The sequence below is a fragment of the Euleptes europaea genome, chromosome 8 (genome assembly GCF_029931775.1).
Source record: "Euleptes europaea isolate rEulEur1 chromosome 8, rEulEur1.hap1, whole genome shotgun sequence".
NCBI classification, from domain to species: Eukaryota; Metazoa; Chordata; class Lepidosauria; order Squamata; family Sphaerodactylidae; genus Euleptes; species Euleptes europaea.
Window position 1 is genome coordinate 55,765,398 of NC_079319.1, and position 1,153,433 is coordinate 56,918,830.

The window sequence follows — 1,153,433 nt, forward strand, 5'->3', positions numbered from 1 at the left end:
AATACTATGTGTTAGCTTAAAGCTGTTTACAGTCTCTTTGACTGTGCCAATCTGTGTATGTGCATTGTGCATATCTCACAGAGTACAGAGAGTCTCCTTTCCCTTCTCTGGTCTCTTGCTCTGATGAGGTTCAGAAGTCCCTCTGTTAAGTAGAGGACGTTCTGACACAATCTCAGAGGTCTAGCTATTAGCCCTGTGTTCAGGATGCTTCTTAGCATTGGTAAGCCAAATAGGCTTAGTTTGTAAGAATCCATAAATATAATGGACTCTCAGTGTTCCAATACATGAAAAAATCACTGCACTTAGATTCCCATTCAAAGAATAGGAATTCTAAGGGTCTCTATCCTCTTCTAGGAATAGAGCAGTCTCACAAGAAGACTGTAAGTAAGATATGTTGAAATATCCAGATCTTGATACTTCAAGATATCTGAGAACTACTGTCCACGCAAGGACAGAGTTTCAATGTTTTACATCTCAAGCCTTTTGAGATGGAGAAGTGTTACTTCAGACAGCTGCAGTCTGCCAGCTATAACACTCTAAAGTGCCAGCTGTTCTGCAGCTGTATTTATGCTGTTTCTAGACCCATTAAGAGTGTTCTTTTATCCCCTCTTCCTTATCCTTCAAAAGGGTACCTTTATTCTCTCTTATCAGATACCAGGAGCTTAGTGGCATCTGCTCCTGTCCTCTGATATCTTATTGTCCAAATATGGACATCCTTCCCTTTCACTCCTCTGTGCTTAAAGTATAAACCCTCCTTTCTGAGGTACATGATCACGTTACATATTTAATTTCTATACCATCCTCTTCGTTAGGACAATACGCATTAAATGAGACTACTTAGAAATCTGTAGCACAACGTTTAACTATATAACTCATGAAACACAATTATTGTTTACATTTGTCATTTTGTAACATCTTTTAGTAACTGACAGCCTTGGGCAGATTACAGAAGAGCAAGTAAGCCTGTTACTCTTATCTTTAAGAGAACTTAAATGCCTCAATAGCACAGTTTCAGCTATTGAGACCTTGAAAAGGCCAAGTATTCTGCCTTTGGTATTCTTTGAGATTCTGACATCTGGCAGCTGAGTCAGAAAGGTGACTTTTGCACACTTTATGGACAAAGTGCTTTACGCTGCCCCTTCAAGGGAAGGTGCTCAGCTCTGCCCCTTCAAGGACAAAGCCAGAGTAACTTTAGTAGTTAGCTTTGATAGAGCTAACCTTGAGCTAGCCTGTCAGCATGACACAGACATTCATTATACATTACACAATCCTCTATAGTGGCTCAGTTTGCATGATGTGTTTAAGCTCTATATGGAATTAATTCTGCACATGTTCACAAAATACCATGATCATGTCAGAGACTGCTACAGTAGGTGAAGAATGATTTATTTAGCCCAGGAGGATGTGATCGTAGCTGTTTATTAGGTTGATAAAGTCTACACTAAAATATTGTCGAAGGCTTTCACGGTCAGAGTTCATTGGTTCTTGTAGGTTATCCGGGCTGTGTAACCGTGGTCTTGGAATTTTCTTTCCTGACGTTTCGCCAGCAACTGTGGCAGGCATCTTCAGAGTAGTAACACTGAAGGACAGTGTCTCTCAGTGTCAAGTGTGTAGGAAGATATAGTCAGAAAGGGGTTGGGTTTGAGCTGAGTCATTGTCCTGCAAAGGTAATGTGCTAGTCATTGTCCTGTAAGTATCAAGATAATGTGCTAATGACGGTGTGGTATGTTAATATGGAACCATTGTATCCTGAAGTGATCTGTTAATGTGTGAAGTCCAAAGCTAATCTGCATGGCTATTGTTGACTATAGTCTTTGTTAGTCTGGAGGTTTTTTAGGACAGGAAGCCAAGCCTTATTCATTCATAAGCTCTCTTCTTTTCTGTTAAAGTTGTGCTGATGTTTATGAATTTCAATGGCTTCTCTGTGCAATCTGACAAAATAGTTGGTAGAATTGTCCAGTCTTTCAGTGTCTTGGAATAAGACCCTGTGTCCTGTTTGTGTCAGTCCATGTTCAGCCACTGCTGATTTCTCAGGTTGGCCAAGTCTGCAGTATCTTTCATGTTCTTTTATCCTTGTTTGTATGCTGCGTTTTGTGGTCCCGATGTAAACTTCTCCACAGCTGCAAGGTATACAGTATACTCCTGCAGAGGTGAGGAGGTCTCTTTTGTATTTTGCTGATCGTTTGTTGTATTTTCTTGGTGGGTTTAAACACTGTTTGTAGGTTATGTTTTTTCAAAAGTTTCTCCATCCTATCAGTGACTCCTTTAATAAATGGCAAGAATACCTTTCCTATGGGAGACTGTTTTTCTTGAGTTTTCTGATTTTTGTTTGGTTTAATGGCCCTTCTGATTTCATTCTTGGAATAGCCATTTGCTAGCAGTGCGTGATTTAGATGATTAGTTTCTTCCTTGAGAAACTGTGGTTCACAGATCCGTCTTGCACGGTCCATTAATGTTTTGATTATTCCTCTTTTCTGTCGGGGGTGGTGGTTGGAGTTTTTGTGTAAGTAGCGATCTGTGTGAGTTGGTTTCCAGTAGACCTTGTGACCTAACTGAGAGTTTGTTTTACGGATGACAAGGGTATCAAGAAATGGGAGTTTATCCTCAATTTCCTTTTCCATGGTAAACTGAATGTTTGGATGGATATTATTAAGATGGTTAAACTAAAATCACTGTGTGATTGACTTCCCAATGTGAAACTAGCTTTTGCAGAGATATTATAAATTATAAATATCTACTTGTATCTGTAGTGAGCATTACTAACCCTGGTTTTATTTAATTCCAAATGGAAACAATGACCTTTAAAGCCCATGTTTCTGTAAAGATAAAGGTAGTCTCATGTGCAAGCACAGGGTCATTATTGGGTGATGTCACATCATGACGTTTACTAGGCAGACTATGTTTACCGGGTGGTTTGCCATTGCCTTCCCCAGTCATCTACACTTTAGCAACCTGGGTACTCATTTTACCAACCTCGGAAGGATGGAAGGCTGAGTCAACCTTGAGCCAGCTACCTGAAACCGACTTCCGTCGCAATTGACGTCAGGTCATGAGCAGAGCTTTGACTGCAGTACTGCAGCTTACCGCTCTGCACCAAGCTCATTTTCCATTTTTGCACTGTTACTAGAACTGAAATCAAATGACTACCTTGAAATTAGTTTCATGCCTTACATATTTAGTAAACACTTGGAAAATGGCAGCTCAATAGTATATTAGGTGGAGTTCTCATCCATGCCAATCATGCAACCCATATTTATTGAATAAATCTGGCTTTAAATCAGACCCAGAAGTTTCATGTTGAGCTGATGTAGAACTGATTTTCTCTATAAACAAATTCATAGCAGTTTTAATTCATGGAAGATCAATGGCATACACCAAATATTTTGAACGTGTGGATTCATTATTGAATGAGACAGCAAGGGAATACACTTCTGTACACTTTTGTGCTGATTTTTTTGTCTTCTTGCTAATAAATTTTATGTCTTCTTGGTAATAAATGTCTGGACAGTTGCATTTTCTTAGTCAGTGATGGTGGTATCCAGGGTTAAAAATCCCATCAGTGGTCAATTAATGTATGATAATACACATTGGGCTGGTGTTCTGAAGCTGCTGAAACAATGAAGGGTGTGCTTATACCCATTCACTTTGCTTTGAGCTAGGGCTGCCAAGCAGCCATCCTTTGCCCTTGGCTCCTGTTTCCTATGGCTGTTACTGTGACCGGCAGGAGAAAAATATGGTAATCTAAAAAAAAACAAAAAACCGTCCAGCAACAGTGTGTCATCTTTTTCACGGAAAACCTGTAAGTGACATCAGTCCTATTATGGGTGGCTGGAAATTTTGGATTTACCATAAAGTTTTCAGTGATTCCTAAAGGGGTATGGCATCACTTCTGGGTTTTCCCTGGAAGTGATATTATGCCATTGCTGATGCCCCTGCTCCCCCCTTGTTGGCTGCCAAGCCATATCATGGCAACCTTACATTGAATAGGGATTCTTCCTCCCCTGCCTGGCTGCTTAGATATAATTTTGCAGACTGAAATTGTGAATTAGTGCAAGTACCACATAAAGACAAGAACATTTCCTTCTAGGAATATCAGTCGTTCTGCCAATATAACTCTTAAGATCTGAGTACATCTGTGTGTTCTGTGAACAAGGTCAGAACAACTGAAATAGCGTAGCAAAATACCTGGCTGATATTAATAAGGAGGACATGCTGAACTTCCCATCTGACCTTTATTTTGAACAAACAGATGTCTCAGATTTTATTTTGTATTTTAAATGCTGCTTTCAAATTGTGCTGTGAAACGTGAAGATGGGTAATTTTGACTACAACCTTGAATAGGTCCTGTCACATTAGATTTTGCAAGTATGACACAATGTTTGTCATTTGTTTGTAATGCAAAAAAAAAAAATCCTGCTGCTGAAATCACAACCCCTTTTCTCCCTAATATGGTGGTATAAGCTATCTCTTGAGGGTAGCTGAAGTGATGAAGGAACTATAATCAGGGTGTGAGGCTTGAGGAGAGCAAGGATCATGGTCAGAATTTCCCCCTCTGGGAGAGAGGAAATGTTTGAATTCCTTGACTATGACTAACATGATCTAATCCAAGCAAGCCATTTTTATCTGTTATATTCTCTTTAGTCTTCAGCTGCCTCTTCTACAAGAAACTGATTGCATGCATGACTGGTCAAAGGTAATGTGGTCTGGAGAGCTTCTGCAACATTCACATACGGTTTGCAGAAATTTAGCTTTCAGCTATGACAGATAATGAAGACATTGTGCTTAAATGTCTATGCCTGTACGTACACATATATATTTAAAGCTCTATGAAACAAAGAGTTGAAAGTCTGTAGATTTATCTGCATCATGTAAAACAAGAACAAAATAAAGTTCACTGTGCCTCTTGGCCATGCAGAAATTGCCTCACTCATCTCTGTAATGTTGATTAGTCAAGGGGAAAAGTCTGATATCTCTCCTTTCATCTAGTGCGGTAGTCTTCAGCTTTTCCAGACCAGGGCCCACTGAGCATTGGACTCCACTGAGCTACAAGCACATGATAGGAAAACAGATTACATAAGAGGCATGTGACAGGAAGGAAGAAGAGGAGTCAGAGTTATGATCTCCAAGGCCATGAGTAGCAGACCAAAGGAGCTTCGGGACAGGAAAGGCAAGCTAAAATTCCAGGAGGAACAAGCCACGGATCAAAGCAGTGGATACACTGGCATGTTACAGTGTCACACTGTCATGTTGCTAGGACCTTAGAAGTGGACTGATTCTCAGATGGGCACCTCTCTAACATTATCATTTCCTAACCCACTCACCCATTTACCCACAAATCAGAACAACGGAAGAAAAAGGACAATGCAATGCCCTCATCTGTAGAAGCCCTGTGACTACCATACTCATGGGAACACTGTAGTGGGGAGGGTGTTGAAACCCCTTCTGCAAACAGCAACCCTATTATAGGTAGAAACGCAGAGAAGGATGGGTGGTCCAAACATCTCACCATACCACTTTCATAGTTAATTGTGAGAGGAAATCCCCAGGGACAAATAACATGCCTTCATTCATACAAAAGATTAGGTCTTGGAGGGGGGGTGTCACCCTAGGAGGAGACAGAGCTTTTTGCAAGGTAAATGAAACTTAGGCCATTTGTGCATGGTTTCTTTGTCTCATGATTCTCCCATTATTGTTTTGGTTCTTCGTCAAGGTTATGCATGATGTTATCCTCTTTTGGGGCTCAGCTTGCTTCTGTCCTGCGACTTCCCTGGGTTTTCCAATCCCTGTTTTATCACGCTTTTAAGTTTTGTCCTGAGCCCATCTTGGGCACCGGAAGGTGCATAGTTCAGTCATGGGTCCATCTTCCCACGTCCTGACACAACCCCATTCTCCAACTCCTCCTCCTTCAGCCAGCCTCCAGCCATCCCCTCCATAATGCCCCAGAAAGCCATACCAGAGATGGAGGCAGCCATGGCCATCTCTGTCTCTGGGTGCCCTCCACCTTTTTTTTCGGCTGCTCTGATGGAATTTCGATATATCATCAAATCATCCAAAATACTAATAAAAATCACAGAGAGAGGCAGTGGGGGCTACGATCATGTGCACGCTCCCCCCTATTTGGGTGATGAGTTACCCATGGAGTGGGGAGCGAGTGCATGATCTGCTGTCTCTCTCTGTGATTTTTATTAGTATTTTGGATGATTTGATGATATATCGATATTCCACCATAGCAGCAAAAAAAAAAATGCAGAGGGCGCCCAGAGCAGGAGGCATCTTTTTTAGTCAGTTTCAGCAAGTGTTGTGGAGAATCTCCCCCCCCCCATTTCTTTTGTGCAATTCACAGACTCAGGGAGGAACAGAGAACTCCCCCTCCCAATATCATCTATTCTAGTCAGTTTCAGTAGTGTGTGTGTGTACTACAGAGAATCTCCCCCTCCTTTTACTTTGTGGATGCAATTCAGTACTCCATTTTGCAAGATGGGTTGTGAAATGGCCATTCACCAGGGGGGAGAGGAGCAGGGTGACATCTTTGTCAGAGTAAGCACTACTGCCTATGACAATGCAGTTTCAAAGGGCCGTTTGACTCAAGACGCTTCCTGATTTCTGCTTGTGATTATGCAGGTGCTCCTGAGATTCCCAGGACTTTCTTCACAGCAAGCATAAGGTTTTCCGATCTGAGGATATCAAAGTGTGAGACAAGAGAGGGACGAACAGGGGACATACTAACCATGCATAAAAGGCCATAGACACCAGGACAAGCAATAAGAAACAGGAATTAAGTGTTCCAGCCTCAAGAAAGGGAAAAGTGAAAATAAAGCAAAGCTCACTTCATTGGCCCCACCTCAATCCTATCAGCAGTAAAGGCAGGACTGAGACCCTCATCTTACACCTAAGACCCTCTTTATTCAGTTTATTTACTTCATTTATCATCTGCCTTTCTCACTGAGACCCAAAGTGCTCAAAACAAGTCAGATTAATGGACTGAGGGATGATGGGCTGTTCATTCAATATGCTGCATATTGCTGGAGGGGCATACATGGGAGATATTTGCAGCACTTACACTTTGGGGCACAGAAAGCCTCTCCTCTTCCTTCCTTCCTTGTGTAGGTTGAACTATACTTCCTTCCCAGTCAGAGGAATGGGATAGATGTTCCTGTTGCCCCTGGGAGATGCTGGGATATAGCCTGGGATCTAGTGAATGTGAGGAACTCCTTCCTTACCAATTGACGGATAGCCCATGGATGCATTCGGCAGAGGTTGTTTCGGTACTGTACACTGCCAAATTAAAAATTACATGGAACAATTATTTTACACTGATGTTTATAAGTACTCATATGTGCAGCTAGATTTGTTGTTCGGTTTAAGCCACTGGTTATTATTGAACCATTTCTTTATTTACCCTTGGTTGAGCCTTGTATATACTGTATCCTGAGGAGGCAGAGGCCAGATTTGTTTGAAAGACAAACAATGATAACACAATCCTAATGTAGCATAGCATTAACTTTCCCATTATCTATTCTATATTGTAACCGTTAAAGTCTTTGCAGTGTATTATATATTATTACTGGGGGAAATATGGGAAATTTATTTTTGAGTACTTTTTTCACTTGCCAGTTATTGTGTTATTTTCCTTGTCACAGACACACATTGCATAGTTTATATTAGGGGTTTTTTACAGCCTCATTGATTCAGCAAATGTTTCATATATTTTGTTGAAGGCAAAAATATAGACTCTAACCCAAGGACAGAGATGAAAATAGAGCGTGATTTGGTATAGGTGTACACTTACAAGAAGCAGCATAGTAATTAATGTTTTCTTACTGATGGTGACCATGAAATATGCTCTGGATTTAGACACATAACATCTGAGGCCTGGTCTACTTGTGCAATTGAATGAATTGGTAGATTTCTGACTGGGAAAATGTGCTGAGGAGTTGGGTTGGGCTTACATTAAAACTCCCTGGAAAATTAGTACAGCACAGAAAAAAGTTCGAATTTAGCCCTGTGCATGTCATTCAAGTTTTCCTCTGACAAGGAGTTAATGTTGGGGGACTTTGAAAAATGTAACCCCTTGCCTGCATTTTTGAAATGGTATAGTCGATTTTACCAGGGTGTTGGCTGGAATGCGTCATAGATAGAAACCATATCACTCCAGTCTTGGCCAATCTACACTGGCTCCAAGTCTGTTTCTGGGTTCAATTCAGGGTGCCATTGCTGACCTTTAAAGTCCAATGTGGGTTGGGACCAACATACCTGAAGGCCTGCCTACTCACTTATGAACCTACTTGAGCACTGCAATCATATTCGGAGGCCCTGCTTTGGGTGCCCCCACCTTCTGAAATTAGGTAGGCGGCAACTCGGGAGAGGGCTTTCTTGGTCATGGCACCTAAACTTTGGAATTCTCTCCCCAAGGACATTTATCTGTTGACTTCTGCAGCCACCTTTCCCCAGCAAGTGAAGACTTTTTTTTGTTTCATTTGGCATCCTCTCAGTGATCCCTCTTTCCTGCTTAATGTTTCAATTGTTTTAGATGCTTTTATTGTTGTTTTTATGTCTTTGTATTTTTAGTTCTGGTTTTAATGATGTGTTGTTGTTTTGGGTTGGCCTTAATGGTTTTAAAATGTGATTTTGCTATGTATGTTTTAATACGTTAGCCGCATTGGACACCTTTGTGAGGACAAAAAGGCGGGCTATAAATGTTGTAAAATAAAATAAAAACACATTACAACAGTCTGCTGCATATATAGACCGTGCCTGAGCCTCATCTTGTCATGTGCAAGGTTAGCATTGGAGCATTCCAGTCTTGGCTAACCTGGCTCAAAAATACTCACAACGTTTGCAAATAAAATGTTATAGAATTATTTTAATCTTTGTTTAATTCTTCTCTTGCTTTAGAAAATCCCTTCCCCGATGCCAAAGAATTAACAGGATGCTCTCCAATGAATCTTTACATCCTCCTCCTGTGTACAGCCGTTCTAATTCCCAAGCCTCCGTTGATAGCACTTCCATGGAAGATTTCTGGTGCGAGGTTGAAAACATCAAAGAAAGCACTGAAGACAGACAAGATGACCAAACTCTGCTAGAAGTCAAGCCTCCTGACGGTGAGCGTACATGCTTCCAATACAACCTCACACATGCTTTACTTTTAGGGTTGCCAACCTCCAGGTACTGTAGCAAACAAACGTTAGCGTGCTGTATAGTTACTTGAGCAAACCCAAACCAGCAACGTGTTGCAAAGACAATGAATAATTCAAAATTAAATACTTGTAATAGTGTTATTCAAACAATCATATACACTATATACAATGAACTTGGTTTACAAACTGAACTGTATATACCAAAGAACACAAAATTAAACTACAGAACATAGGTACAATGTCCATTTTTTGCAGTCCTTTTAGCTGTATAGAACGTCTTGTCATTCAAGAGGTAAGAAGGTCAGTTCTTCATTTAAACAGAAGCCCGGTTGTCTTTCTGTTTCGGCTTAACAAAAAAGCCTTCCTCAGCGGCCAACGCGAGCTGTTACTAACTGGCTTTCGCGTTGGCCAACTGTGTTCTTTTTAATTTTGTGTTCTTTTTTAATTTTGTGTTCTTTGGTATATACAGTTCAGTTTGTAAACCAAGTTCATTGTATATAGTGTATATGATTGTTTGAATAACACTATTACAAGTATTTAATTTTGAATTATTCATTGTCTTTGCAACACGTTGCTGGTTTGGGTTTGCTCAACCTCCAGGTACTAGCTGGAGATCTCTTGCTATTACAACTGATCTCCAGCCAATAGAGATCAGTTCACCTGGAGAAAATGGCCGCTTTGGCAATTGGACTCTATGGCATTGAAGTCCCTCCCCAAACCCCGCCCTCCTAAGGCTTTGCCCCAAAAACCTCCTGCTGGTGGCGAAGCAGTACCTGGCAACCCTCTTTATTTTAAACATTTAATTTTTTTTTTAGTTCTTTAACATCCTTCCTCATGGACATAACCCTGATCTTTGATATGGGGTCCAGTTATTTATTCATTTACTTTGTTTATACACTGCATTCTTCCACCAGCTAGGTTAGGCTGAGACACTGGCTGAAAGACTGGCCTAGCAAGCTTCCATAGCAGAGTGGAGATCAGAACCTGGGTCTTCCAGTCTGACATTCTGACCACTACACAACACTGGTTTTTTAATGTATTTGCTTGTAGTACTGAAATTAGGTAGTATTTACCAATGTTACCATGATGAGGTGTTTGATATGCACCATCTTAAACATTTCCTCACTGAAGCAGCAGGACTCATGAATAAGTTTAAAATTAATAACTTGTCTGAGTTAGTTCCTGCTTTCCAAATTCCTCCAGAAACTCATGGTCCAAAATTTCTAAACTATACAAACATACTGAGAGGAGCGTAGAAATGGTAAATGACAGTTACGTTTTTAAATGTGCTCAGTATATTTATATAAATTATTATATATAAAATCTAAGTTATATAAATTATTAATATATGAACATTAGTATATTTACTAATTTATATTCATTGGTATATTTATTCTATTTGTGTGTTTTTTTTTTTTTTTTTTTTTGCATTTATAGCCCACTCTCATTCCCAGCAAGCTGGGTTCAGAGCAGGATTATGTAGGCATTTGAAATGAATATAAATACTTCATGTGATTGTGTCTGTATAAAACATAATTATGCTGAAAAGTCACAGTCAGTCTGACAAAATGGGCAAGGCTAGAACCGCAAGGCAGACAAAATTGCACACTGTACTTATTACTTTTTTTCCATCACAGCTGAGGCTTGATAGAAGAAGAAACGTGAGAATGTGCATGTGCAGGGTGTTTTGATATGGTCTTGCTGTTTGGGAAATAAACACTATTTTGATTGTTCATTGGTGCTGTTGAAATTTGCAAACAAATTGCAGTCTGAAAGAGGGTGGGCAGGTAGGAAGAATGACTGAACATCACTGGCTTAAATAACTTTTCTTCTGATGCTAATTATTTCTCCTACTGATTGTTTGATCTTGAAATTGGTAATTGTCCTGGATGGGGCAATAAATTTGGACCAGGAGGAACTGTGCCTCACAGTGCATGACACATTGTCTTAAGTCCCCTGTCCTGGGGAGAGGTTGTGGCTCAGTGGTAGAACATCTGCTAGGCATGCAGAAGGTCCCAGGTTTAATCCCCGGCATCTCCAGTTAAAGGGATGTGAAAGACCTCTGCCTGAGATCCTGGAGAGCCACTGCCGGTCTGAGTTGACAATACTGACTGTGATAGATCAAGGGTCTGATTCAGTATAAGGCAGCTGCACGTGTTCATGTGTTCAAAGATGCCATAAACAAGAGTTTGTTCAGTTCCTCTCCATTTTCCTTGTTTTTCTTCACAAGCTGTTCAACTGCCCTCAAAATTATGTGCTTGCTGAAGGGCAATGAGTATACTTTGTCTTCATCATTTGTGAGGGAGGAAGAATGCTATTGTTGTTACCCACCTTGGGTCCTAGGATAAATAAATACAAATAAATGTGTGTGTGTTAAGTGCCGTCAAGTTGCTTCTGATTCATGGCGACCCTATGAATGAAAGTCCTCCAAATTGTCCTATCTTTGACAGCCTTGCTCAGATCTTGCAAATTGTGGGCTATGGCTTCCTTTATTGAGTCAGTTCATCTCTTGTTGGGACTTCCTCTTTTCCTGCTGCCCTCAACTTTTCCTAGCATGACTTTCTTTTCCAGTGACTTGTGGTCTCATGATGTGACCAAAATACGATAGCCTCAGTTTAGTCATTTTAGCTTCTAGGGTCAGTTCAGGCTTGATTTGATCTATAACCCACTGATTTGTTTTTTTGGCAGTCCACAGTATCCGTAACACTCTCCTCCAACACCACATTTCAAAGGAATCTATTTTCTTCCTATCAGCTTTCTTCACTGTCCAGCTTTCACACCCATACATAGTAATAGGAAATTCGATGGCATGAATAAACCCTTTTAAAGTTTATAAATTGATACTTTCCTGTGCCTATCATGTCTGTGGGTTATTTGGTTTCATTGCCATTCTGGAAGATGCAGGGACCACCAAGGTACAGTAAATTTAACCGCATCAATATAGCTACGTGTTTAGATGTTAGAAAGTTAAGTTTGTTTAATGTAATGTACTAAAGCACCAGTGTTTTCAAGATAAACCACCATTAATCCATCCATCTCTGTAGCAAAGAGGAATGGCCAAAAAAAGATAATTTTGAGGTAAAAAAAAGAGGAAAGTCATAATGGCAAAATGAAGATACTTTGGAAAATATTTGTTCCTACAAAACTTCAGCAATTTAAAGGAGAAAACAAATGCATTATCAAGGGTATTGAAGTGCACCCAGAGTTATTTTCTGTGTAGTCATGGACCATGGAAGCTTTTATAGAATTGTTCTGTGTGAATGAGCCCCATGGTGCAGAGTGGTAAGCTGCAGTCCAATCTCTGCTCACGACCGGAGTTCAATCCCAATGGGAGTCAGTTTCAGGTAGCCGGCTCAAGGTCGACTCAGCCTTCCATCTTCTGAGGTTGGTAAAATGAGTACCCAGCTTGCTGGGGGTAAAGGGAAGATGACTGGGGAAAGCACTGGCAAACCACCCCATAAACAAAGACTGCCTAGGAAACGTCAGGATGTGACATCACCCCATGGGCCAGGAATGACCCAGTGCTTGCACAGGGGACCTTTACTCTTTTTTTCTGCTATAGAACCACATTTTTGTGCCTGAGTGGGAAAGATTAAAGAAACGGATCAATGGCCCTGCTATTTTTAAAGAGTTACAGCAATAAGAGCTACTTATTAGTCCCATTTTTTTCAAGTGGAATAAATCCCCTCAGGATTCTAAACATGTTTGGTTAGGTATATGTCCCATTGGGTTCAGTTGCTAAAAAGGATGCTTAGAGTTGCAGTTTAATGTCCTTAATTTAGCTGGTTCATACCCTGACTCTCTAAATGTATCCCACAAAGAGATCCTTTATTTACTCCATACAGAGAAGTATGAAAGTGCCTTTGAGAGAGCTTAGCTGTGCTCTTGGAGGAAGAATAAATTATTAGTCCCAGTTGTGGTCTTACAAAAAAAAAAGTTTCAGAAGACTCATCATTCCATTGGCCTCAGGGACCAAATCAATGAAATCTGCAATGCACAGATGGTGTTGATAAAGATCATGAGGCATTGTGCCAGTGGTTGAGAGCAAGCAACAATTTAATTTTCTGCTTTTTTATCTGCAGAATTACCAAAATGTCTTCCAGGCTGGCCCAGAACTTGGTTGGAATACTATTTTCTAATTGTCATTTTTACTGCCTGTCATTTCTTTTCTTCATCTGTTTTACCACTTTGTGTGTGTTCCGAGACTTCAATGGAAATTGGAAGGCTCGACCATGTCTCTTGAAATGCACAGTACTACAGTACTCTGAACCTGCTTTTATATATCCCTTTTAGTAAGGCAGCGCCCATTGCCCCCACCAGTAACTAAATTAACAGCACAATGGCCAAAATATTATATCCCAAAATGACATAAATTTGTATTGTAAACTTTTGAATATATATTAATTTACGTGTCAATTTTTCATAATATTACAATTTTTGTAATAAATTTCCCATAAATAAGAATGCAGGTACGTATAATATTTCCAGGTGTTGTTCTGTAACTAAAGATACAAGCAAGAATAATAAACCATACAATAGTCTTGATATAATTAATACAACTTCCTCCTCCTCTGTGTATGAGTGAAACTGATAAGTATAAAGCACTGGTTCCCAACCAGGGGTCCGTGGACCCCCAGGGGTCCGCGAGAACCAAATTAAGGTCCGTGAAACAAAGTTATAAACCCATAATAAATTAATATTTTCAATTAAAAGTTTATTATAAAAATATATATTCAAATATTATTCTAAGTTTAATGTTTAACAGCCCTGACCTGGATGGCCCAGGCTAGCCTGATCTCGTCAGATCTCAGAAGCTTAAGCAGGGTCAGCCCTGGTTAGTATTTGGATGGGAGACCACCAAGGAAGGCCCGGGTTGCTGTGCAGAGGAAGGCACTGGCAAACCACCTGTTAGTCTCTTGCCATGAAAACCCCCCAAAAGGGGTCACCATAAGTCGGCTGCGACTTGACGGCACTTTGCACAATGTTTAACTAACAGTTATGATTAAAGTTTATTTTCAAATTCTCAGAATTTTTATTTTGAACCCTGGGGTCGCTGCACCGAACAAAAAAGTCCTAGCGGTCCCTGGCCAAAAAAAGGTTGGGAACCACTGGTATAAAGTAATGAAGTCAGATGATAACCAGCAAGGCTGAGAAGAGATGAGACGGGCATCTAGATAACTTCCGGTTTTGCCTTACAAGATGAGGCTTTCTCGATCCACGTATCTTTGTTTGTTAAACATCATAGACGTCATGAGAATTCTTTTGAAGCATTATAAATCAAGCAGCTTCCTCTCCAAAACTAAGGCAGTGCCCACTGCCCCCACCAATCAGGTGCCAAGGTGCTTCAGTGGTTCATTCAGCTTTGATTGCCTGACTGCATTAAGCGAAGTGTTACTACCAGTTTCAGATCAGCTAGGGCTCCACAGAATGCTTTCCTATGTTTGTAAAAATCCCAGATCTGTAGTACACTGTGGAAATAGACACTTCAGGATTCAGCTCTACAGCACAACCCTGCCCCCTTCATTGTTAGTTTGTTCTGGACAAAATTCTGCATCATCCCTAACAACCAACGCTTACCTACTTCCATAAGCTCCCATGGGTCATTAAGGAGGCCCAGTTCTTAATTTGAGAATGTGAGGAATTGGAATCATGTAATCATCCCTCCCTCTTTCTTATGCCAGCAGAACCTTTTGCACAAGATGAAGCTCTGCTGACAAGAGACGAAGGTGGAGGAAATCTGATGCTACGCAGCCATGCCCCATAGAATTTTGCCCACAAGCTTTCATGAATCCCCAGCACCAACTTTTAGGGGGTTAAAAGAGACTGCTTTGTGTGAGAGAGAAGAGAAAGATACCACAAGCACTTTCTATGAGCATCCTTGTGCTTTAGACTGTATAATGAACGAGGCATTTTGTTTTCAGGTTTTGATTTGCTTGATGTCTAAATGCATGATTCCCCACTGTTTAGTATCCTCCCCTCATTGATTCATTATTAATATGCTCTTTCCCTCCCACAGAAGGGGAACTGGAAGCTGAATGGCTGCATGATGTAGGTCTGTCTACGTTAATATCAGGGTCTGAAGAGGAGGATGGAGAAGCGTTGCTTTCCACTCTGACCCGAACACAAGCCGCTGCAGTACAAAAAAGATACAACACCTACACTCAAACAATGAGAAAGAAGAATAAGCATACAGTTAGAGATGTACGAGACATCTTTGGGGTCAGTGAAAATTCTGTAAGTAGATTGTTTAGTGCTTTGGAGATTGAGGGGGGGGGCTATAGTTACCCACCAAATTGATATTCAGGCACTTCAATTAAAAATATCTTGGTATTCTGCTGGGCTCTAAAATGTAAAAATCTCTGAAGTTTACTTCTGAAAAAAGAATTTTCCTACATAAATGCAGAATTGTTTTTTAAAAAATATGCAAATTCTACTAATGACAGAGACAAACTCATTGAAGTATCTCCTTTGATCACTGTAGAAGTAAGTTGCATATTTAGAGACAGCATAGGATAGTTAATTTTTCTGGCAAATTTACCCTCGATGGGCAAAATAGCTCGGTAGTTTAACCATTCATGCCCCATTGTAGAACACTCACTGACATTTTTTCAGCTTTTGCAGTTACTGACAGTGTGGAAAAAATGTGTATTGCAAAGTTAATGTGATTGGTTTTTGTAAACCTCAATAAGCAAATAGGAGTACTTGTCTATAGTAGGAAGCCTTACAATATTGGAAGCCTTCTGAATGTGGTGTTGCTAATGATGATGTTATCAACTATTTTGAAGGCATTCGAATGAGGTTGATTGATCTATCTGGCAGCTTCTCTTCATCGTAATTTGCCACAGACCCAGTCTCTATACTGAAATTATTTAAAAGGCTGACCTGGCATATGTCACTGAAATTTGGGAGGGGGAGAGGTTAACTTCTCTTAACTGTGCCCCCTGGGCTACTCTGTGATACATCAGAATAGGTCTGGCAGGCAGGAAGGTAGTGTCACTGTACTCAATAAAAAGTCTGTTTTCACAGTCACCCGACTAGGGCACTTCTGATTTTGAGGCTGTGTGTCTAATGCTGTCATTGAGGAGAAGGATTGGGTTCCTGTTGGTGTACTGTCCACCCCACTGCATAACAGTTTCCCTACCTGAGAAAACAGAGCTGGTCTCAGGGGTGGTGTTGAGGACCCTTAGGCTGGTTGTCCTGGGAGACTTCAACATTCATGCCGAGGCTGTCTTATCAGGAGCAGCTCAGGATTTCATAGGCTCCAAGACAAACATGGGCTTGTCTCAGGCAACAACTGGTCCTACACATTGTGCAGGCCACACTCTTCATCTGGTATTTTGTACTGGGTGGGATGAATATGAACTAAGGTTGGAGGATATGGTGGTGTTTCCTTTGTCATGGCTGTTCAAGTTAGGACTTATAGGAATACCAAGACTCTGCAGGAGTGGAGATCTATTAAAAGAATCCAGCAGTGGAGCTTGTTGATCTGACTGGCTTTCTGACAGTTCTAGGGGATTTTCCTGTTGATATGGCTGGTGCTTCTGTTGACGCCCTGCTTGGCCTGTGGAATGAAAAATATGAACCAAGCAGTTAACATGACCATTCTCAGGAATCCTCTTTCAAGACCCCTGGTAGCCCCTTGGGCAGTGGGAGATGAAAAGGCAAGGGAGACTTAGAGCAGCAGCGAAGGAGGATTTGGGATAAATCCTATAAGATATGGGTGAAAGCTCATTTTAAACTGTATTCTGTGGCAGTGATGATGGTAAAGAACACTTTTCAGCCGCCACTGCATCTGCACAGTGTAGGCCAGCATAGCTATTCTAAGTGGTCAAAGGACTGTTGGGATCTGGCCTGCAGGAAGAAGAGGACTTGGTGGCCTGCAAGTGTTTTGTTCAGAACTTTGAAGATAGAATCTCTTGCATCCATTCTGACTTGGACTTTCCATTAGCAGTGATAGGGTCCATTGGCGCCAGGATGCTTACTTCTCCAGTGGCGCCAGGATGCATTTCAGTTTATTCAGTGTTAGGATGTGGAATGAATCCTTGGACGTTTGAGGACTACCTCCTGCTTGTATGACCCTTGTCTTTCATAAAACACTTGCACTATAATATCAAGCATAATTTTAAGAAAAATAACAAGAATATTGTGGCATCTTAAAAGCTAACAAATTGATTGTAGAATAAGCTTTTATGTTTTCATGCTATAATACATTTGTTAGTCTTCTAGATACTACAAGTCTTTTGCTGCAGTTCAACATGGCTGTCCATTTCAAATTTGTAAGAAATTGCAAGGTTTATCCGAGTATTCTGTAGTACCCGGGGTTTTGTATTTGTGCATTGATAACTACTTGTTGTTGAGCCTATAAAATAGCTGTCTTTACAACTGTGAGCATAGTAATATTTTAGTCCTCAAGCTACTATGAAATGCCCAGGACTTAAAACAAAACCATTCAGGAAGACTATTATCAGCCATTCTCAGAATGACAAATGGTGGCTCTACTGTGAACCATGAATAAAAAGATGGAAAATAAGGCCATATGGAAGAAGAGAATAAAACCTTTTTATGGCTCTGAGCAGCTAGCTGATAATCACTGAGGACATTTTCTTAGTTTACACAGTAGTTCCTTTTGTCTCTCACTCTTTAAATGAGTCATAATTTTGTCTTTCATTTCTCAATGATACCATCTTTTGACAAAGTTGTTAATTAGAGGAAAGCCAAATGCTCACATACACAAACACTCACATACAAACTCATACATTCACACTCGGGCTGCCATATAAGGACACTTTGTAACGGCCTATGACTGTACAAATAAACTTATTCAGTTCAATTCACTAGGGTTGCCAGCCCCCATGGCTACTGGCCAGGTATTGGGGGGGGGGTAGGGTTGCCAGATCTAGGTTGGGAAACTCCTGGAGATTTGGAGGTGGACAGGGACCTCAGTGGGGTACAATGCCATAGAGTTTACCCTCCAAAGCATCCATTTTCTCTAGGGGAACTGATCTCTATAGTCTGGAAATGAGCTGTAATTCCAGGGGATCCCTAGGTTCCACCTGGAGGCTGCCATCCCTAGATACACCTAGAGTAAAGTGCTGCATCAAAATAACTTCCAGTTTTCCAGTCACTTTCACTGCTGTCACTCTATCTTGTATTTTGGCAAACCTGCTTGCCTAAATCAAAAAGAAAAGTGAACGCTTAAGATTCAAAATGGTAGAAGATGAAAATCCAGTATAAGTAAAGTGAACAAGTGTGATAGTTTCAGAAGATCATTGAAGATCATTGGAATTACTTTCTATATATGGTGGGACCTTATGAGGGCAGAAAGGCAGGGTATAAATTGTATAAAATAAATATGGCCTTATATCCCAACCTTCAGAACACAGTAAACTGTAAATATCAGTGTTATGAAACCTTGGCCTCTATGCCCTGTTTGTTGTCCCGCCAGGACAACTGGTAGGCCACAGTGTAAAATTATGCTGGACTAAATGGACCAGTGGTCTGAATCTAAATAGTTTCTGTTCTTGTAACATTTTAGTTTGAATAATTTATATTCTTTATGTTTTGTTAATTGTTTATGTTGGGTTAGATTCAAAGGGAGCCCAGTACAAACCGAATTTACCTTTGTTAGCACAAGGGGATGTTCCCAACTTTACCAACTCCCCTTGTAACTGCAGCTCCTTGTGTTGCATAGAATACCCTCCAGAGTGTCTCCTGACTAGGGGGAGGCATGTCAGTCATTTGTAGCTCCAAAAATGAAAGGAACCAACTTGGTTTATGATATTTCACTCCTGGTCAGCTGAAGTCAGTTCTTAATTATTGAAGGCAACTAGGTTAGTGGCTGCTAAGTAGCCTAGAAACAATGAATTGGTAATACCTAAAGATATTAAATTCAGTAGAATGTGCATTAATTGCAGTTAGGTTATTGCTGAAAATGCCACAGAAGTATTTATATGTGTGGACTTCTTTTCATTGTGATCCCATTATTTTGACTTAGATTCAACCAGAAGTTCTCCTAGTGAAAACGAAAGGAGGGGAGGGGCTGTGGCTCAGTTTGTAGAGCATCTGCTTGGCATGCAGAAGGTCCCAGGTTCAATCCCTGGCATCTCCAGTTAAAGGGACTAGCAAGTAGGTGATGTGAAAGACCTCTGTCTGAGACCCTGGAGAGCCGCTGCTGGTCTGAGTAGACAATACTGACTTTGATAGACCAAAGGTCTGATTCAGTATAAGGCAGCTTCATGTGTTCATGTGTGAGGGAGGTTATGCTCAGGATCATGGGATTATATTTAAAAAACCCACGAGGGATAGGGGCTTTAGTAAACAGGGGAACTTGGTGAGATTGAATGAAAAAGCTGGCAAGACTCACTGCACACCCTATTTGCTTTAAATCTGTTTCTATGTCTAACTCCAATATATTCCAATTAAAGAAAATAGAAAGTGACATAAGAATACATTGCAGTAAATCACGGGAACAAAAAGCATCCATAGAAACATAATATTGCAACACTGCATCAGAGATAAATGATGATGATGATGACCTTCTTGTCCTCCAGCCCACGTTTGAGGCCATACCAGGGTCACCGGTGACAACAAATGGTATCCAGCTTCCTGTGCACAAACCAGGTTGGTTATCTGTGAGTACATATGAATATGTAGCTTGAGTCTAATAACCAAAGCTGAAGGAAAGCTTTGTCATGTTGACAATGCTGTTTATTTTTTATTTTATGTGATCTAAATGAGTAAAAATGATTGTGTGTTAAATAGCCAGTATTACCTTGGTTTTGTCTACCACTACCAGGTACCTGTTTCCAGCTAATACCAAATTGTACTTTTGAAATAGTAAGGGCATAATTATTCAAATTGGAGTGCTTTAAGTTTGATTTATGTCAGTGGAAGGAATGGAAACAAATAATGATTTGACACAGAATCTGCTTCAGTGTTTTCATCTGCCTAGAATTACCCTAGGAGCCCCATGGCGCAGAGTTGTAAGCTGCAGTAATGCAGTCCAAAGCTCTGCTCATGACCTGAGTTTGATCCCGATGGAAGTTGGTTTCAGGTAGCCGGCTCAAGGTTGACTCAGCCTTCCATCCTTCCGAGGTCGGTAAAATGAGTGCCCAGGTTGCCGGGGGTAAAGGGAAGATGACTGGGGAAGGCACTGGCAAACCACCCCGTAAACAAAGTCTGCCTAGAAAATGTCGGGATGTGACATCACCCCATGGGTCAAGAATGACCTGGTGTTTGCACAGGGGACCTTTACCTTTACCTTTAGAATTACCCTATAAAACGTGTCTTGCATGGCAAGATAATGGAGCCAAAAGAGTGCAAGCCATTGCGCTACAATAAAACCTTAGGTGTTCCTTGTACTTTGTACTCCCCACAACTGGAAACTTGTGTTGGTGCATGCTGGTAACAGAGGTGACCAGGTAGAGGCCAGATATCAATTTTATTGAACAGCACTCCAAATAAAACCACGGAAGGCATATTTTCATCTCTCTGGTTTTATGTCCAGTGCTAAAAGGTAACCAAGTCATCAAAATTTTGTATGATTCCTTGTTATCAGATAAGCACATTGAAATGGGAAAGGGAGTTGTTAAAGAAGAAAAGGTAAAGCCAAAGGACGGGGAAAATGGAAAGGGTGTGGTTAGAGGAGAAAGGTAGTGTACCGAGGGAAAAGGGCCCCCGGTTATACTCTTGTCATCCAGGGCCCACAAAAAGCTGGAACTGGCCCTGAGTTAATCCTTTGGGAATGCAAGAGGAATCAAGGTAGGAGGTACTAAAGGCATTGTGATGGGAGAGATGTTTCCAGGCAATACCTCTCGAGTTGGCTAAAGAGGGGGTGCACGTAGAGTTGTATTTCCTTCCTTCAGACCTGGTTTTTTTTCCATCTGTCCTTGCAGGCCTGTGCTGAGATCTCCAGCATGGGCAATGCCATGTGGGAACACGGTGTAGCTCTTTTTATTCCACATGCATTGAAATGACCCAACAGTTCTTTGCTGTCAGGCACTTGGTGTCTAGACTTTTGCAGGATCTGACTTCCATAACAGTGTAAGCTGCGTTCTCCAAATATTTCTGGGCATTTCAAGGAAAGAGGGAGATGGAAGCCACTCAGTTCATTAATGGATAAGTAAAGAATTGAGATGGAATAAATCAGTAAAAAAAAAGAAGTAGTAAATCCCCTGTGAATCCTGCAGTGGCCACAATGTATATAGGCAGTGATGGTTTAACTGTGAACTGGGAGGAATGAATGGCTGTTGCCAATTTCTCAGTGACAGGCGGGCACCTCTGTCTCTTTTGAGTATTTATCTGCAGAGAATATAACGTTCATGTGTAATCTCCCTTGATTTCAGCTACTAGCTGTCTAGAATGTGAATTCGAGAAGGACAACCAATCAGTGACAGAAGAACTATCCTTTGAGGTCTCTTTCTCAGAATCCATCACAGTGATTCCAAAGCACAGAGAATGGCGCGGTAATCAGAGATTTAAAAAGGAGGAATCTGCTTTGCCAGTGAGTTGAAGTTCTTCATATTTATTTAGTCCTTTTCATTAGTGTCTGTCTTAATAGAATAGTATCCTAAAATATAGAGCAATACTTTTTTCACAAGAAAAGCAGTAGTTTGCTGCTCGCTCAGAGGCAGTTATAATTTGTTCCGGCCAATACTGTCCAGCCCAGGTGAGTATTGCATGGCTGACACATTTAGCAATAGATCACTTGTAAGATATCTAACCCAGTCTGTAAGTTGACTTGTACAGTAGCGCTCACTGTGGGATAGATCCTGTACTGTGAGCAGAGAGGAGCTTATGAAACTTTCCCACCCTCCCATTTCCACTGTAGCCTGCTATGGTACCAAAAAGCTGCTTTTGGGGTGTCGGTGGACTTTCAGAGTAGAGTCCAGCATAGGAGGTCTGCAGTGAGAGAGGGGGATTGGCAGAAATCTCATGTGGGCAGAAGTGCCACTTACATGTGTGGAATGAGGTTTAGAACCCAACACAGTATTTTCATATTGTCCCACCAAATTTTGTTAGTAAACCCTAAGAATGGTTTATGAGTCCACTTAAATGTCATCAGGATTTGGATCAAAATCCAAGCGCATGCCAAATATTTTACTTCATTCACAGATCCCCAAAGGGTGGATACGGTTCCTATAATATGTGACTAAATGTCAAATAGCAAAACTGTGAGCAAATCCCATAGGATCGTATAAGCTTCAGTAAATACCTTTTTTTTACATTGAAACAAGACATTAAAGTGTGAAGGAATCACTCTGATGTTGTGTTGCTTTATTCCAGTAGTTTTCCCCTTAATGAAAACTTAATTAAACAAAGTTTCTTGTGTGTGTAAATGATGCATGAATTCAGTTCTTTGGAGTTTTTATTTGGCTTTTTACATTGAAGTAATTTATTGCAATTGAGTAATGCAAGCAAGAACTGTGTCAAATAGCATCTGTTCAAAACAGTTTGCATCTCAGTGCTGTACTCAAGCCATTAGACTGTCTGTCCCCCAGAAGTTTCTGTGAATTCATCAAGTGGTATGCATATCATCTACTTGATTCGGAGGTACTTTGCAAGTGGTAATGCAGATTATGTATGGGGCATTTGCTTTTCATATAGGCCTATTATCTTTAGATCTTAGCTGGGTGGTCTATTTCTGTGTGATTCTAGTAATGTCTCTAGAGCTTCCAGATCTTAACACTATGTAAATGACTGTAGGATCAAAAAAAGGCTACGTGACACCGTCTACAATTTTTCTTGCTTGAACATTTAGCAATATGATGGAACATTATCTGGCTTTGTTTTGGGAGGTTTATGGGGAAACAGTTCCAGGTTCACATATAGAATCTCCACTGTTAGACTGTGTAACAACATTTTCATCTTATGCTGCATGTTAATGTATCCAATTCCAATTCCAATTTATTACGGTCATTTGACCAGCATTATAAAAATACAGAAATGCATATTGTTAATGTATCATTGGCTTAATATGAGAGAAGTACAGATAAGTCTTGCATTCGTTTACTTAGAAGTAAATCTCAATTAGGACCTCAACACAAATAACAGCGAGTGGGATTTGCTGCCTTTTTTACTCCATTGTTTCCATACAAAGCATATCATGACAACGTTTTGGGAGTGGGGAAAAAGTAATCCTTTCAAATATATTATAGAACTTTACGATTAGGAAAAGCCGATTTGGACTGACGGAAGTGGGAGATTTGTCTCCTGATGACATGAAGAAAATTCGCTATTTGTCTCTGATTGAGTTAACAGCCTTCTACGATGCTTTAGGAATTGAGTTGAAGAGGAATAGAACAGAAAGAGTCAAAGGACGAGGTAAGTGCATATGACAGTGGTGGTGATGTGTAATAATAGATATGCTGTGGTGTTTGGTATTCAGTAAGGCATTACTTATTGAGAGTCTCTTTTATTTCATTTTTTGAAGAAAATTGCCTTTTTGGAGTTCCACTTACAGTACTGCTGGAAAGTGATCAGAAAAAGATTCCTGGAATAAAAGTTCCTCTCATCTTTCAGAAAGTGAGTAGCACAAAATGAGCTATGAAAGTTCCGTTCAGTATCAACGCTAAGAAGTCGGCAGCACATAAGAAACAGTTAATGCACCTTTTGGTCTGAATGCAGATGGCATGCTATCATTTTAATTCTACCAGTACTTTGTAGATGGAAACATAGGAAGGCTCCTCATATGATTCAGGTCTGATTTAAACGTAATATGATCAGGCAGAAGAACTTTCTCATGGAACTTTGCAGATGCCCAGCATCTCATTTAAATGGGGCTCCTATTGATGTGTGCAAAATTAGGATATCATGGACTGCCTGCCTAAGCTATGGATCTCTGCCATGTTAACACTGTACATGTAGTGGCTGAGGACTGTCTCCCCTGGCTCACATTTTAACTAGGTCCCATAACTGCTTGATGTGCTACATCAGAGGCAGCCTTAGACATTCATTGTTACACAAAATAAAATTGATTTGCTGACTAGTCTGAAATTTTAAAATGGTGTGATTTCCTCATTGTATTACTGAAGAGGATTGTTTTAACTGAAATACATTGGTGTGAAACTATAGTAATCCACTTGCAATCTCAGTTAAAATCACATGCAATTAAAGAAAAGGTCCACATAACTCACTCAAAATTTCTTGGATACTTCATTGAACAGGAACCTGCAAATGAACAAACCAATTACTTCACTGAGCAGGAACCTGCAAGTGAACAAACCAATTACTTGCTTGGAAATTTTGCTTTCAATGCAATTCAGTGGAAATACTGGTTTTGCAGGCTCAAGGTATCCTCCCTGTCTTATGTAAGACAGGTGGACTTCACAGAATCTCAGGGTCAGAAGGGATGTATGATGCTACTTCCAAATCAGGCTTGTGTTGTGTAAACAGATATACAGGGACAGTGGACTATGTAAGGGTTTTTTGTGTGTTTTTTGTTTTGTTTTGCTGTATGGGGACCCCGTAGAGTTTTCAAGGCAAGAGATATTCAGAAGTGGTGGCCTGACTCTGCATAACAACCCTAGACTTCTGTGGTGGTCTCCCATCCAAATACTAACCAGGGCTGACCCTGCTTAGCTTCTGAGATCTGATGAGGCAATCCAGGTCAGGGAATATGTAAGTTACTGATATAAAAATGTGAGACACAGTTTAGCTGAAAGGATTAAGAATAGTTCTGTGCTAGATTGTGGGTTTAATGCTTTAAGTTTGTAGCAGCCAGGTTTTTAACAAATTACATTATGTTTTATTTTTGCTGACAAACTGCATAAAAATTCTTTTGATTATTGTGGTTTAGCTGTTGCTCAAGCTTGAGGAAACTGGTCTGGAAACAGAAGGAATTCTTCGAGTGCCTGGATCTGCGTCAAGAGTTAAGGTACACAGTTTTTCTTCATGTTACTCTGGTAACAGACCGTAAATGTATATTTGAACCTGCAGACACTGTAGTTAACCACCTATGTTTCCATTCTTAAGCTCAAACATTGACAGCTGAACTGGAATGTGTAATCATTCACTGGCCAAAATGGGGAAGAGAATGAATGTGCAACCCCCAGGAGATAAGGTTTGTGTGATCAGGAAATCACTGAAATGCAAGATGGCAGTCTCTATTAGGAGATGGCTATTGCATGTTTCCTTCACCCTAGAACCTTCCACAAGCCCAAAGTGTGAGCATAGCCCAAGTTCATGTGTCTCATAACTATGGGCTCAGAATGGACACAAGTTACTACATGTAGCTGGGTGTTAATGGAGTCATTTCTGCTAGGAACATACATTTATCTATGAGGAGCATTTTTTGTACAGAATGTTAAAATTTTCTTGTGGAAGCTTTTGCCTTCAGGACGGGAAGTAGATGAGCTTTCAGAACCATGACTTTATGGTAATTCGAGAACCTATCTTATTGGAGTAATATTTAATGCAAAATACTACATTTGAGAAAACATGCACAAGAACTATTTAGCTGTGGCCATGTCCATTATGTTAGGAGCTCAGAGCCTATAATATACAGCAAATAAGGTAGAAAGCATAGCTCTGATGGCCCTTACTCTTAAAACAAGTCATATACATCAGGGATATAAAAATTGTGCCAATATCCCAATATTCATACACCCAAACTTATACTTTTCCTGGATTTTTTTTTTGCTTTTTTATCTTGTAGGCAGCCAAATTTCCTTTCTATATAGCTGTACAGTAAAACAGGCAGGTGTTCTGCATCATTGGCACATTTTTTAAAATGCATCTAATTTCTGTGCTTCATGTGTTTCCCATTCACTGTGTTATAGTATCAATTTATGTGCAATTGTATTGATCATAGTACCTTTACAATGAATCCTGTGCCAAGTGATTTCAGTGGGCTTAGACTGTAGTAACTCTGAATAGGATTCTACTGCAAGGGTGGACAATCTTGCTAACATGGTTTCCTATGAACAGAATTTATTTGTGGTCCTCACCAACAATAAATCCACTTAATCTAAAGTGACTTTTATTTGGTTCAGTTTTGTCCCACACATGCAAGTTAATTATATATCATGATGCAATATTTTGAGCATTTTTGTACAAAACACATTTTAGGGGGTTTTAGTGTCAGCCTGCTGTAGATTAGGTTCCATATACATGCTACCCTATTTCTTTTTTAACCATTTCTATTTCTGAATTCTGTGAAATATTTCATGATATGCGTTACTGTGTTATTATTATTTTTTGTATTGGGGAGAAAGCTGAGTATCCACATGAAAGATGTGTTTTTTTAAAAAAATTATTCATTGGATCGTTTAAGTCTGACTCAATTGTAGCCTGTAAGGGGCAACGGGAAACATTTTTTTCCTAAGCAGATCCAGATTTTATCACTTTGAGTCATAATGTGTTATGTTGACATTAGCATTTGAAAGCATTCCAGTTTCTTAAAAGCAGACACATATGGTTGTAATTAAAGATAACCCTTTGAATGTAACAGTGTATGAAAAACAGTATGACTTCCCTTGTCCCTTAAGTTCTAATCATATATATTGTTCGTTTTCACTTCAGCATAACTAAGAGATGACACAGATGTGAAGGACAGAAGGTATAAAGATTGGTTGCAGAGGCAAATTGATACAGTTAGCTCAAATATTTGTATTTATGCATATATAGCTGTATAATAAAGTTCCTCCTTTATTACCCTTATTCAGGGCAATAATATGCACAGTTATAGAACCACAACTTCATAGGAACTTTATGCACTTCCAGTTTAGAATACTGATGCTGTGAGTGAGGAGGGTGTCAGGAAAAAAAAGAATGTGGTAAGCGGCGCAAAGCTTTACACACTCATTGTTGCGTTTAGCTAGGGCTGCCCAGTCCCTGCTTGTGATATTCTGTGCCATTCATTTCTGAATGACAGGAAATGATTTAAAAAGCCACAGGTACCCAGTCATCTTTCTCCAGAAAGGGCTTCTCTTTGTGGTGCAAAAACTGGCGCAGAATGGATGGGGGGCGCAGACGTTCCCAACAATACAACAACACCAGAATACGATGTGTGTCTGTACACAGGGTCATATTAGGCTGCAAAGAGATCTGGCTGTCTGTGTCAGAAGTGGGTTAGGGACATTTTGCCACCATTTCAAAATCATGACTGTAGAACTTAACTTTTTCCATATAGAAATGAATGCCTGCTAAATATATAAAATCCTGCTGATCAGGTGCTTGATACATGCATTTGCATGCATTCCTAAATAGGAAGTCAGTAGGAATTTGGCTGTTTTTAAAAAGGGACCCATATCTGCAGCCCAAGCTGCTGGATTGGGGAAGGAGACCTGTGCATCCAGGATTCGTTTGCATACGTGGCTGCTCGTTCAGCTAGAGATACACACAGGCGAAGCCTTTTTCTGTGTGTTTATAAGCCTAGTTGGATCAGGACGAAACCCTGAATTATTTAACTGAATAGTTTAGAATCATTTAGTTCAGAGTTATTTTCTCTACATCTGAGAGTTATAGCAATGTAGTATTTTAAACTCTTTCCTATAATCTGATTTTCCTATTCAGCAGTAAAGCACGTTTAACAAAATCTTTATATAAATCCCACATATTTAATGTGGAATTTAATCCTGTTTATGTAGTCTTACTGAAACTCTTAATGTGCAAAAGTCTTTTCTCCCTAAAATCTTGGGCTTCTATGTTTCAAGCTTGTGAATGGATTAGTGAATAAAGTTTTAAGTTGTCCTTTGGATTTTATGTTTTAAATTTTCCAGTAAGCTGTATGATAATATAACTAATTTTTATTATTTATGCTTGTGTAGTTTTGGAGTAGATCATGAGGGTCTGGCTTTGAACAAACTACTTTCCGGATATGTTTGTGGCCCAGACTCATGTTATAATTTTTTATGTTTTGATGTACTTGTAATCAGTTTGCTCTTTGTTTTTTCCTTCAAAGGTACAACAGAGCCCTTTCTGTTTTTGATAAATCTTTCCGGGTTCTGCTTAGAGAAATTAGCTGGAGAATGCCATTAGCTCAGGGAAGTTAATGCAATTTTTTAACTTTTCCATTCAGCTTTAATTTAGAGCCCTAATTAGAAATTTAATCTTCATCTTCTAGAAATACACAACTGGAACTTTAATCTTCGATTATTTTAAGGGCAGTGCAAGGCTGAATCTAACTGCTTTTGGTATCATGGATTAGAACAGACGTTCCCAAACTGTGCTCCAAGCAAACCCTTAGAAATCACCCTCTGGGAGTGTTGGCTTACTTCTCTCTGAACTGTGATTACACCTGAGCATAAAGAGCAAGGCAAATGTGTATTCTGAATCTGGGAATTACTAACTTCAACAACTCTAACCCTGTCCATTATGTGTGCCATTTCCCACCTTTGTCTCTAGACTTTTTTGTTGGTGCAGTTACTTTTGCTGAATTTAAACAAAACCATCATTTGGGAAACAACCATCGGGAGAGTCTGTGGTATAGATAGTGGATATGTTCTACTGTTTTAACAATGTCATTTGTACAATCAGCAGTATGTGGTTACTAGCCCAATGGGAAGGCTTCCTAAAGCAGCAAGTAAGGGTTTTAAATAGAGTGCATAATCTCCTGCACCAGCACAACAACCCATAAAATGATGACACATTAGCATTGAAACGCAAATTGGTTTGAACCTTATAAGGATTCTCATTTGATTATGGCTTGCGCATCAGGGCATGTGTTGAGGTCTTGAGTTTATTTTATTTTTTTGCCCCTCTCTCAACTGCAAGGTCTTTTGTCAACCAACAACAGCCAACTGGCTTGCATTACCAACTCAGGATTGTTTGATGAGAGTTATTTTTAAAGCTACCTTTAATGGGAAAGGTTTTTCCCCCGAAAGGTTCAGATTTATCATGCTGAAAACCCTGTTATTCGAGTAATTACTTTATTTTAAGTTTTGACTTCCTCCTTAGCCAGGATATGAAAGAGTAGTATTCTCATTATTGTCATTTTTATTTTGTCTGCAGAGTCTTCGTCAAGAAATTGAGGCAAAATTTGAAGACGATACATTTGACTGGGATCAAGTACGCAACAATGATGCAGCAGGACTCCTGAAGATGTTTATACGGGAACTTCCAAGCCCCCTCTTCACTGTGGAATACCTCCCTGCCTTCATCACATTAGTTGAAAGTAAGTAGTGAAAGCAACATTCTACTTAATCTCAGTTTCTTAATCCAATCACCACAATTCAAAACTGTTAGAGAGTAATTACCCATAAAATTGGGTGCAATTTCACCTGCATCCAGTATCTACTTTCAGAGCATAAAAGGCCCACCAGATAAAGTTTCAAGCAAAAGGGTGATTTAGTTCTTCACTCTCAACTAGGAATGCTGTTGCTGGTCCAGAAATTCCTAATCCATCTGTGAACACTCTACTGATTGCTGCATCCTGTCACTGCCTGCCTCTTCCTTATAACTTGCAAGACCAAGAATACTGCAGTCCCCTCATTGGCTTGGTTAAGAGGCAAGGACCAAAGCTGGGAATGAGAGGGTTTTTCAGCAAGTATGAGTTGTTTGTGACCCACAGGATAAACTATGCATAGAATAGTTTAGAAGACAAAGCCTTCTTCTAAGAGTCTTGCTCCTATGAAAGGCACAATACAAGTTTTCTGTTTTATTTTATATAAGATTATCTTTCTGGTATTTTAGTGAGTTTGCAGGTAAAGAAGAGAGAGGTCATTTGGTTTGTTTGATAGCACCATTGACTACCCAGGGATTTCAGCCTTGAATATTATTCTACACTGTACAATGCGACAGCTAGAAAAAATGATTTCCTCTGGTAACTTAGAGAAGTTCACAGACAGTTCTTGTTCAGTTTCAGATCTTATGCTTTAGCTAATGCTTCTATGGGTGAGCACTATTGTACTCAACAATATTTATTACTAATGTTTTTGCTATTACTTTTCTAATAATCCAACATCAGTATATAGTGAAAGACAGGAAATCTTATAGACCTACATTTGGACTTTACAAAAAAAAAGTTCCCCAAAGGCCGCTTACAGTACAATCCTAAACAGACTTACCAATATACCCATCTGTGGAAATATACCCAGTTTCCTATCTGTGGAAACTTAAATCTGGAGACCATGAACAGCCAAGACAGATCTTTCTGTAACCCTGACAAAGCCTCATGTTTGTAGAAAAATCTGAAACAAACAAACACTTTGGGGTTGAAAATTTTCAAATGAATAGAAGCAATGCCTGTAGCTTTAAGAAATGAATGCTCTCTCGGTGGCTGTTGTGGGAATTGCTAGGCAACCACAACAGTACTGGCACCTTCACATGAACACATGAAGCTGCGTTATACTGAACCAGACCCTTGGTCCATCAAAGTCAGTATTGTCTACTCAGACCGGCAGCGGCCCTCCAGGGTCTCAGGCTGAGGTCTTTCACATCACCTACTTGCCTTGTCCCTTTAACTGGAGATGCCGAGGATTGAACCAGGGACCTTCTGCATGCCAAGCAGATGCTCTACCACTGAGCCACCCCCCAAAACCTGGTTTGTCAGTAAAAAGCAGGGGGAGGGCAGGGGTCTTTCCAAGGCTATTTTGGCCTTTGAGGGAGACTCATGGAGCCGGGCACAGCAGCAACTACTGGGAGACTTACTGTCACACAATTTGCATAACTCACTCAGGCCTGGCTTCTTGCTTCTGTTCAACAGCAGACACTACATAAAAGCCAGTGTGATGTAGTGATTAGAGTTTCAGACTAGGATCTGTGAGACCCAGGTCTGAATCTTCACTCTGCCATCTGGGTGAGTCACCCACTTGCTGGGTGACCTTGGGATAGTTACACACTCTTGGCCTAACTGACCTCACAGGGTTGTTTTAATGATAAAATTGAGGAGAATTATGTAAGCTGCTTTTGAGTCCCCATTGCCAAGAAAGGTTGGACATAAATCAGGTAAGTAAATAATAAATATAGCAGAAGAAAGGGGGCAGATAAAAGTAGGTGGGTGGGTGGGAAGGAGAGAATGAAGAAGAGAAAGGGGAGACAATACAGAGATGCCAGGATGAGGGAAAGAAGAAAAAGTGTGAAGAGGAGGACATGAAATTTGTGATGCCGTCCACAAGTCCTTGAGGGTTCCCCACTTGTACACTTCTAAAGTAACAGAAGTCAATGAGATTAGAAGGGTGTAACTCAGTGTAGAACTGCACTGTAATTGAACTGAACAGTCATAGGGTAGGAGGAAGTTGATTGCCAGTAAGCTTGGGCCAGACAAACCCCCACCTTTCACACAATGGACAGTTAATAAGGAATTAATTTAAATGGTTTTTTTAAGGGATAGAAAACTTTTGTTGACTGGTGCTAGCTATGATTGGCTCTACTGCCAATATTCAGAGAAGGTCTGTCTCTGATTATCAGTGTCTGGGGCGCAAGCAACAGAAAAGAGCTACTGCCTTCATGCCTTGCTTTTGGAGTGGCCAGAAGTGTTTGGCTGATAACTGTTGGAAACAAGATATTGAACTGGTTGGCCTCTTGGTCTGAGCCAGCTTTTCTTATGCTATGTTCTTACCTGACAAGTTGCTTCAATACCAGAAAGAATTCAGTACCTCATGTCCTGCTATGGTGTATAATGCTATTGTTGTTGTTTTTTAATGATATCAAGCTAAACTGTTGACCTTTTTCCAGATGACTCAGTCTCAATTCTTTCCTAATCATTTTATTCTTAGAAATCCCCAAAGTCAAGTTGCAGCTGCAAGCTTTGCATTTGCTAATCATGTTATTGCCTGATGCCAGCAGGGATGCAGCCAAGGTAGGCATATTTTCCAGTGGGGTTGTCAATTTGTCAGTTTCTCATCCTTGGGCTGAAAAAGGCCTTTTCCCCCCTAGGGAAATTGCTTCTGTAAAGGTATTGGAATCATATGTGTGATTAGTGGATTGTTTAGCAAGCTTTATTTTACAGTTGTTTTAGAATATATGCGTAGCAGTGATCTATGCACACTAAGGTTCTAGAATATAACCCATATGGCAGGTGTTTTGATAGGTATAGATTATTTTGCATGCTCTGAGTCTAAGAAGTATTCTTTCTTGTAGGTCCTTCTGCAGTTCTTGAAAAAGGTGGTTAGTAATGAAGGGAAAAACAAAATGACTCTGTGGAATGTTTCCATGATTGTTGCCCCAAACCTCTTCGTCTACAAAGGCAAACGTGCAAACCAAGAAGAGATGCTAGCAGCAGCCACCACAGCACGTATTGTGAGACTTTTAATTAAATACCAGGATATCCTTTGGATGGTATGTGGAGACCATAGTTAATGTTTTGGTTAGGGGGCTTATCATCTTTTTATTGCAGGACAGGAGTTCCTTTAGCATCTGGTACCCAGAATAGGTGAATGTTGTGTAACTTGGAGATGCAGTGACAGAGATATGAGTTCAGTCCAGATCACAATGATTGTGGCTTCACCTAGTTCCTGTTGAGAATTTTATGCCTTGTATGAAGTGTACTATTTTGTCTCATTGGCATATCAATGCAGCTTGCACTGTAGGGGGAAAAATTCTACACTGGGATATTGTTGGCTTTGGTCAGCTTTCTCAATGAAATTGTTCCCTGGGTTCAAATCTCTGTTCTGCCATGAAGCTAAGTAGGATGGTCTTGGGTCAGCCCCATTCTCCCAGCCTAACCCTGATAAGAGGGCTGTTATCAGGTCAAAATGGGGGGAGGGGACTAAGTATGCTGCCTGACTTTCTTGAAGAAAGAATTGAATCAAATTCAAACAATAGTAGAAGTGATTAGGTTTAAAAATTTAATTACGCTTCTGTTGCAGGAATGAATGTTACTGTTTGTTGGGGTAGTGTAGAAAACACCACCAAAATTCTGCATTCCTTCTTTTCTGGGAGTTGAAAGAAGATCTCTGTTTCCAAGAGTGTAAATGAGGAATATCTACAGTAGGATTACATCAGGTATTCTGGATGAAAAGGCTTTTAGGAAGTTATTGTTCATGTGTACTCTTCTTTTTTCCTTCCATTTAGGTTCCAAATTTTCTGATTTCTCAGGTGAGAAAGATGAATGAGGCTGCAATGAACAATACCAGGAGGCAGCTGATGTTTGACAAGGGTGTGCGAAGGCTGTTGAGAAGAAAAACTATGGAAAGGGAGCGGCCAGAAAGGACAGAGGTATATCTAAAACAAAATATTATTATTAAACATTATTTTTTATTTTAAAACTTTATCTTTATCACAATAACAAAAATATACAAAATAGTGTTATGTGATATAGGGGGGTATGTATAAGGATTTGTAAGATCAAAACTAGCCCCTTGGATTTTGTTGAGAAAGGACATTCAAAAATGATATATAATGCTTTTCTGATCTCCACCCACCCACCCCGTCTTCAAGATACAAATGAAGCCTCACAATAGTTCTTGGGACCAGAGCAACACAGAACACATAGTTATGAAAGTATGAGTTGCAGTTATTCTTATAATGCTTTCTCACTAGATACAATTGCATTGGCAAACAGAGAGCTTGGCATTCTGAAAGCAACATGCTTCCCTCATTTCTGCTACTTAAGTGTAAAGTGCTGTCAAGTCGTAGCCAACTTATGGTGACCCCAGCAAGGGGCTTTCAAGGCAAGTGAGAAACAGAGGTGGTTTGCTGTTGCTTTCCTCTGCAGAGTCTTCCTTTGAGGTCACCCTTCCAAGTACCGACCCTGCTTAGCTTCCAAGATCTGATGCAGTCAGGCTATACCAAGCTGCCTTTCCTCCCTTCTACTCTTTACCCCTTTTAAAAATGTTCCCTACAAAATTCCTTTCCATCAACTCTAGCCCCCCTGCCTCTCAAATAGGATAGTCTCCTACCAACAGTCTCTTCTATTTGTGTCTTTCAAAAAGATCTCTATTGTTTTCCCCATTCCATAGCGTGCATGTAACATTTCTTCCAACAAAACCCTAAATTCACTTCCTACCAATATCCCCCCCCCCCAAAAAAAAACTAAGATGAAGACCAAGGGAATAAAATAATCCATATAGTCTGCTCAAGTGGGCCATTATACAAATGTTCCAGAAAGACTTCAGCAATACAAGTTACTTGAGTGTTTACAACAAATATCAGCAGAGCAAAATACCAGAAATGGAAATGAAATATGGAACTGGCAGGGAATGATGTTTGGATAAGTGAGCTAAATTTTAGAGGACTCAGCATACAAATTTGCTTTGGTATGTTCTGGATTATGCAACTACAAAATAGGAGATATGCTAGTAAATCTTCCATTGTTATCTCTGCTCTGAGTGGTATTAGCTTGCTGGAAGTGAGATTTTTAAAATTGAGTTATTCTCTGGCATTCAGTATAGTCCTAGGATCCCTGCATCCCTATAACTTATATTCACCTGTTTTTCTCTGCAATGCTCCTGCGCTTAAGCCTCCTGTATCCTCACTTCCATTCTACCTCTCATGCTTCCTTTCAGTCCTTTTCCTCAGTTCCCTCCTTCCACTTTTGTCTTCCAATCTTTCCTTTCCGTGACATCAACACCCAATTAACCAAAAGACAAGGAAGGCTTACAGAATAAAATTCATCTCAAGTGTGGATTTCTTGTGGAGGAGAGCATGGTAAATTGGAAAAGATAATCACAATCTTGCAGCAAAGAGCTTGTTCTGTGTTTTAATTTGGTAGTACCCAAAATGGTATAAAACAAATGCTATGACATAGATTTATACCTATGCTGACTTGAAAAAATAGTTGCTCCCCTGTTGTTGTTGTTTTTTTGCAGTCTGACATACCTGAAGGGGTCATAAGAGTCCATGCTCCACTGCATTCGAAAGTTTCTATGGCAATACAGCTGAACAATCAAACAAAAGTCAAAGATATTCTGGCACGATTTTATTGTGAAAACAGGTGAGTAAAAACATAAATAGGGTATGCTGCTCACAGGATTATAGTTCAGTGACAGAACAAATATTTGTGCATGCTATTTTTTTCATACATGAATGCCAGCTTTGTTTATTTGTTTGAACAACTAAGCGAGTTTCAGTTTATTCTTTCATTCCGGTCCAGCACAATGACTGATTAGCATGTTACAGTCTTGAAGATGGCTGTCATCTTTACCTGAATATCTGTCATCTGTTGCCTTTTTATATAAGGCACATTCTTCAGGGGTCCAGGCTCAGGCTTTTTAGCAGCTGTCCTCTGCAAAACAGAGTTATTCTGGAGAACTTTGGGGACAGCCTAAGAAAAGAGGGATTTCCTGCTACTGGGGCATAAGGTACTTTTAGACTGGTTTTTGTTATGTTTTTTTTATATATTTTACATCTGTCGGGTCCTGAGATGCTCAGGAGAAAGGCAAGTGTATAAATATTTTTAATGAAATAAATAAAGTGAAACTGGAAGCACTCATGTAATTACTTCCCTGTATCCCACTTTGAAGCTCAACTCGCTGTAGCTAGATTAGGAGTTCTCAACCTTTTTGAGCCTGCAGGCACATTTGGGATTCTGACACAGCATTGCGGGCACATCCACAAAATGGATGCCACCAAATGGTTGCTGCAAGAGGCGGTGTCAGCCACAGCTGCCACAGCTTACATTCCGTCACACATTGAAGATCCTTGTGGTGTGGTGGCAGCTGCTGCCAAAGCAACATTTTAAAAAATCTGCACAGCCAATCAGAAGCCTTGCTGGGCAAAAGCCCCCACCTGGCCCCACCCACTTTCTAAAAACACTTGGCAGGCACAGGAAAGGTGTCTGTGGGCACCATGTAGGGTTGCCAACCTCCAGGTAGTAGCTGGAGATCTGCTATTACAACTCATCTCCAGCCAATAGAGATCAATTCCCCTGGAGAAAATGGCTGCTTTGGCAATTGGACTCTACGGCATTGAAGTCCCTCCCCTCCACAAACCCCGCCCTCCTCAGGCTCTGCCCCAGAAACCTCCCGCCACTTGCAAAGAGGGACCTGACAACCCTAGCGCCATGGCACCCACGAGCACCATGTTCAGGACCCCTGTGCTAGATCATAGAATAACCTCCAATAGTTTGTTGACAGAAAGCATAGAATGACAAGCTGAAACTATGATGGGACTCAGGCCAAACTAGATATTATCATTTCGGCGCTTTAAAAAGTGTGGGGCAAGATTGCCTGGTCTCACTGTGAAGTGCCCTCATGGCATTTTTGAATGGTCAAGTTCAGCTCTAAAATGGCATCAGCATCCACGGGTTGGACTCGCAGATGTTGTAACATCCAGTTTGACCCTTACCTGTTCCTGTTTACATGGTGGCTCATAGTGACCAGCAGCCTTGATGGCAGGGTGCAACATGAAGTACTACCTCTGTACAGCTACACGTCTTTACTTTAGGATTAAATGGTATGCATCTTATTACCCTAACACAATACGAAGAGGAATTTCTACAGTATATGAGCTAATTTGTAAATGGCATCTTAATTTAATTTAGGGACTTCTAGTGAAGTAATTCCCTGATGTTTTATTCTCTTCATTTGTAGCCATGAACCATCAGAGAATATGAAAATGCAGATCCAAAGTTTACATGAGATTGGAGGAAATATAGGTATGTGTTTGTTCAAGTTTAATAATAACCAGTGTGGTGTAGTGGTTAAGAGCAGCGGACTCTAATCTGGAGAACCGGGTTTGATTCCCCACTCCTCCACATGAAGCCTGCTGGGTGACCTTGGGCTAGTCACAGTTCTCTCAAAACTCTTTCAGCCCCACCTACCTCACAAGGTGACTGTTGTGCACTCCACCCCTGGGAACACTGACTGGGACACTGGCGCGAGGACTTGCACTGGGAGATTGCTGGCGGGAGGCCCCACTGGCGCCCGAGCCCCACGCTGCTGCCGTGGTCCAGGGGGGCTGGCATAAGTGGCCACTTGCACAGGCATCCATGCCAGTTTGCACAGCGCAAGTGGCACTGCCTCCGGTGTAGGGGTCATGCCGGCTCCTTAAGAGCATTCGCCCTCCCTTCAGGAATGTACTGAGAGTGTCCATTTTCTTGGACTATCATTTAGCCCCCTGGAAACAGGCAAATAGTTTAAAAGTACATAAACATCCTCAAAGATCAATGAATATTCTAACACAAAATTCATATGAGTAATTATTTCTTCCCCCAAAAAAAACTAAATAACTAAACAGGCAAACGTTTAAGAGACACGTCTTGTAAGTTACAACGCCAACAATTAGACACTTAGTCCATTACTAAAAAGGCACTGTTTCACGTATATCCGAAGCATAATTTATTATCTGCATAAGTCCCAGCTTGAGATCCATGGAAGCTACAGGTATGAAATTTAGGATGGTGTGGCTCTTTATTCCATTCATTTCTGAGACTTTGGATATCCTATTTATTAATCAACTTCAGATATTTATAAAGAAATATTGTAGATTTTGTTTTCTACATGGATTCAATAAGTTTCCAAAATTAAGGGAAATTCTGAAATACTGAAGGGGCATATTTAGATACCAACAGATGTTGCTCTTGTGAATATTGCCATTCAACAGAGGTCGACAAGTCATATCTAGACCTCAGCTGAGAAAGTAACAAAAAACTAATCATCATAGCTAAATTAACTGGCTAAAATCCCCCTATCTGTCCAAGCCTTCTGTACAAGAAATTTCTTCCCAATTTTTAGATCTGGATTAGTCTATAATATTAATTTAGTAAGTGAGAATGGGTCAAATAGAAATATTTCTATGCCGATATCAAAGAAATCAGTATTTAAAAATTTTCTCCTATTTACCTTTCAGGACAGCACTGTTTGGACCCAGATGCTTACATGCTAGACGTTTACCGTGCAAATTCTCAAGCAGAGTGGGTGATTAAACCAAAAATAAGTTGAACATTTCAAAGATGACTTGGCAAAGCACTTTGGAAAATGCCAAAAGGATGGAAGGAAAAACCACCCTGATCAAGAACCACATTGCCAAGGAGAAAACCAAAGTAGTTGTGTATGGATCTACACAACATGATTTAAAGTCTCTGCCTTCCAAATGCATCATAGACCTTGAGAGCTGTTACTTCAGTTAATTGTCTGTTGTAATTTATTTTGCAACGAGTACACTTTAACACTAATTTTACTTGTGCCAGATTTCAACCAATGTGAAGGAACACAGAAGTTTTTTTCCCTGTCGTACCACTTTTTTAAAATAAAAACGAACTACAGTGGCATACTAAATGACTAAGGACATAGCCATCAGTAGCAAGATACTGCAGAGGAACCACTAGGTGCAAAGAGGGGGGCGGGGCAGCGTGTACCAGTATGAGCAATGGAGAGTGCCAAAACTCTATGACTACTCATTCCTGTTCAAAGGAAATCTTTTTATTGTCAAATGTTAATTATTCAATACTTGCATTTCATTGTATATTACTGGCTGCCAATGAGAGGGAAAAACTACTGTAAAAGGTATTTTTACTGTTAATGTATTGTGTATGTATATATACACAGCTGCATATGAGCATTTTAGTGATAATTTTTAATGCTATTACATTGCAACAACTAACACGAGTTAATTTGTAACACATGCATTTCAAACTGTCTACCACTGTAAGTTAATTGTTCCACATGCACCAGTTTGAGAGGACTGAAAGACAGATGTTAGGATTAGACAGATGAATGCCAAAATTTGTCATTAAATTGGCATTTTTTTTACTTAATAGCCATACATTTGGTGTTTGTAAAATATTGTTTTAGAGATGAGAACAATTCTTTTCATTCAAAGCATTATTTTCCTTATTATCTCTTTTATTTTTGATGTAACAGTGTTAAAAATGGCTTCATCTGGAAGGGGCGTTATAGATTATGGGCACAAACACTTTTAATCCCATTGGTTAAAATGAGGAAGTTAAGCATGTACTTCAATCACTCCAGTCAAAATAAGTAAGTCTCAAAATGCTTAATATTGGCTGGCTCATGGCCTGTATTACATGGCCTGAGATCTAAATGCTTCAGGGAAATGAGAACTGAAGGTGGTGTGTACTGGGAGTACTGGGAGACATTACCTGAATGCTGCGGTAGGCGAAGGCCAGTTTTACTGCATGAACTTGTATTTTTATACCTGTTAAACTTCTCATCTCTATAGACACTGCAATTTTTAAAAATCCTTATAAGTGCAAAGCATATTTAGAGATATTGGAAAAATGTAATGTGTGGTTCATTTGTTGTGGCTTGTTTTATGCTTCACCCCATGAAGCTATAAAAAGAAGGGAGAAAAAACCTTTGGGGTGCATGTGTTCAAATATGTGACTAACAGTTGTAACCAGCACCCCAACTTTGTCTGGATGTCACATATCACAGGGTGGGAATCCTGGCTGAATTCAATATGATGCATCAATGTGATATATTGAGACTGTCAGTGAAATGTTTAAAGCAGGGGTGTCAAACATACAGCCCTTGAAAGCTCTTATCTGGCCCACGAGCCAGCCAAGGCTGCTGCCTCCCACAGTCCTGATCTGGGTTGGCGAGCACTCTGTGGGGTTACCAGCCGAGGCAGCCACCCCGCAGCCTCAATCTGGGCTGAGGAGCCCTCTGTGGGCTCACCAGCTAAGGCACCCCCCCCACACACACACACTCTCAAGCTGGGCTGGTGAGCCCGCCCTCTCCCTGCTCCGGATCTAGGCTGGGGAGGTATGGCCGGGCCCGACCAAATGATAGTTATGTCATATCCGGCCCTCGTAACAAATTATTTTGACACCCCTGGTTTAAGCGCAAATTTGACACTCCAAAAGAGAAGAATTATCTTAATATAGATTTGTTGTCAGGATGTACCATCAAATATAAAGAAAAGTACTGGAACATTCTTTTTATATTTCTAATGTCTTAATACTGAAAACTACCTCACTGTATTTTGTTTTTTTTTTTAAAATGATCCAAGCCTTTGGCATTGATCCAGAGAGTTGTGTTTGGCTGGTCACTGGTCAAATAATCAGCCCAGACAGCAGCTTTTCATTGAAGAAATGTATTCAGTCTCCAAAGGGCTGCTTTTCTGTCGGCTGCTGCAGGTGCCAGCTCCAATCCGTGTCTGGAAGTGTGCATGCAGCCCTGAATACTGGAGGTGGGGTACAGTTCTAGGAATCTCACACTTAGCAGAAGTCTAGCAGGCATGGTTTCTGAGCTAATAGGATCAGTATCCAGAAACCATCTTCAGTGTTTTGACTTTACTTCCTGGATCAAAGCATTTTTCCTTTACAGATCTATACAATTATTACTGTATTTTACTTTCTTATTGGGACTAGAGACAAAACGTCACAAAGGAAGAAAGGCAAAGCAAAGCAAGGAAAATCTTTTGCCTCCACCCATGCATTCTACCCAACTTCAGGTTTTTCATTGTGGTTGTACCTGTTTTTGTTACCTCCAACCTCTTCTTTTCTTAGTCTTAAAAATAGCATCAGTAATTCTCTCACAAAAGGTACAGTGATTGTGAAAGGTTAGCTGTGGTTTTCAGATTTATTCACCTTTCACTGTTGCAATGCTTTATTGTCTAAAGCTCATTGTCATAATTTTTCCTTCGGTACATGACCAAATGTTTCCCCTCAGTGCTGCGGTTTCCTTAACCAGATGCAAAAATTCTAGAATGCAGCCAAGTTAATCCTTATATTTCATCCACTGGTGTAGGATTTGGGAACCATCACCTCCCACCCTGGAAACAATTCTTTCCCAGTAAAGGAGTTAAGTAAAAATTCTTCTTCAACTGGATAAGGAGATAACACAGCTGGGGGCAGGGGGATGTTACTAAATAGCTATGCTCCTGCAGCTGTTGTATTGGAGCATGCAAATATTGTTCACTGAATCATTGGGCTTGGGGGGGGGGTTGGTACATCTGGGGAGGGGAGATGACCAGGTGGCAATTCACAATTCACTCCTCTTAAGTTATTAGGGCTAATGGCCCTTCTATACTTGAAGGATCCAAGACAGGCTGAGGGATGGGCTGAGGAAACGCACACCATCAAGTCACACTTCTCTCTATAAGATCCACAAAGATGTATAGCTATGTTTGAAGAAGAAAAGTTGGTTTTTATACCCTGCTTTTCTCTATCTTTGAGTCTCAAAGTTGCTTACGATTGCATTCCCTCCCCCCTCCCCACAACAGATACCTTGTAAGGTAGGTAGGGCTGAGAGAGTTCTGAGAGAACTGTGGCTAGCCCAAGGTCTCCCAGCAGGCTTCATGTGGGAAAGTGGGAAATCAAACCCAGTTCTCCAGATTAGAGTCCGCTGCTCTTAACCACTACACCACGCTCTTAACCACTACATCTACTTAACAAAGTGCTTCACTGTGTACATCCATTTAGCCCAAATTTCTCTCTGCCTTTTAGCCCAAGCTAGTACTAGCTTTCCTCTAGTGTAACTTGCAGCTCATACAGCTGAGGATTTGCACCAGTGCGCTGTTTTCATGCTGCCAACATTTGCATGCAGAGCACCTCCTCAGTTAGTTTTGAAAGGTGAGAGGGGGCAACGTTGCCCTCTTCACCCAACATGGCCCTATAGAGACCACTCCTGTTTGGTTCCCTCCCTTCCCACTGAATTCCAGGGAGTGATAGTTGCACACTTCTTGGAGTTCTTAATATCTCTTTTTCATGAGCAGTTGTCCTTGAATTAATGCCTGCATATATATTTTTTGGGGGGGGGGATCTGCAGTGGTTGTTTTTCTGTGTATATTGAACACAGCTGGGAGTAAATCCCTTTAAAAAAAAACGTTTTTATCGAAGTCTTTCTCTATTGCATTAGTAGCACCAATACTTTGTTTATTTCCACTGACCATCTGCCATAAATGGTGTCATTACGGGAAGTAAATTGAGAGGATTTAGGAAGCAGATGGTATATGTAACTAATCCAGGACAAAAAAAATTAAAACCTTATCTACTACACCCTTCCATCTTTTGTTGTTATTTTAAAAGCACAAGAGTCCTGAAAAAGTGTGATATAAAAGTACAGTATGTAAATTTATTCAAATAGAATACTTCAGCACATGCTAATATACATCCGTAATACTGAGTACTTGGTTTAAACCTGTATTCCAAAACCTAAGAAAAAATTGGAGTGTAACGATTTTTGGAAGTGAGAAAAAAATGTGCCTAGTACTATGCTTGCTACATTCATTTCACCAAGTTTACTTGATGGACTGTACTATGGCCCAAAATAAGAACAATGTGCTTATAAAAATAAAGTAAAATATTATCTACATCCTTTGTTGTTAAAAAGCTATAATGTTTAAAACTGGTTGTGTAGCAGTAAAAATTCAGTTTGAGTTTGATTGGCCTGCTGAAATAAGTCTAATGTCAGCTACCAAACTGAATTTCTTGGTCTTATAAGTGCAATCTCAGCAGGCTGAATTAGTAGTCATATATCTTTCTTTGAGCTTTTTTCTGCGCTGTCTTGGCTCTGAGGTGTTTAAGTGGCTCACCTAGGGTTGCCAGCTCCAGGTTGGGGAATACCTGGAGATTTTGGAGGTGGAGCCTGAGGAGGGCAGGGTTTGGGAAGGGGAGGGACTTCAATTGCCAAAGCAGCCATTTTCTCCAGGTGAACTGATCTATATCGGCTGGAGATCAGTTGTAATAGGAGGAGATCTCCAGATAGTACCTGGAGGCTGGCAACCCTAGGCTCACCTCATGGATTTCTCGCCCTGTATGAACTCTGGTCCATGTCACACACAAATAATATGTCATAAGATCAGAGGTTTATGCCTGGATCATGGATCTATGCTTTCTGAATTTACCAATGGCCTCAGTTGCTGCAAAGTATTTCCTTATATCTGCCCGCAAAGCACTTCTAACAGAACACCATCACTGAACTTGATTAAAAACAGAGAGAAGGTTCTTCACTGGCCTTCTCTCCAACTTTCCAATATGCCCTGAATAGCTGCCAGAAATTTTGTGTGAAGGACTATTCTGGCACACATCTCTTATGTGAAATGGTACAGTATGGTACATAAGGTGCATCATGGATTTTACTGATCAAGTAAGCCAAACGCTGTTTTACTAGTCTGTAAGAACGGACATGGAAATGCACAGAGCCATGATTTTCAGGGACTAGTTTGTGTGGTCTAACTATCTGGCTAATTTACTAATTTCCAAACATAGAAAAGCTTTTACTTTGGCTTGATTTAATGTTCTGCCTTCTACACTTTTGGAAGGGAGATAATCATACCTATTCTCTCCAGGATAGAGGAGCATGCCTATTATCTTGGGTGCTGTGGAACACAGGCAGGATAGTGCTGCTGCAGTCATCTTGTTTGGGAGCTTCCTAGAGGCACCTGGTTGGCCACTGTGTGAACAGACTGCTGGACTTGGTGGGCCTTGGTCTGATCCAGCAGGGCCTTTCTTATGTTCTCATGTACCAGGAATATATATGCCCTTGTGTAAGTGGGGAAGCTGAAACTGCTGGCCACGTTTACTGCATTGCCTTTTTGAATGCAATCTTAGATATGATTCTGTTACTCCTATCTTCCAACCCCCTCCCCGACAGATTCCTTGACCTCAGACCATGAGCCATGCATTGTGAATAGAGTTGCCTAATTTTGTGCAGCTGCTGGAGTTTATCGTAGCTCTGTATTAATTTAATGAATTATATTTGCTATTTTTAATACCATCTATGTAACTTTTTATTAATGTAAACATTTTTGGTACTGTATCTATTTTTGTCCTGGTCTTTGACCACCATAAATCATTCATTCAGTCACAGCACCACTAGTAGTCCCAACATTATGACTACGTCTCCCATTACTGTAGGTATACCAAGAATGGTTATACCACCCATGCCCATATAGCACGTTTTTATATGTCCTGGCTTCAGCCTAGATCAAGCAGAGTGGATCTGCAAACTGACCTGGCCTGTCTCAGCTTTGAGCTCAGCTGCCTTTCTGTGCAGAATACAATACCAGCCACATTATTAATGGTTCACCCTGATCAGGTACGTTTTACTGCAACAGTGTAGGCTGAATATATTCACAATTTTATTACTAGCTCCCTCCTGAATTCCTCTGCATTGCATCCTGAATGGAACATTTGCTGACTCATTGTTTTACACACAAACATGCACACAAAACCATGAAAGCCTGCTTTTATTGTGTGTGGGGGGGCCAATTTTACAACTTTATTATAAAATAAACATATACACCAAATGAAATATTGTCAAGTATTCAACAGAAGATATACTGTAAACACTGATCTAATAGAAGATAACGTTCACCAACAATAAAAGACAGTACTAAGTTAATGCTGTTAATGTTTTAGCAGAGGTATGTGTTGTACAGAGAGGTTTTAATTAAAAATGGCATCATAGAAGTTCTGGATAAAATGACGTGTCCTGAGCTGGAAGATACATGGCGATCACTGAGACCAAGCTTTAAAAAAAACAAAACCTGTTTTCATTACAAACAGATGAAACATCTCTCCAGAGAGACCCTTTGCCCTGCCGTCTAGTGCTGAGCCCCTGGGCAGGAATGTGGAAAAACGCCATGGAAGTCAAAAGCTTCACTGAAGTCAAAGGATTCCACTTGTTGGCTCTTTATCAGCAGGAGGTTTCTCAAACAACCCCGGAATGAACTCTTACTGGTCAAGCAATTTTGTTTTACACCAGCTGGAAAACAAATGAAAAGACACGGTGAGCTTGTTTAGGATCTGAAGGGGATTAAAACGGCGCCTGAAACACTGAATTGAATTGACCAGATAAACATTACAAATAATTCTTCAAAAATAAACTGCAGAATAAAAATACAGAGGACGCTACTGGCCTTGTTTTTACAGTGTCAATACAATTCGAGGGTTGGTTGGTTTGTTTTTTGCACTGCAAAGCCTCTAAGGTTAGGAAACTATTAGGGTAACCCCAATCAAACTGAAAACACAAGAGGACATAATGGAGCCACAGCTCCAGTGAGTAGGAAACTTTTGGGGCCCACTCTGGGGCCCACTTGGAGGCCTTCATAATCTTCAGGGGTATTCAACATGGCTGTCTCTTTACTCAAAGCCCAAACTGGATTACTCTGGGTTCTACTGAGAGGGAAGAAAGATCACACTCTGCCACCAATGCCAAATGCTTTCACAGTCCTTTTCTTTTTTTGCATTCTGAAGGTAAGGAAAACAAAGTACATACCAGGATAGCCCCCGACATAGATGGGATTGTTTGTATCTGCAGAGGTTGACTGCATATGTGGATTATCTGTCTGAACGACGTTTCCATCAACTACCAAAGCAATTTGATGCTTGCTTTTGTTCGCTTGCAGTTTATGCCACTGCCCATCACACAAACTCGCCGTGCCTTTTGGTTCATAAGTGGCTGTTATTCTTCCAGCTCCGTTGTTGACACTGAATAAAATCTATGTAAAACAGCCAAATGAAAATAAAGATAAAGGCAAGCAAAACAAATGGTGCTTTTAACCTAACAAATGACTAAAGGATGCTGCGAGAAAGTGATTCAGTAAAAGCAAAATTAAAACGAGTAATGCTTCCTATTAACGTACCCTTTTGAGGTTGTCCAAGCTAACTTAATGTTGTCTGGTCCTGCCTAATTTTGTTAAGGTAAGCCATGTGGGGTGAAAGACAGAACTGTAATTGTCTTGCATTGGCTATCTTTTGTTTGTTGAGGGAAGGGCTCCTTTCCAAGGACAGTCGTCCCCTTTTCTGGCTGTTATTTCGAGCCAAAACAAAAACAGCTTAATCCTGTCTCCTGTCATCCCAGAAACTGTGACTTCCTAGTGGCAACAATGTACAATGTCTGTTCTACTAAACAGGTACTGACATCTAAAACTCTGTGGAATGGAATCACCGATTAGAAAGGTTTACTTAATATTTTTGTACATGAAAAGATGCCGCAATGGCTAGTGGGTGCTTGGTAGCATGAATATATAACTGCTCACTTAACCAGTCTAGTAGACCTGTGGGGGGCATTGCAAATTTGGGGAGTCCCCAAAGTTCTTACCCAGTAACCTGACTTACCAGTATGGGGAAAAGATTTTATTTTATTGTTATAATTATTTATTTACATTACTTATAGTCTGCCTTTCTTATCAAGACTGATGGCAGATTACAGAGTGTAATGTCTCCAACCAATATCCACACAGTCTGAGGGAAAAATCATGAAACAATTATTTTGTGGCCTATCTATGAATGAGTATCACAGATCTAGAGCATTCCCCCTTAAAAATGCCAAAAAGCATATTATCTCCCCTAGGATAATAATAAAAGAGGCAAGAGAGCTAGAGTGAAAGCTTCAATGGAAAATATTCCAAGTAACCAAAAATAGCACTTAGAAGATGCTTTGGTTGGAATAATATTTGGAGTTGTTTAGATTATTTTTAAATGGTTTATGTTTTCCTTCTTCAGCAATATATTATTAAGCAAACCAGCTGAAAGGTTCTAAATAAAGAAATTAACCTTTAGATTTCTCAAATTTTAATACTGCCTTCTGTTCATAATTTTTGATACCCAGAGTTCCTCTTTCCTTTTCTCAAAGGAACCATTCCTTTCATTATGATTGGTTTCTTGAACAATTGAAGAGAAGGTTGCAAAATCAGCTTTACACAATACAAGAATAAAATCAGGTTCATTAACAGGAAAACCCCTTACATAACTGTATGTATCCAGCAGCTTATTTAGTTATTTATGATATTTTCATCCTGCCTTTTTTCTAGCGAAGGATTCAAGGTGGCTAATGATAGCTAAAAAGAATACAAATTAACACCACCATTTAAAAACGAATTAAAATACCATTTGCTACCAGAAAATACAGAATGGCTCTGTTCTCCATTAATCTCTTAAACACTTCCACCTTACACTGCTTCCTAAAAAATTCAAGTGGGTGCCTTCCTGTCATTCAGGAAAGCCATTCCACAATGTGGGAAGCCCCTGATCAGAAGACTCGGGACTGAGCAGTAGCAGTTTTAACAAGTCTGTGAGATGGGATAGAAAGGAGACCCCATCAGAAGACTGAGCTGCCAATTCATTGGGAGAGATGGTCCTTGAAGCATGTAGATATGGCAATGGAGAGCTTTAGAGCTATGAATCAGCACCTTTCAACTCAGGAGAAAAACTAGTAACAAATACAATGTTCCTGAAATAAGCAGCATAGCAGTTTATGCTAGATAATTACTGAGTTGATTGATGCCTTTTGCATTGACTGAAAATTCTAGGTTAACTTAAAGCAACTTTAAGGGTAGACCCATGCAGAGCATATTACAGTAGTCTAGTCTTGAGGTTACTGTAGAATGGATCAGTGTGGCTAGGTTGGCTATGCCTAGATAAGAGACTAACCTCCATACCAGATGAATTTAAAAAACCAAACTGTTGTTCAAACAGAACATTTGGGTCCAAGGAATATAAACTAACTCCATCAAACATGGGCATCAAGATATCACTCAAGCCAGTGCCTTGCCTGCCCTACCGTTTCCATTTCATCTGGCCTCAGTTTCAGTGTGTTCTCCCACTGCTCCCTGACCCCAGCCAAAAGAGCAAGAGCAAGAGATGGCTGATTCTGGAGGCTTAGTTAAAGATATGTATAGTTGGGCATCATCATATTGATGGCACCCTACTCCAAAAATTCAGACAATTTATTTCATTGCATTACATAAATATTAAAAAGCATGGGCAGAACCATAGAACTATGCAGAATGTAGCAAGTTAAATTTTACATGATTCCCTGATCACAATCTTCTGGTTATGTTGTAAAACATTAATAATTACCATCGTTTCCTTCAAAAGTTGCATATTATATATGTTGACTTGTTAATAGCTATCTGCCAGATTTTCAAGATTTACCTTTAAATCTTTAAATGAGCCTTAGATGCTCACTTTTTAATGTTTACAAGCTCAAAATTTACCTTGCCATTTATAATCTCCAGCCCAATGGCATCTACTTTAGCACTACTGATTCCAAGGAGAACTCCATTTGCAGAAGTGGTACGGAAGTCAAATGTGATATTAACATCAGAACGAACTTTATAGCCCTCTTTAACTAAAAACAAAACAAAACATGGTTTGGTTTGCAAAAGAAAGAATAAATTAACTTCCATTCTTCTTTACATTACATTTCTCTAACTTTCCATTGCTCTTCTGTTAAAATGAGACTAATTTCTCCCTCTGAGCCATAGACGTACATGCAACTATCAAACAAGCAATTAATGCAGCAGTTATAGTTCTTGCCTAGACAACAGTTAGGTGACAAAAAGTGCCCCACTCATCCTGCCAGCAAGTACTTAGCAAAAGGACAGAACTGGAAATAAGGGGAGGAGAAAATAATATGGAATAATGAAGTGTTCATTTTATTATGTTTATTACACATTATGATTTAAAAAAACAACACATTTATTTAAACCATTTTATCCTACCTTTCCCCCTTGAAGGAATGATAGCTAAAAAGAATACAACTTCACACCCATTTAAAAACAAAGAAAACACCACCTGCTACCAGAAAATACACAACAGGCCTACTTGCCAACGTCCTCTAAAGCTGTTCTGCCTTACACTGATTCCTAAAGACAACCCTTTCCTTACCTAGAGCAGCAAAACCACTTCCATCAAAAAAAGTTCCTTCCTGAGCTGTTACATAGCATTTATCCACAGCAAAGCTGGAAACAGGACTTCCTCTGTCCAGCTGCTTGCTATTAATGGTTACTTCGCCAATGCATGCAGGGATACTGTGAGTAACCTGCAAAAGCAATTCAATACCATGGTTACCACATTATACACACAAAGCCATATTGCTTCTGAGCAATAATTCTCTGTAGACAGGGTGAGTGACTGAGCAATCCATACAGCTATTAGTTCTGAGAAAGAAAAGAATTAGTGTAACTGTATTCAAGATGTGCGCAAACAGTAAAACGGTAGATCATGATCTAGGCAGACCCTCTAGATACAGCTTCCAATCCACATCGAGTGTGGTAACAAACAGTAAAAAGAAACACCCTTGGCACGGAGCAATGTAACACTTATTTTGTTATGACTGCAAACAGGAGCCTGCTAATTATGGAGACCGGGGATGTTGTCCTTGAATCTTTCAGACAAAGCAGTGTCTAAATTTAGACAGAAATCCCTGGTCTTAACATTATTCTTTCAGCGATTGTTTCTGTCCCCACCTTACATTAGACAAATAACAGTTTAAAAAAGGGATAAAGGTCTTGGCGTGAAGAGATTTAAATTATAGTCTCAGAAGACTGATGTACATTTCAGCCCAATGAAGCAAAAGAGATCAGCAAAACTATGGAGGCGCTAACTTCTGATGCAAAAAAAGAAGAAGTAAGCTAAGACATGGAGGGTATTTTAAATCTCTCTTTGTGTTGGCCATTATCACAAGGTATGATGTTTGTGCCCCACGGTTCTCTACATGGATTGTGCATTTCAGCTCATCACTGTAAATCTTTCTTCTCTCACAGGGTGTTAAAATTCAGTCTGATCTACAAGGCACATAAGGACCCTTAAGTTGAAAAGATTGTTTACATTTCCAATATTCTTGGCTCTGTAATCTATGGGCAGACCCCCTAGATACAGCTTCCCATCCACATCCAGTGTGATACCATCTCCTGGAATGTTTACAGCTCCAGATTCCTGTCCATCAACTATGATGACACCTCTCCTTTTAGCATATTCTGTCTTCACCTGAAAGATTAAAAAAAACAGTATTTGTAAGTCACCATTGACAGAAAGACTGAGAAGCATCACATTAAGAACAGAATCCTTTATGCACAGTTAAATTTTGGAACTCCCTGCCCCAGGATGTGGTGATGGCTGCCAACTTGGAAGGCTTTAAGAGGGGAGTGGATACGTTCATGGAGGAGAGGGCCATTCATGGCTACTGGTAAAAATGGATACTAGTCATGATGCATACCTATTCTCTCTCCAGGATCAGAGGAGTATGCCTATTATATTAGGTGATTTGGAACACAGGCCGGATAATGCTGCTGCAGTTGTCTTGTTTGTGGGCTTCGTAGAGGCAACTGATTGGCCACTGTGTGAAGTGAACAGACTGCTGGACTTGATGGACCTTGGTCTGATCCAGCATGGCCTTTCTTATGTTCTTATGTATGCTGTCTTAGATTTGCATGACCACTGGGCAATTTTTCTGTGCTTCCCATGAATAAGCATGTGTGAGCTATTATTACATTTTTGCTGTTGTTGCAAATTCTGCCTTGGATATACCTGCAGTGTCATCCATCCTAAACAGTTACATCCTTTTAAGTCTGCTGAAGTCAATAGGCTTAGATGGATATGACTCTGCTAGACTGCATTGTTAATGCACAATAAATTGGGCTGGTGCAAAAGTACTTGGAGCTCTTACCGTATGCCACTTTCCATCACTGATGATTGTGCCATGAAAGGCTACTGCCCTTCCTTTTCCAAGATCAAACGAGAAATAAAGCTTCCCTCCAAGTAACTGAAGAGCGGCATAATCAACCTGTTTGGGGTGCGTCATGTAGTATATCAGGCCACTAGAAGCAAAGGTCCTCAGATTCATCTGCACAGAAAACCTAGAAATAAAAACCATGTCTAATCAGAGCCTGGGAAGGAGACACCTGAGAGCCTCACCTAAGCTCCTCTACATTTCCAAAAGGAAAAGTATAATGAACATAGAACAACAAATAAAAAAGAATATCATTTCACATACTAATTGTAACAATATGATACAATATGATAGCATTTATTGCACACAGCCAAAGGCCATTACAGTCTCAAAGAGAAAACATAACACATAAATAACATCCTTAAAATAATCTAAATAATAACATCGTTAACATAATTTAAAAGTCCTTGCCATATTAAACATCTCACATACTGATTGTAGGTTGAACTAGAGAAGCCAAATAGCTGCATCTCAGTTTTAGAAACCATAAAGCAGGTTTGAAAGCACAAATACAGGCTAAAAACTGGCAGTCATTTGTCTTCATGTCCCCTGCCCACCCTCCACCAGCTATTGGTTGCACTGCTATAATGTCAGAGAACACTACAAACATTGCAATTACTGAAAGCAACTGTTAGTCACATATGGAAGGGAAAACCTTAAGAACAAAATTAGACAGTAGAGAGATACAATCTAATTCAGGTTGGACTGAATTAACATAAAGCAAAAGGTGCAGGATATTTAAAGAGCAGCATAGGTGGGCAGGAGGCAGAGGCAGAACCTTCTTCCTGTACCCACTACTACGGCTTCTCCTCAGACACCTTTCTGATGGCAGGTGTTTACGACTGCTCCTGAAAATCCCAATGGGACCAAAACAGCAGTACCAAAACCAGTTCAGGTAGAGAGAGGGTTTGGCTTTCCTCTCCGGCTCCCCTTCTCTGTGATGTAAATAGCACCTCACCAACATTGAAGGAGTGAGCAATTACTCTCACACGCAGGGTTGCCACTATAACATATAGCATGTTATGGCCTGAAAGAGAGAGAGCTATTAGCTATAAAGGAATATAGAGACAAGGTGGAAAGGGCAGAGGATAGAGGGACATAGTATCCATATGAGGGCAGGGAGGTATAAGTATGTAGAGTAACTAAAAGAAAGGGAGGTATAAGTAGCAGAAGGAAAGTCTAAGGAAAGGAGGGTGAGGGAAAGAGATGCCGCACTCAGGGAATAATTGTACATTTGAATTTACAGACAGACATTTTCTAGCTTGAGGACAAGACAGGATTTTCCTTGAAGCAAGAAGGCTGGGAGTGGGTGAAGTGTATCTACATTTTTAGGCTGTTTGGAATTGCTTTTCAGCCTTGGAACCAGCTTTTCCCAGCCTAAGTAACTCTGTATAAAACAAAGATATGCTTAGGGCTCCTTTGCCATGACCTTTTGGGTTACATTCAGAAACTGCAGAAGGGTCCCTCAAAATATAAGTACCGTATTTTTCGCTCCATAAGACGCACCTGACCATAAGACGCCCCCCCCCCCAGCTGGCCGTCGGATCGGGGAACGCCGGCTCGTGCCGTCCCGACACGCCCAGCGGGCTCTGTGCGGCCCGCCCGCCTCCCAGCTGGCCGTCGGGGAGGGGAACGCCAGCTCGCGCCGTCCCCACGCGCCCAGCTCTGTGCGCCCTGCCCATTTCCCAGCGTGCTGTCCCGACACGCCCAGCTCTGTGCGCCCCGCCCGCCTCCCAGGTGGCCGTCGGAGCGGGGAACGCCGGCTCGCGCCATCCCAATGCGCCCAGCTCTGTGCGCCCCGCCTGCCTCACAGCACGCCCAGCTCTGTGCGCCCCGCCCAGCTGGCCATCGGGGTGGGGAACGCCGGCTCGCGTTGTTCCGGCGCGCCCAGCTGGCTGGTGGGAGGGGCGGGGGTCCCTCCGCCCGGCTCTGGGAGTCCTGGATGGACTGGGCTAGGGTCCATAAGACGCACATTCACTCCAAAAGACACACAGACATTTCCCCTCACTTTTGAGGAGGAAAAAAGTGTGTCTTATGGAGTGAAAAATACGGTATTCCTTGGGTGTTCATTTAAACCCAAGGAAACATCTCAGAGAACATCAGTGTGGATGAGTAATCAGCCATAGGTAGTGTTCAGGAACGTCGACCACACTGATGAAAAACCTAAGGGTTTTCCCCTCATTGAAACAACTCCACTTGAGTGGTTTAAGTTTAGCCCTAGAGAGACATAAATATGTGCTGAACTCTCCCACAAACCAATAACGCTTGAAAATGCTGAACTTGGATAGGATGGTGCCCTAGGTTAAACGTCCACCTCAAATGTAAAAATGAAATAAGAACATCTGTCATCTTGAAGGCAAACAACACTGTACCACATTTTGCTCCGTAATTTTATTATGATAACTAATGATGTTGAAATACCTACTTCTTTCTTATTGTGGTCTGATTGAAAAGGAGCACCAAATGGCTGCTTCTGACAAGGCCGAATTGATGAGCCCCAGATATATGTTTCAGTAAATCATCTTCTGCACACTGTTTCTGTTAATGAAAGAAACAACGTAATATTCTTCCAGGTGTACCAAAATATCCCGTAGCTTAGTTCTGACCACCTACTGATGACTCCCAGTACAAATCACAAATATATCAAAAACAAACTCTATCATAATTCAGACAGACATGATATAATGTAATTACGAACAACTATTGCATGTCTTTCTTCCAAATACTCCAGATAGTCAACATCAAGATGTAGAAGAATTGAGTTTCTGGCTACTGTTCCAGCACCAATAACACAAACAGGTTATGTTTGCTTATGCATCCAAATAAATAATTTATTCTATGATAAATAAATTCAGACACACAATTAGCACAATTCTCTGCCAAAAAAGGTGCATGAATGCAGGGCCGGATTTAGGTTTGATGAGGCCCTAAGCTATTGAAGATAATGGGGCCCTTTATATGTCCAGCTGTCCTTTGTCAACAACAAATTGTCACTGTTTTTTATGTTGAATATATGCGATATGGTAATTTATGGACCTAATAGGTATCTAAAGCCATTTGCACATAACAAAATATGTATTTTATCAAAGTAATTGTTGAACTGAAATACAATTAAGAAGAAGTATATTTTTATCTTATATTTTGGAAATGTACATCCAGCTGTTTTTTTTCCTTTAATTTTTTTTTTGGGGGGGGGGCCAAGAGAGTGGGGCCCTAAGCTATAGCTTGTTCAGCTTATACGTAAATCTGGCACTGCATGAATGTAGCAACTATTACCCCTTCTTCTTGAATGTATGCTCATAGTGGACTGAATGCAAATCTCATATGCTCCCTTCCATGGAAGTATCAGAATTACAAACGCTTCTGGGGCATTAACAGTACAATCCTAAATGCAGTCGGTAAATTGCTTAGTTCAACAAGTCCTATGATAGTATAACCAGGACATATACAAGATTGCCTGAAGGTAGAGTGATATAATGGTGCACTTGCGCCACACCAGTGTAAGCCTGTGCCAGTGAAGGATGCTAGCAAAGTGGTCCAGAAATGGGTGGTACTAGGGTTGTGCCAGGGAGGGATGGGGAACAGTCAATATACTAAACCCCATCCTTTGGTCCACAACCTGCCCCTGCAGAAAACACGGGCATAAGCATAAATTTCCCACAGAACTCAACTGAAGTGGAAAAAAACAATGGGAATCCCACTATATAAATCACAGCCAGGAAACAGCCAGGATACATAGCATGGGGGCTAAAACCTCTAAGGCATCATGTTAGACATACTAACCATACACACACACAATGTGTGGAGCAACTTTGGTGATGGGAACTCTAGAGAAAGAGAACTTTGGGACAAAAAGGAGACTCTGCACAAACACCCAAAGAGGAGAATGAGAATAAAATTGTAACCATATATTGCTACCAATGCTTTGCTGAGAACTCATACAGGTGCTCCACTTCAGGACAGAAACACCAACCTCGACCTTCCCTCTCCTGCAAGTGAAGATGTAAGGAAAATGTACCTCCTCCTAAGCATATGTCCTCTACTTTCCCACACCCCAGCAATCGGTACCTATTACGTATCAGTTGAAGAAGCTATTGTTTGTTTTTCAAGCATGCTGTATAAAAAAAGTACTGCAAAGGCTTGGAATAAATTTGCACAGATTAACTTTGTCGAGACATAAAAATAAGAATGCCAGACCATAGTTCTGGAAAGGAAGGGAAAGGGAGGGAGGGAAGGAGGGAGGAGGAGGAGGAGAGGTGGTTTTTATATGCTGACTTCCTCTACCACTTAAGGGGAGAATCAAACCATCTTACAATCACCTTCCCTTCCCGTCCCCACAAAAGACACCCTGTGAGGTAGGTGGGGCTGAGAGAGCTCTAAGAGAGCTGTGACTAGCCCAAGGTCACCCAGCTGGCTTCGTGTGTAGGAGTGGAATAAGGAGAGTCCCTAGTCCTTCCCCTATACATTATTAACAGGATTCATTTTGCCAACGGGGGATGGGGATTGGGCTAGAGTTGTACAACATACTTCCTTGACGTCGTTAAGAGACCTGAAAGAAATTGGTTGCATCTGCATTTCGGACAGAATCTCAACGTCTTCTGGCTGGGTTATGGATTTAGGTTTCTCCAAAAGGAAGCAGCTGTCCATATCAACACCTTCATACCTTACTGCAGTGGTGAAATCCAAAAGTCTGGGGTTTAAAGAGAGAAGAACTTAGTGAAATGAAATACTGTGGACAGGTGCCTTTTTGCATACTTTGAAATCTGGGGAAATTTTTCAAGTAGAACTTGTGCGTACCCACCAAAATCTTATGCACCAAAAATTCTGAACAATCCTCACATTCGTTTCTACCACTCAGGGCAGTATTGCATGTTATATAAAGCATGAAACGGCTAGCGACTTGCTTTAAAAAAAATGAAAACTGGACATTCAGAGAACCTAAAACATAGATTGTTGTAACAACATTCAATTGCTAATCTAAACAAAAAAAAATCTGAAAGAGCCCCGGTTGGGGTTGGGCAATGGGGGATGGCTGCTGCCAGGGGACTGGGACTGGGAAACTACAGGGAAACCTGCCATATGGAATCCCTGCTGCTGCACTGTATCAGCAGCTGCAGTGACAGGGCAATGACACAAAAACATAGGTTTGGGGTGGGGTTTTGGTACAGCGTCAGTAGACTTTGCCTGCAAAGCTGAGCCACACTTTGAAGAGTGTTCAGAGGCTGCAGCTAGTACAAAATGCTAAGGCTAGACTGCTGGTCAATGACTGGGTTCACATGACCACAATCTTACTGCAATTACACTGGCTTCCTGAGCCCAATTCAAGGTTCTGGTTATGACCTTTAAAATCCTACATTGCTTGAGTCCGAGGTATGAAAAAGAAGAGCTGATTTTTATATGCCGACTTTCTCTACCACTTAAGGGAGACTCAAACCGGCTTACAATCACCTCCCCTTCCCCTCCCCACAACAGACACCCTGTGAGGTAGGTGAGGCTAAGAGAGCTCTAACAGAGCTGTGACTTGCCCAAGGTCACCCAGCTGGCTTCATGTGTAAGAGTGGGGAAATAAATCCAGTTCACCAGATTAGTGTCCGCCGCTCATGTGGAGGAGTGGGGAATCAAACCCGGCTCTCCAGATCAGATTCCACCGCTCCAAACCACCACTCTTAACCACTACACCATGCTGGAGGCCTTGCAATGTATCTGTTCCTCTCATACGCTCCTGCCCAGGTACTAAGGTCACAGGGATCAGCTACTGTGTTCACTTCAAGGTACTGGCTATTGATACAAAGCCCTGCATGGCCTTGGATCCTCATAGCGGCAGGCCCACCTCTCCTCCTATGTTTCACCACAGCAGCTCTGCTTGTCTGTTCGTGGCATTCAAATGGGCAATACTTGTGCTTTCTCTGTTGTGGCCCCCACCTTGTGGAATGGTCTACCTGAGGTCAGGAAGGCTCCCACGATCATGTTATTCCACAAGCTATGTAAAATGGTTAGATCGCAATGGGTAGCCGTGTTAGTCTGTCTGTAGCAGTAGAAAAGAGCAAGAGTCCAGTAGCACTTTAAAGACTAACAAAATGTCTGGCAGGGTCTGAGCTTTTGTGAGTCACAGCTCACTTCTTCAGATACCTGAAGAATATGAGCTTTCGTGAGTCACAGCTCACTTCTTCAGATACCTTCTCACTTCTTCAGATACCTGAAGAAGTGAGAAGGAATCTGAAGAAGTAAGCTGTGACTCACGAAAGCTCATATCCTGTCTGAAATTTTGTTAGTCTTTAAGGTACTACTGGACTCTTGCTCTTTTAATGTAAAATTGAGTCATTCAGGTGAGCTTTTCTATAACAGAATAGTTTAGGAAGGCACTTTATAAAGGGAATGTGGATTAGGACGTAGTATCAGTGTGATGCACATATTACCCTGTTGTCGTCTCATTGTTTTCTACGGATGTAATACCATTTTTCTTCATTATATCCACACCCTGTATCATGCCTAATATGCCAATTGCATTCAGACTTTGGTAATCCTCACTCGATTTTCCCTCATATTGATTGTCTTGACCCACATTGTGATTATAAGACGTCTCTTTGTATGCACCGTTATTGACCTGTCCTGTATAATCTGCTCAGTGAGAAAGGCAGACTATAAATACAGTAAATAAATAAAATAAGTTAATTTTCCCATCAGTTAATAAAACTGAGCCAGTGTGGTATTGTGGTTAGAGTGTTGGACTAGGATTCAAATCCCTACTGTGCCAAGGAAGATTGCTGGGCGGCACACAAACTCAGACTAACACACCTCATTGGGTTGTTGTGAGTATAAAATGGAAGAAAGGAAAATGATGCAAGCCCACACTGGGTCCTACTGGGGAAAAGGGCAGATTATAAATGAAGTAAGTACATACATAAGTAAATAAATTGTTCCCTGATATTTGGTGAATATGGTTAAATAAGAGGATGTACTTTAATGTCCTTTTAGGGCTATTTGTATAAATGGAATTAACTTTATTGATTGATTTTATAACTCATCCATCATGCTCCAAGGATCTTAGGGCAGTGTACATGGTTACCAATGCCCATTTTAACCTCTCAGCTGTCCTGTAAGAAAGTTGGGCTAAGAGGCTGTGACTGGCTGACACAGTGAGCTTCATTGGAAAGCGGGGATTTGAAACTGGATCTCCAAAACTGTATTCCAACTTTCTATACAGCACTCCCTTTTAAACATAAGCATGCATTTGACTTACTCCATGTTAAATATCAGGTTGGTTATACAACCATGGAAAGAGCCAGTCATCTTGACCCCAAAAATGCTCTCTCCTGCAGGAATCCCACCGATGTAGAAGTTAGATATATTCATTGGACTACCCTCTGCCAGTGGTCCAAGTCTGATTTCTGCAGGGCTATTTTCATCCACTTGAACTACTATCATTCTAAGGGGAGGAAATGCAAAGTTACTGAAGAAGAACCTCTTTCAGTTGTAAGGACAATAACTGCTAGGAAAATATAAAGATCCAGTGATTTTATCATCTGCATTAAACCACTGAAAGATAACTGAGGTTTTCTGGAATATCTTTATAATTAATTTCTAGCTCTAATCTTATGAACAGATAACATACATGTGACGTATCTTTCTCAGCCTAATAAATATTAAAAACAGCTTGTGTTTACTTTTTCTATCAATGTTTGGTGTAATTCCCTCTGGTGGCCCAAAGTGTCTAGAGCTTTCAAGAGAGCTTTCATGCGCAACTTAATCAGTAACTGGTGTGCTGTATGCAATTACCATACAAATCAGAACTCCTACACAAACAGCAGAAAAACACAACTGTGATTATTGCACTGAAATGAGCTGAGTGAAGTCAGTTCTGCAGGGAATACGCTAAACTGACAGCAGCGCTCTGTAATTAAAACAAGAACTTCAACTTATACCTTTTATTCCGAGTCAGGATGACGGAATGTTCTTGCCCATCGCTGTAATTTCCATTAGTAGACGGGACCATGACCTTTCGTGTACTTCCTCTGTCCCCAGCATTAATGTGCACTGCCAGGTGACCATCAGCCAACATGATGGAGAAGAAGGGCTAACAACATGTTAAATGGTCATGTTAGTATTCACTCTTTCTTTACACGGCACTTGCATCACAACAGCATGTATACAGCTATGCAGCTGTATTTAGGGTACTTAAGTCTTTTCATTTCCATTTCCACGGATTCCTTCTTTCCTCTGCAGACACCCCCCCCTTTGCTCGCTACGCTATTTCTCATGATCCAATGATGATACTTCAGAAAATGCAGAGGTTTGAGCAGGAGGGGAAAGTGCTAAAGTCCCACGCACAAGATCCACTGGTCACTGGGTGCGCACCAACAACATAAAACGGAAGGCATGAAATAAAGTAAAATAGCTTAAAATATAACCACTTAAAGACAGAAGCTTTTAACTCAGAAAGCCTTTCATGCCATCAGGATTAAGTGGACCGAAATATATTGCCTTATGTCAGAAGCACAAATTTGACAGTGGGACGGAACATTCACTCTAGGATGCTTTCATGCTCAAGGTACATTATTTTTTTTAAAAAAAAATAAAAAAACCTCTTCCCAAACAGTGCAAGTATATGAGCTACGCCACAAATACAAAAGGGCAAATAGATCAGTCTGATCTAGAAGGAAAACTAAATTTTCCCACTCAAAATATGATAATCAGAAAAGTTGGTGGTTCAGATTTAATATATTGGTGCTATTCAGCTGAACTGGCCAAACCTGAGAATGTCTACCTAAGCCAATAACAGTTGCACCCCCCGCAAAAGGATTGATGTATAAAATTCTGAAAATGTTATAGCACTAATTTAAAGAGTGGGATTAAGACATTTGAAAATGCAAGCGCTTCAATACTAAAGGGTGACATTCAGACTATTTTTTCCACAAGTGCAAGGATTTATACCCTCAGAGAACACTTTCCCCCGCCTCCTCGCTCCTGCAGCCCGAAATGCACTCTGAAATCCTGTTCCTGGAAGTTCCCTCCCCTCCAAGAGCAGAATTTTAGGGAGCATGTCTAACTGCCGTGAGAGGGGAAAGGCAGAGGAATTGGTCTCCATAGATGGAAATCCTCGCATACACCAAAATGTCTAGTCTAGATCCAAGTCAAAGTCTAAGAATGGCCAAATACGTACCAGATGAGCTTGCCTGCGTCTTCGCTTTTCAGCACCTTTACCAAGCCCAACAAGGATAATGCCAGTGGCTTTCTTAGTAATAAAAGTGGCCATAAGTTGAGATTCTTGTAAAAGAGGCTTAGGTGGCAACTCAATGTAACCACTATTTAATATGCTAGCAGTACGTACAGGCTGTTTTGAAAAAGAAGAGAAATAATCAATGAATTAGATCATTGTGAATTAGAGAAAGGCGATGCAGGTATCATCAACAGGCTAACAATACATCACATAAAGTCATTATACACTGTTGATTAACTTCTCAGCAACAAGCAGCAATGATTTATCTAATCAAGTTGTTAGCATGTCCTACCTCCAGGATGCAGCCTTTCCTCACACCATATGAGTTTTTGAGTAAGTCAAAGGTAGAACGAGATATTTCTAAATTCTTAATACATCCCACGTATCTTCTATTGTTAATCCCTTTCCTAAAAGAGAATTTAGTAAGCAAAGATAAACTGGGAGAAACATAGGCAATGCCATCCTAAAGAGGGTTATATACTTCTAAGCCCCTTTACTTTAGCATTTCTTATTCTTTATTTAGAATAAATATGCTGTCTCTCCAGGGTAACTGTTGGAGGTGGCTTACAAAATAAAACATGATAAAAACACAGCAAATTAAAATTGTACTTTGGGACAGTCTGTATTTATTATCATGGCCAACAACCAGCATAATTAAAAAAAAACACAAAGAATTAATAATAATTCCAATATACAATCTTGGTTTACAGATACTAAAATTCCAAATAAAAATTACATTATTTAGAACAATAAAATAAAACTACTTCTCTATTGAAGCACGAATGTGCAAAATGTTGCTGACTTCTCTGTGATCTAACTACATTTATCTGCTAGAAGAATAATAAGGTAAGATTTTTCAGATCTTCCGGAGAATTTCCGTAAAATGGGGGAAGGCAGCTTGTCTCGCAATTCCTTATAAAAAGGACATCATAAAGGAACATGCCCAAAATCACAGAAAAACGCAAAATCACACAAGGTTGGAAGAGACCACAAGGGCCATCCAGTCCAACCCCCTGCCATGCAGGATCCCAAAATCAAAGCGCTCCCAACAGATGGCCCAATTGATTCCAGTTGTTGACTGCCACAACGGCAATTCTGTTCCGAATATGGAGTCCTTTTTATCCCGCTTTTAGCAGCTCAGAGGGTAATATGTTAAATCGCATCTGAGTGAAAGCCGTTCTTGTTTTGGGGATTACAAGATTTCCCAACTCTACATCTTGACTTCTTTGACTGATCTCAGATAGAGCTTTGGTATAACCAGTATTTATTAAATCCCCAGGCAGAAGCTTTGGGACAAAGTTGGACATTGGATTTAGAAGGGTGTTTCTTCTTTGGATGGCACTGAGGGTCACTTTATGTAAGTCAGAAAGAAACAGTGGTCTGATTACACAATTTAATACACCAGCTACACTGTGGCTGCACAATACACATTAAATCAGAATTACAGAATATAGTGAGAACTCTATGACAACAAGCAGACACAAATGTAGTGCCCACTCTTCACAACAAAGCTTTGTGTGCTATTCACAACTCACAAACCACACAGTAACCAAACTTTTCTTCCTGTTTGTCGCCAAAATGGTCACCAAACAGACCACATGGAGCTGCCTTATACTGAATCACACCATTGGTCCAGCAAGGTCAGTATTGTCTACTCAGACTGACAGTGGCTCTCCAGGGTCTCCGGTAGAGGTCTTTCATATTACCTTCTACCTGATCCTTTTAACTGGAAAAGCTGGGATTGAACCTGAGACCTTCTATATGCCAAGCGGATGCTCTACCACTGAGCCACAGGTTGCTAAAATGGTGGTCATATTAGTAGTGCAGTCCTAAACAGAGTTACACCCTGGTGTATGGGGGACACACCCATATTTGCTGCAAGTATCTAATATGCCTTGCAACATAGATGGGATACTTGGAAGCATTTCTGGCAGACTTTGCATGTGGACGGGGGCACTGAAATTGGCAGCAGATTTTTGTGAGGAAAAGGTTAACAGAAATCCAGGCAGCTTCCAAGAAGGCAGTTATGGATCTGTGTCTGAGTACCATTCTAAGATTGGCTGAAGAGTCTCAAGACAAGCTTCCCCACTCTCATGTTCCTCTGGCCAATAATATAGACGTTTGTGGGACAGCAAGGCTTTCCTTGTGTTGGGTGCTGCAAAGCAAACTAGGACAGCAGCTAGGTGCCTATTGGGGAGGTGGGGGAAAGAGAGACACTGATGAAGCCAAGAACTACCGAGACAAGCCAAGATTTAGTGATTTTCTGTAGGACCATTCCTGGTTTCATTAACTACCCATGGTCATTTCACATTGTGTCTGATCTTATGTTTGGAAGATCAAACTTCTAAGCAAGTAAGAAGGAATTTTTAAAAACTTACTTCACTGCCCTTGATCGTGGCAACCCGCCAATGTAAATTGGATCCTTATCAGAACGATTCAGGTCGGAGGCTGCACCAGGAGATTCTCCTTGTTTGGATTCTTTAGAACTGAGGTTATGAGCATCCATGACTGCCAAGATCCCTAAGGAGTAATGAAATCAAAAATTGGCAAATAAGAAAGAATATCTGATAGTTTGCTCTGTTGTGGTTGATGATAGTAAAACATACTGAAAAAGAAACTGGCATAAGATGTCTCTTGGTGATTTATTAAAACAAATTGCTAGAGAAATGCTAGATCTTTTTTATTAAGCTGTTCCAATTCTTCTACAAAGTCCCCTTTCCCTGAAGACATAATATGAAGCATATGGCCTACTTGCTACTTCAACAGGTAATGGATATGTCAACTTTTCACTGTCTTTTTAAAAGCCTCCCACATTCTTTAGCCTTCCTGGTTTGCAAACAAAAATCTTAAAAGCACTTAGGCAGCACTTTTCCTAATGGTTTGGAAACCATAAACTATTATCAAGAATTCCTGTTTTTATTTCCATGCTTCACAAACCAATTTAATTGTGAGTCCTGGATTTTAGGCACCACAGCTAGATAAAAGCCTTTGGGGGAGATCCAGCTGATATCCTCTGATTTCCTCCTGCCAGTCACCTAGCTTCAATTATGAGAATAACTTTAAACGAAACCCTTATCTTGCCTCAGTTGGTATAAGCCTGGCTTGCTTGGAACAAGGGCTGGCTATAAATATAAGGAATAAATACATAAATAAATGAGCTCCGCTAAAAGTCACTAAACTTATGTTGCTTTGCAAAAGTCCCATTGTTGGAAATTTACAGTCCAAGCCCTATATGATAAATCAAAGTACTTGGATTAAATCACAGTGGGTAGCCGTGTTAGTCTGTCTGCAGTAGTAGAAAAGGGCAAGAGTCCAGTAGCACCTTAAAGACTAACAAAAATATTTTCTGGTAGGATATGAGCTTTCATGAGCCACAGCTCACTTCTTCAGATACAGCTAGAATGTGAATCCATCTGTCTTTAAGTAGAGGAGAGTGAATTCAGACAAGCATTAGTATGTAAATGTTAACAGTATGTAAATGTGAATAGCAGGCGTGATGGGATTAGGTGTGGTATGCAGAAGAGTCTGTGATGTCCAGGGGAGAGATGGGTGTGGAGAAATCAGCATTGGTAATGAGCCATGAACGCAAGGTCTTTATTCAGCCCAGGTAAATGCATTGACTTTAGTTTGAATATCAACTGTAATTCAGCAGTTTCTCTTTCCAATCTCCCTTCGAAATTCCTTTGTAAGAGAACTGCTACTCTTAAATCTGCAACAGAATGTCCTGGAAGGTTGAAATGTTCTCCCACTGGTTTTTGAATATTGTGGTTTCTGATGTCAGACTTATGTCCATTTAATCTTTGTCTAAGAGACTGACCTGTTTGTCCAATGTAGATTGTGGAAAGGCATTGTTGGCATGTGATGGCATAAATCACATTAGAAGATGAGCAAGAGTATGAACCTGAGATAGTATGGCTGACATTGGTGGGTCCAGAGATGATGTTCCTAGAATCTATATGAGGGCAAAGTTGGCACCTTGGTTTGTTGCAGGCCTTGGTGCCAGAGTCCATGTTCCTGTTAAGTAGTTTATCATCATGGGTGAGAAGTTGTTTTAGGTTAGCCGGCTGTCTGTAAGCAAGAAAGGGACTCCTCCCACCCCCCAGTGCTTCAGCGAGGGAAGTCTGTGATGTCATCACAGACATATCTGTGATGTCTTTCCTTTTGACTTCTGAAGCTTACTAAATACAAGCGGCAAGTTTTTGAAAGCTCCAGTTCTACGGAATAAGGTTTCTTTGTGTACTAAACAATTTAACGATGCACTGAGTACAACTCCCCCACACATATAATTGCAACCTTTAATTCCAATTTTAAGCCCCTCAAATCCTATTGATTTCATTAAAATCAATTGAACTTAATAATGTTTAATTTTTTACTGGATTGTGCATACATCTGGACATCTGCTTGCAAAAGAGTAAAAATTGGTTCTTTTACCGCTTTTCTCTTAACACGCTTTACCTTCTTTTTTGTTTCGACTGAATGAAATTTTATACCATGTTCCATTATTGTAGCGACGTTCTGTTTTAAGGGCAAGAGGACCAGAACCAAGATCAACAGTTAGTTTAACTTTGCCGTCAACAAGCTCCAGAGACAAGAAATCCCTCTGCATAAAAAGAAACAATATTAGCAAATCAAAGAAGCAATTAATGTTTTAAACATCTGCCTTTTTAGGAAGAAAAACAAAATTTCTTGGCCTTGGTGATGCATGTAATTACTTATTTCTATGCTACCTCTTCAGAGTCCTCCTCAAGGCAATTTATTATTTTAATTGTAAGGTATCACTATGAAAAGCTCTGGTTCCCGCCTCAACGGGAGCCATGTTTGCTGCCTGAGGCTGGAGGGAAGCTGAAGCGCGGAGAGGGGGGAGACAAAATGGACGGATGGCCGACACGTGCATTTGCTCGTGAGGCTCATGCCGGTCCTTGTCTGCCCTACAACAGTCTTCCCATTGGCCAGGACCCAAAGGGCATTGAGCCAATGGGGGCCATGGGCGGGAGCTTGGGGTAGGCGGGGCAAGCCCTCCCACGGAAGTATAAAATGGGGAGGAGGGCCCGCCTCCAGCTCACTCCATCTTTCCTTTTGACCCACCCGCCCACCCTAAGGAGAAGGGTTTTTAGCTAGCTTCAAGTCACAACTTGGGCGGATAGGCATGGAGATGTGTCAGTTTGGGGGGAAAGCGGCCGGGGGGTTGCTTTCCTAACTCTGGGAATCCCAATATGGGGTTTTGGGAGAGGCTTCAAGGACATGCCCTGGCTGGAGGGTAAGCTGTCTGCCTCTTCCCAAGCGGGGGGGGGGGGAACACCCAGTGGTGATCGTCCTGGTGTCTTCCTGGCACCGCCGTCCCGGTTGCTCATGGTGGGACCGCTGTGGGCCGGTTGGCATACCTGGCTGCATTGGGGTCGGCCATGGTACCTGATACATCGTGCATGCTGCGCCACAGGGGTTGCAGCTGTTGCCAATTCCAAGTTGTGGCCTATTATATTCAATTATCATTCAAAATCTTTACAATTAATTATTATGAAAGTTGATGTTTAATAAGGTTATGTTGTAATAAAACTGTTAATTAAGAAAGTGTCTTATAACTTTGTTAGCGCGTCCGCATTCCCTCCCAATTAGCCCTTGGTCAGCAACAACAAACCATTACAAACAAGCCATTTTACAGTACTTAGCATTTATACTTACAGTACTTAGCATTTTATAGTATTCATACACATTATCTTGTTAAAATCTATACAGTAGCATTCTCCCATCACTGCAGATGGGGGATGTGACTGAGAGACAGTGACTCAAAGGAAGTTCATGAATTCATGGCAGATTCAAAGCTCAGTGTCTTAGCCACAGTGCTACAGATGCTCTGAAGCATGCAACAAAAAAAGGTAAAAGAGGCACCTACCAATTTAAGAAATGGCATTTGCCTACCCACCACTTAATATACAGAAGTGTGAAAATAATGTAGATATAAATAGTGCAAGCCTATTACTAGTGATTAAAAGCGGCAGACTCTAATCTGGAGAACCGAGTTCGATTCCCCACTCTTCCACACAAAGCCTGCCAGGTGACCTTGGGCGAGTCGCAGTTCTGTCAGAACTCTCACAGCCCACACAGAGGCAGGCAATGGCAAACCATTTCTGAACATCTCATTTCTGAACCCTACGAGGTTGCCATAAGTCAGCTGTGACTTGATGGCACGTCACACACACACACACTCAACTCTACATAGGATTGCACTGTTAATTAATCATCTAAAGGTAAAGGTAAAGGTCCCCTGTGCAAGCACCGGGTCATTCCTGACCCATGGGGCGATGTCACATCCCGATGTTTACTAGGCAGACTTTGTTTACAGGGTGGTTTGCCAGTGCCTTTCCCAGTCGTCTTCCCTTCACCCCCAGCAAGCCGGGTACTCATTTTATCGACCTCGGAAGGATGGAAGGCTGAGTCAACCTTGAGCCAGCTACCTGAAACCAACTTCTGTCGGGATCGAACTCAGGTTGTGAGCAAAGCTTGGACTGCAGTACTGCAGCTTACCACTCTGCGCCACGGCGCTCCTCCTTAATCATCTAGGCTATATATATATATATATATATATATATATATATATATATATATATATATATATATATATTTCAAGCCCTAACACTTGATATGTTATAGCCTGCAAGATTAATAATGAACATGGACAAGCTTAAACATAACAATATATTACAGCCTGCTGGATCAGACTAGTGGTCTATCTAGCCCAGCATTCAGTTTTACACAGCCACAAAGGCCTTTCCCTGATGCTATCTCCTAGCATCCGTATTTGGATATTTTCTGTCTCTGAACATGGACGTTCCCTTAACTCACCATGGCTTGTAGCCCTTGGCTGGATTTATCCTCCATGAATAGGTCTAATCCCCCTTTAAAGCTTCTATGCTTGTGGCCATCACTACCTCCACTGGCAGTGAAACTCAGTTTAATTACTCATTGAGTAGTTGTCAGGGCTGACTGTCTGTCCTGAACCTACTGCACACTAGCTTCATTGGGTGCCCCATGATCTAGTATTATGGGAAAGGGAGAAAAGGCTCTGCCTGGCTACTTTCATAATTTTATAAACCTCTATGTCCCCCCATTAGCCATCTTTTTTTCTGGACTGAACGTTCCAGACTTTCTAGCCCTTATTCATAAGAAAGGTGTTCTGTTATTTTTTTTTTATTTTTTTTACACCATTATTTTATTTTAGTTTTTTAGCCACATTGGACCTTAAATGTGTTGTAGTTTATAGGACTGACTAACTAGCTTGTAAATACCCTTAAAGCTAAACCAATTTTCTTACCGTGCCGTTAGAAGCCAGATAGACTAAGAGCCCATTGGGTGAGAAAGTGCTGAAAAATACGATTATCTGAGTCACAGTGGAGCGAAGTGCCTTCTCCACCACTGAATATCCACTGCCATCAAAATGAAATGCAGAGTCTTCATCCTGCAGGCTAAGGAAGCAAAGGAAACAGAAGAGTTTAACTTCACCTTTCTTCCCATCCAGGCAACACTTACCATCAACCCCTATGCTACTCATAGAAAAGCATGATCATGTGCTGGTATAATTCTGTAGGGGTCAGAATGATAAGCTTTCAACATAAAGAAGTTGAAACGCTATTGTTCCAAGTAGGCAACCGGCAACTTGTTTTCAAGATGACCTCTGAAATGTATTTGGGGATGTATTTGCAGCAAATTTAGCATAATTTGCCTGTCATTTTCATTGGCAAGATGAACCAAAATACAGATTAAGAACACACTGAAGAATATTATTATCCTAAAATCTTCAATACTTCCACAGTGTTTGTATGGATTTAAATGAAAATATTTCAAAGTGGCTTATGAAATCAGCCATAATTCTTCTTCTTCCCTGTGTTGGAGCTACTGAGATTTCTAAAATAATCCTGTATCTCCCTCTTGTGGCTACAAATTATACTAATCCAGGAATAATTTTTAAAACATAATTTATTCTCATACATGATGTTCGTTCTTCCTGTGCTGAATGGCACAGGGAATAACTTTCACAATGCTATTTGAAGCCATTCATTTACAAGAAAGAAAAACGTGTGAAAGAAATAACAAAACCATCTGAATTTCTAAACCCTAATCTGGATAGCCCAGGCTAGCCTGATCTCATCAGATCTTGGAAGCTAAGCAGGGCCAGCCCTCATCAGTATTTGGATGGGAGACCACCAAGGAATACCTGGGTCACTATGCAGAAGCAGGCAATGGCAAACCATCTCTGAATGTCTCTTGCCTTGAAAACCTTATGGGGTTGCCACAAGTCAGCTGTGACTTGACAGAAAATTTTTTTTTTTAAGAAGTCTGGTTCTGACAAATCACGGTTTAGCTAACAGTACTATGTGGAAGACACACATGTCTTCTACACCCACCCCTTGTGCACCAATTCCTTTACTTCCTCATTTGTGATAACTATTACTACTGTGGCAGTCAAAATGGGCTAACTATAATTACCATATACCAGGGCTTGAGTCCAAAACAGCATCAGAAGCATGTGCCTTAGTGAAACCATAATTATGCCACTATGTTAAACAGAAGCACAAGCACTCTCTTGTGGATTTATGTGGGGTTTTCAGTAAATTATATAAATAAGGCTGGATGTGTTTATGTACCCACTTTGAAACTTGTGTATGTTAAACAGTGGCAGGCAATTTCAAAGTCTTCATGTGCAATAGTATTACTTTTATACTATATATAGTGTGTGTTAAGTGCCATCAAGTTGCTTCCGACTCATGGCAACTCTATGAATCAATGTCCTCCAAAATATCCTATCTTTGACAGCCTTGCTCAGACTATATATAATACTCGGTTGATAATCCATAATAAAACAAAGCATGGTCCAGAGGCAGAGGCTGGCTTGCCAGTTCTCCATCCCTCTATTAAAGTTGTATGTATGAAATCCTAATTTCAGCTATACATTTCAACAAGTGTTTCCAGCTCTCACCTTCCGAAGCATCCATTGCATTTGCCTTCCCTTTCAATGTAGTTCCAAAGTCCAACAGATCTGCCATTTAACAATGCCTCACCCATGCATCCCTTAAAATGTGTTACTTTAATGGCAGGTGATTTCTGTTACAGAGCAAACATATTTGGTGAATAAAAAAAAAGTATCAGGAACTTTGGAGTTTATACAGGTTATTAGTGTTCAAGTTGAACAAGTTTAAACTTGATGCTATTGATAAATATACCTGGTGAATGACAAAGGATATTATCAAGTTATTTGCAGTAATATAAAAATCCTGTGCACATCGATTTACTAAAAAGGGGGTAATTAAATAACTGACATAGATCAGTTAAATGGATAATTAGGACAGCTTCTGAGAAATAAGAAATCTAAAGCAAGGCATAAATAATCATGATGTGCACCATTGCATATTCTTGATTATCACATGAAACTACACAACAGCTTTTATTGATAACATTCTGTATGTTAGCTTTCCACATTCAACATGCACAGCTTAGCTGTAGCAAATCACACTCTTTTATTAGCTTATTTATTTATATTCCAGTTATATCCTGTCTTCTGATGATAACAATATATTGTCGAAGGCTTTCACGGTCAGAGTTCATTGGTTCTTGTAGGTTATCCGGGCTGTGTGACCGTGGTCTTGGTATTTTCTTTCCTGACGTTTCGCCAGCAGCTGTGGCAGGCATCTTCAGAGGAGTAACACTGAAGGACAGTGTCTCTCAGTGTCAAGTGTGTAGGAAGAGTAATATATAGTCAGAAAGGGGTTGGGTTGAGCTGAATCATTGTCCTGCAAAAAGGCTTCCTGTCCTGAAAACCTCCAGACTAACAAAGACTACAGTCAACAATAGCCATGCAGATTAGCTTTGGATTTCACACATTAACAGATCACTTCAGGATACAATGGTTCCATATTAACATACCACACCCTCATTAGCACATTATCTTGATACTTACAGGACAATGATTAGCACATTACCTTTGATACTTTTTGCAGGACAATGATTCAGCTCAACCCAACCCCTTTCTGACTATATATTACTCTTCCTACACACTTGACACTGAGAGACACTGTCCTTCAGTGTTACTCCTCTGAAGATGCCTGCCACAGCTGCTGGCGAAACGTCAGGAAAGAAAACACCAAGCCCACGGTTACACAGCCCGGATAACCTACAAGAACCAATAATCACAATATGTTTTACAGATATGCACACAATATGTAAAATGTTGGTACACAGTAATATCAGAAAAAATACTACACAGAACAATTCAATTACAATAATCCACATTTGTCATACTTGGACTTTACATTTTTAACAGTGAGTATACTTAAACATCTTAGGTATACACTGAGAAAAAAATTACTTGGATTCTATGACTTCCTCCTAAGTGTAGAGATTTGCCCGCTTCTTACTTAGTAGAAGGGAGACACAGGATCCAGCCCAATTTCTTAGATGTCACTGAAGCACTTTTACTATCTTCTCTTAATGCATGTCTATTCTGGTTCAAATGTCACAGGGAAATTAATAACGTTATATATTAACCATAATAAAAATTAACTACAAGAAGTTACCGCATAGATATTCATTTTCTCACCTTAATTTGTCCTCCAAGTCCTCCAATGAACATTACAGTTGATTGGTTTACATCCAGCACTGTAGCTGTCCCAGGAGAGGTGGCAGATCTTACAATGGGGTTCTGAGAAGAGGTTGTCTCCTCTACACTTAGGGAACCTGTTTTTCCAAACCTGATTTATCACAAATAGTAAGAAACTGAACACTGTTGTGTACATTTGTTACTTTACTACAGAACTGTGTTATATATTCACAGCTAAAGAACAAGATGAAAAATATTCTGAGGCTCAAAGAAAGTGCGTGATACAGAGTTGGCAGCAGCATCTCTGTGTCCAATTATGCAATAAATGTCTCTCTCCTTTGGCTGACCAATTCTTTCAAATTTAGTAGTTGACTATGTGAATCTAAGATGTGTTCCCCTAAGATGTATAAAGGAGACTATCGGACTCCCACTGCATCTTACCTTGTGATATGTATTCTGTGCCATTTGTTGTTGTTTATAGTAACGTCAGGATATTCTAGTCTGGTTGATCCAGAGCCCAAATCCCACAAGAAGGCCACCTTGCCACGTCGCATCTCTACTGCCATGAAGTCAGTCTAAAAAAAAAGAAAGAAAAAAGGCCAGGTCACAAATACAATGTCAGCATGGCCAAAAGCATTATAACAGGAGTTATTCAACATAGTTTTTTAAAGAAAATTGTTCGATGATACCTCATGCACACATTAGTAGGCAGCATGGTAGCAGCTTAAAAATGGAACCATATGGGCATCCTTCCATGAAGGAAATTATGTTTTCCTATGAGACTTAGCAAAGTTTACACACTTGGAAAACCGAAGTTCCTCAGGCATGGACAAATTTGGCCAAAGCACACTGAAAGCGGTTTCAGGGAAACAACTTGTTAAGTGGAATGGAAACCTAATCATTCCATTTTCAATAGGCTATTTGTGTAAGGTATGAATTGTATCTGAAGAATACAGGATGAAAAATTGGCAATTTGAACCACTTTTAATGTAGTTTTAGGAGGGCATTTGAAAAGTTAGCCAAAGAATTAAACACATACAGAGAATGGTAACTACATCTACTAAAACTTCTAAAGAACTGGTGGGGCCATTAAATTTTCCATGTATAAAAGAAGCACTCAAGGCAAAAATAAAACTACCAGACCATTTGCAAGATCTGCAGACAATACAAAATTATCCAAGCTTAATTGTCCAAAGGATTATTTAACAGAAGATACAGCTGGTTCTCTTAGAATGCAGTTAATGGACAAATTATTCTTGGATAAATGCAACCTATTAAAAGAAACAACCAGATTATCTGTCTCCACTCATAAAGGTAATGCTGGTGTCTGCAAAAGCATCGCGCCAGTTTTCTGTGGTAGTAAAAAAAATATGCAAATGAAATTCAGGCCCAGCTCCAGAATGGCTACATTCCAAGAAGCAGACTATAGTCTATATCCCTTTTACCTACTGACTGGCTCCCACTGACCTTTCTCACGGATGTTCCCCATATTCCCCTTGAATGTGTGCGCACAGAACTGCCTTCCCCACAACACCTCACCTGTTCAATGGAGGAAGCTGACCCTTAAGTATATTCCTTTTTCATTCCTTATCTCCTCCTTCCTCCATCAAAACGACGAGCAGCTCTTGCACACAAGAGATCAGTACCCATAGATGAGCATGGATGTCTCAACCAGGTCATTCACTGGCCCACTAGCAAATTGTTCTCAGTCCTGATAAACACTCTTGCTTCACCTGACTGGCAAAGTCTCTTCCCTTCCCAGCCTGCCTCATTTCTGTAACCCAAATACCAACCATTTCTCCTACAGTAAATCCAAGAGTATGCAATCTACACATTTCCTTTTAACGGGTTCTTGAGTGCTCTCCTACCAGCTTAGCTACCCGTTGGCCTCTCTCATGAATTCAGAGTTTACTAACATCACAGAGGGTACACCAGGTCACAAGAACTCCATGTAGGTACAACCAAAAAGAATCGGTGTTATATTTAAGACCTTAAATAATGGATTAACAGTTGACAAATGAAAGGGCTAGTGCATTAGTGGTCCATAAGGTACTGGGATAGCGGTTTCTGTTCTTCTCAATCTATTGCAGGTATTTCAGAAGAGGCACATAATTTATGCTCAGTACTTTAGCCACTGGATGGAGCAATCAGTTCTTCCCATACATCTGAGAATTCTTCTTTGAATGAGGGACTGTGACAGATAGGAAGGTGTCCTGCCCCTGAAAAGAAGAACAGCTACTCGGCTGTTTCGTCCCTGAGTCGGCGGGTGCTTTCACTCATCCTGAATAATGCACTTTCAATGCACTTTAACAATTGCTTGCAAGTGGATTTTGCCATTTCATGCTGTAAAATCCAGGTGCAAAGTGGATTGAAAGTGCATTATTCAGGATGTGTGAAAGTGCCCTCTGTGAATGCTGCTCCAGCATCCAACTACCTTTCAGGAGGGAGGGGGGATGGAATGTTGGAGGGACATGAATAGATGCAAAAGGAAAGTCCGAAGCTGTTCGACGCATATAATAGGAACATGGAATGTGAGAAACATGAATCAGGGTAAGCTTGAAATTGTTAAACAAGATGTATGGACATTTCAGTCCTGGGAGTAAGTCTGCCTTAAGAAGAGTGCAGTCATAGTTCATATGTGCCTCTTGGAGACTACAGTGATAGTTTGGGTCTGCCTCAGTAAAAGAGAAGACAGTCTGAAGGGTACCTCTTGTTGGTTGCTAAGCCTGTCTCTAGTGATAAGGAGACCTTGTACCATTTAGTTTGACTCTTGGGAAAGGGCAGGCTGGTGTGGGTGGAATCCTGTGTGAAAGGATCCAACCGAGTGGCTAGTCAGTGAACACCTGTTTATAAGCATTAGAGAGAATCCAAACTACACTCTGAAGCCATAACTAGCTTAAACTTATGTGCCTCAGCCAGGCTTCTCTTTTAATTATCTGGAGATCTGTGCTGCTGATCTGTTCTTTAAAATGGACATGTAAATAAAACATTTTCTTTGTTATTTACATACAACTCCTGCCTGTGTTCTACCTGCTCACCACAAAACTTACCTCACAGCAGCAAACCCAAAGCCTTGCTACCCTAAGAGCATCTTGTAACTGAGGAGAATGTTTACAGTTTAAAACAATGTTCTCCGAAATTATAATAGGCTGTATAGGTCCCCTCAACTGGTAGAAATGACTTGTCACAGGGGCATTATATGAGGGGCTATGGCTCAGCAATAGAGAACATTCATCGCATCCAGTGGGTTCCTGGTTCAATTCAAGCTAGACAAACCAATGTTCTGATGTTGAATAGGGCAGATTTATATGTTCAGCCACTTGTTTTTTGCTGCTATTTGAATTATTCAGACTTCCTTTCCACTCTCACCTTTTTACACAGGATGATACCTTCGTACTACATACTAATTAAACCAGACTATCTTCTGTCATTTGGTTCTGTACTCACAAATCACTAATGTGGAACAAGATTTGTACTTCACCCATAAATGGGTATGAACAGAGTAGAAAAAATCTACTCCTTTATCACAGATTAACCAGCCTGTCTGCAAATGCAGCAGACTGGTTAAAAAACTTTTAAGGGATAGCTAATACATGTTCAAAATATTTGATACATGGTGAATAGTTTTCTCCCTTCAAAAATGAAGGCTAACTGGATAGAAAATGCGCTAAATTCCCCCACTTACTTTACCACTGCTACCTAGATAGAATAGAAGATTATCAGGTTCTGTTGTCTTAACATTTAATGTTAATGTGTTGTAGTTAGTAGATGATATCTGAGGTTGATAGGCACGGATACAATCTCTTTCCGCTGATACTGCAACCTTAATCTGGAAAAAGGAAAAAATGCAAAGGTAAGTTTTGAATATACACTTCAGAGATTTTCAGATTCAGGCATTTTTTAGTGAAACAGAACCTTGGGTACTTACTCTGAGGGTTCCTTTTGCTCTAAGGAGGGCATCTTGAATTATGGGTGATTCCCACCAGCTGATCAGGGAAGCAGGAACTGATTTGTCATTTCCTGTCTCCTATGTGGGAGTCTGGTAGCTCAGTCTGAGTACTTCGCGAGCTAAGATGAAGGACAGGGAGGAATATATATATCTAGAACAAACATATGATGGTAACAAGAACAGGTGAAAGAACGCTGTTATAGTGAACAAAGGGGTTAGTCAATGGCTAAGAAGGTAAATTGGATAGGGAAAGGTTAGATAGTAGCCTCCTTCCTTTGGTACTTGAATATGCAAGACGTCCGTAGATCTTTACATTCTACAGCGGACTGATTCCTGTTTTCATTTCTCCTTTCTTCTTCTTCTTTTGAGTGGGCAAGAAGCCCTCCTGACCTAAGAGCAGAAGGAACCCTCATGGTAAGTATCCAAGGTCCAGTTCTTGCTCTCAGGGGGAGGACATCTTGAATAATGAGCCTTCCAATAGCGGTGTCCCTCCATTCGGATGGGAACAAGGTATCGTCCAACATGTGCTGCAGCACTCTGCATCCAAAGGCAGCATCAGCTGATTAATATGAGTTAAGCTTGTAGTGCCTAACGAAGGTTGAAATGAATGACCACTTTACATATTTCTTCTACTGAGGCTTGACCATCTAGGGCTGCATTGGTAGCTGCGCTTCACATGGAGTACGCTGTAATTCCTGGTTGTAGTGGAATGTTGCTGGCCTTGTAGGCCTGTATGGTACATTTCTGATGTTATAACTGTTTGCTGCCCTTAACATCTTCCTTCCCTTATTCGAAGAAATGAATAGGAAGTCTGTTTTCCTAACAGGCTCGTACATCGAATGTATATCCTAAGGGCCCTCCATAGATCTATCGTGTGCCAGGCCTTCTCTTTGGCATGGCTGGGACTTGGGCAAAAGGATGGCAAGTAGATTTCTTGACTCCTGTGGAACACAGTTAACCTGGATCTGGTTGTAGCATCACCTTGTCCTTATGGAAGATGCATAGCCCTTTCCTGGGGCTCCAAGGACAGGGCTCCAAGATCCCAAGATCCCAAAACCCTTCTAGCTTAAGTCACTGCTGTCAAAAATAAGGTCTTCATACATAACCACTTAAGGGGAACCTCCCTTAAGGGCTCGAACGGGAGCTGATAGTACTATGTGTAATAACCACAAGAAGAACCCGTGTCACTCTTTTTAGGAACCTCATGATGTGAGGATGTCTTGTCAGGGGCGCACCGGCTATGCTTGGTACTATAGTTGCTACCTGATGCCTCAGGGTGCAAGCCTTTAGATGTTGTTGAACCCCATCCTGCAGGAATGCCAGGAGCTGTCCTAGTCCGGGGTCTAGTGGGTTCACATGCTTACGGTGACACCACCTTACAAAGGCTTTCCATGGGGAGTTGTACATGCACTTAGTAGATGACTTTCTGGAAGCCATGATGGTTTCTGCTACCTCAACCGAATAGCCTAATTCTAGGAGCCCATTCCTCTCAAGAGCCACATGGTCAGCCAAAGCCATTCTGGATACGGGTGCCACACTGGCCCCCGATGAAGCATGTCCTGGCTCACCAGAATGCACCAGGGCTCTTGATAGTTCCATTAGAGACGTGAACCGTGGACCACAAGGCCACTCTGGCACCATGAAGATCACACTCGCTTGCTCCTGACGTATCTTCTGCAAGGCTTTCAGTATGACTGGAAGCAGAGGGAAGGCGTATGGGAGCCCCTCGGGCTAGGGGGCTGTTAAGGCATCCATCTGTTCTGCTTGTGGATATATTCGTTTCCTTATGCAGGGTCAAAGATCTGGACACCCACCCCGTTTGTTGATGTGCGCCTTGGCAGAGATGCTGTCCATCCTGATGAGTACATGATGGCCCTTGATTTTGGTCTTGAAGGATAAGAATGCTTTCCTGGTGACCCTGAATTCCAGGGTATTGATATTCATTCTCTTTTCTACTTGTGTCCAGGCACCTTGGGCAGGAAGACTGTGTATGGAAGCTCCCCAGCTGGAGAGACTGGCATCTAAATATTTGTACGAAGTCTTCCTGAACATCAGGCTGTCCTCATCTCAGTTTGCTGGTGTTTGTCCACCAATTCATGCTTTGTCTCACAGGTAATAGTAAGTCTAATTTCTTTTCCCTCTTCTATAGGATCTCCAACTGATACATATCTGGATCTGATTTAACTCTTCCTTTACGGTCCTCTCGACTACCTCCATAAGCTCATCTGAGCAAGATGGCTGCCTCCCACAACCTCGCCGGGGTGGGGGCTTGCACGTTACCCCCGGATGTTCCATCTCTGCCATCTGTCATCTGATTTGAGGGGATGTCCTCCTGGGAACTTGGCCTACCATCATAGCTGCCCAGGGCCAAACTGGTAGCCATTAGGTCCAAATGGTTCTGCAGAGGCTTGTTTTGTGCCATTTTTACTTGGCACAGTTTGCCACTTCAATTTTGGCACAAAGGTCTCCAGTGCCCAATCTCCTTCTCCTCTGAAGCATCTGCTCCTGGTCATACCATCTCCTTGTGTTAAACAGGAAATTAGGCCCGGGTCTGGGCTCCTCCTGAGCTTCAAATTCTGCCATAGTGGAGTGGGGGGGAGAAAAGACAACAAGGAGAAGGAGGTGGAGATAGGCGTGACAGAAAAATGCAGCTTTAAAGCCGGCAGAAGTAATTCGTAAAAAGTTAGAAACGGGAAGCTGCTCTGGAGAGCTGCTCTCCCTATGTGAGGCAAGAAACAAACTGAACTAGCAGACTCCCACATGGGACACAGGAAATGACAAAATAAGTCCTGCCTCCCTGAGCACCTGGTGGGAATCACCCATAATTCAAGATGCCCTCCCTTCAGAGCAAGAATGTGAGCTAAACAAAAGGGCCATATGTGCTAAATATTTGTTAGGGTTTTTTTGTTATAAACTTTTCACATATACCAACAGAAGCTATAGAAAACTAAACTAAGCCTCTACATATATGCAATGAAGAAAATAATGTTGCTGTATTCTGATTTGAAGCACTTGCTAAAGTTCTCTATCTTGCCAGCATATTGGCAAAAAATATTCTCCACAGACTTACAGACAGATAAAATTTTGAGACCATATTTGACTGGCAGGATGCCAGGAGGCCATCCATCATATATAGCACAGGAAATAAAGATGAATGAATACTAATGTTTTCACATAAAAGACATTTCTTTGGCAAACCCAAAGAATTAGGAAAGCACAGACATGCTACTCCCACCAAAAGCTATTTACAGCTACAATACAGAGGGATTTACAAGCCCTAAGCCAGGGGTCCCCAATGTGATGTCTGTGAGCTCCACGGTACCTGCCGAGATCTTTCCTGGCAAGGGTTTTTAGAAAGTGGGCAGGGCCAGGTGCGGCTTTTCTCCAGCAAGGCTTCTGATTGGCTGTGCAGATTTTTTAAAAATTTTGCTTTGGCAGCAGTTGCCACCACACCACAAGGATCTTCACTGTGTGATTGAGGGTAAGCTGCAGCAGCCATTTTGTGGCTGTTTCCACTTCCTGTGGCAGCCATTTTCTGGCTGTGTCCACCATGCTACGTCAGAATTCCAAAGGTGCCCATAGGCTCAAAAAGGTTGCGGACCCCTGCCCTAACAAATTTTGATTTCCTCTTCCCAGCCATCAATGCTCACAACAAACTACGTTTGAAACCGGAGTTGGTACAAACGCACGGAGGATTGTTACTGAAAGAAAACACACACACCAAGTCCCACTGGTATGCACACAACCCTCTGAATGGTGGCTGTCCTCATTTTCTAATGCACACGCACATACCCAACTAATCAGCCTACACAATGGGTGCAATATTGGAGCTAAGGAGTGTTTTTTTCTCCCTAGGAAGTTCATAAGGGGAATCAAGACTAGTTTTAGACTAGAATAAGCTCCTTACAGAAGCTGCCTGTTTGCGGGCCTGACTGATGAGCTCTTTAATTTCAGAGATGTTTCTGCTCAGATTCTCTTCCAGTGCTTTCAGGGGTTTCAGCCTTCCAAGCAAGAGGCCAGCTTGGATTTCAATTTCACTGACTTTTCTTTCAGCTGACGCTACTGCCAAGAAAAGAAGTTAAAAGACGTTAAGGTGGAATTTTCCCAGAATGTAGTTGAATCAGTATTTAGGGAGAAGAGAACTTCTGAGCTTAGTTACACTGGACATCATAGTGAAAAAATATAAACTTCATATGCAATTCTGAGAACAGATTCCGACAATTACTGCCTTTTCATTTAAGCTTGCTATTCTTGTTGGAAATATGAATTCCACTTTAGGATAGGCAACATTTTCAAGACTGCCAGTATAAAAGGAAAGGTCTTTACCAAATCTCATTTGAACTCACTTTAGGGGCCCTGTACATGTACAAAGAGGAATAAACTGGCCTTTACCTACACAAAGATATGGGACACTTAGGTTTAAAAATTAACCCTAGTCTTCTAGTCTTGCACACAGACATTTCCAAAGAGCAATGAAGCAGCACACCTACCAGCTTTTGATGAGTCGATTATAAGTTTATTGGTTTTCTGCAACGTCTCATTAACCTTGGACAATGCAGATGAAGTGTTCAGCAACTTCTCACTAAAATCACCAGTGTGTTTTAAACTATTAACAGCGGTCACGTTAGCAGAAAAAGCCAGCTTTTTCACTGCAATGATATTTTCACTGGTATCTGAAATGAACAATCAACACATCAAGGTTACCTATCGTGCTTTTTTATTTGGTAGAAAACACAAAGGGTTTGCATTTTTTCTGCCTCAGCACCCTGAAGTCCTCAAATGTTTTTCACATTACTTTTGTCAAGAGTTCTGACAACACTGAAATAGTTCATCAATAACCACCATCTGGTTTTAACAGCACATAGGATGTGACCATGCTAAGCATGTGATGTCACATCCAAGATGGCCTCTGCTATCTTGTAAACCAAGAACAATGCGGCAGTAGAAAAGTCAGGGGATTCTGTGGTTGGACTCAAATAGGTCAAGACTTCCAATTCAATCTGCTGGGTAGTCGTGGTCAATCTCAGATTTTACAGGAATGTTGGCTCATGATGCCAATGCGTGCTAGCCAAAGGCTACCATCTGCTCCACCCAAGTGTAACATTTATAGAAGATATGTGCAAGAAAAGATATTGTATTTTTTCTGTCACCTTCAACCTTCTGACACATATCTTCTAACAGATGTGTTTACATAGGTAGCTTAACCTGAATGAAAGAAAGCACCTACATGACCATCTTTGAAAAAGGCCAGAGTCAAAACAGTATATAAATACAAGGAAAACTAGAGACTGCAGAACTACAGAGAATGAAACAAATTTGTTATTCTTTAAGCAATCTCTTAAAGATTCTCCCTTTGATGTGCTCTTGCTTCATTCACCCGTCAGCTTTATTAACTTGCAAGAGAATAATAGAACACACAGTAGAAGGGTTCATTAGCAGTCAGGCATGCAGTTAGTGACACAAATATAAGCAAAATAAATTCTGTTTAACACTTTAACCTGCTAAAAATAGATATAATAGTAAGTGAAGTAAAATGAACAAAAGAACCAAAAAATAACTTAGCTATATAAAAAAGCCCTTATATTACAAAACAAAGTACCGTATTTTTCCATCTATAAGACACCCCCATGTATAAGATGACCCCTATTTTTTAAAACTAAAATAAAAAAAATAGGGGTCGTCTTATACATGGGGGTGTCTTATAGGGCGAAAGAGTCCTGTGCCCTGGCCAGTCAGCATCCGTCGTTCAAACTGGTCGCCGCCCACCCAACCAGGTGGCCAGCGACTGGTTTGAACACTGGATGCTGGCTGGCTGGGGCAGAGGACTCTTTGGGCCCTCGCTCTCTTTCCCTGCCCAACAGCTGACGTGCGGGAAAAGAGAGCGAGCCGGGAAAGAGGCCATTGGCCCTGCTCACTCTCTTTTCCTGCCCATCAGCTATTGGACCGGGAAAGAGTCCTGTGGAGCAGCTAAAGAGTCCTGTGCCCTGGCCACCGATGTCCAAACCGGTCGCTGCCCACCCGACTGGCGCCCACCCACTGGCATCCAAACTGGTCGCCGCCGTCTTAACTGGGTGGGCGGCGACCGGTCTGAACGCTGGATGCCGGCTGGCCAGGGCACAGGACTCTTTGGCCGCTCACTCTCTTTCCCTGTTGGGCGAGGAAAGACAGTGAACGGAAGAGTCTTGTCCCCTGGCTGGCCAGCATCCAGTGTTCAAACCGATTGGCCCCCCCAGTTGGGTGGGCAACGACCAGTTTGGACGGTGGCAGCCAGGGCACAGGATTCTTTGGCCACTCGCTCTCTTTCCCCGCCCAACAGCTGACGGGAGGGAAAATAGAGCCAGCGGGGAAAGAGGTGGCTGTTGCCACCGGCCCCGCCTGTCATGGGCCACAGCCACCTTCCGTGTATAAGACGACCCCCCTAATTTTGGGGCTAAATTTTTAAGAAAAAAGGTCTTCTTATACACAGGAAAATACGGTATCTTGGACCAGATTTTTTTATCTTCCAGCATTTGCTGGAAGACCTTACTGTTAAAGTGCCATCAACAGCCTTTATTATTTACAGAGTATGGATGCCTAAGCACTGTCCAACTGTCCAGACACATAAAATGCAAGAGGTATTATACTGGGTCCCTTGTGGTTTGCATCAAGGAGGGCTCAATTGGCAAAGAAATAGGCAGGTCTACCATCCCTTCTTTCCTTCTTTCAAGCTCCCCTGACCAAAAGGTCTTGAGCAGTAAAAAGGGAGCCTTTATTTCTTTAAGGAAAATATGGTGGATAGATACTTGGCTACCACCTATGTTGTTCTTGGGTCTCTATCCTCCAGAAAAAAAGGAGACTGTTTTATCTTTCGTTATGGGGGCAAGTAATTTGATTAAGATAGGGGTAATCCATTGATTGCAATATGAATTATATTGGAAGCATTCCAACATCATATGGGATAATGAATCCACTCTCTGCAGATCACATGGGAAAAGCCTATCTGAATAAGGTAAACTGCCATATCTTCCATTTAACACCGCTGAAGGGGCGGCATTCAAGCGAGCAAGCATGAATGCTCTATGGTAAAGAGGGACTATAAATTGCTAAAATAAGATGGAGTTCGCAAAGATGGAAGGATACCTACAAATTGGGTACAGATTACTCTCCTACAGCTGGTGTATCTAATTTTTATATAGTTCTTGATGGTTAATATAGATTGACTTTTCCCCATACCTAATAAAGTATCCTTAGATGGACCTAGGATTAATAATTTCTTGTCTATTTCTTGCACCAATGGGAGCAAAACTGGTCTTTGTTTAGTTTGTAGATCAGGCCATCCTTCTCAGTTGAAAATATGACCTTTACTTGATGTTTGAAGGCTATCTACCATCCCTAGTCATGGTGGAGGCAGGATGGAAAGAGTAGATAATTACTTGTTATATTGCTGAAAATGACAGAAAGAGGATGACCACTATGAGAATGACAGCTACCTTTCTAGCAGAAGAGAAAGCTTCTACTGTATTATGGCCACATTGTAATGGTAATTACTATGGTTTAAGTAGGTGTTAAGTCTAGTATCTCCAGTACATTAGCATTCAAATGTACTTCTTCTTTACCCTCCTGATTCTACATTTCAGTGCACCATAACATCCTAAACGGTGAAAAGTATTGTTTGTAAAGTTAACAGAACAGTTGGCTCAATGAGCAGTCATGGGCCATTAAAAGCAGACTCAGCATTTTACTGAAGAAACATTAAAACCAGTATCTCTTTTTTCCATCTCCTCTTTCTGCCTCTACATTTTCTAGGCTATTATGCTGCATCCACACAGCAATTATTCTGTTATGAATTCTCTGCTGCTGCAAAAGCAGAACCACCGGCAGCAGGCAAGGAGCAACCTCATGGAGGGGTTTCCTTAGTCATCACCCAGCAACTGTCTCCCCACGTCCTGCTGTGCCGGCAGACACGTTACAATATAGTGAATATAACAACTATCCCAGCTTGCTGGGGTAAAACGAGCACTCAGCTTGCTGGGGGTAAAGTGTAGATGACTGGGGAAGGCAATGGCAAACCATCCCGTAAACACAGTCCGCCTAGTAAACGTTGGGATGTAACACCCCATGGGTCAGTATTGACCCAGTGCTTACACAGGGGACTACCTTTACCTTTACCCTAACAACTACCCATTGTTTTAAAAGCCAGCAAGAAGTCTTCTGGTGGTGTGGCAGGGAAAACGATGGGTGCCAGGGCATGACAGCAGTAAAATGGCACCAGTGTTGATGGGAGGTTTGAAAATGTGCACCTTCCCGTCCAGTTGGCATGCTAATCCATGTGAACTGCCATCTCTTAGGAGAGGTCATAGCAAACAGGTTTGGGAAAGATTGGAGCAAAGTAGGTCACAGTAGAGATTAATTAATGCCTACTTTTATTACTACTAGCATGTGGCCTTATTACATCAAATATCAAAGAAACCATCACAAGTTTCTGGCCTTGTGAACGATCGCAGTTTCACCTGTTTTTCGGCAAATTCAAGACCTGGATGCTATTGCTGGATTTACTTTTTTTTAATTTGCTTTGTTTACACACTGCCTTTCTCTCCAATGAGGACCCAACGCAATACATGAAGCTGCCTTATACTGAATCAGACCCTTGGTTCATCAAAGTCAGTATTGTCTACTCAGACCTGCAGCAGCTCTCCAGGGTCTCAGGCTGAGGTCTTTCAAATCACCTACCTGCCTAGTCCCTTTAACTGGAGATGTTGGGGTTGAACCTGGGGCCTTCTACATGCCAAGCAGATGCTCTATCACTGAGCCACAGCCCCTCACTGACCACTACATAGTTCTCCCCACTTCCATTTTAGTCCACAGAGGAACAAACAGTGATAATGTTAAATATGCATGCATTATATAATGAAGAAACATATGTCTGATGGCCTTCACTTACCATTCGGCAACGCTGTCAGCTGCAACAGTGAGTCATTGAGCTGTTTAGCAATTCCATCAGCTTTCTTTTTAAACTTTTCCAATTTTATGTTCATTTCATTTAATCCAGACACAAGCCCTATAGGAAGAAAAGACTAGTAATCCGTATTCCTTAGAGCCAGCTGGAAGGGACCCAGTGGCCATCAGATTGAATGCACAGATGCAATGTAGGACACCACTATCCTCAATCAGCCCCCACAATCTAGATGACAATATGCTGCACTGTAGAAAGTAAAAGGACTGGGGAGTAACAGAACAAATGACATATGGCAAACTTCACCCTTGCATAAGTATCAGACGTGCATTCGTTACATTTTTATCCTATCCTTCCACCAAGGAGCTTAAGAGCACATGTCAGGCTCATAACTATCCTGTTAGGACTGATCACATAGTATATTCCTGGCTTTGTTAGGATTTCAAGCTGGGTCTTGCTGATATCAAAAGGCCAATACCAAAATCCAAAACAGCATTAGATGAAACGTAATTCCCACTGAAGTCGGTATGGTTTCGACTGATACATAAACTGCAGTACAAATGTATACACCAGGAGATATTGCTGACCATTCAGAGCTTTCATGCATAGACGTCTGAGGGGAGGATAAGTTTTATTCAATATCCATTTATAGGAGCAGTTCCCAGCATGGTTTGTTTATGTGAAGTGAGATCACTTTCTAACCTACAAATCCTTTCCAGAAAATCTAAATGGATAAATGCTGAAAGTTGAAAAGCAGTTTGCCAATGTGCGCATATTGCTGCTGCAGACAAGTGCTTTAAAAATATATATACTTTTCTCTAGGAAAAGTGAGTTCCATACATGCCTCTTCTTTTAACCATCATCAGTACAACACACAAAATCCAAAAAACAACGTGTACATACCTTGATACTTCTTGTGCAAAGTTTTTCCTTCCGTTAAGAATTTGGAACTAAGCTGGAGGACTCTTTTCCCAGTAGAATTAAAGTCTTCTTTTGGCTTAAAAAAAGAATTGTGAGGAAATACAATTATATATGAAACAACATTTAATCAGTTATATTTTTCATCCATAATTTAAATTTGTTTTGGCATAACTGTTAAGCAGGAATGCTGAGAACATTGTGATCAACATTTGCACTTACCCTGCTTGAACAGCTTATTTTTTGTCTGTGATCCTATAAAGACTTATTTTGAAGTCCCATTGAATCCAGTAGGACATACTTCTTCTTTTTTTTTATAATAATTTTATTGGTTTTTATAATACAAATTTTCCATGATAGTAAACAACAATAAAGGCAATATGAAATTCAAAATTCTAACTCTATGTTGTTATAGTTTCATAAATTCATAGCAAAAAAAACAATTAAAGGAAAATTTATGACTTCCCCATCGCCTCTCTCCGCCTCTTAATAAAGTATTCATCCCATCGTAATTGGTCTGATCTTAACTATCATAAATTCATTTAACTTTCATAAAACATCTTCTATTAATATAAATGATTATAACTCTTAATATTAATTGTGTCCTCTAGATCAGATTAATAAGTATTCTTCCATTTCCCCCAGTTTTAATTCATGTTCACAATATTTCATCCAATCCTCCCATTCCCCTAAAAATCGAACATTGTCTTTTTCATTTAAATGGCTGTAAGTTTTGCCATTTCCACCAATTCAAACATTTTCCCAATCCAGTCTTTTTTCTCGGGAATTTCTGCCCCTTTCCATTTTGCTGCATAAAGCAGTCTCGCAGCTGTTGTAGCATAGATCAAAAAAGTTCTTTGTATTAGCAAATCGTCAGGTATCATACTTAATAGCATCATTTCTGGTGTTTTGGGTATATTTTTTTGTACTATTAATCTCAATTCATTGTAGATCATATCCCAAAAATCTTTAGCTTTATCACAAGTCCACCACATATGATAGAAGGAACCAATTTCCTTATTACATTTCCAACACTTAGGGGATGTCACTTTATATATCTTTGCAATCTTCTTAGGTGTTAAATGCCATCTATACATCATTTTATAGATGTTTTCTCGAATTGATTGCGCATTTATTCCTTTCAAATCTTTTGACCATAGTCTTTCCCATTTATTTAAAGCAATATCATGTCCCATGTTTTGAGCCCAGTCGATCATAGTTGGTTTAATCGTCTCCTGCTCACAATATATTGTTAAAAGTAGATTATACATTTTCGAGATCAGTTTCAAATTGTTATCTAATAACATCTTGTGAAAAGGGGACTTTTCTTTAGAAAATCCATTTTTCATATCTTGTACAAAAACTGATTTAATCTGACAGTATTGCAACCATTGTAGATCCTCTTTTAAAAATTGAAATTCCTTTAATGAACATTTTTTCCCCTCCCATTTAATTAATTCCTGGTAGATTATAAATTTGTCCGGTCTAAGTGGACGTAGCGTTAACATTTCTTGCGGTGAAATCCACATCGGTGTTGTTGGTTCCAAAATATGTTTATATTTCATCCAAATACGCAATAAAGAGGACCTGATTATATGATTCCTAAATGATGCTTGTATCTTGATTTTGTCATACCATAAATAGCCATGCCATCCACTAATATTATTAAAGCCTTCAAGCTCCAGTAAACGTGTATTTGATAAGGTTATCCAGTCTTTTAGCCATGTTAAGGCTACCGCTTCAGCGTAAAGTTGAAAATTTGGTAATGCTAAACCTCCTCTGACTTTAAGGTCCACCAAATATTTATAAGCAATCCTAGGTTTTTTCCCTTGCCAGATGAAGTTTAATATGTCCTTCCTCCAAATATCAAAGTATTTAACATGTGATATTATAGGCAAGTTTTGGAATAAGAAGAGCATCCTTGGTAGCACATTCATTTGAATTATTGAAATACGTCCCAGTAGTGACAACTTTTTATTTGACCAAATAATCATATCAGTTTTTATTTTACCCCATAGTTTAAAGTAGTTGTTAATTAACAATTCTTTGTTCTTCGCAGAGATCCAGATTCCCAAATATTTAACTTTGTTGGCCTTCTCCCAACCTGTAAACGAAATGAATTCCTGTTGCTCTATTTCTGGTAAATTCTTGAATATTGTCTTTGTTTTTTCTTGATTAACTTTAAATCCCGATAGCTCCCCAAAGTCGTCCAGAGTTTCTTGTAGTATCTTCATTGATTGTGTTGGGTTTTCTAGAATTAACAGGAGGTCATCCGCGAATGCTCTCAACTTAAATTCATGTTTTTTGATTTTTAAACCGCGAATGTCCTCCATGCTCCTTAGTTTACAACATAATGTTTCCAACACCAACAAAAATAATAACGGAGACAGAGGACAACCTTGTCTAGTTCCTTTCTTAATTTGACAATTTTCCGACATTGATTCATTCACCAAAATTTTCGCTTGTTGGGATGTGTAAATAGCCTATATACCTTTCAAAAAACGATCTCCAAAATTTAATTTTTCCAATGTTTTTTCCATAAAGTCCCATGAGACCATATCAAAGGCTTTTTCCGCATCCAAAAATACAAAGGCGGCTGATCGTTGAATATTCTGATCATAATATTCTAATGAGTCCAATAAGATTCTTATATTGTCTTTAATTTGCCTTCCTGGAACAAAGCCCGCCTGATCTTCATGTATAAGGTCTTTAATAAATTTTCTTATCCTATTCGATAAGACCGAGGCATAAATCTTATAGTCCACATTTAACAACGAAATAGGTCTGTAGTTTGATGTTTTTTCTGGATCTCTTCCTTCCTTCAGTAGGACTTACTTCTGAGTAAGCCTGCATAAACTGTAAGGTAGCACACCCAGGCTATTGGTTTACCTTGGGCAAGCAAACTAGCGAGGTCACATTTTCCTATCTGAAGGATAGCAATAAGACAGATGCCTCAGCTAGATGTCATAGCTACAGTAACATGTTTTAGTGACTAAAACATGCTATAGAGTGCAAATCAATAATTTCAAAAGGCATGTAGTTTAATTATAAAAGCAAGACTTACCAAAGTCACTTGTTCAGTTATAATTCTGTCAGCATCATCTGCCAGACTCTCTGCATTTTCAGTCAGGCTTTTAATGGTAGAGTATGCATGGACTGCATTTGTTGCGTTCAGAGAGATGTTTCTAACATCTGAAAGGCCACTGCAGCAGGAGAAAAACTGTATTGTTTCACATAAAATGTAAACCAACATTCGGATGCACACAGTGTTCTGAAGATTTTTTTTCACAATGCCTCACTGTTGCATTTTGATCCACCTTGATCAGTGGCAGCATATTGACGAAGTCAAAACATGTTGCTAAGTAACTGAAAAATACATTTCCAGTCTCCTATGTAGTCTACTAACTGACAGAACTTCCTTTTGCACTACATTTAATTAAATTAAATAAGTATATAGTCATAGAAACATAGCACTTCTGTCTTTTCCCTCCATTAGCAATAGCTATAGTTTAATTTGAAGGAAATAGCCAAACTTGGATGGGCTTGAACATTTGTGGGACACAATTAGAGTATATATAGAGGGAAAGTAGAACCACGACTGCTCATCATGCCCACCCACAGTGCTTTTCACACTCATCTCCTTGCCCAACGACCACAGATAAGCATTATATTCCCACATGGCCTATGCACTTCAAATCTAACACACACAGGTCCAAACTATGCGGCTTATTCTCAGATTGTATATGAAACAATTGTACAGTTTGTGCCTACAGAGTTTAGATTTTTCTAAAGTCCCCATGCATACCCAAGGATCAATATCTGGCAAGCCCAGAGGTGAGACAACAGCCAAATAAGTATCAGGCAAGTATAATTATTTTCCCCTAGCAGTCCTCTATTTAAATCAGGCATGAATTTGAGCAACTCCATGACTGAGTTAATGCTCTCACCTGTCTAATGCATAAGCAAGCTTCTGTAAGTCAGCAGCACAATCTTCTGCCTTGTAAACAAGATCAAGAGCTCCCCGCGTGGACATCTGCATGACCAGGTTATCCACATGTTGCCTTAGTTTGCCATTCCATAGGATCAGTTCATCCCGATGGATTTCTAGACTCTAAATATTCAAGGTTACTTAATACGGAATCATGGATAATTCACTGAATCAAATGAGTACCAAAATATTCAGTAACTTACAGATGTAGAGTTAATTATGTCTTTAGCAAGGGCAGCAGAAGCATCCACGTGAGCTTTTCCTTCCTTAGTCAGCATAACAGAGAGCTCCTTGTCTGCCTGAACATTCAACTTCTTATGCTATGATGGAAATGTAATTATGATGTATTTAATGCTCCATAAAAGCAGCTGTTATACAATGCACGTATCTAGCATTTTATACTGAAAAGATCACTTAACATTTATTATAATTTTTACTGGAGCAAATACAACTCATTTAAAAATGTATTTCCCATAAGCATAGCTGTTTTAAAACGACATGACATATACTGCCAATCTTCTTACACTGAACTGCATGACGTTGTTGTTAAGAATAAGTAGTAGATGCTTGGTCTCATTGGTATTAGTGCTAGCCTCATTCACAAGATCCTTAACTTCCTGCAGTCTGGTGTTGTGGCTTGATAAAGCACGTTTTGCAGCTTTTTGTAAGTCCAAAGGTTCTTGCTGGGGTCTCCTGTATTCTTTTTGGATCCGTGTCAATAGTCTTTCTGCAGCTCTAATGAACATGAATGATGAAGGACAAACACAAACAACAAATAAATGGGAGTCTTATTAAAAGTAGGAAAGTTTGAACATTCATGAAGTTGACTAGATACAATACAGACTTTCCACAGTGGGTAGCCGTGTTAGTCTGTTTGCAGTAGTCAAAAAGGGCAAGAGTCCAGTAGCACCTTAAAGACTAACAAAAATATTTTCTGGTAGGGTATGAGCTTTCGTGAGCCACAGCTCACTTCTTCAGATATCTGAAGATATCTGAAGAAGTGAGCTGTGGCTCACGAAAGCTCATGCCCTACCAGAAAATATTTTTGTTAGTCTTTAAGGTGCTACTGGACTCTTGCCCTTTTTGACTAATACAGACTTTGTTATAGCACCTATTTTTCCTTGGGGTTGGGTTTTGTTGTTGTCTTTAACACATACCTGTACAAATCACTTATTCATGAGTTAATGCACTCTCCTGTCTCTCCTGTATGAAAGCTGACCTCATATAGCTGAACTGAATCCACACAGTGAACCTGTAGTTGTTGTTCAAAAGGATGTGACTGATTTCCTTACTATACACCTGATTTAAAAACAGAAGAACATAGTGCTGTCCACTGCCTGGATGATCACATTTAATATAAATAATACTGAAAGGATTTCAACTAAAGCAGAGGTGTTAAACATAATGCCCGAGGGCTAGATCTGGCTCCTTGAGAAATTTTATCCGGCCTGCAAGCCAGCTGAGGCAGTCATCCCCCCCCCACTCTCGATCTGGGATAGCGAGGCATGGCCCAGCCTGACCAAGTGACATTTATGTCATATCCGGCCCTCGTAACAATTGAGTTTTACACCCCTGACTTAAAGTATAAGCCAGGAGATCCATTTTTCTAAACCACTTTGCTGCACTACATTAAATTTCTAATTCTACTGTAGCATACCATGGTAAATGTTTCTGAGAAATGCTGAAAAAACTTAGTAATATCTTAGTATTAAAGTAGATTTTTCAATAAAATTATGCAGTTGTTGCAAAAAAAACCACCATGTAGGAGAAAATGTTTAGAAAATGTTACGTTAGAAAAACTAGTATCCTTAGATCGTGTCACAGGGAGCCTGCATGAGCCAGCGAAGCAATGTTTGAGCCTCTTTGCAGCCTCGTCATAGTGCAGACAACAAAGTTTTTCCTACCATAGTTTCAAGAACAAGAAAGCCTAAGGAAAAATGTTGGAGCGTGCTTCTTACGAAGCGTTTTGAAAAGATTTCGAGGTTTCCTCAATAATCACCAGCATTATCAATAATACAGAACAGATCAACCTTCTGTATCTTCTTATTAAGGACTAACAGCTCATTCTGTGGCCACGGCAGCACCACAGCGCCTCCAATGAGGATTCCCGGCTGCTGCAAGGCTAAAAAAGGGCATTTAAAATAAAAATGTGAAAAAGGGGTGGGAAGCCCCATTGAAAACAGTGATGCTGCGCTATCAAAAAGCTGACGCAGCACCGCTGTTGCTAAAGGGGGCGTTCCCAGGCTGAAAGGGGTTAGGAAGCTGCCTGCTGGCAGATCTGCCCCCAGGATGCCCTGGGAATGCCTCCTGGGACGCCGGCGCAAAGACTTGTGCCAGCAGGATGCCGGTGGGAGACTGAGCCAGCATCCGAGGGCAGCTCTGCTGTGGCAGTCCAGGGGAGCTGGCGCAAGTGGCACTAGGCCGGCGTCTGTGCCAGCTTGCATGGCGCAAGTGACATGGACGCCAGCGTAGGGTCATGTTGTCTCCTAAGCCCATTCGGCCCCCAAACTCAGGAATGAGCTGTAATTCAGATGCGGTTATTTTCCAGCACTAAAAAATTCTCAGACCTTTTCAAACCTCTTGTTTATTTCTTCTAATAGCAACCAGCAAAATCTTAGTTCTGTCAATGGCACTGTTTCAACCTTGCATGTACACAGAACTTTGCCTTTGTTCTATTCATTATGTCCCATATAAGTAAATGCTTGCTCTAGGCCTCTCAACAACTCCGTTATGGACCCTCATAACAACCTTTAAACCTATTAACTACCATAATGGATGGGTTGCTGAAAAAAGCCTGTACAATCAGCAGAAAAGGTAACAGGGCCTGATGTCAACTGAAAATCAATAAATCTTTCTGCTCTCATAAAAAATGACCTGCAATACAAGACTAGGCCACAGCTCACCAACGCTGTATTAAAGTAAGTGCATTATGGAGTCGACAGTCTTCAGTTTGCAAGTTTCCTACATGTATTTTAAGGTGTGCACACCAAAACACCAGTGTACCAGCAGACGTACTTTAGCTCCAGAGTGGTATTTTGATATAGCTTCTTGAAATGTCTTCCATGCATTACATCCAACATTACAGGGATCTCGTCCTGCAGATCCTGAAGTGTCCGGTTTGCAAATGGCAAATCAGAACCTAAAGTTTCATTAAGTGATGCTGCCACTTCCAAAAGTACTAGATAGACAGAGGGAAGAAAAAACAAGCTTTTTGACATCTATACATAACACAGCAAAAATATTTTCATTTTATAAATAACTCTTACAGATTAATAAAATGTATTATTCCTAAAATACAGCCACCTATAACAAATAACATTACCTTTAACAGTTGCCTCTAATGTGTTGATAAATACAGCCAACTCTTGACTCTTGTTCAAGGTCCTTTTTGTAGCACTGCTGAGATGCCCTCCTTTTTGTAATATTCTAGTTAACTAGCATAAAATAAAATGGTGATTTTATTTAAGTTGAACTGCTTAAACAGTATTTTACAGACTGTGCAAAAAACAGTGCATTTAGAATCATACAAACTAGCACACATTGTCTTGTGAAATAAAACTACATTAATTAAAAAAATTAATTTCCATCAACCAGATCCCGCAGGAAGAATAACCTGTAAATCCCAGCCTTGCATGTCCATGAGAATTATAAGCATGTCATGACCACTGGGTGGTGTGACCTAATTACCATCAAATTATATGTATTTTTCAAGACTTTAAAGATGGCGCAACTGGTAATGACAGCATCTTCACTCCATGCTGGAAAACCTCTGGGGGAGAGGAAGCTGCTAAAAACCACATAAAAACCACATGAGGGGGATTCTTCAGTAACTTCTAAACGAAAACTATCACCACCACTCATAATCTACCAGACACAAGTCAGTATGTTGGATTTGATTTATAAAAGAACTTTAGTAAACTCTGCAGGATGTATCCTTACTAATGCTAATTTACTAATTCTATAGGTGATTTACCAATAAGACTTCTGAAATATTTCAAGGGTTAGGTAGGAAATAAAACAACACTGACCTCTTTATGCAATTGGTCTGTATCATCTGATAATCTTACAACCTGGTCATATATGGTTTCCATTGAGAAGTCTGACTCTTCTTTGGATAAAAAGGTTTCCTTGGAAATAAAAATTCATATTTTAGCCCAGTGTTCACAACTAGGAATGATAAACAAACAATATTTCTTATGGTCACTAATCTGAATGCAATTCACTCCAGTAATTGTTCATTTGCGCTGACAGTAAAGAGTGCAATACAGAAGTAAAACACGTTATTAATTTTAAAAATTAACAAATTTAATATTGGCTTGGATCCCTTCTAGAATTTTTGAGGGTGCAAGGAGGGGCAATTTCTGCTGATGTCCCCTTCCCACAGGATACCTCTGCCCCCCCAACCCAAGCTACTCCAGGGGTCTCCAAGGCTGTATTGTTACCTGCATGGCTAAATGTCAATGTAGTAATTAAACAGAATGACTACTGCCTTGATCCATAGTTCTCTCACAAAAGACTAAACAGATTTCAGTTATTTCTTCTTATTCATTCATACCTTAAAGTGTTTTGTGGCATTTTCCAAATCAGATAGTAGCCCATAAGGTGCTACAACAGCTCCAGTGAGGTTGACCAGAAGCATGGCTTTGTCAAGATTATCCAGATCATTTAACAATAAACCTGTGCAGGCATCATCACAAGCTGTAGAAATAAATTGAAAGTAATAGTATTAGAAGATGTGTTATTTTAAAGGTGTCATGGGCCCTGCCTTGGGAGCTGAGGACTCAGAGGACTCTGAAGCTGAAGTGGAGAAACAGGTTGCCTCTGGGCCTTCAGTACCTCCATTGCAGTCAGTAGAACAGGAGCCTGAAACAACTCAGCAGGAACCACAGCTAGGCAGAGAGATGGAACAAGGGCAGACAAACGCTACTCTTCCCCCAACTCCTGCAGCGGAAGTAGAGAATGGCAGCCCTCCAAGCTCACCTGAACCTGATAGGCATATCAGGACTCGGCAGCGTGTGATTTTGCAGGGTAAAAGGAGAAGTGCTCGCTTGGAGAGGCTAAGCAGACAGAGAACTGGTGCTGAGTCATTTCAGGATGAAGCCTAGCTTGGAAGTGCACTGACTGATAAAGGCAGTGCAGGCATGTTTTCACTTTGCAGAAGCAACCGTGCAGTTTCTCTGTGTTCCCGCTACCGCTCATGATTGATCTTTCCGGCCGTGGACTCCTGCCTGCTTTGACGACGCCTCTGACTTCTGACCTTGGTAGATAGCATAATCTTTGTTGCCTGCTCCGAAAGGGGCTAGATACCTCCCGCATGTCTAAGGACTGCGGGCACCGCCCAGCCCTTGGCCTACGCCAGCACAAAAAGATTGATATGCATATGTAAATGGCCTAAAGATAGCAGTAAAACAGAAAGAGGCCGGGCAGGAGAAGGACTGCATCAAGGGAAGAGGTTAGCTTCAGGCAGGTACCCCCTAAAAAAAGATTCATTCACAATGTAAAATGCCCAATGAGTTTCAAGTTCATATGCTACTATACCCTGAAACAACTATTCCTCTGGAAATAGGACAGCTCCTTTAAGTACCTCGTTCTGCAACATTTATTCTGAAGAATTATTCCCTGGAAAAAGGATACTGAGAAAATTTATCTCCTCTAGACCTACCACTATAGAGTCTCACCTAGTTAGAGCTACTAATGCACTACTAGTTTATTATTTATTTGATATATTTATATGCCACCCTCTCAAATGAATTTAGGAGGATGCCAGCATTAAAGTATATAGAACACTAGAAATGCATTATAAAATTAGATTGACTATATGAATAAGGTATGACAAAAAACTAGCAGCCGGTAACAGTATCCCTTTTCCCAACTTGTACAACGCTTAAAAAAACCCAAAAAAACAAAAAACTGTGCTTACAAATGCATTCATTTTCCACAAGAATGTGCCTTGCTTCGCACTCGTCACACAGCCGCCCTCTTACGCCTTGCTTACAGACACATTGGCCAGAGATATGATCACAATTGTTGTGGACAGAACCATTTAGGTTGCACTGACATGGCTGACAGTCACCATCAGGCCCCTCAGGATTTCCATAGTAACCTGGAGAACACCTGCAGAAAAACAAGAAGCCTTTCTTGAAGGCCCAACCTCGGAACCAGATATAATTGGATTCTAGGCTAAAGACCTTGATCCCAGCAACACCACCAATTTGTCCTTACCACCTTCTCCATTGCTCCATGCATCCTGCATTACAACTGGCTGACACCAACAACCCTATACTGTACTGCAGCCTATTCTGAACACGTTGGAAAAGAATTTGAGAAATCACAGGAAGACAAGCCTATTCAACAAGTTTCATGTTAGAACTGAAGAAAGTGACCGTATATTAACAATGAATCAAGAAGAAGAAAGAAGAAGAAAAAGAAGAAGTTGGTTTTTATACCCCGCTTATCTCTCCCCTGAAGGACTCTCAAAGCCTACAATCACCTTCCCTCCCTCTCCCCACAAAAGACACCTTGTGAGGTAGGTGGGGCTGAGAGAGTTGGGAGAGAACTGTGACTAGGCTAAGGTCACCCAGCAGGCTTCATATGTAAGAGTGGGAAAACCAACATGGTTCACCAGATTAGAGTCTGCTGCTCATGTGGAGGTGTGGGGAATCAAACTCGGTTCTCCACCGCTCTTAACCACTACACCACACTGGCTCTCTGGAGTTCTTCTGAGAAGCCAGCACATAGCCATTTCAAAAACTGGCTTTTCTTCACACAACACACAGAATTCAATGCGGTTTATTTCCAAGAAAGGGAGCATGGCCATTAAGTGACCTGAAACACTCCAATAAAAAAGCTAGGATCCTATCACATGACAAACTGACTATTTATTTCATTTCTTCTTTCAATGTAACACAGAAACTGGGGTGTGTGGAAACTATTCAGAGCGAAAATCACAGAGTCAGTGGTTATCAAACTCCTTAGATAGCTCACCTTTCACAGTATTGCCCTTCATAACCATTGATACAAGCATTGCAGAGGAAATTGCTGAAATCCTTCATGACACATGTCGGACTAAAACTTGAACAAACAAAAATGAAAAAGAATTAGCGTTCATTCCTGCAGTCCTATAGAAAAAAATTCCCTTCATATAGAAAATCAGCATTAAGGAAATAGGCCAAGCTGACCCCTAACCTCTGACACGCTAGTTTTTCAGGTGTAGGATATTTTAAGCATGAAGTAACCCCTCTTGAAGACTGTATAGTTGTATACAGGTACAATTCACAACAAACATTCTCTGGAATGATCTTAGTGTTTGGCCTCCAGATTAGCCATTTCACAATCTATCTTCATTACAATTTAAATTACCCCCATGACGGCTGATGACAGAATAATTCTTTAAACAGATAAAACTATGAAACCCCTAGAAATAGCGCTGTAGTGGAACAGTTCTCATCATTGCTGGGGCACTACCGGGCAACAACAAGTATAACAATAGTAATTATTAAAGACATCAAAGTTAATCATTTTTTAGATACCTCCCAGGGCTAACTCTTGGGCAAGCACACTGAGAACAATCATTGACAGAACCAGTCACTTTTCCGTAATAGCCTGTGGCACAAACACTGCAGCGATCACCAGCTGTATTATCTCTGCAACCCTAGGAGGAAGAAAGTCAGGCATGATTTCAAAGAAAAGCAAGCTCTCCAACCCATGTCTCAGGGAATCCCTACATACGATTTACATATTATTAGCCTATTCATCACTATATCTCATGGAACCCCTAGTGATTTCTCATGGAACCCTAGGGTTCCGGAGAACCCTGGTTCAGAAATGCTGCTCCAACCAATAAATATATAACACCCTTACTATTCAGGCACACCGTGGACAGTCAAGAGTTGTGTCTTGCCTACCTGCTGACACAACTCTTGACTGTTTCACAAAGCACTAATATTGCTGAGTCGTCTTTATTTGAGCTCTATATTCTTTTGTTCGAGCAAAGATCCTTTCTAAAAGCACAGAACAACTCTGTTTCATAATGCTTCTGGACTAGAGTTGTCATCAAAACTTAACACCCAACTTCTGCAGTTAGCAGAATGTTGAAAACACTGGATCTCTTCCAGATTCATCAGTGGAATGCCTTTGTCCCTATATGGAAAAAGAGAAAGTGACTGAAATCTGAAAACTCCTCTGGGTGCATGGGAGGGACACCCCACTCCAGATTCTGATGTTCCCCAGAACTAGGGTAGAAGCAGGAGCTCTGCCCTCTTGCCGAGGATATTCTAGATAGCAGCACTGGTTCTCTCTAGGTTCTGAAGAGACAGCACCAGCCGTGGATTTCTTCAGGGCAATTCAAGGCATCTCTGTTATTGAACATATACTCTTAAATCTCAAACGAAAGCTTTAGCGGATTAATCCTACCAATTAACTGATTGAAGTGTGTAGCAGCCTTAATGCAAATCTTTACTGTCCATGAGTAAAAAGTCAATATTCCAGATATCACTTCTTCATTTTACATGGGGAGGTAGTGTACTTGCATAACCTTTTATTCTTTAGGATCTCCCCACCCCCCGCCAAGCTCTTTGTTTGATACTGTGACAAAACCAAACTAGCAGTGTGGGGGCATACATACCAAACACTCTCCTGTTTGTGGGTCACAGGTCTCACTATGATTGTTGCACTGGCATGGCACACAGGGTGGGATCAGTGAGGGGGATATGTTTAATGTTTTGTCTTCATATTTTTCCCTGTAGTACCCTGATGCACAGTCCTAGATAAAGGTAAAGAAACAAGTGAAGAAATACCTGCATATCTGCGAGTTTTTAAAAAGCATTTTCAGCAATCAGAAGGCTTTTTGCAAGAATTAAACCCTTTATGGCAAGGGAAATAACATACCTGACATGAGAGTCCTGTATAACCTGCAGGGCACAGGCATTTCTCAACAAGGTGAGCTGTTTCCCTAGCCAAAGTTGTTCCATCAGCTTTCACAGCAATTTCCATGGAAACATTTGAGATTCTACAAGACAGTTGCATTAAACAAGGATGTTCATTAATAAAACAGAAGTTACCCAAGGCTATAGCACTGGGTAGTTTCAAATAGTTGTGTTACCTTATTCAAATATTTAGGCTAAGGCAACATAGGTTAGATCCAGACAATCATGAGCCCCTCACACACACACACCCAAGCTGGTCATACAAGATGGGAACAGCATGAGATGAGGTGCAGTAGACTGAAATTGCCCCCATCAACATGAGCTCATACTCTATTCATGCAAAAATAAAGCAGCAATTTCTGCTGATTTCACATTGCAGCTGCCTATGCTGCATTGCCCACTGTTCCCCAAAATACCTGCCCTTCAGGAGCACTTTTCTAGAGTATGAAAGCTCACAGAAAGAAAGGGGACAAAGATACAGAAAGGAGGCAAAGCTACCTTCTGCAGTCTCCATCCATTTGTGATCATCTCTATCCAATCCTGCACTAACCAAACTAAACTGTTTCAGTTGCAAAGTTAGGCTTTGTGTTTCTAAAACCATGAAATTTCGTGAAGGTCTTGATGACCCTGATAGCATTCGGGATTGGCTCCATAAACCAGCTAACTTTCCCACACATGTGAATTCTGTATATATAAATTTCCTTAATATCTGTATACACACAGTGATGCCCATATCTGGATCACTAATAAGCAACTGCCACCCTCTACTCCAGGGTCTTACAATTTTTCTAGTTTAGCTACCAATTTCCTAGCAAACTTCCACACAGACACAAGTAGTCCTTCACATGCACGGGAGCTTTACAAATTTTCATTTCCAAATGCAGGTCTTCTTGCTGCACTGAAGGCTGATTTGAAAGGTCCCCTGATTTTTAGGCATGGCTTTTCAGAGGTACATTCCTTTGGGCTGGATCCATGGAGGGGAGGACACAATTTTAGCTGATTCCCCTCTCCTACTGCAGACCTTTGACTCTCACCCATGCTGTTCCTGGGAGTGCAGCTATGCCACCTCCAGAGCCGCTTGCTGCCAGTGCAGTAAGCAAAAAAAATAATAAAATTGGATTTTCCTGGGAAAAACTCTGTGGAATTCCCCATAGAGTTCCACGGGGCTACACCATGACTTTGCAGGCATAAGTGGATGCCTGCAAAATGGCATGTTCCTGGCCCAAAAAGGCTTAGGAAGCTGCCTAAAGGCAGCTCCGCCCCCAGGAACACCCTGGGAATGCCACCCTGGGCGCCAGTGTGGGGAGATACGCCTGCAAAAACACTGCTGGGAGGCAACACCAGCGGGCAAGCCCTGCCCTGCTGCCAGTGTCCAGGGGGAGCCAGCGACATAAGTCGCCCTGCGCTAGCGTCCATGCCAGTTTGCACAGCACAAGTGGTACGGACGCCAGTGTAAGGATCACACTGGTTCTTATGTGGCCCTGCCCCCCACTTGTGAATTGCACGGAAAGTCCTTCTTTGCAGACAGAAGCCCTTCTGTCTGTAGAAATCAGTTGCAGAATCCAAGCCTTTCAGTCCCACCTATACTAAATTAACATTATTGTAACACGTTTAATAAAAAATTACAATCTCAAGCAAAATAAGCATAACTTTTTTACCTGCTTTGCTGTAATCCTTGGCCATATGATGCTTTGATAAGGATGTATTCTACATTGCTAAGCACTGACATAAAGTCAGAATGTGAAACTGATTCAGATGACACCGAATTAAAATATTTCCACACATGCTAAAGGAAGAAAAGCAATGTAAATAAGTTTATGAATGGAAAGCACATGCTGGTTTAATGCTACAGTCTTGGTTTAAGAATGTAAGAAAAGCCCTGCTGGATCAGACCAAGGCCCATCAAATGCAGCAGTCTGTTCATACAGTGGCCAACCAGATGCCTCTAGGAAGTCCACAAACAAGAGGACTGCAGCAGCATCCTGCCTGTGTTCCACAGCACCCAATATAATAGGCATGCTCCTCGGATACTAGAGAGAATAGGTATGCATCACGACTACTATTCATTTTGACTAGTAGCCATGGATAGCCCTGTCCTCCATGAACATGTCCCCTCCCTTCTTAAAGCCTTCCAAGTTGAAAGCCATCACAAGCTCTGCAATATTCTTTGTTAGGTGTGGTGATCAGAGCTGTGCTCTTCACGCTGAAACAAAAAACAGTTCCTTAAATGTGTGATGATCAATCTCCTAGACTGGATGCTCTGGACTGTTCCAGTTACTCAAGGGCTCAATCATCCCTTGCCATCATTACCAGAGCTGGAGTAGAGGAAAAGAGGATGTGAGACAGGACATGTTTTATGCTTTTTTCCCAACCACAAAGCCTCCTTGTCTTCCTTTCTCTGCTATAAGCCTAACACCACACATGTTCTTGGAACATAAAATCAAGGATGGAAAAAGACAAGAAGTTATGCATAACTATGGTTCAACTTGCATAACTTGGTTTAAGAACACAAGAAAACTATGCATAACTCTGATAGTAGCTCTTCAGCATTTTAGACAGAAGCTCCACTTTAATGGGATGCCTTATAAAATTAACATATTGTTTTACAATATTTTCTTGCATACACAAAAAGTATACATTTTGAGCTAGCTAAGAAACCCTCATTTGGGAGTATCTGTCTTCATTTCACAAGCACCCAACACGCAAAAAGAAAAGGAAAGAATGCTTCTCCTGGCTTCTCTGTTTTAGATGAGTTCTTCTCTCATGAGCCCTGAAATTTTCAACCCGCACTATTGATTGTAACAACAACAGTTGGTGCTGATGGGCTGGAGAGAGTTCATTGTACATGTGAGGTATACCGTAAGAGAGAGATTCTATCCAGACTTTGATAGAAACATAAATGATCTCTTGAAAAGTTACCAGCATTTGATGTAGTGATGTTATTATAAATATCCATTTTGCTATTTACACAGGCAAAGTGCTTTACTGAAAGCGACTGTCGGCCTTATATAATCAATATCAGAATTCAAAAAGGCCCACCAATAGTACCCACAACGACCACATTGGGGACCCCTACAGTAAATGTTCAGTGAGTTCCAAAGTTTTACAGAAACAAAGAAACTAATGTACAGAAGCATTTTCACACAGAGCTTGTTGCTGTACATCTTACAGATATGGTTTGTCTCACCTCCACCATTAGTATTTCTTCCTCTTGTTTTACACCATTTCCTGGCGAAGGAACATCCACATAGATGACCTGTTTATTGGTGAAGCCCCCCTTCATCAAGACTTGTGGTTCAAGGTTTGAAGTTCCAGTGCCATCCAAAGCATAAAAAGCCACTGCATACTTTAGTTTTCCACCATAGGCCGTGAGCTGTTTGGATGATTGTTACATTTATTTGCAAAAAATTATTCACTCACTATACACTGTCATTTCTTTAAAGAATTTCACTAAAACCTAGATCAGAAGGAGCTGGGGGCTTCTCTGAAATTCAGCAAGGCTGTATCTTCCTCCTTTCCTTTTGAAAACTGATTTCCAGACAATGCCTTTGTTCTGATCAATTTCTTGTTCATGTGATTTCCTAAACAAGGTTATTAGGGGTTCTTGAAATTGCAAAATGGAAGCAAAATTATTTGGAGCAGAGGTGTTCTGCAGGTAAAACCTGATTTTCCAGTATATACCTCCATGACTCTCTATTTCAATTTGCAAACTTGGCTACATAATCATAATTTGCATATTTAATTCTCAACAATGCCAGATTTGTAGATACTTAAATCCAGAGACTGGAGCCGTGAACAGAAAGAACAGATCTTTCTACAAACCTGAAAAATGCCTTAAGTTTGCAGGGGAAAATGTAATTTAAAATACACTGGGCCTACAACCCATAAAAGAATACAAGCAGCACCCATGGCTTTAAGAAATGAATGCCCTCGGGGGGGCTTCAGGCCTTGGTTTCTGTCAGTAAAAGGCTTCCAGGCTTCTTTTCACCTTTGACAGAGGTCTCATCTGGATCAGGCCAAGCACCAACCACTGGCAGGCCCAGCTGATTACTGCTATTCAACAGCAGCCACTGCATGAAAGACAGTGTGTTGTAGTGGTTAGAATTTCAGACTAGGATCTGGGAGATCCATATTCAAATCACTACTCTGCCATGGAAGCTCACTGGGCAACCTGGAGCTAGTCACACACTTCCAGCCTAACCTAACTCATACAGTTGATGTGAGGATGAAATGGAGGATAGGAAAACAATGTAAGCTACTTTGGTCCTGACTGGGGAGAAAGGTGGGGTATAAATGAAGTAAATACATAATAAATATAACTGAAGACTGGGGGTGGGCAGATAAAAGGTAGGTTAGCTGTTGGGTGGAAAGAAGGAAGCAAGGTAAGAGGAGAGGATATGGAGCTTCCAGGAGGACTGAAAGAGAAAGCATGAGAGAATACCGGGGGGAAGGGGCTCTAGTCCCATTTCATATGCTTACCTGGTCTCCCTGGAACTGATCAGGTAACCTCCAGTAAAATGGCTCTGTATTCAAATGTTGCCTGACTGTTGAGGCATCCATCAAAATATCAGGAAACTGGGAAAACACACCTTCACTGGTTCCTGTGAAGTTACTTTGAGAGACTACATACAAAACATCTTGTTCTGGAGTTAGTGTAACCTGCAATGCCAAAGTAAGCCATCCCACATTATAAAGTGTACATTTTTTAAATTCAGCAAGATTTCAAATAATCTTTTTTAAGGTAACATTTGGGAGCAATTTTAAAAAGTGTCTTTATATTCCTAGATGAGCATAATGTAGGTTCATGAAGGTGGATGGTTGTCCTTCTGCGCTCAGTGTTCTGTCCTCTTTTATGTTTGCCTGCAAGTCAGTGATTGAGCTGGAGAGAGCGGCAAGGGTGAAAGCGAGCTTTCATGCACAATCCTCACAAGAGGTATGATAGAATGGTGGGATCTGTGCTACGGCTCTACATTTCAATGCAACATGAACTGACAGGGGATCGCATATAAAAGGTTTTAACATTTGGGCCAATAAATGAGATAAAGCTGCTTGTAGACCAAACCGTAACAAAAATTAGAATGAAACAGAACAGAAAACAAGAACCGGAAGGTGAGATGGCTTTACTAACCGGTATTCTCACGTGATCTTCTACTTCTGAACAAAAGTCCGACATCCCAAAGCAGAAGCATGGAATGCATCCCAAAGGATTACTAGCATGGAGAGCAAAGGTTCCAGTTTTGCATTCACTGCAGTGCAATCCAAACACATTGTCCTGGTAATGAAATAAACCATCAAGAGCATTTGGACTCTGGTCTGAATATTTTATAGTGCTCTTTCCAGAACAGCTATCCTGTTAAGTGTCATGGAGCTCAATGGACCATCTATAAAAGCGCATAATTAGCTTAGGGTGGCTTGAGTAGAATATTACACACCTCTCAGGCAACATACCTGTGCACAAGAAATTGTCCCATCACTGCTTGCAACCTGTGTTTGCTGCTCCTGGTTATTGTAACTACCACAGGTTTGCAGCACTCTCATTTTGGTCCTAATCCAGCCTTTTGGGACCTAACTTCATACCTGTTGTCTTGCTTTTATTTTTTAACCCTGTCAAAATCTTCTGACTCTAGTATTATCCTGGCTTGATTGCTGCTTCACTTCCAGTAGACTAACACATTAATATGGAACACGGTTAATCTAAGGGTACAGTCAAACCTACTTTGTTAAACAGAAGTTTACTTCTCACCGTGTAGGGCACTGCAGACAGTACAGACCTGTCGAAAATACTGAAATTAATGCTGGGATAAACTACTACTGTCTGGAAGCCAGCGTGGAATAGTGTTGGATTAGTTCTGGATGAGATCTGGACAGACTCAGGTTCAACTACCTACTTAGACGGAAACTCACTGAGTGACTGCAACTGACTGCCTCTAGTTCCACCCTCCAGGCATCCCAGCAAATCCTTGCCTACTGGGGGAGTATGGAGATACTAAGCAGCATCAGCCAACGAGTCGCAGCAGAACCTCTGGGAGAGGTGAAGGGAGAGATTAATAAGAATAGTTGCAATCATTCCCTGCAGTACATTTTTCTTTTCTGCTGCATTATCTATGTTTTAAGGAAATGTCTATGCCCCCTCTCCAGAGAGCCTGCTTGAGGCAGCTAACAAAGTAAAGCATGATAAATAACAAAACAGCATACAAATCATTAACCAACTATTTAAAAAACAGCTTTAGCAACAAAAACCCAGACAGAACATAAAAACAGCATAAGCCATTTAGCAGCTTTAAACGAATCTCAAAAAAGACTTCTCAAACTAGAAGCAGTCTGTAAAAACAATGTCAAAAGATCAAGAATAATTAAAAGCCTGGGTAAAGAGAAATGCTTTGGCCTGGGCCTAGAAGAGAGTAGGGAAGGCACCACACAAGCCTTGATCAGAAAATCTGTATCCCACCATTGGACTTAGACGGTTCTTAAGGTAGGTCAATAAAATAGCAATAATAATAAAGCAACAAATATCACATACGGTTTATCCTACTTCTACATTAAGTTTAACCTTGTTTTGATCCTCGGATTATCTTAATTACATTCACATGTTAATTTTCATGATTTTTCATCTAAATGCACTAACTCTTTCAGGAAGCCTAACTGCATTTGCACATGTTGAAAATTCATTTATTTTGCAGGAGCTTTGATAACCAAAGTGCAACCACAGGTGAAAACTGTGTCATAAGAAATGTACAAATTTCAAATTTCAATACCTTTATTGGCATACCAAAGAAATGTACAAAGAAAAACAGGCAATCATTTCATATTGTATCTGAAAGCCCTACCTTGCAGGCACAAACCCCTGTGTCCTCTTGACAACTGCAGACTCCCTGACTTTGGTCACATGTGTCTGCTTTGGTTCCATGCACATCACAGTCACAAGGAACGCAATCAGGGTAGTCTCTGTATCCCAAGGCACACACAGAACAGTTGTCTCCTCCATAGCCATCCTTACACTGGCACTGAGCCGTCAACAGGTCACACTGGAGACTGACTGAGCCTACAGCACTGCAGTTGCATGCCTGAAAAGAGAAAAAAATGTCAAGAAATTTGTAAATTTTCCAAACTGTGCAGTAAATGAAAGTTTGTCGGTCATTTAAAAAGTCAACAGCTGCAAAAAAAACACCACCTTTAGAGAACTGTTCCAAAGTAGAGGCACCACAGGAAAAAAAAAAGGGGATCTGCCATTCTCAACTCTGAGCACCACGGCATAAAAAACAGGGTTTCAGTGAAAATCTGAACTGTTTGGCATGGTCATGTAGAAGCAAGTTTATATAGAAGTATCCTGACTGAAAGCTGTTTAAGGCTTTAAAGGTGAAACTAGCTCTTCGAACTGGGTCCAGAAATGAATAAGCAGCCAGTATATACTTCTCAAGACTGACTAGTAGGGTTGTCAGCTCTGGGTTGGGAAATACCTGGAGATTTTGGGGGTGGAGTCTGAGAAGGGCGGGGTTTGGAGAGGGGAGGGACTTCAATGCCACAGAGTCCAATTGCCAAAGCGATCATTTTCTCCAGGTGAACTGATCTCTATCGGCTGGAGATCAGTTGTAACAGCAGGAGATCTCCAGCTAGTACCTGGAGGTTGGCAACCCTAAGCATCAAGAGGACTGGTAAACACCTAGACTTTCCTTAGCCAGTGTGTTGTTCCATTCCTCATCCAGGCCTCACCAACTGTTGCCATCAATTTCTTTTGCAAAGTACACAAAGAGAGAGTTTTGTTCTAGCCTTAAGAGTCCAGGGAGCTGGGCTGTTGCATGAGGGGAGATACTGGTAAATGTTCAGGAGTAGAAATTCACCCTTTCCTTCTCCAGGTTTGCTATCCTCCCAGTGGCTGAACCACGCTTCACACCAGAGTACAGATAATACTAACCTTGACTGACCAATAGGACTCTGAATGAGGCAGCTTCATGTGCTTAACATGGTTGCCATGCAATTCTTTTCAAATTGAAGACGGGGGTATTGTGTTCGGCTCTGCCTCTTATGGCAGCCATTTTGGGGTGGCACTCACCAACCCTTCTCAAAATTCCAAAGGTGCCTGCAAACTTTAAAAGGTTTTTATCAGCAAGATACAGTAAGTCAAAATGGGCATGGCTTTGATAGTGATGTGATAGGCCTCCAAGCAGCTTGTCCACATCCTGAGGTCTCTGCAACCAAAGCTCATCCAAGGCTAGACTGAATTCTCACAAGATTCTCACACTAACCTGCTAAATATGTTGCTCTGGCAGATATGAGCACTTTTACCTAGGGAAGTCCTAGCAAACTTGGAGTTATCAGAGTTATTTGTAATACAGAACTTTAGTCTAGGCTTATATTCTAGGTTTGATCAGCTGTTAAATGACATTTTCAGCACTTAGAATTATGAAAGTGCAAAAAAGGAAATTGGTTGCTCTAGACACAAAGCAGAACCAACATATGCTGAAAACACAGCAAGTGTACCACAATCTTTTTTTAAAAAAATGTCCACAATTCTATGCATCCTTTTGTACTTGCTCAGGTCCATAACACATGCAGTATTACCTTACATCCTTTTTCTGGATCAAGACCCCAGAAATTTTCCTCACAGAGTTCACATTTTTCTCCATCAGTATGAGGAGGGCAAATGCATTGCCCAGAATCTCTATCACAGTTTTCCTGGGTATGAGCACAGTTACAAGCTGCAAAGGGGGAAAGGAAACATGTTCTGTCATTGATTTTTAGACTAAAGGCATGCCTGTCCTATAGGGTTCCCAACCTCCAGGTACTAGCTGGAGATCTCCTGCTATTACAACTGATCTCCAGCCGATAGAGATCAGTTCACCTGGAGAAAATGGCCACCTTGGCCACTGGACTCTATAGCATTGAAGTCCCTTCCCTTCCCAAACCTCGCCCTACTCAGGCTCTGCCCCCAAACCTCCTGCTGGTGGCGAAGAGAGACCTGGCAACCCTACTGTCCTAACAGTTTTGCTCCTTATCTCTGGTGGTGACCTTGATTACGGCTCCTCTTCCAGGCTTTTCTATCAGAAAATGAGTACTTTCCCCACAAATTCTTCACATTATCTACACAGACATCAGACGGGGTCCCCTAAGCTGTTATGCACATGGTGGTGCATACCCATAAGTAAGTTTTCTTGTAAGTAGGGGAACAAACTCAACATGCCATTTGACTTAACTCTTTCCCACTATTGGAACTCCCCCTTCCACTGATGCATATTTTCATGTTGGGCAATACTAGGCCAATTTTATGATTAACCACTATTCTGTTTTAACACACCAACAAAAGAATGTTAACAGATATCTTAATACCAGTGTTTTCCCTATAGTTTCTATCCAAAAAGGAATCTGGTACAGTTTGACAGCCCGAATTCTGATTTCATTGGTAGAAATAGTCACATTTGCAGTATCGACAAAACTGTTTCAGATATGCTTTGATAATACTCTTTTGACAAGGCTTTCCAAATGCATGTTAAACAGTCTCACAAGTGATCTTTCTTGTTGTGTAGTACAAAGCATCCTGCTAAAAGAAAGCTTGCTGAATTTAGAAAACCACAATCAGAGGATGGGCTACAACTTACGTGTGCAACCACCATCCCGGAATGCATAAAATCCATAAGCACAATGACTACACTTCTCCCCAGCCACTCCTGACACACAGCGACACTGTCCTTCATCAGTACAGTCCTCGGCAACTGAGCCAGATTTACTACAGTTACAAGGAAGACAGCCAAGTCCAGTATTTAAGCCATAATAGCCAACCTGTTGGAAAAAAAGGAAAGCATTTCAGCAAAAAAAAAAAAAAATTATTTCACCGAGACAAAAAGGTCTTCTCTTTCTTGTTTTCTTTTTCATCACTGTATGCTACCCACTCCAGCGGCAAGGCATGGCTAAACATGGCAAATCTGCTGGACAGTGAAGTGGAAATGAGTTTCATCTCACACTTTTTTCCCAATGTACCAAGCTACTGAATGGTGTCCACTGGAAATCTTCAGTGAGTGTTCAAGAAATTAAAATGTCTTTCTAGAAGACAACATTAGAAGACTAATGTTGGACAAAAACTGAAAGCATTAAAATATTCAGTTTGTTAGAGGAAAAATAATTAAACTTTGGGAAAAGGAGCACACTTTGGTCAGAGATAATACAGCCACTGCAATATGTGTTAGCATATAAATTGCTTCCATACAATGGTCTATTCAATGACAACAGGGCCAGAAACAACTGTGTGTGTGCCATCAAGTCACAGCTGACTTATGGCGACCCTGTAGGGTTTTCAAGGCAAGAGAAGTCTGGAGCTGGTTTGCCATTGCCTGCTTCTGAGTGGGCTCAGAGAGTTCTGAGAGAATGGTGACTGGCCCAAGGTCACCCAGCAGGCTTCATGCAGAGGAGTGGGGAATTGAACCCGGTTCTCCAATTAGAGTCCACCGCTCTTAATCACTACCCCACACTGGTTCTCTAGAAACAACTGTAGTTGTTTTTATTACAACCAACTAAAATTTCACAAAATTACACAAGCTTTCAAGTTCCCTAGAACTCTTTATGAGGCTAGATACAAAAAGAAAGGTGGGGGCAGATGCTTCAGGGCATGATGAAAAACCCCACAGTCTGTACTTTGTAGCCTTCTTGAAATGGGGACCGTGGTGTGTATGCTTCAGTACAATCCTATGCTGAGTTACTCAAATCGAAGGCCATCGACTTCAATGGATTTAGGAGGGTGTAACTTTGTTTAGGATTACACTGGTAATTAGACTACATAATGCTGGATGCAAAACTAATTTCAAGATGCCTCAAAGTTTACTGGGATGGAGAAGCAAAAATAGTCCTTACAAAAAAAATAACAGCCAGCAGTTAACTGATAGCTTTTAAAAATGGCCATTTATGCACCAGTTACCACATAATTTAATTAAGTATGTATCCAGTCTGATGAGGAGTTTTGGGTAACTCAAAAGCAGTGGTTCCCAACCTTTTTTTGACCAGGGACCACTAGGACTTTTTTGTTCGGTGCAGGGACCCCAAGGTTCAAAATAAAAATTCTGAGAATTTGAAAATAAACTTTAATCATAACTGTTAGTTAAACATAAAACTTAGAATAATATTTGAATATATATATTTTATAATAGATAACTTTTAATTGAAAATATTAATTTATTATGGGTTTATAACTTTGTTTCGCGGACCTTAATTTAGTTCTCGCGGACCCCTGGGGGTCCATGGACCCCTGGTTGGGAACCAGTGCTCAAAAGCCTATGCTCATTATTTTTCTGATATGCCAGTTGGCTCTAACACTACATTTCCATTGTATTTGGAATTTTTCTGTGGGCCAGTATGATTACCCTGCAATTGTTGTCTAACAGAGCTAGAAAATTGCAAACTTCAGCCATGTTACTCCCAGCCAGTGATATGCAGGGTGGAAAGTTTCCAGAAAATATGAAATTAAATGGGGCATTATGAGAACTGAGTTACACCTACACCTCCCGACAGCATTGTGTGTGTGTGTGTGTGTGTTTAAAGTGCCGTCAAGTTGCAGCCAAGTTATGGTGACCCCAGCAAGGGGCTTTTAAGGCAAGTGAGAAGCAGTTTCCCATCACCTTCCTCTGCAGTCATCCTTGGTGGTCTCCTTTCCAAGAACAGACCCTGCTTAGGTTCTGAGATCTGATGAGATTGGTTATATCCTGCAAGCAGGTCCACCAACACTTTGGAAATTGTATAAATAGAAATTACAGTCTTAATAAATGTTTATTATCTCTTACCAAGCACATATCACATCTTTGTCCTATCACATTTGATTTGCATTGGCACAAACCAGTCTCGTGATGGCAGATGCTGGAAACAGAGCTGTTTGGATGGCACTCACAAGCTTATGCACATAAAAAGCAAGATGAAGAAAAGTTACTGGAACAAAGTAATCATTAGTTGTACAGAATTTTCTTCTGCTTCAGGTCCACATCTGGATGGCCTTATTCTACATATTAAAATACATCTGGTTCTACAATGTAGACATGTAGGAAATTAAATGAGAAGAGCACCATTGATGAGAAAAGTCACAACACTATGAATCCCAAAAAGACACGACTCTTGGAAGTAAACTTATTTTATGCATTACAATTATACATAAGGCATTTAACCTACTTAAAATTATAGTACAAGAAATCAGTAGGGATGATTGCAAAATTATTGGATTCCACAAACAGAACAAGGTGCTCACTCTTTTGGATTAATCATCAAATCCCACTCCTAGAGAATTCCAAAAAAGTTCAAGGCCAAGACATGGGCCTGGCTTTAAGTGCCTAGATTGAGACTCTATCTAGTCCAAAATTATCTCATACAGCCCATTCCTGAGGGTGGGGGACTGAATGGGCTTAGGAAGCGGTGTGACCCCTACGCTGGCATCCATGTCACTTGCACCATCTAAACTGGCACGTATGCCAGCATTGGGGCACTTGCGCCGATCCCCCTGAACTGCAGCAGCAGCGTGGCTCTTGGATGCCGGCTAGGGCTCACGCTGGCGTCCTCCCAGTGCAAGTCCTCATGCAAGTCCAAGGAGGCATTCTTGGGGAGTTCTGGGGAGCAGAGCTGCCGTTAGGCAGCTTCCTAACCCCTTTCAGCCCTGGAACACCCCCTTAAGTAATGGTGGTGCTGCGCTACCTTTTTGTTAGAGCAGCATCACTGTTTTCAATGGGGCTTTCCCTCCTTTTCCTAATTTTTATTTTAAAATAGCCCTTTCCCCCCCTGCTGCAGCTCTCAGGAATGGGCTGTAAGTATCTGCCTTGCTTTTGCGATTTGATTAAGGCACACAGAAATGGTTCTTCAACTGCCTGGATAAGAGATTATATTCCTCAGAGGCCATATCTGTAAACGCTGGGTGGAAAAATAGATAAGGGGAGGAGGACCTTTCCATCTGTACCTCCTGGGGTTCTGCTTTGTCAAGTCTATAACTTCAGTGTTAGATCTTTGGATCAAATCCCCAAGTGGAGAAGGACTGAACCCTAAATTGGGATTGGAAGGCAGGAAGCTGTTCATTTATCATCATAAATCAACAAGAAAATTTTGATTGGGCCTTGGCAGAACTGTCTAGGTCCAAATACCCACTGAACATAATGATAGTAAAAAAAATTAGACCACTAGTATTAATTTAGACTATAGCAATGTTTCAGCATACCAACAACGATACTGGTTCAAAGTTACAAAATGTTGCAGTTTACAAAAATTGAAAAGTATTACATAAATTTTAAAAAATTAACATATTAACCCAAATTTTTAAAAATGAATTTATTTATTAAGATACTCCACATATATAAGATTACAAGATGCAGCATAAAACAGTGGTTTGGAGCTAAGTGAGTGGCAGGAGGGAGGGATCTGCATGCTTGTCCCACCTCCCCTCCTGCATCACAGATTAACGAGCTACTTCCTCTTCCTTGGCAAACAAAAGTTTGCCATTACAACCAAAATATCAAAAACTATAGTTTTCACTTATACTTCAAACTATGATTCCAAACTAGGAACAGGTCATGGCTGTGAACATATAATTCACTGATTCTAAACAAATAGCTGAAGTAACAGTCCTTTACCCAGGAAGCCCCTCATAGAAGTGAATTAACAAGCACATTAGAACAATGTGACCAAGAAGTTTACCGGAACAGCATCACAGAACATGAGGCTATACATTCCTTGCAGCAGATACAATGTTTAGTATCAGGCTATCAGTTCATTAGTTTTATTCACCAATCCATTCATATTCTTAAACCTGACATATTATTTTGGGACACTATATTAAGCAACTATCCTACAGATACACAAATTCTTGACAGGTTAATTTAACAGCAGCAACTCACCATGGCAGTCTTTATTGGTTACTGCATCCCCAAAGAACCCATCAGCACACTTTTCACAGTGATGTCCTGCCGTATTTCCAATACACTTTAAGCACTCTCCTGTGAGTGAATCACAGTAGCCATCTTCCATTGAGTCTACATTGCCATTGCAGTCACAAGGCGTACATGACTGTCCAGGCACCAAAGGGTTACCATAGTATCCAGCTGCACATCTGCACAATGAATTGAAAATGATGGCTGATTATAGAAAACTGCAGTCCAAAATTAGAAATACAACATTAGCCTAAAGTGTGTAGGGTAATCTCCCTTCCAAATGCTTTGCGAAAGGAGGGCAAAAATGTTTGCCTACATAGAATGAGGTCAACACTAATCCACTGCCCTCACTTTTATGAAGTTGCCACAAAACTAAATGTGGTTGGTTAAGCAGCGTGCCTTTTACCAGCTTCAACTGGTCAGCCAGCCACTGTCTTTCCTGGGCAGAAATGATCTGTCTGCTGAAGTGTGTGCCCTGGTTCCAGCTATATTAGATTACTATGATGCCCTCTATGTGGAGCTGACCTTGAAAAGTGTTTGGAAACTTCAATTTGTTCAGAATGCTGCAGCAAGGATGTTGACTAGAGTGGATCAAAGGGTCATATCACTCCAGTCTTGACCTACCTACACTGGCTCCCAATCTGTTTCTGGGCACAATTCAAGGTGCTGGTGTTGACCTTTAAAGATCTATATGGTTTGGGACCAACATACCTGAAACACCACGTAATCCCTTATGAATCTACCCAACCACTGTAGTCATCTTCTGAGGCCATTCTTTGGTTGCCCCGCCTTCTAAGATTAAATGGGTGGCAACCAGGGAGAGAGATGTGATGGTTGTGATAGCAACACTTTGAAACTCTCTCTCAGCTGTCCCCTTTTGTTGCCATCTTCTGCTACAGTTGAAGACTGATTTATTTTGTTTGCAATTCCCTCAGAGCACATTCCTGAGGTAGGGGGCCAAATCGCCTTAGGAAGCAACGTGACCCCAACGCCGGCATCCATGCCACTTGCGACATACAAACTGGCATGGACGCTGGAGTAGTGCCACTTGCACGAGCCCCCCTGGACAGCTGTAGCAGCGTGGCCCTTGGCCTCAGGCTTGGCCTCCCGCTGGCATCCTGCCAGCATAACTCCTCCTGGGAGGTGTTCCTGGGGCATTTGAGAACAAATCCTAAAACAGGAGACAAGAAAACCTGTATTGCATGCCCTCTCCCTACACACAAACATACATTTCTGAGGTTTGGCTGAGAACAACCTGCACATGTTCAATTTTCATACCTTTCACACTTGGCGCCTGCATAGCCCGCAGGGCATTTATCGCAGATAACTTCACCTTCATTATCCAAGTGACAGGTAGGACTGAAACTGAAATCAGTGTTTTGAGGATTATCTACAACATCACTAGTTTCACAGCTTCAAGCACAAATTCACATATATGCCATGCGTTTATTGCAGTAATTGTTGTCATTAATGATTATGGATCTGGTGGAGTAATTATAATAGTTGGTGATGGTGGCCACAGAGAACCAGTCAATTAGTGCTACATACTTAGCCAAATAATTTTTTATTCCTAACAAAAGCTCCTCTGCACTATGTTGTGAAATATGGCATACACAATATTTTAAGTGTGCGTTTGCTGGACTGCACTAGAAAGTTGCAGCTGGACAAGCACTAAACTTGAATTACTTTTATTTACATGAATGGCCTACACTAAGGGCACTTTCACACAGCCCAAATAATGCACTTTCAATCCACTTTCAATGCACTTTGAAGGTGGATTTTACTGTGTGAACTGGCAAAATCCACTTGCAAATGATCGTTAAGGTGCACTGAAAGTGGATTGAAAGTGCATTATTTGGGCTGTGTCAAAGTACCCTAACAGGCTTTCTAATAGTAGCACAAAACCACCTTCGTAAGAAAGGGGATGGTTTATATTCAGAAAACTGCTGGAAAACTTCCAGCTCCTATTCTAGGCCAAACAAGAACAATTATTTCTAAAGGAGTAAGCAAAATTTTCATCATGTGTCACCTGCTCTGCAGATTCTCCACACACACACACACCCCGGATTTCTTACTGACAGTGCTTACCTGATATTGCTGAAATATAATGTGATCCTTCCAGTTAGCAACTTACTTGTTTGTAGCAATTTTCAGTGGACAGGCACATGGCTGGCAGTCTTCTGGGGTTCCCCTGGAAGTTTCTCCATAGAATCCAGGCAAACACTGATCACAAGAAGGCCCCGTGGTGTTGTGTTTGCAGCCCTGTGAAACATGCAAGACACCTCTTGAGACTTAATTCTGGGTGGAATGTTATTCTCAGAGCAAGCTCAGCATGACCCAACATGCAGCATTTGGATTCAAAGAACAGACACAAAGAAATAAAGAAGGCCATTGACATATTTCTCCAAGCCAGGAGCAACAATTAATGGGTATCCCTTCATGCATTAGTTGCGTTACTTCAACCTCAGACTAAATCAATTGTGCTATTGTTAGACACTGCCAATTAATAGAATTCATTCAGAACATTATATCTTTGTCATTTAAAAATATTAGGAAAGGCTGTCTTCCTGTGGCGAAAGTCAACAGGACTTGCAGTGTTATACGCAAAAGAAATGCCAATGGTGAAATGTTTTCCCTGTTCAGTTCCATCGTAATTTTACCACTAGCTTGAATGAAAAAGGTTATAGGCTTCATTGGTTTTCATATAAAATTCTGGTTTTCCTTTATTCTTCAGTTACTCATGCCACACATCTAATTTCTTTAATATGTCTTATACAGCATCTGTATTCAAAAGTAACAGAAATGGGTAAGAAGACATGCCTGCTAGGCCTATTACCAATGCATTATAAAAATGCCCTACATTCAAAAATCCGTATGCCTGAGTTGTTTTCAAAACTTTGGGTTGGAGAGTGGCACTTTTCTCCAGCACAAAGAGCCTTCCTTCAGCAACTATGGAAGAGCCTCTGGCATCAGCAGGAAAACTCCTTGCAGCAGGGAAAATGGCACTGTTAGCCAAACAGATCCAAAGGATCCTATCTTATACAATATTATTAAAGAAGTGAAATGAAGAGTCCACAGGGTAACTTACCAAACAAACACCATGAATATCACATTCACTTGCATGATTGTTGCAGCCACAAGGCAGGCAAATCCCTCCAAAGAGTATTCCACTTACTCGATAGTATCCAGGAAGACAAGACTGGAATAAAGAGAAAAATAAAACATAATGCACAAGTTAATTGTCACAAATCATTTCTTAAAACAATTCAACCCGGTTGTTAGAATATTTTAATAACCTATGGACACTAATGGAGTTTTTTATCGACTCCTATATTGCAAAAACATACACTTTTCCCTGTTTCGGTCTATATAGTTGTTTGAGCAAACCCAAATCCTTAAGCAGAACTTGTGTCTGGCATAGGAAACTTTAGACTTGTCCCACTGGATAAGAGGAGTCATCCATATACTTCTTTGGATTGTTTCCTACATAAACAAATGTTTTATTATTTATGAGGAACTTTAATACAAGCATATGTATAAACAAACAGAAAAAAAGCAAAGTTATTTAGGGACAACTAGGAAGAAAACTATGACAACTAGGAAGAAAAAATACATTTCCTTTAGCTCACTACTCAGGCATAACTATGTTTACATATAAAAGAATACGAGTCTTTCCTTAAAAGTAGTACAATAGAAGCTTCATTCCTAAGTTGCTATTCTGTTGACGTAAAAGCAGTCTCACTGACGGAACACCTTTCCCAATGGCAGAAGAGGGAAGGGTCATTTCTGCCAATTCACCTCTCCCTGTGCAGATCCTCCACTTTTCCCCTCACACTGTTCCTGAGGGGAGGCCCACTAACCCAGGGGAATACAAGCTGCAGTCAGAGGATAAAGAGGGGGGAAATTGTCTTTCTCTAGCAGGAATCTGCCATTAAGAAGGCAAGCAATAGATATACAAGGCCAGTGTATTCTGACAATCCCCCTCTATTTCACCAGGGACGCTAGCTGAGATATTCCTGTCGCCTGTTATTTACAAAGGCACCTCAAGAATATTCCTAAACTTTAATGTACTCAAAATTATTCAAAAGTCTCACAACTGTCTCAAGGCACACCCAAATCTGTTCAATAAACTTAATTGATAAAGGCAATGGTACATAAAGAAACAGTACTTTGTCACTGCTGTTTTCTAAGGAAAACCATGGACAATGACTGTGATAGTCCAGCTATAAAAAATTAATCAGGACAATTTCCAAGGATTCCATGTTTCTTATTTGAAGTAAAAATGTGGGGAAAGCTATTCTGCAAAAACTGGAAAATATGCAACACTAAAAATTCACTGCAAAACTTGGTTCTGTTAAATATTTTTTGAAAGCAACATAAAAGACAACTTTGTAAGCTATATTAGTAAAGACTTACCCCTATATGTGAACATATGATAGATTACCTCACAAGAGATCCCAGAGTAACCTTGAGGACATTCACAATATTCCACATCCACAGCTGAAGTCAAATCTATCAGATTAGCATTTGCTGTATCCAAAGTGACAGCACCCAATCTGTAGCAAAATGGCATCATATGCTACTTTTTAAAATGTTTCGAAAATACATATAGCTAAGACCCAGAAACATACTTTGTTAACAATGTATACATACACTTGTAAATTAAATATATTTGATATATAATAAATATTCTGAAGTACTAAATGTAGCCCCGCTACAATCCCAAAAGTTTTGTAATATCTGCAGTACTTTACCACCCACTGTTCCCAACAAGAAGAATCCTTTGCCTATTTCTCAAGAATACGAAAACATGGGCAAAGAAAAACAGTAAACTCCAATGTATTGTCAGTCATAAAGGACAAGTGACTTTCCATGGCTTTAATAATCCTATTATCTCATTTTTCCCGTGCATTTATTTTTCCCACAACACAAATGTAGCTAGATACTGGAGTCTCTGGGATAGCCAAAGGCCTTGTGTATAGAAGCAATAGAATGAGGAAGTAGAATTCTGTGCCCCTTCAGACTACAGGTGGGGTGTGACACCCTTTCACTCACTCAGAGATCCTACCACCCTCCACAACCTCTATCATGCAGGTTTAGGATTGTAGTTAGGTAAGGCAGGCACAGCTCACCAACTCCATTTAAAGGTAGAGGCACCTGACCCTTTTACACACACAGGTTCTCCTTCTCTCCTCTTTCCCAGAGACTTCACCAGACAGGCAGCCCAGTTCCCTATGGGCGAAAACGCACGGTCGCTTTAGCCTCCTTTATTCCCTGTTTCAGCCAGGATTCAGCCACGATTGAACGCATGTTCGGCGAAAATGCATGCGTTCAATCCTGGCTGAATCCTGGCTGAAACAGGGAATAAAAGAGGCTAAAGAGACCATGCGTTTTTGCCCTATGTCAACCACCCCTCATCCAGACATTTCAGAATTGTTGGGGGTTGGGAACTAAACATTGTTTTTCTCTTTATGCTGCCACCACCCATTCACAGTTATGTGTATATATAGTGACCGAGGCTTTCCAGGTGTGTGTGTGTGTGTGTGTGTGTGTGTGTGTGCACATATGCATTTCTTTCCCTGAGACAATAGGCATCCAGTCAGCAGGGTTAACACAAACAAAAGGAGTTAACTTTTATTGAAGGTTTAACACAACAGGGGAGTGGTTCATAAATATATATATATGATGTTACTCAGTTCTTAAAACTTTTGAACTTTAACCAGTTCATGCTTCTGGGATTTTGTTACAAGATACCTTTTCCTCAGCCAGTGACAAGCTACTGTTCTGGCTCTCCTTAGTTCAGAACGGTCAGCTATAACTCTAATTCCTACTGACTAATCCTTCTCTCAGTGGCTCTAACTGTCTCTCTGCTCTCAACATGCCATTAGTTCCCACTGGCTGCTCTTAGGAACAGGTGGAACGGGAGCTGTCCGTCACATGGAGTTTCACTTTTTTTGGCTCCCTCGTGTACTTTTACTTAGAAGTAATTATTAACACAAGGTAACTTTGAAAAACACAATCCCTCACTTTTTAGCCTGAAGAAGTTCAGTCCATTCTGCCACTTCAGCACTACGACACCAATCATCACCTTTCTGCAGCATGTATATACCAGGCCACAGACAATCTCCATTTACTAAGCTTATGTTGGAAAATACATTTTCAATGCACTTTGGCGATCGTTTGATGACACTTGCAAACAACCGCTAAAGTGCATTGAAAGTACACTAAAAGTGCATTATCCGATATGCATGAAAGCAGCCCTTGACATGATAAACAGAATATAATCCTTATTAAAAACTTCTATCACAGGGAAAGAAACAAGCCTCCATGTATTAAATGCAGCTGCTTTTAGATGTCAAAACAAACTGGTGTTTCAATCTGTCTGTGACATCTACACTGAGTAGCGGTGATTGACTGGGGATCTTGCATATGAAAAGACCTTCAAAGAGCTAACAGAGTTCTTCGATCCACAACCTCTTCCTTGTTCATTTTCAACAGAAGGCATGCCTTTGTAATCTCACATCTACTGTTTCACAGTCCTCAGTAGATAAAGATGAGACATTTGAAATATCATCATGAGACCTAAAGTCTTGCTTTTACCAGAAATGAGAACTGAGACTTTAGAAAATTCTGTGCCAGATTTATAATGCGCAGGAAGCTCACAGATGTATGGAACTCCCTTTCGGTATTGCAAACTCTTAATAACACAATATTTCAGCAGTATTTGGAAATCACTGCTGAACAGATGTGCACCACAGTCGATCTCTCATGGAGAAAAAAAAATGCTTCAAGATTCTATCATAGAGAGCCCCATTATTCCACAAGGTCTAAAACAGAACAATGATTAAACAAAATTTCAGCTCATTAGAATTCAGAAGCACAGACTTTCTAACTTAAAGGCCTACTAGACTGCAAGAAAGAAAGGGTCATCCTTCTTGCTCAGCAAGTGGTCTTTTATAAATGAGCTGCTTTGTCAACTCTGCATGTGCCAGACCAAGCCAATTTTTTTTAATCCCCTGCACCACCCCTTTTGCTTATTTTTCCCCTTTCTTTTTTTCCAAAAGAAAGAACCAGTATTTGGACAAAGATGCATGTGAGAAGGCCATATGGAAAGGGCTTTAGGTGTGACAGAATACAATTTCAAGGTATATATTTGTGGAGAACACTAGTATCGACAGCTAATCAGTTGCCTGTCAAGCTGTAGAATTCTAGAACAAGGAACAATGCCCTGACTTATGGGATGCTACATAAATAAAGGAAACCTTGCAACCTAAGTTCTTAACAAAAAGAAGGCTGATGCTGTGCAAAACAGTTGAACGCATCTTTTTTCATATAAAAACAATTAGTGTTAAGATAGGTAAAATGAGAAAACCTTTGCTCATAGAAAATAGCAAGAATAAATAAGGCCCTAGAAATGTAGTCTTTTCCTAAGATTTTTATTTTCATTCATGATACTCAAATGGCATAACATAATCACAGAAATTAAGCTGGACCTTCTTGCATCGTCTTACCTGTAAACAGCCTTTTTTGCATTGTTGTAACTGGCCCTGAGCAGAAGATGTGTAACATTTGCTAAAACTGTCATGAGTATATCTCGATCTATTAACTTTTTTGTGTTAAAATCGATGAAGTTTTCAGATACAAGCCTCACAGTATTAGAATAATCCTCATAGGGCTGCAAAGACAACCCTTCAGATCTTGTACACAAAATATGACCATTACCCTGAAATGACAGAAATAATATATATTTTAACGTTAATTGAAAATTCAATATTCATCTCATACAATTTAAAATGGCTACGCAGAGCCCTGCCTTTTTCTTTCAGGAAGTTTTCAAAGTACCCTTAAAAGAACAACAACACAAGGCTTTTCAGTGCCTTCCCCTTACTAGTTTCAGCCCTCAGTGTTCACTCAAACAAATTCCCCTCCAGAGGTTATTCTACGAGATAGAACGGGCTGTTAGCGGAAAAGAAAACAACAAAAACAATACCGAAATACACAGAGAAGCACTTCAAACATCCATACTCTTATTCCAGCTACAAAGTCTATGACAGACATAAATTACCTGAATAATAACATCCACATTAGACACCAAGTCACTGTTTGTACTCTCCATAGGAATGTCATAAGACACAGTATACTTCAAGTAACCACCAAAGGCAGCGAGCTGGAATTACAAAAACAACAACAAAAAACTAACACTAAACATGAGGTTTTTGTAGCATCACGGTGAAGAATAAAACATGTATGTAGTAAATGGAACAGTAACTTGCATATTCTTACAATATCAGTAAGATTTCCACAGCATAAGCATTGCTTATTCGTGTACTGGCAAAAATAACTACGAAACAAAACAAAAAAACCTGTCAGTCCATACTATTCTAGTAGTGGGATTAAGATGCTCAGACCAATACCACCTAAGAATACCTGCCGAGAAGATTCACTTCAATAGTGAAGCACTTTGAATATAAGAACTTAAAATAAAAGAAATGTGGGTAACGCCCTTTTACATTATCAGTTAAAAAAAGCAAAGAAAGATAGGAGAGTACAGGAGCATAAACTAAAACATAAACTAATCAGAAATAGCGTATGAATTCAGGCATATATGATAAAGAAACAGACTGAAGAATAATAATGCTTAATGTCACTGACCAAACAGGAGTCCAAGGAAATGTTACAGTAGTCACTTTGATAAACTTGACAGATTTTCACAGTACTGTACATGTGAAACGTACAGGATTATAAAGCAATAAATTGTGGATAAAATTTTACAAACCCTTTTACACAACGATGCTTACTTTATTTCCAAGATATGGCTTAGGTGCAGACCAGTAATAAGGAGATTCCAGAAATTTTGCAGCTGCTATGTTGTTAATACTTATTTGGTGAGGTCCATCAAACTGCCCTTGTTGAGGCTGCACAGTTTTTGAGGTGAAGGGGGAAGTCACCATCCATCCACCCATAGAAGACACCTTAAGGAAAATACATTACTATTTAACTCATCAAGAAAGCTAATCTATATGCAAAATGCACAGATAAAAGAATATTTCCCTCTGCATAAATTATTATACTGAATTCTGAAATGGGCCATAGAGTATGTATCAAAAAAATCCACACAATGGAGCCAGGAACAGACAGACAGTTATTCTTCTACAAACCTGAAGGAAGCACAAGGTTTGCAGAAAAATATGAAATATATAAAAATAATACACTGAGGATAAAGCCCCGTAATAATAGAAGCAGCATCCGTAGCTTTAAGAAATGAACGCCCACAGAGATTTTACAAGACTATGTTCAACGACCCTGGTGGCCATTTTGGGGATTGCTTGACAACAGTAACAACATTACTGCTGAGCCTTCCAAGGCTTGGCTTCTCTGTCACAGGCAATAGAGATGGAAGTAGAATTGCACTGGGATACCAAAACAGCTGTGCAAAGGGATCGGCCCCCTCCCCTAATACATTCCCTGATTAGGGTTGCCAGATGTCTGTTAATGGCGGGCAATTCTCAACATCTTGGCAATGATTCTTAACATCATGGCAATGTACCTCCTCCAGGAAAAAAACCCCTGCTCCCTCCTGGTTAGGATTCCTCAGGTAACATATGCAAGCACAGCCAAGTGGATCACCTGAACTGCACGTACTATTTCTACACTCTGACTGTACAGAATGTTTTTAAGGCCTCAGCAGAATGGCAATATGGGGGGAAGTTCATGTATTGTAAGATTTGCACATAATACCTTAAAATGGGAATTAGGCCCCTGCAGAAGTAGAGGAAACATGCAGAAAGGACTGAATACCACACTATACCCTTGTGCCAGTAACTGCCACTTTTTCATTTCTTACATTCTTTGAATATTATTCCAATCGGATAACTAAGCTAGTCTGTTAAAGCATAATCAGACACAACTCCAGTTGCACTAAAAAAATTTACTCCACCAGAAACATTCTAGCAGCCCATTCCTGAGCCTAAAGGACGAAAGTCCTTAGGAGGCCAGGGAGGGGCTGCACTGGTGTTTGGGCCCCCTGCACCAGCGTCCGTGACACTTACGCCGCCCAGGGTGGCACGGATGCTGGCGGAGGGGGGCCTGGATCACAGGCGCTGCACAGGGAAGCAGGCACAGCCTCACGCCGGCGTCCAAATGGCGCACTTCCGTGCGCCATCCTCCCAGGGGTGTTCCCAGGGTATTCCCACTCAGGGCCAGGGGAGGAGCTGCCTTTAGGCTGTCTCCTAAGGCCTTTCAGCCTGGGAACGCCCCCTTTCCCTTTTCTTGAGATACACCACCTTTTTAGGTGGCATATCACCGTGCAACCCTATAGAGTGGTTGCATGGGTTTTTGAGGGAAGGAGAAGGTTTTGGCCTCAGTGGAGTGGGGGGGACTTCCTTTGGAGGTAGCAGGGCTGCGCTGCCTCCAGTCACCGGTACAGCCCTTCCCCTCAGGAATGGGCTGTGAATTTATCAGATGAATGATGAAGAGAGGTCTGACTCACAAAAGCTTATGCCAGAATAAATTTTATGAGCGTTTATATATAATTTATAACCAATCCAAATTTACCTTCTCTAAGTTTAACCATGAATGATAGTTTCATTATATTAATTGTACCGTAACTCTTTATCTGCTATGAATGTATCAGTGAAGGATTGCTTGAATTACAATATTCACTATTGAGACTTCCAGTGGTGCTGCTGGGGCGAGTGCCACGTTTCCCCAGGCTGTCCTGGGGGAAATCCAAGTTTGCGTGGATTTTGGGATGCTACAAGCACCCCAACCCGACCCTTGCAAGTGGGTCGGATAGCAGGAATTCCCTGCAGCACGCAACTTCGGCACAAGGCTCTCCCCTCCACCACCTTATAACCAACATAAGGACGATTTTAAGATAAGAACCTCACCTCTAGACGCCCAAGTGAGTACAAAAGATTCCTTCGTTTTTTACTGGCGTCATCGAATAACCGGGGGGTAGATGAGAAGATTTCCAGTATCCTTGTCCCTCCCTTAACTGAATTGGATAAGTCTGACTTAGAAAATCCATCAGGATTAGAGGCAGGAGCCCTATCAAGTTGATCAGCTTAAATCAAAACAAACAGCTAGAACGACGTGCATAAGATGGACTAAAATTTCTACCAATGAGAAGTACCCTTGAGGGAAGGGGAGGGTGAAATCTCCTCTTTCCGGTGGAAGAAAAAGAAAAGGAAAAAGGGAGTCCTCCTGCCACGTTTGCAGCAAGGGATTTCCTAAACCGGAAGACCCTCTATATCACCCTCTCTATCATCGGGCATACAACAACAGGAAGCAAGCCGCAGGACCAGATACACGTCGCACTCGAGCAACATAGAAATAGTTCCTGAAGGAAACAACCATTGAGAAGAGACGGTAGAAGGTCCACGGCGAAGCTAACTTCCGGAATACTTCCTGATTGACCCGACCTAGAGCGGCCGGCTAAACTTGTTGGTATTTTAAAACTTTAATACGCTGTTTTAAAGTGAAAAAGGGGTCTTTTCAAAGCGGAAAAATTACTAAGCTGATCATTCAAATACTCTCTATCTACAACCAACTAGAGGGCCCTGCCAGAAGATATGTATTTTACCAGCCTTATTCCAATGTAAATGTCAACATCTAGACCCCGTTCTGGTTCATTACATAGCCCTGCCTACACAAAATTGAAAGAAGCGGCACAAACTACAACCATGGAAAAGAAATTGCAAGAGATGTTAGCCAAACAAACTGAAGCAACAACTAAACAATTTGAACAGATGTCTACACAGATGACGCAGCTGACTGCTATGATGACAAACCTTGGCCAAGCATCTCAAACTATTAACCAAAAACTATATGTGGTTACAGAAGACCTTAAAGATGTTACGACTCAAATGAATACTATGAAGACAGACATGCAAGCAATGGACACATCAGTAAAGAAAGTGATGGAAGAACACAAGGACACAAAGAAAAAATTAGCAAGCCAAGAAAAACAAATTGAAACAATACAAACCAATCAGACAGCTGTCAAAGATCAGATAGCAATAATGGAGATGAGAGTAAGAGAAACCAACCTTCGTCTGCGCAACTTTCCAGATATGATGGGAGACAACAAAGAAGCTGTAGTCCCTAATCTGTCGTACTTATTTCAAATAGAGGAACAAGAACTGAACCAAGCCATCAATAGAGTTTATAGAATACCATTACCTGCTAGAATGAAAAGAACTAAATCAAGAGATCTCATGATTGTTTTCTATGACACCAGGATTAAGGACAGGATCATGAAGATCCATTATGACAACCCGGTTTCAGCAGGTGATATTCCTCTAATACTATTAAAAGACATCCCAAGACATCTACTTTCACAGAGAAATAACTACAAAGAATTTGTATCTGTTTTGAAAGCTAATGGTATCAAATATCGCTGGATAATGCCACAAGGCTTGGCTTTCACCTACAAAGAAATGAAAATGACAATCTTATCTCCATCAGATGTGGGAAAATTTTTGAGGAAATATAAAACAGAACTCAAAGGACTAACTTTGGAACAAAAGGAAGAGGAAGAAGAGGAGGAAGAAGAACCACAGGGAGCAGAAGGAGGCACTGCGTTATAGACCGAATATTTTGCTTCAATAATTACTACACCATGGCAAAAGTAATTTCTTGGAACGTGAATGGTTTAAATGAAAAAACTAAAAGGGCTAGAATTTTTAAATATTTGCAGAAATATAAATCCTCTCTAATTTGTTTACAAGAGACCCACATTGCAACAAAACATAAAAAATACCTAGATAGACAAATGCTTGGACAAGCATTTGTTGCATCGGCTAAAACAAAAACAAAGGGAGTAGTGATTTATGCTCATCCTAATCTAAGCCCTGAATTATTGTACAAAGACAATGAAGGGAGAATTGTAATTATCAAGACCAAAATATTGGGGCAAAAGACGATTGTAGTAGGAATATACGCACCTAATGAAGGAAAAGCCAAATTCTATGGACAATTACATGAACTGATTTCTCAGTATGCAAATGACCAGATCCTTTTGATGGGAGACTTTAATGGTGTTATCTGCCCAACTTTAGACAAAAAATCAAATGCAAAAGACGAAAATGAAGGATGTTTGCCTAAAATCTTCTTCACCATGGCTTCAGACTTGGAAATACAAGACATCTGGAGAACTATGAATACAACGGCTAAAGAATATACTTTTTATTCAGCGAGACATAATTCACACTCCAGAATAGATATGATATGGGCTAGTAAATCTATTTTTACGCAACTACGTAAAATCCAAATTGTACCAAGAACTTTTTCTGATCACAACCCGGTCACATTTGAATGGAACAATAAACAAGCATTTAGATGGAGATTAAATGATAAACTCTTAAAGGATAACAAGATTCAAAAAGAACTGCAGGAATTAATTAAAGATTTCTTTGAAATTAATCTTAATGGGGAAACTTCGTTGAATATAGTTTGGGATGCGTTTAAAGCTGTTCTAAGAGGATTTATGATACAGACGCATACGGCTTGGAGGAAAACTCAACTACAATTTACCAATAATATACTTTGGGACTTACAAAATTTGGAACAAAAACTTGTTATGGCACTACAGGAATCAGAGAAAAATGAAATACAAATGAAGATCTCTGTATCTAAACATCAATTGAATTTGGTAATAATGGAGGAAATGAACAAAAATTTAAAATTTGCCAAACAAAAATATTTTGAACATGCTAATAAACCTGGAAATTTTTTAGCAACACAATTGAAAGATTCATTTCAAAAGAAGATCATAACAAAAATCCAATCTGTTAAAGGACCAGTTTATTCGACTTTGGATATACAAAAGGAATTTGTTTCATTCTACACTAAACTATATCAAAAAGAAAATATTTCAAAACAGAAAATGGACAATTTTTTAAATTCAATACAGATGAATATTCTTTCAACAACCCAACGAGAATGGATAGATGCCCCAATTACAAGGGAAGAAATACAAGAAGCAATAATGAAACAGAAACCGGATAAGACACCTGGACCAGATGGAATTACTGCTTTATTTTATAGAACATTCAGTGATAATTTAGCAGATTTTTTTGTACTACTTTGTAATACAATTTTGGATAAGGGAGTATCTCCAGAGACTTGGTCACACGCATTTATATCATTGATACCCAAGGAAGGAAGAGATCCAGAAAAAACATCAAACTATAGATCTATTTCATTGTTAAATGTGGACTATAAGATTTATGCCTCGGTCCTATCGAATAGGATGAAACATTATATTAAGTATCTTGTACATGAGGACCAAGCAGGCTTTGTTCCAGGAAGACAAATTAAAGATAATATAAGAATTTTACTAGATTCAATGGAATACTATGACCAGAATATCCAACACACGGCGGCCTTTGTTTTCTTGGATGCGGAGAAAGCTTTTGATATGGTCTCTTGGGACTTTATGAAAAAGATACTGGAAAAACTAAATTTTGGAGACCGTTTCTTGAGAGGTATATCGGCCATATATACATCCCAACAGGCAAAAATTTTGGTTAATGAATCAATGTCTGATAATTGTTCAATTAAGAAAGGAACTAGACAAGGTTGTCCTTTATCTCCGTTACTATTTTTGTTGGTGCTGGAATCACTATGTTGTAAGTTAAGGAATATGGAGGCCATTCGCGGATTGAAAATCAAAAAACATGAATTCAAATTGAGAGCATTCGCGGATGACCTCTTGTTAATTTTAGAAAACCCAACACAATCAATGAAGATATTATTGGAGACCCTGGACGACTTTGGAAAAGTATCGGGATTTAAAATTAATCAAGATAAGACAAAGACAATATTCAAGCATTTACCAGAAACACAACAGCAGGAATTTACTTCATATACAGTTTGGGAGAAAGTTAACAAAGTCAAATATTTGGGAATCTGGATCTCTGCGAAGAATAAAGAATTGATAAACAACAACTATTTTAAATTATGGAGTAAAATAAAAACTGATATGATCATTTGGTCAAATAAAAATTTATCACTATTGGGACATATATCAACAGTCCAAATGAACATTTTACCAAGGATACTCTTCTTATTCCAAAATTTACCTATAATATCACATGTCAAATACTTTGATACCTGGAGAAAAGATATATTAAATTTCATCTGGCAAGGGAAAAAACCGAGGATTGCTTATAAATATTTGGTGGATCTTAAAACTAGAGGAGGTTTAGCGTTACCTAATTTTCAGCTCTACGCTGAAGCAGCAGCCTTAATATGGCTAAAAGACTGGATGAACTTATCTAATGTGCATCTCTTAGATCTTGAAGGTTTCAACAACATAAGTGGATGGCATGGCTATCTATGGTACGATAAAATTAAGATACATGCATCATTTCGTAACCATATAATCAGATCCGCTCTACTTCGTACTTGGATGAGTTATAAACATATTTTTGAACCAGCAACACCGACGTGGATATCACCCCAAGAAATGTTGACATTACGCCCACTTAGACCGGATAAATTTATTATCTACCAGGATTTAATCAACTGGGAAGGGAAAAAATGCTCACTAAAAGACTTTCAGCTACTTAAAGAAGATTTACAATGGCTTCAATATTGTCAAATTAAATCAGTTTTCACACAAGACTTGAAAAATGGATTTTCTAAAGAAAAATCGCCTTTTCATAAGTTGTTATTAGACAATGACACTAAACTGATATCTAAAATGTACAATCATCTTTTAACAATATATTGTGAGCAGGAGACAATTAAACCAACAATGATTGATTGGGCTCAAAATGTGGGACATGATATTGCTTTAAATAAATGGGAAAGACTATGATCAAAAGACCTGAAAGGAATAAATGCCCAGTCAGTTCGAGAAAACATCTACAAAATGATGTATAGATGGCATTTAACACCCAAGAAAATTGCAAGGATTTACAAAATGACATCCCCTAAATGTTGGAAATGTAATAAGGAAGTTGGTTCTTTTTACCATATGTGGTGGACCTGGACCTGTGACAAAGCTAAAGATTTTTGGGATATGATTTACAATGAACTAAGACTGATACTACAAAAAAATATACCCAAAATACCAGAAATGATGCTATTAAGTATGATACCTGATGACTTGTCAATGCAAAGAAATTTCTTGATTTATGCTACAACAGCTGCAAGACTGCTTTATGCAGCAAAATGGAAAGGGGCAGATATTCCTGGGAAAAAAGACTGGATTATGAAAATGTTTGAACTGGTGGAAATGGCAAAACTTACAGCTACTTTAAATCAAAAAGACAATGCTCAATTTATGGGGGAATGGGAGGCTTGGATGAAATATTGTGAACATGAATTAAAACTGGGAAAAATGCAAGCATATTTTTCAATCTGATCTAGATGACACTTTTAATATTAAGAGCTATAACCATTTATATTAATAGAGTATGTTATATGAAAATTAAATGAATTTTAAATGGGTTTAAGAACAGTTAAGATCAGAACATATCACGTTGGGATAAGAATACTTTATTAAGAGGCGGATAGAGGTGGTGGGGAAGTCTGAGAAATTTCCCTTGTTTTTTCTTTTTTGTGAAATGTTTATATGTTCTTGATTGTTATGGAAATTTTCTATTATAAAAACCAATAAAATTTATATTAAAAAAAAGAATTACAATATTCACTATTAATACTTGCTGCAGCTAAAGCAAAAGCAATTTCTTCAGTGCCCTGTGAGTAATTCTGAAGTTTTCACTCCAGAGAGACATAAGTCTTCCTGAAACTGTGAGCCTCTAGATTAAGCCTGACCCAGGGCTATGACATTATACGCCTACATTTATTGTTTTGAATGGATTACTTTATGCAAAGCAAAATGTATGTGGAATTATGTGAAAGAAAGGCCCAGAGGAATAAAGACGAGGAAGACATACAGTGAGTTTGTGGAGATGCCTGTAGAAAATTGATGGAACTGCTGGGTTATATATTTTTCTTTTTGCATTGCTTTTCTAACTTTTGTAATCCTAGTCCTATTGCATTGTTTATTAGATGTCTTATGCGGTTTGATGCAAGTGGAAGAAAAAAAGCAAGGGGTTGAATAAATCCTTTATTGTTACTTTCTGATCTCAGAAAGTAACAATAAAGGATTTATTCATCCCCTTGATTTTTTTCTTCTGCTTGGTGCTGGTGAGTCCCTGATTCTTCCTGATTCTGCTGTTTGATTACATTGTTCTATGTCATGCCTTGAGTCTCAGCAAGAAAGGCAGTTTATAAATGAAATGAATGAGATGCTGGCAGGATTTTACCTGGCTGATGGGCCATGGAAGACTTTCACAGACATCAGAAACCCCAAAGCAAAAACATTCAGTACAACCTTGGGGATTTCTTTCTTGAAGATTGTAAAATCCTGGCTTGCAGCGATCACAGTTTTCACCTTCTACATTTTCCTGTAAAAAGCATATAATGTTTGGTTTGCGGTCAGCACACTTAATAACCAATGCACATTGCAAGTTAGAAGGCATTCTGACATATCATGCTTGAGGAGCCACTAAAAGAAAAAAATGTAACGGGACACAAGCCATCACCTTCACCACCTTTTCAGCTATCAAGATAATAAATGTTCAGCATTCCCACTAACAATATAATAAAACTGCACTACCACCAATACCGAATATACTGATAATTAAAATACACAACAGGCCTCTTATAGACCTTCATGCATGCATTCACTAAATAAGAACAGAAGGGAGTAGGTGATTTCATTGGTCATGACCCTCATGTCAACATGCTCATGTCCCATTTACAGCAAACCCTTCTATGTGTACAGATATAACAGTTAGGGTCACTATCATGTGGAGCACCTGTGTATAAGGGCTTGCTGCAGAAGTTTAGCAGAATGTTGTGAACATTGGGGGTAGGGCCAACAGACACATTCCCACTCCACTCTATTCACATTCAGCCAATGTTCAGACAAAAGGAATGAAAAAGATTGTTTAATAACTACAACAAGACTTTCATCATCCTGCCTTTTCTCCAACCCATATATTAAAATCCATCAGTTCCTAACTAATACATTTTGAATACTTTCTAGAATCAAAGTATGCATTTTATTAGTCTAACCGGAACACAAAAATTGTGTTCAACTGCTTTAGTTGTTTCAACCTTCATCTAACCAATTTCTTACAGTTTTTTACTTGACAAATAAGAATGTAAAGGGTAAATGTTTTCATTCAGGATTATGTAAAAAAGGAAGATTTACAAGCTTTGCAGTTTAGTGGAATCCAAAGAATGCCAGTTTATTCATTTTCTATTTCTATTCAGAATATTTATCTGGCACCTCTCCAGAAACCTGATAAAGGAGTTTAACAAGCAAAAACAAAATGATAAAATCATAAAGAAAAATGTTGTTTTCAATGGGCTTAGAGCGGTGTTACTCTGCTTAAGATTGCACTGGCAAATTATCAATACTAAAAGTAAGCCATTAACAATAAGTCATTGTAAACAAGTTAGGTACATAAAAACAACATAAAATAACACTGAGGAGCCCCAAATAAAATTAATAAAACAGTACTCAGGCTAGAAGTAGACCATTACAACAGTTTTAAAAAAGAGTGAATCCATCAGCTAAAGATTTGGGTAAAAATGACTGTTCTGACCTGGTGCCCAAAAGGCAATAAGGTAAGCACCAGGTGAGCCTCAAGGGGGACAGAAGTTTTCATTCTTGGGGTGGGGGAAAACAAGTTTCTAGCTTTCAAGCTTGGAGAGTTAAGCATAAAAGGAAAAAGGAAAAATTTCCAGTGTTGTCATCAGTGCCGGCCATGTCGCTCTCCATGATTTATAGCACAGTCAGTTTCATTGATCTTAGACTGGAATAGCTCTACACACGACTGCCCTCTTAACTGTTTAATATTACTACTTAATCGCCTCTTTCCAGCCCCAATTGCATTCACAACGTTGCTCACATACTTTGCCATTAATGCCTCCGTGAAAACTGTGAGAGATACGCCATTAATCTTAATTTAAATCTCCGTCCACAGAGTCCACTTAAGCCCCAATTAATTGCAAGTTACAGGAAGGGATGTCTGCCATGAATGAAGTACTTTTCCTTATTAAATTAATTTACAAATCCCACTTCAAATTTCACAATAAATCAAACAGAGAATCTACTGTACACCTACTTTGCAAAAGCAAGGTTCTGTGCATGGGTCATCATTAATGCTGCCAACCAGGCTACAGTTACATTGCACGCAGTTGGGATAACCTTTGTAGCTGAAGGCACAACGATCACATTTTTCTCCTGCATAACCTTCCTTGCAATGGCACTGACCAGGCTGAACCCCTTGAAAAGTTAAAGAAGAGGAAAGAATGAACAGTTAGTGGGAGATCAGGAAAACATACCAGGTATATGTCAAGTCTGGGTCCCATAGCATTAATATCAGTCCTTCCAGGTCTAGAGAAGGAAGCCTTATCAAACATGTCAAAGTGAGTAGTTCAAAAAACCTGGCAAATCTAGGCTTGGACTATTTTTCCAAGCTAAGCTACAGGACTTCTCAGGCCCAGACAGAATGGGAAATGTGTAACCTTTTCTAAGGAAATACTGTGCTATCGTAGTTCAGTGTGATAATGCAAAAACAATAGCAAATTAATACCGCTTTTATCAGTGCCAGTCAAATTAGTAAGCAAAGCGTCTTGAGTTTCCTTGAACTCTTCATCAGGCTGATGAAGGAAGAGTTTCAGAGCACAATGGAAAAGCTCCAACTCTGTACAGTAGCAGTCTTAAAATGAAGTATAGGAGGTGCTGCAGACTTGATTACAGACAGCATGGATGGCGTAGTGGTTAGAGTGATCCAGGTTCACATCCTCACTCACCTTGTAATTTATACAGTGACCTTATGTGGCCAAGCCACTGAAAAAAACAGCACCATCAGAATCAGCAAACTGCTAACCCTTTTACCTGGCCAATACAAAACTCTCCCCACAATAATAAGAACATAGGAACATAAGAAAGGCCATGCCAGATTAGACCAAGGCTCATCAGTTCCAGCAGTCTGTTCACACAGTGGCCAACCAGGTGCCTCTAAGAAGCCCACAAGCAAGACGACTGCAGCAGCATTGTCCTGCCTGGGTTCCAAAGCACCTAATATAATAGGCATGATCCTCTGATCCTGGAGAGAATAGTTATGCATCATGACTAGTATCCATTTTGACTAGTAGCCATGAATAGCCCTCTCCTCCATGAACATGTCCACTCCCCTCTTAAAGCTATCCAAGTTGGCAGCCATCACCACATAATCCCCAAGATCTCTTACCAATTCACACCCCTTTGGTGTGTATCTGAACTATGGTTCCTCAGCGCCATGTGCATCACCTTACACTTACTTACAACTGACATCACTTGGTGTTTCATAGGTCTCATCCAGTTTAAAGCAATCATTCAGTTTGCTTAAGTTTTCAACAGTCTGAATAACATGGTGCCATGCGCAAATAACGGGCACTTCACTGCTTACTTCATGCTTACTCTGATAATTTACGAACAAGTTAAATAGCACCAAACTGTATACAGGAATCCCACTGCTTTCTTCCCTCATTACAAGAAATGTCTATTCCCTGTCATTTAGCCACCTTTCAAACCCAACGCTCTAGCCTCAGAAGCCATCAGTTGAGGGACTTTCTGGATGTGAAATGTTTTTGGAGGTCCAGATGCATAATATCTGCTAGGCACCATCTATCCACATGCTTTTTGATATTCCCAAAGAACTCTAGATTCTTAGTGAGGCAGAACCTCCCTTCACACAAACCATGCCAATATCTCTTCAGCAAGGCATGTTTTTCTATATATTTTAATAATTCTGGCTTTAATAATACTTTACACCATTTACTCTGCCCAGATATTAAACTAATTAGTCTGTAACTCTGCATCCTCTTTTTAAAAATTGGAATCATGTTGGCTCCTCAGTGTGCTATCATTTCAGGCGTATAACTACAGTGAACGTCTAATTGTGTCTGAATTGGCCTTAACTTTTAGTGTTTCACCATGTACATGGCTCCCTGAACTGATAGTTAGTCAACATGCGTTTTATGGTCACTCACCCTGCTGCAGCTCAGCATTATCATCATTCTTAACACAGACAAATCCAAAAGACCCAAATAAATCACATTCACAAGGAATGCAAGGGTTATTATCATAGGGAGACACCTGAAACAAAAGAAGCTTTTAGATCCTCCCGATAATTGTCAGATACTAGTGAAAATGCACACCTGTTTTTTACCTGAGGGTATAAAGGTAATGAAAGTAATAACAGCATTGCAATTGACGCACCTCAACAGGCAAGTGTGATTTGCATAGTTCATAGGAGACGTGTGGGGGGGGGGGAACAGGGGGACCATTCTAGTCAGACATTACAGTGTTGACAGCTATGGGCAGTTTTGGAACAGCAATTCCAGTTTCAGAGGAGTCTCATGAAAAGTACTAGAAGCAAAGCTACAACTCCAAAGTTGTAAAGTTTGCCCTGCTCCTACAGCCTGGATATAATTCAGTCTGGAGGGACGTTGTTGATAATGGTAAGGGAGGTGAGCATGAGGCACAGCTCTAACTGACAGAATTCACAGACAACCACAATAAGCCCAGATACCCCTCCCCAGGTAAAGGGGAAACCTTAGCAGGAGCCAATCTCTCATCAACTGGAGGTGACCCTTTGACAGATGTTAAGTTTATATAATCTGAATTGAACAGCTGCATAAACATGGAAAGAGCTTGGTTCCCACAAAACAGTTTCATATGTCTGTGAGCACAGGTTTTTTTTAAATCCAAAGCTACCAATTCAGTTCACTCTGGCATTTTTCTGCCAATAGCTTTTCTCGTAGTATGGATTTATGGTTTTGAAGGACACCGTATTTGCAAAAACAAAATTATGTTTTTAGCTAACTTCAAAGCAACAGAGTACCATTCCAAAAATGCTCTTACTTGATGTGGCCTATAATATCCATCAATACAGACATCACAGTTTATTCCAGTGGTATGTTGTGTGCAGTTTATACAAATTCCACCTCCTTTAAATTGGCCATGAATATTTTTACTTCTTTTTTGATCTGCCACACTTTGATCATAGTAACAGTCTTCTGTTTTGTTGTGACAGTTGCATTCTAAAAAAAATCAGTACAAACACAACGTCTATTGTATACAATACAGTGAAATATAAGTAGAGCAATAAAGCAAATTATGCCAAACGTATGCGGTACTAATATAGCAACACCATCTGCCTTCTCTCGCTGTGTTAATACATTAAAAAGTGCTTTTAACAACATTCTATAGTTTGCACTGACCCAGCTGTACCATCATTTGTTAAATGACATAATTGCTAATAATATATTTTTTTCATTTGCTTTCCACACTGCCTGAAGAGGCCAACCTCTCCAAGCTTACAAACTAGATTAGGAAAATTAGGCCAGTAAGGTTTGGTTACTATAGGTAAAGGTAGTCTCCTGTGCAAGCACCGGATCATTACTGACCCGTAGGGTGACATAACATCACGACGTTTACTAGGCAGACTAAGTTTACGGGGTGGTTTGCCATTGCCTTCCCCAGTCGTCTACACTTTACCCCCAGCAAGCTGGGTACTCATTTTACCCACCTCGGAAGGATGGAAGGCTGAGTCAACCTTGAGCTGGCTACCTGAAACCGACTTCCGTTGGGATCAAACTCAGGTTGTGAGCAGAGCTTTGACTACAGTACTGCAGCTTACCACTCTGCACCACAGGGCTTGCTTATGTTACTATACTATTCATTAGAATACAGAAGAGCTTGAAAAGTTCTTTTTTTAAAAAAAACCTGCTACTTGAATGAGAGCATACAACTTAGTATATCAGGTGACAGCTGAGAAAAAGGTTGAGGTGACAGGCCTCACCCTTAAATATGACCATGCAGGACCTGAGGCAAGCCTCCATGTTCAAGGTTCAATGTGGTTGGCCCTGTTTCTCTGCAGCCATGCCCAGGCAGCCCAGATACAGTAAGAAGAAGCAGACATCCTCTACTCTTCCACTTCTCCTCAACTCTTTCCCCCTTCATCGTCAGCAGGGTACCTGCTAAAGACCAAGAACTCTACTGTCTCTACACTATAGAATTCAGCGAGCTCTGTAGAGTTCTTTTAAAAAATGCTACTTGCTTTACAGCATCTAATATCATACAAGCAGCCGTATAACAAAGAACAGAGCTGTATTTACTTTAGGGCCTCAGCTTGTCATTGGGAGCCACTGACAATCAATTACAATTTAAATGTTTCTAAAAATTAGCACAGTATCAAGTTCCATCCACAAAACCCTGCAACTGATAAGATTAAAAACAGACAGGGACAGTCAGGTAGTTTTACCCTACCCCGAAAAGAGGCCACATCACCAAGTCTATAGACTTCATCTCCTTGCCTTAACATGCCCAGTCCAGAACTAGCATTCCAGTCAGTCATGTCAATACTACAAAAAGCTATACATTAAATATCACAGAATATCATGCAGTTGAACACTCCATTGGCTTTGGTAATGTCTGCACTACATATATAATCAACATACAAATCAAAAAAATATGGAACTGTCATTTTAGAGCTACATACTCTCACATCTGTTGCCAGCAGAAATGGTTCCTGGTCGCCATGGTGCCTGATGGTAGCCAGGGCAACACTCATTACAGCTCTCACCACAAGTATTGTGTTCACATTGGCACTGTAGTTTCTACAGGGGGAAAAACCCTGAAAATGTTATAACAGTGATCCTCAAGGGAATCAGTACACACGCACGTGCACACAGAATGATCTACAAATCTTTGGAAGCATTCAAAACTTGTGCGTGTTAAGTGCTGTTAGGGAAGGGCAAATTGGGGGGATTCAGGATTTTAGGCAGCCCTTTCTCCCCACTTGCAACGGCTTCTGACAGCCAAGTGAAAAGAGTTGCTTTAGACTTGCCTTGAACATATAATCCCAGATCTCAGGTTTCTCCTTCAGGGCATAAAAAGGTAACACACAATAAATAGAAATCAAATCAAATACCAAGGAGTTAATTAATGGCTATCAGGTACAAGGATTTCACTGAATGTAGGCCTGCGCTCTGTGTATCGTATGTATATACCTAAGTAAATGAAGTTGGCCTTGTCTGTAGCACTGCTTTTATATCCTAATTTTTTATTTGGGACTTGTGGAGTTATTGGCTGATAATGATGCATACTTGGTGGGTACTAGTGGATTAAATGTTAAGAACCTTTGCATTATATGGCATAGCTCTACTGCCTAAAACCTTGAAAGCCAGCTGCCTCTTTACCTGAGATTCGGTAACACCTGAAGTACATATTTCCAGCTAGATTCACCCTTACATAGATTAAAAGGTCACAAAAGGCCTTGCTATGGTAAAAAATGAATCCATCTGGATTCTGGCAAGAGCATCAAGAATCTGGTGAACCTGTAGTCAAAGGAGCCGCAGGACAAACAGCTCAATGATAGGAACAATGCGAGGAGCGAGGCAAGGGAAGAGAACGTGGATTTTTGCTTTTTTAAGGCAGAAGTACAATTTGTAGTGGAGGATTGATGGTCAATCACATAATCTAGTGTATTACCTCAACAGGTTCCAAGTATCAGCTCCTACAAGAATGCAGCCATAAGCTGCACTGTAAGTAATTTGGCATCTGTCTTTTCTCTATCTTTCCAAAAAGTTTATTGAAGAAAGTATATGGCAGGGCTCATTCACAGTGCACCTGAACCATTAGTTATACACAAGAACCACTACTGATGGTTGTACAAGGGGAACTATTTAAACCCCATGGTCTGTCACTAGGGGTTACCGCACTTGTATTCCCAGAGATGTATTAAGAGTTTGAAAATGTTATAAAAAATACTGTTCGCACTTTCTATGTATTCCCACCGATGTATTGAAAACATTATAAAAAATACTGTTCGCACTTTGTTTGGCCCCTTTAGCTGTGAAGACGTCTTCAAACCATTTATAAGCCTTGCTATCCAAAAACCCTTTTAAAGCGATGTTTTTTACAACATTTTCAAACTCTTAATACATCGCTGGGAATACAAAGTACGGTAACCCCCACTGAATAACAAGTTACTGATCTATCACTGTTTCTACTTCGCTCTCTTTGGGCAAAAAATCATATTCTTTCTGTACACAATGCACAGTACTGTGTAATTCATGTGGACAGAAGTCTTGCAAATATTTTTTCTTCTGTTTGCTCTCTTCTTCTAGTCATTGTATTTTCCATTACAAGTTTGTGTGGATTTGCACGATTGAACTTGTACACCTCGCAACCCATATACCAAATAATTGTGGCTTCTAGCAGGAGTTTGAAATCTCATAATCCATTCACAATGTATGTACAAAGCCAGTCACTTTGACAATTCCACTTCACCTCTTTTTCCATATACAACACAGAACATATTAGGGGGATACATGAGCGCATAATTACATTTGGGCACATACAGCATTTACCAGGGAAAACATTAAAATTCCAAAACCACAATTCTGGGTAAATGAAGTGTGTGGTATTGGAAATGTAGGATTATTTCTAATAATTAATGTATTGACGCACGCACAGCCACAATGGCAATTATGGTACAGTACAAGAGGTGGAAGAAACCTCTAAGAGATTTCATGTTCTGCACACGTTAAAAAGGTAGACAGGCCTGTCTGAGTATGTACATATATGCAGTCTTGCATATATGCACTTTAATGTCTTTGTGTATGGACTATCTGTCTACGTTAATGGGTATACAGACAGCTATGTGATCAAGCAAGGAGGCCTTGCAGAATAGCAAGCATAAAATGTTTATTTGAATAAGTTGCATCCTGCAACAGTGCACTTTCTTAATCTGCAAAGGTATAATTTCTTAATCCTTATTTATGCATCCTAAAAGTAGCCATGAAAAATATAGCCTTGAGTTTGTAATCTTTACTTGGGCCCCAAAGCATTTACGCCAACGAGGCTGCACTAGCGTGGAAGACTTTGTAATTATGCTATATTAATAACCATATTTCCATATGGTTTAGAGAGTTGCTGTGGAGAAGATACAGGCATTTCTCACTTCACTAGGTGGAAAACAATCAATAATTAACTAAGGAACTACTTTTATTTAGTAGCACAGTTGTGTTCTCTTGAGAGTTATGTGGGGGGGGGGGTTAAGTGACCTGAGTAAGGGGGAGGATATTAAAAAATAGAAACATACCTTTGTGACTTTATCCAAAGGACAACTTCGAGCATGACCATAACAAATGCACATACCACCGATGGATACATCCTTTATTGAATAGTAATACTAAATAAAGCAAAGTTTGATTTATAAAATATATTAGCATAGGAAAAAACGGAATACAAATATTACATTATTTCATATTTAACACATTAGCTACAAGCTCTGAGTTTGCATGAATGTTCTATAAACTGTTACTGATTTCAGTAGAATTTGTACATGGAAATTAGAAGAGGCCTTGTCATAAACATACACACAGATCCCAGAGAGGCACAGTGACATTTACTACCTGGAGGAGACACTGTCAGTGTTAGCGCAAAGGAACAATGTTATCTTCTCTTGCCAGCATTACTATTCTTATGTGAGGCCTTTTCAGCCACTGCCATTAGAGATCATGCCAGTACATCAACTAAAACTCAGGATTATGTGTGAGTTTCAAGACTGAAGTATTACACACACATGTTCAATTCAAAACTAATTTTGACCTCAGGTATGTAAATGTGATTCACACAGAAGGTTTGTGCAAATCCTACTAACATTTTTTTTGAGGACACTAATGAGCTTGATTTGGTCCAAAGGATTCTGTTTAGGATAAGATTAATTTTAGCTTTTGTCAGAAAAGCTGGGTCAATAAATAATCGGTGAACTCAGTAGTGACTTGCCTTCAGTTTCTCAGGAATGATGAAAGCCGTACTTTTAAATATAGATTTATACCATCTGTTAAGCTGTATTGAATTTGTACATCTGAATCACTGCACAATTCATCAACAAGTCCACATGGATCTAAGACTAAGCACAGTGTGAACTATCTCATCTCTGCTCATGGTAAGCTACTCAGGCGATCAATTCAAGGGCTGTAAGTTCAGCATGGTGTCAACAAGAAATAACGTTCAAGCTCAAACATCGTATGTAAAGTCACATTAGTCCTCAGTAAGATCTTATTAAAGTGGGTGTTTCACTTTAAAAACCATGGACACAATCCAGCCATTTTAGAAATCTACATTTTAAAAGTTGTAGACACGGTTCAGTCAAAGTATCAGTGCTTTCTGTGAGGAAAAAATAAGATTGACCAGTGAAATCTATCAATCATAATATAGTAAGAAACAGAGAACAAAAAGAAGAAAATAAACTCTATAAAGCGGTAGTTTGGATCAAAGGGACCTGGCAAATTAAATAGCTAAATTACTTTAGCAGCACAGTAGAAAAGGACGAATACTCAAGAATGTTACTATGCCCAATTTGTGCTTTACTTTTTGACACTGAGACATTATCACAGGTTTATTTTAGCATGTTGATTTTGTGCCGTGAACGTTTCTCTAGAAGGAATTTTTACAGTACGATAACCGATCTTCATCATACCACAGAGGCCACACATCCGATTGTCCTCCTTTGTCCTAACTGGACCAAAGGTTTCATCAAACTAGAAATAAATCATACCCCATGCCTTATCAAAATAGCAAACAGGAATTTTTAACTTACCCTTCGAGTAACAATAGGATCAACATCTTTAGGATCACGATGGCTAAGGGTCATGAGGTCAGCATTAAGAGTTCTTATACGCTGCAGCTGAAGACGAATATATCGTGCAGAAGTAAATTCCAGTAATGTTGGTGAAGGGTCATCAGCACTAGGTCTACCATTGATCAGTGATGTGTGGATCTAAAGAAAGAGACCACTTTCATTACATACTTGTTGTTAGCAGCCATGGAAAAACAGGTCCCAGGTTCAATCCCTGGTGTCTCCTGTTAAAACAATCAGGTAAAGGGAATGTGAAAGACCTCTGCCGGAGAGCCTGGAAGCTGCTGCCAGTCTGAGTAGACAGTATTGCCCTTGAGGCTCAATGGCCTGATTTAGTATAAGGCATGTGTGCATAATACATTTCCCCCACAACAAAAGAATTAGCAATGCAAGAATGGGACAATTTGCAAAATAATTATCAGATTCAAAATACTACTTTGCTCCCCCCATTGTTGTCCTCCTTGATGATTTCTTTTTGATTCATTACTTCCTGGATCAAGGCTCCCCCAAACCTCATTTCAGAAAAATGCTGAAATTGTAATTTAAGAAACTTCTGAAGTTCATGTATGGGGAGGACAGCAAAGACCACTGGGTTGGAAGCTAAGGCACTGGCATAGAAAGGATACAGCATGAAAGACAAGGGGGAAATTGTACTTTCCCTCCAAAGTTTATGAACTTTCATACCAGTCCTGCAGTGCCAGCTGGATTTTTGTGCCAGAAACATACATACATACACACACAAAAAACATCTGCAAAAGGATTGTCTGTTGTCTTCAACGCTAGGGAGCAATAAAGAGCATACATAACATTTAGATATTCAAAAACAGTTGGAGCATACCCATTTTAAAAAATAAAATGTTTCTTTTTTCATTTTTCTTACATTTTCCTATCATTCTGAGAGTTACTTTCTGCTGCTGCTAAGTTAAAGATTGTGGAATCTGATCTAACAATCCCTAATTAATTTTAGTTCATCCCTAAAACAAAATCTTATGATTAAAATGTTGTTTTAAAAACTATCAAATCACACAGGATTCAGGTTCTGATGCACATACAAAACCTAAAGTATTAAATAATTTAAATTATTTAAAATATAATGTTGGTAGCATCAGTCTCAAATATTCTTTGATGTACTTCCGTCTAAGGAATTAATTATGGCGTTCCTCTCTTTATAGCTATTTTTAAAGGTCAGATTTCTCTTTGCTGGAATATAAAGACAGACATTCATAGGCACAGATTTTAATGCACCATTTCCTTGTAACACTAGACTGTTTCTCTGATCCATACTATAGAACTACCATGAGCATATTAAAAGAAAGAACAATCAATAGTTGACCCGCAAAATGCACAGCTCTTTTAATTATGCTGTCTCTTTGAAACAATGCCAAGGCCTGTGTAGAAGTTCAAGCAGCACAGAGAAATTCAGATGCTTGCAGCATTAGCTGCATTAGGTGGTTCTTTTAAAAGAATAATTAAAACACCAAAATCCTAGTTTAACAGAACAATGCTTGGGGGGGGGGGGCTGAAGGGGCATAGGGGGCCATTTACAGTGCAGCAGTGCCAGCATAAAAGGGGGTGCTTCAGCAGGCAGAACCAGAATTAGTTGGTTCCCTGGTCCCTATGGGGCCGGGAAAGCCCCCTTTTTCCAGCACAAAATTGTGCCTTCACAAAGGGCTGCCCAGCTGTTCCACTATATGAGTTCTAATGCTCCTCTACCAGCACAGCCACGCTCAAATGGTTCAATATTGCTTAGGATGCCAACTAAAGGTGGGACCAATGGGAAAGCTCCTTGGCCCCGGCCAGGTCCCCTCTCCAGGTACCAATAGCAACCCCCACCCCGTCTCATTAAAAACCCCGGGCAGGATGGCCTACACCTCAGAAGTTAGGGGGTGCTGCACGGGACGCTGTCTGACAGCTACCTGCCATGTGGACTTAGAGCAAGCGGCACAGCACTTAGGTGGCAGGAAAAGCACAGAAAGCGCACTTTGCACAACAGGGCAAGCACTTTGCACCAACACCCAGCCAGGAGAGTTCACTCCGTGAAAGAGCGTCCCAGTTCAGAGCCCTTACAGGTGCTCCAGCTTTTCAGAGAGGACTCGACCGGGCAGTCTTGCGCTGACAGGTAAGCTGGGGACTGTATGCCCAATCTCCCCCCCTTTCCTTTTTGCATGGCTGGGAGCTGCTCCGGACACGGTGCCTCTCACACCCATGGCCAGCAACCAGCAGGGCCAGCAAGAGACTCAGAACTACCCCCACCGTAGCCCCTGCCCACCCGCCCCTGCAGACGGAGCTCTTCTTCCAAATGATAGTGGCCCTTCTGTGTGGGCAGACCTTGGGGCTCCAGGCTCTATGCCATAGAATTGAGGGACCTCAGCCTAAAGTCCAATCAGTGCCTGGAGCTCTTGCAAGGTACTGGATGTTCTCTGTGCAGACAAAGCAGGGGTATGGGCGCCTGGGCCACTGTGCAATGGGACAGGAACGCTCAGATCAAGGGTGGGCAGACATGTCCAGCAGATTGGGGGCACATTGGAAACACCCTCTATGGCTCCCGGGTGCTGGGTGGGAAAGTGGAGTCCCTGTGCAGAGAATGGGGGGGGGGTGTTTAAGAGGAAGGAACATACAGTGAGGAAAGGCTCCCAGTCACCTTAAGCATTGAAAGGAAGTCTTTCAGCCAGGGGAAGCTAAGCTGGTCAATTTCAGGGGGTCTAGCAATATGGGGGATGGAGCCTGGAGTCCTCGGTGAGGTGCCTTGCCATGGAGGCCACCCACCCAAAGCAGCAACAGTCTCCAGGAGAGTGCATCTCTGCTGTTTGGAGATCGGCTGTCAACCCAGGAGATCCCCAGGTTCCACCAGGAGGTTCCCATCCCTCCTTATGGTCCCTTTAAGGGGGTGGGAGAGCAAAACACTGACTGGTAGCTCATCTGCTAAGTCTCGCCCCTCGCTTCCCCTGGGTTGGTTTGGCCACCATGCTCTGCTCCCATGCCTCCAGCCCCCTGACTGGCTATGGGTGACCTGTCCATCAGGGCCCCGCCACTGCCCCGCCCCCACACACACATCACAGCAGACTGCCACCACGCCATTGCTGCTTGCCGGCGAAGCGTCATCAGTAAAAACTAAAGAAACCAAAGCAAAAGACCTCCTTTCCCCTCTGGCTGCCACGGATGTCTCCCCACTTGGAGTGGATGTCTTTACGCCGTGGCCGGCCAAAGCAGCCATCATGGGCCTCAGGACTGCACTGTAAGTAAACTATGTGAAGCTTTCAATAATTGGCCACTGTGAAATAATGTGAAAAGTCAGAATGATTATTATAAACTGAAATATCAAAAAAATCAGAGCTGGCTCTTAAGTGAACCAGATCAGATGCTACTTTACCCCTAGGATGAGTGGAATGGGTGTATTCTGCATTTATTCAGTTCAGATCTTCCCTGACTTTCTGAAATAAAACTTGCAGGACCTGTCTCCATTTTCACCCCTGTTGGGGATGGGAATAGCATCTAAAGAAGCTCTTTCTAAAAAAATAACATTGTCACAGCAACATCCCTACTCCAGCTAACTAACTCAGGAAGAAAAAGAAAGCTTACCTCTCCATGTTCAAGTGGAACTAGCCTGGAATAATAGGAAGTGCAGATCACTTCATCATCTCTTTTATACGTAGGAGGTCCAAGTCTTGGTGTCACATTATATCTGGTTAGGCACTCTGTATCACTAATTGCGTAATATTGCCAAGGACTGAATTCAATGCCATCTACAGAACGCTCCAAAATCCAATTTCCAGGCCGGGGAGCATTAGCAGCTTTGATAATGACATATGCCACTTGAAAGACCTAAGATATAAACAATAAAGCAAAACATGAAATATGTTTTAACTTTTGATTTTTCTAAGAAATCACAAAACAGCTTCCTTTTGGGTAGACTTTCTATATGCAATTGGAGGTCCTGCCTTTTGCAGAGACCCAAGTTGCACGCAGAAAGCCCATACATCTACAACTTTTATGTATGTACACTTCATTCACAGACACGGCTTCTATTATTTTGGAATTAAAAAAAAATGCACATTTAAAAAAATATTTCATTTTTCCACTAACCTGACATACTTTTTCTTCATCTGCTAGGGCTTACCTGTCTTAGATCCAAAGTAATGGTTACCCAATGGTATTCTCTTCCATTCTGAATACTGGGACTTTGCCACCAATTATTTGTTCCATCTATAGCATTTGAGATAGGGTGTTGTTCTGTTGGGAAAACACATGAACAACAAACACCTGATTTAAGATAAAATATTCCCATTTGTTTCTGTTAACTTGTTATGTTCAACTGTGTGCCATATGGCTCTCTTACGAACAAGGTACAGATATGAAGGACAAAATTACCCCATAGAAGATTCATTCAGAGAGGGTAAGTGGCACACGTACTATAGGTGCAACCCATACAAAATTATCCATAATTAAGTCTCATTGAGATCACTGGGATTGAAGAAAATTATTTTGTTAGACCCCAGTTATTACAATGAGACGAGTGTAATTTAACTTCCTCTAACTTTGTAGCCCTTACAGTTATATTATTTTGTGTATACTCAGTATCATTAAGCAGCCTGAAAAATGTATCATACACTCACCATGAAGCACCCTTAAATTTGAGAAAGGTAGGGTATAAATATTTTAATAAAATAAAATAAAACTTGCCTTTGGGATTTGCACTGTTATGGTCACAGATCCGACACTGTGCATTGCGTAGAGGCCGACCGGGAACATGTTCCACAAGTTTACAAAACATTTCGGGGCCCTTTTCACCACAGGTAGCATTGGTGCTGATATGAGCATTGCTAGCAAGATTCAGAATAGCAGGAAATAGACCTGTAAATATAAAAATGATCATAAAATAATTATAATTTAGACATACATGTGATTGTATAGCCAGTTTTTTTTTTTAAAAAAAAAAACATGTTAACGTCTTCCAAAAATTTTAAACGGTTTAAAGGTATAAGAGCCCAGTGGCGCAGAGTGGTAAGCTGCAGTACTGCAGTCCAAACTCTGCTCACGACCTGAGTTCGATCCCGCCGGAAGTTGGTTTCAGGTAGCCGGCTCAAGGTTGACTCAGCCTTCCATCCTTCTGAGGTCAGTAAAATGAGTATCCAGCTTGCTGGGGTGAAGGGAAGATGACTGGGGAAGGCGCTGACAAACCACCCCGTAAACAAAGTCTGCCCTGGAAATGTTGGGATGTGACGTCACCCGATGGGTCAGAAATGACCCGGTGCTTGCACAGGGGACTTTTATCTTTTTTTATGAAATTGTAGTCTAATTTCTTTGAACCTTGACTTTATTCATACCTGCAGAGGGCTGTTGATGCAACAGAGAAATTCCACTGGTAACTCCAACTCAAAGAAAGTGCTGCCAAATAATGTTCATAGTATGTAGTTCTTAATGGCCTGGTATCCAGTGTGCTTCTTGTTCACTGTATTTTCTCTATGCTCTTACTTTTGTGGTCCATAGAAGGAGAAGGCTAACGAACTGCTTAATTTACCACCAGCGTAGCCCATTTCTATGTGTTACTTATCCAATTAATATCAGTCACAAACAACAATTTTGATCATGTATACCATGAAAAAACTAAACACAATCAGGCTCAAATAGATGAATTGTTTTTCTTCAACAGAACTGATGCCAAACACTGATATAACATTTCTGCAACATTAATTGCAATGATTTATTCACACTTTGAGTGCAATCCTTAAGAGGGGAACCAGCATAGGAGCAGGAGTCACCCCGTGCTGACGTAAGTGCCAATTTATTCCGGATAAGGGGCACTCATGCTGGCATGAGGTCATTCACGCTGGCACCGGTAAGCCACACTGATGTGTGGGGCTCTGCCGCCAGCACAACCACGGCGGGAGCGAAACCCTGGAAGCGGGAGCCCGTGCCAGTGTGTGTAAGGGGGCATTCCAGGGGGCGGACCTACCCTTAGGCAGCATCCTAACCCTTTTTGCCCCAGGAATTCCCATTCGAGTTGCAGCATTGCTACACCACCTTTTTTGGTAGCGTAGCCTTGCTGTTTTCTATGACGACATTTTCCCCATTTTACAATTTAAATTGTTTTATTTTCTCTGTGGCCTAGCACAATATATATATATATATATTAGTTTCCCTCATTATGCAAAAGTTTTAAAAGTTAAAAAAAATTACTTGAAGTTTTATCAGATAGGCCAAATTTTCCATGGAAGCTTCTCCCTAATTTTAAGTACTCTATAATTTTCTTCATTTCCCTTTGGCTTTCAAATAAGATACCCTTGCTAAAGTTTTTCTGTGATCTGCATCCAGTATGGCAAGCACATTACCCAATTAAGCCAATTAGATCACTGACTAAATGTAAATACTCTAAGAATGCAATTTCCATGTTTGAACAAAAATCGCAAACAAATTGAGTTGCTTTATAATTCTGTCCCTGGCAATTTCCTTTGCCTTCATCTTTGCTTTAAATCTTTTGGTGGTGGTGATAAAAAGGATTAAGCAGATAAAATACAAATTATGACTCAGAGAAAACAAAAAGAAACTAAGTGTTAATTAAACAAGCTGCAGAGGTGTGATCTTTGTCTAACATGTTGCATAATGGCGAAATTTGTCTTTGATTTTATTCCTTTGGTTAGCCAGCTGTGCATCCAAAATCTAAAGTAAACTCCCATAGTGATGATAATACCTGAGACTAGGAGACAATAGGAAGTTCAAAACCATTTGACCTTGAATAAAAGTGACACTAGGAATAACAACCCACCCTGAATACGGAGCTGAGAATAAAGTGTGCATTATATTTGTATGCTAGTGAACAAATGGATCCAGCTGAATACAAATCACCCTCCACAATACTAAGCAATACTAGTACTTGACCCTAGACAATTAAATGTTTCATTCAAAACAGACAAAAATGTTGGAAATGTTTAATGAGCTATGCTGATTTTTCTCCACTTTGGCGCTGCTGCTGCAATAACCAGAATCAGTAGCCTCAGATATTAATAGTTACCTTGCTAATTACTACAATCCTATCTTATTCAAACAAGTGCCGGAAAATCTAACAGATTACATATTTTGAATTTGCCCACAGCACCAAAATTTCTTATATGTGACCATATAAAATGGCAGGGGTCCCCACCATTAAAAAAAACAATAAAACTGAAACTCACCAAAATGGATAAGGCCCAGTGGCGGACCTACATTTTTGGCCCCAAGTTTGAACTGTTAATGGGGGGCCCTTTGCAACCAACAACAATAGGGCAACATCCAACAAGGGCCCCGAGGCCCAAGCGTGTGTGTGTGTGTGTGTGTGTGTGTGTGTGTGTGTGTGTGTGTGTGTGAAGGCTTCCAACTCTTGACATACGACAGTGTGTGATCTAGATCCTAACAATCAGAATATTAAACACCGCTTTCTTAGGGACACTTTTCCGCCAGAAAAAAAAATTGGGACAATGTATGTAATGTTCTTTGCATTACCTCCCACGTTGCTTTTATCCTTTCCTTCTGTGAGAGTTCCTTTTGTGCATTTCATTCACAGTTCAGTTTGATTCCTGAGCTAGGCCACCCACCAGTGCAAAGAATAAGGAGACAGCCACAGATAACTAAATTTGATTGACTCCATCTGCACGACTATGCATTGCCCACGACTATGTATTGGAATGTTTTTTATAACAACATTCTGCGGAACCAGAACAATGCCGACTACACAAAAGTTTCTTTTCATTTAGATTCACTGCAGTCAGCTGGCAAAATAGCCTGTGCCTTCGTTTTTTTATTTGGATTAATCTTTTACCCACTGAGTTCACCATTGTTGCATAGGAGTACCCTAAAGTATACTTGGAAATCAGGAGCTTACCAGATTCTTCAGGAAGCTGGAAACTCCCCCAGCAATTCAGAACTTTTCATAGAAGATGAATATTGTTAAAAACTAAGATTTTTTAATACAACTGTCTTGTCTTATTCTGAACAAACAATTCTTGATAAAATAACTCACCCAGTAGATTCTGGTTCACATTAATTCACGCTTATTGGGAGACTAGGATTGCACCTCCCGTACCTGTGCACGTATTCATCTCTGGGCCCACTAGTCATCCTTATATGGACATAAGAACCAAATCACATAAAGTCCAATGAGCCTAAATTCAAGCCATGCAATTACTAATATACATAAAATCTGTGAATTGACTGTATGGTTTAGGTTTAAGCATAAGAGCCTTGCAACACAGAAGCAAATTTTCTTCCAGCTGTTATGTGGGAGGGCTTTCTCTTCGTTTTACTCGCTATATAATTTTGTAAAACAATACTGTGAGAAGGAAAAGAAACAAATTGCGATGCTGTAGCTATTACCTTCAAGCTACTTAATGTCAGTTCACACATGATAGCTGTCTGCCTGCAAAAAATAAGATCCCTCTGCAGATGAGACCAGTCTGGACAGGGGTGGGGCCAAGGCCATTAGTTGTAACACCTTGGGCAGAGGCTTCTGGTCCTTAGAGCTATGGGGGCTGGTAATAAATGAACTTGGAGCCACCATAGTTGCTGAGTCACAGTGTTTATTTGTTCTTAGGGTTGCCAGGTCCCTCTTCGTCACTGGAGGAAGGCTTTGGGGGCAGAGTCTGAGGAGGGCAGGGTTTGGAGAGGGGCTTCAATGTCATAGAGTCCAATTGCCAAAGCAGCCATTTTCTCCAGGTGAACTGATCTCTGTTGGCTGGAGATCAGTTGTAATAGCAGGAGATCTCCAGCTGGTACCTGGAGGATGGTACCCCTATTTGTTCTCCATGCTCTCCGCAGCAAGCAGTGTCCAGACACACCCTGGATGTTTGTTATTTCACACTTCTCTCCAAGTCCAGACCTATCTCACTATTTCCCTTTTAAGGTCCTGCCCAGGCAGCCCTGTCCTGTCTGAATGTATGTTCCCATATCTCAGGTAGGTTCCCCCAAGCCACTCATCCCTGCCTCAGTTAACCCATGCACAACCGTCTATGGCCACCAGCTTTCTGCTCCCTGACAGTAATTTAAGAAGAGTTGGTTTTTATATGCCGACTTTCTCTACCACTGAAGGAAGAATCAAACCAGTTTACAATCTCTTTCCCTTCCTTCCCCACAACAGACACCCTGTGAGATAGATGGGGCTAAGAGAGTGTGACTAGCCCAAGGTCACCCAGCTGGCTTCATGAGTAGGAGAAGGGAAACAAATCCAGTTCACCAGATTAGCCTCCACCACTCATGGGGAGGAGTGGGGAATCAAACCCGGTTCTCCAGATTAGAGTCCTCCGCTCCAAACCACCGCTCTTAACCACTACACCATGCTGGGGGTAGGGGTGCCACAGGCATGGAATCAGCTTCCCTGATTTCCTGTGTGCTGGGCTGGCCCCTGATTGGTTCCGCCTGCCTTGTCCATCATGGCACAGCTGCTGCAGCTCAACACCTGGTCCAGAAGCTATGGCACGGTTGCTGGAGACGCTGGCTTGGTAGCGGCCACGAAAACTCAGCTACGGTCACTTTCCCCTGCTTGCCGCTGCCTAACCAAACCATTTAGGGAGGAGACTAGCAGCACCACAGTTACATCGCAGGTGGCTGCCGCAGCACAGGCAACCCTCTGGATTTCTCTCTGCCCATATATTCGAGAGAACAAAAGCATTCCTTTTGGTGGTGACAGAGGGAAGGGTAATTTGCCAATGAATGAGGCGAAAACAAATTGAAAGAAAATTCTCATTATCTAGAGTAAGAATAGACTTTTTACACAATCGCTTTTCAAACCACAAAAGCTCTTGAAGAGTTCTAATCTAATATTTTCCTCAATTAGCATTCTAGACATGTACAGCAGTCAGCAATTTCTAATAAGCAGACCATTTTGAAAGTAGTCATCAATGGCAGATGTCCCTATAACAGAAAACATTAATAGAACTTCCAAGCATTACAGTAGCAAAAACAAACCAAGAACTAAGATGATAGAGCCTTTTCCTCACAAATACTTTTTTTCCATAATCCAGTCTGCCAATTTAGTTGTGGCTAATATTTGACACCTCCATCAAATCTAAGGAATCCAAATTAAATGGTTCTTCCATTGGATGAAGTTTCCTTAGGCTGGAAGAAGGCTTCTTGAGGGTAGTTTGATCCATCCAGTGGCTTGGATTCAGACATCTGTGTCTATGGTCACCAGGATTTCTGCCCACAGAGCATAACTTTTTTGTCTTCCCACTGCTGCTGCAGCCTTAGTGCCCTGGGAGACAGCAGGGATTATGTCCTCAGAAGCGCTGCTCTGGATCCAAGGCACTATATTTGCCTTAAATCCCAAACTTAAATTCTAAAATGTGGAATTCAAGCATGTGTGCAAGTCATATGTATAAACCTGGCTGTAATCACTCATTGATGATTAGGAGACACACTGCACATCTCTTCTTGTTGTTGTTTGCAGTCAAGTTGCAGCCGACTTATGGTGACACCATAGGGTTTTCAAGGCAAGAGAGGTTCAAAGGTGTTTGCCATTACCTGCCTCTGTGTAGCAACCTGGCATTCCTTGGTGGTCTCCCATCCAAATACTAACCAGGGCTGACCCTGCTCAGCTTCTGAGATCCGACGAGATCAGGTTGTCTAGGGCTATCCAGGTCAGGGCTTAAATCCATACCTTATTTACTACTGGTAATGAAGAAGGAGCCCCGTGGCGCAGAGTGGTAAGCTGCAGTACTGCAGTCCAAGTTCTGCTCATGATCTGAGTTTGATCCCTACGGGAGTCAGTTTCAGGTAGCCGGCTCAAGGTTGACTCAGCCTTTCATCCTTCCGAGGTCGGTAAAATGAGTACCCACCTTTCTGGGGGTAAAGGGAAGACAACTGGGGAAGGCACTGGCAAACCACCCCATAAACAAAGTCTGCCTAGTAAATGTCGGGATGTGATGTCACCCCATGGGTCAGGAATGACCCGGTGCTTGCACAAGGGACCTTTACCTTTTTATAATGAAGAAGGAACAAAATTTGACATTGAAAGAATATTGTAAACCCACTTACCCAGTTTGACAGATTCTCTTGAAATCCACAATCTACTTTGGTTTCATCATCCTGAACAATTTAGTGCCATCTGCAAACTCTTCGCTGTTCACCAATTCCAGATCAGTTATGAAATGGCACTGGTTCCTTTGAAGCCCTATATGGTTTGGGTCCAGAATACTGTAAGGACCACCTACTCCCATATAAACATATCCAACCATTATGGTCATCTGCTGAAGCCCTGCTTTGGGTGCCTTCACCTTCCAAGGTTAGAGGAATGGAAACCCAAGAAATGCCCTTCTTGGTCATGGCAACAAAGTTATGGAACTCCCTCCCCAGGGATATTGGTCTGTCCTCTTCTATCACTGCTTTCTGCCAGTGGGTGAAGAAATCATCTGATCTCCCCTCAATGACCCCTCCTTCCTACCCTACGTTTTAACTGATGTTTCTGTGTTCTTACATACATACTTTAATTTTGCTTTTAACTGATTTTAGAATTTGTTTTTATAATGCTTTGTTTTCATTTGTTAGCCATCTTGGCAGCCTTGATCAAGAAGAAAATTGAGATATGAATTTTGTAAATAAATTAACATAATAAATAAAATAGATCCCCAGGACACTCCATAGCCTTTCTCCATTGTTACAGCTGTCCAATTAAGCCTGTTCGACAGTTCCTGATGTTTAATTGGTTTCTAATCCATGAGAAGACGCATCGTCTTATTCCATGACTATTACGTTACTCAGGAGCCTTTGATAAGTGACTTGTGACTTCATCCCATATTACTCTGGTAATATTTAAACATTTGGCTCAATGTGAGCAGTGATATCATGCAGGCCTCTTCCATTCAACTTTGTAGAACTTTGAAATTTCATCACAATAGCAGAGGAAGAAGCCATGGGGAATAGGGTTGCCAACCTCCAGGTAGTAGCTGAAGATCTCTCACTATTACAACTGACCTCCAGCTTATAAAGATCAGTTCATCTAGAGAAAATGACCACTTTGGCAATTGGACTTTATGGCACTGAAGTCCCTCCTCTCCCCAAACCCTGCCCTTCTCAGGCTCCACCACAAAAATCTCCAGGTATTTTCTAACCCGGATCTGGCAACCCTAATGGGGAAGCAACTACTGTATCTATGAAGTAACCAAAGTAGGGACATTGAGGAAATTAATTTAGGTCCTCTGAGTAACAAGTTAACCACTTAAGAGCCAGGGGTTGGAAGCATGGATGGATGGGATATAAATATATAAATCTGCTTTATCATTGACTTTAACATTAAAATCGATATGTTTGAGAAATCCATGAACTCATTTAATCACATAAAGATCTCTGGGCTGAAGCAAATTGTATTTGAGAAAACCACAAAGCACCTTTGTTTTTCAGTTTCAAAAAGTAGAGGGGGATAAATAGATTTCAAAAAGAAGAAGCCTTAGCATTCATGTTGATAACATTATCAGGAACCTTATTGTCCAAATGCTAAATGACAGAGTTATGTGACCATTCTTACCTACTGCTTCTCTTGGGCCTCATAAGCACACAAAGTTTTCTGATCCCGAAGCACACATTCCAAAGTGCTCAGTAATGCTCAGCTGACTTCCAGAAGTCCCTATTCCTTTGTAGCTGCATCCCCCCACAGTATCTTCATAGTCTGATCAGCTGAATTTCAGGCTAATTGCTCTCCAGACTCCAGAATGCTAGGTCTGTATCATGCCTGCTGTTGTGATGACTAATCCCTTCCCTGTTATCTGCATTTTGGAATCCTCTATCCCTTTCTTCACATCCTGGAATTCCTCGCCAGCCTTTAAGTGACTTGATCTGTGATCTCTCTTTCTTCTTGTCTTGCCTACTTCCTGCATGTTCTATTAAGAATGTTTCCTTGAACACATGAACACATGAAGCTGCCTTATACAGAATACCCTTGGTCTACTCAGACTGGCAGTGGCTCTCCAAGGTTTCCAGCAAAGGTCTTTCACATCACCTACTTGCTTAGTCCCTTTAACTGGAGATGCCAGGGATTGAACCTGGGACCTTCTGCATACAAAGCAGAGGCTCTACCGCTGAGCCACAGCCCCTCCTTACATTATGTCTCTGCACACTAATTTGGCTACAAAGTCAGTTCTCTTCATATGATATTGGATCGGGGGGGGGGGGGGGACGGCAGGCAGCTGGCTCTGCCCAGAAGCTCCCACCAACGAGGACCTGCAGTGATGGGGGCTGCTTCAGAAGGCTGATGATGATCCCCTGAACAGTCTGAGGCTCAGGAACCAGTGGGTGAAGGCAATCAGTTGTGGAAAAGTTGTGGCCACAGCCACACAGAGAAGGCTCCCAGCTGGCCAAGCCCCCTCACGATGCAAACTGCATGGGGAGGAGTCACCTGGCTGGCCAAGCCCCTGGCCATGCTAGCCACATGGGGAGGACATGCCCCTCCAGCCAAGCCCATTTCCCCCCCTCTATCCAAGTCCCTCACTGCACAAGCCATGTGGGAAGGAGGTGCCCAGCTGGCCAAGCCCCTTGAACACATGAAGCTGCCTTATACTGAATTGGACCCTTGGTCTATCAAAGTCAGTATTGTCTACTCAGACCAGCAGCGGCTCTCCAGGGTCTCAGGCTGAGGCCTTTTGCATCACCTATTTGCCTGGTCCCTTCAATTGGTGATGCCGGGGATTGACCCTGGGACCTTCTGCATGCCAAGCAGATGCTCTACCAGTGGACCACAGCCCTTCTTTACTATGCAACCAGCACGGGGGATGTGGCAACCCCCCCAGCCACGCCCCAAGCCCCACAGTGAGAAACACTCTGGCTCACAGCTGGCTGGACAAGGCTGCAGGAGATGGCTTTTTCTCCCCCTCCTTTGGGAGGGTGGGGAACCTGCCTGCAGTGATTTTAGAGCCCCACCCTTGAATTTTCCCCTGAATTACAAAGACCATCCCTCATTTCATCAGATGTGTAGGGTGGACTCCCAAGTCAGTAGGTATATATACACTGAAAGATAGTTAGATGCATTTTTAAATGTGCAAGACTGTATTTAGCTTGTGTAAGTACAAGGCACATCATTGACTCTAGTGATTAACTAGAACACCTGATTTTATTGGAGAAAAACATAATTTATGTCTGTCTCCTTAAACAAAACGAGCAAGTCTTTTTTCTTCCTCAGTCTCCATTATAAAGATGTATTGTTAACAATGAAGTCTTTTGATTCTTTCCCTGGCATATCACTTATTTTGCACGCCAAATAAATACCACCTCTGAAACATTCCTCCTTAGGGTTGCCAGGTCCCTCTTCACCACCGGCAGGAGGTTTTTGGGGCGGAGCCTGAAGAGGGCGGGGTTTGGGGAGGGGAAGGACCTCAAAGCCATAGAGTCCAATTGTCAAAGTGGCCATTTTCTCCAGGTGAACTGATCTCTATCGGCTGGAGATCAGTTGTAATAGCTGGAGATCTCCAGCTAGTACCTGGAGGTTAGTAAATCCCTAAGGAAATAATCTCAGTACACAGCCACTAATTTTCTTTAACATATGCTCCTTTACTGATATACTACTGCAATATGCACGCTGTATATGCTTAACACTATATAACTAAGTTCTAAACTACAAAAAGCCTGAAATCAATGTCAAATAGGCTTCTATGCATTTACACAGTTTTCTTCTTTATATTGCAATCATTCCAGATCATGATACCCCCGGGGGAATATTTCTTACGACCAGCAGCAAGGTCCACAAAGTCCTTAAGATGTATTATACTTCGCCACGAATCAGGCAATACAAATCCAAAGTGTTCTCAATCGCGGTCAGCTGATCCCGCGTAGACCAATCCGATGATTCTATTCCCTTTACTGCTGGTTGAGCCGATTGTGAACGCTAGCTTATATGGCTATGCGTTATTTGTTGTTGTAATATATATGGCACATAAATGATGACAAGTTCCCGGTTATATCTCCTTGTTTCGCATAAAAGTGCAATGTGCTTCCTCAGACTGTGCGATAATATCTCTAAAATATTAACAACATTACAATTATACATCAATGGAATACAATTTTCTCTGAAACCCACCCTTGTGCATTTAATACAATAAATCAAAGTGATTTTATCCTACCTGACTGCAGACTTGCTGTTCATGAGAATGACCCATAGTCACTTTTTTTTCTTGTTACTGCCATTCACCTGACTTTAAATAATCTTTACCAGGTTTTTAATTAATTAATTTATACCCCCGCACTCCAGTATTTTACTGTCTACCAAAAATACACAATTTTCAGAGAAAATTGTATTCCATTGATGTATAATTGTAATTATAGTACCTGGAGGTTGGCAACTCTATTCCTACTGTGTGTGGCTTCATTTTTATTAGAATAAGTACTGGCATCATTCTGTTTAAAGACTGCAAAGAACATGGGCCTTCCACATGACTTTGTCCATGGGATTTGACAGTGACAGTGTTACTCCTCTGAAGATGCCTGCCACAGCTGCTGGCGAAACGTCAGGAAAGAAAATACCAAGACCACGGTTACACAGCCCGGATAACCCACAAGAACCAATGAACTCTGACCGTGAAAGCCTTTGACTGTATTGGCAGCTCACACAAAAAAAGTGACACAGGGAATAGTTTTTGAGAAGACTATGGAAAAAGATGCACACATAGGTATGGATTTCATGCATCCACAGTCGTTATAAATCAGGATCACTTCTGGAGATCTAATACAGAATAGTTAAATAATTAACATATATATAAAAAGTTTTTGCTTGTTCTTGTCAATGGAAAGCTATTAAATAGATGACAATCTCACAATCATATTTTCATTTAAGTTAAAAAAAACATTACCGAAGCTCTGAAATCATAACACAAAATACTAGTTTACAAAATCCCTATATAAAATGTAACTAACGTTACTGAGATCATGTATGGGAAGTTCTTTGATCTCCTAAAACGAGCTACATAAATGCTTAATTTTATTAGATGAAACTGCTGCAATGCACTTTTCGCATGTGGTTTTAATAAAACTGGGTGAGCCCTCCCCTCCAGACATTATTCTAAGAAATGACTGTGGCACACTCAGCAGGCTAAAAAGAATATGGTATAGGAAACAGATGATTTTGGATATATCAGGATCAAAAGGATAAAATTATGTGGATTGTTTTTCCCCAATCTGCAACATGAACATAAAGCATGCATCATCTGGTTTGCAAAATATTATGCAATACTTTGGTCAACATTCTGACAGTTAAATCCCAAGAGGAAGCAATTAAAAAAAATCTGCATGCAACTGAGATTAGGGTGATTTCTTTGAAGCTCACAGTCTAGGCCCTTTCAAGTTACTGACCACAAGATACCCCACAGAGTGTTCTTCTTGTCACTTGAACAATCACTGAAGATTGTGGACAAAACAGAGACCCCCCCCCCCAATATACACAGTGGCAGACAGTGATGTACACAGGCTGACTTTCAAAATAAATTCTAGGAGATGTATAATAAATTCAAATGCAGACAGACAGCATAACAATGATGAAACCTCCAAGTCAATTTCAGGGGGGAAATTAGTTAAGCAAACCCCTTTTTGTGCAAAACCAAGGAGTCGCAAAACAATAAGCTAGCTTGTCAAAAGAATATACCTTGTTTTGTAATTGTATCTTTAGACATAATACTTTTTCAGGAAACGTTTATTATTACACTGTTTATTGTTATTCGTCTATTTTGTAAATATGCTAAATAAAGCAGAAAAACTTTCCTCTCTGCAGGGGAAAGCTATAGAGTCAAATGTTGTAAAGGGGGGGAGAGAGAGAGAAAGAGAGAGAGAAAGAAAGAGAGAGAAAGAGAGAGAGAGAGAGATTTGCACGTTCCAAAACAAAGTCTTACAGTGCAATCCTATGCAGAGTTACTCCAGTTTAATCCCATTGAAATGAATGGGTTTAGACTGGAATAACACTCTTTAGGATTGCACTGTTAGTCTTGTACATGAAAGAATGCAAAAATGGTCTCATTTTGCAGCACTTTCCCCAAGCCTACATTCTATATGTCTTTGTTCTTCATTGAGTGTATCAGCATGGAGTGCCTTGAGGATAGCAGCTGCTGAGCACTTAAATAAAAACCAAAGAGAGAAGTGTCTTCTTCTTTTTTAAGTACCTTCTTTGTTATTTGAGTCCTGTCAATACCAACAACTAATCAACATATGCTGATAATTTTTTTCAGTACATTTGAGACACCATTTTGCTCGAGGACATGGACAAAAGAATTTATTGCTGACAAGGGGCTTTTTATGTTAATCTTCAGCCTCCTTAGAATGCATCCATAAGATTTTTCTGTATCACACATTCTTCTGCACTCTTGGACAGAACAAATACTTTGTTGCTATAACTCAAGTTGAAAATAGCTCATTTTCACTTTCTAAGTCTAAAAATAGAATTAAGAAAACTCTTACTTTCAGCATTCCCATTAAAGAAGAGGCACATGGGGTTCTTGGCAATGTATGAATAAGCTTCCACCTAGATGCACAATTTGCATGAGAGACATACATTCTATAAAGTATAACCTCTCCTCCTATGCTTCAAGTGAGCTTGCTGAGGTTTAATTTTTTGTAAATCCCACATAGCTTTTCTTTTAATTAACCTTCACCTGATTTAAAAAACAACAACACTATGAACATTTTAAAACCGTTGTAAAACTATTCTAGAGACTGGACAGAGCTGCCTTAGTGATATCATTGGCATCAGCCAATCAGTGTTGCCAAAATTTTGCTCCAAATGCAGGAAAAGTTGTGTGCACATTGAAAAGTGCAGCACTTCCTAATGAGCTGCATTGCTTTTACAGATCTATTTTCATCCTAACAGCAGCTCCATGTTTTGAACAGCTGGCACCACTGTTGCAGATACGCCAACGTAAATTATGCATCTGCACCATAAGTATACAGTGCACACGTTGCAGAGCCCCCGCCCAACCAGGTGCATGTTTGCAGGTTTATACGTTTGCCATGAGAAATAATAGTGTAACACTAGACCAGTGGTTCCCAAAGTGGGCAGTACCATCCCCTGGGGGGGGGTGGAATTACCTAGGGGGGCACTAAGAGGCAAGGGGGCAGCAGGGGGCGCTAGAGGTGGGCCCCTTCAACTGTGTTGTTCACTAATTTATAACAGATCAAGCTATGGCACCATGCTGGCAAATTTGGAGGAAACTATCAGACTTTTTTTTTCCAGACTTTGAAGAGCTGGTACCACTCAAGTTAATCAGTTTTGTTGAATACATTTCGACTAAAAAGTTTTAATTTGATTTTGAATAGATGTGCAATTAATTGTTACTTTTTTGAAATTTTATTGTTATTGTCTTCTTTAGTGAGTCATGCAAACCCTTATTTTGAATAATGCGTTTTATAGGATAGGGTTGGGGGCGCTGGGGTTGAGTTTGTGAGACCAAGGGAGTGGTAACCCGAAAAGTTTAGGAACCGCTGCACTAGACTATCTTCATTAACTGTCCAAGTTCATGGCTCAGCTGAGATTTCTACCCAGTTCATGCTCAATGCCTAGGAATATTGGGGCAAAAAGCTGGGAAGGATCTGCAATCTAGCAATAAAGCAAGCGTAATAACAACTGACTGCCAAAACTTTTTCGTTCCTTTACAAACATTTGTAAGTGCTATAAATAGACACTTGCAGGCTGGAATTAAAACAAAACATATGCTAAATACGACCACAGCTATTGTTATGGGTTGTGCATGATCAGCATTTTTAACAATGCACCAACATTAATTTTATAGATTCTTTATTTTCTGTCAGCAAATATACTTTAACATACTAAAAAGTAGGAAGTGCTAGGAAGACCATTTTATCAAAGCTTCTTTTGATACCATTCATATTATATATGTATGTTTTTTGTTATCACCACCTGTAAGTTTTACTGTATAATGAAAAAGCTTTACAGTCTAAACAGTTACAACCTTCTGAGACCATTAAAGTCAATGGAGTTTAGAAGGATTCTGCTTCAGACAGCACAGTTAGGAAGCACTCCTAAACAGGTCTACTCAGAAGTAAGTCCTATTTTATTCAATGGGGCTTACTCCTCGAAGAAAATGTTCTTAGGATAGCAGCCTAAGTATATTTTATAGCCAAACAAAACATTAGATATTGTTAATTTAAATACATTTTAAAATGCAGATATTCTTGTGTGTATGTCCAGCAAACCTAGTGTGAACATCTGGTTTTTCCCAAATTCTTGCGATTGTGTTTGCATTAGCATCTTTAAATAAAATAGGAACGCTGAGGTCCATAAACAGTTACCCCTAAAAGGATTTTGATCGTCATCAGTTCCACAAATACGCAGACACGTTAATGAGCAGATAATATATGAACTCTGCCCTAAATCTTTTCCAAAAATGGGGGTTTACAGAAACAAAAAGACAGTAGCCCCGCTCTTACAACCTTTTACAGACACTGAACCTCCAATATGCCCACAGAGCTAGCATTCTTTCACATATACATACAAGGCTTCCCCATTAACTTCTATGGAGAGAGCAGTTCTCCATACACATTATTCACTCGTGCTGTACTGTCTCTTCCACTGAAGTGCATGGGAAATAGCCACGTATATGTATCACAGCATATACTGGTGGTGGAAAGTGCTGTCAAGTCACAGCTAATTTATGGTGACCCACAGGGCTGTCAAAGCAAGAGATGTTCAGAGGTGGTTTGCCATTGCCTTCCTCCATGAGGGCTGAGAGAGTTCTGAGAGGACTGTGACAGGCCCAAGGTTATCCAGCAGGCTTCATGTGGCGGAGTGGGGAATCGAACCCGTTTCTCCAGATTACAGTCCGCCCACTCTTAACCACTACACCATGCTGGCTCCCAGAGCACATACTAGACTGAATAAGATTATCTGGCCTATATTTGGGGAAAGTGGAATCCATGTTACTTTGATACTCAGGGTCTTGTAGATTAGGTTTCCAGGCACACTTCAAGGTGCTAGTATTAAACTCTATGGCTTGGAATCAGCACATCTGAAGGACCTTCTATATACCTTATGAACTCACCCAACTGCTATGGTCATCTTCCAGGGTCCTGCTTCAGCGGCCCCCACCTTCTGAGATCAGATAGACGGCAACCCACTGCTGTCTTCCACCAGAAGGTAAACACTGTTTTGTCTAGTCTGGTGTTCCCTCAGTGATTCCTCTTTCCTGCCCTATATCTTAATTGTTTTTATATTTTGTATGCATATTTTAGCTTGGATTTAATTATCTGAATAATGTGTTTTTGTTTTGTTTGAATGTTTGTTAAGACATGTTTCTATTATGAACTTTTAAACCTGTTAGCCACCTTGATGGCCCTGATGAGGGCAGAAAGGTGGGGTATAAATTCTGCAAATAAATAAATGGTAAACAAAATAAAGTTTGTGCCTCTATATTTTTCCTTCCACCTCTGTTAGTCTCTTGCCTTGAAAACCCCATAAGGGGTCGCAATAAGTCGGCTGCGAATTGACGGCACTTTACACACACACACATTTTGCCTTCAGTTCATTGTGATATCCCAGGAAACATCAGCATATAGTGTGCCAACCGTAATTTTGCACCAGCACATCAATCTATAACTCCCATCCTAAGCACTCGTCCTGCTGAGATCTATATCTAACCTTGACTTTGGTTTTAATTAACTAGCCATTGAGAAGTATCTGTAACAGCACAGTCCTAAGCATGTTCGTTCAAAATCAATTCCCACTGTGTTTAACAGAACTTGTTCCAAGGTAGTGTGCTTAAGATCACAGTCTTAGAAACATTGTCATTGCTTCTGCCATTATATAATATAGAAGAAACCAATAAATAACTCCTTTCTGATATCTTAATGCATTCATGACAGTTAGTGTGGTTAGAGTGTCTGGGAGACCTAGGTTTAAATCTCTACTTTGCCATAGAAATTTCTGATGAGCTTGGGTTAGCCATATACTCTCAACCTTACCTGTCACTCAGAGCTGTTGTGAGGATAAAATGCAGGAGAGATCAGTGTAAGCTGTGTAGGGTCCCTACCAGGAAGAAACGTAGGATATAGATGAAGTAAAATAGTGAACTAAATACTTAATCACAGAGGAAATTGTACACATAACCAATCGGGGGGCTACAGTTTGGGCAGCTGACCACAAGGAAAGGAGAAAATGCAAACGTTCCCATTTGGGCATTACCAGGCAGCCCTGAAGAACTGTTGAGAGACTTGTACTTCCTAGCTTCTCACTGAAGAACTAGCTCACCCAGAGAGCAGACTCTCCATTCATAAAACTTTTTTGGCTTGTTTACATGTCAATAAAGCATGTATGCGTTCATTTAGGTCAATAAAGTATTTCTCCTAGTTTACTTGATGAAAGTAACACAGGATGGGGCCAGCAATTTCCAGATGATATAAGCTACCTGAAGCCATAGATCTTCTTTTTAAGGTATTGCTTTTCTCATTTCCTGTATAATATGAACACATAATACTGTGTCTAATAGCATTAACAAAAGTAGCAATTCGATTTAATATAGCACCTCAGATGCCAACAGCTACTTTAGCTGGGCCAATTTATTTCAGATTAATCCTTTGGTTTAAAAAATCCATTTACTGTTCACAAAATATCAACATCTACGTTCAACCATCTTTTAAAACTCTGCGTTAAGTCCAAGTAAATGAAACATGTCTCACACCTTCTGAGTACAGATTTTACAAGACTCTACTATGATTCACTTGTGTGTGCGTTAAGTTGCCGTTAAGTCACTTCGGTTAAGTTGCCGTTAAGTCACTTACAACTCATGGCAACCCTATGAATCAATGTCCTCCAAAACGTCCTATCTTTAACAGCCTTGCTCAGATCTTGCAAACTGAGGGCTGTGGCTTCCTTTATAGAGTCAATCCATCTCTTGTTGGGTCTTCCTCTTTTCCTGCTGCCCTCAACTTTTCCTAGCATGATTGTCTTTTTCCAGTGACTCTTGTCTTCTCAGCAGGTGACCAAAGTATGATAGCCTCAGTTTAGTCCTTTTAGCTTCTAGGGTCAGTTCAGGCTTGATTTGATCTATAACCCACTGATTTGTTTTTTTGGCAGTCCACAGTATCCATAACACTCTCCTCCAATCACATTTCAAAGGAATCTACTTTCTTCCTATCAGTTTTCTTCATTGTCCAGCTTTCACACCCATGCATAGTAATAGGGAATACCATGGCATGAATTACCTTGATCTTGCTTGCCAGGGACACATCCTTACACTTAATTCACTGAATGATTCACTTAGAAAATAAAAATGTATGACTTCTGAATGCTGACCTGCAGTGATGCCCATTATGTGAAGTAATGGTTTCATCCAGGAGAACAGAGATACTTCCTTTATCTGAGAGTCCCCCAGGATTCCACTTGGATACTCTCCCTACATAAGAATGTAGTATCTGTGTCTGTCTGGAACCCACACTGTTTAATATTGCTTAGGATGGTCCCAGTAGCTCTGGCTTTACAACGCCCCTGAGGAAATTCTCCTATATTCTTGTGGACCAATTTGTCACGGGCAAATGCAACAGGAGCCAGTTTTATGTTTTACCTCAGCCGGTTCTCTTGTCTATTTAATTGTTCACACAGTCTACTCACATGGGGCAGTGTAATGTTGAAGCACAGATCTCACAGCGTTGCAGGGTGAGTCTATTTATGGAAGCTGACTTCCCTTTTCAGTGGGATTCCCAGATGCACCATTACACTGTTCGTGCTAGCAGAAGCAGTTATCATGTGGTAGATATCAACTGCATCAAGATAACAGCCGGAATGCCCTCCTTCTGGCTAACTGTATAGCCAGGGGATAGAATCATAGAGTTGGAAGGGGCCATACAGGCCATCCAACCCCCTGCATAATGCAGAATCAGCCTAGACTCAGAGCATCCTTGACAACTGCTTGTCCAGCCTCTGCTTAAAGACTGCCAGTGAGGTAGCTGATTCCACTGTCAAACAACTCTTACTGTAAAAAACGTTTCCTAATATCCAGCCAGTACCTTTCCACCCGCAATTTAAACCCATTATTGCGAGTCCTATCCTCTGCTGCCAACAGGAACAGCTCCCTGCCCTCCTCTAATAAAACAATAGATTTTTTTTCCCATCAATTTGTAATGCGTACATTGAAAATCGTAAACATTAGTTCTGTCTTGTCATTTCCTTTCTAGCCAACATCCTAAATCTGGTACCAAAACCCTGCCAGATATTTGAAGTATGCCAGAACAGAGGGACAGAGGTGTTAGTCTGCTGCTGTAAAATTAAAACAGAAGCTCAGTGGCACCTTAGGAATTATCAAAATTCATTTCAGCATAAGTTTTCAGGACTCAGAACTGCCTTCCTCCAGCTGCATCTCTCCAACTCACAAAAACTTATGCTGGAATAAATCTTTTAAGTCTTTAAAGCGCCACTGGACTTCTCTTTTAACGTGTTAGTACAGTACAGTATACCTGCATTTAATCTATGCAATTTTAAAACGGTTTAGAATTCCTTCATAGGTGACACACTTTACCAAAAGATTGTATTACGTTTGTTTAAAAGTTTCTAGTCTTCATGGCTGCAGCTTATTTATTTTAATGAAAGCTGCTCTACCTCCAGTCCCCTTGCTCGCCAGCCCCAAAAGGTGAGTGCAAGAATTACATCTACTCTGCATGCTGGTTTGAATGCTTCAAATCCACACAAAAGCAGTCTGATTGAATAAATCCTCCCCTGGGAACACCACAGTTTACATGCATCACTAGTCTGGGATGCAGCTCTTTTGCAGCCTGCGTGTGAGCACTGGGAGCGATCTAATCTTCCAAGTGGGTGTAGACAAAAATGCAGTAACAAGGAATTTGGGCTAGGAGGAAAGCCAGCATCTTCAGCTCCCGAAAGAAGTCCTGGATGTCCGAGTGTTCAAATCCAGGAAGAAAAGAGTAAGACAGTGTGAGAAGGGAAGAGGGCAAGGCTTGTCAATCTGGCTGTGAGACAAGGAAGGAGCCTTTGTGAAAAGCTTTCCCTCCCCATTCATTCCCAAAGCAAAAGAAACATAACTCAACAGGGAGGAGTGGATGATAACAGCATTACAGCATCAAACTGATCTTAACGCCTTTTAACTTCAAGGGGGAAAGTTATGTATATGGCAAATTGTACCAAGAGGAGAAGAAATTCCTCACTAATCTGCAGAGGAGGCTTTAAACCGGCCAATTTCCCCTAACTTCAAAGCAACCCCCCCCCCCCAAGTTTCAGCTCCCACAAAGCCAGGGGGCGGCCCCTTCCCCATCCAGAGGAGGCCAGCGGAATCCCCTCGGCTGCCAGCAGACGAGATGAAAGAACAGGCACGGGGGAGAGAAAAGGGACTGTAAATTACAAGCAGGTTTTCCGGGAGGAAGCGGGCAAAGGAGAGAGCCCCCCTGGGAGAGGAAGCGGGAGAAGCAGGGCGATGCCAAGGGAAAACGAGGTCAAGGCAATAGTGTGGGGGTGGGAGGGGTGCAGGGCCGGTGCCAGCCTTTTTTGCGCCCTAGGCAAGGAGAACTAATTCTGCCCCCCCCACACACACACACACTGCTAACCAATTTTCAAAAACAGAAGTCTTGCAGAAAGAAAGAAAAACCTGATGCCTGCCTACAAAACTTTTTTTCTAAGACGTTATAATTAATTATATTCCACAGCCCTGTTGCGGTACTTACCTTAACATTTAAAAATGGAAATTGTCAGTTGCATCCCCCCCCCGCCTCCAAGAAACTAATCTGTTTAAAGCGGTGCCCCTCAGGGCCAGGTCTGCACCCCTCTGAGGTCTGCACCCTAGGCGCACCCCTAGTTCGCCTTAACGGTAGCGCCGGCCCTGGGGGTGGGGGGGGGGGTGGGGGTTCAAACTTCTGCTCACTTTCACCCCCAAAGACCTCAACCGAGCCAGGCTCGCCCTGAGCACGCACGCAGCCGGAGCCGGGTGGCAAGGACCTGCGCGCCTCCCCTTCGCAGCCCAGCCAACGCCGCACGTGGCTCGCCGGACAATACGGGTCCGCGTGGACTTGTCCTCCTCCCCCCCCCCACCCCGGCGTCCGCGCCCGACGGCATCGGGGGCATTCCTCCGCCCCCGGCAGCCCCCCGGCAGGCTCCCCTCCCCAACCCCCCGACACGCATCCCGGGCCGGACCCTGGGCGCTCGGCTGCAGCGCTGCACCCCGGGGCGGGGGACGGGGACCCCCGGGGGGGGGACGGGGACCCCCGGGGACGGGCAGGCTCACCTCGAAGCTGGCCCTCGGCCAGGGCGCACAGCAGCGCGGCCGCCAGCAGCCGCCGCCCCCCGCGGCAGCAGCCCATGTCCACGCCGGGTGCGCGGGTGGGATGGCGGGCGGGAAGGCTGGGGACTCCGTCGGCCAAGCCCCGCTCTCCGCCCCGCGACCCTCTCCCTTTCTCCTCCTCCTCCTCCCGGCTGCCCACCCCCTTCCCTGCCGCCCGCCCTGGTCTCCGCCGCCCTCTGCGCAAGGAAGCCGCTGCCATCCCTAGGGGCTGGAGAGGGTCCGGCGGGAACCATTCCTCCCGGGGGGGGGGTTCCCTGCAGGCCCCGGGGAGCGGGGCGGCGCGGGGCTCCTTCTGGCCCGGGACCCCCTAAGGGGGAGGGGGTTTGGAGGGGCTGCTGTCCAAGCCGCCGAGGGTCGTCTGTCGACGCTTCGGAACCAGGCCCAGTGACTAGGGGGCTTCTCAATCCCCCCCCCCATCTCCACTCCTAGCCGTGGTTTGTTCCGGCAGGAGCTGTGGTCGCTAGAGACGCTGAAACGGGGATAGTTGCATTTTTTAGTTTCTGAGTTTTTTTTGGGGGGGGGGTTTCATTCCAAAAGGAAAAAACAAACCCAAAGCAGTAAAAAATAATTACAGAGTTACTTGAGTGCACCCCATCCTAAACTTTTCATTCTACCTCAAATCCCTAGAGAGACGAGATGAAGACTGCGAAATCTTTGTCTGTATGAACGGGGGGGGGGGTGGACTAAAAAGAAATGACAAACTTACCCATTAAGAACAATGGGAGATGCCGACAGGCCCATTGGATATAATGGGAGCCAGGAATGCCAACTGATTTGCATTGCCCCCATTGAAATATATTGCAGCACACAAGAGTTGCAATACAAATGCGGGATGAATGAAGATCTCTGGTCTGAGACACACTGCTCTGGGACTGGAATGGCAGCCTCCCAAGTGGACTGATGGCCCCTGGGAGTAGCAGAAGTGTTATGCGGCTGGAATTGTTGCACCCCAATTATCCGTAGAGACCAATGACAGACAATTGAGAGGAGGTTGGGTGAAACTAACATCTCTTTTATTGATCAAGAATAGAACCGTGTGCACCTCTGCACCCAAATGGCAGGAGGGAGATGACACCCCCCACCCCCAAGAGGCAAGCAGTATGATTTATAACTTTCAGGCAAACTACATGTACAATAAAGAAAAATTGCGATCATGCGAGGCTTGCGCATTGTTCTCAGTTTGCAATAGATACACCAGTAATTCTCTAAGCGCAGGCGCATCTTAGCTTGTCAGTTTCACTAGCAGGGGAATATACCGTGTACTTTCACTTGCAATAAGAGAGTTCCACGCACCCCAGCAGGGAGGTAAGGAGGGATGAAGCTTTAGTCTTGGAGAGGGGGGGTAGACCAGGCTAAGTGTGTGTGTCAGGCACTTCGGTGCAGAAAAGGAAGGGGGTGGAAGGGGGCTTTGCTTGGTGCTTGCGTGTCTGCTTATACCCATGTCCGTGTGAAAGTCAGGTAATTCATAGACACTTCAGAATGATGGAAAGAATCAATGTCCTGGGACTGAAATGACGGCCTCTGGGAGTAGGATAAGTGGACTAGAATGAGCGACCCCAGAGTGGAATGACAGCCCTTGGGAGAAGGAGAAGTGTTTTGGGCCTGGAATGACACACACACACCCAGTGGAATGACGGCCCCTGGGAGTAGGAGAAGTCTTTTGAGCCTGGAATAACAAAAGTGTTTTGAAACAGAAAAAGTGTTCTGGGGCTGGAAGGAGAGGTCCAAAGAATGAAAGCCCCTGGGATTAGGAGAAGTGTTTTGGGCCTGGAAAGGAAGGTCCAAGAGTGAAATGAAATACCTTACACTGATTTCATTCACAGGGGCCATCATTCCACTGTGGGATCTGTCATTCCAGGACCAAAACACTCCTACTCCCAGGGGCTCTCATTCTACTCTGGGGGCCCTTGCTCCAGGCCCAAAATTCTTCTAGTAGTCTTAAGGGCTGTCATTCCCCTCCAGGGGCTTTCATTCTAGTTCCTGAACACTTCTGATCTCAGGGGGCTATCATTTCAGACCCAGAGTAGTGTATCTCAGACCAGAGACCTTCATTCAAAACCCATTCTGCATTTTCATTGAATTTTTGCCTGCTGTAATATATTTCAATGGACCAATGCAAGGCAGTTGGCATTCCTGGCTCCCATTATATCTAATGGGCCTGCCAGTATCTCCCATGGTTCTTAATGGGAAATTCTGTCATTTGTTTTAGTACATCTGGTGTGAAACCTGTGTTTTGGGATATCCTACCTTAGACAGCACAAGTTATCCTGGTTCCTCACTTCTCATTGGTTGTTACCGCACTAGGTATTCCCAGCAATGTATTAAGAGTTTGAAAATGTTATAAAAAACACTGTTCGCACTTTCTATGTATTCCCACCAATGTATTAAGAGTTTGAAACTGTTATAAAAAATGCAGTTCGCACTTTGTTTGGCCCCTTTAGCTGTGAAGACGTCTTCCAACCATTTTTTAGCCGTGGCATCCAAAAACCCTTTTAAAGCGATTGCTGTTACCGCATTAGGTATTCCCAGTGATGTATTAAGAGTTTGAAAATGTTATTAAAAACATCGCTTTAAAAGGGTTTTTGGATACCACGGTTTATAAATGGTTGGAAGACGTTTTCACAGCTAAAGGGGCCAAACAAAGTGTGAACAGTATTTTTATAATGTTTTCAAACTCGTAATACATCGGTGGGAATACATAGAAAGTGCGAACAGTATTTTTTATAACATTTTCAAACTCTTAATACATCGCTGGGAATACAAGTGCGGTAACCCCCGATGTTTTTTATAACATTTCCAAACTCTTGATACATTGCTGGGAATACCTAGTGCGGTAACAGCCTCTGTTTCTGAAATGTTCAGAATGGGGGAGGGTTGTAGGGTGATGCAGTTAGGGTTGCCAGGTCCCCCCCTGCCACTGGCGGGAGCTTCGGGGGGATGGGGGTTATCAGTGCAATAACAACACTTCCGGGGTAAACCTGGATGTGATGGGGATGCTCTAGCACATGGTTTCCATAACACTCATAACAACCCTGTGTTACAAATGGGCTTTCTTATACTGGCTCTTTGTTGATCTTTTGCTCTGCATTTTGATATCCTTGATGTACTTCAATGCTTTAATTACAAAAGGTTACCAACCCCTGTTCTATGTCCTCAGTGCTTTACCTGGTAGACTCAGTTTAGGAGCTTTCATTTGTTTGTTAGCTCTAAACCTGGCCAAAGGAATACACATGAACACATGAAGCTGCTTTATACTGAATCAGACCCTTGGTCCATCAAAGTCAGTATTATCTACTCAAACCGGCAGTGGCTCTCCAGGGTCTGAAGGAGATAGGGGAGCAAGCAAGCAAGTTGCAGAGAATTCAATATACCAAAGCAGATGGCATGGGAGTCAGAGAAGATATAGAGGAAGCAAGAGGAAGCAAGTAGCTTAGAAAAGGAAGTATGGAAGAAGCTGGGGCAGGTGGCAGTAATTTGGAAAGGAGGAAAAAAGAGGGACCCAGCGATGAGTATTGCATGAAGCTAGAGCTGAGGGAAATGCTGAACGTATACCTAGGGTTCAGAATTAATATTCATCCAAGTACATTTTTTCATTATCGAGTTTGTGCAAAATAGCCCAGTAGTATGCCCAATAGTGATTAAGGAATGCCCAAGTGGCAAAATCCTACTGTAAATTTAATAATATATAAGAACAGAAAATCCTTATATACGCAACACAATTATTTCAAGCAAAGTTAAGTATATTGCTCAGTTTCTGTGCTTGTCATAAGGCTGTTCCTTTGCTCACTTCAGAAGTGTCTTGAATTTCATTCCTGGCATGAAGGAGGAAAGCATAACATCCGTAACAGGAAAAGTCAACAGATCAATGTGTCAGCGGGGTAGACGAAAGAATCCTCTCTGCAGGGACGCGAAGCCCAGATGGGAACCAAGAACAAAAGACTGAAGTTGGCAAAGAAAACACGGGAACTCATATGTCTATGGAAGAGTGACATAGCCTTATCCTAGTAAGTGAAAATTACTTCTTCTCATCCATATTTATTTATAATAGAAAAGTGCCTCAGAATTTGATATGGTAACGATATAAGGCAAAAGTAAGCCTAAAACTGGACAACTGGACTCTATTTATTTGTTAGTTTGCCGCTACGCCCTCAAAATAGTTTATACATTTTAAATCATTCATAGAAATATTGTCGAAGGCTTTCACGGTCAGAGTTCATTGGTTCTTGTAGGTTATCCGGGCTGTGTAACCGTGGTCTTGGAATTTTCTTTCCTGACGTTTCGCCAGCAACTGTGGCAGGCATCTTCAGAGTAGTAACACTGAAGGACAGTGTCTCTCAGTGTCAAGGGTGTAGGAAGAGTAATATATAGTCAGAAAGGGGTTGGGTTTGAGCTGAATCATTGTCCTGCAAAAGTATTGTCCTGTAAGTATCAAGATAATGTGCTAATGAGGGTATGGTATGTTAATATGGAACCATTGTATCCTGAAGTGATCTGTTAATGTGTGTAATCCAAAACTAATCTGTATGGCTATTGTTGAATGTTGTCTTTGTCTGGAGGTTTTTCAGGGCAGGAAGCCAAGCCTTATTCATTCTTAAACTCTCCTCTTTTCTGTTAAAGTTGTGCTGATGTTTATGAATTTCAATGGCTTCTCTGTGCAAACTGACAAAATAGTTGGTAGAATTGTCCAGTCTTTCAGTGTCTTGGAATAAGACCCTGTGTCCTGTTTGTGTCAGTCCATGTTCAGCCACTGCTGATTTCTCAGGTTGGCCAAGTCTGCAGTATCTTTCATGTTCTTTTATCCTTGTTTGTATGCTGCGTTTTGTGGTCCCGATGTAAACTTCTCCACAGCTGCAAGGTATACGATATACTCCTGCAGAGGTGAGGGGGTCTCTTTTGTCTTTTGCTGATCGTAGCATTTGTTGTATTTTCTTGGTGGGTTTAAACACTGTTTGTAGGTTATGTTTTTTCAAAAGTTTCTCCATCCTAGGAGTCACTGATAGGATGGAGAAACTTTTGATAAAACATAACCTACAAACAGTGTTTAAACCCACCAAGAAAATACAACAAATGCTACGATCAGCAAAAGACAAAAGAGACCCCCTCACCTCTGCAGGAGTATATCGTATACCTTGCAGCTGTGGAGAAGTTTACATCGGGACCACAAAACGCAGCATACAAACAAGGATAAAAGAACATGAAAGATACTGCAGACTTGGCCAACCTGAGAAATCAGCAGTGGCTGAACATGGACTGACACAAACAGGACACAGGGTCTTATTCCAAGACACTGAAAGACTGGACAATTCTACCAACTATTTTGTCAGATTGCACAGAGAAGCCATTGAAATTCATAAACATCAGCACAACTTTAACAGAAAAGAGGAGAGTTTAAGAATGAATAAGGCTTGGCTTCCTGCCCTGAAAAACCTCCAGACAAAGACAACATTCAACAATAGCCATACAGATTAGTTTTGGATTACACACATTAACAGATCACTTCAGGATACAATGGTTCCATATTAACATACCATACCCTCATTAGCACATTATCTTGATACTTACAGGACAATACTTTTGCAGGACAATGATTCAGCTCAACCCCAACCCCTTTCTGACTATATATTACTCTTCCTACACCCTTGACACTGAGAGACACTGTCCTTCAGTGTTACTACTCTGAAGATGCCTGCCACAGTTGCTGGCGAAACGTCAGGAAAGAAAATTCCAAGACCACGGTTACACAGCCCGGATAACCTACAAGAACCATTCATAGAAAGTTTCAGGGGGTGGGACTTAAGGTCCACCAAAATTTCCCAGGGACATAATGTCTCCTCCGCTGGGCTAACAGCAAGATGTACCCAATGGCTTAGTTCTTCTCTGCTTCTTCTTGGCTTGGCAATTATGACCACATATTAGTGTTCCCCTCCGCTTTTCCCTCTTGCGACCTAGGGCTCTTGATTTTCTCCTTTGCTTACCCTAGACATGATAACCTCAGTGGGCAATAACTGTGTTTTATGACATTGGAATCTTCACCAAGAATATACTTAATGGTTTCTTATACTTCCTTTGCAACTTTCAAGTACGGTATACCTTTACTCAAGTATACAGCAACTATCAGTTGCCCTTTTTGCCTGGTAAATTTATCTTCTTCCTCAGGTTTGTAGAAATCAGGGTGGGTGAGGTAGTTTATTTATTTATCTGAATTCTTCCCTCCAACAATAATGAGAGTTAGTGATCCATTATCTACTAGTTAATTGAGGAAATAGCAAATATAGACATTTCATTTGGTCACAAATGTCAGTGGGGAAAGCAGCAAGGTCCCTCCCCAACCTTAGATAAAGAGGCCACTCTCAGATTCAGGACCGTGTGGTAGTAAGAGTAAACCACAGGGATCACTTCAGTCACCAGGTTCACTAAGGCCACTGGCACGTTCTACCAGGGGAACAACTGATCACTATAGAGCAACTCTCTCAGATGCCTTTCAAACATCAAGCCCTGCCACTGAATCATGTGTAGCATCAACCTTCCCCCAGCAGCAGCAAAGTTTGTCACAGGAGAAGGCAGGGACACCTGAAAAGTGAAAGGGGCCCTGGAACAAACCCAGATGAGCAGCCCCTTTGAAGCTACAACCCAGCACTTCATGAACCACTAGACACAGTGGCACCGACGGTGGATATTGCCTCAACCTTTGCCTCATCCCACAAAAATGGCAGCAGTGCCAGAGGAGAACATTGGTGAGCTAACACTCATTACCAGTGAAGAGTCTGAGCCAAGTGGACCCTGAAGTGCTAGCAGATCTGCTGGGGCCCTGGCCACTTATAGACATCCTGAGTAGTGTCCCACCAGGACATTTCTCTGTAAGTTAAATAAGCCAGGTCTGTCCCTGGGAAAGGGTGACAGGCTTTTATACAACTGACTTGGATACAACTTGGGTACAACTTCCTCCTGATATGCCGTTGAACATCACAAGTAAAAAGAAAGGATGTGGTTGATCATCTGAGAGGAAAACAAGGACGCCCATCTGTGACAGTTAACTACTGGAACTGACAAAGCTGATTAAAATAGGCCCATACTATACCTGTTGTATCATGTACTTCTGAAAGGTCATTCTTGTGCCTTTATAGAATAAAGAACTTTCTACAGTCTAAAATTAGGGCAAGTCAGACCTAGTCACATAGTTCTTGTACATCAACATAAACAGACTTCTTGGGAGTCGTCCCAATATTAAAGCAAATGAGTTCACCAAATGGCACCAATTAGAAGACCTATTTACTTATATTATTCATGTATTATGCGCCACCTTTTCCTCAAGAGGCTTAGAAATTAGATTTGCTGCAGGCCAGCTACTGAGTATCATAGCCAAGCAGGGTTTACACCTAGGGTTACCAGCTCTGGGTTGGGAAATACCTGCCAATTTGGGAGGTGGAGCCTGAGGAGGGTGGGGTTTGGAGGGGACGGATTTCAATGTCATAAAGTCCAATTGCCAAAGTGGCCATTTTCTCCAGGGGAACTGATTTCTATCGCCTGGAGATCAGTTGTAATAGCGGGAACTCTCCAGCCACCACCTGGCGGTTGGCAACCCTATTTACACTCGAGTTCTCCACATTAAAACCCTGCTCTTTAATGACTTTACCACAATGTCTTGATAAGATACACTCTGCTTGTTCATGTGAATTAGTCCCCAACCCAGGTTAATTTTCATGTTCATGTTTTTTAAAATGTGGACAAGTAAGTACAAATTGACCAAAAATGCACATCTTTGCAGTGCATTACCGGTCACTTTATCCCACATCTGCTAAATCCTGATCCTGGCTAGTGACTACTGGTTAAAATTTTACAGCTCTTCTGGAAATTACACAAGCTTGGGCAGTGAAGCTGTAAGTTTTATAACTTTTAGGCTCCTCTCATTGATCGTACCATGTTGCCCTGCCCTTTGAACTTGGCACTCTGATTTTCAAAACTAACTCAAGCAAGTCTGCTACCTAGGTGAAAATTTATTTTGCTCTCCATGGATTATCTTGCTGTAGTTAAGGAGGAAGGCACCTATTTCCTCTTTGCATGGACAACAGGTCCTGTAGCAGGAAAGAAATTGTATTAACCGTTAAAAGATTGCCAATTGCTAGGGTTGCCAGCCTCCAGGTGGTGGCTGGAGATCTCCTGCTATTACAACTGATCTTCAGCCAATAGAGATCAGTTTGCCTGGAGAAAATGGCCGCTTTGGCAATTGGACTCTATGGCTTTGAAGTCTCAACCCTCTCCAAATCCCGCCCTCCTCAGGCTCCACCCACGAAATCTTCAGGTATTTCCCAACCCGGGGCTGGCAACCGTACCAATTGCACCCCTTTCTTTTGTACTGGATACTTTCAAGCATAAATGGCTGCAGTCAGTAAAACCAACACGGGAGACACAATCCTCATGCCTCAGACCCCATTATTTCAGTGGTCTTGGGCTGTGGAGGGTCGAGAGACATTTATTCCCTCTTGAGCGATTCTTTGATTAGCTTGGAGGCAGTTTCTGGAATTTTGCCACCCCAGGCAAGCCAGTCCCCCCTTTTGTATTGGGGAGGCCTTTTTGATAGCACTGCCTGTCAGTGTTCTGACTTCATGGTTACGACAAAAGAATGTGGTTTCCAAGGTATGTAAGGCCCCAGGGCCTTACAGGTCAAAACTAGTACTTTGAATTGGGCCCAGGAGACAACAGGAAACCAGTGAAGATCTACATATTCCACAAATTCAACACACTTCATATAGTAACCATTTATCCAGTAGAACAAATGACACCATCAAGTTATGGTAAAGAAAAACAAAACGCACACATACTTTCCTTTGTTGTGCAGTTGATTTTTTGCTATGTATACATTTTTTTTAAATTAAAGCACTTCGTATGTATTATCTCAATAACATAAATCAACCAAAAAACCTAGCAGTTTAAGTGACTGGCATAAAATTTAAAGTTAGCAGCAAGTTGGTGCATAAACTGGACCAGTAGGACAACTCAGAAATGAGAAGTGTGTGGTTTTTTCCTCTGCTAGATGGGTCACACTCTGTCTGAAGCAGCAAGGTCACATAGGGTTGCCAGTCTCCAGGTACTAGCTGGAGATCTCCTGCTATTACAACTGATCTCCAGCTGACAGAGATCAGTTCACCTGGAGAAAATGGCCGCTTTGGAAATTGGACTCTATGGCATTGAAGTCCCTCACCTCCCCAAACTCCGCCCTCCTTAGGCTCCGCCCAGAAAAACCTCCGCTGGTGGTGAAGAAGGACCTGGCAACCCTAAGGTCGCATGAAGGGAGTCTTTCTTGAGTCCACACTGCTGCTTGATGCTTAAGAGGTTTTCTGGAAGTTAGAGAGTAAACTTTAGAATATAATTTGCCTGGTAGGGCTGCTCTTTCAAAGTATAATAAAAAGGAGAGAGAAAATGAATTTGGCTTACCATGAAATCTTGAAAATTTATATTTTGTCAGGCTATTTTGTTTTTCTTTTCTTTTGTTTTCTTTAAGAGGCTTGGCTCTCAACCCTTTGGCTCAACAAATACCCTCAGAAAAACGACATATGTTCGAAATTTTGTAGACCCAAGCCAGCCAGGAATTAGAATAACAGAGGTCATTTCTTTCAAACATACTTGGGTAACCCTCCCATTCTCTGTGAAAAGCAGTCTTTACCAATACTCTGCCATAACATACATAACTTTGGTTGTAACAAAGAAAATGTGTTTCAAGCCTCCTACTGGCACTGGCACTTTTTGTAGCAAAACCAGTAATGATCATAGAAATTTATTTTAAACACTTCACTAGCAGACAGATTCCTGCATCCACTTCAAACTTTTGTGCTGTATATAAAGCCAAAAAGAAAAGAGGGCTTTAAAGATGTACAAAGCAGAAGGACCAGTTTTTGCTCCTCCGATTTTTGTGAAGCAGATGATTGCTTTCAAGCTGTGGATTTTGACTTGAATTTTGTCTTCCAGTTCTTCTTTGCAGAAAAATATATGGCTAGATGTCTAAGGGAGGTCGCTTGGTAGGAATTCAAGGTATCAAAAGTAGTAAAAATGTTATTTTATACACTGTCCAGTACCAATTAAGTGCAAGATAGGGTGCAAAACTTGCTTGAGTAACAGACACGCCTGGGTTCAAGGCATTTCAAGTTAGAGTGGGACACATGTTGGTTCAGCTCCAGGCAAGAGATATGGAGAGAAGCAAAAATTATATCCAGTGTTTATTGAGCATAATTTGGACCAGAAAAGATAGCTGAATGTCTCAGACAACACAGTTAACACCTATTCAAGAGTTCCTGCAAGATGAAAGTTTGTCCAACAGGCGGCACGGGCGTTTAAAACTATGATACCGAGGACTGTAAAGGTTAACCAACTGCAATGAGTATGCAAATCAAGTTTTGAAATTGTGTGTGATCATCAGGCAACGATAATCACCAGTGTACAGAAACTCCTATACATATTTCACCGGTAAGACAGCTGATTAAGCATAAACACATACACCTCAGTAGGCAGGTTGTTGACAAGGAGGGATGGGAGATTTTTGCCTGTAGAAAAGGTGTAGCAGATCAAGTAAGTTGACCGGACTTTCAAAATCCAGCTAATATATGCCTGCTTTGTCAAAATGTTGTTGCCTTTTAAAGAAATCATCTTAGAAAACCTCTAAAGGTAGAACAGTATGTGATGCTGGACACTTGGCTGCTGCCCACAGTGGCATCTTTATGTCATGTTTGCACTGTTCCTCATTCTCGGGGGAAACAAATCAAGGCTGACTAAATTGTGCAGGCCAAGAGGTGAGCATGACACATGGCTACCATTGTCAGAATCAGCCTCATACCCAGTGCCATGAGAAGTTCTGGCCTAAGTGAACCTCAAGGAAGGGCCACCAAGATGGAGGACTGAGGGGACAAAATTCCTGAGAGGCCAGTGTGTTGTTGGTGTTTTAGCAACACATTAGTTGCCAGTAGGGTTGCCAACCTCCAGGTGGTGGCTGGAGATCTCCCCTTATTACAACTGATTTCCAGGCAGCAGAGATCAGTTCCCCTGGAGAAAATGACTGCTTTGGCGATTGGACTCTATGGCATTGAAGTCCCCCCTCTCCAAACCCTGCCCTCCTCAGGCTCCACCCCCAAAATCTCCAGGTACTTCCCAACCTGGAGCTTTCCAGCTAATATAAGCCTGTTTTGTCAAAATGTTGGTGCATTTTAAAGAAATCATCTTAGAAAACCACTTAGGGTACAACAGTATGTGATGCTGGACAGTACTTTCCAGAAGAGGAAGGATGGCATTCAGAAGCAATGCTGCAGCCCCCCCCCCGCCCCCCCCCCCCCACACACACCAGCAGCACAGTGTTGGGAGAACATCTTGCAAGTAAACCCACTTGTCTACATTAAAAAATCCCTTTCCAAATGTTACAAAACCTCATGCTGTGGTTGTGCATGTCAGGAAAGGACTCTACATGCAACCGCTTTAGTATTTGTGACCAATATTTTGTCTGAAAATTGTCCACAACACATGTATTTTGCAGTTTCATCCACACTACCTGAAAATCAGCTTTTGGGAGATGCATGTTCACAGGTTATGAAGCTGCAAAATACACACATTGCCCTCTTCAGACAAAGCAGCAATATCACGTACTGGTATTTAGCATCAGAAACCTAACAGTGGTGAAGAAGAAAAATAAAAATTGGTTTTTATATGCTGACTTTCTCTACCACTTAAGGAAGAATCAAACCAGCTTACAATCACCTTCCCTTCCCCTCTTCACAACAGACTCCTTGTAAGGTAGGTGGAGCTGAGAGAGCTCTAAGAGAGTTGTGACTAGCCCAAGGTCACCCAGCGTAGGAGTGGGGAAAACAACCTGGTTTACCAGATTAGCGTCTGCTGCTCATGTGCAAGAGTGGGGAATCCAACCTGGTTCTCCAGATTAGAGTCCACCGCTCCAAACCATAGCTCTTAACCATTACACCATGCTGGGCTGCAAGGGTGCTAGACAGCTGGTTTTGCTTTCCAAAAAAATGGCAATGGCCATATTAGGGCATTGCCTAGACCCAAGTAGTTGCTGCTGTATGTCAGAATCCTTCTTGATCCTCTATACAACTGAAATAAATAAGCAGCACTAATATGGTAGGGGTTTTGTTGTTGTTTTGCTGTCAAGTTACAGCCGATTTATGGAGACCCCATAAGGTTTTCAAGGCAAGAAACATTCAAAGATGGTTTGTCATTGCCTGCCTCTGTGACCCTGGTATTCCTACATGGTCTGTGCTCCAAATACTCACCAGGGCCTACCCTGTTTAGCTTCTGAGATCTGACAAAATCAGGCTGGCCTGAGCAATCCAGGTCAGCAAAATTTGATAGTAAGACCAACTAAAACAAAGCAAAATAATAATATTTGAAGTTTATTAGAACCTTTTGTCAGGCTGTCTGAGAAGAAGAAGAAGAAGAAGAAGAAGAAGAAGAAGAAGAAGAAGAAGAAGAAGAAGAAGAAGAAGAAGAAGAAGAAGAAGAAGAAGAAACAAAAATGGGGGAGTGGAGGTATGATTAAGTTTGTAGACTTACAATGGATCAAAGTGTTCCTCAGATTTAGTGCATTCATATGCATGTTTAACTAAGTAAGTTTCAATGTATTCAGTGGAGCTTACTCCTAGGTCAGTGTGCAGAGAATTGCAGGCTGGATTGGATTAGATTATATTTGCTGCAAAATGATGTAATGTTGTACGTGCCTGGACAAACCTGTATCTCGTCCTTTAATATGTCTCACCAGATAATCAATAAACCAGACAAACCTTTTCATGCTAACAGCAAGTCAAATTATTGTTTTCTTCTATTTGGTTTGGATTTGGGCAGCATTGGGGGCAGGCAGAGGGAACAATTGTCTGGGGGCTATGGTGGCACTATGGATGCAGAGTGGTAGGGTAGTCAAATCTTGTGTGTGAATGCTGCAAATGTTTGACAAAATGGACTTGCTGTCGCCTTACCTGATTAACAAGCAAACTTGCAAAAAATGTAGCATAAATTGTGGCTGAATAAGAGGATTCAGTAATTCAAGAAGACAGTGTTACTGTGTAAACAAGAGCTTTTGATTAGAGGTATATTTCTGAGAACAAGAAACATGTGGAATCAGAACCTTAGTGGTCTCCAAAGATAATCTTTCTGTAAGACTCTGTTTAGACAAGCGAAAAACTTCTCAGGTATGTTTGAGTTGCTATTGCTGACTCAACACTTGAGTTATTGGTTTACTAGGAAGATAATTCATTATCCTTGATCTTCTGCATAGTTTCTTTGAGTTATATTCTGATTTTTAATTAAAATATTCTTCAGTAGTAGTTGTAAAGGATGTATGCCTCCCAGAAAAAAACTCTTTTCATTAAAATAGACTCTTTATTGAAATTCTTGAGCACTCTTACTTTCTGTAAGTATTTGAACTTTCAAACACTTAATCAACTGCATAGTCTTTTCTTCTTAAAGCATGCCATTAGATTCAGCGTTATATTTCACTAAAAAGTTCATATTTAAGGGAACCAAAATCACTTCACTACAGGAACTCATAATGTTTTCTGTAGATACCCACTTATCTTTTAAGATCAGCCTCTATTAAAGGAACAAGAGTTTTTTTTCTCTCTCTCCAAGCAGTTGGCAATCCTAACTTTAATTTAGTTTCTGTCCATTTAGAAAGCAAGGTAGGTCCATCCTTTTCAGAAAAACCCCTGCAGGTTCATCATTATTTTTACATAATTTGATATTACATCCTGCTTCCGTCACCAGCAACAGCCACAAAAAAAGAAAAAAATATGATCCAATTTGGTGGATACTGCTAGCCAATGATCAGTGGTGCACACTATAAAAACTTGAAAGTGCTGTTCACTATTGATACTACACCTACATAACCTGATTTCTTTCACACTGCCAAGATGTCACCATACTGTCTCCATGATTCCTGGGAAATTCTTTAAATTCTTTAAAGGGTGGGTGGACCTTAAACTACAGATTGAGGAAATAAGTGGCTGGAAAGATGGCAAACAGCACACTGAGAAGGGAATTTCTGTGCTCTTTCTGAAGCTGCCCCTTTTATACAAATATTTGGCAGACCTATTATAAATTACATAGTATAGTGAAGTCCCAGTTATATATTGTGTAAACATTCTGTAGCTGCAATTGTAATCAGTCCAAGGATACATCAAGTATAGCATTGTTTCTGATAGAATATAAATTGAGCCTTTCCAGTATGTGGGCCATTGTTTTGCTTTCTGTATTTGTTGGCATATTCTTGTTAAGATTTTGATGGACTCCATTTTTGTGGCTTGGAATACCTCTATTGATATCCGATCTACTCCTAGTGATTTGTTTCTCTCAATTGTATTCAGTACTGCTTTCAATTCACTTTCTAAAACTGTAGGTTGTTCTTCAAGAGTTTTTCCTTTGAAAGATTCTGTCATCCTTTCATCTCTTCTGTATAGTTCCTCAGTGTATTGTTCCCATCTTTTCTTTATTTTGTCCTGTTCAGTTAATATATTTATGTGTTGATCTTTCTTTATTTTTGTAAAACCTATTAATATTACAACATGCAGATAACAAGGGAAACAGCCATGCATTAAAGGCCTCTGGGTGCCTTTCATTATGCAGTTCTGCTCAAAAACCCTACAAATTATAGCTAATGCACAGGGGGAAATGAAGCATGTTTGTGCCTTAGTTTGCCAGTTACCAATTTCACCACTAAGATTAGGCAGCATTTAGTAATAAATTATGTGACTGGAGGGGAAACAAACAGTATTTGGGAAAGATATTTTTATGTGTATGTTAAAAAAAATTGTCTCCATTTAGCTGCATTCTAGTTTACATTTCATTTTACTGCAGGCTGGGGGAATGCTTGCAAGCTTGCATTTCATGGTTTGTTGTACTGCAATGATTTTTTAAAATAAGATTTGCTCTCGGTTTCCTCTGCCTAATCTCTCAATTTTCTCTGAAGTTTAAGTATCTTCACATAAGAATGTAGGCAAACTTTTTTCACTTCAAGTAACTGCAGATGTCCACTAGATGGTGATCTTTGATTGCACTGCTAAAGCAAGAGTTTCAATTACAGTTTGTAATAAAAAGGTTGTACAGTAACACGATAAAAATAGTACATAAGAAGTGGTGCATACTTTTTAGTTTGCACTGTCTTCAATAAGGACTACAATGGTAAATTCATTCTAATTGCAAATAATGAATATATCTAAGTGATATACTGGACATGAATAGGTTTGCCAATTGAATCATAGAATCATAGAGTTGTAAGGGACCACCAGGGTCATCTGTCCAACCCCCTGCACAATGCAGGAAATTAACAACTAACTCCCCCCACATCCCCAGTGACCCCAACCCTCTCCCCGCCATGCAGGATCCCACACTCAAAGCACTCCTGACAGATGGCCATCTAGCCTCGGCTTAAAGACCTCCAAAGACGGGGACTCCACCACCCTCCGAGGCAGCACATTCCACCGTCGAACAGCCCTACCCATCAGAAAGTTCTTCTTAATGTTTAGGTGGAATCGCTTTTCTATTAGTTTAAATCCATTATTCCGTGTCCTAGTCTCTGGAGCAACAGAGAACAAGCTAGTTCCCTCATCAACATGACATCCCTTCAAATATTTAAACATGGCTATCATGTCTCCCCTCAACCTTCTCTTCTCCAAACTAAACAAACCCAACTCCCTAAGTCTCTCATCATAGGGCATGGATTCCAGACCTTTGACCATTCTGGTCGCCCTCCTCTGGACATGCTCCAACTTGTCAACATTCTTCTTAAATTGTGGAGCCCAAAACTGGACACAGTATTCCAAATGAGGTCTGACCAATGCGGAATACAGTGGTAGTATTACTTCCCTTGATTTAGACACAATACTCCTATTGATGCAGCCCAGAATTGCATTGGCCTTCTTAGCCGCCATATCACACTGTTGACTCATGTTCAGTTTGTGGTCCACTAAGACTCCCAGATCTCTTTCACATGTACTGTTGTCAAGCCAACTCTCTTCCATCCTGTACCTGTGCCTTATGTTGTTTCTGCCTAGGTGAAGTACTTTACACTTCTCCCTATTGAAATCCATTTTATTGCTTATGACCCAGCTCTCCAGTCTATCGAGGTCATTCTGAATTTCTGAACTCTGACCCTACCCTCCGGGGTATTAACTACCCCTCCTAACTTGGTGTCATCTGCAGATTTGATTAGCATGCTCTCTATGCCATCATCCAAGTCATTTATAAAAATATTAAATAGTACCGGTCCCAGGACAGACCCCTGTGGTACACTACTGGTCACTACTCTCCAGGATGAAGTTGTGCCATTAATGAGCACCCTTTGGGTTCGGTTGGTCAACCAATTCCCAATCCACCTAACAGTAGCAGTGTCCAGCCCACATTTTACTAGCTTTGTTTCAAGAAGATAATGGGGGACTTTATCAAAGGCTTTACTGAAATCAAGATACACTACATCTACAGCATTCCCTTCATCTACCATACTTGTCACTCTTTCAAAAAAAAGATATGAGATTAGTTTGGCATGACCTGTTTTTGGGAAACCCATGTTGACTGTCAGTGAGCACGGCATTTCTTTCTAAGTGCTTACAGACCGTCTGTTTAATTATCTGCTCTAGTATTTTACCTGGTATTGATGTCAGGCTGACTGGGCGATAATTGTTTGGGGTTTCTTTTTCGCCCTTTTTAAAGATGGGGACCACATTTGCCCTCCTCCAGTCTGCTGGAACTTCTCCTGTTCTCCAGGAATTCTCAAAGATTATTGCCAGTGGTTCTGAAATAACTTAAGCCAGTTCTTTTTAACACCTTTGGATGCAGTTTGTCCGGCCCCGGAGACTTGAATTCATTAAGAGTAACCAGGTATTCCTGTACTATCTCAATGTCTATACTATGCTGTAATTCCCCTATTGCATCCTCTGCTCCATTATTCCCAGGTTGAGCACTATTCCCCTTTTGGGAGAATGATGCAAAAAAGGAGTTAAGTAATTCTGCCTTTTCTGCCTCCCCTGTTAATAACTCACCATCCTCTCCACGCAATGACCCGATCGTTACCTTGATCTTCCTTTTGTTATGGACATAACCAAAAAAACCTTTTTTGTTGTTTTTAACTTCCCTGGCTAGCCGGAGCTCATTCTGCGCTTTAGCCTTCCTGACTTTCTCCCTACATGTGCCGGCTACTTGTTTGAATTCCTCTTTGTTGATTTCTCCCTTTTCCCATTTCTTGTACATGCCCTTCTTAAATCCTAGCTCAACCAAAAGTTCTTCAGTCACCCTGGTTTCTTCAAACATCTACCTTTTTTTCTCCTCGTGGGAATTGATTGAAATTGCGCCTTCAATATCTCCCTTTTAAGAATTTCCCAATTGCTAGCCTCTACAATATTTTAACCAGCTGTTCAGCTGAGTGGTCTAATACTCATAGATAGATGACAGACAGACAGACAGATAGAGAATATGTTGGATCTGCAGATCTGTTCAACTATTGGAGGTGTTTTCATCTGTCTGAAGCAGCCTAACACACGATACATCTCAGAATCTCTAATTCTAAACAATGACCTCACCTTGTGGATCAAAAAATCCACACAAGGGGTAAAGCTTCCGGTTTGCAGAAAAATATGAAATCCATTGTAGGGTTAAAAAATGCTTAAATCATAGAAACAATGTCTACTTCCTTAAGAAAAGAATGCCAAGATTTCAGAGACTAAATTTTATTTTGTATTTACTTTATAGTCCACCTTTCTTGCTGAGACTCAAGGTGGATTGCAGGATATAAAACAGTGCAATCATATATGTGTTAAGATTTTTGCTGCTGCAAGCCAGGAGTCTTGTGAGGCAGTTTGGCAGGGGAGTTGTCAGAGGAGTGCAAGAGAAACTGAACCACTTCTACAATGGATTGAAGCAGCATGGCTACTTCATGGAGTTGAGGCAGTGACATGCAAAGTCTGTGGCGTGTTCTTATTCTTACTTGAGGGCAACAGCAATGACTCTTGCAGCAAGTGTAAGTTGGTCGCCCCACTGGAGAAAATACAGGGACTTGAGGCACACTTCTCTACACTCCATTTTATAAGGGAAGGTGAAGAGTTCATGGACAGAATGCATGAAGCACTCGAGATGGCAACAGGGGGAGGAGGGAAAAGTACCTCAGGAAATGGAGGAGCACCCAACACAAGAGCATTTGGAAAGGATGGCTGTGATTATTAAGAGCCAGCATGGATTTCTCAAGAACAAGTAATGTCAGACTAAATTAATCCCCTTTTTTGAGAAAGTTACTACCTTGCTGGATCAGGGGAATGCTGCGGACATCGTTTACCTTGATTTCAGAAAGGCTTTTGATAAGGTTCTCATAATATTCTTGTTGACAAGTTGGAAAAATGTGGTTTAGATCCTATTACTGTTAGGTGGATCTGTAACTGGTTGACAGATCACACCCAAAGAGTGCTTTTTCCTAATCCTCTTGGAGAGGAGTGACAAGTGGCATGCCTCAGGGATCTGTCTTGGACCCTGTGTTGTTCAACATCTTTATAAGTGATTTGGATGAAGGAATAGAGGGGATGCTTATTAAATTTGCAGATGATACTAAATTGGAAGGGGTAGCAAATATGGTAGAAGACAGAATCAGGATACAGGATGATCTTGACAGGCTGGAGAACTGGGCTAAAACTAATAAAATTAAAGGTTCTAGGGGTCTTAGTAGACCATATACTGAACATGAGTCAGCAGTGTGATGTGGTCACTAAAAAGGCAAATGCAGTTTTGGGCTGTATCAACAGTAGTGTCCAGATCATGCGAAGTGGTGGTATCACTTTACTCTGCTCTGGTTAGACCTCACCTAGAGTATTGTGTTCAGTTTTGGGCACCACAATTTTAAAAGGATGTAGACAAGCTGGAACGTGTCCAGATGAGGGCAACAAGGTGAGGGGTCTGGAGACCAAGTCCTATGAGGAAAGGTTGAAGGAGCTTCGTATGTTTAGGCTGGTGAGGAGACTACTGAGAGGTAATACGACAACCATCTTCAAGTACTTGAAGGGCTGTTATAGAGAGGATGGTGCGGAGTTGTTTTCTGTTGCCCCAGAAGGAGAGAGAGATGGTCAGTGAAATCCCAAGCAGAGTTACAGAAAAAGGTGGGTGGGTGAGGCAGGACAGAGGCTGCCAGTGGGAGAAACAGAAAAGGGGGGAGAGAAGAAAAGGGGGTAGGCAAAGAGGAACAGCAAGAGGGAGAGTAGGAATAGAGAAATGAGGTTCCCCTTGGGAATCCTCATGGGTCCCATGTGTGTGTTCTGTGCTAACGGTAATGTAATATATTATGATACATTTTACAGGGGAAATTTGTTGTCAGAAAATAGAACAGGGCACGAAAATAGTGAACTATGAGTTCAGCTCATACAAAGAAGAAGCAGAATCGAAACATTGCTTTTTGGATCCTAACAGTAGAGAGAAACAATCCCAAGTCTTCCTGATTTGTGACTAACAGATGCATAGGGAACTATAGCTGAGTGTTAACCAATGCCAGAAGGCATAATGTGACTGTCAGCACTGGGGAAATTTAAAAAAACTGAGCTAAATGAAGAGACACAGAACACAGAGAACCGGTACCCCCACCGTATTTCAGTCTTCCTCCTTATGTTATGCTATTGGAGAACTGATGTATAAGAAAGTGGAATGAATACAGATAGGCGAAGGAAATGTGGGTAGATGTAACGAACGTACAAAGCCAGCTGAACTGCTCATTAAAATGTGATTTCACGTAACCTATTCCAGTTGGAGATGCAATAGTTGAAACCAAGTGCTTCCCACCCTGGTGGGCTTCACTTTTCAAAACCTTCTCGTTTCTTTTCATCTATAAATTGGATGAATCTCACTGAAAACAGTACAGAAAAGGGCAGCAGGGCATTCCATTCCTCTTAAATTTTTGTTCGCATTTCCTTTTATAATTACCAGCCTGCTTTCCATGTTACTCCTGAGCTAGCTCTTCAGTTGCCAATTTAGTTCCGATCTGTTCTCTCCGCAGCATTGCACTGCAGTTCCTCCCACGAGTGCCAGAGCCATCAAAAGGCAGGGGCAGCCAATTTAAAGAGTGCCCCATTTATCCTAGGCGAAGGCTATGTCTTGCTACCTGTCACAGAGCCAGCGAGTGACACTGAAGGCCAGTGTGTTGTAGGGATTAGAGTGTGGCCTTTGACCCGCAAGACCAAACCCTGCTCATCCATGAAGCGCACTGGATGATCTTGGGCCAGGAACTGCCTGTTAGTCTAACTTAACTAGGCTAAATTGAGGGGAGGAAATCCTTTGTGTGCCCAGAGCTTTTTGGAGGAAGGACAGGACAAATATGTGACAGACTCCTGTGCACAAAAAACACCCATGTAGAGATGGTTGCTTGAACCATTTTCTGTCCTCATCCACAATACAATATTTTGATTAGTCCATGCTTAAAGTGACAGGCCCTACTCTGAAGCAGGCGGGGGATGGGGGCAAAGCTATCCAGCTGTTCCAAAACGTTCATCAGGAAGCAGCAGATATCTTGGAAACCGCAAGGAAGGAAACACCACCCATTTTCTATTTCCCTTTGCCTCTTTCCAAGTCGCAGTTCATATTTATCCAGGGTTGCCAACGGTCTGGAGGAAAATGTCTTAGAAGTTTAATGGGATGCTATTTACTAGGTTATGCTATTTACCTCCATGCTATGAAAAGCTTAAACGGCTAATTTCCACACATTATGCCACCATTAAATAGGCACTGTTAAAGGGACACTTTTTTCTCTAGGCTGTCGACAATCCTAGATTCATTTGATTTTGGAGCAAGCAACATTAGAACTCTTTATCACTTGATTACTACTGCAAATGATACCTTACGTGTGCAACGTCTACAAATGTTTTTCAATAGAGTGAAAGAGCCTCAGTTATGCATGGTTTCACATATGAGTATACATCGTTAGATCCCTCCACATGATTATTATACACTTGATAACTCTCAGCTGAATTGTGAACTGACTTTACTGAAAAATATTGTGTTTTGAGATCACAGGAACGTATCTGTAATGGCCTATTACATTTGTAGCTCCTCAGGAGGTAAATAAGTTTGTGTAAACCAGTCCTAATCTCAGGATGAGGTCATATTGCTGTGAATGCAAGAAAAGGAAACTTGTGTCTTCACATGAAGCTGTATTTGGTTAATGTAAATGAAATGTGCCCCGTGTATCATTTTAGTAGTCTGTTAGTGGAGGACACCATGGTATATAGGCGGTAAATCCTGAAAAGTGGATCATTTGGAAAGCCAGCCAGTATATTTTACTATGGCTGGACAAGAGAGGCAAATACTATGCCCAGCAAAAGGCCATGGCATATAGTAATTTCTTGAAACCTAGGAATGTATGTATCCCCCATATCATCAATTAGTTGCTCCTGAAGTGGACAATAAGACAATATGCAGGTCCTGAGAAATGGGGCGTTTTGAAAGGCGCTGTCATGTTTCGCTTTGCTGTACCAGTCAGTCAGTCAATGGTACCAAATATGAGGTCCTGACAGGTAACAGCTTCTCACTGTCCCTAAGTATGATGCAGTCACCATAAGCAGAGAACGGGTTTGAGTATACTGAGGAGGAATTTTTTTTAATTAGATTTTGCTATGCCTTCAGGGATGCATTTAGAAAATTTATTTTCATTCCATTTCTCTGATGTCAATGTGCTGCCTTAAAATAACGCTTAACAGTTTAAGTAGGGAAGTATCAATTGCCTGTTCTCTTTCTTCAGTAGAAAGCTGATGTATGTTACCTTTCTAGTATGTTTGATTAATCTGTAATTGAGTGAAATGCATATGGCATTAGAGATTCTAACTGGATTTGGTTTTATCATTTGTTGGGTGTAGCAAAGTTTCCTTTGATATTAATAAAATTTGTACAGCAGTCATGCGTGTGGGGTTAAGCCTCTGAAGCTGCTTTGATTGAATTAGCTCTGCGACTGTTTTTTGCGTTCATTATTGTAATGGACCTGAGATGCATGTTGCGGAACTCTCCCCCTTCTCTCTTCCCTTCAGGTCAGATTGATTTGTAGCGCTGCTTTTCAGTTTTTGGCGAGCAATGAGCATCAAATCTTGGCGCTTTCAATTTACAAAACAAACTGATGGCTTTAAACTTAATAACAGCCACAATGAGATTTTATTTGCTCAATTAATTTTTAGGTTCTTTTTTCATTCCCCCCGCCCCCAAGTCATTGTGGTGGAAAGTAATGGAATAGAAACTGAACTGTAGGCCGGAAGTTGCCGCTGCACTGCAGTATGACCCTGAAAGATCAGAATGGCATTTTCTTATTACAAAATAGTTAAAATAACAATTTTCTTACTTATGTGCCTGTCAGAGGGTGTTTTTTTGGGGGGAGTGTTAAATGAAGATCTTTTTAATACAGCAAGATTAACATTTTGTTTCTCAATATTCTAGGTCCTTCGTTGCAACAGGGGTATGAATAGGGTTGCCAGCTCTGAGTTAGGAAATACCTGGAGATTTGGGGAGTGGAGCCTGAGGAGGGCGGAGGAACTTCAATGCCATAGAGTCCAATCGCCAAAGTGGCCATTTTCTCCAGGTGAACTGATCTCTGTCGGCTGGAAATCAGTTGTAATAGCAGGAGATCTTCAGCCCACCTGTAGGTTGGCAACCCCAGGCATGAAAATGCAACCTTGCCCTGGATACAACAGCAAGCAGTATGGGAGCTCTACTTCCCCTCCTTTTCCCCTTCCCCTTCCCAGCTGCGATGCACTTTAAAGGACTAAAAGGGGAAGTCAGGAAAGGTAGAGCTTAGTTCCACTATTTTAAAGGCAGCTCTACACGCCCCCCCCCCCTTTATTGGCTGTAGGTAGAGTGTCCACATGGACACACCACACACAGCTACACCACAGTTCCTCCTTTGAGATTTTCCTATGATCAGGATTGCCAAATTCAGGTTGGGAAACTCCTGGAGGTTTTGGGTGGAGGCTGGGGAGGGGAGAGGGCAGAGCTCAGCAAGGCATAATGCCCTAAAGCCCACCCTCCAAAGCAGCCATTTCCTCCAGGGAAACTGATCTCTGTAGTCTGGAGATCAGTTGTAATTCCAGGAGATCTCCAGGCCCTGCCTGGAGGTTGGCAACCCTACCTTTGATCCAGTTAAAAGGGGAAAGCTCCAGGAGGACCCCCGAGCCATGCTCAAAATGCGCATGAGATTGTGAAGAAGCTCCATTTAAATCAGGGGTTTCCTCCATTTCATTCCACCCAGAGGAGAGTCTCAGTGTGGAAGCAGCCTACGTGACATGACAAAAAAAAGCCTTGTTCCGACAGTGTTTGACATGAGCAGTGAAGGCACTTGAGTTTGTTTCATATATTTAAAACTTATTGTCATCATCCAGAATTGCACATGTGCCATGATTTTCACTGCCTCCCTATTATCAACCCTTGCTTTCCACAAACATATACATCAGCTCCTTTAAATTTAGGTAAACAAAGGATAAGGTGGGGGCTACATCATGGTTTGTTGTTGTGGAGATACATAGGCAACCACCTTTGTAAAACATTCCCATAACTTTTTAATGTGGTTCTTAAATAAAGTTGATGTGAATAAGTGCATCTCCTTGTAAATTAGGGCTGCACGCATTGCATATGAAAGTTGCTCCTCAGCTGAATAAACAGTGCTGGAAGTGGGAGGGGGCCACCCCCTCCATGTTTTTTTATAGTTACTCTTCCTAATTGTCCCGCTGCTACCTCATGCACCAGATATCCAAGAAAGCTGACATGGTAAAGTTATATACAGCATTGCAGTGACCTCTTCGCAATGAGGATGCGTATCTATCCAATAAAGCCCAGACAAAATGACAGGGGCAGCTGCTTTCTGGCATTCAGCTTGAATGGAACAGGTTTGCTCAGAAGTGCCAGTAGCAAGTGTGTCATTACAGCATGCAACACCAAGGAAAACATCTTGGAGCCCCATCCTAGATAAGTGAAACTTTCTCTCAGCAGCCGCAGCGGCTGTTTAGTGGAGGCGCAGGGGGGAAAGGTGCTCTTCAAAGCCTTCGCACATCTCTTTGAGCTGGTTTTGATCTATGAGTCTTCTGAAAGCTGAAACCTTTCATGAGGTAGTAGTTTTGGAAAGCAAGGAAACCAAACTTCCAGTCATCAGGAGCTGCAAAGCTGAAACTGTATGGGAGGAAACAACTCTAAGGGCCTGGGGAAGAAAAGTCCGATGCTGCTGAAAAGGAGTCAGAAGTTGCCTCCATGGGAAGAGGCTCTTCTCCCCGGAAAAGACCCGAGAGCTTTACTAAAGCGCGGACTACAGTATGTCAATCTGACCCTCATAATGAAGGGGATGACAAGAGTTCCTGACTTTTTATGGGGACTTCCAGAAGTCCAGAAATTAAACCTCTCGCACAACCAGTTGGTGGCCCTTCCCTCAGCTTTGGGAAAACTTGACAGGCTAGCAGTGCTCAATCTGTGTGGGAATCGTTTGAGGTCTCTGCCGAAGGAAATTGGGCTGCTCAGGAACCTGAAGGTTTTATTTGTCAACATGAACTGTTTGACTGAGATACCAGCAGAACTTGGACACTGCAGGAAGTTGGAAGTGTTGAGCCTCTCACACAACTGTCTGTCCCATCTCCCTTCAAGCATCACAGAACTAATAAGCCTAAGAAAGCTGAATCTTAGCAACAATCGGTTCATTTGCATTCCCCTAAGTGTTTTTGCATTGAGGAATTTAGATTTTTTGCACGTTGGCTGCAACAAACTTGAAAACATTGGAGAGAGTATCCAATTTTTAGTGAACTTGCAGATCTTGATTGCTGACTATAACAACCTTCGTGCTTTGCCAAGATCAATCTGCTCTATCATTTCTCTTGAACTTCTAAATGTTGATTACAATTCCATTCAGACTCTTCCCAATGAACTCTACCAGCTTCACCGACTGCCCAAAATTGCTTGGAATCCAGTGGATAAAGGCCTCCATATTTCACACAACCCTTTGTCCAAACCACTGCCAGAGATGGTAGAGAGAGGACTGAATGCACTCTTCAGCTATCTAAAAGATAGAAATCAGCATCTCTAAACTTCCAATATATCTGCAGAAGACCTTGCAGCTCTGCCTCCATCATACCATTGAATTTTTCTAATGAGTGGTTTTCTCTCTGCAAAAATCAGGATTTTGAAGATTAAAGACAGTTACAATAAGCTTTTCTGAAAGCAAGTACATTGACTTTGTATCAAGTGTGCAATGAATTATTTTCTCAAAAAATGTATGTCAGGAATGTTGAAGTATCCTTTTGGGGGGAAAGCACGGATTTAAATGTTTTTTTTTTTTTTAGTTGTAAGCAGATTACTGTAGGGCCAATAACCCTTTTCAGGGTATCTTTTTCTGTGTGTCAAACTGCAATAATATTCATAGAATTTACCGTGTGTGCTATGAATGTACTTTGTGATGTTTGTGACACCTTTTATTCCTGTTACCTATTTTGCACCGAGAGCAACTGCTACTAAAAATGTTAACAAGAAGCTGAAGTGGTTCTCTAGGAAGAAAGAATGCTCTAGTCACAAATGGATTTGTTATTATGCCATGTTTTGTATTGGATACCTGGTTTTACATTATTGCACTGGTTCAATACAATTCATTTTTTAATGTTTGTGATCTCAGAAATTCAAGCTATCTAAAAATTAAATCATAGCAGGAATTAATGAGTAAAGTTTACAACTGAGGGTAATCTTCCAGGATGTTTGTAATAAAGACCAGCAAACATTCTAAAGCATAAACATTTAGTATTGTAAAACCTTGAACAAAAATAGTATAAATTTGGCCACCGGTAGGTGAAATTCACACTCAGTTATTTGAGAAGTGAGGTCATGCTTCAATAACAATTGTATGATAATGATGCAGATAATGTTACCACAGGAACAACTGCACTCCTTCCACATAAGCCCTCCACACTCCTCTTCAATTTGAACTGCATGCGGTATTAACAGAGGATCAAGGGCACAAGCCCTACTTTGCTCTCTTACCAGTTCCCATTCGTTCTACCAGGGATGGTACATCACAGCTTTCTGAGTGTCCCTAGTGCAGAGAAGAGATAAGCCAGAGAAATATTGCGATCAGGAGAGGCCTCTTCTATCAATTAAGTTTGAGCCTCAACTCCAAAATCAAATACTAGTTTTCTGTACCTTTGGGCACCAACCGATATCATAAGAGCTCTGTTCATGTTGTGTCCTTGTGTAAATGTCCTTCATGAAAGTTTTCTGTTACAGTATAAATAGACAGTACATAAAAAGTGTTTGTCGGTGAAATTCTTCTTTGACTCATTTTTCTTGGCTATTACTCCAGTTTTTTTAGAAAGTGGTTGCCAACTTCCCAGAGGGGAAAAAAAGGTTCTTTTCCTTTAGCAGAGGCATAATTAGTTATTTACCAGGGGGTATTTACCTCTATGCCATGAAAAGCTTCACCCACCCACTTCCACACATTAATCCTCTATTAAAAGGACAATAACATTTTACTGCAGGCTTGTTGGCAACCTTAACCCCTCCCCCAACACTCACATGCACTCCTGTTTAATTGGCCAAGTACACATTGGGAATATGAAAAGCTGGCTATGAAGAAGAAGAACAGTTGGTTTTTATTTGCCGACTTTCTCTACCACTTAAGGGAGACTCAAACCAGTTTACAATTACCTTCCCTTCCCCTCTCCACAATAGACACCCTGTGAGGGGGGTGGGGCTGAGAGAGTGTGACTGGCCCAAGGTCACCCAGCTGGCTTCGTGTGCAGGAGTGGGGAAACAAATCCAGTTCACCAGATTAGCCTCTGCTGCTCATGTGGAGGAGTGGGGAATCAAACCTCTCCAGATCAGAATCCACCGCTCCAAACCACCACTCTTGACCACTACACCACACTGGCTCTCTATGGATGTTCTTTTTCTTTTTTACACTGAAATGAATCTTCTTGGGGAATGTGAATAAAAGTTTGGGATAGCTAAAACTGAATAATAAAGGACATGCAAAATTGTAAATTGAAAGGGGACATTGGACACATGTTATAAGATTACTGTAAACTAGGGGCATACAGTTGGCTAATGCCAGCCTTGGGACCAATCAAGCAAGCTGTCTTGGCCAAACACATAGTCTTTCTTGGAGGGGAGGGTAATTGTAAACAGTGGCCATTTTGTGCCACATGTGTGCTGCACTGCTGGACTTGATGGGCCTTGGTCTGATCCAGCAGGGCCTTTCTTATGTTCTTATGCACTAGTTGCTCATGTCTTGGGAGATAAACCATATTTGGATTACACTAGATACTAGCCAGACAAATCCTGCCTGGATGGTGCTTCTTGACAGACCAGTAGGGTTGCCAGGTCCCTCTTCACCACCGGCAGGAGGTTTTTGGGGTGGAGCCTGAGGAGGGCGGGATTTGCGGAGGGGAGGGGCTTCAATGCTATAGAGTCCAGTTGTCAAAGCAGCCATTTTCTCCAGGTGAACTTATTTCTATCGGCTGGAGATCAGTTGTAATAGCAGGAGATCTCCAGCTACTACCTGGAGGTTGGCAACCCTACAGACCAGTCTGGGTAATTTATTACTAGTAGCCAGCCTTTCCTCCATCCTTTGCCCACAGAGAAGGGTTAGTAAAGGGAGCAAATTTGGTCACTGGGGGGAGCATTCTGGAGAGGCACTATTTTCATTGTTTTAGATTCTGTGTGGTTTAATGTTTGCTTTGATTGGATCTTCTGTCTTTCCATTGTTGTGCTACTGAAGAGTTTGTTTCTGTCCATCATCATGGGCTTTTTTCTTGATTTGTTGGCTTTTCTGGTTTCTTTTAGTTAGTGAGTTACCTGTTTTTCCACCTTTTTGCAGATTAATTGGTGATTTGAGGTAATGTCACATTTCTCGTTATTCAGGTTTGGATAGGTAGGTTCTCTTTCCTCAGCAGGGCAGGTGGGCATTCCACTACACATACTCTGGAAGGACTACTTTTATTTGCTGTTACTAAGGGTTTTTTTAAGCCATTCCAGAAAACTGACAACCATTTTTGCACTTTTTGCACTATGCTGGGGGCACCTTATTCAAGGGACTGTAAAATTAGACCCATTTGTCCAATAACCTTGAGACTTGGTGAATCTGTGAACAAGAGGATGAAGTTGGTTCCCAGCTGTTTAGATTTGGTGGGGGGGAAATCTGCATTTGGTGAAAAAAAATCTGCTCAGGAAAACCTGCCATTTTTCACACATGGAAAACAATGGGCAGACTTGTGATCTGATCTTAATGAAAACCAAAATCAAACCTGATGAGTCTTCATAATACAACAACATTTCCAAACATTTATAAAATTGACAAAATTTCAATTTCTTAAATTATGAGACAGAATAAAAATAATAATTTTCAAATACATATCTCTGGTATAAAAAGCAATGCAGCAAACACCTCAGAGGGATTCTATTCCAATGCCAGTTCTTGAGAATGATTTTTTCTTGGTTTTGCTCTCTTTTATGTATAACGGGTAAGGAGCTGTGGAGTGATGCTAGAAGCACCAAAATTAATGTTAATATCTTGACAGCTATTAAAAATATCATCTTTACTTCAGAAACAGGAATTTGTGTATCTTTGAAACATGCCTTTAAAATTGTGCAGTCAGCAGTTCCCATATATCAGATGTAATGATGTGGAACGGGGAATATTTTGTAAGAATTTAGTTCTAATGCAATACCTCAAAAGTGAGCAGGCTGCCCAGATTTCAGAGGATGTAAACTTGATTTGTATCTCACTTGTAACTATTTAGGAGGAAAATTTAGAACTCTTAAATACACCTTTTCAGCAGTTTCAGGTTCATGGTGTGCAATTAACGAAAGATTGCTTCCTGAAAGGTATGAAGTTGAGGGAAAGTACCTACAAGGAGATAAATAATGAGTTGGATCCAGACTAGGTTTTCCAGTGGCAGAATGAAACTTTCCTGCCTCCCCTGCCCACTGCAGCCTGTGATCTCCATGAAATGCTGCTCTTGGGAGGTAACAAAGCCTGAGGAATGACATGGTGGGGGCCTGAGTGGGAAGAGGGAATCATGGAAATGGCCAGTTTAGGCTGGCGTTCCAACCCAGGGCCACATATCAGTCAACAAAAGCACAACTGTTGACATGTCAGCTGAATACCTGGTTAATGTAACACAATAAACGGGTATTATCTTGCTATATACTTGGGGCCCAGCCGAAGTTAAGCACTTGAAGTCCTATTGACGGATGACATTAAAGCACATGTTCACTTGTCTCATTGAACTGATTGGACTTAACTAACAGTGCATTCCTAAGGAGAGTTACTCCAGTCTAAGCCCATTCATTTCAATGGGCTTAGACTGGAGTAACTCTCCTTAGGAATGCACTGTAAGCCACCTCCTTACCCCTCCCATACAAAACATATAATGCATTCTGGTTTATATATATTCTGAAATAAGGATTCATGTTCATTGAATGTGTCATAAAGAAGAGTAATATTACAGATATTTTATAGGTCTATGTACAAACAGCTCCTAATTTTAAGGACTATAATTAAATGAATACCCATTCTAAATGCCTTAATTGTGGCCCTCGTATGCAGTCGTTGAATGTCGTCTGTTGGAGATCTTTCAGTACGTTTTATGCCTGTGATATGAATCATATGAAAAGTTTTTTTTCTCCATTGATCAGTAGTTAGCCTGTGATGTTATTCGACTGATAGCGCCATATGGTAATTAGTATGAAAGTTTAAGAGAAATTGGCACTGTAGTAATATTTAGGATTCTGCTTCACAAATTAAAACCAGCATATGGTACAAGGAAAAGATCCCCAGACAGAAGATGAAAATAAATTCAAACTAGTGAGATATGCATGTAGAGAAGAGAGTAGACTACAAAGTAGAACGCGGGCATTTGGAAAGTGGTGATGGTGCTGAATAACAATAGCAACTCCCTTGTTCTAGCAAAACAATTTAACTAGATGAAGAACTAAAATTTAAAGTCCCCCTTTTCTCCAAAACATAATTAAAGGGTAATCCAGATTATGACACTGTGAAGGTCCATAAGGAAGGGAAAAGCCCCCCTCTTCAAAGCACTAGGACCCTGCTTCAGACTCCCTCATCCTGGCTGCATGCCATGGCCCAGCTATATTGTACCATTTTCCTGTGCGCAGATCTTCCTCCACCTTGTGTACCGACCTCTGCCAGCAACCAGACAATAAAGTGAATTAAGAATTCTAAGAATTGGGGGAAAGAGCTAGGCCACCCGTGGGTTTGTGCTTCAGTTTAAGTGAAAGCATGGTGACGAAATGTAATTATTCAGGGTTTTTCCCCATACAAAGATTGCTTCTATCAGTGTAGTTCCTGAATTTTTAAATCTTCCTGTTTACTAAAACTAGAAATAGCAAGCATATTTCATTTACCAAAATACATATAGTTTAGAATCAATGGTGGGAAACGTATGATCAAAATAAAAGGTTTTCTCTCCAAACCAGAAGTTTTAGAGAAACGTTTCTGATTTTCCAAAATGATAGATATTCCATTTGCTCAGAAGTCTGCAAAATGCAGCCTAGCTTCTAATTAGATGTATTTTGCCTTATGGGCTACAGTTCTGCTCAGTGAAGTTTAAATCCCATTGATTTCATTGTTCCCATGGATTTCAGCCTAACTGTTTACAGGACTGGAGTCTTGAAGTTTAGAGCCCTTTGGCTTACAAACAAACAACATCACATTTCAGAAGTTTTGGTTTAACTAATGTCTAGGGTGTTGAAATCCCATTTCTTGACAAATCCTTCTTTACACGGGAAAGATAATCCCAATGTGCTGCATCAATATTTACACATTCTAATAAAAGAAGTGGAAGAATAAAAAGGCAGGGAACATGAATGACTGCTGGCATGAGGAAGGTTTGCAGGTACATGACTTTGAGGTAGCAACAGTGCATTAGAGAACTAAGCAAGTTTTTATAAACCATTCTAAATCTGGATTTCTAATACTTTGGCACATAAGTTGAAAAAGTGTTTACAGTGCTAAACCAGCTATGAAAATATGGATCTCCTTTAAAGCTATGATCTAACTGTGTAAAGGTGCAGTACAGCTCATATATAATAAAAAAAGATCAGAAATATCTTTTCCTATACATGAAATACCTTCCAAAAATAGAATAAACCTCAGTGTCACAGTAGAAAGTTAAAAGCCTTGTAATTGTAAAATTCCTATTTTTAGCTGTGATGTGGTATGAGAAGTTAAGATTAAATTATCTCAGTGCTGGTGCTGGTTGTTTATATATATTTACACACACACACACGGAAAAAAAGAAGATATATTTACCTGGAATCTCTCTTACTGACATGAATACATATTTAATGGTTGGTCGTCAGTAGCATAATCTTAAACAAATGTAAACCCTGCTAAGCCCATTGAAGGGTTTCACAATAGGAATGGTTCAAAACAGCTTGAGTATTTGAAAGACCCTTGAAATTCCTGATTGCAGGTAGATTAGCAAGAAGAGTCCCAGTAGGAATAAATTCACAAGGTATTGCATGGGTTAAATGTGCAACATGTTTACATAAGGTTCCATGGTTGATTTGTTTGTTTTTAGCCCATTGCTGATTCTGACCAAAACCCCCATGATGAAGCCAGGACATAGAGAATGGCTTAAAAGTAGAGTCTCAACTTTCTTTAGGGTATGCAATAATTCAATTTTTTTTTAAAAAAAGAAAACCTCATTAGAGGACTATGATCCCCCCCCCAAACCCCATAAACTTTTCCAGGTGGGCTTGCCATTCAGTTCATTGTGATGACTAATCCAAAATGGACTGAGAGCTAGAGAAAAGTCAACAGAGGCCTGTTACCTAGTTCCTAGTCTGTTCCTTAATGGGCATGATGGGGAAGCCAAGGAAGTAATAAGTTCCCCATTCCTGAACTGGAATGTTTCCCAATGCCTGGCTGGCAGGCATTCAAGGGCAATGATGCCAACATTAATGGGGATCAAATCCCCCATAGAGGTGGTTCGTGATCCAGTCACGATGATAAGCTGTACAATGAGGGCACTCACAGTAGATAACAATCCATTTAATTGTGGGGTATATTTTTGTGTTTTGAAGTAGTTCCAACAGACTAGCCAGACTGTTTTAGAAGGTCCTTAAATTGAAGTAAACACACTCCCCTGGTGAAAATAGGCTATTATATAGTCCTATAAATAGAGCAAGACCATCCCTGATCAAGCTGAAAACAAAGATAGAAGAATAATCTCCCCACAATTGCAAATTAATTCAGCTTTGATTGAAGTCTGCTTCCTCCCTATACACATAACCATGTTAGCCCATCTTGCAATGCACACTTAATCCCTTTTCCATATGGGAAATAAAAATATTAAGAATACATTTTAATGTGGTATTAATGTCTTACCCAAAAACAAATGAAGCTACAAAATGTTTCAAAAACCTTGGAGCCAATTCATTAAAGAATCTCTACGTATCTGTACATGTGCATGCACATTAATCTTAGAGTCTGTAGAGAGGACTGGACTGCGGTTTGTAATGCTTTATCTCACGAATGTAACTGAACAGACTAATATAATCTTTTACTGCTATTAAAGGAGGTTAATCGTTAGCTGTTGCAATGTTTATGAATTCTAAGGGTACTGACTGTTTTGCATAGATTTTTCTGGATCATTTTTCTGGACTGGGTTTGTGTGTCATCTGAGCACAGAGACTTTACAAAACCACAAAATCAGCTATCCCCAATTTAACACGGAGCTAATTTAAGCCAATTTCATGTTATCTAGAAGTCCCAGCCTGAATAATAGACACCGGCGTGCCCTCTGGTGCTTGCTTAGAATACATTTTCCTAAGCAGTACTTTATGTACCTTTTTCAGGAGATGGGTGCTTTCAGATGAGTTGGAAAAGTCAAAATCCATCTAAATTTAGCCTTGGGTTTCTGCCATATGCCAGTCTGTTGTTCTTCCAGATCCCCGTATGTTGATTTTAATGGTGCACAGTCATTAGGTCACAAATGAAGAATGCTGTATTGATAAAAGCCTAACAAAAGAGACAACAGAATTCAGAATGGGAATTTCCAGATGTCTCATATTTTAATTGATAAAATAGGCACGAGTGCTTTCAGACTTACCTCTGCCACAGCAAACCAATAAAACTCTAGAACTGACTAAAGGTTTTGCCTGGTGTTCTTCAAAAACGTCTTTTGGCACCCTGAGCTAGCTAAACAATATTGTGCTCACATCTGTCAATCACATATCCGCAAAAGAGATTCTGATGAGCATGTCAGCAGACTAATAAGCCAAGAACTGAAGCCAGATTCCAAGCTGGGTTGCGTGATTACAGTCATGGGAGTTTCTTAATATAGAAAGGTTTCATTTAGTCCATGGCAGATCCTGCATGGATGACCCTTTCAAAATCAACCCACATCATACAAAGTCTAGCATACTACAAATATAGAGTATATGCATACAGGTTTATGTACACAAAACGTGCATTGTTCAAGGAATCGTTTAGGACAGGGGTGGGGAACGTCAGGCCCGGGGGCCGTATAAGGCCCGCGGAATCATTTGGGCTGGCCCTTCATGGGTCCTGGCACATCTCTAGCTCAGAAGGATGTAAGACTGGTGATCTGCCCCCTCCCGCAGACAGGAATAGCCTCTATTCAAGGCAGATGTGAGGATGTTTTGCCAAGAAAAGGAACCTTTTTTCCCCCTTGCAGAAGAGTCATTAGCTATGGAGCTGCTAGGACCACCCAAGAAACTGTGTTAACCCTTTCCCACCCAGACCGTGGAGAAACGTATTCCCTCTGTACTACAAGAGGGTTGGGGGCAGAAGTGGTGACAGTGGAGGGGTTAAAGGGGTCAGGGCCAGAATGCTCGGGGGGGTGAGTTCTTAGCCAGTGTGTCCTTATTTCATCCCTGCAGGCGGAGGTAGCAGGAGCCAGCTGTAGAATTCAGCCCTGACCAGGCAGAGCAGGAGCAACTCCGGCGTGTGGCTGGACAGCTACGCCCGGCTGGTGCAACAGACCATCCTGTGCCACTAGTTGGATGCCTGCCTGCTTGCCCGCGCAGGGGGGTGGTCATCTGGAGCAGCTGCCTGCTTGGGGCTTGGTTGGCTAATTTTCAAGTTGATAACTTTGTATGGCCCGCGAATGATGTTATAAATATCCAAATGGCCCTTGGTGGAAAAAAGGTTCCCCACCCCTGGTTTAGGAAAAGGGTAATTAAGGTAAGCAACAATTAAGGTAAGCAACACAATATCCAAAATGTCAGGGAGCAAAAAATAAAATAAAAAGCCCTGACTGTAAAATAAAATCCATCCACCCAAGCCTCTCCAAGAGTTAATGTTCTTAGTCCTCCAGAACAAGCCTATTACAATCAACACCAGGCTCAGCCAGTAATGCCTCAAGGAAGGATCACAGGGAATACTGCAAAACAGTCAAGCCAAATTGATACCAAGCCCCTTCACCGCCAACAGCAACAAAACAATTCTCAACCACCTTCCATCTTCTATTGTCTCCCAGTGCTTTAAATATATAGCATTTCCTTTAAGCATTTAAAAGACCCTACCAGTTTACTTGTTTGTTAAAAAAATATTTAGGCCCTGCCTTTCCCTGGAAAAAGAGATTCAACAACAATCAGTGGTATAAATAGGGTTGCCAACCACCAGGTACTAGCTGGAGATCTTCTGCTATTACAACCGATCTCCAGCTGGTAGAGTTCGGTTCACCTGGATAAAATGGCCACTTTGGTAATTGGACTCTATGGCATTGAAGTCCCTCCGCTCCCAAACCTTCCCCTCCTCAGGCTCTGCCCCCAAAACCTCCCACCAGTGGTGAAGAGGGACCTGGCAACCCTAGGTATAAATCAAGATAGATTTTGAACTGATATTTTTCCAATTGTTTTATCTTGAAAATACTGGTTGTAGGATTTTGTTTCATGACTTAAGCTTTCATCAGATGGAAAAATCCCACCCAAGACCTTAGGGAAAAGGTGAGAAATCCATTCTGATTCAAAAACCCACACTTCCTGATCCCACATTGTTTTATATTTGTTGGAGCCTCAGCCATCATGCACCGGGCTGAATTTGGCTGGCAGGCCTTCCCTTGGCCTCAGACAGACAGGGGTGGGCTTTGGGTACCATCATAATCCACCTTCCCCCCCCCCCTAGTTCTGCAACCTTCTGAGCTGGGAACTAGAGCTGGTCTGACCCTCTAGGCTTCCTCAAGTTGGGTTACCAGACCCCTGCCCCGGTGGGGGATCCATTACTTTGCGCCCCCTCCCTCAGCACCATTCAGCCAGCTGGCGCAAAATGAGGCCTAGGTCTCAACGCCATCAGGGCATTGACATCATTCCAGAAGTGACATCTTCATGTCACCAACGATGTGGGAGATGCTCTGGTATTTGAACAAAACTCTATGGTAAAAACAGCTTTTACCATAGAGTTTTGCCCAAATACCAGGGGTCTTTCACGCTGTTGGCAACGTGATGATGTTAAAAATATTGTCGAAGGCTTTCACGGTCAGAGTTCATTGGTTCTTGTAGGTTATCCGGGCTGTGTAACCGTGGTCTTGGAATTTTCTTTCCTGACGTTTCGCCAGCAACTGTGGCAGGCATCTTCAGAGTAGTAACACTGAAGGACAGTGTCTCTCAGTGTCAAGGGTGTAGGAAGAGTAATATATAGTCAGAAAGGGGTTGGGTTTGAGCTGAGTATTGTCCTGCAAAAGTATTGTCCTGTAAGTATCAAGATAATGTGCTAATGAGGGTATGGTATGTTAATATGGAACCATTGTATCCTGAAGTGATCTGTTAATGTGTGTAATCCAAAGCTAATCTGTATGGCTATTGTTGAATGTTGTCTTTGTCTGGAGGTTTTTCAGGGCAGGAAGCCAAGCCTTATTCATTCTTAAACTCTCCTCTTTTCTGTTAAAGTTGTGCTGATGTTTATGAATTTCAATGGTTCCCCACCCCTGTCCTAAACATCAGCACAACTTTAACAGAAAAGAGGAGAGTTTAAGAATGAATAAGGCTTGGCTTCCTGCCCTGAAAAACCTCCAGACAAAGACAACATTCAACAATAGCCATACAGATTAGCTTTGGATTACACACATTAACAGATCACTTCAGGATACAATGGTTCCATATTAACATACCATACCCTCATTAGCACATTATCTTGATACTTACAGGACAATACTTTTGCAGGACAATACTCAGCTCAAACCCAACCCCTTTCTGACTATATATTACTCTTCCTACACCCTTGACACTGAGAGACACTGTCCTTCAGTGTTACTACTCTGAAGATGCCTGCCACAGTTGCTGGCGAAACGTCAGGAAAGAAAATTCCAAGACCACGGTTACACAGCCCGGATAACCTACAAGAACCAGTGATGATGTTACTTTCGGAAGTGCACAACACGCCAACGGCGTTGAGGCCTAGGCCTCAATTTGAGCCTGGTAAAACACATACCTCCGCTGCCGGTTGCCAGGAAGTACCTGGCAACCCTACTCTCAAGCCTTTGGAAAGGCCTAGCCAAGCCTAGGGCATGCCCAGTGGCCTTCCTCTACCAGAAGCCTTATGGGGTGTAGCCCAGCCTGTTAGAGACAAATAGCACCTCCTGAGAAATGTCTGCCTCCTTACTTTCCCTTCCCACCCCCAGGGTGGAGCTTCCCAACAGCTGATTGTCGGACTGAAGGCTGCCAAAGAGCCAACTGTCAGTGGATGCCTGAGTCTTTAAAGGGCTAACTGCCATTAATCAGCTGGCTGGTGTGCAGCTCTTTATAAGGTGCATCAGTCACCCCACTGGGCCTGATGGATGCTGGGCTTGACCCTGTGGGGGGCTGAGAAGGAGGGGGCGTGGTGTTGTCTTCACTGCCCCCTGACCATATTAAAAATAATATATTATTGAACTACTGAAGTTGTTTTTAAACCATTTCAAGGTGACTTACAGTGAATTTTACACCATAGGACATGGTGGAATATGAAATCTGAAGAAAAAAGAAAGGATCCTGAACTGGAACTTTGATTTACTTGTTACTTTTCAGGAATTAGGCACACACAAAAAATAGAACTCCTCTTCCTCCTCTGGCTTAAATTATATTAGCGATCAAGCTAGTGCTATCTGATTATTCTATCTGTAGTTTTCTATAACCTAAATCACATTAGCTGTTATATATATTTTTACAATACAATAACATATTATTTCCTCCTGCAAGATGAACAAAATGTGCAGTGTAGTGGCTCTTTTGAAGCTGATAATACCTGGCTATACCCTCCTAAATTCATGGCCCACAAAATGAAAGAAAAAATACAGAACAAAGTACAGTTTGACATAGAAAAAAAATGCTAGGCAAACTACATTTTCAAAAAAGCTGGAAAATAATGATCCAGAAGCATAGCTACAGGAATTACATTATAGCAGAAATCTTGTACTAGGATGTTGGAAAAAATCCAAGAACATGCAGAGATCCTTTCAGTAAAGTAGTATGAAAAATATTTCCGTCTATTAATCTGAAGATATTCCCAGTGAGATGTCTACATTAGTGATGTCACTGAAGTTTGTAATTCTTGGTTCATAATGGAAACCTCGGCAATTATTAAAGTTTGTCTTCAATCTAGAGCAAGCACTGTGGCCACACGAGTCTTTTCTCTAGGTTAGGTTTTAACCTGAAGTTTCTTCCAGTCACCTGGACACTTACCTGTGATCTCTTTGCTGTGAGCTACTGTGGTGCGAGTGCTGGCAGGGATAGAGAGAGGTCTTTCCACTTCCCCTCTTCATTCTTCTCCTCCTTACCCCTCACTGGCACCTGTAAAGCTATTAGGGCGGTGCCACAGATACTAGAAGCCATAGGACAGGCAGCTATTGCAGGGCACCTGTCAACATTACCCAATGCCCCTGGAGCCTGAGATGCTGCTATAGCACTGTTCATTCTAGTGAAGCAAAGAGAGGGAGGCTGCCTACCTTCTGCTGTTGCTGGAGCAGCTTGTAGAGGATATCCATTACAAGAGAACTTTGAACTTTCAGGGCAGGGGGAAATCTCTCCCATCCTTCATTCTTGCTTCCTTTCCTCATAAAATCCCACTAAATTGAAGATGTACCCCAGATAGAGATGCCAGCCTCCAGGTGGGATCCCCTGGAATTACAGCTGATCTCCATAGAGGGTGGGCTCTATGGCATTATACCCCACCAAAGTCCCTGTCTCTCACAGCTACAATAAACCTACCATTAAAATTATGGACTGGTCAATTCTTCGTCAGAGGTCAAACGGGCAAATTTAGTAGGGGATCAAATACTTTTTTCCCTCACTGTAGTCTGTATGTTTAACCTTATGGGGGAAATAGTAGACCCATTGAGGCCATTTGAAGTTAGGAAAACAAGGTTAAGAGAATTGATTAAAAAGAACTATTTTCCATGACATGTCCCCCATCTAGATTGGGCTGCTCTGTCGTTGGTGTTTCCCAAGAACAATGCTTAGGAGACCTTTGCTCAGGGTCTCATCTAGTTGGACCCTCAGTCATACTAATATTACACATAGGAAACCACGTGTATGGGAGACACTCACCTGCAGGATCCAGAAGAAAATGATTATCCTTTTGATTTATTTAGGACACTCTGTGGCTTCTTTGCCACATATATCCCTCCATAGGAGTCATTCCAAAGTACTCCCCTTGGAACAGAAATTATAGCATCAGAACTAATCCTCAGAAACTTCAGTAGGAGTCCCTCGGTTGTAGTTACATGACATTATTTTTTTTTATTTCCCCACCAGTCCCTGTTTCTCATCCACTTCAATGCTATCGCCACCTAATTTAACAAATAATATGTTTAGCGATTCCCGGAAAGTGTATAATTTCTGTTCTAATATGCCATTTGTTCAGCATATAACTAATGGCATTATAAGCATGCAGTGCTTCTGATGAAGCCCCTCACTGACTAAACATGGTATAGCCTGAATATCCATTTCATATTATCACAGTGCCGTTTCGTATCTTCATGGGAAATAAGGCAAAAAGCAATGAATATCATTTCCAAATCCCCCCAGCTTGCATGTGCTTTCAAAACTGTAGGATCACAGTGGACCATTTTGTTGCGATTTCTATGGATTGGGTCTAAAAGATTCACATGCACTGTCTTTGGAAAAAGCAAAGCTGTTATCTCAAGGTTATTTCATTTATTGTAATATCCAGGGCTATTCTGGCTTTCTTTCTTTTTGCAGAGCCGTAAGCTGCACAGGTCCCACTATGTGTCACTGCTAAGAATGGTGACACAAAGCTGAACAAAGGGAGAAGCTGCCGACAGAGGAACTCCTGTTGGGAAGTAACTGCTCATTATGCTTTCAGGCCTGTCATACTTTGAGTTGCTAGCAAAAGGTGCATGCAGTGGTGAAAACCAACTTGGTTTTTCACCAATGAGCCTTGTCCGTGAAAGGAGATGTTAACAAATTACTGATGACAGATGTCAACAGCTGGCGCATCTGAGCTACCTTTGATCTCAGATTAACTAGAAGCCAGAATGGAAATCTGCACTCATGTTCATGAATGGTCTTAGAATGCTGCAGTTACAGATCTCATATGGGTATACTTCTCTTGACAATCAATTTGTCAGCCTTATGTAGATATGTGTACTAGTTATCATCGCCTTTGATGGTTTAAGCCAGGGGTAGGGTTGCCAACCTCCAGGTGATGGCAGATCTCCTGCTATTACAACTGATCTCCAGCCAATAGAGATCACTTCCCCTAGAGAAAAGGGCTGCTTTGGCAATGGGACTCTATGGCATTGAAGTCCCTCCCCTCCCCAAACCCCGCCGTCCACAGGCTCCAGCAGGAAGCAAAGAGGGACCTGGCAACCAGGGCTCGGGGGGGGGTGGCCTCTTGAGAGCTCTGGCCCACGAGCCAACCAAGGCAGCCATCTCCCCCTTCTCGATTTCGGCTGCTGAGGCATGGCCTGGCCCGACCAAGTGACATTTATGTCATATCCAGCCCTCATAACAATTGAGTTCGACACCCCTGGGTTAAGCCAAGCATGCACAATTTATGATTCATCAACCCAAATTTTGCCCAACGCACATTTATTGTGACCTGACATACGCTTGATACGCACACATTTGTACAGTCCCAGGCAGCAATAAAAGCAGAATATGTGCTGAGCCATTGTTAGGTCCCTGTATATGAAAAACAGATTGTGTTCAGTTTAGGGCTGACAACCTCCAGGTGGTGGCTGGAGATCTACCATTATTACAACTGGTCTCCAGGCAACAGAGATCAGTTCACCTGGAGAAAATGACTGTTTTGGTCATTGGACTCTATGGCATTGAAGTCCCTCCCCTCTCCAAACCCCGCCCTCCCGAGGCTCCACCCCCAAAATTCCCTACCTAGAGCTGGCAACCCTAGTTCAGTCTGATGCAGTCATGTCGTGCTAGGTCTTGGTTAAGCTTTATATGTTTTATTGATGGGGAGGAGGTTGTGGGCCAATTTAATATGCTTTTCTGGCAAAGAAGAGATTAGACATGAAATGTGTTTTTCCCCTTAGTTTTTATTTTTATTTTTCACACTCTCATGCAGAAGTCATTGTTCTCTAATATGCAGGTAAGCCTCCAAACTCACTGAGGGATGGAAGAGAAAAGAAAAGAAGCATTAAAAAAAGGAAAGGGGAAAAGATGGGGGAGATGTTATCTTGTTGCATTTTAGGTAGCAATAGTGCAAATGTTCATAAGTTTCCATCAAAGGCTTCCAGATAAGTCTGCCATCTCCTATCAGATATTTGTCAAGAGTTCCCCTCCAGTGTAACATCACACGCTCTCTGCCTGCCAGTTCAAGCATGTTGTTGTGCCAGTCTTCCAATGCAGATGGTGTTTTGGATTTTCAGGCTTTGGGTATCAGTCTCTTTGCCACCAACAGAGCTTCATATTTATTCAAAACCCAAATAGCTGGAAGCGCTGCTGGTTGAACGACAGGAAGGGGAATTTCATTTGCTTTCCCCTTTTTCAGTGCAGCTGCTTATGCTGCACGGCTTTTCATCCACAAGGGTCACCCAACACTTAACACTGCGTATTTTGAGATTCATGGGCAGCTACTGGGGATAGAGGGAAGCATGTGGAAGCCACCACTGCCGGGGCCTCCTTCTGGCACTGCTTAGAATCCAGCCCTTTTGTGGCAAATACAGATATCATGTTCACAGGGCTTTGGTTCGTTGTTCCCATAGTCCAGCTATGTACTACAAGGCTGCATTTCTCAATGTTTCAAATTTCAATACCTTTATTGGCATACCATCAAGCAGTCGAATTTCTCAATGTTAATGTTTGCTCTGACTTGCTGTTAGTGGAAGAGGGATTTCGTTACCAGCATCTGAAGCCCCCTAAAACGACCTTGAATATAATTGGAATATAGATCGAAATTGATAGGAAATGTTCTTATTAGGAAATGGTGAGAAAGAATTAAAATGATTTTCTTGGATCCTGGCAAATGCCTCATTTTCCTTTCTAAGTGACAGTCTTAATAAAACCCATTAAAAAGAAAGGTTGCATACAACTGGAACACAGTCTTCTTAAAAAACAACAACACACACACACAGCATAGATTTGTTTGATTGTTTTTCACCAAAATCTCAAAGGTCCTAAGATAATTCATACGAACAAAAGCTTCCTGTTGCTGATTTGGGCAGCTTGAAGCATAATAATCTCCCTGGCATGTTAAATAATTAATGACACATCTAGATTTTACAGCTCTTTCAGTCTCAAGTCATCTTGCAAAGTACCAATGAGATAAAAAACACAAAGAGTTGTTATCTGAGCAAGAGAACAGAAGCCAAATGGAATTCTGCATTTACTTTATTGCATCTGTGATTTAAAGAACTACACATATCAAAGTTCTGGAGGCACTGTATATTTACCATATAGGGATCGGAGCAGACTTTAAGCCCTCACACCTACTTCTTCCTCCCACAGTGAAACATGACTTTATTTTAACCAAAGGCTAATTCCCGAAGGCTAGTCCATCTGTTGTCACAATTTAGCTACACCCAGAGAAATACATATACTTTATGGAAGACCTTTGGCAGCCCAAACTGCTTGAGATCCAGATTAACAGCAAACTTGATGGTCGTCATGTAGTGATAATAGTACAGTGCGAAGTAGGAAGTGCATTTAAGGAGCCATGTGGACATCATTAATGATGACACATAGCAATTGTTGTTTCCTGACATCAAAAAAATAATCCAGTTAACTTCCCTTAAAATCATATCAATCCAGCTACATTTGTTCCTGCCTAGAGAAGTCTCTGTACGAGCCAACAAAGTTGGGATGACCTGTTCCTTCCAGTCTTTCCTTTGACTTTTAACTTCAGAAATGATTGAGCCTTGCTAAAGGCATCCTGCAACCATTTGAAGTACACATTCCTTCATTTACTTCCATCCAGAAGAAATTATTACATTAAAATAAAATTTTTTTTTATTTCTAGATAAGATGCATGTAAGTTTTTTGCAGCTGATTTTAGGTTTTTTTTTTTTTTTTAAAGGAACCTACGCAAGTTATGTCCACATTAGAACATACATTGGGTAAAGCTGTAAGAAAGGATGCTATAACGACTTGAGACCCATGTGATTAGAGATTGGAGAACTGGTTGTCATAATTTAGGAATCCAGGCTTCAAACTTTCCCCATTTGGAAAAAGCCCTGGGTGGCAAGGAATTGTACCGCTGTCTTTGCAAACATAATCCTTGGATCCATGAGAAGTAGCCACAGGGAAGCAGATTCCATAGCTTTTGTTTCCATCTTTGGCCATTTTCATAGAGGTTATTTGGCTTGGGTTCACTGCTTTGGGGAAGTTGGGTGTTTTTTTTCTGTCCCCTGCTGCCCCACATCATCACTGGGCATTCACGGAGAAAGGCATATCTCTGCAATGTAAGGGACTAGAGACTTTTTCCTTTTCTTTTTAATGAAAGCTGTGGATTTAGGGAACCTGATACACAGGCACAGAGAATGGCTGTTGTCAAAGGAATGGGGCAGGAAAAATACGGGAAACCTGCATGAGGTAACCACATTGCTGCAGTGCTATATCAGCAGCTGCAGCAGCAATGGGAAAACCACGCAATCCCGTCCTCCCTCTTTCTTTCTTTCTTTCTTTCTTTCTTTCTTTCTTTCTTTCTTTCTTTCTTTCTTTCTTTCTTTCTTTCTTTCTTTCTTTCTTTCTTTCTTTCAAAATGTTTATATCTCACTTCCCTCTAAAAGTATATCAGGTGGCTAACAAAAATCCTTGAACACACTAATCAAATACATATCAAAATATGGATTGTCATTTAGTTTTCTGGTATACAACATACTGGCATATAAGTCCCTGATTCAAATCTCATTTTTGCCATCAAATCTCCCTCCCTCCCTCCCTCCCTGTGCCTCAGATCCCTACCTGCAGCATGGGAATAATACTGACCTACCCTGTAAGTATCAAGATTAGGACTATAAAAAGATCATGTATATAGAAATGTTAAGTATCTTTATTTTTTGATGTGCAGGGTATATAAGGGGACAGATGCAACCAGCTGGTAACCTGGGCAACCAAGTGAATTAACTGATGGACGGCTGATGGAGTACAGAGTTCTCAGTATTTATGGGGACAGCTGAGATAACAAGAGAGAAAGAGACGAGGTCACTTGCTTAAAATCAGCAGGTACGTGTGAGAGGCCACCAAAAAGGACACACTGTACAGTTGTGCAGAAAAGATCCAGATCCATAAAGTGGGAGAAGTAAAGAAAGTCTTAAGACTCGAGAAAAAAGGACCTCCCATCCTTCCTAGAGTGTTCAGCTGTCTACATCAGAGTTTAGAATAGTACCAAGCCTAATAAGCCAAGAAGGAACTTAGAACAGTGAGGTATACTTAAAATGTTCAAACTGTGGAGAAGCGTTCTTGGAACTGTACAGGGAGAGTAATGGGGGAGGGGGTTAAATTTATTATTTTGCATCCAATCTGTGACATTAGACGTTTGACCACAAAATATTTGCAAAGTTCCCCTTCCACCCTATGTTGCTTACATTCTGGTGCCAATTTGAGGGGAAGGAGATCAGCCCATGCTAGGGATGCCAACTTCCAGGTATTAGATGGAGATCTCCCGCTATTACAACTGATCTCCAGCCAATAGAGATCAGTTCACCTGGAGAAAATGGCTGCTTTGGCAATTTGACTCTATGGCATTGAAGTCCCTGCCCTCCCCAAACCCCATCCTCCTCAGGCCTCACCTCAAAAACCTCCCGTCGGTGGTGAAGAGGGACCTGGCAACCCTGGCCCATGCTTATTTCCAAACTAGGTTGGACCTTCATCCATTCATCAGCCCATGATTTATAAGAACTGGGTCTTCATTTTGTTGTGAAGGCAGCATTCTAAAACCAATACATTTCCATTTTTTGTAGGTTAATTTTGCAAGATGTCATGATTGAGCTCTTTTTTCAGCCCAATTTAATTCACACTGTAAAGTTTTTCCATTCTATGGTAAATCACAGCCCACACAAATGGGCAGCAGATGGTGCTATTGTTTAGGAGACAAACACTGGGTTGCCGCCGCCCCCCCCCCCTTCTAAGAAGCTTCCGTGATTTTGTTGTCATGTTTTCCATGCCAGAATTCCCCTTTTATTTACCAGGTTTATTTGCTTTTTACTGTTGTGCAATAATCTGGGATTGCAGGCCTGGTGGGTGGAGATATACTAGAGTGTTGACTGAAACCAGATGCTTTAGGGGAAAACACCGTATTTGCCTAATAATCCCGTTGGTTAATAAATATGCCCAGTTTATTGAGTTTGCAACATTTGGAAAACATTTTCTTTGGATATTAGTAACCTCCTGGAGAAGTTGGGAATGTTTTTGTGTCTACTTCACTCCATTAGACCTTTACAGTTGGGGAACCCATGAGGGGCTCATGGGGGGGGGGGAATCCCATCTTGCCCTACTAGTCCCTTCATCTCCTCTTGCTTAGCCCCTGCCTGACCATTCCCCAGCTTTCCCACAGCCGCTACCTCCTCCTCTCGCTTGTTCTAGTGCACCCACATCCTCCTTCTCCCTGTCGCCACCACCTTCTCATTCACTCCCCTCAATTCTCCGGCTGCTGCTTTCTCTCCATCCCCTCAGCCACCCCCTTTTTTTAAAGAATACCCATTTTTTTGAATCGCTAGGCACAAATCACAAGTTCTCAGTTGCAGTGTTAATCCCCTGGTTTTAACTTTTTTTTTTTTTTTTTTTTTTTACTGTTTGTACAGACTTCTCTCCTTTCTGTTCCATTGAGGTCCCATTGTTGTGATTTTTTCATCCACACTCTGGAGCCAAGTTCAGAATTAGATATATGGTCTCCTTTTTTAAATATTCCATCAATTTTTATTATCTTTGCCTTGCTATTCATTGACTCATCTTCCAAGGCTCTCAAATTAGTGTTCTTAGTTTCTTTTTCTTTTTAGCTTTTGTGATTTATATATTGTTCTTATTTAGTAATGGCCTTTTATCATGGTTTAATGCTGCTGCTAAAAGTTTGGTTGTTTACTGCTTTGTGTTTTGTTTTTGTTTTTTGAGTAACTCTTTCATATTTGGTATTTCATTGTTGTGTTTTAAATTTGTGAGCCATCCCAAGAATTTTTTCATTGACGGATGGTAAAATGATAGGATGTTTTAGAGGACATTCATTTATAGGGTCACCATGAGTCGGAAGCGATTTGACGGCACTTAACACACACATAAAGATATTTTAAATGAATTATAAATAAATGATAGTTTTCTCCTACACTGATTTTACTATTTACACTATGGAGCAACATGACAATGTGTTAATTTAGAGTAAACTGTCAAGATGTTAAATGACAATTATGTGCCAAATGTTCATAACCAAACTTTTTCAACATGAAAATGTGTTTTTGAGTGGAGGAGAGAGGAGAAATGGCCCCTGAAACCCACCCTTCAGTTTTCTTTTATGTTGTTTTGATGTCTGTCCACTCTTTGCAGCTGTTCTGCTACAACTTTTTTTATTTAAAAAGGCTCTCTTGCCAGCCAGAAACTATATAGCTAGGGTGATAATGTCACAGCACCCTATAACCAATCACATATGACTGAATGACTACATTGGTGGCTAGGGTTTCCAGCTCCAGGTTGGGAAATACCTGGAAATTTTTGGGGCGGGGCCTGAGGAGAGCGGGGTTTGGGAAGGGGAGGGACTTCAATGCCATAGAGTCCAATTGCCAAAGTGGCCATTTTCTTCAGGTGAACTGATCTCTATCAGCTGGAGATTAGTTATAGTAGCAGGAGAAATCCAGCTAGTACCCAGAGGTTGGCAACCCTATTGATGGCAGAAAACAAAGTGCTCTCATTGCCCTCAAACTAAACTGGAGGGGAAAAGTATTGTCTTGCTGAGGTAAGCAGGCTAGTGCTGATAGTTTTGCAACACTATGCATTGTACCTTTGCGTCTTGAGTTCCTTCTTTACAACACCCATCTCACCTTCTCACTGGGATATAAAGACTCAGAGATCTCCTTTCCTACTCGTATCTGATGAAAGGAGCTTTGACTCTTAAAAGCTTATACCCCTAAAATCTTGTTGGCTGTAAGGTGCTAATGGACTCGAATCGAACTCCTGTACAGATAGTTTTATTTGCTTGCCTGCTTGCCACTCCAAGAGAATGACTGTTGGCCTGTTCCCTATCCTCCTGCAGTTTGAGGGCAACAAGAAGGACTCATTTGCCGTTCAGTAATTTTGCTATGCAGACAAATATGGATGAGGACATGAATCGGCAAATGAAGCCTCCTCATTTCCCTCTCTCTGAATGAGGAGAAATAGATTCCCAAAGCCTATGTGGTCTTGCTTCCCAGACATCCACCACTCATATGCCCTGTGTCAATAGTGTGCAACAGTGACTTTGCACTACGAAGCATGCACCACCAATCATAGCTGGGGCCCCCATACTGCCTATTTTTTTGCTCCTGCTAGCTGGCAGATGGCCTTCCCAAATAAACAGAGTTGCCAACCTCCAGGTGGTGGCTGGAGATCTCCCACTATTACAACTGATTTCCAGCCGATAGAGATGAGTTCACCTAATGGCTGCTTTGGCAATTGGACTCTATGGCATTGGAGTCCCACCCTCCTTAGACTCCCCCCCCCAAATCTCCAGCTATTTCCCAACCTGGAGCTGGCAACTCTATAAATAAATCTGGAAACAAAGGAGCATATGTTATTCTAGTATATTAACCCTCTGTTCATTCCCACACTCTGCATTGAAACCCTGCCCAGAACATCAAATCCATTGTTTATTAGTGATAGAAAAGTGAGGAAATATGGGCATCAGCACCTCTTTCAAAAGAACATGTACTTCCCCCCCCTTTTTGAGCCATGTGTAGCAGAAAGTTTTCTGGTGCTGCACTACCTACTTAAGCTGTGCACCATGTGCCCATGCCACCGTTCTGCAATGTTTGAAAATTTTACACTTCTTTATAAAACACAAAAAAACACCAAAACAGAAGTGCTTTTTGAAGAGTGTAAAATCATTATGAAAGTTAACCCCGCCCCCTTTCAGTTCATCACTGGCTAAGGATTGATAATAGCTGCATCTGATAAGAGTGACACTTTAAGATCTCTGAGTCTCACAGAATGATCTGTTGATCAGTTGCTGATCTATGACTGCAACAAATATAGATAAGTAAATTAACAAAGTAAGAATTTAACCGTACGCATAGTTTTCTGTGCTTGGGTCTGATCAATAACATTATTTACTGGCACAAGGAGTAATTTGCACAAGCATTATGGTCTGAAGGCCACATTCTGACACTCGTAAACATCACTGCAAAGTCGGTGGGGGGATCAAAAGCCACCTGTCAGCTGACGGGGTATCAGGTGAAAGTTGGCTTCTGATCCTTGCCCACATTTGGAACATTCACTGTATGCCAGCTTTCCTAGAGATCAGAAATGGAGTCTTGTCTGATCCTGCTGATGATCAGCTAAGTGTGGGCTTCTCAGTCTCTCCCCACTATCCAAACTTCAATACACGCCATCCCACAAGGTTGGGACACAGCAATATTTCTTGGGCTGGAGATGAGTAGTCAATTCTCAGCTGATCAGGGGAATTGGCTGAAAGCCAGCTTCTGATTTCCCCACCCACCACAAACTTCACTGCATCAATGACAGCAGTTTCACTTTTGTTTTGCCACACTGCTAATTTTTGATTTTTCCTGACTGTTTCGAATTTGAGGGGGGAAAACGCTTCATCCCCGCGTCAAGTCAAACCTGTTATGGTCCGTTCTTTCCTTTTGCTATGCGGTTTTTGGTGCAGATCTCCATGAAAAACTCTCTGGGGTCGGATGTATTCTCCCCGCCCATGCAGGCAAATTTCTCCTCCCTCCCCGACACGCGAACGGTGATTGGACAAGGGGAGTTTTGTGCTCTGACAAGTATCGCAGGCTGCCATTCCACCTCTGGAAGTCTTCCGGCCGGAGATGTGTGCATTTCCTCTTCATAGCTGCTGCAGATCGCGCTCTTTGTTCTTCGGAGAGCGAATGCCACGGCTTTGCTTGTGGGGGGGTATGTTTAGGGGATTGCGCCCGGGGGACAGCCTCCCTCCAAGGCAGGACGGATCAGCATGCTGCGAAGCGAAGGGAGAGTTTTTGGCCATTTATGCATGGGAGGTTTTGTCTTGGGTTTGCTACTCTTTAGATGTACATTTCCCCATTCAAATTCTCAAAACTCTGCTTTGGGGGCTTATTGTTGAGTTTTGAGAATTCGGATGGGTAAAATGGGCACCCTGAGAGTGGCAAATCCAAGGCAAAACTCCCTCCCGTCACCCTTCTGAGGAGAGGCGGCCAGTCTGTTCTGGGTCTCCCTCCTCTCCCCCCCCCCATTCATCCTGTGCATCCCTAACCTGGTAAAAGAACAGAACAAAGGATCTATGGAAATCTTGGGAAAGTGTGCGGATCGGCATGCTGCAAAGGGAAAGGAAGGGAGAGTGTGCATGCAGAGAGCTGCATATCCAAGGCAAAACTCCCCATACATTTGATTGCATGAAAGTGGAGTCGAGCGGTTTGGTCTCCTGAGCGCTCGCCACCAAGGCTCGCCCCCAGGCTGCCAGCCCTTTTGGATGGAAGTTCCTGGCACTGGATGGGCAGAGCTGTACTGGAGGGGGGGCACAACGATGACCATCTGTCAAACTCTGGGAAAGGGGGGGAGCGTCGCCAAGTATGGGGGTGGGGGGAAACAGGGAGCATGGTAAACAGAAAAATTATATAAGGAAACCAGAGGGACTGGTGCTTTTTTTTCTGCGCTGGGGCTGTGTCCACAGAGGTGAACAGTACAAGGTAATCCACTGGGTGGAGTTGGGACGGAGTTGGGGGCGGGCGTAAACAATGAACTTATCAGAAGGGGAGGGCTCCAGCAAAGGGGCAGACCAAAACGTTGTAGAATACTACCTGCTTTGTTCCCTTGAAAAACCAAAACTACTTCGAGATTGACGGGGATGATCTGCAACCATGAAAAAAAAATTAAATCATTTTTTTTTGCTCCACGGCAAGAGAGCAGCAAAATCATCCATGAAAAGTTGGCCTTAGTGAAACTTCCCAGGGGCAGGATCAGAAGCCAACCTTCAGCCGATTCCCCTGAACAGCTAAGCCTTCTGATCTCCTACCTTGGCAAAAACAAGTAGGCAGCCCCAAACCTGTTCAGCAGCTGCTCAAGTTGTGCAGAGCTGTAGCTAAGAGAACTGGGGAGCCTTACCTCAGATCATGGCAGGTGAAAACAGTATGTTCAGAGCGCAGCCAAGTTGTAAGCATCCATGCCTCCAAGCTAACCCCTTATAACCAGGGGCAAGCTGGCATAGATTTCCATGGGGTTAGTCACTACTTGCTTTGCTGAATTCAGCTTAACCACAGTATTGAAGCAAACAATAAAATCTGAACATTTTTAATCAGGCATTCTTTTAGCATGTTCCCTGCATCAGTGCAGCTGGAAAACATATGCTAATAGAAAATATATATTGTCTGCTAATGTAATACTCTCAAAATTAACACATCAATCATGAAAATTAGACAATAAAGTCTTACTCCAAAAAAATCCTGCAAAAATATATTACAAAAATAATTAAGAGATAATGTCATTTGGATAGAGCTTCATCATAAGACAATGAGCTCCATTTGCAAGATTAAAAAATGACAAATCACAGGCATTTATCAAAAACTATCAAGTCACAGGCATGTTTCTTCAAAGCAAGAGACACATATTCGTTGACAACATTTTATTACAATGACACTATTTCTATTAAAGTGAATGATTGATGGATGCTTAGGGCAACTGAGTGACAATTTGTTCAGCATACGTTTTTTGAAACACTGGATTCTGATTAGCTTTAGAAACGAAGCTTCTCTCTGATCCAATAAAGGGTCAGTATGTGAATAAAAATTACATTAAAAATCAAATTGTTGATATTCATTAACAAAATGTCCATGGGCTTATATTAAGCAATTAGATGTGACACAACATGATCTGACCGCATCTCCTCCCATTCATATTTTTTACAATCATGACCACTGGAGGGAAGCCAATAACTGAGGTATTCCAACACTTTTTAAAAAGGAGACTGGCAGTTTTTGATTTTTGGGATGCATTCCAGTTTATTGTCAAAGGAACTATGACAGCCAGCGTGGTGTAGTGGTTAAGAGCGATGGTTTGGAGCAGTGGAGTCTGATCTGGAGAACAGGGTTTCATTCCCCACTCTTCCATGGCGAGGCTAAACTGGTGAACTGGATTTGTTTCCCCACTCCTACACATGAAGCCAGCTGGGTGACCTTGGGCTAGTCACACTCTCTCAGCCCCACCTACCTCACAGGGTGTCTATTGTGGGGAGGGGATGGGAAGGTGATTGTAAGCCTGTTTGATTCTTCCTTAAGTGGGAGAGAAAGTCGGCGTACAAAACCAATTCTTCTTCTTCCTCCTCCTCCTCTTCTTCCTCCTCCTCCAGGAAATATGACTGTTTCCACGGCTCTCAAGGGTTCCTCCTTGTGATAGATCTTTGGCTGAACTGAGTTGCCTCTTCTGTGGCAACTGGTAGCCAGTGCCCCGAATACGTGTATGAAATCAAAGGAGAATTTGCAGTGAGTTGGGATCTAGATAATGTGACTTCTCTTCCATGCACAACCCATATTAATAATGCCTTTGCTTCTGCAGAAAATAAATACCATCTTTTAGAAAATACTCCCCATTGACAATATCTTATAGCATTTATTTTCTTATATGGCAACAAATGCTGTAAAAATAACAGAGGCCATACAAGGGAGGAAGTAGATGGCCTTGGCCCATGTGACATTGCTAAACACAGTTGCCAAAAAACATTGCTAATATTTGCACCACAGTTGTTAAAACTCCTGAACTTTGACACATGCCATCCATTAGCTTTCTTTATGGGAAGGAGTATCTTAAATACCTTATGTCCATTTATCTCTCTACCTGTAGAACCAATATCAGGAGCTGCCTTGGATTCATTGATAGATAACCTTTAAACTTGCCATTGTTCTGGGGAAAGAGATTACTCTGACAAAAGAATGTCTGCAGAGAAGAATCTTTGTTTAATTTTCCAGTGGAGCCAGGATGACTTTTGAGAACATCTGGCTCTTTCCTTTTATTCTTTTATGTCATGTCTCTGCTTTGTACCTCATCATGCATTTTACGTGCAGGTAGAAATAATGGCTCAAACTGCAATCGGAGAGCCAACATGCTGCAAAAAAGCCATTTGCATCTGCTCCACTGTTCCCAGTGAAAGAAGGTTCTGAATTTAGATACAGCTGTTCTTTCAATATGTCACTATGATTAACAATTTGAAATGTTAGCGCCCTTATTTAGCACATAACATGATCCTAGAACTTGCATCAGTGGTGAATGATTGCTGGGGATAGGGCCTATTTCCATAGTAGCATCAGACCATCTTATGAGTCATGAAGTTATGTCAACAATGCAAAGAGGATTGAGAGGTTTACATTGGTGGCAGCTATCCAAAGCAAGTGTATAGGCTATAGGAACCTGCAGGAACACTGGGAATTTTGAGAAAGGATAGTCGGCATCACTTAGGTTGGCTGGCAACCCCCAGAAGGACTGAGAGGGGGCACTATGGAAATCAATGTCATGTGACACCACAACATCACTTCTGGCATCATGATGTTCGGCAATGGTTGAGGAATCTCCCAAATCTCTATGGCTTTTACCATAGAAATTTGGGAAATTCCCAGTGTCATGCAACACCACTTCCAGTTATGAAACCTGAAGAGGCGTCACAGGGTAGCACCACGCCAGTTTTCTCCCTTATTTTGATCCCGCTGCTCCATGAAGCAGCAGCGGAAGACTGGAGACCAGGGTAAGAGGATGCCCCCATAACAGGCAATGTGGCACCTCTATCACCACCACAAAATGGCTGCTCTAGGACCAATCACAAAATTCTACTGAATGAGTAAAAACAATCTCAAAATATTGGTGTCCTATGACATTGGAGCCATAGCCAGCTGTACAAAAAGGCAAGACTCTAACTGTAGGCTGCAGTGCTGTCTCTGCCACCATTTCACCCTGCCATTACCCTAACCCTCCCATCCAGGAGCTGCAGCTCCCAACACTCCTTTTTTTCTCATTCCCAGGGCATCTTTAAACTCAGAGGCATGGGTGGCTTACCCACTATGGCTTCCTGAGAGCTCAGGAGACACTACTGGGCATGCATGTTAAAAAATAAATAAATAAATAAATAAATGTGTGTAACTTGCTGGGCTGTTATTAAAGACGCCTGGGAAAAGAAGAAGGGTGGAGTGTTACGTTCTCCTGCTCTTAGACAGGGTGGCAGTAGGGAGGAGAAGGCAAGGGCCTTAGGTGGCACCCCTTGTTTAGGCACCATTGTAGATAGATACTTCCATATGAGGGCTCCCAGTAAACCCAAAGGCCTATGTAGGTCTTCAAAAGCTGCACCTAGCAGAAAACCTGGGATTGGCTCTTTGCTCTGGGGAAGTCATGCTGTTTGATTTTAGTTTCCAAAGAAACTGCTTCTCAACAATAATGAACCTGGAGCAAATAGCCCATGTGAAAAGAACCCGTATATGATGGTTCACAGTAAATCATGTGGCCCCATTCATTGAAAAGCATTGTGTTTGAGGTGAAGCAAAAGCTGTGTCCATAGTGTTTAATCTGTGCATGGCTGTATCAAATGTGCAAGACGGTGCTTGAGGTTGCAGTTATTGTGTGATTGCTATGCATGTATAAACTTGCCCTCTGGTTTGCTTAGCAGTTTATGCATCAGATATAGTCCCATCATGCCCAGCATGTATCATAGCCAACGACATAACATCTAAAGTAGAATTGTTTTTATAGAGGCTCTCAGTGGACATGCACTGGGAAGTCATGAGTGGCCCTAGTGTTCACAGTTTTCACAGCTGTTCCTTCAGAAGTTCACCTTTCACCAAAAAACATGTGGTGGGTGTATTAGCATCTGCCACATAAAGAGTGTGGTAAGCTCTCCTTCCCTGGAGGTTTTTAAGAAGAGGCTAAATGGCCATCTGTCAGCAATGCTGATTCTATAACCTCAGGCAGATCATGAGAAGGAAGGCACCTTGGCCATCTTCTGGGCATGAAGTATGGGTCACTGGGGGTGTGGGAGGCAGGTAGTTGTGAATTCCCTGCATTGTGCAGGGGATTGGACTAGATGACCCTGGTGGTCCCTTCCAACTCTATGATTCTATGAGTGAAGCAGCCCTCATTCTCCAACATTTTTGTTCATGTGTTTATCTAAAGTATCATGAAGTAGACTTCTCAAAGATGTGATTTTTCTTCTAGTGCCCAGTGCGTTTATCTTTGTATTTGTGTTATTTTTACATTGGATCCTGAATGATTAGGGCACGAATATAGCTGACAACTCATACTGGAGGCTAGCATAAGGGTTGCATGCAATCAAAATAATACTTTTTGTTGTTGTTTTTTAAGGAGAAGGGCATTTAGCTTGTCTGGTTCACCCACTGAGAAAATAAGTATTAAAACAGCCTATGATTAAAAATATCACAATACATCAATATCTGTGCAATCAGCCATACCTCTTGTGCCGGTTTCACAATCTGCAGGTTATTAAGAGAGTCTATAGCCACTTATAATAAGGAATTTTAAGAAATTTAATAAAAAGAAGGGGCTCCTGCCATGTTCACAATACCAATATTTTAGACCTTTAGAAGTCTAATTCATATTTTGCCCTTAAATGCTAAATGATATCAAGAATTTACTAATAATCACAATAAACAGCGTATAGCTGTTATAGCTCTTAGCTGTTGTAGATATTTCTATCCATAAAGAAGAAGCTTTTTGTTAGATGGATATATTTGTATTTACCATTTATAATTTGTATTTTACATTCTTTTAAAAGTCCTGTACCACAAAGGACAATATTTTACTTTCAGTGGGTCTTATGCATGGGATTGCAGCCCAAATTTCTTGCTTCTCAAATATGGCACACTGTTGGGTTGTTGTTTTTTTAAGTAAAAAAAGGTCCAATAAATTGCTAAGAAAAAATGTGAGTTTAATTTTTGATGTGCTTTGATTGGGACAACCAATAGTAACATTTGTAACATTTTGCCCCTTCCATTCATTATTAATTCATTTCTCATAGTGGATCATTTCTAAAAAATAGTTATAAAGGTCCTCCACATAAAAAAGCAAAAAGGCAAACAATCTATCCATACTAGGTCGACAGGGCTGCTTAACTTTGGCACTTTGACCAGTGTTGTCAACCCCAACATTTACAGAAGACATTCAGGCTTAGACTGATGAATTTCCAGGAGGTAGAATACCTGTAGTTCTGGGGCACCCTTCAAAACTGCCTCTGTATGTAAATTCAAGACTGCCTCTGTATGTGAATTCTCATGGACATTGCACAGATAATATGGATATGACAGCACCCTTGGCTGATGAAAAATATAGTCATACTTAGAAAACTTGTTTAGGAGTGTTTTACCCTCCACATCTAGGCTTAACTCATGCCTTTCGTAACTAATAATATCATGCCACAAGAGGCTGGGCAGGTGTGTCTAGGAAGCTTTAAACACCTCAATGAAGAAAGAAGTAGTCCCAGCCACTTTGAAGAAAGTTGTTGTCACCACCCCCCAGACATCCATGGATCCAATATGGCAAATAATGCCCATTCTTTGGCATGGTATTTGAGCACATGGTAGCTTCAAATTGTCCTGGATGAGATGGATTATCTAGACCCATTTCAGTCCAGATTGAAACCTTGTTTGGAAACCAAAGCAGCCTTGGACAATGTTTGCCAGGAAAGCAACCGGGGGAGGGGGTGCATCCATGTTGATTCTCCTGGACCTCTCATTTGTCAGACTTCTCATAACCAAATGCACTTGTTGTGCGTTCGTCAGCTCTTCATACCATGGTATCTTTCTGGCTAGGCTGGCTGAATTGGGGATTGGGGACACTACTCTCCAGTAGATTGGCTCCCACTTTGCCCAAAGATGGTGCTGGGGAATTGCTGCTTAAAACTGTGTCATTTAAGCTATGTGGTTCCGCGGGATTCTGTTCTATCCCCATGCTGTTTATCAACTATATGAAACCAATGGGAAAGATTGTGCAGAGCTATGGAATTAGGTAACCCCAGTATGCTGATGACACTCAGCATTACCTCTCCGTAACAGCTGAATCAGATGGTATGACGCACCCTCTTTACCCAATTGATAGTACCCACACTGTCAGCCTACTATGTATGCTGAGGGAAAGTGTTAGTCTGAGTGTATAGTGAGGAGATTATTTTTCTTCTCCTCTAGTCCCACACCTTGGTTGACCTCAGAGAGAAATTTGACACAAGAGGCTTCTTAACTTTAACAGAACAAAACAGGGAAATTTATTGAACAGTATTCACAAGATGGATTTTTGATGAAAAGGCAGAATTGGAGGGAAAACACAAGATCCCCTATATGTAGAAAGACTCTCTGAAAGAGTCTTTCAGAGAGATAGCTTAGTTTAGGTGTTACTCAGGTTGTCTTTAGCTCAGATGTTTCTCAAGTTAGGTTTCTCCAGTACTTAGGTTACGAGCTTAGTTCTGTTCCTCAGAACTCTCACAGATTCAGTTTCACAGTCTCTGTTCCCAGCCTAGCTAACAGGAATGAAGAGACTTTGAATCTCTCACTCCTCAGAGTATGTCCAGAAGTATGGGGAAATATCCAAAATCCCTCTTCCAGTTCTCACTGACTACCCCACTACCGTGGCAGTAATCCTCCACACCACTCTGCAACCAGAACAGCTCTGCCCCAGAGACTAATTCCCCTTTGTGACCAGAGAAAGGGCCCCTTTTCACCCAGTTCTCAATCCTGTCACTCCACAGGTTGTGTGTTCTACTAGCTTAGGCTATACAGAACCCTTAGGTTCACAGAGTAGTTCACTGTTGCCTTTCATACAAGTTCACCAGCTTAGAACCACGAAATTGATGAGTGATAACTTTTTTGAGCTCATTTATGTTGGTTTTTATATATTGTACAAAACCTGAACAGCTGAATCAGATGGATTTGTAGAAGTCCTAAGCAGGTACCTGGAGAAGATATTGAGATGGATGAGGGCCCCTAAACTGAAGCTCAGTACAGATAATTGAGGTTCTTTTGGTTAGTGATAACTTTTTTGAGCTCATTTATGTTGGTTTTTATATATTGTACAAAACCTGAATTTAGCAGAGTGCTCAAAGGCTCTCTGTGTGCTAAGAAGCCTTTTTTACTATTCAAACTAATATGCTTCATTTATTATAGGAACCCCATTTCTAGTTAGGATAGGGTAAATATAGATTCCTAATCTAATCTAACTAGGATGGAGGGAGATACAGGACCTACGTCCTTTCCTCATGGTGGCAAGATGGAGAAGAGTGCGTGTGTGTGGAGGAGGTGGGAAAGCAGGAAGGGTTTCCCTGAGATTAGCAATCTACACATTGAAGAGATGTATCAGAGCAGTAGAGAAAGGATGCCCAGTGCCTTGACCCCTCTATCTCTCTGACTCTAGTCTAGACCCCTCTGAGGTCTGAGGTTGAGTCAGCATGAAGTCCTTCACTTTCATCAATTTATCCTTTCCTGGCCAGCCTTTAGCTGTTTGTACTTGGCCATTGCAATATCTTACTAATTGTTCACTGAGATGGAGATATACCACCTTGTATAGTTTATTTATATCTTTCCATTGACTCCAATCATCTTTTTGATGGATTTTGCAGATGAGTTGCTATTTTTGGTTTTATACTTGGTTTTGGTCTGTGTTGGTTTTTAGGTGATTGTGGTTTAGTTATTTTAACTGCTTGTTGATTGTTTTATGGTTTTCATTTTGTTTCACTGTTACTGTGAGCTGCCCTGGGCAGCTTTGTTCTGAAGAGGTGGCAACAACAATCACACATATCAACCAAAAGCTTCCTGGGACAAAACTGCCTTAGAGTTCTTTCTGAAAACTGGAATTGAGGTTGCCTTGACCTCCGTTGACAAACAATTCCACAAAGCTGGAGCTGCAAATGATAAGGCTTAGGCCCAGGCTGAAGAAGAGCAAAAACTCCTAGGGAACAGCATAGTAAGCAGAGACTGCTGAGAGAGGCATGCATAACATGCACAGGCCTTCATATGGACAGTAATGTTCCTCAGGTAAACAGAGCCTAGGCTGTACAAGGTAAGAACTAGCACCTTATACTGAACAGGAAACTAATAATGCTTTCCCCAAAGTGGTGTAATATAGCTGAATCTGCTCACCCCAGTCAGTAAACAGGCAACCATATTTTGTACAAATTTAAGTTTCCAATTTGTCTTTAAGGACACCCCTGTGTTGAGCTCATTCCAGCAGTCCTGTATTGAGGTTATGGTAACATGTACCAGCGTGGCTAGATCGACCGACTCTAAGAAGTGTAATTGAAAAAAGGCACCCCCTAGTAACAGTCAGATTGTGTAAGAAGGCACACAGGGTTCCTCCTGGGGACTTGCATCCAGCGCTTTCAGTCAGGGACTTCTAACAAGGGAGTTGAGCTTGGAATTCATGAAAGAGGCAAAGAAGGGCATGTGAGTGTGTTTGCTTGAGTTTGTGTGGTTCTTGAGCTGTTTGCGGTGTGTCTGTCTGAAAATCTTCTAGTTCTTGGTGTATGCTGTAGTAGCACATGGTCCTGCTGGGAGGGGCTTCTCTGAGTAAAGTGAATCAGCTGACTGCTACTGTGTAACTCATGGGAGTAAGCCACAGCTGTCGGTCAGAGTTCATTACTGGTCAGACTCAGTCAAAAGGCAGACAAGTTTCCTGGGTGTTTGTACCCGGTGGTTTCGAACAGTGACTTCAGTGGGGGAGTTGAGCTTGGAAGTTCAGTCAGAAAGGTTGAGGGGGAGCAGGAAAGAACCTCTGTAGTTTGTGTTTCCTGGAAAAGGATATCTAAGCTTCAGATCAGCAAGGAGTAGGGTTGCCAGGTCCCTCTTTGCCACCGGCAGGAGGTTTTTGGGGAAGAGGCTGAGGAGGGTGAGGTTTGGGGAGGGACTTCAATGCCATAGAGTCCAATTACCAAAGTGGCCATTTTCTCCAGGTGAACTGATCTCTATTGGCTGGAAATCAATTGTAATAACAGGAGATCTCCAGCTAGTACCTGGAGGTTGGCAACCCTAGCAAGGAGGGTACTGTACTACAATATCCTTCCTGCTATGTAAATCTGAAAAGATTCAGGTAAGGCACCCATTTCAAGGCTAGAACATCGTTAAACAACCAAACCAATTATGAAGGTAGAAAGCCAGCAGGGATTGGGGCTATCTAGTGTTTTGCAGGGAGTGCAGCTTGTATGATTATCTGCACACTGTGCATAAATCATGGTTGTATGCTTGATGGATGGAACTCTTAGCTGTCGGAGAACAGGTTCCTTCCCTTGAAGCTAGGGATGCCAACCTGGAGAAGCTGAGGGGGAGAGAGAGAGGTATGTGGACAATACCTTCAAGGACCTATTAGAACAACCCCACTCCTGTGCTGTCAGTTCCTCTGCTGTTATGAAGATTGGGGGTCTTGCAGTTGGAGAGCATCAGGGTGAAGAGGAGGGACATGATCCCTTAGATGGGAACCCTTCCTTGTATGATGGACCAATATCCTCTGCTACCATGGATGCCCCTCTGGAGTTTGGGGGAGGTGGTCTTTTTGTAGTGAGTGTAGGAATATATAGAGCTGGGTCTGTGAGATGATATGACTGCATGGAGATCCGCCTGCCAGGTGCAATGGTTAGGACATCACATGCTGCCAGGAATGGCGTGGCTGCGGTACCACAGTGGCACCTCCAATGAGGTTTCGCGGCTACTGCAGTGAGAAAAAAGGAGGTTTTATTTTTTTAAAAACCCCAAATGGGGAGAAAGGCCCCATTGCAAACAGCGATGCTATGCCACCAAAAATAGTGTTGAAGCAACACTATTGCTTTAGGGGGCATTCCCAGCGTGAAAAGGGTTAGGAGCTGCCTAACAGCAGCTCGCCCCCCCCCCCAATGGCCTGGGAACGCCTCCCAGGACACCAGCATGGAGACTTGCACCAGGAGATCACTGATGCAAGTCTCCATGCTGCCATCCTGGGAGGGAGCATCTGAGGGCCACGTGGTCTAGGGAAGCCAGTTTCAGTGCCCCATTACCAGCATTCATGCCAAGTAGCACGGAACCCAGCATAGGGGTCATGTTGCCTCCAAAGGAGTTTCCCCCCCACCATCAGGAATGCACTGAAAGAGATTAAGTCTCCAGGTCCTGATGGAACACACCCAATGGTTTTTAGGGAACTCAAATGTGAGATTGTTGATGTGTGTATGTGTGTGTGTGTGTGTGAAGTGCCATCAAGTCACAGCCGATTTATGGTGACCCAGTAGGGTTTCAGGGCAAGTGACTAACAGAGGTGGTTTGCCATTGCCTTCCCTGGTAGTCTCCCATCCAAAGTATTAACCAGGGCTGACCCTGCTTAGCTTCTGAGATCTGACACGATCAAGCTAGCCTGGGCTAGCCAGATGAGAGTGATTGTTGATCTATTAACCAGTAAATGTAACTTGTCACTAAAATCAGCCCCTGTACCAGAAGACTGGAGAGTAGCAAACTCTACATCATTTTTAAAAAGGGGTCCAGAGGGGAACCAGGAAATTATATGCCAGTTAGTCTAATGTCTTTCCCAGGCAAATTAATAGAAACTGGAATCAAATATAGAATTATTAGGCACATAGAGGAACAAAGCCCACTGAGGGAAAATCATCATGGCTTCTGCAAGGGAAATCCTGCCTCACCAACCTTCTGGAGTCCTTTGAGAAAATGAACAAACGTGTAGATAATGGTGACCTGGTAAATATTGCATACTTGAACTTTTAAAAGGCATTTGTCAAAGTACCTCACCAAAGACTCCTGAGTAAGCTTAGCAGTCATGGGATAAGAAGATGGGTCCTTTGGGGGATTAAAATTGGTTAAACAACAGGAAGCAGAGAGTAGGAATAAATGAACAGTTCTCTGAATAGAGGGAAGTAAGCAGTGGGGTTCCACAAGTAGTGGTATTTGGGCTGGTACTATTTAATTTGTTCATAAATTATTTGGAATTGTAGGTGAGCAGTGTGGTGGCCAAGTTTGCAGATGACAAAACAATTATTCAGGATGGCAAAAACAAATGTTGGCTGTGAAGAACTCCAGGAGGATCTCCACAAATTGGGTGAGTGGGCAACAGTATAGCAAATGAACATCAATGTAGTTAAGTGTAAGGTGAGGAACATTGCAGCAAACAACAACAACAACACCCAACTGTAAGTATATGCTAAGGAGCAGACTTGCTGAGACCTAAAGGGAAAGAGTCCTTGGGGTCAAAGTGGATAGTTGAATGAAAACGTCAACCCAATGCGCTGCAGCAATGAAAAAGGCAATCTCTATGCTGGGGGTTATTAGGAAAAAGGACTGAACGTAACATAGCCAATATTATAATGCCCCTGTATAGATCTATAGTATGGCCTCATTTGGAATACTGTGTGCAATGGTGGTCACTGTATCTCTAAAAGACATTGCAGAGCTGGAAAAGGTACCAGGATGGTTAAGGAATTGGAACACCTTTCCTATGACAAACCTTGGGACTTTACAGTTTAGAAAAGAGACTAAGCTAAGAGGGGACATGTTAGAGGTTTATAAAATAATGCATGAGGTAAAGAGATGGACAAAAAATTTTGTTTCTCCCTCTCCCAAAATACTAAAACTTGAGGGCAGCCAAGGAAGTTGATAGGGATTAGACTAAGGATGGACAAAAGGAAATACTTCTATACTAGAGTAGTGTAGTGGTTAAGAGTGGTGGTTTGGAGCAGTGGCGTCTGATCTGGAGAACCGGGTTTGATTAGCCACTCCTCCACATGAGCGGTGGATGCTAATCTGGTGAACTGGATTTGTTTCCCCACTCCTACATATGAAACCAGCTGGGTGACCTTGGGCTAGTCACAACTCTTTTAGAGCTCTCACAGCTTCGCCTACCTCACAGGGTGTCCGTTGTGGGGAGGGGAAGGAAATGTGATTGTAAGCCAGTTTGATTCTTCCTTAAGTGGTAAAGAAAGTCAGCATATAGAAACCATCTCCTCCTACTCTTCCTCTTCCATTAAAATGTGCCAGAGGATGTCATGATGGCCACAGGCATAGGCAGCTTTAAAAGGGGATTAGACAGATTCACAGAAAATAGGTATATCAGTGGCTACGGGCCATGGTGACTAAAGGGAAGCTTCATATACACAGGCAATAAAGCTCTGAATACCAGCACCAGGATGAAACATCAGGAGAACACCTTGACTTCTATGCCCCATTGTTCGCTCTCTAGAGTAACTGGTTGGCCATTGTTTGAGACAGGATGCTGGACCAAACAGACTTGGCATCTTCACAAAGGATTTCTTCTTTTCACCAGGTAAACTCCTAATGGGGTCAAATGCAGCCCAAAGTGTAAAATGTACATATTTATGAAAGTATGCCCTTGCTTCTTGATTTCTGAAAGAACCACTTATACATTTCAATAATTAATGTGACAGGTACATCATTCCTCAGAGGTGAAGAGCTGATATTATTCAAAGAGGCTACATTTGCATTGTAAGAAACAAGGACACATGCTTAATGCTAATCCTACAAAGGGACAGCGGTAGAGGTTTTTCCTTCTTGTATTAAAAGATTAAGCTAATTTTAAAAATCGGCTTTTCTAGGTGTTTTGTGAATTATATAAAATTATATTCGTATTATAATGTATAAGACAATCCATATGAGTTAAGGTGAAACTAAAGAGTTTATTTTTCAGTTCTACTTTGGAAACCATTTCCTACAAAGCAAGACATATTGTTTAACCCTGATAGATCACATCAATTGTTCATTACACTAATTATGCCTCTTTTTCACATATCTATATACAAAGGACTGCTAAATTTAGTCCTTTGTCACACATACTGAATATGTTTCATGGCTAAGAATGAGTTACAAATGCATTTTTTATTTCATATTATCTTATTAGCCAAGATTTGTACTTCATTGTAAAACATTTATTAATTTAGACAAATATCCATATATTATTCACTCATACCAGAGAATCAATATCTAAGCTGAAATCATGATTCCGGGATAAGTCATTATGGTGGGCATTTGGGGGATATTATATTACGGTGTATTAAGAGCTTGAAGATTTTCACAAGTTTCAGTCTTTGGGGGATAATGTATATGTGTGTGCATTTGTCTATGAATAACTGTGTGTTTCTTTTATGAAAGGAATTGTTTCTAATCATGGCTATTTTATTTGGTTTATGCATTTACACGGAATATCTGATTGATTTGTTCGTTTTCCTGTTTGGGCAGTACTTTCTCTCTGGGGCAGGCCAAGGTGGTAATGACAGAGAGGCAGAATCTTAACTATATTTACTGTCACCATCAAGAGCCATTAGGATAGTAAAATTGAAAACAAACACACAGCCATATTGCATAAGCACAACCACTTGGAGCAAGACAAAAAGAGAGAAATTTATTAAAGTCAAGCTATATTTAAGTGTGGGATGTGAAATTGTATAGTATAGCCCGATCTTGTCGGATCTCGGAAGCTAAGCAGGGTCAGTACTTGGATGGGAGACCACCCAGGAAGAGTGCAGAGTTATGCACTGGCAAATCACCTCTGCTTAATCACTTGCCTTGAAAATCCTATGGGGTCGCCATAAGTCAGCTGCAACTTGACAGCACTTTATACACACATGGACTATTTAAGTCATTTTGGTTCCCTAAACTTTCCTGCTAAAAGGCTAAATGCAAACTACTGGTACTTATCTGTCTTAGATGGTCATCCTTTAAGCCCCTATGCCTGACAGAGCAACCCTGAGACCACTTTCCTTGGATTAAACTCTGTTGAATAGACATGGGCAATCTGAATAGACCTTCTTAGAAGTAGGCTCTAGGCTAAATTAGACATGCTGGTTTCCTTAGAACATAAGAAAAGCCATGCTGGATCAAAATAAGGCCCATCAAGTCCAGCAGTCTGGCCAACCAGGTGCCTCTAGGAAGCCCACAAACAAAATGACTGCAGCAGCATTATCCTGCCTGTGTTCCAAAGCACCTAATATAATAGGCATGCTCCTCTGATCCTGAAGAGAATAGGTATGCATCATGACTAGTATCCATTCCTTGGGTTTGGATTTCCTGTATCCACACAGCAACTGCCAGGAATGGCTGCTAAAAAATAAAGGAGAAGCTATTTGGTCTCAGAATGCCATGGCGGGGGCGGGGGGACTTCTACCTTCCGCAATACATTTTCTTGTGCTGTAATAGTGCTAGGAGGAATTATTTCCTCCTTTTTGCTACTGCACATAAGAGTATTCGGTGCACATGGAGAAGCAAAAATGGAGAAAAAAATCCCCTCCCCACACACACACACTATTTCAGTGTGGAGAAATGGATTGGGGAGAGGTGCAGGACCCCTTCCTCCAACCATGGTGGCTTTTTGAGCCCAAACAAGCTCTCTTTTATTTTTTAATAACCATTCCCTACAGATGCTATGCGGCTGTGGGGAACCTGAATTGGACCCAACTCTTTAAAAACATGAATGTCTACTTTGTAGGGTTGCGGTACCTCTGCCACCGGCAGGAAGTTTTTGGGGTGGAGCCTGAGGAGGGTGGGGTTTGGGGAGGGACTTCAATGCCATAGAGTCCAATTGCCAAAGCGGCCATTTTCTCCAGGTGAACAGATCTCTATTGGCTGGAGGCCAGTTGTACTAGCAGGAGACCCCCAGCTAGTACCTGGAGGTTGGCAACCCTACTACTTTGGCCCCCTGAAGCACATTAGCTGGGGACTGGACAGACTAGTACTGAGGACTGAATTCAGTCATTCCTAGCACTCTGGAGAGCCTGGATTTGTCCCCATTGAGAGTGACTTCCTTGTGTGTCAGGGCTTATGAAGAATCTTGCTATCACTGTTGGTAGGGGACTTCTGATGCTAAAATTTATAAGATCTGTATAAAATGAGTGTACACTCATAGGCTGAAATTTGCTTGTCTGAGTTTGGATTTGACTAAAAATTGTACTACGGGCATAGATAATGTCAGCTACTCCAGCAGGAGAGGTTAAGAATGTACATTCCCCTAATGTAAATGGCTCTTCTACCAGAGGACAACCCTTTGATAAGCAGTAGGGTTGCCAACCACCAAGTAGTAGCTGGAGATCTCCTGCTATTACAACTGAACTCCAGCCAATAGAGATCAGTTCACTTGGAGAAAATGGCCACTTTGGCAATAGGCATTGAAGTCTCCCTTCCCCAAATCCCACCCTCCTCAGACTCCGCCCCAAAAACCTCCAGTTGGTGGTAAAGAGGACCTGGCAACCCTAAAAACCAGAGTGGTTGTGGGTGTATTTTTAATTTGATATTGAATTAAGCCTCAGAAATCCACATTATCTTTCATAGCCTCCCATAGTTTTATTTCCTTTATGAAGTCCCTTCATTGAGATATCACAGCACAGCAGTGGTGGGGTAATACGGCTGCTGCGTTTTTGCTATTTGCACTTGCAGCCAGAAGCAAGAAAATGCAAAATGACAAGCTTTGAAGTTCTCTGATTTGGGCCATTTATGAAGATTCTTGTTAAGGCAGAGGGTAAACAAACCGAACCACTTATTTTCTCCTTATGCCTGATGATCACCAGTGGGACCAAGGATACGGAGGTTGCAATCCTACAAACACTTTCCTGGGAGTCAGACCCATTGAATAGTGGGGTTTGTTTCTGAGTATGCTGTGATAAAAGGCTTTGTGACAGACAGCCCCAATTCCATCTCTCTCTCAGAGCAGTCAATGGGAACTAATGGAATGTTTGAAAGTAGAGAGACAGAACCATTGAGGGAGTCAGTGGGAGTTGAGCAGCAGCTGGCTAACAGCTGACAGTTCTGTGCTAGGGAGAGCCAGAACAATAGCTTGTCACTGACTGAGGAAAAGTTATCTTTTAACAAAGTTCTAGAAGGATAAACTGAATTAGAGTTCAAAAGTTTAAGAACTGGGAAAAAAACGTATCTATCTATCTATCTATCTATCTATCTATCTATCTATCTATCTATCTATCTATCTATCTATCTATCTATCTATCTATAAATCACTCCCACTATTGTGTTAAACCTTCGATGAAAGTTAGCTCCTTTTGTTTGTGTTAATTCTGCTGACTGGATGCCTATTGTCTTGAGGAAAGAAACACACTTACACACTTGCACACACCTGGAAAGCCTCTGTCACTATACATGAGTTGCCAACCTCCAGGTACTAGCTGGAGATCTCCTGCTATGACAACTGATCTCCAGTCGATATAGATCAGTTCACCTGGAGAACATGGCCGCTTTGGCAATTGGACTCTTTGGCATTGAAGTCCCTCCCCTCCCCAAACTCCACCCTCCTCAGGCTTCGCCCCCAAACCCTAATACATGTACATATCTGTGAATGGATGGTGGCAGCATAAAGAGCAAAACAGTGTTTAATTCCCAACCCCAACAGTTCTGTGAAGCGTCTGAGAGAGGGGTGGTTGACATAGAGAACTGGGCTGCCCCATCTGGTAAAGTCTCTGTGAAAGAGAGAGAAGGACCCTGTAGATGTAAAAGGGTCAGGGGTCTCTACCTATTAAATAGAGATAAGATGGGTGGTGAGCTATGACTGCCTGAACTGTATGATATAAGTTGTGGTGGATGGCAGTGTCTCTGAGTGAGTTAAAAGAGCTTCACAGCCTCTGTATGCTACAGCATAGGAAGGAGAACTCACTAAAAACTTCCTTGTGTCAGCCACTTCACTCTGGCTGTGCAACCATGACACAGGGAAGGGCTGTTGAGATGGGAGTTACATGTACAACTGACAACCAGATTTGGGGGAAGCAGCCCAGTTTAATTCCCATTTCACTGGTCTCTTTTCCTGCAACCAGTCTCAGTTTGCTGTCTTCCTTGCATGCCACATTTCCAGGGCCATTAAAGCATGCAAATGGAAAGTGCCAAATGTTTGTCTACTGCTGAGATGGCCTTGTTGACCGTAACATTGCAATGAATAGTGTTTCTATTGGAACAGTACTTGATGATCTGTCCTCATAGTTACATCTGAACTATATTGTTCTTTTCAGTGACATATGAAAAGTACAGACTAAATTTTTGAAAAACTAGGACATTCTGGAATGTGAAATAATGGTAGTCCGAGTACTATGAAATGGCATTTTGAACTAAGAAACATATGACATTGGGGCCAAAAATCCTTTAAATTAAAGATCTGAAGCTAGGGTTGCCAACCTCCCGGTACTAGCTGGAGATCTCCTGCTATTGCAACTGATCTCCAGCCGATAGAGATCAGTTCCCCTGGAGAAAATGACCCCTTTAGCCAATAGACTCTATGGCATTGAAGTCCCTCCCCTCTCCAAACCCCGCCCTCCTCAGGCTCCACCCAAAAAACCTACCGCCGGTGGCGAAGAGGGACCTGGCAACCCTGTCTGAAGCATTCTTGGGTTCTGAAGATATCTCTCACTGAGGATACAAATTATCCTTGTAAAGCATTTCTAGCTTCAATGAGGTTCTGAAATCTTGTTTCTAACACTCCTTGCCCAGTGTACCAACAGTGATGACACTGACTGACTTCCAATGTTCTTTAAAAGTTTACATTAATCACAAAAGGAGTTCCTTAAAATAAGGGATAAGCATGGCCCACTCAACTGCAGTGAAAACAAAATATTACCTTTTTGTTGGGGGGGAAAATCTGAAGTTTGCCTTAAAAAAAAGTTTTGCGATGCTTTCAGACAGTCTACAAAGGCTGAGCTTAGGAAGCCTTCCCAAACTCGCCCACCTTCCAAAAAATTGGGCCATAACATAGGAGGCCCCACTACAGTTCTAGCTATTTTCACTTCTCAAGGGTTCAGCCAGGCCTCCTCCTCACCAAGTAATCTGAAGAGAAAGCTCCACTCATGCAGAGAGAGATGCTCCCTCATGTATGCAGAGGAGAAACAAATAAATAAGCAAAACAGCTGCAGTAGATCGGGTCCAATGCATATTCTCCACTCAATTCCAAAAGGCTCTGTTGAAGTATCCTACATAGGGTTGCCAACCGCCAGGTACTAACTGAAGATCTCCTTTTCTTACAACTGATCTCCAGCCGATAGAGATCAGTCCACCTGGAGAAAATGGCCGCTTTGTCAATTGGACTCTATGGCATCGAAGTCCCTCCCCTCCCCAAACCCTGCCCTCCTCAGGTTCCACCCCCAAAACCTCCTACTGGTTGTGAAGAGGGACCTGGCAACCCTAAGCCTACACTGACAAAAGCTTTTCAAGGTAGGTCTTTGTAGTGGAAGCAACAGCAACTTTGGTAGAGAAATGTTTTGCAAATTTACCACAGTGTGATTGTGTTAGATTATCTTCCAAGTGGGCAGCAAAAGAAGCTTTAAAAGCCTATTAACTATTTGGGAACAGTTTTGCAGACCAGAGCAACACTGCACGTCGTGATGGAACAGAACAAAAACCCTTCACTGCTAACACTACCTTAATGTAACCCTTCATTATGGATTTAAGATGTCCTTTTGTTTTCAGTGCAAGATACTAATGCCTGTCCTAAACCACTTTTGTACCTGCTTCAGTGAACCACATTTTTACCATGAGAAGACATCCACACCATGAAGGAATGGCATATGTATAGTAGGCACCATATCAACAGCCAGTGACAAGCAGTGGACAAATCCTTCAGAACATTCTGGAACCCTGCTGGCTGAATCTAAGGATGCCAGCACCAGGTTGGGAAATTCCTGGAGATCTGGGAGTGATGGTTAGGGAGGGCAGGGTTTGGGGAAGGGAAGGACCTCAGCAGAGCATAATGTCACCAAGACCACCCTCCAAAGCAGCTGTTTATCCAGGGGAACTGATCTCTGGAGTCTGGGGATCAGTTGTAATTTGGGGAGATTTCCAGGCCCCACCTGGAGGCTGGCAACCCTGAATGAATCTATAAAGCTTCTGAGAAAAAGCCACAGGCCTTCTCAAAAATATTACCATAAACTCCCACCAGTTTTACACTACTGGATCTCAGGTTTTAGAAACTGAATCAATACACTATTGCCCTTTACTACTACTGAGAGTAATCTCAGTGGACAATGCATGAAAAGGATGCTTCACGCACACACACCCTTTAAAGGGCACGAGTGTTATCAATAAAACCACAGGGTTTCCCTAGAAACAATCTTTACCATCTCAATAAGATAACTTTAGACCAAGATGTAAAAATGAAACAATGAACAAGGTAATTCGTGGAAAATGTTATCAGATACTCTTCTTCCGAGTCTGACTTTATAATATAATATAAATTTGAAGGAATTTAGGAATGAAATTCTCCCCCTCCCTGGAGAGTTTTGTTATTTGTTGTGTGAAAAACAAACATCCTGGAGTGAATGTGTTCCTTGTTCCTTATTCCCTGATTATATAGAACTGCCACCATCTATCAGACAGGCAAATCTTCAGGATCAATTGTAAATTGAATTTTCGTATATTTTTCTGAAACATTTCCCTCCTTTTTATCTAACTGCTGGTATTCCAGTATATACTTGCTATATTTTAACAGCCCATTCCTGAGAATGGGGCTGAAAGTGTATAGGAGGCGGCGTGACCTGGCCGCCGGCATAAATGCGTGTAATCATGCAGTTACATGCATTCACGCCAGCGGCAAGGCCAGTCCCACCGGCGACCGAGCACCGCGGGACTCTGCCTTCCCCCTCCACTGGCACGGCCTCTCCGTGGCACCGGCAATGGCGTAGAGAGGCCACTCCAGCACAGGGGGCATTCCAGGGGTGGGGGTAGGAGTCGCTGCTTGGGCGGCTTCCTCACCACTTTCGGGCACTTGCGCCGGCAGCTGGAACAGCGTTGCTGCGCCTGCTATTTAGCAGGCACAGCCTCGCTGTTTTCAATGGGGCGAAAAGCGAAACGGCTTTTTTTTTTTGTTTAACGGCGTCGGGGAAACGGCTTTGGAAGAGGCGCCGCTGCACCTCTTCCCCGCCGTCCCCGTACGCCTCAGCTCAGGAATGGGCTGCAAGCTTGTTAATTTCCTCCATTTATGCATTAAACCATTTTCAATTCAATTTGCTTCCACATTGTACCCCAAGCCTCGAAAATTATGGTTTGGGGAGAATTCATTTTTTTCTTTTCAGTGTTCTTGCATGTTATTTTTTACAGCTTTTGTGCATATAATCTTAAACAGAGGTGGACTTGCTTTTTTAATACAAAAAGGCTTTTTGATTTTGCATAATTTCCCCCTAACTGCCTTGAACGTTTGTCTTTTCCCTCACAAAAGATAATAATTTGAAAAGCAGACCATATTCTTGGCTGATGCCTCCTAGTTGCCGTTTTGTTTTCAATACCTTTCTTTCTTCTAAACATTTTGCATTCGCTGCTTGCAGCGTCTTTATCCCTTGCTCTTCACAGAGACTCTTCATGATATCTCTGGAGGGTTTTGCCCAAGTTTTCAGGGGGAGAATTGAAGGGTCTGTCATTAACAATACTATGCACATTTCTTCACTGAAAAGCTGTACAGGTTCTGAAGGGGTGGATGCTCTGAGCCAGACTTCTGATATGCCAGTAGAACTCCAGAAGTCTATTGAGCATGGGCGACATGGAAAAAAAACTCTTCTAAAACATAGTCTTTATTTTAAAGAAATGCAGCCAGAGCTGTTAAAAGTTTATTCCTTCCCAGAAGCCATATAGAAATGTAAGGAAGCTGTTTGAATGAAGGAAGCCGACCATATAGAATTATAGAGTTGGAAGGGACCACTAGGGTCATCTAGTCCAACCCCCTGCAAAATGCAGGAAATTCACAACTACCTCCCCCACACACACCCAGTGACCCCTACTCCATGCCCAGAAGATGGCCATGATGCCCTCCCTCTCATGAACTGCCTAAGGTCATAGAACCAGCACTGCTGACCGATGGCCATCTAGCCTCTGCTTAAAAACCTCCAGGTAAGGAGAGCTTACCACCTCCCGAGGAAGCACAGCTAATCACCTATTTGTGACACAATAAAATTTCATACAACAAAATCATCAAAACACATCAAGCATATGCATCTGTTTATAGGTTCACCTTCCACATGCCCTCTTCCTCAAGAACTTACAAATATAATAGAATAGCATTAAACCAAGCAAGATAGTCTTGTATCATTGACCACTAAATACCAGGACAATATCCAAAACATCAGAACCCTGCAGTATGTTAGCTCAGAGGTTTGTTAAAAATAGCTATGACATCTTCCAGTGAAAGTACAGCTTTTTATGATGACAAAAATGGGGAGGGAGCCCAATGCTTTGTGTAAAGCTACCTGAGATTCTACTTAGATCATTTTCACACTAAAGGACAGGGAGGAGTGTTAGAGCATGGCAGATGCCCAAGTGATGAAATTCTAGCTACAAATGGATACATTTGGTTGTTTATGCATGGGTTCTTTCACTCGCTTTTGCCCTTGTCTGTCTCGGTTGTTCCTTGGAGTTTGCTTGAGTTTTCCGTCCATTAGAGATGACCTCGTGTCCAGCCCTTTGTCCGTGTCTTCCCATTCCTCTGTTAACCCGACCTTTCCATCTTCCCTGAGCAAAGCCCGGGTGAAATCCCCATGCATAAGGCAAAGTGCGGGGCACACAAGTTTGGTTTCACTCACAGCCAATTACAAAGCAGCATGTAAAGAGGCGGCGATTGAAATACTTCCTGCTTCCTCTGAGCTCTTTCTGAGAAGAAGAAAGGTTTGTTAAAACCAAGGCTTGGATTTCTCCCCCCGCCCTTTCTTTCAGATTGCTCCTTTTTGTTGTTGTTGTTCTTAAAATGCTTTTTTATGTGGCAATTGGGTGGGGGGATTTTCTCTCACAGTAAGCACTACAAGTAAGCCAATTACAAAGCAGCATTTAAAGGGGCGGGGATTTGATTAGAACTTGGAGAATGCTGGTGCAGAGATTCCCAGCTGGAAAGTGTGGATCCAGCGAACAACAAACCTCAAGTAAAACTCCCATGCATAATTGATATTTATTTTGGGATTGTTAAAAATCCTGCCCTTTCTCCAAGAATTTGAGGGCAGTGTACATAGATTTCCCTTCCTCCATTCTACCTTCACAACAACTCTGTCAGGTAGGTTAGGCTGTGAAAGAGAATAATTAACCCAAGTTCACCTAGTAAGTTTCATGGCTAGTGGGGATTAGAACGTAGATCTCTTTGATCCTTCTAGTCCACTACACTAAGCACTATACCACACTGGTGATGGTGTTCATTTTTTGGATTCTTAGTTGTTAATTTTTTGAACCTTCTCCTTTTTTCCTCCTCTTTTATGTGTCTCTGTGTGTGTGTGTATACACACACAACTAGAAAAAATTTAAGCAGTCAGAGGTGAATGCAGAAAATCTTTCTGTGAACAATTTATAGGCTTTTTACCCTAAGAAGAATGGGCATCACCTCAATAAAATATATTTGTCTTGTAAGAAATAACAAATGAAGATGTCACATGTTTAAAGGCCAAACAAAATTAGCAAAAATGTCCAAAGAATGTGTTGTTGCAGCTGCATGCGGTAGGTACAGGTGTCACAGTTCTGTTTATCTTACACATGTGCAGCTGTGGTAAATTGAAAGGAAAATAAGATCAGGACATGCTAAGTCAAGCAAGAAATGTATTATGTCTCCTTAAATATGCCCGCTTTCTCTTTCTGTTTTGGGCCCCATTAACTGAATAACACAACAAGTGTATTGCTGGCTGAATCCATTTTAGAGCCATTAGACTCAAATCCTTTCTTTGAGATTTGCAAAGGACGGGCTTTTATCCATACACACACACACACACACACACAAAGTACCCAAGAAGATTGCATCCCTTGTAACTATGATACCTGCTCTGAGCAAACTACTCATTTATTAAGGTAACCAAAGAGCACAACAAAGGTTCTTAGGAAAAAGCAGGCAATTCTGTAAAACAGATGTTGTTTATATGAAGTCACATTAGTGATGTCCTGTGACATGCAGTGTGCACATTCCTCCAGTGCAGGGATGTTGTGAGTTCAACAGTTGTTTTCACCTTAAATGCTAAGGAAACAAAATCAGGAAAAGGGATTCAACATTTGTGAAGTTTTATTAGACTGAGGAATTATCGTGCTGAGGGAGCTATAAAACAGTTAGTGAAAGTAGTTGGTTCACTTCAGTACACTGACTCCAGGCTTCAAGAGACTTATGACAAGATTCTTTCTTTCCTTCTGTTTTAAAAAAATGCATATCTTGCGTTTCAGAAACTTCCAACAAATAAAATTTTATAATATCTTACATAAAATCAACAACTAACTAAATTTATTCAATAAACAGCAATTAAAACAAAAGTTGATTCCATGTGACAGCTTTGCTCCAGTTTGGACTCCAAACGGGAACAGGTTTTTCCCCTCAAGTATCCACACAATTTCATCCCCCAGTCATCCAGTGTCTAGGTTTTCCCCTGCTTTGCTGAAAACTTTTCTAAGCCTGATTTAATACTATATTTTTTGAAAGGTGCCTTTGCTCAGAAAAGTGCCTTTGCTCAGAAAAGTGAGCATTTTAAAGGCCCCACCCATGTTTGAGCCAATTTCAATGCACTATTGTTTAGCAAATGCTCTACCACTGAGCTATGGCCGCACCCTATTATTCTCCTCTCATACATTTTATCATTCTTGCAACCTTGTGAGGTTGGTTAGGCTAAGAGGGAATGACTGGCCCAAAGTCTAGGGTTGCCAACCTCCAGGTAGTAGCTGGAGATCTCCTGCTATTACAACTGATATCCAGCCAATAGGGATCCGTTCACCTGGAGAAAATGGCTGCTTTGGCTATTGGACTGTATGACTTTTAAGTCCCCTCACCTCCCCAAGCCCCACCCTCCTCAGGCTCCACCCCAAAAATCTCCAGGTATTTCCCAACCTGGAGCTGGCAACCCTATTAAGGTCACATAATAAGCTTCTTAGAAAGTCAAATGCGGGTTCCCCCAGTTACAGTCTAATACTGCAATAACCACTGCACTGCATTGGTTCTCAGTATGTGCTAAGAAAATGTGTGGAGTTGTTAGACCACAGTCTGGAGGCACCACCTGCTCTTTAAAAGTTCCAAAGCAGCAGGAGATTATGCAACTTCTATGTCAGGTGTGGGGAACATCAGGACCGGGGGCCATTTAAGGCCCACAAAATCATTTGGTCTGGCCCTTCGTGGATCCTGGCAGATCTCTAGCTCAGAAGGGTCTAAGACTGGAGATCCACCCCCTCCTGCGGTCAGGAATAGCCTCTATTCAAGGCGGATGTGAGTTTGTTTTGCTGAGAAAAGGAACCTTTTCCTCCCCTTGCAGAAGAGTCGTTAGCTATGGAGCTGCTAGGACCTCCCAAGAAACTGTGTTAACCCTTTCCCACCCGGGCCATAGAGAAACGTATTCCCTCTGTACTACAAGAGGGCTGGGGGCAGCAGTGGTGACAATGGAGGGGTTAAAGGGGGCAGGGCCAGAAGGGGAGGGGCGTTGTTAGCCAGTGTGTCCTCATTCATCTCTGCCGGTGGAGGTAGCAGGAGCCGGCGATTATATCCGTCCCCGACCATGCAGAGCAAGAGCAACTCCGGCTAGATGGCTACGCCCGGCTGGTGCAACAGACCATCCTGTGCCACCAGGTGGGCAAGTGCACCACCAGTTGGATGCCTGCCTGCTTGCCCGTGCCGGGGGGCGGTCATCTGGGGCAGCTGCCTGCTTGGGGCTTTGTCGGCTAATTTTAAGTTGATAATTTTGTATGGCTCGCGAATGATGTTATAAATATCCAAATGGCCCTTGGTGGAAAAAAGCCCCCCCCCCCGTTCTACGTTTTCTGTCCTGTTCCCTTTTCAGATAAATTTGCCCTTATTCACTGCCCCCTTCAGCTTCTGAAGTGCATTTTTGTTATGTTTAGGAAAGGGCTCTTTTTCTTGCTAGGTATAACCCTAGAGATCTACGCTCACTGTTGTGGACCTGCTTTGACCTTTGTAACATCTATACAACTAATTCTCAGATGTCCCCCCTGCCTGCAGATACTTATATCTGCAGGTAGGGGGCACACTTCCCCCAAAAGGTTTTTTTGCAGACTCAGAGGACTTTCTCAGTCTGCAGAAAAATCCAAAAAGTTTTTTTTTTTTTTTAAAGAGGGGTTTAAATTCCCCTCCGGCAGTCGGCAGCAGCACAGTCCAGGAGTCATGCTGGGGGCAGACGCAGCAGTCCCCACCAAAAGAGAGAGAGAAAGAGAAGCAGCTCCTGGGCTGTACTGCCACTACCAACAGCTTGAGAAAGAGGGGAAGGGAAGAGAAAGGTAAAGGTGGCTCCTGGCAGAGGCCTTGGTGCACCTGCCTGCTGAGCGGGGGAGGTGGCTCCACTGCAGAGCCCAGGAGCCGTTGGCAGGCCTGTCCAGCTGCAGCGGTAGGGTTACCAGCTCCAGGTTGGAGATTTTTCAGGCGGAGCCTGAGGAGGGCGGGGTTTGGGGAGGGGAGGGACTTCAATGCCATAGAGTCCAATGGCCAAAGCGGCCATTTTCTCCAGGTGAAGTGATCTCTTTCGGCTGGAGATCAGTTGTAATAGCAGGAGATCTCCAGCTACCACCTGGAGATTGGCAACCCTATGTAGCGGGGCTGGAAAGTAAGTGGGGGGGTCGATTGGATAGTTTTATATCCCCCCCGAGTTTCGCAGGGCCCATTGGTCCACATATAATAATCATGAGCAAAGGGGGGAGGGTTGGCTCTGCTGGTGTCTGATTGCTACAATTTCCGTTTTGTCGAGTATCTTCCTTTGTGTTGTTTTCTGAGTTTCTGGTTGGAAGAGGTTAGCTTGTAACCAAACAATTATGACTTTATAGCATCTTCAGTCTGCTTCCTTTGTGTCCTCTGGGCCTGCGCTGTAGTCATGAGAATCTTATAAAATCTTTCCTTAGCACCATTAACTTGTGAAAGAGCTACGCTGTGAAAGATAATTTGTTACTTTATGAACATTAAGCTATTCCAGAAACAGATGGAGCCTGGTTCTCTGGGAAAAAAACTGTGTTGTGATGCTCAGCGCAACGGTTCTCAAGGGGGGGGAGGAAAGTCTGTTTCAAAGTACTTGGTGTTGAAGGTCCTCTGGGGTCTTTCAAGATGCCCCACTGGCTGCACTAATCCTTTCTCCAGAAATACTGTTTCTCAGACTGCCTATTCCCCAAGTATGCATAGTCCTTGGAAAAGTTATGAAAAGAATCATTCTTCTGTGTCATGAAGCTGGCAACCTGTCCTTGGGAATGGTACAAAATCTTCCTCCACGCACACACACCTCAGCTACAACGGTTTCTCTTTACAAATGCAGAGGGCAAGTGGGTCTCTCAAGAACCCCATGGCACCAAACAAGAAATCTTGCTGTAGCAGCCGTTATTGGGACTACTACTTTAATGCACACTGTGATGTGTTTACATTTCTCATTTTCATTTCGCATTACTATTTAGCATTGGTAGGGTTGCCAACCTCCAGGTGCTAGCTGGAGATCTCCTGCTATTGCAACTGATCTCCAGCCAATAGAGATTGGTTCACCTGGAGAAAATGGCGGCTTTGGCAACTGGACTCTATGGCATCGATGTCCATCCCCTCCCCAAACCCCGCCCTCCTCAGGCTCCGCCCAAAAAATCTCCAGGTGTTTCCCAACCTGGAGCTGGCAACTCTAAGCACTGGTGACATAAACTCCCAGCAAAAGGTGGTAGAGCCGGGGATAGTTTGGCATATATTGATATCGGGAAAAGTACATTAATGTTAATATAACTTCCCAAACTGGCTCATATTTGTGCTTTAAATCAAAGACAGATAACTCAAGGCCAGTATTTTGACCTTATGTTAATGGAACCTTCGTGTTCAGAGACAGAATACCATACACAGAGGGAAAGGCCACAAGCCTTCATGCCCTGCTTGCGAACTGGCATAATGCTGGCCGCTGCTGGACACAGAGTGATGGACTGGATCAGGGGTCACCCACCTTTTCTTTAATGAGAGCTACTTCTGAGTAATGAAAACTATCCCAAACTATTCCCTCCCCCTTCTGTAAGTTACTGAGTTTTGTTCTCCTGAAAACAGAACACAAACTAGGAAGGACACCAGAAATGAAGCTTTCAGCTAAGAAGCACAGAGAAAAATCTTATGAAGAAGAAGAAGAATTGGTTTTTATATGCCGACTTTCTCTACCACTCAAGGGAGACTCAAACCGGCTTACAATCACCTTCCCTTCCCCTCCCCACAACAGACACCCTGGTAGGTGGGGCTGAGATAACTCTAACAGAGCTGTGACTAGCACAAGGTCACCCAGCTGGCTTTATGTGTAGGAGTGGAGAAACAAATCCAATTCACCAGATTAGCCTCCGCTGCTCATGTGGAGGAGTGGGGAATCAAACCCCGTTCTCCAGATCAGAGTCCACCACTCTTAACCACTACACCACGCTAGCTCTATAAAGAAAAGCCTAGAGCAGATCGATCCATGATCTCTTCTGAAGTATTCTAGGGCAGGGGTGTTGAACTCATTTGTTACAAGGGCCGGCTAAGACATAAATGTTGGGCTGGGCCATGCCTCGCTAGCCCAGATTGGGAGCGGAGGGCTGCCTCAGCTGGCTCACGGGCCAGATAAGAGCTCTCAAGGGGCCAGATCCAGCCTGAAGGCCATATGTTTGACATCCCTCTTCTAGGGGATGCATGAACTACCTGTTGGAGATGCCTGGACAAGATGGACTTTCGTCAGATCCAGCAAGACCCTCTCTCTCCACCCCCTCCCCTTCTACCTTGCTCACCTGTTTAGGACATCTAGGGCTGGTGGCCTCCTCTCCCATTTCATTCTCACAGCAACTCTATGGGATAGTTTGGGCTGAGAAATTATGACTGCCTCAATGATGGTGTGCTACATGGCAGATGGAGAATATTAACCATGATTTTATGTTGCCTCCATTTGGGTGCCGCTTATTTCCATGGTTTCCCTACAAGGCTCCAGTATAAGCCTGTGGCCAGCATTGAACAACAGGCAGAGAGCCATAAGAATAAGCAGAACCACACCCAGGAATGGTTTGGGGAGTGAAAAGCCCTGGAGCAAGCCTCCGGGGTGCTACAAGCCACTGCTGCAGGGCTCACTGAGCTCAGCAGTGCAGCCAAGGGTGGGTATTAGCTCACCCACTGGCAACAATAGTTGGTGTAAATTCATCAGTTGTCTTTTCCCACATTGCTGCCAGTTTTCAGGAGGAAGCCACAAATGGTGAACTGACACAGACTATCATTGCCAACTAGAATCTGACTATGTGGCCCTTCAGGTTCTGACAGAACTGCTAGAGCTTGGCTATGTTTTCTCCTGGCCACCATCAGCCTGTTAGGGCAGTGGCCCACCAGGAGATTTCCCTGTAAGTGAAATGGCCGTCCACACCTCACCACACCTAATTCGATCAGGCTAAATGGAGATTACAGGAAAGTCTTGCCTCACTCAGTGCCAAGCATTCCCAATTCAAGGGCCTCCAATGGTTAATCAGAGAACCTTTAGCTGCCAGTGTTTTTGCTGAACACGTGGTGGTGCTAGCTCAGTCATAAATTCCTTAATACTGCTGTATGGGTCACTTTGGTAGAAATTGTATTCATCTCCTACAAATGGACCTTGAGCATGTTTGGAGATTCTAGCAGGGGAGCGCAGCTATCACATACCCTTGACCAAAGAACGGTACACTCCTTCTATCTGAGATGGTCGTCCTCTTCCACCGAGCACGCAGCTTCGGGAGGGACGCACATGGAGCGGTGAGGGAGGTAGGGGACACCCGCCTAGCCAGCCAGACCAGCCGAATCAACCCTGGCCATCAATGGGGTGACAGACCAAGTGTTTTTAGGAAGTAGGTGGGACCAGATATCATTTTTGCCCAACATGGTTTCTGATTGACTATTAGAGATTTGATGGCTGTGTGGATTTTTTAAAATGTTGCTTTGGCAGCAGCTGCCTCTATAGCACAAGGACTGTGCTATAGAAGTTAAGCTGTGGCAATTATTTTGTGGCTGGCTCCACCTCCTGCAGCAGCCATTTTGTGACAGTCATTTTGTTATTGCATGCCATGTTAGAATTCGAAATGTGCCAGCAGGCTCAAAAAGCTTGGGGACCCTGGACATAGACATATGTCCACCAATAGTAATAAAGCACTACACCACACAGCGGTCTTGTTCTTTTCTTTACTGTTGACAATTAGCCATTGGAAGTTTTTATAATAACAGATAACATATTCTCACACTCCATTATGATGTCACTATCCTAGTTGTAGTGATGTTATTGCCCCCCCCCCCAAAAAAAACCTTACTGTTTTATCAACACAAGAGCAACAAAGATTAACTCAAGGTGGATACTTTGGGAGGAATTGTTTTGCCTTCCCTAGATGGAGTAGGGCTACACCTGACAACCTCTGTAAAGGATTGGGAATTCTATTAGAACCCACACTGTTTCTAGAAGATTAGGTTAATGCAGCTGCAAATAATGCATTCATTCAGTTGCATTTGGTGGTGGTGGGAATTATCTTTTCCTGAATCCCACAGATCTAGCCACACTGACCCGTGTTTCTGTATCCTCAACACTAGATTACTGTAATGTACTGTATGCGGGACTGCAACTTATACAGAATAGGGCAGTTCACTAATTGACTACGGCCTACCTGGAAGGAGAACATTAATCTTATCTTGGTACAGATATTACCTATATGCTTCTGGGTCCAATCCAAAGTGTTGACTTCAGTGCCATAGAGTCCAATTGCCAAAGCAGCCATTTTCTCCAGGGGAACTGATTTCTATTGCTTGTAATAGCAGGAGATCTCCAGCTACTACCTGGAGGTTGGCACCCTACATGTGATCGTGTGTGATGTTTCTGATCAAGCTAATGATCTTTTTTTACAAAACCATGAGAAATGATAATGCTTCAGTCTTATGCACACATAAGCAGCTAAACAAAACAACTTGCATGCAAACCAAACTGTGGCACCATTCCTTTCTCTCCCAGACAAGCTCTTAAAATGTGAGATGATGCAACTAACACAGCTGCGTCTGTATGGTCTGCATCACAGATAGCTCCAGCGGTGTTCGTACACTCTCGTGATAGACACATTAAAAATTCTTAGGAGGAAAGGTTTTTTTTTTTACTTGTTTGACAATATTATTTATTCAGCAAGCAGCAAGCACCAGGAAGCCCATTGGCAGTGCTGGGCATACACCGCTTTAAAAAAAAAAGAAGGCAATCTGCAATCAGAATAAATTATGCAAATTGGCATTTACGTGCTTATTATGCATGATTAATTCTGCTTCCAGGTTGAATTTTTAAAAAAGTGTTTGGGTTTATGCAAGGAACAGAAAGACTAAAGGTGTGCAGACTGTGGGGTGTTTGAAGTACTGAATATCGGGGCATCTTTGCCCACTTTCAAACTTTATGTTATTATTCCTCAAGCAATATAACAAATGCTCCTAGCATATACATCATTTGTTAAGTTCAGTCTTCAATATATCCAAAACTAGACCTTTGGATCTTGCTTTGTAGCAGTCTTCACTTACATACAATGGTAGATAGACCTAGCCCAAATTAGGTGATAATGGTTGATAATATAGCCAACTAAGGACTAAAGCATCAACCTGTCCTAAACAATTTTACACTTCTTCTAAAAGAGCAGGTTCACAGTTCAAGTTGGCCATTAGATAAGTGTTTGAAGATGGACATGAAAGTCTCATCTATGGTACCCACCACCTTTTAACTACCTTTTGTGGGTTTGCATATTAAGTTTCTTCCGAGAAAAGCAAGATCTGGCCCAATTAGCAATGCTTCAAGTACATCCAGGCCAGATTACTATCATGAATGTCACTTATTTCTGCCATTGAAGATTGTTCAGAAACTTCAGTTGAAATTGCTGACTAATATAGGCCATTGGAAACACATCTTGACTGCACTAAGAGAACTTGAGGGAGGCCATATTTGGGAGGCATAAAACTGCTATTAATAATATGCAACAGGTTTCCTAAAAAAACAGTGTTTCAAAAGGCAAATATTTGCATCCCTTTCTGGATATATGATTACACTCACTTGTCATTCATGCTGAGGAGTTCCCATTATAACTGTCCGCCAGTCAAGATTGGGACAGCATGAGAGAATACGGGACATAATGGACATGTAGCCATCTTTTGATGGCACGTAGCCTATAACATAGCACCACAACGTTTGTTATTTCTGCAATCAGTGGTAAATAGAACTGAGCTCTTTCCAAAAAAACAACTATTAGCACAAGCGCTAGCCTTTTTCATCCTACTTACATTCCATCTCTACCAAAGTGACTCATCTTCTTGAAAATGTGTGAATTCAATTTTTATTAATCAAGAAATATTTTTAGACATTTATAATAATAATCACAATTGCAAGCTTTTATTATCTGTTCTTATAAGTATTATATAGGGTATGTTATGATTTATGTTAAGATATATTGTGATAATAATCACAATTTAATGCAAATTGTTACATCACTATTGCTCAATTGTTGCTATAGTGATATATTGTTTATTGTTTATTATATCATTGTTTATCATATCATATGCATATCTTTTCTTTTTTTGGATGTAATTGTAATTGTTATTTGTGATATGGCTTTCCCCCATTTTTTTGTTCTGTTTATATTTATAAAATAAAATCTTCAAAAAAAGAAGAAAGAAAATGGCGACAAAAGGTGAATTATATGCAAATAGAGCTGTGGGGTTTTAAAAAATACTATTAGCCCTCAAGCGCCAGCCCTCTTTCCTCCTACCTACATTCTGTCTTCATCAAAGTGACATATCTTCCTAAAAATGATCATGAGAGGTGAATTTGAAGGTGCCATATTCACTACTGCTGTAGCATATGTTGCCTTTAAATTGGATTAGCAGAGTATAGGGACACGTTTTCCAAATGCTTCTTCAAGAATACTTGCACAGGAGGATAAATATATGCCGGAAAAACTAAATGGTCTTTGCTGTTGGAACCGTCTTTGGAAACGTGTTTGTTTTATGCAAATCATATGAACTCAACACAAAGTTAAGCATAGGCAATCACAAGCATTCTGCTAGTGTATCTTTAGGGAATACTTAAAGGTAAAGCCTTACAATTTTTATTAAAATCCTGATCTTAGAATGGCACTTCCAAACCTAATTATGTATCACCAAGCGGCAACATTGGTATGGATCAAAGACTGGATCATGCAGATTAATGAAAGAAATACTAAACTGGAACTTGCAGGACTGCAATGTGGAGTACACTATCTGCTTTGGGGAAAAAACTGGAAGAAAAACCTAGAAGAAATTAAGGGTCATCCAACTGTAGAAAACATGGTGACTACCTGGCAGAAACTTAAACTAAGATTGAGTTCTAACGGATCATTGTTGATAGCACCCCTTAACGTATTCGGTACGATAATGGACAGAAAACAATACGGGACAATACAATATCAAGACCTGGTGAAAACAGATGGTACAATTAAAACGTTGTTGGAGATACAAGAGGAATATTACCAGATGCCATGGCTAACCTATCACCAACTAATCTCAAGATTCAAGGAAAATTGCATAACCAGGGGAGCACTGAAGCCAAAAACAGAGTTTGAACAGATGATAAGTAAAACCTCTCAACATCTACTAGGTAAAATCTATAAGCTCTTGGTGACATACGATACAGAAGATGAACAAGTGAAGTCATGCCAGATTAAATGGATGGAAAATCTGAATGAAATTATAACAATCGATGAATGGGAACAACTATTTCGCAGAAATCTCAAGTTCACTCTATGCCAAGGGATTCATGAAAACTGGTTGAAAATGTTACATAGATGGTACCTGACACCGAGTGATATTCAAAACATGAATAGCTCGACATCTGGTCTATGTTGGAAATGTTGCAAAGCCAGGGGCACTTTTTATCATTGCTGGTAGACTTGTAAATCAGTCCAGAAATTCTGGAAGAATATACACAAGAACATAGAAGGCATTCTCGGTTACAAAATTATATATGACCCTAAACTATACCTACTGAATAAAACTCCAGACAGCATCGACAAGGACAAACAAGACATGTTAAAATACTTAGTTACAGCTGCAAGGATAGTTCTAGCATCGCTATGGAAAACTAATAGAATTCCACAAATCGAGACTTGGATTGATAAAGCATACGAATATATCACAATGGCACAATTAACTGAAACACTACAGAAAGAAACTCAAAAACAAAATAGAGATAAATGGAAATCCTTCTACGAATATATTAAAACCAAAAAATGATAACAAAACTTTATAAGACACAGCAGATTCATAATGGAGATCGAATATAACCTATCAGGGGGCGGTATTAGATATGCCAACGTTGTATAACATTAATACACGTATTTATCTCTCTTTCTATATATATATCTTTTCTTTTCTTTTAATTTTATTCCCCTGCCCCTTTTTCCTTCTGTATCCCATTTTCTATTAAAAACCAATAAAAATATTTATTAAAAAAAAAAAATCCTGATCTTAGAAAAAGAGTGCATGGGGATGGGGGGGGGGGGGAACGACAGAAAATGATTTATGATGGAAATTACAAATAACCCTGAAGCAGCTCAAATACAGAGTTCTGAGCCCTCAGAGTGGTACTGAACTCTGAATGATGAACACTGGCCAGACTCATTCAAGAAAGGCACCATTTATTTGAGAATGGTTAAGCATAATTGTGGAGGAACTGAAGCCTCACCGTACATATTTCTATGGTATTAAAGGATAGAAGTGAAGCTTATTCACTACAGACTTATGGCCATGATTTGCTTCTTATGTCGAACACCAGCATTACAGTCACTGGGCTATAATGAATACCATAAGTATACCACTCATCTTTGCAAGATAAAGCCCTTCACTGGAATATCACTGGTTGTGAATTACTTACCCATAGCAACATTTCTCTGCCGCTGGAATGCCTGAAAACATTAAACTGTCAAACCATTCAACATCATCCTTTAATAATTAACTGTAGTTAAAAGGAAAGATATTAAGCTAATTATATGGCTATATATAATCTCCAAATGTGGATGCAGTTTATTAGTGCTGGCCTTCAAGCCAAATAGATGGGATATTTATCCCAATTCAAGGCCCACCAGAGGTGCCAAGCCAGCAACTGGGATTTCTGCTGCTAGTGATGCTGATATTCTCAGAGGGGTTAGCTCCTTGGGCTGTGTTTCACTAGTCTGCCATTTGAGCATAGAGGCAAGCCTCTCTCATGGCCTAGAAAATGCACATGGGATTTCTTAACAGGCTTAACCTCAGGGCGTTAGTTTTAAGTAGGGTTGCCAGCACCTTAAGATTTTGGAGGTGGAGCGTGAGGAGGGCAGGGAAGGGGAGGGACTTCAATGCCATAGAGTCCAATTGCCAAAGTGGTCATTTTCTCCAGGGGAACTGATCTCTATCGGCTGGAGGTCAGTTGTAATAGCAGGAGATTGCCAGCTAGTACCTGGAGGTTGGCAACCCTAGTCTCAAGAATGGGTGGTAGAGGTGGTGGCCACCCATTCTTGAGACTAGGGACATGGATGCCGTCCCTTGCACAGGTGCGTCAAATGCATAGGTTTTCCAGCTCATATGTAAATCAGACTTTCCCTGCATCTGTACAATGGTGGCTAATACTGAACAAGACTGGAATAGAGATAATGCTCTGATTTGTTCCACTGCTTGTGTGTTGATTAACCTGATTTGATTCTGTGAACTTAGGCAGATCATGAGAGGAAGGGCAGGAAGGGTTGCATCAGTGTTTGGCTCTCATGGCCCTTTCTTACATGCCCAGAGTAATGTTGATCACCACTTTAGTGTCAGGAAGCAATTTTCCTCCAGGCCAGATTGGCCAGGGATCCTGGAGGGCCCCCCCCCCATCTTCTGGGCATGGAGTAGGGGTCACTGGGGTGTGGGGGGGGAAAGGCAGTTGTGAATTTCCTGCATTGTGCAGGGGGTTGGACTAAATGATCCTGGTGATCCCTTCCAACGCTATGATTCTATGACGTGACTTGCGGTGTATGCCATGATAATTGCATTCATTTCCAGGAAAATAGGAAGCTCAATGGGAGAGTGCATTCAGTGCATGGAATCCCAGTTCTGAGCCTTAGCATCTCATACAGCAGAGCTGGAGAAAGCCTCTGAGCTGAGGAAAAGTGGATCACACACATGGGTTTCAAATGCCTTGCTTCAGCTGGGATGCTGGCTTAGATGTATTCATCAGTTCAACACACAATGGATCTTTTTATGCTTTTCCTTATATCAGCTAGGATATAATCCACCTCATAGATTCATGCTTCAGTAAAGTATACATCAGTTTATTTGTACAGCAATACATACCTACCGATGTACTATATCAGCTGCTAATATTTTTTTCTTCTCATCGTTACTTAGCAGAGTAACTGTGTTTGTTGCAGTAGAAAGATGAAGAACCCTGAGAAGGACAACTTGTTTGATATTTTATAAATTTCTTATAAGCAAGGTCCTACTTTGACAGATGTGTAAAGTGCATTGGAAGATCACATGGATTTAGTGGCTGTTACCATATGGTGTGCTTGAGAAGACACATATCTATGTGAATGAGACCCATTTCCTCCTTGGGTCCAGATTACCCTGGAGAAACCAGTTATGAGATAGAAAACTCTCTTAAGCCACCTCTCACACCCATTCCAAACCAGCCACAAGTGTAGATTTTAACACGTGACTAAGACATACATAACTCTAAGGGATCTTTTAACACAAAGAGATGAAGCTCAGAAGCAGGCTTGGAAATGAAAATGGAGGCTGGTGTTCAAAAGAATAATTAGATAGTTTTAGTGACTGAAATATCAAAATGTATATAGGATATCAGACTATCAAGCACATATGTATCATTGAATACCACGGGGTATTCCTAGATAGTCCTGTGCTTTCACACACCTGTGCCACATGTAACTCAAGAGAGGTATTGGGGGGAGAAGGTAGCAGGGAAAGCATAGTATTATGATTCTGCATAGGGAAGGCATTTGGGGTAGTAGTTTCTAGGCATCTAGACAGCTGATAATGCTCAGACCAACACAAACAGGGAAGTTTGAGGTTCCAGGAGGAGTGCTGGCCAAGAGCAAACAAAACAAGGACCCAAATAAGCAAATCCAGGTAAAAATCCAAGCTGGAGGTCTGGAAAAGAGTCCAGAGGGAAAGCACATAGAAGCAGCCATGCCAGACGCTCATGTCATAATAAACCAGTTAATCTTCTAGGGGCCGCAAATCTCTTGGGCTATTCCCCGACTTTATTTGTCTCCCAAACACACACAGATTTTTCTGTACATTGTTTCAATACCAGCAGCACAGATAACAGACCACTTCTTCCCATAGGATAAATGGTGTGCACCCTTTAAGTAATGCCATCCAAGTACTCTCAGATTCTCAGTTGCTGTCCCAAAGCTGTAAAACTCCCTTCCCGTGGTAGCCCTTTCACAGTTTGATGTCATTCTTAGTTGGATGCTAAACATGAGTGTTTTAACCGCCCGGCATTTCTGGGATGAGTCAGGCTAAAAATAGAAATCAATTAATAAGTGTTGCCTTTCTGTCTAAAAACACAATTTCCTTCCTCTTCCTCCTCCTCCTCCTATATTTTATTCTTCTGGTTCTCGGCTATATAGCTTCCTCTTCTATTTGTTCATTTCTTTTCCTTATTCCACAAATCAATTTCCTCTTTTTTTTTCTTTCCTGTCGCTTTCCCCTTCTTTACGCACTGACCTTGGCAAAGGCCTCTCTTTGTTGCATTCGTTTCACCTCCATGCCCCTCTATTTTATCCTCTTCCTCCCCTCAGCAATTGCACTCTTCTTCTGAATTGCCTTTTCTGCTCAGGCACCTTTTCTTTTCTGTGGCTCCCTTTTTCCTTCCACTGTCTTGCCTCCCTCCCCCTTGGCTTACTGTGCCCAGATGTCAAGATGGCGAGAGAAGTGCTTTTGACTGATGAGGCTCTGTGGTGGCTTACAGAGTGAAGCTGTGGACCTTGACTCACAAGAAAGCTGTTCTGTTGTCTTGCTTATGTGTATTTGTGACACAGGTTGTTGCTGTCATCCATTTTCCTTTCCTTCACACAGTTCCGTTTGGGTGAAACAATTTATCATTTCTGTTTCCATGACATTTTCCCTACTGCCCTTGTAGCCAGTTCCCTGAGGATTGGAGTTATTTCTCCAAAAGGAGTTTCTCCTGTTTTTAACAGGCTCTCGTCTGTGGTTTGTTTCTGGGTTTCAGAGGCAGGGTACAACTGCCTGCATCTAGCATTAACAGAACCACCTCCCTGTGGATTCTGCAAGAAGAACTCTAAAGGTAAGTGGGAACTCCAGGCAGGTCATCATCCATCTTACAAGACAAATAAGGATCTCATATATTTTTAATACGTAAAAAAAACATGAACGCCGTAACAACAAAATTGACCTTTCCATTTCCTTGCCAAAATGATAAGAGCAATGGTGGTCATGAATAATTCATAGCTGTATCTTTATGAAGTTCCGAGACACCACATTTATGAGCAATAAATTAATATACAAGGGAGGAAAATTGATTTACCTCCATTTAAAACAAGCCACTTAAACCATCTGGAGCCCACAGTATGAGCCTGCTGTTTCTCCCTACAAATGGAAAAGTTTTCATTGCTTTGTTTTCACCCACAAATTTCAAAGTACTTTTCAAACTAACTCAGTATTGCAGCTCTAGGAAACATTTGGCAGCTTCTATGCGCTGCAACTACATAGTGAAAACAAATTCTGGTTTCCTTTGCTTCCAGCTGATTGTTTGTGCCACAAACTATTGCCTTCCTAAAAGATGCTATTTTAAAATGTAGTAAACTAATAACAAGCCCCCAATCAGTAAACATCTCTTGCACTAAACAGATTCAAATTCAATTGCCGTGTAGCTGTGGCCTTGCCTGAAGTGGTGTATAATTGACACTAGAGGGCAATGAACTGCCCCACAGGTTTGCAGCCATAAGTGCGTGTAGTTAAGAAACTTCTCCTGAAGCTGTTTTGCCACATATGAAAGATAACACAAAAAAGGGTAGGTAAAATCCAATTTTAATTACCTTAATCCTGAGTAGAGCTGGATAGTTAAAGAGTAGTGTGAAGTAACTGATTAGTGTTAAGTGCTCTTGAAAACGTAACCTTGATCTCATTCTTCAAGAGGACCAACTTGGATATCCAGACAGACAATTAAATAGAGATGGATAATAGGGAATGCAAGTGGGAACCCGCAAGGACTTACGGGAGGCATCTCATTCCCTCCCTCCCCCACTATTTCCTCTTTCCCTTTCCTGCAAGTCTCCACAATCTATCCCCTATTTCGTCTTTCTCTCCTTCTAGAGTTGCCAACCTCCAGGTGGCGCCTTGACCTCTACTAGAATCGTAACAGATCTCCCAACTACAGCGTTCGCCCTTGGGGTTGTCAGATCCAATTTGGTAAATTCCTAGCAATTTGGGGGTGGAGCCTTGAGAGGGCAAGGTTTCGGGTGGACTCCAGCCCCCCCCCCCCCGCCCCACCTAGAGGTTTTCAACTCCAGTTCCCCTGGAGGAAATGGCTGCTTTGGAGGATGACGTCTATGGCATCATTCCCCTCTGAGGTCCCTCCCTTCCTCAAACCCCACCCTCCCCAGGCTCCACCTCTCAAATCTTTACAATTTCCTAATCTGGAGTTGGCAACCTTATTTCTTTCCCACCCAACAGCCAACCTACCTTTATCTGCCCTTTCCTCCCCATCCCCTGGTAGTCTCTACCTAGGAAAACTGTGGCCCAGTTGTGTGGTACTGGCTACTTGACCAGGCCCACTTGCATGGTAGGGTTCTCTCAAAGACTTGTGGGGTGGCACCTCACTTTCCCCTCTATCATCTCTTCACATTATTTCGTCTTTCCGCCCTTCTGGCAAGCCCCTTATCCTCTCCCCTTTCCCTGGCTCATTCTCTCCTTGTCAGCCATTCATCAACTTATTTTTTATCTGCCTCTCATCTTCAGCTAAATTTATTATTTATTTTCTTCATTTATACCTCACCTTTCTCCACAGTGGGGACCAAAGCAGCTTACATTATTCTCCTCTCCTCCATTTTAGCCACAGAACAACCCTGTGAGGTAGGTTAGGCTGAAAGTATGTGACTGGTCCACAATCATGCAGTGAGCTTCCACAGGAAGATGGTATTCTGAAGTTCTGCTATACCACACTGGCTTTCATATGGTAGCTGCTGTTGAACAGTGGCAAGCAGCCAGGCTTAGTAGAGTCATGCAGGTTGGGTAGTATCACGTCAACCAAAGGTTGCCCAGGGTTGTCAAACTCCAGGTGGGGCCTGGAGATCTCCCAGAATAACAACTGAACTCTAGATGATAGAGATCTGTTCCCCTGGAGAAAATGACTGCTTTAGAGGGTGAACTTGATAGTATTATAGGCAGCTGAGACTTCTCCTCTCCTCAAATTCTGCCCTCCTCAGTCTCTAACACAAAATCTCCAGGAATATCCCAACCTAGAGCAGGCAATCCTAGTCACACCTGGCCCCAAGGTCAAAGGTCAAAATAGGCCTGGAAAGGGCCCTCCTCCTTGCTTGTACTGATAGAACCAAGCCTTGGAATGCTATGGTTGCCTAGCTACAACCACTGAGGGAATCCATTGGTTAAAGCTACAGGTGCTCTTTTTATAATTTTGGGTTTATAAACCCCCCTATGTTTCTTTTTAAGATTTCACATTTTTCTGCAAATCTGGGGCCCTTTTCAGTTTGTAGAAAGATCTGTGTTGCTCTCAAGCCTGTGAGGGTCCTGTGTCTTCAAACTTCCTGAATCCTTAGATCGAAGAAGAGTTGGTTTTTATATTCTGCTTTTCTCTATCTTTAAGGAGTCTCAAAGAGGCTTACAATCACCCTCCATTTCCCTCCCCACAACAGACACCTTGTGAGGTATATAGGGCTGAGAGAGTTCTGAGAGAACTGTGACTAGTCCAAGGTCACCCAGCTGCCTTCATGTGTACGAGTGGGGAAACCTACCCAGTTCACCAGTTTAGAGTCCGCCACTCATGTGGATGAGTTGGGAATCAAACCCGGTTTTTCAGATTAGAGTCCACCGCTCTTAACCACTACACCACACTGGCTCATAGGTAGCTATGAAACTACATCAGCTTGCTAGCTAGGAAACTGAACTATAACTAGAAGGGCAGGACGGTGGTAAGGTAGCAATTAACAGGTTAACATTTAGACTGCTCTCATGTTTGCAACCTTTTGTTTCAAGTGTATTTACAATGTGTATATGTCTGTGCCATCAAGTCACAGCTGATGTATGGTGACCCCGTACAGTTTTCAAGGCAAGAGACTTTGGTATGTGGTTTGCCCTTCAGGGTTGCCAGGTTTTGGGGCAGAGCCTGAGGAAGGTGGGGTTTGGGGAGGGGAGGGACTTCATGCCATAGAATCCAATTGCCAAAGCTGCCATTTTCTCCAGATGAACTGATCTCTATCGGCTGGAGATCAGTTGTAATAACAGCAGACTCTAGTACCTGGAGGTTGGTAACCCTACTGATCCAGCTTGCAGTTTGCAATTTGCTTTTCTGTTCACAGGTCCCCGGCTGTGAGCCCTGGCCTGGAGCCAAGGGCTAAGAGCTCTTTGACCCTTGCCCTATAGCTCATGCCCAAGGGCTCATACTTTTAGTCTCACCCAGATTAAATACCTCGGCTGCTGCTTGCCTGCTGCACAAAGCCTGCAGAATCTTCCTTGGTTACCAGTGTGGTGTAGTGGTTAGGATCTGGAAGATGCAGGTTCAAATCCCCACTCTGCCATGGAAACTTGCTGGGTGACCTTGGGCCAGTCACACTCAGCCTAATCTACCTCACAGGGCTGTTGTGACGAAAATGGAGGAGAGGAGAACAGTGTAAGCCACTTTGGGTTCCTGTTGTGGTAAAAGGCAAGAAAGAAGTAAGAATATCTACCAGATTACCTAAAGGATATCTGAACAACTTCTACCATTACCTGGATAAACTAAATCAAACTTTAATCTTATTTTACCAGAGAAAAATATGCTGCTTTAATGATGCTGCTTTAATTGGAAATAGGGTTGCCAACCTCCAGGTAATAGCTGGAGATCTCTTGCTATTACAACTGATCTCCAGCCGATAGAGATCAGTTCACCTGAAGAAAATGGCTGCTTTGGCGATTGGGCTCTATGGAATTGAAGTCCCTCCCCTCCCCAAATCCCGCCCTCCCCAGGCTCCGCCCCAAAAACCTCCCACCGATGGCAAAGAGGGACCTGGTAACCCTAATTGGAAACACCATCACTTTAACAGAGTTTTTATCTAAATTTTGACTGTTCAACCCGAGTTCAGTTCCCATTAAGAGTCTGTAAGCTTGCAGCCCAGTGTGCCAGGGCCAAGGGTAGGAGCTGAAGCAATGGCAGCTGGCAGTGAATTGATGTGACCAAGATAACACAGTGTAAGTCAAGGCCTAATGACCCAGCTGGGAAACAAGTCCTCCTGCCCACTCTCTGGCTTATTAGGCCACACTACTCTCCTTGGGAAAACTTCACTGCAAGCAATGAACATTTGACAGCCTTTAGGGGACAGACAGAATACCACTGACAAAACATAAACATTGTTTAACAACCCATTCCTGAGCCTAAAGGACAAAATCCTATAGAGCGGTTGCACGGGTTTTTTTCAGGAAGGGGACTGTTTCGGCCGGGGGGGGGGGAACCTCCCTTGCCACGCCACCTCCAGTCACCGGCACAGCCCTTCCTCTCAGGAATGGGCTGTAAAAATGTCAGAGGAATCCATTAAAACAAAAAGAACTTCAGGTCCTGCCGCCCAGGCTACCTAGAGGGAGATGGGAGTGTGCATAAATGGAGGCTGATGAAATTTAACTGAAAGATGACACTGGAGAGGCAGGGAGAGACTTTCTCTAGTACTTGAGTCCTCCCAAAGCGAAAATGGGAACATGACAGGAGAAATCATAACTGTTTTTTACAGGCCCTCTTCCTCCTCTTGTCAGGATTATTGACTCCATTATTGACAACCTGAAAATTTGTTTCATGCCTTTGGTCGGCAGCCTATTCCTGAAGACTACCATTCAGGAAGTGGTTCAGGAAAATCTAATGTATTTTCTGAAGGGAATGGTTTCTACTGTCAAGTACTTAGAAGGTCCCTTGATAGGCAGTGTATATAAACAATTTAAAATTTGTGACGGTGTTTTTCCGTAATGGGAAACAAGGCTTTAATTTAAAGTCTATCCAGGCACATTATTGCATCCACAGGATATCACAGTGCTTGTAAAAATATCAAGCTGCAGTAAAAGTTTCATTTCAGTGGCAATTTCAGTCCTCGCTGCTATATGTAATTGCAGGAGAGGCAAAGCCTTGCATTACAATAATGCCATGGTAATGATGGATGGGCTGCATTAATTGGCATCCCGGCGTATTTATGTTGGAGTGACTAAAGTTGAAAACTTTAATTGATTAGCAGCACTTGGGTGATGCTAACCATGAATCCTATCAGCAGTAACCTGACATAAAAGCTTATCTTTACCGTCAACAGCGAAGTCATATAAAAGGGGGGGGGGAGTTGCCATGGAACGCATTCAGGTAAAAGTGTGACCTTAGATTTATGACACCGAGAGCTGCAAACCAACTTGCTCGGCTAGCTTCATGGCCTGAATTACAGATTTTCCATTTAGCCGGACAACATGAATCTGCTTTTACAATTATGCCCACAATTACAGGATCCTGGAATGTGCATTGCATCATAATGCAGTTGTTTATGCTGTCATGTGCCCTTTAGTTACAGCAGTAGCATTTTAGCTAGACCACAAGCAAACTGCCACTGGATTGTAGCTCCTCATTATTTCTGAGGCAGCTGAACTGAGAATACACATCAGCAACGTTCCCAGGCATTTAGTTCTTCCTGAATTCTTGGAGACTTAGCTGTGTTAGGCTCTGGCAGCGAAAACAGACAAAAGGGCTGAGATGCTATGCTTTCAATCTTAGGTATAACAATATAATTTACTGCAGCCCTTGACCAGTATTACGAAGTTAAAACATCCTTAAAACAACAATAGTTCAATACAACAACAAAAATAGCTGCATGAACATTTGAGCTAGTCAAATAGGTTTAAAGCACCAGCTTTAATATTGTTTCCCCGTGTCTTACATATCCCTAGACAGAATTTAGCTACTTGTCTGGATACCCAGTGGTTTCTATCAGACAACAGATATTCCAGTTCAGCCGCATCAGACTCATCAAGAAGCCCAACTAACACTGGCTGGAGATATTTTGATCTGGCCTCCTTGTAATATAGACATCTCAGAAGCATGTGCTCTTTCGTTTCCACCTCCCCCATTTAGCATAAACATAATCTTTCTGAGTTAGGGATCTTTTTGAATCTTCCTACCAGCATGGCAGAAGGAAGTGCCATGCACCTTGCCAAGGTAAATGCTCTTCTGCTGTTGTTAAATTCTAGTTTAGTTAAATAGGCTGCCGGGGCAACCACATATTTAATGCTTGGCTGACATTTAAAATTTGGGCCTTAGAGAGGTTTGCTTGTTGCTCAGTGTCTTCTACCCTCTGTCAAATAATATCTTTCGCATGTTCATACCCACTTTTCATTTAATCTTAGGTAGACTTACTAGGGAATAAGTGTCAGTGAAATCAGTTGGGCTTACTTCTAAGTAAACAACCTATGCATTGTGCTAAGGTGCACCGATCTCTGATTCTTTGGAGAAGAATTCTGTATCTATAAAAGGATGTTCCCAATTATGTATGAATGGTGGTATGAAATGAATTTCATTTTTTGCCTAAGGTATACTTATATGGGAACAGCTGCTTGTACAGTGTAAGTGTGTGTGTGTGTGTAAATTCAGTTATTTCATTTCATTTCTTTATAATATTTATATGTTGCCTTTTTACCCAATTTGCACCCTCAAGGTGGCAAACATTTACAAACTGTTAACAAAAAAACAACTTCAAAAATGCATATAAAAGAACAATTAAAGTCATAAACAGGAGGGAGGGTCAATATGGAACAAAAAGGTCTTCATGCCCCGTTGAAAGATAATAACAGAGGGGGTAGGGTTGCCAACCTCCTGGTACTAGCTGGAGATCTGCTATTACAACTGATCTCCAGCCAATAGAGATCAGTTCACCTGGAGAAAATGGCCGCTTTGGCAATTGGACTCTATGGCATTGAAGTCCCTCCCCTTACCACCCCAAACCCTTCCCTCCTCAGGCTCCACCCCAAAAACCTCCCGCCAGTGGTGAAGAGGGACCTGGCAACCCTAAGAGGGGGCAGACAACTCTTCCTGGAGAAGGAATTCCACAACTTTGATCTAAAGGCCAAGGCTAGCACCTGGAAGCAGGTTTGAAGCCAGTGAAGGTGGAACAAGGCTAGAGTGATATAGCCCCTACAACTCACTCCAGTCAACATTCTTTCCTCAGTATTCTATACCAATTGTAGTTTCTACACACCCTTCAAGGGCCCATGTAGAGCACAATGCAGTAATGTATTCTAGTTGTTACTAGGGTGTGCATCACAGTGGCCAGATCTCTTCTGCCCAGGAAAGGCCTCAGATGGTTACCAGTAGGGTTGCCAATTGCCTGGTGGTGGCGGGTAAACTACTGCCCATCAACCGGGCTGCCTGCCAGCGAGCTGAGGGCCAGCGGACACTGCAGGCGCGCAAGTGGGGACGTGACGCGGATGCTCTAGCAATCCTGGCCAAAACTCTATTGAAACCATAGAGTTTTGGCCGGGATTGTTAGAGCTCCCCGTCACTTCCAGGTTAAACTGGAGGTGACGTAGGCACATCACGCGCATCGCGCGCTAAGGCCACAGCCCCGAGAAGCTCCCACCGGTGGAGCAGAGGGGCCTGGCAAGTCTACTTACCAGCCAAAGCTGGTGAAAGGCACCGCTGTCCACTGCTGCCAGTTGCTTATCTCACTGGAAGCCTGGGTCCAGCAGCACCCCCAGGTTGCAAACCAGCTCCATGTGAGGGAGTGAAACACTTCATTTTTCACTGTTCATACATTAGGGTTGCAGGTCCCCCCTTCCTCTGGCAGGAGATTTTGGGGGCAGAAATCTCACACGTGCGGCCGCAAGCAATGTGATCCCATCACTTCCGGTTTATTCCCAGAAGCACCGCAGCACAATGGGATGATTTACCACTCAGACTCCCATTTGCGTGGTAAATTTTCCCGCCACGCTGCAATAAACCGGAAGTGATGGGATCACATTGCTCGCGGCTGCGCACACACTCAATCCTTGCTGTCAGCCAGCAGATGGATTGGCGGGCAGTTGCCACCTGGCAACCCTATACATTATAGGAATGTATTTTTTTCCTGGAAGTGTCTTCTCACTTTATGATTTCTCTACATATGAGTTATAGCAACAAACCAACACTCCCAGGGCTTCCATATAATATGAGGTATGCACATTTTCCCACATTCAAGCATGCTCAAATGTTGAGAGGAAATATTGTCGAAGGCTTTCACGGTCAGAGTTCATTGGTTCTTGTAGGTTATCCGGGCTGTGTAACCGTGGTCTTGGAATTTTCTTTCCTGACGTTTCGCCAGCAACTGTGGCAGGCATCTTCAGAGGATTAACACTGAAGGAGAGACACTGAGAGACACTGTCCTTCAGTGTTACTCCTCTGAAGATGCCTGCCACAGTTGCTGGCGAAATGTCAGGAAAGAAAATTCCAAGACCACGGTTACACAGCCCGGATAACCTACAAGAACCGTTGAGAGGAAATGATGCATTGAGAACCTGACGGAGATATTAATCTCTCTTTCCACTATGTACACACTTTACTCTCCCCAGTGTTTAACCAAGCAATAAACATCTTTTTCTCATCATTTCACAAGGAACGTTGCAACTCAGCTTACAAAGTGAAAGGGTTCCATTCTGATCAAAAATTCCCATGATTCCATTAGAGAATGGATAGGGGAATGCATGGGAAGTATCCCATGGAAAGATGGTATCTTTTCCCTGGCTCTCTCTGCAGTGAGAATGCACAGCTGATCTTATCCCATGTCCCTAAAAGCCATGTAGACAAACTGCTGTAATAATGTCATGTAAACCTATATTAAATTAGACAGGCAGGGAAGACCAACATGGCTATCTGTTCAAGCCCTCTACTCGATATCAGTTTGTATCAGAAAGTCTATTAGGTGAAATTTCCTGGTATAGTCTTGCTTAAGGCTCAGTAGAAAGCTGCTTTAATGCAGCTGTAGGCATTCTGAACTGCAAGCTCATGTTTCATTAAGCCTCATCAAAAGTCATTGTAGATGTCTTTCCCCTAGACCATTTATATCTGAGTGTCAGCAGCTGGAATAAATCTTCCGTTCTTCCAGCAAGGCTTGGTATCTCTCTTTTTAGGGCTATTAATTTGCAGCAGTATATCTTAATGTACTATAACATTTAGATATGGCAGTTTGCTGTGCAATAATATTATTTTGCACAATTAATTCCTGCTTTCTCTCAGTGTGAACACGTTCAAAGAAGTTATCAGTTATGCTGAGTTATTTTCAAATTACTTTCCCTTTTTTGGTTTGTGCTGTGAAATACCTTCCTCTAAAATACCAGCTTCATCTACGAAATCAAAATACAACTTTTTAAAAAATATATCAAAAAAGCAGCATGTACAGGCATGCTTTTTTTATGCTAAGGCCTTAGAAATCAAGTCTATCACTAAGTCCAGGGCAAATGGTTTACAAATTGAAGGGCATAACCCAGCCCAAATTGCACACTGTTAAGTCTGATTAAGATAAACACCTGCTTAAATCTCTCTCACTGAAATCAGTTCTTAACTCAGAAATAAGGGATGGGCAAAACACAGCCTTTGAGATCACAAGAGTCCCTTGGATATTAGTTCCAAAGGGCTGAAAGTAGGGTTGTGCACACACACACACACAAAATCGGTAAATTTCAGTTTTGCGTTTTTCAGCCCAATTTTTTTCAGTAAACCCAAAATAAGACGAATACCCATACCAGCAAAGATGGCTTATTTTCAGGTTTCCTGAAAATGCAGGCCCATTATAGTCAATGGGGATTTTTTTGAAGCTCCTGGGAAATCATTTTGGGAGGTAGAGTCCCCAAATTTGCAGCATGGCTGCAAGGGACTCTCTTTGACAGTCACCAAAGTTTGGGCCTGCAAAGGGGTTGCCCCCATCCTCCAAGCATTTGCAAGCCCAACTGTCCATCAGGTTCAAACATTCATCATTGTCAAGGACTGGCAGAAAGAGGCGATTCCAGGCTGACGCCTCAAAGTCTGGGGTCTGCCTTCGTTTCTTGGTCGCTTTGCATGATGTCCATGCAAATGAACTTCCAAATGGAGTAAAAAGGCTTAAATGCAAGAGAAATAAGGCATGAAAAACATTTCTTTTGGTGGCAAATGACATCCTATGAGCAGTCCTTTATGGTGGTCATGAAAAACCTGATTCAAAGAGATGGTCACGGTGTGGGGAAATAAAGCCTCTACTCAAGGCAACCTTCTTTTGGAAAGCAGGTTTTCATGGGGGGGTGATATTGGACCCAACTGAAGTCATGACCATGGGGGTTTTCTGAAGGAGATTGCTCATCCATGTGGATGAAGAACTCTTCCTTCGGAAGCCTGGTGGTTTGCAGCTACCTGGCTCTTTTTAGTTGGGGCATTTATTCCTCCAGATGGGACTAGGTGAGCCCCATCTTTTAAATAACCCTATCTCAAAAGGGCCGCTATTATGGGGCCCTAACAAACCAGTTTTAAAAAAAAGGAATGAAAAGGGGAGAAAGCACAGAACCATGCCTCTGAGCAAAGGCGAATAGCCAAACTCGAAAAGCCGAATATCTATTCGCCTTTTTCAGGAAACAGCTCTTCGGCTTTGGTTTTATCCCCAGGTTTTGGAGTTCGGTAAACCCAAATCCCAAAATTTACCAAAACAGCTAATTTCAGGTTTATTTTTGGTTCGGGTGTATCAATATGCACAACCCTAGCTGAGAGACATTCTTTGTTTCAGAGCAACAAGAGGGTACCATCAACATGAGACAAAGAAAGAACCCTTGTGCCTGCCATTCTAATAAAACTTTCCTAGAAGTAAGCCCCATTGACTACCATGGGACTTACTTCTAAATAGGCCTGCTTAGGATTGCTCCCTGTGTTCACCTTGTAAGAATTATCTATTTCAAGAATACACAGCAAAACATATGCTTTATTTTTTTATCTGCTTGGGCATCAGACTCCACTTGAAATGCTGGGTGCAAATCACATGATAACGTGTCTGTACCATAGCAAACACAGAGAACAGATGAAATAGACCTTTTAATTAGAAAAAAATAAGCTACAGTGAATTTGAAATTATTTTCTAATGCAAAAACACATAGTAGCGTACAGAAGAAGTAAAGCCCACCATTTAAAAGCCTAACCAAACACATTGGTTGCAATTCAGACATATCAGTAGTTACACTCTTGCTGATTTTAACAGTTGTGATCTCAGTAAACTAAGGCATATTTTATTGTGCGTAGTAAGTAACTACAACATGAAGCCAATTAAGTAAAGGCACTTTAGCATTATGACTACATTAAATGTAGATAAGTGGGTTACTTGAATTTTTTGCTGTTTCAGTAGCAAAAGGGCATGGACACAATCCTAGCAATCAGTATGGCTGTTATTCATCCCCTGTTCACTCTGTAGGAGAAGCATTTGGGGTGAGTGCGTGGCTCAGTGCTAGGGCATCTGCTTTGCATAGGGCATCTGCTTTGCACCAGAGCCAAGAAGCACCAACTTTGGGTCTGTAAAATCAAACCCCTTTTTTCCATTCTGCTTGAAATTTAGTGGATCTTCAGATTAGAGGGAGCTATGTTGTGGTGTAGTGGTTAAGAGTGGTGGTTTGGAGTGGTGGACTCTAATCCGGAGAACAGGGTGTGATCCCCCACTCCTCCACATGAGCGGCAAACTCTAATCTGATGAACCAGGTTGGTTCAAACCAGCAATGTCATACCCGAAAATCAGAAACACAGTAAAGGTTTCCCCCCCCCCTTAAATCCTGTATCTGAAGTAATAACAAATTTTTCACACATGATATGGCAGCAAACTTATATTATCAATAGACATATACTCAAGAGGAATTTGCAGCCAGTCCTCTCCCCTTGCTTAGGCATGCCTGTACAGTAAGTGTATTCACATTATCAGTGGGTCACATTTACATTTCACATTTTTAAATATATGTGTACAATAACTGTTGCCTACACTTAAAAAGGGGTAATGTGAGCAGCAGCCCTAAGCTGACTTAGAGAAAAAGGAGAACACGGAATAACATAATTGACTCCGCCACAGAAAGTAGCAAATCAGTTCTGTGCCCAAACATTCCATTATGATCTGGTGCATTAGCTGAGCTGGCTTTTGTCATTCTCTCTCTTCTCCTGCTCCTTGACTGGCTTTTTCAGGATGTACAAGGCTGTGCCTTTTCTGTGTATGTAACTCAATAAATACTGTGTTCTACAAATGTGATGCATCATAAGAACATCACAAAAACAGTTTCATACAATGATGGGCAAAATGCGTCAGATGGATTATAGAGTGTCAAACCTTCTCCTTGGCTACAGTCACTCCCCACAGATCAGAAGCTATTTTCTTATAATATAAAATATGGATAGAACAGATTAATAAGAGAATTTGGTTCAGGGTGCTGAATTATAGAAATATATCAGTTCCATACATCTAGCTTTTAGCTTACTGGCAACCTGGCCACAGCTATTTCTACACTTTTTCTCAGGGGCTGTCAGGCTGCTATCTTGGTTTCGTTATTGCCTCTGTCTCTGCGTTGTATTGTCTGCCCCCCAAGGTCGCATACCTAGGCCTGGGAACCCAGCTCCTGGGAAACTGTATTCAGCCTGTACGTGTAATCACCCGCCTTTCCTGCCTTATAATATCTCCCAGCTAGTGAGCCTCTCATAGCTGTCATTTTATTCGTTTGCACTGTATGCCTAATTGACCAGTAAAAGCCATCTGTTTGGACTCTATATGACTTTGTGGTGATTTCTGGTTCTGTGGGCCAAGGGCTGACATTATGACAGCTAACACTTCACCATTCTACTAGCCAGGCTGGAGCCCAGGGGGGTTCGCCTGCCACTTGGATGGGAGCTATGCAGCTCTCCAGGTGATCTACACCCTGGAGCCCTTCTCTGAGGATCCTACTCTGTTACAAGACTTAATCGCTGAACTTTTCCGGACGACCCGAGAGGTTTGCCGCTTGAGGGGACTGGTACAGAAACAGTGGCAATCTCTTAAAGGACGTCTCTGGATGTTAACGTCGGAGGATACTGATGCTCGTCTAGATCTTCAGGACTTGGATCAATTACTGGACGATGCCCGATTGGCGACTGAGGATTTACAAATATTAACTGGACTTTTGGATAATCTTATTTCTCGAGAAACTCTTTCTACCATGGCGGGAGCCCCACCGGAGGGTTTTTCCCTGATCCCGGATGCAGCCAGCTGTCAGGCTGAGGCCAAGTGAGTCGCTATTAGCACCGCTCTTCTCCTTGTGGAATGTACAAAGGACACCCCGGTAGCCACCTTGGCTCAAGTTTTGACCTCGACCTTCGGAGCCGAGGCACCCGCACTGGCGGTTCGAGTACAACCTCTGCTGGGCGGGGAACCCGACCCCATACTCTCACTCCTGGAGACAGAACTTTTGCCGCGCATTACGGCAGAGACTGCCCTGAGACTTGAGAACGCCAAAGTTCTTGCGGATCAGCAAGCCGCCGAAGCGGCTAAGGTCGCAAGAGAGAGAGAGGCTGCGGAAGCAGCCAGGGCGGCTGCAGCAAGGATTAGGAATCAGGCGAACGTGGACACGCGCCCTAAGGGCAATGTACTAGGGCTATCAGGTCTGTCCTTTTCCCCGGCGTTTGTCCCGCCGCGCGCGACTCAACGCGCACGCCGTTTGGCTGACCGACGTCGAGACTCAGAAGAGTCTGAAGACGAGGATTTATATGGGGATAGCTCTCAATGGGCCACAAGCTTCCGGACCAGTAAGCCTCATCTTACTGGTGGCCCAAGTGAGGAGGCTCATTTCTTAAGAGCCCAGAATCGGGAGCTCTCCGACCGTGTTGATCAACTCCAAGAAGTAATGGAACGTATGCTTCAGGAGAACAGGCAATTACAACAAACCCTGATAGCTCTGAGACAGCCCGTTCCGATACCGGGTCAGGGGGTACCCGTACAGCCACCCGCTAATGTGCCTGCTCCACCCTTGCCTCCTGGAGCTCCTGTTGCTCCTCCGCCCGGACCACCCGTGCAACCACCCGCTAATGTGCCTGCTCCACCCTTGCCTCCTGGAGCTCCTGTTGTCCCTCCGCCCGGACCACCCGTGCAACCGGGTCAACCTGCGCCCGGCCCTTGGAAGCAACTCAAATTGAGGACTACGTATGACGGATCTCTCGAGACTTTGCCTTGTTTCTTGCATCAAGTGGACAGTTATATGCGAGAACAAGGACAACTTTTCCCCACGGAAGACAGCCGGGTGCGTTACGTAGCTTCCCTTCTGACAGGTAAAGCGGCTGACTGGATGGTCCTCCAGTTTGACACCCGCTCTCGTGCTATTCGTTCCCTCAACAACTTCATGACTGCCCTGAGAAGGAGGTTTGAGGACCCCTTCCTGGGGGAAAGAGCCAAAACGGAACTCTTACAATTAAAACAAGGCTCTGCTACAGTTCGAGAATTTGCCGATGAATTTCAACGACTGGCAAGTAAAATTGTAGGTTGGCCCGAGACCACCCTGATCCATCATTTCAGGGAAGCCTTGCATCCTGACATTCTGAACTGGTCTTACATGCGAGGCGATCCCGATACCCTCGAAGACTGGATCCTATTAGCCGAGGAAGTGGAAAGCCGCCGACGCTTCATTTCTCTCGTCCGTCAAAAGCACAAGGAAAAAGGCACCCAAAAGCCTCAACCCAAGGCACCACTGCTCGTCCCACAAAATCCCCCACGTCCGCCCCAGGAACGTGAAGCCCGATTTCAGAGGGGTGCCTGTCTTACTTGCGGAGAAATGGGCCACTTTGCAGCCGTTTGCCCACGCCGCCAGGAAATATTTCGTCCCAGCACGACAACCCGCGCCCGAGGTCGTCCACCACGCAGAGGCACCGCGGCCACCCGCAGCGCAGCTCCGGGAAGACCCACACCCTCTGCACTCCATGCCGGGGACCCAGCCTCCCTGCCTACTACCAACGACCCCGCCGGGTCTCGGATTACAAGTGCCCCATTGGGGGACGATTTTCCCTCTTCGGATGAGGAAAATCCTTGGATTTCTCCAGCCTTAAACCTGGAATCTCCCCTCGACTTGTCAAAAAACGGCTCCGGTCTGTGGTGAATGGAGCGTCTCCACAGACCTCTCAGGATCTTCCTATCAAACCGAATGCTCCTACCAAAATTAAAGACGTGGACTCCACCGTCTACGTGGATGCAGTTTTACAGCAACTTAACGGTGGCCCACAAATCCCCGTCAAAGCACTAATTGACTCCGGTTGCTGTCGCACTCTCATAAGCGAAACCACTTTTGCTGCACTCAGAGCCGACTCTGAGGCTTTACCCGCCCCCGTCCAATTTGCCCAAATGGACGGAAGCCATTTCCAGGGGGGTCCAGTTGATCACCGCACCATAGGGGTGGCAATGGGAATTGGTTCCCACTGGGAACAAATAGACTTCACTATAGCCCCTATCCGATTTGAAGTGGTCTTGGGAATTAACTGGATTAAAGGACATAGTCCCAGTATTGATTGGGAAACAAACACTATCTCCTTCGCTAGTCCCACCTGCGGCCAGCATCGGCAAAACTTTGCTCTGCTATATCCGCCCGTTCCAGCATTAACCTCTACTGCCCCAGCACCACCGGCTCTACCCGCTGTGTACCGGGACTTTGAAGATGTCTTCGACCTTAAGGAATGTGATGCCTTACCCCCCCACCGGGCCTCAGACTGTGCGATTGAAGTGGTAAAGGACTGCACATTAACCAAGAGTAAGATTTACCCTATGAGCGCTTCCGAGCGCACTGTCCTCCGGGACTTTTTGGACAAAAACCTCGCCAGAGGGTTCATTCGCCCTTCGAATGCCCCAAACTCGGCCCCCGCGTTTTTCGTCCGGAAAAAAGAGGGCGACCTTCGCCTGTGCATTGACTTCAGAAAGCTCAATGCGGTTACCCAGACCAATGCCTATCCTATCCCATTAATATCCGATATTTTGGGACAATTACAGGAAGGCCGTGTGTTCTCTAAATTAGACTTGGTGGAAGCTTACTACCGAGTCCGTATCCGCGAAGGGGATGAGCACCTCACTGCCTTCTCTAGCTGTTTCGGAATGTATGAATTCCTTGTGATGCCGTTCGGATTAAAAGGGGCCCCGGGGGTCTTCATGCAACTCATCAATGAAATCCTACATGACCTTCTATATCGTGGGGTGGTGGTCTACTTAGATGACATTCTCATTTATTCGAAAACTATGGACGAGCATGTGGCTCTGGTCAGGGAAGTTCTGCAACGCCTGCGCAACCATCAACTTTTCGCAAAACTTGCTAAGTGCGAATTTCACCAAAGCAAACTCACGTTTTTGGGATACATCATCTCCCACCAAGGTCTTCGCATGGACCCCGCCAAAGTCCAAGCCGTCCTCGATTGGACTCCCCCCACCAACCGGAAGCAAGTACAGCAATTTCTGGGATTTGCAAACTTCTATCGAGGATTCATCCCTAACTTCGCCCAGGTGGCTCTACCCATTACGGACCTACTGAAAACTAAGGGAAAAGTAAGCTCGGCTGCCTTGCCCTCCGCGAAAATCCTATGGACTGAGCAATGCCAAGCCGCCTTTCTGGCCCTCAAACGCCTCTTCACTTCGGAGCCGGTGCTACAGCACCCAGACCCAAATCAAATGTTCATTGTGCAAGTCGATGCTTCCGATGTAGCCATGGGAGGGGCTCTCCTCCAGCAAGGACCGGATGGTCTTCTTCACCCTTGCGCTTACTTTTCAAAAAAATTTGCGCACGCTCAATTAAACTGGCCCATCTGGGAGAAAGAGGCCTCCGCAGTTCATCATGCTCTGACTCTATGGCGACAATTCTTGGAAGGGTCTAAAGTCCCCTTTGAGGTTTGGACCGATCACAAAAATCTAGCTGCCCTCACGGGGTCCCATAAGCTATCAGCGAAACAACAACGGTGGGCGGAGTTCTTTGCGCAGTTCCGTTTCACCCTGAAGCACGTCCCTGGGAAACAGAACGTTCTTGCGGATGCCCTCTCCCGTTTACCACAATATCCGGTAAAACTCGAAAGACCCACCAACTCTCTGTTCACCCCTATGCAACGTGGGGCTCTACCTATGCTGGCTGTACAAACTCGATCCCAGCATCAGCACACCTTACCCAACGTACAACTTCCGCCAGCTCAACCGGCTGCCCAGCCGCCACCGCAACAAACCGGAGTTCCCGCCCTTCCTACCCCTCCGACCGCCCAGCCGCCTGCAGTCTGCGCGCCGCCGCACGTAAGCACTAGCCCCATAACTGTTTCTAAGATCTCCATGGCCGACGGGGGGGCCCCCTCTAAAATCCCCATCTCCGAGTCCTTTTTAACTGTCCTTCGGGACCAGTGCCTTTTAGAACGTTCCGCTCATACCCTACCCCCTGGTGTTTTGGAACAAGGAGGATCCTGGTACAAGGACTCGAAATTGTATGTCCCCAAGGCTCTCCGAAAGGACGTTTTACATTTAGCCCATGGAGCCAAAACAGCTGGGCACTTTGGGTTTCTGAAAACCCTTCACTTATTGCGCAGACAGTTCTGGTGGGGGGGAATGCGTTCCGACATTGACTCCTTCATCCGCAGCTGTCCCGTTTGTGCCGCTGCGAAACGATCGCAGGGCAAACCCCCGGGACTGCTACAACCTCTTGAAACGCCCAGCAAACCTTGGGAAGTGATTGCTATGGACTTCATGACTGATCTCCCTCTCAGTGGGGGTAAAACTGTGTTGTGGGTTGTTACTGATTTGTTTTCTAAGCAAATACATTTGATTCCATGCGCAGGGATTCCCTCTGCTCAGAAACTGGCCCGCCTCTTCGTGACGCATATCTTTCGTTTACATTCGTTTCCGCGTAAGATAATTTGTGACCGCGGCAGTGGTTTCGTTTCTAAGTTTTGGAAAGCTTTCCTCAAGTTGGTGGGAGTGGAACAAGGGTTGTCTAGTGCATACCATCCTCAAACTGATGGTCAAACTGAACGTGTCAATGCTGTACTTGAATGTTATTTACGCTGTTATGTTAACTACCACCAGGATAACTGGGTAGAACTGTTACCTTTAGCAGAATATGCCTACAATAATGCCATGCATCAATCCACAGGTTTTAGCCCATTTTTTGCTGTGTATGGACAAGATTTCAGTCCCATCGCTCCTACAGATGATATAGAGGGGGAGGGGAACCCCGACATTGCCTCCTGGGCACACGCCCTCCGTACCACTTGGCCCTGGCTCGTTAGCAACCTCGACCGAGCCAAACGTAAATACAAAGCACAAGCTGACAAACATCGCTCCCCCGGGGGTGATCTGCAAGTGGGTACTTTGGTTTACCTTTCCACCAAAAATCTCCGTTCCACCCAACCGTGCCATAAGCTCAGTGCTAAATACATTGGCCCTTTCCCCATCACCCGGGTCATAAACCCTGTCACGGTGGAACTGGCTCTCCCCAAATCCTTGAGGCGTGTGCATCCTGTTTTCCACATTAGCCTCCTCAAACCCCATGTTGCTTCTCCACGGTGGCATCCGGACCCACCTCCTGCGCAACCCATCATGGTGGGGGGGGAGGAACACTTCGAAGTCTCCAAGATCCTTGACTCCCGTGTTCACCATGGCAACCTGCAGTACTTGGTCCGTTGGAAACATTTCCCCCCTGCCTATGACGAATGGGCACGCGCACGGGATGTCTCCGCCCCCGACCTCGTCGACGCCTTTCACATTGCTTACCCAGATCGGCCAGCCCCCTTGCGAACTGGGAGGGGGCCTTGAGGGGAGCAGAATGTCAGGCTGCTATCTTGGTTTCGTTATTGCCTCTGTCTCTGCGTTGTATTGTCTGCCCCCCAAGGTCGCATACCTAGGCCTGGGAACCCAGCTCCTGGGAAACTGTATTCAGCCTGTACGTGTAATCACCCGCCTTTCCTGCCTTATAATATCTCCCAGCTAGTGAGCCTCTCATAGCTGTCATTTTATTCGTTTGCACTGTATGCCTAATTGACCAGTAAAAGCCATCTGTTTGGACTCTATATGACTTTGTGGTGATTTCTGGTTCTGTGGGCCAAGGGCTGACAGGGGCTAGGATTTTTTTTTTTCTCTTTCTCTTTTCCTCTCTCATTTTTATTTTCCTCTCTTTTCCCTTCCTCTTTCTTTTTCTCATTTCCCTCATTTCTCTTTCACCTCCTTACTTCCTTTCTTGCCACCCTCTATATTCAACTGAAGAGTGATCTGCACAGTCATGCGACTTGTTATGTTCAATTCATGCTAACTGTGGTTGTGAGACTGCATGTGCACATGGAAATATGGACAACTGATGCTCCAGCATTAATCCAGTCCCTTATTTGCGATATCCCTGCCAATTATGAAAATATTTGTCATGGCTCAGAAAATTGGGATATGGAAGCATGGTGAAATGATCAGATGGCACCATTCAACATCCAAATATTTGATTAGTACTAATCAAAAAACCATCACTGATTTAAACACAAACAAGATGGAGAACTCTTAAAATATTACACTGTATTAATTTTAATCCAATTACAATCGGAAGCCCTTATCTGCTGTCATAATGAGAATTTAAGGAAGATCCTCCAGGTTCCCCAAAGAACTGACCTCAGCTACTTTTGAAGGAAATCAACAGGTTTATTTACACATAATACAATTTAGGCCTAGAGATCCTGATTGCAACAACTCTAGCAGCCGTCTTGCTAACAACAACACAGTTTCTTCTTCTCAGAAACCACCAGGAACCAGAGAACCTCTCCTTCAAAGATTAAATTTTCTTACTTGTATCATCCTTTGTAACTCTTTATCACACCTACAAATGACAGGAGTGGCTATAGTAATGCATAAAGTATGAGTAGATTAACAAATCAAGTATTTTATAATATTTAGTCTTATTGTGTTATATTAAAAACATTGATTAAGTTTAAAACTATGCCTTAGTTCACATACTGGGGAGGATTCTACCTATAGTAGCCAACCTCCAGGTGGAACCTGGTGATCTTCTGGAATTATAGCTGATCTCCAGATTATAGAGACCAATCCCCCTAAAGAAAATTGCTGCTTTGGAGGCATTATGCCCTGCTTAAGTCTCCCACCTCCCAAACCATGCCCTCCCCAGTCTCCACCCCGAAGCCTTCAGGAATTTCCCAACCCATTGTTGGCAATCCTATTCATACCCCTATCTTACCCTTCCACTGAGCAAACTCTGGGGGTTTCCTCCAGTCTAAGGAGCCTTCCTCCAACTTAAGTAGCTCTTCCTGCAATGGACGAATCCTCCAAGGATACTTTCTTCAGCCTAGCCTTCTTCCAACATGTTGGAAGAGCTCTTCCTCCAATGGTAGGGCTGCCTGGTTGCCCATGGTAGGCAACTTCCTGTCCCATGCTTCCACTACCACTTGATGGATCAACAGAAGCAAAAAGGGGGGAGGGTGGCTTCACGGCGTCATGCACCACTCTAGGAACCCCCCAAAATCTCTATGTTAAAAACCATAAAATTTGGACAGTCCTAACGTGTTGCCGATTCTGTGACATCACTTCAGGGTCCGCAACCACAAGTGATGTCATAGCATCATATTATGCTGGTTTTCCACAGTCTCCAACCCCACAACGCTCCTGAGGGTTCCAGAGGAGGGCTGAGAACCCTAAGTTAGAGAAAGGCTCCTTAGGCTGAAGGAAGGCCACCTGGAATATGGTTGTATCCACCTCATTCCGTGGGAAAAGCAAGAAGGCTCCAATTGAACCAGGCCTCTGTGTGAATAGTCAGTGCACAAAGATCTGATTCACATGGTTCTTCCCTCTTCAAAAAAAAAAAAGAATGGGAAGATCTCATTAACTGGTTTTCTTTTCTTTCCTTTTTTGGCAGAAAAAAGCATTTATTAATACACTATGATATATACGATCAAGAGCCCCGTGGCGCAGAGTGTTAAGCTGCAGTACTGCAGTCAAAAGCTCTGCTCACGACCTGAGTTCGATCCCAATGGAAGTTGGTTTCAGATAGCCGGCTCAAGGTTGACTCAGCCTTCCATCCTTCCGAGGTCGGTGAAGTGAGTACCCAGCTTGATGGGGGTAAAGGGGAGATGACTGGGGAAGGCACTGGCAAACCACCCCGCAAACAAAGTCTGCCTTGGAAACGTCGGGATGTGACATCACCCCATGGGTCAGGAATGACCCGGTGCTTGCACAGGGGACCTTTACCTTTTTACCTATGGTATATACGTATGTACCCTGACCTGGATGGCCCAGGCTAGCCTGATCTCGTCAGATCTCAGAAGCTAAGCAGGGTCAGCCCTGGTTAGTATTTGGATGGAAGACCACCAAGGAATACCAGGGTTGCTGTGCAGAGGAAGGCACTGGCAAACCACCTCTGTTAGTCTCTTGCCATGAAAACCCCCCAAAAAGGGGTCGCCATAAGTCGGCTGCGACTTGACGGCACTTTACACACACACACACATATATGTATGCACAGACACTATATTTTTTACAGAAAATATTTCCCAAATTCTTTGCAATTGTGACACATCATATCCTTTCTTTAAAATTGTCAGTTTGATTAGGATAAAGATTTCCTTAGATTTCAGAATCCACTCCTGTAGGACTTAGATCTGATTTCCAATACCTTGCAAGTACTAGTCTAGCAGCTGTCAACAGATGTGAAATTAAAGCCCGTTTGTCTTTTGGAAAAATGACTATGTAGTTTAGTGGCATAACCTCAGCAGAAGAGGGGAAATCCTGCTATAGCCAAGACCAAGCAGTAGGATTGTCAGCTCTGGGCTGGGAAATACCTGGATATTTTTGGGGTGGAGCCTGAGGAGGGTGGGGTTTGGAGAGGAGAGGGACTTCAATTCCATAGAGTCTAATTACCAAAGCGGCCATTTTCTCCAGGTGAAATGATCTCTATCGGCTGGAGATCAGTTGTAGTAGCAGATCTCCAGGTAGTACCTGGAGGTTGGCAACCCTACCAAGCAAACTGCCTTTCTTTTTATACATACACCTACCTGCCTACTCCTTGTAGCACCACCTCCAAGCCCTGACCAGAACCAGTATGGCCTTTTGAGGAAGATTGAAACACATTACCATTGAAACACATTACCATTCCTTTTGTCAGCCAGAACACCGTGAGGATTCAAGCTTGCTACAGTATATTTAAGTGCATTCTCCTCTATATTCATGCACTAACATATGAGAGGAAAAACACATTAAAAGCACAAACCAATCCCTTTTTTCTAACCAGCCAACCAGATGATTCTTAAATGAAGCTGTTGATTAGTTATGTTAGAACATCTGCGGTAGGTAGGAACAATAGAAGGAAGCCGGGGGTTGGCTGCCCCCTTTATAATTAACAATTGTAACGCTCTTAGCAATGTCCTCCTGAAAGGGCATGAATATTCACGCTGAGGCATTGCATTATGTTTTGCTGATTTCTGTAACCATAGTTGCTTGCACAAGAGTCAAGTGCACGCTTATCAAGAAGTCAGAATAACTGTTCCAAGCAATTCTTGGTGATTATTGTGAGGAAAGCTGTTATTTGCAATGAGATAAGGGATGCATACCCATCCAAACTGTTCAGACAGGCAACAACAGATCCCTACTGCTAGTATCCTCCCTTCACAATGGAATGCATTTAAAGCTTTTGGAAAGAGAAAATTTCTGCTAAAGTATTGCCGCTGGTAATATGAGATACGTTGACATGTCACAAAATTGGCCTTTTCAGTGATCTCCTTAAACACTGAGCCACTCTGAGCAGATTTCTGAGCAGATCTGGAACATTTCCTCCTTGACAAACATAAAACAATCATTCCTGGGCAGTTATTCTGCTTTTTATCTGTGTTTACTAAGGAGCAATGTGCCCATATTATGCCAATTTGGTTCAAAATACTTTACAGTCTATATGAATGTTTTGTATAAATGCCAGATGCATGAGTGTAGAGTGAGTAATCCTGAATCATAACTGTTCCATCTGCATAGGCAGTTGGTGGTCTCCTCAGCCAAGTTTTATTGCTCATTTTCCTTTGCCACCTCCCAAGGATACATGATACTGGAAATGCTCACTGTACTCCTGGCAAATGCCATCAGTATCACACAGCTCACCTACAGAGCTGAAACCCTGCCTCAACAAGGAGGTTCACTGAGATGGCTACCAATGGTAGCCATGAGGCAATGGAGAGTGCTGATAAGGCCCTCTTCTCACCTTGGCCTAGGCTGTGTGCTCAGGCTGAAGGAACTAAAAACTGAACCAGAAGAGGAGGAGACTCCAGTATGAGATGCTAGAAAGGGGGTGTTTATGAAGTTTTGGCTGTTTGCTGTGGCTAAACTTACATGCAGGGCCGGATCTAGGATCTACATAACCTCTATGGGAACTTACATCAGATATTAGCTGCAAGTTCCCAGTGGGAACTCAGTTCTGAAGTGCACAGTGCCTTGACTGGGATTGGGACCACAGTTGGGGACTGTTGGGACCATAAATTGGGGACTAAGGGCTCCTGCTTTCCACCCCCATGCTTGTTTTCCCAAGCTGAAGTAGCCCCAGGGGTTCTGTTTGGCCTGCTGGCAGCTGCACATATTGCCCATCAGTACATGTACAGCCTCCAACAGGGCAAACATTGTCTCCCTGGGGGCATTTTGGGTTGAGACAATGGCAAGGGGGGGGGGAGGAAGAGAAGCAGGAGCCCCTTCTCCCCATGTCAGACATGCTGTGCTAGAATCAGATCTACTATATGTTCAAAATGTTTTCTCATTGGTTGGTGCAAGAATTCTCCCTTTATAGCAACCCGCTACTATGGTGGTTTATCCAGAATTAAGTCCTACTATATTCAGTAGGACCATATTTGTACAATAAGCATATACAGGAGTGGCATTGAAAGAAATATGAATGATTTTGTGGAAAGAGAACAAAGAAATGATTACCGGTACCTTCCACAATTCAACATTTTAGATTGTGTGTCTTCCATTGGCCAGCTCCTGCATCCATTCGACACATTTTAATTCCCTGTCTCAGTGTCCCTCTTGAAATTTGTGTGCATGATATCTCCATGTTTCTCTGTACTTCTGTAATAGGGGATTTTTTGCTTCCACTGAGCTGCATTCTGAAAGCCAATAGGTAGACCTTAAACTAGGCTCCTACTTTCATTATCATTATTTCTCTCTCTCTCATAATCCCTCTGTTTGGCTCAATGAATACTTCATCATGCCAAACAATAAAATGATAATGGATTTCCCCTGTCATTTGTACAGGGAAATCCATACGGAAGGATTGGATTAAACTTAAACATCAAACAATACTGATATAGACAAGCAAAATAAAGTAAAATAATTCATAATAATGCATTTGAAATTAACTAGGAACTGCAAAAAGATAAAACTCAGAATAGGTCAGGCTATTTTCCAAGAAGCATCACAAGCAGATATGAGAGTTACACATACTTCTGATTTTATAATGGCTGAAAGGAGGGCCTCATTCACATTCTCCACCAGATGCACAGGTGCACAGGTACCAAATGTGGGGTAAGGGTTGGCAGGTCCACTCTGGCAACTAGCACAAGACTGACCTTGCTGGGGGGGGGGCACCCTCATCAGTAACATAATGATGTTGCTGGCAACGCACTTACATCATCCCCTTGTGCTCCCGGAAGCGATGTCAACAAAACCATAGAGTTTTGCACAAATGCCAGAGCGTCCCCAGTGTCCCCCGGCCACATGCTAATGTCACTTCTTGGCCCACAGGGAATGACATCAGTGTGTCAGGATGCTGTTGATGTGATTTTTTCCTCTGCCTGCCAGCTGAGCTGCAGCAGGGAAAGGCCCCCTGGCAGCTGGGGATGTCGCGCCACTATAGGGTTGTCAGGTCCCACTTCGCCACTGAGGCGGCGCCTGAGGAGGGTGAGGTTTTTTTGGGGGGGGGGAGCCAGCATGGTGTCGTGGATAAGAGCGGTGGTTTGGAGCGGTGGAGTCTGATCTGGAGAACAGTGTTTGATTCCCCACTCCTCCGCATGAGCGACGGAGGCTAATCTGGTGAACTGGATTTGTTTCCCCCACTCCTACACACAAAGCCAGCTGGGTGACCTTGGGCAAGTCACGCTCTCTCAGCCTCCCCTACCTCACAGGGTGTCTGTTGTGGGGAGGGGAAGGGAAGGTGATTGTAAGCAGGTTTGATTCTCCCTTAAGTGGCAGAGAAAGTCGGCATATAAAAACCAACTCTTCTTCAATGCCATAGAGTCCAATTGGCAAAGCAGCCATTTTCTCCAGGGGAACTGATCTCTATCAGCTGGAGATCAGTTGTAATAGCAGGAGATCTCCAGCTAATACCTGGTTGGCAACCCTACACCACTAGCAGGGGCTTGGTAAGCCTATGTGGGGTAGATGGCCATGAGTATAGCTCAAGCAACCCTACATGAGGGGATTGTTAGCTCTCCCATTGGATGTTATTTTAGAAGCAAGGGAAACAGATGTGTGGCTCACTTGCACTTATGCCACATCTCCTTAACATTTGAAGCCTCCACAGTCCCCACAAGCCGGCTGTGCGTTGCTCATCAGGTGCCTCAGTTGTGAGACTCTCAAACAGGAAATTCTTCCTCAGGCAAGAGCTGCAGCAGAGGCCAGAGTGAAGGAACAGGAAAGGGAAAAGGAAGGGCATCCTGTCTGAATACGTTGCTGCGACAAGGTTCTGCTGGCAAAGGCAGGAAAGATGCCTTTCTAAGATAGGCTGAGAGTAAATTGTTTTGTACAACCGCTTCAGACCGGCTGCTATACATTCTCTTGTAGTCAGTCCTAATACATATCTCTTTGGCAACTTCTTAACGTGTGATGTTCAGAATTTCGTAGTGCAATTCTGAGCATGGTTATTGATTTTGATACACATTAAAAAGATTTAAAAAAAACAGATGTCAGAGACCCTAAATCTGATGCAGTATTATAAGCTGTATAAGATTCGTGTGTCTCCTTCTATTGGTGTCTTTTGCTAGCAGGTGAGGACTTTTCTGTTTCTTCTGGCAAATCCACAGTAACAGTTATTGGCCCTCCTTCTAGTGTTGTAAGTTTATGTGTTTTAATTGAAATTTTATAGTTCTGTATTTTTAAAGATTTAAATGTTCTAATATTTTTAAGTTCGCTGCACTGTAAACCCTGATTGGGTAGAAAGGTAGCACAAAATGTTTCAAATAAATAAATAAAATGTTTTAAAAGTACTTTCCCCTGAATATTAAAAAAATCAGGACTTTGATATAATCAGTATAAAAAGAAGTTTAGTGTATTCCCTGAGTCTTTGTGCATGTGTGGGCGCATGCACAATATATATGTAGTTGGTATGCATTTGTTTGTGGAGAATCTAGACACTTGCATACAAGGGAGATTTCATAGCCAGGAAATAACATTTCCTTATCTCAGTGCTCAACATATGACATATCAAAACCAACAAAAACTCCTCTTGCTGTGCCTTGTTTCAGTTCTAGTATTCTTTCTGGTAGCTTTGTTGCACTTGCCAAACTATAAGTCAGCATACACAGAAGGCTTTCCAGCTAGGCCTAGGGCTGCCAGGTCCCTCTTCACCACCGGCGGGAGGTTTTTGAGGCAGAGCCTGAGGAGGGCGGGGTTTGGGGAGGGGAGGGACTTCAGTGCTCACCACCATGTGTAGAATGCTTGAACCCACTGTTTGTTGCTGTTGTGGGACATTACTCATTACTCTTCATGTGTCTCTTTTGGCTCTTTCAAGGCAGCTCTCCAACAAAGAAAGAAGCAAGGATGGAATTGCTTGACCAGCAGAATTACACCTAGCATGAGAATGCACTGCAGAGATAAGGACAGCTCTACATATTTGTCAATGCACTTTTTAAGGACACAGAAGCCTTGCTAGATGTTGGAAATCCCATTCATTTGACTTATATTCCAAACTCTATTCCTGATGTTGTTCAATAAATGTTTGGACTGTTTCATAGTTGTATCCCTGTTTGAATGGAGTTTGGTAGTCTGTGCCCACCTCTGCTTATTAATCTCAACCGTCTTTAGTGCACTGGGAGGGGCTAGGGGGGTTGTCCACTGTCTGCACAGTTGTAATCTGGCAAGGAGGAGGGGCAGACTCCTCCAAGGTCACCGTTTCTGTGAGTATTGCTGATGTATGATAAATTATAGCATGTGATAGGGGAGGGAGATGGAGTACACAGGTTGTTGGGATAAATAGCAGACAGATCTAAATAACCTCCTGCTTCCAGCGGAGGGATGGTTACATGGGAAGATGTGAAGCAAAATGACTGGAATCTGGCGGTGGCCATCTTTTTACTTCCCAAGTGACTGAGTCTGATGGTGCAAAACCTCAGCTATTCCTACGGCTCCTTCCAGGACTGTCTAGTAATTAATCACATGCAATGTGATTGAAATGAGACCTGAGGCATGCTAAGCCTGTGCTGTTCCACAGTGCATTACCTATCTATGCAGTCTTTTTTCCTACTCTGGTATCATCTATATACTAATAGTGAAGTCAGCTATATATGAGGATACTTAAATCTGGTGATTGGAGCGGTGAACAGGCAAGACAGATCCTTCTACAAACCTGAAAAAGGACCTCAGTTTGCAGAAAAATGTGAAATCTTTTTTTAAAAACCACATTGGGAGGATTAAAAACCACAAAATGATAAAAGGAATGTCTGTAGCTTTAACCAACATGTTCTTTCAGTGGCTGTTACTAGGGACTTCAATGCCATAGAATCCAATTGCCAAAATGACCATTTTCTCCAGGTGAACTGATCTTTATCAGCTGGAGATTAGTTGTAATAGCAGGAGATCGCCAGCTAGTACCTGGGGGTTGGTAACCCTACCAGTTCATGAATGGCTAAGAGGAGAGAATGAGGGAGAAGATATTGGGGTTGTCAAAAGGAGGGAAAGGGGAAATAATGTGGGGAGGAGGATACACGAAAAAGTGATTTGCCCCCCACAAGTCCTTGAGGGTTCCCTACCATGCAAGTGGGCCTGGCCCACTGGCTGGCACCACACAACTGTGCCATGGTTTTTCTAGGTAGAGGGTGGGAGGAGATGAAGCCAGACGGGCAGATATCTTTGCTGTTTGGTGGGAAAAAGAGAAGGAAACAGGAAAAGGGGGAAAGAACTGGGTCTTTCAGGGAAGGGAAAAAGGAAATATGGGAGGGAATTAGATGCAGGTTCCCACTTACATGATTAATTTTAATACTACAGCCAGTGGAGGAGTCCAGTGTCCCATGCTGTATCTTTTTTCATGTGCCCAGTTGTGCGTGTGGTTAGAGAACTTCTCCATAGTGTGTGAGATATGAATTCCAGTCTGCCTTCTTCTATTTTGCTGCAGAAACCTCAAAGAAGGTGGAAGTTATACTCTCACTGGGGGTGCCTCGGTTCTCCATGCAGCAGAGCATGCTGCGTTCTCATTTTTTCCTCCCTAGCTCTGTTCTGTGGGTGGGTGGGGACAGGGTGACATCACAAAAGTGTGTTGGCATCAGTGAGCATGGGTTGCTTGCCTGCTCCCATATATGGCATTTGGCTGCATTATAGGAGGTGTTTCTATGGATTCCAGAGCAGCTTCTATTCTTCTGATTCCTTAGAATAGTCTTTTGAACCTATTGTGTACAACATTACACAATAACCCCCGCCCACCCTTTCGTTAACCTTTCTTTCTTCATGCATCTAGTATGAAAGACCTTGTGTCTTGAACTAGGGTTGCCAGCTCCAGGTTGGGAATTACCTGGAGATGTTGGGGGTCCAGCCTGAGGAAGGCGAGGTTTGGAGAAGCGAGGGACTTCAATGCCATAGAGTCCAATGACTAGGGTTGCCAGGTCCCTCTTTGCCACTGGCGGGAGGTTTTTGCGGCAGAGCCTGAGGAGGGTGGGGTTTGGGGAGGGGAGGGACTTCAATGCCATAGAGTCCAATGACTAGGGTTGCCAGGTCCCTCTTTGCCACTGGCAGGAGGTTTTTGCGGCAGAGCCTGAGGAGGGTGGGGTTTGGGGAGGGGAGGGACTTCAATGCCATAGAGTCCAATGGCCAAAGCAGCCATTTTCTCCAGGAGAACTGATCTCTATCACCTGGAGGTCAGTTGTAATGGTGGAAGATCTCCAGCCACCACCTGGAGGTTGGCAACCCTAGTCTTGGACTCTTCAAAGACAAAGTTTCAAAGTTATCTGAAAAAGTGAGCTGTGACTCACAAAAGCTCATACCCTGCCAGAAATTTTTGTTGGTCTTTAACGTGCTACTGGACACTTGCTCTTTTCCATTTCAAAACTAAGTTTCAGAACAAGAGACCTCCAACTGTTGTTTCATTCATATCAAGATACTGAGTCAGCTGTAAGATCCCAACGCCTCAAGTCATAATAAATGCCAGGAGATCTTGGCTTTTGACCTGAAACCTTATAGTTTGAGGCTTGGATCTAAATGATTTAACCAGCCAGGACTTGAGAACTGTAGCCTTCTACAGGCACAAAAGGCAATGCAGATGAGTAACATCAGCCTCTGTGATTAGTAAACAGCATGAAACATTTCTTCCTGTTTCTTTTATCCCAAATCAGAAAGGGGGACTGGAGGTGAAAAGTGACATCTAAATTAGGTTGTTGTAGATACAGCCATCAAGATCTGCCGAGTAGAGTAATTTTGTAAAAACATTCATCTGTATAGGGAGACAGCTGTGACCTCTGTGCAATGTAGGATGTAATGTCTGTTTACACATAATGTTTTCATAGACGCCCATTCAATGGTGGAAGCTGGTGAGTAGCGGAGCAGAAATATCATCAAAAAGCATCACCCTGAGAAATGAACTTGATTTAGGCGAATGAGCAAAACAGGAATAGCCATGCCCTCAAGCAAATTATTTCCCTGTATTGTGCCTCTTTGACCAGTGGCCTGTGGGGCTTTATAGCAGCACTTGCAAGAATAAGCAGGAGACCATGAATAGCTTTGATCCTTGACATGCTTTTTGCTCTTGTTGTTTCAATTGACACGATTTGCCAGGGAGAGTATGCAAAAAAAGAAAGATTGTGTTGCTACAGCCAGCTCCAACACTTCACTGAGCCAGGATCAATTGCTACAAGCTTTGTACTTTTCAGGAAAGTCATAGATTTCAGTTTTGTTCTGTATGTATACCCAGGGCAAAATGCCAGCATATGGAATCAATGCATAGAGAAGGCACAAAGCAGAATCTGGCAGCCTTATGTTTTTAAATATCTATAAAATAGCAGAGAGTGAGTCCTTTAGAAACCAGCTTTTGTACCTGTTGCTATTATTTCTTGCCTAACATGGAGAAAAACGAATAACGCTTGATTCTGGCAATATTATAGCAGAAATCTCTGGATTTACAAATTTGTAAAAGATTTACAAAAGCCCCGTGGTGCAGAGTGTTAAGCTGCAGTACTGCAGTCAAAAGCTCTGCTCACGACCTGAGTTCGATCCCGACGGAAGTCGGTTTCAGGTAGCTGGCTCAAGGTTGACTCAGCCTTCCATCCTTCCAAGGTCGGTGAAATGAGGACCCAGCTTGCTGGGGGTAAAGGGAAGATGACTAGGGAAGGCACTGGCAAACCATCCCGTAAACAAAGTCTGCCTAGAAAATGTCGAGATGTGACATCACCCCATGGTTCAAGAATGACCCGGTGCTTGCACAGGGGACCTTTACCTTTACAAATTTGGAATTGAGATTGATAGATTTTGAAGAAGCAAATATCAGTTGTAACCCTTCAACACAGATCTGTATGAATCAACAAATGTGATAAAGTTTATTGTCTGCGGCCAAAGGCCATCACAATCCACCATACAAAACATTAAAATAACATAAAAATGTCATAAAATAACATTAAAATAACTTTAAAACAGTCTGACCCACAAGAAACTAATATTTAAATATGTTAAGATCCCTGATTAAAAACAGCTTTAGCTCAGATTTTCTTAGCTGCTAAAGCAAAGAGTGACACTTTGTAGGAAACGTCAGGATTGGTGTCTGAAATCAACAAATGAATAAGCACATTTTAATCCTGTGCACAATTACTAGGAAGTAAATCCCACTTAAGTTAGTGAGTCCTATTTCTGGGTAGACATGGCTTGGCCTATAAAACTGCCCTTTCTATAGCCATTTTACCAGTGTAAACATGGTCAACCCATCCATGTGTCATCAACTTGAGGGATCAACCAGGTAGTTTGTAAAATCAAAGTTGGGTAGCAAGCAGCCAAGCATCTCTGTGTTATTGCTACTCTTGGTCAGTGATGAGCAGTTTTAGTATGGTCCCCGTTGAGGCTGGGGAGCGTAAGAAAAATCCCACCGGGAGGGACGTAAGTAATAAGAAGACCCATAAGAGCCTCCACTAGAAATACTGGAATTGGCGCGGTCAGAGGAAGCGTCTGAGTCGGAACCTTCTCTCGCCTCGACATAGTTTCTAAAGGGGCGTTGCCGATTGTTTTGCCCATGCCAGAAATAGACCTTATTGCGGGCATAATCCTCCTGGTCTCTTAAAAATTTCCTATTCTTATAAGCTTCGATGTCGGCCACATACTTAGCTAAATCACTGTCAAGTTGAGAAAGCTGAGTCTCAAAGCTTTCTTCAGACATCGCGGTTTTGATGTCAATTTTTAAATTTTCAGCTTCTTCCTTGGAGGTTTCAGATTCCTTAAGGGAACGTTCTATAACCAACATCATGAGGTCGACTGAGCACTTGTTTAATATCGACATCCATTTTTCATTAAATTATTTATCAGACCTATATAAGGCTGGAGACTTATTTTTTGTTCTGTGGAAATATGAACATAAACCTTATCATAAGGAAGACATTAGTCTCATTTTACATAGACAAGAAATGAAAATGATCTTCCTGTTCAAAACAATGGCTTAAACAATGAATTTGATTTGGGATGTTTCCTTTAAACTTGTTTCCTTCACAATCGTTCTCTCTTGACTCGGTGGCTAGGTTCCTCAATTAGGTACATCTGTTAGCAGCCAATTGTAAATCGCATATTAGTGTAGGTAATCTTGTCTTCTTACAACCTCCTTGGAGGGCAAAAGAACCATGCTGGTCCATTTTTATTATCAGAAGGGTAAGCTCTTTCTTCTATTATTGTCTTCTGATTCTATGCCCCTTTGTTCTTTCAAATGTTTCTACATTGATTATATTGATTGTATTCTAATATCTTTACAGAGACATTTTGCCCTATGAACTGTATGTTATTTTTGGAAAGAACCCTAGTGGTCTTTTGCATATGACAGCGGTAAGACCATTTTTTCTGGCCCCTTTTTAAGATGTATAAAAAATTCTTTCTATCAAATATATTCCTGTGTATCCCCACAGAGGCTTTCTGCCCACTCATATGAGAAGAATAACTGAAGAAGCTCTGTACTTGCGAAACAACTACCAAACTCGAGGAGTCGTCTTGTTGCTGTTGAAGAACTTTCTGCTCTTTGTTGGTTTGATACTTATTGGGTGAATTAACCTAGTTTCATTTATGTTGGACTTGATGCACAGGCTATTCCTTGGATAGAACTCTGTTCTTTTGTTTATATGCCTGGACTGTTCACTTGAACATAACTTCTCTTTGAAGTATTTCCATTTATTTATTGCCTTCTCGGATTTTGTGTTATTGTGGTGTTACATTGCGGAATTCTACTTCAGTAAATTGTATCATTTATGTGAGCCCTCGTGCTGTTATTATTGTTAAATTCACTATTGTCAGCACAGGTTTTTTGTTACTACCTGGCAGTTGGCAACCCTACACCACCTGGAGGTTGGCAACCCAAGCCTCTATGGCCAGTTTGTTGGCATTGTAGGGCAACTGTTTGGCCTCAGTGTGAAACAGTACACTGCCTTAGGTGGGCTACTGGTCTGATCCAGCAGTGCTCTTCTTATTACAGTTCTTATGAGCTTCCTTAGATCTCATAATCAGCATTTTAGCATACTTACATACTGCACCTTTGATTGAATACATTAGATACTCATCTTTTCCATGTAAACAAGCCTCATGGATTTCAAATTGGTATTCTACTAATATTCTAATATAATTGCATAAGAATTGGAAATTTTGGCTACCACTCCTGCGCATGAATTGTTGGTTAAAATATTCCTGGATGGAAAAACAAAAGGAATGCAAATCAAGTTCCAATTCACATGAATACTCTCAGAAAAAAAATATATTTCCCAGTGCCTGCTCAGTGGCATCAGTCCTGTTCTTTTATCCTGACAGAACGTTTGTCACGACCAGAATTTTAAGCGAGTGACAAAAAAAGGTCATCAGACATGTATAGCACTCAAACAGGTTAACCCCCACTATCATATTCTTTATCCAGTAATGCTTTATTATTCTTGTACAAATTCACAAGGAATCCTATTTAATTTAGTTTTAGCATCTCTCTGTTCCTTCTTAAACTCCAAAGTATCACAAGTGGATTTAGAGGTATTGAAACCCTGATAGCTTTGTTCTTGCACTTGAAATTTCCTTTTGTATCTGTATTTCATATGCTCTTACAACTTACACAGCAGGATTGGCATTTTCCCCCATATGCTGTATTCAGAGGCACATTGATTGACTGACTGACTGATTGACTGTTAAAATATTTATACCACATCTTTTCCTTATGGCCCAAGATGGTGTACAATTCCAATTACAAACCAAATATAATATAATAAATCCCTATTAACCTCCTTCCAGAAAATGGCAGTGCCTCAAACTCCCATAAATGCCCTAGCAAATAAAATAGTCTTACAGAATCTCCTAAAAATGATGCCCTCTCACTTCCTTGGAAAGCCCGTTCAGGCTTAATTTACAGGGAATTTTCCGGGTAGGCCACTGCCCTAGTAGGCCACGGGTGGCCGGGAGCAAGCAGAGCCAAACCCCAGGCATCACCTCACGGGCCACTTTGTTCAGCCCCTTTATCACCAATGATAATTGGGATCGTTGTGTTTTCCTGATGTCAGTTTTTAGGAGGAAACAATGGGTGATATGGCTGCCATCGTCCAGGTACTACCTGGAGATCTCCTGCTATTACAACTGACCTCCAGCCGATAGAGATCAGTTCCCCTGGAGAAAATGGCCACTTTGGCAATTGGACTCTATGGCTATGAAGTCCCTCCCCTCCCCAAACTATGCCCTCCTCAGGCTCCACCCCAAAAACTTCCCACCGGTGGTGAAGAGGGACCTGGCAACCCTAATGGGTGAGCTAATGCCCATTGTTAGCACCACTGAGCTGATTGACCCAGCTCCACAGGAGCCTTTTAGCTTGGCCTGCTCCAGGGCCATTTTAACTTCCCAGTCTGCTTCTGAGCTCATTCCTCAAGGCAGGGGACACTTATAAATGGGACCAGGCTCCAAAAGATGCCAAGCAACCAGGAGGCTACCAGAAGATGGGAACTACAGCATTATCATTGATGCATGTGGGGAGAGACAGGAATTCTGCATATTTTAAGACATCTGACCAATGGTGGTATCATATCCCTGCAGGACAAATCCTCAGCTTCTATGCAGCCACAGGATGTTGGCAGTCATGGGAATGTACATGTAAAGGTAGGGTTGCCAACCTCCAGGTGGCACCTGGAGATCTTCCCATATTACAATTGATTTCCAGATGACCAAGGTCAGTTCTCCTAGAAAAAATGGCTGCTTTGTAGGGTGGACTTATACCATGCTGAAGTCCCTCCCCTTCCCAAATCCTGCCCTTCCCAGGCTCCATCGCCAAATCCTGCCCTTCCCAGGCTCCATCGCCAAAATCTCCAGGTATTTCCCAACCCAGAGCTGGCTACCCTTCGTAAGGGTGATATTTGTACAATGAAGAGGAGGCCACACAGAAGTTGCATAACCAACAGGTAACTTTATTTTAATCCCAAGAGGCATGCTTTTCCCCATTTTGGGAAGAAACCTTGAACTGGCTGATAACAAGAGTCAAACTCAACTGGAACTTGAAAGCTCTTGCTAAGAGGTTGATTTCCAGCACTTCCTAGTATAGCCAACAACATTATCAAATGCATCTGCTGACAGAACTAGACAGAACCTTGATTCTTGCTCATGCTGCATAAGATCCAAGTTAATGTTTTAAGCCTCCATGCAAACAATGTTTTGTTACAGTTTTTTAATTGCATTATATTCCCTTTTAAAAAATTAGAGAAAGTGACAGTGGCAAAGAGGTCGCAGGGGTGGGGTGACAGCAGATGGAAGATTTAATGGTGCAAGAATTCCTTTTGACGCATCCGAACAGCTCACCAAATAGCCAATTCCTTGCTCATGACCTGCAAGCAGGACTTGAGTCAAACTGGCAGGAATTCAAGAATGCCTAAACAAGATCTAATAATCAATCGACTGCAATTTTTCTTAATTTCCCTACCAAAATGTTAACTCAGAATGAAGGCAGACCAAAAAAAATTCTAATATTTTAATTAAATTTCTCATTAAAAAAAAAAAACATTTTTTTCCATCACTTCCACTTCGTTGAAACTAGACCCCTTTTAATTAATGAAAACACAAAGACCTTTGCATTTTTCTACAGTTAACAGATGACTCTGTGGGAACGTCTGCTGTAAAAGGCAGGGAATATTCCCTGCCATGAGAGAGTTATTGTATATTATTTCCCCCCACAATCAGAAAATTGCACTTTATCCTTCTAGATCACTATCAGATAGTGATCTTTCACCTTAACCTTGAGGAAAGTATGGTGTAGAATTGTTTAGCTATGAGGGTGGGATGATTATCTTCCACCTCAGTGTGAAGGACACACTGCAAGCATCCTGATGTTTTCAGGCAAACTGGAAACGAAGACTAAAAAAAGAAATACCAAACAAGACTGTGGTGACATATTGATCCTTTAATAGTCGACATCTGCATTCTGTAACACAGTGGAGATGCACAACATATCCATATTCTTTGCATCCCCCTCTATTTTGGGCACCAGCCTGTGGCAAACAAATGTTATGTCCTCAACAGTCTCCAGACAAATGAGGGTGTACTATATATTCACAAAGCCTGGTTGCCCTCAATTAACTTTCACAGGCTGATGTTCTCCCCTTTTGTCTCCTCCAGCATATTTCTTTCTGACAGGCACCCCTTAAAACTCTGAAGAAAGATTCAGCTTCTTTTCCTGTGACACCATGTTGGTACCTTCAAGTAGTCGTGCCATTTTTTTCTGCTTAAAACCATTTTGTTATTTCCCCCCCCCCCAAAAAATTGCGCAGTTACCTTATTTACTACTTGCAAACTAACTATGGCCGTTAACCACAATAAAGGAAGCCTAAGCAGGCATTTAGTGGCTAATTTTTTGTAAAATATATTTCATGCACATATTTTTGCATTTTAAAACCCTGCTCAAATATCTAAAGGAATAGGGCATGGCATAAATAAAAATATTGTAGAGATATGGGCGTGTATTCACTGGTAATTTCCATGGAAGGGATGTCCACCTGCAGAGCATGACTTACCCCCCTCCCTGCTGCAGTCCCAAAATGCCCCACCAAATACTGTTCCTGGTGGACAGGGGAATCCCAGGAACAGTCTGAGGGGGGTAATTAGAGAGGAAAATAAGTGAAAATCACCCTTCTTCTGTCTACAGAAATCCTCTATTGCTTCAAATCCATGAGCATGACTACTCATTGGGGTTGCCTGGTTCCCCCTGGCCACCAGCAGGGGATGGGGGTAGATAGGCTTGGCAGCTCAGGGTTGGGAAATACCTGGAGACTTAAGGGTGGATCCTGAGGAGGGTGGGGTTTGGAGAGGGGAGGGACTTCAATGCCATTGAGTCCAATTGCCAAAGTGGCCATTTTCTCCAGGTGCTGATCTCTGTTGGCTGGAGATAGCTGGAGATCTCCAGCCCCCACCTGGAGGTTGTCAACCCTTGGGTTAGGGTTGCCAGATCCAGGTTGGGAAACTCCTGGAGATTTGGGGATGGATCCTACGGACGAGAGGGACCTCATGGGGTACAATGCCATAGAGTCCAAAGCATCCATTTTCTCTCGGTAGTCTGGAGATGAGCTGCAATTCTGGGGGATCTTCAGGTCCCCCCTGAAAGCTGACTTCCTTACTACTCATAGCAGTCTTGCCCAGGGCTAGCCTCAGTACCTTTGTATTTACTAAAGGTAAAGAGGAGTGGGCCAACCAAAGCTGGCTGCTTGGCAATGGCCTACATACAGCAGAATTCAGCCCCACCAATTGGTCAACACAGCAGACCAGTCTGCCCTCCATGTGCCTCAGGAAAGGGGACAACAGCTGCCATATGGGGTAGCTCTGAGCCTTAATGTACCAGCACTAGCTAGCTGGGGAGAGGTGGATCATCCACTTAAAGGAGATGGAGAGTGAGGCTGGAAGCTGACCTGGCCCAGTCATACCTTATTGGCAGTAGCTCCTGCCAGTCAACCCAGGAGGGTTGAGCAACCCTCAGGGAGGCAGGAAGAGGAAGGGGCAGGCATACCAGGGAGTCTCCTTCAAAAGGGCCAGGCATCCAGGCCTGGAATGACAGATAGCCTTCCTGCTAGCTGTCTTATTAATGCCACGGACTTCAGGTATTTGTATAACAAGGTGTTTATTGAACTTCTATAATAAAAAGGAAAATCAGCAGTTCCTCCCTAATGCCTGCTTGCTGTCCCTTTCTCAGTCTCCTTGTAACTTCCTGTTCCCTGTTAGTTGCTGCTCCCCTGTTCCAACTCCCCAATCAAGACTACATTTCACTACACTAGCTAACTAGCTATGGGGAGGGCAGTAGAAAGAAAGGAGGAAGACTAGGGTTGCCGGTTCTGGGTTGGTAAATACCTGGGGATTTTTTGGGGTGGAGCCTGAGGAGGGTGAGGTTTGGGGAGGGGAGGGACTTCAATGCCATAGAGTCCAATTTCCAAAGCAGCCATTTTCTCCAGGTAAACTGATCTCTATCTGCTTGAGATCAGATGTAATAGCAGGAGATCTCCAGCTACTACCTGGAGGTTAGTCAATTGTATGCAGTCACTATGGCTAAATAGTAACATAAATCAATAACACCAATTTGAAAATAAATTCAATTAATATATAATATAATCATTTGTTACTTCACAAAGATCATATAATTCATACTTTTTCTTAATTGCAGCTTCAAAATACAAAAATCAAAGGACTATAGAAAACAAGCAAGACAGGGATCCGGTAAAGTGTCCTGTTTCAAAGTCAATTTTCTTCAGTTGATATATATATATAATAGTCCCAAATCATAAGAAAATAATTCTTCTGCTCATCTGAGTATCTTTGTTTCCTTTTGCAGGTTTCTGTTGTCCACGCTGCACTTTTATTGAAGATTCTCAGCACTCTGTGCATTCCTTCATTGCAATAAATCTAATTTTCTATATAAATTATTAAAGAAATTTTTAAAGGCATTATTGTAAAGTAATTTTTCTGCTGCGGCTTCAATGCATTAAACAAATAATAATGACAATAAATACATTACTCACTGACTTCTTAGTCACGTCTTACATAGATCCTAGCATATGCTTTACAATCAATGTTTCAAAAACATTATGCTGGATAATTACAATGAGAAACTCTCAAGCTATATGGGAAAAGTTGGTTACAATAGTTAACACGAGGGCGGCGTTACAGCCCCGTGAAGGCCCTGCAGGAGGGCTCTTTAAAGACCCCCGCCCCCTTCCCGACTCTTTGAAGTGGTGGGCGCTGCCTGGGCAGGCGGCACCCAGCACTTCAAAGACCCAGCCAAATTTTTCCCCAAACTCCGGATCTCGCGCCGACTTTCACGGATCCGAAGCAGGGGAGTTCAGACTTCAGCACGTCCCGAATTTAAAAGGGCCGAATTTTGCCGAAGCCAAACTTTACCGATTTTTTTTTTCAACAGCGCTGTTTGCAACATCAGAGCCACATGATCCAGTGGTTAAGGTTTCACCTTGCTGGACCAAGCTTTTTGCTATCTCTATGCATATTAAACAAATCTCAAATCTGTTCAGTTTTTCTGACGCTCTCTCTAGATCACAACATTTTTAACACCCCTAGCAGGGATGCCAGGTCAACTCGGAGACATTATAATATAGAGATATGGGAATGGTTCTATAATAAAGGCATGCCCCATTTTCTCTTAGAACCATGAAAATGCTTCACTTTATATAACAGAAATATTTGACCCATCCCAAAACATTTTGGTGAGGGTGTTTTCTTTGAGTGGTTTTTACAAAATGTAAATTTCAGGGAAAAATGGATGAAAGACTGTTGACTTACATCTGTTTCAAAATAAAATAGGAGGTAGGTGGCTCTTGTATTTCATGTTTGTGATAAAGTGGTAGCTACCATTAAGTAGTAACGAGAGTGTCATCTTATTTAGCTTCCTCTGATTTTTTTTCCATATTGTGCAATCTCATCAGTAGGCTCTGAGAAAGACATGATCATTCCCAATCCAATTTTCTAAACTTGAAATACTGCTATCAGGGCTGAGAATTGGATGGAAGCAACAGCAGGTTATGGGGCTGCTACATTTTCTTCTTGGGCCATTTTGTAATCCAAATCACTCACTCACACACACACACACACCTAGGGTTGCCAGCTTTGGGTTGGGAAATACCTGGAGATTTTTGGAGCAGAGCCTGAGGAGGGTGGGGTTTGGGGAAGGGACGGACTTCAATGCCATAGAGTCCAATTGCCAAAGCTGCCATTTTCTCCAGGTGAACTGGTTTCTATCAGCTGGATATCGGTTGTAATAGCGGGAGAACTCCAACTAGTACCTGGAGGATGGCAACCCTATCCTAGGCTGCCCACTCAGTAACCTCAATCTGCTTCATTACCAAATGAGACAGCGTGTATCCCATGTCCCAGGTCTGTCACTAAAACAAGCCCTCTCATAGGCTGCCGTCTTTCGCAAGAATTTATTCTGATTGGGATTCATTGACTTGTATCCCACAGAAGATCTCTGCAGGCGGGGTGGGGGTGGGGAAGCAGCATATCTCGCCTGGGCAGTACAACTAATACAACTATTTAGATGCAGATGGACAACCTGTCAAATATTTCAGCTCCATGAGCAGAACAGCCAAGAGCCTGTTACTCTTTCAACCTAACTTACCTCACATGGTTGTTGTGAGGGCAAAATGGAGGGGAGGGAGCCACGCAACCACCCTGAAATCCTGAAATAAAAAAATCAGTAGGCAGATACCTGAAAACCATGAATTTTTGACCTACAAAAGAGTTTGTGTGCCACTCCCTCTGTGAACAACATACCTGCTTGGAATCAATGGGAGGGGAGGTCAAAGGCTGTAAGAGAGAGGCTTGCTTTGATGAAGGCCAGAACATAAATGCAGCATAGGATTGTCAGATCCCTTTTCGCCACCAGCAGGAGGTTTTGGGGGTGGAGCCTGAGGAGGGTGGGTTTGGGGAGGGGAGCTGCCATTTTCTCCAGGTGAACTGATTTCTATCAGCTGGAGATCAGTTGTAAGAGCAGGAGATCTCCAGCTAGTACCTGGAGGCTGGCAACCCTAATGCAGCACCAGCATCTATTTCCCTGCAAACAATGGTCCTGAAGCTAGCACGGACCATGACCTCACTAGAGGAATTCCTGCAGTCCCAGTAGTTCCAAAGAGTATTTAAATTGAGAGAACTGCTGAACTATATAGTTAAAACAATTTATACCTATGCCCAAATGTATTTTAATGACACATACAGTTCAACTCTGCATAGGACTGCACTGTTATCGTCCTTCCTTCTGAATTCACTTAGGATAATCAGGTAACTTTTACCATCTGGGTATAATTAAGTTGGCAGCTACTCTGAGTAAGGTACCAGCATAAAAACTGGCTAACCCATTTCTTTTCTGACATGTTATAGTTGTCATTACCCTTGAGCAGCACTGCAAGCCTATGATAGGAAGTGATAAATAAACTCAACTGAAGCAACATAGAATCATAGAGTTGGAAGGGACCACCAGGATCATCTAGTCCAACCCCCTGCACAATGCAGGAAATTAACAACAACCTCCCCCCACATCCCCAGTGACCCCAACCCTCCCCCTGCCAGGCAGGATCCCACAATCAAAGCACTCCCGACAGATGGCCATCTAGCCTTTGCTTAAAGACATGCTACTGAAAAGGTGGGGGAGGCTTCCATGAGTTATGCTGTTTCTTGGACCTTGAAGAAAGTGCCGCTTTTGGCTTCTCTCAGCCAGATTATTGTGGTTACTAAGCATTTAACAATCTCCTTGGCAAAGTCTTGTCTTTCAGAGAAGAACTGAATTGCTTATCTTCATCCCCACCCACACATACATCCTCCCTCTTCTAAGCCAGTGGCAGGTGGAAGGGTAAGAGGATCAGCGGAAAAAGGAACAATCTGCCTCTTCTACGCTTTATTCCAGTGATATATTTGGAGACAGTGGCTTGAGACAGTCACAACAACAGTCCCTTTGAAAGGATATGCCAGCTTCAGTGATTCTACTCCCCCAGGGGCTCCTTCTTCCCTAGGGTCACCAACTTCCAGGTGGTGGCTGGAGATCTCCCACTATTACAACTGATCTCCAGGTGGCAGAGATCAGTTCACCTGGAGAAAATGGCTGCTTTGAAGGTAGAATCCATGACATTATACTGCATAGAAGTCCCTCCCCATACCCCTCCCTCCTCAGGCTCCACCCCCAAATCTCCAGGTATTTCCCAACCTGGAGCTGGCAACCTTTTTCTCCACATAGGCTGAGACATTGGAAGGAAAATCTGTGCAAATAACTTGGCAGAATTTTTCTCCTGTCAGGAGTTGCTAGCCAAATTTGTTTTCTGGGGAAAAAAGAACTTTGAGAGGGGGGTGGAATACAAAAATTGCCTTTTCACCTAAACCTTATTTCAAGAAAATACAAAAGTAAACCAAGGACTGTCTCCTTCCAATCCTTATGTATTTTTAGGTTATGTATGCATAGGGTTGCCAACCTCTGGGTTCTAACTGGAGGTGCCCTACTATTACAGTTGATCTCCAGCCGATATAAATCAGTTCACCTAGAGAAAATGGCCGCTTTGACAATGGGACTCAATGGCATTGAAGTCCCTCTCCTCCCAAACCCCTCCTTAGCCCTCCTCAGGCTCCACCCCCAAAACCTCCCGCCGGTGGAGAAGTGGGACCTGGCAACCCTATGTATGCAATTTCTGTACATATTTAGCAATGCAATCATTATGTATAACAACTGAGTAACTTACCACATAGATCCCACCCATCAAGGCTGTTCCTCAGCTGATACCCTCTACCTGACCAGCAGCTATCCTTCCCACCCAAGTGAATCCAAGAGAAAGGACAAGTCTCCTTGCACAACCATGCTCATCAAAATCCCTGTTAAAGCGCAATCCCAGTCAGTGCTGTTATCTGAGCCTTCAGGAATAAAGAAGGATCCCAGAGCACTTCTATACTATGAACCTACTCTTTTAAGAGGGTGCATCCCATCCACGGCAAGGAGCTCTACTTCACATGAACACATGAAGCTGCCTTATACTGAATCAGACCTTGGTTCATCAAAGTCAGACCGGCAGTGGCTCTCCAGGGTCTCAGGCAGGGGTCTTTCGCATCACCGACTTGCCTAGTCCCATTAACTGGAGATGCCGAGGATTGAACCTGGGACCTTCTACATGCCAAGCAGATGCTCTACCACTGAGCCACAGCCCCTCCCCTAGCCACAGCCTCTCCTTCAAATCCCCAAAACCACCATTCATGAGTTTGTTAATACCAAGAAATAGATCTAATGAAGTCTAATGAAGTTCAGTATTGATGGTAGCTCATTTGTTAATAAAATCACATCTAGCACAGCACAGTTTTAATTTGCTCTTTTTATGCTCAATTCATATTTTTAACAAAAAATACAAGTGGCATCACTCAGGCAGTGGAACTTATATGCACATACAACATATATTACTTCTGATATTGCTAGATGATGCTGATACTGGCCATTGTAGATAAGGCCATGGCAGCAGCTCTGCAACAGGCCAATCAAGGTCTTATCTTGGGAGATTAATAATGGCCATGGGCTTAGAAGAGTACAAGTGGGGACTCGCAAGAAACTTGCAGGGAGGGTACATCACATCCCCCTTTGCTTCCTTCCCTCTTCCCCCTTCTCTAACAATCTCTTTCTCACCCCCTCCCCTTCTGTCAATCTTCCCCCTCTATTTCTTCCCCTCCCTTTCTCTATCTCCTGGTCTTTCTTCCCTCCTCTTATCTCTAAACCTACCCCCCTCTCTTTTGCTTCTCCCTTTCATGGTCAATCTTGCCCCTCTATTTTTTCTTCCCTCCTCTTCTTGTCAATATTCACCCTATTGCTCTTTCTCCCCTAAGGTTGCCAACCTCCAGGTATTAGCAGGAGATCTCCCACTTATTACAACTGATCTCCAACCAATAGAGATCTGTTCACCTGGAGAAAAAGACCGCTTTGGCAACTGGTTTGAAAGTGTTTATTATTGTAGTAATAACTTCGTACAATGCACTAGTATTTTGGAAGCAATGGTCTAAATATAAACAGTGCTATAGCAAATCCATAGCTCGTTCTGCATCATCTGGCAAACAAATCTGTCACTTGTTCATCATTTAATGCTTTTTCATGCCCACTTAGAAAAAAACTCTAGTTGCAAATTATTCTTTACTTCCATGGTTACTTTGTACTTTAGAGACGTAGGCAGATGTCCCTTTAATAAAATGTCAAATGGAAAGTGCAGTGTATTAGTCTAGATTTAAAACTATTAGAAGAAATATTGCCTCTGAAAGGGAAAAAAACAGTTGTTTACTTAAAAGCAATTAAACCAATTTCATAGCTTAGTGAATATTAATTACATTCAACCACATTAAAGTTTTGCCAGAAGGTAGCTCTGTTTATATTCAATTACTAATAGATTTTTGGGAGGTTAGCAATCTAGCTATCATTAGAGGTAAAAATGAAACAATTGAATATTAGTTTAGGTTGATTTCTTGTTAAAACATATCCTTGTCAGCTCATACCTACAAAAGAAGATATTTGCTATTTATTAACTTTTTATCCCCATCCTTTCTCCAAAGCCCTCAAAACACAGTCCTTCCAGCCTCCATTTTATCATCAGAACAACCTTGTGAGGCAGGTTAGACTGAGAACTGACCCAGTGCCTTTCTCAGATTCTCTGGCAAAAAGGAAGAAGGCAGTATTGGTAAATACATTTGCTCACATCGATCCCCGGTACACTCAACTCTTCTACTCCCCTCCCCCACATTTTTGTTAAACAGTTTTCTCCTTCCTCAAGCCTGAGCTGCCCCTTAAGCAAAGGGGGACCACCTACCTCAAGCTTCAGATTTGGGGGTCCTATTAAAGGACATTGTCAGTGATTTCTTTTATTATATCTTACCTCTGAGAGATTTCAGTTGACATTTCAGCAAGCATTTTACCAGAAATAAATCCTTCCTTTCCTCTACTATACAGAAGAGAATTGAGCTTCCCACACTACCTCTAGATAAAAGCTACAGGTTAGGGATAAGGCAGAAGCCCTGTTAGTAGCCTCTTCCTTGGCTACTGGAGGCATTGTCTGTGGATGCGGAATAAAGAGAGCTGACACCATAAGCTGGGATAATCAAAGGGCCAATTTTATTTTCATTGCTGAAGAGGGATCTTCAGCGCATGCAGGCCAAACCCCCAAAGTTAATTGCAGTGTGGGCAATTGGTGGCATGGAGAAAAGTCGGGCCTCCTCTGTTTTGTGCATCCCTGATCTTACAGGTGAAGTCACCCTGGCTCCGAGCCCTGAGCCATCACATAGGTATGGCTCACGCTCCTCCTTGCCAAGCCTTCTTTAGTGCTCAGAGGAGGTATGCCATGTCCAACCCCCCTAGCCATGAGGTCTATGGGTCAAAGAAAGTGGCACCCTTCAAGGGGTTCCTGTCCCAGGTCCATGAAGGCACCAAGGCACCAGGCTTCTGGTCTGAGGGTTACCCCTTCATCTTCCAAACTGATGCCTCAGAGTGCTCACCAGAATTGTACCATGTACCATTGAAGCAATGTTTTCCCATACTGCTCCCACCACAGGGAAGGGATCAGCTTGCTGCTTGGTCTGCCCCACCACCCCTCTTGCATCTTATGGCCACCAAGAGCTCCTGCTCAGATCCCTCAAGAAGATGTAATAGCCCTCATCTGAAAGATGGACTCCATTAGGCCTGTACAGGTGCAGAAGACAGTGCTGGATGTTTGAGTGTACAATATATAGGGTTGCCAGGTCCCTCTTCACCACCAGCAGGAGGTTTTGGGGGCAGAGCCTGAGGAGGGCGGGGTTTGGGGAAGGGAGGGACTTCAATGCCATAGAGTCCAATTGCAAAAGCGGCCATTTTCTCCAGAGAAACTGATCTCTATCGGCTGGAGATCAGTTGTAATAGCAGGAGATCTCCAGCTAGTACCTGGAGGTTGGCAAACCTAACAATATGTTAGGGGGAGCAGGCTGTGCATTTAAAGTAAGTTAAAATACGTTAAGATGAAACTAGAGAAAAGCAGAGCTCTGGAAGTCTGTTAGCAAAGTGTAGCAGGTTCTGTATCATAGTGTTCAATTAAAATTCCCCAGGAGCGCCAAAGATAAAACGAATTGTAAACAGGTAATAACATTCTCCTCATAAGGAACTGTCGAGTCTTCCGTTCTTCCCAGGAGGTAAAAGGTATCACACAAATTAAAACAAATTAGAAGGAGCAAGATCTCAGGACATCTGGACCAGACACAATCTTGACTGGAAGTCTCCTTAGATTTTACCATTATGAGGATACCATTTGGATTTACTGAATGACTTAGACTGTTTCTGAAATTTAAATGATAATCTCCTTGGACCAGACATCTGTTCTGAAGGGTTTTTGCTTGCTTTTGCTTATGAGACTCTGAAAAGTGCCGTGTACATTGATGGTACAATATTTGAACAATGTTCAACAGCAATAATAGTAATCGCCTTAGTAAAAGTTTAGGACTCTTCTTGTATAGATTGTTGTAAACCTGGAATCTGAAGTCTATACTTGTTTGTCCTTCACAGCAATGGAGAAATGCATTTTACTGGGCTACATCCCCCCCCCCCCCGCTTAATAAATATTCCTGTTGCTTGGTAACAGCTCCTGAGGTCTCCACCAATCCTGTCCCTGGCATTGCATTCACACTCTGTCCAAAGCCTTGCTCTGGCATCCTTGCAGCCGTATTTCCATTTTTCATTATCTGCCACTGTTCCTCCCTGTATGTTTCTGCTTATGGGATCTGGTGTTGCAAATGAACTGATACATTTCACATAGCTAAGCAGCTGTATGAAACGAATGCTTCATTATTTACATTCTTGGAGGAGTTTTCAAAAAGTGTTCCTGCAGAAGCTTTTTAAAAAAAATTAAAAGAGAAAGAAAAACGTGTTTTATTTCAGAGCAGATGCTATAGTGAGCCTGTGCGTGCTTTCAGTTGACAGACTTAGTATTATTATGAACACACCTTCGAGTGCAGTTAAATTAAGAAGGCATCCCTTTCTTTTGCTCAGCTGACAGCTCAGGCTTTCCTTTCATTCCAAGGGCATGGCTAATTGGATGTTGCTGGGTGCTATCTGATTCTCATTTTGACAATTTCCCTCCTCCTGGAATTATTAGGGAAAACAAGGGTCATGCGGGCTGCTGTTTAAAGAGATGAAAATTAAAGTGCACCTTGATCTGAAAAAGACACACTCGTTCCTAAATCATAGGCCTGGATATATCATTCTCGGAAATATATCTGCCTGAGTTTGTCACTTCCTCCTTAGAAGCAAAGTGGACGGCTAGAGAAAAGACGCTTAAGAGAAAGAACGTGCTGACGGGTCGCAATCAACACGTTCTCAAAAGAAGCAGAAAAGCAATAGTTCTCCCTGTCTCTAAAGGATAGATTCCAAAATCAATTGTGTTAACATCACAGAAGAGCTGCTTAGGTTAAACATTATATTAAAAACTAAACCTTCCCAGACATTCACTAGTGGCTAGGGTTGCCAGGTCCCTCTTCAACACCAGCGGGAGGTTTTTGGGGCGGAGCCTGAGGAGGGCAGGGTTTGGGGAAGGGAGGGACTTCAATGCCACAGAGTCCAATCGGCAAAGCGGCCATTTCCTCCAGGGGAACTGATCTCTATGAGCTGAAGATCAGTTGTAATAGCAGGAGATCTCCTGCTACTACCTGGAATGCTGCATGATGTGATGTACCTTCTGGACGTCTTATAGTAACCTGTCTTATACTTACCCTGTGTGGGATATGAAAATGATTGTGTATGACTATACACTCTTTAGAAGCAATTCTCTGAAGGACTGAAGAAGGATTCTACACTACTGTGAATTTGAAACGGACGTATCCTATTGAAGATTGTGGCTTCTCATTCATCTTGAAAATTGAACTTGAACTCATATTACTTACTTGGTACTCTGCTGAGACCTTTGAAAGATTTTTTGCCCTTTGATTGTATATTTTGTACATTCTGTATGTTGGTTATAGTGTGGTTACTTGTGTTTGTACATTGTATGTGTATAGGTATCTCAGTAGCTTATATAAATTGCACCTTGTTTGTAAATGGTTTTCGCTCCTATACTGTTTTCCTAACCTTCGGTATTAGTATAGAGGTGCCTGTTTCTCCCCCACTACTTGGAAACTGGCAAGCCTACCAGTGGCCCAGGGAAGTTGTGCAACATCCTTCATATATTACTCTTCCTACACCCTTGACACTGAGAGACACTGTCCTTCAGTGTTACTACTCTGAAGATGCCTGCCACAGTTGCTGGCGAAACGTCAGGAAAGAAAATTCCAAGACCACGGTTACACAGCCCGGATAACCTACAAGAACCAATCCTTCATATAGCTATTTCAGTGCTTTTCTGTCTTGGAAGAGTGTGTCAATCCACCAGGCCATCTGAGCAATTCGGATCCAAATCAAACAGCCATCTATATGTTCAGAAAAAGCTCATGGGCCCAGCGAGTGGTCCATGGTCCAGTGAATGACCCATCAACTGGTGTAGCATTACTGAAGTTATGTAGGTAACTAGATGTGATAACGCTGGCAGCCCCAAGTTTGAGCATGAATGTATGATACATACAGAATCCCAGCCTTTCTGGGATTCTGCCATCTCATAATACAGGAAGAGTTCACATGTTTGAAAAAAATCTTGAGCAGAAAACTGTCACATCATGCAGAAGGCGATGTGAAGTGGTAAAGTCTCTCACAAGCAGGTTACAGCACATGATTTTGCTGAATGTATAAACTATTCCTCACAAAAAAATGCAACCTTATGCATGTTTGTGCTGAATGAATCCAAACAGATTTCATTGACATCTTTTTTTCAAATAAGTGTGGTCAAGATCTCAGCCATAGAGATTTATTGCGCTCAATACATTTTGAATTTCTCATTTCGCACAGTCCTCCGAAATATTTTGCCTTTTATGCAAATGAAAGATTAAACAGAAGTTTCAAAAAGGGTCACTGGACTTACAGGGCATCATTGTTTCTCAATATGCCCCCAAGGGAATTGCTAAATAGCTGATTGCAATTTTGTGCCTACCTCAAACAAACCAGGCTCCTTCTTTGCCCTGCTTAACCTTTTACGTATTCCTGATTCATCACAATGTAAGGAAATATGTCGCATGGTTGCTATTTCCTGAGCATATCAGACTTCTGACCTTGCAGTTGTTGTAAATCAATCACAGTGTCACATCCTACTGTGCAGGAGCATGTTATAAATAAAGGTAACTTGCTCATCACCTGTCAATGAACTGCCAGCACCATCCTTCATCTTGTGGGGGGAAAGCTGCCGTGGAGCCTATAGTTTCTATTCAGATCACTGAAACCCTCAATTGATTTCACAGCCTCCACTACAACAAATGAAGCCTTCTTCACATGTACTTAACACAAACTCAGTGTGCGTAAAAAAAAAAAAAGTGAGCTACAACATTTTGGCTAGCCCAACTCCATTAATCTTAGTTCAATCCCGCCACAAGACAATTTGATTTCCAAGTGTTTAAAGTCAATGGCTTGGGTAGTTCGGTTTCTCTTGTACTATTCATTCCATTCGCATCTTATGGAATTGCTTGGACTCTGCAATGTAGCCCGCATGATTAAATATGTCACCGAGTGCTGCGGAAAGGGACCTTGATAGCACCCATTTGCATCCCAAATATCCTCTTTCCCTGGCCTCCAATGAGCTTGTTTCTCCCCCTTCCCAAATCCTCTACCCTTCCCCAAATACTAGTTTTGAGAGAGCACCCAAAAAAGCAGTTGCTAGGGGACCGTTCCCATTGTTTTAAAGCAGGGCTGCGTTCTTTCTATTCGTGATGATAAAACTCAGATTAATTATTATTCAGAGCTGGGATTCTTGATTTATATCACTAATAAGTATGTACTTTGTGTTGCAGCCAAAACAAGCTTCTTGAAATGCAGGATGGAGATGCTGTGAATTGATATACATGTACAACAGATCTTGGTAAGCTCAAAAGGGAGATACTGCAGTAAAACAATAGATATGTATAATATATCATGGATCAAATAGGCAAATCTTTCCACATGATACAATCACAAACTGCCCAGCAAGTGCCTCGCAGTGGGTACTTTTCCCATCCAAATATCTCGCTGCCTTGGAAAACGTGGGCATTTTGTTATGATTCCCGCATACAAATTAATGCACTCATGAAACGATTCTGTTTCCAGGAATCAAAATTGCTCCTTTGACATAGCTGTGGTTGGGTGAGGTTGCGAAAGCAGCAAGATATTTGGAAACCAAATTCAGATGGAGATCCAAGCAAACTCTATCCTCCAAAGGAATGCATGATCAAAACTTCATCAGTGGGGTTTATTTAAAGCAGCATGCTGTGAAACAGGCGCAAAACACACTGAAATAAGCCACGAAACACACGGCAGCTTTCTCTAACAACTCCTCCCTACGACTCTTGCTTCAGTCGGAGGACGTTCTGTTTACAAGAGGAGCAGCGGCCTGCTTTGCTTTTCCATTTGGTTAGCAAAATAAATTGAAAATGAAAGAGGATCCTGTCCTTGAGAAAAGTTTGTTTTCCTAACAGAGCACAGTGGGCAACATTTGAGATGCTGGCTGCTTTGTCCTTCCTTTAGAAAGCGATTCTGGACACGCTGTGATGATGCCAGGGGTATACGAATCTCCTTCTAACTGCAGTCTTCCGCCTTTTAACACCCCCCCCCCACACTCCCTTGCAATGACAAAAGCAACATTTAATACCTGACTATTCTGAGGACTCTGAGGTTCATGGTGTGAATGCAGGCCTGAGGCTGCTATTACCAACGGACTCTGCATTTCATTTCCCTGTTAATGAAAAGCAGGATCGAGCAGAGGAGGCAGCATATATATCTGGACGTTGAAGAGGGAGAGTTCCTGCTGCCCTCCAGTAGCAATTATAATGGCTTCTGTGAACCACCATGAGCCCCTGGACAAAAACTCCAACTGGACCCCACTTATGACCCTATCATAACCATATCATAACAAAACAACTCGCTTGGTTTTCGGTTACTGCTGAAATCCAACTAGCTCTAGCTCTTCTCTTCCATCCAGCAGAAGAGTGCTTCATTGGTTATAGAAGTTTTGAGATGAGTCAGTGCTAGGGTTGCCAGCTCCGGGTTGGGAAATACCTGGATATGAACACATGACACATGAAGCTGCCTTATACTGAATCAGACCCTTGGTCCATCAAAGTCAGTATTGTCTACTCAGACCAGCAGCGGCTCTCCAGGATCTCAGGTCTTTCACATCACCGACTTGCCTAGTCCCTTTAACTGGAGCTGCTGGGGATTGAACCTGGGACCTTCTGCATGCCAAGTGGATGCTCTACCACTTCAATGCCATAGAGTTCAATTGCCAAAGCAGCCATTTTCTCCAGGTGAACGGGTCTCTATTGGCTGGAAATCAGTTGTGGTAGCAGGAGATCTCCAGCTAGGGTTGCCAACTGCCAGGTACTACCTGGAGATCTCCCGCTATTACAACTGAATCTGTAGCCGATAGTTATCAGCTCACCTGGAGAAAATGGCCACTTTGGCAATTGGACTCTATGGCATTGAAGCACCTCCCCTCCCCAAACCCCTCCCTCCTCAGGCTCCACCCCAAAAACCTCCCGCCGGTGGCAAAGAGGGACGTGGCAACCCTACCTCCAGCCACCACCTGGAGGTTAATGAACAAAAAAGAAATCCTCATGCTGCAATCACAAAACAGTATCATAAAAATACAGCAACTATGACCAAGCATATTTTCCAGTGTGGCTGATCTACATTTGACTGAGATGGTTCACATAGGTCTCTTCACCCCCACTTTTGGTTTGAAGAGTGTATTGAGCTCCAGTGGTGCTTGCTGCTAATTGGACTCATATCAGCATTCATGTTAGATTTTGTGTTTATTATTGTTACATTTGTGTTACATGTTTAGTTCCTAGTAAATAACACTTTGCAACTTAACTTATGTAATTACTAGGTAAAGGCCCCCGTGCGAGCACCGGGTCATTCCTGACCCATGGGGTGACGTCACATCCCGACGTTTCCTAGGCAGACTTTGTTTGCAGGGTGGTTTTGCCAGTGCCTTCCCCAGTCATCTTCCCTTTACCCCCAGCAAGCTAGGTACTCATTTTACCGACCTTGGAAGGATGGAAGGCTGAGTCAACCTTGAGCCGGCTACCTGAAACCAACTTCACATTTGTTTATAACCAACATTGGAAAATATTCTTGGTCATAGTTGCTGTATTTTTATGATACCACCTGGAGGTTGGCAACCCTAATCAGAGCTCTGTATACAGGGCCCAAGAAACCGGAATCTAACAGCTCCAGTCCTTAAACAAGAGAGCATGCACAATGCTAGTGGAAATTAAACCTTTGTTGTTTCTTCATAAAGGAGGAAATTTTCATAATAAGGAAGGAATTGGTGCATGGCAGGTGCTTATATTCCTTCCATTGTATCAAACCAAGCAGGCATTCCTGACTAGAAAAAGAAAGTAGCCTTCCTTGTTCTCTAGTTTCAGGCAGTTGGCTAAGCACTAGCTTTCCTTCCTGCTCCTGAAAAAGCAATCCAAAAGAGGTAAGAAACACCCCCAGCCCTGCCATATTGACCCGGCTAGAAATGTGAAATAAAGACATTACAACTTCTGTAATCTTCCTGAATTGATTTTGCATGATGATGTTTTGCCTTTAAATTGTTCTTCGGAGAGACTTAAATGACATGGCACATTTGGCTTAACACTGTTTTTTTTAAAATATAATGAAATGAATCTGTACAGCTCACTTGATTAAAGGAACCTGATTTAACTCCATCTTCTCCGATCAACGTGCTTATTTCTTAATATCATCAGATTACACTATCCCTTACTCACATCTGCATTTCTTAACAGATTATGATGGTTAGCTGTGTTATTCTGTCTGTAGCAGTAGAAAAGAGCAAGAGTCCAGTAGCACCTTAAAAACTAATATTCTAGCTGTATCTGAAGAAATGAACTGTGACTCATGAATGCTCACACCCTACCAGAAATTGTGGCCAAAAACGCATGGTCCCTTAACCCACTTTATTCCCCGTTTCAGCCAGGATCAAATTTACCTGGGCTGGGGGGGAAACTGTACGCATTACCTTGAAAAGCAGGGACGAAACTGTGCCAATCGATCCATGTAAACAGAAAGTGTTGGAGACATGAAGTTCCTGTTTAGTTTGGCACACACCCCACGCCCCCCGGTGACTGGTCATTTCAAATTGACCAATGAGGGCCTTCCCTGCCCCGGGAAACGACCAATCACCGGGGGTGGGGGTGTTGCAAGCTAAACAGGAACTGTGCATGTCTCCCACACTTTAAAATAATAAAATAATGGAATAACGTTTCAAAAAGAGGAAACTCCAAGCAATATTAAAGTGCAACAGGAATTTATTGCAATGTGGGACAATAACCTGCAAAGAAAAAAGAAAGAACATTTAACATTGTTATTACTTATGAGTTATGGGACAATTTATATACACCAACTGAAGAAATAGACTGTGAAACAGGATACTTACCGGACTCCTGTCTTGGTTGTATATGGTCCTGACTTATTTTTGATTATGATTCTAATTTTTTGTTGTTGCCATAAAAGTGTGTGTGTGTGTGTGTGTGTATATAAAAGCCATAGTGACTGCATATGCTTGACTAACTTCCTATACTGTGGTCCAAGTGCAATATTATTGTAACCTCTAGGTTATAGCTGGAGATCTCCTGCTATTACAACTGATCTACAGCCAATAGAGATCAGTTCACCTGGAGAAAATGGCCACTTTGGCAACTGGACTCTATGCAGTGAAGTCCCTCCCCAAACCCCGCCCTCCTCAGGCTCCATCCCAAAAACCTCCCACCGGTGGCAAAGAGGGACCTGGCAACCCTATTAAACATCCAGCTTGTTTGTTTGCTTGAGATGTTCAATCCCACCTTTCCCCAAAAAGGCTCATGGTCTCTCATGAAAATAGTACTTGGAATATCTGCAACAGCAATAAAAATAAATAAAAAGTCCTGGTGATAACTCCAAAACAGAAACACCCATAATTCAGACTAAAAACTCAAACCCCATGAGTCCTGACAATAAATCTAATGAATATCATTGGGAAGTCCTACAAAACAAAATATCTCTGAACCCTCCTAAACGTAACAGTGAAAATAATCTCTAATCTTGTTTACAGAGGGACTTCTTTGAATTAGCATTCACCTTAGTATGCTGTACCAGTGAGTGCTCAGAACTTCTTTGGGTAGATTTAGAGGGAATGATGAGGAAAGGATCAAAATGTAGGACACAGCAGCTAGGCTGTAAACCAGAACCTAGCAAATGGGAGGAATGGTGTCAAAAACAGATTTGCTTGCTGGAGGCAGACTTACTTCTAGATATGGTGAGAGAGAAAAATGCCTAAAGGTGGCTCAAGTGATGAAATCTTGAAAACATACACTATTGATCTGTGGAGTTTATACTTGCCTGCCATGATCTGAATATGCAGCAAATTGAAGAATCTAAAATTTATATTTGACCGGTCCAGTCATTTATGTTATTATCTCAAAGAAATAAAAAATAAGGTACATAACCTTAACTTGTAGTGGGCTTTTTTAACCTTCCAGCATAAGAAAACAAAGCCCTGGATTTTTATCTTGGCATCCAAAGGATGGCGTTTAAGTAATCAGCCTTCAGGACAGACCATTTTATTTCATCTATCTTTTTTGGCTGTTTCCGTTATCAATTTGTCACTTTGCCCAAATATCAATGGGACTTTCACCTTCCAATCAAAGCTGATTACCTCTTTAGAGTGAGCACAAGCTTTGACTCTCAACCTGGCTTTCCTTGGAGGGCAACTGATTAGTTTCTTGGAGGCCTTCATCTGTGCAACTATTACTTCGCCCGTCTTAATGAACAGGAGCCATCTGGAGCCATGCTTGACCGTGTTTGCACCTGCGTCTGCATCTGCCCTGTCTGGCCACATCAGGTGGATGTTCACTTGTAAGATGGATCTCAGTATCGAAGGGATGAGGAAGGCAGGATATTGCTTTCCCTGCTTAGTTGCAACAGCAGTTCACACCAGATGGCTCCTGAAGTAATCAGGGTTGTAACAACAGTGTTGAGACTTCATGGGGTCTGGTTTGTAAGCTATCATTATACCGCACGCATCAAATATATAGTTCTCTCTCTTTCTCAGTTGGCAAGTCAATACACATTTAAACAGTGCTTCTAAACTCTATTGCCCAGGCTACAGAGTAGGGCTACAGGACAGCTAACACAGCAACCTAGTGTATTTCCCCTGGAGTACCTTCTGATTGCAGACATTATCTGGATTTATGCAATTTTAGAACATAATTACCATAGAACCATAAAGCCTGAAGGCATCCAGTGGGTCGTCCATTCAGCCAAATACCTGAAGAGGATCCTGCATAGCTAGATGCCAGAGGAGATTGTAGTACCATAGAGATGTGACTTATTGTGAGGTACATCGATGTAACCATATTTCTGCAACTCCCAGTAGGAAGGGAAATGTGGGGTGCGGAAGGGTGACCAGGAATAGGGCATAGGGTAAGACAGACGTTACCAGCTGTTTGAAATATTTCCTGTGATATTTCTTGACAGCTGGAGCAGACATAAAATATCTCTCTAGTACATTTCTATCCTGCCGTTACACCAAAGATCTCAGACTACTTGGTCCTCTCTTCTTCATTTATCCTCAAAATAACCCTGTGAGGCTGAGAGTGACTGACCGGGTAATAGTCACCTTGGGAGCTTAATGGCAGAGTAGGGATTTGAACTTGGGTCTCCCAGATCCTGGTCCAACACTCTAATTACTATGTCACATTGACTCCACATGAGTGACTGCTGGTGTAGTTTAATTTACTGGAAAAGTTGAATATCAGTTTAGTAAGAGCTAACAGATAATAAGACATTAAAACAGATGGGCAAACGCCAGATACTTATCTTTTATGCCTACATTACTGCCACTATCATTTACTTTCATTTCGTCTTAAAATCCTCCATTTCCTATCTATTAATACATCAAATTAACAGATTATATTAGTGTGAAGACAAGGAAAGATGATTTGATCCTTGTTTCTGGTATTCTTTGCTGAAAGCATCTGACGCTGCTGACTGTTCTCAGAGACAGAACAGTAGGTCACAAAGGGAAAATAAGTTTGAACTAATATCTCGGTTCTTCTGTTATAATTAACCCAACCACTTATCACAATGAACATGTCATAACCTATGCCTGTGGCAGTCTAACTCTAGCACTTCTATATGTGGCTTGGTGCACCTGGTTGTGCATTGGATTACAGCCACAACACGTCTAGTTTGCAGTGTACAAAATGAAGCCAATTTTAACTTTTAAAGCTCTCTTTGAAAACTTAAGAGGATTATAGCTTAGTGTTAACTGTTTGGATCCTATTGAAATCATCAGGCTTTGTCATTGCAAAGTGTTTATCAGCTGCAGCTGTCCTTCTCATTGCTATTTGCATATTTCTGCACCTATTTTTTAACCAGTTTAAACACCAAAAAGGAAGAAAGGTGTTTGCTGTTGGGTTGCCTTCGTTGACCAACCAGCGGTGACAGTTTTGGATTTCTAGGTGGGCTCTAGGAGCTCCATATCAGCCTTGAAATAGGATTTCATTCCCTTTTCATTCTCTTTCATTGTCCTTATTTGCATTTAGTAAAGTATGTTGCATATACATAGCACCGGCAAGGGGGGACATTTTATTGCATGTCGTCACTGAGGTGCACCCAGAATGCAGGTTCTTGTACTCCTGGTTCAATCTCTGCACCAAATGAGAAGTGCAGGAAGCCACTGAAACAGGTACCAGAAAAATGCACATATTCCCTCCAAGGCTATGATCAATGCAGCCAGTGGTACAAAGAGGATGTTTTGGACCCCTGCAATATAGAGACACTGAGCTGGATAGATAGCATATCACAAGTACTAGGGTTGCCAACTGCCAGGTAGTAGCAGGAGATCTCCTTCTAATTCAACTGATCTCCAGCCGATAGACAGATCAGATCACCTGGAGAAAAATGGCCACTTTGGCCATTGGACTCCATGGCATTGAAGTTCCTCCCCTCCCCAAACACCGCCCTCGTCAGGCTTTGCCCCCAAAATCTCCCATCGGAGGCGAAGAGGGACCTGGCAACCCTAACAAGTATCTGTATGGCAAGAATTAAGACAAAATCTGCTGGTTCACACAGCCAGCCAGCTCTTCAGAGGTGTGGACTTCTAATGGTAATTGAAAGGCATGGGATGGTTTTTTTTGTTTTGTTTTGTTTTTTTGATGGATAACAAAAGAACCAGTAAAAAAATTCCTTGAAGAAACAAAATACAGCATGAATTTGTAAGCATCTCAGATTGAAAAAGATGTTCTTGCACTCTGCTCCTGCTCTCATGTTTAAGTGAATGTGTGGTGGTGGGGAGGGGAGAGGTTACACATCTCTAAGAGTTTTATATGTAAATCTCAGTATACACGTGGCTCTGATTCAAGATTAACAGGTTAAGGATAGAAGTGTAAAGGGACATACTATATGAGGTGATGGGAGCTGCATAAAAGGACTTCTTTAGAATTTTAATGGGTAAATAGCCATGGGAGAAGGAAGGTGGCATGGTTTAGTATGATCTCATCATATCTTGGAAGCTAAGTGAAGTTAGCACCTGGAAGGGAGACCACCAAGGAAGATTCTGCGGAGGAAGGCAATGGCAAACCACCTCTGCTTCTCACCTTGCTGGGGTCACCATAAGTCAGCCATGACTTGATGGTACTTTACACACACACAAATAGCCATGGAGGTGGGATTAACCCTTTTTCTGCATTGTTTTCCCAAACTTAAACAAACACCCATATCTGCTATTTACCCTGCTGGGGAAAACCTGTAGTTTGCCTTATGTTTCCACCCAATGAAGTCATTTAAGTAGGGGAAAGTGTGGAAACTGGGGGGGGGGTGTTAAATCCTCCTCCCAACCACAGTGCATTGCTGATCTGAATTGACTCCCTTACTCTGAGCAGCTTCTTACTAACTAAAATTGACAGATCCTTTCACAGATTTCCCAGTTCACACATTACAAAGTCCATTTGTCTTTCGCATGACTCTTGGCAGACGGGAATCATTTCCACACCAAGTTTTTACAACATTCAATGAAATGTTTCATTTCTTTGTGACCACACTATTTTCTTTCCCTTTGGTAGTGGAAACGTTTTGCAATCGTTTAATGTCCATGATATCAACAAACACTTATAAGACGATGTTTCCCTTTTAGCCGGTTCTAGGACTACTTCCATAGAGGTGCGGTCACGTTTAAGATGCTATTCATTTAACTGCCCCCCCTCCGCTGAACACTCCCATTGCATTACCCATTTTCCTCCCTTTTCCCCACCCCCTCCGCTGCACTCTCCTCTTGCTTACCATTTTCTGTGCTTTTTATTTTATTTGTATTTTTTTGCTTTTTTACTAGCGAAGAAACATAGGAATGTTGGAGCACTGGACCCTTGATTTGTGTGCGGTCCCAATTCTCCTTTTCATTCCATACTGTATTTCCTGTAACTGAGCCATGAGGTTGTGCGGGGAGGGGAAACTGTGGCTGTAAAGAGCTGTGTTTCTTTCCATCCCCACCGCCCCCACCCCCATATTCTCAGATGCACCAATTTTTTGAAGGGGAGAGGCGATCAGGTTTCCTTTTCGTCCAAGCAGTTGCTGCTTCTGCAGCGAATGGTTTGTTCCTCTTTTCACACACACATACAGCTCCTGTTTCAGTTATAGCAAAAGAGAAAATAAGCTGCAGCCAAAACTCCAAAAAAAGTCAAAAGGGAGGGGAAGAGGGGGAGCATCTGAGATGTCACGAATGACACTGCATTCTCCCAGGGGGACATATTGTTTTTTAGGAAGGAGTGGACAGGGTGAAACGTTCTCGGGTGGAAGCCAGGAGACAACATGCGATCAGAAATTCAGAATGTGCTGCCAAACTTCTCAGATGGAGTATAATTTGTTGTAAGTGAATGGTGCGGAAACGGCTGTGGTTAGGGAGCTCTTTGCTAGGAACTTCACTCCTAAGTGTGAAAGGCCCCCAATTCAAATTGGAACCACTGCATGCAGAGAGAAGGGACTTAAGCCTTTCCCCTCCTCCTAGGGTTGCCAACCTCCAGGTTGTGGCTGGAGATCTCCTGCTATTACAACTGATCTCCAGCCGACATAGATCAGTTCACCTGGAGAAAATGGCCACCTTGGCACTTGGACTCTATGGCATTGAAGTCCCTCCCCTCTCCAAACCCCGTCTTCCTCAGGCTCCGCCCCCCAAAATTTCCAGTTATTTCCCAGCCCAGAGCTGGCAACCATATGTCCTCCCCTCCCTCAGTGTCATTTTCCCCATCTGAAATAGCCCTGCAGAGCCGCTATTTGCCCACTGGTGGATATATATACTTGTGGATATATACACATACGTTTCCTCAGTAGGGCAAATAGCAGGGTCTTGGAACTATTTCAGGTCAGAGAAACAGCACTGGGAGGGCTTAAGATCGTCCCATACATGTGCTGTGATCCTGATACAAATTGTACCCACACACACACATTTTCATGTCAAATGAAAGAATTGGCAGGGATATTAAAACAGTGAAATGGCTTTAATTTCATGTCAAATAAACTCTGTAAAGGAATAAAGTATATAGTTAAATAACAAATAAGAGACTTTTACAGAAGTGTGAATAAAATTAATGTGAAATGTAAGAATAAAAAATGAATAATTATCAGGTATTATCATACCAGTACAAATAGTGTTTTTCATGATTTGGAAATAATAAAATATGGTTCTTTCTGATCTATCTATTTTTAATTAAGTAATTGTTAATGTTAATAGTTGTGAAAGTTATGTTATGGGTTGTAAAAATTATGGCTGTAATTTTTTAAAAACAAAATAAATAAATAATATTAGGTATTCAAATGTGAGTATTTTTCTGTGTGGGCTTTTCCCCATGTGGGCTTCTTTCCGTGGGCTTCTTTCCGTGTGGGGCTTTTTCCTATGTGGGCTTTTTTCTATGTGGGCTTTTTTCTTGTGTGCATTTATGACCGTGGGGTTTTTTTTGTGAGCAATTTTCTTGTGGGCTTTTTTCATGTGGGTTTTTTTTCTGGTTACCGTCATGCAGAGTTTGTAATAATATATGAATCAGCTCCTAGTATCTTATCTAGTTTGGTCCTAACTTCTTTAGTGTGCCTGATATTCCCCCTCCTTCTACGTCCATCTCTAAAACCTCAGAGGAAGGGGACATCTGCAACCAGAGGGATTTTTCATACTTCAGTCATAGAAGCATTCAAGTAAATATGAAATTTTAATTATACTGGTGGACACACAGTCTTCATGCAGATGACCTTCCTCTGAAGCAGAGAAAGAGGACTGCGTTTTTTCCCCTTGTTAACATTATTGACACCTTCTTATTTAAAGGCTCAGAGATTCTAGCTCAGGAGTCTTTGTGCCTAATATTTCAGAGGTCTAGGTAAAAACTTTTCACTGAATGCATCAGAAGCTGGGAGCTAAACAGAGGTTAACAAAAACAACATCAACAAAGTTCCATCCATGTCGAAGAAGCAGATGTGTGACAGCAGCAATCTACTTGCAGAAAATCTAAGATATAAAATGTAATGAACTTGTTACATTTTTTTTCACATGGTATTTTAAAACCAATAATAGCTTACCATATTAATGTACCTATTTTGCCTCAGGATAAGATTTGCCAGCCCTATCAGGGTTATTTAAATTGGCTCTGTCATTTCAAATATTGCAGGAAATAATGAATTAACATTATTCTCATATTCCGGCTGAAGAACCAGAAATGAATTACCCCACTAAGATTTCTTAATTTGTCTAATGTTATCCCAAAAGACCAGGCCCAGTTTTCCCCTCATGTACACAGTAGGAGATTGAGGCATTTATAGGATTACTAAATAGGAGTCAGTTATCCCTTAATAGATATTTCATTAGTCCTTTGAGTCCTCAACCAGGTGAATTGCATTGAAAGACGGAAAATTAATCCTGCAGTCTTTAATCCAACATTGTGCACACATGAAGCTGCTTTGTACTGAGTTAGACTATGAGTCTTTTGGGACAGCATTGCCTACTCTGACTGGCAGTGGCTGTTCGGGATCTCAGGTATAGGTTATTCACATCACCTACTACATGGTCCTATTTTGAAAATGGGAGATGACAGGGATTGAGCCTGCGGCCTTCTGCATGAGCAACAGATGCTCTACCATGGATCCATAGCCCCACCCCCTTAGCCATTTACTCCATTAAGTATACCAAGTGCTGATTGTTCCCAGAAAATGAAGTAACTGCCCTTTTACAAAGGAGGCACCAATTCACAACCTTCTAACTTTGCACATTATTTGAACAGCTCCAGCCTTGAACCAGCATAAGGAGATAGCATATCAACTTTTTCCTTCAGATGCAAAGAATTTTCTCTCTGTGTTGTCAAGGGAGAGCTAGGGGAGCGACAACAGTGCTTTCCCTAAATGGAGACTCCAGCAGAGTTTAGTTACATCTCCAGTACATTTAGAGGTCACCCAGATTTACAAGATGCTGAGAGATTCATAAACAGATCTGCGCAGCATTTTGTAAATTGAAGCTGGAAAGGGGAAGCTTGCTTCAGATCAGGACTCTTCTCTCATATGATTTTGCTATTGAAACCAACATCACTGGGTTGTTACTAGCCCTGGAGGGGGTGGGGAAAGATAGACAAAGAGGTTGTGCCTGTTTCTTTCCCTTCTAGGGCTAATAACACTCCAGCTGGCCGGTTTTTAATCAGCAAAACCTCATTGAAAGGAAGACTTAGATCCTTTATGCATGGGTACTTTGACTCACGTTCACTCCCGAACTGACTCGGTTGTTCCTTGGAGCTATGCATGAGTTTTCCATCCCTCAGAGATGACCTCATGCCCAGCCTTCACAATGTCCTGGTCTTCTCGATGCTGTTAAAACCCGATTCTTCGATCTCACCTGAGATCAGCCCGGTCAAATTGTCCTCATCTCCATTCATAAGCCAAAGCATGAGAAAGGGGAGCTGGGGTATGTGTGACTTTTTCTCACAGTAAGCACTACAGCCAATTACAAAGCAGTGTTTCAAGGAGCGGGGACTCAAATGCTTCCTGATTTTTGTCTCCTATCCGGAGTTCTTTCTGAGCAGACGTTTGTCACATAAAAATGGTTTTTAGACCGAATAAAGATCCTACCTCCAGGGAATCATACCATCCAATACCATTAATGAATACAGATTATAAAATATTTGCTAAAATTCTAGCAAGCAGGCTGAAATCATGCATTGCTTCGGTAATTACACAAGATCAATATGGCTTTGTAGCAAAGCGATATAATGCTGATGCGGTTAGGAGAGTGATGGGACTATTATACTATGCTAAAAAAGAGGGAGCAGAACTGGCCTTATTATCACTAAATATGTACAAAACATTTGATTCAATAAACTGGAGATATTTAAAAAAGGTTACACAACAGTATGGGTTTGGCCAAAGATTTAATAATGCAATAGAAGCAATTTATACAAAATCCTGGGCAAGCATAACAATTAATAATATCTCTGGGAAAGTAATAATAAATTGTGGCACCAAACAAGGTTGCCCCCTCTCACCATTACTGTTTATTATGGCTATAGAACCATTAGCTATTAAGCTCAGAGAGAACTAGGAGATTTAAGGCGTGAAATGTGGTGGAGAGGAAAATTTGGTAACTATGTATGCAGATGATATGTTATTATCAATAATGGATTTAAAATTGGCAATTGACCCCTTAAAGAAGGAGTTTAGAACCTTTGCCCTTATCTCAGGTCTAAAAATAAACTTTGCCAAATCTAATCAAATATGTCTAAATATTATTCCAAAAGTCCAATTAGAGGCGTCTCATAGTTTAAAAATACAACTGGTGCAGAAAAGTTTTAAATATTTAGGGATTACTATCCCAAACAAATTGAATAAGGTATATAATTACAATTATAAGGTACTCTGGAGTCAAATAAATCAAGATTTGAAGGAATGGAAAAAGAAAAATAGTAGTATTTTCACACGCATTACATGGGTCAAAATGTTTATCATCCCAAAGATATCATATGTATTTTATGTGCTGCCATGTCATATAGATGAAAAAAAATTGAGAAATTGGAAAAAACAAATAGATCAGTATATTTTCAGGTTAAAAATCCAAGATCTGCCAAGTTTTTGAGATACAGAGCACCTGGTAGGGGGGGTTGGGGTATACCAAATAATACATTATATTATACAGCATATCAATTAAGACATATTATTTCATTGGTCTCTTTATTTAAAGAAAGAAATAAGTTAAATATGGACCTGTATTACTTAGAGAAAGTAGGTGGCCTTCAAACGCTGTTTCAAAATAAGAGAGGGAAGAATTTAAAAACAACTCCTTGGTCTACGTAATATAGCCCGATTATGTGTTGGAACAAATGGAAAAAGAATTTATATCCGGCTTATTCCGCATTAATACCTTTTGTCTATCATCCAAATTTTGAGGTGTTAAGAGGCTATGGAAGGGAATTTGAAAAGATTCTTGATAAAAGGGTGTTTTTAAAGAATGTTAAGAAAACGATAGAAGAGGAGGGGGAAATAATGGGCATTGAGGCTTTCCTTCCTAAACAAAGTAATTGGCTATGGAAATATCAAATAACTTCTTTTTTGAGTAAGAAGGAAATACAAGAACAAATGAAAAAGCCTTTGAATGACTTTGAGGAATTAGTTGATAAGATTGATGTAAAGGAAAGGAAATTGATTTCAAGAATATACAAGATATTAATTGATCAGGAATATAAAACGGCATAATCATTAAAGACGATATGGGAAGGGGAGTTAAAAACAAATTTGAGTGAGGCGAGTGGAAGGAAATTTTTAAGAGACCCCCATTCAAATTGATATCCATGAAAATTCAGGAACATGGTATAAAAATGTTGCAGAAATGGTACTTTACCCCACAAAAATTACATCTTATAAATAAGGAAGTAAATAGGCAGTGTTGGAGAGGATGTGAGGAAATTGGTACATTTATTCACATGTGGTGGGACTGTCCAATTATACAAAAATATTGGAAAGAAATTTTTAAGGAAATTGGCGATTACCAAAGAAAAAATAGAACCCTCAGTGCAGATAGTTCTGAATCTATTTTTGAACGAAAATGGGAATTGTACACAGAAAACATTAGTAAGTTTTTTGATTATAGCAGCGAGGTTGGTAATCTCCGCGAATTGGAAAATGGCAGAAAATATTACTTTGGACAGGTGGTGACAGAAAATAAAAATGTTCATGATTTTGGAAAAAATTACTTTTAATACCAGAGTAATTCAAGGATATAAGGTGGGGGAAGAATTTAATAAGGTTTGGGGTAATTTGTTACTTTATTTTGGGAAAACCTATGTCTGTAATATAAGTAATTTAATTAGGTAAACCAATATTTTTTTGTCTTAATGAGCAGAGAATTAGTGGAATGTATTAATGCTCACATTTGGGGTTTGCAAATGAAGTTCAAGAATGGTCTTTTTGTTGGTCTATGTAATTTTTGTTATCGTTCAAAATATTGTCGAAGGCTTTCACGGTCAGAGTTCATTGGTTCTTGTAGGTTATCCGGGCTGTGTGACCGTGGTCTGGGTATTTTCTTTCCTGACGTTTCGCTAGGAGCTGTGGCAGGGATCTTCGGAGGAGTAACACTGAAAGACTGTCCTTCAGTGTTACTCCTCTGAAGATGCCTGCCACAGCTGCTGGCGAAACGTCAGGAAAGAAAATACCCAGACCACGGTCACACAACCCGGATAACCTACAAGAATTTGTTGTCGTTGTTGTTGTTGTTGTTGTTGTTGTTGTTTTGATCTATGTAATCTATGTATTGGTTTTTTCATTCTTAATTTCTGATGTTCCTGGGGTTTTTTGCACTTTCTAACAATAAAACTCTTTTAAAAATGTCTGTGTACATCTTTTTGCTGGGTTGTCTACTGTGAACAGTTTCTTCCATGCTGTCGCTTGCATGGTTGCATGTGTGTTCGCAGCACATAAATGTTTCCTGGACTCAAGCCACTGACTTCAAGGCAACCATAGTGTGCTCAGTAGCATACACATGAATAAGTCATACAAAATAAGAATCTCAGCTGGCTGAGATCTTGGATTGCAATAATAATGCTGAAGCTTTTACTGAATATCCTTTCCCCCCGAACACTCTAAATGTGACAGAACAATAACGTTTTCACTCAATTTAAACTATGCTGCTCTGGGTTATCCCGTACTGCTGAATTATTACAAACTGACTTTAGTCAGAAAGGAAACACAGTTTCTGCTTTACACAGTAACTATTCACTGGCCTTGAAAAACATCCAAAACCTGGAGGCACACAATTTATTGTTCCTGCTGGAATCAAGAATAATTATGGCTTTGTGTCCTCGCTTTATAAACTTTGTCAATAAATAAAACTGTACCAATCATAAAACTATTACAAGCTCAGGGAGGCAGGCCTGCTCCTGGAAAACCAACTTAGAGGCTTTCGAGAGAGGGAAGGAGCTGGCATCAAACAGCTCAAAGGCTTGGCAGCTGAGCAAAAGGGGCTACAGCACAGTGATTAAAGGAGCAATCCTAAGCCACTCTACTTGAAAAGAGGCCCCAAGTTATTCAGTGGGGCTTATTCCCAGGAAACAGCCCTCAGGATTGCAGCCTTTGTGGGTTCCTCCTTTCCTACCTTGCCACACACAGCAGTCCCCTATCCCCCCCCCCCACCTCCTTAGCCTAGGTTGCTTCCACACCAGGGAGGTTTTCCATGGTGGCCAGGTTGCTGGTGCATTTGTGTGTGAAATTGCCCTTGCAGAAAAGATACCACACAACACAGGAGTATACCTTTTTTAGCACTATAAACCATGTTTTCTGTTTCACGAAGGGTTGCCATCCTCCAGTTACTAGCTGGAGATCTCCTGCTATTACAACTGATCTCCAGCCGATAGAGATCAGTTCACCTGGAGAAAATGGCTGCTTTGGCAATTAGACTTTATGGCATTGTTCCTCCTCTCTCCAAACCCCGCCCTCCTCAGGCTCCACCCCCAAATCCTCCTGCTGATGGCAAAGAGGGACCTGGCAACCCTACATGCATCATATTCTCTGCCTCCCTCTGCTTCTGTCATTATGCTGCCAACATAGGGTTGTCAGCTTCCAGAGGGGCTGGAGATCTCCTGGTATGACATCTGATCTCCAGCCAACAGAGATCAGTTCCCCTGGAGAAAATGGTTGTTTTGGAGGATGGACTCTAGACTATTGCACTATACCATGCTGACATCACTTCCCTTCCCAAACCCACCCTCTCAAGGCTCCACCACCAGATCTCCAGGGATTTCCCAACCTGGAGTTGGCAACCCTAAGGGGGAAGTGTAGTTGGGAGATCTGTTTTGATTCCAGGAGATCTCCAGGCCCCATATGGAGGTTGGCAATCCTAGAAGCAGAGTAAGATGCAGGAAAGGTGGGGAGACTATGGGGGCTTTCAGGAAAGGGAAAGAAGAAATAGTGGCGGAGGGGGAAATGATATGCCTCCCACAAGTCCTTGCAGGTTCCCACTTGTAATCATTATAATACTAGGGTTCGGTGGGTATTTAAAGCATGTCTCCTATCTCAAAAATTAGAGAAATTACTCTAAAATAGGAACTGTTTTAAAAAGATTCGCACATGGTGGTTATAGTCGCTGCAACTTTTACAAAATTATGGCCTAAAGCAGTGGTTCCCAACCTTTTTTTGACCAGGGACCACTAGGACTTTTTTGTTCGGTGCAGGGACCCCAAGGTTCAAAATAAAAATTCTGAGAATTTGAAAATAAACTTTAATCATAACTGTTAGATAAACATTAAACTTAGAATAATATTTGAATATATATTTTTATAATAGAGAACTTTTAATTGTAAATCAATGTGATTTTTGAGCTTGCATCCTTTTTACAAACTGGGCAATTCTGGGGCTAATACTGTTGCTCAGAGCTACACGAATATCATCACTTGCTTCCAATCGATTTCTTGTCGTGTTCTTAATTAAAAGCAAAGCAGAAAACCCTTGTTCGCATAAATAAGTTGTGGAGAAGAGCATAAGATATCCCAAGGCGAATCCCCGAACTGTAGGATATGAAATTGCTTTTTTACACCAGAACTCTTCAAACGCATCCTTACAGTGCCTATCATTTTGGAATTCAATGAGCTCTTCCTGGATTTCTTCTGCAACATCTTCAACAGCAATACCAAAATGATTGCGAATCAGCTTTTGGGTATCTTTTGATTCTGTCTGGTTATATTCCGGGAAGTAATGGTGGAATTCATCGACCAGCATTTGCAGATGACCTCTGATGTTGTCTTGTATATTTGCGGTGATCATATCATCTTTACTATCATCGACCAGTGCTTTTAATGTCACAAACGCAGAATAATTGTTTTCGCCTACCCATAATTGAAGTTTGCAAATAAAGGCATGCAGTTTATCTTCAAACATAAAAATGTTTCCCACACCTGCTAAATTTATGTTTCCAGAACCTTGCAACTGTAAGTTTAGTTTATTCAATGTGAGAACATATCCACAAGATAAGCCAAATGCATCTGACTTTTCAAATCAGAAAACAGCTCTAGTAAATCTTTAATTTTCTTCTCGGCTAGAAACAGCTCAACCTCTTTTCTTAGCTCAAATAACCTTCCCAGCATATTGCCTTTCGATAGCCAACGAACTTTGGTGTGGAAAAGAAGAGTCTCATGATCGGAGTCCATTTCAGTGCACAGTTTTTTAAAAAGGCGTGTATTTAAGGCGCTGCTTTTAATAACATTTTATTAATGTTTATGGCCATTTCCATGGTATTAACAAGGCTTTTAGGAAGAGTCTTGGAAGCTAACGCCTGACAATGTATGATACAATGAGTTGTTATTGCTGAAGGATTCTTCTGTTTTATTAATGTTGCTAGACCGGAGCGGGATCCTAGCATGGCTGGAGCGCCATCCGTACAGAAGCCGGCGAGCTTTTCCCACATAATGCTATGTTTCTCAAAATACTCCGCTATTATATTCATGACGTCGATACCTTTTGACGTCGTTTCCAGTTTCCGCGAAATCAATAATTCCTCTTTAATAGTGTTGTTGTCGTCTAAAAAGCGGACAAATATGAGCAACTGACTGCAATTAGAAACGTCTGTCGATTCATCACACTGCAAAGCGAAACATGGCGATTTTTTTTATTTTCGAAACAAGCTGCTCCTTGATGTCATTTGACATAATTTCAATTCAAGCTTTTACCGTGTTGTTCGATAGAGGTATTTCTTGTATTTTCTTTTTGGCTTCCATCCCTAAAACCTCTTTGACAGCTATTATCAAACAAGGTTTGACGATTGTTTCTCCTATTGTGTGTGGTTGTGTGAGGCTCGCTTGCACCCTCCCCTAGCCTCCCCACCCCCGCATGTTCCTTACTTGTCACGCGCTGCTCCCGCGAGTCACCATTGCAAGCCGCCGCGCTCTGCGCCCGCGAGCCACCACCATGCCGCCCACGTAAATATTAATTTATTATGGGTTTATAACTTTGTTTCGCGGACCCCTGGTTTAGTTCTCGTGGACCCCTGGGGGTCCACGGACCCCTGGTTGGGAACCAGTGGCCTAAAGTATGGAGCAAACCTAACAATGCAGAACTCTAACTGTAACAGCTGAACTTAAAATGGCTGCTGCCCTTGGTTTCAGTTCCTTGCTGGTGATCCCCGAACTGCTTCCCTGCATGCAGCCATTAATGGAACACTTTGGTCCCTATTATCATTTCTCTCTCTTTATGAAAGTTTTACTCTGTATAATGGATTTTCTTATCATTCTTCCTCTTGATGAAATCACACGAATCTCAGGGTCTAAAACCTTCTCTGATGATTTACTTAAACTTTGAGCTGGGACAGTCATTTGTTCAGTCCTGAGACTCTATAGCTTCTCAGCACCTGATATAGATACATCTGCATCCTCAGTTGATTCATTCATCGCTAGCTGCAGTGCTCTTCTGATCTCTCTTTTCCTTTTTAGATAGCTGCATCATCAGCCTGAACCAAATATCACATTGGGTTTTTTTGTTTTTGCTGTTTCTACACTCCTTCTCTGGTTAAGGACCGCAATAAATTATAGTACTACTCCTTGTTTGAGAGTCAGCAACTTGTTGTTTCTTATTTTAATTTCTTTTTTAAAATATTTCTTTATTTTACACATACACATGCCCATTCGTTTACAAATTGGGCTTCTTCCAGAGTAGTGTTCATTATTGTTTATTAAAGCTAAAGGTCCCTTGTGCAAGCACCGGGTCATTCCTGACCCATGGGGTGACGTAGCATACCAACATTTACTAGGCAGACTTTGTTTACGGGGTGGTTTGCCAGTGCCTTCCCCAGTCATCTTCCCTTTACCCCCAGCAAGCTGGGTACTCGTTTTACCAACCTTGGAAGGATGGAAGGCTGTTAACCTTGAGATGGCAACCTGAAACCGACTTCCATCGGGATCAAGCTCAGGTTGTGAGCAGAGCTTGGACTGCAGTACTGCAGCTTACCATTCTGCGCCACGGGGCTCCTGTGTTGTTTATTAGTGGTCCCTAAAAGGCCAAGACCACAGTTACAAAGGGAACTATTTTCACATAAGCACATGCACATTCTGTTTCTTCTCTCTCCAACATTTACTTTCAAGTAGCCATACAACTTTGTATATTCCTTCCTAAATAGTGATGGGATTGAGAAATTTGTTGATATGGAAGAAATGTGCTGCAGATTGAAAATGACATGTTCCCTCTGTCATGCATCCAGGTAGAACTTGTGAAATCAAAGGTGTTATGACCTTTCCACTTCCCTGAGCTATGAGAATTTCCAGGGGCCGTGCTTACCAAGATATCTTCTCTTTGGAGAAGACTCATGCTGTAGTCTTTGTTATATTTGCTTTATTTACAAATGCATGAGTAAAGCACTGGTGGAATCACTCAGAAGCATTACTACAGGCAGCAGATCCTTTATCCCACATCAAGTCTCGGGAAAGAGAGAGCGATCCCAAACTAGGGTTGCCAATTCTGGCTTGGGAAATTCCTGGAGATTTGGGGGAGGTGTTTGGAGAGGGAACACAGCAGGGATGTGATGCCATACGGGACACCAGTTTCTAGGGTTGCCAACTTCCTGGTACTAGCTGGAGATCTGCTATTACAACTGATTTCCAGCTGATAGTGATCAGTTCCCCTGGAGAAGAATGGCTGCTTTAGCAATTTGACTCAATGGCATTGAAGTTCTTCCCCTCCCCAAACCCCGCCCTACTCAGGCTCCACCCCAAAAACCTCCCACTGGTGGTGAAGAGGGACCTGGCAACCCTATCAGTTTCCTCTAGGGTAAAAGGCCTCTGTAGTCTGGAGATTTTGCAATTCCAGGAGAACACTACCTCCACCCCTTCAACCAACACACAGCAATGACTGTTTGCTTCTCCTTCTGTCTCTTCCAGCATCTCAACTGCTAGGTGGCCTTGCCCATGGCTGGGAGGGAGATCATCATCTGCAAGCCTTAATGGGTGCTTTACAGACCCATTTCCTAACACTTCAGGCCCACTGAAAAGATTTCTCCAGTCACAAAGCAACATCAGCATTCCTTCTGTCGCATTATCATTAACGCTTTATCATTAATGCTATAGAACATGTAAAACAGAAGAAAAGAAAAGCAACCTTTGTGTTTCTGGATGCTGAAAAAGCTTTTGATAATATTCAATGGGACTTTTTATTAAAGACATTTCAAAAATTAAACTGTGTTAACAAATATCTCAAATGGATTCAGAGCATTTATCAGCAAAAATCAGCAAGATTGGTTATCAGTGGGAAATTATCAAAAAAATCTGAAATCAAGAAAGGCACTAGACAAGGATACCCACTATCGCCGTTGTTATTTAATGTGGCTTTGGAAGTATTAGCAACCAGAATAAGACAATATGAGAAAATTGGTGGACTGAAAGTTGATGGAGAGGAATATAAACTAAAATGCTATGCCGATGACATGGTCTTAACATTGGAGAACCCTGCAGAGTCAGTAGAACATCTTATGGAGGAAATAGAGAAATACGGTCGAGTATCGGGATATAGAATAAACAAAAATAAAACCAAGATCATTTTAGAGAATCTGGACAACTTGGAAAAACAGAATATACAGATCCTAACAGGATGTAAGATTACAGAAGAACCGGTTAGATATCTAGGAATATACATTACTGGGAAAAATCATACCTTGCTAAGAGACAATTACCTAAAAATATGGTCAACAATACAGCAAGATTTAAAAAAATGGGCAAAACTGAACTTATCGTGGATGGGGAGAATCGCAGTTATAAAGATGAACTTACTACCAAGGCTGATATTTCTCTTTCAAATGCTCCCAATACAAATTGAGGATAAAATGTTGAGGGAGTGGCAGAGACAAATAGTTTGGGCGGGAAAGAAACCAAGAATTAACTTCAGAATTGTGCAAAACGAAAAGAAAAGAGGTGGACTTGCCCTACCAAATATCAAGCTTTATTACCAAGTGGCAGGATTATCATGGATTGAGGAGTGGATAAAGAACCCAGATCAAACAAACTTGAATATTGAAAAGGGCACATGGAATAAGGGATTTCACTATTACTTATGGAAAGCAAATAATTCATACATTTTTTGAGAGAAACATGCCGTTAAAGATGGATTGATGAAGACATGGCTTAGAAACAAAAACAGATTAAGCCTGGTACCTCCACGGATAATGCCCCCTACAGATACATATCTAACCAAGGGAGAGAAGAAAAATGTAGATATGGTAAGATATCAAGATATGTTAAATGAGCAAGAAGAAATAAAACAGTGGAATGAGATTAAGAAGAATAGAAATATTGGCTGGCTGACCTATAATCAAATGATTATGAAAATGCGACAAGATTGTTTCCAACAGGGAAAGATAAGAAAGAACACTGAGTTTGAAGATTTAATTAGTAAAGACATGGATCATATTTTGGGGAAAATGTATAAACTTTTACTTAAATTTGAAACAGAACAAGAACAAGTCAAGAAGAACAAGAACAAGCTCAAGAAGGTCGGACCAGAACCAACGGGTTGAAATTAAATCAAAAGAGTTTCCGTCTAGACATTAGGAAGAATTTTCTAACAGTTAGAGCGGTTCCTCAGTGGAACAGGCTTCCTCAGGAGGTGGTAAGCTCTCCTTCCCTGGAGGTTTTTAAGAAGAGGTTAGATGGCCATCTGTCAGCAATGCTGATTCTGTGACCTTAGGCAGATGATGAGAGGGAGGGCATCTTGGCCATCTTCTGGTCACTAGGGGTGTGGAGGGGGGAGGTAGTTGTGAATTTCCTGCATTGTGCTGGGGGTTGGACTTGATGGCCCTGGTGGTCCCTTCCAACTCTATGATTCTGTGATTCTATGATTAAGTCAAGACATGTATGATAAAATGGATGGAAAATTTTAAAAAGGAGATAACATTGCAGCAATGGGAAAGACTTTGGACTAAGTCAATTAAATTCACGGCCAGTAATAATCTATGTGAGAACTGGTACAAACATTTTTTTAGATGGTACATCACACCAATGGACATTAAAAAAATGAATGAATCATATGACTGCCGGTGCTGGAAATGTAAAGACAAAGATGGAACATATTTTCATTTGTGGTGGACATGCAAGAAAGTTAAGAAATTTTGGATAGAAATTCATCAAGAAATGCAGAAAGTTTTAAGAATCAAATTTCCTTTGAACCCAGAAACTATGTTGCTAGGAATTGAGCCAGATAACTTGGACAGAAACCATAGAGAAATATTTGGCTATCTGACAACAGCGGCTAGACTAGTACTGGCAGCATCTTGGAAACAGGAGGATATTCCAGATTTGGAAAAGTGGCAACAAAAGATGGACGAATTTGCGGTGATGGCCAGACTGACCAGCTTGATGAAAGAGAAGACATCTGAAGAATCCCAAAAGAAATGGGAATGTTATTTTGATTATGTTAAATGGAAAGGATTGAGTGTTAGATATAAGGATCAGCTTATGTAATTTACTATATAGTATAGCAGGAATTTATTATCTAAAATGTAGAATAAAAGAACAATGTATAAGATGTTTGAAATGTAAGATGAAATAGACTCCCTGAAGGAGTGCAAACTGTGTGAATGTATGTATATATAATTTGTTTGTTTTTTCTTGAAAATGTTAATAAAATATCTTTTTTTTAAAAATCAGCATTCCTTCTGTCATAGGCTGTGACTTCCACAAGGCATGCTACTTTAGGTCAAACCCCCAGGATAAAGGCCAAATAGGGTTGCCAAGTACCTGTTTAGAATTTGAAGTTCCGCCTCGTGAGGGCCTTATACCTCTTAGTTTGAGTGGTAAAGGGCCGCTTTACCTAAACCAGAAGTGCACACTAAACCGGAAGTGCATACGCGCACATTCACAATATCAGCACAATAGCCTCCCGCCGGAGGAGAGGGGGGACCTGGCAGCCCTAAGGCCAAACTACATATTTGGATGTTTAACTAGTTGGGACCATGTTTCCCCGGCTCAGGTCAGGTTCTCCACAGCCACACAGCAGCTGCAGGGAAGGTTGCCAACCTCCCGGTACTAGCTGGAGATCTCCTGCTTTTACAACTGATCTCCAGCTGATAAAGATCAGTTCACCTGAAGAAAATGGCCGCTTTGGCAATTGGACACCGTGGCAATGAAGTCCCTCCCTACCCCAAACCCCACCCTCCTCAGACTCCACCCCAAAACCTCTCGCCAGTGGCAAAGAGGGACCTGGCAACCGTAGCTGCAGGGAACAGGTATTTTAAAATAAAGGAGAGCCCAAATGGGCTCAGAAAACTGCTGCAGGGAGAGGAAGGGCTCCTGCCTTCCACCCGTTGTTTTCCCATGCAGAAACAGATAGGAAGGGTCCCCATTTTTGATGCTCCATGTGGAGTATTCTGTGCATGTAGAGCAGCAAAAATGGGGACATAACTCTTCCCCAGCACTGTTTCTGCCTGTGAAAATGGTGTGTGTGGGCAGGGAGCCCTCCTTTATATGGGCTCTCCTTATTTTTTAAAAAAAGCCATTCCCTATGGCTGCTGTGTGGCTGTTAGAGAACCCGGACCCACTGATAGTTGGGAATCACCTGGAGATTTTGGGGGTGGAGCCTGAGGAGGGCAGGGTTTTGGGAGGGGAGGGACTTCAAGGGGTTATAATCCCATAGAGTCCACCTTCTAAAGCAGCCATTTTCTCCAGGTGAACTGATCTCTGTCACCTGGAGATCAGTTGTAATAGCAGGAGATCTCTACCTGGAGGTTGGCAACCCTACCCACTGAACTTGTTTAAAAACCCAAACATGAAGTTTGGCCCTAAGAAATGCTTACAACAAGGGAAAGTTCGTCTGTTTTACAGAGTTTTCACTTGGAAATTGAACTAGATCTTTCTTGAGCAAACTTTGGTAAAAGGTGTAGCATAAAAAATACATCTCCTTCAGATGCAAAGGTATCGTAGCGCCGCAAGCTGTCTGTTTCGTTTTATATTCTCTTAAATGACAAAAGAAAGGCAGATCAGATTAGGTGTGGCACTAGCTGAAAGAGCCCCATTTGTAGTCACACAGCTGCAGGAAGAAGCCATGCGTGAGCTAATCAAAGATAATGGCAGGGTCTGATACAAAGCAAGTAGGCTACAGCTCTCATTTTATTCTGGCCTATTTGCCTATCATGTAATGCAGATAAACACCTAACCTTTAACTATTTAATCATGGCCTGGAATCTAAGAGACGCTGTTTGGCTAAAAAAAAAAAACCTACTGCTCTTGGAAGCAGTTTCTCTAGTTTACTGAGTAACAGGCACTTAGGAAAAACAATACAATTATATTTTCCCCTACTTCTTTTTTCCCTGTTTGAGATGATATTTTGCACACCACTGGTTTTTCTTTAGTCCTTGTACAGCCAGCATGTGTGGGCCTACCACCTAATAACACTGGGATTTAAAAACAGATGAACTATTAGATGACACCATATTACTGGCAGAAAATAGAGAAGACCTGATGAAGGTTAAAGCAGAAAGTACCAAAGTAGGATTACAGCTGAATATCAAGAAGACAAAAGAAATTACTACTGGGGAGTTTCACAACTTTAAGGCTGACAAAGAAGAAGTTGAGATTGTTAATGATTTTCTATTCCTTGGCTCAGTCATCAAGCAAAAGGGAGACCGCAAGCAGGAAATCAGAAAGAGATTGACTGTGCATTCTTGAAGGGAGGAGGGCGAGGCTGCTTAGGAGCTGACATGACCCCGCAGCGGCATAAGTGCTTGGTTATCCTAGCATAATGGGCACTTATGCCACCGCAGAGGGCATCCCTGCCAGCCCCGGAATGCCATGCCGCAATGCAGAGCTTGGGCACCAGTGTTCTCCCAATGCAAATCCCCGCAGTGGTGTCCTGGGAGGCATTCCCGGGGCATACCAAGGGGGCAGAGCTGCCTCTAGGAGGCTTCCAAACCCCTTTCACCCCGGGAATGCCTCCCAGGATGTCGGCGGTCCCGTGCCACCTTTTTTAGGTGGTGCAGGCCCACTTTCCCTTTGGGGGGAAAAGCCTTTTTTCCTGTTTTTATTTTGGAAAAAAAGGATTTTCCCCCTCCATGGCAGTCGGGAAGCCTCTGAGGAGGCTTCTCAGCTGTGCCGTCCCAGCCGCCACATTCCCCCCCTAGGAATAGGCTTTAAGACTAGGAAGGGCAGCCATGAAGGAACTAGAAAAGATCTTTTAAGTGTAAGGATCTGTCACTGGCAACCAAGATCAAGATAACTCATATTATGTTACTATATATGGGTGTGAAAGTTGGACAGTGAAAAAAGATGACAGAAAGAAAGTTGATTCCTTTGCAATGTGGTGTTGGAGGAGAGTATTACAAATACCATGGACTGCCAGAAAGACAAATAAGTGGGTTCTAGATTAAACCTGAACTCTCTCTAGAAGCTAAAATGACTAAACTGAGGCTAATGTACCTTGTTCACCTTACGAGAAAACAAGACTCACTGGAAAAGACAATAATGCTAGGAAAAGTCGATGACAGCAGGAAAAGAGGAAGACCCAACATTAGATGGATTGACTCAGTCAAGGAAGCCACGGCTCTCAGTTTGCAAGACCTGAGCAAGGCTGTTTAGGATATTTTGGAGGCAATTAATTCATAGGGTCATCATAAGTCGGAAGCGACTTGATGGCACTTAACACACACGCAAATTATTATTTCAGAATCACACACACACAAAAAAAAGTAGAAACTAACACAAATGGGAAAATATTTCAGTCAAGAATCTAAACAGCCTTTTAGTCAGTTTTAATTGAGCAAACTTCAAATTGATTATAACTTTTGAAAAGAAAAGAGTTGACAGACGTATTGTATTCTCTAATGACTGGAACCCTAAGCACAATTAGTCATAGGCAAGTGCATTTGAAATTACTTCAAAATATCTGTGCTTACAATTAGTGTGTGAAGCTTAAAATGTTTAACTAAGAACAGGAAAAAGGAAACATACTATGGGTTTTTGTGGTTTCTTAGATCTACTTCAAGATGGGCATTAGTTGTCCTGAGTTCCCTTCCTCTGTGAAATCAAAGCCAAGCAGAAGCCCGGAACCAAAATGTGTTATAGTTGACAGCACTGCATATGCCCAAGACCCAGATTTCTCTGGCAGCTAGGGGAGTCAGGTAAGGAACTGTTAGGCCATTATGCAGGGGTATTTACTTTGCAGTCCCTGCTGGACTGCTTCGAGGCTTCCTTTGCATTGTTCACAATTTTACTGACCTTCAGACTTGACTTCGCTCTGGCTTTGTTCTTTTCCCCCCTGCAGTTCTAGGATCCTGTTTAAGAACAAACTTAAATACTGCTTCGAGGCAAGAGCAACGCAAATTTCCCGTTTCCATGCATAGCTTTTAACTTCGGGTTTCTCTCCCCTCACCCATTTTCGCTTCTCCCTCCCACATGTCTGTCCCTCCCATCCAACCCCTTCCCTCAAAGCAAAGTACAAAAGAGGGAGTTACACCTTCATGAAATGTGCAGGAAGACACTGAAGAAGGCTGCAAAAATTGGAAGGCAGCTCCCAGCAGGAGCTGTTGAAGAAAGATGGGAAGGAATACCCAGCAAAAGCACACTCAGCCCCTTTAAGAGCTGACCCACCCCCTCCAAGTAAAGTGCATCAAGACTGTGTTTTCAGGGGGAGGGACTCAGAAGCTCTGTGATTTGCTGGGGATGCCTAATTAATCACAAGGTACTCCTGGAATGGGGGGGGGAATCCCTCATGCGTATGATGTTTGAGAATTCGGAGCAGAAAACTGTGCAGCAAACCAAACGCAAATTTCCCCTGCATAAATGACTGTGCTGGCCCACTAGGGCGGGGTGCACCTGTAGCAGCATGGTGCTCTGAAGAGGCCTGCAGCAGGCAGGGCAACAGGCTGAGGTTTCTGAAGCCGAGGCTTCTACAGCTGGCAGCTGTATTAATTGGGAATGGGAGTAATAACGCAGTCCAGTAACAGTCCAAGGTCAGTCAGGGTGAAAGGCAATCCGGCAGAGCGAAAGGCAGAGTCAAGGTCGGGCCAGTCCAAGGTCAGGCAGGGAGTCCAGAAGAATTCAGGGTCGAGAAAGCAGTCCGAGTCGATACAGCGTCAGCCAGAGTGGAGTGCCGCAGGTTCGCCACGCGTTGCTTCCACAGCTTCTGCTGACTCAGCCCTCCTAAATACTTGCAGCTGTCTGGGGGAGGCAGCTTCTGTAAAGACTCACTCACTATCTTCATGACTGTCCCGGTTCCTTCTTTGTTGGTCCAACCTGGCTGAACGCCGGCGTTGTTCTGCCAGGACCCGGCCCATTTTCCTTCGACGAGTCCCAGGAGACATCTGTTCCTCATGGTCTCCCGGCTCCCTGGGCAGCTTCCTTGATGTTTCTGGGTCGGCCGGCGTCTGGTCTTCTTTAGGCTGCTCTGTAGCCAGTGACTTTAAGGTATATCTTGGCAATACATCATCATCAGCTGTTTTCTCTGTCAGTGTGGGTGGGGAAGGAGGACTCTGTCCCTGGATCTGGTCTCCGTCAGAGTCTGAATCTGTTGTCAGGCAGCCTCTGACACTGACCTTAGTGAAATGACTCCTTCCTTCTGAAGACCAGTTCTGCGATGCCACTCCCCTGATCAGCGGAGGCTGGTCCATTAAGATAAATAGGGCAGTGCCCCTCAACGTACTTTGGTCACATTATGAGAAGACAAGAGTCACTGGACAAGACAATCGTGCTAGGAAAAGTTGAAAGCAGCAGGAAAAGAGAAAGACCCAACAAGAGATGAATTGATTGTATAAAGGAAGCCACAGCCCTCAGTTTGCATAACCTGAGCAAGGCTGTTAAAGATAGGACAATTTGGAGGACACTGGGCAAAAACGCATGGTCGCTTTAGCCTCCTTTATTCCCTGTTTCAGCCGGGATCGAATGCACATTTGGTGAAACGCATGCATTCAATCCTGGCTGAATCCTGGCTGAAACAGGGAATAAAGGAGGCTAAAGCGACCATGCATTTTTGCCTATTGATTCATAGGGCCACCATGAGTCGGAAGAGACTTGATGGCACTTAACACACACATGGAGACAGAAGGATTCTGCTGGAGAAATTTTGCCCCAACCATTGTACCCCTTTAAATTTAACGCAGGCAGTTTGTGGCAAAAAGGGGTGAGAATGCATATCAAAAGCCTTTGCCACATGAGGAACGTTACTCAAACATAGCCAGGAGAGTTCCAAACATTTATGTTTGGAACAGATGCATTGCTCACAAATTCGAGCTCATCCTTCTGTTCCAGTGTGGATTAAGCACGTCACTTCAGGAAGAAGTAAACATCAGTCCCCCCAAACCAGTGAGACCAATCACTATGGAGAATCAAGCACCATACTTGTGCATACAAACATGCAGTGGGGGAGAGGAACCCTCCATCTAAAATGGTCCACACTGATCTAGGGAGAATCAGGTTCATGTTTATGCCACTCAACATGACCAGTATCAACAATAAAAGTAGAACGGTACTTGACTTGGATCGCCCAGGCTAACCTGATCTTGTCAGATATCAGAAGCTAAGCAGGATTGACCCTGGCAAGTATTTGGATGGGAGACCTCCAAGGAATAGTAGGGTCGTGACGCAGAGGCAGGAAATGGCAAACCATCCCTGAACCTCTCTTGCCTTGAAAACCCCATCAGGGGTTGCCATAAGTCAGATGTGAATGGACAGCAAAAAACAAACAAAACTCAACTTGAATTTGATTCCCCCTCTGTTTCAATAGGTTATTGATGCAATGAAGTCTAACCATGCCATTCCATTTGTTCAGCACGCGGGCTATATGCACAGACTAGTTAACAAGGGCCATTGTGAAGCTGGTACCCTTTGGGTACCATAGATGTGTTTTGATTTTACTCGTATTATTTGAATTGAGTACATGAAATATGAATTAGATGCAAATTCTGTAACATAAATTGGTGTCCTGTCATCATATTATGATTGTTTGGGGTTGTTAGATAGGCAAGGTACTGCCTTCTAGTAACTTCTAGTAACTTCTCCAAGGTGGATAGAACAATTTGTGTTCCATGGGAAATGCCATAGGTACACTGGCACGTGTCTCTGGTTTGCTTGATTCAGACTTGGATTCACAGAACTTTTTTGGAATGAGCAATCATTCTAGTAGACCTTTTTCAAAGGAAATTGAGAACCCAGACAAAGTCTGACTAAAGTTAACCGGAAATGGCAGCCACAAGAGCATAATTCAAATGCTTCACAGATATAGATAGTCCTTTGGGTCTACAAAGTTTGTAGTACAAACATCTCCAGACTGCCTTAGTACTATAGGTTAATAATTAGTACTATGAGGTACTAAGACTTAACACCAAGTACATTTGTCAATATTTACTTATTATTCCCCTTAAAAATTGTCCCCCAGGTAGCATTAGCCAGCCTTACATTTGTTCTACATAAGTTGTTGGAGAGTTATTTCACCGGGCGATTGTTCCTGCGAATAAACATTTGCTTAGTTCTTCACAGACCCCCAAATATAAGCAGTAATGCAAAAGGTGTTATTTTCTTCGTATAGCTACCACTTAAAGATAAAATATCTCTAGAGATTCCTCAATTATGTTTTCTCCTGGTAAGGTATCCTTCTAATTAACAAGCTGTCCTTTAAACATGATGTGAAATGCTAGCGGGTTGCGCCGCTCCTCCGTAACTTGCCAATTTCAATTGAAAACATCTGTTATTTTAAAAAGGCAAAGAAGGGGAGGGGAAACCACTATCATGGTCACCAGAATGATAAGAGCTTGCTTACAGTTGATATCCCTAAAAATAACACAAGTGTAACAAGCACACAGTCGTGGAAACAAAATGAAACAATGCAGCAGGAGCTGCCTTACTTCATTTCCTTTCCAGATGCCCCCTTCAATACAGCTATAGAAAACAACTTCCTGTGGGTGATGCTCTAATCTAACAATGGCACACACGGGGAAAATGTTAAGGTGTTCTGTGAAAGGTTAGCGTATATATTAAACTGTAAACAACCATTCAGCTTGTCGCTGTATTTTCTTGGAATAACAGCCAAAGCAAAATAGCAAAACTACTGCAAATATTCCTTCAGCTGCCGGGGGGAAAAACAACCCCAAACCCAACATTTAGGGTACCACAAAGAAAATAATGGAAAAGCAAAACATTAAAAATACTTACTGCATTTTAAGCCAGGTACGTTTCCCCATTTTATGTTTCGTTTTAGTGGCCCTGTTCCTTTCACCACGGGCCTTCCATGAGCTGTTCCTGTATGCTAGGATAACATTTAAATGGCCTGACCACATGGGTAGAAGCTGTTCATATGGATGCCAACTGTGGAATTGGCATTCTTTGGGAGCAAATGCCGACTCTGTGAGAAAGAGCTACACAAGCAGCTCCTGCATTAAATATTGCCCAGCTGTGTGGGTGCCACTCATGGCTATGGTATTAGGGTGATGCCAAGCAGATGAAGCGTCTTGTGGAAACCAGTTGGAAAGAAACTATTGGTATTAGAAGGGCCATCAGAAAAACCAGATGTATTCTGTTCTGGCAGCAACAAAGAAATCTGTACAATGCAACTAATCTGACTATTTTAGGATTCTTGGAGCCTACACAGTAGCTTTCTGGCTTTACCAGTGACTGACACAATGGCAACAATTTTTATATTGTCAATCATTGAAAGGGGGCTGGGAAAGTACTTTCCATAATACAATGCTCTGCAGTATTTTCCAGAGCTGTTGAATAAGGAGCCATTTTGGCTATTATGATGGCAGTGTCTGAATAGAGTATGGATTTGTTGGCTGGTGTATGTTTAGCTGTTCATTATGATGTTTCTTCTTGTTGTCTAATGACAGGAATGTATAGGGTTTGGGGGAGGTGCTTGTCAGAACGATCCAAAAGAAAAACGACATCATCAAAAGCATTGTCCCTTAGAAAGTTCTCTTGAAAAGAAAGTTCTCTTGAAAGATCGGTCTAATCCTTCAATTAGGATTGTGCTCTGTTTGTGAACAAGTGGAAAGGTATGGGATGACAGCATACAAAATGACAGATTAAAAATCGACAGCGATGAGTAAAAGGCCTTTGATAAAAAGTTCATGTTGTTTTTTTTAAATTCAAGTCAAGTTTTATTTCGATACAATATCAGCTCTAGGTAAAAATCAAAGTTAGGTTAAAATATTAAAATAAAATAAAGCTGATGATTCTGGAAGGATGATTTGAAGAAGAGGAGGAAAGATCTTCTACTGGGAAATGTTTTCAGTCAGCCGTTTATGAATCCCACTAGACCGGAGGCAGAATTTGGCTTCTTGAATGGTTATCTCCCGAGAGGAGTTTAATTCAAGGAAATGGTAATGATGTTCACACCACAAAATGTGAATGAATTATGCTGTCATTGCATTGCTGAATTCTATTTAATTTGATATGTGCTACATTTGGTACCAGGCCCTGATGTGGATAGCCCAGGCTAGCCCAATCTCGTCAGATTTCAGACGCTAAGCAGGGTCGACCCTGGCAAGTATTTGGATTGGAGACCTCCAAGGAATACCAGGGTCATGACGGCGAGACTGGCAATGGCAACCCACCTCTGCATTTCTCTTGCCTTGAAAACCCTATGGGTTTTGCCATAAGTCAGCTGTGACTTGATGGCCAAAAAAAAGCATTTGGTACAGTGTGGTGTAGTGGTTAAGAGTGGTGGTTTGGAGCAGTGGACTCTGATCTGGAGAACCGGGTTTGATTCTCCAGTCCTCCACATGAGCGGCAGAGGCTAATCTGGTGAACTGGGTTTGTTTCCCTACTCCTAAACATGAAGCCAGCTGGGTGACCTTGGGCAAGTCACACTCTCTCAGCCTCACCTACCTCACAGGGTGTCTGTTGTGGGGAGGGGAAGGGAAGGTGATTGTAAGCTAGTTTGATTCTTCCTTAAGTGGTAGAGAAAGTCGGCAGCCAAAAAGATGGCTGGTTCGCATAAGGTCACTGGAAAACAGACTAGTGATTCTGATGTTGGCAAGAAAAAAAATAAAAATGCAACTGTACGGCATGTTTTTAATAACCTCCTTTTCAAAGAATGGTCTCTCGTAGTCTCTCGTGAAGGGGGATTGACTTTAAAAGCTTCTGATAGCACTATCAGGGTGATTAAAATAAGAATGGAGAGGTATTTGATATATCCTTGCAATATGCCTATGACTATTATTTATATTAGGCTATTGGTTTGCTACCTCAAATTAATGCACAGAGAACAGAACACCCTCCCAGTTTATACTTGTCTAGGCAATTGGGAGTGTCCTCAAAAAAAGGGAGGTTCTCTTCTTCTGGGATACTTCAAGTGCCATCCCAGGAACTCTTTCCCATTGGAGTCAGATCTAAGTAAGACTTGTTGATGATTGCACTGCTGTGCACTTATACAGCCGACATGGATGCCACCCCATCATGTGGATTGGCAAGGAACTAGCCAGCAGGTGTCCTACTGTGTCTCTGAAGGTCGGGATTGCAAGCCTGAATCATTCCAGTAGTGCCTCCACATTAACACCATCAGGATGGACCAGTAGAACTCCCATTATCCAAGTGCCCTGAATCACTTCCATGTAGGGATGCCAGCCTCCAGGCTTTGGAGGGTGGAGTCTGTGGCATTGTGCCATAGGGTTGCCAATCTCCAGGTGGTGGCTGAAGATCTCCTGGGATTACACCTGATCTCCAGGTGACTGAGATCAGTTCACCTGGAGAAAATGGCTGCTTTGGAAGGTGGGCTTTATGGCATTATATTCCACTGAAGTCCTGCGCCTCCCCAAACCCTACCCTCTTCAGGTTCCATCCCAAAAATCTCCAAATATTTCCCAACCCAGAGCTGGCAACCCTATCGTACCCCATTGAGGTCCCTGTCCTCCCCAGGCCCCGAATTTCCAGGAGTTTCCCAACCAGGATCTGACAACCCTACCCACCCATTCCCCGCTGGTGGCCAGGGGGGGACCTGGCAACCCTACCTCTGTGTAGCTTCTTAGGAAACCATGGGTGAAAACGCATGGTCGCTTTAGCCTCCTTTATCCCCTGTTTCAGCCAGGAATCAGCCAGGATCGAACGCATGCGTTTCGCCGAACGTGCGTTCGATCCTGGCTAGATCCTGGCTGAAACAGGGAATAAAGGAGGCTAAAGCGACCATGCGTTTTTGCCCCATGCACTCCCATTTATGCAACCCTCCTGCTGCAGTTTGGAAAGCTTCCTCTGGCTGTTTGGATAAATGAGGTCACCCTACTGAGATCCATGTTATCATATTTTTCCTAGCTGAGTGTAAAGCATTCCCCTGTTTCTGTCCAAGGTGCTCTTGCATATGCAGAATCAACACCGTAGTGTGGAGAACAACAAATAAAATGAGGCCCTTCAGGGGTATGCGTCCTTCTACTAAAAACTAAACAACATTCTCAAGGCCATTTTCTTCTATAAAGCGAGACAAGGCTGTTAACTGTGTTTTCGTTTCTGTCCCAATAGCAGTTTGGTGTTCTGTATGCAGCAGTTGCCCCCCCCTCCCGCCTCCAAAAATGTGTGCAGAAAGCTTAAACATTTCTCACCGTTTCTGACTATCAGGCTCCCCCCTCCTTCCAAATCTGGCCTCTGAGACTTTGAAGATGCACACTTTAATCACACTTTAATTAATAATTAGGGACTTTAATCAGTGATTAGCCTGTAAAAAGGGAGATACAAGACCCCAGCCTTCAAGTGCCTAGAAGCAGAGCGTGGAGGGGAAGGGTATTCTTCATATGCTCAGATGCACTCTCCCCTTCAGCATAGGGTTGCCAGGTCCCTCTTCATCACCGGCAGGAGGTTTTGGGGGCGGAGCCTGAGGAGGGCAGAGTTTGGGGAGAGGAGGGACTTCAGTGCCATACAGTCCAACTACCAAAGCAGCCATTTTCTCCAGGTGAACTGATCTCTAACGGCTGGAGATCAGTTGTAATAGCAGGAGATCTCCAGCTAGTGTCTGGCGGTTGGCAACCCTACTTCAGCAAAACAACAGTTGCAGTTGTTACTAGGGCCTGGATAAAATAGTGCTAGCATCTTCCTAGTGAAGAAAGACAATGGTCTGTGTATAAAGCATTAATAAATAATGATCATTGGGACATGTGAAAATAAAAACTACATAGAACAGGTTAATAGAATTGTAATGCATTGTAGTTTTGAAAGCAAACAATTCATAGTTTGGATATAGTAATTCAGAACTGAGAAACAGATGGTCACTGCCATAAGTGTATCGGTATCTAACTTTGCATTTTCACATGCTGAGCCCTGGCAAGTAAAACAGTTTATTTCTCAAATCACAGCTAGCAGAATGTATATGGTGTTTCTTTTAATATGGAAATGTCCCAGATTACACAACTGCCTGAAGGCCAAACTAGATGTGATAGAGTGATATCTGCATGCCGATCCCAGGCAAAGCAAATTGCACTCTGGAGAGGAGTAATTTAGACCAGGAAAACAGTGTTTGGGATGGGGGGTTAAAAATAGGGTGACCAATTCTGGGTTGGGAAATTCATGGGATTTGGGAGAAGTAGCTCAGCAGATTTGTGATGCCCTCCAAAGCTGCCATTTTCTCCAGGGGAACTAATCCCTGTAGTCTACAGATCAGTTATAATTCCATGAGATCTCCAGGCCCCACCTGCAGGTTGGTAACCATAGTTAAACCCTCCCCTCCCTGGTTCAACAACCCTGGTTCACATCAACTTCCCCCCCAAGCTGCTATTAACACTTCAAACAACTCTACTACCAAGGGATGACCCACCCACAAGTCGACCCTAAATAATTGCCTAGGGAGCCTGTGGTCAGGGGGGTGCCTGGGCCCCCCTCTGCATAGCCCTTGGCCCTAGCACTGCCATCCAGGTCACCTGGCTGACCAGTGGCTCAAGATGCATGTGCATCTGCCATCGGCGCCAGCCAGTGGCTCAGGCGTCTGCCTGGCTGACTGATGGTTCCGTGTACATGTGCACCAGCCGACTGGCTGGCCAGCAGTTCCAGCACGCATGTGCCAGGTGACCACCCCATTTTCACTGACTGGAAGTAACACACAAGTCTAACCAAAAAGTCTTCAGTCCAAAAAGTGTGAATGCAACAGCCAGGAGAAGGATGGGCTATAGATGCTCTGGCAATGCCTCTACAGCTCATCTTTCTCCTGGCCACCAGTGGTGGTGGTGGTGGTGGTGGTGGTGATGGTGGTGGTGGAGAAGAAGAAGAAGAAGAAGAAGAAGAGTTGGTTTTTATATGCCGACTTTCTTTGCCACTTAAGGGAGAATCAAACCAGCTTACAATCACCTTCCCTTAACCTCCCCACAACAGACACTCTGTGAAGTAGGTGGGGCTGAGAGAGCTCTAAGAGATCTGTAACTTGCCCAAGGTCACCCAGCTATAGTGGGGAAACAAGTCCAGTGGGGAAACAATAGTGGGGATTTGTAGTGGGGAAACAAATCCAGTTCACCAGATTAGCCTCCGCCGCTCTTGTGGAGGAGAGGGGAATCAAACCCGGTTCTCCAGATCAGACTCCACTGCTCCAAACCACCGCTCTTAACCACCACAGTAGGAAAGTTTTGTCATTGCCTCCCAGAGGTTCGCGGCCAGTAGCTCTGGAGACCCTCTTCTTCATACTGCCAGTTGTGTGGGAAGAAATCCCAAAAGCAGCCTTGGCCTGTCTTTGGCTCCCAGATCCATGCTGCCCTGTCAGGTCCGAGGTGAGACCCTGAAACTTTCAGTACTTCTGGGTTTCTGCTAGTGTTGCCAGGTCCCTCTTCGCCACCAGCAGGAGGCTTTTGGGGCGGAGCCTGAGGAGGGAGGGGTTTGGGGAGGGGAGGGACTTCAATGCCATAGAGTCCAATTACCAAAACAGCCATTTTCTACAGGTGAACTGATCTCTATCAGCTGGAGATCGGTGTAATAGCAGGAGATCTCCAGCTAGCACCTGGAGGTTGGCAACCCTAGTTCCCACTTAGATCTGTAAATGGTTGGGATATGATAATATTTATGGAAAGAGAAAATTTATTTCTTCAAGGATGCCTGTATGAACAAAAATCAACAAAGCAGCTAAGAGGTAAGACGATCCTGTAGGGGTTTGTTTGTGTGTGTGTTTGTGCTAAGAATTCAGTTCCTGAATTTCGAAGTGGAAGTTTCCCATCATTAAATAAATATATATAAAATCTGCTGAAAAATAAACGCCAGTCTTATTTTGCATTTTATGTGGCAGCTCTGCCTCATTCAGCCTTCTCATGTTTTGATTTTGTTCTGGGAACAGAGCACAATGGCAGCTGCATGTACTTCAATGAAAAGCACTCCATGCGGCATTCGCTTGTAAACATGTAATTCGCTTGCATCCTACAGGGGCATAAGGGGCTGCTCAGAGTTTTCACCCACCTGCATCAGGCTACAGTTTGACTACAAAGTTCTGCAGGCTCAGTGGAATGACTGCCTCTTGCAAATAGAACTGATGAAGTACTGGGGTTGCCAGCTCCATGATGGGAAATACCGGGATGTTTTGGGGGCAGAGCCTGAGAAGAGTGGGGTTTGGGGAGGGGAGGGACTTCAATGCCATAGAGTCCAGTTGCCAAAGCGGCGATTTCCTCCAGGTGAACTGATCTCTATCGGCTGGGGATCAGTTGTAATAGCAGGAGATCTCCAGCTAGTACCTGGAGGCTGGCAACCTGATGAAGTACTGATTTTGAACATCAAACATGGACCCCTCATTTTAGCAAAATATTCTGAGTTTAAAAACACAGTCTTAGTAGAGTCTACACCGTGAACATTTTGTGGAAAGCAAGGACCGTAGAGACTGGAAAACAATTGTCTGTACACTTTTGTTATCAATATAGATCATATTTAATATAAAGTATCTATGTTTTGAATGTACAGTGAAACCGATATCACTAAACTTTTAGAAGCGAGAAACTCAAGATAAGCAGAAAGGTGACAGTGTCTCTGCTTAATCTCTTTTGAAAAAATACTTCTCAACCATTTCATCAATGAATAAGGGACCATGTTATGACTTTTAACTTATTTGTACATTGAAACTTCCAAGACTGGTGTTAATTTAAAGAAGGTTGAGAGGCCTTGGTCATTTCATCACAGGTAAAGAAATCCCATCAACAGCAGAGATTCTCCGTCTCTGGTGGGTAGACAGCATAAAAAATTCTTATCATGTACAAAATGAGTACAGAAGGCTTTCTGTCTAATGTATCCGTTTTCTGTATACAGGTGTAAGGATTTTATTTGATGTTCATTTTATTCATAGTAAGTGCTGTGAACAGTCCAGAAATTAAGGTCTCTTTCCAGAGATGATCAAAGGGGTTTATTGCATTGAAGCATAAAAAGCATCTACCGCCTGTCATTACCATTCTCAGGGTGCAAAAGAGTGTCCCAAAGCTTTCTACTTTATGGAAGACTACGGAACTTTGACCTTGCCGTACCTTTTAATAAATGGAGGCTCACTTGCATAAAAAAGTAAAAACTGCTCATGGGAACATAAGAACATTAGAACATAAGAAAAGCCATGCTGGATCAGGCCGAGGCCCATCAAGTCCAGCAGTCTGTTCACACAGTGGCCAACCAGGTGCCTCTAGGAAGCCCACAAACAAGAAGACTGCAGCAGCACCATCCTGCCTGGGTTCCACAGCACCTAATACATTTGGCATACTCCTCTGATCCTGGAGAGAATAGATATGCATCATGACTAGTATCCGTTTTTACTAGTAGCCATGAATACTCCTCTCTTCCATGAACATGTCCACTCTCCTCTTAAAGCCTTCCGAGTTGGCAGCCATCACCACATCCTGGGGCGGGGAGTGCCACAGTTTAACTATGCGTCGTGAAAAGAAATATTTCTTTTTATCAGTTTTGAATCTCTCACCCTCCAGCTTCAGCAGATGACCCCGCGTTCTAGTATTATGAGAGAGGGAGAAAAGGTTCTCCCTGTCCACTCTCTCCAATAGTGCAAAAGTCCAGGACTTTGGAATAGCCATGGTTTGGAAGCATCATGCCCCCCCAAAGGCTCAAGCACGATTGTTAATATACATACTCCATACAGAGAGGTGGTGACTTATGGAAGCTTTGCAGTGAATTCCAGTAATATCATTCCCATATTGCAGGAGAGGGAAGACTGACATTGAAAGATAATAGTTTACAGCAGCTGGCAATGTAATCCTGTGTTATTAACCACTGTTGTTATTATACTTGAGAATATCGAATATATCTTGGCCACCTCTTTGTATACTATCAGGTAGTGTACAATGGTGCTTTAACATTCTTCAGTGAAATGTATACTTCCCACCTACTTGGTTACTTTTTGTTGGTTCCTATATTGGCTTCTTGCTCTGAGCTGGACTGCCCTGGCTAGCCTGATCTCTTCAGATCTCAAAAGCTAAGCAGGGTCAGTCCTGGCTAGTATTTGGATGGGAGACCACCAAAGAATACCAGGGTGGCTGTGCAGAGGAAGGAACTGGCAAACCATCTCTGTTAGGGCGAAAACGTATGGTTGCTTTAGCCTCCTTTATTCCCTGTTTCAGCCAGGATTCAACCAGGATCGAACACATGTTCAGCGAAACGAATGCTTTCGATCCTGGCTGAATCCTGGCTGAAACAGGGAATAAAGGAGGCTAAACTGACCATGCATTTTCACCCTTAGTCTCTTGCTTTAAAAACCCTACTGCCATGAGTTGGCTGTGACTTGATGGCACTTTACACCCACACATATTGGCTTCTCAGCCAAAAATAAAAATAAAAAAATTGCCCATGCAAAACACACCTCAGATTGCGTCAAAGGTAATTTCAGTTAAATTACCACCTTCCTTGCCACTTCAAACTTTTTCTAAGCCCAAAGAGAGTGCTCAGCTGATTGAAGATGTCTTACATGCTGTTCTCTTTCATGCATATGCTTGCTTTGGCCCTATGCCTTTCCCTTTCCAAATCAAATAGGAAAAGGGGAGAGAAACTAGTCTTTCTGTCTCTAGGGGTAGATGTGGGGAGGGACTGAAAGAGGAGGTGGTGACAGTGGGGGATGACAGAGCCCTCCAAAAGTGGGGGAAGTTGTGAAAGGTCTAAGAAGCCTCCTGACAAGCCAGTAGGGTAGGCTATGGATCAGGTGGGGGGGGGGGAGGGCTCCAAATATCATGCAGCTGCCCTGCTTCGGCTCCTGGTACATACTGAGTTGATGCAAGAGGCAGAGGGAGAGGGGGAATGCTGCTTGCCAGCCCGCTGAGTCAGCCAGCCCCAGGTAGGTGGCTGGTTGGCTGGTGGGCAGGCAACACACCTCTTCTCTCTCTGTGTTCCATTCCTGACATTGCCAGCAATGGGGCCCAGGCCTGCACAGCCAGTTGTCCTCGCTGGCGGGCCACCTGCTACATCAACCTGCAGTTGTTTAGGAAGAAGGCAGTACATGTGCACAAGTGAATCGCGCACTCCTTCTTGCTCATGTCCTGCAAAGCAGCTGTCCTCAGATGTGTACCACCTAGGGTTGCCAGCTCTGGGTTGGGAAATACCTGGAGATTTTGGGGCGGAGCCTGAGGAGGGTGGGGTTTGGGGAGGGGACTTCAATGCCATAGAGTCCAATTGCCAAAACAGCCTTTTTTCCCAGGGGAAATGATCTCTGTTGGCTGGAGATCAGTTGTAATAGCAGGAGATCTCCAGTCACCACCTGGAGGTTGGCAACTGTAGTACCATCCACTGCCACAGCATACAACTCATGGGTAACTGAGGTATACGATGGTGTGATGGTTGTGAAAGGTCCTATCCTTGACTCTTGTCCAGGGCCCCAGAATCAATAAGGCTGTCCTTGATACTAAGACTATAAGAACTCAGCAAGAGCCCTGTTGAAGTAGGCTAAAAGTCCATCGATACCAGGACCTTGTTGCTCATATTGGTCAGCTAGATGCTTCCAAGAAGCCTCCAGTAAGTAGGGTGTGAAAGCAACAGAACTCTGCTGTCATTGTTTCCTAGAGCAGTGGTCGGCAAACTGTGGCTCCCGAGCCTTATACGGGTCTTTGGGCCCTTGAGTGCGGCTCTGGAAAGCGCCCTCCTCCTCCCCCCTTTCCCTCCCCTCACAGCATGGCCGGGTTTTGCACGCAGCACTCGAGGGCCGGCGGCGCCAAGGCGGGTGGCGGCAGCCAATCAGCGGGCAGGATTTTTCGCACTGGTTTTGGCTGGCGGAGGAGGCCGAGGCCGAGGCGCTGAGGACGGGAGGATGGGCGGACGGCACGCAGGCCAGGGAGGGAAGGAAGGAAGGAGCCCAGGCGGCAAGAAGGAGGAGGAGGAGGTCGGGGCCCGGGGGGGAAGCCATGTTTGATTCATGCACATTTTCCCCATCCAGATTCTCAAAACTCTGCATGGGGAGTTATTGGCCATTTATGAATGGGAGGTTTTGCCTTGGATTTGCCACTCAGATGCACATTTTCCCCATCCAGATTCTCAAAACTCTGCATGGGGGGTTATTGGCCATTTATGAGTGGGAGGTTTTGCCTTGAATTAACCACTCAGATGCACATTTTCCCCATCCAGATTCTCAAAACTCAACAATAAGCCCCCCTGCAGAGTTTTGAGAATGCAGATGGGGAAAATGTACATCTAGAGAGCGGCAAATACAAGGCAAAACCTCCTGTGCATGAATGGTTGTTAAAAGGCGTTTTGGCTCTCAAAAGAAATCTCAATCGTTGTACTGTTGATATTTGGCTCTGTTGACTAATGAGTTTGCCGACCACTGTCCTAGAACAATGATACTCAGGGGAACACTGCCTCTGAAAAAGAATTTTTCCTTTAGACCTTCTTGATGAACAGTTGTAGGTCAATCTACCTTCATGAGTTTACTTGTTCCCTTTTTGAATCCTCTAGGTAGTTGCCTAGGTAGGTAGTCCCTGACCTGAGTGGCCCCAAGCTAGCCTGATCTTGTCAGATCTCAGAAGTAAGCAGGGTTGGCTCTGGCACATATTTGGATGGGAGACCTCCAAGGAACACCAGGGCTGCGACATGAAAACAGGCAATGGCAAACCACCTCTGAACATCTCTTGCCCTGAAAACCCCATGGGATCACCATGAGTCAGCTGTGACTTGACGGCAAAAAAAAGTAGTTGCCATCACCATATCTTGTGGCTATTCATTATTCTATACATTCATTATGGAACGAGATCCCCTCTTTTGTCTGGTTTGAATCTACTGCTCATCACTTGCATTAGGTGACCCCAAGTTCTAGTATGGGTAAGAGAAGGGGAAACATTTTTTTCTGATTGCTCCACACCATGTTTAATTTTACTAACCTCTAAAATATCTCCATCTCTAAACTGAAGATACCCAAACATTTTAGCTTTCCCTACAAAGAAGGAGCTCCAGCTCCTTGATGATTTTGATTGTCCCTTTTGCACCTTTTCCAGCTCAACAACAACCTTTTTAAGATGGAGGACTGGGACTATACATGGCTATATCACAGATCATTATCAAAGGCCTTATTATATTGGCTGTTTATTTTCCTTTCTTAATAATCAATAGCACTGAATTTGACTTTTCATCAATGCTCACACCGTTCACAGCAGGGAATTATATCAATTCAATTATAATCTCTGTTCGTATGGTATTTTCTTATATTTTCCCTCCAATACTGCAGAGGGTAAGGTGTTACTTCTGGCTAACATAAACTCCCTTTTGGCCCTATTAGATTCCAGAAAATGTAAATAGGCTGCCGGAGCAGCTATATATCTAACATTTTCAGGTGAGATAAAGCCTGGAACATCAGTGATGTCCAGTTGTCTCTCTGCATCAGTCACCCTCTGCTCAATTTCTGCTCTTGCATGCTCCAGTCCTAGGTCCAGAAGAGTTTGAGAGGAAAAGCCAAAATTTTGGAGGGAGTTTATGACGCCCCTAAGCCAACTGGATTGTAAATTATCTTGTAAAATTAGAGGGAATAAACTCTGGGGATTTAGACTGCCAGATAACCACTTACAGATCAATTCAATTATATAATTATGGGAGCCAGCATGGTGTAGTGGTTAAGAGTGGTGGTTTGGAGTGGTGGACTCTAATCTGGAGAACCAGGTTTGATTCCCCACTCCTCCACATGAGAGGCAGATGCTAATCTGGTGAACTAGGTTAGTTTCCCCACTCCTGCACATGAAGCTAGTTGGGAGACCTTGGGCTAGGCACAGCTCTCTTAGAGCTCCCTCAGCCTAACCAACCTCACAGGGTGTCTTTTGTGGTGAGGTGAAGGGAAGGTGATTGTAAACCGGGTTGAGTCTCCCTTAAGTGGTAGAGAAAGTCAGCATATAAAAACCAACTCTTCTTCTTCTTATCAGGGTGCTTACAACACAAGGAGGTCCCCACCTGCAGCCTAAATTGTCCAGAAGGTCCGGACACACCTATGTGATTAGTCCATAGTTCAATCCCCACTTTTCTATCTCCACTCAGCATGTTAGGCTGCTTGATTGTTTTTTAAAATGAAAAACAAAACAAAACGGATCTTTGGTATTGTAAGGGTCACTTCCCAAAGTGAATAGTAAAATGTATTTTTTCTGTGTCCACACTGAAAACATATTTGCTATGGGAAGTGTGAGCAGCCCCTGCAGCACTCATCTAAACTATAGTTATGTCAACAAAATGTTAGACAACATTTTCCCATCTTGTTGCATTTGGAGTGATTTATTTTAGTTGGACTGAGAAGAAATCAATGATGATAAAGGATTTGGAATTTGTTACATCACAGGATAGGCTGAAGGAATCAGGAATGATAAACACTGTTGTTATTTTCCCTATCTAAAAGGCTGACGAGAGAGAGAGAGAGAGAGAGAGAGAGAGAGAGAGAGAGAGAGAGAGAGAGAGAGATTTAAAAATTTAAATCTGTATTTAAAAATATTGTATGGGAAGAGTTGAATGTTTTACTACTGGGTAAGTGCTACCATGCAATTCCCAGATTCTTAACAATGCTTGTCTCTTCCCAAAGGTATACAGTGCTCCAAACATGACATTCTATACTTTGCCAATGCCATTCATCTAAGACCTGCCCAACTCAGTTTAGGATTGCTCTGCAAGTTGCCTTACTGAAGAACTTTTCATCCATAAAACATCAAGTGGGAACCATCCCAGGCAATAAGATGAAGAAATGTGCTTAAGTTGGAAGCTAGCAGATTTTGGGAAATACTTTAAAAAACAAAATCTGAATGATTAGGCAATAATGTTAGCTGTCAACTGAATCTGTAAATTTCCTATTTAGGTAAGTTGTTAAAAGAAGATTGGATAAGGATCTGTGGGATCCAAGGAATCTTGCCAGTGTACGATGGAATTGTTTATCCTTGGAGCCATTCAGCTCCATGTCTGCATTCAGACTCCAGAACTACCATTTTTCACCTTTCATATTCCCCTGTGGATTATGAATCTTATTGGTTCGTGTGCATACAAATAATTTATAATAATCTGCCAGTGCACGATACCCCTATTTCCTTATAGTTTATTCGTAGACAACAGAATACATTGACTGTGGTTTGTTGCGATGTCTGAATTCACAAATATAGAGAAGATATAGAGAAGATGTCCCTGCTGGGCCAGGTTTACAGACAAACTAGGCTCTGTTACCTGTGTCCGGTACACTAACCAGAGTTTATTGCATGACTCTATAGTTCAATTGTTTTTAAATATAAGGCTAAGCTACCTGTAATTTTAAGAGCCCTGTGGTGCAGAGTGGTAAGCTGCAGTACTGCAATCCAAGCTCTGCTCACAACCTGAGTTCGATCCTGACAGAAGTTGGTTTCAGGTAGCTGGCTCAAGGTTGACTCAGCCTTCCATCCTTCCAAGGTCAGTAAAATGAGTACCCAGCTTGCTGGGGGTAAAGGGAAGATGACTGGGGAAGGCACTGGCAAACCACCCCGTAAACAAAGTCTGCCTAGTAAACGTTGGGATGTGACGTCACCCCACGGGTCAGGAATGACCCGGTGCTTGCACAGGGGACCTTTACCTTTTATCTAGTTCCTGTTAATAGCTGTGCTGCAGCATTCTGAAACAGTTTCTGAGTTGATTTTGAGGGAGGACCACTGTACAATGCACTACAGTGGTCTAGTCTCAATGTTACTGTGGCATGGATTCAGGTTGCCAGGTCAGCCGTTTCAAGGTAAGGGGCCATCTTACGAGCTAGGCTGAGTTGGTAGAAACCCTTTTTTGCAGCTGCATTAACTTGCTTCTATAATAATAAAGCTGGATCCAGAGTGACTCCAAGGCTTTTAACTGAGTCAGCAAGGGTCAGTTGAACTCCATCAAAAATGTTAATACCAATGTCCTACAAGGTCTCCACCTGCCCAACCAGCATTACCTCTGTCTTTTCAGGGTTTAGTTTCAATTTGTTCACTTTTAGCCAGTTAACCACCTTGGCCAGGCAGCGATTCAGGACCTCTACCACATCACCAGGACATTTGGTTAAGGATATACAGAGCTAAGAATCATCAGCATATTGATGACAACCAACCCCATAGCTAGGAATGATTTGCCCTAGGGGCTTTACATGGAGATTGAAAAGCATGGGGGATAGAACTGCACCCTGTGGAACCCCACAAGATAGAATAAGATGCTAGAATATGCAAACATGGCTAGAATGACCTTCATGATTAGCTCCACAGATAACGAGTCTCTAGACCAGTTAAATGAGAAATGGCAACCATTCTATACCTATATATCAGCAAACATATGATGCAACTTTTCTGTATCCTTTTCCCCCCTTTCTATAGAAATTTAGTAAGTAATAGAGTAAGTTAAGCAAATGTTTTCAAATAATATAACCAGTAACATTAAGAAAAAATAGAATTGAAATGTTTTTGAATTATATAATTGTGACCATAAGAACTTGTACTAGACACAGATGGACTATCCTCCCTCCGTATCCTATATGTACAATACAAACTTTTTAAAAAAAAGATAGGTCCCACACCAATGACAACTGGTTTCCAATAGCAATAGACAGAAGTTACCAGTAGAAGTTGCCTAAATAAAAGTCCATGGTTTTTTTCAAATGGCTCGTTGAAAGAGAGACTAAAATGAATAGAGGAGAAGTGAGGGGCTGGTAAATAACAGTATTGAAGAGAAACGATATAACGGGAATACGATTAGAGGGGAGGAGAGAAATATGAAGAGTAAGTGGATAAAAAAAAGGAGGCAAAAGGAAAGCAAAAAAAAATCCTGAGGACAGACAGAAATCCAATTACATCAAAATAGAAAGGCACACTTCTCAGGCAATAAATATTTCTGGAGCACTGTGCATTGCCTTGCAGTGACCTCCTTGTAATTATAGGTAGACAAATTACTGTTGGATCCTCAGCCTCTCGTGCTAGCATGAGGACCATTCATGTGAAGAGAGTTTGCACTGGTGCCGCACTTTAAAGACAGGGAGATTGCAAGTACAATAAGTAAGGAGTCAAGTACAGGACAGACAACACATAACCAGGGACAGCAAGCTTGTGGCTGAGTCTTTGGTTCTGTTATTCCACGTTAGAAGTGCTTTTGCTTCAGACAGACAAAACACACACGGGTGAGATCTGAAAAAGTTGCCTATAAATAGGAGCAAGAAAGTGCAAAGAGGTTTTTTTAAAGACCTTCTTTATCCTGTGGCACAAAGGGCCGTGACTCACATAAAAGTCGCTTACCTGACTAGGTTAGTCACATAAAGATGATTTACCTCAATGCCAGCCCCTCTGAGCAGGCCCCTAGGGTAACTTCAGTGACAAATACCTGAAATCAGAAACCACTCTGGTTGTTAAGCCATGTTTATTCTGTCCTCTGTGAGATAAGGTATATGATGATTAGCAGCGCCCTGTCCGGAGTGAGAGGGATGGGATTATAAAACCTCCAGGCAGTAGTGGGGAGGAAGGAGGAATACACGTGGAAGAGGCATCTAGCATTTTCAGCTAGCCACAAACACTCCAAACACTGCACCTAGGGGTGCAGGTCACCAGTGTTGACCTGGTTTGCCTAAGTACTCCATAAAATGCCTGACAGTAGAAACTATGTTAAATATAAACTATGTTAAATAAGTAAGCCTACTACACTGACCAAAGGAGACTGTTAGCCCCAGTGACGGATCACAGACTAAAGTCTTAATCAATATGTGTACAGTTGTCCTAATTGCAAAGATTTTTAAGGAGCAATTTTTGAAGTGTAAGCTGGCAAGAATAATGGGCTTATCGAAGGCAGCATATCTCAGGCAAACCACACCAGCGTACTTTATTTACTACTTTATCAGTCAAGGTAAATGGAAGCCAAAAGACCTTACACCTAGCTTTGCAGAAAGCTTCAGGCAAATTTTCACATAAATGGATTATTATGTAATCACCTTTCAAAAATATGGGTCAACTAATAATGGGAAATGGATTTTTAATGTTAAGGAGACAAGAAGTTGCTTGGAGTTAAAGGTTCTGGAAATCTGCAAAGAAGGATGTGCCGAAGAGATCTGTATTTGGCACCTCTTTACAAATTTTAACAATGTATTCTGAGCTCCCTTTGCCGGTATCACTAATGATGAACTAGCCCATTAAGCAAACTGTTGTATACTCCTGCAATGCTATTAACTGACACACGCAAAATAGATCAACCAGGTAGAACAGATGACACACACAGGAGATGACCACCTTACAATAAGCAGAGGTTTTGCAGCTAATTTCTGCCTTATACAGTGCAGTCCTAACCAGAGTGATATCCATCTAAATCCAGGGCTTAGAAGGGTGTGACACTGTTTACAGTGGTGCTGATAGTTTCTCCTGTGTCAGAAATCCCATCATATGAAATCAATCAATAAATAAAACCAATAATTTCTAGTAAAATTAGCAAGTGGCGCTTATTTTGGAGCATAGGGCCACTGAAGATGGGAGGCAGATAAAAGGTAGGCTGGTGAATGGCAGGAAATGAGGCAGGGAAAGGGGAGAGGATATGGGGGTTGCCAAGAGCAGGGAAAGAGGAAATAGTGTGGGGAGGAGGATAGAGTGCTACCCTACAAGTCCAGTGGAATTAGGGTTGCCAACCTCCAGGTGGAGGCTGGAGATCATGCAGAATTCTGCCTGAATTACGCTTACTACTCGTCTGATCTTCCTTGGAATTTCAGCCGGCGGCAGACAGCTTCTCTGCTGGTCAAGGAGTGTGGCTGAGCACTCTGGACTATGATTAATGGAGTGATTCTGGACCTTTGTGGGGAATTTCTGGGGGCTTGTAATTTCTGTGTATTAATGGAGTGTAATAGTTATGTGAATTAGTCATAGGTAGATTCTTTAGACATAGGATAAGTATAGATTGTGTAGATATTTGTTTATGTTTAGCAGTTATAGAAATAATTAATACAAGTTTCATTCACATATGGGCCTGCGGGCTGCTTATTTTGTTCTCTACATGTAGGTTGCAACCTCCAGGTAGAGGCTGGAGATCATGCAGAATTACAACTGCTGACCAGATGACAGAATCAGGTCCCCTGGAACTGCTTTGGAAGGTGGACTCTATAGCATTATATCCTTCTGAGGTTGCTTTGCTCCCCAAACTTCGCCCCCCAATGCTCCACCCCCAAATCTCCAGGCATTTCCCAATCTGGAGCTGGCAACCCTAAGGGGGAACTGATCTCTGTAGTTGAGAGATCAGTTTTGATTCCATGAGATCTCCAGGCCCCTGCTGGAGATTGGCAACCCTAGAAGGAGAGACGGAAGCAGGAATAGGGGAGAGGCTATGGGGTCTTTCAGGAAAAGGAAAGAGGAAATAGTAGGGGTGGGTGAAATGAGATGCCTCTCGCAAGAACTTACTGGTTCCCACATTTCAATCTACACTTAGTGCTACTTTTTCTTTCTTTAATCCTTGTAGCACAGCTATAAATAAACCATTATGGAAAATATATTATTCTTATGTATTACAAATGCCATTTAGATAGATGAAACTGTAATATTACAAGACTCTGCTACTCGCACTATTTTAAAATTGCACAAACATTTATGATAGGATATTGGCCATGCATACAATTCCCCAGGATCTTTTCCTGCCCAGGCCCTACACAATGAATACCCATGATTGCTTCCATTCATTGCAATAAGACTGATTCAGGTGCCATTCCAGGTGGTCTGTCCCTAAAACTCTTTGTATACTTTGACTCTCAGGCTTGAGAAATAGGATTGTTTCAACAGCTGGAGCAAAACATAGATTTTATACTAGCATCTGGGTCCTTGCTCACCTATTTACCATAAGTAATTTTATATACAATCTTGTCATAGTTAAAATCTTATAAACGTGGTCCTAGATGCACAAGCGTCAATAGAGATCCACTGCCCCATTTAAAGTCAGTTCAGTCAGAACTGCAGTTAAAATTCACAGGTAGAATCCCAAAATTCACAGCCTTATTCGATTTTCAAATCCAGATCTGGAAATGCCACTAGATCTCTCAAACCAATAAGTAAGCAAAGCAAGGGTATGATTTTATGCAGTTGAAAGATTCACAGTGAAATTCAGAGGCCTGAGGTCTGTTACACTCAAGCCTAGCAAGCACAAAACAAACAAAAAGAGCAATGTATTTTAAAATAATAAAGTATCTATTGGGATATTTGTTTAATGTAACAGAGTTAGGGTTGCCAGGTCCCTCTTCTCCACCAGCGGGAGGTTTTTGGAGCGGAGCCTGTGGAGGGCGGGGTTTGGGGAGGGGAGAGACTTCCATAGAGTCCAATTGCCAAAGTGGCCTCGCATAAAAGGCCTCAGTTAGCTGAGAGTTCTAGACTGGCAAAATATTTAAAATTCCTGAAAAACAGAATTTTCATCAACACCTTGTAAAGATGTTTAATTTAAACAAAGGCTGTGTCTAGAATGCCTTCCTTTTACCATCACCTTGTTGAATAGCAGTGCTTCATAGTTCCATTTATATACAAATCTCAATGCCTTAATGCCTACTCAAAAATAATAATTGTCATCACTGAGTTGAAATGCCATAGCTACGAAAAGATGCAGCAGAGCTGCAAGCTTCCTCTGTGGGGCAAATGATAAAAGCCACCCCATGATGGTCTTACACAGCAAACTGCCATTCAAAGATAAAAAGCAGAGGGAACAGTCCTGGTGAGTTACGAGTGCTTTCTAACTGCTCAATAAACAGGCAATTCTGGCAACAGGACATGAGTTTAATTGGACTATCTTGGGCATCACTACTGACTCTGTTTCTGAGTTTGTCTAGTTTCAATTACAGGTGGAAGGAACTACCAATCACAAAGCCCATCTGATTTTCCAACTCTTTTCATATGGGGTGGGTGGGGGGTGGAGACGGGAGGGGGGGAGCTAGTACAACTCTTTTGAGATAGCGGCAATTAATTGCCAAAGCCCCAGTGATTGTGAAATAAAATGTAAGGGGTTAGGCTTTCACCAGTTAAATAAGATAAACAACAGAAATAGATGGAGCAATTACTCCGAGAAAATTAATCTAAAAATAGCAAAGCAATTGAAAAACCAAAATAAGCATTCTGCAAACTGTTCCAGTTGCTGCCTCTCACTTTCATGGAGAGTTTCTCTTCAATTTAGTATGAGTTCTCCAAACTAATAGATTTGCACAGCCCTTCAGGGGATGTGTTTAAAGCAAATAGCCACTGCCATATAATTTATCATATGTAACCAGTAGACTGAGTTCTTAATTACTCTCACTTTTATTTGTTGCTTGCATAGCAGAAGTTAAGTTTAATGCCTTCCCCTCCATATATTCCTTTTCATTAGGTTCTTTTCATCCAGCAATCAGCGTTTGTTCCTTGTTTGTGAAAATACAAGTGCTTCTACTTTAGAGCCTATTGGCACAAAAAGCTCCATCTAATTGTTGGCACAAAGACTATGAACCATCTTGCCCAATTTAGAATCAGTAAACAAGTGCTGCTACCAATTTCGACAATATTTTGGATGGGAAGATCTTGTTTTATTATCTATATGTAATAAAGCTTGGTCTTTAATGCTCTCTTTCCCTGCGTTCCTCTTCTTTTAGTCAATTACTGGCCTGTCTCCCTTACCACTTCTCAGTTTAGTCAAGTTATTTCCCTTTTGAAAACCCTCCCTAAAACACATTTCTTACACACAACCTTTCTTGGCAAACAATATATGCACCTGTTACTAGATAGCTCTTGGCTACCTTTTGTCATGTCCTGTCCTATCAGTTCCTTTTGTTGTTGTTGTTGTGTTGCTTCTGCATCACCAAATGTTCTTCTATTCTACAGAGCACTTAAGGCTGGACTGCCCTCACCAGTGCAAAGGGACACTTCATTCCCTTCCTCTGAAAACTGGCACTGAACTGTAGCTCCTGATTCAGCTGCTACAGTGTTCCAGGGAAGCCCGGTGTGATGCCTCGGTGCTCAACAGGAGGATGGAGAAAATATATTTCTGTTGGAGGTGCTGAATTTAATTAGCAATTTGGAGACTGGCCTGTGGAGCACCACAGGGTTCCAGGATTATCAACTATAAGCTTTAATATTTATGTAAGGGTGTTGAATGACATTGTTCCAAGCATTGGTTTTTGGTGTCATCAATATACTGATAACACCCCGCTCTTACTTATCCCTACCCACCCGCCAGGTTGCTATCTCTATCTTGAACCCTTGCTTTGGAAGCTAAAGTCAAGTGGCTGGGACAGCTGACAATTAATCCGACAGACAGGGTGTAGTTTTTTTTTTTTTTTTTTTTTTAGTAAGGCTTTATTTAGGGGAGCTCTTGAACCCAGCACTGTTGCTGGAGAAACAGCTTTTTCCATTACAAATTGCTCAAAAGTCTTCTTCCCTTCTGGATTCAACAGATCTATCTACACTAATCTATGTTACTATAACTATGTTACAAGGATAACTCAGCTCAGGCATAGACTTTCTGAGTTGTGGCTCCAACCTTTTTTGAACGAATTATCTTTTGATGCCATTATTGATGCCTGTTGACACAATTTTTAAGCTGCCTTGAGCCATCCAGGGGAAAGATGGGATATGAATATTTCATTGGGACCACTCCTGGCCCCTTGTACCATACTCTAAGAGTCTTTGGACCAGGCCCTTCCTCTAGCTCTGGTAGAGAATTATGCCATCCAAACAATAGGGTTGCCAGCTCCGGGTTGGAAAATACCTGGAGATTTGGGGGGGTGGAGCCTGAGGGTGGGGTTTGAAGATGGGAGGGACTTCAATGCCATAGAGTTCAATTATCACAGCAGCCATTTTCTCTGGGTGAACCGATCTCTATTGGCTGGAGATCATTTGTAATAGCAGGAGATCTCCAGCCACCACCTGGAGGTTGGCCACCCTACCAATCAATGCAGTTGAGGATTGTTGGAAGCAAGTGTAACAGTACTCTGGGGCTTTCCCAGGGTAGTGTGCTGCTTTAGTTGATGCCACACATCTCTACATATGCTGCAGCAGCTAAAGGGTAGCATGGGCTCGGACTGCCTGGTTGCACTCTCCCTAAAGAGAGAGCCTACAAGAGCATACTTCTGGTGTATTGGCAGCTCATTTGTTATATGCAGAATATTTAATAAACTTGGGCCATGCTCTGTTCTCTGTTTCACTGGCAAAACTCCACTGAAATAAATTGGGATGCCCTGGGCACACAGCTCATTATAGACCACTGTTTGCTAAAAAGTAGGCTTTAAATAGGACTGACAAGCCTTCGTGGTATTGCAGAGCAGATGCAACTAAATGCAAATGGATTCTGAACTACATCCAGATGCTGCTGCTTGCCACTTAAGCAATGTTCCTATCTGGGCCAGTACGGCAGAAGAGTGTCCAGCCTTCTCTTGATTTCGTTTTGTTTATGGTGATATGTCCAATAAAGTAATACTGTTTCTTCATGCTAATATTCTCACCTCTTGTTGATTAACAAATTTACGTATCAGAGTGGCAAACATCAACCTATTAATCGGAACAATGAAATTAGTAATCAGATGGCAGAAACAGAAAACCCCAAAATCTATTGACTGTTGAGTGAATGCAGAGTAGAGAAGCTGTCAATACTTAACATGATGATGATGCCAAGCAACAGGTGACCTTTCAGTGTTGCTTAGGGTGCATCTAATTATGCACCCTAAATATATATCTAAAATATAAGCAAACAAACAAATAAATAAAATCTGCAATTGTACATTGGCCTGTGAACGTTTTTAAACCCCCAGACAGGGCGAGGGAACCTGCCAGAGGACTAACTGGAGAAACATAAGGTAGAAAAATAGTTGAATGCTGCACGTCTGTCACCTCTCTGAATTCCACTCCCTTGAAGCAGGTTTCTATTTTGCAAACAATGTAGGGGCGTGTTTACCTATGTTTGCACTTAACATGTAGTTTGATCCTTATTCTGAATCAGACTGTTGGCTTGTTTAGATCCGTCCTTGCCTTGACGGCACAGAACCTCACTGAGGTTCAAGATTTTCATAGCCCAGCTACCAGAGACCCCTTTCTCCAGAGAAGCCAAAGACTGCAAGTAGCATGGGCTCTCCCATTAAGCTATGACCCCTTGAAAGGTTGCTGTTCTTTGAGTATACCCTATGGTATGTCACTGAATCTTTGCATTGGGTGTTTAACAGCAAAAAGGCCACAGTGCAGCACCATTCCAAAAAAAGATCTAGACTCAGTCCAGCCTTCTTTATTTAATATTTACTTCATTTTCAGCAAAGTAAATCTGACCCATTAGAGAATATAGGCATCATAAGAGATCACACAATGTACAAACTTATTACCATGATGAACAGAAAGTTATACTTTGTACTCAGACTGTACATAGCATGTTTGTTAATGGATTATTTTATGGGATGTAACAGCAACCTTCCTTTAGGGGAGGGGCTGTGGCTCAGTGGTACAGCATCTGCTTGGCATGCAGAAGGTCCCAGGTTCAATCCCTGGCATCTCCAGTTAAAAGGGACTAGGCAAGGAGGTGATGTGAAAGACCCCTGCCTGAGACCTTGGAGAGCTGCTGCCAGTCTGAGTAGACAATACTGACTTTGATGGACCAAGGGTCTGATTCAGTATAAGGCAGCTTCATGTGTTCATGTGTTCCTGGAACTGGGATTTCACATTAGAGGAAGGCTCGGATGGCACTCTGTTTTCTTATAAAAATTGCCAGCAAGATTTTTTTTAAAAATCGATATATAAAATACATCATTGTAAGAGTGCCAGGACTTGGGTTCAAATTCCCCCTCAGCTATGCAGCTTTACTGGGTAACCTTGGACGAGTGATTCTCTCTTAGCCCATCTTACTCACAGCATTGTTGGGCAGATGAAACAGAGTAAAGGAGAGTCATACATATCACCCTGAGCTCCTTGTAAGAAGATGGAAGATAAAATATAATAGGGAATGTACTGGGATAGTGAGAGCCAGGTATATTTATCACTGACAATATGAACCATATTTTAAATGATAAGTCTATGTCTAAACACAGTCTATGATAAGTCTATGTCTAACACAGAAAATAAAATACATATTTAAGAGTCTACCAGTGCAATCCCAAGTACTGTTATGCCCTTCTTAACCTAATGAAGTCAATAGGCTTATAAAGGTATAACTCTGTTTAGGATTATACTGTTAAATCCTCTTCCCTAGACAAGTTTAATTTATTTTTGTATTTGTTATTCATAAAATAGTAGGGAAAGTAGGATTAGGCTTGCTGGTGACTGGAAAATGAACACACATGAACACCAAAGCTCCCTTATATAAAGTTGGACCATTGGTCTATCAAGGTCATATTTGCTTCCCTAACTATATGTGCCATTAAAGGTTTTTGATTGATTGATTGTTGTCTTCCCTGACTGGCAGCAACTCTCCAGAAGTCAGTGCTCCAGAGCTGGAGTGAAGGAGTGAATAACTCCAAAGAATTATAAAACTAAAAATTCATTTATTAACATAATGGAGCAAGAATGGTGTGATGGAGGAAAATAGTCCACAGTACTAAATTATAGCCCCTGCCCCCCACAATTCCAGAGGGGCCAGAGATGTACCCATAATCGCATGCAATACCACAGCCATTGCACCAATAAATGCATACTTTGGAGGAAGTATTGCATTTTCCCACATGTGCACTGAATATCTGGAACAGAAGCATGACTTGAGGGAAGACGTGATTCCAGTACACAAGAAAATATGTCTTTTCTGGCCCAGGAAACTGATAAATAGTTTTTGTGTTTTCGTTTGATCGCCCAAAACCTGTTCTGTGCCAGTGTGGCACAGATCCTTCCCATCTACCTTGATCCTCTGACTGCCTTTTATGGGATTAATGTGACAGCTAGATTGTATTCACCATGGGGAACCAGCATTCCCCAAGGCAAATTTCCCACCCACTAGCCATATCATCTAGTTAGAACTCACCATGTACCGGTAAGTCACAGCCTTCACTTAGTGAATTTCCTCACTCCTGCCAGGGAGCATAATTGATGTGAAACATGATGGTACACTCCTATGAAATATGAGGGAGGGGAGAAACTCTCCACGGAGATGCTGTTCTCAGCAAGAGGGATGTATAAAACCAACTGGGAAAATCACATTTGTCTTATTTATAGTTGAAAAGGGCTAAACAAATTAGATCTTGACACCAGGAATCCCTGGTCTTAAACAGTTGCAGGATTTTATGACCCCATAGATGATTTTCTTGAGGACTGTGTCAGAAATGGAAAAAATGTTAATGAAGTCAACCCTTCTAGATCATCGGACATCATTATAACTGACTACTGATCTTCCATTATCTACAACATCATAACTCAGCAATCTGTCTGGCATCTGGACTGATGCCATCCTGAGCTTTATTTGATTTATTTTGACCCTGAGTTCATTAGAGTGGAGATTTTTTTAAAAAAATAAAAAACTTACCATGTAGGCCAGTCATGTCCAAAGTCCGGCCCGGGGGGCAATTGCGGCCCCCGGGATGGTTTAATACAGCCCCCCAGCCCGTTTTGCAGAGAGAGAAAAGGGGGCGCATGGGGGCTGCGCCTGTGCTTTGCATCCCCGACTGAGGGGGCAACGCTTGGGCGGAGGGTCGCCTCGATTGGCTGTCTCACCCCCGGAATGAAGGCCAGCGAGTCTGAAACCCTAGAGAGGCCACTTCCTTCTTACCCAGAGCCCGCGTGTTGTTCTGATGCGTGGAAAAGCAGCAGCAGCTCCTCCCGAGTGGGTCAAGGGGGATCCTGAGGATGGGTTGGGGGGGACTCAAGGGTGGGAAAGGTGGTGGTGGGGAAGGGAAATGCAAGGGAGGTCAGAGGCTGGCCCCAATCTGGGAGAGGAAAGACACCCCCCACACACAAACACTGAAAAGCCTGGGGGTGGGGGGGCTGCTCCGTCTGGCTCTCCTCTTTCCTCCTTCCTCTCTGCAGAAGGCTGGGGTGGGGTGGGGGAGATGCAGCCCCTTCCCTGCATTGCAGAGGTCTCACGAGGGATCCAGATTTGCAGGGTGGGAGGGAGGAGGGGAGAGACTGGATGGGTCTTGGGGATTGTGAGTCAAGGAAAAGCAGGGGGAGAGGGGGCTGCATTTGGGGGCAGGGAATGTTTGGAGTCAGACCCCCCAGCAGGTTCTCTCCAAGGAAAGTGGCTGCTTCGAAAGAAGGGATGGGGTGGGGGAAATAAATGACTCCTGGCATGTGTCGTGTTTAGAAACGAGGTGTGTTCAGACGGGGCCGAGTCTGCAGAGGACACCCGTGTTCATTCCGGAGGTCAAAGCCCCGAGCAGAGAGCAAAGAGGTCAGAAGGAAAAAAGAAGAGAAGAGTTGGTTTTTATATGCCCACTTTCTCTACCACTTAAGGGTGGCTTACAATCGCCCTCCCCTTCCCCTCCCCACAACAGATACCCTGTGAGGTAGGTAAGGCTGAGAGAGCTGTGACTAGCCCAAGGTCACCCAGCTGGCTTCGTGTGTAGGAGCGGGAGAAACAAATCCAGCTCACCAGATTAACCTCCACCGCTCGTGTGGAGGAGTGGGGGAATCAGACCCGGTTCTCCAGATCAGACTCCACCGCTCTTAACCACTACACCACGCTGGCTCTCATGGGGAGAAAAACTCCACATTCCTCCCTGCATGGGAGATGTCAGAGTGTTTGAATCTTGGGCTCCATGAGAATGAAAACCAGTTTATTTCCTGGCTCAGATGAGGGGAGGACAGAATACCCCCAGCATGGTTGAAGGGAGAGAGTCAACAGTCCCAGAGAGGCACATGAGTGGGGGGGTGGGAGGGGAGAGGAAGAGTTCCTGCTCCCTCCCTACAGAAAGAAGGTTGGAGATTTAGAAGCTGGGGGGTGCCCGGTGAGCTGAAAGGGGCTTTGGGGAAAGGAAGGAATGTAGCCATGGTTTTTGTGGTGCAGTCTGTGCTTATGGGCATAATAAGTATGCCATTTGCAATAAACTTTGCATAAAATAGTTAATTTGCATTTAATTAATTTAATTAAGATAGTCAGGCAAAATGGTCGGCCCTTACGCATGTTCACTTCATCAAATCTGGCTCTCTTTGAAAAAAGTTTGGACACCCCTGATGCAGGCTGTCTAAAATACAAACTAATTTTAAGCCCTTGTTCAATAAACACATCCAGGAGCGCACATAGGCATACTACTTTTTTGGTGCTGGGGAGGGGGAAGGGTATGTAAGAACCGTAGGGTTGCCAACCTCCAGGTACTAGCTGGAGATCTCCTGCTATTACAACTGATCTCCAGCCGACAGAGATCAGTTCACCTGGAGAAAATGGCCGCTTTTGCTATTGGACTCTATGGTCCAAGCTTTCCAGACAAAAGTGTGTTGTAGGACCCAGGAGGAACCCAGGTGGGACCAAAGTGTTCACTGTCCAGAACAAATTATACTTTTACTAAAACAAACTTGGACCAAAGTTGGGCACCCAAGTTACTGTTTTTAGGAATGGTGAAAAACATACATAAAGGGACAGATGCTTGCAGGACTTAGAGAGGACAGTGGTCACCAAACTCTTCTACTTTGAAGTGCCTTTCTAGCTGTATCTGAAGAAGTGAGCTGTGGCTCACGAAAGCTCATACCCTACCAGAAAATATTTTTGTTAGTCTTTAAGGTGCTACTGGACTCTTGCCCTTTTTGAAGTGCCTGTTTTTAAATTAAAGAGGAGGTATATTTTAAACATTTGCTGCATAACACTAAGAGCACTTTCCTGAGAGAAAGCCCCATAGAATAGACCTGAGGAGGAATCTAAGTAGACCTGCTTAGGATGGCAGAGTTAAAATACTTTCCAGAAGATCTGTTGAATATTAGTTTTGACAACTATGGATGAAGAGATACTACAAGCTGATGTCAGAGATGGTAACTTGTGGCTGTGACAAATGTAATGAGGCCACAACAACTATATATTGATAACAGAGGGTTGTGCATTTTCCTAACAATTTCAGTAAAATATACTTTTTCATATTATTACTAATAACCATATTTTGCACCAGCATCTTAAATTGTTTACAGGAAACATGTATGTAGTGATGGCCACAAAAATAAATAATAAAATAGCGTAATATATCTCATGTGAGGTACTCATTAAACCGACATTCATCTTTACTTTTTTTTATAGCACCATTGGGATGCTTTCTTGTCCAAAGAACAGAAAGAATTAATGAAAACAAATGCCACCTGCAAAGCTGGCAAACAATAAATCAATAGTGCCTACCACTGCTCAGTAGTTTCCAGCAAGAGCTTTCTGAGTATTAATTTTAAAATTGGATGGGACAAAAATGTGTGAGATGTTGTAGAGGAATATTTGGAAGATGCTCTCCATCACAGCAGCTGCCAAACTGCACTTCTCCCCGTTGCCCACATCTGTTCTTTTCTCTCCCCACCTTGTGTTTATTCTGTGTGTCCACCTCCAGTTCATTCATCCATGCACAATTGCTTCTTTCCACCGCCATTTCTATCACTTCTTCTCTCTGTCTCTCTCAGCTTTAATCTGCATACTGACTTTGTCTTCCATGTTGTTTGATCTCTTTTTCTAAGCTTTACTAAAATAAACTGTAATACAGAAAACATTTTAAAGGGGGAAAATATGGCATTTCCAAAAGCATAAATTGTTCAATAAGCTCACAAAATTAAGTAGAATCTTCACCTATCTTTTTCTTTTATGAGCTAGGTTTTCGAGGCAATGAAAGCTGAAATAGTACAAAAGCTGCCGTGTCCATTAGGCAAAAAAGACATCTTAAAGGTTAAAGGAAAATGTATACAGATGAGAGAGATTTGTTTTATGTGGACTTTTTTTTTACAAAATTTTGTTCAGCCTATTATTTTGCTTTCTGCAGCCCACTTCCCCCCTCATAATATATTAACCGTGGCTTCAGAGTTGTAAATTTTGACGGCCGCAAACATAAAAACATAGCCTTCAGATGTAGAGCTGCATACAACTACAGGCTCGAGGAAACTCATATATTCTTCTGAGTACTTGTGAATTTGTTTTGCTTTCCTCTGAGCAAGAAAAAACAGTGTCATCAGAAAGAATGCTTCATGCTTCTCCCATTCTGAATAATGAACTTCCATGGTTTCATCATTTAAATCAGGATCCCCCAATGTGCTACCTGTGGGTGCCATGGTACATTCCACTACTTCCTCTGGTACCTGCCAAACATTTCAGAACATGGGTTGGGCCATTGTTAGGCAGGGCTTCTTATTGGCCACCCTAATTCAAATGAAAGTGTTTTTCACGGCTGGCAGCCGCAGCTATCCAAGGATAGGGAGGACTGGTAAACACTTGGGCTTTCCTTAACCAGTATGTGGTTCCATTTGTCCATTAAGCCTTTACTTTTATTAACAGAGGTCCTTCGACCTGAGAACTTGAGCCGTACAGTAAGATTAAAATTAATTACACAGTATTGTTAAACCATATTAGAAAATGTATAAAACACAACCATAAAACATAAAAATAAAAGCTAGTATTATTTCTTAATTCTGAGCACGAGAGCACTTTAAAAATATTACAGCAGACAAAAATTTAGATACTGATCTCATAGTTTTCTGGCAGATATCGGCTAACAGAAAGGAGGCTGCCCTCTTCATCATGGTATAACTAAAATGCTTTCTGGTAATATTTATTGTATGTTGTGAGATTTACAGTGCATTCCTAAGGAGAGTTACTCCACTCTAAGCCCATTCATTTCAATGGGCTTAGACTGGAGTAACACTCCTTAGGAATGCACTGTTAATAAGCTAAAATATATATTTGATGTTAATTAATTAACATTATAGATTAGAAGATAAAGAAATATGTAATATGAGGCAAATGTTAACAGTTTAAAATAGCTGAGAAAAATCCTTTAAGAAGCTTAAATATGCATAATCAATATGTATTCTCACATAGATCTAAATAGTTTTTAGAGATGGTAGACACAATCTGTAAAGCACATCTGGTAATGGCCAAAATAATGTTTGTCACGTGTTATGTAAATGTTATGTTGCTTTGTTTTTGTTATTATTATTTGTGAGCATATAAAAATAAAATAAAAATATTTTTTAAAAAATAAAAAGGAGGCTGCCTTTGATCTAAGAGCAAGTTGATACTTTCTCAGAATAGGGGTAATCCACAATTCTCTGAGGCCCAGTGCATACAGAATAATAGCACATGGTCAATAGTCTAAATCTTACCAGTAGAACAGGCTACATAGGTGATCAGAGAATAGAATTCCCCTATAGCACCCATTCAATTTTACTATAGGTAGAGCATTCAATCTACTCAACATGAATGCATGGCAGCAGCTCGGGACAGTAGTGTTTTAGATATAATGGGAGATGAACATGAAGAGATATTCCAAGAGCCAAAGTAGAACAAACATGCCAAGGACTAAGTTCGGTACTAATTTTATCAAATTGAAATAGCATCCTCTTCACCTCTCTCTGTGCTTCATGATGACCCTTATCTTGAGCTGTGGTAAGAGAGAGACCCAGGTATTCCAGCTTACTGTCTACCAGCTTCATCCATGTACTTTTGTAGGTATCTATCCTCAGCCAATGCAAAACACTTCTTTGGCTGTCTGGTCCTGGAAAAAGACATTTAGTCTTAAATTAAAGGCACACAGCCAGGCTCTGGATTCTAATGAGTGCTGGGCGAATTCCATTCTCAGAATCATTCTTGCAACACAGGACAGTACACCAGCAATGCAACGGAGATATGTTAAAAGTAGGCGATCAATGGATTCTGAAGCCCCGCTTTATCCAAATTCCCGCACAAAATAAGATTTGTGGGAGTATCTTACCATTAAAGGCTTCGATGGCAGCAGGTACATACTGTCTGCCTTTAGAGTAAAAAAAAGTGTACTAAAGTGTTTATATCCACTTTAGCAATTTTCTGAGCCAAAGTGATGTGAGTTTTCCAAGTTAAATTATGGCTAAAGGTAATACCTAGGTATTCAAAGTGGGTTGCCTGCTCTATTTCCCTACACCAAGACCTATATTTCATTTTCCTGTTTTTTGAAAATACCAGGACTTTTCAACTTTCCATAATTAACATACAAACCACATTACAGTGGTTTGTAACCAATTTTAGCGCCTTCCTAAGGCCCACTTCAGTTCTTGACAGTAACAGAGTGTTGTCTACTTACAAAAGATCTGGTATATTGCAGTTGGCTGTCACTGGTGTCACTGTCCCCACAGCCCACCCCGGCCCACCCCCTGCGCCGGCGCGGTCTCTCTACGCCATGGCCAGCACCACGGAGAGGCCATGCCGGCGGAGGGGGGAGGCGCAGTCCCGCGGTGCTCGGCCACCGGTGGGACTGGCCTCGCCACCAGCGTAAGTGCCTGTAATCACATGCTTACACACACTTATGCTGGCGGCGGGGTCACGCCACCTCCTAAAGACTTTCAGCCCCATTCTCAGGAATGGGCTGTTAGACTGCAGAGAGCTGGGCTGTTACATGAGGGGAGATTAGTATTCAGTAGACATGTACATGGGAGTCTGTTTCATTTCTTTCATTAGTAGGGTTGCCAGTAGTGGGAGGCGAGCCCAGGGGGTGGTAATCAGCATCTACTTGTGATGATGTCACAATGGTTTCCATAGAGTTTTGGGGAAACAGCATCCCCCCAGTGCAGTGCTGCTGCTTCCGCATCGTGCCTGAAATGATGTCTTCATGCATGCACGCCGATTGCTGCCCCCATTTCGGCCAGCCAGCTTCCACCCTCTAAACACCTGAGTGTCCCAGGTCTGTAACTTCATCCAAATCGAATCTAACTCAGAGAGACTGTAGTACTTGCCTAGGGCACCCACAGTGGCAAAATTCAGACAGCTAGACTATAGCCCCCTCCATTTCGAGGCAATGAAAGGTACCCATGCTTAGCATTAAGGTCTACAGCACTTCAGCCACTGAGTATGAAGAACAGTAGCATAAAGAAGAGGCAGACTAACAAAGCAAGGACATTTGGTGGTTCAGTGGCTTGAGGAGTTGGCTGAGGAGAGGGTTTGAAGGGAGGGGCTATGGCTGAGTTTGTAGAGCCTCTGCTTGGCATGGCGAGGTTCAATCCCCAGCATCTCCAGTTAAAGGGACTAGGCAAGTAGATGATGGGAAAGACCTTTACCTGAGACCCTGGAGAGAGCCGCTGCTGGTCTGAGAGTAGACAATACTGACTTTGATGGACCAAGGGTCTGATTCAGTATAAGACAGCTTCATGTGTCAAAGACCTCTGGTTCAGCATCATGCTTTGGGGTGGAAATTTTAGGGGCCAAGTCCAAATCAGAAGGAAGATCTGTATTTTAGGGTGGGCAGGCTGACTCAGGGTCTTGGGGCTCCTCCTGTACATCAGAGGGGGCTCCTGGAGGTGCTTTAACTGCCTTCTTCTGCTATGGTGTTAGATGCCCCGTTGCCTCCATGTATGAGTCTTTGACCTGATGAGTAGGTCTGTATCCTGGTCCATGACACCCTCCTGTAACAGACATTTTGGGTATGGCTCCACCTCCTGTAGCGGCCTTTTCGGAATGGCACTCACCAGTGCCTCACAAAATTCCAAAGGTGCCCAAGGCCTCAATAAGGTTGGAGACCCCGATCTAGCTTCAACACAGAACACAGCAAGTAATGGGTACACTTTGACCTTTCCTTTGATTGAAGAAAATCTTAGATCCCACATGTAAGTGAAGAGAATTTTAGAATACATTTGATTAACAAAGCAGTAATAGTTCTGACAAACCCTAGAACTAGGTTGTGTGATTTTAAGAACTCTGTCACAATGCACAGAATTACTTACCTGTACCATATCATCATCTATTATACAGTCAACAGACCTTTCAGTAATACAGGAAATAAAACAAATTACAGTACTTGTACATGTTTGGTTAACAGAGTTTTCAGCATCCAATATCTAGTCTCAACAGCTACATTAAAAATACTCTTTCAGTAACACATATATTTTCTCCAGCAGGAAAAAGAGTAACCAGCTTTTCTGCTGAATGGCCTGGTACCTGGGCCAAGAGTGAAGTAATTACTTCATCTCTGACTCCTTTATTGTAACTACAGAACAAAAACACAAGGGCTAGAGTTTCTATTATCCCTGCCCCATAGGGACATAATCAAGCATTCGAAGGGATTTGCTTGTAACAACCCACAAGGATTCCTGATGACAAAAACATTACAGTGTGCTAAAGTAAACACTATCCATTGTTTTAATACACTTAAGATTCTTAAATAGCTTGCAAATGTGTTATGTAGTGGAAAGTTCAGGAGAGTGGCAGCCTGACTGAAGTTGGAACTTTCCTGTACTACTTATCTGTTCAGAGACATTCCTTGCATTCCCACACATAGAACTACCCTGGAATGGCTTTTTAGCCTCTATGAATTAGATTAAAAAATATTTTATCCTATATGCCTGCCACCGCCCTACAGCTTTCATGATATCATGGCATGCAGCAGTTCCTGAGGATTTAGGTGATCCAACTGACCAAATATTTTGTCAACGGCAATATGCTTCGAATATTGTGAGTACTTTATGATGTCATTGTGTAAGACTGCACTGAAACTGGTCCAAGGTCGTTCAGAAAGCTTAATGGCCAAATGGGGATTTGAACTTAAATCTCCCAGCTCCTCGTCCAACACTGGCTCAATTGAAATCCTATGCAATTGTTAAATGTTATGGTGGGTGAGCCATGCCATCTGTTCGATCCACACTTGGGCTCATCACTCATAGCCATATTCCAAACAGATCAGAAAATAACTTGGAAATGGTACAAGGCTTGGAACTCATCTCCCAAGTTCCCCTATGAACTACAAACATTTCCAAGCTATCAGTGGTGACACTGGGAACTGCTGATGCTCCTAAGACCCGCTGTGGAGATGCAGTTGCAGCAATTGGACAATTGTGCCAATTGAACTCTAAGGCATTGAAGTCCCTCCCCTCCCCAAACCCTGCCCTACTCAGGCTCCACCCCAAAACCTCCCGCTGGTGGCAAAGAGGGACCTGGCAACCCTATACAGACACTAATTTTCCCAGAATGCCTGAATCATCACACACCATGTAAAAATATATTTCTCAGTGACTCTCATGCTACTATAGCAGCAGGCCAAATCCCAAAGACACAGGGAAGGAGAGTGGGAAGAAATCCCTGCCACTGTGTTGCTTCTGTTTTGGGACATGTGCGACATTTTAATCCCAGCTAAACAGGCATTTCTTTCCCTCACAGAAGCTGGTCTAGAAACATTCTGGGAGCTTTGATCTCTGAGCAGCTGGAATGTTTTTGAGCAGCGTACCAGTTCAGCCAAGCTTTATAGCCACAAACATATTACCATCTATTCTGTAATAGTAAACACAGTTTCTTTTCACAGAATCGTTTAATAAGGCATACTTATTTGGCATCTGTCTTGAGACAGGGACTCAGTAGCAGTGTACATGCTTTCCATGCACAAGGTCCCAGGTTCAGTCCTTGGCATCTTCAAGTAAATATTCTCAGGTTGCAGGTATATGGAAAGACCTTTCAAAATCTGGGAGCTGCTGCCAGCAAGAATAGACAATCCTGAGAGAGTCCAAGTGTCTGACTTGGCACCAGTCTGCCTTATATATTCTTACGTTTGGCACGAGTGAAGAGATATTCAGCAGTGGGTGACTTTCAGCAGAGTGATTTGTAATTTTGTTTCTTTCGGTGGGAATCATTAAATGAAAACATTTGGAGCTTCAGCAACAGGTTCTGTCTGCTTGTGCTTTAGTGCCATTGAAAACACGGACGAGTTTCTTGGCCAAAACAAATGCCAGAACGTCCAGTCTACTGAGCATGTACACAGAAGTTCCGGTCACTGACTGAACAAAGTCATCCCTCTTCTTTTTCTCAACAGAACTTCCTGGCTTTGTAGAAAGGGGAGGGCAGCAAAGTCACCAATACAGGGCAGGCAGAGAGGTGGCCAGAGGTCACAGTTTCTGAGAGAGAGGGATCTGCTCTGCTTGGCTGCTGGTGGATGGAGAGGGGCAGCTACAGAGCACTTCCTTGTTTTTTAAGGAACAGCTACAGCAAGGACTCTGTTGTAGACTCCATCACGGGAAAATTATTTCACATTTCCAAAATAATACAGAAGAGCGAATCACATGTTTGAGTGAAACGTGCATCCTCGTTGAGCACGGTGACCTTTATTTTAAACTTTTTATTTCTCGTTTGCTTTTGGGGTGTTTTTTTTTTTAAACCTATAACATAATGTTATATACTGGAATCGATGGTGAACATTTCTTGCCTCTTGGATTTCATTTAGCTTATATCATTTTTTCCTGGAAATTACACTCCCTATTTGCAGCCTCAGACAAGAGCTAGGTACTCTTTCAATACACAAAGCAATAATTTTACACAATAATACTCAATTTCCCTCAATACACAATACAGGGGGAAAAACAAAGAATTGCCATTGTTGCCACAGAGAGTCATATAGCTGTAAACTAAGGGAAGACATTTATAGTTTTAATCTAGACTGTAAAGGCTGAATGTATTTCCCAATATGTATATTACTCTTTGATGGCTATAAAAGATTTGCTTATTTATCAGATGGGGGAAAACTAACTCATTATAATATTAACTGATTTCCTGTGTCTCCACAATGACGGCTCAGAGACCCTTGTCATTTTCTAGTGTGGAAAAGGCCATGCCCCGTGGATCAGAGTCCAGATACTGTGCTATTCTGTGCCAACAACAGCAACCAGCAATTTACAACCAACAGCGTCTAGTCGTAGGAAATGAATACCTTAATTTATACAAGGATTTAAATTAAATAACACTTTCCCAGTGACTATTCAAATTTAGAAATTGTTCCCCCTCCCCGGAACAAAAATAGTTTACCTTGACAAGTTTTCTAATGTTTGGTCAACTAACATGACCAACTCCATGTTTCTCTCTGCATGTAAAGTGCCATCAAGTCGCAGCCGCCTTATGGTGATCCCAGCAAGGGGCTTTCAAGGCAAGTGAGAAGCAGAGGTGGTTTGCCATTGCCTGCCTCTGCAGAGCCTTCCTTGGTGGTCTCCTTTTCAAGTACTGACCCTGATTACCTTTTGAGATCTGACAAGATTGGGCTATTTTATGCTGCCTTCCCTCCCCCTCATGTTCCTAACACCCCCCACACCCCATTTTAAAAGTTTAACATATGTTTATGCAGTTTCCTATCAGGCAGCCTGTCTCACATTAATAGCTAGAAGTACATTCTAGATCATGTAGCCATGTAGGGTCATATTTCAATATGTACCTTATCTGCCAGCTCTTCATAAAATGAATAGTTATAGTTCTTCATCTCATTGAATAAAAAGCCTTTTCTATTAGTTCCCGATTGAATCAATTTTCAGTCTTTTCCTTTCCTGGTTTCTTTTGTAGTCCTTTCTCCCATTACCTAAAACGCCCTATCAATGCCAAGGGAGTCCAAAGAGATACTAATAAAGTGAATTATCTTTTGTTTGGAAAAATTCCAGTCCAGACAGGCTGTTATATGGCATAATGTTCTGTTTAACTTTGGAGACATCTTAAGTCTTCCTATATAATACATTCAATTTTTAATTTCAGTTTGTGACTGGGTTCTTCTAGACCAGTGGTTCCCAAACTTTTTGGGCCACTGCCCCCTTGGTTCCACAAACTCAAACCCAGCGCCCCCTACCCTATCCAACCACACAGTTGAAGGGGCCCACCTCTAGCACTCCCTGCTTCCCCCTTGCCTCTTAGTGCCCCCCTAGGTAATCTCACTGCCCCCTAGGGGGTGGTACTGCTCACTCTGGGAACCACTGTTCTAGACTCTACACCCTTTAGTCCATTTGTACCTGGTTGTGTAAGCAAATAATGTTATGGTTATTATTAAAAGGAAATGTCAACACATTCTTCAGGTGCCTATTAAAGAACATTTGGAGAAGTGGACGTCTACTGGAGGTTTTTTTATAGGTTTTGAGCTCCTTGGAGTAGTGATTGGAGTACCTAGCCAGAAATAACTGAAAAACCTCTGCTCATCACAATTGCGCATTAGCAGCTTCATATGGTTTGCAAGTTAAAGAGGAATTTCTACCATCAGTAGTGAAATCTACCTTGGCACATTGTTAAAATGTCTAGGCTAAGACAATTCCATAAACTTTGAATTAGGCTGTAATTGTACGTATCCAGTATAGGGCTGTCGATTCGGTTTGTCCCGAACCGAAAAAAAGCCGAATTTCCCCCGATTCGGCGGTTTTCAGTTTGGATGGAACCGAATTTTTAAAAAAGGCGGGAAAACGACAAGCTGAATTCGGCAAGTTCAGGGCAATCGCCGAATAAATTCAGCAAATTCGGAGGTTCTGAATCAGCAGCATAACCATCAGTTAGTAAGCAACTAGCAGCATTCTCCCGCGGCCAGTCGGTGGCCAAGCTGGGTCTTCTTCTGGCCAATCAGTCGCAGTTGAGTGCATGAACCCAGCTGCTGTGCTGCCTGGGGAAAGAAAGAGAGAGTGTCTGTTGTGCAAGAGAGAGATCCCCGTGTGTGTGTGGGGGGGGTGCGTGTGCACATTCGCGCCTTTCCGCAGCTCTGGGGGGGCATATTTGGAGGTAGAGGTCCCAAACTTTCAGTGTAGCTTGAGGGGACCCTTCTTGCAAGAACTCTGAAGTTTTGTGAAGATTGGGTCAGGGGTCCCGAATTATGGGGCCTGGAAGTGGTCCCCCCACCCATCTGCCCATTGGAATACAGCCTTTAAAAACACATTTGTGTTGGGCCGTACCATTACCCCGGCCCGGGCGTCTGGTTGCCTCGGCAGTTGGGCCATACCATTATCCCAGCCCGGGGGTCTGACTAAAAGGCAATTAATCCCGAGTTATGGGGTCCCCCCCATCCACCCATTGAAATGAATGGGAGCAGGCAATCCTTAATGTGCATCTAGAGAGCGGCAAATCCAAGGCAAAACCTCCCGTGCATAAATGGCCAGAGAGTATGTGTGTGTGAGTCTGCTAGAATCGTATTGGATTACTCCTGAGTCCTGACTCCCAGTCCCTGCTCCTGATGGAAGAGAAGAAGACAGCCACAGTAAGACCCATTTGGGGGCTTTTCTCTATAATTCTCTATGATTTTTTTCCTGTGTGTATGTGGGGGGGGGGAAGATTCTGTGTGTGTGTGTGTGTTTGTGTGAGGGGGGAAGCCAAAGGGGGGTGGGTTTACCTGTTCTGCTGGGGGGTGGGCTTGATTGCTTCTTTGTGGGACTGTGCTTTCTACTGTTTTCACGGGTTGCCAACTTCGTGTGGAGTTAACTGTGGGTCAGTGAGTCTCTCTCTGGCTAGTTCCTATTGTTTCCAATGGGCTGTGCAGCCGCTCCTGTTGTTTCGAATGGGCTAGCCTGTCATTCGTTTTAGTACATCCCCTGTAATGTATTTCAGTGGAGTCAATGCAAGTCAACCGACATTCCCCTCTCCCATTATCTTCAATGGGCTGGGCAGCCTCTCCCATTGCTTCCAATGGGCTGACTTGTCATTCGTTTTAGTACATCCCTTTTAATGACTTTATTCCAATGGACAGATGGGGGGACCCCTTCCGGGCCCCATATCTCAGCCCCCCTGACCCAATCTTCACAAAACTTGGGGGTTCTTGTAAGAAGGGTCCCCTCAAGCTACACTGAAAGTGTGGGATCTCTACCTCCAAAAATGCCCCGCCAGAGCCGCGAAAAGCCGCAAATGTGTTTGTAATGGCTTTATTCCAAAGGGCTGATGGGGGGACCCCTTCCGGGCCCCATATCTTGGGGGCCCCTGACCCAATCGTCACAAAAAATTGGGGGTTCTTGCAAGAAGGGTCCCCTCAAGCTACACTGAAAGTTTGGGACCTTTACCTCCAAACATGCCCCCCCCCCGGAACCGTGAAAAGGCGCGAATGTGTTTTTAATGGCTTTAAATGGCCGAATTTTCCCCCAAACTCCAAACTTAGTGCCAAATTTCATGGATCTGAATCGGGGGAGTTCGGACTTCGGCATTTCCTGAATCAAAACGGGCCAAATTTTGCCGAATCCGAATTTTACCGATTTTTTTTCAACAGCCCTAATCCAGTATATGTCCGTACCAATGAGTTATCCCTAGGCAAGATTTCTAGCTTTATTTTCCCTAATATTCTTTCATAATTGTTCTTCTCTAACACAATAGCTTTCTTCCTAGGTTATGTCCTCTAATCTGTTCATTAGGCTGCAGATCCTCTGCAACTATTTGGACTTCTGGAAGCATTCTTTCTCTTTATATAAGAGATGGACACCAAGTAGGAACCTAGCAGGTACCTTTCCTCCCCAATGCAAAGTGGGTGAGACGCATACAGTGCAATCCTAATCAGAGCTACACACTTCTAAAATCACTTGAAGACAATGGGCTTAGAAAGGTGAAACTCTGCTAAGGATTGCACTGATTGTTACAGAACCCAGTGTGTGTGTGGGGGGGTGTTCTCACTCACATGTCCCATGCCGGTGGGCCCTATCTTGAGCCGCAGGCTTGGGACAGCTGTTCAATAGGATTATTGAACATACAATGCATAGGATTAATCAATGTCACATTAAGCTTTTAAGTCCCATTTAAAGTGGCAAACATGCATTGAGAGCCAGCGTGGTGTAGTGGTTAAGAGCGGTGGTTTGGAGCAGTGGACTCTGATCTGGAGAACTGGATTTGTTTCCCCACTCTTTCACATGAAGCCAGCTGGGTAACCTTGGGCTAGTCACACTCTCTCAGCCCCACCTACTTCACAGGGTGTCTTTTGTGGGGAGAGGAAGGGAAGGTGATTATAAGCTGGTTTGATTCTCCCCTAAGTGGTAGAGAAAGTCGGCATATAAAAACCAACTCCTCCTCCTCCTCCTCCTCCTCCTCCTCTTCTTCTTCTTCTTCTTCTTCTATTACTTGCCAGGGCTAAAAGTTGTCAAGACATCTTTCATATAATGAAAATGGGAAATTAGATGTATATCTCAGTTTTTATTGGCCCATATCTGCATCTGGCAAAACACAGTATTTTAAAACTGAGTACACATTTCATTTTTTACCCTCTTGTGCTTTTTGCCTGATTAAGGCTATACACCCTATTTAAATAAGCTCCCATTATTTTCAGTGGAGTGATTTGCTATAGGGAAATAGTTTTGCCCCTTCGATGGACATCTGCTGTTGGCAGAGAAAGCAATCGAGGGGAAAATGACTGTATGAAGCACATTTAACTTTCATGCCTCCCCCTTATCTTTCTCAGGCGAAGACCAGGCAGAACTTCAATCAGAAGTACTGTAGATGAATCTTTACCACCTCCAAGCTATAAAAAGCATTACATACGCAAAAGAAGACAGGCAAACTGACAAATATGAGTTGATGGCTCATTCAGTTCCAGAGAACACCCACTCACTACAACCATTTTACTTACCATAATAGAAGTATGAAATAATCATCTACTGTGCAAAACATTTTAGGAAACAAAAGAGATTGTCTAAAAATCCGCAGGGTTCAGATTCCTTTAACTTGTACATTGCAATCAATTTCCCATTTCTAAAGTCGTGTGTGGTTAAGATGCAATGTACAATCAATACAGTAGACAAGAGTCAGAAGCTAGAGTTAAACCCTTCTGCTAATTGTTGTGAAGGTTTTTTGGGAAAGCGCTCACAGATTTGCTGTTTCTGTAGACTGGATACAACTGAAGTGAAAAAGCAGACACAAACATTCCCTTCCTCTGCTGTTCAAATACAACAGCTAGTAAAACAAAGAATCACTTCAAATTCCTGAAGGGCCCAATGTTGTTGCATAGCATGCCAGCTGCTGAATCAGTTTGAAATGTATTGCTGGCAATATGAACACAACATCAGCATCAGGGACAGCATCAGTCATGAGACATAAAAGTAACACACATTCTTTTCTCCGCAAGTTTGCACTTCATGAAAAATAAGTAGAAAGGGGATGTGCACTGAGGAGGAAAGAGGTATAAAACAGGTAAGGAGGAATGTTGTATTCAACCAACTGTATAAAGTCTTTCAAGTGAGAACATGAAAAACTTGTGTATTTCATTAAGAGGTATTAATAATAATAGGTCATGAAGGGTAGCCATGTTAGTTTGTCTGCAGCAGTAGAAAAGAGCAAGAGTTCAGTAGAACCTTAAAGACTAACAAAACATCTGGCAGCATATGAGCTTCTGTGAATCACAGTTGTGACTCACAAAAGCTCATACCCTGCCAGAAAGTTTGTTAGTCTTTAAGGTGCTACTGGACTCTTGCTCTTTTCTACTATTAATAGGGGACATGTTTCTTTGCTCACAAAAGCTCATACCCTGCCAGAAATTTTGTTAGTCTTTAAGGTGCTACTAGACTCTTGCTCTTTTCTACTAATAGTAGGGGGCATGTTTCTTTGCCAATAACAGCCCTGTGAAGTCGGCCATAGTTGCTATTTTGCTCAGCATGACTACTGTCACCACGCCTGACCTCTGATCCTCCTGTTGGCTTGCCGAGATCAGCCTGTAACTTGAAGACCATTGGTCCATCTAGCTCACTATTGTCTGCTTGATGGGTAATGACGGTCAACAGAGAAAAGTCTCTCATAACGCTTTTTCCTTGAGATCCTTCAGCTGACCATGCCAGTTATTTACTTGGGCCTTCTGGCATGCAAAGCATAAACTTGACCACTAGGGTTGCCAGGTAGAGCCTGAGGAGGGTGGGTTTTGGCGAGGGGAGGAGCTTCAATGCCATAGAGTCCAATTGCCAAAGTGCCCATTTTCTCCAAGGGAACTGATCTCTATTGGCTGGAGATCAGTTGTAATAGCAGGAGATCGCCAGCTAGTACCTGGGGGTTGGCAACCCTATTGACCACCAAACCAAGGCCCTCCCCTTTAAAGGTACCGCACTGACTCGGGACTTCGTAGGATTTTGCTTGTAATCTGATTCTGTACTGGAAAGCTGATCATGATTATGCACACTTTTACCTTTTCTTTTCAGGCAGAGAAGGGAGTTTGTTACCTTCTGCAGTCACAACAGTCTAATAGCTGGATCCTACTGTGCAAAGCAAAAGCCGATTAAGTATTATTTATTATACTTGTATTCTGATTTTTTTCCTTAGAAAAGGTGGCCCCCTTGGCATCCAGGAGCTCGACAAGACCATACCTGTTATTGTTTCAGAATATGATTGGAACATATTGCCGCTGGCAAAAAAAATCATGCAGTTTTGTCTCGATCGAAGGAAGGGTGATTCTGCTTGTAATAATGCAGGTGATGAATTATTAGGGAGCTCCAGAAGAGCTTTAAGAAACTGGTTTTGTATTGTTTCTATAGGTTAAAATAATCCAAACGCCCTACCTCTGTATCATGCAGAACATGAGCACAAATCTTGCGAACAATAAATCTTGAATGTGGAGATCACTTAGTTTTCTTCCATGCCCTGAGAGAAATTCAGTACAGTCTGTACTAACAGTGAAGCAGCAAACGTTACTGCTAATTTGTGCCCTTTCCAGGATATATATTCATTTAAATGGATCTGTAAATATTTGAAACTGTTGACTGTAGTATTTGAAAACCATCCATAGCCCATTTATACGTTCTTGGCTACTTGCCAAAAACAACAACTTTAGTTTTATCATAATTTACTTTGAGATGTTCATGCTAGCAAAATACACCAAATCTTCATAGACATCTGAACTCTTCCTGAGTAAAGAAGATGAATGTTATGTTAAACATATAACAAGGACAGGAGCTTTTTGAAGTGCTGAATTAATTGAAAAGAAAAAAATTGATTGTACATGGAAAAAATTCAAAGAGAAACAGTGCCTTCAAATATTTCTATTTTATTCGTTTGGCTGTTCGATTTCTTTAGTGTTATATGTGTAGTTTATCCTTGAAACCAATAAGATTTTTTTTTAAATCTCATTATTAAATAAATTATTCTATATACTGGTTTGGCTTTTTAGCAAGCCATTGCATCTGTTTTTGTTTTCACTTGAAACATGGGTCCAGGTATGTGGCGGAAGTGGCTTCATGACTGTTAAGAAGGGCCAGCCAATGAGCACTCTGCACATCTGACTTCTGCTGGAAACAGGAAATCCCAGTTGATCCTAAACCTGACTCTTTGAGGGAGTTTTACATCTGGACAAAAAGAGTTGAACACAGATCCATAGCAGGTTCGTTACTCAAACTATCTATGACTAGATGCACCCTAAAGTTGTTTGTACTAACTTCTGACTTTGAGAAACTATGCCAAAACCATTTATTAAAGACACATAGCTTGTTGCATAAATAGGGTTGCCAGGTCCCTCTTTGCCACCAGTGGGAGATTTTGGGGGTGGAGCCTGAGGAGGGCGGGGTTTGGAGAGGGGAGGGACTTCAATGCCATAGAGTCCAATTTCCAAAGCCGCCATTTTCTCCAGGGGAACTGATTTCTATTGGCTGGAGATCAGTTGTAATAGCAGGAGATCTCCAGCTATTACCTGGAGGTTGGCAACCCTAGGCATATAGTCAGACAGACTGAGATCCACATTACTGAGAGAGATGGATTTTATCCTGAACCATGAAGTGCTATGAAGTTCAGAATAAATGGGTACAACCAATTGGGCAGCTGGAGACATTACAAAAGAGAGGCCTTGCAACGTTAAAGGACTTCTAAAAACTAAAAGACCACAAGCTTTAGAGTAAAGGAAATCCTAGCACTAACAAAAACCCAAACAGAAAGAAATGCCACAAGGTATGCAGACATGTCCTGACCCGGATGGCCCAGGCTAGCCTGATCTTGTCAGATCTCAGAAGCTAAGCAGGGTCAGCCCTGGTTAGTATTTGGATGGGAGACCACCAAGGAAGTCCAGGGGTGCTATACAGAGGAAGGCACAGGCAAACCACCTCTGTTAGTCTCTTGCCTTGAAAACCCCATAAGGGGTCGCCATAAGTCGGCTGCGACTTGACGGCACTTTACACACAGACACACAGACACACACACACACACACACACACACATGCAGACATACTAAATGCCTATCTGTGCAACTATTGCATTATTACTGTATCTCACCCTTCAATACAAGGATATGCTTCCACAGATGAAGTTCCATATGCTTGTCGCCCGTGCCATCATTTCACAGTTAATTAATTAGTTTTGTACCTACCAAGCCAGGAGAAGAATTTTCACCAATGCTGGCATTTGACATTTATGTACCTCAAATGAAAGGCTGAAATGATACTTCTCTTTGGAATCTGCTTCCTAAATTGTCAAATCGTGTCACTTCTCGATGCCATCGTTGTACACCTGTCTTGCCATGTATGACTTAGAGCCGCTGCTTGGCTCTTCTTTCAATCCCATTAGCCTTCTAATATATATGTACTAATAAATCTGTCCCCAGGTTTATCATACACTACAAGCTCTACTTGTCAACTCTTAGTCCACCTGCTATTGTTGAAAGACTCCCAATACCAGTCCAATTGCACCAGACATTATTTGAAAGCCCATGATGTCTAGGCAATATTTAAGGAGTTCTGTTTAATAAGGGTTGCTCAAGGAGCTTTGCATTTAAGCTCTGTGGCTTGCAAAGTACTCCTGTATAGCCTAGTCCAAGTTTGCCACAGTTTAATCCTGGTTTGGAATGTTGGTTAGCAGGGTCAAAAGGAACTCCCATTTGCAGAGGGACCTGCATTTAGATGTCGTGGCAAACTGGAGTTCAAGGCTTCCAAAACCAGGCTTTGGCATTCAGGGCAAGGGAACCAGCCATGTAAACATGGCAATAAGTTATGTTCTTGGCCATTGTGGTTGGTTTATGGCACCTGAATGCAGCCATAGTTATGAGATGCTTCGTATGGCTAAGCTCTAGGGTTGCCAGGTCCCTCTTCACCACCAGCAGGAGGTTTTTTTGGGGTTTGGGCTGGGAGGGCGGGGTTTGGGGAGGAGGGCAGGGTTTGGGGAGGGGAGGGACTTCAATGCCATAGAGTCCAGTTACCAAAGCGGCCGTTTTCTCCAGGGGAACTGATCTCTATCGGTGGAGATCAGTTGTAATAGCAGATCTCCAGCTAGTACCTGGACGTTGGCCACCCTACTAAGCCCCCTTTTGAGTGTTTGTTTATGACTCACCCAAACTTGATGCAGGCTAGTATTAGAAGCTTCATGTGAGTGTTGCCTCCATAGCCAAGCAAATCATGCTCCTAAAATAAGGACTCCATTTGGCACTGTACCAAATGTTTAATATCTTTCCTCTCTTCTGAGATTTCCTTTTAATTGTTGAGAAATGTAACCTCCCTGTATTCTTAGTACATGAAAGTCTGACTGACTGTGAAAAATAATTGCTGACCCAATAGCATGAAAACATGTTTTAGAATTGTTCCATTTGTTTGCAGTTAGCAGTAGGTTTAGAAACTGGAGGACACATAGAACAAAAATGAGTGGCCGAGAAGACCCGATCCCTCCTGTTGCCAGAAGCCAGGTTGTCACTGTGGCACTAGATTTTTCTGCCTGCTGCTGTTTTACATTTCTCCTCTTGCTTGTTTTGTGCCTCAGAATAGCACAGGGACAGTGTACAATGGGGAGGTACAGATAGGCTCAGCTGTCAGAGATGGGGGGAAGCGGAATGATTCTCCAAGCCACAGCGAGTGAGGGTGGATTTATGACTACACATGGAACCTGTGCATCGCTTTTAAGCTTGTTCGTTTTTATTCATGGTTGAACTGCATCATTCTTTTCCAGCAAGGATTTAGGCAAGAGAACAAGTCCTCCAACTTCTCATGTGGACGGTGCAGCTGAGGCTCTGGCGTGTTGAGCTAAATGAAAAAAGTTAATGAGACGCTTTTGTATCCCGTGTGAGGTTTGAGTTTCACAAACACACCCTTTCTCCTCTAGCCGAAAACAGCTTCCTGCCAGGAACACAAATCCTGGGCAGACTCCTCTGCAAACAAAGCAGCTGTGGGGAAGAGGAAATGCACTCACGCTTTCCTCTGGGGGCTACTAAAAAGAATGACAAAAATAGGAAAAGGCAGTAGCCTAAAATGAGAAAAGAGGAATGGGCAGGAGAAAATGAATGAGAGAGACCATCAACGCTTCCCTCTCTTGAAACAGACCTTGAGGGAAATGTCCTTTTCCGCATTTAAACAGGCATTACAACTCCTGCAGTGATGGAAGATGGATTGATGTTGCTCATCTGCAAATAGGCTGCTTCTAACTGTGTTGGCCTCTCCCAAAATGTGAAATAGAAAAGGTACAATCCTTTTATCAGACCAACATTCTATTTAAAACCATTACAGCATATGAAGCTGTCTGGGTTGTTTGGCTCTCTTCAGCCCCTGCAGTTTTGGAGAGTGGCTGAACAGGGTACAGTTCAGTGTTGGTATTAGTTTAGGGTTGCCAGGCATGGCAACCAGAGGGATGGGGAAGTGATGATGGGGAGGGGGGAAGCAGTCAGTATGACATCACTTCCAGAGAAAACCCAGAAGTGATATCATGCCTCTCTAGCAACTCCTAAAGGGGACTGATGTCACTTCTGGAGTTATTCCTCAGGAATAACATCACTCCATCAGCCTCCATTATCCTACGGTGGCGGGAAACAGGAGCCAGGATCCCTTGACCCCACCGGGTGTGTGTGTGTGACAACCTTGTGTTATTTGTTGTGACACAATAAACCTAGTTATGATTAAGGCCTATGGAACTTCATTTCTTACCACTACCAGATCCAGTACCTTATGGAGTCAAAGGTGGGACTGAAGTGCTGCGTAAATGTGACTCTCTTCTAGTAGCAGTAAAAGTGACTCTCTTCTAGTAGCAGTCTGAACAAGGTCAGTTCAGGAACTAAAACAGATCATGTTCTCAAAGTGGCTGCTCTAGGACATGCTGAGGGATTTGATGTTAGCAAATCTGCTTTTTGGGATTCATATGCATATTCTTGTCTTGACTCAAACAAGATAGATGACCCCGAACAGAAGCAAGCTGTTCTCCAGACTGTCAGTGGGGCTCAGACATTTGCCACAATAAGTTCACTCATTGCACCAGCTTCTCTCAAGACTAAATTGTTAGATGAACTTGTAGGATCACCGAAGGCCAATTTCTCAAGAACACCATCAATAATTGTGCAGATATTTAAATTACACAAAGGTGACCAGCAACCAGATGAGGGAATTGCTGCTTACACTGCTGAGCTGCACCATCTCTCTCCATGCTGCAACTTCAGGGATCTTGCAGATGATGTGTTGAGGAATTGTCCAGTGTGTGGAGTTTATGACAAAGAGCTCCAATGACACCTCCTTCAGAATCAGTCTATTCAAAGTCAAGGAGCAATAACAAAGAATCACATCATCTGGTATTGCATGATCTCTACTTCTTGAAATCCGATGGACTTCAGGAGCTATATCAGATTCAGAAGGTCAGCATCAAGAAACCTCTAGAAACTGCATTGTTACAATACTACATATCAGTGGTCATGAATGTACAATGGAGACTGACTCCAACTCAGGGTTATACGTAATCAATAAGGGGACATTTTATCACCTCCTCCTGCAGGAGCATTCCCCCAAGCTGTCAAGTCCATCATGCATTCTCCATGATTACAATGAGCAGATTGTAAACCTACTGGGGAACTGTGAGGTAGAGGTACAGTATGGCTCCTTCTAAGGAAAGCTTTCACTCATTACTGCAAAATAGCACCATAAAATCTCATGATGAATCTTGATCGTCTTAAGCCTCATGGATGGAGAAGAGGTCCCTGGCAGCCAACAGGGCACTTGACCATTGGAGCTGAGCCTCTACCCAAGTTCTCTGTCTCCTTCACTCCAGGGGCTCTGGGCACGTCCATGGGATCCCTGGTGAAGGGCAGGTTTTGCTGACAGGTTCTTCTGTGGCCTCCATGTCCAGCTCCTGTTCATGATCCCTTGGGTTTCTGGTGCCATGGTCTCACCAGGTGGCCTGTTTGAGGCCTGAGGGCCCAGGAACTGCGAGGTCTTCTGGGCTCCTGATCTCTGCCTCGATATCATCGTCTTCCGAAGAGGACTAGTCAGGCCCAACCCTTCCTTTGATGTAGGGTTGCCAACCTCCATGTACTAGCTGGAGATCTCCTGCTATTACAACTGATCTTCAGCCGATAGAGATCAATTCACCTGGAGAAAATGGCCACTTTGGCAATTGGACCCTATGGCATTGAAGTCCCTCCCCTCTCCAAACTCCGCCCTCCTCAGGCTCTGCTCCAAAAATCTCAAAGAGGGACCTAGCAACCCTACTTTGATGGGATGCCATCATTATGCCATCTAAATCCACCAGTCACACCAATTCACAGGAAATGTAAAAAAGAGGAAGCGCTCAACCATCTTATTAAAACCTAATGCTAACATTTGTGGAGATTACAAGTGGACTGTAAAAAAGGCACTGAATAGCATCCATATCCAATGCCTACAGGCCTTGCTCTCCTTCCTGTCAGTAAAGTCTTTGCAAACCTGGATCATCAGCTGATTGTCGATGTTGCTACAGCAGACACCAAAACAATCATCACGCATCCATGGGCACTGCAGGGGAAGCATCTCCAGTCTGAAGTTTCCATCACTCCTGGCATTTTCCAGCAATCCATGTAGATCCTACTATCTGGAATTCCAGGGTTATTCTGAACTTTGACGACGTCCTGATAATGGGCTCAACAGAGAACAAATGTGCTGAAAGGTTGTATGAAACCCTACTTCATTTTGACAAATCAGGACTCTGTATTAAAAGGGGGAAATGTGAAATTGGAACTTCTATCACATTCCTGGGCTGTTACATTGATGATTCTGGTATCTACAGGGCAGGATCTGGGGGGGGGGAGTGTCTGGCAGGGGCACTTCCCCTGGGCACAAGGACATGGGCATGGGGAGAAGGAACGCCGCCACACCGTGGCACAGACGCAGCTGCCTGCCTGCAGCCCGGCTGGTGCGTGTGGCACACCCCCTCTGCCCCTTCTGCACACTCAGGAATTGTTTACATGAAAACACTAGCTAGATGCTATGTCTATTGGCCTAGAATTGACTAGTTGTGATTAAGGCCTGTGGAATTTCTTACCACAATTTCTTACCACAAAGAGTTCCAGTAGAAGCTTAATGGTTCTTTCCTTCAGAAGGAGTGGTGTGTGTGAATCAAAATAAATGATGATTGTTATTTTGATTTTGCCCAGATAGCATGGCTAGTTACCAGGTTATGTCATTTGTAACTGGAGTAGTGCATTTTGTAGTTCTAGAGTTCATACGTTAATAAATAAGAGCCAATGTGGCAACAATGGTTAGAATGTCAGGCTAGGGTCTAGGAGACCCAAGTTTGAGTCCCCACTCTGCCATAGAACCTGGCATTTTTGGACCAGTAACATACTCTGCCTAACCTACCTCACAGGGTTGTTGTGAGGAGAAAATGGTAGAGGGGAGAATGGTGTAAGCCACTTTGGGCCCCCATTGGTGAGAAAGGTGGGGCATAGCTGAAGTAAATAAATAAGTTCTAGAGTGAGGAGGCACAAAGCTACCTACAGGGTGCCTTTTTACTTATTTCCTAAATTGGAGGGGGATACAAAAAAGCAGATAACAGCAACCACCCGAGAAAAATGGTGGTAAGAAAGGAAAAGGCGACACATATCTGAATACTGAATTCCCCACTGATTTTCTGCAAAGGCCAAGGAGCAACAGCAGCCTGACCACATAATAAGAGATTAAAGTGGTTGCAAAACGGAAGTGTAAGAGAAATGGAGAGCAATCTACTCACAAACTGATGACAATACCCTAGTCTGCAGGACTATTTTTTTTTAATGTTCACACTATTGCTTTATTGGGGGAGACTTGGAAGAAGGGAGGGCTTGGGTTAGGTACAAAATGCATTCCCTCGCTGTCACTTGTCCTCTCCTCCAGAGCTGGAAGCAGAAATCTAAGTTTATGAAGTCTGAGGGTGTGTAGATGCTGTTGTGGATAATTGCGCTGTCTGATAATTGTGGATAGGTTTTGCCAAAACTGCATCTGATTTGGGGGTCGGAGTGGAGTTGGGGCCTTTGACAAAAAAATGCTAATGTTGTTTAATGGCTGTAGCTCATTGATGTATGGAAGCAAACAGTTAAAGAGTCTGAAAGGGAGCTTTAGGAAGGTGACTCTTCCAGCCCTGGAGAAAGGGCGAGCTTTTTTAGTGGGTGTTGGAAAGGTTTTGGAAAGGACACCGGCAGACAGCTGTGAGTTGGCTGAAGGGGAAGTTCTTTGGGGGGGGGCAGGGTCTCCCTCTCTGAGCATCTGATGTGGAGCAGCTGATTTGCTATCTTGTAGGAATGTGTCTTTGCATGAATTTGTGCCATTTGCACATTTCTAAATAAAGAAACTGTTACAAAGACTCCCCAAGCCTCCAGTTCTCTCTCATCCAAAAGAAACTTCCAAGTTCATGTAGTGCTGGCCCAAGAATTTGTCATTTCTGGTGGATTTGGAGAGCACACACTGGTCTTTTATGCACGGCTGTTTCACTCGCTGTCACCCCTCCAACGACTTCGGGTCTTTGTGTTCATTATGAATGCCGTTTCCGACCATCAGAGGTCGCCTCGCTCTCCCCCTGCCTTTCCCCATGTTTTGTTTGGGTTTTGAAATTCGACGCAAAAACAGGTCTCTGAAAACACGGGCAAAACGCAGGGAAACGCAGGGGGAAGAGCAAGGCAACCTCTCATGGTCAGAAACAGCATGCAAAATGAACACAAAGACCCGAAGTCGTTGGAGAGATGACACTGAGTGAAGCAGCCATGCATAAAACCCCACTGTGAGCTACTCCAGACTACTGGAGTCAGTGGCCTGGGCTTCTCCTTAGGGATAGGCTCTATCTCTCTTTTCTTTTTAACAGAATGAACCAGTGGTCAACAAATTTCATAATGCCATTATTGCCTGCACCTCCACTGTATTTTTTGTTGTTGAGATATATATCTATATAGATATATATATTCTTTCAGCCATTCCAGTCCAAACTCATGCTATGAATGTGTCATTCCATTTCCATAACTTCACACCACCATATCCTTATCATACTGTTCTGTGGCCAACGCAGCCTGAGCCCTGACAGTGAGGGCTTCATAATTATTTTTAATGAAAAGTGCCCGACTGAACCATACCTTTCGCTTGACCCTGAAGCCCTTCTCAATGATCCCAGGTGGGTGGAGGCTGGCAGGGATTATTTCAAACTGAAGGCACTCTGCACATATCCCCAGGCATGTTTTCGTTATATTACCGATGTTCCCTGACGACATGTGGCACTGAAAAATACCGATACCATGGCTGACCTGTGTGGCTCATGTTGAGGCTCACCGATGGAGCATGGCCCCTTCACCCTTCTTGCTTTCTGCCCCCCACCTTTTCAAGGTTAAGCAGTGTCTCCGAGCGGCTTACAAGAAGAGTTGGTTTTTATATGCCGACTTTCTCTACCACTTAAGGAAGAATCAAACCGGCTTACAATCACCTGCCCTTCCCCTCCCTGCAACAGACAGCCTGTGAGGTAGGTGGGGCTGAGGGAGCTCTAAGAGAGCTGTGACTAGCCCAAGGTCACCCAGCTGGCTTCATGTGTATGAGTGGGGAAACCAATCCAGTCCACCAGGTGAGCCTCCGCCGCTGACGGGGAGCAGTGGGGAATCAAGCCCGGTTTTCCAGGTCAGAGCCCACCGCTCCGACCCACTGCACCACGCGGGCTCTCCAATGCAGAGCTTGTTGCAGCTGGAAAGGAAAAGAGAGCGGCGTCGCGCAAGGAAGACCCCAGACAGCTTCGGTGCGATTGCCTAGCAGGTCATCTGCGCGTGGAATTCCTCAACCCAAGTTGCTGTTGTCGTAGAAAAGGGCCAGGGTCCAGCGGCACCTGAAAGACTACCACAAATATTTTCTGGCAGGGTAGGAGCTTCCGTGAGCCGCAGCTCACTTCTTCAGATACAGCTAGAATGTGAATCCATCTGCCTTTAATTCACAGTGGGTAGCCGTGTTAGTCTGTCTGCAGTAGTAGAAAAGAGCAAGAGTCCAGGAGCGCCTTCAAGACTAACAAAGGGCAAGAGTCCAGGAGCACCTTAAAGACGAACAAGAATATCTTCTGTCTGCAGTAGTAGAAAAGAGCAAGAGCCCAGGAGCACCTGAAAGACTAACAAGAATATTTTCTGTCTGCAGTAGTAGAAAAGAGCAAGAGTCCAGTAGCACCTTAAAGACGAACAAGAATATTTTCTGTCTGCAGCAGTAGAAAAAGGGCAAGAGTCCAGGAGCACCTGAAAGACTAACAAAGGGCAAGAGTCCAGTGGCACCTTAAAGACTAACAAGAATATTTTCTGGTAGGGTGTGCGCTTTCGTGAGCCACAGCTCACTTCTTCTGATACAGATAGAATCGGAAGAAGCTGTATCTGAAGGAGGGAGCTGCGGCTCACGAAAGCGCACACACCCTACCAGAAAATATTTTTAAGTCTCCAAGTTGCTGTTGTGACTCTTTCCCGTTAGGGCCGCCCAATTATTTTGCTCCTGCTTCCCTTTCGTACTATTCCGGCGGCGTGCAATCCGTGTGTTTCCAAACACACACACACACACACTTTCGTTCTTCGCCACCCCGCCAAAGAGCGCGCGCGCGCGTGCGTCCCGCTGACTTGGCCACCGTCCCGAGGCCGAGCGCCGTCCGTCCGTCCGTCCGTCCAGGCGGGCGGGCGGCTTTGGCGGCGCGGCGCCTTTCCCGAGCGGCTCGCCCTCTAGCGGGAGAGAGGCGGCGGTGTCGGGCGGCTGGGCGTGACTTGGCGGCTGGCTTTCGGCTGCCTGCCTGCCTGCCTGGCTGCCGGGGGGAGCGCGAGGCAGTGCGGGGACTGGCGCGAGAGGCGCGGAGTTGTCCTTGGCCAAGACGGCGGCGCGCGCTCCTGGCGCTCGCCCGGCAGGAGGCGGCGGCGGCGGCGGCGGCGGCGGGCCGGGGCTGCGCAACAGGGCCGGCCGGAGTGGGCTGGCGGAGGGACCCCTCGAGGGGGCGAAGGGGGCCCGCGGGGCCCGCCCCAGCCTCCCCCCGGGGCGCTCGGGAGGGCCGGCGGGGGGCCGCTCCCCAGAGCGAGGCGCGATGGGGAAAGTTGGAAGTTGCCTGCTGACTTTGGCTGGACTTTGGCTGGCGGCGGGAGCGGAGACGTTCGCAGGTAAGGACGGGCTGGCGGGCAGGGGGGGAGCCCCCCTTTTGCTTCCCGGGCGGTGCTCCTTCCCCCCGCCTCGGGGAGAGCGTGGGGCGCGGATCGGCTCCCGGGAGGGGGGCATTGCGAGCCATTCTGCCCCCCCCCGCGGGTGTGACCCTGGGAGCTGCTGCGTGCCTGGGGGGGGCGAGAGGCGCGCCTGGCCCCCAGACGGGAAGTTGCAGGCGCCGGGGGAGGGATCCCGTTATTTTGGCTGCCTGGGGCCCAAAAGCGCCGAAGGGAGCGCCGGGTTTCCTGCGGAGCCTGGAGCCGGAGCAGAAGCGGAGCCCGCCTGGCTCGCCCCGGGAGGGGGGACGGGCTGCCCGCGATGCCCCAGCCCAGAAACTTTGCGCGAGTTGCGCGTTTGTCGGCCCAAGGGTGGAGGGCGGCGGCGGCGGGGCAAGCGGGCAGCTGGGGCCATTTCTGCCCGGGAGGCTTGGCCTGCCACTTGCGGCTCTCCGGATGCGCGTTTTCCCCACCCGAAGTCTCCAAACTCTGCAGGGAGGGTCATTGTTGAGTTGTGAGCATTTGGGTGGGGAAAACGCGCGTCCGGAGAGCGGCGGATCCCAGGCAAAACCTCCCGGGCAGAAATGGCCATTGTTGAGTTTTGAGATTTTGGAGGGGGAAAACGTGCATCTAAAGAGTGGCAAACCCCAGGCAAAACGTCCCATGCGTCAATGGCCTCTGTCAGTCCTTTCTAGGGACGCTCCGTCTAGGCACGCTGGCACGAGGAATCGGGGATGCTTTTTTTGGGGGGGGGGCAGTATTGCTGAGTGGTTAGAAAGCGCCCTGGAGTGTACGAGGCCTCTTCCTCTTCCCCGTTTGCACTGCCTCGAGGTCCGCCCCCCCCCGCTGTGCCTGAGGTCTTTGGTGGAAGTTGTGTTGTGGCGGGTGGGGTGAACTCAGGGCCGGTGCCACGCTTCTTTTGCGCCCTAGGCGAGGCTCACTACTTGCACACCCCCCCATTGCAAACCAATTTCCAGAAACAAATGTCTTGCAGAGAAAAATAAAAACACGAAACTTGAAAACTGCTAATTTTTTTAAAAAATTGCCCCTCGGGTCAGTTCTGCGCCCCATGGAGGTCTGCGCCCTGGGCAACCGCCCAGTTCGCCTAATGGTAGAACCGGCCCTGGGTAACCGGATGCCAAGGATGCCAAGTTGGACTGGGCTCTTGGCAACCCACTCGGAATAGGCAAGGAGGGGGGGGAGTCTGACCACCCCCTGGCAGTTGGTTAGCGAGCTTTAGACGGGGCAATCCCTCTGCCTCATTGTGTGACAACTCTGTCGGACAAAAGGGGGGGGGGAAGCCACGCATGCTGGGTTTCCTTCGCTTCTCACATGCCAGGTTTTAACATCTGCCAAGTAGTGACAGCAGCGATCATCAAGGCATAACTTTTTAATTATACCTGGCAGGCTGTTGCTCCAGTATCCTCGCTGCTGTGACTCTTTCCTCTGGACCACCCCCAGAGTATGTTAACAAAGCTGCATGCTTGAATTGGTGTATATATCTTTGAGACTCAAACCCCTAATTTTGGTCTACGTTGCGAAACAGTTAGCTGCATATAGTTGGAAGGAATGAGTAACTTCAGTTCCTTTTGTTTTTCACATGAAGTTTGAGCTGTAAAAAAAAACACGACGGCAGAAATTCAAGACATCTGGACTCCATGTTCAGTATGGAAGTAGGGCTGTAGTAGCCTTGGCTGCAGGATACTTGAGGTTCTGTGTGTTCACTAATGCAAAGAATGGGGCAACCAAGTTTTGGGCGTGAAGAAATCTGATTTCCCTGATAAACATTCTCTGATTTAATGTAAGTCCCAGGTTATGCTCTCTGTATACAAGCAGCCTGCCTTTTCTCAAACTTCTGTGCTATGTTTGCAGATCAGTCAGGAGGTTCCTTAGGAATGAGAAGTCCCAGAGGTTTGCCTTGGTATGAAATATAGCACAGAGGAAATGCTCTCTCCCCGCCTCCCCCTTCTCTAGTTTCAATGAGGCTGTGTGAATTATGAAACCTTATCCACGGAGTGTTATTGAACACCTTCAAGGCCAGACTTCAATAAGTTCTTGCCTTATTAGGATGAAGTCACACCTAAGCTGTATGATCTACATGGAGTGGTCAAAAATGTTGTGGGGGAGTAGCATTTTCAGTTGATAAGCATGCCCTCAGCTGGCAATATTTGTAGCAGAACCTGGGCTTTCAAACCACTGCTTGTCTGCTTAAAAACTATTGTCCCTCATTGTCCTATGTAGGTCTTGACTGTGGTGTTGGCGTATATAGTTGCCCATTGTAAAGTTTTCTAAAAGTGTCATTAAATGGGATGCTTACTCCTGTTCGCAACCTTTGAGCTGGCATTGATATGCAGAGAGTGGAAGGTTCTGTGCCAAAAAGAAATGTCGTTATTAGTACAATACTAAGCAGAGTTACACCCTTCTAAATCCATTGAAGTCAATGGGCGTAGAATGGTATAACTCTTCTTAGGATAGGACTGCAAGTGAGCCAGTTTCTGCGCAGACTGGTATGTCTTATATGATGCACTTATGATTTGGTTTCATGAAACACAAAGCATGAGTAACTGCGCATACTGTTGATATGTAAAGACAATACATGACCATTTTTGTTTTGTTTTATTATTAAAAATAATAATTGAGTTTTTCATGGTTAACTTCACCATTAAAATGTCTGGAGGTAATTTTTACACTTTATAGGGTACGTTCATAGTATAGTTGCCGGATCTATAAAATGTTTAACTGCTGTTGTGTCTCTAATCATATCCTGTCACGCAAATAACAGTTGGTTACAATCACAGCAAAAAAATTTGTAGATTGCTGGTTTTTAAAAGTTGGGAAAATGAATTTTCACATTTGTATCTTTTTTAATACACTACATACTGTACTTTTATTTGAAGTTTTTCAATATTTTTGTTGAGGCATTCTTCATTCGATTATACTTCCGTAGAAAGTAACCGTCAGGGAGAAGTATGAGCAAAGTCATGTAAAGTTCATTCTGCTGTTTTAAAGTTTATATAGTTGTAAATTTTAAGAAATGTTTAGTTTAAGTAAAGTGAGCTTTTCTATCATTATTCTTCACTGACAAATTGAAATTGTGAATTCATTCTCTAAAAATGTAAAATTCTCCTGAGACTGAAGATAGTGAAGCAAAATTGCCAATTTCATACTGGAAACCAACCAATGGCTTCTTTGAGTAGAATCCGAAACAGTTGTGATTTATGTCTAGGATAATGCCATTTATGTAAAATCCAGAACTTAAGGATTGTTTTGAGTTACTTGGCCTCATTATAAACTCTTTAAAAAGTAGACCCCTTTCATTATAGGTGCCTAGAATCTCATCTTTGGCCTATTTAATGAGCCTAATCTTTATATTGTTATATTTCAGAAATCTATATTTATGGTAGCAATTGAAGCATGATAGTAGAAAAAGTTAAATAAATACAAAAGTAGGATCTGATTTTTGGTTTCTGTGTTTCGGGATTTATTTCTTCGGCAGATTATTCTCACCAGAGAAAACAAACTACTTCTGAAAATGATTTTGTTTCAATAGAAATAGGCTACACGCTGAAAAGATGCCGCTGACAGCTTAATCTTAAATGTTAGGTTTTGTATAAAATGAAAGGTCTAGTCCTGATGGGTTCTGTCAAGTATCAGCTGAAACTGAAGACACAAGAGAGGTATAATGGAATTTGAAAACTACAAATTTTTATAAAAGCCTCATTTTTCTGATAGTTATATTTCCAAACAGCCTTCCAGAAATTGGTGCTTTCTGTTTATAACACAGGTTTGTCCTAGAATGGCCTACTTACTGTTAGGCTGTACGGTTACTTTGCGTTGTATTAAGCGACAGAAAAAAAACTTGTATGCCAACTATTGCCGCAGTCCCCCAACTGGTTGTTTACACCAGTTAGGATTTCAGCCTAATACTTTAGAATTATGCAGCTAAAATCCTCATGTGTTAATACTGGCACAGCTCCTGACTATTAGGTTTTGGATTTTTATGTCCATTGTTTGGGCTTCTTGTAGTTAGGAATCACCTGAGTGTGTGTGGGAAATAGCGAAAAAAATAAACTTGTTCTGTATTGTACAATACAATATTTTACACTTCTTTTCAGTACAGTGGGTTCACCTCTACTACCTTGTTTCTGTGTTCTCATTGTAACATTTGGGAGTAAAAGTAGAACCAGGTCTGGAAAGGAATCTCATCATTTTCATAAATAACATTTGCAAACCAATGGTTAGTCATCGTTTTGAAGATATTTATCTTCAAAATTCATAATTGTAGCTGCTGTAGGTAAGCTGAAATTGGAGAGTGGGGGGATGTGACCATCCTATATACCATGTTCTTTAATACAACTTGTTTTCATTAGAAAGATCTACTTTTTATGGTTAAACTAAGTGCAGCGCTGTGTACAATTCTGAACACAAACAGCAGCTCTGTATAAAATTACATTTGCTCTGTGGGGCTAAGAATGTGTTTCTTGACAGAAAGTTGCAGGTGAGAAAAAAAAACATGACTAAAAGTTGATTCACAGCCATACACTTCTACACTTAGGCAGTGACTGGAATGCTATTATCAGCCCCCTCCACCCCAATGCATCTGAACTCCACATACTGTATATTAAATTTGCATAGGGACCTATTCACATATTGTCCAATATATACATATAGGCATAAACTGCACCCCAGATTGCAGTATATAGATTACCGGTATATGGTTTGTGCTGCATTCATTGGACTGTCCACTTGTAGGCCTCTATGCACAATTTGGAGATTTAAAACACTGTGGGAGGCAGGGCCCGTTACACGGTGCCGTTATCGAGTGGGACAGATCAGAGTGTGCCTGTCCTCATATGCGTCTGTGTATCTAATGAAGCAGGTTGTTTATGAAATAATGTATAAATCAGCTAAGTGCCAGTACCAAGCCTCGTAAGAAGCATGCTGTTGCACATGACGGTCTGCACATATGCACTCTGCCAGTAGTTCGTTTGCGTTGTCAACTGTGGCAGAGTTAGCTGCCTAGTAGACAGCGGAGAGAAAAAAGGCCTGGGTACAGAACGTGGATTGTCAAGTGATAGGATTGCGTGTCTAGCACTTTGGGTTGGAAGTGCTCTGTATTTTGTCTATTTCTTGTCTGTTTCTGCTGTTACACGATGGTTTTAGAACTGAATCCATATCAGACTTGCCTTGTGTTACTTATTAAAAAATTAAAGTTTTCTGTTCAGTAACTGATTAAAATGGCACTGTTATTATGATAATATAGAAGAGAAAAGTATACCCTCCAGTGTATTACAAGGATGTAATTACGCTGAAGAACTCCTATAATGTATCTTTGGTCTCACAGTTTAGTTATCATTCTGCACACAAAAAAAAAAAATTACAGCGCCTTGAAATAACAAAACAAAATATGTAATTTTTTAAAAATAATGATAATGCTGACGTAATCTTCTGGATTGACAGTTGCAGAGAAAGAATTAGCGATCTAGCCACAGAACACAGAGAACAAAGTCGTTCACTCGATCGTCACACTAGAGTAATGTAACATTTAATGGCAAACAGTTAATGTCCCATCCCTCGTATTCTTCTGCTGAGAAAATGTTCCAGTCAGTTGTGATGCATGTCGCTGATTTTCCCACTGGGAACTGAATTGGCTCCAAACAACAACCACACCTTAGTTTCTTAGAAATTTTCTTCAGAGGACTAAACTATAGTTGCTGAGGTTAGCAGTTGGGCTACACTGGAACTACCCCCCACCCCAAGATAGCCCTGTATCCAGCATGACCAGTTCTACATGTCCGTGGAGCCTTTGGGCTTATGTTTCTGCTTCAGGGCCACAAGGCAAATGACTTTTAGGAGCAGAATGGAATTTTTAAGAGATGGGGATCTGCCATTCAGACAAAAATAAAACAGCCTCATAGTGCCATGTCCAGATTCTTAGTCCTTTGGATTCTGGCTTTATTTGTTTTAATTTAATTTAAAATTACAAATGGTTTTGTCTTGAATAATAATGTTGAGTAATGCAGTAAGATTTCAGCATAAGCATTATCTGGTTCCAAACAGATGACTTTTAGTTATTGGTTTCAGTTGAACAGATGGACATAAAAACAAACAAATGTAACATTTTTTTATAGGCACCGTTAAGCAGGTTTTCAATATGTCCCATTAGATTCATTGGTAGTTTTTGCATGTAGGTGCCTGATTTAGTAAAGATACATTTATTCGTCTTTAATATAGTCCCTGATAGTACTAACTATAAATTCTGTTGTTTTCAGTGTGGTCTCCCTTGTGCCTTCAGTGGTATTTAGATTTTCATTTCAAAGGTATGATGTATTTCAGTTGTAAAGTCTTGTTTGCTGTGATCTACTGCTGATCACTAGGTGTAGCTGCATCTCTAAATCCACATTCCTAAGCTAAGATTGTACATCGTAAGGTTCTGTGCTGAGTTTACTGAACTTGGCACATTGTGAGCTTGAGACATGAAAAAGTATTTAAAGCATTTGGAGTGATTTGAAAGCTTGTTGTAATGTAAGCCGTGTACCTTTTGGAGGAAAATAAACCACTAAAAGAACAGAAACCGTGCATGCCTGTGTAATAATTTATTTGCTTTCTATTTATAGTCCAATGCTTTGCTGTTGGCACTAATGGACTAAAATAATAATACAGCCAAAGAAGAGCTGTAACTTTTTAAAAAGTGTTCATTTCTCATGGTTCAAAAAAGTCAAAAAAATTATTTAATGCAACATTTCTCTACATGCATCATCTCTCTATATGTCTTCTGATCACCTGTGGGTTAAACATTATGACCACAATGAGAAAACTGAGTGAGTAGTTTCCTGGCGCACAGGGACTTTGGTCTTGCATTTCCCGCTCTGAAGGAAGGTCATCTTGGAACTTTGGGTGTTTCTCGTCCCATTACTTGGAGAGGCAGGACTGAAGAATGCAATTCTCTGCATATTTAAAGGCATCCATGTGGCAATAACAAAGAAACCCTCCTACAATGTTTGAGCCAAGTTTTTTTAAAAAATGTATTTTTTAAAAATGTCACGACCCTGTGACCCTCCATGTCACGACCCTGGTATTCCTTGGAGGTCTATTATCCAAATACTAGCCAGGGTCAGGGCTGTGACTGGCCCGAGGTCACCCAGCAAAGTTCTATGGTGCCGGTGGGGATTTGAACCTGGGTTTCCCAGGGCCTAGTCTGATGCTTTAACCGCTACACCGCTCTGGCTTGTGGAATACGTTTATGGAGGATTGTCCAGTTAAAGTCTACTTGTGAAGACGCTTAGAAATGCAGTCTGCATCTCTCTCCCTCCTAGATTCTAGGGACAAAACAAGGGGTGGATATTGCCATCTTCCATGGTGAAAGCTTCTTCAAGAGTATTTAGTTACCTGTTGTCTAGAATGCTCATCTAGCTAGCTGTGGCCTTCACACATCATGGTAGTTCCTTTATTCTGTATGCAGTGTGTTGCTTGAGTCGTAGTTCAAATGAAGTCTTGTCTTGCTACTGCTTTTTGAGTCATGTGTCGGTGGCTGTATTATTATTTATTCTGCTAACAAGCTGACTGCAATGTGATTCATAAAAAGAATGGCTAAAGGCATACTTTCCTTCTGGCTAGGAAACAAGATGCCCCACAGCAGGGAGATGGGAGAAGGCTGCTCAGCTTTGATTGGTTGATCAACTGGTCATAAGATAATTTAAAATGCATCCTAACCACTGTAGAGTTAGCCTTGGATTTAGCTGAAGGAAAAGACTGGAACTCTTGTGGTCTGCCATACGTAGGTAGCAAATTTATGTGTAACTATTGGCTTGACAGAACAATTGAATTCCTAACATTTCATTAGGTTTTATTATTATGACTTGGTAGAAATGTATAACATATTGGTGAATCTTGTACCAGTATTGAATGAGGTTTAAAATGCTGATCACAAGCTTCATGTTGCAGTAACCTGATTAGGATTAAATGTAATTTGCAATGGCAGTGTTTGGGCACTTTTAATAAAGTTGCTAAACACTGTTTTCAAGCTTGTTGTCAGTTTCTGTGTAGCTCCCCAGGAAGACTTTATTTTGTCAGTTGCTGTACTGAGTGTTGCTGTACTTCATTTCTAGGCAGTCTATATTGTCAGTGTATGTAAAATTTTGCCATTCACTATCTCAGGTCATGACAAATTTTGTTTGGCTGTAGAAGCCAGTGCCAAAAATGAGGAGCCAGACTCACCTTTCATCCTTCTGGGTTCTGAATTAATGACCATCTCTGCTAATGATTGCTCCCCAAATCCTAATCCTAGGCTCTTCACAGTTTTTCATGCCTTTGTTAAAGCTATGACAGAAGTATTGTAGTATATAAATAAATATAAGGGTAACCAAAATTGTCTGCCAAAACAAAAAGCTAACCTCTAACCCCCAAGTTTTCATAATTCCATTATTGCTTTCAAAAGCTCAATTTAATTGAATGTTGGAGACACTATAGAAGGCAGCTGGTTAAGAAATGAATTCATCCACCACTATTGAATGATATAAAGTAAAGTTTACACACAGACAAGGAAAGACAAGAACATCATGCCTATTTATATTTATATCGTACAACAGAACGTTCTGATGAAAATAATAAACTTTGGGTTGAATCCAGACAGCTTTTATGCTCAATTTTGGCCAATTCCTTTCCTTATTGCAACTCCCATTCCACACGGCTTTTGTCTGGGCAGGTCCCATGATCCCAAACATAACCCTTTTCGTGGTCAAAGGGGACCCTTCCCTCCTTTTTCATTGGTGGAAAAATAGGTCTGAGCCAACTGTGAGAACTGCTGTGAGGCCCCACATTGAAACAATTGCTGAAAAGACTAGGCAGCACAATGAAACATCTAAGCACCATGGTGACCTGGCACCTGGGATTTGTCAAGCTCTGCATTATCTTGTCAGTGAGTTATTAGGTAGTCACAGGTCCCCCCCCCCCCCTACAGTTTGGTTGCTTTACATAGGGAACCAATGAAGGACAAGAGAACCCTGGTTGCATTTGATGGCACATTTAATTTCTGAAGATACAATTAAGGGGGGAGGGGGAAGATGGCATTAGAGATGTAAGTGATCACTAGCACCCTGATTTCTCCTCTGCCCTCACTCCTAATTCTCCTTCTTTTGCCCCCTCCCTGTCACCAGTGTGGAAGTGAATCTAGATTAACTGGGTTTTATAGACTTAGCTTTTAAAGTAATTAATCCATGTGTAAGAATTGGTTTTGTAGTTATGATTTTTTTGTTATGCTTTCATGTTCTTCTATAATGTGTGAAGGAGAGGGTTGTGTGGGAATATGGAACTGAACGGTGAATTCAGGTTGAGCATAGAGGTCACGGGGAATCAGAGCAGCGGGGGAAGGAACTGAGTGGATGATCTTTCTGCGTATGTGTGTAGAGAGGAAAAGAATATATTAATCACAGTTAACTTCTGGTCTTTCTGGAATCTGAGCTATTTTAGAACAAGGGATATTACTTAAAGGGGAAATTGGATATTTTACCAAGAATGTAAGATTGCAGTGCTATAGGAATTTACTGGCAGCTACTAAATTTAAGTGAAAACTAAGCCAGAACCCAGCCCTCTCTTGAAGCCCAAAACTACTTCCAGCTGCAAACCAAGTTACTACAAGTCAGGAAACCCTTTATTCTGCTGCTGTGAGGTTCCTGGGTGCTTGGAGAAGCCATCTTCATGTGGCGGCTTTTGCTCTTTCTAGTCTTTATCCTTTGTAAGCCTGTACAGAGGAGGTCAAGTTCAGCAGACGACTTCTTGAGGACTGAGTATGAAATAGAAAATTCTGTAGCTGAAAAGTCTCCAACTGTATGGGGTATTTTTTTTGTGCACAAGATGCAGTCAGGTGAATGAGGGCAGCTGCTATTCCTAGCTTCTTGGTAACTAATAGTTTTTAATCCCAACTATCTGCGTGCTGCAAAGCCGACTATGGAGTAAGTAAACACGAGAATGTATTTTCCAGCATTTATTATTATGAACGACCTCAAATGAATGGAGTCACATTGTGAATTTGACAGCAATGGTACACAGCAATCATGGGAGGATAAGAATAGTTGCTGTTATGCAAGAGTCCATTGTGTTTTTTAAGTGCAAGGCCCATAATATTATCTGGGCGTTTTGCCTGTATGTGACATATATTTACTTAGATTGGTGGTGGTGGCAGTGGTATTTTATATTAAAATTAACCCAAGACTAATATGAAGACAATTTGAGACTGGATGATAGAACTTAAAATTAGCACTTTCTGAAATCTTAAGTTGGTACAGGAGAAGTGTGCACAAATATGTCTTTTAACTGCTACAGCGATATTTATGTTTCCATTGTGTCTTATGACATTGGCATTGTGAAGTTATGGATTGGTGAAACATTACAAAAGTAATATTGAAAGCACAGTAGATCTGGAATTCCCTGACTCGTTGATTTTCCTTAATTTGTTTATTAGAGAGGTGGGATGCAGTTGCGTATCTTGATTCCAGAAAAGCTTTTGATCTTTAGTTTCACATAACATCTTCCCAGCAAAGTTTGAAGCGAAAAAGAAACTGCCATAGAATAGGTACATAAGGGTTAAACACACTTGATGTTAAGTTAATGATGGTATATGGGTCAACGTGTCATTTGGGTATCATTCACTTGTTACTTGAATTATGCTGTGTCGGCTTCCTCGTCACTCAATACCTGTGTGCCCCTAGTAACATATGAAGGAGAGAAATCAAGTGAGAGGAAAGGTTCTTGTGGAGTATTACAAATGGTAGAAACACAGATTTAGGTTAAACGTTGGAAAAACCATTCCAACTGAAAGAAAAATTTAACAATAGAATTAGATTTCTAGAAGTCTTTTGTTTTGACTCTTTTGTTACATCGACAGTGCAATCCTGTGCCGATGTAGTCCAGTCCAAGCCCACTGAAATCCATAGGATTACGCTGTAAACTCAATTTGTAGTGAATACATTTGCAAGGCATGTTTTTGCTGTTTCCCTTTTTATAGGAATGGTCAAGCTACAACAAGAAAACAATAGGAATAGTTTTTTTTTAAGTTAGGTACGGTAAATTAAAACCAGTTTCAAAATGTTTAGCTGTGGATTTAAATATTTTCTATTTTAGAACGTAGGGAGTTTTGGATCCCTCTGGCTCCTAGAACAGGCAGCAGATAGTTGTTCTGGATGGGAAGTTGAAGCCCACTGATAATTTCTACAGATTTCGTTTTGGGTGTGTGTGATTTTTACCAATTCCTGCCCCCCACAGTAGACCTATAAGACTTTCATGCTGTACATGGAGGTACCCTGTTTCTCCAGGAGTAGCTCTACTGAAGGCATTTGGAGCAGCAGCAGGAGGCAGGGTGGAGAAGGCCAGGAGAGTTTAAACCAGGTGTCTCCCCTGTTGCCTGAGGCATCATGTCACTTGATGACACCTTTCCTGGCACCCACCAACTGTTTTTAGAAAGTGGGTGGTACGGCCAGATGGGGCTCAGAAGGGCTTCTGATTGACCGCTAGAGATCTGATCGGCTGTGCAGTTTTTTAAAAAGTTACTTTGGCAGCGGCTGCTACCACAGCACAGTGATCTGAGTATCTGAAGGTAAGCTGTGTGTATGAAGAAAAATATGTTAAACAATACGTTAATTGTAAAAGGTATCCTGTTAAACAGAGCTGTGGCCTGGAATGTTGAAGAGCTCCTGATAGAATTATGCATGGCCTCACTTCCTGACATTTTGTGGTTGGCTCCGCCTTCTGTGGAAGCCATTTTGTAGTTGCACCCACCACACTGTGCCTGAATTCCAAAGGAGCGCACAGGCTCAAAAAGGTTGGGGACCCCTGGTCTAAGCCATATTCCGAGCTCTTCAAAAGAATTAAAAGATTTTTGTTAAAGGTTCACATTCAGATGAAGATGAAAAATTCAAACCAGTGCTGGAGAATGAATGCCTGCCGTTCAGCTTTTCTGAAATAGGGATTTCCTTCAGTATTATAGTTTATCTTAGTTAAAAATGCCGCTCTGATTGAATTCAGTGTCATGAGAATTCCCTTTAGCTCTTTTAATAATGTATGCCATATTGTCATTTCATTTGGAAGTTACGTTTGCACAATATGTATTTTGGCTAGTTCAAGCCATTGCTTTATATGAGATGGCTATGGAAGTTGCCAATTTCCATGCAGTAAAATTCAAAGTACTAACATGTTTCCCATCACTGCATGGAAAATTGAGTCACACCAGAAGTGCGGCGCTTCAAGCTGTTCTTTATAACAAACTATATTCATATATGTTAGATGTGGCAATGTATGATAGCATACAAGCGTAGACTCCATACGGAGAGCAGAATATTCCTTCTTAATCCTTATGTTATCTGTAGTTTCCCTGGAATTGTTTCTTCGAAATGCTAATAGGTTGGTTAATTTGAGAGCGACATTACTAATTATATTAAGAGTCTAAACCTTATTAGGGCCTTGTGGAGAATTAGAGCTTTGGGAATCTGCATGGTGACTGGACAAAGGATGAGGGAAAAATGATGTAACTCTAACATAGTTAGCTCTAATGTAACTAAAAGAAGATATAAAGGGAGGATGCTACACTTCAGCAAGACTGCTTCTCAGTATTAGAAATGCAATGTTCTTTTCTTGAGTGTGTTCTGTACCTGATGTGAACTTGCTGCAGACCTTTTGTGTGAGAGGAAGGAGATAATCCTAAACTATATGGAATAGGAAAAAATAAGTGGAGAAAATAGTAAATCACTATAAGCCTAACATCTTAAAAGAACCAATCTGTAATGAAGAGTTGCTGTGGCACCTTTTTACTCAGCAGTTCTGATCCTCCTGTGTACTCAAGAGTAATTTGAAGCTGCTGCCTTCAAAGCAGAAATGGAATTTTTTTACTGTTGTCTTTTCCTACAGCATTGCCACAGCTTTGATATAACAAGCTCATCTTTTTTCTTAACTTTAACTGTTCACTTATTCATTTTTTAAAAATTACAGTGACTTTTTGCTTTTGTGATATAAATCCATTAGAGCCAAATATTGAGAATGACTTCAGTATGTAGCGGACTGTACTGGCCCAACAAGTAATTACTCTCCAAGTGGGTCTAAGCTGGGTATCTGTATCCAGGAGTCTATATTCATGGTGAATTAATTCACGGGACATAGAATTAAATAACCATAAAATGACCATATCTCTTGTGGTAGAGATACCGTATGTGTGAAAAATTGTCCCAGGTTGGACACTTAGCAAGATGATATTCAGAGATTTACTCAAACTAGAATGATGGAAGGAGAGATACATTCCCACTTGCTGTCTACCTAGGCTTGCCAGTTCCCTCTTCGCCTCCAGCAGGAGGTTTTTGGGGTGGAGCCTGAGGAGGGCGGGGTTTGGGGAGGAGAGGGACGTCAATGCCATAGATTCCAATTGCCAAAGCAGCCATTTTCTCCAGGTGAACTGATCTCTATCGGCTGGAGATCAGCAGTAATAGCAGGAGATCTCCAGCTACTACCTGGAAGTTGGCAACCCTATGTCTACCATATTATGGGCTGCAGCCTTGATTTCCCTTGGAGGTCATTTTCTATCAGGGCAGGAGAAGTAAGAATGCTGGCACGGTGGACTTTCCCTACTCCTACAGAGGATGGTCAACGTTGTCCCTTCTGCACACTGTACTACTGGCTCCTCGACACTTACATGGTTCCGTAGTATGCAGCCCCTAATGATAGTGTCCTTATAGATACCTTTCCCAAGGAGGGTACCCTTAAGAACATGGCATGCTTGGCTAAGAAAGGCTGTGAGGTAAGGCTAGAGGACAACAGGAAGGTAAGAAGCCCAAAATAGTTCCAAAGGCAGGGGGAGACCCAGCTGTTGAATGCTGGATTCTATCATTCATTCATTGCTGATGTCTAGCAAGGAAATGAGCTATTGGTAAAAACAACAACAACAACACCAGGATCATTCAGAGAGACCGTGGTATTTCCCAGGGAATAAGTTCAGCACACTTCCAGATAAAGCCAGAGTATTCTCTGTTGGGACCACTGTTTGGATTCCCATAGCCATCCTGGCAGGAGTTAAGGCAATGGATTTTTGTGGTGAGTACTAGGAAAACTCATAACTCAGTAAGGAATTAGGGATTTTTGCATTAGTAGATGCACAAGAAGGGAATAAGCAACACAGCTGGCTGATGTCCACTGCTGGTAGCAACTGTTCTTTTCATTCAATTAAACAGTCCATTAATTGATTTTAATTAACTCCAAAAATTTTGTTTGGTTAGTTATTGCACTGCTCTTCAACATTTTATTTATATAAAGCTTTTTGTTCTACCACGTAGCTCAGGATGGGTCCTCAGGGTGGCAGTTCTAACAGTGTAGTCCTAAACAGAGTTAGACTCTTCTAAACCCATTGAAGTCAATAAGCTTAGAAGGGTGCAACTCTGCTTAAAATTACTATGCCAGCAGAAAAAAAGGAGAAAAATGCCCTATCCCTTTAATAGAGGGATTAATGTGTGAAAATGGGCAGTTGAAGCTCTTAATGGCATGGAGGTAAATAACATCACCTGGTAAATAACATCTCCATTAACTAAACATTAAAGGGACAGACCTTTCCCCCCCTTCTAGGCAGTTGGCAGCCCTACTTAAAGCTGTACTGCAGGTGAATTAGTAGCCAACCAAATAAGCTGGGACGGAATACTCTACCCCATTTTCTTTCTGTCACATACCATTTGTACAGATGAAATCTCTTTAAAGTGCCGGTTCTAAAAACTTGGTATGAGTAAAATTCAGCCACTTCCTTTAAAAAATATAATTTAATCTTTTTCTCTTGGAAAACATGGCAGTACAAGTAGGAGGTCTGCGAGACTCGTGTGTGTGTGTGTGTGTGTGTGTGTAGAAATCCCATCTCTCCCCTCCATCACAGCTCCAGGCCCCATCACCCATCTTACGCTCTGCTCTGGTCCTGGCTGTGGTGGTGGCAGACGCCGGAATCTACTCTGGCCTCAGAGCTGTTCCCAGATACTGTCGCTGTTACCACTGGGCCTGGAGCGGCTCTTAGAGTGCTCCACTGCAGCAGCCTGGCCTGGAACATCCCCCGGGGTCTGCTGCCACCACAGATTTTTCTGCAAACCTGGGGAGTACCTCAAGTTTGCAGAAAAAAATGTTTACTGTTGGTGTGGTCCCGATCCACAGATTTAGGTAACCACAGATGGGAGGGGGTCACACATCGCTATTAGATACATAGATGTTTGTCATTCACAGCAGTCGTCTTGATGCAGGCTTAATAATCCTTCTTTCCTTGGATTAGTTAACATTTCTCAGTCACAAATACACAGAACACATAATGCAAACAAGGCAGGATTGCCACTAAAAAAATCCGTCTGTGCCTTGAAGAGCAGTTTGAGCGCATTCCTGAAGGAGTTCCATAGGAGCTGGTGTAACCCTTGCCATCATAGGTGCCACCTTATCACAGAATAAGGTGGTACCTATGCCGGTGCGAAGCAAATATGCAAGCATACGGGAGCTGCGGAGCTCTGTCGGCCACCACTTCCAGCGCAGCCACACTGGCAGGGATTTTCCAGAAAGGAAAGCCCACACCAGAGTTGGGGGGGGGGGGCGTTCAAAGCCTCTTTCACCCCGGGAATGCCCCCTTGAGCGGTGGTGGGGCTGCACTATCTGTTTTTGATGGCAAGGCCTCTCTGTTCACTATGGGGCATTTCCCCATTTTTAAATTTTAAAATAGCACTTATTTCCTCCGCGGCGGCTGGGAAGCCTCTGAAGAGACGGCGTGGCTGTGCCACTCCCAGCCACCGCTGATCCCCTCCCCCCCCCCAGGAATGGGCTGCACATCACACAGAAATTTAGCGAGTACAGCTTTTCCAGCTAGTTCTCTCCAATTTAGAAAATTTCCCCCTGTTGCATTTTGGTTTGTCAAGTTCCTCTTAAAGGCATAAAAGGAGAGCAAGTTTTTTTTTTTTAAAAAAAGAGCAACAGGTTAGCAATTTACACATCACAACTTAAATATATCATATTTTCATATAAGAGTAGTTATTTTATCCCACGCATCAGAGTTTAACATTAATAAGTAAAACAATGGTCCATCAAAGATGAGCTATGCTACCTTTTCAGTTTTGCACATAGAATACTGCAAACATATGTTAGAGGCAGGGGCGCCAACTAGAGATGTACAATTTCCTGAAATTTTGAAACCATGGAAACAACCTGTTTTTTCTGGGGGGAAACAGAGATTTTGGGGGAAATTAAATATATGCAATATTTTTTGTTCTATTAAACCTAAACTAATTTTACTGCTTTAACAACATAAAATCCATCATTTATATTATTTAGCATATAAAATTGCAATATTTGATGTATTTATGGAATTTACAAGTTATAAATGCCTTAGTTTTGAACAAGCAAAATTGCAAATATAGCCAATACTCGAGAGAAGTCTACAGGCTGTGCTATCTTAGCACATGTACCTTAATTTTTGCTATCTGGTTAGAAAGACGTAAGTTCTCATTGAAACTTTCAGAGTGCCCCTTTGAGGCTTTGGTGCAGTTTCTGCCCCACCTCCATCTGATCTATTTTTCCCTCCAGCATGTTAGGGCAATAAGTAGCTTGTTACCCAATCTGTAGGTATATGAGTCACTAGGGCTGTCAACAACAAAAAAAATTCGGTACAGTTCGGATTCGGCCGAATTTGGCCCTTGTGGGTTCGGTACGTGCCGAAGTCCGAACTCCCCCACTTCGGATCCGTTCAATTCGGCGGGAATTCAAAGTTCGGAAACAAGTTCGGCCGAATAAAGCCATTAAAAACACAACCGCGCCTTTCCGCGGCTCGGGGGGGGCATTTTTGGGCTTAGAGGTCCCAAACTTTTGGCAGAGCTTCAAAGGACGTTTATTGAAAGACTCCCCAAGTTTTGTAAAGATTGGGTCGGGGGGGCTGAGATATGGGCCCTGAAAGGGGTCCCCCCCACCCTTAATGTGCATCTCTCAGCAGAGCTTGCCGCCCACGCACAAAGCTCCCAGCCCCGACAACAGCGGAGAAAATAGCAAAACAACTGCAAACACAACCTTGTTAAACAACACCTTTGCAACACACAACTGAAACCTCCCCCCTCAAACCAGGGAGCGAGAGACTCGAGGGGGAACACACACCCCAGGCAGAACCGACGAAAGCCCCCTTTGGCTTCCCCCCCACCCACAGAAACTGCTCCCTCCCCACACACACACAGACTCTGCTTTCCCCCCCCACACACACACATACACAGGAGAAAAATTATAGATTAAAGCCCCCAAAGGGGTCTTACTGTGGCTGTCTTCTGTTCCATCAAGAGGGGCTGTAATCCAAGATGATTCCAATTAGGCACGGAACGTTTTGCTCTGGAGAGGAGATGCTCACAGGATCGGCTGCTCCATTCATCCCAATAGGGAAAAGGGGAAAGGGGAAAGCCCATATCTCGGGACCCCCTGACCCAATGTTCACAAAACTTGGGGGGTATCTTAAGAACACTGGTCTGAAACTCCGCTCAGAGTTTGGTATCTGCACCCCCAAAAATGCGCCCCCTGCAGCCATGGAAAGAGAAAAGGGGGGCAGGCGATATTTCTGCCCCCACTGAACCCATCTTTACAAAACTTGGGTAGTATCTTAAGAATAATTCACTGAAGCTATGCTAAAGGTTTGGGGGCTATATCCCCAAAAAAGCGCCCCCTGCAGCCACATAAATGGAAAAAGGGGGGAGGGAAAAGGGGGAGAGCCCATATCTCGAGACCCCCTGACCAATGTTCACAAAACTTGGGGGGTATCTTAAGAACACTGGTCTGAAACTCCGCTCAAAGTTTGGGATCTGTACCCCCAAAAATGCGCCCCCTGCAGCCATGGAAAGAAAAAGGGGGGAGCCCATATCTCGGGACCCCCTGACCCAATGTTTACAAAACTTGGGGGGTACCTTAAGAAGCTTCATCTGAAGCTCCAGTGAAAGTTTTGTGTCTGTACCCCAAAAAATACGCCCCCTGCAGCCACAGAAAGGAGCTAATGTGCACAAGCACCCCACACACACACACGAGGATTTCGCTCGCTTTCTCTCTCTCTCCCTGGCCGGGCCGCACATCAGCTGATTCCTCCAGTACTCAATCCTGACTGATTGGCCAGAAGAAGACCCAGCTTGCCCACCGATTGGCCGGGGGAGGAGAATGCTGCTTACTGACGGTTATGCTGCTTACTGACGGCCGAATTTGCCGAATTTATTCGCGAACTCCCGAACTCGCTGAATTTGCCCCCCCCGGTTGCCCGCCAGTTTTGAGTTCGGATCCATCCGAACAGAAAAGCACCGAATCAGGGGAAATTCGGTTGATTTTCAGTTCGGGCCAAACCGAATTGACAGCCCTATGAGTCACAGTGGTTTGAGGGAGAGATGAAAAGGTCAATCACAAGTCAGGTAAAAAGGACAACGGAAGGTATGCAACAGCTGAAGAGCAGTGAAAGCCCTGTATACTCCCCTCATGAAGATTAGATTCCTTCTAGGTGCCAAAATGCATCTTAAATTTAAGAGCAGCATATGTCTACAGCATGCCCACCTTGTCTTTAAAAGCATTTCACTCATTCTAAAAGAGAAAATATTTAACAGTTTTTTCAGTACTTCCCAAAAGTTCCAATTTTTTCCAGTGGAAAAAATGGGGTGGGGGAAGCCTTGAAAGAAAAATGACCCCCCCACACTTCCCCCCTTCACATTTTTCTGGTCCCCCCCCCAGGCTTTCATATCTCTAGTGACAACAGGCCCGGAGAAAAATTACTTGTCCCTTTATTAGAGATTTAATGTGTTGAAATGGGCATCTGAAGTTTTTCATGGTACAGAGGTAAATAACATACCATCAAGTCTCTGTTGAAGGGGCAGGACACATTAGCTCCAGGCAGTCTGCAATACTAGTTGAATGGTGCCCAGCAGAAATGTACCACACTCTATCAATAATGCTTTTTTAAGCATTGACTCAATACAGAAATGGTTTCATTAGTGCTTCAACTCAGAGGATCAATAATAAAATATTTAGCCACCTCATATTACGTGTCCTGTGTCCTGAAGAGGAAAAATAGATTTTCCCGGACATTTTCATGCTGCCCTTCAAATTTCTGTTTACCAAACTATGTGATATAAACATATTAGGCTTGGAATAGACTTGGCTTATCAAAGAGACGTGTCACTGTTTCTTATGGGACTGGTGAGTGAACCAGTGGTGAATAATTAGGGTTGCCAGGTCTCCTGGTATAGTAGTACACTTCTCGCACACTGTTGCCATTGCCACTTGGCTTGGCTGTAGAAGGAAATTATCTGGTGAAATGGGGTGGGTTATCAGTGTCCCTGGCACGATGATATCACTTCCAGGAGATCACATTGTGTGATGCTCTGGCATTCGCCCCAAACTCTATGATAAAAGCCTAGAGTGCTGGGCAAATGCCAGACCGTCACCCTCAGGGTGATGACTTCACTTCCAGGATGTGCCGGAAGTGACATTGCTCTGAGGATGCTGATCACCCCTCCAACCATAAGTCCCTGCCTCCCAACCGTTTGCAGGCCGAGCCTGGCGATCCTAGTAGTGATACTAGGTTTGCCAATAGAGGCTCAATGGGATGTTATTTATCACATGATATTACTTAACTTCATGCCATGAAAAGCTTCAACTGCCCATTTTCATACATTAAGCCTCAACTGGAGGGGCAGGACATTTTTTCTCCAGGCTTCAGGTGATAGCGAACTGTTAACAGACGCTGATTGTGTCTGTTACCTGTGTTCACCTGTGTTCAGATAATCCTTTAACATAATTTTGATGCTCTGTGATTACTTTGAAAATTGGGTCTTTTAAAAACGAGTTACCATAATAAACCCTCCCTTTTTGAGGGAGCAATGTAACAACGGTCCATTGAAGCTTCTTCACTTTATAAATGGTTATTTGCAAAAGCAAAACTATGCGTGACACACACAAATATGCTGGTGGCTGGCATTGCTGATCCTTTCCTTGATGCTTTCAATAGTCCGCGATCATTGCCATTTTTACTTGTCCGTTTCCTGTACATGAATTTAACAGAAACGTCTTAAGAGCATGGAAAGACTTTATCTGCTAAGCTTTTGTGTGTTGGATTGTACCTAAAGGTATGAGGCCACCAGCAGTAAAAAGGTAGCAATCCTGAGTTCTGCCCTGCAGAAGGAAATAATGAAACTCTGTGGCTGTGAATCTGCACAGCTGGCTGCCTGATTGCAGAACGGAGAGGACAAAAGTGTTTTGCTTCTTATTGGGAGGTTCTTTGATGCCTTCACTGTAGTCTTATACCTGCTGTGCAGATCTGCCCTAAAATAACCTTTAACTATATATATTATTATTACTTAGTAAAGCATCTAAAAACCCAAGGCGCTCTAAAAAATTAAAAATAGAGCCCCTACCCTTGGGCTTATAACATAAAGCTAAAGTCAGCACACATTAAAGATTATAAGAACTGCAAAAGCAAAGAGGTTAGTGGGATTTTTTTCCATCCGATATTGCCAGGTGGGGTAAAGATTGAACAGAGAGATACTGACAGTGAGATGAACCTGTTTAGAAGGTATTTTGTTAAGAAGATGTAAATCTTTGTATTTTGTTATTGAATATTTCAACCTTTAAAATAAGATGGGGGAAAAAAGTAAGGTAGGTAGAAGAGAGCCAGGAAAAAAAATTAAGTCTGTTTTGTCTCTTTAGAAAGAAGTTATATCCATACACAACCAATAAGCGCATGATCGTTTTACAGAAAATAAACTAAAATTGTTATTCTTTAACGGGTTTCCTTAACAAAATATACATTTCTGGATTCTTTGGGCTTCCTCCTGTTCTTTGTGCCGTCTAGCTGAGCTAGTACTGTAAAAATATTTTTCATTTTTTATTAGTGTTTGGAGTGAAACATTTGCAAATAATGTTGACTGGAACTGGAGAAAATGGCCCACCAAATGGATAGAGGGCCTTTTCTGTGTGCATGCAAGCCCTAGAAGAACAACAATCTCCGTGGAATAAATTCCGTGGCTTTACTTCCCCATTCTTCAAAGTCTAAAAGTAGCCAAGAAAGTTGTCTCTACAAAGAGAGAGCATCTCTAAAAGTTAAACACGGCTTAGTTGCAAGCCTATCACTTTAAGCACTCATGTGCCGATTATGCATGCTCACTTTACCCTTCTTTATTCCCCGTTTCAGCCAGGATCAAAGCAACCTGGGTTGGGGAAAACTGTACGCACTGGCTTGAATGATCAGGGAATAAACTGTGTGCAAATCGGAGGCATGCATACAGAAAAGCAGTCTCCCAAGTTCAAATCAAGTCCCACCCCTTTAATAGCTGGTCTGTGATTGGCTCAACTCATGAGAGAACATTTCCTTCCCCCCCCCAGACCCAACTGCTGCATAAAAAAGCATTTTAAGAACAAAAAACGGAGCCATTTGAAAGAAGGGGGGGGCAAATCCAAGCCTTGTTTTAAAAAAGCCTTTCTTTCTCTCAGAAAGAGCTCGCAGGAAGCAATTGAGTCCCTGCCTCTTCGTGATTGGCTGTAAGAGATGCCAGTCTTTGCTGCTTCCCCTGTATGGCTATCAGTAAACAGAACAGAAGAGGGGTTTGGAAAGGGGGCGGGGAAAGCTCAATGCGAGGCAAGTGTATGCACGCTCTTTGGATCTGGTTTCAGCTAGGAAAGACCGTTTGACTCCAGCAAGAAGAGGAATGGGAAAAGCCGAATTCGTTTAAGGTTGAGCCGAAAAGGAATGAGGTAATGTGCATTTTCGAAAACTTGATCCTGGCTGAAACAGGGAATGAAGTAGGCTAAACCGACCATGCATAACCGACCATGGTTTCTAAAGGAAGGCACTTAGTAATATGAATATATGGATGGATATAAAAAGCTTTATGCATCTGCCTCTATATTAGGCTTCACTAAATTGTAGGAAAAGCAACACACAACCCAAAAGCTCTGTTTATGTTTTTCACTCCATAAAACATGGATGCTTTAAAATTATTCTGTAGTTAATATGCTCTTCCAGTAAATTATGTATCTCTCCAATATTTATAAAATCTGGCTATCTTCCTAATTGCCCTTATTGCTCCCCCCCACCAGGCTAGCATGAGTTTTGTATTTTAATTAGGCTGATTCCAAAGATGTTGGGGATTGGGTAAGAGAAAAAAGGACTTGTGGTACGGCTGATAAGTACACAAAATTGACTACTTAGTGACTAATTACCAGTACAGTGATTTTGTTGCTCTCCTTTTCCACCCTAATTGGATGAGTATTAATAAATTCTATTCATTTCTGGGGCACAGCGAAGTTTAATCATTTTATAGACATGTATAATAAAAACATCTAAAGAATTAACATAATAAACAATTATTGCTTCCAGGGGTTTGTTCTTAAGATAATAAAATGTTAAAAAGCAACCCACTTGAGTAGAAAGTAATTGCACTGACAACCACCACACAGCCAGCATTCACAATAAAGCAAACCTTCCTTCAATGTCAACCTGATTTGTTGCGCACATAAATGCTTCCTCACATTATGGAAATGGGCCTTTTCTTTCAACAGAAAAGAACAAAACTCCAGGCATCTAATTAATCTTGTCTGACATTTGATTTCATACCCAGGTTAAAGGCAAGAGGCAGGTGGGTCTATTTTTTTCCTTCAATGCATATGACCACAGGCAAATCTCTCCATTAATGTCAAACTGCATCTATGTGTCCTGGTGTTTCTGCCACATGTCAGTCATTAATGCATTAGTGTTACTTGTATTCAATTCATAGGCATCACTTTTTTTCAGTTTGGAGGGCTTGGTAAAGAGGGAAATGCACGCTGCAGTTATACATCACAAGTGTTTCACCTTGACCTTTCCTGTAAAAGAAGAGCCTGTTTTCCTGGATAAAAGTAGGATTAGTAGTGATAATTTACAACAAGCTTCTGTAGTAAGTGAGTCTTAACACTGTGTTCATAAATTATATTTTCAAGAGTTCTGGATTGCAGGGATCTTGCACCAGCCAAAGTCTGAATTCTTTTGTACCTGGCCCTTTTGACCCCACCTTTTCTTGAAGTGTTCCATGAGTTTGTGTTTGTGTGTACTTGTGCTGGAGCTGCTTTTTAGCATATTAGCTAGGCATACGTTGTGTCTTTTTAAGGTTAGCTCAAGCGAAGCCCTTTATCTACCATTTTGGTGTCACCTTACACGACACACCTACGTCACTTCTGGGTTTACCCAGAAGTGACGCAGATGCTCTAGCGACCTCGGCCAAAACTCTATGGTTTCCATAGAGTTTTATCCGAGATTACCAGAGTGTCCGCTGAAGCGGGTCGTGCTGTTCAGATGACAGGCTCTTAGAATGTGAAGTTATCCTATTCAGCCAGTCATAGAGTAAGCAGGACTCAACAACTTTACCTACTTTTAAAAAGCAAGTCTTTTTATTGATATACTTCTAGTAAAATATGTGTAAATGTAGATTATCAAGTCTTTAACACTTCTATAAAAACACTTGTCAAAGTACAATGTATGTATTTACAATGTATGAAATAAAAGCAAGCAAGTCTTACATACTATTCAGTTTCAAAATCCAACTTCTAAAATATAACAGTCAAATTATTCTGATTCAGTTCAAAGTATCTAATTCTAGGGCTGTTGATTCGGTTCATCCCGAACCGAAAAACAGCCGAATTTCCCCTGATTCGGCGGTTTTTAGTTCGGATGGAACCAAACTCAAAAAAGGCGGGAAAACGGGGAGCCGGATTCAGCGAATTCGGGGTGTTCAGCGAATAAATTCGGCAAATTTGGGGTTCGGCGCAGCAGCATAACCTTCAGTTAGTAAGCAGCATTCTCCTGCAGCCAATCAGTGGCCAAGCTGGGTCTTCTTCTGGCCAATCAGTTTGAGCGATTGAGTGCATGAGCCCAGCTGCTGCGCGGCCCGGGAAAAGAAAGAGAGAGTATCTGTTTGTGTGTGAGAGAGTGTGGGGGGGGGTGCATGTGCACATTCGCTCCTTTCTGTGGCTGCAGGGGGCGCATTTTTGGGGGTAGAGACCCCAAACTTTCAGCGGAGCTTCAAAGAACCCTTCTTGCGAGACCCCCCAAGTTTTGGAAACATTGGGTCAGGGGGTCCTGAGATATGGGGCCCGAAAGGGGTCCTCCCCTTAATGTGCATTTTTATTCCATTTAAAGCACACATTTGCTCCTTTCCATGGCTGCAGGGGGCGCATTTTTGGTGGTAGAGACCCCAAACTTTCAGCGGAGCTTCAAAGGACTCTTCTTGCGAGACCCCCCAAGTTTTGGAAACATTGGGTCAGGGGGTCCTGAGATATGGGGCCCGAAAGGGGTCCTCCCCTTAATGTGCATTTTTATTCCATTTAAAGCACACATTTGCTCCTTTCCATGGCTGCAGGGGGCGCATTTTTGGTGGTAGAGACCCCAAACTTTCAGCGGAGCTTCAAAGGACTCTTCTTGCGAGACCCCCCAAGTTTTGGAAACATTGGGTCAGGGGGTCCCGAGATATGGGGTCCCCCCTTTTCCCTATTGGGATGAATGGGATCAGCCAATCCTGTGTGCATCTCGAGAGCGGCAAATCCAAGGCAAAACCTCCCATGCTTAAATGGAATCGTATTGGATTATCCAGTCCTCCCAGTCCCTCCTGATGGAACAGAAGACATCCACAGTAAGACCCCTTTTGGGGCTTTAATCTATAATTTTTCTCCTGTGTGTGTGTGTGGGGGGGGGGAAGCAGAGTCTGCGTGTGTGTGGGGAGGGAGCAGTTTCTGTGGGTGGGGGGGAAGCCAAAGGGAGTTTTCGCCTGTTCTGTCTGGGGGGTGTTCCCCCTCGAGACTCTCTCTCCCTGGTTTGAGGGGGGGGGGCTTCAGTTGTGTGTCCTCAGGTTTTCCCTCATTCATAAGATCGGTTAGGTCTATTTTGATGCTTGCTCAAAAATTGTTTTCAAATTGTGACTTAAAGAATGCATTTGCCTGGTCCCGAGTCCGATGCAAAAGGGGAAATTCCACCCCCTCCTGCTCCTGATGCTTAGCTAGCATGCCTCTGTCCCTTTCCATGGTTTGCAAACTCCCAGGCGTCAGGTGTTGCTTTGCATGGTTGCAAACGTGATGGTTGTGTTGCTTTTCATGGTTTGCAAACTTCTTCGCACCTGCCCTGCCCTTGCTCCCCGCAGCTCAGCTGTTTGTCGGGGCTGGGAGCTTTGAGTGGGTGGCAAGCTCTGCTAATTGCAAATGCACATTAAGGAGGGGGGACCTCTTTCGGGGCCCATATCTCAGCCCCCGCTGATCCAATCTTTACAAAACTTGGGGGTTATTGCAAGAAGGGTCCTTTGAAGCTACGCTGAAGGTTTGGGACCTCTACACCCAAAAATGCCCCCTCGGAGCCGCGGAAATGTGCGGTTGTGATTTTAATGGCTTTATTCGGCCGAGTTTTTCCCTGAACTCCGGACCTCATGCTGAATTGCACGGACCCGAAGCGGGGGAGTTCGGACTTCGGCATTTCCCGAATAAAAATGGGCCAAATTTTTCCGAATCCGAATTTTGCCGAATTTTTTTTCAACAGCCCTATCTAATTCATAACATTTTGAGTAATGTATTTAAGCCGTACATACCAGTCAGCCTTTTCTTGAGAGCCTTTGGAAGGTTCTGATTCTCTGGGCTTACTGTGGCTGTATTTATACTGTTTCAGACTCATTAAGAGTGTTGATTTTACCATCAGGAGGGATATCTTCCTCCCTACTTTCAGATAACATGAGCAGTGCAATAATGTCTTAGTTGCAGCTGTTCAGGTTATTAGCTTCTCCCCATGACCAAAAATGGGCTTCCTTTCCTTTCAATCTATTTTGCTTAATGTATAAACAATCATTTCTGAGCTCCATGATTACTCCATGTACTCAATTTTCATACCATTCTCATCTTCAGTGCAATACGCATTAAATGAGACTATTTAGAAATCTACAGTACAATATATAACTATATAAATGATAAAACATAATTATTGTTCACATGTAACCATCTGGTCAGTAGGAAACATAGCCTTCAGCAAGGTTATAGAAAGCAAGAAGCTTACTGTACTTATAGCCTTGAGGTCTTTGAGTAGACCTCAAGGTTTGAGGATAGCAGGACTTTTCTGCTCTTGAGATATGAGCAGCTGACAGCTGGCAGCTGAATCAGGAAGGGTAATTTCAGATACACCTTTCTGGCAGATAGTGAAGAATGACTTTGTTCTTCTCCCTTCAAGGACAAGACCAGGGTAAGTTAGTTAGCTCTTGAAAGAATTCAGACCTTGAGAGAATTCAGTCAGCCTGTTCTAAGGACATTTGCATTTTGCAAACTATTGCCAGGCTTTTCATTACACAAACCTCTGCAGTTTGTGGTTCAGTTTGTATGTTGTGTTCAAGCTCTACATGGAATTAATTCTGCACATATACACAAAATACCATAATTATGTCAGAGACAGTGACACTGCGTCACATTTGGGTTTACCCGAAAGTGATGTGTATGTGCGCGTGCACGCAGTGCCTGCCGGTCATCTGCTGGCTGGCTGGCAGCCTGGTGGATCGGCGGGATTTTACCTGCCACCACCGGGCACTTGGCAACCCTATTAATTACCATTTGTTGGCGTAATTGCAATTCTACTGATGGAGTGGTGTTTCTCTTGGCAGAAGAGGGGAGTTATTTCTGCTGATTCCCTCCCTCCCTCTTTAGACCTTTGTCCCTCACACTATTCCTGGAGGTCCAGTGACCTGCAAGAGCACAATTTGGGGAGAACACAGACAGCTGCTGTGGCAGGCAGTAGGTGGGGAAGTTGCCTTCTTCTGGTATTACACTTGTACTTCTTGGGAGCCAAGTGTAATGGATAATGGAGTCTTAAATTCACACAAACACATTGTATTTTTATGTTGGAAGAAAAGTCCTTAGTGACGTCATGAGCATATGTAGAACTTTTATTTGGACTGTGGACCACACTTGTAGGATAAGTATTGTTTCTTGCTCCAGTCTTCTGAGTGTCTCCTTTCTTTTTTCTTTCTTTTTTATCTCCTGGAGATAGGGCAGGACTGCCAAGACGCAAGTTCCTTAGATGTGTGGTGAGAAATGGCCACACAAACAGAATGTCAGGAAACATGACTTCATGGTGGTATGCCAGTGAGATTAGAACAGTATCACCACAGTTTGAAACACAAATGAAGGTGTTCAAGATTAGATGTAAATCTCATTTTAGCTACATAATGCTGTCACCTACATATTATGAAGTGAAATCAGAAGGTTTCTCGCATTCAGTGCTATATGTGTAGATTTTTTTGAATAAGAAATATACACAGCGAAGAAAAATAAGCATAAAGCCCAAAGGAAGAAAAAGTGCATAATGCTAGAGGCAACTGGTGGCCGGGGCATGGAAGCACTGCACTCGTTTCTGATTTATTTTTCATCAGATAGCAGCAGAAGGCAAAGTATAGTTATTCATTGTTTCAAGGAGTTTGCTCTGTGGGGGAGATAATAAAAGACCATGTGGGCCTAAAGAGATTTATGGAAGAAAAACATTTTTCCTCTTTCACAGCTCTTGCCATATATTGAATGCCATTTGAGTTACACCATTCTCAAACTTCTGTTGTCATAATTTCATTAACTGCTTTTTTATATATCAGTTGGATTTTTCTCACTTGGAATGCTGGAATAGTCTAGACTTGTCTTTCTCTCTCTTTGCGACATTCACTGGAATCCCACTGGGATGGGCCTGAACGGACATGATGAGAATACAGGGACACTGATCTCTTCTTTTAAATGCTTACATCACCTGAGTTTCTTCTTTTCAGTTCCCCACACATTATTAGTTCTCCCAGTAGGTCCTCTAGTTCAACAAAGTTTTTCTCACTGAAATCTTGAAAGCGGGTTATATAGATGATACATTCATATTTGTTAAGTGTTTTGTGGGCTACCACAATAGCCCTTGCATGAGCAGAAGGCACGGGGGGGTGTCCATCATTTCTACAGATTTTTGCCTTGAGTTGCATCTCATGCTGCCTTACATGCTGTTGTTTGGGGGGCTGCTGTCAGGTGGTATGGGGGGCAGGAGTCTGGAAAGCTCAACCCTATGGCCTTCAAAATGCAAAAACAAAGACCTATGACTGGGGGGGGGAATATTAACATACATTAAAATGCACTGAATTTATGAAATTAAGGTTTAGAATCTTGATGTTGTTTTGATGATATCACCAAAGAATTCACCCTTCATTGTAACTGTTGTTGTTAATGATTGAATCTGCAAGTTTTTCCTTACTTTTTAAATTAAAAAATTAGATTTAAAAAGGTGCATCCTTTGGTGTTGTGCTAAGAGAGGACTAGTTTGGCTATGTTATTTGTGTGGCGCTAGCAACTGTGAGCCTCCCAACTCCCACATCTGCTGTGCTGCTGCTCCAGCCAAAGGAGCCACCGCTGCCTCTGATATTGGTGAGGGATGAGGGTTTGTTTGAACTTGTTTGTTCAAACTTCTTTGCAAGTCTCCTCAAATGTCTAAATGGTAGAAGAAATGGACTATACATTTTGTAAATAATAGTATATTTTGATAGTATGATGTATTTCAAGGCCGGCAGTGTGACATCCATTGTTATAACAAGCATAAACATTCTTTCCCATGGGGCCATCTGTACTTCTGCTCTTGTATCATAGAGCAACCTATGACATAGGACTTGTTAACAATATCTGAGGTGATGTTGGATATGAACTTCATGAGAGTCACCCACAAGATGGGAAATATGAGGTTTAGATGTGGTAACTGAATAATCGCTCATTCTAGCTAAGGTTTTTGTTTGTTTTTTTGGGTGGGGCACGGAACGTTCTGAAGTCCAGAGAATGCAATTAAGTAGACGATAATTGTAACTGACTTCTACTGACCTCATGCTTTTAGGTTTTAACTGTGTCATAGATAACATCCGACAATTTAAAGGGCTAGTGCCGAACTACCATTCCTTTAAAGCTTATTTAACTGCGCTGATTCTGTCATTTTATTCCATAGCCCATTCTCCTGAAACTTTTGCAACTTACAGCATGGTGCGTGTAGACCTCTTGCTAACACAACAGTGTTGTTAGTGATGTTACACTAGGAGCTGCTACCCTTGCCAGCTAGGTTTAAAGATAATGTTTGTAGAATTGTGACATTTGCAAGCTTGCCTGTACCAAAATTCTGGGTGAATCCGTCAAATTCTAGATAAGTGATGGACTGGAAACCTCTGAGCAAAGTCTGTGAAAGATACTGTTTCTGTAGACTTACCCAATGATCAGTTGGTGTGTGCATGCCCCAACCATATTTTCCCAATAACACAATACTTAATATAAATCCTCTCTTGTACGATATATACATGAGAAGTACTAAGACTGTTCAGAGTGGATGACTGGTTGTTTCATTGTTGACCTGCCTTAACCATTATAATACTGTGAATTCTTGTGCACAAACTGTTTTCTCCTCATTGCCAGAATATGGAGCATCATCTGCTAGGTTCAGACAGGCTTTTCCAATCATTTTCCCTTCAGCTCTCTTTTATTATTATTTTATTTAAAACATTTTTATGCCCCCTTTCCACCCAGTCAGGGTCCCCAAAGCTGCACATTAAAACAATTAAAAACAAAATTAAAATTATAAAATAATTCAATAAAACACATAAACAGATAACACCAGAACCAGGGAAGAGTCCATAGCCGTTATTGGGGATATGCCAAATGAAACCAAAAAGTCCTCACCCACCGGTGGAAGCCACCTATAGAGAGAGACAGACAAATCAACTGGTAATGGAGTTTCAAAGTTTTGATGCCACTGGGGAGAAAGATCTTTCATGGGTTGCCACCCGTCTAGCCTCAGATGACAGAGGCAACTGAAGCAGGGCCTCCAAAGATGACTGGAATGAGCAGGTAGGTTCATATGGGAGAAGGCTGTTTTTAGCGTATGTTGATCCCAGTCTGTTCAGGGCTTTAAAGGTCAATACTAGCACCTTGAATTGAGCCCAGAAGCAAATTGGAAGCCAGTGTAGGTGGAACAAGGCTGGAGTGATGTGGACTGGACGATGCACTCCAGTCAACCCTCTGGCCGCAGCATTCGATACCAACTGTATCGATACCAACCCTCTGGCCGCAGCATTCTCTACCCCCCATACAGTGCACTGTAGTAATCTAATTAGACGTTATCAGAGCATGCACCACAGTGGCAAGATCTTTTCTGCAAGGAAGGCCCTCAGCTGGCAACTGCTGCCACCTCTTTATTCAACAGGAGGCCTGGGTCTAGGAACACCCCCAAGGTATGAGCCTTCTCCTTTAGGGGGAGTGCAACCCCATCCTGGGTCAAACCTTACCCCCACCAGTAGTACCTCTGTTTTGTTGGGATTAAGTTTCAGCTTGTTAGCCCTCATCCATTTCAAATACTCTCCGTAACTCCCAGGTTCATATGGACTGGCCATTACCCTTCCAGAAGCATTCTAACCATTTTGCAGTCTTGCCTCTTTCTACGGTGTCATAGCAGAAGGAGAAGTCATCTTTTCCATGTCTTGTATTGTCATTGCTTCAATGTATACCTGTAAGGGAAAAGACCCCATCCTTCCAGTTGATTTGGCACTACTATTTAAGTAGGTTTTTTGGAGCATTATGGAGAAGACATTACTTGTACACATGGCTTCCAAAAACTAAATGGACAATGAAACTAGCTACAATGTTGTAATCCTTCGAATGTAAGAGGTGGCAAAAATAACAGCATAATACAACAGATCTGCTGGACTTGCTTTATATGTGACAATAACATTGTTCTCTTACTGTATGTCATTTTTGCTCTGTCAAAGCTGTACATATTTCCTGGATCAGAATGTTGTAATGCATAAAGCTGAAATACTTTGTGCTTGTTTCTGTTGCATTCAGCATTGTGCAATGCCATGTGGATGTTTTAACCTTTGCCTTATAATTTAAAAAATGCTTCCAAATTGGGCAAATATAGATTTTCTCTCCTCTTTTCAACACTTCTGCTGAGGTTCTAATTGAGCATGAAATTAACATGGATTTGTTTATTAGCCTAAAATGTTTTATTCACGTTATCAGTAAAGACAACACAGCTCTGGGGATATTGTTAGTTTGAGCTGAGTTGGTTTTGTTTTTCTAGGTCGTCTGTAAACAATTATTTTTGAAGAACTTTGTGGCATGAGGGATTTGAGGCTTTATTTCAGGAAAGAGAGCTCCGTGACATTCCGTTGTAATATTGGTGTGTTTAGTTCTGTATACAATCGAAATGGTTGATCTAGTTTTGGCACAAAATTTGCTCAGATTAGAAAGTTGCTTTTCAGGTGTTTCAGACTGGATTGTGCAAAATATATTTGTTATATATTGAGATTATTTTTAAAATTTTGCTGTTGCCTAAACTTTAAGAAATGCTCATTGAAGGTTTCCTAGCTCTGTGTCTCCCTCTTTTGGTTTGCAGAAAAAAATCTATATTGAAATCTCTAAATTCATCTTGTTTCCTTTTAACTATGTGGTTATTTTATAGGAGCATACCTGTACTATAGACATTTGTGATGGACAGAGCCAAGTCCGTTCCCTTTTCCAGAATCTGGCAATCCCCTTTGTAGCCTGGTGATCTGGAGAGAAAGCCAGACGCGACCAGTCAGGGTCCTTAGAACACTTGGAGCGGGGGAGAAGCAAGGGAGGGATTTGAGGATGTAGATGAGACAGGTGTCCCAGAGCTTGCCCTGGGGATGTACCACCATTTTAGAGAGTTCCTATCTGGGAACTCCTCTAAACTGCATAATCTGGGCCTGGTTTTGGTCAGGACCAGCACAGCGAAGGGTCCTTCCTTTCCCCCACCTCATGTTTCTGACCTGCAATGGTTCTGGGGGAGCTATTTGTCCGTATGCCCCTGGAGAAAGATGCCATCTGGGCCACCCCCATATGACTCTGATCCAAACCAAATAGCATAAAAAAAAAAACTTGGCTTGTTGTTACCATGAATCTATATCAGTAAAATAATCAGCCTGTCTGTCCATCTGTCCATTTATGGCAGGCATAACTAATCAGAGCACCGGATCAGATTCAAGGCTTTAAAGGTCAAAATCAGCACCAAGCTGGAGAGAAATGAATGAAAACAGTTTGGAAAAGAGGGAGTGAAATTAAGGAAAAGAGGGGAAAGTTTATCTTGTTGCAGCACATTAACTACCACTTTGCAAGATCTGCATGAACTGGGTGCAAGGAAAGGAAGAGAAAAAGATTTGACTGTTGGAGAAAACGACCTTGTGAGCAAGCTGCAGGTCAGCAATTACTGTAGCAGCCATCAGTGGCCTGTCTTGTCTTGCTCCTGTGTTTGATTGGTTGATGGGGTTAGCATGATCTGTTAGGCAAGTTTGCCTCTTGCAGAAAGGCGGATCCAACCGATAACGTGCCTTTTACTGTGTTCAGACTTCCCTGTGTCCCTAGTGGCTGCAGCCAGAACTACATTATGAGTAAAATAAATGGAAAGGCTGTATGCGGGGGCCCTCCATCTGAACTGGCCCACCAAATTTTGTCCCCCCTCTCAGCAGCCCTGGTTATGTATATACACATTTCAGTGGTACAAACATGGTCCTGAACATCCCCATTTTACTTCCCCCCCTTAACAATGTAAACAGATCTTTTTCTTGTTATGTTCAATCTCTGTTCTCTTACTTGGAATTAAGGGCGGAAAGGTTATATTCGTGTTTACCCAAACTGGGGACCACCTTTACAGTTTACTTCCACAGTGGCTACCTGCAAATAGTGCAAGGCACTGGTGGTCCAGTAAATAAACATTGCTTTGGCCTATTTCATAGGTGAGCATGGAGTTGTGATGGGGAAGTGTGTTGTGGGCAGATAGTCCTCAATTAATCCCCAAATCAATACGACTACCATAATGAGGACAGTGGCACTGGTCTGTATGGTGGTTTTCCTGCCAAAAACATTTTAGCGCCCAAACCATCACAATATTATTTATACCAGCATTCGTATCAGAAATGTTTCACAAGGCAGAGTCTTGCAGAAAACCCATCCATTTCAGTTGCACGTGATTAAAATAATATACCTTCGTATATGAGGCAAATACTGCCAAATGGGGTATCCAGAAATTTCCCATAAAATACTCAGGCCTTGTATAATCTTTACATACAGATATCGAAATTATGAGATTAAAGGCACCTTTGCACATTATGATCACTGCAGCAAACAAAATGTATTAACATCGTATGTACAAATGGGTGTGTGTGTGTAAAGTCCTATAGAGTTGCAGCTGATTTACGTCAACCATAGCAAGGGGCTTTCAAGGCAAATGAGAAGCAGAGGTGGTTTGCCATTGCCTTCCTCTGCAGAGTGTTCCTTGGAGGTCTCCCTTCCAAGTACTGACCCTGCTTAGTTTTCGAGGTCTGACAGGATCAGGTTATACCATGCTGCCTTCCCTCCAGTATCTATAAATACAGATGTCATATGTTGACTCATTTAGGGTTTCTGGAAATGTCTACATGGATGTTCAAAATCCAGTCCAATCTAAATCTCTGTAGGTCAGGGGTAACAACCTTTAATGAGAGGTACTTCTCAGTAATAAAATATTCCAATAAATAAATACTGTTATTAAAAACACTAGTGCCATTGTATAAGTAGTAGGTATTTGGGGCCTTGAACACACACCTAGACAAACACTGAGACAATCCTGGAACAATGTTATGTCACTGTGGGGTTGTAGCAGACCATGTGCCATAATATATTTCTGATATTTAGAGGGGGAAGTGTGATAGCAAAGGAGAACAATGTAAGTGAAAATGAAATAGCCAGGTTTGCAGAAATTGCCATTACTAAGTAATATTCTGATTAGTTCCTAATGCAAACTATGTAGAGAATACTGTCTGTGCTCTTTACCCTTGTAACAAATGGAACAACCCACCTATAGGTTGTATTATTCATGGATGTGGGCAGAGAGATGTACAGTTGGACACTGTGTCAAAGCCAGCTTGATTACTTGTGGGCAGCCACTCACGAAGCAGAAGTCTGAAATGGCAATAAAGAATATGTGTGTGGGGGGTGTAGATAAAACAGATTAGTGGTGAGCAGAAATGTGAAAAAATATAGCCACACAGCTCACTTGTCAGCAGTCTCTTCTTTCTGTAGCTTAAGGGAAAGAATCTCATTATAAGAGATGAAGGGGGCATAAAAGCACAATGTAAGCCCTCAAACATTTGGGGGTGAAACAGCAAAAGGAAGGGCTTCCATTGAGCCACAATTGGCAGGAGAATCATGAATATAAAACTGTGTAATAATGGCTGTATTATATATAAACTCCAGAATTCTAGCTATGTTACAGATCAACTCTTTTCTGTGCAGCCATAATGGTGTAAACAGGAACTGTCCAGAGGAGCGTAAATCTCTTGTGAGCACTTACAGAAGAGAGCATAGGGTAAAGGTTGTTGTGCATTCACCATGATCAACTCTGGACTGTCGTATTGGATGCTGTCTCTCACCTATTGAGTGCTAAGACACAACTTCTTGAAAAATAGCCATCTATGAATGTGCTGTTCCATTCCCTTGCGCTTTTCCCCATTTGACTTCACATTGTTTAGCTTGTGTCCCTCCATCTTGACAACAGACGAACCCCAGACCTTCCTTTCTATTGAGTCATTTCAAAGCCAGTCCTTAACCTGAAAGGCCATTTTTAAGGACTACATTGAATGATCAAAAAAGAAGAAGAAAAGCTTTAATAGGTTTGAAAGCTTTTTCTAAGTGGAATGAGGACATAACAAAGTTTATTCATTCAAGGCTCCATTTTGAGGTCTGCAGACATTCAGGTTCTTAAGGTATTAGTGATCTCAACAAGCTTTAAAAATAACTCCCATTTTTAAATTATGCAGTATTGTAAAAACCACCAACACAAATGTGAGAGTGCAGCCATTGGAAAAGATTTAGTACTTCTGCATTTTGATCCTTCAACATTGGAGGGCACACTGTATTAGATGAACCTCTAGCTTTTCTAAAACAAAGGTTGCAATCCTATCCACACTTGGAAATAAGTCTCACAGAATTTAACATTTAAAAAAATTAAGATGTGCAAGTAGCTGACCCCCAGTGACTTGCAGGGGGCATATAATTTCCCCTTGTATCTCCTTTCCCCACTGTTTTCTCTTTCCTTTCCGTGACAGCGTCCATAGCCTCTCCGCTTTGACTGCTTCCTTCTCTCCTTCCACCCACTAGCAACCTACCTTTATCTTCCCCCTGTCTTCAACTTTCCCTCCTTCCCTCCCCCTGGCAGCATCTCCCCATAAAAAGCCTGACCAAGTTATATGGTGGTGGGCAGTGCTAGCAGACCAGGCTGAGTTGTATGGTAACAGGTGTTACTGCCGAGCTGGGCCCAGTTGTTGCCTCTGGGCCTATTATTAAGGATCTTCTTCCATCGGGGCATGATGGGAGGACCTTTTTCATGGCTCTTTTGGCCTTCAAATTACAGAAACCAAGGCTTGGAAGGCTCAACAGTATGACCACTGAGAGCTCACTGGGTGTTCTTTTCTTAAAGTTACAGGCATTGTTACCATTATTTTGCGGAGTATTAATCCCCCAGGAAGACTCAACATGAGATGGATTGACTCAATAAAAGAAACCACAGCCCTCATTTTGCAAGACCTGAGCAAGGCTGGTTAACAATGGGACGTTTGGGAAGTCATTAATTCACAGGGTCGCCATAAGTCGGAAGTGACTTGATGGCATATAACACACACACACACACACATTTCAGATTCATAGAGAAATCTATCCTACATGTTCCTAGCGCCATTTCGCTGATCTATTAATCATATACTTTATGGTGCAGTTAGGAATTAGATATATGATTGGATCAGGCAGTTGATCTTTTTTTAGCTAGGTAGTTTGTTCTAAACCATGGTTAGGCTTTCTGCTAATCTCCCTCCTTCATCCCCTTCCTCTGTTGTTATGCTCCAGAACAGTGGATAGCAGTGCTGAATAGAATCAAGGATGCGCTGTCATCCAGAAGCCTGTTTAGAAAAGGATAACAGCATAGTGTCATTGAGTGCACCAGGAGACATTTTATCTCCTAGCCGATTATTTGAACCAGTGGATCTGTGCTTACGCTGTGGCTGTACAACAGAGAGAGTTCCTGTAGGCTTTCATTTGCTGAGTAGTACTTGATTTATTTATCTTCTTACAGCCTCCAGTGGCCAAGTAGCTTGAAATGTGGCTTGAGGAGCTGATCTCCATGCAAAATTAAGTAAAGGCCAAAAGTCCTAATGGGCATGCAGGGTTGGAGGTGTGGTTTTCTGAGCTGTAGCCTGGACTGGGTTGAGTCTGTGCTGCTGTTTTGTGGGGCATGCTTGGGGGGCGGGGGGGAAGGCATGATACCTTAGGCCTCTTATGCATGGCTGTTTCCCTCGCGGTCACCCCTCTGATGACTTTGGGTCTTTCTTTTGATTATGCATGCCATTTCCAACCGTCAGAGGTCACCTCTCTCTCCCCCTGCATTTTCAAATTCGAGATAAAACAGGTCTCGGAAAATGCAGGGAAAATGCAGGGAAACGCAGGATGAGAGTGAGGCGACCTCTGTTGGTCAGAAACGGCATGCTTAATCAAAACAAAGACCCGAAGTCGTCGAAAGGGTGACAGCAAGGGAAACAGTCATGCATAAAAGGCCTTAGATTACAGTGCACCTTATGTCAGTGTGAAGAGGCTAGAGGTAATTCTCTCTCATGTTTGCTTCCATGCCTGTGTTTTTGTTTTTGTTTTTTGTTATCCTCATTCTTAATAATCAGATATATCCAAGAGTCAGGAAAAATATATAGATGGTTCTTGTACGTTATCCGGGCTGTGTAACCGTGGTCTTGGAATTTTCTTTCCTGATGTTTCGCCAGCAACTGTGGCAGGCATCTTCAGAGTAGTAACACTGAAGGACAGTGTCAAGGGTGTAGGAAGAGTAATATATAGTCAGAAAGGGGTTGGGTTTGAGCTGAGTATTGTCCTGCAAAAGTAATGTGCTAATCATTGTCCTGTAAGTATCAAGATAATGTGCTAATGATGGTATGTTAATATGGAACCATTGTATCCTGAAGTGATCTGTTAATGTGTGTAATCCAAAGCTAATCTGCATGGCTATTGTTGAATGTTGTCTTTGTTAGTCTGGAGGTTTTTTAGAACAGGAAGCCAAGCCTTATTCATTCTTAAACTCTCCTCTTTTCTGTTAAAGTTGTGCTGATGTTTATGAATTTCAATGGCTTCTCTGTGCAATCTGACAAAATAGTTGGTAGAATTGTCCAGTCTTTCAGTGTCTTGGAATAAGACCCTGTGTCCTGTTTGTGTCAGTCCATGTTCAGCCACTGCTGATATCTCAGGTTGGCCAAGTCTGCAGTATCTTTCATGTTCTTTTATCCTTGTTTGTATGCTGCGTTTTGTGGTCCCGATGTAAACTTCTCCACAGCTGCAAGGTATACGATATACTCCTGTTTTACGGATGACAAGGGTATCAAGAAATGGGAGTTTACCCTCAATTTCCTTTTCCATGGTAAACTGAATGTTTGGATGGATATTATTAAGATGGTTTAGAAAGTCCATTAATTTTTCTTCACCATGGCTCCAAATAGTAAATGTATCATCTACGAACCTGAACCAGACTGTAGGTTTGTAAGGTGCTGATTCTAATGCTGTCTTGTCAAAGAGACCCCCTCACCTCTGCAGGAGTATATCGTATACCTTGCAGCTGACTATTTATTACTCTTATTACTCTTCCTACACCCTTGACACTGAGAGACACTGTCCTTCAGTGTTACTACTCTGAAGATGCCTGCCACAGTTGCTGGCGAAACGTCATGAAAGAAAATTCCAAGACCACGGTTACACAGCCCGGATAACGTACAAGAACCAATGAACTCTGACCGTGAAAGCCTTCGACAATAATATATAGATGCATTGAAGACATGGTTTGCTAACTGCTGTTGAATTTGAAAGGTTAGGTACTCGGTAATGTTGCAGTGGCATTTTTCAGTGTTAGGTTACTCCTGTTGTTGATTGTTTATCGCCACAGAAGTGAATGATAACTTGACTGCTTCAGATTCTTCTATTACAATAATAATAATGATAAAAATATCAAATCAACATGGTTTTAACATTCTCTCATTTTTAACATCTTATATGATTATATAAAACATGGTAGCTTTGCCATCCAACTTTGTAGTCCCTTTTAAACACATTCCATCTGCAAAGGCAGTTGCTCTAAAATCCGGGAGTGGTTGCATTAAATCCTTTGCTGGCAATTTAGACTGGGATTGAGTGTTGAAATGCAGCAAAGCAAATAATGAAGGCATATGTTTACCTATAATTCTTTTTACCTTGGGAGAAGAATTAAATAGGAGCAGTGTGGTCGTTGTCAAATCCTTAACGGTTGCTTTCAACCATGAAACAGTCCCCTGACTCTCAGAGGATTTACTTAGCAGTTTGAATGGAGAGGTCTTTACTGCTAATGGAACGGAGATGGCAGGCTTAAGCAATGGGGTGCTTTATAGCCTCTTTAGCCACTTGAGAAGATGTAACATCAAATAGCTGAAATTGTCCCGATCTCCAATGGTGTGTGGGAAGTTGCATAAAAATTGGTGAATGAATAATTTAGAGCTGCAAGAATGTCTGCATGCCAGACTGTTAGATGTTATCTAAAAGCTTGATTTCACAGAAGATTTAATATCAACAGACTTTCTCTTGGTTCCCCCCCCCCCCGTTCCCCAGGGAACGATTACTAGTGATTTGGGGGTGCTGATGGAACTCTGAAAAAAGATATCAGTAATTCCTGCCAGAGATACGTATTAAGTTCTTAAATTAAAAATTGGCACTGTAAGTATGTCAAGATTATGTTTTTGATGCCAAGGATAAAGTTGTAAACATTTTAAAGTTTGCTGTTCCTACAAAATATTTTTCTGTGCACTTACAGTGCTTGTTCGCGTATTATTTATTTTATCCCTGGAAAGATTATTTCCTGAGGCAATTAACCCTTGGCATTCTTTTTGTTTTAAGTGTGGGCCAGATTTTACATCCTTAAATTTGGATATCACTGCTAGTTTTACTTACCATAGTTTCTCTTGAAGTTGGGTCAGTTTAGAGCAATTCTGTGTATTTAATGTATCTTGGATATATAATAGTAGAAGCATCGAAGAATTGCCAGACCAAATCATGTAGGGCATAGAGTTAAATATCTAAGCCGTTTAGTATATAGAATGCAAAGTATAGTAGGGCCTCTGACAAATTAGACTATTTAATATAGTATAATTAAGAAGAAGAAGAATTGGTTTTGATATGTTGACTTTCTCTACCACTTAAGGAAGAATCAAACCGGCTTACAATCACCTTCCCTTCCCACTCCCCACAACAGACACCCTGTGAGGTAGGTGAGGCTGAGAGAGTGTGACTAACCCAAGGCCAACCAGCTGGCTTCATGTATAAGGGTGGGGAAACCAACATGGTTCACCAGATTAGCGTCCGCTGGTCGTGTGGAGGAGTGGGGAATCAAACCCGGTTCTCCAGATTAGAGTCCACTGCTCCAAACCACCGCTCTTAACCACTACACCACGCTGGAGCTTCCTAAGTGTGATGGTCTCATTTAAAAATCCATGCAATTTGGAAGTGGTAGGTCTTTTATCTGATGGTGGAATATGATATTTTGAAATAAACATGTCTCCTATGTTTCCCTCTTGATGTTAATGTAGGTGGAAGGGAACTTATTTTTGGGTACATGGTTTATACCCTACCATTCTCTCTAGTGGTGACTCTAAGTAGTTTACGTTGGGCGAAAACGCATGGTCACTAGCCTCCTGTATTCCCTGTTTCAGCCAGGATTCAGCCAGGATCGAACGCATGCGTTTTCGCTGAATGTGCGTTTGATCCTGGCTGAATCCCGGCTGAAACAGGGAATAAACGAGGCTAAAGCGACCGTGCGTTTTCGCCTGTTGTTATCCTTTTCTCCATTATATCCTCAGAATTACCTTGTGAAGTAGCTAAGGGTGAGACTGTATTATTGGCCCAAGGTCACCCAGCAGGCTTCCGTGGCAGTTGGGGATGCAAGCCTGCGTCTCCCAGATCCTAATCCAACACTCTAACCATTACACAACACTGGTTATCACTTGCAGATAGAGGTGTTTACCCTTTCTCTACTCACCATTTCTTCCCTATAAATAACCACTCACCCCACTTTCTCGGGAAGTCCCCAACAATGGAGCATGAGAGGAAGACAGGAGTTCTTAACATAGCCATTGCATTTTCTTTTTTATGCAACTTCTGTTCTTGTTTTTTATTCTGGCTTGTCTTCTGAAGTCACAAATCATAATGACAGTATTGAGTTAGATGTATCATGGATGGTGCAAATAAAAAGGTTAAAGCATTGCCTTCAAATTAAATTTGCCATGCTTTGATTTTGAGACATCCTTGGCTATAGTATCTAAGATCTAAGGAAATAAATCCTCTCTACCTCAACTCTCAACAGTATTTAAACTAAAATATTACTGCCAGCTGTTTTTTTTGGGGGGGGGTTGCCTTTCTTAAAAATAAGCTTTGTGTTGATTCTATGGTGGAGGATTCCTAAAGGACACGATTTGTGAAGAAACCAATCTTGCATGGTGTGGAGGGACTTTGCTTTCACAAATGATAAGATTTGCCTTATGAAGTCAAAGAACAAACAACATCGGCAGTTCTTGTGTGCCTCAGAGTTTTCTATTTTGGAAATGCTGTTTGGCATTCTTTTACCAGTCAGTGCACCTATACTATGTTTTTTACCTCAAAAATGAAAGGAAAGACAAAATTTGCACTAGAGCTCTTGCACAAATGGAAATGCAAAGAAAGACCACAGCTGCTTCCACTTAGTCAAATTTATTGCATCGCCACTAGTATCTATCAGCTTGCTGGATACTGTGCAACCATTCCTGGAGTTTCAGGAAGTGAACCTAATAGCCTCTTCATTCTCAAAATGGCTTCCTGGGGTGCAGTATGGGAGAGGTGATTCATAGAGTCATAGAGTTGGAAGGGACCTCCAGGGTCATCTAGTCCAACCCCCTCCCCATTGCAGGAAATTAACCTACCTCCCCCATATACCCCCAGTGGCCCCTACTCCATGCCCAGAAGATGTTCAAAATGCCCTCCCTCTCATGATCTGCCTAAGGTCATAGAATCGGCAATGCTGACACATGGCCATCTAGCCTCTGCTTAAAAACCTCCAGGGAAAGAGCACTTACCACCTCCCAAGGAAGTCTGTTCCACTGAAGAACCACTCTAACTGTTCCACTGAAGAACCACTCTGACAATCTGATGTCTAGACAGATTGTTGCACAGGGTCTTACATGTGTGTGCCATTGTGCACTTGAGCAAATTTGGATGGGAGTGGAAGATGTTACATAAGAGATTACACAACCCCTTCCACAAGTGGAACTCTAAGTAGATTTCTTTTCCCATTTGTTTAATCCAGCCCACTGCCGTGAATCAAATCTGGATGGTTCTGCTTTTGAAATCCTATATGGTAACAAGCAGAGAACTTGGAATCATCCACTGAATGATTTACAGCGTAAAAACTCTTACAGTGTATTCCTAAAGAGAGTTACTCCAGTCTAAGCCCATTGAAATGAATCGGTTTAGACTGGAGTAACTCTCCTTAGGAATGCACTGTTAGTCTCATTTGAAAGGATGCAGAGAAGCTGCCTTTTTGAAAAGTCCTGCTCAGACTTAATATACAAAAGGAAAGGTGTTAATCAAATGTACTTGGGAACACAGTTTATCCTTTGCTCTAGAATGGCTGCTGTCTCGACATGGTGACTAGCAGGTGGTGATGGTTAGCGGGAATCTTTTCACTTGAAATGCTTGGATGGAAAGGAAAAACGTCTGAGAAATACTTGCTATGAACCATCCACGTTGTGGGGTTTGACATCAGTTTCTGGAAAAAGTAGAGTGCAAAAATATAAAGCTCACCTCCTCTGAAAAGCATCAAACCTTTTATTGGCTTTCACTAGCTCTTTTCCTGTATTTTGTAGTTCAACTTCTTATTTTTTTTTAAATGACCCTTTTAGTGGCATCTCACTAAAGTAATATAAGCAGTTTTATTTAGGTCAGCAGAACCAGTTGCGAGATTTTAAAAGGAAAGCAATTCTTATTTGTCCTCAGGGATTCTCTTGTCCAGACTTCATAAAACTGTATGGAATTTAAAGGGTTGTCACTTTTTCTTATCTGCAGAATGTGATAGTAGCTGGTTCATACAAGTGTTGGCAATTGTGCTTACACTTATGAGTGTGCAGGCTCCATCCCTGGGCTCTTGGGGATTGAATGGGTAGCTAGACCCTGGAAAGCTCTTTCAATAGTGTGTCATGGTCACATGAATGCAGCCAGTTTATACATACAGTGATCAGGGCAGACTGTACTGAAAATGATGTCCTTTTATAGCCTCAGTGGACAATCACTGGATTAGTAAGGAAAGACACAGACTTCACAAATTTGACTGAAATGGCTTATTGAGAGAGAGAGAGAGAGAGAGAGAGAGAGAGAGAGAGAGAGAGAGAGAGAGAGAGAGAGAGAGAGAGAGAGAGAGAGAGAGAGGCACATGAAAAAATTAGGAAAGAAATAAAAGTACATGGTTACATGGAAATCGTAGATATATCCATGCTTACCTATTCAGTGGCCTCAGTACAGGCTGAGGACTTCATGATGGCTCCAGTGGATCATCAACACAGGTACCATAGCTGCTTGCTTAGACCCCTCCAACCCTCTGCTTTTTCTTCATTTCTCTTGACCAGGGGGTATTGTCAGGTTCTTCACTGAATGCAAGATCCAGACATGAGTTCAGGCCAAATTCTGGCCACAAGTCAAGTTCTTGGTTCTCAGCACTTGGAAGCTCCTGAGTATGCTTCGTTAGTGCCTGTTATCACAGCTGTGGCATGTTGTGTCTTCATTCATGGGAAATGCCTATCTCGCTGTTGCCTAGCAATGTTTATCTTATTCTCTTGTCCTAATGTTTTTAAGCAGGTAGCCTGTACTGACTCTCCATTGCTAACCTTGCCTGCCTGCGGTTAGTTCTTTTAATTTGCTTTTTAGTTCCTAATAAAGTTTTACTGCTTCAGATCTACCTGTCTGGATGAGTATGCTTGAGGGATACTAGAGGCAAACGCCTGAGGCTAACAGGTATCTCTGCTGATACCGCTTGACTTGGCACCTCAGGGTTGATTTTTTTTTTTGGCTTCCATATTAGAGCATATATGTCTCTGTGGGTTGTTTAGGTCATCTTGACCCTCAGGCTTTTTCATGCCCTTTTTCATACACACCACTCCTGTTGATTCTGGGGGTCTTCAGGTACTTATTCCATGTGTAAATCTCTGGGGTCTCCTTCCTTCAAGCCTGTTGGTTATATATAGTCCTTGGGGCTTTTTGTGATTTTCTGTATAGTCGAGGTCTCAGTATTAGCCAGTTTGGTACATAGGATGTGCTTCACAGTCCCTTCCGTGAAGTTAACAGCTCCTCCAAGACTGCTCCTGTTAGCTCTTTGTCTTCTGGGGCATTCTTTCTTAGGTGGCAGAATATCAGCTTATAACATGTAAGCTCCTTTGCCTTGTCTCCAACCTTCAAACTTCCATTGTTCACTACTTCCATGTTTCAAGAAATGCTGGCAAGTCACTTAGATGCTTTTAATATGTCAGTCCAACTACTTTGGTTGGCGTTCACGTCATTTATATTCTTTAATTCAAATCAGTCATATTTCTTTCTCCCATAATTACATTCTGTGACACTAGACACTTTTTCAAGATCCAGTAGAAGGCACTGTTGAAGTATCAAAGAAGATCTGCATACAAGGCATCTGACCATATACCCATATATGGAAATTCTAGTTCCGGTTGAAATTAACATTAGTGGCATAATCTTCTCTTCTGGAAAGCAAAACAGTCTTTTTATTTACCACAGTTCCTTAATAGGATTGGTTTGTCAAGGCATAGTGCTCCAAAGGTCATGTCATGCTGTCAGGTCCTGATCTCTCAGAAGAACTTTCACAAACTCATGTTTTTCCATTGACTAAAGTCCATCTTACTTCAAGATGGATTCCAGCCACACCTGGGTTTCTGTGTTATTAGGATCTTATCAGGCCTACATTAACACATGTGATTAAGAGCTCCACAAGGCCCCAAGGATCAGTTGAATACCTGTACATGTGATTGCCATCTTTTGTTTGAATTAATCCTGTTTCTTTTATGTAGCCACAAATGTTTCTATGCTGTGCTCTGTTTGACAGAAAGGAATTATACTGTTTGCAGTAAAAGAGAATTATTTAGGAATCCTAGGCACACTGGAATCCAACCATTATCCCTGGAGCCTTCTTCCAGCCTAAGGAGCCTTCCTTCAACATAAATGACGTTTTCTTCAGTGGAACAACTTTCAAACTTCAAACTTTGCTCCATGGACTGGTAGGATAGGGACAGGATCAACCCACCATGGTTGATAAGCTATAGGTTTACCTGCATTGCCCTATGAATTTTCTTACACTATGGGCATCATTTACTTCTGAAAGTTTGAAGGCCATGCCAACAACAGTGATTTTTACACAGTAGTATCCATTTTGGATAGTGTACCTGTTGTTTGGGAACTTCTATTTGCTTGATGGGAAAGGGTAACGTCTAGTGAACTTATGTGGCTCTTTGTCTAAAGCTAGTTTTTAATTGGTCAGCGCCTAATATCTATGTTTGTCCTAAACTGACAGCTTCAAAATGGTATGTTAGTGTAGATTGTAGTTGTTCTGTCCTACAATAAGAAAAAACAATTCTCTTGCTTTCTAAGCATGAGGCAGTAATCCTCAAGATGTATTCATGGGCTCTGAAAAAAAATCTTGGCGTATACCATGAGTATAGATTTAACTAGGCAAGATGTTGGCGATCCCTGATCAGATTGTGTGTCCCCTAATGTGGGTCAAGTTCAAGGTACTGGGGGAGTGTAAATTAACTCCATCACCTGTACTGATTTCCTGATGAAATTTCCACCCAGGACAGTTACTGGGTCTAGTAGGGAATACTTGTGTCCTGAACCATGAACGACTGTAGAAACCTAGGTGACGGGTTCCCTGAGGGTAATTAATGATTATTCTTCCACACTATTTTTTTAAAAATTCAGATTTGAAAGTGAGATGATCTGATATATTTCAAGCCAAGAGTCTGCATATAGGTTTTTGTGTTACGTTGAGCTTCCCTTGCAGCATGTAGTTTTTATGTGAATCTATGCCTTAGAGCAGCAGCTATCAAATTTCAGCAAACCCGGAGGATCCCTATTTTGATTTAAAACTTTTCACCCTACCCCAATCCCTCCCTCTTCCTTCACCTGCACCCACCACATGCCGGACAGCCTCTTTTTAAAGTGTGTGGTAAACCACATATTATCCATAGGGGCTTCTGTCCTCTCATGTCTCCAAACTGTTCCAGTGAAAACCACATCAGCTATGCTTTAAAATCAAGTTTAAGAAAAATTGGTTCTTGTAGGTTATCTGGGCTGTGTGACCGTGGTCTTGGTATTGTCTTTCCTGACGTTTCGCCAGCAGCTGTGGCAGGCATCTTCAGAGGAGTAACACTGAAGGACAGTGTCTCCTTCAGTGTTACTCCTCTGAAGACAGTGTCTCCTTCAGTGTTACTCCTCTGAAGACAGTGTCTCCTTCAGTGTTACTCCTCTGAAGATGCCTGCCACAGCTGCTGGCGAAACGTCAGGAAAGAAAATACCAAGACCACGGTCACACAGCCCAGATAATCTACAAGAACCAATGAACTCTGACCGTGAAAGCCTTCGACAATATTTTAAGAAAAATGTTTGCATTGTCTATTCATGGCTTAGAAAGGTGGGATTAAAATAAAATAAGTACAGTTATTATAGTCCCGGCTGCCTGGACTATATGTTGGGCAGGCTGCCTGTGTGTCATGGCAGGGCTGGGCAGCATGAGCCTTTTGCAGCTCATACCTCACAGATATCTCAAACTTGTGCTCTGACCTATCCCCCCCAGCTGATCAGAGTGCTGCCCTCCTGGGTGAGGTGCGGAGAATGTAGGAGAGTTCAGGTCAGCTCCTGGAGTGGCAGCAAAGGCCTCAGGCTACACCGAGCAGCTACTTGTGGAATGGCAGCAGATGTCTTCCCTAACTCTGTCCCAGGATGACCTCTTGAGCTGGAAGATATGCACATCTAGGTTATGGGTAGTACCTTGGGCTGTTTGGATATCCAGTTCCAGGCCATGTTTGAGGGGGCTGTTCTACATGTTCCTCGTGAGAGTGAGTGCCAAGGTAAGGGATGTGTAATTTCAGATGTGTAATTTCATGTCGTAACTGTACATGACGATTAAATAGCATCAGCATTATGAGGTATTATCAAATATCCAATTCAGCTCCATTCTTCATTTCCATTATAGGTCTGTTTTTTTTCTAAGCCTATTCTCTAAAAATAAGAATTCATTCTTTTTCTGTCTATCAAATTTTGGTCCTGCCCTTCTTTAATGAATTTTGTAGTGGTATCCATTTTATCCTTGAATCACCTATTAGGATGAAGTAGCTGACATCTCCATTTCTAACAGTGGCTAAATTTGTAGTTACTGGATTGGACTGAAAGAACTTTGGGTAGAGTGGAGCTCATGGAGTGGTCATCGCTGTCTGTGTGCTGTGAAAAGCCAGCATTGCGGTCCATTTGTGAGATACTCAGGAACAGTGGGATGAAACGTAGGGAGGGGTAATGGGAAAGTTCAGACAGCAGGAGATTCCGCCAGCGTGAAAACACAAGTGCCCTTCTGTTCACACAATATAAGCTTTGGTCCAGCTCTTTCTTTTAACCAAAGGCTTTTATACTTACAGATTTCATAAATGTACCAAACAGTACAATTCCATGTATGAAGTTTTACCCAGTATATTTCATATTCTTACCTAGCAAGGTAGGTTTGAACTGCTTTTAAGATAAGAATTATCATACACACACTAAGTTGAAAAAAGTTTATAACCATGGCTTCAACATTTCTGGAAATGTTACATCGTTATTATTGCTTCATCTGAAATAACTATGATGAAATTAATACCTGTTTCTTCAGGGCATTTTTTTCCAGTCCTTTGTCCAAATATATTGGTACACAAGTAGTTACAATTAACGAATAATGAAATGACTAAATGACAGCTGAAGCTAATGAAATTATGTCATTCGTATTGTTGAAGCGCGGATCAGATTCTCTCTGTTAATGTGAAATTAATAATGATCTGCATTTGCACTGACACAGTTGGACCAGCAATTGGAATCAGAGTACGATGTCAGGGACAACGGAGAACTTGCAGCCCACTTTCTCTTTTTAATTGAATTTCAAAGGTCAGGAAATATCATACATAATTAAGGTTGGATTATATTGGATATAATTTTTGTTATAAAACTTGAAGAAGAGAGAACGGATTCCCAATTGGATTTTTTGTAGGTATGGTTTTAATTCAAGCCAGATATTAAAAATGAGACGTGCTTTTCAACAACATGCTCTTTGTTCTACTGAAAAGGTCCACCTTTGCAATTCCACATCACTGTACTTTTTTCTTTTTAAAGTAACTTAAACCATAAATGTTTCCAAAGTTATCAAGCAACCTTATTGATTTAGGGTTTTTTAAAAGTTTACATCAAGATCAGACATCTGTAATATGCTATGGGACTGAGTTGTTGTGATGCATCTGACAGCAATTTTTTTTTATTCCGTAGAATGTTAATCAGTATTCAGCTGATAAGGAAGGAACAGTCAACAACAGACAGTCTGCAAATTAGAATGAAGGTATGAGATCAATTCACTCAGAAAAACCTTCACATATCCATGAGGACAGGACAAGTTGTATGGACTGGCATTGAAGCTTATTAGGCAAAGGTCTGGGGGAAAAGGCAAACTAAGGGATAGAGAGACCAAAAACAAAATAGCTGAAATAAAGGAGAAACAGCAACCTGGATGAGAAACGGGAACCTGAAGGAAAGGAAGGCTGGTGTCATGACCCCTCCTGGCCAGACTTGGACTCAAGAACGGATTCCTCAGAGGATGACCAGTATGAGCCAGAGACCACCCTGAGATAAGACTGGGAGGCTCAGGGGACACCCAACACCACTGAAGCCCCTCCAGACCCAGAGCCTCTTCCAGAATCCCTGGATTCTGAGGCCTTAGAAAATGACCTCCACTGAAGGCATAGCTCCACATACTGCCAACATGCCCGAATCCGGTGCAACCAGCACCCTGCCTTGGAGGGCCAGATCCTGGTCTACCAGGTTCTTGCCCCTCCCAGCAGGAGTGACAGAGACATCAGAAGAGGCAGATCAGTGATGATGAAGTGCTAGGCTGGTAGCTCATGTTCCGACTACTTAGGCAGATCACTGCCTAAGCACATACAGTGCTTTGCAGGATTGGGGGCTTGAGCAGACCCTGGCTAGATGAATCCTAGGAACTGGTGGGACCTCTTGTTGTCCAAAACATCTAAGCTAAACAGAGAGAGCCTTACTTGTTCAACTAGTTTGCATGTCCAGCATGCTTCTGTGCTACCTGTGAGCCTGGATCTGGCAACCATCTACCAAGACTGCAACTACCTCAGGGCTCTGTAGAAGATTGGAGCTGGGCTCCAGCTACCTTGCTTCTGAAGAAACCTTTGACTGCTTCAAGCCCTTTCTGAGCCAGAATAAAATAAAAAAGTAACAACTTTAGGCCACACAGAAAACAAAATTTGAAACAGAACTGTTTCCAGGTTAAGGGGGGTTCAGGTAGAGAGTGCTTATGGCTCCCTCCTCTCATCAGCCCACCAGCAGCCCCCCCCCACTTACGCCTCCCTTCCTCCCTTTCTTCCCATGTATTCCCCTACTTTCTTGTGTTTCCTTCTCTGTTGCTCTTGCAAGCCCTTCTGCTTCCAACATGCCCTTTCCCTGACTGTGCTTGGAGTGCCACCACTATGGTTTCCAGAAGCACTGCCACTGTGCACCATCTTCTTGTCCTTCCCATGTAGCACTGGGCAGCATATTTATCAGGGAGGGCAGGTAGCAGAACAGTCACAAGTGAGCAGAAGGCGGTGTGTGTGTGTGTGTGTTCAGCAGGTGGATCCCATCAGAAGCTCTGGCACCTGGCCGCTGCCCTACCTTGGGATGTGCTAACGCGGGTCCTGCCTTCAAATGCATGATTCTGTGAAAATTAATAATACAGCATTGACACTATTGATCTCAGATTGTGAAGGGAAGAAGAAACAATAACAAGAATAAGTTGTTTATATGCCAACTTCCCCTACGACTGAAGGGAGAATCAAACCAGCTTACAGTCACCTTCCCTTCCCCTCCCCACAGTAGACACCCTGTGAGGTAGGTGAGGTTGAGAGCTCTAAGAGAGCTGTGACTAGCCCAAGAACACCCAGCTGGCTTCATGTGGAGGAGTAGGCAAACCAACCTGGTTCACCAGATTAACGTCCGCTGCTCATGTGGAGGAGTGGGGAATCAAACCCGGTTCTCCAGATTAGAGTCCACCACTCCAAACCACCGCTCTTAACCACTACACCATGCTGGATCTCAATTATAGCATCTTTAGGATGTTCTTTTCCCTATCAAGTTGACAAAAATTAGAGATGGGACTCTTTGTCCTTCTTCCATGTACTGCTTGTAGTGTACAGTCACCAAAAGGACTACTAAGGGTAACACTATGTTGTATCTCTCCAGTGGGCCACAAGGTTTGTCTGGTTTGGTACCATTATGTTGAACACATGAAGCTGTCTTATACTGAATCAGACCCTTGGTCCATCAAAGTCAGTATTGTCTACTCAGACTGGCAGCAGCTCTCCAGGGTCTCAGGCAGAGAAAGGTCTTTTCACATTACCTGCTTGCCTAGTCCCTTTAACTGGAGATGCTGGGTATTGAACCTGGGACCTTCTACATGCCAAGTGGATGCTCTACCATTGAGCCATTGTCCCTCCCCAGTTTTCTCCTAGACAACTGTAAAAATGGATCATGGTGCAATACTACCTTTAACGTTAATTTAATTCCTAGACTAATTGGACCTTACGCTGACTGTTTTAATAAAGGAAGACTATTTTATACACTTGATTTTAATTTTTGGTAAACAACAAGAATTTGGTTTTCTTATGTACAGTAACAGCAATTCTTTCTTAGCCTAACCTAACTCACAGGGTTGTTGTGGTGACAAAATGAAAGAGGGAAGAACAAAGTATCTTCTTGGAGGGAGAGCAGGATAAACAATTTAAATAATAATGAATGGAAACATCTCCTACATCAAAAAAGAAATCATAACATTTCAAATTAGGAGCGTTCATTTCCCTCCTGGGACAAATACGAGACTTCATTCTAGATAAAAACAGAACAGAAAAAAAGACGAAAAGACAATTTAATGTCAGTGAAATTCCTTGGGAACAGGATTTGGAAAGCTTTTTAGTGGAAATCAGGAGCAATTTTGATCTCAGTTTTAAAAAGGACTTCTATGCAAGTAACTCATAAGCAAGAGCAAATTGTGTTTCTATATAAGCTAACTGAGAAGCATTGAGATGAGCGGGAGCTGTCTGGGTTCCTAACAATAGACCACACTGTAAATTAATATGGCTGTTTAGGTCAGGGGTCTCAAAACTGCGGCTCCAGAGCCGCATGCGGCTCTTTGGCCCATTGAGTGCGGCTCTCCGAACTTGGTTCGGAGCCCCTGATCTTGCTCCCGCTCGCACCGGCAGCCGGGCTGCGGAGCCGGCGCGCCTGAGAGAGAGAGAGAGCGGGCGAGCGGGCGTGCTGTCTTCCCCCCCCCCCACCGTGGAGAATGGCTGGGTCCCCCTTTCCCTTGCCCTCAATGGTTGGGAGGCTAAAGCCTCCCCTCCCCTCTAGCCGCGCGATTGCTGGGTGGGCAGCTCGTTGGTTCCTGCCCCCCCCGCCTATCAACTGTTGGGCGGGGCGGGCTTCCTTTGGTAGACCTGGCCTCTGGCTGAGTCCCATTGGGAGGCCATGTCCACCCACTGGCTTTCTTGGCAGTAGACCTGGACTCCGAGGAGGGGGAAAAGTCCCCCTTCAGAGGCCAGGTCTACCAATTGGCTTCTATGGGCCTCCGGAGGCCAGGTCTACTGCCAAGAAAGCCAATGGGTAGACCTGGCCTCCCAATGGGACTCAGCCAGAGGCCCGGTCTACCAATAGGCTTTTATGGCGGTAGGCCAGGCCTCCAGACGAGGACTCCGGACGGGGAGGGGGAAATAGCAGGGACTTACAATTTAATTTTTATCAATAAATAAGATCACTATTAAGTATGATATCAAGTTTTATTCAGTGTGCCTATAGTTTAATTAAGACTTAAAACTTTAATTAAAGTTTATTAAGTTAATAAACAGTGTACCTACCTATATAGTTTAAGTTTAAGAAATTTGGCTCTCAAAAGAAATCTCAATCATTGTACTGTTGATATTTGGCTCTTTTGACTAATGAGTTTGCCGACCCCTGGTTTAGGTCAATCTGGAACTGGCTGGGGCAACTTGCTGCTGGATATGGTACTGACTGTTTATACTAAATATAAACAAACAAGAATTTTACCTAAGTGAAGGTTATCCACTGGTGCAAAATAATTGTGTTTTTAGAAAATTTGCAATACAATCCTATGTCTGAAAGCCACATAGAAATCAGTGGAACGTACACCCATGTAAGTGTGTAGACTTGCAGAATGCCTGGTTATGAGTTTCTTCCTCTTGGCTGCCTCTCTCTTTAGATAAAGTGCATATATGGGGACTCTTTGCTTCCTTCATAGTCCTTTCATGGAAGGAGCCTGTGCTTAGGTCTCGAAAAAAGGACTTAAACATGCATAATTAGCACAGTCGAGCATCATCTGGCTTTAAGGAATTTTTGAAGTGGGAGTTTAACTGATTCTAGCCTCTTATGAACGAGTTCAGGGCCAAACTAGAAATGATTGGGCCTGCAGCATGGCGCGCTGAAGCAGTCTTATTCTACCTCCCCACCCACACTTTATCAATTGCTGAAATGTATCACCCCCACTGCTGTTTTCGTACTTGGAAATATCCGGGGGGGGGGGGGACAAGGGCATTGTGCTGCAGCCCTCACAGCACTAAAATGCTTTAAAATGGTGATATAGCCAAATGCAGGACACGCAAGCTTGGTTTCTCTCACAGCCAATTACAAAGCAGCATGTCCAGAGGTGGGGATTCAAATACTTCCCGCTTCCTAAGAGCTCTTTCTTAGCAGAAGAAAAGCTTTTTAAAAACCAAGGCTTGGATTTCTCCCCCCCCTTTCTTTCAGATTGCTCCTTTGTTGTTGTTGTTTTTAAAGTGTTTTTTATGTGGCAATTGGGTAAGCACTACAAGTAAGCCAATTACGAAGCAGCATTTAAAGGGTCGGGGACTTGATTTGAGCTTGGAGACTGCTGGTACATAGATTCTCAACAGGAAAGTGTGGGTCCAGAGAGCAACGAATCTCAAATAAAACTCCCATGCATAAACAACCTAAATCTGTTTTATTAGCAGAGGCTTTTAATGAGGTTTACACTCCAGGAGTTTTCTGGCGGTGAGTTGGGGTGTTTTGCATTCTTTAAAAATTGTAAGCTGCCTTGAGCCAGAGGGGGGGAAAAGGTGGGTATAAATATTTAAATAAATAAATGCCATAGAAAGTTGTCCCTGCTCATTTCTGTGTATGAAACCTTTGTTAAAAAGACGGGCTGGTCTGGGCTTCCCCCCCACCCAGCTGCCTTCCTTTAAACCCTTGTAGCAGTGTTCCAACATTTGTGTTCCGTATCCCGTACCCCAGTGAGTGTTAAGCCTTACAAAGCTTCATTCACATGGCCAAGAGCCTCTAATTCTTTAGTATCTGAGAAGCAGAGAACTAGCTTCTGAAAACTGTTTTTAATGAAAACAAATAAAACTATATTATAAAGCTCTCTAAGCAGAGGGCTTGTTTTAATATTTTTTTTGTTACTGGTGTGTAGGTTAGAGATATGACCAACTGTTAAGCGAAGATCAGTGTGATGGAATTTTATCATCATGTCTTTTCTGTCATTCCACTCCGCATCCTGCTCAGCTTCAGAATCTAGAACAAGTCAGTTAATAACAAAAAAATAAAATGGTATTGAGCAGAGAACCACACATCGCTCATTCATTGCAATTAAGGGGACCTTCTCATCGTGTTCATTCTTCAGTACGTGACGTGGGTTCCTCACCTGAATAAAAGCTCTGTACAGATGACAAATCTTATAGAACTCCTCAGGACAAACTGTTTTCATATCCGCTGTTCCCAATATTGTTTAAAGCAGCTTACAACAAGGTAAAAATAAAAAAAAAACGAAAAACATTTATAAATCTGTGCAGTCCTGATAAATAATGTTAGTAGCTACTAACATTTCTTCAGCTGGGTGTGGCTATCACTTTTTAGATTCATGGCCAGACCTGGTTGCGGTAGTGCCGGCCTGTGTCTGAAAAGAGTCTTTTTTAGGCCCACATGGTGTGTGTGGTGATGTTCAAGTTGAGACACAGAGGCCTACATCAGTTTCTTTTTTAGCTTCTGTATTATGATGCAGTGATATTAGGAAGTATTTGCATCTTCCAATGACAAAGATGCAGCTGTTCCTAGTATCGGTATTACAGGAAGGGTTTGAGTAGGATATGTTAGCAATAACTTCAAAAGCAACATTGGAGGGCAATATACAACCCATAAATCTATTTGTATTTCTATAGTTTGGCTTTGGATTTTATGGAAATAAAACTTGCACATATGCAATTATCTAGCTGCAATCAAGTATGTAAAACATTTTTGATAGAAATGTGCTTGGTAGGAAATCAGCTAATCTTGAATTTAACATAATTACATGTGATATTTCTTGTTCATGAATGTAACAGATTTAGAGAATGGCAAATAAAAATTCAAAAATCATGATGAAAGCCAAATTAAAGTTCATCTTAATATGCGTGGGGGAACTAGATTTTTTTTGAGGTAAAAAGTTAGATCTTCACTGTGCTTTTGAGTTCTGTGCAAGAATATGCTGCGTATAGTAATTTGATGTGAGGGACAATTCAGCACATGGAGTCTGGAATTACATGAGGAGCTCTCTGAAGTGAGTTGGGAAGCCTGTACTTTGCATGGGTGTTTTTGTGTGTGTGTGTGAAATGGAGCGTGGTCATATGAATGTATAGAGCAGGGGTACCCAACCTTTTTGAGCCTGTGGGCACATTTGGAATTCTGACATGGCATGGTGGGCGTACCAACAAAATTGCTGCCGCAGGAAGCGGAACCAGCCCCAAAATGATTGCCATAACTTAACTTCAGTAACACGGTGCAGATCCTTGTGCTATTATGGTCGCAGCTGCTGCCAAAGCAACATTTTAAAAAATCTGCACAGCTATATTAGCTTTCCAGTAGTCAGTCAGAAGCCTTGCTGGGCAAAAGCCCTACTTGGCCCCACTCACTTTGTAAAAACACTTTGGTGGGTGCAATAAAAGGTGTTGGCGGGCTCCATGGCACCCACGGTCACAACAGTGGGAAATCTGATATAAATCTACTTTCTACCAGGTTAAACCATAGTTCATTACGCAGTGTATCATTCCAACTGTGTGTTAGCCTATTGTCCTAATCCTTCTTTACTGCAATAGAGATACACTGGGCTGCTGGGGATATCAAATTACCCTTGGGTTGCTTGGGGTGGGGAAAGTCCACCTGCCTCACCATAACCTGTGGATTTCAGAGCTTTGGCTACAGTTAGATGTCTCCGTAAAAATCCGTAATTTCTCATTTTAACCATGTCAGGTGCTCTCCTGCAGCAAGACGAGACACCTTTCTTACACTGAGTATTAGTGATTTTTGTTCCTCTTGTTTAAATGTGTACATGTGTGGCGTGGTGCAAAAGAAAATATTTTTCCATGGTGGCTTTCAGCGACCCAAGATATATGTCCTGATCCAGTGCATGGAAGAAGGCTCCCATTTAAGCAGCTGGTGCACATTTAGAAAAAGAAGAGTTGGTTTTTATATGCTGACTTCTCTATCACTTAAGGAAGAATTAAACCAGCTTACAATCACCTTCCCTCCCCCTCCCCACAGCAGACACCCTGTGAGGTAGGTGGGGCTGAGAGAGCTCTAACTGAGCTGTGACTTGCCCAAGGTCACCCAGCTGGCTTCGTGTGTAGGAGTGGTTCACCAAATGAGCGTCCACCACTCATGTCCACCTCTCCCAACCACTGCTCCTAACCACTGCACTAAGCTGGCTTTGGATGATCATTAGGTGATCATTCCCAACTGCAATGGTCATTCAACCCCAGGGAATTGGCTTGGATTCATTGTTTGCTACAGAAGATGATGGCCATCCACACAGTTTTTGTGTGGCTGATTGCAGGTTAATAGAATACAATCATGTCCTATCTGTTCTAATTAGTACATATCATTTGCTACTGAGTCTAGAGTATTGCCAAGCAGAAAAAAGTACTAAGGAATCTCAGGCTCTTAACTGATTTGTTGTGACGTTTTATCCCCAGACTGCCTTTTTTTCTGCTGCCCTAACACTGTTGACATACTGTACAGTGGTAGGGCTTGGGCTAATCCAGAGGTTTAAACAAATGATTCTCTATTATCGTCTGTTCTTGGAATGTGCCACATCAGAAACCTGATGGATTAATGTAACACTGCTGCTGCTAATTGCTGACACAGGAGTATTTAGGCCATTGAAGCAATTACAGGAGTGCAAAAAAGGAGTTGTTTTTGCAGCTTTCTAGTGCAGTATGTTAATCAGTCATGGTAATTTTGAGAGTAAACAGTGCATGTCTGCTGTGAAAAAGTTTTTAAACTGTTTTTATTGCTTTGTGCCAAATGAAGTAAGCTTTTTCACACCTTTAATTGTTTTCACATTAATAGGTATATTAAAAAAAATTACCCACTGAAGCTTAAAGTGGTGTAAGTCCTTAACTTTAAATGTTATACATACATACATATATATGTACACACACGAGAGAGAGAGAGAGAGAGAGAGAGAGAGAGAGAGAGAGAGAGAGAGAGAGAGAGAGAGAATGAATGATCTTTCTTGTCTTTCAAAAAGGTGTTGTTTCCACGTGTAGTACCCTGTGGTTTGAATTGTGCAGGCCAGTTCACCTTACAGAAGGGTTTTATTTAGGTTATTTCCAACTTTTGCAACCTTTATGAAAATCTGAAGGGTGTTGGTACATTGGATGGCCATATATAATACATAGTATGCATAAAGTCACTTGGTATGGTAGTTGGCTCAAGGATAAAGGCATATCTCACCATCATCTATGTAAAACATAGATCTATGTAAATCTATGTAAAGCTGTTGGGAGGTATCCCCCAAGTACAAGCTCGAGATTTTTTTGATGCTGTCATTGAAGTAGTGTAGGCAGATAGGAAAGGAGGTGGCAGAAAGAAATGGTAAGTGATAGTTGTCAGAATGACAGATGTAGTGGGAACCACAACAAACAAGAAAATCTTGGGGGAAGGTGGGGAGAGGATTCACATCATTCATAGATGAGTTCAGTATGAAAAAGGGGGAGGTTAAATATTCATGTTATTATTAGTAAGCTGGCAGCCTATGGCACAGATTTGGCCAGTTGATGAATTCCCTCAGCCTTCCTCTCCCTTCACTGCCATCCTGGTCTCTCTGATTACTACACCTCTTGGGGGGGGGAATTGGAGGGGGGAAAAGATACAGTGTATTACCAAGAACCTGTCTTCTTGTGGTACATTTGGGTTTTTCCTTTCTTTGTACAGAATTAATCCAGGAAGAGAAAATCCAGGAAGATGTGACATTTATGTGGGTGGTATATCCATGGAGTCAAAGATGAGTCAACACTCAAGACTTGCCAAGGCTGCCCTTTTCCTTGATTAGCTCAGTTCCAATCAGCAGTTTCCAAGGTTAATGATCACGCCGCAGCCTGGCTAGTTTGTTCCTGATTACCTCCACCTGTTTTCACCCAGGTTCTCAGGCCTTCTTCACCTGCTGAGCTCCTTCACCTTGTCTTGGTAGCTCCAAGTTCTGACCACCTCGTCTTCTGGCAGGGTTAATGCTGGTAGTAGCTAGGCCACCCAGGCTTTGCCCAGTAGTATTTGTGGAAGTTTTACTTTTTTTGGGTGGGGGGGAAACTGATTTTGCTCCAAGTGCAAAAGTTTTGGTTCTCCCAGCTGATGAAAGGGCAAACTTTTTCAGACTCAGGGTAGTTGTGGCCTCTTGACCAGAAATGCCATTTTCCCAGTGCAGGGGAGCCCAGTGAGAGATCAGGCAAGGCTGGCTACTCTCCTTCCTGGTTCCTAGCATGTCCCAATCAAGTACTTCCCCCCTACCTCCTTTACCTGGATTCTTTTTACCCTCCTAGACTAGGGTTGCCAATGTCCAGGTGGTAGCTGGAGATCTCCTGCTATTACAACTAATCTCCAGCCAATAGAGATCAGATCACCTGGAGAAAATGGCTGCTTTGGCAATTGGACTCTATGGCATTGAAGTCCCTCCCCTCTCCAAACCCGCCCTCCTCAGGCTCCACCCCCAAAATCTCCTGCCAGTGGCGAAGAGGGAACTGGCAACCCTATCCTGGGCCTGCCCAGTGCCTACTTCAGAGTATGTCTTTTCTTGCAAGGAGGACTTTGCCCTTGAGTAGGCGTTTTCTCCCACAGGAGCTAGCCCTGGTTGTCCTTCGTCCTATCTGCTCCTTCCATGCCCTCACTGACACTCAGATCGCCTAATGCCCTGTTACAGTGTTGTTGACGTGCATAGGGCAGAGCCCATGTTTCATCCCTTCTTCCCCAGGGCTGAGATGACCAGGGATGTGACAGTCCATCTGGCTAGTTCTAGACTTGTTGCTACCATAGAACGTGTCTACCACACCAGTTACGACCTGAGAGGTCAAAGGTGTTGCCAGTGCAGCCATTGCCTTCACCAAGCACATCTGTCCCTGACAGTTGTTCTTTCCGTAGACAATGCCAGACTGCTGGGATGCAGCTGGCAAGGAATCCAGGACAATATATTTCAGAGTTCATTAGTCTTTTAATGTTCAGAGTCCATTCATCCAATTAATCTTTTAAAATATAATCACAGTGACATTTTAATGAACAAGGAAATAAAATGAAGAGGAAGATATACAGCGAGGATTCTTTCTACACCAGCTACAAACTTTATGGCTTAGTCTCATTTATCTCCAAGTGAAGCTCCTCACATTTGACAGATCTTTTGAAGCCTGCACCATAAGATTTATTTGGAGGTGGAGTTCTAATCCAGACACCACAAGAGTCAAAACAGATACATCTTGTAAGTAGTTTAGATCGCTGCCATGGAAGCCTTCCTAGAAAAAGGTTTTGTGATCCATAAAGACGTTCAAGAGAGAAAACAGGCATTTTTAGTGGTATCATAAGCCTGTCCCAACTTCTTTGTACAAACAGAATTTGTTTATCTTAAACTATGAATGACTCTTCTCTATGTGAAGCTGTTGGCCTCAAGCTGGGAAGAATGCTTTGCTATGCCGAATGGGGTACATGCCCTGCTCATGATGCAAACAACATTCTTTTATCTGCAGTGACTCAGTAGTAGACTGTGTTCCTAGTTGCAAAGTAGCCTATTGGGTATTCCTTAACTGCTACCAATGCCCTTTAAAAAACAAACCAGTTTCTCAACTTTGTGAGATATAATTATTGTTAGGGTCATCCCTTGGTTAACTTTTCAAACAGCCTCACAATTGCTTTCCTTGTCTAGCCTCCCCGCCCCGCTTTAAAAATATTCATTTGTAATGCTAGCAGTCAATTTAAAACTTGCGTTCATGTATATCAGGTGGGGAACATCAGGCCTGGGGGCCGTTTAAGGCCCGCAAAGTCATTTGGTCTGTCTTTTCATGGGTCCTAGTAGATCTCAGAAGGATCTAAGACTGGTGATCCGCCCCCTCTCGCGGACAGGAATAGCCTCTATTCACGGCAGATGTGAGTTTGTTTTGCCAAGAAAAGGAACCTTTTTTCCCCCTTGCAGAAGAGTTGTTAGCTATGGAGCTGCTAGGACCACCCAAGAAACTGTGTTAACCCTTTCCCACCCAGGCCATGGAGAAACATATTCCCTCTGTACTACAAGAGGGCTGGGGGTGGAAGTGGCAACAATGGAGGGGTTAAAGGAGGCAGGGCCATAATGCACACTTAGCCAGTGTGTCCTCATTTCATCCCTGCAGGCGGAGGTAGCAGGAGCTGGTTGTAGAATCGGGCCCCAACCATGAGGAGCAGGAGCAACTCCGGCGTATGGCTGGACGGCTATGTCCAGCTGGTGCAACAGGCCATCCTGTGCCACCAGGTGGGCGAGTGCACTACTGGTTGGATGCCTACTTGCTTGCCTGTGGGGGTGGGGGGCGTCATCTGGGGCAGCTGCCTGCTTGGGGCTTGGTTGGCTAATTTTTAAGTTGATAATTTTTTATGGCCCGCGAATTATGTTATAAATATCCAAATGGCCCTTGGCGGAAAAAAGGTTCCCCACCCCTGATGTATATTATGCAAATATACCAGTTTGCTACTATGGTAACTAAATTTTGAAGAAATTAATACAACAGAGCGATTACCTGCTCTGCGAACAGTAATAAGAATCAGCCTTTTATTAGAGCTATTTTGAGATGTGAAAACTTTCTGCAAGTAAAGCAGATGCAGCAAAAAAAAAATTCTGCCAGTTTAGCTGATCCTTAGATTTTAAAAAATGAATGAGGAAATTAATTCAGAAACAGAGTCCCATATGTTGTTTTTCTGATCTGCTGAATCTGTTGTTGTCATTACTCTTATAACGAGCACCTATCCTAAACCTGCATCTGTTTAGGTGTCTGTTTCCCCCCCAGATTTTGCATTGTCTTTCTTTGTCCTACCGTTGCCATCTGGTTTTTAAAAAAATCTCACTCAGCTTTCATTTAAAATCATAGCGATTACAAGATTAGTTGATATTATCTTTAGATGAAAACGTGAATTACAAAGCTTTTCTTATTAAGTATAATGGGGCTACGGTTTCCTGTTATGCACAACAATGGACATAAATTTGTCCTTTTATATATTGGGGGGAAGGAAATCTGCCAACTAAAAAACTCTTGTCTGAATTAACATTGGTCAAAATACCTTTTATGATAGCTCTTACATTTGGGAATATGCGATAAAGCGAGATAAATGTCTTGCTCTTAGTATCCAGAGTTCCAATAAAGCTTCTCTACACAACACTGGTTTCATAAAAGCCTCGCAATGGAAATGTGCAAGTCAAATGTGCCTGCCCACTGCTTTTGATACTCAGTACTTGGATTCCAATTGCTCTATTAGAAGTGCTCTGGAATTATTGTATTACAGCAGATTGATAATATAGGGGTGATGAACGAATCTTACTGTGTGAACGCTTGTTTATGGAGTTTAAAGCCACTCCTATATTTCTACAAAATCTATTGCTCTTACAATCTGGATTGAAGTGACTTTGGCACACTCACAGTTGTGCTGATAACGGAGGAATGTATCTGTAACCCAGGAGAACCCTGGCTACATAGAACCTTCTCTTAAATTACCTTTTCTAGTTGGAGAGATGGGGGTGGAGGGGTGGGATTCAAATAAATGACAACATCTTGGTGGCTTGGCAAACAAATGTGAAGTTGCTTCAAAAAAGAAAGGGCACAATGGTGGGTGGTAGGGTTTAGGGTTTAGAGCACTATAGGCTTTTTTAAAAGTAAAGATAGTAAACAATAATGTATTAGTAGCGTATTAGTGCTCTGTATATGTTTTTGTGTATTTTATGTTTTTTGTTGTACAGGATTATGATATTATTATTATTATTATTATTTTGTATGTTTCATTATACAAGCAATAAAAAAATTTAAAAACAAAAAAGAAAACCAATATTCAAGGTAACAAACGTTTATCATAAACCTAAAAACTTTACAACTAGAAGTAAAACTAAATCATGATGGCTATGAATATGGCAAAATTTAAAGAGACAGGATCTTCGGTGCCCTTCAGAAAGGACACTTAGAACAATGGCAAATAGCAAACATTGTCCAGTAATACAAAGAACAGAGGAAGTCCACAATGTTAACTTGAAGTGCAAGGCTGCTTCTTCCCCATATGCTCTTCTGTGGCTCTTGCTGCTACTACTCTTGATTTTTCTCTGGCTTGGGCCTGCAAAAAAAACTTAGCAGGTCCCTCAGTAAAACTCTACCCAGCGTGGTGTAGTGGTTAAGAGCGGTGGTTTGGAGCGGTGGACTCTGATATGGAGAACCGGGTTTGATTCCCCCCTCCTCCACATGAGCGGCGGAGGCTAATCTGGTGAACTGGATTTGTTTCCCCACTCCTCCTCACGAAGCCAGCTGGGTGACCTTGGGCGAGTCACAGCTCTCTTAGAGCTCTCTCAGCCCCACCTACCTCACAGGGTGTCTGTTGTGGGGAGGGGAAGGGAAGGTGATTGTAAGCCGGTTTGACTCTCCCTTAAGTGGTAGAGAAAGTCGCCTTATAAAAATCAACTCTTCTTCTTCTGCTCCTCCTCCTCCCTCCCTCTTCTGCAGGCCAGACTGACTGAGAGGATGGGGGAGTTGATGTTTCCTCATGATCTACCAAAGTAGTAAAAGGGTGCTTCCCCCCTCCTCATAGAATCATAGAGTTGGAAGGGACCACCAGGGTCATCTAGTCCAATCCCCTGCACAATGCAGAACTCCTCCACCCTTTACATGCATGGTAATAGAACAGTAATATGTTTTAGTAGTTATACGGATGGAACAGGAATTAGAACTCCCAGTTCAGGCACTGGGATATCATTATTATTGTGTAGGAGGGAGGTTTTTGTTTTTTTTTCTTTCCCGGCAAGTCACAGCTGAATTAGCTGACCTTGTAGGGTTTTCAAGGCAAGAGAAGTTGGGAGCTGGTTTGCCATTGCCTGCCTCCGCATGGCCTGGGAGAGTTCTAAGATAACTGTGACTGGCCCGTGGTCACCCAGCAGGCTTCATGTGGGGAATCAAGCTCAGTTGTCCAGATCAGAGTTTATCGGTGCCATTTTTCCAACAGCATGTGCTCACTGCGTGTCTCTGTGTCACATTTTGGTAATTCTCGCAATATTTCAGACTTTTCCATTATTGTTACAGTACATTTTTTAAAAATGCTATTGCACACTTAATAAACTACAGTATCGTGTAAGTATAACTTTTACATGCACTGGGAAACCAAAAAATTCACGTGACTCGCTTTATTGCAGTGGTCTGGAACCGAACCCACAATATCTCCGAGGAATGCTCGTGTGCTTGCTGAAATAAAATCAAATGTGGATATCTGTGCTGATGATGTTTCCAGGTCTGGCCTTCTAAGGAGGAACTTGATGTTCTGACTACTTAGAAATACTTATGAAGCTAGGGGGCAAGAAAGTACTGTGAGATATTTTAATAGTAATTATTAGATGTGTTGTTCCTCTTGTTTCTTTATCCATCATTCTTTTTTTCCATTTGCTTTTTACATTTCTGATGCTGTACATTTAGGTGATGACATCAGATTAGTCTCAGAAAATGAATAGGCTAGAATGCTGGAAACTCTAAGTACTCTTCCCATTGAGACAAGAGCAAATTCTGCTAAGGAGAACAAAAGACACCCCTTGTGCCGAATATTCAGAAATAATGGGAACTCTGTAATACATTTGTGGTTCTAAAACAGCAGAGGGGGGGTACAAGAGAAAAGTCTCCATTTGGGAGCTGGAAGTGTTTATTTGGTCTGTATTTATTTGCTTGTTGCCTGGACAATAGCATTTGTCTTTTAATTCCCTCCTTGTTAATGGTTATACAGTATTGCTTCAAGGACTTTTTCAATTTCTGGATAGACAAGCTCAGAGGTGAAGATTAGTCATTCTTTTTGCAACTAATGAATTAAATCGGATGGCCAATGGGAAGTATCTTTTAGGTTTTCCTGATTAGGTTTTCACAGGCTAGGCCACTTTCTGTCCTTAGGACTTGCAAGATATTGATTGGTCCATCCCATGAGTGGTGGGTGGCCTGGCCACCTTTGCCCTAATCTAAAATGAATTACTGTATTTCAGGACAAAGAGAGAAAATTAGACCATGTATTTGATGAATCAGATAAGAAGGCAGAACCTGGTGCTCATGCTGGTGCTATAGCAGCAAAACCCTTTCCATTGCAATTTGAGCCTCCTTTACCTCCTCCATCACCCTCCATACCGCTGCCACCACCTCCTCCAGCAGCATGTCCTTCCCATTGAGGATCTGTTTTCTTCTCACCAGAGCCTCTCAGACCAGCTTAGACTCAACTGGTGCCTTAATAGCCCCTGGTGCTGCAGGAGCAGGCATTACGATGGTTCCAAAACTGCCCTTGACGAGGGTTGTGACATTAGTCTAACGGAAGGTTGGAAGGACAGTCATTACTAGAATAATGGGCAGAAATTGTTTTGGACCAAAGAATCAATTTGGTAATAACTTTATTTGGCGTTACTCCTCCCATAAACCCTTGTTGTTATGGAAAAACATAATCCAGTAATGCAAGTGTTTCACTTAGGTGGGGCCAGAGAAACAAACCCTTGGCTGTTAGCCTGTGGCTTGTAGCCTGAGACCTGTGTAAAAGAGGCTGGCAGATCTGGATCGGACTAGATTTCATTATGTGTTTTTGTTTGTTTATTTTTGTAACTTGGTACTTCTTTTTTCTGTTGTAAGCCATTTTGAATCCCTCCAGGGAGAAAAGTGGCCTAAAAATGTCCTAAATAAATAATATAGGTTAGAGCTCCAATTTCGTTTAGAGATGTAATGATGAGCCTGTAAATTACTGATGTGCAGTAAATTCCTCTGTCTACTTGTCTACTTGTTCCCTCTTAATGTGTTTATCATAGAATCATAGAGTTGGAAGGGACCACCAAGGTCATCAAGTCCAACCCCCTGCACAATGTTTGAGTGACATGGCACTTGATTGACTGAATCTTAGATCTTTGGATGTGGGTTTGGAAATGAACTTTATCTCTTAGAACTCTGTGACTAATGTAAGAATGGACTTACATCTGTGGTGCCCAGAATACTTTGGAAATATTTTTGATTTTTCAGAATTCATTTATTTGGAGTCTGGATCGCATGAACTGTAAGCAACAACCAGAGCTTTTGTAATTGGGAACATGGCCCCTTTAAATCTTGGAAGAAGCAGCAGCAAGGCATCGCACATTACAATCTTCCCTATGGGACTATAACCTAAACAAGTATTTAATGGTATATAATGTATGTGATAAAAAAGTGGTTCTATTTTTGGTGCTCCAGTTATAGTACATGTTGGTTTGAAATTGTACGTTTGAAGTGTATCTTTTCTACATAGTGTAAATATTGTATCTGGGGTATATGTGTAGCTAGATAGATAGGGCTTTCACGTTGATGTTATTTTCTCAAAAGTAAACGTTTAGCATCCAGTACTTTGAGTCTGTTTTATATTTGATAGATGTATTTTTCTAGTTAAGGCCATAGTGCTGTTCTTTTAGTTTTATTTTTTAATTGAACACAGAGGGCCATAAAAGAGGGAGTGAAATTTAAAAAATAAGTAAAACAATAATGAGTTCATAAATATAAGCTGTTATGATCAGTTTTACTAAGACACGCTGTTTTAGAAGATTGTGTAAGACAGACTTTTGTAGAGTAAATGAATGCAGAAAATATCAGGTAGACAAGAGCCTTGAAAAGTCAGTACTATATAATACAAGTGGGAATCCACAAGGACTTGTGGGAGGCATCTCATTTCCCCCTCCCCACTATTTCCGCTTTCTCTTTCTTGAAGGCCCCAGTGAGAATGGTAGAATTCAAAATATAGAAGAGGTTACCTGTTTTCATCTGTGAAATGTCAGATGCTGTCTCTGCTTGTTTGCTTTAACCCGGTGTAGAATGGGGGGGGGGGGGCAAGCAGTTCAGTAAGATTCAGGGGAGTTTACTCTGCTCTTTACACCGGCATTCCTTCATTAACAGATGTGTTGTTCCTGCCCAGGCTTCACTACCACAAGTACTATTCCAATGTCATTTGTTCACAGCTTTCGCCCAGCATCCCAGTCATACCCATAGTATGCCTGGACGTGTTACAGGATTCTCGGAAGTTACCAGAAGACCCATAAATTATAGCCTGTTTATTACCCTATCAAGTATCAGTGTCAGTTGAGGTACACACACACACACACACACAAACAACATATATATGTATATATAAACAACATAGCTGATAGAACAGATCCCTTAACATCTCATATGTCAATTTCAAGGCAGCATATTCCATACCTCCCCTCAACAGTCTGTGTGTTCTGTCACACAAAAACCCCATTGTAATACTCTGTTACGCATAAAGATGATGGAGCAAAATGGCATGATCTACTGTATTGAACACAGCTGATAAATCAATAAGGATCAGCATAGAAGCATTTCCTCTGTCTTGCTGTAACCTGAAATCATCCATCAAAGCTACCAAAGCTGTCTGGGTTCCATAGCCTAGCCTGAAGTTAGATTGAAATGGGTCAAGTGCAGATGCGTCACCCAGAGATGCCTGAAGTAACTCTGCTGACTCCCGTTCAGTCACCTGACCCAAGAACAATACATTAGACGTTAATCCGCAGACAGTAATTATTTTCAGTAAAGGTCTAATAATGGTTTCCTTTAGAGATCTCAAAAAACATTTTCTGATGTACCTCTTCTTGATATGTAGCCAAGCTGGTGTCCCAAGTTGGATCAAACTAGAGAGATTTTATCTGAAAAGAATGGACAAAAGTGTCTCAGTCTGTATTTCCTTCCAGTTCAACCACATCTTACCTAGATATTCTAGACTGAAAACTTTGGAACAGTTTCGCTGGACAAGATGCAGATGCTGTAGTGGTGGACAGGGATGTTTTCTTTGCCACTGCAGACATTGCAGAATGCCCCACTGACCTGCCGTGCCATTCCTTTTTGTGTCCTCTGGAAGGTCAAGTCACTCAGTGGCTCTTCCAGGTTTCCACTTGGCAGTGCACCATTCTCCCATTTTCACCCGACTTTTAGAGGGGTTCATTGCTTCTTTCTACCCAGAAAGACTACCCTGCCTTCCTAGAGGGCCAGAACTCCTAACACTATGTCCATGGTGCCGTTTACAGTCTCCACCTAGCACCCACATCTGCTTTTGCTCCAACCAGCCTTTACAGGGACAGCTTACCGCACTTGCAGACTTCTGGGAATCTAGCAATTTATTGACCAACTGCCTCCCTTTCCAGGCTCCCTTTTAGTAATGTGTTGAAGTTGGACTTATTGTGGTTACGGAGAACATACTTCCGGCCATAAAAATAGTAAGACATTTATTTAAAAGAAAATTCCACACACATAAACTGCACAGCAATGAATCTACTAAGGTTACAAAGTAAAGATGCATATACACAGTGTTCTGTCCCTTGACTAAACATACCTTGACTGTTATTGTTCTAGCAGAGGCTCCTTAAAGTTGCAGCTTTCTGTCAGTCATCCATTACCTTGAGTATTTGTCTAGGCTAACTGCCACTTTCTTAGCTCCATGTGGCAATGGCAACCATTCAGATAGAATCAGCTGAGATTGACCTTGCAACATGAACCTGCAAAAATGAACCTCATTCCCCTGGTGTCCAAGGAATTTAACTGGCCCTCATGGATCAATCCTTCTCTTCCTGTCCTTTCTAGGAACAGATGTAATCTAGCATTTGGCATCACTAAATTTCTGTCCCTTCCCAGGTGTCACTTTCCTGCCAGGGTGAGAGATGGCCCTTTATTCTCTACTGGCTAGAAACATTTGCATAACCAAGCCTTAAGTACTAGGGTGCTTGTGAGAGCCATCAGTGGGAGAAACTTCTTGAAATGAATGTGGGATTTTTATAGCCTCAGAACACTCAATAGTGATATAGCCCGAAGTAGAATGCATAACCACCATTGCCACCACCTCATAGGTCTTCAGATGAGCCCTGTGCTGCTGCCTTTCTGATTTGGCCTCAGATTTCTGCCAACAGTGCTCTCCCATTCATCTTTCACTCTCTCATCTCCTCTATATCCTGGGGCTTTGGGGCTTTATGGGGAGGGATGTTGAACAGCAACTGAATCCAAAGATCTTTATAGTTTGGCATTCAAGGGTCCTACTAGATCCTCAGTCAAGTCACCAGTCAAGCTTTCAAAGTCCCTAACAGCATTTTGGGAACCAGTTTGATCCATAAGTCTCTAAGAAAGGATATTCTTAATCAGGTCCTTGCTTCTGTGGAGAGAAGGCAGCAAGTTTAACTGAGCCTTTAGCAGGCAAAAAGCTTGATCATGACGGAAGCTTCACCGTTACTTCCTTCATCAGCCCACCAGAAACCTGCTCAGTACAGAAATGTAGATTTAGCTTTCCCATGTGTTGGTTTAGTAATAATCTGGGACAATCCCATGATTGCCATGAAGTCTGGAGCTTGTCTAGTGGCAACCTCTGCATAGGTTTTGAAATCCCCAGGGACTATAACCGTTGGTATTTCCAACTCTAAACTGGAGACCATCTCAGCCAGCTTAGCTGAGGTGTCTGCTGGCTAGTAAGGTGGATGGTAAACCGAACGAACCCAAGCTGACCCTGGATCCCCCCACCAGGTATGTACTATCAATATCAGCCACAGTCCGCACTGAGAATCTGCAACAGATGAATGATTCAGGAATGGACACTGCTGTCCCTCACCCTGTCCTTCCAGTTGGGGTTTCTCCAGTTAAAGCTAACTGAGATAGAAAAATGTGATACATTATTTTAAGAACATGTGGGAAAGAGGGTGATGGTTCTGTACTGGAAGGTAATAGAAGGAGAGATTTAAGAACCAATGCCTGCAAGCTCCTGGCTGCTGTAACAGGCACCATTACTGACCTTTTGTGCTGTGCTCCCTGAGTCTCAGGCTGTGGGCCTCATAAGAACTGACACTTTTTGGCTGCCATCTTCTTGACATCTAGTTCTCTACATGGATCATTTTTGTCAACTGGAGGAGCATACTGACTGGAGTCATGTGTACCCACTGGTAGTCGCAAGGACTACTGTTTAGGATTATCATTTCAGTGAGAACATGACCTCCTTCTATCAAGGATTGCCTTGAAATAATATTGCAAGACAGAAAATGTCATGAACCATGTGTTCCATAAGATGAGTAAAGACTTCTGTATTTGGTAAGTAGCCCCTCAGCAGTTGACAGACTTGTTACAGGTGTAGAAGTAGCAGAAACCAATGATATGTTAAGAAATAATACTGTGCAATGTAAAAAAAATAATTCATTTAAGCAATTGCTAATAGCCTGACCCTGCACCATCTCTTGCCTTGTACTAAACTTTACCTCATTGATTTTGATAAGTTCAGGAATAAGCCGTAGGATGGAGCTTTCTAAATCTAGTTCCCAGATTGCTGCCATCATCTTTTAGAAGACAATTTAATTTGAAAATAAGTAATTTAGAATTGGATTGTATTTCTGATATGATGTGTTTCTTTGGACAAGCTAATAAATATAACCAATGTTTTCTGTTTTGAAGAATCTTAAAACTTTTGAATCTGACAGTTGCATTTTCTGTGAATAGAAGTATCTTGCTGAAACTGAAATCTTTTACATGACATGAGCTTTGCTCTATAAAAATTTAAACATATTTCATTTGAAATTGAAAAAAAAGCTTTCTTTTCTAGGTGAAGTCATTGCAGTCCTGTATGATCTTTGTAAGACCAAGTTATTGTAAACAGGCTGGCTGTGGTAAATCATGCTCTTTGCATTACAGGAGGTATACTGTTATGGAGGAGTGAGGGTGAATCAAAATTACTTTCACACTTGGGATATCATTTCTGCATGCAGTAATAACCCATTATATGAGGAACAATTTTATGATGTGCACCGAGAGTAAAGATCTATCTATAAAGCTATCAGGCTAAAAAAAACAAAAAACTTTCCATCTCTGATGGATGGTGAATCAATAATCTCCTGCCATATACAAAGTGGTCCATAAAGGAGTTCTATCTCAGAAGAGTAAATTGTGATTATCCCTCCTATGATAGAAATGTTGAGTGCTGTATCTCCGGGGCTCACCCCCCCTTCCTCCTCCCCTTGCATTTTGTTTCAGATGGTAGCATCTGTAGTCATGAGAGAAAGAATAACAGCCAATAATAAATTTCCACTTTCAGGTCTTTCATAATAAGACAGGATAATAAAAGAGTCACCTAGGGATTGTACATTGCATATCATGTTGTTTTTTGAAAAGGATTTTTTCTATCCCTTTGATGGGAATAGTTCATACCACTGAGGTTCCTTCTACTTTGTGTGTGTGTTAAAACACATGCTGTAGTTTATTGAGTGGAAACTATAACTTCAGCCAGGTAATCGTCAAAGTGTATAAAATATAGAGCAAGTATACGCCATGGGGAAAAACACCCTGTTTTATGGAGAAAAGGCCCCCCAAAAGTGAGTTTTATTTCTGTTGTACATATGTAATACAATAAATGTACAACAGAAATAAACTCACTTTTTTGGTGAATAAATAAACTCTTTATAATACTCCCCCAACATGATAATGGGAATGATCCAGCCAACACTATGTACAATACAGATGAATGATTCCAGTGAAACATAATTTTGGATTGATGAAGTCTAGTTATAATACAAAAAAAGTTATTTTAGCAGCTGAATAAATTACTTCCATGAAACGATAAAATTAGGATAGCAACAGGCTGAGCATTAGAGATGCTATTGTTACCTCTCCGACACCTTGTTCTCTTTGTTAGTGATTAGCAAATTATTTCAAACAATAGAAATTGAAAGTATTTGTTGCATACAAAAGGATCTTGATGTAGAAATCTTGATTGCTTTAGTAGCTGAGTCTTTCCGTGAGCAACCCAAAATAGCACTGCCCCCAGGTCAGTTTGAATTGCATGGAAGTGAAGTTTTTAAAGTGTGTATGCGTAGAGATAAAGACAGTGCAACCATATTGCAGAGGGAGTTCAGCCCCTCTAGGGATGTAATGCCCTAGCGTCCACCCTCTGAAGCTACCATTTGCTCCAGGAAAATTGGTCTCTGTACTCTGGAGATCAGATGAAATTCCAGGAAAACTCCAGGCCTCACCTGGAGGTTGGCAACTTTATGACCCCTTCATATTCAGCTGTGTATGCAGACAATGGTGTAGTGGGTAAGAGTGTTGGACTAGTATCTGGAAGGCCCTAGGTTCAAATCCCCACTCATGCCATGGAAGCTTGCTGGGTGACCTTGGGCCAGTCATACTGTCTTAGGCTAACCTACCTTACAGTGTTTTTGTGAGGATAAAGTGGAGAAGAGGAGAAAGTTGTAAGCTGCTTTGAGTCCCCACTGGGGAGAGAGGCGGGATATAAATGATTTAAATAAATACATAAATAATCTAAAATTCCTACTTTGCATTTCTCAATTCAGAGTAACCCATTAAACAGTGTGGCATTTGTTTCTGATTCTTGTGAAGGGCTAGGATTCCTTTGTAACTCTTCAGAACTGTTATGCATGTACTTGGTTATAAATCCAAGGGACTTGCTTAGCAAGCTTATTTTCAAGTGGATCAGGTTATGCCATATATCTTTGGGTTTTGTGGGGCATAGTACTTATAGTAGTTTGGAGATAAATTTTATAGTCTCAGAAGCAGTATCATTCTTTTTTCTCTTGCCAGTGTGTGTGCACACATACACACTTTATCTAATCCCACAGTTCCTTGAAAAAAGAACTGATAGTTCGTATATCCATCCCAAACACCATGAAAGAATGAGGCAAAGAACAACTTTCATTTCCATTTTCCACCCACATCCATCTTTCATTTAGAGGCATAGTGAAAATATCATTTTCACCTGCAGCATGCCTGAAAGAAGAGTGATAATGAGATTGCTAAAAGCAGTCTTTTGTGTTGTAGGATGCAAATTAGTTTGACACTGTGATAAAGAATGATATGATTAAATGACTATGTTAAAATAATAATAAAAAATAAGTGAACGAAAATCTCTTTCCTGACTTTATCCAAGTGTTTCCTGCCCAAGTGCAGGAGTTGAAATAGTGATACCAGAATGAATCCTAAGAGGGTACACACAGTCCAAGCAGTGTTGCATTTATCCTCCTGCCGCCTTTTAATCTTCCATATAATTAAGTGAGAAGGTTCATTTTCCTGGGCAGTACGCAAAAACGTGGCTTGTATTGTGAGGTGACCTTATAGAAGAAAGTCAATTGACTTGCTTGGTGACTATATCATCTTTAATATGATGGATGGTGCCGGAGTCCACCTGTGCCAACAAAATGTTCAAGATTCTGGACTTGACCCAACGGCTCTTTTTTTGAATCGAGTTCATGAGCCATAACAGCAAACTGTAGGGGATGTTGCCTGGCTGCCTGCTTAAAGCATCTGGCAGTTAGGTATGGATTCCTACATCTGAGCATTCAGGCTAGCATTTTCCAGGATTCATTTAACCCCTTTCAGTTCCTGTTAATCTCCTTGGTGCATCTGTGCTGTCAACTGCAACGCAAAAGAGAAACCTAACAGAAAATGTAGATTGTCGTGCCATTGATTGCAGGAAGAAATGTTTTATAGGTATAATGCTATATTTACACTTTGGCCTGAATGGCGTGTGGAGATCAATGCATTTTTAAAATACTTTTTGATAGTATAAATTTGATCCACCTTTTTTTAAAACCATAAATTCATGATATAAATGATCATGGAATCAGGTTTTTTTTTAAACTCACAGTATCAGTTTAGTTCTACTTTCTCTGACTGGTGTCATTGTTTTAGAATCCAATCCTGCACACTGAGTATTGTTATCTTTTTTCTGTACTTGGTACAACATTTACAGTGCAATCTTAAGTAAAGTTACGTCCTTTCTCAGCCTCAGTGGACTTGGAAGAATGTAACTGCTCGGAATTGCACTGTAGCTGATTTAGTAACTTATAATATTATTATGATTTGTGTGTATGATTTTAGGCCAACACATTCTTATTCTGCATACCACGGCAAAAGTATTTTTTTCTTTTTTATTGCTGTTCTAGCATTTTCATCATAAGATTTGTTAATAAGCTATTTTTTAGGGTGTTCTTCCCTGTGGTTCCATTTTAGTCTATTCCTGAGGCACAGATAGTCATTAGAATAAGGAATTAAAAGAAGTGGTAGTACCATGCCTCCTAGTAAAAAGGTAGTTTTCAGACCTGAAGAAAGTAACATTTTGCATAATTCTCCTTTCTTGTAATGTATGCCCAGGTTTATGATATTAATATTTATATTCAGGAGTACACAGTGCACTGATGTCCTTTTCAAGTGAATGGCTTAACCGTAATGACTGTGGCTGTGTTCTTTCACACTATGTTAATCCATACTTTCTTGGTCCCATAGGATGAGAAACACATGAGTGACACAGTGCCTTTATTTGGACCAACCAGGGCTAGAAGGTATCTTTGCCCAGCATTTACTCATCTATGCTAGTTTGGTCCAGTCAAGCTAATGAGATTGCGAACTCCCTTGGCAGGGACATTTTATATAGTGTCTGCTGAGACAGTACATTCATGATGCCTGTGATAATAGGTGCAGATATCTGTCTTTGATCTGAGAGGGCTATGTCTGGCTAATGCGAATTGAACAAGTACTTAAAGTACAAATAGGCTGCATAGCTTTTCTGGCCACATAGGGGTTCTATAAAAATGAAGGTAGCCCCCTGTGCAAACACTGGGTCATTACTGACCCATGGGGTGGCGTCACATCCCGACGTTTGCTAGGCAGACTATGTTTACGGGGTGGTTTGCCAGTGCCTCCCCCAGTCATCTTCACTTTAACCTCAGCAAGCTGGGTACTCATTTTACCAACCTTGGAAGGATGGAAGGCTGAGTCAACCTTGAGCCGGCTACCTGAAACCGACTTCCTTCATGATCAAATTCAGGTCATGAGCAGAGCTTTTGACCTGAGATACTGCTAAACCAAAGGCAAAGCAAGACTGAAGTATGTGTGGGAGAAGATAAATTGTGGGAGAGGTGATAAAGCAGGGGCAGATGTGTGTGTTTCAGATCAACCTTGAGCTGGTTGAGTCAACTTTGAGCCGGCTACCTGAAACCGACTTCCGTCATGATCAAACTCAGGTCATGAGCAGAGCTTTTGACTGCAGTACGGTTGTCCCCTTGTAAAATAAAAAAGGAGCACTTTCCAGGGGTAGCATATGTATTGTAAGATTGGCAAGAGATGAGTCTGGGTAATCAATATTTCTTGCGGCTGGAATCTGCATGTGCCAAGGAAGAGGCTGCATAGTGAAGAAGAAAAACACAATAAGGTATACTTCCTAAGGTATATTGCAGTCTTAACCATGTTCAGTTTGACTATGAAGATAACTTTTCTGAATTGCAAAAGAAACTATGTGACAGCTTGGCATATTTCACTTGTCATTCAATCCTGTTAAAAGGTGACACAGAAACACTTGTATCTGAAGGCCTTTTACCCCTATTGTTGTTCTCATATGGAGGGCATTCTGAGAAATGTTTTCACCTCTTTAGCTTGCTACTTGTTACACTCTTTCCCCCCACCTTGTTCTTGTTGTTTATATAACACTTAAAAATGCTCTTGGCAATTCAAGTAAAATAAGCTAGATTTCAGCCTGAAGCTGCTTAACATGTTTAAAAAAAAAAGTAGTAACACTTGTGCCAAGATTTTCTCATAAAACACAAAGCAATTCACATCTGAGATGGCGTCCTTACTGTGGGGTTTACTTCAGAGTAAACATATATAGGATTGTGTTGTTAGTAAAACATTTTTTTTTTAGATTTAATCTTTTTTTTTTTGCATAACCCCCACAAAGTATACAGAAATATACAGATATACCCCATAGCAGAGGAGGTGACATGAAACTGAGTCCCTGAACTTTTTGTCTACATAATTTTCCAGTTCACCTTGCTTAAATTTCCAGTAACATTGTCTTACTTCCTTACAATCCCAAACATCCTTGGGCTATATTAAATATGCAGCTGGTTAACTTTTTTCTTAGCTTTTGGCTTGTGTACAGTACTAAAGAGAACGGAAAGGATAAAGTGCTAGTTAGTGTGCTGTGGCATCTCTTCTGTTTTTCTTTAATTATCTCAGTCAGAATGTATCTTATTTGAATGCCGTTGGCATTTCCCAGATTGACGAAAAATGCTGGAGGCATTTGATAATGCCTTCCCCTTTAGTTTTCTGATATGCTTCGCCTTCCTTCCTAATTCAGGGGCTGGTAGCTATTTAGTTGGGCCACTTCCATTCAGTCTTTCACTTCTTGCCCTTAATTTGAGGAAAACAGAAACAGAAGAATCTTCATCCCCTTTACTTTGATTTCCCCCCCCCCTTAATAGCTGTCCTGCTTCTTTCTGAATCATTTATAATCGTAGACCCTTGTTTGAGGGCTACAAGTCGCATCGGATTTCAGTTTGTGAAGCGCACATTGACAGAAGGCAGATTGCAATGAAAACCATAAACTGACAGTTTAGGGCAAGCATGCCATTGGCCTGAGGCAACTGAGGATGTAGCCGGCTCCGTCCTTCTGACTTAGGACATTCGTCCCTCCTGAGGTCCCTTGTCTTTTCTGATGATGGATTGAGAAAGACAAGCAGCACATGGGTAAACAAACACCTCAGCCGGGCCCTCGGTGCCATTTAACAGTTTTCCTTTTTTTGCTTTTGACATTTTCCTTTTCCTTTTTTCACCTCACTCGTCATTAGCCGTTTCTATCTAACATTCAGTATACAGAACTAATAGAAAGTGACAGAATACGTATATGAGCTCTATTACTCATTTTACATTCTGTGTGTAAATTATACCGTGGTCTAAAAGAACCATTTCCAGTTAATTATTGGCCTCATGCAGTCATCAATCAGAATAAACTAAGAGGGTTTTTTTTTTAAGTTCAAAAGTATGTACAGGTAATCCCCTTTAACCTGCCGAGGTCTCTTATGCTGTTAGTCTTTGTGACAATTTAGTTTATCTGTGCACAGCATACTATCTTAATTCCCATTCTCCCATTTGCTGTCTGTAATTACTGACTCAAATTAGAAGCTGAAATTAGAAGATGAGGCCTTAATGCCAGATAAAAAAGTGCAGTGTAAAGCAGACTGCTTTGTGACCTAAGCTATGATTGTAAAGACTGTTCCATTGTAATACAATTGCAATGAAACCATTTTCTGTGGGTTCTTTACAAATTGGAATCTGTCTTGGCAACTGGGGAGTAGTTAGGTTTGGAATGGACTTTTTCATAGTGTTTTGTTTTGCAAAAAAAGCTCATAGCTTACTGATCTGCTTTCCAGTGGCATGGCTGCCGCTGAATGAAAGCTGAGAAGAGGAAAGGGCTCTGCAAGCCCCACTGAATGCTGCTAGAAGAACTAGTGGTGTCAGAGAATGGGCAGGTCAGTCAGTGCAGTGCCTTGGTTAGCTAGGGTTGTCAACCTCCAGGAAGTAGCTGCTATTACAAGTGACCTCCAGCTGATAGAGATCAGCTCACCTGGAGCAAATGGCCACTTTGGCAGTTGGACTTTATGGCATTGAAGTCCCTCCCCTCCCCAAACCCCGCCCTCCTCAGGCTCCACCCCAAAAAATCTCCCAGTATTTTCCAACCCGTAGCTGGCAACCCTATGGTTAGCCCATCTGGCCCCTCTTGACTGCTACTGCTCTATGGGTAACTATAGAAGCCCTTCTGTGTTCTTGAACCCCCTACTCATAAGACTTATTTATTACAAGAGCAATTAAGTAGATCTCTAGGATAATGCTGAAAAGAAGTTGAAGTGATTACTGAACTAGGAATTCTTGTTTTGTCGCCTGTTTTTAGAAACACTTGGAAGTGTCCTGAATGAGAAACTTCATGTAACTATTCTCCTGGCACACTGGTAATTCCACCAGCTTTTTAGCATTCAAACAAACATAAGGACAGAAGAGGTGCTCTGCTGGATCAGACCAAATTTCCATCTAATTCAACGTCCAGTTTCATGCAATGTCCATCAGTTGCCATTGAAGGCTGACAAACAGCATAGAAATCAAAGCCCTTGATGTTGCCTCCTAGCACTGGTATTCAGAGGCTTACTGCACCATCGATCTGTACTAGGGCATTACAATAGTGACTGTTATATTTCCTAACAACCCGTAGCCCATTTTCATCCAGCTATACCATATAGCCTCAAGATCATTTTCCTCTCAGTCATCCCCAGTCCAGACCCAATATTTGAAGTTAGGATTTTTTTAATTACCTTACATTTATGATGGACACTAAACTTAACATTTGCCTTATTGTTGCCAACTGGTCCAGTCTGGAAAGATCATTTGCCCTGTTGCAGGGCAATCTATAATGGGAATTTGTTGTCAGATTATTGAAACTGCCCTATTCCCAGTAAGAGCATTCTGATTTACAAATGGTTTGCATAAGTGATTTATAGGCTGATTTTTTTCTGATATGTATAACTGAATCGGGCCTCAATATGCTAAGAAAAAAAGAGATGCTTTAGTATTCAATTAATTTTTTTTTCTTTGTGACTTCACAGTGTAGCAGAGTTTTAGATTTCTAGATATCACTCTAAATAAATGACTTGCCTTCCCTAAGCAAAGTTTTCCTGAAATCGTTTGTCTATGAGGCATAGATCACATTCTCCTTCTCTCCATCTCAGTATTCTAGAAGAAATTGTGTGCCAAATTAATTATGTTGGTAGTTAGTCTGCTCTTCCTATTTTTCACACAAATTTTGGTTTCCTGGAGCAATCTTCCAGAAACCATGGGACATTCTGTAGGTTCATGTGTTCCCAATCGCTTTGGGCAGGACAATAACAAGTACAGCCAAATAACTAATAGATCTGAAGAAGTGAGCTGTAACTCATGAAAGCTCATACCCTGCCAGAAATTTTGTTAGTCTTTAAGGTGCTACTCGACTCCTGCTCTTTTTTACTAAATAACTAGTAGTTCACACCAGGGCTCCCTCCCGAACCATAATTTTTAGCAAGTTTGGAAATGAATTCAGAAAATAATAAGTATTAACGTTGGTTGGCATCGGTGTAAAGATATTGCTAAACCAAAGGCAAAGCAAGATTGAAGTATGTGTGGGAGAAGATAATTTGTGGGAGAAGTGATAAAGCAGGGGAAGGAGCGTGTATTTCAGATTTACAAACTGTAGTTTACAGGGAGCTGGTGTTATTCCTCAACCAGACAACAGTGCAGTTAAGGCCTCACACATATAACAAGGTCCACCTTCCTCTCACATTGTGGTAGGGTTTCCAGGTCTCTGCTGGCAGTCCCCACTGCTTGCTCCCTTTCCAACAGCCAATGGGAAATAAATACATAAATTGACATCGGTATGATGTTGTGTCACTTCCAGATAAAACCTGGAAATGATGTCATGCTCCTATAGGAATTGGCAGGAACTCTATGATTCTACCATAGAATATCTATTGATTCCTAGAGTGATGTGGCATCACTTCCCATGGTTACTGGAAGTGATGTAATGCCCTTGTGCTGATGGCATCCCCCCCAGCCTCTGGCTGGTGCTGGCAGGTTATGATTTTTTTTCCCCTGAGGGTGGGTAACAGTCCACTGTACTGTTCTCATCTACACATCTATACAACTTGTTTGAATCTCAGACAGATGAGTCCTGATTGATCTGGATTCCAGATAGTGTAGGTGAGAAAGAGGCACATCAAGATTTTGGTCAAAGGAAGAAGCTTTCCGTGTGCTTAGTGACACATCTGGATTGTCTCCCCTGCAGCATTCTTGTATGTTTATCAAGTAACTTTCCTCTTTTTGTTTTTAACTAAAATATAGATTGTCTTTACTGAAGGAGGGCTGAAGGAGAAGGGTAACACCAACAGCTACTTTTGTAAGAGCACATTATAGTTTCTTTGCAAGCAGGGTTTTCTATAGATGTAGGAACAAAGTGGCAGAAAATTGAAAATATGTCAGGTTATTTTTACTTATACATTCCATTATCTTTGAGCTAACATAAAATCTTTTCCAAAGCACCTTTTTGTGAGTTTTCTCAAAGCTTCTTCAAATGCTTGGCATATTTTATACATTAGCCACTGCTGAAAAGGGGTATTGCGTTTACCAGAATTCAGCTTTAAATGCCTTAAAATTTAATCACTGAAAAGATCAATACAGACAGTAGTTAGCCAATAACTCTCAGAGCTTAAGGGAAGTTTTGAGCTCTAGTACTTTAATGAATTATTGAATGCTGCTTGGGAGAAAGAGGGCACTTAAAATATACTAAAAATATTTGGCCTTTATTTGCAAGCTTCTGTTAATGGAATGGGACGCTTGATAACCATTTACACTGGTGTTATCCAGTTGAAAGCTGTGAGTCTACACTTGTGAAAGTGATAATTTGAATCCTTACCCTTTGGTAAAACTGGTTTAGGCCAGAAGGAAAAAAGGCTTTTGTGCAGAAGTTGCTAACTAATCAGCCATAATATGCCCCAAAATGGTCTGCAGTGAGAGTAATAAATGCACACATTTTTTCAGGGCTGCATAAACTGCATGCCACTTAATAAATTATTCATACTAGCCCAAAGGTATAATTACTCAGTGAAGTGAGAACCTAAGAAATTAGTTCCTTATTAATGTCTGTATGGGTAGTTCATTTTATTTATTTTAAGACAATATTTTTATTTTAAAATCTCTGGGGCCAGTTCTTACAAAGTACATTTATAATTTACATGTGTTTCTCTCTTGCTTTCTTATTAAAATTAAATCTTTGTGTTTAAAATTGGTATGTATTTTAAAACTGCCTTTATATATAAACATTAACACTGTTCACATATATTTTTAAAACGTTAACACTAAAAAAGTATGTGCAAACATATCTTTTCAGCATCTCTGTACAAAATATATATAATATTTCCCTAGCATCCTTTTGCATGTATGCTTCCAAATATATTGTCTCTTGTCTCAGGTGATAGGAAATCAGTACATTATCTTTTGTTACCTAGAGCTACATGAAGATAACATTTAGCAGGCTTTACTGAAGATGTGAAATTGATTGAACTGCAGGTACTGGGGTGCCTCTCCTATGCTCCGTTCCACTGTTGATGTCCTCTTTCTCTTAGGGCCTTTTCAGACGTACAACTGTGGTTGTTGCCAGACATTTCCTGATTAGAATGGTGACCCATGTTTGAACCCCTCTCCCCTTTGCACATGTCCAGTTGCATTCAGTGTTGGCACTTCTGTGTCAGCTGTGAAAATGACATGAAGAGCAGGCAAGGTAATTGTTAATGTGTTAGCTTCATCTAGTGACATCCAGCCTGGCAAGAGGAGTTGTAATGTTGTTCTCTGATTGTGGATTGTCAGTGTAGGCAAGGCCTTTTCAGCAACAGTCATGGCTGGGTAATTGTTTAAGTGGTCCTCCTACTGGTTGGAAGGGAAGCCATGAGTGTTTAAGGAAGGAAGAATCCTAAACTTGAAGCCTGTGTAATCCATACATAAACCTTTTGCGGTAAATTTTCGGTCATGCTTGCACCTTTTGCCATCTTCTGTCATTTCTGGTTTATATACCTCTACAACTTGAATGTTCTTGGTTGTGCTTGATGAGGCTCTTTAGATGTCTTTCGGTCGTGTTTTCTGATTCTGGGCTTTAATATGCAATCTGGCAGCTGGTACATAATCCACTCAACATTCAGGTTGTGTTAAAAATGTCCCTAAAATACTTTGTCATGTTTTGCAAAAACTTATTAGAAGTACTCAAGTGATCTATAGATTAACTAGGAAGTGTCACATAGTATAAGATGAGACTTGTGGGATGAAATCAAAGGTCTAGCATTCTGTTTCCAGGGTGGCGAGTCATGACCCTCTGGGAAGCTTGCAAACAGGCCATAAGGACAGTAACCCTCCCCGTTGTTTGACCTCAGCATATAGTAATCAGATAATGTTGGATATGAAGGTTCCACTTAAACCTGCCTGTTACACAACATGGATTTCCATGGTCTAGGAGTTAAATAAAACGTATACTAGTGGGCATCTTCTTATCTCATGAGAGTACATTCTGTAAATTAATGTTATGCTGGCTGTTCCTCACCTGGCAGCTCCAGAATTTTATCATGGCTTCAGTCTTCTTTTAATTGTTCCTTTATATACCTGTCACAACACCCCATGGGTCAGTAATGACCTGATGCTTGCACATGGACTGCCTTTACCTTTTATATACCTGTCCCTTGTATTTTCCCATGAATTTCAGTTCTTGATTTCATTGAAAAATATGAAACACAAAAAAATACAGTAGTAATTTTATTTGAAATATGAGAATGTAACATTTCTGACATTTGAGACAAATAAGCATCATTCATTCATTGATTCTGATAACTCCTGTTTTCGATTTGAGGATGGAATCTTCCCTTACTGATGATTGTTGGGGGATGTTCCCCTGTCCATTCCTCCTTTTCTTTAAGCAGATCATTTAATTCTGCACTTTAAAAAACTCATATTCTTTAACCAAGAATTATCAAATGTAAATGAGAAATTTCAGTGTAGGAAAATGGATAAATCCTCCTCCATGTACATATTTGTTACACTCCACACAATAACTCAAATAGTTTTGAACAAAATTTAGAAATCTCATTTTGATATGTTCTGCTATGTCTGTTTTTATTGATAATTAACACTTCCATGTTGTTGTGTTTTCACTTTCAGCAGTTGTCACTGTGAATGTCCTCCTGTCTGCATGGAAGGCACTTTTCCATGAGTGACTGCAGCTAGAGTAAATGTTTAAATGATCCACCATGCAGGCAGATGCAGATAATGGAATGGAAGAGTGTATGAGACCTGTACGATCAACTCCACCCAATGGGATCATTTCAATATTACTAAAGCCACTCTTAGAAAAGTGGTTACCATGCAACTATGGTAAGGTTAAAGAACTGTAAGTGATAAATGAAGCAGGAATGATAGTTGTGTGTGTATCTGTGTATGTCCTGTCCCAGGGCCAGAGGCAGAGGAGCATGGTCAGGAGCTGTCCAAAGTCAAATCTGGGTGATCTGTGGAATTCAGGTCAAAGTAGCAAAATGTAGTCCAAGAGAAGAGTTAGGGTTCAGTCCAGAGTCAGAGGCATGCAGGGTTCAGAAACGGGTAAAGTTGTTCCCACACACCCCTGGATGCAAGCATCTGCTTAAGTAAGTCTAGGAGGAGCCATCTGATGCTGGTTCCTCTGACTCAACACTCCTTGCAGGAGGAGGCTCATTATCCTCATTGCTGTCAACCAGCAGTGCTCTTCGTTGTGCTTGTAACCCCTTAGCCCTCCTACGCTCAAGTAGGAATGACTGCACTTTCGGCATCACTGCTCCAGAGGCTGTGGAGGGCTGCTGTCGGATGTGTTGAGTCGCATGCCCTGGATGGTTGTAGGCACGGGGAACATTCATCTGTCTGTACCTGCTCTGCCTGCTGTCTGTTGCTTCCAGGTCCTCTTTATCCCAGGAAGCTTCGGCAGGCTGACTCATGACAGTGTGTGTATAAAGTGCCATCAGCTCACTTAAGGTGACCCCAGCAAGGGGCTTTCAAGGCAAATGAGAAGCAGTGGTGGTTTGCCACTGCCTTCCTCTGCAGAGTCTTCCTTGGTGCCCCCCCTTCCAAGTACCAACCCTGCTTAGCTTCTGGTATCTGATGAGATCAGGCTATACCGTGCTGCCTTCCCTCCCAGAATTATAATTAGTCATATGTTTATAAAAGGATGGTATCTGAGATATGTAGTGAATCTAATGCATAAGACATAAGAGAACAAAACATAAAATACGGAACAGGAGGAAGTAGCAGGATTTTATCAAGGTTTGATAGTGGAAGAATAAGGTAGTGAAATCAAAAGATGGCTTCCAAGTCATGTGCTCTACATCCCAAATGTATGCACTCCCCCCCCAAAACCGAGTCTCACTAAATCCAGTGGTGCTTAATTTAATGAAAATGTGCAGTTGACTAAAGACAGTACAAACATGCATGTATTTTTGCCTCTGTTTTCTATTTTTTCCCTTATAAAAAAAAATTGATTACGTGTTTAAAAAAATAAACCACAGCCCCTTATTGTCATAAAGTAGGATGTTTGAAAACAAAGAAAGAGGTGACTGAAAATGTAAACAGACTAATTCCAAAGTATTCTTGAAGTTTAGCTTAATACAGCGTTCACCCATAAATTCATAACATCCTGGATGTTTTTTCATTTGTCAACTTCTTTGTCTTTTCCTTTCAGATAAAAAGTGATCACATGAGTATCAGCTAAATGTCTAATAAATCTCCAGGCAAAGCTGGGCTGACTTGTGTGGAACTGACTTTAAAAATATTTGATAGAACATAGCTTCAGTCCCTGAATACTTGTCAGATTAGATTTATTACAGCTGGTCCGATTACAAAGATGTGCATTTGGTCCATAGGGATCATTCTTCCTCTTTGGTTATAGAGTTCTAGCAATTGTTGTGTCACCGTTGATCAATTATTCACTTTGACACTCTCAGTCCAGCAGAATGTTGTTAGATTTATTCACAGTAGCTTTATTTCTCTTACCGAGTCCAGCAAAATTTCTATGTAGAATGCGTTTACATATTCAATAAAATGATCTGGAAGCGTTCTGGATAGGGAAATGATGAAAAAGAGATTGTGAGTATACAAGAGGTGTGCAAAAAAAGAAAAGTCAGATTTTTGCTCATCCTGTTCTTTATTACCTATATTTGGATACCACTGGTTTGAATGGGATATTTCCAGCTGTACTTTTAAAGTTTTCCATCTAGCTGAGATGATGTTCTCAAGGATTGTACCCCTCCATGTAGTTCACAGACAAGCACAAATTTTTGCATATGAGTGAGCTTTCCCTTCATTTTCCAGGATTATCTTACAGCGAGTGGCAGTTTCTTTATAAAAATGGAGTACATAGGTGAAGGAAGCTATATTCTTCTCCTAGTGCCTTACTTTGCTGCACTCCTGTTTCTTTCAGATTTTTTTTTCCAGCCTGGCTGACTTCCCCGTATCAAAGCCCAGCCAGATCATGTAATGGAGTCCAGCACAAGGTAAGACAGGAAGTAGTGTGAGGATCCTGCCCCCTCCTCCAGCCGAGACCCCTTAGATAGCAGGGTTGCCCTCTTATTTTGTACTTAGTTGTTTTAGTAGGCACCCCCTTTTACACCGTTAAGTTCCAAGAAGATCTGAAACTTGAGGAGTCTCAAAAAGGCACCCAAGTTCAGCCATAACATTGGAAATTGCCAGGAATGAAGAGGAAGGGTGTTGCTCCAAGGAAAGCAGAATAAGTGCTATCTCCCCCAGTTTAGTGGCAAAAGTCTTTTCAACAATGGAGACATCACCCAGAATCCTGACATACTAAATGCATACTCAAGCTTACAAAATACAAAAAATACATTGCTTATTGTTGTTTAATACCATCTATAATATTAGACTTTATTAATCTGATATTACCATTATTGCAAAATGCCCCCAGCTACTTTTAAAGGCAATAAAGACATCTCAGAGAACTTAGATTCTGAATCACCAATTCTCTCTTTCATAGGTGGTATGATTATTTGTCACCACTGAACTCCTCATCTCGTGTGTGTGGGTTTGTTTTTTTAACTATTGTGTGTGGGAAGACATCTTTAGCCTCTGTTCCCACTCTTTCCCCCAGTCTGCATGTGTTGATTGTCACAAAGGCAGTGCTTATTTCCCCAATTTCTGCAGTACTCCTTGTGAATGTATGCAAGCAAAGCTTTGGCCTCTTCACCCTACTAGGGAGACTGTTAGTTGGCGAGCCAGTTGGGCACATAGCTCTCCGCATGGACCAGCCACCTCATAATAGTGTTATGAGGAGTTGTGCTGTCTTGAGCTCCCATGGTTTCACTGTTACATACCTTCCCACTGTTGATTACTAGGTTTGCTGTCTTTGGGTCAGGGACAGAGTTTTCCAGATCAGGTCAGAATTTTTTATCAGTTGGCATCTGATGAAATGATCTTGCAGTGCTTAGAGAAAAAGAAGTGACCCAACCAGTAAGGAAGATAGTATGTGGCAGTATTGTTCATTCATTCAGTATTGTTAGGTCATTCCTATGCTGAATTGGTAACTAGGCAAGCTGACTGTATGTATGCAATGTACATTTGTACATGAGGCATTTGAGGCTGCCCATTGATGCTATTCAGAGTAACACATATGGTGAAGCTCATCCCTAATCACTGTTTGCATGCTGATGTTTTTGTGCATTATTATACCTGGACTGAGCCAGGGTTTTTGTTTTTTGTTTTGTTTTTTTGCCTTAAGCTATTTATATTGTGGTAGAGGTACCGGGAGCATACTTGTCAGTCATGTGCTAGAGCTAATGAAAAAGCCTTTAGTGCAGGAATGTTGATCAGCAAACCTTTACTTGTACCTGATTCTGAGTTTAACCCAGTAGTGTCTTGCAACAGGACCTCTACCATAGCAAGCAGCTTTATTCCTGTACTTAGGGTACACCTACGTTAGAATTTTAAACAAGTTCAGAAGATGTCCATAAACAGCCTTATTAATTAAAGTTTTCCGAATGCTAAGAATCCTTTCTTAGACACAGAGTTAGAATTGTGGTTCCATGATCAGCAGCCTCGATGGGCAAACAGGATTGAAAGTGGTTTAAAAGTGAAGTATGAATTCACCTTTAAAACAATTTGGGGATGAAGTAGTCCAGCTCTACCTTGATTGCCTGGGACTGTTCTTAACTACTATAAAAGAAGGATGTTGTAGTATAATAAAAAAACCAATTAGAATCATGGCATATATAATTTGTTTCAGTTACATTTGTGCATGCATACGTTGGGGCAGTATTTAGGCCTAATATCTTGATTCTCACTAGTGTATCTCAGTTGCCGCTACTTTCACTGCCAAGGTCTGGACCTTCATTGCTGATGTACTTGTATTGTAACTTTGTGTTGCCTTAGAACAAAGGCACACACCAGTATAGGAATCCATTTGATAGTGAATCAAGCTTTAAAGTTCATAATTTCCTTCCTTGGAACCTATATTTATAATACTTGGTAATTTGCTGGCAATGAAACAGAATAAACTCCTGTTACAATTCATTTTGTTAAACGGACTCTCACATACAAGTGAAAGCTGGAGATACAGCGTACAGGTATAGAGATAAGAGGGAAAGCGCCCTGGTGAATTTGCTTTCACTCCACAATGATTTTTTATAGGCTTTTAGGCTTCACAGCTCGGGTCAAAAAACAGCAGACCCTTTTAGTGTCAGTAATCAGCAAAGTTCCTAAGAGTCTCTAAATTGGATCCCTGCGGGGCTGGTCATTTCCCCTTCTAAAGAGGGTTGACTCAGCACTGAGAGGTCAGTCAAATGTTCCTCCCGCTAATTTTCTTCTGCTCTTTGCCTTGTAAAAAGGAAGATGAAAAAGGAGTTGACTTCTTCCCAAACGTTGCCCGACTCACCTCTGTTGACAAGCTGAAAGCCAGTTGTAGTTTGTGGCGCACGCAGCAGCGCTGCACCTTCTGTGCTTCATGCACAATTGAAATGCGTATTGACCCACTTTTTTGTCTCTGTAAGGAAAATGCTTTATTTCCGTGCTCTCGTGGATAATTGAAAATATATCAGCAGAACTGGAAAGTTACGGAACAGTTAGAATTTGATCGGAAATGGCTTTGTGGATTATAGGGTGGTTTTTTTTTTTTTTGCTTTATGTAAGCTTTTCAGAGGCACTCCTCATAAATTACTAATCACAATAATAACTGAGCACAAATACTGATATACTTATTGGGACAATCCATCTCTGATTAGACAGCAAGTAAAATGGAACGGAAAAAAATAGTCTTTACCTTTAATCAACCTCTTCTCTTTCCTGTTCCTGCCTACTCTTAGAGTTTGAATAGGAAAATGGCAATAGAAAACTGCTGTCAAATAAAATAAGGACAGTAGTCTTCCCTAACTGATGATAAAAGGGAGATTAACAGTGCAATTCTAAACAGAAGTCTGCCATTCTAGATCCATTACCTTCAAGACTTTTAGATGGGTGTAACTTCTGGATGCACACCTTAACGTGGTGAGGGGGTTTGTGTGTGTCAGGGAAGCTGAGAGCAATACCGTAAGGGGTCTAGACTCTATCAAGAGACTAAACTCCTAGCAGAGTCACTCAAGGCTTTGTGTTGCAGCTGAGACACCAGATGAAGATGCATCCACTCCCTTAAGGGATCAATGGCCACATCCGCAGAAGAGAACAGGCAGTTCCAATGGGGATGGGGGCAGAGGAATCCCTGAAGGTTAGCTACTGGGCAGCAGCAGTAGTGGAAGGTGACACTGGCGGAGGATCTTTCGTAGACAACGGCAGTGCCACTATGGCTAACCCTGGTTAGTACTGCGCAGAAGAAGGCACTGGTAAACCATTTCTGACCAACCTTTACCTTGAAAACCCTATGATGAGACAATCCAAAATGAAAAAAGATATAGTGCTGGAAGATTGGACCCCCAGGTCGGATGGCACTCAGTCGGCTACTGGGGCAGAGCAGAGGACAAGTACGAGTAGCGCTGTTCTTAATGATGCGATTGGACTAAAGCCGAAAGGACGTTCAGTGGTTGACATGAATAGATGCAAAAGGGAAGTCTGAAGCTGTTTGACACATATAATAGGAACATGGAATGTGAGAAGCATGAATCAGGGAAAGCTTGAAATTGTTAAACAAGAAATGGAACATTTATACATTTCAGTCCTGGGAGTAAGTGAATTAAAGTGGACTGGATTAGGACATTTTCAATCAGAAAATTACAAAGTGTTTTATTCAGGGAATGAAAAAAGAGAAGAAATGGAGTTGCTTTAATAGTGAGGCAAGATGTAGCAAAGGCAGTCAGGAGCTATAATGCAAAGTCTGACCGAATAATATCAATCAGACTTCAGGGAAAGCCTATCAACATAAGCATAATTCAAGTTTATGACCCAAGTACAGATGTGGATGAGGAAGAAATTGAAAGTTTTTATGCCAATGTTCAGGAAGAAATTGATCACACACCTAAACAAGATATGCTGATAATCATAGGTGATTGGAATGCAAAAGTAGGAAACAAAGCAGATTTGGGCTAGGAGCATGGAATGAAGCAAAAGAACGCCTCGTAGAATTCTGTGAAGACAACAATCTGTTCATTGCAAACACATGTTTCAGGCAACCAAATAGACAATTATATACATGGACATCACCAGACGGCCAGTATAGAAATCAAATAGATTATATAATTGGAAGCAGAAGATGGAGAAGCTCTATTCTCTCGGCCAAAACAAGATCAGGAGCCAACTGCGATACAGATCATGAATTGTTAATATCGAAAATCAAGATAAAGCTTAAGAAAAACACCAAAACATTCATAGAACCAAAATACAATCTAAGCAATATTCCGGAAGAGTTTAAAGACCATGTAAGGAACAGATTTGCATTACAAGTGAATGTAAACCTGAAGAACTATGGGTGAAAACTAGAGATATTATCAAGGAAGAATGTGCAAAGACTATTCCTGTAGCCAAAAGAAAAGAAAAACCTCGATGGATGTCTGAGGAAACTCTTAAAATTGCCAAAGATAGACGAGAAGCAAAAGTAGAAGGTGACAGTAATAGAATCAAAAGTCTAAGTTCAACATTCCAGCGACTCGCACGTAGAGACAAAGAGACCTATTATAATAACCAGTGTAAAGAAAGTGGAATCCAGCTGCTTCCTAGAAAGTGGACTCCAGCTTCTGAGAACAGGAGCATATGTTACATCACTGTGTAAAAATTGCATCTGCTTGAGTGTAGTGACTAAGAGATGGAAGGTGTTGCTCAAAAAAATCCCCTTTGAACCTTGTTTTTCCATAAACTCATTGGCAGGCTCCCCCCCCCCATGTGAACTATGGGCAGTAATAATAACGGTCTCAATTGTGTAAAGTGCTATCAAGTCGCTGCTGACTTATGGCAACCCTGTAGGGTTTTCAAGGCAAGAGATTAACAGAGGTGGTTTGCCATTGCCTTTCTCTGCACAACAACCCTGGCATTTCTTGGTGGTCTCCCATCCAGTTACTAAGCAGGGCTGACCCAGCTTAGCTTCTGACATCTGATGAGATCAGGCTAGCCTGGGCCATCCAGGTCAGGGCAATGGTCTCAATTACATGGCTGTAAACAAGATGAATAGATTCCCTTGTGCTAGCACTTAATCCATCTGCATTATATTCTGTTCCTCTTTTAGTTCTGATCTAAATAGGTGAATTTCTACAATTAATTCAAGTGTGCTTAGTTTGCGACAGCTTTCAACTCCTCATGTTCCACTTGCTGCTTTTCTTCCTTTATATTGTCAGTGTAGATGTGTGCATAGATAAAACACTGGAAGGGGGGCAGTCTTCATTATAACAAGATTATTTTTGTTTACTGTTTTATTGATGTATATATGGCTCCTGTGCATTGTTAAAACACAGATATAAATTCTTAATATAACCATGTGCTCAAATACAGGAAACTTGCTTTTTTACCCATTGTTTTGCTAACATGGAAGGTGGAAAAGATGGTAAGTGACTGAAAAATGCAACATCTCAGTGCTGTGTATAAAACTCAAAATGAAAAATGGAACAGTGGAGATTTATATCTGTTTTCGGAAACAAGACCCAAGTAATTTGGAATTCTAAAATCTGGGGAGAAATTCAGTTGAGTATTCCTAGTTATTACAAGATAATGTATATGACAACCTCTGAATATTCTTAATGTACTTATTTCCCCCCAGAGGTGGTAACTCAAAGAATACATTATTTACTGCACAAGTTGTTACTGTCATGTGAACTATTTCTTTGCTCCCTGGGTTATTGTGTGGGACAAGAAATGTATGTGAACCAGCTTTTTAGTATTTGACACAAGACAAAAGCATTTTCCTTTTTTTTGCCTTTCCCCAGGAGTCCCCAACCTTTTTGAGCCTGTAGACACCTTTAGTCAAAGTGTGGTGGGCACAACCACAAAATGGCTGCCACAAGAGGTGGAGCCATCCATAAAATGGCTGCCACAGCTTACCTTCAGTCACACGGTAAACATCCTTGTGTCATGGTGGCAGCTGATACCAAAGGAACATTTTTAAAAAATCTGTGCAGCCGATCAAATCTCCAGTGGCCCATCAGAAGCCTTGCTAGGCAGGTCTCACCTGGCCCATCCCACTTTATAAAAACACTTGGCAAATGCCAGGAAAGGTATTGGCAGATGCCGCGTTGGGATCCCCTGCATTTCCCTTTTGCAGGGAAATGGCAACACTCCTATTCGTTTCTGCTTCTAGTGGTCTCTTTCCCAAGCTGCTTGTGAAAGGGTTATCAAAGTTTTGTTGCATGCATTTCTGTGCAGTGGGTCGTTCTGTCCTTAGAAGCAACCATTCTTTTGCTACAACTTCACGGAAATATTTCCAGTACAAAAGTTCATTTTTCCAGTTCTAAATTTAACTGCTTATGAAGAAGGCCAAGTGAATCTGACACTTTAGTTATTTTAATAGATTGACAGACAAAAAAGCCAGACTAAAGCACGCAAACTCTGTTGCTTAAATTAACTTTTATGGTGTGCATTGAGGAGTAACACTTACTATTATATCACCATTAGGCATCCTGTTGCAGAGATAAAAATATGCATGCGTAAGGTCATTTCTCTTTTTGTTGAATGACCTCAGACCAGCTTCACTGCTAAAGCAGGCAGACATATACATGCTAATTGAGGAGGGGGCAGAGTGTGTGAGTCTTGTAGAGACATGCAGGTTGGAATGCCCTGAAAGAAGAATGTAATTATATCCTTCCTCTAATTAAACAGTGTGGCATAATTGATTGTAATTGTGAGACTGTTCCTCAGACTTGCATAGAACAGCAGATTTATCCATCCAAAGGATCAGCTGAAGAGTGGCATTGAAACTTTAACCAATTCAGCGATTCATCCATGAAATTGTTAAGGGGTCTGCAGTGGTGTCTATCAGTGTAAACTGAAATAAAACTACTCAATGGGTTGGAAATTTCAAATTAGAAAAGCTGAAAAGATGCATATGTGTACTTTTTTCTGGACTCTTGGGGCTATTAAATTATACCTTGAATTACTGTTTCAGATTACTGAAGGACAGTTATAAATCCCACGTGTACAGTTAATTGTCCCTGTTGATACTGGCTTTCCAAAAGTTAGCGATAATTCAAGAGGGACTGTTGGAGAAACTATGTATACAACATTTTGATTGATGAATAGCATTTCCCCCCACTTATCAGCTACCAGGGCAACTTAAATTTATCTTACTTCAGGCTTTAAATATTTGTGCCTGATGTGTCTTTGCTGTTCTTGCCAGTGTGGGGTGGAGGAGAGGCAAAATGAGGACTCTTAATTCAACATGCAAATGAGCTTGCAGTGATCATCTTTTAAGTCTGCAGTGTAAGAGGAAGCTAATACCCTAATAGAATTAAGGATGTCTTCAACATCAGTGGTTAGCTTTGTATGCATTTGCAGAGTTACAGTTGGGTAGCTTTATTGCTTTTCAAAAATTAGTTATAATTAAAGATGTAGAAGCTGCATGTGATACTAAATTTAAACTTAAGATCCTACAATTACCCTCTGTATGTACTCATGTACAGCAGTGTCCATCTGAAAAAACTGTCACCTGAGATACTTTCAATATATACAGTGGCTGGTTTTATGAGTGAAAACAAACCATATAAAAGCTATCCAGATACAAAGTCAGTATAAGGCTATGATTTTAACTCATGTCACTTTCAAATGGGAGAGCTGCATTAAAAGCCAGCATTCAGGGATATGATGTGTGGATTTGTACACTTCCCAGTGGATTGACAACCCATAAAACAAGGAACGGATTATGCTTATCTGACTTTATTCAGTCTCTGACAGATTTAAGTATGTTTTATTTAAGCCGCCTTAGTAGCAATTACTAGTACGCTAGAATTCCATTTCAGTTTATTATATGATTCGGGAGACTGGGTGAAATGGAGTTCAGGGTTTGGCCCATTCAGGTTCCATAGGCCCTTTGCAGGCACACTCACAAGACCAGTGATGCCTTCTGCAGCTATATGCTTAGACAGCACAGAAGCATAAATAGCATAAAAAAAAACCAAATTTATGTTTTCAATTACTTTTGCTGGTTGAAGCAAAAACAAACAAACTGGTTCTGCAACCTTTTAACTACTAGTTTGATGTTAGTTTCTGACTGCATGTTGCAAAGCAGTAAACTTTTACACAGATGCCTGGGGTGAAGTTTCATTTTATCACAATAGGCATCACTGGTCCCTGGTGCTTCTCTTCTTCCTCCATGGTGGGCAGCTGCCTTCTGTGTTTGTCAGCAACTTGGGTAATTTCAAATGCACTTCTATGTTGGAATTGGTGTGTAACACACATGTTCATAAAAAGATGGGGGAAGCAGCTGAGGACTCTTTAGAAAGCATATCAGAATGTACATGGAACCACACAGATATTTATATGGGCAGTCCCACAGATGAGTGCTACATCAGTGGAGAAAACAACTTGGGGAAGTTCTAAAATTTTACTCAGAACTTTGGTACTCAAGTCCCCTCATGCAAAGGAGAGTTTTGTCTCTCTATTCCTGCCTCTGAAGCATGGACAAGATCCTTCTGGTCAGTTCTCTGCTGTGCTTTTAGCAAGTCCATATTTGTTCTCCAACAATTCAGTTTTAGAAAAAAATCCCAAAGAAAACTTGAATATATTTTAGAAGACTTTGTTTTGTTTCCCCCCCTCTGTATTTCCCCCCACTTTCCTCAGGGCACGTATCCCATGCTCAGTGGGCTTTCTGTAATGAGTTCTTCGTTTACAGATAAAAGCTCCTGATCACTCATGGCTATGAACTCTACCACCTTTTCCCATTCTTTGGCTAATGGTCTAGCACTTTGGAGAATTTATTTCTATACTAGCATATGTGACTATACAGAGGACAACTTGCACAGCAACAGATAAAAGTAAACAATCCATTTTGGGTAATTATCCCTGGCAATCTGCAAATGTGTAGATTATGTAGGAAATTTACAATACGGGAAGGAGGTACCAGAAAAGTAGTATTTCTGTTCCTATATTAAAGATGTTGAGAGCCAGAGTGTTGTAGTGGTTAAGGTATTGGACTAGGATCTGGGAAACCCAGGTTCGAATCCCCACTCTGCCATGGAATCTTGCTGGGTGACCTTGGGCCAGTCACAAACTCTCAGCCTCGACCCTGCCAAGTATTTGGATGGGAGGCCTCCAAGGAATACCAGGGACGTGACACGGAGGCAGGCAATGGCAAACCACCTTTGAATGCCTCCCACCTTGAAAACTTTATGGGGAGGGGAGAATAATAAACTAAAGGAGTTTAGAAAGCAAGGATATTTGGCTGAGACACTGCAAAGTATTTAGGTTTCTAAAAGAGTGGGGAGCCACAGAGAAATGTTCTATGGAAATAAAAGGACATGGTTTACACATTACTGATCTGCCTCTAGTCTATAATGTTACCTTTTTCTTTGTTTAGGCTGAACAGATATTTTATTTATGTATTAATATTCTACCCCCATTTCTGCCCAATGGGGATCCAAGGTGGCTTACATCATTATCCCCGCCTCTATTTTATTGTCACAACAACTGTGGGGGTGGTTAGGTTGAGAGCATATGACCAGTCCAAGGTCAACTTTCCATTGCACAGAGGTGATTCAAAACGTTGGTCTCCCAGATTCTGGCCCATACTCTGACCACTATGCCACAGTCGGTCTCATGATGAGCTTTCTAAACCCATCCCAGCAGTAAAACAAGCTTTGATTTTTTTGTAGGTTTGGTTTAGTAATAGACTTTTTTTTTTTTTTTAGGATTCTAATATTACAGCTAATATTCCGACCTTAGGTCGTGGACAGAGAAAACATAGTCCTGTTGTGAGTCTCTTGAAAGTCAGCATTACCGTGTATCTGTAGCTACTTCTAAAGTAATCCTTTTTTCTGTTATTTTGAAACATGATAATATTTCTTTTAAAATGAACAGCATGTGTCTAACATACATTTTTAGAACTGCCGATTTATGTCTAAGTTATCACTGTGTAATAGCATTGTACCAAAAGCTGCTTTTCTTCATAAACCCTTATATTTAATCCCTCGACCCAGCAAGCAGCATGCTGCCCAGGGAATTAACTTCAGATTGGAGATAAAGAAAGGACTAAAGATAATGACATCTTGAAAAGAAACTGGAAGATTCAGTTCAGTAAGAACCTGATGAACAAAAATAGGGTACTCACAACAGAGCTAGTGTATTGTTTGCAATTTCTGGTAAACATGGCCAAAACTGATATTGCCTTGATCATTCTCTGAAATAAAGCTGTAGTAGATGCTTTGGGAATAATATTAATAAGTTTTACTCTTTCATATCAGATGAAAATATGTAGATATTCATAATGCACTAACAATCCAGTATAGAATGATAAACAGGACATTTATTTTCAGTGCTGCAAACAGTTATTTTAAAATTAAAAAGAAAAGGAATGAAGCTTTGATGCCATCATTATGAGTGTGTCCAGCTATTAAATCTGTTTGCTTGATTTCCTGAAACATTAGTTCAGGTACATAGTTTATTATTAAACTTGTCTTGACTCCTACTAATGGGTTTGGTGATTGTAAATGTGCCTAGAAAAGAAACGATAAATCATGGAGAAATTTGATGCTGTCTTAATTGCTTTTAAAAACAATGATCAGGTTTTGCCTTGAATAGTTTTATTTCAGCCTGATTGAAGAGGTAGTGTAGAATGGCATTTGCATGTGTTAGCAATTAAAGTGTTCATGAGCTGTGTAGAATAACCTTTTTAAAAAAACAACAACAACACACAACTGTACTATTGTTTGTTTGCCCCAACTTATTTGTTCATTTTAGCTGGGTACTAAATTGCAGGATCTTTTCATATAGCTACCATTTATTTTTCATATTAATTAATTGCTAGAAATAAAAACACTGAGGTTTAAGCCTGCCTGGAGCCTGCCTTTTGACTTAGATTTGTTGCAGGTGTTAATGCTAAAAGTATTTTAGCTCATCTCTATAATAAGTCCTGGCAGTAAAAGCAGCGGTAGCTGCCAGTGTACATCAGTTACCAAGATTCATCTTATCTCTTAACTGCCAAGAGAAAGATGCCCAGACAATGTGCAGTTTACACAGGGAAAAGGTATTCATATTGTCCTCCCTTGGCTAAACCATGGTTCTGGTCTCTTTGTAGAAAGAGTATTTTATATCACTGTTTGATCCCTCAAAGGCACCTGCCCTATCTACAAAGTGTTCCAGGTAGCATTTGGTAGTAGATGGTATTATAGTATATAGGCTTTCTTTCAGGTGAGTCGGGTTGTTGCAGAGGATTTGAGTAGACAGATGTTTTTGTGCCCCCCAGGGTTGCCAACTCAGGGGTGGGAGATTCCTGGAGATTTTTGGGGTGGGGCCTGGAAGGGTGGGTTTGGGTATAATGCCATAAGATCCATCCTCCAAGCAGCCATTTTATTCAGGGGAACAACAAACCTCTATCATCTGAACCAATCTCTATCATTAGATCTCTAGGTTTCTCTTGGAGTTTTGCAATTCTAGCCCCTCTCCCATCTCTCACCACCAAGAGAAGAGGCACCTGTGAAGGAATTCTTGGAAGGAAAGAATTCCTTTATGCTCCTCTCCCTATTCAGGCAAAACACCCAGGATAGTCCTTGCTTTTTGCACAAAGGGCATGAGGGGTTCCTTTCCCAGGTCAGGATAGGAAATATTAGGAGGATGAGATAGAAAGGAACAGCTTCATTTTCCTTACCTTCCTGGGGGAAAGCAGGTGGTAGCAGTTTTACTACATGCTTTTGCCTTTTTACTATCCTGTGGATCGGTCTCTTGATATCATATTTGTTGTTAAGTAACCTGGGGTAAAATATTTGTGATGTCTTGATGGCTTTCTATTGTTTTTGCTTTAAGTGGCGAAAAGTAGGCTAAAACTGCCCAAATAAATAAATATAGTGGAGATGTCAGCATCTCAGTACTTGTATCTGATTGCAGTATGACCACAAGGCAACTGTTCCTTGAGGGCCAGGCTGAACACAGCGAGTGGAGTGGCAAGGACAATATGTTCTATTGTTAACCAGCATGTCCTTGCCTTTACAACCTGTCCTAGAGCTCAGCCCTCTTGCGATCCATCTCAGATCAAATTGTGGTTTCCAGCATTGCAGAGCCTTATTCATAGATGGCTACTCAGTTCTACTTAAAGTAGGCTCCTTCTCTTTATCGCTCGTTAATATTCCCCAATCTGTGTCTCTTTTGATTTTTTGCTGCAATGAGTACAGCTGAGCTGATCATGTGTTTACCACAGAGTTCAAGCTGTTTGCGCCACTGCAAGTGATAAGAAATAAAGGTTGCATGGTCATATGGTGAACTGTGGACAGCAATCAGACCAAATGATAATAACCAGCAGGTGGAGCAATTCTAACCATCCTCCATGTAGCTGCTATAATATGTTAAGAGGTACCAAAATTAAAAGACGACACATTACAAAAATTCCTAGACTTGCAATTCCAGTATAGTACCCTTAAATATTTTAGTGATGTTTCATTGAAGTGTGAGTTTGTTTCACTCTTTAAAGGTAAAGGTCCCCTGTGCAAGCACCGGGTCATTCCTGACCCTTGGGGTGATGTTACATCCCGACGTTTCCAAGGCAGACTTTGTTTGCGGGGTGGTTTGCCAGTGCCTTCCCTAGTCATCTTCCCTTTACCTCCAGCAACCTGGGTACTCATTTCACCGACCTCGGAAGGATGGAAGGCTGAGTCAACCTTGAGCCAGCTACCTGAAACCGACTTCCATCTGGATCGAACTCAGGTCGTAAGCATAGCTTTTTGACTGAAGTACTGCAGCTTAACACTCTGTGCCACGGGGCTCTTTACTGATCTTTAAATAAAGATGCCATGGTTTGTTTAAAAATGTCTGGGAAAATGTCTCTTGCCATTATAGGCAGTGTGTCAGTTACAATTCTGATAAAGCTGTTTATTTGTGTTAGTATGCTAGTGTAATATTATAAATTATTGGCTAGGAAAGCATTTGTGATGCAATGAGTTTTAAAAGCACTCTGCAAAATCAAATTTTAATTCTGAAAACACACATGAAACTTTGAAATACAATAAAACGCTTATGTAAATACTCTAAAATATTAAAGTAATACAGTTGCCGAGATAATATCCTAGACATATAGCAAGAAAAGGCACTTGGCTCATCCCTTCTGATCCCGTCATAATAACACAGTAATATTAATTTTTACGTACATTCAGTCCTGTCTAGCAGTACAAGAACTTGACCCTTAATGTAAATGTCATGTTTAACCTAGTAACAATGTCTACATAATAGCTCTTGCCTGTCTTCTCAGTGAAATTAATATAGTGGATAGTATTATAATGCTAGCAATGTAAAATATATTCAGCACCTTAGGGGGGAAAATGACACTTGTATTAGTGTGCTCTTAAAATGGCCTTATTAGGAATTTATATTTAAAGCTACAGAAAGATTGTATACTTTAATCAACACCATCTTAATCTCTGATGATTGATCCACTATAATAAGGGCGGTTAAGTAGAGCGGTTTATTAGAGCCACAGAATAAGTGATCTATAGTACGCATTTTCAATCTCAGTCAATATACAAGAGCTGGAGTAAGCATTACACGAGGGAACAGTTTAATGACAAAATCCTCTTATGTCAGGAACCAAGCAATAAAAATAGTTATTATTGTCTGGATGCATCCAGCTTAGGTTGGTGATTAATCATGCCAAATAGAATCTGCTCTACCCGTTCTATCCTTTGGTATAAAATTTGGTGAATATTTTGTGGAAATATATTTTCTCTCTAAACAGTTAAAGCTTGTTTTTATGAAAGATAAAGCTGCTAATCTGGTGTTGAAAATGATCAAATATTTACCGGACTGAGCCTCTGACAGGAATAGGGCATGTTCATGAGAGATTGTCTTTAAACTTGTATGAGATTATAATCAATTTGTTCAAGGTAGCACAGTACAAGGTACCACTTTGTGAAAAGGCTGGTTGTTTGATATGGCCACCTTTGAACTGAAGCATGCTGCTTATTTCCTTGGACAACATTTGTTGTTCGATTAAAAAAAAAAAGGAAAAACTAGTCTGCCATCGTTTCTCATAAGAATGCAACATTATTATCGCTAGTTTACCTACTGATCAGGCTTTTGTATTAGTGATTAAGGAACTGCTTTAAAGCCGAGATTAACTAAATAGAAACATTCATTGATGTGAACTGTGTGTGGTAGGCATTACTTCCATTAAGCACTACATGAAAAGAATTGCATTCTAAATTTCAGTATCCCTTGGGTTTCCCATGGATAGGTGGATACCTTTAGAAGTAAGTTTAAGTACTTTCACTGGAAACTCTTGGGGAAGGAATTTACAGTACAATCTTTATGCAAAGTTTGTTCACTGTAGTCCCATTAACATCAATGGATATAGATTGGAGTAATTCTGAATAATAGTTTTCTGTTAGACACCTAGCAGGATGTAAAGGTAGAATAGTGCCACTGGAATACAGAAGATTTGGACTATAGATAATAGGAATTTTACAGTTGTAATTTAAATTGTATAGATGTAGGTAGTAGGCTAGCCTGATCTCGTCAGGTCTCAGAAGCTAAGCAGGGTCAGCCCTGGTTAGTATTTGGATGGGAGACTACCAAGGGATACCAGGGTTGCTATGCAGAGGAAGGCACTGGCAAACCACCTCTGTTAGTCTCTTGCCATGAAAACCCCGAAAGGGGTCGCCATAAATCGGCTGTTACTTGACGGCACTTTACACACACACAGTAGGGGTGTGCAAAAACAATCAATATTATTAATATTCAGGTATAACAAATCCCAAAATATCACTATTCCAATACCCATGTTGTATTCAGGTTTCCCCCCCCCCCAGGAAACTGGATTTTTGGGCTCTGTTGTTCCCTATGGGGGAAATTTCTGTGTGGTTGGGGGGGGGGTTGAGTTTGAAAGTACAGGCACCAAAATTACAGCAGAGCTACTGGGGCCTGTTCTTTAAATACCCCTAAATGTCAAGAATATTGGACCAAGTGGTCCAATTCTATGGGCCCTTGAACAGGGTGCCCCTAGCCATCCTCAGCTATTTCCAGTGAAGGAGGGAGAAAGAAAAAACCTCCAGAGTGCTTCCAAGCAAAAGCCATACCTGTAAGTAGCAATCACTGATGAAATCATGCCTCCCATGAAGAACCAACATGACAAGACCAACTGAACCACTGCAGAACCCAGTAATCTCAGTGGAACCACAAGCCAATGTGCTAAGCCAAACAAAACCAAAATCAAACCAGAGAATCTCTGCAGTGGAAACTTCAGGTGTGAGAATACTTTTGTAAGCCCAACAGAACCAGTGGCAATGTACAGTTGCCCAGCAGAACCCAGAGCCACAGTGGCAGTGCAAGCTCTTCAAAACTAATGTCAAACTGAAAGATCACAGCGGAACAAGTTCAAGCAAGGGATGGAAGTATGTATTACAAGCCCAACGGAACAAATGGTAATGTACACAGTCCAGTGCCAGTGTGGCAGTGCAAGATTAACATAACTAATGTGAATCCGGAGCAGAGCAAATCCAAGCACTGTCAGTGAGCGACAATGTAAAAAACACAAAAGGAACAGAAAGCAACTCTTGCAAAGAAAAAATCCTCTTGAAACGGACAAAGACACTTGAAACTGACAGAAACAACCCCGCCCTCCAAGATGCAAAAACAAAGCGGGGAAAAGAGGGGGGACAGTCCCTGGGAGCCTGCAAACACTAGCTCCCAATCTTCCTGGTAAATTCCAAATATTTTCAGGATTTTTCAGGACTATTTTTTCGGTTTCCTCGAAAATTCCCAGACATATTTGGAATGCTGAATATACCTGGAAAATATCAATATGGTATTTTTTGGGTATATTTTCAGCTCAGATGTATGCGACTGCACACCTCTAGTAGTTAGCCCAAAAATTACAGAGCAGGTTTAATACTGGGCAAACGATGGCTTGAGGGATAATAATCACGATTTCACCCCAAACTAACATCTCTTGAAAAGCTTATACACCAAGGCTCCAATTCCTAAAAATTGGCTTTGGTGGGATTTATTGCTGATTGTTTAGGATTAAACTGTTAGGCGGCTCATTAGTGTAGTAAAGTTGTTTTATTTTTAGCATTCTGAGAGTTGCAAATTTTTAGACTTTTTCTGTAACCTTTCCTGCTAGCATACAGCTTTCCAAACGTTCCAGTGAACAGAAGTAGCAAGAGAGTAATACAGTAATCTGCATTAAATAAAAAACTCCATTTAAAATTATCTGAATTTGCATAAAACTGGTAACAGTTCATTGTATCTCAGCCCCCTCACGAAAGCATGACTATTACTAAGCATCACCAGCAGTACTGCGTGGGGCAGAAATCCGGGAGATCTGTACACAGTGAGTAATACAAAAGTTTGCAAAAATGGCCAAAGTGCCTTATTTTCAAATGTGGAAAACACGGATGTAAAAAGCAGAATCCAGGCCTGAAGTTAATGATATAAATAACATACATGAACATCAGTAGTTGGAACTAATACAGTGGATTGGAGTCAAAGATCTTCAAGCAAAGTTCATTTGTGGACAGGGCCTTGCCTTGCCTTGCTGCTTCAAGCACAGCAAATGAGAAATACTGCTTTAAAAGGAGCAGAAAAAGTCTGTTCCAAGAAGGATTCTTTTTTTATCACAAGCTAGCAGAACTGCTTCCTCTGGCCCTATCCATAAGAGTTCACATTAGGAGTAGGGCTTGTCGGTGTGAAAAGCACAATGATGTGTTTATCCCAAGCTGTGCACAAAGATCCCTTTGAGACCAGTACAGCTGACATAATTTTGATGCAGACTCCTAGACTCCTTTGATTGTACCAGTGGCCATTTCCTCTGCAGAGCCCAAACAGCGTAGATCATTTTCTGCATCTCAAAATGAGTTCTGCAAAACTATAGTTCTACTTAAGTGTTGTTTCATTATTATTTTTATTAATATAAGTTTTAGAAAAATCAACAGATATACTAAGAAAAATTAAAGCCTGACCGGTGAACTTTGTCTTCTATTGTACGAAACTGAGTATGTAATGATTTCAGTGACTGATTCCAATCCAAACTGAATAAAAATCTAAAACTCTGCCTGTTTCTAAATCAAATGAGAAAAAAACCCTAATCACAATATTCTAATACTTTTACAACTTTTCCACTGTGCAATGAGCAAGCTAGGAAGGGCTCACATAAAGGTCAGCACCTGAGCCAAGAAGCCCAAATGGATGAAGTGGAACAAGGATGCAGAGAGGGATCAGACAGGACCTGCAAGTTGTCACACTTACAGCCCATTCCTGAGCTGGGAGGTTGAAAGTCTACAGGGGTGCGCAAGGGCCTGTGCTGGCATCCGGGCCACTTGCGTCCGTACCCGTGTCACTTGTGCTGCCAAGAGTGGCATCAATGCCAGCTTTGGAGCTCTCATGCTGGGCTCCCAGGCAGCCTTGGGACACCTGCTCGGCCTCCCGTCAGCATCCTGACGGCACACCTCTGTGTGCCTTCATCCCAGGGGGCGTTTCCAGGGCGTTCCAGGTATGGAGCCACCTTCAGGTGGCTTCCTAACCCCCCTTCAGGATGGGAATGCCCCCTTTGCCCTTACCTGGAATTACACCACCTTTTCAGGTGGAGTATCCCCGTGGAACCCTATGGAGAGGTTCCACGGGGCTCGCAGGTAAGGGCATAGTGCCGGCTTCAGTGGGGTGTGTGAATCCTCCTATGTAGGTGGCGTGGCTGCGCTGCCTCCAGCCACTGGCTCAGTTCTCCCCCTCAGGAATGTACCCCTGCCTTAGTGGATATCACCCTTGACTGGTAAATGGTGGAAGTGAAGGTGAAATTTGGGCATTCATTTGAAGTACTTCCACGGCTTTGCAGTTCACCAACAAATGTTGTAACAGATTGTGTGTCAAGCCTTATTTTGGCTATTTATCAGCCTACCCTGGTAAATGAAGATAAAATATGGCGTTCATTTGTTTGGGCTGTGTGACATTTTACACATTTAACTGCTAAGCATTTTAATATTTATTACTAGTTGTCTTAAATGCCTAGCTTTATTGAAAAATACTGCAAATCACTGAGATTCTGACACTTGCCATAACAGATACGTTGTAGACATTTCATAGAGCTTTTTCATTTTGACTTTTGTTTTTGTATTGATGTTCTTAAAAAAATATGTAAAACAAATGTTTGTTTCATGCTCAAGCATTTGTGTACCTTTTAGCAATTATGGATGCATTTCTAAATATTCTTTAAGTATTTTGCATTTAGAAATCTACCCCTTTTATGGAATCTGTGTGCAGTAGTATATCCCCGTTATCAAATGCAGGAGAACAAATGCACAATATTACTGTGATATTTTTCCACACAGAATATTTCATTTCCATATTTATCCTATTTATGCAAATATAACATTGCCATATTTTCATTTTAGCATATTTCTATTCAGTGCCCATCCACGTATTTGTCTCAATGCGGCAGTCCTCATGTTTGCAGATGATCCATAGAAATATAAACAAGACATTTGTAGCAGCAGTATTTCATTACTAAAGCTGAGAGATGTCAGGCATAATTACTAGGACTAACATCTGGAGCGCTTTATTGAAGGGAAAACTGCCAGGATTGTTAGCATACACAAAGCAGCATTATGCATATGAGTGAGGCTTTATAACTGCTGCCAAGTTAGGTGAGTAGTATAAACAGGAAGCATAAAATCCAACACAGGCACTTTATGAATATATCTCCTGCAATGATTTTTTTTGTGGTATAATTCCATAGAGTAGTTTATCAGAGGTTTCAAAAGTAATGAGCATCATCCATCTGTAGAGGTCTTCGGTGGAAAAGGATACAGGTGCACTTGAGTTTGCATATGAGATTAATTTTCGCACTCCCTTTAAAGAGCCATTAGTTCTTTTTTTGGCCTCCCTTAATACACTAAAAGAGTTTTTGTTTTCACACTTTCTCTTCCCAGTACTCTTTGAGGAATATGTGATCAGCTACAAAACCTGGTGGGAAGCACAAAGTTAAATTTCCCTTTCTTTACAGAATATGTTTGCCTCATTCCAGTCATCTTTACTGAGCTGGTGGCTTTGACTATTGATGGTTCCTGCTAATGAGCTCTCAACTGTAAAGAAATAGTTGGTATTATTTACACAATATCCTTCACCATTTATGCAGCTATGTAACTATCAGGACAGTTGTTTTTGGTAGGTCATCACTTGCCATTTCAGGGAATGTGTATAAAATTCGTGATCTTTTTTTTGACCCACTGACTGTCTATGATGCTGTTGAGGTGCTCCTATTAGAAGAATCAGTCTTACTAGTACAGGATCTAGTAACCATTTAAACCTTAACCTGAAAATGTTCAGGGAACTTGCGTTAAAGGATAAGGAAAATATAGAAGGTAGCATAAAGACTTCAGGTTAAAGGATGTAAAGTCCAGGTAATTCCCCAAAGAATCTGTATTTTATACTGTACCTGTCCTTTTTACTTCCATCTATATACTAATAGCCAAGTCGGCCAGGCCTGAGGATACTTAAATCCAGTGACTGGAGCTGTGAATGGCAAGAAAGATCTTTGTACAGGCCTGAAAAGGGCCCCAGAAAAATGGGCCCCAGAAAAATGTGAAATCTAAAGAAAAAATAGATTGGGAGTTTTAAAAGCCTGAAAATGAAAAAAGAAGAGTCTGTAGCTTTAAGCAATGGATTCCCTCAGTGGATGTCACTAGGCAACCACTGCATTCCAGACTTTGGTTTCTGTGAGTAAAAGGCAGTGGCAGGGCCCTTTCCAGACCTATTTTGGCCTTTGAGGGAGGACTCATTGGGGCAAGGTTGCCAGCTCCACATTGGGAAACTTTGGAGATTTTGTGGTAGATCCTGAGGAGGGCAGGGTTTGGAGAGGAGAGCCAGATATACAGCCATAGAGTCCACCCTCCAGAGCAGTCATTTTCTCTAGGGAGACAGTTCTGTTGTCTGGACTTCATCTGTAATTCTGGGAGATGTCCACGTCTCACCTGGAGGTTGGCAACCCTAGGCCTAGCAGCAACGTCTGGGTGACTTGATACCACCTGACTTGCATGACTCAGTTAGGACTGACTACTTGCTACTGTTCAATTGCAGCCATCCTATGAAAGCTAGTGTGGTTAGAGCTTCAGAGTAGGGTCTGAGAGACCCAGGTTCAAATTCCCATCTTGGAAGCTCACTGGGTGATTTTGGACCTATCACATACTTTCAGCCTACTCTACCTCACAGAGTTGTTGTGTGGATAAAAAGGAGGAGATGAGACTAATGTTAGCTGCTTTGGTCCCCACTGTGGAGAAAGACTGTAGTTTTGCAAGGAAGAGGCTTTGGGGGGTGGGGGTGGAAAACCTAAGACAGAGGGGCAGATAAATGTAGGTTGGCTGTTGAATAGGAAGAATATAGGGTTGCCAGAAGGCTCCACCCCTGGAGATTTGAGGGGTGAAGTCTGGGGAGGATGGGGTTTGAGGTGGGGAGGGACCTCAGAAGGGTATAATGCTATAGTTTCCACCCTCTAAAGCACCCATTTCCTCCAGGCTGCCAACCTTCAGGTAAGGGATGGAGATCACCTGGAAATCCAACTGATCTCCAGATGATAGAGATCAGTTCCCCTGGAGAAAATGGTTGTTTTGGAGGGTGGAGTCTATAGCATTATACCCTGCTGAGGTTGCTTCCCTCCCCAAACCTCACCCTTCCAAGGCTCCACCCCCAAATCTCCAGGAATTTCCCAAGCTGGCAACCCTATGGGGAACTGCAGAATCCATTGTGATTCTGGGAGAGCCGCTGCTGCCACTGCTGCTCTGGGCGGGGGTGGGGAGGAAGCAGATGGGTGGCTGGGAGCGCCACTGCTGTGGGAGGGGGAGAAGAAGTAGGTGTAAGGCTGGGAGGGTGATGGGGTAGAAAGAGTGAGAAAGTGACAGCCATGGAGGAGAAAAAGAAGGGTGGCAGGAGGAAGAAAGAATGAGAGACAGAGGAGTTGGAGAGGGGAGGTAACAAAGATGGGAGGAATAGTATAGCTACTCCCACAGGTTTTTTTGCAGGTTCCCACTTGTGTCTAATTTCCTCTCAGCATGGTGTAGTGGTTAAGAGTGGCAGACTGTAATCTGGAGACGCGGATTTGATTCCCCACACCTCCACATGAAGCCTGCTGGGTGACCTTGGGCCAGTAACAGTTATCTCAGAACTTTCTCAGGTCCACCTACTTCACAAGGTACCTGTAGTGGGGACGGGGAAGAGAATTCGATTGTAAGCCACTTTAAGACTCCTTAAAGGTAGAGAAAAGCGAGATATAAAAACCAACTCTTCTTATTATTTTTTCCTAAATTATTTTTAAGATGAAAATTTAAAGACATGCAACTAGCCTATTTTTACTTTTATTAATTCCGACCTCTTAATTTGAATTCTTGTGTTTTATGAATAGAATTCCAGTTTTCATATTTTCATAGAAAACAAAGCAATGTTTTCTTTTGTGTTTATGTTTTTTTCTCTTCTAAGAATGGAACAGAATATCAGAGTCTTCTGGCATTCTTTTTTTTTTTTACAGAAGTCACAAATAAAAGATGTTAGGAACTGTAAATTCTTTTTTTTTAAAAATTGGACTGATTGTGGAGCAATTAACAGGCATCATAATTTAAAAAGAGATATGGGATTGTGCCCAAATGCTGAATTGATTTACAGAGACCATTTAATTTTATAAATGTTAAATCACAGCATTAATTTTTAGTCTTTCAGAAGAAAAAAAGGGGATGCAGATCATTATCTTTCAGTTACAAACCCTGAAATCACATTATTTTTGCAGATGAAGATCAGATGCTACTAAGTCTTGGTTTTTTCAGTGTTATGTAACACATGTTGGAAAGCATAGAAATGATGGTTACAGTCATTGTCCACTGCCTGATTAAAATTAAAATAAACTCTTCCATATTTATTAACATACAACTTAATGGATAAACTAAACAACACTCTTGAGAGGAGGATTCGCTTCAATGTCTGTTAATCAGTGTTTGACCTTAGCAAGGCCTTGATACTCTCCTGTCAAACATTGGGCCATTCTGCGTCTCAAGCATAAAAATTAAAATGAAACCCAAGTTGCACTGAATAGGTGAGGTAGTACTGTACCACATAGCAAAACTGGATGAAAAAAAAAAAAACCTTGTAATTAAAATTGAGAGAGGAGATAGCATTATTTAAAACATTCTGTTTATGCTGCCAAAGCTCCTGCTTTTAACCTGTTAACCAGCTCTTGACGGGTCGCAGTTAGAGCCAGCACCGTCCATGAGGACGGTGTTGTCCCAGATGCATGAGTGACCATGGAACAGCAGGTCTCAACTGTTACCAGGATGGCTTTTTATCATTTTCACCGTGTTTGGCAATTAGCCCCCAACCTGTCTTGCTCCAGCTTCGCCACAGGGATCCATGCAACTGTTAGCTCCAGGCTGGATTACTGTAACTTGCTTTACATAGGGCTGCCCCTGAGACTACTCCAGAAGCTTCAATTAGTACAGAATGCAGCTGCGAGGGTTCTAACAAGGAACCTTTGGAGAGTTTCTGTTCAATCTATTAGCTGTCAACTGCATTGGTTGCTGATATGCTTCCAGATCAGATTCAAGGCACTGGTTTTAACCTTTAAAATCCTTAATAGTCTGGGACCCTCATACTTGCAGGACCGTCTCTCCTGCTATGTCCCCCAAGGATACTTCACTCTAGTTCCCAAAATCTCCTAGAAGTCCCTGGCCTGAGAGCAGTCTTGTTGTCCTTGACCAGGCCAGGGCCTTTTTGGCCGTGGCCCCTGCCTGGTGGAATTCTTTGAGGAGACCAGGGCCCTGTGGAATCTGGCCCAGTTCTGCAGGGCTTGTAAGATGGAGATGTTCCGCCATGCACAAGGTTGAGGACTTTTTGGTCACTCCCCTCAGTCCCCCTCACTTACTTTGCGGAGGGTTTGTTGTTATAAGGCAGTGATGGCGAACCTTTTAGAGACCGAGTGCCCAAACTGCAACCCAAAACCCACTTATTTATCGCCGAGTGCCAATGCGGCAATTTAACCTGAATACTGAGGTTTTAGTTTAGAAAAAACAACTCGTACGTTAACATCTTTTGCCTTAAAAGAAAAACAAAATAACAGACCTTTCAATGATACAAACAACTTTTTATCGAAAGGCATGCTTTTGAACAATTAATGTGATTTTTGCTGTTGTGTGCATGCTGATAATTTGTCTACCCTTGGCTCATACTTTGTAAGTTTGAGAGCAACACATGCAGCACTCAGGTCATCTGTTAGTCTGTTTCTGGTGTCAGATTTGATATAATTCAGGCTTGCATGAAAACCCGCAAGGCGAACTTTTGCAACTCGCCCCCCAACGATGCAAAGACACAAACACACAAAAAAGCCTCCCACGTTGCAGAGGAAGAGGCGCCTTTGCATCTCGCCCCAGGTAAGGGGGGGCAAGCTCGCGCACTTCCCACGCCGGCAGCAAAAGCTGTGCGGGTGCAAAGGGCGGCAAGTTTGCAAAAGTGGGTTGGGGGGCTTTCCCACCCCGTTCCTCCGGTCCGGCTCCCTTGCTCCCCTCCGCTGCCTGCAGCGAAATGCAAACCCCGGGCGAGACGCGCTTTGCAAAAAAACATAACCAAGCTACGCACCCTTCCAAGCCGGTGCCGGGGGGTGAGGAGGTGGAAATCAGCTCTGGAGCTCCGCCGTCGCCCTCCTGCATATGGTATCCATCGGCCTGGGGAGAAGCTGGCTGCTGCCGCCGCTGCTCTCCCCTTCACGGCGCGGCATGCGGAGTGGGACTGGTGCCGAGCGGAGAAGCGCGCTCGGTAGCAGCTCCCGACTCGGGGGCTCCGAGGGGAGGGGAGGGAAAGGAGGGAGCGATTCCCAACTCGCCGCTGCCGATCACAGCGCAGCCTACCGGGGGGGAGAGAAAGCCCTCTTCCCCCGATCTCCAAGGGGCCAGGGCCACTCACAGCAGGCAGAGGGTGAAGGTGCCGGCCACGCTCTTGCGCACCAGGAAGCTGCCGTCGCGGCCGGCCCGGGCCAGCAGCTCCTCAGCTGCCGCCCGGCTCAGGTCTTTGTGGTACCACGGTGGCGGCGAAGGCGGGGGCGCCGGGCTGGCTGGCGGAAGAGCTGCCCCACCGCAAGCCATATGCCTCCCGCCGCCCCACCCAGGCGCCGCTCTGGACCCCCACCGCCACCGGCCGCTCATGCTCAGCCCCGAGGGCTACCCGGCCGGCCGCACCGCTACACCTGCCACCTCGCCCCCACCCCGCAACAAAGTTGGCTGTGGCGCGAAGGAGGAGGGGGCAGACGCGACGGCTCCGCGTGTGCCCACAGAGAGGGCTCGGCATGCCACTTATGGCACGCTTGCCATAGGTTCGCCAACACGGTTCTAAGGAGTCTCCTCTGCTGGGGTCTTAGGGCGCCATCTTATTTGTATTTTATGGATTTAAATCTATTTTACTTGTTCCTGTTTTTAAATGTATTTGATTTGTTTTTACCTGCCCCGAGCGCCACTGTAGTGAGGGAGGAGTGGGATATAAATCTAAAATATAAATAAATAACCAGGTCTCCCATTTGGGTGGGAGTCTTCCCGCTCTGCTGCTCAGTGGAGCAGTGGGAACAATATGGGAGGGGGGAATTGGCTTCACATTTGAAACTGGCAAAACCATAGAGATTGGGGTGAATCTTAGAGCATTGTGTTGATGCAAGGATATCATCTTTAGGTTTGCTCTGGAAGTGGTACCATGGCATTGGTGCGCTGCTGTCTGTTGCTACTCTGCCCCCTCTGTCTTTGGGGGTTGCTAGCGCTGGGTTGGCAACCTTATTGACCAATGGCCCTTTGGGTTTTTTTAATCCTGATACTTTGATAGCAAAATTAGTCACAATTTAACCAGACATTTGGCTTTGGGGGACGTTGTGCTTCACTGCAATTTTAGCAGTTGCTTTACGGCAGTTTCACAGCTGTAAGTCAGATGGTTGTTACTGCAGTGCCCGGGTGTATACTAGGCACCACTTAAGCTGGATAGAAAAAGTATTTGATTGTCTTTACATGTTTTATGTTTTACACGGATCTTATAGTTCTTTTGGTTAATAAATCTTTTATAACAGCACACAAACATCATTTTTTATGCTATTCTTACAACACAATATAAGACACAACCTGTTCTCAGATTCTTTTGAAATGCCTGCAAAATATTTTGGATCAAACTTAGATATGTTCACAAAGTTGTAGGGAAAAAATGTTTTTTTGACTGCCTATAACAGTAGTGTTTTTCTTAAAAAGAAATCTATAGTGGAACACTCAAGCAAGACAAAACCATTCTAAATGGTCAATCAATCAAGACTCCTGTTGTTGTAAAAGCTAAAGAGAATGCCCAAAATGAGCAAAATAAGAATGCTTCAGAATGCTGGGAAGTAGTGGGTAACTCAGTGGGGAGGTAACAATCTACTCTATGCAAAACGTATCCCCTAATTTTATAAAGTTTTTGAAGCATGAGTGGGTATGTGTGAATTTTGGATAAAATGTAGTTAAATGACCTTTGTGTATCATGCAAATATATATATTTCTCAACAAAACAGTCCAACAGATTCAAGTTATTATAGATGTCAATGCTGCAAAGTTTTCAGTCAGTTTACAAGAAAAAGAAATGTTTTCACTTAAAAAACCCCTTACTATTCTCACAAGCTATGTAACTCAAGTTACAGTAAAGAGAACCTTCTTTCTTTCCTAAACTTTCAAACAGAATTAAAGAAAAAACCCAAACCCCTTAATAACCCTCTTGTAATCCTTTAATCCTATAAGCCTTTATCTTGGGTTTGTGTATATTACCAGACTGACTTGCTTTGATTACAGCATCATCAAAGAATGGGATTTTGATATTTAAGAGTACACATGGGGCTTTAAGAAGGTTTTATTTATCTGTGTAATTGGGCTTGGAATCCTGCAAACAGTAAATGCATTTTTTAAAATATTGTAGGTGTAGAAACTTATGATAAGTTAGTATAGTGAACTAGCTAAAATGTAGGTTGGCCATCATATTAAAACTTCACAGTCTATATCATGAAGAATATCAGGACATCATTCCCTATAACATTTCAGTAGTTTTTAACATACAGAAATAAAGTTGGAGGGAGAAGCTATAATGTACTGAAGAGCTGGTCCTTGCAGATCTGAAGCTGGTGAAAGTGATTTATTAATGTGTTGCTGATACTTCCATTCCAAGACAGGACATACCGTATATACTCATGTATAAGCCGACCCGCGTATAAGCCGAGGTGCCTACTTTTACCCCAAAAATGGGGAAAAATTAGGCACCCGTGTATAAGCCGAGGGTCGGCTTACACAATGCCCCTGCCCCAGGTCGCCCTCTCGCCCGGCCTCCCGGGCCCTCCAGACCCACCCCGACCCCAGCGCCACCCCCTCCCGGGCCCTCCACACCCACCCTGACCCCAGCGCCATCCTAGGGGGGAGGTAGAAGAGCCCCTGAACCCCTTACTGGGAGGATGAGGCCCGCTGATCAGCTGGAGGCGGCGGCAGGGAAGGCACGCAGGCCGGAGGCGGCAATGGCCGCGGGGCCCTGCCTGAGCGCAGGGAGGCCCCGCTGGCCGCTCCTAGGTTGCAGAGAAGGCGCAGGGGGGCGGGGAGGGCGGCCGCGCAGGAAGGCCCCGCTGGCCGCTCCTAGACCGCAGTGAAGGCGCGGGGGGGGCAGGGGGTGGCCGTGGGCCCTGCCTGCGCGCAGGAAGGCCCTGCTGGCCGCTCTTAGGCCACAGAGAAAGCACGGGGGTGACGGGGGCGGCCGCTGGCCCTGCCTGCGTGCAGGAAGGCCCCGCTGGCCGCTCCTAGGCCGCAGAGAAGGCGCGGGGGGTGGCGGGGGCGGCCGCGGGCCCTGCCTGCGCACAGGAAGGCCCCGCTGGCCGCTCCTAGGCCGCAGAGAAGTGTAAGCCTCCAGCAGCTATGGAAAAAAACATGATAAATACAAAATAAGGAGAAATGTTAGTCTGTCTGTCTTGAACCCAAAACTACAAGAAGGTGAAATTTCCTCTCTTTTAAATTATGACTGAGAAGGCATTGTAACTCTGCGCTTTTAGAAACATAATGATTTAAAGCAGGCATGTCCAAAGTCCGGCCCGCAGGCCAATTGCTGCCCACCGACCGGTTGTATCCGGCCCCCGGGGAGAAGGGCAAAGCTGCCGAGAGGCCCTGGGAGCCACGGCCGACCCCCGGCCGTGGCAGCCCAGCGCAGAGCCGGCGCGCCCCAGGAGCCCCTCCCAACAGCTGGCTTAAGGTCACAGAGGGACCAGGAAGGAGCAGGACTTCCGCCCTGAAGGAAAGGGGGGGAGCGAGGTTAATTAGCATTTAATTTTAATTTTAAATGCTAATTTTAATTTTTAATTTCAATTTAATTTAATGTTTAATTTAATTGTAATGGTTCAAAGAATGTCAGGCAAAATGGTCGGCCCTCACGCATGTTCACTTCATCAAATCTGGCCCTCTATGAAAAAAGTTTGGACACCCCTGATTTAAAGAGTTCTTGGTATGGTAGTTTGTAGATGAGGTGACATTTTCAGTGCCAAACTGTGCTAGACATGACTATCAAAGTAGTACACAAATTCTATCTTTAGCCAACTTCTTTAGTAATTTGGCAACTGTCCTGTTGTGTAATGGCAGCATCAACAACCTGCTAGTGTGACCTTTTTTGCTACTTACAAGCTTGCAAGGGAATTGTGTAGGGAATCAGTTTCATCGTTTTGATCGTTTGTCTGTGTGCTTTCTTCCTGTCATTAATGACATCCAAAGTCAAAGAAATACTTAAAAATATGACTTACAGTTATGAAATATATTTCCATCTGCAATTAATATTCAACATCTTGTTAACATTCAATAGCTTTAATTTGGCTCCACACGATATATGTCTAAATTTGAAAATATGGGCATTTTCATATAGGCGTGTATTATATCAGAAATAAATGTCACTATCTGGTGAATGGCTAATATATATGGTATGCCGGTATACCACTTTTTCAACATTAAACCCTCTTTTTAAAGCAAGCAGGGTTTTAGACTTCCCCCTCCCTTGCAAAATAAAAACAGCCTAGCACCATGCCTTTCAGGGTGCAGCGAGGCTAATGAGTGGGCGGGCGTGGGTGACCCTGGCCGGTGAACAAGCTCCGATGGCAGGGAGGAGGCTTGGATGATAGCTGCCTCTTCGTTATTTGCAGGGGGGGGGCTTCTCTTGTTCCTGCATCGTGTGCCCCTTCTCTGCACCCCAGCCTCTGCTATGGAATGGGGGAGTGTCGGAAGGAAGGGGAGTTGACTCGAGCGCTGAAACACACCAGCAAGCATTCACAATTGCTGCAATTCTTTATTTTAAAGTTGGGGATTGGAAAACCTGGGGAAGTTTCGGAAGGGAGGTGGGTTGATCCTGCAGGTGGGAGGCGACCATGCGTTTTGATGGCGGAGATTTGCTACACTCACGGGAGAATTTCAAGACAAAACGGCCATGCATTAATGACCTATATCATCTTTACTCAGTCTGGAGCAGGGGAGCTATGTTTTACGTGTCCTTTCACATGTCATCAGAGCAACACAGGAACCATTCACAGTTGACTGCTTCTGTACTGCTATGGTAATATCTGAAAACCTAAAACTAAGCCTCATGTTCTTTTCCACCCTTGTGGTTCCAGGCTTTGAATTTTCTTGTACTAACTATGAATGCAGGATATTTGTTTGTTTGAATCAGAAGTCTGTTTTGAATAGGGAAGAAACATGATGTCACTATCGAAATCACCAGAAACTCTGTTTTTACCATAAATTTTCCAACAATTCATACAGTGATATGACATTACTTCTGGGTTTTCCCCAAAACTTATGTCACATCTCACATAATAATGGCAAATTAAAAAAATTCTTCTGCCAATTCCTGGAATGACGTTACATCACTTCTGATTTTCCCATGTGGCAATGACAATTTAAAAAAAATATCCTACTGCCTGAAGGAGTAGTGGGAAGAAGTGCAGTTTATCAGCAGAAGGTGTTCTACCATAGCAAGAGACATGGCGACCCTAACACAAATAAGTTTTTTTTTGTGTGTGTGTGTGTTGAAGATGTCCTCTGGCATTGCGGAACCTCTGGGGTGTGCTTAGCATGTAAGTTTTGGAACTGATGATTGATCATATCTCTGAGGTGGAAGTTTCCAGGCAGCTAAATTTGGTATTGATTTCATTAGAAAATACATGGTTCTGGGGTACTTCCCAACAGTTTAAGCCCTCACCAAGGCTTGAGGACAGAGATGTATAACAGCTGCCAAACTATATTTGTGGGAGCGGTAGGCAGAAATGTAGTTTTGCACGTGAAATCTGGGTGTTTGAACGGCTTACTCTGGCAGCAAATGAAAGAATACCATATTAAAAAAGAAAGAAATATGAAAGTCTGAAACCATCTGGCAGCCATTTTTAGGTAGCTTTGTTCAGTATCCTTGCCTGCCTTTGTTCTTGTGTTATACATTTTTTGTGTGCATCTTGTCCCTGTATTGCTTATATATTTGATTGATTGATAGAGAGATTTTTGGTTGATTTACGAAAAGTAATTCCTAAATCGCGGCAACAGTGGATGTCTAGTGAATGAAACCAGGTTCACATGGGCAGCACAATGAGCTGGCAAAGCTCTGAGGTGGCGGAGTGGATTGAGCTGCCTCAGACGGCACTTGAGGGATTGCAATTTTTAAAACAACCCTGTCTTAATTCCTGATAAGTGGAAGCTAGCATAGTTTACATGAGGGAGTATTAAAGTATTTATTTAATTATCAAGCATATTTTTATCTTGTACTTTTCACAAAGAGCTCAGGGTGACATTCTCCTGTCATTCGTTTTATCATTATAACAACCCTGTGAGGTAGTCTGGCTGAGAAAGTGATTGGCCCCAGGTCACCCAGTGTGTTTCATGGGAGAGTGGGGATTTGTACATGAGTCTTCCAGATCCTATGACTATACCACCACACTGGTTGTTATGTGATGATACTTCCCAACAGCCTGAATTTTACCAAGTCATTGTGCTGAATGTGTACACCAGATGCGAATGTTTGAGTGATATCATTGGTGTTGTATGTGTGTTAAGGTGAGAAAATGTTTGAAAGGCTTCAAGATTTAAATGGATTGATTAATCAAAGCATCTTACTTGTGATCAGATTTTTGAGGAGTGGTGTTTCTTTTCATCTAGACTTGGGGCTTTTGAACTGGATAGTTGCATGGGCATCCTTCTTTGTCTACATTATTCAGAAACAAATTGAAGGTTCTTGCATTGCTGAATACTCTGAAGCTACAGAAATGCCTTATGCACGGGGGTTATGTTTAGAAAGGTAATATACTTCTCATAGAGTATTTTGTCTTACAAGTTCACATTCTAGAAGCAAACTGCTTCCAGTAAAAGTCTGAGGTATGCTTCCAGATTTTAATTGGCGGGGTGGAAGTTCTTTATATATATATATTTGGAAAACATTGACCATTTGCCGTCTATTTGACAATCTATTCTATCTTGCTTCCATACTGTTTCTTTACTGTGAAGAGAAGCAACCCTTGCATCCTCCCATCATACAGCAATTAAGTGCAACTGGATTATCCTGGGTAGACAAGCCAATCCACTTGTAAATGATTATTATAGCACAGCAGTGCTGTGATATCCAATAATGTTTGGATGCAGCCCTTGTTAAGTGAATACTAACAAAGGTACATGGCATCTTTCTTTACTGTTGTTCTGAAACTTGTTGAGAATATGTTGGAGCAATCCTAAGCAGGTCTACTTATCTTATTCTGCTTATTTTATTTGACGGGGCTTGATCCCAGGAAAGTGGCTTTAGGATTGCAGCCTATGTAACTCAAAAGAAGAATAGTTGGTCTGAGAGAGAAAGGTAGTCTTCCCAATTATTGAATTGTTCTGGTTGTTAACTTTCATATGTCCACTCCTATATTATTGTTTTCTGGTGCATGATTGTTAGTTTGTTGTGAGGTAGATGAAATTAGTATAGGGTTAGAATGCAAAGCCTTCTCCCTGTCCTATTATTTGACAAGCCCTTCTACAAAGTTGCTACCTGTTGGATAACTACTGTGTGTGTGTGTTTTTTTAATGGAAATGACAGTTGAAGAAGTTGTACCTTCATTTCTACAATATGCTGAGAATGGAAAAATATAATGTTATTTACTTCCCCATGGGGCGTTCAGTTCTTCGTGCCTTTTCTGATCCGTGTTACCTATGAGGTTTAACATTGTTCAAATGTCTGCATAAGCATATTACCTTATATTTTAGAAATGTCTGAAGCAACTTTTCTCTTCTAAATTTTATTATACATTCCTTTTTTTAAAGTGTTTTAAACAGATGATCTTTCATTTGAACCATTACTCCAAAACAGCCTTTATCAGTGATAAGGAAAAGTTTGTTCCTGGCAACTTTCTTTTAAGGCAGAATTTGCTGCTCTGTGCCCTTAAGAGTGTTGTAACTCAAGGCTTACAGCCATAAGCCCTGTTCAGTTCCTTCCCTCAAAGCAACTCTAGCTGTCTTTGTGGTTTCTTAATGTTTCCTAAAGTAGTACCAATGCAGAAAGAACTCTGTTGCCTGTACTTTTGTATTAAGAACAGAGAGGGTTTTTTGAGAACTGAATATCAAATTTACTATGGGTTTATACTAAAAACCCTTTTCAAATGCAGTAGCTGAGGTTCCAGGGACAATTTAGTGTTGCCAACCTCCAGGTAGTAGCTGGAGATCTCCCACTATTACAATTGATCGCCAGCAGATAGAAATCAGTTCACCTGGAGAAAATGGCCTCTGTGGACTCTATGGCATTAAAGTCCTTCTTCCCCAAACCCCGTCCTCCTCAGGCTTTGCCCCAAAAGCCTCCCACTGGTGGTGAAGAGGGACCTGGCAACCCTACAGGGACATTCAGGCCGTTTACGCATGGGAGTGTGCAGATTAATTTGCCTTTCTGAAATAGCACTCTTTCCACCAAAAACTGCACGCATGGAAGAAAAGGAGAGCATGGCCCGAGCCGCTGCAGCTCTGTTCTCCTCCACCCGATGTCTCTGGGCAGAGGCAAGGGGAAGCTGGCAGGAGTGGAGGCTGCCGTGGCGGCTCCGTGCGCCTCCACCTCGCTGTCCTGGGCAGAGGCGAGGGGAAGCCGGCGAGGGGTGTGAGGAGGTTGCCGCAGCTGCTCTGCGCGCCTCCACCCCGCCATTCCCGGGTAGAGGCGAGGGGAAGCCGGTGGGAGTGGAGGCTGCCACAGCCGGGTGGAGGTAAGAGGAAGCCGGAGTGGGGAGAGTGGAGGGAGAGAGAGGGGTCACGGGGTTGGGGGGCCTGCTGCTGCCATCAGGCCTGCCAGGCTTCTTCCGGCAAGGGAGTCGACCCGGATGCTAAACGCTCCAGGAAACTCTCAGGGTTGCAGCGGTGTTTGATTTTAAGTTGCTGCAATCCAGCACTTTGAAGACCCGGGGAAGTTCCAGTATTAGGTGAGTCGATCACGCAGACCGTGCGTGTAGCCTCGTTATATTTGCCACAAGCCAGGGAGTTTAGAAGGATAAACGGCCATGTGTAAATGACCTCAGTTTGATAATACACATTATTACTTAGAAGCAAGTCACACTGGGTTTAATGTGGGTTATTCCTAAACTGCCTTATACAAAGACAGAACATTGGTACAGCCAACCCAGCACTGTCTACTCAGAACAGCTCTGAGCCTGGTTTTTACCTGGATATGCCAGGAGTTTAACTTGGGAATTTTCTGCTTGTAAAGCACCTCTGAACTATTCTTACCTCCCTCTCCTCCCTCCCCTAGTTTTAATCTGGAAAAACTGTTAGCTGAAGAAGTTAGCCTTGTACTCTATGAAATCTTGCCACCAAAAATATGTTTTTAAGTTTTTAAGATGTGGCAGAGGTTATTGTTCTCAGTGAACATATCAGGCCTCCTCATTTTTATAATACTTATGGATGTGAAAAACTGAACATTGTATTGGCTCTTTTAAGAGCAAATGTTTATAATATGCTCAATGCATGTCCATTTTAGGGTAATAACCAAATATAAGGTTATGCATAGGCCCAAATTTCTTCACAGTTTGGGAAAGAAATTTACATATAGAATGACTGACAAGAAGCAGAACCCTTGTAGAAATGTTAGATATTAAATCACCCTGTTCTAAAGTACTGAAAACTATAATCAATTTCCCTCTATGTAATTTACTAGTGATTACTTGATCTACAGAAATAACATGCTTGGTTAAAATACATTTATATTTTAGTCTTAAGGTATGCTGTCCATTATTTAAATGGAAGCTTTCGCCTTAGCTGTTATAAGCTTTTAACCTGTAAATTAATGCATGGGAAGTTTTACTGGTTGAAGCAGGTACATGTTGTTCAAAGAATTAAATTAGCGCTGTTACTTCTCTTTCCCTCAGGAGAAATAAAAATACCAATTTATGAGTATCTGCATACTGTCTGAACTACTTTTATAAACCCCATTTTGTATACCCTAGAATACCAGGGTTGCTATACAGAGGAAGGCATTGGCAAACCACCTCTGTTAGTCTCTTGCCTTGAAAACCCCATAAGGTTTTCAAGGCTGCGACTTGACGGCACTTTACACACACCCAGATACAGTTCTACTAGATACAACCTGAACCCTAGATACAATCCTGCGAGAAAGTCCTGTTGATTTCTTTCAAATGTAACTGGAAGTGAATCAATGCAACACGAGGCTATTTCGTAGTTAATCTCATGCTTGTATATTCAGCAGCCTCCTAGAATACATGTTCCAAATTAGTGCTTGAGTGGTAGATGAATGGTAGTATTCACTCCCGATTTTGTGGACTGATGCCTGGTGATCGTGAAATTGTGGTGTTTTTTTTTTTTAATTAATTCTAGTACTCAACAGCTATATCCATATCAAACATTGTAATGAGCCATGTTGACCCATGGGAAAAAATCCAAAACAGAATTTTATTTTATTAGGAGAATTCAAAATATCAGAAAATGATGTGTTGCCCCTCCCCTTTTTTGTACTTAGCATTGAACCTGATCAAGAATTCTGGGATCCAAAAGCTTGCACTTGGTATTTTGTGATATTTTGGTTGGTCATGTAAAAGTATAATCAATGATTGATTATATATTACGAGAGAGGTATAGTTGTTGCTTCTGAGCGCTTTATAATAGATATATTTCATAGTATAATTGAGTTCCTTTCCACCCAGTCTTTGTCTTCAGGTTGGGTTCCTCAGCTTTGCTTTCAGGTTGGGTGTCCCCCCACCCTGTTTTGCCTAGCTTTACCTTCAGGTTAGATTCCCACCACCACCCACCAACCCATTTTGCCCATTCACACCTCCAATCACCAAATTTAAGTATCCTCAGATTTGGTTGACTTCACTATTAGTACATAGAATAGAAATTTTAAAAAATCTCATTTTTGAGCACACCTTGCTTTGAAAGTATTCTGCAGAGACTTTACACTTTCCAGTTGTTTTGCTTCGCCTTCTTCAGGCAACCTATTCCTTAACTAAATGAGTTCCAGTGGCCCTAAAGACGTTATTTAAGTTTACCCAACATGGTACTAAGATGGCCCAAACTGATGACCAATCTTGTTGTCTGATGTGTCCTGGTGAAGGACATAATGTCCCTGCTAGCTCTATGTGGTGTTCTCCTCCTTCTCCAGTTCCCTCCTCTTCATCTGCTTCTTCAGGTTTTCTACTCTTCTCTCCGGTCCTGACCCCACCTTTCATCAGGTTACACAGATCTCTGCCTCCTCTATTAATACAAGGGGGTGATGTTGGCCGGGCAATGAGCACCTATAGAGGGTGCCCGGCCTGCGGTGGCACATGCGCTAGCATCCAGGGGGTTTGGCCTTCACTGCTGCATTTCATGCTTGCCAGAGGACTGGCAGCAGGATTCCTCCCTGCAGGAAGATGATTGGCATCAGCTGAAGCCAGATGTACTTATATTATGTTAAAACATCTGTATTATAATTTGCTCTGTAGCTTGGGTTGTGTTTTGCTCTTGTTGAACTGCATGCAGAAATGTGTGCTTGCATGTGAATAACATAAAAACTGCAGTTATTAGTTTTTAATTCAAGGCACATAACAGTTGCTTTGTGGTCTTCATATGCTGAATGCCAGATTTTACATCTGTGATGACTAGACTCCTGCCTTCTGCACTCCATTCAATCCATTGGTCACTCCAGGGTTACTTTTCCTTCCCCCACCAATAAGGACTACACTTTAGTTTGGGGTTTGAATTAAAGGGCAGAGTCAATAATTTAATGATCAGTGGGAAAGTGGGATTGAATAAATATCAAACAGTGAATGGGAACAGGAGCATTTCTTTGATGCTGGCCTCCATACATCAGGAAATCTGGGAAGCTGTGAGGTATATTGATTGGTATTTATTAGCTAAACTTTAGCTTGTAAGCTGTCACCCTTTTGTTTAATATTTTATCAGAAGGTTGTGCAAACTCTTGACAAATTCCAAGTCTTGTGTAATTACAAAGACCTGCTATGATTTGCTCTAACAAAGAAAGGAAAGGAGACTTGCATCGACTCTTCTGTCTCCTGTTTTTGACATGTTGAAAAACACTCACCAGTCTAGATGCAAAGAAGAGTGGTGAAAGCTATCTGAGGTTATGTCCTGTTCGACGGTGTGATCTGGCTTCATAAAGACCCTTGTGTGAATTAAAAAGTCACTAAAGCTCTAAGAGAAAAGTTTACACTCTAGCACAGACCAGTTTGTGGCAAAGACAAAGGGCAGTTCTGAGATTAATTATTTTCTACACATAACATAGGTTATATAAAATAAGAACATGTGCACAAGTAGAAATAAGTGCTCCTTGAGCACTTTTGGCAGCCAGTGTGAACAGGACTCTGCTGAAGTCAGATTTGGGCCCAAATACCTGCAAGAGTTCCAAAAGAATATTTATGCCTGTTCTCTCTGTTTCAGGCTAATGATATTTTTATGGGTTACAGAAAACCATAACCAGGAATATTATTCTTTAACACAATATACTTTCACATTTATCCAGTTTGCTGTTACGCATTGTTTTAGAGTGGAGTTCTCTTCAATGGAACATTGAACAGATTACTATTTCTCCTGTCACAACATTCTAGATGCTGGATCCCTGGGTTGGAGTTGAAAGGGATCTGTAGCCAAACACTGCTGTGAAGAAGAAACAAACCCAGTGGCAGGTTGCAGGCCAGCTTTGTTTAATTAAAAGAGTGGTTTTAAAGGAATGCCAAAGCTGGTAATAAAACTTTTTTTTTGTTCTTGGTAGACTATTTTTAGATGAGAATTTGTGCTAATTATTATGCAACTGCAATGTAATTTATTAAAAATATAATTTACACTCTGTACCATGACCACAGACCTTTGTAGTGTTTTGCATCTGCCAAAGCAAAAATGACTGTGTTCTCTGTAATGGCTTTACTGCTGTTAGCAATTAAGTAATCTCATTTTTGCGAGTAAAACCAGTGAGCTTGTCCCACTTGTAACTAAGGTAGAATAACTAGAGGTATGTCTTCTGTTACACCTTTCTCAAAAGTATGGTAATGGAGTTTGCAAGGAGCATAATGTTATCGGTATCTAGAATAGCTGCTGGCAGGAGACATCAACGGCAAACCATTTTGAATAGAAGTATTCTGTTCTCAAACAGCCCATTCCTGAGAGCTGCAGCGGCTGGGGACAGCGTGGCCGTGGTGGTGCCACAGCGCCTACAAAGAGGTTTCGCCGCTGCAGTGTGTGTGTGTGGGGGAGGAAGGGCTATTTTTAAATAAAAATGAGGGAAAGGGGGGAAAGCACCATTGAAAACAGCGATGCTGTGCCAACAAAAAGGTGGTGCAGCACCGCTGTTGCTTAAGGGGGTGTTCCTGGGCTGAAAGGGGTTAGGAAGCTGCCTAATGGCAGCTCCACCCCCGGAACGCCCCGGGGATGCCTCCTGGGACACTGGCACGAGGACTTGTGCCAGGAGGACGCAGTCGGGAGGCCGAGCCAGTGTCTGAGGGCCACACTGCTGCCACAGTCCAGGGGGGCCGGCATAAGTGCTCCTACGCCAGCATCCGTGCCAGTTTAGACAGCTCAAGTGGAACAGACTCCGGCATAGGGGTTACACCGCCTCCTAAGCCCATTCGACCCCCAACCTCAGGAATGGCCTGTGAGTCTTTTTAGTGGAATCTGACCTGTATCTTCAGAAATACTCAATAGAAAAGCCAGTTATCTAACTTGTTTTTGTTAATATAGAATTCAAATACTTTATTTGCTATTGTTCTGCCAAGCACATGTTAGAGTCTTGTGTTCAGATAAAAACTAAGTTTAATCCAATAATTAAACAGACTTGTATGAGCTTTGTCATAACAAACATATCACAGTTCATCTCTTAATAAAACTATGGGTTACCTTTTACAACTTCCAATATTGATCTTAAACTCAGTTTTGGAAAGCTTCCATATCCAATGACCTGTTGCAAACCGATCCAGGAATTATTTTCTGATACAATTTTTTAAAGATAGGAAGAACCTGGAATTTGGCCAGAATACGGTTTCCACATCTCAGATGCAAGAAATATGTGGTTCTTTTACTTTTTTCATGGCTTGACATACAAATGTAATTAGGAAGGATAGGCTTTCTAATTTTTTTCTTTTACATTACAGATGGTTATTTGTTATTTTGCTGTACTGTGTAACATTTGCAAGAGCAAACCTTATATAATAAAAAGTGCCTATGTACAGAGGGGTTTAAAAGTTGATACGAGGAGCTAAGAGATGAGAAAATGCTTCCAGAACTGTCCCCCTTTTTCATCTACTCCACCACTGTGCATTCTGGGAATTGTGGCGCCTAGAACGTTTAATAGCTAATGTCAGGCATACTGGAAACTGCAGTGACCAGAATGCTCTACAATAGTCATAATGCACTGGACAAAAGAGCAGAAAAATGGCTGGTTGATGCATTTTGGGAATGTAGCTCATAGAACACCTGATAGTTAATGCCAGGTATTCTGGGAATTACAATTTATAGAATATACTAGGCAGGGGGAAGCAAAAAGAGGGAGAGTGCAGATATTTTTCATCAGCTGCCTCACATCATCACCCCCAGGAAGCACATTTTGAAGTCCAATGTTTATATTTTTTCGTGGCTTCCAAAATGTTTGGTGGTTTTCTTTAAAGCAAGGTTTCTTCTCAATTTACACTCTGTACTTGGGCATGAAATGTCCAGGAATCTGTCCCTGTTTCAGTGTATTTCACAGAGGAAGGTGGTCATCTGTTCTTCTTCTAACAAGCATGAGTTATACATGCAGAAACACACAGTAAACAATGTGCGTGCTGTACCTATTTATGGATATTATTGGGGGGAGTGTATTGTCATGTAGTATGAAACTGAATCTGCCTAAAAGTTCCTTGTTACAATGTATATGATCAGCAACCATGCACTAAGAAGATGAGTAGGGAAGTTCGTGGTGAATGGCTAGTTTTTGCTCTTTTTTGGGCCTGTTTAGCACTCACCACCCAGTTCTTGTCCTGTCATCCATGTGCAGAAATCTGCATTCCATAAAAATCGCTCTAGGGGAACTTTTGTGTTTTCTAACTACAATGGCAATAAAAAGGAGCAGTTGCTCTTAGTATTTTAAAAAAGCAGCAACCTAATGCTTTTAAATAATCTACAGGCAGCATACCCTTCAATTTAGTATTATAGTTGCAACTTAACTTGAATTGCTGTTAAAAGCACTGACAGTCATTGTAAGGAGAGGGATGTTAAGAAAAGGCGAGCAGTGAACATTTTAGAACCCATTACTAACAGATGTTGCTTCCTAACTGGCACATTATCTAGGATCTGGTTACAGGAACTACAGTGGCATAGAGATCTTTAATGCTGTCCTGTGGTATGAAGTAAGGTTACCTTCTCTTTCTTTATTATGGTCTGCTATTAATCTGTTGTATTACTAATTGCTTTATTTTTGGCAACTCAGTGGGATACTGGGTGAGTGATGGAGCTAAAGCAACCCAAGTATGTCACAGCTATATGCTTTGTTACATCCCTGGAAGAATATATTTGAGAAAGCCTTAAGCAGCTTGAAAATACAGGTTTAGATCGGAATAGCGCTTTTCCACTTCAGCTGTGGTAACACTAGTGCCACAATGTATAATTACTTTGTCATCTTAGATTCACTTACCCATGACTCTGACAGACATAATTTAGAGGCACATTATTTTAGTTCACAGGTATTTATAATGGTACATAGTGTGCTCACAATTTCCGAATGTATATGTTCCTTTTGGGGAGGAATTATGGGACAAAACTGAACTCTTTTGAATGGTGTTGTTAAAGAGATTAATGCAGAACTAGCTTTATACTTCTGCTGGAGTTTTTAAAATGTTGATAACTAAAACGACTAAACTGAGGCTATCGTATTTTGGTTACATTATGAAAAGACAAGAGTCTTTGAGTCTCTGAGCTTCGAGGACATCTGATGAGCGGGTTCTTCTGTTCCTATGCTCAGGGAGAGGCAGGACTAAAAGACCTTTCACTTTCTGTCCCTGTGCTAGGAGCGCCCTCTAACAGCCAGTTCTCCTCCTGCCTCGGAGAAGCAGCGTTAGAGCAAGCTCTCCAGCTAGACCTTCTTTGATATCTAAATTTTTCCTTATCTTCAGCTTTATCCAACTCCTTGTGTGTGTCCCTCCTAATAACCACACACCCCCTACCTTCGAATCCTTTCTGGCTTCGTCTTTTGTGTAGTCGGCCTTCGTTTTTGGCCTCATTCCCCCCTCAAAAGCTCTCTAGCCTCTACAGCATAATGGCGGCAGGCGGAGAGCAGTCGGGGAAAGAGCTCTTGTCAGGGGACAAAGAACAAGTTGCGGGACTCCTCTCCAGCCGCAAGAGCAGCAGCGCAGGCGAAAGCGACGGCAGCCCAAGAAAAACGGCGCGAGTGCCTTGCCGTGGAGTCGTCGTTGGCACCTAAACGCAAACCGCCCATGGAAGGAGGAATGGCGCCAAAAAGACGCACGCAACTGAAGCTGACGATCTCACCCCCTGTTCAGCCTCTGAGAGCAACGAGGGCGAGGTGCAAAAAGAAGCCTGTAATGCCAGCTCCAAAGGGGATTATACTACAGGCGGCGGAGCAGATGGAGGCGGTAACATACCAGCTCCTTTTCCCCTTTTGCCGGTGGGGGGGGGGGCAGGGATCAGACGGCCGATCAGGGCATGCTGGATTTAATGCAGAGGGCTCTTAGGGAAGAACTGGCCCGCCTAGGTGGCTCTTCTGGCAGGGATCACCTCAGTTCAAGAGACTCTTCCCCGTCCAGAGCTTCCATTTATTCAGTGGCCATGGATAGAGCTTCATGTAGTGGCACTAGTGCTCCCTGGCCAACAAAAGCAGCACGCAAAGCCCAGGTTACCAGTGCTAAGACTCACCAGATCAACCCTCCCACAGAGGGTGAAGAAAGGGAAGAGGGCGAATTCTCTTCTGAAGAGGAGGGGGAAGTTGTGGAAGGGGGAGAAGTGGATCAAGATCACCAATCTCGCCTCTTTGCTAGTGAGGATTACCAGCCCCTGTTATGCAAGGCATTAGCTGCCCTTGACCTCCCCGAGGATGAGAACACGGAGGCCATAAAAAGTAAAACCAAATTCAGGGGCACCAAGGAATTTTTCTCCAGAGTAAAATCTAAGTCACGTGCAGTGCCCTTCCCCGAGTACTTTGAGGACGTCTGGGATGGGAAAAGCCCATGACAAACAGGCAGGTACCAGCAGCTATTAAGAAAACGTACACCCTGGAGCCTAGGGCCATGTCACTACTATGAGTGCCATTAGTGGAGGCTCCAGTGATGGCCCTACAGTCGCCTGCTCTTATTTCAGAGGATGGCACAGGTAGCATCAAGGATCCCCTAGATAGGAAGGCAGACTATGCCACCAGGAAGGCGCATGAGGCGGCCGCCATGTCCATTCAAGCTTCCGCCACCATGGCCCTATTCGCCAGAGCAGGCATAATGTGGACCAGGAAGATCATTGATCTGGTCCCTCAGGACAACCGAAGGGTGCTGGACGGCCTCAATAGACTATTGAAGGCCATCAATTTCATGGCTGATGGATCCTTAGACTCTATGTCTTTTTCAGCCAGGTCCCTAGTCGCGGCCTCCGCCGCCAGAAGGGCTCTTTGGATCCGACCCTGGTCGGCTGATAATGGTTCCAAGACGTTACTCCTAGGTTACCCTTTTGAGGGTGGTCGTCTGTTTGGTCCTAAGCTCGACGACATCCTAGTCGGAACTAAAGATAAAAAGAAGTCCCTTCCCAAATACATCAAAAGGGAAGGTAAAGCCTCCTTCTCGTCGTCCTTTCGTCCCTTCAGGTCATCACATTCCATGGCACGTCCAAGGCCAGACGGCCGCCGATCCAACTGGAACTCGGGTCGTGGATCCTTCAGGAGAGGTTCCAGGTTTGGCAGGGGTTCCCATTTCCAAGGACAGGGAACCGATAAGACCAACAGGTTCACCGACAAACAAAGCAAACAATGACCTCAGGTCTGTTCCAGTGAGGGGGGAAGACTTCAGGCCTTCGCATACACCTGGGAATTGATAGATACAGATGCCTGGGTGTTGAGAGTTATTCAAGAGGGTTATAAAATAGAGTTTCAAAAAACCCCTCCGGACCGTTTTCTCCCCTCACCCACACCTCACAGACCCGAAAAACTTCTCCGCACTCGAGCCTCGATTCTACATCTGCTCGAGATACACGCCATAGAACAGGTCTCTTACTCAGAGCGGCATTCCGGGGTGTACTCAATATTCTTTATGGTCCCAAAGTGCAACGGAGACTGGCGCGCCATCCTAAATTTAAAGTTCATCAATCAGTATGTGATTCTAAAGCGCTTCCGGATGGAGACCCTGCGATCCATCATTGCCGCCTTGAGACCACGGGCATTCCTGACATCAGTGGATCTGACGGAGGCATACATGCATGTCTTGATTCATCCGTCGCACCGCAAGTGTCTCCGTTTCACTCACGGTCAGGACCACTACCAGTTTCGAGCCCTACCATTCGGCCTCTCCTCAGTCCCTCGCACGTTCACCAAGGTGCTGGTCACCCTTGTCACTCACCTGAGGGAGCAGGGAATCCACATCTTTCCCTACCTGGATGACATACTGGTGAGCGCTCCATCCCAGATCTTGGCGACACAGCACACGCGGACAGTCCTTCACACCCTCTCCAGACACTGTTTCCTGGTAAACACCGACAAAAGCAAGATCATGCCGGTCCAGACGCTACACCATCTGGGAGCGGTTATCAACGCGACAAAGAGCATGGTCTTCCTCCTGCAGGACAAGGTACTAACCATAACATCCTTAGCGAAGTTAGCAAGGGACTCGCGTTCAATAGGCTTGTCGACACTAGTCAGACTGCAAGGTCTCATGGTGTCTTGCATAGACATGGTTCCGTGGGTTCGACTACACATGCATGTCCTACAATAGTTCCTCAAGCCTTACCAAACCCAGATCGCGCAAAAGAGAAACCCGCGCCTTACGCTGTCATACCAAGCAAGAACCAGCTTGGGATGGTGGTCCAACAAGTCCAACCTGACAAAGGGACTTCCTTACATACAGCCTCAGTCCATGCAACTTTTCACGGATGCGAGCTTGGAGGGCTGGGGAGCCACCCTCCAACACCATATTGCCCAGGGCCAGTGGTCCGTAGCAGAAAAATGTCTGCACATCAACAGACTGGAGCTAAGAGCCATTTACAGGGCTCTCCTACAGTTTCACCCAATGATCACCGACCAACATATACTGGTGAGGACTGACAACGTGTCTGCAAAGGCTTTTCTTAACAGACAAGGAGGGTCTCGTTCCTCCTCCCTACATGCCGAAGCAGTGACCATCTTGAATTGGGCAGAAAAACATCTTGCTTCTATAAGGGCAGAACACATAAAGGCCGTCCTGAACACCCAAGCCGACTGGTTGAGCAGGCAACAAGTGGATGAGGGCAAGTGGTCCCTCAACAGAGACGTTCCTTCAAATCCTTCAAATCATACAACATTTCGGAGTTCCAGCGGTAGACCTTTTTGCCTCCGACAAAATCCATCAAGTCACAAGGTTCTTCTCCCGGTTCTCCCACTCGAGAGCAGAAGGCGTGGATGCCCTGGAGTCCCCGTGGCCAAGAGGGGTGTTATACGCTTTTCCCCCATTGCCCATCATCCCCAAGGTACTGCGGAAGCTGAGGATGGAGAGGGCACATGTCATCCTCATTGCCCCCCATTGGTCTCGCTGTCCGTGGTACCCGTCTTTGAAGGAACTCTCCATACAAGAACCTTGGCAACTACCAGTGAGAGAAGACCTACTACATCAAGGTCCAGTGCTCCACCCAGACCCGACATGGCTACGGCTGACCGCCTGGAGCTTGAAAGGCAGTGGTTGCTAGGCCTCTCCTACTCCCCAGAGGTCGTTTCCACCATGCTGGGAGCTCAAAAGAGCTCAACTAAACGTATTTATGGCTTTACCTGGAAGGCATTTGTGAGGTGATGCAGTAGAAAACACCTTACACCTTTAGACACATCGACAGCTAACCTCCTGAGTTTTCTCCAAGAGGGTCTGCATCAGAATCTAAGGCCATCAACCCTTCGGAGACAGGTGGCCGCTATTGCCACCGTCATCCCACAGCTGGACGGATATCCTACCACTAGACACCCCCACATTAAAACATTCTTAACGGGCATCCGCCCTGTCTTCGCCTACAGTGCATAGATTCCCAACTTGGCGTCTACATCTGGTCTTGAATACTTTGACCAGGCCCCCCTTCGAACCACTGCGTGAGACCACCCTAGCTTTTCTACACATGAAGGTTCTCTTAATGGCAGTAACGTCAGCCAGAAGGGTATCAGAGCTTGGAGCCCTCTCTTCTAGGGACAGCCTGTGCATTTTCCACTCAGACAAGGTGGTCCTACGTCCCAACCCTACCTTTATCCCAAAGGTCAATACAAGCTTCCACAGACTCCAAGAGATCCATCTGCTGTCCTTCTGCCCTCGACCTTCTCATCCGCGAGAAAGAAACTGGCATACCCTGGATGTTAAACGAGCCCTGCGCATCTACCTACATCGAACAAAGCCCTTTCGAACAAAGTTCTTTTCATCTCGGTCTCTCCACCTAACAAGGGATCGAGGATGTCTAATGCTGCCATCAGCAAATGCATCAGGCAATGCATCCAGCTTTGCTATCAACATGCTGGTGTCCCCGTTCAGGCAGGAATCACAGCTCATTCGGTGCGTAGTGCCTCCACCTCTGTGGCCTTTGATAGGCAAGCATCACCGGAAGAGAACTGCAGGGCTGCAACGTGGTCCAGCTTATCCACTTTCATAAGGCATTACAAAATCAATGCCTATTCATCAGCAGATGCTGCGTTTGGAAGACGAGTTCTCCAACAAGTTATGACTGAATCTTGATCCCACCCGATTTCTTGGCAGCTTTTGAAAATCCTGCTCATCAGATGTCCTCGAAGCTCAGAGGGAGAACGGAGCCTTGGCTTACCTGTGAGGGCTCCTTCTTCTCTGAGTGGAGAGGACATCTGGTCCACCCAGGGCCAATAGCCATATTAGAATAGAGCAGCATCAGGAACCAAGACTTCATCGCTCCACAACCAAAGAACCTGAAGTCAAGTCTTGAACTTACCATCACATTACCCAGTGATTGCTATTCCTTCAGTGTTAAACGTTCAATGTTCAACGTTAATAGTCAGTGTTGACTAACATATGTTTTTTCTCTTCAGCTTTCATCATGAAGAATTGTTAATGGTTATTGTTTCTTCTTGTACATGTTACCATTTCTTACCTGTCTGCTTGGGAAGTCCTCAAATTGGCTGTTAGAGGGCGCTCCTAGCACAGGGACAGGAAGTGAAAGGTCTTTTAGTCCAGCCTCTCCCTGAGCATAGGAACGGAAGAACCCGCTCATCAGATGTCCTCTCCGCTCAGAGAAGAAGGAGCCCTCACAGGTAAGCCAAGGCTCCGTTCTCCACACTTTTGATGGAGTTCAAATGACCTTTGCTGAGTCACTTAAAAGCCTTGGGGTTATAATGGATCCAACATTATTACTGGAGAAGCAAGTTAAAGCAGCTGCCAAAAACACTTTCTTCCAACTCACCTTAGCCTGTAAGATGGCTTTATGCGGCTGATCTGACCGCCTGGATCTACACCACAATAACATTGAGACTAGGCTACTACAATGCGCTGTATTTTGGTCTCCCCTAAAAATCAGTTTGGAAACTCCAGCTGGTGCAGAATGCTGTAGCTAGGCTATTGTCCGGAGCTAGATGGAATATGCTTATTACTCCCATTCTGGAGACACTCCGCTGGGTGCCCATTTGTTACTGGGCTTAATTGAAGGGACTTCTGTGGGTGCCAACCTGCAAATGGGCAAAGTCAACAACTTCCCATACATATACTGTCTTTGTTGTGTCTCCCACCTTATGGAATGACCTGGCTAAATTATTCAAGAGGGCTTTTCTGCACAGGTAATAGGGTTGTACTAAACAAAATGGTCCTTAACAGTTTATACCTCATACAACCTTGTCTTAAAAGTTCTGTATAGTAGCTCTGAAACCCTGACTCTCTTCCAAGATTAGAGAAAAGTAAACCCCTTTATTTTACAAAATAATAATATCCTTTCTTATTGTTCTTTGAAAACAGACAAATATATTGCTGAATAATTGCTAAGGAAATTCATAATGACTAAGCTGATTCTAAATCAAGAAAGAGGGGACTTCACCAGTTGTTAAATATTAGTGGTGATGAATTCTCTTCTTCAGTTTTTATGCTGAGTGACATAATCTGAAACCAAAATTGCTGCTGCAGATTTGCTGAGATGGTTGTTCTGTATTCATAAACTCCTTGCTCTACTCACCGTCAAGGGACTTACTCTGTAACATTTTGGCCTTTCCCTTCTTTATCATCATTGCCAACTGTCACATTGTTCTGGTAGAGACAGATTAAGAACAACTGTAGAAGGGATATTTTTTTAATTAAAATGGGGAAAATGTACAGAAGCTGTGTGTGAGTTTGGTAATGTACATAAGTCATCTGTCATAATTTAACAAATGAAAAAGACTTGAGAGAAGGTACCATCTATCATGTCTACCTAACAACCCTCTAGAGTGTTTTAAGTCGTATTTAACAACTTTTATCAGAATAGCAATAAAGAGTAATTCCAAGTATACCATTTTTTTCATCTCAGTTTAAAAGTGATTTCCTTAATTGTTTTTGTTACTATTAAAGACTAACATGTATATTGCATCCACCTGAATGGGTGGATACAATTTGGGCTTTAGGAAGAAAAATCATCACTATATTTTGTCCCTGATCCTTAATGCTAAGTCAGGCAGCTTCAGTATTTGCAACAAAAGTATTTGCTTATATTATTAGCCTTACATTTAATGGGAAATGTACACCAGCTGCAATGCAGAACATCATACTTTGGTGGCCAAGTCCAGTTTTCAGACAGTTGACTTCAAAGCAATGAACCTAGCACTCATGAGAGGAATTTTAAAAGTATTGTTGAGGGTACTTCTGATCTGCAACATGGCAAAAGTATTATAGTTGATGTTGTCTGAGTCACACAGTATGATGTTCTTTATTCTGTTAGTTGGGACATGCAACGTTCCATTTCTTTGTATTGCGTAGACTCCAAGGATGCTGGAAAGGTGGAGTGAACTCAAGGTGCATCTCTTGCCACTTCGTCTTTCATCTTTTCAGACATCAGCTCTTTCATCTGTTTCAGGAAGGAGTCAACTGATGTGAAGCATGAAGTGAAGTATTTACCAAAGATAATGTTTTTAAGAATGAACAACAGCAGTAACCAGTGTTTTGCTGCCTATACTGAAAAAGGTATCCCAAAACCTTGGCTTTAAAATACCGATCAACTTTATGGGATTTTGATGGAGTGAACTTATGAGATGAAATTGTTAGCTAGAGGTTTTGAATAATATCAAATATACAGAACCTTCCCTCTGATTGTTCAGTGTTTTATACAGCCAAAGGAAACCTTTGTAAAGGAAAGTCGTTCTACATACAACAGTTTCTAAGAAGGAATAAATTGAAGAACAGTTGGGGTGAACTTATAGCAGCCTTTGGGAGTGAAAAGAAGCCCGGTTTTCAGCTTAGGGGGAAAAAACTTTTCAAGCAGTACAGGTGATTGAGAAAACAGAATCTTAAAACTGCTTTGGGCAAAGTGCATAAAAGGATGCTGCAAGTGTAAATAAATATATATATAGCCAATGTGGTGTTGATTTCATTTTGTTCAGTACATGTATTTCTGCCCCAAGGGAGCTTGTTACGTAAAAAGTATGTACAACATATTGTATTATTCAAGGTTTCAGACTGCTTATATCACTTCACAAAGTAGACATAATGGTGAGCAGTAAAAACACAAGCAGTAAATAAAATTCTGCAGAACAGGGATACCAGTGCGTATCCAATCATTCACGCAAAAAAGTTTAATCACATTCCTCCCCATTGCTACAACCTCTTCCAGTCCCTGAAAAGATCAATTGAGGTCTCAAAATCCATAAACAGGAACAACTCTGTGGCTCGCACAGTGCTGAGGAACTGGAGTGCTGAGGAACACAGGGATGAAATTGACATCTTTCCTCTGTGCTTGCAGAAGGTGAAGAAGGAATGATGTCTCTCCATTGTCTTTGCTCACTCCGCTTTCATTTCTGTTCCTCTGCACAGGTTCCACAATCCTGGGAGTGTTCTTGGATTCGGAGGGGGCTGCAGGAAAAGAGGGGAATGCAGGAAAATGTTGTATTCCTTCCATAGGGTGGTACAGGGCACTGGTCCCTACTACTGAATAAGAACAACTGTTCATGCTTTTTGGACATAGTGGGGCAAAATGCTTGCCTAAGTTACATAATTGGGAGTAAGGTGTTTTTTTTTTTTTTTTTTTTTTTTTGCTAGAGGGCTCTGCCTCTTGTTGTCTGCAAATAATCTGAGAGTTTCCTTTAGGCCAGCTCACTTCCTCCCCCCGCCCCAGTGCTGCTTTCAAAGGAGGAACACATACACACCTCCCTCTTTCCTCCATGAGAGAAAGGAGGCAAGCCCATACATGACTGCCTGTGCTGACTGTGCACGTGGACAGCTTTTAGGGGGTCCTTGTAGGAACGAGTATTTACATAGGATTGCTTAGATGGAAATTGAAATTACCTGAATAAAGTAAGTTTTCTATTTTTCTCCATTTTTACTGCACCACATCTCTGTAATGATTTCTTCTGAGCCAAATGCTGTGATACCTGAACTCTACTGCTGCACAACTCTTTATGCATTTAATAATGTACCTAATCACCAACACCTACATAGTGGATTGCACCCTTATTTATTATGATGAGGCTTCTGAGGCAGTTATGTCAAGTACTTGGTGGGATTGAACTTTTTGGTGGCAATCAACTATTTTGTAATGCATGTGGAGATCCTGCCAGAATCCCTTGGGTGTGATTGTGGAGCATAAACCTTCGTAACAAGCAGCAGAAGAGCTAAGGTGTTACAAAAGTTCTAGGTACTGGTGTATCTCTTCAAAGGTTACTGAGAAACCATCAGTAATTACTGTGGAAATGCTTCTCTTGCAGTCCTAAGGGCAGAAGTGGTTCCACAATGGAAGTGGGGAAGTAAATAAAACACAATTACACCAAAATGGGCTAACAAAGGCCACAGCTTTATTGATTACATCAGATGGAGCATTGATGAGGCATAGGGCATGAATCCAGGCATTGGGTGACCACCCTGTCAGCTAGTGAAAGGATCCCCAACCCAAGTGTTGGGGGGCAACCAGAGTGGCAAACTAGTGGTTCCACTAGGACATAAATCTCTAAGTGGTCCCTTTGCCACCTGGTAGTGGAGCTACACGACAGCCCCAGATCTGGGCATCCACGGTAGGACTCCACCCCAAGACCCCTTATGGGTGAAGGCATGCAGGAGCATCTTCCCCAAGTGGATCCAGCCCAATGCCAAAAACTGCCAGAGCTGTGACAAAAGGGAAACAGAAACAAACCATTAAACAGAGGGAGGGTGGGTCTGCTGTACTGATGAGCAAGGTCATGTGGCCGGGCACGGAGACTTTAAATAGGCCCTGGAGGTGGAACACACTGGTCTGCCTGCATCCTCCTCTGACACCCTGTTAGAGCAGCAGCTCTCCCCTCCAGCCCACAATAGGCTGAAATAATAGGGGGTGGGTGGGCAGAAAAACGCTTGGCCTTGGGGCCGGCAAAGCAGAAGCAGCCTGGGACCTCGCAGCCAGCCCCAGCTCCATTTCCGGAGCAGATCTTCAGCCATGCAGCCACAATGAGCAGCCTACGGTGAGTTCCTTGGCCGCATGTTTTACTCAAGAGCAGATTAATTTAAAACTCTTTGACACTTTACAAAATGAATACTGTTTTTGTTCTTTACTAACAACTGGGAACATGTTTTAAATACACTGGATTTCCCATTCCCTGTTTATTATGCTGTTGTACAAGTATATATTCTTACAGCTTCCAGACTCATCAAGTAAATGGAAAAGATTACCCATGAAATCAAGCTTCAGACATTTTTTATTTTCTCATGATCAATAGGAAGGTAATGCTCTTGGATTTATAATGATATTGAGATTGACTGTTTAAATCCTTTCTAAAGTTCAAAGCCTGAAACAGACTGTATGCACAAGCAAATCCGCAGTGGAGCTTCTAAGCAGGAGCTTGTGATAAATAAGTAAAATCAGTTTTGACTGAAATGGTCCACCATTCCCTTATGGCTTTAACAGGAAGTTTTCTGACTCAAAAAGACAGTGGTTTGGGGAAGTAGCACATCTCAGTTTCAAATTATCTGAGATTGCTTTGCGAATTTTGTCTTCTGGGGGAGGCATGAAGACAAGATGCTCATTAAAAATGAGCTGCACTGTGGAGAATGATTGAGCTTCAGGTCCACTTGTGGTTTTTAGCTTGAGGAATATAAAGGTGGAGAATACCTGTTTTAAAAGCTGAACTTGCAGATGAAGAGAAATACTGCCAGATTGCTCATTGAAATGCCTCCTAGATATGCAGAATGGAATATCTTGCTTTGTTTTTGATGAATGAGAAAATGAATTGACTTATCTTCTCAATGGATTTGGTAGCTTTGCATTGCTGAAATATTGTCTCTTATTTGAAATCCAGGAAAAAATTGTTTTGCTGTTTTTAACAGTTAATACTGTATTTAGAAAGAAAGGAGTGTGTCAAAAGCAATTCTTACACGTTAGTCTATTGATATGTAACATTTGTAAATATAAGAACCTTTTTGTACTGGAAAATTAAAATTAAGTAGCTTTTGAATTTTTAGTGTAAAGAATTACAAGGAATGGCTAATTGCTCTATATCCCCATGTATTCAATAGCTAGGGAATGTAAGAAAATGAACTCAGTTAACAGATGACACTTCTGTAATTGTCTTTAAAATCACATGGGAACACTTTGTCATTAACAGGTAATTTTACTCACTATCATAATGAATGGGTAAACATAGATACTTTAACCTGCTATGCTCAGATGGCAAGTCTGTCTTAATAGTTTTATATTCCCTAGCTAGTGTTTGGAATAGATCAGAACATTGCTCATTAGAACTATATATGTCTACTCCTTGCTTCTATAAGTTATTCAAATAGTCAAACTCCTGAAAGTAACATTTGTGTTGAAGGTTGGGGACCCAAATATGCAACCGTTATTGAACAGACAAGGTATGCAGTACAGAGACAAATTCATACAATCCTTACACCTCCAGAACTCTGATAATACATTTTTATCCTGCTCTTCCTCTAAGGAAGAAGCAGTGTATCTGGTTCTCACTTTCCACTAACAACCCAGCAAGGTAGGTTAGCCTGACAGAGAGTAACTGGCCCAATGTCACATAGTGAGCTTCCTCGTAGACTGGGGATTTGGACCTGGGCCTCCCTTCTCATAGCTCAGCATTTTGTCCACTATACCACACTGGCTTGCTGTGCAGAAAGACTGTAGGAATAGGGCAATAAGGATATGTAGCTCAGCTTCTTATTTGCATGTACCTGAGCCTATTAATATTTTACGCAGCTCTCATTCTTTTGGCTAGAAAAACATTGGCTCCTCGTAGACTGCTTTGATATTCATATGCGTCATAGTAATGCAGTTTTCACTTATTTCTGCATTAGGTATCAAATCTGGCAGAACCTTGAAGCTTTGATCACTGTTCTTTTTCTTTGTTATTCATTCTGAATGGCTTCAGTTTGTCTGCATGTATTCTTCATGTGCCTGTGCCTCTCTCTGATTTTGTTAGACTCAAAGAAGCCTCTATTTTGCATGCGCTTTCTACGTTTTATGAATAATATATTGTTTGCAGATTAGTATGTTTGACATGGATGTGGCGCTCTTCCTGAAAGGCTACTTAAGTGATATTGGTTTAAGTAGAATTCCCTGTTGTGGGAAAGCTAAGCATTTTTACCAATCTAGTTAATAATATTAATGCAGCCAAAAGAAACTTTCCTAAGTGACAGCTCTTTCAAGACGCTTGGGCCCTCATTTAATCAAGTACGCTGATTAAAACCCATAAAGTAGCCTCTTGCCAAAATCTCATAATAGATTTTTGTAATATTCCACCTGATTCAGAAACAAGTTACAATAAAACCAATAAGCTTGTTCTTTAAAAAAAAAAAAAAATTGAAACGCAGCAAATTATTCTTGTAGTATCAAAAGCATATGTGCCAAAGTGCTACTACAAGTGGTATGTTGAACATTGAACACACGAGCACATGAAGCTGCCTTATACTGAATCAGACCTTGGTCCATCAAGCTCAGTATTGCCTACTGAGACTGCCAGTGGCTCTCCAAAGAGGAAGAAGAGTTTGTTTTTATATGCCAACTTTCTCTACCACTTAAGGAAGAATCAAACTGGCTTACAATCACCTTCCCTTCCCCTCCCCACAACAGACACCTTTTGAGGTAGGTGGGGCTGAGAGAGTGTGACTAGCCCTTGGTCACCCAGCTGGCTTCATGTGTAGGAGTGGGGAAACAAATCCAGTTCACCAGATTAGCCTCCACTGCTCATGTGGAGGAGTGGGGAATCAAACCCTGTTCTCCTGATCAGAGTCCACCACTCCAAACCACTGCTTTTAACTACTACATCACACTGGCTCTCCAGGGTCTCATTACATCCCCCCCCCAAAAGAAAAATCAATCAAAGGAAGCCTTTAGACCTTAATGTCATTATTTATTTATTAAAACGTTTATACCCTCGCCTTTCCTCATGGTTCAAGGGTGGCAGAATTGGATACTGCTGTAACCAGCGGTGGACTATGCAGCAGTTTGCTGGAGGACTGCCGGTGCCTACTTCATTGTGGTGTGGATGATGGAATCCAGTACTGATCAAGGGCATCAAGCTACCACTTCAGCATCATTCAGTCTTAAGCGCCCCAGTGCCAGAAATACTGCAGGTGCTATTAGCAACATAACTGGTCTGTGTGAGATACTGCTAGCCACTTGACAACCATGTCCTGGCTGCAGGCTACTTCCTGATGCATTCTGGGTTCAGTGGGTCTTGCTGCCAGGTAAGTTTCTTTAGGATCCTTAGTTATTCAAACTCGCTTTAAATGTCAATTAAAATCTGCCTGGGGAAAAATGCATAATTTAAAGATATTTTAAAGCAAAGTGTTTTGATACATATATAACACACACACATTTATCTACATTTAAATGGAAGCATTTTAAAGCAAAATATATTAATTGAAGCAAATTACGCTGTAAAGGAAAAACTGATATAATTAACATTAGAATGTCGTTTGGAAATTTAAGTTACAGTAGTTTACAGTAGTTATGGATACAATGGACTGCCAAAAAAAACCCCAAAAAACCAGTGGGTTATCGATCAAATCAAGCCTGAACTGACCCTAGAAGCTAAAACGACTAAACTGAGGCTATTGTATTTTGGTCACATTATGAGAAGGCAAGAGTCACTAGAAAAGACAGTAATGCTAGGAAAAGTTGAGGGCAGCGGGAAAAGAAGAAGACCCAACAAGAGATGGATTGACTCAATAAAGGAAGCCAGAGCCCTCAATTTGCAAGATCTGAACAAGGCTGTCAAAGATAGGACGTTTTGGAGGACTTTCATTCATAGGGTCGCCATGACTTGGAAGCGACTTGACGGCACTTAACACACACACAGGCCCACTTTTAACGGACGATTTTGATGCTTTCTTGCCGTGGAGCAAAAAAACAAGCGATTTAAATTTATTTTTCATGGGCGCGATTTAAATTTATGTTTTTATGTCCCCGTCAATCCAGAAGTAGTTTTGGTTTTTCATGGGAACAAAGCAAGCAGGTCTGTCCCCTTCTGAAAAGCTCATGGTTTATGCCCGCCCCCAACTCCGCCCCAACTCCACCCAGCAGATTGCCCAGTGCAGTTCACCTCTGTGGACACAGCCCCAGCCAAAAAAAGCACCAGTCCCCATCCCCCCCGTACTTGGCCATCCCCCCTTTCCCAGACTTTGACAGACGGTCATCATTGTGCCCCCCCACCAGTAGAGCTCTGGCCATCCATTGCCAGGAACTTCCATCCAGATAGAGAAGGGAGACCCAGAGCAGACTGGCTGCCCCTCTTAAGAAGGGAGATGGGAGTTTTGGCTTGGATTTGCTGCTCTCAGGATGCCCCCCCCAACACACACACACACAGGATCGCACCGGCAGGAGGGAGGCCCAGAGCAGACTGGCTGCCCCTCTTCAGAAGGGTGATGGGAGTTTTGGCTTGGATTTGCCGCTCTCAGGATGCCCCCCCCAACACACACAGGATCGCACCGGCAGGAGGGAGACACAGAGCAGACTGGCTGCCCCTCTTCAGAAGGGTGACGGGAGTTTTGGCTTGGATTTGCAGGAGGGAGATCTGTCCTGCCTTGGAGGAAGGCTGTCCCCCGGGCTTGAAACTCTCCCAGCCAATCGCCGTTCACAGGGGAGGAGAAATTAGCTGACATGGGTGGGGACAATTGGTCCGAACCCAGGAACGTTTTTCATGGAGTGAAAAAAAACGCCTAGCAACCAAAAAGGACGGACTAACACAGGTTTGAGAAGATGTGGAGTTGATGCGGTTTTTCTGCTAAAGCTCGAAGCGTTCATGAAAAATCAAAAATTTGAAGCGGGCCAAAACAAAGGCAAAACCGTGCCAAACCTCCGTGAAAAAATGACCACAGTTTACCTTTGCCTATCATGTCTGCACATACTCAGAACCTTTCTTAACAAAATATTTCTGAGGATATATTTGAGACTTCATTGCAGCTCTGTAGCAGCAGTAACAAGAACTGAAAATGTTATACTTCACTGTACCAATTACGTGAGCTCTAAAGACATCAAGAAAAAAATATTTCACATGGTAGAATATAATAGTTCCAAGGGAACAGTTGTAGATTAATTTGCCAAAAAAATTTATGCAAAAAGGAGTTTCCAAGTAGGTCAATAAGACATGCCATCAAGAAATTGGACCAAATATTGAGGGCGAAGTTATAGTGGTTTAGTAGAAAATTCCCAAAATGTTTTCCAGCTCTTTTTCATGGAAATTAACTTTGTTGTTAAGCAGATATATCATATTGTGTCTCCTTTAGGTAAGAGATAAGAGGGACTGTATTTTGAAACATAACTATACATTTCCCTGAAGAAGATTTGTGATATGTGTTGGGAATTTTCTGCTAAACAATTAATGTATTTTACAGGCTTCACTCTGGGAATTTTCTCTTGTTTATTGTGCCCCCCCTCCCCAATCTGGCCATTAAGAAACTAGTCACATGAAGCTGCCTTATACTGAATCAGAACATTGGCTCATCGCCTATTCACACTGACAGCAACTCTCCAGGGTCTTAGGCAGAGGTCTTTCACATCACCTACTGCCAGATCTTTGAACTGGAGATGCTGGCAATTTAGGGTTGTCAACCTCCAGGTACTAGCTGGAGATCTGCTACTACAGTTGATCGCCAGCCGATAGAGATCAGTTCACCTGGAGAAAATGGCCACTTTGGCAATTGGACTCTATGGCATTGAAGTCCCTCCCCTCCCCAAACCCCACCCTCCTCAGGCTCTGCCTCCAAAATCTCCAGGTATTTCCCAACCCGAAGCCAGCAACCCTACAGCAATTGAACCTGGGGCCTTCTGCAGGCCAAACAGAGGTTCTACCACTGTAGTACAGTCCTACAGCAGTCTGTGCAAAGGGTACCTGCTTGCAGAAAGCACGGAAGCAGAAGCAATGTACATGGCAGGAATGGCAGGTTGTTCCCCGCATGGTGAGCTCCCTGCATGAATACAGCTTGTGCTTCATAAGCCTCTGAGGTATTGTTGGAAGCTCTGGGTTCTGCCTTAATTTCATGGGGAGCAGCCCTTGCCAAAGCAGTGATAGAACCAAATGAATCAACCACCCTGCTCTCTGTGTAGGGCAGCAGACAATCCTGAACTAGCTCTGCTGCATCACGCAGCTCTCTGGTGTCACCTAATAAGGATGGTGTTGAGTCACAGGACTTTTTTTTTTTTTTTTACATTTGACTGCAACATAAATATTCCAGTTTAAACATAAACATTTTTTCCTGCCTCTCTACAGGCATTTAATAAATTTTATCCAGGATATTTTTTTCTCTGAATAAAATGACATGACCTCCCACCTAAGCTACGTTGTGCCTAGTTTCAGCTCTGTTTTAAGCCTATTTTCTGATATTTTGTGTTTGTTTCTTTCATAAACTTCAATCAAAACACAGCACAGAAAAGGAGCTACTGTATGCTTGGCTTGCTTTAATCAGCTATTCACAAATTGCTGTTCTCTTCTTAGGACATGAGACTCCCTTTTGTGGATGCAATGCCCATATGGTAGAACAGGCCTATTCCCCCCTTCACAGCATGTCACATGGGGACTTTCACAACTATTGCACCAAGCTTTTATAGTAAAGGGGATACTTATACGGCCTCCCAAACTCTCCCTTTGAAGCCGATAGCCCTAGACCAGTGGTTCCCAAACTTTTCGGGACACTGCCCCTTGGTTCCACAAATTCAACCCCAGCGTCCCCTACCCTATCCAACAACACAGTTGAAGGGGCCCACCTCTAGCACTCCCCTGCTGCCCTCTTGCCTCTTAGTGCCCCCCCAGGTAATCCCACCGCCCCCCAGGGGGTGGTACTGCCCACTTCGGGAACCACTGGTTTAGACCTTTAAAGTCCTACATGGCTTGGGACTGGGGTAGCTGGATCATTTTCTCCTGTATGTTCCTGTATCAAATTTTGTCTAGAAAAAACTATATTTTCAGTTTTGTGGAAACGTCATTACTTGCCCTTCATATGCTAAACAATGCAGTATCACTTGGTAGACCTACCTGTCTGCATTTGAAGAGATCTACTTGATTTTGAATTTGTTCTCTCTATTGATGTGGAAAGACAGATTATATCTTGTTGTCAAAATGAAATATTAAGTAGTTCTTTAATGAGTTTTCTGTTCCCAGTGGAATTTTTAATTGAGGTTGGTATAGTCAAAAGTGTTATAGAAAGATGCAGTGTCCAGGGGTGCTAATTTCTCTGAAACGCCTAGAGATAACAAATAAGACTGTTCTGCAGAACACGATTTAGAACTACATTAAGATGACCTATCTCTCAGCCACCAGGGCATACACAATATGTTTGCGAGGTTCATAATAAAGGAAAACAGATGGTGGTATTTAAAGGGAGTGGAAAGTGTTTGGGTGAATGTTTAAAAAAAGTGAGTAATGGCTATTTCCCAAATGATCTATCTTGCATGCCTTTCTCATTTGGAAAATTAAATAGCAAGTACAACCTAGCTAGCCATTTTTCTTCCTTTACATTTTATTCATTTTGGGTTACTTTCAGTCAGAGACCAATGTATAGTGTATTGCTTAATCCTTTTATATTTTAATATTTACCACTTCCAAAATAGAAGGGGGTTGGATGTAAACAAAACTTGCATCCTTGTCAGGGGCTTGTCTGTCCTTTTAACACCCATGTGGTGGATGAACTTTAACCAGCCGTGCACGGCTATAAATCCTATGCTTTTTCTATAGCTATTTAACTTTCCTCTGTAAAGGTTTGGCGTTAGGAAAGATTCCTGATCAAAGTGACAGCCAGACTGATCTCTGATTTGGCTGTCTAGCTCAGAGGTTCTCAAACGTTTTCCACTCGTGACCCCTTTTTGCCCGAAATTTTTTTAGGGGACCCCGCCGGGTATATAGGTATATAAAATTGGTATACAAACAAAACATTTACTGATAATAAATCATAAAGAAATTTATTTTTAAACAATTCTTTGGTGTACCTATAATTATACAATTTATTAAAGGATTTTAAGGATGGATTTTTTTCTCTACTGCAGGGGTGGGGAACCTTTTTCCTGCCAAGGGCCATTTGCATATTTATAACATCATTCAGGGGCCATACCAGGTGTAGATCTCTCGGTGGGGGGAGATGCTAGGGTTGCCAGGTCTCCAGCCGCCACCTGGAGGTTGGCAGCCCTAGTAGGGGAAGGGAAGGGGGAGGGATGGAGAAAGGAAGGAACTGGGAAAGGAAAGAGAAGGAAGGAACTGGGGAAGAAAGGATGAAAGGGAGGGAGGGAGGAAGGAAGGAAGGAAGAGTGGGGAGGAACAGAGAAAGAAAGAGGAAGGAAGGAACTGGGAAAGGAAAGAGAAGGAAGGAACTGGGAAGAAAGGATGAAATGGAGGAAGGATGGAAGGAAGGAAGGAAGGAAGGAAGGAAGGAAGGAAGGAAAAGAAAAGAGTGGGGGAGGGACAGAGAGAAAGAAAGAGGAAGGAAGGAACGGGATGAAAGGGGGGAAGGAAGGAAGGAAGAAAGAAAGAGTGGGGGGAGGGACAGAGAAAGAAAGAGGAAGGAAGGAACTGGGAAAGGAAAGAGAAGGAAGGAACTGGGGAAGAAAGGATGAAAAGGAGGAAGGATGAAAGAAAGAAAGAAAGAAAGAAAGAAAGAAAAAGAAAGAAAGAAAGAAAGAAAGAAAGAAAGAAAAAAAGAGGGGAGGGACAGAGAGAAAGAAAGAGAAAGGAAGGAACTGGGAAAGGAAAGAGAAGGAAGGAACTGGGGAAGAAAGGATGAAAGGGAGGAAGGATGGAAGGAAGGAAGAAAGAAAAAGAAAGAAAGAAAGAAAGAAAGAGTGGGGGGAGGGACAGAGAGAAAGAAAGAAGAAGGAACTGGGAAAGGAAAGAGAAGGAAGGAACTGGGGAAGAAAGGATGAAAGGGAGTAAGGAAGAAAGAAGAGGGGGGAGGATGGCGGGAGATGGCAGGCCTTTCTCTGGCGGATGCACGGCTGTTGAGGGGCCGCCTGGCCCTCTGCGAGCTCCCTGAGAAGGAGGAGGTGGCGGGTGAAAACGGCAGGGGGAGAGGCACCTGAGGAGGAGGACGATGGCGGCGGCATCCTGGAGCTGGACTTTTGGGAGCCGCCTGAGGGGGACAAGGAGGAGGAAGGCGGTGAGGAGGAGCTGCTGCTGGAGCCTGGAGGAGGAGGCCCGGCCTCATTGCTGCTGGCCTCCCCACTGCCTGTCAGCTGTTGTGGGGCAAGAGGGGGGGAAGAGGAAGAAGCCAGCCGTGTGCGTGCGAGGCAGGAAGCCTTCAGCCCTGCTGACGCACGCATGGTGGGGGGGGGGTGGAAAGGTGCTGTGTTGGCACTCTTCCCTGCCGCCCCCCTGCAGAAAAAAAGTTACAACCTGCCTTTCGTAGTGCTTAGTCAGGGAGCACTCGGCGAGGGGGGCTGGCGACTTTTTTGCGTCCCCAAGATTCAATTACGCGACCCCATTTGGGGTTGCGGCCCACACTTTGAGAAGCTCTGGTCTAGCATCTAAGCAGCAACTAGAAGAAGGGCTCTGTAATAGCAGATATATATATTTTAATTTGGATAATTTTTGAGAAACATTGAATAATGGAAGTTACAGTTTATATAGGTTTAAAGGCTTAATTCAAATGGGTTGAACCATTTCCTTCAGAAGAAGTAGTAGGGCCAGGAGTCGCTGTTTTATTAATATCTTTAAATTATGCATTACTTAGCTCAGAAATCAGGTAATTAAATTAATGGTGCAGTCCTAAGCAGAATTACTCCCTTCTGAGTCTGTTGAAGTCAGTGGATTTAGAAGGCTCTGACTGTGTTTAAGATTTCACTGTAAGAGTGTGAACAGATTTTGTATAGGTCCTAGGCTCTCTAATCATCTTCTGGATTTGAGTCCTCAAAAAAGTGAATCAGGAGCAACCTAAATAATTGGAATAAAGACTGAGACCATAAATTGTGCAATAAAATTGGTGAATTTCAGTTGGATCCAGACAAAATTGGCAGTTTCCTCTGATTCCCTTTCTTGCCACCAACTGCCTTAATGATATTCTTCAGGGGTCCCTAACCGTTGGGATCAGCATTTCATGAAGCTGAGTGGGTTCATTGGGAGGAGAGAAACAGGAAAGTTCCATCCTGACATTGGAAAATTTTGTCTGGATCCAACCCACTGTTAATAGTCCAGATAAGTTATTTTTATATCTAAATTTAAAAGTGAGTCATTACACTGTCATTGGTTCCTGACATCAGTGGTTGAACACTTTTTATAATAGACCAACTTTATAATTGGTAACTCTGAAAAATGTATGGTAGAATGCACCATCAGAAATTTTGAACCAAACTTCTTTGATATAATTTGTAAAATACATTCTGGGTGAATTTTAACTCCATAATGAACTTATTAGTGGTTTCATGTGATAGCAAGACACTTAAAGCTACATCTCCTTCCCTTTGTTCAGTAATGAATTTTGCTCAGGATTCCACATACAAATGAATGAACCTGGGGTTTTTTTGTTTGTCTACAAAATAATTTTTCAAAGTTGAATATTCAAAGTTTAACTTTTCAGTAGTTTATATGTCGTAGTGATCTTTTTAATAAGCTCTTGTATGCTTGGAGAGAGTGTTATGCTAAAAATTGTGTTTAGAGGGCACATATGGGTTGTTAACGCATGGCCACTTTATCTCAATATTCTCCCGGAAATTGAGCGATTCAAGTTTTTCGTTACGCATGAGCGTCTTCCGTCCGCATGTCCAACTCACCGTTGTCATGACACTTCAGCGTGATTTCCAATTCCTGGTTTTTCCTGACCTTTTTAAAATGTCCACGTCAATTGTGGTAGCTTCTCCGTGCGTGCCTCACCACGTGGATCGAATGTCCATCGCCCCAACACGCCCCCTTTCCCCCTCCAACTCCTCCCACTCCCGCCATTTTGGGTCCTTGGACATGCCATTTTAATTGGTGAGCTTTGCTAGCCATCCTTGCTATCTTCTTGAGCATCGTTTGTTTGTGGCTAAATATAGCTTTTGAAAATCTTAAAGTGTCTGGACAAAAGCAGGGAGTGCGTGGTGTCTCCTGGAGAGAGAAGGAGACCCTGGACCTCATCACCATCTGGGGAGAATCATGGATGCTGTATGCCCATTAAAGCTCCCTAGAAGTCAGGCAATGAAAGCTGAAGTTATTGGTCCCAATGTATCTCCTAGAAGCAATGCCCAGCCACATAGTGCTGGTCTGCCAAGGCAAAGGTTCCTTTCCCAACACCTCATACCCCAACTCCTGATATGAACCCCAAATAATATGAGTCTGTAGAGAATTGTCATTATCAGTAAATTATTAGGAGTGCTGGGATTTGTGCTTAACCACAATCTTGTGGTCCTTGAAACACTACCAGATCTTCCACCTGATAGGTATAACATACCTGGTCTTCTGTGCATGTATTTATAGCTTGTTTCCCCCCACATTGTAGACTCTAGAACTGAAGCCTGCTGTACCAAATTATCGCGTTACTGGTTTGATTTAAAGCTGAAATTAGTTGGACAGTATTAGCTCTGTGAGTCCCACGGTCTTTGGACACTGACTATGCCAAGAACTTTTTAAAAAGTGTTTGAAGATCTAAATAGGACAAAATTATGATGCCTGTAAAAAAGAAAATGGAGACAAGACTGCACTGAAGCTATCCAAAGTTGACTTTTATTTATTTTGTTTTTGACAGGTGGATGTTCATTCGATGAGCCATTCACTTCATGTGGTTATAGTCAGTCTGATGATGATGATCTTAACTGGGATCAAGTGAACACATTGGTGAAGCCCTCATCAGATCCATGGATGCCAACAGGTGGTTTTAATTTGATTTTTTAAATTTTATTTTGTGTGCTATCACATAATAATATTGTTATGGAAAAAATTGTAACAACCAAATATATGTCGGGAGGAGGAGGACATGGTGTTTCTGAAATGATATAGGTTCTCTAATGCAAAATATTTTCCTTTTTCACATGATATCCAATAAATGTTAAATGTTAGTATGTCCTAGCTCTAAGAGCATCCCATAGAATTTTACTAGCAATTGGGCAACTTACAATGTTCCATTATATTCTCAAAGACATTCACTGGTCTAGAGAGACCAAATCACAAACTTATGTGCTGGAAATAAATTTTATTTTTCAAATATTGAAATCTCAGCTTTTTTTGAAGATCCATTTTGGTGCCATTTTCTGGGTACTAAGTTTTTTGGAGACAGAAGATTGAGGTAAATTTTTTGTGCTAGTTGGAGAAGAGACAGAGTTTTTAGTAACAAACCTCTCTCAGCAGAGTCAGAGAGAGAACTGAGCAAAGAGCAGCCCCTTTTATCAGGCTGGAATAGGTGAGAAACTGTGGTGAAGGGGGATGGAGAACCCTCAAGTGTTTTTTTGAGCTTCAAAAACCTCTCCAGAGTATATCTGAGCAGGTACAGTTCTAACCAGTAGGAAAGTTCAGACATCTAGGCAGCAAAAAAGAAAAGAAAAGAAGCAAAGCTATATGTTGTTGTAAGATGCCCCGCCTGGAGGGGTGCTGCCCCGGTAGTTGTAGTAGCTGGAGGAGGGGGTGGCAGTGGGGCTTCCTCAGCCTCAGACCATTCCGAGGGGGAATCGGAACTCGCTTCCCCCTCGGACGAAGCCAGCGTAATGACCTGAGAGCACAGGCAATATGGTCAACACTGGCTTCTCTCCTCCCTGGCCTCAGCCGCACAGCCTCCTTTATACCCCTCCTGCCCAGCTCCACCCCTACTTCCTCCCCGTGGTCCTGCCCCCCGAGCCCATATAAGGGTGAGAGAGGCTTGCATCAGCCTTCTCCCTCCTCCCAGCCACGTGGGTTCTGCCGTCCCCGCCCTGAGCGTGCTCGGCCGACAGCCAGCTGAGAGTCGGGCCGTTGGGGGAGCCGCGGGAGGTCATCGCTGGCTAACCGGCCTCTTCCTGAGCCGCGGTTTGCTCCCTCCCTGCCAGCTGCCGTGTGCGTCATCTTCGGGGCGACGGCCCCCTCGGTCTGGGGAGACCCTGTGGGGAAAAGGTAGGGGTTGGGCAACAGCTCTGGGCCGTTCCTGGGCGCGGCGTCCGCGGCGCTCCATCCACCCGACCCGGCGCTCGGTGGCGGGGTTGTCGCCGCGGGCGGGGAGGGGGACGGTTGGGGTGGACCTTCTACCTGGTGGCATTGTTCCCCCTCGCCCCTCCTGGGCTTGGAAAGTCCCGAGGTGGTCCCGGGAGACCCGAGCTCGGGACAGTTGTGTACCATGCAGGAGCTCTGAAACCCATAAAACATGGATTGTCCTGAAGCAGACAAAAAGTACCTTGAGGAAAGATTCTGTTCCCAGTTACAGGGTGAAAAGTGTGGTGGCTTGGGAAATGAGGTGGCCAGAGATAGGGCCTATGTTGAGGAATTGTGGTTTGTGAGTCCAAAAAATGTAAAATTAAAACTTGTTCAAAAAGAAAAAGAGGATTTCTAGGGTTAAGAGTGTTGGACTCTAATCTGGAGAACTGGGTTTGATTCCCCATTCCTCCATATGAGTGGCGGACTCCAATCTGGAGAACCAGGTTTGATTCCCCACTCCTCCACATGAAGCCTGCTGGGTGACCTTGGGCCAGTCACAGTTCTCTCTGAACTCCCTCAGCCCCACCTACCTCACAAGGTGTCTGTTTTTTTTGGGGGGGGGAGGAAAGGTGATTGTAAGCTGTTTTGAGATGCTTTACGGTAGAGAAAGTGGGGTATAAAAACCAACTCCTCCTCCTTCAAATTGACCCATTTCTGGGTGAGGATGCTCCCTCCCAGGAACTTCTAGAGACTTCCTATTCATCTAGCCAGGAAGATTCAATCAAGTTATGGCCCTGCTCCCTTCCTTCAATTTTGTTCCCCTCCTGCATTTTGTTCTGTGATGCCAGAGACTTGTTTACTGGCTTTTCATGCGAAACATGGAGAAAAACAAGTGTCAAGCACCAAGATACAAAGGTGACAGGGACAAATTAGAAACAGTGTGGCGACAGAATGGCCTTCACTTTTGTTACAGACTGTGGTCTTTACACTACCTGTTTACCTTCTCCCATAGAAATTAATTATTCTTCCGAAAAATCTATCAAGGCTGTATTCAGAAAGACTTAAAAAAAAAAAAAACCTTGTTTCCTAACTCAGTTTTTGGGGTAAGGTTGGGGAAGTAGTCACATGGCCTGCCATTTTGACTTTCTTATTAAACATATAATCCAGGGAGAAGGAATATTTTGACATGCTATTAGAAAAAAGTTGCCATTTATATAAGGCCTAGTCTTGAGTCATTATTGGAATAACTTCAGGTGACTGAGAGCAGTAATGTTATTATAAGCAAAGCTTTTAATTAGTTTGAAACTGGGAGATATATAGTGTAATTGTGTCAGCATTTTCTACAGTCTATGGAAGTGAATAGAATATCTAGATTTATGATTTGTAGATGTTTCTGCCTTTCATCATGAACATCTTTCTATAAAAGTATTATTATACTTGATGAAACATTCAGAGAGTTAATGCTCTTCAGTAATCCCATCAAAAGCCAAAGGAACTCACAATGACATTCCTAATTTCAGATACTTGTGCTTCAGTGAGTTAATGACAATATGTAATGTTTCATAATCAGTTAGGCTGCATTAGGACCGTACAAAAAGTAGTTCTTGATTTTTACGCTTTATTTTATTTTTGTCATGCCCTTACAAATTGTAATATTTCCATATTTTAATAGATGTCTTTCATTTCTGCAGAATGTTTACTATGTGGAAAGCCCTTACAATGTGTCTTGACTTTGCAGTTCAGCTGCCATTTCACTTCATGTCATTCCAATGTAATTCCCCCACTACGTACCTCCTTACTAAGCTTCCCAGTACTTCCTGGTACCATACCCTCCTTTAGTGCTCATGGCACCTTGCAATACGCATTCAAAACAAACAAACAAAAAAAGGAAAATGTTACCTTCTACCCACTTTTCAAAAACAAGAAAAAGGCAATTGAACTGGTGACCAAAATACTATCAGAGAAGGGCAGAGACCTAGAGGAGGTGATAATGAAATGAAGTGTGCATGACAGAAAAATCTCAGTTTATGCTGAAGGGAAGCAAGAGAGTTAGAGACTGAGTTGATGCCAGTCTGTATTTGTTTACTACAGTATAGTCTTATCCAAACAAACCTGTGAGTTTTACTTAATTGACTTAATTTTTATTTAAATATGGATAATTATGGTATTTATTAGTGACTGTGGTAGAAGACTATAGAGTTCAGAGCACAGTTGGTTGAAATGTGTTCTTGGGCAATTGTAGCCTCTGAAACTGTAGGCACAGCAATTGAATCTATGAACATCTCAAGGCTGAGTATGGTCAAGAGTGTGGGGTGGATGGATCGCTGTATTTTTGGTGACTCAGTCATCTTCCAGCCTGGGACTCATTCTTTTTATCCCTTCATTAGGAAATATTAACCTGATATGTTCTGGAGAAGACCTACCATTGGATTGTTATTATTGTATTCCCACATGCAGATAATACCTTCCTGCCTCAATGCCACCAACACCACTTAGCCATTGGCAAAAGTCTGATAACACACCTGGAAGGAAGGCACTTTTAATCACCATTGGAAGCACATTGTGATAGGCTACCATTCAGCATATTTCCAAGATGTTTCAGACACAATAGGAAAAGAACATAAGAAAGGCCTTGCTAGGTCAGACCAAGGTCCATCAAGTCCAGCAGTCTGTTCACACAGTGGCCAGCCAGGTGCCTCTAGGAAGCCCACAAACAAGATAACTGCAGCAGCATTATCTTGCCTGTGTTTCACAGGTAGTATAATGTAATGTAATGTGATATAATATATTATAAAGTAGCATTTTTTTCCATTGGAAAGATACATGGGGTTTCCTCCTATCTCAGCTCTTCTTTGGAAATATATAATTTGCAGTTTAATGTCTAGATGGGCTAGATACTTATTTATGTATAAGCAAAGTAGGATTGAATGTATAACAATGCAAATACAATTCCTTTTCAAATTCATAGAAGGTGATCCAAGAGAGTGGGTGGTCTTAATTGCATGTAGCTCAATGATACTGTACAAAACTAGGCAGACTAAGAACATTAAGTAACGCTAACATGAGAAGCAGTTAAAGGATAGATAAATAGATATTGTTCAAATGTATGCACATTGTTTATCCTTTCTACACAAAAATATTTTTAAAATGCTCTTACAGTACTTGTGTTTGAACACAAATATCCAGATCAACAGATCTAGGCATGAAAGGGTTCCTAATGTAGTGGCCTATCGGCACAGCTGTAAAGCTGGAACTCTGGTTCAAATTTAACCTCTACCTAGGGATGTACAGGCATTTCACTGTTCTCTTCTGATTTCAGGTAATTTATGAATAAATTAAATAGCAGTGATTCTAATATAGAATGATGGGGAGCCTCGCTTCTTACATCTCTTTCCTTTAGTTCTCATGGTAAGAATGAACTCTGAAAAGACTAATGCACAATGTTATTCATAAAAAGTAAGCTATATTTTTGTGAATATTCGTTTGTTTATTCACAGCCAACCTTTCTTACTGAGACTCAAGGTGGAGGACACAATATAATAAACATTGTAAGCTTAAGACATCCAGTAAACAATGCAATAGGACTAGAACTACAAAAATTTGAAAAATAATGCAAAAAGAAAAAGGTATCAGACATATAGTAAATATGCAGCAGAAGTAGAAGACAATGCAGTAACAGCGGGATAAGGCATACAATAAAGTGTTACAGTCTACAATCCTGTTTCTTTTATAAAGAAGTGTTCTTTTATACTACAGCCCCATTTCTTTTATAAAAATGCCCTCCTAAACAAGTTAATGTGAATGCCAGTTTACTTATCGTGTTCCTTGAATCACATGTTCCTTGAATCACAATGTTTTATTAAATAGTATGAGAGTAGTAAATTGCACAAAAGAAGTTTTTCCTTGCTTTTTGTCCAAGACATGGATACTAATTACATCTTAGACAAATCAATGCAAAAATCATCCCAGGATTGAATGTAAGGCTCCAGGGAGCTCTGCTGGTTATGACTTATGACTCAGAAAAGCTCTTGAGTTTGGGAAGAAATAGAGCTGTATAGTTCATGAGCTTGTGTGACCAAGTTGTGGGAAATTCTCTGGCTTGAACTTGAACATAGGAAGAGTCCTTTATTTACTGTCTTCTTTCCATAGGAAAGAGTCTTTCCAGCTCTGGTGACTGTAGGGTCTAGCACAGGGTGATTACAGGTCTTTGGGCCGGGTGAAACTTATATAGGGTATGCTTTTTAGCTTAGTCAGGTGAGAAAATGTCCATTAAGTGGGCCAGGCAAGCTACATGTGCTTAACAACATCTCCATTTTTCAGCCGTATGATTTCTTCTAAGTTTGCATGACACCCTCTTCAGCAGGTTGGAACCTTATTTTCCTTTTCCTGAGTGGAAGGTTTAAGTTACAGGAAAACATGAGAAGTCTTTTAAAATATGAGAAGGATGTTTTCATCATGATTGGACAGCCATTTATTTTGCGTACATGATAGCAAGCAGTTACAGCTCTGGACAAGAACTGGTCACAGTTATTAATGATCAGGAAGAAAGTTGTAATAAGCCAATATTACTCAGCTGTCATGCAGAGGACCTGGAACTGAATACGATACTAAGGAATTTCTTGTTTTCAGCCTTCTTTCCTTCCCCTGACTTCCTTAATTTATTGTATTGTACTGTTTTTAGTTTTTGAAAGTTGCTTGTCCTCAACTTTATTGTGTGTGCTTGAAATCAAAGCTAGTCATAGTGGGAAGCATAATATGGAAGAGTTCATATTGCAAAATCAGATTGTACTGGGGGGATGTGGATTGTAATTCTGTATGTGCTCTCTCTTCTGATGATAGAATAAATTAGAAATTGCTGTCACTGAAGGGACAGATAGAATTTAATTTTTTTTTCCTGTGCCAAACAGCACATTAATGCCAGAAAAGGTAGATAATGTTCCAATCTGCTGAAGGAGGTCATGGCCTTGTGAGAATAATAATGATTCCATACTAGCCCTGAAGGATTTCTTTTCCCCCCAGCAGCATGATTGAGAGATAAGACAGCAGGTGCTGCATTGGCACAGGAAGGCAGAAGTCAATGACATGTCCTGGGACAGGGAAGGGAGGGATTGCCTTTTTCTCCTGAAAGGCACCTGACAACATTGCAGAAAACAGGCTGGAGTATAAACCTGCATAAATTTCATGCAAATCAACAAAATGTATTGTTAAGATGTTGCATAAAGATAAAATTATGCTGATAACTGTGCTTACATAATAACCTCCAGAGAGGCTCCAGTTGTCAAATCTGCAACCTGTGGAAGTTACTCATTTCAGAGGGTTTCACACATTCATAACATTATCTCTGGAGTTATGAAGCTTTAATTCTCAAGAATAAGTGGAATAGCTACACTTTTGCAGTTTCCATAGAGCATCTGTGGCTCTGCAGTGAACTATTGACCCTGACAGTTTAAAATTCTTTCGTATTCTTTTAGAAACACTTGCTCTTCTTTCATCTTCCCTGTAATACAGCCCTTGCATGAGATGAGGGACTTGCTTCCTCCTCCTCCTCATACTCCTTCCCTACATCTCAATTGTGCCAACCTTGAGAATGGTGGAATTTATGTGAAGTTTGAGTTTGAACTGCTTTCCAGATCTGACCATTCGTGTCTCCAGAATTATCTAGCAGTAGACAAACCAGTGTCGTGTAGTGGTTAAGAGTGGTGGACTCTAATCTGGAGAACCGGGTTTGATTCCCCACTCCTCCACATGAGTGGCAGATTCTAATCTGGTGAAGCGGGCTGGTTTCCTCACTCCTCCACGTGAAACCAGCTGAGTGATCTTGGCTAGTTACAGTTCTGTCAGAACTCTCTTAGCCTCACCTCCCTCACAAGGTGCCTGTTGGGGAAGGAAAGGTGATTGTAAGCCGGTTTGATTCGCCTTTAAAAAAGGGAGAGAAAGTCGGCATATAAAAACCAACTCTTCTTCTTTTTGAGGAACTGGCCAACGCCAGCCATGGTCAAGCTTGGAAGAAGCACCACTGTTGAAACTGTGGTCACCACAGCTTTTCCAAATCTTCATTAATACTGGTGGACTGCTCACATCTCCACCATTTGAAAGTGACAGTTTCCTCTGCCCCCTGGCATTGGTCTTGGCAATGAGAATTCTCATTGATTCCATGTCCTTGATACTAAGATCTGTCCACTGCTTTCTGCAGGGGCCCCCACTATTCAGCACCTTGCCAGTGGTGGTTACCTCATATTCATACTACTTCTGATTCTGACATTCCACACTCTGTTGCCTCTGATATTGAGTCTGAAGTTTTGTTGAAACTATCACCAGAAGACACTGTTTGGGATACTACTCCTGTCTTTCCTAGTGAAGATTTGTGATTGTACACTGAACAAATGCTTAGAACGGCCCACTTTTTGGAGATCAGTGCCTTGGCATGGATGCTGGGTATGAGATCAAACAGGAAGGGTATTCATTTTTCTGTTCACATGGCCCACATCAACTTCTGACCTAGTGGAAGCCACACATAATAAAGCCAAAGACCTCTTGCCACTCTGCTCTGTTAGCAAGGAGGAATATGAAATGGATGGCTGGGTTGACAGATTTACTCTCATTTGTACTGTTTCTTAAGATCTCTAATGATGAGGCTCTTGTGGGCTGCTATCAACTTTTTCTTTGGAAATTTAGATTTACTCCTGGATGATAAAAAGCGACTACCAAAGGTCTTACAAGCTGATGCTATAAAACTGTCTAAAAAGCAAATAAAATACTTCCAGACATGTGGCAGATAGTGCTTCTAGAGGAATGGCTTCAGCTGTAGTCCTTAGACACCACACTGGGTTATATTCTACTGCACTACATCACCATACCATAAGCAGAATTAAAGATCTCCCATTTGAAGGCCAAGAAGTTTTTAGTACACAAACAGATGGCACGCTAGATAAAATTAGGAAGAACAGGTATACTTCTCACTCACTTCAGGTAATCCTTGCACAGTCTACTCTTTTCAGACCTAGGCAATATTAACAGGTATAAATCCCAGTATCAAAAATGGTGTTTCCGCTATCAGGTGCAGTGCTGATATCCCTTGTATAAGCTTCAATACTTGTATCAATGGCAATGCAGGTGTTGCCCAAGCCCAAAAGGATATTGTTCATATCAGAAGCAGTCCTTCTAACTGGAGCCCTTACCCTTATGTCAGAAAAATTTGAGGCCCCTTTTTAATAGGTAAAGTTCATCCATATAATAGGTCATTCATATTGCAAGAGTAAAATATACCTAGGAAGCCTTTCTTAGCAGTGCAGGGAGAAGCAATCACAAATGCAGGCAAAGTACCTTTTCAACATTTTGGTCCATGGGTCACTTTCCACCATTTTTGGTCCATGGGGCCAAACTCTCAGGTGGATCTTTTTGTATCCCAGTCCAACCCAAAGTGGCCTTCTTTTTGCTGCCTATCTGCAAAACCTCCTAAGAATCCCTAAGGGTTCCTTTCAACTCAAGTGGAAAGGTGTCCTATCCTATGCTTTTTCTTCATTCCTTTTAACTGGCTGGGTTTTATGCAAATTACATGAAAGACAGTCACAGAGCATTATGGTTGTTCTTTTCTGACCCAGACAACAATGGTTCCCCAAATCATGTGACCCTGGTCAACGGGCAATACCACTGCCTACACACAAATACTTGATTATTTCTGGTTCACTACTGCACAACAGTATGGTGTTGCTACACCTCACAGCTTGGAATATTTGTCTCTAACACTGTTGCTTTCAGCTTTGCGGCTAACAGGGCAGTCCTGCAGGGCTTAGCTGGCGGGCGGAGGCTCTCACAGCTTGGTCGGATGTAAAAATGACTGAGCCGGAAGTGGTGAGCTGCTGCCAGTGAGAGGGCAAGATCTGACCCAATGAGCAGGGTCTTTAAAAGTTGATAGGGAGATCAGTGAAGGGGGAGGAAGTGGCCTCAAGGGAGTGGATGCAGTGCCTGAAGAGGGAAAGAAAGTGGCGACAGGGAGACCTGAGACGTGGAAAGAAATGGCTCTTGCCTTAGCTGGTAGCAGGAAGGAGAGACTTGAGGCAAAGACACTGAGCATGGAGGATTGGATGAATCACGGAGTAGCAGAACTGGAAGTGGAACAGGAGAGCTGAAGCTGCTAGAGGGAAGGCCTGCAACTCTCAAGAGCCACATAGCAGCATGCTCAGAACTGGCAAAGGCAGAGGTAGGAATGCAGAGTTAGGAGACGTCAAAGGAAGAGTTTACCTGAAGCTCTGCAGTACAGAAGTGGTAGGACTCAGGGGTCTGCCAGCCCTCCTAAAGATAAGAGTGGGTGGGACAGAGAGAGGCTGGAGAAATTAGAGAGGTCCTACTTGGGAGGACAGAGGGACTTACAGCTCCAGGGGCGAAGTCCTCTGGAGGGCTGCAAGGAAGGGAATTAGACTGAAGACAGACTCTGGGGACAAAGCAGGATTGAGAATGGAGAGAGACTGAAATTTTGGGTGAGGGTACAGAAATGTAATGAGGGGCTGGGGAAGGCACTGGCAAACCACCTCTGTTAGTCTCTTGCCATGAAAACCCCAAAAGGAGTCGCCATAAGTCAGCTGCAACTTGAAGGCTGCGACTTGAAGGCACTTTACATACACACATACAACCGTTATGATGTTACGGGGTCAAGGAGGAGCAAGGAAGGGGGTTTGCTGGCATAGTATTGCACACACACACACACACACAAAGTAGCCTTGTTCTGAAACAGAGCATCCACCAATTATGTCTACTCAGACTTACAATAGCTTTTCAGGGTTTCAGGCAGAGGTTTTTCGTATCACATTTTAAGTGCAGATGCCCAGGATTGAAGCTGGGACCTTCTGCATACAAGGCAGAGGCTGTTCTACTGAACCCTCTCCAGATGACTTTAAAAGATTCTGGATTAGCTACTGCTTAAACTTCAGTTGTCTGCTATGTCACATTTCCATTATATGGTTCAATGGAGACCACTTTGGTTTTGTTTGAACTCTAAATGTGTCCTGAAGCATCTCTCTAATATCTTCTCTCTGTTGGCTCCTCCCTCCTGTGCCTCAGTAGAGTCCCAGATTCCCTTCAAATTCTTGGGCAAACCATTTGAACTTCTGGCTACTTGTCTTTTCTTCCACCTCTGTAATAAACTAACTTTGCTTCTAGCTGTCTCCTTTGCAAGAAGAGTTAGTGAACTGGCTGCCCTCCTCCATGACCTGCTGTTCACCAGCGTTGACTTCTGTAAGGTTGTTCTGTTTTATTAGAACCAAACTGTTTAGCAAGGATCATAACTTTTTTTGTTATTCAGGTAACAATAAGGGTTTAGAAACTCCTCAACATCTCTCTCATTGGTAGTCTCAGTCATTGTCAGTTGGCTGAGATGCAGTGCCGCTTGTCTAGTCATACACACTCTGCAGCCTCTAATCTGGTGAACCGGGTTGGTTTCCCCACTCCTGCGCATGAAGCCAGCTGGGTGACCTTGGGCTAGTCACAGTTTGCTCTGAACTCTCTCAGCTCCACCTACCTCACAAGGTTCCTGTTGTGCGGAGGTGAAGGGAAGGTGGGGAGGTAGCTGTGGCTCAGTGGTAGAGCATCTCTTGGCATGCAGATGGTCCCAGGTTCTATCCCTGGCATCTCCAGTTAAAGGGACTAGGCAAGTAGGTGGTGTGAAAGACCTCTGCCTGAGACCCTGGAGAGCTGCTGCCGGTCTGAGTAGATAATACTGACTGATGGACCAAGGGTCTGATTCAGTATAAGGCAGCTTCATGTGTTCATGTGATTGTAAGCCGGTTTGATTCTTCCTTAAGTGGTAGAGAAAATCGGCATATAAAAACCAACTCCTCCTCTTCTTCTTCCTCCATTTGCCATTCATTGTGTGATGATTGTCAAATTTGTAGGGAAGTAGGGAGAGTGGTATTTGAAATCCAGTTTGCATAAGAGCTTTGCTTCTCTATTCTACAGTAAGCTTGCTTTCTCCCAGATATGGAACTGCACTGTGATAATGAAGATGAGAACAGAGTTGCACTTATCTGTTAACTGTTATCCATCTAACAGTGCTCTGTGCAGCCACGCATCCCTCCTGCCTGCCCTACCTTGTGCTCTCGCTGTTGCTTTATCTTTTCTTCTTTCTCTCTGGCGGTGGCAATGTGAGGATTGAGGAGATAAGTGATCATCCCTCCCTTGCATGTGGCTGCTCCGGCAGGAAAATCCACTGGGAGGGGAAGTGATGTCTGGTTCTATAGAAATCGATTAAAGTTTCCCCCATGGCAAGTCTGTGCAGTATCCAGTGTGTGACTGTACAGAATATCACTTGATGAACAGCAGTTAACAGCTAAGTTTTGAAACCTGTTTTGAAACAGCTTTGATACTAGTTTTAGTATGAAGGAAGCATGATAGCTTCAGAGGCTTCTGTGGTTCTATACTTGAACCACAGAAGAACCCCCTTTCCTACCTCTTCTCCAGTTCTTTCTATTCCCGTGGCTGCTGCTATATTAAACTAGTGGCAGAAGTGGCCAACCTGTCAGCAGGTACTGAGATATCATTGCTAAGGTCTATCCTGGGAAAGTAGTTCCCTGGGTACCTGGTATGTTAATACATTTGAAGTTGGGAGGCTCGGCAGAAGGGAGGCAGAGAGACTGTTCTTCCTTGCTTGTTGGCAGGTTGGCCACAGCAAGCAGTAGAAACCACCTGCTGCAGCAACTGCCAGTAGCAGGTAGGTAAGTTGGTTTGGGGTAGGTTGAAAGTGTACAGGGCTGATTGGAGGCTTGGTTGTGGCTTTAAGGAAGCCTGTTATTTCCAAGTTCTGAGCTTAGAAAACGGCTTGGAGAAAAACTGATCTATTTTAGCAGATCGCTTGGTGTTCTTGAGCTCCATATCAAGCTGGGAAAAGGAGGAGGGAGGTGATCTCTAACTCAGGGGTTCTCAACAAAGGGGGGATTCCCCCCCCCTGGGGATTTTAGGGTTCCAGGGGGGGAATTGGGACCACTATTCAGCAAATATGCATATTATTTTGAATGCACCTTTTAAGTTAGACTATCGTGGGAAGGGGGGAATTATATTCTGAACAATGGTGAAAGGGGGGAATGGAGCAAAAAAGGTTGAGAACCACTGTTCTAACTAGTGTTCTGCCAGCACAAGAGCATTTAAGCAGAGTGGGTGTAAATGAATAAGATAGGATTGCACTGGGAGTCTTTTTTTCTTTTTCTTTTTGCAGTGCGTACCTTGTTAACTAGCTCTAAAGAATGCAACAATAGGCTGAATGTGCCCCTCATGCACTGTTGATTCTTTATCTCAAATGCTAAAGGTTGTTATCCAGGCATTTTAATTGTAGTGTAATAATGTTTAAGTATAATTACTGTTTTCTTTGTTCTGTGCATTCTTTTGTGTGGAACTACAAAAGTGTTCTAACATTTAGATACTCTCAGACATCAAAAAAGCCAAATCTCATTGTTGCATATGAGATTTCTAAATGAGAGTGGGTTGATATAATCTTATTTGAGGAAGATACAAAGTAATTTGTTAACATGAAGTATTGTGTTGCGTTTAAAAACAGCTTTGTTAGATATCTTTGAATGCTGTGTTATTGTAAAACTTGGAGATGGTGGATTTAATACACATACTGCAGGATCTTTTCTAGCTCCTTCAAGGCTGCCTTTCCCAGACACAACCTCCTTCTGGTTTATTGGTTGCAGTCTCCCTTTTGGTTGACGATGGAGCCAAGGAATAGAAAATCTTTAACAATTTCAGTTTCTTCATCATCAACCCAGTAGTCATTACTTTTGTCTTCTTGATATTCAGCTGTAATCCATTTTTGGCACTTTCTGCTTTAACCTTCATCAGTAGTCGTTTCAAGCATTCACTGTTTTCTGACAATAATGTGGTGTCATCTGCATATCTCAAATTGTTAATGTTCCTTCCATCACTTTTCACTTCACCTTCATCTAAATCTAATCCAGTTTTCCTTTGTTGTGCTTATAGATTGAAGAGATAGAGAGATAAAATACATACTTGTCTGATACCTTTGCCAATTGGAAACCATTTTGTTTCTCCATATTCTTTCCTAACAGCAGCCTCTTGTCCCGAGTATAGGTTGTTCATCAAAATATTCACATGTCATGACACACCCATTTCTTTTAAAACTAACCGTAGCTTTTCATGATCCATGCAGTCAAAAGCTTTGCTATAATCTATGATACTCAAGCTGATTTTGATCTCCCCCCCCCCTTTTTGCCATCAAGTCACAGCTGATTTATGGCAACCCCATAGCTGTTTTCAAGGCAAGAGACGTTCAGAGGTGAGTTGTCACTGCCTGCCTCCTCATCATGATCCTGGTATTCCTTGGAGGACTCCCATCCAAATTCTAGCCAGGGTCATGGCTGAGAGTGTGTGGCTGGCCCAAGGTCACCCTGCAAGTTTCCATGGCAAAGCAGGGATTCGAACCTGGGTTTCCCAGATCCTAGTCCGACACCTTAACCACTACACCATGTTGTCTCTCATGATCTGGTTCTTAGTGAAGTTAAAATATGGGAAAATGTTTATTACGTATTGCTGCTTTTTTCTTTCTTTCACAAGACCTCAGAAAGTCATATTTTCCATTTCTGCATGCACCTTGGCCATATCCTTACCTTCACTGCATCCTTGTAACAAACAGCATCTGTGAGTTTTTTAATACAATGTTTTAAATTTATCTTGTATATCGCTACTATTGGGTGTATGCACACGCAGGCACACTCACACACTTTTCTTTATATAATCTTTGTTTGTTTTTGTAGTTACACCTGATAGGCAGAGATCTTGAAAAGGGTCAGAATATATCTGTAGTGAAATGCCTTATCGCCCAGGATTAGTGCCAAAGTTCACAAGCCAAAAGTGTGATAATTGGATTTGCATTCTGAACAGGATATATAAAGTACCTTTTGCTGGAAGGTGGGGGAAAATATGAAGTGAAACAGGGACGACTCACAGCCTAAGCACAGAGCCATTCAGTTCTGTAAAAATGAAGATGACCCTAGCCAGAAGAGAATAAATGTCAGGCAGACAGCACTGCACTCTACCCATATTCACACCTAAGCTATAGAGGGCTGCAGCTGCAAGGACCCAGAATCTAGAGGAGACTTTCATACAGACAGGTAGAGGAGAGTCTTCAAGGGGGGGGGCAGATAATAAAACCCCTGATAATGTTGAAGAAGATCTGTTAGCTGTTTTACATGCTAAAGAGAAGAAAGGAATCTTTTCAGAAGGCAGCCATGACTACATGGTACTGAAATCACAAAGATGTGTTTGGGGTTGTTTCCATTTGCTCCTGTAATGAGTCCTTTAATTTGTAAGTCCACATGACAGTGATTTTACGACCTTGGTGCTGAATAAATAATCATGATCAATACAATTATGTGCTTTATTGTTTCTTCTCAAAATTTAGATAGCATTCTTCTACTTGCTAAATTAAGGGGAGATAAATTAAGGGGAGATAAACTACTGCTTTCAAAAGGTCATTGTATTTCAAATAATGTTGTTCAAATTCACATCTCTGCATTGGGTTATTTCAGTTCAAGAGCCACTTACACTGGATTATTGCAGGGAGTCCAATTGAACCTCAACCCTTGCCACAAATGGTTCAGAGACTCTCCATCCCCATGAACTGGAACTGAACCTGAACATAAAATCTTGTGGATGTTTTGAAATTGAGTTGGAACCCAGTCTCTCCCCCACCCCGTTTAGGCTCATGGTAGGCAGAAGGCTTTTTAAAGGCCAAGAATGAAGGAGGAGAAGGAGACAGGGTAATGAACAGCTGGAATGAGGAACCTTGCAAGATATTGGCCATGCTAATTGTGGAAACGAAAATATTTTTCTGTCAGGCACGAAATCTTTACAGGGCCAGGATGTTTCCTAGGTAGCATTAAAGAATTTCATTGTTTTCAGTGACAGCGTGAGCAAATATGAGATGAATAGCGTACCTCATAATAGAATAAATATCCCGTTGAAGAGCTTGGCTTATTTGAGCCATGGTTGATCTTCCGGTTTTGTGATTCTATGGCATGGCTTCCAGTCTACTCTCTGCATCTTGTAGCTGTGTGATGGCACTTTATATTTTGTATTAGTATGGAGGCAGCCCCTAAAAGGAACTTAAAAGGGAAATAGTGGCTGGATTTAAACTATTCTAAGCAAATGACAGCAAGCTTGTGTTGGAAGGAAGCAACCAAATACAAGAGTAATAAGGTATATTTATCTAGCAACATTGGATAGAACAAAAGTGTAACTGATCAGTCTATTTATCACCCAAACAGAGAAAAATGGGAAGTAGTAAACAATGATAATGAATAGTGAAAAGATTGATCTTTTAATTTACTCTCTCTTCTCCATGAGCCCGTCCCTTCCCCAGAGCTGCTTTTGATTTTGAGAAGTTGGCCACCCAGTCTACAGATCACTTAAGACTGAGGTTTGGATCCTTCAGATCTGCTAGTGGAGGCACTTTCCTCTGGTGGGCAGAGTTTTCCCTTGACACAAGATGCTCCATTAGAATGGAATAGAAGAAAAGATTGACCCAAATCTAAGCAGAATGGGTCAGTCAGCCTTGGCTCAACCTACCAAACCCAGGTTTTTGTCAGGATCAAATTGAGGAAAGGAGAATCATATGTGCTGCCTTCAGCTCCTTGGAAGAAGGGCAGGATAAAAATGAGGGAGTTGGATTAAATCACCAGGCAAAGAGGAATCCTAATGTAGTTGTGCAATCTCAGTTATTCCTTTTGCACAACATTTTAATCAAAGCCCATATGCATTTGTGTACATTGGTACTGAAAAATGCAAAATTCTACATGTATAGTTTGGAAATAAAAAATGAGACATGACAACTTGCTAATGCATTAGTGCTATGCCACAAACAAACCCAAAATCCTGGGAAAATTTTGGAAGTGGAGAATTTTTGAAGCATCCCTACATAACACACAAACACTGAAAACTTTTTAATGGTTCCCTCTAACACTCAACTATAGTTTATTAGGAAGCTGCGAAAACAGTGGATTTTGCAAACTGCCTGCTTGACGTTCTCCGAAAACTGGGTTCTGGTGGTTAGGTTACCAGACAAGGTATGATGTGAACATCTCTCAGAAAGGCCACTAGCATTACCAGTCGCTTTTGTGTACATCCTGGGAGATGGCTAATAGTCAGTCACCTGTTCAAGTAATTTGAGCTGTTCAAAATTTGAGCTTTGTTTGATTTCATTATTATATTTTTATATGAAAACATTACCCTTTCATATCTACTGATGCTAAGAATTCTTAAGAACCACTGGCTAAAATAAGACTTCCTTATAACAAATGTGTTGAGTGTTGAATCTTGCACTTCTTTGGGATCAGAGAAACAATGACAATCATGCCCATTCCCTTCTATTCCTCAACTTCCTCTTTTCCTATATGGCTATCATTGAATAGAATCATAGAATCATAGAGTCGGAAGGGACCACCAGGGCCATCAAGTCCAACCCCCTGCACAATGCAGGAAATTCACAACTACCTCCCCCCTCCACACCCCTAGTGACCAACAGATGGCCAAGATGCCCTCCCTCTCATCATCTGCCTAAGGACACAGAATCAGCATTCCTGACAGATGGCCATCTAACCTCTTCTTAAAAACCTCCAGGGAAGGAGAGCTTACCACCTCCCGAGGAAGCCTGTTCCACCGAGGAACCGCTCTAACTGTTAGAAAATTCTTCCTAATGTCTAGACGGAAATTCCAGAATTCTGAATTCCAGAACGTGAGCCGCAGATGGGCCTCCAGCCATTGATTGTCAGAAGATTGTTTTTTGGGTTTGTTAATGAGTTCTAGTTATACAAACAATGCCAGCCTATGTCTTTATGGGAGTAGAATTGAGTGATCCATTCAAATTGTCTTGAAGCTATTTTCACTGGAAATTGGCCCACTCCTGCTAAAATGTGTTCTGCTGATATTACTGAAGCTGATGGCATGTAAAACAAGAAGATGCATAAAAGGATCTACTTCTTGAAGACTCTGGGGAAGACTCTGGGGAGAGAGAAGGAAGAGATTTCTTCTTTGAAAATGATTGGTCCATCATTTCTCATACACAATGTCCCTCATAGAGCATATCTATGAGGTCAACTTGAGAGGGACAATTTGAATTCCAGAACGTGAGCCGCAGATGGGCCTCCAGCCATGACAGCCATAACCATAGCAGAATGCCTGGATGAGTCATGAATTGTGTCAGCCCAGTAAGTGACTCCCCAGGGCAAGGCTCCCCTGGAGACTGCTCCTTTATCCCATGCATGGAAGCAAAAAACATCTGAAGCCAGAAAAAAGGGAATCTTAAGAAGTGCCTCTGAGAAAATTCCTTCTTATGGGCTGCCTCCTGTTGCTCAGGAAAGAGTATTACCCACCTTGTAGCAAAACATTCTCGCGAAAGGGAATTTCCATGAAAATGCTTTTGTTTTCATTTCCATTGTTTCCTGCTAATGAAAGCAGAACTGATAAATAGTTATATAGTACAATGGTTGTATAGTGCAGTCTTAAACTGTGGGTATAGTGCAGTCTTAAACTGTGGGTTTACATGACCCCATTTCGCAACCCCCACATTCAGTTACATGACCCCATATGGGGTCATGTAACTGAATGTGGGGGTTGCGAAAAATTTGGCAACAGTAAATGATAAAATTATATGTAAACCAAAGAACTGTTTTAAAATAAATTTCTTTATGATTTATTATCAGTAAATGTTTGATTTGTATACCTATTTTATATACCTATAGACCCAGGGTTGCATAAAAATTTCTTGGGCAAAAAGGGGCCGCGAGTGGAAAAAGGTTAAGAAGCCCTGATATAGTAGGATGAAAAAGAAACCCTGCAATGAAATTTGTCTATGGTAGGAACTTAGTTCCTGAATTTAAAATTTAAAATAATAGGAGGAAGAATTGTGAACAGCTTTTTTGCATCTACCAGGGGAAACCGAAAGCTAATTATGTTGTATGACCAAAATAATTCCACTAGATATATTAAACAATATTAATGTAAGCTTGGCTATCATTGACATTTTCTGCTCAGTGCTTTTTCTTTTTCTTGGCATGACCTCTGAGAATTTTATTACTGATATATATTGCACAGTGACAGCATTAGCAAAAGATGAGGGAATACCATACATTTTAAAACTGGCGTGGTATTCATTGCCTCTGACCTCTCTTAAAATTAATGATATCAGGCGACTTATCTATTGAACTGATAATAAAATGAAAGTAATATGAACTTAATAAAAATATCTCCCCCATTAAATTAGCATCTTTTAAACCCCTAAAAGGTTAGTGAGTTTTATTTCCTGCATTGTGACCAGTTAAATAGCAAGCTTCCCTATGTTTTTGCTGACCGATTTTCACCAACTTCAGAATTGCTTCTCCATCAGCAAGTAGTAGTGGTGGTGAGTCAGGCTCAGCCAAGCATGGTTTTTGTAGTTGTGGCTGGGGCCAAATGTCATGTTTGTCTAGGCTTCACAGCCACCTGGTAGTAGGCTGACCATACGTACCGTTTTGAACGGGACAGTTCCGTTTTTATCATATTTCTCGGCCGTCACGTCTTTTTAATTAAAACGTCAGTTTTGTCCCATTTTGCACCTCATTACACTTCCAACATTTGTTTCCTTCAGTTCTGACATTTCTTACAGTTCTGACATTTCTTATGCTGCATGCAGGCATGGCTGGGTAAATTCTCATAGAAAAAGTGCTCCGATCAGGTTACACTAATATTACATAACCTCTGTCCTGGTTTTGCCATCCCAATGTCCCAATTTTGTCTCAAGAAAATATGGTCAGCCTACCTGGTAGGCAAGTGACTCTAACTCCCTCCCTCCCAGTGATATTCTAAGGCCTGCCCCACTCCTTTTTCGCTGGCTGGCCATTAAAGCTGCTGCCTCTCCTGTCAGAAGGATAACGAGAAAGGCTGGGCATACAAAAATGCTGTGCTGCTGGATTACCCGGCAGTGGTGGCAGCTTGGGATGCAAGCACTTCTGGCATGCAGGCTTCCACTGCTGATCAGAAGGAGGGAGAGATTGGCTGGGACTGGATAACTGCCATCCCATGTTGTGGGGTTGTTTGTAGCTGGCAGACTCTCCTACCAGTCCCAGAAATTGTTGCTGTTGAGCAAGAATGGCCATGGAAAATATTAAGGGGAGGAGCCTGGTAGATTGGGCAGGAGTATGAGGTAGAAAGGGTTTGGGACGAGAACATCTCTTATAGGTGACATATTACATATTATTGTTACCATTTCTAAAGCCACAGTAAATAATCCCGGGAATATAACACTTCCATGAAACTTCGTAGAACTGGTGGTTGTAGTCATTAGTATTTTCTGTTGAACAGCTTGTAACGAACAGCCCATTAAGGACCTTTTGAGTATTGGCATTTAAAGATAGATGCCATTTTATTGTGCTCCATATTTCTGTAACTGCTAATCTGGACAATGTGATTGTGGTTGTTTGCACACCTGACAGTATTATGAAGACAGTTCGCCATTACCAGCAGACAGCAAATAGATAATTAGCTAGCTGACAGTAATCCTTCCACAGATACCATCAGCCATAGATGTAATGACAGGCTGCTCCCAATTACCAAAAATTTATTGCAAGGCTGGTTGGACAATCTGAACGTGTACATAGATCAAACCATTAGTCAAACATTAGTCCAGTAACTCAAAGCTGAGGCAAAAATTGAATTTCTATACAAGTTGTATAGCTCGTTTTCTTTGCACTTTTAGAAACATTATGTGTTAACCTCTGTGCTTAACAAGCCTTTCAGCCTGTCCCTACAAAAGACAAAAATATCAATAGCCCTTAACCGTCCCCCCCCCCCCAACACGGTCCCTTGTAAGAAAGGTAATATGAAATGTTAATTCCTTCATTTCATTTGGTTCTCCTCCCAATGCTGTCTTTTAAGGGGTCCCAGGTTTCACTGGATCTTTGTGACTGGCATCTCTTGCAAAGAGATTTACATCTGTTACATGCTAGCATAGTTGCTGCTGTCTCAGTGTTGGTAATCTGATCCATATATGCAGCAAAACAAAGTGGTAGAATTATGAATTGGTAGGGACAGGCTGTGCCATTTCAGACTGCAGGGGAGCGTTATGTAGCATTTTTTGTGTAAAAACTTTCTGTAAATCATAATAAAACACACATCATAGAGAAAGGTTCTAGTCTACCCCTATGCATGCTGCACTAGTTTGCTCTGTTGAAGGAATTATTAATGTAAGAGAACTTTGGAAATTGACACCTGACTAATATAGACCAAAGTGATACAGTCCATTCCTTTGCCTCATCACTCTAGCCATGTTCACATTGCAGGGAATGCATGTACAATGCATGCAATTTTTCTTTATGTGTATGTTGAGTAATTCAGTTGTTACATTCAACACATGTACAGCTAACCATGTGATTTGAACCCTATATATATCCAAGTGTTGGTCCCCTGTTTAATTTGTAAAGTGACTGCAGTAGGCCTGTTAATAAGTTACAGTGGATACACATACATGCTGCATGTATGTGCATACATCTGTTTGTAAGAAAGACTCAATGTGTGTTCACTTTACAAATGAAACTGGGAACCAGTGCCTGGATAAATGGGTGGTTTCAGTCACATGTTCAGCTGTATGTTCGTTGACCGTAACACAAATATTACTCAGTGCACATATAAAGGAAAATCAAGTGTGCATGGATGGTACGTGTGTTCACTGTAACTTGAGAACAGGGCTTCTGTCACCTCATTACCCACTTGTTCATCGTCGTGGTACTTGTGCAGTCCCACATAGGTTCAGTGCATGTGCGGGCCAGCCACAGAGAGATTTTAGAAGACGATTACACTTGTTTTCCCCTTCTCCATTCTGCCTTCTTCAGCATGAAGGAAGAGGGGGAGGGAGTGCCCTTCCCTCAGTCCTTTTTCTGCCGCCTCTGAGATAGAACGTTTTCAGTGAAGCTCTTCTTTCTGAGGAAATTAAAAACTGGACTTTCCCACCGCTGTTTTTCCTCGGGCTTTTCATCCTCATTGCTTGTCAAGGAGGCTTATCCTCTCAGGCTTAATTTCCTTCGAGGAAATTTTTTTCTGTTGGAAAATAGGATAATTTCTTACTAGCCTATATTATTTGTGGGAAATATAAAGAAAGAAAAGAGACTTGACATCAGAGGTGCTGAGAGAGCAAAAGGCCTCTTAAAATGGCTCAAAAACCTCTGTTTTAAAAAATGTACAGTTTGTGGGGCAAAAATTTCACAATCCAATGACTGCACACTTTGGTGTTTGTTTGTTTCTGTCTCAGTGATGAGCATGGCATTTCCAGATGCTCCATTTCCAAGCACTTTGCACTGAAAGCAAGGCCATGACCAAGCATCCCATCTTAAGATGGCTTTATGGGAGAATGCTCACTCTGGTTCAGTGTCTGAACACCATCCCAGCCAGATGCCTCTCCAAACCCCGAGAGACAAGCTCTTTCTTCATTGGTTCTGACAGCTCCAACACTGGTTCCATGTAATGGGGCAGCCTGCTGAAGATTCCTCAGATGAAGAGGACCTTGAAGCAGCAGGCGGTAGAAGAGAGGAACAGCAGCAAGCTGAGCAGGCAGCAACAAATGAATGTCCCCCGTGCCTGCAACCACCCAGGGCAGGGGACTCACCTGTGTCCAGCAGCAGCCCTCCAGAGCAACTGGAACAGCAGCGCCAAAAGTGCAGAACACTCCTACTCGAGCGTAGAAGGAGTGCTGGATTACAAGCACTACGAAGATCACTGCCTGCTGAGAGTGTAACAGCTGGTTCCTTTTAGGCTTATTTAAGCAGACACTGGCATCTAGGCTGACGTGGGAACAACTTGTTAGTATTACCCTTTGTTCTCTTGGTTTCCTGATTATTTCTGAGACTCTCGTGGCTTTGACCTTGGAACGGACTGACTTGGCATTTGGACTTCGTTTTGATATTGACCTTCGAACTGCTCTCTGACTACCTACCTGCTTCTGGCACTCAGGTCTTCTAGCATTCAGGACATTCCAATGTCTTTGGATCCAGGCTTGATTACAGAAATGTCTCAAACTCTGAACCTTCCTGCTCTAAACTGCAGTGCCTCTGAGCTGCCTCCAAAGAAAGTTCATCACAAGCACCATGATAAGGCATCAACGCCAGCCTGAAGGCAAACCAACTTCGGTCCTGTCACATCCTTGTCCCAAGATATGATTCCAGAAAGGGCCCCTCTCGGTTCCATTTAAGAACTCGTATTTGAATTGGATAGATTTTTTCCATCAGTAGGAGGATGGAACTGAACAACGGATTCCTGGAGTATGCCTCTGACAAGATTACATGAGATTTCTTGTTGGGTGTTTTTGATATTTCTTGTATCAAGATTGCTGGCAGCATCCCAACACTAATGCTTTGCTGCTTTTAAAGACATTTAATTACAATGGGTAATTTCCTTAATTCTTTGAAATGTTTGATAAAAATAACATACATACATGATAATACAACATTCCTGAAATCAACTGATACTTGAAAAGCAGATTTGAGACAGATGGCAGGTGACGTGCATTCGCAAAACAGGTCCAGTCTATGTATTTCTGCAAGGGTATTTTTAGACATCTTACAGTAATTGTTCTGCTGTTGTCTCTCCTCAGTTCATCACCTACAGATTCTTCTCCTGCCAATAAACTGTAAAACTGGATATTTCTGTTTAAATAGTTAATTGAGATACTTACTCTAGAATTGGAACTAACCACAAATATCAAAGGAATGTATTCATTCATTAAAATATTTATATATATCCCACCTTTCCTCATGGCTCAAGACAGCTTTCAAATCATAATTAAAAACATAACAATTTGAAAGCAATAAACTACAGGGAATGTCCTTTTCCCTTCTAGTCAAAGGATATAAATGCAATATATAATCACTGGTTTGTGTTTCTGCCAAGTATCTGTGCTTGAGAGTCATGATGTGTGTGCTTTGTTTTGTTGTTGTTGCTGCCATCCAGTCACATTTGACTTATGGCGACTCCAGTGGAGTTCAGAGGTAGTTTGCCATTGCCTGCCTCCGAGTCACGACCCTGGTATTCCTTGGAGGTCTCCCATCCAAATACTTGCCAGGGTTGATCCTACTTAGCTTCTTAAATCTTACAAGATCAGGCTAGCCTGGGCTATCCAAGTCAGGGCCTGGCATCCAGGTATGCCAACTCTTTTATAATGAAATCACTTACTCTTCTTCACTGTCCTTCAGGAATGCAGGCATTCTTCCTGGGACCCTCATTGGTGGGTCTTCTTAAGACTGAATGGGGGCAATAGTTGATTGAACACCTCCCTAATGCCTATTATTTCTGTTTCTGCATGAGATTTGATTGGGTAAGGAGATGGACTGACAGTATGCTATTCCATTGAATATAGTTCAGGCTGCAGTTCTATGCATGCTACTCTAGGAGTAAAGCCTCACTAAATATAATAGGACTTGCAAGAAAACATGCATGTGATTCAACTATTAGAATATGTCTGTAGCATGTGCATCACTTGTGAAGGCAGCTGCCTGATATAACTAAGCACAGTGTTCACAATAAGAAACAGACTTTGGCCAAATAGGCTTACTATCACAATTTTAAATCATGCATAAAAAGGAAGAATAAAACAATATGCCAAAATAAAAACCAGGACAGTATATTGAGAAAACTCAGTATCTTGAGAAATATGTCAGCTCCCCAACTTTGTGTTATAAAACTGTGTTATAGTTTCTATGAAATGTTAATTAATTATAACATAAAACCTTGTTGTATGTTTATTGGTGCTTTTCTCTTTTCTAACTTTAGTCTCTTCCTACAATTTGCACTTTCAATATTATGATCATCATTTATTTAACAGTGCAGTAATGATGCACTCAATTTTGTTGTGTGCCTGTTTACTGTTTTAAATGAGTTTTTCATCACATCATGCACGCATTAACCTACTTTAGCACACCAAAAAGGAGAACTATAAATGTGTCCCAAATATTTTATTTTGAATAGCTAGGTTATATTACATAAATGCATTTTACAAATGATGGACATACTGCAAATGCCAGAGTACTGATTTGCACTTGCTAAGTGCCTGATTCACTCTATTGATATATAAAGGACCCAAGAACACTTTTCTGGGAGTAGGCCCAATTGAATCACTTGGAACTTACTTCTGAGTAGACCTGTTTAGGATTGCTCTCCAAAATAACTTGAGTGCATGTATTAATGCAGTTGGGAACACGTTTTCTTAATTTTGCATGATAATTATTTAGAAAGAATTCAAATTGTCTACTGCTGTATTAGTGTAACTTGTCTCCTCAATATCCTGTCCCCCAAAATCCCTTCTCTTTATTAAATTACATTTGTTGACATAGTCCAGTATGAGGAAAATAGTACAACATACATAGGCTTTAAATGAGCAGCGAGGCCTATTCCATAGCTCAGCATTGGGGACTGATTGTTTTTTTTAATTTACCAGGTGAATTTCTGATGGCCGTTTTCTTAGCGGGCTAGTGGTAGCCAGGAGCAAGCCAAACCAAGCCCCAGCTCTCAAGAGAGAATCCATCTTGAAGGAATTTTCCAGCCTAGTTTGTTCCCTCACTCTGTGTAGGTTTTAGTTACCCCCACACACAGAGAGACACACACTGCTGCTATTCCTCAAAGACAAGTTCTCAGGCCTGTTAATTAACTCTCACGATTCAGCTGTGAATCTGGTATGGGAGGGGAACTTATTCCTACCCTGAAAAATTCCATAGACACTGCTGTATGAATGATTGAGGAGGTCAGGAGGTTATCCCTTATCCCTTTACCTTTTCCTCCTACTCGCTGCCAAGGAGATAGTTGTCTTATGCTCTGGAAGCTCTTTGCCTTAAGAGGGATCTATGCTATGTTAGGACTCTAGTAAGTAAGATAGCTAGTTGGCTTTATTATTTTTGTGCTTTTCACTGCCACTGAACTATATGCCTTGTTTTTATTCTCTTTCTTAAATTTGTTCACTAAAGCCTTGTTTTGCTTTATGGTAACCCGGTAAAAGTGGTGACGTTATTTCACCAAGGCAGGGTCAGCCTTGACACCAGCAGAGCTGGCAGTGCCAACTCGATCCAGCCAGCAGCACTGCCACCCAGTGTGCGCTCACCTTCACTGCCAACTGCACTACCAACTAGAGTTGCCAGGTCCCTCTTCGCCACCGGTGGGAGGTTTTGGGAGCAGAGCCTGAGGAGGGCGGGGTTTGGGGAGGGGAGGGACTTCAGTGCCATAGAGTCCAATTTCCAAAGCGGCCATTTTCTCCAGGTGAACTGACCTCTATCGGCTGGAGATCAGTTGTAATAGCAGGAGATCGCCAGCTGGTACCTGGAGGTTGGCATCCCTACTACCAATATCTGGGTCTGCGCCAAAAACACCTTTGTGGTGCTGCTAGCGGAGCAAGTGCCATTTGGCTTGGCAGGCTTCTTGGCTATTTTGGTGACTCATTCCACCCCTGCTCATCAATATTTTTTTCCCCTTGCCATGGAATGATGCTGCATGTTAACTTTGATGATGTGTAAGTAGTAAAGTATGCACAAAAATGCAAACTTGGTATATAATTAACATCTTTTTAACAGAATCTATACAATTCTCGGCTCAGAGGGACAAAGGGCATCTTCAAGATGGGTGTTTCCTTTTCCTCTTAGCTCGGGAGGCAGGAATTAATATTTAAATTTTTCCTGGCTTCTGAGGGTAAACGCCCCCTATGGCCAGTTCTATTTCCTGCCTTGATCGGGAGAGCAGCCTTTCGCAGCTCTCAGCTACTAGGAATAGAAAATCTCGAACCTTACTTCTAATCTTATCTACCTTATACCTAATTACTTATTCTTACTATTACTATTCTTATCTACTACTATTATTCTCCTATTCTATCCGTTTGGGGACAAGGGAGATAATTTAATTAAAAAAGGGATCCCTTCCCACCAAACCAAAATGGCGGATCAGCAGGACGACAATTACATTGCCTCAGCCGATTTGGATCCTAGCCTGCTAAGGGCTATGCCTCATCCATCCGAGGCCATCCAACCCTCCACAAGTCAGCAAGTTGACTTTAGGGTTAAAACTAAAAGAAAAAACAATGCAGGCGGTGGCGGAAAGCGCAAAAGGGCCGTCTCGGCCGGCAACAAGCGCGCGAAACGCCTCATCAAAGCAGCCCGCTCTGTAGCCGCGCCGCAACGAAGCGGAGGAAAGTCCGCGGCGGTGGGCAACGCGAAGAGTTCAGCGGCGTCTGCCGCTTCCTCTTCAAAGTTCCTGCGGGTGCAAAGCCCGGAGTACGGCGACTCGCCTTTGTCTAGGGGCACTCCGGCATCAGGCGCAGAGCTCGCGCCGGCACCAGACGCCCACTCCCTGCAGCTATTCAGGGAACAGGTCCAGGAGGCTGGCGGCTCGCCTTTGCCTTGTGCCGTTTCGTCCCTAGGCGGCTCGCCTCTGACTCAAGGACAACAAGCGGCAGCGGAGACTCCATCTACGGATAGGATCTCCTTTCCCCCACTGCAGGACGGAGGTCTAGCCTTCCTAAAAGCAGAGCTCTCTTCCCTTATTAAGGACTCCTTCACTGAAGGTTTGAGAGCGGCTCAGCCCACTCCTGTACCGAATTACCCAGTCCAGGGAGTACAAAACCAAGTCCATTCCAGCTTGGGACCCCATCCAAACCAACCTGTTACAGGCACTGTTACTGGGACCTCATATGGAAAGGGTAAATGACCCACTAAAGCGGCCCTTAAAGACAGCTCTGTGCAGCAAACCATGCAGGGGGAAGAAGGGGATGATTCTGTGTACTCAGGAGACAATAACAATGAAAGGGAAGAAGGAGAATTCAGTTCCGATGGGGAAGATCTAACATCACTCTCTGCAGTACACATACAGGGAGTCACCAATGTATAGGCAGATTGGCTCAGCAGAGAGACGATCAGCGAAGCGGAATGGTCTCTCCACCCAGATATTTTCCATTGCATCACACAGAAATTTGGAACGCCAATAGTAGACCTATTTGCAACCAATGCGAACCACCAACTACTATTCCAGATACACACAAGTGTGGGCGGGACAGACGGACGCACTGACGGCACCCTGGCCCAACGGGATGTTATACACCTTCCCACCCCTCCCACTCATTCCAAGAGTGCTAAGGAGGATACGAACGTTGAAGGCATACGTCTTGTTCATAGCCCCGTATTGGCCCAGGTGCCCATGGTTTCCCACCCTAATACAGATGTCAAACAGCAACCTCTGGAGACTCCCAGACAGACCGGATCTTCTAGTTCAGGGCCCAGTTTGCCATCCAGACCCAGGATGGTACAAAATGACTGTATGGGTATTGAAAGGGGGAGATTGTACAGATTAGGATATACTGAGGACATAGTCAACACTATTCAGGCCGCACGCAGACCTTCAACACAGAGAATTTATAACTCAACATGGAAGGTGTTCACCAGATGGTGCAGGCGCATAAACATCAATCCACTCAAACCACGAACGATAGGCATTCTGTCCTTCTTGCAGGAGGGTCACAAAATCGGATTAGCCACCTCCACACTGAGAAGGCAGCTAGCATCAATAGCCACGATCGTTCCACGAGTGGCAGGTTATGAAGTAACCAAACATCCTCACATAAAAGCATACCTTAGAGGTATAACTCTCATCGCTCCCCCAGTAAGACACAAGTTCCCCACCTGGAGCCTACATACAGTGCTAACGGCACTTACAAAACCTCCATTTGAGCCACTTACACAGGTCGGATTAAAATGGTTAAGGATGAAAGTCCTCTTTCTCACTGCGGTAACATCAGCACGCAGAGTGTCTGAGATAGGAGCTCTGTCTGTTCGCCCAGGACTCATCATGTTTCACAAGGACAAGGTGGTACTTAGACATGACCACTCATTCATCCCAAAGTGCAACACAAAATTTCATAGAGAACAGGACATAATCCTACCATCATTCTGTCCTAATCCAAAGACACCTTTGGAAAAGACTTGGCACCTTCTAGATGTATGTAGAGCACTTCATGTGTACATGACTAGAACAGAGTATCAGAACACCTGAGTCACTATTTATCAATATTTCCCGACCAAAAAAGGGTAAGCCCATGTCAAGGGCATCAATTAGTCGGACCATTTCCTTATGTATAAAGACGGCTTATAAGGAAAGCAAACTACCCATACCCGGAGGCATAACTGCCCATTCGGTTCGAAGTGCGGCCACATCTACAGCCTTCGATAGACAGGCTCCCATAGAGGAAATCTGCAAGGCGGCCACTTGGTTGTCTGTGTCTACCTTTGTTAGGCACTACAAATTGAACCTTTACTCATCATCTGATGCCGCTTTCAGCAGACAAGTATTGCAGAGCATATTACAGGATGTCTAACCCTCCCATGGCGGGGACTGCTCTTGTATGTCCCATCTTGAAGATGCCCTTTGTCCTCTGAGCCGAGAAAGAGCCTTGGCTACTTACCGTGAAGGCTTCTTCTGCTCAGAGGGATGAAGGGCATCTTGCCCTCCCAGATGTCCATCAATAGTTGCATTCTAATTTATAGTTTTTTTAAAGTTCAAGGTTGTCTATTTGAAATTCACAGTTCATTAAAATACTGTTTACAGTATAATAACGAATAACATGTTTCTTAGCTTTTTTCTACTAATCTTCTAAGGCTTGGAAAGTTTTATAACTGGCTATAGGGGACATTTACCCTCAGAAGCCAGGAAAAAATTAAACATTAATTCCTGCCTCCCGAGCTAAGAGGAAAAGGAAACACCCATCTTGAAGATGCCCTTCGTCCCTCTGAGCAGAAGAAGCCTTCACGGTAAGTAGCCAAGGCTCTTTTTGAAGGTATTTTATCTATGTAAGTTGTCAGAGATGATCATCAAAATGATAACAGCTGCCAAATGTTTCGTTGCCTATCTACGTCATTTGTCTCTAGCATTTGAGTGATGTAGACTTGCTGATCAGAAGGCTGCCTGAGGCAGGGTGCTTCGGGAACCAGCTGGAACCAGTGACTAAGCCAAGTGGCAGGGACTGCTCCGGTCTTGTTTCCAGATCTCCCTGTTCATTCACCACCTGTAGGAAAGCAAGAAAAAAACATGTGCCGAGATGGCAAACAGTACAGGCACTATGCTGGGCACAGCTGTGTCTGTGACACCCCAGCATAATCCACAGTCCTGTTCATATGGGGGCGATTTGCCAGGAACCCCCCCCCCCTAAGGCAGATGCTATTGCCATTGAAATGGCACTATCCATCTTGTGTGGAAGTGCTCAGTGACTGCAAATGCTTGCTGAACTGCTGCTGATGCTGCATACAGCAGTTATCCTGTAAAGAAATGAGCCCCAGGGTTGCTTAGGCAGCTGATCCACACAGCATGGTGGGGCGGCTGCCAGGCACCCCAGTCCACAGTTCTTCTGCCCAAGGAGGGATTTCTGGCAAGGGAATGTGTGAACAGTCCAATGCAGGGCTGCAAGCATCCCTTCCCCCTTCCTGGTGACGCTTTCCTGGGAGTCTTCCACCTTGCCACACAGGTCCATCAATTGCTCAGCTATCATGTGGATTTATTCCTTAAGTGTCCAAAATAATTAAATGAAATTGGGTAATTTAAAATGAAATTGGGTAATCCATATGGTGAATGCCTTGAATTGGATATCCCCAGGCTATCCTGATCTCGTCAGATCTCAGAAGCTTAGCAAGGTCGGCCCTGGGTAGAATTTGGATGGGTGACCTCCAAGGAACATCAGAGTCCTGACACAGAGGCAGGCAATTGCAATCCACCTCTGAACATCTCTTGCCTTGAAAACCAGGGGTTACCATAAATCAGATGTGACTTGACAACACAAAAAGAAGAAGAGAAGAGGGTGAACAGTTCACCATGTAGACCAGCCTTGCTTTTGCATAAGGCGGTTTTGAAGTGGCCATTACACAGCTACTTGTTGTATGAATTGGGCATCCATGGTAAATTTAAAATCCATTCAATCTTTTGTTGTTGCACTGAAAATAAAAGGCTTTGTTTATTTTGTTCACTGTTTATCTTTTTTCAGTGTTTATGCATTTGGGAGAGTGGTATTTTACTGACTGGTATCCAAGAGATAAATAGAAAAAGTTAATATCTATACAATGAAAGTTTCTACTCATCTTGATGATAATTAATTAGATTTTTGAAGTGTCAAAGAAGTGGTTTAATATGTAGTATTTGCATTTCTTTGCTCTGTATTTTGCCTTCATTTTAGAAAAAAATATACTTAATAGTCTCTGTCAAAATCCTGTTTAGACAGTTTTTAATATATTGTTAGAGGTTTCTTAGAGAAGATATGAAATTCAGCTGAATGTTGAGACTAATGTTTTCTGATTCACAAGCTAATAAGGAGGCAGAATGACTATAGCAACTGTCCAAAATGAAAAGCAATAACATTATGGTTTATTGTATATTATTCCATACTGCATCATGTTGCAACATTACTCCATCTGATGAAATAGGTCATTGTCTGAGAAAGCTCACAAAACTATACAGTTGTCTTTAAATTTCCACCAGTATGTATTTTGTGTTGGAACAAATTGAATACACATACAATTTTGGAATATTATTCTTGTAAGCAAATTATAGGGTGAAAGGTTATATCAGTGGAAATTCTCTTTCAATTTGATCTTTCCTATCTAGCAATACTCTTTTTTAACAGTTACCTTCCTCTGTCCAATTTTAAAGGCTTCTCAGTTCTTATTCTCCTTCACTAGTCTTTTGCCTTTGACATTCGGTAGTATTGTTTCCACTGAACCTCTCTCATCTTCAACGTGACAACATGGTTATTTTTCATTTGTTGCAACCTGAGCTTGTGGACAAGATGCATGAAGAAATTAAACCTACAACATGTCCTCCAAACCCATGTCCTTCATAGGTAGTATACTAGGATAGAGGGGGACTATCTTATAGCATTAAGAACATAAGAAGTATCATGCTGGATCAGATCAGTTGTACAAGGAATTTTAGGCTCCTCTCTCTGTTTTCTTTGTTTCTCTTTGTTTTCTGACCTGTGCTGACTTATAGATTCTTTGATTTTAAAATCATCAGGTTTTGCTGTGCATAGAATTTTTGAGATTTTTATTTTGCAATGTGAATAAAAATAAAGTATTTTATTCCAGGTTAAGGATGAGGTTGAATTTTGGTCAGAGTGTAGTTTTTCCATTATATCAGCAGTTATTTTTTATGAGATCTGGTTATTAGATTCACCAAACAGTTACAGACTATGTTTATTTTTGTGGGATTTATTTTTTCATTTTGGTTTTACTTGTACCACTGAGACACATTACCACTTTAAGGAGAATGGAGTCTTATTAAGACAAGCATTCCATGATAGTATGGGTTTGGATGGGGAAAGGAAGGAAGCGGCCTTGTAAGAACAAGGTAATAGTTCAATTGACTCGTAGTCTTGAACAATAAGAGTAACCAAGCAGAATTGGGAACTTTGCCAAAGAAATTAAACTGGAAGACAGTTATTTTGTCCAACTATACAATCAGACCCAAAGAATGAAAATTAACATGTTTATACATTCTTAGTAACTACTTTTCTCATGGAGTAGCAGGAATTTTATGTAGATTTCTAACTCAGTAGCTATAACAGTTCATCGTATAGAGTTGCGAGGCCTCTCGCTATGGCTTCCTGCTATGGCAGAAGGCCTCCTGCTAATTGCTTTCATTGAAAGTTGCTGCTGGCCTCTGGGCCAGCACATCACTTTTGGGTACCCAGAAATGACAATGGGTAGCTCTAGGGATTGCCAGAGCTTCCAGCAATCCATAGAGCTATGCATAGTGACATCAGGGACAACAGTGACATCGCTGATGTCACATGCCCCCCTATGTCTCCACCAACAACCCCCCAGCTGGCTGCCTGGCTTGATCTGACAACCCTCGATATCATTATGGGATTGAGGGGTGGATACATGCTTGTAAGCGGTGACAAATCTATTCGGCTATCTGTGAGAAATACAGGAAACTGACATGAATCTTTTTTTTTCTCTGATGAATGATATGACATGAAACATTGTAAGAACACTGTCCAGTCTCTATTTCTAGAGTTATTTTAATATTATCCTCCATATAACATTCTCAAAGACTGATTCTTTTTACCATTTATGTGAAGAATGAGGAACCTAAGTGTTCTTTAATCTACTTGTTTCTCCAAATTACTCATTCTTGAGTTTTTTTCTCACAACTATAATGCATAAATCTCTGGGCAGGCCTTTACTTTTTGTATAGGTTATAGGACTATAATAAAAGGTGAATCTGTTGAAAACTATTTGTATCATTGCCCTGGCCTGGATAGCCGGATCTTGACAGATCTTGAAAGCTAAGCAGGGTCAGCCCTGTTTAGTATTTGGATGGGAGACCAGCAAGGAATATCAGGGTTGCTATGCCGAGGCAGGTAATGGCAAACTGCCTCTGAACTTCTCTTGCCTTGAAAACCCTATAGGGTCACCATAAGTCAGCTGCAACTTGGAGGGGGGGATCAAATAGCTTTGCAGACATTACAGTCTCTTTTCATCTATTAAACCTATTTCTTTAGCCACATTATATTTAAATAAACATTTTGTGTGAACATTTTTATCCCCTGCAGATTAATATCAAAGTGCCTTCATTTTAAAGCTCAAACAACTAGTTAACATTGCTGCACAGTTATCTTTTTTTTTCCTGCATAGTTATATACCACACGTTTTTGAGCTGGTTTCAGTTGGTTTTAGTAGATTTTGGAGAACCAGTTATATATTGTGCAAAACAAAATTATCATTGACTTGAGAAAAAAGGATGAAGAATTTATATTCTTCTTGTTGACTGGAATTGTGGCTTTGTACACATCATTAGCCTTACATGTCCTGCAGCCTTCTCAGATGTAAGCACCATTGAATTAAGTGGGACTTATTTCCATTATGTTATGCATAAAATCATAGTTCTAGTCTCCATTCCATAAGATGATGATTACAGCCTTCACCAGTTTTGGCAATGGATTTTACGATCCTGAAACTTAGAGAGACCCCACCCCCGAAAAAAGGGATTTGTTATAAGATAAGAGGTAAGTTAAATCACTAACAAACTATTTTTGTTTGTTTCCTACAGGATCTTTTATGCTGGTGAATACGTCTGGAAGGTTTGGACAGAGAGCTCATCTTCTGCTACCGCAACTTAAAGAAAATGACACTCATTGCATCGATTTCAATTTTTATGTTTCCAGCAAGACTGGGTCCAGTCCTGGTGTATTAAATGTTTACGTGAAAGTTAATAATGGTGAGCTTGGTAGCCCAGTATGGAATATGTCTGGAGCTCCTACAGGAACCTGGATCAGGGTGGAATTAGCAATCAGCACCTTCTGGCCAAACTTCTATCAGGTATCACTTGTTTTTTTTATTAGTCTTTACTAATAGGAAACAGGCTAAAACTGATATTTTGTCTTTAGCACTGCCTGCATTGAATGCAGTATCTGTGAAGGAGAAGATCTTATTCCTAATTCTCAGTAAAAGGAATTTTGACAATCCAGAGAATCAGAAAGAAGGGAAAGTACCCACATATATTATTGCAAGGTGTGGTGTATAGGAAAATGCCAACTAAACTGAGACACCTCTCAATGGGGTACACCTTTCTTGAAGGCATTACACAGTACAGAGGGCATCTGGATCAGTACTATGCTTGCATGTGTACCACCTAATGAGGCCATTGTCCTAGACCAGAGTACAGACTCATCCTCATTGGGCAAAGAGCCTAAAGACTTAGAGGAGGAAGCAGCAGGACAGCTAACACTGCGGTAGAAGGAGGCAGTTAAGACACCCCCAGAAGCCTCCTTCGATATGCAGGTGAAGCCCCTAGACCACTGGTTCCCAACCAGGGGTCCGTGGACCCCCAGGGGTCCCCGAGAACTAAATTAAGGTCCGCAAAAAAAGTTATAAACCCATAATAAATTAATATTTTCAATTAAAAATTCTCTATTATAAAAATATATATTCAAATATTATTCTAAGTTTAATGTTTAACTAACAGTTATGATTAAAGTTTATTTTCAAATTCTCAGAATTTTTATTTTGAACCTTGGGGTCCCTGCACCGAACAAAAAAGTCCTAGTGGTCCCTGGTCAAAAAAAGGTTGGGAACCACTGCCCTAGACTCTTGAGTCAGCCTGCTCAGCCTAGGATACAGTCTTGCCTTCTGATTCAAACTTGGAGCCTGAACCCTGCACCCCAGAGCCTGCTGCTGGACCAACTGTTTCTTATCTATCGACCCCTCAAGCCTCTCAAAAGTCTTGAATTACCTCCGTGCCATTGTAGTACTCATCGCTGTAACTAGGCACGGCGCCTTCAACTACTGGCAGCCTGCCCCTGAGGGGGAGGGTTGCCAACCTCCAGGTAGTGGCTGGAGATCTCCCGCTATTACAACTGATTTCCAGGCGATAGAGATCAGTTCACCTGGAGAAAATGGCCCTTTTGGAAGGTGGACTCTATGGGAGTATACCCCCATTGAAGTCCCTCCCCTCACAAACCCCGCCCTTCTCTACCCACAAAATCTCCAGGTATTTCCCAAGCTGGAGCTGGCAACCCTAGGGAGGGGCTTATATCTCAACCTCCTTGAAGGAGTATTTAAGGCCTCATTTCATCTTCAGCCTTTTTCTAGAATAACATATATGATTAGGGTTGCCTCTTCATTACCGGTGGGAGGTTTTTGGGGCGGAGCCTGAGGAGGGAGGGGTGTGGGGAGGGGAGGGACTTCAGTGCCATAAAGTCCATTTTACCGAAAATTACCGAAGCGGCCATTTTCTCCAGGTGAACTGATCTCTATCAGCTGGAGATTAGTTGTAATAGCGGGAGATCTCCAGCTATTACCTGCAGGTTGGCAACCCTATGTATGATACACTTTTGGCTCTTGCTGCAATAACTTTGTTCCTGGACCTCAGCCTTGAGCTGGATAGCCTGCTTATCCTGCAGTTGTGCTTGGTTTTCTGGGACAGTCAGTTGTCACATATCAGCACAGTGCTGATGCAGATGACACTGACTGCAGCCCGTTAGTACAAGGCGTGGAATCCTTGCTCACCTTAATCCTCTGCTCAGTCAAAATGGTCTTTTCACCCCAAACGGTACTACTGGTTGTTACAGAATTATAGAAGCAATTCCACAATGCTTTATTAAGTCTTTTATTACTATTGCATTGATTAGATTCCTGCCAGGTTATTGTACTACTCAGTTTCATAAACTGGACATGTTCAGTATAGAAAATATATTCCATTATCTCGAGATCCAAATGAATGTTTTTAGTATTAAGACTTAGAAACAGGATTTTTTCTGATATGAAAAATATAGGCAAATAACTCCCACTATTGCTCACTGAATAGCAGTCAGCTTGTTAAGTGCAGAATAAGTCATACTTCTGCAGACATTTTGTTATTTTATGTTTCTAAATTTACATTTTCTACAGAAATGATTCTCAATAAGCATGGCCTTTTGAGCAAAGTTATTGTGTGCTTTCAGGATAATTCTTGCAGCAAATAATTATTTCTTTGTCTAAGCCATGCACTGTAGGAAACAATGCAGTGTTAAACTATGTGATTTAAAACTATTTGCAGTTTAATTTCTGTTCATTTAAAACTGTTTTCAAGTTGTCGAGACATTTAATCTTTTAACAATGGCCCCCTAAGCAGGTCTACTCGGAATCCTACTGAGCTCTAGTCAATGAGGGTAACTCATTGTAAAGTGTTCTTAGGAAAATTGATCCTTGTTTTCACTTGAAGTCTGCCCATCAGTTGGAGTGGTATCAGTAAACCACACTTTTCATCAGAGACTAATATGGGTGAGACAGGAGGAAGCCCTACTTGTTTAGAGTAGACATTTGCCATTTCCTGGCGCTCTCAATGCAAAGTAGGTGTTCTTATTTCAAAGGATTGTTTAATGGTATGAAACTACATTTATGGTTTTTTTAAAAAGAAAACACTTCCATCGTGCCACAAATTGTGCAGTACTTCTGATGAGCACAGTCTGTTCAATATTTTGATTCCTACTTACATATACACACATGCAGGCAAGCTTGGAATACCTCTGAAATAAACTACAACCTCTCCCTTCTTAATCATTACTTTCTGTTAAATGGTGCAATAATGGCCTGCTGAGAAACAAATGCACAAATGAACCCTTCTTCTATAATCTGAATGTCCAGGCTTTAAAAGGAGGCTAGTATGTGCTTATTCTTGTTTGTTTTAGATGGCCGTTTTATAATTTTTTAGGGCTAAAGATGAGGAATGTGAAACCATTTTGTAGTTCAGGGTCCCCCAAGTGATGCCTGTGGGCACCAATGGTGCCCAACACCTTTTCTGGTGGCCACCAGGTGTTTTTAGGAAGAGGGTGGGGCCAGGTAAGGCTTTTGCCCTGCAAGGATTCTGATTGGCTATGGGACATTTGATTGGCTGTGCAGATTTTTTAAAATGTTTCTTTCGCAACAGCTGCCACCACAGTACTAGGATTTGCACTGTGTTACTGAAGTTAAGCTGTGGCAATCATTCTGTGGCTGGCTCTTCTACCTGCGGCACCCATTTTGTGGCACCCATTTTGTTGCTACTCCCACCCTTGTTTTAATTGAATGACACGACTGAATTTTAGTGAGAGAATGGGATGAATTTGCCAAGCATTTCATAGATAAAATTGCTCATATCTGTTCAGGCTTAGAAGACTTTTAAAGAACAGTCTGATCAAGTTTTGTTTGTTCAATCATTACAGCCCAAACATGTCATCAAGAGACTTAGAGATTTATGGCCTATTGTTTCCTCATTTGGCTCTTGTTCCTCTGACTTACAACCAAATGCTGAGGGGATATTTCTAGATGGATCCTGAAGGCAGTGAAAGGTAGCTTCCACATGGCAGTTTTGGATGGTTATCTAGACCTGTTTCTGTTGGGTTTCAGACCTGGTTTTGGAAGAGAAACCACCTTGGTTGTCTTGATAACCTTTTCCAGGAATAGGACATAGGGGGGGTGTAATGCTGTTAGTTTTGCTGGAACTCTCAGCAGCTTTAAAGCTTTCTCATCCACTTGACTGGGATGTGGAGTGGGGCAATCTTTCTATTCCTACCTGGCTTAGTGCTTTCAGAGCATGAGGCTGGGGAAGTTTCATTCAGCTGTGTGACACTTATACCAAGATTCTCCCATGGTGTTTAGTAAGTACGTCAGACTGCTTAGGGAGGCAATCTAGAGTTTTCAAATACAGTGTCACTAATATGCAGATAACACACACCCTTGCCTCTCCTTTCCATCTGACTTAGTTGGAGAAAATGAACTATTACCAGGATGCAATAAAGGGTAGGTGAGGTCCAATGAATTGAGTCTCAGTTAAAATAGACTGGAGTATTGTTGGTAGATGTTAGTGCTGATCATGTAATTTGGAGATAGCCTAATCTGGATGGGATTGTGCTCATTTTGAAGGATGAGGTTGCATCTTTGGGGTACTATTAAATCTAGACAAATAGATGTTCAGATTTCTAATGTGTATTTAGCCAGCTTCAGATGATTTACCTGCTGAAGCTGATGATCAGCTGTGACCCTTGCTTGAAAAGTGAGCTATTCATAGTGATCCAAGGTCTTGTCATCTTCTGGCATTGTTATTGTAGTGCACTCTGTGTGGTCTGCCCTTGAAGACTGCCTGAAAACTTCAATTAGTCCAGAATGTAGCAGTAAGTTTGCTTGCTTGATACATACTTCACATTGGCAACTCTAGTTTAAACTGTGGTCTTAGTATGCTATGTGCACAGTGAAATACATATGTGTTGTTTACATGTTACTGCAGGGTATCAAATGCATCTAAAATGCAAATAAAATCTAAGTTTCTAAATATTTATTAGACATCTTTATATCTGCGGGACTGCCTCTCCTAGTAGGCCCCCGAGAGAATATTATGTTCATCAAATAACAATCTGCTGGTGGTCCCTGGCCCAAAGAGTGTCTGACTGGCCTCGACCAGAGCCAGGGCTTTTTCTGCCCTGGCTCCTGCCTGGTGGAATAGCCTCTCTAATGTAACCAGGGCCCTGTGGGACCGTAAGAAGTTCCACAGGGCCTGTAAGACAGAGCTATTCCACCAGGCCTATGGTTGAGGCCAGCTACGGGTTTTCATCTAATGCTGGCCTCCCTACCTCTCCCCCCCTTCTGTTTTTCAAATTGGGAATTATGTGGGGGGTTCTGGTTGCTTGTAGCTTTGTGGTATTTGGCACACCATCTTGTTTATATTTATTCATATTTTATATTATGGGTGCTTTAGGGTTGTCAGGTCCCTCTTTGCAACCGGTGGGAGGTTTTTGGGGCAGAGCCTGAGAGCGGGGTTTGGGAAGGATAGGGACGTCAATGTCATAGAGTCCAATGGCCAAAGCAACCATTTTCTCCAGGTGAACTGATCTCTATCGGCTGGAGATCAGTTGTAATAGCCAGCTATTTCCTGGAGGTTGGCGACTCTAGGGTGTTTGGATCATGTTTATGGGGGTATTTTTAATCTTTTAATGACTTTATTGTAAATTTATGAATTGTTTGTTATATTTGTGAGCTGCCCTGTGCTCAGCTTTGCTGGGGAGGGCAGGATATCAGATTAAATAAATAAATGTAGTAATGAGACATTTGACTTAAGCCAGGTCAATGAGATTCCGTCATCTACTAAAAATACTTACCAAGATTCTGAGAACAAAAATGGAGCAAAATATTGGCTCCAACCCATAAGGAATTTACTGTGGAGCAGTAGAAGCCCTCGTAGAATAAATGGTTTTAGCATGTGGGCCTTGAAAAATAACCTGGTACAAACAACTTCATTACTGTGTGAGCCCAATTTCCAATCTTGTTCACCTTAAATCACTTTCATGTGGGTGCTCAAGTTGACATTAACCTCATAAATTCTTCTTTATGAGCCTGAAGTTAAATCTGAAAGCAGAATGCATGCAAAAATGTAGTGTAGGAGTGCTATGCAGAGGGATTCTTATTTTCTTGCTCTTTTCACATAATTGTATTAAGTAACCATACCGTTATTGCTGAATTCCTTTTCCTTTTTTTCCTCCTTTCAAAATAAGTTTTGTGAATTAGAGGTACAATTCACCTTTGGACTTGCAGCGACTTTAATTGCTTAGCGAAAAGAAAGACAGGGGTTTACTAAGTGAGGTCATGTATTGAAAGCAAATATATTTATTCTCTTTGTACTGTGGGGCTGACAAGTTATCTCTGCCAGCACATTTTCAACAGTAAGCATTTAGGGTGGCAAGCAAACCCCCCTTCTTTGTTCTTATAGACGAGGGGAAGTGGCTGAAATGAAAAGCTAATTTTGCTCTTCACTGAAGCAGGGAGGATCAGGGACAGTGCAATGTTAAACCGCTTCCCTTTTTCCTGTTTGGCAGGCGTCCGAGGGGTAGTCTGATGTAAAACATCTCTCAGGCAGACATCCAACACAGCTTTTCATGAGTAAAATGAAATCTGTGTGTGTGTGTTTTAACCAGTTGTTTTCTGACTGATAAGGCAGCAAAAATAATTTCCAAGGAATCAAAAGACTACCGTCTTCCGTACAGCTTGCTGTGCAAGAATGTTATTTTATTCTGAGTAATGCGCTTCATGTGTTGCTTTCAATGATGTTATGTCAGCTGTTATGAAATGCAGCACTGAGGGCTTAGACTGATAATGGTAACATTTTAAAGACCTAGCAACTAACCTCATGTAAACTGTAGGAAAACTTGGATGTTATTGTAACCTAAATCACGGTTAACATCTCTGCATGGAAGACATTTTAACAAGTGGTTGTTGAGGCATGGTCAGGTGTGTTTTGTTCTTGGCTTTTGCAGGAATGCAGTATATTTCAGTGGCACTCCAATTATTTATTGGATTTTTTGGAACCTGTGTTGGTTGGCAAAAACTAGCCGAAGGCTCTCAAAATCTTACTGGCAGGGGTTGACCAAAGAATTACTGTTTGTGTGGCTAAGTTTCTGTTCTCTGTAATGAAAATACGAGCTGAGTTAATGTCCCATGTATAATCCACTCAGATTCTAACCCTCAATCTATTAGTTACTTTAAGTTGATTTACGTATGCTGAGACTTTACATAGGTAGCTAAGGTTATAAAAGTTTTTTTAAAAAAATTCTGCTTCTGAATGGCTTGAGAGCCACAATAAAAACCTGAACAATTGGCTTTTGCCCTAGGGAAAGCATGTTTCCCCTCCTTTTGGAGAAGACTGAAGTTGGTTCCCAGTTCATTCACAGTTCCTTATTCACATCTAGTTCCTGAATGGTATTGAGGACAATTTAAAAGCTCTGCACCCCAAAATAAAGTTTGGACCACCACATATCATACACCCCCACATTCAGGAGACTGTGTCCTCCGAGGGGGCACATGCTGAGTCCTTAAATTATCCTCAGTATCATTCAGGAACTAGGATCTGTGAATAAGGAACTGGGAAAGAAATGGGAACTGGGAACTAACTTCAGCCTCTTCCCCTTTGGAAACAATGGGGGATGGCTGGGGTTATCTTGTTCATGGGCCCATAGAATTGGACCCCTTAACTCCATGTACTAGAAACTTGTGGGTTCTTCAGAGGACAGGCACCAACAGCTCCCCTGCAATTTTGGTGCCGTTTAAAAACAGGGTTAAAAACAGATCCTCCATCCCCCTGGAAAGATTCCTCATAGGGAATAATGGAGCCAAATAATATTGAAATCCCTCAAAAAAACCAGATCCAAATACTAAACCGATATTTTGAACTCAAAAACTTGGGAATACTGATAACTTTTCAGCTCCCTGACATCTGGATCCAAAAAATCCCGAATTCCCCCCCCCTCCCAAGGTGCACATTCTGATATTGTAGCATTGGGAAGGGTGCTGAAAAGGGCAACCAAAATAATTAAGACACCTTCCCCATGACTAAAGAATTTAGGCTTTTAGGTTAAAATAAAAGACAACTAAAATTGTGCATGGTTTGGAGAAAGCGGACAGATAACTTTTCTTTCCTATGATGGGCATGCAATGAAGTTTATCAATGAAGTGGAGTGGGCATTTCTGGAGCAGGTTAAGAGTGCAGGGTGCTTGTGAACCTACCTGTGCTGTTTGAAAACCAGGTTGGTGCAGTGGCCAAGAGTGCCTTCTATCAGCTGCATTTGGTTCACAAACCATCTCCTTTCTTAGACAGCCAACCTGGCCATGCAATTCACACTTTTTAAATCTCACAATGGGACTTCTGTAACATGCTCTACGTTGGCTTTCCTTTGAAGACAACTCAGAAACTACAATTTGTTCAGATTGTGGCAGGCTGATTATTGTAAGGGAATAATCAACACATTATTTTAAAACAGCGACATTGGCTGCCAGTTAGTTTCCAAATTTATTTCAAGGTGTTAGTTATGACCTTTGAAGCACTTCTTGTCCTATGACCCACATATCTGATGGACCACTTCTCCCCATATGCACCAACAGTGATCTCTTGCTTTTCATCTTCAGGTTGTTCCCCTGCTCAAGGTGGCCATATTTGCATCTGCTAGAGCCCTTTCCTTCTGAATAGGGACTCCCACCTTGTGGAAAGGGATCCCTAGGGAGGTGGGATGGGTGTCCATCTTTAGAAGTTTTCAGGAGGCACTGTAAGACCATTTTGTCAGGGTTCTTAATGGGGTTTAAGACTCAGGCATTTTCATGGGGAAGGGGTAAATAGGGTTTTACTGTATTTTGTATGTTGTTTATTTTTGGAATTGTAAACCATCTTGAGCCTCAACTGAAATATTTTAATAAGTAAATAAATAAAATTCAGAACAGACAAGAGAAAGCGAGTGAGTGGTGATTTGTGAATTTGCAGGTGTTGGCTATCAGTTTTATTGTCTCCAAATAAATTAGGCAGGTTCATGCAGGACAGGTCTATCAAGGTCTATTAGCCACAGTGATGAAAAGGAACCTCTGGGTTCAGGTGGAATAGCCTTCTGAATATCAGTGCTGGAGGAAAAAACAACAGGAGAGGTTTTGGCTTGAGGAGGACGGGGTTTGGAGAGGGAAGGGACTTAAATGCCAAGAGTCCAGTGGCCAAAGTGGCCATTTTCACCAGGGGAACTGATCTCTTATCGCCTGGAGATCAGTTGTAATAGTGGGAGATCTCCAGCCACTACCTGGAGGTAGGCAGTGATTTCTAACAGTGATTTCTGAATGAGCTGTTAAAAGCAGAGCCTGGCAAAAATGTTGCAAATAACGTTTTCAATTTCAGTCATTTCCATTGCAGTGATTTAACAACAATTACTGGGTCACTGGGTGACTTTAAGCCAGTCACGCTCTCAGCCTAACCTACTTCACAGAGTTGTTGCGAGGATAAAATTGTGGAAAGCATAATGATGTCAGCTGCTTTGGGTCCCCACTGTAGAGAAAAGCAGAATAAAAATGAAGTAAATAAATAATGAAAATAGCTGAAGATGGGAGGCAGATAAAAGGTAGATTGGCGAATGGCTGAGGAGAGAACGAGGCAGGGAAAGGGGAGAACGTCGGAGAATGAAAACAGTGTGTGGAGGGGAAAGTGAGATGCCCCCTCTAAGTCCTTGTAGCTTTCACACCACACAACTGGGCCTGTCACAGCTGGCACCACAAAATTGGCCAGAGTTTTCCCAGTTGAGATGGTGCCCATGGGAGGGAATACAATCTTTTCAACTGCAGGAGGGTTGCTAGGAAACAATATAAGTAGCATTACTGGACCCTCCCTTTATATTGAAAAACCAGCAAATAATTAAGTCACGCTATTGTGCCTTCCTTACTCCATATTTGGTAAGGCCCTATTCCCTCAGCATAATCAAGCAGTAGTGACTGTGAATAAATTAAAGCAACATTTCATATTTGAGATTAGCACATTGACTAGCAACTTTGTGTGTGTGTGTGTGTGTGTGTGTGTGTGTGTGTGTGTGTGTATGTGTAAAGTGCCAGCAAGTTGCAGCCGAGTTATGGCAACCCCATCGATTTTTCAAGGCAAGTGATTAAGCTGAGGTGGTTTGCCATTGCCTTCTTATGCGAAGTCTTCCTTGGTGGTATCCCATCTGAGTACGAACACTGAATAGCTTCTGAGATCTGACAAGATTGGGCTATATTATATCCTTCCACATCCTGCAATTTCTTGGCTACTTCCTTAAATCTTGTATAGCAAATTCAAATAGTGAACCCCACACAGAGAGAGGTAACCTATTAGTTCATTAACTCCCACTACTGATCTAGCAAGGGGAGCTTTACATGAGAGGTATTTCCCTTGATTGTAAAGTCTGTGTGAGTCTACGTCTTTGAAAAGAAGTATTTTTTTTTCTTTTCTGGTTATAAATTCTTAGTAGTTGGTTTAAACAAGCAATAAGTTGCATTATTTTATACTACTGTTAAGTACTTATTCTTTAAAATTATGATGGAACTGATTTTGGTTTTTTTATATTTCAGGTAGTTTTTGAAGTGGTCACTTCAGGTCACCAAGGATACCTGGCTATTGGTGATGTGAAGGTTTTAGGACATCCATGCAGTAAGTAGCTTCGTGTTGCCATTTCAGATTATTTTGGAATGTTGCTGTCTCCATCGAGATCCCATAGAATCTTGATGCCTATTGAAATCTACATCAGTCTTGAAAATGGCATTTCTCAAGGGCACTCTGAGACTATTTAGGTCAATTGTGATATGGGGTGGGGAGTGCAAACACTGAGGTGAATGGCAGGATAATACTGCTATGAGCAAAGCAGAGGAGGGAGAGGGGTTGGAGCACTGGTTCTTCACCTCTTCTTCAAAGAGAAATGTGAGAGTAGAGGCAACTCATTGTCCACTGCTGGGGTTCCCTGCCATGCCAGCCTCTCTGTGGCATCACTCCAGGAACTTCTAAAGCCAAAAGTTCCTGGAGATGATGATGGTGGGGGTATAGAAACAGTCTACTGGTGAGAGTGGTTACAGAATGGAGTTCAGCTTATTCAGTGGGTTGTAATAATAAATACATATTCATGCTTATCTACTGGGCTTATCCTTGCATGTGTTCCTGACTTGCATGGAGAGTAATCATAGTATACTGAAATAAATAATAGGATTTATTTCTTTATTTTATTATAGAAAAAAGGATATATTGCCTTCTCTTGTTGTGACTTTTAACTGTCAGGTGTCAATTTAAACTAAAATAATATGTCATGTCATAAAGGACTCAGCTAGGGTATGATCAGGTGAAGTTGCTGTCTAATTGATTTCTACCATTGAGCCATCTAGTATATTATTGTCCACCCTGATGAGCAGTTTCTTTTCCAAGTAAAAGGTCTTCCCCAAGACTGTTTCTTGCCATATATACACACACATGCAGGAACCTTCAAGGACTTGGGGGGCATCTAATTTCCCCTTGCCCACTATTTCCTTTTTTCCTTTCCTGAAAGCTCCTATAGACTCTCCCCTATTTTGGCTTCCTTCTCTCCTTCCCCCCAAACAACCAACCTATGTTTATCTGCCCCTCTGTCTTCAGAATTTCTTTCCCCTTCCCACCCAGCAGCCTTTACCTAGGAAAACTATAGCCCGATTGTGTGGTGCCAGCCACTGGGCCAAGCCCACTTGCATGGTAGGGAACCCTTGAGGACTTGTGGGGAAAACCTTTCTCCTGTATCCCCCTCCCCACACTTTCCTCTTTCCTTCCTTGTGGCAACCCCCATATCCTCTCTCCTTTCCCTGCCTCATTCTCTCCTTCTCAGGCATTCCCCATACCTACCTTTTATTTGCCACTCATCTTCAGCTATATTTATCATTGATTGTCTGCATTTATACCCCACTTTTCTCCACAGTGGGGACCAAAGCAGCTTACATTATTCTCCTCTCCTCCTTTTTATCCTCACAACCATCCTGTGAAGTAGGTTAGGCTGAAAGTATGTGACTGGCCCAAAATCACCCAGTGAGCTTCCATAGCAAGATGGGGATTTGAACCTGGGTCTTTCAGACCCTGCTCTGAAGCTCTAACCGCTAAACCACACTGGCTTTCATAGGGTGGCTGTGGTTGAACAGTAAGCAAACAGACAGGCCTAGTTGAGTCATGCAAGTTGGTGGGGGGTGGTGGTCAGGTAACCCGGTGGTTACTGCCGGGCCTAGGGTTGCCAGCTTGGAGATCTCCCAGAATTAGAACCGATCTCCAGACTAGAGATCTCTCTGCCTGGACAAAATGGGAGCTTTGGAGGTTGGACTGCATGGCATGATATTCGGATGAGGCCCCTCCCCTCACCAAACACAATCGTTTCCAGATTCCACCACAAAATCTCCAGGAATTTTCCAACCTGGAGATGACAACTCTAGCCAGACCTGGCCCTGATAAGTCCCTTAAGGGCCAAAACTAGGGCTGTTGAAATAAAAAAAATTGGTAAAATTCGGATTCGGCAAAATTTAGCCCGTTTTTATTCGGGAAATGCCGAAGTCCGAACTCCCCGCTCCGGGTCCGTGCAATTCGGCATGAGGTCCGGAGTTCGGGGGAAAATTCGGCCGAATAAAGCCATTAAAATCACAACCGCACCTTTCCGTGGCTCCGGGGGGGCATTTTTGGGGGTAGAGGTCCCAAACTTCCAGCGTAGCTTCAAAGGACCCTTCTTGCAATAACCCCCACGTTTTGTAAAGATTGGATCAGCGGGGGCTGAGATATGGGCCCCGAAAGGGGTCCCCCCTCCTTAATGTGCATTTGCAATTAGCAGAGCTTGCCGCCCACTCAAAGCTCCCAGCCCCGACAAACAGCTGTGCTGCGGGGAGCAAGGGCGGGGCAGGTGCGAAGTAGTTTGCAAACCATGAAAAGCAACACAACCATGAAAACCATCACGTTTGCAACCATGCAAAGCAACACCTGACGCCTCGGAGTTTGCAAACCATGGAAAGGGACAGAGGCATGCTAGCCAAGCATCAGGAGCAGGAGGGGGTGGGATTTTCCCTTTTGCAACGGACTCGGGACCAGGAAAATGCATTCTTTAAGTCACAATTTGAAAACAATTTTTGAGCAAGCATCAAAATAGACCTAATCGATCTTATGAATGAGGGAAAACCTGAGGACACACAACTGAAGCCCCCCCCCCAAACCAGGGAGAGACTCAAGGGGGCACCCCCCCAGACAGAACAGGCAAAAGCCCCCGTTGGCTTCCCCCCCACCCACAGAAACTGCTCCCTCCCCACAAACACGCAGACTCTGCTTCATCCCCACACACACACACACACAGGAGAAAAATTATAGATTAAAGCCCCAAAAAGGGTCTTACTGTGGATGTCTTCTGTTCCATCAGGAGGGACTGGGAGGACTGGATAATCCAATACGATTCCATTTAAGCACGAGAGGTTTTGCCTTGGATTTGCCACTCTTGAGATGCTCACAGGATTGGCTGATCCCATTCATCCCAATAGGGAAAATGGGGGACCCCATATCTCGGGACCCCCTGACCCAATGTTTACAAAACTTGGGGGGTCTCGCAAGAAGGGTCCTTTGAAGCTCCGCTGAAAGTTTGGGGTCTCTACCACCAAAAATGAGTCCCCTGCAGCCACGGAAATGAGCTAATGTGTGCTTTAAATGGAATAAAAATGCACATTAAAAGGAGGACCCCTTTCGGGCCCCATATCTCTGGACCCCCTGACCCAATGTTTACAAAACTTGGGGGGGTCTCACAAGAAGCGTCCTTTGAAGCTCCGCTGAAAGTTTGGGGTCTCTACCCCCAAAAATGCGCACCCTGCAGCCACGGAAAGGAGCGAATGTGTGCTTTAAATGGAATAAAAATGCACATTAAGGGGAGGACCCCTTTCGGGCCCCATATCTCGGGACCCCCTGACCCAATGTTTACAAAACTTGGGGGGTCTCACAAGAAGCGTCCTTTGAAGCTCCGCTGAAAGTTTGGGGTCTCTACCCCCAAAAATGCGCGCCCTGCAGCCACGGAAAGGAGCGAATGTGTGCTTTAAATGGAATAAAAATGCACATTAAAGGGAGGACCCCTTTCGGGCCCCCTATCTCGGAACCCCCTGACCCAATGTTTACAAAACTTGGGGGGTCTCACAAGAAGCGTCCTTTGAAGCTCCGCTGAAAGTTTGGGGTCTCTACCCCCAAAAATGCGCCCCCTGCAGCCACGAAAAGGAGCGAATGTGCACAAGCACCCCCCACGGGGATTTCTCTCTCACACACAAACAGATACTTTCTCTTTCTTTTCTCGGGCCGCGCAGCAGCTGGGCTCATGCACTCAATCGCTCAAACTGATTGGCCAGAAGAAGACCCAGCTTGGCCACCGATTTGCTGCAGGAGAATGCTGCTTACTAACTGACGGTTATGCTGCTGCGCTGAACCCCGAATTTGCCGAATTTACTGAATTCGGCTCCCCGTTTTCCCGCTTTTTTGGTTTGGTTCCATCCGAACTAAAAACCGCCGAATCAGGGGAAATTTGGCTGTTTTTCGGTTCGGGACGAACCGAATCGACAGCCCTAGCCAAAACAGCCTGGGAAACACCCTGCCCCTCCCTCTGCCTTTCACTCGCAGAAACGAATGCTGGAAAACTGTGGTTGCCTCAGAGTGTCCACTAAGGAAATCCGTTTCTCAAAGATACAGGTGCTCATTTCATAATTTTGGGTTTTTATAAAAAAAACCATGTATTTTTTTAGATTTCACATTTCTCTGAAAACCTAGGGGTTTTTTTAGGTTTGTAGAAAGATCTGTCTTGTCTGTTCACAGCTCCAGTCACCAGATATAGGTGTTCTGAGGTTTTGCCTACTTCGCTATTAGTATATAGATTATACACTCACACGCACACATGTGTGCTAGATATTGAACCTGGGAGTTCATGCATACAAAACACGTCTTCTACCACTATGCTATGTACCGAATAGGCTAGAGCAACCTCATTCCCTTGGCAAACAGGAAGACTGTAGCCATGTGATATGTCTCTCTTTGTATAACAACTTCAAATATTAGATTCCTGATACAGGGGCTACCTGTATGCATTGCAGCAATGGTGTGTTGACTGACCTTCAGCACACTCAACAGTTCACACTTCATTGTCGTGAAAGGAAAAAATGCACATCTGAAATTGTTAAATAAACTAATGTGAGCAGGAAACCTTCTCAGAGTTCTGTATGTACATCAGAGTACTCATGGAGCTCTGGGTAAGAACATCAGAAAAGCCCTGCTGGATCAGACCAAGGCCCATCAAGTCCAGCAGTCTGTTCACACAGTTGCCAACCAGGTGCTTCTAGGAAGCCCCCAAACAAGATGACTGCAGCAGCACCATTCTGCCTGTGTTCCACAGCACCTAAGATAATAGGCATGCTCCTCTGATCCTGGAGAGAATAGGTATGCAGCATGACTAGTATCCATTTTAACTAGTAGCCATGAATGCCCTTTTCCTCCATGAACATGTCCACTCCCCTCTTAAAGCCTTCCAAGTTGGCAGCCATCACCCCATTTTGGGGCAGGGAGTCCCACAATTTAACTATGCGTTGTGTGAAAAAGGGTAAGTTCCTAAGTGTACCCTGCCCCTTAACTATATTTATTTATTTACTTTGTTTATATTACACATTTCTCCCTGTTGGAGACCCAAAGTGACTTACTTACATCATCCTCTTCTCCTGCGTTTTATCCTCACAAGTCACAACAACCTTGTTGGGTTAAAAGTATGTGACCGGTCCAGGGTCATCCAGCAGGCTTCCATGGCAGAGTGGACATGTACACATTGTTTACTGCTGTTTAGCAGAGTGCCTGATTCGAGTTCTAAATAGAGTGTTTGACATTTACAATGTTACATCCATGAAGATATCAAATGCTTAAAAATGCTTTTGCAATAGTTCTGGCTGAGAGCATTGTAGATTACGCTGCTATTCAGGTATTCTATTAGCTGAGGAAATGATTGTCAGTCTGCAACAGTTGTTGAATCCATTTTAAATTCAATTTCCTTCTCACCTGTTGTAAAAGAATGTAAGTTTTTTTGTAGTTGGAAATGTTGTGCTAGAACTGTAGCTTAATAGGCAGTCCAAAAAAATAAAAATGAAAAAAATAAAGTACCTAACTTAAAAATAGTTGTCTTGACAACTTTCTGCTCTTGTCTAGTAACTGGTATAAATATCCGCCGTAGCTTTATTCAAAACGTCAATTAGATTTCAGTATAATCTATATAAACATAGAAACTGTTTTATAAAAAGATTAGTAAGCTAAGATTATCTGCTTAGTAGGAACAATACATTAGCACCTTTTTCTTTTGTTACGTCCTGCATTCTTGTAAAACAGGAACCATGGTCGTGTAAAACAGCTTATAATGCTAGGCACAATTAGAGTCAGGTATTTTAAAATACATTTCACACAGAATTTTTTTTTGTTCCAACATAATCAGAAAATGTTTAAAACTCCCAGTTATTTTAAAAAAACAGATAGGTCAGTCAGAAAGGCGAATGATGAATAATGTTCTTCTCTCTCTCTTTCCCCTTTTATTTCCATCAGCCAGCACACCTCATTTCCTGCGTATTAAAAGTGTAGAAGTCAACGCTGGTCAGTTTGCTACTTTCCAATGCACCGCCAACGGCAGGACAGTTCAAGGCAATAGACTGTGGTTGCAGGTAATGTTTTTCTTTATTTTCTCCCAAATGAGACTGTTGAACATGGCATGACTAATAGGTTTTGGATTCAATTGAGGACTGTGTGTACATGCAGAGGCAGTGAGAACTTCTGCTGTGAAACAAGCACAGCACATCTTCCTGTATGGTTTATTTTCATGCATTCATGTCCATTTGAGTATGAATTATTAAAGACAATGTCATTAATATTAATCTTGCTAATTCTTTTTAGGTGTTGCTGTTGGATCTTTAAAAACATATCATATTTGAGATGTACCATTCCAGGTTATGACAGCATGAATCTTCATAGTGGGAAAAGTACGGTGGTGTGTGTTATTTAACAGTGGATTCTGGCTCTCTAAAGTTTCTTTGCTTATGGAGTGCTATCAGTGCACATAAGATAGGGGAGGGGCTGTAGCTCAGTGGTAGAGCATCTGCTTGGCATGCAGAAGGTCCCTGGTTCAATCTCCGGCAAGTAGGTGATGTGAAAGACCTCTGCCTGAAACCCTGGAGAGCCGCTGCCGGTCTGAGTAGACAATACTGACCTTGATGGACCAGGGGTCTGATTCAGTATAAGGCAGCTTCATGTGTTCATGTTTTCATGTAGCAATCTACCAAATACAAGACGACAAGTGTGTGCATCATATATCTTTCAATCTACTATCTGAGACAAGGAAGAAGAAGAAGAGCTGGTTTTTATATGCCGACTTCCTCTACCACTTAAGGGAGACTCAAATCACCTTCCCTTCCCCTCCCTACAACAGATACACTGTGTGGTAGGTGGAGCTGAGAGTGTGACTTGCCCAAGGCCACCCAGTTGGTGTATTATCAGCAGTTTGAAAGCCATGGAATTTTATGAGGTCACCCAAAGGCTCTGCATAGAGATAGAAAAAAAGAAGAGGGCCAGGTACAGATACCTAGGTGACGCTGGCTGAGAAAAAAAAGTAAAGGGAAAACGTTCCCCCTATGGAACATTGAATGAGCAATTAAGCAGGATGAGAACAATCCTGGAAACCTAATCCATCAAGAGAGTAAAGGAGAATAGATTGCATGGTGGTATCAAAGGGAGAAGAAAGGTTAAAGAAGATGAGATAGAGTAGTGACCTGTAGATTTGGCTGTGAGGAAATTATCACTGAAGGGCACAAGGGGGTCAAGAGTGGAGCTGGAGGAGGGAGATTTGAAACAGTGGGAATAGGCAGCATGTTCACGATGTTTGGAAGCAAAGGGAAGAACGAAAATTGGGTGGTACTGAGGAGGAAGAGTAATAAGGATATCAAAGGTGGACAAGAGGTGCTTAGTTGCTGTGAATAGTGTTGCTTAACTAGGTAGATTTCAGGCACAGAAAGGATACAATTATATGGGAGGAAATCAGCTGACTCTTTTCTCTAGAGGCACTCATCTGCTTAAGAGAATGAATAGAAGCATTCAGTAGATGGAATGTGCTAGGTCAAGGGATGGGTAGGGTGAATACTTTGTAGGGAGACTGGAGTAAGTATCGAGAATTAAAAATATGGATGCGATTAATGCAGGTGTTGTAGAGTCTAGACATTGAACAGAATACAGGAACAATGGTTTTGACATAGCCAGTGAATTGATCAACCGCAAATCACAGGAACAAAAGGTGGAACTTGGGGAAGATAGACTTTTCAGTGCTGAAAGAGGTGAAGTGGTCAGGTATCCTCACAGCAGCTCTTGGTGAAGAGAGGAGTGCCCAAGACAAGAGTTGCCAAGGTAATGTATGGGGAGGATGTTAAGGAAAAGAGACAAAAAGCTGATGGGTCTGAACATGAAATTTCCAAGGAGCAAAGTAGAAGTGTTGTCAGAGAAGAAGGAAGTGAGCCAGCCATAATGATCTGAAAAAGGGCTGAAAGGTGCTCAGGAAGGCAATATGGACTTGAAATACCAAATTGTGAAATGTGTAGACGTGTACAGCCTGAACTCCAAAGGCTTGGTCAGGACTCACAGGAAGGGTGGGCAAATGATCAGCCTTTTCCTTTTCCTTTTAATTTGCCTTTAGCAAATTAAAGCCACACTGCTTGTGTGAAGTTTGGAGAAGAGCCACAATGCATGACTAGCATGGTGTTGACTTCATAAAGTATTTCTCTCACCCCTCCTTTGCAAAAAAGGCTTAAATGCCATTGCTGCATCGCTAGGATGCAAATGGGCTGCTATACTGATGTTATTGTATGCATGACTGAAGGTCCAAAAGATGGTGCATGGCTAGACTGTGACACCATGACACATGGGATAAAGGAAACAAAGCAAAACACTTCAAATCCAACTGATATGAATAGTCTTTATTAAGACTTGCAGCACTATCCATTTGAGACGAGCATAACGATACAATATTTATAAAGGCCTTAAATCTTCCCCTCATATTGCACTAAGTAAAAGCCCACATAAATCATGAGAGGGGGCTTCCCAGATAGTATTCCTTTTGCTGCTCTGGGATTCACCCACTACTGGTGTGAAGTAACAATGCATTCTTCGAAGTTGTATAAAGCAGATGTTTGATGATTGAGCAAGCAGCATTTAACATCCTTTATTCCAATGTAGTACAGTTGAGAAAGCATCAGTTGGTATGGGAGAACCCCTACCCAGCACCCATCTGACTCTGGCATTATTATTTCATAATCCCCTTATTAGAGAAGAAGGCATATCAGTAGAAAACAATTTTTAAAAACAGTGTGAGAATTTGCTTCTAGCAAAAAGCTGTGCAACATAATAAATTGTTTTTAAGAGCTTGAAATAGTTTGGGGGTTTTTTCTTCCTATTTTTTGTTGTATTCAGATAAGTGCACCTATTCTTTAAGGCTTTGTTCCAGGATATATACATAAACCATGGTGATTAGGTTATGTCGAAAGAACCTTCATGGTAGTCGTTATTTACCAGATTTGAAAGTCATTAACCCAGGGGAGTACAGTTCTAACACCATGGATATTAATAATCTGGGTTTTCCTGCATCAAGAAAAATATATTAACACAAAAGATAAAAAATAAATTTTTGAATCAGCTGACTGATTTATTGAATTTTCAGGCAATTGTAGCCACTCAGTCATTGCTTTGCATGAAAGAAAAAAGAATAATCTCAGTATAAGATACCCTATGTAATGACTTTCAGACTTCTCCTGAGCCTGACCCTTTTTTAGATGAACAATGAATCAGGAGATTTGATTATAGGCACATCAGGTAATGTGAAGACAAATTGTCTCTGAGCCAATTTCACCTTAGGTTAAAGTGAAATAAGGAAATCATGCCTGTAATGCATCCCTATACAATACCTGCTTCTCCTCCTGTTGTCACAAGTACTTTTTTTAAAAAGGTCATTGGCTAGATTGTATGCCTTGTTAATTAAATGTTCTCATTAGCTAAGTTTCAGTATAAGCATACTACAAAAATAAATTCAGTGACTTTGGAGAAACGGTGTTTACGATTAACAGATGTGTCCCATCTGCTTATATTTTCATTATTTCATCTGTGGACAACACAAGTTATTGCCATTTTGGGATTAGTTTTAATTTGGAATTGGAAAGCTAAACATTTATGTTTCTAATACGCACACTCTTTAAAAAGCTAAATGCTATGATGAAATTCTTAGATCACTCAAGTAAAATTACTGCATTGCTTAGAATAGAAAGGCTGCCACTTTTACAACAGTGGCCAGCTCAAGTAACTATTTTCTGTCATTGATCATTATTGGTTGCTTCATAGAATCTTTAAAGTTTGTTCTTTCATAAAATCATTAGTTTCCTCGAAGAGTAGCATCTGTAACTCTTTTCGCTTCTACATTTTTTCTGACTTTTATACTACAATCCCATACAGAGTTAGTCTAGCGTGATGTAGTGGTTAAGAGCAGTGGTTTGGAGCTGTGGACTCTAATCTGGAGAGCCGGGTTTGATTCCCTGCTCCTCCGCTTTAGTGGAAGACGCTAATCTGGTGAACCAGGTTGGTTTCCCCACTCCTACACATGAAGCCAGCTGGGTGACCTTGGGCTAGTCACAGTTCTCTTAGACCTCTCTCAGCCCCACCTACCTCACAGGGTGTCTGTTGTGGGGAGGGGAAGGAAGGTTAATGTAAGCCATTTTGATTCTTAAGTGGTAGAGAAAGTCGTCATATAAAAACCAACTCTTCTTCTTCTACTAAACACAATTGCAATGGATTTAGACTCGAATATCTCTGCATAGGATTGCAACGTTAGAGTTTACGCTGAGTTTGACTGGCTCCCCGTGATTATTATGTGTAGAGTCCTGGAACACATGAAATAATGATGAAGAAATATGTGGTGGATTAACAGATGTGTCCTTTGTTAGTCTCTTGCCATGAAAACCCCAAAAAGGGGTCGCCATAAGTCTGCTGCGACTTGAAGGCACTTTACACACACAACTTTCTGCTGGTTTTGTACTTAGAAATTTAGTGAGTCCCTGCACTTTGCTTTGTAGCCTGACTCAAGTAGCTGAGACATCTAGCTCAAATCAGCATGAAAATATTTTACTATCTCTAGAGTGACCTTAAGAAAACACCCCCTTTAAAAAAACCAAGAAATTTAGGTCGCCCATGCTTCCTTCTTATTCAGATAACCCTTATAAAGTATGGTCTTTTTGTTCATTATCTCAAACAACAAAGGACACAGTTTGTTGATACTTTGTTCACTTCTGCTCTGTGGATTCGCTTCTGTTAACAGAACAAAACTCCAACTGAGCTGGGAACTGATTATCTCTTACAGCACTGTTTCAAATTGGGGCTATTACGTTTTATACTTGTGGTGACAAGAATTATTGGACTGTCTTTCCATGGCTTGCCTGTCTGTCTAAGCCACTTTTTTGCTTGTTTCTTATTGGAGCCTCTTAATGTAAGAACAGCTAGTCTTTATGCAAGGTATGTGATTCTGAGAGGTGAAAAGTCTCCTCTTAGCAAAGGGAAAACAGAACAAATGTGACTATCAGTAAACACCAATAAGCAGCCAGTCATATTCATGTTTGTAGGAAAATAAAAGATAGGAAAATGTCAGAAATACAGAAGCTTTGTTAGTGCAGGGGCTTTAACAGCATGGAGTGAGAGCGATGATTATAAGAAATGCATGTTCTCCTTAGGTATAAAATATAAATGAATAATGCCACCAAAGTTCATAATTCCTTGGCTCAGAATATGAACCTCAACTGCTCGTAATCTTTGCCGTTTAATACAAGGGAAGATGTTACAGCCTCCTCCAGCTTGAAATTTAATCAAAACCGTAGAAGAACTCCTGCTTCCCACCTCATTCTCTCGTTAGCATTGCCCTGGTTAAGCATTGCTCTGATGATTAGCTCTTGCTTCTCTCCCTCCATCAGCAGCACTCTGTTTCTTCTCCCTTCCCCTCCCCCAGTTACTGGTACACTGTGTTAGGATCAAACTAGACAAGCTAGTGGTCACAGATCTTCCATTGCCTTTTAAAGCTGATTTTCAGGTGCTTGGGGAGAGAAGGGGGGGTAATCTTCCTCTCCTGAACAGCTTAGCTAGTGGGAAACCATCCTCGTGATGCTGTTAGCTTAGGACAGACATACACATACATAGACCCTTGGAAGTGCTAGGAGTGTGATGCTTTGTTGAAAGTGGCTAACTATGCATCCTAAGAATACTTTTCTAAGGCCATTTATGCTTGGTAATTAGCAGCAGGTTCCAGGCTGAAGTGCCCTGCATATATTTTTTTTAATTTCTTCATGCTGACCATCATTCCAGCCGTCACTGCGTACCTGCTTCGCATTTCTTAGGAGCCCCTTTAACGTGACCTTTTGTATTTGCCCCGCCACTGCATCAAAGCAGTCACATGAAGAATCACAGCCTTGGCTTAGCTATGCGAACGACCAATGCTAATGGCTATGCAAACAAAGGAACGAAGGGGCAGGCGTGTGTGTGAGGGGGGTGGTGGAATTTCTCCTCTTGCGTCGAGACTGAATAGTCATTTTAAAGGGCGGATTTTAAAAACCAGCTTTGAGCAAGCATCAAAATCAACCCTGCATATATGGTCTAGGAGTACGCCCCATGAAATAGACCTGAATAGGATTCTGAGTAAACCTGCTTAGGAAGACTCTGCACGTGCCTGTATTTCAATGGGGCATGCAGCTAACGTTAGCTAAATCTGAAAAGGTACTCCAAACCACAGCTGCTGACTGGGATTCCAGAACCAAAGCTGTGCCTGAGGGCCAAAATACATCAAATGTGTCATGTCACATGTATCGTGTACTTTGGCCCTGAGAGCATCCCCAAGATATAAACCTAATCATTCAGGCAGAGCGTACTCCCATCCTAAACAGGCATTTCACCCCAGCCAACCAGTCTACTGCTTATCACTTGGTCATCATCTCTCTCTCTTATCTGGTTTAAGATTCCTCTTACTAATTCCAGCCACCCATTTATGGTCCAAGTGGCTTCATGTAGATCTGATGAATGCTGTCAACAGAGGTAGAATGTGAATGATAATTGCATACCAGTAGAAAGTTGTACAACTTCCTTTCAGAGGTAAATGACTTATCAGAATATGATCTTCAGCTAAACTGGAGAAGATGAACAGCTTTGTGAACCTTTAAGAAAAGGCAACCTTTATCTAAACCAGATTCTGTTCATAAAACAATGATGGAGCCAAGGTAACCTTCAAGATACTAAGGCACATCTGTCTTAGAATGAGCTCTGTGCCTGGGGTCCAGGCAAGGGGTTGAGTCCCCCGTGTCACCCAGGGCACCAGTGGCCACGACACCTAGCTCTGGAAGATGCTGCTTGCCTCTGACTCCCGGACTCTCCCCATTCCCAGCTGCCCCCACTTCGCTGCCATCTGAAGACATCGAGTCCACCCACTGCAGGGGTGATTGGTCACGCCTGTAGCCGGCATCCTGAGCTGCATGGGGACTCGGGCATGGCTTTGGAAGTGTTTTTTTTTCCATTCAATGAGTACCTAGGTGCAACTTTGTGCCTATGTCCGGGAGGGGTGGTGGTGGTTCCCAGGCTGAAAGGGCTTAAGAAGCCAATTAGCTCCAGCCATACCTCACAAACCACCCACAACCTCACCGGCACAACGGCGTGTTTCTCAGTTGTGCTGGCGTGCAACCGCTGCAGAGATGCACTGATGCCCGAAGGCAGCACAGCAGCACTGGGGTTCTGTGACTGCGTATCTCGTATCTCAGAGATCCTGGAGATACGCTGGCGTCGGTGTCAAGTCGGCTCCCTTTGCCCATTCCTCCCCCCGATTGCACTGACAACCTTAATAACCTTCCTGAAATCTGTGGAATTTCTTTAGGGAAATTTGTGAAAATAAACAGAATGTTATATTTGAAAGTTTGTTTAAACGTACAGACCAGCAGACTATTTCTTATCTGTAGTTTCCTAACTTAGTCATTCCCCCTCAGCCATTTACAATATTCTCTTAAGCAGAGTTATGCTCTTGTAAATCCGCTGAAGTCAGTGGACTTAGAAGGAAGTAACACTGCTTAGGTTAGCATTGTAGATCTCTAAAGCATCAGTCTTCTTTTCCCGTCTTTGCTGCTTTCTTCAGATATTTAATTCTCAATGGTTCTCGTCTTATTTATTTATAACATTTATACCCTGGCTTTCTGCCCTCATCAGAGCCACCAAGGCGGCTAACAGATTAAAAACATAATAAAAACATGTTTTTAAAAACCATTAAACCAAAATAAAACACATCATTAAAACATTTAAAACCAAGCTACAATATACACATAAAAACAGCAGGAAGGAGGGATCACAGAAAGAATGCCAGATGAAACAAAAGTCTTCACCTGCTGGCATAGGACAGTAAAAGAAGGGGACAAGTGAGTCTCTCTGGGGAAAGAGTTCCAGAGTTCTGGGGCCACAACCAAGAAGGCTCTCTCCCAGGTTGCTACCCACCTCATCTCCGAAGGTCGGGGCACCCAAAGCAGGGTCTCAGAAGAAGACTGTAGCAGTTACATAGGTTCATAAGGGAGTCCTTCAGGTACCAAGCCATAGAATCATAGAGTTGGAAGGGACCACCAGGGTCATCTAGTCCAACCCCTGCACAATGCAGGAAATTCACAACTACCTCCCCCCACACACCCAGTGATCCCTACTCCATGCCAGAAGATGGCCAAGATGCCTCCCTCTCATCATCTGCTTAAGGTCATAGAATCAGCATTGCTGACAGATGGCCATCTAACCTCTTCTTAAAAACCTTCGGGGAAGGAGAGCTTACCACCTTCCAAGGAAGAATGTTCCACTGAGGAACATATAGGGCTTTAAAGTTCAACACCACCACCTTGAATTGTGCCTGGAAACAAATTGGAATCTATTGTAGTTGGGCCAAGACTGGAGTGATATAGTTCCTACAAACCACTCCTATCAACATCCTGGCTGCAGCATTCTGTATCTGTTCAGTTTTACAACACTGTTCGAGGGCAGCCCCTTGAAATTACTGCATTGCAGTAATCCAATAAGATGTAAAGAGGGTGTGCTGCATAGTGGCCAGATCTTTTCTGCCCATGGTCACAGCATCCATCTGCTTAAGTTAAAGCATTCTATAAGTAATCCATTACCTTTAGTCTTGTTAGTTAGTTCCGTATGGTAATGGTGGCCATCAGCATGGAGCCCAGGTATGAGAGTTCTTTCCCACAAGCTATCCCCAGATGGAATTTGGTTTGATGAATTATTTAACAAGTACTCGATATTTAAAAGTGTATTTAATAACATCAAAAGTTCACATAACTCTTATCTAAAAACAAGATACTTTGCAGTAATTTCATCTGAGCAAGTTAGTCCAGTAGGCTTCAAGGATATTCTTTTTAAATTAAAACACCTAGATCCGGCACGTGATTATGTGAAAGAAAATCCCATTTATTTTAATGTAACTTACTCCCAAGTTGGTATCCTTAGGACAGCTGCCAGGTTTCCCAATTTACATAATTTGTGAACAAGAGTGTACTTACTTTAAGACTGGTGATTATTTCCAATTACATTCTCTGTTTAAAAGAGGATGAGTTTTGTTTCAAGTAAATGACTTCAAAACATTTTCACTCTGGTTTAGTAAGCATACTGTAGATGATAGTACATACATTGAAATCAACACACCTTAGGGGGGGAATGGGCAATATGTATAATTCCAGCTCATGAGCATGTGTAAAAAGAATGTATGTGTAAAAAGAATGTGTAAAAAGAGTGTAGGCTCTGTCCCTGTGATTGGTAATGCTGCTTTTTCAAACAATCGATATGGATCTCACCTACATAAGACCTGTGCTCTGCTCATGAGCAGGTGATAACAGGTAGGGAGTTGGGACATCTCATACATGTACGTTGATTTCAACACATCTCTAGAGGCAGCAGGAAAAGAGGAAGACCCAACAAGAGATGGATTGACTCAATAAAGGAAGCAACACCTTCCATTTGCAAGATCTGAGCAAGGCTGTCAAAGATAGGTCATTTTGGAGGACATGGAGGGTTACCACATTATGTATTCCAAGTGATGTATTAAGAGTTTGAAAATGTTATAAAAAATACTGTTCGCACTTTGTTTGGCCCCTTTAGCTGTGAAGATGTCTTCCAACCATTTTTTAGCAGTGGTATCCAAAAACCCTTTTAAAGCGATGTTTTTAATAACATTTTCAAACTCTTAATTCATCGCTGGGAATACATAACGCGATAACCCCCATTGATTCATAGGATCGCCATGAGTCGGAAGTGACGACTGCACTTAACACACACTAGAGGCCTTGAACATTCATGAGCTGCATTACATAACCTTTCCTTCAGTTTTGGGAGCAGGAATCTCAAGTGGGTAGTGGATCCATTCCTGCTGTGTTGGCCAGCTCTATAGAGCTGCCATTTTTCACTGGTTTTTTGGAAACTTCTGATGCTCAGAAGGCAAGCATGCCATGGTTTGAGTCTCTTTTTGCATGCATACTGAGAATGACAAAGTGAGGTTACTCAGTGATGGAGGGATTCCTCCATGATTCTGATTCTTGGATTGTTTTCATTATAGTACACCTTCTGGTACTTGATTTGACTTGTGAGTCCTATACTCGGCACTCTTTGTCCTGCTGCCCATGATTCTTACCTGGATGTTGGTGAAGTAGGGTTGCCAGCTCTGTGTTGGGAAATTCTTGGAGATTTGGGAGTGGATCCTGGGGAGGGAGAAGTTTGAGGAGGGACTTGTTGCCTCATATGTTCCCTTTTGCATATATCGTTAGGCATGTATGGACTCTCTAACTCAGGTTTGGCACAGTCACCCAGAACCATTACCAATTTGAGGGAATTAAGTTCAGTGTCAAGGGGAAACCCATTCCCTCTTCCACAGCCTGACTGGCTTGGAAAACTGACACACTTGCCAATGGGGGTGGAGGGAGCAAAACATGTAATTTAGGGATACTTAACAGTGTGCAAACAAATTCCAAGTCCTTCTAATAAATCTACCAGTAACCATGAAACAACCAGACCTTTTCCAAAGCAGGGTTTAGAATTCACTGAGACAATGATAGATGCAGAGGAATTGAAAAGGTACTCAAGCATAAGAACAGTGAAACACTTGTGTCCAGTAGGGTGTGCATATAAAGAGTTGCATGAGAGGAGAGAAAGTGAAAAAGAGCCAAGCCTCTGGCCGAGTGAGAATTCTGTACTAGGGTATGGCCACGAGAAGAAGTAGGGGAGAGGGGAATTTAAAGAAGAGCAAAGGAGAGTTTTTAAAGAGAGAACAGAGAAATAGGTTACCTATCCTCAGTCTGCTGAACTGGATAGAATACGTTGTCTGTTTATATGATCCACAGATTCTGTGTAGGAGACCTTTAGGCAGAACTTCAGAAATTTCCAAGGATATAGTAAGAAGCTGTTCCCAGGAGAGAAGATTGGAATTGGCAACATATGAGCCAGCAGAGGGATGAGACTGAACAATTTTAGTTGGCAGAACAGCAATAGTGTAGGAGCCAGCACAAATGGATATCAAAGAAATATAAAGTCCAGTTAATCCAGGATGAGAATCTAGGGAGTTCCTGGCTCTAATTGAGTTGGGGGTGGGGGGGCTTCCCAGGAAGGTAATAACAGGTGATTGCATCAAGGCAGGGTGGACTAAAGGGCTGGCGGAGTGAAGGCTTCACCTATGGCTGGGGCCCATTGCTAGGAGTCATTCAGGCAAGGTCAGTAGAAGTAATCAAGCCAACCTGGCTGCTTGATAGTAAGATTTTATACTCAGGAAGTAGGGTTGCCAACCTCCAAGTGGTGGCTGGAGATCTCCTCCTATTACACCTGATCTCCAGGCGATAGAAATCAGTTCACCTGGAGGAAAATGGCCGCTTTGACAATTGGACTCTGGCATTGAAGTCCTTCCCCTCTCCAAACCACACCCTACTTAGACTCCACCCCAAAATATCTCCAGGTATTTCCCAACCCAGAGCTGGCAACCCTATCAGGAAGACTTGTCCTTGCTGAAGAAATTGCATTTAGATCTAGGTGGGTACCTGGCTTTACAAGCCTCCGTGGCAGTAGGTAGGCATGCAGACGTCCCATCAGTCTGCTGGCCAAGTTTGGGCCACTTGTTAGCAGAGCCTGAAGAGAGCCTTGACCTCACCTTCTCCAAAGCATGACATTGCTAGCTCCTAAAATGGCTGCCAAGGCAAATTTAGCCAAGATAGTGTCAGAGCAGACAGCACACATCTGGGAAGGGGGTTCCTGATAACAGACATCAGTGGGGTATAATACCATGGATTCCACACTCCAAAGCAGCCATTATCTCCAAGTTGAATGGATTTTTGTAGTTAGGAGATTAGTTGTAATTCTGGGAGAACTCCAGGCTAGACCTGGAAGTTACTTGCTGACCGGGTTGCGTCACCCTTAATATCAGTCCTTTAGTTGTAGAAACGAAAAAGTGGTAAGCAGTTCAAGGATTCCTCATAACGTAACAGTAAGGCTACCGCCGTCCAGTGTGGAGAGGAAACAATAATCCTGGAAATCAGGCTGCCGCCGTCCAGTGTAGAAAGGAAACAAAAATGGCGAACGGAATTGTCGCCATTTTTGTTTCCTTTCTACACTGGACGGCGGCAGCCTGATTTCCAGGATTATTGTTTCCTCTCCACACTGGATGGCGGTAGCCTTACTGTTACGTTATGAGGAATCCTTGAACTGCTTACCACTTTTTCGTTTCTACAACTAAAGGACTGATATTAAGAGTGATGCAACCCGGTCAGCAGGACATTCTCCAGACTTTGGTGATATTATAACCCCACGGGGAAACTTTGATTCTTATTTTCTGTATTTAATATAGTCCGTTATAAGTTTTCTTTATTGTACTATGTGTGACAGTCAGTAAAAGTTGACTTCTTTCTTATGAGCCGCGTGCTGTTGGTTATATAGTTACTAGACTTACTCAGCATAGGTATTTAGTTCAACTAGACCTGGAAGTTGGCAACCCTGTGATGAAGCCATATTTCTAGTTTCCCATCCATCCACATTTCTCTCTCTCTTCTTGTCATGTGCTTGCTGCTGGTCCTGAGTGTGGAAAGGTTGAAGACCTATGCATGCATTCAGAAACTGTACTTCAGGGGTGTCGAACATAAGGCCCGAGGGCTGGATCTGGCCCTTTGAGGAGCTCTTACCTGGCCCGTGAAGCAGCCGAGGTAGTCACCCTCCCCCACTCTCAGTCTGGGCTGGCGAGGCATGGCCCGGCCCGACAAAGTGACATTTATGTCATATCCGGCCCTTGTAACAATTGAGTTCGACACCCCTGCCATACTTACAGTATTAACAAACATGATTCTTCCGTCCACTTTACCAGTTAACACAAATCAAGCTATTTGCTATTAATCCGCAGTTATGTTGATTTAGTCTTTGAATATCTGATAGAAGGAGTAGCTTGCCTCGCATGTAGCTTACCTCCCTCACACCCTTCAAACCTCATATTACATCCAAGCAACCAGCTGGGATTTTCCTTGTTGGAAGCAGTGCATGCGTTCCAGTGCTTTTGGTCTATAATACTTGCTAATGAGATGGCAACTGTGCAGGATAGGGACAACTTAAATAGTGCTTAACCAGCCATAGAAATAGAACTTCCTTGCTGTTTGTTAATGCTTATTACTACATTAGGAGGTTCACATACCTAGACATTTCATTAAACTTTAATATGCACATTTATTTGCTGCCTTTTTTTCCTTTTTGTTAACCTGGAAGATGTTGATCCCAGCGTACTTCAAATTATTCTCTTCAGTATCCTAATGAACAAAATCTTCCATGGAAAAAGGCATTTCCTTCTCACCTTCCCCAGGGTTTTTTCTTTAAAGAGGCTTTTAAAGACTCCATATTAAGGTGATGATCTTATTCTTACCATTGTTAATGGACTTGGCACAACAGAATAGTTTTTTTAAAGAAATTAATAGAATCATGCAAAGCATCTGCTGTTTATGTGTTGTTGAAGTTTCATTGGTTTAAACTGACTTCTTTTCTCTTTTTTTGCTTAACAGATTTTAAACCAGAATATTTTGTTAGCATTAAAATATTTAACAAAACATGTTCTGTCTCCTGGAAGAAAGAAACAGCTTGCTGTCAGAATTTTCCTTTGGAAAAGTAGAAGGTTTATCATAGTTTACAGCATGATAGCCTATAGTGGTTCAGGCATTCTGCATATGTTTTCCAACCAGATTTCTTAGGATTGATTTTATCCTGGTTAGAATTTTCAATGTGTATAATAAGTAGAACCTTTTTTTCAGCAATTCCAGTTTTTAGTCATCTTGTTATAGGGAAATTTCTTTTTCTGAAATTCACTTCAAATATATATCCATTTATTTATTTATGTTCCTAGTCTTTCTCTTTTAAAAGAGGTATTTCTCTTTGATTTCTCTTGAGTGATGCTTTGGCAGGGGAACCGGAAGATTTGGGAAGATACTGTCTGCCTCTGAGCATCTATAGAGTGAAATAATTAGATTTTGCAGGAACCTCTCTTCCTGGCCCTCTTCTCTTTGAATTTCTCTTTGATCAAAATTGATTAGATTAGAATTAGAATTAGACTGCGAATTCCTAAAAAAGAGGAAAAGAAATGGAGAGTTGGATTTCAGGAAAAACTTGCATAAATAGGAATTAATAGAATTGCTCTTAATATATACATTTCTGTTCTACTGTAGCTAGTGAACTTTTGTCCGGTTGTTAGCAAGTGTGTGTATACACCTGAGTACTGAACCAAATTTCTTATTTTGAAGGTAGTGTAATAAATCTACAAAGTATAGATTAAGTTAAAACAACTCAGAGGTGGAAGGGAGGGATGCATGTATGTACTGTGAGTGTATGTAGTAGCGTTATGGTGTATTTGACTTGTGGCACACTTGCCCCAAAGGTTGGGCAACGTAGGTTGTCTTTATTGGTTTACTGCAGATAGTATAATCTATGGATTGCACCTAGTATAATCTATGGATCTGATAAGGAGCTGCACCAGTTTAAATGCATACATATTCTAAGAAATATGAATATTTCGCTATTGTGCAGCACTTAATGTTTGAAAAGTTTTAAATCAGGCATCAACGTCATGTAGCCCATGGTCTCCGAACTCTTTCCTTTATACCTTCATAATCTGACCTTTGGGAGAGAAGTATCAGGGCAAGATGCAGCCTGTAGCATACTGTATATACTCGGGTATAAGCCGACCCGAGTATAAGCCGACCCCCCCCCAAATTTGAGGCCAGAAAAGGGAATTTCTTATTGACCCGCGTATAAGCGGAGGGTCAATAAGAAATTCCCTCTACCGGTAATGCTGCGCTCTAAAATGGCGGCTGCCATTTTAGAGCGCAGGGATGATCTCGCCCCTGCCCCAGGTCGCCCTCCCGCCAGCCTCCCGGGCCCTCCCGACCCACCCCGACCCCAGTGCCATCCAAGGGGGGGAGGGGGAAGAGCCCCTGAACCCCCTACTCACCGGGAGATGCAGCGAATCGGTGGCTGCGGCGGCGCGGCCTTCCTGCGCCTGCAGGCGGACCCCCCCCAGGCCGCTTCGGGCCGCTTCGGCCCGAAGCAGCGGCGGCGTGGCCTTGAGGGGCCTCTTGCCCGCCCAGGAAGGCCGCTGCCGGCTGGGGAAAGGTGCGCGGGCCTGGCAGCGATGACGGCGGTAAGTTCCCCCCCCCCCTCTACCGTATTGACCCGCGTATAAGCTGAGGCCGGCTTTTTCAGCCCTTTTTTTGGGCTGAAAAACTCGGCTTATACGCGAGTATATATGGTATATATTGTCTCCCCCTTTTGCAAGGTTTGAAAAGTCCATGAGGCTTGTTACATGCCATTAAAATCAAGAAAGTAGAAATTCTTAATTGTTAATTGTTTGAACAGTTATGTTCAGGGAATAATAGTGTGGCAATCAAGGAATTTATACAATAGTTAATGCAGTAGCCAGAGTTAGTGAGCTCTGCAGGAGAATCCCTTGTCACAAATTAAGATTTAGGAATTGTAGCTAACATAGGGTGCAATCAAGATCATATTTAAATTACTGGGAAAATTCCTGTTGGGTTTAACAGCTTTGAATTGCATTTTTACAATAATTTGATAACCAGCTAGAAAAGAAATGTAATAAATCAGTTCCTTGGATTCAATATAATAAAGATATTTCCACAGGTAGTTAAATTGGGGTAATTAATGCTCTGATAATCCATTCTGAAGACAGCTGCGAGCGGCAGTTACTCAGATTAACTACAGAAATACAAAATTGGTTTAATACCGACTCTCTGCCTATCCTCATCAAGTATGAAGTGATGAAAGAGAGAGAAGAGATGGAGTTCCAAGGAAGAACCACACAGTATACATCAGAGTTGACTCTAAATTGGAAAAATCGTGGAAAATGCCATTAATTTAAAAAAAATTAATTTTTTATATCATCATACAGGAAAAAAAAGAAAAGAAAACAGCAAGTAGCCATAAAATAACTACATGAAACAAAACTACATTTCAAGATATGCAGACTTTTACAATGAGCAATGAAACATAACTCATGGTGATTATTTAACTGATTACCTCTTGTCTTAGTCCTTTTGTAACTCTTTTGCAGTCCTTGATATCATGGCATCCTAAAGGTACAGGGAGTCCCCTGTGCAACACTGGGTCATTACTGACCCATGGGGTGATGTCACATGCCAACGTTTAGTAGGCAGATGTTGTTTATAGGGTGGTTTGCCATTGCCTTCGCTTGTCGTCTGCACTTTCTCTCATGAACATGTAAAGAAAAAGGTATAGCCTGTCGTCTGCACTTTCTCATGAACATGTAAAGAAAAAGGTATAGCCTGTTGTCTGCACTTCTCATGAACATGTAAAGAAAAAGGTATATCTCGATGAGGGAAGAGGCTAGAAACGTACTTTTTTCTAAAAATGGAAGCTGGGAATTCAGAGAATCTACTAAGCCTATTGTTACAACACTCTAGAGAAATATTGATATTTTAGTGTCATTTTTTTAAAAAAGGAAAATGAAACCACTCCTCTTCGGTGAGAGGAAAGGGAGTGGTTTCACCACTCACCACGACAATCCAATCATGGAGCAATGGTTTTTTACCATCTCTGCCGGGTCCAGCAGTTGGTGCCTTACCTCTCTCGCCCTGACTTAGCCATGGTGATCCATGCGATGGTCACCTTTAAGCTAGACTACTGCAACTCGCTCTATGTAGGGCTGCCCCTGAGACTGACTCGAAGACTCCAGCTGTGAGCTCCAGCAAGGTTGCTTACTGGTACTTCGCTGTGAGTTCATATTACGCCAGTACTCCATCAACTGCACTGGCTCCAGCTGGAAGATCGGGTCAGGTTCAAGGTGCTGGTTATGACCTCTAAAGCCTTACACGGCTTGGGACCTTTGTATCTTCAGGACCACCTCTCCTGGTATGTTCCCCAGAGAAACCTACGATTGCAGAATAACAACTTGCTGGTGGCCCCCGGCCCAAGGAATGTCCGGCTGGCCTCAACCAGGGCCAGGCCTTTCTCTGCCCTGGCCCCTTCCTGGTGGAATAGTCTCCCGAATGAGATCAGGCCCCTGCAGTACCTCTAAGAATTCTGCAGGGCCTGTAAGACGGAGCTATTCTGCCGGGCTTATGGTTGAGACCAGCGACAGTTCTCCCTATAAATACTGGCCTCCCTAGTCCTTTTCCCCATCCCGCGATTGAGCCTTTCCCCCTGTTTAGGGGAGGTCAGTTCCATCTGTTATGCTGCAGACCATTATTATGTGATTTAAGCGCTATTACTCCCTGTTTACTGAATGTTTGTTAAATAATTTGGGCTGTTTTACATGTATTTAAATAATATTTTATGGGTTTTTATTGATTGTATTGTTTTGTATTTGTGAGCTGCCTTGAGCCTGGCCTTTGGGCCGGGGAGGGCGGGGTAAAAGTGTAATATAATAAATAAATAAATTGGATTATGTCATTTGCCTTATATTGAAACGTTATTGTCAACAATCTTATTAGCTTATCCTAGAAAACTTTCCCTCTGTCGCAATGCCATCACCACATATGGAGGAAGTATGCTCCTGATTTATTACAGAACCTACTGTTATCACTTAAATTACTATAAATTCTTGCAATTCTAACTGGCGACAAATGCCATTGATGCTGAGACAGAATAAGGCTGAGACAGAAAAAAAAGAACTTTTAGAAAAAAGATACTACCAAACTTTTGAATCAGTAGCATATCCTAATGATTTTTGCCATTTCTTAATGTAGTTGGGAATATATTACTATTAATTTCTAATATATCAGGTAAAATAAAAACAAGAGTCCTGTGGCACCTTAAATACCATTAATCCAGCATAAGCTTTTGTGAGTCAGAACTCACCATTAAGCAGATGATGGATGGATAATTCATTTATTATTTATTTATAAAGTTTTATCTTCTGCCTTTCAGTGCAATCAAGGCTACCAAGGCATCTAACAATGAAAAACACAGCATTAAAAATTAAAACCAATTAAAACCAAAACTAAAATGCATGTGTAAAAACACAGATAAAGCAATTAAAACATAGGGCAGAAAAGAGAGGTCACTGGGAGAACACCCAAGTGAAACAAATATTTTGACAAACAACCATTATTCCTTATTACATCCTAGAATTATCCCAGTATTTATGGTTTTGGCTACTGATTCTAATGATAAAAAATAAGGATGTATACATGAGATTCTAAGAGCTACAGAAAAGGTTTCAGTATTAAAGTTAAAAACATTTCTCTGGTTTGTAAATTCCCTTAGTTTGGATTTAGTGGGAGGTCGTTTTTAAATATTATATTATTTAGCACAAAGATAATTTCTTGTAAATAATTTGGAATAATATGTGTGCTAGGTAGACTACGGCCTTCGATGTATCAGGAGCCACATACCAGCACCACTCAACTGGACCTGACGGCCAATATTACAGAAGTTAGTCATAGTTTCCCCAGGTAGAAGCTGCCGAGGGAGAGAAGAAGGGAAAGCTGAAGCCAAGGGGTAGTTCGTGGGTGGGAAAGAAAGAAAGAAAGATGCAGGGAAAGGGGAGAGGCTATGGTTGCTTTTAGGGAAAAGAAAGAGTAAATAGTGGGGAAGAAAAAAATGAGATGCCGCCGCAAGTCCTTGTGGGTCCCCTGCTTATTTTACAAGTTATTCATTGCTAATGCCCAATTTACACAAAGTAGTCACCATGAGGCAGCTGTTTGAAGTTGCATCAGTGGGTGCAGTAGCTCATCATGTGAATCAGGCACATTCATGTTTAGGGTTGCCAACCTCCAGGTAGTAGCTGGAGATCTTCTGCTATTACAACTGATCTCCAGCCGATAGAGATCAGTTCACCTGAAGAAAATGGCCACTTTGGCAATTGGACTTTGTGGCATTGAAGTCCCTCCCCAAACCCCCCCTCCTCCTCCTCATTATTCCAATTCCATGATTTGTATGGGGGGCAGCCACTTTATTATTACATATAGTCACAATGATACTAATTTATAATATGAGTAACTCAGAAGTATAGAAAAGAAAAATCCCTTTTTGTAAGATGAAAACGCATATAAAACAGTAGTATTGTTTTACCTATTAATACCATCTGTAAACATACCTTAGCATCTGTAATGTGTAACAAATGTGATGCTTCTAAATTGGTAAAGTAATCAAAATATCTATAGAAACAAAAAACAACAACAACCCACAACACTAAGGGATATGTTATATATATTCAGATCAAATGAGCTCTGAACGTTCAAACATAGTCTTCACTATGTGTGTGTGTGTGTTCCAGTATTGCAGCATTTTAGTCCAGAACTTTTTGCAAACTTTTGCCTTTTAAAGTTATTTTACTACTGTTTATTCTAACAGTTCCTTAAATAAGGCCATACCATAAAATCACTTATAAAAGTTAAATGACTTCATTATTGCTGTACTTATTAAAGAAATTAAAATTTGTTATTTACTGCTTAATATCCTGCTGCTTTGGTGTAATGATCTGTTTAACCTTGACTTTCGCCTCATGAATTATGTACAAGAGCAAGTTTAATGTTGACATTACATATGGAGCTTTTAAGCTGCTATAAATAGCATGTTAAGATTACGCTAAACATGTTAACACCTTAACTTCCAAATTAACAAACGGTTCACATTTTCTTAGTAGGCATTACATTTTACATTTTAATGCTTTAGGGTCCACCCTTCGAAAACAGCCATTTCTCTAGGGGAACTGATCTCTGTCATCTGGAGCTCAGTTGTAATTCAGAGAAATCTCCAGGTCCCACATAGAGGTTGGCAACCGTACCTTCCTCCTCATTTCCCAAACCAGTTTACAAACTGTGTTGAGGCAAGAACTGGCTTAGAGAAACATTGGGTTTAATCAAAAGGTGCAGTTTCAGCATTGTAATGACACTTCCATTGATGGAGGAGGGGGGAATTTGTTTCTGATTCCTATTCCCACTAGAGACTTCCATTTAGCCCCCTTGCTGCTTATGAGGGTACCCTAACACCAGAAGCAGAATGTTGCCGGGGTGGGGGGGAGTCCACTGCTCAGCAGCAGGAGAGCAGAGACAGAAAAGTCCTGTTCCGCAAGGTTTGCTCCACACTGCAATTTGGATCAATTTGAATGTGTCGGAGGATCTCCCACTTCAATGTCAATCTTCTAACTTCTAAGATGCAGATCTCCAAGCATGTTGTACAAAGATGAAAACTGTAATAGGGGCTGTGTTTTGTAGGACAGAGGAAATAGTGGCTGAGGTTAAGTAGTATTTACGTTCTTTGTCTTAATAAAGCTATTTTTTAATGTATCGTAGGTATAAATTACACAGGCACACTACAGTGAGTTGAAAGAGATTTTAAATGTAGATAAATGTTAATTATTTAATCCAAAGTTAATGAATTTTACATAGTATAACTGAAATGCTTAATCTTTTTTATGAAGTATTCTGTAAATGTCTTTTCAATATTTGTTTCTTTATTTGTAAATTATATTTTGTATTTGTTTATTTTTTCACTAGGGCTTGCTTGGACGGGATGCACCCTTGAAGGACATAAAAGTTTTTAATGATCGGCGATTTGTAGCTACTTTTAATGTGGTGAATGCTACCAAGCGGGATGCTGGCAGTTACCGGTGCATGATTCATACAGAAGGTGGAGTTGGAGTATCTAATTATGCAGAACTGATAGTTAAAGGTATTTCAGATTGTAACTATTAATTGTTAAGAGCATAGGCTTGACTCCTGAACATATTCACACCAGAGAAAGCTCCAGTGTCTTCACTGGTGATCTGATAAAATAAGGTATTACATCTGCTATCTATGATTCAGAGTATGATTCAGAGCTCTGCGAGCTTTGATACAAACATAGAATTTTCTGTATGCGGAGGATGCCCTTTTCTTTTTTATGAGCTACGGGGTGCTTTGTGTGTCCCCTGGGGAGGAGACCTGTACAGATGGACCTTTGTGTGCAGTAAATATATAATTTAATAATAACTTTACCATGCAATCCTGAATGGGGGGTGGAGCCACATAGGAGCTGCCTTGACCCCTATGCTGGCGTCCATGCCACTTACACCAGCTTCCAGGGAGCAGCACGGGCCTTGGGCAACAATGCTGCTGTATTCACAGAAGCGAGTGCCAGTGTCTGGGCGGGGGGGGGGGCATTCCCAGGGGCAGAGCTGCCTTTAGGAAGCTTCCAAACCCCTTTCAGCCCGAGAACACCCCTTTGCACTGCTGCGGAGCTACACCAGCAAAATAGATGGTGTAGCCCTGTGAAACTCCTGTGCAACCGTATGGGGGAGTTTCATGGGTGTTTGAATTTCCCAGCATTAAAATAATGTTTTTTTGGGGCGGGAAGCTGTTCAGGAGGTGGCATGGCCACACCGTCCTGACGCACGACGTAAGTACCCCTCTTGGACTGGGCTGATTGCCTCCCCCCCCCCAACTTATAATCCTTTGGAAAAAAAATTCCCGTTAACTAATGATGGTTGATACTTAAAATTCTTTTAAGGCAGTGTTGGTATATAATGGCTATCATGTTGAATTTTTTTTCTTGATAAACGTGTTTAAGAATGAGCATTCAAAATTCATTGAAGCTGATAAAAATGATTATTGCCAGATTTATTTCTTATTTATTTCATTTAAGAACATAAGAAAAGGCATGCTGGATCAGACCAAGTCCCATCAAGTCCAGCAGTCTGTTCACAAAGTGGCCAACCAGGTGCCTCTAGGAAGCCCACAAACAAGACAACTGCAGCAGCAGCATTATCCTGCCTGTGTTCCACAGTACCTAATATAATAGGCATGCTCCTCTAATACTAGAGAGAATTTATACCCCAGCCTGTTCCTGAGCTCAGAGGCTGAAAGAGCTCAGGAGGTGCGGAAGTGGCTGCGCCGGCGTCCGGGTTGCATGCGCCAGTGCCCAGTCCACTTGCACCTCCAAGAGTGGCATGGACACTGGCAAGTCCCTGCGCCATCATCCCGGGAGGCATTCCCAGGGAGCAGAGCTGCCAGTAGGCAGCTTCCTGACCCCTTTCAGGCTGGGAAGGCCCCCTGCAGCAACAGCATAGCTGCGCCAGGAAAAACTGTTCTCAATGGGGAAAAATGCCCCATTTTCAAGTTTTCAAATTTAAAAAGGCTCTTTAAAGCCTTTCGTAGGCCAGGAAAGCTCTTTGGAGGCACCGCAGCACCACCTCAGCCATACTGTCCCTGGCTGCTGAAAGGCTCAGTAATGGGCTGCCCATCATCCAGCAGCTGAAACAGTACTATCATTATGCGACAGAGGCAAATTCTGGGTACAAAGGAGGCTATTTCCCAAGCCATGTAGTTTTAATAATAAAAGTATAGAAGTGGGGAGCAGTTAAGGTTGCCAGCTCCGGGTTAGAAAATACCTGGAGAATTTGGGGGCGGTATCTGAGGAGGCTGGGGTTTGGGGAGGAGAGGGACTTCAATGCCATAGAGTCCAGTTGCCAAAGCAGCCATTTTCTCCAGATGAACCGATCTCTATCAGCTGGAGATCAGTTGTAATAGGAGGAGATCTCCAGTTATTACCTGGAGGTTGGAAACCCTAGGAGTAGTTGAGCTGCTGAAAGGAGGATAAGCTATATGTGATTAGGAGAAGGCAAGAAGTAAGGTCAATTTAGAATAAACTATTGAAATATTGCTGTAATAATCCCAATTGACTGCCCATATGAATGCTTGTCAATCAGTACCTCAGGAGCAAAAGGCCAAAACTGAGATTTTTCAAAAAGTGAAAAAGCAGGAATTAAAATTTTAAAGAACATCTCAATCAAATGTAGCCATACAAAATATCACTAAAATAGATGTTATCAAGAAAACTGACATAAACTATGAAGAAATGAGAGACCGAGGACAAAGGATTTGTCTGCAGAGTCAATTGTGTTTGAAGTTGTTGCAATTTGCTTCCTTTGACTTTGACCCTTCCATGCATGAAGTTATTTATCATACCCTTATAATATTTTCATTTAGCCACCTCTCTCAGCACATTACACTGTGTGTGGTGAATAATTGCTTACCCTTAGGGTGTAATCCCATTAGCTACTTGTAGCGTGATGAAGTAATTATGGTAATCCCTGTTGCTTGTGCCATAGCTTTTATGAGACCACATGCAGGTCATGTGACCCAAAAGCCCACTTTAAACAGTATGCTGACCTTGGAACAGCTTATATTTAAATAACAACTTTATGGTATATTTAAGCTCATTTGGATTGCTGCTAATAGAAAGGATTTACATTTTGCTCATATTTTTCAAAAAGTGTGTGTAACAGAAAATTGCATATTTACCATAAAGTTTGTGTTTTAAACACGATCAGTGAACCAAAAGGCAATAAATAATTACAGGGTGGTTGTTTTTTTGGCTTGGTAATGGATTAATTATTGTATATGAGGGAAATTTTTGGCATGATTCACAGTGCAATTCAAAGCAGAGTTACATCCTTGGCTTAGAATTGTACTGTTAGGTCCGCTTCACGCATTTATTTTTTTATTTATATCCCAGATGCTGTTTAAAAACTCATGAGGCAGCTTAAATTAATAAAGTATTAAGAACCGTACTATTGAGATCCATTAAGTTAGCAACGGTATAGATGTTGACCCTACTTCTGCTTAGTGAAAGGGGCTTTTTTCATGTCACCTGTCCCTTCAACAAGATAACAATCACCTGATGGACTCTGAAGACCAAACTAGATGATTCTTCATTCCCAAGTCCACCACAGAGATGCAGTGCCATTTTAGAGTTTGTTTTTTAACTTTTCAAAATGCTGCCAGGGCCTGATCCTGCTGGGGAGAGTGGCACAGGGGGATGGGGGGCTTGTGTCTCTGAAATTGGCACTGGAGGAGACAGGAGCCCCTCATTTCTCCCCCCCCCCTTGCACCATGGTTAAAACACAAACTATAAAATGGTTCCACATCACCCTGGCAGACTTAGCGACTCATAAGAACATGTCTAGTTTGGCCCTGAGAGGGAGAAACTAAGTTAGATTTGGCTAGGCAGGCTAAGGGAGAAGCCTTCTTCTATTTCCCTCTTCTTCTATTGAATCAACCTTGACCAGAATCAGTGCATATTTTTCTTACATACTGATAATTTATTTGTAAAGAAAATTGTGAATACTGTCATTTGTGAAATGTTCTGTGACTGTATGATTCACATACTGCCACACGTATTGACAACAAAACCCCTCCTTTGGTTCACAAATGACTGAGTTTATTGTTTTTGTATTTCATATACAGAGGAATGTCATCCTGCTCATTGCATTCCTTTATTACCTATATAGGTAAAGTATCATTATATCAGTCTTGCTAGGAGGCAAAGGCACAGAGAAGCAATTTCCATGTGCATATACCTCCTCCTAGGACATTTCCTTCCTCTCTTCCCCAACTAGGGTGGCCAGCTCTGTGTTGTGAAATACCTGGAGATTTTGGGGGTGGAGCCTGAGGGGGTTGGGGGTTGGGAAGATATAGAATTTCAATGGGGTATAATTAGGGTTGCCAGTTCTGGGCTGGGAAGTACCTTGAGTTTTGAGGGTGGAACCTGGGGAAGGCGGGGTTTGGGGAAGGGAGGGACCTCATTGGTATATCATGCCATGGAGTCCACCCTCCAAAGCAGCTGTTTTCTCCAGGGGAACTGATCTCTGTTGGCTGGAGATCAAGTGTAATACCAGGAGATCTCCAGGCTGCTCCTGGTGGTTGGCAACCCTAGGTAGAATGCATAGAGTCCACCTTCTAAAGCAGCCATTTTCTCTAGATGAACTGATCTCTGCCACCTGGAGATCAGTCATAATCCCAAGAGATCTCCAGCCACCACCTGGAGGCTGGCAACCCTATCCCCAACTATACACATATTTTTAAATCTGGGTGTGTGATCCCGGCTGTATAAATTCCAGGCTATGCTTAGAAGATACACAATGCAAAACCCTTGCTAAATTTAGACAGGTTTGGATTTATATACCCTGAAAGAGAGAGAGTGTAAATATAACTAATAAAATAAATAAATCCCCACATTTTACCATTATTTTGTTTGCTGCTGCAGGAATGAATGTGTAGCCTTCAGGTATAGTAGTTACAGTTTTAGAATAATACCATGCTTAGTAAATAGGTTGTATTCAACCACAATGCTGAGTTAAAGGCAGTGTTCTCTTTTAGCACAAGGCACTTTCCATTAGCTCAGGGTATATCCTGCTAATGCAAGAGGCTCTTATGTTGACAGGACCCTTGTGCTTACCTGATTGGGATGATTGAACACATCCCAGTTTACACAAGTGTGTTCATTCTTACATTCATATTGTCAGGTTTGCAAAAAAAAAAAAAAAGATGCCATCATATGGCTCAATACAGCTTCATTAAAAATGGTCTGTCAGAAATGTGATGAACATATATTTTACATGACTTGTAGTCAAAATATTAACAGAACAATTTAACAGACTCCTAAAAACTGATATTTCAATTTTTACCTAAATATTGATTCTGATAAGAAAGGAGTATGTCCAATTATTTGTCACTCTGTATGTTTATGGTATATAATAGTGGGCCCTGGCTAATCAAAATGGCCTGATTTGGTGCACTGGGCCAGGAGCGGGGGCCCGAGCCTCCTCTGCAGGCTGTGGGGGCGAGCGGCGGCATCAGGTGGGCCAGCGGTCAGATGGAAGCCTGCAGCGGGCCCTTCCCCCGCCGCCATTTTATGGCGGCAAGCGTGGGAGAAGCAGGATGCACCTGGGGCAGCCTGCACTTCCGCCCGCACGGCTTGGGCCCCGCCCAGAATCTAAACGAGCCAATGGGGGACCAGGGAGATGCAGGGGAACGGGTTTGGCATAGGGCTGTCAAAAAAAAAAAATTCGGTACAGTTCGGATTCGGCCGAATTTGGCCCTTGTGGGTTCGGTACGTGCCGAAGTCCGAACTCCCCCACTTCGGATCCGTTCAATTCGGCGGGAATTCAAAGTTCGGAAACAAATTCGGCCGAATAAAGCCATTAAAAACACAACCGCGCCTTTCCGCGGCTCTGGGGGGGGCATTTTTGGGCTTAGAGGTCCCAAACTTTTGGCAGAGCTTCAAAGGACGTTTATTGAAAGACTCCCCAAGTTTTGTAAAGATTGGGTCGGGGGGGGGCTGAGATATGGGCCCTGAAAGGGGTCCCCCCACCCTTAATGTGCATCTCTCAGCAGAGCTTGCTGCCCACGCACAAAGCTCCCAGCCCCGACAACAGCGGAGAAATTAGCAAAACAACTGCAAACACAACCTTGTTAAACAACACCTTTGCAACACACAACTGAAACCTCCCCCCTCAAACCAGGGAGCGAGAGACTCGAGGGGGAACACACACCCCAGGCAGAACCGACGAAAGCCCCCTTTGGCTTCCCCCCCACCCACAGAAACTGCTCCCTCCCCACACACACACAGACTCTGCTTTCCCCCACACACACACACATACACAGGAGAAAAATTATAGATTAAAGCCCCCAAAGGGGTCTTACTGTGGCTGTCTTCTGTTCCATCAAGAGGGGCTGTAATCCAAGATGATTCCAATTAGGCACGGAACGTTTTGCTCTGGAGAGGAGATGCACAAAGGATCGGCTGCTCCATTCATCCCAATAGGGAAAAGGGGAAAGGGGAAAGCCCATATCTCGGGACCCCCTGACCCAATGTTCACAAAACTTGGGGGTATCTTAAGAACACTGGTCTGAAACTCCGGTCAAAGTTTGGGATCTGCACCCCCAAAAATGCGCCCCCTGCAGCCATGGAAAGAGAAAAGGGGGGCAGGCGATATTTCTGCCCCCACTGAACCCATCTTTACAAAACGTGGGTAGTATCTTAAGAATAATTCACTGAAGCTATGCTAAAAGTTTGGGGGCTATATCCCCAAAAAAGCGCCCCCTGCAGCCACATAAATGGAAAAGGGGGGAGGGAAAAGGGGGAGAGCCCATATCTCGAGACCCCCTGACCCAATGTTTACAAAACTTGGGGAGTATCTTAAGAACACTGGTCTAAAACTCCGCTCAAAGTTTGGGATCTGCACCCCCAAAAATGCGCCCCCTGCAGCCATGGAAAGAAAAAGGGGGGAGCCCATATCTCGGGACCCCCTGACCCAATGTTTACAAAACTTGGGGGGTACCTTAAGAAGCTTCATCTGAAGTTCCAGTGAAAGTTTTGTGTCTGTACCCCAAAAAATGCGCCCCCTGCAGCCACAGAAAGGAGCGAATGTGCACAAGCACCCCACACACACACACGAGGATTTCTCTCTCTCTCTCTCTCTTCCTGGCCGGGCCGCACATCAGCTGATTCCTCCAGTACTCAATCCTGACTGATTGGCCAGAAGAAGACCCAGCTTGGCCACCGATTGGCCGGGGGAGGAGAATGCTGCTTACTGACGGTTATGCTGCTTACTGACGGCCGAATTTGCCGAATTTATTCACGAACTCCCGAACTCGCTGAATTTGGCCCCCCCGGTTGCCCACCAGTTTTGAGTTCGGATCCGTCCGAACAAAAAAGCATTGAATCAGGGGAAATTCGGTTGATTTTCAGTTCAGGCCGAACCGAATTGACAGCCCTAGTTTGGCAGTGCATGGGACCTGGTCTGCTCAGGTCTGGCAGCGCCGCCATTAGAAGGGGTGGACCCCCTGGCGGCAGGCGGCTCTGTTTTTTTTTTGTCACTCGGTATGTTTATGGTATATAATATCCTCTTCTGTGTTTGTCAAGGGACTGGATTGAAATCTCATTTTATCCAATTCAATACACGGAATTTGACTTACCTCATAACCTGCACATTGTTAAAAAAGCAAAACAAAGTAGGAAACCCAACTCAGTACCTCTTTTCCAACAATGTACAAGTAATCAAACATTGTGGAGAAGGAAAACATTAAGGCAGATTGATTAAACATATTTGGGGAAGTAAATTAGTATTTATACCCATGCTTCATTAATTTTTTAATTTTTTTCTGATAGTGATCAGCTGCAACATAGATTAGATTTAGGAAAACAGAATGATCCTGTCTGAGAAGATACCAGATTATTGCAGAGTTCAAACTGCTTATTGAGTTCGTACCAGGTAAACCTAGGTGTTAGACTGGCCAGAAGGAGTTTTGTTAGGTTTTTAAGTAGGGCATGGGAGGGCAGCCATCTGCACTGATTGTGGCATTTATGTCTTCTCGTCAAATGAAAGATTTAGCACCTAAAATAGCATTGAAGGTGCAAAGATCTTTCTAACACAGCAGGTATTGCGAAATTAAGGGGGAAATAGTTTTTTGAAAACTATGAAAAGGTAATTCCCGGGAGTCAGCAGTGTTGAAAGAGAAAATGCTTAAGTATATGTGTTTTAAAATAACACCTTTCTATCAGTTTGTTTGGCCGTAACAAAACATGTCAACAGAATTACAGTTACAAATAAGAAAATAAAATTTACCAGGTGAGAAACAATCATGAAATAGACACAATTGAATTTTGCAGAGTAAAAATAGTCCACATCAAGTGATGTTCAGCAGCAAGCATCATGAGTATAGTTCACAATATGTAGGCAAAGTTATTGATTTGCGGATGTCATGGTGAAAGAGCATTGCCACTATGCGAGAAATCTCCTGATTTGCTATTGACCAGAAGAACACCAGTTTCTATTGGTAGGACCACTACTTTTAGTCTTAGAGAAAGTGCTTTAGTAATATTTATTTCAAAAGGTCTCATAAATAATACTGTGAAACATTTAAAGGATGTCTTCCTCTGTCTTTTCCCACAAATACAATGACACAGATTGAAAGGCACTTCACTATACTATAATGGACAACATTTTAAAAAAAAATAAAACTTGGACATATCTTGTAAGTAATTTTTTCAGTCTGTACTGAAAATTAATCATTGCTTACCAAAGTGCTAATTTTACATAAAGTCTCAGTGTACAAAAATATCTCTAATATAGTGCTGCATTCTTGGAAAACCCATATGATTGGATCAAATTATGTATTTTATAGAGCCAGATTCTGGAACTAGTAGAATTAAATGGTGTAAATAACCATTCGGCAACCTAGTTTCTACCTAAACTTCCACCTATTCTGGGAGCAGATTTGTTTTTGTTTTCATTTTGATGGAAGACATGCTCTTAAATACTCCCAGGAGAGATTTTAGAAGTTTATTGTGTGTGTGGGGGGGGGGGGGAGATCCCATTTCACTCTCTGATCCCAATCTGCCCCATGCAGGGGAATCTGACCTCCAGCATTTGAACAAAGACTAACAGTTGTTATCAACCTTTTAACCCTTCCTGCCTTTGCTGTGGAAAGTCTCTACCCAATCCAGATGTAGGGAACTCTTCCCCACATGGGAAGTTGAAGCCCAGTCTCCCAGTCAACCCAGGGTGCACATCCCACAGATTTCAATACCCAGATCTGTTAGGTAGCGCAAATGTTTATCTCTCTGTGGAAAGGCATCTCCGCTGACCTCTTGGAGCATTTTATGGCTCTCTTCCCTGGGAAAATAAGCAGCTGTCAAGATCCGAGGGATTCCCTGGTGCACTTCAAAGCACCTTACAACTCTGGGGGCATGGCAGTGATGATATGCCATACATGCTTCATTGCTCTAAGGCCAACTGTGAATCTTTTAGTCCTTCATAGTCTTCTGACTTTGTAACAGAAATGGCCCAGAGCTGCTAACATGCAGTATAATCCTACCTGGTCACCTTGTCAGCAAAAAGTAAAAGTGTCTCTTATTAACAGCTGATGGACAGAATCTAGAATTGTTTAATTCGGAAATTATGTGATGTAGATGCACCTTTGTTATCTGTGGCAGATGCTGATTTAATTTAATTTTCTACAATAGCCCTTCAGATTGGTTCTTGTAGGTTATCCGGGCTGTGTAACCGTGGTCTTGGAATTCAGATTATTAGGAAAATAATTCAGATTATTAGGAAAAACTGCTGTGAACCTTCTTTTTTGATGATTCTGGGTAATATCCAAAGCTGTCATGGAAAGTCAGTGTGGTTTGACAAAGGTGCTCATCCGAGGTGTATACCATGTACCAAGGGTATATCTGCCTGCCTTTCATCCAAACAGTCCTACATTGTTGGTCATATGTGTAACAGCACCCACCTGGGAGTTTACCATCTGGACAGATCCCTACAGTAATCTCTATTAACTACATCAATTCAAATTAATATTTATTTACATTTACTAAAGTTACATATCATATGCCTACCCCACATTTACTTCTAGCTGCTCAGAGTAGCATACATGGGATTAATCCATTCTGTCCTTGGAATAAATCTTGTGAGATAATGAGAGTAAATTCATAAATGGAGATTTTAAACCCCATCTAATCCAAATCTATTGTACCTTTACTATATCATACTGGTCACGATTGTTAATTTAAGGTTTTATTTAAATATTTATTAATATACATATGGATCTGTCTCTACAATAGGAATGAACAATCATACCCTATTTTGTATCTTTTTATGTTTTTTGTCAGCAGGTCTCATTCTCCAGTTTTTGCTGTTGGCTTTATAGATTAGTTTGTATTATGGATGTATGATTTTGTACAAAATTTATATGCCATTTTATATGTACAGCATAGATCATTTATACACATTGACATGAAAATAACATATTCATAAAAATTGGTGTGAGGAAATGGGACAAATAAAGAATGAGGGGATCAGTGTGCAGAAGGGAGAACTGAAATCAGATTCAGGTTGAAAATGGAGGGCTGACAAATGTGAAATCAACTTCACCCTAGAATAGCAACAATCCTAACAGAAGCTTGTGACAAAAAGAGAGTTATGTGGCAAAGGCTGATTTGCAAGGGAAGCTGGTGCATGCATAAATCCACTTTATAGTGACAGTCCATCTTCTCATTGTGGCCACATCATGTGAAGAAGCCATTATAAAATCTCTTCACAAATGCCTACTCATTGCTTGAACTGCAACCCCAGTTAATAACTTGTATGTGTGAAATACGTGCTCCAGAGTTCAGCACCACAGACACAGGTTTCACACATACCCTCCTTGTAAATACTGCAAACATAGATGACGTTATCAGTTTTGCATATTCCATTCTGAATTTGCTGTGCTCCATGCGGTATTTACTTGTGCTAAGTTTCATACTGGATGCAGAACATCCTACTCTAGAACAAAACAAGCCATGCTTTGCCTGGTACCCATATTTTGGAGTTCAGAAAATACCCTTAGGGATGAAAAACCATTAAGGTCAAGTCTATTTCAAATACTTGTAAGAGCTAAAGTGACTTGGTTGTAAGCACTAACCTTTGTAGCCTCAGTCCTGAGTTTGACTTTTGAATGGCAGTTCAACGGTCCTTACTAGCACTTCAAATTTAAGCATAATTAACTTTTGTTTCAGCATGGCTACCTAAGTGCCTTGGGATATTCTATCAAAGTTCCAGTCCATGCTTTGGTTGAAGAAACAGCCTAATGATTGAAAATGCAGCTAAATCATTTTGACTTAAGAACAGCTATGTAAATTGCACACATGCTGCATAAAGCTTTCATTTATAAGTAGCAGAGAAATTGTGTCTTTGCAGTTGCCATGAATTATTAAATACTGAAATGGTTAATCTAGTTTAGCATTGTCCCTTGGTGTTTCTAAATGGCTACATGATAAACTGTTTTCTTAATGTTCACTATATATTTGATCTGATATCTGTATTGAACAATAATAATAATTTTTGCCATCATTTTGAGCTGCTGCCAGATTTGTCACTTTTTATCCTATGCGAGTCAGTGGCAACAACTCATTAATGTGGAAATATGTAATGTCACATCTTGTAGCTGTACATTTTGTGTATGACATTTACCATCTAAGTGCCATCATTAACTGTAGTCCTTGGCTGAGTTAGGGGTGGGGAATATCTTTTACTGGATAAAGCTACTAAGGATAAGAGATGAATAAAAGTATAATATGAACTATTAAATATTATGTAATAATGAATACAATGTATGGATTAAGCATATTTTACTAAGTTTTAAAAGTAAAGTCCTTTCCTTCTCTTAAATTACACTAGTGCAGTGAAAAAAATGGTAACTAAACTGCAACAGATACATAAGCATGTGTTTATGAAGTGGCGTATTAGTAATTAAACTATAAAAATAACTGAAAATTTATCCACAGTTTTCAAGAGGTAGAGAATCTAATAGAGCCATCCAAAGGGGAGGGGAACACCTCTGGAGGTGACATGACCCCTGCGCTGGTGTAGATGCCACATACGCCATCTAAAGTGGCACCTATGCTGGCACAGTACCACTGATGATGGCGGAAGGGAGTGGCGCAGCAGCTGTAGGTGGCGGAGTTCCAGCGCAGGGACTAATGACGGCACCAAAGGGGACATTCCGGGGTGGAGCTGACTTTGCTGTCTATGTATCTTTGTAATGCTGCATATACTGATTGATGGCTGGACTAGGTAGCTTGTTTTTGTTCAGGCTTTTAAACGATTTATTCAAAGCTATTTAACATTTTTATTTCAATTTTGGGAAGGATCACTTTTGGTAGATGGGGAACCAACTAGGATACGATTTGTTGATTTCATCTTTGTTGCATGGGCTAAAGAAGTGGTTCTCAACCTTTTTTGCTCCATTCCCCCCTTTCACCATTGTTCAGAATATAATTCCCCCCTTCCCAAGATAGTCTAACTAAAAAAAAAAAAAAAAAACCCTAAAATTTTACAGATTGTACATAATCTACAGGACATCACACTTGCTGAATAGTGGTCCAAATTCCCCCCTGGAACCCTAAAATTCCCCCCTTGTTGAGAACCCCTGGCCTAAAGGCTTGGTTAGTACAAATAACTGTGTAATTCAGTTCCCAAATACCCACTGCTTCATGGTCTTTATTACCCCCTTAGGGATGGCTGCTCTCTACCAATGAAATTCTTTGAGTGTTCCATAGCAATGTGTGCCCAAAATAGGAACAAGTGAGGGACATTGTCAGGCTATAAGTGGAATAAGCAAGCGATGTAGACATGTCATTACAATGCTGAGGGCCAAACTAGACATTACATTTTACACAAGTTCACCATGGGAACGTGCAGCTATACTGCAGATGTGAGTTCTTGGTGGTAATTCTGTTTAAAAGCACTGTGGAGGTTCACCTCATGACCACTACACAAGAGGAGGAAGGGCCCTTGCCTTTGCCGACACCATTTTCCCAACCCGAAATAGTGTCCGGTAAGGATCCCCGGTACCCTTTTGCATTTGAAAAACAGTGAGGGAGGAAGGCAAGAGCATCTCTTCCCCCTTCACTGCAGTCTTGATATGAATCATTCCCCTGAGGTGCTTCTATATGTAGTTGCCAGTGGGAACTTGAACCTACAGTGTCAAGTCAAGTTTATTGATAAGGTCTATTTGACCACCCAGAAGTTAATACATCAAATTAACTTGAGAAGACTGTAAAACTGATACAAATTACAAAAATTGATAAAAATCTGGTATTTATAAAATATTAGTGCATAACACAAAAGTAGAACCTACAGTGACAACCTCGTGTAAATTGTAATGTCTAGTTTGGCCTTGAGGAACTCATTTAAGGTCAGGGGAGGCCCAGATGACCAACAATGCAATTCACTGGCTGGGCCATGAGCAACAGCAAGACAACTTCACTGTTGTCTTGAACTTCACTGTCTCTGGACCCTGATGGTATGGCCTGAGGATTCAGGGGCTTGCTATTCTAGAGTGTTGCACTTCAAATGGAAAGGAGAAAAGAAAGAAGGTAAGAGTGCAACACTCTGAGAACAAACAGATCCATGGTTAAACCAGCACCCCAAAGAAAAAAATCTGTATCTGTAAAATAAATTTACCTGTACATTTGGTGTGGTATTGTCCTGTATCATGAAATCTGAAGGAAAAAAAGATAGAAGCTAATAGTAATAATGCTGTCACCCAGTTTACAAATATAGTGTGTAACATAAATATTCACTTTGGGATTTTTTAAAAAGAAAGCTAAAATTATATAAAGGTATTGGTAACTGTATTGGCTTTATGTTTTAATTACAATTATTATTTGTTTCAGAGCCACCCGTTCCTATTGCACCACCTCAGCTGTCCTCTGTTGGCGCAACCTACTTATGGATACAGTTGAATGCAAATTCTATCAATGGAGATGGGCCCATTATTGAAAGAGAGGTAGAATATCGCACTTCAAGTGGAAGCTGGTATGACATACAACCTGTTGACTCGACAAGCTATAAAATTGGACATCTGGATCCTGACACAGAATATGAAATCAGTGTGCTGCTCACTAGACCAGGTGAAGGAGGTACTGGATCTCCAGGTCCAGCACTTAAAACAAGGACAAAATGTGCCGGTGAGTAAGCTTGTTTAAAACAGATAACTTCACTACTAGTTCCTGCACTAATAGTATATTTTTTAAAAGTGGGACAATTTATGGGTTAAAGCATTAGAACTGGCAGTGGGTAACTCTGGGACTTGACTCACACATGCATGCTCATGCTAAAAATAAGCATTTTAAAGACCCATTTATTGCAATTAGAATGAAGCATGTGATTAACTCTACTGTTGAAATCAATGATAACTTAAAAGCCTTAACTTTGGCTTATCATAAGAAGATGTTATTTTCAATCTGTACTGTAGTCTGTTCATATCTTTTAGTTGTTGGCTCAAATACAGTGCAACTTTTAAAATACATATTTACTGTATTTATAGTATACTCTTCAAATAACTTGGGATCACTACACTTTTGTAATTTGTTCTTTGCTATACGTTGTATGTTTTCGTCCAGTGGTACTCACTCCATGGCTCATGGAGAGCCACATTCACCAGATGACAACAAAAGAGCCAGATGATTACTTTATGCCCTGTATGCCACCTCATGCCACTTTACACACAAGTGTGTGTGAGTAAAGTGCTGTCAAGTCACAACCAACTTATGGTAGCCCTGTGGTTTTATCAAGGCAAGAGACTAACAGAGGCGGCTTGCTATTGCCTGATTCTGTATAGGAGTCTCAAGGCAAGAGATGTTCAGAGGAGATTTGCCATTGCCTGCCTCTGCATAGCTACCCTGGACTTCTTCAGTGATCTCCCATCCAAATACCAACCAGGGCTGGCCCTGTTTAGCTTCCAAGATCTGATGAGACTGGGCTAGCCTGGGCCATCCAGGCCAGGGCCACACACACAAAATATCAGATGTAGCTATTACCGGTAATATTAAATCTATATCACAAGTCGTCAGAGTGCCTCTGAGTGTGTAGGGCTGTCTCTCCCCACCACTGTTGAACCTTAGCCAGCCCTCATGTTTCTGGAACAAGGGGAGGGGCTTCCCTTTCTGCCTTCTTGCTCTCTCCTCAGCAGGAGACACAGTAGCTCAGGTGAGGTAGCCAAGGCTCCTGGAGAAGAACAACTTGATGTGGCAAAAGGGGAGTAAAATCAACATCATCCTACTGTGGGCAGCCTGCTCATTCGCTGGCTGGCTGCTGGGGTGGTTGTTTGACTCTCTCTTCTCTGTGGCCAGCTTTCTGTCCTCCAGGCAGTCAAGTGGGTGTGGAACTGGGTAGAGGGTTGTTGGAGAGGATGGACCCTTTAAATCAATTTCTTTTCAGCAATTTAGTATTATAATCAGTGATTATATTTTTTAAAAAATAAATTGCTATTGCAGGATTAATTTTCAAGTAACTGGTGATGGACATTTGTATAAAGTCATGCATATATTTTTGCTAATGTGTAGAGGGGACCTCATTGTAATCAGTGGCGCTAATCTTTCTACCTGTAAACAGATATAAAGCAGAGTTTTATTAGAGATAAATGAATACATTAATCCTTGGTAATAACAGTATATGACTTTGCGTCCTTGTAGAAATGGTATTCTAGTATACATAGAAAGCGTAAAGCGTACTGAGGATTGCAAAAGTGGTTTTTGTTTCTTGCTTTCAGTCAGAGGGCTAAATGAAGGAGAAAGAAAAAATGTGGCTATGTAATGCATACTTTTTTGGTCTTTGCAGTCTCTGAAATAACTTGACTGTGCATATAAGCACATGACTGCAAAATGTGATTTGAATTGTATTAACCTTTCTATGACTCTGAGCCAGTTCTGCTGAAGGAAGGAATTTCCACCAGTCCCCTCTACTCTCTTCAAGCCTTCTGCAGTGATCCTTGCTGGTTCTGAGGATCCTCTCATCTCTTCAGGACCTGCTTGTTGGAGCTGTAGAATACTGCAGTGGGAAAACCATTTTCTGCAAGGAGAACTCTACTTGAGATTAGCTTGATCCATAGTTGGAACATTGGGTCAGTCATATTCTAGCCCATCAAATTCCTCAGCAAGATCAGGCAAAAGGGGAATAGAACAGAATGACTGATCAAGTGAAGCACTAGTCAGTTCCTGTCCTGCTATATGTATCTCTGTCTTTGCTTGATAGTAACCTAAAGCAGCCTGACCTGAATAGCCCAGTGTAGCCTGATCTCATCAGAGCTTGGAAACTAACCAGGGTTGCCTCGGGTTAGTATTTGGACGGGAGACCTCCAAGAAAGTCCAGGGTTGCTATGCAGAGGAAGGCAATGGCAAACCACCTCTCTTACCTTGAAAACCCCATGAAGTCGCCATAAGTGGGTTGCTGTTGACAGCAACAACGAAAAAAAGTTTAAAACATGGTTGCTAAAACTAATCATAAACCAGTACAACTGCTTAGCAGTGAAGTTATGCAGTTCTCAAAGAATGCACTGTAGAATTAACAGAAAAGGGAGTACTTGAGGAGAAGAATCACATAATGCACCTTTTAAATTGCAGCAATAATTGTATGCTGTAAGCTTGTTCCCTTGAGAAAAAGCAGACCACTTTGAGTCTCAAAGCAACATACTAGATTTTTTTTAGTAATTTTAGTTCTCTGTAATGCTTGAAGTATGTTTTTGCCTAGCACAATGAGATTCCATTCTGTTGGAACAGCCCAGCACTGATAAATAAATGCATCTATAATTAGAATGCAAAGAAAATAAAAGCTATTCTCCAAAGGCAGCTGCAAAATTCTGACTGTTTTCACACACATTATGAAACTACTTTACATTCTTTGGTATAAAAGACTATAAACTAGAGAATTCTGCATATAGTGGGGGGTTTTAAGTTTAATATAGGCTAAATGAACAATTTTCATTCTCAGTATTATACAGAACTTTCATAACTTATGTGTTATGGAATACTCCTTATTCAGACACACTCATATTTTGACTGAAATGTGCTCAGTTTCTCCAGGACATATTTATTTATTTGTTTAAAGCATTTCTGTGCTGCCGTTCTACACAAATAGGGTGCCTAAGGTAGCAAACATTAAATTATTTCAACATTAAACCAGAGGTTAAAATAAAGTACATATCAAACAATTCAGTAAAATCATAGAAACACGCAAACACATGACACCAAAACCAGGGGGGAGGGCAGAAAAGGGCCATGTGGGGAGAGCTGTTTTACTTATTTCTGGTTCCATGTATCCTGGCTGATACCTTATATTAGAAAGAGGCAGAGAGTTCAGTCCCTAAGTACAAAATGTACATGCTCCATTTGTTTTGAAGGATGTACTAGAGTTTTTAGGGTTGTTGGGTTTTTTAAATTGGAAGAAAGCATAGCACAGGAAAAAATTGGTAGGTGGGATATTTTGAGGCCCTTTACCATATTGCAAGAGAGTAACTGTTGCAGTTTGACCAAAAAAAGTTTAAAGTTCTTTAGATTCTGGATAATAGATAGAGACATACATTTTCTGAGAACATGGAACATAGTATTCTAAATACTGGATTTGGGGAGCAACATGAGCTTGCCATTTATAGGCCAACTTGCAGCCCATTCCTGAGGGAAACTATTTCCGCGGTGGTCGGGAGCAGCATATCAGCACCGCCTCCTTAGAGGCTTCCCGGCCACTGTGGAGGTAAAAAAAAGGTATTTAAAAAACAAAAACAAATAGAAAAAAAAAGGAAAAGACGCCCCATCGAGAACAAAAGGTGTTGTAGCCACGCTGCTGTGTGAGAGGGTGTTCCCAGGCTGAGAGGGGTTAGGAGGCCAACTAGTATCAGCTCTGCCCCTGGGAACGCCCCGGGAACGCCTCCCCCACACCGGCACGGGCTTTCTCTTTCAGGATTTAGTTCACCGAGTGGCTGTGCTGGCAGGGGTTCCGGTGGAGCTCTGCGGCTCCCAAACACTGGCATGTTTGCCCCCACACTGTAGGGTGTAGGGTTGCCAACCTCCAGGTACTAGCGGGAGATCTCCAGCTATTACAACTGATCTCCAGCTGATAGAGATCAGTTCCCCTGGAGAAAATTGCCTCTTTGGCAATTGGATTCTATGGCATTGAAGTCCCTCTCCTCCCCAAACACCATTCTCCTCAGGCTCCGCCCCAAAAACCTCCCTCCGGTGGCAAAGAGGGACTTGGCAACCCTACATAGGTGCCACTTTATTCCATAATAAAGTGGCACGTACACACCAGCTCCTAAAGAGCTCTGCCCCCCCTTTCAGGAATGGGCTCTAAGTGTCCATTTTACATATCATCTTTAAAAAGTACATTGTTAGAAGTGAAAATATTTCTATATGGAGTCTGTAGTATTTATGCATGAAAAAATAGGGATGCAAGACTGCTAATTGTGTTACATATTCACAATGAAAAACACTTGTGTGTGGTTTTAAGATACTTCACATACATCAAAAGGACAAAAATGTCTTGCAAATAGAATATCTCCAGAATATTAAGTGTGCAGCTACATAGATACTAAAAGGGATGAGGGTTAATTGGTTTTCAAGTGAGGAATGATTACATTTAACAACGATTTACAAAGTGAGTTAATTCTCTATGCAACAATTAGTTAGCCTGGAGCCACTGACCTAGAATAATAAAATATAATTTAGTGAAGTTTTATCCAATATCCACTTACCGTATTTTTCGCTCCATAAGACACACTTTTTTCCTCCTCAAAAGTGAGGGGAAATGTCTGTGCGTCTTATGGAGTGAATGTGTGCGTGTGCCTGCTCGGATGCCGACAGCCAGCTGGGGGGCGGGGCCCAGCCGCCCAGCACCACTGGAGCCCAGCGCAAAGCCAGCGTGCCGTGGGAGCCAGCTGGGAAGCTGACAGCCAGCTGGGGGGCGGGGGCCCTACCCCCTGCCACCCAGCGTGCCTCAGGAGCCCGGCATGCCCGGGAGCCAGCTGGGAAGCCCACAGCTAGCTGGGGACGAGCGCACCTCTCCCTCCTCTCCCTTCCCTGCTTTGCCTCCCTCCAGTCCGGCGAGTGTGGAAGGAGAGCGGCTGGCGAGGGTGCACGCATCCCCGAGTGGCTCGCCTCCCCCCGGCTCCGCTCAACCAGCTCGGCTGAGGCGAGGAGGAGAAGGGAGGAGCGCGTGTGCCGAGAGGGCAGGGTGCACAAGCGCCTCTCAGCCTCGCCCCCCACCCTGCCCAAACGCACCCCAGGAGCCAGCTGGGAAGCCGACAACCAGCTGGGGGGCGGGGGGCCCTCCCCCCTGCCGCCCAGCGCGCCTCGGGAGCCCGGCACACCTGGGAGCCGGCTGGGAAGCCTATAGGGAGTCCCGGGAAGGGGGCGGTGGGTCTTTAAACTGCTCTGCGCTGCCTGCCCAGGCAGCGCGAAGCACTTTCCCCCCCCCTTCTGATGCTCAGCTGTTGGGCTTCCCCCCCTTCCCAATCCGATGTTCAGCTGTTGGGGGGAAAGTGCTATGTGCTGCCTGGGCACTCAGCGCAGAGCACTTCCCCCCTTCCCACCCTGATGCTCCCGCCCAACAGCTGAGCTGGGGCGGGGAAGTGCTCCCCGCTGCCTGCCCAGGGTGTCCCAGGAAGGGAGGTAGTGGATCTTTAAACTGCTCTGCGCTGCCTGCCCCCCTTCCCGGTCCAATGCTCAGCTGTTGGGCAGGGACCTGCCCAACAGCTGAGCTGGGGGGGAAGTGCTCCGCGCTGCCTGGGCAGGCAGCGCAGAGCACTTTAAAGACCCAACGCCCCCCTTCCCGGGAGTCCCGGGAAGGGGGGCAGTGGGTCTTTAAACTGGTCTGCGCTGCCTGCCCAGGCAGCGCGGAGCACTTCCCCCCCCTTCCCGGTCTGATGCTCAGCTGTTGGGCGGGCCCATCCTCTTGGTGCTCCAAATATTTTTTCTTGTTTTCCTCCTCTAAAAACTAGGTGCGTCCTATGGTCAGGTGCGTCTTATGGAGTGAAAAATACGGTATTTTGTAGGGAAATGTCTCTAAAATATAAAGGATATCCATTCAAGATGACTTATTAGTCTTTTTTAAAAAATATACTGAATCAATCACCCGTGTTTCCTTTTTAATACTTCTTTGTGGATAGTAATTGTGTATTTTTTTAAACTGGATACACTGTAAATGTTGTCAAAGGCTTTCACGGTCAGAGTTCATTGGTTCTTGTAGTTTATTCGGGCTGTGTAACCGTGGTCTTGGTATTTGCTTTCCTGATACTGTAAATGGTTAAAAATGGCTGAATTTGTAGGTATTTTCCAATAACGTAATATGTTCATAATTGCCTGAGGCATTTAGCTTACCGACACCATTGGCAAATCACACTTTGTGATCAGATAATGGCCACCATATGGAGGTACATGTGGATCAATGCTGAGTCAGAAAAGCAGAAAGTTCAGTGTTGAGGCAAAAGAAATTAAGCTGGTTACAGTATGTAATTGCATTAATGTTCCATTTATGTTCAAAACAAATTAACAGGAGTAAGTAAAACGGATTGCGCAGATTCAGGTTACTGCTAGGATGGGGAAGCAGTATAGCAATAATCTGTTTATGTTTTTTGATATCCATTATCACCAAAATCATTCACAAATAATAACTGTAACACTGCAAATGTGCACGTCAGTATTAATCGTAAATAGTATAGTAGTAAATGCAGCATTAGTGAAGATTATCATCCCTCAAACTCCTAATTAGGGAGATCTTACTTCTTGCCTCAGTGGGAGACCTTCTGCTCTCCCTTTTCATTGCACACCAGTCTGCTGAGGGCTGATGGGAGGAATTTTGTTAATGGTGCCATACCAGCAGGGCAATATCACTTCCAGCAAAAACCTAGAAGTGATGTCATGTTGCTAGCATGACATCAGTGTGATGTTTAAGCAGAACTGTATTGTCTCCCCACTAGTACCAGACATCAGCTGGCAGCCTTACAATATCAGTATAATGAAAAGATGTTCACCGGTTGCTGAAGGTTTTTTTCCGTCCTTACGCAGCTTGTAATTTTGTGGGCCTCCAAGTAATTGTTTAAGTGATCAAGAGCTACATGTGGATGGCTGCTCACCATTGCTCCAGACAAGTGTAGCACAGCAAATTGCTCCAGACAAGCGTTAGCACAGACAAGTGTCGCACAGTTCATGGGATAGTAGATACTCTCACGGAAGTCAGTGGGTATACATTTTTATTAGTTTCACAAAATATTTTAGACAAATGCATATGTTAATCATATTCCACTCTTTGATTGTGTTGTGTTTCTCCAGGTTGTGAGTAGGGCGAGGGAGGGTGGCAGAGCAATTAGCCAGGCTGCTTGGGGTATTGCACAGTATCAGGGAAGTGCTTGTTGCTGAGAGGGAAGGGAATTTCACTGTCAGTTCCTGAGATCTCCTGTTTATGAACGATGTCAAGTAGAACTACATATTGCAGTGAAAACACAGGTTTTCAACCCCAAATTTCCCTGTAATGTGGATGTGAGGGGGAGTTGACAGGGTAGAACTGGATGTGATTTAAGGCTTTCTGCTACACATCAGTTCTGGACATTTTCCCAACTATTTTTATTCTTCTTTTTTTTTCACCAACTGATCTTTGAAAACATAAATAAGCATTGTTGGGAGATAAGCTTTGTTGGAAATATTTGACTTTAAAATATCTTCTGCCTGATTAATTATAGGCACTTTTTATAGATAAAAATGATTTTAATTGATTAACCAATTAACTGGCATGAAGAGGGGGCATTTGTAGGGAGAATTGATGGGATTGGGAGGGATTTAACACCCTTTTCTCCCTATGGAAGTTTCTACCCTTCAGATCCACCCCTCATTCATATTTCTACAGCAAATGTAGATTTTCCGGGCGCACGATTGCAAGATAACAATGCAGAACTGTGTATAATAATGGCCTTATGGAAATTTCCCCATTATGAAGAAGAAGAAGAGTTGTTTTTTATTTGACGACTTTTTCTTTGAGTTTAGGGAGACTCAAACCGGCTTACAATCACCTTCCCTTCCCCTTCCCACAACAGACACCCTGTGAGGTACGTGATGCTGAGAGAGTGAGACTAGCCCAAGGTCACCCAGCTGGCTTCATGTGTAGGAGTGGGAAAACAAATCCAGTTCCCCAGATTAGCCTCCGCCGCTCATGTGGAGGAGTGGGGAATCAAACCTGGTTCTCCAGATCAGACTTTACCGCTCCAAACCACCACTCTTAACCACTACACCACGCTGGCTCTCTTTTGGATCAACAGGAAATTTAGACTCATCTTGCCGGTTGATTTAATCCTGACCCCCCCCCCCCCCCGCAGAGTTCCACACCCATGCTTATTCTAAAAACATGGATCGGGAACCCTGCATGAGGAGAGGGCAAATAATAGTGGATTCAGGCTGAGCGATGGACTACATACCTTCTTCCCCTGCCCTTCTTCTACTGTGAAGCCCACTTTCATCATCCCGGCACTGCTTCCAGCAAAATCCAGTTCTCTTTCCAGCACTGCACCAGATGCTGTTGAGAAATTCACAAACTGAACATGTTGGGGAATGCAGTTCTTTATTGCTTGATTCCGGCATCCAGTGAGGTGGCATTATTAGGCTTTTCCATGCGATAAGCCTTTTCATGTAGAATTATTCTTCAATGTACACACAAGATCTCATTTTATGAAAGGCAACAGGAAGCCCAAGTATATGCTAGGCTGTAGATGACAATTTAGTATCTTTAGTATGTTCTGGAACCCTGCTTGTTTTCAGTTGACACATGCGAATGTAGTGTTTGTTTGGTTATGAGAGATAAATTGTAACAAATTAATAATAATCATATTAATTAACTGATTGGTTGACAACAACAGTATATATTTATAATATTTAGCAATAAAACACCATTCTTTGTTTGTAGACCAGTTGTGGATGTCACACTAAACATAATATTTGAAGAAGCGTTTTCTCTTCTATGAAAGTAAAGAAAAATTACCTCTTCTAAAATGATAACTGTCACACACAATTTTAGTATTAAAATATTTAACTTTTTAAAAAATCTGCTGCCTGATTATAGCCACCTTTTATAGATAAAAATGGTTTTAATTGATTCATCGAACCAGTTTACTGACATGAAGAGCAACTCTAAGCCACTCTACTCAGAAGTAAGTCTTAATGTTAAGCCTTATAAGAGTTACACCCTTGTAAGTACGTTGAAGGGAATGGACTAAGAAGTAAATGCTTAGGATGGCGCTGTTAAGGTCCCTCTTCACCACCGGCAGGAGGTTTTTGGGGCGGAGCCTGAGGAGGGTGGAGTTTGGGGAGGGGAGAGACGTCAGTGCCATAGAGACCAATTGCCAAAGTGGTCATTTTCTCCAGGTGAACTGATCTCTATCGGCTGGAGATCAGTTGTAATAGAAGAAGATCTCCAGCTAGTACCTGGAGGTTGGCAACCCTAATGTTGTAGACCCAGTTGCCTGCCAAGTGAAATAAATTCATACATAGTAAAACTCAAATGAGAATGACTTAATTTGCAAACTGTATGCTCCTTTGACTGGGGGGGGGTTTGTATCGTTTTGTTGCTCACGTACTTGTAAAAAAGTTTTAAGTTAAACATTCCATTTTTTAAAAAAACAAAGACAAAATTCCCTACCCATTTTTGTTGGTGGCTTATCAGGAAGATTTTATAAATTACCTTGTAAAATTTCTGGCTTGTCTTCCAATAATTTGATTTAATCCAATATGTGTCACGTTATACAATGAATTATTAGAAGGAAATGACACAGGTTTGTCTATTAAATTTATAACAGGTTTATTTAGAATGAAACTAAATATAGATCTGGTTTTCAGTAATGATTGTATCATTTCAAAGTAGGACATTATTCATGTGTAAAAGATGGTGCTGGTTTAAACTGCTTGGGATTGTTTGAAGGGAGAAACAGACCAGTACAGCTGTTTCTTATGCTCTGTAGTGAAAAGACAATAAGAGTTTTGTTCATCTTTAGGATTGTTTTCAGAGCATATATTTCACAGCTGAATTCCACAGAACACCCTGTGATACACAATATGGCAAACCAATATGGAGCCAAGCCTGCTGCACTCGCACAGGAGTACTAGCTGGAGAGCTCCTGCTATTACAACTGATCTCCAGCTGAGAGAGATCAGTTCACCTGGAGAAAATGGCTGTTTTGGCAATTGGACTCTATGGCATTAAAGTGCCTCCCCTCCCAAAACTCCACTCTCCTCAGGCTCTGCCCCCAAAAAACCTCTCGCCGGTGACAAAGAGGGACCTGGCAACCCTACACAAGAGAGGGAAGGATTTCACTAATTTCTCCTTCTGGCTTGGCATGTCATGGCATTTTGTTAAGTAGAGTCCAACAAATGAAAGCATTGAGATGGGGGGGGGGCTGCCAGAGTAAGAGAAAGGGAAGATATTCTAGGGTTGCCACCTATGGGTTTAGAAATACCTGGAGATTTGAGGGTGGAGCCTGGGTGAGTGGAGTTTAGGGAGGGGAGAGACCTTGGTAGGCTATTATGCCATGCAGTCCACCTACCAAAGCAGCCATTTCTCCCCCCAAAGTATAGAATCATAGAGTTGGAAGGCACCACCAGGTTCATCAAGTACAACCCCCTGCACAATGCAGGAAATTCACAACTACCTCCCCCCCCACACCCCTAGTGACCAGAAGATGGCCAAGATGCCCTCCCTCTCATCATCTGCCTACGGCAGTGGTGGCGAACCTATGACACGCGTACCAGAGGGGGCACTCAGAGCCCTCTGTGGGCACGCGCGCCGTCGCCCCAGCACAGAGTTCACCTGAGTTCGTTACTAGAAAGCCAGAGGGATGTGGGGCTGGGCTGCTCCCCTCCCCCTCTTCACGCACGCCTGAGGGCATTTCTCACATCACCCACCTCTCTGCCCAGCAGCCCAAGGGCAGCGCTTCCTCCCTCCCCTGTCACATTCGGCAGGGTGGCTCACATGCCGGGCGGCTCACATGCGGAATGAGGGTGCAGTGCGGACGGCAGCCTGTTGAGTCTGTGGCGAAGGTGATTCCCGTGGTGGGGTTGGAGAGGAGCTAGGTTGGAGGGGAGCATAGCTCACAGCGTGGCATAGCTGGAGGGGAGCAGAGCGCTCAGGCCACAGTGTGGGCTTTGCGGCGCCTCCCACCTTTCAGTGAAATCCCCTACTAAAGAGGAACACCCACTTACCCAGCATGTAATTAACCTGTAGAACTCCTTGCCACAGGATGTGGTTGTGCTGGCCCACTAGGGCTGGGTGCCCCTGTAGCAGCACGGTGCTCTGAAGAGGCCTGCAGCCGGCAGGGCAACAGGCTGGGGTTTCTGAAGCCGAGGCTTCTACAGCTGGCCGCTGTATTAATTGGGAATGGGAGTAATAGACGCTTTTAGGTAACAGTCCAAGGTCAGTCAGGGTGAAAGGTAATCCGTCAGAACGAAAGGCAGAGTCGAGGTTGGGCCGGTCCAAGGTCAGGCAGGGAGTCCAGAAGAATTCAGGGTCATTAAAGCAGTCCGAGTCGATACACCGTCAGCCAGAGTGGAGTGCCGCAGGTTCGCCACACGTTGCTTCCACAGCTTCTGCTGACTCAGCCCTCCTAAATACTTGCAGCTGTCTGGGGGAGGCAGCTTCTGTAAAGACTCACTCACTATCTTCATGGCTGTCCCGGTTCCTCCTTTGTTGTTCCAACCTGGCTGAACGCCGGCGTTGTTCTGCCAGGACCTGGGACCTTTTCCTTCGACGAGTCCCAGGAGACATCTGTTCCTCAGGGTCTCCCGGCTCCCTGGGCAGCTTCCTTGATGTTCCTGGGTCGGCCGGCGTCTAGTCTTCTTTAGGCTGCTCTGTAGCCGGTGACGTTAAGGTATGTCTTGGCAATCCATCGTCATCAGCTGTTTTCTCTGTCAGTGTGGGTGGGGAAGGAGGACTCTGTCCCTGGATCTGGTCTCCGTCAGAGTCTGAATCTGTTGTCAGGCAGCCTCTGACAGTGGTGATGGCATCTAGCCTAGATGCCTTTAAGAGGGGATTGGACAAATTTCTGGAGGAAAAGTCCATCATGGGTGACTAGCCCTGATGGGTATGTATTCAGGTTAAATTGCCGTGTTGGCACTTTGCGATAAATAAGTGGGTTTTGGGTTGCAGTTTGGGCACTCAGTCTCTAAAAGGTTCGCCATCATTGGCCTAAGGTCACAGTAGTGGAATAAAAGTAGTGGAATAAATGCTTCAAAGAAATAATAAATAAGCAATTTATGTAGTCTGGAGATCGGTTGTGATTCCAGATCTCCAGCCCCTGCCTGAAGGTTGGCAATCCTAGGATATCCACACCCATAAACTACTTTTGTTTGCGGATTTAGGATGAAAGCCATAGACAAAGGATCTCATAAACCAAACTGAGAACATGTTTATTGGTTCAATTAATTGCAATAACAGATGAGTTGGGTTGGTGACAAATGGTACAGGTGACAAATGCTAAAGAGCACACAAAAGGACTAACTATGCATAAGTGAGCAAATTAAGCAACTGGCCATTTCATAATTGTACTAATTTTATCTATCAATATTTGTAATCCTAGTTCTATTGTATGGTTTGTTTGGGTTCTGATTACTCTTGTGATTAGATCTGTTTTAAACTAGCCTTTCTTTGTGCCATCTCCACTCCACAGAAACACTTTCCGTTCTTTGCAGCTTTGAGTAAATATACAGCTGTAAATGAATTTGAAACGTCTTCCTGTCAATCTACCTCAGCTAATCTAATCAGGTGCTTATCTGATTTTTTTTAAAAAAAACTTTAAATGGAGATTCCACCAGTCCCCTAGGCAGCCTGTTTCTGTATTTCATCACTCTTACTTATATGAAATTATTTCCGTTTCCTAAATGGTTGAATTTGAAGTTTGAGTCTTTTGCCTTTTATTTTGCTTGCGGACAAACAAATCCCTGCCCTTCTTACTGCAACTCTTTATGTATTTAATGATTCGTATCTCCCATTTCTGTAAAGGGGCAACAAGCCAGGATCTCATGGGTGGTTATATGTGGAAACTTTAAAAAAGCTATTTGTGAAGTGTCTGTTTTGGTAAAGGTGATATGTTTTAAAGGCTTTATAAAATTGAAGCTTAAACTTTTTTAACGTATACATTTTGGGTGGAAAAAATAATACCTTATCTTTTGTTTTGTTGTGCCTAAAACGTTACCCCAGGTAGATCTGATCAAGGTCTGATCAAGATGAAGGGAATGCTGTAGATGTAGTGTACCTTGATTTCAGTAAAGCCTTTGATAAAGTCCCCCATTATCTTCTTGAAACAAAGGAAGTAATACTACCACTGTATTCCGCATTGGTCAGACCTCACTTGGAATGCTGTGTCCAGTTTTGGGCTCCACAATTTAAGAAGGATGTTGACAAGTTGGAGCGTGTCCAGAGGAGGGCGACCAGAATGATCAGAGGTCTGGAATCCATGCCTTATGAGGAGAGACTTAAGGAGTTGGGTTTGTTTAGTTTGGAGAAGAGAAGGTTGAGGGGAGACATGATAGCCATGTTTAAATATTTGAAGGGATGTCATGTTGATGAGGGAACTAGCTTGTTCTCTGTTGCTCCAGAGACTAGGACACGGAGTAATGGATTTAAACTAATAGAAAAGCGATTTCACCTAAACATTAGGAAGAACTTTCTGACGGTGAGGGCTGTTCCACGGTGAAATGTGCTGCCTCGGAGAGTGGTAGAGTCCCCGTCTTTGGAGGTCTTTAAGCAGAGGCTAGATGGCCATCTGTTGGGAGTGCTTTGATTGAGGGATCCTGCATGGCGGGGGGAGGGTTGGTGTCACTGGGGATGTGGGGGGAGGTAGTTATTAGTTTCCTGCTTTGTGCAGGGGGTTGGACTGGATAACCCTGGTGGTCCCTTCCAACTCTATGATTCTATGATTCTAAGGATAACGCACTGGAGATCAGGAATTACTTTTACAGCTTATGCTATTTAATGGTACCAGTTTAACAGTACAAGCTGGGATCAAGTTTCTCCAGCCGAAACCAAGAGAAAGAATCACACTGCAGTTCAGCATTGATCAACTTTTATACACTTCTAACAATTGTCTTCAATAAAGATACATTTCTAATTTTCCCATGGTGTCATTCTTGGCTATTGAAATCAGCAACTCAGCAACTTTGGCAGCGAGCGATTCTCTAATTGCGCATGCGTTAGGTCCGAACAGAGAGTCACCTCGCCAGGAACATCGGAGTCCCTTTAACTAGATAACAAGCTAACGAAAGTGGAGCAGAGCGGAGGAAATACTGGCAGCTGTTACTTGTTGCATTTAGAGGAATGTGTGCGTGCTTATGCAGACTAAGTAAATAGAAAGGAAGATGCATTAGAAGAAGGCGGGGCGGTTCTTGACACGCGTTTATCTACACGGGTGTCATGTCTAAAAGGAGGATTCCTGCACCTATTTATGTATGCAGGGGCAGTTTATAGTGCCACAGGTAAAAGACCTTTATTGGGGGCACTTCATTCCCCCCTTTTCATGTTAATTGACATTCCTGTCAATTCCAGGGTGATTCCGGGAGATTCCCTAAAACTGGTTTATTTAAGAGTCCAAGAGGTGGACAAACTCAGGAGGGACAGTTTGAAGAAGCATAGTCTTACCAGGAGCCCCAGTAGGGTTTTGGTGAGCCGGCAATGCAATTAAACGAGAAGCATTAATGGAAGAGCGTATAAACCTTACAAGACATGGTATAATACATGGCAGAAACAACAATCCAGCAATTGCACATCCTAGAAAAAAAACAACTTCCTTCACCATCCCTTTCCAAACAAAACATCCCAAAAACCAGAATCAAAAGCACTTTGCCAACTTTGAATGGGAACATGCACAACCTTGCGTATATTTGATGCAATATTTAAAACTGCACCCCCTGAATCATCAATCTCTAAACAACAATTTGAGACACTGAATTTCCCACAGACACCACCAGCTTCTGCCAACAAATAGTCCAACGCTAATCTATTTTGGTATATTGCAGCACTCATTTGCATTTTGCTGCTCAGCTAACAGTTCAAGTGCAAAAGCAGATTGATTTGTTATAATTTCTAACACAGCTTGACGTCTTATTAAACGATTTAACATATATATATTGGTGTCCGATAGCCCCACATTCCATCTTGAGCCCAAGATGCAGGATCATAGTACTCAATGATACGCTGACAGTTTCTCTATAGAAATGTAAGCAGAATTTTCATTAATGTTATTCTGGCATCAGAGGACATTGATGTACCTTTTAAGTGTGTGCCTCCTTAGTGTACAATCCATCAGTTCCGGCAATACATGGCTTAAAGATATTTACAAACAGGATATAAAGGTACCACAGTCTTGGTCTGAGATGATGTGATAGAAACCTGTTTACTGGGGAACTTGAATAATGCCTGTTACAGATACATCAGACAAAATTCAGGTCATTGTATCGCTCTCTTAGGTGCCATGAAACTCGAGCCAGTAGTTTGTAAAGTACAGAAGTTTGTTTTTCTTTGATGGAAGCACATTTAAGCTCTGCCTTTGCTTAAATTTTGTTTTTTTCACTGAAAATTGAGTTTTAAAAAAGCCCAAGGGATCTCCCGTTACAGCAGCAAACACAAAATGGCTGCTTGAAAGTGGGATATTAGGATTTCATAGGCCCCTGCTGTTCAAGTTTATGAGATTGGATTCAACCCTTACACGAGAAATGTAAACAGGTATGTAAGGTTAAGTGCCTAGCGCTTTTGTTTTCAAGAATGGAAATATATTCTGATAGTGTATCATTTTCTTTCATGTACACACACCTACACACATTTTTTTTTAAATTAAGAAAACAGAAAACATTTCTGCATGAAACTAAATCATCATTTTCTAAACACTTTTACCTTTTTAAGCCCTACTTCAGCAACTGACTTGAAGGGCATAGTCATAGAAGCCTCAGGAGTCTCTTAAACTTTTAAAGCCTCTTAACTGAGAACACCATGCTAAGGCCCAAGAGGCACCTAACCAAACAAAAAAGTTACTTTGAAAGAACTCTAAAACACTAAAGCAAGTGTAATGCAAACTCTGTGAGGAGATAAAGCATTCTTGGTATGAACGCTACCAAAAATACCCTTGAAACCTGCAGAGAAGATGTAGGTTATATTTTGTTACTGCTTCAAAATGTCTAGTACTTGAGCTGAACTATGAAGACTGCAAAGTTTACAAAGGAAATGTTCCCTGTAAGACTCCTCTGAAGGAACTTTCTCTTGTTGCCCAGTGGAACACATCTATATATGTATATGTGGATATATACACACACAAATACAAATTACTTGCAGTGATCTATGATTAGTAGGGTTGCCAACCTCCATGTGGTGACTGGAGATCTGCTATTACAACTGCTCTCCAGCTGATGGAGATCAATTCACCTGGAAAAAATGGCCACTTTAGCAATTAAACTCTGTAGCATTGAAGCCCCTCCCCCAACCCTGCCCTCCTCAGGCTCCGCCCAATAAACCTCCCTCCGCAAAGAGGGACCTGGCAACCCTAATACTTAGGATATTTGGTAAACTATCAGAAGGGCAAAGTGTAAAAAGTTCCTGACTACGTCATGAGATGCTAATGTTGCTGTTCTGTTAACAGCCAATATCACATCCTCCTCCAATGGATTAAGAGATTTTTTTAGAATATCTAAAAAAATCTTTACGTTGGGGGGCCTACCATTCAACCCTGTTAAATATGAAATGGGTGCGTTTTAAAAAACACACACGAATAAACAGCTTCTGACACACTATAAGAAAATTAGAGCCTGACCAAGTAAGGTGGGGAAGTGTCAGAATGTTAAACTTAAATTGTTAAAATAATGGCATTGTGTGTGTGTTGTTTGTAGAATAGACATAATGAAAAGGAGAAACAAAGGCTTGCTGTCCCTAAGAGTTTAGATATGTTAGTCAATTTTAGCATAAGACATTTTATATTATTTTGCTGATTTCGGGTCTTGACACTTTTCATTTGTTTGTAGGACAAAATAAACATCTTGCAACGGAAGCCTTTCTCTCCATTGCTAAACACTGGAGTTCAGTGTAAATTCTAAAATAAAAATATTCAGTGTTAGTCCTGTAATATTGTGCCATTTTAATAGGTTACTGGGAACTGATCGTGTGTCTAGGCTAGAATTTTTTTAATGGCTTCAATACAACTGCGAGAGCAAGAAAGAGCACCATTGCCATCAAAATCCCTATTTCCTACTGGTACCATACAAGGAGAAAATAGAATGGATAGGTTGGCTTGATAACAGAAAAATAAGGAAGTTGATTTAGGCAGCTATTTCATTACAAGCTAGAGGAATGTATTCTAGTTCATTGAATGCTTCTTATGCTCTTAATAAAAAAGAGTTTAAAATAGGGAACAGGGAACCATACAATAAAATAGTCATCAATCAAAATAGAAGTCTGGGGTTCTCTTTAAATATTAGTATCTGAAAAAAACTGATGCATAAATACAGGTTTTTTCCCCTTGATTCCCCCTTTTGTATAGTTTTTACCGTATATACCCATGTATAAGCCGACCCGCGTATAAGCCGAGGTGCCTAATTTCTCCCCCAAAATGGGGAAAAATTAGGCACCCGCGTATAAGCCGAGGGTCGGCTTATAACCCCTCCCCCCCCCGCAGGCTTACCTGAGAGGGCTCTCCAGCGGCGAGGGTCCGGCGGCGACGCGGCCCGGGGGGGCCTGGGCAGCCTTCCTGCTGCTGCAGGAGGCTGCCCCAGGCCGCTCCCGGAGGGAGAAAGCGGCGGCGAGGCCCAGGGGGACCCGGAGCAGCCTTCCTGCGGCTGCAGGAGGCAGCCCCAGGCCCCTCCCGCCCGGGAAAAATGGCGGCGGGGGGCGGGAAGGGCCGGGGCAGCCATCCTGCGGCTGCAGGAGGCTGCCCAAGGCCCCTCCCGCCCAGGAAAAATGGCGAGGGGGGCCGGGGCAGCCTTCCTGCGGCTGCAGGAGGCTGCCCCAGGCCGCTCCCGGCGGCAGGAAGCGGCACGGGCCCGGCGGCGGCGGCGGCGGCGGTAAGTTTCCCCCTTCCCTCCTCCCTCCTCCCTCCCTCCCCCCCGTATTGACCCGCGTATAAGCCGAGGCCGGCTTTTTCAGCCCATTTTTGGGGCTGAAAAACTCGGCTTATACGCGAGTATATACGGTATATTTAGTAGTCACCAACCTTGAATACATTGCCTTCATAGTCATTGCACTATATTCCACCCTTCAAAACGCCCAGTATTGGCAGGCAGCTGTGATGGTCCATTTGAACAAAATTCCAAAAGGGGCCTAATTAATTTATTAGAAACCCCTAATTACTCACTAACAAAGTAATCCTGAAAAGGAGGGGGGCAAAAGGTCTTTGGAGCTGGCGTGACCCCTTTGTCGGTGTTAGCGCCGCTTGCACTGGCTAAATTGGCATTAACGACAGCGCAGGGCCACCTCCGCCGGTGTTGGAGAGACGCATGGGAGTGTCAGTGCAGCCGCCACAGCAGCGTTTCCCCAGCACAAAGGCTTGCACCAACGCCAAAGTGGGCGTTCCTGGGGCAGGGCTGACTTTAGGGGAAGGAGGTGATTCATTGCACCCATAGTCAGCATCCTAAGCTGCACCAGCCCATATGGGTGTGTCTGCAGCAATAGGGTGACACTTGATTTTTTAGTACAATTGGCACCTGTGGGCTATGCCATGTTTTTTGTTAGCATAACTTTGTGCCTCTTTGTGCCCAGTGTTCCCATACTGAAAGGGCTTAGGGAGCCAACTAACTCCAGCCACACCCCCAGAACTGCCCACAACCACACCGGTGAAGGGACCTATGCCTCAGTTGCATTGACGGGAAGCTGCAGGGGGGCTGCACTAGCCGCCTGAGAGTGGTGCTCTGGATAGATCAGCTCTGGGGGCCTGTGCCAGTGTAACTGGTCCTGAATACACCCCCCCTTAGTATTGCATTGCAAATTAATATGCTTTTTGTAACTTGCACAACTGAACTAAATTGGGAGAAGTTTTTATAGTAATACTAGATCTGTCCAAGTCTCTTTGTGCCCCCCCCCCAAACATATACCATTCTCCGAGATTGTTCACCCTTTATATGGCATTGTGGTAATGTAAACCATGAACCCAGAGAATATTTGTCAATTACAGCTATTCACTCCCATGCTCTGGTAGCCAACCAATACCTTGGAGGAAAGAGCTTTACTCATCTCTGTCCTTCACATTTCCATTTCCAAGAGTTTCATCCGCAGAACTCATTCTGATAAGCTCACTGAACTGCAGAAAATGTCTCCTTTCAATAGATTCACATTTACACATGTTGTGTAGTACATCCACTGTGTGAATCACAGTTTGAAAAGGGCATAGATTTTGTACATGGCAGAATACAGGGTGTGCAGATTCTTTCTGTCCTGACGCCAATCACTGCCTAACCAAATGGCTTATTGCAAATAGATAGTGATGTCTTATTCATAATGAAAAACTGTTGCTCAGAGGCCCTCTGGTTATCTCCCCCCCCCCATTTCATTGTATGCCTTTGGGAGAAGAGATTAAACACATTTCTCAAACCATCGGATAGCGTGTGTTAAATAAAGTTCTTCTGTTGCTCATGTTACTCAGGATATGAAGCAAATTTTGTTGTAAAGAACTTAGTAGTTTGATAAAAGAAAAAGACTTCATGCGCTTGAACAGAGATTATAAATAGAATCACTAGCCCATACAGTGCCAATTTACCATTGTTTAATCCTGGCAATAACTCATATGCACAGTTTTATAGTTCAACAAATTATAGAATTTGTCCATTTATATTCAATAAACTATCCATATAGCCCTGGCGAAATTAATATAGAATGTATTTATGTTGATTCAATGTGCCAGTTGATAGATTTAACATTTGCTTGCCTCACTTGTTTGAGAAACCTGGGTGGCATATTAATGTTTCTTGGAGCCTGATGATGAGTTCTGTGTTTATGTGTAATTTGAATACTAAGCATATGATACAGTTTTTATATGAGGATAAACTTCGGTATGAAGGGAAACATTCTGAGTTGTAATTGGTTCATTTTTTTGTTACGGAAGACTTCGTTCAAGCACATACTGTTTCTCTTAAAGCTAGGATTTGTGGGACATTTCCTTAAATCTTATCTTTGAAAGTAGATCATTTGATAAATCATCTCCTGCCATTTTGCTTTAGAAAACCTTGTGAAAATAGAAGGACGATGCCTGTGTCTTTTTGACTGAGATCATCATTTTAGTTCATCCTTCTTCTGGATTGCCCATTCAAGAATGATTACCCAAACCAAAAGGGAGAGGAGAAAGATATGATTTCTCCCCTTTTCTCTGTGGCCCAAGTGAGGTGGGGAAAAGATGGGAGATTAGCTGGGTTTCTGATTCCCCCTCCCCCTTCAAAATTGCTGCATTTGAGCAAGTCTGGGAGGCAGCAAAGTTTCTAGGATGGGAGATCAGAAGAACCCGAGTTGCAGCTAATCAGCTGGGAACTTTCTGTTGATTCAGCGCCCTCTAAAATAAAGGTTTGCTCAGTACAGAGCAAAATTTTCCCAGCAGGAAATCAGAATCCAACTCTCAGCTGATCCCTCATCCCACACAAAATAGTTGTGAACAGCCAAACAGGCAGCAATTAATTGGATGCCTGATCACCACTGACAAATGGGAAGTGAGCCGAATGGCAGGTGTTGAAGCATCCCTAATTAGTTACTAATACATCTAATTTCCCCCCTCTGACTACTCTCCCTGAAGACTTCTTGTAATCTCGAATTCTATTTTAAAATGTAACGTTTAAAGTTTCAGATAGTTTCAGCTGATGAATCCTGAATATAGTGTCCATGGTACTTTTAGATACAGCTGCTTATTCAGTACGCTCCTTTCATTTTAGTTGAAGATTGAAATAGAATGTCTTCTATGTGGGTTGTTTGCTTACAGTTCCTATTTTTCAGTGCAAATAGCAGTGGCCATTTAATAGTGTGGAAAGAAAAATACATGGTAGTCTTTATTGGGTTTTTTAAAAAGGGTTTTCATTCAGTTAAATGTATTAAATATGTATATTCCCATTTATGCCCTTGTGAAGGAAAGCTACCCTGAAGCATGTTATTTAGGAACGTAGGTGACATACTTATCAGGATTTCATTTATAATTTTAGAAAAAATTCAGTTAGTGTCTGAATGAAGAACTTATCTTACCTTGAATTACACAAAATAAATTGATTTATTTTTCTATTATACATATTCAGTGGCACTCTAGAAATGAAGTCTATATGTTATTCTACAAACATTACTTTATCCATGGGTGCATCAATGTCAGAATAGTTTATTTAGGCTGGCACAAAAAGGACACAATGCTTCTTTTGTTGATCCTCTTTATTCTGTAGGTGAATAATCCTATTGATGGATTCTTCCCTTTTTCTGGTGGACTAAAAGATGGCAACTGAGGTAACGGGATAGCTTGGTGCCTTCCTAGATCCTGGACTGACTGCCCCCCCCCCCCCCGGGACATCTGTCACATTAGCTCTCCAGGGTGTTATGTGGAGGTCTTTCCCATTGCCTACTACATGATCCTTTTAACTGGAGATGCCAGGAACCTTCTCCACGCCAAACAGATGCTTTACAATTGAGCCATAGTCCCCTCCCGAACGAATATTGCCATTCAACAGATTACTAGGAAATCAAGAATTTTTTGCAAGATCATTAAGAATATAAAGATTTCTCTTAAGGATTTTTTATTTTAACGTCAATGTGAAATTATTATTGTACTTCCAATGTGATATAACTAGATATGTGGAATTTCAATAATAACAACACCCTTAAACATTTTTAAAAGGTAGCAGGGAGGAAGTGTTATGTTGTTGATCTGTTTCCTCTCTGCTTTTGTCACAGTGCACTAAACCGCTTTCCCTTCAGGCAAAAACAGCATCTGTTCCTTTGGCCTACTTATAAAGAAGAAGTGAAACTTGTTTTTAAAGCTGGTACAGAAAATATCCCAACAGTGGATTTCTGGATGTTCAAATGAAATCCTTCCAAATAGTATAAGCAAGATACAATCAGAGATTTTTTTTTAAGTGAGGAAGGAAGCATTACCTTGTTTCTGTTGAATAAAAAATGTTGTCTTTAGGAGTTGTCTTTAAACCATTTTAAAACCTGTCCTGGCACAAGGCAAATATAAAAAGGCCTTCTTAGAAACCACTGTACCTACCTACCTTCTCAAAAAGAGATCAGCAATAGGGTTAAGAAGTATGTAAGTTCCTAGGACCAAGGATATTAAAATAATAAGTTTAGTGGTTATCTCTTCAGCTGTTTTATTTAATTGAATTGCATATGGAAGCCTTTAAGGAATATTTTATTATTAAAATATTTATAGCATACCGTGCTTATTCAAGCATTGTGGGTCCTTGTTTAGGAACACTGCCCTCTAGTGGGAAGTGATGTCTGGAGAGGCTTTATGAAGGGTTGCCTCGTAACAGGAGAAAGGGTGCTTACCTGTACAGGAGGATTGGGAGAAAATGTCAGAGTCTGTGTGAGAGAGAACTGAGGTGTTTTATGAGGAGGTCCTTCAGTTGAATAAGTAGCTCCAGAGAAGACAAAACAGATTGAGGCCATCTTCTGGCAGGAGCCTTTTGTTCTTCAGCATATATGGGACTTCTGCTGCTTTCATGAGGAAAGTTCTTCAGACAGTCACGAAAGAAGAAAGACCTCTGGAAGCATCTTGCCTCAACATTGATTATACCAGGATCTTTCCTGCCTGCCTTCAACCAGACCTTCCTGGAGTTTGTGAGAAGGGGTCATAGAGTATGGAGATCCGCTTCTTCTCTGTCCACATCACCATTTACAGGTTCTACTAGTGCCCACATCTCTTGCTTTTGCTCCGAGTAGCCTTCCCAGGGATGGCTTACCACACTTGCGCACTCCCAGAGATATAGCTATCTGTTGACCAGCCACGTCTCTTCCTCTTCTAGAATTGTGTTTTAGTGGTTATCATAGTTATGGAGAACAAATTTCCAGCATTCAGAGTAATAAGAAATTTATTTAAGAGGAGATGCCCACATACGTACTCTGCATGGCAAGAGTACTGAGCAATGTTACAAAGTACACAAGGACTGAGCAATGTTGCAAAGTACAGGTGCATGTGTTGTCAGCCCCCTCTTCCATCTGCACACCCTCCCTCCCAACCTGAATGGGTACTACCAGTGTAACACCATGAGCAGGTCCTCACAAGGTTCTCTGTGAGACACAAAACAGGGCAGTTGTTCCCCATGCTCCGTGTATGCCTCGTGGGACCTGCTCAGGCTGGTAGGGAGGGTGTGCTTTCAATTCTCTGTCCCTTTGCTAAAAATACTCCATTGTTATCCTATGATTGACTCTTCATTCTTAAAGTTACAGCATTCTATTGGTCTGTCTGCCCTTTTTAGCTTTCTGTGGCAATGTCAGCCATTCAAATGGATTCAGCCGAGATGGAATTCCCAAAAAGTACCCACAAAAAATACTCTGTTCCCCTTGTGAATAGGGAATTTGACTTTTCTGTCTGTCAAGCCTTCTCTTCCTGGCCTTTCCAGGAAGATATTCCATATAGCTTTTGATATCCTTAGGTCTTTACCCCTTCCTAGGTTTTGCCTTCTCTGCTGGCTAGAAACATTTGCATAACCAAGCCTTGTTACTGTGTGCTTGTGAGAGCCAACAGTGAGATGGTGATTGCTTGAGAGTGATTAACCACTCTCCTGTTTTCTATCTTCTTATGAATGTGGGAGTTTGGCAGCCCAAAAACTCTCAATAGTGTGATGTAGCCCGAAGTGGAGTGGATTTCTCTACAATATGTAATTAATTAGAATGGTAGGAAATTATTTTCCTCCCTTCCTAGATAACTTCCTGCTACCCTGCTAAACCAGGGTCTCATTCCACATTGCATGGCCCTTGTGTGTGCCTTATCCTTTGTAAGTGTGTGACTGCTCCTGGGCCTGCATGTGGCTTCATGCTTTAAGAATCGAATAATGAGTGATAAAATGCAACCAACTTGTGTTTATCTGAATGTTAATTGCAAAAGAGGTAGCCATGTCAGTCTATTATAAAAGTAAAACAAAAGTCCATTGGCATCTTAAAGACTAATATTGAAGAAAATATTGCTAGTCTAAGGTGCCACTGGACTTTTGTTTTATTTAACGGAATGGTTAGCTAGTTGATGGTGTCTTTATTTTAACTACTCTCTAATTACTAGTGGTTTATATGGTAATTAGAGACATCCAGGGGACTTGTTGCTATGGAGTTTAATCACCCTGACCCTGCTTGCCTGCCAGAGGTCTTACTTTTGAGACTCAAAACATAATCTTCCATACAAAGAATGACATTTAAAAAAAATGTCAGTGTGTGATCGTTATAGAAGTCTTATCTCTACATTTGATGCTAAAATGTAAAACAAAAGTATTACACATTTGGCTCCCATTTGGCAAGCAATTTCCTTGTCTATCAGAGGTAACAATAGGGAGGATAACTTCTCTGCTCTTGTCAGCCTCTTTATGAGGAGTATGTAAGGATATTGTAACTCCTCTGTTCTCTCCACCTATCTCACAGGGCCATAAAAGAGACACCATGGATTGTATAATGGGACCCTAATTGGTCAGAATGCTTCAGGCATTCTGGACTGGCATAGAGTAAATTAGTTTTGAATTTTAATGGATAAAGCTATGTCAGGCAGACTTTTTGAGATCTCCTTCAGTAATTATAATTTAAAGAAGCAAGACAGCTCAGCTCTGGAAGCAGTTCTGAGTTCTAGAATTCAACCCAGACAAATATATGCTAGCAGTAAAGGAAATTAATGCCTCCAGGCATAACACTGATTAGTTTCAGCCTTCCAACTATTAAGTAGCTACAGTGAGATCATACCCATCAATGTATTAGAGGGTTGTAGTCTAATGTTTAAATTGCAAAGGTGGACTGTGGCAAATTTAATTTAATAACTTAACCACGGTGAATTGGGCAGGTCAATGCCATTTTTAAAATATCCAGGAGAATATGTATACCATTCACCCACCACAGACTTGAGCTGAATCAATCTCCTTTAAATATTTTAAAAATGGTATAACCATGCAGTATTTAGTACTTGAAAATATTGCAGCGCATAAGATGTGCTTTATTTATCATTCCATCAGTCACTTGCTGGAAACAATGTGAATTTGTTCCACCATAATTTTTAGGAAAGCTAATTAAATCCTAATATGTTTATGTCAGAATCTGGCAGTTTGAAAATAGGAATGAAAGATTACTCTTTTTTATTTCCTTCCGCCAATCTCATATTTTATATATTTCATTTTAATAGTGTGAATGTAAGAAAAGAAAGTGATAATGAATTCTCAGTTAAAGAATGAGAAATTATGTTTGAAATAAATGAAAGCCCTTGCCGTTTTGACACGTGAGTTATTAGGTTCTCACATTCTATTGGGATATTTTTTCTATTCAGTACTAATCTTCACAAATAATTTGTTAGGTTTCTTTCCAAATTCAAATCAACAGGATTAAAATGTCTCAACTGACTACCATTATCAGAAATCCAGTAATATGCATATATCTCTTCCTCACTGATATATTACTTTCTGAGTAGGATAAGGGTGAAATTTAGTATACATTAACACAACAACATGGATGTGCTCAGACTATTTTCTGGGCTAATTGTCAGCCCTTGGCCCACAGAACCAGAAATCACCACAAAGTCGTATAGAGTCCAAACAGGTGGATTTTACTGATCAAATAGGCATACAGTGCAAACGAATAAAATGACAGCTATGAAAGGCTCACTAGCTGGGAGATATTATAAGGCAGGAAAGGCGGGAGATTACACGCAGGAATACAGTTTCCCAGGAGCTGAGTTCCCAGGCTTAGGCTTAGGCATGCGACCTTGGGGGGCAGACAATACAGCACAGAGACAGAGGCAATAACGAAACCGAGATAGCAGCCTGACATTCTGCTCCCCTCAAGGCCCCCTCCCAGTTCGCAAGGGGGCTGGCCTGTTCGGGTAAGCAATGTGAAAGGCGTCAATGAGGTCGGGGGCGGAGACATCCCGTGCGCGCACCCATTCGTCATAGGCAGGGGGGAAATGTTTCCAACGAACTAGATACTGGAGAGTACCATGGTGAATACGGGAGTCAAGGATCTTGGAGACTTCGAAGTGTTCTTCCCCCCCCACCATGATGGGTTGCGCAGGCGGTGGGTTCGGATGCCACCGTGGAGAAGCAACATGGGGTTTGAGGAGGCTTATGTGGAAAACAGGATGCACACGCCTCAAAGATTTGGGGAGAGCCAGTTCCACTGTGACAGGGTTTATGACCCGAGTAATGGGGAAAGGGCCAATGAATTTGGCGCTGAGTTTATGGCACGGTTGGGTGGACCGGAGGTTTTTGGTGGAAAGGTAAACCAAAGCACCCACTTGCAGATCACCCCCGGGGGAGCGATGTTTGTCAGCTTGCGCTTTGTATTTACGTTTGGCCCGGTCGAGGTTGCTAACGAGCCAGGGCCAAGTGGTACGGAGGGCGTGTGCCCAGGAGGCAATGTCGGGGTTCCCCTCCCCCTCTACATCATCTGTAGGAACGATGGGACTGAAATCTTGTCCATACACAGCAAAAAACGGGCTAAAACCTGTGGATTGATGCATGGCATTATTGTAGGCATATTCTGCTAAAGGTAGCAGTTCCACCCAGTTATCCTGGTGGTAGTTAACATAACAACGCAAATAACATTCGAGTACAGCATTGACACGTTCAGTTTGACCATCAGTTTGAGGATGGTATGCACTAGACAATCCCTGTTCCACCCCCACCAACTTGAGGAAAGCTTTCCAAAACTTAGAAACGAAACCACTTCCGCGGTCACAAATTATTTTACGCGGAAACGAATGTAAACGAAATATATGCGTCACGAAGAGGCGGGCTAGTTTCTGAGCAGAGGGGATCCCTGCACATGGAATCAAATGTATTTGCTTAGAAAACAAATCAGTAACAACCCACAACACAGTTTTACCCCCACTGAGAGGGAGATCAGTCATGAAGTCCATAGCGATCACTTCCCAAGGTTTGCTGGGCGTTTCAAGAGGTTGTAGCAGTCCCGGAGGTTTGCCCTGCGATCGTTTCGCAGCGGCACAAACGGGACAGCTGCGGATGAAGGAGTCAATGTCGGAACGCATTCCCCCCCACCAGAACTGTCTGCGCAATAAGTGAAGGGTCTTCAGAAACCCAAAGTGCCCAGCTGTTTTGGCTCCATGAGCTAAATGTAAAACGTCCTTCCGGAGAGCTTTGGGTACATACAATTTTGAGTCTTTGTACCAGGACCCCCCTTGTTCCAAAACACCAGGAGGTAGGGTATGAGCGGAACGTTCTAAAAGGCACTGGTCCCGAAGGACAGTTAAAAAGGATTCGGAGATGGGGAGTTTGGAGGGAGCCCCCCCGTCGGTTCTGGAGATCTGAGAAATAGTTATAGGGCTAGTGCTTACGTGTGGCGGCGCGCAGACTGCAGGCGGCTGAGCGGTCGGAGGGGTAGGAGGGGCGGGAACTCCGGTCTGTTGCGGTGGCGGCTGGGCAGCCGGTTGGGCTGGCGGAGCTTGCGAGGTGTGTTGATGCTGGGATCGGGTTTGCACAGCCAGCATAGGTAGGGCCCCACGTTGCATAGGGGTGAACAGAGAGTTGGTGGGTCTTTCGAGTTTTACCGGATATTGTGGTAAACGGGAGAGGGCATCCGCGAGAACGTTCTGCTTCCCAGGGACGTGCTTCAGGGTGAAACGGAACTGAGCAAAGAACTCCGCCCACCGTTGTTGTTTCGCCGATAGCTTATGGGACCCCGTGAGGGCAGCTAGATTTTTGTGATCGGTCCAAACTTCAAAGGGTATTTTAGACCCTTCCAAGAATTGCCGCCATAAAGTCAGTGCATGATGAACTGCAGAGGCCTCTTTCTCCCAGATGGGCCAGTTTAATTGAGCGTGCGCAAATTTTTTTGAAAAGTAAGCGCAAGGGTGAAGAAGACCGTCCGGTCCTTGCTGGAGGAGAGCCCCTCCCATGGCTACATCGGAAGCATCGACTTGCACAATGAACATTTGATTTGGGTCTGGGTGCCGTAGCACCGGCTCCGAAGTGAAGAGGCGTTTGAGGGCCAGAAAGGCGGCTTGGCATTGCTCAGTCCATAGGATCTTTGCGGAGGGCAAGGTAGCCGAGCTTACTTTTCCTTTAGTTTTCAGCAGGTCCGTAATGGGTAGAGCCACTTGGGCGAAGTTAGGGATGAATCCCCGATAGAAGTTTGCAAATCCCAGAAATTGCTGTACTTGCTTACGGTTGGTGGGGGGAGTCCAATCGAGGACGGCTTGGACTTTGGCGGGGTCCATGCGAAGACCTTGGTGGGAGATGATGTATCCCAAAAACGTGAGTTTGCTTTGGTGAAATTCACACTTAGCTAGTTTAGCGAACAGTTGATGGTTACGCAGGCGTTGTAGAACTTCTCTGACCAGAGTCACATGCTCGTCCATAGTTTTCGAATAAATGAGAATGTCATCTAAGTAGACCACCACCCCACGATATAGAAGGTCATGTAGGATTTCATTGATGAGTTGCATGAAGACCCCCGGGGCCCCTTTTAATCCGAACGGCATTACAAGGAATTCATACATTCCGAAACAGCTAGAGAAGGCAGTGAGGTGTTCATCTCCTTCGCGGATACGGACTCGGTAGTAGGCTTCCACCAAGTCTAATTTAGAGAACACACGGCCTTCCTGTAATTGTCCCAAAATATCCGATATTAATGGGATAGGATAGGCGTTGGTCTGGGTAACCGCATTGAGCTTTCTGAAGTCAATGCACAGGCGAAGGTCGCCCTCTTTTTTCCGGACGAAAAACGCGGGGGCCGAGTTTGGGGCATTCGAAGGGCGAATGAACCCTCTGGCGAGGTTTTTGTCCAAAAAGTCCCGGAGGACAGTGCGCTCGGAAGCGCTCATAGGGTAAATCTTACTTTTGGTTAATGTGCAGTCCTTTACTACTTCAATCGCACAGTCTGAGGCCCGGTGGGGGGGTAAGGCATCACATTCCTTAAGGTCGAAGACATCTTCAAAGTCCCGGTATACAGCGGGTAGAGCCGGTGGTACTGGGGCAGTAGAGGTTAACGCTGGAACGGGCGGAAATGGCAGAGCAAAGTTTTGCCGATGCTGGTCGCAGGTGGGACTAGCGAAAGAAATAGTGTCTGTTTCCCAATCAATACTGGGACTATGTCCTTTAATCCAGTTAATTCCCAAGACCACTTCAAATCGGATAGGGGCTATAGTGAAGTCTATTTGTTCCCAGTGGGAACCAATTCCCATTGCCACCCCTATGGTGCGATGATCAACTGGACCCCCCTGGAATTGGCTCCCGTCCATTTGAGCAAATTGGACGGGGGCGGGTAAAGCCTCTGAGTCGGCTCTGAGGGCAGCAAACGTGGCTTCGCTTATGAGAGTGCGACAGCAACCGGAGTCAATTAGTGCTTTGACGGGGATTTGTGGACCTCCGTTAAGTTGTTGTAAAACTGCATCTACGTAGACGGTGGAGTCCACTTCTTTGATTTTGGTAGGAGCATTCGGTTTGATAGGAAGATCCTGAGAGGTCTGTGGAGATGCTCCATTCACCACAGACCGGAGCCGTTTTTTGACAAGTCGAGGGGAGATTCCAGGTTTAAGGCTGGAGAAATCCAAGGGTTTTCCTCATCCGAAGAGGGAAAGCTGTCCCCCAATGGGGCACTTGTAATCCGAGACCCGGCGGGGTCGTTGGAAGCAGGCAGGGAGGCTGGGTCCCCGGCATGGAGTGCAGAGGGTGTGGGCCTTCCCGGAGCTGCGCTGCGGGTGGCCGCGGTGCCTCTGCGTGGTGGACGACCTCGGGCGCGGGTTGTCGTGCTGGGACGAAATAATTCCTGGCGGCGTGGGCAAACGGCTGCAAAGTGGCCCATTTCTCCGCATGTAAGACAGGCACCCCTCTGAAATCGGACTTCACGTTCCTGGAGCGGACGTGGGGGATTTCGTGGGACGAGCAGTGGTGCCTTGGGTTGAGGCTTTTGGGTGCCCTTCTCCTTGTGCTTTTGACGGACGAGAGAAATAAAGCGGCGGCGGCTTTCCACTTCCTCGGCTAATAGGATCCAGCCTTCGAGGGTATCGGGATCGCCCCGCATGTAAGACCAGTTCAGAATGTCAGGATGCAAGGCTTCCCTGAAATGATGGATTAGGGTGGTCTCGGGCCAACCTACAATTTTACTTGCCAGTCGCTGAAATTCATCGGCAAATTCCCGAACTGTAGCAGAGCCTTGTTTTAATTGTAAAAGTTCCGTTTTGGCTCTTTCTCCCAGGAAGGGGTCCTCAAACCTCCTTCTCAGGGCAGTCATGAAGTTGTTGAGGGAACGAATCGCACGAGAGCGGGTGTCAAACTGGAGGACCATCCAGTCAGCCGCTTTGCCTGTCAGGAGGGAAGCTACGTACCGCACCCGGCTATCTTCCGTGGGGAAAAGTTGACCTTGTTCTCGCATATAACTGTCCACTTGATGCAAGAAACAAGGCAAAGTCTCAAGAGATCCGTCATACGTAGTCCTCAATTTGAGTTGCTTCCAAGGGCCGGGCGCGGGCTGACCCGGTTGCACGGGTGGTCCGGGCGGAGGAGCAACAGGAGCTCCAGGAGGCAAGGGTGGAGCAGGCACATTAGCAGGTGGTTGCACGGGTGGTCGGAGCGGAGGAGCAACAGGAGCTCCAGGAGGTAAGGGTGGAGCAGGCACATTAGCGGGTGGTTGTACGGGTACCGCCTGACCCGGTATCGGAACGGGCTGTCTCTGAGCTATCAGGGTTTGTTGTAATTGCCTGTTCTCGTGAAGCATAAGTTCCATTACTTCTTGGAGTTGATCCACACGGTCGGAGAGCTCCCGATTCTGGGCTCGTAAAAGATGAACCTCCTCACTTGGGCCCCCAGTAAGATGAGGCTTACTGGTTCGGAAGCTCGTGGCCCATTGAGAGCTATCCCCATATAAATCCTCGTCTTCAGACTCATCTGAGTCTCGACGTCGGTCAGCCAAACGGCGTGCGCGTTGGGTCGTACGCGACGGGACAAACGCCGGGGAAAAGGTGAGACCTGATAGTCCCAGTACATAGTCCTTGGGGCGCGTGTCCACGTTCGCCTGATTCCTTGCTGCAGCCGCCCTGGCTGCTTCCGCCGCCTCTCTCTCTCTTGCGACCCTAGCCGCTTCGGCGGCTTGCTGATCCGCAAGAACTTTGGCGTTCTCAAGTCTTAGGGCAGCCTCTGCCGTAATGCGCGGCAAAAGTTCTGTCTCGAGGAGCAAGAGTATGGGGTCAGGTTCCCCGCCCAGCAGAGGTTGTACTCGAACCGCCAGTGCGGATGCCTCGGCTCCAAACGTCGGGGTCAAAACTTGAGCCAAGGTGGCTACCGGGGTGTCCTTTGTACATTCCACAAGGAGAAGAGCGGTGCTAATAGCGACTCGCTTGGCCTCAGCCTGGCAGCTGGCCGCATCCGGGATCAGGGAAAAACCCTCCGGTGGGGCTCCCGCCATGGTAGAAAGAGTTTGTCGAGAAATAAGATTATCCAGAAGTCCAGTTAATATTTGTAAATCCTCAGTCGCCAATCGGGCATCGTCCAGTAATTGATCCAAGTCCTGAAGATCTAAACGAGCATCAGTATCCTCCGACGTTAACATCCAGAGACGTCCTGTAAGAGATTGCCACTGCGCGTGTACCAGTTCCCTCAAGCGGCAAACCTCTCGATTCGTCCGGAAAAGTTCAGCAATTAAGTCCTGTAACAGAGTAGGGTCCTCTGAGAAGGGCTCCAGGGTAGTAGATCACCTGGAGAGCTGCACAGCTCCCATCCAAGTGGCAGGCGAACCCCCCTGGGCTCCAGCCTGGCTAGGAGAACGGTGAAGATGTGAGATAGCTGTCATAATGTCAGCCCTTGGCCCACAGAACCAGAAATCACCACAAAGTCGTATAGAGTCCAAACAGGTGGATTTTACTGATCAAATAGGCATACAGTGCAAACGAATAAAATGACAGCTATGAAAGGCTCACTAGCTGGGAGATATTATAAGGCAGGAAAGGCGGGAGATTACACGCAGGAATACAGTTTCCCAGGAGCTGAGTTCCCAGGCTTAGGCTTAGGCATGCGACCTTGGGGGGCAGACAATACAGCACAGAGACAGAGGCAATAAGGAAACCGAGATAGCAGCCTGACACTAATATAGTATATTTACATTACAATCCTTAGACCCTCGATGCCAGCACATAGCCAACAATGGTGTGGGGCACAACCACTAGTTAGCAACCACTAGTTGGTAGCGGGGGGAAATATATAATAGGAAAACCCTGCTCCAAGGGCCAGAGAGAATAGCAATTGCACTGGAGCCCATAGCAATCCGGTTGCAACCTCCCAATGACAGATTGGTATGCTGATAATGACCCATGACAACCACTAATGGAAGCAGCCAGCAACTCATGTTAACGCAGGTCATCATGCATAGGATTCTGAAAGCAATGGGTTGCAAACTCTCTTGTCCCAGCAAAGCTCCTGTGCCTTTGAAAGCTGCTGGGGTGGAACCCTAGCTGGAGCCTTTGGATACCTCTTTGGAAAAGAGGGCCCACTTCACCTAACTTTGAATTTCGTATGTTTTTACCATTATTTGGCATGACGATGCTGTGTGAATGTTCTTTGGAGCTGGGTTTTTGTTAGGAACATTAAGGCAGGCTTGCTTCTGCCAACCACAGTCAAAGCAAATGATACCTCCTTTTTCATTAGTTATTTGAATACTTTATGCTGCAGAATTGTGTTGTGTTTGCAAAAGGGCTCTGGACTCACAAGTCTTGGACACCTGATATCTCTTGTTTAATTTTATGCCTGGTTTTCATTTCCAAGCATTGATTTTCCAAAGTATTTCACAGGAAAAAAACTGTTAGCACTATCAGCAGATATTGAATACAGCAACACTGAAATCCCTGCCTTCATATTTAAAGCCTTTATTTATATCCATTATCTTCCCATGGATTAAAACATAAAAGAGCCATTAATATATGTTGAATCCAGTATTCACTAATCTCCAACTCTCTCATTCACACATTAAAGTTAAAGCAACATAAAAAAGAAAACACCAGGATTCATAGAAACTGGCAAGAAAAATATGATGGTCAAATATCCAATTAATTGAATCAAGAGTATTTGCAAAAAGACTCTCTCTCCACAAGTAACATGGAGCCCTTTCATCCATTCAATGGACCATAGGATTATAGCAGAATTTATATAAGGTCTCTAGGTTCATGATTTTTTTCTCTCTCCTCTGTGGTCCTCCATACTCAGTCGTTGTACTTTAGATGTGTTCAAATATACCACGGAGGAAGGGAAAGAGAGAATCAAACCCCAAGAAACCAAGAAATCAATGAACATTCCTATAAAGAAAACGAAACAAAATCTGTATTGGAAAATATAGTTTGCTCAAAGCAAACTTTCAGACAACTCAGAATACTTCTTCAGGCATACATGGAAAAATAAAAAGTGATACATAAACTGAAAGTTTGCTTTGAGTGTGTGGTTTTTTAAGGCAAAGAAAGCAGACATTCAAGCATGAATAAGATAATTGTATACAAGTGATAACTCTTAGTTACTTCCACAGGCATGCACACAGATCAAAGTAGGGAAAAGTATTAAGAAAGAGTTTTTGTTTTTTTTAAACTGTTTGGATGTATTTTGTTCCTCTGTTCAGATGGACCTTTCTGGACCTTTTGATTCAAGCAACGTATGAGGCAAAATAAGACAAGTCCTATGCAGTTCTCCTTTAAAGTCAAATGTATGTGATTTAACTGAATTAAACCTAAAGTCCTGCAAGTTAAACCAGAGCTATCAATATGTGGCTTCCATATCATATATAGTGTAGTAAGCTGCAGCAAGGATAGGGGTAAAATTATAAAGGGATTTTTTTCCCTACCAGTTCTTCCTGGTTCAAACCAATTTTCCAGAGTACAAGGGACCAAGTTTGTAAATCCGGGTGCTCAACAGGGAAAATGCTTGCTGCCCTCCTTGCTACACTCCCAAACAACAAAAACTGGTGGGAGTCTAGAGGGAGTGGGAAAATGGGGGGAGCCATTTCTGCAATGGCAGTACATCACTTCCAGAGGAAACTCGGAAGTGACATTAGTACACTTTAGGAATCACCTGATTAGTAAAGTTTTGAGGTAAATTTACAAAATATAAAGTAGTTGAACAAGTTGCACTGTAAGGTTGTTAGCTATGCTGCTTGTTCAAATATACATTGTTTGAAATGGGGGGGTTAACTTAAACAATGCTTGTGTAACCCTATTGCTATTCCACTGAAGTCTTATTAGTTTAAAACTAGCTTGGAATTCATGAAGCTTTATTAATGAATATAGTGCACTTTATAAAGTGTGGATCCTGCAGGGCAAATTTTCTGAATTTTTCTCCTTGCGAGAGCTAAGTAATCATACACTTAAAAGAGATTTGAGGTTGAAAATACTTTCTCATGCTCGAAATCATCATTATGAAAAATTAATCAAACTAAATGTGCAGTAAGTCCAATCCATCAAGTAAATATATGTGTAAAATGTAATATTAATGTAAAAAGTGTTCTGAAAGTGTTGTTATACTTTAATTTTGAAAACCTCTAGTCTTATTTTTCTTTTCACTGTTCTATTGAAAACTAAACAATAGATAATACATCTACAGTGCATTCCTAAGGAGAGTTACTCCAGTCTAAGCCCATTGAAATGAATGCACTGTTAGAATGCTCCTTAGGAATGCACTGTTAAAGTACCCCAGGCTGTACAGTAGTTATTATTTGTAATCTGTTTGTTCTTTAAAGAACATATATGTTTTTGTTTTCTTCTTTTATATTTATACCTATATCTATAGTCATAAACTTATGGATATGGCATGAAATGAGCGATGGCTATGGTATAACGATTTATGGATATGATATAAAATGACATAGCATGGTCCACTGGTAATTTTTAATTATAATACAAGTGTTAAAGAACAGCTAGATTAAACCTTACCACACCACTCCTATATTAGTAATACACAGGCAAGGATCACCATATCTCTTGGGTTCACCTATTTGTGTCTGCTAATTTCCTTTTCTGGACTTGGGCTGGCAATATGTTGTTCATGCATTCTTTTTGTATGCAAGGATTTTGCTGAAATGCTGTATAGATTTATGTACAAGTCTCATTGATTCGTAAGGATGCAACAAGATGAACGATCCTATTATGGAACTCTTGATGTGTTTAACTTTATTTAAATGCCACATGATTTGGAGAGGGAGGGCAACCTGTCTTTCTCCCTTCCAGACCTAGCAGCTGGAAGCTATTAAGTCTGGATGAATAATCCTGTCAGAGACCTCTTGATGTATTTAACTTAAAACCCAGTGTGGAGAGCCTGATTTGGAGAGGAACTGCCATGCTGGGACATGGCAGTCTTGTTTGTCACTTCTACACCTAATAGCTTCTTGGTGCAGGTAATTAGAAATAACGGAAATAGCAGGGGGGAGGGTTAAACCCTACCTTCACTTAAGTGTCACAATTCAAATTAGGGGCCTTGTGGCTGCTGTTGTCAAGGATCTCTTACATCCTGTCTAGTTGCGCCCTAAGAGACAGGGACCTTTATGCATGTGTTGTTTCTGTGGTGATCACCCTCTGACTACTTTGGGGCTTCGTTTTCATTACGCACATCTTTTCTGACCTTTAGAAGTCACTTTGCTCCTTCCCTGTGGTTTTCCCTGTGTTTTCTGGATGGTACAAATTGAATAAAATAAAAAAATAAGTTCTGCTGCTACAGGTACAGAAACAAAATAATCAAGTTGAAACGGTGCTTTGTAGTTCAGGGAGTGGCAATGAGAGTCTCCGGATCTGATACACTTACTTAGGGCGAAAACGCACGGTCGCTTTAGTCTCCTTTATTCCCTGTTTCAGCCAGGATTCAGCCAGGATCGAACGCACATTGAGCGAAACGCATGTGTTCGATCCTGGCTGAATCCTGACTGAAACAGCGAATAAAGGAGGCTAAAGCGACCATGCGTTTTCGCCCATAGAGCTCTCAGCCACAGTTAATAAGCTTAAAGCAGGCATAGGACACAATCGGCTGTTAGCTATATTGTGCTGATGCCTCCCTTACCCCTCCCCAGTCAGCACGCAGTAAGCTGCTCCAGAGGCTTGCAGCACCTGGTTGTACACTCTTGTGATGTTTCCTTCTGGTCACAACAACATTAGAGTCTACTGGATAGATTGTAGAAGGAAAGGTATCTGCGCCTTGGGTATGGCTAACACTTACTCAACTTGTATCAATACAGTGCAGTATTATATAGCGGATTGTTCCTTTAATTGTAGATTGTTCCTTTAATGTCTAACTATGGGGACGTATTTGCCAGGTACTGAACCTCCAAAAGAGATGGGCAACAGACTGCCAAATCTGTAAATGATTAAACAAACTAAGTAGTACTACAGTTAAACTAATTGTGTCACTACCCCAAACTTTAAGAAGCATGACAAGCCCATTAATGGTTCATAAAAGACTCCTATAAATACTTCGTGCATTGTTTAATGATCCAGCATTGAATATCATAAGCATATTTCTGATTAAATGCAGCTGAACAAAATGTCCCCCTCCCACTGCTGGATAAACAGAACATTTAAAATTATATTCTGCTAACAGCAAAGTTTTTTTTAAATGATTCTAGTCTGTATATCCTAAAACTAGAATGTACATGCATGTAGTAATGTTTGTTGGATTTAGCCCATGTGCTTGTCTAAACCTAAAGCATTGTTATTGTGTGCTTCTAAATTGCCTGGGAGAAAGACTAACATCATTCATAATGCCAGATGATAAAAGCCTATTGTAAAGCCATTTTACAAATGTGAAAGGAATATCTTTTCTAGTTTTTCTAGCCCGTTGCTGACTCTAAATCTGTAAATAAACTTGCATCACAATGAAATGATGATATATGTTACATGTGTAGAAATGTTTGTTCTTTCTATAGTCTGAAATAATACCTTTAAAACTATACACAGTCTGGAATTGGTGTATTATTTAAGAGTATAATTGTAAATTTGGCATTGTTTGGATGAATAATACTTCCAGATCTTGCAAATCATATGGACCAAAGATATGCAGAACACAAGAAACATTCATAGCAACACATCTAGTAGGCCAACCGATGTTCAGAGGACCCTGATTTAAGGTGGAAGTCTGAATTGATATCCTCCTTGTCCTTTCCAGCTCTGTAAATCTGTCCCCTACTTTGAGTGCATGTATCTGATGCTTCATGGACAGGTTCAGAAAAAACATGGGTCGCTGGAGGGAGATTGAATGCTCCTATCATATTTTTAAAAATTCCCTCACAGAGAAAGGAAGCATGTTCTTCTCCTTATTATCATGAAAGGAGATTATATTTATGTTGGGAATTTTTTGAGCAGGCAATTTCCATACTCCCCCTACCTGCATGCAATTTCCATACTCCCCCTACCTGCATGCAGAAAGACATTCAAAATGATATGTGGAAATTCTGTGTAGGGGTTTTTTTGGGGGGAGGGGGGTTGCTTGGACTTCGCACATTTGTGAGACATGTATATTTGTCTGCTCCGTGAAGAAGAAAAAAGTTTTGAGACATACACTTCATCTGACTCAAATAACGGTGGGTAACTGTTTAGGATTGCACTGGTGGTCTACTAATCTGCCAGACAGTGGAAATGTGTTATAATTTTAACACTATTTGAAATATCTTACTAATGCATGCCTTATAATAGAAATCTGAGATTGGATCCCCCTAATGTGTATCATAGTTTGGCCTTAAAAAGCAAAGGGGATGTGAGAAGAAATATAGAATTTGGGATGCAGTACTGGAGGAGGGCAAGAGCCCCGTGGCGCAGAGTGGTAAACTGCAGTACTGCAGTCGAAAGCTCTGCTCACGACCTGAGTTCGATCCCGACGGACGTTGGTTTCAGGTAGCCGGCTCAAGGTTGACTCAGCCTTCCATCCTTCCGAGGTTGGTAAAATGAGTACCCAGCTTGCTGGGGGTAAAGGGAAGATGACTGGGGAAGGCACTGGCAAACCACCCCGTAAACAAAGTCTGCCTAGTAAACATCGGGATGTGACGTCACCCCATGGGTCAGGAATGACCCAGTGCTTGCACAGGGTACTTTTACCTTACTGGAGGAGGACAGTTGACCCCCCCCTTTCAGGCTGTTTTTAGCCCTGAAAGGGAAAATACCCTCCTTCCGCACGTCTTTGGTACATAGCAGGGCTGAAAGCCTCCCAGGTGTCCTGATTAGTTTTAATTGGGAAACTATTGCAGGAGAAAGAGTTGTTGAGAGCCAGCATGATGTAGTGGTTAAGAGCGGTGGTCTCTAATCTGGAGAACCAGATTTGATTCCCCACTCGTCCGCATGAAGCCTGCTGGGTGACCTTGGGCTAGTGATAGTTCTCTCAGAACTCTCTCAGGCCCACCTACCTCACAAGGTGTCTGCTGTGGGGAGGGGAGGGGAAGGTGATTGTAAGCCACTTTGAGACTCCTTAAAAGTAGATAAAAAGGGGTATAAAAACCAACTTTTCTTCTCAAAAAAGACAACAACAACTTTCTGAGCACTCTAGCTCCAATTCACATCTCTCCCTTGATTAGTTGCCTTTTAAAAGGGGGTGGCTGGCACTGTTCACACATTTCTAGTTAGGCCCTCACTACTGATTGCTGGATTTTATCTTCAGTTATTTCTGTGGCAGTAAGCTTAGGATAGACTTGTTGAAAGGACGTGTAATTAATGAATCCTCAAGAAAAAAAGTCTCAGCCCATAAGTCAAGACTCAGTCCCACCGCAGATGCTGAATCTAGTGGACACAGGTTTTGGAGATACCAGCCTGTGTGCTACCAGTACTCCAAGGAGGAGCATTACGAGAAGAAAATATGAAGAACCTAATAGGGCACACACCCTTGCAAGAGCTTGCTGGTGAGGCATGGTTCTTTAGTCTGAATAACGAAGGGGCATAAGGTGCAGCTATCACTCCCTACCACATACCTGTCTATACCTTGCACGACTTTTCTTAATTTCTTAAACTTACTGTACCTTACTTTTAGCCAAGTCTGACATGTACAGAATGTATAGGGGCAAATATGTTGGCAAAAAGTGGGATCCTTGCCATAAAGGAAATGGTCATTACTTTGTCATTTTACCATCACTCTATCACTGGAAAAGACAATCATGCTAGGAAAAGTTGAAGGCAGCAGGAAAAGAAGAAGACCCAACAAGAGATGAATTGACTCAATAAAGGAGGCCACCGCCCTCAGTTTGCAAGATCTGAGCAAGGCGGTTAAAGATAGAACGTTTTGGAGAACATTGATTCATAGGGTTGCCATGAGTCGGAAGCTGCTTAACGGCACTTAACACACACACACTTAACACACACACACACACACTATAGATAATTAAATACAGTAAAATAATATTGACCATGAGGAAGAAACAGCATACTCTATTAAGAACACCTGTTATATACATATATATTTTAATATTAAACTTGCTTTTATCAAGTAATCCATTTACTATCAATTTTGAGGGTTATTTGGTCTAAATTTATTCCATTCTACATTACTTCGTTAAGCCTGGTTGCACATATCGGATTAGGAGGATTTTTCAATAAAGTACACTTAGAATTTGAGCAGCATTAATTGGTGGCATTTCCTCTTTCAGACAGATTTATACAACTATGCAGTCTTGTCACTTGGATTCTGTAGAAGTGCTGTCTAAAATGCTCAATTTAGATAACTCTGCTATAGATAACTCTTCTGAATTAATACAGTAAGTCAGAAGCAAATGACTATAGTGATAGCTGGAGTATCCTGCTACATTTTCCTTCTGTTGGTCTTTGAAAAAATTCTACATTTATAAGTAATATCCATTCTACTACTTTCTGGGCAGGAACGGAACAGACAAAAGCCATGCTTCTTGTAGAGATTATTAAAATGATTTTTATGGCAATATTGAAACCTTTTACCATACAATATGATTCCTTGCATTAAAATACAGTATAATTATTTTAATTTCTCATTGCCGAGCCAGTTCTAAAGCTTATCAGTATTAGATTTTTAAACTAGTTTGTGAACAAATATAGTAATGCAGTTAATAAATCTTAATTTCTAAATTTTAATGGGAATGTGCTGGTGGAGCAACATCACTTTTGGCAAATACTTACAAGTGACGTCACATTGTGGGCTTTTTAATTTATCCATAGATTGCCCAAAGCCTAGAGTGTCACCACAGCATCACGCTGGTAACAAGACATCACTTAGTGACATCACACTAAGCAGCATGGTGCCATTTCCCCCCCCCCCAGGTTGCCAGCCATCAGCTGATATCCCTACTCCTGTATATCAGTGCCGCCAAATTAAACCTGGTGAATGAAAAGAAAGACAAAGTGTTATATAAAAGGCTTGTGCTATTAGTTCAAGCAGTGCTCAACTTCACTGAGATGTTCATCAGTCAAAACAAGTGTAGAGCAGATTTGACTTTTGTAAGCCATTTGAAGAACAAACTGCAGTTTCTCAGGAACTCTTCAATATTGCACACACATGAGGGGAGGAGAAATGGAAAGAGGACGCTTGCTTGTAGACTTCCGAGGTTTGTTAATGAACAAGCCATGGTTTATTTGTTGTGTCTGGACTCATCATATGTATTGTAAGAAAACTAATTAAATACCGTAACTGTTTCTCAAACTGTGGAAATCACAACAACCACAGAAATTGAACACTGGCTGTTAATCCCTTCTTTCCCCTTTTTCTGTTCAAAATGAATCAGTGAATGAGTAAATGAAAAGAGAAAGTATTTTTTTTCTAATTTCTTCTCACACACTGTAGCCTTGATCCTGCTTCTTCCCTCTTCTTATCTGTCTTTTCTCTATGTTCATCTGCAGTCTCTGGGGAGAAAGTGTGGCTGCCATGACCATTTAAGAAACCTTGCCTTAGAGACCAATATACATGTAGTACCCTCGTGGAATTGATTGATGACTAAGATTTTTAGAGATCATATTGCAAATTTACGTTGGTTACTGGAGCATATGAGAGAATTCAGCATGTGTTTCATAGATTACAACAAAGTTTTTGACTGGGTGGATCATGAAAAACTATGGCTGGTTTTAAAGAAAATTGGTATGCCACAGCATCTGATTGTTTTGATGAGCAACCTGTAATATGGCAAGAGGCCACTGTTAGGACAGAACATGGAGAAACAAAATGGTTTCCAATTGGTAAAGATGTCAAACAAGGAGTATATTTTATCTCCCTATCTGTTCAATCTATATGCAGAAGATGTCATAAGGAAAACAGGATAAGTGTCGTGGTGTAGGCAAGGAGCGAGGGCTAGAAGCTGGAAGCGTAGTCTGGGAAACAGTCCAAGGTCATTCACAGTTCAGGCAAAGTCCAAGATCTCAATACCGGCAAGGGAAGTCCGAGGCATTAGTCAAAGGCAGTCCAAGAAGTCAGGATACCAGGAATCCAAAGGATAGCAGGGAAACAAGGCCGGTACACAAGGAGGTTGGTGACAAGTTGCTTGCACAGCAGCCAAGCCTAACTGATGGCTTGAATCCCTTCCCCTGCTGCTGTAGCAGAGCCAGCTGAGGCTGATTAGGCTGAGTTCACAGGTGGTGCTTCAGCCCTGCTCTTCTTCATCACTGCTACTGAGGAGGTTCCTCTAGCACTTTGCCGTCTCTGCTGCATTGCCAGATGGACCTGTTTTCTTCTCTGCTCCAGTGGCCTTGGCGAGGCCTCTGGAGACTCTGCATGTTGCAAGGTGTCAGGTCCAACTGGAGTCCTTGAGCTGGCAGGCTGCAGGCATGGTGAGTCATCTCCTGACTTTGGCTGATCCTCTATTCTGGCAGGCTGTAGGCCCTGTGGTTGTTCCTGTGGGACTTCTGCCTGAGGATGTCCCTCTGTTCTGGCTTCTAATTCCCCTTTGTCAGAGGAGGTCTCTGCAGGCTGACTCATGACATCAAGATTTAGGTGAAGGTGGAGTGCAAATTAGTGAAAGGAACATTAATCATTTGAGATGCAGGTGACACCACATTACTGACAGAAAATAGTGGAGACTTGAAATGACTACTGCTGAAGGTTAAAGCAGAACTACAGCTAAACATCAAGAAGACATAAACAAAGAATACGTGGGGAATTACTCAACTTTAAGGTTGACAGTAAAGAAACTGAAATTGTTCAAGATTTTCTGTTCCTTGGCTTCATCATTAACCAAAAGAGAGACTGCAACCAAGAAGTAATCAGAAGGTGATTGAGACTGGGAAAGGCAGCCATGAAGGAGCTGGAAAAAAATTCTTAAGTGTAAGGATGTGTCACTGGAGACCAAGATCAGGTTAATTCATGCCATAGTATTCCCTGTTACTATGTATGGGTAAGAAAGTTAGACAGTGAAGAATGTTGAAAGGAAGCAAGTTAATTAATTGGAAATGTGGTGTTGGTGGAGAGTTTTACGGATACCATGTGTGTGTTAAGTGTTGTCAAATCGCTTCTGACTGATGGCAATCCTATGAATCATTTTCCTCCAAACCATCCAATTGTTAACAGCCTTGCTCAGGTCTTACAAACTGAGGGCTGTGGCTTCCTTTATAAAGTCAATTCATCTCATGTTGGGTTTTCCTCTTTTCCTGCTGCCTTCAACTTTACCTAGTGTTATTGTCGTTTCCAGTGAGTCTTCTCATAATGTGACCAAAGTACGATAGCCTCAGTTTAGTCATTTTAACTTCTAGCAACAGTTCAGGCTTGATTTGATCTAAAACCCACTTATTTGTTTTTTGGCAGTCCACGGTATCCATAACACTCTCCTAGAAACTAAAATTATTAAACTGTGGTGGTTGTACTTTGGTCACATTATGAGAAGACAAGACTCACTGGAAGAGACAATAATGCTAGGAAAAGTGGAAGGAATCAGGAAAAGAGGAAGACCCAACATGAGATAGATTGATGCTATAAAGGAAGCCACAGTTGGCAAGACCTGAGCAAGGCTGTTAACAATAGGACATTTTGGAGGTCATTAATTCACAGGGTCACCATGAGTTGGAAGCAACTTGACAGCACTTAATATACACAACATTGTCCTCATAGCTATAATGAAGACTTAACAAAATATTCAGTTGAGTAAACTCTTAATTGTGCTGTACTTAATCTGTACTGAGGGATAATTACCGGAAATTGTTTTTCTTACAGATTTGCATTTTCATCACAGCACCTGGAATGCATTTAGGGTAAAGTGACACTGACATGAGTGTGAAATGTAAAATACATCTCTTCATTCCCATATTTCCCCCCCACTTATCAGTTAGATTCATACTTCCTTCAAGCCCTAGAAAGAAAATTGTAAGAACACATACTTGTCTGTCTTTGGGACTCTCTAGAATTAGCCTGTCATGAAATGTAAAACTAATGTGTGGTTGTAAAAACTATCACCAGCATTTCGCTTGCTTTTGGCTGCTGGCTAAGTAGATTTGGGAATGAAAGGGGTTATTACAAAGTGAGTTCTGAATAGCTAGGTATGTCATTTTAAACAAACAACTAAAATGGGTCTCAGATTTGGAATATAATTTTGTTTATATTCACAGAGCTGGTGTTTCCCCCCCCCATTTTTTGTAAAGTTTGCTTTTCATTTGTGAGAGATAAACAAGCAATCTAAGCTTTTGGAAAGCAGCATCGAAGAATCAATTTTTCTTATTAAAATAGATTAGAATTTATAAAGCTCACATGATATAATACAATTATGAAATATGAGTGGTCATATGTAGGCATATGTAAAGGGTTCAGTTTTCAACTGTGTTGGTTTCTGGATAGTTTTGAACACAACTGGTAGATCAGTAGAAAACACAAAAGAAATATCTCTGGAATATAAAAGGAATTACTGACTAATATTTAGACTGAATTTTGGCCCATAGACTTATGCCTTAAGAAGATATCTGAGTACCAGTAATGCATCTATATCTAAAAACCTGTTAAAAATGTGTTGTTATTTTAAAGGCTGAAAAGTACTAGAGATGTCCCTCTAGTGGCCTTTTGAAAACTGATCATAGGGAAAGTTTGAAGGACTACTGATTTTGTATAAACCTTCCTAACGGTTGGGATAGGAATACTGAAAGTATTTTTATAGGTTACCTTTCTGCAGTATGTCTTCACCTCACTTTATATTATACTGTATTTACTAAAGATTTTAAAAAGATGCTTAGTGTAATATTTCAGGATCTTTATTCAATTATTCACTAATTAATTCTTACAGCTTTCATTGATTTAAAAGTAGGCATGCTTTTGCAATTGCCAGTTTAGCTCAGGTCCAGTACACACTGGTTGTGAACAAGAAACGGGTTGTTCAGTGAGTTGTTTGGATGTGACCAGATGAATTCGGGCATGTCTGTTTGGCATGATTGCATTGGTTTCTCAAAATTGCAATACTTTTTCACAGCTAGGGATGTCAGCCTCCAGATGAGGCCTGGGGATCCACCAGAATTACACCATATCTCCAGACTTTAGAGATCAGTCCGCCTGGAGAAAATGGATGCTTTGGAGGGTGGACTCTATGGAATTGTACCCCACTGTGGTCCCTGACCTCCTAGGGTTGCCAACCTCCAGGTACTAGCTGGCGATCTGCTATTACAACTGATCTCCAGGTGATACAGATCAGTTCACCTGGAGAAAATGGCTGCTTTGGCAATTGGATTATATGGCATTGAAATCCCTCCCCTCCCCAAACCCCACCCTCCTCAAGCTCTGCCCCGAAAACCTCCCACTGGTGGCGAAGAGGGACCTGGTATCCCTATGACTTCCCCAAGCTCCACCCCCAAATCTCCAGAAGTTTCCCAACCTGGATCTGGCAACTCTACCTCCTTATCCCCTGCCGGTGGCAAGGGGGACCTGGCAACCTTATTCATAGCAGCTAGTAAAATGGAGACTAGTAATGATGCAAACCTATTTTCTCCAGTATCAGAGGAGAATGCCTGTTATATTAGGCAGGATGCTGCTGCAGTCATCTTGTTTGTGGGCTTCCTAGAGACACCTGGCTGGCCATTGTGTGAGCAGGCTGCTGGACTTGATTGGCCTTGGTCTGAACCAGCATGGCTTTTCTTATGTCCTACCACCACTTGTTTGCCTCCCCTCCAGTTTTAAAAGGGCCATAATTAAAAGAGGGAAAAGGCTGCTTGAACTGAAACTTAGTATTCTGGTGTGTCTGCATGATTTTCAGGATGACTTGTTTTGAGATATGTTGGAAAGCATGCTTGTGATTATTAATCTCCAAACTGCTTGCCATGGCCACCATTTTTATTTTGTTTTTAGATTGGCAGTATTTCATCATAGTGGTTAGTGTGTTAGATTAGTATCTGGGGAGCTCAGATTCAAATCCCCATTCTGCCAAAGATGCTTACTGGGTGACCTTGGGCCAGTCACTCTCTCACACCCTAACCTACCTCACAGGGTTGTTGTTGTGAGGATAAAATGAAGGAGAATGTCAAAATTTGCAGCATACCTAGTTAAATTTGGCTTTTGTTTGTTTTGTAGCACTTGCCTTATAATCCTAGTTCTGTATGTGTGTATATCCTTCTCTTTGTTTAAACAGACTAAGGGTTTATACTCTTTCATTTTTTGAGAACTGTTTCATCATTTTCTACTCTTGAGACATGCTTTATCCCATGATAGTTCATTACTTTATGCAGATGAAGTATAATAACTGTATAACTCCTGCAAAAACAAATTACAAAGGTCAGTCGCTGACAGATGCTGGAAAAGCTTGTAGGCCATTACAGGTCTTTGCTGGGTACTCTGAGAAAATGTGTCTTAAACTTTTACCTAGTTTACTTTTACTTTTTTTTTTGTGTGTGTGAACATAATTTGACTTAATTCAAAGTTAACAATATCAACACGATGAGTGATGCTCACTCTTATTTCTGTTCCGGGTAAGCACCATAGCATCTAATGGATTTGGAAAGTATCTGTGACATCCAGTGACAAAAGTGACTTTTGTTTACTGTGAACTTTTATAGAAAGTACATTTCATTATCGAGAGCTCGTTTCCCTTCTTTGAGTGAATGTATAGACTTTCTAAAATAAACTGCAATATCCTCTCCTGAAGGAGTGCTTCACCATTTCAGAACATTATCTTTATTTGTTGTGTGTACCCCCCTCTTTTTCCATCCAGTAATGGAGGGCAACAAGGAGCCCCGTGGCACAGAGTGGTAAGCTGCAGCACTGCAGTCCAAGCTCTGCTCACGACCTGAGTTCGATCCCAACGGAAGTTGGTTTCAGGTAGCCGGCTCAAGGTTGACTCAGCCTTCCATCCTTCCAAGGTTGGTAAAATGAGTACCCAGCTTGCTGGGGGTAAAGTGTAGACGACTGGGGAAGGCACTGGCAAACCACCCTGTAAACATAGTCTGCCTAGTGAACGTCGGGATGTGACGTCACCCCATGGCTCAGAAATGATCCGGTGCTTGCACAGGGGACTACCTTTACCTTTAATGGAGGGCAACACTATAATTTGTTTATTTGCTCAATGGAATTGACATTCTTGTAGCATCAGGCAGTTCTGCAGCAGCTATGCTGTGTTTCCCTCTCCAGTATATGTAGTTGTTGTGCAGTCAGTGCAAGATGGAGCTAGTCCTATAGTAAGTAGTATTGTGAGGGAAGCTGTCGCCATCTCTAATTAAAAATTATTTTTTCCAAGTCCTGACAAAAGAAGATGATAGAATAGCATAGCTCCACTAAATGCTTTAATGTCTGTAGAGCTTCATCTAGGAACCATCTGCCAAGTGTAGAATGATAAGTCTGTGCGAAGGCACTGGTGATCGGCAGGTCTTGGCTTCACTGGAAAAAAAATTGCCTAAGATCCACAAAAAAAAAATAAACCAACAAAATGTGATTTCAGCCTATTGCTTTCAGCAGGTTTAAGGATACTTCATGGTAATGCTGGATGGCTACCTCTGGATGACAGCATGCTAGATTTAAGCCCTTTACTTTTCAAAATTACATACATTCAGATTTTATTTTAACCTGAACGCACATTCTTTCCAGGTTTGCCGTTTCTTATGTCTTGCATGTACCAACTTGGCTTTTGAAAGCTGTCAGGAAGTTGACACCAAATATTTTTTTTCAAAAACTAAACAACTAACCTGTTCCTGAGAGCACTGGAAAGGTGTACTATGCTGAAGGACAAAAGCTGTGTAGTAAAGAATACCAGAGCAGTACTTTACAGCAATGTAAAAGAAATAAAATGGCAATCTTTTCAGGATGGGTTCTGATTACATGTGTGCTGTTATGGATGCTAGCATGACAAGAATGTGTAACACACCACCAAAGAACAGCTTAGTGAAGTGGTGTGATATGTTATGTCAGGAAGTTGTGTCCTGCTGACATCTGGCATTTACCGGCACAGTGTAGCTAGAGGACACTTTTCAGTCTGCAGTAGAAGAACAAATTGTACAATAATTGTAACTTACACTGCAAAAGCGTTTTTAATACACCACAGAGCATCAGTCTTGTTAGTGTCTTGCACCCTGTCTCTTAGATCAGATTCCTGAAGCCTTGACATGTTGCAGTTGTAAAACATAGTCTAACACACTCCATTCTACCACTGAGGAGCAGTTATCAGATATGGTAAATAAACAATGTTGCTGTGTAGAAGCATTGTTTTGTATAGAGACGTTGTCAATTCTTCCCAATTATTTACAGTAGCTTGATTGTTCACTAGGTTCGTCTCGGACATCCATACATGTAATTTACACTTATCATATTACTTGCTATTGTGTCTGTACAGCAAACTTAGCTTCCTTAGCAGATCTGATAGGAGAAACCTCTCCTAGGGTTGCCAACCTCCAGGTAGGGCCTGGAGATCTTCTGGAATCACAATGTATCTCCCAACTACAACGATCATTTCCCCAGTTAGAGTTGCCTGCTCCAGGTTGGGAAATTCCTGGAGATTTGGGGATGGACCCTTGGAAGGGCATGGTTTGGGAAGGGAAGTGACCTCAGCAGGGTATAATGCCATAGAGTCCACCCTCCAAAGCAGCCAATCCCTCCAGGGGAACTGATCTCTGTCATCTGGACAGCAATTGTAATTCCAGGTGATCTCCATCCCCCACCTGGAGGTTGGCAACCTTAATTGCCCTGGAGAAAATGGCTGTTTTGGAGAGCAGAGTCTATGGCATTATACCCCTCTGAGGTACCTCCCATTCTCAAATTCCACCCTCCCCAGGCTCCAGCCTCCAAATCTCCAAGAATTTCCTAACCTGGAGTTGGCAACCGTATCTACTTCCCACCCAACAGCCAACCTACTTTATCTGATCCTCTGTCTTAAGCTTTCCCTTGGCAGCCTCTGCCTAGGAAAACTGTGGCCCAGTTCTGTGATACCAGCCACTGGGCCAGGCCCACTTGCATTTCAGGGAACTCTCAAGGACTTGTGGTGTGACACCTCAGTTTCTTCTTCTTTCCTTTCCCCGGCAACCCCCACATCCTTTCCCCTTTCTCTGCCTCATTTTCTCCTTTTCACCAGTTCACCAACCTACCTTTTATCTACCTCCCACCTTCAGCTATATTATTACTTACTTCATTTCTACCTCACATTTTTCTGAAGTGGGGACCAAAACAGCTTACATTGTTCCCACAAAATTCATCCCATAAATCTTTTCACAGGTTTTCCAAGGAATGGAAAGAAGTCAGTAAAAATGATAGTTACATTAAAACTTTATTACGGTCCATGACCACCACACACCCAAAAAAAGTACAGGGAATAAACAAAAGGAATAAGATCAGTATACAACCAAACTCATGTAGCAACTGCCAACAAACATGGTATATACCAAACATAAACAGCAGGATAAAAATAACCTATAGACAAATTTACAATTTGAAATTCTCCTTGACAAATACTAAAAATTTAAATCTTACCCGGAAACTTTAAAACTATCACTCTTTATGTCAAAAGGCCCTTTTTACTTTTTCTAAAATTACAAACTTGGGTTCAAAATCAAGCAACCAGCCGAGTTAAAAATGATAGTTAAAAAACAAACCTTATTCAAAGAAATGTCCTCTGTGTAATAATTTGTAATTCAATGAGGGGAAAAGAAAGGCTCTATATTTCACCATAATAATATAATCTGATCTAGGAAAGTGGAATTGGAAAATTCTTGGAGATTTTGGAGGTAGAGCCTGGGGAGGTCAGGGTTTGGGGATGGGAGGGATGTCAATGAAGGAACAGCCATTTTCTCTGTAGTCTGGAGATCATCTGTACTTCCAGGAGATCTCCAGGCCCCACCTGGAGATTGGCAACCCTGGAGTGGAAAGATATGCATACACAATTTAAAACATTTGGTATACTATGTACATATTAAATATATACTTTTAGATCCAGAGTTGTTATCACGCTGCCTCCATTTGGTTCCCATGCCATCTGTCACAGTGTCTGACACCTGTATTCCTCTGTTTTTTACATTAATGTAGGTAAATATGTTACAGCACAAAACAAAGGGCAGAGATTGAAGGGAAGAAGCAGGAACAGGCCTGACTGGTAGTACAATCCCACACAGAGCTTATTTAAGTAACCTTTTTGCACTAAAACTGGGGACATATTCCTACCCAAAAGGAACTTGTCCCTACACCAATGCTTTTTTCCCTTCTTTGGACTACCAGTCTTTTTCTTTACCACTTCCAACCCTCTGAGTGCCGTATCACTGAGTCACAAAGATCCTCACTGCTGTTGTGTGGTCATTGCTCTACTCGGTATTAAGGTATTAAGTGTGGGCAGGCACATAACAGTACTGCTCCCTGGGACCTTACACTTCAGCCAGTGTTAAGTCTGTGCCAGAAATACTAGAAGACAGAAGCTGCAGAGGAATGGTAATGCTTCTATAATGGATTTTTGAAACCAGTGCATGAACATGGAGTCAGTTTGAGCAGTAGGACCACTGTTACGCGAACAAGCATCTACAAGCATCTCCTGAGTTCTTCTCCAGCTCAGAATTTAATAATATGAATCTGAGAAGATTCCTCCATCCCTCTCCCCAGATCTTGGCTGCCTCTGATCACATCCTGATTATTTCATCTAGTTTTTAAAAATAGTGCACTGAATATTTTTTTTAAGAAGTTTCTTCTCCTATTGCAGCACAAATAATTTGTATTAATGAAGAGTGGTTGGAATATTTGAATGCAATTTTTTAAAAGCCATTCTCTTGCTTTTCTCGGATGAAAATGACCTGTTATAGGACCTACTACTAGTGCTAGTCAATGCTTAAATCCCATTTCATGATGTAATATATGAACTATATATGAAAACCCTACCATTTTTTTTTTTTTTTAGTTCTTCTGTTCCCTTTCCCATCTGCAGCCTATGATAAAGCAGGAGGGGGGATATTTTGCAGCATGAGCTCTGCTTCCAGATTATCAATGACAGGATCCTAAAATTACACTTAAATGTCTCTCACAGATTCTGAAATTGAGTTTCTGGGGGGAAAAGCACAGTGGTTGTAATAGGAGATAAAGTATGAAGTTCCAAAGAAATGAGCCGTGAATTGAACCTGCAATGGAAATTGATCCTATCAGTCCATTTTTGCTCTGTGCTCTCTGGAAAACACAGCTGAATGTCGAAGGAACTAGGATCTCTGATTAAATAGGATGCTGAAGTGCCGGGGGCTAGAGCCGGACTTGCCAGTCCCTAGGGTCATGAGCACAACTGTCAGACTTTCCTGCTTGATACCTACCTAAAAATGGCAGAAAGAGAACAGTCTGAAAAATACGTCAAGTGTCGTCAGGGGGATAGCAAAGAGCTACCCAGCTAGGCTTCAAGCCTGACAGACGTGGCTCCCTTCCACAAAGCAACGCTGCTCTTTTATCATGAGCCCAGAATGCCACATGATTCATGCCATCAGGGCCTATCATAATAGTCCAGCATGCTGCTGGCCAGTGAATGCCTTATTCAAGCAGCTGTAAAAGCGGAAGGATATAGCTCTGTAATCTTCCCCAACAGAAATTTACCAAGTAAGGAGAAAATGAATGGTTGGCTCTGAAAGCATAATTAATTACCTTATTACCAAAGCCTCTGAGATTTAGGGTACCACGCAAAATGGCTGCTGTGGCATGTAAATCTATTGTGGCAAGCCTAATGAATATGGTATTTATTTGTGATCAGAGTGGCTAAATCACACTTTCCTTGTTACTAAGTTGGCCGTTCGGTGAGCCTTGGTATATTTTAAGGCAGTGGTTCCCCTCATGGAGCAAACTTCACGTTGGGATTTCTTTGCACCTAGTTTCTCTTCAGACTTTGTGACTGTATCAGAAACTGAAGAATTGGATTTCTGTGTCACAGATACACTTTCACACAGCCCAAATAATGCACTTGCAATCCACTTTCAATCCACTTTGAAAGTGGATTTTACTGTGTGAACTGGCAAAATCTACTTGTAAACGATTGTTAAGGTGCACTGAAAGTGGATTGAAAGAGGATTGAAAAAGGCTCTCCCCACCCCCACCCCGCTCACGAAATATCTAGCATAACATTTTTGTTTGTTTGTTTTACATTTGCTCACAACTGAATTTTTTGTATCTCTTGGAAATGTTTCGTTTGTACTTTTGATTGCTTTATTGAGATATTTTCAGTTGATTTCAAAATGGAGGACTATATGTTAATCACGACTAATTTTCTTGATTAACAAAAACTCCTGACTTTCTTGAGAAGAATATTACTAGATATTACTGTCAAGCAGTAAAAACGTTTTTATCAGTTGAATAAAGCTAGCTTGTTAATAGTTATTAAATATGTGAAGAACTCAAGGCAGTAAATCTTGATTCTTCAAGCTCATATGACCCTCTTAGAAACTTAGAGAGAGAGAGAGGAAACGAAGAAGCAGATTGGTATTATAACCTGGGAAGCCTGAGGATCCATGTATATTGCCTACATACATGTACCTAACAACCCTAGTTTGGGATCCTGTGTATAGACACTCATGGTGATATTTTGGGAAACATGAGAGGGTTTTTAACAAAAATCAACCTTTATGTAGTATTGTGATATATGGAAAGGCAAGAATGGAAGATTTCAAAAATGCAGTATAATGAAATCAAAGTTACACATATCTGGAAATGCAGTGGAAAGCAATGAAACAATTTCTATTGTAAATGATCACATTTAGCGAGATGTGCCCGTCTACAGCTAGTCCAACTAGAACCCATCTGTGCATGAATGTACAGTGGCCCCAATGAGAGGAAAAAGAAGAGGGAGCAGATGAGAGAGAAGATATTGAGAGCCAGCATGGTGCAGTGGTTAAGAGTGGTGGTTTTAAGAAGTGGACTCTGATCTGGAGAACCAGGTTTGATTCCCCACTCCTCCACATGAGCAGTGGAGGCTAATCTGGTGAACTGGATTTGTTTCCCCGCTCCTCATAAGAATATAAGAACATAAGAAAGGCCCTGCTGGATCAGACCAAGGCCCATCAAGTCCAGCAGTCTGTTCACACAGTGGCCAACCAGGTGCCTCTAGGAAGCCACTAACAAGACGAGTGCAGCAGCACCATCCTGCCTGTGTTCCAACGTACCCAAAATAATAGGCATGCTCCTCTGATACTAGAGAGAATAGATATGCAGCATGACTAGTATCCATTCTAACTAACAGCCATGAATACCCCTCTCCTCCATGAATATGTCCACTCCCCTCTTAAAGCCCTCCAAGCTGGCAGCCATCACCACTTCCTGGGGTAGGGAGTTCCACAATTTAACTATGCGTTGTGTGAAAAAATACTTCCTTTTAACTGTTTTGAATCTCTCGCCCTCTAGCTTTAGCAGATGACCCCGTGTTCTAGTATTATGGGAGAGGGAGAAAAACTTCTCCCTGTCCACTCTCTCCAAACCATGCATAATTTTATAGACCTCTATCATGTCTCCCCTCAGCCGCCTCCTTTCCAAGCTAAACAGCCCTAAGCGTCTTAACCGCTCCCCATAGGACAGTTGTTCTAGTCCCCTAATCGTTTTGGTTGCTCTTTTCTGCATCTTCTCAAGCTCTGTAATATCCTTTTTTAAGTGTGGTGACCAGAACTGTACACAGTATTCCAAGTGTGGTCTCACCATAGATTTTTACAAGGGCAGTATGATATCAGCAGTTTTATTCTCTATTCCTCGTCTAATTATGGCCAGCATGGAATTTGCCTTTTTTACAGCAGCCACACTCTGGGTTTACATCTTCATTGAGCTATCCACTACCACCCCAAGATCCCTTTCTTGGTCTGTTGCTGCCAGCACAGATCCCATCAGTGTATATGTGAAGTTGGGATTTTTTGTCCCAATATGCATCACTTTACACTTACTCACATTGAATCTCATTTGCCATTTTAATGCCCATTCTTCCAGTATGCAGAGATCCTTCTGGCGCTCTTCACAGTCCGATTTTGTTTTAACCACCCTAAATAATTTGGTGTCATCTGCAAACTTGGCTACTTCACTGTTTAACCCCAACTCCAGGTCATTGATGAACAGGTTGAAAAGCACCGGTCCCAATACAGATCCCTGAGGATCCACTGCTCACATCCCGCCATTGTGAGAACTGACCATTGAAGTCATAAAGCCAGCTGAGTGACCTTGGGCTAGTCACACACTCTCAGCCCCCCCTATCTCACAGGGTGTCTGTTGTGGGAAGGGAAAGGAGAGATGATTGTAAGCCGGTTTGATTCTTCCCTAAGTGGTAGAGAAAGTCAGTGTATAAAACCCCACTCCTACTCCTACTCCTCTTCTTCTGTTGTGGCAAATACTGTAAAAAACAACAACAGACCGAGTGGACAAATTAGGGAAGGAAGAACAGGTTGAAAGGGGAGGGGATGAAAAGAAAAGGACAAAGAGGTGCAGCCTTTCAAGCTTTGGGAAGAACAGAGAGAGAGGAGTAGCACAACGCAGAGGGGCTGGTTGGAGTGAAAGAGAAGGGGCGTGCATTTCTGGCGAAAAGACAGGTGTCTCTGGATTGAACCTATGAAAAAAGGGAATAGAGGGGGACAAGCATGTGAGCTGGAGAGAAGGACCACGGGGAACTGGGCTGAGAGTGAGAACAGCTGGGGTAAGAGAGAGCAAGAGAAAAGGTTGCATCCATTGTTTGATCCTGAAGCATGGGCATCATCAAGAGTTGCAGTGCAGGAGGGACAGTCCTGTGGTGAAACTGAACCCAACATGCCAGGCTAACCGGGGATCTTTTCTATCCAAAATCTGTGTCCTTTGCTGCTAGTGGTAGTAAAAAGGTTTTCTCATTACTTCGGTTACTCCAAGGAGGGTCCTAATGGGGAAGAAGATGGAATTATTCTTCTGAGGACTTGATTAGTTTTCTGAACAGGTCTGTATTATTTGGAATCCTTGACTGGAATGGAATATCAGGTTATTGTCCCACAAGCACTGAGTATGGGGAGGTCTCATGGGGTCACAAGACAAACCCTTGATGAAGACCAAAGCATGACCTGAAGGAAAAAGATACTCCATTCCTGTGATTCCCTAGCATAGCAAGGCAGGTCCCGTTACCTCCTTTTCCATGTCTTCCTTCCCTTCTAGCCTTTTTCACTAGATTGGATGGATGGAGCAATTCTCTTAACCCATCAAATTCTGCAGTACAGCAAGCGTGGAGTGCTAGTTTCCCTTCTCAATCTATATTGTCAGTCCCAGCCAGCTTTCTCACCGCCCCATTTTTCTCTGAAGCCCCTCACAGAAGATGGTGCTCGTTACAGTTTGCTCACCCACCCAATTCACTCATGACGAGTCTCACGTCACTGGTTGGCCTCTCTCTTGTCTCGAGTCTCCCCTCACCTCCCACTTTGCTTTGTTCCTCAGTGGAACAGGCTTCCCCGGAAGGTGGTAAGCTCTCCTTCCCTGGAGGTTTTTAAGAAGAGGTTAGATGGCCATCTGTCAGCAATGCTGATTCTATGACCTTAAGCAGAAGATGAGAGGGAGGGCATCTTGGCCATCTTCTGGGCATGGAGTAGGGGTCACTGGGGTGTGTGGGGGGAGGTAGTTGTGAATTTCCTGCATTGTGCAGGAGGGTTGGACTAGATGTGGCTTCCTAGAGGCACCTGGTTGGCCACTGTGTGAACAGACTGCTGGACTTGATGGGCCTTGGTCTGATCCAGCAGGGCCTTTCTTAAGTTCTTATGACCCTGGTGGTCCCTTCCAACTCTATGATTTTCAGAGCCAGTGTGATGACGGATATTTTTTCACAATTGACAGGGACAAGATGACAGGGACAAGAGGGGATAGCTGTTCCTCAGCCACAATTTTTCCTAAAAACATCTGCCCCATAAATAGTTAGAGCTGGGTGGGCGAGTGGGCAACCATGAAAGATAGAGTGAGTTTGGTTTCAAAACTTTTGAACAACATTGATGGGTATAAAATGACAAAATAGTAGCAATAGATTTTTAGGACTATGTAACTTGCAATTTTAATGTGTTATTTGCAAACTTAAGATAAAGTAAACAATGTCTTTGAACAATATTGCAAGCTTGCAGGGAATTATTAGAAGCCAGAAGTGATGGAATCTTGTGGCAAGTGTTTAAAACATTCTTGGTAAAGACGTGTTGATTAATAAACATGAGCCAGAAGATGCATATTAATCTGTTTATATATAAGAGCTTTCTAGCTCATTAAAACTCTACTTGGCATTTCAACTAGCGAAGCAGTAGATAAAACTAGTCATTGTCTTTTATCTTGTTGAGGGCTCTCATATGAAATAAAAATCAGATTATTGCTAAATTTGTATAAAAGTTCCACCAGTGACAGTTTTCTGAGTATTTTACTAGATACATAAGCAAGTTCTAGCCCATTCTGTAATATGATGGAAGCTTTTGCTGCATATCCCCTTGTGATCTCATATCGATTTGGACAATATGAATAGGAACAGTGGTTTTCTTTTCATGACAGCAGTTTGAGGTCAGTCTGGTTACAGTCATAAAATCAAAAATTTTATTGCTTGCCGTTGTGCCAGACTATCACTTTGTGATACGTTGTTGCCGTCTGCAGCTGATACGGAGCCCGAATAAACAAAATAAGTCCTTCAACTATATATGCTGTGTATGCAGAATAGAAAAAAAAAACCCACACATCTAGCATTTAGAGCTTTGTACACTGTGATGTCTGATGAGTCAAATGTCTGCATCCATCTCCTTGGAGATGGTGAGGAAACTTAATTCAGTGGGAGGGGCTAATCTCTCAGTCCAACAACCTGTCCGTTTTGTTAAAGCTGACGGTACTTGTCAGCCCTGGGAAGTGTGCATGCGCACAGGATCGGTGGGTCAGAACCTACGTTACTTTTTCATCGCTTTTATCATAATTACACTACGATTAATGAAATTATCATGTTAATTGTATTACTCGTCTTCAGGTCAGTACATGTTGATCTGTAAATGCATGTGGTCCTTAAAAGTATATAGCTTCATAGCCGTACGTCAGATATTTATGCAGAGTGTCGCATCTACACGTACTTTCATTAAAATCAGTTTCCTTATTTTTTTCAGATCCTGTGCGAGGACCAAGAAAACTGAAGGTTGTAGATATTAAATCCCAGCAAATCACTATTACCTGGGAGCCATTTGGCTACAATGTAACTCGTTGCCATAGGTACAACCTCACGGTCCATTACCGCTACCAAACTGGGGGACAAGAACAAGTCAGAGAAGAAGTGAGCTGGGATACTGACAATTCACATCCTCAGCACACCATTATTAATCTATCCCCATATACTAACGTCAGTGTAAAACTCGTTCTTATGAATCCTGAAGGACGGAAAGAAAGCCAAGAAATTGTGGTACAGACAGACGAAGATGGTGAGTTTTAAAGTTTAATTTTTGACTGAACACATTTAATATGAATAGAAACATATTTAGTGATGATTATGTTTGCATAGTCATACTGAAATGTTTTCGGGGGTGGGGGAGTCAGATTTAAAGGATGCTGAGATTTGATATGTAAATCGTTGCCTTTTTGGTTCCCAATCTGCTTGTGCTTTGATGGCCAGTTATTAAAAAATGGTGGTTACTTCTGTCTCAGAATAGTGATCTCAGTCACTCATGATTCACCCTGTGAACTTAATATCACAACTCTGTGTAGCCAATCACCTTTAGCTATGAGACAACATCACAAAGCCAACTAAGAGGGTGGGAATTGCCCTGTCTGTGAACGAGCAAACAATTTCACCCTATTTCAACCCCTGCTTTGAAAAATCAATGGAGCAGTTTTTACTACTCATTCACTTAAAAAGGTAAAGGTCCCCTGTGCAAGCACCGGGTCGTTCTTGACCTATGGGGTGATGTCACATCCCGACATTTTCTTGGCAGACTTTGTTTACGGGGTGGTTTGCCAGTGCCTTCCCCAGTCATCTTCCCTTTAACCCCAGCAAGCCGGGTACTCATTTTACCGACCTTGGAAGGATGGAAGGTTGAGCCGGCTACCTGAAACCAACTTCCATTGGGATCGAACTCAGGTCATGAGCAGAGCTTTGGACCGCAATACTGCAGCTTACCACTCTGCGCCACGGGGCTCATTCACTTAACTTTGTCAAAAATACCAGCTCTGTTTCAGCCCTGAGTTATATGCACCAGCATATAATACAAGTTATCTATATTTGTTTGTGATGTAGCCAGGAATATTACTAGTCAAAATAAAGAGTGTGTTAAAGAGGAAGTGCCTTTTTAAAGACAATATCCTTAATTCCATTGAGATTAACGTTTTTCTTTTAGTAGAGGAGCTCTAAAGCATTTCTCATCAATAGTCAAATGCTCTATGTTGAACGAAAACGCTATATAATTTCTCCAGAGACTGTGGCATCTCTGGAAAGCACTATAGAATTTTTTTTTTAGACAACATTTTTTCCTCATGCAATCAATATCGCGAGAAATTGAATATATATTATAGAAACTGTTTGAAATAACAGGTACAGTATAACTTTTTAAATCAGCAACAACTGAAAGAGAAGACTTGAAACCTCAGCAGCCGTAAAATAACAAAAATTATTCATATAGACCCCTTTTTAATCATACAAATGTAGCAACATGGCTGCAGCTTCTTCCACAGTTGCTTCTGCAATGAGAAAAGAATGTGTAAAGGCTTCTGTCCCATTTGGTTGCTTTAACAATGTTGTTAGCAACCACATAAGTGACACTCAGATGTCATGGAAGTATGTCACTTGTATGGTTGTTAACCATGTTCTTAAATAGAGTTGCCAGCTCCAGGTTGGGAAATATCTGGAAATTTTAGGGGTGGAGCCTGAGGAGGTTGGGGTTTGGGGAGGGTCTTCAGTGGGGTATAATGCCATAGTTACTACCCTTCAAAGTGGCCATTTTCACCAGGTGAACTGTCACCTGGAAATCAGTTGTAATAGTGGGAGATCTCCAGCCACCACCTGGAGGTTGGCAACTCTTCTTAAAGAAACCCATTGGGCAAAATACATTATTGTACCAGCATGAAGCAATTACTACTTTAAAACTTTAGTCTAACATATAGACGGTAAGAATGGAAAAATTCTAGTTGTAGATGATTCTTTATAGCTTGATATATTACACTTGGCAGATGTATTACACCTGTGAATTATTTTGAACATTCAAATACTCTCAACTTGAGGTAATACACTATGAATGTGCTAGTGTACGGATCTGCTATGGAGGCAGGTTTCTACTATCCTATTAAACCTGTTACAGGTCTTCTTATGAGAATAAATGTATCCTTATTTGCCCATTGGATGTATTGCCCATTTCCCGTATCACCAATTTCTCACCTTTCCACCTCCAGTGCTAAGCCTCCTCTGTAGCACTGATGGGTGCTGCAAGCCATATAACACGTGGATGAGTCTCTGCTACAGTGCGAGAACATTAGGGTTAACTTGTTTTACTGCTTCTGTACTATTAACTGTAGAAAATCAGTGAATACTGCATATAGGACTAGAATTGAAAATGTATCTTTCTTTTCTTTAGTAGAGTGGATTTATTTATATCAAGGTTGTGATAACCAGTGATGCAAAATATAATTTTGATTCCCAAGAGGGAAAAAAACAAAAATTAAATTATTGATTTAAATAGTCTCCTATTTTATAGTTCATGCATTTTCTGAACAAGAGGGCATTTATTGGTTTCTATGACAGTTTTTCAGATAAATATAAAGGCATTATATAAGCTAAACCATTTTTTTCTGCACAGTTGTATCTGCTTAGAGGCAATATATGCCACTGTAAAACTAATGTGTTCCTCATGCAAGGATGCACAAAAATATCCTTAATTTGAAGACAAATGCCATAATTCTGTACAAAGTTAGCTGTATTTGATTGGGAAACAACTACCTAGAACTTTTGTAGAAATAAGAGCTGTAACAAGCGAGAAGGCTGGGGGCAGTGACATGTGGGGGGGCACAATACCAGTGTCACTACATCACTTTTGGGCACAACCCAGAAGTGACAAAGGATACTATAAGAATTGCTGGAAACTCTGTGATTTCTCTATGAGAAGGAAAGTAGATGAACACATATGGTAGGGTTGATAGTGAGTAATAGTCATAATTCACTGCATATATTGCTTTTTATAAGTATATTACTTAACATTTTTATGTTGCTTGCCTCAGAATTATTAATTTTCCCCTGTTTATTTTAATTTGCATTAGAAATTATTCTTTAATTTTCAGTGGAGTGACTCTGGAGTGTCTCTGTGCTTAATACCACTATTAGGGGTATCACTAACAGTGCTTTAAGCGTTTACTACTTCTATAGCTCATTCCTGAGCCTGGGGGCCAATTGGCCTTAGGAGGTGACTAGCCCCCTATTCTGGCGCCTGTGCCACTTGCGCTGTGCAAAGTGGCATGGATGCGGCATAGTGCCACTTGTGCTGGCGCCCCAGGACTGGCGCAACAGCGCAGCCCATAGATGCCAGCTCGGCCTCCTGCCAACATCCTGCCAGTGCAAGTGCTTGTGCCGGCATCCAAGGGAGGTGTTCTTGGAGTGTTCGGGGTGGGGGGCCTGCCGATAGGCTGCCTCCTAACACTTTCCAGCCCTGGAATGCCCCCCTCCCAAATAGCGATACTGCGCCAGGTTTTTCCTGGTGCAGAGTCACTGTTTTTGAAGGGGAGAAATGCCCCGTTTTTGATTTTTTATATTTAAAAAGGCGTTTTTTAGCCTTTCGGTGGCTGGGAAACCTCTTTAAAGGAGCCGCAGCGGCGCTTTGGCTACGCTATCCCCGGCTGCCGCAAGCTCAGGAACGAGCTGTTATTGTATGTCTGCTGGTATGTGATATTTGTTCTGAAATTAATATTTCTAATTTCTGCAGTTTGTTGTACTTTGTCTTTATTGCACCCTTTGAACAGAAAGCCATGGTACAAAATGCCTAAATAATTTTAAAATATGATTCAAGTAAAAATGCAACTTTTAACATGGGTTTTTAAATTGTTCATTTTTTAAAATCCCACATATTTTAGTAGATGTACTGTAGAGAATCTGACATTCTGTTTGTAGGGTTAAAGAAGTTTTCCCATAAAGCCTGAAAGAAGAAATCCATACAATTCTGTTTTTTAAAATATTATCTATAAGTGTATAATTGTGTGTGTGTGTGTGTGTAAAATTGGAATATATTAGGAGATTAATAAAACATTCACCAATGAACATATGTTCATAAATTTGTAAACTCAGGTTGGTTACTTCAATATACCTCCAAGCTGGAAACTTTATTTTAAGCAGAGGTAAAATTCCCCATGTCTTGGGTGAATAAGATTTCACTGAAGAAATGTCAGTTCAGGTTAATTAAGACTGCAGTGGGCTCCAGGTTGGCATATGTTTTATTCCATTCTTAATAGAAGCTGCTGTAAAACTAGAGAATAGGGTTATTTAGTATTTTTCTTAGTCCATGCTGAGAAATGGTGGTGACTGATTTCTTTCTGGAAAGGTTGTAGTGTACTTGCAAGTGTTTCACTGTAGGATTCAGATATCTTCTCTCCATGTCATTCTACTATTGTAGGGAATCCAGCACTCAAGAAGCAATTCAGATTTGCTGGTTAAATGTAATGCTCCCTTCTCAACAGTAACACAATTGTTGTGATGGTCCTTATATGCCAGTGTCATCAGCACTGACAGGCTATATAATTCTCCCCCAACTATATCCACACATTTTGTATTGTTTTTTAAAAGTTTATTTTTAAATTATATTTCTAGTTCCTTCCATGTTGAATTCACTCTCTGCTGTCCCACTTTTGAGCAAGTCTTTCTTTTTCTTTGCAGCGATAGCATGCATTTCTTTTCTGGTGTTTTGGGAATAGGGAAAAGTTGTGCAGATCCCTACTCTGGCTCAAGAACGCTCAGTTCTTGAGCCTTACAATGAGTGTAGGACAAGGGCTAGTAAAAGTATAGCGCTTGTGTATGTAGCCCTTCCCATCTGTGCTAACCACAAGGGGGGGGGAGAGAGAGAGAGAGGTGTGTGTGTATATATATACCATAATTTAATAATTGTACCATAATTGGTAGACTCCTTTGAAATGTGGTGTTGGAGGAGAGTGTCACGGATACCATGGACTGCCAAAAGAACAAATCCGTGGGTTATAGATCAAATCAAGCCAGAACTGACCCTAGAAGCTAAAATGACTAAACTGAGTATTTTGGTCACATTATGAGAGGGCAGGAGTCACTAGAAAAGACAGTCATGCTAGGAAAAGTTGAGGGAGGCAGGAAAAGAGGAAGACCCAACAAGAGATGGATTGACTCAATAAAGGAAGCCACAGCCCCCAATTTGCAAGATCTGAACGAGGCTGTCAAAGATAGGACATTTTGGAGGAAATTGATTCATAGGGTCGCGATGAGTCAGAAGCGACTTGACGGCACTTAAAACACACACACACCAACCATAATTGGTCACAGAATCCAGCAGCCTGAGACTATCAACTTTCAGTTTGTAAAAATAAAATTTTAAGCTTCCTTTTGCTACATATTTTTTTTTGCACCTACAGAAGAAATGCCTTACCGTATCTCAGAATTCAATGGGAATGAGCAGAGTTCAGGGCTCTTTGAACCATTGGAAAAATTATACAGGTCACAGAATTTAGTTCATCCTAGTGCAAACTTTCAGTGTTCCCTTATAGTTTAGAATACATTTTAATATGATCTCTGAAAAATCGTCTAAAGGGGTGAAAAAGAGTGATCAGAGGGGATCATTTTTGCAATTTTTCAAGGGCTTTAATAGTCTAGTGGATCTCAATATGGTTGCAATACAAACATTCTAAAGATCTGTTTCTCCCTAACCATTAGTTCCAAGTGCCGTACCACTTGAGTCTATTCAAGGAAGTACCTTTGAGGAGAAGATTTTCCTTCAGTGGAGAGAGCCAGTACAAACATTTGGTGTGATCACGTTATATGAGGTATGTTCACGAACACTTTTTTGTTTTCCTCCATTCTTGATGTAAAATATCAATTGGCCTGTTCTAAAGTATTTTTCTGGTATATCTGATCAAAGTTTTATTTATATAAATATTTATACCCCAATTTATTTAAAAGTGTATAGCGATCTCACTAGATCAGTAACATAAAAACATCTAAAAAACACAGCAATCAATATAATCTCATTGAAAGCAATCAATATAATCTCATAGTCCAGATGTCCAGTTTAAAACCCATAACAAATTAATCACATCTGCAATACCAGTGATGCAGGTAACAGTCTCATCCATAGAACCGATGCTACTATGGGGGGGGGGGGATTCTGCATAGGATGTCTTTTTCTGGGACTGTCAGCAGGGCTTTTTAGCAATATAGTGTGATATATAGAAGTGCTGGTTTTCCAAAGTTGTGTTGTTATCTTTTCTCAGGAGTATAATGCTTTAGAGTCCACCCTCCTGGGCAGCCATTTTTTTCTATTGTCTGAAGATTAGTTGTAATTTTGGACATCTTGAGGTCCCACGTGAAGTTTGGCAACTCTAGGATAACATACTGTTGTCCTGTCCTTTAATCACTGGCCGAAGAAAGGTTGCTAGGATATTGCATGTTAGTAGTTCTGTTCCATACTCTAGTGGGACTATTTATATCTACTCTTTTCTACTGAACCATTGTGGGCCAGTCAATGAGGGAACACTCCAACCATTTCATTTCTGTGATTGTACTTTAAGTAGATGACTGGTAACCAGTGGGATTATTCCCAGTTCTCATAGATTGGCACAACAGAAGGCAGGACTTTTCTTCATGCCCAAGATTTCCTTTTTTATTGTCTTATTTGTTTAAATCATACTGTTTGTTTTTGAAATTTCTTTGAGTCTCTTTGGGTCTATTTGGAAGGAAAGCAGTATAGAAAAGAAAATAAGTAAATAAAATATTTCTTCATGGCTCACCATTTTACGATATGGAGACAAATGAAGGAACATATAATAATTTTTAAAAATAATAATTGGGCCTTTGTTCAAGTAGTTACATCTTTAAGTCAGTCTCTCTCTCAGCCTAACATGTCATACAGGATTACTCTGAGGAGAAAACAGGGAGGAAATAACATTTTATGCCACCCTGATCTCTTACAGGAAGGATAGGTTAATGTGATTGATGGATTGAGACTGTTGCAGAGCTGTCTCCAAAATTTAGAATTACTAGAAGAACACTGTCTCACTGCCTTTTAATAAATTAGAAACAAATACAACTACTATGACATAGCTTTACAACTGTCTTGCCCTCCTACTTTAAACTGTGAGACTGTGCTAAATCTGGGAGAAGAACTTGAATGGAAACGGATCTCAATTAAACACTTCAATGTAAGGTTGTATTAAATATGAAAAACAGCCTTTAATGGATGGTCTCTCAGATTAGTGCCTTTCACATTGGAAGTATAAACAAAGTCGTGGCCTTTACTTCTGTATCACGTCTTTTCTTCCTTACTTTATGTTTCCACCTAATTTCTAATAAGGACGTTCACACTGGCCATTGTATTATCAAATTAGTGAAACTCTGCTTGTACTACCCATGTAAAATGTTACCTGCTGTAGTTATATAGATCAGTATTTTTAATGGTAGCACCCATTGGGCAACAATTCAAGGGCAAAAACGGGAGTGATCATATAATATTGAGCATTGCTACATTTCTGTAAACCTGTTCTAATAAGAGCAAACTAACAGCACAAAATAAAATATGTTCCTGTGATGTTTAGTTTTGTTGTTGTGGGTTCGGGTGGGCACTGTTGTTTCTTCTTTATTTATTGCTCTGGTGTGTGAGTGCAACTCTGAAGCCTTTTCCATTTTGGCGGGGAATTCTCTCACGTAATAAAATGCTGTCCTCAGTTTGGTAGTGTATTCGTTTATGAATTTGACAGGACTTACACCCATGCCACTGTGCCCTGTCACCAAGCAAACATAACTCGCACAGAGGCCAGAGAAAGAAATGGCCTGCTGGTGCATTGTAATTCACTGGATGTTAGCCACCTGTGACGTAAATAATTGATGCTGTTTACATCTGCCTCTGGCATACTATGGAGGCACCTTTGCCCTGTCCCCGGTCTTGGTATTTAACCCATTATAACCTTGTCTGCCTGTTTATTCCAAGAATGAATCCAGGAGTAAACAAAAGCAGAACTTTATTTCCCTGTAGGTGAAATAAAGGTTTTGCTTTTGAAGAATAAACGAAATACAATTCTAGCTGGGTGTGAGACTTCATTGAGAGAAATAGTTTCACTATAAGAGAAGAAGTTTCAGAGATTGAGAAGGAGCCAGTCAGAAATTGCCATGCTGTCATATGAAGGTAAAATGTCTCCCTCAGATGGCTGTGAGTAATCATGGGACCTGAGGAGCTAGCTCTCTTGCAGAGTCAGGACTTCGTTGGGACAGGGCGGAATCAAATCTAGTCATATAAATGAAGAGGTTGGTGATGAAAAAGGTGCATCTGTATTCTCTAGAGCAGGACTGCTTAAACCTTTTCCACTCACGACCTCTTTTCACCCGAGAAATTTTTACGCAATCCCAGATATATAGGTATATAAAATAGGTATACAAATCAAACATTTACTGATAATAAATCATAAAGAAATTTATTTTAAAACAATTCTTTGGTATACATGTAATTTTATCATTTACTGTTGCCAAATTTTTCGCGACCCCCCCACATTCAGTAACGTGACCCCATATGGGGTCACAACTCACAGTTTAAGAAGCTTTGCTCTAGACTCGAGGGAGCATGGCTCACTGATAGAGCATCAGCTTGGCATGCAGATACCCTCAAGGCACATGGCTCTCACTAAAAAGTGACACATTTTGGAAAAAGATTCTCTGTTCAGCCCTCCTTATAGATTCCACGCTGCACTAAACCCCTTTCGCCCCCCCCCTCTTCAGGATTCGGCGGCTCTTCTCTATTTATGAAGGTTATTTGTTTATGGCCAGATACCCTCAAGGGACATGGATCTTACTAAAAAGTGACACATTTTGAAAAAAGATTCTCTGTTCAGCCCTCCTTGTAGATTCCATGCTGGCACCAAACCCCTTTCCCCCACCCGTGAGAATCGGGCTGCTCTTCTCTATTTATGAAGGTTATTTGTTTATGTCCAGATACCCTCAAGGGACATGGATCTCACTAAAAAGTGACTCATTTTGAAAAAGATTCTCCGTTCAGCCCTCCTTGTAGATTCCTCTGTGGATTCCTTCCATTTTGCAGTAAGAATAATGGCTACAGGCAAAAAAGTTTTTCTCTGCAGCCTACAGGAAGTATTTGGCTTCAACAAATCAAAACACGTTATTCTGAAAACATATTTACTGGCATGGCAGGTCTTAGAATCAGGCTCTAAGAGACTAAGATACAGCAAAAGGCACCAATATATAAAACCCCTATGAGACTATTAAAAATGTAATTGAGAAGAAATCTGTGTTAACTGTCATTTAAAACATATGCCATGATATAACATGCCCAATTTAGAAAACAAATCTTCAGATTCTACTGAGACGCTGTTACTCACCATTCCTCAAGCAGGAAACTCATTTATTTGATATACAGAAACAACATCTTTAAACCCAGTGTATTGTGATTTGCTTTGAGTTTACTGGTAGCCTTTTCTAATCCCAGAGGTCAAACTCGAGAGCTCTTGTAAATTATGAGTTTACCCTGGGTCAGTGCTGAGTTGAAATTAATTTAACCAGTACCTGACCTGTATAAAAAGTACCTTGAAATTGATGTATGTACCACTGAAAGTTGTGCTTGTATTGTTCAAGTTACAGTGGTTTGAAGAAAAGCTAGTGTTCACACTGATCAGCAAATTACAAAACTCTAAAAATGGATATTCAAATTAATTCAGTAATTGGACAGGAAAAGCACATGTTTAGTGCATTTCCTTGCCTTTTGCCTGCCTTTGTTTTTTCAGCCTGAAAGTTAATTTTTCATCCTATTTGGTGAGATTTCTTTTGTGTATTTCATATAGCTAATCTTTCTGCTCTGGCTATTCTCATTACACCATGCCTTGTGATGAATATGCTGCATGTTGGCTTTTTTCAACCACAATTCCATGTATGGCATTGTGTGCCACTGAATATAAGGCTGTCCCATGCATGAAATGAATAGCAAGTCTGCTACTGGGGTCCACTGAGTGTGAATGTTCTTAGCTGACTTTAAAAAAAAATCTTAAATTGCATAATCTACAGAAGCTCTATTCAAATGACATCAACTGTGTAGAAATCAATGCTCTTAGAGTTGGAATGGGCACAAGAATGCTCGCCCTGTCACTTTGCCTAGTCACCAGATTGTGACCATGACATCTACATGGTAAAGCTTCCTTGTGATCAGGACATGCCGTCATCCTGCACGCCCATGCGCACCCATGGCCGCCCCAGCCCCGCCCCCTAAAACCTTCCACTGATCAGGAGGGGGAACCTGGCAGCCCTACCGATCTTGTTAGATCTCAAGAGGTAAGCAGGGTCGGCCCTGGTTAGTATTTGGACGGGAGACCACCAAAGAATACCAGGGTTGCTACGCAGAGGCAGCAAATGACATACCACCTCTGAATGTCTCTCCCTTGAAAATCCTACAATATCTTATTCCATTCTAAGGTTTGTGATTACAGGTACAGAGCTCTGATTTCAATCACATGGACTGTCCTTCCACCCTGGGGCCTATCATTCCAGTCACAGAACACCAGTTCTATTCCTAGGGACCGTCATTCCACTCTGGGGCATGTCATTCCAGGCCAAAAACACTTTCGCTACTCCCAGGAGCTGTTATTCCATTTGCGGGGCTGATATTCTCGGGCTAGAACACTTCTGCTATTCCCAGGGGGCATCATTGCACTCTGGTGGCTGTCATTCCAGTCCCAGAGTGGCTGTCATTCCAGTCCCAGAACACTGATTCTATTCCTAGGGACAGTCATTCCACTCTGGGCCTGCCATTCCAGGTGCTGAACACTTCTGCTACTCCCAGGGACCGTCATTCCACCCAGGGGGGCATCAGTTCAGTCCCAGAGCAGTCTATCTGGGCTCAGAGATGTTCATTCAAAATCCATTCTGCATTTTCATTGCAACTTTTTTTGTGCTATAATGTATTTCAGGGCAAGTCAATTGGCGTTCCTTGCTCCCATTATGTCTAGTGGGCCTTCAAGCCTCTCCCATTGTTCCCAGTGGGCAATTCTGTACTTTGTTTTCGTACATCCCACTGAAGCTGAGGCTCTGAAAGCAGCTGCAAATACACATTACCTGCTTCCTCCCAAGCTCGCAGCATTGAAATGACAAAGGCAGGGAGGGTGAGTGGGCCCACCAGCAGCTCTCGTTGGTCAGCTGGCACCCACCTAAGCCTACCCCTGACAGTAAGCATGCCTACATACCTACACTTTCTATGCATGTAGAAGTCATACTCCCTGGCTAATGATCCTGCACAGGCAGGTATGTGGCCAGCAAACTGACGCATGCTACCTTTCTGTGTGCATTGACTCTACATGCCTTGTGTTGTTTGAAGATAGCTAGACAGAGATAAAAAATGAAAATGTATGGGGTGATTTGAGAATGCAATTTACCTTCAATTAAAATGGTAACTCTGATGGGTTTTTTTTTTACTTCTGTCATACCTAATTAGGGTTGCCAACCTCCAGGTAGTAGCTGGAGCTCTCCCGCTATTACAACTGATCTCCAGCCGATAGAGATCACTTCACCTGGAGAAAATGGCCGCTTTGGCAATTGGACTCTATGGAATTGAAGTCCTTCCCCTCCCCAAACCTCTCCCTCCTCAGGCGCCACCCCAAAAACCTCCCGCTGGTGGTGAAGAGGGATCTAGCAACCCTATACCTAATTCATTTTATGCATTTTGATTAAATCCTTCAGCCACTTTCTTCCTGATATGCTATACTGGACTGTTTTCAGCCCTGTCACAGACAGAAGAGTATGCACATGTACAGCACTTTTATGACATGTAGTATAGTATATGGAGTTGAATTTGGACCATAAAGGATATGGTTTAAATCCTGGTTCAGCAATTAACTTTCTGTTTGGCTTTAGTGTCACCTTTGGTTCTGATTTATATTAAAGACTTTTACCTCCCAGAGTTATGAGGAAGATATTTACTGCAGGGCATTCTAAATGCTAAACAGTGTTATAGACGAGAGTAATAGCAAGCCATATGTAACTAAGTATACGACACAAAAAACAAGTGAAGTGACATATATCGTACTGTAAAGGTTTGGGTACAACACACAGAATAAAAGATAGACGTTCTTCTGATGGAAAATATAGTGCAGCTATTTTTGTCCTGCAGTAGACAATTTCCATTTTTCAGAAACTTGCCACAATTTTCTAGCTCTCTAGACTTTTAGGCAGAGCCTTCTCAGTAACAATAGAAAAAATCATAGTGCATTATTTCACTGTCATTTCATGGGTGTGGGTTTATTGGAGAGTAACTTAAATTTGTCCTTGTAATCAAAATTAATTCATTTTGGTACAAATTTCAATTATGGGCAGGTTAACTTAGAAATGTAGTTGCAGCCTAATCATTTAAAAAGCTGTTCTGTTGGTTTTGAAATGGCAAGGGCTGTAGCTGGTTCAGTTATATTCTGGTGCAAAGCCAACAATAATGCAGTCTAGAAAAGAAAATTACAGTGTAAAAACTGACAACTTAAAGGTGTTAGTGTGAGTCTGAACCATAGCCTTTATAGTTGTAATCTAGCCGTCTCTAAGTCCCTGTATCTATAAAAGTAATAACTCATAACAGTGTTGTCTGAGCCTGTATCCCTTCATTGCATTCCGGATTTGAAGCACATAAGGCAGTAAGATAACTTATCATAAAATGTCTGACAGTGCACACATCAGAAGGGTTTACTGGGTAAAAATGTAATCTTTGTCCCAACTGCTGAAGATATTTTATAACTTTGTTATTCTTTTGTAGATCACCTACAAGGCTGTCAGCTCCTTTGACCCAGAAATAGATTTATCCAACCAAAGTGGACGTGTTTTAAAGCATGGGAATGAAACACACTATTTATTTTTTGGTCTGTATCCCGGGACTACTTACTCTTTCACCATAAGAGCCAGTACAGCCAAAGGTTATGGACCTCCCATTACAAGTCAGTTCACTACAAAGATATCAGGTATTATTTAAATTCCACACTTTTTCTCTTCTGGTATGAATAGCTCTTTATATTCATGTTGTTGTTTACTTGGAATTTTATAACTTGGAAGTCACACTTAATTCACTGGGACTTACTTTCTAGTAAGTGTGTTTAGGATTGCAGACACACGGACACATGAAGCTGCTTTATTATTGAATCAGACCCTTGGTCCATCAAAGTCAGTATTGTCTACTCAGACCGGCAGTGGCTCTCCAGGGTTTTAGGCAGAGAAAGGTCTTTCACATCACCTACTTGCCTAGTCCCTTTAACTGGAGAGGCTGGGGATTGAACCTGGACCTTCTGCATGCCAAGCAGATGCTCTACCACTGAGCCACAGTCCAGTCCTAGAGGATAAAATGTATTTCCTTTTGGAGCACAGTGTCCAAACTTTGAGTCAGTGTTATTTCCCCCCCTGCCATTGCCCGGTTGTGAATAATCTAATCTCATGCATATCCTTCACTTTTCAGATTTATTATTTATATGTGGTGATATATCTGAATTCTATCTTCTTTTAGAAAATGTGGGAGGAGTATTGTAGGCCTTTTGGTCCTAATTTTGGTTTTTAATGTACTTTCAAAAATTCTAAACATTATAAATATTTCTTGAAAAAGAAACAAGGTTACGATTGTATGTTATTCGATAATAAATCGACACATTATCTGGAACCCTCGGAAACATAGAATATTAGACAGCATAAGTGTGATGCACTTTTCTCACCCAGAGTGCCTACCACCCTCTACAACCTCTCTCCCACAGGCTCAGGGTTGCAGGTAGGTCAGGCTGTCACATGTCTACCCAGCCCCCTTTAATAATGGCCCCTCACTCAGACACTGCACAGGGTTATTAGGGTTGGAGTTCAAACACTGTTCCTTTCACACACTGCCACCATTTATTCATTCATTCATACATACATACATACATATATATATATGTTTGTGTGAGTGTGTGTGTACACACATATATACATACATATATACATACATACATATATACATACACACATATATATACATATATATATACACACACACACACAGAGAGAGAGAGACAGACAGACAGATAGATAGATAGAACGTAACACTGAAGAAAGACAGGTGAAGGTTATATTATTTCTTTTCAGATGAAGTTTTGAACTGTTTCCCTATTCCAGCATTTGGGATCTTTTGTTACAAATTGCCTTTTTCCATTCTGGTTTAAGTTGCTCTTAGTCACAGCTTCACTCAACCAGATACACGCTCAACTCCCTAACCTCTGTCTTCAACTCTCTTAACTGTTCTTTTCCAGTTGTCCTTCCCACTAAAATTGTGCCAGCTCCCATTGGCTGCTCTTAGGGAGAGGTGGAACCTAACCTGTCTGTCACAATAATCTTATAGAAGTTCTGTATCTACAGCAGCATGAAGAGGGGCTTCCAATGTCATAGTTATGTCATCACTAAATTGCTGGCAAGTGGGCATATTTGCTAGTTTCAGACAGGATCAAGTCAACTTTTTTAGGATAATGTGAAGGTGCTGCAGAGACCCGTCCCCGTGCAATAGCCATGCAATTCTTTGAATATTTTCAGGATTGTTCTCCTGGCAACTGCTGCTATCTTCTACCGCGCCAGCATACTACTTTATAAGGTCATGCGGTTAATATCAGCTGTTTGTCTTTTCTTGCTTGAATGCCTTAAACTCTGTATACACACATCCTAAAATATTTGTAGTTGTTTAAATATGATCTCATCCCTGAGCTCTCTTGGTTTGATACTCGGAAATTATTGCTGAGATCTTGCCAAGGTAATTTCTGGCCTATTTTGGAGTACCGTATATACTCGCGTATAAGCCGAGTTTTTCAGCCCAAAAAGAGGGCTGAAAAAGCCGAACTCTGCTTATGCGCGGGTCAATACAGTAGAGGGAGAGGAGGGAGGGGGGAACTTACCATCGTCACCGCTGCCATCGCCGCCGGGCCTGTGCCGCTTTCTCCGGCCGGCAGCTGCCTGCAGGGGCCTCCTTCAGGGCCGGGAAGGCCGTGCCGCCGCCGATTCGCCGCCTCTCCTGGTGAGTAGGGGGTTCAGGGGCTCTTCCCCCTCCCCCCTTGGATGGCACTGGGGTCGGGGTGGGTCAGGAGGGCCCGGGAGGCCGGCAGGAGGGCGACCTGGGGCAGGGGCGAGACCATCCCTGCGCTCTAAAATGGCGGCCGCCATTTTAGAGTGCAGCATTACCAGTAAAGGGAATTTCTTATTGACCCTTGGCTTATACGTGGGTCAATAAGAAATTCCCTTTTCTGGCCTCAAATTTGGGGGGGTCGGCTTATACTCAGGTCGGCTTATATCCGAGTATATATGGTAGCATTACCAAGAAATTTACATAGTAAATTGCTGTAAGAATAAAGGATGCAGTTGTTATTTATCCTATCACTTTGATCAGCCGAGTGTGAAACTGTCTTCCAACAGGAATGGCCTTGGTGGCTCCTTGGACCAGAGGAAGGCTTCACACTTGGCTAAGCAGAATGATAAATACAAGCCACCATCAGTAGTTCAAATGAAGGAGTGAAAAGTGTGGCTTTTTTGAGCACCCTGTATGCAACATGTATTGCCCTTTACTCAGAAGTTTGTGTTTTGCATTACACATAAGTCTTATAGGCCCAGTAAGCTCTTTTAGGTTGATGCTAATTATTTAAAGCAAACATTTTATCTTTGAAATATGAAAAAGTAACATGTTGGCAACCATTGCTGTCTATGGCCTACTTCCTACTGAAGGTTAACTTGTATCTGTGCTGGACCACTTTAGTCAACAGAGTCGGGGGCTTCATGGTAGAATGCTCTTCCATACCCCCCCCCCAATCCTCTGCATTAAATGAGCTGGCATGTCAACGAGAAAGCTAGCTAGCATCCTTCTCCCTTAGATCTATTTTTTTCCACCTCCACCAGGCTAAGCAGCTGATGCCCTACTTGTCCTGGCCCAACCTAGCCACAGTGATCCATGCAATAGTCACCTTCAGGCTGGATTACTGCAACTCGCTCTACGCAGGGCTGCCCTTGAGACTGTTCCAGAAACTTCAACTGGTCCAGAATGCAGCGGTGAAGGTCCTTATGGGGAGCCCTTGGAGAGCCCATATTCAACCGGTGCTCCGCCAGCTGCACTGGCTCCAGGTTGAGTACCGGATCAGGTTTAAGATTCTGGGATTGACCTTCAAGGCCCTAAATGGTCTGGGACCTTCATACCTACGGGACAGCCTGTCCTGATATACCCCTCAAAGAACATTACGCTCTTCAAATAACAACCTACTGGAAATCCCCGGACCAAGAGACATCCAGCCCTGGCCCCAGCCTAGTGGAACTCTTTGCCGAGTGAGACCCAGGCCCTGTAGGACTCCACCAGGACCATGGTTGAGGGCAGCAATGGTTCCATCATGACCAGCCTTGCTGTGCCTGCTGTACCGCCCGCCATTTTCTGCACCTTGCATCGATCAATCTCTACTTTCCACCTGGCTGCGTCATCACCAGTACCAGTTTTAAATGGTATCATTGGACTCTTGGTTTGATTATTAATTGGGAGGAAGTATTTATTGGTTTTAATTATATTTATTTATTGCATAGATATTGTATTTTAATGTGATGTAAGCCGCCCTGAACCCAACCTTGGTTGGGAAAGGGCGGGTTAAAAATCAAATAAATATCCATGTATATCCATGAGATATTCTTGTTAAAACTGGTACCTAATCTAGCTAAAGATCAACTTTGTATGGTATTACATATGATAACTGTGGCTAGAGCAACCTTTGCCAGTCACTGGAAACAAAAATCAACTCCAAAGATAGAGGAATGGCTGGTTAAAGTTAAAGAAATATATGCTTTAATTAAGCTAACAGCATATCAGAAAAACAGAGATACAATAAGATTGGATGCCGTATGGTCTCATACAATAAGTAAAATAGAGAATTTCATAAATAAGGGCGGGAAAGAGGAATGCATTGCTCTCAGTCAGGACGTAATGATGAATATGAAGACATAGAAATAAGCTATAGCATGGGAGACTTGATCTTATTATGTGTGTGTGTGTATAGTATTTTAAATTACGAAGATTGTCAGTAATTCTGATTTTTTTTAGTTGTTACTGTCATTGGTTTTTTTCTAATAAAATTTAAAAAATTCAAATAAATAAATAAATAATGTAGAGGAAGTCTTTTGTATAGTTGAGATTCTCAGATTCAGTTGTGTGAGCCTCCGCCTGTGTGTTTTCAGAGAGACAGCTCTGCTGCACCAGTGAGAACATAGCCTAGGTTGGCAGCCTGACATGCAGAAATTAAATGAAGTTTTGCCCGTTAATTTGAAAACACAGCTTCACCTCCTAAAATTGCTGTATGCCAGTTTAACAACAGAATTGTTAGGACAAGGCCAATATACCGGTTGGGATCCCTTTTTTCCTAGTCTCTCTTCCATGTTGTATTACAAGTATACTTTATACATAATTGTTGGGGGTGGGAAATAAGAAAGTTCAAATGCTATTAGGTGGTAAGGTAGTATCGTACAGCAAATCTACTAGTTGGCTAAGACAATGGTGGTAAAAAGGTAACAGTCCCCTGTGCAAGCACCAGGTCATTCCTGACCCATGGGGTGATGTCACATTCCGACGTTTACTAGGCAGACTTTGTTTACGGGGTGGTTTGCCATTGCCTTCCCCAGTCATCTTCCCTTTACCCCCAGCAAGCTGGGTACTCATTTGACCGACCTCGGAAGGATGGAAGGCTGAGTCAACCTTGACCCGGCTACCTGAAACCAACTTCCATCGGGATCAAACTCAGGTCGTGAGCAGAGCTTGGACTGCAGTACTGCAGCTTACCACTCTGCGCCACTGGTGTCCCAAGGTTAAATTCCCAATTATCCTCAGGCTAAGCCTTCGCTCAGTCTTTATCCACTCTCTAGTTGTGTGGCTTCAATAACAGCCCTTAGAAGGGCAATTAATGTCATGATAATAAATCATCTGCCAAGACTGGCTTCTAGAGGCAGTAATCCATGAGATAAATGCCGTCCGCATGAAGCTTATGTTACATGCAAACCCACAGCAGAAAAACATAGGTACAGTACATACCAATTCACTTCTCCCCTCTTTTGAAAGGTGGGGATGCACTAGTCTCGGCCTCTGCATTTTAAAATCGTAATTTGTGTCTTCCAGAAGGATATTTTTTTTAAAAGGATATTTGGAACCACATCAAAGGTACAAATTATGTGACTGCTTCCTCTGTTCCTTTTTTTTCCCCTAGCACCCTCTATGCCACCGTATGAACTGGAAACACCTTTAAATCAAACTGACAGTACTGTGACAGTGATGTTGAAGCCTGCACAGAGCAGAGGCGCTCCAGTCAGGTATGGTGGAGCTGTGGAAGCTTTACAAGATTAAAACAAAATCAATTAATTTTGACAGCATTTTCAGGTGGTGGTTGTTGTTGTTGTTTTTAACGCGGCAATCAGTGTTTAAATCTGTGTTTGCATTATCGTTAATTGAGTTAAATAACAGATGAGGGAAGAAAATGCTTTGATGTGGAGTGTTTAGGTATTGTGTGAAGGATTTCAAAGCATGTTCTTTGAAAAATAAGGAACAAAGCTGCAGTGCTGTTATGTGGGTGGCTTCTTTACTCCTTTAAAGTAATTGCTCACTGCAGTGTTTATGAGTTCAAGGGCACATCATTATTTTCATCCTCTTCTGCTATGTTTTCAATAGCCATTTTCTCTTCTTTCCACCTACAGTCTTAATCACCATTATTTCAGGTAATCAGCTGAGACAAAGTTAGGAGATTTAAAAAAAAACTAAATTTCATCATGGTGAAGATAGAATGCAGAAAGAAATACGCTATTATTAAAAGGGGGGAAAAACAGTTTACCTGGAAGGGTTTGCAGCAATCTACTTGAGAGGTGATATATTGTAGTTGAAAGGCAGCACTACAAACCAGGAAGCCCCCTTTTAAAACCCCACTCCAGTTGCTACATTTCCCCTGATAAGACCTGCAGGCTGCTCTGAGCTTCACTAGGGTATAAAGAAAGGCAAACACCTCCTGTTCACTTGTGATGAAAGAAGGGGATTGAGGGAAGAAAATGCTCAGATCGGAGGCACTGAACCTTGCCTCATCCCATTTCCGACTCTAGCAGCTTGTTGTTGTTTTTCCCCCAGCCAGATTCCAAAGTTGGCCAGGCTGGGAGGAAAAGGCTGAAAAAAGCAGAGTGCGGTGAGTTGAGGCAAGGTGGAGCATTGTTTTCCTCCCCTAACACCAACCAAACACCTCCTGACCCCTCCCCATACACCAGCTGAGGATTCCAGGAAAGGAAGAAGAAGAAGAAGAAGAGATGGTTTTTCTGTTCCTACTTTATCACTTAAGGGAGACTCAAATGGGCTTACAATCACCTTCTCCGCAACAGACACCCTGTGAGGTGGGTGGGGCTGAGAGAGTGTGACTGGCCCAGGATCACCCAGCTGGCTTCATGTGTAGGAGTGGGGGAACAAATCCAGTTCGCCAGATTAGCCTCTGCCCTCTTCATGTGAAGGAGGGGAAAGAGCTCTCATATGTGAAGGAGGCATTCCACAGACACAAGATGAAACATTGGTCTGCCTCCCCTGACACCTACCAGACATCTCTGCCACTTACGAGTAGTTGAGGATCCCAGGAAAGGATCACATGCCAGTTGATGTCTGTTCCCATACTGCAAGTAAGAACAAGGATACTTTCTTCTCTCAGCCAAACCTTTTGTTGTTTTTCATACCCCATTAAGGAATCACATTCTCTCTCTCACACACAGTCAAACAACAACCTGTTGGGGGAAAAACTGCATACAGTTGAGCATCACGTGCAGTTTGGCCCTTAACAAAGATAAGATTTCTCAGTCTCCTTTTGGAGATAATACTGACTGGGTAGATGTAAGATTGAACATTAAAGCATCCCTTTAAATATGCTTAGATGTATTCCGAGGTCTGTATCGCTTTGCCAAATCAGCCTTATGCTATTAGTTCCTTCTACAAGAACCTGATTAGAGTGAACAGTAATGGGGCAAGATAAACACATCTGTATTCATTTGCGGGGAGGGGGAGTGGAAGTTCCCAGTAGATTGTTTCCTTCATCTGTATTCATTGTTGGATAGGAAAATGTAGCTGTACCTTATTTATGTACTTCACCAAGTGCAATGGCTGTCTATTGATTCTGTTGTAACCACCCAGCATGGCTAATGCAGATTCTTGGAACTGCGCTAAACTTTTCAGTGTAAATGATTGTTGTCGTTTTATTGATCAAAGCATCAGCTCTGTCACATAAAAATCTTTAATTCCTCTGATGGATAGAGGGAAAGTAGGAGAGAGAGTAAGCACAAATTCTAACAAATTACTGTCTAGATTCCCTTGTTTACAGTTTTACCACCTTTTCTTTTTACACTGGGGAAAATATAAAACAAGTGTGTGACTGGCCCTAATTTGTATCCTGTCCATTACAGTTACAACTGCATCATATTCAAGAAATTACTGCTTGGCTAAATGACATGTTTCAAAGAAGCCAGATTTATAGAAATGCTCGGAACCAGCTTCTATCACTTAAAGGTTATAATAACCCAGAGATCCAAATTGTTCATTGTTTTTAGAAGCATAGATTCACAGGCTAGTTGTCACGGACCATCCTGGTTTAGTGTGGGAAGATGAGTCCTTATTAAGAGGAGGAGAAGGACAACCTGTCCCCAAGCCCTACCTTGGCAGACCTTCCCTGTGAGTCTGGTGTCTCAGGGCCTCCCCAAAGGGGCCTTGAGCTAGCCCCAGCGCTGCCCTTTGTGCCAGCAGGGCCCTCAAGCCAGGAGGCTCCAGCGTGGACCCATCCACTGTCAGACCCACCATGGTCTCCTGAAGGTTCTCAGGAGCAGACGGTGAAGGGCAAGGGCTGAGGCTTGAACCAGGTGCAGGAGTGTGCACTTGGAGGCCCAAGGCCTCCCCTCCGCTGAGGGAATCCCAGGAGAAACCAGTAAGTTATGGCAGGATCTGGACCCACTACTCCTTATGAGTAAAGGAGCTGACTCAGCTTATGGAAAGGAGCTTGACGTGGGACCAGCCTCACCTGTAGGGAAACGTCCTATATAAGGCTGCAGTGAAGCCAAAGCAAGTGTGGCCTTGCTGATAGCAGTATCAAGTTGCCTGACTGGAGATTGATTTGTGGCACCTTGTTACCTGACCCTTGGACTGCTTTTGGACGTTGCCTTTTGGAACATGGGCTTTGACCCTGGCCTGAGACCTTGGACTGCATTCTGACCTTGCATTAGGATTTTGTTATGGGAACCTGGACTTTGAGGTTGGATTGTCACCTGAGAACCCCTGCTGCGAGACCCTGTAATTGCTGGGACTTGCTGCCCTCCTGGTGGTCAGAACATTAGTACAATCTTTATTTACAGAGATCTGGATCCTAAAGAAGTGCAAACAGAATTCATTAATGGAAGGGATTTTTGCAAGCTTCAGGCCCCCTATGCCCCTGAAAAAACTTTCAAGTTGGGTGTCCTCAGGAAGAGTAGCTGATGCAGCTGGGTGTGTGTGTATGTGTGGCCAGAATCAATGAGAATCAGAAGAAATCTTTTCCCCACCTCCACCTCTTGAACAGTTTTTGGAAAATATGCAGTGGTTTTATTTAAGAAGGCTCTAGCATTATAAAACAGTTCTTAGAGCAACAGTCAGAAACTGGGAAATGGACATGGGTGACTGCCTGTCTTTTATATTAATATTTACTCCCTTCCCCTCACAGTTTCAAGCTAAGTCTAACCAAACAGTTCATCTTGTAATAAGTCAGTTCCTGGACTATACTGCTTCATAATGAAGATGGAGGATTTGGTGGTTGAATGTTTTGCCTTTCCATTCCCTAGACATAGAAAACTTGGCAGGTTAGGAAGACTATTATTTATTTTTTATTATTTATTTTTAAAACCTCTATGCCACCTTTTCACCTAATTCAGGGTCCCCAAAGCTACAAGCATTAAAACAAAACATTAAGACATTTGAGACATTACAAAAAAAATCTAAAATACAAATATATATAAATATTTGAAACAATTAAAACATAAACAGAAAAAAATACCCTGCCCCCCACCCCCCACCTCCAGCTTACCCTCTTCCAAGAACTGAAGCTCCTGGGAAAATGAGCTCCACGTGGGATAAAAGAAAGCAGGCCAGCTGCACTTGCTGTAAAGGAGAGTGCAGTTTGGCACACTCTCCTTTTAAAAAGTAGGCTGCAGACCAGAGGGAAATCTCTTTCTGCCGATGGCAAGCCTGCGTCACTCCCCACTCCTCAGTGGGCCAAAGTCATTCTGGATTGGCCAGCTGGGGGTGGGGAGGAGGAGGAGGAGGAGAAGACTTGGTTTTTATATGCCGACTTTCTCGGCCACTGAAGGAAGAATCAAACCGGCTTACAATCACCTTCCCTCCCCCTCCCCCACAACAGACACCCTGTGAGGTAGGTGAGACTGAGAGAGCTCTAAGAGAGCTGTGACTAGCCCAAGGTCACCCAGCTGGCTTCGTGTGTAGGAGTGGGGAAACCCGGTCCACCAGATTAACGTCTGCTGCTCATGTGGAGGAGTGGGGAATCAAACCCGGTTCTCCAGATTAGAGTCCGCCGCTCCAAACCACCTCTCTTAACCACTATACCATGCTGGCTTTGAGCAAGGAGCCTCAGCTGGTAAAAGCTAAGCTGACTCATCCTTCACCGCAGCAGCCTCCATCCTTTTCCCCAAGTGCTTGCAGGCCAGATGAGAGTCTCAAGTGGCCCGATCAGGCCTTATGTATGTCTTATGTATGTCACCCCTGCTTTAGCCTTTCCTTGGGCTGTTGATCATTCGATTGCACTTTTTTCAACTATTATCCTTTTGAGATGGAGTGAAAAACAATATACAGTAATATTTCACAAGAGACTTACCATAGATCTGTACAAAGGCCTTGCAATACTGGCTGTTTTGTTTTAATCTCTTTCCTAATAATCTCTATTATAGAATTTGCTTTTTTACCATTAACGCACATTTCCATTTTTATTGAAATATCTTTATTGAAAGATCAGTCACCGGCAGTTCAGATCCAACATTATATCTGTAAATTTAGGATTGTGTTGTTGTGGATTTTTGTACTTTTTAAAAAAGTAATAATGACAAGAAACATGTGAAACTATTTGGATGTATTTTAAAATACCATCTTATAGCTGGACCCAAGTTACATAATAGTTCTTGCCAAAATGTCAGTCTTTTATTTGTATGTCTGTCATAAACATTCTTCCCTGATGTTTTCATTTTATTTAGAGCACATTATTTAGGGTTCTATAAAGTTGTGGAGTTGAAAGGAAAACTACAGGGTCATCTCCTGCTATCATTGCCTGCAAACTGCTTCTGAATTATAGCTTTACAGGCCATACAATAACCCAAAACATGGTTCAGCGAGTCTGTGATATCAAAGTGATGGAGCTTTATTGATGCCCATAATTGTCGCTCCTTTATGGAAAAAGAGCATTCTTATTTATGGTCAAACGGTCAATTTCACTTACATTGAGGGAACACTGCAGTAATTACTTATATTGTAAAAAATGTTGTAATTCATTTTTGTTATGCAGTAGAACTTGCCCTTGAATTTTTCACAATGGCTAGAATTAACAATTTTTTGATGCAGGTTGAATACGTGTCATAATGACTTATTGGGAAAGTTGTATGACACATTCTGTGCACATTTTTAAATGCAGTGGTCACAGAAAGCTACATGAAATAAGTTTCCAGTAACTTTCCTCTTCAAGACTATACTAAGATTCCAAAAGTTTCTACCACCTAGACCTTATAAAATCAGTAGGAATTAGCTTTTCCAATTGGGTGCCTGAGATACGGCTATCCAAGAGAAGTCTTGGAGCATCCTTTCATACATAATACTGTGCTTATCTGGGGGCTGTGGAGAAGGAGTCTGTCCTCAAGCCTCTTTCTTTCCCTTCCAGGCTATCATGTCCAATTTACATCTGAGGTCGCTCTGTAGAGTAAAAGCAAATTTGGAAATGAATGCATTTTAAAGAACGTAATAATAATGTCATATTCACATATGGGTATTTGTAGGGAAATTTAACAGGAAGAACTGTTTTTGTACCAGTACCACTGCATGTGTAAAAGTCATGTTGTATTTAGGGGATTGATCCTTGACATCATTTGCAGTTTTTAGTTTTTCAAACACCCAGAAGCTCTGTATCATACTTTATATAAGAATGCATACAGCAGCTTGCAAAAATAAACCTGTATCATCAAAAATATCAAACCACATAAAAGAATAATATAAAAGTAAATTGTACAATGACCTCAATATAGATACAAGTACCAATAATTCTTTCCAGCAACATTTCTGTGCAGTGTTTTTAAATGACGATTTCGAAACCATGTTCAGAAGGTGCCTTTTAAGAAGGCACTTGGGAAGGCATCTGCCATTCAACACTCTGGCTGCATTTAGACATCACAACAAACCACTTCATGTTTTTGATCAGCATGAATGTAGCTTGTTCGCTGTGCTTGTACATCCCTGCCTCTTTCTCCCTGTATTCGTTCATGGCGTGGAACACAGTTGAAAGCTTCCTTGTTGGGGAAACCTTCAGTTAAACTCCCAGTTTGCCAGATGTCAGCACCTAGGCAAATCAGAGAAAACAAATTCCAGTTTAGCCCCCTGCCTGAATTTGAACATTGTAGCAAACTGGAGTTTAAAGCCTTCCCAAATCAGGAAGCTTTCAGTCACACTCTGTATGAAAGCTCTCTCTTTGGCTGTTCCCACACAAAAACGCTGTTCAGGCTTTTCTCAGTTGCTGACCTACTTCCAGCCGAAGTGCACAGACAACTGTGCTTCCTTCACTTTTCCTCAATGTTTTGTTTTCTTAGTTTGTATCTTGGGTTTTCCCTTACACACTTGGCATTTTCGTCAACACTGAGGGTGGTGGCATGCCACCCTTTTAATTTTTTCCCCTTTTGCACATGAACTATATCAATATTGCAGAATTCCATGGGAGGGTAGTTGATTTTGTGTGATCTCTAGACCAAGGGCTATTTAAAAGAGGGAGGACTATGGACATTTAATTTCTCAGCCAATAAAATCTGCAAACCCTGTACACACTTACTTGAGAGTAAGGCTTGTTGAATTCAGTGGAACCCATTCAGTGGGTCTTCTATAGGGATATATCAACCTAAACCCAGCCTATTCATAAAAAGTGGCTGCCACCAGTGGAAATGGTGGCAACTCAGAAAAAGGAGAAAATGGCTACAAAGTGAGGCAGTGGAGTGGACAGATGTCAGCTACACTTTTAAAAGTGCAATAGACATTACAGACTCCCCAAAAACCACTGCAGCTCCTTTGGGAAACATCAGCACAAAGGTTGTCTGGGAAAAAATGGGAAGAACTTGGGGGTGAGGAACCCTTAAAAGTAATGAGCAGCAAATGCTATTGTGTGTAAGCTAGAGGGAAAACCAATGCAGCTAGGAAGCCAAGCTGCAGCAAAAACTCCATGCAGAAATCTCTTTTCTCTGGTGTCACAACTAACCTCTGTTTGCTCGTGATGGACACAATGATGGTTTGTTTGATATTTTCTCTTATTCCCTTCCTCCTCCCCATCCCACTACAGCTTGTTTGCAATGTTCAAATTGTCATTGCTACAGTAGATTAGCACAACTACTACCATTATGCAGTCTTTCCTTTGAAAAACTTTCTCTCTGTAATGTCCTTCACTTATGCTGAAAGAGTAATCACTGACATTTCCAGCAAACTCCATAATAGCAAAACAAGTCCTAGCTGAAAACTAAGCTGTTCAACCTAATTTTGCATTGACACTACCGTCTCTTCCTATGCTGTAAATGGAAAATCTGTTGTAAGGAACAACTGCACATACTGCTCCAGAGCTGCAGTTTTTAAAACGGCAGGAAAATTAAAGAAAAAATTATGAAAATAATTAAACAAAGAAAAAAAATATGTTTACAAAGCTGAAATTAACCACCATTACATATTTAAGTTTCTGTCCTATTTCATGTGAGCAGTAAATGGCTAACTAGTTCTGTCGGAATGTGTCTTAATGTACAGTTGATGCGATCCACAATACATCTTCAGTTAGTACTCCACTTGTGGGTTTTGTTGCTAGAAGGTAAATATTGCATTAAAGTACTCATTGCCCCTCCAGATTTACTAAGTGGCTTCTGCTTACGAAATGGCATCCCAGCTAGGTAGTAGTGGCCTGGTCTACCACTGTGTCTGCTTTATAGAGACAAGTTCTTCCTGCTCTTTTCTTTTTGGGTTTGCATGTGAAGAAAAACAGAACCTGATTTTAGCATCACTAGTGAAAACAGTGACGGGTGAGTGCAGTATAATTTTTAAAAAAAATTGTATTGCTTGAATGCTTTGGAGGAGGGTATTCTTTCTTTGGGATTTTGGCAACTGGAACATTTGAAGTTTGAACAATAAGTGCGTTACTTTGTTCTATTTATACCCTCAGCAATTTTCAACGTTCTTTCAAAACAGAAATTAATCTACTATGTAAAGCAGATTAAAAATCTTTGAAATTATGTTTGCATTGTTATAAGTGTCACAAATGTAAATTAATGGAAAACGTGTTCTGTTTCTACGTTTCAAACTGTAACTCTGTTATGTTCTTACTGTAACCTAAATAACTATTTGAAAGAATCCCTAAGTGTCAAGTATTTATTTTTTGAGGGAAATTTACATAGCTAGATATTACAATTCACCACTATAGTCAAGATCTCTAACTCTCTATGCTTTATTAGCGCGTGTGAGGAAACTATTTTGTCAGGAATATGTGGCTTGTCCTATGTGGAATAGTTATGTTCCTGCTCACAACATTAAAACGTAATAAGTAATGGTTCAGATATTACATTGTGCAAATTTTCAAATGCTGAGAATCAGCCACACTTTTGTATTTAATGTGCAAAACTAAACAGTTCAGCTAATAACTTACAGTTCATCTTCGTGGCTTCTGTGCAGTCCCACATGGGACTGCACACACGCAAAGCCAGCCGGAGATATACTTGTCAGCTTCATAGAGCTCAAAAGCACGGATTGCTCCCCCTTCCCTCTCACACGGAGCCATGATTTTCCCTCCTAACGGTCTTGTGACAAGAGGGGAGGAGGGAGCGCTCCCCTTCAGTTCTCTTTCTGCCACCGTAGAGAGAGGACGCTGTTAGCTTCTGAGAGATAATTCTGAGGAGTTGCCGCTGGGGCTGGGTCAACAGAGTCAGGTGTTTCAACAACCATTCTTGAACGCCCAGCATGGCCTGTCTGTGATTCAGATTCCTTCTGCTGCACCTTGTTCTCTCCCTGCTGAGGGTTGGATTGCAATGGGCTCTCAGCCAGTTGAGGTTTGAGGAAGGCCGGTTCCTCCTGGCACGGCTCTTCCCCTGATGATTCCTCGCTTGCTGGGATCTGAGCCACAACATATATATTAGTAGAATTTGTCATTCATTGATTATTGCAGTAAATCCCAGTATCTGTAAAACAGTGCTGAAGGTACAACGAAATGACTAAACAGATTGCTGTGCCATTAATCCAAAGTTTTAAACCATCTCAGTTGTTTCTCATAGAAGAATGGTTGGACTACTTAACAAACTTCAATCATGATAATAAACAAATGCCTTATGATGTCTTTATGAATTCTTTGGTTTATATAATGAGAAAGGGGTATAACTGTTGTTTCTTAATTTGCTTATTTAGCAATATTAGATGCAAACTGATGCACACCTTCATCTCACCCCATTCTACACAAAAAGGAAACAGAGAAGTTATAGAACTGCCCCATGGTAAGCTGTAGTACTGCAATCAAAAGCTCTGCTCACAAGCGGAGTTCAATCCTGACAGAAGTCAGTTTCAGGAAGCTGGCTCAAGGTTGACTCAGCCTTCCATCCTTTTGAGGTTGCTAAAATGAGTACTCAGCTTGCTGGAGGTAAAGTGCCGACAACTAGGGAAGGCAGTGGCAAAGCACTCCATAAACATAGTCTGCCTAGTAAACGTCATGATGTGGCATCACCCAACGGGTCAGTAGTAACCCAGTGCTTGCACAGGGGACCTCTGCTTTTTATAAAAATGTACAAATGTAAAGGGGAATTGGGAGTTGATTAGATTTTCTGGGGTGCAAGTAGATTTTATAAGTGGAGATCAACCACCAGATATGGAAAAACCAGGTTTGTTCCCTTACTATTTAAACACAGGTGTTCTAGAACCAATGTGATGTAGTAGTTAGAGTGTCAGACTAGGATGTAGGAGACTAAGGTTTGAGTCCCCACAGTGCCTTGGAAACTCACTAGGTGACCTTGGACCAATCAGTCTCTCTTTGCTTAACAGGTTTGTTATTGTTTTGAGGATAAAATGGAGAAGAAGAGAATGATGTTGTAAGTTGCTTGGGTTCCCTGTTAGGGAGAAAAGCCAGTTATAAATGCATAATATATATATTTCTCATGGTCACTATCTTCAGTAGAACTGACCGAAGTGGTTAAGGTGCTCTACAGCTCAGATTTAAGAATATGACTTGCCTTGCTCATCGCAGAATTAGATTGCTTGCTGTTTTGTCCAATATTGAGTATATTATGGTAGTATATCACTGATTCCCATTATTTCCAGGGAGGGGATTCTTTTTGGAGATGCATGCTAGAATTTGCCAGAGGAAAGAAGGCAATGGAGGTTGTGGAGATTCACAGTAGCAAAGAACAAGTGGAGGAGCTGTAAGGACTTGTGGGGAGATCTCATTTTCGCCTTCTTTGCTACTTCTTCTTTCCTTTCCTTGAAAGTGTTCATAGCCTTTTTCCCCTTCTCCTGCTGTCTTCTCTTCTTCTACCGATCAGCCAACCTACACTTATCTGCCCTCTTGTCTTCAGCTTCCCTTCCTTCACTCCCCTGGCAACCTGTCCCCAGGAAAACTCTGAGCGAGTTGTGCAGTACCTGCAACCAGGCCTAGTTGTGTTTGTGGGGGAAGGGGGGGTCTCCAATGACTTGGGCACACCTCATGTTCCTCTTTATCCCTCCCCATGCTATTTCCTCTTTCCCTCCCCCTGGCAACTCCCATATCCTCTTTTCTCCCTGTTTTCTTCTCTCCAGCCAACCAACCTACCATTTATCTTCCCCCTCCCCCGTCTTCAGCTATATTTATTATTTGTTTACTTAATTTACACACCTCCTTTCTCTACAGTGGGGACACAAAGCAGCTTAAATTGTTCTCCCCCCCTCCATTATATTCTCACAACAATCCTGTGAGGTAGATTAGGCTGAGAGTATGTGACTGGCCCGATATCACCCAGCAAACTAATATGGAATAGTGGGGAGTTGAACCTAGGTGTCCCAGTTTGTGGTCCAGCATTATAACCAGTAAACCACACTAGCTTTCTTATGGTGGCTGCTGTTGAACATTAGCAAGCAGGAGGGCCTGGGGGAGTACGGTAATACAAGTTGCATGGTAATAAGTTGCCAGGTGGTTGCTGCTAGGCCTGGTCTCAGTGAGTCCTCTCCCTGTCTTTTAATGACAGAAACCAAGGCTTGAAGGTCTGCAATACATTTGTGGCTACCTAGCAATGGCCACTGAAGGCATTTATTTCTTAAAGCTACAAGTGATGCCTCTATCATTTTGGAGGTTTTTAACATCCCAATTTTTTTAAACGAGTTCTGATTTTTCTGCAAACCTGGGACATTTCTCAGGTTGGTAGAAAGATTTATCTTGTCTTTTCATGGTGCCAGCCTCTGGATTTAAGTATCCACAGATTTGGCCATTTTGAGAATTAGATATTTGGATAATTTTCACCATACACAGCACCAAAAAGAGATCTTCCATTTCAGCCTTATGTACTTGAAATTCCAAGCCTGATGTAAAGATTAATAACAGGAGGCCTTTTAGGGAGCTCTCAGACTCATTCTAATGTTCTAGTTGTTCTTTTATTATCCCAAATGTCCATAACTAACAGCTTTTTTTCACCCTGCCATTTGTTCGCAATATGGGACTATAATTGAGTTCATATTTTTCACCCAACCTTTCAGCTGTAATTAATATTTTATTATATCAGATTTTATCACTAAATAGCCTAGCAGCAGGGTATTGAGTCGCATATACTTTAAAAAAGGCACTAGTGACTTACTGATGCCAAGCCTCTTCCTTGTAATGAGTTATGGTTGAAAGAACAGAAAACGCTTTTAAGATACCCAGCTAATATTCCAAAGCAATTTATGACTGATCTTATCTAGATCACAGCCAGACCAAGAGAAATTAAAGTTACAAAAATGGAATATTCATCATAGAAGATCTAGTTATGATATCCGGCATGTATGGCATATGACAAAAAGAGAGAAGCCTATACAAGATCAGTTATCTCTTTTTCATTAATGCGTTTTATGAACAAAATCTGGTTAGGTCAAATGTGCTTTGTGCTTTGGTTCATAAATGATATGACAAATGTTTGGTTTCCTTATGTTCAACTATAGGCTTGTATAACTTGCATAATGGATAATGCATTCTATTGTATCTCAATACCATGCTGCTTGGTTGTTGTTGTTTTTAATGAATTAGACTACTTTTCAACAAGGAAAATAGACTTGCATATAAGATCTTTTTAGGATATTGATCCATAAGAACTAGGGAAAGTGAGAGATTTCATTTGTAGCAGCTTTGAGGACTGATTTCCTCATAAATCCAGCTATTATAAAGAATGGGTTATACATAACTACTGGATCAGAATAAGAAGAGGAACTAATTTCTTCTCTACTGCACGCTTAGAATAGGTATGGCGTGGGCCTGTAAGTATAGAAGGTGTTTAGAGGGTTCCGTACCATGTAAGTGGGCCTGGCCCAGTGGCTGGTACCACACAACTGTGCCACAGTTTTCCTAGGTAGAAACTGCAGAGGGAGGAGAAGGAAAGCTTAAGACAGAAGGGCAGATAAAGGTAAGTTGTCCATTGGGTGGGAAGGAGATAGAGTTGCTAACTCCAGATTAATACATTCCTAGAGATTTGGTGGTTGGAGTCTGGAGAGGGTAGTGTTTGGGGAGGGTAGGAGCCTCAGAGGGTATAATGCCATAGACTCCACCCTCCAAAGCAGCCATTTACTCCAGGGTAACTAGGGCTGCCAACCTTCAGGTGGGGGCTGGAGATCACCTGGAGTTACAACTGCTCTATAAATGATAAGAGATCATTCCTCTGGAGAAAATGGCTGCTTTGGAGAGTGGACTCTGTATCATTATACCCTGCTGAGGTTGCACCCTTCCCCAAACCTTGCCCTCCCAAGGCTCCACCTGCAAATCCCCAGGAGTTTCCCAAGCTGGATCTGGCAACCCTAAGGATCTCCGTAGCTGGCAGATCTATTGTGATTCCAGGAGATCTCCAGGCCCCACCTGTGTAGCCTGGCAACCCTTGAAAGAGAGAAGGAAACTGGAAAAGGAGATGGGCTATGGGGGCTTTCAGGAAAAGGAATGAGGAAATAGTGGAGGAGGGGAAATGATAAGCCTCCCTCAAAGCCTTGCAGATTCCCACTTGTATAGTCTAATAGTGAAGTTGGCCAAATCTGAGAATACTTAAACCCGGTGATTAGAGCTGTGAATATACAAGATATGGACTTCTACACTCTTGTGATTACTAGGAAAGGATGAGAAAAGCACTATAATTTTTTATTGCCTTAAAATGTTCAAGAGTATGCTCCTTAATAAAGAATTCATGCAGAAAGCATATTTTTGTTCTTGTTTTTAGAATGTTCTCTTTCAAACAGAATGCTATTATCATTTTTGAAATTGTAATAAAAGAAAGACCTAACAGGTACCAACAATCAAGGACATCTTTATGCATTAATCTGCAGCTTGCTTAAGAGAGCAGGAAATACTTTTAACAGTACCTGGCAATATCAATGCATATAGCGTGTCCTTACATATTAAAACTGTTCTTAAGAGAATGCACCTAACAGTGGTGAAGTGTTTCAGTAGGATAGTTGATACAAAAGAACAATGCCCATGGGAACCCTGCCAAACCCTTCTTCCCTTGTATGTTTGTGCGATAACTTGCTGGTTAAAATGATCCAACCCTTAGATGTAATATAGGCCTAGTTTACATGCAGGTGATAAACCTGAGTATACCTGCAGACTGAGGGTGGGGGCTCACATGGTAGAATTCTTATCCATATAAAACATAAGTGTGTTGAGGAGAAGGTGAACTAAACCTCCTGTCCTTGAACTTTCCTATGTGGAGGAGCGTTCAGTCACACAAGCCTGCAGTCTGAAATGTTATAGCCCAGACAGAGGTTTACTGAGTAAGAAGTAGGCCATAGTCCGTATTCAGCTGGAGGATATCTATATGTTTAGAAATAACTTTGATGAGTGGAAAAGTTGTACTTCATAAATCATAACTCTTAAGGCTCTGTTATAATAAACATTGGTACATTTGCCCTGTTACAACTGAAGGTTTCTGTAGCTGTAATAGGCCATGTACCATGACTTCACTCCTTGCTACATGCTCAGTAGGGTGCTGTGTTCTACTTTACTTTTAAATGCAGAACAGTGATCTTTTTACAGTCTGCAGATATATACATCCATGTCTTATTATTTTACAGCAGGGGTGGGGAACCTTTTTCCTGCCAAGGGCCATTTGCGCATTTATAACATTATTCGGGGGCCATAACCAGGTGTAGATCTCCGGGGGGGAGGGGAGACTACGGTTTCCAGGTCTCCAGCCACCACCTGGAGGTTGGCAACCCCAGGGGAGACCACGCAGAGAAGGCCTGGAGGGCGCCTCCGCTCCCTTGTCCTCCCCCCCATCCCAGGCAGGAGGGCAGCCAGCAGTAGGCCTGAGCAAACGAGGCGCCAGGAGGCAGCCAATCCACAGGGAAGGAAGGGAGGAAGGAAAGAAAACAGAGAAAGAGGAAAAGGGAGGGAGGGGAAAAGAGGGAGAAAGAAATGGAGGGAGGGGGGGAAAGAAAGAAAAGGACGGAGGGAGACAGACAAAGAGACAGAAAAAGAGGGAGAGAGGGAGAGAAAGAATGACAGAAAAAGAAGAAGAAAATAAAAGCCTTCCCCCCCATACACACACCTGTGCACGCTGACCCCACGCGACCAGGCCCCAACCTCCACGCCTCCCCCCCCACACCCCCGGCCCCGGAGCTCCCGAGGGCCGCAGAAAATGTCCTTGGGGGCCGCATATGGCCCCAGGGCCTGAGGTTCCCCATCCCTGTTTTACAGTATGATGTAGGCATTGAAATGACTGAGCCACTGAAATATACTTTTATTTAGTTAAAGTATAGCATTTAGGAAAGGTATACAGTGGAAAAGATAGGCCACCTCTGAAGCTCTTCAGGCTCTACTGCAATCAAGATATCATATAAATAAACAAACATTTTTCTTCCCTGAGGAGGTGAGTAATTGGTCTCACTCTCTTTGTAAATGCCCTTCCAGCAATATGCTGGATAAAGTCTTCACCTTCCACTGATGATACACTCTCCTTTACAGGAAAACCATCGGGATTTCCTGCCTGTATGCATAGGAAAGCTAAGAAAAAGCTTTGCTTGGATCTCTTTTTTGCCAGAAAATCCCCTTAGTAAATAGTGACTTTCAAATCTTTGAAAATATTCATTTAAAATGGTCAGATAGTCACAAAGAAGCTTAAGCTTAAAGGTTTCGTGTTGAAAAGTAGATGCCATTCCCCTGCCCTTCCCCCTGGATCAGGACTCTGAAAATAATCTTATCCAAGCCACTTGAGAGTTTGTATTGGGCATTTATCTCTAGAGGCTGAAATTAATCCATCTTTTATCTCCTCCTCTTCTAAGGCTACATGAGTATTTCTTCCTGGGTTTATTTGTGGACTGACTACCTGTAGTAAACGATCATAAAAATAATATTTTAGGATTTTTGCCTCTACTTGGCCTTTTATAGAAAGATTTATATTTCCCTGAATTAAAATGAAGAACATCAACTTGATTCCAGTTACCAGTGAATACATTACTGAAAGATTAGGAATGGAGCTGCAACTAACAGTAACAGAGGAAATTTCAAGTGTGAAATCTTACATTGCAAAAACAGTTCTTGTTCCAGCATCACATGGAAAGTAATTCACCATGTTAAAGATTTAGTGGGTATTATTGTTAGCAGTCATACTGGGAAAGGTTGAGGGCAGCAAGAAAAGAGGAAGACCCAACAAGAGATGGATTTACTCAATAAAGGAAACCATAGCCTTCAATTTGCAAGATCTGAGCAAGGCTGTCAAAGATAGGACATTTTGGAGGACTTTCATTCATAGGGTCGCCATGAGTCGGAAGCGACTTGACAGCACTTAACACACACACACATTGTTAGCAGCTATGGAATCTTTTCACTTTTCCCCATCTAGAATATTCACGGTGACTTCCAATAAGGGTCTTGAAGAGTGATCAAGTTAGATCCAAATATTGTTGTTGTTTTTTGTCACTTATACAGTAGAATGTAATTTTTTTCACTCCTGCTACAACCCTTTGGTAAAGGTCCCCTGTGCAAGCACTGGGTCATTCCTAACCCATGGGGTGACACCACATCCCGACATTTACTAGGCAGACTTTGTTTACGGGGTGGTTTGCCACTGACTTCCTCAGTCATCTTCCCTTTACCCCCAGCAAGCTGGGTACTCATTTTACCAACCTCAGAAGTATGGAAGGCTGAGTCAACTTTGAGCCAGCTACCTGAAACCAACTTCCGTCGGGATCGAACTCAGGTTGTGAGCAGAGCTTTTGACTGCAGTATTGCAGCTTACCACTCTTCACCACGGGGCTCTTTGAGTTCCCCAAAATTCTGCTTCTTTGGAACAAGGCACCATAGCAACTATGTGGGGGGGCAAAATGGAGATACAAAGTGGGAAGGGGAAATTTGTGGGGGGGGGGGAATGGCTGGCAGAAAATGATCTTTGGATTCAACCTAAATGTCTTATAACTTTCTCCTTACATCTTTGATCTGTCTCAGGCTATACAAATTCCTCAGCATTGAACACATTGAAGGGAAGGCATCCAGAAGTTTGGCTGTGTTGTCACCAATATGTGAATGATACTCACCTCTGTCTCTCATGCTTCCAGCGGGTGCAGGAAGTGCACTGTGGATACAGTGAGCCAATGCCTGGAGACAGTTATGAGGTGGATGTGGGCTAACAAGCTGAAACTGAATCCTGACAAACCAGAGGTTTGTGGGAGGAAGGATTGAACCAGGAACTGATGTGTGTTCTGTTTTGTATGGGGGGGTTACACTCCCCTCCCAAAAAAAGAGCAGGTTTGTAGTTTTAGGGTGCAGGTGGACTTGGGCCACCTGCTTGATGAACAGGTGGCAGGGGTGGCTAGGAGTGCCTTTCACCAGATTTTGCCTTTTCCTAGGCGAAAAAGATTTTACCACTGTGGTGCATGCCCTGGTAGCATCTGTATTAGACTACTGAAATGTGCTCTGTATAGGGCTTCCTTTGAATACTCTTTGGAGGCTACAATTGGTGCAGAATACTGCAGCCAGAATTCTGACTGGGTGGGTCGTAGGGACCATGTTACCGCGCTCTTGTTCCATGTACATTGGTTCCTAATTTGCTTTTAGCCCAATTCAAGGTGCTGGTTTTGACCCTTAAAGCCCTGTGTGGTTTGGGGCCAGAATACCTTAAGGACTACATACTCCTAATATGAACCTACCAGGCCATTATGGTCATCTTCAGAGGCTGTGGTTTGATTTCCCCCGCCATCTAAGACTAGTTGGGGGGGGAGGGGGCAACCCAAAAAAGGCCATTCTCTGTCCTGGCATCAAAATTATGGAATTCATTCCCCAAGGAGATTTATCTGTCCCTTTTTATCACTGTCTTCCACTAGCAATTGAAACCTTTTCTATTTTGTATGGATGTCATCTCACTGACTTTTACTGATTTTCCTTTTTGTATGTGTGTCTGTGTGTTTTGTTTTAATATTTTGACGGTGTGTATATGTTTTAAGCTTGTTTTAGGGCTTTCCGCATGGGATTTTTTCATCGGTTCTGGCCCCATACTGCTTTGGTTTATCCCCTGATTTCCACCGACATTTTTGTGCCTTTAGTTTTCACTGCTGAAGTAGACTGCTTGTGTTGTAACTTGTTACCCTAAATAAGTGCAGGAGGGCAATGGCTGCCTTGGGAACTTGGGCAAGGAAAAAGATACCATTTGTGTCTGGGGTGGAGCCCGGGAAATCTGTACTTTCCTACCCACACGGCAACTTTGCTGGATCCATTCTGTAGGACCTAAGTGGTAGCAAGACCCAAATAGAAATATTTATATAGAACATGTAACCAGCTTCAATTCCTTTGAGTGTAATTAGTAGAAAATAATAATTTTGCAAAAGCAATATTTTTGTCACATCTATATTAAATAGTTATGTTGGGAATATTCTATTTAGTGTAGCTTTTAGTTTATGTTTTGTTTGCCATTTAGAGATACTGCTAGAAAGGCAAGGGTGGGGACAGAAAAAGCAATCCAAAGATGCAAACTTCTTTAAAATCTAGCATATGCCATTTCAGACACTTTTGTATATTCAAGGCAATTCTTGTAGCAAAAACAAAGACAATAAAAATAATTACTCAAACTTTGAGCATCATAATTACATACCTGTGCTTAAATACAAAAGGAATACGCATTGCTCAGTTAATTTATGTTCTTCTGGTCAGGCTCTTCTTCGTGTGCACCCACTTTCAGAATTATGATGGGTGGCAGTATTTTTGGTGGTGGTACCCGCCTTTGGAGCTCTTCCCTTATACATATGTGCCTTGCAACTAGTCTTTTTATTTTTAGATGGCAGATTTTAAAAAATCCTTCGATTGTTTTATTATCTCAATTGGTTTCACTCTGGGTTGGATTCAAATACTCTCAAAGGGCCAGATCCAGACTAAATTTTCCACCAGTCCCATGGAGCTTTCCCATGCCTCTCCTGTTCTCACTGCAGCCACTGATCTCCATGAAATGCTACTCCTGGGGAACAGGCAACCCTGAGGGATGGTATGTGAGGGGTCTACATCATGAAGGGTGGGTTTATTGAAATTGCCCGTTTAATCTGGATCTACTTCCAAGTCTTCCTTCCAACAGATGAAGCCTGCCATCAGAGGAAACATTCCTCTGTGACTTACTTGGTAGAAGATCTTTGGATCCAACCAACTATTTTAATGTTTTTATAGTCAGCTTTATTTTTCTGTTATTTGTTAATTATTTTCAGGTTGTTGATTTTAATAATCTTTGTTTTTATTGTAGTTTTATGATGGGCTTTGGGTGCATTTAGATTCATATTTTAAATCTTCAGTTTGAAAGCTCCTTTGGAAGCATCTTTAAGAGTTTGCATGATAAATTAATTAACTATGCCTAAAAATTATTTTGAAAGGCATAATGTAACTTCAGACAAATGGACAGTATTACTAACATGCCAGAGTAATATAAAGTTTTAATTTAATGTTTGCTGTTTTGCCAAGCTTCAGCTTCAAGATTTCTTTCCAGCTATATTCTCTTTTTTCTATATTATCAGTAAGCATTTCCAATGGTAAGATTTAAAGAAAGGTTTCAGATTATGGCTATGATCTGAATGATCTTATAAATTTCATTAACTAAGATGATCTCATTTATACAAATTTAAAACATATAACTCATAAAATGCTGTTGGGTTACCATTGACCCAGGTGCTTATAATGTGTTAATTTACATCAGGGACACAGTCCTATATGAAATGGGGCAGTAGACACGATTTAGCCATTTTTCATTACCGCTTGGACTTTGATAAAGGGGAACAGAAAAGAGCTTTGTGACCTTTCAGTGCTTAAATTATTAAAGAGCAAATAGATTTGAGGTCTGGTTGCTCACAAATCTAATTTGTCTCTTAGAGTAAAGATGAAAAGACATTTTGGATTTGAAATTGCTCTAGTCAAGTTGTACTTTCTTTAACATATTGAGGATGAATTCAGATATTTAGAATGCAATGTACATGGAATGCTGTGTATAGTATAACCGGTATAATCAGAGTAAAACTAGACTAGGACAGCAATCTTATTTCTAAAATATAGACATCCATATATAATGGCTGTATAACGATGTAGAAAAATTATTAAAATTATCTTCAATCAGTTTGTCAAATTAATCCACACTTTTCTGCTTATAGCTTGATGTTTTCATTTTTAGAAATTGTACATGTTGGCTTGCTTCCACAAGAGTGTTTCCATGGATGGAAGGATTTCTGCCCATGGAGCATGACTTTTCCACCTCCCCTCTTCCATTGTAGCCAGCAATGCTTCCCAAAATGCTTTTCCATGTGGGTATAACTCATTTTATCGGTGGGGGGGGGGGACTCCTTTCAATCCAAGCTATTGGTTGCTAAAGCTACAGATTTTACCCAGAAACAGAACAGTGGGTAATTTATAGTGCAGTGCTAAGGACTCTTTGGCCTTTTATGCAAGGATTGTTTCCATCGCCGTCAAGCCCTGAGTACTTCAGGGCTTTGTTTTCATTATGCATGTATTTTCTGACCTTTAGAAATCACCTCACTCTCCCCTGGCATTTCCCCCACATTTTGTGGATGCTGTTTTACCCTGAGTTTAATGTCTTCCTCAATCCCAAATTGAAAGCTGGTCCTGTGCATACTTGCCAATTTGGGGTTTTCTCCCCACACCCATTCTCGCTTCTTCCACTTGTCTTTCCTTGTCATCCAACCCCTCCCCTTGAAACCGGAATACTATGAGGCTGCTTATTTGTGTCAGCAAGTGTGTCAGTTTCAGACCTCATCCTGATCGAACGGGGTTTTTTTTTTATTGCAACTGGCAAGAATACTAAAATAATCACAAACAACCTGTGTGGCTGCTTATTTGGTCCGTTCCATAGCAAGTGTGTAAGTTTCAGACTTCCTGTGGATGGACAAGTGTGAGGAAACGGCTTACCCAGCCCAGCTGACATGGAGACAAACAGAGAACCTACACACACACAGGCACACACAGATGCATTCAAGAAGGGAAGCACTTCGTCAAAAGGGTGGGGGAGAGAGGAATTCAAACAATAGAAAGTGGCCGGGAAAAGAAAACAGAGGAAAAGGTCGGGGTGGGGGAGGGTTTGCGGTGAATTGCGACTATTCGGTTCAGTTAAAATGAAAGAAACCCACCATGTGGCTGGTAGGGACTGGTGATGTATTAAAAAAAATAGACTACAGCCAATCACAAAGCAGTATTTGTAGGGGGAAGGGAATAACGTACGCCATTAGTTCTGAAGCTTCACAGCTTCCCTGAAGATGCATAAATTTAACCCCAAGTAGTCCAGGAATTTCTTCGGGGGTGAAAGCCCCTGTGCATAGTGATTTGAGAATTCGAGTTCAAATACTGTGTATTGAGAGAGCAGCATATCCAGTGGAAACTACCCATGCATAAAAGGCCGTTCCTGTGAGTAAGTCCCATTCAGCAGACTTGAGTAGGATTCTGAGTGAACCTGCTTAGGATGACACTGTTACTATGGTATGTAAGAGTCGATCAGAAGTTTACTACAACTTATATTGGAACAGGGGACAGTTGGCAATTATGCAAGCATGCAGTTAAATGGTTGAGATTGTAACAGGCACAAATTGTCAATTGAGCTGCAGGGCAGTTGTTAAAGGAACAAAAACGCTTGTAAAAAGGGCTTAAAAAGAAGGAATGCCAGAGCTATTACCCCCCAGTTTGAAGGTGGCGCTAAGCTCCACCCCTCCACAGATTGAGTGCGGCAGAGATTTCACATGGAACCTGCAGCTGGCATGCTATTTCCCTTTTAAGTCAGAGTGAAGGAGATTTTTCTTTGCTCTGGCTTAAAAGGAAAGGTCCCAGGAGGCCCACAAGTCATGCTAGCAAAGGACCCAATGTCATGTGTAAGCTCCTCAGTAAAGTGGCACATGGAGTGTTCTACCTGGGTAAAAATCTCCATGTGGAAGCAGCCCAGTACTATTTTAGACTGAATTAAAATACTCTACACCAATATAATTCACAGTGGGTAGCTGTGTTAGTCTGTTTGCAGTAGTCAAAAAGGGCAAGAGTCCAGTAGCACCTTAAAGACTAACAAAAATATTTTCTGGTAGGGTATGAGCTTTCGTGAGCCACAGCTCACTTCTTCAGATACAGCTAGAATGTGAATCCATCGGTCTTTAAGTAGAGGAACAGTATGTAAATGTGAATAGCAGGCTTGATGGGATCTACACCAATATGTGAATGTTTAGCAAACATTAATACTATTTCAGTTGTTCAGCATTCTCATGATTGCAAAATTGGTTTCCATTGGGATAGATTCCAGAAATTTTAGGGCAGAGTGTTTTTGCATTGCTGAAACGTTGATGGTTTTAGTTGCTTAGATTGCTTAGATTGCTTAGATGAGCAAAATGTTGTGCCTTTTCTCTGTTCCTGTTTGAATATCTACTATTCGTTGCCAGTTGAACTAAGTGTCTATAAGCCTAAAATGAATGCAGATGCTTCTTTCCAGGTCAGAAATTGATAACCATGTTAACGAAAAGCTTAACATATTCCTTTGAAATACTTATATGGCTCTCACAAAGTATCTTCTGCATCTTGAGAAATAGCAATCTGTGACCAACTTTTTAAAAAGTTTATGTGAATGATCAAAATACTGGACTTTCTTATTAATAATGTCACTTTGCTTGCATTTTTCTTACCTGTTTTTTGTCCTAGCATTTGGTATGGTACTATTGTATTTGCGCAAGACAAATGACTTTATTTAATTGTTTGTTTGGTTTAGATTTAGATTTATATCCACTCCCCCACCACCACAGTGGGCCTCATACATTCACACACCAAAAAAAAGACCTTTTTTGTCTCTAATTTGTTTTACGAGTGTATCTAAAAGTGGTATTTCTGTACATTTAATCTATGAATTTTTAAAAAAATGTATGATGAATATTATTATTGAAATGAGTATACATTTAAAAACTTTTTAAACCAGCATCCTTGAGGAATTTGGGTTGCCAGTTAACCAAATACGCTGGTTAACAAAGCTTTTATCCAGCCCAGTTAGTTGGCCAGTTCCCACCCAAATTTCGTGGCCAACTCCCACCTGAGCCAATCAGTTAGCAGATGAATGAGTTGAGTGGCTCCAACCCAAATCCCTTGACTAGTGAGTGACGGGTGGTGACTGTCCGAGTCACTTGGACAATATGCAGATTAACCAAGCTTTCTGGTTAAATGGGTGCTAGTTAACAAAGCTTTTGCTATATTTAGGGAAAAAAGGGACATGTATTTCAGTTATAGCAATGTGAATATTAATATTTGTTTTTCCCTTTTATCCTTTCAAGCAATATGTTTTGCTATAAATACTATATTATGTGATTTCAAAACAAGGTTTGATTAGGTACCTTAATATAACCCAGCATTTTTCACCATTCTCTCTTCCTTCTCTTTCCTTCTGTTTTTTTTTAGTGTCTACCAAATAGTTGTTGAGGAAGAACGTCCCCGTAGAACAAAAAAAACAACTGAAATCCTGAAATGTTATCCAGTACCAATTCACTTCCAGAATGCTTCACTCTTGAACTCACAGTATTATTTCGCAGCAGAGTTTCCAGCCAACAGTATTCAAATCGCTCAGCCTTTTATAATTGGTGACAACAAGACCTACAGTGGCTTCTGGAATACTCCTCTTCTTCCCCATAAAAGCTACAGTATTTATTTTCAAGCTGCTAGCAGAGCCAATGGGGTAAGTCTTAGGACACTGGTAGTTTAAAGCAGGATCCATATGTGAGCAGACCACAGTACTGCAATTTTGGTGCCAAAAAAGACAAGAGAAAAAGAAATTACATCTGTCTTTTATGTAGCTGCATAATTGGCAGTTGTTACTGAATTGAGGGGAATGGGGAGGCAGAAATAACATAATTCTGTTAACTGGGAAAGGAAACCTAATAAACATTCCTTGTAAACTATCAGCCAATGTACCTTTGTTTTGTTCTCTCTCCTCTTTTAAAATGCTTTTTGCTTTTATTGTATCAGTTTCCTTGGATCATTCAAATATATTACATTAGTATATGTCACCTTAAACGTCCATTCTCATTCGTGATTGCCCTGATTTAGACATGGACCTTTGTTTTGTTGTCTCTCCAATAGGATAAGAGAAATAAGTTGCCTGAACCCAAGTGAAAAGTGCATGAAAGGTCCTTCCTTTGTAGATCACATTTCATCTAGCTGATGCTTTCTAGGATTGTTTTCCATTTCCTGGGCATACCTAGCCAGAGTCCTTCAACTCTTATCATGGTTTTGCTGTCTTCCTTGACAGCATGGAAATGTTTTCTGCCAAATACCATAATGGCCACTTCTTTTACAGCACACTGACAGTGCAGAAATGTGAATTATCATTGATTTTTGTTTGCTTTCCTGGCATGTTGCTTAGAACTGTGTAACCTGCTGTAAAAGGGGTGGGGGAGGAGATATCGCAAGGAAAAAGGGAGATATAGCAATGTCAGTGTATTTTCAAAGAAGAAGACAAATGTGAATGTACCATGTCTAATAACAGCTTGTTCATTGTCTAGGTTAATGTTAAAAGAAGTATTGATGTTACATGCCCATACATTTCCCTTCAGTTGTCCGTATGAGGCCAATTTGGTTGAAGTAGTACAGGAGACTGCAGCCAAGAAATCAGAAGGAGATTGAGACTGGGAAGGGCAGCCATGAAGGAGCTAGAAAAGATTTTGAAGTGTAAGGATGTGTCACTGGCCACCAAGACTAGATTAATTCATGCCATCGTATTCCCCATTACTATGTATGGGTGTGAAAGCTGGACAGTGAAGAAAGCTGATAGGAAGAAAATAGATTCCTTTGAAATGTGGTGTTGGAGGAGAGTGTTACGGATTCCATGGACTGCCAAAAAAACAAATCAGTGGGTTATAGATCAAATCAGGCCTGAACTGACCCTGGAAGCTAAAATGACTAAACTGAGGCTGTCGTATTTTGGTCACGTCATGAGACGACAAGAGTCACTGGAAAAGATAGTCATGCTAGGAAAAGTTGAGGGCAGCAGGAAAAGAGGAAGACCCAACAAGAGATGGATTGACTCATTAAAGGAAGCCACAGCCTTCAATTTGCAAGATCTGAGCAAGGCTGTCAAAGAGAGGACATTTTGGAGGACTTTCATTCATAGGGTCGTCATGAGTCGGAAGCGACTTGACGGCACTTTACACACACAACACATAGTACAGGAGAAAATTAAGGATGAGATCAAACACTTAAAGTAGATCTTTTCTTTAGAATGTTGCAAGAGTGTAAATGGAAACACTGTCTTGCTTTATTGTTTTATGGCTCAAAACCCACAAATAACATATTATTTATTTATCTGACACAGGAAACAAAAATTGACTGCGTCAGAGTGGCCACAAAAGGTATGTTTCATTTGTGTTTTGCTTCCTGGACTTAAATCTATTGACCTTTATACCAGAATATGTATATGGCTAAACAGACATAAAATCCTCCAAAATAATAACTATTATTAATGTTTTTAGCTTTCTACACGAACAGCTCTTCTTTTCCTGATTGTTTTTGCATGATCTCATACTAAATATTTTAGCAAATTGAAAATGCAGCATTATTCTTGTTAAAAAAATTAGCCAGTAGAACAGCCAATAATAGCACATTCTAAAGTGACCATATTTTAATTTTTTTAAAAGAAGAAATGCAATGGGTTTTCAGAGGGATGATTCAGACCAACTTTTCCATTCCAGGGGACTCCTGGAATGGGTTCAAAGAGCAATAGCTGCCATCTGTTGATCATTCTAGGTTAGGATGAAGTTGCCGTAGATTTCCTTTCTGACACAAGCAGGCTACTGTTGGGAGCATGAGATTCCTGGTGACCTGATGACCACCATTTGTGGCTTCGTGACCTTAAATCTGGACTGCTGTAATACATTCTGTGTGTTGAATGTTCAGAAGCTTCACCTAATATATAAACTGGATACTAAGAACACGTTGATAAACTAGATATTAAGAACACAGGAAGCTTCACTGGCTTCCTGTAGTCTTCTAAATGTGGCTGAAAGTGGATTTTAAAGAATAATAAAATGTAGGGCTTTATACAACGTCTGTTTTTTTACTGTCAAAGCACTAACTGGCTTAGGACCTATATACCTTTAAGGCACTCCCCCAATGCTCTATTACAATCTCAAAGTTTACTTAGCATCTTCTTCTTAAATACTCCATCTGCAGGCTAAATACGGGCAACCAATTCATTCAACAGATAGACATCCACAGTTGGTTCCTAACAACCAAAGTGAACATTTTGAGGTTCAATTTCTTGTCTGGTGGGTCATGCTTATGAAAATTTTTCATTTTCCTTTTTTAAAAAGTGGGATTCATTGTAATTTTTTAAAGTGCTATATTGTTCTTGATATGACTGATAAACATGCCTAATGCAGATTAGTTTCTTAAAAGAAGTATAGTATTTTCAGGAGAATTCTGAGTCCCTTCCTGCTTCCATCAGAAACAAATTATTTATAATATTAGTTATAAGTGATTTTTTTACAACTTGATATGTATCAGGTCATGATCTGGGAACCTGTTTTAGAGATGTGTAAAGGCTTACTAATATACTTGCAATTATATTAGTAAGTCTTGATACATCCCTAAAATGGGCTCGCAGATCATGACCTGGTCAAAAGCCCAATTAGGCACTCAGATCTAACCATGTGGGTCTGGATTGTAGCCAAAGCAATTTTCTTGGATTTCTATCAGCATTTCTTAAACCATATTGCTGACATAAACTGTACTCATCATCTATGTATCTGTAGCTCAAGTGTGGGCCTATCTGTGGATATCTAAATCCACAGAACCGGCCCACACTGAACGGAGATTTTTAAAACTTTAAAAAATACATTGGGGAGTTAAATCTCTCCTAAAGAAAAGTGTGTGTGTGTGTGGGGGGGTTAAATCCCCCCAAAAGAAAATGCACTTACCTCTGATGGAGTCTCAGCTGTGACAGTGGAGGGGGGGTAGCCATGGCGGGTGCGGTTGGGAGATGTGCCAAAATCTCTGGCATCCACTATGAGGGTGGAGGGGCTTTGGGAGCCACAATAGGCCTGGCAGCAGAGCCCTGGAGCCATGCTAGGCTCACTGGCATCAGTGTTGTGGGGGGTTGGCGCAGGAGTGCTGTGGCCTGGTGGTGGAGGCTAGGAGATGCATCAGGCTCATGGTAGCAGCTGTGATGGTGTGGGAGCAGGAGTTTCAGTACTTGTGGTGGGATCCCTTTACCCCTCTTAGCTTTGCAAGTGATTATTTTGAAGCTACTATAACCTTTATAAAAACATGTATGATATATTGATTAACCTAACTGCTAAAGCATAATAGCATACATAGTATATATTGGTGGTATATGCCATATTTACTCAGTTTAAACCACTGCAGTTAATAATACGTTACTTTTAAAAGAGGAGATGTGAAGAGCATAGACTTAAATTGGCATATTGAACGCCAATGCTTGCTACTAATTCTGTGAATTAGAAGGGGGACAGGAGACACATGGGCCATTAATGCATGGGTGCTTTCTCCCTCTTTTCTCCCAGGAATGCAGCGAATTGGCGAGGTCCCCACGCACGTGCTTTGCACAAGCGCGCGTTGACCCCTCTGTCTTTCACTACATTCTCGGGAGAACTAATTTCTCTGTTATTGTGACTTAAATTAAAGTTGCGCAACAGAGGAAGGAGCTCGCCCATGCGTGCCGGGCGCCCAGATCGACTCTTCACCGGGAGAATTCTGGGCCCCGGCAGCAGCGGCAGCGGCGGCTCCTTTCCCTGCCGGGAGGAAGGCACTACTCAGCCCCAGTGGGGAGAGCAGCAGCAGCACCTTTTTCTCTCCTACCCCACCCCCACCTCTCTCTCCCCCTCTCCCCATGCGCCCCCCCCACCGGTGTTTGAAGCTCACCTCTGAGCAGCCTGCTCGGTGGAGGTTTGTGGCGGTGGGAAGTGCGCGGACCTGATGCACCGGAAGGGGCTGCCGCCGCTTCCCCTCTGATGGCGGGGATCCAGGCAGCAGGCTGCTTGGAGGTGAGTTTCAAAAGCCGGCAGGGGGGGCGAGGAGAGGGGGAGAGAGAGGCAGGGGTGGCCAGGCTGGAGGAACCACAGAATAATTTAATGGATATTACTCACCAGCAACAGGCACCCTTGCAATCCTTGGATTCCTGCCAAACGTCTACATCTACTCCCAGCATAAAGGGAACTACAATCACTAAAAGTTTTCTTGCCGAGGTCCACACCAATCAAGAAAGCACATCCGCTCCCCAGCTCATAGAGTGTGTACGGGATGCGCCAAGCCTTGAGCATGGAACATTGCCCGTCAAGGACAAACTGACTATGGTCACTAATGGTTGTATACAACGGGATACCCAGGGACTCCTGGAAAAGATAACCCCAGATTGACTATCAAAGTTATCCTTACATCGCTGTGACCCTAAAAGACAGGCGTATTCTCTGATATCGTGGAATGTTATGGGCTGGCGTAGTAAGTTAAGGGATGGTACTACTTTGAATTATATATCTAATTTCGATATAATTCTCATACAGGAAACATGGTGCCTGGAGGCTCCCAACCTGAATGGGTATAGAGTCTTTGCCCTGGCAGCTGAGGCGGCCACCCACGGTAGAGCTATGGGTGGTCTTGGTATTATGATTGCCACAACATTAAAGGTTAAGGTTACAGAGCTTCCCCCCTTTGATCATTTGGCTATGGCAGTGTTAATGGAATATGGGCGAACTATGTGTCTGATTATAAATGTGTATTTGCCTCCATCAAAGACCAAAATCCAAAGGGAAAAGAATTTGCTAGGGCTTGAATCATATCTATGCCAATTAATGTTAACCCATCCCTGGGCTTATGTTATTGTAGGTGGAGATTTTAACGCCAGGCTGGGCCCAGATGATACTAGTTTGTTTGCTAAATATAAATCCTGCCCCGCAGACGATGACAATATAGTTCTCCCATATCCTAGACAATCTAAAGACCGCAAAGCCAATCATGCTGTACCAATCTAGCTATATTAAATGGGTCTTATCCAAATGATCATCCGGCTGAATTCACCTACTGGTCAGCCCAGAGAATGTTATTGACTATATTATAGTTTCTGAAAATTTTGCCCAATTTGTGGAATCATTCGAGGTTTCCTCTTATAATGACAGTGATCATTTGCCTCTTAATGTGTTCTTTAATATTCCAACTTTTAATCCATGCATTGAAACGTACCATAGAGTGGTATTGGAAACAGAGGCTAATGCAACGCGGGTTAGGTGGAGCCCTCGACTAGATAAGCTCATGTCTGATTTCCTTGCCTCTGGTGCCTTGGATGAAATTTTACAGGGTTTTCTAACAGCAGAAGGAATAGATAGTTGTTTAGGGCAATATGAACAAATGATTAGGGCCATACAGGCAGTCATGAGTACCACTAACACTAATCCTAAGAGAGCCTTAACTCATCATTCCAAACACTGGTTTGACAAGGAGTGCTGGAGTCTTAAAAGAGCCCTTAGAGAGACATATGCTAGATATAGATGTAATTCTGAGGCAGTTTTGCTGACAGACTTGAAAAACTTAAAATCACAATACAAGCTGCTCATTAAACACAAAAAGAGGGCAGCCACCGTCTTAGCCTGGGAACAGATTAGACAGGCGGCTAAACTTAAAAATTCCACCCTATTCTGGCGCCTGATCTCAGCCGGTACAAAGCCCACCTCACCACCTGATTGCACTATTTTACCAGTTACGTGGGAAAATTATTTTAAGGCTCTATATAAGAATAATGACCACAATGACAATCATGCTGAGAGCATTAGAAATTTTCCAGAATGGCCAGCGGTGGAGACCTCAGAGATAAGGAAGCGCATTGAATCCCTGAAACTAGGGAAAGCCCCAGGTATTGATCAGATCCCCGCAGATTTACTGAAAAGGAATCTGGAATGGTGGGCCCCGGTGTTGGCATCCCTCTTCACTGCAATTGACAAAACTGGCAGAATTCCAAATGATTGGGGGGTGGCAATTATTGTCCCTATTTATAAAAAGGGTAACAGGGAAGACCCTTCCAACTACAGACCAATCAGCTTACTTAGTACCATTAGCAAGCTCTTTGCCAAGCATCTTCAGTGGAAACTTAGAGATTGGCTGGAACAAGGGAATTACCTAGCACAAGAGCAGGCGGGTTTCAGAGAAGGCCGCTCTACGATAGATCATTGTGTGTTGCTAGATCATCTTATTGCAAAGTATGCGGCCAAATCTGCTGTCTCACTGTATGCAGCTTTTATTGATTTGAAATCGGCGTTTGACTCAATCCCAAGATCCATTCTCTGGGAAAAGCTAAGCGCTTCTACGATAGACAGGCGGCTTCTGTTTCTGATTCGAGCCCTATATGAAAGAACCACAATACGGGTAAGATGTAACCATCAAGGGCAGCTAACTGATCCCATTGTAACAAGGAAGGGGGTCAAACAGGGCTGCATACTAGCGCCATTATTGTTCAATTTCTACATCAACGATATGGCAGCATATTTAAACAAGCAAGAGCTGCACCCCCCAAAACTGGTGGATAGGCACATTCCCCTGTTACTATATGCAGACGATGCCGTTCTTCTTTCTAGAACATCTATTGGCATCAGGAGGGCATTGCGCCTGCTTGTGATCTATTGCACTGACAATCAACTAGAGGTTAATTACTCAAAAACTAAAGTAATGGTCTTTGCCAATAAACCAAAACTGCACTCCTGGAGTCTGAATGGGATAAAGATAGAGCAGGTACACTGCTATAAATACCTGGGTGTGGTCTTTCAGGCAACAGGATTAAGGAATTCTCACATAGCCCATGTCTCCGCCAATGCCCAAAAAAGTGCCGCGGCTATATTAAAAATTTTCTGGACAAAGGGAGGACGCTCGGTAACAGCTGCTGTTAAGTTATATAAAGCCAAAACCCTTTCCCAAATGTTATATGGGGGGCCGCTTATTAACACAGCAAATTACTCCAGGTTGGAGAAAATCCAGTCCAAATTCCTGAGGGCTGTACTACAAGTCCCTCCCAGTGTATCTAATGCTGCAATTCGAATGGAGACAGGGGAAGTAACGATTGAAGCAAGGATGTGGATTGTCTCGATCTCCTATTGGCTCAAAATAGCTTCACGTCCCAAAGGACTTGGTAACTTAATTTTATATGACACTTTTGTTTCCCCCTAGTTGAAAAATCTGATGAAAAAACTAGGCTACTATGGTCTCTCACAATATCTGCTCCTATCAATGGACTATCCACAGGCCAGAGCCCTGATCAGGCAAAGAGTTCTGGACGTGGAAAGGCAGCATGACCTAAGCAGAATCAAAAACATGTGCTACAATTGCAGCACTCTTACCAACGTGGTCCCGATGTCTTACCTTTCCCACTTAGATAGCCCAGAATACAGGAGGGCTTTCACCCTGATGCGTTGTAACGCACTCCCTTCAGCCGACTTGGAAGGGAGATACAAAAAGATACCATATGCAGGACGATTATGCCCCTGCTCTGATGGGAGTATTGAGACCCTCGAGCACGTTGTGTTTGAATGCAAAATCTACAACAAGATACGAGAAGCCATTCTTTCTGTATTATCGGACCTCCCAGGGCGATCCAGAACCTTTAGTCTTTTTAACATGCTCTCAGACAAAGATATGGAGATAACTTTTAAAGTGGCCAAATTTGGGTGGCAAGCAATGAGGACCAGGCGTGCATGGGTTGAACTTAATGGTTGAGCAATTTTATATTTATACTAATTTTAAACATGTAATATTTTTAATTAAGCGCTTAACGGCTTTTATGAGTGAGAGATTGTAAGATGGTATAGGGGTTCACACTTGATGCACTTTTATATGTGTTATGTTATGTATGTATATCTGGTATGTTTTTATGCTGGTCTTGGACCGTATTAAGCTCTCTTTGAGGCAGGGGTGGGGTGGGGGAGGAAAAGGTGCCGCCGCTGCTTTCCTGGCCAGGGCCGGGCAGTGACTTCTACCTGGCAGGGAAAGCAGCCGAATTTTTTTGTCCCTGTTTTATGTCCCCGTGCATTCAATTTTTTGAATTCAGGAACATAAAACGTGAGACAAACAAATTTGATTATGGCCATGCGTTAATGGCCTTAGGCTTCAGTTAGTGACTAGATAGGCTTCTTTGAGTATGTCAGTGGTCAGAAGGGCTAGAATCCAGATTGTAGCGGAAAAGTTATCATGTGTTAACCAAATAGTGACATTTAGAATCAATCCAAATCAGAGACAAAAGCAGGCTGCTTGATAAGTAAAATTGGGAGATTCCGAGACAGGTATGGCAAGGCCTAGTTCGTCTTCGGTCTTCTGTGCAGTCCCACATTGGGACTGCGCACGCGCAGGCCAGCCATCGGAAGATTTCTATAGCTTCTAGTTACACGATAGGGGGCGCCGACTCCTCCACGCATGCGTGTGCCTTCCCGCCAAAGCGACGCAACGTCGGAGGTCGGCGCCCCCTATCCCTCAGTTCTTTCTTTGCCGCCTGTAAGGAAGGTTCATCAAAGCTTCGCTCTTCTTCATAACTACTATTGTATCATGAGTCTTTTATTCCTAAATATCTTTTTACCGCGGCTGCGGTGATGGCGCAAACCGCCCTGTTTAAGAGATGCTCCCAATGCAACTCTAAGATGTCAAAAACTGATGACCATTCCCTTTGTGTCCTATGTCTGGGTGAAGGGCACAAGGTGGGCTCCTGCAAAATTTGTGTACAGTTCACGCCAACAGCTCGCTCTAATAGGGCTGCGCGTCTGCAGGCTGCGTTGTACAAGAAAGCCCTTACCTGCTCTGATTTGCCGGCTTCGTCTCAATCGGCCGCCCGAGAGCATGCCCCCAGGGCCGAGTCTGTCGGTTCCGTCCGCTCGGTTCCGACCTCGAGTTCGAAGAGAAAGTCATCTCTGTCCCCTGAAACTAAGGAGAGGAGATCGGCTTCGGAACCGACGCGTAAGAAGACGTCATCGGAACCGACGCATAAGAAAGCAAAGGCTAAGACCAAGCACTTGGAGGGTCAGAGCGTCGAGGGACGCGGTCCCAAGGTTTCCCAACTCTCGGCTCCGAAGCCCTCAGTTTCGACTTCGACTGAATCAGTGCTGATGGAGGGACTCTCTACACCCCCTCCCCCTCGGACGCCCTCACCCATTGTAGGGCTCGATTCCGAGTCGGAACTGGACCTCCCTGACCTCTCCATCGGGGACGCCCTACAGATTGAAGGGACAGATACCTTGGTTCCGACGCAAGTGGCGTCTTCTTCGGCTCCGGGTCCTTCGGTTCCGACTCAGCAGCCTCAACCTCCACAACCCTGGTGGCCTCCACAATGGCCGTCTCAACAGCAACCCCAGTGGCCTCCTTCGGTATCACAACAACAGTGGCCTACTTATGGAATGTACCCGCAGTGGTTCCCTCCTCAGATGCCATCGGTTCCATGGCCTCCGGCACCGACCCAGGCCCCAACTCAACCCTCTGCTCCTCGGAGAGAGCCACATTTTTCAAATCAGGACAGCGACACCGACTCATAGCAAGGGTCTAGGTCGTATTATTCAGAGCTGGGCTCTGATACTTACTCTAGTCATTCTCCACTGGATGATGTAGTGGGCGACGCTTCTACATCCTCGCCCACGGATGACAGCCGTTCATTCTCTGATCAGATGCTTAGAATGGCTAATGCTCTGGAGATCACCATTCGCCCCTCCAACCCTAAACCGAAGGAGAAGATCCTCTCAGCATTATATTCAGAATCTCCTACCACGGTTGCTTTCCCGATACTCTCAGACTTCATGGACATGGCAAAAAAGGTATGGGAAAAGCCGTCCTCCATTCCATGTACAGGCCGCAAGGTGGAGAACCTATACAGGGTTCAACCTGAGAACTGTGAGTTTCTATTCTCTCACCCTGCACCTTCCTCGTTGATTACAGCGGAGGTACAGTCTAAACACCGTCAGGGAGGGCAATCATCACCGGTCGACAAAGATAGTCGCAAAATCGATGCTCTAAGCAGAAAGGCTTACTCTGCCGACGCCTTGATCTTTCGTATAAGTAATTACCAAGCTGTGATGGCTGCGTACCAACTCTTTTTGTGGAATAGAATGTGTACCTTTATTGATCACTTACCTGAGGAAGAGAGATCCTTAGCAAAGATAGTAGCTTCTGAAGGGTCCAAACTCGCCAAACACCAGATGAACGCTGGTAGACATACTGCAGATTGCTCGGCGAGGAGTATGGCAGCAGCTATTTCACTTCGTCGTTTCTCCTGGCTGCGTTCCACGAATTTACCACCTGAAACAAAGAATAAAATTGAGGACTTACCATTTGATGGTCTAACTCTCTTCTCCACTGCCACTGATGATACCTTAGAGAATCTCAAGAAACAAAAACAAACGGCAAGGTACATGGGTGTAACTGCTCCTCCCTCGGTACCTTATTACAGACAACGCTTCCCTTATAAGGATAGCTTTCGTCGCAACCGTTTTCAAAGGCAGACTCCCTCTGGGTCTTATGGCCAACAACAGCACCAGCAACAAGGTCGCACCTACCAGGGATATCAACACGCCAATAGACACAGATCTGGCAAGAATCAGGCCTATCAACAACGCTCACAATCACCACAGAAACAGGGCCCTAAGCCGGCTTTCTGACTGAGGGAGGATTACCAGGCTAGCGTAGTTAGATTTCGGGATAGGTTGGTCCCTTACCTACCTGCCTGGGAAAATATCACAAATGATACATGGGTCCTCTCCATTATTCAATACGGTTACCGTTTAGAGTTTAGGTTCCTTCCCACGTTGGGTCCTCCCCCTAGAACGTCCACGTCGGTGCACCCCAGTTTGGTTTCTTCACTCACCGACCTGGTCCAGAAGGGAGCGGTTGACCAGTTCCCCATGGACACTGTTGGACCTGGTTTCTATTCTAGACTTTTTGCAATCCACAAAAAGGATGGTGGTCTTAGACCCATTTTAGACCTCCGTCAGTTGAATAAGTTCCTGTTTAAACAAAAGTTCCGTATGCTTACCCTTCTTAATGTGTTAACCTTATTAAAACCTGGTTGGTGTTTCATTGTGATCGATCTCAAGGATGCTTATTTTCACTTATCCATTTATCCTGAGCACAGGAAATTCCTTCGCTTTGTGGCAGGAGGTAATGTTTACCAATACCGGGTCCTCCCGTTTGGATTATCCACAGCCCCTAGGGTATTTACCAAATGCATGGCTGTAGTGGTATCTTACCTCCGTACCCAAGGCTGTACCATATTTCCTTATCTGGACGACTGGCTCCTTACTGCCCCTACGGAGGAAGAGCTAGTAAGGAACAGGGACCTAACTCTCAGCCTTTTGGAGAGTTTGGGGTTGATGTTAAATGTGCAAAAGTCAGTCTTATCCCCCTCTTGGTCGGTCCAGTTTGTCGGAATGAGATTACATTCCCTACAAGGTAAGGCCTTTTTACCGAACGATCGGCTGATCCAACTTAAGCACTTAGTAACAGCAGCCCAATCGAAGCGTTTTCGCTCTGCCCATTTCATCCAGGCGCTCCTGGGCAAGATGGCCTCTACGACAGCAGTGGTACCCTTTGCCAGATTGAACATGAGACCCCTACAGAATTGGTTCGTTCGTGCATTCAACCCCCAAACTGATTCTCAGGCTATGAAATTGTCAATACCCAGGTCTCTGTTAAGATCCCTTACTTGGTGGGATTCACGACATAATTTGAGTCAGGGCATGCCCTTTGGAATCCCTTCGCATTCTAAAGTAGTAACATCTGATGCCTCTAACTTGGGTTGGGGAGCCCATTGTGACGGCTCTTCCGCACAAGGTGTTTGGTCCCCTACTGAAGCATCTTTCCATATTAATTTATTGGAACTGAGGGCAATTCGTTATGCTCTTATTTCATTTGCAGATCTGCTTCACAACGAAAGTGTGCTTATACAGACAGACAACACAACTGCGATGCACTACTTGAACAGGCAGGGAGGCACGGTCTCCGTGTCTCTCTGCCGAGAAGCGACCAGAATATGGAAATGGGCTATAGTCAACACAGTGTCTCTTCGGGCTATTCATATAGCAGGCGTCTGCAACTCTCTGGCCGATACATTGAGCAGGGTATTCGTACCACGCTACGAGTGGTCCCTCAATTGGAAGTACCTGTGCCCAATTTTTCAACAATGGGGTTTTCCTGTTCTAGACTTATTCGCAACATCGAACAATACCAAAGCCCCTCTTTTCTGTTCCAGGGCGGGTCTCGATCCCAATTCTTTGGGAGACGCTTTTCTACTCCCCTGGGGCAAGGGCCTTCACTACGCTTTCCCGCCACTACCTTTAATGGTGAAGGTCTTGGACAAGATACAAAAGTCTCGGACCCACTGCATTCTCATTGCCCCGTTCTGGCCGAGACAGATTTGGTTCTCCCTGCTATATCGGATGGCAAAGGGCAGGATAATCCACCTACCACCTGCCCAGGACCTCTTACTAACCGGGACGATTTCCCACCCAGAACCGCACAGACTGCGCCTGACAGCCTGGCTCCTGTTCCCCCCGGTCTAAGTTTTTCTGATAAAGTGCTTGCAGTGGTCCTGAATTGTAGGAAACCCTCCACTAGGGCTTCCTACTCTGCTAAATGGGAACGTTTCTCTAAATGGTCCCTAGATAAAGGTTTTCCACCTCACTCATGTCCTTTACCTACTGTTTTGGAATATTTGCTATCACTAAAGGATAACGGCCTCAGCGTGTCCTCTGTTAAGGTTCACTTGGCGGCCGTGTCGGCTTTTCATGTCTGGATTGATGGTGTCTCTTTGTTTTCACATCATACATCCAAGATGTTTATGAAGGGGTTATGTAATTTATTTCCCCCTGTAGTTAGGCCTGTATCCCAGTGGTCTTTGTCTCTTGTTTTATCCCAATTAATGTTACCCCCATTTGAGCCTTTGCATTCGGCTTCTATGGCTCATTTGTCACAGAAGGTTTGTTTTCTAGTTGCGATCACTTCAGCTAGAAGGGTGGGGGAACTGGCAGCGCTGAGTTTGGTGCCTCCGTTTCTACAGTTTTACCCAAATAGAGTGGTCCTTAGACCTAGTTTTAACTTTAAGCCTAAGGTGGTATCCAAGTTTCACTTATCCCAGTCTGTTTCCTTACCTGTGTTTTTTCCTAACCCACTCTCTGATGCAGAGAGATCGCTCCACTCTTTGGATTTAAAGAGAGCTCTGCTTTATTATTTACAACGTACCAAAGAAATTAGGAAATGTAAAGCTTTATTTGTCTGTTTTGCGGGACCCAAGATGGGTCTACAAGTTTCTTCTCAGTCTATTTCCAGATGGATTATCCAGACGATTAGATGTTGTTATCATCAGGCCGGAGTCCGTTGTCCTGGTTCCCTTCGTGCCCATTCTACCAGAGCGCATTCAACTTCTACGGCGCTTCGAGGAGGTGTTCCCTTGTCTGACATCTGTAGAGCTGCGACGTGGTCGTCACCAGACACGTTCATCCGTCATTACGCAGTGGATACTGAATCTAGAAAAGATGCAGATGTGGGGAGAGCGGTCTTACATTCCTTGTTTGACTAGTAGCTCATACCCTCCTCCATAACAGTGAGTAGCTAATTAGTCTCCCAATGTGGGACTGCACAGAAGACCGAAGACGAAAACAAGGTTTCACTTACCTGTAACCTTTGTTCGTCGAGTTGTCTTCTGTGCAGGCACACATCCCACCCTCCTGCCCCGCTATGAGCTTTTTAATGTTATTCTGTTTTCCCTTTTAGAAGTTCATGCGGCTGGCAAATTTCAAGAACTGAGGGATAGGGGGCGCCGACCTCCGACGTTGCGTCGCTTTGGCGGGAAGGCACGCGCATGCGTGGAGGAGTCGGCGCCCCCTATCGTGTAACTAGAAGCTATAGAAATCTTCCGATGGCTGGCCTGCGCGTGCGCAGTCCCAATGTGTGCCTGCACAGAAGACAACTCGACGAACAAAGGTTACAGGTAAGTGAAACCTTGTTTTACATGATAGTGGATGTTAAACAGCAAACTAAACCAAGACCACGGTCACACAGGCCTGTTTATACATTGCAAAGTCCACATATTTGTTGAGTGATGGCACAAAGACTTGAAGCAGATGTTCAATGGGAATTTTGTGTCTACCGGTAACGCATGTGCCCTTTTTCTCCCTGCGGCCAGGGTGCACAGGGAGAAGAGGTTGCAGCCTTCCCCTCCGTGCTATTTTCTCCTCTTTAAAGCACTCCGTGGAGCTCCATTACACAATGTACATTGAATCACATAAGTAATGTGAGTTCACAAATGGAGCCAATAACATCCCCATGGAGCAGTTTAAAGAGGAGAAAACTGCATGGCGGGGATGGCTAAAGCTGTTTCTTTCTGTGCACTACCATCACAAAGAGAAAAGGGTACCTGCAACTCTAGAAGGCCAAACTGGCTAGGTGAGTCTTTCTAACATGGAAGCAGGCTCTTAGCAAGTGCACAAAATATTTTTACCCTATGTGTATTTGTGAAGAAGAAAAAAATAAGAGAGGCAAGAGATTTTGAGGGAACATGTTTGGAATGTGTATAGGGTTGCCAACCTCCAGGTAGTGGCGGCTGGCGATCTCCTACTATTACAACTGATCTCCAGCCGATAGAGACCAGTTCACCTGGAGAAAATGGCTGCTTTGACAACTGGTCTCTATGGCACTGAAGTCCCTCCCCTCCCCAAACCCCGCCCTCCTCAGGCTCCACCCCAAAAATCTCCCACCAGTGGCGAAAAGTGACCTGCAACCCTATGTGTGTGTGCATGAGGGGGGAAATGTTATATACTTAGTAGTTAGTTACTCTATGTATTTTAAGATCAGATTGCTTGGATAGTGTAAGTTACAATTAACTTTAAATTAGAGTTTTTACAAGTGTGTGCTTCCCTGAAGGCGCGGGGGGGGGCCCTTCAAACAGATCTGTGCCTCCCAGCCGGGAGGCACAGATCTGTTCCACACACACACACCACGCTCCTTCAGGGGGCTTCCCTGAAGGCGCGCGGGGGACCCTTTAAAAAAACCTTCTGATTACTCATGGCTTTGGACATCCTAGAAAGTGTTAAAACAAGTATGAGTGAGTCATCCTTTATGTTTTTGCGTTTCTTCTGTAACATTCAAGCATGAATTTTGTGCATCCCATCTGAGAGAAATATAGGTGTTATCTTGTACCCTCTTATCAGAAAAGCTTGTATCCCCACATGGTGAGAGTTTTACATGACAATCCATAGCTACACACACACACACACACACACACACACACACACACACAGAGTCCTTCTTTTCATATTCCTAAATCATTCCAAGGAAACAGGGAAATCAAAGGTGCAAATATCCAGCTGTGCTGTGTTGATCAATACAGGCCTCAGTGGGTTATTTGTTTGGATCAACGTGTGCATACTTTTCAGTCAATGACTTATTGTTTTGCCAAAACCACATAAGTTAGGGCAGTGATCTTCAGTCTATGGGTCAAGACCCTCAGGTGGATTATGGAGGCATGCTTGCTGGATCATGAATGTCGTCCCCCCCCCCCATATAGCCACCTATTTTTGCTGCCTTTGCCTGTCCACACTGAGAGGAACAACACGGAAAGGTCATTCAAGTGATGGAGAGGATTCCTCCATGGCTTTGATTTTTGTCATGTTCCCCACTGTGGTACCCCCCTGGTGCTTAGCTTGTTTTTTTCTTTCCTTGGTTCTCTTGGGCCATTTATGCATGGCTGTTTCCTCATGGTCACCCCACCAACTACCTCAAAGCTTTGGCTTAATTATGCATGGATTTTCCGATAGTCAGATGTTGCCTCGCTTTCCCCACACATTTTGCCCGGATTTTCAGGATGCTGGCTAAACACGAATCCAGAAAACACAGGCAAAATGCACAGAAACGCGAGGAGAGAACGAGATGACCTCTGACGGTCGGAAAATGCATGCATAAGCAAGGCAAAGGCCCGAAGTAATCGGCGGGGTTGCTGCAAGGAAACAGTCGTGCATAAATGGCCTTGGTCTGGTGCCTGCAGTACTCCTGACTTTGGTACCAGTGAAATTATGGTCATTTATGCATGAGTACTTGGACTCACATTCACCCCTTGTTTGACTCTATTATTCCTTGGAGTTCTGCACGAGTTTTCCATCCATTAGAAATGACCTCGCTGCCAGCCCTCGCAGTGTCTGGGTCTTCCTATTCCTCTGTTAACCTGACTCTCTCCCCTGAGCTTAGCCCAGCTGAAATCTCCATGCAGAAGGCAAAGGGCGGGCCACAGGAAGCTGCTTTCTCTCACAGCCAATCACAAAGCAGTGTGTAAATAGGCGGGGATTCAAACATTTCCTGCTTCCTCGGAGCTCTTTCTGAGCAAAAGAAAGGCTTTTTAAAACCGAGCCTTGGATTTCTCTCCCCTTCCTTTCAGATTGCTCCGTGTATTGGTTTTTGTCCTTAAAATGCTTTTTTTATGCAGCAGTTGGGTTTGGGGGGGGGGGAATCTTCTCTCACAATAAGCACTACAAGTAAGCCAATTACAAAGCACCATTTAAAGGGACGGGACTGTATTTGAGCTTGGAGGCTGCTGGTGCAGAGATTCCCAGCTGGAAAGTGTGGATCCAGCCAGCAACAAACCTTAGGTAAAACTCTCATGTATAAATGACCTTAAAATCTGGCTCTTCTTTTCTTATTACATGACTGTGATGTCACATGATTTCCAGTTATGTACTTGCAGCTCCGCCCTGACCTGGATAGCCTCAGGCTAGCCTGATCTCATCAGATCTCAAAAGCAAAGCAGGGTTGGCCCTGATTTTTATTTGGATGGGCAGCCTCCAAGTAACACCAGAGTTGTGACGCAGAGGCAGGAAATAGCAAACCACCTCCAAACATCTCTTGCCTTGAATACCCCACGAGGGGTCTCCATAGGTGAGCTGTGACTTGATAGTACACACAAAAAAAGTTGCCGCTCCTTGTGTGTTTTACTACTACTAGATATTATTAAAAGTAGGTTGAAGGTTTGGAAAGACTGATGACCAGTGATATAGAGGCATACAATTATGTAACATATTTCATTTGTTACTGTAAAGGATCAAAAAATGTATACCACAGTTATAGAGCAGGTAGCTTTTGACCTCTGCTCCTTCACAGCATCCAGGAGCTCTCAACTTGGTTAACAGAAATGCTGCTGAAAAAGAAAGGAATTTAGTATTATTTTCTGTCCCAAATGGAAAAGAGGAGAAGAAGCTCTGTCCAGGAGTGGAAAACAAAATAAAATCCACCACTTCTGTTCCTCTTCTAGCCCTTTTCAGACATTATGCTGATGCATACCAGGAGCCAGCACTCGCTGATATCTTGACCTCTTACTACACTCAGTGTTTCCAGTATGTGCAATCACCATGTTGTCTGATCAGGAACGATGTATGGATTTTGCATGCACAGGCAGCTTTAATATGCATGAACAAGAACCCTGGAAAAGCCAATGGTTAGTTTCCACGTCAAGAAGTTGTTCGTATATGCCAAATATGGACATCACTTCACACAACGTGGTAACTATGTGTATTGGGAGAACCTATGCACAGTTGCCAGGCTCCCAGTATGGAGCATGTATCACTGACATGGCATGTCTACAAGATTTCTTATCTCTAAATCAGGAGAATGTTCTTGCAGTAGTGGTTCCTTTGGATCCTTTTATAGTCAAACTTTTAATCCCTTTATGTCTGTATCTAACACACAGAAACCCATAAAAAAGCACCATGTAATTAAAAAAGCAGTTCAGATTTCATTCTGGCCCCGCACTTGGCCTTTCTGATATGCACTGATTTCCACAGCAAAATCTAGCATTTCAGATGTCATATGGAATGAACAAGAATAGCATACTGATGGGCATGAAGGTAATAAAATTGACAGTGATGTGCTGTTCTTAAAGCTATACGTTGATCATAAAAGTAATTCTCTACCTTAAGTATACAACAATCAAATGCCAAGACACAATCTTTTAAGAAAATGTTTCAGCAAAATCAGTCCCAGTGATCCCAGTACTTCTCATCCAGCATCACTACATAATAAATTTTTGACCCTGCTTTTGTGCTAACTAAGGGTACAAGGGTAAACTTTGTTGGAACGAATGGACTGTGCAATGTTGAGGGCAGCAGAGGGTTATTATAGGGGTAGATAGGATGCTCATTAACCTTTCCTTTGTCCACTCTGCTGCTGTCCCTTCGTTACTCAGAATTATATTCTCAGGGGTTCCTTCCTTCTGGTCTCTGCTTCTCTCTCTTTTTGTCTACAATGAGGGCTGGACATGCTTTCTACAATCTCTCTCGATCCTAGTGCATATGATTACAGTGCAATCATATGCAGAGTTACTTCAGTCTACACCCATTAAAATGAATGGACTTAGACTGGGGTAATTCTACTTAGGATTGCACTGTTAGATAGCAAGCTGGCTAGCTAGCTAGCTAGCTAGAAGCCTTTACTCTGCCTTTCCTATCCAGTATGGAGTTCTGTTACAATATAGAACTTCTATTTCTTTTTTCAGTAACAAGCCTAAGTGTGAACGTATTCCCCAAGAAGCCAAACTATAGAATTACGCTGTGCACAGATTCAGCTCTGCTTTCAAACTTAAATAGATTTTTTGGGCCATTTATGCATGGATGTTTCCTCAAGGTAATCTCGCTGACTACTTTGGGGGTTTGCCTTGATTATGCATGCATTTTCCAACTGTCAGAGGTAGCCTCGCTCTCCCTGCACATTTTTTTTGCCTGGGTTTTCCAGATGCTGGCTATTACACTATTCTGACAGTCAGAAAATGCATGCATAATCAAAGCAAAGCCCCGAAGTAGTCGGTGGGGTTACAGCCATGCATAAATGGCTTTATTGATTTACTTTCTAAAGATTTATTGTGATATGAAGTTTTTTATGAACTACGTCTGACTTCATCTGATGTAATAAGTGTGTCCTATATTGGTACACATATGTATGCATGTACAAATATAAAATTACAAAATTAGACTCAAGGTTTGGATCAGAATCATATGGGAGGCAGATGGAATCTTTGTCTGGGGGCCATGGTGGCTATCGGCAGCCCTGTCAAATGCTATTGTTTGACTCTGGTGCTGCTGAGCCAATAACCACACACCACGGGGGGTGAAAGGGGAAAAGTGTATTTCTGTGCACACAAATAAGGTGCCCCCCCCCAGCTCAAAGGGCTGTTGAAGAGAGAAGTGCACCGTTACTCACAATCTCAAGCTATATAAAGCATCTCATTTCCTCTTTCCATTAAACATATTTGGAAAGCACGTTACTAATTGGCGCATCTACTTATTAGTATTCAAGCATGCGTACAACTTCCTATCTTATATAATGAAACTCCCACTGCGATTGTGCAGCCATCCTTAAAGGAGGACCACTTGCTAACAAGAGGTGTGCTCTGGCCAACTTTACGTCACTAAGTAACTCCCGGGGAACTTTCTACAAGGTCAACCTGAGCTTGTTGTGATTTTAGCAGTATTCATGAAACTCCAGATGTTCCTCGTTATCTGTTATTCCCTACCAAAGCTGTGAATGCTAGACACATCTAAATTATGCCTCTGTCAGACCTTTAGCTATGCATGTTTGAGCCTAATAAAACCTTCCTCCAATATGAGGGTCTCAATCTTTATTTACGGCTTTGGCCTTTCAGGCCTGGGTATCACTATCAAGGATATGCTGTATCACAATATTCTAGAATTATAGCACACTGATTTGTGGAATTAGGGCACTGTGTTGTCCATAAAGGCGTATAAGCATCTCTGTTGCATGATTTAGAAATCACATTATTAAGAACTAGCCGTTAACTTTGTTGTTGATGCTAACTTTATCAGGTGTTTCTCATTCTCCCCACCCAAGATTTCCTATTTTTCTTTTTCACTGATTTCAGATTTTTTCTTCTCAGACCACAGTAGACTGTGTCTATTGTTTTAAGCTAGCAAGACTAGAAATTTTGCCATCAGTTATAGAAGAAAGGGGTTATTATCCCTATTTTAAATACTGTAGCAACAGTACTGTAACGGTTCCTAACAACAGAGGGTTTCAGTGTTGGCATAGAGATATTTCAAAATATTATGCAGCAGCAGTTTTGAGCGTAATTGTCTGCAGATGGTGGGTAATCTCCTTTCCTCACTCATTGCCACATATCTAACTGTGCCCAGGCTGTTCTATGTAAATCTGCAAGCTTTCTTATGATCCTTTCCCATAATTTGTAGGTTGTGTTGTGTGTGTGTCTGTGTTTTTGCTTTTTCATTGCTCCATTTCCTTTATGTGGCATGCTAGATCTGACCTCTTAAACATTTTAATATATTTTTGTGAACGTAATGCATTTCACATATGTAATAATTTAGTAAATACCTTCTTTATGAAATTGCTGTTAAAAGGGGATATATAAAAATAACTGTATAGCACTGCAAAGCTTCCCAAAGCTTTAAAGGCCAGTTAACATGCGAGTACTAATTTCTTACAGGATAGTTTTCATTCATGGTCACAGCTGAGACTGGCTGGCAGGGGACTCATCCTCTACATTTCGAGTTCCACATGAAAAATAGCTCAGAGCCCTAGTTTGGTGTTTGTGAACTGGATGTAAAGTCATCTGCAAAATATCTTCGTTTTAAAAAGGAAAATTTGTTGGGATATTTTGCAAAAGAAAGTTAACATCAGTGTTTTCTCTCTGAAATTGTGGGGCAAGCATGACTGAAATAGCAAATGTTTATGCAGCAGTAGAGATGGTTCCACTCTTGTTGTAGGAGCTTTGCCTACACATTCTTGAATTTATTCTGATTTAACCCAGTGAAGTCAATCCATACACATAACTAATCTGATATTTTACTGACTGTGTTTAGAATGTTCCTTTTTTAATGTTTGTACATATCTTTAATGGAGCAAAATTTCATACAGAGCTGATAAGTATATCAAGATTACTGAGGGCTGGTTCAAACCTTCCATTCAGTCATTTGCAGAATATACAACCAGGTATGCAAAGGTTGATAAGAACTGGACTGTGGACACATGAAGAGCCAGCAGCCCTATCTATGATTGTTGTTACATTTTTTTCAGCAGCCATGGTCATAGAAACGGTTCCCAGTTCCCTATGGCCTTTTATGCATGGTAGTATGTCCCTGGTTCATCCCTCTCTTGTCTTACACTTTTCTATCCTGTGATCTGAAAAAGGTTATGCATGGTGTGCTTTGTTGTGAAGATAGTCCTGGGATTTTGAGAAGCACTGCATAATCACCAGCAGAAATCTGGAAGTGTCTGAGTCCCTGCCCCTTGAAAATGCTGCTTTGTAATTGGCTGTAGTGCTTATTGTGATGCAAACATCACTCCACCCCCACAAGTGGCCATTTCACAACCCATTTCGCAAAATGGAGTAATGGAGAATCACCAGCCAAAATCCATAAGCATCTGAGTCCCTGCCCCTTGAAAACATAGCTCTACTCAGAAAAGAATAAGGGGGGAGGGATATTCTCCGCTGGTCCATTCACTGTTGAGAAAAGACACTATTGGGGGGGGGGGGTTTCTCCGTCCCTGAGTCTGTGAACACTTCCTGAAAGTGACCAAAAAAGATGCCTCCTTCTCTGAGTGCTCTCCACCTTTCCCCCCCTTGCTGGTCTGATAAAATATTGATATATCTTTAAATCATCTAAAATACTAATCAGAATTACAGAGAGAAAGGCAGCAGAGGCTAGGATTGGGCACGCCCCCCCCGCCCGCATTTGAGATACCCACGGGGGGTGATCCTAGCCTCTGCTGCCTCTCTCTGCAATTTTGATTAGTATTTTAGATGATTTAAAGATATATCAATATTCTATCAGACCAGCGCGGGGGGGGGGGGAGACGGAGGGCGCCCAGAGAAGGAGACGGACACATGGCTGCCTCCATCTCTGGTATGGCTTCCTGGGACATTGCAGAGGGGGGGCTGAAGGCTGGCTGGAGGAAGAGTTGGAGTACTGGGGCGTATCGGGGCATGGGAAGATCGACCCGCAACTTGACTATGCACCTTCCAGTAACCGAGATAAGCTCAGAACAAAACTTAGTGGTACGGTAAAACAGGGATTGGAAAACCCAGGGAAGTTGCGGGACAGAAGTGAGCTGAGCCGCCAGGGAAAAGAACCGAGACAATTGCGGGATAATTGTGAGACAAAGTAACCTTGCATAAAAGACCAATATGTACAGCTTGATTCACATTAACTGTTGTCTTATCTGGTTGTATATTTAAACGACTGAATGGGAGAATCAATGTAGAAGTGTACGTCAGCTTAACCTCTCTCTCTCTCTCTCTTTCTCTCTCTCAGTTTGTAAGCAGTTGAAACAATAACATTTGAACAAATTGTTTCTTGCTAGCTTAGCTTCAGTCTGGCTTTTTTTTCCCTCATGCATGCTGACCTGGAACTCTTCCTTTGCCTTAGCTGCGATAATCGTGACTCAGCTTACAACACCATACATTCGCATCGCCCCTGCTGCAGGCGACGACCAACTAACAGGTCAGACACTCAAATATAGAAAAGTCGTCATACTCATTTCCATATCACTTTTTTTGGCTTGTTTGCCCTCCACATCCTTGTAATTTTTGTAATTTGTTGCTTGTGGTTTGTTCACCCTGTTGCAGACTTTTGGTGTTGAGCAATGTGCTGGACACCAAAGAATTTGAATTCCTGTATTCATGTTTGTAAGACCATTCCATGGCATGTTTCATTGTGTTTTTGAGCTTTGGGGTGAGCCTTTCAAACTAATGCCATAAATAGTTTTGCCTTCCCTACCTTTCCAGCACCTAATTTATTTTTCAGGGCATAGATCCTTTTTACATTAATAGTTTGAATTTAACGAGTATAATACATCATTTCAACTTATATAAAAATTTTGAAATTTATTACATATGTGTTCTGCAGAGATTTGTTTACATTATTTATACTCCATCTTTCTCACTTGGACTCAAGGTGGATTACGCAAAGTGAGTCAATACAATCGATAGATGGGACATTCAATGAGCAGTGCAATAGGATTAGAGTTGTAGAACCAACCAGAAGACTAAAAACAAAACTGAATCAAACCATGAGTATTAACATGACACATTAGATGATAAAAAAATCCCTAGTAGGATCCTAATTTCAACAAGCTATACTCAGCAGTAAAGACCACAGTCCCATAGATGTGAGGGCGATCTGGCTGCGACATGTGTCTCCCTATTGATCACCAGGTTTGATTCAGCTGATCTGGCTGTCTAGGCGAGTGTCCCCTACCTCCCTCACCGCTCCATGTGCGTCCCTCCCGAAACTGTGCACTCTGTGGAAGAGGATGACCATCCCAGATACAAAGAGTGTATCGTTCTTTGGTCAAGGATATACAATATGACCACAGTCACTAATAATTTTTCTAGGTAACTTTGTGAATAATTTAGTACAGTCAAAGTCTAATTACCTGGGTAGCAAAGCACTCTTGAATCATTCAGTTTTGCATAGTTTGAGGAAAGCCAGAAGAGTGGGAGCCTTCCTGACCTCCTCAGACAGTCCCTTCCACAAGGTGGTGGCCACAATGGAGAAGGCACTCGTACAGGCAGTTGTTGACTTTGCCCATTTGCAGGCTGGCACCTGCAGAAGACTGTGCACCAATCAGCGGTTATGGCAGAGCATAAGGAGAGAGGCAGTCTTGCAGATAAGAGGGTCCAGGGGCTTTATATGTGACAGCTAATACCTTAAATTGAGCCCAGTAACTGATGGGCAGCCAGTGAAGTGTCTCCAGGATGGGAGTAATATACGTGCTCAGTCTAGGTCTCAATAACAGCGGAGCTGCAGCGTTCTACATCAGCTGAAGTTTCTGAATGGATTTTGAGGGAAGGCCAATGTACAACGCATTGCAGTAGTCTAGTCTTGATGTTACTGTAGCATGGATCCAGTTGGCCAGATCAGCCATATCAAGGTACGGGGCCATCTTTCAGGCAAAGCTGAGTTGGAAGAAAGGCTTTTTAGCAACTGCGTTAATTTGCTTTTCCAGTAATAAAGGTGGGTCCTGTGTAACCCCAAGGCTCTTAACTGAGTCAGCAAGGGTCAGCTGAACTCCATCAAAAGCGGGGAGCACAATTCCTTCAAGATCTCTGCCTTCCCAACCAGCATTGCCTCTGTCTTTTCAGGGGTTATTTTCAATTTGTTCACTCTTAGCCAATTTACAACAGCAGCCAGGCAGTTATTCAGGACCTACTATATTACCAGGGGATTTGGAAAAGGATCTGTAGAGCTGGTTATCATCCATATTTTGAGGATCTCCAACCCCAAAGCGACAAATGCTTTGTCCTAAGGGCTTTATGTAGAGATTGAAAAGCAGGGGGATAGGATAGCACCCTATGAAACTCCACAGGATAGGTCTCACACTGATGACAACTGGTCTCCCACAGCAGCTCTTTGATACGGGATATAGTCTGGGGTGCAAATTTCATCAAGCTATTAATTAACAAATTAAATTTAATGAACAGGTCTCGTGATTATTAGAGTTATTTAAGTCTTCTATATTGAGAATAAACAAACATTATTAATGGGCTATTCACAATTTTGAGAGGTCTGCAAGCAACTACATACAATCTTTGCATACAATTTTCAGTGCATAAGCAACTGGTCCTACCACAAAGATAAAATTGACAATTTTGAGCCCTTCGCTGTACAGGTAAAAGAATGGAAAAAGGTGCAACCTTTGTCACTTTTGCCTCTTAGAAAGCCTGCCAGTTTTGCCATTGCTCTTTGTAAACGGTTCCACAAATTTCTCTACATTGTATATCCAACTGCATCCCATTCCTCCCACCCATTTGAGCAACATGAACAAGAATTTGCACATCTCATTGAAATTTTTTGCTATGAAAATTAAATGGGAAACAGTCTTGTAGAAGGAATATCCAAGATACTGTACTGCAAAAGTATCTATATATCTAATTCCCAAGTGTGCCCCGTATCTGTGAATGCCTAAATCTGCAGGTAGGGGACACACTGACCCCCAATAGGTTTTTCTGCAGACCCGGGGGGACCCCTTGGGTCTGCAGAAAAATCCAAAAAGTTTTTTTTTAAAAAACTAGGGGTTTAAATAACACCAGAGAATGCATCTACCTTTGGCAGCTGCTTCTGACCCCCGCAAGCCCAGAGGCAGCTGCTCTGAACCAGCAAGAATGCCAGCAGCTGCTCTGGGCCCAGCTGAGTTGGCAGGGAATACTGGTAGCTGCCTGGAACAAGCTAGTCTCACCTACTGTGGTAGGGGACGCCTGGAGAGACTCCAGACCTGCCCGCCGCAGTGGCAGTGGTGTGGGATAGGTACCGCAATGAGGGGGAGACAGGAGGATGGCGGCCTCAGCATGCAACCCTGGGCTCGCCTGCCAGGATCAGGACTGTGGGGTGATGGCCTCGGCAGGCTCATCAATGGGGGGGGGATGGGATTCCCCCCCGTGAGTTTTGCGGGCCCCCAATTGTAATATCCATACTGAAAACAGAGCCTCATGGATTTCTTCAGCATTCCTAATTCTGTGAATATAAATTGTGCTGCAACATACTACAAGAGTCTTGACTTGCCCCTTTGTTATAATGACTCCTTCAAAATTTCTAGCTGAATTACATGAGGTAAGTCCAGATGTTAATATGGAGATGGTGGGGAGGAGTTGAAAATATTTGAAGATCTTAAAAGGTAAAGGTCCCCTGTGCAAGCACCGAGTCATTCCTGACTCATGGGTTGACGTCACATCCCGACGTTTTCTAGGCAGACTTTGATTATGGGGTGGTTTGCCAGTGCCTTCCCCAGTCATCTTCCCTTTAACCCCAGCAAGCTGGGTACTCCTTTGACCGACCTCGGAAGGATGGAAGGCTGAGTCAACCTTGAGCCGGCTACCTGAAACCGACTTCCATTGGGATCGAACTCAGGTCATGAGCAAAGCTTTTGACTGCAGTACTGCAGCTTAGCACTCTGCACCACGGGGAGATCTTAAGTCCTGGAAATTATGGTATTTGGTGAGGTGTTCCTGTCCTAATTAGATGAGAAGAACTTCTCTTGAGAGAACTTGTTACAATAGTTTAGTTTTTGTTTGGCGAAAAGGGATGATTTCTAAGACTAAACTTATGTGGTTATCTATAAAAATGCTTTTCACTGAACAAATCATAACAATAAAATGGTTGGCTCAGCTACCATCCAGCAAAAACTCAAAAGGTTCTCTTGTCATATGTTTTAGAAATGTTTTAAAATGGATGAGGAATAAGAAAACAGTGAGTTTCCACAGAAGGGAAGCTTGGAATCATAAAGAAAAGATTACAAGGAAAGAAGAGTGCTGGGAACAGAGAAGTTTGTGATATAAAGGAAATAATCAGCACGGAAGAGTCACTATTTGTTATTTGTGATGGGGCAGAGAAAACAGTGGCTTCCTTCAGGTTGCTGACTGACCTCTTGTCTAGAAAAAACGTTTCATCACGTATCATGCAAGACCCTAGAACTGAGGCATCAGGGAGCAAAACGTTTGCCGTCGTTCTGGCACTAGATATCTGGCTTGGTGCGGTTTCTAAAGCAAAGGTAATGGGCTGCAAATCAGCAAAGGAAATCTTTACCTCAAGAACCTTTTCTGTTGGTGAGGAACAAGTCCCGTGCCAGATGGAAGGTCCCCCCACAGGGCTGCTGCAGACCATATGTGTTTCCCATTCCCTGTCTGCATTGCTATGCAAGGCTGCTTTTCACCTTTAGTGAAACATGATCTAAATTAGTACCACATGGATAGTTGCTGAGGCAGCTCCACAGCTTTGTCAGATAAACAGCAGAATGGTTAGCTGAAGATAGCAGAATCGATTAGCACATTCATATATAATAGCCTGAAAATATTTTTTAATTCACATCTTTTTTGCAGTAAGCGTTTTACAGTCTTCATACAAGTGACTGCAATCCTGAAATGTATCTCATGATACAGAACCTTGTTAGGTAAATGTAGATTTTTTTAGGCAGCCTGATTCAGTTAAAACAAAATACTGGGGTGTGTTTAGCACTACTGAAAACAATGGGATTTGCCCACTGGTTCTATCACAAGAACCACCTTTAACGTGGTCGCTTAAAATGCCTTGGTGATCAACACTATGGTGTTCTCATGTGGTGCATAATCATTATCCAGTCATGCCTTATATTCTACCATGTTTCTGTTAGAGCAAGCATGGTGTAGTGGTTAGGAGTGATGGACTCTGATCTGGAGAACCGGGTTTGATTCTCCACTCCTCCGCAGGAGCAGCAGACTCTAATTTGGTGAACCAGGTTGGTTTCCCCACTCCTACACATGAAGCCTACTGGATATCTGTGGGCTAGTCACAGTTCTCTTCAAACTCTTTCAGCCCCGCTTACCTCACAGGGTGTCTGTTGTGGGGAGAGGAAGGGAAGGAGATTGTAAGTCGGTTTGATTCTCCTTAAAAGGTAAAGAAAATTGGCATATAAAAACAAACTCTTCTTATCCATATAATAATTGCTTGTCTCTGGAACCAGGTGATCAGCTTTCTCTAAGCTTTTGTTTCTCTGAGCAGTTCCACACCTAGAAAGCCAGCATGGTGTAGTGGTTTGGAGTGGTGGAATCTGATCTGGAGAACCGGGTTTGATTCCCCACTCCTCCACATGAGCTGCGGATGCCAATCTGGTAAACTGAGTTGGTTTCCCACACCTCCACCAGAAGCCAGCTGGGTGACCTTGAGCTAGTTACAGTTCTCTTAGAGCTCTCTCAGCCCTGCCTACCTCACAGGGTGTCTGTTGGGGGGAGGCAAAGGGAAGGTGATTGTAAGCCGGTTTGATTCTTCCTTAAGTGGTAGAGAAAGTTGGCGTATAAAAACCAACTCTTCTTCTTCTTTTACCATTTACACATGGGGGTTTTTGCCTTGGATTTGCCACTCTCTAGATGCACATTCCCCCCATCCACATTCTCAAAACTCTGCGTGGGGGCTTATTGTTGAGTTTTGAGAATGTAAATGGGGAAAATGTGCATCTAAAGAGTGGCAAATCCAAGGCAAAGCCTCCCATGCGTAAATGGCCCTTGTCTTCTTATGGGACAATCCTTTTGCTTCAGTTACATGGCTGTATCTCACATCAAACATGGAAAGTCTGCAAGATGCATCCTGTGTACGTGTGGAAGAGCCATGACCTAGACATTATTCCCCATCTCATTTAAATGAGCATTTTAGGGGTATACAGCTGCTGTGTAAAATTCAGAGTTCACCCACTATCACAGTGGTTTTCCTTTGATCACATCCTGTACCTCAGCCTGGTTAGATAAGGTCTTCTGACTGACAGCCCCCATCAGCTGCCAGCACTTCTTTTGTCACAAACCTTATTTCCAGTATATCTACTTCAAGCATTTGTAACACTGGTAATTCAAAAATTTCTGATTTGTTCTATTCTGCAGGGCAGAATGTAAAGTGAATGGAAAATGTTCTCTTTTCTGCAACACCAGCTGAATGCATTTTAATAGGCTGCAGTGTCACTTATGATTTATTGCTCCTTTTTTGTTCTTTTATGTGTTATATTTGTCATTTTTGCTGTGGCAGTTTCATCTATAAAACAGTATAGTTACAAGGAAATGTTAAGAGGATACAGAATTGCCACAAAGCTTCCCTTCCCTTCCCCCTGCTCATGAAACTGCTGTTTCTCCCCCTTTTTTGTAATGAACCACTGGGTCAAATAGTAGGCATTTTCTTCCAGAAATTGCTCTTCTAGTGGGAGTATATACACTTTATGCTTACCCATGTGCAGCACAAATAAATAGCTACAGTTGATGAATAATGGAGGAGGAGGATGGGAACAGAATATCTTTTGCTGATAGTGACAGTCCCTATAAATACTAAGCAATAACATACAAACAAACCTGTTCCAGTCGTACACAAATGTAGTAAAGAAGTGATAAGGGTATCAGTTCTGTTTCATCATATATATTATGAAAAACTTAGTAAAGAGTTCTGCGTTTGACCATTATTATAGCATTGGCCAAAGCTGACAGTTCCAAAACTGTATTGTGTTAAATGCTGACTGTTACGATGGTTCTGATTCCTGAAAACTGGTGTGTTGGCTGAGATGGCAAAAGACAACCCAACAAGGGAACAAGAGCTCTCCTATGTGTAGAATCCAAGCCTGCTATAGAGCTTGGCCACTGAGAAATCCATGCATTTATGCTTTGTAACCTTGAGGAATATTACAGATCTCTGTCTAGTGACTTCACAATAAACGGGCATGCTATTTGCTTTCCCCTCAAAATTTGACCCCTTCCAACATGCGGGCTTCTTTACTAGTAATGGCACAGTCACTACTTATTAAGTTTCCATGCTGTGAACAGTGCAGCCATATTCAGCACTCATTTGTTGAATCCCTCCTGACAATGGCCATTAACGCATGGCAAGGGTTTCAGTTTAGTTCTCCCTGTTGTGTCCCATGATTTTCAATCGTGCGTTCAAAAATTTGAACGCATGGGACAAGGAAGAAGGCACGCTGGTAGGAGCCGCCACCGGTCTGCTCCACTACCCTGCCATCCCCGGCTTGGAGGCTGGTGGGAAGCCTGCCAGGGGGGCGCAGAAGAAGTGCCTGAAGGAGCTGCCTCTCCGCCAGCTCTGCACTCCTCCACCCTGTGGGTTCCGGCTTGGGGGCTGGTGGGGAGCCTGCCGAGGGGGCGCAGAAGAGGACCTGAAGGAGCTGCCTCTCTGCCGGCTCCGTTCTCCTCCGCCCCATGGGCCCTCGGCTTGGAAGAGTCCCAGAGACAGCAGCGGCAAGCAGAGAGCTAGCCAAGGGGGCAGGGAAACTCTTAAGAGAAGGGAGTAAAATCAACCCACACATGCACCAGGAAGCACTCAGCATTGCAGTGATACTTTACTTTAAATCGGGAAAACAGAGGGGTTGGTAAACCTGCCTAATGTTGGAGAGAGGTTCTTGGGGCATTGTAATATGTTTCTGTGGGGCAACAAAGAAACACACAGCACACAGGTAAAGGTAGTTCCCTGTGCAAGTAACAGGTCATTACTGACCCATGGGATGACGTCACATCATGACATTTAATGGGCAGACTATGTTTATGGGGTGGTTTGCCGTTGCCTTCCTCAGTTGTCTACTTCTACACTTTACCCCCAGCAAGCTGGGTACTCATTTTACAGACCTCATAAGGATGGAAGGCTGAGTCGACCTTGAGCCGGCTACCTGAAACTGACTTTTCTCAGGATCGAACTCAGGTCGTGAGCAGAGCTTTGTCTGTAGTACTGCAGCTTACCACTCGGTGCCACAGGGCTCCTTACCATTTTCTTGTGTGTGTCAAGTGCCTTCAAGTCGCAGCCGACTTATGGCGCCCCCTTTTGGGGTTTTCATGGCAAGAGACTAACAGAGGTGGTTTGCCAGTGCCTTCCTCTGCACAGCAACCCTGGTATTCCTTGGTGGTCTCCCATCCAAATACTAACCATTTTCTTACAGTCATTAAAACTGGCTGTATGCCTCAGCTTGAAACCTACGAAATTATTTTTTAAATACCCATGCTCTTTTTGCAGTTTGTCACAACTGATTTCAGATTATGTATAAAAATCTGATAGAAACATATAATAGTCAGCGTTTTAAAAGCTAAGCTATTTTTGTTAAGGAGAATTTTATGCAAAAATGACTGGAGCAAGCTGACCTCTTGTCAGTTCTAACTACAAAATAACCACTTTGGTGAGTAATTCATAATTCAAATAATACTGTGCCACAAAGGCCTCTTCCCTGCACTATTATGGAAGGTGAAACAAATTAAATTGAATTGAGGAAATATGAGTTTCCTTGGGCACAGTTGGGTACTTTCTACCAAATTTGAAATACTTGTACCATCTGCATGGTATAGGTTGGCACACAGCCCCATCCAAAGTATGTCAGCTTCGTTAGCAATTGAAAACGCAAGAACAAAACATAAACTAATGTCTCATTAAAAACGAATGCCTGAATTTAATTTTAAATAACAAATTGGATCTTTTATATTGAATTTCAAAAGCCAAGTGCTTTCCAGTTATCAGACTAAAATAAAATCAGAAATATAATGACTGCACATGGAAAATATATTACCTCTCCCTCACCATAGTTACTCCACATCTCCCACTCATGAGATGAAGATACAGAACATGAACTCCTACGTAATCCTTGGCAGGAGGGTGGCTTCATCAAAATGTCAAATAAAGAGAGAAACGCTGGAGTTTTGGTGGATATAAATAAGATCGTCTGCATTAAGACATCTTGTTATATCCATGGTTTGCATAAATTGCAGTTTATTGCAATGTCTATGTACTAAACCAAGGCTTGGATCCTATGCTTTTGACCCCATGGCTCTCTTTGGGTGCTTCAGAAAGAATCCTCAGTTGCAAAGCTCACGTACTCTGGTGCTAGATCCTTCCATTTGGGCTGTTCCAAAGTTTTTCAGTGAGCCTTAAGCTGCAACAATTATTGTAGACAGATAGAGGTGGAAGAGGGAGCAGGAGATTCTGGGCAGTTGTGCCCAACATTGGCTCAGCCAAGTGGGTCTCACTCTGCTTTCTGTGCCCTGCCCCCATTAGGCCAGCTGTACATCATGGAAGGGGGGAATGGGGCCACGATACCTGATGGCCAGGCTCCAGTTTGCTCCACACTTAGGGTTATTAGGCCTCCTGGTGATCGCTGCTGTTGCCTGAGCAGTGACAGGTATTTTTTTTTTTAGGCCAGCCTCCTCTATGCCGGCTAGTGTTGCCAGTGGTGGGAGATTTTGGGAGCAGAGCCTGAGGAGGGCAGGGTTTGGGGAGGGGAGGGACTTCAATGCCATAGAGTCCAATTGCCAAAGTGGCCATTTTCTCCAGGTGAACTGATCTCTGTCAGCTAGAGATCAGTTGTAACAGCTGGAGATCTCCAGCTAGTACCTGGAGGTTAGCAACCATACTGCCAGTACATCACTTCTGGGTACAACCTGGAAGTGTTGATGGGTAGCTCTAGGAATCTTCAGAAACTCTATATTTTAACTGGAAGTGATGTAGTAATGTTGGTGACATCACCAGTGTCACACACCCCCACCCCACGTCCCTGAACCCCAGCCCTCCCCCCATTGCCAGGCTCCGTCTGGCAACCCTGTACTCACACCGCATTTTTAAAAGAAGGTGGCTTGGAGGCAGGCTAGCCATTTGGAGGCGCCAGAATCCCTTCCACCTGCTGGTCCTGGCAGACAAGTACCCCAGGGATGATATGAAGCCTGGTACACAAGGAGCTCACTTTCTGGTATTGAGGCACTCCCATTTGTGATATTCCAATGTGAGACTCAAAGTGCCTAGGAAAAGAAGAATGTACTCTGCAGCAGAAAACTGCCTCCATAGCATCCAGAGGGAAGGGTGCATGCAGCAAAAATATAAGATCCAAATCCGGGGCTTTAAGTCAGAGTTTGTGCCTTTTTTTTGTCATTCGTACTAATTGTCACTATGTCTGAATGTGGAAATCCCAGTTTGTTCAGTAGCATCACCCCTTGCAGCTTCCTGTCTACAGAGACAAGTATGGAACAAGAGAAAATCTTTCTTTTCCAGCTGCATTCAGCTTTTAATAGTGTTCCTTCCCCTGACTTAAAAGGATATTGCCCATACCTGCCCTTGCCCATTTGGCCAAACATTCTTCCCCATAAAGAAATCTCCCCCCCCCCATATATAAGTAGAGAGTGTATGAGTGTGTGAGCTGGCCATTATGTTTCGCTATCAAAGCTTTTTTATTGAGGGGTGGGGGGTTAAGAAATATGGTGAAATGGCAAGAAATGTGGGTGAAAGCAAGCTGTAAAAGGCCACAGTAAAAAAATGTTTAGGGGCGCAGTGAACCAGCTACACAAAAATGGGTAGGAGAAGTTGGCTGATGATTTTTATCCAAGAATGAGGGAGGAAAAGACACTTAACTGCAGGCCTGTGCTTCCCTTCCCTTTTCCTGCCTATTCATTGCTGCTGACTAGGGTTGCCTATCTCCAGGTAGTAGCTGGCAATCTCCCACTATTACAACTGATCTCCAGCTGATAGAGATCAGTTAACCTGGAGAAAATGGCCGCTTTGGCAATTGGACTCTATGGCATTGAAGTCCCTCCCCTCCCCAAACCCTGCCTCAAAAACCTCCCGTCGATGGCAAAGAGGGACCTGGCAGCCCAACTGCTGACCAGTAATCAAGCTGCATACATAGTGACGCTTTGCCAGTATCTGAACAATACAAGGGAGCTTGGGATAGCATCAGAGGATTCGAGTTAGACATAAGCAGTAGATTAACTGATATTTATAAACATGTGTGTCTAATTGCGTAGCTAGAGTTTGTACAATTTGGGCTATTTGCTCTTAAAACGGCTGTTCTGTCTTTTTTCTTGGTTGCCACCATAATTCCAGCTGAAGAACACCGATATCTGAGCTTCCTCCACAGCACCATTTCTTTGCTTTTTTCGTAGTTGTTGTCTCAGGCTTTCCCTTGCACGTGTTCTGAAAAAGATTGTTATCATTGTTGGGTGGCACTTTCATCACAGCCAAAGGTGGCAACACGCTGCCCTTTTAAAATAACTTTTCAGCATGCACTGTAAGTAGTGCCCCCCAACGCCCTTTGTTTGATTAGCAAATAAAGCTACAGCATTGTACGGCTACAAGAGAAAAGGAAGGAACCCAGCTGTTGCAGTTAGGGGAAATGCCAACTCACGAACAAATATTACTTGCAGTGGTATGAGGTGCTGTAGGGGCTGATGATATTAGTTACAGCATTAAAACTGAAATGAAATCCATGCCACCTCTCATACCCTGTGTATGGCTGTTTTCCACATCAATATAGGGATATGTCAATATACGCTGAATTTTTCTAAAGAATGGTGGCTTGTGCCAGGGAAAATAGCGGCACCTCTGGGGGAAAAAAGACGATGTGGTGAAGCAGGGTGGGGATTTGTACAGCACTTTAAAAGAGGAGCATACATTACATACTCCATAAAATGCCCTTTAGGTGGTTTCTTTCAGAAAACATTATCGCAAAGGTGGTCTGGAAAAAAGCAGAGAAACCATGGGGAAAATCTTGAAAAGCAATGGTCAGCAGATAATACTATGTGGAAGCTTTGGGGGAAAACAAATACCTGTGTTTTCAGCAAGTCTATTGGCACCATTTTTCCAACAGCATGTGCTCACTTTGTGTCTCTGTGTCACATTTTGGTAATTTTCGTACTGTTTCAAGCTTTTGCACTGTTACTGTACATTTTAAAGATATAGTGCTGTTTCACACTTAACAGACTACAGTATAGTGTAAACATAACTTTTATATGCACTGGGAAACCCAGAAAATTGTGTGACTCGCTTTATTGTGGTGGACTGGAATCAAACCACAATATATCCAAGGCCTGCTTATACAGTTAGGAAGAGAAGCCACAGCGAAACCACTGTGTGGAAATGGCCAAACTGTGGTTTAAACAAATCTTAGTTTATTATCATGACATCTAAATACAGTGATACTGTTCTGAAATAAGAATAGTTTATTGAAGGCTGCCTCCTCAGTAAGAAAAATATAGCAATATAGTATTAGATAAAACATACCAATAGGGGGATATGTCTTCAATACTAATCCAGTTAATTGTATGTGTTAATGTTTGATTGGATGGAAGGGAGTATAAATATTCTGGTTCCTGCCAGAGTAGCTTCTTAGCATTTATGACAGTCTTGTTTGTGGCTTCCTAGAGGCACCTGGTTGGCCACTGTGTGAGCAGACTGCTGGACTTGATAGGGCTTGGTCTGATCCAGCAGGGCCTTTCTTATGTTCTTATATGTTCTTATGACTATTTCCAGATTGACTTTTAAAAAAATGTTTTTTTATTAGTCTGCACTATTAAACTTATACGCTTCCTATAGAAATTTTCATCGCTCCTGTCTTGCAGCACTGAGCTAAAAAGGGCAGAGGGGGAGGAGTGCTTCCACAAACACCCTTTTCTTTTCAACTGTTTTCTGCACATCTTTGCAAAAAAGAGTGTGAAACAGTTGGCAAGAGGGTAACTGTCTGGGAGAAGATGGAACACGTCCCTACTGTGAAGGAAGCTAGACTTGATACTCCATCTCTCAAACTACAGATACATAGTTGGCTAGCTGGAGCAGATTGTGGATGGAACATGCACCTAATTGAAAGTTATATGGTGTGAATTAATGAGATTCAGATCCACACTTGAATATAGCTGTAATCCTTGGACTCCACATTAATTTCAATTGGTCATTCATAACTGTGTAACTAGTACTGAATTGAGGTTAGAAGTCGTGTCGTATGACTAAGGCGAGTAATTTAACTGACAGTGCGGCACAGCATGAAAGGGAGCATTGCTTGATTTTGTAGTCAATAGGGATATGTCCTCTCTACCTGCCATTAAATGTACAGGCATGGAAGCCTTTGTTTGCCTTCAGGAATGTTATCATGTAACCAGTTTTGTGCTTGTTCTCCTGTGCTATCATCGAGTTCACTGTGTGTGATGCCTGATGGATAACACAGAAGGGAAAAGGGACTTTAAAATGGCACCAAAGTAGCAATATATTAGGACTACAAACCAGCATGAAAAACCATGAAATACCCCTAACAGCCCATTCCTGAAGGGGGGGGCTGAAGCTCCTTTGGAGCTGGCATGACCCCGCACCGGGGTAGGTGCCACCTTATCACGGAGTAAGGTGGCACCTACATGGGCGCAGGAGCAAACATGCCGGTGTCCAGGAACCACCATCCCCTGCTGCCAGCACAGCCACGTTCACAGGGATTTTCCGGAAGGGAAAGCCCATGCCAGCATTGGGGGGGGGGGTGTTCCAGGGGGCCGAGGTGCCTTTGGGCAGCTTCCTAATGGCGCTCGCCTTGGGAACGCCCCCTCGCACAGTGGCATAGCTATGACACCTTTTTTGGTGTCATAGCCTCACTGTTCTAAATGGGGCATCTTTTCCTTTTTTTCTATTAAAAAAATTAATCCCTTTTTTTTACTTCCGTGGTGGCCGGGAAGCCTCTGAGGAGGAGGCATGGGTGCCCTACTCCCAGCCACCGTGGAAATACCCACCCCCAGGAATGGGCTGCCCAGCAAGAGGATTTTTAAAGGGACTTTGAAATTGAAAGCCTATTTCTCAACTCCAAAATCAAAGTTTTTTGTTTTTTTTGCATAGCAGTAGTGTCATGGTCTGATTTCACATATTTTCCTATTTTGGTCTTTAACCTTTTTCAGACTTCTGTTCAGATTTTATTGTTTTAATCCAATTTCACTTTATCTCACCACTTATTTGCACCTATACCCTTTCACTGTGGTACTTATCAGATGACTGGCAGGTTTTGAACTCTACCATAAGATCCTGACTATACCCGTACAATAGTCTACAAGGCTTGTATTCTAAAATAAAACTTCATCCTATCTCTCTGAGCACAAAGAACTCATGCCTCTGGGATATACTGGAATTCATATTCAGTTTGTCAGTTAGATTAGACATCATTGGAACACCAACTTCTAAAACAGTTTTGAAAACAAATGTGTACCACCTATTAATATCTGTTTCGCTTTAGCAGAAGAAACAATCTGGCTGGGTTCCTAATGATAAACTAGAGCATTGTAGCCCCTGTTTTTACCTATGATGGGATCCTCTGGAAATTTTACTGTAGGACAGGGGAGCTCATGGGCACTGTGGCACCTGCCAGGATCTTTCCTGGCACCTGCCAAGTGTTTTAAGAAAATGGGTGGGGCCAGGTGGAGCTTTTTCCCCAACAGGGCTTCTGATTGGACATTGAAGATCTAATTGGCTGTGCAGATTTTTAAAAATGTTGTGCTGGAGCAGATGGATAATAAGAGCCAGAGGCAAGAAGCATGGTCAGTAGGGCAATCCAAGGTCAAGCACAGTTCTTTTAAAGTCCACGCAAGAGAGGGCAGTCCAAGCCATGAGTCAGGTCAGATCTGAAGTTGTCAGGCTATCAGGAGTCTAAAATGCAGCACAGATAACATCACTGTAGGAATTATTCTAACTTTCCATACCTTAGTTAATACAAGTCTGGCAACAGTTGTTATATATAAAGGAGGCACCCTTAGCTTTTTAGATACTGACACCATGTAATTAAGTAAGAAAAATTCTGGAGAGGGAACAACTGTGAAGTCAAGACCTTTTGACAACATAATGGAAACTATTTTCCAATAATTTTGGGCTCTAGGACATTTCCACCACATGTGCAGATAATCCATATGTAAGTCGTTGCAATACCAACAGCAACTGCTTATTCCTTGGTGTGTGTGTTAAGTGCCATCAAGTCACTTCCGACTCTTGGTGACCCTATGAATCAATGTCCTCCAAAATGTCCTATCTTTGACAGCCTTGCTCAGGTCTTGCAAATTGAGGGCTGTGGCTTCCTTTATTGAGTCAATCCATCTCTTGTTGGGTCTTCCTCTTTTCCTGCTGCCCTCAACTTTTCCTAACATGACTGTCTTTTCTAGTGACTCTTGCCTTCTCATAATGTGACCAAAATACAATAGCCTCAGTTTAGTCATTTTAGCTTCTATGGTCAGTTCAGGCTTGATTTGATCTATAACCCACTGATTTGTTGTTTTTTGGCAGTCCACGGCATCCATAACATTCTCCTCCAACACCACATTTCAGAGGAGTCTACTTTCTTCCTGTCAGCTTTCCTTGGTATATTCTTGCTAACCTAGCTGGAGGCAAATGCCACTGATGGAGCATTTTTATGGCATTTCTACATCTCATTCAGTTAAACTATTGCTGGAAAATCCATACTTTATTTTGATTTATCCCAGGAGGGTGTGCAGGTCACTGGTTAAATGCCAGAATGAAAATACTTCCATTGATGTACTCTTCTCTCAGATTAGTGACCCTCAGCACTCGGTTAATGTTTACACTATAGTTTTTGGATATGGCAAATGAACATCACGAAAGAAAGGAGAATGTTACCAAGGAATCCCTGAGCCAAGTCATTTACTATACTAGTGTATTAAAGTTTTAAACTGGAATAGATATTGAGGGCCCTGACCTGGATGACCCAGGCTAGCTCGATCTCATCATGTCACAGAAGCTAAGCAGGGTTGGCTCTGGTTAATGCTTGGGTGGAAGACCTCCAAGGAAATCCAGACCTGCAGAGGCACTCTCTTGCCTTCAGAACTCTACAGGGTTGCCATAAGTCGGCTGCTACTTAACAGCAAAAAAAAAGAAAGATAGTAGTATCCTTCCTTTTGTTCGTATGGACAGAAAGGCAACACTTCTTCAAAGAATTAATGCCAGAAACCAAAGCCATAACTGATTTTGTATTAGAAAAGTAAATGTAGTTCCCTATGCAAGCACTGGATCATTACCAGGTCATGAGGTGAAGTCACATCCTGACATTTACTAGGCAGACTTTGTTTACAGGGTGGTTTGCCATTGCCTTCCCCAGTCATCTACACTTTACCCCCAGCAGGTTGTGTACTTTGCATTAGGAATGACAAAATGAGCACAGCGTTCTGGAAAGCAGATGAAGACTGAATGAGAGTTATTTTGGGTGACAGTTGTGCTACCATTTCATCACATCTACATCTTTTGTTTTATTTTGTCTCTGTTTGTTTGTTTGTTTTGGCATACGGACCTAACCAGTCATTCAGATTTGCCAGCATCTTTAATATGATTTGTGACTTTTAATTGCTGCCATAAGACCACTACTTTTCCAGAAGGGTTTTACTGAAGGTACTCGGGAGATACTGCCGTAAGACTCATTCTGAATATTGCCACCCTGGGCAATATTTTTGTGGGTAATACTGGTGTACCACTTTCATAGCCATTCTGGTAGTACCCCTAGAGAGGTTGAGGATCACCCTGCATTTAATTAGCTGGCATAGTTCCCATTGGTCATTGTTTTCTGTGCTGAGTAGCTGGAAGGCTCCTTCTGTGCTTCTTCTTATGCAATACTGTAGACATTAACCCTTTCTTGTATCTTCTGTAGTCCAACACTGCGCAGTATTCCCTTGCATATTGTCATTCCTAAATATAACCTGGTTAGGAATTAGAGCCTCTGTACTCTCCTGGACTATGAATACAGGTTGACCTTCTGAACTGATGCACTGATTGCATGCCACATTGATCGACTGAGCATTTGACCCAATTCCTGTCTCAACCACACCTCAGATGCACAGGATGGTTTTCTGCTCAGGAATGAAATCAGTTCTTTTAAGATTAAATGTTATGCATTCGCTCACCCCTCCTACCCTTTTGTGTTGTGGAAGACCCCCTTGGATTAGATAATCAAAGGCAGAAGTATACCACCATAGGGCAATTTAGTTCTATCCTATTTTGCATGATTCCATGCTCCTAATCACAATGCAGCTGTCACACAAGGATATAACATTTCATTTCCCTGACCTTATCTGCAATATGAGTTAAGGGTAGGTGCTGAAAAGTGATATTACTTGGATCGTTCTGCCTGCATAATAATTTGATTGCATGCCTCTTAAGGATATGAGTTTTTTTGTTGAAGGGGTGATCATTTACCTTGCCCTCGGGAGGCACAGAATATTTACTGGTTTCTGTATAATACAGATCAAGAGTTAGGGCCAAAAAAAGTAGAAAATTAAAAAACATAATGGTCTGAAATAGAAAATAAAAAACCATCACAGGCTGGCTAATAGAAAAATGTATTTAATTGGCGATTGAGCAATGTGCTGCCTGTTTTTAAAAACTTTAGCATTACATCAGTTGATGGGAAAACTTGCACAAGAAATTTAGATGTTGGAGTTTTGAGAACTACACACTGAGTAAATGTGTTTATAGCAGAAGAAATTATCCAGCTATGGTTTAGACTTAAGCTAAAAGTGAGGCTGACGTGCTCTAATTAAAGGAAGGCGTTATTAGAGTACATGGCATCACAGAAAAAGGTTGCTTGTTTTCAAGAAAGCAGTCTAGTTTTATTTGCACACAATTTTCATCACCATTATTTACTAGGTTGTACCAAATGAGTTATGAGTTATTTACTTTCAGATGAGTTAAAACTAATTAATTACCCTAGGTCTTTAATGTTGGCTTAGAAACTACAACTCAGCTCATATGCTGGATGTGAAAGGAGGGAGGTAGGAAGGTGAAGGGTTCTCTGGAAAGAAAGGTACCTCCAGAGAACATCTAGACAGACCCACTGAGATTTCCTTCTAGTGCAGTTGTAGACCTACAGTGAGGGAAAAAAGTATTTGATCCCCTGCTGAATTTGCCCGTTTGCCCTCTGACGAAGAAATGACCAGTCCATAATTTTAATGGTAGGTTTATTGTAGCTGTGAGAGACAGAATAACAACAGGAAAAACCCCAGAAACCCAGAAGACAAAAGTCAGAGATTGATGTGCATTATAATGAGTGAAATAAGTATTTGATCCCTTTGCAAAAGATGACTTAGTACTTGGTGACAAAACCCTTGTTGGCAATTTCTTGTAGGTGGCCACCAGGTTTCCACACATCTCTGGAGGTATTTTGTCCCACTCCTCTTTGGAGATCCTCTCCAAGTCAGTAAGATTTCGAGGCTGATGTGTAGCTACTCGAACTTTCAGCTCCCTCCACAGATTTTCGATGGGATTAAGGTCTGGAGACTGGCTAGGGCACTCCAGGACCTTAATGTGCTTCTTCTTGAGCCACTCCTTTGTTGCCTTGGCCGTGTGTTTTGGGTCATTGTCATGCTGGAATACCCATCCTCGACCCATTTTCAATGCCCTGGCTGAGGGAAGAAGGTGCTCACCCAAGATTTGACGATACATGGTCCCGTCCATCGTCCCTTCGATGCGGTGAGGGTGTCCTGTCCCCTTAGCTGAAAAACACCCCCAAAGCATAATATGTCCCCCTCCATGTTTGACGGTGTGGATGGTGTTCTTGGGGTCATAGGCAGCATTCCTCCTCCTCCAAACACGGCAAGTTGAGTTGATGCCAAAGAGCTCGATTTTGGTCTCATCTGACCACAACACTTTCACCCAGTTCTCTGGGTCATTCAGATGTGCATTGGCAAACTGCAGACGGGCCTGTACATGTGCTGCCTTGAGCAAGGGGAACTTGCGGGCTCTGTGAGATCTCAGTCCTTCACGGCGTAGTGTGTTACCAACTGTTTTCATGGTGACTATGGTCCCAGCTGCCCTGAGATCATTGACAAGTCCCCCCCGTGTAGTTCTGGGCTGCTTCATCACCGTTCTCATGATCATTGCAACTCCACAAGATGAGATCTTGCATGGAGCCCCAGACCAAGGGAGGTTGACAGTTAGGGTTAGGGTTAGGGTTGTCACCTTCTCACCAAGCTGCTTGGCAATAGTCTTGTAGCCCAGTCCAGCCTTGTGCAGGTCTACAATCTTGTCCCTGACATCCTTGGACAGCTCTTTGGTCTTGGTCATGGTGGCTAGTTTGGAATCTGATGGATTGATTGCTTCTGTCAACAGCAGAACCCTAACCCTAACCTTAATCTGGCTGGTTGATAGGGGATCAAATACTTATTTCACTCATTATAATGCACATCAATCTCTGACTTTTGTCTTCTGGGTTTCTGTGGTTATTCTGTCTCTCACAGCTACAATAAACCTACCATTAAAACCTACCATTAAAATTATGGACTGGTCATTTCTTCATCAGAGGGCAAACGGGCAAATTTAGCAGGGGATCAAATACTTTTTCCCCTCACTGTATATAGAAAGAACAGGGTGTCTGGAATATGGAGAAGAGATTAAGAGAAATATCCCAGAGGAATATACTGTACTAAATGATCTGATTGATAGATTGCAACCAGGCTTTCTGCTCCTAAGACCCGCTGTGGAGATGCAGTTGCCGCATCTCCCATGGTTGATAAATAGGCTCCTGATTAGTTGCCTTTTATGACACCAGGGCCAAGTTCTGGTAGTGGTACTACTGCTTCGTTGTAAATGCTTGTCTCTCTGCTGTGGCACAAAGGAAAAGGAAATTGAGAGGGTAGACTGGTAGTTAGAATCTTCCATGTCGGCGATCAGGATTATATTTTGGGGGGTTTTTTTATCTGTTGAAAAGTGAAAGCATAAAAACATAGGAAATATAGCGAAAAGGAAATGCACTTCCCTGTCCGTGTGGGAAATAGGTTTTCCTAAAATTACATGACTAGATTTGAAAGCATCCAGTTTCGCATTACCTGCCATTGCTTTTGATTGTGCTATGTTAGAAATTCATGCTATTTCTACTTACACAAGCTATGATGGACTTTTCCCATTTCGCAGACATGGCAAGAAACAAAGTAAAAAATGAGGTGCTTCATATCAGGCAAAACTGGGACAGCATGGCAAGGAATAGCCCCATGGTGACACTGCTTCAACAGTAATTCAAACTAACAGTGTAACCCCATTCAGTGCATACTTTAGTGTACAGTTTTTTTATACTGTCGATCATTTGTAGAGCTGCCCTAACGGGGCACGGGATCCCCTGCTGCCAGTGGGTGCTTCCCCAATGCCATTCAGCAAGCCAGAGATGGGGGAAATGGCAGAAAACTGGAGGGGGGGATGTCAGCAGCATGCTGTTGAGCTGATGTCACTCTTTGTGCACCCAGAAGTAATATCAGAGTGTCTGCAGGGGGATGCTGGGGACTCCCTGGCATTTGGGCAAAACTCTGTGGTTAAGGATTCGTTGACATCACTTCCATGTGCATGGAAAGTGACATCAATGCACTTATGTCATTATATCGCTGGCGAGGGGCGCCATTTCCCATAAGTCCCCTTACCAATTGCCAGGCCCTAGATCTAACTCAGGGATTTACACCAGTATGAACATGTCCTCTGTTATATCAAGATACTTAAAGGAGGCTCAGTTCATTAATAGAAAACAAAATTGATGACATTTCTTCATCTGATATGCCAAACTGCAGATAAGGAAATGGTTATTAACTTTGATGATAGACGTTGTGGAACTCTGACCCTACTTTGATTTAGTTAGAATTGAATACCCTTGAATATTTGACATTTGTTACTGAGTAGTCAAAAAAAAAAATGTCCCGGGATGATAATTTGTTACTTGGATTTCTAGGCAAATTAAAAAAAAAAAGTTAGAACTTAATCAGGCCTTCAAAGTCCTTGATGAAACTCGGAGTATACTAGTCCCCAAACGTTAAACTTTAATTACATTTTATACTCTCCCCGCCCCTTCCCATGTCAATCTAAAGGAACTTTAATGAGGAAGCTTATAAATCAGACTTGTTTCCAGGATTGTCTGTCCACCTTGTGAAGGTGACATGGTGCCTCAAATGATGAATACTGTCATGTTTTGATTAAAAAGTCAGAAGTCCTCTAAAAGGGTCAGCATAGTGAATTGAGCAGTGAATCCTTAATTATTTAATGAAGAAAATGGATGTTTCGTGAGACATGGTTTCTAATGTTGTATCACATTATACAGCAAATAGAACAAACAGTGATTTATGTGTGTGTGTTTGTAAAGAGGAAGCTATAAAGACAGTTGCTGCTGTAAGGCACTGGTTATCTCATTTAAACAGATATTAAATGTGGGTGCCAGTGGTGTGATCATCAGCTGCTTCCCATTTTGTGAATAAATTGCTTAGGAGGAGTCTTTTGCTTACCAGATGTGACCTAGATTTAGATTTTCAAAGGCAATAAAAAAAGTCTATTGTGTAAAAACAAAACAATTGCTGGTAAAATGCATGGTTAATGGGTTTATCTTACATTTCCAGGTGTTTAAACTAGTATGTTAAGGAATTACTGCTTCATTTATTAAAAAAAAATAATTGCAGAAAATGTTCCACAAATCAAATTAGGATAAAAACTTGTGATGGTGGCTGTGTTTTAGCAAGTTTTTTTAAAATAGTAAAATGAACAGAGAGGTTAGATATAATAATAAACATTGGTGTGGAGGGACAGGCTCACATAAAAGGGTAAGGTACCAGATATAGTACCAAAATTTGGTTTAGGAGTATAAATATTTTGATATTTTTTCCAGTATATGTCAGTTACTTTTTAAGAAATTCTAGTCATCAAAGCTTTGATGTCTCTCAGCTGTTATTTAACACATCAGAGTACTAATTCTTTGTCTTCTTTTAAAATATGTATCTATAGGTGCTGCTACTAGGAAACCAGACCCGGAGCAGGAGAAGCAAACAGACCACACTGTTAAAATTGCTGGAGTGATTGCGGGAATCTTGCTGTTCGTTATTATATTTCTGGGGGTTGTTTTGGTTATGAAGAAAAGGTGAGCAGTTACTCTTCTTTGTGTATGTATGTTTATGTTGAAGCATCACCTGCAGCAGTTTTGACTGTGATAAATCTACGTTTCCAGCCACCTTAATGGAAAGAAATGCTGCTTATTCGCCCTAAAGCCCTAGTGGTGGTGCATAGTATTGTAACATCTGACTCTCTCCTCCTGCAGCATTCTTATTAAATTAATGTTAGTGCCTATGTGTTAGCATTCTCAGGAAATTAATGTTAGTGCTTTCAAAACACCCTAAAGTCAATGGTTCTAGCATCCTGCGCTTTCATACTGCGTTAACAGTCCGAATGATATAATCTTTCTCTGTCCTGGAGCCAAGGTGAATAATAGAGGCATATTGATTCCTGACAGAAATATCAGAAAATTGTTCTTCTTGAATATAAAAGAATATTCACTCAAAGCAGACAATATGATAGGACAGAAGTTTCAGAGTGGATTTGCTGTTTGAATTCTTTTCAAGGCCCTCATTTGCTGTACAAATTTTTTTCCCTACAAAAGCAAAGCAAACTACATTATTTTAAATGATGCTGAAGACAACTTATGACAATTTCGTTTTGGTAACAGAGATAGAGAGAGAATATTGCATACCATAGCGGGGAAACACTGTAGAACATAGCAGCTCTGGAAGCTATTCTTGGAATTGTTGACAGTGCAGTTCTCAGTATCCCTATGAAAATGCTAAATGCTTTCATTTGTGTATTTGCACTTGTGTATTTCCTACACATGGCTCTTATCACTGCAGTTCCTGTTGGCTTTATGTACCTTAAGTGATCTCAGGTGTAGTTGCTATGGGTCAAACCTTCCGGATGTAAAATGTAGTGATAGCTTTGGAAAACTCTTCAAGTACATTTAAGCTGCCAGCAGATCAGTGGGGTACCTGGAGTTCGAGAGTGAACTGGATAGCACTCACAGTGAAGAAAGGAATTGGTGAAAGAAGCAGGGGAAAGTGTATGGAGAAAGTAAAGGAACCTATGTGTAAACTAAACAAAATATTAAATTATTAAATATCAATTTTAAGCCCTGGGTTGGGGTATCAGAAATAATTTTGATATATGGCAGTTTGAATTCCATCTGTAGTAGACAAGGTGGTAGACATAAATGGAATGTAAAGAGATAAAAGATATGTCTCAAATAATGAAGGATGTGAATTACGTGTCCAGACTGAACCGTTTTCAGTATTTTCTTTGATGTTTGGGAGCTTTTCTGGGCCATAGTTTATCCTTCAGAAGAAATTACATCAAAGTTTAGTTTGTCTGATATAAATATTGTGGGTAAGTATCTTTCTGTGTTACAGGCCACACTGGTGCATTTTTATGAGCTGGTAGGCAGGACTTGGAGAGAATATTGAAAATTATGTCAGTCACTGTTTATGTTATCTCTTACTAAAGGTGGAGCTTTCTAGGCAGAACTGCTGGTTTGCATCATTAATTGTCATTTTGGTTCAACTGTGAGCAAATGTTACATTTTATTTGTGTGCTGCTCTAGTATGGTTGGAAAGCGGCACTGTTTTCCAGTTATTTGCATTTTTATGTGTGGGGCAAATAATTAAAAAACAAGACTGAAAGACTACCACAAAAAGTAACACGCTTTAAGTTTTGGCTAACGATCCCTGATTATATTATTGTTTGTGACCTGCTATGGGAATACCCTATGTGCTCTTCACTTATTACAATGTTTTTTTTAAATAACCTTTAAGGGGGAAGTAAACTTTTGCCCTTTCAGTACAAACTGAAAGTTGACAAAGGGGGTTACCGCATTATGTATTCCCACCAATGTATTAAGAGTTTGAAAATGTTATTAAAAACATCGCTTTAAATGGTTGGAAGACGTCTTCACAGCTAAAGGGGCCAAACAAAGTGCTAACAGTATTTTTTATAACATTTTCAAACTCTTAATACATTGCTGGGAATACATAATGCGGTATCTCCCAAAGTTTACAAACATCAGCTCAAGTGTAAAGAGAAGCCATTGTACATTTCTGTGCGTTACAGAATTTTGTTGAGCAATTTGTTACAAAATAGTAACTTTCCTTGCTTTAAAAATTGGTCTACATTTTAATACAGCTGCCAAATTACAGAATTTCAGGGTGGTCAGTGGTACCAGTATAATCACAGTCAAAATGAAGTTGTGGCACACAGTTCACAAAATAATGTAGGTTTAAATTGTTTAGTAGTATTACTGGCTTGGAACCCACCATCAAATTTATGTGAAAAGGATTTCCATCCATGGAGGTGAAACTTCCCTGCCTCCTCCTTCCTGCTACAGCACCAAATGCCCGCAAAATACTGCTTCTGGGGGATGGCAGATACCCTGGAATAGGGTGGAGGAGTCAAGAGTTTTGCTGCAGGATGGAGGAATTGCCAATTCACTCCCTCTTGCTTATGCAGAAATTTTACACAGGATCCGAACCTTTCATTTGCCTTCCAGCTACAGTTCTCAAGGTGACTTCCAAAGCATGAAAAAATATCAAACACAATTTTAAATTGCTGCACTGACCTCAACTACTTCTAAACTAAAAAAGAGTCATGTGGAAAATACTTGAAGGGCTGTCATATAGAGGATGGTGCTGAGTTGTTTTCTGTTGCCCCAGAAGGTCAGATCAGAACCAACGGGTTGAAATTACATCAAAAGAATTTCCGTCTAGACATTAGGAAGAACTTTCTAACAGTTAGAGCGGTTCCTCAGTGGAACAGGCTTCCTCGGGAGGTGGTAAGCTCTCTTTCCCTGGAGGTTTTTAAGAAGAGGTTAGATGGCCATCTGTCAGCAGTGCTGATTCTGTGACCTTAGGCAGATGATTGAGAGGGGAGGCATCTTGGCCATCTTCTCGTCATTAGGGGTGTGTGTGTGGGGGAGGTAGTTGTGAATTTCCTGCATTGTGCAGGGGTTGGACTAGATGACCCTGGTGGTTCCTTCCAACTCTATAATTCTATGATTCAAAATTCTTTATGGAGTCATCAGATGCATGATATGTTTTCAGCTGACAGGCGTATATGCATGGGCAGCTAGGAAAAAAACTTGTAAGCAGTGGGCTCAAAAAAGCAATGGAGGACAAGTGGTCCAGTCTGTGGCATTTTAATGCAAAATTCAGATATATACACAATAGGTTTAGTGACAGCTGAAATGGGTTACAGTTGCTGTTGCAAATGGTCTTTAATCATTCTAATGGTAATATTATTTTTCTTTCTGTGGCTGGATCTTTCACGGAAGTCTTCCTACAGGGAATGAGGGTTTCCCTTTGTAGGAATTCTTAGCTGAGTGGAGTGGTGGGATACAACCCATGTTTTTATAAGTTCTGACCTTTTGCTGAATCAGAAAATGAAGTTGGGGATACAAGGTCGGAGATTAGACTAGGAAAAAAATCTGCACATTTTCTGGTGTCATCATTTTTCCTGCACATTTCTTGACACACTTCTAGAAAGCGGCACAGAAATTTGTGCAGTGCTTTTTGCTCACCTGAAATGCTGCCACAAACCTCCAGCCAATCTTTCTGAACTAACAAGAGCATCCAACCCATTTGTGTAAGCTCGTGAGAAACTGGAAGACGATCTTGGGATTTAATTACACTTTTTCTCAGGCGATTCCCTGTAAATATATGGAAATGCAGCTTTGAATCTAGTTCATTATTTTAGTAATATTGGTAGCACTTCATACGTCTCTCAAAAAGGTGTCAGTTTTGTGGGTATATTAGTTGATTGCTCAAGGTTTCTAATTCCCTATGAAGATCACTGATCTACTTTCACATTAAATATTAAGCTGGCTCACTTTATGTCTTGGGCAAATCACATGCCAACGTGCGAGCTTACTCATTTTCCACAGGACTTCAGAGTGCAGCTGGTCTTTGTGAGTTTAACTAGTGTGATAGTGGGCCATGGAGGATGTGCATTGAAGTATAACTTGTTCATATGGATAACATATGCCACAGCAGGGGGAAGGAAGCAGCAGCATATTGTCTGATGAATGCCCAGTTGTTTACATTAGCATAGTAACGCATTGGCCAAGGGAGGAGATGGTATTTAATTTTCATTCCTGTTGATTGTGCCGCTGAAATCCTTGCTGAAGTTTGGTAAGAGTCTGTTCCTGCAATCAGGATGCTCTTTTGACTCACCATAAAACTTGCTACAGTTTTGTAACATGCACCAGTGTAAAACTGGACTTGAGGATGCGTTACTTTCAAGCTCATTCTTAGTCACTGGTGAGTCAAAAATTTTTTGGAAAAGATAACCTATGGGATAGAGGACTTCCTCCAGTGTTTCCCCACTAAGCTCTGGGGACAGTAATCATACTTGCTTTAGGGAGAGTATGCATAAAGGCAGCTGGCAAAAGTGGACTCAAGCTCTACAACTTTCTTCTACTTCCCTTTAACAGTGTCTACTATTTTCATCACTTAAAAGTGTCAGTATCAACTCAAGAATTAGCCAGTTTTCAGTTTTCAGTCTTGAATGAGGAATATCTGCAGAATAAAAAGTATTAGTGTGAGGGGGTAGGGAAGAAGAGGTGATCCTGCTGCAGGGGGAGGGAAAAAGAGACCATCCTGGTGCAAGGGGGGAGAGAAGAAGAGGTGATTCTGATGCAGGGGGGAGGAAGAAGAGTTGATCCTGACTACCTTTATAGAGTCAATCCATCTCATGTTAGGTTTTCTTTCTCTGCTGCCTTCCACTTTTCCTAGCATTATTGTCTTTTCCAGTGGGTCTTGACTTCTCATGATGTGACCAAGCATCAGCTTTTCTTCTAGGGAGCATTCAGGCTTGATTTGATCTCTGTGTGTGCATTATGGGCAGTCAAGTCACTTCCAACTTATGGAAACCCTATGAATTAATGACCTCCAATATGTCCTGCTGTTAGCAGCCTTGCTCGGGTCTTGCAAATGAAGGGCCATGGCTTCCTTAATGGAGTCAATCCATCTCATTGGGTTTTCCTCTTTCCCTGTTGCCTTCCACTTTTCCTAGCATTATTGTCTTTTCCAGTGAGAGGGTATTTCAGAAGTAAACCTGTCTGATGATCTTACCTATTAGAGTTTTATCACAGATTTGCCATGGAGTCTGAGCGAGGAAAGAGGGTAGGGGTAAGTGTGGTTTATTCATGCACCTTGATATCTGCCTCGAGCACCCCAGCCACAAACTGGAAATTCTGAGCATTCTTATATGAGAACAAGTAAGGGGTGGGTTGTTCAGGCCAGATCCGTAGAAGACTTTTTTCGTTCAGCCTTCATACCTTCAGCAGAATGATGAGACATAAACACTTTTGCAGGAGGGGATGTATTTTCTCCACATTCTGGTTCATCATACTGTCTAATCGATATCTAAGCTATAGGAGTGGAATTGCTTTTCTTTGATCTTTGTGCTGAAACTGGAGTTGTTTGTTTTATCAAAGTACTGATGTTATATGTGCAGACCAGGGAGGCCCAGTCAGCAATCTAGCAGCTGTATCTTGGACTGGCTGAACCTTCTGAAGTGTGTTCAAAGGCAGCCCTATGTAGAGTGTGTTACAGTAGTCTAATCTGGAGGTGACCATCACATGGATCACAGTGGCAAGGTCAAAGCAGGACAGATAGGGGGCCAGCTGGCGGACTTAGATGATAAAATGCTGTCTTTGCCACCCTGGACACATGTTTGTCTAGGGTAAGGGAAGAATCAAGCCACACCCCTAAGCTCCCAAAAGAGTCCACTGAAAAGAGCTGGTCTCCGTCAAGTGCACGTAAAGCCAGCCACCTCTGGGCCCTGGACCTACCGAACCACATGATCTCCGATCAGTCCCTCTTATTCCCTTGTTAGTGGATTGCCCCAGACCTCTCAGAAAACATTGTCTAGAGCTCCTTTTTTCAGACACAATACCAAATGTATCTGTTAGCATGGCTAGATTTGCCTGGCTGGTAACTAAAATAAGACAAAATGCACTTAAGGCTTTAGAATAACCAATCTATGATTAGAATCTCTACTGTTTTATGTATACTTTGGAGGATTTTATCCCTTTATTCCAGTTTTTAATCTCCACTACATCTTTATCTTTTGTATTATTAGTTCATAACTATTTACGTATATATTTAATTACAATTTTTGGGGATATTTGGTGGTCTGTGACTACAAATAAAGTCTGTTGTTGTTGTTGATCTCCGTTTTTGAAGGATTTAACTTCAGACAGTTTTCACCTAACCAATCCACTATGGTGTCCAGGCATGAGGCCAGGGCTGAGATCCCAGCAATCTGCTGCTTTTCAAGCAGGAGGTAGAGGTGGGTGTCATCCGCATGTTGGTGGCACCCAACTCCACACCTCCTGACGATCTCCAGCGGAGGGTACATATAAATATTAAACAACATTGGGGAGAGGATCAACCCCTACAGGACCCAACAGGTTAGGGAGGCACAGGAGCCAATCTCTTTCCACCGATGGCTACCCACTGTGAATGTCCCTGGAGGAATGAGGAGAACCACCTCAGGGCACTGCCCCTCACCCCCAGGGAGGCTAGGTGATCGACCAGGACCAGATGGTCAACTACGTCGAAAGCAGTTTCATAGTCTGTAACTGGGCATTAAGAACTGCAACATCTCATTGTCAAGGATTCAGATAGATAAAAGTCCATGATTTGGTTTTTAAAAAAATAAAAAACCTGATATAAAAATACATTGAGGATCTTTCCCTTCATTTTTCTTCTCTTACATCAAAATGTAATTTGGTGCGTTTGCTGAAATTAAATCACCTTCCTCTACAGCTATTTTTATATAAAGTGATTCATCTCAATGAACCTTTGGCAGAAGTTTACACCCCAGCACTTGACGGTCTTGCGCTGATGAATTATATTTTCCCCTCAAATCATTATGCAGCTTATAGAAGTATGGGAACATTTATACCATTTACATGTATTGCTGTTATTACAACATATGATAAGGTGGAGGAACTGCTGTGTCATAAGATTTTAAATTAGTAGTGAGCAATTCTGAAAGTTAGGAAATACCACTATGTTTATTTAATATATACTGCCATCTTGTTCTCACTGTAGGTAGGCTGAAATATTTTCATAAGATGCAGCAGTGTGTTCTTTATTCAAGCTCAGCTTCGTGGTTCTTGGATTGGGAGTGGGGGTTGTTGCTGTTCTTTTGCATGACTCAAAAAGGCAAGAACATACAGAGCTACAGCTTTCCTAGCGAAACAGCATATTGCATTCCCCCTCCAAACAGAATTTTAACAGGTGTGCATTTAGCAAATACGCCACATGTGATTAAATATTAAGCACAAAGCTTCTTGTGTTTATACAATACTGTTAGCGTCAGAAAAATAGGACTAAAAACTGGCAAACATTTCTACAGGCAGAGAAGATGAGAGAGAAAATTTGATGAAAGCCTCATTTTCAAAGGGATGCCTGCAGCATGTAGCTGGAGGCAAGTTAACATTTGCTGTAGTCCTTTGTTAGGCCTATTTATATAGGGCTGTGGGGATGCCATAGTCAAAAGTACTGTGCTGTGAGTATTAGTAGTACCTATAGTGCTTATTTCCATCTTTCACCTTTTTACTACTGAAGTATTATTTTAGTGTGCTTCAAATGAATGAAGAAAAGGCATGATTAAGCTCAATTTTGATTTAATGAGGATTTAGAATTCCTTTTAAAGGAACATTCCTGGTATTTTTTCCCCTAGGCAACTCTATTTCCTGGAGGGTTCCCCTCTTTTCTTACAAATAAGGATATTATAGTTAGAACAGTACGTGTAATTATACTACAGTAGGATTGCCCAGCCTTGCAAACAGTGGGAGACTAGGGGACAGGGAAATGGAGGAGCGGCCATCAGTGATGACATGTCACTTTGGGGAAAATCCAGAAGAGATGCCATTCCTCTCTAAGAATCACTGGAGCTTCTATGGATTTCTGCAATTCCTAGAGAGGCACGACATAATTTCTGAGATTTCCTGAAAGTTACATCATGCCATAGGCCTGACAGCTATTTTTAAATTTATTTTTCTCCTGCTGCCACTCAAAAAAGGGAGCTGAGGATGGGAGGGGGGTGACATCCCTATACTACAGTTATTACAAACATGTGAAGTATATATCTTCTTTATTGGTTCCAAATATGGACTTACAAGTGGGAAAGATCCCTGGATCCCTGATGTAGTCTATCCATTTTCCATGGGAAAAGCATAATAGAACTAAGGACGGAGCAACTATTTTATATTGGTCTACCTTCCTTATCCTTTGTGAAGCTGCAGATATCTTTTTACCAATTGTTTCAGAAGGACTGACCAAGAATGTTGAGGATAACAGGGAAAGTATGCTATTTGCCCTTTTCTGAACAAAAATGATGGCACTTATTTATAATTTAAAGACATATTTGGCTGTGTATAAGATTTTTTTTTCTATTACATTTCAGATTCAGCCAGCCATCAGATCCACACTCCTGAGTTCTATTGCCACCTCTGGTACTAAACAAAAGGAACTGGTTTGTATCCTACTACTCTGCTCAGTAATATCTGAAGCCTTCCTCTGTTGGTAGCGGCTCACATTTCCACCAGAGGAACAGTCCCTTCCATCAGAGGAAATAACTTAGAATGAGGGAAGACTTCAAACTTTACTGAGAGAAGGGATAGGATACAAGCCAGAGTATATTGAGTTGTAGAATAGTTAACTTCCACAACCACAGTACGCTGGCAAAAAAAAAAAAGGGGGGGGGACGAGCAGCTCTGGAAACATTAACAGTGCTATCCTAAACAAAATTGTACCCTTATGAGTCTAGTGAAGTCAGCAGACTTACAAGGGTGTAACTGTGCTTAGGACTGTATGAAATGTTACTATTCCAAATGTCTTACTGATGTTTTAGGGAATGCATGATTTCTGATCTTTCTAATCCAATCACGTAAAACCAAAGCATGGTTTATGAATTAACATGTGTCTGTATATTATGTATTATTGAATATATAATACATACCTTTTTTTAGCCATGGCTATTAGATGCATGGTAAACATGCTTAAAATCTCAGTGAGGAATTAATTTTCTGCTTAAGCTGTTGTGAAGAGTGGATATGTCATCTGTCTGTTCCAGATGTGTTGCATGATGTTTCTGAAATGCATTCTTGCTACCTTTTTTCATTTGTTTCTCCAATTCTAGTCTCATCTTGATTTTTTCATACATTAATATTTGGCTTTTCTTTCCTTCCATTTCATCTTTTCCTCCACTGCCTAAATCCTCCCACCATCATGGCAGAAGAAGCTATCACTCCTACACTTATTACCTGTAAGTAACTTATTTGTGCATCATCAGAGACATGCTTTCTGCCATGTTGTTCTGTGCATGAATAGTGAATACTAATATGATGCAACTTCCTTTGTGACATTCAAAATACTTTTCAGCGTCATGTGAAATAAAACATCTTCATGTCATTGTATCCAAACTCACTTTTCCTTAAGGTGTCTTTTGCCACGTACTGTGTGTTTGATTGTTATGATGTTGTTGTTTTCATTGAAGTGGTGGGAGGGTCAACTTCATTAATAATAAATATTCTAAAAGATGGATCTAGGGTACCTTTAACTCAAAGACTTACAAGCAGCTCTTATGTTTGCTCAAAAGTAAGTCCCACTGAATTCAGTAGGGCTTGCTGCCAAATGAGTTTTTGCATAGGATTGCATTATGGTTTGTTTTTTTAATTGTGCTCATTGAAAATCTGGTGATGTGTGTACATGTGCAACCATTGACCATAAATCCATTTCTGTATACATTTTAATCCCATTCATGAATAACTATATTGCTTAAATGTCATTGAATAGTATGGAATATTATGGAATTGTTGCCATGTTGATCCCAGAGGATGAGATGTGCAAAGTAGCTAGGCAAATAAGTTCTGCACTGAGTCCCCAAATGGCAAGTTCTCTATTTTCTTCATGTTTGTTTTTACAGGCATAAATAGCTTTAAATAAAGAGGCAGACCATAGATATCATGACCTTTTCTTGGCTTTTTCCCCTACTGCTGCTGACAATGAATGAGTCGTAATTGCTCCAGTAGGCGTATAGGTAATTGGTGGAGGATCCTTTTTGTTCAAGGAAGGGTTATTGCCATCTTGCCATGCATGTAAGCTGCCCAGAGCATCCAGACAGCCACGGATGGAAGCATAATGGTAGACTAGATGGACCACTGGTCCAGACCATCGAGTCTTTAAGATGCTTTTCTTGGGCTGAAAGAATAATCGTGAATAAGGCTGGAGAAAAAAATTGATCTTTGGGGTATTTCCATTTCCAATACTTGTAGGTCCCAGTAGCAAATACTTAGTACTCTCTGGCCTTAAATTTCTTTGACTTTATCTCATGTTTAGTTTGTGTCCAGGTACTGAGCATGAAGCTCTCCATCTTCATTTTAAAAAAAAGTTAGGTTGATCCTTCTGTTAAGAAAATGTTACATGAATCAAGTTTTTGAATGCACAGGTTGACCTTGCACCTATAAATCATGGGAACACAGGAGCACCACCTGAATAGAAAACTAATACCTATAAGTATTATAATTTTTACTCCATTATTTAGAGAGACTTGGAATACTAGAAAAGCAAGAGGTGCAGCCACATTTCCCCTTCAGTTATTTTGGTTGTTGTTTAATACCTTCGATAATTAAGCAGATCCTGTGCTGAGTTCAACCATATTTGCCCTGGGCTCCTCCTCTTAAACCAGCAGGCTCTGAGGCCCAGCAAACCTAGAAGAAAGCATGGTCAGGTTTGGATGGGAGCAAGAGTTGAGGTGACTGTGCATCTCTGTAAAGGCCTTGAAGCCACTCAGGAGATGGCTCTGTCAGTGCAGTACTGCAGGCCTGGTTTATTGTAGTAAGCTGTTTTGTAATGACAGGGAATTTAACAGAGCTGGCTTCTTGCACATATCTTCCACAGCAGGTTGCTGTAGCTACATTGTTCCATGCCACTGGGTGTATCTTCAAAGCTGTGGTCATGTACAGCATCAGGAGCTCTGGACTCTCTAAAAACAAACTTTAAAAATGGCAGGTTGGGAGAATGGTCTCAATGACATCACATCTCTGACTGAGCTCCCTTCCCTCCTCAAACTATGTCCTCCCCTGGCTCCGCCTCCAAATCTCTAGGAAATTTCCTAAACCAGAGCTGACAACCCTAATTCCTGGAGATTTGGTAGTACTGCCTGGGGGAAGTCAGAGTTTGGGGAGGAGAGGGAGCTCAGTGGGGATGTGATGCCGTAGGGATTGCCCTCCTTAGTTTCCATTTCCACAGGGGAACTGATCACTGTATTCTGGACATCAGTTGTCATTCTGGGAGAACTTCAGGTTCCCCTTGGAGGTTGGCAACCATGTATATGGAGGCCAATATGTGAGGTAAATTTCTTAATTATACAATAAGCAGTTTCAAGTGTAGATTCTTCCTGGCCGAAATATCTGTAAACAACAGAGTAAAAATTGTAATATGTCTTCAACCCACAAATAATTGTGATGTAATGAGGATATCTCTATGTAAGACCCTCCCATAGTAAAATAAAAAGTGCAATAGATAAGTTCACAGAGAACGCCATACTTATGAATTATGTTAAAATATATTAGGAGACCGACCGCACATTGAATATTGAGCATGAAAGTATTGAGCAGCTGTTTCCATCTTTCATCATCTAGGGTCCTGAAAACATTAGTGTCAAGTGGAGAAATGAGAGGCTGTATTATATGGACAAAATGGAAATTTCAGTGGCAATTTTTTTAATTCCCATGTTTGAACATCTGAAGCAGCTTTGTGACCACGTCCGTATGAGCAGCCTTAGGAAGTTCTGTAGCAGTTAACTGAGAAAAAAATGTTTTATTAGTGCATTGTTTACATATTTTTATGCACAGAAGTGCTTCTTAAGGGACCAGCCTATGTTGCAAGGTGTATCCACAACTAGGTAGGTAATTTATGTTGCTTAGGGACTGTAATTTCATAACAGATGAAAACAGATTGAGCTGTTAGTTTTCAGGGTGATTTAATGAAATATTGAACCAAGTGCCAAGGGCAGAACCATGAGGAATGAAGTGAATGTACACAAATCAGTGTGCAGTTTAAAAAAGAAGTACATAGGGGAAATTAAAATGGTTCATCCAGCAACTCAAATTTAACTCATATGTTTTAGTTCTTTTTGGCTCACAAATGTTAAATCACAATTCTCTACCCTCCTACGTGAAATGTGTTCAGTTAGACTGCTAGTGATTCCCTTGTGATTATATTTTTGCTTGAACTTCAAAATTGTTATCCATTGAATACCCTTTAAATCCTACAGAATATTCTTTAGCTGAAATACTTTTATTGGCCCTATTGGTGGGTTTTGTGACTAGATTAATGATAATCTTCCCTGACATGCCATCTTTCAGTATTTCTTTATATTTCTACTAGGTAAATCGTCTCAACTTGAAGTGGTTGCCCATCATTTTTTTCCCCTTTCCTCTCCTTCACTGATATAATGTCATGGGAAAGTATATGGTACTATCTCAAAATTAAGTAGCCATCTAGATTGGATAGTTTCTGTACAGATAATACCAAACTCGTCTTGTACAATTGCCAGTATAAAGTGATAAGCAACATTGGCCATGGAAAATATGAGGCCATTTCTTTTCTTCTTTCGTTTTTTTATCCATCATGAGTCCATAAATTCATTTGGGAAAACAGCCTTGATAACTCAAGGAACAGAAACAATTTTAATATAAGGCAGTTGAATATAAAGCAATTAAGATAAGTAATCTCCTTGAAATGATTTCCTATCATTTTCCCTTCCTCTTCAAAGCAATTCTACCTTGACTTATTTTTTGTGTGCAAGGTTTTTTTGATTTTCATGTTTGAAAGTAATGGTCACATACACAAACTTATGTCTTTTCAAAGAAAACATTGATTTTTCTTTGAAAAGTTCCCAAAGAACTCAACTGATCCCTGCTTTAGAAGCTTATTTGGAAACTCACAATGTATAGAAAATGTTCCCTACTATGTATTTGGTTGGGCATTGATGATTGGATCCTCCAGCTTGTAATTTTGATACAACAAAAACAATGAAAGGGTGTTCTGTTATGGATCCGGCTACATGCTCTGGAAGGAGATGAAGTCTTCATTCCTCCTCTGATTGAAGTTCCCTCCTCCCCCATATGTTGCTTTTATCCCCAGTAGGGTAAAAACAGATATATCCATCCTTCCACAGCATAATGGCCTCAATCTACAGTAGGATAGGGCACAGCCTCCCCCCACCCCCACCTAAATTGCACATCACCCAATAGTGGATTCCTCAATGCCATGTGTGGCTTGGCCAAAAAAGACATTAAGCAATTTAACAAAACATGTTACTACTTCATATTCTTTGTAGGTATGTATTTCTACAGTGCTATATAATGTAATTGCTGCCTACAGAATAAAATAAATAGCCTCTGCCAAACTATAGTTTGGAGAATCATAGTATCATAGAGTTGGATGTGATCATACAGGTCATCTAGTCCAACCCCCTGCTCAATGCAAGATTAGCCTAGATTATCCCTGAGAAGTGCTTGTCTTGCCCCTTCTTGAAGACTGCCAGAGATGGGGAGCTAACCATCTCCCTAGGCATCCGCTTCCATTGCTGAACTATTTATAAAAATTCCTAATGTCTAGCTGGTGTTTTTCCACCCATAATTTATACCTATTATTGCGAGTCCTATCCTCTGCTGGCAACAGGAACCGCTCTCCCTGCCCTCCTCTAAGTGACAGCCCTTCAAATACATAAAGAGAGCAATCGTGTCCCCCGCTTAAGCTTTTCTTTTCCAGACTAAACATTCCCAACTCCCTCAGCTTTTCCTTATAAGGCTTGGTCTCCAGGCCCATGATTATCTTTGTGGCTCTCCTCTGCACCTGCTCTGTTCTGTCCATATCCTTTTTTAAGTGAAGTATCCAGAACTGCATACAATACTCCAGGGGTTGTTGGGGCTCTGGGCTCTCATCACTTGTGCCCACCTGTTCCTCCCCCCCCCCCTTCCACTGAGCTGTCGTGCTGCTGGAGGAACCTACCCAGGCCCGGCTGACCTTCCCTCCTAGCCTCCTCTGGCAGTTTCTGGCTCACAGCCAACCAACTGTCCCACAGTGTCTTGGGATCAGCTTCCTCTGGCAGCACCTGGCTCGGAGCCAGCCAGCCGTCCTGCAACACCCCTGGATCGGCAGTTAATCTCCCTCCTCTCCCCTGCTGCTTTGGGCATCCCAGGCGCTTTCCTCCCCACGGGAACAGACCCTGGTGGGGGAAGCAATGTTTGCAGACACCATGTAATACTTGTGGACCCTACACTGATTGGAAAGGTGACCTAAAAATAAACAAATAAAAGTAAATACTTGTGGAATTCACTAGAGCAAGGTATAATGACGGCCATTTTAGATGGTTTGAAAAAGGACTCACAGAGAAAGCTCTGTCACTGTCTATTGGTCATTATGTCTAAATTCAGTGGCAATATACACCTGATAAAATATGCAGGATTCCATCATAAGGAGAAGATACCTCTCATGGCCTTTGAGCTTCTGAAGGCATATGGACTGGCCTCAAATCAGAAACAGTGCTAAACTATATGACTTGGTTTTATCCAACATGGCAGTTCTAGTGCTCTTCTGGTTTGTTTTTATTTGCTATAATGCTTAAGATGCAACTGTAGCCCTGTGCAGATGACCTGACTGTGTGGTCCCTAACTGCATGAGGAGGGAGACCAGGCACAAGCACACTGGCCGATGCGCACACCCTCTCCATGTGATCAACAATGTTCCAAAACCAGAGCATGCAGAAATGAGAGCCAGTACATCATAGTGTTTAGAGTATTGATATCAGAAGGGGAGACCTGTCTTCAGATTCCCACTTGCCATCAAGTCACTGGGTGGCCTTCGGACAATCACATTCTCAGTCTAACCTATATCACAGGAAGGTGTTGTGAGGATGAAATAAGACAATTCCCATGTTTATTACCCTGAGTTTTTGTAGGAAAGTTTGGATATAAATAGGAGTAGCAGTAATTAATAGCAACACAGAATTTGTCTAATAAACCTAATTTAAACACTTTCTTCCATTGTGAAAATGTCCCATTATATAGAATAAAATATCCTTTGCATGGAATCTAACATTTCTTTCCTCTACATGTATGTGGTAACATTTAGACTTGTTAAATGTTCTCCTGTTTATTTTAAAGCAGCCTAAAGAATATATTTCACTGTCAGAAATAATCTTTCCTAATCCTTATTAATTCTGTGCCAACTTTACAACAGTACTGATGCATATACAAAGAACCAGCAATAATTAAATCTGGGTTATATAAAGTTTGTTCTGGATAGTACCGCTTGCATTCAGTACTGCAAAAGTATATGGTGAACAAGGGCTTGTTTGTTCAAAGGAACGTTCCACCTATGAACTTTCTCATTGTAACTCTGAGATTATAGCACTCAGGGAATGGCGGAAGAGAGGGGCCAGATAATTATCCATAATCTCAGTACTAAATGGTGATTAAAATTACCGTATTTTTCGCTCCATAGGACGCACCGCTCCATAAGACGCACCTAGTTTTTAGAGGAGAAAAACAAGAAAAAATCTTGTTTTCCTCCTCTAAAAACGCGGGCAGGGAGCGGGCGCGCCAAGCGCTCAGAGTGGGCGGGGAGGAGGCGGGCGGGCGCTCCAAGAGCTCAGAGCGAGCTGGGAGGAGCCGGGCGGGAGAGGCGCGCCAAGCGCTCAGAGCGGGCGGGGAGGAGGCTGGCGGGCGCTCCAAGAGCTCAGAGCGAGCTGGGAGGAGCCGGGCGGGAGAGGCGCGCCAAGCGCTCAGAGCGGGCGGGGAGGAGGCTGGCGGGCGCTCCAAGAGCTCAGAGCGAGCTGGGAGGAGCCGGGCGGGAGAGGCGCACCAAGCGCTCAGAGCGGGCGGGGAGGAGGCGGGCGGGCGCGCCAAGCCGCCCCCCCTCCGCTTCCCAGCTGGGAGGCGAGCAAGCGCACAGAGCGGGCTGGGTGGGCGCATAGAGCCGGCTGGGCGCGCTGGAACGGCGCGAGGCAGCTTTCCCCGGCTGCCTCCCAACGCGCCCAGCCGGCTCTGTGCGCACATTCGCTCTATAAGACGCACCCACATTTCCCCTCACTTTTGAGAAGGAAAAAAGTGCGTCTTATGGAGCGAAACATACGGTACATAGTGCATTTGGCAGGATTGTCAACTTGAAATCATAGGTGATTTCTTCACAACAGCCTTCAGAGCTTTGACAAAGTTTAACTTTCCATATTTATTTCCAGAGCATCCTCCTCCAAGCATTCTTGAGTAGCAAAGCACCAAAACAGGTTTTTCTCTTCTGATTCTTTCACAAGAGGTCCTGGAGCCAGGGATGTAAGCAGAGCCAGGCTGGTCATATAGGTGACAACATGGTCTCAAGAGAGCAATGGAGCTGACTGCCACTGACCAAAACTTACGTTACTTCAAGGCATGTGTTGAATTTTTGGGTCTGACGTTTTCCATGTGAAAACTGGGGGACGGGGAGGTGACCAATACATATAATAAAAAATCATCTCCCCCACTGTTAACATTTTTTTGCTCCCAGTAGCTACTATCCACTGCTCTGATTGGCTTCTGCTTGAATGCCATTTTTGTTTATCGGTAGATTTTCTTCTGTCCAGAAACACAAATTTCATTTCATAGTCCTAGCCCATCATATTTGTCCTCTGTCTAAATCAGCTTCATTTGCCCTTAGTGATATTGTCATGTAGGCCAGCGGCTCTCAAACTTTTGTATTTTAGATACCATCAATTTCTCTGTCCAAGAATCTGTGTCCCACATAAACCCCACTTTTTCTGAGAAGGACATTTATATTTTTACACACATTCTGTAATTTAGCTGGATCCAGACTAACGTTCTGTGTGCTCAAGAATTTCCCACTCTCAGAGCATGATTTTTCCACCCCTGTCTTGCTGCAGCACCCAAAAGTATCCCTCAGATCATGTTTTTGAGGATCCCCACTCCTCTAAACACAGGATTTGAGGGAATATTTTGACTGCTGGGGGGGGGGGATTTTACTCTAGGGGCAGAAATTATTGCTCCTTCAGAAAAGTCTGAATACAAACCTTTATATTTGTCATTTATGGTAAGTGTTAAAGTTCATAAAAATAGCAGAAGTCACACTTGCAGGTAGACGTGTCGATTACGGGAGGGTGAATTCTTAGTAATTTTTATGAAAACCTTGTGTCCAACCTACATGTTATGTATACCACCAGTTGAGAAAGACTGATTGTCTCTCCCTGGTGATGTGATTATCTTACTATTCTAAGCAGTGCACAGCTTATTTGAAAACAAAATTGGTACACAAGCAGCAGTCAGCTGGTGCCGTGAAGACCGTCACTCTGGACCGTCACATCCTGACCTGATACCAGAGAGGAAAACGTAAAATACTTTTCCTGGCTTCCCACGATGTGTTGCACTGGCAGGCAAAAAAAGCTTATAACTCCCCCCCCACACACACACACATAACTCAGCACAGGAAACCAGGGAGCAAATGTCAATGCGGATATGTGTTTTCTTCCCCAGGCTCCATGAAACCAAAATCCCTTTCATTCCCATTCGAGTCCCTGGTCAGGTTTGGATGGGAGCAACAGTTGAGGTGACCATGCAGCTCCGTAAAGGCTTTGAAGCCACCCAGGAGATGTCTTTGTCAGTGCAATACTTCAGGCCTGATTTATAATGTTTATAAACATTATAAACCCTGACCTGGATGGCCCAGGCTAGCCTGATCTCGTCAGATCTCAGAAGCTAAGCAGGGCCAGCCCTGGGTAATATTTGGATGGGAGACCATCAAGGAAGTCCAGGGTTGCCGTGCAGAGGAAGGCACTGGCAAACCACCTCTGCTAATCTCTTGCCATGAAAACCCCAAAAGGGGTCACCATGAGTCGGCTGCGACTTGACCTCACTTTACACACACACACATTAATTTATAAGCTGTTCTATAATGAGTTTTACAGGTGACGGAATTTAACAGAACAGGCTTCTGGCACATGTCTTGCAGAGCAGGTTGCCGTTGCTGCTCTGTGCATTTTCAAAGCTGTGGTCATGTACGGCATGAGGGTTTGTAAAATATTCTCCCCCCACCCCCACCCCTGCAACACAACTAATTTATTCATAGATCTGGTTACAGTTCATACAGTTTTCTGGTGGCAATTGATATTACACCTTAACTGTCTTTGAAAGGGTTTAAAAGAGTTTGAATCTAATTGTATATCTAAGATTAGTATTGTGCGTATGGCTTTGCTTTCTGTTTTGTTATTGCCTGGTAGCAGAAGCTTTGCATGCATTGTTGGTCTCATTCTGAAGAAGCCATTAAACACAGATACTTGCTGAATGTGCCTAGTGCATGAAAGCTTTAATTAAATCTACAAGTTCAGGCTTACAAAGAACAAGAATCAAATTAAATGCAACGAGGGCCATGCATTTGTTTCTGTGATAGGTCCATGCGCTTTGGAGACAGTACAATTGTGTACCCTTATCTGAATTAGTACACGCAATCTCACTTTTCATTAATGTGGTAGGTCATTGTCTTCTGTCTATTTACCTCACAAAGGGAATCTGTTTCAACCACTTTGCCATAAGATTCCAAGGCTGTAAATCCATGAAGTGGAATAAACTGTTTTCAACTTTCTGCACCGTTGGTTTTTGTGAGTTCTTCTGTAGACTGAGCTCCCTAATTAGGCGACAACATAATTAAGGCACATTCAGCAAGTGCAAATACGACAACAGGATTTATAGCAATTAGAGTTAGCGTATGATATTATTATAGTATGCTTCTAAATTAATTTATAGGCATCATTATTATTTGACTTTTCAGTGACCTTGTACAAATGTATAAAAAGTATGGGCTTAAATCACCCTTCTTATCAATATGTAGTGAGCATTTTATATTTTGACTCTTTGAAGCTCAGCCTTGGGTGACCTTGTGATTGCTGTATAATACTTACTTTTAACAGGGCATAACTATTTGGTTATCAATGTTAACAACTGTGAAAACCTCACTGACCCTGACCTTTGTGATTTGTTCTTTCTGGCCTATTTAACTCCCATCTGTCTTGGCCTTCAGATGCACCCTTTCAGACATTATGAATGGTCTTCCATCTCAACTACTTTATCATCTGGGCCCCATAACCATTTGTACCTATAGCCTTAAATAATTTCTGAGCAAGAATTAATGCTTTTCAGTCACTCTCTAGAGCTGCAGAAGAAGCAAATGGAAATTTCAACTGGTCCTGAATAAAGCAGCCAGATTGTTAACTGGGACTTACCATGGTGAACATATTTGCCCAGTTTTTAAACATCTTCATTGGCTTACAGCTTGTTTCCAGTATAATTCAGTGCTGGTATAAACTATAACAATATACAGCTATCTGAAGAGACTCCTTTTTGTCTGAACCTGCCCATCAAATGAAATCTTCATCTGAGATTCTTTTCTGGGGGCATCTACTTTAGAGGTTTAAAAGGATGCTACCAGCTTCTATGTGATGGTGCCTTAGATTTAAAATTGCCTTCATAGGCTAGTTTACCTGACATGGGTATTACTAGTAGGGTTGCCAACCTCCAGGTACTAGCTGGAGATCTCCTGCTACTACAACTGATCTCCAGCCGATAGAGATCAGTTCACCTGGAGAAAATGGCTGTTTTGGCAATTGGAGGCTATGGCATTGAAGTCCCTTCCCTCCTCAGGCTCTGCCCCAAAAATCTCCCAGCAGTGGCAAAGAGAGACCTGGCAATCCTAATTAGTAGACACAAGGCTAGTTCCATCTTGTTTGCCCAAACTTTTTAATACTAACTAATAATAGGCTTTAGAGCCAAAAGGACATTCTTTTGTTGATATGAATGGATGTAAAAGGAAAACCCAAAGCTGTTTGGCATATATAATAGGAACATGGAACATGATAAGTATGAATCAAGGTAAGCTTGAAATTGTAAAACAAGAAATGGAACGTTTAAACATTGCAATCTTAAGAGTGAGTAGACTGAAGTGGACTGGACTAGGACATGTTCAGTCAGAAAACTACAAAGTGTTTTACTGAGGGAATGACAGAAGAAGAAATAGAGTTGCTTTAATAGTGAGGTGAGATGTAACACAGGCAGTCCAGCGGCTATAATGCAAAGTCTGACCGAAGAATGTAAATCAAACTTCATGGAAAGCCTATCAATACAACCATCATTGAAGTTTATGCCCAAGCTACAGATGCTGATGAGGAAGAAATTGAAAGCTTTTATGCAAGTGTCCTGGAGGAAATTGATCACAAACTTAAACAAGATATACTGATGTTCATAGGTGACTTGAATGCTAAAGTAGGAAACAAAGCAGAATCTTCATCCCTACTTCTACCTCCAAATACCTCAATACGATGGCAGGTTGCATAGTATGGGGCTGCTGATAAATCCAGTAAGAGCAAAAAGAGGTGCTGCCCTTTTGTACATTGCAACAGAGATCATCAAGTAATGTCACCAGCACCACCTCCAGCCCCCAAAGCCCTGAAACGAGACTGAAAGGGTTTTAGAGCAGTTGACTCATCCAGGAAGGCCTGGAATTGTCCTGAAACCTCTTTCTTTTATCTTTGCCAGAAAGGGTAAATTAGAGACCATAACTGGCCAAATCATTCTTGTCTAGTGATTTTTTTAAAGTAATGAATAGATGACTGCCATTTGACCTAATACACTGCTTGATGTATCCACATCCTTAAGAGCTCGGCATACAACAGAAGGTGAGACAGTGAAGCCAGGTTTTAGCGTATAAGAAATAAAGAAATTTACAGGGAGCTTCACTGTACTAGAAGGGCTTTTAGATATTTCTTACTGCCCATTGATATGATTATATTATTAGGATGTGTGATAAGTTATAATTTTATACTGACCACTGAGGAAGGCCTTACCAGGCCAAAACGCATCTGGTCCTTTTTGGATCTCATATTGGTCAATGAAAGAATGAATGAACATCATGTTTGTATTTATTGAATGTGTAAGTTTTTGTCTGTACTGGGAGTTTTATGCTTTTAATCTATATGTGCACCATATTAAAATTTATATATTTGTAATTTTAGCATTTTTCAGCTCAACCTCTTTGGTTTGTAATCAGCATTTTGGTTGAGTTCCATCAGGTTTCCCCCCCTTTTTTTGGTTCCTATTTTAGTGGCCATGGGAAGGTGCCCTGAGTCAGTGATGGATTACAATTAGACATCAGGGACACATTAATGTGATCCTTACACGATTTCAGAAACCATGGTCTTGATTTACTAATGTTATACAATGAGCTGCAGTTTGTTTAGTGTTCAGAGACTTTAGTACTGGCAAATCACAATGAATGATTAAAGTTCATACATTATTTTCATCACTTATCACTGGTTTTCATATAGTGCAGTCCTAAGCAAAGTTACATCCTTCTAAGACAAATGGAAGCTCTGCTTAGAACTGAACTGGTAGCAGCATGTCATGTGTTGCACCATACATAATATTCTAAGAAGCAGAAAGAGAAAGACTAATAAATGCTTCACACTGTCTGGGATATCCATAGATATAATATGATAAAAGTAAAAAGTAAGCTGCATTTGTGGGTTGCAGTGATGGAGGAAACAGACGGGATAAGGAGCCTGTCTTTGGAGAGGAAAATCTAGGTTTTTACCTTCCATTGCCGTTATAGTAAATTTCAAAGAGAAGGTGTGTGTGTGTGGGGGGGGGGAGAATAGTTAATTTTGTATCCGGCTGAAATGCTATAATGCGCCTGTTTTTCATTACTGAAACCTCAGTGGTGGTCACCTTCATTATGACTGCTAGAACACTTTACTTTTATAGCAGACTTTACTGAATATTCATATAACTGTGGGATTAATAAAAGCTAGAAAAGGTCATTTGATGAAATTAGTTACATTAGTGCAAACGTTATTTACGGAAGATTTTGTCATCATGAGGGTCATGCCATCAAGCAACCAAGCAAATGAGATCAAGCTGGTGACCCTTAGGAAAATAAGTTAACCCCAACAATAAATAAAAGGTTAGTTTCTACCGCAAGCACTCCAGACCTAGCTAGTCTTGATTAATCATATCTTTTACTTTGGGGCTCTTTAAAATGCTATTCAGATTATTAATGGATGATGGCCTATAAATGTACACTAAAATTAATGTTGCTTATGTTCCCTTAGTATTAAATTTGTTTTGAATTCCCTAGCAGCACATGTAGGTCTAAACTAGCAAACTTAATATCTTATCAGCATGACGTTAGCTTGCTGAATTTCTTTCTTGATTATCCTGTTCTTCCTTCCAGGTATTCAGTTGTTACCCATTTCATTCCTAGAACAGCCATGTATAGCAGGTTAGTCAAAGAATGTGTGCCATGCTGGAGTCCACCCATTGAGGTCATAGTTGATTTTCCATTTGGGTACAAGTCTTCCCAGTCCCAGGTGAACTCTGTGTCCACTGTACTGTGCTGGGTCTCAAGATTCAGCTCCAATCTGGCATGTTTGTCCCCGGGACGGCATAAGTGCCTATTAGCCCAGGATAAATTGGCACTTACGCTGGTGCGAGGTCACGCCGGCTCCTAAGGAGCTTCGCCCCCCCCTTCAGGATTGCAGCCTTAGTCTATCAATTTCTCTCCACTAATTGGAATTCCATTTTACAGGTCTTGTTTTTAAAGTGAACTGATTAACTGAGTTTTATTCTGAATTTTTACAGCACATTGTGCATAGGCAGTTTCTCATAGCTTTTGATTCCCTCTGATCATTAATGTTGTTTCCCCAGCTCCCCATTTTATGAATGCAAATATGGATGCAACTCTACAAAAACAAGCACATTGATTGTACATGTGTTTATTTCAAGATTTCTTGCTTATGGTCTGTTGCCACACACAATGACGCATGTATCCACTTAAAAAAACTTCATTGGTGAAAGCGAAGAAATGCGTGCTGCCTAAAGCCGTCACCCATAGCTGCTTGCCCTTGTTGCTGCCCCCTACTTACCCTATGTACCCACTGCCCAAGAGCCACAGCAGATAATGCTGCTTTCCTCCCCATTCTCTGATTAACTTTAAACAGAGCAGCAATGCTCACATGCCCAATATGGCAATATTGGGTAAATTGAGAAGTCACTGTTGAGTGTACGTGGCTTTCAGACACCTAGGGATAAAGGAGGGAAGACATGTTACCAGTTCTGCTTCCTGGATGGATGGTAGGGTGGTAGTAGTGAGACTATGGGAACACTGGAGGCTGCGGACCCCTAAAAGCTGCAGCCTGAGCCACCACCTCGCCTCACCTCACCTACCAGGGTGGGGGCTTTTACGTGCATAGCGGACACCCATTCATCGTGGCTAGAGTTCAGATGTTTCCAATGCACGAGATACTCCAGCTGGCCCCTCCGCACCCGAGAATCTAGTACCTTGGAAATCTCAAGGTTTTGTTCCCCCTGTACCATGATCGGGGTCGCAGCCGTGGGTTCAGGGTGCCATTCAGGTGCCGGAACAAAAGGTTTTAACAGACTTACATGGAATACCGGGTGTACCCCCTGTAAAGTTTTTGGCAGTTCCAACTCCACTGTAACTTCATTGATAATCCGGGAGATTGTGAACGGCCCCACAAACTTCTGACTCAGTTTCTTGCACGGACATAAAGATCTGTGTCCTGGGTCGGCCCCAAGCCCGACCCAGGACTCGACCCAGAGCCCCTCCAACGGGCCTTCCCCGGCCGCACTCACCTCCGGTCTGGCAGAGGGCAGGGCGCAGTGGGCCCCAGCGGGGCGCGGGGCCAGACCAGTGGCTCGGGCCCACGAGGGCCACGCGGAGTGGGAGAGCGAATTCCCCGGCGGTCGGCTCCCGAGCGGAGACCGCAGGCGGGCACGGCGCCTCGACCCGGCCGACCGCATCAGTGGCGACATTGGCATGTGGAGATGGGGCGGGGGAGCACGCCGTCGCTGGAGGCCCTGGCGGCCGGCGGCCCCTGCCTCAGGAAGGGGGCAAGCAGGGGCTTGGCGGGCAGGCAGCCCCAGGCCAGCAAGGAAGGGGCAGGTCCCAGCCGGGAGACCAGTTGCGGCCAAGGCCGCCGGGCGGGCGAGCGCGGAGGAGCAACCTCCAGGCGCCCCAGGCCGCTCTTCGAGCAGAGAGCGGGAGGGGTGGGGCCAGAAGTAGGCTAGCTCCTTATAAGGTGGGAGAAGAGAGGGGCGGGGGTAGATAAGGGGTGAGAGAGCGGAGGCCGAGGAGGAGCGAGCCAGAGTTGGGAGGGCTGCAGCGGCTGGAGCAAGCTCTGCAAGCTGACACGCTGGCTGACACAGCAGGTGAGGACAGCTCAGACTCGCCTGCTGAGTGGTCTGAGGCCGAGGAAGCTCCTCTCGAGCGGATAGTGAGGGCCCCAACTAAGGGGGAACCCCGGGACACGGTCCAAAGTCCTCACAATCTGAAATTCTTGGTGGAGAGGTACACCTTCCCTCCGGCCTTTAATTCCCATTGGGGTGCCCTGTGTTTGTCTGCCTGCGCCTTGTACTTTTCCTTGCCTGTTCCAAATTTTTTACCATCCAGGGCCAAGTGTTCCACACTGTGTTGGCCCATGCTGATACTTCGGGGGGATCGCCGCCCGGCAGGAGGGGTATGGCCCCTAAGGGTCTGAAGTCTATTCCGTAGATCTCTTTGAACGGACTTATACCGGTAGCAGAGTGTACCGAGTTATTATAGACATATTCCGCCAATTGCAGCAGGTCGACCCAATTGTCCTGGTGGTAATTTACAAAACAACGCATGTAACATTCTACCACCGCGTTAACCCTTTCGGTTTGCCCATCCGTCTGCGGATGATAGGCTGAAGACAAACCCTGTTGCACACCAAGTCCTAAAAACGCTTTCCAAAATTTTGACACGAACACGGAAAGCCGTGCAATCTGAAAATCTGGTGCACGAATAAGGGAGCCAATTTGTGTGCAGAGGGCATCCCCTCGCAGGGGACGAGTTGAACTTGCTTCGAGAAGAGATCTGTAACCACCCACAGAACCGTTTTGCCCTGGCTAGATGGGAGGTCAGTTACGAAATCCATCCTGATCACCCGCCAGGGAGCCTCCGGAGACTCTAGGGGCTTGAGTAATCCAGGGGATTTCCCCATTAAGCGTTTGCTCGTTGCACACACAGGGCAAGATCTTATGAACACATCGATGTCCTGGCGCATCCCCGGCCACCAGAACTGCCTCCTCACCAGGTGCAAGGTTTTCACAAATCCAAAATGTCCCCCCGTTTTGGAACTGTGGCTCCATCCCAACACCTCCCTTCGCAACTCCGTGGGGACGTAGTGTTTATCCTCGTGGGCGCCTTCCCCTAATAGTACCTGGGATAGGAGTGACTTCTCCCTCCGCTCTCACTGAAGAGCCTCCTCCCACCTACGCGTGAACGCTTCTGGGAGCTCCTCCGGGATTGCTAAGGAGCGGGGGGTAGATGCAGGCGGCCCCTGAGGGGGGACCAGGACCGACTCTACTGCCCTGTCTCCTCGCTCTCGTTGAGAGGACTCCTTCTCCCCTCCTGCGATCATGACCAGAGGATCCCCTGGGATCACCGGGGTTGGGGGAATCATATATACATAGGGTTGCCAACCTCCAGGTATTAGCTGGAGATCTCCTGCTATTACAACCAGGGCCAGAGCTACCATTAGGCGAACTAGGCGGTCACCTAGGGCACAGACCTCAGAGGGGCGCAGAAGTGGCCTGAGGGGCACAGGTTTAAACAGATTAGTTTCTTGAAAAAAATGAAACTGATTATATTTTATTTTAAGATAAGTACCACAACAGTGCTATAGAATATGATTAATTATAATGTCATAAAAAGTTTTGTGCTTTTATTTTTCTACAAGACATCTGTTTTTGAAAATTGGTTAGCAATGGGGGGCACAAGTAGTTAGCCTTGTCTAGGGTGCAAAAATGACTGGCACCGGCCCTGATTACAACTGATCTCCAGCCGATAGAGATCAGTTCACTTCATCTGCAGAAAATGGCCACTTTGGCAATTGGACTCTATGGCATTAAAGTCCTTCCCCTCCTCAGGCTCCACTCCCAAAACCTCCCACCGATGGTGAAGAGGGTCCTGGCAACCCTATATGTACAAGACTGCGCTTTTTTGGCTTTTTTATCAATGTGTGTGCACACATCAATTTAGAGGGAGAAAAAGATGCATAAGAATTGAAGAAACTGCCAACTGTGTAAGCTACAATTCTGAATTTATTGTAATTCCAAAAAAAGTCAAGTGAACCTTCAGAAACAATAGAAGGAACAACAAGATGAAAATTGATTTTTTCAGCTTGAGCTGGAATGGTCCCTTAGGTTCATAGTTCAAGATGAGAAACAGATATCTTCCGAGGAGCGGGTGAATATGGAGTAGGGTAAAGTATCCTGCTAGTTATAGTTTAGTTTATAGAAGTGAAATATAATTTATGGAAGTGAAATGTAATTTCCAAACCAATTGAAGAGCACTAGCAGCTTACCAAGACATATAAAAGACACGACCTGATGGAGCTAAACTTGACATCATCTTCATTTCACTTTCTCCATTGCTAATCTTAGGCCCCAAATTTAAAGCTATGAATTCTTTGGTTCTGGCAAGTTTCACTGATATGTTTAATGAAGCAAACTGGTTATAACTCTGTAGTTTCACAGCTAGTCACAGATCATAAACTTTGGTTTAGGTCATAAAGGTTTGATTTAGGGTTTCCAACCTGCAGATGGGGCCTGGAGATCCCCTGGAACTGATCTCCAAACTACAGAGTAGGGTTGCCAGGTCCCTCTTCACTATCAGCAGGAGGTTTTGGGGGAGGAGCCTGAGGAGGGCGGGGTTTGGGAGGGGACTTAAATGCCATAGAGTCCAATGGCCAAAGCGGCCATTTTCTCCAGGTGATCTGATCTCTATCGGCTAGAGCTCAATTGTAATAGCAGGAGATCTTCTGCTATTACCTGGAAGTTGGCAACCCTACTACAGAGATCAGTTCCCCTTGAGAAAATGGCTGCTTTGGAGAGTGGACTCAAAGGCATTATACCTCATTGAGGCCCCTTCCGTTCCCAAACCCTTCCTTCCCCAGGTTCCAACTCCAAATCTTCAGGAATTACCCAACTCGGAATTGGCAACCCTGATTCGATCTAATACTGCAACTGTGCCCTTACCTTAGAAAATAAAAAATGGTTAGACGGCTATACTTCGTATTTTATTTAATTTCTGAATATGGGATTTTGCTTTGATATGAACCTTTAATCTATTATTGATACAGTTGTATGTAGATCAAAACACAGGATCTTACATCAGTTCAAAAATTTTTATAGTCTATTGAGCATGAGTTGGATGGAATATGAGGCTAATAGACTCACAAATCGTAGAGATACCTATTCTTTCTTTGTATTGTCTGTACTCTGTGTATGTCCCTTTTAATCTGTAAATTTTGTTAGAGGTTAGTATACCCTTTGGGGTTCCTTACAATTTCTGTGAGCTGTCTCCCTTTCAAAACACTTGAAGCCTAGAATCTGAAATGTTTCAAAAATGTGTTAATATTCAACACTTTTATTGTTAATTATGCACCTACTTGTCCACTTGAGGAGTGTAAATGGAGTGAGATGTAGAACTAGAATGTGTACATGTGCAAGCAAGTTCTGAGCATATAATATGGTCTTGCTGAAAAACTCAACTACATTACTTGTCGTGATGCTTGAGGGAGCATTTCTACACCAAGGCTGTCTATGAATTTCCTGCAGTATCTAATTAACCGCAAGTAGCTATATAATTTTAACAGCATCGTCTAAGTCCAATTTTCCATTCTGGGACTACTGTGCAGGTGCATCGACAAGAATTTCCAGTGATTTATATCTTTTTGTCATTTTTTTAAAAGCATGCCTGCTTTTCATTTCATGCACTAAAAATAAATGCTTTGCCAGATTCAGTTTGAAATTAAGGGTTGATTCATAAGTGTAAAAAAGTAATTATGTATACTTGCATTAATTATTGCAATGGATAGTAATGCTTGCAAGAACGAACTGCTGACTGCTTCAGTTTTTCAGCCTGTCAGAAGGCACATGATTAGACAAAGCTCAGATATAAACTCAGATATAACAGATCCAATTTTGTGCATTGCTGGAAAAAAGAAACACAGGTGAAGCTGAAGGATATGTTAAGTTTCCGTTCTTGAAATGAAATGCAGCTTTTAAAATTAATTACACTAAGGCCTGGTTCATAGATTCTTGTTCATCACTTGCTGATTGTAACATCTTATAATGAACTCGCCTGTGTGAAAGGGCCATCATAGATATAACATGACAGAAAGAATTTTCATATAACCTTACATAATTTCAAGTGTAATCCTTTTCAGTAGAGTCCGTACACATTCAGCTATCAAACAAGCATAAAGAAATAAAATTTTGTGTGTATGATTTCTATATTTTTTTTAATGTTAAGTATTTAATGTAGGGTTTTAGTGTCTCAGGTGAGTGTTTTAAAATGCTAAAGTAATTGCTGTTCTCAAACTTATGTAATTTTGTTGGAAGCATTTTTACTTTGCTGGTTACATATATTTCGGTCAGGTTTAAAGGGATTAAATGAATTAACATGCCATGTAGGTAGTGCTATAAATTAAATACACTTTGGAGAAAAACAATTTGTGCCATAGCCTAGCCCCTTCAGTTATTCTGTCATTGAGTTTGGTTTTGCTGTATGTAACTGATGAGAATGTTGTATTCATTTCCACATTAACCAGGCATGTTAAGTGTGATACATACTAACATCTCAACTGCTGAAAGTTATTTCGTGTAGATTAACAGCCCATTCCTGAGGGGAAGGGCTGCGCCAGTGACTGGACGCAGCACAGTTGCGCTACCTCCAAAGGAGGCTCCCCACCCCCACTGAGGCCGAAACCTTCCCCTTTCCGCAAAAAGCTGTGCAACTGCTGCATAGGGTTGCACGGGGTATACGTCACCTAAAAAGTGGCGTATCTCAGGAAAAGGGAAGGGGGGTGTTCCTAGGCTGAAAGGGTTATAGAGGCCACCTAAAGGCAGCCCCTCCCCTGGCCCTGCACCGGAATGCCCTGGGAACAACCCCGGGAGGACAGCGCACAGAAGTGTGCTGTCCGGATGCCGGCTCGAAGCTGTGCCGGTGTCCCTGAGCAGCGCTGCCATGGCAGCAGCGAGAGGACAGTGTCTGCCCCCCCCCCCCGCCGGCGTCTGTGCCACCCTGGGTAGTGTAAGTGGCGCTGATGCCAGAACATCCTTTAGGCTCAGGAATGGGCTGTAATACATTCATGAATCTTGATTAGGTGATTCACCTAGATGGCATTACACACTTTTGTAATTTATGAAATTAAAAGTAGCATAAATAGTATCACAAATTTCTTTCTGGGATAATGACTAATTATTTGCATTTCTATCATGCTGTATCTTGCATTGTTTGCAATTTACATGTGCCTTTTTAGTATTAATGAAAGTACTGTCACACAATGGCTTATTTAAAGCCCATTCCTGAAAGGGCCCCCCGAAAGTCTTCTGGAGGCAGCATGACCCCGCCACCAGCGTAAGTGCGTGTAATCACTCGATTACACGCACTTACACTGGCAGTGAGGCCAGTCCCGCTGGCGCGGCCTCTCCATGGCACAGGCCACAGTGTAAAGAGGCTATGCCAGCGCAGGGGGGCATTCCGGGGGCGGGCCAGGGAGAGGAGCCACCGGTTAGGCAGCTCCTTATCCCAGTTCGGCCGGTGGCGCCGTGAACAGTGGTGCTGCGCCTGCTGTTTTCGATGAGGCTTTTTGCCCCGGTAAAACAAAAAAAAGCCACTCGCCGTTATTTCAGGAATGGGCTGAAAGAGTATTATTCTGTTGCCAGTATTTTGAAAACTCCTTGGAAACCATACTGAGATCAGCTGAAGTCATGTTTAAATAATAACCCCAGTGATGCTGCAAAGGAGGTCTATGTAGAAGCAGATTTCTTTATGGGTTTAGGTACCTTGTTGGATTGGAACTACTTCTGCAGATGAAGTGAATGGGTATCCACATTAGCATAAAGGATCTTGGCCCAAGTGCAGAAGAAAATGCAAATGTTTCCTCATGAAGATGTTGATGTGCTGCCAAACAAAATGAGGTGGAGAGACAAGTGTTGTACTTGTCAGATACGCTTGAAGCACACCAAGCCCCAGCATCTCAGGGATTCTCTTTGTACATAGAATCATACAGTTGGAAGGGGCCATACAGGCCATCTAGTTCAACGCCCGCTTAATGCAGGATCAGCCTAGAGCATCCCTGACAAGTGCTTGTCCAGCCTCTGCTTAAAGACTGCCATTGAGAGGGAGCTCACCACCTCCCTAGGTAGGTGATTCCGCTGTTGAACAACTCTTACTGTAAAAACCTTTTTCCTAATATCCATCCGGTACCTTTCCGCCCACAATTTAAACCCATTATTGCAAGTCCTATCCTTTGCTGCCAGCAGGAACAGCTCCCTGCCCTCCTTTAAGTGACAGCCCTTCTAATACTTAAAGAGAGCGATCATGTCCTCCTTCAATCTCCTTTTCTCCAGACTAAACATTCCCAACTCCCTCAGCCGTTCCTCCTAGGGTTTGGTGGTTGCTGTCTTTGAAGTTCGGGGAGGCGGTGATGAACATAAAGGATGTCTGTTGTCTTCTCCCACACCTTTTGTCTCAGCAGTGTTGCCAGTCCCTCTGTGTCTTGGGTAACGATCTGGCCCTGAGTTCCAAGCAGAGTGGCCTGGTGTCCCATTGCCAGCACACATGCTGTGCACATCCATACCACAGTTCTTATCAAGGCATCGCTGAATTTGGTGGATATGTCTGTTCTTGCGGATGGAATAATACACATCCCCATCCAAGACCACTCATTATATACAATGCTTTGGTTATGTGTGACTAGAGCGGTTTGGGGGCAGTGTATATGATATTGGAGTGTAAATATTATATATAATTTTTATTGTAAGTAGCACACAGTTTTTGTTATTTTAATATTAATGTTTGTCCCCATTGTAATTAATCCATATTGTTTCCATATAGGTCTAAATAGAACATATTTTAATCATGATACTTTGTGGTACCTGGCCTACACTGTAACAAGGTGGTTAATATTACTACTTGCTACTAGAATACTTGCTAAAACAGCCTTATACCGTATATACTCGGGTATAAGCCGACCCGAGTATAAGCCGACCCCCCAAATTTGAGGCCAGAAAAGGGAATTTCTTATTGACCCGCGTATAAGCCGAGGGTCAATAAGAAATTCCCTTTACCGGCAATGCTGCGCTCTAAAATGGCGGCCGCCATTTTAGAGCGTAGGGCCCCTGCCCCAGGTCGCCCTCCCGCCGGCCTCCTGGGCCCTCCCGACCCACCCCGACCCCAGTGCCATCCAAGGGGGGAGGGGGAAGAGCCCCTGAACCCCCTACTTACCGGGAGACGCGGCGAATCAGCGGCGGCGCGGCCTTCCTGGGCCGGCAGGAGGCCCCTCCAGGCCCCTGCCGGCAGGAGGAAGGCACCTGAGAGCCGGCGGAGCAGCCGGTAGGTGCCTCCTGCCGGCCAAGGAAGGCCCCTGCCGGCCGGAGGAAGGCACCTGGGCGCCTGAGCAGCAGCGGAGCAGCCGGCAGGGACCTCCTGCCGGCCAAGGAAGGCCCCTGCCGGCCGGAGGAAGGCGCCCGAGCGCGTGGGCGGTGGCGGCGCGGCCGGCAGGGACCTCCTGCCGGCCAAGGAAGGCCCCTGCCGGCTAAAAGAACGCGCCCGGGCGCATGGGTGGCGGCGGCGCGGCCGGCAGGGGCCTCCTGCCGGCCCCTGCAAGCCCCTGCCGGCCGGAGGAAGGCTCCCGGGCGCAGCGGCAGTGATGGCAGTAAGTTCCCCCCTCCCTCCTCCCTCCTCCCCTCCCCTACCGTATTGACCCGCGTATAAGCCGAGTCCGGCTTTTTCAGCCCTTTTTTTGGGCTGAAAAACTCGGCTTATACGCGAGTATATACGGTACTTAGCGGTTTACATGTTTTGGATTACTTTATATTCCGCCTAAACTTAATATTTTTATCTTCTGTACATGTGACGGATATTTTGACTGGTCATGGACCGTTTCAATAAACTGACTGACTGAAAACAGCCTTATATTTGAGCACTGTTAAAATGTCACTGATTTTGAGCTAGCTTGTTTGTATCTGGGTTGAGCGGATCCAGGCTAATGCTGGAGTTGATGAAATAATTGCAGGGTTGCTTTATCCACATGCCAAGCTCACAACTCAACCCATATATATCATGCTACCGCCCAGCTCACTTTGGAAGCTTTTAATGTACTGTATATGCTAAATGCCTCACTTAGAGATGCTCATAATGTTGCCTTGCAGGCTTGCAGTATTAGGTTGTTGCAGGGTGGAGATTTGTTGTGTCTCCTTGGCCCAACTTGATGTACCACAGGGGTGGTGATGAAGGCCTCAGCATTACGACTGGAGCAATGTGGACCTCCATATACAAAACTGTAGGGAAATAGGAACAATGCAGCTTGCAGAACTACCTCAGCCAGCGTGGTGTAGTAGTTAAGAGCGTTGGTTTTGAGCAGTGGACTCTAATCTGGAGAACTGGGTTTGATTCCTCACTCTTCCACATGAGCGGTGGATGCCAATCTGGTGAACTGGGTTGGTTTCCCCACTCCTCCACATGAAGCCAGCTGGGTGATCTTGGGCTAGTCACATTTCTCTTAGAGCTCTCTCAGACCCAGCTACCTCACACGGTGTCTGTTATGGGGAGGGGAAGGGAAGGTGATTGTAAGCTGGTTTTATTCTTCCTTAAGTGGTAGAGAAAGTCGGCATATAAAAACCAACTCCTCTTCTTCCTAGGAGAAAAAGTAACTGGTTTTCTCCTGCCGTCTAGGTTGTGCTTCCTGGCTATGTTCTGTAAAACCTTAATGAATTGTTTCCTTCTTTGCTTCCAACTGGAACATGAGTAAAAATATTTATTTTTTTAAAAATGTGAATCTGTAGATGATAGGCATTTGTAGAATGCATGTTTATACTTTTTTGCCTCAGCAGAAAATGTGCTTATAAAACTGCCTCTTTTACTGATGCACAGTTCTATGACTATAGTCTTCCATAACAGGTTTTTCTCTTCTTTAGCCAGTATTCTGAAACATTCGCTTTCATTTACAAATGAGGACAGTGTTCTTAGAATAAATATTAGAAGACACAAATATTCTTTTTCTCTTGACTGGGAATAAGTTTTACTCATCAATTTCTAATCTGCATGGCATTCTGACAGAGTGTTAATGCTGAGTTTTTAAAACTAAACAAGCCACATGCTGTTTGGTCTGCTAATATAATTTTGAGCAACATCAGCATTTCCATTCAGTGTGTTTGCAAACAGGACAGAATCTTTCATGAATGTCCATTATGGAACATAGCACAGAAGCATAGATTCTAATCATTTGTACCCTGAAGAAACATAAAAATATTCTGCCTTCACAGGCAGGTAGGATAAACAGCCCTAACTGGCATGACTATGTGCTTGCTAATATATACATTAATGACTGAATAGCAATTTGCAGTTTCACAAGTCAGTGATATATGCTGTAACCCCCTGTTGGCCATTGTATTAGAAGAAATACAGCAGTAACTTTGTTTTCTGTGGTGCTGAGAACTGGGTACTTTTATATTCTGGCACTGTAAAGGGAAAGCTGGCATCTTCTCTTGTACCAACAGACAGTGATCCATCAAAGGTATAATCTTAACTAGTTTACATTTCTCAGTTTTAACATAAACAAAATCAATATTTTGGGGAGAATAATGATTTTATTATTGTTTGCCTGATGACTTCCAAACCCAACTAAAATATTAAGACACAATTAGGAAATCTCTATGTAGTAGCATAAGCACAAAATAGACTAATTTAAAGTTAAGGATGAAATAGACTGAAACCTTAGGAGAAAAATTCACCAATATGTTCCAACTGCTTTGGGATATTCTGACAATACAAATAAGCTATTAACCAGACGTTACAGACCACTTTATCTACTTTATGATAGCTTTGTTTCGCCACAGCTGTACAAAGGAGCTAAAATATACTGGCGAATCAGGTCCTAAGACTATAAGAGAGGATAATTCAGGGTGAAGGACTCCATAAACAATTTTGTTTTCCCCAAAGATGCGGCAAAAGAATTCTCTCTCTACTTCTTGCAAGAGCAAAGGAGGTTTGCAATGTTAATACCTATAAAAATACATTGATGACTTTATTGTAGTTTGAATGTCAAGCAGCATTATATTGGTTGAACATGTAATGGCTCAACAAGATGTCCTGCCTGAGGCCGCCAGCCCTGACTGCTGTCTTTTGCTGCTCCCTCCCCTGGTGCAACAGCTCCTTGCCTCTTACCACCCTTCCTGCCCCTGCACCACTCCCTCCCTCTGCCCTCACCCAGAAACAAGTGCAGCTAACACTCCTTCCTTCCTCGTCACCCAGGCATCTTTAAAAGCATTATCATTTTTTTTTATTTCCTTACTCCTTTCTTTGCAGCCTTTTATAATCAGTCCTCATAAGGTCTTGATTGTTTTATTGACCTTTTCCCCCTCCTGTGCCCTCTAGTTCAACAAGGGCCAAAACATGTTCCATACGTATGTGCCATTGAGTTGCAACCGACTTATAGCAACCCCAGCAAGGGGCTTTCAAGGCAAGTGAGAAGCAGAGGTGGTTTGCCAGAGCCTTCCGTGGTGGTCTCCCACCCAAGTACCACACCTGCTTAGCTTTCGAGATCTGAGGAGATTGGGCTATACCAGGGGTCGCCAAACTCATTAGTCAAGAGAGCCAAATATCAACAGTACAACGATTGAGGACTTCCGGTGGTGCCGTTGGAGAGAGCACTCCATTTCCCCAGGTTGTCCTGGGAGAAATCCAAGTTTGCGTTATTTTTGGGGTACATAGATACCCCAATCCGACCCTTGCAAGTGGGTTGGAAAGCAGGAACTCCCTGCAGCCCGCAAACGCGGTTTGACCTCCTAGGTACTCTGAGGGGGCTTTTTTAAGCCCCTCGGAGTCCTAGACGCCGGTCCTGCGAGGGCTCTAGGGAAGGACATCGCCAAAACGCAACTTTGGCAGCAAGCTCTACCCTCCACCGCCTTAATACCAACATAAGGACTACATAAAGAAAAGAACCTCACCTCTTGACACCCAAGTGAGTACAAAAGAACTCTTCGTCTACTTACTAGAAATTTGAACAGACGGGGGGCTGATAAGAATATTTCTGGGACCCCCACTCCTCCATAATCCGAACTGGAAAAGTTTGATCTGAGTTAGTCATCGGGATTAGCGACAGGAGCCTTATCGGATCGATCAGCCTAAACCATAACAAAGAGTCGGAAGGATACCTTTTAGACGGACAAGAATTATCACCAATGAGAAGGTCCGAAGGAAGGGGAGGGTGATCTCTCTTCCTGTTTTTCCGGCGAATTCCTGCCACGTTTGCAGTAAGGGAGTGCCTGGAACGGAAGACTCTCTATAACACCCTCTCTATCATTGGAACTAAAATAACAGGAAGTAGCTGCGGGACTGAATATCCGTCGCACTCGAGTTACTTTCAAATCATTCCTGAAGGAATAACCATCGAGAAGAGGCGATAGAAGGTCTGCAGCACTAGTAACTTCCTGTTTACTTCCTGATTAATCCGATCTAGAGCGACCGAAAAAACTCACTGGTATTTTAAAACTTTAAAATGCAATTTTAAAGCCAATTTCGACTCTTTTCAACCCGAAAAAATTATTAGGCTGATCTTTGAACTATCATCTTTTAACCAGCACCTTAAAGGCCCTGTCGGTGGACATGTATTTTACCAGCTTTTTTTGAATGTAAATGTCTCGACCCCGCTCTGGCTCACTACACAGCCCTGCCTATACTAAACTAAGGGACTCTTTACAAACCTCGACCATGGAAAAAAAGTTACAGGATATGCTAACTAAACAAACTGAGGCAACAAATAAACAGTTTGAACAGATGTCTACACAGATGGCACAGTTGACTTCTATGATGACAAATCTTGGTCAAGCATCCCAAGCTATTAATCAGAAGTTGGATGTGGTCACTGGAGACTTGAAAGAAGTAAAAACTCAAATGATTGTTATGAAGACAGATATGCAAGCGATGGATGTATCAATTAAGAAAGTGATGGATGAGCACAAGGACACAAAGAAAAAATTAACAAGCCAAGAAAAACAGATTGAAACAATACAAGCGGATCAGATGGCGGCAAAAAATCAAATGGCAATGATGGAGATGAGAGTGAAAGAGACCAACCTTCGTATACGCAATTTTCCAGATATGATGGGAGACAATAAAGAATCTGCAATACCAAATTTGGCCTACTTATTTCAGATAGATGAACAAGAATTAAAACAAGCCATTAATAGAATATACAGGATACCACTACCTGCTAGAATGAGAAGATCTAAGCCAAGAGATTTGATGATAGTGTTCTATGACACCAGAGTTAAAGACAAGATTATGAAGATTCATTATGAAAATCCAGTGTCAGCAGGAGATTCCTCTCTTATACTACTGAAGGATATTCCAAGGCATCTACTTTCACAGAGGAATAACTACAAAGACTTTGTGTCTATACTGAAAGCTAATGGCATCAAATACCGTTGGATTATGCCACAAGGTTTGGCTTTCACCTATAAGGAAGTGAAAACGACAATTCTATCCCAAGCAGATGTGGGGAAATTTCTGAGAAAATATAAAATGGACCTTAAAGAATTACCTGGAGAGAAGGAGGAAGAAGAAGAGGAAGAAGAAGAGGTACAGGGTGCAGAAGGTGGTACCAAATTATAGACTTTTTATTTTGCTAAAAAACACTACATTATGGCAAAAGCAATTTCTTGGAATGTAAATTGAATGAGAAAACTAAAAGGGCCAGAATCTTCAAATATCTACAGAAATATAAATACTCCCTAATTTGCCTACAAGAAACCCATATAGCTTCAAAGCATAAAAAATACTTGGAGAAACAGGTGCTTGGACAAGCATTTATTGCTTCTGCTAAAACTAAAACAAAGGGAGTGGTAATCTATGCCCACCCCAGTCTCTGTCCAGAACTAGTATATAAAGACAATGAAGGAAGAATTGTAATTATCAGAACTAAAATATTGGGACAAAGGACAATAGTGGTTGGAATCTATGCACCCAATGAAGGGAAAAAATCCTTCTATGAAAAATTACATGATCTGATAACCCAGTACGCACAAGACCAAATTTTATTGATGGGCGACTTCAATGGAATTATTCTCCCATCTCTGGACAAAAAATCAAAAGCAAAAGATATCAATGATGGATGCTTGCCTAAAACTTTCTTTGCCATGGCTTCAGAATTAGAATTACAAGACGTTTGGAGAACAATGAATACAACAGCTAAAGAATACACCTTTTATTCAGCAAGACATGATTCACACTCCAGAATCGATATGATATGGGCCAGTAAATCAATTTTTACGCAACTACGTAAAATTCATATTTTACCTAGAACTTTTTCTGATCACAATCCTGTTACCTTTGATTGGAACAATAAACAAGCATTTAGATGGCGAATGAACGATAAACTTTTAAAAGACAACAAGATACAAAAGGAATTACAGGTTTTAATGAAAGACTTTTTTGAAATTAACCTTAATGGGGAAACTTCTTTAAATACAGTTTGGGATGCATTCAAAGCTGTTCTGAGAGGTTTTATGATACAGAAACACTCGGCCTGGAAGAAGACTCAATTGCAATTTACAAACAATATACTTTGGAATTTACAAAATTTGGAGCAGAAATTGGTAATGGTAACACAGGAAGAGGAGAGAAGAGAAATTCAAATACAGATTTCTGCATCTAAACACCAATTAAATTTGGTAATAATGGAGGAAATGAATAAAAATCTGAAACTTGCTAAACAAAAGTATTTTGAATATGCAAATAAACCAGGAAAATTTTTAGCAACACAACTGAAGGACTCATTTCAAAAGAAGATTATAACAAAAATCCAAACTGCTAAAGGACCAGTTTATTCAACTTCAGAAATTCAGAAAGAATTTGTTTCATTTTACTCTAAGTTATATCAGAAAGAAAATACTCCAAAACAGAAAATAGATAAATTTCTAAACTCAATACAGATGAAAGCTTTGTCAATGACCCAGAGAGAATGTATTGAAGCTCCAGTAACAAGAGAAGAAATACAAGAAGCAATGCTGAGACAAAAAACGGATAAAACACCTGGACCAGATGGAATTACTGCACTATTTTATAGAACATTTAGTGACAATTTAGTTGGATTTTTTGGTTCACTTTACAATGCAATTTTGGACGAGGGAACATCCCCGGAGACTTGGTCACACGCATTTATATCACTGATACCCAAAGAAGGAAGAGATCCAGAAAAAACTTCTAATTACAGACCTATATCGCTCTTAAATGTGGATTACAAAATTTTTGCTTCGGTTTTGGCATGTAGGATAAAGCAATTTATTAAGGATCTTATACATGAGGACCAAGCAGGTTTTATACCAGGAAGGCAAATAAAAGACAATGTAAGAATTTTACTAGATTCACTGGAATATTATGACCATAATATTCAACAAACTGCGGCTTTTGTATTTTTGGATGCAGAAAAAGCCTTTGATATGGTCTCTTGGAACTTTTTGAAACGGATTTTGGATAAATTGAATTTTGGAGATCGTTTTCAGAAAGGTATATCGGCTATTTATACCTCCCAACAAGCTAAAATTTTGGTTAATGAATCAATGTCAGGAAACTGCCAAATCACGAAAGGGACTAGACAGGGATGTCCCTTGTCTCCACTTTTATTTTTGTTGGTGTTGGAACCGCTATGTGTGAAACTAAGAAGTATGGAGGACATCCGCGGGCTAAGAATTAAAAAACATGAATTTAAGTTGAGAGCATTCGCGGATGACCTACTGCTAATTTTGGAAAACCCAACACAGTCAATGAATATACTTCAGGAGACTTTGGATGATTTTGGAAAAGTATCAGGCTTTAAAGTGAATCAAGAAAAAACAAAGATAATATTTAAAAATTTATCGGAAATACAACAACAGGAATTTATATCATATACTGGCTGGGAGAAAGCTAACAAAGTTAAATACCTGGGAATTTGGATTACTGCAAAGAATAAAGATCTGTTAACCAACAATTACCTCAAGTTATGGGGTAAGATTAAAACTGATATGATTATATGGTCAAACAAAAAATTGTCATTAATGGGACGTATCTCAACGATCCAAATGAATGTCTTACCGAGGATGCTCTTCTTATTCCAAAATTTACCAATAATATCACAAACAAAATATTTTGAAACTTGGAGGAAAGACATTTCAAACTTCATCTGGCAAGGAAAAAAACCAAGGACTGCTTATAAATACTTGGTGGATCTAAAAACTAGAGGAGGTTTAGCACTGCCTAATTTTCAACTCTATGCTGAAGCGGTAGCTTTAGTATGGCTAAAAGACTGGATGAATTTGTCAAATGTACGTTTGCTAGACTTGGAAGGTTATAATAACTTAAGTGGATGGCATGGTTATTTGTGGTATGATAAAATTAAATTACAAGCAACATTCCGTAATCATATAATCAGGTCCTCTCTACTTCGTATTTGGATGAGATATAAACACATTTTGGAACCAGAAACACCGATGTGGATATCGCCCCAAGAAATGCTAACTTTGCGCCCACTTAGACCAGACAAATTTATTACTTACCAAGATCTAATTAATTGGGAAGGAAAGAAATGCTCACTAAAAGACTTTCAACTTCTTAAGGATGATTTACAATGGCTTCAATATTACCAAATCAAATCAGTTTTTGTACAAGATGCAAAAAAAGGTTTCTCTAAAGAAAAATCTCTTTTTCAAAGGATTCTACTAGACAATAATACAAAGCTGATTTCTAAAATGTATTATCTCCTTTTAACAATATACTGTGAGCAGGACACGATTAAACCAACTATGATCGATTGGGCTCAAAATGTGGGACATGATATTGTTTTAAATAAATGGGAAAGATTATGGTCTAAAGATTTAAAAGGAATAAAAGCACAGTCAGTGCGAGAAAACATCTATAAAATGATGTATAGATGGTATCTAACACCCAAGAAAATTGCAAAGATTTATAAAACGATGTCCCCTACTTGTTGGAAATGTAACAAAGAAATTGGTTCCTTTTATCACATGTGGTGGACCTGTGACAAAGCCAAAGACTTCTGGGACATGATTTATAACGAACTGAGATTAATACTACAAAAGAATATATCCAAAACACCAGAAATGATGTTATTGAGTATGATTCCAGACGACTTAGCAACACAAAGAACCTTTTTGATTTATGCCACAACAGCTGCGAGACTGCTTTATGCAGCGAAATGGAAAGGGCTAGAAACTCCAGAGAAAAAAGACTGGATTGTTAAAATGTTTGAAGTGGCAGAAATGGCAAAACTCACAGCTATTCTAAATGAAGAAAATGACGTTCGGTTTTTGGGGGAATGGGGGGCGTGGATGCATTATTGTGAATATGAGTTAAAATTGGGAAGAATGGAAGAATATTTTCTAATCTGATCCAGAGGATTATTTTTGATTTTTTTTTATATTGAATAAGCATAATTATATTTACTAACAGATTATGGTTTTTTATATATGGTATTGATATTTTATCAAGATTAGATTACCTATGACGGGATGAACTTTTTATTAAGAGGTAGATAGAGGTGATGGGGAAGTCAAAAATTTTCCATTTCTTTTTTTTTCTTTTTTCTTTTCTCTTTTTTATTATATGATATGGAATTATAACAACTTTAGGATAGAATTGAAATTCGATATTGTTATAGATGTTGTTTAATGCAATGGAAAATTTCTATCATAAAACCCAATAAAATTTATATATAAAAAAAAAAACAGTACAACGATTGAGATTTCTTTTGAGAGCCAAATTTTTTAAACTCAAACTGTATAGGTAGGTACACTGTTTATTGACTTAATAAACTTTAATTAAAGTTTTAAGTCTTAATTAAACTATAGGTACACTGAATAAAACTTTACATCAAACTTAATAATGATCTTATTTATTGATAAAAATTAACTTGTAAGTAAGGTATCCATAACATTAAATCATGACAATGACTGCAGCAGCAGTACTGTCCTGCCTGTGGCCCAAAGAACCTAACAGGCCTGCTCCTCTGATCCTGGACTAAATGACCCCAAATGACTATTGAGGGCAGCCAACCTAGAAAAGAGAGCGGGCTCTCCAGGGCTGGGTGGGAAGGCATAGTTTGCAAGGGACGTGATTCACAGCAGCTCCCACGTGAGAGAAAAAACAAACGCATTTGGCGCTTCTCAGATCAGAGTAAAGATGGCTTAGAGGGGGACGCAACATAAATATATTAAATCCCCCCTGGGGTGGGGAGAAGAAAGCAGCAGGAGCAGGCATTTCATCTGAATGGAGAGAGGTGTCCAGTGGGGGGGCACAGGGATCAGTTCTGGGCCTGGTACTTTTCATTATTTTTTATTAATGATCTGGAAGAGGGCAAGAGAGGTACTACTCCAGATGACACCAAATTGGGAGGAGCAGCGAACATACCAGGTAACCAGAAGATAGAGAAAGCATTCAATGAGATCTGAACACACTGGAAAAGTGGGCAGATGTGAACAGGATGCAATTCAACAAGGATAAGTGCCGAGTTTTCCATCTGGGTAACAGAAAAGAAAAGAAGCAGGAGTAGAAACCAGTAGAGCACCTACTGCACAGTGGGGTGCTGAATGGCTGTGGGGAGAGTGTAACCCCCCCCCCCCGTTCCTTTTGAAAGAGGCACAAAGTAGCAGGAAGAGGGGAAACCTGTAGTAATAGGCCAGAGGAGGGCTAACAATTGCCAGACAAAAAGGCCCACTGTTTTCTTCCCCCCTCCACCATTACCCAGCGAGGGTCCAGACGTCCAGGGATCCCAGGCACAGAGGAAGAGGCCAGCAGGTCCCCAGTCTGTGTGTGTTCCATGCAAACAAACAAGGTGGAGATGCACAGTCCATCTATCCTCCCCCCACCACCCAAGGACATGCCAGTTCCCTCCTGGCCAGAGGGAGGGGCAGGTGCTCACCCCCCCCCTACCATACTGGGACTGACGGGCTCCAGATTCAGGGCAGGCAGATGCCCGAGCAAGGTGGCTTGGCTGGAGGAGCCCCCCCTCCCTCGGCTGGAGGGGCAGGCAGGCAGGCAGGCCCGCGTGTCCAGGCGGCTTCCACGGGGGGAGGGGGAGAAAGGAGAGTCCCCCAACGGCCCCTTCCTCCCTCCCTGGAGAGAGGGAGATGCACAGTCCATCCATCCTCCCCCCCACCATGGACATGCCAATTCCCTCCTGGCCAGAGGGAGGGGCAGGTGCTCACCCCCCCCCCTACCATACTGGGACTTACGGGCTCCAGATTCAGGGCAGGCAGACGCCCAAGCAAAGTAGCTTGGCTGGAGGAGCCCCCCCCCCGGCTGGGGGTCAGGCAGGCAGGGCCGCGCACCCAGGCATTTTCCGGGGGGGGAGAGAAAGGAGAGTCCCCCAACTGCCCCCCTCCCTCCCTTGAGGCCATGGCACCAGCCCCTCCCCCCTCCCAGGGGCAGCCTGAGCACGGTCTTGGGCTCGCTCTGCAGCCCTGGGGGCGAGGGGACGAGAGCGGCCGTACCAAAAGAGAGGCCTGCGCGGCAGGGAGGGAAGAAGTGGCAGCTGCCGGGGCAGCTCACTCTCTGCCTCCCCCTCCCGTCCGGGCTGCGGGTGGCCTCAAGTGAGAAAGGCGCCGCACGGGGCTTCCTCTTCCGGGCAAAGCATGTCCAAAGCAATGAGAATTTCTCTCGAGCCTTTCTGAAGAGGGACTCGAGGAGCTGACAGCAGAAGCCAGGAGGCAGCAAGCGGGCTTACCGTGCAAATATCTAAACGGCGGCCGCTCCCTCCGCTGCTTAAGAAACCCCCAATCCCCACAGCAGGCCAGCCAGCAGCAGCAGCACGTGGTCGCCCCTTTGTAATTCGAGCGCCTCCTGCGCAGACTCTCTCCCCACAGCAGGCCCGCCAGCAGCAGCGGCACGTGGTCGCTCCGACGTAACCCAAGCACCTCCTGCGCAGACTCTCTCCCGCCCCCCCCTTTCGCTACTCAGCCTGGCCCGCACATGGAAAGAGCCACACTCAAGGGCTCAAAGAGCCGCCTGCGGCTCGGGAGCCGCACTTTTGCGACCCATGGGCTATACCATGCCAGCTGCCCTCCCAAAATATGTTGATACAGGCTGATGCATTCTGTTGAATTAAGGTTGTCTCCTAGTTGCCTTGATCTACAGATCTTTGAATATTGAACACATGGAGCTGCCTTATACTTATATATTGGTCTATCTATTTACGCTGCCTGGCATCATATCTCTGAGGTCTTTCACATCACCTACTACAGGTTGAGTATCCCTTACCTGGATTGCTTGGGGCCAGAAGAGGTCCATATTTTGGATCTTTCCATATATTGGAATATTTTGGAATTTTTGCATATACATAATGAGATATCTTGGGGATGGGACCCAAATTCATTTATATTTTATACACATTGCCTGAATATAATTTAAAACAACATTTTAAATAATTGTGTACATTGAACCATCAGAAAGCAAATGTGGTAACAATCTCACCAGAATACCTGTATCAGCTGTTAAAAAAGAGCAAAAACAAACTAACTAATAACAGCAGGCTTTCAGTCTCCACCTACGATGCAGTGTACACTGTATTTTATTTTTTTTAGGTGAGAGGAAACATTGAAAGCAAGCAGCACAGAACTGCCTGCATGCTGTCTCGAAGGGTCCAGTTTTCAGATAAGTCCAGGTAGGGGATGTCCGGATAAGGGATACTCTACCTGTTCAACTGGAGATGGCTGGGAGTAAACCTGGGACCTGAGAGCCAGTGTGGTGTAGTGGTTAAGAGCGGCGGTATGGAGCGGTGAACTCTGATCTGGAGAACCGGGTTTGATTCCCCACTCCTACACATGAAGCCAGCTGGGTGACCTTGGGCTAGTCACAGTACTCTTAGAGCTCTTTCAGCCCCACCTACCTCATAGGGTGTCTGTTGTGGGGAGGGGAAGGGAAGGTGATTGTAAGCCAGTAAGTGGTAGAGAAAGTCGGCATATAAAAACCAACTCTTCTTCCTTCTTCTTCTTCCTCCTCCTCCTCCTCCTCCTCCAAAGCAGATGCTTTGCAACTGAGCCACAGCCCCATCCCTGTTGTTAATGCTGTGCATGTAAAATTAACTTTCTTTAAATTTTGATGTGATGTGTTATTTTTCACCTTAACTGTCTAAGATTTTTTCCCCAGCAATAGGTTGTCATGAAAATTAGTAGCAAGCTGAGGTTTTCTTTTTCACTGACTGATGCTGCAGTTGAAAGCTTCTTCTTCAGGTTCCTTTATAATCCTCGTCTCTGGAACACAAGCATTTATTTTAAGTAAAGGGAGGTAGGGAATCCTTAAGGCTTCAAACAATCTGATCATTTAAGCTGCCACTGCTAGTTTTCTTGAAGGACTGAAGCACTACACAAATCCAATCAATCTGTGATGGGTGTCTGAAGATAGTGAACTTATACTCTGTGTCATTGCTGGCTATTATTTATCTCAGGCTTTCTTGTTTGGTTGCTTACCTCTTCTATTGTCATCTTTTCCTCTGTACTGTGTGTGCATGTCACAGAAAAATTACTATCATCAGAGCCCCCTCTTACTGTTCTTCTCAGAGTTACATCAATAGCCATCTACCTAAATGTGACATTTTTGATTGGTAGTCACCCGCTACACTTTGGGATGTATTTTATCCTGTTCTTTGTGTGTGCTGAAAAGCATAGTGGGGAGAATTGAATCTTGACATTTTGGAGTGAAATAGTCTTGTTTTCTTTTTTGAAATCCCGGTAGTTATTTAGTGAAATACTGCAGCAGAGATTTTTTCCCCTATTGATATATAAATAGAAGGGAGATTAGTTTTGAAAGCACAATGACTTCTTCGAGAGTTTAAAGAGAGAGAGAGAGAGAGAGAGAGAAGGAGACTATACCTTGATGTCAGTAACAGCTTTGAGGGAGAGAAAAATTCAGAAATGAAAGGAAATGGCCTACAGCCTAATAGCTGCATCACTGAAAGGTGACATAATGAGACAGAAATGAAAAGTACTATAATAAAGAAGGTCACTTTTCTGCAATTCATTTCACTTAAAACTTACCAAAAACTCCATTTGAGTTAGATTGAGCGTGGGGGCAAGAAGGCTGGCAAATCTGTGCTTGTAAGACATACTTGGCTTAAGATTTCATATATCTTACTTTTTAAAAAACGTTTCCATCATTCAGCCTTACATTATGCACTTTTCCATTTGGCTTCTCTAGGCGGGTGTTCAGAAATTCTTGGATGGAAGGCTAACATTATTATGTTTGCTTAACAACCAAGAAATAATTCTAGACAAAGGGAGGGTGATGACAAGGAGAAGAGTGATGAGGAAGAGATCACATGAATGCCATAGTGTCCAAATGACTGAAGTAGAAAAAGGTTTTGAAAGAATTGCAAATATAATAGGAGCATATGATCATCAGAAACATACTTACTTTGGAACAAACAAATAAATTCAGAAGCAACTTTTTTTTTGTATTTTACTTCTTAATAAAGCCCTGGAGCTATGTTAAATCAGTACAGCATCATGCAGCATATAGAACTGGAAACCATAGTGGAGCTTGTACGCGCACCTGGCAAAGGCAGGCAGAATGAGAGCAAGAAAAAGCCAGATTGAAAAGAGAGCTGGAGTCGTGCTCTGGCTAACACTGAAGGTAGGGTGATGTTTACGCCAGGCCTTAAAAGGCCAAGAGGTGGAGGAAGCAAGGCAGAACTGACAGCTCCTAATAGACTGGGGTGGCTGTCTATCACACAGAGGTACAGAAGGATGAGGACGAGAGTGAGGGGGGAGAACCTCACCTGAACAAGACTGGCCAGCCTGGCTATAGAAGTCTTACTGATCAGAGCCAAGGATGGCTCCCCAGCTCCAGTCTGGCAGCCAAGGGAGAGTATCTGGAGCAAGAAGGAGAGTATCTGGAGCAAGGAGGAGAAGGAAGAGGAAGTAAAGAAAGAAGGTTGCTTTAACCTTTCTTTACTTTCTCTTCCTTCTCCTCCTTGCTTCAGATACTCTCCAGATACTCTCCTTCTTGCTCCAGCAACCCCCTTCCCTCTGTCTCTGAGGGTCAGGGGGGCATGGTTGAAGGAAGGCAGGAAGGTGATCCTCTTCCCTGTGCCTAAGGTAAGGTATTCCAAACCCCTCTTGGAAACCTCAGAGCATTCTCCCCCTAAGACATCTATGAGGAAGTAAGGGCCAGCTAGGACCCTTACAGTATGCAGACATAACTGGCGGTCCAGTCCTGGTTCCTTCCTGTAGCGGTTACAGTTCTCTGCCCTGTGTTCTTTAAAAGGCCATTACATGTCACCACTGCATGAAATAATTATTTTATTTACATTTTTATTTAAGACCTTTATAGTCCACCTTTCTCAGTTGGTCATTATAGTTCAAAGCACAATATGGGCTTCCCGTCTTTTGTGAAAGCAGCCACACTGATAATTGCACCTGATCAGTTCCGCCTTTTAGCCTTGGCCCCAGAGGCCAGAATCCCATAGTAAAGGTCTTTAGTGCATGCCCAGCAGATCATAGGATCAGTCTCTAAAGCACAAAAGATTAGAAGCTTAAAATGCCATCACTGTTAACTAAAAAAAAAAACCTTTGTGGTGTGTTTAGAAATGTCTTGACGACACCACTCTTATTAGCCTAAACTAAGTAGACCAAGCAGCGGCTGGATGAACACTTGTCAGGGATGCTTTAGGCTGATCTTGCATTGAGCAAGGGGTTGAACTAGATGGCCTGTATGGCCCCTTCCAGCTCTATGATTCTATGTACCATAGTTATGTCAGGCTTTAAATATCAAAATCAAGTTCTAATGTCCCATACAGTGAGGCGGATACAGATTCAGAAGAGGAGTTTCCCGCTCCATCTCAAGCTCACATAGCTGAGCCAAGCTAGAAATCCCAACATGGGAAAAACAGGTGGAGGGAAGGAGAACCTCTGGTCCTGAAATCATAGTCCAAATAGCCCACCATCATTATTCAGTGCATGGTCAAGACAGTTAAAAGACTTGTCTTGCCAATAGAGAGTGATGAGGTGGGGGGCAGAAAGAGAAAGAGAGAGTGATGGGTTAGGGAGCAGAGAGAGTGATAGGCATGGGGGAGAGAGTAAGAGAAGGGCTGGCAGGATGGAGAAAGAATGAGAGGCAGAGACGTAGGGGGAGAGGGGAGGAAACATAGGTGGAAGGAATGCCCCCTCCTCTCAAGTTTCTTGCAGGTCCCCACTTGTATTATCTAAGCTGAATATAGCAGAACATTGCTTTTACTCATGACAGGCCCAGATGCATTGGTAGGTAAATACAAGAAATAATGCAGCAGCAGCAAAATAATTTGTTGAGTCATTTGTAGCATAACGTTTCTCAGTGAAAACTCACTATTTGTGATCCATGCACCTATCTAGAACTATCAAGCTAAATTGATAATTCATACAGTCCACTTCCCCATGGCAGCAAATGGAAATTCAGGATTAGAAATATCTCAGCAGCTGGGTGGGGAGTCTAAAGTACAACTAAAATAATTCACAGCACAATTAAGTTTTGAGAGGCTTGAAGAATTAAATAAACTGTGAAGGGGACCACCCAACCACTTAACATTACAGTCAATGAGAGCAAAACACCAAGCAATGCTTTCATGCAGCCTCTCTTGAGCTTAATGGGGCTTGCCTAGGGAGCTCTGGGCTGGCATTTAAAAGAACAGAGATTTTGCTGAAAGACAGCAGCCCAGATACTGTGTTCCTGGTACCTGAAGTTTCATAAAACCAATTTGGGTGCTTTTTAGAGGCTTAGTTTAAAGTCAGACGCTAAGTGTGCAATACTGTCTCATTGCAACGTATCATATTTCCATTAGACTTCCCCATTAGCCCGTGGGATGGAAAATGTCACACATAAAGTTTCACATTCTACAAGCATTTCAAAACAAATTGACACATCCAAAATAAATGTCACAATATCCAGTTCTAAATAGTCTTCTGAAATGCTTATCCATAGTTAACTTTCATATATAATTGCCCGTCTTTTTCATCTCCGTATAATGTCTGTTTCTATAAACGAAGCTCATTTTAGGTGCATAATGGATTTCAGTTACTGAAAGGTTGCTTATATTTGTTGACTTTTTTTCCAGGGAAAAAAAACTGTTACTGGGAGAAGATTTATCAGAGAAGCTTAGAAGCCAGGATAAGGTTTAAAGTTTTAACAAAATAATTGCAGTGTATAAGAGTAAGGAAGCAGCTTTTATCTTATGCTATTTAAACCACAGCAGAAATGGAAAGTAAGATTCTGTTTATGATTCATTTGAAAGACCCATAAAATGAAAGACTTGATGGAACTGAGATAGTCAAAAATATGTACTGTATATGAAACTCTGGAAACACGTAGGGCTTTTTAAAGGCAGGAAATGTAGACAAAGAAAAAGAGCAAGCTTCTGAAAGTGTACAGTAATTCTGGGATTCTTTTAACAAACAAGGAACAAAAAAGGAAAAAAACCCTTTATCCTCTACATGTACTTTTCACAGTCTTGTTGCTACTCAAGAGCCATTTCTCTGTCTATCACTTAATTCCATTTTGGATAGGTATAGTGGCATATCAAGGACGACAGCTGTGATATCAAGGAGATGGTGATGAACCACAAGTTTCTCCTTCTGTGCCATAGATTGCCCTGTGACAGCATCAGGTTGGAAGGGGTTACTGGTGCTGAGCTTCTCTCTAAATATATATATATATATATATATATATTTTCCCTTCACAAATGCACTTTTGGAAGAAAGGGGAGTGCATACCTGGCACTGGAATGCAGGAGTTGCCTTATCTCTCGGAGCAAACTCCATCCCAATGCTAGGCATTAGAATATCACACATACACACATGTTGTAGACTATAAGTTAAGGGGGGGGCTACTGTTTTTCTTTGGAACTTCAGCTCAGACCAATCCGCAGAACTGTGCTGAGCACTTTGGCGGTCACCCAGGAGTCCACCCGCTGTTATCATCGGGGTTCCAGCAGCTGAAAGGGGCATGGGTATACAGTGAGGGGAAAAAGTATTTGATCCCCTGCTAAATTTGCCCTGCTAAATTTGCGCTCTAACAAAGAAATGACCAGTCCATAATTTTAATGGTAGGTTTGTTGTAGCTGTGAGAGACAGAATAACAACAGGAAAACCCCCAGAAACCCAGAAGACAAAAGTCAGAGATTGATGTGCATTATAATGAGGGAAATAAGTATTTGATCCCCTATCAACTAGCCAGATCCTAACCCTAACCCTAACCCTCAACCTCCTTGTAGCTGTGAGAGACAGAATAACCCCCAGAAACCCAGAAGACAAAAGTCAGAGATTGATGTGCATTATAATGAGTGAAATAAGTATTTGATCCCCCATCAATCAGCCAGATCCTACCCTAACCCTCAACCTCCTTTGGTCTGGGGCTCCATGCAAGATCTCATCTCGTGGAGTTACAATGATCAGGAGAACGGTGATGAAGCAGCCCAGAACTACACGGGGAGAACTTGTCAATGATCTCAGGGCAGCTGGGACCATAGTCACCATGAAAACAGTTGGTAACACACTACGCCATGAAGGACTGAGATCTTGCAGAGGCCGCAAGGTCCCCTTGCTCAAGACAGCACATGTACAGGCCCGTCTGCAGTTTGTCAATGCACATCTGAATCACACAGTTCTCCTCTGGGTCGGACCAGAACCAACGGGTTGAAATTAAATCAAAAGTGTTTCCGTCTAGACATTAGGAAGAATTTTCTAACAGTTAGAGCGGTTCCTCAGTGGAACAGGCTTCCTCGGGAGGTGGTAAGCTCTTCTTCCCTGGAGGTTTTTAAGAAGAGGTTAGGTGGCCATCTGTCAGCAATGCTGATTCTGTGACCTTAGGCAGATGATTGAGAGGGAAGGCATCTTGGCCATCTTCTGGTCATTAGGGGTGTGGGGGGGGAGGTAGTTGTGAATTTCCTGCTTTGTGCAGGGGGTTGGACTTGATGGCCCTGGTGGTCCCTTCCAATTCTATGATGCCCAGCTCAGGGGCTGTTCATAGTTCCACTCCCGGGTGGTGTAGGTTCCACTCAGAGATTTATGTCCTGTGGAGCCACCTATACGCCACTCCGGATGTTATCTCAACAGGCAGGTTGGGGTCGGTTTATCGATCTATCAATCTGTTGATCTATCAGATGACAGGTTGGTCAGCCGATGTGGTGGATCCACTCCCTATGCCGCCAGTGCTCCATCTGTTGTAATCAATAAAGCTGTGTCCTTTGTTAACCCAATAAATCATTGTCTCTGAATGTATTAACCTCCTTTCCAACGGGGCCACTTTGCACATGGGGCCGCAAAGTGATCCCTTTTGTTCTTGGTGAGACTGAAACTGACAGACTTTTCAGAGATTTCAGGCGAATATTTTGCCAGGAATCTGCATGCAGGGCAAACATTTTGCCACTGAACTACGTTCCCTCCTTCCTTTTTCACTGGAATGTCTGTAAGCCACTGCAAATGTTTACTTTCAGCAAGTTAAAATTTAAAAAGCAATCCAAAACAGGTATCAAATATGTGTAAAATATGCATCAGCAAAGCAACAGTTTTTTGGAGTGTGATTCCACTATTTTGATTTTGCAAAATGTAATTCACTTGAATGGTTGTAAGAAACACCAATTATTAATTCTTCTAGAGATGAAATTCCTTTGCATTCAGGAGCCCTACTGCCTTATAAACACATCTCTCTTCTATTTGATATCATAGCAAGGTTAATAATATTTATAGGGGTTTTTTTTCCCTTTTTGGAGCTGCTAGAATAAGTCGAGACATGGTGACTTGATGTGTTATAAAATGAGCCAGTTTATCTTTTTAGACGTTTAGCCTGCAATCACTGGGGAGAGCACTTTTCCTTTGGGAATGCAATGTAAAATAACTGAAACAGATTGAAGTTGGCAGTGACTAATGAAGTCTTGTGAAGCAGCCGGCAAGTTAGAGACTTCACTGTGTAGCATGGTTTGAGATGGAAGAAACAACAGCCTCTTCATTAAGTCTGTGCTTCTGTGGAAGGGACTTAAAATCGTCTACAGGAAAGTTAAAAATATATATTTTCAGTTTTCTCTCGTCTCTGCTAATGTGCTCCTTCTGTTAGACATAGACTTGTACACGCAAAGAAAGTGTTACCAGAGCAAATAATTTCAGACTTCCTTGTTTAATGAGCCCATGTTGTTGCTAGAGGTGTTCTAGATAATAATAATTTTGATCAGTCACACAAAATTTATGAAGTCAGAGATCGCATAGATTAAATTTGCAGCCATTTGTTTTCCCAAGAGTTGCCAAGACTGGAGCAGTTTGACTATATGGTTCCACTGTCATAGGAAATTGTCAGTTATATAAATAACATTAACCAACTATAAGGAGCTGAATTTAAAAAAAAAATTACAAAATGTAAGTGCTGTGGGGATGAAATCTTTTGTATTTCTGGTCTATTGAGATATACTGCATTACTGGCTATATGGCTGGCATTTAAATTTAGGATTGCTGATTAAGGTGCACAATGCAGCTGTCCTTTTTCTCTTTCTACCCAAACCAGTTCTAACTAGGTTGAAGAATAAATAGGGTTGCCAACTTCCAGGTACTAGCTGGAGATCTCCTGCTATTACAACTGATCTCCAGCGATAGAGATCAGTTCACCTGGAGAAAATGGCCACTTTGGCAATTGGACTTTATGGCATTGAAGTCCCTCCCCTCCCCAAACCCCCTCCTCAGGCTCTGCCCCAAAAATCTCCAGGTAATTCCCAACCCAGAGCTGGCAACCCTAGGAATAAACTGACAGTGTGACTCTGATACAGAGGCGCAGGAGGACTTGTGTTTCTGCTGGCCTAGGAGATGAGAGCAAATTGTGTGCAATCTGGGAGTATTTTGCAATGAAAAGGAAACTGAATTACACTTTCCTACTAGTTTAGCTGTTAGCTTGTGCATTCAGAGTGGTAAGATTTGTGTTTTCCAACTCATTAAACTGACATCAGAAATTAGTTTGTGGTGTTAAAATTTAAAAAGTTAAATTACAGCTACATGTGTCATTTACGCAATGGGGTATGTAGAAGATGTTTGATTTTAATGTTTGCAATAATGGAGAATTTAGATTATAATGTTTGTCAAATCTCTAATCTTTGTTTCAGAGTGGAATATTAATTACTCTCTTAACTATGAGAGGTAAATAAAATGAGCATCCACTGACTGCCTCGAGGTAAATTGCAGATTACTGACGTGACATGGCACGTTAAATGTCAGTTTTGTCAAACAAATTTAGAGGAACGGTTAAACTATTAGCTTCCTGTTGTTAGAAGATTTTTTGCAGTGAATAACTGTTCCAAGCAGCAGGGGCACTGTACCATATGGAACACTAACGAAGCTAAATTGAAAAAGTGAGATGAATGAGGAGATAACAGTGCAGACGCACTCAATTGGTTTATAAGTGTCTATTAACTTCTGTCGGTGCCTTTGAATAAACAATAGATTAACTGTTACACTGTTTTCATTTATGAAGGCAGTTGGAAGGCAGCCTTGTGATACAGGAAACTGCAAAATTAGTCAACATTTCTGTCACTCCTATATCTCACAATATGGATGCCATGTAAACACTAATTAAATTTACCTTTCTGGGTCAGGCACTCCACATGAAGGGCTATTTCCTGGGCAGTGGCTGACTACGTGGATTGTTTGTACAGTTGCCAACCTATGGGTAGGGACTGGAATTACCATCAATCTCCAGACCACAGAAATCAGTTCCCCTGGAGAAAATGGCTGCTTTGGAGGGTGAATTCTATGGCAACATATCCCACTGAGCTCCTTCCCCTTCCTAAAATACCACCTTTTCCAAGCCCCACCCCCAAATTTCCAGGAATTTCCCAACCCAGAGTGGGCAGTCCTAATTGGCCAGCACCGTGTGTTGTAGAGCATAATACCTTTGCCAAGGGACCATATGCCACTTCAATTAGAACTGACCCTAGATTTTGGCATAGATCATTGTACTAAGAAGAGTTTAACAAACTGTAGAATGAGGAAGTGGAATTTGAGATTAGCCCAACAATTATTGAGGGCATTAAATTCCCCTGCCTTGAAGATGAGTATAAGAAATAAGTTCTTAGCTAGCCCTTGTGAAAATATTGTTTGTGAAAATTGTGAAAATGTTCTCCAGTTGCTGGAAACATTATTGCCTTTTATACTACATCTAAATCCTTCCCTAGAAGATCTGAAGCCCTCCCCACATGGTTTGATACAATATGTAGAAAGATGATGAAGAAATCCCAGTTGCTTTCTAAGTTACAGAGGAACAGTTCATCTACCACCCTTATTAGCTGTTTAAATATTAAATGCTATCTTTTAAAATATGGTATTTTAAGGAAATACCCAAAAAAGTGCTGTTTAAAGCTTCTCTATGCTTATTTCCGACAAGACACACATAAATTTTGGCATGTAGTAAATTCCAACTGCAAATCCTTTTCGAAGAAGTCCTCTGTTCAGATCCCTTTGATTGAATGGGAAAGTATTATAGCTCAGTCTGCAATAACGAAACCTGTTCAACTGACTACTTTCCCATCTTGGATATAAAGGAGGAGAATACAGCCAAATGGGATCCAGTTATTTTCAAGGAAATCTGCTTGTTGTTAGATAAATTAAATGCTAATAAAGCTCTAAATCCAGATTGGGCTCCAGGGGAATTCTTTAAGTTGAATAAAAATTGGTGGGCTCCGATCTTGGCTACATAATTTACTACCATCAATGCACTGGGGAAAATACCGGACGCATGGCATTAAGCCATAATTGTTCCAATACATTAAAAGGGCTCTTTCAACCTGCTTGCCAATTACTGTCCCATTAGTTTATTATCTATCTCTGGCAAATTATATGCAGCATACCTACAGACAAAGTTGCGACAACAAATGAAAGATTTTTCAGTTATTGGTCCAGAACAGATAGGTTTAAGGGAAGGTTCATCTGCTATTCACCATGCTTATACTCTTTCCTTTCTTGCCGATAAATATATATTGTTATCTGTATTCAACATTTATCGATTTACGTGTTGCTTTGGATTCAATCTCTCACCCTCGTCTATGGATTAAATTGAAATATTTAGATTTCCTTGATAGATTGCTGTTTCTCATTAAAATGTTGTACTCTACTTTCTCGGTGAAGGTTAGAAAACCCCATCTTTGTGACAAAAAGTGCTCGACAGGACTGTGTTTTAGCACCAGAGCTCTTTAATATATATTTACATGATGTGCCTCATAGATTAACCCATAATTAATTTCATTCTCCTAGACTGAACTTCCATCCATTTCTGTGCTGCTTTATGCAGACAATGCTGTAGTTTTGTCCTGCATCAGAGTGGGACTAAAGCGCACACGTCACGCTATGGCAGACTTCTGTTAAGAGAACCATCTTGTAATTAATTATTCTAAATCTAAGATTTTGGAATTTCAGAAGTCTGGCCCTCGTAAAAGTTCCAAATTAGTTTGGATTCTAAATGGTCAACTTTTTGAGCAGATACATTCTTTTTTTTAAATTTGGGATACCATTTTCTGTCATCTAATAAATGAACTTCACATTAGAATCATAGAATCATAGAGTTGGAAGGGACCACCAGGGCCATCAAGTCCAACCCCCTGCAAAATTCAGGAAATTCACAACTACCTCCCCCCTCCACACCCCTAGTGACCAGAAGATGTCCAAGATGCCCTCCCTCTCATCATCTGCCTAAGGTCACAGAATCAGCATTGCTGACAGATGGCCATCTAACCTCTTCTTAAAAACCTCCAGGGAAGGAGAGCTTACCACCTCCCGAGGAAGCCTGTTCCACTGAGGAACCGCTCTAACTGTTAGAAAATTCTTCCTAATGTCTAGACGGAAACTCTTTTGATTTAATTTCAACCCTTTGGTTCTGGTCCGACCTTCTTGGGCAACAGAAAACAACTCGGCACCCTCCTCTATATGACAGCCCTTCAAGTACTTGAACATGGTTATCATATCCCCTCTCAGTCTTCTCCTCTTCAGGCTAAACATACCCAGCTCCTTCAACCTTTCCTCATAGGACTTGGTCTCCAGACCCCTAACCATCTTTGTTGCTTTCCTCTGGACACGTTCCAGCTTGTCTACATCTTTCTTAAATTGTGGTGCCCAAAACTGAACACAGTACTCTAGTTGAGGTCTAACCAGAGTGGAGTAAAGCAATACCATCACTTCGCGTGATCTGGGCACTATACTTCTGTTGATGCAGCCCAAGACTGCATTTGCCTTTTTAGTTACCGCATCACACTGCTGACTCATGTTCAGTGTTTGGTCTACTAAGACCCCAAGATCCTTTTCACACACACTGCTGCTCAAACAAGTCTCCCCCATCCTATAATTATGCATTTGATTTTTCCTACCTAAATGCAGAACTTTACATTTGTCTTTGTTGAAGTGCATTTTATTAGTTCTAGCCCATTTCTCCAGCCTGTCAAGATCATCCTGCATCTTGGGTCTGTCTTCTACCGTATTTGCTACCCCTCCCAATTTAGTATCATCTGCAAATTTAATAAGCATCCCCTCTATTCCTTCATCCAAATCATTTATAAAGATGTTGAACAACACAGGGCCCAGCACAGATCCCTGAGGAACTCCACTAGTCACTTCTCTCCAAGTGGACGAGGAACCATTAACTAGCACTCTTTGGGTACGATCTGTCAACCAGTTGCAGATCCACCTAAGAACAATAGGATCTAACCCACATTTTCCCAATTTGTCAACTAGAATACTATGTGGAACCTTATCAGAAGCCTTACTGAAATCTAGATAAACTATGTCTACAGCATTCCCCTGATCCAGCAAGGTAGTAACTTTCTCAAAAAAGGTGATAAGATTAGTCTGACATGACTTATTCTTGAGAAACCCATGCTGGCTCTTAGTGATCAGATCCATCCTTTCTAAATGCTCAAGGACGGACTGTTTGATAATTTGTTCGAACACTTTTCCTGGTATAGAAGTCAAGCTGATGGGTCAGTAGTTACCCGGATCCTCCTTTTTCCCCTTCTTGAAGATGGGGACAACATTTGCCCGCCTCCAATCTTCTGGCACCTCACCTGTTTGCCAAGACTTTTCAAAAATAATGGACAGAGGTTCCGAAATTACATCTGCAAGTTCTTTGAGTACCCTTGGGTGCAATGCATCTGGCCCAGAGGATTTTGTTTCATTAAAAGAAACCAGGTGTTTGTGCACTACCCCAATGCCAATTCTAGGCTGCAAATCCCTTCCCTCATCACATGTTCTGTTTATGCCATGTTGAGCACCACTTCCCTCACGAGAAAAGACTGAGGAAAAGTAGGAATTGAGGAGTTCTGCCCTCTCTTCATCTCCTGTTACAATTTCACTTTCCAGTCCACGCACTGGGCTTAAATTGTCCTTGTTCTTACTCTTACTCTGTACATAAGAAAAGAACCCTTTTTTGTTGCGTTTAGCATCTCTCGCTAGCCTAAGTTCATACTGACCTTTAGCTTTCCTAACACTCTCCCTACAAGTACTAGTTATTTGTTTATATTACTCTTTGGCTATAAGGCCCTCCTTCCACTTCCTAAATGAGTCTTTTTTATTTCTCAGCTCTTTAAAAAGCTGTTTATGGCGCCACCCTGGCCTCTTTAGGTTCCTCCCATTTTTCCTTCTCATAGGAATGGTTTGGGATTGCGCCTTCAGTATTTTATTTTTAAGAAATGCCCACCTTTCTTGAACTCCCTTCTCCTTAAGTATTTCTGACCATGGGATTCTACTTAGCATAAGTTTAAGTTTGTTAAAATTTGCTCTTTTGAAGTCCAACCTACATGTCTGACTACGTACAGGTTTTCCTCTCCCCAAGATTGTAAATTTCAAGAGTACGTGGTCACTACTACCCAGGGTGCCTACTACTTTAACCTCATTGACCAGTTCTTCCCTGTTGGTGAGAATCAAGTCTAAGATAGCAGGCCTCCTTGTTTCCCTGTCCACCTTCTAGAATAGGAAGTTGTCAGCAAGACAAGTCAGGAATTTATTGGATCTTGGATTTTTTGCAGCGTTGGACTTCCAACAGATATCCGAGTAATTAAAATCTCCCATGACCACCATGTCCTGTCTCTTTGAGAACTTTGTGATCTGGTCTAGGAGTGTCCCATCCAGGTCCTCTGCCTGATTTGGCGGTCGATAGCAGACCCCCACGAGAATATCACAATTATTTCTTATTCCTTTTATGTTTACCCATAGACTCTCGACTGCACTACCATGCTCAGATTCATGTACTTCTTCACAAGTGTACCCATCTTTGACATACAGTGCTACTCCTCCCCCCTTCCTTATCAATCTATCCCTTTTAAACAAGTTGTACCCCTCAATCTTAATATTCCAATCATGAGTGACATCACACCAAGTTTCAGAAATGCCTATTAGGTCAAAATCCCCTTCCTGTATTAGGGCTTCGAGTTATTCCTGCTTGTTTCCCATACTCTGCGCATTAGTGTACAGACATCGGAATCTGTGGTTTATGTGCCCCGTGGTTTTCATTTCTGTACTTACCTGTGAGTTTATGTTTCCTTGCATACATGCCACTCCCTGCAAATCTTAATTGTTCTTGTCTCCAGGTATTATCAGCATACAAGGCTTTAAATTGTTGTCTCGCTCCCCCATAGGATTTAGTTTAAAGCCCTCCTGATCAGGTTTGCAAGGCTCTCACCAAACATGTTTTTTCCTACCCTCGTGAGGTGTAAACCATCCCCCGACAGAAGAGCTTCTTCTCGAAAGCGTAAGCCATGGTCCAGAAATCCAAACCTTTCTTGATGACACCACCTACGCAGCCAGTCATTAATTTGGAGTATTCATCTTTCCCTTCCTAAGCCACGACCTTCAACAGGCAGAACTGATGAAAACACAACCTGCGCCCCCAAGTCCTTCACCTTCTCACCCAGAGTCATGTAGTCTCTTTTAATACGTTCTGGGCTGTGCTGGGCAATATCATTTGTTCCCACATGAACAAGTAAGAAATGGTAATAATCTGTGGGCTTGATGAGACTTCCTACCCTTTCCGTCACATCCTGGATGCATGCACCCGGTAAACAGCAGACCTCTCAGGACAACAAGTCAGGTTGGCATACTTTAGACTCTACCCCTCTCAGGAGGGAATCCCCAATTATGAGAACACACCTCTTCCTAAATTGTGGGGCGGAAGGTCGAGTCCTCTCATGCGCAGGAGCCTGAGGAATTTCTTTCACGCTTTGGGGGGATAGCCCTTGTTCCAGTGGTACAGAATCAGTATCTGTGGGGAGATCGTGGAACCGATTTCTGAGCAAGAGAGGATCAGGATATGTCCTGATTTTCCTACTCCTGTGGGCCACATTCTTCCATGCATCCTCCTCCTGTGTTGTTTGTACCTCCATTTGTTCAGATTCCTTACTCACCTGCTCCTGTTGCTCGCTAAAGAGAGCTTCATGAGTTCTGTCCATGAACTTTTCACCTTGCTTTAAAAATCATGTGCTTGAGAATTCCCCTGTCCACAATCTTAAGGTGGTGTTGTTGTTTTTTATCAAGTTGGTGGCCAATATATTCCTATGGCTCTTGCAGTATTTCATGCTAAGATCTTGTCTCTTCTGCTCAATGGAGCTTCTTTATGGGTATCTGCAATTTCTGCTAACATGGAATCAGCTCTGGCTTCCTTTCTTTGTGCCCCGTTGTGGGCCCCAAAATGCATTTCAAATTCCTATTTGCTTTTGGAAGCAGGCTGTAATTCCATTTCATTGAAGTCTTGGACTGCTGCAGTTAAATTTAGTGGGTTTTTTGTTAGATCATGTTTCTTTGCCAGTTTTACTACAGTGGTCACAGCAGGACTCCCACATGTCACCTTGCAGCATCTTAGTAGATATAAAGTTAAGAAGCATTGGAGTAGCTTTACCATCCTCTTCTTTGGATATCCCTAGTGAGAGGCAGAAAACATTTAAATTGTTAAAGAAGTATGATCAAGATAGAATTAGCCAGGATGCCAAAAGAGTTTGTTCTGCACTTTATTGGGGCTTTTCAATCCCTTTATTTCCTGTCCAGCAACAATATTTTAACTTTCTTACAGTCCCAATATATTGTCAACTTTTCTTTTTGGCCAGGGTAAATGCAACACTTTTTGTAGAAACAGTGGGCTGCTGTATGCTGGAGTCTCTCTAGCCCAGAGATCCCATCCATGCGCAAGAGCAGAAATTGAATAATTAACTCATTGTTTTCTTTAGTTGTGGTGTATATTCCACTCAAAGAGCTAGCTTTATAACACTTCTTTTAGCTAAGTTTCCTGTCTGCTCGCATTATTTTCACCTTTTATTTCTTTTGGCTGGCAGCGGTAAGGGAGTTACACTCTGTAGTTCAATTTATTCTTTCTGCTCTTAAAATGAGGAGCTTGTATGTATCAATCTAAAACCGGGGTTGAATTTAAAAATATATTCAATAATTTGGGACTTTTAAAAAATTTGACCACTTGCTTTGGCACATAAAAAAGTAAAAGGTCCCCTGTGCAAGCACTGGGTCATTCTTGACCCATGGGGTGATGTCACATCCCGACCTTTTCTAGGCAGACTTTGTTTACGGGGTGGTTTGCCAGTGCCTTCCCCAGTCATCTCCCCTTCACCCCCAGCAAGCTGGGTACTCATTTTACCAACCTCGGAAAAATGGAAGGCTGAGTCAACCTTGAGCCGGCTACCTGAAACCAACTTCCATCGGGATCTTGCTTTGGCACATAGGCCCTCGGATTTCTGAAGAGGAACCTTTGCCAAGGATTTGAGGACAGACTTTGTATTCGAATCTTGCTAACAAGATTTCAACTCGCCAGCTTTCTGTCTGTATGTATGTTAAATAGTTTATTGTTAAGTGTACTACTTAAAACAAATAGTGATTATTCGTTATATCTCATGTGGGAATTTGGTATCACACTAAGGGTTTTTCGGCACACTCAGCTTACTCCTGATTTTTGGGAGTTAACACACAAGCATTGGAATTGGTCTGGGGATGGTTATTCCACACTTCTGCCCTCCCTGTGTATTTTCACAGTTGTGGAGCCAGCTCCACATGTGCCTTTAATAATGATGATTTTCAAGGGAGGGTGCTATCATCATCAGAGGTGTTAAAAAAAACCTGAAGTGAAAATTGATGACACAAAAATGTATGTGGAAATCAGGATAGACTGAAGCAGTGTATGGTAGGGCTGCCAGCTCTGGGTTGGGAAATACCTGGAGATTTTGGGGGTGGAGCCTGAGGAGGGTGGGGTTTGGGGAGGGGAGGGACTTCTATCGGGTATAATGCCATAGTGTCCAATTGCCAAAGTGGCCATTTTCTCCAGGGGAACTGATCTCTGTCACCTGGAGATCAGTTGTAATCCCCAGAGATCTCCAGCCACCACCTGGAGGTTGGCAACCCTAGTATGGTGCCAGAACCAATGGAAAACATGCAGAAAAGCCCTATATCAAAGAACTTCTTAAAAAGTAGCCTTCCACACATTGATGTGTGTACTGTATTACAATTGCCACATAACTCTTAATAATAGTAGATTTGCATACTGGCAACATATTATTTTAAGACTCCAGCTTTTAAAAATTAAAATTAACAGGAAGGCCACTTCGGTGTCAAAGGAACTCTGTTTTGCGAAGCAAGTATCTGAGATGTTTCTACTTTGCTAAGTTATTTTGTTAAATCACTTCCCTTATATAAAGAGTAAGCTGTATTTTAAAGTTGTTTATTTCCAGTAAAGTAGTTATACTGTTGTTACTGCCTAGCCGTGGAAGCCCTGCTTTGTAAATTGAGTCCAGAAAAAAGGGAATGCCGTACTGATTTCATCAGGCAGTTTAATGTATCCTTGTTGGCTTTGTATCCTAGATCTTTTTAAGCTCTTACCTTGTAGGCCAAGGGTTGTTGAGGAAATCTGAGGCTTATTTGGCATTTCTGTTATCCAAGAATGAGGAATTTGTGCAGAAATGGGATAATCACAGTTCCATTACTTTATTTCTCTGGTTTAGAGTGTCTGCACAATTATTTCTTAAAATAATAGACTTTGAAGAGCTAAATTTGAGTACAGTAGCACTTTAGAGACCAACAAGATTTGGGGTGTATAAGCTTTCCAGAGTCAAAGCTCCCTTCATCAAATACAAGTCTGAATAAAGATCCCAGAGTCCCTGTATCCCAGTTAGAAGATGGGAGGGGTGTTCTAAAGAAGAGTTCCACAAAGGAATAACGCAAGACCTTGTAGCCTATGTATACCAAGTTGGATCTTGATGGGGATACGCCAGAATAAAACCCATAGGAATTGTAAACATAAGCAAATAACTGTATTGTATACAAAATAAAATAAGAGAATGAAAATGTAAAGAATTTGCACTAAGCACCAGAGAATCCATTCCCTAAGCACATGCACACACTTGGACAATTTGTCTGTTGCTTGTTTGATTTTCTTTTGGGTCCTAACAGGGGCTACAGGATTTTCTCTACTCCATTCAGGGTTATAGCAAGTTTTAGGAATGGCGTCTTCGGGGGGATCATATTGGGAGGTGTTTTCTGGGAGCTCCAGGAGAGTCTTGCGGTGCAGAGATGCAATGAGGGCCCTGGTGCAGCCCAAGCTGCCTTTTAAGGGAATGGATCTCAGCACAAGACTGGTTACTTATTGCTGCCTGCTGAATCTTTGCTTGAGCAGCTAGGAATTGGGCAGCGTGCCTCACCTGATCTAACGGCTTCTAAAGAGGCTGCCTTAAGAACATAAGAAAAGCCCTGCTGGATCAGACCAAGGCCCATCAAGTCCAGCAGTCTGTTCACACAGTGGCCAACCAGGTGCCTCTAGGGAGCCCACAAACAAGACGACTGCAGCAGCACCATCCTGACTGTGTTTCACAGCACCTAATATAATAGGCATGCTCCTCTGATCCTGAAAAGAATAGGTATACATCATGACTAGTATCAATTTTTACTAGTAGCAATGAATAGCCCTCTCTTCCATGAACATGTCCACTTCCCTCTTAAAGCCTTCCAAGTTGGCAGCCATCACCACATCCTGGGGCAGGGAGTTCCACAGTTTAACTGTGTGTTGTGTGAAGAAATACTTCCTTTTATCTGTTATGAATCTCTCACCCTCCAGCTTCAGCAGATGACCCCATGTTCTGGTATTATGAGAGAGGGAGAAAAGCTTTTTGTGGCTCCTGCCTCTGTTCTTTCCTTTGCAAGTTTTTCCTTTACTTAGTTAAGGGAGTTTGAGAGAGCCTTTCTCTATTACGAGAACAAATTTCTCCAGTTTTACACTAGCTTCTAACGTTGTAGTAGTCTCCTCATTTAATTCCTGCATGCAGTTGGCAAAAGTTATGCAGTCATTGAATGCAACCTTGAGGCCCCATGCAGAATAGGTGTCTTTCTTAGAGCTGCGTGGCTCAGTTTCCCAGGAACATGATTGGTCCAGAATCTGACTGGGCAGTTTGAAGGTAACTGCTGTCAAAATCTGGCAGGACGATTAGCAGGGAAATACCTTACATCCCAGGTGGAGCAATTGTTGGAAAGTTTTAGCATTTTTGCAAAGAACTGGGGGTGAATGATGGGTTTAAATGTCCTCTTGATGGCTCATCCTGGGTGGTTCGAATGTTGGCCTGCCTTTATCAATGGCTGGATTGGATTAGTAATACTTAAGGGTTGCCATACTGTCTACAGCTGGAAATATTGCTTCACATATTGTCTCACATTGAAGTATCCCTTGGAGCAAGAGAGATGATTGTATTAGGCATGCCTTGGAGCTGGGCAGATACCTCTGGGGTGTGACAGGATATTGGGTGATGTCCTTACTGGTTCTTGTAGGTTGTCTGGGCTGTGTAACTGTGGTCGTGGTATTTTCTTTCCTGATGTTTCGCCCACAGCTGTGGCAGGCATCTTCAGAGGAGTAACACTGAAGGACAGTGTCTCTCAGTGTCAAGTGTGTAGGAAGAGTAATATATAGTCAGAAGGGGGTTGGGTGTGGATTCCACATGTTAACAGATCACTTCAGGATACAATGGTTCCACATTATCATATCACACCCTCATTAGCACAATTTTTGATACTTACAGGACAATGATTTGCACATTACCTTTAATACTTTGCAAGACAATGACTCAGCTCAAACCCAACCCCCTTCTGACTATATATTACTCTTCCTACACACTTGACACTGAGAGACACTGTCCTTCAGTGTTACTCCTCTGAAGATGCCTGCCACAGCTGCGGGCGAAACGTCAGGAAAGAAAATACCAAGACCAAGGTTACACAGCCCGTGTAACCAATGAACTCTGACCGTGAAAGCCTTCGACAATGTCCTTACTGTTGAAAAAAACGTTTTTTTTGTTCTTGAGCAAGATATGCCACAGTGCTATGGGGCACTTAAATCAGTTTTTAATTCCAGCATACTCTTCCTCTTTCTTCCTGGGACTTTCCAATGGCATGGTTGAATCCAGGTGCCTTTATGAGACTTCCCAAGTTTCAGATCCCCTAGCACTTAGGTTCTAAACTGGGATGTCTATTAAAACAACTAAGTCCAAAATAAAAAGGGGAACCCCCCCTATCTAGGGGGGCCTTGGCTGGAGGAGCGGGTGGGATCCTCACACTCAGATACAGTTGTTTTGATTCATGGCAGGCCATGGGGTAGGGATTTCATCTTACCTGCGTACTTAATTGACAAGACTTTATCTCTGGGAAACTGTACATAATAGATAACCATGTTTGGTGGGTTTTTTTTTCTTAACTTATGTATTTACTGCTTTCCTCTACAGGTTTTTTTTTACCATTTTGCACTTATCTTCACCACAAAGACACTGTGAAGATCAGTGTTTCGTGTCTTTAGGATGATGTGAGAATTGTTTGTTTATATTATTGAAATGCTAAGTATCATAATTATTGTAGACTGTACTTGCTGATATTTTTGAATGATGCTAAACTCTGTGATTCAATTATTTATGTTTGTCACCATCTGTAAAATGTCACTCTGCACAGCAACCAATGAATAATACAAATAATGTGGCTGGAAAGATTTCATTTAGCTGAATAAACTAGTGTGATACATTATTTCCATGTTTATCTTTCCCCATGTTTTATCTTATCTGACAGTTTTAGCTTCAATTCACAAGTGTCAGTGTATTTTTTTTCCGTAAGATACAAACTGGGATTTATACCAAATGCTGCCATACAGAATCCAGTTGTTTGATTTGAAAGGCCAAAATGGTAGAGGAGACAGCATTTTATACAGTGTGTTTCTATTTCTAGAAAAGTCTGCATTAGAGCATAAAGATGAAATAGATGAAATAAAGATGAATCTATTACAGCCTAGCAAAACAATGTAGTTCGTAGCTAGGATTCATCCATCAGTTCCAAGCCTGATATCAATATCAAACTGCTTGAGTCTACTGTCCTGAATATTTGTACTGACATATCTTTTGAGAACACTTTCAATACAGCCCTCAAGGTTTAATGCCAAATTTGTGGAGTTGCACTGGTACAGAATTTGAAGCTCCGTATCCATAGCATGCATCTGCTCATACATATCACGACTGTTTTACGCATTATGGATGAAGAGAGTACATTCAAATTAGAGACAGTGTATACCATCACTTATGAATTGGCTACACACTTGCAAAAGTGGTGCATCTCTTATAGTGCCATCCTAAACACAGTTACATGCTTCTAGGTCCATGAAACTCAATGGGTTTAGGAGGCTGTGACTCTGCTGTGGATGATACTGTAAACCCACATTATATGAACCAGTTCTCAAAGTCACTCAAAACCTTTTGTGCAGCAGTTCAGACCCAAATGTGGCAGCCAAGAAATATTTTCCACAGGACTTTCCCATGAATTTCTACGTATCATTGCATTCTAAAATAAGAGTTTTCACGTTTAAGATAGCTGTAAAATCAGCAAGTTTGAGATTTATAGCCTTCTGTATTTGTACCTATAAAGCTATGAGTATTGTTTTTCTTTGTACATATCCTGAAGATAGGGCTGCCAGGTCTTTCTTTGCCACCAGTGGGAGGTTTTTGGGGTGGAGCCTGAGGAGGGCAGGGTTTGGGGAAAGGAGAGACTTCAATGCCATAGAGTTCAATTGCCAAAGTGGCCATTTTCTCCAGGTGAACTGATCTCTGTTTGCTCGAGATCAGTTGTAATAGCAGGAGATCTCCTGGAGGTTGGCAACCCTACTTGAAGGAGCTATAAAAGCTAAATATTGAAAACAACATAATCCTTTTCTACATTTATATCACATTATTTAGAGCATGTTGACTTCAGCCCTTTCAAATAACCAACATTGCTTGTTATTTGATTCAATAAGTATATTTTTTCATAACATTTGGATTAAAAATAGGAAGAAACAATTTTTTAGAAACATTTGGCTTGAAAAGAAGGTACATATTTGAAATAGTTCAGAGTGTGTATTTTAGCATCAAAGCACTGGATTTGGGTTGTAGAACATGTAGCCAACCAGAGGTGTCAACATAAGCTATAGCTCTGACATGTATCATAGTGTTATTTCATGTGGCTTTTTGGGTGGCATCCCAAGTATAAGAGCATTTATTCCAGCATACGTTTTTGTGGTCTAGAGCCAACTTCTTCTGATGCAATGATTGAATCCTCACTATTCTATCATGTAATGTGGGAAGTATGAAGTAAATCTACAGGGTCAAGGGGCCTTGAAGTGCAAGAATTACAGATAAAGTGTAATCATGTAAAATTCAAATCCAATCAAGAAATATACGGAGACCATTCACTAGTTATGCTAAGCTAGTTAACATTTTAATGGCTGGGGAATTCCAGATTTTGCTGAGGTACTTATCATTTATAATGAGACAAAACTCCTAAGTCCCAGTTCAACCCAGGGAGCGAAATAGTATAAAACCTCTCAAATAATGCCAGTTCAGTAGTTTCATACTGGAGTCTTCCTCCAAAGGTCAATAATAGAGTGTCCTTGATGACTGAAGTATTCTCCTGCTGGTTTCTGAATATTATAATTTTGATTGTCAGATTGTGTTGATATATTCCAGTGATGGCGAACCTTTTAGAGACCGAGTGCCCAAACTGCAACCCAAAACCCATCGTGAAGTGCCAACACGGCAATTTAACCTGAAGAATCCCCCTGAAGGAACCATGCAAAATAACAGCGGCGGGTTAGCTATGCACATGCTAATAGCTATGCAAACAGAAACAAAGGAGCAGGCGAGTGGGAGGGGTGGAATTTCTCCTTTTGCTTCGAGACTGTGAATAGGCAGTTTTAAAGTTGCATTTTTAAAAAGAGCTTTGAGTGAGCATCAAAACTGATCATGCATAAATGGCCAGGGTTTCTGTTGTGGGGAGGGGAAGGTGATTGAAAGCCGCTTTGATTCTTCCTTAAGTGGTAGAGAAAGTCACATGAACACATGAACACATGAAGCTGCCTTATACTGAATCAGACCCTCGGTCCATCAAAGTCAATATTGTCTAAGACCGGCAGCGGCTCTTCAGGGTCTCAGGCAGGGGTCTTTCACATCGCCTCCTTGCCCAGTCCCTTTAACTGGAGATGCCAGGGATTGAGCCTGGGACGTTCTGCATGCCAAGCAGAGTCTCTACCACTGAGCCACGGCCCCTCCCAGAGCATTTCTATTTCTGAAACCTATCTAGGGTGAATGCACCCTTTCCCTTCTCTGCTCAGACCAGAGGTCACCCCCCCACACCAAATCTTCCCAGCAAAAGGGATTTGCTCCTTGCCCACCAAGGGTCACCCCCCCCCATGTCAGCTTCAGAAGGGAAGCCCCAAAGCCCCAGCCCCTCTCTCCTTTGAGAAAGGAGCACGGAGGGGGGGAGCGCAGAGGCAGGCAGATGAAGGGGGGTGGAGAGGAGGGAAGGGGCGAGGAGGAAAATGGATGGCAGAGGGGAGCAGCGAGGCAGAGAAAGGTGGGGGGGAGGGGAGGGGCAGGGGATTGAGCGCTTGAATCCCGGAATGAATGGAGGCAGGGGATTCAAAGGGTGGAGGGGGGAAGAGAGAGACAGAGAAACGCAGGCTGCGGGCTGAACGTGCGCGTGTATGCATGCATGCATGGGGGGGCGAGAATCGGGCAAGGAGATGGGGAGATCGGGCAAGGAGATCTTGGCAGGCGGGGGAGGGGCGCGGGCAGCCGCTGGGAATGGCTCAGGGAGAGAAAAGTCAGCATATAAAAACCAACTCTTCTTCTTCAAAGTGAAACTTTATATTTGTAACTGAACCGTCAGGAAAAGAGGTAAATGATTGGGGGGGGGGTTCACCTGGCAACCCTAAGGCAAATATATGAAGCAAAACCTGGTCTATGTTCAAAGGGTTCCGTACGAAAAGAGGGGCATCATTTTGTCCCGCATCCAGGCAAGCCAAAGGGACAAAGCCAATGCCCCGCCGATCGCAGCAGCCCAGGAGCACCCAGTGTCACGGCTGGGAAGGGAGGAGCCAGACGCCGTGGCAACACGGCACAGGGGTGGCGGAGCCCAAGAGACGCCGCTGCCAGAAACCGCACTGTGGCAAGGCGCTTGGTCAAAGCCTCCCCCATCCGAGGTGGAGAGGGGCGGGACAGAGCGGGAGAGGCCAGCGCCCCGACAAACAGCTGAATTGCGGCCGCAGCTCAGATAAGAGAGAGGGAGGGGCTTGCCCTGGGTGCAAGGAGAGGGACGGCGCCAGCGCAGGCATGGGGAGCATGGGCATGGGGAGAAAGAGCACCACCCTCAGCGCCCTCACCACGGCAACACAGCACAGCCCTAGGCAGACGCGACGGCTCCGTGCGTGCTCACAGAGAGGGCTCGGCTTGCCAGCTGCGCCACACGTGCCATACATTCGCCAACATGGATATATTCTAACCTATACAACAGAGAGCAGAAGGCATTGTTGATACATGATGGTATATATTACATCAGAGAATGATAAAGTGAATAATCCAAAGATGGTAGAGCTGATGTTATTAGATCCTATAATTCTCTAGGTTTTTGTTGGGGGGGATTTGGTAGTGTGTTGCAGGATCTAGTTCCTGGGTTTGTCTCTCTGTTAAATGTCCCATTGTTGCTGGTAAGTGGTTTTAGGTAGGGAGATGTTTGTAAGAACTTGCCTTCACTCAAGGAAATATAATTATCCAAGATGGTCTGTAGAGATCGCTGATAATGCAGTACTGCCTGCACCCAAGGAAAAATAATTATCCAAGATGGTCTTTAGATAACTGATAATGCAATAAACTGGTTTGGAATAACTGACTGGACTAATGCATCATCAGTGACGTTAAACTCACAAGACCCCTGTTTATTTTGCTGCCGTAGACTAATGTGGCTACCCCTCTCAAATTATTCTGTGGATCAAAGGTGGCTCTGTTACAGGCTTTGGTGTACTGTAGGAGGACATCTCAAAATTCATTTGCATTACTTAGTTTCATAAAAGCAAAGGAAAGATGGATACCTACAGCGCATACCTTCCATATGTGTTTGAAGTTCTGCATACAATTGACAGTTTGACTGAATAAAAAGGTGGACTCTTTAATCATTAGTCTTTTTGCCCTAAAATGGTAATTAGTCTCAAGATGAGAGTCTCAGAATCTTTCATAGAGGAGTTCTAGTGAAAACCTTTCATGTCTATGTTGTCTGTTGCTGTATATCACACAACTACCTCCTGAGTAGGCCTCAGAATTGCCTATTTATTCGCTCTTTACTATGCTTCTTTGATATTATCAAAAGAAAGAAAGGGAAAAGAAGGAAGGATGGAAGAAAGGAAAGGGGGATGCTCAGAATATCAGAGTTAATTTTTTTAATCAGCAGAGTATACGTGAACTCCTGTGCCTAACAGGAAAATTCTATGCTGTTTAAATTCAATCAGAGCTCATGACACAGATATTTTTTTCTAATTATAATGTTTATGATATAAATGGAATCTATTATCATGACTACATGATAATTATGATATTATCATGACTACATGAGCAATACAACATTGTACTGGTAGTTCAACTGTGCCTACTGTGGTAACTTACATGATCTCTAGAACTCAAAAATCCCTAGAACATTGCCTCCTGTGAATGCATCATTTACATTACTTTGGTCATATATATGCCACTGATGTATGAATAATTTTAAAAAGTAATGGATGAAGCCTTCAATTTCTTCTGTATCACAGACACAAAATTGACCATGTGTGCGGTATTAATAGATTGGCTTTCCAACACAACAGTTGTCACTAAGTTAAACTTTAACAAAGAGCTCTAACTGAGCTGAGTAAGATAATATTAGAATCCATGTTGGTATTTATTTAAATATAGAACACCATTGGGCAGTTATATTGCTTCTCACTAAACCATGTCATGCCAAATAGAAATATCACGAATTCTCAGTTTAAACTCTGATTGGACCTGATCTGCTGTGAGAGTTAAGAAATACATCTGGGAAAATCCATGGCGTTGCAACATTTGAAACAGCCTCTGAAATCAAGTTGGTTGATATAAGATATATATATTTTTTGAGAGGAAAGGATCATGTTATAGCTATTGGTGTTAAGCTAAACATGTACCTTTTAAATGTATACCAGGTAAGAGATTTTTCCTTGCCCAAAAGCTGACTTCTGAAATTATGCCTTAAGGAACATATGCCCCTCCTTTTCTTAAGAACATAAGAAAGGCCCTGCTGGATCAGACTAAGGCCCATCAAGTCCAGCAGTCTGTTCACACAGTGGCCAACTAAGTGCCTCTAGGAAGCCACAAACAAGATGACTGCAGGCAGGATGGTGCTGCTGCAGTCGTCTTGTTTGTGGCTTCCTAGAGGCACCTGGTTGGCCACTGTGTGAACAGACTGCTGAACTTGATGGGCCTTGGTCTGATCCAGCAGGGCCTTTCTTATGTTCTTAAGAAAAGGAGCGACATGCTTTCCTTAAGGCATACTTTCAGAAGTCAGCTTTTGGGCAAGGAAAAATCTCTTACCTGGTACACATTTAAAAGGTACATGTTTAGCTTAACACCAATCGCTATAACATGTTCCTTTGCTCTCAAAAAATCTGTCAGAGTGTCTGTAGGGTTCCCAAGATAGTCCTTAGGAGCTTATTTTGGCCTGTTTCCAACCTGCTGCATCTTTGAAAGTCCCATACCTCTTCCCCCTATAGGGCTTGAGGATGTAGCTTCTTCTCTATGATATCTCAATTGGGAAGTACTTTTTTTACTTCCATGGAACTTCACAAAGCAGAGTAACGGTCCCATAGTTTGTTCCAACATCAACATAACCATCTGAACAAAAGATTTCTTTCTTTCCAATTCTGCAAGAGGGGAGGAAGCACTGGTGGGGGTCAAGAGAGTATTCTAACTGAACTGGACAAGGAGAGGGGTAGTGTGCATGGTTCTATTTAAAAAGCTTTATAAAAATATTTCTGCGAGTATGTATTAAATGCAAAAAAAGGCAGTAGATCAGAACAGTGCCTGAAATAGAGCACCCATGAGTTGTTCATATAAAGCTCCTATAGCTCTGCCAACATTTTCAAGTCTCCTTCCCCCCTTCAAGCCTAAGGTCTTTCTTGCACAGTCTGTCAATCACAGTAACTTTGGAGGTGGTCTTTTTAAATGGATAGCCTAGACTAGAACATTGCTGTTAGAGTCATTCTTACTTATGACCCGAGTAAAGAGTTGAACTGACTTTTGATGAGAAGCAAGGTAAAATAGGCAGTCCTATTATATACAGCTTTCTGATCTCTTAAAAAATGTTTCTGCATTTTCCAGAAGGGTAAATGAATTTCCAGGAGACTTCACTCCATGTACTTTTACTTGAAGAGGAAAAAAAAGAACTTAATACAACATAAGACCAAACAGCCTTCATTAACAAATTAAAAATCCTGTTGTTCAGAAATTGTTATGATAATCAATGTTTTATGTTAACTGCTGAAATGTTTTTTTTATATATACCATTTGCTTTTGAGCATACGGTAATTGGGTCCCATGATACTTGCTTGCCTATCATAAAGTAACCCTAAAATCTTTGCCTGCTGTCTGCTGTCATTTTTGAGGCATTCTTATCATTGGGTATGAACAACGTTAACAGTGCTGTATCAAACATCCAGCTAAGAGTAAACACCACTTTGGGGAATCATTAGTGGAAGTTCAAAATGTAATGCCTGGCACTGTGGTCATGGCATTCTTGGGCAACAAGAAACATTTCCTCAAATCACTTCTTCAGTTTGATTGTCATACATTATTAGACATATTTCAACACATGTACATCCATGGAGGAATCCACTACGTACTGTCATAAGGGATTTGGATGCTACTTCTAGATATTCCATCACTGCTGAAATGACACAGCTGGAGAATATTACTAATGCTGCAGCAGCGCAACCCCTTATTTCCCACACACACACATACATACATACGTACCATGCAGCAGCCATCCCCAATTCAGGAGTTTCTGCTTCCAGTACAGATGCATCCTGGAGTTCAGGAAGGACCACGTTCCTGCCAGTACAACCTTTGGGGGTTCCACAAGTCCCTGGAAAAACAGTGTGTAAATCCAACACCACACCAGACCAGAGGTGCAAACTTAGACCTAGGAAAAAACAAACCTCTTAGAGGCTTTTTTTTTGTCCAATGGGGCCTTTTCACCCCATTGAGAAAAGGGGGGGGGAGCTAAAAAGCAGATGCAGCCTCGCTCCTCTCGCCGCAAGTGTACCCAGGGCGAACGGGGGACAGGAGGCTGCCTAACGGCAACTGCTTCCCCCGGAATGCCCTGGGAACACTTCCCAGGAAGCTGGAACGCCCCCCGGAGGCTGGCATGGGCCTTTACACCAGTGGCACGCCAGCAGAAGGCCCTGCCGGCGTCCCGGGGCGGCAACCGGCGTCCATCCCTCCCCGCCAGCGTTGGGGCCACCACTTATGGCAGCTTAAGTAGCCCAGATGCCAGTATGGAGGGCCCCAGTGCCAGTGCAGCACCTTCCTGGCCTCCTAAGGGCTTTCCCCCTTAAAAGTCAGGAATGTGCTGTAAATCTGTTTTGCTCTACATTCCATTGCCAAATCTATCCTTTGTTCAATAGGGCAAGATTCCTAGGTGCAGGGTCATTTTGCTCCAGTGTCTGCCCTGAATGGGAAAAGTTCTGGTACAGTGGTTGGAACTGTTACATCATCATCATCATCATCATTGTTCGTTTACTTGTTTGTTTATTTGTTACAGCCAATGGACAGCGTAAAATTACAAAACAATACAGGTATATATATATATATAAACAAACAAGTAAATGAACAATGATGATGATGATGATGATGATGTAACAGTTCCAACCACACATCGAAATTATAATTTTTATTATTATAATTGTTATTATTTTGCACAACCCTATACCCAAGGTAATATGCCTCATTAAATCAGTTGCTAGGAAGCACAGGTAGGATGATGCCGGTGCTGTCTTCCTGTTTGTGGCCTTCCTAGAGGTAGCCGGTTGGCCAGTGTGTGAACAGAATGCTGGGGTGCCTTTGGTCTGATCCAGCATGGTTCTTCCTATGTTCTTGTGTTCTTAATTCAGCAGAAATTTCTCTTGCTCTCTAGAGCATAAGAAAGGGTACGGGGAGATAGAAAGGTAGGATAACCCACTCATGGTATTATACTACCTTCATGTGATGCTTTGAGAATATGTAAATGGTGGGAGATTTTAATAGACCTTATGGGTACAGATAGGGCACCCACACTGAACTGGCCTGTACCTGAATTATGTTGTTCTTTTTTTCCCCGCTTCTATAAATAGTCCATGCAATTAGTATGAAACATTTTTACTGTTTGGATGAAGCTGATGATATTCATACTTTATTGCTTTGTGCTGTACTCAGATTTGGGGTTTTTGAATTTCACCATTATTTCAAATGTTTTTGTCTACATAGGTATATTGATCAATGTACACTGATATAAAAAGAATGATTATGTACTTGCTTACCACTACATCCTTTTTCTTCCCAAATGTTCAGGAAATTGGCTAAAAAACGGAAAGAGACATTGAGTAGCACACGGCAGGAAATGACAGTGATGGTGAACTCAATGGATAAAAGCTACACTGAACAAGGCACCAACTGTGATGAGGCTTTCTCTTTCATGGACACACACAATCTAAATGGAAGATGTAAGTAAAAAAATGCATATGGATGCAGCAGTCATTTTTTATTTCTGTAGGCTAGGAGGGGAGGAGAGGTGCAAACGGTTTTTAAAATACTTCTCATTACCCAGTCAATTCAGTGGCCAGGTTATCGATTCATAGAAGATACAAGATTTCCGGAATCTCATACTGTGCAGCATATCACAGCATGTATTCCAGTCAGAAAGAATAGGGTTCTCTAAAAATAATAAAGATGATTTTGCATTTCTGTCTATCATTTTTCCCTTTGTACAAAAAGCACATGTGTAGCAGGTGTTGGATTGCATTTCTTCATTTACTTTTACAATTCTGAAATTTTTATTGCTTTCAAACAGCTTGCATGCCCGCTATACTCTTTTTAGCCAATTTTTAAAAAATACTTAAAGAGTTTGGATGGCAGCCATTTAGCCTATCATAAATATCAATTAATGTAACAGCGGACTTATTTAAGACTTCATGGTGCAAGAGGATTCATGAGATCAGCCATTGTTTTGGATTCATAACCACTGATTTGTTCATGACAAAAGAGTCAAAGTAATTCAATGTGACATTTTAATGTTAGCATTACTATCAAATAAAATGAAGTTTCCCTTCACTTTCACGAGTGAACATATGAAGCTGTCTTATTCCAATTCATACAATTGGCCCCTTAAGACTGTTATGAGAAAAGCCGTATTTCAAGGTCTTACACTGAGACATTTCCCAGCCCTTCTTCCCAACATCCCTCAAGTTGGAGATGGCAGACATTGAACTTTTGCATGCAGAAAATATGTGCTGTACCACTGTTAGAGCACTACACTGGGGTACAAAGAGGCATGCTTTTCACAGCCAAAGGAAGATAGGGGGAAAGTTCCTTGAAATAACTTGGAGTATAATCCAGAGATAGCACAAGGCTTCTAAGGTCAGTCTGAGGGCCAGCATACCTGAAGTACTGCCTAGTCCCCTATGAACCTATCTGTCCATTCTGGTCCTCTTCAGAGGCCCTGCTTCAGGTGTGTGTCCCCCCCCCCCCCGCAATCTGAGGCTAGACAAGGTCTTCTCGGTTGTGGCACTGAAACTTTGGAACTCCATCCCTAGGGAGAGTTATCTATCTATCTCTGTTGTTTTCTTCTACCAGTGAGTGAAGACTTTTTTGTTTGGCATTCCCCCAATAACTGTTATTGCCCTCCTCCTTGACTGTGTCAAATGTGTTTGTATTTATGTGTTTTATTGAATTGTTTAATTATATATAATTTATTTTAAATGTTATTTTAATGTTGAAACGTGTTGATGTTCACTGCCTTGGGGACCCAATTTGTGTGGAAAGGCAGCACAGAAATGTTTTAAATACAAAACTAATAAAATAAAAAAAATATTGTGTTGGTGTGAACCATCCTGGTTTTGGTTTCGTAGCATACACTGAAACCCAGTCATTTGTTCAGATAATGACTGAAACCCAGTCATTATCTTGCCTGAGGAAAGATAATAATTTTGATTAGCAAAGCTTTTATACAAAGGGCCCCCTTGCAATGTTGTCTGTAGCAAATTCAGAGCAACTGCAGCTTGGCTTCCTCCTGTACTACCTGGTAGCATTTCAAATGCAATACCATATGGGAGAATTCCATGTTCTGGCTGCTTCACATGACAGTTTCCTTTGGGAACTGCAGCAATTGTGGCTTGGGAACAAACTGTGGCATCTCCCACATGATTTAAGATTTCTTATACCATTCGCATAATGGGAAAGAGTCACTAAAGGTAATGACAGAAGGGGTCCTAATGCAACACATAATAGGGTAAAGAAATTAGGAGTTTTAAAGCCAACAGCAAACACTTAAAGAACCTTTCAAAGTAGTTTACAAATTCCAGGGTTCATTTTTCACAATTCCCTTCCTCAACTATTGTTTTCTTCTCTTTACAGCTGTATCATCACCCTCTTCATTTACAATGAAAACAAACACACTGAGTACAACAGTACCAAATTCTTACTACCCAGGTAACCAATTTTGTCCTTGTTTTATTTTTCATCATTACCCCTAGGAATTAATGGATCCTTCCTCACGTGGGCACAGAAGTGCACAAGGGGCAGGATCATTAGAGAGCGACTTAGAGTCCTCTTGCTTCCCTTATGACCATCCCTTGGTGTACACACACTTAAGCATTATGTAGAATAGGCGACTTGTGCATACCTCTTGTACACGTCTAGCCAGCACACTCTTCTTCACAGCACCAGCCCACAAGTTCTTTGTGTGTGTGCCAAAGACCCACCTGCGCAAGGATGGATCATGACCAAAGCTCTTTTATCGATAGTATTGTTATGGGATCATTATATAATTATATTTATATATTAATCTATCAAAAAGTGCTAAGCATCTTTTGCATGTTATAACCACTTGCTTATTTGTGGCTTTCTGGCAGGAAATTTTGAAACATTTTATCAGTCGTTTACTTTTCTTTCTCTTTTTACCTTTTCTGCATTGACCTGCTTATGATGTATGACAGATCCGTTTGTGCCAACTGCAATTTTAGGTGAGAACATTTCCCTTTATCAACACATGTTGGAAAAACAATTTTTAAAAGTTCAAATTCAGTGTACAAAACATATCTTCCAAGAAAATGTTATATGCTCTCAGAGGATATGCAAACAAGCATATTTTAGTTCCACTGTCAGTCATCTTACTGGATATTTATTATCATCAGACAAATTCTGGAAAGAGAAAAATATCAGAGTTTTGTTTTGTTTTTAGGAAAAGTTGTGAATGGTAAATCATCAAAGAATACCAGTATTATGATAATGGGAGGTTTTGTCATTATTTCAGCATTGTCTATGAAATACATGGCTGCTAATTATCATTTAGGGAATATTAAAATAAAGTTTTGGTCATTTACCTGCTGCTTGTAGCAGAGATAGTTTCTGCTTGATATCACAGAGAAATTTGCAATGGGATGGTGACCCACAAAGTGACAAGTTGGCACGCTACAATAATATTTATTACAAATCACATCCCACAGACTGAAAGAAAACACTAGTGTTACAGAAGAAAAAGCATTTGTATCTGTCTTTCTGGAAATTAAAATCACTTTACTTCTCCAGTAAAGAGTGAAGGGAGATGGGTTTACCATGCCAAGATAACAGCATGAGATATTAATATATTTAGAATACATTATAACAGAGCCGGGCTATGCTTGCAATTACTACCACCATACTAACTCTAATCTAACCCAAACATCTTTTTTTAACCAGAAAAGAGATAACAATCCAATAATGCACTGTGGAAAAACATTCCAATATTGCGCGCTCTCTCTCACTCTCTCGCTCTCTCTATGGTGTACAATATGGATTCTGGGTTGATGTTGCTGAATTCATTGTCAATTTTTTTTTGAAGGGAATTGTACACGAGAGACAATACAGAATTTTCCTTTAGAGGAACGCAAGGTCTTACATTCCCAGGAGGACATTTCTGGGTTTCCCCCCTCTTTGCACATAAACCTGCTATGCTGTATCATAAGCTGCTTTTGAAACTCTATTGGTTCTCAAAAGTGATTTGCTATGTGGGGTGAGGAGCTGCAAAGTTAACAATCCTGCTAGATATGTACAGCTAGTTATGTCCTTCTCTGGCTTGTGGCCATGGTATTGCATTTCCAGGTGGTGGTTCATGTAACAGAGGTAAAGCAAAGTCATTACGATGCAGTAATAATTAGCAAAGTTTGTTTCCATCTGACATCCAAAGAGAATAATTTCTGGTAAATCAGAAAAAATGGTACCACAATGAACATCACTATGTAATAACTTGCATGTGAATGAAATGATTTTTAATAGCCTGAGATTATGGCACATGTTTTTGCTTTAGCAATCTGTACATGTTATGACATTTGTAGTGTACAAAGACAATAGCTTTATTATCAGAAGGAAAATGGTAATGGATTCCAGTGTGCTTTATTGTTGGAAATATTTTAATAATTGCTTGTATGTTAAAATTGTTAAAATTGCTTCTGATAAACAAAAAACAATATAAACTGAATAATCAGTCTTATTAAAATTTACATTGAGAGAAATTTTTGATTGAATCTGGAAGAGCGTCACTGAACTGAACTTGAGATTTTGTGAACTGCTTTCTAGTTTCCTCTTCTATTTAACAATATAAAAATGGCACAAGTTTAAATTGATATTCCACTCAAAAGACAGGTGTAGGGCCTCTTCAGATTTGATAACTTTCTGCTGCCAATTATCTTAAGATCCACGTCCTCACCATTTTATAATAACTAAATGCATGCCTCCCTTCTTAGATATACCTGACAGCACAATCCTAAACCGAGCTATGCTTTCCTAAGCCCGTTGACTTCAGTGGACTTAGTAGGGTGTAACTCTATTTAGGATTGCACTATTACTGTCTTAAGATAATAAGTTTAATTACTAAAAACAGAAGTAGTCCTTTTGCATCTCACTAGCTGGTATCCATAGCCCACCTTCTCCCAAAGCTCCAGTTGGCAATTAAGTCAGAGATGATTCACACAACCATTTCAGCACATGTTGGCCGCAGGGAAACCCTGTGCAGAGCTGACCGCCAGCCATCGCCCTCCTCAGAACCACAAATCACCCTACCTGTGGCTTAGTAGTGTTGCAGTAGGAGCTGATTTTGTGCATGTGACGCATGCACGTGACTCACTTGACTAGGCTGAAGCAGCAGGAAGTTAGGACAGGCTAGACCTCGGACTCGCAGTAGATGGAGAAAGCCCCGCTTGTACATGTAGAACGGCCTCGCTTTCTTGTAGCTAAAAGCCGCAGTTCATAGCAATAAATTTGATTCCATAATGTCTGCAGAACAGCGCGTGGCAAAATTTTGCTAAGGAGGGCTACCAGGTTCTGAATTTTGTATTTTCTGGGGGGGAAACATTCCCCGTTTTTTGTTTAATATCCAGATCAAAAAGGGAATATGTTTCTTTGAGTCTCTTTGAGGACCAGACTTTTAAAATTAAAAAGTATGGGCTTCGTTTTACAGTTTTTAAAAAATATTCTGCCTGTTTTTACACATGGAATTTGGTGTAGCAGTCCTTCCACTCTCACATATTACTTGGGACCAAAAGTGACTAAAGAGCCTGGTCCATAGCTCAGACAAATTAATGTGTTGATACATGGCTCAATTTACCATGCCTGTAACATTATGAACTTTTGCAAGTTAACTTTTCATTTTAGAAAGAGCCTGATTGGAACTGCCCTTCTGTGTTCCTATAGATTGGCATGCTCCAGTCCAAGTCGTTTTAACCAAAAAGGATGTTCCTGTTCCTAACTTGTTTGTATCACGTTCACTGTCTTTTTATATAAATATGATAGCATTTTCATATGCATTTGATACTGTTTAGATAGCAGTAGCAATATTCCCTAACTGTTAGTGAACTCAGGAAATCTCAAATGAAATGTTAGATAATAGTAGCATAATCCCATCAACATCAGAATATGATAGAATCAAAAGCAATAACCAGGGCTAATAAAGTTTTTGCCTTTTCCGCACCATATGTGACCACTTCATTATGGAATCTTCACTTTGCAAAAACAATTACCTATGAAATGATGTGACACTCAAAATTTAAGAGCTCAGAAGAGCTATTTACACACTCTGATGACCTGTTGAAATATTTAAAATGAGACAAAAAGGACTTCACTTTTGTATATTTTGGCAACCCAGTTTTGAAGAAAAACAATAACCTGGATATGGATATAATTTATGACTAGTGTCTGCAATACAGGAAAGCAAATTATTCCCTTATGAAGAATAATCTTGGTTCTAAAAACAGAGAGATCAAAATAAAATGAATTTTAGTATTTGCTGGGTCTGCTTGATTCAGAAACATATGATCCTCTAAATAACATACTTAAGTTGATTTTGTAGCACTGGATTAGATCCTGACCTTAATCTGATCATAATATAATAAAATAATAACCATGACCTAACTGTGCATAAATTTATTTTTTAAAATACCATAACTTCCAACTCCTTGTTTTATTTATTTATTTACTTATTTATTTTGTCTTTTGTGTCTTAGCCACCTTGTAGTACTCAGGTGCCATTTCAACAACAACATACTGTAACAACACTTGTATATCGCCTTTCATGCCATGCATTCCAAGGTGCTTTGCATTACACTTCTGCTAAGGATTAACTGACAGCACCCATATGCAACTGTTTTGTATCAGGACAGTAAGGCAGCCTCAGATCATGGGGCAAAACGATTAAGGTCTTTGAAACCCTACATGGATTAGGACTTTAGCTAACAGGTGAAGAGGATTCTATTTGATCGTATTAACATGCCTCACTGTAAGATGAGGGTAACTCCACTGGGCTGAAATAATTTCATTTCAGGGACTTTAGTGGTATTTTCTTTATACAGGTTTGGGGTTGTGATCCAGGTATGCTTCCAGCACTGTGCCTGCACAAGCATATCATGTGATAACAGGCTGAAGCTGGCAGAGAAGTGTGAGGATTACAGCATTGTGAGGAGCAGCAATATTTCTAGTGTGTGAATGAGAGACAACCTGGGGTAAATTCACCAAGCACATTTTATAGAATGGAACAGAAATTTTAATGTATGCAGCACTAAAAATTTTAAATCCCATTTAAAACCAACATTAATACAATACCACTTTACATGTAGATGACACCATATCGACAATTTGACTTTAAGATTGTAGGTTCTATATATTATCACGTACTAAACAAAACACATGAGGAGCAAGATCTTTCAACGGTCCCTTTCATGTACCATTTAACAAAGCAATATATTCGTGTATTAACATTTGTATTGTAACCTGAACTGATGAGTGCACAGAGATCTGTGTGCTCAGGGGCTTTCCTGTTGTCTTCTGTGAACCAGAAAACTCTATGCACAAGGGGCAGGACTGCACCATGGCTGCACAAACATTTCCTGTCATAGACAACAAAAACGAGAAGTCCCAGGATGGGATTAGAAGACTAGTGGGAAACACTGGCCTGAAACCCCTAGCTGCTATTTCTTTTAATAGGAGAAGGCAGCAATTTTCAGCAAAGAAACGTTGGACTGGAGGGTTCTTTACCCTTCTTTTGCCCACCACTTTCACCTGCAAACCCCCTCCCCGCCAATCACTTTTCTCCATGTGAAGCTTTAATCATTCATCAGGAAGTTCTGGCTGAGGAGAAACTCCAGTTTGCGGCGCTCCTGGTATTCATTGGAATTGCCATGGCTATCGGGATCACATTATAAGTCTAGGGATGTTACACAGTGTACTGTTTAAATGTTGAGACTAAAAATATGCTGCTTATCAGAAGGCTTTATCTCTGGTTATCCTGCTCAGCTAATCTTGCTTCTCAATTTCTAGAGATTAACTGAGGAAATTAACTAGAAATAAAAGTCCACCAGCCAGTCTCACTGCTTTTCGTGTGGCGAATCTAAGGTTTAGCCATTCTGTTACAGTCCAATTAGAAGACTTGTCAGTAATTGACTTCAGCAGTCAATTACTGCTCAGGGTACAACTAAAACCATTAACTCAAAGCCACATCTCAAACAATAAGATAAAGCTAGGAGTGTAGCAATATAACTATGGCACTAAAGGAAGATACCCTGTACAGTTTTTTGAACTCTAGTGTTAGGATGAGTTATTCGTTTTACCATAAATAGAAAACTCAGTGTAATCCTGTAGTAAACCACATAAAAGGCCGTTTTCAATAGAATTATTTAACATAGCTGTTTCTTGGTTCTTGTAGGTTATCCGGGCTGTGTAACCGTGGTCTTGGTATTTTCTTTCCTGACGTTTCGCCCGCAGCTGTGGCAGGCATCTTTAGAGGAGTAACACTGAAGGACAGTGTCTCTCAGTGTCAAGTGTGTAGGAAGAGTAATATATAGTCAGAAAGGGGTTGGGTTGAGCTGAATCATTGTCCTGCAAAAAGTATCAAGGTAATGTGCTAATCATTGTCCTGTAAGTATCAAGAGAATGTGCTAATGAGGGTGTGGTATGTTAATATGGAACCACTGTATCCTGAAGTGATCTGTTAATGTGTGAATTCCTGTCCTGAAAACCTCCAGACTAACAAAGACTACAGTCAACAATAGCCATGCGGATTAGCTTTGGACTTCACACATTAACAGATCACTTCAGGATACAATGGTTCCATATTAACATACCACACCCTCATTAGCACATTCTCTTGATACTTACAGGACAATGATTAGCACATTACCTTGATACTTTTTGCAGGACAATGATTCAGCTCAACCCAACCCCTTTCTGAATATATATTACTCTTCCTACACACTTGACACTGAGAGACACTGTCCTTCAGTGTTACTCCTCTGAAGATGCCTGCCACAGCTGCTGGCGAAATGTCAGGAAAGAAAATACCAAGACCACGGTCACACAGCCCGGATAACCTACAAGAACCAATGAACTCTGACCGTGAAAGCCTTCGACAATAGCTGTTTCTGCTTTGCTACGTTAAACTGTATTTATAAAAATACTTAACTATATAAAAATGCAAGTTTTTGTCCACAAATGATAGTTTCAGAGAGTAGCCACATTGGTCTGCAATAGAAGAGCTAGACTCGAGTCCAGTAGGATGCTAGAGACCCACAAAATTTTGGAATAATAGGGTTGCCAACCTTCATGTACTAGCTGGAGATCTCCTGCTATTACAACTGATCTCCAGCTGATAGAGATCAGTTCTCCTGGAGAAAATGGCCGCTTTGGCAATTGGACTCTAAGGCATTGAAGACCCTCCCCTCCCCAAACCCCGCCTTCCTCAGGCTTCATCCCAAAAACCTCCTGCTGGTGGCAAATAGGGACCTGGCAACCCTATGGAGTAAGTTTTGAAAGTCAAAGCTGATGAAGAGAATGTATACCCTCAAAAGCTTATACCCCGAAAATCTTATTGGTCTCTAAGGTTCTACTGGACTCAAATCTAGCTTTTCGTGAGATTCTCCTGTAAAAATGGTGCTTTAATCTCACCCTTATGCAGCAGTCCTTGAGCTGGACCCAGCAGAAGGGTTCACAGTTGTCATGGTACATTCTTCCCCAAGCAGCCTGCTGTTTGTCCCAAAACTCCTCTCTGAAGACTGGGAGAGCTACACTGGCAAATTGCACCTCAGGATGGGGTGCTGCAGTAATGAAGGGGAATCAGGTAAAACTGCTCATGGGTGCAGTATTACCCGATCCTGTCATTGCTGCCATGTCCCAACCTGTGGTACGTTTTGTTTGTGAGGATCACCCAGTCTTCAGAGAGGAATTTTGCTTGGGGACAGGGAAGGCAGGGAAAGATCTGCTCCGACAACTGCTTCCATTGACTTTTCTGCTGAGTCCAACCTTTGATCTTCCTAGTTCCATTTTCTTCAGTAGGACAGTGTCAGATGAGGTATGTTTTTAAGGGTTTGTGAGTCACCATCTGGCTTTGAAAGATGGTAGGCTTTATTGCTGCAGTTTAAATTAAACAGCTTTCTAGCAGATATAAAAAATACTTTGATTTTTAATTTTATAGAAGAAGAAAAAATAAGGATATTTGATGCTAAGTTTTAGAGATTTTATTTTTCTTGTCATGTTATAAAGGTAAAAGTTCCATCCCAATTTGAGAAAGGGGGGGGAAGTATATTGGTTACTCAACCCTGCCCTTTTTATTTTAACATATTTGGTTGCTCTCTTAGGTAACCAAACTCTAGACACTCAAATTATAAATATAAAATACCTGTAATTATTACTGTAGTACTGTTGCTTATGGCCTGTTTCCTTTTTCTTCTCCTCCTCCTCTTTTTCTCCTGATATGTATCTTCTTAAAAGTGCCAATAAATGGTAAGTTGCCCATTTGCCCCATTGAAGAGGTGTGGAGGGGGTGGGAAATTGTTTGCTTCATACCAGTTTGGACCAACCCAGTGGGGTGATGTGTGTTGGCTTGCATGTCAGTTGACATATAACATTTCATGCCTTTTACAATGGCCCATGTTATATTGTGTATTTGATACTGCAGCATGCTAAATTCAACCAAAGGTTTAACCCCAGTCAAATTATCCCTTGTATTTATCCTTGTGTATTTTCTTTCCTAGTGTTGCATCCAACCTACATTTTCCATTTTACTCCTGGCTTAATAATCCATATCATTTTATGCATTTTTAAAACATTTTGCTTTCACTAACATGTGTCCTGAATCACCGTGAAAGAGATAATAAAAAGTTCACTAATCCAGGAAACACTCAAGTCCTATTTTATTATACTGGGACTTGGTGAAGTTTCAGCTTGAAACTTCTGTACAATTTAGAATTAAATACCTAAACATTTAAATTGTTGAATTGAACAGTAGGTATAAACCAACCAGCAAAAAAAAGTATACCGTATAGACTATGCAATGCTTTTTCATTGTAAACCAACAGTTTTTCCCTCTTTCTAATACATCTTGCTATTTCCCTGAATAAGTTGCTCAGGAGAGTTGCTTTTGTTATGATTTAGCCCTTATAGATAGAGATGGTAGAACATGATAATAGTGTCAACGTCCATCCTTGTAAAAGCATACATTTTGCGAAAGAATCAGGAAGTGCCCTGGTACATTATTCAGTGTTCTTTTCCTAGATGAAACCCACACGATGGGCAGTGACACAAGCAGCTTAGTCCAGTCGCATACGTATAAGAAGCGAGAGCCTGCAGATGTGCCATACCAGACTGGCCAGCTCCATCCAGCTATCCGTGTCGCTGATTTGCTGCAGCATATTACACAGATGAAATGTGCAGAAGGCTATGGATTCAAGGAGGAATATGAGGTGAGTAAAGTTCAATCCAGATCTTACTCATATGGCTTGGGTGTTCCCAGTTTCCTCCCTTCTTCGCACCCCTGGCGGTGTCCAGGCTTTAAATTGCCTGTGGGTAATCTGTGAGAAGATACAGATGCCTGTTAACCTTAAAGTAGCGATACTCAGCTATTTTAAGCAAAGAGACCCTGTTTCCTTTATAAAGATTTCTTTCAGGGGGTTTACACTGCAGCAAAATTCATCATAGCCAGGAACTAGCAAGCTCCCTGTGATGTTCTTGGATCCATTAACCCAGACAATAAAAATGAGAACTGGCACAGAACACAATTTTAATTGGACATGTTAATATAGTCTCCAAATTTTTCTCTCACTCACACAACCTCATGTGACTGTCAATGGCTGTTCATTACAATGACCAAATAGAACATCCATGTCAAGAGGAGTAGCCCTAAATACGAATGCTGTGAAAAGCTTTGACCTTTGTATCCTGCTTGTACCAGCTCTGACTGGTTGACCACCATGAAACAGGATATTGGACTAGATGGACTATTGGTCTGATTGTTCGTATGCTATTTTTTAAACTACATCAATAAGGATACAGTTTAAAATATATAACAAACTTCTTATATATTTTGTCCTCCATTTTGTGAACATATTTAATAAATAGTCATTCCTCTATGATGCCCTGACCTGGATGGCCTAGGCTACCCTGAGCTTGTCACATCTTAGAAGCTAAGTAGGGTCAGCCCTGGTTAGTATTTGGATGGGAGACTACAAAGAAGTCCAGGGTCACTATGCAGAGGCGGGCAATGGCAAACCACCTATTAATGTCTCTTGCTTTGAAAACCCTATAGGGTGGCCCTAAGTCAGCTGCAACTTAACAGTACTTTCCACTACCACCATTCCTCTATTAATACGATATGTTTATGTGTGCATGCATATGCATTACAGAACACTACAACAAACTCAAAGCAATATCTTTGAGATCATTCAGGTCTATGGCCATCTGTTCACTTGTTCTTTCAATAATAAACAAGAGAGCTATTCCTACATAAACAATATTCCCACATCTCCTATTCTCTTTCATTGCCTTTAACTCTAAGATTCTTAATGACTATCTCCATTCACTAGTGTTAAGGGAGGAGAATGTTCAGTGCTATAAAATTATGATTTGGAGCCTGGAAAAATGCTTCCAGCCCTCCTGTACCAAACAAAGTCATGTAAGTTAGTTGGTAGTCTTAGAGCTGCAATTTAATAGCTCCAAATGTAAGGGTTCTTAAATTTGATCTCTGTTAGAGTACATCCATAACCAAAACTTGTCAGGAAAAAGAACTGGATAAGATGTCCAAAAGTGTTTAGCATCTTGTTGTGTAAAATGCCATTGGATTAAAATAAGACATTTATTTCCTGATATGTTTGCTTCTGCACCTTGATATTTATAAGATAACCATTACACATATACAAAAACATTTAGAGGTTTTAGAAAGATTACCCAGACTTTTACCGTATATACTCGGGTATAAGCCGACCCGAGTATAAGCCGACCCCCCAAATTTGAGGCCAGAAAAGGGAATTTCTTATTGACCCGCGTATAAGCCGAGGGTCAATAAGAAATTCCCTTTACCGGCAATGCTGCGCTCTAAAATGGCGGCCGCCATTTTAGAGCACAGGGCCCCTGCCCCAGGTCGCCCTCCCGCCGGCCTCCGGGCCCTCCCAACCCACCCCGACCCCAGTGCCATCCAAGGGAGGGAGGGGGAAGAGCCCCTGAACCCCCTACTTACCTGAAGAGGCGGCGAATCGGCGGCGGCGGCGGCGCAGCCTTCCTGGGCTGGCAGGAGGCCCCTCCCGGCCGGAGGAAGGCGGCCAGGCGCACGGCCGTGGCGGCGCGGCCGGCGGGGGCCTCCGCAAGGCCCCTCCCGGCCAGAGAAAGGCGGCCAGGTGCGCGGCCGCCGGCGGCGCGGCCGGCGGGGGCCTCCTGCCTGCGCAGGCAGGCCCCTCCCAACCACAGAAAGGCGGCCAGGCGCGCGGCCGCGACGGCGCGGCCGGCGGGGGCCTCCTGCCTGCGCAGGCAGGCCCCTCCCGGCCACAGAAAGGCGGCCAGGCGCGCGGCCGCAGCGGTGCGGCCGGCGGGGGCCTCCGCAAGGCCCCTCCCGGCCAGAGGAAGGCGGCTGGGCCCGGCGGCGGCGGTGATGGAGGTAAGTTCCCCCCTCCCCCCTCCCCTCGCCTACCGTATTGACCCGCGTATAAGCCGAGTTCGGCTTTTTCAGCCCTTTTTTTGGGCTGAAAAACTCGGCTTATACGCGAGTATATACGGTATGCAGGGGTTGTTTTCATGGTGATCACCCCCACACACACTGTTTTGGGGCTTCGTTTTCAATATGCATGTCTTTCCCAACCTTTAGAAGTCACTTCGCTCTCTCCCCACGTTTTCTCCACATTTTCTGGACGCTGCCAGAAACAGCATCCAGAAAACGCAGGGGAAATGCGGGAAGAGAACAAAGTGACTTCTAATGGTTGGAAAAGACGTGCATAATGAAAACAAAGCCCCGAAGTAGTCGGGGGGGGGGGGTGATCACGATGGAAACAACCCATGTATAAAAGGCCCCAGTCTAGACAGGCTGAATTGCTGTTGATAGACAGTATCGGCAGCCAGGAATTAAGGCGTCAATCAGTGGTTTATGGGATTGTGTTTTTTCTGAAAGAATGGGTTTGTGAAGCTTAGGGTACTTTTAGATTATTTGCTCAGCTGGAAGTATGGATCTCCTCTGTGACACAGCCTATTCCTGAGACTGGGGGCTGAAAATGGAGGTGGCGTGACCCTACCACCAGTGTTAGTGCCCTCTTATCACAGAATAAGAGGCACTTACGCTGGCGACGGGGGCAGTTCTGTCAGTGTCTGGGCGCCGCAGAGTTGCACGGTGCTCCTCCAACACCGCAGCCTCTCCGGAACCTAAATCCCGGAAGACAAATGTGCCATTGGGCTTCCCAGGGGCAGAGCTGACTGTAGTCAGCTTCCTAAGCCCCTCCAGCCCGGGAACACCCCCTCCAGCAATAGTGTTGCTGTGCCAGGTTTTTCTTGACGCAGCACCTCTGTTTTCAATGGGTTCCCCCCCCCATTTTTTATTTTTTAAAGGGGGTTTTGAGCCTTGCAGCAGCCGGGAAACCTCCTTAGAGACACCGTAGCAGCGCCTCAGCCACGCCGTCCCCGGCTGGTTGGTGTTGGTGACAGCCTTTTTTTTTTTGTAGCCAGGATCTGAACAGACCTATTCATTCTCCCCAGATTAAACTATTGCAGTGTACTCTTTTGTGGGGTCTGTGAAGACTATTTGGAAGCTTTAAGTAAGGTAAAGGTCCCCTGTACAAGCACCGGGTCATTCTTGACCCATGGGGTGATGTCACATCCTGACATTTTCTCGGCAGACTTTGTTTACGGGGTGGTTTGCCAGTGCCTTCCCCAGTCATCTTCCCTTTACCCCCAGCAAGCTGGGTACTCATTTTACCGACCTCGGAAGGATGGAAGGCTGAGTCAACCTTGAGCCGGCTACCTGAAACCAACTTCCGTTGGGATCGAACTCAGGTCATGAGCAGAGCTTTGGACTGCAATACTGCAGTTTACAACTCTGCGCCACGGGGCTCCTATTGGAAGCTTTAGTCATTACAAAATGCCGTAGGAAGATAGCTAATGGGTGTTAGTTACCTTATCAACTCAGCAGTTCTTAAAGAACTCCACTGACTACTTGTGCTTTTGTGTCTTTCACTGTGCTGGCCATTACCTTTAAAGGCACATACGGTCTAGGACTAAGGTATTTGAAGGACTGATTGTTCCCATATCTTCTGTTGAGGGCATAACCTGTGTGCCCTCACCTTTTGAAGTGAGGTGGTGCTCTTCTTAGCTAGGGCCTTTTCAGTTATGTAATATCTCCCCACTACTATCCATCTGCTGTCTACACATGAAGCTGCCTTATACTGAATCAGACCCTTGGTCCATCAAAGTCAGTACTGTCTACTCAGATCGGCAGTGGCTCTCCAGGTTCTCAGGCTGAGGTCTTTCACATTACCTACTTGCCTAGTCCCTTTAACTGGAAATGCCAGGGATCGAACCTGGGACCTTCTGCATGCCAAACAGATGCTCTACCACTGAGCCACAGCCCCTCCCCAATTTGGTCATTTTCATTTACGAAGCTAACCCCTTGTTATTCACCAAGGCTTTTGGTTAGTTATGATTTTGTTTTAGACTGTCATAGCTCCACAAGTAACTTTTAACAAGATGCTTTGGATGATGGATGATATTTTAATTGCCATCAATTGATTTTTTAGTGTATGGATTTTTACTGTTTACTGTGTATTTTCTCACCATTTGGCCAAGAGGTGGGATAGAGATCTTTTAAATAACAAACAGACATAAACCCTGGGGGCCAATGCATACATGCCGAGAAATCACCTTATGCAGCCTTTTACAGCTGGTACAGCTTCATATTGCAGCTGACTGAAATAGTGTCTGAATGCTTCCCCATCTAAAAAGCTATCTACATATTCAAAAAGTAACGAATCACCTTCTCTCTAATGTTACTTTTCTTCATGTGTAAACAACTCCCCTTCAACTGTGAAGTTATCCCAACACCCCAAAAGACTGAACAACTGATCAGCAGCTGATATTCAGGATTCTCTTGTATGCATTTTGGGGAGACCTCTTAACAAAGACCAGGAAGCATAATGTTGTTAAGTAGGAGATGTCAAGTCACATGGGCAATGGATCTGTAATATATTAGCAACAATAATAATAATACAGGGCCCCATTTTTGTTTGTTGGACAGAAATTATCAGGACTCCACAGTATGTTTTATGCATGTATCTTTAGAACAATTTTTCAACCACACAGTCTGTTTAAATGTTTAAACAGTGCCCCTTCAATTATAACTTTAATGAATAAATTCAGTATAACAATTCGCATGATAAAGGCACGTGAATATTTAAAAACAAAGGTTGTTTGTCTGATGTGTTAATTTTTGAAATGTGACATTGAATTTTTGATCCTATGTAATAATCCTTTCTTCAGGTACCAGTTTTATTTTTAAAATCGCTGAGTTTTCAGGATTGTTTTACCTCAACTATAAAAATGCTGCCATTAACACACACCGGAATGCAGCAATGTCTTCTATTCACACAGATATTGTTCATTATTTTTTATTGGTTTGCAAAAGCAACATAACTTCCTTTATATTCTCCCTAAGGCCATTAAACATCCATTTATTTACTTCTAAATTATGCAAATGTTCTTATAATTAAAATATTTATTATTAATTATAAATGTGATTTTTATATTTTGTATGGATTGCATGTGTTGTCTGCACATAATTATGCAGCTCAGTCGATTGCCTTTTTTATAACCAAAACATTATCTTTGGCTAGACAACATACTTTAGTTCATATTAAGATAGTTTAGTAGCAAAATAAACCTAATTTAGATACAGTTTATATATTATATTTTAATCGTCAGTGTTTCTTTATGATGCATTTGTCTTAAAAGACCTGAACTCATAGTTATACATTAATCACTGTTGGAAAATGTATTATGTAAACTTGTCTTTTTAAGAGAATTTGTTTTTAACGCCTACAACAATGTTTTTTGTCACGTTTCCTATCAAAAAGGATTACTTGTTCTTCAGGGGAATTAAAATAATTATTAAATAGAAGTGACACTGAGAACCCTCATTTTTGGAAAATCAAGATCTGAGCCAGCATGGTGTAGTGGTTAGAGTATTAGTCTGTGGTCTGGAAGGCCTGGATTTGAATCCCCTCTCTGCCACGGGCCATTCCTACACTCTCATCCTAACCTGCTTCACAGGATTGTTGTGAGGATAAAATAGAAAAGGGGAGAATATTGTAAACCACATTGGGTCCCCATGGTGGGAAAAAGTTTCATATAAATTAAATAAATATTTTTTCATACAAATACATCAGTGCACGGAAATCTGAAAATTCACAGAGTAAAGATGGAGGGTGGTATCAGAGGAAACAACTGTTCAGAATCTGATTTCCCCTCCTCTGTGATCTGTCCTTAGCAAAGGGGCAGCCTGCCTCACCTTAAAATAACTGATGATTTGCTCTCCAAGAACACATGCCATCATGTTCCCTTCACAATAATGGAGGAGCCAGTGTCCTCCTCTAGCAACCCCAAGTGTTAGTTGAGAGGGAAGCAAGCGACACTCTTCTCATTCTAAGCCCATGGAAATATCCTCATTCCTTTCTGGCTCAGCCATTAGCATTTTTTCACGTCCTTTACTTTGTGTTTGCTGTACAGAAATTATCAGGACTCCACAGTATGTTTTATGCATGCGTCTTTAGAACAATTTTTCAACCACACAGCCTGTGTGTGGTAGCTGCAGGAGAAGTGCTTCGAGAACGGGTCATATGGTTGTAACAAAACAGTTGAATGTTTCCACTAGCAAGAGTGGATACCCCCATAGCAATGAAGGTTGCAGTGCGTGATAATACTGGAATAATTCCCCTGGCAGTAGATTCATATGGTTGATTAGTGGCTGGTTGGGAGGCAATGGCTACAGGCCTCTCCAGAATTATTGCATGCCCAGATGGTCACACAAATAGGTCTTAAATCTGAATGTATCCAAGTTACTCCAGCTTTACTGGGCTTTTGGAACCGGTTCTCCATATCATCATAACCAATGCAACAATTTTAACAGATAATTGCTGGATATATTGTTTCAAGCAATCCCTAATAGGTTGACAGATGACAGAGATTTTCTGTGTACTACAAAAGAAATATTTGTAGGAATTCAATTTAAGAAATGCAGAAAATAAAGTTTCAACTAGGGTTGAAATAAAGTTTTAACTAGCCAGTGTGGTATAGTTGGTTAAGAGCGGTGGACTCTAATCTGGAGAACTGGGTTTGATTCCCCGCTCCTCCACATGAAGCGTGCTGGGTGACCTTGGGCTACTCACAGCTCTCTCAGAACCCTCTCAGCCCCACATACCTCACAAGATGCTGTTGTGGGGGAGGGGGAATGTGATTGTAAACCACTTTGAGACTCCTTAAGGGACAGAAAAGGGGTTATAAAAACCTACTCTTCTTCTTCAATTAAATTCCTGGTTCTATAATTGTATACATCACAAGGAGCTGCCATGTCTAACATAAGAACATAAGAAAAGCCATGCTGGATCAAGTCCAGCAGTCTGTTCACACAGTGGCCAACCAGGTGCCTCTAGGAAGCCCACAAACAAGATGACTGCAGCAGCACCATCATGCCTGTGTTTCACAGCACCTAATATATTCGGCATGCTCCTCTGATCCTGGAGAGAGTAGGTATGCATCATGACTAGTATCCATTTTTACTAGTAGCCATGAATACCCCTCTCCTCCATGAACATGTCCACTCCTCTCTTAAAGCCTTCCATGTTGGCAGCCTTTTCCAGGGTGCATTTCTCTCTTTTGCTAAGTTTACACTGAATAGAAAGTCAAGGAGTACATTACAAAGAAGTTTGTCATAAGATTGTTTGCAGTCCTTCTTCATTGGTTTGCTTTGCTATTGGATGCCAGGCACTGGAGGATGGCTTTGCGTTTTGTGAGATCCACTGCTCGGTGTCATAGCTGCAACTCTTGCACATGTCTTGCTATTCCCTGTGCAAGCTTGCTGTAAGTGAGCTTTCTGCTGATGTGCCACTTAGCTCTTACATTTTGGCAGCTTAGTTGTTGGGGAATTGTGTTGTTAAAAGGCAGATGTGGCTGCACAATGCATATAAATCTACTGGTTTCTTGAAGTTTTACTTCTTGCTAGAAAGAATATATGTTAACTGAATAAAGGGAGTGTTTTTCTTCTGACACGAGTATGATACAATATACTATGTTAGAGGTTATTCCCAGCTGTTGCTGCCAACACTGTGTGTATAAAATGGGGTGGGGGGGTAGTGAACTGAAGCCACACTTTTATTCAGCCAGCAGAAGATTAGCATTGCTTAGATCTGGGTATTCAAGCAAATTAGTAAAGCATAGTAAAGGTAAAAGTAGTCCCCTGTGCAAACACTGGGTCATTTCTGACCCATGAGGTGACGTCACATCCCGACATTTACTAGGCAGACTGTGTTTATGGGGTGGTTTGCCATTGCCTTCCCCAGTCACCTAAACTTTACCCCCAGCAAGCAGGGTACTCATTTTACCAACATTGGAACGATGGAAGGCTGAGTCAACCTTGAGTCGACTACCTAAAACCGACTTCCGTCAGGATTGAACTCAGGTCGTGAGCAGAGCTTTTGACCACTCTGCGCCATGGCCCCCATAAAAGCATGGTAAAATTAGATATTAATGCCAACTGCATAATCTCTGATTATAATAACAATCTGATCTAGCTTTTCATGTTTCAAAATTATACACTTAGAAGCAGGGAACCTGCACGGACTTGCAGAGTCACTTCATTACCCCCTGTGTCCCCTTTCCCACACCATTTCATCATTTTCTCCTTCTGGTAGCCCCCATATCTCTCCCCTTTTCCTGCTTCCTTCTCTCCTTCCCACTCACCAGCAAACCTTTCTTTTATCTACCCCTCCAGTCTTCAGCATTATTTGTACTCCATCTTTCTGTCCAATGAGGACCAAAAGCAGCTCACATTCTTCTGCCTTTCGTTTTATCCTCACAACAGCCCTGTGTGGTATGTTAGGCAGAGTATGTGTAACTGCCACAACATCACCCAGTGAGCTTCCATGCAGAACAAGGATTTAAAACTGGGTCTCCCAGGTTCTAGTCCCAAACTCTAACCACTACACCACACTTGCTTTTGTGTGGTGACTGCTGTTGAACTATAACAATCAGCAGGCATGGGTGAGTCATGTATGTTTCATGGTTTCAAGTCACTCAGTGGTTGCCGCTGTGCCTGGCCCTGATAAGTCCTCCCTCAAAGACCAAAACAATACTGTTGTGGTTGCCTAGCAATGGACACTGAGGGCATTTGAATCTTAAAGCTGCAGTTGGTGTTAATTTTGAGGTGTTTAAACCCCCCCCCATGTTTTGTGTGTGGGGGGGTTAGATTTCAGATCTTTCTGTAAAGCTGGGACTTTTCTCAGATTTGTAGAAAGAGCTATCTTATCAGTTCATGGCTCTAATCTTTGGATTTAAGTATCCACAGATTTGGCCATGTTGAGAATTACATATATAAATGATTGTCGATATGAACGCAAATTATTATTCTTTTTTTTCTTTTGCAAAACAATCCCATATATATTATCTTCTGCTGTTCATCTGTTCTCAAACTAACAATGCCAACAATTTAATTCCAAATCAGTGCCTTATAAATATTATTGCAGTGACTCTTGGATGGGTAGGTTGAGCCAATGTGTTTTCCTGTTTTCATGCTTAAAACTGTGCCAACTGACAGGCGAGTCATAGAATCATAAGAGTTGAAAAGGACCATGCAGGCCATCTACTCCAACCCCCAGCTCAATGCAGGATCAGCCTACAGCATCCCTGACAAGTGTTCATCCAGCTGCTGCTTGAAGACTGCCAGAGAGGGGGAGCTCACCACCTCCCTAGGTAGCTGATTCCACTGTTGGGAAAAAAAATCCCTAATGAGTCGGTAGCTATGTTGGAATAAATGTCAGTAGAGTGTGAATCAGCTCTAGTGCCTCCATGCAATCATCTTTCCAATCAACAATTAAAAGGGATTTTTAATTCTCATACTGGATTTATAAATATTCTAGTCAAAGATCAGTTACCTGAACATGTGAAGTGTGGGAAAGGCTTTGTGCTTCATGGCAGACTTTTAGTGTAAGGCGCAATGCCCCAGCCACGAAGTGTAACAATAGCAAAAGGAACTTCTTTTTCAAGGTCACTCAAATATAAGAGTAGCAGTGACCTTGAAGAATCTGCTCTGATCCTGGAAGAGTCATGGCTGTGCAGAGTTCAGCAATTCAAACGTGCAGAGTTTGGAGCATCGCCAGTTTGGGGGAGTACACTGATTTTTTTCTTTTTATTATTTTTTTAGCCAGAAACGTTATTCTAAAAGCAAGTTCTAATTCCTTCAAGGAAAAGTTGTCAATCTTACATTAAAAATGTTTTCAAACAATTCCTGAGGTGGAGCAAATCACGGCTGTAGGGCAGGGCACTCACTGGACCAATCCTGGTCACTGCCCTGGTGGGTGGAGAATACTGAAGCCAGTATTTCGTTACCACTGTAGGCCTTTGATTTTACAGATTGCAGCAGTCACCTTTCTTAAGCTCATTTTAGAAAAGGACAAAGAAATCATGTTTCCCGAGACATGACCAATGGAGGACTGGAGAGTCGGGACATATTGGCCTCAGGAAAGCAAACAGAGAAGAATGGAACTGAAGGAAGTGTGACAGCAGGGTTGTAGAGATAGGCATTCTGCTTTTTTCTTTTTACCTTCCCTCCTATTTATATAGCTCCACAGCATCTTTATTATACTGAAGCATTGCTTGGATACTCCATTATATACTCTATATAATGAAGATACAAGATAACACTAATAAGCCAAATCATTTTGATTGTAGTTCACAGAGTAAAGATTTGTTGTTATGATGCCAGATGTTGTTCTGAGTACTTAGTTCAGTGTATGTTATCTTCCTGGATAAAGCACTTTAGCAGCCTTTACCAATTCTAAAAATTAGGCTGTCTCAAGGAGAGTTTCCCCAGGGCTCCAGCTGTGTGTGTGTTTGTGTGTAAAGTGTCATCAAGGCACAGCCGATGGTGATCCCATGGGGTTTTCAAGGCAAGTGATGTTCAGAGATGGTTTGCTATTGTCTGCCTCTGCATAGTAACCCTGGACTTCCTTGGTGGCCTCCCATCCAAATACTAACCAGGACCGTGAACGCACCAGGAACTTACCTCAGTGTTTAATAGTTTTCAGTCCACAAGCATCCAACACAACTTCAACTTTTCTGTTCCCACTGTTACGCTTTCCTCCGCAGTATTCGATCAAAGTCGTATTTTCTCCATTCCCACTTGCTGATTTAGACCACATTTTTAGAAGGAGAGATAAGGCCGGCGCTCCCGCCATAAGAGTAATGGCCACCTGTTAATTTCCATGCATGCGCGGCAGCATTCGCACGCAAGCTCGAAGGAGCATTTTGATTGGCCGAGGTTCCCTTCACAATTCACACTCCCTCTATAACAAGCCGTTCCCTTCACAATTCCCTTCACATTGCCTCTATAACAAGCCGTTCCCTTCACAATTCCCTTCGCATTGCCTCTATAACAAGCCGTTCCCTTCACAATTCCCTTCACATTGCTTCAATAACAAGCCATAAGACGTGGCCAAAAGTGCAGCGCACCGACATTACATTATTTTGAGCAGAGGAAAGATGTCACAACCAAGCGTTTGGTACAAAAAAAACACATTGCAATTGATCAAGGGAGAGGGCGGTAGCAACCATGCGGCTGCTCGCGCAAACAGTAATGGTTGTGCTTTTCGTCAAAGGGGGGAAAGGGCGGGAAACGAGAGCAGGAAGTTAGAGAGTGAGGCGTGAGGGGGAGGAGTGAGGCGTAGGCTGGTGGCAGGAAGTGGAGTGAAGACAACTTACTCTGTTCGCACCTCAAGGCTCCGGGTGAGAAAAAATGTTTCATTTCTATTAATTCGCTGTATAAGCGCATGCTCTTAACACGGAGAAAGTGTGCTCTGGAGACGTTTCTGGAATCCTTTGGTTGAGATGAAGTGTGAACATGCAAGGAAACCCCACAGAAATCAGAGCTGCAAACGCGCAGTGCGGACACTGCCCAGGGCCGACCTTGCTAAGCTTCCGAGATCTGATGAGATTGGGCTAGCCTGGACCATCTGTTTAGCTTTATCACAGTGTTCTTGGTAGAGGCAGAGGTCAGGGACTGGCAAGTTGCAAGGCTGGGGTTAGAGCCTGAGAGAACAGGGGGGCTGGAACAACCTCGTCTGCCTCAGACCAGTCGGACGGAGAGTCAGAGCTGGTCTCTCTGTCCGAAGCCGCCAGGGTGCCTCTGAGCCTTCAGCTCTAGCAACCCCTCATGACGATTCTCCTCCTCGGTGTTCTCTTTCCTTCCCCTCTTATCCTCTCAGCCCCAGAGCTCTCGCCTCCGACCCCACCTCCGGACCTCCCCCTGGAAGTGCCTCAAAAGGTTGGGAGGAAGAGGCCACTGCCCCTCCTCCCTCTCAGGCCGGCAGGCGTGTGGCGCGCCGGTTCCGGTGCCACGCCCATCCGCCCGTCAGCTGTTGGGCGGGGCAGGCTTCCTCCGCCGCCGCCTCTACTGCGGCAGCGTCCGGGGTCTGTGCCTTCCTGGGGTCTGCGGCAGGGCTGTTGCTCCCTTGCCATCTTTCTTGTCCTTGGGTTCCTGCAAGGGGAGACGGAGACGATGTGGCAGGGGAGGTGCCTCGCCCGGTACGTGTGGGAAGGGGGAAAAGGCCCGTGGGACGGGGGACGGCCCCCGTCTCGGGACAGGGTTTGTGTGCTAAGATATAAGTACATCAATACTTTGTGACATATAACTAATCATTAATTGATCATATATTCTTCATAGTAAGACTTGTAGTAATAACAACTCTCAGTAACTCATTTTTCCAGTGTTGTTTAAGGACACTGATTTTGTGAAGTTTAAAAAACCCCTTCTTCTTTTTAACTAGACCTGCTTTGAGACCTCTATTCAACAGCAGCCCATACTTGCATGTATTAAGATTAGATCCTACAGAAATGTGTGGTTCTCTGATGTATTAGTACATTGCTTTTTGCAGAGATCCACAATGGCCGTGGTTTGGCCTCTAGTCTGGTTTTAGTTATTGTCGCTGGATTTTAAATATATTTATTGCTTTAGCTATTCATGTTTATCAATCTTGGTTTCCAATTGATTGGGGGGAAGGTAGACATATTAATTTTTTAAATTACATAGCAAGCAGGGAATGCATATGGAATGGCTGCCTTCATGGAACAGCTACCCTGCTCAGACAATTTCAGACAGCTTCCACAAGTTGTTTATATTATGAATCCATTTCTAGTTTTCTATCCTTTTTACAGGATTTTTTTTTTAATGCAGGGAAAACCTTCCAGAAGAGGCAGCTATCTGATTAGTACATCAAACAGAAAGCCTAGTGATCATTTAGAAAATATAAGTGATCTGTTGTAGAGAAGTGTGGTGAATTAGAGGACTCCTTAATCTAGCACAAGAGGACATGAGGAGGACAAACGGTAAACCTTGAAAAACTCAAATTAGAAATAGAGCATAAAATAGTGATGGTGTTGGTGATTTACCTTTGCAACAAACTATCGAGGGAGCTGGCAATGGACTCTTCATCACTTGCAGCCTTCCAGCGAAGACTGGAATCAGTGCAAATGAAATGCTCCGGCCAAATATGATTTAATGGGTTACATATACAATAAAACTGCATCAGAAAGATATACCGTGGACTAGAAGATCAGGAGGTTGAATAAAGGAGATCTGACTGGATTCTTCTGGTATCCTGTAGCTGGGAGATGTTATGTGTTATTCAAGGGGGCCAAACTTCCAGGAAAGTGTCCATAGCTGCACAATTTTCTGGAAGTAAACCCCATTGAATAAAATGGGACTTCTTCTGAGTAATCCTGCTTAGAATTGCTCCTTTAGCCAAGATTATTTATTTACATAAGTGTTGTCAAGACACAACAGATTTAATAGCGACTCCAGCAAGGGGCTTCAAGGCAAGTGAGTAGAGTCTTCCTTAACAGTCATCCTTCCAAGTACTAACCCTGCTTAGCTATCAAGAGCTGACAAGATTGGACCATGCCGCCTTCTCTTTTCCTATCCTTCTTTAACACGTGTTTAAAAGGCTTGGTACAAGGTCTCTCTTCTGGTAACTGAGTCCAGAGCTTTTATTTCTCAAAAGCTACTTCAGAGTGAGTGAAGTGTTTCTAGTAAGCAGGTCAACCCTAATAACAAAGTAATATCTGAAAAACCAACCATGTCAATCACACTCCTTAATTTTCAGTATGTAATTTTGTTAACATGCCACTTAGAAAAAGATATTCCTGTAATTGCCATTACATAAACAGCTTGCAATAGAATACTTACAGTGGGATGTTCAAAACACTGAGTTTCTACATATTTTCCTTCAGTTACCTATTACATGAAAAAATGGCAGCTGCTTTGGCAGAGTTTTGGGTTTTCGTGGGAAGAATGTGTAAATGCTTTTCCTACTCAGTTCTTTGAGAAGGCATTGGAGATTGCTGCAGTTGGTGTGTTTAGTCACTGTATAGGTGTCATTTCTCCCTCTTTCTCATGTGAATCATTGCTTCAGAATAGTGGGCCAAATTATGTATGCCCATAGTGTCCTCAAAAAATATCTGCTGTCTAGAAATGGCTCTTCTTTTTTGCTCAGTAAATGTGTGTGTATGTTTCTTCATATGTGGTACATAGGCACAAACATCTTCCCAATGAGTATCACATTTATGAGTTCTGCATGCCCTATAGTTTGTGATGTTGGTTGGTGGAGAAAGTGGAGAACTTGATTGATGGGATTCAATTGACCCCTGCTGAGCCAATTAAGAGCCTAGAGGTTATACTGGATCCGGCATTGCTGCTGGAGAAGCAAGTTAATGCAACTAAAAAAATGCTTTCTTCCAACTCAGTCTAGCCCGCAAGATGGCCCCCTACCTTGACACATCCGATCTGGCCACCTGGAGCCTCACCAAGGTAAAATTGAGACTAGACTGCTGTAATGCACTCTACATAGGTCTGCCCTTAAAGTCAATTTGGATGTCACAGCTCAGTTACTACCAGGAGCGTGGAAGAGCATCCATATTATTCCCATTCTGCAATAACTACATTGGCTATCCATCATTTGGCTCAATTCAAGGCATTGGCTATCACAATACCCTTCATGGACTTGGTGCCTCATATCTGCAGGATCGCCTCTCTCCCTATGCTCCAACACAACAGCTCCACTCATCCGAGAAGGACCTTCTGCAAATGCCACCCTGGAAAAGAGCAAGATCAACAACTGCCTATACACGTCCATTCACTGCTGTAGCCCCCATCTTGTGGAAGGGCCTGCCTGAGGGGGTCAGGAAGGCTCCCATTCTCCTGGCTTTCCACAAACTGTGCAAAACTGAATTATTTAGGAGGGCTTTTTTCACAAGTAACTGGACTGCACTATAATGGAGTGGTTCAGAAATCTATTTTCAGATTTCTGCAAGCCAAATCATATCGCACTGTTTATTGGATTTCCATCGTGTTGATTGTATTTACACTGTCTTGAGTATCAGTGAAAAATGTGGACTATAAATTTAAAAATAATTCATAAATATTTCCCCTAAAGATTTGTATCTGTTGCTGATTTAGTTATGTTAGATATTATTCACACCTACGGTAGTAAGTAATGTCTGTGATATAGTTAGTGACATACAATGGCTGTTCTTCTATCTGCTCCACTTCATGATTTTTATTTTGCAATTGTCTTCTGTGCCATCCCACTGGGGGAGTACTCATCCTACCCAGGGCTGCAAAGAATTTTCACATGCCAGTATTATGCCGTTTTTTAGTGCTCATATATTTAATGTATATGTTTAACCATTCCTTTTCCTTGGTGGCTGAGCCCAAACCTGTGGTGCACAGGTAATGCAGGAGAATTCACCTATTGTTTTGAATGGCAAAAAGCAGCAAGGCTCCTTCGGCCTGCCACTATTGGCAGCTCCTGCCCTCTTGTCCATCTATCAGCTGCAATATTGTGAACAACTAGTTAGGCAGCTACAATCACATTGTAAGATTGTAGCCTGTTTTTGGTTTTGTTATTTATTTGTTTGTTTGGAGGGTGCATTCCTCTTCCCCACTATTTAAAAATTATCCCTGATTTTAAAAGGAGCAGTTTAGACATCTCCTGGCGACAATGCTACCTCAACCCCGTCTTCACACCTTGAACTTTTTTTGAACATGTAGAAACTCCCTAAGGCAGAGGACTGGAATATTTTGAAACAAGATAGATCTATCAAGAGGACAATAAACACTGGGTCTATTTTTGTGCTCCTCTGATCTCTCCTATTTTGCTTTCGTTCTAAAACTTGGACTTGACAGTGATTTGCTGCTCAATGCTTTGCTGTGGCCCTGATCTGCTTGGGTCGGGAGAGCAGAATATCGGGAATCCCATTCTTAACAATTCAGAAAATTGTCATGGGCAAATTGGAAGACAAGCAGAAGACCCAACATCTCTAAAGGCCCATCTACACATTCAGCAGAATATGGCTTGAATTTCAAGATGAAGAGTTGCGTGTTTGGATACTCCTCCAGGGATAATACCAAATTCCTGTCCTTGATATGCTTATTATATATGCACCCCTCCACTTGTAGCCTGGAAAATAATTATCACTTGATTCTATTGAATGTTTAAAATGGCCCTAAATTATGCTGCAACAAGTTCTGGTCTTCTCTTTTATCCAGTATACTCATTTAGTTGTAAACCTCTGAAAATGTTTATCCATGCTGCATGAAAAACCTGCAGTACATAATATATAAGCCTGACATCTGCACCCTTCTGGGTAATAATATATCCATTTGTGGGAGCTGGGAGCTCTCATTTTAAATAGCTTCATGCCATTTTGTACTTGCAATCTCTTGGGTTGTGCAATTGGGATGTGTAATTATATCTTGTAGAAATTGATGAGGGGAGAGAAGGGAAGGAGGGATCTGGAAAAGGTTATTGAATCACAGCATGCATCTTGCTCAGGAAAAATATATGATTGTATATGTGGGATGTTCAATTTCTTTACACAGTGCACTCAGAGATGGTTCTGAAAACACAAAGTAGTTGGTATTCATTGAGCTTGTGTAGTTTCGTTGTATTATATTATAGACTTGCTAGTATTATGAGTTCTTCCAAGGTTCACTGACTTGCAGCAAAATATATGAGATACAGTCAGGAACAACACTTTAATTACATACTATAAAGAATAAAAAGTGGATTTATTTGTGAAAATGCCAAATACACTAAATAGAGAGCCCCCATTCAGCCCTTCCAAAAGTACATTTATTTCAGGAAAGAAAAGAACGATTGCTTGAGACCAAATCTAAATTTTAGGTACACAAATTGCCAGTAATATACCTTTTTACATTAACTACAGCATAAATGTGCATATTGTACCTAGGGGATTCTTTCTGCAAAAGGAGAATGATAAAATCCTATCACCTCACTGTGCTCATTGTCTTAGAGATAAATCTGGAAGGCAAATGGCTAAAGGTTACATTTAACTACCATGCCAAGGAATTGGTTGCTAGATATGAATTTTAATTGTTCTTTCTATTGTATTCTTCAGATTAAGACCACGTTTCTCCCTTAGGAAAAAAAACCACTTTCCTTTCGAAAAGCACAATATTAGAATGATAAGGGGAAGAAGCTGCTAGGAGTCAGTGAAAATAGTGTCTGTAGAAATTGCTTTTAAAATAGTTACAATTTCAGAAAGCAATATAGTCTTGATACTGATATTTTTAGCTTGTCCTGTGACACTGTGAAGTCCAGAGGGGAGGGTTGCCAGGTCCCCCCAGCCACTGCGGGGTATGAGGGGGTAGGGTTGCCTGATCCAGGTTGGGAAACTCTTGGAGATTTGGGGATGGAGCCTTGGTGGAGATTTGGGGATGGAGCCTTGGTGGGGTACCAGTGCCACAGAGTCCACCCTCCAAAGCATCCATTTTCTCCAGAGGATCTGATCTCTGTAATCTGAAGATGAGCTGTAATTCCGGGGGATCCCCAGGTCCCATAGCATCCCTACCACAGAGCCAGGGGCCCAATCACCTTTGGGGAGTGCCATTTTCTTTCCACAGTGCCCAAGATAAGTTTGCACATCAGAAATGTACAGCTTGACCTTTAACTGCTTGGCTCCTCCACAGTGCCCAGTTCCAGAGGTTACCCACCACCCTGTAGCCCAGCCAGTTCACTACTCATTATCTACGCCAGCTCACACCTAGATGCTAGTTCTGCTTTCCCTGCCTGAGTCCTTCTCCCAGCTCATTAAGCTCTTGTGTCGGCCACTCTGCACCCTTTCTGCAGGGTTAAAAGCCAAGAGGGAGCTTTTCGGCTTGGGTCTGATGAGAAAGCTCCTTCTAACTTCCCTCTCGGGCCAGGACTCCACCTTGAGTCCCAGTGAGAAAGGTGGATTATAAATACAAAAAATAAATTACTTCATCTGAAATATTTGATCAGGGAAAAATTAATGAGGCGTAGTTTAAATGATATATTTTAACAAATGCAAAACTTTATGTGGAAATTTTTTTAATTGGAATAATACTTGTAAAATGCAAACACAGTGTCACATGTATGTCCCTTATTTTGTTAAAGGGGGGATAAGGTGCTGAAAGCTTGACATGCTAATTTTAGCACTCCCAAAGAACTGTGCATGGTCTTCCGTGGGCATTATTGTTCACTCATCTATTTCAATAGAGATTAACTCTCTTCTATGGAGGTCACAGGGGTACCTCAGTTACACTGTTATTCTCCTACCATCTCTTGAATTACTTGTTATTTCCTTATCGGATTGGTGATTACAGTATCCTTTTTTGCCATGTGAGAGGAGATACATAAAGAAATTTAGCTTTGCTTTTGATTTGACCTGCACAACCACTCAGGTGGATTTATAGCTTGATTTTTAAAATTTGGATTCAGCATTATTTTGATTTACGAATAAGTAGAACATACATGTGTTCTCTCATAGCATTCCTGTGGATAATCACCTGAAAAACATATGTCTTTGAACTGCCGAGCCTGTCTAATGTATTGGCAATGACATCTATTCATTATTAATTTTATGAAACAATATATCTTTAGAAATGGGGGAAAGACATGGAGGAAAAACACTGGAAATTTTTCCAGGGAAAATTTTCCACCCCACATCACTGACTGGAATCCTTTGGGCAGCAAGCAATATTGATGACGTTCCTAGATTTAAAGTGGTTTAGTTCCAAGTCAGAAGACAACTCCATCATCCCTAAGGCTGCAATTTTGAGGGGGGTGTGTGTGAAACTCCTTTGGAGCCAGTGAGACCTTGCGCCGTCGTACCTGCCACTTGACCATGGCACAAAGTGACACCTATGCCAGCGGGGTGCAAACATGTTGGCGCTAGGGAGCCACAGAGCTGCACTGGCCTCTGCCGCCAGCACAGCCACATTGGTAGGGAAAGCCCACGCTGGTGGGGGGAAGGCGTTCCCAGGGGCGGAGCTGACATTAGTCAGCTTCCAGACCCCTTTTGTTCCGGGAAGACCCCTTTGCGCTATGGCCTTTCTACGCTACCAAAATAGGTAGCATAGCATCGTTAAATGCTATGGGGCATTTTCAGGGTTTGTTTGTTTGTTTAATTTATTTTGTGGCCGGGAAGCCTCTGTGGTGGCGGCATGGCTGCCCTGCTCCCAACGGCTGTCTATCTAACCCCCCCTTTTGGATTGTGTTGCCCGAGTACCTTCTTTGTTTCTTACACTTCTTTTTCATACATAGACTTAAGATTTTTCAGTTTGCACAATATAATGTGGATTGTGTTCTAGGGTTTGGATTTTACTTTTGGACTGACATGGCTATAGAGAACTTATTTGTAGTTTTATGATACTTCTAGAAATATTTCTGGGAGGGAAGGCAGCATGGTATAGCCCAATCTCATCAGATCTTGGAGGCTAAGCACGGTCAGCCTGGTTTGTATTTGGATGTTAGTCCACCAAGGAATACCAGGGTTGCTATGCAAAGGAAGACCCTGACAAACCACTTCTCTTAGGTGTTTTATGCATGGTCACTTTAACTTCCTTTATTCCCCGTTTCAGCCAGGATCAAATTTTTCAGTATGCATGATATCTCATTCCTTGGAAGCTCAAAGCTGTTTCGATGCAAAATGAACCCGGCTTTTCCCATTCCTCTTCTGACCCCAATTAAATCATTCATCCTGGCTCATTCCGGAGTCACAGAGCGTGCATACTCTGTTCTCGGGTTGAGCTTCCCCGCGCCATCACACCCCACCCTTTTCCAACCCCCTCCTCAAAGCAGCATGCCAACGGGAAAACAGAAGATTGGCTTCTCTCACAGCCAATCACAAAGTAGGGTGTAAAGAGGCGGGGATTCAAGTTCTTCCTGCTACCTCTGAGCTCTTTCTGAGCAAAAGAAAGGCTTTTTTAAAACGAGGCTTGGATTTCTCTCTCCCCCCCCCCTTCTTTCAGGTAGCTCTGTGTTTTGTTTTTTGTTCTTAAAATGCTTTTTTATGCGACAGTTGGGTTTGGGGGGGAAGGAAATTTTCTCTCATGGGAAGCATTGCAAAAGCAATTACAGAGCAGCATTTAAAGGGGTGGGACTTGATTTGAGCTTGGGAGACTGTTTTTCTGTATTCATGGTTCGATTAGCACAGTTTCGTCCCTGATCATTCAAGCCAATGCATAGAGTTTCCCCCAACCCGAGTTACTTTAATGTGCGATGAACCCAGGTCCAAGGTGGGAGATCCAACCCATGCATAAAAGTCTCTTGCGTTGAAGACCCCATAAGGGGTAGCCATAAGTTGGCTGTGACTTGATGGCACTTTACACACACGCACATAAATATTTCCAGGATAGGTGTGGGTCATTCTGCAGAGAGCGCTTTCACCGTTTTTTGGATTTAGCATTACCACCAGCCCATTTGGTATTTTTGACTAGGGTTATTCTTCTACATAAGTGGTACCCTTGTTGGATGAGAACCTTGATTTTGACCAAGTGTAATATTACACTATTTTATACTATGTAGCATATTAGTTTATTTGGATTAATCTTAGTATGTGGGACTTTGATCGTCTGCAAAACTATTCCTGGAACTCTGTAGCAGTGGTATCAATTAGTCCAAATCTAGAGGTGTGCATGGGGGTAGGGGGGAGAATTGGATTATTTTCAGATTCAGATTTCAGGAAGGGTATTATTACTGTTATTCGAGATTTGTTTGGATCCCTATTACTGTTTTGGATTTTGATTATGTCTGGAATTCAGAAATCTTCAGGTCCCTTATTCCCTAAGTGGTACTCTTTCCACAGAGATTGGAGGGGCTGGTTTTTAAGAAAATGTCACCAAAATTTGAGGAGACCTAGTCCTACTTGTACGCTAAAGCTCTCCCCCCCCCCATTTTTTTAGGGGGATTGGACCAAGGGGCCCAATTCTACAGACCACTCAATGTCCTCATTGTTTCCTAACACCATGCTCCCTGCCCTGGGGGGAAAGGGTGGAGCATGGGCACAGTGGCAGAGCCAGGTGGCAGAGAAAAGAGCCAGGTGGGGTAGAAACAGCAAAGGTGGCACTGTCAGAAGGGAAGCCCATCAATATGAGCTCCTTGTGGAGCAGAGGACTTCTTTGGGTTGTCAGTTACTCCCTGGCAACCTGTGGGGGAGGAGGGGTGAGTGGGGTCTTACCAGGTGCAAATTAAGGCCTAGTCCTAGATGCCATCGGCACATTTACATCACTTCCAGAAGTGATGTCATCACATTGCTGAAAACATGGAGAAACTCTGATACTTGGGCAAAAATTCTATGGTAGAAGCTGTTTTCACCATAGAGTTTTGCCCAAATAACAGAGCATCTTTCCACGTTGTCGGCAACATGATGATATCACTTCCAGAAGCCAACAGCGTCTAGGACTAGGCCTCAATTTGTGCCTAGTAAGACCCCCACCGGCCATCTGAATGACACTAGGGGGAGGAGGCCCAAAGCAGGGCATCCCCTGCCCCCAGCTGGGGTCTGGCAACCGTAGGACTTCTGAGATGTAAAGGCCTCCTCTTGAGAAAGAGCTTACTCAAAAGGAGGAGCATGGAAATAGGAACTAGGAGAAGGATAAAAGGCCCCAGCTGAAGGAGGTAAGGGAACAGCTGACCAAAGGCTGGGAGTGGGCTATGGTCAAGCAGTCTTGGGGCCTTTAAAGTCAGGAAGGTGTCAGACCCCAAGGGCAGCTAGGAGGAACTTTTCACACGTAACCCAGACAGGTGGGCTACTCCCTGGCTTAACCCTGGAGGAAAGGTGCATCTGCTGCAGGAGTGACAAGATCTGGAAGAAGGGCCCAGATGGGGAAAGCAGCCCTAGCAGTGTGGTGTAAACAGGTGGAGGTGAGGAGGAGTGTGTTGGCTGAGCCACAGGGTGCTGATTCACTCTGCAATTGGCAATGTAAAAGAATCCAGCCATTTAAGTACCTGTTTCACAGTTCTTGTGTATTGCCTCCCATCTGACAACTGTGGGGGGAAGATGGCCCTTTCACAGGGGGACACAGCCCCTAGTCCTGGGGACTTCACACACTACAAATACCACTAACAGAGAAACCAGCTCCCAAACAACAACGAAGAAATATCTTTAAAATAACTATGAAAAACAGCTTTAAAATCTTAAAACTTAAAAACAACCTCCCACAGCCCACAAAACCTTTAACAAAGCAGACAACAGCCCCCATAGGAAACAAATCAGAGAACCTTTTTAAAAAAAGGAACAAGACATTTAAAACCACAAAGCAGACAACAACCCCTTAAACGCATCACAGAAACACTTTATGTTGTTGTTTTTTTAAAAAAAAAAACAACTTTTAAAAGAAGGCAAAGACTGAACAACTTCCTCCCAGCAAAAAACCTTTTTAGCCTTTTTTAAAATAGTGCAAGCAAAAAAACAGAAAACAAGGGAAAGTGTTTAAAAAGAACCGGAAACCCTTACCTCTACTCCAATGTCTCTCAGTCAAAACCAAAAACTCTGCAACCCTATTAAAAATTAAAACAAATTAATCAAAAGCAAACCAGGTGGTAAGGGAAGAACTGTCCCATGTAGTCATGGAGTTCAATGCAGAAATCCAAGGCAAGGCAGCAGTCCAAAACTCCAGCATGAAATGCAATGGTTGCCGGCCTGCCATACATCTTCATTGCCCATGCTCTGACACCCTTACAGGGCTGTGAGACCATCCTGATGACTGGACATGCCAATTCTGCCAGATCCCTCATGTGCAATACTGTTGTCTAGGAGAGCCTCCCTCCCCCCAAATTGCCTGGGAAACCTGATGAACTGAAGAAAAACATACCTAGGAACAGCAACATGGAGGATCCCACATTAATGCTGAAACTCCAAAAATACCTGAAAATAGCCAAAACAGCCACTTTCAGGTATTTTCAGCTCAGAAATATCCAAGTGCACACTCATATCCATCTCTCTCTTTTTTTCAGCTTTCAGATAAATGCTGGAACTTCATTAGTCACAGTCACTAGAGAAATTACCCTTAAAATATTGCATTTAAGCTATACATGTTGTAAAACATGTAAACTTGTTTGCTGGTAATAATCACCTGACCTTTCCAGGGGGATTTCTTGTTTCTTGTAATTTAATCGCTAAAGATTGAAGGCCAAGCATGTGTTTTATAACAAATCAGGTCTGTGTTTTACAGAGCTAACTTGTTTTCACCTAGCCACACAGCAGCTGTAGGGAACGTCATGTTAGAAGTCTCAATTCAGAGGCCCGGTTAAGCTCAGGACCACAGCAAGGGAGGGAGAAGATGGACTCCTGCTTTCTGCCCACACCATTTTCCTGAGCTATTTGCCCCATCTTGGAGCTACATGTCCATGAAATACTGCACATGCTCCTCTGAAGTGGGGCAAATAACTTCCCCTGGAGCCGTTTTGGCTCAGGGAAATGATGCAAGTAAAAAGGCAGGAAGCATTCCTCCCCCTTGCCATGGTCCTGGATCTAATTGGGCTTCCACAGACTTTTAAGATGATGTTCACAGGGAAAGCAACCCATTTTTTTGTTTGTTTTTTATTTAAATCTCATGTTATTGTCGAAGGCAATGTTGTTTGACCTGCTATTTCAAAGCATTGAATGGATTGTAATACTTGCTTCTTCATGTTGCTTTTGGGCACAGTCTTCGGTGCTATACAAGTCTGGGTTTTTCTTTTAGTTTGTTTCAGTTAGGAATACATCATTGCCACCAGTAGGACAAGGAATGCCATTCCTCTGGCAACAGAGCTATGAATGACTAATGTGTTCTCCTAACATAAATAGATTAATTCTTAGATAAACCTGATTAAATCATTTAGTACAGTGGTTAAGTAAATATTAAAGCAGTTTGTGCGTGGGATGAAAACACATTTTTTCCCTTCCTAGCAATAATCTTTTGAGGTATTGTAAATAATGACTTTAATAAAACATATGTGTATGCCACTTGCGTGCAAATGAAGAACACCACTGTTACCCGTGGAAAGACCAGTTAGCTTACTGAAGAACCACCTTTTATACAGAACATGAGTCCCCAACTTTTTGAGCCTGTAGGCACATTTGGAATTTTGAGAGGGGGTGGTGAGCTCCTCCCCAAAAAATGGCTTCCATAGAAGGTGGAGCCAAATCCCAAATGTCTTCCTCAGGAGGAGGAGGAGGAGAAGAAGAGTTGATTTTTATATGCCGGCTTTCTCTACCACTTGAGGGAGAATCAAACCGGCTTACAATCACCTTCCCTTCCCCTCCCCACAATAGACACCCTGTGAGGTAGGTGAGGCGGAGAGAGTGTAACTTGCCCAAGGTCACCCAGCTGGCTTCGTGTGTAGGAGTGGGGAAACAAATCCAGTTCACCAAATTAGAGTCTGCCACTCATGTGGAGGAGTGGGGAATCAAACCCGGTTCGCCAGATCAGACTCCACCTCTCCAAACCACTGCTCTTAACCACTACACCATGCTGGCTGGAGGCAGAGCAAAGCAGAGTATCTCCCCCCTCACACCTCCTGGGAAGAAGGGAAGCCTGAAGGGGGAATGGAAACACACACTGACCAAGAAAAGCCCAGTGGGAAAACCCTTTCATTTGAATCAGGGTAGCTAGTAACAAGCCCTGCCTTCCAATGGCCCTGCCCATTGTCTGAAAATCTCGGTAGGCACCAAGGGAGGAACTGTTGAGCGCTGTGACGACCACGGGCAACACTTTGGCTAGCCCTGGTATAGAACTTGTGTATTTTCCTCTTCCTCTTCAGGAGACGGCCTTCACTGTTTTATTGTGCCTGATTGGTGCATAATCTGGCGTGGTGAACTTGGTTTATATTGGTTGTGATTGTTGAAATTTGGTCTGCTTGATGCCCATTTTAAAAGAGTAAAACTCTGATTGGTAGACAGCCAGAAAAAAAGATTGATGTGTATTTCTTTATCATATCTGTTGTCACCTAGACAACAACACTTAGTTTCCACATCATTCCTGTCAAGTTACGGTTTTAACACTGTATTCCTGCCCTCCTTGGATGAATATTTAGAATAGTCTTGGAATGGATAGAAACATACGTGTGTCTGGGACATTTATGAAATATTCCGTATTCATTTATTGTGTTGTGTGAAAGTTTATTTAAACATCATGGTGGATTTTACTGATCCATGAGGATTAGGGTATGATAAGTCTTTCAGCTTTCCTTTAGTAGTGTTGCAGAACAATTCTTTAAAACCATGTTTTTCCTTTTCATGCTATTCCTGCTATTATTCACCTTTACTACAGTGTCAGCCTCTGCTTTATGTATAGAAATGATGTTTATAGAGGCGAATGATGCTATTAATAGATATTAAATATTATTAATAGCTCCTAAAATATAACAATTTATCAGGCAACTAGTCAAGTAACAAGTCTAATTACAATTTCAGTCAGTCTGCTTATATTTTTCACTAAACCCGTCTTTGTTTAGAGGACCATTGAAGGTAATGCTAAGACACAAAGCAAATGCTACAGCAGCTTGCAATTACAACTTGTAATGGTTCTCTTGCTAGATATGCCTTCCCTTAGTGTTATTTTTACTTGGTTTTGTTTTTTTCAGAGTTTCTTTGAAGGACAGTCTGCACCATGGGATTCAGCTAAAAAAGATGAGAACCGAATGAAGAATAGATATGGGAATATCATTGCATGTAAGTGCTGACACTATAATTGTACTACTGTGTAAATTCCTTTTAGTAACTGACAAGATTGCCCGCCAATATGCTGCTCTGTGTGTGTCTGGAGTAAAAACAGTCCAGACTGCTTTAATAAATAATAAAGGAGAAATAAACATTGTAATATTCCAAAGACTTTAATGAAATATAGTCCTATTTTTCTTTACTTCTAAAGTCTAGGATCCTGATGCACTTGCACAAAATGACTGTACTATTATATGACTACTATATCTTTCATATAACTGAAAGATGATTGCTTTTTCTGAAAAGATTACAATTGAAACACGGAACAAGTTATGACCAGCGTTCATACCTATGAACATCGAATTTTCTATGAGAGGGAGTAAAAAGGATAATCCAGTGCAAGCTAGGGTCCTGTTTAAGTCATTAATTGTGCACTTTATTTCAGTAGTGTTGAATCCCTCTCTCCCACTAAGTATGAAGTCTTGCTGTTGGATCAACACTCCTCGTAGCAGAAGGGGAGTGGTAGGATCCAGCCCCTGGCTTTCACTTCTGCTGGATTATATCTAGAGCTCTGTGCAAAAGTCAAGTGTGAAGCTGATATGTCCAACTGTGACTATACATGTTATTGGAGCTGAGCAGTACTTGTAAACATACAGTTTTGCCAGAGAAAGTATACAGGCTGTAGCTCAGGGCTCTAGAGCCAAACATGGGTCAATGCAGAACAAATATGGCTCTTAAAAAAAAGAATATGAAATCTTTAACTAAAGGTAAATTGGAGGATTGGTGGGATGCTAGAGTAACCAGTATGTGAAGTTGTTCAGGAGTCTTGGGGGGGGGGGGCAGGGCACATGTCTCTGGTGTGACGCTGCCACATGTAGTGACACCCTCCTTGCATTGGGGAATTCCTAGACCATCACACAATGTGGTGATGTCACTTTTGGGTCTTCATCCAGAACAGATGTTGCTAAATTGCATGATGCCATCTTACTCTTTATTTTTGTTCCAGCTGTTGCACAGGGGTGAGATGTTGCCTACCATAGTGGGCAACCTGGGCACCCTAATATTATTTGTTGTGAGACCCTCTGTGTGTCACTTCCTAATAAAAGACTCAAAACAATCACAGAAACTTTGGGCTGCACAAACTGTATGCATTACTGATCTCCCAATTATAATATTACAATTGTATGTTTCTAGTTTGCTAATGGGCTTTCTTATACTGGCTCTGATCTCTTGCTTTGAGTGTTGATGTGGTTTGATTTTTTTAATTGTAAAAGGTTGCTGACCCTTGCTCTAGCTAAACATTTTGACCTGATACTTCTTTGCTTATAAAATTTTCTGCAGATAAATCTATCCCATAAGAATTGCCAGTTTCTTTTTAAAAAATACTATTCTTTGGGCTCTATCCATCCATCTGTCCCTCTATCAGATCATCACATTTATTGCTTAAATAAAATGAAAAATTAACAATAATTCTATCTTTAAAAATCTAGAGTATCTGTTCCTCTTCTTTCTTTGTGAACTCCTGTTGTCCCATTGCCAAAGATCTATTTCTCCTTCATGTTCTCAGCTCACATCTCCCCAGTACATTCTCAGACTACAGAAGTTACTTTTGACATAAACCCCCAAGCCACTGAACACCATGGAATCCTACAGGAGTGTACAGTATCATATAGTGTTACACGTGTGTAGGATTTGGATAGTGTGTATTTTTGGTTATGGGCACGCCATACAGCATTTTTATACTTGCCTACTATTACTACTAGTAATGTAGTAGTAGCAACATGGGTTGTGCTTTTTAAAGGTAACATGGAAAATCAATTTACTTAGTTAACCTGAGATGATGATTCAACAGATGTTAGTTAGAAGGTAAATGTCCTGCATCTTCTGAAACCAAAGTGTATCAACAATATGTATTTGAATATTGTAACACATTAGTTTAAAAAAAGTAATGCAGGGCTGTTCACAAATGTGTGTGTACACATGCACACAAACAGAAAACCTGAGATGGTTATGTCACACTTACAAACTAAAACAAGAACACACATAAATGTAAGTAAGTCTCAAAGCATACATGCTCAGCACTGTGATCAATGTAACAATAGTTTTGATATCAGAATAGAGGACAGTTCCCCTAAGTATATCCCAGTGATTGTGAACTTGAAAGAAGAATCTTTGAAAGTTATTAAGGAAATTGTTAACATTAGGCATGAAGGCTACTGTAAGAAAAAAAACTTAAACCAACAGAATCGGCCCTCAGGCTGTTAAGATCAGCTCAGTGTGTTAGAGGCAAGATTTGCATACTTGTGGATTTAACACTTACCTAAATAGTCTCCTGGCATAAACAATGTAATGTGCAATATAGGAGGAACATACCTAATATCACTGCAGCATTTCATAACAGAACATTACTGTCATGGTATTAATGACAGTAATGCAAGTAGTTAGAGATGCCTGCAATTGGTCAAAAAGAAGTAACCTGGAATAGATAGGAATTTTCTTTAAACCTGTGCTTTTCCAGATACAATGTACTCAACTCTTTAAACTTGTGATTAGCATTCAGTTGCTTCAGACCAAAGTGTCATAGGAAAGTATGGGATGGAAAAGCCAGTTCTAGAACAGGTCTGCACAACAAAACCCATCTTGGTGAATCCAGGCTTTTGGCCATGTGCTGTGGTCTGATGGTGCTAGATAACCCTTCTCTTTTGCTGTTCCAAATAGGCAGCCAGAACCAGGAGGGCTTGTTGAGGGCATTATTATTAATTATTGTTGTGGTTAAAACATTTATACCCCACTATTTCTTGTGGTTTACATTTGACTTCATCAAGACATAGCAACAGGAAACCATGAATGAATGTCCCACTGTTCTATAAACTTTGAAATACAGGCACCCATATAGTATCTGTGTTTTCTCCTCTACGGGCAATTCAGATAATGGAAACAAGTTCCCTTCCCCAACACCACACTGCTGATCCAAATCAGGGTCTTGCACACATGCAATTTAAAGATTCTAGAACATTGAAAAATTTGCTCATGTATCACCTTGTTGGAGATTGTTTTCAAAGGTCACGTAAATAGATTAAGGGGTTTGTTTGTTTGTTTGTGTTTCTCACTTTGTCTCAAGGTGGATTACACAGAGTGAGTCAATACAATTGACAGATGGGACATTCAGTAAACAATACGATAGAGTTAGGGTTGTAGAACCAACTAGAAGTCTAAAAACAACTGAAGCAAACCATAAGTAACGTGACATTAATGATGCAAAGCCCAGACCTGGATGGCCTAGGCTAGCCTGATCTCATCAGATCTCAGAAGCTAAGTACGGTTGACCCTGGCAAGTATTTGGATGGGAGGCCTCCAAGGAATAGCAGGGTTGTGACATGGAGTCAGGCAATGGGAAACCACCTCTGAACATCTCTCGCTCTGAAACCCCCACAAGGGGCTGCTATAAGTCAGATAGGACCTGACAGCAAATAAAGGATGCAAAATTCCATAGTAGGATCCTAGTTTCAGCAAACTGTGCATAGTAGAATAGACCACAGTCCCTAATAATTTTTACAAGTAACTTTGTGAATCATCAGGTATAGTCCAACCCTATGGCCAGTGTAGAAAAGCCCTCTTGAATAATTCAGTTTTCCATAGTTTGTGGAAAGCCAGGAGAGTGGGAGCCATCCTGACCTCCTCAGGGAGGCTGTTCCATAAGGTGGGGGGCACAAAGGAGAACGCAGTTGTTGATTTTGCCCATTTTCATCTGTCCATTGGCACCTGCAGAAAACCCTGCTCCGGTGAGTGAAGCTGTCACGGCAGAACATGGGGGAGGGACGGTCTTGCAGATATGAGGGTCCAAGGCCACAAAGGGCTTTGTATTTCCTGGGTAATAAAGTTGAGAGAGCGGTGGTGGAACAGCTTTAGGCTTTCCTGGAGGACACATCGGCTTTGGCTTCTGCTGTGGTCATGGGACTGAGATGGCCCTGGTCGCCCTCGCAGACTATCTCTGTCGGCAGCTGGACCGTGGTGGGTCAGCACAGCTGAGTTTATTAAATCTTACAGCAGCATTCAACATGGTTGATCTGTTAGACCACCCCCTCGCCGGCATCGGAATTTGGGGGACAGCCCTTCAATGGCTACGCTCCTTTCTCTGTGGTTGGGGACAGAGGGGAGCTCTTGGGGGGAAGGTATTGCCACAATACCCCTTGGTGTGTATGATCCCTCAGAGATCCTCTCCCCCATGTTATTTAACATCTATATGCACCCCCTCACCCAGCTGGTGCAGACTTTCAGGCTGAGTTGGCATCAGTATGCTGAAGACCCCCAGCTATATCTGCTGAAGGACGGCCAACAGGACACCACTCAGGACATACTGGCTGGGTGTTTGGACACCGTGATGAAATTGCTGAAACAGAGCTAACTGAAACTGAATCCATCGAAGACGGAGTTCCTGTGGCTGGGCCGGGGTGGGACGGAGGCGGTTCACTTCCTAAATCAGGCCATACCATGCCACCTTCTCTCCAAAAGGTCCTTATTAACAGGAAGACGTCATTAAGATCTTTTATCTCTTAGCTAGAAGAGATTTAAGGGTAGTATTTATATAGATTAGTCATGGCTAGAACTTATCAAGACGGTAATAACGGATTTTGAAATTTACATTTTAACTGTCACTGAAACATATAATAGAAGGAATAAAATCAGGGCATATGTGAACAGGCTATTTGTTGGGAAGGAGTAAACACATCTCAGAAGACAGGAGAGGGAAGGATTCTACTCATGAAAGCTCTTTAAATTAGCATTTTTATTGACACGGCTATTATAATGAACAGAGAAGGAATATGATAGCCATCCTTCTAAGCATGGGTGTGCTTTAGTCTAAAGAAATATAAACTTAATAGCTAAAGTATAGCATATTATTACAAAAAGAGCAGTTAACCCCACTTGTCTGAGTAACAGGGCCTGTTTCTTTGAAATGAGAGGAAGCACCAGAGGCATATGGTGTCATTTTAGTATCTTTTTTATTAATAAATATACAAATGGAGCATATTGAAAGCAAGTGACCTATAAAGAAGGCAACACAACCACTAATCCTGCGTCAGATCCCCATAGAACAACAGCACTGACTCTCCACAGCTCTCCTACAGCTGCTGCTTGTTTGCTAAACTTTCAGTTGTCTTCCTCTGGCCAAATTCAAATTACAACAGACTGTTTCTCAGCCTTTATCACTCTCTGACTGTAACATTCTAAAACCTAAAGAGAGATATTGAGCCATAAAAGACCAATATTCTTTTTTTTTCCTGCCGCCATGTGCCATGTTACGCAAAACTTAGAGTGAAAGCCCCATTCACAAACGTGGCATTTTAATAACTGCGTGCCACAGTTTGTTACTGTCAAAATGGCTTTGGTCCACCTAAACAGAGATAAAATATTTAATATCAGTTTAATTCCCTTTTTGTCACCACATGTAAATTAGCAGTAGAATGTAAAGCCAACGTAGAGCAGCAGAAAACCCCTTTTCATTTACTCACCTCCTACAATCTGTAACTAAATAGACAACCTCCATTTTTCCATAAGCATTGAGAAATAAGAAATAAGAAGCTTTCATAGCATCAAGCATAGGGCTATTTTGGTCATCCACTGTAGCTATCCAAATTGACAAAGTAGTAAAGTAGTAGTTAAAAAAAAAATTAGGAAATGAACGTGGTTTCCTCTGGGAAGCAACTGGGTAAATATAAAGAGACCACACTACTATCGTAATGCATTTTTATGCTCGTGTGCTTGCTTTGGTGAAAAAGGTGTTTACATATTTTAATTCCTGTTTGTATTACAGAGCCAGGACAGCTAAGAAAGTTAACTAGCTTTTTGCAGGGTTGCTTACTAAATAACCAAAGCCATATAGAGCAGGAGATGGTACAAAATATCAGCATTTTTCCAGCAGAATCCACTTACAGAAGAGCACAAGGTAGAAAGAAAACAGCTTGCAGTCTTGGAGCTAAGCTGTGCAAACCTCCTACATTCCAGTGGGACTAGAGCTGAACATGTTTTGTAGATTGAGCTGTCAGCACAAACAGGATTTTCAGAGATGGTATTACTCATAATCTAAGAGCAACAAGGAAGAAACTTCAAAAAGAGCGAAAGAGATGGAATGCCATGATTATATCTTGATACTTCTAGGTATCATATCAATAATATGCATGGATAATATGTAGAATACAAAATTCATCTCTCAAATAGTTTTACACGATATATCTGAAGGCGACCATCCAGAATGCATTTTGAGAGGGGTGTGTGAAAATATACACATAAACTATGTTCCGAAATATATTTGAGATAAACTGCCCTGGCATTCATAGAGGCAATCGGGGCCAGCCCAAGAGCTTTTCATGCCCTAGGCACGCTGGCTACAGTCTCTCCCCCCAACCCCCAACAGCTGGTCAAGTAGTTCAGGGCTCACTTGTCTGCTGATGCCCATGCAGAAGGGAAAATGGGAGCAGAATTGCATCAGAACCGGCAGTGAATCCCTCAAAGCTCTATGGTAAAGGCCATAGAGATTTAAGGGGTTCCAAGACCATTGTCCATCTCTTGCAGCTTTGGAAACAATCCCCCACCTTCTCCTGCTACACCGGCATCAGCAGGCAAGTGATCCCGAACTGCTGGCCAGCCAGCTGGGTAGGGTGGCAGCGCTGGGGCTAGGAGTGCCATAGGATCACCTGCTTTAGGTGTCCCTGGCACCCTAGGGGGCAGTACTGTCCGATATAAAATTACCCCAAAGCCCCTTGGCTCCATATCCCAGGGCTAATTGGGCCCTAGGGAAGGACTTGTGGGTTCTCGATCCAGCAGTGAATGGACAGAGAGTCCCTGGCAAGGATCCTTTAAATGAAATGAAGCTGTATTGAAAACAGTATGCATCCTAAGCTAATCTTGTTCACACTTCTTTTTCACCCAAAGTTGGCTAAGCCTGTTAGTTTTAGGTAAGGACTGCCTGAGCAGGAGAGCTCCATTGATAATGAAAAGTAGAACTCTTCCTGGCCCATCTCTGGCTCCCTCCATTTTAGGGCTGGTGATGGCACAATGGATCCTTGATCTTCAGATGGATCCTTGATCTTCGGACTAGATGTTACTTTGCTGTACACATGCACACATTTCCCACACACATTTGCAAGCCTTCTCAGTCCCTAAATATGGCTAAGGAAATTCCAGGCTAAAGTGGCTGAGTACACAAAATAGTTGAGGGACAGTTACCGTTTGCAAAATTAGCTGATTTCTTGGTCCCGCGGATTTATGAGCAGATATATGCGCATTTAATGAAGCATTTCATAGAGCATAATCTATTAGCAACCAGTATTCAATATGGAATCTATATTTCAGATCTGACAGTATGCCCAAATACTGCCATCTGTCAGAATGAATACTTACTCAAAAGGTAGTGTGGAATAAAGTGGAAAGAGAGATTTTTTGACTAGTTACTAGAGTCTATTCCATTACTCAACCTCTGACTGCAACTAACTACAGAGTAAATTAAGTATAAGCAGTTAGACAGTGTATTGCAGGGATGGGGAACCTCAGGCCCGGGGACCTTATGCGGCCCCCGAGAACATTTTTTGTGGCCCTCGGGAGCTCCGGGGGCCCGCCGCGGAGAAGCGGCACAGGACGGCCCTCTCTGAGGGTGTTCCTGGGGCCACGGCTTGCAGGGGCGCTGCAGCGCCCTTTGGACCTCCTCTCGCCGACTGACAGCTGTTAGTCGGCAAAAGGAGGGGAAGGGACACTTCCCCCAAGGCTGCCCCCTATAGCCTCAGCATGCAGGAACGCCGGGGCACACTGTAAGCCCCTCTTGCTGCCTGTTGGCTGTTGAGCAGTGAGAGGGAGTGGGGGGAAAGAGGCCTGCGGCTCCCGGTGGCAGAGCATGCACGCAGGAGCCAATCGGGCTTTGGGGGGCCTTTTGTGGATTCTTTCCTTTTTTCTTTCTTTTATCCCTTAGAAGCTCCTTGATCAATTGATCTTGAGCAGCATTTTTGTGGATTCTGGGGGTGGGAGGGCATGGAGCCTGGGGCCAGATTGCGTGGGGCTGGCTGGTATGTGGGGGGGGGCTTTTCTCTCTCCCTCTCTTTCTTTGTCTGTCTCCCTCCATCCTTTTCTTTCTCCCCCTCTTTCCATTTCTTTCTCCCTCTCTCCCTTTTCCTCTTTCTCTGTTTTCCTCCCTTCCTCCCTTGCTGATCGACTGTGGGCTGCGCCCCCCTGGCACCTTGTTTGCTCGGACCCACCGCTGGCTGCCCTCCCGCCTGGGAGGGGGGAGGAACGGAGGAGCCCCCCAGGCCTTCTCTGCATGGCCTCCCCTGGGGTTGCCAACCTCCAGGGGGTGGCCGGAGACCTGGCAACCCTAGCCTCCCCCCCCCCACCGGGAGATCTACACCTGGTATGGTCCCTGAATGATGTTATAAATGTGCAAATGGCCCTGGCAGGAAAAAGGTTCCCCACCCCTGGTGTATTGGCTTCAATGGACTTAGAAGGATATAACTCTGCTTAGGATACCACTTTAATAATACACTAGTTCACATTTTTCCAGTGTTCCATTTTTTAAAATCTTTGCTGTAGAATGTTCCTAATTTTCTATGAATTCTGGTAGGCGCTGTCCAAGAAACATTTTGTGTGTGTGTGTGTGTTCACTATTCCTGATCTATTCATATTTGAAAATATAGTGGATATCAGTAGTTTTTATAGTCTAAACTGCAATCCGCCCACCAGCATCTGACTCACGCTCTTACTCCCAAGCAACTGATTTTTTTCCTGTCAGTATTGAACTAGCCCTAAACTGTATTAACTGAAAGCAATTTAAATGCTTTCACGTTCTGTAGGAAAGTGATTTAAAAACTGCTGCCCATGGGCCAACACTGCTCTGCAGGGTGTTTTCGGGTCGCCCAAAAGACCATGACGAAAATAATGGAGGTAAATGAAGACCTTTCCCAAAGCTAACAGTGGTGGATATCAAATTAAAACTCAATTCCTTCTGTGCTGAATGCGTAGAGGGGAACATGTTGCTAGATCCAGGGATGCATTTCTAAATTAACGAGTGCTCAGCATCAGATATTTGTCAGTCCAAGACACTGATTCTTATATGGTTGGCTTTGTGTGGATAGCTGCTTGGAAAATTCTGTACAGCTGGTGTGGTGTATAAAATCTCCCCTTACATAGGTGATACACATGGTGAGTGGGCCGACCTTAAAAGCATCCTTTCACAGAGATGCTTTTAATATAAAAACCTGGCCTCTGTACAAGTGTTTTGGCATCTCAGTAACAGATCAGAGGGAGTTGCCTTTCAAGTAGCTTCGCACATGGCATCCGCAACACAAGGAAATGTGTGGTTCACAAAGTACAAGCAAACAAGACTGATCTGCGCTATAGCAAGATGTGAGAGGCTTTGGAGAACCAGTGTTGTGTAGTGGTTGGAGTGTCAGACTAGGATCTGGGCAACCCTGGTGTGAATCCCCACTCTGCAATGGAAGCTCGTTGAACCAGTCACACGATCTCAACCTAACTTACTTCACATGGTTGATGTGAGGACAAAATGAAGAATGTGGAAAGGATGTAAGCCTGCTTGGGTTTCCCACTGGGCGAAAAGGAAGAATATAAATGAAGTAAATAAATATGAAGTAATATGAAGTAAATATGAAGTAAATAAATATGAATAAAAATCTAGAAAGAAAAGATTAATGTAGCAAAATCATATCAGTCCAAAATCATTATTAATCTGGTGATTCATTCTAAGCTCAGTATAAAAGACCATACACATTCTTGGATGCAAGCTTTCCCCCCAGATTTTATTCTGTTTCTAAGGAATAACACCACCTACAAATTCATAGGACACCTTATTCCTCAACAAACAAGTAAATATTCCTGAAGCTTTTGCTTATTTCTGTTTTAAAAAGAAGTATTTTAAATTAATCATAATATTGTAATGCCATAGTGTATCTTGTGGGAGGAGGGTGTCATCTAGAATTCCCTCACATACATGACAATTTCATGTAAACTCTCATTTTGTGTGTAGAGAAAGGAATACAAATTATATGATGCATTTTTATATGTTCTGTTTCAGATGATCATTCTCGAGTTAGGCTACAGACCATTGAAGGGGACGCAAACTCTGACTACATCAATGGAAATTATGTTGATGTATGTATATTCATCTAGACCACAAATCTAACAGAATTAGTCAAAGAAAATCATTATTTGTTTATCGACTATTTAATGTAGATGTTGTATGCAATGAGAATGCCAGCTGCTAAATTTCTTGAAAAACCACAAATGATCCCATATGTATGCTAAAATTGACATTAGAACTACTGAAGGTTTGTTAATAAGAAAATTATATCAGCCATTTCCTAAAATTGCCACGTTCTGGAGTGGAGCCTTGCCAGTAATTTTATCTGGCTACTTTTCCTCCTGGAGCTTATGTAAACAAAAGAAATGTTATTTCCAGTATCTGTCAACAACTTGGCATAATTCCACATTTAAAAGAGAGTAGTTTGCATATTAATGTGACAAAACTCTGTAATTCCTAATACAGTGACTCGCAGTCTCTTGTCATCTCTGCACTTTTAAGGCAGCCTTCAAAGTATAGTCTGCATCTGTTAACCAGTACTTTTAACGCAAGCAAGACATTTCATTAAATATGTACACTGTTTAATTATTGAAGGCTGCTTCTGTGTTCAGCCTGCATCATGTTAACTTAATGTTTTACATTAGAATAAATTCTTTAAGAGACAGCATTTTGGGGGACATAGAAAGAATGGAATCAAAAGTAGAACTGAAAATCAAGGTAAAGTCAATGCCATTTTAGACCTGGGTGTGCCAATAAACTTCAACAAGGTTATGTTCATACACAACATTCATGCTAATGACTAAAAAAAACAGCTTATTCATCTTAACAATGTTATCAGCGTTGTTTTCCTCTTCATTAATGACACCATGTGATGATGCTGTCATCAGTTGGGTCTGATAAAAGAGAATTAGATCTTTTCTTAGTTAATTTAAAAAATGGAGTTGAAACGAGCAAATTATCTCTTTTCTTATTTACCAGTCCTAACATTAAGGATTATGTGCCTCAGCTTGCTTTCAACTTAGTACATGTAAATGATGGTTAGCAGTTGGGGCGGGGGAGTGGGATAGAAGTAAAAATATATAAATAAATAGGCTAAGTGCAGAATTGTAGGGGGGGGAGGCAAATGGCCTTAGGAGCGGCCCGACCCCTGCACCAGCATTAGTGCCACTTGCACCACCTAAATGACCACTAACACTGGTGCAGGACCACTTACACCAATTCTGGGGAGCCGCATGGCAGCGTTTTTCCAGCACAAGATCTCACGCTGGTGGCAAAGGGGGCATTCCTGGGGGCGAGGCTGACTTAAGTCAGCTCCCTGAGCCCTTTCACCCTGGGAAAGTCCCCTTTTGCCGGCGCAAACCTGTGCCTGCAAAAAATGGTGGTGCAGCCCCATGAAAAGGCATGGAGAAGTTTCACAGGGTTTTGGGGGAAAGTACATTTTTGCTGTGCTGGGCCAACAAGCCGCTCAGGAGGCGGAATAGCTGCGCCATCCCCAGGCCTGCTGCAAATACCCCCCTTAGGATTGTGCTGCCCGACTCCTAAGGCTAGCATGTCAGTGCTTTGAATGCGGCATACTAAAAGCAAATTATAATATTACAGCAGAGTTGCAGTATCAGGGTTGCAATTAGATGTAAGAATACTGTCTCTACTTTGGTCCTCCTGAAACAAGCTAATTGAACATGGACACGTTTAGACATCTCTAGGGGGCAATAGTCACAAGGTTATAAAACGTGACTACTAATAATAGAAGGATTTTCAGACACATAGAAAAGTCAGTTGACTTTCCAGTAAAAATTTCCAACACCTCTCAAACTCATGAACTCATTCATGTTCAGAAAGCAAATTCTGAAATATATAAATGGTGCATTTATGGAAGAGCAAAGTCAATTATCTATATATTTAATTCTGTACATAGCCTCAGAGTGCAGATCAGGTACAGTTAAGGGTGATCTTTTTTCTAAACCTGGGGTGGGGGGTAGAATTACCAAAACAAAATGAAAAACGAGGGGTTAAATATACCCTCACAGAGAAATGATATCTATACAAGTACAGAAATAGCTACTTTAAATTCTTTCTTGATTTGGTTGATGGCATAGATTCACCATTGAATAATACATATGGAATTAATGTGGATGCATTAGTGCATATGTTCAAGCCTTGCTCAAGGTCCCCTAATAACAGCAATGGCGAAATAGGGAAGATATGAGGCAGCTAACAAACAATATGATAGGGCTAAGATCACAAAAATTAGAAACAATGCAGAAAAGTATCAGACATATGTCATAGACCGTACAAAAATGAAATTAGAACATTAGAGAACAGTGCAGTTAGAGCAAGATAATACATACAATAGAATATACTACCATCCTGTTCCCTTTATAAAAGTGCCGTTCATTGCATTTTAATACAGTCTTGTTCCCTTTATAGAGCCAGCATGGTGTAGTGATTAACAGCGGTGGTTTGGAGTGGTGGACTCTGATCTGGAGAATCAGGTTTGATTCTCCACTCCTCCACATGAGCGGTGGAGGCTAATCTGGTGAACTGGATTTGTTTCCCCACTCCTATGCATGAAGCCAGCTAAGCAACCTTGGGCAAGTCACTCTTTCTCAGCCTCACCTACCTCACAGGGTGTCTGTTGTGGGGAGGAGAAGGGAAAGTGATTGTAAGCCGGTTTGAGTCTCCCTTAAGTGGTAGAGGAAGTCAGCATATAAAAAACAACTTTTCTTCTTCTTCTTCTTATAGAAATGCCCTCTTGAACAATTTTTTTTACATAGTTTGCAAAATGACAGAAGTGTGGGGGCCTTCCTGACTTCTTCAGGCAGGCCATTCCATACAGTGGGAACCATAACAGTCAAAGCATGTGTCCAAGCAGCTGTCGATCTTACCCCTTTACAGGGTGGCCCCTACAGAAGGCTTTGTTCAGTTGAGCGACCCTGGCAGAACATAACAGGAGAGGTGGTCCTGCAGATATGAGGGTCCAAGGCCATGAAGGATTTTGTTGGTAATAACCAGTACCTTGAATTGAACCCAATAACTGATAGGTAACCAGTGGAGTAGCTGTAGAGTGGGTGTAATATGTCTACTCTGCCTAGCTCCCAACAGTAACCAAACTGCAGCAGTCTGCACCAGCTGCAGTACCCGAGTAGACTTAAATAGCAGATAAATATAGAGCTCATTACAATAGTCTACTCTCAAGGTCACAGTGGCATGGATCCATGTGGCCAGGTTGGCTGAGTCAAGGTAGAGAACCATCTTCAGGGCTAAATGAAGATGGAAGAAAGCATTTTTTGCAGATGCATTAACTTCCTTCTCCAGCAATAATGCTTGGTCCAGTGTAACTGGTAGGCTTTTAACTGAATCAGCAAGGCTTCAGCCCATCAAATGAGGGAAGCACAGTATCCTTCAAAATCTCAATCTTCCCACTAAGAATTACCTTCATCTTGAAAAGAAGCAGCAGACTCATGTAGAATACAACATCTGCATGCTTTGCTCAGTTATGTACAGTATAGAAACAGTCAACTTCTCTGACCTATCCTGAATTGGATCTGGTTTAGCTAAGTGTCTAAGAGAATGAGCCATGTTCCCCAATTCAAATCTCATTTGTGCCAAATTTTAATTTTACTATTCTCTATCGGCCATAGCCTCTCATCGAAAATCCTGGGTAATATACTAGCCCACCAAAGAGGCTAATGTGAGGATTACAGCAACAAGCGTGTGAAGTACTTGGAACCTGAGGGTGCTGTAAAAATGCTAAACGTGTTCTCATGCTGAAACAGCCAGACCTTCGACCTTAATATTTTTAATTAATGTAACATTCAATAATAAATGCATTTATGTGTGTGACTTTAATTTCCTACTTGTGATAGATTGTTACAGTCTGATGCAAAATACTTTTTTTACAAATTTATTTCAGGGTTATCACAGACCAAACCACTATATTGCTACACAAGGTAAGCTAATCTCACATCAGAATTTCCAAGCGTATATGTATATTCATCTGTTCACCTTCTGATCTCACACAGAAGCTAAGAGACTGAATATCAATCTTGACTAACAACTCTACATTACAAGACGTGGTTTTTTTAAGGTGAACCATACTAATGCTGTGGCCGACACTTCTCATGTCTAATGGTGTACCTGAAATTTGACACAGTATAGAGGTCAATTTTTTTGGTAAGCACACTACTAGTATTCAGTTTTCACATACATTAGGTCCAAACTAGATGTGAACCTAATGCTCACATGTGCATCTGACATGTTTCTTTTCACATGTCCATCTCATTAACATATAAAGAAGGAATGAGGTTAAGAGAAGAGTGCTGAATTCTCCCTTTCACGTATCTTATCTGCCCTCAGTCCAATTTCTCCAACCACTTTTCTCTGTTCCCAGTTCACTTGCAATGTTTGTTGTAGCAACCAGTTGTGGGCACAGAGAGAGAATAATTTAACAGCGAGCATAATCTCAATACGAGTTTACACAATCAAATAATCACAATGATTTCTCTTATTAATAAAGTTGTCCAGGTAGTAGAACCTTGAGTGACAGGAAGGTTTTTTGGGGGGAAAAACAACAATTGAGAATTCTACAAGTAGCAGTTGATAGACTGTTAAAGAAACTGACAATTGATACTGATTGTTGAAGCTGACAGTTGAGGCTGGCAGCTGGAGTGAGAGGAACACATTCGTTTAGGATCAAGAAGGATCGTGTGTGAAGGGACTGATTTCAGTATCCTTCCCTAAGGGAAATACCTCTTAAATAAATAGAAAGATCCGTAACCAGTTTTAAGGAAGAAAACTGGGGAAATTCTGTGTTTGTTCCTAACTCCTGCAACTTACAAACTATTATTTCAAGAAGCTTATGTTTATTCAACTAAGCAGTGACTGAGTACTATCTCAGTACATATCAAAGTATCAACACCTGTCAGTGAAATACATCAGATACATCCTAATTACAAAATATTTATTGTTGGTAAATAGCTCAAGTTTCCTCATTCCTTTGTATTGTTACCAGACAAATTTATTTTCTGAAACTTCCTTGCTAACCTGACTTTTCCATTTCTCCTAAAAGAGAAAAATACAGCTACTTTGAGTTTTTATTTCAATAAGCATCTCTTCTTGTGCCATATATTCTGACTTTTATAAAGAAAGAGTTTTCTTTGGCATATCCCCCAACCATTATAGGCAGTTCATTACTTTCTGTAATCTTTTCTTTTTTAAATATAGTGATCTGATTTCCCGCAGGTGGGAGGGCAGCCAGCGGTGGGCCCCAAGCAAGCGTGGCACCAGGGGGGCGCAGCCTGCAGCCGATCCTCAGGGAAGGAAGGGAGGAAGGAAGGAAAACAGAAATGGAGGGGGAGAAAAGGACGGAAGGAGACAGACAAAGAAAGAGACTAGGGAGAGAGGGGGAGAAAGGAGAAAGAGTGACAGAAAAAGAGGAAGAGAGAAAAGTCTTCCCCCCACACACCTGCACATGCTGGCCCCACGCAACCAGACTCCAGGCTCCCCACCTCCCCAAACACACACACACGGCAGCACACGCAGCCCCACGCGACCAGGCCCCAGCCTCCACGCCCTCCCACCCCTCCACCCCGAGTCCACAAAAGGCCCTCCAAGCCCAACCGGCTCCCGCGCACATGTTCTGCCGCCGGGAGCCACCGGCCTCTCCCCCCCTCACCGCTTGACAGGCGGCGAGAGGGGCTTACAGTGTGCTGAACGCCGTGACTGTAGGGGGCAGCCTTGGGGGAAGCGTCCCTCCCCATCCTCTTGCCGACCAACAGTCTGTAGCTGGGCCCTGGAGCTCCCAAGGGCCACTGAAAATGTCCTCGGGGGCCGCATACAGCCCCTGGGCCGGATGTTCCCCATCCCTGCTCTAAGGCTATTCATATTCTTTTGGAAAGCAAAACTTCTTTAAAAACTGTGAATGTATGGTCTAAACATACAAACTGAACTTTTAAGATCTTTCTTGTAAAATATTCTGCCATCTTTCTTTCATCAGCCTTTCATTATCCAGTTCCTTCCCCTCTTTGTGTTCGTGTGTGTTGCACTATACTCCACAGGCCGGAAAAAACATTCCGGAATTTAGTTCCAAATCCCTGTGGAGTGGGTCAGATTAGTATTTAATTGTCCTACTGCTCTTTTTCAGCTCCATGCAACATATCAAGTGCTAATGAGCAAATGTAATTGGATGCTGTTAAATAGCAGCAAGTATAACTGGTTTGCAGTAGGCTACCAATCTGGATTTTAACAAAGCTGAAGGTTTGCATAATCATTTATTTTTTACTGTTTTCGTATACGCCAAGTGAACTAGACTTAGTTTTACAAGGCTTGACTTGCAAATGAGCCAGCCTTTTGCCTCTTCCTATTCAGGTTGATTAGGGCACCAGTATAAGAGGAACGAAAAGCATTTTACCTAATTCTACATCAAGAGACCATGTAACTATATTTTAAGTGCAATAAATTCAAAACCTGCAATTTGGGTTAGAAAATTAGACTCTATTTTTCTTCTATACAGTCGCTATAATAGGCTGAAATTGCCACTAATGAAGGCTTTTGGCGATCTGCAGTAATTGGCACTGCCAGAGGATGCACCTGGTTCTTCCTTGTAGGAAAACTCTTTGGTGTTGTCTCAGTGCAAGAAATCACGTAGAAAGAGGAGGCGGGCATAATTTCAAAATGGCTGTTTGGCATTCTGCAATTGATAATAGTTATTTAAAATCCATTTACAGCAAAAAAAAATTGTGAGACTGTACAACTGTCTAATTCGTTAGTGGTTATTTTTATTCCATGCTGAGGGTAGTCAGTGAACAGTGTCAGGCTGTTATAAGAGAATGGTGGAAGAATGGGTTTTTGAGTAGCGTATATAAGTGTCTGCTGGACATCTTAATGCTCACGTGGCCTGCCAGGAATTATTCAGAATTCATCTTTTGTGACTGTATCTAAATGGTTTCGCTGATGTATTCTGTTCCATGCACAAATGAATTGCTTTTAAAGGTTTCAATATTTATTATTAGTAAGTCACCAGTTCAGAGTTCATTCATTTCTACTTGTTGATAAGGCTTGTATGAATTTATGCTCAGATCTTGCTCACCATATTAACTTATTTGCCTGCACCCCTCACCTGTCCAATAAAGCAGTTGAACAATAGAATTAAGTAACGCATGCACATAATAAAAAGGAATCATATAGTTATGCATGGGAACAGCAATTACATTTGAAGTGTTCATGGTACAACTTACTTATTATGGTTTAAATATATTAGGCTTAATAAAATATTTTAATTGCTCATTTTAAAGCAGCTTCTGAAACTAGCATTTTCATCCCTTCAGATTGCCTTCAGCTTTTTAAAATAAAGAAACCATTTACTGTTTTACACTTCATAGTACAAATACAATTTTCTTCCTCGATACCAGAAACTTGCCATGTTACAGTCATGGGAAAATCTTCTCATGGCACTCATAAGCCCCTGAAGACAAGTATTTACAATGCAGGTGTTTGCACAGCTTTAATGGTGGCAGCACAAATGTGCCACCATAATAACCTCTTTCATATCCACTTCTCTACCTATTAGCACATGTGTTACAAAGGATTACAATAAGGGCTTTCAAAATACAAATATAGATTTCCAGTCAAAAGTTCTCCTTCACATATATAAAGCAAAATATTGTTTGGAATTGTTCACTTCAAGTTGCTCGACATCCTCATATTACAAATAAAGAACACTTTGTTGCTCTGGTTCTGGCCTTCAAATGGAAATTGTGACGGCATATTAAGTTTGAAAAATAACAGTCTTCAGAGTTCCTGGCAGAACATATCACTTCACTACCCAGAATGTTTTTAAATGCTAATTATGTTTAGTATCAGTACTTATAAAAATTTACGATGCTCAGGTGCCATCTTGGAAGAGGCATTCTTCCTTATGTCTTGCACAGGAAGTAATACATCCTCTAAGAGGGTGACTATTGAGGTGTGGACTTACTTAATCTAAAAATAACAAATGCATGCTATTTTCTTCAAAGCCATTGTTTTATTCACATGCAATTTAATGCAGATATAATACATTGCTTAATCATTTGATCTATTAAAATTCACAAGTACTTCATATTTAGTTGAAAAAAATAAGCTTGAGAGAGAGGGAGAGTTTTAACAGCCCATTCCTGGGGGGGGGGGGGACAGTGGTAGCTGGGATGGCGCAGCTGAGACGGCTCCTCAGAGGCTTCCTGGCCACCGCAGAGGGGTAAAAAAGTCTTTTTCTGAGATAAAAATAGGAGAAGAGGTGTTTTCCCCCAAAGGGGAAAGCTGGCTTTCACCACCCAAAAAGTTGGTACAGAACCTCCGGCATCCTGGGAGGCGTTCCTGGGATGAAAGGGGTTTAAAAGCTGCCTAAAGGCAGCTCCGCCCCTTGAAATGTCTACCAGGATGCCAGCGCAGGGACTTGTGCGGGGAAAACGCCGATGGGGGCACCGTACCAGTGTCAGAGGGCTGCGCTGCCGTTGTGATCCAGATGGGCCAGCATAAGTGGCCCCAAGCTGGCATCTGTGCCAGTTTGCACAGTGCAAGTGGCAGAGACGCTGGCATAGGGATCACGCGACTCCCTAAGCTGATTCGCCCCCCAGCCTCTGGAATGGTCTGTAAAAATAACAAATTTAGATAGCCAATCCAGGGTTTTCCTACTACAATGCTATGTAAACTTTTAATTGAATCCTAGTTGTGAGTTAGGTTTCAATAGACTAATGGAAAACGTGAAAATGCTTCTTGTCCCTGCATTCCTGGGGTGGGGGAAAATTCACATAATTTTATAAATGTATTTTCTTTCCCTCCCTGAAAATAGTGTGAGTTTTAAAAAAAATGATAAAACTGATTCCATTAAATACCTGACTTTGTGATAACTTTTCTTATGATCTGTTCTTCCTTGTTAACTAAATTTTACCCATAAACCACTGCTAAAATTATAACATGGGTGATATCCAAATCTTACCTTGGTCACAAGGATAGAAGCTTATTGAATCATTTTGTTTATATACCTGGATTTCATTCCGTGTGCAATTGTTTATGGATTAAAGTTGTAAGAGATAATTTCTAAAGTTCCCAAATCTCATTCCTCTTATTCTGTACACACTTAGCCAAGCTACACAGTTAAAGTGGTTTGGTTCATTTGCTTGGCATTGCAGTTATAAGTCAGGAAGAACTTTATAAACCTGTGCAAAGCCTTTTGTGACCAGATTTCCAGATGAGTTGAATACTATATACAGTTAATTCCACTGCAATGCAAGAAGAATACATTGCCATTTAACATGGTTTTGTTACATTTAAAAAAAAATTGTAGGAAATGAGTCTTGCAAAAATTAACAGGGTGTGTTTTCATATCTATTTTGTATACCTAAAATATGAAAGAAGCTATTTTGTTCTATGACTTCAAGAAGGCACCAGTAAATATTAGAACTTTCAGGCTGACGTGAAGCAATTATCAAAGACCTTAAGACTTAACTGAGCAGTCGCTCTGTTATAATTTATTTTTTGAGTGAGTATGGCATATCTCAAACTTGAATAATCTTTGAGCTAACTTGCAGTTGCTGGGTTTTTTTTTAAAATCCCAAGTGTTCTGCAGAAATGCAGCATGGTTAAAATAAGGTATTACAATGTGCTTATGGGTAATTAGCCAATCAGATCACTGGGTTGGCAGAAAATTAGTAATCCAGTAATTTTGCATATAAATTGAGCCACATGCTGTGGAAACTGCCCTTAGAGATTAGCTAATTAACAGTTCTGGTGTTCCAAAAGGTTACATTAAGGAAAGCAGCATTCCCAAACTTTTAATTAAATTACTTAGATTGTGTTATTTCGATTACTGTGCTGGTGATTTTTGTGTCCCCACACTGCAGTGCTTTATATGCAAAATTGGCATATCTGGAATTCTGCTGCTAATTTATTTCCTTTTCAGTGGGTACTCAAGGCTGTATGTAGTGGCAGTTTGGCATCTATAGCAGATTGAATTAAGCGCACCTGTGCAACCCGAGTCTGTTTAATTGTTACAGTTCTCTTCTTCTCGTGGAAAATAACATTGTACCAATGATTACAATCCCTTGTTTTAATTAGGCTTTCTCAGCTAGGGAACCTCTATTTGTTAGGGTGCTTATCACCCCAGTGGGAAAGAGCTGTTATCAGCAGGAAGACACAGACCCCAAAGTTTAAATGATACAAATTAAATGGCTTATTGAGGCCAGATTAACACCTTGCAAAAGTGAAGTTTCCAAATTTCTATTTATCAGTCTTTTTCTCCTGTTAGATCTATTCTGTTTTGAGATGTTTCTCCCTAACTCCCTAAGGTCACTACTGCCACCACCATCACAACATCTATTACTTTTCTTCTTCTCTGTGCCGCTCAGTTTTTATTTCACTTACAGTATACATCATCTTACACAGTGCATTCCTGAAGGGGGAGGCAAATGCTCTTAGGAGCCAGCAGGACCCCTACGCTGGCGTCCATTCCACTTGCGCCATGCAAACTGGTACGGACAGCGGCATAGTGCTACGTACGCCAGCCCCCTTGGACCGCGGTGGTAGCGCAGGGCTCAGGCACTGGCAAGGCCTCCCGCCAGCATTCTCCCATTGCAAGTCCCTGCATGGGCATCCCAGTAGGCGTTCCTGGGGCATTCCAGGGGATGGAGCTGCTGTTACGCAGATTCCAAACCCCTTTTGCCTCAGGAATGCCTCCTGGGATGGCAGTGATCCTGTACCACCTTTTTATGTGGTGCAGTCCCACTTTCCCCTATGGGGGAAAATATTTTTTCCTGGTTTTATTTTGGAAAAAAGGCTTTTTTTCCATCTGCGGTGGCCGGGAAGCCTCTGAGGAGGCTTTTCAGCTGTGCTGTACCGGCTGCTGCGGTTCACCACCCCCCCCTTGAGCAATGCAGTCAGTCTTCTTTCCATTCATTTTCATGTCAATTAGTTAGGATAAGCTGTTGTCTTTGTAAAATTAAAACTTCTGTCCTGTCGAAATGCAATATTTATTTTAATCAATTAGAACAGAAATAAGTTGGTTAAATGGAACACAATACGTTGACTAAAATGTACTAAGTCAACGGTGCTTAGTATAGTATATGACATGGTCATTAAAACAATTAATTAATTAGATAGTTTTGTATTTGAATTAATTATTTAAAGTGTGTTTCATTTTCTTTTTTGTTTTCTAGAACTATCAAGGAAAAATGAGTAATGTACCAAATATTCTGCAAAGCAGGTTCTATTTATTTTAGGGGCAAGGATGCATGAACTTTGGTCACATTGAAATTAATCAAGGTTCTAATGCAGTGTACTTCCTGTAAACCTTTGTAAGTGTGGTTCCTTTTAGTGATTATAGTGCATCTTTCTTCCTATCCTGGATCTTTGAAATCAAATTGTTCACCTCTTGATGACAATAAATTCTGTACCCCTTCTTTCCCTTCAGTGCTTCTTAATTCTGTCTGGAGACAAGTGACAGAGCAATAATTTATTCAGATGTCAAAAAATAATTTGAAAAATGTCAGGTAGAAGAGAAAAATAGGATAGAAGAGAATTACTTTGTAAGACATACAGTTCGGGGTCATGAATTTCCCAGGTCCAAAATAGTTTTTGTGATTTTCTGTAGTACAGGGAACAGTTAAAATAATTCTATAACAAACTTGCCATTAAATTTGTCTTCTCCTAGGTTGTTTTAATTACCATTGTCTTTCTGTAGCTATAACAGGTAGCATTGAAAAGAGCATCACTGACAATCTAAAGAAGAGCATTTCTCTCATCACTCATTCCTAGAGGAAAGTCTGCATGACTGAAGAAAGTGATTGGGGGGGATGATTAATTGTCTCTGAGAAAAAGTTTGATCCAACTTCATCCAAAGCCCTGGGAATTCTTAGTTCTAACAAAATTATTTTTCACCTTTTACATTTTTTTCATGTTAATGGATGGGACCTTTTTCTGGCATGATCTATGCCATGTCCCTAGAATACATAGATTTACACAGAAAATACAATTTACTGATTATTAATGGCACAATCGTGCACACAGTAATGGAGGCTTAAATCCCACTGACCATGGGCCCCTGGACATAAAAATTCCACCTGGGCCCCCTATATGACCCTGATCCAAACCATGTGACCAATTTAGGACACATCAGAGGGAGAAGGTTGTAGTTCATAAAAACTTCATATCATAATAAACCTTTAGTAAGTAAATTGGCAAGAAATATATATTCTGTTTATCCTTGTACCTTTACCTAGTGCAAAAGCTGGGGGAAATTGATTATGTAGTGGTGCTGGATGAGAAGCACTATGATCATTGAGATTGATTTTGCTGACATGTTTTCTAAAAGTATTATATCATTTGACATATGACATGAACCTCAATGTCTGCAGTAGCAAAGCAGCATTTACAAAGAGATATTAGATGTCCCACCAATACAACAACCCACTGCCTGAACAGTGTTTAAACTGTAATTAAATCTAAATAAGGGGAGAGTTCTAACTTCCATTCTATACGTGTAACCACTAAGTCAGATTAACATTCCATTACTATGTATGTTAAGGATGGGAGGCATCATTTTACTAGATTGATAGATAATGGGGAAATATTTTATCCCCTCCCCTGCTTCTTTTCATAATATTAACAAGGGTTTGCTACTATACTGCCATCATCATCAAACCTGTATTGGCATAGAAGCAAAATATTGACATGCATAACAAGAAGAGAAAAATAAATAAATAATCCTAATAAAATATCATTAAAAATTTATTCCTATTAAGTACATTCTAAGTTCCCAACTAAGTTAAGGGCCCTGTGGCGCAGAGTGGTAAGCTGCAGTACTGCAGTCCAAGCTCGGCTCATGACCTGAGTTCGATCCCAATGGAAGTTGGTTTCAGCTAGCCAGCTCAAGGTTGACTCAGCCTTCCATCCTTCCAAACAGTTAGGATGAGACATGCCTACTGTAGTGCCACAAACCAAAATATACGTGTTATTACCGAGACATTGATATGGAGCAGTGTTACCCCATTTCTGTTACTTGGGTTTTAGGCATTGTTTTTATTGCTCACATAGTGAACCACGTGACTCTATAGGCATTTGAACCCAGGTTTCCCCTGTATTAATCCAAGACTCCAGCTCTTTCAGACTGGGCTGCTTCTCTAAATGACATCATATAGTTATTTTCCCCTGAGCCCCCCACAAGTTATCCTAATCTTACAAAGAATAGCTACCTAACTGTAGTTGCCTTTGTCAACTTTTTTGTTAGGCGCTAAGAGAGGGAACATGAGGGAGAAACTACAGCTAGAAATGCTTTTGAACACCAACAGCAAATAAGTTTTAACAAATAATGGTAGATCTGTGTTCATGTGGCTTTTTTTTAGTTTAATAATATTCTTTAATGTGTTGCTGTGACATGTGGGCACATCAGCTTTAAGACACAATTAGCAATATAGAATGTTGTTTGCATTTATCATTTTACAAAAACATTCTTATTTCAAGAGTGATTACAGTCACAGCTTCTTATCAGCTGTAGGCAACCCTAATTTTAAAATTTAAAAGGTATCGTAATGTTTCAAGGAAGGCATCTCATTTATTAGTGAGAGCAGGCTGATAAATTTATCCATTTGTCCCCAAATGAATAGACTAATAGCATTCTCATGAATAAGTGACTAATTGCTTACTGTTGTGAAGAAGATCAGTAAATTACTCTCTGTGGATGGTAGGATTTTAGTAATTTATAGGTTTTTCATATCTGCTTATTCTCTGTGCCGCTGAGTGACTTTGTACTAAGAAGGTGAAATGGCAAAATGAAAAAAATACTATAGCAAAGGCGCTGGAAGAAAGACAGAGTATCACTTTTGTTTTAGATTTGCCATTCAGGCGTATATTGTTTTATTGTGCTTCGCAGATATTGTCGAGCAAGTCCAACAGCATGTGCTCACTTCATGTCTCTGTGTCACATTTTGGTAATTCTCGCAATATTTCAAACTTGTTCATTATTATTACAGTACATTGGTTTTTACACATAATGCTATTGCACACTTAATAGACTACAGTATAGTGTAAACATAACTTTTATATGCAAAATTCATATGACTGGCTTTATTGCGATATTCAGTTTATTGCAGTGGTCTGGAACCAAACCGCAATATTGCTGATGTATGCTTGTATTGCAGTGAATTAGTGAACTATTTTATGAACACACATGTTGCAGAAAGCTCTCAGAAATTTAATTCTGAAATTTAATTCATTTAAATTTAATTTAATACCGACAATGGCTTCTTTCATTTATCATACTTTTAGAAAAGACTAGAATCAAGATTCGGTTACTTTTTGAAAAGGTCTAAATGTATCTGTGACCTGCTGCTGTCACACTCTGGTTTTAAAACAGCATTAAAAGCAGAGAGAATACCATTTTTTTACCATAAAGAACACTCACATACCTGCTCACAACAAAACCTACCTTGAAAGTAGACAAAACATTTCACTGCTGGAAAGATAACTGGCTGCACACATGTACAAGCATATGCAAGTAGGTACATTAAGTTACCGCTGGAAATGGCATTTTGATATTAGCTTTTCCAGTACAAAAACCAAAGGTGGAATCTCGCTCAGAGTATGGTCCAGTATGGGGTTCATTAACTGTTAGCAGTGTGGACTGCAGGTCATTTGACCCAAGACAAACTTTATATACAAAGAATCCTTTTAAGAGGACAGTTGGACCAACTGGCAGCAGGTTCCTGTGCAAAAACAGTTGAGAAGTGAAACTGGCCCTGGGAAAAGTCCTGCACCACTACCCACCAGTGTTGTATGATATCACTTCTGAGGCAGATTCTGAGGCATTGATGGCTGCCCCTCATACCCACTTCCTATTCCTTGAGAAAAAGGCAGCCCAGGCACATCAGCCACTGCCGTAGTCACGCCCAGACTGCCATGTTTGCAAGGAGGAGTTAGTGATCACCATCACTTCCCCTTTCTGAGGCAGCTGTGGCATTGGCCACTTCGTCTGTACCTGAACGGCACTCCTGGCAAGGAAAAACAGGTGTTGACCTTGTTTGAAGGAAGATGTGGGCTGCCTCCAGGGCACCAGTCCTCCAGGAATTGTCCCTGTCAAGTAAACATCCAATCTATGCTGGTTGGCACAATATGGGCATGATACAAATTTATTTGTTGGACTTAAGTGTACATAAATGTTCATATATTCTGCATGGAAGTAAGTTCAGCTCATGAGACTGGCTCTGAAATATAATCAACACAGACAATAGGCACAGCCATTCTAATGCATTACTCAGAGGTGTCTTTTTTCAGACTCATTTCTCTCATCAAGTTCTACAGCAAGGATAATTGTCAAGCCTGGTATTTAAGCTGTTTCCCCTACTGATGTCAAAATAATAAACTGTCTCAAAGAACTGTCTCCTTTCAGAAAGAGCAATTTAGGAATCAGACTAATTAGATCAATAGTGCAAACTAAGAGAAATAGCAGAAACTGCAAAAGGCCAGCATAGTTAATTGAAACTCTTCTCATGCCACTTACTCTGGCTTGTATTCTACCACTCCACTCAACAAAGCTGGAAGCCTTCCTATGATGGAAGTGGCTCTTCTAATGTTACCAGGAACAATAATGCTATTCATTTTTCACAGTCTCAGGCATGGTAATTATGGAAAGTAATTTCTAAATATTCAATAGCTAACTTTCTTTTTGAAAAACACTTAAATGCAAATCAGCTGATTGACAAGAAATAAACTAATTTTTTATTAAGCATTTGACAACCCAAATTAGTAAGTTTAGATACTGTACCCTACTATCTGTTATTCCTTTTAGCGGTGTCAGGCTTCAGAGATTGTCCGTAAAATTATAATTGTGTTATCTTTCAGCCATGAATCATGCAGAAGTAACCTTTTTGACCAATTTGTTGTTTCAGGACCAATGCAAGAGACAATATATGACTTCTGGAGAATGGTGTGGCATGAAAATACAGCAAGCATAGTTATGGTGACAAATCTTGTAGAAGTAGGAAGGGTAAGACAATTCTGGGTATTTCAAATGTTATTTCTTTCAGTGTTTCGCATGAGTCAGCAACACGAGGGTATGCTGCATTTATCCACTATTGACTCTTTTTGCTGTTTTAGTTCTAAGAAAGTGAGATACTATGGAAACACAGCAATGTCTGACTTAAGCATGTTTATATGATGATTTCTACAATAGATTAACTGAAAGTTCTTCATAGAATTTTCTAAGCTAGAAACTTAGGGGGAGGGTGTCTCATGAAGCTATGACCTTTCATTCACCATCCATTCGATGTGCTCCTGTATAGTCCTGGCTGCTACTGCAGACCAGTATTTCTTCTTCTTTTTAGCTCACAAGATGACAAATGAATTTAGCTTCAGACATCTTCATGAAGCCAAATCTCATTGGCTATTCAAAGACATTTGGCTATGCAGCATCATGAGAAAGCACTGCCCTCACTGTGATATTTTATGGGTAAAATAGTATCCCAAGGTAAAGGAGAACTTTCCTTGCCTCAGTTACTTGGTTGTGAACCAGTCACACCAATCTTAAAGCAGTGAACACTGTAAATGTGAAAAAAACCCTTCACCTGAGACATAATGGGTTAGGTCCAAAGGACTGTGAGCGGAGCCAGCTCACAGAATGGATCTTTTCTGCCGCCCCCTTTCCACTACAGCACCCCATGTTCCCAAAAATGTGGCTCAGGAAGCCCCTTGAGAATAGAATGGAATGCAATGTTGTGGGAAGGGTGAATCACTAAGAATCAACTCACCCCACCCCTGATGCACCAAAAAAGGGCTGTTCCATTTGTGTAAAAGAAACTTTGCTCTAACCCTATTGTAGAACATTCTTTTACAGTAGTTAGCCATAGATGTCCTTAGACATTGGGGTAACTCTAGTTAATTTCACCCTGTGACTAGCCTGTCTTTCCTGCAGAGGGAACACACACACCCTCCTAAGATTTTCTGGGATCTAGGGTTGTTTTAACCTAGAAACCTTCCCCTCAGTTTCCAGGTGTTCTAAAGGTAATGTGTGTATAGGCTTTGGGTTCACTGCTGTGAAGTAAGTAGATGTAGTGCTCAAGTAATTTAAGAAGATCACAGAAGCAGGATTTGAACAGAAACAACAAATATTTATTTGTTTACAAAGTAGTTTTAAGGAATAGAACTGCAGCACAGGTCTCCAGGATGACAAAGGAGTAACCTGGCTGACGCACCTAGAATAAGATCAGTTATAGCTTTAGAGAATAGCTTGTATTTTCTTTAACACTTTCAGAGTAAAACAGGCTATTTTTGCTTAGCCCCTAGGTTGGATCCTCTCTTACACACTCAGGATTTCACCCACACCAGCCTGCGTTTTCACAAGAGTCAGACTAAAAAGTACAAGGTCTGCTCATCACCAGAGACAGGCCTAACAATTGGGGTACTCTATTCTATTCCTAGAAATAGAGCTCAGCCACTTTGCCATACACCCAGGCAAAGCTACCCCTCAAACTGTCCACTTTCCTGGCCCAAACCTGAGTTGTGACTGCTCTCTACCTGAGTCAGATCTGAACTCACTCCTTCTGTACTTACCTCCAACATTCCAACCGCCCTCCTGAAAGATGTTTGGCTGCTGGAACAGCACCCGTGTGGGCTACTCTGAGTGGCTGTTTTTTCTTTTCAAGGGCAGGATGGCCTCCTGTCCGTCACACACACACTAACTCCTTTCCCCAACAGAAGAGAATTCCTATTATTCTTCTTTGGCTTCAGATCCACTGGTATGCATATACATAGGTGAGGAGCTGGGAGTTCCGCCTAGCAACTAATTTTCATTCCCTAACTATTTTCTGTACTGACCAGATTCTCTAGGTGTAGCTTAATGAATCTGTGTTTCCATGGATATGGAAATAATGAGTGGAAGGACTGTAAACTTTTGAGTTCCATAAGGAATACATAATATTCCTTAATACATCTGCACTTTTGTTTTCAAGCTGTACTTTTAAAAAAGCTAGTTTTTTAAAAAAAAATTTAAATGGTCAACCTGAGTTGTTTTTCATTTACTATATTTTACTATATTAGCAGCATTGATGAAGGTTAGGATATTTATTAGGGAGTAAGATGTTCAGTTTCCTGAGAAAATCTCAAACTTCATCAACTATATTGTCAACTCTTCCAGAAACAGCACATTTATTAGCTGCTGAAAGAGTAGGAAATTGCAGATATACTTTGATGGAGCTAAAACAGTTATGATGCATGTTTTTAATTTCTTAGCAACAGAGTTCTTTATAATTTTTCCTTGAAAAATAGATGTGTGGACTATAGGGTGATCAATTTCTCGGTAATATGAGTAAATGTGTCATTTCTAGCTTCCTTTGTTGTAAATTCAATTTTCATTTTGGTGTTTAGAAGGGGGGGTTGCTCATGGTTTATTGGGAGTTTAAATCCTACTGCTTAGACATCTAAGTGCCTGAGCCTCCTCACAAATCAGGCAACAGGACCACATTTGGACAACAAAGTAGTAGGATTTGTGAGTATAATTAAGTGCTGTTACAAGAGCGCAAAGATGCAGCCATTGGGGATGACTAAAATGGTCAACCTGAGGCTGTTTGAGACCTAGTGGGAAAGTAAATTGCCTTTGCCACTGACAAGCAAACGGAAGGAAAAAGTAAAGGCCGTTTTATCGATATGCAACTTACCGGTAGATTGGGTCTATGGTAAACCATATTTCATGAAATCTAATGCATTTGAGAGATAACTAAACTCAGAGCCAATCTAAAACACCCCTTTTAGCTAGATGTAGTTCAGTACTCAACTCACGGTACGCTTTGCTGTAGCAAAGCAAGATTCTCCAGTGATTCCGTAGGTGGGGTCAAGTTGTAGGTGGCAAGGCACTTCTTTGTGATTATAGTCAGAGCAGCAATTAGCTGTTCTTTCTCTCTTTCCCTTCCACCTATTCTGGCCTTAACTAGGGTCAGCTTCATTGGGTTAGCTTCTTCACCATCCCAAAGCCAGCGAAATGACTATATATGGAACAGACATGCCTTCTCCTCAACCAGGAAATTTTACAGTCTCCTTCATCCTTTGGGGGGCAAAGGGGAGCTGTTCACAGCTGCAGCTGTGGACTGCTACTGACGCCTGTCTCAAGGTAAGAAAATGCTATAGCCGAGCCATTCTTGGCTCTTTACCCTCTAGCTGCTCCATCATCCTTCCCAAGGCAATGCATCTCCTTCATCTGCTCCCCTTGCAGAAGTGAAAGTCAATAGGCAAGTTTGAGGCCCTGTCTCAACCCATGGGGCAGGATAAGGTTTCTGTAGCAGCCTTGGCTACAATGGTTTGGGCTCTGCATTACTTATCCAACCATGACATCTAAAAATACACTCCAATTGGGTTCCATTTTCTAGGCAGAGGAGAAGCCTTCTACAGCTAGACTAGAAAGCCGTATCTCATCTCCTCTGGAGGCCATGAGTAACCATAAACCTGGGGCGTAAGAGTGTCAGGTCCCACAAGTGTTCAGTCAACTTCAGTCCCAGAAAGAACATTTGAATAACCCAAAATGGGGAATGAGCATTCTCCACACTCTGAACCTAGTTACATCAGAATGGGCAACATGAGCATATGTCAAGACCTCCACCAGACTTGCCTTACGGTAATAAGTCAAGTCTAAAATTTAAAACATGCATTGGTAATAACTGGTCCAGGAGACATTCTGAGCTCCTTATTTGGATTCTATCTGGCACTTACCAAATATCGGTGCAATAAATTCATTGAGTTGGCCCTAAAAGAAACCCCTTGAAGCCCTTTCAGGAGCTCTCCAGGCATCAAACACTAACTGTTCACTGGAGCAATCTACTGATGGCCTAACAACCTTAAGGGCTTAGTGAACATGAATTTGCCCCAAAAGGCTGAAGATGAACCAAAATAAATTCTTTATCTACTACCTTGTAGGGACTATATAAAATTCTGTGCCAAGGCAGTGGTTACCAATGTGGCAGCATTCGCTTTCTTGGGAAGTTGATCCAAATTCCCAGTCACAGCTTGCCAGTGTTCCCTTCGTATGTTCTTTGGATAACCCCTGTGTGCCATAAACTTATGACAACAAGAATGTTCTCCCTCCGCTAAGGAGGCATAACCAAAGATCTAAGAAGTTCTATTTCTTTTGGGACCCTAAAGCCAATGCATGCAACAGGTGATTGAGAAACTTCAAACAAAAAGAACAACCCATGAAATCAGCAAGAAGACTGCAGTTGCTCGTCAATTTCTCTCCACTATTACCAGAGAGAGAGGAATACTTGACAAGCATTTCAGTAATCCACTAATGATAGGAGGTTATCTTCAGCACTTTAGAGGAATTGCCCATTGTTCTCAGATTACTGATTGCTGGAAATGGTCTCCCGGGCCTATGCTCTGAAGTCTCCATCAGTTCTAAAAGACAGATTAATTCAGTCCTTGGGGGCCCTGTATCAAGAGAAACACTGTCTAATCTTCAGAAGTATCCTGAGCAATCCATGACCCTTTCTCAACTCCTGGGAATGCTGGTCTGTGACGAAGTAATTCTTAGGCAAGTTATCATGTCGAGTCCCTACAGAGGCTAGTGCATCTCTTCTAGAAGTCAAAGGCTTCTCGAATTGAGAATGAAACTCATTGAGAATGAAACTTCACAGTGAATTTCAGTTTTCTATATTCCCCCCCATGCACCTAAGTCATGACTCACCATGCCATTACAAAACACTTTAAAATGTGAATTATACATCTTGGTGATCTACTTCCCCACAAGCAGTAAATTGCATCACAACACAATCCCAGCTTTTCCATATTAGAAGCAAAATAGTAGTAATTCTTAGATCAGCTTGTTCTTGTTGTTGATCTTATTGTTGCTGTGTATTACACAAACACATACAATGTGTCATATTTTATCTTATGCATAAGCATAAGTGAACCATGGCTAGCCTCGTTCCAAACCTCTAGAATCTTGCTCAAGCTGTAGTTCCTACATTGACCTCACTTGGAGGGGTAGCCTAAAGCTTCTCTCTTGTTAGATTATAATACAAAGGAGGGCCTATAACAGGAGAACAAGTCTCGTGTCATAGGTCATTTATGCATGGGTACTTGAACTCACATTTGCTCCCTGTCTGTCTCGGTTGTTCCTTGGAGTTCTGCACAAGTTTTCCATCCATTAGAAATGACCAGCCCTCGCAATGTCCGGGCCTTCCCATTCCTCTGTTAACCCAACTTTTCCCTGTCCCCTGAGCTCAGCTCGGCTGAAATTTCTGTGCAGAAGGCAAAGCACAGGCCTCAGGAAGCTGACTTTCTCTCACAACCAATCACAAAGCAGTGTGTAAACAGGAGGGGACTCAAATGCTTCCTGCTTCCTCAGAGCTCTTTCTGAGCAAAATAAAGGCCTTTTAAAATTGAGGCTTGGATTTCTCTCCCCCCACCCCACCCTTTCCTTTCAGATTGCTCAGTTTTTTGCTCTTTGTTCTTAAAATGCTTTTTTAATGCTGCAATTGGGTTTGGGGGGTGGTGAAATTTTCTCTCACAGTGAGCACTGTGAAGTAAGCCAATTACAAAGCAGCATTTACAGAGGGCGGGACTTGATTTGAGCTTGGAGACTGCTGGTGCAGAGATTCCCAGCTGGAAAGTGTGGGTCCAGCCAGCAGCAAACTTCAGACAAAACTCCCGTGCATAAATGACCATCGTTAGAGTGTCCGACTAAGACCTTGGAGATCCAAGTTCAGATCCCCACTTAGTCATGAAGCTCACTTGATAACCTTGGCACAGTCATTCTCTCTAAGCCTAACATACTTACAGGGTTGTTGTGAGGACAAAGTGAAGCAAGGAAAACCATGTACAGTGCCTTGAGCTCCTTGGAGAAAAGGAAAGATAAAACCATACAGATAGATACACTAGAACAGTGCCATGCTATATCCTCCCAGCCCCATAGTATGTGGGAGGATATACTATGGGGCTGGGAGGATATAGCATGGCACTGTTTCAGTCTAGGAGAATGAAAGGCAGTGAGGGGGGAGCAAACTGCATAATAATTGGTAAAATATTCTGTAAGCGAGATCCTATGCATTTTTATATGTAGTAAACGCCACCATATGTAATGGGTTTTACTCTCAAGTAAGTGTACATAGGACAACAGCCTTTGAAAGTCATTTGCTCTATTTTAAGTCGATTGGGACCCAAACATTTGACAATTGTAACTGCATTGGGATTGCAGTCTTCAGGAATTCATAGTTGTCATTTTCAGTGGTAAAACTGTTGACTAAAGATTTAATTGATGTACAACCTGTACAACCTGAGCTTCCTGTCTTCCTCTGCCTAAGAACATAAGGCTGTGTTTTAGCTCAGTTTTACCTAGGCTTCCATCCTTGAGTTTCCTTCCCTCTTTGTGATGCTTTTATGTTTTGACAGTAGGTCAAATTCCTGCAGAGCAAACATTATAACTTTTCTCGACTTTCAAGGTTTTATATGTTTTTGTTGCTGCTGTTGCTGCCCGCCGCTTCTCTTATTTGACTTACAGATTTGTTGGGAGACCACCTACCCATTTTACATCCAAAAGCAAGGGTCGGCAGAGGTGGGGGAAGGAATAGCACAATTTATTTTTCGCCATGAGAGAATACCTATTTAACATGTTTGCCACATAACTTGTGTGCGTCCTTCATACATTAATCATTAAGGGGGCGTGTGTGTATTTGTTTACCCGGGCTGGATAGTCATTAAATTTGTGCTCGGATATAGCTTTTGCCCTGGAGCTCTGTGCATCAGGATAGTTTTAATTGCAGGCAGAGGAGCCACTGGGAGGCTTTCCCTCATGCAGGCACCTGCTACAGATGATTCAGTCCCTGCATTCGCCTCTAGCAGGGCCTGGATCCATCTGCCAATACCTGTCATTATCTGAGTCAGGCTTGTCAAAACCCTGCATCCCTTTAAGCTCTCCGGAATTCCAGCAAGGGACCCTTGTCAGTTTTTCTGGCACTTACAGACCTCCATGCACCTGGTATTTAAATGGCAACAAAATGTGTTTTGATTGTTTTCCTTCTTTAATGAACCTACCTGAGGGACATTTAGCTCTTTATCTAGTAGCATGTAACCGAGTCTCTCAGATATATACACTCTCGATTTGGAGAGACAAAAAACAAACAGCCCCCCTTCCCTTACTCTCGTGCTTGCTCTATTATACTGATCCATCTGCCATAGGTATATTACAAAAAATCTGCAGAACTCCCCCAGGAGTTTTTTTGTGCTGTGGTAATTTACTCTAATGATTTCTAAACATATTTAGCCAGCTTTATGAAGACCTCATTAGAATGTGACTGAATGCTAAAAATGCAAACGATGCCTCACTGTAATTTAGGAGAGCCATTATTAAGTTGCCATGAAAAATGCTTTGAAATGGGATGTGATGAAGAGATAAGTTTCCGCTGAGATTTTGTGTCTTCCCCCCTCCCCCCACACACAGATTGTTCTGGAAGTATTCCATTGAATAGAGACTGTTGGGTCTGAATGGGCCATTCTCATGGATATTCAGGAAAGCTCCTCAAGCAGATGTCATGACTGGCAACCTGATAGATATGAGGGCAGGGATTCAGTCTCCTTAGCCAAAGGAGGGAAATGCGAATGGAAACCAACCACTACAGCTACAAAGGTTGCCTTTATATCTGTAGGCTAGGTCAGGTTCTGACCTAACTAAAGCCTTCTGGGGCGAGCATGCTCTTGGGTCTGAACAACTCGAACACTTGTCTTGGTGCTCCTTGCTCGCCTTTCCCTCTCCCCCCGTCCTTTGCTTTTCCCATGCCTCAGTCTGCCCTAAGCTCAACGGGAGCTAAGTCTGGCAGCAGGTTGCAAGATAGTTGCGGACTCTGGCTTATAGGTCTTCCTTGAATTATCAAGCTGGATGACCCATTATGTCCAACCATTTTCTGTTTCCTAAGCTTTATACTTAACATTTTTCCTGCACTGATAGCACCACAGGGTGCTAGCACGCAATGGACTTCATCTGTCAGGTCAGGGAAGAATGTGTTTGGCAGAAACCTGAAGAGATTTGTCAGGAGGGCTTTAAACTGACACCTCAAGGGGAAGGAGATGACCAACATGGGGCCCATCTGGAAAGGCGGGGTCAAATGGAGCCGAAGGTGTGGGGTTTTAGGTGTCTATGTACCAATGCCCAAAGCTTAGACAGTAAGGAGGAGTTTGAGCCTGAGCAGGGTGAGGAGATGGATGCTGCCCTCTTTGAGCAGCTTGACAGAATATCCAGGCAACATAACCTTGTAGCTATGGGTGACTTTATTTTCCCTGATGTGTGCTGAGAGACAAACTCTGCTAAGCATCCACAGACATACAACTTCCTGACCTGCCTGGCTGACAACTTCCTTTTTCAAATGGTGGAGGAAGGTATGAGGGGCTTGGCCATATTCGACTTAGTATTAACCAACAGGCAAGAATTAGTAGATGGTGTGAAGGTGATGGGGACACTAGGAGGAAGTGACCATGTCCTCCTAGGGTTTCTTTTGCAGTGGGAAACCAAGGAAGTTTGTAGCCAGACGTGTATGTTAGATTTTTGTAGGACAGACTTTAACAAACTCAGAGCCATAATGAGAGTTATTCCATAGGCAAGAATTCTGGAAGGGAAAGGAGCAAGTGAAGGGTGGGCTCTCCTAAAACGACAGCTCTTGCGAGCTCAAGCCAGCACTATTCCAACCAGACAGAAACATGGTAGGGGTCCAAAATGCCAATGGATGAACAGAGAACTCTGTGATGAGCTAAGGGGAAAAAAGGAAATGTTCAAGAAATGGAGGGAAGGGCATACCTTTAAAGAAGAGAATATGATGGTTTTTGACACTGTAGGTCAGCCATCAGAGAGGCCAAAGCTTGGAGTGAGCTGAGGCTAGCCAGGGAGGCTCGTTACAACAAGAAAAGTTTCTTCGGATATGTGAGGAACGAATGTAAGGTCAAAGAGGTGATAGGCCCATTGTTGGGTAAAAATGGAGACACACTGACAGAGGACAAAGAGAAAGCAGAAAGGCTCAATACCTATTTTGCCTCAGTCTTTTTCCCCTGAAGCAGAGAGCAGGCTCATCTAGAGATGGTAGTAGGCAAGGCACAGTGTCTTGGCTGCTGGTTGACATGGTTAGAGAGGTTGTTCAGAGGCATCTGGTCATAATGGATATGTACAAATCCCCTGGGCCAGACGGTATGCACCCGAGAATGCTCAAAGAAGAGCTTTCTTGCAAAGCTTCAATTCAATTATTCAATTCAACAAGGATAAGTACAGAGTTCTACATCTGGGTAACAAAAATGAAAAGCACACATACTGGATGGGGGATACACTTCTTGGTAGCACAGTATGTGAACAGATCTAGGGGTACTGGTGGACTGTAATCTGAATATGAGCAGTCACTATGCTGCAGCAGCAAAAAGGGATAATGCAGTCTTGATCAGGTCACACCTGATCCAACTCATGAGCGTAAGTGAATTGGTTTGCTGATCTCTCATCCACACACAAGCGCCCTTTTAGACATTTCCTTCTTTTCCCCAAGCAAACCTTCAGAAACATCTTAAGCAGGATTGTAGAACCAAAAATGATGCCCCCATTTCCTTCTGTGTCCTGCCATAGTTTTTTCCCTCACTGACCTTCCTCACTGAAGAAATTATTGCCCCTTTCTTCCCCCCAACCAATGAATTAGCATTCGTGCTTGGTTTGCCAATCTATTATTAACACCAGACAAGCACAAAAAGGGGGAGTTGGCTTTCTGACTACGTTGAAGACAACATCAGTGACATTTATGGTGATGTTCATGGCAATGAAGTTCTGCTCTGGAACGCCTAATGCACGATGAAAAAGAAGGTGCGGGTGGTTTGCTACAAAGCTAATCTTTAAGCTTGCAGATCAACCCTACACAAAATCAGGAGTGAGGGCAGCATGCAGAACAGCCCTATTTCAGTGTTCCACTGAATTTAGCAGTTGTAAGCAAAATTGTAAAAATTAGAATGTAAGAAACAATATTATTCTTAAATGAGTTTGTCCGAGTAGTAACCTTTTTAAAAAGAATGTAAACAACTGTAGTTCTTCGGTAGAAATGAAGGCAGTTTCATGATGGATGGCTAATATGCTTTATAAATATCCAAAGTTTAAAACCATCTTTAATCTGGCATGTCAGTAATAGCATAATATGTCTTACCAGTCAAATCAGATTTCTCTGTTCTAAACATACCACCAAAAATAACAAGTTGGCTTTATTCCATCAAATATAGCAGGAAAAGAATCCTTAGGGGGGAAATTGGCTGTTATTCTCCAGGAAGCTAGGCAGACTCTTTTGTAATCATTTAATAAAGATGTTTCCAAATCCACAGTATTTGCTTGACTGAGTAGAGCAACACAAAACATGTGCAGAACATTTGCACTTTGTAACACTAAGAAAAGGTCTCATTTGTTTTCCATTTTTTTACACTGAAATTTCTGCAATAGCATATATGCTCTAGAATGTACAGAATCAATACAGATTCACATCTTAAGCCCCACTAAACCAATTTAGCCATATCACTTTGAAAGTATAAATATCTTGACTAAGAAGTACACAAAGTGGTGAAGAAGTTTTCTGGGGCAGACACTGTGACAAACTAAAATTCATGTGTTTGTTTGCACAAGATGGCTTCATGCTCTTTAATTCACTACTGCTTGGTATATAAACAGTGTTTTAAAGTAGGGAGACTCTAATTTAACCTTAATTACTGACATAGATATAAAAGAGAAGTGGAACAAGTGCCAGACCCTCAGAAGTGACCCTGGAAGATCCACAAACATTTTTCAAGGGCAGTAATAGGCACACAGCCATGGTAAAGGTAGAGAATCACCTCTTAGCAATAAGTCACACGACATGAATGATGCTTTGGTTAGCATGCAAATCAAACTCCCTGTGAGAGACATCCCAGCATGTCTTAATAATGGTGCTTACTAACCAACTGCAGTCTTTGGCATTTGTGACATTAAAACCTGGGCACCATCCTAGTCTCCTACAGTAATTACAAATGTTCTTTCTGTAAATTTAACATCATAGCTCAAGAAGAAACTCATCTGTGCTTTACACTAGACATAACATACACTGACACTTAACTGCTGAGTCTCATCCCACATCTGTGAGCTTTGGTGGCACAACAGTGTCAATGGCAACGTGATTTTAAAATTTTCTGGGTAACTTGGGATGGCTACATGTCAATCATCGGTACAATCAGAATGAGAGAAAAGGCAAACATCTGTGCTTCTACTGGTTTAAATACATGGGCCAGTTACTATGCCATAGTATGAATAGCTAGACAAAATTCACACATTTAATACAGAACTCAGTGGTGCTAAATACATTGTGTGTGGTCCATTGTTCTGGGCCACTGTGCGACTTTTCACTTTTGCTTTTCTTGTACTAGTGTAGATTTTTCTTCCTAGTGAGCATAATAATAGCTTGGAAAATGGAGATTTTTAAATCTTACAGTACTATGATTGCAGACAACTTCTTCCAGGACCCAAAGGGCGTTCCCTTTGATTCCTGCCTTGTCCAAAATGCTTAATACCCATCAGATTTCAGTCCAATATAAAAGAAACTGCAAACACTTGCTGGAAGTCAACATGCTGTACTCGGTGGGAAAAGGAGGTGCAAACATCTGGTAATTGCTTTAAATTGGCTTGAATTTTGAACTTCTCACACACGCAGTGAGGTGCCAGCTGTAAAGAAATTATTTCTGATGCTACCATTTCTTCCAAATGAGTTTCTCATTGGACCATTTGAATATAGAACAAACGCCTCATCCTTCCCAAGGTCAGTCATCAGAATTTTATTAGATAAGGCTGGAGCAAGTCTCTCTGTCTGTCTCTCTCTCTCCTCTCTCTCTCTCTCTCACACACACACACACACATATTACTCAGCATATTACCCTGATAAAAAGATATGGATACCTACAGGGATACACCAAAGAAGACTCAAAGTAAAATGCAAAAGGAAGGTGGAATGAGGGATAGATGATGGAAGTGTGAAAGTACAATCAAAATGAGAGGTGAGAGTGCCTGGGGGTGTTGTGTGACAGGACAGGAACAGCTAGCAGGCAATGAATATTCATATGTATACAGTGAACATAAAAAGTTAGAGGCAGTGGCCTTCAGTGCCTCATACCATGCTCAGGCCGCCCATTCCTTTTGGGGGAGTAAATCTATGGCGGCAGTGGAACCGCACCACCTCCTCTGAGGCTTTCCGGCCGCCCCGGAGAAAAAAAGGAATTTAAAAATAAAAAAGGGGAAATCACCCATTGAAAAAAGCGAGGCTGTGCCACCAAAAAAGGTGGCACATCCCCGCTGCCACTCTAGTGGGCTTTCCCGGGCTTTCTCAGGATTGCAGCCTTAGTCTAGCAGTCCTAAAGCCACAAGGAAAGGCAGGATGTTAATATTTTAATTTAACAAAAAATTACACAATATAAAAATGAAATGTTACATGTTCTTATTAATTGCTAGTGGTACTCCACAAAGAATAGGAGATCCTTTTGGGGGGAAACAGTTTTTAGTTTCTGATCCTTCAGTTGAGGTCTCAGCACTTTGTGTCATATTTCCAGAGACGATAGATGTTGGTTTTTTTTTTTAAGGTAATAGCAGGTGAGGAGTTATTTTTACTAGCAAAACAACTCATGGGATGGTTAAACTCCCAAAGTGCCACGATTCTGGCCCTCATGGGGTACCTCTGGCTATTTTTAAGGCTTAAAATATATCAGTAAATCCAATCACTAATCTCACATGTAACCTTCAACCCATGCATTTAGTTGTAGTCACATTTTACTCCCCATGTTGAGAATATAGAGGACAACATTAATCAAAATTTATTTCCATTTAATACTTTTAAATCAAAACATACATATACTACTGGAGTTTGAACAGCTACAAATCCATTGATTAAAATGAGTTTATCTGTATGAACTCTATGGCCATTTATGCAAGGTCGATTTTGATGCTCCCTCAAAGCTGCTTTTTCAAATGCGACCTTTTACGCCTGCTTTAACATCCTCAGTAAGTTTAATTCTCAGTTAAAATAAGAATGTGTAAAAGTGTCCAAGCGATGACTTCATACAAGCTAACAATATCACCTGCTATAGATAACCAGTAAGTAATTCAAAATACTCTATTGCAGACAGAAGTTTAATTTAGGTGTGAGTTCATATATTGGTACCTAACTGCTTCAAAGCAGGTGTCTTAAACATACATGAAAATAGCCCTTTTCAGTCATTACGATTTTGCCAATCCAGCTACGCTTAAATGTATTTGTTTGTTTGTTTACATTATTTATAGTCTGCCTTTCTCACAGGTACTCAAGGCGGATTACATATAGTGAGTCAGTACAATCAACAACATTCAATAAACAATGCATTAGGATTGTAGCAGTTTGGAACCACGAGAAAGAACTGAAGCATAATATAATTATTGACATGACACATTAAGCGGTACAAAAATTACATAACAGGATCTTACTTACAATAAGCTATGTGTGTGTGTGTAAAGTGCCATCAAGTTGCAGCCGATTTATGGCGACCCCTTATGGGGTTTTCACGGCAAGAGACAGAAGTGGTTTGCCAGTGCCTTCCTCTGCATAGGCTGACCCTGCTTAGCTTACGAGATCTGACGAGATCGGGCTGTACCATGCTGCCTTCCTCCTACAATAAGCTATACACTGCAGTATAGCCCACAATCCCTAATCGTTTATTCAAGTAAGTTGGTGAACCATTTTGTACAGTGCAACCATACAACCTGTGCGGAAATGCCCCTTTGAATAATTCAGTTTTGCACAGAGAGATAATGCTACATGCAGTCACCGTTTGTTTGAATAGGACAGTGCAGGCACTTTCCAGCTTCAGTACACATGATCAGAAGCTCAGGTTACTTGTGGGGTATGGGCTTGTGCGTACCAGAAACTGGAAAATATGTGCATTGCTATATTCACACAGCATGGTGACTGCACACAATGCAATCTAAATTTCTTAGATCGATATTTGGGATCCCACATGCCCTTCTTGGAGTGATGTGAGAGTCGCTGCCAGTCTGACTAGACAATACTGACCTTGATGGACCAAGAGTCTGATTCAGTATAAGGCAGTTTCATGTGAGTCAGGGATGGTGCTGCTTTAAGCAAGAGGTTGATATCAAGCTATATGTTTATATAAATCTTTATATAAACATACCTGTGACGCATACATGAGTTGAGGAGTCACCTTGCCCTGGAAGACTTTGTCACATAAGGAATATGTGAGCCCCCTTTTATAAAAATAAATCTTAGGGTACGATAACAGAAATTAAAATTGTATTTAGGGAGAGCACTAGGAAGTGATTTGATCTCTCCAGACTTGCTATAACATTGAATGGTGGGTGCAAGATCTGGCTACGTTTTTCACATTTATCAACCAGAGAACACAGATACCTAGTGATTGGGTTTTGGCTATTATCATCCCAATACATAAAAGGGGTGAATCAGATCCTTCTAACTATAGTCCAACCTGTCTTCTCAGTATCATGAGCAAACTTTATGCTAGGCAATTACATTGGGAGTTCTAAGACTGGCTTGATTTTAGGACTCAAGGTTGCACAAAATAATCCAAACTTTAACCACTGCACCACTGGCTCTAAATGATATATCATGGTCTAAAACTTTTTAATGTTATATACTCATTCATCTATGATTTTGAATGTAATGGGATATGTTTGGCATGGTCACTGAGCCCTATAACAACTGTGTCAGTAGAGAATATAAAATTAAGAGTTGTGTCCGAATTTAACTTTTAAGACTGAAGAAATAGTCTTACTGTTAATTTGAATTAATTTTTTTAATCAGTTTTCCAAAGTTGTGCACAGTTATAGTTCTCAACCCCATTCAGAATTAATTTATGTTACCATACTTGTGGAAAACTTTGAAGAAGGTATCTGAGTGCACCATAAATTTGCCATTTATTACTTCCTTGATGGTCTCCCATTCAAGTACTAACCAGAGATGGTCCTGCTTATCTTCTGAGATCTAACAACCCTGAGCCATCCTGGTCAGGCTGGACAGACAGACAGACAGACAGACAGACAGATAGATAGATAGATAGAAATATCTGTAAATAAATGTGTTAGACAGCATTAACAAGAGTTTGTTCTATACATATTAATGTGAAACTCATCCCTGCTTTCATACCACGATTTTTCTTACCTAGACTACCTGCTCATGTCAATATCAATTTATAAGTTGTTTTCCATTGTTTTGAGAGGGTACAGTGAAATTAGTGTTTATTGACATGTACTTATCACAGTAGATCTGCCAAGCTTGTGCATAAAATTTAAATAATAAAAGATGCCTAGTTACAGATACAAAATGCGAGAAAATAAGTTCACAGTACAGCATAGCTATACAACTGTTTGCAGAAAGAATGTTTTTCATAGATTCTTGTGGGCTATCCGGGCTGTTTTTCATCTTTGCACATGCACACGGAAGCCAAACGTTTGAGGCCAGTGACTGCAGTAGTGCACTGTTGGTTTTGAATGTGGCATCCCTGGATGTCCCAGCTCAGCCATAATTTTTACTGGAGGACTGTGAGCAAATTGTTTTTTCAGTCTAGTCTGTGTTGCATAGGTTTCATTGGTGAAGAAAAATGTCCTGTATATAGATAAGTCATTTCCCAAACACCTATCACAGTCTAGTGTGAGAAAGAAACAGAACCTAGGATGGAACAGTAGAGGTTGGGATGTGAAAACAGGAAAACACTGAAAAGTAGACTTACCGTGCATTCCTGAGGGGGGCCTGAATCCTCTCTGAGCAGAGAGTGTAAGTGCATCTTATCACGGGACAAGACACATTTACGCTGGCGGCGAGGGCAGTTCCGTTGGCGCCCGAGCTCCGTGGAGCGGCGCCTCGCCCCTCCGCTGACGAAGTGTCCCCGTGGTGTGGGCCATGGCGGAGACTAGCAGTGCCAGCATGGGAGAGCGTTCCTGGGGTGGGGGCAGCCCTTTCGGGCCCAGACACCGGTGGCCAGGACGGTGTTGCTGCGCCTGCTTTTTAGCAGGCGCAGCCTCACTGCTTTTAGCCCCGTTGAAAACGAAAAAAGCCTTTTAAAGGCTTTTTTCGTCCTGGCGTGTGGGAAACGGCTTAGGAGGAGGTGCAGCTGCGCCTCTTCCCCGCCGTCCCCACATGCCAGCATCTCAGGAATGCACGGTTAACCCCCACCTTGACTGGTATCCTTGACTTTCTCCTTTATGGTTGTGATTTATTCCTTTGAGGAAAAGTGAATCACTGCATTGGGGGGGGGGCACTGCTGCAGTAAGGACAGAAGGTCTACTTAATCCTTCAGTGTCCTGATCATGACCCACAGCAGGTTGTAATGCCTTTCCATGTACAGAATGCACAGTGGTCTTCTGCATTTCCCGATGCTCTTTGGAATATACAAGCCCTCATTCCCCTTGCATTATTGTCCAGAAAAATTGTGTGTATTTCCTAGTTAATAATACCAGAATGTTTTGGCTTTCAGAAGTACTTTGGCCAGATGTCACAAACGTTGTTAGTAAGTTACAAACAGACTGGTGACAAGTTGAGGTACCACTAGCAAGGAGGATTGTTGGTTCCTTCCTTTCTCTTATCTTTCTCTGGCCAGACTCTTTATTTCCTGGGGATACATATTGACAGAATCCCACAGTACGCAGCCAAAAAAAAAAGATGACATCTGTAAACACCCTAAATCCGCTGAGAGCACTTGCAGGACTTTTTTTTAATAGTACCATGTTAGTAATCCTGAATGTCTAGACTGTGGCAGTTGTATGTTTCTTTTGTGAGCCAAGCAACTCAGTCAAATCTATTTTTTAAATTGTTTAGCCTGCTAAATGGAGTGCTGTGGAACATGGCAAGTGCCCATCTTTAAAAGAATTGTGCTAAAGTTAGAAACCTGATTTAGGTTACACTCTGCAGCGGTTTCCTTTTTTAAATGCACCCTGGACAAGTTTGTGTGGCTCACATGCAACCTCCGAAAGAGACAAAATAACAGGCGAGACAAGGAAATTAAGGTCGCAAGCAGGTCTCTGGATGGTTTGCACCAACCACTTCGGGGATAACGGGAAGTTCTGTTTCTCTTGAACAATGCACAGGAAACACATACTCTATTGGGGGAAATTGCTATTACAAATAGCTACCGAACAATGGATACAAGCAGTGTGAACCTTTAAGTCAGGGATTTGAACAATGCCACTGGCCTGGATTATCAAGCAGAACAGACAGACGGATAAACAATGAGCTTCCAATCTGCTTCTTATGGTTTCTGTTTTCCTGACTGCAGGGCTTTGAGAAATTCTTTCAGAGAGAGTTTTTGGAATTGTTATAGCACAGACAGAGAAGCTCCAGACAGGGGGGGGGGGGGCGTGAACTGCAGGCTGTGCTTATTAGTGATTTCAGTATTTTGCATCTGGTATTCACATGTATTTGTTTGCCCAGTCAGAAATTATTCTAAATGTTATGGTGATACAGTCACATTAAATGTTCTATGTTGTCTCAGGTATCTTTGGGAAGAGAAGTGAACATAGATATATACATAACACAGTCAAGTGCAGACTTGTTCATGAATAGGGTTGCCAGCCTCCAGGTACTAGCTGGAGATCTCCTTCAATTACAACTGATCTCCAGCCAATAGAGATCAGTTCACCTGGAGAAAATGGCCGCTTTGGCAATTGGACTCTATAGCATTGAAGTCCCTCCCCTCCCCAAACCCCACCCTCCTCAGGCTCTGCCCCAAAAACCTCCCTCCGGTGGCGAAAAGGAACTTGGCAACCCTATTCATGGAGTCCAGTATGGCTCAGAAGAACCTTTATTTCTTCTGGCCAGTGGAAGTTCACAGGCATGTGGACAGGCAGCTCAAAGGACCTTTAGAAAACCCAAGCACCTCTCCCATCTCTGTCCCATGCAAGTTACTCGTAGTCTGAAACATGGTCAACTTGCTTGTGAGAAGCTAGATGGAGGTATGGTAGAGGCACATGGGCCTCACATTCCCTGCAGTGCCACTTTGCCTGTCTGTGCCCATGCTCATGCGGAGAAGGAACACCTGCAAAAACGTCTCCAGCCATGGGCACCCCACTCGCTCCCAATGGGTGCAAAATGCATATGACGTCTTCAGCTTGAAGAGTATGAATTTAGGCAGCAAAATTTCTGATTGCCTCATACTGGAAAAAAACAAAGATGCCTTCTACTGGGCAGTGGTATGAGAATGTGTAGAACCTTTTAATTTTAGATAAGATATCTTCACAACTCAAAGTAGCAAATAACTTATCTTACACTACGAACTTTTTAAATAAATGGCTGCCTTTTCTAGAATATGCCCACGAAACTATTGTATGGTTTGCATTTATTAAGTTCTGCTAAGTGAATACAGCAAATGGTATGGTTTCTGTAAAAATCACTGATGTATAATATTGGAACATATATTGGAACCAAGTTTTGAAACATATCTCGACTGTACAAGAATGTTTAACCTACTGCTGTTGTATTTTTATTTTTGCTGTTGTTATTATAAACTAAACTTAAAATAAAGAGTTTATTTTAAAAAGTATGAATTTACAAATGCCCTTCTTTATGAAAACGTATATAATTGTTTTTAGGCTGAAAAATGAAGAGGTAGTTCCTCCTTGTTCCTCTTCTGCATGTTTCCTGGCTTGGTCTGTTACTTGGGCCAAGTTTCTGGGTCTCCCCTGGAGCCAGATGAGTTATCCAGCCAACTGAGGGCATCAGATTCAGGTCCAGAAATAGAACCCTTCCATTTGGATCTCGCTACTCTGTGTTCAGAGTTTTTTTTCACACTGTATATATTATGTGTTACCAACATTATGTGGCCTCTTTTCTTTTTTTCTGTTTGGTAGTTTTACTGAGTAATTAATTTTACCTCAGAAATGTATGTTTTCTTTCTTCCATTAGAAAGAAATCGTGTTACCGTATTCCTTTTCATAAAAGACTGAGATACTTTGGAGACAAATAACCCACTGCAGGCGGATGTGAACTTTATGCCGCTCTTTGTTGCTTCCGCCCTCTGAATTCTTCTTGAACAGGAAAAAAAAAAAGGAAATGAATGGCAGTTTTAACTGAGCAATGCGTGGTGTAAATACTAACTTGGGTCATACAATTTCCATATTTTGAACCAAAGAGCATTCCCATCTTTAACTCAGAGAACTGCTCGTTGAAAAAGACAGCACTTGTTCTTAAAAACTAATGGGCCATGGCTTAGTGTAGGCAGCGTGACTGTTTTATGTGTGGTCAGACTGTATATCACGCATCACTGCAAAGTTTTAAGGAACGCTTCAGATTGAAAGATATGAACCTTAATTTTTTCCCCTTGTATTTCTAAAAGGTCAAATGCTGTAAATACTGGCCGGATGACACGGAGATATATAAAGACATTAAAGTTACTCTAATAGAAACAGAGCTCCTGGCAGAATACGTGATTCGAACGTTTGCAGTAGAAAAGGCGAGTGTTCAAAGACATATTTTCTCAATATATTCCTCTAATGTATTTAGTCATGTCACTGTTAAAGTTGTCACGTCTTTCGAGAAATGCAAGTTAACCCACTTTCCAGACTCTCTTGTGGCTGGTCCTCTACTGCCTCCTTGTGGTGAGGACAAGTTTTCCCAACTTTTGCCATCCTCCTTTTTCATTGACTGATGAAATTGAAGAGGGAAATATTGTGATTGCGATAGTATTTTTAAAAGGCTTGTGTTTGGCTCTGTTTTCTTTTAAATGTGTAACTGATGCTGTGTTTTTTTTCCCATTCCTGCTATTTTTTTTATTCACTGATGGATGACCAGAGAGGTGCCCATGAGATCCGAGAAATTAGACAGTTTCACTTCACAGGCTGGCCAGATCATGGTGTGCCTTACCATGCAACGGGACTTCTAGGATTCGTACGGCAGGTCAAATCCAAAAGCCCTCCTAACGCAGGCCCGCTGGTTGTACACTGCAGGTAACTAGCACAAAATAAATTTATTCAGGCAGTGAACACCACTAGTTTAATTTTGTTCCATTCACCTGGACCCAACAAACCTGGCTAAGCATGAGTAATATAACTTGTATGTCATTTTTCTCAAACAAAACTGGTGCCAAACTATGGTTTGTGGAAAGTTGCAACAATCTTTAATATTCTTAGTAAGAAGTTGTCTTCCAATGTGCCAGGATGACATAAAATCTTGAAGAATACACGTAGGGGCAATTCAAATCTTATAGAATCCATGTGGAGGCCACTTCTATGGAACATACTACATGTTATGTGTGTCACGTTGTCACCATGGGGACTTGCAGCAGTACAGCACCTGCAGGTTCCCCATGGGAACTCTATTTAGAAGTGCTGCAGGGGTCTGATTCTGGTCGGAACTGTGGTGTGGGGGAAGGAGGGGCTGCTGCCTCCCCCCATGACATTTCCCATCATGAAAATTTGACCTGTTGGGGGGCCACAAGGCAAACAACCCCCCAACATTGTTTCATGTCAGGAAAAGGGAGCTTGGAGAAGGCAGGATCCCCACCTTCCCCTGCACCACAGTCCCAAATAGAATTGGGCCCCTAGTGGTGCCTCTAGAGTTCCTATGCAGAATTTGCAGTTGGCGTATGGCTTCAAATCCCAGTGGCAACCACGTGGAAAATGTCATGTGTCATTTGGCCCTATATGATGCCATTCCACATGGGCAGCCATAGTATTTGCATGTGAATCATGGTAACAGGCACAGCCAGTCGCATGGACTGCTGCCACTCAGAAGCTGCCATGTGGAAGAATGCGTAGCATAACATTTGAACTGGTCCTTACAGGCCATTACAGCCTTCCCATCTGTTGGAACTAACTTTTCCCAAGGAAGTTTTAATGTTTTGCCATCATATTTACTAAGCAGCCAGTTGAAACCAGAAGTTCTTAGATATCTAATGAGTGTACCCTGGATTTATCTTGTCCAGTCCTATAGCAGAGTTTCTTACAATATAAAGTACTGTTTAATTGTAAATCATAGCACAAAACTGTGAAGTAATCTTCTGTAAGTAGAATTGCCATGATCTTTATTAAGTATGCTATTTCAGAAAGACTAGTTTATGGTTAACATCCACTGATGGGCATATTATCCATGAATTTGTTTTTTAAAACCTAGTGACCACCATGACAATAACTATGCACTGCATGAGGAAGTAGTGTTTTATGGGTCCTGCATTTACCATTTATATTTCCTGAAAATTAAACTGATGCTAATTATGCTTTATGTTTATAGTGCTGGTGCAGGCAGAACTGGATGCTTCATTGTCATTGACATTATGCTAGACATGGCAGAAAGAGAAGGCGTCGTAGATATATACAACTGCGTTAGAGAGCTTCGGTCTCGAAGAGTTAATATGGTGCAGACTGAGGTATTGTGATCATCTTCTGCTGAAATTTCTTAACGTTCTATATGATAAAAATGCAACTTATTTTCCCAGTGGTTGGAATTTAAATTTGTTTCAGGTTTTTTTTGGGGGGGGGGGTATTTTTATCCTTTATTTACGATTTGTCCAATTGAATAAAATACAATCCAACAATACCACACTAGAATTGGTAGCAATAATCTTTTTCAGTTTGATGTTTAACACCAGTTGTATGTAAGCACAAAGGCATGGATCTGACACAGAAGGCTGCTAATTAGGGTTGCCAGGTCCCTCTTCACCACCAGTGGGAGACTTTGGGGGCGGAGCCTGAGGAGGGTGGGGTTTGGGGAGGGGAGGGACTTCAATGCCATAGAGTCCAATTGCCAAAGCGGCCGTTTTCTCCAGGGGAACTGATCTCTATCAGCTGGAGATCAGTTGTAATAGCAGGAGATCTCTAGCCAGTACCTGGAGGTTGGCAGCCCTACTGCTAATGTACATTAGATAGGACAGAATGGAGAGAGAGGCCATCCAGGGACTGAGAAATGAGTATGGAAAATGGGGTAAATGAGAGTCAGGGTGCCACTGGACATTGAATGTTCAAGGAGTTCAGGAAAGGTTGTGCTGCACCAGTGACTCTTGAGGACAGATTTGAAGGAAGAGAAGAAAATAGCTTGACTGGAACACTGGGCTGTACCATTCCAGGCACTGGCAGCAAACATGATGGAAAGCATGAAGATCACAGTAGGCAGGAAACTCATGCGAGGGAGAGCAGAAAGTTGTCAATGGGAAAATTAATCAGGGGCAATGATTGGAGCAGTGAGATAGAATATCCAGACTGCACGCTCACTCCTGCAAAAAAAGAGTGTGATTCCATCAAGGGCAAGTAATTTGTCTCCCCCTTGACCGTTGCACCCAGCAAACATTAATATCTCTGACTCAGACAGAATTCAGCTTCAGTTTGTTATCCCTCACTCTGCTCCTAATAGCAGACAGGCTCCAGCCTCGTTACCACTGAAATGGCATCCCTGTGTCTGGGCTGTACTCCTTCAGACTGCAGGTCGGGGCTCTTAGGACTAAATGCTTCTACATAATGTAAACTTCCTTCCACCTGGAAAACAAGATGTTAGAGACAAGGATTCTAGCCAAGCTCTCCCTGGTATGATTATTTGCTATATGCCGGAATTTGGGAGGTTGGAGGAGGATTGAGTCATGGGAGCCTCCCCTTTTTACCTGAAACGGTTTTTCTATCAGGCATTTCAGTGATAAATACACTATAGAATCAAGAAATTTATTAAACTTCCTGGATAAGCTGTAAACTAAAAATACAGCTTGGTATGATCAGCATCATGATGACACCGAAAGCCAAAACCAAAGGGAAGGCTAGTAAGGAAACAGGTTATGGTAGCCTGGATGGGAGACCATTGTAGATATATAACACTATGTAGTATTGTACTGTAGTAAGCTGGGAAGCTGTGAGGCTTGTGGGGGGGGGAGCCACTCCTCCCCACTCTTGCTTGCTTGGCCGGCCACTTGCCAGCCAGTCTGTGGCAGGGGCTGCAGCTCCCCCCTTCTGTTTTCCATCCCACCTGCCTGTCTGCCTGGCTCATGTGGTGGTGGCTCTGGCTCCCCATTCTCCTTTTGCCCACCCAGGTCCTGTGGGGACAGCACCAGCTCCCCCTCCTCCCCCTCCACCTGACCGCCTGCATAGCTCAGGTGGCAGTAGGGTTGCCAGGTCTCCCCTCTCCCTCGGCAGGAGGTTTTTAGGGGCAGGTCCCCCCCTCTCCAACTGCAGTAGGTTTTTAGGGGCAGGGCTGGGGTGATTGCACATGTGTGCAGCCACAATGACATCACTTCCGGGTTTATCCCCAGAGACGCAGCATCGCCATGGCCGCTTTAGCACTCAACCCCCCAAAACCCTGGCGTTTTGAGGGGTTGAATGCTAAAGCAGCTGCAGCAATGCAGTGCTTCCGTGGGTAAACCCGGAAGTGATGTAATCACACCCCACGCGCTTGCGATCCCTGCTCTGGAGCAGCCCGGTAGATTGGCAGGCAGTCTCCTGCCGAAACCACCCACCTGCTGGCAACCCTAGGGGGCAGCAGCAGTTCCTGCTCCTTTGCTCACTTCCAGATCACAGAGATAGTCCTTTACATTGTCTGCACTGACAACATTCCCCTCCTTTGGGGCGGGTGGGAGGGAGTTTTCAAAACTCTTCTTTATTACTTTTCACAGTTTTCTGTCCGAACTTGCCTCCATTCTCTGCATAGGGGCCAAGTTCAGAATTAGATATGTGATCATAACCGGCTGTCGTTAGTTTTCCAAAACAAGTGCAAAGTTAAAAGCAGGACTGAACCTCTTTAAAAATTTGGATACTCAATGGATTCAGTTATAGTGCAACCCTAAGCAGGACTACTCAGAATCCTACTCAAGTCTATTTAACGGGGCTTAGAACCAGAAAAATGTTCTTAAGATTGCAAAGTGAAGTGATTTACACAGGCGCTAAGAATATGTTCATGTTAAGCTGATCTTTGTTTTCTCCTTCAGGAACAGTATGTGTTTATACATGATGCAATACTGGAAGCCTGTCTATGTGGAGACACAACTGTTCCAGCTTCTCAGGTTAGGTCTGTGTATTATGAAATGAACAAATTGGATCCTCAGACAAATTCAAGCCAAATCAAAGAAGAATTCAGGGTAAGTCACATTTCTAAAGTCAAATGATATGAAGTGGATTTTGCAAGTGGATTTTGCTGTTTCACACAATAAAATCCATCTGCAAAGTGGATTGAAAGTGCATTATTTGGCATGTGTGAAAGTGCCCCATATGTCTTTTTGATGTCAGTGGGCTTTGAGCCTCGTTTTTTTCTTTCAGCCTGGCAACCCAGATCATACCATACGTTTCATGAGCATAGATTGGCCTTGAAGATAAAATTCTGACATATGTAGACCCGTATTTCTGAAGGTTCTTCATCTGATATAGCACTTATCTTGTTTTGTAGACCCTGAACATGGTGACTCCAACTTTGCGTGTGGAAGATTGCAGTATAGCACTTTTACCGCGGAATCATGAGAAGAACCGATGTATGGATGTTCTTCCTCCAGATAGATGCCTACCTTTCCTCATCACAATAGATGGGGAAAGCAGTAACTACATTAATGCTGCACTGATGGATGTAAGCTGCTCTTTGGATGTTAACAGTTAAGAAAGAATGCACTGCTCAACAAACTGGAAAGTAGCATAGTCAGCACAATCGTTCTAATTTGGTTTACCGAAAAATGACACAAAATCTTTAAGCGCTCAAATACATTTAAGATCCCACATATGTTATATCGCAGCCCAGGTCTGAAAGCTTTATTGAGAGCACTAATCAATTTGGGGGCAGCTTATTGACAAATGAAATTTGCCTAGCTGCCTCTTTACTAGTGCTTAAACCTTTAACTAGAAAGCTTACGAAGGGAAAAGGTTACCCACAAAGGAAGCTAAGTGGTATAATAAGGTTTGCAGCAATGTTTTAGTTTCCTCTCCTCCTAATTTTCATAGCAATTAACAAAGAAAAAAAATAATTGCCTGTCAGCCTAGATAGTACACAACCATTACCTCAGTCACTTTGTTAATTTCTGACTGAATGAACATTTCTGTTCTGAACGAACGTTTCTTTTTCTTCTTTCTTAACCACAGCCGTGGAAATTTGAATAGCACTTATAGGGTATCAGTAGAAGGATGCTTAAACATGTTTTATACTCTCTAGAGATGTATAGAGTATATCTGAGATTTCAGAGCAACACTAATTAAGGCTGTCACGCATACATACACACATGCCAAGAAAGCAGTGTTTGGAAAAGAATGAACATGTTCTTAAATAACTTTCCATAAAGGTAATACTTGAAAAAGAAGAAATTTAAGAAATTTGCATTTATATAAGATTTTCTAAGCATTATCTTTATGCTAATAAAGGTGTCTGAAGGAGGGGATGTGCGTTGTGTAGGGTGACAGCATCATGATATTGAGTGCATCATAACTCATTGATCGGTACCTTCCGCATATGACTGATGTGGGACATTGGCCCCAGTGATGCTGAATTAAATGTCTTCAGTTATTGTTGTGTGCTGACTTTAATACTGGTTGAGCATAGTCCTGTCACTGTGTTATACCAGTGTTAACCCTTGGCAGCCACCTTAGCTGGACCATAGGATTTCCCTGTATGTACAGGGAAGCATGTATATAATACATCCAATATCAGTACAACCAGACTGATTAGGCTTCCCTTTTCCCTTGCTGAGCCCATTTGACTGGCAGTTCTCTATCACTGTAAAGGTTCCACAGGTTGTCATACAGCTGGCACAACAGTGACAAAGATTCTCTACACTAGTGTACCTTTGAATTATACCAATGTAGGGCAGCTTAAGAATGATCCTATTATGTGCAGCAAGCATGGATAGGATTGCGCTAATAAATATTGAATGCCCAGTCAACGGCAGCTGCTGCCATTAAATCTAGAGAGCTATCGGATTTCCCCAGACTGTTTTGCTAATAAAAACTGAACATCTTCCATGAATATTTTCTTTCTCTTCCATTTCTATGCTATTCTGAAGCCACTCAGTGCCACTGTTATCCATAGAAGCCCTAAAACTATGGCCCTTAAAAAAAATCCATCCAGAATTAGGGTTGAGCCCCAAATGGCTGCGAAGACCCTGCAAGGCTACACTATGAGATCTCAGCTTTAGGTTTGAGATGCCAAAGAACCCCTGTCAGGAGCAGGGGCAGCATGGGAGGGGGTGGGAGCTAGAGCAGATGGGATGGAAGCAGGGGAAAGGTTGGGGAAAGCAGGAGCCAGCCGGCAAAGGAGGAAGAAGCAGAAATAGTGCAAGAAAAGGGACCAGTGGGGAAGAGAGGGATTTGCCCTCTCCAGCAAGTTCTTGCTGATCCTCTCATTATAGCCCTAATCCTGACTATTTTGCTCAACACAATCATCCTTCCTTTTGTATTACAGAGCTATAAACAGCCTTCAGCTTTCATAGTTACCCAGCATCCTTTACCAAATACTGTCAAAGATTTCTGGAGACTGGTTCTAGACTACCACTGTACATCAATAGTTATGCTAAATGATGTGGATCCTGCACAAGTAAGTCACTGTAACTAGTTGAATTGTGAAAGTGTACATTATAGTGTCGTTTATACATGGAGATATTGTCACATGTACATACTTCAGAAGAGTCAAATTTATCATAAAACACTGTGTAATTTTGCAATTAAACACAGAGATGGTTAGAAGGAAGGATACGTAAGTAGAATTGTCACAAACAACATAAACTGACCAATACAAGATTATTTGAGTAGAAACCATGGCACAAGAAAAGTGTTAAGGAGAGATTATCCATTTTAAAAGTAAATTGATCGTTGTAGCTAAAGGCAAAAAAAAAATTGAAATTGGTATTTCAGAGATACAGAGTCAGAAAATGGAAGTTTGCCCAATGTTTTCCTTTTTGCTCAATGCTGTTATGACAAATTTACCAAAGTCACAGTTACCAACATCTTCTCAATGCATTCTTTAATTTGAAAAGGTCCTCACTGTGCAGAAAGTGGTGCTTTGGTGTGAGGTGCATTAGACTGGAAATTAATAAAAGACACATCACTCAGAGGGCTTCACTGTTGAGAAGAACCTAGGCCTCTCTGGTTCAGGTTCACCCCTAGCCCCTAGATCATATGTGAGAGAGAGCCCAAGTACCACTCTTCAGGGCTGAAGCACTATGGTTTAGAGTTGGTGTGACTTCTTTGAGAAGATGAACATCATTCTATGTCAAACATTTTTTGTAGGAGAAAAAGAGTTCATATTTGTGCATCTCCATGGGATTATTTTTTCACAATGCACACTTTTCTTGTGCATTGTGGCACAGAACCTAAAAATATGTGGGGGGGGGGAGGGTCCAGATGGCAGCCAGTAAGGATGGCTGCTGGCATTTGCACAACAACAACAAGAAGAGTGTTTGTATACCCCGCTTTTCTCTACTGTAAGGAGTCTCGACGTGGCTTACAATCTCAAACCCTTTCTCTCCCCACAACAGGCACCTTGTGAGGTAGGTGGGGCTGAAGGAGTTCTGAGAGAACTGTGACTAGCCCAAGGTTACCCAGCAGGCTTCATGTGGAGGAGTGGGGAATCAAACCCGATTCTCCAGATTAGAGTCCACCGCTCTTAACTATTATACCACACTGGCTTTCTCAAATGGTTCTGGCCTAGTCCTCTGCCAGGCATAAATTATCTCTGTGCTGCTCTTTCTGCCACCTGATGTGGCAGCAACAGGAGGTGCAGGCAACGCCCTAAGAGTCAGCTCTCTGGAAGCCCAAGAAGGGAATGCAAGCATCTTTCCGCTGACTGGCGGGTACACAGCACAAGCGCTCAATTTGCCCATGATAGCAAAATGCAGCAATGCAAGAAAAATGCCAATAACTCCCCAGGGAAGTTGGTAATTACTGACCCCTGTTCCTATAATAGTTCAGACTCGTAGCTTGTTCATTTTCATTAAATGCTTTTGCTAGCCGGATACATGTTGGATGCTTACTCTTTTCTGTATTTTTGGTGTGTTCATCATAAATCATTGTAATAGTACAAGAAAACCACAGAAGAATTACAATGTTTTTTTCGTAACCGCAGAAGTATATGTTGTTGTTAAAAATCGTAACAAATGCCTCTTCTTACAAGTCAATAACTACCACTTGCGTACAGTACCTTGCATATTTTTGATTCCCAGCCACAGTCACTTGTCTCTGGGGAAATACATAAAAGGCAAAACCCTTGTTTGTATGAAGGTAGGTTATTTTCGGAGTGGAAGAGAAAAGGCTCCAGGGACTCAGTCTTTTAACTGCCACTAAAAAGCACGTTTGAATTTCTCAGCCATGTTTTGAATATACAAGAGCACTGAGCCGTTTCAGGTTTTCATTGGCCTTAGCTACCTTGGTAAAGCTACTGGGGGATGATCTGTGTCAGGTAGGACATCTGTTCTGGTACTTTCACCAGCATCCATTACAAGATTTTAATTAGAATACAGGTCAGAATTCAGAGAATAAAATGGCGGGGGGGGGGGCAGACTTAATTGAGAAATAACTTGTATTTATATTTTTAACTTTAAATGATCAGTACCATTTGTCCATATGGTACATTATTTCTTTACTTGAGGGTTAGAAAAACTGTGGAGAATCACCTCTCCAAACAATGCAAGTTTACATGCATTGGATTGGCAGCATGGAGCTTAACAATAAAGAGTGGTATGATGTTTTAGAAATCTACTAGCCACATTGTAAAAAGTCTGTGACCATCACTGAGATTTTCAAATTAATTTTTCAAAGCTACTCAAGTGAAAGTTATGTCAAAACAAAACATATATACACCTTGGCCAAATTCAAACATCACGATCAAGCAGAAACCTGCCTTTGCTGTGCTTATGTGCTCCTTCCCCTTGCACACAGAGAATGTACTGCTGAAAAGGGTGATTTTACTCCCCTCTTGCTGTTGTCTTCCCTGAAAATGGGTCACTGGACCCACAGGACGATAGGGGGGGGGTCAGAGTTGGAGACTGCAGGGAGAAGGGGGAATTGGTAAAAATCATACTCCCACCTTTCCATGAATAGAAGTGCCTAGTGTGAGCAGAAAAGGTGCTTAGGTTCCAAGCCAAAATTTATTATGAAGGGCAATGCAACTATTTGGGCAGGAAAATCAGCAAATTCCAAGCAGTGAAATAATATTAAATACACAGTCTACAATAACTAATACTGAGTACCCACTAACAAAAAGGTTACTTCAAACATGCAAGATGTAAGTAAAGTTAATCTATTCAAAGGAGGGGCAGCTAGAGGCCAGGAAGAGAACAAGGCAAGAGAGAGCTTGTAGCTACTGATGCTGAAGTTTGATGGGAGCCGAGCAGGAAGTAATCCATAAAAGCAGAAGCCCAGACAGCTCACCAGACAAGGGTAGTCTTTTTTCAAGCAAGGAGCACACAAAGGGCCACTTTAGGGGGGAGGTAGGGTTGCCAGCTCCAGGTTGGAAAATACTTGGAGATTGAGGGGGTGGAGGATGGGGTTTTGGAAGGGGAGGGAGTATAATGCCAGTCCCCCCCCTTCCTAAGCGGCCATTTTCTCCAAGTGAACTGATCTCTGTCGCCTGGAGATCTGTTGTAACCCCAGATCTCCAGCTACCACCTAGAGGTTGGCAACCCTAGGGGGAGGTTTCTGCCTTCATTTATAGGACAAGCAGCAATGTTTTAAGAATGGTTCTTTACTTTCCAGGATTTAAAAAAACAGGAAGAGGCAGGGTGTGGGCTCAGGTATATAACAGGGGAGGAGGCATTGATGGGGGTTTAGAGAGTATCCTGAAGGAGTGGTCCAGAACATTTCCAAATAAGGGAACAGAGGGAAGGATCCCAGCGAGGAAGGAGATGTTTAGAAGCAGGCTAATCTTGATTGTTGAAGTGGGGCTTTGGCAGGCTATTCAAATACTACTGAAAACAGTATTTTCTTGAAAAATAGGCCAAGATGGGGGGACTGTGGCTTTACCCATATTTGGGCATGGATCTAGTGTCTAGGTAATAGTAATAAGTTATGCTAGTGGATAAAGGGAAAGCTCATCCCAGTTCTAAGATGGAGATGGTGGATATGGACAAAACGAAGGCACCTTCACTACAGTAGACTCTACAGTGCCAGAGCGATGAAGACCCTGGCAAACGGAAGTTCCACCCAGGATTGCCAGCTCCAGGTTGGGAAACACCTGGAGATTTTGGGGGTGGAGTCTGAGGAGAAGAAGAAGAGTTGGTTTTTATATGCTGACTTTCTCTACCACTTAAGGGAGACTCAAACCGGCTTACAATCACCTTCGCTTCCTCTCCCCACAACAGACACCCCGTGAGGTAGGTGGGGCTGAGAGAGCTCTAAGAGAGCTGTGACTAGCCCAAAGTCACCCAGTTGCTTTGTGTGTAGGAGTGGGGAAACAAATCCAGTTCACCCGATTAGCCTTTGCCGCTCATGTGGAGGAGTGGGGAATCAAACCCAGTTCTCCAGATCAGACTCCACCGCTCCAAACCACTGGTCTTAACCACTACACCATGCTGGCTCTCCACACGGGGTTTGGAGAAGGAAGGGGCTGCAGTGCCATAGAGTCCAATTGCCAAAGTGGCCATTTTTTCTTGGTGAACTGATCACTATTGGCAGGGGATCAGTTGTAATGGCAAGAGATCTCCAGCCAGTACCTGGAGGTTGGCAACCCTAGTTCCACCCCAGGCCTCATAAAGGCCTGGCTTAACCATGCTTTACCTCTTTCATCTTGAAAAAGAATGAGCATCGCTTCTCGGCCTTTTAGCTAAGATCAAGTGTAGAAAAAGAATGAGTTTTTTTCCCCTAAAACCCGTAAGCAGAAGTAATTACTTCTTAAGCAGAAATAACTAAAAATATGCAAGAAAACCCATGTTCTCCATTCCTACCAGGGATCCCCTTAGTGCTAAGCAACAGAGCTGAGCTCCCTCTAAGCAGCGGAGTAAGTCAGGGATGGGATGAATGAGTCAGGGTTTAAGTAAAACTTGATCATCACTGCCAAAATGTCAGTCTGTCCCACGCTTTTCTGTATGCATGGGTGAGTGACAGGATCAGAAGTCACATTGTTCACCCTATGAAATTATATATGCTATATAAGATATACAGCATGAGCTTCAAACTGAAAAGGCTGTTATTGTATGGCTGTGCTGAACTGAGAACAAACTTTGCCTCTGGGAATTTGAGCACAGATTGTTCGTATCAGGAACAATAACCACCCTTGAAGTGTTTTACCCTGCTCTGGGGAGACTTCCTGGCCTTTGGTGGTATGCCTTGCATTCAAACTGGAAACTATATATTTATCTTAAAATATGTTAAAACCTATGTGTAATGTTTCTGTGTTTTAAACATGTATTCCAAGTAGCCATTGTTGCCTGGAGTATCTGTTAAGGAGAGAATGTTATAAGAATTACAGAGTACAAGATACATACTATGTTTTCTAACTCAGTTGCAGATTAGCCAAAGCAGTGCAATAGAACGAAACATATAGTCATTTTATTGTATGAATTGTTTTTATATAATACAAACACAATTCTCTTGCCAGCAAAAAAAAAAAGTTGCCTTATATGCATGCTCCCTTTTGTTTCATGCTTCATTTTGGTATTTTTTTTTCCAAACCCACCCTGGAGAATTCCTGAATAAGTACATTCCTTTGAGGTTCTTTGCATCACTTTCTCTGTTAGATAATCTACTGTTCACATATAAATTGATGTCTGGGATATCAGGAGGTGAAGAATTAAGCAGCTTTTTAGGGTTATTCAGCCTAGTGAATATTATTCAACAAACGTCCTCAGTAATCCCTTCTGGCGCTATTTCCCAGATTTAAACTCAGAAAGGAGTATGGGGGGTTGACTATTACAAACATAAAAATCACCGAAAGTTCCAGACAATGGTGGTATGATTGAAGTGAGAACAAAATTTTGCCTCTGGGAATTTAACCACAGATAGGGTCGTATCAGTAGCAATAATCATTCTGTGAACTGCTCATCATGCCCTGGGGAGTCTTCCTGGCCCTTAACAGTATGGCTCACGTCATGCCGTCTTGCATGCTGCCTCAGCCTATTGTTAAACTGATGCTGACTGCCCAAAAGCTGTCATCCCAAATGCCAAAGGTTTTCAGAATTGAGAAGTAGCCAATACGAGGTTGAGTTATATGAATGGAGATGGATAAAAATCCACTAAAGCAGAATCCTGTATAAAAGATTTATACTGTGCTTATACTCGTGCCCACACACACATGTACACACACTTTTCTGCTCAAAACTCACTGATTTCAAAGGAACATGAATATACTAATGTGAGCAGGATTGTACCTTGGGAACCTGATAATTGTTCCTGCATTCCAATTTATAACATTCTGGTGAATGAACATGAATTAACCTTTAGGTAAATGTAAACACATAATAATAATATTTATTGGTACAGTCAATCAGACCAGTAAAACTGTACAACAATAAACCTCGCATGAACAATATAAAAGACCATTAAAAAATGAGACATATTTATATAAATTTTAAGAACACTTTACATACAAGTGGATGAAGTAGAAAAAAGTGCAATAAGTACCAATAGCATCATTCTAGCAGGAGTCTACGAAGCTTCATAGAGACAGCACAGAATTTGGCAACCTGAGTAACCTTTAGGTACTTACTTCCTTTATTATTTTTTTAGACTTCTATCCCGCCCTCCCTGGCCAAAGACCGATACAAAATTTCATGGAGCTTCAATGACCCTATGAAGCTCCGTACAAACATGGGCTGCTTCATACTCTTTGGTGCCAGGAAATGCTCCGTGTGAGCATTTTAACTTTGCATGTGGAGCATTCCCCAGCACTGGAAAAGGCAGAGCTCTCCTTCTTGAATAATGTTTTATGTGTGTGCTGGAACACCTGTAAGTGTGAATGAAGTTAAAGTTGAAAATAGTTTTATCAATGTTTTTACATTTATTCTGTTTATTCTCTAGTTGTGTCCACAATACTGGCCTGAAAATGGGGTTCACCGCCATGGTCCCATTCAGGTGGAATTTGTTTCTGCTGATTTAGAAGAAGACATTATTAGCCGGATATTCCGAATTTATAACACATCAAGAGTAAGGAACTTATCAGTCATTTGCTTATTTTATTGATGAGAAGGAAATGGAAACAAAAAAAAAACAGATCTGCGTATTAAAGGGATAAAATCAGTTCATTGAAATCTTCACACTCAAAAAAAAAAGAAAACTTTTAGTGTTCATAAAGCATTACAATTTAGTGTTACATAAAGCAATTACAGTTGCTTTTGGGTTGAAGAAAGGAAAAGAGAACTGACTAATCGAAGTGACAACTCATGTGAGATATGCTGTGTATTGTATAATGTGTTGTGTAATTCTGTGTTGTAATTGGAATCATTGTATGAGATAAGGAGATTCATTTTCAGTAGAACATCTGGTGAGCCACTGAGGTAGACCAGTGGATCACTGAACACAGAGCCGGTCTATCTGTTAGGTAAACTGCATGCCCAGTTGATCAGGGCTGCACAGTTTGGGGAGAGGGGATTTAACCATTCTGTCCCTGCTTAGTTTTGCTCCTCAAAATCAGGCTCCCCATGCTGCTATTAACCTTTTAAGGGGTGGCTTTTAAAAACTGTTTCCCCTCCATTTAAAATGCTAGTAAAAGGGCAGAGATCCCAGTTCTGACTAGTGAAATCAAGCTGGGATAAAAGGGTGTGGCCCTGAACCAAATTGCTGCACGCAGGCACAATTTACCTTTCACAGAATGACAGAAATGAGCACCTTCTGTTGTGTCTCTTTAGGACCTTTCCTAGCCCTTTTAATTGGAGAATACCAAGGGCTTAGACCTAAGGCACTCTGCCCGTGGCCTACAATAAAAAGAATTTTCCAGAATCTAGTGTCACCCTGTGATTCTGTTTACTGAGAAATAAGTTCTGGATAAAGATTTATTTTCAAGTCAGTGGGCTGAGAATTTTGAATTTAAAAACAAGACCAATATTGTGTATTATATCTCAAATCACCTTTAATACTCCTGCTTCACATATGAGGATTTGTAGCTAAGAAAACAATCTGGTGCCTTGGCTTTGTGTTCTTTTGCATCATTCTGGATGTGAAACTGAAACTTCTGTAAAAATTTTACATTTATAAAACTGGTGCTATCAGCATACTCCCACGTACAAGCATCAAAGTTTATGGTTAGTGTATTATTCATTCTTTTCCTAACAACAGTCACTTCAAATGCTTTTTAAAAAACAGCTTTGCAAAAGTCTACCACATTCAACATTCTTTTTAATAGTATGATCTCATATCTTATAGCACACTTAGGCCAGCTTCAGACATTGCTTTAATCCAACTTTAAAATGTCATGTGCACAAACCAAGTTTGTTGTTCACGTTGAGAGTCTTGGTTTGAACTGTAGTTGTCCACAATGAAATCAAAGTTTGTTTTCCCCACGTTGTCCTCGCTGATTCTAACAGCCCATTCCTGAGCAGGGGGTGAAGTTCCATAGGAGCCGGTAACCCGGGATAACAGGCACTTGCACCCTCCTGGGTGGCACACACACCAGCCCCGGGATACTATGCCACTGCGCAGGGCTCAGCCACCAGTGCAGCCTCCCGCTGGCGAATTCCCAGCTTATTTCCCCACGCCAGTGGCCTGGGTGGCATTCCAGGGATGGTTCCAGGAGCGGAGCTGCTGATAGACAGCTTCCTAACCCCTCTTGGGCTGGGAGCGCCCTTTTGCCCTTACTGCGAGTTACACTACCTTTGTAGGTGGTGTAGCCCGGTGGAATGCTATGGAGCAGTTTCACGGGGCTCGCAAGTAAGGGCAGCATTCTGGCTTCGGCCGAGGGTCTGGAACCTGCTGTGGAGGCAGCCTGGCTGCACCATCTCTGGCCCCACTCACCCCCCAGGGATGGCCTGCCCTCCTTGCATTAAACTTTTGCTTAGGACAGCAGTTAGTGGGAGGAAACTAACTTCAGTTACCCAATCTCCCCTGCATTCTTGTGTCATGAGTAGCTTGAGTAGTGGTTAAGGTAGAGTTAAACTAGAGTTTGACAGCCATTTGTGGTTTGAAAAGGGAGGGGGAATGAGCAAGTTACGCATGTGATCAGGGCTAGCAGGTTTGTGCATATTTTCCCAGTCATTATTGTCTATATGCAGCCTTAGGAAAGAAAAGTTCACAACAAGTACTTCTTCCAAGAAAACAAAATTGCCAACCCTTACAGTTTTTTCTGGTGATTTTTTTTTTTGTGCAGGAGTTAAGGGTTCATGTAAGAATCTGAGGTTTAAAACATTTCCTGTCCTTGCGACTGCAAAAATCCTGAAGCTTTTTGAAATCTGAAGTATTATTTTAATCCTTATAAATGAGTATTTTTAAGTATTTAGAGTTATTGGGAATCAGAGAAGTTTTTCTCCTTTCCTTCGCTGTAATTTAAACAAGTAGAAAGACATTATTCCCGTTTCCTAGATAAAATGACAAAGTCTGAATGTTCTGAATGACAAAGTCTTTATTTAGTATGTTAGTAAAAATTCACTGAAAATTTGAAAATGACAAGCTATAAAAAAGATCTGCCATAATTGAAACTATATGGCAGATTTCACGTTGCTAGCCAGTGATTGCTATAATATTAATCATCATATACTTGGCTTTTGCAGCTGTTCTATTGTTCCACTCAAGCTTATTTGTATTTCCCCCTATTTAGGACATCATCTTAATAACTCTGAGATTCAAGTCCTAACTCTTAAATGTAAATAATTTTAGAAACTTGTAAGCAGTAATCTGCTTTAATGATAATATCAGCTCTGATGAGACCGTGTAATGCATATCTTCTCTGGATGTAGTATAAATAATGCTGGGTTTTTTTTTATTCTCCTCCTGTTGGTTGGATCCCCACAGCCCCAGGATGGGTACAGAATGGTGCAGCAATTTCAGTTCCTAGGGTGGCCCATGTACAGAGATACACCTGTGTCCAAACGTTCTTTTTTGAAGCTCATACGTCAAGTGGATAAGTGGCAAGAAGACTACAACGGAGGAGAAGGCCGTACAGTTGTCCATTGTTTGTAAGTGACTGAAATTTGAAGATGACAGCCACTATCTTAGATGGTTATAAGACAAATTCATGAAGGATAGGCCATAGAGGCATATGCGGAACCTTGTGGTAGTATATCATCAAATACCAGATTGCTAGGGACAGTAAGCAGGGCAGGGCTGTTGTCTTCATGCTCTGTATTAGAGCTTCCTGGGAATCTGTAGTTGGCCATTGTTGTTTACCGTGACAGGGAAAACGTTTGGATACTGATATATGCGTACTAGTAAAAGCTGAAAGGGATTTACATTATGAAAATAGTGTGTGTGTAGGGAAAGAGTTAAACCCCTTCTTCTCTGCACACTACATTTCCTAGCCAGTTCTTCTCCCCTTGCAGTGCAGTTGCTGTTAAAATGTATTTAAAAGAGATGAGAGCTCTACTCCCAGATCTCCCATGGCTTCTCTAGTGTCACCCTGAAAGTAGCCTACAATTGAGCCAGTATTTCAGATGGGCTGGGCCTTCCTAGTTTTCCTTCATCTGTTGTTTACCCTACTAATGTGCTATTCAGATTTATCTCTGCAACCCCTGTTCTTGAGGGTTGAAGGTCTAGTGGAGGATATTTTTCAGAAGCAAAATGCTATACTTGAAAGAAGAGTTCTTAACATTTTTTAAAATGGTTTCTAAAATGACTACCTTCCAGATGATGATGGACAGGTAGTTTCCCATTTGTTGAACTGAAGTCCTAATACTTTATCTTGTGAGGTTTCGCTCATGAATGCTGCAAGATCCACATCTTGGAGGTCCTTTTTAAATGTAAATCAGTATCATCACTCTCGTTTTACTTCTAATATTAATGGTCGTGCTACATCTCACATACATCCACACACACATTTGCATGTCACTTCTTGGTGGCACAGAAAAGGGAAAAAACTCTAACAATCCTTTTAAATGACTTTATTTTAATTAAAATGCTTAAAGAATGGCGCGATATTATCCCGTGTTTTGGCAGCAGGGGGATGTTCTTTTCATGCTGCCTGGATGTGACAGATGTGCCATATTGTAGCTTCCTTTGAAAATCAGCCATTTGTGAGCTCTGGGTTTCAAAAGCTGCAAGCTAACTAGTCTGCGCTCAAGTAATTATTAAGGTTTATTATTTTCCATGAAGTGCAGCCTAAAGATGCTGATTAGAATAGCTGTGGAAATAATAGTTTCCAAAAGCAAAGAGATTCTCTTCAAGATTAAAAATAACCAGAAATAAAGCGCTACTAAATGCTATATTTAATCATGCATCTGAACACTCATGGCTCACTTCTCTGCAGTAATTCACTTTGTATTCTCTTATGTTTCACACTGATGTAGTATCCCTAATCAATCCCTTAAACATATCTAATGTAAGGAGGGTCAGGTCATAGAATTCCTCCCTCCTCCAGCACAAATTCCTCCTGGTTTAGCATTGGGATTTTATTCAAAGTTGGTGCTAATCTAAGCCTTAAACATGGTTGAGGTTGGTCAAGGAACAGCAGAGGAAATTTGCAGCCCAAAAATTGGGGGCTGGAGGGAGGGAGTACTCTGCTTGGGCTTGTTGATGAATCCAGAATGAATCATTCTACAGTCTGTTGATATAAATGGACTCTTAACCCAACCTGATAAAATGGTGAAAAAAGATTTAAATCAACAAGAAACATTCCAAATTCTAGTTCCTAGAGCAACAGATAGAGGGAAGGTGGCATGGTATAGCCTGATCTCATCAGATCTCAGAAGCTAAGCAGGGTCAGTATTGGAAAGCTGACCACCAAGGAAAACTATGCAGAGGAAGGCAGTGGCAGAGGAAGTGTACTTGCAAACCACCTCTGCTTCTCACTTGCCTTGAAAGCCCCTTGCCATAAGTCGGCTGCGACTTGACAGCCCTTTACACACACAAAGCAACAGATGGGCTGCAGTTTGATCTGGAAGATAATATATTGTACCCTAATAGTGAAGGGAAAAAATCCACTTGAAAAGAAATCTTATTCTATTGCTAGTATATATTGGTAGGCAGCTGAAACTTTTTGCTAGTTTCCAGGATGCGTATGCCCTGGCCTGGATAGCCCAAGCCAGCTTGATCTCATCAGATCTCAGAAGCTAAGCAGGGTTGACCCTGACAAGTATTTGAATGGGAGACCTCCAAGGTATACCAAGGTCATGATGCAGAGGCAGGCAATGGCAAACCATCTCTGAATGTCTCCTGCCTTTAAAACCCCACCAGGGGTCTCCATAAGTCAGATGTGACTTGACACCAAAAAAAAGAGAGGAAGAATACATATTTTTTTGTTTAGGAATTTCCATCAACAACGTGACTTATCCAGAAAGTAAGATGATACTGTTATTGTGGGCAAAGATCCTTTATTTTAGCAAACCTTTGTGAAGTTAAGGCTTGTGGAACCAAACATATATGTCCTTGTCAGACTCCAGGAGACATTTATGTCTAGAGACATAAATGGCCATCAGCATGTCAATATTTGAATCACTTTATCTGAGCAGAAAGATCCACCCACACAACAAGAGCAGGTAACATAAATCTAAAAAGTAATCAAGTTGTTTTGTTGCAGAAATGGAGGTGGCCGCAGTGGGACCTTTTGCGCAATCAGTATTGTTTGTGAAATGCTTCGACACCAGAGAGCCGTCGACGTATTCCATGCTGTGAAGACGCTGAGGAATAACAAGCCTAACATGGTGGACCTTCTGGTATGAGCCGTTTAAACCGCATCACTAAGTAGAAAATTTGTTTCCATTGTCATAAGGCGTGGTGACATTTTCAAAGTGGATTTCAAAACTGATTCACACTGACCATGTTTGAATGCAAGCAAATAATTTGAGCAGAAGAGAAGGGGTTTCCTTAAATAATTTTAATTAATAGAACAGAAAACTGATGCCCTTCATTAAGTCTCATGCCTTTGATTTTTCAGGATCAATATAAATTCTGCTATGAAGTGGCTTTGGAGTACTTGAATTCTGGATGATGGCGCAAATAACATTGGGGGAAAAGCAAAAACCTTTCACCACCACAATCAAAGTGAATCTCTTCATGATATCTGTGTGTATGAGACGAGGACTTCTCAGTGTTACGCTTGTATTGCTTTGTATTGGCTCTTTTTAAGAGCTCAGAAGAGTCTTTCCAAAACTGCTTGCACTGCCCCTTTTCCACAATATGGCTGTTGCTTGAGACACCTACAGTCCCACAGTAACACACTAAATGCACTCCAGTGGTTGGAAATGGCTACCATATATATCCATCAACTCAATAGACCAGCCTAGTGATTCAGTAAATTAAAGAGCACAATTCTATTCTAATGAAGAAATTTGTACTTTTCTGTTGTACTTTTTTGTTGCCGGTGATCCTTTGTTGTTATTGTCAGAACCTAGTGTATATTTTTGTTCTGTGGAGAATGCCGTCTAGCATTTTGATAATGTATTTTTAGTTACATTTGTATCCTATTTGCTCCTAATAAAACAAAGCATCTCTGTAGCTTAAACTGAACTTATAGCTACACTATCCAGACCACATTTGCTTTATGGAGTTGTATTTTCTGTCCAACTTGTATTGTTTCAGAAGGGAGAGACTTGATAGAAGTCCATTAAGAAAATGAAGGAAAAAAATACAGGATGATCAGATTAATATATCCAAAGCTTTTTCCCATTTGTTTATATTGTAAATATTTTTTTGATTTCATCAAATTATTTATTCATTAAAAAGAAATCTTTTGTGAAGCACAGTGAGTGACAATCATTTTTATTAAGCCCTGGAAATGCTAACTGTATGATACTGTAAACATTTGTTTACCCTGTCTGGATTCTCAGCTCAATAAATAATTACATATATAATAAAATCTCATTTAATTTAGAGCAACACATGGCATGAAAATGTCTTCAGCTAAACCTTGTGAAAGGTTCTCAGATGGCGTGAGCTGGAAATGCCTACCCCCAAGGGGGGCCACAGTTTTTAGATCATATATTTTGTTTCTATGACTCTCGTCTCAAACCTTCCCATCTCCAGACACTGCCTGGAGACTTTTATCTCTAGATAAAAGTATCAAATAGTGGTTGATATGAAGGACCTCTGCCTGAGACCCTGGAGATCCGCTGCCCATCTGAGTAGACAATTCTGACCTTGACAGACCAAGCATCTGATTCATTATAAGCCAGCTTCATGTGTTCATGAGTACATCCCCAAATCTAGTTTCTGGGGCTACTTGCATGTACCCTTGTCAGAAAATATACAATAGCACCTTTCAGCATAAACTCCCACACACACACACACACACCTTTGTGTTCTTCCTTGCAGAAGGCCCTGCTTTGATGAGCAAAGCTGTTATGGCAGAGCATAGGGGGAAAGACGGGCTCGCAAATACGAGGGTCCATGAAGGGCTTTATATGTGATAGCCAATACTTTAAATTAAGCCTGGTAACAGATGGGCTGCCAGTGGAATGACTGTAGAATGGGAGAAATACGCATGCTCAATCTAGCTCTCCATAATAGCCATGCTGTGGCATTCCGCACCAACTGGAGTTTCCAAATTGATTTTGAGGGGAGACCAATGTACGGTGCAGTACAGAAGTCTCGATGTCACCGTGGCATGGATCCACGTGGCCAGATCAGCCTTCTTAAGGTAAGGGGCCACTTTTCGAGCTAGGCTGAGTTGGAAGAAAGCCTTTTCTGCAACTGCATTAACTTGTTTCTCCAGCAATAATGTTGGGTCCAGTAGAGTCCCAAGGCTCTTAACTGAGTCAGCAAGGGTCATGCGGTGCCCTGACAGCTGCTCTTCCACAAAGTTGGATCACAGTCTTTTTATTTATTAAAATGTACAACTAGGGTTGTGCATGAGGAAAAATAGTGTTGTTGTTTTTTTTAATCTGGATTTCACGGAGGGCATAATTATTGGATTACCTGGGTCTTCAATACTGGTCCAGTACTCAGATTCAGGCTTTTTTTCAGGATTCTGAAATTATTCAAGTCTGTTATTCTCTATGGGGAATCTTTCCAGGGGGCTGAAGGGGCAGCTTTTTGACCAAATTACACCCAAATCACCATGGAGCTGGTGCATAAAAAGAATTTATAGATATATAAAGGATTAATTCTTCAGGCCATAATGGACTTGAAGCTCAGGGGATGTGGTTGTTTGTTGTTGTTGTTGTGGTACTTGTAATGCTTCTTTTAATATGTTTCTCCAGTGCCACAAGATGCTCCAGCCCCCCAGAGGTGGTATATGAGATGTAAAAAGTTGGATTGATTTGAGAGGAACCAGTGATAATAATTTAGCATACCAAATTATGCCTGGCTTTCTGCTGTGTTTTGTGGAGCAAGGCTTTTTCAGTTGCTGTGAACTTGTCAGTGATAGAGAGTATTCCCTCCTTGTGGTTCTTACATTTCAGACTTCATGAAACAGTGTTTTGTTTGCTGTAAACGCTGCTCTGTTTTCTCCAGTCTTTGAAGTAACTACTCAAATGATGAGAGGTTCTCACTTCTGCCAGTGATGAGAATATCATTAATACTTATGGCCACTCCTGCAACTTCCTTGAGCAAATTTCCATAGCAGTCTGTAAGGTCCCAAGTGCTGAAGAGAGGCGCCATAGGATAGTCTATTGCACTAGTATAAATAATTGTGGGTGTTCGCCGTGGTAAATTTCTTGCATTCCTCATCCAGTTCTTTTCATTAGTAGACTGGGGCATGTCCAGTTTGCCAAAACTGAATTCCTCCAAGCATGGCTATGAGGTCCTCTGTACATGGAATGGGATAGTTGGAAAACTGGTTTATTGTGACTTTATAGTCACCACAAATTCAGATGGTTCCTGTGGTACTACTGTGTGTGTGTTAAGTGCCGTCAAGTCGCTTCCGACTCATGGTGACCCTATGAATGAAAATCCTCCAAAATGTCCTATCTTTGACAGCCTTGCTCAGATCTTGCAAACTGAAGGCTGTGGCTTCCTTTATCCATCTCTTGTTGGGTCTTCCTCTTTTCCTGCTGCCCTCAACTTTTCCTATCATGACCGTCTTTTCCAGTGACTCTTGTCGTCTCATGACGTGACCAAAATACGATAGCCTCAGTTTAGTCATTTTAGCTTCTAGGGTCAGTTCAGGCCTGATTTGATCTATAACCCACTGATTTGTTTTTGTTTTTTGGGGCAGTCCACGGAATCCGTAACACTCTCCTTCAACACCACATTTCAAAGGAATCTATTTTCTTCCTATCAGCTTTCTTCACTGTCCAGCTTTCACACCCATACATAGTAATAGGGAATATGATGGCATGAATTAATCTAGTCTTGGTGGCCAGAGTCACATCCTTACACTTCAAAATCTTTTCTAGCTCCTTCATGGCTGCCCTTCCCAGTCTCAATCTCCTTCTAATTTCTTGGCTGCAGTCTCCCTTTTGGTTGATGGTGGAGCCAAGGAATAGAAAGTCTTGAATAATTTCAATTTCCTCATTGTCAACCTTAAAGTTGTGTAATTCTCCTGTAGTCATTACTTTTGTTTTCTTGATGTTCAGCTGTAGTCCTGCTTTGGCACTTTCTCTTTTAACTTTCAGCAGTAGTTGTTTCAAATCTTCACTATTTTCTGCCAATAATGTAGTGTCATCAGCATATCTCAAATTATTAATGTTCCTCCCTCCAATTTTCACTCCACCTTCATCTAAATCTAATCCAGCTTTCCTAATTATATGTTCTGCATATAGATTGAAGAGATAGGGAGATAAAATATATCCTTGTCTGACACCTTTGCCAATTGGAAACCATTCCGTTTCTCCATATTCTGTTCTAACTGTGGCCTCTTGTCCAGAGTACAGGTTGCGCATCAAAACGATCAGATGTAGTGGCACACCCATTTCCTTTATGTGTGTATGTGTCTGTACGGTGCCATCAAGTCGCAGCCAATTTATGGCAACCTTGTAGGGTTTTCAAGGCAAAAGACTAAAAGAGGTGGTTTGCCATTGCCTTCCTCTGTACAACAACCCTGGCATTCCTTGGTGGTCTCCCATCCCATTACTAACCACAGCTGACCCTGGTTAGCTTCTGAGATCTGATGAGATAAGGCTAGCCTGGGCCATCCAGGCCAAGGTGCACTTTTATATTCAGGAATATAAAACTTACACTCACCTTCATCACAGGCTAACAAAATAGGTTGTTTACTACTCTGTAGTAGACAAGCTGGAACGTGTCCAGAGGAGGGTAACAAAGATGGTGAGGGGTCTGGAGACCAAATCATATGAGGAAAGGTTGAAGGAGCTGGGTATGTTTAGCTTGACGAGAAGACTGAGAGGGGATATAATAACCATCTTCAAGGGTTATTGAAGGGCTGTCACATAGAGGAGGGTGCCGAGTTGTTTTCTGTTGCCCCAGAAGATCGGACCAGAAACAACAGGTTGAAATTAAATCAAGAGTTTCCGTCTAGACATTAGGAAGAATTTTCTACCAGTTACAGCGGTTCCTCAGTGGAACAGGCTTCCTCGGGAGGTGGTAAGCTCTTCTTCCCTGGAGGTTTTTAAGAGGTTGGATGGCCATCTGTCAGCAACGCTGATTCTATAACCTTAAGCAGATGATGAGAGGGAGGGCATCTTGGTCATCTTCTGGGCATGTAGTAGGGGTTGCTGGGGGTGTGGGGGGAGGGTAGTTGTAAATTTCCTGCATTGTGCAGGAGGTTGGACTGGATGACCCTGGTGGTTCCTTCCAACTCTATGATTCTTCTAATGTAACACTGGGCAAAAACTGAAAGAGAAAGAAATTTTTCAGGGCTGAATTTTGCTCCTGCCACAATATTAGGAACTTCTAAAATGAACCCCATGATGATCAGATTACCACATTTAGGGCAGTGGGTGCCTCATAAATATCCTGTTTGTGTCAACATTAGGAAGCATTTCATTACATATTGCTTTTAAAATGACACATTACAACCTTTTTTATGGTCCTCAGCATCCTCAGCATCGTTGGTCCTCAGCATCACACACTATAAATAAATCTTGCTCTTCTTGTGTTCTTTCTCTGTTCCTTTCCTTGGTATTAAGGGTGGATTGGGTTTACCAAGGTAGGGGACAGGATACCTCAAGAACATCTGGTTTGGATAGCAGTAAATAATGCCAAGCACTGGCAGGCCAGTAAATAAACATTGCTTTGACCTCTTTCACAGGTGTACTTGGTGTTGAGACGGTCAAGTGTGGTGTGGGCAGATTGTCCTCAATCTCCCTCTTCCATAATACTAGAACACGGGGTCATCTGCTGAAGCTGGAGGGTGAGAGATTCAAAACAGATAAAAGGAAGTATTTTTTCACACAACGCATAGTTAAATTGTGGAACTCCCTGCCCCAGGATGTGGTGATGGCTGCCATCTTGGAGGGCTTTAAGAGGGGAGTGGGCATATTCATAAAGGAGAGGGGTATTCATGGCTGTTAGTTAGAATGGATATTAGTCATGCTGCATACCTATTCTTTCTAGTATCAGAGGAGCATGCCTATTATTTTGGGTGCGGTGGAACACAGGCAGGATGGTGCTGCTGCACTCGTCTTGTTTGTGGGCTTCCTAGAGGCGCCTGGTTGGCCACTGTGTGAACAGACTGCTGGACTTGATGGGCCTTGGTCTGATCCAGCAGGGCCTTTCTTATGTTCTTAATCCAAAAATCAGTACATGCTAGCATAGTGAGGACAGTGGTACTGGCCTGGGGAGGGGGAATCCCACCAGAACTATTTTTGTGCCTACTGTTGTGCTTCCAGCATGTTGGCAACTAAATTCCATAGCTATAAGTAGATACAGAATGACATGCATAAGTGCTACCAAGTCGCAATCAACTTATGGTGACCCCAGCAAGGGGCTTTCAAAGCAAGTGAGAAGCAAGAGGTGGTTTGCCATTGCATTTCTCTGCAGAGCCTTGCTTGCTGGTCTCCCTTCAAAATACCAATCCTGATTAGCTTCCAAGATCTGATGAGATCAGGCTGTATTATGCCTCCTTCCCTCCCCGCTGCAGGATTACTTTCTCCTTTTAGTCATTCAGCTTTCCTAATAAAGGGTTAAGAGCTCCAGGTGCTAGCATTAATTAGCCCCAAGCTAGCATGACCCAGCAGATTGCCAGGTGTCACTGAGAGTCATTAGTCCTCACCTAGGCTGCACCTAACAAACTGAAGAGGGAAAGAAGAAGAGGTCGTGTATGAGCTTCACCAGAGACCAGGAGGTGCTATTGGGGGCTACCATTGAGAAATGCCCCCTTCTACTACGAGGAATGTAAGAAACTGCTTTCTTCTTGTCTCTGGTCATTTATGCTTGGGAGTTTGACCTGAGGTGTATTGTTCACTGGACCCACACCTTCCTGTTGGGAATCCAAGATCAAGTCCTGCCCCTTTAAATGCTGCTTTGTAATTGGTTTACTTTGTATGCTTACTGTGAGAGAACCCCCCCAACCCAGTTGTCAAATAAAAAAGCATTTTAAGAAGAAAAAAACAAAAAATGGAGCAATTTGAAAGGAGGGGACAATCCAAACCTCATTTTTAAAAAGTCTTTCTTCTGCTCAGAAAGAGCTCTGAGGAAGCAGGAAGCATTTGAATCCCCGCCTCTTGACAGGCTTTGTAATTAACTGTGGTTCTTTCTGTGAAAGAAACATCCCTTTCCTAAGCTTCCTTGTCCTCCGCTTCACCTTATGCATGGAGATTTTCAGTGGGCTGAGCTCGGGAGAGGGAAGAATTGGGCTAACAGAGGAACGGGAAGGTCCAGGATTTGAATTGTGCGGGCTGTCCACAAGGTCATCTGTAATGGACAGAAAACTCATGCATAACTCCAAGGAACAACCAAGAGAGACTGGGGGAAAACATGAATGAAAGTACATGCATGAACAACCTGTGTGAGTTTTCTTGACCATCCAAATCCCTTAAAGCATTTCTGCCTCAGGCAAAACATCCTGCCATTCCAAACTGTCACATATAGGTCATGGACAATAGCTCCATTCCAGAGCACATTGTTTGCCCAGATCATTCTAGACCTAATGTCTGGTATCTAGTTTTGGATAAGTGCCATGACTCAGTGTTAAAGCATCTGCTTTGATTGCAGGTTAGATTGCTGGCATCTCCAGTTTAAAAGGTCAGATAGTATGTAGGATGAAAGATCTGTACTTCAGACCCTGGAGAGACACGGCTAGTCAGAGTAAATGGTACTGAATGTGATAGACCTGATGGTCTGAATCAATAAGGCAGCTTCATGTACTCATATGACAAGCTGTTGTTTATACCTGTTTAAATAAATCCACATAAGAGGCTACACATACAAACACGGGGGAGGCTGCATAGCCAATACATCAAAACGTCCTGGTTGGGACATGCAAAAGAAGCCCTGAAATTAGCACAAACATCTTTGTTTGTATATAAATGCTTTGAAATAATAGCTGCTGCTGCTACTACTGATATTCAGGCCTTCCTAATGGAGGAAGAAGTGTGTGCCTCATAAAGGTCCTAGTTTGAGACTCAAGGACGGAAGGTAATTTTCCTTATTTTGATGGTGAGTGGGAGGCTGAAGCATTCTGGCTGGTTGAGAGACCTGTCAAAGGAGTCTCGAAACAAAAAGAACTACTAAAAAAATGATGAAGCATAGCTCGGTTGCTTGAAGGCAACGTGATACACATCCTGAGTTCAAGCATGGGAACTGCTGAGGACTTAGTGTGACTTTAGATCCACACACAGACCTCTTTGGCTGAATTTGATAAAATGAGGAAATGGCAGAGATGGGTTTGAGCCAAGATTCAAGCTTCAATTTTAGAGCATGTGACTTGTGTCAAGTTTTGTCCAACTATGTCCAGTTTTGTCTCTTGTGTGGGAGCCCAAACTCAGATATTCTGTGTATGATGTTGAGCCAGCAACCTGCTCCCCCTACACATTCTGTTCTTGACATTTTTTCAGTGCTCTTGGCTAATAGTTTGGACACTAAAATCATGAGTATGGATGTGCCTGGGGAATTTATTCAGGTTATATATTGTTTTGTTCTTTAATATTTTGTATTCATTTTATTTAATGTTATTAAACCTGTTTGGGTTTATTTATTTTTACTGTTTGTTGGCTTCCATTAGTCACTGATTTGTGTGTGTTAAGTGCCATCAAGTCGCTTCCAAGTCATGGCGACCCTACAACTCAATGTCCTCCAAAGTGTCCTATCGTTAACAGCCTTGCTCAAGTCTTGCAAACTGAGGGCCCATTTCAAACTGTGTTTTGTGTTACTTCCTGTCTTGTATTTAAGGAAGCAGAACACATTTAGAGCCAATATGGTGCAGCGGTTAGAGTTGTTGTACTAGAACTGAGGAAAGCCAGGTTCAAAACCCCATTCAGCCATTCAGAATTCACTCTGTCCCAGCTTAAGGGCAAGATAAAATTTGATAGCTAATAATTTGTGCTTGACTTCTGCTTTATTACAGATCTTTATAGTAGTTTAAATTTTTGATATCTTTATGGTTGCCAGCTCCAGGTTGGGAAATATCTGGAGATTTTTGGGGCAGAGCCTGAGGAGGGCAGAGTTTGGGGAAGGGAGAGACTTCAATGCCAGAAAGTCCAATTGCCAAAGCAGCCATTTTCTCCAGGTGAACTGATCTCTGTCGCCTGGAGATCAGTTGTAATAGCAGGAGGTCTCCAACTGCTGGAGGTTGGCAACCGTATTCCCTGGTTGTGTGACTGAGTGAGAGGAAATGTGGTCAATATGAGTTGTTGTTTGTCTGTCGGTCCTAGCTTCCAGCCAGCTGAGTGGTTTTCATGTCATAAACATTCAGGCTGCTGAAGGGGAAATTGTCAGATATACAGAGTTGCTGCTGTATCTGTTAGGAAGGTTGCAGTTCAGCTTGGCTGGCAGGATAGCAACCTATGGTGTCCAGGGCTGTGTTTAGCAGGTTACAGGAAAGTTTGGGATGCTGGGTGAGCAGGTGGGGGACATCAGTTCACAGAGCATGAAGGTAAGGAGGTTACAGGGAACCTCAAATCTAGGTTGAGGACTAGGAACATGAATGGAGGAAAGACCATTTTTTGGAAGCAAAAAAAAACATCTGTTGTTTTTATGTTTTTTTAGCTTGGTGTTTTAATGTTTTTTTTTTAAGAAGGGATTTTATTATGTATGTTTTAAATTTGTTAGGTGCCTTGATGGCCCTGAGGAGGGCAGAAAAGTGGGGTATCAATTTTGTAAATAAAAAAGAATAATTAAAAAGGAGGTGAAGGAAATTCATTACACAACACCTGGAGACAGCATGGGCCATGTACATTTAGTTGAAAACTAGTACATTTTAATTTCCTGAACAGCTTTCGTAGGCTTAGCTCATGACACAAACTGGGCCAATGCATGGCAATATTTTGCACCTACAGTGCCTCTTAAGAACAGTGGGAGAACATAGGAATGCACAATAGGGGCAAGGTTTTAAGTCCTGGTCTGCTTGATGGAATTATAATAACCTTAAAGCTGAAATATACTGTTTATTACCTGTACGACCCTTTCTACAAAGTACAGCGCAAATTAAACAGATCCTTTATGAAGTCCCTATGCAACCCTAATGTGTAAAGTATAGCAATTAATATAAAATACATATCCTATTTGGGCAGCAAATTCTTGGGGGTGCAAGGCAAGTACAAACTTCTCACCCGAGACAAGGAAGGAAATCTGCTCCAGGTCCTTGAAGGCTTAATTATCCCCAATTCTGATTCAGTGTTCTTTAGTCCTTGCAAGTTTTGCAATAAATGCCTGCAAAGTACCTGTCAAGTTAGACTTCACACGGGAGCTCACCTTAGTGGCAAAACAACTGAAATTGCCTTAACTTGTACCAGAAGCTCACATGTAAAGCCAATGACGTCTGTTCTATCTCTCCCAAAGTTGATAGTGAAAAGAGAAACAGTCTCTCTCCCAGACTTGAAAGATGTAATTACAGAAAATGGGTTGGATCCAGATCAATCTAACCTATTTCCCCTTCTTACTGCAACCCCTGTCCTATATGTCCCTAGTCTATGTAGATCCCACAATCCCTCAGCACAGCCTTTTTAGCTTTCAAAGGGGACCCTCTCCTCCCTTTTTCACTGGCAGAAAAGCTGATTAGCTTCAACCCAATGGATCTGACTGTGCCAATGTCCACACATGGTGCCTGGCATATTTTGGCAAACAAGCTAAAATGTTGCAAAGAGCAATGCAAATCTTGCCATTCTTACCCATAGTGGCAGACATTCTTCTTTCCCTGGCCCACCTCTCAAACTGGCAACAGTCTGCAACCTGGAGAAGAAAGTACAACTGAAGTCCCCTTTCTTTGAAAGAATGATCAGGCTGCTTTTCTCAGATCTTTGGTAAGGAACACATGAAGCTGCCTTATACTGAATCAGACACCTGGCCCATTAAAATCAGTATTGTCTACTCAGACCCGCAGCAGCTCTCCAGGGTCTCAGGCAGAGGTCTTTCACATAACCCACCTGCCTAGTCCCTTTAACTGGAGATGCCCAGGATTGAACCTGGGACCTTCTGCATGCCAAGCAGATGCTCTACCACGGAGCTACAGCCCCTCTCCCGCTAGCCTGGATCATTGCTCTGGGACTGCCTCCCAAGATTTTTGGCCGTGGTGTTACCAAATTAGTTTCCATATCTGAATAAAATGTTTCAGTATCTCTAGCTTCAGTAATGGAAAAACCTGCCAAATGAAGCTTTCTCACACCTGATGCAGGAGCTCTCTCTACACCTATCAGCTCAGTCAGCAGGCCATATGCTTGACGCAGGAGCTTCTCAGCTTGTCTGGGCTGCCAGATAGGAACAGGCCTCTGTGCTCTGTATACATCCAGGCAGAAGCGACTGTTCTCAAAATGTTCCTTAGCATCATATTGCCCCTCCCCAGTGACCTCCTGGAAGAACTGCAGCTTTATGAGTATATGCAGCATTGGGCCAGTATGAAGGGTTGGTTTCAGCCCGATTCTCTTTTTTCCTCTGTCTTTAAAAATTCCTCTTGTTTCTGTCTGTTAGTTCAGGTTGGTTGTCTCTTCTGTGGCTTGACTTCAAAATATAAAGGTTGGGTATCCCTTATCCAGACATCCCATATCTGGACTGACCCGAAAACCGGACCCTTTGAGCTAGCATGCAGGCAGATCCGTGCTGCCCGCTTTCAATGTTTCCTCTCACCTAAAAATAATAATACATTGTACCCAGCATCGTAGGTGGAGACTGAAAGCCTGCCGTTGTTAATTAGTTTGTTGTTGCTCTTATTTAACAGGTGACGCAGGTATTCTGGTGAGATAGTTACACCTTTGCTTTCTGATGGTTCAGTGTACACAAAGTTATTTAAAAATATTGTTTAAAATTACATTCAGGCTATGTGTATAAAGTGTATATAAAACATAAATGAATTTGGGTCCCATCCCCAAGATATCTCATTATGTATATGCAAAAATTCCAAAGTATTCCAATATATGGAAAGACCCGAAATATGGACCACTTCTAGTTCCAAGCAGTCTGGTTAAGCGATACTGAACCTGTATCAGACATTTTGCATTTAAAAATAGCTTTTATCCTTTCCGCATTGATACATTTTATATATTCCTGAAAAGTTGTATTGCCACAATGGTCATCTTTCTATAACATTCACAGTGCTCAGTCAATGTGACTGTTGAGCTGAATCTCTGGTGAAGACCTGAACGGTGCCTCATTGCTAGCATCACTACAGTAATATGAATTCCAATATGAATTTTTAAAAAGTTCATCTGGACTACTCTGTTGTAATTTAGCCAAACCTTTCACACAGTACTATTAAAGGCTCTTTATAATCAACCAGCCAGAACCATTTTGCAATGCAATTTTCATGATCATTGCTGTAAAATGAATTAAGAATGTGCTAGTTACCTTGCAGATGCAGCCAGGATCTTCTCCTTGTAAATCACAAGCATCCTCAGCACATCTGCAGAATTAGCTAAGAAACAAATTGACTTCAGCTCTTCATCCTTGCAGGAATGGTCAACTGGATGGCTTATTCAAAATAAACTGAATCTACATACTAGGGAAACCGACATTTGGATAAAAGCTTTTAAAGGCTGAGCCACTGAAATAAGATCATAATTTGTGTATGAAACAGTAATGCTACATGATTTTCCCCCCTTCTGGGCAGAACCATGCCCCCCCCCCCCAATGCTTCTTCTAAGGTTCATATACACAAGATCACCATATTATGTTCTGTATTAATTAATGTGGTTCACATTCACGATCAATGGCCAGGGCTTCCTTTCTATTTCACCCATAAACATGCATTGAAATGGCATGGAGAAACTAATTTTGTCAGAATGAAGGGGTGGTATAAGAGGGTTATGGGTAACTCTTTTGTGTTAAGAAGTCTTAAGTGCACACCCCAAGTGTCAGCTGATTACACGGCTTATTGAATACAGGTTCAGGAAAGGGCAGATGCAGGATCTAGAACATGGCTAGCAAACTTGTGTCAGAGGATCTTCTTTTATAATGTACAGAAGGTGTCTTGTGCACACTTGCTGTAGGGTTCTATGCACTCAGCCTCACCTCCATTCACAACATTTGCTGCCAGTTTAGGTAATTTTCCAAGGCTCGCTGTCCACTACGGTTCTTTACAAAGAAAGCTGACATTATGTATGGAACTGAGGCTGAGTCTCTGGTAGCAAGCAGATGCACACTCCTTAGTATCCTCCTTTCAACACAATGAAATATGCCTACATTTGGTGCAATTCCTGTAGGTCTTGTTGCTGAGCATGTGAAATACAGAGAGGTGTTATATGCGTCCCCTAGAATTGCACCAGCCTGACTTCTAGTGGGGAAGTTCAGGGAAAGTGGCCTTCCTGTGGTTTGTCCAGTTTAGTCCTTGTAGAACAGCTAGGGTTGCCAGGTGCCTCTTCACCACTGGCGGGAGGTTTTTGGGGCAGAGCCTGAGGAGGGTGGGGTTTGGGGAGGGGCTTCAATGCCATAGAGTCCAATTGCCAAAGTGGCCATTTTTTCCCAGTGAACTGATCTCTATCAGCTGGAGATCAGTTGTAATAGTAGATCTCCAGCTAGTACCTGGAGGTTGGCAACCCTAAGAACAGTTTCATGCTCTCTTCTGTATATGCAGACAAATTGTTACACACACACACACACACACACTGTGGCCATTTAGCTTAATACCATTTTTACAGACCCAATAATGGTATCAGTTAACCAACAGAGGAGCTGAAGGGTCTCCTGTTCGTGTTGACAATCTGTCAGGCTTCAGCAAATGCACAGCGTTTCAGGCAATAGAAACTCCAATCCGGACAGCGCAGTGATTCAGAGGTTTATTCTGAACGTCAGTGACTTCAGTAGGGACGAAGAAGGTTAGAATACAGAGCATTGGGACATTGCTATATTTATAGGACGGATACAATGGATGAGATTGAGTTACAGCAATACAAAGGAAACAATGAGATTTCTTTCTCCCGGTAACGACTTCAGCAAACCAAGTACTGGATACTTAAGGGCAATCAGAGGAAGGGCTGGTGGAGTTCCTGGCATTGTGAGCGAGGCCCGGTATCAGATGAAAGATTTACACGGGCGGGTCTCCATACAATTGTAGATCTCTGACCGGAGCTCGTGTGCAAAACAGGAGGGGAGGGGGGAGTGCACGGAAGGATTCTTGTTTGGCCTGTGCTGTCAGAAACCCTATCTGACACAATCTTACGGTGGTTTACCTGCTTGTGACCTAGTTAGAAAGGCAACTCCCATTGTTTTATTTTGCATGCCATGAAGGAGGTTGGAAAAGAGGGATGGGAAATCTCCCTCAAACAATTAGAAACCATTTTGTGTTTATTCAGTTGTCTTCCAGTTGAGATGTAAAAGTCGATCAGCAGTTCTATAACAAAGACAAGTTTGGCACTGAATGAACAGGGAAACTAGAATTGCTGTGTAATGAAATTGGAAGTAGAATTACAACAATAAAATCTGAGCTTAACAGGCAGAAAACATGTTTATAACCCCGTACTCTGGCTGATAGCCTACCCATATATAAATACACTTGTGGAACCAAATGTACCTACTTAGGGAGTGCTGTTTATACCTGTTCTAGTGATTTTCTAATTGCTATTCAATGTGCTTTAGCACTTGATGTATTGATATGAAGAGCACTCACATTACAAATCATTCAGTACTGTGGTGTGACTTAGCAAATATTAAATCTCTGTAAATGTGGTGATATGAAGAGCTTTACTTGATGATGACAAGTGGGCATAACATTATACTTCTAGGGCGACACCAAGGCTATCTTCTTTTCCCCATTTCTTTTGGGACCACTTTGTGTGTATGTGTGTGTGTGTGAAGTGCTGTTGTGTTGCTTCCAACTCATTGCGACCCTATGTCCTCCAAAAGTCCAATTGTTAACAGCCTTGCTCAGGTCTTGCAAACTGAGGGCCATGGCTTCCTTTGTGGAGTCAGTCCATCTCATGTTGGGTCTTCCTCTTTTCCTGCTTCCTTCAACTTTTCCTAGCATTATTGTCTTTTCCAATGACTCCTGTCTTCTCATAATGTGACCAAAGTATGACAACCTCAGTTTACTCATCTTGGTTTCTAGGGACTGTTCAGGCTTTATTTGATCTAGAACCCACTGGTTTGCCTTTCTGACGGTATCTGTAAACTCTCCTCCAACACCTCCTTTCAAAGGAATCAACTTTCTACCTGTCAGCTTTCTTCATTGCTCAGTATTTTTCCTGGAAGCAGATCTGGAGTTGCCTTTTTCCTCGTGCATAATGTTTCTGTCAGTTTTCTTCATCCCACACACCTCCAGCCTACTTTATGATGATTGGACTATTGTGAACGTCAAAACACTCCTTCTCCTGCCTCCTTCCCTGAAGACGTGGTTTCATTTTTTTTATTTTTAATGGCACTGAAATTTCAATATATTGATATAATGTAATTATAGATCGTGCTGCTTGTAACCATACACTTAAGCAAGACAAATACCCCACCTGGCATACTCTGCATGGGCTCAGCTTGTTTCTCTATCTCTAAAATACTGGGCTGCTAAAGTTTGAGAAGAGGCAGTAGTTTCCTGTAATTTTTGTTGCTGTTGGTGCTCAACGATGCTTCATTTTTATGTATTCAGAGTGGAACTTGTAACATCTGTCCTGCACATGTTCACCGCATTAGAGAGATTTAGAGATCTATGAGGCTAAAAGTTCACATTTGATAATTGAAACAGCAGTTGGAGCTATATTCTCATTGCGTGCTTAATCATCTGTCAAGATTTTGGAGAAGAGTGCGTGTCCAAAGGGGAGGAGGAAGGCAGCAGCCAACAGTCCATCTAGCCTTCTTCAACCAATCATTTTCATTTCCATTACTGCTCTATGGAAGCATTGGTAAATAGAGTGAATCCTTCTCCTCAAAGCTAACACAAGAAATGTCTTCAGGGCAGGAGCTAAAGCAGCTTCTTGGTTTCCAAGAGATTGTCCTCTCCACAAGCTTCTTCAGAGTATTCCAGACTCTCCTCATAAAATTAGAAGTTTTCAATATTATGAGAGAAATATAGGGTTCCTAAACATTTCCTTCTCTTGTAGCACAGAGAGACTGGGGGCCACATGAAGGGGAGAGCCTGTAGAGGAAAGGATGATTTAACCCCTTCCATCTGTTTATTGTAACATTCCCCAAATCAGCTCTGTGTGTGTGGCTTTGTGGCAAGAATCACCAGCTCCCATCTATCTGTCTTTCCCTGAAAGTACTGCCTTCTATATTTCCTTTAATCTGACAAACATACGTTTGGGAACAGTTTATCAACGTAACATCAAGATCTGTTAATAGGGTTGCCAACCTCTAGGTACTAACCGGAGATCTCTTGCTATTACAACTGATCTCCAGCCAATAGAGATCAGTTCACCTGGAGAAAATGGCCGCTTTGGCCATTGGACTCTGTGGCATTGAAGTCCCTCCCCTCCCCAAATGCCACCCTCATCAGGCTCCGCCCCCAAAATCTCCAGGTATTTCCCAACCCAGACCTGGCAACCCTATCTGTTAATAATAGGTGTTATTTTATTTAGCAAGCAGCTGAATCGCAGGGTGTAAACCTCTGGGAATCATTGTAGCCCCCCCCACACACACACACACACAAGTTTAAAATATTGTCGAAGGCTTTCACGGTCAGAGTTCATTGGTTCTTGTGGGTTATCCGGGCTGTGTAACCGTGGTCTTGGTATTTTCTTTCCTGACATTTCGCCAGCAGCTGTGGCCGGCATCTTCAGAGGAGTAACACTGAAGGACAGTGTCTCTCAGTGTCAAGTGTGTAGGAAGAGTAATATATAGTCAGAAAGGGGTTGGGTTGAGCTGAATCATTGTCCTGCAAAGTCTGTTTACCTGATTCATCACATAGCTCTAAAAAGGGATGACTTTTCATTCTAAAAGTCAACAACATGCAAACATTTCATGAGGCCTGAGTTCATATTTGACTTAGTTGCTAAAGGTTGGCTGTGCTGATTGCCTTCCCCCTTTGCCTTGCGGGCTTCCCACCTCTCAAGCAAGGCAATTACTTCTCAGGAGAGCCCCTCCCCCCAGCTTAAGAGGTGGTGTTTCTTTTCCACATAAGTCTGAACAATTGCCCTGCTTCACTATTCTTACATAAATAGGGTTTGCCAGCTCCAAGTTGGGAAATACCTGGAGATTTTGGGGCAGAGCCTGAGGAGGACGGGGTTTGGGGAGAGGAAGGACTTCAATGCCACAGAGTGCAATTGACAAAGTGGCCATTTTCTCCAGGGGAACTGATCTCTGTCGGCTGGAGATCAGTTGTAATAGCAGGAGATCTCCAGCTAGTACCTGAAGGCTGGCAACCCTACTGATAAAGGAACACAATGACAATAGATTTTAAAGTAATTTTAATATGGAAGGATAGCAGATGACCAAAAACCACCAATAAGTTGGGAGGAAACCTTTTTTTTTTTTTTTTTTGCTGTCAAGTCACAGCTGACTTATGGCAACCCCATAGGGTTTTCAAGGCAAGAAATGTTCAGAGGTGGTTTGCCATTGCCTGCCTCCACATCACAACCCTGGTGTTCCTTGGAGGTCTCCCATCCAAACACTAGCCAGGGTCAGGGCTGAGAGTGTGTGACTGGCCCAAGGTGTGACTGGCCCAAGGGATTCAAACCTGGGTTTCCCAGGTTCTAGTCAACCACTACACCATGCTAGCTCTCAGGGAGAACTATACCACACCAATAAAGCCTCAGACAAAGTCCAATCAACAGGAAAAAATGGGAGGGGGAAATATATACGTGCATTAAAGACTGTGCATTAACTGGACCTGGTGAAAGTCACCCTTTGTATGGGTTTGCAATAGCAGGTCAAAAGCTTAATCAGTCCAGAGGTGGCACACAGTCATGCTTGAGACAGGCTGATATGACAGAAAATTGGAAAGTGGTATCTACTGCCCACCTGGTGAATGTCATAAAGTCATAAAATATTCATGTGAAAGGACAGTTTGAGACAGCTGCTCATCATTAGGCAACAAATTATAAAGTTTTAGGGAAGCTGGTGTTAACACCCAGCCTGTCCAAATACAGCACCGAAAGACCTTAAAGTGAGAGGAGACGGGAGGAACTGAAGAATCAGGTTCCCTGCAGGCTCTAGTTTGTCCTCCTGTGCTTTTTTTAAAAGATAACTTTTCCTCCAAGAGAGTTGGACTTCACTCGACTCTTCCAAACACCACAAGAACTGATTGGTAATTCTCAACAGGAACAGGCACCATTCTTTGGTTCACTCCATCTCCTGCCAATAGCTGCTGAGGGAAGCACATCTGGAGAGAGAAAATGAATAGGGTTGGAGCTCTTTTCTCCCCCTCAGTGTCATAGCAAAGTTCATCTGCCAAGAGATTTTCTTTTTATTCCAAAGAGAATATCATTAATCTCTGCAGTCGGAGGAAATTAGCCTCCTTCTGTGCCAAGGCTCTGCTTGTCACGTGCAGCAGGCCTCATCTTCCACAATGATCTATAAACACCTCAGAAATGAGTATCAAAAGGTCCAAGGCCTACCAGATATAAATTGCTTCCACAGCTACAGGCATATAAATGGTAGTTTCCAAATCTGCAAATGGTTGTAACCCACAGAATTGCAGGTTACGCAGCAGAGAAAAATCAGTCTTCTTAGGAGAAAATTGTTTTGTTCGTTTTAAAAAAACCAACTAGGCAAGAAGAGTCTTGAATAGCTATAAAAAAAATCAGGAGACCATACTCTGTCCCTGGCTGGCAGTCATTCTGAGAAGAAGTTAGAACTGTCTTGCCATTCTGTGGTTAAAGTTCACGCCTCTCAGATGGGTGTGCAGATATCCAATATGATATATCTGCAACGTCCAAAGCTCGATAGGGCCTTTGCATAATAGAGCAATAGAATTTGAATCTGCCGGCTGAGAACCTGACAAACTAGCCCACCGGTAGCTTAAAAAGGTAAAGGTCCCCTGTGCAAGCACCAGGTCATTCCTGACCCGTGGGGTGACATCACATCCCAACGTTTACTAGGCAGACTTTGTTTACGGGGTGGTTTGCCAGTGCCTTCCCCAGTCATCTTCCCTTTACCCCCAGCAAGCTGGGTACTCATTTGACCGACCTCGGAAGGATGGAAGGCTGAGTCAATCTTGAGCCGGCTACCTGAAACCAACTTCCATTGGGATCAAACTCAGGTCGTGAGCAGAGCTTGGACTGCAGTATTGCAGCTTACCACTCTGCGCCATGGGGCTCTTAGTAGCTTAGGATACTACAAAACTGTTTCCCTTTAAGGTACCACAAATCTCCCATTTGTTTTGTGCTGCAGTAAACTAACACCGCTACCCCAGTGGAATTCCTTTACCAGGTGACCAGCCTAAAAGTGGAGCGGAGATATGTTTATATTCTTACCTCAGTCCCACTAGGGCAGAAGATGAACTGCTTGGTATAACAGTTGGGTATAACAGGACAAAACAATCTGGTTGTCACCACAAGTTGCCAGATGGGATATGGAAGCACAACAGCCTGCTATCAAATATATGTTCAGCTGGGTCTCTAAGGGCCGAAACATGTGTATCAAAGATCAGACTTATTCTCCATCCACCTGTAAAAGGTAAAATGGGTGCATTTACAGCCCCAGTTCACATTAAGGCTGTGCAGTAAGGAGAAAGAGGGTTTAACCATTCAATTCCCGTTCAGTTTTGCTAATTGAAACTGGGTTCCCCTTGCACTAATGAACATTTTAGCAAAAGACAAGTTTTAAAAGGACACAATCAAGCCTAAGATTTCATGGGACATTAATATGACTATGAGTCAAGCCAAACCACATGTAACCAGATTTTTAATGCTTTTTAAAGGCTTTCAAGTAGATGGGGAGGTGGGAGTAGGGATCTCCCTGGGCTAGGGTTGCCAACCTCCAGGTACTAGCTGGAGATCTCCTGCTATTACAACTGATCTCCAGCTGATAGAGATCAGTTCACCTGGAGAAAATGGCCACTTTGGCAATTTAACTCTATGGCATTGAAGTCCCTCACCTTCCCAAACCCTGCCCTCCTCAGGCTCCACCCCGAAAACCTCCCGCAGGTGGCAAAGAGGGACCTGGCAACCCCACCAAAGATTGCTAAGCAAACTTCATAGTCATGGGATAAGAGGACAAGTCATCTTCTGGATTGAGAGCTGGCTGAAAAATAGGAAGCAGAGAGTAGGAATCAATGGTCAGTTCTCACAATGGTGGGATGTGAGCAGTGGGGTGCCTCAGGGATCTGTGTTGGGACCGGTGCTTTTCAACCTGTTCATCAATGACCTGGAGTTGGGGTTAAACAGTGAAGTAGCCAAGTTTGCAGATGACAGCAAATTATTTAGGGTGGTTAAAACAAAATCAGACTGTGAAGAGCTCCAGAAGGATCTCTGCATACTGGAAGAATGGGCATTAAAATGGCAAATGAGATTCAATGTGAGTAAGTGTAAAGTGATGCATATTGGGGCAAAAAATCCCAACTTCACATATACACTGATGGGATCTGTGCTTGCAGCAACAGACCAAGAAAGGGATCTTGGGGTGGTAGTGGATAGCTCAATGAAGATGTAAACCCAGAGTGTGGCTGCTGTAAAAAAGGCAAATTCTATGCTGGCCATAATTAGATGAGGAATAGAAAATAAAACTGCTGATATCATATTGCCCTTGTACAAATCTATGGTGAGACCACACTTGGAATACTGTGTACAGTTCTGGTCACCACACCTAAAAAAGGATATTACAGAGCTTGAGAAGGTGCAGAAAAGAGCAACCAAAATGATTAGGGGACTAGAGCAACTGTCCTATGGGGAGCGGTTAGGATGCTTAGGGCTGTTTAGCTTGGAAAGAAGGCAGCTAAGGGGAGATATGATTGAGGTCTATAAAATTATGCATGGTTTGGAGAGAGTGGACAGGGAGAGGTTTTTCTCCCTCTCCCATAATACTAGAACACGGGGTCAACTGCTAAAGCTGGAGGGCGAGAGATTCAAAACAGATAAAAGGAAATATTTTTTCACACAATGCATAGTTAAATTGTGGAACTCCCTGCCCCAGGATGTGGTGATGGCTGCCAGCTTGGAGGGCTTTAAGAGGGGAGTGGACATATTCATGGAGGAGAGGGATAGAATGGATACTAGTCATGCTGCATACCTATTCTCTCTAGTATCAGAGGAGCATGCCTATTATTTTGGGTGCGGTGGAACACAGGCAGGATGGTACTGCTGCAGTCGTCTTGTTTGTGGCTTCCTAGAGGCATCGGGTTGGCCACTGTGTGAACAGACTGCCAGACTTGATGGGCCTTCTTGGTCTGATCCAGCAGGGCCTTTCTTATGTTCTTATGTTCTTAACCCGACCCTGGCCCCAGACACACCTCATTGCCACCTGGGATGGGAGAGAACTTGCCTGCCCCAATGAGCAAGCCATGGTTCTGGCCTTTTGAGGCCTGCCTGCTGCCATCAAGAGCAGCTGATAATGGTCTGAGGCCAGAAGAGAGGGAGTGGAGAAAGATGCCCAATTGGTTGGTCATGTTCCTGGCCTCCTGTGAGGAGGGCCAACTGTACCAGCCTTCATAAGGGACCAGACTATGGGCTAGTGAAGAGGAGAAATGTCAGATCTCTCCAGCTGGTAAAAGAGAGACCAAGGAAAAGGAATAAAGTGATAAGAATCTCTATGTCTGAGGCCCTGCAGTATAGCTCCTGCCTCTGGGTTCCTGCTGCTGCACAGTGGAGCAACAAGTGCAAAATGAAGAGAAAAGTGGTGTTGCGGTGATGCTGTGATATCACTTCTGGGTAGTAGGGTTGCCAATCTCCAGGTGGAGGCTGAAGATCTCCTTGGAATACAACTGATCTCCAGGCAACAGAGGTCAGTCCACCTGGAGAAAAAGGCCACTCTGAAGGGTGGACCCTATGGCATTATACCCACTGAAGTCCCTCCCCTCCCCAAACCCCACCCTCCTCAGGCTCTACCCCCACAAATCTCCAGGTATTTCCCAACCCAGAGCTGGCAACCCTAAACTGGCAGTGACATCGTGCGATCATGCACAGTGATATCACCCTACCCACCCCCAAAAGCCCCCAGGGGTTGCCAGCAGCCCTTTCTTCCCTGCACCATTTTCTTGATAGAAAACTCTTCCTGATGGTGCTGTTAGCCATTAGGGGTAAAATCCCTAATAGATGTTTTGTTGAAGTGGAGGGAAAATTTTAATCTAGGAAAATGTCTTGAGAGGAAAAGGTCAATCCTCACTTCCCCAGTTCCATGGCTCTGTAACTGTATGGAAGCCTTTAAAAAGTTGGAGATTCCCGTCATAAATCTCCCACATAATTTGGTCCTGAGCCCAAAATACATTCACCCCTGTCAAGTCTCCTGTTTCCTTATTAAAGTTTTGTCTTTCTTTTCTCAACTTGGGCTCTCAGTTTTCTTTTGTTTGCTCCATCCGGCCTGTTTTTTTTTTTTCCTGGTCTGTGCTTTTATTTGGCCCATCAATGTCAATGTATCCACAGCCACTTCTGCAGATCCCTCCCCCCCCATGCCCTCTTCCCCGTAGCTACAGTTCCTGTCGTCGCTCGATCTTCAGCAGCTCGACTTCAAAGATTAATGTCGCACCACCTGGGATTTCGGGTGGAGCTCCCCGGTCTCCATAACCCAGCTCAGAGGGAATCACTAGTTTCCTCTTCTCACCCTCGCACATCCCAAGCAGTCCTTGGTCCCAGCCTTTAATTACTTGCCCGGTCCCCAATGTGAAGACAAACGGCTGATCGCAAGTCAGGCTGCTGTCAAATTCGGTCCCATCTTCCAGCTTTCCTGTGTAATGCATGTGGAGCACATCTCCCTTGCGGGACTTGATGGGGCAATTGTCCACCCACTTCTTGACTCCAATCTGGAGCTTCCGTTTGCCTTCCGTGCTCAGCGCTGGTGAACAGAGCACCCACAGGACAAGGGTGAGCAATGCTGCCCCCTGGCTCACTTGCATCTTAGAAGCCCCTCCTTTCCTCACTGGATGCCACCCCCCCCCCTCTGCGCATGTACATCAGGACAAAAAAAACGCAGCATACAAACAAGGATAAAAGAACATGAAAGATACTGCAGACTGGGCCAACCTGAGAAATCAGCAGTGGCTGAACATGGACTGACACAAACAGGACACAGGGTCTTATTCCAAGACACTGAAAGACTGGACAATTCTACCAACTATTTTGTCAGATTGCACAGAGAAGCCATTGAAATTCATAAACATCAGCACAACTTTAACAGAAAAGAAGAGAGTTTAAGAATGAATAAGACTTGGCTTCCTGTCTTGAAAACCTCCAGACTAACAAAGACTACAGTCCACAATAGCCATGCAGATTAGCTTTGGATTTCACACATTAACAGATCACTTCAGGATACAATGGTTCCATATTAACATACCACACCCTCATTAGCACATTATCTTGATACTTACAGGACAATGATTAGCACATTACCTTTGATACTTTTTGCAGGACAATGATTCAGCTCAAACCCAACCCCTTTCTGACTATATATTACTCTTCCTACACACTTGACACTGAGAGACACTGTCCTTCAGTGTTACTCCTCTGAGGATGCCTGCCACAGCTGCTGGCGAAACGTCAGGAAAGAAAATACCAAGACCACGGTTACACAGCCCGGATAACCTACGAGAGCTTTACATTGAGCTCAAAAAATTCAATCAGGGGCAACCAGTTGGCGTTTCTGTCTTCTACTGCGACTTTTGTTATATCCTTATCCATAACCTCTGACCTGACACTTTTCCCTATTTAGAGACACTACAATTAACAACTTTTCTATGGGCCTTCATTTCTTTCTCAGTCTACAAAATGGCTCTGTGTCTGACACAGATTGATACCAATTTTCCGGATTAAATGTTGTGACTAGATATGCAACAAATGCAAAGATCTATTCCATTGATTGCGTATTCTTCATCTACTAATTTAACAATGCAGTTTGTATTCTATAACTTGTTTGCTATCACCCAGAGAAGCTAATTCTTAATGGTTCTTATTATCCTCGAGACATTTTTGCTGCTTCATAACAATTCCATTTGTGAACCTGAAAATAAAATTAAAGCAAGTGAAGCTTTTACTCTTCAGAAACAAAAAGCTTTTGAAAAGGAGAATCTGTAGATCTAGTCATACATCATAGTGTATCCACCTAACTAGTAGTACTTTTTATCTCTCTTTCTCTCTGTTATATGGAACTTATATATACCCTATAAAATGCATTGTACAGGCAACATTTATTTGGAGATTATTTCTTTTGTTACTGATTCACATATTACATGTCTGATATTTACCTTTGGGTTATCTAAAAATCTAAGTAGCATTACCAGTTTGCTACTTTCTTTTTACACAACCTAGTTTCAAACTTTTTGTGTGTGGAGGGGGAGGATTCAGTAGCAGCATAACCTGTTGTTTGTAAGGAATCTATGACTGCATTTCTGGTGCTCAGTGTTATCTTGCTGAGTTTATAACAGACGAATATATTAATCCTGAGTTTTGTAATAAGTTTCTTAATTGTTTGTGCAGAGAATCTCTTAGAGCCTGTCTTAGTTGGGAGATCTTCAAGATGTTTGTGGCGGCAGTATCATGCACACTTGTTCGGAAGTTAGTCTCATTGAAATGGATAAGATTTACTTCTGAGTAAGTTAAGGTTAAACACTAAGGCTGCAGTCCTAGCTGCACTTTCTTGACTTTCATGGAAACCCTGCTGAAATCAATAGGATGTAGGTGTGCATAGAACAGCTGCCCATTGCTTGCTTCAGCATACTATGAGGCCTTTGTTTATTTGGGGAATTTATATCCTGCCCCCTCAGAGTCCTTCTTGAGGTGACTTTCCATTTTTGCTAAATGCTGCATTTATTTAGTATACACTGGCCAACTTGTATGTGTGAGATTAGTATTTAAGTGTCAAGGGTTCAGAAGCTGGGAGAAAAACAAACAAGAACTTCTTGCATGGTAACTTCTGCTTGCATATTAATTGAATAGATGCACAGCCATATAGTGCCAGAGCAACAAAATCACAGACCAGAGGGCACAGGGCCTTGTGCTGTCATCCTTTCCCCCAAACAAACTTTGCTGCAGTCTTTTAAGGAAACTGCAATGTACCGTTGAGCCTTGGCTAAAATGTAAGGTCTGATTAAAGGATTTTTTCTCCATGTCCATTTTAAAGCAATAGATAGGGTTGCCAGATCCCTCTTCACCACCGGCGGGAGGTTTTTGGGGCGGAGCCTGAGGAGGGCAGGGTTTGGGGAGGGGAGGGACTTCAATACCATAGAGTCCAATTGCCAAAGCGGCCATTTTCTCCAGGGGAACTTATCTCTATCGGCTGGAGATCAGTTGTAATAGCAGGAGATCTCATAAGAACATAAGAAAAGCCCTGCTGGATCAGACCAAGAAGGCCCATCAAGCCTGGCAGTCTGTTCACACAGTGGCCAACCCGATGCCTCTAGGAAGCCACAAACAAGACTACTGCAGCAACACCATCCTGCCTGTGTTCCACAGCACCTAATATAATAGGCATGCTCCTCTGATTCTGGAGAGAATATGTATGCATCATGACCAGTAGCCATTTTGACTAGTAGCCATGGATACCCCTCTCCTCCATGAAAATGTCCACTCCCCTCTTAAAGCCTTCCAAGTTGGCAGCCATCACCACATTTTGGGGCAGGGAGTTCCACAATTTAAGCATGCAAAGTTGAGAAAATGGCCTTAATCCCGTTGTTCCTTTGCAAATCTATATCCACAGAATCTATCCCTTACCTCTTAAGTGCTAGATTTCAAGAAGCTCAATGAGTAGAAGATTGTTTGGAGTGGAATAGATCTGTACAAGGAGCTAAGTGTGAGGAGGGAGTTGGCAAGCAGTAAAAATGAAACTGAAACCCTTTGAGCAGAATTCTCCTCAAGTCTTGGGATCTTTGGTTAATCATACTATTCTCTCCCAGGAAGAGAAAATCAATAATGGCAGCAGGCCATAAAAGAGACGCAGTTTGGGGATATTTCAATGAAGTTCCTCTACCTATGGGTAAGGCAGGCATGTGTGCAAAATGCAAACATTGCAACAAAGAAATGCAAGGCCTGGTGGCCTGAATGAAACTGGAGATAGATAATTATAAAATTATTGTGAAGTGAACAATGTATTTCTAATAGTATAACCAAATCATTAATTTTGATATAACTGTAAAACTAATCTGAAAAGATATTCTAAAAACGAAACCTTCACCTCATTGTAAATATTTAGAACATACCAGCAAGAATGAGTCATTCTGTAGAAAACCATGATTTAAATCAAGTCCTAATAACTAGTGATTTAAACTGTGATTAAAATCAATTTGATTTAAATCAAACCCACCCTGCCTGAAGTCACCATTAAAATACAGGTCATGTTCACAGCCAAAGGCTGAAATTAAATCAAAAGAGTTTTTGGCTAAACATTAGGAAGAACTTTCTGACAGTTAAGAGCGGTTCCTCGGGGGAACAGGCTTCCTTGGGAGGAGGTGGGCTCTCCTTTCTTGGAGGTTTTTAAACACAGGCTAGATGTCCATCTGTCAGCAATGCTGATTCTGAGAACTTCGGCAGATCACAAGAGGATGGGAGAGAATGGTTGCATCAGTGTTTGGCTCTCATGGCCCGTTCATACATGCCCAGGGTAGTGCCGATTGCCACTTTGGGGTCAGGAAGCGATTTTCCTCCAGGTCAGATTGGCCAGGCATCCTGGAGGGTGTTTTTTGTTTTTGTTTTTGCCATCTTCTGGGCATGGAGTAAGGGCCATGGGGGTGTGAGGGAGAGGTAGTTGTGAATTAACTGCATTGTGCAGGGAGTTGGGCTAGATGACCCTGTTAGTCCCTTCCAACTCTATGACTGCATTGCAAAAATCAGGCACTCGCCGCTTTGTGGCACTGTGACAGTACAAAAACATGGGTCCAAAGCATGGCTCCTCATGGATCCTCAGGGGTTTTTCATAGGGTCACCCCAAACTTGCTATCAAATCAAGTATTATACCCATACCCACAAAGTACGTGGATCCACTGCTTTGTGGTGCCACCACCATACGAAAACAGAGTTCCAAATCACGGGTGCTCATGGACACTCACTATGTTTTCATTGCATCACTCCAAATTTACTATCAAGTTATGTATCATGTCCATAACCACCAATAGGGCTGTTGAAAAAAAAAATTCGGTATAGTTCAGATTCGGCCGAATTCGACCCGTCTGGATTCAGGATATGCCCAAGTCCGAACTCCCCCGCTTCGAATGCATGAAATTCAGCACGAATTCAAAGTTCGGGAAAAAATTCAGCCGAATAAAGCCATTAAAAACACAACCGCGCCTTTCAGCGGCTCCGGGGGGGCATTTTTGGGGGTAGAGGTCCCAAACTTTCAGCGGAGCGTCAAAGGACCCTTCTTGCAAGACCCCCCAAGTTTTGTAAAGATTGGGTCAGGGGGGGCTGAGATATGGGCCCCGAAAGGGGTCCCCCCACCCTTAATGTGCATCTCTGAGCAGAGCCTGCCGCCCACGCACAAAGCTCCCAGCCCCGACAAACAGCTGAGCTGCGGGGAGCAAGGGCGGGGCAGGTGCGAAGAAGTTTGCAAAGTAACACAACTGCAAAGCAACACAACCATGCAAAGCAACACGTTTGCAACCATGCAAAGCAACACCTGACACCTGGGAGTTTGCAAACCATGGAAAGGGACAGAGGCAGCTAGCTATGCATAATGAGCAGGAGGGGGTGGAATTTCCCCTTTTGCATCAGACTCGGGACCAGGCAAATGCATTCTTTAAGTCACCATTTGAAAACCAGTTTTGAGCAAGCATCAAAATAGACCTAACCGATCTTATGAATGAGGGAAAACCTGAGGACACACAACTGAAGCCCCCCCCTCAAACCAGAGAGAGAGAGACTCGAGGGGGCACACACACCCCAGGCAGAACAGGCGAAAGCCCCCTTTGGCTTCCCCCCCCCACCCACAGTAACTGCTCCCTCCCCACACACATACAGACTCTGCTTCCCTCCCCACACACACACACAGGAGAAAAATTATAGATTAAAGCCCCCAAAGGGGTCTTACTGTGGCTGTCTTCTGTTCCATCAGGAGGGGCTGGGAGGACTGGGTAATCCAATACGATTCTATTTAAGCACGGGAGGTTTTGCCTTGGATTTGCTGCTCTGGAGATGCATACAGGATCGGGTGATCCATTCATCCCAATAGGGAAAAGGGGAAAGCCCATATCTCGGGACCCCCTGACCCAATGTTTACAAAACTTGGGGGGTCTCTTAAGAAGGCTTGTCTGAAGCTATGCTGAATGTTTGGGGGCTGCACCCCAAAAATGTGCCCCCTGCAGCCACGGAAAGAGAAAAGGGGGAGCCCATATTTCTGCCCCCACTGAACCCATCTTTACAAAACTTGGGGGGTCTCTTAAGAAGGCTCGTCTGAAGCTATGCTGCACCCCCAAAAAAGCGCCCCCTGCAGCCACGGAAATGGAAAAGGGGGGAGGGAAAAGGGGTGGAGCCAATATCTCGGGACCCCCTGACCCAATGTTTACAAAACTTGGGGGTCTCTTAAGGCTTGTCTGAAGCTCCACTGAAAGTTTGGGGTCTCTACCCCCAAAAATGCGCCCCCTGCAGCCACGGAAAGGAGCGAATGTGCACACGCACCCCCCCCATGAGGATTTCTCTCTCTTTCTCTTCCCAGCCGGGCTGCGCAGCAGCTAATTCCTCCAGTACTCAATCCTGACTGATTGGCCAGAAGAAGACCCAGCTTGGCCACCGATTGGCTGGGGGAGAATGCTGCTTACTGACGGTTATGCTGCTGCACCCTGAATTTGCCAAATTTATTCGTGAACTCCCGAACTCGCTGAATTTGGCCCCCCCGTTTTCCTGCCATTTTTTAGTTCAGTTCGTCCCGAACTAAAAACCGCCGAATTGGGAAATTCGGCTGTTTTTCGGTTTGGGCGGAACCGAATCGACAGCCCTAACCACCAATCAGGAGCTAAAACTAGACTGTCTGACTCAAGGGGGCAGATGGGAAACTCCAACTTTAACCTGGCAACTACAAATCATCCTTTGCATCACGGAAAACTCCCTGCACATAGAAAGCTAGAACTGCAAGGAGAAAGGTTGTGCCCACTGTCTCTGCTTGTGTGAGTCAGGTCATAGACTGATGAGGGGCTTCGTGTCTCCCTTCTTCTATTCAGTACATGGCACTGCTGACCCTGAAGAGAGCCTGCAACTCTGGTTCATAATCTTGGGGAGATTGGAGGGAACCCCCACTTCACACACACCTTGCAGAGCTCAAAAGCAGGCCAAAACTCAGAGGACCAGGATTTCTATAGGGAGAAGGACAAAGTGGAGTGCAGAGGGGCTCTCCCTCATCCATTTCCCAAAAGAGTCAAGGAGGTTGCATTTCTTGGGATCCTGATGAGGAGGGAGGGAGGGCCTGCTGGTGCCAGGCTGGCCAGAAGCAAGAGGGGCAGAAGAGGATGGGGGCTCCCCCCCAAATCTCCTGCCCCTCCTCAGGCTTGACCCATCAGCCCCCTCCCCAGTCCAAAGCAGATAGAAGGTCCCTTTGTATTAACCCTCTTCTGTTGTGTGTGTGTGGGGGGGGGGTTAATTTTCCAGCCCTTCTTTGTTTGTTTTGCACAAAGGTTTTCTTTATCGCCCATGGAGGGTGTGTGTGAACTCGGGGGTGGGGTGAGGGAGCTCTTTTCCCAATTCACTGCTTCCCCCACCCTGGCCCTACTTTCCCCCCACCCCTCCCAAGAGCCTCTTTCAGCTCACCCAGCCATTCCTGCAGCAGCCCAGAAGACTTCCTTATGCAGGGAGGGAGCAGGAAACGCACTCCCCCCCCCACACACACTCTTAAACTATTCCAGGGTATTCTGTCCTCCCCATCAGAGCCAGGAAATAAACTGGTTTTAATTCTCCAGCTAGTACTTGGAGGCTGGCAACCTAGCAATAGATTATTTCCCCATATGTAAAGGTGTACTTAGAATTTGGCCAATTAGAGCTGCTTGGGGCATGCAGAACTGCTGCTTCCCACACCTATCAAGTTTTATCCAGATTTTCCTCTAAGGAACTCGAACCATCTTACCTGATTCTCTGCCACTCCCCATTTTATCCTCCTACAATAACAACACTGTGAGGTAAGTTATGTTGAGAGAAAGAGTGACTGGCCTATTGAGCTTCATAGACGATGAGAGATTTAAACCCAAATGTCTCCAGTACTGAACATGATATCACACCGGCCCAGATTCTTTCCTTATTGCTTTCTTGCCAGCCAGGACTCCTATAAAGAAAAGATACTGTTTGTTGCTGGTTATAAAAGGCAGGAAGAAGATATATGGCTCCATCTGGCCAGGATGGTCTTTGAGGATGCCCTTAAAAGAACCTTGCAAATGCTACCAGGAGGATTAAGTGATGCCAAATGGGAATGGGGACTGAGGACTTGCTGAGAACTTGCAAATCATGCCCAAATAGCAGATATAGTGTTCTGCTGGGATGGCAGGAACCTTCTGTCTGTGTCATCCAGGGTGATCTCAATATCCTCTCATTCCTCTGCAGGCTCCTATGTTGTTATATTGTATTTGAACTGTTCAGCCCAGTTGCCTTTTGTTAATTGGGCTGGTCTTGGCCAGAAAAAGAAACAAAGGTATATATAAAGTAGAGATATTTTTGGTGGTGCCCAGATGTCATTACTTATCTTGGAATACTGACTTCGAGGGATGTTACACATATGATTATGCTAAATTTTAACAAACTAGTTGCTGATACTGGGAAAGGCACTGGCAAACCACCCCGCAAACAAAGTCTGCCTAGTAAACGTCAGGATGTGACATCACCCCATGGGTCAGGAATGGCCCAGTGCTTACACAGGGGACCTTTACCTTTTAGTTGCTGATATACCTTTCGATTTGGACAGAGGCAGAACTTTAAACTTGTCTTTATGGGGCAAAGTAAATGCACTCAAAGAGAATATTTATACCTAGGATGATTTAGGTTTTATGTGTAATTCCTTTATATATACCTTGCAGATATATTCATAAAATGAATACTTTGTTTCGGGAATTTTTGTGGGGTTCCTTACCTCCTCAGATTTCTTTAAGGAGGATGCAATTTCCATTCAATGAAGGAGGATTTGGGTTACTTGATCTTAGTTTATATCATCAGGCATACTTGTTAGCTTCTACTGTTTGTTGGGATCACGTCTTGTAGTTGGCCTATGCATCTTGGTCTCTTTTGGACACTTCTTGTCTGGTGCCCCTATCTAAGCGGAATGCATTAGGTCTGCTTATGCTAGAGTGGATCCCATTCCTCTTGCAATTTCTGTAGCTTGAGAACAGTGATGCAAAATGCCATAATAATATCAATTTGATCCATTTTCACATCCTAGATTAACATTATGGGCCAACCCAGACCTAAAAACTGGGGAGAAATCTTTTTTATAGAAGACTTGGACCAACAGGGGGTATTTTGGCACTAATGCCAGTGCGGGGGCAATTATGCCAGACCTGGGGAGGTGCGCACAGCCTTGCCAGCAACATTTTCCTGGTGCATGGGCTTGTGTCAGTGTCAAAGGGGGCGTTTCTGGTGGTGCAGCTGACTTTAGCCCTTTCGGCCCAGGAACACCCCACTTTGCAGATGCCACATTATGCCTGCAAAAAGGCAGGTGTAACCCCGTGGAACTCTATGGAGAGTTGTGTGGGGTTTTCTTCAAAATTGCTTTTCCCGCTTGCTGCACTTGGCAATAAGTTGCTTTGGAGGTGGCAGTGCTGCTGTCCCTTAACCACCACCCCCCAATTAGGATTGGGCTACCTGAGTCCCTTTTGCTCATGAAAACTCTAATTGAATCTATGCAGAAACCAAAACCTACAATCTTTGTTTATAAATATTTTGTGTCAATTAATAAATATGATATGCAGAGTCTCTGGAATAAATGGAATAAGGAGGTAGAGCGCCCAATTTTGCCAAAGCAATGGGGTATGTCCTTAAAATTTATACCTGCTCTCTCTTAAGTTGCAACTTATTCAGCAAAAAATATGTTTAGGGTAAACTGGACACTGCAGCAACCCATTAGCAAAGGACTGAGTAAAGTGTTTAACTGTTGGCGTTATAATTCACAGGGTGTGTCACTTAAACATATGCTTTGGGTGTGTACAGTCATTTGGTTTTTCTGGGAAGAAGTTATTACTCATATCAATTTTGTATTAGAATGTTCATTGCTTTTGAGGATGCTTATGTACTTTTAAACTATCTGCCCTTCTGTTGGAGGCTAACCAATGGTCAACAAAAATTGACCTTACTACAGCTAACAGACTTGTATTACAACAATGAAGAAATAAAAGCCCTCCTCTGGGAAATCAATGGATTGAGGACCTTAGAACTTTATCAATACTTGAATTCATGGTACATGGACAACAATTGCATATGGACATTTTTAGGTATTTGGAAACCTTTTATAGAAAATTATGTGTAGGTCTATCGCCACTTTTATATTGAGTACCTTTTATATTTAGTACCGTGTGCTGAAACGGTACTCTAGAGTCATAAAACCATCCGTATGTGGAAGCTCCTCTAGAAAGACTTGTAACTCATGGCCTTTCTATACTATCAGTTTATAACCAGAGCTTAATCATGATAGCAAAAGCTCAGATAGAATGTGTGTCACTGATCTAGAAAAGTACAAACAAGTCCAGGAGTCTGCCAGCATGCTAAAGAGCAGTGTCAAGGAAACCATAAAATTGAAGTGATATATATCAGTACCATAATAAATATGAACAGATACTAAATCAGCCACATAAGCAGAAAGGAGATGTACCTAGAGTTTATTTAATATTGGCTGAAATAGGAAACGTGAAGTCAACTTACGAAACCTTGTAAAAACGTCTGGTGAGTTTGGTATAAAATACATAAAGATATATGTAAACTAAGGGTGATAACGCATGGTCACTTAGCCCAGTTCCAGCCCAGTTCCAGCCCAGTTCCACCCAGGATCAAATGAACCCACATTACCTGGAATGAGCAGGGACTAAACTGTGTGCAAATGGATCCATGTAAACAGAAAATGCGGGTTCCTGCTTGAGTAAGCCCTCCCCCCCACCCCAGCTCCTGGTGATTGGTTTTTTCGAATTGACTAATGGAGGCTCCCCCCAGCTTGTAATTTTAAAAGCATTTTAAGAACTAAAAAACAAAAACCGGAGCTACCTGAAAGAAGGGGGGAAATCCAAGCCTCGTTTTAAAAAAGACTTTCTTTTTCTCAGAAAAAGCTCCAAAGTAGCAGAGGCAGGAAACAGCTGAATCCCTGCCGCTTCAAACACTGCTTCGCGATTGGCTGTGAGACATGCCAATCATCTGTGTTTCCCCCTGTTTCTGTTTCTCCCAGAAGAGGAATGGGAAAAGGCGAGTTCATTTCGCTTCGATACAAGGCTGAAAGAAGAGTAAATAAGGTATCGTCCATTTGCGAAGATTTGATCCTGGGTGAAACTGGGAGGGAACGGGGCTGGAACTGGGCTAAGTGACCATGCGTTTTTGCCCTAAGATAAAATGTGCTAAAATTCAGTCTGGATGGTGCTATACATAGCTCGGATTAGTTTAGAGAATGTCCACAATTTTAAATATAAGTTGGAGATGTAATAAAGATCTTGGAATATTTTTTCATGTTCTGTGGAAATGTCCTATTCTCAAGGTATTTGGCAACAAGGCATTTATGCGCTAATTGAAATGATGAAGTATGAGATTATATGGGATCTAAAATGGGCTTTATTGGGATCTGTACAAAAAAAAGCTAAAAACCGAGGACAGGTACCTAGTGGGAAATCTGATTATTACCACTAGAATATCAATTGCATCATACTGGAAGCAAAGAAGGGTACCAACTATAGTCAGATGGTTATACAGGAGCTGATTCACACTACTGATTGATAAATTTACGGCATATAGATATTTGCTTAAAAATAAACTTTATTCTGGGAATATATTTATAAACCATTGGCAGCTACTTGTACTAGAATAAGATTAAACCTCAAGAAAAGCTCAAAGCAACTATTCCTTTTCCTCAGTAGGACTTGGCCTTCTCTCAGACACTTTAGCAGTCAGAATGGGGGAATTCCTGTCCCCCATTTACATGTAATTTACATCGTATTCCCTATTACTATGTATGGGTGTGAAAGCTGGACAAAGAAGAAAGCTGATAGGAAGAAATAGAGTCCTTTGAAATGTGGTGTTGGAGGAGTGTGTTACGGATTCCGTGGACTGCCCAAAAAACAAATCAGTGGGTTATAGATCAAATCAAGCCTGAACTGACCCTAGAAGCAAAAATGACTAAACTGAGGCTGTCGTATTTTGGTCACGTCATGAGACGCCAAGAGTCACTGGAAAAGACAGTCATGCTAGGAAAAGTTGAGGGCAGCAGGAAAAGAGGAAGACCCAACAAGAGATGGATTGACTCAATAAAGGAAGCCACAGCCTTCAGTTTGCAAGATCTGAGCAAGGCAAAGATAGGACATTTTGGAGGACTTTCATTCATAGGGTCACCATGAGTCGGAAGCGACTTGACGGCACTTGACACACACACACATTTACATGTAAAGAAAGCAGTGAGTGGGCTAGACTTTTTAAAACAAAACTGGAATGTATGGACTGGCGGAATGAAATCTGCCTTCTGTTGTGCTCTATTTCTTTCAGTATTTCCCCCCCATGGCTGACTTGTTGTTGATGCTAGGCTGGGAGAAAACTGCTGAAAGCACTAGCATGCAGTGAGATAAGGGAGAGGAGAGGAAGGGTTAAGTCCCCTCACCAGTGTACTGTGTTTCTGCTCATCCCCACCCATCCTTGTGCCTGCCCTGCCAGTGGAAATTTTAACTGCCTCTCTATGGGGGAGGTCTCCTATCTGCCTGGCATTGGGCGGGGGAGATCCATTGGGTGAGAGATGACAATGCCACCGCAACCTTCATCCCAATAGTGGGGGTGAGTCACACAACTCATTCCTGAACCTTGCAGAGAGGCCAGGGTCGGCATGGCCGAAGTGCCGCCACAATGCCTCCAAAGAGGTTTCCCCGGCCACTGCAAGGCTAAAAAAGGCCTTTAACAAAACAAAATTGAAAATGGGGGAAGTAGCCCCATTGAAGACTGGGATGCTGCACCAAGAAAAACCTGGCGCAGCAACACTGTTGCTGGAGGGGGCGTTTCTGGGCTGGAGGGGGTACAGTCAGATCTGTCCCTGGGAATGCACCGGGAACACACACCCCTTGCCAAAGCCACATTTCTCTTTCAGAATTTAGGTCTCAGAGAGGCTGTGGCATCGGAGGAGCACTGTGCAGCTCCACAGTGCCCAGGCGCCAATGGAACGGCCCCTGCCGCCAGCTTAAGTGCCTCTTATGCCATGATATGAGGGCACTTAACGATGGCATCTCCACTACACTTTCATCCCAATCCTCAGAAATGGGCTGACCTCCACAAATGTGTTTCTCATTGAAATGAAGGGTAACTACTTCTGGATTGACTTTCTCATGCAATTAGATTCAATTTTGATTCAAAGGAATCCAACACACGTTTTTAAAATGACCTAGATCCAACTTTTCTGTTTGCATATCTTCGTGTTTAAGGTGCTCTAACATATCATGCTTCCCCAGTGGAACAAAGCCTGGTATAACACTTAGCATTAACATGATGATGATATAGAAAACCCCTAGGTGCAGCATACCTGTGCATTAGAGGGTGGGGGTGATCTGCCCCCATTTATAGACTTCTATAGACTTGGAAGGCTTTAAGAGGGGAGTGGACATGGTCATGGAGGATAGGGCTATTCATGGCTACAATCACAGGAGCATGCCTATTATATTAGGTGCTGTGGAATACAGGCAGGATAGTGCTGCTGCAGTCGCCTTGTTTGTGAGCTTCCTAGAGGCACCTGGTTGGGCACTGTGTAAACAGACTGCTGGTCTTAATGGGCCTTGGTCTGATCCAGCAGGGCTTTTCTAATGTCAATCTAGACCAGCTGTCCAGGGTTCAAACTATCCTTTTTACATCCATGCAGGTGCTTTGCCTTCCCTTAATGAGCTTCCTGTTCCCTCTGATGCAACTGTGGCCTCTTAGTTTATAGCTTTTTAACACAGCTCTTTATGGGCCAAGGAATCAGCCCAGAATTTTAACTGTAGCTGTTCTTGGCTTGAAAAAATGGCATCATATTGATTTCTTTTCCTTAGGAGCTTTTGGTCTGCCACCCATTAAAGTGTTTAATGCGGGCTCTATAACTGTGCACCATGTGATTTCATTTCCGAGAAACAAAACAAAGAGTCTCTCAGATGAGTTAGAACGGGGTGCTGCTGATTTACATTTATCTGAGCAGCAAAACTGTAGCTTCTTTAAAGAAGGGGATAAAATTCCATTGTGGATGAGTGACAGATCCTGCCATAAGAGGTTTAGCCCTTTTATTCATACTTGGGGAATGCATTTGTCCTTGCTGAAATGCTTAACAATTCCAAAGAACTGTGAAAACTTAAAATATGCTTTTATTTAAACAGAAAGCACGTGCTAATAGAAGCCTTTACAGAATATGAAATATTATCTGTGCAAAATAATTTCTTTCAGGGTCATTGTCTAACCTCCGTTTTCTCAAAGAAAAAGAAAAATTAAAAGTGGCTGATCTGATACCTGCCGATGCCGCAATTTATCTCTAACAAAAAGGGAAGCTTTGCTAAATATGGTTAACAATAGAGCTAACTTAAGTCAGCACAGAACTCCAGTCAAACTGTGCAAAAATAGGTAAACTCCCATACTGGATCTTGGCATGAAATCAGTGTCCCACATTACCCCTGCAATCTGTTGATGATAAGAGATGTTAGGTATTTTAAGAGCCAGGCCTTCCAGGATGGCGAGAAGGTCACCTCTTTTCTAGATACTCAGTAGAGTACTCGGCATTAGCATGTTGGTGGGCAGGTGCTGCAGCGTAAAAGCTTGGTGCGCTGGTCCATGTTGTAGCCTCAGGGTCCTAGTTTGGGAGAGAAAACAAAATTAGCAGCACTTTGAAAGTTAATTGGAATGTTAACAAGGTATGCATTTCACTTTGTTTCCTGCCATCATTGGTATAGCCTGCTTCTAATAATAAAGAAAAGGTGCCACTTGTGTGTGTGTGTTTTTTAAAGAACATCTGAAGAGGGTGTTAAATATATGTAGGAGTTAGCAATAATAAATAGCATTTTTATCCACAGTGCATGTGTCAGTTGCTTTTTGATAAAGCTATTTTATCGCTGTTTGTTGAATGTCAATAAATGCTTAATAAGAATGTCGCTAAATGCTTAATAAGAATGTCATTTATTCATAGTCGTTAAAATATATATTCACTTGTCATTTAGGTGGATTCCACTTTCTATGTTAAGATCACAATGAAAAAAGAATCCCCCGCGTTGTAATCCTACTTGAATGTAAGAACAGGCAATATTTTACAGCTGAAGTAAGTATTTTAAAATTTGGAGTTGTGCTACTTAAAGCCATGTGTGATGAATGCCTTGTTTAGATTAAAGTAAAAGTTTATGTAGGATTCTCGTTATCTTGACGATTTTCAAATTTTAAACACACAATACGCAAATGTAATTTGGGAGGGGCATTTTTCTTGCAGCTGAACAAGTGTTTTTCCCCAGGACGACTACAAGTAAAAGGACTGAAAGTATGTGATACAGCACTATAACTGTTCACACACTTGGATAACTTCATCATGACTTCTAAAACTGCCAATGACCATGGCAATGAGAAGGGGGCTATTATGTAGCTATATTTAGTAGAATGTCCCTGCATTTGAACGAAGGCGATGTTAGCAAGCAATGCAGGGGAAAGCACCTGCAAGGGAGCTGATTATACTGTACACTAGAAGACATGCCATAGATTCCCACAGAAACTCCAGAAAGCACACCTGATGAGCAGGGTTGCCAACCTCCAGGTACTAGCTGGAGATCTCCTGCTATTACAACTGATCTCCAGCTGATAGTTCAGTTCACCAGGAGAAAATGCCCGCTTTGGCAATTGGACTCTATGGCATTGAAGTCCCTCCCCTCCCTAAACCCCACCCTCATTAGGCTCCACCCCCAAAACCTCTCACCAGTTGTGAAGAGGGGCCTGGCAACCCTACTGATGTGCAGTCAGTTGGTCAGACAGTGCATCCTGGTTATCATCAGCAAGCTTCATTTTCAGTAACTCATTTTTCTCGGTTTGATCAAAAGGCAAAATTAAGCAGAGGTCAACTTGCCTCTGTGAAACAAGACGGTGTATGTCAGCTTGGTAGGATTTACTCTTCTGTCCTGTTAATGGAGTTAAGCTGCTTCAGCCTAGGGCTGTTGAAAAAAAAATTCGGTAAAATTCTGATCCGGCAAAATTTGGCCCGTTTTTATTCAGGAAATGTCGAAGTCCGGACTCCCCTGATTTGGATCCGTGGAATTCGGCATGAAATTCAGAATTCGCGAATAAATTCAGTCGTTAAAAGCCATTAAAAACACATTCGCTCCTTTCCGTGGCTCCCGGGGGGGGGCATGTTTGGAGGTAGAGGTCCCAAACTTTCAGTGTAGCTTGAGGGGACCCTTCTTGCAATAACCCCCAAGTTTTGTGAAGATTGGGTTAGGGGTCCTGAATTATGGGGCCCGGAAGGGGTCCCCCCCCAATCTGCCCATTGGAATAAAGCCATTAAAAACACATTCTCTGCTTTCTGTGGCTCCGGGGGGAGCATTTTTGGAGGTAGATGTCCCAAACCTTCAGGGAAGTTTGGAGAGACCCTACTTGCAAGAACCCCCAAGTTTTGTTAAGATTGGGTCAGGGCCTCCCGAATTATGGGGTCCCCCCAATTGGAATAAAGCTATTAAAAACACATTTGCGGCTTTCCGCGGCTCCGGGGGGCATTTTTGGAGGTAGAAGTCCCAATCCTTCAGGGTAGCTTGGAGGGATCCTTCTTGCAAGAACCCCCAAGTTTTGTGAAGATTGGGTCAGGGACCCCCGAGTTATGCGCCCCCCATCCACCCATTGGAATGATTGGGAGCAGGCAATCCTTACTGTGCATCTAGAGAGCAGCAAATCCAAGGCAAAACCTCCCATTGTTTCTGGGGCAGCCAGAGAGAGACTCACCAACCCCCCTCCAGGCGAAGGTGGCAACCAGTGAAAACAGCAACAATCACACTCGCAAAGAGGAGATCAAGCCCCCCTCACCAGGACAGGGGCCCCCTTTCGCTTCCCCCCCACACACACAGTAGAAGCCAGTCTGTGGCTTCTAAGAGCCGATGTAACTATGCCGAAAGTGCATCCCGCTCAAAGCGTAAGTAAACAGGGTAACTAGCATGGGTAATGTACATATCTTTTCATTTCAACACAGCCAAAGTGAATCTTATAACGCTACTTGCGTAAGTGCGACCTGCGCATATTGCGTATCTTCAGTATTGATAGATGTCCTGCTGCTGGATTCAAATCTTCCACAGCAACCATCACACTCACAAAGAGATCAAGCCCCCCCAGGACAGGTAACCCCCCCCAAATCACACTCCACAGAGGCAATCAAGCCCCCCCAGCAGAACAGCCCCCGCGAACCAGAAGACGCAAATTCCTAACGAAGGAGAACGGGCCAGACAGAGAGAGACTCACTGACATGGGATGTACTAAAACGAATGACAGGCTAGCCCATTATAAACAACAGGAGCTGCTGCACAGCCCATTGGAAACAATAGGAGCCAGCCAGAGAGAGACTCACACACTGACCCACAGTTAACTCCAGACTAAGTTGGCAACTGGTGAAAACAGCAGAAAGCACAGTCCCACACAGAGGCATTGCCTGCTCCCAATCATTCCAATGGGTGGATGGGGGGGACTGCATAACTCGGGATCCCCTGACCCAATCTTCACAAAACTTGGGGGTTCTTGCAAGAAGGGTCCCCTCAAGCTACACTGAAAGTTTGGGACCTCTACCTCCAAAAATACCCCCCCGGAGCCGCGGAAAGCCACGAATGTGTTTTTAATGGTTTTATTCCAATGGGCAGATTGGGGGGGGACCCCTTCCGGGCCCCATAATGCGGGACCTCCTGACCCAATATTAACATAACTTGGGAGTTCTTGCAAGAAGAGGCCCCTCAAGCTACACTGAAAGTGTGGGACCTCTACTTCCAAAAATGCCCGCCCGGAGCCGCAGAAAGCCTCGAATGTGTTTTTAATGGCTTTATTCCAATGGGCAGATTGGGGGGACCCCTTCCGTGCCCCATAATTCAGGACCCCCTGACCCAATCTTAACAAAACGTGGGGGTTATTGCAAGAAGGGTCCCCTCATGCTACACTGAAACTTTGGGACCTCTACCTCCAAACATGCCCTCCCCGGAGCCGCGGAAAGCCACGAATGTGTTTTTAATGGTTTTATTCCAATGGGCAGATTGGGGGGGACCCCTTCCGGGCCCCATAATGCGGGACCTCCTGACCCAATATTAACATAACTTAGGGGTTCTTGCAAGAAGAGGCCCCTCAAGCTACACTGAAAGTGTGGGACCTCTACTTCCAAAAATGCTCGCCCGGAGCCGCAGAAAGCCTCGAATGTGTTTTTAATGGCTTTATTCCAATGGGCAGATTGGGGGGACCCCTTCCGTGCCCCATAATTCAGGACCCCCTGACCCAATCTTAACAAAACATGGGGGTTCTTGCAAGAAGGGTCCCCTCAAGCTACACTGAAAGTTTGGGACCTCTACCTCCAAACATGCCCCCCCCCCCGGAGCCGCGGAAAGGTGCGAATGTGCACACGCATCCCACACTCCCACGGGGATCTCTCACACAAACAGACACTCTCTCTTTCTCTCCCTGGGCCGTGTAGCGGCCGGGCTCATGCACTCATCCACAACTGATTGGCCAGAAGAAGATCCAGCTTGGCCACCGATTGGCCGCGGGAGAATGGTGCTTCAGGGGCACCGAACTTGTACGAATTTATCCGGCGTCCACCTGAACTCACTAAGTACAGTTCGTCATTTTCCCGCCTTTTTGTACTTTGGTTATATCCGAAGTAGAAATTGCCGAATCAGGGAAAATTCAGCTGTTTTTCTTATCGGATGGAACCGAATCGACAGCCCTACTTCAGCCCCAGAAATTACATGCTTGGAAGTAGGTTTTACATTTGCAGCATTTTACATTGTGTAAGAACTGGATATGTCAGCAGTAGCGGCACTGGGTTTGTTGGTATTTTGCCAATGCTTCTGCCCCCAAATTTTAGCACTTTTCCTGATGGGTACATAAAAACACCAAATCCCTTGTTTTACTACATGGAAATCTGTAATATCTGAGGTATTGTCCATTACTGGACTGTACTGCTTCACACTGAAGATGTCTGAATGCTACTTCAAATGCACCCCCCAAGCACATAGAAAACAAGCAGCTAGAGAGAAAAGCTAAACTTCTTCCTGAATATTAGTTCTCTGTATGCATGCAGGCCAGCGGTTATTAGGGTTCCCTGAAGAGAAGGAATGACCTTTTAAGGATTCAGTTCTTTTGCATACTTATTTTTGAAAAAGTCCCCTCTGAACTCTGGGATTTCTGATCAGCAAACACAGTACTGGTGGTACATCTGTAGGGTTGCCAACTTCCAGGTAGTATACAAAAAGAACCATTCATACAGTTGTAACACACATACACAAAATCATCTCTAGGATGGTGGTGAATGGAAAAAGTTCAATAAAAGGTGCAGTTTCTCTCAAGATATGCTCAATCTTGAGAGAAACTGCACCTTTTATTGAACTATTTCCATTCACCACCATCCTAGAGATGATTTTGTGTATGTGTGTTACAACTGTATGAATGGTTCTTTTTGTATATTTATGAAGTGCGTATTGTAATAGACACTGTAGCATATAAATAATTGTTTGCACTTATAAGTATTCTTCGCTCCTGTACTGAATTTCTTATCCTTTGATACTAGTACAGTGGTGTCTATTTTCTCCTCAACTTCCAGGTAGTAGCTGGAGATCCCCCACTATTACAACTGATATCCAGCTGATAGAAATCAGTTCACCTGGAGAAAATGGCCACTTTGGCAATTGGATTCTATGGCACTGAAGTCCCTCCCCAAACCCTGCCCTCCTCAGGCTCCACCCCACAAATCTCCAAGTATTTCCCAACCAGGAGCTGGCAACCCTAAACATCTGTGATGTAGATGATATGCCCACAGTCTTCTCCTTGCCATCAGCCATCTTCTTGGGTAGCACCCGGTTGAATTGCAAACATGTTTGTTTCTTGTCTGCTATACTGTGAGCTGTCATTTTACATAACAAAACAAGGTGGCTGTTGTACATCGCAGAGGAATGAAATCAGGGCTCAGATCTATGCAGTTGTGCTGTGTAAACGGCACCTGTCCCTCCTTATTCCTCCTGTGGCATTGTGCCCAAATAAGTCAGTGGACCCCTGAGGACCACCAAGCAGGTTGAAGTAGAGTCTTCAGTGGGAGGCGGAATTGGCCAAAATCACCCTCCCACTCAAAGTATCCAGTGCAAAGGGAAAGAGAGGTTTATCATCCAAGCCAAGGCTTTTTTGTTTTTAAATCCAACTTCATGCTACTTCCAAATTAATCAAAGGGAATTTCTGTTGGTTTTATTTCAATCAGCTTTGTTAATACTCATTTTTAAGCATGTTAAACATTCAGAGATAACCTTCCAGTTGTTGCAGAGTCTGCCTGCAGAGCAGTTCTTGAAAACGTGTCTCATTTCTTGAGCCCTTAATCTTTGATCTCTGTTTCTCCTTCCTATTGTGGACATTCCTGTAGAGCCAGCATGGTGCAGTGGTTAAGAATGGTGGACTCTAATCTGGAGAACCGGGTTTGATTCCCCACTCCTACACATGAAGCCAGCTGGGTGACCTTGGGCAAGTCACAGTTCTCTTCGAACTCTCTCAGCCTCACTTACCTCACAAAGTGTCTGTTGTGGGGAGGGGAAGAGAAGGTGATTCTAAGCTGGGTTGATTCTCCTTAAATGGTAGAGAAAATTGGCGTATAATTCTTCCTCGTTGTCGTCGTTGTCTTCTTTCTAATTCCTCATGGTCTTATCTATCTTTAGATCCTAATGCTGCAGGTAGGGTTTGCCCTGTTTAAATATTGTACAGCGCCTATTTCTTGTGGCACCTTGTAAGGAAGATTTTATTCCCATAGGAGGAGTGAGGTCCTTATTCCACCCCGCCCCCTTCATATGGTCTATGTTCATGGATGTGCAATGAGATCAGCCCTGGCATTCCTCTCGCATCCCTGTCCAGCATTCTACTTGGACAATGAAGATGAGCTTGGAGCAGATCTTTCTGTGCGGTGCTGCTGTACCAATGGTAGGACTGTACTGAGCTTTAATGATATTTGGTGGATATTTAAATTAACCAAGAAACATTATCAAAATACTTTCTTTCTGCAAATTCAAAAATCTTCTAATTAGACTGGTTTCTGAAAAGTTGAAAGTGTATATTTGATATTTAATAGCTATCAGAAAACTGAAAACCCGTTACTGAAATTTCTAAACTTTTAACATACTGGTCTCTCTCCCTGCCCCCATTTCTTAATACCTGGGTCTCCCAGATCCTAATCTGACACTCTAACCACTACAACGCATGGGCTTCCTGTTAATATTGTGTGTGTGTAAAGTGCTGTCAAGTCGCAGCCGACTCATGGCGACCCCTTATGGGGTTTTCAAGAGACTAACAGAGGTGGTTTGCCAGTGCCTTCCTCTGCATAGCAGCCCTGGCATTCCTTGGTGGTCTCCCATCCAAGTACTAACCAGGGCCAACTCTGCTTAGCTTCTAAGATTTGACAAGATCGGGCTATACCATACTGTTAATGTTAGACCAATATAAAGTTCTGAAAAACAGTGTTTTAATACTTCCAAATAGGGGCAGGGGGGTGAGATGGATTGACTCAATATAGGAACCCATTGCCTCCAATTTGCAAGACCTGAGCAAGTCTGTTAGTGATATGATGTTTTGGAAGTCATTAATTCATAGGGTAGCTGTAAATCGCAAGCGACTTGACAGTACTTAAAAATTCAACAGGGCAGACTGGGAGCCAAAAACAAACTTGGAAAATGCCCCCCCTCCAAAAGCAGATGGGAGAAGGGAGGCAGAGCAGGCTTTTGTCCCCTCTGCATAGGATGGGGGTTGCCTGCTAGTTTGGGGCTGGGGTATCCCTGGTGGGAGGAGACCCCACCCTTGATTTCTGATATGCTCCGGAGTTTCTTCTTTGAAAACTAGTTTGATCCATTGGGCAGAATTAATCTTGAATTTGAGGGATGTAGGTTAGAGATCAGTCTTGTGATTGGCATGAGGGCAACTGCCTTATTGAGCATGGCATGTGAGGAATGCTGAAAGGAAAGCAGGGTGGCTGGTGATTCTGGCACCAATGGGCACTTGTCTGAGGCACCTGCTCTTGGCTGTTTCTCCTGAATGGCTGGGCTAGCCATGAGGGACTGGTCAGAAGACATCTTCCTATGGTACATCTTGGACAAATTTAGGGGTGGTCTGAATCAGGCCTAACTGTCACTCCCCTTTCAGCCACTCAGCATCCCACACAATGTTAGATGCTGGTTCTGATTGCTAGCAAACCTTGGAATGAACCACCATGCCACTCCTTGCTTACAGCCCCAGAAATGAATTTTACCCAGGGACTGAATGGCCCCCAAGGTCATTCATTGGTTTGAGGCTTAAATATGCAGCTAGCCTCTCAGTAGGCTTGGAGTTGGGTTTTGTGAATGGCCCAAACAAACGTTTGTGCAAGGGTGGGAAAAGCCATTTCCAATTAATTCCCTTTCGGTATGCACACAAACTATCTTCCATACTGTTCCTGAAGGTACCCTAATTCTCTGAAATCACATTCTGGGGTGGGAGCGGGGGCGGAATAGGCTGCACTAAAAAGGGAAAGACAATAAGTCTCCCTTTTTCAACGCTGCTCCATTCACTAAACTCCAGTGCACATAAGTCTATTATGCTAACTGTTTTCTGTATGCATGTGTAAGCTCGCAAAAACCATTTGCACAAAATTAATACCAGCAAGTGAGATATATAAAAACAAATAATAGCTGGCACTTTACTGTGAAGTTCTGCTTTTACTAAAATATGTGGCAAATTCTCCTTTGCACACTATACGGCTAATTTTAAATGAAGTCTTTGTTAAATATATTAATTAAATTTGCAATTGGTTAAAAGAGCATTAATGATGCCCTTTTTGTATGCTTCGTTCTCTGGATGAGCCTCCACCTACTGGTTTCCAAACAGCTGTAGAGGTTGTTAAATATATTTGTGGTTAGAGAGCCACCTTGTGGTACCATAAGTTGGTCATTATAATATAAAATAACTGATGGGGGGGAGGGTTCTACTTACATCGAGCTTTAGAGATTTTTCCTTGCATTACTTTGATCTTGGAAATAACATTTTATTTAAAATGTACATCCATAAAATATTAATATTATTGTCATTTTGAGGGTAAAATGATGTCAATAGTGCAATCATATTCATTTTCCCTAAATATTTTGGAAATCTTGGAGGGAAATGCTTTATTTAAATTATTCAGTTGCATCTGTTTTCCCTGTGATGTCTTAAAAGAAACTTTTGAAAAAGAATCCCTTTAAAATACTCCAACAATCAAAATTAACATTAAAATTTCCCCCCTTTGTAATTCCATCAGATGGATGCAGTTAAGGCCATATAAGCAGGCTTCTGCCATCTTATCCATTCTAGATAAGGAATGTCATGTTGAAATAGTGTTGGGAAAGGTCTTTGTCATCTTGAGATCCAGCTAGGGCTGCCAGGTTTCCTGTTATAGCAGAAGACTTCTCACTAGCAGCCCCTGACTCCCCTACCACTGCTTAGTAGGGTGGCAAGAGAAAAAATAAAGGAAAAATCAGTATTGTGCCAATGCAGTTATGTCATTGTGTCAGGGTGATGCTCAAGCAAAAGTTTCATCGGAATTCTAGAGTGTCACTCCCAATGCAATGATGTCATTTCTGGGTTTGCTCTGGAAGTGATATAACACCATTGGCATGATGCTGTTTGTGTTTTCTCTCTTCCCTCTTGGTTGCCAGCACAGACCCTAGATCCTGGAGAGCTGCTGCCAGTGAAAGCAAACAATATGGAGCTAGAGGAACTGATGGTTTGAATGGTCCAAGGCAACTTCATATAATAATGTTTTAAAATTCAGGGTTGTGGCTCAGTGGTACAGCACAAGCTTTGCATGCAGAAGACCCAGTCTTAGTCCTTGGCATCTCCAGGTAGCAGGTGATCAGACCATTGAAAGCTGCTACCTGCCAGAACTGACAATAGTGAGATGGGTGGACCAATAGTCTAACTCAGAAGAAGGCAGCTTTATATATTAGCATTTGTAAGAGCAGCTCAGAGATGAGACAGGCCCAAAACACCAGCTTTATTGGACCAGGTGGGACCATATTGTCCCCTTGTGCCACTTGATGCCCTCCTGCCATCTGCAATGGTGGCAGTACAGCAGATCAGACAGCATGCTACCAGTTCCTACCATAAGCAAGCTGCCGTAATGCAGAAGGTGAGGGTCTTGCTTCAAAAATCCCTGTAACGAGGCTCCAATAAGATAGTCAGGAGCAGCACATACCTACTTAGACTCAGCAGACCCCCCCTCCAGCATCCTTATGCCTGAAAACATTGTTGGGGCTATTCCTAGATCATGCAAACTAAAAGTAAATATAGAATCCAACTTCATCCTCTTAAATTCTTTCCTCCTTCTGCTTTGAATTTCAAAACCATCATACATTTCCCATCCAGTAGAACTGTGCAATATTTTGAGTAACCTTGGATATTGTTCAAATTGAGCCTTCCTTTTTTCAGCATTGAGGTATTTCCTTCATTTGTTGAAACAGAGTGTATATTTGCAGATATTGTTATAATTAAGGCGCTGACCACAGGCCTTAATCCAGTTAATGAATTAAGTATACTAATTCTTAACATTGTGGTATTAGTGAACAGTTGTGCCTCTGATATGACATGGCAAATTGTCTATAGAGATGTGAGGTGGGCCCTGAAGAGCTACAAGCCAGTTATTAGAAGCCAGAGCGCCAATCACTTCCATCTCCTTTTTCTGAAGTCTGACACTCAGGCATGAAAAGCAACATGCCAGCCCACCTTGTGTCAGTAGGGTTGGCAACCTCCAGGTACTACAAAAAACAGCACAAGCTCTAAATTAGCAAAAGGCGAATGCTATATTCTAGGCAAAATGCATAAGATCAACACACTACCGCAAACATAAAGAAACAACTGTACCAAAGGCATACAAAAAACAACACTTTCAAACACAACTAGATGAATTCAACTAGGCAAGTAATAGTCGCAAAGTTCAATCCCAAAGTTGGGAACAGCAGCAGCCGGTCCCGTTGGAGCCGATCGAAAACGGGAGCTGGTGGTCATGTGCAGAGCAGCAGTGATCGAAACGAAGTTGGTCATGCGCAGTGAAGAAATTGAAGGTAAGCAACCGCTGGAAGGAATGGACATGCGCAATACGCAAATTCGGCAGGACAGAAGTAGCGCCATTTTCAAAATTTCTAACTATTAATAGCTGTGTAAAAAAATTCAAGCTGTAGCCTTGGTGCAGAAGACAAGATGAACGGAACGTGGTCTCTAGATTGTAAATCACGTTTCGTTGGGGGTTTCGTCAGCCTGAGGAGGGGGAGGGGAAAGTGTGGGAAGGAGTTATTTAATGTGTCTATATTAACATACATGAATATAGTTACAAAAATGTAATTACGAAAGTTAAGAGTTCCATATAAATGCCAACTTGAGAAAGTAAGATTGTGATTTGAACTTACCAATAGTAGAAAATATCAGACAGTCAATGCAGCAGTTAAGAGACCCGCAGGTTCATGTTTCAATCATGACATCTCTAAACTAAAATGGCCAACCTTAGTTATATACTAGCTATTTAAAGGGACCAAACAATAATTAAAGAAAGCATGACAAGTCAAATTCGGTATTTAAACCGAATAGACTCATAGTTTTGAACATATGTATAAATTTGCATTCATGCTGCAACAATATACGTTTCATATGGGTGTGATTATCAGGTGGGGTCTGAATTGCCACAGAACAAAAAAGTTGAAATCACTGTCTCCATGTCCCTTTTCAAGGAAATGGGATACAAATGATACCCTTGCTCTGATGTGAGAGTGATGTTCACAAATGCGGGTGCAAATGGCACGTACTGTAGACTCGATATACATAAGACGGCAACTGCAAAGGATCGCGTAAACAACTCCTTTAGAGGAGCAATTTGAAAATTGCCTCAGTTCAAAAGAAAAACCAGTATTAGGTGCACTAAGATTTTTAATAGGCAGGCTCAATGAGCAAACCGAGCATGATCCACATTTAAGGTGCCCTAAGGGGAGGGAAGTGTTAAGTAAACGTGGAGGGAGGTTATCAGAGTGGGTAAGTAGAGCCAATGGCTCTAGATTTCCTTAGACCACAAATAGATGGAGTTTCACAACCGGGAATGGAAGTCAAAAGGTGCCAGTGTTTTCTGACAATGTTATTTATCCTATTCGATCTAGAACTGTATTCTAAAGACCAACACATTTTGGGTTTATTATGTGTATTATGTGGTTCGGCTTGGGAAGAAAAAAGTGTGGAACTTTGACACATTTCAGCTTTTCTTCTAGCAGATTGTAGAATGTTTCTAGGATAGCCTCTTTGTCCTAGGATAGCTTCATAGCTGTCAGCTTCTTTATGAAAATTGTGATTGTTAGTGGCATTACATTTTAACCTTAAAAAATTACTATAAGGGAGATTGTTAATTAAATGTTTAGGATGATAGGAAGAATAGTGGTTTGAAAAAAGGTCTGACAGCAAGTTTTCTATCATTGGAAATGAAAACTTCTAGGTCAAGAAACGCAATGTTGGTAGGACTGCAGTGTCCTGTAAAGGACAGGTTAGTATCACAGTTGTTAATCCAATCTTTGAATCTTAAGAAATACTCTTCCGATTGAAACAAAAAATAAAGATCATCAACATCTCTCTTGTATATGATCATATGCTCTTTAAAAGGGTTGTTATTGAAGATAAATTTTTGCTCAAAGTCTATCATATAGAGATTAGCAATGGCGGGGGCACAAGCGGCCCCCATAGCTACTCCCTTGACTTGTATGTAAAATTGGTCCTTGTAACAGAAAGAATTGTTCTCAAAGAGAACATCAACCTCCCACCAGTGGCAAAGAGGGACCTGGCAACCCTATGTGTCAGTTAGTGCTAGATTTCAGTTTGTGAGGACTGTGGTTCTTCTGCTTGTGCTAACTGACCATTCAGGACAGCAACCTGCCCCCCCCTTGCTGCCTGTTGGACAGGGAAGGAATGTGCCTTGGTCATTGGCCAGGTGCTAAGCTTGTTAGGCTTTTGGCACCAGGAAAAACATACTGCCCCTTCCCCTCAGCCTTTCCTGTTGCTCCTGCCTTCTACATTGGTTTTTAATACTGACAGTTGCCATGTTTTCTTTTTTTTCCACTGTTTCAGTGCTGCAGTTTATTCTTTAATTGCCGGCCTTTTAACAACAACTGTTTCCAAACTTTTGAACAGAGAATATTGAAAGCCATCTCAGTCACCAGTTTACCTGAAAGGTGGGGCATAAATACTTTAAAGGAATACATTAATGGAACTGAACCAATTAATGTCAGCGCCACCCCAGATTTGCATTGTGATGCTGATGTATGCTAAGGATTGAAATCATACCAAGATTGAACTTTATAGGATGTGTTCACACATGACATCCATTGCTAACAATAATCTCTGCAGAAGCTTCATGGTTTGTCATGCACAGATAAAATATGCGGCTGTTCATGCTCATGTTTGTTATCCAAATCCTGTAGTGGCCATTTGTAATATCACCATCCTGTGTAAGGGGGGAAATGAACATACTGATATTTGTAAGTGATAAGATATCATTCAGCAATTACCAAATCGTGCCCAACTGAACTCATTAATGGTAATGTGTGGCAGAGTATTAAAGAGGACAGCAGCTGCAATTTGCTTTACATTTTGTCGATTAAAGGTTGCTAAAAGGTATTACTAATGCAGCCATCAGCTGAGCAGGGACTTGGCATCCTTGAAGAAAGGTAGTACCAATGGTGAGCTTGAGAGGCATACAATTGCAGAACACAGGGCCAGCATTCATGAATTAATGAAGCTTGTGCAACTTGGTGGAAAACTGAAATTTGAATTGAAGAGGAAAATAGAAGCAACCATCTTTAGCAAATGCCAATTAACTAGTCCATAGAGAAATTCAATATATTGAATAGGATTGGTTCTCCTTTAGCATACTAAGGTGAATGCATCTTGCCATATTTATAGCAATTTTCTGCTTCATCAAGATTATGTTTCAGGGCCATTAGCTACCAGTGTGATTTCTAGTTTCTCAGAAAACGATAGACAAAAATAGGAAGAATTAGCATGGCTTACAGTCAGTCTACAGAGATAGCTTAAAAACAAGTTACTAAAAAAATACAGCGCAAGCAAAATGATTCAAGAACCATTTTGAGTTCAGAATTGTAATTTCATTGCAAGCTCCGCAGAATAGTTAATTTCCCCACCGGCCCTGCCTAGCTGAAGTCACTGGGAACAGATCAGAGTGAAAATGTTTGCAGTAATGGTTACCCCTGTTCTTGTTCTCTATAGCAGATGCCTGACGCTTGGACTCCGTGTCCTGCGGTTCAATCACTTGCCATGGACAGATGATATTTCAGCCAATAGCTGGATAAGAACATCCTTCCAGGTTTGCCTGAGTGTGAAAAATATGCACGGCGGATCTCAACATCATTCGCAAGTTCTGTTATTATTTCTGAGGGGGGAGAGAGACAGTAGTGGAGTCCCGGACTCTGCCTATTCCTTTCTCCTACCAAGTGTTGATGAGATGGCAGCTGTGCTCTGCTGTACTAAGAATGAAATCTGCAGGGTTTATTTTTTTTCTGCTGTAAATAATGAGTCCACGGTGGTGGTGTGCTTGATACTGCAACCATAGTATGGTCGCTTTATTTATTTATTTAAATTTCTATCCCGCCCTCAATCCCCAGCGGTATGTCGACATTTGTATAAAAGCTATACAATTCTCTGGAAACCTGATGTCAATGACTATCCTTCGAAACACTCAGGATTGTTTGCGGCTTAGCCAAAGGCAAGGCACGTACCAGTTCAGTACCACTCCTTGCTGTCAGTTGAGGCTGAGCAGAAAACCTCATGTGGCTTCCTGATCTAGGACCCTCCATCCTGAAGAGATGGCTGGGAATCCACACTTGTGTCGATCCATAAGGTACCCCTGCAGTGGGGCAACTGCTGATATACCGGCTAGCAGAGGTTTGGCGCACGGCCAGCACATGTGCATTACAGCCCAGATACTGCTTTTCTACCTTAATGATGAACTGTGTCAAGATCCTGCGCCAACCTTCAAGTTTTTCCTCAACTATCACACAAACGATAGCCTCGTGGAAAAGCATCCAAGTGCACTATAGAATTCATTTTTGTGCTAATACACATTGGAAGCATTCATACGAAAATACTTCCATTCTTATCAGGAGAATGACTTTTGGGCACAAGATTATGTCTCCAGACTGTGCGCATCCTCTCCAACATATTGGCCTTACCATTGCTGCTCACATTCCCTGAAATTGCATATCCTACCCTAGTCTCAGTATATACACTAGGTAGTACAGGTAGGCATGCTGACTACTGCCTACAATAGCCATTAAAGTACTCTGTATTTAGCACAAGTATACCCATAACTACCACCTGTGAGCTACAAACAAGAGATGGATACCAAAATCTTGTACTGCATGTAGACTCCCTGATACAGCAACCTGGCTAGTGTCACAGACATAGCACTGAGCTCCATAGCATACCTTATTCTTGCAACTTGAAGAAAACTGACTCAGGAATTGGAAAGTACCATTGTTTCTATGGAAACTATTTCCATAAATTTTAAGATAAGTGTGTTAAAAGTTAATATATTGAAATGTTTTCTGCAGTAGACTCATCACATGCTAGAATAGTGAAAATGAATCTGGCCTCTGTATTTTGGGAATACGGGATGAATTTCAGAAGTCAGGAGCTCAAGAGGGATGTAAAGAAGAAGGAAAAAGCAGATTAAATTCATGTCAGGAGAACTGAGACACAATAACACCACCAGAGAAGAAAAGCGTGTGTTCAAAAATAATATTGACAATGCAGCTCTTGATAAAGGTCACTTTCCCCTCCTTTATTACTGTCATTTTCCAAGCAAGTGAAACATGGTTTCCCTCCACATCCTTTGCAATCAAATTGTCTTTTGGCCTTTTCATGAGCTGGACAGGAGAGAGGGGCTCCCGCCCCTTACTCTCCTGCTAATTGGCACAACTTCACTCGCAAATGTATTTCAGTAGATGTTTTATATCACTTCTAAACTAAGACAACCAGTTCTTTATTATTACAATTGAAAACTGTCAGATTTACTAACAAAGCAGTCCATTTATTATAATAATTAGTATATTCCTTCTTCCATTAATTTCCTTCTATTCCACTCAGCTTTTGTAGTATTCACGTTTATGACAAGAGTCATAATATATAACCTGTTGCTTTTCCATGTAGGTAGTAGATGATGGTTCAAGACTCAGGTGAGCTATCTTCTATTATTTACACCATAGTGTAGCGGTGAGACTAGGATCTGGGAGAACCAGGTTTGAATCTCCGCATTTTATCACTGGTTGATGTTACACACATCTGGAAAAATTGATAATTTTATACCAGATGTTTGTGTGAGCAAGTCTCCATGTTGGCAGACCCAGGGTTTGTGTTAATAGTTTACATCTGGCTGCACAAGATGTAAGCTTTTCTAATTTCATATATAAAGTACCTTGTAAGGTATATTTCTGGATGTGTTCTGGATGTGTATTATTACCAGTGGCGGACCTATATTTTGGGGGCCCTGAAGCTTGAACTGTTATGGGGCCCCCTTTGTAACCAGCAACAACAGGGCAACATCCAACAAGGTCCAAAGGGCCTTGCTGCCTTTGCAAGGACCTCGAGGCCCAAATGGCAGAGAACAGGGTGATGGGGTGGAGTCCTTGAAAATGGTCCAAACACTGATTAAATAAAACTATAGAACTATTAAGCCCTGCACCACCGAAGGATTCGAGGATCCAGCTGCCAAAATGCAGGCTGTGAATACATTCTGGCGAGCTCAGCAAGCCCTTATAGCTGGTGGTTCGGGTGCTGCAAGCCCCTGAGAAAATTTTGAAATGTGACCAATTACAGCGACATTTTGAGGCCATATGAAATGGGTATTAGAGCATAATCTAAGGTCAATATTAAGTACTTCAACCCATTGGCTTATGATTGTATCACTAAAGAAACTCCATCGATTTTGTTGAGAATTTCCCTCATTTAAAAAACGTTGCTTCAGGGGGCCCCTCCAGGATTAGGGGCCCTAAAGCTTAAGCTTCATTAGTTTCACAATAGATCAGCCTCTGTTTATGACCACTGAGGAAGTCCCAATAGGCTAAAATACATATTGGTAATTTATTATGAGTGTACAGATGAACACATGAAGCTGCCTTATACTGAACCAGACCCTTGGTTCATCAAAGTCAGTATTGTCTACTCTGACTGGCAGCGGCTCTCCAGGGTCTCAGGCAGAGGTCTTTCATATCACCTACTTGTGTAGTCCCTTTAACTGGAGATGCCAGGGATTGAACCTGGGAGCTTCTGCATGCCAAGCAGATGCTCTACCACTGAGCCACGGCCCCTCACAGTATCACCAACTGTGTTTGACATTTTTGTAACAGTTTATACTGGTGGTTCTATATGTAGCCTGCATTCCAGGCCCAGTGTTTTTAACAAACCTATTGTGTACACTATATAATAAACATAATTATTTTGCTATAGATTTTATAGTTTCCAGCTCAACCTTTGAAGCTCCTTCCCTTGAATCTCCACGGTACCATGGAAGCTTGCTGGATGACCTTGCGTCACTCAGTTCCCCACTCTCAGCCTAACCTACCATACAGGGTTGTTGCTGTGATGATAGAAGGTAGGAACGGTGAATGATGTTATAAGCTGTTTTGTGCCCCCATGGGGGAGAAAAAAGTGTGGTATAAATATCTAAATAATATGAAAAAGATGATACAACTGCCAGTGTATACAAGTGTTTTAATTATCTTTAAAACTGAAACAGCTGTACTGGATTTGACCTTCCACATATGTCTCAGATGTGGTCTTAGTAGGGGAAGGGGAAAGCATTATTAAATCCCACCAAAGCAAAGAGGGCCAGTGGGCCAGTCAAACACTCTCAGCCTAAACTACCTCGTAGAGTGTTTATGAGTAGGGTTGCCAGGTCCCCCCCTTGGAGTCCTAAGGAACAAGATTCATAGCACTAACATGATACCCAATATTAATTAGATCTGCGCTGAATTGCCACCAATATGTGTATGACACTCAGCTGTACCTCATACTTCCAGCAGATCCCAGGGAGGTTGTGGAAACTGTGAACAGGTCCCTGGAGGCAGTTTGGGAGTGGATCACAGCTAACAAGCTGATACTTAATCCCAACAAAATTTAGCTTCTACTGGTTGGGGGAAGGTCTGACCCAGGAACTGGGATGTCTTCTGTTCAGGGTGGGGTTGCATTCCCCCAAAGGTGCACGTTCATAGCTTGGGGTGCTGCTGGACTTAAACCTCCTGGTGGAAATGATGGCTTTAACCAGCTTCGGGTATTGAGCCTGTTGTGCCCCTTCCTGAGCAGGAAAGAGGTTGCCACTGTAGTGCATGCCCTGGTAACATCTAGATTAAATTACTTCAATGTACTCTATGTGGGGCTGCCCTTGATGGCTGTCCAGAAGCTACAGTAGGTGCAGAATGCTGTGGCTAGAAAGCTGACTGGAGCAGGTTGTAGGGACCATATCACTCCCATCTACACTGGCTTCCAGTTGGCTTCTGAGACCAATTCAAGGTGCTAGCATGGGCCTTTAAAGTCCTATACACCTTGGGGCCAGCATACCTCAAAAACCACCTACTCCCTTATCACCCTACCCAACCATTCTGGTCATCTGCAGAGGCTCTTTTTCAGGTGCCCCAGCCATCTGTGGCTAGACGGGTGGCACCCCAGAAAGGGACTTCAAGGTCGTGGCATAGAAACTTTGGAAGTCCCCAGGGAGATTCGTCTGTCTCCCTCTATCTTTGTCTTCTGTCAGAGGGTGAAGACTTATTTATTTACAAAAGTGATGTCCCACCTTTCTCATCTCATAAGGGCCACCAAGGCAGTTAACAATTCAAAACATACATGATAAAATCATATTTTGAAACCATTAAAATAAACCCCACCTAACTCACATCTTTAAAACAAATTAAAAGCAGAGTTAAAAACACGTACAAAGACATCAAAACAGCAATGAAAAATATTGGTCAGAAAGAGGGATCACTGAGGGAATGCCAAATGAAACAAAGTCTTCACCCTCTGCAGAAGACAGCTGCAGAAGGGAACAGGCCAATCTCCCTGGGGAGAGAGTTCCGGGGCTTTGGTGCCATAACTGAGAAGTCCTTCTCACGAGTTTCCACCTGCCTAATGTTTGTCACCTCGAGGACCCTGAAATGGGCAGAAAGGCAGCATAGAAGTATTTTAAATAAATAAATAAGCTAGCTTGCATAGCAAGTGGTAGGACTGGTCTGCCAAGTACTTCAAGCGATTCACAAAATTATATTGCTAATCACCAGATCTATCAATTTCCTTTTTGTAAGACTGAGCTGTATCCTTCATCCTTATCATGACTTTTCCATCTTACAGCAGCTAGGCTCCCTCTAGCGACCAACTGCTGCAAATTATTGCATTTTATACAGGGCAAGAAAATACCCTGTAAAATGTGTATATAATAAAAGTTAATTTTATGTTCATGTAATAATCCCCTTATTTGTTTCACAGCAATCAGACTCAGAACTGTGTATACATAAACAAAGTTGAGTCTGAATCCAGAAAAGACAGAGGTGATAATGGTCTTCAAGGTCACTGTCTTGGAGGAGGAGGGTATGCTCCCCACTTTTGATGGGATGATTCAGCCTCTACTGCACTCAGTTGAGAAACTCGGGGTTTTGTTGATCCATGCAGTGTTGTTAGAAAAGTGATTTGGAGGTGAGTCCAGGGCCATTGATCCTAGGTCCTAGGAGAAGGGGAGGGATAAACTAAGCCAGGACATCCTACCAACCAACAAGTGCTTAATGGCCCGACAGTGGCCCATGATCTATTTTCTTTACACTACTGTTTTATAGGACTTATGGTAGGTAGAAATGGAGAAAAATTGCATAAGCTATTGAATCTGACATTTGTTTCCCACTCCCTTGCCCTCCTTCTTGGCCTTGCGAGCTAGCTTGCAAAGATTTAGAATGGAAATCCTTTCTAACGGCATACAGATGAAGTTTTGTTACTGCAATATCAAAATCCACCTTCTCCTGTTCTTGGATGTGAGCCATCAGATAAGAGAGCAGAGAATGCTGCAACAAGCAGTTTTGCTAATACATGAGCTATTTCCATAAAAGCTTCAACTAGACTCAGAAATAATTTATTATCAGGATGTTAACAACAAGAAGGTAATTTCCCAAAGACAGATGGATCGGGAAGCAGGCATATGAGAAGTGAGGTCCATATGCTCTTTGACTACATTGCTTGATGAAATGTAATGCTTTTTAAAAGGGTATAGGCTCAAATTTATGACTCTTCATCTTAATATTATTCCACTAAGATGCATTTATGCTGTCTCTTGGAGGTTTGATTTATATCTGTGAGAACTTTGCTTTTTAAAGAGACAGCTTCCACTGCAGAAAAACAAAGCAGCCCCACACTGCTGTCATTTCAGAATCCTGTTTATTGGTTTGGCATTTTAAAAGATCAGTAGTTTTTGTTCAGTCCTTTCAAAGCTTAAGTGGTTTTGTCAGCTCTTGTCTACGGTTCCTCGGTGGCTGTCAAATACTGACTTGATTTCCCCACAAAAGTGGTGCCACTCAGATTGTGTGGCCGGTTGACTTACTGATTAATTATCCAGCAAAATTATTACAAATACAATCCAGGTTTTCTGTTTTTCATGCCCATTCTCTGGGCTGGTTGATCTTGCTTAATGTGGAAGAAACTGACATTACCCCCTTTTCGTTAACCAATTTTTTGTCTAAGGGTCAGTGCTTGGAGGGAGATATGACAAATGACCACCTGTCTGCAGGGCTGCCTCTTACTTCAAAGGCCAGTCTCCACCCGCCCGCCACCTCAGCTTACAGCTCAGCCCTCACCAGATGCCTGCTAGGTTGCTTCTTTCCTCAGAAGCCATCTCTGCAGACTGCCGGCAGACCCATCCTCGTGAGCCCACCCAGGTTGCACTGTGGCTTGAGGGGGATGGCGGGGTAGGGTTGCCAACTCTGGGTTGGGCAATACCTGGATATTTTGGAGGGGGAAACCTGAGGAAGGCAGGGTTTGGAGAGGGAAGGGACTTCAGTGTCATAGACTCCAATTGCCAAAGTGCTCATTTTCTCCAGGGGAACTGATCTCTGCCACCTGGAGATCAGTGGTAATAGTGGGAGATCTCCAACCACCACCTGGAAGTTGGCAACCCTAGGGTGGTGCCAAGCCAGCCTCACTCCTGACCAAGTGAAGGTCACAATATATTTGCTACTTTTAAAGAGTCATAGTATTCTGTGTTGTACGGAGTCAGAAACCCTGCCATTGTTTTCATCTGATTACATTTTTGAATTACATCCAGGTTAGATTACTGTAGTGCACTTTACGTGGGGTCAGGAAATGATCTGGAAAACTTTGAAAATGGTCTGGAAACTTCAGCTTGTCCAAAATGCAGCAGCCAGGCTATTGCCAAGGATGGGATACCAGGACTGATATCACCCCAGTGCTGAAATATCTGCACTGGCTGCTTGTTTGTTTTCAGGCACAGTGCTGGTTCCTACCTTTCAAGCCATAAATGGCTTGGGGCCAGTGTACTGGAAGGACCACCTCCTCCCATATTGTCCAGCCCACTTGCCTCACAAGCCCTGCTCTCTGTGCCCCCGCCTTCTGAGGAGAGGGGGGGCAATCACAGAGAGGGCTTTTTCAGTTGTGACACTTTGCTTGTGCAATGCCTTGCCCTAGGGTTGCCAGGTCCCACTTCGCCAATGGTGGGAGGTTTTTGGGGAGGAGCCTCAGGAGGGCAGGGTTTGGGAGGGGAGGGACTTCAATGCCATAGACTCCAATCGCCAAAGCAGCCCATTTCTCCAGGGGAACTGATCTCTATCAGCTGGAGATTAGTTGTTATAGCAGGAGATCTCCAGCTAGTACCTGGAGGCTGGCTACCTTGCCCTTTTGGACTGTCTTTTAGATGCCAGGACAAAACATTTCTATTTACTCAGGCTTTTAATTAAGAGGGTGATCTTTTAACATTATTTTAGTCTAGAAATTGTTATTTTAAGAGTGTCGTATCTTTTTAATGGTTTCTGTCTTCATGCTGGCTAGGTGTTTAATGCTTTTATCTTTTATTGTTTATCTTTTAATGTTTTGTTTTTATTATTTTGTAAGCTGCCTCAGCCAGGTTGCTAGAGAACTGGCATAAAAATTTTCAGAATGAATAAAACCATAAATGAACCTGGTGAGTGTATGCACTTCTCCAGTAGCTCCCAAAATTGACACTGCAATGAGCCTTTGGGCCAGCAAATGGAATGCAGGTTCCATGAAAGCATGCTAATGCAATAGCTAGGTAGATCTGAGGGCCCTGGAAGTTGCTGTGATGCTACCTGTGAAGACACAAGCATATCATGTGACACCAAACTTTCTTTCAGGGTTGGATTAGATGAGTTGTTTTTTTTCTGGTGCATACACACAAAGCCAAACCAAGAATGCAGATAGAGTTAACTGGAGAGTACTGTTGTAATCTTGTAGCAATTAGATACATGTAAATCTCCTTGATCAGTGAGGATTATGTGTGTATGAATGTTTGTCGAATTATCAGATGCCTGGGGTCTCTAGAGAACAGAGAATCTCTGCTGAGATTCTGTAACATTGAGACAGACACCTCACATCAATATTTATTTTAACTAGATTGAGATTAATGATGGTAAATCGAATTTTAAGAGGTGTAAATTGAGTTTCAAATTCATTTACTAGTGCCTGAACTCGCTAAGAAAGTAACTACCAACAGAGACTACGTCTAGTTGATAGCTAATAAAGTTTATTGTTTGTGCCCAAAGGTCATCACAATCTATCATACAAAACATTAAAGTAACATTAAAATAACTTTAAAACAATCATACCCCCAAGAAGGTAGTAATTAAATATGTTAAACATCCTGATTAAAAACAGCTTTACCTCGGATTTTCTTGACTGCTAAAGCAAAGAGTGACACTTTGTAGGAAATGTCAGGATTGGCAGCTGATAGGAGAAAGAGCAGCTTCTCTGGATAACTACGTCTAGTATATTCATGAGATATAGACAGGCTTCAACTATTTGATTCAGATTTAGACATATTACATTAGTTAGACCTTGATGTTTATAAGTTAGCTGTGGTTTGGCATGCGAATGTAAGTTACTTCATTACTTATAACAGTAGTTTACTAGTGGTCATATGTGTTCTAATTTTATAAAATTGAATAAAGAATTGCAGAAATGTGTACACAGTGATGAAATGTGGGACTTTTGATTCTGGGTTTGGCATGTGTTTAATTTTTTTCATCTTACTCTGTCAAAAACCATCACTTCTTAATAATCTGGAAGGTACTGAAAACAAAATGGATCCCAAACTAAAATAGTTAAACTCATTTTTCCTGTCCCATTCCTGGCTGAGTCATATGAGACACACTATTGTATATCAGTCTGCCCCTATTCTATAAAACCATTCCTGTGTGTATATAGACTTGTATATGACATCTACATAGGGTTGCCAGTTCTGGGTAGGGAAATACCTGGAAATTTAGGGGGTGGAGCCTGAGGATCATGAGGTTTGAGAAAAGAAGGGATCGCAGCAAGGTACAATGCCACAGAGTCCGCCTTCCAAAGCAACCATTTTCTCCAGGGGAACTGATCTCTGTCACTTGGATATCAGTTGCAATAGCAGGAGATCTCCAGCTACCACCTGGAGGCTGGAAACCCTACAGCTACACATTATGACACTGTATTTTTCACAACAATTATATTGTGTAGTTTTTTTGTATTTATCTTTTCTGGTTGTAGGCCATTTTTACAGGATGTTACGGAGCATGTAAATTCTGTAACCAAAACAGAGCAGCAATGATGTATACCTGGATGACTTTTGAGTCTTTTAACATCTTTAAATAATTAAATGTAGTTGACAATTTCACTCATGGGCAGCCCATTCCTAAAGGGGGGGGCTGAATGCTCATAGGAGCTGGTGTGACCCCTACACTGGTGTCCATGCCAAACTGGTACGGACACCGGTGTAGGGTAACTTATACCAGCCCCTCTGGACCATGGCAGCAGCATGCCTCTTGGGCTCCAGCGCGGCCTGCTGCCGGCATTTCCCTGGTGTATCTCCCCTTGCCAGCATCCTGGAGGAGAGCATGCCCAGGGGTAGAACTGCCTTTAGGCAGCTTCCTAACCCCCTTGCAGCTTAATATGTGCATTTTGCAGGTGTCAAATGCTTGGGACCAGAATTGTTTCGGGTTTCAGATTTTGAAATATTTGCATATACATAATGAGATGTCTTGGGGATGGGACCCAAGTCTAAACACAAAGTTCATTTATTTTTATATACACCATATACACATAGACTGAAGGTAATTTTATACAATATTTTAAATAATTTTGTGCATGTGGGGCATTGTGGAAAACCTGATGTTGGCATAACCACCCTACACACATGCCATTTTATTACCTTTTGTGGGCATCCAAAAAGTTTTGGATTTTGGATCATTTTGGATATTGGATTTTCAGGTAAGGGATACTCATCCTGTAATAGGAAACAATTTCTAGTATTTGATGAGTATAATTTTCATGGTTATGATAGATGAAGCATAGAGAACACTAATTTTTCTAATGGCATATACTGGGAAAGAAGACCAACCCTAGGTGTAAAGAGGATCCTATTTACATTTGCAGGAAATCAACTAATTATATGTTAAATGTACACAGCAAGACAGAAAAAATTAAATGCTTAATTTAATAATCTAACTTTTTTTGAAACATAAAATGCCCTTTTTGGACTGTGATAAACACACGTTTGGAAATCATTTGACTCCTGTACCAAAGCATTGCACTTTACTGGTAGCTCTTAGCTTCATCAGTCACTAACAGACCAAAACAGGAGAGGGACTATATTTTATTGCTTACTTTATTTAATTACTTTATTTGCAGACTGCCTTTCTCACAGAGACTCAAGATGGATCACCCAGAGTAAGACAATGTAATCAAATAGCATGAGACATCTAAAAACAGTGCCAACAGGACTACGATCACAAACATTATAAACAAACAAACAAAAAGAAGAGCATTGGTTTATCATGCATCAATTCCCAGGTTCAACTCATAACATTTTCATTTTAAAGGATCTCATGCAGCCGTTAGAGCAGACAATATTGGGGTAGATGGTTGACTTATATAGATGTATTTCTCTCTTTGCTTATTCAGTCTTGCAGGTCTAGATTGTGAAATATAACATTACAAACGGGGACCCACAAGAAACTTGTGGGAGCAGCTATCCCATTCCCCCACCACCATTGCTTCCTCCTCTCTCCCCCACTTATCTCAGTCTCTCACTCTTTCTCCCTCCGGCCACCCCTTTTCTTACTCTCCTCCATGCCTATCACTTTCTCTCTCTTTCTGCCTCCCACCCCATCCCACTTTCTCTTTCTTTCTGCCCGCTACCCCGTCACTCTCTCTTTCTGCCCCATCACCCTCCCAGCTGCCCACCTGCTCCCCCTTCCAAAGCAGCAGTGGCAGTGGCAGCTCTCCAGAACCCACAACGAATCTCCCAACTACAGAGATCAGTCCCCCTTAGCCAACATGGGTTTGGGAAATTCCTGGAGATTTGGGTGTGGAGCCTTGGGAGGGTGAGGTTTGGGAGGAGGAGGGCAACCTCAGCAAGGTATAATGCCATAGAGTCCACCCTCCAAAGCAGCCATTTTCTCCAGATAAATGGATCTCTGTCATCTAGAGATCAGTTGTAATTCCGAGTGATCTCCAGCCCTCACCTGGAGGTTGGCAATGCCAGTTCCTCTAGAGGAAATGGCCTCTTTGGAGGATGGAGTCTATGGCATTATAACTTTCTGAGGTCCCTCCCCTCCTCAAACCCCACCCTCCCCAGGCTCCACCCTTCAGATCTCAAGGAATTTCCCAACCCTGTTAGCAATCCTATCTCCTTCCCGCCTAACCACTAACCTACCTACTTTCTGACTTAGGTTTTCCATCTCCCCTCCCCACCCTGCAGACTCTACCTTGAAAAATTACAGTCTTTCTCCACAGTGGGGACCAAAGCAGCTTACATTAGTCTCCTCTCCTCCTTTTTATTCACTCATAATACTCCTCGTGTACTCTGGTGTGCGTAAAAGCCTTGTGTGCCATGGTTGTATGCAAGATTTCATTCATGTCAGTGGAGTTGGGAGAGCAATGTGAGCAGAAGAATGTACATATGGATCTTCTGCGTTTGTTGGAATGAATGACACTTTCCAGGTGTGCATCCAGACACTTTCCTGTAGAAAAGTGTGATATGAATATATTAGAAATAATTACACAGAGCTCTTATAAACTATGCTATTGAGTATTAAAATATTATACAATTAAGTACTCCACAAACACAGCTGATGTTTTTTTCTACAAGTTTAATTTTTTTTACCTATTTTATCTCAGTAAAAAGTAAATATTTACCCCCTTCCCCCACAAATAGATATTTCCCCCCCTCCAAAGAGAGACTTATTGAACTCTTTTAAATCAGCGGTCAATATTGCACATCTTTTCTAAGAATTACCTTCCAGATGTTGGGATTAAGCAGAGGCTCTAAAAGTATATATAGCAGCAGTTTGGCAAATTCTTCGGCTTACATCCTTGCTGCTATAAAGTAAACCTTGCAAACTTACATTTTGAAATTTTACAAGTTGTTGGTTTTTAAGTGTCTAGGGAATCATCATTTTAAAAAGCAAATTTGTATTTTTCTCTATAGCAACTGGCAAATCAAATTACATCAGCTTCTTTCAGGATGAGGGCAGGGCCATAACTAGGGTGAGGGTGAGGGGGGCAGCCTCCTCCTCTGTGGCTTGCAGAGAGGGCAGCAGAACTGAGGCGCCTACAGGAGAGGCTGTTCTGCTGGCCTCCCTACATGCCACAGGGGTGGCAACTGCCCTTCTCACCCCTGCCCTAGTTATGGCCCTGGATAAGGGTCACTTCAAACAGTGTTTTCAAAGACAGGTAGTACTTGTGTAGGAAAGTGTTCAAACCACACATAGATCATTATCCCATGAATGGCTGCATACAGATGTTTTTACAGGGAAATCTTACATTTAAAGCGACTTTAATTTTGTAGTTACTTTAAAGCATTGTATTTCTCGCCTGTTCTCCTTGTCTGTGCTTATCTTGTGCCCATCATAAAATAGTGATCCAATCAAGTCTGATGTTCAAGTTTTATATTTGAACGTAAGCATGCTCACACTGCGCAGTCTTCTGAAAAGCCATTTGAGCTGAGACATTCACTCATTGAACTCCTTCAGGGTGTTTCTGGGAATTTTATGTGTTAAACAAGTAAATTGGGATGATCTGCTCTTCATATGTGGAACTTTAATGTTGGAATGTGTGTTTCTCATTCTCATTGTAAGCGCTTGAAAAGAGTGTGGAGCTGATTCTTTGGATTTTTAAAAAAAATATGCATGTTCATTATTACTGAGTGGAGAAGAAAACCATTTTTACAACCCATGCAATTCCAAACTAAAGTGTTTTAAAATATACTTTATTCCTCTTCAGTAAGATTGTGGGTAGAATGTTTAATGTGAGGATGGCTTTCTATGCTTTAAGAGTTATATGTAGCATGAATATATAAATTATATACCCAGAATTCTTACTTAGCCACAGACTAGCTCTCTTGAGTAATAACAAGCATAAAATATCCTCTTCATTCCTAATTTTAGAGGCTTTGTTTTTTGGACTGTTCCAGAAGAGTAACACCAATAGTAATTCTTCATAAAGCAATGGTAACCAAACAGTTCACCCTGGCCATTTATGCAGGGTCCTTTTTTAAATATGCCGGGCACTTCAGCCTGAAATGCGCTGCCAGCAGAAAAGCTGTGCCACCGCTCCAGCGCTGCTCTCCGGGGCCAGCGTAAGTGCCGCCATGCCAGTGTCAATGCCCCTTATCATGGTACAAAGGGGCACTGCCACCAGAGCAGGGTTACGCCGGTTCCTATGGGAATTCGTCCACCCCTTCAGGATTGCACGGTTAGTTAAAGTGGGAGGAGGGGGTGTTTTGCAAAAATCCTTGTCAGCATTAAAGGTGCCCCACCTTGAAGCAATTTGAGCAGCGTACATTGTATGAGGAACTTGACCCCTAATGGACTAGGGTCACTGATGTGACCAATGTAGGAAGTATCTCTGTCATTTTAAATGGATTTAATTTGTCCTCAGAAATGGCATTATATGGCTGGTCTGGTTATGTAGTTTTGTAACATCCACTATGAGATCCATGATTGACAGAAGAATGAAAAAAAAGGGGGGGGGATGGCCACTGTTGAAAATGGAGGTTAGGAGGATCCCAAGGACTTTATGCAAAACACCCTATGTGCACCTTTCTTTCCCATCACTGTCCCTTTGCACCCCTGAAAGGGACCCTCCAGAACGTAACTTTCTGGGTGTAATTCAACACAGTATGAGAGATGCAAATGGCAGAAAAACTGGTAATCTGACTGTGCACACTTATGCATGGCTTTCATAGATTCTAAACAGGACACTGAAATAGTATCTTACAACTATATTTGTTTTTCTCTGTATAAATTTAATTCTTGCACTACTAAGAAATGGGACCTGGACTTGAAGATTGCCCATATCTGGTCTGTTATTTATTTTATTTACTTTGTTTATACACTGCCTTTGTCCTCATAAGGGATCCAGAGCAGCTTATATCATTCTCCTCTCCTCCATTTCATCGCCACAATAACCCTCTGAGAGTGTCTGACTGCCCCAAGGTCACCCAGCAAAGCTTCCATGGCAGAGTAGGAATTCAAACCTGAGTCTCCCAGATTCTAGTCTGACACTCTAACCATAATACCATATTGATCCTCTCATTTTGATATAAAAACATAGTCTCTGTATAGAGGACGTCAGGTGAATATTTTGGTCCCCTTCTTTCCATATGGCTTATTAAGATGGTGATAAGAAGGGATAGAAATCATGTGAAATGTTTAAATAGTGGATGACGAAGTATTGTGCTGTATGGTTTTGCTGTCCTTAGAAGTAAATGTGATATTAGTGGGCAATGAATTTCACTACTTATCTGTCGTTCTATCAATTGTATGCACACTGGACAAAAAAGCCTTTTAGACTTCACAATTGTTTATCAAGTGTATAGTAAAGTTTGGGACACTTCTGAATTGTCTTTTAAAACTAGATGAAACCACCTGGGAGTATTTTTGACTTTTTAACTTGGTAGTAACTAAAATGAATTGGTGCTGATTAACAAGCCATTAATTTTTATTACATGGTGCATTTTCTATGTCATGGCTAAAGACACCAAGGGAATATAGAATTTAGGCTAATGTCTACTGAGAGGAAATAAGACTTGCCAAGGAAATTTGTGTGTATGTGTGATTGCTAGTAATGTGAGCATTTAGAACAGTGCCAACACTTAGATACTAAATCTATTCTCTAGTTCTTCAAATATAGATTGTTGTTTAATTCTTCAAAATAGTTGTTAGGATCTTTCAATATTGTCAGTTTAATTCCAGTTCAAACGTAAAGTAATTTTGCATGTGTCTTCTATTCTGTGATTCAATAAAGTGAATACAGCCCTCCAGCTATATACACTGTGGCCAACTGGGTGCATGAAAACTTCCCAGTATTTGCATACTACCGGAAACCAACTCCCACAGATCGCTACTTACACAAAAACTCCAACCACCACCCCCGACAGAAAAGAGGAATAATCAAAACATTAATGGACCATGCAAGATGGATCTGTGAACCACAGTTTCTCAAGGAAGAAATTAATCATCTAAATCACGCACTGCTAGCAAACGGCTATTCCAGAAATGAAATCAGAAGGGCCATTAAACCAAACAAAAATCAGAAAACTCAGGAAAAACAAGTCTCCCATAGGAAAGGTATTCTTGCCATTTATTAAAGGAGTCACTGATAGGATGGAGAAACTTTTGAAAAAACATAACCTACAAACAGTGTTTAAACCCAACAAGAAAATACAACAGATGCTATGATCAGCAAAAGACAAAAGAGACCCCCTCACCTCTGCAGGAGTATATCGTATACCCTGCAGTTGTGGACAAGTTTACATCGGGACCACAAAACGCAGCATACAAACAAGGATAAAAGAACATGAAAGATACTGCAGACTTGGCCAACCTGAGAAATCAGCAGTGGCTGAACATGGACTGACACAAACAGGACACAGGGTCTTATTCCAAGACACTGAAAGACTGGACAATTCTACCAACTATTTTGTCAGATTACACAGAGAAGCCATTGAAATTCATAAACATCAGCACAACTTTAACAGAAAAGAAGAGAGTTTAAGAATGAATAAGGCTTGGCTTCCGGTCCTGAAAACCTCCAGACTAGCAAAGACTACAGTCCACAATAGCCATGCAGATTAGCTTTGGATTTCACACATTAACAGATCACTTCAGGATACAGTGGTTCCATATTAACATACCACACCCTCATTAGCACATTATCTTGATACTTACAGGACAATGATTAGCACATTACCTTTGATACTTTTTGCAGGACAATGATTCAGCTCAAACCCTACCCCTTTCTGACTACATATTACTCTTCCTACACACTTGACACTGAGAGACACTGTCCTTCAGTGTTACTCCTCTGAAGATGCCTGCCACAGCTGCTGGCGAAACGTCAGGAAAGAAAATACCAAGACCACGGTCACACAGCCAGGATAACCTACAAGAACCAGTAAATTCTAAGTCCCTGCCATTTCCCCCTCCCCGTCCAGAGTCCTCGTCTGGAGGCCTGGTCTACCGCCATAAAAGCCTATTGGTAGACCTGGCCTCCGGCTGAATCCCATTGGGAGGCCAGGCCTACCCATTGGCTTTCTCCGGAGGCCCATAGAAGCCAATTGGTAGACCTGGCCTCTGAAGGGGGACTTTTTCCCCTCCTCAGAGTCCAGGTCTACCGACAAGAAAGCCAGTGGGTAGACATGGAGTTGAGGAGGGGAAAAAGTAAGTAAGGTAGCCATAAAATTAAATCATGACAATGACTGACAAACACTTAATGTGAACAATGTGAGCAAACCTCTAGATTCACAGACGCAGTAAACACATGAGAACATAAGAAAGGCCGTGCTGGATCAGACCAAGGCCCTTCAAGTCCAGCAGTCTGTTCCCACAGTGGTCAACTAGGTGCCTCCAGGAAGCCCACCAGCAAGACCAGTGCAGCATCATTGTCCTGCTTGCGTTCCATAGCACCTGATAAAATAGGCCTGCTCCTCTGATCCTGGAGAGAATAGGCATGCATCATGACTAGTATTCATTTTGATTAGTAGCCATGGATAGCACTCTCCTCCATGAACAGGTCCACTCCCCTCTTAAAGCCCTCCAAGTTGGCAGCCATCACCACCTCCTGGGGCAGGAAGTCCCACCATTTAACCACACATTGTGTGAAGGAATACTTCCTTTTAGCAGTTTTGAATCTCCCACCCTCCAGCTTCAGCAGACGACCCCGAGTTGTAGCATTATGTGTGTCCCAGGTCGGGGGTCCCACCCCACGCCCCGGGGCTTTCCTGCCACCCTCCACTTACCAGACAAACCCCTGCGCTGGCTCCAAAGTGTGCCTCTTCCCAGCTTACAGGGACCCGCAGGCCCAGAAGACGACGGGGGAACGGAGTCGGCGCCGCAGAAGATGGGGCACCGCGGCCAAGCACCGCTGCCAGGGACGTGCCACCAAAGGAAGCCTGCCCCGCCCAACAGCAGATAGGCGAGCGGGCCTGGGCCAGGAACTGCCCAGCCACCCGCTCAGCAATCACGCGGCTAGAGGGGAGGGGAGGCTTTAGCCTCCCAACCATTGAGGGAAAGGGAAAGGGGACCCGGCCATTCTCCACAGCGGGGGGGGGGAGACAGAGCGCCCGCTTGCCTGCTCGCTCTCTCTCTCTCTCTCTCTCTCTCTCTCAGGCGCACCGGCTCCGCAGCCCGGGTGCCGGCGCAAGCGGGCGCGAGAGCAGGAGCTCCGAACCAAGTTCGGAGAGCCGCACTCAAGGGGCCAAAGAGCCGCATGCGGCTCTCAAGCCACAGTTTGCTGACCCCTGCACTAGGTTGAATCCTGTTCACCCTTTTGACAGCACAAGGACCCTGGCCCCACTGCTAATGAACAGATCCATAGGACTCAGCCCCATTGATTCTGTGTCATTGGGATGCCAGGCACTTTATTTAATGATCATATTGTGATCAAAGTTAGTCTCATTAGTAAAATTAGTTTTAAAATGCTAGAGATTGTTAGAATTCGAATCAGTTTTATGAAACTGATGTAACAGAAAAAAGGCTGGGAATATAATGTACAATAACACAGAACGCCCATTAGGGGTCAGTGATGTATTATATATAAAATATTCTCTAACCTATGAGATTGAAGTATCTCTTGAATACAATTTACTTATAAATTGAGACAAGTTGGCAGGGCATGTAGACTGAAAGCTGTGTACAAGATACTACCTTGCTGTAGTATCTTATAGAATGAAATCCACTCAACAGCATTGGGGTGTGTGTGTCCCAGATAGTGTAAAATGCTGCTTAATACGCCATTCTAATTAGATTTCAACTAATTAAAATCCTGCCACTCTGATTTTTTTGTGAGCTATGGGATAGAGGGAAACAAAGTAAGTCTGGAAGGCAAGGCAGAGCCTGAAGAGGGCTGGTATTTCTGTTCATCTGGCCTGTTTCCCTCAGTAACAGTGAAAGTGTTGCCTCTTGAAGGAGAAAAAAACTTGTGACTGGATGGTATCACCATTACCCCTGATATTAGTCTCCTTCATCCTATGTGGTGACCTGCAAAGAGTAGCCTCATCTCCCTCCACATTCAGCTAATTTAGATAAGAAGTTCCATGTAGGATGCATTCAGGAGTAATGAAGCTCACGCATAAGGTGTGTATAATACCAACAGCTGTCCTTCCGGTATCAGATTTCTGTGCTTACATGACAACAGAGGAAACAAAGCCTATAGCAAAATTAAATGGGCACATCACCCCTGTATAAAGGAAATTCGTATTCCATTTCCAATTAACAGTTCAAACATGATATTGTTAGGGTCAAGATGGGTAACAAGTTAAAATAACACCAGAACCCTAATGCCAGTCATCTGATATACTCAGTGACAATATACCAAATTAGATTAAAATTTACAACCACTTACAGTACAATGACTCCAAATAGGTTCAGTCTGATGAATTTCCAAAAGCAGTGAATTCTACAGTGGAGGAACCACTATGGAAAAAGCATTTTCCTGCATGCCCTGCCTCTTCAGATTGTACAAGGGGCCATCTGTCTGATCTTAAAGGCTGCGATATAAAGATTATCTTTAAAATATGTAGGATCCAGGTATTCAGAGCTTTAGAGGTTGAAATCAGCGCTGTGATTGTACTAGAACAGTGATGGCGAACCTTTTAGAGACCGAGTGCCCAAACTGCAACCCAAAACCCACTTATTTATCACCGAGTGCCAATGCAGCAATTTAACCTGAATACTGAGGTTTTAGTTTAGGCATTCCCACACATTTGGAGTCATGCATAGTTTGGTTCAAGTCCTGCAGCACCCTAGAGACCAAATAGATTTGCGGGGGGTGGGGTGGGGGAGAGATCTAGCCATTTATGCATGGGAGGTTTTGGCTTGGATTTGCCGCTCTCTAGATGCACATTTCCCCCGTCCAAATTCTCAAAACTCAACAATAAGCTTCCATGTAGTTTTGAGAATTCAGACGGGGGAAATGTGCACCTAGAGAGCGGCAAATCCAAGCCAAAACCTCCCGGGCAAGAAAGAGCCTCTCTCTTTGGAGAGCCAGAGGTCCCTTCCTCAGATACAAGCAGGAGCGGAGACCCCGAGCCCCTCTATCCCAGTCGGAAGGTGGGGAGGGGTGTTGCAAAGAAGGGATGCGGGGGGACAATGCAAAATTGCCAGCAGCTTGGTTAGAGCTGGGGAGAGGGGTGGAGAGGGAGCAAGAGAGAGGGCGAGAAGAAAAGGAAAGGCCATTTATGCATGGGAGGTTTTGCCTTGGGATTTGCCGCTTTCTAGATGCACATTTTCTCCATCTGAATTCTCAAAACTCTGCTCTCCAAACGCACATTCGCCCCAGCCAAAATCTCAGAACTCAACAAGCCCTTGTGCAGTTTTGAGAATTCAGATGGGGAAAAATGTGCACCTAGAGAGCGGCAAATCCAAGGCAAAACCTCCCGTGCGTTTTCGCCCAGAAAGAAACAAGGAGCTGCTTCTTCCAAGGGGGAACCCTCCCCCCCATGCATAAATGTCCAAGAAGCCCCAGAGAAACCCTGCAATGGAGGGAACCCCCGGGGAGGGGGGGAAGCAGACGGGCTGGAAGGCTCCTCTCTCCAGAGAAGGCGGGCCCCCTGATGCAAAGGAAGGGAAGAAGCAAGGGGGGGATCGAGGGGGCCAGAGAGCAGCAGCCCCTCTCCCAGCGCGGCACTCACCCTTCCTGCCGGTAGCCCCGGGCGGCCTCCCGTCACCAGCAGCCCAAGTTCAACGCCTTCGTCTCTGGCCGGCCACGCGCAGTACAGGAACCACGAGGCATGCCGGGAACCCGAGGTAGAGATGGGCGGGGCAGAGCCGGAAAGGCCAGCGGCTTGGAGGAACAGCTGAGCCGGCCGCAGCTCAGCTGAGAGAGGGAGGGCCCAGACGACCTGGGAGGCCTTTTGAAGTGCAGGACGGGAGGCTCGAGAGGGGACGGGCGAGCCACTTACCCGTGCGTGCCGGCAGAGAGGGCTACGAGTGCCAAAGTGGGCACGCGTGCCATAGGTTCGCCAACACGGTACTAGAAGATAATCAGCCCTGGTGCAGACACGAGAGCTCTTGTGTAATCTGCTGTTGGTAACAACACTCCATCCCCTCCCCCCATCACCTAATTTGGAGAGATAATAACAAAAAAAGGTTGACTACTGCAGCATGACCCTCTAAAACAGGGACAGAACTGGCAAAAACCCAGTTTCAAGGGGGAAACATCTCAGAGGAAGCCCAAAATAGCACAGCGGAAGGCACTTTGGCAAATAATGATCGATAGCCTAGACCGGAACTCACTGCGTAATGATGAACCCCCATACCATTTGAGCTACTTTGATATATTTCAGCATGGTCAACCATCTCTGAAATGGACTGCTATTTTTGGAAGGTGAAGTAGATAACATTTCAGATATATTTTATTAGGAAAAAGCTTTAAGTGCAACATGCCCTCTGCCTCAGCTTCATGGCCATAAAAATATTAATTCTGTGACTTTGTCTTCTAGTACCATTGGGTAAGGGGTGGAAACTTCTTTCTTAAAACCAAGAGTAAACTCATCTCCATGCCATATGAGGTGAAATAGAACTGTGTGTCAAAAGGGGGGGAACGTATTTGTGAAGTGAGGCAGACAGAGAGAAATTCTCTTTAAACATTTTTACTTAGATAATTTTAGTTCTATAATACTTAACTGGGGTCAGCATTAGACATTCTTCATCAAATAAAGATTTACACTTTTTAAAAGGTCATTGCCAAATACATATTTCATATACCTTTATGTATAAAGGATTCTACTATATACAGATACATGTTATGGACTGTCCTTTTTACAGTCTTTCTTTTGCATAGATTCTAACTAAAGATGTTTCTTCAACGGGCCTTGATGGCTAGATGATGCTTACTTAAATGAGCACTAATGCCCTTTATGGTCCAGTGGCTATCAGCATCCTTTCCACCTGCTTGCCCTGCCTGGCATCAAAGGCATTCAGGGCTAAAAAAATTTAAGTGGTGAGTGTTGGGTTTCCCATATGCCTGGAAGTTCCAGTGTGTGGTCTGGAATCCATTCCTCACAGAAGCGTGAGAGTTTACTGTAATGACTCACCAGGGAGAGAAGGCATTCCACACTTGCTTAGAGGGAGGCTTCGTATTTTTTTTTTTTTTGCATTACACGTCCTACTTCTGAGCCCAATCACTGAAAGCAGAACTAAGCTTAGTAAACCACATCTGCACTAATTGCTGTTGCCCTGACCTGCGCTAGACAATTCTTGTCAGATCTTGGAAACTCAGCAATGTCAGTCCTGGTTAGTACTTGATGAGAGACCATGTAGGAAATCCAAAGTTGCTACGCAGAGGCAGGAAATGGTAAATTACCTCTGAACATGTCTTGCCTCAAAAACCCTATAGGGTCACTCATCATAAGTCAGCTTCAAAAACTGGTATTAGGCCTGAATTACATAGCATTTCACATTTGAACATAAAATAGTTGGTGCATACTCTGTATAGGTAACCCTCTATTTAGTAATAGTGCACCCATATTATTTCTGTGTTGCTCTATTGATTTTGCCAGAACTGCGATTATGTTAAATGTTTTGATTGATCAATGGATCCATTAAGGTGAAAATGTCTCCTTCACACAAATGCAATATTAAAAGTAGATTTGTGACCAAAATAAACAATTATTACAGATCACATCCTATACCCTTGATATAATAACTCCTTGTAAAGTAACCCTATATGTGCATGGCATTTCCATGCTGGCATGAATTCAGCTCCTACACATTAGAAAGGAAAACCTCATTCAGCACTTGTGTTATAGAAAGGCATAAATGTCAGCCAGCTGCTTTGGCTTCTTGATGCAGTGTGACTCATAAAGGCAGAGCACCAGATTATCTTGTAAAACTGATAATATAGGACACTGCACCTACTATATAATACACAGGAAAAGGAGCAGAAGACTTTGGTGTTTATGCATGGTCGCTTTACCCTTCTTTATTCCCCATTTCAGCCAAGATCAAATTTTTCAGTATCCACGATATCTAATTCCTTGGAAGCTCAACACTGTTTCGACGCAAAACGAACCCGGCTTTTCCCATTCCTGTTCTGGCCCGAATTAAACCGTTCATCCTGGCTCATTCCGGAGTCACAGAGTGTACATACTCTGTTCTTGGGTTGAGCTTCCCCACACCATCAGACCCCACCCTTTTCCAACCCCCTCCTCAAAGCAGCATGCCGATGGTTAAACAGGGGGAAACAGAAGATTGGCTTCTCTCACAGCCAATCATGAAGCAGTGTGTAAAGAGGAGGGAATTCAAGTGCTTCCTGCTACCTCAGAGCTCTTTCTGAGCAAAATAAAGGCTTTTAAAAAACGAGGGTTGGATTTCTCTCCCCCCCCCTTTCAGATTGCTCTGTTTTTTGTTTTTGTTCTTAAAATGCTTTTTTATGCGGCAGTTGGGTTTGGGGAGAAGGAAATCTTCTCTCAAGGGAAGCACAGCAAAGTAAGCCAATTACAGAGCAGCATTTAAAGGGGTGGGACTTGATTTGAGATTGGGAGACTGTTTTTCTGTATTCATGGTTTGATTAGCACACAGTTTTGTCCCTGATCATTCAAGCCAATACATACAGTTTCCCCCAAACTGGGTTACTTTAATGTGCAATGAACCCAGGTCCAAGCAGGGAGATCCAACCCATGCATAAAAGACCTCAAATTACAGGAAGTTATTTAGAGATAAGTAGGGTTGCCAGGTCCCTCTTTGCCACCAGCAGGAGGTTTTTGGGGTGGAGTCTGAGGAGGGCATGGCTTGGGGATGGACTTCAATGCCATAGAGTCCAATTGCCAAGGTGGCCATTTTCTCCAGGTGAACTGATCTCTATAGGCTGGAGATCAGTTGTAATAGCAGGAGATCTCCAGCTAGTACCTGGAGGTTGGCAACCCTAGAGATAAGAAAAAAGACATTGCCAAAGGAGAAAAATAAAGTGTTACATGTTGTTTTCAATGATGTTTCACAGAACTACTATTTAAAAGCAGATGGAATAATACAGAACACTTCAACAAGGGAAGGCATGTTTAAATTGCTGTTTGTGAAGCAATTTCATGTTGATTATTTTACATTCAATATTCTTGTAGAGGAATAATTTCCCTTCAGATATTTCTTTAGTTGCAGTCTAACCTAAAGAATGCTAAAAGATTTGAAGATTTGCCTCATCACCCAAAATAACGGGTTTCAAGGAGAACTCATTTCATTTCGTCAACGTACAGGCCCAGACTGAAAACTTGGCCATAATCTCAGTATGCCTTCAGGTCCGAATCTAAGGCCTGACAGCTGAAGCCTAATGAGGTAAGTGATCTGAAAACCCAGCATCTATGTCACCAACTGTCTACAGTTAACACACTGCAGAGCATATGCAAGTAAATATTCAACTTAGTCCTCTCCCCTTCCCCCAGTTATTACTGCATGCCCATTTTAGGAGAGGATTTGGAAGATAAATTTTATAGTTCATTCACCTTAGCTGAGGCAGTGATTATGAAAGAAGGTGGGAATTGTATCCTTAAGGAATATGCATTCCAGAACTTTTCTTCAGTTAAACTTTCAGTATTGCAATGTTTCCATTACCCAATAATTTGGCACACTTTTATATATACTTTATTTATATTTGTTGTTACTGTTGCATACAGCAATATGTTTTGCTGCCGTTTTTACATGTTTCATGAAGTTGTCTGTATTCTTTACAAATCATTTTAAAAGTAGAATCTTCAAATATATTAATCAGTGCCCTCACTTTTGTATAGATACATAAATACTGATTGAACAAATAAAGATTAGGAGGCGCTTAAAATAAATAATTAGGGGGAAAAAGAAACTAAAAAGAAATAGAAAATAAACATAAGAACCAAACAGTCCATTCCTGAAACCCACAGTGGCCGGGGACAGCATGGTTGCGGCATCGCCATGGTGCCTCCACAGCCACTGCGGGGGAAAAAAGGGTTTTAAATTAAGAAAAACCTGAAAATGGGGGGTAAGGCCCCATTGCAAACAGTGATGCTGTGCCACAAAAATAGTGGTTCAGCAATGCCATTTTGTTAGGGGATGTTCTCAGCGTAAAAGGGGTTAGTAGGCTGCCTGATGGCAGCTCTGCCCCCAGAACATCCCGGGAATAACTCCCAGGATGCCGGCGAGGGGACTTGCACAGGGATAACACTGGCAGGAGGCCTTGCTGGTGTCTGAGGGCTGCTCTGCCACCATGGTCCAGGAGACTGGCATAAGTGCCCCAAAGCCAGCATTCGTGCCAGTTTGCATGGCGCAAGTGGCAAGGACACTGGCGTAGGGGTCCCGCCAGCTCCTAAGAGCATTCAGGGTGCCCTTCAGGAATGTACTGTAAGAATGCTATATTTCTTTCATTGTCATTTCCTCTTCTAGTCAGAAAAAAAGTTCTGGGATATGTATTCACAGATAAGAGGTAGACCAGTTGCTTGTGGACTGGGGGAAAATTTAAAATATACATTTTCATCTTGTGTTTTAATTCTAGAAACTGTATTTGGAGTTTGTGTTAAATAACTGGCTGCAAAACAAATGGACACATCACATTTTGACAATACTGAAAATAGTGAAATCACTGAATAAATTCCTCTTTTTCAGGAGATGAATGAGGAATGAGTCCCAAATTTACTCCTGCAGTGAAGCTATTCTAGAGTGAAGGGATAACACAAGAATGGACTATTGAAGTATCCTGGTGGAAGTATCCTGGTGGAAGAAGTAAAAGATGACAATATAGAAACTTCTGCTGAGGCTTGTCTTTTCTAGATAAGGTGATGTAAAGTTAAACTTCACAATATTTTTTTCACAGTCTTTCTAAAATAATGAGATGTCAGGGGAGCCTCAAAATCCCATACTAAATTCCAGACTAAAGTATTATATATGAGCAGGTGACAAGGGAATGTTTTGTTACCGATTAGGAATGGTGCTAAAAATGAATAATTTAGAGATAAATTAATAATGTTTCTTTCTTTCTTGCAAATAAAACCACACCGTTGGGAACAACATTCCACACAGTAATTTGTATTTGTAAATTAGGGACAATTTTGCCATGTTAACCTTGAAATATGATTTTTTAGTTTTATAGCTTGTGCGTTCCTGGGGAATTTCTGCAAATACATTAAAAATACTATAGTCACGGTCTTTACTAAATTACTATCATGACTAAAGAATAAAGTAACAAATGGGTTGAAGTAAGTTTACTTTAAATAAATTACATACATTTGATTTTGGTTCAAGGCAGCTTCTACAGACTGAAACAATAATCCATGTTGTTCTGCAGCTCAAAAACCACGAATAGTTCCCAATTCAGTCTATGTGATTATGTAATAAATTCCCACCAAATGGGGAATTGAAAGATGAATTATTTGGCTACGGATGAATTGTAACCAAATAGACAGTATTTATGTGTTTTTTTTCCCATTCAAAGTGGGTATATTTAATTTACTGCATTGTTTCTTTTCAGTTGTTAAATCAAGAGCCTTACAGTATGTAATTGGTTTGGTTTTTATAAAATGCTTAATTAACCGTGGGGCATTTCCTATTTATATAATCATATTTAGCAGTGTACACACCGTCACCTACTTTACATTTATATGTGAGCATACTGTTACTGCCTTATTTTAAAAGATTGTGAGTGCAATCCTAAAGCCATTCTGGAAACTGCACAGGATCACAGCTAAGCACTTTTGCAATCATGATATGGAAATATGCTGCCCTAGCTCTGCAGCACTGCTGGCGCAACTGTATCAGTGTAAGGGCCAAATATACCCAGCTCTGGGAGCACTCTGAGAGTAACAGCAGGACTCAGCTGGTGTCCTAAGCCCCTGAGCCTATATCCTACTTCCAGTGTAATGTTATGCCAGCAAAAATGCTGGCAAAGGAGAAACACTTACACTAAACTCAGCAGGAGTAAAAATATTTTTTTCTGCTTTTTGGGGAATTGCCTATTTGGCTTCGGGCTGATTCCCAGGTTTTGGTATTCAGTCAACCCAAAACCTGAATATTGCCGAACTGGCTAATTTCGGGTTTATTTTCAGTTCGGGTATATCAATACACACAGCCCTACTGGGGACTTTAGCTGTACTAAACCTAGGTTGCTCCATTCTGTTCTCAGCATCTTATCTGTCCTGGTATATATGGTTAGTTTTGACACTAGGGCCAATGGAGTTGGAGCGGATGCAACAGATTTTATCCATGAAGTGTTTGGCAAAATGACTGCAGCAGGCTGCTGCAGAGCAGTCTACCTCCTCCTGTAAACCAGAACCCAGTAGGCCCCTAATCACCCAGAAGAATTCCACAGGTTTACACTGTACAGATGCAATGGTGGTGGGTAAATAAGGTTTCTTTTCTGCCATCACTGCCACAGAGTAGGCTTTAAAATCAGCTCTAGCCTGTGCTTTATTGGATTTGTCCCAAGTCTCTTTCCACTGTCACTCCAGCCATTTCTCTTGTCTTTTAAAAAATACTTCTTTTAACATTGTCAGTAAGCTGAGCTAAGCATCCTTACATCCCTTTAGAACATTTCTGTGAGAAGGTGTTAAAAATGGGAATCTTATTTATCAAAAGGGCAGGGCGAAATCTTTCATATCTAGCAGAACAAAAGATGCCCTGGGCACAAACCCCCAGAGAGGATAAAAAATTCCCAGAACCATCACTGAATACTTACAAGAAGCAATAGGTCACAATTTTTGCAAACACTGGAGATCAGCTGCTTCAAAATTCAGGCTTAACTAATGAAAAATGAGATAAAACTATCGCATGTATACTATGAGATAAAATAGATTGTATGTAAACTAGAAGACATTGTCTAAAAGTTATCATTTAGATAACTTCAAAAGGAGACAATTTTCAGAGCAAAGATAATGAGGCAGAAACAGGAAGGTTCTTCTTTCCTCAGCTTACTTTATGCTGCTCCCATCCTTACTTAAGCTGCTATTTCTCCCCATGGAGTTTCAGGTGGATATTTACCTCAGAAATTAATCTGAAGTATTCAAATGGGTTTAATAGTACAATCCATTGGAGTCACAATGCTGCAATGCTAAAAGCAATTGCACAGGCTGAACTTTTTCCTGTTTTATAGATATTAAGAACAACCATTAGTCAGCAACCTAAGTGCTGCCAAAGTACGAGATCATTCCTAGATGACGGATACATTATATATATTATTTTGCCACAGTCTTGTATTTAATTTCTGAAAGAAAGTGACTTTTAAGACCTGTTTTTCTCTGCCCTTTAAAAACATCCTACAGAATCACTAAACATCTTAGGTGCTGAAATTATGCCATCTTTTAATTCATTATCTACCCCACAGCATATTCACAGTGCATATCTTTGCACCTTCTTGTGAACCCTCAGCTGCTAGAAATTTCACAGCTTCTGTCTTCCGTTAAGAAATAAGCATCTTATTTCTCACTGTAAAAAAGGAAAGAAAAACTTTTATATTAACACACCTATAGAAGTGAGCATTCAGCTCCTAAACATACAGAGCATTCAGCTCCTAAACATACAGCTCCTAAACATACAGAAACACACATACAAATGTATCACCTCACTTAACATATCACAATGAAGCAACAGTAATGCTAGTACAATGCTACAGATACACATAGGTGTAGTGGTCCACAAAGTGGCTAGTACTGATGTAGCTGCAAATATATTCTATCCTTGTCGTGTGTGTGTGTGTGTAAAGTGCCGTCAAGGAGCAGCCAACTTATGGCGACCCAGTAGGGTTTTCAAGGCAAGAGACTAACAGAGGTGGTTTGCCATTGCCTTCCTCTGCATAGCAACCCTCATATTCCCTTGATGGTCTCCCATCCAAGTACTAACCAGGGCTGACCCTGCTTAGCTTCTGAGATCTGATGAGATCAAGCTAGCCTAAGTCAGGGCCAAAGTTTATCCTACCAGATTGCCTATTCCTATACAAAAAGGGTGAAGAAATATCAGGTTTGTTCAATACAATTTAGGAAGCCACACAGGCAAATTGTCCTGTTCTTCATCATTCCCACTGCAGCTACCCCTTCCAACAATTTCTGTTACAACTGCACTATGTTGCATCTGCTAATGGTGGCTGCTGCTGAGGTGAAACGTGTGGCATCATGAGTTGCTTTAGCTTGCCAAGGCTACATCAAGGATTATGTTAAATGGGTGCAGCAGTATTAGATCGTATATGTCCAGAATGCTGGCAGACTCAAGGGTCAGAGTATTATAGGGGCACAAAGTGGTTGTAAACAAGTTGCTTCCACAACAGCCAAGCCTGACAGCGTAAATAGGGCCTTATTTCTGCTACTGCAGCAGACTGTTGGCAATTAGGCTGCTCTGACATTCTCAGCCAGGTGGTTTGCTTCAGTCCTGCTCTGGCTCATTGCTCTATACTGGGTTTGTAACCTTGCACTCCGATGTGTTTTGATTGTGGGATCCTGCATGGCGGGGGGAGGGTTGGGGTCACTGGGGATGTGGGGGGAGGTAGTTGTTAATTTCCTGCAGGGGGTTGGACTAGATGACCCTTGAGTATTGTGATAATCAATGAGGCTTATGTGAGTGAGCCATAATAACTTCCAAATATAACCTAATCACACAGTCACTGACTAAAAAATATTTCAATTAGAAGTAGCTATGTTCCCTTATGTCAGATTTTTAAATGATCTAAATATACTTTAATCAATTTCAGATAAGGCATTTCATATATAGGCTTTAAAATGTGATGGCAGAAATGGGCTGGAGAAATACTTGGTTAAGAGGGAAGCCATTTTGGAAGGGGAAGGGCTGCTGCTCAGTGGTACAGCATCTACTTTGCATGCAGAAGATCCCAGGTTCAATTCCCAGCACCCCAGTTAAAAAGGCCAGGCAATAAGTGATGTGAAAGACCTCAGCCTAAGACTCTGGAGAGGCACTGCCAGTCAGAGTAGACAATACACATCTTGATGGACTGATTCAGTAGAAGGCAGCTTCATATGTGGATGTAGTGACTTTCAGGCTCACAGATCCATGCATATCCCTGAATAAGTACATTCTCAATGGCTCCCCACAATTCTCTGAATCTAACAGATTCACATTTATAACTAATCGGGGCTGCAGTGTGGTTGATTACTGGACTTTCAGACACATAAAGTTGCATCAAAACAAGCGCTACCAGTGTTTACACAATACATCTTCTTACCTTTCCCTCTTTTCCCCCCCTGCAGGTTTCCATGCCATTGAAAAATTTATTTGAATCACACATAAACTGAGACATGTTTAAATTCAATTTGCCTCATTCCATCCATATGGAATGATTACCACTCATGTCAGGTTATTGCCATGATTTGGGCAGGAAAAGTTAAATATATTTAGTTAAATATACAGTGGTTACTACTGCCTACCCCATTATTTCTTATTTCTTATTAAGGATAGCAGGTCTCAACCTGCAAATATTGTATGTATACCACTGTCTGGTTACTTTCACTTCATTCCTCCCCTAATCCCATTTACCTTCCTTCCTAACCTCTTTGAGACAGGAACCCTATTTACTTCTATTCCACACAGAAATTGCTTACTAAGATGGAATTCTCATTGGTTATGACCTCCTTGCCAGTTCTGACCACTGATATCTTTTGCTTTGTTCCAGCAACTTCTGTTATCACTATAGCTACCCATCCAAGACTTCCATGATGCACTGTTGTGTTCCAATCCATTCAGAATATGGCGGGATCCAGCCAAATAAGCCCTGCTTCCCCTGTACTCTTCTACAGAGGTGAGGCAAGTGTCAACTTTAAGCAGGGCCTTTTCAGTGGTGGTACCTCGCCTTCTGAATGTCCTCTCTAGAGGCTTGCCTAGTACCTTCCTTGTGAAATCCTTTTCTTTAACTCCATGCTTTACTGAAAAGCATACTGATATTATGCTATTAACAACTTTAATACCACACAGGTTAAAGACAACTAAACTAAGAGTGTAGGAGAAGCAGTAACACTTGCTGTATAATCCTGAAGGGGTGGTGCCAAAGCGCCATAGGAGCCAGCACAGCCCTGCGCTGCTGTCCTGCCACTTCGCGCCATGATAAAATGGCACTGACACCGGCGCAGGGGCAGATACGCCAGTGCCGCAGAGCAACGCAACAGCACAGGCAGCAGAAACCCAGAAGTGGGTGCCCACACCAGCATCAGGGTGCGTTCCCAGGGTGGAGCTAATGTTAGTCAGCTTCCAAACCCCTTTTGGCCTGGGAACACCCCTCTATGCTGCAGCATTGCTATGCCAGCAAAATAGCTGGCATGGCCCCATGTTAACTCCATGGAGGAATTTCATGGACTTTTTTTTTTTAACAATGCATTTTTAAGCTTTCTTTTTCGGCCAGGAAATCTCTGTGGAGGCAGCGTGGCTGTGCTGCTCCTGGCCGCAGCCTATCTACCCCCTTTCAGGAATGGGCTGATCATGGTTTAAGTACCTATTGAGCATTTAAATTAGGCTCACTGGGTCTTTTTTTAATGATGAGCAACAATACAGAAATCATACATAGAGATATTAATTGCTTATTGCAATGGGCTTTATTTTTGTGTCAATCTTCTTAGAAGGATGTGTTGTTGCAAACACTCAAAACAACCTCTAAGCCAGGAACAAATCATTCTTAAATCAATGGAAAAGCCAAGAACTTACCTGCTTAGTGTAATTTAAGTGGGCTATTGGCCTTTTATCCGTTGATTAGCCAGCTATGACCTTTTTGCCCTGGATGAGATTATCTGACGTCTCCACATTTCAGTAAAGGTGATGAACACTATCTCTAAAGACAATATCTTCAATGTATAATAAGAGAGACTCATATCTCCAGGCTCCAGCAGGTGCTACTGAGCCTCTAACCTTTTGTTTGCAAGCTTTACTTGAACTACTACTTACCTTCCTGAAAACATGTGATAAACTCGAATTCACAAAAGTGCTCAATTATATCAAGACAAATGTCACAGAAATGTTTTTTGCAGTTCTGAGAGAGTACTCTTAATATATTCATAGTGGATTTTCAATACTCATTTCATGCAAGATCTTGCTTATATTTCATATGGTCATCCTGATGAATGTGTGGAACTGCTATTTATGCGTGTGTGTTTGGGGTGGGGGGAGGTCCCTATTCTTGTGTGTAGAAGTAAACACTAGAGGGTGCAAACCAGAATCAGAGTTTTTCAAAAGGTATCAGTGTAAGAGCAAACAGCATCTACTGGCCAATTATGCATGGTAGGTTTTGCCTTGGATTTGCCGCTCTCTAGAGGCACATGTTCCCCATCCAAATTCTCAAAACTCAACAATAAGCCCCCATGCAGAGCTTTGAGAATTTGGATGGAGAAAATGTGCCTCTAGAGAGCAGTAAATCCAAGGCAACCCTCCCCCCCCCATGGATAGATTTCACCAAATCTAAAATACAAACAGGCCCAAATTTAATTTGAAACTCCACGCACTTGCTTCCTACAAACAACATCAAGTTTAAGGGCAGTGAACACTAAATGTGTGAACATTCCAGGGCATCCTGACGATGATCTTTGGGTTCAGTTCCATTATTATTATTATTATTTGTATCAGCCTGTGGCACACGCAGGCAGAAGGAAGCGAACGGATTTATTGCGGCTGCAGCAAATGGTTCGTGCCTGCCAGGCAACCGGCACCATGGCCAGAAACAGCGCCTCCCGAATAACCGCAGAATTAAATGTCCACCATCCAGGCCCCCCTCCCATCAAGGTTATTATCGGCTACAACCGACACAGGAGCCCCGATAAAAAACGCAGGCGGAGAGCTGGGGGTGGGTAGGAGGGGAGCGGCTTGCGCCGAGAGCAGTTTGGCTGGGTGACAGAAGGGGAGGCTCATGCGCACAGGGGGGGGGGGAGCAGCGTCAGTATCGGAGAGGGCAGCGCTTGCGGATTTCTCTATTTCAGGAGGTAAAGCGAGGAGGAGGAGGAGGAGGAGGGAGCGAGCCTGGGAAGATCGGGAAGTGCAGGAGGGCGCGAGAACGAGGCATGGGGCGGAGGGGCCGGCTCACGAGATGAATGAATGATGAGCTGCCGAGGCGGAGAACGGGTCCGGAAAGCAGCCGCCGGCGTCGAGGGGGCCAGGGGGGAGCAGCCGCGGCCGCAGGAGGCATCGTTATCTCCAGCTGCATCGTTCTGATCGAGGAGGAGGAGGAGGGAGAAGATCGCCGCCGCTTTTTATCCCCCCCCCCTCTCTTCCGACGTGGGGCGGTGAGACAAGCGTGTCGTTGACGGAGCCCACCGCCGGGGAGAAAGCGTGAGACCGGCGGCCGGGCAGGAGCAGGAGTGATGAGAGCGCGAACGGGAGGCACCCTGGAGGAAGCCGCCGCCGCCGCCGCCGCCGCCGGCTCTGCCGGGAGGCTCCTCGCCGCCGCCGCCGCCGCGCCTGGCTCGGGCTGGGAGCGCTGCAGGCGCGCGCCTCTGCTGCAGCCGGGCGCCTCCGCCCGCGGCCGGGGCCATGGAGACCCTGAGCGGCGCCGAGCCCCGCCCGCGCGCCCTGGGCGAGAAGAAGCGCCTGCAGCGCGCGCCCTCGCCCGCCAGGCCCTTCCTGCGGGACCCCCACGCCCGCGCGCCCGCCGCCAAGCCCCCGCCCGCGCCGCCCAAGTCGCCCAGCCTGCCGGGCAAGCCCCCGCCCCAGCCCCCGCCGCCCCCGCCGGGGCTCCTGGCCACGCGGAGCCGCCTCTCCCGCCGCAGCTGCGGCCAGGGCGCCAAGGCGGCGGTGCCTGGGCCGGCCGCCGGCTCGCCGGGCAAGGCGGGCAGCGCCAAAAGCGCCCTCTCCAGCAAGAAGGCGGCCCGCGCCCGGGGGCAGCCGGCGGGCGGCGAGGCGGGGGCCCCCCCGGGCCAAGGCCGCAAGGGGAAGCGAGGCCCCCCCTCGGCCCCCGCCCGCCTCAGCCGCGCGGACAGCGGCTCCGACCTCTCCGACTGCCCCTCGGAGCCGCTCTCCGACGAGCAGCGGCTGGCCCAGGCCGCCGGCAGCGACGCCGAGTCCGGCACCGGCTCCAGCGACCGCGAACGGGAGCCGTCGGGGCCGGGCGGCGGCCGCGGCCCCCAGCACGCCCGGCCCTCCTCGGACGCGCCCAGCAGAGGGGCCGCCGTGGCCGCGCCCGCCTCCCCGGGGCCCCGCGGGGAGCAGCAGCAGCAGCAGCCGCCGGGCGTCGAGGCGGCCTCGGGGAGAGCCGCGGAGAAAGCGCCCGCCCAAAGCGGCGGGAGGCTGGGCGGCAGAAGCCGGCCGGACCCCCCTTGCGCCAGGCAGCTGGCCGACGAGCAGGAGGAGGAGCTGCGCAGGGAGATCGAGGAGCTGCGCTCGGAGAACGATTACCTCAAGGTAAAGGGGGGGGGAGGGAGGCGCCTCCCCTGCCAGACTGGAGAGAGAGTCGTCGGGGTGACTTTTCACAACTCAGCCACCACTTCTGGCTCCTCCCTCTCCACGGGCAGGGCCGGTGCTGCTAGGCGGCCGCCGAGGGCGCAGACCTCAGACCTGGCCCCCAGGGCCACAGTTTTCAACAGATTAGTTTCTTGGGGAAAAAATGCGACTGACAATTTCTATTCTTTTTTTTTTTTACTTTTAAGATAAGTGCCACGACGGTGCTGTGGACCGTAATTAATTCCAATGCCTTCTAAAAAGTTTTGTGCTTTAGGTTTTTCTTCTGGACGTCTGTTTTTGAAAATGGGTTTGCAGTGGGAGCCACCTCAGGAGTGAGCCTTGCCTAGGGTGCAACAATGCCTGGCACCGGCCCTGTCCACAGGTCTGGGGAGTGAGTGTTGGCCGGCTGCTGGAGGCTTCCGAGATTGGCTTGCAGCCCGCGCCCATGGCCGCTTTCTGTAGCGAGGGGTGGAAAGTTTCTTGCCAGTTTAAGACCCCTTCTTTTCAGAGCAAAGGGAGTAGGAGCTGGTGGTCCCAGAAAGTATTTTGTCAAGAAAGGCCCCCTTGAGATGAGTAGGCAAAAAAATCTCCACCATTGTAGAAAATTATTTCAATTTTTCTGAATTGTCTGTTCGGTGTTTTGTTTTTCAGTGCAGTCCTAAGGACACTTCTCTAGGAGTAGGAAATGCGATAGACTCCCATTTCTTACATTCAGGAGGCAATTTTTTTTTAGTTCCTCCTTATGCGTTATGCAGATTCATACAATAGGAAGCAAGCACTTTAATTCTGCAAAAAAATGCTTGTGCAAGTAAAGGACTATGAAAGATGCCAGGCTTGGGTTCGCATTGTAAGGTTGCCAGCTTACAGGTGGTACCTGGAGATCTCCTGCTGTTACAGCTGACCTCCAGGCGATCAGGATCCATCCCCCTGGCGAAAATGGCTGCTTTGGAGGGTGAACTCCTTGGCATTATACCCTGCTGAGGTCTCTCCTCTCCCCAAACCCCACCCTCCCCAGGCTGCACCTACAAAATTTCCAGGTATTTCCAAGAATGGAGCTGGCAAGCCTACTTCACAGATATGAGAATGAAACTGGTGAAAGCAGTTATCAGTTGATACTTGGATATTGTGGAAGGATGGATTAGATATGTCTATATCCTGTCTCTCCAACCATTTTTGGTGGGTGTTTTGAATGACTATGATGCGTTTTCATAGTAGTGTGATCTCTAGCCCACTCTGAAACATTGTCAAAGCTGGGCTTTGGGAAAATATGGTGCTAGTGATACCCAAATTGGGGTTCAGGTTCGTCTGCCTGGTGCTGTTTTGAGACCAATTATAAATAACACTTAGTGGAAGGAAAATAAAGTTTATTTGTGGCCACGGACTGACGCAAGGGAGACATCTCCAAAGCTTACGTAAGGAGACAATAGGTGTGCATTACTTTTTATACCTTGGTTAATTAGCCATTTCATTGGTTTGACAACACATAATGTAATATGTTAACATCTCATTTCCAACACACCTCTTAATCCATAGTTGGTCATCAGTTCCGCTTATTTACCTGGTCTCCAATACCTGTGTCTTTCCAACTTTGTTATCTGCCTAGCTGACACATTCCCTTTGAAGTACCCATTACAGTAACTGGTACTCATTTCTTCTTGGCCCCTCTCTCAGCTACCTCATCCTACATACTATCACTACTAACACAGTTTGGAAGGTTAAAAATTGGGAAGAATTTATTTTAGTAGAAAGTTGATGGGAAGAAAATTGGCCAGCCCTGCCCTGTGTGTGTTTATTCAGAGGAGAACCCCATTGTGTTCAGTGAGACAAGCTCTCAGATGTTGATGGGATTAAAGCCTGAACCAGTGTGTTTCAGTGCAGGTACAATTTATAATTAATTTTGAATGTTTTATTGGGATTAGTGAGGGGCAGTTTTACATATTGGTGTTTGTTTTAATTGTAAGCCACTTTGAAGTTTCTTATGTTGCAGATATAAATATTAACACAATTGCATTTTTTAAAAAAGTTGAATGTGGCTGTTTCTCAAATGTTTCCTGCTCCTATATTGGAATTTGGACCCCATTCCTACTTTCATTTACTTAGAAGTAAGCTAATAAATTTTGTCACTGGTTGGTGTGATACACATCTGGAAACATTGATAGTTTTACAACAGATGCTTATGTAAGCAAGTTACCATGCTTAAAGACCTATGGCTGATGCTACTACTTTACATCTGGTCACACAAGATATAAGGGTTTCTAATTTCCAGGTGTGTTTTTAATAATCATGTTTTATATATATGACCGCTGAGGAAGGCCCAAGAGTCCAAAACGTGTATGGTCTATTGATCATTATTATTATGTATATTTAGGGTTGCTAGGACCCTCTTCGCCACCAGCGGGAGATTTTTGGGGCAGAGCCTGAGAAGGGTGGGGTTTGGGAAGGGATTTCAATGCCATAGAGTCCAATTGCCAAAGCGGCTATTTTCTCCAGGTGAACTGATCTCTATTGGCTGGAGATCAGTTGAAATAGCAGGAGATCTCCAGCTTGTACCTGGAGGTTATGCACTGGTGAATTATTTTTTTGTACCTAGAGGTTGGCAACACTATGTATATTATCAACTGTGTTGAATATTTCTGTAACAGTTTACACTGGTGGTTTTATATGTAGCCTGTACTCCAGGCCTAGTGTTTTTATCATATCTATTGTGAACACTTAATAAATATAATTATTTTATAAGATATTAACACTTCCAGATGAACCTTTGAGGTCCCCTGACCTCTGAGTAGTTCAAAGAACTCCCACAAAGCAGCCCTGTAATTATGGCTGATAAGATTATACACATTCGTGCCTGATTCCTCTACAAAAGCCTGAGTTATGCAGGCTGAACGGTTACAGCACCAGCATACTAAGATGTTTTTTAAGATTAAAGAAAGTTTGATACCAGGGGAATATTTAAACTGCCTCTTATGAGTTCTGTGGCTGCTGTTGAATAAAACCCTTTGCTCATCTGCGGAAGCTGAAGTTTTATTAATTTTTTTGTAACAAAAACAAGTGATATACACAGAATAATAAAAGGTACTGTCAGTTATTGTGAACAATAAGGAGACGAGTTTCAACAGCTGATGCTGATGGTCTGTATACATTATGTATAAGATAGTATTTGTCCATGAGAAACATGGCAGGTGAAAGATTACACATGAATACCTAAAGGCCTTTCTGAACATGCTGAATGGCAGGCAGAAATTAAGTTGTAAGCAAAACATTACAGTGATAAATTTCTGCAGCTGTTGAAAGCACAAGAACCTTATCAGAAAGCAGCTGAAAATCCTCTGCATGCATGAGCAGTTAAAGTATAGGCCTCAACTGCATTGGAACCTTTGCACAATGTTTCATTAAAGTTCCTTTTCAATAGTAATAGTGTGATACATCGTGTGTGGGGGGAAATAGCTTTTCAGGAGTTTGTAGGTGTACACGTACACCCCTTTTAAAAAGCAGGCTAGGTGTGTGCAGATAAAACAGCTATTTTCTTTTTTAAAAATACTTCAAAGACTTTAAAGGCTTGGTCTATTTATGTGTTCATACAAATGCGTGGCCTAACTTTTTATGCTTTTGCCACTTTTCAGAAGTTGGGTGATTGTTCCTAGGATGGAGCTGGTCTATAGAAGAGGTTCCAAATAATAGTAATAATTTAAAATAGGAAATTGTGAAGAGTCAGAAAGTAGTGTGGGCATATGGGAAGGGAGTTTATGCTGCACCTCTGTTTCATCACCACATCACAAACAATTTCCAGTTAGTAACTGGGTTGCGCGAGCAACAAATGCATCTGGGCAAGACATATGGCATTGAATATTGCAGCTTGAGTGCTGGCAAAGTGGGGTAATACATTGTATGAGAAATATAGCATTTGGTCCACAGTGATGATGAATAATAAATGGCAACCACAAGTGCATTCATTGCATGAAACCTGATTGTGTGGGAAGGCCCTTGAAAAGACATGGGAAGAACTTCAGGGATAAGAAATGCTAGACTAGGATAAGGGAATATTTCAGCTGCGTGCCTCATTATACTCTGGTTGCCCATATGTTTAACTTTCTGCCTTCTGAGCTGTGTACCTGAAAGCTGTCCTGATATAGACAACATGATGATTCTGCTCTCAGGCAAGGCAAGCAACAGGTATTTAAACTTCCATTAAATGGCAGATATGGGCACAGCTTCCATCTCATGAGATAAATGAGCTTTCACCACACTTGGAGTGTGTGGCACAAGAACTTTCACATACTCTGAACCATCAGCAGTATTCAGTAGGAATTTGATGATTTCAATTCTTAGCATTTGTACAGTATTTCCAAGTGTTTCCAAGCATTTCACATAAACCACATAAGGTAGGTCAAGGTTATGATTCCCATATTGCAGATTGGCTTGCCAACCTCCAGGTAACAGCAGAAGATCTCCTGCTGTTACAAGTGATCTCCAGCCGATAGAGAAAATAGCCACTTTGGCCACTGGACTCTATGGCATTAAAGTCCCTCCTCTCCCCAGATCCTCCCCTCTTCAGGCTCTGCTCCAGAAACCACCCGCCGGTGGCGAAGAATGACCTGGCAACTAATTGCAGATGAAAATGGTGGGGGGGACTGAGAGGGGCTTGTGTACTGGCACCTAGTGAGTTTGTGTCACAGATGAGGCTCAGCCTGGGGATGTATTTATTCATAGCTCCATCTAGCCACTAAGCTGTGCCAGCTCTTGTGTAGGAAATGCCTAGTAACGTATGCTGCAGATAAATGTTTATGCTTGATGTGAAGAAACAAAACTGTTCCAGATATATTTGTATGTACTCACATACAGACTCTCAAATACAGCTCACTCCTTTGTTGGCGTTCACTTAGAAGTTGATCTCAATTAATTAAATAGGGTTTACTCACAGTAAGTGTGCTTAGGGTCGCACAGAAGATAGGACACCTACTCCTCAAGGACCATTCACCCCACTACCAATGCAACACTTACTTAAAGCTCTCAGTTCATCCCTTTCTCAAGTTTCATCAAATTAAACTAGTATTCCTTGAATATCGTCTCCTTCCCAAACACTTTTGCAAAGTAGCAAACCACACGTTAGGAAATAATAGCTCACCGTGCAGAGAGGATTTAAACTACCCCCATTGCTGCTTTTGTACAATCAGCATAATGTGGATAATAGGGTTGAAGGAGTACTGGACTGCAGACAAAGATGCTGATTGACACAAAGCAAATGCTACTGCATAGCTCTTAAAGACTGTTCTTAATTAAAACTAAAGTATAGCAGGACTTCTGGCTTGGCTAAGTTTCTGCCCCCCTAGAGTATTTATTTTTTGTGGCCTTGAAGAAAATACAGCAGTGAAGAGCAACCAATAAGAATAAGCAGAAAACCATTCTATTTTGGCTTGCCCAGTTAAAAGGAGCTTACTACCTCTCCAAATCTGAAGTGGGGAAACTTGTTTACATGTATATTTGTACGATACCAAAATACATTAATCATTTAATATTTTAAGCAGGCCCATAAAAGCAACAACAGCCATGACAAAAAATGTTATTGGTACTAACCTAGCTTCACATAGTATTTATCTTATGTTAATCTTTCCGTCCATCTATTAAGTCACAGTTCAGATTGCTACTGGGTAGCATTGAAGTAATGTGCTTGAACTTTTGCTGGATTTATATTTACAATATAATCTTTGACACAGCAGTGAAGCCACATTCAGAAAGAGCTATAAATAAGAGAAATTGAGCTGATGGGACAACCACAGATACTGTACCATTTGACTTGCCTTATGAATATAATATTTAAGGTATAATATTAACAGAAGATTCAGTGAGTGATTTTTACTTGCTTCCCCCTCAGTTGCTGTAATAAATCTGACAACCCACCAACCAAAGGTTACTTGTTTCCCCCAGGGTTTTGTGAGCAGAAGGAGGCTATTAGCATGGGGCCAAAAATTGTTTGAATGTAGGTAAATCTTGAGGGACACGGAAAAGATTCTTCTTAATAGCAATTATAGGAGCTGATATGGTTATTTATAGAGGTGGTGTGGCACAGTATCCCTGGGAGTCATTCTGATGAAGACAGCCGTATTTGTTTGTTGTGCTAACCAGGGATGGTATGTGCAGATATGGGGAGCTTAACTCAATCTCACCTTATAGCACTACTTTCCATTGCTTGAAGCTGTCTTATGTACAGTCCAGTTCACATCTAGCATTGCAGCCAGGCTGGGAGACAAATTCTTCAAGTGATGGAGGATGCCAAATTAAGGAGGGGTTGTTGGAAAGGTATGATTATTTTAATCCAGACATTCCTATTTTGGGGAGAAATTAGACCCAACATACCTCTTTTTAGACATGATTTGGGCAAACACATGATGAACAAATGTGACTGCCCCCATTACATTTAATTTGGCCCACACTGAGCTGGCCAAAAATGTCATCCTAGCTATTGTTGGCAGTGCAGGGTTTGTTCTTAACTATACGTCTGTGCCTGTGACACTTTGCCCCAGAACAAGCTCTCAGCTCTACATAGCCTTGCCAGGTCCCTCTTCACCACCGACGGAAGATTTTTGGGGCGGAGCCTGAGGAGGGCGGGGTTTGGGGAGGGGAGGGACTTCAATGCCATAGAGTTCAATTGCCAAAGTGGCCATTTTTCTCCAGGTGATCTGATCTCTATTGGCTGGAGATCAGCTGCATTAGCAGGAGATCTCCTGCTACTACCTGGTATTTGGCAACCCTAGCTGTACAGCAAATATCTTGGAGTAACAGGTATGCAAATAGGTGTCTAGGTTTTCTAACATTTCATGATAGGAATGGCAAAATGGGGGACCTTGAGGAGTTAATGGGGAAGGATAAATTATTAGGTCATCAGAGCAGAATGAGTGTGCACATGCATGTGTGTAGGATCCTGATTTGCCCTCAACCTACCCACGTTCATTTGAAGGTATGCATAGAAATGACACAATCAGAAACATAGAAAAGTGGGGTTCCAGATCACAAGGAAAGAACCTTACTCTTGTACTACTCTGTGTGTGTACTGTTTTATGCAGATCTTCAAATGAATTTGAACAGGTTTGGGAGCAGAGTCTTGTCAAGTGTAATTCCATTCCTCCTGATGTGCTTAACTGTCATCTGGAAAAGGTAGCTTGCTAGAGGAAGCATAAACATCGGCATTGGACCACTGACAACTCCAGACCTCAGTGTGATACCAGATCCTTCTCTAAAGATATTTTTGTAAAACAGAAAGTTGTCATGGGAAAACATTTATCGAATAGTTTTCTCTAGTACCATGTCTGTGCAGATTGTATAGCTGATATTAGTCTCAGATGCCTCAACTCAAAATTTATTCACAATGAAAATCAAATCCAGACAACACCTTCCTATCAAACAACCCTGTATGATGTCTAAAACCATTTTAATTATTTATTAGTTGTGTGTATTTTAGGAGCTCTGGAGGACAAGAATGACCAAGTTGCTGGGATGATTATTTCTGTTTGTTTATTTTAAAGATATAGTGGAGGTTAGCAGAGCTTATTGTTTATGGGGGAGCCCTTATTTTACACCTAATTGCATTTTTCATGGAAAAGAAGAGATTCATCTAACCTTAGATATCAAAATAATGTATCCAATTTGCAAACACTGGATTAGTCATCTGCTAGAATGAAAGATGAGTTTGGTGAACAATGGCTATGGGTCCATGTGTCTTGTTAGCCACAGCTGTGGCTCTGTTGAAACTTTGCATTGTCCAAGGGAAACTAGAGTGCATTGTTTGTGTAATGTAACGAACAGTGATTTCCATCTGTAGCTCTCAATAGCTCATATTAATTATCATTGGACAGATGACTACTCTTGACTGATTAAAACTGTGTACCATTTGGAAGCACATGGACACTATAATAGCCTTGCTTGTTTATATTAAAATATATAGTCTTACAGAGTGTTTCATTGTGTTACATGATATGATGTCTATCTGTTGAGAACGGCCACAAGTTGGTCTGTAATGATGGCAAAAAGAGAGAGAGAGTTTAATTTAGGATTTTCCAAATGTAGTAGAATTTTTAGAATAATTTACATTGCTGGTAGTTGAGTAGTCAAATGTTTCAAATATGTAACACTGTTTTTTAAAAGTTCTTCTCCAGCTCATCAGCTTTTACGCTAACCCTGTGAAATCACTGAAGCAGCAGGAAAGAATAGTGTCTTCTGCAACAAAATAGACTCTTATGTTTTAATAAAGTCCAACTTTATTTGATAGACATCTTGAATTTGATCCTGTGGAAGAGCATTTTAATGTTTTTTTTGAAGTACCTTAATTTTAATGTTTTTTTGAAGTACCTTAAGCAGAGCTCATCTTGAGGAGCAAAACATTCCTGCTGCGGTGGCCCCCTCCCAACCCTGAGTTCAGGGGACTCCTAAGAACTGAGCTGGGGTTGGGGAGGAGAATCATCAAAAAGTACTTCTCCCTCCTCCAGCAAAAATGCTCTTCCACAGGATCAAATTCAAGATGTCTATCAAAAGGTGGTGGGACCCATGTTTGAAAGGGAGGGGTGTAGTTTGCTGGGCTCATGGGAACCCATTCCATGCAGTAAGCACATTACTATGATACGGCCACTCCCGTAACTCTTCTCTGTTTGTACGAGCTAAGGTTTGCAAGAGTTAATTTGTAATTTGTGTCTTGGGGTGAGATCTTTTGAAGGTTTTTTTATCATAGATAACACACTCCATGCAGCATGATTGTGAGTGGGAAAGTGTTAATGACAGCATTTCCAAACATAGGTCCCCAAAGTTAAAACTCTACTGTAAGAACATAAATACAAGTGACTCGTTTCCACTTTCTGTTTGTTTGCAGCGATGCTGAGCAACCACATGTACCTACTGCCAAAGTTAATAATTGCTCATGTATTTAAAGGTCTACAAGTCTTAATTTGAGTTGTAGAAGTCCAAATTTGTTGCCACTGATTTAGCGTTAAACTGGTGTTTTATTTGCTTGTAACTGGGATCATCAGGCATTGCTTTCTTGACTGCCAGACGAAGGCTATGGTAATAGAAAGGGCAATCTTTCCCCTTCCTGCCACAGGTCTTATGATTGGGGACATATACAAATTAGTCTTCTAGAGTTTCAGAATGTGGAGCCAGAACTGTAGATAAAAGGATATAGAGGGTTAAAGTTCTTGGCTTCAGGCTCTTTGGGGCTCAGCTTTCATGGGAATAGGCATGCATACAAGCAGAAATAAGTTTGATAGTGTAAATGTATTGTGGTCCCAGGGGGCAAGAATGGGAGCGAGGGCAAGGAGGAAATACCATACAGACAAAACTGGGGAGAAAAAGGCCACAGCTTTTATTGAATACAGCAGAAGGAGCATTGGCACAGCATAGGGACAGATCCAGCATTGGGTGACCTGCCTGCTGTTCAATATAACCCCCATCCCACCTGCTGGATACCTGGAATACCACTTGGGCACAAGCCGCTATGTGATTCCCTTGCTACCTGATGGTGAGAGCCAGCCAACAGCTCCTGAGCTGGGCAGGCAGCTGTGGCTCCCCCCATAACCCCTTAAGGGAGTCCCCAAATGGGTGAGATAGGCACGCAGGCACATCCTCCCCCCAAATGGATCTGACCCAATGCCCAAACGGCCTAATGATGAAAATGTGACGAAAATGCCATGAAAACAAACAACCAAGTAAACTGAATGCAAAGACACAGCAATCTTTGCTGGAAGTTTTAATGAGAGAACAGCTGTTATATCTGTCCTCCATTGATGGTTTTCTTTTAAAATGTAGTACTAGGTTAATAATAGAATAGTTGCAATCCCTCAGGCCACCACACAGCAGCTTAATTGCCTATGCATCAGGACTGAAACCTTGTGTATAAAAGTTTCGTTCAAAAGGTTTTGTTATGCAGAATAGATTAATAGGAATGGTAGAATTTACAGAGGATTGTAGTCTCTTTCTGCTGTAGAATTATTATGTGTATTATTGTATTATGTGTGTCAAGTGCTGTCAAGTTGCAGCCAGCTTATATAGCAAGGGCTTTCAAGTCAAGTGAGAAGTAGAGGTGGCTTGCTGTTGCCTTCCTCTGCAGAGCCTTTCTTGGAGATCTCCCTTCCAAGTACTGACCCTGCTTAGCTTCCGAGATCTAACAAAATCGGGCTATAAAATGCCGCCTTCCCTCCCTTATTGTATTATAAAATACAACTCGAGACCTCAGTTCTTAGAAAGCATAATTAGCATAATTTTGAGCTGGAAGCCTGGAAGATGAAAAAGGGAGTTGCAGCCTGATTTTTCCCCCTGCTTGTTTTGTTTTTGGATATGCGCAAGTAAATATGCCGCTGGAAGAGAGAGGGGGTTACAACTCTATACGAACTCCTGTCAGTTTTGGCATGGATCTGTCTGTTTAAAAGCATTTATATTTACCTTAAAAGATTAATGTTGCAGAAATTCCCAATAGTTAGAATGTAGTATAAAGTATGATGACAGAGAGATCAATGCATAAATTTATTCTTCTGTTGACCAAAAATAATCTAAAATGATAATTATGTAATCCTTATTTTAGTTCTAGCAACCAGTTACAGCATCTGAACTTGCCAATCTAGGGCTAAATAAGGTATGAGGGGAGGCTAGACAACCCCAGCACATTAATACACATACAGTAACTGGAATCAAACAATCTTTTGGATGAAATGGCCAAGTTTATTGGCAACAGTTGAAGATGAATTGGCACAGCATGGTAACTGGTTCAGGAACATAAACCGGCCCTACTGTGATTGATGGCACCACACCACTCCCAGCGAGCCCGCTGGGAGACACCTGGGATGGCAGTCCTGGGATTTACCTGAGCGGTCCTGGGATTTACCTAGTGAGCCACTAGGTTGTTCCCCCACCACTTGGAAGAAGGCTACCGGACAGCCCCCAAGCCGGGCGTGTCCTACCCAAGCTTTTCCCAAAATCCCTTATTGGGATCCCCAATATGAAGAAAGGGGGCACGCAGGCCACCTTTCTCAAAACTGAACGAGTCCCATGCTAACACCGCTTAACAACATAAAAATTCAATTAACAATAACCAACCAACACGGGAGGGAGGGTGGGAAAACGGCAAAGGCAGGATGACGGAGACGGCGAGGCTGGCCCCAATGTATGCAAGGGAAGCAGAGTGGAGTGAAGCCTCCCTCCCATCCGCTTCCCAACAAAGGCACTTTCAGTCGGGCCAGCCGACAGGGGATTTAAACCTAACTGCTGTTCCGTTAGGTGGGAGGCGCACGGCTAGCCCAACAGCTGATTGTCGGGCTGAACGCTCAGCCGTGCAAGAACGGGCGTCCGTCCGCTCTGAGAAGCCTCCTCTCCTCCCTCCCCAGCCCAGGCAGCCAAAACGGGCTCCAGGGTAATTCCTGGAACCCGAGCTTCTAAGAGAGACTTTTCCTAGTCTTGATCAGTTCATAGTTATAGTGGTAATTGAAATGAACACAGCAACAGTTGGTTATATGCAGCTGTGTGTACTGATGATAGTAAGGGATAAAATATTGCTGTTCTAATGATTTCTGAAGTTTCAAGTTTACAATCAGCATCAACTTTTTGACCTTGGTTGCAAGGTCATTTCAGTGGAGCATTTTCCCTCGGCTCCATCCACAGTAAATAGAGATTGCATAACAGTGCATGGTGGATTACTTGCACATGTACTGCAAGGGCAAGATCAACAGGTGGTATATAATAGTGTTTTGGGTTTTGGCAGGATGAGCTGGATGAACTCCGGGCTGAAATGGAAGAGATGCGGGACAGCTACCTTGAAGAAGATGTTTACCAGCTTCAGGAACTTCGGCGAGAGCTGGATCATGCAAACAAGAACTGTCGCATTTTGCAGTATCGTCTCAGGAAAGCAGAACAGAAAAGCTTGAAAGTTGCACAAACGGGTCAAGTGGACGGGGAGTTAATTAGAAGCTTAGAGCAAGATCTAAAGGTGGGTGAAGCATTTATGGGTGACAGCCACCAATGTGCAATGGAACCCTGTGCATGATCGTAGAATTCCACAAGTGGGGACCCATGTTTTGGCAGCTCCTCCTCCTTACTTCCTGGCAGCAGTGCCTCCTCATCACTCATGCTGTTGTCTTCTGTTTATGGGGTTGCCAGGCAACCTTCAAAATGGAAACCGAGATTTGTGATGTAGCTTTGAAAGATTTTGTATCTTTTCCCCTCAAAAGTTAAGGTTTGGGTGATTTAAAAAAAAATCCTCTTAACTCCCTCCGCCCATTTTCTGGATTTTTCTACAAACCTAGGAGTTCCCTTGGCCATTGTTCGGAATTAGACATGAAGATATGCTCTGGCCAAGGGGAAGGATCCAACATGTGTGTTCTCTCAGTATAGCTTATATAAGTAACTAATATAATCCCTATGAACGTTGCAAATGTGTATAAATATTTGTGGAGAAAAGAGTTCCTGCAAAAGAAGCCTGGCACAGGCTGATTCCAAGGCTCGCAGAAGCTTTTGCTGGTCACAGAAAGCAGCACTTCTGCTCGACAAGGGTGGAGCAGAGCTTGTTCTGAAGAACTAGCCTTTCTTGGTTCAGGGCTGAAGAGACCTGAGGACAAACCATTTTGGAATGCGGGTGGAGGGAATCACATTTTATCTGAAGGCCTGTTTCACCTGAGAAGCTACATGCCTGTGGAAAGTTAGTATGTGAGGAAGATGTTTCGGCTTTCCCTTATATGCTAGCTTTTTACCAGCAGGGAGTTTTTGATATGACGGAGCATTTCACCTTCTATATTCTGACATGATATAGTCCCAGAAGAATTCTGTCAGGAACCTTTCTGTTCCTTTGAATTAGGTCTCTGTGTTTTCTTTAAGGAAGCAAGGAGATGTTTTAAAACACATTACAGTCATGTTCCCCACTGTCTAAACAGGGTCACTGTGCGGTCTGCTCCCAGGTGACTGTGCTAGGGCCTACAGACACTCCCATGGGCAAGAGATATCAATGTGCTTTTCAGGCCCAGGTCTCTCATGGGGCCCCCACTAGTACCAACCATCTCTGCCTTAAGATGACCCAGCAGGGGCATTCTGGTTTCACCAAAAGGTGGGTGAGTTTTTTGTCTGTGCGCTCTCCCACAGGCAGGAAAACTACCAATCCCAGTTAACTGGGACTATGTTATACTTCCGTTGTCTCACATAAGGATTCCTTCTTAAGGGCAAGGTTCAGATATTTGGAAGTCTTTTTCCAGCCAAGATTCCCTCCATATTTCGTTGGGTAGGTTTCAGTAGGTTCGTTTTCATGGCTTCTGTGCAGTCCCACATGGGACTGCGCTTGCTCAGGCCAGGCACGGAGAAGATTTCAAAAGCTTCCAGAAGAGTTAGCTCCCTAGGAGCTCTCCCCTCCCCCCGTCTGCGACCAAGCCTTAATGGCTTTTCCCGCCCAGAGGTCACGTGATGGGGGGTGGGGAGCACTCTTCCCTCAGTTCTCGTTCTGCCGCCGCGGAGAGAACACACAACTTCCAATACTTACCATGATTCTTTCTTCATCGATCTTTCGGTCTGCGTGGATTCCTTTTCACTGTCGGTACTTTATAAACAAATTCTAAAAGGGGAGAGAGAGAGAGAAATTATGGCCCTTTTCAAAAAATGCAAGAGCTGTGGCACGAAGATGGCTATGGCTGACGAGCACGCGGATTGCCTGATCTGTTGAGGCGAGGGGCATATTGTCGCCTCGTGCAAGGCCTGCGCCCGTTTTACTCGCAGGAGTCATGTGTCGTCGGCGTCATGTGGAACCCGCGGCTCCGGCTAAGTCAGGTTCTGGACGCCAAGAGACTGATACGGCGCAAACTAATATTACACGACCCCTACCCTCGATGTCGATGGCGGCGCTGACGAGAGCGTTGACATCAACGCCTTTCTCCAGGCAAGTCTCGCCAGACACCGAAGAGGAGGGTGAATTGGCGTAGGAGAATGCCTCCCTCCCTTCACCGGACGACGTCGTGGGGGACCCCATGCCCTTCTCACCTACAGAGGACTTGAAGATGTTCTCTGAGCAGCTCTTAAGAATAGCTAAGGCTCTCAGTATTGAGGTGGTCCAGTCGGACCTAAGGCCCTCTGATTCCATTATGGGGGTGCTATACAGCCTGGATACTGGGGCTGTATACAGGGCATCAGGGAGGTCATAATGGTGGAGTGGCAGAGGCCGGTGTCAGTAGTCGCCTCCATTAAGAAAATCGAGAATCTATATAAGGTGGCAGAGGAGGGTTGTGATTTTTTGTTTAAACATCCCCAAGCCAACTCTATCATAACGGAGGTGATGTCGGCCAAGTACAAATCTGGAGCCCACTCCTCCCCCTTAGACAAAGAGTGTATTCCTCCGCTGCCCTGGGTGTGAGAATCTCTAATCTCTAATCTTTCTGCCCTTATGGGGCGTTACCAAATGGCCCTGTGGGACAGGATGACCGAGCTTTTAGAGTTCCTCCCTGAAGAACAAAAGACCCTTCTTAAGGTCTTGCAACTGGAAGGTCATAGATTAGGGACTGCACAGAAGCCATGAAAACGAAAAACAGTGTTGCTCTTACCTGTAACTGTTGTTCGTTGAATGGTCTTCTGTGCAGGCACACATCCCTCCCTCCTTCCCCGCTGTGGGCTGTCACCGTAAAAGAGTGTACACTCTCCGCGGCTGCGAACGGAGAACTGAGGGAAGAGTGCTCCCCACCCCCTTCAAGTGACCTCTGGGCGGGAAAAGCCGTTAAGGCTTGGTCGCGGACAGGCGGAGGGGAGAGCTCCTAGGGAGCTAACTCTTCTGGAAGCTTTTGAAATCTTCTCCGTGGCTGGCCTGCGCAAGCGCAGTCCCATGTGTGTCTGCACAGAAGACCATTCAACGAACAACAGGTACAGGTAAGTTACAGGTAAGAGCAACACTGTTTTTCTTGGAACTCTCACTGTCACCTCTCTCTTCTCCTTTGTGGAGTCAGAGTTTTCTTGTCAGCTAGGCTCAATTCCTGCTTGCCGTTTGCTCTGCCCCTCCCCCTTTCCCCGGTCATCCTAGTTCTCACCACTGGCCTCATCCCTGCGTTTCCCCCACTGTGAAGTGGACTGCCATTGTTGATCACTAACCCAATCCACCTCCAGCTCTGTTCAGCATTGGTGGACCTGTGTCAAGGAAGCACCTGTGACTCTTCCGTCCCTCCCCTCCCCCCGTGTCTGCGCAGCTTGCTACTCCTTGGCTAGTAGCCCAGACCATAAACTAGTATGGCATCCAGGTTGGCTGCGCTACAGTGCTTGACCAGACATTATATAATGAGAAAAAATGTTAAAATTGGTGTTTTGTATGTGTGTGTGTGTACTCTTAAACAGGTAGCCAAAGATGTATCTGTCAGGCTGCACCATGAATTGGAGAACATGGAAGAGAAGCGTGTTAAAGCAGAAGATGAGAATGAACTCCTTCGTCAACAAATCATTGAAGTGGAAATATCTAAGCAAGCACTGCAGAACGAGCTGGATAGAATGAAAGAGGTAAGGTGACCGAGTAACTAATGAGAACTGCTTAGAAAAAGAAAACTGGGAAGAATTTAAAACAGAGCTCATTATCACACCTCATCCCACCAGTTAGAGTAACTGGCACTGAAAAGCTTTGCTATAAAACATGGGTTGGATCCAGGTGAGCCCTTCTGGACGTGGAAGATGTTTTTCCACTCACAGAAGGAGTAGCTTATTCCTTATGCTGGCTTGTTTTGTGAGGGGGCGGAGAATGAAGCAAAATTCAAAATGTATATCTGTTTGTACAAATGACTGAGCAACAGAAACATAATAATTATGGAATCTACCATTATATAGCACTTTGTGAACTCTTGCATTAGCATTCGTGGAACTGTGCTTGCAGGTTTTCCTTTCATTCATAGTTCTTTGGATCCAGTCCCTTTTTCTTCAACCTGTAATGTTTGCAATCTGGCATCTTGCTGTTCCTGATTTGGGCATTGTCTTGCTTGACAGGGGGCAACATGCCTGTTATTGCTTGTCAAATTTCGCCTCCCCTGACTGCTCAACAGATGATTAGTGCAGCTGGTGATGTGTGCATGAGTTTTCTTTGCCAGATCAGAGCATATTGCCATGCTATATTTTTTAGAAAGCTGTTTGTTGTATCTAACTTTCCTGTAGTGGGGTTGAATACAGTGTAGTGTGTTTAAAACAGAGTTGTTAACTGAGAACTGTTGGGCTGAGTCTCTCTTTAATTCCTTACTGATTTGGAGAGGCTGCTACCAAGTACAAGAGAAATTGATTTTACATTCACATAATATTTTGTATTTGAGGAACAATAATATTGACATTGCACATCAGGGCACAGGATATGTCTGTTTTAAAATGCTGGGAAAGAAGATGATGGTCGTGTGATTTGATGAAAGAAGGTGAAAATCCAACGCAGCTCCCTCCTCCACCACCACCCCTGTCATATTTTGGTCTGTTGCCAGCACAGAAAATATTGACTATAGTCTTGGGTCACTTTAAAACCAGATTGACATGGAATATTTAAACATAAAGAGGTAAGGCATTTATCTTCTGAGCTTTGGTCAGGTTTAGAGAGCTTGAGTAATTCCTTATTTAATCTTTCAAACAGTCCTTCTGGTGCACAGCTTGATTCTGTTTTGTAAGTTTGGCAAAATATCCCTAATGTTTTTGTGATGTTGATTAAATTTTGATGGAGCTTTAAAACTTTGTAGTAATGAAACGACAGTCTGCTGTGTACTTCTGTTGTTGGTCTGTTTATATAGTTGTGGTGTCTTGGAATAAAGCTTTAATGATATCTTGAGTTGATGGCACAGCAAGTAATAGGGTGTTGTACAGCTTTGTGGTTTTCATCTGTGTTATTTATCCACAGGAATATTTTTGCCAGCTGGTTACCTAGTGTTCTGTCTCAACCAAAGTTATTTGTTATGATAGAAAAGTACCCCCTGAAGCATAAGTTTTCTTAAGAGCACATTCCTGAAAGGGTGTGTGTGTGTAACAATAGGCCCCAATCGTAATATCTTAAAATGTTCCTGTTATTAAAACTACAGTTAATCTTAATACCAGAAGGCATATAGTAAGGTGATCATGGAGTAATAATCAGAATGTTTGAGTAGGACTGAGGATGCCCCATGAAGCACCCTGGGTTACCCCGTGCAAGTCGCACTCTTTCTGTGTAACTAATCTTATGGGGTTATTGTGAGAATAAAATGGTGGAGAAGAAAACTGTATGCTGTCTCATACTCCATGGAAAAGGGTCAGGATAGAGATAGATCAGGGATAGATTTGGACCCGGAAAACATGGTGAACGGTTTATTTACTGGCTAGGTTTAGAGAACACAGTAATTTCTTGCCACATAGAGAGAGCAGTGTGCTGTAAAACCATGAGGCTTACAGGTAAACAATGAATCTGTGTTTTCTGGAAGAAGAAGACAATCTATCTCTGTAGCTTTGTTCCCGTCAAGCAGAGTAACTACATGATGGAGGAAAAAGTGGTTGCACAAATGTATTCCGTGGGCATTTGTAAAACGGCCATACCTCTTCTTTCATCTGTTAAGGCTTTGCAGGAATAGAGCTTGTAAACATACTTTGCATGCTGAATGTTTTATGGAAGAGTTGATGATAAATCAGTTTAAAAGAATGAACACATTTAGTCAGTGAATGATTGCATGCAGGAAAGCACTATATAATCCGATACCAAACTAGCTCATGTTTGCAAGAGAGTAGCTATAACCCCCCTGCCCTGCCCCTGGCCATCCAGTGTTAGCCATAAAACTCCTCTTAGGTTTTAGATCCAGTTCTCAGAACTGTCTGGGCTGCTCGCCCTCCTTTTACAGTCAGTTCCTGACCTTAGGGCATAGATAATCTGAAAATCAGATAAACTGGTTCTGGATAATTGCAAACTCACTGTAATTGAAAGAAGCCATTTCCCTTTAGGAATATTTCAGAGATGCAAACTGTGAAATAACCATGTTAGGCATGCTATGATGAAAGTTAATATTTTCCAGTCTTTCAGAGGATGTTTGGGGAAGGGAGGTCCTCTCTTTCTCTCCATATATTGTATACAGTGATTCTCTTGAAGCGCTTTCCAACAGTTCCTTTGCCCCCAAAAAAAGTTCTGTATTAGAAGATGAAGAAAAAGAGTTGTTTTTTATACCCTGCTTTTTTTGTACCGTAAGGAGTATCAAAGCGGCAACCACCTTCCCTTCCCCCCCCCCACAACAGGCACCTTGTGAAGTAGGTGGGGCTGAGAGAGTTCTGAGAGAACTGTGAGTAGCCCAAGGTCACCCAGCAGGCTTCATGTGGAGGAGTGGGAATCAAACCCCATTATGGGGTGGGGGGTTCTTTCCAGACTGCTGTGGCTTGTAATATCAAATTTTGAATTGTGTACACTTATCATGGCACAAGATCTAGGTCATTAAGCCCTGATGGATATCTCAGTTGTATAGTTTTAGCTTCTCATCCATGCTGTGGGGTTTTGGATCTGACCCTAATAGTTACAAGTTAAACTTTGCGCAGAGTGGTAAGCTGCAGTACTGCAGTCAAAATCTGTGCTCACGACCTGAGTTCGATCCCAACTGAAGTTGCTTTCAGGTAGCCCGCTCAAGGTTGACTCAGCCTTCCATCCTTCCGAGGTCGGTCAAATGAGTACCCAGCTTGCTGGGGGTAAAGGGGAGATGACTGGGGAAGGCACTGGCAAACCATCCCGTAAACAAAGTCTGCCTAGTAAACGTCGGGATGTGACGTCACCCCATGGGTCAGGAATGACCCGGTGCTTGCACAGGGGACCTTTACCTTTTTTTACCTTTGATAATAGTCACCAAACCACATCTTCCAGTATACTCCCTGTGCATCAACGGTGATCTTCAAAGAGCCTTTTCCTTGTGGTGCCCTCTTTTGGACTGCCCATCTGGCAATAGTCAGTTCACGGGCTTTTTCTGTGGTAGGCTGCCACTGGAAGACTTAACAGAATTCATACATGAGTCAGCTTCACTTTCTGTATTCAGAAAGGTGTGTAAAATGGTTGTATTTCGGAGGGCACTTGGTGGAGGGTAAACTTTTATCAGATCTGGCTGTGTTTGTTTTTGCCTTGTGAATTGCTTTTATCTTGTTGATGGATTTTTTTAAGTATTGCACTTTGTTGTTGCTTTGTTTTATGCCCTGAGTATGAGATAAGAATATTTTAAATATTGCTAAAAATAGTCCATTCTAGAAAACCCGCTAGCTAATGAGAAAATGTGTTTTTCCTACGCCGCATTTCATAAAAAGCATTGAAAATGCATGGAACCTGCTTCTCTTTCCCCAGTAAAGCTGCTAGATTTTTTTACAGTTGCTGAATGTACTTTTTGGTGAATACTTTGTTTGTCCCAGGAACTTTGAGCCAGCAAAGAGAACAAGACAGACAGAAATGGGAGAGGTTCAAGAGGCTTTGGAAAGGGTAGCCCTGTTGAAAGAAACAAAGTTCAGGGAGGATTAGGGATGGGGGTAGCAGCTGCAGAATGATTTGACATGAATGTTATAAGACAGTTTAAGAAAAAAATGAATGAGATTGTGTAATCAGGAAGAAAGGAGGATTTATTTTCTGTGCAACAGCCGCATTGAGCAGCTGACAAATCTCTGTCTTTTGGGGGGCTGTATGAAAGCGTAAGGGTCAGCAGGAGAGCAATGGTAAGGCATCACTTTTCTGTGGTTAGTAATTATGCCCAAACATATTCCATGCAGGCCTTATGTATAATACATTTAGAAATGTAAGACTGTGAATGTGCAGAAAGCAAGCTAAATTTAGCACTCTACCTTTTCTGCACTCACTCTTGTCAATAGAACATGCCCATTAAAGCACTTTCCACATGGAACTTTCTTCGGTTTCCCCAGTGATGCCCACCACCTGGTAATGTGAATACCCTTGAGGAAGCACACAGCATGACGGAAATGCCTCTCTGCGTTCCTTTCTGCCCCCAGCACAAAATCCCTTCTTAAGCCTATCTGAGGTTTTCCTTTTGGAGCATTTTATTATGTCAGTCTCACAACATCTTAGCAGTACTGTGGACAGAAGAAGCCAGTGCCAGAGGACAAGCCAATTTACCAATCAGTTGAATAAAGTTGGAAGTAACCTGTTTGAAATGTGCTACCGCCACTTTATGCTTTTGTGAGCTCTTATTGTAAGACCTTTATCTTTGGGTGACCTTTATCTTTGGGTGAAAACGCACGGTCGCTTTAGCCTCCTTTATTCCCTGTTTCAGCCAGGATTCAGCCAGGATCTAACGCAGTTTGGCAAAAATGCACGTGTTTGATCCTGGCTGAATCGGAATAAAGGAGGCTAAAGCAACCATGTGTTTTCGCCCTTTGGCTCACAAAACACCAAACAAATACTAAATGTTTTCAATTTGTATCTACGCTACAGTAATGTGATCTGTGCATCTGAATCGCTCTTCCATGGGGTGGAGAAGAAATAGGAGGCAGAGTGTCTAAGTGACAACAGGCAGTTTACTGAAATTTTTTTAAAATCTTATGAAAGCTCCCAGATTGTGCATTGTTTGTAACAGGCACACAAAGAAAGTTTTCACTGTCTGTCAATTTTAGGGCTTCCTGTAGCATTGGCATAAAAATATGACAAAAGCAAGGGGAAGACAGCTTTTTTCAGTGTTTTTAGTAATGCTTTTGTTCACTAAAGAAAAAAGTTACTTTATAACTTTTGAAGAAGTTTAAAAATATCCAATTAAGCATTGAATTTTGTATATTGTGTGCATGGTGCTTTACAGATTACCAAAAGGCGAGTTCCTACCCTTAGGAGCTTACCACTTAACTTTAAGCAGAGGAAGGAAATAGAAACAGAGAAGAATATGCATTAATTTCCATTAATATTGAATGAATCGTTTATTTAGAAAATATGTATGCTCCCTCTCCAGGCCTGGTAGACACAGCTGTCAGGTAAACCAATAAAACAAACCAATAATGACAGTAAAAACAACAATAAAATAAAAGCTACAATAAAAACAGTTCTATAACAAAAACAAGTCAAGTCAATTAAAGAAGTATATTAAAAACAATCCAAGCTACTACAAACAAGCTGTGGCATAAGAACAAATAGAGCCATTTAAAATGAATTGGCAAAACTATTGTCAGTCTAGGAGCAGACCATAAAACAGCTTAAAAAGCTTTAAACACCCCCACCCCCCATAGGACGAGAATAAAGTCATGGAAACCTAAGGTGGCTGAAAGGTCAAGAGTGTGGGGACCTTTGGATTTGGCAGTAAGGCACCTGATTTTGGGGAGTGCTGTTTCAGTGGTGTAAAAAAGGTAGAAGCCAAACTGTATGCAGCAGCTCTTTTTATCAATCGCTCCTTCCAAGGAGCTCCGTTTTTTCTTTGCAATGGCCCTGTGATAAGAATAAAAGGTAAGGCTGACAGATTTATTATCCATTCATCCTTTTTATTATTAGGTCTTCAAACCAGCAACCTTAGAGTTTTGTGATTGATTACTTATAAGTAGTAGAGGAAGAACAGGAGAGGAGAAAGTTGCCTGATTTATTGTTTAAGCTGTTAGGATAATCTTTAGGGTTGCCAATCTCCAGGTACTAGCTGGAGATCTCCTGCTATTACAACTGATCTCCAGCCAATAGAGATCAGTTCACCTGGAGAAAATGGCCACTTTGGCAGTTGGACTCTATGGCATTGAAGTCCCTCCTCTCCCCAAACTCCACCCTCCTCTGCCCCAAAAATCTCCAGGTATTTCCCAACCCGAAGCTGGCAACCCTAATAAACTTGCTGTTGTTTCATATAAGTTTGGCTTGTTGCAAATACTTAAAAATAAGCAAACAAGGTCTTACTTGCTTATTAATTTGGGGTGCAATCTACTAAGTAATAATATTGAATTATTATACCCCACTGAGGTACCTCCCCTTCCCAAACCCTGCCCTTCCCAGGCTCCACCCCCAAATCTCCAGGTATTTCTCAACTCAGAGTTGGCAAGCCTGCCGAGAAGATGATTTTTGACTAAGTCCAATGCCTGTATCAACCTTTTAATTTTATTTATTGTAATTTATATATTATTATGTAGAAATGCTTTCATAATTGTTTGCAGCAATATTAAAAACAACAAATGTTGTAGCCCAACAGTTTGCAGTCCAGAAACAAAAGAAGAGGCCCAGCTCATCTAGCCTCATGTTGCAGAACCTCAGCAGAAGAGCTGAGTCTTGAACTGCTGCTAGAAGGAATAGGGTTGCCAGGTCCTCTTCGCCACTGGCAGGAGGTTTTTGGAGTGGAGCCTAAGAAGGGTGGGATTTGGGGAGAGGAGGGACTTCAATGCCATAGAGTCCAATTGCCAAAGCGGCCATTTTCTCCAGGTGAACTGATCTCTTATCGGTTGGAGATCAGTTGTAATAGCAGGAGATCTCCAGCTATTACCTGGAGGTTCAATATAAACAAAACAAAAGCACTCCCGTGCCTATACCATATGGTTTGGAAATTAGCACGGGTAAAAGGTACACAAATGCACAGAGCCAAGTAGCAAAAATGCAAATGTTAATAAGTGCAAAACATCAAAGTCAGCAGTGTGAGACAAATAGACCTAACAGTAGTGACTATACAATGTACACTAACAGCAGTGACTACACAATGTACAATATATACCTGGATTATAGAATAACCAGGCAAAAAAGTCCTCTTCTTAAGTCTATCAAAGTTGGTTGGTTCCAATTGTATAATATGTTTATCTGGTGTGAATCCAGTGAATATAAATCCAAAGATGGGGGCGGCCGTTTCACCTTGGTTTCTTCAGCCCCATATTATCTCATCCATGTAATGGTAATTCCAGAATATAACAAAGTCCACAAAGGTACACTATTAAGCCACAGCAATGTTCACAGGTTCCCAAGTGCTAGTATCCCACTTGGGAACCTGTGGACATTGCTGTGGCTTAATAGTGTACCTTTGTGGACTTTGTTATATTCTGGAATTACCATTACATGGATGAGATAATATGGGGCTGAAGAAACCAAGGTGAAACGGCCGTCCCCCATCTTTGGATTTATATTCACTGGATTCACACCAGATGAACATATTATACAATTGGAACCAACCAACTTTGATAGACTTAAGAAGAGGACTTTTTTGCCTGGTTATTCTATAATCCAGGTATATATTGTACATTGTGTAGTCACTGCTGTTAGTGTACATTGTATAGTCACTACTGTTAGGTCTATTTGTCTCACACTGCTGTCTTTGATGTTTTGCACTTATTAACATTTGCATTTTTGCTACTTGGCTCTGTGCATTTGTGTACCTTTTACCCGTGCTAATTACCTGGAGGTTGGCAACCCTAAGAAGAACTATAAGGAGGAGGCCAGCGAGCAGTGTGGAAAAAGCAAATTCCATAATATATGTACTGGCAGTGGAAGTCATCCATATGTGGAAGCTGTTCATTAGATTAGATTCAGTGGGTCACAGTGATACCTTTTTTTGTTCAAAATCGGAAAGACCAAGGGATCCATCATCTATCTATGAAACAGATGTTATATGGATTGTTTATGAACAACTAGGAAAAGAGATTTTTTGTACTGTGAGTTTCTTTAGAACAGATCTATGAATATAGGTGAACTCTGCATAGAATACCTATTGCTTGAATCAAATGACTCCGCCTTCTGTCAAGGATTTCCAAAATGAATTCCTATAGTTAAATCCCCACTAAATACTTTTTAAAAGATTGCATTCTGTAAGCTGGGTCCTCCTTCTTTTAAGTGTTTGGGAACTGGTAAATGCAATCTTTTCAGTATTGTTTTGTGATGCATGTAGGACAGAGAAAACAAAGGATCCAAAACAAGAATCATTCAAGAACCTGAATGGTGCACAAAGATTTTAAACTGAAGCTGAAAGGAGTGAAACAAACAAAGCCAAACACTCTGGCATCTGCTTTGAAACGTTTTTAGCTTTGAAATGTTTTTAGCTCAGTATTTGTGTTAACTGAGATCTATTTTCACAGTGAGCGGCTGTTAGTAAACGAGGAATGATTTCCTTTCTTTCCGATTTCTATACTAATGGAGCCCTCAAGCATCTGGAAAAGTTTTTCATGTGGAAAGCATTTTAATTTTAAGGTCAAAGGGCTGTGGGAACAGTTACACCCCCAGTTATTTTAAAAATGCATTTAGCCATTTTTGGGTATTTTTTTCCAGCCTCATTCTTTTTTTTCCTTTTTTTACACCTCCCCTCAAAAGGCCACAAAGCAGCGGAATATTGTTTCCCTCTTCCACTAGTTCTTGAATGAAAAACAATAGCTCAACACAGAGCCATGAAAGCATATACCAGCTATTATCCACTGTTTTGCTACTGAATGAATAATGTAGCGGAGAAGAAAAATAAATTTTCAGATCGACCCCTTAGGAAACAAATGTATGATATTCTTAAGCACCTTTATATTTTAGACACCCACATTATGTGTCATTTCTACATAGAAGTGAATTAGTACAAAACTTCTGAATGTTTGATTAAACATCACTCTTGGATTTTTCAGGACTTAGGATAAGCTTATGTGACATTTTAACACCTGTAGCTAAGATTCACATTGTTTGATTGGAAAACCAGTTTCTGGTATCTCATTTTCAGAATGGTTGTCAGGAATTATTTTGTAATAATCCAGCCCAGGACCAAGACAGAAAGACTTTGTAAAATGTCAGTGTTCATGTCCTTTTAGGATCAAAGTTTGTCACTTGGCTTCAAGATTAACAAAGCTTGATGCAAATATAGCATTTCCCAAGCACCCCTTTGTGTCTGTTTGGACTCTTTGCAGGCAGCCATCCAGCAGGGCTAGACACCTGGCAGGCACAGCACCATGACTAGAGTCCACCCATCTGCTTCTCCTGCAGTATGACCAACAGCTGCAGTGACCTTTGTGCACTTCACTGCTATGTTGATGGGCTGCCAACTCTCTTGTTCTTGCCTGACTACTACACTATTGCAATCTGCTTCACAGACAGTTGTCCCTCTCAAGATCACGCACTGGATGTAGGGTTGCCAGGTCACTCTTCACCACTGGTGGGAGGTTTTTGGGGTGGAACCTGAGGAGGTTGGAGTTTGGGGAGGGGAAGAGCTTAAATGCCATAGAGTCCAATTGCTGAAGCAGCCATTTTTCTCCAGGTGTACTGATCTCTGTCATCTGGAGATCGGTTGTAATAGCAGGAGATCTCCAAGTAGTACCTGGAGGTTGACAGCTCTGCCTGTGATTCTGGTCCATCAATGCAGCATATAAAGACACAAGAGCCTTGCTAGAACACGAGAGTTGGCAAACACTGTCCTTATGCCATGTTCTTTGTATGACAGTGCTGTTCAGTAAATGTGTGGATCGTGTCACAGCTGTATCTTTTTTTATATATATAATGTTTTTTATTTTTCAAAATATACTGTAAAGGAATACTTTTCAACAACATATAGATTTTATGAATAGGCAGCGTAAGAAGAAATTTAACAATATTGTCGAAAAGCTCCTTCATCATTAAGAAGATATAATGTAATAAAAAGACTTCCCCTTCATCTTCCTTCGTCTTGCTATAAATTTATACAGTCTTTTGTATTTAAAATTCTAATCCTACTAGGATATTCCAAACTGTAATTTCAATTCTATTTTCTATCACTATAATAGATATAACAGTTACATATTATCTTTTAACTTAAAATAAAAGTAGAAAGGTTATTTTCAAAAATTATCATTAAAGTAAAAGGATTAGATCAATAATAACTAAAGTTTGTTGGTTATTATTAAATTCCATAGTAAGCTCTCCAAGTCTCTCTTTCACCCATAGGTTGTACGATGTCTTTTGGATTTGTTCTTGCCATGGATTTTAGTTTTTCCACCACTTCTAGAGTTTCTTATGTGTTCCTTTTTGTCCAGGTTTCAAAGATGGAGCTTCTTTCCCTTCTTCTTGTTCCTGCTTCTGCTCTGGAATAGTATTGATTAGATCTTGTTCATAACATTTCAGGAATTTTTCAGTGTCTTCCAGTGAAATGATGGTAATTCTGACCCCTTTGTAGGTAAGAATAAGTCCTTGTGGAAATATCCAGGAAAATCTTATTCCATTCCTCTTCTGTATCACAGTGAACTCTTTATAAATGTTTCTCTTCATCATCAAATGTTGAGGGATATCCTTGAGTATTATCAATGGGTTTCCCTTCATTGACAAAGGATTGTCGTAAAAGATTTGATGATCATGTCTTTCATCCTATTGTCATAGAAGGAGATCTTAACATCTCTGGTCTTCGATTTTTCCAATCTGAATGGTAAAGGGATTCTGTATATTCTATTTATTGCGTAGTTCAACTCTTGTTCACTTATCTGAGTTAGATCAGCCAATGATTTTATAATTGATTCTGTGGTATCACCTAGTTCTTCCGGCAAATTGCGAAGGCAAATATTAGATTCTCTTACTTTCATCTCCATAATAGCCAGTTGGTCTTTAATTATCTCTTCTTGGGAAAGCATAGCTTTAATTTGTTGATCTTGAGTTTCCAGTTTTTTCTTTATTTCTTTCTGTTCTTCAACTGTCTTTTTTATTGATAAATCCATTTGTCCCATATCCGTTTTCATTATAGTCACTTGTGATTTTATGTTTTTCATGTCACTTGTCAGAATGTCCAGTTTTTGGTTAATAGATTGGTTGGAGTTGGTTAACATGGTTAACATGCCAGTTAATTGAGTCAATTGATGTGACATTTTTTCTTGTTGTTTACTTATCAGATCCTGTTGTTTTGCTAGCATTCACTGTATTTTTTCCATCTCATCCATATTTGTTTTTTTTTTAAAAGGGTTCCAGAAATTTTGATGTTACAAGAGAAGTGATGCTTAAAAATCCAATCTTTAACAAAGTCAAAACTTACATCCTTAACGTTTGTCTTTCGAATGAAATGGCAGGGCTTAGTTCTGTTTATATTTCCACCAACTTTAATCAGTTTAAATTTTTCCAGTTATAATGAAAATGTAACTTAAAGTTTCAGCAAACCATCAAGTTTTAGTGCCGCTCTAGCTCGGCAGTGGAGTAGGAAGTAGACAGGATGTTGTTGGTTCGCGGACCTTCCGTTGTTTCCTCTCTGTGATCCTGGGTTATAGGAGATACTTTGTAGTTGCACGAAGGAAACACACTTCCGGTCCAACGATTTAGTCTGTCCTCTCCGATCTTGGTGGTACTGAGTCTTAGTTATAGGGTACGTTGAATGATGACATCGAAAGCAACCACCCAACTATTCCAGTTCTTATGGCTGGTGATTTTAACGCACGAATAGGGCCGGATGATAATACTCTCTTCCAAAATCTTATAGGGAATTTTGATGAATCTTTCCTGAGTTCCCTATGGTATACTAGAACTTCCAGGGACTCGGCAATCAATTCTTCCGGCTTAAGTCTGGCCCAATTCGCTATTCAGAGGAACCTAATAATAGTAAATAGGCGATTGCAGATCGACCCTAATGGAGATTTCACTTTTTTTAGCCAAAATGGTGCCAGTGTTATCGATTATTTTCTGGTTTCATTAGATCTCTTACCTCTAATCAGTAATATGGAAGTCTGCGATTACATGGGCAGTGACCATCTCCCTATCTCTCTTTCAATCAACCAATTATGTGTTCTACACTTAATACCGTCCTACCATCAAATATTGCACCAATCCCAAAAAGCCCTAGCTCGTGTTTACTGGAGCCCTGAGCTTGATTCTTTGGTGCGTGGCAAAATGCAGCTTTTGGAGGTGACTTCATTGAAAGCTGCCCTCCTTAAGCAAGAGTCTGCAGCTACTGTCTTAAATGTTTTTTTTCAGATTAATTGATTTATTTAAACCTCTATTTACTAAAGAAATCACCTCAAGCTTGCATGCTCTATACAAACAAAATTCTTGGTTTAACCGCGAGTGTAGACTACTCAAACGAGCAATAACCAGGAAACATAGAGAATTCAGAAGGAACAACACTATTTCAGTATTGAAGGAATTGTTAACTATTAAAAAGAACTACAAGGACTTGGTAAAATGGAGGAAAAAAGAGGCCCTATATAAAAATTGGAGGAGCTTGATTACAGCTATAAACAACAATGATAATTCAACCTTCTGGCGGACTGTGAATTCTTTAAGTAATGGCTATGTCAGAGTCCCCGCATGTATCCCGTCTTCGGTCTGGGTAGCTTACTTCAAGAGCCTCTTCTCCTGCTCTGTGGAAAACCAGGGTCTTATACCTGTACCTTCTATTTTGCTGAATTCCTGGCCAGATGTGTCTCCTAAGGACATTAAACAGCTCATTGATCGCCTATGCTCAGGCAAAGCCCCAGGTCCTGATCTAATTCCCTACAAACTTTTTAAAGTCAACAGCGAATGATGGGCCAACATTCTTGCTCCTGTATTCACACAAATTAATGCATCAGGAGCTATTCCAAAATCTTGGAGACATACCATTATCGTTCCAATCTTTAAAAAAGGTCAGCGCTTTGACCCAAGCTGTTATCATCCAATCAGCCTTTTGTCTGGCTTAGGCAAATTGTATTCCTCCTACTTATTAAAGAGGCTGTTGGACTGGGTTGAGAGTAATGACATCCTTGGCTGGGAACAGATTGGCTTCAGAAGGGGTTGGTCTGTCATGGACCACTATTTAGTGCTCTCCCATCTAGCCGAGAAATATTCCTCCCCCCGAAATGGCACCCTTTATGCGGGTTTTATGGATCTTAAGGGAGCTTTTGATACCATCCCGAGGGAGAGGCTATGGTTGAAACTATCACATTCTACTATGGATAGGAGGTTACTATGGCTTATTCAGCAATTTCATACTGACCTCACAGCTCAGGTTCGCTGTGGCAACCAAGGAGAATTAATCGAGCCTTTTGAACTGGCCAAGGGAGTTAGACAAGGTTGCCTCCTTGCTCCTCTCTTGTTTAATGTATACCTGAATGATATGGCAACCAATTTCTCAGAGTTTTGCCACCCCCCAAAGCTTGCAAGCCATTCCACCTCGATTCTACTCTATGCTGACGATGCAGTTCTCCTGTCCCGCACAAGAATTGGTTTGAAAACATCTTTGCAAACTTTTTCTGAGTACTGCTCTAGGGAAGGTCTTAAAATAAACCATCATAAATCTAAGATCATGATCTTCACTAAGAGGAGAAAAATGCCTCTTTTTCGCTGGGTATTAGATGGCTTTGAGGTTGACCAAGTCAAGGAGTTTGTTTACCTTGGCATTCTGTTTTCCCATAACCTAAATTGGAATGCCCATCAAAAAGCAGTGTCCAACAAAATTAAACCTGGGGTTGGTGCTATTGTCAATTTTTTTCACACCAAAGGTGGCAAATATATTCCAGGGGCTATTCAGGTTTTTAGCCTGAAAATTATCCCAATTATCCTCTTTGGTGTTGCCATCTGGATTACAGTCATCAATGAATCTATAGATCGTCCACTGCTTCAGTTCTTACGAAAACTCCTAAATGCCCCTCGATGTGTTGCTGGCGTTACTCTCCGTTCTGAGTTTGGCCAAATGTCACTTGAAGCTAGGGCGTGGTTGGCCACCTTTAAACTCCACCTTAAACTGTGCTTTAGCACTGAGGGGTTCCTAGCTTCTCTGAAGCATGACCCTTTCAAATCCTCATGGCAAAAAATCTTAGATGAGAAACTGGCGTTGCTGGGCTTCTCGCAGGCTATGTTATCAGATCTTGGGAAAACTGAAGCTTTTGTCAAAATTAAAAAGCGCATTAAAGAGCTCGATTATAACAGCACTACTTTTCGTGCTCGTCGCGTCTGTTCATCCCAGTTCTTCGGAATACCCCCTCCACGTGGTCTGCCTGCCTATACATATTATCTGACAACTGCTCGTCTCTGTAGAGGTTTTTGCTTGGCTAGATTGAATGCTAACCCTTCTATGGTAATGCAGGGCAGAATTCTGAATATACCATACTCAGACAGGATCTGCCCTTGCTCTTCTGGCTCTATTGACTCATTAGCCCATGCCCTCTTGGAATGCCACCTTTACGAGGAACTTCGATCGCACTATATTTCCCCCCTTTTAATATACAAATCCAATGCCTCTGTGACTGACATAATGCCTTTTTTTACTAAGCGACAGGGACCCCAAGGCTACATTGTCAGTGGCAAGATTTGTTTCAGTCCTTATATCCCTCCAACACTAGATATATGCTGCTCAAGATCAATTGATCAAGGAGCTTCTAAGGGATAAAAGGAAAGGAAAGGAAAAGCAGCGAGTATATTTCCTTGCAGTCTTCCGGTGCTCCGAGATAGATCATTCCAGTGAAAACGTGGCTGGAGGACCTTCTCAAGCTGGAAAGACCCAAAGGTATTTTTCTTGTTTACTCCCACCCCTTTCGACGTCTCGGGATCTGATTGGTAGTTGTAATGTCTTTCAAAAGTTCCGTTTGTTGTGTCTAAGTACGGATCAAATAGATAGAGCTCCTGCCAGTTTATCTAGTAACTTTTTAATTCCAAAGTCACTTATTTTTTGGGCGGAGAAGCGCGGATTGCATACGTGATTTTCCCGGTCTTTCAAAACTTCAGATTCAAGGTAAAAACAAGAGAGTTCTTGTAACTTACTCAGATTTCGGAAGATGGGGTTTCCATTCCAAAAAAATTATTATTTAAGTGTTGATAGATAGAGGAGGTTGAAGCTTGAAGCCAAAGAGACGTTCATGGCGATGGAAATTCCCTCAGTTGCCAGCGGGACAGCATCCACTCCTCCGAGAGGCTTGAAACTCTCTCAGAGAATATGGGAGTCAAACGCTCTTCGCGGCATGCAGGGGGATCCTGCTTCCCAGTCCGCTATTTAGGACTGGGGTGGAGTGCCTTATTGCACCCCAGTTTGAACGTTTCTTGGATTCCCTCGGGGAGATCCCTGAGAGACATGGTGCTTGGGCCAGCGCTCTACCGGAAGTCGTGTCACAGCTGTATCTTTGAGTGGGATTTGGTGGGTGGGGATCAGCCCCCCCTTCCTGATTTAGTCAAACTGCCTTCAGAATGGAGCTCACTCTGAGATGGCTGAGGGTGTTGACCAGTGCTTATGTAGGTATGCTTGGCGTAGGGATAAGGTCTTCAGGTTACATGGGTTGCTGGCGTCTAACAGGTCACAAAATCAGCATGATGAAAGGTTAGGTTTCCAACCTCCAGGTGGGACCTGGAGTTCTCCCAAAATTATAACTCATCTTCAGACAACTAGGATCAGTTTCCCTGGATAAAATGGCGGCCTCAGAGGGTGGACTCTGTGTCATCACAACCCTGCTGAGCTCCCTTCCCTCAACAAACTCTCCTTTAGTGACTGTCCCCAAATGTCCAGGAATTTCCCAACTCAGATATGGGGCACAAGTGTTTTTTATTTCATTTATACTCCACTTTCCTCCCCAATGGGGACCCACGTTGCTTACAGTATTCTCCCATTTTCCATTTAATCTTCACAATGACCCATTTAGGTAGGTGAGGCTGAGAGTATGTGACCAGCCCAAGGTCAAACTTCCGTGGCACAGTGGGGATTAAAACCTGGGTTTCTCTATTCCAACACTTTAACCATCATCCCAGCTTGCTCTAGAGTTGCCAGGATGAATAAGAGGAGAGGGAGGCAATGGATCCCATAGAGTTCAGCAGGGGACAATGGATGGGGTGGTGCTCACCAAAGTGAGGTGTACATCTGTTAAGAAAAAGCTTTAGCTTCCTGCTTTTCTGCAACTGACCTAAAAATATTTCCAGACTTCACAGGAAGAATCAGAAAAGGCTGCATGGTGACTGTCCCTTGGTGGGTCTCTTGGATTCTAATACAGAAGAATAAACAAAACTAGACATTTTTAAATAATACTGCTGTTCCCTTACACTGTGAAAAGTTTAGTTTTAAGTTCTGCAAACCTTTCCCCCTACACAGATCCTCTTCTGAGAGAATACTTGTGTATATCTTCCAAATGTATCTGCAACCCACACATAGGAAGTATGCTTAGGCGTGTCCTTGCTGAGGAGAGACAAAACATCTGAGAGGGTGGGCTGAAGCAGTATGTGGGGTAAGCCTATAGGAGATTTCAAGGACGTATCATTATCTGAAGCTTAATTTACTCTTTCTGTGCAAAAGAAACTACCCAGAATTGAAAGGGTCAACTGGTGCCTTAAAATAATCTCAGCTGCCCTTCTCCTTCCCACTTAACTTGTGCTGTAATTTCCATATTGCGAATGTTTTGGATGGGAACTAAATCCTCATTATTTGAGCTATGAAGACACTGAGACAAACATGATCTCATTGGTGCATACTGTAATGTACTGACATCCTCGTCTGAGGAATGTGAGGTGTGAATGGATTATATAATACAATGATTTGTATGTTCCTAGACTTTATTAACTGCTGCCAGATCCTAACAGTGGACACTTTTGTTGCAGCAACTACTATTTAGTACTAGGAATTGTATAGAGTATGGAAGAGAGAGAGTCCATATCAAAAGGGATGACAGATAGATGAAGGTGAATAAGGAAAACAGAACTAAAGAATGCCTTTGAACAGCAAGGTAGCAAAAGATCTGTACATGCTTTTCAGAACAGCTGATAAGCAGTAATTTATTTACTTTATATGCTGCCTTTTCCCCCACCCAGGACTCAAACTGGCATTGTTCTGCTCTCTTCCATTTTATCATCACAACAACCTTGTGAGGTAGATTAGGCTGAGAGTGTATGGCTTAGTGCCAGGTCACCCATAAGCTTCCATGGCAGAGTGGGTATTCAAATCTGGGTCTCCTAAATCCTACTACACCACGCGTGCCACTTCATTCCTTGAGTTCATTTGAAATGGCAGCTTTCCCATTAAATGACCTAGTGTGTCCCATATAATGCTTAGAATGGTTACTGAGACAATATGAAAATTGTAGCCATTTACTACTGAAGATGTACTGCTTATGCCATTGAACTCATACATTAAATAAAGGAAACTTGGATCAATATACCTGGTACAAGTGAAATTCACTGACTTCGCATTCTTTAAGGCCTTCTGATATTTGCATGGTAACTTTCCATGTGAGGACTTCAAAATGTCATGTCAGGGTTAATTATTCCCAAATATAATCCTATGAGCAAGGTCCTATATTTCTGTCACCTTCTGAATATGGATTTGCTCTTGGCTAAACAATTCAAGCATAATTATTCCATGACATTACATAGACATCCTATGAAAAACAAATGTAGTGTCTAAATAGACCCTTAGTCACATAAATAACTGCTCTGATTGCAGCAACAGGTATTGGTTCTTTTATTTCAGTGGACCTTGTACATTGGTTATGATTTTAGTTGACGCATTATTTTCCTTGGAAATCAGGAGAAAGAATAAGTAGTGAAATGTTATAGGATATATGGTAGAGACATTTAGCGTAAGTTTTCAACTACCACTCAAAATATAAATATGCTATCAAAATCAGTTATTGCCATTAGTAGAACTATTTTTTAAGATGTCATGCAACATTCTTTCAGTTCTCTTTATCCTCTGGTAATGTACTAGAACCAGCTCATACATGGGCCACAATCCAGCACAATGTTAGATACCTTTAAACCCATTTAAATCAATATGTTTATGCATACCTAACTTCCCGTGTTGGATTATGGCCATGATATTTTTCTCATGGCTATTTTGCTGTGATATAGATGCATCGCACACACTTTTCCCTCTATGGACATGCTATCTGTGTTAGCTGAACATTGGAGAAAGTAGTCCAGAGTATAGTTGAAACAAATGACTTAAAAAGAACTATTGCTGGTTTTCTGGATTAAGTAAGTGTATATATCTCAAAAATAAGCCCAAATGTCTTAATATTTAGAACTATAAGAACATAAGTTCATGGAACTTAATCATATCCATAGTAGGCAGTACCAACTGTCTGTATCACTATTTTTGTAATGGCAGCTGTGTTGACAGATGTTTGTGGTTTTAAAGCAATGTAGTTTCTTAATTTTGGTATTGTCAAGAGAGAACCTGATTTGTAATTACATACTAGTGTGCATAGAGCTGTACTCCTACTAAATGGCATATTTCCAGAATGCTCTGGGGATTCTGGGAATCTCAACAACTCTTTTAAGTCCTTACTGAGAGCCTGAGGGCTTTAGAAGGTTTTAGTCCCTGGTGCCCTCTCCTCCTTACATCAAAGACCATCAGCTTCATATACTTATGAGCTTGCAGATCTTAAACAGGTTGGGAGACAACTTGAGCAATGGTGGCAAAAGGTTCAAAGCAAGTCTAACAAGACACAGTATAGAGCCCTTTTGCAGGCCCATGGGATGGCGGCAATTGCAGTGAAAAAAAGTTTTGGACAATAATGTCTTGGCTAATTGTAGTCTCAGATTTGCATCTTTTGGTAAAGTGATAGAGTAGGTGGTAGCAGAGCAATCCCATGCACACCTTGAGAGGACTAACAGTACATTCCTACAGAGAGTTACTCCAGTCGCTTAGACTGGAGTAACTCTCTTTAGGAATGCACTGTTAGTCCCTTCATCCTAGGCTTCATGCCTAGTTATGGGACAGAGACAGTATTAGTTGAACTGGTGGATGATCTCCAGCTTCAAATGCTTCCCTTTTGATCCTCTTAGATCTGTCAGCCACTTTTGTTATGGTTGACCATAATGTTCTGTTGGACTGTTTAGTGCAGAGCTTTGGAATTTTGGGAGATGACATTTGGCTTTAGACTTTCCTGACTGATTGTTGGCAGAGGGTTTCCTTTGGAAAGGCAGAGTCAAGGCCATGGAAATTAACTTGTGTTCCCTAGGTTTGGTGCTTTCGTGTATGCTCTTTAATATTTATGTGAGACCCTTGAATGACATCATCCAAAATGTTGATGATTCTGTTGACCCCCAACTCTTTTTCTTTAAGCCTCCAAATGCTGCCATCTCTGTCCTAAACCAGTGTCTAACTGTGGTAGTGTGACAGATGAGCTAAGGTCATGTCCCTTTCTGTCAAACACCAATCCCTTGTATGCCTTTTTTGTGTGTGCAGAGCACCAGAACTGCTAACAGCCAATCAGGACCCATGGATGGCTGAAGAAGATAGATGGGAGGAGGGATGGGGAGGTAAAAAATATATTACACTGTCAGCTCAAATCAGATAGGGCTTGTACTTATAGATGGGTAGGCTGAAAATCCTTTCTCAGGAGACTCCGGATATCTCAGAGATAGAGAGATGAAATTTCTGGAAATTTTGGAGCCAAGGGAAAAACCATTTGTTTCCCTTTGGGAAATTTGGGGAAAATTTGAAATATATGCAATACTTTGTAATACTTACTGTCCTATCAAACCTAAACTAGTTGTACTTCTTTAACAACATAAAATACATCATTTATAACTTAGCATATAACATTGCAGTATTTGAGATATTTATGGAATTAAACAGTTATAAATGCCTTAGTTTTCTATAAGAAATTTGCAAGTATACCCAATACTTGACAGAAAACTGCAAGCTGATACACCCTATGCTGCCTTGGAACATGTACCTTAATTTTTGGTAACTGAAAAGTAGAAAAAATAGGATTAAAACACAAAACACAAGCTTTGTGGTAAATAACATAAAATATATTATTTGGTCAGAAAAAGGGTCACACAATCATACTAAAATTAGTAGCATGTTTTGATATGTAATTAAACTTTATAACATTAAAGTATTGAACTATTCAATAGTGTATTATCAGCATACTCATTATAGTTAGTCAAATTTAGAAAAAAGCATCAGCATCTTAGATCTCTAATCAGAATCAGTTGCTGAAATGAGCCTTCATTTTTATCCTTGTGCAGCACTTTGGGCTTAGGGCAATAAACTACTTACCCACTGTGTGTATATGTGTCACAATAGTTTGAGGAAAAAGTTAACCACAAGGGAAGAATCAAGTCGAAAGGACAACAGAAGGCATGCAGCCGTTGAGAAGTAATGAAAACCCTGCATGCTCCCTTCACGAAGATTAGATATCCTTTTAGGTACGGAAAAGCTTCTTGCATTTAAAATCTATATATGACTGCAGTAGGGCTGCGCACCAATTTTTCAGTATTTTTTAGATTCAGGTTTATTGGACCCGAAAATCTTTGGGAACATCAGAAAAGCCAAGTACACATATCAGTAAATGGGCCTTTTTGGCCTTTTTTTGGTATCCTGAAAAATTTCAGGTGAATTAAAGTCTATGGGGAATTTTTTCAAGGTTCTGGGCGAGGGGCTTTTTTTAAGGTAGAGACACCAGATTTGCAGCATAGCTGCAAGGGACTCTCCTTAAAAGAACCCCCAATTTTGATGAAGTTTGGGTCAGGGGTTCCAATTTTATGGGCCTCTAAAGGGGATGCCCCCATCTTTCTAATGGAGTTTTCAGTTGTTTCCAATGGTAGATGGGGGCACCCTGTTTGGGAGCCCATAAAATTGGACCCCCATCCCAAATTTCAACAAACTTGGGGGTTCTTCTAAGGAGAGTCATCTGAAGCTATGCTGCAAATGTACAACTGTTTAATTTTTCTCTGGAATCAATATGTCAAATGCTTGTTGTGTTTTGATGTAGCATGACTAACCCTGGACGTCTTCATGTGCATGGTTTTTTGAGGCCTGTCCTTTATGCAGGTTGCCATGAAATGGTATCTGGTGTTTTTATCAGAAAGCATATTGGGTTCACTCCATCTAAAGCATTAACGCTAAGGGGAAATGGTCCCTCCTACATGGAGCAGCTGCATGCTAATTGTCAGCCCCAAAATAGGCCTGATTCTGCAATGGCAGCAGGAAACAGGATGACAGCAAAAAGTAGCAGCACCCTAGAAGTGTGGACAGTTATTCCTTTTGCCCTGGTTTTAATTTAATAAGTGGTGAATACACATGTACAAAATATACTACCATTATTTTATAAATCTGCTAATGAAGCTTTTGAAACTTTATTGGAAAACTAGTAGGCTGGATTGTAGTCCAATTCACAATCTTTGCTGTTACTGCACACTAGGGCTGTCAATTTGATTCGGTCCGAACTGAAAATCAACTGAATTTCCCCTGATTCGGTGATTTTCAGTTCGGACGGATCCGAACTCAAATCTGGCGGGCAACCGGGGGGGCCGAATTCAGCGAGTTCGGGAGTTCGCGAATAAATTTGGCCAATTCGGCCCCCCCTTCAGGGGAGCCCGCTGAAAGGCGCGGGCTGCCCTTTAAACTGATCTGCGCCTCCCAGCTGGGAGGCTCAGATCAGTTTAAAGGGCAGCCCTCCTCCCTTCAGCGGTCTCCCCTGAAGGGAGGCGGGCTGCCCTTTAAACTCATCTGTGCCTCCCGGCCGGGAGGCGCAGATGAGTTTAAAGGGCAGCCGTGCCTCTCCAGCGGGCTCCGCTGGAGAGGCGCGGCTGTCATTTAAACTCATCTGCGCCTCCCGGCCGGGAGGCGCAGATGAGTTTAAATGACAGCCCGCCCCCCTTCAGGGGAGCCCGCTGAAGGGAGGCGGGCTGTCATTTAAACTCATCTGGAGGCGCAGATGAGTTTAAATGACAGCCCGCCTCCCTTCAGCGGGCTCCCCTGAAGGGGGGCGGGCTGTCCTTTAAACTCATCTGCGCCTCCCGGCCGGGAGGCACAGATGAGTTTAAATGACAGCCGCGCCTCTCCAGCGGAGCCCGCTGGAGAGGCGCGGCTGTCCTTTAAACTCATCTGCGCCTCCCAGCCGGGAGGCTCAGATGAGTTTAAAGGGCAGCCCGCCCCCCTTCAGCGGAGCCCGCTGAAGGGGGGCGGGCTGCCCTTTAAACTGATCGGCGCCTCCCAGCTGGGAGGCTCAGATCAGTTTAAAGGGCCCCCGCGTGCCTTCAGGGAATCGCTGAAGGCGCGCTTCGGCCGAATTTTCCCCCGAACTCCGGATCCCCCCGAATTACCGGGGATCCGAAGAGGGGGAGTTCGGACTTCGGCACGTACCGACCCCACAAGGGTCAAATTCGGCCGAATCCGAACTGTACCGAATTATTTTTTTTTGACAGCCCTACTGCACACATAAAGTGTTAAAGGCTCCAATTCCTTCATTATTGTTTTCACTTGAAGGTGCAGCAGTTTTAATACTGTAGGCATCTGAGGATGCAAAGTCCATGAATGCAGTTGACTCACAGTGGGCAGATACAGAACTTCCTTCCCCATTTGACCCTCATCCTTCCCCTAAGCTGATGGTGGAAGTCACCAGATCTATATGGCATGGTTATAACCATATCATTTTGTCATATCTGTGTGTGGAAAGCACCTATACTGCCATAACATTTTGAACATTGTCTCTTTAGCCACATGTGGTAGACCTGAGCAAAGGAAAATAATTTCCTTAAAAATCTCGAAGGATAGCAAATGGTCGAGGATGAGAGAAGAAAAGAAGGGAAACCACTGAAGGCAATGGTTGAAGAAAATACAAGAAAACAGTCTTAAATTCTAGCTCGCAGAGCATTCTCCGAGACAGTGCTCCCAGTCAGCGCTGCTGCTGTGACAGTAGAAAGAGAACGGAGCAAGATGCTGTGACTCTTCTGCCTTGCACTCCACCTATTAGCCTAGCTCTAAAATGTTCTGAAACAAGACTGTGCAGGTACTAAGCCCACTGGTGTCAGTCCACAGTAGGGCTGCAAACCAGCTGGAGATCTCCTGCTATTACAACTGATCTCCAGCCGATAGAGATCAGTTCACCTGGAGAAAATGGCCGCTTTGGCCATTGGACTCTATGGCATTGAAGTCCCTCCCCTCCCCAAACCCTGCTCTCCTCAGGCTCTGCCCTAAAAACCTCCCGCTGGTGGCAAAGAGGGACCTGGCAACCCTAGTCCACAGAGATCACAAAGTAGTGTGTTCAGTTCCAAATTCCTTTACAAGTGGGGCATTGGAGCTTAATATTTCAATTGGTGGGCAGGGAGAGCTCAGTGTGGTGCTCAGTGTGGTCCTAGAGAATATCATCCAGCTATTCTTAATGAAGTCTGTAAAATGCTGTATGCTTTCAGTATGGTGTAGTGGTTAAGAGCAGAGCGGTGGAGTCTGATTTGGAGAACCGGGTTTGATTCCCCACTCCTCCACATGAGCTGCAAAGGCAAATCTGGTGAAATGGATTTGTTTCCCCACGCCTACATGTGAAGCCAGCTGACCTTGGGCTTGTCACACTCTCTCAGTCCCACCTATCTCACAGGGTGTCTGTTGTGGGGAGGGGAAGGGAAGGTGATTGTAAGCCGGTTTGAGTCTCCCTTAAGTGGTAGAGAAAGTTGGCATATAAAAACTGGCTCTTCTTCTTCTTTGATGCTAGTGATGTCTTAATTTTAAAAATTCTTTAAAATTGTTAACAGTTGTACAGGATGAAGTTACAAACAGTACAGACTTAAAATACTTAAAATGTAAAGACGTTTATGCAGGGTTTGTGAAACTAATATCTTCGTACTGTGGATAATCATTGCCCTGACGTGGATGGGCCAGGCTAGCCTGATCTTGCAAGCAAAGCAAAGTCAGGCTTGGTTAATACTTCGCTGGGAAACTACCATGGAAATCCAGGGCTGCTACACATAGGCAGCCAATGGCAAACCACCTCTGCTTGTCTCTTGCCCTGAAAACCCTATGGGGTCACCATAAGTCAGCTGCGACTTGCTATCACTTTGCACACATGCATGGCATATCTTCAGCTATCTAAGGAAAATGACTTTTTTTTGTCTGCGCAAAAGGTTCAATCTTGTGCCCACAGCCCAGAATTCACAAAACAAATTAGACAGAACTGCTCACCCCACCCCACCCCCTTTCAGTGACTCTGACAGCAGTACTCCTGGATGCAGGAGAGACTTCTACTAGTCTCTTCCTCAAGGGTAAGTTGAAATAGGTAATGCATCTACTTGTTGGCCTCTGATCTGAAACCTCAGCTCTCGGATATCTGTTCAATCTCCATTCTTGAGGAATGAAAGTTCACCTAGCTGACATTTCAAGGCCAGACCATGAGGGCTGATTTCCCTTCGCCCAATTATAGTGAAGACATTTTTCAGTAGCCTCACTAGGCTTTATCCACCTGTTTTGTCCTTTCCATAGATTTGAGGATTGTGCCTTCTTAGTTAATTCAGTTAACTGCTACTGTCCACTGATTTTTGTGGCATGGCTGCCGTTGAACAGTAGCAAGCAGCTAAGCCTGGGAGAATCATTCAAATCGGATGGTAGCAAGTCACCCAGTAGTTGCTGGAGGGCCTGGCCCTGCTGAGTCTTCCCTTAGAGGCTGAAATAGCCTCAAAAAGGCCCTTTCCCCTCCCCTTGTCTTACTGACAAAAACTGAGGCTTGAACTTTGGTAATACTGTTGTGGTTGCCTAAGAACAGCCACAGAGAACATTGGTTTCTTAAAGTTATGGGCACTGGTTCTTTTATTTTGTGAGGTTACCCACCCCAATGCTTTGTTTTGTTTTTAGATTACAGGTTTTCTGCAAACCTGGAGAATTTCTCAGGTTTGCCAAATTCTTTCTTGTCTGTTCATGGCTTCAGTCTCCAGATTTAAGTATCCTTTGATGGCGGCCACATTGCGGATTTTATATATTGATAGTTTTGTGATGCTTTTCTGTTTTAGCAATCCAGTCCACATACTTCGACTTCGCACTCCATGTTCACTAATGAAAATATTAGAAAATATTCTGTCCAGTTACCAATCCTTGATAAACTCCTCTAATTAATTCTCTCTGACATTATGAGATTAAACAAAATTAATGTGGCCCTTTATGTTGTTTTATATAGACAAAAGAAAAATAACCGATCTTCTATGTTGTTCATTTGGTTTAATTCAGTGTTAATAAACACATTTATTTTTTCAAACATTTATTTGTGTAATTACATGTTAAGAAAGAACAGCCTCGGTGATAATCTAAAAATGACAGTAATTATATTACATAATACTTTTAATTTTCAGACTAGTTCACCCTAATTGCTCTTCACATACCTCCTGTGAATGGTAGATACAAAGGGATACTGTGATATCCATTTTACAATAAAGGCAAAGGTCACATAGTTTCATTAATACCATATAGAAATACTTTGGCTTATTTTAGATACTGCATGTCTCTTAGGGCAGAGTAATTTTTGTCTTGCAGGATTAATAACGTGAAATGGGACCAGGGCTGTATGCCACGCTGTTGGTAGTTACCACATGGAAGATGGAAATATACAAGCCAATGAAGTGGGAAGATCTGGTATCACCAGGCCTATCACCACATTGCATTTGCAGTGGCAACTGCAGTGGCCACAGGTTCTTTGTTGGTTGGTAGCTCAAACCCAAGTTGATATATTTGAGCAGGCAGGGAGGATTGAGAGGAACAGTGACTGCTGCCAGCTGTAACGTCTGAACTGAGCTTTGGTTTTTCCTTCCTGTTTTCAGTTTGGGTGCAGCCAGAAGCACAAGCCTTAAGCTTGAGCTAAAGCCTCTGGCTCATGCCCTCAGGACTTGGACAAGGTGGCCCAAGGTAAAGCTGGGAGGGGTTGGTTTTTGTTTTATTTAAATTATATTTTCCTAATGTTCTATGCTACTTTGCCCTAACCTAGATATCCCCTGGCTAGCCTGATTTCATCAGATCTCAGAAGCTAAGCAGGGTTGGCCCTGGCTAATATTTGGTTGGGAGACCTTCAAGGAATACCAGGGTCATGACATGGAGGCAGGCAATGTCAAACCACCTCCGGACATCTCTTGGCTTGAAACCTTATGGGGGTCACCATAAGTCAATAGTTACTTGATGGCAAAAAAGCCACTTTGGTTCCCTTTGAGGAGAAGGATGATGAATAAATATTTAAGCATATTGTTTCAAAGAATGTGCTCATAGAGTGAGGTGGCTGGGCAGTGTAATTCCAGAGGCAGCATCAATAGTAGCTTATGCAGTAGTCGCTCATGCTTGCTGTAGGGAGATTTTAAATGTGAAGATGGAATGACTGAAAAGTAATTGTTTTATATTGATGAGAGAAGAAGAAGAGGATGAAGAAGAAGAGTTTGTTTTTATACCCCACTTTTTCTCTACCTTTTAAGGAGTCTTAAAGTGGCTTACAATGGCCTTCCCTTCCCCTACCCACAACAGGCACCTTGTGAGGCTGAGAGAGTTCAGAGACAACTGTGAGTAGTCCGAGGTCACCCAGGAAGCTTTATGTGGAGGAGTGGGGAAACCAACCCGGTTCACCAGATTAGAGTCCGCCGCTTACGTGGAAGAGTGGGGAATCAAACTTGGTTCTCCAGATTAGCGTCTGCTGCTCTTAACCACTACACCATGCTGGTGTAAGACCTAGAAATCTGGCAAGACCATGAATATTTTGTCTTGTATACACTGAAATTGTGGTGGTTCAGCCATGTAATCTTGGTCAGAAGTTAGTTCTATATCTTGTGATCGTCAACAGTATAGGGTAACATTTTGAAATAGTTGAAATGGTGATTAAAAGGCAGGAGTTCTAACTCAGACCTTGAACTGGGGTCTATATACCATCATGATATATTTCTGTACGGTATGAATCTTGTTAAGTGGAGAAAAACTGTTGCATGTCTCCAAGGTACATATCAAGTATAGGAAAACTTCACATTGCCGCTTTTCTATTCTCTATTAGGTTTTCAACTGCAAGGCAACTATAGCTGAATTATCTCACTGATGATATACAAAGGGTTTGCAGAACAAGTATTCAGTTCAATGCTCCTCAGCATTTTTAGAAACCTTTTCATGATAAATATGCAAATGTAAGAAACTGAAGTGAAAACTTGGTGTTGTACATCTATATCAGTTAGTAATTTCTTGACAGAGTTGAGTGTGCGCATCAACAATGGGTTTACATCTTCTTTCTAGGCTTCCTGCAGTTCTTCCTGTCAGACAGCCCCTAATTGGGGTTGATATAATGTGAAGGCTTTATATCCTACCAGACACCAGGAAATATGTCACTGAATTTTACAATTTTAGTTGTTCCCTGTGTTTTTGACAGAAAGAACAAGACAGAGATCATAAGAAAAGAAAGCTACTTGTTTGAAATTTGCCAGAAATACTACCAGGATCAGGGTATGCCACGTGCATGCCCAGTTAGCAAAATTTGCTTGCATCTCTTGACATTATGACCAAGATGAATGTTGCTGCAAAAATTCTAAGCCTGGAGCAGATAAAAACACTGCTGTAAAATTGAGTTCACGGTAATGCACATGGCAGGCAAAATATGTTTCCAGGAAACAAAGGTTGGCTGTGCACTTTCTTCCTTTACCTCACCTCTTGCAGAAACAATTCAAAACAATTGACTTTCAGTGGAGAGAATTGACTAGCACAGGTCAGAAGAAATGTAATGACAAATGCATTCCATTATTGCTTCAGTGGTCTTTTATACATGGCTGTTTTCTCTTGCTGTCATCCCTCCAACAACTTCGGGTCTTTGTTTGGATTATGCATACTGTTTCCAACTGTCAGAGGACGCTTCACTCTCCCCCGCGTTTCGCCTGCATTTTCAGAGACTCGTTTTATCTCAAATTTGAAAATGCTGGTAAAATGAGGGGAAATGCGCACGGGGACAGGAGAGGCGACCTCTGACGGTCAGAAACGGCACGCATAATCCGAACAAAGATCCGAAGTCATTGGAGGGGTGATGGCAAGTGAAACAGCCATGCATAAAAGACTAGTACAGTTTTTTTTAAAAGCCACATTGGGATTTGTTGCCTTTTTGGTCACTGTATTGTTTGCTGATGTGAAATGTTGCTTTATATATTCAGCAGTAACTCCACCCCTTCACATGCAAAAAAAGTTGCAGTCGTTGTCACTTTTCCTGCTATTCGTGATTTCGGATTAGGACTGTACAGTAACCATGTGGACACGGAGAGATCAGGATCACTCCTTCTGTCCCCACTCATTCAGCTAGCTTACATAATGAACAGTTGCCTAAGTTCATGTGCATAGGTTCTGCTTCAACCTTCAACTGAGTGTAGAGGTTAGAAACAAGGGGACAGTGGTCGGGGTCTCAGTTCTCCCTTTCATATATACAGACAGTTGTGTTTACTGAATCTCTGTACAGTCTGTGGACTTCAAGGGGAGAACATAATGCTACATATTTTTAAATTTCAAGTATTAAGGTTCTCTCTCTTTGGATTCTAGCATTTAAACTTCTTAAAGCAGTTTTAGAAGGTTTTTTATGTGATAGAAGGGTTTCATGGATTTCAGTTCTTTCCTGGAGCCCATCAAAGCTACTTACCTAGAAGGTGTAAAAAGGGACAACGGGAAACATCGCCTACTCTAGCCTTGGCCATAGGCACATCTATTATAAAACTTACAAAAATGCATAAAATACAAAAACTCAGCAACATAAAAGTCAGCCAGCGTAGTGTAGTGGTTAAGAGCGGTGGTTTGGAGCAGTGGAGTCTGATCTGGAGAACCGGGTTTGATTCCCCACGCCTTCACATGAGCGGCGGAGGCTAATCTGGTGAACTGGATTTGTTTCCCCACTCCTACACACGAAACCAGCTGGGTGTCCTTGGGCAATTCACAGCTCTGTTAGAGCTCTCTCAGCTCCACCTACCTCACAGGGTGTCTGTTGTGGGGAGGGGAAGGTGATTGTAAGCCCATTTGAGTCTCCCTTAAGTGGTAGAGAAAGTTGGCATATAAAAACCAACTCTTCCGTTTCCTCTTTGCAATTTGGGGAAGGGCTGTGGCTCCACTTTGCATACCGACGATCCCAGGTTCAGTCCCCGGCATCTCCAGTTAAAAAAAACCAGGTAGTAGGTGATGTGAAAGACCTCTGCCTGAGATCCTGGAGAGCTGCTGTCAATCTGAGTAGACAGTACTGAAGGCAGCTTCATATGTGTTCAATTATAATATAAAAAATAAAATGTTAACTTATCTACAGTCCAGTCTTTGTTATGTCCAAAGCCCAACTTTGTCAATAGCAACAAAGAATATTTCACATATCTGGTAATTTCTGGGTCACACTTTGTACAAATAGTTTGTGAGGTTAGATGTTCCTTGTACTGGCTTCTGGGACATTATGAGCAGACACTTTGAACTGCTAACAAAGCTTTTTCATACTTAGGGCTGAATAATCTTTGAGACTCTTTATTCTATTCACATTACTGAATGTCCTTGCCAGTCATTTTTCTTTGATGTTTAATAACACCAGAAGTAGCCATGGGAAGTTGACAAGGTATAACGGAGAGAGCAATTGCTTAACCCTTTCTTCTCAGGCAGTTTTTCCACTCAAAATGGACACTCCCTAACCCAGGGCTTGACAAGTCCCAGTCACTGTCATGATTTCATTGTGTTGCCTACTAATTTCAACAGTGATTTTATTGTAGCATCCCTCAACAGTTCTCAGTCGAAGTGCAAAGGGATGAATTCAACCAGTTTTTCCAGTGATGAAAAAGGGAGGAAGGGATTCCCTTTGAACAACAACAAGAACAAAAGGCTATGTTTGGGATCATGGGACCTGCATAGACAAAAGCCATGTGGAACAAGGGCTGTAATAAGGAGGGGGGTTGGCCAAGATTGAGCTTAAAAGATGGATGAATCTAAAACCAATTTTGTTTATAGTTTTGCATCAGAATGTTGTGATACTTGTCACAAAACTAAATGTGCATGAAGTTCTCGTAACTGCTTGTTTATATGTAAACTTAACGTTACCCCATTCAGTGATAGTTAGGGTTCCCATGTCCCTCTCCGCCAGTGGTGGGAGGTTTTTGGGGCGAAGCCTGAGGAGGGTGGGTTTGGGGAGGGGCTTCAATGCCATAGAGTCCAATTGCCAAAGTGGCCATTTTCTCCAGGGGAACTGATCTCTATTGGCTGGAGAACAGTTGTAATAGCAGGAGATCTCCAGCTAGTACCTGGAGGTTGGGTACCCTAGTGGTGGTGGATCAATTCATTACTTAACTGGTTGCTGTCTATACTGATACATATATTCATTTAAATATGTTTTAAAAGCAATAATGGAATTATGAGATACTGGGGAGAAGTTAGGCTAGGGTTAGCTTTTTGTTGGGATGATGAAAACCAGTGTTGCCCTTGTATTTATTTATACAGTGCAACACTTTCCTCACAGCTTTAATAACATTATGAGAAATTTTGGAAGGTGTCAGTATTAGGTTTTGTGTTAGCAGTAATTAGAAAATATGGTCATTAAAATGCGAAACCGTGAAGCCTAAGAAATCAGTGTGGCTTCAAAATTTGGGGGCCTGCTGTTAACAGCCAAAGAAAAATTGTCTGCTCTTACATGCTTTTTCGCCTTGCTTTAAAAAAACTGTACACCGCAGGAAGAAAAGCAGCTTGGAGGGAATTTCCCTTGCCCTCTAAATCTTCCATTCAAACTCACGGTCTTCAAAAATGTTTTTGGTTTTTAAAAAGACAGGGGGAAAGATACGTGCAGCTCTACGTCTCATCTAGTTAGGAAGCTTTGACCTATTCCTCAGTAAAGGGTCAATGTGGCAGAAGAGAAAGATTAGGAGGGTGATAAAGAGAAGCAAGGCCTGTCTTTATGTATTTGTCACAGCAAAGCTGGGGGAAGTGAAGAGTGTTGATAGGACTCTTATTTGCCTCAGTGAACCACTAAAAACACCGAGGCTTAAGGGCTTGACTGAATGATAATAAAGGAAGGAATAAAAGGTAAAGGAATAAAAATGAAAAAGATAAAAGTATCTCCAAGACTTGAATATTTAAGTCAGTATAAGGGGAACATTGTAGAAACAAGCTGGATGCATGACTAACAAAATAATAAAACATTTAAGAATAAAAGCCTATGATAAAATTAGTAGCAAAATAATAGTTGCAAATGGTTATTTGGAAAGCAAATTAACTCTACAACGTTGTAACCCTCCTAAGACACCCACTAGTACGCTCTGACTGAAAACTGAGCTTCCTAAGTTCTTTTAGGTGCATAAAGCAGTTTTCAGTATTCTCTCTCAGATAATCCTAGTACTCTCTATTCCTCCGTGACAACAACAAAAGAAATTCAGATTATCCATCCCTCCAGCCCACTAGGTCGACCCTGTCTTTTTCTCTGTTTTCCTGGAATGGTACTGCACTCCTTGGAGGTTGGGTCAGAGGAGTGGATGTAATTTTCCACACTCTTTGTTTGCTTTAATACCTAATATTGTTTGCAAGGGAACAAAGTCTGTGGTCTCATAACATCTTCCACATTGCCCCAACTAAGTGCCCCTTGTCTTTACTTGTACCGTGTAGTTTGGTTCTGATGCAGCAAAAATCAGGAGCGGAATCAAGGCACAGAGACCCCAGAGCCAATATTCTGGAAGAACAGGTTTTTATTTTGCAGCTGCAAAAACCCAAGCTTTGCTCTCAGGAGCATAAAAGGAGAAGCTGGGGCCTGGAACAAATGCGTGTTAGATCTTTTATAACTTCTTCATTAGCTCATTATAATACACTGTTGATGCATATTTCATAATCACTTTTTACTGGTTACAGAATTCTGGTTAATCGTTCATTGGCTAATGATATTATTCAATAATTTTAATTGGTTACAAGAATAAAAGAATCTCATTGGTCTACATAGAGGCATGCAAAATCTTATTGGCTATTATGAGGTTTGATTGAAGTACGTCACTGCACCTATGTTATCTATCTTGGCTAGCATAAATCATATTCCTCTCTTTAGACTTCTGGTGCCAATCTTTTGTACAGTATCATAGCTTAGCCTTGGACCAGACAAACAACCACTACTGTCTAAGTTTAATATAACTTCTTCTTTGTCTTCTTTTGTCTGGCCCAGAATTCTAAATATATCTTTCTGGGGCCTCTTTTGCAGTCCAGTGATTTTTATGTTTCAGGCCTCCTATCTCAGTTCCTTGGGACTTTTATGGCTATGCCATGTCTGACCTTGCTTCTCAGGATTACTTGCTTCAGTCTGCCACAAATCAATTTATCAACACACACCAGTGAATTCTGGAATTTTCAGGTTCCTGTCTCCACACAGGAATCTCACTAAGAGTAACTGTTTGCATCATGGTTCTGCATGCACACTATTCTGGGAGTCCAACATGGATCTGAGAGCATGTGCTTTCTCAGGCCTCTTTCTGTGTAGATTCGGTGCCTCTGTGTAGCTGCTAGTTTATATACTTTCACTTAGCTGGCACCATGTCAGCTTAGCATCTATATTGTTCTCTCTTGCCAATTTCTTGTTTTCTCCAGCTGAAACCACAACTCCCCCTGAAATAACTTTTAAAATAATTTAAATTAAAATTACAAGTCCAGAGGTTCTTATGGAATGGTCCAGAGGTTCTTATGGAATGGGTATTTTGACGTAAACACCCATTTTTAAATGGCCTATCTCTGAGCAAAAGCCTTGCAATGTTGAGACAGTTTATGTTGCTGGGACATCCATTATCAGAATAGTTAGATCAGGGGTGTTGAACTCGATTGTTACGAGGGCCGGATATGACATAAATGTCACTTGGTCGTGCTGGGCCATGCCTTGCCAGCCCAGATCGAGAGGGGGGGGGTGGCTGCCTCAGCTGGCTTGCGGGCCAGATAAGAGCTCTCAAGGGGCCAGATTCGGCCTGTGGGCCTTATGTTTGACACCCCTGAGTTAGATGTTCCCCAAAGAATGTCAGCAGTCACATGTTGGCAACTGTCCTGCGTGTTTCATCTGCTTATCACAGAAAACTATTGACTGGAATCAATTTTGTTCAAATATGGGTGACTGGAATCAGAAAAAAACATGAGTACTGTAGGCTTCTCAGGATTTACAAGGCTATATTTGAAAAAGAGGAATGGCTGCTGTTGGTTGGGGAAACAATTGTATGGTAGAAACTGGTGAGCAGAATGGAAACCAAACAAACACTGTTCTTTTCCATCTGCTTCCCAAAGTCCTATGTTGGAGGCCCAGCTTACAAGGAGCATTTCCTTTTCCTACACTGATGATCAGAGTTTGGATAGGATCTAGCTTTCTGAAGATCTTGTTACCAGTGAATTAAACCTTTGCTGGTAGCATGTCTTTCTCCTCCACTGACTGGCTAGTATGTCTTGCTCCTTGCAGTCTTAAAGCTGATGTGCTGTTCTAGTCCATCAGATATGTTATCAATGAATCAACTAGGTGGAAGTCTCAGAGAGCTTTCTCCCATACTTTAATCTGTTCATTAACCAGTTTCATGATACATAATTGGATAGAGCAGGAATTGACTGTTCTCGCTCTGGGAGAGGAGGCCATCTTAGAGTGGGTGTTTCCTCTTCCTCTTGTTCCGGGAGGCAGGACCTAAAACTTTAACTGCCTATCCCTGGAGGGAACGCCCCCGCCCTTTCCAGTCTTGTTCCTGCCTTGCTCCGGGAGAGCAGTGTAATCACAGCTCTCTTCTTAGAGATATACAAGAGCTTAAATTTCCTTATTCTATTCCTTTCTGTTTTCTACTCTATCCAAAAAAAAAAAAAAAAAATCTTTTTACTCTATTCTTACTCTGTCTCTAATCTATCTTCTGAGGCAGGGCAGGGTAAAGTTTTTTCTCCTTCCCGCCAAAACAAAATGGCGACCGATCGCCCCGATACCTATGTTTCTGAGGGGGATTTGGACCCGGGCCTACTCCAGGCTATGCCAGACGCTCGGGATCCGCCTGCAAACGATCACTCCGGTGATCAAAAAGGCAAATCAAAGAAAACCACCGGCAAGCGCAAGAAAGGCTCTTCTCGCCAGGGAAGCGCTAAACGCCTTCTGTCTGCTGCTCGCGCCTGCTTATCTACGGCGGATAAGTCCGCTAAAAGCAAGCCCTCAACCTCCGGAACCGGGAACGGCCGGGGAAATACAGCGACTTCGGCCGCTATCCCCTCTACCAGCGCGCAATCCATTGATCAGGCCGTAGGCGTCTCGCCTCCACTTATACCCGGTCGGAGCACATCGGACGCTGGTAATGTACTCCCCCCCTCCCTTCCCTTCCAGTCGGCCGTGAGCGAAATTGCTCTCCTGAGAGCGGAGCTCGCCTCATTAATCAAGGACGCTTTCACAGAGGGTTTAAGAGCCGCACAGCTCCCCTCCCCTCCCCCTTCTATTGCCGGAGTGCAAGCGCCCGGTCGAGACCTCCATGGTCCCCAGGAAATTAATCAAGCGGGCGGCGGGCAGCGAAGTGGCCCTCATCGTTCTCAGGGGGGAGGCGGTTGGCCCACTAAAGCAGCCTTGAAGGCTACCTCTTCTTCCCAGCCTCGGGTATCAGAACAGGAGCCATCACCTCTATCTTCTGATAATGAAGTTTCAGATAGAGAGGAAGGCGAATTCTCCTCAGAAGGAGAAGACTCTTTGCCAAAACCAACTAAGCAAACTAGGATTTTTGAGGCTGATGACCTCCAGCCATTTTTAATAAAGGTGTTGGCTGCATTAGATCTCTCTGATGATTCTACCACATCTCAGGAGAAAAAGAAAGGCGCTAAGGAATTCTTTCATTCCTATACTACCTCTGATACTGTGGTACCTGTACCTGACTATTTTTTATCTCTACTAAAAGGGGAATGGGACAAGCCCATGGGGGGGAAACAGTTCCCTCAGACTACCAGAAAGCTTTATAACATAGCCAGTAATACTGCTGATCTGTTAAAAGTCCCTCTAGTGGAAAACCCCATTACTGCACTACATACCTCTGACACTGTCACTGAGGAAGGTTTAGTGTCTATTAAGGACCCTGCAGACAGAAAGACGGAGCTGGCCTGTAAAAAAGCCCACGAAGCCTCAGCATTAGCCATTAGCTCCTCTATTACATCCGCCCTAGTGTCCAGAGCAGCTATTGTCTGGACTAGGAAGTTAGCTAAACTGATCCCAGAGGAGGATAGAAGTGCTATGGAGGGAGTATCTAGAATCCTTAAGGCAGTCTCCTTCCTGGCTGATTCTACCCTAGATACCATGTGCTTCTCGGCTAGGGCTTTAGCCACTGCAACAGCTGCCAGACGGGCCCTTTGGCTGCGCCCATGGCAAACTGAACATAGATCAAAAGCAGTGTTAATGGGTTACCCATATGTAGGAAAGAAATTATTTGGGGACAAGTTGGAAGAAATATTAGTAGAATCAAAGGATAAAAAGAAATACTTGCCCAGAAGCCTTCGCAAGGAATCCAAAGGGTTCTCTAGCCCTACTTCCTTTCGTCCCTACCACCCATACTCACGTTACAGACCTGAGCAGAAGAGAGGTCAATGGAATTACGGAAGGGGATCCTTTCGTAGAGCAGGGCGCTTCCCTAAAAATTCCTCAAGACCCCAGAATTTCCAAAATGACAGAGGTGACAAGTCCTTTCGTCAACCAAGACAGTGACGCCAGACAACAACCAGTAGGAGGCAGACTCAGCCTCTTTCACCACCAATGGTCTCCTGCCCACACAGACCATTGGGTCTTACAGACTGTCACCCACGGCTACCAAATTCAATTCTGCAAAAGACCACGAGATCGTCTAGTAGTGTCTCCTGTGTCTCGACAACCAGACAAGAAACTCAGAACCTTAACGGCTATCCAACATCTGTTGGAAATCAAGGCCATAGAATATGTAGTCCCCTCGGAGCAATCGTTGGGCATATATTCCGTGTTCTTTACTGTGCCGAAAAGAGACGGAGGATGGCGGGCCATCCTCGATCTGAAATACCTGAACAAGCATGTCACATACAGACGCTTCAGGATGGAGACTCTACATTCAATAGCAGAGGCTTTAAGACCAGGAGACTTCTTAACCTCCGTGGACTTGACCGAGGCCTACCTTCACGTATCTATTCACCCAGATCACCGGCGATACCTCAGGTTCCTACACAATGGTCATCATTTTCAATTCAGGGCACTCCCCTTCGGTCTCGGTTCAGCCCCACGAGTCTTCACCAAGGTCCTGGTGACCTTGGTAGCCCTAGCACGTCAGGAGGGCGTACGGCTCCACCCATATCTCGACAACATTCTAATTTGCTCATCGTCAAGAGAGCAAAGTATCCAACACACAAACATCGTGCTCCAGCTATTAGACAGCCACGGCTTTCTAGTCAACCACAAGAAAAGCCATCTCACTCCGACCCAACATCTTCGCCATCTAGGAGTGTACATAGACACTGTCGCCAACTCCCTGGTTCTCCCATCCGACAAGATTCGCAAGATTTGTTCTCTAGCAAGAACAATCATGAAATCAACCTCGGTCCGCCTCATGACCCTGGCGAAGCTGCAGGGGCTAATGATTTCATGCATTCCAGCGGTACAGTGGGCGCGACTACACTCAAGATCCCTTCAGTGGTTCCTCAAGCCTTTTCAAAAGGATATCCTGATAAAGAAAAACAAGTGTCTCCTTCTCTCTGCCACGGCAAAACGCAGCCTCAAGTGGTGGACCATACCAACAAATCTACAAAAAGGGGTTCTCTACATTCGGCAAACTCCTCTACAGTTGTTCACGGATGCCTCTCTGACTGGTTGGGGTGCCACTCTCCAGGGTCACCAGCACAGGGTTCGTGGTCACTTCCAGAAAGGCGACTGAACATCAACGCCTTAGAGATCCGTGCAATTTATTATGCCCTCCTGCACTTCCAACATCAACTGACCGGATCAGATCTTCTGGTGAGGATGGACAATGTCTCAGCCAAAGCTCACCTGAACAAACAGGGAGGATCCCGGTCCTCGACTCTGCACAAGGAGTCTTTAAGAATCCTGTCCTGGGCGGAGTCCAACCTCTACTCCATCACAGCAGAGCACATCCAGGGAGCCCTCAACGTCGACGCAGATTGGCTCAGCAGACAAGATCTCAGCGAGGCCGAGTGGACCTTGAACCGGGACGTGTTTCATCTCCTGACAACTCACTGCGGCACGCCCTTGGTGGATCTCTTCGCGTCCAGCAAGAATCACCAGCTACCAAGGTATTATACAAGATACATCCAAGCGGATGCAGAGCAGACGGACGCTCTCACGGCACCCTGGCCTTCGGGGCTTCTATATGCCTTTCCTCCCTTCCCACTCCTTCCCAGAGTCCTCAGACGAATCAATCTCCTTCAAGCCACAGTCATCTTGATAGCTCCTTACTGGCCGCGGCGCCCTTGGTTTCCCACTCTGATAGAGATGTCCATAGCAAAACCGTGGACGCTTCCACCTCGACCAGATCTTCTCCACCAGGGTCCGATTTTTCACCCAGACCCAGGCTGGTACAGACTGACCGCCTGGGTATTGAGAGGGGTCGCCTCCTGAAGTTGGGTTATGACCCAGAGATAGCAGACACTATTCTTGCTGCCCGAAGACCTTCTACACAGCGGATATATAACTCCACGTGGAAAGCCTTTGTAAGGTGGTGCCAAAGAAAACAGCTTAATCCAATCAAGCCCACCATCTCCAACATCCTAGCCTTCTTACAGGATGGACGGCGGCAGAGTTTATCTCCAGCAACCCTACGTCGTCAGCTGTCGGCAATTGCTACCATTGTCCCAAGGTTATCAGGTTTCCCACTAACTCAACATCCACATATTAAGGCCTTCCTAAGGGGATTTACTTTAATCTCACCTCCAGTCAAACACAGATACCCTACCTGGAGTTTGCATACAGTTCTGACAGCCCTTACTCAACATCCGTTTGAGCCCTTAAGGAACACTTCATTGAATCTTTTGAGAATGAAGACTTTATTTTTAACAGCTATAACTTCAGCTAGGAGAGTTTCAGAGCTAGGAGCTCTATCGGTTAGGCCAGGTCTTTGTACCTTTCACAAGGACAAGGTAGTCCTTGTTCCCGACCCTTCCTTTATCCCGAAGGTCAACTCCCGTTTTCATAGAGATCAGGATATCGTACTTCCCTCATTCTGTCCAAACCCTAAAACCCCGAAAGAAAAAACCTGGCACACCTTAGATCTTAGAAGGGCCCTTCACACCTACATTGACCGTACAAAACATTTGAGAGTGTCAGACACTCTCTTTATCAATCTGACAGCCCCAAACAAGGGCAAGTCAATGTCCCGTGCATCCATCAGTCGCACAATTACTAACTGCATCACTCAGGCTTACAAAACAGCAAAAATTACTGTTCCCTCAGGTTTGACAGCCCACTCTGTTAGGAGTGCGGCCACATCAGCGGCTTTTAATCGCAGAGTGCCTATTGAGGAGATCTGCAAAGCCGCAACGTGGTCTTCAGTTTCCACCTTCGTGAGGCATTATAAACTTAATCTCTATGCCTCGGCTGACGCCTCCTTTGGAAGGTGTGTTCTTCAGAGCATCCTCCATGACGTCTGATCCCACCCGGGCAGGGACAGCTCTTTTAAGTCCCACTCTAAGATGGCCTCCTCTCCCAGAGCGAGAAAGAGCCTTGGATACTCACCGTGAAGGCTTCTTCTGCTCTGGGATACGGAGGCCATCTTGCCCTCCCAGACGTCTACGTAAATCAGGAGGACGCTACTAAAATTGACTAAAATAAAAATCGGTTAGCTCAATTTGAATTGATTTAGCTCAGTTCTCAGGTTAGGTTTACATACAGTTTTTATTAGCATGTTTATAGTTACAGTCACAAATAAGCATTACTTCCATATCTGTCTACTGTTCTTTACTTACTGTTTCTATGTTTAACGGTTAAGCTCCTTGCTCGGAAAGTTTTTAGACTGGAAAGGGCGGGGGCGTTCCCTCCAGGGATAGGCAGTTAAAGTTTTAGGTCCTGCCTCCCGGAACAAGAGGAAGAGGAAACACCCACTCTAAGATGGCCTCCGTATCCCAGAGCAGAAGAAGCCTTCACGGTGAGTATCCAAGGCTCTGTTAAAATTAACCATGTCAAATTTACTTCTTTTTCACTAAAAATCCTTGTGATCCACTACTAACATATATTGTAGGTTTGCTAAGTAAAAGTGCATATGCAAAATCTCTGAACATCAAAGGCATATCTAAGCTGTGTTAAATGGTCCTGGAAAATTTACTCTTACTTTAAAACATATGAAGTGCCTTCCTAGATCAGACCAAGGTGGTAATCCATTGGAAATCAGTCAGTGGTCCAATACAAGGCTACCTTCCACCAGCTCCTTTCATAGAGTATGTGAAGAGAGGACATCTGGTCTGCTGGTTCTATGTTAACAGAAGGACTAGTAAGACTTCAGACTGTTCTATGCGAGGTACAAGACAAGAAGGACAAAGCCACATTTTCAGCATCCAGGAAAGTTTGGTCAGTCATGCTATAAATATTGATATGATTCCCAATGATGTCAACTTGAAAAATGATAGTCATTCCCAACTCTCATTAAACTAGCTTTTAAAGTGTTAAACAGCTTTAAAGAACTAAAACTGGGAGGATTTTTTATTACAGTATGCCTTTAGAGCACACTGCAGTCATATTTTCCAAATGAAACTATAAGTGGAAGGATATAGCTTTTGAAAACGAGTACTGCTGTTCTCACATATATCTGGCAATAATATATGTTCTAATTGTAAAGGGTACTACATCATCCTGACCATTGTATTCCGTGCTGGCATTTATCAGGATGATGAGATAAATAATGTAAGCCTGCTTTAGATATTATTCCAGACCTCTTCTGCCCCCTCCCCTGAATTTCTTGATCTTCAGTGTTCTTTTAGAGATCAGCATAGAGTACACATTCTCCAGTATTGACCTATTGGGCTATTCCTCAAAGCATATGTCAAATCCAGTTATAAATTATCTGACTTTTAACCATCTGTGTTGATTTGGTAGCCGTGATCATTTTAACATATGGATTAATAAATTTGGCTGCAATATGGAGTTAGCAATGCTGGAAAAGCATTGCACTAATAGAACTTGTAAGATCGCAAAGCGATTATGTGTACTTAGTACTACCGTATAGAGGGCACGCTTTTAGAGGGAAGTTTGCAAGGAAGTGATGAAAGTTGGATTGCTTGAACAATCTGATCATCTGAAAGTATTCAATATGTAATACATTATAATGAAATTATGCCAAGGAAAAGAGACAGACAGCACCAGAAATATTAGTCTAGAAGCTGACAAGAAAGCTGAGCCTAGGGTTGCCAACTCTGGGTTGGGAGATACCTGGAATTTTTTTGGAAGGGGGCTGGGGAGGGCACGGTTTGTAGAGAACCTCAGTGGGGTATAATGCCATAGAGTCCATCCCCCAAAGAAGCTATTCCCTTCAGAGGAATTTATCTCTGTAGTCTCAAGATCAGTTGTAATTCCAGGAGATCTCCAGCCTCACCTGGAGATTGGCAACTGTAGCTGGGTTGGCAGAGAAGGCTGGGCCAGCTCAGAAGTCCAGGCAGGTGGACTGGCAGAGAAGGCAGGGCAGACAGGCCGGAAAAAAGGCACCAGTGCAATTGATGTACACCATTGCACCTACTGACAGCATCAGTGGGTGCGAATTCAGCTGCAGGATGGGCCAGGCCACAGCTCCATAATCAGCCCAGCCTGGCCCCAGCACAAACTGCCCACGCCGCATTGGCTGAAAGAGGTGCTGGTATGCGATACTGGCATGTACTGGCACAATAAAAGGCCTGTATGTGTGTGTGTGTGTGTAGTTCAAATCAACCTTACACACATATATATGCATTTGATGAATTGTCAGATCTCGTCAGGTTTCAGAAGCTAAGCAGGGTCAGTACTTGGAAGGGAGACCACCAAGAATGACTAGGGTTGTTACACAGAGGAAGGCAATGGCAAACCACCTCTGCTTCTCAGCTGCCTTGAAAGCCCCTTGCTGGGGTTGTCATAAGTCAGTCGCATCTCAACAGCACTTTACACATACACACACACACACACACACACACACTCCCTACTCAGTCTTAAGCATGAGCACGATGGAGCTGGATTTTACTGCTGTGTGACTTTTCTGCATTGCATTGAGTTCCAAAGGCCTGCTGAAGGTCAAAGGCTCTAATGATTGTTCTGTAATAGTAGCTCTGTCATGGGAAATGCGAGGGGGAGGGAGGTACGGATGTGGGGAACAGTAATGGTGTTTGCATTAACTTGATAGTGCAGTTTATAGCTGGCCTTGAAATCAGATGATCCTTTGAAAACCACTTAAAGTTCCATGATGGATTGTGGATCTTGATTTTCTCCTTTGGTGTGTGAACTTGAATCAAAGCCATGGAACGGGATCAACTGCAAGCATGCCTGTAAAGCTATATCTGGGGCGGGGGAGAACAACACTGAGAATTCTTGTTTTAATAGCTGCTTCGTCTAAGAGATCGTGCTCAGTCTGACTTATTTCCTATTGGTATGAGATCATGGTTTGAACAGAACTGGATGGTATAAAGAGAACCATTCTAACTCATTGAGTACCTTTTGTTTTCTTCATATATAGAAATTATAAAAATGAAAATGATTGAAATGTAATATGGGTAATGTTTACCACAATAAATATATCATTTTCTGTACTAACTGGAAGAAATTCACATACTGTGAGTGGTTGCCTTGGTTGCCTACATTAATGGCCACAGACTAATGGAACAAAAAGCTTCCATAAAAGTGTGCTTTGATGGTTAGGTTCTAGAAAAACTAAGGTTCCTCCTTTGTGTGTGTGTGTGTGTGTGTGTGTGTGTGTGTGTGTGTGTGTGTGTGTGTGTGTGTGTGTGAGAGAGAGAGAGAGAGAGAGAGAGAGAGAGAGAGAGAGATAGGGGAGGAGAGAAACTATGGTCCACGTTCATCACACCTCTCTGATAGTGCTCAGCATGAATGTGGCTTTTTTCCCCCTTCCCCTCCCTCCTCCTCTCACTCATTGAAGGCTGCCTGATTTGGGAAGCAGTAAATCAAACTCCAGTTTATGGCAGTTGTTGATTTTGCCCATTTGCAGGTTGGTACCTGGAGGAACCCTTGCTGACTAGATCAAAGTTGACATGGCAAAGCATAGGGAGAGCGGCTATGCTATAAATAAGACGGGCCAAGGCCATGAAGAGCTTTGTATGTGATATCCAGTATCATAAACTGAGCCTGGTAACAGACGGGCAGCCAGTGGGACGTCCTTGTTCAAGCCAGTAAGCGTTCCTAGTCTCTGTATACATGGAACCTATGTGTGCGTGCTCTCCAACAACCGGCCAATATGCATAATTTCTGTTCAGGCAACTTGAAAGGTGGTGCTCCTGCCTCCTCCCTTGAGCTGCAGTCTACTGTCCCCCCCCCCCCAAAGTTGTTCTCCTGGGGGGTCAGTGGACCCCCGGAAACATCATGGGGGTGGAACTGGGATGGCTGCAGTGAGAGGGGGAATTGGTGGAAATCACCCTGCCCTGCTTCTATGTGCAGAGGTGCCTGCAGCAAGTGGAAAAGACACTTAGGATCCAAGCCTTAATATTTTTTGAAAGTGCCATAATGATTTCCATAACATCCATTGGATTATTGGGGTGATCTCTCCCTAAGTCTTTGCTTTGGTCATTAATTGACTTACAATGGTATTTATTTCAGAGCTCTTTGAAGAGAAGAGGCAGCAGGGATATCCACAAAGAAAAGAAGGCATTTGCTCAGGTATTTTTTCTAAGCATAAATGTGTATTTCATTTTCATTTTTATGTTTAGTGGGAAAATAAATATTCTTTTTTGCTGGGGAGAGGGGATTGTGTCTGAAATACGAGAATGGTCTCAATGTCCTCATATTTAAGTGCAATTTTGGAACAGTGCATCGTTTTTATATTTTATATGTCCTAGGTAGGGTGTCATGCCAGACAAAATTAGACATTTCTTCATATTGAAAATAAAATTACCTTGTCTCAGAAAGTATTTGGAGCAGATATTGCTCAGGGACATTGACTAAATTTATCCCGGGTGTCAAGGTTTTTTTTTGTGCTAATGAGCATCTTGGCACAAAATGCATTTCACACACTAAAGCAACACATAGCATATTATTCTCTCAGATACTAAGACTTTGTTTTTCATGCAAGGTGAACAGAGTGTGATCTCTAGATATCAGTTTCTTTTAACCTGATTGAAATAGAAAAGTGAAGCAATCTGCTGGCCCCACTTGGATGCAGTTCTTATTGAATTCCTGAAGCATGATTCTCCCTAGGAAAGATATTGGTTTAGATTTCTCTCCTTTTCAGAGCTAACTATAGTAGCTGAAGTTTTTTCCAGCTTTCATAACATTAGAAGTTAAATAGATTGGGCGTGTTGATTGGATTTCCACTCAGTGAGAAGGAGTCACTGCAACTTGTTGGAAAGTCATTATTTAACTTAAGTGTTTTACTAAAATAATTCCTATCTTTTACAGACAGAGCTGTATGCGCAGGGCACATTTTCATACATTCCGCAGGAGTAGTCCTTTGATGATGTAGTGCCAAGAAAATTACGTTTATTGAAAAACAGTAGCAAAATGATTGCATATGCAGTAAACTAAAAACTGATGCTATTCAGTGAAACTCATATATATGGGCTGATTTAATCTGAAGGCTGATGACAAACCAGAAGAAAGGGCATGAAAGATTCTAAGACATTTGGAGTTAAGGGCATTATATGACGCAACATATTATGGTAACTGAGCCTTGAGATTATATGCTAGGTCCAAATCTAATAGTAAATAGGCCTGTCATGCATTCACTCATGTACTCCAGATCTGTATGTATTCAAGCATATCATGTGCATGGAGTCTGTGCATTTCTGTATAAAATCTACTCCAGTCGCAACAGGAACAAAGAAATGCAACAGAGGATTAATGGCATGGAGATGTTGTTCTCTCCCTGCAACAGAAAATCACACACCTACTCCTGGACATCTGTTTTTACTCCATGTCATTGTCAGGGTTAAAATCTGGGAGTTTCTTCGGTCTTATTTCCCCAGACCAACAAGCTATACTTAAAATTTTCCGTTGGCCCAGTGGATGAAAATGGCAGTGAAGCAGCATGAACAAATATGCGAGTGAGTGGAACTGAAACTGCTCACAAATATTTAAAACATCTTTTATCCTATTCTTTCCATCTTTTTTTCCTGTTCTTAGCTATCAGGAATAAACACAGCATTTCTGTGGCTTGATGCTTTCTGTAATAGCAGTTACTAAGTTTTTGAATAAGAAGACTCATTTTTGGAATTTTGTCTTTGCCGGGAATATGCTGTTAGTCTCATCTTCTGATTTTGAATCACCTGGCTCTGTCTGTTGTACTAAATGCAACAGCCTGTTGAACAATTCTTAAGGTTGCTGTGAGTCTATGCCTCACTTGGTCACTGTAGATTATATCTGGATGATATTTTCCCACCTACTTTTGCGTGATTGCCAAGAAAATAGTGCAATCCTAAGTGTGAAACTTTTGAAAACATCTTACCCACACAGTTCCAGCAAGACGGGCTCACAAGTCAAAAGCAGATTCAAAACCTGCTAGTTTCACTCACATGTACTTGTAGTTGTATAAATATCAAAAGTGCTGCTTCAGATTTGTGGGTTTCAGTGACATGAAATGAAAGAGAGCGTGCGATGTACCTTCTCCCCATTTAGTTTTATTGAAAAAAATAGTTTCTGTTCAGCAGAGCTGCAGAATGGAGCTTCTTGGGAAATGCCAGGCAGCAGTAAGGACACAAAGAAAACTGTTCCTTCAACGCAAGGTAGGAATGTTTGGCACCAGCCCAGTTTCCTGGACACCAGCTATGCTGCCATCTCATTAGGCTTGCAATGCAGTTAAGTGCATAGCCACATCCTGCCCTTTCAAGACATCGGGGAAGTGACAGTAGAAGATTTACAGTGCAAACCTAAAGCAGAGTTACTCTCACAATGGACAGAGTCCAGTGTAGTCAGTGGGGCTTAGAAGACTTTACATCTGCTAAGGATGGCACTGTTAGTTCTCATCACTTTCTCTTTGTATCTTCCTGCTGGTCAAAGATATATGGTTTGGAATGTATGATCCCATCTCATCATAGCTTCTGCACTGCATCTTTGATTTGTTCATGTTCTTCTTTTTGTTGTTGATGTTTTTCATCACTTATATGTTTAATATAGACAGCAAGCTCCTTATCACCTGGTATGGATATTTTTCCTTAATGATCGCTTTCAGCATTCATGTATTCCCTGTTCTTGTTAAACCATCTTGGAGCTGGTGTAGGAACCATGGATGAAAAATAGAATAAGCCATCAATTATTATTATTTTTTGTGCTGAACTTCCAGTCTAATTAAGTGTTCTGCAGAACTTGAAAACCTGAACACTATTTTGTGATATTTGGGTTGGTCCTGTTAAAAAGTGTTACTCAGATTTTGTTTCTGGATTTTTCTTCAGATCAACACAGCTACCTTCAGTATCAATCTACAGTGAATCATAGAATCATAGTGTTGGAAGGGACCACCAGGGTCATCTAGTCAACCCCCTTCACAATGCAGGAAATTCACAACTGCCTCCCACCCCCCACACCCCCAGTGACCCATACTCCATGCCCAGAAGATGGTCAAGTATGTGTCCTCATCAGGAAAAATGGCTTCAAAATTCTAGTGGGATCCAGTTCCTTTTAGATTAAATGAACAGATGTCAGCTCTGAATTTCCAGGAAGATCTCTGTAAAACAGGTTGTAATTGCTGCATAGGCAGGGCCAAAATAAATAAGGCAAAATTGTAGAGAACACATTATAGGCTACAAAACTGGATTCCACAGTCAGTGGGAGTTCCACATCTGATAAGCCGTGTGTTCAGAGAACCCATAAAATGGTTAGTGGGGCTAATCTGTCATTGTAGTATCTGTATTTCACATGATGGAATTAACTAGTAACAAATAATCTGATTCTGAACTGCATAGGTAATGCATGGAATCTCCATCTGCAAATATAAACCTGTGTTTTTGCATCTTAGCATTAATAGTCCCGTCCTGCTACTATAACATGCCGTACCATATTCTGTGTATGTTTAATAGGCATGTAATTTGGTAATAAGTATATGTTTATTTAATATTTATTTTTATATCCCTTATAACCTTGAAGACTAAAGTTAAGGACAAAAAAAACGTAAAAATATATGAAAATATAGTAAATAAAAACCTACCAGTTTTAAGCCTAGCTGGCAAATGCCAGCAATAATTGTTCTAATTAAACCAAGAAGTATGTTCCCAAACATGAGCTTGTTTCTGTTAATAGATATTACCATATGTTTCTCACAAATACACCCCCCAGTTACATCTGTCATTATCTAGTCTATTTGCGCTAATCAGTATACCAAATTCTTTAAGAAGTTGTTCATTCAGGGTATTAAAGAGCAGTCTTCATGTACAGATAGGTCGTTTATACATGGGAGTTTTACCTGAGGTTCATTGCTTGCTGGACCTACACTTTCCTGTTGGGAATCTCTGCACCAGGAGTCTCCAAGCTCAAATCAAGTCCCCGCCCCTTTAAATGCTGATTTGTAATTGGCTTACTTTGTAGAGCTTATTGTGAGAGAAAATTTCCACTCCCAAAAAACCAACTGCTGCATAAAAAAGCATTTTAAGTACAAAAAACGGCGCAATCTGAAATGGGGGTGGGTGGGGATAAATCCAAGCCTCAGTTTTAAAAAGCCTTTCTTCTGCTCAGAAAGATCTCTGAGGAAGCAGGAAGCGTTTGAATCCCTGCCTCTTTACATGCTGCTTTGTAATTGGCTGTGAGAGAAACCAAGCTTCTGAGTCCTGCGATTTGCCTTATGCATGGGGATTTCAAGCAAGCTGAGCACAGGGGAAAGGGAAGAATTGGGTTAAGAGAAGAATGGGAAGTGCTGGATTTGTGAGGGCTGGCAGCAAGGTCATCTCTAATTGATGGATAACTCATGCATAACTCCAAGGAACAACGGAGACAGACGGGGCAAAAATGAGTGAAAGTACCCAGGCATAAACAACCACAAGGAATCTGAGGCTGCTTCCAGAGACAATTCCCTGTTGTACGCTCATTGCTGTTGTGAATGCAAAGGCATTCACAGTGCAAACAGAGCATCCACACAAGAGGATTAGCCATTCTTTTGTCTGTTTCCCTTGTACCTGCCATTCCCCTTGACCTTGCAGCTAGAGGGGGTTTTGCCTTAAAAAAACTGGTGGTAGCAATATCTTTATAATGTAATAACAGTATAGCAATATAATTGTTAGCAATTTTTTTAAAGCTGCCAAAAATCCCATCAGTCACTGATGTGGGCTGGGGAAGTGTAGAAACTTGCACCTTCCCATCCACATGGTAAGCAATGCCTACTTTGAGTACAACCTTTCTGGAAAGGTCATACCAACTCTTGTTTAAGGAAGAACAGAACAAAGCAGGATAAACCATGGAAGTGAATGACTGGAGGGCAACCAGGAGACAAAGTCATGTGGAAGTTCTGAGGTGGGGACGGCAACACTGCAGGTGTTAACCCAAGCTGAGGCCAAACACTCATGTGGAAGTAACCAGAGTGTCTTTTAGCCGCAAGCACTTTTTGTGTATCTCTTGGATTATTGTGTATTTGCCTGAAATTTTGAACCTTCCCATTCCTGCACATCTAAGTTAATTCAGTGGTTTCAGGCTAGTTTATAAGTTGTCTATTGCATACTCGTCACTGTCCTGTGATTATTCCCATACTGTACCTAGTATCCTCTACATACATACCTTTCCACCGCAGCCTTTTGTGTCCCTCAAAGTGGTGGTTGTGTGGGACACTATACCCCCAAAAACAGTGTGGCGGGAGCAAAGTGAGAGTCTGCAGCAAGATGGGACAGCCAGCAAGAGTCTTCTTTCATTCTTCCTCAAGGAGAAATGCTGTTCTGTCAGAGAAACTTCTGATATGCTGATGGATCTGAGCCTATGGATCTGAGCCTTAGGGTGGAAGCCCATGAGTGCTTTGCCTACAAAAAGCTGCTTTTACTCAGGTGTATGTGGTATCTCTCTGTTTGTGGCTAATGGAGCGTTTTACTTGTTTGCCTGTGCCATAATTTTTTGAAGTTGTTAAAGGGTGAACGCATGAGCACATGAAGCTGCCTTCTACTGAATCAGACCCTGGGTCCATCAAAGTCAGTATTGTCTACTCAGACTGGCAGCAGCTCTCCAGGGTCTCAGGTAGAGGTCTTTCACATCACCTACTTGCCTATTCCCTTTAACTGGAGGTGCCGGGGATTGAACCAGGGACCTTCTGGATGCCAAGCAGAGGCTCTACCACTGAGCCACAGCCCCTCCCCTGTGTGATTATCCCATAATATCACATTGTTTTTTTTCTAACAATGTTTTCTTGGGTTGTAAATTTAGTACCTCTGACTGTGTGAACAACCCATTTATCTTTTAAAGTAGTTTTTTAATTAATAGGCAAACATAAATTTTCATGTTTGACTTTTTAAAGTTCTCGGTGTAGTGATAGCAAAAGTATTTTCAAATGCATGTACACTAAATACATTAAAGACAGAAAGCTGAAAAATCACAATTCAGACGTAAACAGAAATGAGTTAGCTGATATATTAAACAATACTATATAAAATCCACCACCTAGTAAGAAATATACAGTACAAACAGCTGGAGGGTCACAGTCAAGTAAACAGAACAAGTAAATAGGCTGTTAAACAGAAAAGCCAGTTCCAAGATTATAAACGATATCAAAAAAAATTCATTGTTTTCTATGAGTAGAAGAGGAAGCCTTCAGACGTAGCCCTGCTTTCACTCCTGAGCAGTTTCATAAGGCATATGGATAATGGTGTGTGAATTTGTTTGTTAAGTTTTGGACAGTTTCCCAGTTTCAGGGCAGCCGTATTGGTACACCGTAGCATTGATGACAGGCTGTGTAGCCTTGCATAGTGAGGGCTCTGCAGCTCGTAGGAAACGTAGCCAAAATTGCGCTGTGATAACTTCTTCCCCTGTTTGGCTGACCTGAATGGATTGTGTGGAAGGGTTTATAAAGCTCTGAAGTAGCTGAATGTACATAGGATTCACTTTCCAGATTAATTTGTTTTCCTCATGCAAAAATTGTGCAGTCTTCGAAATATGTGTTGCATCTGTTGTTTTTTTCTAGGGAATCTATGAACTATGATTTTATTATCACCATACTAGCCATACATTTATACAATTCTGTAAAGAATATACAATTTTCATATTTTACAGAGTTACGGCTAGTGCCTTGGTCCTTCTCTTTCATATAATTTCCTCTTTTTGTCTTTGTTTTGGGCTTTTTTTTTTATTGGCAGGAAGACAGTGCTGATTTGAAGTGCCAGCTTCAGTTTGCCAAAGAAGAAGCAGCACTGATGCGTAAGAAGATGGCCAAACTAGGCAGGGAGAAAGATGAACTAGAACAAGAACTCCAAAAGTACAAGTCCATCTATGGAGATGTGGAAAGCCCCCTCCCTACAGGGGAGGCTGGAGGACCACCCAGCACAAGAGAGGCTGAACTGAAGCTTCGCCTAAAACTGGTGGAAGAGGAAGCTAACATACTGGGAAGGAAGTTAGTGGAACTGGAAGTAGAGAATAGAGGTATTAAGGCTGAGATGGAGGACTTGAGATGCCAATATGAGAGAGCGTGTCTTAGCCAGGACCATATTTCAAGCATTCCTACCTCACCATACGGTGACTCTGTGGAGTCAGCTGCAGAGCTACGCCGTCATTTGCAGTTTGTAGAAGAAGAGGCAGAGCTGCTGAGGAGATCCATCTCTGAAATTGAAGATCACAATAAGCAGTTAACTAATGAACTAAATAAATTCAAGTTTGAGCCTGGACAGGAGTCTGGTTGGCTTGAAGATAATGCTTCCAAGGGCAGTGGGTCCTTACAGGAAGAGCTGAAATCAGCTCGACTGCAAATCAATGAACTGAGTGGCAAAGTGATGAAACTCCAGTATGAGAATCGTGTTTTGATGTCCAACGTGCAGCGGTATGATCTTGCCTCACATTTAGGATTGCGGACTTCAAGCCCGAGGGACAGCGATGCTGAGAGTGACACAGGGAAAAAAGAGAATGACAATGAAGAAGGCCGTCTACCTCAACCAAAGAGAGAGGGACCTATTGGGGGTGAGAGCGAGTCAGAAGATTTGTATGAAAAGACATCAGGTTTTGGGAGTGGGAAACCATCAGAAGTTAGTGATCTGTGCTCTACTGAACCAACGAGGGCCAAAGAGGATGCAGAATCTTTGATCAACATCAAACATGAGGCCGAACGTCTGGAAAGAGCTGTGGATCGTCTCATCACTGACACTGATAGTTTAATTTATGAAGCAAAAGTGCACATAAGCAACAGTAAATCATCTGAGCAAGGTTTTGAAAAACATGAAGAGAGAGGAGAGAGGGAAAATGAACCAGAACTTTTGGATACAATCAATTCAAGGATGAAAACTTTCCAGAAAGAATTGCAAACCTTCCTGGAGAAGGTTGACAATGTCGGGGAAGGCCTGAAAGAACAAATGGAAGATCTTTCCCCTCTTCCCCATCTTACAGAGTCTTCCAGTTTTCTGTCCACAATGACATCCATATCCCGAGAGTCGCCCATCGGTAACCAGGGAAAGGAGCTAATTACAGACTTCCAGGTACGTGGGTTTCTCTGTCTTTTGTAAGGGACTGCTCTTTCTGGCCTCACTGGTGCTGATTTTACTCATGGCTGTTTTGTTATGATTTTGAAGTATAAACTATAAGACATTTTGTAAGCTTTGCTCTCTCTCCCCCCTCCCCAAACTCTCTGCTACTTTGGTTCAGAGGCTGTTCCTCATGGCAAAAGGCTAATGTAACAGAATCAAAAGGCATCTGGGTTCTTTTTTTAAATTTCTGGACTATTTCAGCTCATGCTATATTTTACTTGTGGCGGTTTTGTTGTCAATTCAGCTTAAAATGGTGACCGACAGGCAGATGCCAAAATTAATTTTATGTTCAAAGACCGTTATAGCCATATTTCCTGACCATTGTATGAAGAGATTTCCCTCTTATGCTCATTCCTCAAATGAAGTGTTTTCTCAAAAGATCTTGTCAAATTTTTTTTAAAAAAATCTAAAATAAAATAAGTTATATTCTTGAAAAGCCTGCTTACAGCTCTCTCACATAATCGAGGGGTGAGCAAGAAGCACTGTAGCCAGCGAAGGACTGCCTTTCGTAATGCATTCCCCCTGGGCTCAATGTCAGTACTGCCACAGCTGCCACACTGGATGATTTGGCTTTTCTGCACAGCACAAGTAAGGATGAGAAAGCCTTTTATCCCATATCTCCCATAACTTGTATGCTTGCTGTTGGTTTGACTCATGCATCCTCATTGCATGCGCCTCATAACCAGTGTTTGCATTCTTTTCCCTCTCTTTCTCTTTTTTGCTTTTCAGATGTTTCAGCCCATTATTTTGCTCATCCTCATTTTAGTTCTGTTCTCTTCACTTTCTTATGCCACTGCATTTAAGTTGATTTTTCTGTTCACGCTTTTCTTTGTCTTGTAGATTTCAGTCGTCTACTTTTACACATTTTTGTTTTTGTTTTTTTATTCCCTCCTGTCCTTTTTTTATATTATAAACCCCCACCCATGCACCTAACAGTCCAAACTGAGGGATCAGATGGAGTGGCAGCGCAACCAAGACCATGGAGATGAGCGAGAGATTCACCACCAACGAGGCGCCACCGAACCACACATCAGAGCTGATGGAGACTTTAAACTCTACAGGCCAGGAAAGAAGGGTTGTTTCAGTCTAGAGGTCAGCACAGACTATTAAAAGCTTCCTGCAACCTTGAAAGGGAGTAATCACTGTTTGTCACGGAAGTTAAGCCAAGTGGAGGGAGGGAATGACTTATGTAATGCAGCACATTTTCAGTTTGAAAGGACAAACGGTGCCTGCTTAAAATGTGGAACAAAAGCTGGGCAGTCTTAGTTTGCTCGTAGTCGCCATCCTTGATGTATATGTATAATTTATCTGGAAGGTAGCAGATGGTTATAACCCCTTGTGTGAAATGTAGTGAAGTGTTGTTTTACAACATCTCATTTCACCTTCATTCCTTGAAAGTTGAATTCTGTGCCATACTGCTCTGTCTGGTGGTAATATTGGCAATCCTGCAGTGCAGTTATGTCCCTTACAGTTCCCAAGCACTTGGGTTTTCATGTTTTTATATACTTAACACAGACATTTAAATAATTTTCACTTTATGGAGATGGTCAAAAATTTCATGAATTAAAGAGCTTCCATTTTGTTTTTTTCTGATCAGAAACCCTCTAGATCAGGCGTGGGGAACCTTTTTCCTGCCAAGGGCCATTTGCACATTTATAACATCATTTGGGGGCCATACCAGGTGTAGATCTCCCAGTGGGGGGGAGAGGCTAGGGTTGCCAGGTCTCCGGCCACCACCTGGAGGTTGGCAACACAGAGAAGGCCTGGAGGGCGCCCTTACTCCTCCCCTGGAGGGCAACCAGCAGTGGGCCCGAGCAAACGAGGCGCCAGGGGGCGCAGCCCGCAGTTGATCAGCAAGGGAGGAAGGAAGGAAAACAGAAAGGAAAAGGGAGAGAGGGAGAAAGAAATGGAAAGAAGGGGAGAAAGAAAAGGACTGAGGGAGACAGACAAAGAAAGAGACAGAAAGAGAGGGAGAGAGAAAAGCCTTCCCCCCCCCCACACACACACACACCGGCCCCATGCGACCTGGCCCCAGGCTCCATGCCCTCCCACCCCCAGAGTCCACAAAAGGCCCCCCAAAGCCCGATCGGCTCCTGCGCGCATGCTCTGCTGCCGGGAGCCACGGGCCTCTTTCCCCCCCTCCCTCTCGCTGCTCAACAGCTGACAGGCAGCAAGAGGTGCTTACAGTGCTTGTACAGGGGACCTTTACCTTTTATCCATTTATTAGGGAAATTATTAGGGAAATGTTTTCGGCACAAGAGGTGGATTTGTTTCCTGAAGAATCCTCCAAAAATTTATACTTTTTGTGTTCCTGCTGTTTGCAGCTCCTTGGAGAGCTACATCAGACCATGTTTTATTTAACGGTAGGGCTTCTTCTTCCTCACAATGTGATTTCAGCTGATCCACCAACTTGTTGTGAACATGACCATAATGTTTCGAAGCCAAATTTGGCATTGTGACATAATGGGGGGAAATGTAACCAGTTATGGGTCAAGGAAAGATTTCCTGTGTCACATTGCCCTTATAGAAGGCCAAGAGAAGGAAACACATATTAATGAAGGAAAGAAAGAGTTGCTGCTATTGTCTCTTTCTACCATCACCTAGGTAAAATGGGAGAACTTCATAGCTCCATCACACTGGCCTTTTTTGATGCTTTTAAACAAACTTGCAAAGTGTGACGATGTGTTTCAACATATACTTTATTGCAAACTGTCAAAAGCAGAAAAAGCATGTAGTTCCCTCTGTAGAATATTTGTTGGATTACCAGTTCTTAGCAGCTCTGAATGTTTAACTGTGCATTCAGAAGTCGATAGTTTAAATGGTGAGCTGACTATACAAAGAATTCTCACCATACTGTATTTAGATGTTCAGTCTTCTCTCCAGCAATGAGGACTTAAAACCAGGGGTGTCACTGACCCTCCTCCCCTCTCCCCCTTGTTGTTTTTTCAATATTTTAAAAACTGGTTCTGTTTAGAATAGGGGTGATGAATACACATTTGATTGAATAAATAAAAATACATGCAATGCTGAGAGATAGTAGAGTCAGGTCACCCAATGAGGTCTTCTATCTGATCATCTAATCCACTACACAACACCTGTTGTTTACATCTCTGAAATGCATTACAAAGATGGGGGGGGGGAGCTAAGCTCAAACTGTTGGTCAAAAAATGCCACAATCCTGATTACTGTTGTCCTGTGTTAACTTTTGTTGCCCATCAGCCAGGCACAAATTGGAAGAGATCATTGAAAAAAATGGCAAGCAAGCTTTGGTGTTAGCATGAATAAGCAGAATTGGGAATATACTGAGGTTGTGCTAAATAGTGACTCAGTGCTAATGGCCTGCCAGAGATCAGCCCAGGAGGAGCATTTATTTGAAATATTATTACCATTAAACTTGAGGAAGTATAATTTATTTTGCATATAATGCATCTTGTTTATAACATCCATCTAGTTTTAAATTTCTCTTTTTATATTTATCCTGTGTCTTGAAACATGTTGCAATGTTTGTGGAATATACTTTGTACCATAGCATAATTCAGGTGGTTAAATAATATGCATCTACTAAGAAGAGTTCAGGAGTATTGGGTCCACATCTTAGCATGAGATGATAAAGTCAAGTGACTCGAGCCTTTCAAAACAGGTGATGTGCCGATCAGGCTGTATTGGAGACAGAAGTCCCCCCTTTAAGTGAAAATCACAGTCACCCATTAGAGTTTAAAGTGATGCTCTCAGACCTGATCTTTGCCTCACAAATAATAGCTAGGATGGAGTGGGGGTTAAATTTGGATAAAACTAGGATGGGAAGGGTTAAATGTCTCCAATCCAGTTTAGCCCCTCCCACTGTAGATGCTTTTATTTTTAAAAAAGGACTTCATAATCACGGATCTTGTCACAGGAGATTCATGATAATGAAGTCCTGGGTTTTTTTTTTTTTTAATAAATTTATCTGGGGGGGGGGGATTTAATTGGGGACATTCAACTTTTACCATCCTAGTTTAAGTGTAGTTTTACTCTCTACGAAAACTAATAAAGTCTGGGACAGAAGGGATTAAAATACCAGTTAACCAACCTACCTACCTTCTTTCCTTCCTTTTGTTTGTTTTAAAATGTTGGTTTAAAATATTAAATCCAGAAGCTTTGATTGTCTGCTACCTGTCCTCCTCCCTGGTGTAGTATGCAGTATTTGTCAGGCTGACAGGTGGGTGCAATACTGAAGGGCCAAACCAGATGAGATGTTTTTTTTAGAATGCAGTTTGCAGACATGTGAGGGCTGAATCTGATTGCATTTGTGGTTTAACAGGATAGGTTAAGCCTTTCCACCCCATGCAATTTTCCTGGTCTGTAACAACCCCAGGGAGTCCCAGGAAATATCAGCTTCCCAGGGCTTTTTCAGGTTGAGAAAATGGTGTGGGAAGGGACATTTACACCCTTTCTAAGTATAGCCCTGAATAAGCCTCCCAGAATAAAGATCAGTATCCCACATGCCTAATACTGTGTTTTTTAACATCTGGGAGCTCCATTTGTGGAACTCCTGATGCCTTATCTGGTTTGGCCCAAAGACAGCCGCCTAATGTTCCAACGTTTTGAAGAGCTGCAGTACTTTTTCTTAGATCCCCTGCTCAGAACCCACTGAGTCTAAGAGCAGAAATCCCGACAAGCATGCTTCAAATAAGCCCACACCTGCCCATCCCTCATATCACGCACCTGCACACACCAACACCATAATGCCCACTAGTTTCCCTCTGCAGGCCGCCAGCAAATCCCATACCTCCCACCCAACTCAGTTGGGTTGTGGTGGCTGGACAATTATTTGCATCAAGCTCCATGCATAAAGTGAGATGGTAAATAGAAGCAGCAAGGGACATGTGAGCACAGCAACAAATTGCAATTGTTGACCAATCAGAGTTTAATTGTGGTTTGGTTTGGTGTATGAACTCAGCCTCAGAATCTTTTGCAGTTGGGGTTAGAATTAATGCTTACTAAAATCCCAAAATTTCCATTCCAGGATGGAAAAAGGGAACTTTGACATTTGTCCAACATACTACTATTTATTAGGGCCCTTGCAGAAATTGGAGAGTGTTACTCTGAGCAGAAAAATCATTATTTGGTTTTAGCTGATCTTCTCGTTATGCATGATTCAATTTTATCATAGATCTAACTGTGAACCTGTCCCCCATGTGGACAGAAAAACCCAGAGAATGGGAACAGGTGCACACATAAGTCATTTTCTATAAAAATCCCTAGGTTTGCAGAAAAATGCGAAAAACAAAATAAGCAAAAAAAAGTTTAATTGTACAACCAAGATCTCAGTGTTACATTGTGAGATGCTGGCCAGCATTTAAAAGAAGGGGCCACCCCTGCTCCCACTTTGCAAGCCAACCAGCAAGGCAGGGGCAGAGGAGGAAAAGGAGCCCTCCTCCTGCCTCCAGCACTGCAGGCAGGTGAGAAGAAGCAGGAGCCTCTTCCATGAGTCCTAGTTGAGCATGGTGGGTGGGTGCATTGGTGGCATGGTAGGTGGGTACAGGGAAAGAAACAGGAGCCACAGCTGCCACATCTTCCCACTCTGAGCGAAAGGCATCTTGCAGCTTGGGTTTTCCCGCCCTTTGCCCGGGGAGGCAGGACCAAATTTTCACTTCCTGGCGGGAAAGCCTACAACTTCCAGTTTCCCTCCTGCCTTTGACGGGGAGAACTGGTTATTAGCAGAGCTCCGCTCTACCTACCCTATTCCTAATACTCTATACTGCTCCTTTCTTGTTCTTGTTTCTTGTCCTTTCTACTAACTTCTCCTACAAAAAAGAAGAAGCCCTCCCTCCCTTCCCCTCCGATCTCTGCTAAGAACGGTTCCCCCCCCCCAAAAAAAACGGTGGGCGCCACTCAAGAAGTCCCCAGAGAGGACAATCTCTTGTCGGAGAGAGACTACAATCCCTCTCTTCGCCCCCTTGGAGCCGCGCAGCCGTTAGAAACAACAGGCAGTGGCTCCGGTGCAGCAGCGGAGATCACAGAGCCGGGCAAGCCTGCTCCCGCCAAAACTGCATCGGGGAAGAAGACGGGAGGAAAGTGAAAGGTCAAATCCTCTAGCTCTGGGAAGAGCTCCAAACGGCGCCGGGGTCCAAAGCGCAGCTCGGGTACCCTGCCAGCCGCCTCCACCGGTCTTCCCTCCACTACACAGCGAGTGGAAGTACCGGCCCCCAACGACTCAGTGCAAGCCCAGAGGACGTCGGACCGTAAAGTACCAACGCCCGGGACTTCTATTGTTGGGGGGAGCCTCTTCTCCTTCGAGGCTATGATGCAGTTTGTTCTAAATAGAAGGCAGGCACAGCTTGATGTCTCCGCAGCCACTGCCCCTACTGGCCAATTTGCAGAGCAGCTCTCTCACTCCCCCTCTCAGTCTCTGAGTAGGGAGCATTGCTGCAGCCACCAGGTGGAATCCAAGTCATGGCCCACTAAGGCTGCCCTGAAGGAGAGCTCTCGTTCCCAGGCAGAGGCTGACTTCTCCCCTTATTCTTCCTCTGGCGAGGACGACAAGGAGGAGGGAGAATATAATTCTGAGACTGAGGATCCTGTCAGGGAAGGGGAGGATCAACAGAGACTTTTCTCCCCAGAGGACTACCAGTCCCTTTTGTCTAAAGCTCTCATTGCCCTAGAGCTCTCTGAAGAGCCAGACACCACCGAGGAACCCAAAACCAAGCAGTGGCCCACTGGGGCAAAAGGGTACTTCCCCCGAGTCTCCACCCAGACCAAAAAAGTTCCCATGCCAGAGTACTTTGTCAAACTCATCAAAACTGAATGGGATAAACCTACCCAAAATAGGCAATTCCCATTTGCCATAAAAATGCTATATGATATGTCCCCACAAGCCATGAATCTCCTTAGTCTGCCTGTAGTGGATGCTCCTATAGCATCCTTACAATCTTCTGACATCCTGTCTGAGGATGGGGCGGGAACTATTAAGGATAAGGTCGACCGCAAAATGGAGTTCTCTCCAGGAAAGTACATGAGTCTTCAGCCCTGGCTATCCAGGCTACTACCACAGCTGCCATTATGGCCAGAATATCTATTGCCTGGGCCAAGATCTCCCAACTCCTTCAGGGGGCTGATAGGAGAATAGTTGACGGAGTAGACAGACTATTAAGAGCCTCAGCCTTCATGGCGGATGCATCCCTGGACGCTCTGTCCTTCTCTGCTCGCTCCATGTCTTCTAACTCAGCAATTCGTAGGGCTCTGGCTGAGAGCTTGGAAGGTAGAAGGCAATTCCAAGTCCATGCTATTGTCAATCCCTCTCCAGGCGGGTAAATTATTTGGAGACCGCCTGGATAAAATGCTGGCAGAGACAAAGAATAAAAAACGCACCATTCCCGATCCTCCAAAAAAGGAGTCCAGGCCCTTTTCCAGGCCTTTTCGGTCCTCCCACACTCACTCGCTACAGACAAGAGCAGAGACGTCCATCCTGGCCTAACAACCGGCAGCCCTTTTGTTGCCAAGGGCGATACGGTCGCCCTTTTCAGCAACAACAACAACAATTTAGAGGCGACAAGAGTGAAAGGTTCCAGAAGTCCCAAAAACAGTGACGCCAAGTCGCTACCAGTGGGCAGAAGATTACAGCATTTCAGCCCACGATGGACAACCTCCCAGTCGGATGCCTGGGTACTGCAAACTATTCGACACGGTTACAGCATAGAGTTCCAAAAGACGCCTCCAGACCGTTACCTTCCATCTCCAGCATCTCGGTCCCAGGCAAAGCACTCGAGAACCTTGGACACCATACATCATCTTCTGCTCATAGGGGCAGTGGAAAAGGTCCCTCCCCCGAGGAGCTTTTCCTGGGGGTCTACTCGATCTTCTTCACTGTCCCCAAGAAGAACGGGGACTGAAGGTCCATCCTTGACCTCAAGTTTCTCAACCGCTACGTACCCAGGAGACGTTTCAGGATGGAGACTCTGCTCTCCATCAAAGAAGCTCTCACACACGGAGACTACATGACGTCCATAGATCTTCGACAAGCTTACCTGCACATTCCGATACACCCATCAGATCGGAGGTTCCTGAGGTTTGCATACATGGGAAACCACCTGCAATTCAGGGCACTGCCCTTCGGACTCGGTTCCTCCCCAAGAGCCTTCACCAAGGTCCTGGTATCCCTGATCGCCCAGCCCAGACGGGAGGGTATCCAAGTCCACCCTTACTTGGACGACCTGCTCATCTGCGCGCAGTCGGATCACCTATCCCATGTACACACCAGCAGAGTCATTCAAACTCTAGAGGAGCACGGTTTCCTAATCAATGCAGAAAAAAGTCATCTAACGCCCACCCAAAGGATTCAACATTTGGGTGTGATCATAGACACCTCAGTGGACATAATTTTCCTTCCAGAGGACAAAGCCATAAAGATTGCCAGACTGGCAAACACCATAGCCAAGTCGCACCATGCACACCTCTTGTCCCTAGCGTGTCTGCTCGGATGGATGACTGCTTGCATCTCCTCCATCTCCTGGGCGAGCTTTCACACTCACCCCCTACAATGGCTCCTCAGACCACATCAGCGGCATATCATGCGAAAAATCAGCAAGCTCATTCCCGTAGCACATCAGGTCAAGAAGAGTTTACTCTGGTGGAGTCACGCCTTAAACCTTCAGAAGGGCAAACCCTTCATTCTCCCGGACCCCATCCAGATTTTTACCGACGCATCACTCCAGGGCTGGGGGGCTACTATGGACAAGGAAGCAATTCAGGGCCAATGGTCCAAGTCAGAACAGCAGTTGCACATCAACATCCTGGAGCTGAGAGCGGTCCAATTAGCTCTCATCCGCTTCCAACCCCTCATATGTTCCAAAAATGTGCTAATCAGAACCGACAATGTCTCGACCAAGGCCCACCTAAACAAGCAGTGGGTCCAGATCGTCGTCCCTGCATCTGGAGGCCCAGATCATTCTAAAATGGGCAGAAAAGAACCTTCTCCACCTTCAAGCCGAACATATTCAGGGAACCCTAAACATTCAGGCTGACTAGCTCAGTCGTCGCTCCCTAGACGAAGGGGAATGGTCCCTCTGCTCCCAGGCCTTTCAGATAGTCAACATCAAAGCAGGTCCCCTACTGGTAGACCTGTTCGCATCGGGGTTGAATCACCGCCTTCCCAGATTCTTCTCCAGGTTTCACCATCCACGAGCAGAGAAGATAGACGCTCTCCTGGCACCCTGGCCTCGGGGAATTCTCTATGCATTTCCTCCTCTATCCATCCTACCAAGGGTGATCAGGAAGATTCGATCCGAAAGAGCCAAGGTGATTCTGATTGCTCCAGACTGGCCTCGACGGCCTTGGTATGCAGCTCTCCAGAAAATGTCGGTCCAGAGACCATGGCGTCTCCCTCTTCTTCCCAACCTGCTACAACAGGGTCCCATCATCCATCCCAACCCGGCTTGGTTCCAGCTAGCCGTTTGGACATTGAAAGGCTCCGGCTAAGCCACCTGGGTCTCAACAAGGATGTCATCAACACCATCATTGCAGCCAGACGTCCCTCTACTAGAAGGATCTATGAGTACACTTGGAAAACCTTCACCAGGTGGTGCCGTAGGAAGTCAAAAGACCCCCTAGTCGTTGATTTACCATCGCTCCTGGAATTCCTGCAGGATGGAGTTCATCGAAACCTTAGGGCTGCCACCCTACGTAAACAGGTATCCGCTATCTCTACGATCATCCCGACACTAGACGCTTACAAGTTAGCCGAGCATCCTCAGATTAGAGCCTTTCTACGATGGGTCGTCCAATCCAACCCTCCTCCTATTCATCGGTTCCCCACCTGGAAACTCAACACCGTCCTCCAGGCACTCACCAAACCTCCTTTCGAACCTTTAAGAGAGGTCTCTCTTAGGTTTTTAGGTCTAAAAGTGATCTTCCTAACAGCCATCACTTCGGCTAGAAGAATATCGGAACTTGGGGCTCTTTCCATCCTTAAAGAGTTATGAGTTTTTCATAAAGTCAAAATAATCCTGAGACTTGACCCTACCTTTATCCCAAAGGTAAATTTGGAGTTCCACAGACAGCAAGAACTCCAACTGCCATCCTTTTGTCCTCACCCGTCCAATCCAAAAGAAAAAGAGTGGCACACCTTGGATGTCCGTTGAGCCATTAGAATTTACATCAATCGAACGGCTCCCTTCAGATCTTCCGACTCGCTTTTCGTGGCCCTCTCAAAACCCAACAAGGGTCGTAAATTATCCCGGCCCTCTCTCAGCTGGGCGGTTAAGCAGTGCATCCTTGAAGCATATAGTGCCAGCAAGCTTACCATCCCAGAGGGCATCTCTGCCCATTCCATACGGAGTGCGGCGACCACAGCGGCTCTTCGCAACCAGGCGTCAGTGGAAGAAATTTGCAAAGCGGCCACCTGGTCCAATGTCTCCACCTTCGTGCGTCACTATCGCATAAACACCTATGCCTCAGCCGAAGCTGCCTTTGGGAGACGTGTTCTCCATCATGTTGTCGAGGAACAGGACAATTAACTCCCACCTGGAGGTCGAGCTCTTGGACATCCCAAGCTGCAAGATGCCCTTCGCTCAGAGTGGGAATGTAGCCTTGGTACTCACCGAGATGGCTCTTTCCACTCTGAGGAAGAAGGGCATCTTGCCCACCCAAAAATTTTTAAACACTAAAGTTAATCGCCTGGGTGGTCATTCATTAAGTGGCTGGGATGATGCCATCTTGATAGAGCCTTCCTCGACACTCTAATAACATTAAACTCAGAAGACTTATTCCCATGACAAGGCCCATCCTCTGTCCTTGCCTTATTCCTAACCTCTGACTCTGTGGTTCTTACCTTTTTTGAGCCCAGTTATGTGTTGTCTGGTTGGACTCTACTAACTCTACCAAGTTGATCTACGTATATATATGTCTGTCTGTCTGTCTGTCTGTCTGTCTGTCTATCTATCTATCTATCTATCATCTATCTATCTATCATCTATCTATCTATATGTTTGCTCTCATTTACATGTTTATATATGTATATGTATATATATGTTTACTCTCATTTACATGTTTAGCCGTTATATGCTGTTATCTATACTGTTGACAACGTTGCAGTGTTATTACTCTTGTCTCTATCAGTCTATGCTTTTGGAAAACTGGAAGTTGTAGCCTTTCCCGCCAGAGAGGCAGGAAGTGAAAATTTGGTCCTGCCTCCCCGGGCAAAGGGTGGGAAAACCCAAGCTGCAAAATGCCCTTCTTCCTCAGAAAGAGCCATCTTGGTGAGTACCAAGGCTACAATCCAGACAGGCAGCAGTGGCAACGCTGCAGGAGGGCTCGCCTGTGGGGTTGGCAAGTGGCCGTCCTAACAGGCAAGTGAATGGGGGGATGGGCTCTCCTTCTGCAAGCCTTGTGGTTCACCTGCTGGTTAATAACTAAAACTGTTTGTTGTAGTTATTAAATTAGGTTTACATTTACATTGGTTTAAATGGGAAACCCGTTTTCCACCTGTAACTTCCCCTCCCCATCTATTTGGGGGTAAAATTCTCAAACTGGAGAGAGCATTTGCATTTTGCAGGCATTTAAAATTCTTGCTTGCACAGTGGACAAAGAAAGATTTTTGCCAACTCGAGAAAAAGCAGTGGACACAATTACACACAAACATGGATTTTAGAAAGGTGTAGACAAGCTGGAACAGGTCCAGAGGAGGACAACAAAGATGGTGAAGGGTCTGGAAACCAAGTCCTATGAGGAAAGGTTGAAGGATCTGGGTATGTTTAGCCTGAAGAGGAGAAGACTGAGAAGGGATATGATAATCGTCTTCAAGTACTTGAAGGGCTGTCATATAGAAGATGGTGCCAAGTTGTTTTCTGTTGCTCCAGAAGGTCAGACCAGAACCAATGGGTTGAAATTAAATCAAAAGTGTTTCCATCTAGACATTAGGAAGAATTTTCTAACAGTTAGAGCAGCTCCTCAGTGGAACAGGCTTCGTCAGGAGGTGGTAAACTCTCCTTCCCTGGAGGTTTTTAAGAAGAGGCTAGATGGCCATCTGTCAGCAATGCTGATTCTATAACCTTAGGCAGATCATGAGAGAGAGGGCACCTTGGCCATCTTCTGGGCATGAAGTATGGGTCACTGGGGGTATAGGGGGGAGGTAGTTCAGAATTTCCTGCATTGTGCAGGGGGTTGAACTAGATGACCCTGGTGGTCCCTTCCAACTCTATGATTCTATGGTTTTTATTTGTCCATTGTTAGAGATTTCATGTGCACACTTTACTGGCAGAGGATATATGGCAGATGCTTTGTGGTGGAAGGGGTGTAGCATTTGCCTCCATCCCTCCCCCCATCTGCAGCACGGCTTACCTGTATGTCTGCACGTGCAAGCAAAATGTTTGTATTTGTTTGTCTGCCCTAGTGGCAGTGCTGCCTGTTGCTGATGGGGGAGGGGAGGTCTATCTGTCCGTAGGCCAGCATGTGCAAGCAAAGTGCTTGCCCCTTTGCCTAGTAGATGTAGCAGCACCACAGTGCTGAATACTGAGGAAACAGGAGCCGTAGTTTATGCAAGGTCAAATCTGAGCCCGCCAGAGAGCCAGAGATGTGACTGATGTAACCAACATTCAGGAAAAACAGACCTGTCAGTGCTATCCTCTTCTGATTGGAAAACATCCCTATATCTGACTGTATACCCCTTTAGTACATTAATTTTTAAACTAAGTATTCTGGCAGACTAATTGTTAGATTAAAGACAGTTAAAGTTTACTGTCTGTAATTTGAATCCACCCTCTAGTCTTAACTGTAAATTGCTCCGATTGTTTGAGCTGCGTTAGCGGTTATTAGTGTAAAGTGTTTGTAGAATGTATTTAGATAAACTCTCAATTAAGTACACATCACAACAGAAATTTGTCTTTTAAAAATGCCTTAAACAGAAAGCTTCCCACCCCCCAGCAAAACCAGACTTTCAACTGCTTTGATAGAAGGAAGGTGACTCCCACAAGAGGCGTGCTGAGCTCATTACTCACGGCTGGAGCAATGCTCTGCCACTGTGAGACAGAGAACTCCATGTGTCAATATATAACAGGAACAGATGCCACAAACTGCAACATCAAAAGAGGATCTTTAAGTTTTGTATATCATGCATAGTAGTCCTAAGCCTAGTCCAATACTAACTCTGAACTGAGCAGATTCAGGTGTTCAAAATTTTCTCCATATCATGCTGCCTAATTATCTTAAGAAGAGCCCCGTGGCTCAGAGTGGTAAGATGCAGTACTGCAGTCCAAATTTTGCTCACGACCTGAGTTCGATCCCAACAGAAGTCAGTTTCAGGTAGCCAGCTCAAGGTTAACTCAGTCTTTCATCCTTCCGAGGTCGGTAAAATGAGTACCCAGCTTGCTGGGGGTAAAGTGTAGATGACTGGGGAAGGCAATGGCAAACCACCCCATAAACATAGTTTGCCTAGTAAACGTTGGGATGTGAAGTCACATCCGTGAGTCAGGAATGACCCGGTGCTTGCACAGGGGACCACCTTTACCTTTAATTATCTTCAGAAACCAAATATGAGCATAGCAGTAGCTTTTGACTACTGTGGCCAAATCTGTAATAGATCCTATCTATATTCAACATGTGTCATCATAGGGTTTTCAAGGTAAAGGTTGGTCAGAAGTGGTTTACCAGTGCCTTCTTCTGCGCAGTACTAACCAGAGTTAGCCGTAGTGGCACTGCCGTTGTCTACGAAAGATCTTCCGCCAGTGTCACCTTCCACTACTGCTGCTGCCCAGTAGCTAACCTTCAGGGATTCTTCTACCCCCATCCCCACTGGAACTGCCTGTTCTCTTCTGCGAATGTGGCCATTGATCCCTTAAGGGGGTGGATGCATCTTCGTCTGGTGTCTCACCTGTGACCATTCCGTCTTGAGTGACTCTGCTAGGAGTTTAGTCTCTTGATAAGAGTCTAGACCCCTTACGGTATTGCTCTCAGCTTCCCTGACACTCACAAAGCCCCTCACCAATTAAGGTGTGCATCCAGAAGGGACAGCAAGGCTGTCAAAGATAGGACATTTTTGGAGGACTTTCATTCATAGGGTCGCCATGAGTCGGAAGCAACTTGACGGCACTTAACAACAACAAATATTGTAACATATTGTTTTTCCTCCCTTTTGCTTCATGTAGGCAGGAACCATCTTTATATTTTTTGGAACCAACTTTGTTCCACTTTCCTCTCATAGGTTCTGCTTAAGATGCAGAAGCCTCTTCATTCTTTGCTAGAATTTTTCACTTCAGTCCACCACCTCTGTCACTTAGGTTAAAACTACATATTACGCATTTCCACAGATCTTTTCTCTGTGATTTAAAAAAAACAACAGAAATGTGATTTGAGCAAGAACATGAACATTATAGATAACAAACGAAGTATATTTTTCTGTTCTGTACTTGAATACACAAGGACCCTGGGATAGATCAAATACCAGCTGACATATTTGAGAGCAATCTACAGTGGTGGAACACTTTACCAGCGCCTTTATTCACCAGAATTAACTCAATAGGTAAAATACCAGACCAACAGAAACATACTCTTATTGTCCTTGTATTTAATAAAGGCGAATGAATTCAAATTAGTACTGGCCAATTGGTTTGTTACCAGTGATTAGTAAACTATATGCATCCTATCTATGTTATAAGTTAGTTGACTGGATATATTTCAGAATCAATCCTGGGTATAGAGTAAGAAGATTCTAAAACAGGGAGAGCAACATAGATGGGCTGCACAGCAAAGGTCAAAACATAATATGCACAGAAAATCTTCAAATATGTAAGCAGTATTTATTCGATGATCCTGTAGTTGTGGGTCTCGGTGTCCGTCCTGTACTTCTTTCAAATCTGTTAGAAATTTTTACCCATTTGTCCTGCTGATCAGCTGAGGGGCTGCCCTGTTTTGCCTGTACAGAATGTATCGATACAAGAGCTTCAGGCTCAACTTGAGCAGGAGGTGAAACTTCGCCAAGAAGATCAAGAAAAACTTACAGAGAGGATCATTCAGGTAAATACATAACCTGGCCACTGGAAGAGACCTATGTCTTGAGAAAAGTGTTCTACTTTTCTGACTGTCAGTGGCTCACAGTATTGAAATTAAGAACTTTAAAGCTCTTTGTATTGTGTATCAGTGTTATTTCCTAGATGATTTTACCGTGGATTGGCAGAGTATATAGTCTTGTTCAAACATAACTCAAGAGTAAGTTAAATAATTATCGTATTGGTACTACCAGAAACCATAATTCTTACTTTGAATCATAGTACAAGGTTACAAGTATGTTTCTCCCTGTAGGGATATGGTATGATTCAGGACTTTGGAATTCTTTATCCAGATTTTCTGATACAGTCTAATTCCAACTCTTAAAGTTAATGTCATAAATCAAAAATATAACAGCAAGGTAATTAAAGACTATACCTCTAGAAATAGTATTTTCCTAGTAACACTTTGTATTAAGGGTCTATATATAGACTATCTTCTAGAATTATTTATGATTATTAAATTTCTGTAGATCATTATGGGATAGACCATTGCTGATATGCTGCTTAAGAGTTCTGCTTATTTTCTCATGACCTACTGTAATGTACATGAATGCATCCTGTAGGTTTTACCTATTAATGATTAGCAAACTACTGTCTTAAGTACAAGATTAATGTAAATTGCATCTTCCTTTTTCATTCATTCATTAGTAAAGTTTAATATAAATATAACAGATGTGAGAGTAATAGATGTGACTTCTTGGCAGTTTTTCAGGTATTTTTTTTTCCATTGAGAAATGGCTTTTCTGGTGAACTCTTGTGAAGGCTGCAGTAATGAGACTATGAGCTTCTTTGTTATTTGCCTGGCTGATAGCCAATTCCATAAAGAACATTTAGCAAATGATGCTGGAAACCTAAATATTTGGATGCATTGCTAGAGAACAGCAGTGTTCACAGTCTGCATAGGCATAGTTTCTTATGCTGAGATGTCCACTAATCAGTCCAAGTTGAGGCCTTATTTTTCCAACAATAGTGATCCTTGGGCAGAGAAAACAGAAAGAATAATTTTCCCACCCAAAGGGAAAGGGAAAGACTAGAATTGCCAAGGCTATGGACTTCTATGGATTGTCAGCAAATGGAATTCATATCCTGCAGTAACAAGATTAGGGTCATTTGGGGAACATATTGAAAAGGACACAGTGGAAAGAACAAAGTACGTATAAAGGGAATAAAAATGTTTATGCTGCAGAAGTCTTATCTAGGTTGTAAAGTAAATGAGTCGTGTATTTCCTCAGCAGGTTATTCACATATGGTTAATTAAATTAAGTCTAGAAACTGTGGTCTTCAGGTTTCTTGAAAGTCAGTTCCCTTGCCAAATTCAGTTAGCTAATGATAATTAGAATTAGCAATCTTGATTTAGCTTGCCCAGATAGGGGGGGAAATCAAACCCTTGAGAGCAGTATCATATTGATGTTGTACACGGTTGTTCTGTTTAAAGCTGGAAGAGGACCATCTGCAAAGCCTACGAAGGAAAGACTTGGAGGTGCAAAGCTTGACTTTGCAAAACAAATTGGAAGAGAAGACGTGGAGTCAGGAGAAAAACCTGATGCATCAAGAACTCTGGCATTTCAAACAGAACACCTTTCTCCTCTATGTCAAACTGAAATGGCTGCTGAAACAGTGGCGGCAAGGGAAACAAGTGGAGGAGCAAGGAGAGGACATACTTGAGGTAACTCTCCCATGTCATTTAACGGACTGAAACGGCAAGAGGAAAGCAAGGTAGATTATTCCATTATGTACAAAATACATTTTGAGGAATAACCTTGCTTTCCAGTTCAGGTGTCAGAGCAGCCTTAACTGCAGAGCTATTGTCGGAGTTTCATTTATTGTTGGATGGGGAAAATGCTGAAAAGGGATATGAAGCTGCCAGCACTTTTTCAAAAAGTGCTTGTAATGAAGGATCACCTGCCCAGCAGTACTAAATTATATGTTATTTCTAAACCAGTATAATGTCTCCTACAAATACTTGGAATAAATACCCCTCCACCCCTCTTCTTTTGGAGGTGCCTCCATTATTCTGTATGTATATACCGTCAAGTCACAACTGACTTATGGCTTTCAAGGCACGTAAGAAGCAGAGGTGGTTTGCCATTGCCTTCTTCTGCAGAGTCGTCCTTAAAGGTCTCCCCATCCAAATACTGACCCTGCTTACCTTCCAAGATCTGAAGAGATTGGCCTATACTATACCATTCCACACCCTACCCACATTATTAGTTGAGGTTAAATGCATCAGTGTATTAACAATTTCCAATCAGTTTGGTATGGTGTCAGCATTTTCCATAATGTGAAGGGTCCTTAAGAAGGCTTTTAAGAACACATTTGCTTACTAGCGGCAGAGTCTTAAAATATTGGGGAAGTAATGCATACATCAGGCTCATCATGAGTAAAATGTCTTTTAACATAAATCCTACATCATTCTTTATTATAAATGGGTAGAAAGAGAGTATTATGCCTTTGGACTGATCAGCCAAAATACCTTGGGAGGAAAAATATATCCATCAAATCCATATAATTATGTTTAACAAGGACCTTATTTTTCTGCAGTGCTAATGTATTTGTCAGAGCCCCGTGGCTCAGAGTGGTAAGCTGCAGTACTGCAGTCCAAGCTCTGCTCACAACCTGAGTTCGATCCCGACAGAAGTCAGTTTCAGGTAGCCAGCTCAAGGTTGACTCAGTCTTTCATCCTTTCGAGGTCGGTAAAATGAGTACCCAGCTTGCTGAGGGTAAAGGGAAGATGACTGGGGAAGGCACTGGCAAACCACCCCATAAACGTCGGGATGTAAGGTCACCCCATGGGTCAGGAATGACCCAGTGCTTGCACAGGGGACCTTTACCTTTTTTAATGTATTTGTCATATCTGTGATGTCATTTAAGATTTATTTATCTATATTTATTAAAAGTAGGCAGTGTCAGTGATCTTTCTTGGAATTAGCCAGTGAGTAATTAGTTTTGTGGAATTGTGTTCTTTATGTACTATGAAGCTCAATGTAGAGGTCATTGCAATAATTATAATTAATGGTAGTAGCTACTATGTAAACATGGGCCAACATCATCTCAATAAAAGACTCTGTCATCATCTCAGACTCTGTCAAACGCTGTGTGTACACAGAGGCTTCCCTTCTCTTCTCAGCTTTCTTTTGCATGGACTGGGGCATTGCCATCTTTATAGGGTGAAATGGGGAAGCGCCTGCCCAGTGTAGCATGCTTTGTTAGCACATCTACACCAGAGTTTTCATATAGAAACGCATTTATATCTTTATTAACTTTTCCTTTTAGTTGGAACAACTTGACTCCGTGCCAGAATTCAGTTCTCAGTTTGAAAATAAGGGTGATGAACGAGAAGAAGAAGAGGAGGAAGAAGATGTAGTGTTTGCACTGACAGATTACTCTCAACATTCCACTGTAGAAACAAGTGACCATGGACCACAGCTACAGACTGCAGAATTGTTACAGCATCAAAAGCAGGTATAGGCAGACGTGCGTGTGCTTATTATTCTGTCCCAGTAATCAAACTCTTTGTGTTCTGCTGCCTGTCTTTTAAGTATAGCCATAATTATAGTGATTTTTAGAGATACTGCAGTTTTAAAATATGTTTCATCTATTATATCCATGTTTAATAAGGGGGAAAGAATTGCCGCAGCCTTTTTTGCTGATGCGGTCAGTGAAATATTCCATTTCCTGTCCAGAAAAGTATATTATTGTTGGAAGGTTTGAAGTATCTGCCATCATACCAGAACATCTTTTTAGCAATATACCGTTTAACCATTAGTGTGCGGGGTGGGGGGGGGAGCTTTTTGTTTCTTATATAATAATTTAAGAACTAGAAATGTGTGTTTAATTTCTCTCTTAACTCCAAGATGGGGAAAGGGTTTTTTTTAAACCCACCCCAATGCTTTCACTGAATGTGCTTTTTTTAAAAGCTAGTTAATGCTGATCTCTTGTCTTTCCTCTCAAGTGGATTGAGAGCTTTACCTATTTTGGGCCTGACCTAGATTCAAGTCTTGGGGAAATACCAGTAAAATATATGAATGTTTTCCAACGTATCAGTTAATATTTGGGGTGCAATCCAGCTTCATTAAGGTAATTATTCATTTGATTTCAATAGGAGATGGGTTACACTTTGAATTGAAGAATATAAAATTCAGCATGTGTGTATGTGTAGAGAGAGAAAGAGTGAGAGAGTCCCATTGTTTCAAGCTGGAAAAGACAGCTGTTATCCCTAATCACAAACAGAAAATAAAACCTTTTACAGTGGTCATGGTGGGGTTCAAAAACTGTTGATTCCTTGGTTAGATCTAGCTCATTAGGAGAACTGCTTGGCTACCTAGTTTCCAGTGCAGAAGTGGTGTGGAAGGAATGGCAGGACTGGTAAAGGTACGACGGTAGGCAAAAGTGGTGGCATAGTGTGCTTTGGTTTAAATGTGTACGCAACAAGGAGATAGCATTTGAAGCCATATTTCAGGGCTCGAATAGTGAATCAGACCGTTGTCTAGTCTCACTAGCAGCAGCTCTCCAGAGTCTCAGGCAGAGAACGTTGTTTCTCAGCACCTGCTGCCTGAATTCCTTTTACCTGTTGATACTTAGGACTGAACTTGGAACTTGGATTTTGGTGTACATAAAAAGGGGGTTTCAGCCTTCCCCCTACACCATTTTCCCAACTGGGGTTTCTATGGGGCCTCTGGGCCGTGTATCACAGAGAATACCTGTGTTTCTTCAAGTAGCACCCCTAGGACTGTTTTAGGTTTGGAAAATGGTGCAGGAAGGATGAAACCACCACATACACCATGGTACTGATCCTAATCAGGTACCATGTGTGTAGAAATTGAGGAAAGCCTACAAGTCATGTGTGATTGTTACATCTTTCACAGCATGGGACCAAGACCCAACCTGTTTACTGTGTAAAGAGGCTGCAGACATGGGTTTTAGAGCACACATTGACCAGGACAATGTGGACTTCTGCTCTGAGAAATCTCCACAAAATATCCTGTCAAATCTTATAATATTTGTATCATGAGGAGAAAATACCACCACTGTCGTCTGAAGTAAAGGTAGAAAACAGCACTGGAACATGACTAGCACAATCAGCCATTTTTTAAATTATGAAAACAAAAGGTGAAGAGTGCCTCACTTTCTCTCTAGAACTCCTGGATAAAAGATCCTAACAATAGTAATCTGACCACTCACTATTTTAAAGCATTGAACAGCATTTCTGCTGAAACAAAGCAGCTAGACAAGAGATGGATTTCTAAAATAATGTGTGACTGTAAGTGAGTAGACTGCAAGAAGTAGGTCATAAAATGGAAGGGGAGTTACTGTAATTCTTGAGTAGCTGATGTTCATATTTTTTAATGTTTTATGTCATGTCTGATACTTTCAACATCAGCTGTTGTCCATAAAGAGAAATGAAATCTGAGAGGAGGAAAAAACAGGGGGGAAACTGGTACTTGTATACCAGTGGGCCCATGTCATGTTAGGTTGTCCTGTCCAACTTGAACCAGGCTACTTCATTTGTCCTCAGGAACAGCTAGTCCCACTTCTACATCACGTGGATGTCATAAGTATGGGAAATGCTAAAAATGTGGCCCCTTCCATCTACTTTGTCCCGTTGATGTTCAGTCTTTCATTCAGCCTACACAAGATTGTCGGGAGTTTCTTTGTGAGTAGCAAGGGTGAACCAATACAGAAGCACATAATCAATAGCTAGCCTTTAACTGAAAGCTTTCACCTTTTCTATTTCAGCGAAGAATCCAAAAATGCAGATAACATGAGCTTATGCTACCTTAGGAGCAGGTGGAATAGGAGATTAATTTGGATGCTGAGTGCTGACATATTTTGAATATAACCAAGCTTGTTCTTTTAGGTCCATATCTAAATTCTGCAGCTTGAGTTCATTTTGGACGAATCGGGTAAATCTTGTTACAAGCAAACCTTTTTTAGCATTTGTTTGTTTCAGGGCATTTTTTATCCACATTGCTGATCATCCTTCATGTTGCAGTTGACAAGCATGCAGAAAACTTTTTATCCCGAGGTGTTTGTAATTTTAAAACATTATTAAACCCGCCACTGCCATTAAAAATAGCTTTTGCTTCTGCAGGCAAGGGAAAATCACCGACTTTTAAACGCCCTGAAAGTTCTGTTGGATGACTTTCGATTTGAGCTGCAGGAGGATGAGCAAGAACTTCACAGCCTCCATCAGCAGTATGCCACTGAGAAAGCTGCTTGGGAGGTAGAAGGGACAAAGTTGAAGTGTCAGTTGGAGCAGGTATGGTTCCCACAGTCTGAATCGAAAGGCAAGTGCCATGTTTCTCTGACTGAACTGAATATGAGTGGGAGACAAAATTGTGGAGCTCCCTGCCCCAGGATGTGGTGATGGCTGCCAGCTTGGAGGGTGGACATGTTCATGGAGGATAGGGCTACCCATGGCTACTAGTCAAAATGGATACTAGTGATGATGCATACCTATTCTCTCCAGGATCAGAGGAGCATGCCTGTTATGTTAGGTGGAACACAGGCAGGATAATGCTGCTGTAGTTGTCTTGTTTGTGGGCTTCCTAGAGGCACCTGGTTGGCCACTGTGTGAACAGACTGCTGGGCTTGATAGACCGTGGTCTGATCCAGCATGGCTTTTTTATGTTCTTAAATGGTGAGGAATTATTTTTCCTCCTTACTGCGAGTCCAGTTGTACTTTAGGCTTGTCGATCAGTTATTTGGTGGGGTGAATTTACTGTACCTTCTGTTTTGTTTACACATTTAGATTGTTTTAGTTCATTGCATGAGTTAAAAGGGACTCAGTGGCCCACAGCAAAGTCTTGACTTGGCCATATTTCATCCATGGACAAGTAAAGAACAATTTATTGTCCCAATTTAATAAAAGTGGTATGGTAAAAGATATGGAAAAGCCTTGTTAGATAGGGTATTTCAGAACAGTGAGCCAAAAACAACAGCTCTGAACTTATTCTTGTTTAATCAGGCTCTATAACAGATCTGGATATATTTACACCCTGCACATGTATATAAGTTCCCTGACCTTAGACTATTTCGATTTACTGTTCAGTGTGAACAGAAGCTATCAATATCCGATCTTTAGTTCCTTTTATGAATGCTTTCTAAATATTGAGAACTGTGATTTTGTGACAAGGGGTGATGCAGAGCTTCCGAGGCTTGGGTGTATAACCATTAGCAGCTGTGTGGAATGATTTTGAAATCAGAAAGTCAAAAGTGTTAAACGATCAGATCGCGAATTAAAATTAAAGCACCTTGTTGACAGCCTTTGTAGTTTAAAAAAGGCACTGGCTGTTAAAACACTGGATTTTTCCATCAGGCATCAGTGTTGGAGTTTTCAGAAATGTCTTAGCATTATCTGGTTTTTAGTGAGAAAAAGGAGGTAGGAAGCTACTGGGTGTAAAAGAGAAGGGAGGGAGAATGAATCTTGCAGTTTGAGATTAAGGACTTGCTGACACTGCAAACACAGATTGCCAAAGCTTTACTATTCTTCACACAACGTATCAAGGGTAGGAAAGGCATATAAGGTTGTCCTTAGGCAGTTCGAGAAATATTTTGTACCTTGAATCCTGGAGATACAGCTGCGTCATAACTTCTTTGCGATGTAATGCCCTAGACTCAGCCAAGACACAAGGGCGATACAATAAAATTACTGCAGAAGATCGAAAATGCCGATTTTGTCTGGATCAAATAGACTTCCTAGCCCACATTGTTTTAGCATGTCCACCAAATAATATTGCACAAAATAAATATATCACTCACTGGATGAAACAGCTAAAGACACTTTCTGAGAAGCAGAGACTGCATTATCTGCTGTGGAAAAGATCGGTCAATTGCATGAGAGATGCGGCAACTTTTCTCTTTATATTGTCAAGGAAAAATTTAATTTAATTTCCCCTTTTTAAAGTGTGAAGTGGTTGATGGATAGCCAGTGGCTGTTAAATCTAGGGAAAGGATAACTTCTTTGCAGTCTTTGCTGCCCACATTAATGTAAGTGCCCCAGAGTCTTTAATTACCGGAGACTTTCACATAAAAAAGTAATTAATGCAGTGCTAAGCAGAGTCACGCCATTCTAAGCACACTGATTTCATGGACTGTGCTTAGCATTGCATGTTAGATTATAGATTGAGCCATTAGATACGTAAGAATCCTTCGTATGAATAGTATGTTATAGTTGCCTATTCAGAACAAAACTGTATTTTGAAGATTTAAAGCTTATGTATGCAAAAGAATGAAAAATATATGAATGTTAGCTAAGCCTGACTTGGGTTTTGCCATGAAAAAGATGGTTGCATTAATACTGTTTGTTTCACTTACAGCGGGAAGGGAAAAATGAAAAAGCACAGAGTGACCTTGGTCTTGATGTAAAGGCAGCTTTTAAGAGGGAGAGAGAGGAGCACAAGAAACTCCTGGCTGACAGTCACAAAACTGTGATGAATTTGCAGTGGCAAATCCAGCACAGCGAGAAGAACTGGAGTAGAGAGAGAAAAGAGCTTCTGGAACGGCTGGATAAAGACCGGCGAGAATGGGAGCAGCAAAAGAAGGACCTGCTGAGGAGGCTGGAACAGGTAAGGCAATGCCAAATCAACACAATAAAGTCTCTCAATAATTGCATTGCAACCAAGGAACTTTAGAGAAGCACTTAAAGCACAGGGTGAAACCATGATACCTGCATCATTTCCTCCTGAACAGATAATTAGGAGAACCCAGTGGAGACAAAAACTAACTTTAGCAGCATCGAAAGAGTATGAGAAATGAGTTGAAAGTCAGAAGTCATTTCCTGCCATTCCGCTTCTCTGCACAGTCCATATAATTCTTAATACTGAAACCCTTTTTTTGATCTTGCACCTTAGAAATTATGTGATTTTCCCCTTCCTGATGAAAATCAAAATTCAAGGTAATTCAAGGTTTGGCAAGTAAAAATAAACAGCAAAATATCTTCTGATTGGCAAACTTTCAACTCACAAGTTGGTCAATGGGCACATTACACCCTCCTGCTTTTGTTTTCCCCTCACCAGAATGGCCTCCTAGTGTAAGCAGTGCAGTGTGTGCCAGGAGTTCAAATCAGCTGACTAGGTCAACAGATTTTGAAATTCCCTTGATCCTGGATGTTTGTACCAGAATGTGGACATACATGCATTCATTCAGATGTTGAGAGGGAGATGATGAGAGGGAGGGCATCTTGGCATCTTCTGGTCACTTGGTGTGGGGGGGAGGTAGTTGTGAATTTTCTGCATTGTGCAGGGGGTTGGACTTGATGACCCTGGTGGTCTTTTCCAACTCTTATGATTCTATGATTCATTGCCATTCTGCTGCTATACATGGCACACAAGCCCTTTTGATCACTTTTGCAATCACTGCCAATAGACAAAAGTACTAGTCATAATCATCGCAGTGCTTAGTTGTGCAAACACTGGCATACCAGCAGCATGCCAACATGAGAGTGTTTGTACAAATGCAGAGGTGGTGTGAGCCCTATTGTGCAGTCAGTTAGTAGTTTGGATCCTACCATCGGCAAGTTTCAGGAGTTTGTACAGTTGAATCTTGCCCACCTTCTCCTCCCCCTAGCAGCTCCCTGTGTCTCCCCAAAAGTCAATGCTGAGAGTGGGGATCCTTGTGGACAAAATTCAGTTCAGCACAGGAGCTGCAGTGAAGAAGGGTTATTAGGCAAAAAAAAAAAAATCCTTCCTTCTTGTGCTAACTGCAGCCACCCCCGTACCATGTGGCATTTCCCAATCTATAGCACCCGTTTTTGTGGGATCTCAGGGGTGCTGGAGGTAGGGGAAGGCAGGAAAATTCTGCCTTTGCAAACTACTTATGCTTGTCTACAATAGTACCCAATTCATAGAATCCTGTTACAAATGTGGTAAAGTACAATTGACTATTTATATTTCATACTTGCAACACGAATGAATGAATGAATGAATGCAACAACCTCCCTCAGAACTTTCATTATGATTATAGGTTTCAGATTTTCAGTTCTCATTCAACTCTCTCCTCTGGTCGTTTTCTATTTCAAGTTCGCTAAAGTGTTATTCTTTGGTGACACAACAGTAAACCTAGTTGTTAGCTAGATCATAGTCATTCTTGGAACTGGTTTTTAGGTTAAAGAAACTGTGTACATGTTGTTCAGTGCAACACATCAGTGACCTATTCAGGTTTCACGCACAGCCGTTGTTGGAAAGGGGTGCATTTATCCTAAATTTCTCAGCATAATATATTTCATTACTAAATAATTAAACCTCGCTCCCTTGACTGCTCAGGCTTGAAAAGGAGCTGCTTTCCTGCTGTTTATGCTGCTGCTTGCCAGACTGCCCCATCAGGGGATTAGTTCCTCCAGCTGCTCAGTCCTACCTCTTGGCTGCTTTTTCTTTCTTTTGCTGTATTGTGATTTTTAGATGATTGTTCATTTTTGTTGCTGTTTGTTTTGTAAGCCACTTTGAGTCTTGCTTTGTAGGAGAAAAGTGGGATAAAAATATCCAAATATGTAAATATATAATATGTAAATATATATGTAAATATATATGTGTATATATATATATATATATATATATATATATATATATATATATATGTGTGTGTATATGTAAATATGTAAATATATATGTGTGTGTGTGTGTGTGTGTGTGTATATATGTATATATATATGTATATGTGAATATATATATAAAAGTTTCCAAACGATGTATGTACAAAAACCCTGCTCTTTCGTTTATAACCAGAGCATGTACCAGCATTTCGGTTCCTTCTGAAAACTTGTCTACACCATGTTCTGCTGCAGTACAGGTTTTTAATACTGCTGAATAATAGAGCCTTGGTCTTCTCAGCCCAGTAAAATCATTTCAACAGCTTTGTAGCACTTGTGCACATCTTAATATTGCTTAAGTACAATATATGTTTGCTTTGAAAATCACATTTAAATTGCTTGCCAATTTGTTTGGACATATGTGTTTGAGCTTTCCTAACCCCCGAAATGGACTGCATAACTCCTTCTCTCTGCCTCCAAAAGTCATGTGTAGATTATCACTGAACTCCTTGGAAAGCCTGCATGTATTTATGACATGCAATTGAGAAATCCAAAAAGAAGATTGTACAATTCCCAGAGGGCTCAGAAGTCAGGAATAGCAATTGAAAATGGCTTATTGTTTACCAGATACATACCAACCATTTGTGCTGATAAACAATCCCTTTTATAGCAGGAAATGTCCAGAGATTAGTAGGTCTTTAGTTCAATAGCTTCTTAGCAATTAGCTAGACTTCCTTCCTGTAGAAGCAATTAGCTTTTCTATAGTATAGTTGTCTCTTTTGAACTATACAGAAGAACTCTGAAAACTGAATCTAGAATATCATAGCACAATAGATAAGTGTTTGCTATAATCATTGCCTGTGTGTCTTATGTGTTTGCTTTCGCTATAATACATGGAAAAGAAATGCCCACAAATTTCTGAAGCATAAAATAGATCATTTGGGATAATTATGGAAATAGAGCATACACGCAGAAGCGTGCTGACCTACATTTTCTGTGCTTCCAAATATTGTTTCAAGATCATTATTTTTGTGTTATTCCTTAGAGATGTAACAGCAGACCTAATTTTGCAGTTTTGGTTGTGATTGTGTTAGGTTTTTAAATCAGTTAATCTACAGCTAATATTTTCTGTTTAATTATGAAAAGGAACCATTTTGGTACATTTACACACACACACACACACACACACACACACAGAGCCTAATATATTACTTAAACTTACAGCATGTCCACGCAATGAAGGGGGAGTTGGATTTGAGAGATGAATTAAGCACAACTAATCCCAGCATGACACCGAGCTCTCATATTATCCTCAGAATTACCCCACATTAGGCTTCTAGAGATCAGGGACATCGCAGGCTAAACACTAGTGACAGAGTCAACATAATGGAAAGATATACAAACACTGCTCAACATGGTTTCATCTCTTTTCTTGGAAAACTTCTTAAACTTCCTGTTGTGGATTGAAACAGCACAACTGATACTGTAATCTACATGCATATGAAGCAGATGTCCTACAACAAGCATGCCTCAGAGATGTTGTGGGTTCAGTTCCAACAATAAAACAAATATCACAATAAAGCAAGTCACATGGAATTTACACTATACACTGTAGTCTATTAAGTGTGCAATAGCATTGTGTCTAAAAAAACAACAATGTACTGTAATAATAATGAAAAAGTTTGAAATATTGCAAGAATTACCAAAATGTGACACAAAGACACAAAGTAAACACATGGTGTTGGAAAAATAACGCCAATAGACTTGCCAGAAACACAATATCTGTGAAGCGCAATACAATAAGGTATACATGTACTGAGCCACGGTCCTTCCCTATATAAGATAGGTGGTAGATGAGACAATCCAAACCTGTGACTTCATTGCATAAACATGCAAGCATACACACCAGATAGCTGGACCCTTTTTAGAGTTATCTTCTATTCCAATTTAGTGCTATATAGTAGCTGTAGTAAACTGCCTTGTGAGTGCACTCCTAGGGGACATAATTAAGAATGGAAAGGCCCCTGTGGGTATACTCCTACCAAAGAAACTGGAAACTCAAGACAAAGAGCTACCATTTTTGCTCTTTTTAAAGTTGTTACTTGAAATAGTTTTATTTCTTGACTAAAACCAGTTTCTCTGCCTTTCTTAGAGAAACCAATACAATTGTTTAGTCAGTTTCATACAAATCAGAAGATATGTGAGACTGTAATAGCAGATATTATAGAATGATTTATTTCCGCTCCTTTCGGTAGTTGGCGAGGATCTTGCTATAAATATGGAGTCCTGATTATGTATGAGGAGTATATGTTTTATGTTTGTTTGTATATGTTTGTTGTTTTAAAAATAAAAAAATTAATTTAAAAAAAGATATGTGAGACCAGTTAACACAAAGCTGCTAACTGGGACAAAATATTGTTGAAAATACTGGGAGCTAGCATACCAAGTTGGGTGGCAAGACAGCATACAAATGTTAAATAAATACTGACATTTGAATTAATTATCAATTTGATATGTCAGTTTTTATTTATGATTTTTTTTCAGAAGATAAATTCCAAAGGAGGAGACAACATACTTTGTGACTCAAAAGAAATTAGCCTTCATTCATTTGCAAATAAAGGGAACCATCATGTGCCTCGTCCAATGGGATCAAGATCCTACTCTGATTCGGACACCATGCAATTTGAAGATCGATCACTGTCAAAGCTGAAGGAAAGCGACCGGTACACTGCCACAGAAAACCTCTTTCTGGACACATCCCTTGATTCTCCTGATGATGCTGATGAACCACAGTCTCAGAAATTGGAACGAGAAAGGTTTTTAAGTTGTGTAAGCGAGGTACGTTCCTCCCTTTTTATATTGTCAATTATATTATAATTAGTTCTGCTTCTGTTCTGTGGAGGAATGCTTCATTAAAGCTCAGTTTATAGTAATTCATTGCCAAATTCAGTCCAGTTTTTGTGTTTGTCATGTATTATGAACTGAAATAAAATGTAATGATGTACTTTAAAATTCTTGAAAATCTTTTGAAGGCCATTATGAAAAAGCCTGATGTCTTCCCTTCATATTTTGGTAATTAGATGGATTTTCCTAATATATAATTTCTCCACATTCTTCTCCCTATGAGTAATGGAGCTGTGGGATCTCATTTTCCCATCCCACTCATGAAGCACATGTGACTTACTGGGAATCAATGTATCAAGTGTAACATTTTAATAAGATTTGCACCCAAAAAAATGTAATGTGCATAAGCCTAAAAACATATTTGAGTTCCCTCATACATTCTTGGAACTGCCTGCACAATCATGGCATATGTGCATTGGATTTTTGCACATACACCTGACATGGATGTCTGAATTGTGTAGCCCCACCATTTTTAGGGAGAAGTTACATTAAAAAATAGTTCAATTTCTGCTATTAATATTAAGTTTTTAAACATTTTTTCACAGTATTATGATTTGCTAGATTACTATGACTCTTTTTTCTTTAAAGCAAATTCTTCTAATGAAACATGCAGCTGATCGGGGAAATAATGGTTGGGTGATATAGTTGCCATGACAACACTTACTGTGAAGAATCTGTATGGTGTCCCTCATATAAAGAATAGTCGGCCCACACATTTAATATCAATGGTTTAATGAGTTTAGTTGGTGCAAGTTGTGGGAGTTTGGCAAATTTATAATGATATAATATATCAAAATAATAGATTTTACTTTAATTTCAGCACTCTAAGTCACCAATATCAAACAGGGTAGCTCAGAAAAGAATTTCACATGCAAAGATGATATGCGTTTTGTATTTGTGATCTCTGCAATCAGATATTTAAAAATTCTTTAGTAAATAGAGCTCTAATTATGGTATGTAATGCAATGGGGAGTTATTGATTTACTTAATTTATACTAGCTGATTCAGTTGGGAATGATTTATACACAGGCATGTAAAGAAAAATCCCCTCTAATTACCAAAATATGCAGAAAGGAAATCAGACATGTTCTTCAAAGGATTTTCAAGAATGTTGAGGAGTACTCCAAGTTAATGAAAACATAGCCCACTGGGCACAAGATATAATACATACAAGTACAACATTAACTTTTAATTTTACTTTCAGGAAGAAGAATTGCACAAGGGAAATCTTCAAAGGTAAGTAAAGAGGGGAAACAAAGCAGAAATACTACTAATCAGCAAACTGCCTCCCCACCCAGCTCTGATTAGAATTGGGCCCAGACACCTTGGGCTATAATAAATCATCAAAATAGTTTTGTTGGTTTCTTGTGTCTCTTTTCTCACTTTTCTGGCCTTGTGGTACAGTGGCAGCTGGTGGCAGCAGCAGTGGTTGGCTGGCATCAGCAGTTGGGTAGAAAGAAAGTGTTTCTTTCTCATGGTCTCTACCATCTCCCATAGTATCTTAGATGCTGTTTTGAGCACACTAGGAAATGTAGTGCACAGAGTACCTGAAACATGACATGCTGGTCCACCATGGGTGTGTGGATCATTTCAATATGTAATAACTCAATCCAGATATTTTCTGTTTTTCCCACTTTACATTTAAAAATTCCTAAATGCCAATAAAGGTTCTGTTTTCTGTTCAGAATTTAAAAATTCCTGAAGATTAAGCATGCAATCCTGAAGGGGGTCTGAATGCCCATAGGAGTCGGTGTAACCTCGTGCCAGCGTAAGTGCCCCTTTGCGCCATGATAAACTGGCACTTACGCCGGCAAGGGGGCATTTACGCTGCCCTCCCCCCAGTGTTGGCAGCTACTCCGCATGCTGGCATCCTGGGAGGCATTCCTAAGAGTAGAGCTGCCTTTAGGCAACTTCCTAACCCCTTTCACCCTGGGAGCGCCCCCTCACAGTGCAGCATTGCTACTCCAGCTATTTTGCTGCCGAAGCCTCGCTAAAGGCAATGGGAGGTTTTTCGATGGTTTAATTTTTTAGTCTTTTTATTTTCCTTTTTTCTGGCCGGGAAGCCTCTGTGGTCTCAGCGTGGCTGCACTGCTCCCAGCCACCGTCTATCTACTCCCCCCCCAATTTAGGATTGGTCTGCGCAACTGTAGTGAATGCACCTGTTTCAAACCATTGGTTGCAGATGCTGGTTTGATTGACGCTCAGTACCATAGTTAGTGGAGTGGCTTCATTCAATTGCACTAACCCTAATTTATTAAATTAAACCATAGTTTTGAGTGTTGCCTCAACAGAACCTGGGAATGCTCAATGACTCATATAGGAACTAAGTCACATTCTTTAAGGGCTTTTAAAAATCCTTCCTCCAGTCACACTTTGCTCTGTTTTGACCAGTACTCAACCCTTCTTTTGTCACAACTTTGCTAATCCTTCCCACTGAAATGTAACATATTTTATGAATGTCAATTTAAATCCTTTACTTTGTCTACCAGGAGATAAGTCACACGGTTGGTAAATAGTTTATTGTATTTGGGATTGATTGTATTATCTGCAGTAAAAACAAACAAACAGAGGTCTCCTTAAAATGGCTTTTAAATTTCTACATTTTTAGTATTAAAATTGAAAACTGTTTTCTGGTCTTATACAGCAATGTATTTGGTAGAATTTGCAATTGTGTTAATGATACCTAAATGAATTTCATTCATTTTATTTAATATTGCGTATGTGTCTCTTCAGGGCAATGTCGGTTTCCTCTATGTCAGAGTTCAAACGCTTGATGGATATTTCTCCATTTCTTCCTGAGAAGACTTTGGCTTCCAATAGCACCAAGGAAGATATAACACCTCCTTTATCCCCTGATGATCTGAAATACATTGAGGAATTCAACAAAAACTGGGATTGCAGCACATCCAGAAACCATAATGGAGCTGCAGAAAGACCTGCAGATACATGGGCAGAGAGGACAGAGATTGGGAAGGCAGGAAATAATTCAGTTCCAGATCCATTCCAGCCCTCTTCATGGTACCTCACCACTAGTGTTACTATGACAACCAATACCATGACCAGCCCTGAGCACTGCCAGAAACAGCCACTGTGGAGCCAGGTTGTCACAGAGAAAATGGGGGTTAGGGTCTTTCATAGTCCACCAATTGTCCGCAGATTTGATAACTCAGTGATAGCTGGTAACGAAGGAAAGGGCCAGCCCGAGCCTGACTTTTTGTTTCCTGTGGCCAAAGCTAAAGGGAATGTGGGTGAAACAAAAGGTGCTTCTACGGAAGTATTTGGAAGATGGTCTTGTGAACTCTCCAAACATCACAACGATTTTCTAGAAGGTAGTCTTCGTCCCATTGAGCGTCCTATTTGCACTACTTTGGGTTTTGCCTCATCATTGCACAGTTTGGAAATGTCCAAAAACATGAGTGATGACATGAAGGAGGTAGCTTATTCTGTCAGAAATGCAATACGTTCAAATTCAACAGATCTTCAATTCAAAGACACAGCTTGTCAGACGAATGGAGTAAGAACTATGGGAACACAGACCACGCAAACGATCAGTGTGGGTTTGCAGACAGAAACTTTGCGTAGTATCACCAGCAGTCCACACAAGTGTCTGACACCAAAGGGAGTCTCCACACCTGTGTCATCACCGTCAAGAAGCATAAGAAGCAGACAAGTGGCCCCTGCTATTGAAAAGGTCCAGGCCAAATTCGAACGCACATGCTGCTCTCCCAAATATGGCTCCCCCAAATTACAAAAGAAAGCTTTTTCCAAAACGGATCAGCCGAATAATCGGACCTTACCAAGTACACCTCAGAAAGGGTTCAGCGAATCTGCTTGGGCCAGATCAACTACTACAAGGGAGAGTCCCGTTCATACCACTATCAATGATGGCCTCTCCAGTTTATTCAATATCATTGACCATACCCCTGTGGTTTATGATTCTCTACAAAAATGCCCCAGGTCCTGCAGCCGATCTAGGTCAGCAGAACCCAGGTCAGAACTGGGGCCCATGCAAGACATGTGCACAAGTCTCCGTGGAAGGTCCCCCAGTCCCCTCCGTTTGGGCACAGAGCAACAAAAGGATGAAGGTGCTGAGACAACAAGTATCAGGCAGGACCTATCAGCTCCTCCAGGATATACTCTTACAGAAAATGCTGCCAGAATCCTGAACAAAAAGCTTATGGAGGATGCCTTAAAGGAGGAAAAAAGGCTAGCTTCACATAGCCCTCCCAGCTTGAGCAATGAGTACAGCACAGAAGAAATGGTCAAAGCCGAATCAGGATCCATTGAGGTAATGGGTTTTATCATTTACAAAACATTTTAGATGGTATATCAAACAGATTTGTGAGCATTCATTACAATAGATATAAATCAAAGGGGATTAGATTTGTGGTATCTGTCGTGGACCGTACATTCTGGGGGAACTTTAACACAAAAGATTCCTAGTTTCCCCCACATGAAAGTTTGGGAAACATTTGTATACGAGAGAGAGAGAGGCAAGAAGAGGTCTGGGCAGATGTTTTATGGGGATATTTAAACGTTCAGTTAATTTTTGCCTCGGACCAGAATTCCGTTACTATAACTAGATATTAAAATATCTACAGATGACTATATTGTGAATGTTACATATACATAAATAAAATTGCTTGTCATTAAGCTTGGATTTTCATTATAACATTCTGCAGAATTTTTTAGAACGTAACCAGCTTTCAGATCCAATGTGTCCTGCCCCGTCCTATTGTGTCCTCCTTGGGTGTTTTCAAGAAGGAAGCTGGCTAAGGTCCTTTTCAGATTAAATCAAGTGAGTGTGATTCTGTGGAAAGCTGTCAGAACTGATATTAAGTCCTTACCTTTCATAAAATAATTTCAGCTTGCATTTGTTAGAAGTCCAGTACTTTACTGCTGTGTTGAAGCGTTGCTGAGTTGGTGTCACACAGTAAGGGACAAGAGTTACTTCAGGTGATACAGAGAAGCGCAGGAAAAGGATGCATGAGTGATTCACAGTTTGTCTGTCTGCTCTTCTGAGCCTCATCTAACAGTCGATTCATGATGCAGCAACAAAATATTCATCTCCCTGCAGTGGAGGTGTTCATTTCCCCTGCTTCAGATTAGACTTAGTAGCATGGAATGAGGAAGCAGGTCACTCATGCTGCTTCCATGAAACATCAACAGAATAAGTAGAGAGGATGTATTCTTCTGAATAAATTTAAATGGACTGTTAAAAAAAACAAGCTTTAAGGTACAAATAACCCATTTTTTTATGACAGGCTAACAAAAAACAGCAGTTTAGATATCACCACCAGATACACAGAGAGCAGGTTTATGTCATATCATTTCCTAGAGCTATTATCACCAAATTCACTTTTTTATATAGGAAAGTTTTAGAACTTGGTCTTGGCAGATGGGAAAGTGCCAGGAAGGATGCATCGTACCCCATGCAGCTCAGCACACAATTTTTCTAGTAAATGTTTGAAACTTCTGCTACCTTCAAAGTCTGATCTGTTGCTGCTGTTTGGTCCAAGATATGTTATTTTCACACATGGAAATGTACTTTTGTACATTTTTTCCCTGAATGAAAGTCAGTAGCACAGTGTCACATATAAAAGTGAGCCTTAGTTAAAAGATTTCCTTCTAATTTAGTATGGTCCTGCTGATGGGAATAGGCTTGCATCTGGAGTCACATTCCTGTTCAAGCATTACTCCTCTGGAGAGCATTTCATGGTAACTTGTTTCATTTAAAGAAGTAGTATAATATTTGCATTCTACATTGCTTACGTTCTTGCTTTTGACCAAGTGAAAACAGCTGCTTTAAATTGTCTTCATTATAATAACGATTTAAAATGAGTATTCTTTTTAAAAACTTCACATTTTAACATCTCACATACAAAGTGAGAATTAAATACATTCATAATGTCACCCTTGATTTAGAAGTGGCATGTAATGGTACAAAATATTCAGTGAACATTTAGTTAAAATTATCACAAATGTGGGAGTTATTTCTAATTTGGTAGCTCTTGGGATACCGGGTTACAGGTTGATAATTTTAAGGTGGCAGCCATGTCACACTGTCCTGCTCTTGGCTGAGGTCCACAGAGCAAACTGGCAGTCTGAAGAGGGATACAGGGAGATCATCTAAGGTGAGATAGCTGTCCTATCCACATACACAGAGCTCTAGGGCTCTTTCTGGACATAGAAGGGGCCTTGGATGCTGCTTCCTGGCATAGTTTCAGTCCCTCCTCATCAGAATCTTTGGATCCCCCTCCCTACCACAGAAGAAGGGCTGGTGCGATGACCCATGAAACGATATCCGAATACATCTAAGTTAGTTAGGATTGCCAACCTCCAGGTACTAGCTGGTGATCCGCTATTACAACAGATCTCCAGCCGATAGAGATCAGTTCACCTGGAGAAAATGGCCACTTTGCCCATTGGACTCTATGGCATTGAAGTCCCTCCCCTCCCCAAACCCCGCCCTCCTCAGGCTCCGCCCCAAAAACCTCCTGCCGGTGGCGAAGGGGAACCTGGCAACCCTAAAGTTATTGGATTGTTTCAGTTCATGTGGCTATACAAAGTGGCCATGGATGGCCTTGGGTGAGCCACTCTCAGCCTTGTTTTTTCACCTATTTGGCTTCCAGAGGCAGTTGTCCAGACATATGGGTTACATCCATGGACTTCTTAGTATTCTGCATATTCCACCAATGTGTACAGGGATGGAGAACTTTGAAAAGTTTGACTTCAAAGATGGAACTTTCACAGTGTAGTAGTGGTGAGAAAGGGTATAGATCACTTACAGCAAATAAGTCTAGGAAGTGTTCCGGCTTCCATTCAGACTGCCTTTGCTTAACACGGGAGGCTGGCTTCACCTGAAATGGCATGCTATGTAAAGTAAAGCATCATGTCAGTATTGCTACTGTCACAGAGATCATAGTGGGCCTTACTTATCTTTCCCTAATCGTGTAATCTGATCATACTAATGGAAGAATTTGTTTGTGTACTCCTGACATGATGTATTACTGATTTGGAATACCTGCATGGAATGCCAGTTATTAGCTTATTGCTCTTTCATTTGTGCTTCTTCCTATTGTTTTCTTTGAATTTTCCTATTAAGGTATCTTCTATGATTCTTGCTACAGTGTTGAAGACTTGGGTGAATACATCTGTTTGTGCATCATGTGTACACAAATGCATAGGAACTGTTTCATAATTAGTTTTAACCTGTCCTGGGACAGTAGCTAAATTCATGTTTATAAAATTCAATTTTAAAGAGTGACTTGTTCTTTTCTTTCACTAAATTTCTGCCTGAGTGGTAAGTCATGAAATTTGTCTACACTAACCCTGAAAAATTATTCTGTCTGGCTCTATTTGGCTGCTCCCACAAAAGCATTGTGAACATTCTTTTTTCTGGGCTGCCAAGTTCTTTGCATATATCAGCAGTCACTATGGAAAAGAGGAGCGCTGCTGAAGAAAATCCAGGAGACCACAATATCAGCCAAGAAGGCTAGTTGCTGTGTGACTCCACATACTTCTCATATTATGTTCCCAATGGCATATTGTGCACACTGCTGACAAACAGGTGGAAGGGAAATAAAAGATGGCATTAGAATGCTTTCTTTGACATGTATTTCTTTTGCTGCCCTTCCTAAATAGGGTTTCAAAAGGCGGAAGAGCAGATTCATGTCCACAAGTTGCAATCAGCCTTCCAGAGCATTCATATACATTTCTAGCAACCTGAACCATACCTGATTTTTACCACACAAAAAACACACAGAAAAAAACAGTGATTCTGAGATAACTTGGAATAGGTTGGTAAACATACTAATTCACCAGATACGCTCTTTAAGTAGGGTTGCCAACCCCCAGGTGGTGGCTGGAGATCTCCCGCTATTACAACTGATCTCCAGCCAATAGAGATCAGTTCACCTGGAGAAAATGGCCGCATTGGCAATTGGACTCGATGGCAATGAAGTCCCTTCCCAAACCCCACCCTCCTCAGTCTCTGCCCCCAAATTCTCCAGGTATTTCCCAACCCGGAGCTGGCAACTCTATCTTTAAGGCCATGGTCACATGGCGGACAATGCTAAATTTGGAGGAGAAGAAGTTCCCCATTTGCTTTCTGAGTGTGATGTTAACAGTTTACTGCCTTTTTAAAAAAACGTAGCCTATCCAATAAAGGCTGTAACACTTAATGGTTGTGGTGAAATCTGAAGAATTCTTCAGTACTGACTACAAATCTCTGGCTTAAATATTCTTTCCAATCTACTTCCTCTCTTTTTTTTCCTCTGTCTGTCTATGTCCAGAACCAAACTGTCTTACTAACTGCCCCCTGGGGACCCTAACCCTGCCTGCCTCACCGCTGTAAGTCCTTTCTACCTTTGTTTTCAGAAATGTTTTCTCTTGCGTGGTGGATAAAGTGTAAACTAAAGAAGCAACAGCATTCCTTATGATTGGCATAAAAGTAGATTCCAAGTAGATCAGGACCACATCTATAGAGCCCTGTCCTTAAAACACTCCCACTGAACATGGTTCTAATAGTAACTCACAGATGGTTTAAGCCAAAATATTTAATGGTAAACCAAATACCATTTAATGGTAAACCAATACCATGAAATTCAGATGAACAAATTTGCTAGGTTTAGGATTCTGTCCATCATGGTCATCGTGCACTTTTAAACAGATTGTTTTTTAATATCATCTTGCATTTTCTTATGATTTTCTGCATTAACTAACATAATTGGCAGTTTCACAGTCAACGGATCAAAGCTGACTTTGTCCACCTACTAGGGTTAGGTTCATGTACTACAGCCATTCACTGATTGTGCTTAGCAATTTAAATCCAATCCATAAAATTAAGTTAATGAAAATTCCTGAAGTCAAGAAGATGAAAGAAAATGTTCAAGAATCAGCATTTCAGCTTGCCTAGTTTCTACAGATTAGATTCAGATTGCTGTGTTATTTATGAAATGATTGCAATTTTTGCATGATAGCATAGTCATTACAATTGCTTTCATTGCATTGTGAGTAATTATTTTCATCTCAGATGAAAAGAGAACATAGGGAAATGCAAAGAACACTCCACATGATTAGCATATCATCTTGCCTGCCAGAATATATCCAAACAGGCTCCCCCTCCACACTCAGTGGCTTCACCAACCTTGGCTTACCTATGTACAAAAATAGAAAATGCAAGCTGTGGAGCACCATAGAAGAAAGTTCACTCCATTTTATTCTAAATGGGTCATAAACATGGTAAAGGCAAGGAAAGACAGGCTCATCCCCCCCCCCCAAAAAAGAACAAAAACTCTGGCAAACTCTGTATGCATCCTAAGAATTTAGGCTAGACTGCTCAGTGTTCTATAAAACTAAGCCACTTGATATAAAAGAAATGGGTGCAAATGTTGAAATGGGTTAGCTTTACATTGTTTTGTCTAAGAAACAAAGAGATTTTAAGTATAGCACAATCTGTGATTGTTCCATACAATTGGAATGAAGATTTTAGTAGGCTGGGGGTTCCCTGAAAATATATTTCGCCAAATTACAATAGGAATGAAAATTTGGGTGGGTTTCCCCCCTAAATCATTGGATCTTGCTCTTTTAAACTTAATGTTTCCTATACATACATTGGGTGGGGGCAGGGATTTCTATAAGTTAATAGTCATTCTGGCACCCAGAATATATTTTGCACTGCCAATAGAGTGCAATTCAGACTACGAATAGCAGGTATGTTTGCCATAGGCACACTACATGAATCTCAGTACACACTGAAGAAGTATGGGATGTGTCCTTAAATTTGTTGTGACTGTATCCAATGGCCACAGCCATTTGTGTCTCATTCTGCGTATCCCCGTGTGTTCACAAACATGCACTTCCCTTTCACACTCAGTGATGTTCACCAAGAGACAACACAGCAAACCTCTGCCACAAAGTGTCACTTGATCCTTGGTGAGAAATCTGCTTATCTGTGGATTCAGTGGCATTCTAGGCTCAGTTGCTAGGAATTGCTTGCTTGCCGCTTAGTTCAATGTAGCACAGTCCTCTTAAACTGGATGCTTTGGAGAAAATTAATCTTGTTTGCTGTAAGAGTTACATTATGTAAGCATCAGACTTAAACATAACCATGTATGGCAAAAACTTACCAAACATCCACTGAGGGAAAGTATAGCCGTATATAGTATAATTGGAGTGCACTGAAAAATTTGTTTTTTTCTATTGAAGCTGGCTAGCAGTATATAAAGGGCTGCATGAAATGGGAGAAAGGTGATTGAAAAAATAATACTTTGGCTGTAAGGCTTATTTCCATTCTATTAAATACAAACCGTATATTCAGTTGTCTGGAAAATCATAATCTCACTCCATCCTTCTCTACAGCAGCATGTTTCCATCCAGTGGCAATTTTAGCCAATTGTGTCCCTTCAGTAATGGTAAATAAACTGCATATAATCCTTTCTAGGAGTAGTGATGTATTCATCTTATTCAATTTTGATAGGCTTCCAGTATAAGCACTCTGTGATAACCTTCTAATCGTGAACGCTCCTATGAATTGATGGTACTCCTGGTTTATATTGTTGGATAACATGTTGTCTGGATTGCTCTGTTACAAAAGGGATTTGCCTCTTGTTAGAATCTGACGACCTCTGCGTAATATAGCCTTCATTTCAGGCATCCCTATCCCAAGAATGTATTTTTCGGGGCCTTTCCTCTCTATTAAAATGTTTGTGGTCCCAACTGAAAGACTATAAATGCAGCCCATATCTGTTAATTCCCTTCATCTTGTGTGTATGTACTGTCTCTCACTCGCTCTCATCTCATCATGAGCCAGTGTAGTATAGTGGTTAGAGTGTAAGACTAGGATCTGGGAGACCCAGGTTCGAGTTTTTGCTCTGCTAGACATACAGTGGGACTGGGGTGGACTATACCACTTCAAACTGCAGGTTTTGAGATTACATCAGTTATAGTTCCCTTGCTTTAATAATTTCATTTAAATAGAAAACTAGCATAAACCTATAAAAGAACTGTTTTCTGTAATGTGCTAATTGTAACCTGTAGGAAATGTTTATCTAGGTGAACATTAATAATGTGGCTCTCCACTCCTACAGTCTGAAGTGGTACAGCACATTCTGCCGCTGCAATATTCCTCCACTTCATTCTGCTTCATGTTCAGAACAGGCCTAAGATATTTCAGTGCTACTCTATTGTCTGTTTCATATTACTCTGGCAGCTCAGTAACCTCTCTAGTCTTTGACATTTTTTGTTCAATACACGTGGCATGATATAAAATCCTTCACTCCATTTAGTGTACTTTTTTTGTTCTTGTTCCATAACTTTTCCTCTGTGGTATATAAACTCTTTATTTACTGCCAGTGTGCATTTTGATTTGATTTTAATATAGCTTGCATATCACTCTCTCACCTGTATAGTGACTGTACATTACTCTTCTCCGTGTTGACAACCTTAGCACTTCTGAATTCAGATTTTCCAAATGCACACAGTTAAAGGCTTAGAGGTTTATGTCTTTGCTGCGGCAGCTTAACACCTCTGTAGTTAATCATCTCGACACAAACTGTGAGCAAATTGTCAATTCTGTAAAAGTCTACCATTGCTTGCAGTCATTATCACTCTTGAAATATAAATAAAGGTGCCAGTGTGAAATATCACAGTTAAAAGACTGCCTACCCCAAATGTAAGCAGGCTTACTTATTCTGCTGGTGCAAAAAGCAATTGCACTGCAATTTCATTAAGTTCTGTTTTTTCAGCTTTCAGTTTTTCCCTCTTCAGTACAGGGAGGGGTGTCTTTCAACCTGCACCACTCTCCAGTTCAGATAACTCAGGTTGTTGTAGGACGGAGTGCTACAGTAGTAGCCAAAACAGAGGAGCTGCTTTACAGATTGATTTGATAATTGCACTGTAGCCCAGACCAGTGTTGCCATGGAACAAACTGAAGCAGTCCGCATAAGGTGGTAGATTCCAAAACTGGTGCCACTTTTCTATTCTTCTTGTATGCTTTGATAAAAACATGAGCTCCGGTGAAGAGCTCAGTATTGTGGGGGTGGGGAGGGGGTGTGAATTATTTGGATGTGTCGCTTTTCAAAAATATCTTTAAGGCTGGACCTGGCAGCAGCTGTTTGCAAAGTGTGAAGTGTCTTCTAGACAATGAAAGCAATCTATCCAACAGTCTGATCCTATGCAGAGTTACTCCAGTCTAAACCTATTGAATTCAACTGACGGGCAGCCCAATCCTGAAGGGTGGGGCAGATCCGCAGTGGCCAGGAGTGGTGCAACTGCGCCAGCTCCGCAGAGGCTTCCCAGCTGCCATGGAGGCAAAAAAAGAGGTTTAAAAAGTTTAAAAAAACAAAAGGGGGAAATCCCCCATTGCCTCCAATGGGGCTGTGCCACCAAAAAAGTTGGTGCCGCACTGCCGCAGTGCAAGGGGGCATTCCCAGGGCGAAAGCGGTGAGGAAGCTGCCTAATGGCAGCTCTTCCCCCAGGAAAGCCCCGGGAACCCTCCATGCCAGCACGGGCTTTCGCTTCCAGGAAAGCCCTGCTGGCATGGTGGCAGGGCCCGGCAGCTCTCGGACGCCAGTGTGTTTGCCCCCACGCCAGCGTAGGTTCCACCTTTTCCACGATAAGGTGGCGCCTACGCCGGCGTGGGGTCACACCTGCTCCTAAGGAGCTTTCCCCCCCTTCAGGAATGGGCTTTTAGACTGGACTATGCTGCATAAAATTGAAGGACACTTCATTTATATTGCTTAATGTGGGTTTGTTGATAGTTTATTCTAGATATCCTGATGGCATGTCATATCATGGAGTCACCCTGGATAATGTATTATAGCCAGGTCTCCAACAAAATTACTAAATAATAATAAAAATGAACATATTCAAGTAAGACAATAAATTGTAGGTTTCTGCTGGATTAAGCTGCAGATACTTGAACCCAAATTAAATGTGATAGTAGCAGACGTGAGAGCCAAATCCTTATAAAATGGCAAGGTGGTAGCAATTTAAGTACAGCAAGGGGTGTAGTGGGGAATTAAATATTCTACCGAACTATGTACCCTTCGGCTTGAAAAAGCTTTTAGAGGCCACTGTTCTCCTGGAGTCGTTCCAAGACTGGACAAAACCTCTATCTGAAGAAACACTGCTTTTAACAAGTGATTTTGATTAAAGGGTATGCACATCCCCCCAAATTGTAACGTCTAGTGAACTGGCAACAGTCCATTGGTTAGTCAAGCCTTTTGTTCAACCCTTTCCACATAATCATTACCAAATTTTAGTAAGTGGATGTTTATCATACACCTCTGTTCATTTAAACTCTTTTTACTCATTCTTCCATGTTTTTCTCCATTAATTACAGGCAAAATAAATCAAGAATCTTAGAACTGTCTCCATAAATTTGTTTTCTGTGTTTTATTGTGCCTAATTACAGATGTTGATTGAAGTGCAGCAACTAGTTTTAGTTACAGATCATGTCTAACTGAGCAATATATGAATTAGTAATGTCGTTCCTTTCCATTTTTTCACTACAAAGGAACTACTGTGTTCCGCACTAGCTCCACCCTTAGAATCCTGCTTCTCCCGGCCAGAGAGACCAGCGAATCGGCGCCCACCTTCCCGATGGGCCACACATTCCCCTACTGCCTCTCAATCTCAGTTAACTGGGGAAGAATATGAAAGCAAGGAACTGCCATTGGAAGACCCAAACCAGTGATGCAAGTCTGCATGAATTATGACAGAATAATTCACTGTTTTTTTGCATAATAGCACCATTACCGTGGCCAGTCTCTGTCAGCAAGGAAAGTTCAATTAGTAGAGGTCAAAGAATGTTCTAGAATGCACCTGGTTAAAGTACAACCCGTGAAACAGAGAGATGGTTCTAGAATGAAAACGTGCCTGTAATAACTTATTTTTATCATAGCTCAGAAAACTATTTTTGCCTCCATCTTTTCTACACACAATATATTAATGAAAAGGTCTAAACAATATACAGATAAAGGTAAGATTTTAAATAAAGTATACATTATGTTTCAAAGGAAATTGAATGTGTTCTCTCTCTTGCTCTCTGACTGCCTTCTGTTATATTTGCACTGTTAAGGTTTGAGTTTTGTTGGCTGGCTGTTAGGTTAATTTCTGATATAAAATCAGAATCTTAAAGTTAATTTTGTTCTGTCAATTACCATTTTGTAAAAAAGAAAAAAAATCATAAAGGTGCTTTAGCATGTCTAAAGCAGTAAATTTTAATTAGTGAAGAAAGCCATTGAATTAGTTGACTAGCGTTGTCTTAAATAAACAAGAGGGGAATACAGGGAATAAGAAATGTTTAGAAAGAAGGGGGAAGCCTCAGAAAGTCTTAAAGAAATGAGCTTGTACAATACAAACAGATTTGCATGTTTTTAGGTTCCTAGCACTTCAGTGCATGTACATACAGCAACTGTTACTCTCTCACTGTCATATCAATGTTTGTCTATCACTTTCACTGTAATATTGTTGTGAATTTATCTGTACTGTACTTTTAATGTTGGTATTCTTGCATTGATTGTACAAAAAAAACCCACCCTGATTTTTAAATAATTGTTAACAATTCAACTGGCTATGTACAGTGTTTACTGAGAAATTTCCCTTGTTTGCGGGAAAGCACTGAGAACTCTGGGCATACTCAAGTGTAACTGGTCTTGTTCTAAGAGTCTGTTTGAGATCATGTGGCGTGGAAATAAAACTCCTCCGTATTTACAAATTGCTCTAGCACTTCGAAGTTGTTATTCCTTGTGGGACCACTCCCACCTCTTCCCACGTCCAGGCAAGTTCTTGAGCAAAATTATAGAAATACTGAAAATGTGTAAAAGAGTTGAATAGGTAGCAGAACTATGTCAGGACATATAGTATTCTTTGCTGTGCAAAAAAATCTGATTAACTAGGATGAAAGATTGTTTCTTGATATTTTCTTTGATATTTACTCTTTGTACATGCTGATATTGTCAATCAAAATAGTAAATGACTTCAAAGTAAGTTTTAAAACAACCTTGAATCCTTTATATTTACATTTCATACCCAGTGTAATAAAAAAGTGAGCAGAGAAATGTGGTAAGTAATTAGGACTTTGATAATCTCAACACGTGTAAGGTAAGAACTGGGGCAGAGACTATGGGCGAAAATGCATGGTCGCTTTAGCCTCCTTTATTCCCTGTTTCAGCCAGGATTCACCCAGGATCGAACGCACATTTGGCGAAACGCATGCGTTCGATCCTGGCTGAGTTCTGGCTGAAACGGAATAAAGGAGGCTAAAGCGACCATGCGTTTTTGCCCATTATCTATTCTCTCCTTTTCAAGTACCTTTGCTCTGTTATCTTTCCATAGTAGCTAAGGTTAAAACTAGTGCTGTGTGATCTTCATTCGTTTTTCAATTGCGCCTTATGCACTGGCCACACCAGGGCCACCAGACCCTGCCCCCTCACTTATGGTGCTCCAATTACTGACATTACCCTAATCCAAGCCACAATGTTTCCTTATTGCTCACTGCTTGAACCAGGAACCTTGTGGCTTGAAGCTAGCAAATAGCCCACTTAGCAATTATAGACAGGGTATGCTAGCCTGTCTTTGCTCGGGGCAGTCAACTTCTGAATCCCACTGCCAGGAGGCAACATCAGGAGAAGGCCTCTATGTCCTGTTAGTTGGCCCTCTGGAGGAACTGGTTGGCCACTGTGTGAGGCAGGGTGCTGGACTAGATAAACCACTGGTCCGCTCCAACAGGGCTTTTATGACTGTAAGGAATTACGTGTGCAACATCTGTGGTGAGTAGCATGAGGTTCAGTGATTGGCCAGATCTGGCATGAATCTTCAGAGTATGAACAGAGAATGACTTGCCTGCGGAGCTTCAGACTCCAAGCTTCTAGCAGGAGCTCCAGTCTTAAGGCTTGGAGAAAAAAAACACTTTTCATTTAAATGAAAGCTGGGAGTGTCAGGGTGATGAATTCAGCACTCAAGACCTGCTTGTGCTGTGCCGTCATAGAAACTGCCTCGCATAAAGTTTTCCATGTGAATGGCATTCTCTTGGGCCTCATTTATAAGCAGTGCGCATAAATAAAAAATGGCTAGATTGTCTCAGCTTTCTGGCACATTGATCCTAAGCGTGAATATGTTTGCAAACATATATCACAAAGGTTTCTCATGGGGGAACCATGATTGGTTGCACCTCCTTTTTAGTAAATATTCCTGTCAAATATATTACTTCAGCATGATGTATGAAATAGTCCTTGGAAATCTTTCCTATTAGAATCTCAACTGACGTTATTTCCAAAATCAGCATTAATGCAATCCTGTCATATTAGGACCAATCAAAATGACACAAAGGCAAAATGACGCAAGCTTTTGATTTGCCCAGAAGTCTGTTAGACTAGTACAACAAACAAAACAGTGGGGGCAGGAGTGGACTGGGAAGTAAAAATAGCCCTGGAGCTAGTCGAGTGACCCCTGCTGGGCCACAAACCAGTTTGGCAGGGGTCACTCAGCTCAGAGATGCAAACTGTGGATATTTCTTGTTTCCTCCTGAAAACTGGCAGAAGAATGGGAAAAGACAACTGGTGAACAGGTGCCTGGTGGCCATTACCAATGAATGGTCTGAGCCAAGTGGTGCCTGGGGCTCAGGATTACATATTAGTGAGCCTGGTCAAAAACCCTGAATTGAATGATGATTGCTCTTATACTTGCTGTGAAATGGACACACATGTAGCTTTTTATGTAGCATTTGTTTGCTTCTGTACAGGGCTGCTGAGAGGTGGGGACTGGCAGGGCAAAATTGGGGTGGTCCGAGTCAGCTGGAAGGGCCCCTGAAGGCAGCATCTGCAGCCACTAGGGGCACAGAGAAGTCCAAGCACAGTGTAAAGCACTCAACTTATCGGCTAGACTAGCCTTTCTGTAAGACAAAAACAAATTTGTCTAACAGATCATGCTAAGCCCATCAGCCAAGCCAGCACTAGAGTAAGATGTGACAGCACACAGATGGCTGTTACAGTAATTGCCAGCCTACACCCTTCCTTTCCTTGTACCTAGCTCAGCCAGATCTTGCCAAGCAGTAGTTAGTGTGTTGCTGCAAGATAAAACAATCTTTCCCTCTCTTTCCCTTAATTTCTTTCCCTCTTCTCCCCCTTTTCTCATTCACTTCTCTCCCCTTCAGTTAATTTTTCCGTCTGTCCCCTTGTTTATTTTCAAGTCTTGGTCTCAACGGCATGTACTTAATAGCAATATTAAGTTAGCAATTTGTTAATATTATGAACAGGAGAGGGGAGTGATCTAACAAAATAGTAAAGGGTGCTTCCCCCCTCCTCCACCCTTTACATGCATGGTAAATGGAACATGAGTCTGTTTTAGTGGTTATACATGTGGAACAGAAGTTACAACTCTCAGGTCAGGCACTGGGTTGTTATCATTGGTATTTTGTTGGTGGAAGATCTAACAGCCCTTTGTTAAGGCTACTTCGCTATATATATGACGGATGATGTAATCTTTTTAATGTCATTAAAAATTCTGTTTATAACAAATGTAATACCCAGTTTTTCTCCCCAATGGGGACCCAAAGCTGCATTTGTTCTCCTGTCCTCCATTTTATCCTCACAGCAACCCTATGAGGCAGTTCTGGCTGAGAGTGCCCCAGCAACCTTCCATGGCAGATTAGGGATCTGAGTATTAGAGACACATGACAGATTGCTTAATAGCTCTCATGACATGTTGCCTATCATGAAGATAACCTGGTTCAGGGTCTTCCAGTTCCCTTCATTTTTGACACTACAACTTCCATCATCATTCTGGGGTTGGTTGCTAGTTTTCAATGGAGGCGGGGCCAAAGCGGCCCTGACAAAATTTGGCATTATTCGGGATCTGCTTTTTGGGCTCCCTTTATTGCCGCCATTTTTTTGACCGGTAACCCTCCCCCTAAAAATACCAAAAAGGTTTGGGGGGTTGTTTGTCTTTAGCCGAACGCACCCCCCCTACTGGTGGCCATTGTTGAGTCTCCTAGCTTTATTCTGTGATAAGTTATGCCTGCCATATATCCATGGTAACAGCAAGCAAACTAATTTGTTATGATATTTGATTTGGGGCAGGATAGTAAGGGAGGGCAGGTGGAATCTTTATCCAGGGGGCCGTGGTGTTTCTTGGCAGCACTGTTTCTTGATATCTGCATGCTAAAGGGAAGATGTTCAGTGACAGGTTGCCACTCAACAATGGAGATTTTGAGGTGGTAAATATTTCTCATTGAGTGTGTTTTCATTAGCTGAATTTTTAGCTAATTAATTAGACCATCATCTTGCGGGCCCAAGGCCTTTTCTAGTCTTAAAGTGCCTTTCTGCCAATAAATTTGGAATTTCCTTTGTCTCACAGCTTGAAACTGTAGATCACTTTTACAGGACAGCATTTTCAGGGGTGCCAGGCCACTGCGTGGGAAGTAATTCTCAGGTGTTTTCCTGAAAGTTACCTTCCTAGTTATTAGGTTTCAGTACCTTGTTTGCACACTCTCATCTGACTGATTACTAGCCAGCCTTCCATTTTTTTCTGTCATTTGAAAAAAAGCATTTTTAACCACCTAAGGTGAAAAGTCCAAGACTTTCAAATTGGGGAGAGTTCTTCAAAGAAAAGGCTGGTGTCTGTGTTAAAATTAGACAAACAGAAGTTGAATTTCTGTTGCTTTCTGGCTTCTTGATTCTAAGTGAGCATGCAAACTACTCCATTTTGAAGTTTGAATAGAACTGTTTTATTGCAAGAAAGCTTCATGCCCTGTGAGACAAACTGTATTTCATGACTTTGAAATAGTAGGATCAATCCAACCAGTTTTTCTACTCAATCTCACCCAACTCCTCTCCATACTACACCCCCAGTCTCACACGGCTTTTGTCTACTCGTCCCATGACCCCTAGAATAAGCCTTTTGGGAGCTCAAAGGAAACCCTTCCTTCTTTTTCATCAGCAGAAAAACTGGTTGAACCCACTTTTTAGACATTACCTGAAAATGCCAAGTAAAACCTGAATATGCCAAGTAAAACCTTATTTTTTTTATAATTTAACTTTTTTGTTTTATAATATCTATACTGTGTCTAGGATTCTCATCAAACTTCCTATCCACTTGCATCCAGTTTAGGCTAAAATGTTCCTGGTTTATTTCCAGGTATGTTGGAGCTCTTTGACTTAAAAAACGAGAGAGAGAGAGAGAGAGAATTAACGAGCATCTTCAGTGATGTAGCAAATAACTGAAGAGGTGACAGTTAACATTGTTATGATTTTTTCACCCTTAGGTTGCTCAGGATTTTCATAATGTCCTTTGTCCAAGTGCAGGGGAGAAGTTCAAACTAGAAAGAGCACTGAGCATTCTCATGGGTACTGAAAATTATTGTTAATTTTAAAGCTAGAAATGCCCCATTGGGAAAGTATAAATAGTAGAAAAGTACAAATTGTATTAATGCTAGAATTTGTTACTAGCTCATTTCAAACTCCCATCTCGAAAAATCAAGTTGATTCAGTTTCTGGTTTTAAGGGGAAAAATGATTGAATTAATTTCAATACTCTTCTGAAAAGAGGTTGATAAAACAAGTACCTATGCAGGAGCAGTCCTGCTGACGGAAGAGCGCCTGCCGAATTGGTAAAGGGAAAGAAGCTATTGGCACAAACTGTTGCAGATAAAATGACTCAATCCTTCCTAATTAACTCCAGTACCAGCATTGCTCAGGAGCAATCATTTCCTGTTTTCCTAAGGTAACAAAATGCAGATTGCATGGGAATACTGGTTGTTTTTCCTATGGAAAGATACAAATAGGAAAACAGATTATAAAGTATGCAGCTCAGGGAGGGTCTTTTGAATATTCATGCTGAGACAGAGTCCTAAGGCTCACAGAGCTATGCAATGGGTTAGAAGTGGTATTTGTTCTCTGAAATCAGTGACCACAGCCAAAGCACGGGATTAGCCCTAGCCATTCTGAAATAGTAAGGTGTGTCGGGATAAGCAGCTTGCCTCCGTTTGTCAAGTAAACTGCTTACATAACTGCAGGAAGGAATGAAACAACAGGCAGGCTGAGTAAGAGAAGCCAGCAAACAAAGAGGGGGAGGGGTCAAATGTAAGTGGAAGCTCTTCAAAAGATGGAAACCCACATTGATTCAACATTATATTCCCTCTAGCCAAATTAATGAGCACGACAACATCAAATGTGGCCCAGATTCTTTAAAAGCATGCAGTCTTTCATGTTAGACTACTCTGACAGCTTTATTTTTCTGTTTTAGCAAATGTTTTTCTCTGTTAAAGATTAATATGAAATCTGCAAGAGATTTACAGTAATTCCTAAGAAAATAATCTTGGCTTTCTAAAAGCTTGTGGTCCACATGCTATTAAATTATATTGGCTACATAACAGTGCAGTCCGCTTTCCTAGGGGAAGCCCCATTGAATAGGTCTGAACAGATCTGTTTAGGATTGTTCTCATAAGCACTTATGCTATTCAGAGGGTAAGAAGCCCATTGATAAATCTGCTACTTCCATTATTTTGTTACATTATTACAGCCTTCTGAGAAGTCCTTTTCAAACTCTGGTTTAGATGGTGGTGCTTTATTTTTTTTGTCTGTTTTGTGGTTTTTTAAAAAATAATTGGGCATTTTCACATACATCATAAGTTTCACAAACATGATCCTCAGAACTATATACCTCCATTCCTCTAGGCACTCAGCTCCCAAACTCTTCGTTTTGTTTTTCTCTGCAAGTATATTTTTAAAAGAGAGCCAGCATGGTGTAGTGGTTAAGAGTGGTGGACTCTTAATCTGGAAAACTGGGTTTGATTCCCCACTCTTCCACATGAGCGGCGGACTCTAATATGGTGAACCCCCTTGGATTCCCCACTGCTACCCATGAAGCCAGCTGAGTGACCTCACAGCTCTCTGAACTGTCTCAGCTCCACCTACCTCACAAGGTGTCTATTGTGGGGAGAGGAAGGGAAGGAGATTGAAAGCAGGTTTGGTTCTCCTTAAAAGGTAGAGAAAGTCAGCAAATAAAAACCAACTCTTCTTCTTCTTCTAAAAGAGTGAGGCAAAATTAGTTTTTTTTTTTTTAATTTAGTCTCGTTGGTTTGAGTATTCCTGAAATAAGTTATCTTCACCCACCTCAGTCTTCTGTTACATGTGAGACTATGGGAAGGAGCGGACAATGCAAACCTAAGCCACAAAATGCCTTCACCATACATGAACCCTTTGTGTCAGAGTGCCCTGTAGTCAGACTTAGCTGTGAATATTCCTAGTTGTAAATAGAGAGGAGAGAAATATTGTCGAAGGCTTTCACGGTCAGAGTTCATTGGTTCTTGTAGGTTATCCGGGCTGTGTAACTGTGGTCTTGGAATTTTCTTTCCTGACGTTTCGCCAGCAACTGTGGCAGGCCTCTTCAGAGGAGTAACACTGAAGGAGAGAATTTTCAGATACCAGGTTATGAAATTGCTCTTGTGACTGTTATCGGCCATAGCCATAATCAGTGTGACAAGAACAATGCATTTATGTGCTGAAATAAATATAGGGTATGAACCTTATAAAATGTTAACAAATAAGATTCTCATTCAAATTTTGTATCGCAATGATAACATTCTTAAAGATGTCTCTCTCTGGTAAAAGAGGGGCCCTTTCTTACTACCTGTGATAGGGTGGTACACTTCACTTTTGAATGGTGTGCAAAGCAATATAAGAGAAGGAAGCTAAAGTTTCCCTTCTCTTAGCAGACTCCTCTCAAGAGATAACCATTTAAGTAGCCAAATTTTGCCTCCGGTCTAGTGGGATTCGTAAACGGCTAATTGAAAACCCTTCCCCATAGAAGATCGTTCCTCCTCCTCTTCAAATCATCCTTCCCAGAATCATCAACTTTTATTATTTTATTTTATTATTTTAAACCCAACTTTGATTTTATTCAGAGCTGAAATTGTATCGAAATAAAACTTGATTGGTATAAGAGAAGGGGGTCACCCTGACATCACACGTTTACCAGACGTATGGTAAAACCAGTTTGCGACTTCTGACAGGTGTACTGTATGAAATAAGGGGCGAAAACGCATGGTTGCTTTAGCCTCCTTTATTCCCTGTTTCAGCCAGGATCAAACACATGTGTTTTGCCAAGCGTGCGTTCAATCCTGGCTGAATCCTGGCTGAAACAGGGAGTAAAGGAGGCTAAAGCGACCATGCGTTTTCGCCCAAGATGTGCCTCAGGATCCTTTGCAATGTCACACAAGAGTTATATGTGCAGCAGAGGAGAATGTGAAAACCCATAGGAATGGGAAAGCACCAGAAATATGAACGAGAATGAAATAATTAAGGGTGATACCATCAGAGCTATTTCTGTGACGAAATATATAACAGGGATGCTTTTTAACATGAGGGGAAAAACCTTTACAATAGAATTCGCACTCTGGGCAGGAAGGTCCTCAGAGCTCATTTCCCAGTGGGAATGACAGTTAATATTGATACAGGTATTTACAATTCAGCAAAAATGGTCTGTAGCTTTTATGTGCAGTGGTGTTTTTTGTAAAGTGCATTTTGAAGTGGGTTTTTTTCTGTAGAGGAGACATAATGCTAACCTTGACAGAAGAATAGTGAGTATGAATGAAATGATTGTAAAGCATTTTACTCTGGTGATCGTTAAATGTTCTGTGGAGAAGAAGGGATTTGGATCTCCTCTCTCATTTGGTAGGATTGTAACTTTCCTCTAACCTTGACTGCCATTTTTACTTTAACCAGTCCGGGGAGGGGGGGAAGGAGACACGCTGTCTTAGAACAAATTCACACTGCCAAATTCCAAGTGTAAAAAGGATTGCATGGCAGAGAAAGGCTAGTGAGAACCGAAGGTGTACATAGACAGAAGTGGCATCTCTCTCTGATCACAGCTGTTGAGGAAATGGCAGCCATGGCCACAAAAATAGCTGCAAACTCACTTGCACGTACAGCCCTCATTTTGAAATTTTTTTGTGTGAGGAGCTGAAATACCAGCTGTTGTCATCTTAAAGGTCAAAGTTATTAGTCTGTAATAGAAATATAATGTGGCATTGTTCCTGAATTATTAAATACGAGGCCAAGGAACCAAAAACATTATTTATTCACGCAGACAAGTTTTCTAGTATGACATGTCAGCATTCACCAGCAAGCCACGAAGTTGCTTATCTTTTAAGCAGCAAATAATTAGAGCTCATTTTTAAAGCAGAACTAAGTAATTCAGTGGAATCCGTTCTTATCAGAATAATCTAGAGAAAAGGACAGCAGGTAAAGTGATGAACAGTTTCCTCAGCAGTTTTTCCATCTTTCAGAACTCGAAATCTTTTCACCTCTGCCCTGGATCCAGGGACATTGACAACTACCATATAGAAGAAACTCTTAAATGCCCTTTCATTTAAAAGGACAGCCTGCATTTGTCCATTTGTCAAAATTTCATCTAATCTTCTTGTGGCTCACTCCTATCCTCCAGGCCTGTTTCCAGATGCAGAGACTTCAAAACTCCTATTCAACATGGCTGCCCCAAGATTGGGGGCAAACAGGTAAGGCAAGGATGGGGTGGGGAGAGAGAAAAGCAGCTGGAAAGTATAGTCTCCAAGGAAACATGATAATAGGCAAGAAAGAAGAAAAATATGCCAGTTGCAGGGAAGGGGGCATTTAAGTAGGTCCAAGTGATAGAAGGTGAAGGAAAAGGGGGGAAGAGAGGAGAACAGATGAAACTGGAGAAAGGAAATAGGAATATTCAGGCTTGGGAGCTAGGAGCCAGAGTTTCTAGGTATGCATCATGACTTGTATTCTATTTTGACTAGTAGTCATGGATAGCCCTCTCCTCCACGAACATGTCCACTCCCCTCTTAAAGCCTTCCAAGTTGGCAGCCATCACCACATTCTGAGGCAGGGAGTTCCACAATTTAACTATGCGTTGTGTGAAGAAATACTTCCTTTTATCTGATTTGAATCTCTCAGCCTCCAGCTTCAGCAGATGACCCCATGTTCCGGTATTGTGAGGGAGAAAAGCTTCTCCCTGTCCACTCTTTCCATACCATGCATAATTTTATAGATCTCTGTTATATCTCCCCTTAACTGCCTTTTTTCTAAGCTAAACAGCCCTATTTGTTTTAACCACTCCTCATAGGGCAGTTGCTCTAGCCCCCTGATCATTTTGGTTGCTCTTTTCTGCACTTTCTCAAGTTCTGCAAAATAATTTTTTAGTTGAGGGGACCAGGACTACACAGTATTCCAAGTGTATAAGGGCAGTATGATAGCAGCAGTTTTTTTCTCTATTCTCATCTAATTATTGCCAGCATGGAGTTTGCCTTTTTCATAGCAGCCACACACTGGGTTGACATCTTCATCGAGCTATCAACTACCACCCCAAGATCCCTTTCTTGGTCTGTCACTGCCAGCATAGATCCCATCAGTGTCTGCCCAAGGGGTGGTGATATAGGGAGACTCAAGAGAAGAGGATGAGGAGGGTCTGTCAAACATCGGAATCAATATAAGTCAGTCAGTGGGGCCCAATAGAGAAAAGGAAAAGGAGAGGGAGGGGGAAAGAAGGGGTGAAAGGAGGAGAGGGAGGGAAGGCCAGAAGATGTGTGAACAGTTTCTGCTGCCCTCAACCATAGGCCTAGTCACTAGGCCCTAGTGGAACATCTCTGTCTTATAGGCCCTGTGGAATGGAGCTAATTCCCACAGAGCCCAAGTCTCATTAGACAGAGAGTTCCACCAGGCCGGAGTCAGGGCTGAAAAAGTCCTGGCCCTGGTCGAGGAAAACCAGACAGATCTGGGTCCAGGGACCACCAGGAAACTCTTTTCATTTGAGCGTAATGCTTTTGAAGAGCCCACATCAAGTCATGCAGGCTCCTGCCCTCTCATAATAATTCCTGCCCTTGTAAGATGTTGGCCACTGATCAGAGACTCCCTAGCCCCAAAGTGAGCTGCAAGCTTCTCCCCTGCCTACAGCAACCATTAGCAAGGGGCTGGGGAAGCCAAGTCTCTGTGGGCCACCATCTGCATTAGTGAGGCCACGGCACCCAACCAGGGATGGACCAGTCACCACATTGGGAGAGAGGGCAGCTGGGGGCAGCCCACAACCTAATGGTGGCAGTAGCCCCTTGTCTGGTTGTAGCACTGTTGGGGGGAGGGTTTCAGAGGTAGACCTAGACTTGGCCATTTTCTTACCAGTACGGTATGTGGGACCTTACCAGCTTTCTTGCACCTTTTTATTTACCTGATAGGTTGGTCTTCTGTCCTTGTTGCTCGAGAGAGAAAACACGCAGAAGAGGGGTTGGGGGAAGACAAGCACATATAGAGCTCATTCTTCCCATATCTCCACAAAGGGACTTGAACAGGGGATCATAAGATGGGCAGAACAGGAGAAAATAAGATGGGCAGTATCTTCAAATGAAACTTGGTACTTGGTGGAAAGTAGACGTATTTCTAAAGATAAAAGAACTCTAAACCCTGCTGGCATATTTGTGAGAAATGAGAGGCTTGGTCTGCACTGGACTGTGGCAGGGAAGGGTAGCTGTAGAAATGTGGCTTGGCACAGCCGAGCAGGACACATGAGTGGAGGAGCTGAGCCAGGTGGCTGGAGCCTTCTCCTGGTTCCCAGATGGAGGTGAAGTCTTGGCCTCCAGGTCCCTCAGACTTCAGATGCGGAGGGGAGGGGGTTGAGCTCACCTGGGTCCTCCCCCTCCCATCAGGGTGCTCTCTACTTGTCCCTTCTGCCTCTCTCTTTCTGTGCCAGCTCTGGGACAAGGTCAGCCTTCACCACTACCTCCTCAAACTGAGGCTGAGAGGGTTTGAACAGGCCCTTGCATCCTTTACATACACCACGCTGTATTGCTTGAGCCAATTGTTCCTTGGAGGCTTCCTCCACCACCCTCCAGCAGGGACCCTGCCCTCCATCTCCTCCCAACCAATCAGCAACCTGGCTGGTCTCCACCCTTTAGCTGGGTTGGACCCTCATTGTCCCCTTGCTGTCCATGTCTGCTGGCCAGCTGGGCCACAGGAGTGTGATTGATACAGCCTGCCTTCCAGCCAAGCCCCTGCCAGCCAGCTGAAGGTAAGGGCATGAGCCTCTTGTTGTCACCAGCCTGTGTCCCCGCCTCTTAGGGATGGCCTGTTGGACTCCCCCTCACAGGGTGGCCCACCATAGGGGCCTCATTGTGGTAAGTGGAGGCATCGCCTGGACATAAGTGTTGCACAACTTAATTTTTGTCCCCGTCGTCACTGCAGTGAGATCCCTTTGTACAATCTTTCAAACTTTCATCTGTGTACACAAATGTGTGTGTTAAGTGCCATCAAGTCGCTTCCAACTCATGGCGACCCTATGAATCAATGTCCTCCAAAATGTCCTAGCCTTAACAGCCTTGCTCGGGTCTTGCAAATTGAGGGCCGTGGCTTCCTTTATTGAGTCAATCTATCTCTTATTCGGTCTTCCTCTTTTCCTGCTGCCCTCAACTTTTCCTAGCATGACTGTCTTTTCTAGTGACTCTCGCCTTCTCATAATGTGACCAAAATACGATAGCCTCAGTTTAGTCATTTTAGCTTCTAGGGCCAGTTCAGGCTTGATTTGATCTGTAACCCACTGATTTGTTGTTTTTTGGCAGCCCACGGAATCCATATCACTCTCCTCCAACATCACATTTCAAGAGTCTACTTTCTTCCAGTCAGCTTCATGTACACAAATACACACATAATTAACTTCCATTTAGCTTCCAAAGCAGAGAGTGATTGATTTGACATTTTTTTAACCTTGAGAGCTAGTCAGGCCTCCACTGAGTTTTGTGGGGGTGACACAGGATGCTGGTAGAGAATCTTATTAGTATCTGTGCATATGGAAATGCTGACAGTGTAATTATCTCCCATAAACAGGTATTTAAATGTAGGGTAATGCCCAGTGCACAGCAATTTCATTGGCAGCTGCTGGGTGAAACTCTTCAGAAGACAAATCCAGTGACATTCCTCCAGTTCAAGTTTACAAGGCATCTTAAGAAGTATAATTGCCAATGTGCTATAGATTCTTTAAAAAATAAAAAGCAAAGCCTCAGAAGAGAACATGTATACAGAAGGAGGGATGTGTCATTTAAGTTACTGGAACCCCACTGTCAAGCCAGTTTGCTTTCTATGTGCAGTTTATGCAGTGAAGAAGTACTAGCTTGGAGTGGGATGAAAGGAATTGTTCTTATTCTTCAGTTATGTTCACTACATTTGCTGTAAATCTTGCCCTTCATGAACACTGAAATGTCAGCTGGTCTTCATCAGTTCTGCTGGCTTTGTCTCCATTTTGGTTTTAAAGCCATGCTGCGGGGAAGCGTCTCTTAAAATAAGAAGCTAACGAGCAGAGATATGTGAAGTTATGGCTCATATGTCTCAAACACCTGAGACACAGTTCACAGTTTCCAAAATGGTGACACCTGCTATTCCTACCTGAGTGTGGAAAATTCTTCTCCCATTGGGTTATTCCATTTTAAGGAAGGATATTTCTTCCCACCTCATAGCAGCTAGTTAATGTAGTCTCCTACCTGTCACTAAGCAGAAGAGACTGTGAAGTGCCCACTCTGTTCGTTTTTTGGAAATCCTCATACCTTTCTGAAATCCAAGTTTACCTGCCTAAATCCTCATCCTGCCTTTCTGTTATAAATAAATTCCTGTTGTTTTGAACTTTTACTACAAGCCTCTGTGTGCCATCACATTTCTGAAAGACCTAATTTCCCTGAGAAATCCAAGTCTCCCTTCGATCCATCACAGATCCCAATCCACGAACAGGCACCCCTTGTGCAGCGTGTTTTCACACTCGTGACCGCCAATTGGCTCTTCTGCTGGATTTCGGCAAAATGTCATTTTCTCTCATTTAGGTACGAAACCTTGCTTCACTTTTTTAATTGCTGTTCACTGTACAATGCAGTATAGTTCATGGATGGTATTTCTTTGTGTCCTGTAAGCTAAAGGTAGGTAGTTTATACGCATCTATAATATAATAATGTAATTAATTATTTTTAGAAAGAAAAATGGCTCAAAGTGTAGTGTGTACCCCAAAACACAAGCCTCTTGTGAAAATAGCAATGATACTTGACTTATATCTATATCTATATTTGGATGGCCAGATTGTTCTGGACTCTTCCATTCATTCCTGTTTGCATAAAAGCTGTCAACTTTCTGCTCTAGAGTTAAAAGTGTTGTTGCCACTCATATTTCAGAATTTTTTTTCCTTCTTTCAGTGTTTAGTATCTTCCGCTGCACTGTCAGTATGTTGGCCTTTGCTGATCACAGTATGAGTGCAGTGTGGGGAGGGGTTTGCTGTTCCCGTTTCATGTCTGGGGCTACAACAAGGAAGTCTTCAAAGTAATTCCTGGAAATTGGTTCCTTCGGTATCTCTGGTGCCTTAGGAAAATATGCTAATATAGCAGCAGATCCACTTAATGACTGCTTTGACGCCTTTTAACTAGCTCTGTTATGTGATTGCAGCCACATTTTAAGCAGTGTTTCATCTGCTTACAAAGAAAGGGAAATCTTGGAGGGCAGTGGTTTTGCAAGCTACAAATTTTGTCAGAGCAAGCATAAGTAAGTGAACCACTGACCTCTGCCCAAAGGTTACTGTTAGGGCATGAGTACACAATGCAATAGGGAAATGTTCACAGAAATAGTGGGTTGTATCCTACTACTCAGTTCTAGGGTTGCCAGGTTGCTTGGACTGGTGGGCAATTGCCTGCCAATCCATCATCCGGCTCAGGAGTGGGGATCGCGTGTGTGCACGGCTGCCCTGACGCGATCACGTCACTTCCAGTTTACACCCGGAAGCGCCCAGGGTTTGAGTGGTAAAAGGCCCGTCGCGATGCGGCGCTTCCGGGTGTAAACCAGAAGTGATCGCGTTGATGCGGTCACACGTGCATGATCCCTATCCCAGCTCTGCCCCAAGAACCTCCCACCGGAGGAGAGGGGGGACCTGGCAACGGCAACCCTAGGCATGATGCAGGCCTGCATCACTACATCACGTACAGGGAAAAAAGTAAAACTGTAGAGTTTCCAGCCATTCCAAGAGCTACCCTATGTCCTGGTTGGCCGTCCACCCTACCTGTCACCTAATGGGTGGGCAACCCGATGGCAGCAGTAAGAGGTTCATGCCTCTCTGTCATCCTGTGGTGAAGATAAACCGAAGTGCAATAAAGTATCAACAAACCAATTGTTTGTTTTAACTAAATAGAACTGCCAACTTTATTTTCAAGTGAGCCCCTGGAGTTCTGCCTCTTTCTTCCAGAAAATATATATTTTTTATCAATCTCAGGTGTCCCCTCCCCAAGTCTGCAGAAAAATGGCCACGGTTGTTGCTGTGTTGCAAGAAGCTCTTCAGTTTATGAGAGGCTGAAACATTGCCTTTTAAAACTATTTCCCCCCCCCCACATACACATACCATTAGAGCAGAAAAGTAAAGAGGGGAGGAGGAAGAAGATTACTTTCGTTTGTGAATTCAGCCCAGCACCAGGAAGAATGCTCCACCCATATTGAGGCAGTTCTGGTGATGTGTTCTTACCGTGGTGCTCATTGCAACCTTTCCTGGCACCCTCCAAGTATATTTGGAAAGTAAACAGGGCCAGGTGGGGCTTTACCCCAGCAAGGCTCCTGATTGGTTGTTGGTGGTTTTTGCAGCTTTTTAAAAGTGTTACTTTGGCTAACAAGGTTCCACAGGGCACATGTATCCTCTGATAAAACATTACACCAGAACGGGGCCACCAGAGAGAAAGCCCTGGTAGAAGAGAGGCGAGCCACTCAAGGGCCAGCCACCACCAAAGGATTGTGTGATGAAGAATGCAAGCAATGTGGGGGATTGTAATGGGAGAGGTGGTCCTTCAGGCATTGAGAAGCCTGATTTCACTACTAGCATATAAATTAGTTTTCTTCATTTAGGGAACCATATTATGAGCTCCCAAAACAGGAAAGAATTGTTTCTCAATACCAAACTGAAAATCCCTGTTGTTCATAAGCAATAAATATTGTTCGATGTAATGGAACTAAGGTTTGTTTTTTTCCCTTACTCAAACTTACAAGAGTCAGTTAGTCTCTATGATGTATGTATTAATAATCCCTTTGAAACTATGCTCCAAAGATATTGGTATAAATGCATCTTTGGCACATTCGGAAATGCTAGAGAAAATTATCTATTGGTAATAAATAATGCAGAATGTGTTTCATTGGAAGCATGAGCACATCCATTAGGTCCAAGTTCCCATATGCATACTTTTGTTACAGAAGAAAGCATCATATTGATTTTTTTCCCATTCAGGCAACAACATGGATGCTAAGAGTCAATATTGCTCATTCAATGAAAAAGAGAATTTGGTAATGTGATATTTCCTGCTCTCTAACTCATGGAGTATCGCAAGGTAAGTTGCATAGTATCAATACATACTCTAAAGAACATTGTTTTCTTATTCGCATTACGGAGCAAAGATCACAGCTCCCCTGCTTATGGCTGTTTCCACACCATTCACTTACAGCAAATTATACTCATGGTCGATCTGCAAGGTTTGGCAGCACATTCAAAATTTCTGTCTACATGTCTCTTTCGCCATTGTATTTGTTCTACCCAAGAACGTTTTTCCCTTGTTCGCACTGTTCAGAAAAAAAGATATGTTCTTTTCCCCTCGGGGAAGCATGTTGTCATTCTCCAAGGATAAAACCTTGACATAGGATTTTGGGTGCAGGAACATCAAAGAACAAATCAGGAAAGAACCCTGTGCAAATCAGCGAAGGGGGGGTTAGTCCTACCCGCCAATGTTCCTGTGCTAGTCAAAATAAAATAATTTTAAAAATTAAAGAACAGGAGGAATGTGGGGAGATAGGTAACAAAGTGGGTGCAGACAATGGAGGGGCCGAGAAATGAATGGTGTCTCAAACATGTCCGCACCTCAGGGGAAATGGAGAAAAGGGAAACATCGTTGTAAAAGTGGTTGTAGAAAACATGGAAATTAAACAATTGGAAAATGTATTCAATACCAATTGGAAAATGTATTCAATACCAAACAGAAGGAAAACAGTGTGGACATGAAAATATAAAATGTTTCATTAAACGTTGCAAACAATTAGTGCGGAAGCAGCCTAAGATTCCAGTTCATACACCCTGCATCTATCGAAACCCTCCTTTGCTGCCTCTTTTTGTCTCCCCACTTCCTTTACAGTCAAACTGGTGTTTAATTTGATTCAAAGTCAGGGGTATTAAGTGTGCGAGCCCACTCTTTCAAGGTTAGAGGGGTTTTTTTTTTAACTGCAAAGGGTTTTCTCTGTTCTTTGTCTCTTTGAATCATCCCAGCAGTTCTTTTTCTTATTTCTTTCTCTAATTTGTTACACTGCCAATATTTCTTGTGTAGTGATGCTGAAGGTTACTAGGGGTTGGGTTATATAATCTGATTTTACACATCCATTATATTCTGAAATGACAGCTGCTTCAGGTTTGAAACTCCCACAGATTCTAACTTCTCTATCTTATATTTATTTACTTCTGGCAAAGATACAGCCAGTCATAAAATGTATTGTGGTAATTAGATTACCACCCCCTGCTTTAAAGGGGCAAGAAAACTAGGCTTTCCAGTGGAGTCCCCTGGTATGCCTATGGTGACATGAATTATCTTTCTTACAAATTCAGGAATTGCTGCCAACAGTGGTTTATTTTAGACAAGTTCCCCTTCAAACTTTAGATTTCAAACGTTAGATTTTATCATTAAAGAATTAGGAGTACACATCAAAATAATGTATTCAGATATTGGATTTAGTTGCCATTGTTGCATCCCATGTCCTCTGTTAAATCCGTTTTTGATTTGCATGTTTTATAAATATTCTAGGCATTCTCTCCAGCCCACCCCAAGAACTTTTTTCTTTGCCTATAAGGTCAGCCACTCCCCCCCCCCACAATCTTGCCCAGTTCCTTTCCTTACTACAGGTGTCATCCCACGTGGTTTTGTACATGATCCCCAGCATAACCTTTTTTGGTGGTCAAAGGGAAACACTCCTTCCTTTTTCACCAGTAGAAAAAAAATACCATGTTATTTATTGTAAGGGCATTAAATATGTATTAGCACATTAAATTGCAATATCAATCTCAGTTGACCATCACATCAAGGCTTAGTCTACATATTTAGATTTAGAATTGTGGATTGCCATTTTAGGCTTCATGATATGAATTTCTGCACATATATTGTTCCTTTTGCCATGTGTCAGTAAGTTACAGAACAAAACTGTTAACATTTGACTAATAAAGTGAGGGCAATGTATTCTGTCAGTTGATTGGGTGGAGGACATACAAGCAATGCAGGAATGTGCCATATGCCCTCGCTAAATGTTTGAATGGGCTCTAAAAATAGGTTGGGGGGAACTTGAGATGTCTGGTGGGACTGTGAAATATTCTAGCCAGTTGTCCCTTGGACACAATCGGAAAAGAGACTGCTGAATAATCAGATTAAATTTTGAAAGGGTATTAAGGCCCTGAAAAAAGTGAAGAAATAAGTATAAGTGAGTGATGGAACATTTATCCAAATAACTGTTGCTAGCTTTGAAGTATTATCACTATCCTGATTATTAAAGCGGCTGCCTGAAGTGCAGATATGCTGAGCACCAAAACAAAGAGGCAGGGATGGAAATGGTCTCTATACACAAGAGGGAATTCCTGTGTGTTATTTTTTTCAGAAGCAGTTGGCACTTGCCCCCTCCCCAGTTCCCCTGGCAAGAATGAAACGGACATACCAGTGGTCCTCATGTTGTTAGCAGAGGGTGAGCTGCAGCCCTGCTGGAGGTGGCTGAGACCTAAGAGGGAGTCATACAACACTGTACCTTCAAACATGTTTTCATCAGGCCCAATTCCACCTCTAAAAAATGAAGGTAAAGGTCCCCTGTTCAAGCACCGGGTCATTCCTGTCCCATGGGGTGACGTCACATCCTGACGTTTCCAAGGCAGACTTTGTTTACGGGGTGGTTTGCCAGTGCCTCCCCCAGTTATCTTCCCTTTACCCCCAGCAAGCTGGGTACTCATTTCACTGACCTCGGAAGGATGGAAGGCTGAGTCAACCTTGAGCCGGCTACCTGAAACCGACTTCCGTTGGGGTCGAACTCCGGCCGTGAGCAGAGCTTTTGGCTGCAGTACTGCAGCTTAACACTCTGCGCCACGGGGCTCTCCACCTCTAAAGAACCCTTTAAATTGTAGGAGGGAAGTCTGTTCACAGTTTAAAAGATAGAACCGGAGGGTGGGGGGGAGAATTGGCATACTGCAGGTATGTCTCTTCCAGTAATGATTTCTTTATGCCTTCAAAAGTATCCTTAGCATTTCCAAGCCCAATGTATCTTGCAAGGTGGACAGAGATGCCTTGAAGTTTAAAGGACCACTTGATCAATCAGAAGCACTCTTGTCTACAATGCATTACTTTGAGTGGAATGAATTCATGCACAGCCGGATGCACAACTCCATTCATGCAAGGATGTACATCTGGATATATATTCAAATGCTTATTCCAGAGAAAGCAACACAAGACAGCATCCATGTTTTTATATTTTTCTGATTTAGGTAAGCAGTTTCTGAGTCAATAAATTATACGGGCAAGAAGAAAGTTGTTTCTATGTACAGATCTACTTAACTGGACCATGCAAGGTAAGAAGAAGAAGAGTTGGTTTCTACATGCTGACTTTCTCTACCACTTAAGGAAGAATCAAACCGGCTTACTATCACCTTCCCTTCCCCTCCCCACTACAGACACCCTGTGAGGTAGGTGGGGCTGAGAGAGAGTGACTAGCCCAAGGTCACCCAGTTGGCTTCATGTGTAGGAGCGGGGAAACAAATTTAGTTCACCAGATTAGTCTCCACTGCTCATGTGGACGAGTGGGGAATCAAACCCCGTTCTCCAGATCAGAGTCCACCACTCCAAACCACCGCTCTTAACCACTACACCATGCTGGCGGAGCAGCGGAGAGGGAGAACAAAAGGGAAATGGGGAAAACTTCCTCTTTGCCCTATCTTCTGCTTGTGTGTGTGAGTTCTAACACACACACAAATAGAGTTGCCAGCAAGTGGCTAGAAGCCGATGAGAGTCTGGGGGAGGGGGAGGGACATGGGGTGCCATCAGCATGACAACCTTACATCACTTCTGGGGGAAACCCACAAGTGACATTATGCCTCTCTAGGAATCACTGGAAACTCTGTCTTTAGAGAGAGAGGCATAACGTCACTTCCAAGTTTTCTCTGGAAGTGACATAATGCTGTCACTGTGATTTTTTAACTTTATTTTTCTCTCCCTGGCTGCCGGAGGGGCAGCAGACAGCAAGAGCTAATAGTGGGAGATTTCCCACTCCCACTGGGTAACTGGCAACCCTACAAACAGATATGGACAAATAGGGGGAAATGTACAAATCAGTAAAATGCTTCATGGACCTACATTTCTAAGAAACTAATTCAACACAATCCCCACCCCTAGAACTTAGCTTCTGATAAAGAAGGCTGTACCAACTACTAACAACATGTTAAATATCGTCACTTACTGAGTTTTTGTTGTTGTTCCATATAGTGTCTGCTTTCATTGTTCATTTTGAGGTATTTATTTTATTCTTTTCTTTTAATTTCTGAAGTATTAAAATACCAGAAGTAGTGAAAAACATTTAATAGCATTAAAAAAGAGAGCCAGCGTGGTGTAGTGGTTAAGAGCGGTGGTTTGGAGAAGTGGACTCTGATCTGGAGAACCAGGTTTGATTCCCCACTCTTCCACATGAGCGACGGACACTATTCTGGTGAACTTGATTTGTTTCCCCGCTCCTACACACAAACCCAGCTGGGTGACCTTGGGCAAGTCACAGCTCTGATAGAGCTCTCTCAGCCCCACCTACCTAACAGAGTGTCTGTTGTGGGGAGGGGAAGAGAAGGTGATGGTAAGCCGGTTTGATTATTCCTTAAGTGGTAGAGAAAGTCAGAATATAAAAACCAACTCTTCTTCTTCTTCTAAAGTATTAAAATACCAGAAGTAGTGAAAAACATTTAAGAGCATTAAAAAAGAGAGAAAGAAACTGAACACAAATGTAAACATTTATTGATAGAACGTCAAAAGCTAGGGAACTGATCAAGAGAGGAAGGGGATAAGGCATTGTATCTGTGGGGAACACAGCCAAGAAAAGGTGGTTTACTGACATTTGTAATCTATTACAAGAAAGTCCAGCTTTCTACTATTCAGTACAGGAGGGAACATACTTCCAAAACAATATGGAGTTAATTGAACAGATGGTGATTCTTCATACCAAGGTGACAAACAAAAAGGCTGTTTACAGTACCAAATAATACTGCTAGTGTTCAATAATATTTAGACATCTTGATTCCTCTAGGCACTGATCATTATATCTGTTCCCTGCAGCATCTGGTACAAACAAAAGAATTGGGTTCTTTCTGCACAGAGTTCTGGACTTTAGCATTGTAGTGGGTAACTCAATGGAAATGTCAACTCAGTGTGCAATAGTGGCAAAAAAATGCTAACTCCATGCTGAAAATTATTAGGAAGGGAGCGGAAAATAAGTAAATTGTCCGATATTGTAATGCCCCTGTATGGATGTCTGGTGCAGTCTCCTTTGGAAGACTGTGGGCAGCATCTCAGAAAAGACATTGCAAATCTGGGAAAAGTGCAGAATTGGGCAACCAATACGATTAAGGAGTGAGAAACCCATTCCTACGAGGAAAGGCTGAAAAGTCTAGGGGTTTTCCATTTAGAAAAAAATGACTGAGGGGGGACAGGATAGAGGCTTGTATAATTATGTATGGAGTGGAGAAAGTGAATAGGAAGAACTCTTTCCCCTCTCCCATAATACAAGAACTTGGGGGTACCCAATGAAGTTGATTGACAGTAGATTCAGAATGGATAAAAGGAAGTACTTCTTCAGTCAATGAGCAATTAAATTGTGGAATTCCCTGCCAGTGGATGTAGTGATGGACACGAGCACAGATAGCTTTAAAAAGGAGATTAGACAGATTAATGAAGGGAAGCTACATCAGCAGCTTCTAAACCTCTGAATAGCAATGATAGGAGGCATCATCGGGGGAAGGCCTTGGACTCTGTGCTCTTTGTTGGCTGTTCAGAGCAACTAGTTGGCCCCTGTGTGAAACAGGATGCTGAACTAGATGGGGCACTGCTCTGATCCAGAAGGACTCTTTTTACATTAAAGACCAGTAATACAAGCCCTTTCTCTTATTGAACAATACTTTCAGTATTTCTTTTACATTAATTAAGTGGTTTCTTTCCATTAGGATTAATTCTCATTATTATCAGTTCTTTTGACTACTTAGATTTCAGTGTTTTCTGCTTCTTAAAGGAAGGTCTTTTTCATTTATTTTCTATGATCCCTCACAATTGCTTCTGAAGAAACTATAACCAGTTTTAGTGGTTAGGTTACTAATAGTTTAAAAGGTAAATGTAAAGGTCCCCTGTGCAAGCACTGGGTCATTCCTGACCCATGGGGTGACGTCACATCCCGACGTTTTCTAGGCAGACTTTGTTTATGAGGTGGTTTGCCAATGCCTTCCCCAGTCATCTTCCCTTTACCCCCAGCAAGCTGGGTACTCATTTGACCGGCCTCGGAAGGATGGAAGGCTGAGTCAACCTTGAGCCGGCTACAGTGTCCTTCAGTGTTACTACTCTGAAGATGCCTGCCACAGTTGCTGGCGAAACGTCAGGAAAGAAAATTCCAAGACCACGGTTACACAGCCCGGATAACCTACAAGAACCAATTGTGGGCAGATTTTCACATCAGTTACAGATTGGGGGGGGGGGGGAATGAGCTAAAGCAAAACAATGCCCCACTGTGATGGCTAAGATATTGGGAATGGGTTGGGTGGATGGTAAGAGGAAGTTAAAATTGTATTTTATTTGTGTCCTGAGAAAGCACAACTGATAGCAGAATGTAGCTGGAGCAGAGTCCCCCCTCCCCGCTGTCAATTCCATATTCTGGAGGCTTAGAAGAAAGGTGGTACTGGCCAACATGATATTTCTGAATTTGGGTGTAACAATTAACCAAGGCAGGTACAGTACAAACAGTCCAGTAGCAACTTAAAGATGAGCAAGATTTCCAGGATATAAGCTTTCGAGAGTCAAAGCTCCCTTCTTCAGCTCAAACTTGTTAAAGTGCTACTGGACTAAAATCTTGCTCTTCCGCAAATGCTTGGGCATGCTGCATTTGTACATCATGCTAAACCAGATTTTAATCAAACAATTGTTAGTAAATGGTCGCTTCTTGTAACATTTGAACAAGTCATGATCATAACCAACGTACTTATGTTAGGTGGATTCAGTCCGATCAATGTATTTCTGTTAGGTTGATTCAGTCTGATCTAGCACTTTGAGGGTGTAGCTGTTTATACATGTCAGGCTTCACACTATTCAACATTCTGAAAAGTATTTAATTTCCATTAAGACCCAAGATTTATAGCTATTTGTTTTAGCTGTAGGAAAACCTGTAGGGCATTGCTAGACCCTACTTTGCAGAAGATGACCCTGGACCTACTAGACCACATTTTTCTTTCCAGAGCTAAAATACATTACCATAATTACATTACATCTGTTTCACTGCACTCCTGCCTATTGTCTGAGTGCTACAAGATCTTATTAGCCATGCCTTATCCAGTTAAACCTACTTAAGGAGCCTTGTTTTATGCAAATCCATCTGGTATTCAGCACTTTTATCAAAATTGCAGATTTAAAATGAAAATACGTACATCATGCGTGAAAATCCCATATGTTTGGCGATTTAATTTGCAGGAATAAACACGCATGATCCAGAGAACTGGGCCGCATTTGCATTTAGAAATACATATCTACTTTATTTTAATCCATTACTTTCAGCAACAAAGGGCAAATGTTGCAGGTATTCAGGGTTGTTGTTTTTTTAAGATTTTTCTACACTTTTAGGCTTCCAGGGAGAAAGCAACACTGAATAACATGGGACTTACTTCTGAGCAGACTGGTTTAGGAGTGCTCCCACACTCATATAGTGCATCTGCCAATGGCCAATACAAGTAACATCTTCACACAATAGATGGAAGAAGGCAATATTCTAATTGAGCTGGAGTAACTGGAAGTAAATATAAATGGTGTTCATTCTGTTTTTTTGGAAATTCTTTGAAATTAGTTGCTTGGCTATTGACAGCCAGCATGGTATAGTGATTAAGAGCAGTGGACTCTAATCTGGAGAACCGGGTTTGATTCCTCACTCCTCCACATGCAGTCTGTAGGTGACCTTGGGCCAATCAGAGTTTTCTCAGAACTCTCTCAGCCCCACCTACCTCACAAGGTGCCTGTTGTGAGGGGGGAGGAAGGCGATTGTAAGCTGCTTTGAGACTCGTTAGGGTAGAGAAAAGTAGGGTATAAAAACCAACTCTTCTTCATCTATTGCTAGGGTTGCCAGCCTCCAGGTACTAGCCGAAGATCTCCAGCTATTACAACTGATCTCCAGCCGATAGACATCGGTTCCCCTTGAGAAAATGGCCACTTTGGCAATTAGACTCTATGGCATTGAAATCCCTCCCCTCCCCACACCCCACCCTCCTGAGGCTCTGTCCCAAAAATCTCCCACTGGTGGTGGAGAGGGACCTGACAACCATATCTATTGCATATTTTGTTGATATAGCGTAGGTATCCCCAATGTGGTGCTTGTGAGCACCATGCTACACCAAGACCTTTCTTGGTGTTTTTAAAAACTGGGTGGGATCAGATGGGTCTTTTGCCCAGCAGAGCTTCTGATTAACCATTGGAGATCTCATTGGCTGTGCAGCTTTTTAGAAGGTGCTTTAGAAGCTGCCAACACAGCACAAGCATCTTCACTGAGTGGCTGAATGAGTAAGCAAGAAAATATTTTAAGACAATATTCTCCCTTGCAGGACTCAAGAAGGCTTACCATTATAAAAACCCAATATAAAGCCAACATTTTAAAAACTCCAATTAGGACTGCCAATTAAAAATTAAATCAATCAAATGCAGTCCTAAATAAATCTGTCTTCAATGGCTTTCTGAAGATTGACAATGAGGGGCCAGATACACCTCAGTAGAGAGTTTGTTCCATAATTGTGGAACATTTTAAAAGGCATTGTGAAAGGAGGAGAGAGGTATTCACGGCTACTAGTAAAAATGGCTACTAGTCATTATGCATACCTATTCTCTCCAGGATCAGAGGAGCACACCTGCCTGGAACACAGGCAGGACAATGCTACTGCTGTTGTCTTGTTTGTGGGCTGCCTAGAGGCACCTGGTTGGCCACTGTGTGAACAGACTGCTGGACTTGATGGGCCTTGGTCTGATCCAGCATGGCTTTTCTTATGTTCTTATGTTCTTATCATGTTACGAAGAGACCTTCTGCCTGAAGTGTTAAAGAGTCGCTATTAGAGTAAAACATAACATCAGTCCCTGACATTTTGCACATGGCTCCACCTACTGTGGCAGCCATTTTGTAGTTGCACCTACCCCCTTGTGTCAGAATTCCAAAGGTGCCCACATGCTCAAAAGGTTTGAGGATCCCTGATACAGCATTAATGGACTAGGCTCTTCATTCTGTGAAAAAACTGTGGGTTCTGAATATCCGCTTCAGTGAACTAAGATCATTGGCATAAAGTCCTTCCCACCAGCTGAAGAGTCTTTGTGTTAGCAGGATGGAACTTGTACTAATGGAACTCACTGACCTTTTCTGAGCAGAATGATAGGCGACATCCCAATGTCTGTACTTCAGCACTGTCACAAGGGTCTAAAATGCATGGTCGCTGAACCTCCTTTATTTCCCTTTTCAGCCAGGATCAAAGTAAGCCGGGCTGGGGGGGAAACTGGACGCATTACCTTGAATGAGCAGGGACGAAACTGTGTGCAAATCGATCCATGAAAACAGAAAATGCAGGAGATGTGGAGTTCCTTTTTAGTTTGCCATGCCCTCTGCCCCCAGTGATTGGTCGTTTCAAATTGACCAATGATAAGCCAGGAAGAACTGTTTGACTCGGGCCAGAAGAGGAATGGGAAAGGCCAGGTTCATTTTGCGTCAAAACAGGGCTGAGCCGACAATCAATAAGGTAATGTCCGTTTGCAAAAATTTGATCCTGGCTGAAACAGGGAATAAAGGAGGCTACAGTGACCATGCGTTTTTGACCAAGGAAAAGGTAAAAACACACATATAACTCTGCCAATGTCCTTATGAGACCCTATACATAGGCTATTATAGTTTCACATGTGCATTTGGCCCTGATCCAGGATTAGACTACTACTTAACATACTCTCTAGTGTAGTAGTAGTAGTAGTTGTTGTTGTTAAATGCCAGACTAATGGAAATAAAACAACATTCTGCTTTATTTGTAGAAGTAAAGGTATAAATATCAGGTGGCAGCATTGCAGACCTTTGATTCTCCACTTCACAATTTGTTGCTTTCAAAAATGTGAAACAATTTATTAGCAAAATCTCTTTCCACCATTTCTCTGCTGCCTTACTGATCAAAGCAAGACGTTATCTCAGGTGAACAGACGGATGAACTGCATCTGTCAGCACTGAAAAACAACCTGATGTTTGCATAGCTTCCACTAGGAAGGGGGTAGGCAATCCTTTGCAGCCACACCAAACAATGGCAGACATAATCATTTTGTCAGCATGCCGGGCTGGTTCTTTACACTGATGCACTGGGAGAGCCACTGGGGCTCAGTTTGCTCCCAGGATATCTGGCCCAGTTCACCCCTCATCTCTGCCCTGCCACCCCTCGCTTGCTTTAACACCAACAACTTCACAGATAGACGTTGCTGGGGGGTTTGCCACTGAGACCCAAAAGGTTGCCTATCCCCCCCTAATATTCTTTCCTAATAATCATTTTACTATGACATACGAGTGTGATGTTCTATGGGCTGAATTAGACATGATGGCATCATCATCGTATCGAATTCAAGGATGCAGTCACATCTAGTTCTGCCCTAAGTGGTAGCAAGTTCTGGTCCACAGCTGTGACTCAGCAGAGGGGAGTGAAGGCTCACTAGGGATTTTAAATAAACTGAGCCAGATGACTGAATGCTTTTGAATCTTGTTCAAGAATTGGCAAGCCAAGGACAAGCCCAGCAAAGTCTCCAAGAAGTTGTCAGTCAACAAGGATATTCCTTCCTAATGATCATCGATCATTTCAGGCTTGCCACAGGGGTCTTACATGTATCAGTAACATATTTGCACTAATCCTTAATATTTTAATCCTTTTTCATAAGTTCTTTTGTTTGTTTGTTTGTTTGAAATCCTGGGAAATCTGCTCTGATTCGTGTGTTTTAACATAAAACCCAGGGCTTTTCATCAAGTAAATTCTCTCTTTGGGATCAGCTGCTGTGACCTTCGTGTTCAACTAAACATTAATCAGTCTCGGGATAATGTTACATTACGTAAGTAATTACAAATAATGCAGTTGCTAAACATGGAAAATAAAATCCATCCTGCATCTGCTCTAACACGCTTTTTACAAAGTCTTGCCCTTTAAAAAAAAGCACGTCTGGCTTAAACCAATCACAGAAGAGTCTCTTGAGAACATGACATGTACGGCATGTCTGTTAAAACAATGGAAACCTATGTCAATAGTCCCATAAATCAGCAAAGATAAGAAAACAAAGGATCAGCTATACAAATGAAACAGCAGTACCAGGAGGAAAAGAAAGCAGGATTTCTCTTTCTTGTTAACAGGGTTGCAGTGGAAATAAGCTTTCTATCCCAATTAAACTGTGATTTAGAGAATGTCAGGTTTTAGTAGAATTGTCCATATGTATCTTTAGAAGATCTATGGGGACAGTAATTTGTGTGTCATTAGTATGATGTGTACAAATATTTTGTATTGTCTCAACCTGCACAAAGAACTCAAAATGGGAAGGGCCCATCGTTTTAAAAGTAGGGTTAAATATTCACATTCTATTAAATATCCCTTTACCTAAGGAAATTACATTTCAGTTATCAGAAAACACACAAGCCTTTCTGAGAACACTGACTGCCTTTTCATAATTAATATGCATTTAAAGCTTTATAGAAAATCCAATGATACCTAACACGTATGATTCCAAAATGCTCAGAAAATGTTGGGGTGGGGGTGGGGAAATAGCCTCTTTTGCATAATGTAATTGGCAAAATGTAATTGATCATCTTCCAGACAGTATTTCATACCAACAATGTTACGCCTGTTTAATACATCTGCCTATGTTTATTTGTTCCTGAATGCCATCTGCTTGCGCTGCCCTGCCCGCCCCACACATGTTTTGAGCTGCTGCACCTTAAAGTGACAAATGAGCAGTCGAGCTAATTTCACTGACAGAAACAAGAGTGTAATAGCCAGATGGGCGTCCTTAGAAAGAAGCAGGATTTTTCTAGTATAGAGGGAGTGTTTATGGGAAGAATCACCATAACAACGGCAAGTTCTGTTCCAATTAATACCATTAGGGCACAAACGACTGTGGTATTTGCCTGTCCAGGGTAATAAACCACTGGATAAATGCTGTTTTATTGTTATTTTCAAATAGTAAGTGTGTGTTATGATAAATATCTCAGCTTGGGTATTTGAAAAAGGTAAATATTTGCACCAGAAAAGCAGAAACTGGTTTATAGGGTTGCCAGGTCCCTCTTCGCAACCGGTGGGAGGTTTTTGGGGCAGAGACAGAGAAGGGCGGGGTACCTGGAGGTTGGCAACCCTACTGGTTTAGCTGTTGCATGTATTGACAGCTTTCCCTCTGTTTGTTAGTAGCTGACTTGTTTTATCATGCTAAAAGATTCTGTTTGGTTAAAAAAAATCAGGAGTGATTTTGATTTTTAATTATACTATGGAGTATTAACTCAGCATGCAACTCTCTTTGTTGCATAAATCTGAGGCCTATGTAAACCCCCTCCCTTTCCTTTCATCCAAAGGCAGTTCCCTGGTGATTGTGAAAAAAAGGGGTATTTAGTCGTCAAAAGCTGCTGCTTTTGTTCCTACCACTTGCTACTCACAAACCCATAGTTTCTCCTTGTGGTTAGCAAGTCAGATGACCTACATGCAGAATCTCTCCCCCCACCAAATTAAAACATTCCAAGCATACTATTGGGACTTAACATACTCTCTAGTTTAATACAGGAAATATAAACAGTTTAAAACCTAGAACTTTGTATATAGATAGGGTTGCCAGGTCCCTCTTCGCCACCAGCAGGAGGTTTTTGGGGCAGAGCCTGAGGAGGGCGGGGTTTGGGGAGGGGAGGGACTTCAATGCCATAGAGTCCAATTGCCAACGTGGCCATTTTCTCCAGGAGAACTGATCTCTAGCTGATAGAGATCAATTGTAATAGCAGATCTCCAGCTACTACCTGGAGGTTGGCAACCCTATATATAGACTAAAAAAAAACCTGTGATTGGATGTGGAGGGTGGCTGCCAATAGGGAGGGGTGTGACTGGCTGGGGCTGTCGTTGGCATCCTGTGCTAGGCTGGGGCTTGTTGGTGGGACTGCACGGGAGGCATTTTGCCTTTTCCATTCCATGAGCCCCTACGGGCTATGCTGTGGCATTTGATCATGTAACTTCAGTTATGGGGGGTGTTCCCAGGCTGGGGCGACTTAGGGAGCCAACTAATTCCTGCCATCCTCTTGGGCCCACCTCTTCCCCCACCTATGCTGAGGGTTGAGTTGGCAGTGCTCCAGCGGGGGTCCACGGCATTGCTGCACTGGCGGCCAGGCACACCACAGGAACACATGCCGCCATATATCTGAGACATGCCAACATAATAACTGGTTAGTTTCCTGAGCATTCTCCCCCCTGCCCCTGGTCAGGATTGTGCTGTAAGTAGGATTGCCAACTTCCAGGTAATAGCTGGAGATCTCCTGCTATTACAACTTATCTCCAGCCGGTAGGACTGAAAACAATGTTACCCTAAAGAGTGTAAAAGAGTAAGGCAAAGGAGAGGTACCCATACTGGAAAAATTTCTTGATTTGTAAGCATCTTGCCATTGCAAAGATCTCAATAATTTTTTTAAATTATACTTGGCAATTCTTAGAATCCAGAATGTCTTGGTATCTGATGGCATATGGTTTTGATTTTGGGAACAGGAAACACTGAATACATGAAGTTGCCATATTGAATTGGGCCATTGATCCATCTAGCACAATATTGGCTTCTCTGGCAAAGACGCTCCAGGTCTGAGGCAGGGGTCCTTTCTAGCCCTATGTCAAGAGTTCTTTTTGCTGGTACCTCTGTTCACTGGACATGCAAACCATTGCTTCACCACTTAGCTATCCTCTTCTGCAACATCATCCAAGTGTGTAGTGTGCGTCAGCTTTTACTGATTAGCTCTGTTCTGTGTGACTGAAAAGGAATACCGTGTACCCTCTGCATGACTGCCTGTCTAGGCTCAGTGTGGTAAAATCCTTCAATACAAATGAGAGGAACTGCCATCTGGATGAGCCCTGAGTCACTATTTACCAATTCTGAAACACTGTTTTCAGCAAGAGAAAGATAGTACAATAAAGAGAACAGCTGCTGAAGTCCAGTTCTTTCCAACCAAAAGTCCATCATTCTGAAAGGTCTTTGTAGCTCCCATTACTTGTGTTTAATGAACAGAATGACACTTTGTGCATGTGGTTCAGCTGGAGTCTTGGTCTGCAATCTGGCCTACAATTTGCAACCGCTAGCACAGATTGTGGCCCTTTCTTCAGCTTTCCTGAAGGCTCTCTTTTACTCCAGTGAAATTCATCTTGGAATTATTTCACTGTCACCACTGATTTTTTTTTTAAATGGGTGCTCTATGCATCTTTACTGCCTTCGGGATCAAAGGTAACGTTTGTGCATTTGCTGCATTATTGCCTGCTTCTTTTTAATACGCAGTAAATATACAAAAGAGCTTGGCGACATTTGTGGCTTTATTAATATTAGTTTGTCATTTTTACATTGCCTGCTTGCCAAGAGAGCAGCTTCCCAGAAGGCATACAATTCCCCATATTCTATGGATTGTTACTGCACACGTCTCCAAAAAGGAAACACTTCATGTTCAGAGGCTGAGAATATCCATAGTATGCTGGATAAGCCACTACAACCTTGAAGCAAGATCCGATCAGACTCTGATTTCTGTCCATACAGACACCAGCACCATGTCTGAGTAAAGATGCTCAAACAGAGTTTGCAAGGGTCGCTTCTTGCCGCCCCTATGGAAGAGGCCAAAATGTCTAGGGGTAACTGCACCATTCTTTGTGGAGGGTAGGGTAATGGGGGTGAGTTGGCACGTTGACCTCAACAACTGCTGGTTGGACAATACCTCTTTTAACTTTTAAATTGTGCGCCTTGCCAGTCTCTTTAGGCTGGAGGTGAGAGATTGGTTGCCATGCACAGTGTAGATCAGAGGTTCCCAAACTGTGCTCCGCGGAGCACTTGGTGCTCCACAAAACATCTCCTGGTGCTCCATGAAGAGATTGGAAAGAAAAATACTGTCATTCGGTTTAGTATATAGGTGCTAGGTGAAAATTAGTGCTCCGTGACAAATTGCTCTCCTGAAAAGTGCTCCATGTCTCAAAAAGTTTGGGAACCTCTGTAGACAGTAAGACAGAGGTGTGTGTGGCAGGGACTAGTTTTAGTGGAGAGGTGCTGGACTGGTCATGTTTTGCCCAGCTTTCCTGGTTGTCTGGGATTTGCCATGAGCATGGACCTTGTTTTCTTCCTGGGCATGAGTGAATAAGAAAAGATAACTTTCTCTTTCTTTCTTTCTTTCTTTCTTTCTTTCTTTCTTTCTTTCTTTCTTTCTTTCTTTCTTTCTTTCTTTCTTTCGTTCTTTCGTTCTTTCGTTCTTTCTTTTATTTTGTGGTCAGAAATAAATGAAGAAATTTGGAAGCATTAAACAAAAGACTGAAAGAAATGTTTTTAGTGACCTGGACATTGAAAGCAAAACTCCTTTTGAGAGGGAATCTGGACTGGAAGAGAAATGAATCTGTATTTTCAGTACATATGCAGTAATGAAGTAGTAACTGGGGCTGGTTGTTGCATAAGAAGATTCTATTGTGTGTTTGTGAGTCATACCAAGCTCCATCTAGTCCAGTATTCTTTTTTCAACTGTGTCCACTCATTTCTGTGGAATCTCCCAAGAATGGCATGAGGACAAGAATGCCCCCCTATTGCTTGTCGCTATTGTTTGCTATACTGCCTCTGAACATGGGAGTTCGTTTAGGAAACTAGAGGTGCTTTCATTCACAGATCGGGGATGGAGCAGTTTCCAGGAGCTTTAGGTGGGTGAAGGCAAAGGAGTTGTGATGAAGATGGCTTAGTAGCAAGCCTACTGTTTGGAGACACTAGTCATCACTGGGCGAATCTCCTTCATATTAAAGTCCTTCATATTCTGGTCTCCAGAGCTTCAGTGTTCCTGGGTCAGTATTGAATATCAGAGTACCTGTGCCCCTCTCAGTACTAGTATTCACCAACTAATAAATTTCTCCTTGTGCCATCATCACCAAAGTTCTGTAACACCACCAGCAGTATAAGGGCTGTACAGAGCATAGAAGTAACACTGTCCCTACCTAAAACATTTACAGGAAAAGTTGAAGGCATCAGGAAAAGAGGACGGCCCAACATGAGATGGATTGATTCAATCAAGGAATCCATGGCCCTCAGTCTCTAAGGCCTGAGCAAGCCGTTTGATGATAAGATGTTTTGAGGATCATTAATTCATAGGGTTGCCATAAGTTGGAAGTGACTTGACACATTGTAGGTGAGAGTGATTCTACCCAAGGTTATGGATAGTTGGATCAAGAAATTAAATAATGTGAGTGGGAAACCATGCTGTGTGAAATCACATTGATAACATGGATGTATATGAACATAGAATGTTAAGACTTAAAAAACGTTTACTTATTGCTGGCTGGCTGACTGATTTGTTCACTGTTTATTAATACCATCGATTGCCAAATGGAGTGC

The 1,153,433-nt window shown here is 42.3% G+C and overlaps 6 protein-coding genes and 1 non-coding gene across 12 annotated transcripts; 4 read left to right on the forward strand and 3 right to left on the reverse strand.

Annotated features, from left to right (window-relative positions):
• Positions 1–8,895: 8,895 nt before the first annotated feature.
• Positions 8,896–38,048, forward strand: ARHGAP28 (Rho GTPase activating protein 28). Its single transcript, XM_056854078.1, has 14 exons — positions 8,896–9,101; positions 15,154–15,371; positions 19,688–19,757; positions 21,482–21,639; positions 23,294–23,459; positions 23,569–23,660; positions 24,934–25,011; positions 29,088–29,250; positions 31,793–31,875; positions 32,157–32,354; positions 33,090–33,233; positions 34,826–34,950; positions 36,548–36,612; positions 37,806–38,048. Exons 1-14 carry the CDS (start codon positions 8,930–8,932, stop codon positions 37,895–37,897), a joined length of 1,824 nt encoding a protein of 607 aa, XP_056710056.1. The 5' UTR covers positions 8,896–8,929; the 3' UTR covers positions 37,898–38,048.
• Positions 38,049–44,451: 6,403 nt separating this feature from the next.
• Positions 44,452–163,749, reverse strand: LAMA1 (laminin subunit alpha 1). The gene is made up of 63 exons (XM_056854936.1): positions 163,674–163,749; positions 143,185–143,355; positions 142,622–142,734; positions 142,084–142,326; positions 138,466–138,645; positions 136,963–137,052; positions 134,356–134,473; positions 132,717–132,895; positions 131,843–131,948; positions 129,931–130,091; positions 128,059–128,199; positions 119,575–119,748; positions 118,842–118,943; positions 118,288–118,499; positions 115,221–115,332; positions 113,865–113,975; positions 112,911–113,038; positions 112,055–112,141; positions 110,744–110,955; positions 108,659–108,765; positions 106,490–106,670; positions 105,456–105,592; positions 103,724–103,960; positions 102,025–102,168; positions 101,376–101,555; positions 100,084–100,269; positions 98,555–98,682; positions 96,859–96,979; positions 96,596–96,733; positions 95,502–95,623; positions 94,957–95,043; positions 93,893–94,086; positions 92,528–92,670; positions 92,001–92,099; positions 91,295–91,406; positions 90,988–91,150; positions 88,497–88,707; positions 88,176–88,292; positions 87,932–88,095; positions 87,049–87,187; positions 83,970–84,063; positions 83,055–83,171; positions 78,625–78,807; positions 78,042–78,196; positions 73,871–74,014; positions 70,627–70,760; positions 70,186–70,336; positions 68,569–68,693; positions 66,907–67,057; positions 64,053–64,197; positions 61,976–62,117; positions 59,890–60,004; positions 59,541–59,711; positions 58,303–58,454; positions 57,621–57,806; positions 54,908–55,070; positions 52,806–52,918; positions 50,318–50,507; positions 49,480–49,638; positions 48,538–48,691; positions 47,865–47,998; positions 45,143–45,365; positions 44,452–44,629 (listed from the first exon to the last, which is right to left on the reverse strand). Exons 1-63 carry the CDS (start codon positions 163,747–163,749, stop codon positions 44,469–44,471), a joined length of 9,288 nt encoding a protein of 3,095 aa, XP_056710914.1. The 3' UTR covers positions 44,452–44,468.
• TRNAT-UGU (transfer RNA threonine (anticodon UGU)) lies at positions 151,485–151,556 on the reverse strand. The gene has a single exon. It is a non-coding gene; the product is annotated as a tRNA-Thr (tRNA).
• A 23,851-nt stretch (positions 163,750–187,600) lies between the features above and the next one.
• Positions 187,601–188,964, forward strand: LRRC30 (leucine rich repeat containing 30). The gene has a single exon (XM_056854742.1). It carries the CDS (start codon positions 187,882–187,884, stop codon positions 188,776–188,778), a length of 897 nt encoding a protein of 298 aa, XP_056710720.1. The 5' UTR covers positions 187,601–187,881; the 3' UTR covers positions 188,779–188,964.
• A 193,651-nt stretch (positions 188,965–382,615) lies between these two features.
• PTPRM (protein tyrosine phosphatase receptor type M) lies at positions 382,616–928,710 on the forward strand. 6 transcript variants are annotated; one of them, XM_056854227.1, is made up of 34 exons: positions 382,616–382,682; positions 526,629–526,751; positions 560,072–560,340; positions 570,376–570,454; positions 576,386–576,501; positions 596,902–597,076; positions 610,391–610,684; positions 667,039–667,347; positions 672,792–672,901; positions 679,861–680,062; positions 685,325–685,427; positions 708,458–708,731; positions 710,367–710,403; positions 731,455–731,529; positions 753,049–753,181; positions 762,385–762,414; positions 826,207–826,358; positions 828,268–828,342; positions 828,849–828,875; positions 836,926–837,113; positions 862,833–862,920; positions 872,984–873,060; positions 876,903–876,939; positions 888,904–889,001; positions 908,351–908,467; positions 908,806–908,960; positions 910,243–910,378; positions 912,914–913,063; positions 913,369–913,542; positions 915,361–915,492; positions 921,906–922,031; positions 924,828–924,991; positions 927,547–927,682; positions 927,904–928,710. In XM_056854227.1, exons 2-34 carry the CDS (start codon positions 526,742–526,744, stop codon positions 927,955–927,957), a joined length of 4,302 nt encoding a protein of 1,433 aa, XP_056710205.1. In that variant the 5' UTR covers positions 382,616–382,682; positions 526,629–526,741; the 3' UTR covers positions 927,958–928,710. The 6 variants fall into 6 exon arrangements, with proteins under 6 accessions (XP_056710205.1, XP_056710206.1, XP_056710207.1 ...); XM_056854228.1 differs by lacking the exon at positions 762,385–762,414; XM_056854229.1 differs by lacking the exons at positions 731,455–731,529; positions 762,385–762,414.
• A 21,228-nt stretch (positions 928,711–949,938) lies between these two features.
• On the reverse strand, positions 949,939–950,410 carry LOC130481535 (peptidyl-prolyl cis-trans isomerase FKBP2-like). The gene has a single exon (XM_056854231.1). The coding sequence runs from the start codon at positions 950,362–950,364 to the stop codon at positions 949,939–949,941; it is 426 nt and encodes a 141-aa protein (XP_056710209.1). The 5' UTR covers positions 950,365–950,410.
• Positions 950,411–1,011,772: 61,362 nt separating this feature from the next.
• On the forward strand, positions 1,011,773–1,120,197 carry MTCL1 (microtubule crosslinking factor 1). The gene is made up of 16 exons (XM_056854937.1): positions 1,011,773–1,011,867; positions 1,023,641–1,023,865; positions 1,027,231–1,027,389; positions 1,070,074–1,070,133; positions 1,076,727–1,078,052; positions 1,079,037–1,079,192; positions 1,092,993–1,093,085; positions 1,094,553–1,094,783; positions 1,096,391–1,096,579; positions 1,099,209–1,099,376; positions 1,101,436–1,101,684; positions 1,106,187–1,106,480; positions 1,107,751–1,107,782; positions 1,109,280–1,110,834; positions 1,114,841–1,114,898; positions 1,120,066–1,120,197. The coding sequence occupies exons 2-15, from the start codon at positions 1,023,668–1,023,670 to the stop codon at positions 1,114,877–1,114,879; spliced, it is 4,749 nt and encodes a 1,582-aa protein (XP_056710915.1). The 5' UTR covers positions 1,011,773–1,011,867; positions 1,023,641–1,023,667; the 3' UTR covers positions 1,114,880–1,114,898; positions 1,120,066–1,120,197.
• The last annotated feature ends 33,236 nt before the right edge of the window (positions 1,120,198–1,153,433 follow it).

Bases quoted from the DNA above. Each gene is read 5' to 3' on its own strand.
- ARHGAP28 (XM_056854078.1), top strand. From the start codon at position 8,930: ATGCTCTCCAATGAATCTTTACATCCTCCTCCTGTGTACAGCCGTTCT. The intron at 23,460-23,568 runs GTAAGTGCATAT...CATTTTTTGAAG, and splicing joins AGAAAGAGTCAAAGGACGAG to AAAATTGCCTTTTTGGAGTT. The intron at 32,355-33,089 runs GTATGTGGAGAC...CCTTCCATTTAG, and splicing joins ACCAGGATATCCTTTGGATG to GTTCCAAATTTTCTGATTTC.
- LAMA1 (XM_056854936.1), bottom strand. From the start codon at position 163,749: ATGGGCTGCTGCCGCGGGGGGCGGCGGCTGCTGGCGGCCGCGCTGCTG. The intron at 118,500-118,841 runs GTAATTTATGTC...CTGTCATTTCAG, and splicing joins ATGTGGATGTTATTATTCAG to GGTAATGGTCATATTTTGTG. The intron at 94,087-94,956 runs GTGAGCTATCTA...GTTTTTCTGCAG, and splicing joins GAAGGGCAATACTGTGAAAG to GTGTTCTCCAGGTTACTATG.
- LRRC30 (XM_056854742.1), top strand. From the start codon at position 187,882: ATGGGAGGAAACAACTCTAAGGGCCTGGGGAAGAAAAGTCCGATGCTG.
- PTPRM (XM_056854227.1), top strand. The intron at 708,732-710,366 runs GTAAGTCTTAGG...TATCTGACACAG, and splicing joins CTGCTAGCAGAGCCAATGGG to GAAACAAAAATTGACTGCGT. The intron at 828,343-828,848 runs GTAACCAATTTT...GATGTATGACAG, and splicing joins ACCAAATTCTTACTACCCAG to ATCCGTTTGTGCCAACTGCA.
- LOC130481535 (XM_056854231.1), bottom strand. From the start codon at position 950,364: ATGCAAGTGAGCCAGGGGGCAGCATTGCTCACCCTTGTCCTGTGGGTG.
- MTCL1 (XM_056854937.1), top strand. From the start codon at position 1,023,668: ATGGAAGAGATGCGGGACAGCTACCTTGAAGAAGATGTTTACCAGCTT. The intron at 1,094,784-1,096,390 runs GTAACTCTCCCA...TTTTCCTTTTAG, and splicing joins AAGGAGAGGACATACTTGAG to TTGGAACAACTTGACTCCGT. The intron at 1,110,835-1,114,840 runs GTAATGGGTTTT...GTCTATGTCCAG, and splicing joins CCGAATCAGGATCCATTGAG to AACCAAACTGTCTTACTAAC.